Source organism: Zosterops lateralis, assembly GCF_965231275.1.
Source record: "Zosterops lateralis genome assembly, chromosome: 3".
Lineage (NCBI taxonomy): Eukaryota > Metazoa > Chordata > Aves > Passeriformes > Zosteropidae > Zosterops > Zosterops lateralis.
This window is the reverse complement of record NC_139764.1, coordinates 57887962-59041394: the sequence shown is the minus strand read 5'-3', so window position 1 is coordinate 59041394 and position 1153433 is coordinate 57887962. Positions and strand designations below refer to the sequence as shown.

The following is a 1153433-nucleotide window of genomic DNA, read 5'->3' as shown; positions in this document are numbered from 1 at the left end:
TGGGAAGACAAAAATATCACCATCTGACAGAACTAACTACGTGCCATTTTGGAGAATGGACGAACTATATGGACAAGGATTTTTCTCATTTTTCTATTTATAGAACAGAACCTATTGCAGAAATGTGTCCTGGCTCCCTCCTTCCTGCTTGAAACATGTTTCTTTTAAAAATATTGGAGCTGGCCAGAAGAGTTAAAGTGGCAGTATCTCTCCATAAAGGTGTTGGCTTCTGTTCATCATTTAGCATCTGCTCTATTTAAAAGAAAGTATCCCTAGAATACAAATCAAGCTGAAGTGACCTATTTGTTTTAATACCTCTCTAATAGTAGGAAAAAACCTTAATAACTAGAGTTACTGGTAATGTGAGTGTGATAAGCAAGAGTCTAAAACAGATTGAAGACCCTTTAGTTATTTTATATGTGCTGCTAAGTTGTAGAGGGTGATGTTTTGTTATCCTAGGGACATTGGGAACTTTACAAAGGTGAAAGAAACTTCAGTATCTATGTTTTGTATAATAAGGTTTGCATTGGTATTGGGTACAGTAGTCAGCCGTATCTCCTGCAAATCCAGTAGCTGATACTACAACTGATTCATCTATCTTAAAATGACATTTGTTTCTAGTAGAATTGCAGAAAATGTCAGTTTCTGGACTTCTGCCTAATAACATGAGAAAAGCTGAACAGTATCAGAAAAGGCAATACCAAGAGGACTAGCAGGATGCAGACCCTGAAATTATCATAAAGTTTCCACTTAATCTTGTGTCTCTGACTCAGGATAGTTCAATTTGCAATAAATTCCTTCAGGATTCTTTTGTTACTCAAGGCTGTGGGTATCATCCTAAAGCTCAGAATGTAGTACATGCCTTTTTCAGTGTGAAGGAACCATCTGTTTTCTCTCCTACTCAAGTAATCCTGACAAAGGACATATATAACTGCTGCAATGTTATCTCAAAGGAAAACAACATTTGCTTTCTCCAAGGAACATAAATAACATATTGAAAAGTATATGAACATCCACAGCATATATGTGCTTGGATATAGCAGAATTTAATTAGTTAACAAAATTTCAGTGTTCTATTGGTCAAAATTGAGGTTTGTTTCTTTTTCTCTTAGCCCTGTCACCTTTCTGTGTTTCCCATCACAGTGAAAGGTTGGTTTTAACAGACAAGAAAACAAGAGGGAAACATTTGCCCAGCAGATTGTCTAAATCCTTCCTGTTTCAGACACTTGCCATTCCTATTTTTGTGCTTAAATTAACTGTCTTTTCCTTCTCACACTGTCCATCATTTTCAAACTGTGGATATTTGCAGTAGGAACAGCAGCATCCTTAGTTGCTCATGGGGAAGGAAGGATTTAACAGGTACCTAAGGCAATGCAACAATATCAGGGGCATGGCATAAAACTCAGAGCAGTGTGTCTGGCACACTCCTTCTTGCAGTAAAGTCTTTCCAGTGCAAGAATGGCTGAGTTAATTTATTTTCCATGTCATTCAACATCTGTTCCAGAATCTCTGCTTATCCTTCATAGCCTGTACTTCACAACAGTGATACCACAAGCCTCAGGCTACAGATATCCTTGTAAAGATCTCACCAAATACTTGAAAACTTACTAATTTCTGTTAAAGATTTTTTTTTTTTTGTAGAATCCCAAATATAAGTTCTGTTTGCCTTTGGAGGAATGAGCATAGGAAGTCATTTGCCTTTGTAGCACTTCTAGAAAGTTAAACTAAATTGTTTCTGTAGGGTTCATAGAATTGAATTACAATGAGCACTTATAAACGTAAGAGCTGATGCTATTGGCAATATTTCTAAAACAATGACAAAAAACCCTAACCAAAAACAAACAAAAAAATGCAGGTGAATTTCTGGTTTTGGTTCCATGGAAAGCTAATAAATAAAGGGAGACTTAATATTTGTTTTGCTTTTCTCTTTTTTATTTTTTTTTTCCTGCCTGGGCACAGAAGCTGCACCCCTCTGGTCTCTCACATCCTCTTCATTCAGCCAGGTTCAATACACATTTTTCTATAAATGCCACAGCAGGTAACAAATGGCGTTGGACATGAAGTTCTGGAGCAGCCAGTCAAGGAGAGAGATGCCTGTTGTGTGAGGAGACTGGCAGGGAAAATGGAGGAAAAGTTGCCAGACAGGATCAGAAGTACATGGAGAAATGAACAGACTGAGCAATTGCAGAAAATGTCCTTTTTTTTCCCCTTAAAGTAAAGCAGCAGTCGTCAAGAAGGATAGTAGGCAACTGAGACAAAAAGGAAGGTAGGATAGTCCTCTTCCCAGTCCTTGTAACCCAGAAGCTTGGTGACAAACATCAGGGATAACTAGTTTGTGAAGAACTGTGTATTTCCCATCCAGTAAGCCTGGGTAATCAGCAAAGGTACCACAGGCTACTGCAGTACTTTATCCTGAAAAAAAAAAAAAAAAAAAAAAAAAAACAAAAAAAACCAGCATCAGGAGATGATTTCAAGTCTAGATATAGCAGAACTGCCTGAGGTCTTGGCTGCCCTAGATTATGACCCAGGTAGGAGTCTGGTGATAAGAAACTGGACAGGTTGCTGAGCAAGCAAGAAAGCTGTCAGAGGAGTGACTCTCCACAGGAGGGGTACCAGCTGGCCCAGAACAGACCTAAAGGGGCTCTGTCAAAGACAGTGACCCAGTAGAGAGTTGGAAATTGTGTATTTTGGGAAGTGGGGTGGTTGAGGACTGCTGGAAAGAGTCCTGGAAAGCAGTAGGCGCCAAAGAACTGTCTGCTCTAACTGTATTGCCAATTGTCATGGTTTGATTGTAAATCTTGCACTATTTGGAGATTAATTTTCTTGTTTTTTTGTGGGAATAGATGTTCTCACTGGAGCACAAAACAAACCCTAGAAAATCCTCTCATTCTTTACCCTCTGTCCTGAAAATGTTGCTTGAGCATATTCTGCATACTCAGATGAGAGAAAATTATGGAGAAAAAAAAGCTTAAATTTTTCAATTCAAGAAGTTATAGGTAAAATATCTGAATTCTCTTCAAGGGGGACTGGATTTTTTTTGAACTTCATTTTGAGGACCTGGGCCTGGAGAGAAATGGGGTAGCTATAAAAGCTCATGGAGGTGAGTTCCTTGTAGAGCCATGTGCACCCAAAGAAAACATACATGTTCATCTGATGTGGTTATAGGTATCCCAGTAATGAGCCTGAATCTGTCTTGTGGCTGCATATGGAGCTGGCAACTGGGTGAATAAATTTTTGCCACCTTAATTAACCACATGACTGAAGGTCTATCTGGATAGATTCCTACTATAATAACTTTTTTGTGCTATTTCTCTTCAGTGTTCTTACAGGAGAACATGGAAGACAGCAGAAAATTAGAGAAATTTAACTTCAAAGTGTAGTTTTTGTGTAGAGATGGGGAGAAAAAAAATTTGATGTTTATTTCAAGATTGGATTTCAGAATGATCTGCTTCCTTCCTCAGAAGTGGCTGATGTCAGGATTTGGCAGGAATCCTGTACTAAGAACCATTTAATTCAGTGGGTGTCAGATCAAAGCACAGAGCAGAAGAACAGAAGAGGGTGAAAGAAGCAAATTTTCTAGATGTGTACGGTATTCTCATTCTCTGTCTTCTTGATCACTTATTTATTAAACCGCTTTTTGCAACAAAACAATGTTTAAAGGGGATATTTGACTTGTGAGATAGGAAAAAGGGAAAACATTTTGCTCCCAGGCGTAAGGATTTTTTACCTAATTCAAATGATCAGCAGAAACGTTTAAGTAGCTACAGACTCTTCACTCACCAGGGTTTCAAATAAGGTGTCTCAATATTTGATTTAACACTGCCAGGTATGCAGGAACCTGAAGGAACCCTATGGACTCATATGCCTACAACATTTTATGGGATATATTCTGCCTGGGACCAGCTGTGTGACCCTTGGAGGCTGCAATAATGCATTCTTGATGCACACACCAGCTGTATACAAGCATGCCAGCCTGCAAAGAGCCCCATCCTGAGGAAACAAGAGGGTCTATTCTGCTTCTCTCCTGGCTCACAAGGCAAATGACTGCATTAGCTGGTGCTGGTGGCTGAGGCAAATGAAGTAAGAACTCCTAAACAGATGTATTCACTGGCGTTTTTGTCTACAATGCCCTGAAATCTGGCTGTCCTTTACACTCGAGAGATAGGAAGGCTCCTTAAACAACTGCTGCTTGATGGCTAAATATACATTTTTACCCACAGAGATGGCCATACCCCCTTGCAGGCTGGAATGGAGCCTTTAAACCCCCCGTGGAGAGAGAAAACAACACCACACAGACATTACATAGATTATATAAATAGTTGAGAGACCCTGGGGCAGAGAGGAAAATGTACATGCTGGCTCTTGGGACAACCGTCACTGCAAAGAATGGTTCTTATGTAAGAAGATGTAGGATAAGTGCATTTGTATTTTGATTTTCCCTACAAATATAAAACACAAAACCCCACCATTTACAGAGGAAATCTACTGTCCTGGTTTGGGGAGTATAACAGCAAGCACAGCCCAAAGTGAGGCACAGAATGGAGGCTGCTTTCCTCTGTGGCAGCCCCTCACAGGCTCTTGCAGGACCCAGAAACAACACCCCCACCCCAGGGTGGTGTTCCCTGCAGTCTCCTACTTGAGGCTGATTCTCCTGCAGGTTGCAGAACGAAAGTCATAAGAAAGAGAGCAAAGCCTAATTATTATTTGTAAATGAATGGAAGACTGAAAGATCAGAAGGAAGAATGCTTTCACCAATTAAAAAGGACAGTTGTTTTCTGTTAAGCATATGCTTACCTTGGACATCTTGTTCTTATGACTAAGGCAAATGAGCAATTCTGGTAAGGTCCTAAAATCCTCAGGGGAGAAACCAGCTTGAGCCTGTCAGTTAAGGCAGAATTCTGTTTAAAAGGCCATACTGGTGATCTGGGTGAGGAACAATACAAATAGCTGACTTGATAACACATTGATCAGCTGTTCCTGTGGCAAATTCCCTTTTTGTCTTTTAGGAATGGAGCCACTGGGTTCCTTTCTCAAAGACTCCCTCTCACTGCTGTTCTTCAGTGTTTGTATGGACTTCTCAAGCAGTCACTTTATAGCTTAACTGGATGTACACACTGATCTACTATCTAATTGCTGGCCCTCATTGCCAATTTTCCTAATTCTGACTAGGCAGCATCCATAGCACTCCGACTACTGATCTCAAGCAACAAGTAAAACTGTTTTATTCCTCTCTTGCTCTGTGTTTTCTCAAACGAATATTTTGTACCACTTCTGCAATCTTTTTGAACATGAGGTTTTAAGTGGTTCAGGCACTAAGATTTATGCTGATAAGACAAAGACTTGGGGCTATACTTTTGTTATTCACAGCAGAGGCCAGAGATCTGTTCTTAGCTCATGGAAGGGTGTTTGATGTACAAGTGCTACAGCAGAACTGCAATGGCATATTTTCCATTTTATCAGCACTTTTTATCAGAAGCTGTTCTACATTACTGAGCCTCTGGGATCACAGCTGGAATTTAGAGACATAGCACTGGAAATGTGCTTGCAGATCTGATGTCATATAAGCAAAATTGCCTGTATGTGGGTGAAGCCAAATTTACAGGGTTCACTCTAGTTTTTTTAAGGCAGCAAGGAGAGACAGGAACCTAAATACCTTAAAAAATATGTCTTGGTTAAATTTTACTGTTTAAGTTGTGCTCTGGAATTTGAACATAAACTCTGCAAGAGCAGGTTTTTGCTCTGCAAGTGAAGATTTACTCTGAGCCTTTAGCCAGAGTACCTGTAAATAGTAAAGGCAGAAATAATTCTACTAATCATTCTACATTTCTACTCTTGTGCAATAATTTGTTAGGTCCATTCCTGACCAGTATTACAGGCTGGTGCATCTAGGCAAGAATATGGTCTTATGTTTTTATGCTCACAGAAGAGATAGCATGAGCTTGGTGCACTTCACATACATTCAAACATTGTGCATGAAGAACATAAAATTGTCACATGCATGCTGGTTGCTACAGAGTTTGTTGTGCTGGGAAGATATATTTCTTTCCTGGCCAGCTCTATGAAGTTTCCCAGAGCCAGAAAACTCCTTTATTTTATAATGAGAAAAGTTTGCTTTCTCTTTTTGTCTTTCATACATATGAATTAAAAAATTCTTTTATGTCTGATTGAAGAAACATATGAAGTGGAGAAAACACTGGTTATGATGCTGTTTGCCCGTGTTTTTCTTTCCTGTAGGGCTTTATTGTTTCTTCAGGTAATTAGAGGAGGCAAAATTCAATGGGGAGAAGAAAGCATCATGAGACACCCTCCCTGCTCTCCCTCCTGCCCATACAGCACAAGCTATTCCTTTTTAGGGCATCTTGGTTTTGTGCTCTGTGTATTTGTTTAATTTTGTTCTATTCCTCTTTCTTTCTTCTGGGTATTTACTAGATAGAATTTAACTGTGAGCAGTATCAGCTGCCAGCGGCATCTCAGGCTGTAAGATCCACAAATAGTAATAAAGTGATACAGAACTAAGAGAGTGAGGTAAAGGCACTTTTTAATTGAACTTACTAGGGGAAAAAAAGTATAAAGAGGTAAGAAAAATTAATACACTAACAGAGGAAGCACTGATCTATTCTCTATGGCGAGCAGTGAGAGGACTCAAGGAAACAGCATGAGTCTGAGCCAGAGGTGGTTTAGGTTAGATATTGGGAAAAGGTTTTTCACCCAAAGGGTGGTCAAGCACTGGAATGGACTCTCGAGGGCAGTGGTGACAGCAGAGTTCAAGAAGTGTTTGGACAATTCTCTCAGGCACATGGTGTGATGCTTGGGGTGTCCTGTGCAGGGCCAGGAGTTGGACTTGATCAGCCTGATGGGTCCCTTCCAACTGCGAGTATTCTATGGTTCTATGGTTGTATGACAAGAGGAAATGGTTTCAAGCTGTGCCAGGGGAAGTTTAACCTGAATATTAAGAAAGATTTCTTCACAGAGAGGCTTGTCAAGAATTGGAATGGGCTGGCCAGAGAACTGTTGGAGTAACCAGCCTTGAAGGAATTTAAAAGATATATAGATGTGGCACTTGGGAACTTGGTTTAGGGATGGAATTGGCAGTGCTGATTTAATGGTTTGACTTGATGATCTCAGAAGCCTTTTCCAACCTAAATGATTCTATGAGTCTGTGTGGTGGTATAAAGAACACTGGAATTTGCTGGCTTGCAGCTGAGGCTCCCTGTTGCTTCTGATATTAGTTTATTCTTGATAACGTACTTATTACAAAATGAAAAGCACCATGCTGAGGCAAAATTTTAAAAAAAGCTGGAAGGATCGTAAAGTGCTGGATGGATTTTTGCCACTCAAGTTACATGTGGGTAACAGCAGACAGTGGGTAGTATGCAGCAATGGACTTTTTCACATAAATGAGTGCTGTACCAAAATGTTGATTGATGGGAGCACTACTACAATTAAGTATTAATTAGATATGCCAGACCTAATGTTCTGTTGCCTACTTTGGTTTGAGGGCTATAGGAAAATATTAACTTCTGACATAAGTTTACACCAACCAATTACTTGTGAAAAATTTGGATGGAAAGCAGAGCCTCAATCTTTCAGTAAAATGAAAAGCAATTAAAAGAAAAATCGAACCATCATGCTATTAATTTCTCTCAATGATCTCTGCCATTACTGTATTGCTATCACTGACAACATTCCCTTATTAGCAGCGTTCAGCCTGACATTTATTTATTCTATCATCCCTGAACATAGCTCTGTCATAAGAATGCTGAAATATGTGAAATAAAAAAAAGTCATAATGATGAAAGTAAGACTTGGATCCCAACTGACCAATATTTCTGCCCATCTTTTTGCAGATGATCTATTTAGAAAAGATGGATTTGGAGGTTACTTTTCTGGGCAAACATACATAAGTTTGCCATTTCCTCTTGAATCAGTAGCTCCTGCTGATGGTTACAGAAGTTAGATAACACATTGTCATACAAAAACTACTGTGACTTAGTTGTGCAGTGGAGAGTGAAACCTTTTCTTTTCCCTTCCACATAAACACACAGACATGTATTAGCTGTGCTTGAAACAAACTTGAAAGTGAGGTTTTGTTGCCCAATGCCTCTTTATATTTAATAATTCAATGAAAAAAAGAATCTCTATAGTAAGTGAACCAGCTCAACTAAAACATCTCTAACCTCCTGGAGGAACCTATTTCTCTCCGCTCATAAGGAAGGGAACCTTGGGAAATTACTCTTCATAATTAAACAGTGTGGGAATTTAAAACTAATTACAAGTCAGAGCATATGTGATAATCTAACCACTGAGAATAGCACTGGGGCAAGAATTCTGTCCACCTAACACCTAATTGGGTTTATTCATCTGTGAGAGTAGTGATATACTGTATTTAGGTCATAGTACTGCATTTTTTTACTACAACTTGGAGTGACATATATTGCTATGGTGACAGTGGAAGCACATTTCTCTAGTTGCATTTCCATTGCTGCATCTAGTGATGCCTTTACTGGAAAAAAAGTGCAATATTAATTAGCTATATATGTTTGATTATTAGGGTACAACCTTAAGCTATAAGTCAATACATATAAGGCCAATATGTGCCTTAAACCTATACACTAAATTCAGTAATACAATTCATTTGATAATTTTATTTTACCACTTCTTGGTGTTCTTTCCTCCAACAGCAGCATATTACTGTTCTAAAAATTAGTCCTGGAAGGTAAGCCTTGCACAAGTTATTCTACAAGAAAATTTGGCCAGTGCTTTCCTCCTCCCAAGAGGCAAGGATGTGGGACATAGATACAACCTCATGTTTTGCCTCAGTACAAGTGAATCTTTAAAATTGCTGATGTTGAAACATGGCCTGTTCACCTGCAGAGGTACTTCACAGGTTGCAAATCTTCTCCAGCTTCATATTGTTAGAGAGTGTAATGTGTATTTTAATTAATTAGGTAATGCAAACATGGCTGTCGAGGAGGTTACATGAGGAGCTGGGGACCTCTTAGGCACATCCTGGGGTGAGCACCTTGCCTCAGGTGAAGCAAGCAGTTGAATTCACCAGGCTGTCTTTGGTTTCATTTTTCTGCTTTATCAAATTGACATTCATTGTAATGTAATGCTGGACTTTGCTGAGAACAGTAAATGATCCCTATGGAGGAAAGAAATCGGAACAAAGGCTGATGTCTGGGCTGTCTTACTGCATATGCAGAAGATTTAATGTTTTCATTTTTATTACTGGTGTGGTTGCTTGTGGAGAGTTTAATTTTCCATCTAGTACTTTTTTGGCACAGATCCACTTGCAGAAGTGAAATGACATATCCATCTATCTTTTTAGTTCCTGGGTGATAGAAGTACAATAAAAAAAGCAAGTCTTAAGTTGGTTTTCTGTCACGAACAGAAATAAATCATAACTAAATCTTAACTCCTCCTTTTTCTCCCACCAAAAGTCCTGTACTCAAACCATCACTTCTTACAGGCTTTCTACTAGTTTTTAAATAATATTCCACTTTATTTTCCCAATTTTTCAGTTTTTGTCTTTAAAATCTTTTTACTGCAATGAGGTATACTAGCTGTTTCATAATGTATGATTTTACAGTAAAATATTGATTTGGAAAAGAAATACCCACAGAAATACTCAAGCTTCTGGTAGGCAGATATTCACCTGGTTAGCCATTACTAATCTAAAAGTGGACTAATCCCAATTAAATTCTGTTTGTACCTTTGTGTTCAGACCCAAAGCGGAGTTTGAAACCTGACTTTCCTTTACATCACTTGTTGTGCAATGGTTTAGACATTTGAATGCTTCTCTGAGCTGGCATTTTTAATAGAGTCTGTGAGAGATTATCATATCAATCAAATCATTAACTGCTGAGGTGCCTTTAGAAACCCCACATTTCATATCTCCTTTGTTGACCATCCTGGTGACAGAAACTTATTAAACAGAAGAGCACATAAAAACAAATACTGAATAATCTTATTTATACATGAATTTTTCTCTATGTGGAGATACTGGCATTTATGAAGAAGAGTAACTCACAAACATTCATGCATCCATCCAAAGCTTTTTTTACAAGTATTTGCCTGTTATTCCTACATTAGCCTTGAGAGCAGATTTCAAATATCTGTACTAAAGTCATTCATTCTCACACAGTCCTTGTTTTGCTATTGATGTGATACTGGAGACTGCTGTGTATATTTTGTAAGCTGCAGGAAGGCAAGCTGACAACCTCTGTTGATGGCAGAGGAAAGAAAGTGTGGCTTCGTGGAGAGGCTGAACTACCCTGTTGTCTTTAAAGGTGCTTGTTCTGAGAAGCAAGGCACACTGCCAGGTCCTTCTACAGGAGTTTGGCCATACCTGTGAGGCTGGTAGACAGTTCTGAAGACCTTTTCATCTGATATACATCACACAAAGAAAATTCATTATGAAAGGATTAAGCAGCTTAGGTATCATCCCCTTCTCAACTGCTTCTTTCCCTGAAGACGCGCCAGGAAAAGGTTGTGTTTCATAAGGGTACTTTGTTTGAATGGTGTGCAGAGAATGGCCACATCCTGGGGACCACCATGAATTTTAAAACAGTTGTGACATCAGGATTGCCTTTCTTCCATAAATCTCTCTAAACCAGACAGAGCTGGTGCTCCTCTAAGGAACAAGAGTTAATTTCAGTCACCTCATTATTCATGTAAAAGGCTTTTTCATTTTTCATGAGGAAGGATATCCTCTTAAATGAGTTTTGAAACTCTGTGAGTATTTTACTGAACACATGCATAAAATATGGTAGTTTGAGCAGAGAATAACCCAAATTTCTAATTTGTATGCTGTGGCATCCACTGAGTGAAACTTGAAAACAAGTTTGTTTTTCCTTTTAACATTTGCTTTGGTTTATGGCATGCTCTGTGTTACTACGGTTCACACAGAGCGCAGCTGAGTGGTGCTTAGTTGCTGTCTGAGGTTAAAACACAACAGATCGTAATGAATTCTAGCTTGATCATATCTACATGTCTGACTCACCTACTGTATCTAAGTTTAGAGTAGCTATGACTGGACTGAAGCACTGATGTTGAGAATTCTTTGGTACATGCAACTAAGGGCTGAGCTGTTGCTAGCACAAAGTTCTATGAATTGTGACTATGAGATGCTTTACTTTGCCAAATTAAGAATGTCAAAAATTCTTGCTTGTTAGAGCTAAGTGCAGTATGCCATAACTTTAGCCATAGGACTAGGTCATGAACCTTGGATTAAGTCCCTGCCTATGGCACTATTGGTTTTTTTTTCATTTTTGGAAAGCTCCTTCTCCAAGTAAAAGGGCAAATTAAATCAAACTTGTTTTGATTAAGTATTTTAGTAGAAAACAAAACAAAACAAAAAAAGGAAGATTACAATTGTGAATGTTCTACATTATAAAATAATCTTTCTGATGAATACTTGATAGGAGTAAAAAACACCCCCCATAATATGTGGCAGACAGAATTGTAGAAAAATAAATTATCTACTTATAAACATTATCTAGTCTTGGTAATAAATCTGTGGTTTTGGTAATAATTTATGTCAGTTCTCTGTGATATGCAAAGGAACAATATTCTCAGAACTCTGTGTTTATTTATTGGGTTTTACAAATGAAGCGAAAGCTTTGTGAGCAATATTTTTGTCAGCTATCTCCCTGGTGTCTCTGAAATTGTAAATGATCATGGGGTTTTTTTCTGTGATGCTACAAGGTTGATGTAACATTTGCAGTGATTCTTACTGGAATTTGTGCTGTCTAACGAGCTCCTGGCTAGTGTTTTTTTTTTTTTTTTTTTTTTTTTTTTTTTTTTTTTTTTTTTTTTTTTGTTTTTGTGGGTTTTTTGTTTTTGTTTTTGTTTTTTGTTTTTGTGGTTTTTTTTTTTTGGTTTTTTTTGGGGGTTTTTTTTGGTTTTTTTTTTTGGTTTTTTTTTTTTGTTTTTGTTAACAAACTTTTTCCTTTGCCTGAATAACAGGAAAATTAGGATAATATTTTTGTTCTCTAACTTTCAAAGAAAGTTTCCAACCTGGAGTGTGGCCAGGGCGAAACAGCGTTATGACTAAAGCCCACTTCTCTGAGGTGTGATAAACAGCAGTCCAAAATACGAGACCCTCTGAGCTCTCCTGGCCCACAGCTGGCTTTGACCCACAACCTCCCTCTGAGTGGGGCCTCTCAGAGCCAGTGAACTCTGGAGTTTTCCGTACTTGGAGGATTGATGAGCGATGACAATGGATCCTGGGCCAATACCTCCACTCCTTGAGGCTTGACCTGCTGATTTGGACCATTCCTGCAGACAGTCTTCATAGTAAGCCCCCTGAGCTTCAGTTCTTGGCTCAGATCAAAAGAAAGGCTTGAGCAAGTTTTAGGTATGAACAGTGAAACAGGCCCTTTAAAGGGAAAAAAAGAAATGACAATTAAGAGAGAAGGAACAACTTCTTCATAAGCGTGTCTTTGTAGGAAAAAAGTATGAGGACACCAGGTACTGTGGTACCTCTGTACTTTGCCATGACAGTGAAGGTGTCTTTGAGAGTTTATATTGCTTCATAGTGAAGGCAGACCAGATTTTCTGCATGAATCAAGTGGAACTGACTTCAGAAGGTCTGTCCACTTCCCTCCTATCAAAATATAAGGGGAAGCAAAGTATGGCATCTCCACATGGGAAAATATCAACTGAAGCAGGAAAGCATTTCTAAAAGTCATGGGAAAAAAACAAATGGTGAGGAGTTTACTCATTTTTGAAGGAGCTTAGCAAGTGAAGAAATGAGCTTTCTCTGCTTGACAAAATTGAAAAGAGTTTAAACAGCTTGGTTACAAAAGGGTAGGTTTAGCATAGGAAACCTTTCCCATCTGAACATCGAGCAGGATTTATTAATTAGTAATTATTTCTATAAAGGACAGTGTCATGCTGACAGCAGTAATGAAAAATTCATGACAGAGACTTAACATTCTAATCTGCTGGATTACTATAAGGAGGCTGCCAAACTTGGGCGACCAGCCAGTGCTAGGAACACAAATAAATATCATAGTTCCCATAGAAACTGGGATCACCTTGGAGATGATTAATACCAGTCTGACATAAACTGGGTGTTCCAGAGATATCACTCTCGACTGATTTAATTATGACCTGGTGTAATATAGTTGAGCATCTCTGGAAAAAAAATAACTCTCTATTTCTCAAATTCTTCCTCTTACCTCTTGATGGAAATCTAAGAAGGATATTCTTTTGTTTCTTTGCTATTAAGAGAGAGCAGAAAACCATATAGGACACATCCCAGAGTCGTGCATGTCACACTGGAACATAAACAAATATTCTGAAGACTGTTTGGAATGTTTAGAAACTTTATTCTTTTTTGGTTTTTGTTTGTTTGTAGTCTTGTAAAAGCATACATTGTTTATATCTGCAGTACTCTAACCAATACAAACTATCAACAGTTTTCATACTTAAGTCGAGTACATCAGCTGGTGCTAGGATAATTTTTACAATCCATTACAACAATGGAGCTTTGTGAATAGAATACTAGTCCAAGGTTTTACAGCGTAGGCAGAAAAAAAAAGTTAATTTTACAAGAGACTGTGAAAAAAAGATTGTAAAAAAAATAGATTTTTTTAGCATTGTCATCAGAGAATCTAGGTATTCTATGAATAAAATACTCTATTCTTGAGTCACCACATCTAACACTTGTGGTGTCATTCAATGTCTGTCTCTCAATGAGCAAAAAGTGAATATCAAATCTTGTATGTTAGTATGTTTTTTAAAAAGACCTAAACCTCCAAAAATGCTATATCTGTAAGAACTTCTACCATTTTCATTGAACTAGCATAAAATTCAGTTTTCCTTCCATGTGTTCTTGAGGACCAATTTTTCATACACATTTCAGATACATGAAAAGTTTAAATTTTAACAGTGACTTGTGAAAGACGACACATTTATCAAAATGAGCTCTTATCTCATACTTACATAAAGCATTATTATTGACAGGAATACTCAATTTGGTTGAAACACTATAAACTTTTCAGTGCTGAAACTTCAATAGTTTTAGGCAAATATTCACAATGTAATTCATTCTTTTAATGTTCTTATCTGTTTTTAGAATATTGAAAAGAATTAAAATACTTGTTCCCATTCATGAATACAATTAGGAAACATTTCCCCATCCAGAATCAGAAGTAAAATAGCCTTGGTTTTCCTCCACTTCTGGATGTGGTCTTTTGTGTGTCAAGTGAGAAGAGGATGGAGAAATTTTTAAATATCAAAATAACTATGATGACTTTTAGCTTATATTCTTCATGAGTGAAGCTCCTGGATAAACCAGATTCTGGGAAACTGATTGTTCCAGAAAGTGGTAACACCAGAACTGCAAATGCTAACTGTCCCAGTGAGAGTAGCAGTGGAAAAGTAATAGAAAACTAATCTAACTGTACCAACAGCTCTGCAATGGCCCCACAGGGAAAAAGAGAAAGTGCAGATGAATCAGAAGCAATATCAGATTTAAAAGCTGAATTTAAAAAATAAGTGGTTGTAGTATGCAAAGGAAAAAATGGAATGATATAAAAGAGTATGCAAAGAGAAAGGCTAAGAAAAGCTAAAAATAATTAATTTTAAAATACCTGAAGTATTCACAGAAAGACAAAATAGTTTTTTAACTCTTCAACAATGGATAGAGGATATTAATGGGTGGAAGAAAGAAGTCTGAAGTGGCTGATATATTTTTGAAAGACTAACCATAAACAGTCAACTTATATAAATAGCATGGTAGTTAAAAGAGTACAAAGCCAGGCTAGATTTTGGAGAAAAAGTTCAGGTCCTTGGGTTAGTTTCTGTAAGATATTTTCAAATTGTTTAGCAGTTCCCAGATGATTTACAAGAGCCTGAGAGCAGGTAAAGGCTATTTCAGGACAGAGAGTTGGTGATATGAAGAACTGTGGCTCTTGGATAGATTTGTGAAAGGAGGGAAAGGCTAGACATACTAACCTCTGAAGAAGATGAAAAAGAAGAGTCAGAGCTTTGGCTTTGGTCAACTAAATATCTTGAAAATTCTGGAATAAATAATCAAAGCATGTGTGAAAATTAGCAGATAATGAGAAAAAAATATTTTTCAAGAACAAATCACATTGGATTGCTAGGAAAAGAAAATATGCTTTTCAAGTGGGAGAAAAGTGGTAGATGCCTTATATGTACTGAAATAGTTTCATTACATGCTCATACAACCCATCCAAGAGAACACATGCTCACTGAGATTAATAGCTATGCAAGAAAACAGGACCAAGTATATGCTGCATGTCTATGGTTGTGAAACATGAAGTCCAATCAAAATGAACCCAGGAGTGAGAATCCTCATCAGAAAAGACTAAAAGCATGAATGGAATAAAAAGCATCAGGTTAAACTGAAGCAAGTATGATATGTATTGCAATTAAGAGGAAAAGAATGGCTAGAAATCTGCATAGAAAATAGTTATGCAAAGCCAGTGCTCCTCCAAGTTTTTTGGAATTTGAATTCTTTCTGGATCATTTGCTCTCATGCAATGATTTGCATGGAAAATATTCATTCCTTCTCAGGGAGAATTACCATAATGTTCATAATCAGCTCCTTTCTTCTCATGAGAGTTACAACCAAGGGTCACAATCCGTTCTCACTTCTAGGTGAAAAATTCTGCTGCTCACTTCTTTGTGGTCTTCTCGATTCCTTGTCATGAATTCCCCACTTTCCTCCCTGCCACTGTATCCAAGGGACACTGCTCAAAGGTTTTCAGCAGAAGGTGATTTTAAGAAAAGAATGCTTAATTTTTGTTATAAATAGTGTTGGTGTACCTTTTTGTACTGCAGAGCAGGAGGACAGATTACACTGTCCATTCCAACCCATTCTACCTCTATTTTTCTGTAGTTCCAAGTAAATGAGATGAAGTGGCTGGTATAATCTTTCATTAAACTGGAAAGCTCACTGATGAATAAGTAAACACTTATCTTAGGAAGGGCTGTAGGTCCTTGATTTGTCTCTTTCTTCTGATCAATTTTTAAATTTAATTCTATCCAAAAATACTGAATTCTCTGAAGGAGAATAAGACTAGTTTCTTCCTGTACTAAAAAACTTTTTAAGTTCTTAAATTTAGTTTTTATCAGGTACCTTTTTCTTTTGCCAAAACTTCCAACTCCCAAAATATTTTATGGCAAAAATGAAGACTGGATTTTTCCAGAAGAATAAAGTATCTATCCTGAATTTTTTTGTGAATGTCTACATGTTATTATGAATCATAGATTACATCCACCTAGATGTTTTCCACTAATACACACATTGATCTAATTTTGCAGGTGGGCATGGCAGAAGGGGGTGGTAGATCACTTCTGACTGCCTTTTTTTATGCACTAGTCTTATTGACTTATTTCAATGGAGTTGCTCTGATGTGAAATACAATGATAAGCCAGCTGTGTGTTCCATATCTGGAGTTACATTCAAGTTTGATTTTGCTAATTTAAGGTCTCTAAGCATAATTTAAGGCTTGCAACTTATTCTTCACGTTCTTGAATTTTTCTTAGCTATGTAATAAATAGATAGGATCCCACACTGAGGCATGCATGTGCTGCAGTGGTTTGTCAAACATGTAGAGTCAGAGGACTTCTACACAAGCCTGCTTTTCTTCTTTCAGCTTCCACTTGGACAAGTCACAGGTTTTCTAGCTTTATGAAAGCCAAAGCATCTTCTTCTCCCTCCAAAATCAGGGGAAGTCCATCTCCACCACAGAGTAAGCTTTAGAAATTGTTCTTCCCTCTTGTGTGGTGAAAAGAACACTCCCTTCACTTTCCTCTCTGTGTTTTTAAAAATCATGTTATTTATCTTTATAACAGCCTTGCTAAATATTTTCCTTGAGGACGTAGAGAAAACACAAAGGATGTACTCAGTGTTGCAAATGCATTTCTGAGTTGAAATTCAGAAATGCAATTCCAAAGCTATTTCTGACTAGGGAGCTTGATACCTTTTCACACCTGTGTCCTAATCTCATCCTAGGCCCCCTTCTTGTCTGAATCTAAGTGCAGCCTGGATCCTTGTTATCACTGACGTTTTTGTGGATGTTTAATTTGTCTGATGAGAATAGCTTCATTGGCCTCAGCAGGGCCACTTGCTAGGCACATTGCATAAACAAAAATTAGGCACATGCATAAACATTTCTAAGTTTGCTACAAATTATGCTCTTCTCAATAGTGCCTGTAGAGCAAAGATTGGCTTGTCTGAGAGTATAATGGTGATGTGATACACTTTTTCAAAGCAAGAAATATCAAAATTTTGGTCATAATTTGCATGCAAAGTGTTGAAACATAAACAATTTTATATTTTAATCGAGAGAAATTACACCAGATTAAAACTGGAGTTCTTCAAACATTAAATCAACAAAATTCCTATCATGACCTTTTTCCATTAATCTCACACAGAGATCAATTTCTGGGAAGCTGGTGCATATATATTAGTGTCAATGCTTCCAAAGACTTGTGTTCATTTATCTGTACTTTAATGTATTACTAGAGAAGCGTCCTCTCTATTTTCTCCTTGCCTTGAGTGACATGAATCTATTTGCTTGTCTTCTTGTAGTATTTTTTTGAATAATTATGCTAAATACTAGAAATGCCAAAGAAAAATTCAGCAATCTGCTCCTATGTTCCTGATAGCTCCCTTGCTGAATAATGGAATAATGCTATATTGATAGCAATTCAAATTATAAAACTAATGGATACATAGCATGTTAAAGATAAATCAAGTCTTTGTTCAATGTTCTGTGTTTCCTAATGCCATCCTAGAACTCATATCAGTGACAAATATATAACAAAAAGCATTTTTTTTGTATTCTGTGTATTATTTTCAAAAATAGGAAGGAAACTGCTCGAAGAAATACAACCATATGTCAATATGAAAATGTGTTCTAAAGACTGATAAACTTTTTTCCATATGATTTATAAATTGAAAGTTGAATGAACCTTCACTCTTCCAAGAATACCATCAGCAGATGTTTCAAATGCTCCAAAGAGCAGTCCTCAGCTATTTTCAAGGGGCTTTAAATAGGTTTTGTGGCCCACCCATGAGAAACCTCAGTGACTTTAATAAAAATAAACTGTACTGAGGCAGATGTCAGTGCTCAAACCAAGGTTTCTACACAAATTTATTTTATCTTCAGATCGCTTGTGTGCAGAAATAATTTGTTCATATTTTCTTGATGAAAATTATTTTCTTGCAGTACTTTCCGTTCTTTTGTATCCTGATACTGTCTTACAGAATATTTTTTATTCACTGATAGAACCGATAAGGACTAGAAGTAATTAGCTGAGCATGTCTAAATGTGTGCATTCAACTGCTTGAAATTTAAACACTATTTTCCTAGGGTAGATTTTATCCATGCCAGCATCCAACTTCAACAAATCTTCATGAAGTCACAGTCTAGTAAAAAAAGTCATAGTCAAGTAAAAAAATATTATCATGCCTATGATACCTACCCATGTGTAGAACAATAAGCGTATGTGTGAGGGGTTAAAGACCTGTTTTGCAGAAGAAATGGCTGCACATGCAGTGGTATTCTACTGTGAACCAGTGCCACAGCAGAAAGCAGAACTCATTACTCCTCTCTCTGACTTCTTAATTTGCTCACATTTGACTCATTTGACTTCTAGTTTAAGACAGAAAATAAAAATACACTGAGTATCTTATTGATCCATTTCTATGTACATACAATATAGCTTCAGGCAGGGTTTTGATCACTTATGCCTCCTTCTGGAGACATATAATGGTAACTTCTGCTGCTTAAATCCCAACAATGCATTCTCAGCACTAGATTTGCAATAATCGTTGCACAGACTAACAAATGAATTTAGGAGTGAAAGCACATTTAGAAGGGAGAAGATGAAGAAAAATGGCCATTTTTTTTCAATTACAGAGCTCCTAAGACAGGCATTCTCTTAAGCTGGCAGGAAGATTCTTTTCCTACTATATGTACAGCCTTTACTTGCACAAATTTGAGTGATTATTGATTTTAGCAGGGAGGTACGTATTTCACACTGCATTGTTACTTTCATCACACATAAAGCCCATGGAAACTTTGGTGCTGATACTAAGAAGGCCCATTATAGGAAGGCAAATAAGATTATGGAGATGTTAAGGCTATATGCATTATTCATACACTATGAATGGAAAGTGCTGAAGTCCTCAGCTGTCTGTGGAAGCCTTGGAGGCTCTAATAGATGGTTAAATATTTTACACAGCATTCATAGGGTTAGCAGTGTCAAGTGAAATCCATATATTTTCACAAAGTTGTAACACTAATATTATAAGAAATGGGTACTACAGCAGGTTTCTTGACAATGACTACTTTGGTAGTTATATTTCCACTCCCTGTACCTGGTTCCCTAGATCAGCAGTGGCAGTTCTGCATGTATTTGTCTCTCTCTTCACACTTCTCCTGCTGCTTATTGACCTTAATGGTCCTTAGAGACAAGAGTGCCCTGAATTTCTCTACTGGAAGAAATAATTGATGACCATGAAAACTAACAGTGCTTAGTACTTCACAGGAGACCCTTAAAGAATGGTATCCTTTAAAAACTGTTTAAGAAAAATATCTGATGAGAATTGGGTTGGCTTTGCATTTAAAATGTTTTCTAGACAAAACTTCCTTGACACACCTTTATCCAAGGGTTTATATAGTGTAAAACAAATTGGTAATCTAGGTCTAGGTTCACATTCTCCATGCAGTCCCACCTGAGAACTGCAATGGATAAAGTGAAAATTCATCTCAACTCACCCCATTGTAACTGTTGTTTTTGATTTGCAGGCCTTTGACTAAAGAGTGATTACTCCAGGAGTAATGGAGGCCTCTACACTTCAGCTAAAGGAAGGGTGCTGGAATTTGTTGCCATCTTTCCAGGGAGAAAAGTTCCTTTTGCTATGATAATAATCCAGGGAGGAATAATACCATACACACCCCCTTGAGTAAGTCTATACTGCTTCCAAACTATGTAACAGACTTCCAGAACATATTTTAATACCCTTTTCCTACTCTTTTAAAACAACATATATTCTTATCCTGATTCCGACAAAAGGGCACATTTTAAATCTCCAAATATAACATTGAAGATCAATTTAAATTATTTGATAATGGTCAATCAGCTATATTTTTCATAACTAGTGGCATAAGACCTTTGGGGGACAACTAAGCTAGAACGTCTTCAGGAGTGGGATTTTATTTGGTGCACTGTGACTAGTTTAGGCTACCATTGCAGGAGATACCTGGGGCTTTAAGCCTATATTTTAAGGTACTTAGACCATGAATGCCAGAAGCTGATGCATTGAGACACCCAACTCCAAATCATGGAGTTACTCCTTTGTCTTTGGCCTCATGGGCATCAGAAGGATCACTGAGGTGAAGCTGCTATGTCAGACAGTGTGAGACTCAGTCACTGCATTCCTCACTAGAGAGAGTGCAGACTTCAGAGAAGTTTGAATGAGAACAAAATTTAGGAGGTCATTAAGTCCTTCACTGCTGGCCAGACTGGCAAAACCAAGGTTGTCTAGTGAGCAGGCAGTGGTGGGTTGGTCACTGACCAAGCCCTGCCTGGGCCCTCAGTCAGGGAGAGGGGCAGCTGGGGACAGCCTGAGTCTCAGCCATCTTTGTTTAGTAGTTTGTGTCACTTCTTTTACATCCTCCTTTTCTGTTTTATTTCTCTTGCTGGGTGGGATCTTGTAGCGTTCCTCAAAGAGAAAGTTTACAGAGTACCTGTCCTTCCCCTTGTCTAATCCTTTTGCTGACTTCCTCTTCTACAACTCTTCTCAATTTCTGGCATACACAGGGATGGAGATTTCTGGGCTACTTTCCTTTGCTTTCCTCACCTGCGCTTCAACAAGTAATTTTTAGCTCCCCTTTACTACTCATGGTTATTTCTTTGGACACTTTTTACTCACAAGTCAAGCCTAACTATAATTGATCACTGAGTGTACTTCTCCTTTCAAACTGTTCTGCTCTTCTCCATTTATGTATCAGCTCCTTGACTGTGCTATGCACTGCTGTCCTGGCCCTCACACATCTCCATTTGGCTTCCATGTCTTGCTGCTTTTATTAAACACTATAAAAAATTTTTTTTAACAGACTGAGACACCGCAGTTCTCATTCAGTACTCTGGTGGTTTCTCCAGTGGTTCAATTCTTGGTGTACTGAAACCACTCTCTTCTGTGGAAAATATTATCTCATATGATCAGTATATTCCTCCATTCTTGAAGCCTGGTTGTCACAGGTCAAGAACAATCCTTTTCATGCATTTGCAAAGCATTTGACCCAAGGGATCATCTTCAGCTCTTCGCAAGGGCTCCTGAGAGCTGCAGAAGCACAGCATGTGCTCAGAATTAACTGATACATGTTAGCTTTTTGCTTAGCATGGCCTGGGGAGGCAGATTCCATCCTCGAAATTTTCTCTTATGGTTACAGGAAGTTGCTGCTGCAATGTTTCCCAAAATCTGGACCTGGAACTAAGCAAATATTTTTATAATTGAAATCTTTAAACCACCATTAACTACACTTCATCCTCAGTAGTCATAGCTACTTTCTTTGAACTCTTCCATATTAAACCAAACCTAATTTACAAGAAACTTTTCAAGTTGTTTGCTCATTACTGCAGAATTACTTCCTTTTGAAATTTTCACAATGAGAATTCAAAGTACATAAACATTGCTGTGATTTTTGAAACAGTGCTTGTGCTTGTATTGATCATACAATAGAAAAAAGTGTGTCTAAGCCTTAGCTCATTATGAAAGTCTCTGAAACTCTGGAATTTATTACTCCCATGCTGGCTAATTAGTTTGTATGTAAAATTTAAGCTTTCATCACTGTCTTCTCAGACAGCAAAGTTTGCCTTACCACAACGACCACATTAAGTGGATTTTGTAATGCTTGACTACAAACAGCATTTATTGATTTTTTGCTTCTGTGTTTAAACATTTACTCAGCACTGTGTGTTATTTTACCAGCCTTTTTTCTAGAACTTTAGCCAACTCCAGGCCATTATTTAGAGCCATTTACTTTTTCAGCTGAGTGTACTGAAAGTACACAAAGGAAAGAGAAGGTTCAGAGTTCCAGTGAGAGCTGTTTCTAAATGGTTTGCAAGGCATTGTAGGCAGCTGCCTCCTGTAGACCTCTGTCTGAAGGGCATATGAGAGGGTGGCAGATATATACAACCTTCCAGCATCATTTCTAGCTCTACCTCTTCTCTTGGTTCCTTCTCCCATTTACTTACCTTATTAGATCCATGAAACTAATAAAGCAGTTCTGGCAGACCTGAATGTTTGCAGTCTCCTCCCAGTTCTAGTGGTTATTACAACAGGCCTTCCAAAATAATTCAGCCACCTGCAGGCCATTTTCTGTAGCATTTGCATTTTCAACACACCATGCCTGTGTCCTTCCATTTTCATAATTATCGGTCCTGCAGCCATTTTATTTTAAAAGTAAAAAGCTTTAATTTGAGCTTTTTAATTATGCTGGGAGTTAGTCAGCAGTGGGTGTCAGGATTGAATCTGCTCCATCTTCTCATGGCTATCTGGGAGAAGAAACTACTGTTCTGGCTGCAACATCTTTAGGCGTGTAGGTGTTCCAGCCACAAGTACCAGCTTCTCCGTGCCTGCACTTGTCACTCTGCGGGAATGAGAATATTCACACTTGCTGGAATGAAATGGAAAGAAGTATATATTTTTCTTTTTAGTTCTAAAGAATATAAAACTTAGCTCTGTTTCTCTGCCTACTCTACAAATAGGCCAAAACATTTACTTTGCCAGCAACAATTATGCTTTGGTGTTGTATTTAAACAAACTTACTAATCAAAACTGTAGTTGTATTTTTAAAGCATTCAAGTGGTTTATTCTTATAGACAGAGGGAAATCAGGAAAAGAATGATGAAAACTAATTATGGAGTTTGGTTAATAACTTATTTAATGAAACCTTTAAGAGGTATAGTTAGCAAAAATGTTAAGTATAAGCTAATATTAAGAAATTTCTGGCACTAACCCAGTCTGAAGTAAAGATTCTCCATAGTAGGCTCTGTGGTGTGGTAGAGCCTGGTCTCAATTAGATATTAACTAGCATTAATGTGTGGAAAACTTTTACTGATACATCTTCAGATAAGTGTTCAACTCTGATCTCCTAAAAATAAAATTATTTCTGTCTTGAGGAACAGGCTGACTTACAAGAAAAAGAATATATTTATAAGTAAAGGGTTGAAGAAGCTTAATTTGAACTGAGGGATCACTGTCACTGTGTTTGTAGCATCCAATATAACAAAGCCCTAGTCCTGAACAGGAAACTGCAAACACTATTAATATTAATATTAATTCTATTAATGACAGGAAAACTAACACCATCCTTAGAAAGAAGCTCTAATCCTATCACTTTCAATATACGTGTAATTTAGAGATTAAAACATTAATTCTTTGCAATTCAAATGATCTGCTGCATTCTTTGTGTCCAACCATAATGTTTTTCTCACAGGATGACTTTAGTGATGTGTTCTCTGTCCTGCTGGATGAACTGCAAGATCTTGTAATAGAATCGTGTCTTACTTTGGATTTTTTTTTAAATCAGATGAAACCTTTCAGTTTTAACATCATGTTCAGAGAAGAACCCATGCAATTTCTGGTCAAATGTGTTCTTCATGTAGTTAAGTTGGTTAACCAAGACTTCATAAACAGAATCACACTAAGAAAAATTTGTGTTCAGAATTCTTCAGAATTTTACCCAGGATGTTTTGCTTCTTCAAAGTGATATGTGTACATTTTATTTACATTAATTGTAATTAGAAAGTGTGATTTTTCTAGCTTCACCAGCACCAAGCTAGCAGTGTTGTACACTGTGTTACACCATATACTAAATTAACTGTGTTTCTTAATCTACATTGAGTAGACAAATCTGTTTTGTCCAAGGCTTTCTCTTTTCCGATTTGCCAACTAAATTATCTCTGTATTTTCCTTTGCTACTATAAACTGATCATAAATACATGGCTAATTTCTCCACAAAAAGCTTCTCAGAGGTAACCAAGTGACTTGAAATATTTATTTTTCACGTCAGAAACTAGATTCAAACACCACAGACAATAGATGCAATGCATGTAAAATTTAAAAGGTGCCTGTATGGTCACCTAGCAAAGCTTGAAACCTTATGGAGCAAGATAGGTCTAAGTTGCCTGCTGCAAGTGTCTTTCATTTCAGGCTCATTTTATTCTTAGTTAATATTTAATTTTATGTTTTAGGTACTATCATCATAACAAGCTACAAGTATGTGTTTTCAGGGTGAGGATGGATGAAAGTGGTTTCCATTTTTTTATTTCTTGATAAAACTGTCAAGATTTTCCTGGAATGTTCTTGTTGCACAAGGCAATTCTCTTTGATATCAAGCAAAGTATGGATTTAATAAGGGTTACAAACTGTCATTCTGTCCAACTCATGAAATAGCTGGACACAGGCAAAAATAGAAGTGAACTTGTTTTCACTGGAATCATTGTTGATGCAGTCCAATATGTCTAGCTGGCTATTCTATAAATGTGTCTTGCTAATATATCTTCTCATACACGAGTGTGCATTTATGTCAAGATGGAGAAAAAATACATGTGAATTTAGTGGTGTTTTCAAAGTTAAATAACCCAAAAATTCCTCTTTGAACAACTGCAATTTCCTTGAACCGAGCACATGGCAGGGTTTAATCAGCAAAATGAAATTTATCACAACAAAATATACCTTCCACTTCCTTTATTTAATGTGGTTACCAGAATTCCCTAAAAAGTATTTTGATAGTGTCCAGAGTAACAACTGTTTGTGTAGGGATATACAATTCACTATAAATATTACATAAACCTGACATGAAATGTTGCTTTGTTTGGGAAGGAATTTTTTCAGGCCTATATACTAGCACAATTAACCATTGCAACTTTAGGCAAAATCTTTCTGAGGTGTTGTCTCAGGACTTTTCTGAATATTGTTGCTTTGCAGCTATAAAGAAGCTTGAGAAAAACACATTTGTCATACATGTTCAATGAGACATGTTCAATGGCTTTTCCCCTACACTTTCAGTGGTAATGAAGGCAGCAGTTTTTAATTATTTATATATCCCATTCTTCCTCTCTTGGTTGAGAAGATAAGTTAGGTCAAGATGTGAAAATGAAACACTGCTTTGATTCAGGAAGGAATAATATTGCAACTGTGTTCTTGTTTGCTCTACACACTAACCCACCTCAAGACCTCCCTACACCGCAGCCTTCTTCATAACCTTCCTGGCATCTCAGCACGTGTCAAACCTATTACAGACTCTGAAAATGTCTTTTATGTTATGTAGTAGACACTATGGTTTTAGAAAAAGGGAAACTCATTCCAAGGATGCCTTCTATGACTTTATCTTAAAAGGAAAAAAACCAAAACCCCAAACAAAACAAAACCAAAAAGTCTTAAAAGGGAAGAAGTCTTTGGGACTGGGCACAGTTAAAACACAACATGACCTGTTGTTTTGATGTTTGCTATGCTGAAAGAGCATGATCCAAAGGTCTCCAAAGTTCATGAACATTTTTTCTTTATCTTTAGTGCACTCTGACTAGGTTCTAAGTATAGAAAATAGCTACAATATTTTTCCTTAAAGTAGTTACTCTGTATTAAGTGTCTGAAACATATACTCAGCACATAGTTTGTCCTAAACATAGTAAAATGCCATGTGTTCTTGTCTGCTCCAGAGTGTGAATCCTTTTCAGTCTCAGGGCTCTAGTCTCTTTTCTTGCAGGCTGTTTGTGTCAGATTTTGTTGATGAAGGTACCTACAGACTCGCTTTTCCGGGGATCTGCCTTTCCGAGATGAAGATAAAACTGCATCTTCTGTCTCAACACTGAGAACACTAAAGCACATCAGCATCAAGACAGAATTCAAGCCAGAGGTTTGGTGGTCAGATTGCTTAATGATTAAGGAGGGAGAGGTATCTGTGAGTTAAATCTTCAAAAACTCTTTAGGCAAGATGTACCATTGTGGAAATTTCTGATGTGTTGGTAGAGCCAAACTTCAGTGTATAATTTTCTTCTTGAGCAGATTGTGATTTTCACCTTCTCTGGGTTCAGGCTGTGGCACACCGTACTTACAAGTAAATGCAGAGTACTAATAGAAGTAACCAACAGGAAATGCCTCAAGAAGTGTAAAAACACAGAGCAAACTGTTACTTTTGAAACCCTCTCAGAGCCTTTGATACTTTGCAGCTCAGCCAGAGATGATGTCTTTATGTCTAATCGATGTCAATGACTTCACTTCCATGTATTTGTCCAGTCACACACAAAACCCAGTTTAGCTCCTTACAATCCCAGATGGGCAAAAACAGTACAGTCTACAGAAGGGCAACTCCAGACACCTCAAAAAGCTTCTCTGTTTACTGATCAGTAGAAGGATACTAGGACCTAAACTCAGCATGAATGCATGTTCCCAGCTTTTTCTTAACATTCTGAACTTGACTCTGTCCCATCAAAATCCACATTAGAGAATAAATAGCAGCTTTGGCTTCTCATGCTTATCTGAAGGCAGAGATCTTTAAGTGTTAGATCAATTAAAGGATCTGGTGAGGACAACTGCATAGCGACCAGATGAGGTCACTATGAGATGAGATGGGGAGAGATCTCTTTCTGGTTAGGAATAATAACTTGAGCAGGTCTCTTTGAGTACATCTACTGTAAGAAGTCCAGGAGTCCTGATATGTGACAGAATTTTCCCACTGTGATGGCTGTAACCAGAAGAAAAACAAAGTGGCAAGTATCTGCTTAGTAGTTTGATCCAAACAGGTTGGTATAATATAGCAAAAGGACTGAACATATATTTTGCTGCCCAAAAGACAAAATTTATGTTTTGCTCATGTACAGACTGAACTATAAAGCTGTTTCTGTGTGAAGAACTGGACAACCTAGTAGAGCAGAGGTTTGTATGCAATGAATTAAAACAGAACTTCCAATTTCTCTGCTAACAGAGCATAAATCCACATACTTGATCAGTTCATCTAATGGATATGTGGAAACATCAATTTTCTTTTTCTCTGATAGATTTTATATATTCTAAAGCAAAGCAATCACACAACTTCTTTCAGAACAATCTGTGAGGAAAAAATCAAACAAACCATTAATCTAATCGAAGGATGCAGAATGGAAATGTTTCAAAAGCTGAAAATATCTGGTATCCCTCAATACTTTAAAAAAAAGCATTATAGGGGGGTTTGAATCATCCTCCCACAGCACAGCTATTACAGAACAAATGTTTGTTCATCTTCTCTTTTCAGCTGTTACTATTTTGACTAGTTGCATAGACACTCTGAACAATCACCTGAGCCAAATTTAGTTCAAATGCAGAGGGAGTATGTGATGTGAATGTGAGAAGGTCCAATTTCATTAAACTGCCCTTTTTTCAGAGCAATTTCTGTTTCAAAAAGAGAAGAATACAAGAGAAGTTCAACATTTCTCCCTGTGTGTTGACATAGGCCCCACCTTCCTCTTGCTATCACTGATGTTTCCACTTATTCAATAAGTAGGACATCCTGTTTTCAAGCTGAAGTGGAAAATAGATGCCTTTTGCCTTTGGCCTGAAGGTCCAAGTGCTGACAACTTGTACTCAATCAGAGCAGTTGCAACTAGGATGAAATTTGTGTATAATTTTGCTATGAGGCTCCTGGATTGAGAGGGCAGGGGGGATCCAGGGATGAGTAAATTTGTTTTGAGAATAGTCTTTCAAGCAATTTGTACTTGCATAGATGAGCCTCTTTGTTGCCTTTCTCAGAATGTCTGGCCAGATATTGATTAATAATGTTTCACTAATGATTTTACCCTAAGAAGAAAAGAAGAATCCCTCCTTGTCTGCCAGGAATGCCATCTCCTAGTCCACACTTAGAAGTCTGAGACTTCGAGGGAGAAACAAGAAAACCACCAAAATTTGGTATCAGGCGTAAACTTACTTCAGTCTGGTCTCACTCATACACTGGGGATTGCCTATGGGCCACTCACACTCTGAGCTGTGTCTCCAGTGTTGCCACTCCTGATTTCTGCAACTCACATCAGCATGGATGAATGCAGGAGTTTTCTTCCAGTCCATTTCTGTATTTTCCTTCTGTTCCATTTGTATGAATAAGAATTTGCTAATGATTCCAAGCCAAAAGCTTCTAAACCTTTATACATTCTCTGAAGGCTCCCAGTCTTCCCTCATTTCCACATTTCCCAACATGCATAATGGAGACAAAATTGCACCCCAATTTATTCTATCTCTGTGAAAATGCTCATCTCTTACATGTGTTAATTTCAGAAGTAACCCAAGTAAAGCCTGCTCAAAGCCTCTTTGAAATGCAAAAATTCTTTCAACAATATCTTTGGAAGATGGATTCATTTTAATAATAACAGATACTGATACTGATATGCACTAAGAGTCAGTTATGGCTGGTCCAAATGGCTTTTAGAACACAGACAAAGTAATTTAAGTAATAATTTGTGATAGGAGTGGCTTTGAGTAAAATTATCTCACATTTGCAGCTTGTCACTAATATTAATTGCTCCCTATCACTGCCCTCCTCTGTTTTCTGAAAAGTAATTGCTGCTGCTATCTTAAAGACCAGAATATATTTAGATATTGTTGTTTATCATTGTTTTCCTCATTATACATTTTTATAAGTTTGATATCTGAAGGATTTTAATACAAAGCAAATATATAATTTAAACTGAACTCAGAGATGCTATTCTTGGGACTCCTTTCAAAGCTGGAGTGGGACCCCCTTTCTTGGAGGAAAAGACACACATGGTCAAAACCATCACCACAATTGGCACTAATTGAGAGACCTTGTGGAAGTTTAGGCAAAGACCAAGGTTTTAATAAATAAGTAGTATGAAACACCCACTGAACACCTTGTGCTGGGCTTCTCCATGGCAGTGTTAGACACTTTGTCAGAGCAACTGGTAGAAGTCGCACTGCAGTGCTTTCAGTAATGAGACTTGCTTCCCTGGAATTGCTATTCTGCAACCTTGTACTAAAAACAAGTTTTTCTTAACTCTGTTTCTAAAAGCTAAGAAAGAAAGGCAATGTTATTTTGTCAGAAATAACTCCAGTACAAAATTCAGCAGCTACAGTTCATTGGAGACTGCTAATTAAATAATCTATATCACCACTCAGTATTAATTAGTGAGTTTCAACATCTATAGACTAAAGAGCCTAATCAAACTTTCAGTCAATTCCTGCTGTGATTCTCTTGTGTCCTGAAAACTGCTCAATGTTTTCCTGCCTATGAATTCTTTACTTTTCAATTACTTCCCAGTAAAGGATTTTAAAAATCAAAGTGCAGCAGATGTTTCAGAAGCCCAGGAGACCCCACAAGGATCCTCTTTGCACAAAGCACTCCGCAGGATACAGCCACAGAGAGCTCTACTGCATTGGATGTGTCAGTGGATTGGTATGGGAAATTATTGCACCTGAAACTTTCTTTTCCCCTTCCCACAGCACTGAGCATGGCTTCATGTTGCATGAAAGAGGAATACCATTGGCTCTGAAGAAAGATCAGCCCAGTGACAAGATGGAGCATAACACTTCTAATATTGCCTGAATAGATCAGAAAGCAGAGTGCAAGGGCAAGGAGTTGCTACCAGCAACCCTCCACTGTTGAGGGGGAGGACTGGTTGTGGAGAGTAGGGGAGGATTTAGACTGTATTTTACAAGGCATAGTGAATGCAACTGACTGGCTGAGAGATATTGTTGGCTTTGATTGACTGTATAAATACGCTTTTTAAAGAAGCAATTCGAGCACAAGCTTTTTAAAAGCATGTGTAACTATTCCTGGTTTGTTTGTGCATGTGTGGCTAATAGCTCTTGGCAGACAGAAGAGGAAGCAGGAGAGACACAAGATTAAGTCCTGGAGTTCCCAGCCACCACACAACCTGCTCTTCTCTCAGGGATGTGGCATCCTCACCCTCTGGAGAAGACAGGGGCTTGTCTCTCTTCAACAACAGTGTCTCCAAGCTCCCAATTTTTCCCCATATCCTGTTACACTGATTTTTGCCTGCAGAGACAGCCTGACTCTTAGTTATTTGTGTACTCACAGAGCATAGATAAAGGCTCTGCTTCAAAAGAATCTGATCCCAAAAATGCTCGTACACATGAATAAGCACAGCCTGGGACAGAAATTACTAAATTTGTAACAGAGCCTGATCATATAGGTAGAGCTTTATTTAGGATGTTTTAAAGTTATTAATAAATTAGGCTCTTTTTTTATTATTATTACAGTGATTCTGTCATTGTATCCTATCTAATCACTGTTTCCATTGTTCCACAGGTAAGTCTGTATACTTTGGCTTTGCATGGAAGAACTATTTATTTTTGCCAATTTTCCCAGATTTTTTTTATTTTTTCATCCTATGATACTGGTGCTGGATCTCAACGTAGAAGCAAGAAAATGCCAGCACTTCGCATCAAATCCAATCATGCTTGCATTCATGACAAGGGTCATAAACGTCAGCAGGAAAATTGGGGTGGGTATAGAGGAAATTATTTAAGAAGAGGGTGAATTCAGACGAGATATAAGGAAGACATTTTTTGTAATGAGGCATTGGAATAGGCCAGAGAAGCTGTGGATGCCTCATTCCTGGAAGTGTTCAAGGTCAGCTTGTATGGGGCCCTAGGTGACCTGATCTAGTTGAAGATGTCCCTGTTCATTGCAGAGGGTTGGTCCAGGTAGCCTTTAAAGGTCTCTTCTAACCCAAACTATTCTGTGGTTCTATGATTTTCATTTTTGCATCTATTTGTAGTTTCTCTTAGTTACCCGTAGCAGCTATAACAGAGGGTAAGTCTTTTAACTCTGCTTTGTCTTTAACAACAACAATCATACATAAAATGTTGTGGTCCTTTAGTAACAATGTAACAATCAACCCAATGAAGTGTAAAACCTAAGTAATAAAGCCAGATAGTGTTCCAAATTAAGATAATTGCAAAAGTGCTCTCTGCTGATTAAATATAATGTTATTAACTCCTGGGCCATAGACATACAAAAATAAAGATAATGTTGGCTCTTTACCAATAACAAAGCTTAAGATGTTTACTTCAAAAATATTTTTTCTATTCCCAAACAGATCCTTGACTATATCACGTGACTTTGTGTTATGAAATCAGACGGAGAAAATGAGAACTTCTTAAAATCTGTTGAGGATTAGGTTTGCTTCTTTTTTACTTTAAAGAATTTTTTCCCCATAAGTTACCAAGGAGACTAAGTGTTGGATACTTAAAGAGTACTTGACCAAAAACAAGGAGATGGCCAAAAGCTCGTCTGGGGAGGTTTTATCTTATCTGTTGTAACTTCAGAAGGGAGGAGGTAACTGCCTTCCCTAATAACAAGCCAGCTGTTAAAAACCGAGTGGGGTATTGTTCCTTATCTCTGCTCAGTCTTCCACTACTCCCATGGGAATATCTTCTGTTAACACACCATTAAAGCTCACCAATAGCACGACACATTTCATCATCCTATTGTGAGATGCTCTACCAAAGAGCAGAAGGCCAACCATTTCCACCAAAATAAAAAGGAGCCACAAGTGTCACCAGCCACTCCAGTTTTTCCCACGGTACTCCCAAAAGAAGACCAGACCCATTTCAGGACCCCTGGCTCCACAGGACCATCTCTGCTTCCAACAGGACCACATCTGCCACTCCAGAAGGGCTGACTTTGGACTGTTTCCAATGCCCTGACTAACAGGGTGTCAGGTTGTATTTTCTGACTCTGTCAGAGGTTGGTTTTCTTTTTTTTTTTTTTTTTTTTTCTGGGATTCCTTGTTTGTTTGTTTGCTTATTCTCTTGTACTACAACATTTGTATTTTTAATATCCCTAGTAAAGAGCTGCTATACCTATTCCCAAGATCTTTGCCTGACAGCCTTTTAATTGCAAATTTATAATAATTTGAAAAAAGGGGGGGGGATGACTTGCATTCCAAGAGAGACTCCAATCTTCCTTGGCAGATACCTGTGTATTAAAACCTAGACAAAATCATCCCCTCCTCTTTTGACAGAGATCAGCTGAGAGGCAGAAAGCTGCATCAGTGTAGCTCACCTCTCTGGACGCTTCAGTAGGGTCCTTGAGAGCCCAGCCTTATGTCTCCTGCATGTTGCTGTGTGTAATTGCCAGGCAGCTGACAAAATTTAGAGTGGGCCTGATTCTGCCCTAGCACTTACCAAAAATATCTAAACCTTTTCAGAGCATTCTCAAGATCTCCAGGATTGTACATGTGCCCTATAATCATTTCTTTCCTGCCCAGCTCCTCCGGCTCTAATCTCTTCATTGTCAGGCTCTGCAGCAATTCAATGGTAAGAAATTGTCCTAGCACTGTTTCTCTTGGCCAGTTATCTTCAGTGATGTTTTCAGCCTCTTGATACTGGCATATCCAACAGGGCAGCTCAGTCCTGCCAAAGCTCTCCAGGCTGCCCTCTCTGCTGGCTGTACACATACTGCTGCTCCCATGCATCTCAGGAGCCCAGAGTTTGTTACTAAAAAGCCCATCTTGGCTTTTTTCCTAGACAGCGCCACTATCTGTCTTCTTTTTGAAAGAAAGTTACTGAAGTCAAAAAAATAGGAAGTACTCAACAGAAGAGATTTAATGAAATAGGCATCATGCAAACTTTTAGGAAACACAGCAGAAGAACAGATGTTTCTAAGTGAGAGGTGCTTAATCCAAAATTCATTGTACTGTGACCATTGTTTACTTACCTCTGGTACTGAACACAATCATAAATCTAAATTTTGGAAATCAGGCAAACAGCAGATATACAGTACAATACAATTTGTTTTGAGCACTATGAAAAGCAGGAAACCTGGATTGTTCTGTAGCCCTATGTTCTTAACAGAAAATGAACTGGATATTATGATTTCAATAACTATGTTTTAAATAACAGAATAACCAAATAGCTAAAAGGAACTCTGTACTACTGGTAGTTATGAATTCATGCTACTCAGGCAGTATATGTTAATAGCAGGAGCACATGTTCTGGCCACCTCCTTCTTGGTGCTCATGGTTGGGGTAAACTCCATCATCCTTGTCTGGTTGGGATGACTGTTGCAGTTTCCAAGAAATATTTACAACCTCAAGTGAAATTACAAAACCAGAACTGGTGTCAGGAGCGTGGCAGTAGGATTGCGGATAAGAGGTGGGTTGTTTCCTATTGTTTTGTGCACAGGCAGTTTCTTACCCAAATATTGGGAATTGAGGCAGCAGGCAAGAGCTGAGTAGCTGTGGTCTTCAAAACAGCAGCCTGTGGAGTGGAGTATTGAAAGGTCTGCTTGGCAGACATGGCCAAACTTAGATGTCCAGCATAACACTCCAATTGGTTGTTCCTTTTGGGAAACTATATTTCCCTGCAGTGCTGGTTACTTGTAACTTTAGATCAGACTCCTGTCCCAGAAAAATGGTAGCCTTTGTGACAGTGCTTGCTGCTGAGCTGCAGAAAAACTGATAACAAAGCACATATGGAGGCCTGCAGCTCCTTCAAACTCCGGTTCCTGCATGTAGGCTCCCCAGGGCTGCTTGGTGTGAAATGTTTGGGAGTGCTTAGGATTTAGTTGTTCTAAGTAAGAACAAGCTGATCTGGCTCTAACTGTGATGCCAGGAGGGGTGGTTGTAAGGGGTACTGTTAATTCATTAAATGCTTATGAAGGTTATGATCACTTGGTAACTCTTTGCCTCCCCCAGTTATCTTTACATGTATCCCTGCAGCAGCAGAGCTACAATACAAATATTAACAAGTATGAAGTAGTAGTCTTTTAAGAACAAAACTAAACTAATTTATTGAGAATGTGTCAGTAAAATTGCTTTCCAAAGTAGGTTAGCAGCCTTGAAATTTCCCAGAGATGCAATGACTGACTTAAATCGGAACTGAAAAGAACATCTTATGAGACACATTCAGCATCAGGATTCGTTTTCCTCCAGTTCTTCCCTTCAGTTTTTTTTAAATTTTCCAAGAATAAACACAATGTGTTTCTTGTCGTTTGAAGCAGGAAGTGAAGAAAGGGTTTGAGGATTTAGGATTGCTCCTATACTAGGTTTAGTATTATGACTATTTGTTCATCTATTAGAAACTTCTTTATTCTTTGAAAGGAAAAGAGAATATTCCCTCGTCAAATTAGACATTCTAACATTCTTCAACTGTTGTAGTGAGTTCATAAAGATAGTTGGGAAATATGCAGTTATTGATTGTGTTATAAGCATATAAATAAAATGTTAGTATGCTTGGTGACAGAGCTTGGTTTTGCAGCAATGTTTGACTGTGGGAATTCCAGGATGATTGGAACAGAAGGAGACAATGATGACTTTTTGTAGTTCTCCACTGAGTACCAAATAAGAGAAATATAAACATTAAACAGTAAATCAGATGTTGAAAAAATAAATAAATAGGGAACAGATGGACAAAAGATGTGTCCAGCTGGCTCATGACACTAATTTCTTTCTTATTTGAGCAGTAGCCACAAGTAGGTTAGGGATTGTGCTGAAACTGTATTTTCCAATGTCACACTGAATCCACTTTCTTCCACAGATCTTTTAGATAAATCAGAGGAAAAGTTTCTTTGGAAGGATTTCATGCAAGTAGTCAAATAGACAGGGTGTATATGCAGGTCTTCCTGCATCTCACTTGCTTATGAGAAAGTTATTAAAGTGTCAGGGCCCGTTGCACCTTTGATGACTTGCACATGTCATCATAATCATCATAATTTTGTGATGATAATTTTGTGATTCTGCCTGACTCTTTGCCCCGTGTCATGAACCTGTTGATGAACCTATTGACAGTTCCTGTTTTCTCAAAATCCATGCTCATGTGCTTACTCTCAGCTTTTGGTGGAGCAAAGTGGACCTCCCCTCACTACAGGAGCAGGCAAACACCCCAGCCAGGGGTTCACTGGGCTATTTCTTTGAGAATAAGTCTCCTGTCTCTGCTACAGCTGTTGGTGCTATGGGTGTTTTGAGGGCTAGACAGTTATGAGGGTACCATCTTCAGAAGGACACCATAGCTTTGGTGAAGACTTGAACTAAAACTATGATCATAAATTATGAAGTACAAATATTGTGAATCAAAGTATTTACACTGCTTCTGTTGCGGATTTCACAGTATTACGCAGGAGGGTAAAGAACTACTTCAGCAAGACCAGGTATTCTAAGGTATTCTTCTAAGTGTTGATATATAGAACACAATTCTATTAGCCAATCTTGAGAAAGCAAAGTGGTACAAAAACTAGATTCTTGTTCCAAATGCAGTCAAGTAAATATAGTGCAACTGATACTAATACTAATAACTGATACTAATGTTTGGCCTAGTTGTGCAAGGAATTAATGTGATGGTCCTAGTAAGTATGTTATGTGATTTACAGACCTCAATTACAATCACTAAGAAACAGTTTGTTCTGATGAAACCTTTTTCTGTGCATAGAGGAAGGAAAAACAAACAACATTCTAATTATGCTCATGACATTTGAGAATGTCACTATTTTTTTTTTCTCAAGGAGGATGCAATATGATATACCTGCAGTGATCATTTCCAATGTAAATTATTCTATGAAATTATGATTTGTACATTAAAAAAGATCACCGGGCAATGAATTTAGAAAAACATAAGATTGACAGAAAAACAACAAGAAAACAAATCTACAACTACAGTGCAAGAATTGCCTGCTGCAGTGCTCATTCTTGGCATGTTCACTTCTGTCATCTGTCACTTTAATATAAAATGTGATTTGTACTTAGCTTTGTTAACAACTAAAAAGTTTATAATTTATTAAAAAAAAGTTAATTGAACAGTGTTCTATTAAATTAAGACTTGAAGGCCAGATATGTTGATTGATAAACAATTTCAGATAAAACTTTGGAGACAGACATGGCTAATACGACTTCAGAGCAGGTACAGCGAAGGCATTGAAAACCTAGACATAAAAGAACCTCAGGGATGTGCTCAGCCTGGCTTAAAGCCACTCTACTAGTGAGGAAGCACTAAAATCACTTCACCCTTGCCATCTTCACCAAGCAGGTGCCTCATGCAAGAACACCAATGCTTTCGCCTTCATAAATATCCATTTTGGCCTCTTTCTTTTAAGCTAAAACTGATTCAGCCTTCAGTGGCCTGTGGTGAAATCAAACCAGCATTCCAAGACGAGAAACACTCAGCCCACAGTCTATGATGCAATCCAGCCCTTGAGAAAATGACTCATCTGGCCCACTGGCCCTCTTTCCCACTGCCTCCTTTAGACACGGAGCTTCAAGCACAAGAATTAATGTGGCAGCTGTAGCATCTTGCTCCTGACTGCCATTTTTTCTTAGCAGCCTTTCCTGTATCTCACTGGGGGTTGTAGGTGGGGCATGGGCTGCACAGCATGTGTGAAGCTGTGTTCTTCTCTGCAAAATCCCCAGAGAATCTCCACCTCGCTTTCTGTTCCAGCATCTCAAATTTTTACTGGGAATCGTGTCAATACCTGTCACTAGCTGACTAGCTAACAAACCTATCTTAATCTGTGCTGAGCACAAAGCTTTCATCCTTTCTCTAAACATTTGGTGGCATTTAGAGAACAAAAATAGGTAGAGACAATGCTCTAACCCTCTGATGAGAATATATGTAGGGGAGAAAAAAACAACACAGAGGAGACAAGATGATGCACAAATATACAAAGTCAAAATGAGTCCTAACTTATTTTTCTTGCTGATAAAGATAGTGCTTTTAAGATTTATGATTGCACATAGAAATGGATTTCATGCTTGCGGGGATCTGCCTGCTCCACAATATGTACTTAGTAATGAATCCACAACTCCAGATACTCTGCAGAAGAGGTAGGAAAAATCTATTTCCAAATAATACCTAGTTCAAAAGGATACACAAAAGAGACCTTTCTATTATATTTATGCACAAAATCATAGACCTTCATGTTTACTTCTAAACCTACAATAATAAATTCTGCTTCATGAAGTGAATTTGACTTTTTTAGTTGAGGTATCAACTTTTATGCTTCTAGTTTGCTTTGAACCATTTGCATCTGTCTTATGTTTTGTCAGGCTGCTCCAATGATATTTTTTAAAACTTTGGCTGCCATTATATCTGGAAACAGATTCTTATATTGACATAATCTTCTTTGTCTTCAGTCTCATCCTCATCAAACACCGTCAAGACAAGCCAAGTGATCCTCTGTTACATTTCCTCATAACAGGGTAAGTTCAGCTCTATCTGCAGCACAACTCTCTGCTACCTTTCTTAGCTCTTGCAGTGGGGAAGACCACATTCTTCCAGGTTCACTGTGTTGTTTGTACTTTACCATGTGTTCTGAATCACAAATTTGTGTCATGTGGGCTCATATTTCCCCAGTGGTGTTTTCTTGGCAAATATGGATGACTCCTAAAGAAGTAGTCTCTGTGAGAGGCTTGTCAGACTGCTGGGATCCCTACATGGAGGAGCTACAGGCCTCCCAGGTCACTGGAGGTGGGGAAATTTCTGGTGAGTCTGTTCAGAGACTCATCAAAAGGAAATGGTGTAACTTTGTTGAAAACAGTAATAGTGTAAGCATGGGGATCCAGAGCAGTTTTTGGCACAGGGACAGGCTGGCCTTCTGAAAAACAGCAAATGATAAAGAGAGAAAAAAGTGTGAAGAGCTGGACAGCTTTTCTGTGTAGGTGGTCATTTATATTCATTGGCAGGCATCATCTAATGTGAGACCAAGTTATTGCATATCATGGATAGTCTTTTCATGGATTGCCCAGTCCTTCAAATGATGAGATGCTAGGAATGCTGCAGGCATATCCCTCACATCCCTACAGGAAATTCACTTGCCTGCAAGGATGTCCAAGTTTCAGGGATCAGGCAGTGCTCAGCAGCAAAAGCTCTTAGGCTCAGATTATGTTTTGCTGAGTCTCATTGCCATACCCAAGGACTGGGAGTACTTGGGGTGGAAGAGGTTACCATCTGAACAGCCACTTGAACTCTTCACCTGTGGAGCAGGTACAACACAGTGTTTCCTGTTGGTAAGTACCTTGAGCCACAGACTGCTTATTAGGGGTGGGGTTAGCTTGTCTCACGATAAAAATAAATCACAGCTCCCTTCCTGCCAACTCTCTTTCCTGCAGAAGAGCCCACCTAGCATGGCACTGATGCAGTAGGATGTCATGGCTTCAAAAGAGAATCATGGTTTTATATGATTAATGCTCAAAATGCTTTGGTGCCATGTAATTACAGCAGGGAATGGTCAAATAGTTTAGTGTAGTAATTCCAGTCATTTTGGGAAGTGAATTACTTTTGCAATCAATGCACAAGATATACAGTACAAACACATTACTAACACAACCATTTCATGACATTGCTGTTCACTCCCTCAGTTTAGGCAAGCCTGATCATTCCATGGGTTGCAAGCACACAAATCCTGACTCCTGTTCCTGTAGACACCATCTGTACTGCCATTGAGCAAAATGTGGGCCCTCCCTAAGAGTCCAGGCTAACTGGTGGTGCCACTTGTGGGGTCATTAATGATTTAAAACCAGGGTCATTCCCCAGCATCTTCATGTGGGTGGGACTCACCACTGCCAAGTCACTATCTTTCCTCTTCAAAACATAGAGAAAATGTGTATACTACCAAACTACCACAACATGCTATGTAGCAATCAGAGGTTTTTGTGGTCACCTGATGTTTCCAGTGGGCACAGAGAGCTGTGCATTATATTGTGTCAGAGCTGCCTATTGAACAGAACTGTTCAATGAGAGTTGGTAGCAGAATGTGTCAGTAGTGATGGCTCTCAGCTTGAGCACTTCAGGTCTTGTCCTCTTCCCAGATATTAGGAAAACATTCTTTACTGTGAGGGTGGTGAGGCACTGGAACAAGTTGCCCAGAGAAGCTTTTGGGTGCACCACCCCTGAAAGTGTTCAAAGCCAGTTGAGTGGAGTCTTGAGCAATCTGGTCTAGTCAATGGCATCCCTGCCCATGGCAGAGGGATTGAAACTAGATGATCTTTAAGGTCCCTTCCTACCCAAACCACTCTATGATTCTATGATCCTATGATTTTACTGTGGTCAGCTAAAAAAAAAAAAATAAAAAATTAACAGGGCACATTATTAGGCACATACAGAGTTTTCACTTTCCTTCTCATTTTGTGAAACAAGTGATTAAAAACCCTGAACTCAATCTGTCCCAATTCAAACTACTATAGCTGTATCTTCATGGCATGCTCAATACTGGAAGAATCTCTCAAACTTATGTCTGTATTGGTAGTTCTCAACAGAACATTTGTTTAGAAGAATTTAGGTCACTAACTGAAGATTTCTGAAGTTAAACTGACATTAGGATCAAGATAATAAAGAAACTATTATGTGGGTGGCATATGTTTTCTACTTATAGTACCATTCCTACTGTGGTTAAAGGCAGAAAAAAGAATGTTGGAAGAATAAAATATTCATTGGTATGCATATGCTGGAAAAACCATTACTTGGAATGATGCCAAGAGATTTCACATTATTTTATTCTTGTAAAATTGAGGAGATACAAACCCCCACATTATTATTGTTCTTTTCATAAGGTTTTACAGCTCTTCAAACTGAAAAGTACTGAGGGAAAATTATGTCATTTATATTAGCCATGATATAAAGCATTACAAAAACGGTAACATGTAAAAGCAGTGATTTGTTCACTGTATTAAACACTAACCAGAATAACTGGCTGCATGTTTTAAATCACAAGGTAATTTTGAGTACTTAAATGAATGGGATATGATTAAAAATACAAAACCTAAAAATCAGACATAGTGACTGAAAAGTAATCAGCGACTCATTCCCTCATGTTCAAATATTAGAGAGATGCACTCTAAGAAACTGAATCATGCACTGTAGTGTACTTTATCTTGCAGAACCGAACCTGAGACATGCAATTACCATAAACACTCAAAATAATTGAACATTTAAAGAATATATAAATGCTTTCTAAAGGATCATCTATTGTAGCTATGCCTTCAGCTAGATGGTGTGCAGTAGATGTATACAATTTCCTTCAGCTGATAGAAAACATGACTCCCACAGATTGCTATGCTATTAAGTACATAAAAAGGCAAAGCCTCCCTTGTATTCATTCATCTCCTACACAGCTCAGTCTTTTCACAGCTGATTTGAAGGAAAAAGATATTTTCAATTTTGTTATTTACACAATTGTCTCACACAAGCTCCAAGTGTATGCCAAACAGTTGCTGCTACTGTGCTTAAGAGAAAAGGGCTATTATGAGGCAGGGTGGTGGAGGAGCGTCTCTGTGCTGGAGCCCTGCAGACTGTGCTGGGCTGTGGGACTGACACAGGGAGCATTTCAGAACTTTTGGATTGCAGTTTGATGTCAGTTGGATTTACATCTCTTACCTTTTATCAGCTACTTCCACACCAGCTGCCATCACCCCAGTCAGAGTATTTCTGGTTTTGAAAGCAACTGTCCATCATACCAAGCAGACTCTTTTGTGACCCCTTGCCAGCCCTCCTTATTCCCTTCCCTGGAATAGATCAGCATAAAAACAGAGTCACGAGGACACAAAGAGATAAATTTGGTCAAATCTTCTGGTCCACTCTCTATTATTCTTGTTGCTAATGGATTGCTGTGTACTTATCTGGGGCATTTTTATTCTACTTCATTCTTAACACTTTCCCACCTTATTCCCTGATGTGCTCAAACACTCTTGCCCTGTCTTGCGTATTTACAAATTCTGGAAGCAATCATGAGGGTGGAATGGAGGCAAAGCCAGTGGTGGTAAATCCAAGTTTAAGAAAGCATTTGGAGTGCTGAAGGAATTGAAGGCAAATGTTTGTAGTCAAAGATTCAGCCATTACTTATCTGGCAGTTCAATCACCTCAAAAAGGAAAAAAAAATACCGAAAATATTTAAGCCATCTCAAACAAGAAATATTTAAGTCATCTCAAGTCAGAAAATTTGAGAACAGAAAAAGAGATTACAGGACAGTGGAAAGAACCAATATGAAATTAGGGACACCAGGCCAAAGGCTGGAAGAATAAGGGGAATGGGAATGACCCAGCCTGAGATGGAAACAAATTGAAATATTTTAAATCAGGGAACCCCTCAAGTCTGTAGCCCACTGTGTTATGAAAGCAGATACCCAGTGGCAAATGCTTTTACTTTGTTAGACTAAGAAACTCTGTGGTTTTAGCACAATAACTATTTTGGGAGATTCTTTTAATGCACAAAATATCTAAGTGCATCTAGCTTTAGGATGGCACTAAAACAGTTGTTAAAAGGATGTGTGTAATATGACTGCCTGAGACTGCAGACAAAGCAGTGGATGACCTCACTGAATCAGGAAGTCTGTTCCAGCTTTGTATTCCCATGGGAAATTTACTCTAAAATAAATCTACAGTTTTGAAATTATGCATTTAGAGAAAGCTGCAAGGTTGAAATTCTCCCTGTAAAAGGAGCATTTTCTGCAGTTCTTTTGGGATGGCAAAAGGAGAAGAGCAAACTCTGCAAACCAGTATTTTCTGTACATCAAGAAGAATACCTGGGTTCTCACTTTCCCCTGGGTTCTGTCAGTCTCTGGTGCTAGTATATGAGTAGCCTGTCTTTAAGAGAAGAGATCCTGTCAAGTTTATCCTAGCAATAATTAGCAAGCATAGTCTCAACCCCATACAGCAAATTCTAGTCCCTGGCAAGCCTGTGATGTGTAAGTGGCAATAAAATTTTCTTATTTTCCAATATTCTTTTGCATAAGTTGAGAAAGAAAGATTGATGCCATTATGCTGATGAACACCAGTAGAGAATAATAATTCTCTACCAAGGACACAACAGAGATCTGGTTGCTAACATCAGTGAAGAGCTTAAAAGAAACCCAGAATGGTTTGTTTCAGTCTTTCCTTAAGAAGCTGTTCAGACAGAATCAACGTTCCTGAGTCATTACTTTTACAAGTATTTGCACAGGTGAGTAGAAGAAGAAACTAGGTTTTAAAATCTTGTCAGGATGAAATCAAAGATTTGAAATAGGTAAGCTAGAGAAATCAGAGGACAAATATAATGAGCGAATGTTTGAATATGTAGTAAAAGCACATCATCTACAATTTCTTGCTTGTGAATTTAGATTACAGACTTTGTTTCACAGGAAAATGTCAGTGGTTGAATTTCAATGTAAAAAAATTCTACATCTCCCTACAGAAATACCTACAGTTATGTTTTGGTACCATTCTTGGTTTCCATTCTGCCTGCCCTGGAAGCTGGGATGCAGAGGATGGAACCTCAAGGTGTCAGAGCCTGTGGAAAGAAGGTTTAGTACATACACACACACATACACATATGCTCCAGTGTGCATATGGGATATAAAGTTTCCCTTCATATTCTGGGGTTCATCGTTCATCACATTTTAATGCTGTAAGTAATAAAAATACCCTTTTTCCTTATCTTCTTTGGTAAACATGGATACAGAAACATCCTTTTTCTTGGTGAACTATGTATTGGAACCACATTTGATCACTGAGGATTCCAGTTTCTAAACTCTCATTACAGGTTCTCAGCTGTGCCACAGTCTATGGATGAGACAAACAACTATTGCTACAATTACTGATCAAAAATAAATAAATAAAAAAGAAAGTCTGAGTATAATCGAACACCATCATATCATATCATACAAACTATACATATTTTAAAAATAAAGAAGATCTTAAATATGAAAAGAAATCCTTACACTTCTTGACAGTAAATAAGTAACACTGATTTTAATCACAGAAGACTGAGGAACTCAAACGGACAGACCTATGGGCTTCAGGATGAATTTATATTTAAGAGATGCATCTTGCTGGTTTACCTTAAATAGAAAATCAACATAATCATAGTATTAGATTATGTATCTTAGCATTATGTATCTCTTAGTATTAAAACAATCATTTTGTGAAACTTCAAGCAGTTTTGAATGTATATAACAACCCACACATCAACCTTTCAAATTTGTTAAGGATCAACAAACTGGAAGAAATAATTTAACAACTGCAGTCTACAGTAATTCTCCATGACATTTCTAAAACCATATTTCCTCTTTTGTTTAAGAAAAGTTCATTCAGAGGCTTATATTTTTCAGCAACTGGAGCCAAATATAGTATTCTGACTGTTGCTGATGAAAGAAAAATATTTTTAATTTAACTTTCTGCTTCAGCATCCAGTCCTGACTATTTAAACAAATGTTGGAAGGAAAGAGCAAGAAGGAGAGTGCTCTTTGGCACCCTGGGTACCAGCAGAGAAACCATCAGTTCACTAAAATTTGGAAACAGCATTTAGACAGCTGTAGCTGTGTTAGAAAAGTAAAAAAAACTTTCTCATCATTCTATGGCAAAAAAAGCTGGGGAAAAATAGATAAGAAGAGAGCAGGGCCGATCAAAAGAGGTATTTGATGGCCTGTATTCCCCAGTACAGAATTACATACAAATGTCTAAATGAATACAGCAAATACTTTTATTTTTTTTTTCTATTTTATTCCAACATGCTGAAAATGGCGAGGCCTAAGGACCTTATTATTTTAAAAGTTATTATAGACAAAATTTTCTTCTAGATGTATCTTGGATTATATGGAATTGGGGGTTAAAACAGCTATGAGGAATTGACTAAAGTTTGCTATATCTCTAACCATTTAATCAGTTTCAACTGTAATAGAGATAGGTCTCATATATCTTAAAAAGCTGATATTAAGAAAGTTCTTTACAAACTGAAGACCCAGAGAAATAGTGTAGAACAAGGCAAAGGAAAAGATGATTCACCTCAAAAGAAAATTACTGTGTGTCTTGCACAAAACCTTTTCAACTCCAGTGAAAATATCTCCTTTAAATGACAGTGAACCATATTGATCAACAGAGAATTGGAAACACTACAGGAGTAAGAGGTAAAATACAATTTAACACAATAGGGGCAGACAGAAAATTGCAGATCTTCACAAATCGGCTAAAGATCTGTATTATTTAACTAACAGGTAAGGAATTATATTGCAGTAATGAATTACAAAGAATAGCTGAGAAGTACAGGAAAAGCAGAAGTATCAAAAGCCTTCTAGCACTGTAAAACAACTATTTTCCACAAAGGAAAGACAGAGACATCTAGTTTTCTGTCAGCCATGTTTGTATTGCAAATCATAAGAGTTAATTTATAGATCTACAAATTCTTAATTTGACCTTGGGAATGCTCTACAGCATCTGAATTTTTTTTCTTTCATCCCAACCTGTATTCACCACAATGCTGGTTTTTAAGTTTTATATGCAAATTACCCTTTTATACTTGGCTCATGAGCATTGAAGAAGGCCCCAGTCAACAAGAACATCTTGCTGAGTGAAAAATGTAGGATCAAATCTCTCCCATTTTTCAGGAAGTGGTGTTCAGATACCATATGAAGTGGTGTATAAAATATGCCTGGTGGTATATAAAATATATCTTTCCTTAAACCTCAAAACCAACTTTATTTTTAATTTTTTAACTTGATTAGCCTGGATTGCTTTGATTTCTTTCATGGCATCAGCTTTCTCTCTTAATGACCTACTGAAAAGGTGAGGCTGTGCATCACTAGGGGTTTGAAACTCCTGCTACTGCTGAAGTGGGGCTGTGTTCATGTCATTTTTTAAGAAAACATTTTTCGTTCTATAATATGAAAAACAGATGCAAGACAGAGTTCCATTCTTCTCTCCTCAAACACAATCTGCTTTTAAGCTGCAAATCAATCCAACATGTCTCAGATGTCTGCCTCCAGCTGACTTCTCCCTTTAAACATAAACAGTGCAGATTCCCAAGGCCTGTTACTCTGACAACCCTACAATGCCATCCTTTATACCCTCCAAGCTCTGTAAATCTTCATGCCATCACAGCTTGAAATGGACCAATGCATTTTCACTATTCAAGATATGGAAAACTACAAAACTAGCTTCCACGGTAAACTCATCAGTTTATAAAATTGTTTCAGTATGACCTAAGTGCCCATCAATGAAGCAGATAAGTTGCAGCTTTTAACATCTTATTTTATTTGCAATCTAAATACTCAGTGCTTCACATCTACAGCTGGGGAAGAAAACTCCATCAGTTTCTGTAGTGACTCAGGCTGAAAAAGTAGAAGAAGAGGTGACTACATGCACTTGTATGAGGCACACCAGGTGTCTGACAGATGGCCTTTTAGCATCTTTTAGTACCTAGTGATAGGAAGAGCCAGCACTTCCAAAATGCATTGGTGCAAATCACCAAACTCTAACATATGGAAAGGCACACAGGGTAGTGTGCTCTTAACAGAAACACCTTTAGGAGGTTAACATTTGTTTTTAGCCACAACTCAAAAATTTCCATTGCCTTGCATACAGCAGAGAGATATCCATTCTTCATGGTAATGGCAGCCTACAAAAAGGCCACTACTTGTTACAGCAGCTACAGGGTATATATCCAATGTCTTTTTTTTTTTTCTTCTTTTTTTTTTTAATTAGAGGGGAAGGGGAGGCATTAGTGATTTGGTGTGTTGGAAGCTGAGTGCTTTTTCAGCCTTAAAAACAATGCAAAGAGAACACAGTTTATTTTAAAGGGGGCTAAATGCGTGCCTTGCTAGCAGCAAACACCATGTGCTGTTTCCATAGAAACAGAGGTTGGTATTATTAAAAGAAGAGAGGCTTTCTGTGGCTGGTTCTCCTGAGGGACCCTCATTTACAGCTAGTATTGGGTAAACTGGGTAAGTGAGTTTTACCACCTGTTGTTAAAAATCATTAGATATGCCTCTTTAAAGCTTTATTAACTCTCTGCTAATTCATGACAGAAGTGTGAGAAAAATCATTCCCCCCTACCTTTAGGTTCTTCTGGAAGAAGATTTACATTAAAAATCAAAACCAAAGTCATATCCTCCTTTAAACTGAATTCGCTTTGCAGGATGTTACTTGCCATTATCCTGGTAGAAGAATAGAGACATAATTTTGTCTGTGTCTCACAACCAAAAATATTTTCCTCCTGTTGAAGACTTCAAAGACTATATGCCTGACTAAAGAGACCAAGAGGAAACTTCTGAAACAGAAAAATCGAGTAGTAGCAAAATGACAAGGCATTATTTCAGAAAGTTACTGAAGATTTAAAACTAAAGTTATGCACTGGCTACCTATTGACTCATATGTCCTGTGGTTAATCTAACTTTCTAATGCCATGAGGTACTTTCAGATGAGATAATGTTCAAGTCTATTTTTGTCAGTGCTCACTGATTTCTATATACTGATGTTAAAGTCATTGCTGCTCTTGGCCTTTTCAGCTTTCAGGACTGACAGAGTAAATGGGACATTGGGAAAGGTATAGGAAAGAGTTCCCCATCTCCATGCTCTAAACACAGTATGCTAGGTGCTAAAACACCAGCTATAGCCACTTATAGCATCTTGTTGTCCTACATAAAAAATATAAGGCTGGTTTAGTGAGATGGAACTGGAGGTAAACGTCTTTTACTATTTTTCCTTCAATTTTAAGGCATAATTTCTTCGTATCTTCTGCAAATCCTAAACTGAGCTGCCCAAGTCTTCCAGCTACACCTGAGGCCATAGGAAACATTGGGTTTGGTAAACTACACCTTTCTACTAATTATGGACTATTCCACAAAAGGAAGATGAGCAACTTTTGCCAAATGCAGGAACCACACAGCCACCATGCTCTGCCTATTGTTTCAGGATTTGTATGCAATCCAGATATAAATGTTTTGAAAGGCTTGCTATACAACACAGGTCTGGACTTAGCAATATAAAAAAAAGTTTTGATCTAGTGTGGGACACTTCACAAACTACTAATCTCCTTTGCACAAATCCCTTTGATGCCCCTTATTTTTTGTTCATCTAAAGTGATGCATTTTTAATAATTCCACTAGGACAGGAGGAGCTGGCATCACTCTGTCAGCGCACTGATTATGGTTCATGAACTTCGTATCTTGATATTGTTTCTGGAAACTTTGTTTCAATGTGTTTCAAGAAAAAAAAAAAGCTGTTTTGAAGTATCTCCTGCAGAAACCAGATTATCGCTTGTTTTCTGTTTGCTGTCACACTTGAAAATGAGACTCATAGAAAGACAAGTTAATTACATGTTTCCAAGCTTCTGCTCTTCAATGGGAAACAGAAAGTCAACATGCACATAGAAAAAACATACAATATTTTTTTCTCTTCTTCTTTTGCCCTCAAATAGCTTCTCTTTTCACTCAGTTTGCCAGGGCACTTAGCCAGCACTGTTCCTAAAGCTGCCTGTTGCAGCAGGAGTCATCTCTTCAGTCCTCCTACCTCAGCATGATGACCTCAAAGGGAACCCCGCTAAGCTCTTCAAAATGCAAATTAAAATTGACAAAGGCCAAAGCCTGGAAATGCTGATGCAAAATGGTAATGCAAAAGAACTTGGGTAAATAATAGCTACAGAAAGAAACTGAGACTTGTACTCACTCTGCATTATAAAATCTGCCTAGACTGGAGAGACTTGGTGAATTTTGCATGGCACTTCACTGTACCTGCTGGTTTCTGCTCTGAGGCTGCCAGTTATGGGTCAGAGGGATGAGCAACAGAAGTCAAGGTCCTTTGGGAGCAAGAGAACTAGTTATCAGAAAACACCTAATTGCTTGCTGTGAGGTATGTGAGCTGAGGTCAAATCTCTGTTCAGAAAAATGCTATCATGAGAAAGCAATATAATATGTCAACAAAAGACAGAAAGCAAGCAAGCAAGCTGCAGTAATTTCAGAAAAGATAAGTTTATGCATATATATATGTATAAATCCAAGTATTTATGTAGCGCTTTCAGCAGGAATGGAGAGTGAACTGAGAGTTACCTGTGTGTGCTTGAGACAGCTGGACACCCATCCAAGCTGTAAGAAAGGTAGGCAGAATGCAGATGAGCAGATGTGTTTGTTTAACACTTTTCTGCCTGCTCTGTGGGTAAGTGAGCAACACCTCCACCCAGCTAAAGCTGCTGCAGTCTGTGCCAGCCAGCTGCTGCTTGCAGATGTGCAGAGGAAGCATGGAGCACCCACCAGAGACAGCTGGGCTCTGCACACCCCGCAGGGGGACAGGGGAGAAGCCACCCCAAAGGAGCATAGGGGTGTCCCCAGACTGCTGGCTGCACACCAGACAAATTACAGGCAGGTATCAAGTGTAGGGGGTAGAGCAGCCTGGTGATCCAGGTGAGCACAGTGGGAACCACAGAACTCCAGCAGGGACCAGTCTGTGCAGGGGTGCCCTGGAGAAAGGTGGCACACAAAGAGAATAAAAGAATGAAATACATCTGCCTATCCCTTCAAAAGGACACCTTTCAGGTTTAATTTTACATGAGAAAGTTTTCTTAGGAGAAAGCAAGGAAAAACTCTCTTGGGAAATACATGATTTCATTTTCAAAGAAAAGCACCATACATGGCAGAACAAAATTTAGAATTTAAAAAAGCAAGCATTTGACATTTACGGGAAGACTTAATTATTTCACTGTATGCCTACAAACTATGACACACTTTTATGATGTACCTTTTTTTTCCTAACCTTCCTCTCATTCAGCACAAGATTCTCATTCAACTAGCAGCAATTTAATATTCGCTTTCTTCTTGTTTTTCAGTGTGCAGCTCACCAAATGTCATTTACTGCACTCCATAGCCTCATCTGAAGGTGGAATTATCCTCTGTAGGCTGCATTTCTCCTCACTATGGCACCTGAGTGCCTCTTAGACCTGAGTGTATTTCTTTAATACCCATGCAAGGTGGGAGGGTGTAGTTATTTTCCAAGACCTGGACATGGGAATCAGTTTCCTAGGAGGATTAAGGATGTAATTTGTAGCATCTGCTTTTTAAATACTCTGCCATTTAGTGCCCGGCCCATCACAAATAGAGCAAAGAACATCGTTAACTAACCAAGGAAAAGTATTGACAAGAGAGAAACAGACTCAGTACTGCTTTTCCAAGAGTGGGAGATTTCCATTCCCCTCAAGATTCACTGTCAGGGCCCTACATCTGGGATTAAATGACAGAGCACCAGGTGATGGATTCGGTGCCATTCTTCCTGTGTTCTGTAGTCTGTAGATAATAGCTTTTGTCTACACTAGAGAAAATAAATTTAAATCCTTCTTCTGCATAACTAGATTTAATTTGGATCAAACGTAATTTGATGTGACAGTAATGAAATTGAAAACAAAACTATCATGTCATAACATCACCAGGTACTGGAGTACTTGTAGGTTTATGTGAGTCATGGTTTAGTGGGTGTCTTTTACTTCTCAATCCCCTCTGCTCTCCCACTGCTGGGATCTGGGAGCTGGCAGTGCAGAGCTGGGATCTGCTCCTGTGGATTTTTTTTGCTAGGAAACTCTTCCCTCTTCCTCCTCTCAAAGGCAAGGGATTTTCAAACTGAACAATATTTTCTGGACTCCTGACACATGGATGCAGGAAGAGAGCCCTTTATTCTGTGCAGCACCACTACCTGAAAAACAGGAGGGGTGAAGTCAGGATCCAGCAGGTTTGGGCAGTGCTGGGCCCCCAGCACAGGGCTTCCAACTGGCATTGCTGACAGTTCAGTATCAAAGCATAAAAGAATACATTTATTATAGGAAGACATTTCTTTCTATGGCATTTATATACTGTCCATAGGCTGCCAGTCTTGCCCTACGAACCTCATTTTGTGTAATTGCTCTTCACCAGATCAGGAACTACAACCTGCCATTCCTGTCACCCCAACGCTGGCCTCAGTATCCAGAATTTCTCCCTTTTAGATGATGTGTAAACCTGGAGTAACATGGTGAAATAAGCAGAGCTACAGGCAGAGCTCAAAAGAGGAACAAGCAATTGCGAGTCTCATGCAAATTTTCACAAATTATTCCATCTGATGGCCTTGGAAACAAAAACAGATGTCTGAAAAATTGCCTTTAATGCAAACTGAAGCTTTGAACTCCACAGGAGTACTTGTTGCAGAGTAAAGATCTTGTTTGGGCAGTATAGCTTGAATTTTAGTACTTGCAATGCAAGACTATTGAAGAAGATACTTGAAAAGGAATGAACTAAAATCAAAAGGAAGATTGTAAACCATGACTGTAAGTCTGACATGAAGGACATGGCATCATAAGGTACGTCAAGAAACTGAGAGAATTATCTGGTTTTTAAAGATGGTAGTTAAAAAAGACTTTCTGTAGAATATTAAATGACACTCAGACAGGCTCTATCCCAAATCAGACCCTCTTTAGCACTGTGGGATGATGGAAGAAAATGAGAGACATTTTAAAAAGGGCTCAGTGAGGGAAATGCCACTTGCCCTGTATATTTCCAATTGCCCTATTGCATCAGTGCTTTTGGAATAGAACAAAAATTATTTCACTAGTAGAAAAGTGCCAGAACAGGAGGAGGCAGCTTCACAGGAAAAAAGAAGTGGTGAAACACTGTGTTTGGAAAGTGATGATATTTTCATTTCAGTCTTATACTGCAAAGAGTGAGATTCAACTAAACACTCTGTTCCATGGAAAAGCTGAGCAAAACCTCTGATCATAAGTAATAGTGTCTTGTTGAAGTGCAAAAAGGAGTACACCTTATCTGAAAATAGCATCTTCTTCCTCACCCAAGTCGTTGTACATGTATTTTTTGCTGATTTCAGTGACATTTTAGAAAATTTTTAGTTTGTTTCTTTTTTTCAGAGTATACCAGCAGGATGAACATAAATTTCTCTCTCCCAACAAGAATCACTTGCTGATGCAGACAGAGGAATACTCTGTCACAGCCAAAGGGGAATTTTTCTATCACCCCTTCTTGCCACACCTCGCTGATCCTGACCACAGCAATTGTGGTCTCCTCAGACCTGAGTTTGATGTGTTAACTGCACAAAGAAGAACCAGGTCAGTAAAGTTTACTCTGCAAGCTGTTTAAGTGAATTAATTTTGATTGGAGCAAATAAAGGTGCAGTTTACACAGGAAGCAGTTCACACAGCAAGAAGAAAAGAAGCAATCCAGCCACCAATCCTGACGGACAGTAATTTCCCATAGAGGAGCAATGCTAAGTGAGCTAGGGACAGGTGACCCTTCCACTTTGCTCACCACCACAGCTGGGATCAGACCAGAGCAGCTATTGGTAATCAGATCACCTTGCAGAAAGACTTGTGTTTTAAGAGCCTGAGTCAGGGGTTTAAAGCTACCCAATTAGGCAATTTGGGGGAATTATTTTTTTATGCAGTGGTTATACTTGAGTCACTGAATAACAGAAAATCCATATCTTCCTATACCATTTTTATGCCACAAATCTGTGTTTTTCTACCATCAGAAATTTTCAGAGAGCTAATGTGGTGTGACAGCAGTCCAAATGAAATTAAACTGCAAATTGTCATAGTAGCTTGAGGTTGACAAGAATTTCTTCACAGCTGGAAACCACAGAGGGAGAGCTTCACAGATCACTGGGTCAGCTATACGCCCCATTAAACACCACTGACTGATATCAGCAAAGGCTTATCAATCACCAGAGTCTCAGAGACTGTGAGGAGATTAGGAGTGGTACAGTTTAGTATGGAAAATAAAATCCCTGGTGGGTTTTTTACATCCTCCAGTTCATGCTTTGCTTTGTAGGGAAATTTTAAGAGGAGTTCAATAAAAAAAAAGATGGAGAAGGAAGGAGTGTAGTGATGCACCCCACACCCCTAGCAGGTGTTTCCAGAAGTTTATCTAGATTCTTTCATACCCTTCTGACAAGGATTGGCTCAAGGCCAAAAAAGGAGCATCTATTGGATCTTGTCATTGTTCTTCAAATCCTGTATCTCTCTCTATTGGTCAAGTTATCCCTCCTAAAACATTTAGTACTTAAGAAAGAACAAAAAAGAAAGTAAAAAGATTTTTGAGGTGTCTTAGCAAGGTGTCTGAGGTTTTCTCAGCCACCTGTGCATGGTTTATTATTTGTTTGCAGCAATGTTTTTTACTTTGTTATTTTTTCATTAATAAACCTTTTGATTTACAAAACATCTTCGAGGACAACCTCGCTAATTATTAGTGCCATTTTTCTGCAAGACTGGACCCTCAGAGTGTGGAGTTAAACCCACAAAGGAGGGTGCATTTCTGTCTTTTCTCACTTAATCCCTTCTCTAACACTTTAGGAAATTGCTGGTGAAACCAGATTATCAGAGTAACGTCTCTGTAATTGTAACTTGGGTAGTAGTAAAGGCATTATACTTTGGTATGAAACATATGCTTTCCTTCTGTTACCACAGACACAGGTGGTCATAACTTTGCCCTGATTTCACAAGATGAAGACAGAAAATGCTGTGGTATTTCTCTATTTCTCTTGGTCATAATGGCTAAAATTAATGTAGAACCCTGTTGTCTAATGATTGAAAACAATGAAACTTTTCTTTCTGATGCTCTCATAGATAAGCTGTCAATTGGTTTGGTTTAGCATCAGCAATAAATTAGGACCATTTTATTTCCTAAATAAGTGGCTTTCATGCTTAAGCACATACTGTAACATTGATCTTTTTGCTGTTTGCAAACTATATTCAGACAGAAAAGTAAACTGAAAAAAAATCAAAACTTGAATGTTTCACAAATAAAAGCCAAAATCCCTTCTTCCACTTTTTTTTTTATTTTTTTTTTCCAGTTCTTTCTTTCAGCTGGAAGATGAAATCGCAAAAAAAGGCTCAAATAAGATGTTCTGATTATGCAACAATGAAACACTAATTGGATGTTTAAAAAAGGTCGAAAGTCTTAAAACTCCCTAAGCTATCTATCAGTTTTCTGCTTGAAAAGTAGTCTGAATCTGGGACTATCCATTTGCATCCCTGCAATGTTAATTTCAGAACATGAATAGAAACATGAACTCCGAAGGTGTAGATGTCAGGTGAATCCCATTCAGTGACAACAGCTTCTTTGGGAAAATACAGCTCTGCTCCATGTTAGCAAGCAGAATGACCACTGGCCCATTACCAATTTAGTTTACATTCTGAGCAAACCTAGCCAGGATTTCTGGGAAGAATCACATTTAATAAGAGAGAAAACATGCTGAGTTAAATGGAGTGAGTTCTAATGCTGGTAACTGATTCTGCACATTATAATAATCTTCCCAATCGCTGCTTAAGCAACATTTTCTTATCTACAAAGCATCTGGTCTGTGTACAGACACAGCTGCATATCTTTGAAGCTCAACAACATGTCATTTTACCATTCCAAACACAAAAGAAGTAGAATTTACTAAAAAAAATCCCAAACTTGAAGAAATAAGTGTCTGATCAAAATGGATAGAACAGAAGTGGTATAATTTTTTATAGACAGTAAATTTCTAATGCCATTCTGAGTTTTAGTTTGAACTTTAGATTTCAGAGTCTTTTCATCAGTATCAGTGCACTCAAAATCGAAAAGATTTTCAATTTAAGACAGTAGAAGGAAAGAAGTCTTAACAAATGTCAGACCTCTCAAGGTGAAGATGAAACATGTTTCAAAGATCAGGCTAGGCAACCTGAATAAATGAGCTCACTGAAGCACCTACCTGTTCCTACTGGCTATACTTCTAATTGTACCCTCTTTCTGTGAAGGAGGAAAGCTGTGTGAGCATCGATGCACACAGCATAAGGAGATAGAGGTAGCTGATATAATTCTTCTATTTATATGAAAAATATGTAAGTCCATCCATTTCAAGAAATGACACACAGTCTCACCATTTGAAGTGTGTTACATCTATGCTTGATTCTCACAGTGACAGCATCTGACCCAATGGCTCTGGTTGTAAGGCAATGAGATTTCTCTCCTTCACAGCACATAGAGAATGGAAGAGATCTGAACTGATTGCCCTCAAGTTTTCACAGCAATAATCATTTCAGAAAGTTTTGACCAGACTTTTCAAAGCAATTTTATGTGATTGTACTTCTAACCTCAACTCCAAATGAGCTCACCTCAGAAAACTGTGAACGAGTGAACAATGGAAGTTAAAATTCATACGACTGCCTGATAAAGTAATGCATGATTGCCATGAAGAAAGCAGCCAGTCTGAGCATTTATTTGATGTAATTTAGATATGCTGCAAAAGTATCTTCTAAAGGCTCCTTTTCCCCCAAAAAATATATAACAGAAAGACTGAAACATGTAGCTTCAAGCATGATATTATTTTTTTTCCAACTATACTGACTACATAGCAAAAGCTCTTGAGAGTTCTAAAATGTGCACATACACTCTTTAGTATGGATTGCAGAAGCATGCTTGATATTGAAAAAGTCCTTCCAAACAGATGCACTTTGATAAAATACATATTTAAAGGATAATTAAACTTAGAATATTCTTAGGAGATATTTCCCCATTTTTCAAATTCTTCTCCTTAGGCATTAGAATGTCATTTAACTCTTCATTATAAAGGCAATATAACATTTCTGTGTATAACGGTACTTTCCAGTTTTTCAAGACTAAATATCTTGTCATACTGAAGGAATTATTCATTATAATGGAAACACAATCAAAATCTCACCTATTTTTTATTGCTTATAACTGATTCAGGGAAAAAAAAAAAAAAAAAAAGGGAAGCTGAAGGAAGCTTTTCTTTAGAAAAATGTGGCAAACATCTAATTAATACATGAGTGTCTGGAAAAAGGCCCACAATCAGCAGCCCTTGGTACCAGGTCACCTTTAGGTGCATGTCAGCAACAGTAATGATGATACTGCATAATTGCACCTGGAAAAGGCCAAGCATATGCATTTACAAGTGGGAAACAGTGAAGTGAGTTGTTGACAGGATCCTCTGTGCCCGCTGGGAACACCCCCAGCCTTGCAAGCATGTCTGCAGTGCTCTGCTCAGGTCTCTTTTGCAGAGCAAGATGGTTGGTGCATGACTTTTGGCTGCTCCTTGTCAAAAAAAAAAAAAAAAAAAAAAAAAAAAAAAAAAAAAAAAAAAAAAAAAGTAGAAATGCAGTATTTCCACATTCATATACAGAGATCTAAAAGTTTTGCCTTCTCAGAATAAAAATCCCTGTAGAAATGTACCCTTCATCTGTGCCTACCATCCCCTCAGTCACTCTTTAAAAACTGTCTGAGGAGAAAAAAAAAGACCAAGACATTTTGCATTTTGCTTCAAGATGACAACAGAAATTATGGGAAGCATTTGAATTCCAACCACTTCAACATTAATTTGGAAAAAAATTCACTGACTAATGGAATTACAGTGGATCTATATCAGCATAATTGAGTGGAATTTAGTCTTGTGCATTATAATGTAGGCTAATCTTTTTTTCCTGAGTCATAAATTAGGACTTATCTGATTGCACTCTAACAGAACACGAAGTATTTTCCTCTTTTGAAAAGAATTAAAGACAGGTAAATTTGCATACACTGCAAATCAGTAATAGTTTGCTAAAATTTGCTATTAGAAAGTCATTTAACGTCTCTTCAGCAAATATTTGGAACTACTTGCTAACTCTCATACAAGTGATACATGCCCAAGTGCAGTCTGGGTGATAATATTAGGCTATACTGAACAGACTTACTCCCACAGATGGGTTCATTACATTTTGCACATGCTGGTTATGTAGCATTTAGCTGGAAAATTCCTTTGGCAGTGCTGAGAAGGGGATTTATATTACAATAGTCACTTAACACTCACAGCACTGTACAGAAATAAACCAAGAATAGAGGGGGAGGAAGAGGAACAACCGGAATAATTTCTGCATGAAGGAATGCCAAGTATTAAAAGTATGATTTTTTAGACTTCACTTGTTCTTTTTCAAGGACATTAAATACCCCGACTGAATCCTTTGCTGTCTCGCATGTGTAAGTTATTGAGTAAATATTAGTCATTAAAGATCAAGACCTATAAGTGCTCAAGACAAAAATAATATATGCACATAAGGCACATATACTAGGGAATATCAGAAATATAGAGGCACACAGAAATTATTCCTTTCACTGAGATTTATGTTGTACAAAAGTTTTTGTCAATTATCATTCATGTTCAAATAATTTTTATAATACTTCTCCACATCTGTCAGGATAAGCACAAAAAAGATGGGTTTCAGCTCAGGCTTTGGATTTTTTCTGAAGGTTTTTTATTAAAATGTTACTTATATCTAACTGAAATAATCACTATGCCTTAAAAGTCTAATCATTCACTGAGGTGTGGCCTAAACATCCTTTTATTATTGGCAGGGGCCAATCACACCTTGCTGAAAACGATGCAAGGCATTTGCCAGTCCATGCTTCCCAAAAGGACTTTGGAATTTAGTTGGAAAACACAACTTTGGCGTGAAAACTCATACTGAGCAGTGCTAGCTTTGGGATAATTTTCAGCTCTGTTTTATTCAACACAAAGTTAAAATAAAATGCAAAATGTCCTCTTGTTTTCCCATGAGTTCCAGTTAGTCACATGAATAATAGAACTAGTCCTGGTTCAACCTGTGCCACATTATCAGCTAAATTCCCAAGAGCACAGGGGAGCAGAAGAGGTGACACTGTGTATCTCAATAAAGGAAAAAGTCCATGTTTTTCATACTTAACAATACATTTCTGTACAAACATAATCTAGTATAACTCACCACACTTAGAATGGTATTTATATCTGTGGCCCTCTGCATCTGAATGTACAGAAATGTGCTACAGTACAAACTGTAGGCTGAAATAATTAAAATGAACATTTGAATGTGCAACAAGCTGTCTGTCAAATTCCAGTCACAGATGTGTGGATGCAAAATCCTAAGGAAACTACTTAAGCCCCCCAGAAGGAAATTCCAAGTCAAGGCTATTCACACTACCCATGGGCACTCACTCACATCAGAGGCATGGGAAGCCTGTGCTCACATCATCCAAGACTATGAAGGAGTCATGCAAGGAGCAGGTTTGATAGTAGGCTGCAGTTCCTGGGAGCCCACATTAAAACTTAAAAATGCAAAATCTGTACCATGTAGCAAAGGAGACAGTCTTTATTTATTCATAGTAAGACCTTTTCTTCTTCCATTCATCCATGAAAAATGGAATGAAAAGGAGAAAAGAAAAAAAGATAAAATACTTTTTTTTTTTTTAAGTGCTATGAGAGACCTATAGTGCTATGTGAAACAAAGCAGATTCCAAATGTCTCCCAGAGCAAGTGAACTCCCCTCCACCTTCAACTTTCTTGCACAGATGCACATTGAAAGCCTTTGACTGAAGACAGTAAGGTAAGAGTGTGACCTGACAATCATTCCACACCTGTGCACACACATGCAAACAGAGTGACCATTTCAAAACATCAAACACAGCAGGGGTGAAGAGAAATCATTCTGTGACAGTCAGATCTGCACTGAGGATTCTGGTCTGAAACAGACAGGAGAAATGTACTTCCCCCAAACCCTCTGATATACATGTTATTAAAGAACAATCTTAACAATCATTTTTTTTTGCACCCGTGAAATGACTGTAGTGTTTTATACATAGTAAAATAAAATATATTTCTAGATGCATATTATCTTTTTGACACTTACTAGGGATATACTTAAAAGCTATTTCATTTCTGTTTGATGATACAATATTTCAGATGTAGCTGCTGGAGCCCATGTGTCTGTCTTAGACTCTTCAGTAGTGCTTATTTGGGCAGCCAGCATCACAAGTTCATCTGTTGAGAATAGAAGTGATTTAATTTTGTAAAATGCTGTTCTGTATAACCAGACACTGATGATCCCATCTGATGATCCTGTTTAATCAGCGCCCAAATGTTAGAGACAGAAGATAAATTCTAGGAGCTTTTCTAAATGTTATGATTTGATGAGGGATTTCACTCCTGAGCAGAGCTAGATCAGCGGGCTGGCTAGTAACTTTGTTAATCTTCTAATGCTGATATGTTTCAGGAATCATCTTGGTTTAATAAGAAACACACCAGCTGGTTTTGCCTGTGCAGCCTACCCAAGACTTGCCTGTCTGTTCACCTGTTTCACTTCAGTCCTTTAATGCCTTTTCCAGTTTTTTCCCTTGGGTATATCCCACTTAGCCATGCACATGCAGCCAACACATGGTTATGAAAACTATTTCAAGCAGCCCACAAAAACTAGTGTACTTTTTTTTCTCAATTGATCAGAGTCGGAATAATCCCCAGTGAGTCACATGTCAAATATCCTTTTGAAAATCTGAGCTACAAATTACATTGATTGAGGTAATGGAGACAGAAAGTGGGTAAATAAATAGCAAACAAGAATTGTCTTATTCTATATTGAATCAAAATAAATGAAAACGTCTGTCTCCCTAGTTTTGATGTTTTCTTCTTTCTTAGCATTTTACTCTTCTTTTTTCTCTTTCCTCCCTCTCTGCTTTTCTCTATAACCACTACATTCTTCTTCATCTTCTTTCCCCCTAACCCATTATAGTGCAGTCCTGCTACATCTCCTTTCCTCAGTTTTGTAAAACTCTTATTTACACATCACACCTACTGCCCTGTCTCACTGTTAGCTCTTGTCACCTGGTGGTGACAAAAGTGGTTATACACTATTGAAGACAAAGCTTCCCCTCCACAAAACAGCTTTGCTGAAGGCTCCTTAAGAACATTTCTGACTCTATATTCACTTTTCCAAGTATCTGAAATGTCACATCCACCTCTACTTTCACTAAACAGTAAGACTCCAGCCAGGACTACTGGATTAAAAGCATTTAGTAGAGACATCTGCTTTCAGAGCCCAGATTTTCCATGACTTGCATCATTCACATAGACAGAACTGCTGTCTTGCTGAGCTACAAGAACCTCATGATGCTCAAGACCAGCAGTAGGCAGTGGAGCTGTTGTCCACCCACCAGCATTGCCAGGTATCTTGCTTGTTCTTATCCTTTATTTATACAGGATATTTCATTCTGTGTCAAAGCTACAAAAGACTGGATAAATATATGGATGACAAAGATTTGCACCAGAGTTAAAAAGAAATGCTAGCTAAATATTTAAACACCTGGAAGAAAATTTCTAAAGCCTTTTTTATGATCTTGCTAAATAGTTTTCATAACAAATCCATTTATAATATGAGGCATTTGCCTTCATCTTGAGTTCATCTGATTAGGCCACATAAAAGTTTGAACCACCATGGCAATGAATCACTAAGCAATACAGCTGTGTTCACTCAAAAATTATCTGTAAATGCATATGCTGCTGACTCACCTTCTGGACAGTATTTCATAGCTACATTATAACTGCAAGCCAATTTTGGAAACACTTCTGGGAGCTGCAGGAAATATGTAAAAGGTAAATTTTTCTAAATAGTATCTATTATATGGTTTTGAAGCCCAGATTTATGGTCTGAGAGCTTCCCAGAACACACCAGATCTGATCCCAGGCAATTAAACAAATGAGGAATTGCAGTTGCCTATAATATGACAAAATAAGTGGCTCATCTTGAATGGTCCTGCTTGTCTGTTCTCGATTTGACCTGATCAGGTCATTGGAACAGAGATTCATGGGTTGCTTATAATGTTATTTCTAAGCTCTTGGTCAGCTTCAAACCAAGTTCTTTCCAGATATAATTTTGATGTAAACAAAATTGCACTTTACACATGCCCACTGCATAACAATTCCAATCCAGCCAATGTCACTGAAAGGTACAGCTATTGCAATTTGTTTAAGAAGAAATACTATAAGACGAATAAAGCCCTAGTGGTAATTAACAATACTTCCATTAATTAAATTCTATCTTCAGCGTAACTTACAGTGTCCTTACTGCAAATGGAAGCTTGTTTAATAGCTGTACTGGCAGTAAACAACACCATACTTTATTTAATTTCCTATCTTTGCTGCAAAAACACCATTACAGCTCTTGAGTATCCCAACAACTTAATGAGAAACAATTGGGTTTTTAATATAAAGCAATTTCTTTTGAAGTTGTTTCAAGTCTTGAATTGGAGCAGCACATACAGATGTTTGTATGAAAGGAGATTTCTGTTTTCAATCTATCATCAGCAGAGATGAACTTTCATAGCTTTATCCATTAGACCAATTATGTTACGGGAACTAATCCTGCATACAAGATTTTCATATAACCTGAATATTTTCTTTTTATTATTCCATTTCTTGTTCCACAGAACAAATCAAAGCCATTGAATTAGTTTCATTTGTAGACATTCATAATAATATAGGCACATTATGAATCTGAGTGTACAGGTTATTTTCAGCTGCATAAGTTTATCCTATCAGCCATTACAGAGACTAAGAATATTTTAAAAAGATTGAACAAAGTTCCTGACTTTTCTGGGTGAATTTTTTAAATTTGAATTTCTTCCAGATTGAAACCAGACTGTTCACAATTTTTAAACCATAGTATATTGAAATCAGGCATAAAACCACTTATATTTACACCTAAATAAGTTTTAGACAAGTCAAAGAAAATATTTTACTTAAAAGGTGAGAGTCAAGTTCCCTGTCATTCTTCAAGCAACAGGATAATTCCACTGCTCTAAGTGTCAATAAAGGAAACATCAGCATAAAATTCAGCAAGCACTTTCCTACCTTCTTATTGTACCTGTTTGCTTTCACTTTTTACAGTCAGGCACTTTAGTACTAATATCTGTCTTAGTGAGGTGAATTCTGAAAAATGGACCTATCACAAACACTGTTTTCTTCCTGAGGACAGATAACTTCTCATCATGCAGCTAAAAAAGGCTTGTGGCTTTAAAAAAGGTATGTAATATAGCAAAAATACATTCCGATTTATGAGTAGTGCCCATCACTATGAGTGGCCAACAACGTTTTTCAGTGAAACACGAGAAGAGAAACTTCTTGTGCTGTACAAGGTTGAAAATAGACAATCCGGTACTCACTGAAGGTGCTGAGAGAACTTCAAGATACCGTAAGAGGCTTGTTCATTTTCTTCTCTTCTTGGAATAGCATGAGATAGATTAGCCAAGAGAGTAGGTCCTCAAAAGAAGTTGAAGCATCCCAGAACTGTTTGATTTCAAGAGCAATGCAATCACTGCAGTCACCATTAGCAACAAAAGTCTTGCATTTGTTATACTCAAAAGCATCCTTCCGAGATGATCTCTGAAAAAAAAGTGAATGGCTTCTGACACTGATATTTTTCACAGATTATAAGATTTGAGGGAACAGCCTGAAGTTGCATCAGGGGAGGTTTAGGTTGGATATCAGGAAAAGATTCTTCATGCAGAGGGCACTGGAACAGGCTCCCCAGGGAAGTGGCCACAGCACCAAGCCTGACAGAACTCAAGAAGTGTTTGGACAACGCTGTAAGGTACATGGTGTGGTCTTGGAGATCGTGCTGTGCAGGGCCAGGGGTTGAACTCGATGATCCTTGTGGGTCCCTTACAAATCAGTATATTCTATCATTCTGTGATTTGATTTTCATAATCCCAGCCAAGTGTTGTTGGCTCTTTTTCTTACCTCTTAGACAGCTGCTTGCAGTTCTCATCGGCCTTTGCCAGAAAAAAAATTGTGGCAGTGGGCTCAACATACAAGGAAGACGAAGGGGCTCTCTATGCAAGTCTTCTGTCTCTCAGAGCTTCATCCTCTTCTGGCTGCTTGAAATATTGAGGATTATGTCTCCTTGCAGCCTCTAACACTGATGATGTTGAAGGACAAGGCTGTATTATTGCTGAGAAATATCCTATAACCTAATTCTGGTGCGATAGGGCTAGAGCATCAACCTGATACTCCACTTAAAAGTTCTCTCAGCCATGCTAATTAACCTAGACGGGACATTGTGTTAATGTCTACTGCTTTTGTGCTCAAGGAAGCCTGGATACCCTCCCAAGGCTCTGTACTACCTCATGGAGACGCGCCCAAGGACAAAACTTGAGAAATTATACAAGATAAAAGAACTACAAGGAAAGAAGAAGCATTTTTTTCCCAAATGCCATGATCGAAATCACTCAACAGAACAAACAACAAGAAATAGGTCTTCCATTGTCAACCCCACAATGTTTTTCAGAGACAAATGTGGCAGAACTGCAAAGAGAGGCAGTTTGGGAGGAGGCATTTCAAACTGGATGAACCAGGTTGAAGACTAGATATGGCCTTCAGGAAAAGGTCTTTGCAAGCAGATTTTGACATCTGTAAGAAACAGATTGAGCTTTTCCTTTATTATACAGGTTCTGTAGGCCTCAACAGAAAATAAAATTACAAGTTTACACATCAAGAATTGCAATTAAAATTCATTTTTGCCCCTACAACTAACAACCAAATGTGGCAAGTGGGATTTCTCAAACAAGCAATTAAATTGTTTTCCATCTGATCTCTACTTTTTTCTCTAAATAGAAACAAAATTTCTTTCCATGTGGAACAATTTTTCATTGAGAAATGGATGGAAAATATATTTCACTTCTGCAACCTGTGTGCTACATTGAAAGATCATTCTAACTGAGTTTTAAAATGTTATAATCTGTCAAAGAATTCTGGGCCCAATGATGTCTTACTCATTCTAACAGCCCCATCTGCTTTCTCAAGTGAATACAGATTAAAAGGACATGGGATTTTAGCTATAGATTCAGAAGTAGGCTTTCAGTTCCTAAGAAATGAGAGGTTCCATAAAGAAGCTCTTTACTAAGATTATGCAGGCACAATTGTTTTTCCTTTCTTAACATGGTCAGGTGTGTGATTTAGTAAAGATCTGGAGAGAATATTTTTTTCTTTCTGAAGATTTTGCCACTCAAAATGTAAATACTACCTATAGATTTCACATAGCACTCAGGATTTTTGAGGTATTCATTTTTATACAATAACGAGTCAGATTCTGGCAGGGTAAGGTCTGGGTTAGAGCAGACATTATGCATTAAATTATAGATTACATGTACTCTTGCATAATATAGATTTTTCTGCCCTTTTTAAGCATTATTTCAAACCATCTGAAATCCTTTTAAAACCTACTTTGAAATACATTATTTTTATCAACTCATTAGCTAAGAAACATTGTCTTATATTTCATAAAATGATTAACTTTCCTCAAAGTTACTTACATCTCAATAATATAAAAACTTGAACCTCAACTCCTGTTTGCTTAGAGTGTACTGATTATACCAGTAATGAATGGTCCCTGTTTATAAATATAAATATTTTGCATTTCAATGCTTCATCTTGCTGAAGATATCAAGAACATATTTTAAGGCCAGTATTACAGTTATCATAGGGAGTAAATGTAGAAAGGGCCTTTAAGAGTTATTCTGTGAAAACAAAACAAACCAAACATGCAAGCCAAAAGCCCCAAATCCAACAACACTGAAACAGGGAACAGATCCTTTTATGTATGATCCTTTGCCTTAAAATTCTTTAATGTTACTTTAAATACATATATAGATACACTCATTATTATCCAAAAATTAGTAAGTGAATGCTAACCCATACACAGAACCAGAATATTCTGGTTTTATTTTGGCATGATCTAATTCTAGTTTGGTTTAATTTTTATTAAACAGGGCAAAACTGAAGCTTGAAGCCTAAGAAAGGCTTGAAACACACATTGATCATTAAAGAAAGAAAACCTATAGGGTTTCACTAACGTAGCTCCAAGTAATGCATCAAAAGGATTTTTATCTGTTTTTGTAAAATTAAGACACATTTAAGATTCATTTAAAATATGTTTTGATTATAGAACTTGTTATCAGACTGTTCCATTTACCAACATGAATATGCAATAGGTTTTTTGTGAAATGTCTGTGGCTAGTGTTACTCAATGCTTTGGCCTTGAAAGTGTTGGATTACTGAAAGCAGCCTGGAAAAAACAGTGGGGTTCTACCTGAAATAATATTGATATTAAAGGATAGAACAGTCTAGGAGAGGAAACTCCTGGCAAGAATTAGGGAAGTGGTAATAACTACTATTCACAAAAAAGAAAATTTCACCACAGTTTACCAAGCTATAAGCAACGAAATTTACTATCTGAAAAGATTGCTTGCCTCAATGCAGACAGTATAACTCCTGACATTAATTCCAAGTGTGAGTTTTAACAGGATAGTGATCTGAACTAATTCTCACTTTCTTAAATCTGATATCGCTTTCATTTTACCCAGCTACATTTTTTTCTATCTGTGTGTTTTTATATGCCTCATTAATTTTTAATTTATAGGTCAAGTATATAAAATTAACAGCAAGCCATCTGACCAAAAATCACACCCAGCATTCTGTTATTCTGTTGATGATTCAAGGATATAAATGTTCTCCCTATGTGTTTATATTTTTTTAATTGTTTCTCTGCAGTCTTACTGTCTAATTTATCATTCTGACCACGAAAGTTACATCCATTAATCAGGACTTAGATTCATCCCACAGTAACAGCAAAGTGTTCATGCATATTCACTCATTCCAAATATTCTGAGCATGAATGTTCCCTTTGACCACACTGTTTCTAGAATGAATTGAACTCAGTTCACAATGTGTTTATTATCTCTTTGAGATAACTCTAGGAGTAATGTAGGCCTAGTCTTGCTTTGAAACAACTGCCTAATCGACTAAAGTTTCATAAAGAAAAGCACAGCTCATATCAAGTGTTTATACAGCAGCACTGTAAGGCTACGTGCTTGCATGACTCAGGGAGTGATGTGGCAGTAAAAATAGCCCACAGTTCCCTTGGGAAGCATAAGATATGGAGCCATGGAGAAGAAAAAGCCGACATAACAGGGCTAGTGCTGAACATACTGAGAAAAGTAAAGATGGGAGCTTGAAAGTATAACATGGTACTCAGAAATGTTTTAATAGTGAAGAGGAGAGGAAAGAAGTTACTGAGGGTGTTTGTTTAGATGAAATAAAAGGAAGCATAACAAATTCAAGGCAAAATCAGATACAAAGCAGGATTTGAGATGTTCAAAGAGGAATTTGGCACTCCTATTGTCTTTCAGTAGGAGATAGCTGACATTTTTTAATGCTCTTTTTCATTACAGTGAGCATCATCACCTTATCTAGGGTTCCTTGGTAAGTTGAACAAATACATTTGGGTTTCTGCATAAGTTCTCTTTTTCATCCCAGGAATTTCCAGATGTCTGGAATTTCCAGAGGTCCAGAAGCCCTGGTGGAGTAGCTTTGGCCAGGCTCCAGACATCTGGAAACCCCAAATGGACAGATACTGCACATGCAGTAATGAATGGCACAAACGTTTTGGGGTTTACTGTGACCTGGATGCACTGACCCTATTGTATAACGTTGTCTGGGACATGCATGTTTGTTTATGTTTAAGACATACAAAGCACTGTGTATTAATGAAGTATGGTAGAGATTTTGTGGAGGTAATTCTTGGAGAACATAAGAATTTCAGGGAATATGTGGTCCTATACTGAGCAAGAAAAGTGTAAATAGATATGTCAATGCTCTAATTCACTATAATACTCCTATTTGGAATGATTGGGATTTCTAAAGTGTGGATGAGAAATGAGGACCAATATCCTGCATTTATTAAAATCAGAAGACTAGCTGAAGCCTCAGGACCTCATTTGTACTCAAACTAAAGAAAAAAAAAAGATAGTATATTTTTTCTGTAAATGCTGTGCTAGTTTTCAGTGATGAAGAAGGAAGGAAGGTGAGCTGAGGAAAACCATACCTCTGTTCATGACTACCCTGAGCATCTGTGTTCACCAATACTATCAATATACCACACAGAAACAGCAGCATTTTCAACCCCAAAGTGAAAAGTGTTGACTTATTTGGTTGGAATGAAGAATGAGAAGGATGGAGGTGAGAGGATAATCATCTATTGACACCTGGAATCTGAAAATTGGGAAGAGTTGACATGAAGAAGAGAAAATGTATAGAATCAAATAGTAAGGCTTATCCTCAGGGAACAGATAAAATGAGCAGAGAGCAAGTTATTTGCTGGCAGCAGAAGGAAGTTGTAGGAAAGAGAAGAAATCATTCTGTGGATGAGACAAACAACATTCAGTTAAGCAAGGGAGTGGATGTTCTTAAGGCTCCAAAATGTTCTTGGCAAGCCTGGAACAAGCCACCTGGTTCCTTTTTTCTCATTTGCTCTTTTTTTTTTTTTTTTTTTTTTTTTTTTTTTTTAAGTTGTCTTCCTACTAAACATCATTGGATTAGGTCAGCATAGGTATTTATCCACAACGATTAATCTCAGTATAAAAAATTTGCTGAACATGCCATTGCTGGGCAGTTCTTTAGAGAAACAGTTACACATACATGTATATATATACATTTATTGCAGCCCAGTTTGTTTATAAATTCCTTGACTTGCTAGCCTATGAATAGACATAGGGGAAACCTGAAACTTGTTTTTCACAGTGCAGTTTACCGATCAAGAAAGCTCACTGGACTTTTCTCCTAATATGTTTTCGTGTCAGGGGCAGTCAGGACATGGTGCAGAGGTAAGCATAGGCAGGAGATCTCTCACCTGACATTAGATAATTTAAAATGCAATTGAAGTTTTGTTGCTTGGCTCTTCACAGGAGTGTTCAGTGAAGCATGATGTGGAAATTCAGGGAAATTTTAGAAGACTCAAATTCAGATGTGAAAATTGCAAAGGAAAGTAAGCCCAAAAATGACAACAAAAATCAAACTAAGAAAAAAACATTCCGTGATTGTGACCATAACCTCCTTAGGTTTTCACTACAGACTTATTTCTTACGTGTATTTTCCCCCATCAGTTCACAATGGGATTGTCCTACTTTTCATTTAATAAACATGGGGTCCATTAAATGCCTTAAAAGCAGAAAGAAAAAATTGATAGTATAAGGTGTTTGAGATTCCTTATGCTAGGAAAAGGCAGAATTGCTATGTAAACAGTTGTGTGACCTTGGCCACCAGGAGACCCTAAGCTCAGAACCAGTGTTACCTGCTCTGTGGTTAGGACATATCCCTGAATCTCCTAATTTGCTCTGGCCTTAGATTTGGTGTATAAACTACTGTAAGAACTTGAGACCTCCAGCCTGTCAAGTGTTCATGTCATCTTTTGTTATGGGTTGTTTATGCTCTGGTCCAGTGCACAGGTTCCAGACAAGAAAATGTTCATTTCCTTGCCAAGGAGACAAGGCAGAACAAGAGGGGAAAGCAAGGAGGAGCCAGTTTCTGCAAGCTTTGTATGTGGGAAGCTGGAAAGCATCTTCCTGGAGAGCCATGGCCTGCTGCAGTACCTGATTCTGCCTGGGAGATTGTCAGCAGTGCTGCAAGGAGGGAGCCGGGCATCCTCCCACTGGGAAGGGTCTGTCACCTCCCACCCTGGGGCCGGCTGCTCCCAGCCCCCTTGGCCTGTGCCATGTGGTCAGGCACAGGACTGACCCGGGAAAAGGCCATCTTTCACAAACCACCCTGTTTGCTGGCCGGGCTGCTGCCTCTTGTGGATGTTTTAGTTTGAAGGGAGATTGTTTCTATCCGCTGGAACATCCAGTCCCTGCGTTTATCCAAGAACATGTTTGAGCTTTGTGTTAAACAGTGCAATAAGTCAGCACAGCTGTTTGATTCAGAACAATCTGTTTACTTGCCCACATGTGGCTGAGTAAAGATTATAGGAAATTAAAACATCTAAAAGTAGAAAGTGTGTCAGGGAAAAAAACAATTTAATGTGAGCCAATGCTGGCCATTTATGTCTCTGTCAAACCACACAGGGCTGGTTCTTCTTCCATCTTGCCACTCTCACTGCTCAACTCCTCTCAAAGGGAGGGCTTCACATCAAAATCCATCATGTTTCCTTTCCCCTCCTTTGGGAGGAGCAGGAGAGAGAGCCCAGTGAGGCTGCAAATCTGTGCCTGCCATGCCATGTGTCCCTCTCACAGATCCATTCTGCTTGATGGTGAAGGACATGTGTCACCCTGCAGCACCTGCTGTGGTTTAGGCTCTCGTGGCAAGAACAGCTGAGGCTTGAAGAGCCCTGTGATTGCAGAATAATCACCAAATCTGTCTTATTTGCTACACCACCTGTTTGACAGACCAAGTTTCCATCAATTCTCAGCAAATCAATACCCTTCCAAAATTTTGCCTCATAGGCAGAAGTGGTGCTTGGCATGAGCTGGCAATTGTGAGACTCACCCCCAGCTAGTGCAACACTTCCTGGGAGACATTCAGGTATTTGGCCCTTCCAGGTTAAATTCAGTGCCTTTAAACCAGAGAGAAGTACCTGCAGAGCCCCAGCAGGTGTGGAGAGACTCTGCTGGGAAACAAATCTTCCAGCACAAAATAATGAAATGCAAGACACTTTTACTTTAGGCTGTGAACCAGGAGTTTGGCAAGGATGAGGCAGGCACCTGTGCTGAGAGGACTTCAAACAGTGCTGCTGACATTAGAGAGCCAGTGAATCTTGCCCACACTTTATTCCTTAGGCTTTACGTAGATGATGCCCTCTCTTCATGGGGCAAGACTAGAACACAAAGCTAGTTTACTATAGCATTTTCCTGAGTGAAGTTTAATGCAAAAAATGATCATATAAGAAGATACTACAGGTTATGTGAAAACACTCATATTTTGGAATTTTAACAACTAGAAACTGAAAAAAACCCCCCAACTTCTTGTGGAAAATATTTTCTAAATAGTATATCTGCATGTTAATCTTCAGTGTAAATACCCACTATATCCACCACCCTTCTGAAAAAAAATATCAAATCTCTAGTAGTGTCTTTCACATTTAGTTCTTGCCTAGTTCAGTCTTGGTGAGCCCTATATGAATATCTGTCATAAGAATAATATGAGGAATCCTTGCAAGGAGAAGCCTGCACTGTTATCAGTGTAAGAGTAACAAAAACTAAAGCATACTTTTTGATCCTTTGATGGAAGGAGACAAAGAAAAAGATGTTAAAAGGGTGATGTTTTACACTCTGATATTCTATACATTTCATAGATCTATGATCTGCTCTCTCTTTTTTACTCAACTAGAGAGTATCTTATAAAAGAAACAACTTTAAATGTAGGCTTTTGATCTAACAAAAGTTTATATGAGTATCATATTGTTTATTTCCCCTCTTTCCCCTTAACTAAAGTTGAACTAGACTGAAGTTTGCTTTCTAAATTGCATTTTTTCCTTCATTTCGTCTTCCTCAGTTTCTCCTCAAACTGCTTTCTTCTGTTCTCTGTCTTTACACTTTATTTAACCATTCAGCTGTTTGGGGGAGTTGCCTTAAAACCCCACTCTTTACAGGCCAGGTGTAATCTTGGAGGAAAGGACAGTATTACACTTTTAAAACTGGTGGAATCATTGTGAAATTTAGACTGTAGTATTAGATACTATAGTATCTAATTTTCCACTAAATATCTAAGATACATGTGGTGCTATTTAAATACCCACATATTTTATTTGCATTGCGTAAAGCTTCTAATAAAACTGCTAAGATATTACTGAGAAGTCAATCATATAAGATGGACACTGATTAACAAACTGAAGTATGAGGTACAGATGAGCAAACTGAGGAGTTAAATGATGTCATAATCCTATGAGACACCATTCTAATAATCTATAAAAATCTCAAATACTTTATAATCTTGTGTAACTTAAGCTTTTACTTCTGTGAACTATTCAGATTATTTTGATAAGCAACATGCACAAGTGTGTTCAGGTCAAGGACTACAGTGGTGGTTCTGTGAAGTGGACATCCTAATTAACACTGGGCAAAGACAACTTCAACAAACAAGAAAAGTCTTTAACTGCATGATACAAGTCAGATTGTACAGGAGACAAACTGATCCCCAGGTAATTTTCATTTACTAAACAGTGGAAGGAGAGTAGCAAAGCCATGTAAATACATGACATAATCAACTATGCTGATCTAGGCTAAGCACAGGGATGGCACACACTCTGCTATGAATATCAGACCCTGCCCTAGGGAAAACATAGGTCAGTTCTCATTAACATGTAGCAAAAAACGGGATCAGTGGCAATCAGAGTAAGGACAAGAATTGGATAAGGACATCCTTTTCTCTGTCTCAGACAGCAGTCCTCCCCCACCGATATCTGAAAGAGATGAATCTACACAGCAGGAGGGAGCAGCAGCAGCAAAGCCTTGCAGTGGTATCAGGGGACAACTTTGGCAGCTGACCCAATTTGCATTCAAAGCAAAAGCATCTGAGTTCTTTCATGCAGACATTGCACTGCCAGAAGCAGCACCACATGGCTCCCTGTGAATTCCTCATCTTTGGTTTTGCACATCCAGGACAGTTGATGTCAACCCCTACCTTTGTGTCCAGGTGAACCACATGATTCATGAGGAAAGGGATAAAGGTGCTAATGCAGCACAGGGTCATGGAAAAATACCCTATGTACAAATTGTCGTTCAGGATTAAAACTGCATTACTCTAGTTCTGAGAGAATGTTAGAGAGAGACAAGAAAAGATCAACATTTCTTAAGGCAACAGTACTTTAAGTCTACTTCACTTTGGAGTCCTGACGGACTTTAAAAATACAGATGAATTTAACTCCTGCATGGTAGTTCTCTCAAGTCAGTACTGCCGTCATTTTGCACAAGTGAGAACAAAGGTAAAGGGACTTCAGGAATGTAATTTTCTACCAGTCTCAGGGCTCCCTTTAAGATTTTCAGTTAATCTTGGAAGTGTTAGATATAAACACATATATGCCATCAGTCACAGAATTCTGGCACTTGAAATTGATTTTCAATGCAGCAGGTAACTAAATCTATGAAGGCATATAGAGGATTAATTTTTTTGAAAAGAACATTTTAGAATGAATGCAATTTGCATGTGGTACTTCATAACTGAAAGTGAAATCTTTTTCAGAAGAAGAATTTTAGAAGGTAAAATGTGTTGTTGCTTATGTTTCTGTAACTGGTAATTCCTGTCTCAGAGTCTTTAAAACACAGAGAGAAGACAAGGGTCTGATGCAAATGTAGATATCAGCTGGGAAAAAAAAAATGAAGAAATAATAAAGTAGCGCTAGTGAGCATGTCAGACAGGTGTTGGTCACAATGTCCTGCAGTGACCTGAGTACACTTTTCACACAAATGCTGAATCCCTGGCTTGTGAATTTTGTACTTACCTTAATTTGGGATTCTGTACTTAAGAAAGCATAGAAGTCTGGCTGGAAAGAAATTATGCTTTTTCTCTCACTTGAAAGAATTAGAGAGTCTATCTTGTCAGGAGAGAATCCAAATACTACAGCAATCATCTCTTGAAAGCTTCAAATGCTAATCTTGTTTTCATTAACAGTACTTCAGTGATACGAGAATTCAACCAAAATTATGTGTGATGTGATGGTTTCATGTTAATAGGTATTTAAGTGAAAGGTAAGGCATCAATCAAAGATTAGAGAAATGTATGCTAAATTATTGTGATATATGTATAATTGAAAAGATGTGTTGAAAGGCCAAGAGACTTCTCTCCTGGAAGAACAAAAATTAAAACATAGAACAAGGTGGAGTTAAGGTAAAATATTTTTGAAGATGTGCTGAATGACTGCTTTTATTTTCTCTCTTTGCATTTTTCTTCTCCCTATGGGAAAGAAGCAATTTGTCTGGAACATATACTTGGAATTCATAATTTGATGCTATAAATGGAGGATCCAAAGGGAAGTTAGTCAGGATCGTCTTGGTAGCTGCTAGGGCAAAAACTATCATCCAGGTTAGAACTAGTTACAAGTCCTTCATAATAAGGTCCCCAACTTCAAATGTAGCTGTGATGGACAGTAACATTGAAACCTGAACTTCAGTTTATATAAAAGTGGTTTTTTTAGGAGCTGTGAATAAAGAAATCAGCTGATGCAACTTAAGGAGTAATTTTGGACATATCCTGTACTGCCTTTGGCTGTTTTTGTACTGGGAGAGATCCGAGTTAAATTATTATTCTGTGGAGTCAAGTCCTTTCCCTGAAAAGGAGATGAGTGGCAGCCATGGCCCCATGTCCCACTAATCCCTGCAGAGCAGTGTGGGCTACTGAGGGCTGCAAAAGTACCCCAAAGCAAAACAGAACAGCTTGAGACTTGTTCTCTCTTGTATAAGACAAGGATCGTCTTTGGATCACAGAGCTTTAAAAATAGTTTCAACCCACTTCTGCCTTTCTTAGCTCTCCAGTCTTATGACACAGGGTGCTGTGGCCCAGGGTGATGTCGCTCTGGAAAGGAAAGACTCTTGCCTCAAAGTTCCCTGTAGACTGGGAGGTGCTGGGCCTTAAGAAGGGGGATGAGCTGGCCAGGTGTGAAGCAAAAACCCTTGTCTTGTAGCCATCTCACATCTCCCAGTACCGTGACCTAAAGCAACCTCCCTTTTCAAAACTGGTGCTTTCCATGAAAACACATGGTCCATTGCCAGTTTTCTGTCAGGTCTCCTTCCTAACAAAGCTGTTACCTGAGTAGAAACCATCTGGTCACCTGCTTATCCCTGTGGGGGAACTGGCTGAGTCTGAAGCCATCTTAGCAAGCTCATGGCAGGTGGAAAATCGAGTCCCTACTTCCACCTCCGAAATGCCTCAAACCCCCAAAGATTCATTGTCACTGCTAAATGCATGGGGTATTTTCAATGCTTTCTAAATTCCATTGTTAAATTCATGAATCCACTTCAAGCAAATTAATAGCTGCTATTTTGTTTACCAGGCTTGGGAGGACTGAGAGCCTGCAGTGGCACACTAGGTTATGTCGATCTCATTAGCATTTCATTAGTCCTCTACTTCTTCTCATTAAAATCTCAAACTCATGTAATTTCTCTGCCTCTCTCCACATATAAGAGAGAAGGCTCAGATGCAGACAGTTAATGATGTCAGGCTTTTTCCCCTGTTTCAGAGGTACACTTGCTACAGGCACTTGCTGAGCCCTGTCAAGCTGATATTTTTAATAATACAGTATGTTCTTATTAGTCCTCATGCCTGTGAATCACATTGAGCTGAAAAAAAATTTCCAGCAGTTGTAGGCTCCCTGCGCAGCGTGGTGCAACTTCCCTAGCAACAGGGATCTGATGTGACATGGCTTTGTGCAAAATGTAAGCCTCAAAAACCTTCACTGGCCTTTTGAAACTTTTGTGTCTTGTGGGAGGACAACCATGAGGCTGTGTTGGCTCTTGAGGGTCTCGTCCTCCTCATGCACTTCAAGGGGATTCAGCTGGCAGGGAGGTCAGGCCCTGCCTACCAGGAGAGTAGTTGTGAATTCTGGAAGGGTACAAGAAACCCCCATTCTCCTGATGTCCATCACATCCCCAGAGAAAGATATTAAAATGTGAAACACCAGTCTCAGAGAGGCAGTACAATTCATCTGCTGGCTGTTGCAGTGTGAGAAATAACAGCCCCCCTTAAAAAAATGCACTTCAATAAAGGGAAGAATAACTTTTCCACAGAAAGAGAAGAGATGCCATGAGGAAAGTAATATTCTTGTCTTCTGTATGATGCTCTCTGAATATCTGGAAGTTCCAGGAAAAAATTGTAAAAGCAGTATTTTAGATTCCTTTGGGAGCAATGCACAACATATGCTAAGACTAGATTTGGGAGTGAAAATTAAAAGGACTTTACTGGGCCTGATTAGATAATTAATTTTCTTCACAGCAACTCACATGGCACTGCACTTTAGATTTTGGGCCAAGACAGAACTGATAACACATTCATGTTATAGCTTTTGCTGAACAGTGTTTGCACAGTGTCAAGGCTCTCTCTCACTCTGCCCCCCAGTGAACAGATGAGGGTTGTTCAATGGGGCAGGACGTGACCCAAACTAACAGAGGTGAACTAACTAAAGAGTATTCCAAACCCTATAATGTCATGCACAGCAATAATAGAACAAAAAAATAAAAGAGGTTTTAGCAGTGTTACCTTTTATTTGGGAACTGGCTGACCATCAGTCTGCCCACAGGAGGTGGTGATTGATTCCATCTTCATCACTTATTTTGTTTTTTTTCTCTCTTCCATTCTTGTTTTTCACTTGTTAAACTTTTGTTTGCTTGCTTGTTTTATCTTGACACCCAAGTTTTCTTGCTTTTATTCTTCTTTTTCTTTTCCCCTCTTTCATTGAGGAAGATGGGAAGTGAGCTGTGGGCTCTGTGGTGTTTAGCTGACCACTAAAGTTAACCAACAACAAAGACTTAAGAGCACTTTGCAGGTTTTCTACTGTTGGTAAACATTTCTTATGGCTTATGAACCTGCCTGACATCTTTACTGATTTTTCTGTAAGGAAGGATGCTAGGCTATTTTCTGAGCATTTTAACACACTGCAGTTTTGTTTCGAACAGCAGGTTTTGTGAAGAAAGATGACTTCAGACTTGTTCTCTGGGTAAGAGTCTATATAGTCCATACCAGGAATAATTTGTGGAGTTAGAACAACATAATTTCCTGTTTATGTTCTCAGTTTTATGCTTTTTAGCCTTTAAGAAGCCATTTACAAGTAACCAGTGAACACTTGATTACAGGTTATTCGTCTTACCTTTTATTTGATGATCACATGTTTGCAACCTCCACTGTGAGTATTTCAAATGGGAATTATCTGGAATAGAAACTGTTTATATATTGTGAGGATAGATTTTGGTACAAAAAGATACTGATCTTTAATGGAGCTTTAAAGGGCTTCCAGAATGACATTAAGGGGGGAAAGAAAAGGCAAACTGCCCTGCTCATGATTGTAAATAATCGTTAAAAGGTAGTTATTTATATTACTCAGTCGGGAGTCATATCATAAATGTGTACAAGTTTAAAAGACAGGAATTTACAAGAGAATAATGACAACATCAGACAATTAAACATCTATCTCCACTTGTGTTTGTTTTCTTTGGTCTGCTACAAATGAGTTGGAGGTAGATGAGGAATGCAGAAAGATCAAAATTGGTTCAAGATGTTATCATTTAGAAAATGGTAAACATAATTTCTCTAAGTTTCTGGAGGTTGTTCCATCAGTCTTTATAAGAAGGTCATTTTCCCCCAAGCGAGTAATACTTTAATTCACAGACTGCAACTGATTACATATTCCTGTATAAATAAAAGGCACTTTGCACTAAAAGGCAGAGATGAAAATACCCACATGACAGCATCTGACAAAGGAGTATGAGAAGCCATAAGCATAACAAATTTCTATCTGCTGATTGTGTAATTGAAGGGCAGTTGGAAATATTTCAGTGTATGTATGTGTACATATAGACATTTAAAACATGAGCTCTTTGTGGACTCTTAATTATAAAAAAGCAGTCCTGTGACCTTAAGTACAACAGTGCAGACATTGATAAACTGCTATTCTCTAGAGCCAACCACACTGCCATTTCTTTTGTTAAAAAATAGCTTGTCAAATTAATGTCAGCTGATTTTTAATTCCATAACATGCACAACATTAATAACTATTATGGCTCTATCTGTTTGTTGGATGACACAGTCAAATCCCTTCTTGTGCAAGATGCTAGTCCTTACATGGAGTTCTCTCATCTGCTCCACTAAATCTATCTGACTAGTTCCAAACCCACTGAAGTAATTGAAAAGAATTCTTTTAATTTCAGTGGGATTCAAAACAAGCCTTGAGCAAGTAATTGTCTGCAAATGGTTCATCATCTGACCCACAAAATTTGCTCAGTATTCAGCTTAATGGAGTATTTAATTTTAAAAACCCACCATTAAGATGCAAAATAAGGAATATTTATTGTTAACTGACTGTGTTTCATCTGAAAAAAAAGATCAAAATCAAGATTTGAAAAAGTTGTCTCTTCTGGTTGATAACCAAGCTTAAAAATAATTTCCTTCTCAGATCTATTACAAAATTATGGTAAGCTTCATGAGAAAATCCAGAAATACTCTCTGACATAAATCTTTTAATGTGGTATAATTTTCATGACTCTTTTTAATGATCTATTAAGGTGCGTTGCCTGAAGAACTTATGTGCCAGAAAAAAACTGAAATAAGATGTTTAAACACCTTCCATTCCATTTTGCAAGGTTTCTATATTAGGTTTCCTCTCTACAGAAGCAAGTTGTACCAAAGGGGCCACTGGGTTAGGGTTAGGGTTAGGGTTAGGGTCAGTGCTTGCCTTCCAGCAGGGCAGGAAGGCTGAGGTGGTGACACTGATGCTATACCCTCTCCCCGGTTCGCTCCATGTGCAGGGCACATCAGGCTGTGGATCCTGGTGCCCTGTGCTCCCAGATGCATTCCAGGCCAGAAGCAGTCCTCTAAGATCACTGTCTGCTTTTTACCAGCCACAAGCCTTCAATAAATGAAGCATTTGACATAGATATCATTCTTGTTGGCAAAAAACGTAGGAACTTCTGTCTCCAGAGACATTTCTGGGCAGCACTCTGAAGCTCTGGGCACTTGCAGGGCTTAGTGGGGGAGCCTGAGTTATGGGCACTGTGTGCCTCTGTGTTGGTTTCCAGCCTCTGCCTAGATCCCACTTGTAGCAAACCAAACCAGTCTCTAAAAGTGAAGAATGAGCCCTGATTTTGAAGAATGGGAATTTACCATGTTTGATGCTATTCTTTCTCTCTGTCTGCTCTGTTTGATAAGTATAATTGTCTTTAGTGAGGCTGTTGCAAATCACAAAAGGCAGAAAGCTGTGTCTAAGCCTGACCGTTAATGAAAGCAGTTCATTGATTTCTGGTGGTACACAGCATTCCTGAATGCAATTAATTTATATGAACAGTACAGGGGATTCTGTTCTTTAATTTTATTCTGTTGTTTTTTTGAAAAGCTAGTGTGATAAAAAAGATGAGACTAGTGCTGGCTCAAGGAAGAATACTTCAATTTCTGAGTATTTTAGGTCATTGGCACAGACATGATGTAGGCTTTAATAAAGGGAAGAAGGTAGGGTCCATTTGAAATGTTTTGTCAGTTCTCACATCTAAAATAGTTGCTCAATTTAAAACTGGATGCTTGTTTCTGTTAGGATATAGGAGTTAATAATACTCACCAAGGCTCATGTTCTAGCCATATTGAACAGGAAAGATTGTTCATTTAGCTAGAGCTCACATATTCAGCTAGGGCAGCTCCCAGGAATTGGTTTCCCTCTGTGGGCAGCAACCAGATAGTCATGAAGGCATAATTAAGATGTAGCACAGATTCCACTTAAGCAGAGTATCTATTCAGATAGTGTTACCACCACAACTGATCCTTCACCATGTGTGAGTACTTAGCTTCGTCTTGGCTGCCCAATAAAGTTTTGCATCTGCACAGAATAAGAATTTGCTAAACAAGGGGTGATTTAATTTTTCCCTCCTTTATTTTATTTTTCTAATTCTCATTTTTGATATATTAAGTCTTTACAGATTCTGGTTAAACAATCTCCTTCTTTGGGGATTTGGCACAATTACAGGTTTTAGAACAATAAACCCTTGGCTAAAATGGCAACAGTGCAATGTTTATTTATCATAGTAAATTAAGGCACCTGAGTTCATTGTTAAGGACAGAGAACTCTGTCCGTTGGGATTAAAAAAAAAGAGACATTATGATCTTTGAAAGAAGGGAGACACAATTCAGGAGAAGTACAAGGATGTCATGAGGTTATTAATGAAGAAAACTTTAAGGGCCTAAGCCCAGCTAGAACTAAATCTGAACACTGCTGTGTAGATAAAGTGCTAAAAGACAAGGTTCAGTGGTGGAACCAGCAGTGCTAACAGTTGGACTCAATGATCTTGAAGGTCATTTCCAACCTAAACAATTCTATGGATCCATGATCTCACTGCAATTGAGGATGAAGGATGCTCACTTTTGTGAGATTTGTTTTTATTTTGTTAATGTTCTTCGCATGAACACATCTAAAGAAACTACAGCAAAACGCTGCTGTGAGGCATTGCACACTGCACAGAGAATGCAGTTGCCTTGTTGCCACTGCAGGAAGTTACTTCTACTCTGTGAACTGAATTGCTCTGTACTGCTCTCTCCAAGTAGGCACTGACAGACATCTCATTAAAATGGGAGGGGTTTTTCTGCCACTTCACTTGAGGATGCACACACAATCCCTGCAGGCTCTGGGGTCTGGATGGAGGACTTTTTTTCCATCTGCTCAGCCATCAGCCTTGTACCATCATGGCTGGCATGGGAATCCTCCTGCTGTGAGCGCTGCTCCAAATTGTGCAAGTCACCTGCAGGGACAGGTGGATTGCTCTTGTGGGAGCAGAACCTGCATGAAAAGTACCTCATCAAAAGCAACCTCTGTGAAAATCTCCTTGGGCCTTAAAAGGAGGGATGAAATAATTTCCCCGTGTCTCTTCCCTGTGGAGGTCTCCAGCATGACCCCAGGCCAACAGAGATTTCATAAAAGTATTGCAGTAAATACAACTGCCCTCTACTTTGACTCAATAGTCATAAATCCCAGGCTGCAAACTCACCTGGACAGCTTTCAGTGTGTTAAGTATTTTACTTGGAGAATTCATGTAGGGAATTCTTCTTTTCTTGAGGTATTTCACAACAGACTAAAATAATTCTTTAGGAAAATTCTGGGTTTTTTTCTTTCCTCAAGCATTTCTTTAGAGACTTGAAGTCTAATAAGCTTCATTTAATTCAGCATTTTTTCAGCAAAGGTGGGCACAAGAGTGTAAAGCAAGGAAAAGGTGAACTATGCTGACTTATAATGTGCCTACCAGATAATTTCAAATAGAATTTAGAAGGTTATGCTGATTCTTGAGTTTTCTGACAGATAAAATGACTTAACTAATGAAAAAGGCATAGAAAAACAAATATGTGTCCAAAAGAGAGAGGAACTGTATGGGAAATTGAAGGTTCATAAAACAGATGGAATTATCTTTTATGCTAGTGGTTTTCAAAAGCTTTTCTTACTATAAGTGGAATACAAAATTCTTCAGGAACTAACTTAAGAATAAAAGATGCAAAAAAATATTATAAAAATAGCACCTGCATTTTTATATAGAAAATCTGGGGTTTTTTTAATTATAGTTAAAGAATGCAATGTAGTTGTGGCAAAAAAAAATATTTAACAGCTCCTCATGAAATATGTTGCAGAATTTCAAATCTCTCCACTCTCAATAATGAGTTTCTTCTAAAATTTATTTAGTCTAAGATTTATTCCTATTTAATCAGTATTCATTTGCCCATGAGCTTCAACATGAGAAGATGAGATACTAGGAAGAACACATGAAAACATTGAGTGTACCCATCAAGTTAAAAAGTCAGGTGAATTTCTGTTAAATGGGAAGATAAAATCTATTGGCATTGCACAGTCATCTTTGCAAGCCTTATGTGTATATTCTGCCTCCTGTTTTTCTCAGGATGATCACAGGGCTTTAATTCTCAGTGGGAGATTATCATTTCAAAAATCAAATCATGAGTACCTCACAGTCTAAGAGAAATTTTCAGCAGTGTCTTTACTCAAAACGAACACTTTAAGGCATTTAAGAGAGCCCACATTTGGGATTAACAGCTTTGGATTCTAGTGCTTATCTGTGACTAAATAAATTGCAATTTGAAAATGAAAGTGTAGAGAAGCCTTGGCAGAGGAAAGGGAGTTACAGCAGTACCCATGCACAGTTCAGACAGAAGGCAGCACCAGTGCCAGGGGCAGTATGAAGAGAGTAGGCAGAGGAAATTTAAAACCAGATAGGAAGAACTTTATATATTTTTAAAACTTTGGTGAAAAAAAAAATCTTTTTCTTAGATTAAAATGTCTTTGGAAAAAAGGTTATTACGTGTGGGAAATAGTTACTGAAGCAGCTCCAGTTTGAGGGGAAAAGCCCTAAGAAAGAAAGAACATCCCTCCTATCCTGCTCAGCCTAGGCTGAGACTTCCCTGGGCACCAGGGTTTACCATTGGTCACCATTTGATATTTTACTCTGCTCACCATTTTATATTTTTACCTATATTTTTATCACTGAGTTTTAGCAATAATTTTCATCTGGTAATTTTTTTTTTCTTTCAGTGACAGCACAGTCACACCATTTTTAAGCCCTCAGAAAAATGAGGAATAAAAATTCCTGCAATGCAACTGCACGCATTACCTACTAATTGTTTGTGCCCTTCTTAATTTATAGTAGTTAACATTAAGGACTTTTTAATAGCCACGATTATCTTTATGTACACACTTAACTTTATTAGTTACAGAGAATCACCTTGCAGGAAAAAAATAAGTAGTGAATAAATGATGGCATTTTCATTACAAATATTGTATAGTTTTGGAGACTATAAAGTGTGGATCCTGATGGACTTTTTTCTAAAGAATTTTATCTTTTTTGCTTTTCCCATTCCTGCAAACCATTCTGTCTCGGTATATTATCTAGGAGCCAGAAACGTCCTGTTAAATACTTTGCTTTCTTTACTGAGGAAAGGCTGCTTTTTTCTTTTTTTTTTTTTTTTTTTTTTTTTTTTTTTTTTTTTTTTTTTTTTTTTTTTTTACCAGCTATAAAAAGAAAAAAACAGAAAAAACTTCTCCACTATAACCCATCTACAATACAATTCTCATGCCTTTACCCATACAGGGATGGCTACAAAGACAGTTTGGTGCTCTTCTGCAGGTGTCCTGCTCTGCCAGAGATCCGTGGCTTGTATCGTGCCAAAGGGAACAACAAGGAAAGGATTCCCAACCTTCCTCTGACACATGTGCAAGCTTACAGGTGGGAAGTGGTGAGTCTCCAGTAAGAAAGCAATAAGGAGGAGCCCAGGAACAGCTGGTGGCATCTTGACAGTCATTTCACCTGATTTCACATTGGAACATTTTCTTCTTTTGTTGAAAGTTATGTATATAAATTAACCTAAAAATGAGTGACATAATAACAGAAGAAAATGTATTTTGTAATAAATGCGGAGTTTAAATGATTCCATGTCTCTAAAGAACTTAGCTTGGGTCTGCAACACCAGCTGTGATACAAGTCACTAGAAGCAATGAGAATTCTAACATGGATCACTTGATACAGTCAAGGGAGTGAGATATAATCAAGGCTGAGTGTAGATATTACCCTCTTCCCATTCATCGGCTCGCTCTTTGTTAGAATAGCTGGTGTCTAGTTCAGATACTAGTTGACTAAGTATGATGAAGAATGAAAAATCAATATTAGAATTGAAATTAGAATAGCAGACACTATTTATTTCCTGGGGAACACTGAGCATAAGGCTCTTGGAGAACATTACCACTGTGCTGCAGACTGCTCAAGCATACTTTTCATTTTATTTTGTAATATTTGCAGGCTTAAATAAATGTTTGACATCTTTGTCTCTTGGCATATATATGAGAAACAGATTGCCTACCTGAATGAGGTCAGTTCGTTCTTCTATTCAAACATGTAAAATTTAGAAGAACTGCAGATGCAGACCAGACAGAATAGCTATAAATCAGTATGAACTCACTAATGCAAAGAACAGTTCCCTTACATTAACTGATAAAAATTATCTTCACTCTGCAGATACCTTGGCCCCATTTAATATTTTCCCAGTCTTCCAGTACTCCAGCTTCCATGCTGGGGAATGCTCTGCTGGTTGCTACATTTCCATGCTGGCTGTTCTGAGCTGGGGAATACAGACTTCCATGGAGGCAAGCACACAGTATGCCCTACCACACACATTTGCCTGTTTAAATGGGTTGTTTAAATGGCTACAACCACAGACTCTTTGCACTTGTTTAGACTGGAAGAGATTTTTTGCCTTTGTACGTTGGAGACCTACAGCAATACTATGTGCTCAGCCAGAGGAGCCATACTGAAGCATAGCTCAGGGAGACTGCTGATTTCCACAGAGTTCTGATCCCTGTCCATTGCTCCCATGGAGACTTGCCAAACTGGGGACCCAACTGTGCAGTCTTACCAGAGTCTTAAGAAAGAAAACAGGACCAGGCACAATCAGAATCCAGATAAAGCTGGAATAAAACCATTGACGACAGTATAGTTTATAAAAAATATTTAGATGGAAAGTAATGCACTGTGTTGTATGATTCTAATATAAAAGAGGACTGAGGTGTGACTCTAGTGAGTAAAGGAAACAACATTATATGTCATGGAAAGTCTGTTGTTGCAATTGAGCTTCAACTCCTGACATGACACTTACTAGGCTAAATGTACTGATCTGAGTTTGATGCCCCATAACCCTGTTAAAACTTCACCACAGAACAAAGCCTGTGGGCATCTAGGGCTGTGTAAATACTGAGATTGCTTCAAAATAAATTTCGTAATGTTGGAGTTCTTGACACCTTTAAAATAGCATCAGACAAGGGTGATACCAAGCAGTGACAGGGCCCACAGCATTCTCTGTCCTTGGTGACCACTGACACCCTGCCTATTGTAGGTTCTCTGGTACATGATATGGCACAGTAGTCTGCATGCATACAGCTGTAGATATATTTGAAGGAAATCATGATCCTGTCACTGATATAACAGTCAAGGAGAATTAAGTTGCAAATCATTTTTCCACTATTATTTTAGAGCCATGAAAACAGCAACGAATTTTTTGCTGACCTAAAACCCTTGTACTTTGCCTCAGCAATTCTCACAGCATTATTAAAGACAAGAATGCATTTTATTTATATCAAGTATATAATATAGGGGTCATATTTTCATTTTTAAATCTCTCTGAGACAAACATTTCCTTGTGTTATCCCCTAAGAAAACTTCCTGACTAGATGGCCTATAAACTCCACTTAGCCTAGCACTATACACAGCATTTTAGCTATGCATGTCTCCTTCTGGGTTAGCTCTATGTGATATCAGCTAAATTGAACCCTTTGGCAATGTGCCCACTTAAATCATGAAGGCCAGTCCTCTACAGAAAAGTATGTGCAACTCAAAAGCATCCCAAGTATAGGTGAGGAAATGCCTGAAACTGCTTCTTCCAAAACATTTTTGAGTATGAGCATGCTCACAGACACTGCAAAGTTAAAATCAGAAGCCAGAGCTATAAAAGAAACATACAGACTAAAGTGCTATCATTTTGATGTTGCTTTCAAAAAAATTACAGACCAAAATAACTTCTCATAGGTATGCTCATTTTGTGCTCTATTACACTTTCTTCTTCACTCTGATTTGTTTTAATAATTATGCTTTGTTTTGACATTTTGAATCATTTCCATGACATTTAGCATATTATCTGATCCATGTTACAAGCTGTCACTGAAAATGTGCTGTGCAGTGAAGTTGGATCTGAGGTGACAAGCAACTGAGCTTTTTTTTTTTTTTTACCTATAAACTTCAGTTTCATGAAAACCTCATTTCTCACTGCATAAAGCTCTTGACAACAGATTGCTGTAGTGAGTATTTGGCAAATCTTTGAATTTTCCCATGGCTTATAATGGTTACATAAGAATGTGTTAGTAAGACCCAGTTTTTACTTTCCACTAAATATCCATGATCACCACTGTTTTTTCTGTGAGTTTTCAATTTGGAAATGTAAAGTGCAGAAGTGTTTGCCCATCCTTTTCTCATGTAATGAGCACTTAGATGCCTTCCTGGGATTTTGGCATTAACTGTGTATATACTTTTCTTCTTGAGATACAAGGTTGATGGAAAGCTTGTTGGAATGAATGAAGACTCACTACTTCCAGAGGGCTTTAGATCAGACTGTGGAATAGCATTTGGGTAGCTGTGAGGCAGCTATCACTCTTTGATCATGAATCTGTCAATGAAGGGTTTTTTCTTTTCATGTTTTGCCAGCATACATAATTGCTACAAGACAGCATATTCACTTTCACTGTTCTTTTGGGGTTTCTTGGAGAGATCTGTTGTCCATACTGCATTGTGTGGACATTGTGCAGATAGAAATCCTGGAAGCCATCAGCACATGGGCTTCATTCCATGTCCCTCAGCACTTTTATTTCAAGTACCTTCTTGAAAGATGAGTTTAAATTTGCAATATTGAGCCTTAACAGAAAAAGAATATGGATGGATAGGAGTTTTCACAGCTGTAAAATTTGCATTTACGGTATGTCAGTTTGATTATTCCTATCTCATTTTTATAACTCTCATCTGTTCTGTTAACAATATAATATATCTCTCTCTGGGAGTTCTGCATCTTTTTGACATATCCCTTTTCATTTACAAAAAATCCAACAAAACAAAACAAAAAAACCCTCAATGTTTCCTTGAATCATTTAATGACATTTATTCATTAACCTTTATTATTGAGCAAACAAATTGGGGTCCATTTGCTATGTAATTACTGTGATTGAACTCTATTCCTCCTTAATATTCCTATTTATATTCCAAGATGAGCCTTTCCCAGTACAGCTGTCTTTCCTTCAGACTGAGAGATTTGACTATACAATTTTTTATCACATGTGTCATTCTTCTGTCAACCTGTCAACTTGTCATTCTTCAGTCTACCTGTCATTTTATAAAAGCAGACACTTGGTTTTGGGCTCATAATGAAAGAGCTGATTAAAAAATGCAATGACATCAGACAGATAACTCTTTTTCTGATGTTTTCAGTATTACAGCAGAAGAGGGAAAATCTGTCTTGAATCCAAAGGGAAATAAGATCAAATAAAATCCTGGGAAAGAGGGTTTGTTTGATATCCAATGGACTTCGGGGGCATGTGAGAGACCCATGTTGATGTGTCTCTCAGATGAAGACTTTCTTAGGTAATTTCCACAGACCCAGACAGTCATGGTTTCATCAGGATTTTACTAATTTTCCAAATAAAATAATCACATACATTTTTGTAAAACATCTTGACCCTTTAATACTAAAATACAAACAATAACAACAGATGTAGAATGCTATAATTTTAAGTTTCAGGTTATTTCTCTGAAAAGCCTACAGATCTATTTCAAATAAAGATGATTAAAAGAAAAGAAATTATAACTTGCAATGAAATTCCTTTTTGTAGAGATGCCTTTCAAAACAGAATCTCTGCCCTCATTTCCCAATTTGGAAGAGATTTAAGATGCTAGAAGGGTCAGCATGGCCTGTTTTGTTGGAGTGCTGTAGACAAGATGAAATTCAGCTGTTCAAGAAGCAGATTTTACTAACAAGCTCAAAGCACTGTATTTTGGCTCCTAGAGCTCAACAGCTGGCTGCAGCTGGCATGAGGCAGCTGGTGGGCTGCAGAGGGGACTGTCTTCCCTCCTCCTTTCCCCTGTTCCTGCCACCAGCAGCAGGAGCAGCTCTGCAGTCAGCGTCAGAATGGCACAATCAGTGAGGTTTGGACTGCCACAGGGGTGAACATGTTCCCCACATCCAGATAATGCTGGTGCTGAGCCAAACAGTTGGACCTTAGGGTTTTGTGTACAAGTTTCTGCAATGAAGTGAATATCATAGTTTATAGATTCTGATAAGATTTTTCTTTGCAGTGTCCAGATCCCTGCATCTGTTTCTTTTTTGTCTGTTCTTTATAGGGTAAGGAGACTTCTTAGTGGAAGTGTTTGCAGATCAAATTGTTCTCTTACTGAAGACATACAATCTCACACTGATTTGCTGAAAAACAAAACAACTTGCTGTAACAAAAGTCTCTTGACTGAGTCTTTTATTTCATAACAGTTAAATTAAAAATCCAAAGCATTAAATTAAAAATCCAAATCCATAACAGTTAAATTAAAAATCCAAAGAGGGAGGAGCAAAATAACAGGAGGGAAATATGAGAGAACTTTTTATAAAGAGACTGTGGAGCTCCTTATAAAGAGACTGTGGCATTACCTCTGCACCACCCTGCAGAGGTAACTCATGAAACACAAGCAGCATATTTATCCAAGCAATGCCATAATTTTGGTCTTTCCTAAATGGGAAAAAGATTTGCCCATTGTTCATCAGGCATTATCCTGAAATTGATACATCCAAGCATCTCATTAGCAATGCCTACTTGAGATAGAGCAGATGGGTGGTAAAGGAGACCACACCCATCACCCATGGGACAGCTCTTATGCTCATTTAAACCCCAGTTGTCCTCACTTCCCCCCTTCAATATGTCAGTTGTTTCATCTCATGGCCTTTGACTCTAAATGTAAGAACATGTACACGTATTATATGAAACACCTCTCCTAAGATTTTTTTTTAAACCACCACAACCAGCTTGGTATGGTACTTGGATAAATGTGGTGCACGAATGTCACCCTTGTGAAATAAAAGGGAAAAAATAAATGAGTAATTTCCATAAAATATATACCCAAAAGATTATCATGGAAACTGAGTTTATTTTAAGAACAGAATTTGCTTGTGATCTTCCTGAGTTATTATTAGGCCTAGCCACAGAGAGAAAATGCAGTTCAGAAGTGGTGTAATTGGGTACATATGAGTAGTTACACAGTCAATAGCTGCAAACCTACATCAGTTTTCTTAGTAAGCCAAAGTAATTAGGGCAATTAAGTATGAAATTTATTTATGAAAATGGGACCCAAATGGTTTTTCCTAGCAGATATTGAAAGAGAGATTGTAATTGAGAGGGAGAAGTCTCAGGCTTTATTCTAATTTTTTTTAGTTTCTTTTACCTGAGAAAGGGTACTTTGGGGATGAATGAGATAGCCAATGCTTTCCATAATCAAAAGAAAAGTGATCAATCAAAAAAATGTATTAATCATTCGGGGGGAATCACAAAATCTGGTCCTAGCCTTTCACACAGTTTATCTGTGCCTGAGTTTGTGTCAAGGCTGGACAAAAGCTGTACCCTGGGAAGCTTTTAGTCAGGAAACTTGTATTGGTATTCAATTAGTACAACATATGACACAGTTCTTTCTGGTGCAGAGTACTGATTCATTACAAATTTTCTTCTTTTTTTTCAGATCCCAAAGAGTTTTAATTTCCTTTCAATAATCTCTTTTATAATTGGCAAGATCTGTGATTTCCACAGATTTTCTCTCAGTACATCCAGTTTCCCCACACAAGGAGAACAAACATGATTATAAGAGCAAGCTTCCAAGAAAAAACATTCTTATGAGCACAGGAGGGCAAAGTAAAAAATGAATAAAGCATTCCTCCTCTAACACATTATGGTGAGTAGATTACATTAATTAGATTTTGAGAAATCAATATATGTGTAGACACATCAGTATCTGGAGCTCTTACAGGCTCCTTTTCTCTAGATGTAAAATTAATTAAATAATGGAAAAATTAAACTCGTTGTTTATTTATTTGTCTTAAACAATACTATGCAGCATCAGTAATAGTCACAGTGGACAATTGATCATTCCTGGTCACTGGGGATTATTTTTACCACTGGTGAACCATTTCTAAGTCTCTCACTTCCAATGTTTCCCTGAGCCTTTTGTAGTTTATTTCTTTGGTCACCAGCAAAGTCCAGCCCAGTCTCCCTAAGGAGGCCTGTAAATTTCTTTCCCACACATCCATCAGCAGGGTTGAAATCAGTTGAATGAAATGTTTGTATATTTTGGTTTTGAACCTTCTTTTTGCTTGGATCCATGTGATAGTCCCAAAATCTACTGAAAAAGACAAGGAATAATTTACCTCTCTCATTCTTATCCATGGCACTCATAATTTTACTTTTGTCATGTCATCCTCAAATTTGTACTCCTTTTCTTCCCAAAGAACTCAAACATTGCTCATGTGGGAAATGTTTATTTCCAGACTGTGCCTGTGGCCTTTCTTCAAAATTCATCTTGTTCTTCTATATCTTTTCAAGAGTCAGGCCATCAGAGCTCAAAACTTTACCCATGATGTGGGAGAACCATTGATTTGTGCAATGACAAATTTTCTTTGTTCTCTACTTCTTTCCCAGTACTTCCTAATACCTGAGCAACTTTCCAGACTGCTGCTAGGCACCAGCCCAGTGTTGTAATTGATCAGTTGATCCTAGTTACCAGGGGTTTCAGTTCAGAGTCCTTTTGATCCTCCATGAAGTTATACCAAAGTGTACAGGGCTATTCTGTTTCTTTCCTTTCTGGTACCTACTGCCTGAGGTCTATTTCACTGGAGTAAGAGACATGGAGATTTTGCAGTCATGCCAATATGAGTGGAAGTTTTTTGTGTGGAATGAACAGTTCTGCCAGAAACCTTTATCTTCACACTAATATAGAGAAGGAAAATCCATGTTTTTCGCACTATTCTTTGTAACTTTTTTTCTTTTTTCTTATCCTCTATAAAACCAGTTTTAATTATATGACTTCTGTTCTCATTCCATTTTTACCTGCAATTTAAAGAAATGCCAAAGGAGCTAAGGAAATATCATTTGTCTTGTACTATTCATCAGGACATGAAGACCTAAATGCCTTTAAAAATGTCAATTTTTCCTCTAAGATATAGAAGTTAAGTTCTCATTAATACATCCTAGAGCAGAATCAGCTGAAAGTACCTATATTGCCAATTGTAGAAAGCGGAGGTAGTGCTCTACTTGGCAGTCAATTTTAGTTTCACCTTCCAAGCTACTTTAAGGCATCTCTTTCCTCTAAAGAAATTTTAGATTGTTTAATGCAGCTAAAATGTCTATTCCGCAACTGTAGTTGTTAATAAATATATGGAAGCTGATTCAGTGATGGCATTTCTACTTCATGAGTTCTGTAAATTTCCCTTGTAGCACTTCATGTGAATAGTTGCCTTTTAGAAAGATGCTCCTAAATTATCACTTTTATTCATTAAAGAATTAAGACAAATTTAAAACCCTTCAAGTTAAACATCTGTTTTATACTAAACTAATGTCCTGGAGTGCTTCTCAGAAAAAGCTGGTGGTGATGATGGTTGCATCATCACGAATACATGTGGGTGATGTTTGCTAAACAAAATGTAATACAGATATTTGCAAATTATGCAAAGTTAAAGATCTTTAACCCAAATCTTCACTATTCATGGAAGTTAATTATTAAAATAGTTTAAACCAAAGGAAGATCCAGAATGTTTTAAATATTCTCTACTGGCTGTGGTTGCTTCGGATGTCCATCTTCAGCTGAAACACGAAGTAGATTGTATACTTGCTTTTGTTTCTATAGTGAGATCCATTCAAAAACAAGAATTACCTCCTGTATCTCTTCAGGCCAACAAATTACAGCTATTGGTCAAAAGAAAAAAATAAATCAAGCTCTAAGGAGCTTTAGAGGTCAACAGAAATGCCCAGAAATTGAATTCCTCCTTTCAAATGAAACTCAGTGCATTGTTGTGGGCAAACTGGGTCATCTAGTACCAAAGCTCTCACTTAGTTTTATCCCCCCAGCCTGTTTGAAACCCTGTGAGGAGATGAACTGCCAGAATCCTAGTTTTGGTATTTTCACAGCCAGTGGAGCCCTACAGCTTCATTGTATCAAATATAAACAGCATGATCTTTTCAGATTACCCAAAATTTAGCAATGATTCACATGAACAGTACATCTAAGCTAAGCTTTAAACAGCAAAATAGGAGAAATTCTGATAAGAAGGAAAACCTGGACAAAAATTTGCCTCTTTCATCATATCCCTTGCTATCAAAACTGTCTGCCTACATGGATAAACCTGTTTCATAATTATCAAAGTTTATATCTTTGACCAATTTCTATGAATTATATGACAAGTAATTTAAATAAAAATCTCACTGACTTTGTTAGTATTTTTAGATTTAGTCTTTCAGAAAGAAAGAACATGTTATCTCAGTTCTCTGGTTATCGGTGCTAGTTAAAAGAAACTGTATTTCACAACAAGGCATACAAATCTTCAGCAGCCAGATGCTGACATGCTGCTGCAAGTGGCCAAAGCAGATTAGAATGCAGATGTTCACAGAACCTAGGAAACCAGAGGAAACCATTGTGTCATCTACTCTGGCCACCTCGGCATCAAATCTCATTCCATTTTCACATGGCCATCACTTTCGCAAACCTCATAATCAGTGTTTATCTTCGGCTCTCTACCTGAGAGGCACTGAAACACCAATATAACTTCAGCTTCAGACAAGAGGTGCTTATCAAGCTTCTCAACATTAAATAACATAAACCTCTGGCACCCACAATGCTGCTCTCATGAGGGTAAACACTACTTTATCCCCGAAACAGTGGAGTTGTGTGTATTATCCACTTGAAACAGTGGAGTTGTTTATTTGATATTCCAATTCTTTTTCTCAAGGTAGCCTTGCACGTCGTTATAGGATCCTGTAGCATGCTTGCTGGGTGTGCAACAGCAAGTTGTCCTTAAATTTCCTGTCCTATAGCTCATACAAAGCCAACAGCTATAAGTATGTCAGACAGAAAACCAGTCCATCCTGATTCTTTTCCCATGCATTATATAACTTTGCCATCTCAGCCAGCGAAGGCACCTGTGGGACTGGTCCATGAGGGTGCTTGTCCCGTATCCACAGAGTCAGTGGAGCCACTGGTGAAGCTCAGGGGAAGAAACTCCACAGTGTTTTACACAGAAACTTGTAAATCACATAAAGTCATGTTTTCCACTGCAGCTAACTTGTTATAAAACAGAATGGCAACTTTTCTTTGCAGTGAGGCTCCCTCTCTGCCCATGTCACAGACAATGTCACCTTCTACCAAGATAACTGTCTCCAACAATAAGATTCAGAAAAGAAACAGCTTCCAAGCACATTCCAGAATTAATGTGAGGCAAAAATGTCTCCTTCCCCATGGGTTTTCAGGGTGATATGCTGATTAGCTGAGCACGGATTTCTTTTAAGTTGGTAAGCCTGATGTTTCCCTCATTCCCAGAATTTGCATTAAATAGATTTGTCTAACAGGAGATAAAAAGAGGGGAAACAGTCAGCTTAAGAAATCTTCAAATTATGAAATAAATACTTTACAGATGTTTGAAGGACAAAGACTGAAAAAGCAACTTTAAAGATAAATTTCTTTGGGTTTTATTTTTAAAATGGTATAGAAGGCAATACTTTAATCTGTAATTTATATCATTTCATTATGAAATATTTCTGACTGCATACTAAGTATCTGCTATGCCTAAATATGCTCAGGGTGTCACTCCACAGTCCTCCCACACATACCGTTTCAATTCAAGGCAATAGCTTGGCAAAATTCCTATCAGCTCCATTAGGGAAGTAGCTTGCATAAGGATGCAGGATTCAATCACTAGAGTATATTGTGGAAACTCAAATAGTCTCTCTCATGTTCCTGGACAGTCAAAGTTGTCTGTAAGGACAAATTCCTATTATTTGCACTAAGTCCATTATGAAAGTTAACAAAGAAAATGGTAGAGATTATTTTATCCCATGGCTTTAGTTTTTAGTTTAGATACACTGACACAAATTTTAAAGTTTTGAACCCTTTTGTTTGTTTTGCAGAAGGGCCTCATTTTGATGGGATACAGGATTTTTCTTTTTGGTCTTCTGTCAACACATACTACAGGGAAGGGCCTACACACAAATTATTTTGTGGAAAATGCACTCTTTAGGCACCACTGGAGATGGTAAACCAAGCGAAGGTGAAGGAAAGCAGGACACAGGGAGATGTAAAAATGAGCCTATTTTTTCCTAAAGTAGGGTTGACAGAAAGTCAATATTATGACTTTGTTGTTTGTTTGTTTGTTTTTCTTGTTTCTTCATCTGCAGAGACTGGGGAGATCACAGAATCATGGAACCATTAAGATTGGGAGAGACTTTTGAGATCAGATAAAAGCAGGAAAAGGATAATCTAAGCTTCAAACCTCTTTGTTTGTTTTTTCATCATTTTAGATTATTTGGATAAAATAATTTAATCTGTTCTGCTGCCAGGTAAATTGAAAATAGGAAGTCAGTTCTTCTAGTACTGCTGATTTGAGTTTTGTTCCTATCCAACACAGACACACTGAACACTAAAAATCAAAGGGTTCAGTCACTGGTTTTGGCAATGCCCACAGATAAAGGTCTACATGTCAGCTGTAATGATTCATCAGTATCATACACACATACACACAGATAAGTGTGTTTTATGCTAATAATTACACTCAAACAACAGATTTAGCATAATACAAGGTACAAATAAATAGTTTGATTTAAACAGTCTGGACTATAATATACAATGTGAATGTTATCTATAGTTACAGGGAAAAACCCTTCCATAAATAGTGGGCAAATACTAAATTGTCCAGTTGTCTAAAAACACATGCTCCTTTAAGCATTTTAATCTCAATGCTGAAATCAGCAGTGCCTGGTCTCTTCAGTGACAGATACACTAGTTGCATTATAAGCTACAAAAAGTGGCAAAGAATAAAAATTTGAACAGGATTAGCCCCATTCTAAAGCAACAGCAAGATTGTCTTGGCAGTATAAAAGAGATATGTAACTCTCTACTGGAATTTCAAGGTTTTAATAGCAAAAAATATTGAAGACCACAGTAAATAAAAATGTTTTACAAATATATTAATGGCAAAAGAAAGGGTAAGACCAACTTTTGTTCTCTACTGGATGCAGGAGGGAACTTGTACTGCAGATGAAGAGAAGGTGGAACCACTCAACTCCTTCCTTCCTCAGTCTTTAGTGGGAATGTGGCTTGTCCTCAGGACAACTGTCCTCCTGGACTGGTAGATGGTGTCAGGGAACAGAATGGTGCCCCTGCTATCCAGGAGGAGGCAGTCAGAGAACTCCTGAGCTGCTTGGATGCTCACAAATCTATGGGACCAGATGGGATCCATCCCAGAGTGATGAGGGGGCTGGCAGATGAGCTTGTGAAGCTGCTCTCCATCATTTCCCAACAGTCCTGGCTCACTGGTGAGGTTCCAGATGACTGGAAGCTGCCAATGTGATGTTCATTCACACAACAGGTGGGAAGGAGGATGCTGGTAATTCTAGGCCAGTCAGCCTGACCTCAGTACCCAGTAAGGTAATGGAACAGTTTATACTGAGTGTCATCACACAGCACTCACAGGATGGCCAGGGGATCATACCCAGCCAGCATGGCCTTAGGAGGGGTAGGTGGTGTTTGACCAACCTGGTCTCCTTTTATGACCAGGTGACCCACCTGGTGGATGCAGGAAGGGCTGTGGATGTCTGTTTGGACTTCAGCAAGGCCTTTGGCACTGTCTCCCACAGCACACTCCTGGATAAGCTGGCAGCCCATGGCTTGGACAGGAGCACTCTTTGCTGGGTCAGGAACTGGCTGCATGGCTGGGCCCAGAGAGTGGTGGTGAGCAGTGCTGCATCCAGCTGGGGACAGTCACCAGTGGTGTCCTCAGGGGTCTGTGCTGGGGCCAGTTCTGTTCAATATTTTTATTGATGACATGGATGAGGCTAATGAATCTTTCATGAGTAAATCTGCAGATGACACTAAGCTGGGAGTGTGTGTTGATCTGTTGGAAGGTAGGAGGGCTCTGCAGAGAGACCTGGAATGGTTGGATGGATGGGCAGAGTCCAATAAGATGAAGTTTCATAAGTCCAAGTGTCGAGTCCTGCACTTTGGCCACAATAACCCCCTGCAGTGTTATAGGCTGGGGATGGTGTGGCTGGACAGTGCCCAGGCAGAAAGGGACCTGGGGGTTCTGGTGACAGCAGGTGAACATGAGCCAGTGTGTGCCCAGGTGGCCAAGAAGGCCAACAGCATCCTGGCCTGGATCAGGAATGGTGTGGCCAGCAGGAGCAGGGAGGTCATTCTTCCCCTGTCCTGGGCACTGGTGAGGCCACACCTTGAGTGCTGTGTCCAGTTCTGGGCCCTCAGTTTAGGAAGGGTGTTGAGACTCTTGAGCACATCCAGAGAAGGCAAACGAGGCTGGTGAGGGGCTTGGAACACAAACCCTGTGAGGAATGACTGAGGGAGCTGGGGGTGTTTATCCTGGAGAAAAGGAAACTCAGAGGTGACCTTATCACTCTCCACAGCATCTGAAAGGTGGCTGTAGCCAGGAGAGGGTTGATCTCTCTCCAGGCAGCAACTGACAGAACAAGAGGACACAGTCTCAAGCTGTGCCAAGGGAAATATAGGTTGGATGTTAGGAAGAAGTTTTTTACAGAAAGAGTGATAAAGTAGTGAAATTGTCTGCCTGAGGAGGTGGTGGAGTCACCATCCCTGAATGTGTTTAAAAAATTGTGGCACTTGATGCCATGGTTTAGTTGAGTTACTAGGGCATGAGTTGGACTTGGTGATCTTAAAGGTCTCTTCCAACCAAATGATTCTGTGATTCTACTGGAAATGGCAGATACCTGAGGACTAAGGCAATAACTACAGAATAGGATATATTCCATTCCTGAAAATCCTAGATGAAGGGATTTTAACACAGCTCGTGATTACAGGAGATACAAACAAATAAGGTTTCTTTTCTTACTAGCTAGATGCATAAAATTATTTAAAACAACCCAACAAAATGAAATAAAAAATTCACTGAGAAACACCAACACAAATTTTGTTATCAGTTACTCACCCCTCCAGTGAGTGGCAACAACCTCAATGGTCAGGACTCTTGGCTATTCTCAGTTCTGCAAAAATTTGGCATGTTCTTGGCTAAAATATGGATTCAGGACCCTGTGAGTGTTCATATTGTTTCAGTTAAGGGTCTGTCTACAGGCTGTTGTCAAAGGGAGGAATACTGAAGGAAGCAACAAATGATTAGAGAGATGAAAAGTATAGGTTGACAACATGATAACATATCCACTTCTAGCCCCTTGCTAACCACTGTTCAGAGGCACCTGGAGCTGGAGCAGTTTCATGGCTGAGTTTAACAGCCTTTGACACACTTCCTTCCATCACTTCAACTAATCACTTTTTTGAGCCCAGTTAATCCCTTGGATCTCCAAAACCTCCTGTGTCAATGGATTAGTTCAGCAATTCACTAACCAAGTGTGAAAAAAATTCCTTTTCTTTTTTTTAAATTTGCTTCCAAACTATTTTGCTTAGTATCTCTCTAACTTCGAGATGATCCTTCTACTGTGATGAAAGGTGCATAGTTTCTTGATCACATTCTTCATATTAATCTCATTTAATATGTCTCTGAGTCTCTCAGAGAGAATCTAAGAGGAAGAGGTTAAATCTTGGCATTCACAGAAGAAATTCCTTACCTCTCCTCACCATTATACTCTTCTTTATGTTTTTTCTCCTACTGCTCAGAAATGGAAACAACTAGAAATGTGTACAATACTGAACATGTGAGTACTTGAGTTTTCTGTATTGGCATTGAAGTATTTTCTACTTCTGCCTCTCCTCCTAACAATTAATTGGACTCTGTTTGCCCTTTCGGTTACTGCTAAGTGATGATCTGATGCTTTCAGAAGGCTTTACAATGACATAAAGATCTCTTTCCTGACTGATGATAGCTAATGAAGTCTGTCATCACAAATGCATCGTTTTCCCATTTTTCCTTCCGTCTGTATCACTTTATGTTTCAACTAGCTTTTTTTTTTTTTTTAATCCAGTAATTCAGTATTGGAGGACTTTTCTCATGCAGTTTCAATCAATTTTAGTTGGGATTACTCTAATTTTTGCATAGTAAAAAATGTCATTGTGTCTCTATTTGCTCTCTTTTCAAGAACATTTGGAACACAGGTTGCATATTTTCACAGTGAACTCTTGAAGTGATACTATTCTTCTCTGTCCCTGCAAAAATCTTTGTATTATTATGGTTTCATGAAGATTTGCTAGTATGAAAATCAGAAATAATGATCTCTGCTTTGGAATAGTGGCTAGTTTAAAATTTTGTCATACTTGTCGCCCTCCATTCCTGTCATACTGAAGCTTTTGGTACCTCGGAACCAGTGGCATTGTGATCCAGTTTTAGATATGAGCAGGATGAGGATGTTAATCTCTTAATCTTTTATCTGTTAATTGGATGCTTTGTAGAGAATGATGCGAGATGTAATTAACGTTTTCAAGTTCACAGCAATTACCTATAGCTTTTGCTGAGTGTTGATTTCAGCATTAACCTTTACATGGTTGTCAATTAGCTGAAAAAAATGTATCTTATCTTACTGTGTTTCCTATAACAACTCTGTCTGGAGACTGTTCCATCATTTCTGGTGGCCATTATAAAGATGGGCTGTGCCTATTCTTACCTCTTGTTCAAACAGCTGTGATAGAGGAAGGGTGACAACCCTCAGTTTGTGGTGGTGATACCTTGGTGCTGATATTTGTTGAGGCTAATGATGGGTATGAGTTACAGCAGAGTGAATGTTACCTTGCAGTCTATCTTTTAGTAATTCTTTTAGGTTTTAGGATGCAGTTTCCACCACCATTAACAAAAAGGAGGAAGTTTGTACAGCAAGCATCTTTTTCTGGTGATCTACTTGCTATTTTTGTATGATCACACAGTAACATGAACCCTTCCAACACATAAAACTGCCTGTTTTGAAGTTTACACAAAGGCAATTCACACATTTGATTTCCCATGTAAATGAGATGTAAATCAAATGTAAACAAGAAGCAAGTCACTGGAGAAAGTCACGGCCCAAGTATGTCAGATGAAATTTCATGCTCAGTAAACATCAAATGTTAGAAAGTTTTTTTAACTAACTGTTAGAAATTTTTTTAACTTTAATTTTTTTAAAAGATAACTGCCAAATAACTATTGCCTTGGATGACTGTCTGCTTTAAAGAGGAATATGTCATTTTAATGAGAGCCCTCCTACTGTTTCACAGCTTTTGACTATTAAAGATAGTTTGCCCCATTGATGTGGTGCTTGGCAAAGTGATTGCCTTAGTCTCTGTTTATGAGCAAGTACACCTGCTACTGCATGAGTGCTGTACAGGAATACCTTTCAGCAATTTTTATTTTGCTGAGTGAATAATCCAAATGGATATTTTCCCCTGGGTTTTGTTTTTAAAGTGTGATTTTTACAATATGCTGGTTATTTTTCATAATGTCAGCAGTATGCAGTAAACTTAACCTGTGAAAGGCCTTTTTATAAAAGTAAATTTTTCTTAGCTGAGGTTTGCTGCTGACCGAGATATAGCCCATTGTGGTAAAACTCAAAAAGTGAGGTTCTGATAATATTTAGGAGCCAGACACTGACACACCAGAAATGCACCCAGGAGTCATAATTTCATGTCTATATTTCAGAGATATGACCGCCTTTCTGACATGATAATTTTTACTGGTATTGTCAGGTATAGTGGGCTATGTAAAAGCCACAGGTGAATACATTAATAAAGTGATTAACTACATTAAATCTCACTTAGCCCGGGGAGCTCTTGAAAGAATGTTTTTCACTCAGTTATTGCTTCTTAGAAGAAAAACACAGATCTGATCTGATTGGTTTAATTCGGCACCAAACATCTTTATGGTAAAAATTATAAGATGCTGTTCCAGCTTGCCAGGTGAAAACTTCTCCCAGTTGAGAAGGCTGGGAATAATGATTACAATTTTACTTTCTTTAATAGGAGCTTTAATGGGACTCCATTGTGGTTTAACCTCAGTCAACAACCAAGTACTATGCAGTTGTTCGTTCATTTCCTGCTGGTGGTTTGGGGGAGAGAATCAGAAGAGTAAAAATGAGAAAGCTCTTAAGCTGAGATAAAGACAGCTTAATAGGTAAAGCAAAAGCTATGCAAAGCAAGCAAAGCAAAATAAGTAACTCATTCACCACTTCCCAAGGGCAGGCAGGTGTTCAGCCATCTTCAGAAAAGCAGGGCTCCATCACACATAACAGTGATTTGGGAAGACAAATGCCATCACTCTGAATGTCCTTCCTTCCTTCTTCTTCTTCCCCCAGCTCTGAGTGTGATACCATATGGTATGGAATATCCCTGTGGTCAGGTGGAGTGAGCGTGTCATGGATGTTTCCCCTCACAACTGCTTGTTGAAGGGGTGAGCTGAGAAGCAGAAAAGGCCTTGGCTCTGTGCAGGTGCTGCTCAGCAATAGATAGTGTTGTCAGCATTCTTTTCAGCACAATCCAAACCACAGACTCATATTAGCTACTATGAGAAAAAATGGACTCTATTCCAGTTCAAACCAGCACAGATTCAAACACACATACAAGGAGTAATGACAGAAGAACAGATCAGACAGAAAAACAGCTCTCAGTTAATAGAATCACAGAATCACAGAATAGTTTGTGTTGGAAGGGACTTTAAAGATTATCTAGTTCAAACCCCCTCACCATTGGCAGGACACATTCAATTTGGTCAGGTTGCTTAAAGTCTCATCCAACTTGGCCTGGAATACTTTCAGGGATGGGGCATCCACCCCTTCTGTGGGCAACCTGTTCTAGTGCCTCACCACCATCACAGTGAAGAATTTCTTTCTAATACATAATGTAAATCTGCCCTCTTTCAGTTTAAAGCCCCTCTCCCTTTTCCTATCCCTACATGCCCTTGTAAAAAGTTCTGAATAAATAACACCAGCTAGAAAACTTGACACAAGGGGAAAGAGAAAAACAAACTTTCAGTTCTTATCTGAAAGAAGAGCTGCACAAGGGAGAAGGAATGTAACCACAAATGAAATCAGTTTCTAGGGTACTTGACCTTTACTGGGTATTATCAGCCAAGATGAGAAAGAACCTGAATAAATTCTGGGTTCAGTTCTTTTATTTTCTGTACTAGTAGTGGTGGTAAGTCAGTCAAATGATACACACTCACACACATCCATACACACACTCTGGAGTGAGTTTATTCCTTACATGGCTTTACTGTGTCTCTTCTAACCAAGCAGGCAATAATATTTACATTGTGGGGGGGCTCCCCAGGGAGATCCATGCAAATTTCCTTGTCCAAGAGAAACTCTATGACACTGCCTGACCTAAGGCACTGGAAATGAAGGCTTTGCAACTTCGTTCTCCTCAGCTACCAGCAAAAACCCTCTTAGGTAGATAGAGCTGATTCTTAAGTAACAAATGTAAGAGGTGTAGAGAACATCTGCCAGCAGAGCCAGTGGTGAGCACAGGCACTTGCCCAGAACAGCATCCCAGCGGCCACCAGCTGAAAACCTGCTAACATCTACAACAAGCAAAACGGCCCTGGGATTTCTGCCGGCAGAAATCCCTTCCTGATGTCTTCCTTTCTGAGGGCCACTGGGCCCAGTTATCACCCGGCACTTGGCCGTGTTTTACAGCATCCTTTGTGTTATTTTTTAGTGCCACCAAGTGGCAGAATTTAATAATACCATTTTCCATTGTCGCTTCTGACCAGTGAAGAAACTGGAATAGCGCACTCGTTGCCAGTAGGAGAGCAAAAAAGCCCCCAACAATCTAAGGCAGCAAGATTTTGGAAGTGAAAATGACAATGAATGTTTTCTGTTTCAAATGTTAAATGATCCAAGTCGGGCACAAGTTCACAGCCAAGCAAAACTTTAAATGTGTGTAAATCCACAGGGGTCTGTAATGCTAAAAACATGGCGGAGAAAGATGGTTTAAGCATATATTTAATTTTAAGACCATTTGCTGGCATATCTTGCTCAACAGGTGTGACTTGCAGAGCTGGAATCAACGATACTGGTAATTAACTCAGAGAATCAGTGGGTGGAAGATGAAGTTTCCAGTAGGCTGATGCTACATTCCGTTATAATTTAATGGGAGCAAAAATATTTGCCTCTTCTCAGCCCAATATATACTCATGAAAATTTGCAATTCAAAACAAAGACAAAAAGTCTTAAACTATACTAAACCATGGCTGCAGTTTGAAAAAACACTGAATACTTTATGAACTTTACCAGGAGGTCAGCATGGCAAGCAGCAGCATGATGGAACCATTTAAAACAAATATCTTCCAATTTTTTTTAAGTTTCTTTTAAACTTACCTGTAAATAAAGGGAAAGTGGTATAGACCTCACTGCTACAAAAAGTAATTTCCAGGGTGATTTTCTGGACTGATTTTCCTTATGTTTTCTGCTAGATGTATGGAGAAATAAACATAGATACATTTCTGGAACATGAATTTATATTTGGAACACTCTCCAGATGGAATTATGTACAGTATAAAATAGATGTTTGCAATGTAAAAAAAAAAAAAAAAAAGCTAGTGTTTTAGTGCAAATGCACTGCATCCATCAAGTTAACTGCAAATGTTGTTCATATCAGAGAAGGAATCTCCTTCCATAAAATATTGCAGTGAAGTTTTTCTTCACAGGAAGTGCCTAAGCAACCCCCGGGAACAGGAGGGTGACTTTATGATGCTTGTATCCCCAGTTGTCTGTTGTGTTTATGCTGGATATTAAGTTCTGCACCTTTAGGAGTGGTTCCGAGAGCAAAGGGCAGGAGAAGCAGTGCGGGGTTTGTTTACAGAAACTGCACTCACTCTGCATTCCCTCTCACTGACTGTGTTGTCTGCAGCATGGACAGTGGGACAGAATTCTGCTTTTAGTTAGCTTTTAGTTAGCTGAGGCAGAGAAGTTCCCCAGACTGTGGCTTTTCTTTTTCTTGGAACTGCTCAGCCTGCTCTGGACTGAAAACCCAGCAGAGCACTGGGAGCTCACACCTGTGTCCCACCAGGGCTGGGATGTGGCATTTTCCAGTGCAGGAGGGACTGATAAGGGACTGAGTGAACCGAGCTACACACCACAACAAGGTTCTTCTGAATTTGCCATCTCTTCAGAACAGCAAGAGATTTCATTGTTTAATATTATTCATTTTTAAAAAATGCTTGTGAATACTTTGCTTGTTAATTAAGCAGGTTTTTCCTCTTTTCTCCAAGGAAGTCTTTTCCTGAACCAGCAGGGGGAGAGGCCCCTTGAATTTGTTTTTTAGAGAGACCCTATTCGGAGGTTTCCTCCCAAATTTTGCCCTAAACCAGGACACAAATACTTCCATGCAATCTGTTTTAAGAAAGAGCAATGGGGCTAGGTGATCTGTAGCTGCAGTGCTGGGAATGTGGGTGCAAACCTACAAATAGTCTGTTCTCAGTGGAGAAAATATTTTTGCTCATTTCAGAAGGCTCTGACTAACAGTTTATCTCAAAAGCTATTATTTATGTAAAAGCATTGGAAAACTGCACACTCAGTCCACCTGTTTATTCAGAGAGCTTGGGGCAGTTCACTTGTTATAAAGGGCAGCTTGTTATAAAATGAAAGCTGAAAACAGTTTAACTATTTTCCTGTTTACAAACATGACAATAAAATGTATCACCATATAAAGCAGCACATAAGTACCATATAAGAACAGATCACTGCTGAGAGCAGCTCAAGCACTCGCCTACAGCTCCTGATGCTGGCCAATACCTCAGGCTCTGAATGGGATGTCTGTGGCTTATGGGTCCAGCGAGAGGGCACAGTCACCCCATCCTCTTCAAAGGTCAGCAGCAAGTGCTTCTGCTCTTCTCTGTCTCTCTAAGCCACTTTTCTTCTCCAATTCCTGAAACACTGTGCAAATTTTTTCCCAGTGGATCCCCCAGCTGCGCTGCCTAGCTGGGGCACTGCACAGGCACCAGCAGTAACAGACTCCTGTGCTAGACACAGCCTGTATCCCATCGGAGACCAGTGGCAGCTGACACCTCTCAAACTGAAGGATTGCACCAATGCCACCAGTTTTACAAGGTTAGCCTTGAAAAGCATTTAGATACCTACTACTAGAAGGTTAAACCATATTGCTATTAGGAAAACATGCTAATGACCTTTTTTTGAGGAATAAAAGTTTTAGTTTAATTTAAATAAGGGCCCATTAACCTTAGGAGCTGTTCATTATCTTCTCTGAGTGTTTCATCAAGAGTTGAAATACTAACCTTGTGTTTACACACTCAGTCTAACATTAGATATTTTTTCTAATATCTATAATATTAGATATCTAATATCTAAGAAAGCTGATGGTAGAAACAAGCCTTCCCAGCTCTGCAGCCATAGCAGTGAGACACAACAGATGGAGAATGTATCATCCCTTGCCTGCTATGCCTCTGTTACTTCAGTGGGGACACAAGAAATGAACCAGCTCCCCACTCTAGAGTGCAGAGGAGCTAAAGAGGATCTGAAGTAAGATGAAAAAGAAACTGTGAAAGCCTCAGTAACCTACAGGGAACTCATCTATTTAGTATTTTATCCATTCCAGATTAAAAGGCCCACTGTGATTACATAGCAGCCTCACACATTTCCCAAATTCATATCTTCCTACCCTATTCCTCATGCATCCATCATACACCCTCAGAAATGGTGCAAGATTATCCTGAGGAAAATTTTTTACTGAAGCACAAGATATCCAACTAAATCTCTGTTAACCTGACGGCTTCTTCCAATTAGTCCTTATTTAAGCACATGCCCTCTCTGCTACTGCCGACACATTCAATTAAGACAAAGAAAAAAAGTGCAGTAGACAAGCTTGACATTAATATAAATAAATGAGTGTCTTTTCTTCATGCACAAAGAGATCACAGTTCAGCCTTCAGCCAAGCTATCAGCTCAAGGGGATTTAAATACAGATAAACTGCATCACTACAATCTCTGTTTGCAGTAACTAGAAGAAAGGCGACATTAACAAAAAAGCCAAAATGTCTTCGAACATCATGTACCTTTACCTGGACCTCTGGATAATAAAATTAAGAATGATTTCAGCGACTTCTAATGGCAATGATTTTTTTAATACTGACAACACTGTAAAAAGTGACAGGCAATTTGATAACAAGCATGGATTCCCTTCTTCCTCAGGGAAACACAAATCTGTCATGAGCTTGATCTTTTGCAAGATCAGACAGGTGCAGCGTGTTCTCCTTCCTGCCCAGAAAGCATTGTGCACCATCAGTCAGGCTGTGTGTAAAACAATAACACCAGTTTTATGCATAAAATTCTATTAGGATACATTTTTCTCAGCCATCTACAATGAGCACCTATGCCATTTATTTCTCTCCATGGCAATCTCTCACTTTGTTCTATAGTATCAACTATTTTGTCTTTCAGGTGCCCCAAGAGACAATGTACTCAAGCTGTACCTGCAGCAATTTGTCCTCAAATAATATTTAAGAAACCACCACCTCGATGTCTGATCTGTGAAAGGGCTTCTCTCACTAGCAACTTGTCTAGTCTTTTCTTTGCTGAAAGGATGGGATAAAAAAATCGAAATTTTTCTCTCACAAGCTTCAGCTGTGATGTCTGAAATATGACAGGCTATTAGAGTAGACTATCTTTTCAAATATGATTTGCCTGTGGAAAAGCATGGATTTCCTAAGTTAAAGTAGTGCTGCCCAGTGTGAAGCATTTGCTTAATGTCAAAATTCTTGGTTGCATAGTTCAGAGTTCAGATGAGGAGCCAACCCCTTCAGCAACAGTAATTATAACAGTAATTATAACCATTTCCAAGAAGGCTAATTATGGTCCCTATTAATTAGGATCTAATGAGTGAGACATGTTCATAGGTGCTCCTCAAGAATGAGACACATAACATGAAACACTCTAATGATTGCAAAAGGCATCTGCTAGATGGTTGTTCAGACCTCAGTCGAGGAAACTATTTTTACCTGAGAATTCAGAATATTAAAAGCTGGCCATGTAGTTCCATGCTTCACCATAGCTGAACAAGACAGGAAAATATTTGCTTTACACAAGCAAGAATAAGCCTCCAACTTTCTTTCCATCTTACAACATACCAAAGCCTGGAGAAAATTGAAGACACATGAAAAAAGCATTATGAGACTTATAAACATAGAAGCCAAAGTCAGTTAGTTGAGTGTGTCCAAAAAAGTAATTTTAATAGTTTCAGAGCAAATCATGTATGTTCTGATTTAAATCAAGCATTGACCTGCTTTTTAAAAACATTCATATCAGTTATGCTTTTTGCCATGTGCTTACTTAGTTAATTATATCAAAATCTACTTCTGCATGTATAAGAAATGGACTGTGGACTGCTGAGTGCCACAATAACAGGGAAAGCATGTGTTAAATCCTCTTCTGTTTGTCTACAAAAATAATATAAAACATCTTGAAAATGGCAAAGCCAGAATAAAATTTGTCAGAGCAAGAGAACAAGTCCACAAAACCAAGGACACAGAAAGGCTTACAAACTACTATGACTTGAAATACACCAGCTTGGGGTTTGGAAGAATTTCCACCACACTGAAAAAGAAAAAGATACGTGAGAAACAACTGCTTGGATGTTTGGGAGCAGAGGAGAACTGCATTCATGCCTGCAAGTCATGTTTTGAGTAATTTGCCCTGATCTCAGCAAAAAATGGGAATTCAGCTGTAGAGGCATTTTGTCTCTCTGCCTCAGCCAGCCCTGACACCTCGACAGTAAAGGGCACGGTTTGGTAGCAGAATGAACCTCACCGATCCCTTGGGTTCTGGTTTGCCCGAAGGAGTGAAGCAACGACAGCAGGAAAGAAAGAGGAACTCTGCACAGGGTTAACTGCTGGCTTTATTCATCCCCCAGTGGGGATAACCTCAGTTCAGGGTATCTGCCTCAGCAGACACCCCTCAGCAGAAGTGTCCCCTTGGCAGAAGCAGCGGGAAAAGGCGGGAAACCCCCAAAAGTAACATCTTTTATAAACCCAGGGATGGGTTTAACTGGGGACAAATCAGGCATCATGTGGGTATGGCTCTGCAGGTAAATGACACATATTGTAACAAATCAATAACTCGGGTGAGGAGACAGCTGAAGTCTTGTCCAATCACTGGAACTTTCCAGACTTTTGGGAGAGACCCCAAAGTGACAGACAAGGCCCAGGGGCTGGATAACTTATGATTGACATATAACTGGGGTTGGGGTAAAACCAAGAAGGGTTGAACATGGGTGACATGGGGCAAACCATTACAACTTACAAAAAACAATATAAAATAAGGAACAAATACATACATAAAACTGATAAGACCAAACCCACACCACTACATTCAGACAAGAACCTGTGTTTGATCTCACTCCTAACATGCAGATAATCTGATTATCACCAAGGCTGTGTCTTAATGCTCTCAAGCACACTTTGAGCATTAGTAGTACCTGAATCAGCACTCCCCATATGAATAGCAGTGGTGTCTGCAATAATCAGGCCAGAAGATGGATAGCTAGAGCTAATCATGCCTCCCTGATTTATCAAACTTTCATCATCTGGTGCCTCTCTTCACTCTGAGATGCCTCTCAATTTCAGAGATAAACCTGACCACTTTGAAAGCTTCCTGAAAAACCCCACAAAGTTAAACACCACACCAACAATCACAACTACCATCTCTTGACATCTTGGTACCCAGTAATCTTGTTTTGTCAGAAATTTAATACAGACCAACTGTATTTGGACTTCTTAAAAGCAGAGATCATGCTAAAATCCAACCAAATTTGCTAGATTGTCATCTCAATATTTTTCTTTCCTCTCAGGTAAACATAGCCCAAAGTCCATTAAGGGAGGCATGGTTTAAGGATAGAATCAATACATCAACAATTTGGATTTTTTTTTTTTTCTTGGGAGGAAACTGTTGAGTATCTCTTGGTTTGTGCAATGTTTGCTTTAAAACTTAAGGCATATTCCAAACCAACACACTGGAGGTGTAATTCACCTCTTGACAGAAAAGCCACTGCCTTAGGTGATTACAGCTAACCCATTTCATGGCTGGAGCATACTTAGTTTGATATTATAGCTCAGCTGATACTGTGGAGGCAATTTTAACTCAGATGTTAATGACTCTGAGAAAGCACTTGTCTCCTGCAATGGCTCAGACACACTGACATCTGGAAAGATGGACTGAAGCACAGTCTGAGCTGTGCTGCAGGTCACCTGAGGGCAGAAGGCTTCAAATCACTGCAGAACTAATTTAAAGCATAAGGCAAATCTCTGTAAAGGAAAATAGTCAGGTTTTCTTCTTGGGAAGCTCATGATTTCTAGTTGAATTACAGCCTGGACAATTTCACTACCACAAATATCTCTTTGAAGATCTAAGCTTGGGAGGGTTTGGTCTGAACATTTATAGCCTGGAGTTTGTTTCATGTGTGGATCAGGGCTGAAACTGGGGAGACATGTCAGATTGCCTCACCTCTCATGAAATGTTTAAAGTACAGTAATAATTGGAGGAGTTAAAACTTTTTTAGATGGTTGTGCTTGCTTAGCTGCCTTCCCACCATGGTCACTATGTTTATTACCATATGGACCCAGAACGTGAAGTTGCCCTGGGACCATTTTACGCAGTTTTAAAAATAGTTTGGAAAATACAAACTCTCTTCTGTGTGTTTTTCTCTGGCTGAGCTCCTGTCCTGACACCTGCCAGCACAGAGGTGCCTTAAATTGCATTTTTCCTTGAGTCATTTAAATAATTTAGAAATACTGAGCAGAGAGAGTGAGTATTTTGTATTTTAAAGGTCTTTCAAGGGTCACTGAGACATATTTAAGGGATATTGCTTGCAGTCAAGTGGAGATGACATTATCTTTTCTCAAAACTCAGAAGAGGTGGCACTTGAGACCAAATGTTCCAGTAACAAAATATTTAAAATAACTTCATGCTTCACTTAAAATGTATATCCTGTTTTCCACAAGCACGAAAAGAAAGACCACGAGTTCTTGATCTTGTGTAACAAAATATTTTTCTGCATTTCTCCATCTATACCATTCACATATAAGACACTTTATGCCATAGAGGTTTCCATAGCAACAGAACAGAATCTTCAACAATAGTAGCTGTTCTTTTCCCAGGTATAATTATTAGCTGGTCATAGCTTAGCCTTTGAAATTAAGCTTCTCGTCTTTATGGAGCTGTACATATAGAGTGAGCAACTATTTTCCACTCAGCTTACATGAGTGATGCCTTAACTCCAGTTAGCTAATTTAGAATTGAGTACTGGAATTTTAGCAGCAGAGAATACATTCCTGTGTCTGAGTTCTTCAGAAGCTTTGAAGCATGTATCCACATCTTCCTTTCCTACTCTCAGGAATTTATTACCTTTGTCACAGGAGACAAGAGGAAGGCATAAGCATGTAGGAAGTGTTTCCAGAATCATACAAAAGTGCTGTGGCAGAGCAGACGGTGAGATGAAGCTTTACATTTACAGGCTTTTGCCCTCTCTGGCACACCATCTTGTGGAGCACCAATGAGATGCAAATAATTGTTTCTGTTCAGTTTAATCTCCTATCCAAACTATGCTAAAGTTAAGAACTTTGTTTCCTCCTCCTTCATTTGATGGCCACTTGGGTATTTTTTCTGAAGCTCAAACCTTTCCTTGTATCCATTGTAAAGAATCAGTGTAACCCCTTTCTCACTTCTGTTACCACCACAGCTCACTTCTGAGTCCTTTGACTTCGTACTTTCTTGGACTCACTTCTTCGCCCAGCAGCAAGGGCAGTGCTGACCATGCTGTGTGTGATCAATTTCCATCTTCCAAAGCCTTTTCTAAGCAGCTGCTGTGGCCTAAGATTCCACCCATTAATAAAGCATCTTTTTTATCTTTTGTCTCAAGCTATTCTTTTGTCCTGATTCACGTAGCATTTATTCAGGATAAAGAGCATTTCATATTCCATTTCTTAACTGCTGTGTACATTTATGCTACCGGAACAGTAAAAAAGGCATAAAGGATACAGATGTCATTCTTGTTTTGGAAAATGAATGCAAAAAGACAGATGGATACAGGTTTTCCAAGGCCTGGAAAGAGTGCAGACAAGCTCCACAATCTGGCACACATCAAGTAGAGCTGGTCCAACAGGAGGGAGATCTTCCTCCCTCCAGAGAGCTGTGGCACTATGCTTCTCCAGTAGACTATCCTAAAGAAAGAAGGCACTGCCAAGACCTGCCCAGCCTTTTAACTACCTTCTCTGCTTAAAAGTACCTAGGCCAAAGCTGCTGAGGTAGCATTAAGTGGAGGTGGTTTCAAAGCAACCCATTCTGTGTCAGTGCCATGCAACATATTGGATTTCTGAGCTGTCCAAGTCAGAGCTTCCCAGTCTCAGTCTAGAGGCTGAGCTGCAGCTTTTGTTTTCTGGAAAACCACAGCAAAATCAACCACAGACCCAGGAGGGATGTGATGAATCAAAAAATATATTGATTTTATTTTATGAGCTATCACAGCAGATGCTTTCAAGTTAACATTTTCACCACAAATATTCATTTTAATGTAAGTCAGTTGCTCTTGGGTAATTCAAAAGATGATCAGTCACTCGACAGGACAAGGCACTGAAGCAGTGAGTAAATAAAGGAGACAGGTTCTGCTTCTGCCACGTTACCTCTGTTTTGTCACACTGCATGTGTCACGAGGGAGTGAGGATTACTTTGATTACCAACTGCTTTAATGTCAAATGGTTATTATGGAAAATAGTGGGTCATGTTCATTTATTTTGTCAGCATGACAAGGGGGTCACTTTTAATCCTTGGAAGTGGTTTGGGGAGGGTGATGGAGAGGGAGGCTGGAGTAGAAGGAAAGCATTTCCACAAATTCCAGTTTCAGAGGGGCTGTTGTCATTCAAAAGAAAGTATGAGACGGCTTTCAAACTCCTGGGTCCCCTCTCTTAGTCTATCAGAAGTTTTACACTGAAAATGAACTGTACTGAAATGTTCACTATCTTACATTTCAGCAGCTTATAACTGATGCAGCTGGCAGGAAAGTTTATTCCTTTGACTTCTGCTTTTCCAAAAGCTACTGTAAACTTTCAAATATCTCTGATAAATTAACATGGAAAGCAAATGCTCTCCTAGCCAGTTCCTTAGAAATACCATGGAGAGGTATAACTAGACATATTTAGTGATTAAAGTATTTTTGAAACTTCTGAGTTTGATATCCCTTGTGGACAAGATACTGAGCTTAGATGAGTTTAAAAGGGGAGACTCAGCACTGTGGTACTATGTTGTGTTTCATGCCTCTCTGCCCCTCCACCCCAGTGTCTCTCTAAGGGCCAAGGGAAGGTCTAAATTCTTGTAGTTTTGTGTAGCTTTGCTTCGCCTGTGAAACTTTCTGCCTCCTCTCTGGTCCTTGCTGCCAAAGCCAAACATTCTTTGTTTCATCTCCATCATACAGAAAAGCAAAATAAAACTCAGTTTTGACTTGTCAGTTTGATTGTTTGGTGTGTTTTTTTTAAAATCTCAGATGATCTCAGCTATCCACTTTCCAGTTCAGTCTCATGGAGAGCTGATTCAGCCCGAGTGAGGAAACTGTGAATGAATGACTGAGGACACAGATTTCTTAACTGTGCTTCTATAATATACAGAGCTGTACAATAGCCTATAAATTGCAAACTAATATCTCATGAGATTACAGAGAACTGAATGCCTTTCTTGATTACTACAAGAGCATTTTTCCAGGCAAAAAAAAAAAATAAATCTCAAACAGATGTTACTAATTAGGATTTTTCTTATCTTTGTACCTTAAAGAAATAAGGAAACTCCAAATTTCACCCCCTTTAACTCCTCTGAGTTAATGGGTACTTACAACTAAATCAAACATACACTGAAACTGCTGGAGAATGGGGAAAGGTCAGACATTAATGCTATCTCCATCTTTTTTATTCCTGACTGGTAATGAGAATACATGAGGGCACACGTTCATAGCTGTTCCAGGACACAGTTGTCACAATCTCTTGTTAAAGCTTGAAAACCTTTTTGCCTTTTAGGAGCTCTCACAGCACCAGGCCTCACAATCCCAATGTAAAGCACTGGCCAATCCCTTCTAGGTCTCCTAAGAATTCAACGCCTTCAACTGGTATATCAGCAGCAGATATTGCTGTCTGCCTAGCACTCAGCAGGTATTTTCACTTAAGTATTTCACCAAGGCAAAGCTCCCAGTCTCAGACCCTCTCAGTCTGCTGTGTCACTGGTTGGATTCTCCCGGCACTTCACAGGATGGCAAAGACTAGACAAGGGCTACTGGCCTTAGAGGTCCAGGCCCAATGGTGCTCAGTGCCCCTGAAAAGGAGGTGCAGTGCCGGTGTGCTGCTGCTGCTGGTCTGGCCTGCACACCCAGTCCCTGTCAATGGGCCCTGTTTCAGTCTGGGAGCTGATGTGGTTTTACAGTATATTTCAAACCCATCCATCTCTCTTAAAGGCCTCCAAAATTTGTCATTTCTCAAAAACTACTATGACAACTATTTCAACTCCAAAGTCATAAAAAGATTTCTTGATTGGCTGGTTTATTTCTTTCCTCGCCTGTCACTGTAAGGGCAATGAATGTCTTTGTTTCTGTGGGTTTTTTTGGTTTTGCAAAGGAGAAATAGAAAAACAAAAGATCAAAACTATTCAGAAACAATAACAAAATGCATTTCAGAAAACACATTTACATTTTTAGGCACACTTTGCAGAGTAAATGTTCCCCTGAGATTTCAAAACCAGAGGCAATGTAAGTTTGATAATAACAAACGACACAAGTGCAAGCCACAAGTATGCTTAACATTTTCTGTGTCATTTCTGAGACAGCTTTGAAGACTAGCTATACTTTTATTTGGATTCCTCAAAATAGCTTCAGGCAGTCATAAATGTAAATTGAACTCTGTCTTCCAAGAAAACTAGTTGAAATCAGTAACTTAAACTATTGCTCTTGCTTCAAGCAAGGGCAGATTACAAGGAGATGTTGTGCCACATAAGATGTCTTTGTTCTCTACATCTATTGTCTACTGAAGATTTTTCAAGATTATATTAACCAGAAATACATCCCTGGAAAGCATTTATCTTTTAATAAGAACTGCAATGTCTGAGTTATGTTCGTTTTCCTTTTTTTTTTTTTAAGTTCCAACTATCCAGATGCTTTTGTGTATGAGAGTCCTAGAAAAAATTAATTTCAAGAATGCCTTTTATGCTCTGACTGCCAGATACCACAGAGAAAACTGGATTGCAAACAAACTAAGCAGCTGTGTGTATTTAATCCCAGAGCAGGTTTTTCTTAGCTCTATGCTAATTTAATAATTTATTTTTCAAAACTTGTTTAGGAGGTTGACATCTTAGGTTTGCCGAGTTGCTGTGGTTGTTTTTTGATATCTTGAATTCAAGTTTTGGAAAGAAGAAAAATGGTTTGAGGCAGAGTACTGCTGTGACTCTACCTGGCATTGTTCCACTAAGGATAAGTTGAGGGGGCTGGGCAGACCTCTTAGACTCTTTAATGGCAACAGGAGATTCTCTGCCCCCTCACGGGATTGAGCTTTGACCCAAAGTTAAGAACCATCATTAGGGAATTCAAACACACATTTTGTCCTCCTGTTGAATCAAAACACAAGACTATAGACCCATGTCTGCTTTGCAATAATTATTGTAATAAAGAATACAACCAGAGAGGCCCTCTGTGGAAAAGCTCTCTTCCAAATACTGGCACTATCATTCCCTGGATCCAAGAACAGGTTTTGCATTATTCCAGGACTTCATTTGATTGCATATCACATGGTAGATTTCCTGAATCAACTCAAAACCAAGATGTCAATGTACTAAAGTTGCTCTGAGAATTTATTTAAAGCATAAGAGCAATTATTACAGCTTTCTAAAATTTATGTAGACATTATGACCTGTTTGCCCAGAAGTACTAAAAGAAAATTTGCAATGTGATCATTGCAAGGAAATGATACCAGCATTTAATGCTGTTGTAATTTTTGTACATATAATTAATGTAATTTATAATATATTTAATGTATAGTATTTTCTATACTCCTTAACAATGACAAATCACATATTCCCTTGAAGTCCTCATGCCCAACAGTATGCCTGGAAGACATAGCATTCATTCTTACACATGGCAGAACTTGGCAAGTCAGAGCAGAAACACACTGGAAATATACGACAGTTTCTTTAGGGACAGAGCCCTGCATTCTCTGTGGAAAAAGTTATTCTCACCAGTTCATGCATCCATTGCTATTTTTGGCACTTATTAGTGACAGCAGCAGAATAAATTCCCTTTCCTCAGTTTTCAGGCCACAGCACGAGACTCATCTCTTCACTAATCCTGGTGAATTTGTAAGGTCACTTGGACTCTTCTTGGGGTCTGATCTTTCTGAGAAGGAGTTTCTGAAAGAGAGCAGAGCTATTGCTCCAGAGACTGCAGAGACAAGCCATCCCATTTTTTGGGCAGTAAATACATCAAATCTCCTATCCCCACACACACAGCACAGCTGTCTGAGAGCTGCTGGGTGAACTAAAGTGAAACAAATGGGTAAATTAAGAGCAGCTTTTCCCCCAGGCAATTGAGATATCAAGGAGAAGAGAGCCAAGAAAGGGGACTCATGGGAATCCCCAGGACTGCTGCTGCCATTGACGTGGCAAGGGCTCAGTTGCACGGAGCTGTGTTGGATGTGTTGACTTTTGCTTTCAGTTTTCAGCTTGAGCCTGGAAACAGCCAAGGAAAGATTTGTCTCAGGGATCTTCCTGAGATGAAGTATGAAGTTAGGGCAGGGTGAGAGGAAAACTTTGCTGAAAGAGTCAGGAATTCTGAGCAGGGTCAAGAACAGACAGTGGAGGACCAGAGCTCTCTTTGAATCCAGTTCCCAAGTACCTCCTTCTCAGACTGAAAGTATTTACTTTGGCTGCTCTCAAGGGCTGATTTCCCAGATCCTATACCACATTTTCCCTGTACATTGTCACATTAAGATGCAGACTGAATGGGCATGGGCACAAAGAGGGGTACACAAAGCAAGGTCTTGGGCAATAGTGAGTAAGGTGGAATTAATGGCTGGTAGTCATATTTCCTACACAAAACCCCCTCCTTGCTTCAGCGCTGTATTCCTCAGTACATTTAGGAGGATAAGTAAGAACATTCAAGACCACTTTGAGTTTTGATAGATACCTGAAACACATTCAGAGAACAACACAAACATACTTTTCTATTGTGATGTAAATATGAAATTTTGTGCTGCATTCCCAGGTTATAACTTGTTAAGGCACCTTGCTCCATGATAGTATTTCAATGACTTGTTAAGTTGGAATTTCCTTTCACATAATTATGCTGTCTTCTTGTTAGTCTACGTATTACTGATGTAAATCCCATAAAAATAAAATAGTAGCTGGAACAACTTTTAATAACCAATTATTACTGCTGATAAGGACATAATGAACTCCTCAACAGCAATAAAAATAGTTTCATAGTTCACACAAGACATGTGATTCATAGTTCATGCCAAGAAGTGATTTCAGAGACCAACTTTCTGTGTCATCTGACAACTGTTAGATCAGAGGCCAGAGGAAGGAGCTTCTCTCTTAGATTAGGATAACACATAACTGTGGGCAGAGCTCCCCTTAGGAAGCTCACACTCTTGTTGCAGATATTTTAGTAGAGCAGATCTCTGTGGGTCTACAACTTATAATGGCTGATGAGCTTCAGCTTTCACTGCAGTCATGAAAAAATCAAAGGGATTATTCACTGATTCAGGAAGCATCTGTCTAACAGCAACTTATTAAGCAAAATTAATCTCTTTTTAAAGACACACTCTAGTCCTTGGTTGCTTAATTGTCTGTGAATAACCTTGCTCGCTCTTCAGGAGAGACATCAGAAGAATGAGATATGCTAACAGTATAATGGCTAACACCTGTTTGAGGCAAAGGATATTATTTAAACACAAAAATACTTTATTTTTCTTTACATGTAAAAAATGGAAATGTGATAGAAGGGAGAAAGGTTCTGCAGCAGTTACATCATTGCCAAAGAGTGTTGTATTTCCCTTTAAACAGTCACCAGAAGGTGAGGGTAACTCAGGCTCTTGTTAATAGTTCCCTTGGGGCAGATTAGAGTGAAACTACTCTAAATTATTTGTGGCTTTTTAAAAAATATATATATATTTATATGTAAGGCTTATTTTAGAACAATTTGGTTGCAATGGAAAGCAAGTATGTAACCATTTTGGTTATTATTATGTATAGCAAGATTGTAATATGAAAGCATAAAAATTTCCCTTAAGAAAATGTATAAGGGGAAAAGAGAGAGAAAGAGAGAGAGAGAGAAAGAGAGAAAGAGAGAGAAGGAGAGAAATTAGAAACACTCCAGCTTTCAAGATCTGTCTCTTACCAGACTCAAAGCCTGGTCTTATGCAAACGGCCACCACACACCCAAAATTCGCCTCCTCCCCCCACTGAGAGTGCAAACCTGGCCTCAGCAAAGCACCCCAGAGCCTCCACAAATAGACTCAATTGGTTTGAGTCATTAACCATTAACAGTGCAGTCTCTCACAACCTACAAACAGTATTTATATAGTGTCATGGCATGAATTTATGGGTTTATTAATTTAAATGTACTTGTGTCACAATAAACCATGGAGTCTCGACCGCACAAAAAGAGCATTTAACATCCCAGAAATACAATATCAAGTAAATAAGATATTTCAGAGATAATCAAAGGAGATCTTGGCATTCAAAGGACAGAAAAGTCAAGGAAACATTTTAAGGTTATTTTTAAGGCCAGTGCTCAGTAAGGATAGTAAAGAAAAATCAATCAGAGCACATCTCAGTTTGATATCCCCAGAGACTTTGTGAAGGGAGATTTTTGTTCTGCACATAAAGAAACCATATCTGACCAAGTCACTTCCTCTAAGAGAAATTTGCAGACAAAAAAATTCCTCAGAGTCCCATCCCTACCCAGGAAAACTCTCAGCCTTCCACTAGCTACCACTTAATAGGTGCAATTGGTAACAAGCAGTTGAGGAACAAGTCTATAAGAACTGGACAGCTGGGCTGAGCTAATGTTACCCAAAAATCAAAGAGTGAGATCCAGTTCTTCCTGTAGTTTGTATGGGAGAGAAGGAATGCAGTGCAGTCATGCTACATCCCTTAGGGAAGTCCTGCCAGGAGCAGTTCAGCTGAAAATGAACAACAGCAGTGGCAAGTAAATGGCTCATATTGGACAGCCTCTTTCAGCAGATGCTGCACTTAAACACACCAACTCATCTGTGCATCTCTCTCATAAATGGCTTCTTGTCTTGTCCCTCCAGACTACAGTCTGCCTTAGAACTGTGTTCCAGACCTTATTATGGCATTTCTGAAGCCTAGCAAGAGGGGTGGGGATGTTTTGAGACAAGGTAGGAAAGTTAAGTTTAAACCCATCAATGAGCAGGACATGAGCGTTTGCTTTGTGCTGGAACAGCTCAAAACAGGTTCAGCAAATCACAGCCTCTGGTTGCTGCATCCTGCAGTGGGATCCAATCCCTGGTGCATGCTGGCCTGATACTGAGACTTTACTGGGTGAAAGAACCTTTCCTCCCACATCCCATCAAAACATCCTGGACAACAACACTGCGCAAGCCAAGGAGGGCAACAGCTCAACAAAGAGGGGCAGGGGAAGAGCTCAATGTCTTTCCAGTGCAAGGAGGGAAGTAAAATAAATTAAACTACAGTGACTTTCACCAAAATCTGACAGATCAAATCATATTGGGATTTGAAATTTAGTTTATTCACTTCACATTATCTTTAATTTTCATCCCTGTTAGCTTGCTCTCCAGTTTGCTTCAAACTGGATTTTAAAATACAGAAACACATTTTTTAAAGTCCTTGCAAGACATCCACTTTGCAGGCTCAGAGGAGTCAGAGAGTTTGAGTTAGGCTGAGATAAGCTCTCAGAGCAATAAATGCTTATCTGAACCAACCTTTCTGAGGTTTTTCATGTAACAAACAAGCACCTTAGCTGCAATCAGGTTTATAAGAGAGCAGTGATGGCCTTGGGACCCGATGGTTCAGCTATCGTGCTTCTATTTCTGACTCTAACTAAAGTCCACCCATCTGACTTTTGGCCAGACATTTAGCCTCTCTCCCCCACCCCTTTGCATTTAAAAGGAGATAGCAGTACTTCCTTTTCCATCCAATATTGTTTTTCTGCTATCTGTCCTTCACGCAGCTGGAATGGGACAGCTGTTAACTGCTTGATATGGAGAATTCCCAAGCTCTGTTGGAACCTCCCTAAGACATTGTTGTAATATTAAAACCATAGTTAATTAACAGTGTGGAAAATTACAAAACCATTCCCTTCCTTGGGGAGTTCCTTAATTTCCTTCACAAGTTTGTTTACAAATTGCTTTTATTTTTTTTTTTAAGTGACAAACCATACTTAATAAGGCCATTCAGTAGAGAAGTTAGAATTATATATTTAATTAGAAAGAAATTCTAGAGAGTTTTAGGCACTGATGTTTTTCAAAGGAAAACATCAAATATGCTCAGGAAACTGGTACTAGATTGTGTAATGTCTTTTCATTTCATCTTATCATTTCATATATCCAAGCTCATGTTGCAAAGTGGTGGTTGCCAGAAATTTATAAAAGTCCAAAGATATGTTTGAATGCCTGATCTGTGAGAGCATCAACTAGCAGAGATGTGTGCTGAATTTCCCTCTCTCATTGAATTCCTACCAAGTTTTACCGAATTTTTTTGTTCCTGTTCCAAATATTTTAAGTGCTTTGGAAGCCAGTGCAAAGTAACTAGTGGCTGAAGCTAAACTGAGCTTAACATCAAGCTTTCATACTGCCTCTTGATTTGATGCATGTTCCAATATTCATTAGAAGACAGACTGATATTATGTCCTTTAAGACTGATGGGACGATGATGGAAGTAGTTGCTGTTCCAATACATATATTCAAGATTTTGGCATGGGGATACCATGAAGTAAAATCTTAGCTTTCAGCTTCTAACACCTGTTTTATACTTTATCCAGATCAATAATCTGAGACAGTATATGTGTCCATTCAGAAATGCACCACTGGAAATACTAGGTCAATGCAGATTTTCAGACAGCTGTTTGTTTTAAAGCCAAGACCTTAGCAGAGCATAATAAAAAAATTGAAAAGGCAGCTTTTAAAAACTAATTTTATGTATGAATATGAAATTCTGTATTAACTGTGGTGCATTTTGGACTTTAGAGGTAGCAAAGTAGGTTGATGCCACTGGGATAAAGAAAAAAAGCACATTGTCAGAGTTCTATAATTTACTGCCAACCTCTTTGCATGGCAATGAAAAGCTCTGCCAGTGGTTGAAAGCAACATGCACATCATGTAGGGGCTGACAAAATTATCTATATAAAAACATGAAAACAGGAATTTAATTAGAAATTGTACTTAATATCAAATTTTCTTTAATTCTTGGATTTCATTCCCAAAGCATTTTTTTCACAGATTTTTCAGCTTCAATGAGCAGACGGGGGAGGGCTCTTTTCCTTCCTACAGAATATGCTGCCCTACAGCACAGCCCTTGGTAAACTTTTATGGGGCAAATGCAATGTGAAATTAACTCCTCTCATTCTAAGGGAGCCCCAAACCCACTTTGTCACTAGAACTTTGTTCAAGACAATTTGTATCTTCTGGGGAAAACAAAGTCTGTAACAGAAAGCTAGCATAAACTTTGCAATTTGCTTTGCAGAAAAATGTAGATATTGTGTATAATTTACATTTTTCAAGAGAGATTTTCTTTGTGAATCTCTTAAGATTAGGAGTAAAGTCCAAAATATCCCACTATGAAATCTCAACTTCTTTATGATTTAACAGTAAAGTGTGAATCCAACATTGTGAGCTCATCTTGGCCTTAATTGTCTCTCTGGTGACAGTGGTTTAATCCATGAAAGATTGCTGAGACAGATGAAGTCTGGACTTTAGGTCATGAAATATCCAACTAGGTATTTGTAAGTGTGTGTTCAGGACTGGAGTGAGAGGCTTTCATTTCCATGTCTGTGTTGCTGCAGCTTCCTCCTCCCTGTCTCAGAGAGGCACAGCCATGCCTTCTTCCCCATCTGCTCGTGTCCATGCAGAGCACACATGCAAAATGTGCTTTTCTAGACCATCAGTTTGGAATCTCATCTTGCAATCTATCCATGCTGCTGCTTCAGACCATCCAGTTGTGACATTTCTTTTCTCTTCCAAGACTTCCCATATTCTGACTCACCTGACTGACCCAGTTTTCTGAACAACACCAAGAGACTAAGAGGCTCACACTGGCAGTTTGTATCACATACCCACTGAGTTTTAAATTACTACACTTTTGTGTATGGCAGGTGACCAGAAGGTAGCAGCTTAAAATTGCTTCAATGACTGCGTTCAGATTACTTCTTAAAACTTTCCTTGCTAGGACAACTACCACAAGTCATGGTGTCTGTGTTTTGTTGATTATTACATTGACTACTGTGGTCTACTCTGGTTTTTTTTTCCTCTTGCTGTGTACTTGGGTTATGCAGTCCCTGAGGCTGCTTTTTTATTTAGGTCTATTTAAAGCTTCCAGAACTATGTATATATAGTTTATGATGGGCAGTAGATTAATGCAATGCAGTAGAATGCTTTTAAGTAACATTGCAAGCTGTGTTATTGGTGTTGGTGTAAAAAAGCAGTATGAAATTTTTAAAAAGTAAAGCTCCACTATTTTTTGAGTAAGAACAGTTCTTTTCACAATACTAGAGAGCAAAACTAAGACACTCCATTTCCTACAGCACATATTTCAAGAAGAGATGAAAATAAGAATTGAGAAGGGAATCACTCCATGCATAGAAAACAACCCAATAAAGAAAATTAAACAATAAAATATTACTACATTACTGCTCACAATTTTACCAGATGTTGGATACCATGGCCATGTTTTAGCTCACAACTGTCTCATACTTGCTTTTAGGAGAGGGTGACCATCTGTCTATATGGAAATACCTAATCAATTTTTCTTTTTTGCAGGGGAAGGCACATTTCAGTCCAAGTTTCAAATTCACTGAATTTTGCAAGCTACACCATATAATTCTATTGCTACACTCTCAAGATCCTTTTTTTTTTTTTAATTATTATTATTATTATTATTATTATTTTTTAATTTTTTTTTTCTATTCCTAGTGTATTACTAAAAAAACCTTCCAGTTTTCTGATGAAGGGATGAATAAAGGAAGTGGTAGGGATGGATAGCTGGAGGCCTAGAAACTATAGCACACTCAGTGTTCTTGTAAATACTAACAATAACTTGCAAATACTTGATTTAAGAGCATCCTGTGCCATCAAATGTATTGTTGGCAGACCAATGTCCCTCCTAACAGTTGTGATTCCAGACAAAGGGTAAATATTATGCAGGAAGATGTAACAGTAACACAACCCATGGGGAAAGGAGAAACAAGAGGCACTTGAGCAGCAATGTGCTCTTTGGCAGGAATATAGGCTTGCTCTGGAATCAGCCTTGCCTAGAAAAGTTCACGAGCTACTTGAGCTTCACCCCTTAGGCCTATCTTGAAAAATAGACATTGTTACCCTCCAAAGCACACAAACACACTGCAGACTTTATATTTCACCTCAAAGTGAGGTTGAATAGACATGCAATTAGCTTTCGGTGCTAATGACCTGTATCAGATAATTCCAGTCCATTCACAGCCCCTTGCAGCACAGACTCTGACCAGATGGCACCTGCATGAGAAAGCCCCAAAAGCCCCTGGGAAGCCAAAAGCAAAAGAAGTTGCGCCAAGCAATCATCAGCTTCTTGGGGGCAGCCCATATCCCAACATGCACAAGAGCATTTGGGCTCTTCCACCTTCCACTGGGTGTAGGTTAAACCCTGCAACCTTACTGCCTGCTAAGCCATTCCTCCAACTCCTAGGACTTCTTTTCCTGTGCCAGACTGGGAACAGACCATAGCCAAACCATTTAACTGAAAAACAAGAGGATAATAAGACAGCAGGAGAAAAGAGAAATTAAACAAAGCAACCCCCAAACAACAACAACAATGAAAAGGTGAATGGAAAAATATATGAGAAAGGAAACATACAGGGAAATTATTTAAAAACTGCCTGGGCTTTAATGTTGCATCCTGCCATACAAACTGGACAGCCAATGCTGTCATATAGGTAATGGAGAACAGCAAAACAATGTAAAGTTACTTTAATTCTTTGCTTACTTGCTTTTATTTCTAGAATATCTCGAATATAAAAATATATATTTTCAGCTCATTCCTATTATTTATATAGTTTAATATCAAGGACAAACTAGCTTTAACACCACCTTAGTTACTGCAAGATAAAATAACTATTAACTGAACCCATATAGGCTAAAATAGAGTTGAGCTACAGGGTTCAACTGCAGCTGCCAGGATGTAATATTTGCTGAGTGCAATTATTGTTTGTGCTGGCATGGAAACTGCTTTCAGCTGTAGCCAGTTAGGCCTCTGGCCAGTTATGGCAACAGAAAATCCCCCATTAATGTCAAGGGGCTAGCTAACTTACTCACAAAATGGTTGTAGTTCAGCTAGCATATCTGTTCAAAACTGCATCTGTCTAAAGATATGAGTGAAGAAAAAAACCCACTATCTTTTTATCAAGGGAGCTGATACTCTACAATTTTGACTGATGTCACTGCAGAGTTTCCAACCCCAAAAGCAGGTCCTTCCTCAACAACACTGCATTTGTCAGGAACAAGCTGTAAGAAACCTTTTCATCTTTTTCTGTGAAAAGATGACTAGTCTCATGTAGGGAAAGAAACTACTGATGCAGTATATCTTGATGTTAGCATGCCTTTGATACAGTCCCATTTCTGTTCTCAGAAAAGAGCTTGAAATAAAGCCTATAAAGTTAATGCACATTTATATGTCAGACTATCCGCTTTAAATGAGAGGGTCATTCAAGTCAGGTCACACAGTCTGTCCCAAGACAAATCTATTTCATACCTCTATCACGCACTTGGGTGATGAGTTAGCTTGTAGGTCATGCTAAAATGAGAAGATTAGGATTTAAAATGAATGTGAACAATTGGAGCAATAGTCTGAAAATTATGAAATTCAAAGTACAAAGGACTATGCTACAAGTAAAACTGAATGATACACATATACCATGGAAAATAGCCAAGATATGTTTCAGTCCTGGTGGCTTTTGTGGCTCAAAACCTGAAAGTGAAGAGATAGAGTTGCAAAAAAAGAATATACTGAAAGTATATCCTAAAAGAACAGTTCTGACCTGGGTAAGTCCTATATTAGAAAAAAAACATTGCCAGACAGAGAAAAGCATTACAATCTGGAGAATATTTGAGACCTCCAGCTGGAGTTTGAGTGGATTATTCTCAAAAATTTGGGCATAATTCAGAGGAGAACAGAAACAACTGTAAAGCTTTCAAAGATAAGGTAGGGAAATAACAATAACAAATGGGGGGAAGCGAGGGGGAGAATGGCTTTTTCCAAAAATGGAATAAAAGGACATATAAACCAGAAGACAAAGTTACTGAGTGTGTCAAAAAAAAAAAAAAAAAAAAAAAAAAAGGATAGAAGTAGACTGCTGTTGAAAGATAGAACAATAATTCACTTAATTTGCAGTAAGCGCCTCTTAGGCCAGACAGCAGGGAAGTCTCAGCATACCACTCATTACATGGTAGCCCAGGGAAGTAGCACCTCAGGAGGTTACTGGAACCTCAGCCTCAGGGGGGTTTAAGGATAGGTTATTTTGACATGTTCAAGAGACACAGTTGCTCCTGACCCTGCCTCAGAGGAGGGGTATTGGCTAGACAGCTTCCTGAAAACTTTTCCAGTGGTATTTCTTTGGTTTCTTGTATTACTTTCAAATGCTGGAAAATACCTGCAGTGAGAATTATAGCTGTCCAGAGATTGTTATCTGTGTGATCATAGCAGAGGGACAGTGAATGACAAAGACCATCTGGGGTGTTTGTGAAGGAGTTAAAAGAAGAAATATTCTTAGGCAGTACAAAATAATTCAGCAAGTAAAAAGAGCAGATCTCCAAATGGTTACTAGAGAAACGGAATGTCCATTTCAGCCTCCCTTCAGCAATTACCTGCATAATATTGTTAATGCAATAGGGGAAAGAGTCCTTAATCTTTATTTTAGCACCATCAGTAAATTCATAAAGAGAGAAGCATATTTCATATTCACTGAGACAACAAGTCAGTGAGAAGGTCACAGTATCACCTTTTAAGAGTGTTTTCAAAATAAGCCTAATGACTCTGAATAGATTTTTTTTCTCTAAGATACTATTGTAGCCTGAAAGCCTTTCAGTAGTCTGTGAACTTTTACAAAGGTACAGAAAATTACCTCAATTAAGTTTTTTTTTAGCCTGATGATAATAACTTAGCTTTGTTAAACACAATCAACAGTGACAGAATACTTAGCATTTAGGTAAATTTCCCTAAGTTGTACTGGAATATTGCTATTATCTGGGACAGAGTAATCCCCCCACATTATTAGTACTACTTCTCCCAGTGATCACTCCAAGTGATGGCTAGAGCAATAAACTGAGTGATTTGCTTTCACTTTTCCTGCTTTCTTTCCTAGTCATTTTGGCTACTAGGATTTAAACTCCATTTCCTTACTCCCAGCAAGGAGAGTTAACAGGATCAGCATATGTGCTCCTTATCCTCTTTTACCAAGTAGGTTATTGGAGAAATTCTTTCTGTCTCTTTACATTTCAGCTGGTAGTGAACATTTCCAAGCTACATTATTAGTTAGAGAAGTGAAGTAGGGATAGAAATGTTTACTTACTTTTGAGAAACATGACCCATTTTAATAATCAAAAATAAGCAGACTTTGCTTTGCTTTTCCAAATTCTCTGTAGCCAGCAGTGCCATTAATACAGTTTATCTCAGGCTTAAGCCACCAAAACTTCTTCTAATTAATCTCCCTAGTTTGCCTACTGCCTTCTACTTTTGTTCTTCCTCACTCAGGCAGACAGGCCTCAGTAACCTTCAGCCATTATCTTCCCTTGTGTTCAGAGCTCAGAGAAAGTCCCAGCTCTTTTCTGTCAGTGTGCCATGCCACCTTTTCCCCACTGATTTGGGAGATGTTTCTTAGTTCTTTGGGTATGACCAAAGCTAAGCTACTCTGCTACTGATTAAATGAGATTATTCTCTGCCTCCATCCAGCTCAGGGAAATCTGCCAACTACAGCTGCCCTGTGTGTCCTCCATCAGGGGGACCTCAGGAAATGCTTAGAATATAAAGCAGTTGCTTTCTTACTGAAAATTTGTGAAGATGGAATAAAATCATAGTTTTGTTGCTCTAAAATTAGAATTGCCAGTTCCAGCATTCCCAGGAGGTGCTGAAGTTCCAGCACATTTAAGGGAGTGATTCTATCAGTGCTTTGCACAATGCTTGGGGACCCTTAGACAGAAAGCCCTATTAGAACTTCAGATGTCAGTATCATGACTCTGCCAAATGCACAAATAAGCACTACAGAAAGACAGGAGAACACATCTCTGTAACATTGTTTGATTGTAACCCATTATCTGAGTATCCCTGAGTGCACTGTACTACTGCAATCCACTGATTGAAGAAGAGTGCTAGATAACAAGTGCTGTTGGAAGCTATTGAAAAATCAGCAGGTCACTGTCACACAACTAACTAAAAGTGAAAACAGATAATGCCACCAAGATAAAAACAGCGTGAATGGAAGAAACAGTGTGTGGGTGATTGGGAAAGAAAATTAATCAAAAAAATTTTTAAAGGTGAATTTTCACTAATTTCTCTCCAGCCTTTCAACCTACCAAAGAAGAAGCATACTGCAAAAATAATTACAGATGACTGCCGCTCTGCAGATGCCGTGTTGTTTCTGTTTTTGTAAACAATAGAACTGCCTAGATATTCAAGACTGATAAATCATTGCCTTCTGGTCCACACGTGCACAGACACATAACACAAAAGTATGTCACCAGGCAGGGTAGGCTACAAGTTCACAGCTACCCCCTGATTCCTTCCTGCTCATCCAGGCACAAGCTCACCAGAAGAGTGATTAGCCACCACATGTTGACAGCACAGGTAAAAATCTGCTTGGGGGCACATACCCACATAGTGCTACTCTGTGTTCATACACTTTTCAGGCCATACAAACTAAAGTTTGCTTCATAGCACACTGTGAGGTAGAGTCCTCAGTGTGTTTAATACATTAAACATATCTGCAGATCTTCCTGCCCATCTATTTAATTTGATTTTCTTGACATTTGTGATTTCTGTTTTTTCAAGGAGTCAAAATACTAAATGTATTTTTTGAATAATGATCAGACATCTCTACAACCTCTGGCAAAGTCACTTCAGGGAAGCTAAATGAATTCCTTTCATAACTATTCACTTTGGAATAAACTGGGGAGACTCCCATGCTGGAATTCCTGGGTGGAGAATAAGGGGGAGCAAATATTTGAAGTTTGAAATGGCTGTATATGAAGTTACTGAACTAACTGAGTAAATGAACACTAATGTATCCCTAATATTCCTTCAGGAATTCTAAGAGAAATCAAGGATGAAGTAGGTGAGGTATCAACAAGGGTGGATAACTGTTTAAAACTGCCTTGCTATCTCAGGGCTGGATGATGTAAAAAACACAGCAAGTTTTATAAGCGACATTGGGAGTTCCAGTGTAAATGGCAAATTAGTAAAATTGCTATTTTAAGCAAAAGAGGTTACATTTTCTCTCACTTCAGGATCAACCATGCAATAAATGTCTTGAGGTACCTGTACAAATCAGCTTAAGAGTCTTGCCTCCTCTTACAGACAAATCTGCCATCGTATCAGTCAAGTCTTACAGAGTCTATCAGCATTCTCAATACAGTTTGAAAAGTCAGCAAGTTGCGGCAGCAAATGCTCAGAGGTGCCATACTTTTTCAAACAGGAATTATTGCCTCAATTACTTCCCCTTCTTTCTATTTTACCAGCTTGAAGCTCCTTTATTCTACTTCCACAGCTCTGCATGGCTTAACACTCATGTCAGATATGATGCTGCCTATGGGGCAGTTTTCTGATGAGGGTGGATTATCTTTGCCTTATCATTCTTATAAGTAAAAGACCTTAGAATGCATTCCTCATTCAGGGAAAAAACTCAGTTGTTGCTCTCTTAAAACACTACATGAAACTACGCAAGAGAGAACATCCACAATAACTATTTTAAATTGTCAAACAAGGTAGGGTTAAAAACTCTTTGCTTGGTTTTACATGGTTCCATGTGTAGATTAGCATTTGTTGTTGCCAATGTCAGTGTTGAGCATAAGGTTTTCTGGATATGTTAGAGTATAAGGAAAAACACAAAAGGCAGACTGTCTATCTCCTTTCTGGTGAGAGGAGAAAAAAAGATCATTTCACGCCAGCAGATGGCTACAACTCATTACTGTGTAAATGTATAGTGTGAAAAGTGGAATGACAAATTAATTAGCACTCACCAGAAACACATAACAGAGAACGATATGTGCTCATGCCATTTTATTTGATGTCACATTAATTGAGTACTAGATAGCTGACAAAATGCATTAAACTAACCATGGCTTTCGCTGGCAGCAGCTGAAAGTTTGTCTCACACAGAGATTTCATTTCCTTCCAGATGCTGTGACAGAGGAGCAGCTTTGCACACACACACATTCTCCAGCATTGCTGATGAACTTGTTCATTTCACTGTCAGTTGTTTTCACCCAGGGTTACATTAAGCCTTAGCCCAGTGAGTTTTTAATTGCTTCTATTCAGCCAGCAGCTTGGATCCCTCTATGGAGGAAGCCTCTTTCTCCAGAGAAGGAGCCTATGCAACAGGAGGCAGCCACAGCTCAGTTTCCTGTGGGGGAACCTTGCAGGAAAAACCCACATAAAATGTCTGCCAAACCTGTAATGAGTAACTTGAAACAGCTTAATGGCAACAGTGGCACAGACACTTTTAACATGGATCTTGAGCTCTCTACAGCTCTATCTACTCTATGAAACTTGGGCTTTTTCTTAAGTATGTCTAATAAGGACATACAGGGATACTGTAAAATCCTCAGGTGTCCTGCAAAGCAGCTGAAGTATTTTAGCTCAGGTCATTTAGGGTGCACAAATAGGCACAAAAAATCCAACATGCCCTAGAAATCACCCTGATCTGGAAGATGCCACTTTTTTACTTTGCAGAGCTGTGCTTCAAATTCAATACAGCTACACATCTGTGCATGTTTACCCACCAAATAAAAGGCTTCTGCATTAGTCCCACCCCATAGCTTGTTCACAGGCTTTAAAGCCTATCTGTGGTGCTGAGCAGCCTCCCTCACTATCCACACTGCAGCTGCCCCAGCCCCATTCTGGATCATGGAATTACAGAATATCCTGAGCTCCTAGCCCTGCACAGGACAACCCCAAAAATAAGCTGGGGCTGGGGTCAGCCAACCCAAGAAGGAGAAGGCATTTCCAGTTCAGCCCCTTGAGCTGGCTAGGCACAGCTGTAAATCTTGCCACTGTAGCCTGCTCTCCATCCTCTTTAACTATGGGAAGTGGGAAAATAAACAGGGCATTACTCTACAGCTACATGGTGACTCAAAACTCCCTGAGGTATGGTAGGGTAGCAACACCAAGGAAGCAGACATGTTGTAAAGTAGTATCCTGAGGTATTGGGTAACCAAGAGGCAACAAATGGCATAATTCAACTGAAACGTAACAAACAGCATAACACATTTGAAATCAAGCCAGCAAAAAAAAAAAGTCAGCTTAGATTTTATAACTGCTGTCATCACTTCTCTGGACCTTTACATAGTGGTACCAGGATCAGTTACTCATCAGGACACCAAATGAAAGTCGAGCCTTTCCTAGTTTCTAGAAGCAATCTTCTTGTTTTGTTTCTTGCTGTGTGAAAAGTGAGCTGGCAGTGAGCAAACAGTGATACAGCAAACTGCCATCACAGCTGGGGCCATGGGTTATGGGTAAGACAAAAAGACAGCCCTGTGTTACCACTGTACTACCATTCCCAGGCCAACCTGGCTCTGTATTTCTAGCACATCAGAGCAGCACTGATTTGCATCACTCACTTATCTACACTGCCTAAAGGTTACATTGATTTTATCTTTACTAATCAAGGAGAAAAGCACACTGACAGGCAGCTATGAGCTGTCTGAGAGATGAGACAGAAAGAGATTGAGTTTGTTTTGCAGTGTTTAATTAAAGAGATAAAGATACCCTTCCATTTAATACACTGCTTGACGTCTCCCGCAGAGAGCATTCATCATACGGCTTCCAAAGATGCACGATCTTCTAATAGAAAGGGATTCAGCTGTCAGGAGGGATGCTGCAGGACTAGGTTATGCCAGGTACAGGTGAAATTGTCCCTGTGCTGGAATTGGTGAAGAGCAGCTGGTTACAGAGAGTCATTGGGAACCAGTCTCATTAGATACAGGTGAACAGTGGGCAGCTTAAACAAAAAACTGTACACACACCCCCCCCCACACCCACCCATCCCTTACTAAAGTGGGTAGCAGAAATCAACCCATACCCAAAATTTTTTGGAAAGTTGTTCAATGGAAAGAGGAAATACTTATTAACTTACAATATCCTAAACACTTTAAAATTTGTATTTAACAGAAACACAAATAATAACTCCAAAAGAAAAATGTACTGGCTTTCTGTTGAGTCATGTTTGAAGTCAAGGACAAGCATGACGAGCCATGAATATAAAAAATGGACTCTATGGAAAATGCTGTGGGCAGAGGATTAGGAACAATCAGATTTTTTATTCTTTCAAAATTGTACCTGAAGCAAGAAAGATGTTGACAGCAGCTCATATCAAGGAGGTTTAAGAAATAATGTATAGAATGTAGTAGTCTCAATGAATGTTTTGGTTTGTGTTCAAAGAAAAGGCTCATCCATTTGTACCATTGCCAGATGTTTGGGCATAGGTAGATTACTGTTCACCTGTACAGGTGATTAACTACAAAGCTGAAATTTAAATAACCTGTACTGAACTTTGAAAATTAAGAAGCCTGAAAAAGGCCTGGAAGTTGGCCAAGAAGGTTTTGGCATTGTTCCACTTCAGCTAATTTTTCATAAATCTTAATCAGCTAATTTTTCATAAATCTTAATCATAATATTGAGAAGCCTAGAAACCCATTATTTTCGTGCCAATGCTCAAATTATCTGGCCTAGTTATAGGTAAGAAAACTAAATGCAAGGCATAAAGAAGGCAAAGATTGTTCCAAGAGATAGAAAATCAGAATATAAATAAGCTACTTAGCACAGTTTATGCAAAATAGCTGTTACTTTGTCAATGAGATTACAAGTCTGTTTGATAAAGTCAACCACAGCTTCAATACACCTAGAAGTCCTAAGGCACTTGAATCAATAGCACAAGGTGTGCTCATTAAAACGTAGTCACTTTTCTATATCAATAGAGCTCACAAGTAATGAATTAGGAATTGCTCCAGGAATCTTAAAAGTTATATCTGCAGGGTAGCTACTGCAGTGCTTCTGGTGAGAGGATGGTTACTCATTTGGCAGCAAAGCTGTTTCCAAACTCAACCAGAAAATGGATCCAGTTTCACAATAATCTCTTTAACACTTGCCCCAAAGCCCAGAAACAGTTTACGCAGCTTTTCATCTGGATTAATAACTTGAAGTCATTTACACCCTGAAGACACAAATACTTACATTAGAAAAGCAACAAAGTAGAAAATCAGCAAAGTAGGAGAGGAAAAAAAAAACAAAGCTCAGGTAGAAATGGATAGAAAACCAGCACTTCTAAAAGGTGCAGATTATCAAGGACTTGATGCTAAGCTGTAAGGAGAAGTAATTAGCAGTTAGGCTGTGTGATCTGGGTCATTTGTTAAGGGCTGGGTGCATCATGACACAAGCCATTATAACATTTCCAAACAAAAAATTTCCATCTAGATACAAGCTTAAAAGGTCATATCTAAAACTTGTCCTGGGCAACCACAATCCTGAAGAGGACTGACACTGAGAGCAAGCGTGTAATCCAAGTGCCTCCAAATGCTGTAGCAATCAGGGCTCCATGAGCCTGCCTAACGAGTGAGAAACTGATTAGCAGATGGGAATAGAGACATGAATTTACCTCTAGGAGCACCACAGATGATGCCGTTATGAGATTGCAACTGTCAGGATGCCCACATTTCAAAAGATAAAAAAACTAATTTTTTAAAAAAAACTTTTAAAATTAGACAAAGCACAGAAAATCTGCAAGGAAGTTTCAAGGATGGGCAAACCCCCCATATTTCCTGCTGAAAGGAATTAAGAGATGAGAATGGGTAGCTTGACAGGAAAGAGACTGAGACATGACACTGCAGGGCATAAGTAATTTCAGAGGGGAAAAATAGCAGGTCTCCCAAACTCCCTGACACACTGAGGAAGGCGCAGGCAGAACAAGTGGCTGAAGGCAGAACCACAGCAAGCCCTAAACCAGACATGAAGAGGGGGTTTTACATCATGGACAAGGCATGGAAAGGGACAGATAATTCTCCTGATGTTTTCAAACAAAGGCTAAGTGCTTTTTGGGGAAACAAGCCTCAATCAATTTATTGGATTCTACAAAGGACATGGGAGGAAATGAAATTGCTGGTAATAATAAAGATATCAAACTACTCGATCTAATAACCTTTATTGAATTTATGTTGGAAAGGAAAATAGACAATCTTGGTGCTCTAACAGAACACCAGGATAAAGATAGATCTAAATGCTCATTTAACATTTAAATTTAATAACCTTAATATACATTTCAGGAAACCTTGTGCCTTGATAGCTGCAAGAACTAAAGCTCTTTTTCATCCAAAATGTGTTTTCTGAGCACTGTAAGCTTACTAACATCCTTAGCTAGCTTACCAACACCCATCCTGGGCTAGGAACACCTCTGAGAATGTCCAGTCCTCTGGGACCAGTTCCAACCCTGGCTCAGGGAGGAACAAGAGTTTTGACCCACTGGTGTGTGCTGGAAGGCTCTGTCCTTACTGAGCCAGGACCAAACTCCTGTTTCCTCTTTCCACCATAATGACAGAGATACCGATTTTTTACAAAAAGCTTCAGTCTCTCAGCAAATTTTACGGTGTCTTCTCCAAGAAAGTGCAACCTCAGCTCTGCCAGGTCATCTGCTGTATACATTGGCAATTTGCCTGTACAAAACGTAAGCATCTTGGCTTCTGCCCAAAAGACTCTTGAGCACCTGCAATAATCAGGTTTTCTTGTGGTTCAGTCTTTACAGGCACATCTTACTCTTTCTCCTCAGCACCAATAGGTACTTCTTTGCCTTTTTTCATTCCCTACTAAAGCCATTTAAAAATTTTAAGAGAATGTTTTCCTTTGGAAACTGTGATTGAAACAAAATATTCAACAAGAATGTGCCTGAAAATATGTGTCCCTAACACACACACACACAAAGTTGAGCAGTAAAAGTAATTCCTTCCAACAAGGTAGGTGTGATGTTCATAATTTCTGTTGTTAGCTGGCAATTTTGGAAAATAGAATGTAATTTGAAGTTTGAATTAATTCATTTGTGTCCACATTTCATGCAAATAATCAAAATGACACAGCTGAAATAAGAGTTTTATTGGCTCTGAAATTAATGTTCCTTAAATTCCTTCTCACAGGAAATTAAGTTTCTGATTCAAGCCATAAGGAGAACTTTGAAACTGCTGAAATCCCTGTTAACCATAAAGCAAACTGTCCTGCAGTGCTGTAGGGGTAACAAGCAATCAGCTCTGTTTTTCCAGTGGGTGAAAAGTCAGTGACAAGTTCACAAAGCCTGTGAATCCATCTGTTTTCCCAAACACACCCAAGCTTCACAGATCAGCCAGGAAACCATATGTTCCTGTGCTGGTAATCCACTCCTGGCCCACATTTCCCACTTTTCCTCTGGCCGTGGTGGATGACACGCGAAGCATTGCTGCTGCAAATGCCACTGTCTGCCCAGCAGCAGAGCTCCCCTTGGCTTTACACAAACCAGCCCAGCCAACTCAGGTAGGAAATGAACTGCCTTCATGGCAAAAATGTGTTTGACCTTGTTTCCACTATATTTGTCCTGCTTCAACAGGGAAACTTGCATTACACAGCTGCCACACTGAACCAAGTTTTATTCCTCGCTGCTGAGGACCTCACTGTGAGACCAGAGCTGGCAGCTGTCATTTCACAACGAGGTTGTACAAATGTGGAAGGCTGATAATTTTCTTACTCTTCCTGAGCAGAAATTAACCACTTCCAATCCATCAGCTGCCCGAAGCACCAGAGGCAGGTGTGACTGGAAGCAAGTCAAGCTACTTACTTCACCTCCCCTGACTTGCATTTGACAGAAAGGAATTGTGTCACAGGCACAAAAAGTAACCAAATTTAAAAAATCCAAGTTAGTTTTTTGCCCTTGTATGCAGGTGTTTAGCACCCATAAATGTCACTATGGTCCATAATAGGTATACCAAAGAGAAGCATCCCCCAGCTCATTTTGTAATGTCACCGTACACAGAATTCAGTCACAGACTTCACTCTCGAAGACTGAGCTCTCTGATTACTCAAGATATTTTTATATAAGAACATCAGTTAGGAAGGAATTTAAAAAATATGCCAGAAGAGTGTTTGTCAAATACTGCAACTGTTTTGCAAACCCTAACAATAACAATCACAAGAGTCTAAAAAACTGAATTAACTTTTCATGCACAAAGAAATAAAGTCTAAGGAATGTATTGATCACAGCTGACAGGTATCTATTCAAGGAAGGAAATATCTTACAACAGATGGGCCTATAATAATATTAATATCTTCACCATCTGGCTTTTAATCCATACTTTTCATCAATAGATCATAAAGCACTTTACAAATGAGGTCAAACCTTGTAGGAAAAGGCAGAATAAGATAAAATGGTTAGAAGCTGAAGCTGAACAAGGATAAGCAAGAAATAAGACACACTCCATTTGCTCCATTTATCAATTACAACAGCAGGTAATTAACAAAACAAAGAGTTCATCTGCAAACATTATATTCTCCATCACTTGTTAAAAAGAGAGGACCTCAACTATCTGAGAGTTAAAAAAATTACGAACTTCAGATGGTTTTTAGGTGAGGTTGTTTGGCTCTTGGAAACAATAGGTGAAGAAAACAAGGTGAACACAGAAATACCTCTTTCCCCTGAAAGTCTAAAAATCTACTGCACTTCCCATTGGTTCCAGCCTATCCACCTACCCAATTAGGGAAGGAAACCTTGGACAGTTTTTCTGGATGCTTGGACAGAACTGCTCACAATAGGATTGCAAACCTGAAGGTGTAGAGGACTATAAAATGACTAATCATCTTTAAAAAAACTGATGAAGAAGATTAGTGAATGCAAGGCAGAGTTTTGCCATAGGCTGGTGACCAGATAGGAAAAACAGTCACTTGAACATTTAAAAGGTTCTTGAATTCTCTAGCACATCTGTCCCCCCAAAATCATACATTTTCAACTTTACTAAGAAAGAAACCTTCCTGAGTTTCACTCTTCTGCAACTGCTCTTTGGAAAGAATGCTGTTGGTACAGCATCACCACAGTCACCTGTTCTTGCCTTAATGGTTTGCTCTGAAAACTCTTCAGAGTTGAAACCATGTGTGCCTGTGTGGAATGTACAACAGGGTCCTCACCTTGAGCAAGCATTTGAGATCTACTGTACAATTAATAATATATCTAGGAAGAGGATATTTACTATTCAGAATGGCCTGTACAGCATTAGCAGATGACAGAACCCACACTGCTCAAAAAGGAGCAGCAGCCTCACATATTGAGCCCTGCCCAGCCCAACATATCCAAAGGTTTCAAAGCCCGACATTACTTCAATACACATTTTAAAACTTTGTTGTTGAGTAACTTTGTGAGTGAACTCCAGTACTGCTGGGATCACAGACCTGCACAAACAAACCAAAGTCCAAAAAGAGATAGTGGCCTGAGCAAAGGGCAGAATGTCTGTCCATCAGGGAAAAGGAAGAAGGTCCAAACTTGGAGACCGTAAGGATCTGGCTTGGCATGGTTGGCAGAGATGAAAATGAGCGTGGGTTACGTATTGTCAGTGTTTGTGAGGGAGCTGCCTGGTTATGTTCTTTTTGCTGGGATCTTTATGCCTGTGACTTTACTCCTGCTGCTGCTAATTGCCTACTTCAGGATCAAGCTACAAGAAGGTGAGTCAGGACTTGGGGACAAAAACTGGGGAGGCAGACAAACCTTCTCATTCAACAAACAACTTAGGCTTGTACCATTAACTAAACTGAAGACAACTATGATCAGAAAGAATTTTATGAAGTCGTACTCTGTTTTAGACCACTTTCTGTTTGAAAAACACTACAGGTATTTGTTTAGAACTTGGATTGACCTCTCACTTAAAATACTGTAGTTTTATATACTATACTATGGGAGATTTTACTGTTTTACACTATAGAAGGAGCAACCAGAAGGAAAAAAAGGGGCAGTTAAAATATTGATCACTTTCTTCTGTGCAAGCCTTCAGTGAAACAGGTAGCAGCAGTTACACCCTCTAAGTAATTGGGCTTTGAGTATATGTCTGTGTTGATTCAAAAGTATGCATTGGCCTTTACTTTGTACCTAAGTGCACATTTGCCATGTTGCCTTTTCTATTTTAAAATCAGCTTAAACTCACTTCAAAATTTTATCTTCTGAGCAAAATCAAAACAAACACCCATCCCAATACAAGTGTGCGGTGAATTGTAACACGTCTTTGTACTGAGAATCAAGGCTGCTCTCAGAGCCCAAGTGGGCTACACTTGTAGCAGACAGGGAGTTTCTTTCAGACAGGAAAATCCTGTACCTCAGACCATCCAGTCTTGGTGGGATGATCTTCATGTCCTCCAGATTTAGGTCTCAGCTGCAGCAGCAGATTCACACATGCTCTTGTTTTAGGGTTCCAGCTGCTAAAGCCAGCCTTGGGGCACATTTGGATTAGAGGCCTCAACCATTTTTTCCTTCAGCTCTTTGAAAGCACACCTTCACTGACACTGGGCTAAGCTTGTTTCTCAGATTATCTGTCTTTTGAACTTTTTCTCCATATGGAGTGTCAGGAGAGCTCAGAGGACAGCCCAGGTTTTCTCTGTAAACTGCAGATGCTTCTTGATAGAGCTTGGTGAGAACCCTGCCTGGGACAATGCTTCACAACTCTCGCAGCACAGGTTTCAGCTCTAGCAGAGACCAGGCTGTGGCAGACAGGCCAGTCCTGTCCACAGGGCTCTGCAGATCGCCTGAGGCCTCGCTCTGAGCTGGCCCTGGTGCATCAGCCCAGCAGGAGAAGGATTTATCAACCAGTGCAAGGCCAGGAAAGAAATCTCACTTAAATTCCAGGCCAAACGCTGTAATCTGTGCGCTCAGATTTGGCTCTATCCTGAAAATTTGGCCACTTAACATAAGATGCACTTAATATATGCATCCAGAAATGTAAAATAAACGAATTTCCTGTTTTGTGTAACATCTCCAGGCATTTAGAGGCTTCAACAGAGGAAAGGTGTTTATTTGCATATGAGCACACACTTGAAGTTACCTTCAGGCTGCTAAAACTCGAACATTTCCTGTTTAAGATGTGCTTTCAGATGCTGAACTAATCTGCAAGAGAAGCCTGCTCCACATGCCTAACCCAGCCCTGCCTTGGGTTATAGATTATTCTTAGAGCAAGGTGCGGATGGCTTTTCACACGCTAATAAAGCAACAATAAAAAACAGTGCAATGCCAAAACATTGTGTAATTCACTATCTGTGAAGAAATAGGAAGGCTAAGTACTAAGAGAGTAGTGTTCTTTCTTGGAAGTGGTTCAAATGAAAGCTAGTGACATTATTGCAATTGACTTCAGATAAAAGCAGGTATTTTCCCTTCCAGTAAATTATCAGCTCTGTGCTCATATGTGTAAGTCAGACATTAGTTATTATGAAATAATACTGAGCTGCTACTGAACTGCCTGTTACCTGGTGAAGCTCTTGCTTTTCTATTTCAGCTAGGATAAAGTAAGCCAAGAAAAGCAGGTGGGCTACTGATCCCATCAGTTCAGGTATTTTGCTGGGGCACGAACAATACTTTCATTAAGCCAGATGAACCCATCTGAAAAAAAGCTACAGACATTTGCATTCGTGATGCATGATCAACTGCTGAAACAGACTGTCCTGCCTTTTTTCACAGCACTCATATCCTCCTCAGATACTTTCTACAGGTCTGTAAATAATCTACAGCACCAGATGTTAAATTCTGCTTCTCTTAAAGCACAGAAATTTTAGCTTTGGATTTATAATGAGTTTAAGCAAGCAGTGGTTTTGTAAATTTTCTGAGATTAGTAACCAAGGGTGTTAGAGAGAGATGAATGAGGTAGTTGGCAGACTAATTTACCCAAAGAATATTGCTGCTGTGCTTCTCTCTTTCACAACCGAGAAGGGTGCTTGAAGAGAATCATCTGGCTTTTTAATGCCTCAGAAAAGGAGACACTCAGTTTGCAGATCACAGGTGTTCTGGCTGGGATTCTCAAGAGGATGTGAGATGAATTCCTGTCTATTCAATACTTTGGGCATTGCATTCCCTGCTCTGTCTCCCAGATCTTATTTTTCTTGAACTGAGACTGTCAGAGACCAACCTACGGTTTTGGCCTCCAGCCAACTTACACAAAACATCCTGAGCAGCTCTCTCTGTATAAGCAAGTGGAGCCAGCTTCAACTTAAAACCATCAGGTGAGAGAAACAACCACAGATAAGCCTGAGAACAGACTCCTTCAAATGCTATCTCTCCTACACACCAACAGAAATTCTGCAGGTTTCAGCTGCCTATTTCCCTAGATCTTTCTGGGGGAAAAAAATTAAAAAGAAAAAAGAAAAAAGGAGAGAGTTTTTCATTACTAAAATCAAGGCTGCCTTGCTTCATTGTTAAATAAGCATTTAATTTTTCTCTGTGCAGCAAGAGAGAGGCTCTACATAAACATATCAATATATTATATTGATATCTATCAATATAATATAAATTTATAAGATATATATATACCTTATATATATATATCAATATAATATCAATTTATAAGGTATCATTACCTTATAAATAAAACTAAATCATCTAACAAAACAGCACATATTTCTCTGTGGAACAATTAGCAATGATAAGTTTTTTTTTGGTTGGTTGGCTGGTTGATTGGTTGTTTTTTTCTTAAATTTTATTTTCTCTGTTTCTCCATCCTTCTTCAAATAATCTCCAAGCCTCCAAGCAGGTCATGTTCTGAAGATGCCCAATTATGTGGGCAGCAAGTCTTTTTCTGGTCTTTCTGTACCGCAGGCAGCATAGGCCAGCTCAAGGTTCTCACAGCACAGCCACAGTTCTGTAAAGCAGAATTGCCAGTAAAAACTAACTCTGCTCTTTGCTGTTGTTAAGGATTTTATTCTAATTGAAGGCTGAGGAGGCAAATGAAAACAAAGCATTTCTGCTGATGTCAACAGTTTGTGTTAGTGCTTCACGGGGCTTACTAACAGCCCCAGACTCACACCCAGATTTCCCTCTAGGATCATGGGCCAGCTAATACCAATGTGCTCTTTAGGCACCTTCACCTTAGTAAGATTAGTTCTTGTTAATATACGCCAGCTCTTTTTCTTTATAAAAACTCACCATAAGAAAGCAGCATGTTCTTATGGAATTTTTGTGTTGTTTGGATTATTTTTCAGTTGAGGAGGAAATGGTCATGGCACAAGACTCCAGGAATGCCTTCCTGAATCACCATGGCCAGTGGAAGAAACCCAGGAGATCTGGACAAAAAGAGAACAGATACAAGAACTCAAGAACATTTAAGGGAACTTCACGTCTCAGGAAGCAAGCTTAAACCCAGTACACAGTGCTGCAGGTTTAACAACAAATACCACTGTACATAAATACCGGCTGCAAATAAATACCATACAGGAAAGCAAAACTGGGGAGGAGAAGCCAGTGCTGTGCTGTCCTAATGAAACAGCTGCCACCATCCAAATAATTCCTGCAAGTGCCAAGCAGCCTTTTGTTCAGCTCGGCAGAGACCAGAGGCCTCCTGCAATGAACTGTGTTGGTTCCCTTGCCTGACACAGGATTTGGGGAGGAACACCCCCTGCTCACCAGCCCCTTCCTGGCCTACCAAGGAGAAAGCTAAGACATAGATTTGAAAAATCCCAGCTGATCCTTTATAGTAGAATTAAAAACATATACTGTATGTTAGAATGTATTCCAAGTAGTACTTTAGAATATATGAGATCACATTTTAGAGGACATTTAGTGAACATTGAAGGCTGTGACTGTTACCCTTTTGCATATTTTTAAGTACTACAAGTACTGGGAGCCTTGGTGCTAGTCAGAAGAACCAGCCTAAACAGCAGAGTAACAGGACTAAGGGCGCAGATAAAGAGAATAACACAGACTCCAAGATGATATGTTCCCTTGAAAATGTGCCAAGAGGGTCAAAGCACACATGGGAGAGATAAAGGTGAAGAGGTGAACACCTGAAGATCACCGCCACCACCACAGACTGAGCACCCAGAAGGGTGTGGAGTAATTACCATACTAAGCAAGGATGGGCAGGGTCAGGGAATGAATACGTATGAAAGGAGGCCATGGAATGTCATGCATATGTAAGACATCAGGGAATAATAAGGGGGGCAAGTTCCTTGGTGGGTATGCGTGTCTTTAGTGAAATTATTCCCCACACATCTCGACGTTGATAAATACATACTGCTCTAACAACTATTATTAATTGTGGGGTTCTTTCTGCCGTGTTTCAAAAGTGACATAAGGAGCTCCTGAGAGAGCTGAGCTGGCACATGCAAGGAAGGCAGCCTTATGAAATCAAGATAAGTTGATATCGAGCACTGACATATGGGAAACTGAAAAGGGCTTTGAAGGGAACTGACATTATTAGCCTGTACACTTTGGGAAAGATTGTGGGTTTTGTAAAGTATCCCTTCCACTGAATTTGGAAGCAAAATATAACAGTGGCAGAAAACAAAAGCATTTCTCTCTGCTGACCAAAAAGGTCAAATTTTGAAACCACGGAAAGATTCAGCCAGTATTCTGTAAAAACAGATATTATTCTCCCTTGAGGACAAATGGGTGACTTTTTCAAATAAAAAACTGCAAAACATGAAGTTTATTTTTTGCGTGTCAGTTGACATACTTTTTTTAAAAAAAATCTTCCTGCCTGTTCCCCTGTAGCTGTATATGTACAGTTTTTAGTGCATCTTAGATTGCCTGTAGCAGATGGTCCACAAAAATGCAACTCAAATTGTTTGCAAGTACTACTGGCTTTTAGCTTCTCTGGTTCTGACTCTCGAGTTTAAACCCAAATTAGCAAGGAATGAGAGGAGACTATCATTACTATCCTCATTGTTTGCTGTCCCTGTCTGCTAATGATTGCTGTCTGCAATTACCTTATATTATTGCCTTGCCTGAGGTTATGTGGAGTTTGCACAGTTTCAGATCTCATAGACTTTTAAGAACTCCTTGGAATGATTTTATAGAAATACTAATAAGGCCATGACCACAGGTTTAAAAAAACACTGTAATTTATCAGTCTGTGGAGAAAAAAAAAAAATTAAACAGCAAGTACCCTCATTCTCTCTCCCATTTTACTACTACCCAAATTTAAAAAGACATAACTCATCACACTTGTTTACATCTGTGCAACTAATATTGCATGGGCAAAGAGACAATTGTTTGCAATTGCAAACACAATTTTTGCAGGGAAGTTGAGACAGCTGCTGCAAAGAATTTACTTTCTACATTAAAGAAGGATGCTGCCTTCTTAAAATAGTGATCTGGGATATTGATCAAATGCTAAAGGAATTCTAACATCCAGGATCCCAAACACTCATTCCCTCACTGCCTAAGAAAAGATTGACCAGGACCATACGTAAAAATACAGAATGAAAATTGATTTTGTTAATTCCACACTGTGTCTGAGAATGGAGAGATTTGAAATGTCAAGAAGTGGTCACACTCTTATATAGCACTTCACTGTAAAATGGTGGTATGGATAACAAAAATAATACACTGTGTGCCTTTGACAGAACTGCTTATTGAGCTGTAGCTGTAACATGTAGGATCTGACATTCACGATTTAGTAACAGGCAATGAAAATTCTCAGGCCTTGTTATTTTCAGTTCCATTACTGAATAGTGTCAAGAAATATGTTTTCATGCTACCAGCATGAAACACACCATCATATCCCATAAAATTCCTTCAAAAAGGGAAAAGATATATTTAAATAACACCATAGAATGACATCTTTGTCTAGATAAATTTTACAAGCATTATCTAAATATATAAGAAGAGAGTAATTTCAAGGAAATAACTTATCTTCAATTACTGCTGTAATTGAAGAGTCCTCTCTCTTCCTGTCTCTAGCAATAATGTGAAGTTAGGACTCTACTCCACCTACAACCATTAAAGCATGTTTAAGACCTTCCTGCCTGTAACTGCTTCCCCTTTGCTTCACAGAACAGAATTTCAAGTCTCAACATTTAAGTTGGAAAAGTACTGAGAGAGATGGTAAAGTGATAAAGGATTGTAAAATGTGTTTTGGCTGGGGAACGACTGAAGAGAGTGATTGATGGGTGTCTATTCCAATGTCTGCAGTGATACTGCCCAAGGATGCTAGAGCAGGGTCAGGTACAAAAGACACAAAAAGTGCTTTTGATTCTTTTTTCCTTAAGACAAACAGAAGGATTAAAATGCTTGCCAGAGCAAATTTTCAAAAAGAGTTAGGCAAAAATCCAGAGGCAGAGCAATACCGATAAAGACTGATAGATCAGTAAGTCTTTAAAAATCACTCAAAGGTGAAGGAGTATTTGGGAAAGTACTACTTTCCAATATAGTAATCACAGTTACACACACCCCAAGGCAAGTACCAGTAGCCTCAGAGACAGAGATCTGGGAGAGTTAGTCACTTAGCCTGGCCCAGCAGAGACATTCATCTAGACTTAGCTCCAAAAACTCTGGTAGGATTTGCCTCAAACCAAACAGAATATTTTAACACTACAGGACTTATCACAGGATTTCTAATGCTTGTAATCTGTATTAATATTACTACTCTATCTTTTTTCAAGTGCAGTATGAAAACCCCAAACAACTGAGCAGCCTGAAAATCAGAAGTTTCAAACCTTCCAGAGATGTAGTCAGTATTTTATTCCATCTGTTTGATGTCTTCTGTGGCCCAATTAAAAGTTGCTATTCAGCTTGACTGTCAAATAGAATACTTCAAGAAACACTTTGTACTATAGTTGCTCATTGCTTTAAGTGATAAATCTTTTGTTTAAAGTTTTTCTTTGGAGTTGCATGCTTGCCCTTCACAAAAGCTTTATCTAGGAAATAATCTGTAGAACAAGTCCAACATCTATTATGAACCCTGAGGTTATCATTATTAAAAAGGAAGATGTATTGTGGTTTTTTGTAAGACCCACATGATTCACTTTTTAAAGTATTTAAGCAGAATTAATTGCTGTAATTGTATTTGAAATTGCCCATGTATTATAAAGCTGGCTTGTGAAGTGCCTTGAGAACATTTTTTTTTGCATGTTGTATTTTTTGCTGTAGATATATTACATATAAAAAAGGTAACAATGAGACTTCAGAATTGCACAATATTCCAGAATATTTGAATAATTACATACAACTCGAATCTGTAAACCTTGACTATTTTTACAACTGATCACACTTAGGGCTTATGTTTTTCTGCATGACAATAGCTGTTTAATTAGCACATATTTAATCAATGCAAGTGACAGCTATGCACAAGCTATGCTGACCTGAAAATACTATTAATTTTTCACTGACAAAAGATTCTATTACTATTTGAAGAAAGACATATCTCAGTGAAAATATTATTTCAAGAATATTATATTTGCAGTTTTACAGATTAAACACAATTGCAGTTAAATCAATATTGATCTAGTGTCTAACTAATTAGACCAATTCAAAATCAATGAATTCAAGTAATATGCTTTCCTCCCATCATTTGAGATCTGCAACTAATACTACACCATATTGAAAATATCTTAAAGATTTTTATATAGCTTTTTTACACTTTTGTAGGAAAAAATCCACTTAGACATCCTTCTAAATGCATGTGTGTCCATTCTGACCTACATGGACATATCCCAAACTTGCCGCTTCTTTGACAACCTCCCTCCTCACACAGTGTTGTGGCAGTGTTATGTTATCAGGCTGGATGGGGTTCTCTTTCTCTTTTTGAAAAGCAGAATACCTCTGGTTTTGAAGAAAAGCAGAGATATATAACAGTCTGCTAATTACCTGGAGAGGAAATGTGGATGCAGTTAAGAATGATTATGTATGTATAGAAATTAACATCTCTGTTACCGTTGTCATATGTTATCCAAACCACGCGGAGCCAAAGCTAACGAGAGCTTCTGTTACTCAAGTGTGCTGACAGATGGCAGCCGTCTAAACTGAGAATAGCACCAAAAATACATCGCTCAGAAGTGAAGAAGGATGTAGTGAGAAGTTTTATGATTTGTTTTGTTATCTGGAAACCACAGTAGATCCTATCTCAATGAATTCAGAAGAGCCACTTGTAGACTGAGGGGCATTTCAGCTTCTGCTGCAATGTTCAAATCTCCTCTGTTTTGGCAGCTGAGGATTTCTTCTCTAAACTACAGAAATCAGGATGTTTCCTGGAAGATGCTTAAAAACACTGGTACTTAAATACCGGGCAATTGTGCCACCCTTCCGGCAGCCCTGCAGACTACTTGCATTAATCCCTGTTTTTTAAGGTTCTGTGACCTCTAGAATCGCAGTTCTCAGAAGTAATCTGTTCACTTCAAATATCCTCCAAGCTTATGTCAGAGTGCCAAAAGTCATACAGAGAATAAACAACTTTATTTTATAACAGAATTACAGAAAGCAAAATATCACTTAATACAACTTCAAGCTACTATAAATCTAATTTGGCATTTTAACTATACACAGAGTCAACAGCAAAAAAAAAAAACCAAAAAAAACCAAAAAAAACAAACCAAAAACAAAAACCCAAACAAACAACCCCCCTGCAAGAACAAATTAAAAATAAACCCCAATATAATTAACAGGTTTTTGCTATGGCAGTCTCAACCGATGGTACTCTCTTATTACTTTATGAATGGAGTCCATCTTACACTCTTTATTCAGTAGCCTAAAAACCTGCATTAACCATTAGAGGAAGCATGTGAAACATATACCTTCTCTGTAACAGAAATGTCAGTTCTAACATGGAGACACAGTGAGGTTTAATAGCAAGCGAGCATTCTACACATGTATCCAAATAATGGAAGTATTGAAATTGGGACACAGTAAGAAAAAAAAGCACTACGGTTTTAAGCTGCCTAGATCATCTCTTGTTGGAAAAAGAGAAAGATATTTTGTTCTTCCTTCTTTCCTTATCTGGAATGCTGCAGACAGCAAAAGGTCTGCAAAAAGTTGAGCATTGGCACCAAAGTGCAAAAAGAACACAGTGCTCAGTCAGAAGAAATCTGTCTGCAACTCCTTCTTCTCTACAGACTGCCACACCATCTCTGCTCCGCAGAGAAGAGAACCTTGGAAAAGAAAGAGTTACAGAGATACCAGTATAAAATTTATCCAAAGAAATATATTTTTTCAAATTTTAGCAAATGTTTTATTTTTATAAAAAACTTCATTATGTGATATCATATATTTACCTGAATAATCTGAAAAGAAATCTGTAAATTACTCCAGTAAGAGATTTCACTTGAAACATCTGAAAAAACCTATATCTAAATTAGTAAAGATCCTCCTTCCTGCACAATTACCTCTTCCAGTGAACAATGATTTCCAGACTTATTTTGTTCACTTTCATATAATTAATCAGTTTCAAAAATACAAGTATTTGTGCAAAAGAAGATCATACCCTCTAGAACTTCATTAAAAAAAACTAAAAACCTCTAGGATTGTTAAGAAGTGGTTATAAAAATAAACAAGAAAGACTGTAAGGGAATATAGACGTTAAAATGGAGTTTGGTATTGGCATTTAAGTTGTGAACATCTGGTCATCGTTGCTAGGCCTGGTGGATTCAGTGGAGCCATGATGACTTGGAATGACTACAGTTCTTCGTGGTCAGTGATATTTCTATTTCTGGAAGAAAAAAATGATGTGGAAGGTTACATTAGCATTTGTAACAGATACCATGTGAATGTCAGATCAGAGTCAGAAAGTAATCTTCTGTATGCAGGCTTCTTTGGTTTTTATTACAGGAATGGAAGGTTATTTCATTAGAAAAAAATGTTGGATTGACTAAAACCCCCTTCAGTCATTAGGCAAACAGTACTATACTTTCTCCAAGTACTCATTTTGCTTTAGAGCATTTTTTCCCTCCCCAAAGTTCTTGTGTTATTTTAATTGCAGTCACTTGCACAGTTTACTGAAAATTTTAATCCATAACCTAGAGCACAACTAAAAAGGGAAGGTACTTGCTCAATTCAGTAATCCTTCAGAATCAGAATGCAGTATCTTTTACTTTTATTAGAGAAGACAAGTCTACACAAAGAATACTGCTGTAGTCATCAGAGCTTTCACTGACTCAGAAACAATTATGCAAAATTCATTGCATGTCTCCATTCCCTTGGCACAGGAGAGCAAAAAGCTCTCGACAGATACTCAAGGCACTTCAGGTGGCTTTCTTTTGTTTAGATGACTAAATTTTTTTCCCTAAAGTTTAACTGAAAGGCATCATCAGTCAAACAGTTCTCCAGGTCTGACACAAAAGTAGCATGGAGAAATGTCCTCTTTTACTCTCTCACAAGCATTGAAGGCCAGGAACCTGTAAAGTAATTGGCACACTCAGACAAGAACATCTTACACACTCCAGTCCTTTGCAAACAGCCATTCCACAATGGCTATGTTTCTCAAAAAAGCAAAAAAAAAATCCCCTCAGACAGTGGAAGGAATTATATGAATACTTTTTTTCCTGAATAAATTTTTTACTAAGTAGTTAAATATTTGATGAAGGACCAGAATCAACTTTGCAGCTGGTCACTAATGTAGAAGCGTGGTGCACACCTGCCAAGATAATTTCTTCCTCCTCTGACTCAGTGCCCTCTAAAAAGATGTAATTACTTCTATGGGATAGATCATGTTGAACACTGAATCTGGATTAAGGTAGCATGAAGAAACTGGCACATTCTACACACATATAAGAGAAGAGGCAATCCCTGCTCCCAAGACTTTTAAATTCACACTGATTAATAATGAATCCAAAATGTGATGGTAACACATAGAATAGTAAAACCCTGCAAATCCAAACCATCTGTTCTGCTGTCTCAGTGTATCTTTCTACCTTCAATCCTGAAATGAAAGTGCTGAAAATATGCAAGGGGTGGTTTGAGTGTGCATGTTAAATGTTGCTGTGTACCAAGGGACCAGTGAAATCACCCAAAGCACAGGCATTCTCCTTACTGCAAACTGCTCTCACAAAAGTGATGTGTGTTTTTCCAGGCCTTTTAGAACATTTATGTGATGTGGGGATTCATCAACACCCCCCTATCTCACAGTTCAGTACCGTCCCTTGTCCTCTCCTGTGCTTTCAAACCAAAGCTGGAGCACACACGTTATACTCACTTTCAGTGTCACTAAGCAACAAAGCCATGAAACAAACAAAACTGAATGCTGAAATAAAGGAACAATGGAAAAACAGACATTTGTGCAGTGTTTCTTATTTTTGGTGCTTTTCCCCAACTGTCCCTCACAAGCAACCCCACCTTCATTGTTATTTTTGGTTTCTAGCATTATCAAATGTGAAAATAATTTTTAAAAGCATTAACGCTACAAGATGAATATCCAGGTAGAGTGCTTATCTAGCACTTCCAAATGTGGTCCATGTTTTCTCCTGGCTTGTACATTTATGAACAAAAAATACTAATTTCTTTTTCAAACACACAATAATCTGACCAAATCTGAAGAAATTTTCTGGAGGCAGCCCAAACTTAGTTCTACTGTGTTTTACATCCTGAAAAATTCTGTAAATTTACATACTGAGAAGCTCAGAGGAAAAATAGCTAGAAAATACTGTCTAAACACACATGACTGAAACAAACATTGCAGTTCCAGCACTATCTGTACAAGGTCAGGAAGGGCAATTGGAACCACTTTGACAGAGAAGATGGATAAACTTCCTGTCTGCAAGCAAAGGGCAGGCCATCCTGCTCTCATCCTTGTATTCTCCATGGCATTCAACACGGCTGCTCTATGCAGTACTGTACATAGCAGGTATTCAGGACAAGCTCTCAGAAGAGTTTTGTGTACAGTAATGAGACCCAACAATTCTGTCAGCAGATGAGAAAAACTCTTACCCCAATACCCCACCACAGGCAGTCTCTTAACTGACCATATCCATGTCAACAGCTGGCAGCAGATATTAGCTCTCCCCTCCTCAGCCACACACAGGAACCCCCACTGCCATCCAGATGTTAAGAGAAGAGACATTTGTAGGTAGATTAAATAAACTAAGGCTTCAGTTTATGTCTTTCAGCTGAAAATATGCATCTGTAATCAGACTAGCTCAGGAAGAGCCCAATTCCTTGATAATGGTCATACTCCACGGAATAGCATTCAATAGATGCAAATCATATCCTCTCAACTAATACTTGAATATTTTCTCTTCTGGATCCCAGAAGTGATACTCGACAGTTAAATCTTCAGATTTCAGGAAATTCAGGAACAGCAATAAAATGGATCCTTTTAACATGAAAAATTATCAGGATTATGTGAAAAACACTCTCCCCTCTCTAGTAGCTTACACCAAATTTGGAATCAAGTCATTGTCCAATTTTTCATATATTCCTGGCACTTCATGGCTGTGCTCAAGTCTGCTAAAGCTGCAGGTTGAAATTTTTAACAGGTAGTTTCCTTGGGGAAAGAATTTTGTTCAATACTAAGGGAATGTCTGCCTGCACACAACATAAGAAGTCTCTTGTCCACGGGCCACAACCACCATTGTATAAAATACCGAACCAGGGAAATTACAATGACTACTAGCATTTTTTTAAAACATACAAAATGTATTTCTTTTACCTTGTCTCCTACATCAGCAGTGATCAAAGTGCATATTAAAAGCTCGAAGTTGTACTAAAACAATTTTCCTTCTTGAGATATTCCAATAACACTGCTGCTTTTCTAGCTAAATACAGAGGCTGGTCAGTGAAAAATCAGGTCACCTAATGAAGGCTTAAACCACTAGTTTTTGAACTTCATTTCTTTATAAATCTCTCCCATTGATATAACCATGTAACCATTAACAAAATCTTTTTCTTGAATCTGAATCTACCATTAATAAAACCATCAAGTTTGCAAAAACCTGTTGCTTGAGTCTCATAACAACAGTGTGACAAGCACAGGAAATCTGAAGCTTTACACCCCAAAACAGTTACTCAGCTTTAAGACATTAGCCTATAATGAGTGCAAGAGCAGATTTATTCAGTGTTCATCCTGATCTTTCTATTGAATACATGAAGGAGAACCGTATTGTGTTTTTGTCCTTTTTTTTTTTCTCAACCTAGAAAGGCAGGCCTAATAAACTAATGATTTCAAATAGTTTTTTCAACTGATAAAAGGCTTTAAAACTTGAGCTTCCACTACATTTACCTTCTTGCCTGGGAAAATGATAAATGGCCAAAAATTTCAGTGTGTTTAGGATTAAGGATTAGCTGACTAAACTCAAATGTCCAAGTGTGTCCTTTCACTACTGGAAACTACACAGTCTTCCCACTAAATGAGCAAGATATTAGGCAAGAACTATAATTGTTCAGGCAAACAGAAAAGTGTGACACATCTTTCATATTTTGCAGAAATATCCCAAACTCACTTCAATACAAGCTATAATGACTTGACCAAACATTGTAGAAAATGCTGTGAGAGTACTGTGACAAAACTGTGAGATGTATATAGGAACATTTGCAACTGAAATTAATGTCAGATTAGACCTAAGTTAAAAATTGTTACACTAAGTCTACTGGCACCTGTTTCAACTCACCCTTCTGTGAATGCCGGTTGTAAAGATGCTCCATATTTTTTGGCTGAAAAGACATGAATGCAACAGAAATCTGATGCCACGTTTTCCTGTGTTAATTATATACATAAGCTTACCTGAAGTATTTGCTTGAGGGCATTTTTGATTTTAGTCTTCATCTTCCTCAGCAAGTTCAGTTTCTTTGTGCACCACCACTCTCGTCACAGACATGTCAGGGTGCTGTTCTTTGGCTTCTTTGATTGCTTGTGCCAGGGCCTGCAAATATATTTGAAATATAGAACTTAATAAAACCGAAAGGACATTCATGTGTGGCCAGAGAATGGGAGAATACCTTTGGAAAATTTGGTTATAATTTTTCAGAATGGTAAATTCCTGAACTTGAGATCAAAGGTAAAAAAACCCCAAAACCAAACCAACTCCCAAAACATAAAAGCCAAACAAAAGGAAAAAAAAAAACCAAAACCAAAAAAACCCAACCAAACAACCAAAAACCTCTACCATGTTAAAAATTTACCAAGATTTCCAGGAAGTAACAAGTAACCATAAAGTTATATTACAACTTTCTAGCTCATCTTAGGAGAAAAGAAGTATTTCTATATCCCAAAACTTTTTGAACTTCTGCAAAAGATCTTACAAGTAACGCCATAACAAGAGTATAACATAGTACAGAAAAACAAGAGTGGCCTTCAGCTTCCTGGACAAAACAGAAAGACACTTTGGAATGTATACCAAGTATGGTACTGAAACTCAGGAATAAGATTGTAACAGAAATTTCTCAGCACAAGAATCCCATTTTTCTCCTTGTACTAGTTTAAGAGAAATTTCTCTAGCTTAATTCAGGGAAGTGTAAATGCGAGTATCATTCAGTTGCTTAAAATCTCTCCCCATTTTAAGAAATTTTATCATCTTAAGAGATGTATGAATACACCCAGTTGCATCAGATGACCATCATAGGTCCCTTCCAATTGAAATGTAATATTTTATTCTACATCATAGTCAACAATGTAAGAACACCCTCCGAATCACCACAGGTGAAATAGCACCTGGGACCTTCTCTTTCTCAGTAATCTTCTCTTTCCTGCATCTTAGTATACATATTATTTCAGTAAGCTGTATTACTGCTGGAACCTAACACAAGAGAAAACCAGAAGACATTCAGAGGGAACAGTTCACCTGTTCACCTTAGTACCAAATGCAACTAAAACCCCTCAAAATACTAGAAGGAGCAAGAAAAATATAATGCAACAAAAGGGTTTATCTTAATTTAGAAAAGCAACTATTTCCCGAGCTAGCTACAGGTATTAAGTGAGAGAAGAAATAACTAACTCTGAAGAGAGATTGAAAACACCAGCATTAGGCACCCTAACTATCATGTAACACTGAATCTGAAATCCTATTAAGGTAATATGTACAGGACACATGATGTAGATTGGTACAATACTGATGTTTGCTGTTTGTTAACAATCAAACTATAAACAATAAAAAACCCCTTGGACTAACTGGTAAATTACAACAAATAATACAAACATTTGTATCCTGAAACTCCAAACTGAAATACTGTTTTCCTATTGAAAACTGTTTTAGTGATATAGAGAGCTAATAGACAAAATAAAAAACATCCAGCATGTATTTTGGGCACTTAAGAAGCTCCATATTCACTTAAGAAAAAGTGGTAGATATTTCTTAAATCTTTTAAAAGCTGCTAACTGCTGTTTCAAACTTCAGTGATTAAAATTGTATTTTGTACTCCCTTTTTAAAAATTTCATTTTTTACTTCATTATTCACTTACCCCAAATTAAAGAAGGGCTTTGAGAATTGTCTGGTATACTAAACCTATTTTGTGACCTTTTCAGACATTTGAAGGGCACTGAATGTGTGTCAAGGCAAATGAGCAATCCATGTCTGATGCTAAGCATCCCTGTCATTTAATTACAAGTTTCAAGGAGAGATTCAACTTGTCAAAAGACGTTTTCTGGACACAATTGAAACCTCTCAATATATTACAATTCATAAGTTAAACTGAACCCTGTTATGCTGATTTGTGATGCCTTCATGAAGTTAGAAATGTATTCACCACAAGGCAGGCTTTTCCATTTGTATTAACCAATGACTGTTGATTGCCTTTGTTACTGTAGTTTCTTAGATAAAACAAAACCCTGTGTAATCATCACTACAAAGAGTAGATAATTGACTTTTCTTAATTATTTTCCTGTGTAGTGCTCAAATTCAGCCTTATTAATTGGGCACCTAGAAGTGATTTTAACCTTAGTTTCTAAGACATCATAAAATACTGCTTTAGTACTGATGGAGATAAAAGGTACATACAATTACAGCAGACCAACGGTTACTTTTGTTTCACATAATTCTACAAATACTGGCGAAAACCTAATTTTTAAATTCAAGCAGTTAATGTTTTAATGTATTACAAAGCTTTCAATCAAAATGAACACAGCATTCAGATGTTGCTGAAACAATGCAATAGAGACTCTCATCTATCTGGATCAACATGTCAAAAGAAGATTATTTCAGTAATGTTTTTCCTCCCAGTAAAAAAGCTGTACTAAATAAACTGGGTCTCTTCCAAAAAGAGTAATCCCTCTAAAAATAGCAAAAATCTGTTCACATGATCTATGATGCAAATGCTGTTTTTCTTTCACATATATTCAAAAAGGCTCTGAATAGCAAAACACAACTGCTTAATAACTATGCCACAATTAACAGTCTCAGGGTTTTTCTATATAATTTTATTCAATTTTTCTACCTTTCTCCTACTCGATTTCTGAAATATCATCTAGATCTTACCAGACTACAAATCTCACATTTTAAGTGTTAAATTTGCATACTCACCTCATCATGGTCAATATCTGCATCTCCAGTAATGACAATGCGCTTCTCAATTCTTGTTTCTGATACTCCACCTTTTACCATCTACAGATGTCAGAAAAAAAAACCCAAAACAGAAAACCATTCTTGTAATTATTCTGTATTTCCACAAAGAACAACCTCCTGTTGCACAGAAACAAATAGATTTCTGTGTCTGAGTTGCAATCAGTAGTGCATGTGTTCAGTGCTAAATCATCCTCTTCTTTTTCAGCTATGCAGTTGGTCACCTTCCAGCAACTGCTAAACTTGATCAAAATTCAGCAATAGAGAATTACTCCTGTTATTAGAACCCATGTTTGTCAAACTGTAATTCCAGCTTCTTCCACCATATAAATCTGGCAACATGGAAATTCAAGGAGTCGTTTATTTCAACCCATCTATCATGGCCCTGTCCATAGTCATAATCCTATGCCAATAAATACAAAGATGATCTAGTTTTCAGTTCTGTCATTCAAGGATCCTCGTCAGATATTTTCAACATCTTTCACACTGCCAAACAGTTTTTGTTTTTTTTCTTCACTTCTTATTCTAATGATTAAAACACTTTAGCTTATAAAAAAATTCTCACAGAAATAACATTATTTGCCTTTTAAATCAGCCCGTGTATGAGAAAAGAATAACCTACTACTTAAAATACACTGACCATACTAGGGAAGAGCCAAGATGACCCTGTGAAGAACACCATTAGAATATCAAAACCAGTTTGGAAGGTCCCTTTATCAGTAAAGAACAGTTTGCAATGTAAAATAGGAAGTCAGCTTAGAAAACTCAAACAATCTTGTTATTGACTGCTTATCATCAATTCAAAAAAGAGAAGGATCTGCTGCATCATGGTAATTCCAGTAATTTTTCAGTAGAAGACAAGACTGAAACTATTTTCTTTAATTGTTCCTTCCAAGAAGCAAGACTATATGATATCTGAACTTGACAAGAAACTGTGCACTTCCTGTCAAAACTGTGGTTCAATTCACTGCATACAGATTTTTTCCTAAAATGGTGGTGGCTTAATGATTCCAAAAAGGAGCAGGAGTCTGAAAGGGATGTGTTGACTAGTCTTTATAACAAATGCATTTTTAATAGATGCATTTTTAATTCTGAGCTTACAGTATTTCACATGAGTCACTTTCCAACATTGTTCTTCCACTATCATTTTGTGCATATGACTTTCAATCTCCAGAATATTTCAATCTTTAGAAAAAATATCCAGTGAGCAGTGAATTATTGTTCAATTCTGCCTTGTTGTTAAACTTCTGTATCTTCGATGGGGGGAATCCTGAACTCACACTTTATCTCCCTCTTCCATTTTTCTTTACCTGAAACAATGCTTTTTATAATTTTCTTAGAAAAAGATGCTAAGAGTTCAAAGAGGAGTTGAAAACTGTGCTGTTTAGGCATGCCTAAATTAGACAAATATTTAGCAATAAAAATAAAATTTGACAAAAATTAACAATAACAATAATCATGACACTTTGGTAGTTCTAACACTGGCATGAAACATTACACATTTCATGTTTTCCATGAAACAGATATGATGTCCTGTTAACACTGAGTTTTCCTTTCCTTTTCAAGCATGGAATGCAGAGGAAATAATTCAGCACCCAAACAAGCTTGCAGAGTAATCTAACAGAATGATCTGTTTTTAAATACTCCCTAAACCTAGAAGCACGATGATGATCAACACAAAGTCTGGGAAACATTGTTTCAGTTCATCATGGTGCCATTAGCAAGGCTCCCAGGACCTGAGACAAGTTAGTTACATTAGCAAAGATTCTGTAGGATATCAGTGGGTGAGGACAGGACTGAATCTGTAAAATTTCAGTTACTCATTTGTCAAATACTGAACAAGACCTATATGAACTACTGAAAAACCATTTTCCCTCCTTTTGATGTACTATTCCCAGATATTCTTGCTTATTCATTAGGATTTCTTTCTGTTCAGAAAAATTTAACTCTCACACATGCTTGGAATGAATCCCTTTCATTTCAAGTTAGTTTTCCTCAATGAATTAGCAGACATACAAGAAACTTCATGTAAAATTGTGTTTTGAGGGTCCAGTGTCTTTTTTAATTAAAAAAGACATGAAATATATTTTACCTTTGTGATGTGTGTAGTCGTGGTAGTAGAAATGGACTCTGATGTAATTGTCTGTGCGCTCACCAGCACGCCAGTATCACCAACAGCATTGCCATCAACCTATAAGAAAAAAAAGAGAAGTATTGTATAATGGCATTTAAAAACAGGCTAGTTTTCTTACTAAGCACATTCTTTAATTCAGCTAGAACTGAAATCTAACTAGAAGCCATCCAAGTTCACGGAGTCTGGTAAGGCTATTATTGTGGCCCACTCCTGTCGAGAATTCATGCTCACTGCTATGTGTTCCTTTCAGGAGCAATGACATATTTTAATCAAGTTTCCAAAACTGGATTAAAGTGAGGTATACTTTCACAGGCAGCAACAAAGTCTTTATATAGAAAAAGAAGATTAGAACTTCTTTAGTAATATGGTTTTGTAACATTTCACTTACCTATTTCATAGCCAAAGTATAATCTTATCTACTAGGAAAAAATATATATGCTTTTGAAAAGCATTTTTGGACACTATCTACTTTGAGCTACATAACTGGAATAAAAATAAGATTGCAAACAAACCGGTCACCGTACCTGTGAAGATTCATATGTGATAGTTTTAGTTTCTGTTTGAACAATTGGAATTTCTTTAGTTGAGATTTCAGTTCTCTGCGAGGCATCTGAAATGGTTACCATCTCTGTTTTCACTACTGGAGGCTGTGATGCAAGAAATCAACAATCAATTCAAAAGACAGAAGAAGTTTTGTAAAGTGGACCAAGAAAACACAACCAAAAGCTCAAGAAAAGCATAACAGTAAGATAAGTATTTGACTGACTTCCCATACAAAAAGCATGCAATAAATAAGCAAAATGAAATGAAGATTAATACATCAGCCCTCTAGGATATCCATAACATTGTAAGAAAATTTCATCTCCTAATAACCTCATCAAAGTTCAGTGTTTCAGCCAACAATACATACCAAAGAGCAACTGCTAAAACAAAGCTACAACACGTACTGAAAATATGTAAAAGCATCACTATGAAAAAAATAAAAATCTTAGTTTTTAGAAAGAAATTGACAGATCAGACAGAAACTTTGTATTAGAACTAATCTGGAAAAAATATCTATCACTCCTCAGTCTGCAAATCAGGACTAGAAATTGCATAAGAGTTTAACTTTTTAATATGTATTACTACTGGAAAAGAAAAATTTTTGAAAACTGGATTTTAAGCAGTCTAAATTTTTCTGTAAGTCAATGATTTCTTTTCACAAAGATTCTAAAAAAATACTTCAACAATTTAGAGTAAAATAGTGGTGTTGTCTGCAATATCACAAACAAAGCAATTAACTTGGAGTCTGTAAGCTAGTGAACCCATTACTTATCTTATTGGAGTAGATTTTCATTAAATTTAAGAACTAAAGCTTTTTGATATTTTTCTAGATGCATCAGCTGCTATGGTATATTGATTTTGAATACGCATAGGATAAAATCCCAGGAAAAAACTCAAACACCCTTTCATGCTACAACACACAGCAACCCCTCTTCCCCTTTCTCCAAACTATCTATGCTTCTAAGAAGCGTGGGTACTTGTAAATTTTGAAAGTCTAATAAACTACTTCTTTCATGCTGTTAATCAGAACAGTTGTGTATGCAAAAGACAAGAAAAGAAAGAATATGAGTTGTTTCAATTAAAAAGTGAAGAAAAAAATTTTGCCACTATTACATGAACAAGCAGGTAGAGAACTACAAAAAACTCACTGAACTGGTGAAAAACTCAGCAGAAGATCATGACAAATTTACAAAGATATGCATGCTTGCCTTTCATTTTTTCCCTTTCTTCTTTATCATTTACCCAGTAATAAACTCTTCAACCTTGTTTGACTTAAAACAACTGGCTGTGACAGGAACCCATGCATGCTTCCTAAGTATCTACTAGATGTGCACTAGAAGACTTCATGAAAACATTGTGATATGAGCCTCACCACTTAACAGTGCAGTGCTCTCACCTATGCCATTTCTAGCCATACATATTCTAACCTAAAAATCTGTAATGTTTTATTGAAGGACGGAAAAAAAAGCAAGAAAAGCAGTGATTGAGTACGAGGAAAAAAGGAACAAAAATTTGTGACAGGTGCTTTCTAATTTCAACTTGCAATAGTTTTCCAGTCACAATTACATGTCATGGACTTGTCAAAAACAGTTGACAAATAGACAAGACAAGACTTAAAACACTGGAAACATGTAAATAATCAATACACATTATGTATGTGCATATAAAATATGGAGGAGATTTAAAAAAAAAAAAAAAAAAAAAAAAGAGATCTCAGTCTTCGGAAGGTTTGCCTTTACTGGTGATTTTCACTCAGTTCTAGCAAAAAGTCAGAAACCATAACTGAAGGAGACAGAATTTCACTGCTCATCCATGGTTTCCCCTTCCAAATGATCTGAATCTTGTTGGATGCCAGAAGATGTGGAGGAATAGGAGAAGAAGAAAGGCAGGTATATTTTCACCCCAAGAAATATTTCTGCTTAATCTAGTTGTCATACTGTTCTACCATTTACCTCAGAACAACAAATTAATTGTGGTGCAACATCAATGTCAACATGAGACACATCTCCATTGAGTTTCAGTTGTTCCTCCTCTTTTTCTTCACCTAAATCTTGCTTAATTTGCTCTGACAAATTCTTCTCTTCTGTAGCTACAGTAACTGTATTTTCCTGGACCAAATCTTCAGCTGTAACTTGTGTGTGCTCAACTGGTACATTTAGATTACTGCCTTCTGGTATGGCTTCCACATGCTGCATATTTTCTTCATGTTCTTTCCTTTTCATGTCTTCCTCTTCTTCCTGTTCTTCCCTGATGACTTCCTCAATTGCCCTATGATGTGGCTGGTATTCTCCCATCTCTTCATCCTCACTCTCACTACTACTGCTGCTGCTGCTACTATCTGATGGCAATGATGAAGAGTCTTTTTTTGACACGTGCTCCACCTTACATGTCTCCCCAGCATCAGTGGCAACTTGCATTTTCCCTTTGTTGGTTTCGTCTACGACTAGTGCTTCTTCTATCCCAAACTCTGCCTGCTTCTTCTCCTCCACTATGTCCAGAGTCTCATGTGAACTCTGCACAAAAAACATGGATGAGGATAAACAAAAGTAGAGTATATGAATAAATTAAAATGATGAAAATAAAATCAGCTGATAGCTGGTTCATGTCATATGGAAGACAAAAGATGGCTGTGATGGTTAACTGAAAAAAGAAGGAAGGAAAGAATGAAGATGGATTGGAAGAGTTAGAGCCAAATTTAACCATGGAAAAAATCTGCAGAACCTTATCAGCATCGCTGACTCCAGTACAAGGCCCTTCTGCTCTGGAATCATGTCTCTGTGAAACAAAAAGCAATCAGAGGATAAAAATCAATGCATAACCCTTTTCAACAGTGCAACATCCTCCAAGCAAGCTTTTAAGAACGTATACACATGATACTAGAGAGATGCTAAATATTCACTGCAAGATGCTACTTGCCTTACACTTCATTGAATTATTAGATCAAAAATAGATAAGAATTATGAAAATTATTATTGGTGTAAGAATTGAATTATGAAAGCCTGAAAATAAAAAAGCATGAATATACAAGCCAGTGATGCTACTGAGGCAGTTATTTCTCTCAGTTAAGTAATTAATTAAGAATAAATAATATTAAACAAAAGTAAACAGAAAAAATAATGCTCTACTACCAGTTTGCCATGATTTTAAAAATAGTACAAAAAGCATTATTGCAGTGTTGAATTAGTTGCTTGTCTTTGGTCTGTTACTTTATGCAACTTAAGAGATAATAAGAGGAAGACTGCTTAGGGTAGTATGTTGTCAGAACAGCAATACATGATTACCAAGATCCTATAAGAATTCAGTCTGGAGCCAAAAGGATGATAATAAAGCAGCTGTATTAGTATTTGTTCCATAACAAAACAATGACGGCTATCTGAAAGCCTGCAGCAAAGGCTGTCAGGTTTTTTAAAATCAAACATACTTTTAGTGAACAGTCTGCAGCAAAACTAAGAGCGCAAAAGAAAAGAACACAAAAATGAACACACCATCTGTGACTTAATCCTGGCTTTTATCGCTGTTCACCTAGCGCGGCACCTCCCTGTTTCTGGCGTGCTGCAGATGCGGAGTTATGCTCCGAGGCAGGCACGCCGCTCTAAGGCAGACCGGGACGTACGGGAGCAGCCCGGACCTGTCGCTGTCCCTATCCCTGTCCCTGTCCCGGCGGGATCCGCCCCGTCCCCGGCGGGCCCCGAACCCGCGGTCGAGCAGCACCTGCGGCCCCGGCGCGGCCGTCTGCTCCCCCGCAGCGCCCTCTGCTGGCCCCGGGCTGGCGGCGGCGAAGGGCCCGCTGGTGCCGGCGCACAAGCGCTCCTTACTAAACAAAATGGAGGTAATCTCCTCTTCCAGGCTCTAGACGGGTCAGAGAAGGGAAAGGAAAGAATTAGACAGCGGCGGACGGAGCGGCAGCCACCTACAATGGGAGAGGTGTGGCAAGAGAGAGACGTGACAAAGGCAGGAGCGGGGCACGGACAGGGGGACACCTGTGCCCGCACCGAGCACAGCACACCGTGCGGACAGGACACAGCGACACTTACACAGACACACTTACTTACACACCGACTTCCCGAACAGCACCCTTTATTTAGCTGGTAGCGCCGTATTTACTACTGGGAAATTTTTTTTCCCTTTAAAAATCCGTTTTTGACACTTTCTGAAGCCCAGCTGGATCAGAGCTCAAGGGCTGTCAGATGTATTGACTTAGAATACATACCCACAGTGCTGAAACGTTAAAATAGTTCTTATTTGTAATAATAAATTATATATATATATATACACACACACATATATATATATGTATTTAAAATACTTAAATATCGTGAGCAAATTCATGTTGATTTAAAATCTGTATTAAAAAAGCCTTTCCCATTTTAGTGGGCAAACTTGTATTTTTCAAACATACATAAAAGGTGACACATTGCTTTAAAGCATAACTTATGTTCATAACTTTCCAAGTTTAGTTAACCATACAGATTTATGATACAGAAAATAGGGCTCTAAATCTCTATGTTTAAGCAAACTTTGAAAGTTCATGTGGGTACAAGCCTCTGAAAAGGCTACAATTCTTTATCCCAGATTTCATTCCACAAGCTCTGGTAAGAAGTTAGAAGCAAAAGTGGTTAAAATCAAAAGGCAACAATGTACAAATACAAAACACGGACATAACAGACATGTTGAGGACATTCCATGAGCTACATTTGAGCCTTCCCGAGGGGAATACAGGGAATCACTCATGCCAGCAGCAGCAGGCGGAGGAAAGGCGAGGTGCCGCGCACACACAACTGCGGCCCTGGGGAACAACCGTGTCAGCAGTGATGGACAGTATGAACTGACAGAGCTTACACCATGCTACTGTAAGGACACTACAATGCATATGGCATGCAGAAGAACAGAGAAGGAAAAAGAAAAAGAATCCCTAACTTGATTTTTTTTGGGTTTTTTTCCCCCCTACACTAAAATTCGAAGTTTATTTCAATGATGGCTAAAAGAGTTAACAGGAATACAAGTTATTAAATGTCTTCATGCAACATTGAATATCCATTAGGACAATGTGTTCCTTACCCCTACTTTCTTTCCCTAGTTTACTCCACCCAAGAAACATTAATCTATTAACAGATTACAACAAAAGGCAAAAATGTTCATGATCCTTTCATAGTACTCTGGTACCTTGTTTTCTGCTCAAAGCAGGGAGAAAAAAAAAAAGGCAGGAGAAAACCAAACCCTTTATGTGGTAGGTGGTCAGACTGTGTACATCTCTCTCTATCCCTGCTCTCCCTTACATATATATAATTAGACAGGCACATACCACCCATCTTTTAGCATTTTCCCCACCTTCAAATTTTTGGGTCTTCCAGTCTTTTAAAACAAAAACCCCAGCCATGCAATTCATTTGATAATGCAACCCCTGTTCCCTGGAGCATTTAGTTAAAAGGGATTAAATATATAGATAGAATTCATCAATTTTCTATCAGCCTGTATTTAAATTCCTGGCAAATTCTTTTGGTACACGGTCATACACTCTAACATTGTTTAGAAATACTGTTTACAAGCTGTGGGGGATGAGTTAAAGAAAAAAAAATATTATGGGTATCCATAAAATAAAAATATTTCCCCTATGTGCAACATATGTATCAACGTGTCAGTTTTTGTTTAATTAAGTCACAGATGCTGTGCACTTGCAAGAGTATGGTGGATCTAGAAGTATAGTGACACAAATGAGATGTACCCAAAATAACATTTTCTAGGACACAGAAAATTATTTGTAAGCGTTTTCACTGAAGCAAAAGAAGAAAAAGAATATTAGCAGTGGTATCCCTGCTTTATTCTCGTCTATTATTCAGCTATCCTAAAGGACAGGCAAGGATCAACAGGCATCCCTCAACAAATAATTCAGGATGGAAAGACAGTTCCCCAAACATCATATTTATATATGTTATATATGAAATAGGACTGCCAGCTTCACATTAACCTAATAGACCAAAAGTGATGTAAAAAAGCATCATCACAATTGCCACTCATCATCACTACCACACTGCTGCTAGTCCCACTGGTTAGAGTGCTTTTCATCGCATAGATGTTATTAGGGACAAAACCTCCCTCTTTTCCTTAATGAAAAGAGAGGTACAGAAGTGCAGAGGTATTCAGAACAGGTTGCTTTTGAAATTAAGCTGCTTACACAGCATTATTGATTTGAACACACAAAGCAAAAGTTCTTGTGTGAAGTGTCAAAAAACTCCAAGCAATTATTTCCTTAGAATGAAAATATGTTTTGCTGTCATCCTAGTTACATCAAATACAGTAATTTTCCAGTGAAAAACTGGGTTTCTTTTCAGTGGCCATTCAGAACTTCATGGTTATTTTGATGTTTAAGCAAAACATTGCTGGCATTCATAAAAATGTGTATCTATAAACATACACTCATAGAGATCCTGGTTTACAACTCAACATTCTCTTTTCAGTATTGCCTTTAAAAAATTATTTCCATGAAGGAACAAAAAAAAAAAAAAAAAAAAAAAAAAAAAAAAAAAAAAAAAAAAGAAAGAAGTGCCCAAGCCACCAAGCTAGCCCAAAGCAGATACAGCGAAAAAGCAGCAGGTTTCAGGGCAGCCACCTTATCGGTTTCCTCTGGTTTTGCTCCTGCAATCCATGGCATTGCAATCCATTGTTTCTCCTTCCCAGGCAGTGTTTTCACTTGGAAAATGTGGTCTCCTTTTTTCTATTTGGTTTTCATTTTATAAAACCAGTGTAAATCAACAAGCAATGAGACAGACATTCACTATACATAAACATAAAACCAAATCATCTGGAAGTGACAGAACATACTAGATGAGCAAAAAACCCCAAACCAAACCACCAGATATAAAATAACTTGCAGGGGCCTCAAATTCAAGAGAAAGAAATCAACACAGAAAATACACACAACCACTTAATAAAAACGATGTTACACTTTTACATAAATGTCTCGTTCAACCAAAAATATATTTATAGCTATTAAATGAATCACTGTGTCATGAATGTTTGAAAATATGACCAACATTTGTACCTGTGCATATACCACTGTACACATAAATATTAAAGTACTACTCAGAAATTTGAGGAATTTCTTGGCAGTAACCACAAATTAACAAAATAAAGAAGTGATGCATAGTTAGTTGCTCTGTTCTCTGTATGCACATATTCAAAGTTCAGACTGTTTACAGATCTTAATGAAATAATGTCCTATTATCAAAAATAGTTTTGTAGCATCAGGTCTGCTTAATTGAATGCTCACCTTTATGTGGACTAAAAGAAAGCTGAAGAATTTAAGTGGATAGGACAACAATACATTTAAGGAAGGAAGGGTGAGAACCATGGTGATAGACAAGGACAACAACACAACAAACTGATTGCTTTAAAAAACTGACTTACTCATCTACTGTATGAAAGAAACAGCTAATAACCGAATAGAACTGAAAGTTTCACAACAGCGTGAGAAATTGGGATAGGTTTCTTGCTACAGGCATTGAGGGTGAAATTTGTAGAAGACTGTATTCTATACTGCTGATTCAAGGTTCAGTCAGAAAGAAGAGGTAGAGAGAAGTAGATAAATTCATTTTACGGACTTTTAAAGATTAAGATAAGTAGATTTTAACAACTGCATTAAATATATCCTGAATTCAACACAGTAAATAATCTGATCACATAAAGTCCTTCTGAAACAAAACCCAGACTGTGTATTTATGCACAAGCTGTCTATGAAGAGATAAAGATATAGAAAAGGAAGGAAAAGTTGTACTGTCGTGAAAAATTCTCTCTATCGATCTGCGTATCAATCTGAGTGAAATTTAAGATATCCTTAACATACAGGAAAAAGCTGCCATCACTTCCATTTTCTTCTAATTCAGTTGTTCATGTAGAAGAATAAAATTCCACCCACTATTTAAAGTCAGGCCCAATAGTAATGGTAAAAAAAAGTTAATGTATACTTAGTATAAACAAATATTATATCAGACAAATAAAGTGTTAACCTGAAGGACGAACTGCATTTGCTGTATGACATAGATGGTTGTATGGAAAGGCATGCAGACAGGTGTGGGCAGTGACATACCCCTTGTGTCTGTAGGGACAGAGGTGTGATACGCCGCTTTTCCCACTCATTTGGGCGTGGTTCGGGTGTGGATTCCATGAAATTGCGCTTGAGCTCACTAATGCTAGCCTGGTGTTTCAGTAAGTCGTCCTGGGTCTTATCCAGGTCCTAGCAACCCACAACATAAAACAAAGTAGGACAAAACACAACAACAAAAGCAAACTTAACTGGAAAAAAAATAAAAGAAATAGAAGCAACCAAACCAAGAAAAGTGCCTTGTGTCTGAAATGGTGACCTTCTTTGTAGTGCCTCAAAATGAAAATGTTTAAGGCTACAATGGACCAAGATTTTCTGGTTTTGTTTTTGTAGTGAAGGTCTTACTCATACACTGTTTCTTCTATATTTTAAAGCAAAGGAAAATAATGCTTTACATGGTTATTTAGCAAAGAGCTACTTTGAAACAACAATAATTTCCAGAAGCTTTGCTTTCACCTAAAATTTGTAAGCACAGAAGCAAATATTTCAGGATACTGCACAGCAAACATAACTGAAGGTAGCTGTTAGAAAGAATAGTTCAACCCAAGGAGCATAAAAATGCATCTTTCTTGATATTACAAGCTCCATGAAAAATACTTACATCTGTGAACACAGTACTACAAGGCCAAATATACAAGCAACCAACACCTGCTTAGCTTCAGAGGGACAACTCGTTGCAGGCTTAAACTTACTGGAAGAAACAGATTTAAAGACTTTAAACCTGCTATCTGCCAATTCAACTTTTAAGAATGTAACAGCAAGACAGACAAGTTTTTGTGCAGGCCAGTACCAAAAAAATGATCTAAATTACACATCCACAGATCAATGCCAAAGGGGACACCACAGTGCGAATGCCAAATTAGATTTTGTCATGACCATTGAGCCCAAACTGCAGCACCTTGGATCAAATAACTACAAGGTATTATTTCACTTTGTACCAGCTACAGGGCAGAGGTTCAGGAGCTATGCCAAAAAGTAACTGCTCTAGCAACCAGGCAGAAATATATATGCTTCGCTTTCTTGAGAATTCATTGTCTTCTAAATACAATGGCTGGGATTTGGTGGGAAAAGCAGATTTCATCCTGCCTTCACAATTTGTCCTTTTACCAGCATTCCAGGTCTCAAGAAAAGCCCATGTTGCTTATGGTTACTCTAAAACAAGAATATTTTTTCAGTCGTATTCTATAGTTATATTCAAGTTTAAGCCTCGGATCCATTTTTAGTAAAGAACTAGAAGACTGAAGATTGAAATGAAATATTATCAATGCAGACCTAATTATTAAGGAAGTATTGTCAAAAGAATGTAATCAGAAATAATTATGTAGGCAAAGAATCTAGATTTTTTACAAAGATTTTAAACACTTTTTAGCAGAATGTTCTGAAATCTACCATTTAGATTTTTATTGTCAGTGATCTCAATGCAAAGATGTTTCACATTAAATCATGAAAAACCCACAAACCAAACTCATTAGTTTCTAATTTCTTTTCACTTGAGCCCCAGTAAGGGTTTGGTGCCACACATCTATTTCCTAACCTTGTGGATAATCCTGCATGCATTTTGAACATTTGAACCTCTCTCCTTTTGGCAACTCAGTAGGTTTATATTGTCACAGGACCGCTTTTCATTCAGGACTAACAAATGAGACACTAAATATGTCCCCCTAAAGTTTGTCTTTCCTGAGCGAAGTAAAATCTTATGCCGAAGGCATTCTTTATATGACTGAAGCTTGTAACAATCCTGTCATTATTTTAAGACCTGTCTTGGCTTGACACAAGGCACATTTCTTGGACTTGATCAAAGCACAGTTATGCAATGCACACTTTCAGTGCTTCAGTAAGTTAAACACAAGCAAAGTTTCAATAGTGATCAAAAGCTGCAAAAAGCCATAAAATATTAGTTGGGTTACTGCGATCCACACATCTCCTTATTACTGAACAAAACAAATGATTTTTAAAAAACCTGGTTTTGTGACAAAGGGAATTATTTATAGCCCCATCTGGATGAATAAAATAAAGACAGCAGTAGGATTTTTTAAAACATCTTCAGTTATTAGGTTATTAACTACAAGTTAAATGATACTGACAACTACAGACAGTCTCTAACAAAATAGTTGAGATTGCTAATCTATATGAAAATTCTTATAATAAAAATCTCTACTTCAGTGACATTGCACTACACATGAACATAATATTCAAAGCTCTTTGCTGTTGCTCATCTGCAATGAAAACCAACCCTCGAGAAGCAAAATTTACTTCCACTTGAAAAGGAAAAAATAAAGCAAATATTTCAGAAGATATCCAAACATTCCTTTGAATATCTGATCCTTGCATCATTTCCCAATGTTCCTAAAACCAGTGTCAGAAGCAGAATTAGTTTTTTATACTTCTACTGCTTGCCCCTTACTAACTCAATTTATTCAGCTAATGTATTTGAAGAAGGTTGATTAAACTGGAAAAAGCTGGAAACTCAACAGAAGATGCAAACATTGAGGTGCAATGTACAAAAAACCATTTAGAATTATGACTTGCACCCATGTCTCTGCTCTATTTAAATAGGGCTGTTATTCCCAGTTGCCACCTTGAAAACATTTAGCAAAAATAAACAAATTGACATTCAAAGTTTAAGCTGAGGGTTGTTTATGGGTATTTTGCATTTTTCTTTTAAACTCAGAAACTAGAATGCTAACATGCAACATTTCCAAGCTGGTTTTCCCCATGCACTTCATGCAGCGTGTCCATAACAGCCTGCAGGTGACCTCCCATCCCATGCAGCCTGGCAGCCCGTGAGAATGGAGAGTACTTGTTGTACATTACATACAAACCTCCAACATTAAATTGCTATGTCTGACATAAATATTTTCCCCGTCTACTCTCAAGGAACTGATCTGTGAAATTGAGCCACATAAACAAAACAAAAACAAAACAAAACATAAGGAACATAAAATGGACCAGCAAGTAAATAAAAAAGGACCCTTACAATCAGACACCTAAATAAAGGAAATAAAATGGTGAAGCGAAAAGGCACTATTCAGACAGAACCCACAGAAAATTTAGGGTGCTAACAAGACAGGCAGCCACAGCCAGGTTCAATTGTAAAATAACAACCAAGCACCTTCTGCTGTGCTTTCTCCTCTTCGTATTCCACCTGCGTGAGCACACGACAAATCATCAAGAAAAGGAAGTGTTAACATTGGCTTACAGACTAGCACAGAAGCTTCATCTCTTTGTAAATGCTGCAAAGTGTGCTGGATTTTACAGACCTTTACTTTTTCGGCCCCAGATGGCGAAATTAAGCGACTTGGGTCTTCTTGCACCTACATTGTTGTAGAATGGCTGAAGTAATTTTGGCATAAGTGGCATGAAAAATGGAAGTTTCACACTGTGTCCCTTTCTTGTTGCACTTTTTTATTGTTTCCCAGGTGAAAATTTAAGAATGAGTAACAAAGAAAAATGATATGCATAATTTCTATGGTGACTTAAATTCTGCAACAAATTGATGAGAAAATGGAATCTAATCCAGGAGTTCTTTAGGGAAAAGCATTTGGGGTTCAAGTCACACACTTAAAACACTGTATTTACAAACTTTAGGAATAGGAACAAACTTAAATTTTAGGAATGTTGTTGTCTTGGGATGAACTATTTACAAACTCACCCCTTGTTAAGTGAATATTCTTAAACTGCAATTCATTCTGTTGGTAATTTTCTGTAGCTAATCTTCATATCTCATCTCCAAGTATTGTGAATGCCTTAAGGAACAGCATTGTTTAAAAAGTGAACCACTTCCCGGTTTTCTTTCCACAAGTACAAATATCAACTGGTAATCTTAGGAAAAGATGCATTTAGAAGTCAACAATGTGCAAGTCCATAAATTTGAAGAGAGATTTTTACTGCTCATACTCTTGCATTTTGGATTCTGTGTGAAAGACGTGGTACATATAACATTTTTATTAATTTCTGACCTATCTGGGCTTCTATTTTCTGTAACTACACTACAAATTACTGATTGAATTAGGCTACAGAAAAAGTGAGAAAATCTTAAAGTCATGTTTTTCATTATTTTATACTTAGACTGGTATTATAATGACATCATGCCATATTTAGCATGTCTTTAATATCTACATCGGTTTAGCAAACTTTGTTAAATGTAACATTAAATAGATTCCCCCCCCGCTATTTTGATTCTATAATAATTGGCTTAATATTTTCTTTGAGGATCAAAATAGAAGTTCTTTTTGTAGTGGTATTGCTGTAACATGTGTCGCAGACATAAGGAAAGGAGGCAGTCTGTCAGCCACTCTAGATGATCAGAGCAACATACTGGTGTGACTGAGGCTTGTGTACATTTTAGCAATGTATTCCAAAGAATGCTCAGACTTCAGTGATACAATCTGACATAACCTGCAATCCCAGCTAATGAATGAAATCAGTCTCAACTGCTGCTAGAGATTAATCAAAGCATGTAAAAAAAGAAAGTGCCTTGGACAGACTCAGCTTTGCACACACCCTTGTAAAGCTAAAACATCTGCAATCTGGAATAGCAACACACTGATTTTAAAGTATTTGCAATTTTCTGAATTTAGATTTTAGGAATTTCATTTTTCAGGTCTAAACAGAACTTCAGAGATGTGCATTCCAGTCAATGCATGCAGGAGACAGGCATTTTAAAACCAATTGACAGTGCAAATAGAACTTGCAAATAGTATCAAATAACATATCTATTGTTACACAGAGCACTTTCATTATTCAGATTCATATGCTTGTTAACATTTTGAACTACAGTGCAAGACCACCTGCAGCTCAGTATCTGCAGATTTCAATGAGATTATGCATGCTGTAGGAAATTAGGCAGAAAAACCATGAGCTATCTATTGACTAAAAATCCCACAATGGCAATTTTTCACAAATGAGAAATGCTAAAAAGATACAGATATACACATGTGCATTTTTGTATTTATATATGTAATTACAGGCATGTACACAGACACACCTCTAAACTAGGAAGTGTGCAAAACTGAGAAAGCCTCATGAGAACAAGCATAAATGCAATGTGCAAGTGTCAACATTCAAGCAGCAAAATTACACACCTCCTCTTCCTCTGCTTTGTCATTCAGGTCATTGCCATTAGAGCTACTAAAGGAAGTCACCTTAGGCTCCAGGTAGCAGAGAGACAGAGCGAGAGGAAGGGAAAATGTGAGTGAAAAAGGAATAGACTGGAAAGCAGACAAAAGCAGGACAAAGACAAGGAGAAAAGAGGGGATGAAGGAAGGAGAGGTAATAGGAATATAGTGCTGAAGGCCAGGTGGGAGGAAAGAAATGCAAACATCAGGAAGGCTTGGAAAAGTAATGTAGCCATCCTCATCAAGCAGCGAACGGAAACTAAAAGAAAGGCATCTGAAGAAGCTGAATGAGACGCACAACTCAGTGCTTTTGTAATCATTTGGATGGATTTTTCTCTCAACAGCAGGGGAGCCTCGACTAGCTAGGGGTCTCATAGATTCAAAGGTATTAATTGGTGAAGCTGTTCTAGTTTTATCATGATCTGATGTTTGTTCCATGGAATCACACTCTGAAATGTCTGGAATGGTGAGGAGGGGCTCTTCAAAGGGATCTTCCTCTGAAATATCTGAAAGCATGTCGATCTCGGGGACAGGTGACAAGTTTGTGAGATGGGATGACACAGAATGGATGGGCAGTGATGGTGGGTGTACGTGAGTGAGCTGAAGAAAAAAATTCTGTGCACAGTGGAAAATGAAAGCACAACAAAAATGCAAGTTTGAAGGCACATGAAGAGGGGAAAAAAGAGAAATTATTAGTTAGTGAAAACTTTTACTTAGAAGAAGGGATAGCTTTATTAATGCAATAGAAATAAAAATAAAAATCCCACTGTGTTTTACAAGCAGCCAACTTGTTTACTTCTGTGGATTACGAAAGGAACCCATTACAAATCTTTTGTTCTCAGGCTGTAAAGAACTGTGCACTTTTGAACTGTAATAGTCACTTAGAACAGATGGAAGCAGACAGACATTCAAAGCTTTGGCAGAAAGGTCAGAGGACAGTGCAGTACACGAAAGACAAGCTGGCACTTCTTGGGTTTATAACTGTTTTCTCTAAGACTTAAAGAGAACCATAAAGAAAAAGAAGCATCTGCACTAGGGGAAAGAAAAAAAGCTGTTCACAAAATAATCATGTGTAACAAAACCATACTGAACAGCTTCCTGCAACAACTTCCTGAACTACTGCCTTCCCCTCCACCACTGTTTTGATTAAAATATTGAAAGATACTTTGAAAACAAAGGAGAATCACCATTTTACCAAGTGCAAAGGCAAAACATAGTAATTTATTTTACCATTTTTCTCCCATAAAGAAACTGTGTGCCTTTTTTCTCATCTATTTCAAAATTATTTCAACTTGCCAGCAAATAAAAAAAAATGCAGCTGTGGTATTTGTTCTCTTCCTACACTTGAATGCAGTGGGAACATACAAACTGCACAGAGAAACTCAACAGTCTCACTAAGAATAAAATGGGTAGCTAACTTGCAAAAATGTTTGAGGACAAAAATTACTCTTCAAATATTAAGCTAAGTTCTAGAGAATTGTTAAAACAGAAATGATCTCCAAGAAAGAGCTGCAGATTTTACCTGGCACTTTGGGAGGAAACTTTTACATCAAATCATACAAAATATAAATTAAATTTTTTGACCTATTCCCCCAGTAGCTCAAACAAACAAGACAAGACAAGCAAACATTTGCAACAGGAACAGATCACAGTACTTAACTTTTCACAGAAATCTATACCTTAGTCAATATACAAGTTTTTAAAGGATGAAATAATTCTGCAATGGCTACTAAAACGAAATTGTTACCTGTAGTAATTAAACTCAATCATAATATACGCAACTTTGTACAGTGTACACAACCATGGAATATTGACATTTTTATTCAAGTCTAAACAAACTAAGGAAGTGAATAAAACACTATTTACCCTTTGAAACATTTTTTTCAAGAACTCATGCAAGCTTATTGAGCATTTAAATTAAATTTATATCAATAAAAAAAAAAACCCTAGGTCAGTACCATTTAGAAGTTTGCATGCTCTTTTGCTTACATACGCTTACATTAAGTTAAACACACAGAAAACACTTGACAATTTTCTTTTAATATTTTAATATAGTATTTTGTATGATAGACACTAAATAACCACACATGGTTAGACACATGTATCACATGAATAAATAATTTTGATGTGAACGTCAGACATACCTTTCCATCCTGAGTCAATTCTAATTGTGGAGTTTTGAGCGGACTTTCATCTTCTTCCCTGCCACCTTCTTTTAACTTGGCCTGACCAGCAGCTTCAAGATCAATGATTTTATCTCCAGCAGCCTGCCCTCCAGTAGCAGAGAAGTCTCTTAGAAGACTTTGGTCTGAAATACCCATGGGAGCTATTACAGAACAAAATAATTTTGGTTAATTTGGATAAGCTGAAACATTTTGGTTTTAAATCATCTTAGGAAAAGCACTTTATTGTGATATCAGCAATGATCAATACAGACTGGTCACTGAGTGATACGGTGTTTTTCAGCTTCTTGGCATCCCATTGCACTGGTATGAACAGCAATGCATCCCTGTCATAAAATTTGCACTTATTATATATGGAAAAGACCTTCACAGTATCAGACAAGTATTTATAAACTTCTTGATTAGACCTAGAAGATAAATTGAAGGTATTGTTCTTTTGAGTATGTAAATCACTATTTAAAAAAGAGAGAGAAATATGTGTCTTTTTATGAAATTCACTATTTTGAGAGGACTACTTTAATGCAATCTAGAAATAGCCATGCATATAATTGTCACAGTATTTTTCACACTGTAATATGTCACTGCCCATCTAATACTGTGGAGCCCAAAGATGAGCCCAGTATTTCAGGCATGGTCTCAGAAAGTACTGAATAGGAAGGAACAACAATTTCTTCTGATGTGCCAGCTATGCTTTTGTTAATATAGCCCAGGAGAGAGCCAGCATACTTTGTTATAAGGGCACTCTCATGTTGACTCACGTTCAACTTGTTCCACAGGAGTGTCCAGATCCTTTTGTGCTAAGCTGCTTTCAGAACAATGCTTCATCATACTCAAAATTTTTACCCTGATGCTTCTGTAAGAGTGAAAGTTAGAGCCTGAACACACACACCTGCATGCCTGTATTTTGTAGATGATGCACAAGGGATGCCAGAGAGGCTTGATTATAAAACACTGATGTAGTGATGGGTTTTTTGGTTGCCACAAGAAGTCATCACATGCTATACTGGTGCAAGCACTTTTGCCTCATATTTTTACTTCAGTTCTCAGACAATAAGACTTGGTAGGTTTCTCAAGCAAGTGTCACAGTGTGTTCATTTGTCATAGCACAGAGAATGAGTATTTGCAGAAGTAAAACTCTTTTAAGCAAAGATTAAAAAAAAAAAAATAAAATAAAGTTGACAGCTCAGTTGTAGCTTAAACTCACATCACAGTCATTGGTTCACTTTTATTCCAGTGAAGTTGTGCATGCCTGAATCTAAGTCAAGCTTCATGTTATTTTGCTGAAGTGTTTTTCTATTACATATTATTGCAGAAGTGATTTTGAGTAAGATATGTGCTTTTACATCTCTCACCTAAAGTGCTGCTATATCTGCCTTTGGAAAGAAGGCCTGTTTCCAATAAAGAAAACCAAAAGGTATTTCTGCTCAAAAAAAATCAAATACCAGTAATGACAAAAAAACCTTTAGCTATTCAAAATCAATGTAAAAAAATTTAACTAAATACTGAAGTAGTAAATAAATATACTAGGATAGCAATATACTGAACAAAATGATGGAAAACTCTAAGAAACAACTCATTCAGTCTTTTCAGTTTAAAGATGCTCAGGCCAACCCAGATCCCAAAAGATGCCACTGACGAAACGATTTTATTAAGAGCCTATAGTGTGTGCCTATGCCTTACAAAAGGTATGAGTAGTGTACACAGATGCTACACACCCAATATAGAGAACTCCAAATATTCACAGCAGTGCCGTACCATTTAGGCAGTTACTGAACTTAATGTAACTCTAAAACTGACAAGTACCTAAAGTGGCTCTAGAAATTGCAATTCACAAATCTGTCAAATGACCTTATGGCCATCCATAATGTTAATATGTCTGAATGTTGGTCAGGTCACAGTGACAACACATTACGTCAAATTTCATACCTCCATCGAGGCTTCTGGAAACACGTTTGCTGGAAGTGCGTTCGAAGTAGGGAGCTGGTCTGTCTATGAGGTTGCTGGCCTGCCGTGTCTGCGCCTGCGTACGGCCGCTGTAGCGGAACTTGGAGCCCAAGGTCAGAAACTTCGCTTTGGGAGGCTGCTCTGGTGATACAAGTCTAAAAGGGAAATATGAGGAAAGTCAGTTTAAAAGCCTTTAAGTATTTAATGAGGTAATTTGAAGCTACTTATTGTCCTTCAACTTCCGTTCACAGTGCATAATTTGTGCTCTCCAAGAAAGAATTCCACTGTAGGCTCTTCAAAGACCCTTAAAACAATGCATGTTATTTATTGTTTGCAGTTGGAGTTGAAGTGATGCTGATAACTGTCACATTTTTCCACAGTATGACTAAGCAACTGGGACTCCTATCTTTTGGTGCTATCTTGGTTAAATTTTAATTTTTTGTAGAAAGCTGAAGCCATTATAGGTCAGGTAGAATACCTCTCAGATCTCCCCTTAGAATGTTACTTGTAGTAAAATGCATTCCACTTCCACTGCCTTTCCTATATTCTGAGGTACTAATCCAGCAGCTGCTCTTCCTCAAAGTTAGGGAATGGTATCTCAAAGCTGTATAGGAGGGAGTATCAAGAGAAAAAAAATTAAGACTGGAGAGTTGTTACCCAACAGCAACAAGTTTAACAGTTTACATTCAAACTCTAGTTTATTTAAAATGTCACTTATAAAATTATATAGGTTGATGTTTGCTGGATGTAAGGAGTGGGGGGAAGAAACATATTGTGAAAAGGGTGAGAAAGAGTTACATGTACTGTTAATGCTGGGTATGTGTGTTTGTACCATAAGTGTTGGAGTCCTTGTCAGGGACAAGTCCAGAATGGGCTACCCAGGGAGGTAGTGGAGTCACTGTCCCTGGAGGTGTTTAAAAGAAGACTGGATGTGGCACTTAGTGCCATGGTTGTTGATAAAGTGATATTAGGTCATAGGGTGGACTTGATGATCTTTTCAACCTGGTTGATTCTGTGATTCTGTACCACCATCACGTGAATTTGAAGACAGGTCCTCTCTACATCCCTGAATTTCCTTCAGTATGAGGACTTCAAGTTCATACTCATTTCACCTCTATTGCTTGTACTTTGTTTTTGAAATCTGAGCATCAACTGCAACACTGAGGGTCCACTGCCATCCCTGCTGATAAGGCAAACAGTCATCACTGCAAGAACTCTTCCCAGTCCCTGCTTCTGAGGAAAGGCCTTTGAAGTTGTTTCCTGGATCAATTTAATGCTGCAAATATATGCTTACTCATCATGGCCTACTTTCTCTCTCTGTATAAAACTATCAGATTATTGCAGACAAAGCTTTTTGATTTGAGAATTTGCAAAGAATGAGCAGCTCACTGAACATCAGCTTCTTTCAAGCAGAACCAGCAACTCATGTGCCATTTGTACTGAGGATGGCACAGATGGGGAAGCGAAGAGCTCAAACTGTGCTGACTTTGTTCTCCTCTTCTGAAGCATTTGCACAGAAATATCTGTGTCAGTGGAATCTGATCCAACATATGTTAAGGCAGTATCCAGTACTGGGTTCTGAAGAATACAATAGTCACTCTAAATGTGTTTCAGCAAAACTGAAGAATTTTCAGATACCTAGCAAACAGAACAGTGAGCTAGTGTGGTGACCTCACCCTGGATACCAGGGCCCCATCAAAGACATTCCCCTTTCTCAGCTGGAAAAAAGAGAGAGACAGATATAACAAGCAGCTTATGGGTGAGATAAGGACAGGGAGACATCATTCATCAGTTGCCCTCATGAGCAAAACAGACTAAACTTGGGAACAAATTAATTTAATTTCTAATCAATCAAATCAGAGTAGGAAATGAGAAGTAAACCCAAATCTTAAAAACACCTTCCCCCCTCTTCCCTAAGAGGGGATGTTTATTGGGGCACTAGCCAGAAGCATACAATTCCCCATGTCTAAGATGCATATGCATGCACCTGAATCTTGACCTGTTCCAACATTTATAAAGAAAACAATTCAAGACAAACTAGTCTGCCCTTCTGCAGTAAGACCACTTATGAACTTAAGGCTTCACTTTCATTGCCTCTATAAAACAGGCTCTCTCCATTATTTCCAACAGGGAATGCATTATGTACTAAGAGGAAGAAGGCTAAAAGGGTTTTTCCAAGGTTCCTTCAGTTCTTGATTTTCCAGTCCTGGCAAGGTTGCAGCATTAACTGCCATTTTTATCTTACACCCTGCTGAGATAAACTTTTAATCTTTTAATGTGGAAAAAACAAGAAAACTAATTACTTCCTGATTAAGGGCATTTGAATGGATTTTTGTATTACAGGCTTAATTACGTAAAATAACTGAAAACTATGCTTTTACCACTTAAAGACATTCTGAGGAGATGCTGAAAAAATCATTAAAATATCAAATAAAACATCATAAAGAGGAAATATAAGCACGTTTCTGCAGACACTGATTAAGATCCAGAGTTGCCAACCGAGCTTATCTCAAAATTTTTATGTAGATACATGGTCTGGCTGTATTTTTAAAGTAGATTGCTGCTCTTTGAAAATGCTACTGGAATCCTCTAAGTCTGAGCTGATGACAAGTGAATACAATGCCCTTTGGTAGTCATTTTCAATACAGTTCATTACAATTTTTATAAATAACTTCTTATACTGGTGAATTTCCTATACATTATAAGAAAATGGATCTTGATGTGATTATTAGAGACAAACTGAAACATTATATAAGACAACACAAGGAATCATAGCCTGTTATATAGGGCATGCTAAGAGATTTGGAAGCTAAAAATACACATCTAAACTGTATACAATTTACTGCGGCATCCTACACAAACTTTACACATACTCTGAATGAGCTACACTCTCTTGGACTGTAGCAATTGGGTTTCTGCTTTTTATCTTGGTAGGAAAATAGAGCTGGCTTTATTTTACTGTTTTTAAATCAGGATGAGAGGTTCTGAGGATTTTCTCTCTGATGACATCAGTGAAGTATATGGATTTACAGAATAGTTCAAGTATTTGTTATATAATTCTTGTTATAATGTCATTCCTGGTTAGGAAAAGCCATTTCTGATTGGAATAAAATCCAATTATTTTTATTAAGTCCAAATTTCTGTAGTAAGATTATTTCATACATATGAATGCTCCTGAAAGCTTTCAGACTTGCAAATGGTAGTTGTCAGTTTATGATTTTTTGCTTCCATAAGACTTTCTTTTTCCTTATTCAGGTCTATTTTATTACTATAAAACTAGGAAATACATCTTACCAACAAAGCAAATCACTGCATAAGTTATTTGAAGAGTATTAACGAAATTTTCACTGTGAACAGAACTGTATGCTACTTGTGATAATAGACACAACCAGCCAAAGCAAACTTCAAATTTTCAAAAAGAATAGGCTGCTGGACTGTGTTAATAAATGAATTCCATCAACATGAAAAGAAATCTCTGATCAAGATTTTAAAAAGAAGTGCTTCTAAATTAAGCATTTGGAGACTGATTTATGCTGAGATTTGGCATATGTTCCACAAATCTCAGCATACATTCCAACTCTGCACTTGAGAACACGCTACATTCAATGACAATCTGAATACTGAAAACCATCCAATGAGACAGTTCCAGTAATCATATACTTAGGCCTCCCGGTCCCCAAGTTCTCTGAAGTTCTGTCTAGCAAGTATATTCAGCAACAGGATTGTATCTACTTTAAAACACAACTTTTTTAAAAAAACACAAACCAAAGGAGAAAGCTTACCAGTTACACACCCTAGGTACTGTGCTTTGAAGAAAAAACTCAGATTCAATGCCTATCCAATTCACAGGAGATTCAACCTAAATCTGTGACTCCTAGGCTGCAGCCTAGTTCATAAATAAGGAAAAACTCAGCTAGAAGCATCTACACACCTGCTTAGCATTTACACTCAGCTGAACGTTCAAATTAATTTAATGAAGATTACTGTCAAGCTCTAAGAGCTTCTTGTGATGATGTATAAAGGCTTTCTAGATGATCATTCTGAAAAGTCAGTCTCAGGAAATCTTACCACCAATCACAGAATGTGTCAGGTTGGAAGGGACCACAGTGGGTCAATTGATCCAACCTCCCTGGTCAAGCAGGGTCATTCCAGAGCACATGGCACACAGTTGAGGCCAGACAGTTCTTGCATACCTCCACTGCTCCATGACCACTTGTTTAGTTCCATCCCCTTAGCACACTTTGATAAAGCAGTTAATTGTACTTGAGACTTTAGGAATTGGTAATTTGGAGTCAGTTATCTGTCTAAGAGGTGATACTGCAAGGGGCAAAGAAGGGGGAAATCTTTAATTTCCTCCCATCCTTTAAAAGAAAGATATGAGAATACCTTGCAAAGTGTGGGAAGGAGAGAATTATCATTTACCTGAAGAAAGTATGGTGCTCCACACAAACCTTCCATAACCTTTTAGCAGCCCGATGGTTTGGCAGTTTGAATCCAATAGTGCTCTCAAACTGTTCCAGCTGGAAGGAATCCACAAATAAATTAACCCATTTCCTTAAGCTGGCTATTAATTAATAGGTAGAATTAAGAGAGATCCATTACTGTATCAAGCTGTAATTCTCCTGCCATAAGACTTCATAAGATTTCTTTAAACATTTTTTTTTAAATATTAGACTTTCTAGCCTTTTAAAATAATTATACTTGATGGGCTATGAAATTACATGAAGCAATTGTACTGCCGGTTGTGTTTTGCACTTTGCTTGGATTTAATAAAAGTCTGAAATCCACATGGAAGTTTTAAACTTATACACACTTTATCACAATATAATACTTTCTTAACAAAAAAAAAATCATCTATGCACAACATCAGTGAATGCAAGAACAAAACACCTGCATTGGAAAACTTACATGACCCCAAATGTTAGTACTGTAAAATTGGTATTTGGATGTCTCTGTTTTATTTATTCACGTAGTAAAAACCACTTTAAACATTTTTCAATATAATTTAAAAAAACATTACTGCCTTTCACATTTTGGGGGTTTTGTTAAATTTCCTTTTACAAACGGTTCAAAATGTAAACACGCACACACTTCCTTCAGCAACTCCCAGGAACTTTTAGCAGTAACTGAAGAGAAAACTGAATTCACTACTTCCACAGCAGCTAACAAAGATACAACATTCTACAGGACAACTCAAGTCTTTGATTTCAGCCACAAACTTAATGTGCTGACATTTAGTGAACAATTATACCCAAAGAGGAAGAGCAGCTGGCTCTCATCCTGGACTGCAAGTTTGCACAGTGAGGATATGGCCAATGGAACTACCTTTTTGTGTAAAAAACCCAATAAAATAACAAGACAGCTTCTATTAAAAAAAAAAAGAAAATAGATTTTCTTCTTGGTTTACCTTTGCCTAATCAAGATAAGTGTTTAATACGATCATTAGAAGCTGAAGAGGAAAAAGCACTCGTAAGTTTTACTTGAATATATTATAAGCCTATGAGGACGACTGCAGAAAAAATGAGCATGTTTTCTTGTTGCTGGACAGAAGTGATCTCACAAAAGGAACAAAACTGAAAGGTGCTACTTACTTCTGCTGGCCTGACTTTGATGTAGAAATTACTTCGCTTGTAGGAAATCTTCAGAATTTTTGGCCAAGCGAAGCGGTTGATCCGGAGTCTGTCTTTGTAAATCAGCAAACCATTAGCACACACACCCAGCATGATATCCACGCCTTCAGAATCCTGCCAGGTATGAGACAATTTCATAAAAAACACTTCAATAACATTCCATACAAGTAATTATTGCTGACATACCTTGAGGGAATATTGTAACTGGGACACGTTTCATATTCAAACCTGACTCTGACAATGAAATTCTTAAATCAGAAAGAGCTAAGTATATTCATTTTATAGGAAAGACTTTGGACTGTAAGTAATGGTTTTGGCATTCATATGCCACAGTTCTCGGAAAGTCTTCAATATTCTGGTAATACGGACTAAGTTAACAACTTAAAAGCAGGAAAGGTATGGCCAGTGTGTGTGCTAGCAATAATTTCAACAAATACTAAGAGAAGAAAAATGAAAACCAGGCCCGTCCCACTTAAAGCAGTCAGTGAAAGACTAACAGGCTTGTGATCAAGGTGATCTTTTACACTCACATACTATTCCTGGAAGGATAGAGGTGGTAATGGATAGGTTTTTCAGTATTCTCTTTTTCACTGAGAGAGAAAGAGAATACTCCTTCATCACTCATTTGATGCAAGTTTTACAGGCTACAAAACTAATCACTTACTGATACACTACAGAATACAGCAGAATCTCATGTCCTCCCCAACAACAGACCAACTAAATCAAATGCCAACACTGTCATTATGGAGTTGCTTCACTGGCAGAACTAACAAAACAAAATCTAGCAATGTTTCTCCAGTACTCAAAGAGTCTTGGTTTTCTATTTTAAATGCAAGACTGATGTGCTTACAATACCTTAAATTTCCTAATGATTTGAGATTCTGGATTTATGAGAAAGAGTGGGAGGAGGTTATTAGTTTGTCTTTTGGGGTTTTAACAAAAAACAAACAAACAAACAAATCCCACTTGAAATGAAAATTTGATTTGACCTACCCTAGGAAGTGGAAAAAGCACCAAAATCCTCCCCCAGGTCCTCTCCTCATATTTTTTTAACTCTCATGGTACTATGAAAACAATTACATGTTGCTTTAGGCTTTACTTTATTGGCCCCACATCTCCTTGGCATATAAAATATGACATTTTAAATGTATTTATCTGCTCTTATGACTGAAATATTATTTCCAAGCTGCACATGCCTATGCACTAAATAAACTTATATATATCTAAATTCTACTGATGTTAGAGTTTTAAATTGAGTAATTATTATAACCAAGAAATAAAGGCTTACAGCCAAAAATTAAGCATATGACTTTTCTTAAAATAATCTATATATACAATATTTTCTTTAATACTTAGCACATCTATTCTAAAACAAAACCAAACAAGCCCAATCCCCAGTACCTTGGCATGATGTAAATCCACTCCATACATGGAGAGTCTCTTAGCATTTTCTAGGAACTGGGAATCCGCCTGTGCTGGAGTCAAGCCCCTAAAACCATTGAATAAGCCTTGAGTTTATTGGCAAAAAAACCTGAATGGAATCCTGGAATTCAGGCTGATACAAAAACCTCAGTTTACAAGGTATCAATAGCATTTCTGCTCTACAAGAAAAGTGCTCTTTCACAGCATATTATTTTACTTGAGTACAGATTTCCACCTTCACTCTTTCAAACCATCAGTTGCTCAAGCTAATTAATATAAAAACACTTTTTACCAAAACTTCTCTATGAAGACCTTAGTGCCACTACTATTTTCAAACACAACTTTCTAAACACACCAAAGGAAGAGCTTTTAGTTACATAAGAAACAATTTCCAAAGTAACAATAAGTTTACCCCAGCAGTTTTACAAATAATTTTAGGAACTGACATAAATGTGACAAAGCACGATGACTTCTTTTAATCCCACTATATCTGACATACCTGTGTGTTTTGTGTAGCTCAGCCACTTTCTCTTCCATTTCTTGAGTCTGATTGGGTGCAAACTGGAATTCACTGATATAATCGCTGCGGTGCTCCTCTGGGTCATGATCACCCAGCTCAGCCTGCAGAGTATACGAACCAAGGAGGGCGTGAGTCACAAAAGAACACGGCAGTCGGCCAGATGCAATATCCTGGCGAAGCTGTAGGCACAAGAAATACCTGCAAGACAGAGGAAAAAAAGACAACCAAAGAGAAAGAAGAACAAAGAAAGGGTTACCTGTGGCAGATAATGAGAAATAGGGCAGAATTCATCAGAATGCATGTAATTGGGTAAGCGCATTTCCAAATAAGCTAACGCATTAATAATGATCTTATATATTTGATAAATAATGATCTTATTTACCATATAGTAAATTTCACTGGATTTTTAAGAGTCAATATTACTTTCATAAAACTGTGAAAAGCATGAAAAATTCTGATTTCTAATACAAATGAATAAAAAGCTATCTAGTTTTAAACAAAAGCTGACATAGGAACTTTTTCAATTCACATTGTAGCCTGTAGGTATCTATGGTTTAAAAAGATAAGCTATGCATTTCTCTGACATTTCCCTTTGGCTTTGAAACTCTAACCTTTATATCCCTTGCAGTTCATAAGCTAATCATGTCATGTAATGCACAGAAGAAATCCAGTTTAGTACTGAAACCATAATTACCTTTTTTAAATCATGTATGTATTAAAATCCAATCTTTCAGGTACTTTATGCAGTCTTGTACCAAACTTAACGAATTAAACATAAGCAGACATCTTACCTTAGCAGAGATTTTTTTCTTTAAACGTAAGTGAAGAAAATGTCTTACTAGTGAAAATTATACTGAAGATATTACCAAAGAATGTTTTTATGAGTTGAAAATGCAACTGAAAAACCGACCAACTCACTGAAAATTTTCAAAGAAAACACACACAACTTCTTGTAAACACACTTTGTACTAAATGCCTTTTATGATTCTACAAATCACTACCTGTAGCAATATATTAGCTGCACACTTGCATAGTTATCTTATTTTATGCAGAAGACTGATCTAATGCAACATGTAGTAATAACATATATCCTGCCTCAGCAGAGCCAATTGACTCTGAACCAAAGTATTTAGGTTTCCTGTAACTCGGGAGAAAAATGAATCAGTTCCTTACACTCCTTCCCAGTTATCAGTCTTGCAATGCTACTTTTAGTATCCACTGCATTCCAAGTATTTTCTAAGAACTTTGGAAGGTAATTATTTTCAGGTTTTATTAAGTTTTATGGCTTTATTTAAAGCATATGTGTAAACCCACATTTTTATCATCTAGTCTAGATTATTATTGCAGTATCTTGGATCCCTCGAGCTTTGCTCAAGACCCCCATGCCCTCATTTGTTTCATAATAAAGCAGCAGTCTGACAATAAACCACCAGCTTCTTTCACATACTATCACCTACACCTTACCTGCTGCCCAAATCATATCCCCATTTATCATGAAATTCTTCTTGCTCAGGCCTCTTCCAGAAGGTTTCACTTTACCTTTTCAACCTTGTTCTAAAAAGCAGTTGATGTATTTAAAATTAACCTGTGCATACCTAGTGATGTCTTCAGTCAACTGTGATGGATCAGGGGGATAAAACTTCACATTAAAGGTGAATATCCAAGGTAAACCTAAACATGGGAAATATCTGATTGTTAATCTCCAATAAATCCAAGTAAGCAAAGAAAAAACTTAGTGAAAAATGTTAGAAAATAGAATAAATCTAATCACTGAAATCTCAAAGGAAGCTTTTTCTGTTTTTTACTGTACATTATTATGAAGCATAGATTATTTTCATTAGCAGGTAAAGACCCACAGACATAATAAGAGATTAGCATGTTAAAAATTATTTTAAAATAATGTTTCACAGTAAGTTACAAAAATATCAGAAGACATTTTTAATTTCAAAATGACCACAATATATTAAGACTTTTAAGATATTGTGTGTTCAAAGGCACTTGCATTGGTTTTGTGTTTATTTCCCACTCCTCCAAGACTATGTCTCCTCCTGTCTAAACTTAGTTTGAGAGACTGTACAGAAACTGTGAACATGAGACATCAAAATGAGCTCTATGTTTTTGCATATAATAGAAAAAAAATAAATTATTCATTGAGAATGCGTGGAAGACAAAAATATTAGCCATTCCTACTTTAAAATATTTTTCTGGTAAACAACACAATAAACAACTATAACAGCAGTGATATTTAAATTCTCATGTGTTAGAATTGTTAATAACACATGCATTTTTTTAGAGCAAAAGCATGCTTAAAACTAGATAAATAATTTGAAAAAGTATAAAATGTTCCCTTTAGTCATAACTCTGTTTTTAAATATTTTTTTAAAGATTTGAAAGCTAAGTCACACAACAATAATTAAAATCCATTTTCAGAATGTTAGAACTTTGGACTGTGAATTATTTTAGAAATCTGTGTTACACAGATCAATCATGCTTTGAAAAATGTGTCTTTCTACAGTAACAAAAAAAGACTGAAATGCCACTTCCAACACAATGGTAGAAAAAAATACCGATGTTATTTATAAGGTTTTTTTTCTTACAAAAACCTGTTCTGAAATTCCATATATACTAAAGTTAAAGAGGTGTGTCAGAATTTCTACTGTCTTCCAATATTTAAAAAATTATTTTGGTTTATCAGACATGGCTATTCACTCAAGCACTTCAATTTTTCTTTAAGTGTGAACCTCATTCTACACCTGGCTGCTAAGACACTATTTCTTTTTGAGAGCTCAGGGTTTTAGTGTACCTTAACATTCCCAGTTATTGAGTTTTTGTACAATTTTGTGTACAAAATTAGGCAGGACCTATAAATGAGGTTTCATTTATCACTGCATCATCTACTGCAATGCAGTGCAAAACAGAATTAAGACAAAAATACCTTGGAAAAAAGTAGTCTAATGAATACGTACAGCATAACAAACACAGTTAAAGATGGAATAGATTAACCTACTTCCATCATCTCCGAGGGAATCAGCATAATTTAATGAAAAGATGCTGATATTGGGTAAACCAAAGTGATGAGTATGAGCAATAGGGCCAAAATATTTATGCAAAAAGCATTCAAGGAGAGCTGTCATGTTAACAGAGCTGTGGAGAAATGGATGAAAGATGTGTCCTTCCACACCGGTGGAGGACCCTCAAACCAGTCTGCAAGTTTTTTCTGGTCTAAAATTGCAGTTAAACTAGTCACATATGAATTCCTGTTTAATTGTTGCTCTTTCCTGTCAGCATTTCTACAGCTAACTTTCAGAAAGTGCTGCAGCCAGGAGACTTAGGTGTGGTTTGAAGAAAAAAAAAATGAAAAAACTATATTCTCTATAAAAAGTGCATAAAACCTCTGAGTGTGTAGGACTTGTGAAAGAATTCATGTCTCTACTTACACTGATTAAATTGCTAATTTATTGAAAAAATATTGAAGTTGATTTTGTACTGTAAATTTTCTGGACAGCTGGTGACCATGTATTTTACCTAATTACTGAAAGCACATTTATCCCCTAAATATAGACTAGTAAGTTTATTACAATGTGCACAGTCTATATTTCTACTTCTCACTAGAGCATACTTTTCATAGCTGCACAAATGAGGCATATAATCATAGTTGTCCCCACATAATGATGCACATTACTGCTGGCTCTTTTTAGAGCTGGTAGCCAAGACAAAAAAGAACAATTCCAAAGCTGATTTAAAATTGTATTTAGCATTCTGTCCCTGATAAGCCTCTCTGTTTTGATGTTCAGTAGTATGGGCCACAGAAATGTCAAAATTTTTTCTAGCCAGCTTGTTACATCAAAAATTGCTTCTGTGGCAACTTTAGGCACATTCTTAAAGAAAAAAAATGCAATATAACCAACCAGCTAGCAGCATACAATTAACATGATTCATCCCATTTAAATGGGAAAAATCAGTGAGGGTTTTTTTTCCAGTAAAGGCCTTTTCTGGCTTTTACTCATGACCTCTTTGTCAGCTTTTGCAAGAAAACCCTTCCCTTGGCACAGGTACTTAGTTCTTTTCAACAATAACAGTCTACACTCTAGTGTAATCAGCTTAGACCAAAATTAGCTACAACTCTTATAAATATATAGCTAAATATATATAAAATGGATGGATATAAAATAAAGTGAACCTGCATAAAATGACTCTCATATTTTGATGCCTGAGCATACCCATACATTTGTTACCATTAAAATCTGACAGCCAGAATTGTAAACCTAAAATGCAAGCTCTTTCCTAATTAATTAAAACTTCTCTTAGTACCCTAGGATATTCTGTCCTCAGAACATCTGGCTTCTCTCCATTTCTTACAAGATATAGAACACAGAATATGCGATATGGGATTATTTTTTGCAGTAAAAAACCTAACCATTCTGCAGGCTAGAAAAGGATTTAATTGACATAATATTACCTTTGGTTTAAACAGATAAATTATTGAATTGAATTTTGTATAAGGGTGACCCAACACACCCTCTGTGTAACCTGAGATTTGAGTATTTCAAGGTCAGTTTCTATTGCCTGTACCGTCAAAATATTCGAGCTGTGATTCTCAGTTTTGCAAAAGCCTGAATCCACTTGAGATGTACCAATTTTCAAAATGATAGTGACAGAAATGTAATTACCTACCTGTCCCTGAAAGAAGTAATTAGAGGTTTTAACACATGCCAGTGGATAGCCAAGTACATGAGTTAAAAAAAGTCAAGAATTCATTTTCCTGAAGAGATCAGGCTGGCTGAAAGCAAACAAGATTTTTGTCACCTTTGTAGCCCTGAGAACAGAGACAGTAATTTGTGGATCATGTTCATTAGCTGAAGTAACGTCAGTAATTGCTGAGATCCAACATAATTACCCAGCCAAAGGCCAACCGGTACAAGTAAGAGAGTGCACAGAGGGCCTGAGGACTGTGACACAGCAAGAGAGAGCCTGCAGAACATGACTTGGGGGAGATTGTAGGATTCTTATTTTGTCTTTCCCAGTCACAGGTGGTATAGACATGCCCAGTGTGCAGAGTATTGGTGTTGCTTACATTTAAATGAGACAGAGATTGTTGTAAATATTATGTTGCAAACTGATGTGTTGAACTACATTTCTAAAAGTGTCACCTTTGTACGTTCAGATCAATGTATCTGTCCAAATATACTTATTTAGCATGCTAGTGCTTCAGTTTGTGCCATATATACCAGGGAAAAAAGAAATAACCAAATATTCAGAGTTGGAAGGGACCCACAAGGATCAGCAAGTCCAGCTTTTAAGTGAATAGCCCATAGAGGGGATTGAACCCCCAACCTTGGCTTGTTTTTTGTTTTTTAGCACCAGGCTCTATTCAACTGAGTTATCTCAGGTTCAAGAGTTTTTTCATTTCCAACTTCCAAATGGACTAATAAGTTTTACAGGTAACTTAACTTTAATGAGTATTTTTGTACACAGGATCGCCATTCTTGAATAAAGACAAATATATTTAGAATTAAGCCTGAAAAAGTCTCATTACTTGATACTTAGGTAGCTGGAAGATTAAATGTGCCTGCAGTAATATTCCAATATCTGGAAAACTTCATAGACTAATGATGAGGAACACAACAGTATACTAATTACTTGCATAGTGGTGTAAGCAAGTGTCATTTTAAAATCCTTAAAATTATGTTCTTACTTTGCTGTTTGTTTTATTACGCCTATCTATTCTGAAATACTATAGACCAGAGGGGAAAAAAACATTCTGTCATGATTCCTCATTCAGTAACTGGACTTGTTCTCCAGTATAAAATGTAGGTCTTCATGCTGTATGAAAAATCAAACCCCCTTAACATATTTTTTATAGTACATATGATACAGTATTAAAGAGCAACTTTGTCTCCAAAATTTTTTCAAGTCAGTTCTTACATTTGAAATTTGTGAAACTAACTTGTAGGCTAGATAGCATGCAAATTGGTACAGAAGACAAAAAGATACCAACATTTGTATCAACAAAATTGATACAAAAAGTATCATCCTCCTCCATCTTCTTAAAAGAGAACCAAACAGCCTTTAGCCTGCACATTTTGACAACTTAATAGATTGTCACTGAAGACCTGCAGAAGTTTCAATACCAGTAACTTTTCCTTAATTAAAGGTATGGCTGCTACTTGCATATTAGCCCATTCACCATTTTAATAGGTCTAGTTTGCTTACACAAGAGCATGGGATCAAAAAAGCCAGCTTCCAAGGATGCTTCTGTAACTTTCATTTCTATACTGAAAATATAAACCACGCCTTCCTATTAATGGATTTTATCATTGGGCAAAGACATGAAAAAAAAGGAATTAACACCACTATAACTTCTGGAAAAAATGAATATTGCCTTAAAACAGTGGAGTTAACAGCAGTAAAGAAACCATGTTTGTCATTATAAGTAACACACTGTTGTTCTTAAGTACAGTCAGTTTGTTAGCTTAAATTCTCGTTGTAAGTCTAGGCTTCTAAATATTATCATCACCCTCTTCTTCCCACTTTCCTATCAAGTACTACCAAAAGATTTCCATTAAAAACAAAACAACAAAAGCCCTGGTTTGGGTTTACTCACAAATGAGTAAAGCAATGGCAAAAAGTTCAGTAAGCGCAAGGTCTGTCTAGCATGTTTTAGTGGCCACTTATTTTGTGAGCTGTAGATTCAGGCAGAGTATCACCTAGATTTACTCTCCATACGCTCCCCACTTACTACAAAAGCTACCCAGCTAGTGAAGAGCTTTGACAGAGCTTTATGCAAACAGAATAAAATGAATTACTCATTGTGTACTGAGTACAGGAAGTAGAAAGGCATTTCAAGCAAATTCAGTCTGAGACATTCCAAGATTATGCTCTCTATTCCATCTCCATTCTGAAAATGACGGACATTATCAAAAAAGTCAATGGTGGACTGATCAGTATGGAAGAGTATACATTTTCTGTAAAACATATTAATTCTCTTTTTGTAGGTTCATATTATTCTGGTGAGTCTTTGAAGTAAGAAAGTCCTATGGCAACAACCATGACCATCTTTGCATGATCACATTCTCCATCCAGTAACCAACTATCAGCCCAAAGTGGAAAAACATCTACTGTTTCAGGATGCAAAAATATCAATTATTACTCATACAACAAGGGAAAATTTTGGGGCAATAATATATTTGATTAGTTTCTAATATAATATAATGGTTAATCATTATAAGATAGTGATATAATAACATATAGTATAATCATTAACTTCTATAGCATAATGCTGAGTGACTCCCTCTCCCCTACTTGGACAGGTGATGGAAATAGAAGATTTGCTTCTTCTTCTAAGGTGAATACATCACTGTCAGATAGAAATTATTTTAAACCTGTAAGTAATCAACATCCAGGCTACTAAATTTATGAAGAATATTTCAGTGAGGAAAAAAAGAGAGTATAACATCTGAATACAGAAGTACTTACTTCGAATTTGTCTCTTAATTTCCTTTGAAGCATCTAGCCAGTTCTGGGAAAAAAAAAAGAACAAGCAAACCACAGCCAGCATTTAAAATCCCCAATACCAAAAATATTTTTATATAATCTGTGCAACCTATTAAATAGCTTTTAGCATTTCAGTTATTACTGATATGTGCAAAGAGACTGTTTTGTGACAGATCATCCAACAATTTGACTTTTGGAAGTGAGACTAAGGAATCTGTAACATATATTCATTGCTAACTCAGACAGTCCTGTTTACTAGTTTTACTCATACATGTTAAAAACCAGGTTGAGAGACTAGGAATATAAACCTTTTACCATTTCAAAGACAGACATGAAATGCAGGGAAGAGTAGATACTGCCTTGTGAGGCCAAGGAGAATATCTGCTTTTTCACAGGCCACTGCAGGTACTTGCAGTTTCAAAGTCTGAGGGGATACCTCAGTGCCAGCTCAAATGCTGCCAAAGACTTATTTCTACCAATATTTCTCACCTAACTTAGCAAAGCAGAGCGTCCTGGGTATAACGTGACCCACCTTTTTCAGTCTATGGCAGCAAACAAATTCCAGATGCAACACTGTTTCCCAGTACCAGATCCCTCAGTCTCCCTAAGGGGCTTTTACACCCAAAGTCTACCATCTTTCAAGAAGACAAAAATGCTAGTCTAGTTTCACAGGTCTGTGTGAATTAGGAGAATGTGGAACTACATTTCTGCAGTAGTGCAAATCTTTAACACAGATCACCCCTGCTGGCAGAGAATGTGTCTCCTATGAATATGGACCAACACACCAAGTTGCCTGTTGTAAATGAGCTTGGTCCAAGCAGATTTCATCACAAGTGCACCATACATATATTAGATGAATATTATTTACAAATTAAAAGCAAAAGCCCCTTTTTATAATCTATTAAAATTGTAATGTTTAAAACAAGAAAATTTCATATTTCTTGCTTTGCCTGTGATCTGCTTTCCATAGCTATGATAATTTTTCCAGAGAAGGCAAAGTCCATAACATTTTTCCAAAGGAAGAGTTAGAAAGCACTTCTCCAAAATCCTGGATACCATTTATAATGCTTAAGTCAGAAAATTTGCTTTCTGTTAGAAGAACCTTGACATGGAAAGGCCTTGGAAGGCAACGCATGCCTTCAGATAAATTCAGCTGAGACTGATTTCAGCTACAGTTATCACCCAAGGTTTTTCCATTTTGGCAGGAATTCCATTCTGAAATTACCCACAGCCATATTCTTGCAACTACAATAACTAGAAGTATCTTAAACCCTTACATTTTAGACATAGCATCAAGTAAATAAATAGAGAATATAGCATGGAATAACTACAACAGAAAAATAGGACTCCTGAGTACATAATACTTTCAGTGCGTCATCTTTTATCACTACAAAGCAGGAGAAAAGAACATACAATACAGACTATGCTGCAAGATGATAAGAATAATCCCTTCTTTAAACAAGTTATACAGTTCATTTTCTGATTTTTCCAAGCCTGAAATAAGCTTATTGGAAGCAGACTTAGCCACTAACTTTCATTATTGCTCTGTCAAATAAAATCAGATGCTTATATTCCATTTATAGGCATAATTACAGGGATGGGGTTTTTTGCATCTCTGCCTTTCGTAATGAATAAAAACAAACACCACAAAAGAATCTACCCTAAATTAGAGCTCTTAATGCAGAATAGGCAGGTCTGTCTTTTGAAACAAAAGACAAAGTGTATACACACTACTTTGCTCCAGTAGGCAGAAATCTATTTGTTTAATTTGTGAATGGTAAGGTTATAGACAGGATGAAGTAATGTATTGTCAAAGAACAAAATGTTCTCTCCCAGTACAAAAGTATTTTGTACAAATCCAGAAAAGCAGCATTTTAAGCTGGTGCCCAAAACATAAGAGCAGAAGCTTTCTAACACTTCTGCACACCAGTGACAGTGTGAATGGAACATTCATAAACTTCTGAGAGTTCAATGCAATGAAATCTCTAACTAAACTTCAAGTTAATAAATTTAACATTTGCAAAAAATGAAAGAAATCATTAATTACTAATTTGGCCTAAATAGTTTTAAAAAGTATATTAAAGCTAACAAAAATCAGTTTGATTGAAAGACATAACCTCCCCTCCCAGCTCCACAGAACACCCATGGAGAAGCGTTAATGGGACTCTTCCTCCAATGGTACCCCAATGGTGCATTGGGGAGCAGCTCTAATTCAAGAGAGTGCCTGGCACTCAGCTGCCACACACCACAGCTAGTGTTGGGTTCAACAGCTGGCTCATAAATGGGTGCTGTGATGAGTGCACAAGAATGGGAAAAAAACATCATTCAGCATTTAGTACTGACTGGCCTGGAGGTCAGGGATGATTTGTGGCATTTTAATCTAAAAAGGCAACAGTCAAAGAAAAAAAAAATCAGAAAGAACTGGTATCAAAATTAAAAAGTAACTCAATACAGAGGTGAATGAAAAAGAGAGCCCTAAACCCAGCAGAAGTTCTAAGAAAGTAGAAGCTACAAAACAAATTAGCTAGGAAAGAGGTTCTTTTTAAGGTTTTCCAAATAACACTAGGAATGCATCTGTATGAAGAAAACAAAATCCAGCAACTTGGCTGTTTAGTCTTCGTAACAAAAAGGACCAGATATCTCCAGAATTTTTTAAAATAAAAGTCTGCTGCTGTCCATAACTCAGGTGACAAGTGATCTATTCTACTTTTGAATAAGGACCCCATTATCAGATATTTCTCACTTAATTTATGTAAATACTTATGAGTGTTGCTACAGTACCACCTTCACAGTCAATGGATGACGAATTCAAGGACTCATTCACACTGAAAGAGACCTCTGGAAATAACCGGTCCAAGTGTGATTCAAGAGCCAGTTTTGAATTAGATCAGGTTACCCAGGTTCATATCCAGTCAAGTTTTTTAGTATCTCCAAGGAAAAAGACATATGAAAAATCAAATGGAGTCTTTTAAAAGAGTGGACCTCTGTTCCTCTATTCAAACGACTGAAGAATACCAAGAGTCTTAGTCTAACTAGAGGAGGAAAAAAAAACAAGGGGGGAAGGTAAAAAAAAAGACATAACCCTACCCCAATCCAGACTTTTTTGCTGAAGTTTCAGAAACCCAAGCCTGCTTATTTTACCTCCTGGGATCCTACACAGGTTGGCTATTTTCTGGTACACTCAAGGATCCCAGGTTTAGTATTAGACCGTTTCTCTCTTACCAGATATCAGACTGCTGTTTTATGTTATTTTGTTGTGTCTGTACAGTACAGTTTTTCAATAGTGAGAAGCACAAATAAAGCAACAAGCAAAAATAACAGATAATATTAAGATTATGATATTAGTTAGAAGATCAATAGAGATCTTCATCATTTCACCAAGTAAGTTCTTATGTCTGGAAATGGCTTACAAATCAAGAACAAAAATTAAATATCCAAATAATAATATAACAAGCTCATTTTATATATGGAGATTTTTAATATAGAGGAATTGAGTATTTTGTTCAATACTGCACAGAAAGCTTTGCAGCAAAGCAAATAACTCTATAAAACAGCTTTATCGGAATGGAAGTTGTCAGAAATTCAGATTTATTCAGACTATGAAACTACACCTATTTTTTTTTAAAAATAGTGTTAAGAAAAAAATGACAGAAAAAAAGCAAATATTTTCAGATGCAGTATGATGTAATGATGCTTCTACTACAAATGCAGATTAAAGAGAAATACAAATTTTCCTGCTTCAATTTGTAAATATTCATCTGGAAGTTTTTTTATGAAGAAAAAGATGACTACACACATATCTCTAGTTCATGAAGGAAGCAACAGGCAGCCCAGCCCATAACTGTAAATGTTAACATGTCAGAAAGATAAATTGGGTTTTGGTAATTAATGGAACGTTTGCCACTGACTGATTTAAGGTTTTCCTCAGCTGAGCAATCTAGATGTGCTCAACCATCCAAAAGAAAGGAAGTGCAAAAGAAGAAGGAAGTTACCAAAAGGTATTTAAGAAATCCTTTCAAATGCAGTCATCTCAAATGCCATTCATTTGTAAAATTAGCATATAATATCAATGATGGACCAGCTTCAGTCTCTTTACAATTTTTTTTAACTAAAAATTAATAATAAAGGAACTCAAAAGCCTAGTCATTACATACTTATGAACTAGATTCCCTTCATGTTAATGAACAAAGCATTCTTACACATCAATGAGAAAAGGCAGCAAAATTTAGTCAAGTGTTTGAAATGGTAAACATTTAAAAGAATATACCTCACTGAATTATTGGAGTGAGTGGCAATGATGAAAGACAAACAAAACCCTCATACAGGCTTACCTTCTGTTCTGAATTCTCATAAAACAACAGCCCAAAATAGTCCTTTTCCAGTAAATTGAGGTGTTCACATACTTTATCAAACAGAACTTGTCCTTTTGCTCTTTTCTGAGGTGTAGGAGAGTAGGAAAAGAAGGAAAAAAATAAGGAAAATAAGATAAAAGACAAAATTAATATAAGTAAATCAGTAAGGTCCTTAATTACAAGTACTGTTATTTGATTATCTTATTCAGGAAGATTTAAAATATACATAAATCAGATTATAAAACTATCAGCTTTTTTATAAACACTGTCCACCATATTTTAAAGTATACATATCCTAGATAGAAAATAGAGAAATTTCAATTTTTTTTCAATACATCAAAAAACTCAGAAACAACGACATAAGTACATAAGGAAAATTCAGTACCTGAAAGATTTAAATATTTTGCACTAATAAATGTCACTGAATAGTCTTGGTTTTTCTAGATCTTTTTTTTTTTAAATAACAGAAAACATCTTTATTCGAGCCACCTTTTTCTATATTATCTTCTAAAATTTAATCTAGTTATCTACAATGTTAACTTTTTAATTTTTATCATTTTGGTATACATCTCAGTGACTTATGAATCCCATTATATGAATGCACTGAAAAATAAAGTGTGTTATCTTCAAAAGACAAAAAGAACAAGCCAACCACTAAGAGCTGATGCTCAGACCAGCAGAAGCAGAACACAAGCAGAAGCTGATCATATCCAACATGTCTAGTTGTCTACACTGCTGTGGGTTATTTAGAGGGGCAGAAAGTAAGATGGTTGCTTTCTATCCACGTATTTCTGAAATCTCAGTATCCAACAAATTCATTAGATGCTCAAAATAAGAAATCTTCAAGAAGTTTATTTTTCCTGAAAATAATATTTGTGGAAGTCAGCAACCAAGGAAAAAAACCTGAAGGTTTTATTTGAGGTTAGTTTCAGTATCATAGTCTGCTGCTTTATAAATATAGTAATTGAAGAGTGATCATCATTTTAACATACTCTTAAAAAGCATTTTAAAATGGCCACTTTCAAGCTCACTTGGTGAGCTCAGTATTACTAGAGCTTAGGCAAATGGCAGTCAGTCCTGAAGTTTTATCTGTTCTTCTTGTGACCTTTCCAGCAGCCTTCCAGTATCTAAAGGGAGCTTAAAAGAGAAGGGAAGGAAAGGGCATGTAGTGATAGGACAAGGGGTAAAAGGGCTTCAAAGAGAGTAGATGCAGATTAGATATTAGGAAGAAATCCTTTACTGTAAGGGTGGTGAGGCACTGGAACAGGTTGCTCAGTGAAGTTTGTGGATGTCTCATCCCTGGAAATGCTCAAGGCCAGGTTGGATAGGGCTCTGAGCAGCTTGGTCTGGTGGAAGGTGTCCTGGCCTAAGCAGGGGGTTTAAAAACAACAAGATTTTTAAAGTATCTCCCAACCCAAACTATTCTATCGTTCTGTGATTCTTGTACCTGAAACTAGGAATGTAAACATTCCATATGTCTGTAGTGCCAAAAGCAAGTCCAGGCTTTACTTCTGTGCACCAGATTTTAAGGAAAATCTTTGTCTCCTGCTGAAAGGAGACAAAGATTTAGAGCTGACACCATACGCTCAGGGTGAGAAGATGAGAAGTTCTTTCCACAGTTCAAATCTGACCATGACTGGCATGCAGCCTCCAGTTTGAACCAACTCCTTCATGACAGCTCTGCTATTTGTGGCATTTATCATAGAGGCCACAACAAGGCCTCTTCAGAAGCCTGTCAGCTTATAGGAATTTTTACATTTGCTTATCCTACAGATTTCAGTACGTGCCACACAGCACTGCCATTCCACAGAAATGCCATGGGCAGCCCCTGTGTGGGCCCGGGTGACACTGTGGCCATTGTCCCCGCAGACAGTGGCAGAGCACTCCACGTGCCCCATCCCGGCGCTCCCGCAGCTCGGCTCCACGGCACAGGGCGGGAAAGGCCAACAGCGGAGGGAGAGGGGAGAAAACAAGGTATGCACTGAGCAAAGAGGGAGGGCATTGTTGATTTATTCTCCAAGAATCCGGGGCTTTATTCAAAATCGCATTGTTCAGCAGACATTCGACTCAGGAAGATCAGAAAGCTTTCACAGAAGCGAAATTATAAACTGACCACATTTAGTAGCCCAAGTAGCAAGGCAGTGGAAAGTAGAAGCCAGAGTGACTTCTGAAATGGGGAGCAGGGAATTTCAAGTCTGTTTGATGCTTTCAAAAAATCTTACTCCTCAAGAAAGGTGACTGCTTCCTCTAAGCATCTGAAGTAACCACTTAATTTTCTAGACAGCTTCAGTTTAATAAGAAAAATAATCAATATAGAAAGGCAGTAAATCGAAAGCAGAAAAAACATAAGCAAGAGAGAGTTCAAAGAATCTTAGATGCATGTAATAGATATCATTTTTTTCCAAGGTCAATGTACAGGTCAGTGATCACACCTTGCAAAGGCAAGTTTCAGTTATTTAAATTTCAGTAGAGGAAATCTATAGATTAGTGGAAAATAATATATGCTATCATATCAAGCCCACATCTGGAATCAGCTGCTTTTTTACAAAGTTTATATACTAAACCTCACAGTTAATATCAAGTCTTTGACATATAGAAACAAAGCAGGCAAATCGACAGGAAATATATTGCAAGTATAACTGTAAGACATTGCACAGTTTCTTATTAGGAAGTCATATTCAACAGAGAACTTGGATATACTAGCAGTGTCCACCGTATCTTTAAACATTTTTTTCTCAATTCATGGGTCTTCTACATAAAGAAAAACACCACGTCACAAAGTCCAAGTTTGTGAGTCCACATTCTAGACAGCAGCAAAATGAAAAGACATTATACCATCAGCAACTAGCATTTATAGAACTCTGTTATAGGTTCAAAAGCATAAGAAGCCTCTCAGTGCCAGTGATGGTTTTCATTATAAGATCCTACCTGCAAAACTGAAAGACTCTGAGTCATTTTATATCTATCTATATAGACAGATATATAGATATATGAATATATATAGTGATACAGTTTTAAAAATTTAGAAGAGTATTTAATTAGCAAAACCAAACTTTTCATGTACAATTTCTTTGTAAATGATTTGGGGACAAGCATTACTATACAGTATAAATTATATGATAAACATAACTTTTCTGGAAAAACTCATGTTCCTAGTAGAATGTCTCTAAACGTGAACTGAAGATAACTGTTATGATCCAGTCAGTGCAGAAGTTAGAAATACTTTAATAGAGCTGGGCACTCTTAAGAAGGCAGCATCATGGTTTGCACAAGTTTTGACTTTTTAAAATGGATTGCATTTCATTTTCTACCAGGTGTTTGAGATATCAAGTGGTAGTCACAACCAACGTGTAAATTATTGTTCTTATAAATTACTGTTCTTATTATATGTATGCATACATACACATTTATGCATCCGTATATACACACATATGTATTTACAGCACATCAAATACTGGCACTGAAAACAACAAGAAAATATTCACGTTCCAAATTATAATGCAGAAATATCAGTAAAAGTGTAAGTCTATCCTTGCTCCCACAAGAAGGGGAGCACATTCGACATAGCTATACCAAGAGGCTGAGAAGCGAGGAGATGCTCACAAAGCCAGCAGTTTAAAACACAGGAGTACTCAGATCAGCAGTATTCTGTATTGCTGCCAAGTTATGCTTTCTTTTAAGTGAGAACATAAAAAGAACACATGTAACCAAGGTTATTCTAATATAAATTTCAAGCCTGTATTTAGACACCGAAGATACCACCTCATAAAGCAACTACCTCATAAACCAGAGGCAGTATTATTCTGTCCTTTAGCTCCTCAAAGAAAGAGTAAATCAGAGCAAAGCAATTGCAGCTGACATACACTGTGGAAATTTCTATGCAACTGGGAATTAGGGCATCATGGATCTGTTTGGCTATACAAGAGTTGCCAACCACTGATGCAATATCAACATTCACAGCTACCAGTTCTGTTCAATACATTTATCTATGATAGGGATGAAGGAGCTGAATGCACCATTAGCAAGTTTGCTGATGATACTCAAGTGGGAGGTGCTACTGACTCGCTCAAGGGACGAGACACCCTATAGAGCAATGTGGATAGATCAGAGCATTGGGCAATCAGTGACATGAAATTTAGCAAATGCCAGATTCTGTGTACCTGGGACACAGTAATGCTGTATAACAAGTATAAACTGGGACAGGAGTGTCTGGAGACCAGCCCTACAGAAATGGATCTGGGGGTGCTGGGCAGCAGCAGCTCAGTGTGAGCCAGCAGAGAGAGCCCGGGCAGCCAGGAGGGCAAACCCCATCCTGGGCTGCATCAAACCCTGTGTTTAATCATCCAGACAAAAGCGGTGATTATCCTGCTGCACTCAGCTTTAGTATGGCCACACCTTGAGTACTGTGAACAGTTCCAGATGTGAAGGTCCCTGAATATGTCCAGAAGGCCACAACAAAGCTCGGGAAAGGGCTGGAAGGAATGTCCTACAAGGGCTGGCTTAGGACTTTGGGCTTGTCTAGAATTAGAGAAAAGGAGGCTGAGGGGTGGCCTCATTGCTCTCTATAGCTTTCTGAGGAAGGAGAAGAAGCAGGTGCTGAGTTTCTTCTCTCTGGGATCGGTGATAGGACATGCGGGAACAGTTCAAAGCTGCACCATGGAAGGTTTAGATGTGACATTAGGAAGCATTTCTTTATCACAAGGGTGATCAACCAGTGTAACAGCTTCCTAGGAGGTGGCTGATGCCCCAAGTATTTCAGTGTTTAAAAGTCATTTGGACAGGGTGTTTAGGTCAGCCCTTGTGACAGGTCAGCCCTTGTGCTTCCCTACCCTTAAAGGGCTGGTCATCAGGCAGCTGAACTCAATGACCATTGGAGGTCCTTCCTAGACCTGAAACAGTCTATCCTATTCTTATTCCTGCCTTCTCCTTTCTCTAGCAGTACACATGGAGGAAAGTATCAACATTTCTTCCCAGCCCTGCACTAGCAGAAAGGATTGGATAGGTAATCATGTCCCAGCCTAGGCATTGTATGTCTCTGTGTAGGAAGGAGGCCTGTATTGTCTGATATGTGAGAGCTGTGGATTATCTCAAACTAATTTAACCATTTGAAGAAATTTGGAAAAAAAAAAAGACAACAAAAACAAGTACAGTTTTAAAAGTTTTCTATGTTCACTCAGTTAATCTGGGTTTCCACAGAATGGCAGAACTCCACACACCTCTTCAGAGACCAAACCCTCAGCTGAATGCAGGACATGCTCCTAAACTGAGTGATTTTCTGAAGTGTGCAAGGCAAAACCTATTATTTCCCCAGAGATTTTTTTTTCTTCTTGTACTCATTTTTAGAAATGCTTGAGTCATTTCCCTTGGAGAAATGTAATAAAACATTTTATTACATTTGAGAACAATAGCACTCCATCAGAACGAGGGTCCAACTTCAAAGTGGCTAACCACAAATGTCTACAGGCAAGCACAGGAGCAGTACCCAGGAGCTGACTGACTGTGAGACTGGTATTGACTGAAATGCCAGGGTTTTTTTATCTCCAAAAACAGTTTGAAAGACACATATTTACAAGAGGAAAAAGGATTTGATTTCATTTTATTTTTCTGAATCAGTTTAAGAGTAAATGCTTACAGGCATTAACACAATGCAATTCCATAGCCAGGCCCAGGCTAATGCATTCTCCAGTTTTGTTTAAAAAATCAAAACATCCCTTGCAGTCTGGCAAAGGCAAGGCCACAGAAAGAAGTCAGAATCTGAACCAGGCAGTCCCTGTTTCCTGAGACTTGAAGAATAAGGATTGGTACTGGTCACAAGCAAAAGAGGAGCAGATGTGCAACAGCCTGGGTTGTTTTCAAAAGTATGATACATATCAATGACGAGCATATTTTTTGGCCGCAAAATCTGCTTTGCTGTGCTTCTTGGCCAGTGATGCATGAAAAGTGCTCTCATGCCTGGCCTGCACTTGTACTGCATGCAGGGAGAGCTGAAAAGTGTCGGCTCCTGATGCTGCAGCAAACCAGACTGCCTTGTACAAACAAGAACCCTGGGGAAAACCAAACCAAGGGAATACAGGAGCTCACTCCTGCTACAAACTTGGGAGCAGCAAAGAAAGTCAGAGAGCATGGTTGGTGCCTCGGAGGTGCAAAAGAAGTGGGAGAGAACATAGGAAGAATGGCCCAAAGCAGCCCTTGGCGGTTCACAATGCCGCAGAGGAAGGCAAAAAATCCCCAGGGACTGAGATGACTTCACACATAAACATTACTTTCAGTGGTATCTGCTGAATCCAGCCACATATTTTAAGAATGTGCCAATCATCCCTATTTTCCTTTTTCTAAATAAAAGATGTCATACTTTAAACAGACCACTTAGTGCTTGAATAAACCTAGACTAGACATCTGAGCAGTCAGAAAAAAGATTTGCAAATCAAAACTGAGCTACAATTAAACATCTGTTCCATATCAGCTTCATTCAGAGTTTTCTTAATTCAGGGTTAAAGACTGATCTTAATTGTACATTGAGCAAACATATTTTTACTTTGTATTAGCAAACTGTAAGTAACCATAGAGTCTGTGTCAACTCCGATACATTTCACTTGTTCATACGTGCATAAAATACGGTCAGTGCTGGCATCCCTTAAATGCCTTTTGTCATAAATATTTAATTAGACCACTGACTGAATGCAGTAAACAAACCCAATAGGATCATCATTTGCTTCTAATTAGTAATCATTATGCACTTAGCACTTATTTTTGTTTGTTTGAACTGTGTTATTCTCTACTCAAACACAGTTTATATTTAAAACAGAAAATCTGAACTAGTCTTTACTGCAGATCCCAAATTCAGTGATAGAATTTCTTCACAACTATGTACAAAGCCACAGAATGAGAGGAAAAAAGCAAGTTTATTTCCCCCTTGAAAGCAAGAGATACATGTAGTTCACAGTAATATATTAGTAATTTATACCTCCCAGAGACATCAATTATCAGGAAAGGAGTATGTCAAAATCACATCATTTTCACTGTGTTAAAAAAATTAAAACTGCTCCTAAAAATTAAGTCTTAAACATTCTAATAGTCTGCACATTCAAGCTATTAAAACTCAACTGCCATTACATCTCAAATATTACACTATTGAATCATGAATCAAGGCTATTTTATCCTTGAATATGGTTCTGTCATTTCAAGCAAGCACAAAGGTTCAGTCACAGTTTTTGGCAAATACCACTCATTAGCTTTCATCTTCAGTACCTTGACAATTGTCTGTTATAAACTTACAGGCTGTTATTCCTTTAACTCTCTTTAAAGTAATGAAAGGTAACTGAAAGTTTTTTAACAGTTCACAGCCTGTGAAAGTTGTTTTAAGTTATGCTTCTCCAGAACTATTCAACAACAGCTTCTTCCTCTTTCTATCTCTCTAGGCATTCATGTATTACTCTGAAGATTCTGAGGCTAAGTAAGTGTTATCTTTAAAAGTTACAATTGTTTTAAGCTTAAAATAATTACATTATTTGTTCATGCTCTATGAATGCACATATTGTGTACACGTAACTCATGCCATTTAGTATAGTACTTGCATTCAATATTATTTTGTGATTTATTTCAGAAGAATCCTTTAAAGCAACAAAGCACAGAAAATCAATCTATTGTATTAATATGGAACCTACAGACTTAAGGAACTAAAATACTAAAAGTTAAAGGAATTTAATGTAACATTGTAATGGAGGATATTTTGCTGCCTTATAAAACTTTACAGGGTCCAAAATAACAATATAAAGCAAGTTTGAAGAGTGGCTGGTGTAAATGTTCATAACACTATTCCCACTCAAATTTTGATTTCCCCAGAGCAAGTAGCTAGGAGGCAGAATAATTATTTACAGACCACATTTTATCAACCATGCAAGATTACGATCAGCATCTCTGCATTGGTGAATTGAGGGCAGTTCATTTCTGGGAAAAATCAAAAACCAGAAAACACTACAGTAAGAATTTCAAACAACAAAGAACTGAGGAACAGGTTTCACCTAGCATAATGTTTAGATAAATAATGCTCTCATGTTGTGGACTTCTCTAAGCAACAGTGGAGTACCTTAGATGTTGTATTCTACACTGGCATTCAGACAAGGATATTTGGAGAAGCTATACTCCAGAAAGATTACAAACCAGGTCCTTCAACTGTGCATCTTCAAAAGTAATGAAAGTACAAAGATAGATGAGAAGTAAAAAGAAAATAACCACCAAAGAAACTGAAATATCTGTTCAAACAGTTCCACAGATAAAGAATTATTGACTTAAAGTTCAAATTGGCAAGTTCACACCAGTCAAAAGATCTACTAGGGCAAAATAAAGGGTTCTCAGGGAAAAGAATAGATGACTCTCAGAGGTGATAAATTAATTTACAAAGTAACATCAAAAACGACAAATATCTGAGATTTGCTTTATGCTGAAATCTAAAGATTGACCATGTCAGGCATGCCCGGGGCAATGGGAAAGACATGCAAAAACAAGCCAGAAGAAATAACTCCACTGTCAAACAACACTGGGTGGCTGCAAAAAAAAACTTAAAGTCATTATCAGTACACAAAATCCAAGTGGCAAAGAAGCAAGAAAGGTTGAAATGTACCTGTACTCCTACAGTAACATTTGATGACAAATTCTGAACTATGGAAGAACAGCATCAAATTACAGCCATTTGCAAAGATGTTTAATATCCTATTAAAAACATGCTAATTCACCATGAATAAACTTTTCTTTTTTCCCCACAATTTCATGTATAAGTATACTACCATCTCAACATCTTGAGGCTATATTTTTCCCAAGTGAGCATCTCCCACCAATTTCTATTCTGTACCACGCACACAGGAATTCACTTTCAGAACCTTCTGAGACAGAAACCTATTTTTCTTCACTCTTCACTCTTCTTCACTTTCCGATATATTTCTCAATGCAACCTGTATGTCACATATACTTCTTTTTTCCAAAAGGTGCTTTAACTCAATACAGATTCCAAGAAAATGCCTCATCAGGCAGAAGTTACATCAATTTAATAATAACTAGACTTTAAATTGTAATAAACCTTTTTTAATCAAAGAGATGCTAAGTTTGCACATGTACCTAATCCATCCAAAATAAACTGATCCAGTTCCAGTTAGAAAAAAATGGACATAAATGCTAATTTTAGTGGTATAATTAAGTTTATAACTGGATTGCAATTTTTGCTGGGTTATAATTTTTTTCTTAAATAGTATATATATATTCCATTTCTTACATATATTTGCTCCAAAAACTCCCATCTGAGGATACCAGAGTAAAAAAAAAAAAAAGTGACATGATATAGGATTTCCTTATGCAAAACCTACTTCCACTTGTGTCCTTTCCAGCTGACAAAAATGTAGCATTAACCTCTTGCTTACAGGGGATCTTGCCTTACCAAGACAAGAAGATCCTTGAGAAGCCACATTACAATTACAGACTTCACCAGTACATTTAAATTAATCCCTCTGCTTATCTCAGTTTCACACTCAGAACTTAAATGTTTCAGAATATAGCTGAACTCAATTTACAGCAAGTTAAGATATCCACTTGTCACTTGGTAAATACTAAATTTCTAAAAATGTTCAGTGAAGCATGAAGAGCCTGGTCCAGAACAACCTCTATAGAGCTTTTGCTGCCTAGTCTAAGTCTCAGAGATGATACATTTTTAAAAGAAATAATTCCAAATGAACTGTCATTAAACACCAACTTTAAGCAATACTGTACCCTCTTTTCTAATACAATTGTTTAACATATTCTGTAAAAGCTTACTAACACTTACTGAATTGAAATATCAATTTTTTAAGCTTCAAAAAAATCTATTTCAGTCATCTTTGAGAAACTATTCTAATTTAATTTGTACCAAATGTTACTTTGCAAAATAAGTAACAAAATCAGTTTCAGTGTTGGGGCGCAACGGAGAGTGGGGGAGGGAATGGTTGGGTGTATGTGTAAAAACTGTGTTTTGTACAAGAGATTATATGAAACAATGTTTCCTTCTTTCCATATTCAAAATTCAAAATCATGTTATAAAAAATTAAGTATGTTGAAATGTTTTAAATCACTGGAGCTGAAAAAACATAAGCACAAATATGTCTAAAACTAAATTAAGCTCACAAAGCAAAAGGGAATATAAGCAGGATAGAAATCTAACTATCACGTGGACAGGAGTTTAGAGAGCAGTTTCTGGTCTACTGAAATGGCATTTCTTCCTAAGCACACAGACTACTGTCAGCAGACTATTGTCTCGGGAAAAATTAAGAACAGGATGGACAGAAAAAAGAATCTGTCAGAACTCCCCATCTAGCACCTCTATACCTCAATCTATACTAAGACTGTGCTTTAAAATAAGGGAAAATAGAAGGAAATGAAGAGAGAGGTGTTAGACTAAACAGCTGGCATATATAATGGAATTCAATGAGCAGTAACAAAAGAGCTGCTATTTTAGAAGCTGTTAATAGGAAATGCTAGGGATATGACACCTCAACCCCTCTACCTTTCCAGACAGTATGAAGTCTTAAAGTGTAGACTTGTAATTGTACAACTGCAGAACAAGCCTAAGAGTTCTCAATCATTTAGGGATTTATCTTACTTTAAAAAAAAACCACCAAAAAACTAGAGAAAAACAGGTACTTGGACAAGCATGACAAACAGGTGAGATTTTATGAGACTGCTTTTTCCTACAAGCAAAAATAAATGAGATCTAACCATATTGCTAAAAGGGCCATACACAAAATTATGAACTTTAAGAACCTAAGAAGGCAATAAAAAGAAGTTTTTTGAAAACGGAATGACATTAGCTTTTTCCTCCTCAAAAGAACATCCCAGGAAGTTCCCCTAACTGCTGAGACACTTTCAATATGGTATGTTTGGCCTTGAAGCAACAGCAGCTCACTCAGTACTGGTGGGTGTATTCCATAAGGGCCCATGGGACTTGTCTCTCTATCTCAAATGTTCCCACACAAAACCATAACCCTCCCTTTTTCCATTAGTTTCCAAATCACATCTTCAAATTGTTGCCACTAACCATTTACTGATCAGAACATACTCAAGCTGGATGAGTAAAGCTTTTCTGACTGAAACAGCTTATGTTCTAAGAATAATGCATCAACACTTTTTTTTAAGAAACAAAGCATTACAATTAATTCAAGATTTTCTATCTAGATTCTAGTGAATCTAAGGTATATAATAGCTGAACTCAAGTATTAAGTCCTCATATTATGATTCATCACTGTTACTAATTAATTGTATAATATTATATCTACTAATTGGCCACAAAACTCTCAGTATTTAGTTACTGCTGAGAATCCTGATCAGCCTTGATCTGTGTGCTGACACTGAAGCTACTGCATCATGGCTTTCTTTCCTTTTATGCCTCTTTCCAAGTATTGTCCTACATAAAGACACACACAGTAGGAACAAACAATTGGCAAAATTTAACAGAGACTAAATTAATGGAGTTTTGTTCTCATTTTTTGTTTTCTTTCACACCACTTTTAATTTATTGAATACAAATTGATGCTATTCTACAAGAAAAAAGGAATGGGATTGCAAGTCAAACAGGAAAGTCCCCAACAGTGTATTAGCTCAGATTTTACTACTGATTATCATGAAGGTTTAGGATGGCTATTAGAAAATGACAAGATTTCTACCAAGAGCCATCAAATAACAATAATGCAAACAAGGTATTTTTCAGTTTTACTTTGCGATTAGCAAGTATATATATTTTAAATATAAAGAAGCTGGTCTACAGTCCATAGTAAACTGAAAGAGGCATCAGGAATGTGAAAATCATGACAATTGCCCCAAACTAAAACTTGATTTACTAGAAAGTCAACCAAGGTAAACTGGGCTTCGACTGCAAAAATTTTGTTTCATTGCTTTTTAGTTCTTGTATCATTTCAGTAACTCTGTAAAAGCAGAAATAAACCAACATTTACCCAAACACTAAATACTGAAGGAAGACTAAAAAAGAGTATCAGAAATCTACTAGGATCTTTTGCAGAAAGCACAAACTGAAATTTCAATTATCAGTTGATATAGCTTTCTGAGACTATAAGTACATTTTTATGGTAGTAGAGCATAAAAAGTTCTACATGTATTTAAGAACATGAATTCATCCATAAAATTGCAGTGAGCACAGCTCACGTTCTATAAATAATTCAAATGAACATATAAAACATTGTTTCTTCACCACTTTCTTCCCCCCTTAAATTAATTTTACTATTGTTCATACAGGAAATTCTTACTGCAAATAATAAGACTTATTTCTTGCCAAATGACTTAACTGAATCACGACAGATTTAAAATACTGCAGTTATATTTACAAAATGGTATATTCTTAGATCTGTGGCAAGCCACTACTTCATTTAAGTCTCTTTTTAGGATGGGGAAAAAGCCCAGGAATGTAAAACTCATGTAGCCTTCAATTAAAACAGAGATACCATTCAGATTTAAACATTCTTATTTATGTGGGGAAAAAAAATCCCAAACCAACAACTACTCTAGGGTTTCTAATCCTGCAGTCAATTTTTGTGAAAATGTGGAACCAGAAGAGAACATTAAACAAAACATGCTTTATAGCTGTAATGAATTTTTTTTCTGAAGGAAATTTCTTTTAAACTTTAAAGTTTAAAAAGTTCAAATTTATTTCCAGCTGAGATAACTTTAAAAAAATTAATGAACTTGAGAAAACTTTATTAGCACATGTCACACTATCGTCAGGAAAACCTTAATTGTTTAGAAAAATAATCAAGTTTGAGCTGTTAAATAATCAGCTAGTGTACCACAGAGGGCATTTTTAAGAATAAACTGATATAGTTTTAAAGATGAAATTTTAAACTGAAACATTAACTGACTCCTAGTGATAGCGTTAAACACTCAGTACAAGGAAGGCAAGTTTTCTTCTCCCTTTAGAAAAAGCTCATTATGTAAGGACTTGATGCCTTACCTCTAGGTCACAGCTGTATTCTGTGCCATCCAGAAGCATCACCTTACATTGCACAGTTTTGATTTTCTTTGGAGACTTCTGAGGAATGTTATCTATTTTAATTTCAGCTGTCTGCACTTCTTTTGTCTCCCTTTTTTCTTCTTGTTTTTCTTCCTTTTTCTCTGCAACTTCCTCTACTTCTGCTTCTTTACCATCTTCTTTGGAAGGCTATATAAAATACAGTTAAACAAACTTAGTGAGGAGGATATTTTAACTTGTTCATTCCTTTTAAAAGCTACTAATAAATGAGACAGTAACCATTCATTAAAGTTATGCAGATACTGAAAACACAATAACCAGTATAAACATTAAGGTCTTCTTTTAGGGACCAAATATTCTTGCTCTCAAACCAGAGAAGGTGCCTTTTTTCCATTTTTCTTGAAATGAGGATTGTTTTGGGTTTTTTTAATATGAATTATTGGCTTTTTTCCAAAGAGAAACAAATTTATGAAGAAGCTCCAGGAATTACACTAAACTAAACCCCAGAGAGCCAAGTGATAGAGAATCACAGAATGGCTGAGGATGGAAGGGATCACTTGAGATCTAGTCCAGTGCCCCTAGGGCCACACAGGGCGATTTGCCCAGGATAATACCCAGTTGGGTTTTGGATATTTTCATAGGGGAAGACACCACAGTATCACTGGTCAATCTGTTTCAATGTCTGACTCACCTCTTTACCACCCTAGGAGGCCTATCATCTGCACCACCACCACCTGGCTACGTTCCTTGCCAAGGAAAGGTCCTATCAGCATCAGAGTAAAAAAGATTTTCTTGCAATTTGAAATGTAATTTCATGGGTTTAATTTGAGCCCTTTGCCTTTTGTCACCTAACTGCATACCACTGGGAAGGGTCTGGCTTCTCTGCAATCCTTCCATTCAGGTGTTAATACACACTCATAAAATTCCCCTTCCTCCTTCTCTTCCACAGGCTGAGCAGTGTCAACTGTCTCAGCCCTCCTCATAACAACGCATTCTCAATGTGCCTTCACCACCCTAGAATATGAAGTTTGAATGCTAAGAACTGACATGCAACTTCACAAAAAGTAGGACTTGCACCTAGCAACTGGAACAGCTGTCATTTTTTCCCCAGTATGATCCCAACAAAGCTTTACATTAATTACATAATTCATTAATCAGGTTTTGTTAAAATGACTCCAAAGTATCTATGAGCCTTCCCACACGTACCTGTATTTCAGCACTACTAACGGAGTGTTTTTCTTTGTCATCTGCTTTAGCATTCTGCCGGTTTTCAGATGCTTCTTCCAAGCTCTTTCTTGGCTGAGCCACCCCCTCTTGTGCCTGGCTTTCACTTTCTTCAACTACTTGCTCTTCCCCTGTGGCCTTTTTCTTGGGCTCATCTTTGGGCTCTGCCAAGGTGTATGACTTTTGTTTCTTAAGCCAAGGGGGCAGGAAACGAGAAATACCCTTGCTTTCGGGTGAAGATTTTTCCTTCTTCTGGCTACTTGGACTACTTTGGGTAGTTGCTGCTGGGATAGAAGAATCTTGAGCTTCTCCAGAGGATGTTTCCCTGGACTTTTGATCTCCTGGAGTTTCTGATGCTTCTTCAGGCTTGTCCTTGGCTTTGTCTGTTCCCAGCTGCCCAGAATCTTTCTTTACTTCGGTCTCTGAACCCACTTCAGTTGTCATTATCACAACAGACACTAAAAGAAGCAACAATAAAAATAGTTTTGTTATGTAGCATTACTGCTCTTACTGACTAATTATTTGCAGTAATTTGTAGTAATTCATAAACTCCTGTAGATTATTGAATTGATCAGGGTTAAAGACATACTTCTTTTCAAATTTTGTGTTTACAAGACCAGTAAGCTAAAGCTTAGAGCTCTGCAGATATAAAGATCTACGGTTTCCTTCTCCCTGATAAAATTTTAAGTATGCTCACTGAAAGGCATGTTTTATTATAAGGCACTGCTAATGTTATTGGCCAAGATTATTTCAAAAGTAACTTCAGTTCTCTTTCTACTGAGCTTCTTGGTGGACCCAGAAAATTAATTTTCAGAAGAGCAACCACCTTCTCTAGTAAAACTGGTAGGTACAATCCCCCTACTATTTGGCGACACTTATCAACTTAAACAAACTAAAAATATTATTATATACCAATCTGTAAATTTATGTAACAAATTGATTATACAGTCAAAAAGGAAACCTCTCCAGGAAATTCCTTAGCACTAAGCAAAGTAAGTTACCCTGTAAACACATCCTTATGATACTGTTCTAATAATAAAATAAACTGAGGATATCAAGTCACACATCCTAACTTATTAAATTTAGACAGAATAGTAGTGGGTGGTACAAACTTGCTCAATGCAAAACAAGAAAGGTTTTGCATCTCCAAGTGTCTGGGTTTTCATAATCAAAGTTATAGTTACCAGGAGAACTTGGCTTTATACTGCAGAAGCAAGGGAAACTTGTTACAACCCCTGTCTGAAGAGGTCTGCCCATGTTCAATTAATGCCTTTATTTGATGCCCACAGCAGGACGGATTTGATTTCTTTCATGAGCTCAATTTTGTGTAAGCTTGTGACTTCAGTGCTTTTTGGGGCAGGGAAGGAGAAGGAGAGAAGAGGAGAGCCCTACAAAAAGAAGCACACCTCTCTGCTGAGTCTGTATAGTTCTTTATACCCCCAGTATTCTCTGAATTAACAGTGAACAGGTGGATGAGTTAACTAAACAAGGGCACTGACCAAAAGTGTAAGTTACAGCCTTCCCAAAACACCTACTTTCTCTACCACATTAGCTTGATAACATTTCTTTTTTTCAGAATTGCTTGTTGTTATTAGAATCAGCTATCCTTGAGAAACACAAAATTGGGTCTCACACTCCCTATCTCAATGCTCTGTCAGATCCTCCAGTTTTGTAGTTCACAGAAAAAACAGAATAGGGAGGGACAAAACACTGGAGTTCTGCTATCAGTCTATGCTTACAGTTTGTAAAGCCTCTGATGTTACCTTCACTATAGTCAAGCAATCAAGAAACCAGGCTTTCTGAAAGTGGCTCTTTCCTGATTCCCTCCTGCCCTGATAGGGAAGACCTCACATGATCTCAAACAGCTCTGGCCTAACAGCCAACAGTGTGCCAGAAAGAAAATGGAAACAAGCAGCAGACAGCATTTGTCTCAGAAGTGATATAGGGAAGAAATAAATCAAATCAGATTGCTAACTTAGAATTCTCAACTTCAACTGCATGTTTTCTTGCTTTCCTGTCTTCAAGTAAACTCTCATTTATTCTTACTACATTAGCATAAGCACACTACATATTTTTGCCCCTATAATCTTTTGTAAACCTGTAACAAATATAGCAGGATAGATTTCTCTTTATCTCACCTTTTTGTATTGCAAGGCAATATTAAATCTGTGTTTCACTTTGAATTGAGAAAGAAGAACAACAGTATTGCAGCAAGAGTAGACTAAAGAGAAGGAACTTTGGGGTGATGCTCAAATAAAGGATTACCCTGTCTAAACAGAGAAAAGAAAAATCTTGGTAGATTTTGCAATTGACACTAAGCCTATGCACATTAACCCACAAATAGTAACAGCTGTATCTTTTGTAATACTCAAAAAAACTTGTCTCATGCTGACTGAATGACTACCTAAACTCCACGGATAAAGGTGGGGTTGGGATGGCAAAAAGTACTGTAAAACACTGCAATTTCTGAAGAGAAGGTGAGTTTTTTAAAACAGATCCCACTTTTACAGGAAGCAGATGATCTGCCCCATTTCTAACTCTACCAACTTCCTCAAGCAAGGGTGCTGACCAAGAAGCAACTGAAGACAACAGGTATTCTCCATTCCTCTCCATTCATCCCTTCCTCTCTCTTTTTATTGCACTGAGAAGGAACTTAGTGCTGGCAGGAGTTCACAGCTGAAAGCAGAAAAGGATGCCACGTTCTTTCCTTACACTCTTTCCTCTCAGGTGTATAGATTGATGGATAGCTTTTTTCCAGTCTCTAGCATAAATTATTGTAATGTAGTTTTCTGACCAAAAGGATTCCTGCCACCATAGATAAACTAGAAACAGAAGACATAGCACAAAGTTTAAGAAAAAAAAAAAAAAAAAAAAAAAAAAAAAAAAAAAAAGGAAGAAAGAGAGAGAAAGAAACAAGTATAAGATCGCAGACAACATTAAAACCAGCTGCAGTGAAATGAAGTTTTCTTTAGTGATGCATGTTTTAATTCACTGCTTCTGTTACAGTATTTCTTATTTATCAGCAAAGAGGAGCAAGATCTTTTTTCCATGCATTTCTGGATCTCATTTTACTTATTTTCTGAGTATATAAAAGTAGAAAATGCAGTCCTAAACTTGTTTCTTCTTTTTTTTTCAGTTTGTCACTGAAATTCATAGCAAACTCAGGAAATAAAAATCGCTTTGATAGTTGTACCTCCATCAGTCTACTAGGATTCACAGAGAAACCATCATGTCATAGAAGCAAAAGGAAAAAAATCAACCTACTTTTACAGAAATAAATTACGGCTCAGTGCACTAAAAGCCAATGTGTGTCTGTGCAAATCATGCAATTTTCTGGATCACTATAGAATTAATAATTTATTTTTTTAAATCACTACTTTCATAAATATTCCAAATATTTATCTCACATGGGCTACACATAAAAAATCCAAAAACAAATCAAAGAAAATTTCTAACATCTGAAAAAATATGCATGAAAATCTGAAACAAGGTCATGTGTATTTCAGCTGCCTAAAAACAAAGCAAAAAAGCTCCCAAATAAAGTTGTTTATTTCTTGTCATATTATTGATCTGAAGCTCAGCAGAAGCCTGATCTGCATTTCACAGTTGGTTAGGAGACATCATTCATGCTTGCTGCTTTCAACATATAAGATTTGTTGATATAAAAGCTATCAAGAAGTAAAATCCTAGCTGGAACAGTTATTCATATTTTAGAGTGTAAAAGAATCTGGTTTGAACAGTAGGTAATACCTGAGGAAGTTGGTACTACAACTACATTTTTTCAAAAACATGAATCAGTTCTTTTCTGTAGAGTACAATAATTTATACTTCAAATTCAGCTCAAAGTAGAAACTAAATAACTTTATTTTAGATTTCTGCTAATTTTAAAACTTCTATTTTATCACTGGTATGTAAACAAGAAAACTCATGGTATACCATGATTCTGTGCAGCATTGTTTTGCTAAAGGTTCCAATACATAACCTACACACATTTTATTAGCAGACAAAGCAAAAAGTAAATCCGTTTCTCCTTTTAGTTATTATTAAAATGGATTACTACAACTGAAAAGACATGGGGTGCTCTGAACACCAAGGAATAAATTCTACTAAAGAATGAAGTTTTCAATTTTGAGATGCTTAAGAAAGCAAAAAAATGTCTAAAGTTGGCTTAGATCAATCTGCAACATTTATACCATATAGTTCCCAATTCAATATTGTTCTGCAGTCATATATCAAAACCAAAACCACTCCAGTTCTTCCAAAGGAACTTGCATCCTTCTCTGTATGTATAAATAAACAGAAGTGTTTATACATACATACTTCAAAAGCTGAATCTAGTAAGTTGGATTACATTCATTTTTAAGCACATTCCTAAAACAAAATAGATCATACAAAAGTCAAAGATCAAGTTTAGCAAACTAGTGAGTATGACAAGAAAGTTACAACAGAAAAAGCAGAGGAAATGGGTACATGTTTTATACACACAAAATCCAACCACCTATTTTTAAATGATTAATCAAAGACCATCTCTAGCAATTGAACTGAAATCTATTTACACACTGAATGTGACAAGGACTGTTGCAGTCGCTCCTTCCCCGATGATCCCTGTGCACAACAATCAAGGTTAACTGCAGAGGCTGAAGAGACAGACTGCAGACTCAGCCTTTTTGTCAGTCCCTGCAGCAGCCACAGGGCAGGAGCCTGTCAGAGCCCATTGGTTTCCCAGGCTGTGACAGGACCACCAGAGCTGGGGCCTGGACACATCTCCTGCTGTCACGGCTCTTCTCTGCAGGCTTAGAAGATAACATTGGAAAACAGACTACCAAGAACAATCCTACGCCATATATAGCCAAAAAATCCCCAAATTCCTTCTTCTAAAGCTTCACAGTTCATGGAGGAAGCTTAAGCAATAAGCCTGTATTGATTTAGACTATTGCCTTTGTAATAATATCTCCTAGTAAAAAAATTTTCCCAAATGTAAGCTCATAAAAGAATTGCCCTTTCTCCTCATGATTCTGCTTGGGCTTCCCCCTGAACTGGGAGCTTATTCTGAAGGAAGTGACCAGGTGAGCAAACTGACATTGCCAGTCTGTGTATTGGTCAGCAGATGGTGCCATAATAGTTCTGAAAGTCAGCACATTTCAAAGGTCACACTTTAAACAGCAACAATACTCCAATTTCAAGTGTAATTCCCAGATTACGACAAGTGATGGAATGCTTTCATAGAAGTATTAATATAACATATTTTAATAAATATAACTTCAGAGCCAGACAGTGAATCATGACACCATGACAATATAAATTAGTTACACATGTACATGAACACGTGTGTCTAAATACATACACATATTCACGTAACGTCAAAGCTTATCTCCAAGAGTAGAAATGGCACACAATGGTGTCCTCCCAAAGAATCCTGTGCCTATCAAATCTAGTTTCCAGGGAATTATAGGCAAGTCACAGTGGCTGGCAGCCCCTGAGCTAATAGAAACTATATTCATAAGCATCCTTTTGTCTAGATAATGGAGTCACTATTCAAAATAACAGGTATTTTATTAGCCTTCATGTTTATATCCATGCCATCATACTTGATAACTTGCAAACATGTAATATTTCTCTCCCAAACACATTCTTGTCCTTATTTAAATACTGAAATTTCTAGAACTCATTTTTATGCTGTGAGAAAATTATTGTAGTTGTGTAACCATACCTTGCAATGCACAGAACACAGACAACTCATCATAAAAACATTGGCAAGTTCTTACATAGCATGGTGAGAATTTATAAGGTAATTCTGAAGACAAAGAAAAAAATATCAAGAATACAGACAGCAAATTGAATGTGACAGAAAAAACTACTTCTGTCTAAAATTGCAAAGTGAGTATCTGTGAGTATCTTACAAAGTGAGTTTAGACAGAGTATTTTCACAATAAAACTATTATGCTGACAAATTTCTGTAAAGCAACTCTGGGGAAGTCACCTCAACTCTTCGTAGACTCAAATTACATCCTGGAACATTACTATTTCTAAAAATCCTTTCTCCTATTAAAGCAGCACAACACATACATATTACTTATCACCCAAGTGCCTCAAATTTTCATAAAATATCTGCTGCAGGCCATCTCCATTTTGTCTGGTGAATAACTTGGTTACTGAAATCCATATACAAGTGTAGAGGTCTAGTTTTAATGGATAAGTCAGTTGAAGGAAAACTCCAGAAAAGAAAGATAATACTACAAGAATGAAAACCAGTGAGAATTCTTTAAAAGCTATTTTGTTAAAAATTATCTCCTGACACTGTGCAGCAGTCTAAAAATGTGTAATAAAACAAAGAAAATAATGTTGGAAAGCGCTGTTTTGCACACTAAATGAAATTCAGTGAAAACTGCATTTTGTAACAGCATCCGTAGAACATGCAAAACTCAACCCCAAGGCTTTCAAGAACATCAGAACATAAATACTACACATCACATTAAAACCAATATACCTCCTGCAGCTCTCTTGGTGCTATCTCTGCCATACCCAGAGATAACAGAAATCTGTTCCTTCTCTATTTTCAATATACAAATACGCTGCTCTATCAAGGCAAAAAATAAGTCTCAAACAGCAAATTAATTTCAATCAAGAAATTTGTCTTTGCCACAGTACATATGCTCAAATATAATCTGTTTATCAAGATAGCTTTGTGCTCTTCCCCAGCATGGAAAAAAATGTTGTAATCTGATGAGAATCCAACAGTCATTTTGAAAAGCTGTGTATTGAACAAGTGACTCCACCCAGGCCCTGACACTGTTAGAGAAGGACATGCTCAAGTGGAAAAACGGGATTTAGTTCCAAATTCATTCCAGCAGACAGAAAATGAACATGGGTCAAGAGACAGTTCTGTTTTCCTATTATCTGTCCAACAAACTAAGAACAACACAGATTTTGAGAAAAGTCTCTGCCTTATTTTTAAAATCAACTTTGCAAGTTTACAGTGGGTTTTGGCTGCTCACTTCAAACCCTCATGATAACCACAATTTTAGAGATTGAAACCAGCAGTGAGTATTCGTTTGTTCCGAGCAATGCTGTCCCTCCAATCTCCATTCCAGTACTTCCACTCTATTCCACCTTGCCAAATGGCTGGTTCTATGACAGTCACACAATTTCACTGAAGCACAGGCAAACATGTAAATTATCCCAGTTCTTAATTAAGAAGCTGGGGGAGGTGGGGGTGGACAAGGACAACACCATTTGGGTTCTGTAAATTATTTGCCTTGTTCTGATTTGGATGTGATTGATTTGTAGATGCCACCATAAAAAACTCCATTTCCAACTATCATTCTTTCTATGCATAATGTATTGGCAAGATTAAAAACATGTTCTTTCTGAACTGACAACATTATGTTCACTCTTGCATGCAGTATGCTTACAAGGCACTTACAATAACATAGTTAATCAAAACACTTGCCAACTTGGTGAAAAATAATACACTAGTACCTGAGAAATTTTTGTACTGCAAACTGGAAGGCCCCAGCATAATAAAGTTCCTGAATGGTGGAATTCCAGATGCACATCATTGTTTTGACAAGTATCCATTTCCTCTTCAGTGGAAGTCATACAGAGAATTATTACCCTCTCACATGTTCAGGAAGTGTACAACAGCACGCAAAAAGAGAAATCTTTGCAATACCAGGATTCAATGTCAGGGGAAAAAAAAAAGAGATGCAACTAGTCTGTATTTTTAGTAGTGAGAGACCAGTACACACACATTTAAAAGTAATTTTTATAAGCAAATACAACCATTAAATTTTTTTCACAAGCACATCAAGGCTGAATGTCATACAGATGTGGACATTACGGAGATCACATTCAAAATGCCTGCAAGCTTTTTATTTCAGCTTATCCAATTTAGGAACCATAGCCAAAACACAACTGACAAATGCATTAAGACAGTCTGCTCTGGCATGTACGAGACTAGATTTTAATCCACAAATGTTTACAAAGCTTTAGGGTCTAAATGTAACCACAAAAGTGACTTCTTTGGCAGCAACATCAGTTCTATATTTCCACTTTAAAGGGCATTTCATTTTTGCTATTGCCAAATATAAGCACCACAGAGAGCACAGTTCTCTTAGGCAAGGCACTTGAACAATACTGGTACATGCTTGCCATTACTGAGGGAAACAGAGCTGGAAAAAGTGACAATAAAACTATGAAGTCTTTTATGAAGGTGACAGGAGAATCATCTCCTGCCAATATACTTTTTTTAGGGTCTGTTTTCCTGAATCAGGATTCAAGCTGTTATACAGAAATTGATACTGCCACACTTTCTACCAATAATAAATTCAGTTTCAAATACTTGATTGCATTACATCCCTGGTAATTTATCTTAAACAAGCATAGTCCAAATTCCAAGTAAGTGCAATGTTTCAAGGTATATAGTGAAGTATTTTTTGTCTTCTGCTGGAAAGTTGCAGCTGTGTCTTTGCTGGGGAAGTTGCTACCAGTATGTGAATCTTCTATAGAAGAACTTGCGGAGAGCTTAATGCGCATGCAAGTAAGCAAACCCAGGTCATTAATTGTGTAGCACGATTTACAAAAAAAATCCCAAATCAAACCAAAAATAACTACCACAAATTAAAAGTACAATAGATAAAACCAGAATAATTCTCACTTCCTATTGCAATGAATAAAAGCTATCCAATATTCCCTGACTGTTCTCGCACATTCCCCGAACCTCAGAGGTTAGCCACCTAAGAGGTTGTGTTTCGCTATTTTAGTTTTTATGTTTGCAGCTAGCACAAGCTGAGTCTTTCATGCACTACTGGAACAGAAGTATTCCCTTGAAAAAGCAGAACCAATTTGCTCAGTGTTTCCCACCTACTCAAAATAATTATAATGCATGGCAAATGATATATGTAAAGCACAACACTGCAAACTATTTCCTACATACTTATGTTTACTGAATGTATAAGAAGTATTGAAACTAAAGATACCACTGCTCTTCTAAAAACTATGCATCTATTGCTCCTGTGAGAGTTAGCTCTGCCAATCCCAAGCAACAAAAAGCAGTGGAGATGCCTCTTAGCTGAGCAAATAAAATTGGCAGCCAAACTTTCATCACTCCCATGGGCTCTTCTGAATGCTGGTATTTGATAAGAAGAGTGAAAACATGAGCAACTTTATACAAGTTTCCTACTTTTCATGGCAGTGGCTTCACAACTAACAACACTGCAACCACTACAACATCTCTGGGCGAGATAAAGTGAAAGGAGCCCAGCTCCTTTCTGAATCTAGAGGTCAGGAAAAAGTTTAATAGAGAAAAAAGGCAAAAGACAATGCTAATAATGCTGGTTTTGTGCCTGGACTTCAGCACTTAACATGTTTATTAGTCATCCAAGTGCTTTAGCTGTTTTGTGCTTTTTGGAAGGACATTCCCAGCATGAAAGACTGTAATATAAAACAGATAACAGGATATGCATGAAAGTCCCAAGGAAGTAACTATTTAAACACAGTTTTCTTTACAGAGTTAGGGAATGGCAACAGATAAAGAAGATTTAAAAGAATAATTTATTTATGAACACTAAGAACAAGGTGGGGAGGAATATTTAGAACTGTCCTGTGGACAACAAAAAAAGAATGTTGTCCTGCCAAACCACAAATTTAATTACACTCCCATATAAATACAAGACTATACATCACAAATTGCAGTTTACCAAAGCAGCCTCACCCATTGCAGAAAAGCCTTTTAATGACCACATACAAATGGGGATGGTGTGTTGTCACAGTAAGCTTTCAGGCCAAGTAGAGGCTTTACTCTGCCTTCTCAGGCTGTACTTCCAGTGCTCATTCTGTACATGCAGAAAAGTTTCAAAGCTTTGAAACAGTCCAAACCAAACACAGCTCCAAGATGACAGTAATTCATCATCTAAAAATTTTATTAACACAAACACATACAGTACAATATTATGAACTCTCCACAGAAAAGACTTTGAGCGACACTCCCAGTCTGCATTGGCTTATGGGCTTCTTGCTTCCTTTTGGGCTCACCAGTTTACATGCTGACTGAAGAAATGCTTGAAAGCATATTTACCCAGCTGTTTTCCATAGGTATGCTTCTTATGCATTTAATGTTAAATCCAAAATCATGTTTGAGCTCAAAGTCATTGATTTCCCTTGTCCTATCTAGATTTTTAAAATCCTAAGTACTTCAAAATACAAAGCAATGAGAAAATGAAAATTGGTGAAGTGTACAGACAAAACTAAATACAATTTTTTTTTTGACCATGGTATACTGGTTAAAAACTGGGGTTTTTTGCAAGACCACACTCCTATATGTAGAAGCAATAGAGACCATATGTCAACCAAAAGGTTACTAATCATATTTCTGTATAAAATGACATCATGTTCTTTCACAAATCAGGAGTACTTGATTAGTTCTCAAAGTGAGATGTCAGAGATCAAGAACTGGAGCTCCGGCCTGGATGAAGTCTGAGGCGTGCTACTCTCAGAATTCTGCCTAAACGTAAGAACCTCAACAAAACTGTGTGAAAACTTCTAGCACTTATAAAACGTATCTAGTGGGAGAAATACATCCATGTGACAGATTTAAGTTTTGGGAGAGAGTAGGAATACCATGCAAATTAACGTTTAATAAATTCACTAAAAAGTGGATATGAAAACTCATTAAAAGGGAAAGAGTGATGCTATAGCTCTCAACCCTTTCTTGCTCTCTGTCTTTTATAAAGACAAAACTTGGAAAAAGCAAGCTAGCAATGAAACAAAGTAGATATCACTGGAGAGAAAGTCAGGAGTAAAAAAAAAAAAAAAAAAAATGGGGTGGGGAAGGAAAAAACAGGAAACAGACGCTAAGACAAAACAGGAAAGAAGGTCATGATTTGTCTAATAGCCAAAAAGCTGCAGTGAGGCCAGGGAGGGGGCAGGGTGGGAAGACACCAGAATTCCAGTACAGGCTAAGTTATATCATAGATGCTACTGGTCAGCACACAAGATCTCCAAGCGTTGGTCCTTCAAGTGCCAGGCTGCAGGAGATCCACCATCTCTATACACATCAATTTTAATGCTCTTCCAGAGTACCTTCTTCACTTTTGTACATCAGTTTTGTGACACGTCTCAAGACTTGCTCCTCTGTTGTAAGATTTAAATAAGAGTACTCCTACCTTTGCACTTGTAATTATTTTGCGTATTTATTTTTAAGCAGCAAATGTTTGCTTTGGATTGCCTAATGAACTGAGTGAAAAGTTGTGGTTCCTGGAAAACCTCTGTTACTGTATCTTCAAATCCATAAAATGTCAGAATTCTGATTAGCTCACTTCTTATCTACACATCCTTAAATTCCATTCAACATCAAGATTAGAGGGACACTACCTCAACAATTCGACTACATCTTTGCCTCACAGTTCCTACAGAGTAAGCTTCTTTCTGATTCAAAACCAGATCATGAATTATATCTCCTTTACTTTCTGCTGAAGACCTCCAAGACCAAACACCTGTGTAAAATATCAATCTGAAGATGAGCTAAGTGCTTTGCAGCAGTTATTAGGTTGATCCATCTAAAGAAATATTGTTGATTTTAGCAAAGAATAATTTTAGAGATAGACAAACTTGAGCACTATGAGGAGAAAGTGATACACGAGGCATGCTCACCAGGACAGTAGTAGAACAAAACCAAAAATAGTTCTCAAGGCCTCTGTTCTTAAACACTGACATCAAGTACTTCTAATTGTTCCATATAAGGAGACAGAATCATAGCCTTTCACTTATTTTCAATTGAAATTCAGAGGTCACTTCTCTCCAAAAATATAAGGGTGATGGTTCACACCGGAAGCTTAGTTTTCCTTAGAAAAAAGCAATCTTCCTAAACTCACATAGAAGATGTGGAGACAAGACCTTTTGATCTGTTTACATTATGAGATTGTCTAAATACACACAAAACTTGCATTACATGTACAGAGTGCCAGAACTGGTTTACGTGGGAGTTATGAAACCTACAAAAAGTTATGAAATTAGCTATTTTACTTTTAAAATATGAACAAGAAATATCCCCAGCCTAATTTCAACTGAAAAGTATCATACAAGCTAAAAGTTTGTGCACATCGAGAGATACAACATTTTCATGTTGAACATTCCAAGCTAATTCATGCTGTGTGACATTACTGAAAAGCTGAAGTCCAATTCAAGTCTGGAGGAAACAGACAATATTAACTATACATTCCAATTCAACAGAATTAGATTTCACCTAGATTTCATTTGATACATTTATGTACAAAATGAACCAAGTCCTCATCAGGTGAAGAATTCTGTGTTGGCAGATTCCTCCTGTGAGGTACTGCTGTCATCATATGATTCCCTGTAACTTCATTAATCACCATGACCACATTTGCACAGGAACAATTCAATACTTGGAGCAAAATGAATATGCAGTCTTCTTTCCGAACAGAGTAACTGCAGCATTTCTCATGCCAATTAAAACAATGTTTCATTGTCTTCTTTACCAAAGGAGAATGAATTTTAGACTGCACATGTCTACAGAATACACTGTAATACTTGAGATAAAAATTTTAAATATTAAACTTACTGGAAAAGGAAAACAGAGAATGAAACTGAAGACATTCCAATTAAGATATACAGATAAGTAATATGGCACATTTAGTGTGACTTCCAAGTAAGAATTTCAAATTGTTAAAGAAAAAAAGTATTTTTTGTCCCACAAAGATTACGTGAAATATACAAAATATTATACAATACTTCACATAAAATGGAAAGTATGCTAAACTATCCAAAAATATTTCAACAAAGTTATTTATATAATTCTTATTCTGAAGATGTACTACCAGCTTGTGTTACTCAACACTAAATTGAATATTTAAATCTTTTAAGTATATTTATAGTCATATGATCAAGAGATGTTTAGATGAAAACAGTGAAGAAAGAACTATGTTGGAGCACATGGTTCCATAATCTTGTAATGGGAAACAGATCCCCCAAAATTCCCAAGACATAGCAACAAGGCTGCTTGCAGATATGTGTGGACTTCACCATTTGCAACATGCTGAAACCCTTTTTACTTCATATTAGTTTCATGTATAAGCATCTCTTTCATCCTCTTTTCTTCTCCCTCCCCTCTAGTACCTTCACTTAATCTTACTTGCTTTTTTTAGAATCTTCCTGATTATCAATTAAGTACTATGTCTTCCACTCTTAATTCCATCACCATTGCTAGAAAGCCAGGGTGCCAAACTGTCAAGAGCCTGGCTTACATCCAGATAGCCTAGCGCCTCACCTGAACAAAAGTAATATAAACAATTTAATAGATCAGCTGGATTTTTCTTTCAAATCTTGACCACAGAAGAACAAAGCAAAATAAGCTGTTCACTGAATTATGTGAATCTTCTTATTTGCCAACTGATCAAAACAAAACAAATTTCAAATGTAGTACTTAAAAGCCACTCAAGTGATGACAAATTAAGTCACAGGCAAATACATAATATGAATGAAACAGCTTCAGAAATAAAGAATGCTTTTCTGCAGCTAAGTTTTTAATGAGAACTACACTACAATCTAGTATTGGGATTTTCTTTCTTCCCAAAGCAACTGGAAACCAGTTCAGCCAACATACCATAAAGAGATCCTAGGAGGCTGAAGATATTCAGTTTTTCTTCTCCTGTGCAATACAACACACATTCCAGTGAGCATTTTCAACATCCCAAATAACTGGGGAAGTAACAGAAATACTCTTTAAACAAAGTAGTAATAAAATCTGAGAATCTTATAAATCACCAGATTTTTCTGCTCGCATCTCCCCAAGTATCTTGTTCTGAAAAGCACAGATTAATTATGTTCTTGATCCATAGCCTATGAAGACCTTCCCAATCCCTAACTGAAGGGATTACAGGTACACAAAACGAGACTTCCTTTCATATGGAATCTCTTCCAGAACAGCCCCTGTATAAAGGAGATGAAAGTGGCAGACCTAAACAGTTCTGATTCTGCCTGACAAAAACAGCAAGGCAGAGCCTGTGTAGAAGAAAAGGATTGTATGCTCTGTTGACGTTGTCAGCGACCTCCTTTAAACTGCCATGGCTGGGATGAATAGCCTAAGTCACCAATCCATTTTATGACTGCTCAATCTGAGCCAGGGTTTAAGTGCCTGCTGTGCTGCACAGCCTATGTTAATCTCAGTACACGTTAAGAAACGCGGAGAGCTGCAAGCTGCCCGGCAGACAAAGAATAGCCCTCATCTTCACTCTAAAGGAGGACTGTGCTTATTTAAGGAGTAAATTTTCCAGTTCAAAGAATAAGTATAAAATTTTAGCAAAAATACATATTCTTCATTACTCAACTTGGAGCAGGTTTTACTGCTTGCAGACCTACTGCAGAGGTGATAGAAACATCACAGTCTTTTTCTTCTCTCAATTTTGACCATGACACTACTTTGAGAATTGGCTCTAACTAATCTGTAGTAATCCTTTAGTATATGAAAATAAATACATCCTCGAGTAAATGAAAATAAACCCAGCAGGAACAAAAATCAATTATCAAAAGAAAAACTGTAAGAGGGAAAGATGCCATTTATCTTTTCATTAATTCATTCATTATGGGCCTGTCGAAAAAGAATCCTGAAGTTTCTTGGAAGCTGTGCAATATTTCTTCTACTTAGTGTTTAATCCCTTCAGGAAACACAGCAAGAAAAAAAGGAACGCAAACAAATTTTAAGAACCTCTGTTACAGCAAGTTTTTCTTCTTCTAGCTCTGAGCACTTTGAGAATGATCCAAGAAAAGTTTTTAACATTTAAAAACTAAGTTCATTAAAAAACCCCAATACTTATAAAAAACTTATAGAGAAAAAATAAGCTCTTTTGTAAAGAAATTTGTATTGCTGTGTTTGAAAATTGCTTTAGGCTGCTTTAATTATAGATGCTCAAACAGATGTGACAACTAGTTTAAAAATGTTAAAATCTTCAAGTTCATTAATGAAGTGACTGCAATATTCCATAAAGCCACTTTCTAAAGATGTTGCAAGTTTTTATTTGAGACAGCAGTGAAGCCCTTCTGAAGTATTCAGTTTAATCTTTCATAAATAGATAGTTTTTTCTAAGAAGTATAATAAGGAATTGTAAGTTGTGTATATGGCAAAGCAACAAAAGCTCTCAAGGTTAGATGCTAACTTTTAGGTATGTTCTAAATAGAGCTAGAACTGACCATGTACTGAAACAGAGAAGTTGTATTTCTTAAACAACTAGAACAGGTATCCCACAGTGTTACATATCCTACTCTTGAATCAGTTGCCCTGTAGCCAGTGTGCATTGATCAAGTGCATCAACAAGGGGCTGAAAAACCTTTTATGTCAAAAGGTCAGCACAGTCTGCAGAAGGGCATTATTTCTGAGGATTTCTAAACACACAGGTTGTACTGATTTGATGATAAAACTATCTTAAAGAATACATCCTGATTTCAATTGGTTGGCAGTACTAACTGCTCTGTCAAACTGTGTGCATATGCCTGCACACAGGTATTATCAGGATTTTTCTCAAAAAGCCTCTTTTTTTTTTTTTTTTTTTTTGTTCAATAGTTGTTAAAATGGATTTATTTCAGCAGTAATGTTACATTTGGCATTGCTGTCATGATACTCAATTACACACATGGTCGACCCATATGATAACTTACAGTATACAAAACAGCAAGGCCTTTCCTCCTCCTCCTACTCCCTAATCTCTTGTACACCTATCAGAAAATTCCACTGGTCCTCTACAGCTCTGCCATGGCACTAACAGTCATTCTATTTTGTCATTCTATTTTGAAGAGTAAGAAGATGTATCATAAGTTCTTCCAGGCTTGGTAGAAGCTTGCAATGGGTTACCTTAATAGTACAAATGTATCCAACTGATGTTTGAGTTTTCCCTCTTTTGAATTTAAGTTTGGTGTCCAAATATCTATAGTCCTAAACATCAATTCTTAACATGTAGCATTTAATTCCCAAACAAAACTACATACAGCCTAAGACAGTAGATGCTATATCACAATTCACAGTGCTATTCTGGACACATCCATCAGCACATAAACTTATTGTTAGATTTAATTGGTAACTACTAAAGAGCATCAGTACTTGACAAACTATCACAAAAAATGGCACTGCTGAAAAACATCCAACATTTCCATTTTTAAAATCACAAATCTCTAGAAAATGTACATTCTCATAGCTGCTTTTCTCCCGTATCTCAAAGCAGCAAGTGTGTGTCTGTACACACCCAAACTACTCCAGGAACTAACAGCAGTTAAAAAGGAGTAACTGTAAAACTCAGTGTATTGGTTTGGCACATACCCATCACATTTTGGGGCTGGTACCCCAAGCTGCAGCATTTTTGGTGCCTCATCCAATTCAGTTCACTGTATTAACAGTAGCTGCAGTACCATTTTTGATCATAGGATAAACACATTCTGAAAACATACAAAAGGAGTGTAGACACAGCCATTGGAAAGAAAGTCAGTCAAATTTAATTTTCCTTATTAAACTCTATTCCTTAGCTTTGTGAAACTACAAATATGTAACCAGCAAGAAAGCAAAGAGACTAATTCTAGGCAGAAAAGTATTTTGACTGAAATACTGACTCAAAGGTGGTCTTAGTGAGCCAAGAGATTTATTTCCAGTTTGAACAAGAAGCATGACTACTATCTAAATAACACACCCTCCCTTGCTTTAACCTAGATATCACCAGTGCCAAAAAAGATACAGCAAGTTCTGATCCCTACAGGATATACTACCAAATCTTCCTATTTTTCTAACAGAAACCTTAACAGAACGAGGCTCTAAAATGCATTATTCTATTCATATCTTAGGTGAGTTTAATAAATTGAACAGCATTATTACTTTTTCCCTAAACACAGGGATTTCTTTTCATGCTTGAAATCATGTATGTACTCTTGGTGAATGAAACATTAAAGAAAAAAATAATGACTAAACTATTATGGAACCAAACTTTCCATTCTTAAGGTGTCTCAGTAAACAGGGTTGAGTTTCAAAAGAATTGTAAACTGATCTCCCAGTTAGGGCCCTTCATGCAAGTGCCACATCAATATCCAGAGTATTTGGGTACTTCAGGATCATGAGCCTTCCTCTGCAGCTGAATAGCATGAAGCCAAAATGAACAACTTTGTCCACAACTGCGTATGGTAGTTCCACCTTGCCAAGACACTTCAAACAAATTACTCCCTTTGTATTGGAGCTGTGTAACTACTTGATGGATTTAAGACTGAAAATTAGCAACCATTTAATTTAAGCTTATATTTTCTTGACCTCTCACTACCCATTGAGATTTTCTGGTGGCTTTTTGCAGATGAAATAGTTAAAGCTAAATGAATCAACAATCTAGCTGGCTTAGTGCTCTGCACAGTGCAGAGGGACCACCCAGATTAATCTGCCTTTACTGGCAACGTGCAATACAATCTGAATTTTTCCCAACATGAATATCAAACTAGATTTTAAAACAATCAGATCTATCAACAACATTAAACATTTTAGACAAAAAGGGTTAGGTGAGAGTTCCTCTCCTTACTGTAATCCCTTCCTCCATTTGTGACACCTCAGTACCACAACAAACTGACTCCAACACAGCCCTACACAGGCTGGCAGCCTCTCTGCTCCAAGCACTTCGCTGCAGTGCCACACAACCCCCACTTCTCAGGAACATAAGAAAGGCAAGATGCTGGGCAGCACAAGTCAAAAGAGCAAGATGTTTAAGGTGATTAATAGCAATTCCTAATGGAGTCTCTAAATACGCTTGACTTACTGAATATTCTCTATCACATTACTTATTAATAAAATTGGTATCACATTGCTTATTAATAAAATTGATACTACTGTCAGAGTAAGGAAAGCATGTTGTAAGCACACACATATTATGCTCATTTGTTTGTTGTAATGCAAAAGCTGCAACAGGTTTCAGAGGTCCCCACCCACTGGATGAGGAAATCAACTATATAGCAACACTACAGTGGAAAGAAATTGTAAACAATTTAACTGAGAAAATCTGATCTAAAAATGAATGGTTACAAATTTCTGGACTAACTATATTAAATACAAGTTAAATGGTTTGGGGTTTTTTCATACAACAAGCAAATGAGATTTTGGGACTAGTTTCCCTAAAAGGCAACAAGATTAACAAACCAAATGGTACTTGCAAGGTCTTGAAATAGGCGTCATTTATTTTCAAGTCTTGATGACCCAGGGGACCTATTCCGAGTCTTTAGTATCTAACAATTCAAACCTCCTAACACTTACCAAAACTGAAAGTAGGACTTTGTCGATTTACATTGCTGTCATAGCACCCAGCATCTCCCTTTATGCACCACTTCAATCTTTCAGAATAGGAACACAGAAACTTAATGTCCTTTCTCTGCTGCTTTGAAGAGAAAACTCTTTTTAGCCACTCAAAGAATGTGTTCTGCACTCTCTCATAATTTAATCACTGTCAGTCATAACAGCCTATTGTGAAAAATAATCCACTCATTTATTTTATCATCAGTGCACTCAAGCATGATCAATTTATGAGCAACACAGTCACATGCATCAGTCACGAGAGATCCATTACAGAGCTGCTGGAAAGTTTGTGAACAAACAAATTGCTTTCCTCTGATTATCCATAGGCTAAATCTAGAAGTCTCACAGTCTTTCATCGTCCTAGTCTCATAGGAGAAACAAAAGAAAGCCTTCAAGCAATAGTGCTAGTATTTACCCCAAAATACACTCACACAGCATGCTAATTAAAACTTTAAATTTTAATATTAAATTACACTAATAATATCTCATCCAAATCAGGTGCTTATGGAAGAAAACATCATTTTAATGCAACCATAGTAGCTCACAGGACATCTGACAGAAGCAGCTCTTTTTGCTGAGAGACCAAAAGCACAGCTGCCACCAAAAGTGCAGGATCTGTAGAAGGAATACTAAAAGGAGCTATCAGGCTGTAGGACAATCAGAAGTAGCCAAATAGCAGTCAGACCAATACACCTGCATGCATTTAACAAGCCCCTACTCACAGTGCCAGGTTAACGAAGTCATGCAAGTAACATCTATGAGCTCTAAGATATCCAGACATTGCTAATCCAAGAATTGTCACTATGCATTAGCAGTTACAAAATGGATGAGTTAGGCATGAGTATACACATTTTTTGAATGTTTGCAAACAAATTTATGTGTACTATTCAGCAAGACCTGTGCAGGCTTGAGAGCTGGGCAGAGGGGAACCCAATGATGTTGAACAAAGACCAGTAAGGAATCATGCACCAATAAAAGTTAGGAGTTGACCTGCAGCAGGTGTGCAGAGAAGGACCTGGGAATCCTGGTGGACAGCAAGCTGTCCATGAACCAGCAGTGTGCTCTTGTGGCCAATAAGGCCAATGGTATTCTGGGATGCACTAGAAATAGCAATGCCAGCAGGTGAAGGGAGGTGATCCTACACCTCTACTCATCCTTAATGAGGCTGCACCTACAGTTCTGTGTCCAGTTCTGAGCTTCCCAGTCCAAAAAAGACAAGGAACTACTGGAGAGAGCTAAAGTGAGGGTGATTAGGGACAGAAGCATCTCTTTCAGAGCTGTGACTGTTTGGCCTAGAGACAACCGAAGTGATCTTATCAATGAGCACAAATATCTTAAGGACAGGTGTCAAGAAGATGGGGCCAGACTCTCCAGTGGTGCCCAGCAACAGGACAAGGGACACAAACTCAAACATAGGAAGTTCCATCTGAGTATGAGGAAAAACTTTTTTCCTTTGAGGGTGACAGAGCACTGGAACAGGCTACCCAGAAACGCTGTGGAGTCTCTGTGTCTGGAGACATTCAAAACCTGCCTGCCCATGATTCTGTACAATCTGCTGTAGGTGAACCTGCTTTAGCTTTAGCAGGGGGGTTGGACTATTGATCACCAGTGGTCCCTCTCAACCCCAGCCATTCTCTAACTCTGTATATTATTATAGTCTTATATGCCATCCAGCCAAGGATTCCTCAGGAAATACCCTCCTACATGTAACATCATTTGAATTTCTATTATAATAAAGATTGGTCAGAAGATCATTCAGATTACCATAACTGCTAAAGCCTTTTAAGAATTTTCAACTGGTAATTGCTGAAATTGAATATGTAAAAAAACATTTTAATCAAAGAAACTCATTGAATCCTGCCTTTTTGTGTGCCATATGAAGAACACTTGCATAATATCCAGCCTTACAGTTCTCTCATCTCATTAATTTTAAGAACAGGATATAATTAAAAATGTAGTGGTGAAAAAAGCCCATATTTCCATTAACATTTTCAGTCAAGATATGCAGATAATCCTAGAAATGATCTACAACTAGGTTTAAAAAGAGATCCAACTAAAGAAGCATCGCTTCAAGCCATCAGCCATTAATTTCCTTGGCAAGGTACAGAAGCCTCACCCACCCATCCTTTTGGCAGCAGTAGGATGTTACAGGGCAGCCTATGTGGGAGACATGGCAGACACCACTGTACAGTCTGCCAGAGCCTCACACATTTATCTGGAGAAAAACTGTGGAAGTACTGCATATGCTGACAATTTGGAATGTCCTGATTTGCATTACGTTGTGCTTTGCAATTACCTGACCAAGCCAGTATTGCAATTCTCACGGCATACAGAGATTAGGTATTTCTTTAACTCTGACAGAAAAGATTTCCAGACAAATCATAGATAATTTATTTTTTATTACAGCAAGATTTGCCTACGAGTCAGAGTATAATTAACTCTCCACACGGACACTCAATCATGTAATACAATGCACTCCAGCTAATTAACAGAGCCAACATATTAGGCAGTTACTTAAGTATTCCTTGTCTTGAAGTGAATTTTTAGCTGCTAGAAGCAAATCTGCTTTGAACAATGAAACTGCTTTTACAATGAAAATTAATAAGTGACTTCCCTAAGAAACCCACAGTATATCAGAGTTGTCTAAGAAAGTATATATACACATAAAAATTGGTGAAGACCATCATGCCTATTCCCCCATTTACAGAAATTTAATTTAGCCTCTAGAAATATTTTGTATCATGAAATATGACTTTTTTAGTTAAATGAAAATTATAAATTTTTGAGCTATTTCTTTACAAGCACAAAAATGTTAGTATTGCAAAACTTCTGGTTACTTTCTCACTAAGCTATAAATCACTATACCATCAACTTGTAGGTGTCAAAACAGAAAAGCAATAGAGCAGCACTGCAACTACCCCAAAAAACTGAAGTAACAAACTCAAGCCAATACCTTTCAGGACTTTTTCATGCTCCAAAGGTTACCACTGTTAAATTTTCCAGAGTCCTCAGTGAGAAGCAATTTTTCATGCAGCGATCAGTATTGAAGTCTGACAAGCCCTCAAAAAAAGGCTGAGAACAAAAGCTGGAATTTATGACCCAATTAGGTCAGACACACCAGTGCCTCAATAAGCAAATACACCAAGTCTGCCATGGTTAGAACCTCTAACTCAGCAATGTTCACATTTGGGACTCACGCACTGAAAATGTAATTCTACCAATTGTCAATTAATATATGTAAATTCTAAACAAAAAATAAATTTAAAAAAAAAAGTGGGCTCTGATCATTGATTTGTTAACTGTTTAATTTTGTGTCCCTGCCACCTCCCCAACCTACAAGCTGTTTCCTGTCAGAAAGCACTGATGGCAACGTCCCTCACTATATACACCTTATACAGATATTTATTACAGGCCATCTATAAATTCCCAGAAACCACCAGTTGTCACTTTTATAGAAGTCTTCAGTTTCAGAATTAAGTCTGAACTGTAATGTGTTTTTCAAATATTCTCTATGGACTTAAGCGAAAGACAAAGGCATTTATACAAATAAGACTTAGAGAAGCTAAATAACTTTCACCCTTGAGCAACAGTGTGGTCCCAGACAGTCCACAACTACAGTAAATGCGTCTTCTGGCAGCCTAGAAGGGCTCCCCTTCCAAATTAATTATCAATATCAGGCTATCACAATGGCAGACAGGGTCTCCTGAATCACCACTAGCCATAGGGACATCACAGGATCATCCTGAGATAACAGTGAATCCATGTGGACACACTGCATGCAGCAGTACCACTCATGAATTACTGCTGATGCTTCCTTCTCTAGAAAAGAGTCTGCAACTCCTGGATTCTCAGCCAACAAAAATTCTGGTGTGAAATCATGGGGCAATGAAGTTTACTGTCACTTTAACAGCAGTGCTGCTTTCGGATGGCACTAAACAACCACGAACAATTAGTTTCCTACTGGCTGTTAAACCAGGCCCATTTCAATGTCTATTTCTGAAAATCTCACGATAATTAAAGAAATACTTGCTATAAGGAAAAAAAAAAAAAAAAAAAAAAAGAAAAGAAGTGACTAAATATGTACTCAAGAGAAACTCTCCTAATCTCCTTTCCAAAATTTGCATAGACTGACATAATACAATGGTTTGCATCTGACTACACAAAACGAGAGTTATTCCACAGAAATAAAATTTTCAAGGAAAATTTGTTTCATCCGGGGACACACAGCAATGACTGACTTGTCGATATCTCTAATCTGTGGCTGCATTTGGAATACAATATAAACATACAATCAGTTCCAATTTGAAGCATAGTGTATTGCAGAAACTGAGAAATATCCTATGGCACTACATGCATTAGAAGTTATAGGAGATACATTTGATTATCTCAGAACTCATTGTCAGGGCAACTCCAAGACTGGCATCTGAATAATATGTCAGGTAGAACAAATACTAATGATAAATTCTCTTCAAATGGTTGTACTATAAAATAATTAGAAAACATTCTTAAAGATGAACATTTCATACCTCTGAAAATAATAGAAAGAAGAAAATTTGAGAAGTGAAATCTTTAATAGTAAAAAGTTTTCTATTGCGATGACACAACTATCTTTATTCCAGTATTAGACTGGTTACTCTGCATTGACTTTTTTTGAGAAACTGAAGACTTTCATGGTAGTTAACACATTTATTTGATTTAGAAGGATTTATTGAAGGGTTTTTTCCAGAATACTGTTTTCTACACAGTGGATTTACTGGTTTGGCTAGTTCCTCCAATTCTAACAGCAAACTAGAGCAGTATCATAGGTCAAGCACCACATTTCTCAAATTACCTTAGCTTTAAGCTTTGTACACATTATTGAAACAGTAAAGCTTTTCAAGGTTCCTTCAACCCTTTATCCTATTTCTAACATCCTGATAAGCCAAAGAATAAAAAGGAAGCTTATTTTAAGAAAAGCTATCAGAGGAGATGCATGATATCACTTCTTATGAATGCATTTCCAAAAGCAAATCACAAAGACACTTTAAGCATAGCTGATATTTTGTTTTCGTCTGTCCTGTTAAGAGGCACACGACTGAGTAACATAATTCATCTGAAGGTTAGGTGACAAGGCAGTGCAAATTAAAGGCTTCCCAGGAGTACTGACAAGACTGGCTTTTTCCAATTGAAGTAACTTTTGCTGCAGCATTAGTACCAGCTCCAACTTCCATACTTTCTTCCACAGTTAGGAGTCACAGTGACAACCCCACTCCCACAGCTGTTATTGTACTCCTGACCTCTCTCTGTCCAAATTATCAACCTTTGACAGCTTCCCAGGAACTCGAGCACCATCAACCAGAACAGAAACAGAGCTAAGGATACTGCAGGAATTAAGCTTTGCTCTAGCTTGCCTCTTCCTTTCACAACAGAGAGCTACTGCAAGAACATGCAGTTGTCTTACCAGCCCTCACCATCATAAATGCCAGGACAGGACAGGGCAGGATGCAGAGGAGGGGGCACACTCAGCATTAGCACCCTCAGACATTCATGCAGCCTTTGTGCCAAAGCAGACAAAAAAAAAGCCTCCACCCAGAGAATCTTATCTTTTGGTTTTAGACTAAGGTTTTGCTGCCCTTATCAGCCCCACCTACAGATCAATTGAGTGACAAAAACTGTTAAGCAAAGCATGTAACAAAGGAAAATTTTATTTATACTTCCTCCTTCCAAATACATGAAAACCATGACTGCCCTCAACATTAACTTTTAGTTATAAAACCCCAGCTGTTTGGCAAACTGTTGTATAATCCTTCCAATGAGCTGTCAGAGGGGTTTAAACTAAGCATTTCAGTAAAACTTCATTCTTTGGGGGGGTGAGGGTGAATAGAGAAGGAAAGCAGGCTGCTACTACTTCTACTGAAACAAACCAAGAAATTAGTTTGTTTCCAGCTACTGCTAAATTCACTGCGAATTATTTCACTTGAACCTCCTGAAGTGCCTCAGGAGACATTCTTCTGCATTAAGCTTGCAATTACACTACAAAGCTATACTATAAATTCTTCATCCCTTTACAGCTGTCCCTGTGTTTACAGCTATACTTAACTGAACTGTTGCAATCAGCTACCTGCATTTCACAGAGACTCAGGCTATACATACATATTTTAAAAACTATTGTATAACATCTGCACTTCCCTTCAACACTCTTCTTGATACCTGCAGTATCTACAACTTGCCAGTACTTCTCAGCCCTAGGCTCGTTCTTTAAGTGTTTAAAAACTGTACTCCACTCCACAATCTGTCAGTCATTAAGAGCTTTGCAGCTTAGCCAGAATTACATCATAGGCGTAAAGTATTTTCAGTAATAATTTCAATGAGTTGTCTTTGTGTATTATTAAAGCAGTAAGTATTATTAAATTCATCCAGAAATACCAAACAAGTGCATGATTGAATTGGTAGATAGGGTTGTACCATGTTTTAAATTATGGTATCCATCCAGATAAATCTAGCTCCATTTGGTACCCCCCCCAAAATATAATTTACAATGCTCTTTCATTAAATTTTTCATTGCATCAAATGCGCCCATTCCTAACCAAGCTAATTTTTAACAAACTGAATGAACAGTAATTCCCTACCTGGAAGAAGGATGTTGGGCACCACCTAGTAAGGTTACAACTGATCATTACAATTTTGGTTTAATACATGACTCCCCAGCTGATACCTAAAATGAACTATTTCAGGTATGTGGTCTAAGGAGAAGCCACCTAAACAGCAAATGGAAATAAACAAGGGACAATCTTTTTGTAGGATGTGTGAAGTTGAAGCAGAAGTCTGTTAATGCGGTAAGGAAAAGACAGAACACAGAACTGTGTGGCAGAAGTTTCCTAAATGAAAAACTGCTGCCAAAGGGATTATAAGAAGTAATCAAACCTTTCTGGTTTTTTTTTTCATGCTACACACACAATAGAGAATTAGTCTGGGAAATCAACAATAACACTTTTCTGATAATTAATACCAACTCACTGAATGATCTATATGATACAATTAAGGCAAATAGTAACAATTTATGTAATTTTCTTTCCTTCCCTATGGTTACAAGCTCTTGTGAAACACCAAGTCCTCTGAAATGAGATTCAGGATCCTTGACTCAAGACAGATACCTACAAGTTGTGGTACTGCCTTTGGGAATCCACTTCTTGAATCTCTGTACAGAGAAATCTAGTCTTGTAAAATATCTTCAGGAAACATTTTTGACATGTTTTTGATGTTATGAATTCAATTTCAGATTCCATGCTAGATTAAAAGAAAAATTAAACTCCTTTATCTTCCTGACAAAGTTTCCTTCAACACCTTGATTCTAAAAAGATACAAAACACTTCACATGTGGCAGATACAAGGAAACTGTGGAAGACTGCAGTTATGTCAAGAGTCCTTTTATTGGCAGCACTTCAGTTTGCCCTTGAGGAAAAAGAAATAATTTGTTTTGTTAATCCAATTCCTTTGCATTACAAAGAGTAGCTTCTATACGCAGGGTAACCAAAGTTTTCCCTTTTTGTAACTTCAGCTTTCCTTGTTCCAGACTTAAAAAGCTACAATTGAGATCAAACCACAGACCAACAGATATGATAGAACTAAGCTAAGAGCACCAACGGTTTGTCTCAAGTATTTCACACAACCAAATAGGTAGACAGGAAATTTACATGCCATAAAATCAGACCACAAAATATAGCTTACATGAGGTTAAAAAGAATGCCAGTAGATAAGCTTTCATTTTTTGTTAAGATGCTAACTTTAAATCTCCTTAGTGTTAGAAGAAACTGGCTGGCTTTAAAAAAGTCTTTCCAGAAAAAATCCCATATTAACCAAAACCCAAATATGTAACTTAACTGCTCCATAAAATCAGTTTACAATCCAAAAATTAGTCAAAATATTTCTTATACATTTCTCTGCCATCCACTAAAAACATTAACTTCTATATTAAAGGGAATAGCCCAGATTTTAATATGTAAGCTTTACACATTTTAAAGCAAGTTTTAAATGCAATAAAAGTTGCTTGAAGGCATAAGTTGGAAAGAGATATGAAATTCCATGATTTCTACTCTCCATATTCATTCCACAGAATGATGATAAAATGGATTTTTAGATGGAAGGTTCCCCTAAAATTTCAGAACTGTATATTCTATTCAAATGATTTAGAAGAAAAAGAAGTTGACATAACACTCAAATTGTATTAACATAACACTTGAGCTGCCTTATTAAGCATGCTTATGTAAGCAATTTGAGTATCTGAAAAAAACAAGCACTAAAGGTACTAAACTCTTCTTGAAAACCAAAGGATAGTTGGACATCTACCCTTTTCCTCAGAATCTTTCCCATACAAGGACATCTACTCTCCTCATTTGCCTCCCTTCACACTTCAGTTTTATTTATTTTTAAAAATCTAAGTTATTTCAGCAGCATGGTCATCACTTTTAAAGAAAATCTTCACAGCAAACATAACAATGCTCAGCTATTTTTTCCTCACTCTTGTGTAAATGCCATCCCACTGCCACCTCAAATGGCACAATTAGCAATACAGGTCTGAGCACTGATGGAGGATTAAAGTCCACAACTTTATGTTTGCTCCCAACAGAACTTTAAAAGATATTTACCCTTTAACTTTTCATTTGATAAGCAAGAAAAGACTGTGTCCACAATTTCTGGAATGCCTGTGTGGGCAATGCCATTTGTAATTCTGGGGGTTGGTGCACTCAGACAATAGTTTATTGGAGATCTTTCAGATACAATTAGACTGCAGACCATTGGTCCCATCACAACACGCCAGGACTCTCCTCAAATTTTCACAGGATATTTATTCATGGGATATTTAACTAGGATGCAGAGGGAGTTACCAGAAGCACGACCATAATCTTGCCTTCTCCATCTATCCCCTATCCTCTCTTTACTCAGTGCACTTGGGAAGGAAAAGGAGCCAAGGAGACCAAACAGTACCCATCCCCACAGAGTTTTCTGCCCCACTGCAGAGACTGGGATTTATAATCTAAACTGTCTGGGACACAGACTGCTGATAGTGTTGCCTGCAATGCTGGCAGGCTGTTAAAATTACAAAGAGAAAAATGTGCCAAAATATGTACTCTTGCTTGCCAAGCATATAATCCTGATGCATACTTCCTGATAGGAAAAGGATTTAATAAATATGAGACAATTTCCTTTTCCCTTTGCTTAGAAATGATCTTCTTTCCCACATGCTTAAGGCCAGAGAAAAAGAAACAGCATGTCTTTCACATTTAAAAGAAGCTCAGTTAATTTTCTGACTGGAATACTCAGGTTCATTTGAAGCATATTCTGTATTTTCTTTGCAACTCAGATGACAATCACCAGGAGAAGCTTTGGAATCTAAAAGAGTCTCTGCCTACTGTTACTCATGGAACACTTCAAAACATGTTGGAGGGTGGATTTGTTGGTGGACATGGTCCCAGCTTTTCCTGGGCTCCACATTGTGCTGCACTAGTAGCTTCTCTTCTGGGCAGAAACAGCAAGGGAAATATCTGTGAAGGATTAGGGGTTTTACACCTTAATCGTGGCTTGCCCTTGGTTAAAATGAGGAGTGGGGAACTTTGCTACAAACTTTCCAGTCAGAAAGGTTAATTAGAATGCTGGATATATGTAAGTTGAGGCATAGTTTCTTTTGCTTAAAAAGGCCAAACAAATTTGTGGATCAGGAAATCAAGTAACAGACACCAGCACGCGGCTGAGACACTCAAGCTTACTTCATTACTGTAGTGTGGCAATGTTCAGTATTTTATTTAGTATATTACCATGAGAGATACTTGTAAAATACTACATAAACCGAGGCTAGAATTTCAAAAGACTCCTCATTAAGGAAAAACTAAAGGTAGCTAACAATGTATTTAATAAATCTGTTGAAAAAACAATGTGAAGGAGATACTGATAGCTGCATTAAAACCCTGTGTCAAAAATAATCTTAATACACTTAAGAAAATTCTTACTTTCATAATAAGGATTTTAAAGAAGAAACAGTTGTCATTTAGGTCTAACAGAGTTGAGTTTCCAAGTACTGAAAGATACCCAGCAAAATTACTTAAGTGTTACTAAGGTAACAATCACATCTATATTTTCCCTAACGTGCAACATTCTTCTGCTTATTAACACCTTTTCCTATTTGCAAAAAAAGGAGGAAATAAGACCTTTCACTCATAACAACAAGCTGTCAGGGACTCTGGCTGCTAAATTATATTCAGCGGTGTGAATATAAAAGCTTAGAGAGGATACAGCAAAACAGTTGACGTGGTTTTGGAACAGATGTTGTAAGCAATATGAGTGTCTGCCTCCCAAGTAACAACTGATAAGACAAGAGGAAAACAGCCCCAGGCTGCACCAGGGGAGTTCTAGACTGGATAGAAGGATACTCTCTGCACTGAAAGGATGGCCAGGCACTGAAACAGACTGCCCAGGGAAGTGGTTGTCACCATCTCTGCAAGTATTTAAAAGACTTGGAGATGTGGTGCTTGGGGACACAGTTTAGTGGTGGACTTGGCAGTGTTAACCTAACACTTGGATTCAATAATCTGAAAGGTCTTTTCCAATCTGAACAATTATATGATCCAATGAACAACAGAGTTTATATAGCAGCAAAACTTTGCCTGACAGAAAAAGGCAGTCGACAAACACTCACTTTCACCAAGAGTATTAAGCATTCTTAAAAGTAAAAAGCAGGCAAAAGGGCCAAAGATTTCAGAAAACCAGCTATTAACCTAATCAAACTGAGAACAAGAAATATCAACCATCACCATCTGTGTTAGGAACAGGATGGAAAATATTATTTTGAACTCCAACTGTAATGTTGTTTGAAACATTACAGTTGTTGGCCTGGTTTCCTACAGAAATAAGATCAATGCAATCATACTGCCTGTTTATCTGTTTGTTATTTTTCTTTAGTAATGTTTAAGTTCAATGGTCAATTTGAACCAAATTTACCAGCGGTCCAGAGGTCTCAATAATACTTAATTCCTACAGGACATGCGAAGCCAGTTTGGTAGAAAAGAAATCCCAGTTAGTGAAGAGTGTCTAGTATAAACCCATAAGCAAATCAATTTTATTTGCCTTACTAGTTTTACTGTCAGCACCTACCAGCCACACAAAATAAATATTTATTTAGTGATAATCTGGATGGTTCTGCATCAAATATACTTAGGGAATAATATAAGAAAACAAAAAAAAAAGAGATACTGAAGGGACCAGTCAGTAGGCTATGTTAGAAGTATCTATCACAAAATACAACAGACAAGTTCACTTGCAGGCTTTGTAGAACTTAAGCTGCTTAATTAGGTTTCATAACTTGGGAGAAAATAAAAATATAAATCAAGTTACAATATTTTTCAGACTCTATGGGGAAGAGAAAAAAGTCAAGAGTCTTTGACATCTTATTACAAGAATTTTCCAGATCTGATTTAGAACTCTCAATGGCATCTCAACCTTTTCAGAAAGGTCAGGAGATACCTCACACTTAACAACACTCTAGTCTCCTGAGCTTATGTAAGCTACAGAGCAAACATAGATAATACAAGACTACCTAAAAGAAAATAATTATAAAACATTCAGAAATTTCTTAATGCATCCATCTCTACTCTACATTTTGAGGATAAAAGAATCATAATTTTCATTACATTAAATTCCTCTCAAAAAGTTATTTTCCAGATGCCTATCTACTGCTTTATTTCAGCATCCTCCCTTGTGTGAACCACTAGTTCTAATGATTCTAGAAAATCACTACAACTAATCATTTTGATGCAAGACATTCTTTAACTTAGAGGTCAGTTTAAAAATATGGTATTACTGTAGGCACTGATAGTATCATAATCAGAAGATATTAATTCCTCTAATTAAACACTATATAAGAAAAACAGGAGTATTAAGTCAACATCAACAACAATCAGTGAAGATGTTTTAGAAATATTTTAGCTTTATGGACCAAGTTAAACGTTTAAGTCAAAACGTCCCAATATTAAGGGGAAATAAAAACCCTTTACAGGAAACAAATCAGTATTTTACTGATCACACATTGCTACATTGCCTCAAACATCTTACCAGCCAAAACCTGCAGCAATGCTGCCTTACTTCAGACTGCAAGTCTGATTACTTCTCACTTTCTCTACTTTATGCTATTCAGTAACTAGCTCCAAGTCAGACCTTTAAGTATCACCACCACTTGGACTATGAAGCTCCAAAAACAGTGACAAATCCCCACCAGAAGTGACAGAAAAAGACTACAGGCATTAGCCCACTAGGTGAAGTAAGTACAGCTTATCCTAACAGGGTACCAAAGGATGCAGAACAAAACACATATGTGACCTAAGGGAAATAAAAAACTACTTTAGATTCCTTCTTTTCTCTTAGTTCGCATCCCAGAAGTTAAGTCCTCTTTAGCAATCAGAAATGGGAAGTTAGTGGAAGTCAAAGCCCCTGCAGGATCTCTGTAACTATGAACTCTACATGCAGTGACTTTTCCCTTGCTATCACTTCTCCCTGTGTAGTAGCAAGCTAAGAGTTTGAAGAGTTTGATCTTTCTGTTCAATTCTTCAAAACTTCTATGCAAAATTTGAAAATGTGTTTTGAAGAAGAGCAGCAATACAACAAAGAATAAAAATAATTCCAAAAAGTAACTACAATCAAATCAGTGGAAAAACTTGAAAACTGAATACAGTAGTACACTTTGGCTGAAAAGCACTGAATTATTGCTAAAACTCCTGTGGACTATTCAAGTTCTTTGCAGGAGTACAAGCCTTCAGGGTATCAGCAAAGACAGTTCTGTCATGTGAATTGATGCATACTATTGAAAAGAAAGTGTAGCCTATGGCAGTGCTTTTCAAGTACAAAGACAGGCCAGTAAATTGAAAGGTTTTTCATGCAAAGAAAAATACACCTTAATAGCCAACCAGGCATCTCCTTTAGTCTTGTGGGGTGAAAGGAGCAACAGCAGTTTTCAGAAGAAAAAGTCAAAAGCACTGTCTGAATATGGGAACACATTTGGCTCATCTTCATTCTACCTAAGGGTCTTTATGTTGCAATCATGTTGATGCAAGGCCTGTATTAATTATCTCATTGTAGCAATATTTATTATAGCCTATTTTTAATGAAAATATTCTGAGATGACTGCTTCAATTCCAACTAAAGCCCTGAGTGTGATCATTTTCACATAAAGCAGCCAGAAGCCTTCCATACTAAAAAGCTGTAGCATTTTAAAAATACAGATGTGGATCAAGTAACATTTTACTGCTCATATCAGAGACAATAAGTTTTGCATAACTTCACAGCACGACAAGTTATCAGACCACTCTAAACTCCCTACAAATGTTTCTTTAGCAATGACTAGCAGAGAAAAGCCATCTTCAATTCTTCAGCAGCACAGAACTTAGTAAACAACAGCAGTGTTTACTTTAATTCAAGGAGAGACCCAAAAAGAATAGAAAAACTGAAGTGGGGAGAAGAGGTTATAAAGAGCTTGTTTGGAGCTGAAAGGATGAAGGGAGAAAATACAGTGAACCACACCTTTAGAGCATAAACTGAAGTGGAGAGGAAAAAAACCCATACAACAGTACATCTACTACCGAAAATGAAAACCCAACTTCTGTTGCTTAACACAACCTTCATACAGACTAGAGATACTCAGCCTCCTAAGTGCTGATTCTTTTTAAAGGTTCCACAACAGGAGCAAATAGTTCAAAAGCATGAGCCTTGCATGATTCATGGACAGAGCTGCCTGCTGACATCACTACTTCAGTTAGCTCAAAGTTATTATTGAAGTAAAAAGAATATCTAGTCAGCAACTGAATTTGTTATTCAAATGTTTGCATATATAAGATAGTCATGATCAAAGGTACAAAAGCCACATTCTAAGCTCTCCAAACCAGACAAAGAAAGACTGAATTACAGTCAAAAACACCCCAAGTATCTCCAGTTCCAATTCACTCCTACACAGTGATACATTTTCCCTCTATGATGTCATAAATTACATACAATTTCAGGCTAATAATGCTCTGCAAACGTATGTTTAAAGAAAAAACTCTGTAATTTGACTTTATGTTACTGAAAATTTGAAATAATTATAACTTTAGCGTGCAAAAAATCTATTGGCAGAATTGTCTTTTTTTAAAAAGTGCTAATACCCTAATAATAGCAAACAACTAGGAAAACGGTCCCATTATAGCAGAATCTTGCTGTTCGAATAAGAATATTTAAAATTCATGAAGCTTTACTTTGACAGATGACAAATGTGCTATTCTGTGATTTTTTTTCTCTTTAATAAAGACATATACACTGCAAAATTTCCAACTTTGTTTCTGGATGAAAACCAAGCTAACTGTTCTGTCATGCAAGAAAGTTACTCCAGTCTCCGCAACACACAAAAACTTCAGTAAGAGAATTTCCACTCAGCTTTTCAAGCACCAGTTATGTACTTGAACTATCAAATACTATACCTGAAGTATCTGGGAAAGAAGTTTTTAACAGTAAAACAGCAAGATAGACATCATCAGATTCCAATGGATGTGGTCAACAAAACAGCAGCCACGTCCCCAACAAACAGCAAGAAGGAAACACAAGTTTTCCTAGGCACTATGGGTTTTTGGAGTACGCATATTCCAGATTAGAGTCAGATTGTAAATCTTGTCAATCAAGTGGGGTCCTGAACAACAAGCTTTTAACAAATTAAACAGGAGATTGCTCATGCAGTAGCCCTTGGGTCAGTCAAGAAAGAACAAGATGAGAAAATATGCTTTACACTATAGCCAGAGAGAAAGGTCCTTCCTGAAGTCTCTGACAAAAAGCACCCTGGGAGACTCAAGGATAATCCTGTGATTTCTGCAGTCAGGGATGCAAAGGATGCCAGGCCTGTTACACCACAACTGAGATACCAGCAGGTTATGAAGTATTTTGAGCTGTCTCAGAAGTGACTGGCACTGAAGCACAGCTTCTTCTGGCACCTCGACTGCCAGTGCTGGGCTGGATGTTCAAAGGGAAAATCCCTGCCACACATCATACCACTGATGCTATGTGGAGTAGGCAGGTTGTGTTGATCACACAGCACGCTCAAATAGGAAACCCCAATCACCCAGAGATCTTGGAAGTCAGCAAGAACTGGCATAAAGGCAAAAATTTCAGACTATCCTCATGAAAGGAGAAGGTACCATATGCTGAAGAGGCCCTACCTTATAATCATCTACCAGAAAATGAAAAGCAATACACCCTCTTTACTGACAGCTCCTGCCACACATCAAAAATGGAAAGTTGCCATATGAAGTCCTACACAAAGAGCTGCAGAAGCTATTGAGTGGATCAAGCCATCCTGCAGGCTTTAGACACTGCTGAAAGAGAAACAGACAGTGCTCTATCTCTACATTAACTCATGGATGGCGGCAAATGATCTGGGGGCAGCTGGACAGATGGAAAAAGGTCAACTGTCAGCACAGAGGGAAACGCATCTGGGCTGGGGAAATGTGGCAAAACATCACTGCCCAGGCAGAGAAGTTGGGCCATAAAAGTATGTCACATAGATGAACACGTAACCTAAGAGTTGGGCTACCAAAGAACACTGCAACAACGGACAGGGGAATCAAGCTGCCACAATTAAAGTGTCTCAGGTGGATATGAACTGGCAGCATAAAGGTGAATAATTTCTGGCTGGGGCCCATTATACCTCATGTCATCAAGGAAACAGTGCAACACACAGACGGGCTTATGATCAGTGGACTTAACCATGGACACTAAATCTCAGGTTACCCACAACTGCGAAATATGGGCTGCCATCACACAGGCCAAGCAGGTAAGGCCTCTCTGGTATAGGGGACTATGGCTGAAATACAAATATGGGAAGGCCCTGCAGATGCATTACACCACACTGCCAAAAACCCACCATGGCAAGTGCTACATGCTTACAATGGTGAAAACAATACCTGGCTGGCTGCATACACATCCTGCGCCTGATGCTATTGCCCAGAACACCATCTTGGGCCTTGAAAAGCACATCCTGTGGCAACATGGCACCACTGAGAGAACTGTCAGACAACATTTCAGAACTAGTCTCACACCCAGGCCAGAAAGCACAGGACTGAGGGAGGGACCCTACTCCGTACTGTGTGCCAGCCCCTGGGAAAATTGAGCAGTACAACACACTGTTAGAAACCACACTGAAAGCAGTGGGTGATGGGGCCTTTGAACACGGGAATCTACACGCTGGTGTTTAGTTAACACCAGAGGCTCCACCAATCGAGCTGGTGCTGCCCAGTGAAAACCCCCACATACCGTAGAAGGAGATAAAGTCTCCGTGGTGCATTTGAGGAATATCAGTTTGAATTCGTCTTGCCTAAAGCAAAGGCAAACCTATCTGTGTGACTGTTTCTGTTTGAGTAGTTGGTGGGTAATGAAGAGGAGTGGGGAAACACGTGTGCCTCAAAGGGATTTGATTCTTGGGTGAGAAAGGAGATTACATTACAGCCTGTAATGCTGGATTTTAATATACTGGCTGCTGAATGACACTGCCACTGTATGCCATAACTACCATGGCAATGAATGTGGTCTGCTCCAGACACATGAGGCTCCTGATGATGCTCACAACCAGCTGGCAGCAAACCAGCCCTCAAAGACACCTCGGATGTACAGAGCCCAAATCACAGACCAAATGAACTCAATGGATGTCTTGGAGAGAAAGCCATTGACTACTGAAATGATATCTATGCATGTGTATGTGTATATATATATATGTATGTATATAGCTGGGAGGTGTAGGATTTGTGCATGACATGATGGTCTAGACTAAGGGGAGGATAATGTCCTGGTTCAAGCAAGGACAGGGTCAATTTTTACAGTAGCCAAGAGGGGGCCTGGCCAGGAGATAAGGACTATTCTGCATCACCTCACATCATTTTCTGGAGAGGGGGAAGGAGTTCTTCTGCATTATGTAGCGTGGTGGTGCAGTCAAGATTTTCACCAGGCTCTGTGTGGGGAGCACTCACACGTGAATTGTTCACCTCCCTCGTACAATCTGTTATTAATACTGTTGTTCTTACTGCTCCTTTTCTTATTTTATTGCTATTTCCAGTAAATTGCTCTTATCTCAACCCACAACCCCTACTTTTTATGCTTCCAATTCTCCTCTCTATCCAACTGAAGGGGAAAGGAAGGGGGAGTGGGGAAGTAACGGAGCAGAGCAGCACATGGTTTGGAGTTTTCCAATGGGAACACTAAACTGGGTTATTTCCTTCTTAAACCTTCTTTTGGATGCCTCAGTGATGCCGCAGTGATGTCTGCCCACAATCAATCTAGTGACAATAGAGATGGCAGGAGATAAGTGACTGGTTACAACAAATTTATAGGAGGCATAACCTGAAACCAGTCAAGAGAAGCTTGTCTTCTCTGAAAGAAATCAAAAATTCCATACCCATTAAAAAAAACCCACACAAACCAACTTTGCTTCTCAAAAACAGAGGGATCATCTTTATTCCATTTTATAATGAAAAACGGGAGTATGATGAAAGAAAAAGGCAGATTTGACAAGCTTCAGAAATCAGTTTTAAGCAATTAAAAAGTTACATTAAATAAAATTACATTAAAGAAGATCTCTGATAATATTAACTTTATTTTCCTTTAATTTGAGTTGCTACCTTCATGATCAGTTTACCAGGACACATACTCAAAAATGCTGCCTGAGTTACCTGAAACAAAGCATTAAACAGGCAGGTAAAAAAAAAGGAAGAAAAAAACAGCAACAAAACCATCACCAAACACCCAAAATGAACCAGCAGAGAAAAACCACATTTTTCCCAAAGTAAGTGCTTATGCTTTCATCTTCTTGATATAATCAAAGATCTAAAAATAGTCACAGAACATAAAATCACTTCTTGTGTCTTGAGCTGTTAGTTTAACTGCTTACCTACTGAGCCTTCTAGCAAGAGTCATGTACTGTTGTTAACCTTGGGAATAATACAACATGAAAACCCACTCAGGATTTTAAAAATAACACTTGCAGAAAAATCTCTGTAGCATAACTACTTCAAGTCTTAAAACATTTAACTAAACCATTAAAGAAAAACTGACTTGTTTTAAATATGAGTAAAACAAGAACACTCTTGGGAGCTTTTGAACAGGAAAGATCCACAGATTTTTTTTAATGCGTATCCTTTACGAGCAAGCAAAGATCATACAGCAGTAAAAGAATGAAGCAGGTTGATTTTTACTTCAATAGGCTTAGCATGTGGACTGCAACATACTAGCCCTTTTCCCCTCTTTTACTGCAAGTAACTCTACCACGCAAATTAATCTTTCCACATCATTCAGCAGTTTATGGAGACAAGATGTTTCATGACAGAAAATTAAGGCTCATGACAGTGACTAAACAGTTCACCCAGTAAAAACTGTTTTCATCTGGTCCCATTCCAAAGCGTTAACATGCTATGTACAGCACATGTCCTGCCCTTTATCCAAGACATGATGTACCACCAATAGGTAATTTTATGGTAAGCCAATCAGTTTCATACTAGGTGTTGCCTTGGAATACAACTTAAGAAATGCTGGGGGGAGGTTTAAATTAAAAATCAGGGAAACTGAGCAGGTGGTCTGAAAAATGCAAAAAAGCTGCATTTTTATCAAGCTGAAAAAATGGTTGAAGCAAAATTGCTCCCAGTATACTGGGAACATATTTTGCCTTTCCCACACTAGCCTTTAAAAATCCAATTGCAAGCAGTAATTAAAACTCTTAATTCTTAGCCCAGTATATCAAATCTCATGATTCCTCAAGATACAGAGTTGGATTTCTTATCTTTTTAAACAAATCAGCTCCAGCAAAATGTACTTCAGCTAACGTGTGGGTGTCTTTATAGAGCTTCATTATGCTTCTTGAAACAAAAGGAACAGAAATCCAGAATACATGAGAGACAAGAACTAAAGCAGCTTCTGGAGTCATCCTTCCATATCAGGGCTAAAACTGTACAAACTCTTCCAGTGGTAACTGTCTCACATTAAACACCTGGCCTCTAGCTAAGACTGCAAATATTCTGTTTGGATTCCTGATCTTGTAATTGTCTAAGGATGAAAGCAGAATGTAGGGTCATGTAACTTTATTATGTCATTTATTACTGTGCTCTGTAGCACAAATTCATTTTTGCTTTGGATTAAGTTTTTAAACACAGAACTCTCTTGCAAAAGAGCTCATTTTACAGAGCATTTCTATGAAAATGCACTTTTCCTCCAAGAAGTTTATCACCTGAAACACAGCATTGCAGTATTCCTAACTTCACTCTTACACAGTTTAATCTCTTCTACAGTACAAGAACAATGTGCTGGTAACAGTGTAAGCTTTTCCCCCAAAAGCCCTCAACTATTCAGCCTCAGCATCAAGTCACTATTCTGCAGTTATGCCATGACACTTAAATAGCATCCTTACTTTCTGAAATGTCACTGGGACTAAATCCACAAGTGACAAAAACCTTTACTGTTTTAATATGCTACGTGTTTCACCTTGCCTTTTAATTCAACTCAGTAGACAATCTGAAGACTATGAAGTTCCAGCCTTCAGAAATATGTCTTACCCTTCAGAATGAGAACATTTCAATATGCTTGGAAATACAATGGTCTCAGTACAAGCAAATACAAAAGTAGCAGGGAGGGGTAGGAAATGAAAAATAAATCTGTAAGTACACAGATTTCATTAAGCATTAATTGCTCTCTGTAATATATCCTCAAGCACACACACAGAGTCAAGAAAGCACACTGGGAAAGTGAGGCCAAATACCCAAAAGCTTAAGTTAACTAATGAGGTAATTAGAGGTCCAAAACAGGTTTTATACTAAAATCACTTACAACTGGGGTTTGTAAAGAAGGACCAGTAACATTGATACGTAGCAATCCCAGCCTTGCCCTAAGCATGTGCCTCTAACCATAACACACCATGATCTTTGACAAATGTTGTCTACAGAGGGGACAAGGCAGCTATAAGACAAAACATGGACTTAAGTATTCATTTAATGCTATAGCATCCTTTGGTTTTAATTTAAGTATTAATTTAATGCTAGAGCACTCTACCCACCCTCCTTTCACCTCCTTCCCTCCCAGACACGGGGTTTATTTCAGACTTGTGGCCAAATAATGAAAGACCCTACCAGGAAAAGTATCAAAAAAAGTCATACAAGAAAAAAGATAGTCCTCTAAGATAAGATGAATAATATACAGGGTATATTCCTTTAATTGCTTGATGATGAAACAGCAGCAGTTAAAGTATTATTTAAACACAGCTTTTAAGTACAACTTTAAAAAAAGAAGCCAAATGAGATAAAACAGCTTCATTCAGCTAAGGAAACAGCAGATTGTTTACAAATATTGTCTACAAAGTACAAAATACTGTATTTGGAAATTGAAACTTTCACTTCCAAAACTGAAATGTTCAAAGAAGTTTGCAGGACATACTCAGTATATTCTGACAGTTTAATTGATGAATCCCTGCTTTTGTGAGTAACTGGAAGCAAAAAAAGTGTTCCCGCAAATGTGAAATCCAAGCACATTTTTATCACCAGATTTTAATTTTGGTTTGATTTTCAGAAGTAGAAGGATACATGCTGAATCAGTTAGAATTCAAAGGTCTGCCTAGTATGAATTCAACTACTTGAATTAAGAATATGTATTTTAAATCCCATATACAGAATAACTGATTATTTCAAATTAGAAAAAGCTGCTCTAATTTTCCATTGCAGTAAGAGAGCACATCATGCATTTTTAAATACATACTGAAGGTTTTCATACTCTTAATAACATTCTATGCTCTTAAAATGTTGTATTCAAATTCTTATCCAGGCCACTATAAAGAATGCCACAGTTATAGTCTATACTTCTCTACCCACAGTAATGGGATAGCAGCAAATTACAGTAAAATCTGGTGTTACATTTAGCCATACGACACTACTAATTAGAGAGTAATTTCAACAATAAATATTTGGTTAAACTCTGCTTTGTCATCAGTGCAAGCTATTTAAGGTGAAACTGATCTTTCAGAGAGTCCATGCTTTTTTTTTTTTTGAGTCTATTTTTATTTTCTGGTCACTGAACATCTTTTCCTATGAAACAGTTTTCCAGAACTACTGCTTTGCAAGCAGAAAACCACACAGACAATGTTAGAAGTAAAAGAGAAGATTCAAGCCTAGAGGACCATGGCAATCCACAGCTCTCTTTTAAACTGTCCTTAGCTAACCCTGTTTTACTTCTCAATGGCCAGATCATCCAACAATGACCTTACAGAGCACACAGGCCACATGACTTAGTAACAGCAAGGTAAGCTAAGACAGGCTTCAGACCTGTCACACCCTTCAGAAAGAATACAGGGAGGAGAAACCAAGATACAGACAAATATGAGGCCCATGGTAGATACAATATCAAGTAAAACACCCAGTTAACCCCCTAGACACTGACAAAAGTCACCAGTTTTAAAAGAGAGGATCTTCCTGCAACTCTCCTTCACAAGAACCCTCTGAAAAGCCACACTACTATTAATAAAAGCACTACAGAACTGAACAGTAGTAGTACCTTATCTCCTTTAGAAAAAAATACAATCAAAGGAATACAAACAAAACAGGACTACCTGCTTTTGAGAATCCACAGAGACAAACTGTTTTAACACAAGAGGCCAACTTCACTGAAGTCAGGCCTTGAAAGCATCCCAAACTTCATGAAACATCATGCCATCAAAGGCAGCTCTGACGTGCACAGCAAAGAGCTGGCATCTGACACTTTCCTTTACAACACCAACTCACAGAGTCATCGCAATGCAGTGTTTGTGTAGTGCCTCTACAACATCAGACACTACAGAAAGTGAAACTTTTTCCCCCTAAATCTGTTAAAATAAATAAACACACATTCTTGCTAAGCTGTCCCATCTGTAGTACACGCAAGTCTATAATCTCATACTATACATGGAACATACTTTCCTCATTTCACTAGCTAAACAGAACAGCTATTTATAGATTATTCCATAGTAATTAATCAATACTCTGTTGATATGGCCTTCACTTAGTCTGTAAATCTACACAAAGTTCTCAAAGACAAGGTGCAGTCTATGGAGGAAATAAGTTACCAGTAAGATTACCTTCACAGAAAAGTGTATACCACAAGCTTCTTAAGTAGAAGTCAAAATGTTTACTATATCATGAAGACGTTCTTTTCTATATATTACAAAACTGACAACTCAAACCATGTAAATTTATCACATCAACAGCCAAAATAAAAGAAGTTGAAACAAAACACAAAATTTTGCGTATTTAGTAAGTTCATACAATGAATCTTCTGATATAAATAAATGAGCCCCAAATTACCTTTCACTCCAGTAGGAATCTTGAAGATTTGTAGAGTGAATTCAACTCTGACAACTGGATAACAGCACAATATCTTCCTTGCCTGTAAGGGAATCATTCAGAGTCACATTACACCAAAAAATTAACCCACCAAATAAATTAGAAAACCAGATAAGTGAAATTGAACAGCACTAAAATGATAAACATTTTAAAAATGTGAACACCCTGACAAATAGGAAGAGAAAACCCCACACCCAGTCATTTAACTTGCACTTTGATTTTTGTATCTTAAAAAAATAGAAGCGTGGAAGTTTATTTTAAAGTCTTAACACCCTTAAACTTTAAAGTAGCCTTTGCTTTCAAAACAGAAGGCCAGAAATAATCCCTTACAATGAAGTTTGACGTCTTGTATAGCCCAGACTCCAACAATTAGATGCTTCCACATCCCCTTTTCTTGCTCCCATCCTCTTTCTTGCATCCACCCATTGTGTGATTACACAGTTTTCCAACACTGCTTTTCTTGGGTTAATTTTGCTTTCAATGAGGAAGACAGCCCACCTTCCCCCCCTCCACTCCCCTCTACTTAAGACCAATTCCAGAATGAAACCACAGTTTGACTTAGCACATCTTCCCCAGGAAAGCATTCAACCTCACTTTAGAAATATCTAGTGGCAAATATGTTATACACTATAATCTTTAGTAACATCACTTTTAACCTACTGAAATTTACACACAGTAAACTAAAATGTAGAAACTTCCTCTTTCAAAAATTAAAGTAGAGCTACACATTACAGGCAATTATCAAAAATGTGAACTATTTAGATCCTTTTTCTGCCAGCAAATACTTTCATAGCTCTCATCTATTTTACAGGTACATCTACCATCATTTTATTTTGTTACCTCCCTTTTTAATCCTAAAATAGATCAAACTTTTACCAAAACATGCTTCCAAGATCAATGCCAAAAGGAAATGTCAGTTCAAAAAGGAACTCCACAACCACCAACTACAGAACTATTCTTTTTTTACCCTGTCATATATTTTAGATGTTGGTTGTAAACCTAGTTTGATTTTTTGAACATCAGTTTAAAGAGAACATATATCCAAATTACATATCACAACCCACAATATCTTCTCTACATGTCTGTACTTCCCAGAACACTTTGCTATTCTCCACCAATGACCCACATTCTTCATCTTTAAAAGCATGACTTGAGAGCTGGTCCCATGAAAAGTGAATATTCTGCCTACGTCCACACTCTCAAACTTATTCAGATCATATTGGCTACTGGAAATAATACAATTATTCTTCAGGTTACCTTCTCTAAATGAGAGTTTTCAGTGTTACTGAATCCCCATTAAGACATAAGGAAGCCAAACTAGCTTTAGAATGTTACCTTTGTTGCCCCTTGAATCTAAAAAAAAAATATTAATTGACTGCAGTTACTGGAAAATTATCCAAGTAGAAGTGGAACAAAAGGTCTATTTCCAGATGAATGAAGCCTGGAAGCTTATTCCGCACAGCCTTGGATGTTAAAAAGTTTGAATTCCCCCTCTTCTCTGCAATCAACAAATGTGCAGGGAGAATAAGCATATTTTTTAAAGTATTGTCTAGGCCATTTAAATTATATTTTTACAACACAGGCTCATCTGCCACAGGTACAAACTGTTAAGAGAAATTTTTGAGATCCATAACCTCAGAAAACACTGAAGGGAAGGTCATTTTCTAAGCCCAAAGGTAATGAAACTCAGCAGAATGTTGCAATTTAGGCAAGAGAAAGCAGCTCAACTTCCCACCAAGAGGTCAACAGCGGACAGAAAGCAGCACGGCCAGCAGAAATGAAAACTTGACGTAAGGGAGGAGAGCAGCAGCTGAAGCAGAGTATTTCTGCTGAATGTCCTTCCTGGGCCACTGCTGCCTAACCCAGGGTGCACCAAACTGCTTCTGTCCTGTAACTGCTTCGCTCTGCAGCTCGGGGACTCAGCTCTTCCGCTCTTCAAAACATGCCACTAAAGGATGCAGCTTTTCTTTTAGACAGTCCCTCAAATAGGCATTTTCCTCATCTCAACCCCTGCAGGAATGGACACACACAACAAGTTTAGGAGAACCTGCTGAAGGCTAAGCTCTGTAGAACTGTCCTTGTGTTTCACCAACACTCTGGAAGCACCCATGACAGCAGACAGAAAAGGAGACCGTAAAGCTAAAAAAAAAATCAATCCATGTGCTTTAAAACAAATATAGAATATATGATTTTAATTAAAAACAGATCTTGGAGAGCTGTATATGTATTAAAAACCACATCAAATCAACTGCTTGCTAGTTATTCCTGGTACCAAAGCACCTCAATAAAAGCTTACTCTAACTGGCTATTACTTGGTCTCTGGCAGTGACTTTTTTCAGAAGGTGGAAGTCATAATCATCAAGCTGACAGTCCCTCAAAACAACTCCCTTTATGTCAATCACTGATCCTTCTAGCCGTACACACAATATTATTAACATCAAAAGGGATTAAGTTCAACTCAGTGGGATCTTCACCTGTGGAAGAATACTACACTAAAAAAAAATGTTACCAAAGTGTTAATAGCTCTTTTGAGAGTATTCAGACTTCACAGTACTGTAATCAAAGCCTTACAAAAGAACAATAATAGGAAAAGAACTTTGGACCTAAATTTATAAATAAAAAAACCCCTTTTTTTAAAAGATCTCAGTGCATAATGCTCACAGGCTAGGTCGTCAGATCTTGAAAGGGGGACTTGCTTTAAAACAGTAGACACAAACCATATAAGAGGATTCTACACTTATTTTTACCCTAATCCTGAAGGGAAGGGAAAGCAGGGATGCAAAGTCTTCCTCGATTTCACCTCCTGCCTGATTCTTGACAAACAGCCACAGCGCAGGGGCCTATTCAGCTCATTTTCCTGCAGTTGCTAACTTACAGATGAGAGAAAGGAGCAGCCCGAGATGCAAACAGATGAAGTTATCGGGAGGAGAGGAGGAGCGGTGCTCCGGGAGGAAGGGAATCAGGAAACCAGCTGCGTCTATTCACGCGGCGGATGCGGGAAAGGCACCGAGAGCCATCGGGACAGGATTTCGGGGACAAACCCCGCTCTCCCCCGGCCCAGCCCCGAGGGGGCGATCCAGGAGCGCGGTGGGCGCGGGCACGGCCGGGCTGCCCCGAGCTGCGCCGGGGGCGGCTCTGCCCACGCCGGCAGCCCCGCCAGAGGGGCTGGGAACCCAGCGGCGAGGAGCGGCCCCGCACGGCCCGCCCGGCCGGGACCAGCGCCCGCGGCTGCGGGAAGAGGCGGGAGGAGGAGCCGGCGCCCCCGGCCGCCCCCTGCCCGCCCGCTGCCCCCGCCGCCCCCGAGCCGCGTCCCGGGGCCGCTGCCGCCCCCTGCCGGCCAAGGCGCTGACAGCCCCCGCCCGTCCGCCCACCCCGCCACGGCTCGGGGCCGGCACAGCGGGAGGGAAGGAAGAAGGGAGGGGGCAGCTCTCCCCGCTCAGCCGGGCCGGCCCCGCCCGCAGCCTCCACATCCCGCGGCAAGCGGAGCGGACCAGGGAAAACGGCGACGGATACGCGGCAAAGCGGCGGCCGGAGCACCGCCAGTCTCCCGCGGCGCTACGGTTGCCCGAGCCCCTCCTCCCCGCCATCCCCCGCTCCCTCGGGAGCGCTCCCGCCCCTCTCCCGCGGTACCTGCCGTCCGCCCGCTCAGCCCCCGGCGCCCGCACGCTCCCGGAGTTCCCGGCCGCGGCCGTCAGCCCAGCCCGGGAGAAAACCCCGCCGGCCCCGCCCCCCAGCCAATCAGCGCTCCGCTCGCCCCCGCGCCCCGCCCCGCCCCGCCCCTGTCAGCCAGTCCTGGCCCCGCCCCCGCGCTCGGCTCGTTGCTATTGGCTGACGCAGCTGTCAATCTCCGCGGGCGGCGCTTCGCCCCGCCCTCTCTTCCTGGGCCGGTTCCAGCGGCCGCTGCCGGTCGGGTGTGCCGGTCCAGCCCGGGGCCGGGACGGGCTCCGGGAGCGCCCTCGCAGCCCGGGCATCGCACCGGAGAGACTGTCCGGCAGCGCCACTGGCGAGCCACGGCCCGGGGCCAGTCCGAGCCAGGGCGCCGGCCGTGGGCGCGGTGCGGTGCCGCCGTCCCGCGGTGTCTCCAGGCGGAATGAGCTCCGCAGAGGGGAGGCGGTGGCCCCTCCCGGCTCCGCAGCCCCGGGCAGGTGCCGCCTCCCGCCGGGGCCCCGCTGGCGGCTGGAATGGACGGGACACAGCGGCGGGATGCGCGGGGGGGAGCCGCCTCCTGTGCGGGGAGCGGGGGGCCGGGGCTGCCGCGGCCTGGGACAGGATCAGCGCCCGCGGGGAAAGGGTCGGGAAGGAGCAGCCAGGGGCTTCAGTGTCCTGCTGAGGGAAGTGGAATGAGAGCGTCAGGCCGGGTGTGAGGGAAAAGCTCCTCACGGTGCGGGCAGCTGGGCCGTGGAGCGGCTCCTCAGGGATCTCCACTCCCAGCAGCCCGGGCTGAGCCCGCAGCTGGCCTGGCTGTTCAGCAGGAGGGTCACTGAGAGGCCTCCTCACAACCCCAGTTTCCCAATGGGGACTGACACTGACGTGCCTGTGGCGTTTGGATGTGTGCGGATGTTACTGCTGAAAGGCCTCGAGATGGAAAACTCATGGGAACTGCACAGGCTGCAGGCCCTGGAAGTGCCATGGAAACAGAACATTATTTACGTCGGGCGCAGTCAGACTGATTTGGCAAAATCCAGCACATAATGGATGTTTCGTGTACCAGTTCATCCCTTTCATGCATTATAACCTGAAGTTAACTACAGACTTCTTGCCTAACCTTCATGTATACCAGGCAGTGCCTTCTTTTATAGTGCACAGAATAGATTTTTCTACTTCGGAGCAGAGCTGTGTAGTAAAATGAGGCATTTTATAGGTAATCCCTGTGTAATTTCTAGGAAGATAAGCAGGCAGGAAACAGGATCATGACTGAGATTGCTGACTGTTCTTTACAGAATTTTGAAGCAATTGTAAAATACCAAATTTTCTTTCTCAAAAATCTCTGTGTGATTGCATGTAACACATAGCTTTAATCTGATGTTTTTGTGAAGAGGTTGAGGGATGTGTTTTCACAATGCCAATCTTAAGATGCTGGGGTTTCATTTAGGGTAGCCTGCTAGTGAAAAGTAAGTCAACAGGAAATACACCGTATATTCTACTCATTTCATAATGTGCAACGTCAAGAAATCAAGTCCTATTTGACACTGATGAATATTTTTAATCTTAGTGCTTCAGAAGTAAAAGCAACCAGGCAGCTCATAGGAGTGCTCTTAAAGGAAATTAATGTCAGCAGAGAGAAGCAATGAGTTGGCAGTGAATAGAGAGCCAGCACTATTAAGGTATCTGTGCTTAATTCCACATGTTCATTCTGCATCCACTGAAAGAGGTTAGGGACCAGTAATTAAAGAAGGAATTATAATGCATATGCACAAGCAGTTTTAATTTGTTCCAGCTATACTGCTTGATGTTGTAATCTTCATGTTTTATGTATTACATTGCATAATTTAAATAAAGCTGATGAATTATTTTTAGTAGCTCTTGCTCCACATTCAAAAACAGCATTAAAAAAGCCTTTTGAGTCTTTCAAAGAGAAGATGGAGTATCATTTTTCTTTTTCAGTAAAACCAGTCATTGCATTTTTTAATTTGATAGCAGATGCTACAATTACCACAGCACTACTGGGTTAGGGTTTTATCTCTGGATGCTTTCTATATGCCAAACAGACTCTAAAACTCTGGGTCTGAACCTTCCTGGTTCATTCCCCAGATGCTCTAATATCAATAAGCATGAATAATGATAGTAGAATATGTGCCAGTTTCTCCAGAAAATAATGCAGCAGCTTTCCATGCACACCTAAAACCACTAACTGCTACTGTAAAAGACCTAACTTATGGGTGCAACAAGAGCACTTGGTCTCTGGTGCTTTCAGAGACTTCCTAGGTTTGCACCATCCCAGCTGCTGCCTGTCATTGCCAGTATTTGTGTGGCTGCCAGTGTTTAATACCATTGGCCTGAGCAAATGTAATTGACACAGTACTAAAACCAACTGCCCCTGCAACAGTCTTCATCAAGGTTTCCAGTGTTGCCAAAACCAGTGGAAATGCCTGCAATGAATTTTCCCTAGATTAGAAAATTCAAGAAGACTTCAAAGGAACTGCTTCTTTTTTCCTCTTTCCTCCACAAGATTTGGACACTTCTGCTCAAATTCCAGTTAGAGGTACCTCCCAGAGCTTTATTTACACTCATATTTCTTCTCACACTGGTTTTAGGCCATTTGTTTCTGTAGAAATCTGCTACCTTATGACAAACTTTGCTTCTCTGATCAACAGTTTTAGAAAAGTAAATAGCCTAGCAGTTTCATTAAGTTAAAAATCTATGTTGCTTTTCTTTAAACAACCTAAAATGTAATACATTTTTTGATGTGTGCTTTCCCTGAACATTTATTGTAGGACAAACAGGTCCTGAAGAGGAGAAGGATGTAGACAATTTCTTAAGCAGAGTAATGGAACATCTGAGTGGCCAAATAAGGTCTGTGTCATTCTGTATGCAGCATGTCAGGTGGTGATTTTCATAGTCCTCTGATTTTCACAGAATGGGTGAAGTTTGAAGGGACCACAGTGTCTGATCCAACCTCTCTGGTCAAGCAGGGTCATCCTAGAACACATTTCACAGGGTATTTCTTGAATGTCCATTGAGGGGGATTCCACAACCACCCTCACAGTAAAGAAGTTTTTCCTCATATTCAACTGGAACATACAACATTTTTGGGACATGTACTCTGCTGTAATAGCACTAGAGAAAACCCATTAATGTAGTTCCAAATATTTTCTTCGATCCCCTTTCCACTTCTCTGAGTTTATGTCTAAATTTTGTGTAGATGTCACAGTATAAGAATTGTTACCAATCTCTTGTTGCACTCAACATGCAAAATTTCTTTAAAGTGCTGACACAACCTACACACTGTTTAAGAGATAGAAACGCTGCAGCGTAGGAGCTGCTGTCTATAGACTATAAATCTGTAGTCAAAATGGCTCTTTGCACAACTCTTGTGCCACTTTGCTTCTTGGCTTTACCTAAATGACTCTTTTATAATATTCATTCTGTAGTCTCCGCATTAACCTGTTACAAAAGAAAACAAGGGAAAAATATCCATTTCTAATTGTGAACTGTGTGATATTAACAGAAAACAAGACAAGGAAAAATACTTACACTGCCTTCTTGTATGTAAAGATTTTTAGATATTTCAAAGGAAAAATGAATGAGAAAAAGATCCCAGAAATGGCTGAACTAAACACAAGAAAAATCCTAATCTGTTCCCAGTAAAATAATATAACTACTTTAGTTATACTTAGTCAGTTATATTTAGTGACTAGCTTCAGTTACTCAGCAACATCATTGTGGTTTCTAACGAGTAAATTCCTGAGTGGTTTGGAAACCTGGTCCTGGAAATTGTCTCTCCTTCTTCCATAAAGTTTTCTTATAGATGGGAACAAGCTTCTAGGAGGCTGCCTTCTGGAAAAGAAATGTATATTTTGCCCAGAAGTTAGTTTGCTGGCAAGTCTACTGCCTTTCAGCAAGGTTCCAAGGCATTGGATTAATGGCTGAAAATACCTTCCATAATGAACAGAAGATTTTTTTTGTGCTATGGCATAAAAATGCACAGTAGGAGAAGATAATTTTACCTGCAGTTTTACTGTGATAAAACTGCATAATTGATGAAGACACTTAGCATGGGCAATATTTTCAACCTGTTGGCACAGGAGACTTCATGTGCCCAGTAATATCATTTGTATGCAGTGTCTGGAGCTCAAAGTTACACAATTTATGCACATGAATGATGTGAAAGGTACCCCTTGGCATCACAGGAGTGGATGCTGCCACTACATTTGATTGCTGGTCAAGGAATGCCCCTTACAATTGAGTACTTTTTTATGTGTTTTGTCCTTCTGGCAGTAGAACAGTGCAGTGGATTCTCTCTGCCCCCAGATTTTGATACATCAGATACAGCCCAAAACAAGAGACAAGTTATATTGCTGCAGTGTGAAGGCATGAGTTTTCTTACACCCCAGCTGTGGTGCTGACAGGGAGGACAGATGCAGCAATCCCACTCTGCAGCACTTGTATGGTGATTATAAGTGGATAAATGTAATTATGGGGGTTTGGAATTAGTAAGATTCTGATCTTGCAGACACTATTGGTTAAAGGACTCATTCCTATGACTGTATCTTCTGAATTGCTAAGATTCTTCTTGGTTACTGCTATACTGGCTTAAGGGTTGGCCTCAAGTTAGGACATGTTTCTGTAGATGTGCAATTTTGGACCATCCCATCAAAAAAAAAAGCCTCTTCTTATCTCTGAAGAAAAGACACACCTTTAGGGCCTTTGCACCTTTTATAACAATAGAAGTTGTAGAGTCTGGAGTGTTAAAGGAAAACCATAAAATAACAATCCTGAAGAAGAGCAGTATGTGATGTAAGATAAACACAATGAATTTAAACTTTTCATTCAACTAGAGATTAGGGGTGGAGGGGAGGAGGCGGGGGAAAGAGGGGAAAGGGAGGAGAGAATCACATGAGAAATAAACCATGTTGGTCATGAAATTAATACCCATAGGTTATACTTTTCTTTTGTCTTTAGATTGCCTATTTGTTTGAGTCTGTAGTATCGTTAAGTGTCAAAATCAAAGCCACAACATAAATCCCACTGAACAGCAAAAAACAACTAGTAGTTCAAAGTGACTGCTGATGTGAAAAGCCTGTGTTCCCTTGATGTTGCTGCTTGGCATCACTACCCACTGGGTAGTGAAGCGGATAACAAATATTGGCATGGGTAAGTGGCAAGTGTTGCTGAAGACCTAGATTTTGTTTGCAGAGCAAACATCCACAACAGATGGAAAGATCCAACCTGGCAGGCCAAGTAGGGCTCAAAATCAGTTATGCCTAAAGAAATGTAGTTGAAACATGATTGTGTGGTAATAGAGGATGAAAGCCATTAAGAAAGAAAATAAGTTACTTATTTCATAGCTGCACCATACCAACCAACGGAGACTCCAGAGGCATCTTAAGTGAAGCAAAGGATGGGTATCTTTCGTAACTGAGTAAAAATATTACTTTTCCATATCTGAGATTTCAACTGCAATACTGATAATTCTCAATTTGTATAAAATCGCTGTTAATATGTCTAAAATGTTTCTAATTCTAATATACTAAGCAGTGATGAAAGCTTCTGGACTCCAATTGGAAAGAGCTTGTATCATCATAAAGTTTTGTGAGAGAGGGCTCTCACTTAGCTGAAAAAAGTTGTAGATAATTGTCACATTTGAAAGGCATTTTCATGGGGCTGATAAATAGAATTGTGAAAATGTAAGCTGGGAGGCATGTTTCATATTTATATTGGAGTCTCATGACAGCTGTGCCAAATAGGTTAAGGTCCCACCCTGGTCCCATTGTTCTCAATGGTAAAATTCATATTTATATCACCATCATAGTGTCTATTGTACATATTCCTAGAATCACCTATCTTAAGATCCTTAAGATGTGGGAAACCTTGCTACTTAGCAAAGATTGAAGAAACTGGGGACGATTGTAACTCAGTAAAAACCACTAAACACTTTGTAGGAACAGACTCACCAGGATTATTTAAATAAGTTTTTGTATCACAGTGTCCTGAAGCCAAACCATTCACTAAGAACACTTTGGAAACTGTGTATCGCAGTGTGACAGACCACACAGTGAGAGAAGAGGACATTGCTTGATTAGATGAGTTCCATGCTAACCTCACAACTGAGTGGGAGCCTTGGCATCACTACTTCAATAAAGACAAACCAGAACTTAGATCAGAATACCTGTAAAGGAAAAAAGCCAATTTTCTGCAAGAGTTTTGAACAGAATATTTATTTACTTTCCAAAAATTCCAAGTTTCTACTACTCACTGGCTATTTTCCTGCTAAGTTTTGAAACTTTCCAATGCAAAATGATAGGAATTCATGACATAGGCACAAAATCAAATCAGCAACTCCCCGTCCCAAAAAAAATCCAAACACCAAAAATCCCCAAGTAGCAATGGTATTATCCATTTCTTCTCACAATTCTAGCAAAGGGGGAAACCCACATGTCCAATACCTTTAACAATCATTTATTTATCTGTTTTCTGAAACTATACCTTTTTCAAAATAGAGCCCAGATTTAAAATAATAACAATAATAATAATAATTATAAATAACATATTTTTTAAAAAAATATATAAATAATAATAGTAAGCATCCATTCTGCCTCTCTTCTTTAGGATATGTGCTGAGGATGTTCTAAAGTAAACTTTCCCAGGCCAGAGTACTGGTGGCATGGTTCACCTCTGGTTTCACTTGTGGAACAAACAGGGCCAACCACAGAAACTGCTCCAATGGAAAAGTAATGTTAAGAAAATATTTAGTCTTTCCTAACTGTTCCAGCTGTGGTTCTGGCCTTCACTTTCTCTGTGAGGACAGTGCATACAAGAGGCAGTTAAGATACTTATATCTGTCCCAATCCAAGTGCTTAAATAAGATTCCTGACTTTTCTTTTCCTGGCTACTCCTCTAAGTATTTGGAAGCAAGAAGGCAGCGCTATACATCTTATCAATTATCTACAGACCATTAGAAAATTGCCTGCTGACCCCATCTTTGAGATTGCTACTATGGAAAACACAAAAGTTGTGTGTCTATAAATGTAATAGTAAATCCACTTCACTTGATTGTGATATAAAACTTCTCCAATAGGTCATGCTTATCAATAGCTCATTCCACTTCTATGAAGATCCGGATATTTACAGAAATATCCTTTTCTCATACATGTTTTTTAACAGGGAATGCATTTGTAGCAGCTGAAGAAGATAGGAATATTAAGGTTGGTGTTAATATGTAAAAATAGTTTAAAGTTTCCTGATTGGGAGGAAGGGAGGGAGGGAGGGGGTAGGCATTTCTCTTCATAAAAATGTGTCACTGGAAGGGTAGCATATAATATGTTTTGTGACACTTCATTGCAACTAAGAGATAATTTTTTTCTTCCAAAAAAATGTGGGGTTTTTTTTCCACAGTCTCAGTGTTCCTCTCTTAATTTATCCACATATTTTTCTACAATTTTGTGTGTGTTTGTAAGCACACATTTCCAGTATCTCTGAACTTGCTTCCCAGGGTATGACCCAATCATTAAGGCTGAACTAGTCAAGTGATTTAACATACAAGGATTTCAGGTAGGGTGTAACCGGAGGAGGGAATGCAGCCCACCCAAGTCTGAGGCTGTGAATGCCAAGTTCAAGTAAATTTACTAGCAGGCTTTTCCTCTTCAACCCCCCCACCAAAACATATAATCAAAAGGTGAAGAGTTCAGTTATGGAACAAACAGGACCTCTTTAAAAATATGTAGCTGGCTGTAGCCAAAGACAAACTATGATGTCATTGGGTGGGAACTTCCCCTCACTGTATTTGAGCAACATTGGAATGATGCAATGCAAAATGTGAATAAAATCACAGGAGCAATTTTAGTATATCTTGGGGTATAGTTGTTAGAATTAATCTGCAATATCAGTGATTTTCTGTTTCATACCTTTGAATCTTGTTCCTTTTCCACAAATTGGTGCTCACACAATTTTCCATTCCTGTACTCATAGGCAGACTGAAAGCTAATCTGATTTGCAAAGTTGTCAATCACAGCATCGATTAGATAGTAGATAATGGTGTTAATGCAATCATTAAATGGCAAGCAGCTTTTGCAATGTTTTCTTTGAATAGCTTGTGGGGCCCCATCTATGTTACAAATGCAGTTGATTCGGGGAGCCTGGCTATGGACAAGTTACCCTATACTGGGTGTTAACATTTATATTGATTGGTCCTGCAGACAGTTTGGTACCTAGTTCATATTTATGTCTGTTTGCAGAACTGGAAACTAGTTTTGCCCTCAAGAGGTTTCCTATGCAGCCAGTTAGGCTTAGCTACCTTTACAGCAAACTGCTTGAGAAAAGACCTTATGTTCTGCTGTCAGAAAATGCCAGTAAATGCTATCAGAAAAATGTGTTTTCAAGAAAAATTGGTACTTACGTTGATGTTTCTAATTCTCAGTATTCCATGTAAGACTCTAATGGTGACAAAAGAAACCAAGGTCAAATCCTGGCTTCACCCTATCACTATAAATCAACCTCTCTTGACAGCACAAGGGGCCTCTATTTTATCCTGTATGTTTTTTACTGTACTATGGCCAGCAGGTGTGAATCAACTGATTTACTTTTGTGAGCTTAGGCCAAAATAAGTTAAAGAAGCAAATTAGCTTGATTTTTTTTTCCCTACTACAATATGACCATAGAATTCCACATGATCTTTTCTCAGGACTGACTATTAGAAACTTTTTTGGTCTGTGGTGAACTGCATTATTATACATGTAGTTCAGATATGTAGATCCAGATAAAATATCCATCTCTTCTTCATTTTGCTTTTCCAAAGGAGAATGGAAGAAATGTTTCCTTTTTAATCAATTTGACTTTTCAATTTCACCAATGTAATTGTCTTTTTTATTAATCACACTCAAGAAAAAACATTGGATAGATAACAAACAGCTTCACAACTGGCATTGATTTTCAAAGAAATCTGTTTGCAGTTTTCAAGTACTGTATTCACAAAGGTCAATAAACTTAAAATGGACAAACTCATTGTCTGAGCCTATAGATTGCTGAGGGGAAAATGTGCTTCATGAAGTTCTGATCTCTTTAAAATCATCTATCTCAAGTCTTTGCCTCAGGTAACTTTTTAGCATTACAAAAGCGTACCACATATAGCCATAACGTTGCCAAGACACCTGTGATGTCATATATTAAAAAATGAATCCTGATTTTCAGATAATGTAAAATTTGACTGAAACAAAGCCAAACACTTCACACTCTTTTTTTTTTTTAAATATGGATTATTCATTTCATTTCTTGAAAGGAAGAAATTACAATGAGTATCAAAATTGGGCCCAAATATCCAATTTCATTTTTTAATATGCATATATTAATAAAATTGTTAATCAGCATGATTGCTGTACTGATATTTTATCATGACACTAAGTTAGACTATTATCCTTACGACATTTAGCAGTATTTCAGTTTTATACAAGTAAAAGCATCTTTCACAGTTAAAAGTGTATGTGACTGGTTGAATGGTTAGTAAGGAAAATTATTTTACTGTATGCAATTCTAGATTATTGTGAATTAGGGAGTGATATTGTCTTTTGGGTCACCGAAACAGCCATTATATATATAAAATCAGAAACAATGTATTTGTTGACATCACTGCTGCTTAGCCTAGAAACTCTCAGAAACTAACTTTTGCATTGTACATACAGAGTAACTTCTCTCCATGCAAGCTGTGCTCAGAGCAGGTTAGAATTCCTTGCAAAATCCATATGCACCACATAATTTCACTTTAATTTGATTTGAAGTGTCTGCACAGCAGGTGTGTGCTACATGTTTAAACTGATTCAAGGGAGACTAGGAGTGCAGCTCCCTGTTTGGAGCAGGCCTACTACAGCATTTGAAAAAGAAACAATAGCAGCACCAGCACTGCTCATGATGTCCTCTGGAGCCGAGCAGAGCGGAGGTGCCCCTGGCAGCTCCTTCCAGTGACAAGCGTTCCACTGCGCTCCTGAGTGGAGCAGGGAGTTTGCCCTGAGACACGGCTGACTTCTCCTCAAATGCCCTCTCAGCCCGTAATCCACAAACCCCACTAATCTGCACTGGGGCTTCCCTGCATTACGGTGGATTAGTGACGTGCTGCTGTATCGTATAGCATATTTACGCACTGTTTACAAACCCTGTGCAGTTTAACCCGTGACAAGCATGGCTCTGCAATCTCGTGTACTGTCAGCCTCGTTTAGTACAGGTATAAAAATACAGATATAAATAGTGTTATGCTTACTTCACAGGAGAGTTTTACACAGCATACTGCATGTATATTTTATAGCCAGCTTTTCACATCCTTGGAAAGAGAGGTTAAGTATCACTCGGCGCATTCAGCCATTCCTTTGCACAACAGCAGCCTCTCACAAATCTGTCAGGAGGCAGTGGTGTTCAGGGACTTTGCCTGGATTCCCCTTTACTCCACAACTCTTTTCTAGTGGCTTGGCCTCCAGCCTAGCAGTGTTACTTATTCTTACTCTCTCAAATAAAATCTGTAAGCCTCTATCCTACAGGAAGCCTGACAGCCTTAGACTCCCTACTCCTGAAGGCTTCAATCGCCTTGTTTTTTAAGGTCTACTAGTAGTCTTCTGCCAAGCATGGCTCAGTTCAAAAGTAGTTGTGACTAATTCCAAAGTAGAAGCAATTTAAAGGATGGACCGAGTTCCTTTAATCTCGCCATTTGTTTGCTCTTTTCGCTACCCATCACCATTGTATTGTCTCTTTTCTTTTACTTTTCTGTGGTGAGCCAGTGGATGAGTTACTGTAGCAAGATCAGGAAAAGTCAAGTTCTTTCCTGGGCTTTTCAAACTTCTTCTGGTCTTCCTGTGCCAGGTGCCTGGTGCCTATGGCTGTGGCAGCCCTTTCCTCCCCCTTCTATCCCCTCAGTCCACAGTCTCAGTGCAGAGCTCCCACACACAGTTCCATCCCCAGTGCAAAAACGTACCCACAGACCCTACAGAAGGATTGGCAGCACTGAATTGTTTTCTCTTGCTCGGTAAGGAGGGCCGGAGCCAAGCAGTGGGGTGCAAAATGCAAGATCCAGTGAGGAGTAATAGGGTGCTATGGGAAGGACAGCAAGGCAACCACGTTGGGAGAAACAGTAACCAAATGCCTTCCTAAAAGTCTGCTTACAGCATGTGGATATGAACAAAAACAGCTCTGCATCTCTGCATCTCACAAACACTTACATTACAAATTATCTCAGTTGTCCTTCTTTAAGATAAAATACTATACCTGGAGTTTCTGGGAAAGTCATGTCTGTCCATTCCTTCAGGGCCCAGTTGGGGCACCCCTTTTCCTTTTAAAATTTGCACTTCACTTGACATCACCTCTCTCCTCTGCAACGTCCTCCTTCTCTTCCTTTTCCTGTCTGACTGCTGTAAGACCCTGTATTCAGTCCCTACCCTGCTAAAGCTCCAGCAAAGTTATAAAATGTGGCAAGGACAAGTGTAGGGGAGATTCTGGCACTGGTAAGATGTGCAAGTCCAAGTTGCATGGACGACTAATTTTTGTGGCAACAAACTACTGACTATTGCTGGAGTATTTAGTTCTAACACTAATTTCACTATGAACAAATTGCTGCTTTTTCTATAGAATTGATATAGGTACTCTGGTGGCTTGCTGAGCTGTATGTACCATTTTTCATTAACATACTTTAAATAGAACCAAAAGAAACGTATCTTTCTTCTCTTCTAATGTGGATGTAATTTTACGTTTCTTCTCTGGTACATCTTTCATTTTTACCAGGATTGTAACTACAGTGAAGGCAGAAGTCAAATGAGATTTGTGGTCTATGAATCTCTGGACTCCGTCATCAGAGTGCTTAGTGGTATTACCTCTTTCTTCTTCCCTTCTCATTTCAGCAGTTGGGGTAATTTTATGACAATTGTCATGGGAAGCTGGCCTCAGAAACAAGAAGTATATCCAGGACCACCCACCTGCAGTAATGGCAGAACTGAACTGTATTCTCTACACTGAAAAATGTAAAGGTTTAATGCAGGGATTCTATATCTGCGAATCATAACCATTAATGACTGTTGAAGTTATCACCCTTATTGAAGCTTTTTTTTCAGTTGACTTTGTGCAGCAATCTTGGAGAGGCTTTTGTAACTTGTATCTCTGTTGAATTTTATACAAGATGCAGCATTTACCAGCATTTCTGAGGAAATTTCTAGGCAAACTGAACTGCAAATTTGCTTTGTGTGTGACTCTGGCATATGCTAAGAAACCACCTACTTTAGAGAAGTAGTGGGAACAGTCTTCACACAACATGCAGAAACCCTCTTATGATTTAAATGTGAACAGACTATGTATCTTTGCCATGTTAGCTCAATAATCCAAACTTCCCTCGGGCAAGTTGCCTGTGTGTCTAAACAGCACACATCTGTTCTTTTCCACCACTTGTTTACATGTTCTTCCTCTCTGTGTGCCTGCTCCATCCTCATTTGAAAGACATTCCTTAATGCTTTGTTTATTTCCCATGTACATTTCACAACTGCATGCTGTAATAGTAGTATGTGTTGAGTGCTGGTTTTATATAATTTATGATCCAGTGTTTGTTTTTAATGTATTAGTGCATATGAAGAATAACTCCATGAAGTCATTCAAGGTTAAAATCAAGCTTTCTGGCTTCAGGCTGACTGGGCAGCATCATGAAATACCACATTGCATGGTAATGTAACTAATGAATCTACAGTGATACATATTGTAATGCAGAGTAGGGGATTTATGATAGGAGAGAAAAATCTAATTAAAATAAGCAATTTAATAGTGTCATCCAGAACATTAATATATTCTTTTACTAAGCATAATAAGAGGAAAAATTCACACTGAATTAAGAAGAAACATAAATATTTTTAAAATAATGACATCTTCAGTCTTCTGTTCTCAGGTATTAAAGAGTTTTGATTTTCAGAAATGCTGAGTAAATATTTATTCAGTAGCCCTGAAAAAATAATGCTGGATAGGTGGGAGAGAGCTTCTATAAACTCCACCATTTCTGCAATGTCAGTACAATGTCACACAAGTATCAGGATGATGAAGATGCTTATTTTGCCCTAGGGCTGGAGAAAAACATTGCTACATTACTAGAGCAGCCCAGTTCTGAAAAGTATCTTACAAACCTTTTAGCTTAACATTATTTTGTATTTTCTTTTTACTGTTTAAAATGTTCTACAATTAATAAACCAGATAGCCTGAAGTGGGTTGTTTGTTCCTCTACTGAAATGACAATTGGTGCTACCAAAACAAAGCACTCAGCACAGGACTTGTTTACATGTTTAGTCTGCTTGCTTATCATATTTGAGTGCTGATCAGTGCTGCCTCAGTCTCTTTTTCCAGAGCCTCTAGTTGCCAGCCTGGAGTAGAGCCGGCAGTGTGGGTTTTTATGAAATGCTTAACAATAAAAGTAAAATTCACAGAGAAATATTTTCCCTTTTTTATGTAGAAATCTCAGCAAGCATATGAAAAAGTCTATGGCATTAGGAATGGGCATATCTGACATTTATTCCCGTAAAATGAGCCCACAGACTAACAATGCATCATTCAGAAAAGAAACCAAGTATTTTCAAGGTAGAAACAAAAGCAAAAAGGTATTCCTGTACATAAATGAATATTACTGCAGGAAAAAAGGTTTCTGCTGATTGATCTGTTGGAATTACAAAACCTACAATTGGCAGAAGAGAAGATCAGTGTGGAATTAAAAATCAAACACTGAGGAACTCATTGAGATAATCATTCTGCTCCTAGGCTTTTTTTGTTTTTTGGGGGAGGAGGTAACTTAGCAATGCAAGTCTCTTCTGTTTGTTATGGCTATAAAAAGCACAAAAATATTTTTTTTAGATGTGTATAAATACTATCGCATAATGCCATGTTGGTCTCTGATCCTTGTGAACGCAATTATTTCCCTTGGACAAAACCCTCTCTTCATTAGCACTGAATGGTATTTGTCAGTCTTTTTCCTGTTTAGATAATTTGTTCAGTGTTGATATATTTAAAAACATTCAATTGGTTGGAATAGTATCTGCGGCTTTCCATCAAAGGAGTGATGGCAGTGGCTGTGGGTCTAAATCTCAAAGCACCACTCTGTAGACTTCCTAAGTGATTAGTACAGAGTATTATCGCTCTCCACCATCTGGCTATCTAATATGGAAACGATATTAAAGGAATCAGAAGACCTATACAGCCTTCATCATTTTGGACATACAGAATGTCAGAGTAAAAATGTTGAGGCTACGTTTAAAACAACAAGAGATATGCTTAAACATAGAAGAATTATTTCTATTTGCAGGAAAGACGTATGTCTGTCCTCCCTCATTTTAATTACTTGCAAGTATATAAAGCCATACGTATGTATACTGAGATAATACAGCTTAGCACATATACGCACGCTGCATGTTTAGCATGCTAGGAGTGAAACCTGTTTAAATTAAGAGTCTCATTTTGGTTTTGATGTCACTACAATTAGTTGATGTGTTGGATGGTTTCTGAGGCTTTGATTCATCTATGCTTTAAAGGTTTTGAAGTTAAATGCTTTGGGTAAGGCGGAATTAAAGAATCATCAGAAATTTCTGTGCTAAAGCCTCACAGTCCAATACATAAAAACTCTTGTAATTCAGTGTACTGTATATCTTTGTGTATAAAAATATCCCTTTATAAGGAAGAACAAAAGATACGCTTCTCCACTCCAGGAACATTACATGGAATAAAGAGCCTCTGAAAACCTCCGAAGCACAGAATGCAAGCTTGTGCTGCCAGACAAAAGTGAAAGCCTATCCTGTTTTCTCTCTCCCTGATGTAGTTGCTGTGTCAGATGAGGGCATCAGGGCAGATTCAAAAGTCAGAATGAAGAAAAGAGAAACAGTGCAGAGAGAAGTGTGCTGAATTCAGTCCTACAAACACCTAGGTTTTTCGTGTGCAAGCCCAGCTTTAGGCTTTTAAATTTGTTTGTTTTACAGAAGTGCAGATAAAGGTGGTAATTAAAAATGGGTTATCAGATTCCACTCATTTGTAGGTGTTACGCTCCAGGGTATTGTAAGCCCTGTATCCGGCGAAGAGGAAAGCAGAAAAAAGGGAGGTCTTTTCTCCTGTTTCCTTCAAGCTATTTAGGAAGTTATTTCTTTACTTCTTTTTAAATAGTTTTATTTTTATCTCACAATGAAAATCAGTTTATTTTCCTTGCCTGAGAATCTTGAGCTAGTGGGCTTTCTACTCATGTCACAAAAGTGCTGTAGCTGCTTATGAGGAAACAACATGATTGGCTGAGCAGCAGCACAACTAATAGAGTCTGGTTCGGTAAAGATTTTTGTCTTTTAGTCCTGAAATCTGCTTCCCCACTGCAGTGATCTCAGGTGCTCCTCTGTGGCACCTGCCTCAGACAAAAGGCAGCATGAACTGCAGCTAACCTGGAGGAAGAACAGTAGCAGAGCTGAGAACCTTTCCCTCTGCTAAAGAATTATTTTCCTTTCTCTTCTTGCTAACTGTAGGGTTTTTTACAAAGCTTATAAAGCATGAGTTGTCTTTAAGATGACTATCCTCTTGCACATATGGCTGAAATTGGTCACTGACTTCAAATGATAACGGGCAATGGCTGACAGCAGTCACGTGCCCAAAGAAACTAGGCTATCAAATCACTTCTAATGTGTTTTTATGTTTTATATTCTCAGTACTTTTGACCACAGTTCTCTGGCCTTTGGTTATGTTCTTCATGATATCCAAGGAGTGTAGTAAGTAAGAAAACCCAACAAACACCATCTTCTTATCCAAAATTTTACTTCTCTTTCTTCTCTATATATGATGAAAAGAACACGGCATCTTTTTTCCTTTGTAAACAAGCAACTTATTATACACATGAAGGCTGTGGAACTGTGTAGCACTGCTTTTGGCAGCAAAGCCAACTCAAGTCAAGTCGAAGAGCTTTGTTTACTGCTCCCAGTCTGATCAAATCTACATTGTAGTTTGTTTGCATCCACAGAGAAGTGTGGACAGAGCTGTCCCTGGACTCCAGGATAAGGTGGCTTGTTAAAATGACACACACTAAAAACCACACAGAATTAATTTTTTAATGTATTATTGAACCAACGTTTTTCAACTCTCTCATTCTCTTTTCTTCTGCTTCAGTAGCGCAGGGGCAAATGTGCACTGCTCCAGTGGGGAAAGAAGCTTTAAGATGAGTCTTAAAGCAGTTCTGTTACCAAAGTGGAATAATTTTGAGTTATTCCTGAAGTGTGAAATTCTGTTCTGACTGAAGATACAGCAAGTTTGTCTTTTACTGCAGAGTGGATAGAATTCCATCCTGGGCAGCCACAGCACAAGGGCAAGAATCCAGGCCCTACTGACATCAGGAGTAAAATATCCCATGAATTCAACGTTGTGGCATTGAATAAACTCTGTTCTAGGAGAGCTGTAAAACCTGTGAAACTGTATCTATCAGTTGAATCACCCCTGCCATTACAAATTCCAATCATAACTGTGGAAAAATAATTATTAAAGGACCAAAAGATAAAATTAAAATTGCTCCATACTTAACAGTCCCAATCTTTTCAGAAATTATTTAGGATACAAATAACTTTCAATTCTACTGTGCCTACATCTGCATGCATAGTTTATGCAAATATTTTATGAGAGTAATTAAAATTCTCTGGCACAATATTTTTTTAAAAGCCAGTGTCAGCTACTACAGACAGTGACCCATTTTCCATAAAATTGACACCAACAAGGCAGACAGGGGCATGAACATTAGAAATGTACACAGTTTGGCAGTACTAAAGACACAGGTTTCACATACCTACAAAAAAACAGGTGCTGGCAGAATATTCAAGGAGACAGAATTGTCAGCCTCTGTGCAGGGTTCAGTCAGTTCCTAATAACCTTCCGTGTCTGGTTTGTAGTGTACAGGACCTGCTCATAAAGTCCTAATTCTGGCAAAGATTCCTTTCCCCTGAGTAAGGAGCATAGAGCAACCCACACAGTGAACATTTGATAACAAGGCCCATGAAAACTAGCACAAGACAGTTTTTCATAAGGAAATATACATTTTTCAAACAACTTAGGTACTTTATTTTCAGTTTACACCCAGAAGTATCAATGTGGTCAAGACACTGTAATAAGCTAACTCAATTAAATGTGTTTGTTCCCAACTTTAACTCATTGTTAGGCATGTATAGTCTATGGGTGAAAGCGGGAACACAACAGAAACAGTGATTTTTTTCCTGATCCTAAGAGGACAGTATTTTTGGCAGAAATTGTCTTGGTATTCCAAAAGTTACTGTCTCCTTCCAGTGGGCTAGTGGTCTGTAGTAACTGTAAAATGTGTATTCAGCATAATCACAGTAAGCATATATCTCTTTTGTCTGCAAAGGACTTATTAAATATTCTATTGTCCTCATTGTAGAGAGGCAATATATATTCCCTTTTTATAGGTGTAAATTAGAGAAAGAATATGAAAACACCACTTTCAAAAAAGCAGATTTAAATAAAATATAAACCACTTTATAATTCTCTAGACTATTCCTTCTAGTACAGCTTTTATTGCACTTTACATCCTGGATGCCTACCAACATAGATGCAATCTCATGCAATTAAACTGGGCCATTTTCAACAATGTTGGATGCAATGAATCACTCAGAAATCAACTTTATGAAATATACCTGGGGGACAGTAAACTTTTCAAGTAATAATAGTTTAAAAGACTCAGGAATAGGTATTTACATGAAGATGTCTTTTTGACATACGATTTACTGGAATTCTTACGGGATTTTTTTCTGAAAATATTTACTAGTAATTTAAAATGAGATTTTAAAATGAAGGTTTACAAAGGGCATCAGCTCTTTTGTCAAGGCTTGATAATTATTACACAAACAAGAAGTTACCTTGTCCAGTTTTTGTTAGACAAACTTTTGTGGTGGTGTTTTCTTTAGTTGTAAAGCAGAGAAGCTCCATCTGAGATAGACAGACTGGCGTATACACTAGGGAGCCATATGACAAGCATTAAACGGCTTAGAAGATTGTCTTAGTGCATTATTAGTTCAGCAGTTGTGAGGATTATTGCTGTTGTTGTTTGGGATTTTTTTTCTGGAAATATCATAGTAAACAACAGTTTAAGGGAGAACAACAAAGTAGTTTTGCTGGTGCTAACAGTGGTACTTTTCCAAACAGGAGTGCAGGAAAAAAACACAGACTCCGTGTTCAATATTTTTATTGATGACATGGATGAAGGTATTGAATCTTTCATTAGTAAATTTGTGGATGACACTAAGCTGGGAGCATGTGTCGACCTGTTGGAAGTTGGGAGGGCTCTGCAGAGACATTTGGAACTGTTGGATCAATGGGCAGAGTCCAACAAAATGAAGTTTAGTAAGTCCAAGTGTCGAGTCCTGCACTTTGGCCACAATAACCCCCTGCAGTGTTATAGGCTGGGGACGGTGTGGCTGGACAGTGCCCAGGCAGAAAGGGACCTGGGGGTTCTGGTGACAGCAGCTGAACATGAGCCAGCAGTGTGCCCAGTGGCCAAGGAGGCCAAGGGCATCCTGGCCTGGATCAGGAATGGTGTGGCCAGCAGGAGCAGAGAGGTCATCCTTCCCCTGTACTCAGCACTGATTAGGCCACACCTCGAGTGTTGTGTCCAGTTCTGGCCCCTCAGTTTAGGAAGGATATTGAGACACTTGAGAGCATCCAGAGGAGGGCAATAAAGCTGGTGAAAGGATTGGAAAACAAGCTATATGAGGAACAACTGAGGGAGCTGTGGGTGTTTAGCCCAGAAAAAAAGAAGACTCAGAGGTGACCTTATCACTCTCTACAACTACCTGAAGGGTGGTTGCAGACAGCTGGGGGTTGGTCTCTTTCTCCAGGCAGCAACTGACAGAACTAGAGGACACAGTCTTAAGCTGCGCCAAGGGAAATATAGGTTGGATATTAGGAAGAAGTTTTTCACAGAAAGAGTGATTAAATACTGGAATAGTCTGCCCAGGGAGGTGGTGGAGTCACCATCCCTGGATGTGTTTAAAAGAAGACTGGATGTGGCACTTGATGCCATGATCTAGTTGAGGTGTTAGGGCTGGGTTGGACTCGATGATCTTGAAGGTCTCTTCCAAACTACACATTCTGTGATTCTGTGATGTCTGCACAGTACTAACACAACATTGTCCACAGATATTTGAGCTGCTTCTGAATGGCTTAAATTCACACAGGGAGCAGAACAAATTCATTAGCGCAGTATTCTCTTTGGGCTGTTTGCTTGGCTAAGAAGCCCAACATATTCATCCAGATGTATCCATCCAGCCACAGTAAACAAAACCATCCAGGTCCCAATACCCAAGGCTAGGTGTCAAGATCTGGACTCTTCTTCTCTTGAGCTATGCAGGCTCCTGTTTAAGTTAAAACCTTTCAGAGAAAGAAATCAACCTCAGTATTAAGCACAAGATAATTTAGGCAGGCACTAACCATAAAGAATAAAAGTCAAGACATCTAAGTTGTGTACTAAAATACAGAAGCTGAGGAGGAATTTAAGACCAGGTTACATTGCAAAAGTTGAAATTGTAGAAAAGAATTACCTTTCCAAAGACTTTCTAAATTACTGTAGAGTATTAAATTAAATTAAAAAACTAAATTAAAAAATAATTAAATTAAAAGAGAATTAAAAAAGAATGTTTCAGTACTTGAGACATAAGGTGAATATCTGGGCAAGAATTTCAATAGTATGCATTACATTTACATTGATAAGGTTTGGTCTTAGGCAAAAAGTTAATTTCTGCCTAACACATGACAGATTGTGCCTCCTGGTGATTGAAGGAACAAGGAAAGCGAGGATGAGGACGAACCATGTTTAATGGTGTTGTACATAGGCTGAAAGCCAGACATCCAGAAGCAGGTGGTCAAAGTCAGGCTGAGATCTTAATTTGAAAAATGTGAAGGAGAGAAAAACCTGAGAGTGAATTTGATAAAGATGGTAACTTGTTCATTAGATGAAAGATGTTAAGGAATTAAGGCTATACACAAAGGGGTCAAGGAATAAAACAAATCTTCCAAAGGCAATGCAGAAATGTGGGACAATCGTGACTCAACGTTATCATAAAAATCAAGACAAGATTTCAATGGCAGAAATTTGACCCTGATTTGAAAGATGTTGACTAACCACAAAGAACAATTATGAGCCTTGGGTCATTTGAGACTTGAGTGAAAATAAATTCAACTGTAAGGCAGACAATGGACTGTAGAACATGCAATTTTAGAATAATTTAGACAGTAAATGTAAACAGAATATTGACTGAGGCAGGAGCTGAATGGGTAAGACATAACATCTACAAAAGCAAGTACATATAGAGTTGTTTTCAAAGGCACAAAGGCCCCTTAGGTTGCCAGATCCTGTGAGAAGTCAGTGAACTCTACCTAATCACACTCCCTTGCTCTGAAATCTCCCTAATTATCATTCTAATTACATGGATATGACAAGTCAACTGTCATTATGATGACATGAGTCTCTGGAGCCCCGCAGATAGAGTATGTAATTGGTAAAGCCTGCTGTAGACCCACACATAGATTTGACACAAGTGCAACCCAACATATCCTTCAGCAATTCAGTTTGCTTTATTTCCCCTTGTTTTTCTGCTGGTCCTTCTCCTCGTCATTTAAGGGAACAGGTCCATGACATACTACATCACTTCAGGAAAGCATTGGTTCTTTCCCGAAGTGCAGGATCTTATTATTGCCTTCCAAACTGTCGCAAAAGCATAAAGCAACATTTTTCTGATTTCACCCTTTTTGAAGGTCTCCATGCACCTTACCTGTCTTAGAGAGCTACGTTGTGAGGAAGGTCATTCTCAGGATTTAGATACCATTTTGCCAAGACACAGCAGAAAGACACCTACATAGTATTATTTGAATATTATTTTGAATAATAGTATCTGAATAATATTTGAATATTATTTTCAATTTGCCTGTTATTTTCAATTTTGATGCTTTTATGTTTGCTCAAAATCATGGCGATATTTTTAGGAATCAGTGCAAATTAGAAAGAAAGAGAGCAGTTGTGTCACCCTACCATGCTATGTTATATGGAGGGTTATAGCATTTGGTCAAAACTTAATATATCTCATACTAAGTATTTTGAACTGCCTGTGAGTTATGTGTTGAAAGAATTCACTGATTGCCTGGGTGCCCACCAAAAATAGAGTTTTTGATAGGAGTGCATTTTAATGTGTGCCTGAGCTCCTTCCTTTCAGTGTTTCAAAGCATGTGTAAGCTTTCATGACTTTTAAGCTGTAGACTGATTGTCTTACATATAAGCAAGTGCAGATCTCTTAAAATGAAAACCATCCAGAAAGTGAATAAAAATAACACCATGGGTTCAAGTTCCCTACATGGGTACAAGTTCTTGTGGTAAGACCAAATAGATGTTTTGATCAGACCAAATGAACTACAGTTCTTCTGGAGCCCCGGGAAGATGTTTTTCCCCTCCATCTCCTCACTTTATACTAGCTATATTAAACAGCTGTCAGTCCACTATCATGGACACATGATAATGGTCACATGTTGGACTATGGAGATAGACTGGATGCCTGACAAAATGACCCAAACATGGTTCTTTCAATAGGGCTGCTTAAAACATTGTTCTAACCTGGACTGAAAGTTAGATGTACTACTGGAAATGCAAATGTTTTCCTCCCTTTCAGTTATTGCAGCTCATCCAGTGCCAGAGTATGAATATGAATTGAAAGTGACTGAACAAAAGTCTGCAGTATTGAATAATAACTGTATGATATAATCTATTGAAGAAATAGCAGTGTGCTAAGCTGGAGAATTAAAACATGTCTCTTTCCCCATTAGTCAGAATGTGTTTTTCTTTAATTGTATTTGGTTTTTTTTTTATGCAGACACAAGTTAATGTCTTTGAGCTAGGTTAAAATCATGATGCTAAACAAGGGGGCTTTGAACTGGTTAATCCTTGTGATTTTATAAATTAAAACCTTGAGCCTCAAGAAGAGGATCAGGAAACTCCACCATCACCAAAGAGGTGACCTTATCACTCTCTATAACTTCCTGAGCCATACATACAGATGGATCCAATAACTCTTAAGAGATTTCAGTGACAGAAACTGGATGCCACATCACATTGCTCCAAGTGTGAGTGGTAGCTAAACCAATGTTAGAAGTGAGATCTCTTGTTTCTGTTGAGGTCAGGGGCACTTTTCTTCTTCAAACAATAAGTTACTGTTTCTCTGAATATCTCGTAGGAAAGGTATTTTGAGCATCACTGGTTTTTGTTTTAGACTTTAGGTTAAACATAAACAGACATCTTAAGAGACTGCTGATGTGAGAGGTAGGTGGGATTTTTTTTCACGGTTACACGCAGCAACACCAGGGGTAAATCAATTTCAAAATTAATGTGAAACATAAAACAAAAGTTTAATTATTTCTTCCTAGGTAGGCTCTAACTTGGCAGGATCACAAAACCTACCCTGCGTGAAGTTTTCTGAGCACTCGAGCATTAGCCATAGCCATCAGCAGATTCCTCCATTGTGGTGAGAGTTAGTATAACAATCAAGAAAGGCTGTTTCGACTCAAGCGTTTCCAGTTAGAGAGCAGATGTTGAATTTAATTGTCTGGGTTTCAAAAGGCTTTGACAGAGCAAGTATTGGCCTAAAACACAAAGTTTTTTCCTAATTCTAAACCAGGTGACAACAAAATTAGAGCCTTGATCCATTTCACCCAACTTCAGCCTTCTAACCAACATGCAGACTAGAGGTTGTGTCTAAGCAAGACACAATCCTGGTTGTTCATGGAGGGAGTAGAGCATCTCTAGAACAACTGTTTACTTATTATACAAATTACAGTTCACATAAGCCTCTGTTTTTATTGATTGGTGAAGAGTCCCAAAGCACGTACGTTCACACCTTAGGCTAAATGAGCAACTGTCAGAAGATCTGGTAGTGATTGTGAATTAAAGTTTGGGCTCCTCTTAGGAAAAACAGCAGTTACACACCAGAAATGCATGAAGAGAGAAGAATGATGAGCTGAACTTCAGGAAGAATTCTACCACCTTCTGGCAATAAGGAGCATGGATTTTTTTTTTTTTTCTTAATTGGACAATGGGCTCTGCAAACATGCAGGAAAGATACTGCTTCATGCAGGAAAGATACTGTCTCTATTCCACAGGCATCCTAACTTGACAGAAAATCCATGGATAAAAGAACGAAATAGATAGAGGGCCACACACAAAGCCTGCATAGAGGTGACAAACGCAGTGTGTCTGTGCAATACGTGAAGCTTGAGGAGGTAGGAAGCCAGAGCTAAAAAACAAGCTCGTGGCTGAAGGGAGAAACACACAGAATAACAAGAGGAGAGAGGAGAAAGAACATACTGGCAGCGTAGAATCAAGATTTTTCAGTTTAGTAAGTAAATACGTATTTCCCCCACCCACATCTGGAATAATATGAATTCTGGATTCAAAACTGCATTCTTTACTTGCTTAAGACTCCCAGTAAAGTGTCTTTTGCTCAAGGAATGCAGAATCTAGTTAGTGCCTCAGCTGCATGACTTCCACATGTAGTTGGTCGTATTCACTCAAACTTTTTAATTGCAGGCAGTGTCTTCTCTTACTTAAACACTTTCCATTCACTTTTCCCCTGCACATGCTTTTTTAAAACCTCTTTTTCAGTCACGAAGAAAGAACAGCTCCAGGAAACTGGATATTCCAGATCAAACCTAACCTGACCTCTAGAACTAAAAAGTGAAGTGGGTTTAGTAAAGTTCCAAAAAGTGAAATCTGCTTTTATTTCAGCATACAGTCTCTCATATTGCAGGTGTGTGAAGGTTTCCTATCAAACATAATGTTGTCTTCACCTTGCGGACTGGCATACTTAATGTTTCCAGGACAGGCAACTTTTTGCCTAAATCTGCATCATACTTGTCAAGAATCAGAGAAACAAGATTGTGGTAATCAAAATCACTTAGAGTTATTTTCTATTTTATAGTTTAGCTTGCATGTATATAAATATTTAGTTAAAAGAAAGTTATCTACTCAAATTACAAAATACGAACTACTAGAGATATTCCATTCTATTATTTGTATTCTAATTACCTTACATTTTGGAAAATGCAGTAATGTACATCACAGCAATGGAATTTGTGCTTCTGAGACCAAATTAAAAAAATTAATAGCTTCTTTTAAGCTGACATGGAGCAACACAGGGAAGACTGGTTTTGTTGACTAGAAAAGGATGATGTAACTCAGCTGCAGAATAAGGATTTACCGAGATGATTTATGGTGGATTTTCTGTGCTGAAAAGTGAAAGAGATTAGATCAGGAAAAACATAGATTAGGAAAGTATATTCTATGTCTGCTGCTTGAAGTATTTAAGAGGAAATATTAAAACTAGCCAGTGAGATACAATTTGTAGGGCGAATGGGTAAAGCAGTAAATTAGCTTTAATAAATGCTATATTCAGGGAGCAAAGACTGTAGGAGTTCAGACTAGAGATTACACCTAACAATAACACTCAGTGAAGAGTCCAAGTTGGTAAAATATGTCATGGACCATTAAGTTAGTGCAGATGCGCATCTAGCCATTTTTGCTAAAACTCATCAGGTCCCAGATGCAAGGTTTTACAATTGTCTTTGCTTGAATTTCATGTAGCAAGCATCTGCTGTTCCACTTTTCCAGCCTATTGAGGTCTCCCTAAATGCCAGGCAATCTCTGCCATCACACTATCCTGCATGTGTTTTCCCATTATCTACCACTGACTCTCTGTCAATACACCAGCTTTTATCTCTTCCAGTTCTTTTCCAGCTTAGGTCTGATGGGACTGCTTCTCCATCCTTCAACAACCTAGTTTAAAGACATCCTTATGAGAGTGACAAGCCAGTTGGCAAAGGCATTGTCACCCCACTTTTTTAGGTGAATCCTCTCTCCATCCAACAGATACAGTTCCTTAAAAATCCTGGAGGAACCTGGAAGTGTCTGAAATACTATGTTGACATTAACAGCATTTGTTTGTCTATGCTGATCTTTAGCCCAAGTCCCTCACAACAGGTCACTATCCAGAGGGTAGCGAGTGAAGAACTGCTGCTCTGGGTAATTCGGTAATTTTTCAGCTGCTTTCTACTGTTCTGTTCCCTCGTCCTGAAATGTAAATGAACTGCCTGTGATCAATAGATGATGAAAATACCTCTCTATATTATTTTTTCATGTCAAATGTCAATAAAATGCAGTTTCTATTTATTAACTACAGATAACATCTTCATGCACTTCTTCCTTTTATACCTGTTATTGTAGAGACTCCAGACTACTTGTTTTTTGACCTTTGCATTAAATTACCTTATGCTAGGCTCTCCTCTACCTCTCATTTTCCATTACCTGTAGCACTGCAGCTCAAACTTTTGTTTCTCTGGAAAATCTCTTATTACTATCAGATCACCGTCTGTTATTCTTTGCTTGTCAGAAAACAAGATGCTGCATCAGCAGCGACAGTAATAAAGACTTATGTTGTATCAGTTATGTCCTCCCTTCTTATCACAACAACCCAAGCTTCCCCTACTGCTTCCATGCCCCCTCATTACAATACCTTCAACTCCCTCCCATGTACTACACAATATCCCAATGTCTCCTCTAGGCTCTCTGTAACACATCCCGTTCCTGCCTTTTCACTACCTAACTTCCCTCAGTGAGTCATGTCCCAAACACTCACAGCTCATGGCTCCCCCACATCTCTTGCTTGACTAAGATAAGACATACTATGTATTGATAACATGTGCTGTGACGTGTAGTGCAATGAGCTGGCCAATACTCATGGACAGCCATTCTTGGAAAAACAGACACGCAGCATTGTTTCTTCTTTCCCTCATTTGGGGAAAGAAGAAAAAAAAAAACAAAAAAAAACAAAACAAAAACAAAAACACAATGGGTTTTGCTTTTTGCTTTTCTCCCAAATCACCCACTTTCAGGAAAGGTGTGGGAATATCATACCTCTGAATTCTCTAGCGCTCTACAGAATTTGCCTGAAATCAGTGGGTGGATTAAGAGAAGGAAAGGTAGGTGAGAGGCTAACAGGCATTGGCACTGTAGTTATGTAAGCAAATACAGCCACAGAGCTGACCCTGCTTCCTCTTTCTGCTAGCGTCACTCAGCTGTCATAATGTGATTTTTTTTTCCTTTGAAGGGACAACTGTACTGCTGAGAGGTTAATCAGAAACTTTCTTTAATAAAGGCAAGGCCACAGAAAATTGATAAAATGCTGGCTTTAGCCCAAACCTAAGCAGTAATGAAAAGCAGTTTCTGCCAGGCACCAGGTCAGTGGCCTCTGTGAAACTTGTGCAGTATTTGGGCAGGTAGAAAAATCACAACTTGTTATTCCATCTTTCTAGTCCTCTATCGAACATCTCCCTCCAACACCACTTCTGTGACTTGTAGGGACAATTCATGGGAACTGCCACCAGCTCTAGCTAAGGTACTGTTCATTTCTCACTTCCTCTCATTCTGGAGATAGTATATTCAGGCAGGTTTGTGTGACCAAAGAATACATCTACAGGCACAATCTTATTGCCAGGCTTGTGGGTGCTGGTTACAGACAATTTTAGCTCCATAAAAATGCACTGCATTTTCATTTGTTAAGAGTACTATTAAATGCTATCTTAATTTAAACATTGCATTGGACACCCCTGTCAATTTTACAAACAGAAGTGGTTTTTCCTAATGTCTTTTCACTGAAGATTTCTGCAAAAAAATTAATGAATTGATTTGGAGCAGTTTCAGATCCAAATTGCTTTTAAATTTGTATTTATAAAAAGATACTTAATTTCAAAAATATTTTCTTCCAGTATTTCATCTGTAACTCTCTAGAATCAAAGTATTATGGAAGTACTGTACTCGACAATGGAAACAGGCTAGGAAAACGTGACCACTTATGCATTTAGTCTCCTAATGATAGCTGATATTCAAATGAAATGTGAATAAAAACTGCCAGCAGCCTCACCCTAAAGCTCCTCTGGGATCCCACAGAACTTGGACTTCTGCACCACATCCAACTTTTGGCCTCTACAGAATTATGCAAATCAAATAAAAATTCTATGTGAATGGCAAACAGCTCAAAAATGGATCAAAATAATAGTAAAAAGAGGTAACAAACACAGGAATCAGCCTCATTTTTCACTCTTCTTTCAGCCAGCTTCTAACCTCCAGTAGCCATGCTGTTTCTCCAACCATCTTATTTTATTTATTTGCTTTTGCCATCTGTGGAGAACCAGACATAAGCACTTTTTTGTCTCAAACATTGTGACTGTTACAATAGTAAAGGCACAATCTAAAGATGTAGAGGTAGGGTAGCACTGCTCTGACCCAGCTCCTGCTTCACCTTGACATTTGTGCCCAGTGCCCCTGTCCCCACTCACCTCCTGTGGGAGGGCTCCAAGGGCTGGCTGTGCATGTGTGAACAAAACAGGGCAAAAGATCTGGTTTATGTAAGAGGCTTGCACCAGGTTATCTATAAAAGCAAGCGGGTCAGGCCCTCTCACATTCTCTTTCACTTTCTTTCTCACGACCCCAGCTCCGGACCCTCCAACGTAGGACCAATGCAGGATCCGAGGACTGGTGATATTCTTTGTACTCTCTCTTTTCTTTCTTTCTTTCTCTCTCTGCTTGCTTTGTCTGGGCAAAACACAGCTGTCATATTCTACCTCCCATGCTGCACTTTTTTGTGGGTGTAGGGAGCTTGTGGAAGCGTGTTGTGGTTTCCGGGCCAGCACCTTTTGAGTAGTTAGTTTTGCAAGTTGAGAACGTAATGATGTGTATGTGATATAAAACTAAGGACCTGTTAGTCACCACACTTATGTATTGTAAGAATTTGAGCCAACAACTCGAGGCTCAACAGCGGGCTGGCTGCCTAAGTTAAAAACGCAAGAGTTCAGCCTGATGAGAATTTACAACTAACATCTCCCCTCTATTGATGAGTGGGGACACCATCCCTACTGTATTTAACAATGAAATGAGCATTTAGCTTGGCTTCTCCCATCGAAAGCCCTGACAGGATTTGGCTTCCAAGAGGCACCAGGTCTTTATTTAAGCAGGAAAAGACCGTCTCCCCTTCCCTCCCTCAGCCAAGCAGCCTCTCCCATACACTGCCCTTTCATTCTGTTTCTCCACTAGTTCCAGACACTCTAATAATCCTGCCTGCGCACTTTTACATCCTTTTATCTTCTTTGCCAGTCAGTTTTAACCTCTACTCGGTAACTTCAAGGAAACTCAAAATTTCTATTCTTTCTGTAATTTACCACCCTTGAGGCCATTCCCACCACAAGGCTGGGTGGCCAGAGCAGAGCCCTGTGCCAGCGGTCAGAGTGCCCGGGGCTGGGTAAAGCAGAGCACACTCCGAGCAAGGCTGTCTGTATTAATTATAATACTCTCCCAAGACCGCTGCTAAGTTACTGTTAATTATCGCTTTGCCGCCCTACGCTACAGCCTAGGCTATTTTGAGACACGCCACTGGGGCGAGCGCTGGAGGAGCCCCTTCTCACTAGGATACCGAGGGCAAGCTGGGCTGGGATCGCGGATCTCCGGCTCCGGGCCGAGCCGCCGGCTGTGGGGGAGCGCAGGCCGGGGCAGCCGAGGGGCAGGCCCGCCTCCCGCCATGCTGGCCGCGGAGCGTGCCGGGAGCTGTAGTTCCGCGGCCGCACGGCCCCGTTCCCCCGCGGCTTCCCCGAGGGGCGCGGCGGCTCCGCCAGACCCGCTCGGGCCCCGCGGCTTTCCGGCGGGCAGCGCTGCTCGCCCCGGTCGGGCATGCGGCCGCTGCTGCGGCGGCTCCTCCCCGCGCTGTGCCCGGCGGCGGCCCGGGCCCTGTTCGCCCGGCGGGCCGTGCCCATGGCGCTGCGGCCGGCGGAGGTGCCGGAACGGGCGGGGGGCGATGGCCGGAGCGCGGCCCCGGAGCTCGGTGAGAGGCGGCGGGCAGCGGTGCGGGGCGGGGGCGGAGGGCAGAGGGCAGGCCCTGGCGAGGCCCCGCACCGCCTCCCCCCGGGCTGCGGCGTGCGGGGGAAACTTTCCAACTGAGTTGTGGGCCCTTGTTGATGGGGCTCCGGCGCTTCCCTGCCTGCCCCGCTCGGTCCCTGGGCTTGCCGACGGTGTGTGCATCCGACCTGACTGAACACTAAATCTGCCTTTTTCCCCCTAAGTTTACTACTACTCCTTTTCTTTTTAGTTCCCTAACTGTGTATCTGACCTGGCTGAATACTAACTCCATCCTTTTTTTCCACAAGAAATTTTATTGTTATGATGATGATTATTATTAGTAGTAGTAGTTTCTTTTCTATGTAAACAGTAGTGCCAGCACGGGAGGTTCAAAATGCGTCCACACTGACCATCTACAGGAGCTCTCAGTTAAACTGTGTCTGAAGGCTTCATTTGTTATTAAAAATAGGAATAGAAAGCTCAGCAAGAGTCAAAGAGCCTCAGCCCTCTTGCCATCAGGCAGAAGGGGCGGAATGGAGAAAGGTCCCTGCTCAGAGAGGTAGAAGAATCCCCTCCTGGCATACCCTGCCTCCGCAGGGGCCCTTATGGGATAGATAGAAGGCCCTGGATCTTGAGGTTCAGGCAGACAACAGTGGAGAAGAAGGTTTATCTCAGGGTCGTCCAGGCCAATGCAGTCAGCCAGGCGGATCACAAGTATTAAGAAAAAAAGAAGGGTAATTGCAGTGGGTGACTTGCATCTGGGGGGAACTGAGGGCCCTCTGTGCTGGTTGAACCCATTCCACAGGAAAGTCTGATGACTTCCTGTGGCCCATGTAAGGGGTATTATTATTAAGAAATTCCCTCAGCTAATTCTGCTCACTGGTTAGTACCCACTGCTAGCTGTCGAGGTTGATGAGAGAAGCACCAGGGAAATCAAACAGCTTCTAGACACTGGGTAGTCTTTTTGAAGGGACAGGAGCATAGGTGATGTCTTCCTTGATTCCTTTGGTATCAGGGATGAATGCCAGAAGGAACAGGAAAACCCATGTAATTACTAACCATTGGCTTAAAGATGGTGGCGTTGATAGAATTTGGGGCTTTTTGATCATGAGGAGATTTATGCAGCACCAGGCCTGCAGATGGTGTTCACCTGTCTGACAGGGGCTATTCTAGAGAATGAGTTGGCAGGGCTGACTGAGAAGGTTTGAAGGGGGAAGGGGGTGAGACCAGGCTCACTAGGGACGAGCCTAGGGCCTGCATGCCAGAGTTATGGGGTGAAATTGGCAGCCCAGCTGAAGTGCATCTACACCAGTGCCCGCAGTGTGGGCAGCAAACAGGAGGATCTGGAGGCCATCACGGCAGGAAAGCCGTGACATTGTCGCCATCAGGGAAAGGTGAGGGGTGACTGTCATGACTGGAGGGCTGCAGTAGGTGGCTACAGGCTCTCCAGAGGGGACAGGTGAGGAAGAAGAGGCAGTGGGGTGTCTCTGTACCTGGTGAAGATCAGCAGTCACTTAAATACAAATGAAGAAATAATGGATACACCTACTCATATATGAAATTCAGGCAAATATAATTAAGCATGCAATTAAGAAAAAAGAGCTTATCCTGTAACAGCTCGATGGTCAAGGAGTTCCTATGGAAGCTGGTTTTGTACTCTAGGTTTCAGATTATCAGCATTATGTCAAGAGTTTTGAAAAATCTTGTTTTCAGGTTGTTTTAGTGACTAGAATGCAACTCTTCAATTTTGTTGCTGATTTCTTTAGTATTTCCAAAAAAGCGAGGGAGTTGGGGCTTTTTTGGTAGAGGCACAACCTGTGGAATTTTGATACAGTGCCTTCTTAGTCCAGTTTACTGAAGGTGTGTTGTTAATTACTTTAGCTGTGCCTTTACTATTGTGAACAGGGAGCATTTTGCAAACTGACACAAGTATGTTACTTTTTGAGCAGACAGAGCAAAGGAAACCTGTAATCTGCAATATACAACCCTCAGAGTTATGTGAGTCCTTATTCTGTAGCTGATGCTACCTTAACAAACATTTTTTGCTCCCAGCTGATGATGTTACTGCACTGGTGAATTTTGAGGTTTTCTGCCCCAGCCTGACCTACTTGTTGGTCAGTTTTGTGGACCTCTGTCTTGTCCTTCACTTTGAGATCTCTTTGGATCCGGGGTTGTTTTCTCCTGGATACCAGAAACAATCTGTTTTATGTGAGCTTTAATCTAAACGTTCAGTAATAATTTTATTATTGCTTTAATATCCGTTTGTTACGCATAATTCTTTAGTGTCTGCAGAAGGAACGAGTAACAAATCAAATACTTTGTTTCCTTTGAATAGCCTGGTGGGGATAAAGTTAGGTGTCAGACTAAAACCACAGAGTGATTTATGCCTCCCTACTTTAGCCTGAAGCAAATTAGCATTTAATCAGGTTGTTCTTTTATTTATCTTCCCTAGCATAAAGTGATATGTGTAAGAAGCATTCCACAGGGTGATAATCACCAACACTGGGTCTGCAATATCGATTTTATACGTAGCCTTGCGTGCCTCAAGAACATAGTGTTCACTTCTGCTGCTGAATTTTCCTCTCAGGCCAGATTTGGGCCATCTGCACTGGTCATGAGAGGAGCTTTGAAAGTGTGTTGTCTGTAGTAATGAGCTGTCCTGGGATAAACTGCAATTCTAACATACGGCTCCTTCCACTACAGTAATCCCATTGTGGAGTTGTCCCAAAAGAGTATTGCTGGGTGCCCACTGTTTGCTGCTAGAGAAGATTTTGCTTGTTCTTTTTTTAAGGTATAACTTAATATGCCAATATTAGAGTTTATCAATGCAGAAGTGTGAAGTAGACAAAAGAAAATGACTCATGCTCAGTTAGTACTCTTGGGGAAAAAAACTTTTTAAAAAACTTGTTGTGACATTATTTTGTCCTGTCTAACTCAACATATTCTGTGGTTGTGGTATTATTCTGAGCTACAGCTTCATGTATATGTTTGTACATGCAAGATGTATTTTCATTTACATTGATTTCCTTCTTTAGCTTAAATACTAAATGTCAGTTTTTAGAATGAGAAATTCAGATCATTGCTGTCTAAAACATGCTATACTGAGTGGGAGATGTAGGAATAATCATCTCATTCCTGAATGATAGAGTCAGCTGAGAACCCTTTGTTTTATGCGGAATGATAGGATTCCCTTTCTGCTTCTTCATGCCTCATTTTCAGTGTGTTTACAGTGGAATTAATTTGCCAGTGTTTGTCTGCATTAAATTTCATAAGCCATTACTGTTAGCCAAAATGAACTTTTATGTGATGTCTGAAGGGTTTTAATTTTTATGCTCAGTTATAAGGGTTTTTTTTGTTGTTGTTGTTGTTTTTGTAGGGTTTTTTTTGTTTTGTTTTTGTTTTTTTTGTTTTTTTTTTTTTTGCAGTAATTTTATTTACTTGGAGCCAAACAAGACCATAGGTTATTAAAATGTAGAAAGCAGAACTCTCTTTTTTTGCTATTTCACATAAAATGTTAAGGTATTTTTACTGATTTGTTGACAAAGAAAAAGAACAAGATCCTTGCGGGTCGATATGTCAGTATTTATTTGCTGATAATTAATGAAATGTTTACTTGGTATGTTGCTTATGTATAATGTCTCTTAGCTGTTTATATCAAAAACTAAAACCCAGCATGTCATTTTAAATATATTACAGATGGGCTGGAGAATATACAGCAAAAGAAAATCTTTAAAGAGAAAAAGGAAAAAGCACAGCAGAGAGAAGAACCATGTGCTGCTGATTCAATAGACTATCTAATGGCAGAAATGCCATTTGTGGACACAGATATTGAAGATGAATGTACTAGTAAGTAAACAGAAGTAATGTGAAAGCATAGACACATCATGCACTCAGTTCTTTCTTGGTCCTACCTGTTGGCATGGACCATGCACATGGAACAGTCTCTCTGCAAACAGGTTACAGTCCAGAGCCTCTCTTATTAGTATTCAGTCCTTGAGCATATTAAGAATTCACCCTTTTGTTATCCTGTGGAGCAATGAGTCACAGAATAAAGACATTTCATATGTCAATTCACATTACTGTATGTGAGCTTCTCAGATGATGGATTTTGTGAGCTGTCTTCCAATATATGTATTCCCAGCATGGGGCTGGAAGTACACTTCTGAATGGACAGTGGATGTCTGCAGCCTGGTCAGCTTATGGGTAGGTATCAGGCCATGTGGTGGGAGAGGCTCTGTAAAGATAAAAACAATTATGTGCAAAGGAAGAACCGAGGACAGACACAGTTCTTTCACTATATCAGAAAGTGTCTCTGGGAAAGGAGGAGGTAGAGGGCAGATCTGGCTGGGATGATATTTTCTTGTGGGCTGGATTTGGTTCCTGTGCTATAGGTTGGTCAGTCTTAGTTTAGTACAACTTTTTGCTTTAATAATCCTATGTATCACTATGTTTTATATTTCAAAACGCAGAATGCAGGGGATTTTTAAAATTCAGTATTGGCGCTTCTGCTCTGGAGTCATATCCGTGTTCAGGTGTGGACAATTTCTTGTCCTGCTGCATATGTTGGCTTAGGGAGGCTCAGTGCTTTGGAAGCCGTGTGTCTGCCTGTGTTAGCAGCTTATAAACCTTGCTTAGAGGTACAGGCTGTTAGTTCAGGTGTGGTAGTTCACTTGTATGGCTACATTAATTCAGGTCAGAGTTGGATCCCAGTCAGACAGTTCAGAGCATGAGCAGAGCAGGTGAATGGGAAGACATGCTCCAGTCAGTTGACTGAAGTCCAGCTCCTGTTGGTGTGATATGAAGAGTATCTTTCTTTAAACGTCTATGTGCTGAAAGTAACTTTTTTTTTCTCTTCAGTGTGTGCAACTTCTGAACTAAGTATTAAGAAGAAAAGAAAGCGGACCACTGGAAGGGAAATTGAAGAAGGCATTGAGAGACAGAAGAAAAAGAATAAACAATATCAGCCAAATTATTTCATTTCTCTTCCAATTACTAATCCAAAGGTGATATTCTTTATTATACTAATTTGGTATAACCAGAATTACTTCAACAGCTGCATGTGTTTATAAGAAGAACAGTGTTTGATATTGTGCAAAACAAATTTTTTTCAGGTATTTTTAAAGAAACATTAGCAGTCTATTCAATGAGTAATGCTATGTTCTGTAACATTTTTTGTGAATAAAATTGCTTTTCTAAAAGAGACTGGAGGAAAAATACTTACACTTTTATTCAGTTTATCAGTCTTATGGATTTTGCTGAAGCTGGCTGAAATTTCCCCTCTGTAGTGTTACAGTATTGCCTATTTTGTTGTTCACCTAGAATAAGGAAGAGAGACATTTCTATTTAATTTAATAAGAAAAACTCTAGCAATATTTTTAGATTTCTTTGTAGTTACAAATTTATGTTTGGATCTGTTACTGTTTTAACTTGGCAGTCTGTAGTTTAGCATTTTCCAGTAAAATGGTTAATCTTATTTAAAGTTCAAACAACTGGTTTTTTTTTTTTGAGATGTTGTTCACATGGATTCAGGAAATGCAAAGAGCTGTTCAAGAAAATGTATGTTTTGCAGTTACATGAGTTGTCTTATTTAGACAGTGAGTGAAAATGATTTCTTACATGGTACATCTTTGATATCTGTCATGTCTGAAACAAGGAAACTAGGTGCCTCATATTCAAAAAGTTGAACCCAGCAGTTTAACACCATTTGCAAATTTAGTTCATGGGAGTTTTTAATATCAGGAACTATGAATTTTAAGTCATCGTACATACGTATTATCAGTTCTCTAAAAAAGTAAAAGAAGATTAAGAAAATATGAAATGAGACTAAAATAGGTTTGAAAATGACACTGCAGTCTTTGATTCTTCAAAACATGAGATGTGAAGAAGAGTTTTTAAAGGCTGGTGTTATAAAATCCAGGATAGCCTGATACAAATATTGTAGGATATCTTTTGTGACATCTTATTCTAAAATATCTTTTCTTCCAGATCTGTTTTTTACAGATTCCACGATTTAACAAGTGCAAGAGTAATGTAGAGATTATGTAATCTGATAGTTGAGAATTCCTGCTGACAACTGTTACAATGCCCAAGGGTTGCTTGGAAAGGTCTTAAGTATGCTTGTTTTTTTTATATGTCATTATTTAGTCATAATGACTTTACAGAGGTAGAGAAACAACTTTTTAAATTAAATCTCAGAGCATTTGGGAATTCCAGGACTTTGCTAGAAAGTTTTGTTTATACTTGCCTTAGAGGTAGAGTTCTTCTGAAAGTAGAAAATACACATTGGAATTTTTACAGGCAATATCAGCCTAAATTTAGACACCTGGTTTCTTCATAGCCAGAGTGAATCTGGTACTTGCTGGTAGTATTTCAGTCGGTAATTAGAGACCCTTGGTTTTTTGAAGATCTGGTTTTATTCCAATGAAGTATTTTAAGCATTAGTACTACTTACTTGTATTTTATGTAGTAATTTAAGCTTTACACAGAGGACATTTTGTAATAATAAATATTTCTGAAACATTTAATCAACTGGTTCCTCTCAGAAAATGAACAGTTCCCTTGTTTTCATTTTAATTGTTTTGAATCTTCAGAAATGAAAAGTGTTGTTCTATTAATTTTGAATTTATATTGAACTTGGCATTGCTAGTTGTGTAAAAATAATGGATTATGATCATTGTACCTTTCTCTATTTGTTTGGGAGTTTAGGGAGTTTTTTTTAAGTTATGTCTTACATTATGTGCTATCATTTGGTAGGTTAGCCTTCCAGGGTTCTTCAGTCTTGTCTATAATTACTATTGATCTGTTAAAATCTTTAAAGCTTTACATTTACTTACTAGAAGTATCCTTGCAATAAGCAAAACTGTGTTATTCTATTACTCTTCAGAATAATGTATTTCAAATAATGGGAGAGGAGGTCTTGAAATCAGTAGTTGAGGCCTTTTATTTGAACTTTCTTTAAAAAAATTTAAAGGGAGGAATTGTTAAGTGAGATCTGCTTTCAAAAAGTTTTTTAAATAAGAACATTTCAAGTAAAAAGAAATAGCATGATAGCAGTTGAAATATAAAATAATAATTTGTAAGGTAATGTAAATAACAGTTTAAATACCAGTTTATGTTTCCATTTATGCAGTGGGTCATATCTAGTTATATAGCACTGTAAGAGTCCTAGTTTGCTTAATTAGAATAGTACACTCAGATGCTAATTGCACCTTAGATTTATTGGAGAAAACAGAACAAATCTGAAATTGTGATATGCATTGCAATGGCACACCTGTTTAACAGCTGTTGTGTTATACTTTGATCACATAACTTCAAGGAAAACATCTGAAAAACAAGTTTCTGAAATCCAGAAAAATATACTTGAAAACTTTTTTTTTCTTTCCAAATAATGTTGATTCTGTAGAGCATTGTCATTCAGCCAGAGAGAGAAGGTGCGTTCAGCCTTCTTTTTATTTTACCTGTATCCAAAAACTAGGATTTTTCATACTTTCTTGATGGATTTAGCAATAACTGTTGTCTGTAGCTGCTAATGGGCTGTCTTTGGACTTAATCTTGTTCCAAAGCCATATTATTTGTTAGATTTTTAGCTTGGTTTCCTAATAGAGTTTATACAGCTATGAGCCTGTCCATTGGGTTTTTTTGGGTTTTCAACCTGTTGTCCAATTTTGGACATAAAAATTGACATCTCAGAGGTATTAATTTCCTACAGTTTTTGTGCCATTGGTGCTTGCACAGAAGAGCAAGACTTGAAAGAACATGCCTGTGTGGAAGAACTACTGAAGGGAACTATAGGGGATGTGGTGTATTGGCTGCTAAACTAAATGCTGAGTAATATTGATCTCTTTCAAAGCTTAGGATGGTTTTTACTCCCATGATAACACAGTTCCATATCTGTCTTCTATATTCTAAAGGGCTTGTATACTTAAATTTTTTTCCTTTGCCAGCTCACAGGTGCAAATTAAATTTAGAAGCAATAGTTGAAAATTGAATAAAATTGTAATTAGTATGACACATATTTAATTTTTGAGTTTTGTTTCTCTTTTTTTTTGCTTTAGATTATAAACTTAATTACTCAGTCAATACATTGCAATTAGCTGGGATCACATTTACCAGTTTTTTGCTTAAATACGGATTAAATTCCTCCTGTATCTGAGACAATGAAACTGATATTTATCCAGGATAAGATCAGTTCTGACATGTAAAGGAAAATAGTCTTATTACAACATGATTTATGATAAAACATTGGTGGAAATTTCTTCATATGTCCTACACTACTTAAGACACTTGTGGTTTTGTAAATGCCCTATCCCCTATTTTGGCAAGTAGCTTTTATCTTCCATCCTCCCTACCCCCACTAGCATCAGCTCCTTTGAGTTATAATTTAGTTATATTTATATGACACTAGATATCTATGGCTCATTAGGTAAAACTTCAGCATGGCAAAACTCATCTTAAGAAATTCACTCAGAAAAATCCTGAACACTCCCATTAGATCGTGGTTTTTTTCCCCAGGAAATTTAAGTGTTCCTTATGATTAACAGAGCTACGAAAACATATCAATGCTTTTTTTATACCTAAGAGCTACTTGTGCTTATCTTATAAAAGTCATGTCTGTAGAGTACATTGCTGAAGTATTCACCACTGAATTTCAAATAAGTAAACAGCAAAAAAGTGAGATTGTACTTTTTGATATGCTTCTTTTAGACTTTACACACCAAAGATGATTCGTCTGGAATGTCTTTGCTCACTGTGCTTTAAGAAGTAATTTCTTTTGTCAGATAGTCAGGTTTATTGGACTTGATTTAATTTTCACTAACATACTGAAGAATTGTTGCAGGTTTTTGGTGTTTTGTTTTTTAAATTACTACAATACAACTAACATAATGTCAAGCACAGGAAACATTTTGGATACAATTTATAGAGTGTGTATAACCATATAAATAATTTTCAATTAAAAAATGTAATTCCAGTATTTTTAAAGACCAAGACTGTTGAAGTTAGAAATCTATACCTTTTGCAAGGAAGTTTGTCTAGATACATTTGAAAGGCATATCTGTCTATTGGACAATATAATCAGAATTGCAAATCAGATGTCTCTACAAATTATTTACTGAATATTCTGGTTTTGTATGTGCCCAGTGCTGCAAAAATCAGTTTTGTCCAGTCACTTACCTTTGCATAGCAAGATAGATGTTTAGCAGAGTGGGCAGATAAATTCCTTGAAGAAAGTTTTTATTGGTATTACTGGCAGTGTAAAACTGGATGCTCTTAATCTGCTTCAGGAATTTATGATACTTATGGAAGGAAATTCCTGTTAAGATGTGATGATTTATTAATCACTCCATTTTGTACCCAGTTTGGGTTCACTCAGGTCAATTAGCACAGCTTTATCAGAGGATAAAACTTTTTTCTGCTAGAATGGTTTTTGCACAAATGTTTGTTTTTCATTTGTGTGTTTTCTTGTTCACTGGCATGATGAGATACAGTAATTGTTGTAGTGGCTAACTATTGTTTCTGTGTCTTTCTTCCCAGATTACTGGCAGTATTCAGGCTGTCCAAGATGCAATAATACAAAAGGATCAAAGGCTTTCCAAAGCAATGGTTCGCTCTGGCTCATTGCATGTCACCATGTTAGTGATGCATTTATCCAGTGAAGAGGAAATTAGCATGTAGGTATTTAGTGTAAATTAAGTGTATACTAGTATTTTTGCTTGATGTATTCATAAAGAGATTAGCAGGGTTAACTGACACTTCTTTTTGTCAGTCCTACAGCCCTAATTTACTAGGGTTTTTGAATGTTTAATTCATGTTGTTTTTAAAATTATAATCTTAATATTAGCCATTTTCATAACTTATGGCATATCATAAGCTCTGAACAAAGTATGTGTTTTTCCTGGTGTGTGCTGAACTTGCACTCACAGATCTCATGTTTGCTAAAGTAACTCTTTTAAACCAATGCTTTGATATAGGGGGCAGGGGAATTAAAAATCTATTGAAGTGCAGATTGCTCATGAGAAAGTGAGAATCCAAGGTAGAATGTAGGAACCATTTGGTAGTCGTGGGCATGCTTCTAATAGTGTTTTGGCTGAAAACATTTGACACACCTAAAAATAATGATCAGTATATCTAAATCAGTTGGCTTGTTCTTACAAACTTGTTTTCTTTGAATGCTATATTGTTCAGATCTCTATACTCCTGCCTGTCCAGTGAAGATGAAAATTTGTCAGCATCTTCAACAATCTGATCTAAGGGGAGAAAAACAGCCAGGAACAGAGACTAAAAAGGCAAAGGATACTAGATCTGGTAGATTCCCTCCCTTCTCCATGTGCCTGGTTAATGACTAAACTGTGATAGCACCTGAAAATTGGTGAGAACAACCACCAGCTGTTCATGTGAGATTTTTTTTTTTCAGAGTTAAAAACTTGTAGAAAAAGGATCGTGGGATAATACTTCAAAGCACATGTGCCTCTTCATGAGTATTTTTTAAGAGTCTAAAACCATATACCAAAACAAATATTCTCAAATTCAGAATATTCTGCTACTCTGTGAGCCCCTCCTCAGCTTCACTGTCTGAATGCCACCGAAGCACTGACTTACAGAGTTCCTCTCTGCCTTTCCCAGCAGAACTCTGCAGTCCAGGCACTCAGAACTGTTCTCTAATCAGCAGCAGCTTCCTCAGAGATTCACCCCTTCCCTGGCCAGACGCCTCCTATAGGTTTCTAGCTCAGCTATCCTCAGGTATTCTAGACTGCATGTTCTTTTAAATGAGATAAAAAAAAATCAGAACTGATGGTTTTTGTTTAATCTTTTGGGAGATCTCTAAGAGTAAAATGCTGAATTTGCCTTTTTCTTGCTTCACCAGTTTTTGATACCAGGTTAATGGAAAGAAACCAAGATCCAAGCTGGCAAAAGAACCTGTGTGTAATGTAGGGGGTGAATGATCTCTCAAACAAAGTGCAGCTAGTCAACTGGGCATCTCAGAGTTCACAGATCCTTAGGTTTGGATCCATCAAGTTACTTAGATATCTGCAGTTTTTCAACTGTGTTTGCACAATAGTGCCTCTGTCTATACAGAAATGAAATGTGTTGAATGCTATTTGAAGTCAAATGCGTGATAAGAATGTGCTAATCATAACATTCAATTCAGCACAAAGCCCTTTGTATGGTATTTTAGTACATACAGCTTCCATCCTTAAAATGGAAGATCTGTATTCTAGGCCGCACTTTCTAAGGGAATCCAGACCTGCAGTTCCCATGTGAGTTTCCTGGCTGATTGGCTGTGGTCTAGCCTTCATGAATACACTATATATCTCTTTTTGTAGGACCGTACGAAATCAAGAATGTGAGATTTTGAAACTAGAAAGAAAGAAAGCAATCAAGAGTTATGACAGCACTGACTCCCTTCAAGCCAAGATGTTCTACTCTCTGCTAACTGTATCCATAGTCATGGGATCAAGTGCTAGAAATCAGGTTGCCTACCTTTGCAGTAAATGCCTAATTATGAGATTGTAGTGTCAAGCTTTTCTTGCTAGTTTTGTCAAAGATTCTGTGAATCTCACCTTTGCATAACAAATAACAGAACTGACGAAATTGAGTTTGGCTTTTTTTGCAAGATCACTTTTTCTAACAAGTGATCAAAATAAAACTCAGAAATTTCTTAAAGAAACTGTGAATTTTAAGTGCTTCAATATTTACATTACAACAGTAGAGAAATTAAACAGGCACTGCTTCTATAATTCTAGCTTATATTCACTTAAACTGTGTTGTTTAATTATCTTTTTAAATTTCCTTTTTGACTTTAGCTCAAAGTGCGTGTAAACCTTTTGGGTATCTCTGTGGGTTAATTGCACTGAGTGTAATTACTAGTTGTCATTGTAAATACTATTTGTTATGGAACAACAAAAAAATACCACTGTTGTGTTTTTAGCTATTGGTTTCAGTGGAAATGTTTGTCCTTGTGCATTTTTCTTTAAAAAAACAATTGTTAGACGTTATGAAGTGGTTGACAGAATACAAAAGGCAAGATAGCTAGTGAGATGACAATTATTTTTCCACATATTTTAGTGTTTGCAAGATTAAAAATAAAAGGAAAAGTAGAACTAGATTGTGGATGCCACAGTGCTAAACTGAAAGCTGCATGTGTGGATTGACCTTTCATAGAACTCCTCAGGTATCCTTGGGTATACAGTGACTTCTGCAGCAGACCCTACAGTATGGAAATATAAATCATTGTTCAGCTGAGAAACAGAGCTCTCCATGGACTCTCTGTGGACTAGTTCTCACATGTAAAAAATCCAGAGATAGATTTTAGATACATTCATGAATCAATACTTAAAAGATCTCTGCAAGCCTTAATTTGACTCAGTGTGTTTGAAATATCTGTACTTGTTTTGGACCAATTTTTAGGTTCATGTTGGTAAATAAATCTATGCCTGCTTATGTGTGAAGTAATCTGACAGGTAGAACCAGTATTAGATGGTGTTTTTGAAAGGTCTTTGAAGTACAGCACATAGAGAAGACACAGGAACAGGCTTGTCTAACAGTGATAAGAGGGTAGGTAAGTGACAGACTACACTTAAAGTAAAATATCTTCACCAAGGAACAACTAATGGTATTGTTGTTTAAAATGGTTATAAAGGAGCTAAAGTACTTCTAGCTTATAGATTAAAGTCCTGTAAAAAGACCACAGGAGAGCTCTATCAATTAAGGATGTTCTGTCATGTAATTAACCTTCATGTGTTTCTTAACTTGGTCTAGGTTCCAGTTAATGCACAGTTCACATCAAGAGTCCACTTTGTTAAACACAATGGGAATGTGTAGAGATTCTTGGAATTGTACAGGCTTCAATGAAATCATTTAACCAACTGTAGAAACCACAGTAATTGCTTTCATCCAGCTAGGACAGAAAAAGTAAAAATACCTCTTGAGCATTTTTAACCTATTACTGCCATCTAGTGTTTATGGAGTCTGCATAGATTTGGGGAAAAGATTAAATTCAGGTTCATTGAAAAAAAATTAAAATTGTGAGATCTTTTAGAAAACACTAAGAATGTTTATGTAGTTTTTGATCGGAATTTGAATAACTTTAAGTGCAGGTCAAAACAATTATTTCATGTAATTGTACATATATTTGATGTGGCAAATTAATATGATTATTAAACTATTTGTACCCTGTTATTGCAGTTATTCTGTGCGTGCCTCTTAAAACTTACAGAAAGTAAAGGTAAATTGAGATAGTGCCTCTTTTAATAACAGTTCTCCGTGAGCTTAACTGTAATTTCCATATATTTTATTATTATAGATGTAATGTCACATCTGTTTATAATTTAACTAGCACTGTAAGAACTTTGACTGGAGAAGAATCTTAGTTCAACTGACATCAGGAGGAAAAAAACCTTAATTAATTTAAAAATAGAAAACTAAATACTTCTGAGTAATCATCTTCTTTAAATGGGATGCACAAAGTGATAGTGACACTGTCATGTTAGTATCTGGATACCTTGCGGACTGAGATAAACTCTTTTGAGGAATTACACCTGCTGCTAAGTCTGTCTTATTATTTGTATGGTTTTACAGCACAGTGTATGAACCACTTTACCTTTATAAAAAGATGGTGGTAATAATAATAATAATAATAGTAATAAAAACAACTGTATTGATAGGAAGTAGTGCAAAAGTGCCATAGTAGATAATAAATCGATACTAAAAAATCTTTGTTACATTTATTGATATAGTGATTAATAGCAATATTAATAGCAGAAATATATTTGACATTGGTGTTTTCTTTCCTCTTGACAGAGCAGTTGGTGCTCTTTCAGACAGCAAGGTTTTTGTAGACAATCTCCTGAAAGGAAAAAGAGTGGATTTGTCTTTTCAAGGAATTGATCACTTCAGAAATCAAGTTGGATTTGTGAATTTGGCAGAAAATGATCATACAACACTACTTAAGGAAATAGCAGGTACAGCTTGTCAATCTAGTTTAAGTGTTTTAAAGACTTCTCAACAACCTTAATGAGAATGGAGCACAAAGATAAGTTGGTGCTAATTTAGTCAATATTAATTTACCTTTAACAGCTGTAAATGCTACATAATTAATTTCCTGGCCTACTTTGCATATTTCAAAAGGATGTTAATGAATTACAGACAGCACTATTCTCTGATAACTTTTTATTTAGTATATGTAAAAAGCATAGTGCAAATTTGTAAATGGGTTGTAAAGACTCCATGCTACCTTGTTTTGGTCCCATTTTTATCTGCCTATGAGTCTATACTTAAACTATGTTGTTTACAGATATTTAATAAAAATTCTCAAAGAACAGTACTGTCTGTAATTCATTGGTGTCCTTTAAAACTATCCCGGCAATTCCAACTATTCCTTGGAAAGACTCTTTAAAAGTGTTTTTCAGTATTGATGAATTATCTTTTGTGCTCTGAGGAATGTGAGGTCACACCATTTTTTAATAGAGCAATAACCCATATAGGACATTTTGCAGAGTAGCAAAGACTGCTGCTGTCACACTACCTCTTTGCAGTCCAGTACAGAGGAAAAAACTGAACAAGTCTTTATTAATACAGTGTTTTCTCTAGCAATTCATTAGTTTCGTTTCTGAAGTGCAGCTGGTTTGACCTTTTACAAAGACTTCAGTTGACTTTATTAAGGAATCACTGTTTCGCTACTTCAAGGTTATGTATGGCTTCTGCTATGTGCTAAAGTGAATTTTGTTTTCGTGTTGTTATATTTAGTTAAATAGTTATATTTAGGTAAATTAGCTTCTAAATGGTAGGAGACCATTTAGTTCCATAAATTATATAGAAAATTGTTTGATAGTAATAACATCTGAACGTGGTCATTGCATGTCTGCTGATACCAGTATAAATTTAAGTTTACCAGAGATGGAAGTCCAGGAAAAGCAGAGCAAATGTGAGTCTTCTGTTTGCTCTGATGTACTACTTACTTCCCAAAAATCCATTAAAAGACATTAACATCATTTAATTATCTACTTCGTCAAAGTCTTTTTAGAAATTTTGCACATACAGTGACAGGACTTTTTTTAAAAAAAATATTTCTTAAGCTTTGCTGCACCACAGAATATTTGAAGGACTGTTATGGTTTAGTCCCAGCTGGCAGCTCAGTCCCGAACAGCCACTCACTCACTCCTCCCCAGCTCTTTGGGGGAGAGAACTGGAAGAGTAAAAGTGAGAAAACTTGTGGGTTGACATAAAGACATTTTATTAGGGAAATCAAAAGCTATGCACCCAAGCAGAACAAAACAAGGAATTCTTTCACCACTTCCCATGGGCAGGCACATACTCAGCTATCTCCAGGAGAGCAGGGCTCCGTCACTAAGAGTGACTTGGGAAGACAAATGCCATCCTCCTTCCTTCTTCTTTCCCCAGCACTATATATGCTGAGGGTGATACCATACAGCATGGAATATCTCCGTGGTCAGTTGGGGTCAGCTGGCCCAGTTCTGTCCCCTCCCAGCTCCTTGTGCACCTCCAGCCTGCTTGCTGGAGAGGTGGGCTGAGAAACAGGAAAGGTCTTGGCTCTGAGCAAGTGCTGCTCTGTAGTAACCAAGACATCCCTGAATGATCAAACCTCTTTTCAGCATAAATTCAAAAAATAACTATACAAGGTATTAGGAAGAAAATCACCCAGCCAAAACCAGCGCAAGTACTAAGTGAATTTGGAAAAAATTAATTGCTTGGTTTTTATTTTTATGTTGATAACAATATTGTAAATGCTGCTTGAAGCTGATAAAAGTGAATAAGTGAATCCTGATTTTTACTCACAGGATTTTCAGATGTTCATCTTATGGATTAATGATGTGTGTTATGGTCTGACCACGAGAGGGAGCTTGTATTTCATGAACAGAAAAGTTATTCTTCTGTTTACACATAAAATACTTCATTTACTTTTGGTCCTTTGTTTTTAAGAAATGTTGATTTGTTTGCTTAAATATTTTACTATAGTTAGGACTGAGCTGTAGTACAACAGTCAGGCTGATATGCAGTACAATTAACTTAGTAATTTTCCTTAATTTTAGTTGTGTATAGATTACATTTAGTCTTATCTCTTTGAATTGGTTTCCTAGCAGTCCACACTAGAGAACAAGAGAAATGGAAACAAGTCTTACTGCTCATCTTCTTCTCTAGATACATTAAAGCTTTACTCAAGCATAAACTTACATTGCCACCTATCAAAGCAATCTGGCCCCTTTGTGCAGCCTCATGGAGAATTCAGCTGTGGTAAAATTAACATTTTTACCTTTGCCAGCTAATTTTTAGCCTATTCAGCTTGCCCATGAAGATTACTGTATAGCTCCATAACTGTTGGCAGAAAAGATAGGAGCCGTGGCAGGCAGGGGGCTGGAGAGGAGCAGTCTGTTCTGACAAGGATGGTAGTTTATGAGCTTTTTTAAAAATTGTGAAACCACGCATTTAGCATCCATTTGAAGGTGAATTGCATTGCCCTCCCTTCAGGCAGCCTAGGGAAATAGTTTAATTCAGTTAATTTAGTTCACTTTAGTTACAGATGGCTGAAGCTATGATAAATGAATTTTGCTTCTTGTCAGTTGTTCTTAGGTCATTTCACATGATGAAAAAATTGAAAACTCAGAGGTATTGTAATTTTCCATTAGAACAACTGATTTGTACAAAGAACAAAAAGCTGGCAGTCCAAATCACTGTTGTTAAGTTAGGTGGGACTGGAAGTATAATTCTCTGAAATAATACTGAAAATGAGCACAGCAAATGCTTTTAGATTTTAATCTACATTCTTTTTCATATTGTGCTGCCAAACACTGAATTACAATAGCTCTGATAAATAGCTCAGTAAAATGAAGCAATATGCTTATTGTGGTTTAAAAGAAGGGACTCTCACCCACTTCTTTTCGTGATCATAACAAACTATTAGGAAGTATTAGAATGGATTGAAGCCAGTATAAGAGACAAGTTTTATTAGGAAGTTCTACTTAGGTTTCTTTTTCAGTTTAGGACTTGGCCTTCACATTGTTACTGTCTTGTAAGGCTTACCTTATGTACTGACATATGTGCACAGAGTGGGGATTGCCTGGCCCAGCTGCTCCATGGATCCTGCCTTATGAGCAAGCTCATTTTTCTTACGTATATGTGTGTGGTGATGGAGAGAAACAGAACAACTCACACATACTCCTGATGAGTGCTTGATGAGCTATCAGTATAGCTCACTGATACATGCCAGTGGTCTGGGACAGTGACAGCTCACTATAGAAAAGCCTAACTAATACATAACCGAGGAGCAGTGAAGGAACTGTTGGGAAATTGGCTTGACTCTGGCTTACCTTTTGGCCCAGCTTTTAAAAAACCCTAAGAACTTAATAATTTTAACATGATAGTTCTAATGGTAAGTTATCCATGCTCAGATTTTCTTCATTTCCAAGTGTAAAGTAAAAAAAAAATCAATAAAAAGACAGAATACTGTTTCTAAATTATAAACCTTTTAATTGAAGGAACATGGTTTTGAGACAAGCAGAGATTATTAGTCTGGAAATAAACACACATATCTAGCAGGTTTCTGTATCTAATGAAATCTTGGGAAAGAAGATGGCCATTTGTATTATGGAATACAGCTCAATATGCAATTTCACTATGAATTGTTCTGTATTGATCTAGCTGTTGAATTTTTGAGCTTTTCCCATATAAAGTGGTTCTGAGTAAGCTTCATAGATCACATTTCCATTCTAATTATAGGGAAAGAGTTTTCTAATGGATTCAGCTGTATCCACTGTAAGAGGCAGATGACATTCAGTAATTTTGACATTATAAAAATGAGGTACAAAATGATATTATAGGGTACTTCAAACTGCATGAGAGAGTGTCTGAAAGCTGTCCAAAAATTTGTTCCAGGAAGTCATTGGGCTTGTAAAAATAGCTTTAACATTTCTAGGGTATACTTTGAAGCTGCAAACATCAGTCAGCCTGAGGCTAATAAAGGAAAACATAGATTTTGTTTGATTTTTCAGTCTAAGTAGTAATAATGATAATGTCTGGAGGAAAGATGGAGGATACTCATTTGTCGAGACCCCTGGGCATTGCCTGTCTATTTTTCTCATCACTGGCCTCCAATTTCTTTCACTTTAGGTAGTCCCCATCATAAACTTGAACTTCTGTGTATTTGCCAGTCTACAAATCCACTTTTATGGTGTCTCACAAGCCTAGAACTTTCTATTGCCCACAGCAGCCATGTGTCCTTTCCAGTTTCTGTTAAATCCTTTCTTGTAACTACTTCTTCAAAGAGCTTCATGGATATTAATAGCATTACATGATCTTGTAACCTTCCTATGCTCTCAGGAAAACATTTCTCTTTACTTCTTTTTTCCCCCTCCACTAACTCAGATTTCATTCTAGTTTCATTATTTTTGAAGAAGGAAACACGGTGTCAATTATGTTCATAAGTTACCTTAACCAGTAAAATGTCACACTTTCTGTACATGTCAAATTGTACAAAGCTGGGGCTATCTGTAGTCCCAGCAAGCCCAGTGTCTTGAGCCTGTGATGTTTAATGTTTATGCTATGACAAAGCTGTGTGAGAAGTCTGATGCCCATGAGAATGTGTGCAGACACACACATAAATCTGTTAAGTGTAAAGCTGTAGTCTCTCCCTGTGTGCTTTTCTCTTCTGACCCAGGTTTTCATTGTTTTTTCTTCATTGGTATTGCCAGGTGTGAAGGAGGATTTTGGAAAGATAAATCAAACAAATACCAAACAAACCTATTTTGCAAAAAAACAAAAGAAGACAGGCAGGCCAGTGGTTCTGTTCAGCAGGGTAAAGTGCAGGTGCCCAGCTGTCCCACCCACTGTGTGATGGGTCTGCCCTGCTGAGATCCCTGGGTTCACAGTCCTGTGATCAGAGCGACATCGGAGGCACAAACCTCTCGGCTCTCACACTAAGCTCTTACCAGAGTTAGGAGGGGACACCTGGAGAGGTGCAAATCTTCATCAACACAGATCCCAATTGCAGAGTGTAAGTCAAGGCTACATGGCCTAAGATGTGATGGCAGAAAAAAAATACGGTGTTTTCAAAGGGGAAAAAAAGACTGCTATGCACAAGGACTGAGTCAGAAAATCACATGGTAATGTAAACCTGAGTCAAATAAGGTTTACCTTTTGCTGGAACATCAGTGTCAATGGATCCCCAAAATTTGCTGTTCAGAGAATAGTTACAGGAGCCAGAAAGCTTAGTGGCGATTCAGTGTAAATTTAGAAAAGTCTCCCACAGACAAAACTTTAAATAATACAAGTAGGTCAGTTGTACTTGTGTTGTTTGCTTCCCAATGTGATGCTGTTTCGTCCAGGTGCCAGAAAAAGGACTGTTGAACTATCAAACAAAAAAATAATATATTTAAATGAACATACATTCTTTTGTTAAGGGCTGATTAAATTTGATATTTGATATTTGATTTGATTAAACGTGATAGGATTGATAACTTTTCACCTATTTTGATTTTAGCTTGATTGTATGACTGAGCTAGACCTACACCTAGTGAAAAATTGGAAGTTGTCCTTGCAAAGAAAACAAAGTTTTGCAGTTTTTCTGTTTTTCAGCAATAGAAATACTCTATTTGCCAATATTATTTTTACCACAGTTTTTTTCAATTTTATCTCAACCTGTTTCCAAACAGAAAATGTTCACGTTGAACGTATTTAATCTAAAAGAAACCATGGAACATAATTCAAGTTACACTGAAATTTATTTCCAAGAGATTAAACATTACATTGGGCAGATAAGTTGCAAAATAGTAAACTAGGTCAGTGTTGTAGAGTTGTTTTGGCTTGGACTGTAAACAGATAAAAGTAGGAAAAAATAACATTAAAAGTAGGAAATTCACTCAGAAGGCAAGAGTGAAACTTTAAAACCCAAGCAAAAATCGTCAGCGCACCTGATCTGTTCTTTAATGCTGACATTAGAGTAAATCCAGTGCCAAAACTTAGAGCTTTCACTTCCAAATTTCCTCTGGTCTGAGTGAGAGATTGCCCAAATAGAGATAATAGAATTCACCACAGAATACTGTTTTTGAATTGAGAATTCAAGAGTTTTCCTGAAGTTTCCCACACTCCCAGTGAGAGTGACTGCTGAACAGGGCTAATGTAGAGTTTCTATTTTGACAGCAAAATCAGACAGCATGAACAGCTTTCTAATTGCTTTTATTTAACTGATATTAACTGCAAATATTTCACATGAAATATTATACTCATTTTCACATGAAATAATATATACCTCTGAAGAAATAATATGTACCTTTGAAATTAAGTAGAAATCTCTCTGCCTTTTTAGTACTCATCATCTTGTTTCTTTCATGAGAAGGAGCCATGACTAAAATTACATTTGAAAGCACATTTTAAGCATTGTATTATGTAATATCTTTGTATTGATACCCTTTTCTCCTCCCATCAGAGACTATGAGAAAGATATTTCAAGAAAAGGGGATCATGGCAGGAGAAGAAAGAGCTTTTAAACCACATCTGACCTTCATGAAGTTATCAAAATCAACAGAGCTACGTAAGCAGGTGAGTTCACATTTCACATAGCTCAGCAGCAATCTAGAAGGTTTAATTTGGAGATGGACAATGTTGTTTATGCTGTAGCATCATATTTGCTACTTTGTAACCAGCTGAAGAGGTAAGACTTTAATAGTTGTTTTTGAAAGAAATAATTAATATATCTACCATATAAACAGTCCTGTACTGTAATTTACCACTCTTGATGTTCTCGGTGCAGTAATATCATGGTCTGTTTTCTGTTGGGATATTAGGCAAGACCAAAGGATGAAAGTACTTGTTCAGAGTATCAGAACTCTCATTAAGGGGTAGATTGTATGCATGCAGTTTGTTTGCTGAGTTTTGTTACTGTATGGGAGAAAACAAGGAAGTAAACAGTGGAATTTCCATTTGGATTATGCATAGTAGGCAGACTGTTAGTTCTCTACTGAATATGCTTTGGTGAATTTCAGAGTAATGAGGAAAAACTATACTTTTATATATATATATTAAAAACTATACTTCTTTATATTTTTTTATTTCTTTATATATAAACTATACTTATATATATATACTAAACTATACTACATATATAACTATACTTTTATATAAAAACTATAATTTAATAATTTAAAATATAATTTAATTTATACCTTCTGTATTCTCTCTTGAAGGAAGTTATTTCCTGCCTATTTATTAGGTTTTTTGACAAAATACACAAATACATAAAAATAGGATATAACTGTGATTAAAATATATAGAAGCAATACTAGTATATTTATTTTTTATTTCATATTAATTTAACTGTAGTACTGTATTATTTAACACAAGGTATACAGCCATACATTTTTTTACTGACATTGTATAGAATGTTTTATGGGATTCTTTAACATTGCCTAAGAAAATGATTTTCAGAAAAAATATTTTAAATAAGAATTAAAGTACATAAAACGAATCTTTTAAGTTGATTTTTTCTTAATAGCGGGCATTAAAAAATACTTTAAAGTTTAATTAGAAATATCTCTAAAAATACTGAAGGTGCACATTTTAATTAAGTAGTATTTTGAAATCAGTAGTAAGAGGGTAGTGAGATTTGAGCTACATCAAGAAAATTTGAGGGTATGCATACATGCACTAAAGTAGAAATAAGATCTTTTCCACAGGATGCAGGTGGTATATCATAGATATGAAATTGGTAAACTCACAGAAGCTTTTGCTTGAAATGCCAGTTGAGTTTTTAAAATGCTAATTTTGAAATTCCACAGATCTTCTAGAATATCAGCTGTTCAGTGATTTAACTGGTTAAAACATCTGAGACAATCAGGGTGGGGTTTTTGCTATTCTGTATTTTTGCTGTTTTTTGGCTGGTTGGTTGTTTCATTTACATTTATCTACCTTCCATGAAATATTAGCCAGGATACATCCTTTCTGTGTTCTGATATTCACTGCTGCTGACAGAACCAGGTCAATGTCATTCCAAATTATCTTCCTGAGCCCTCCATAATGCTGGATAATGCATATGATCTACTGTAAAGAAAGATACTATGTATTAAAAATCAGTTCATTTTTCTCTGTCAATTCCATGTCAGGCATAAGCATCAGTCCTTACTATAATTTATTCTTTCATTGTGTTCCTGCATTTAGTTGGATAGTTCCATGTGTTTACAGAAAACAGTAAATAAAAATATGTTTAGTAAAAGGAATAATTATTTTGTGGTACATTTTAATATGATGTCTAATTGCATTTTCAGATCATATAACAATATGAAAAGCAATAAAAGGGAAATGGATGAAGGTTACATGAGCAAGCTTATAAAAGAGCAAATAGACTGAAGTGGTTGAGTATAGTTCTCAGCCATAGCTTTATAACTAAATTAATTTCTTTTTTAAATGTATGCTTCCTTATTTGAAACAGTATTATGTTAAGTCACCCTCCTCTCAATGACATCTAAATTCCACCAAAGCTATATTTTGGGGAAAAAAAAATCTATTTTTAAACTTTAATACAGGCATTTTGAAATGCATATATTCTGAAGAGATTTTAACTTTCCAAAAGTTAAAAATTATATTTACAAAGCAAAGAGTTTAAGAATTCAGAACTAGTAAACATCTCAAGAAATCATGTTTTCACTTTGAAGGCATGTCATTAAGCTAACAGTGGTAATTCTAAAAAATTTGGAAATATATTAATAAAGGATGAAAGTGTGAAATAAAGTGGATTAGAAAAGAGCTATCTTGCTTTTACTGTACCCCCTTCAGCTTTTCAGAAAAAGGACTTATTTACCTACTCAGAAGTGGGACTAACTTGTTCTTCATGCTCAGTTGGACCTTTCTCAGATTAGATGTGCCACTGAAAACTTCCCCAAGAACAGGAGGTATAGTGTGCTCCGAGATGTCCTTGTGGAAGGTGACAGATGGATATAATTTACTTGCACATGTTCAGCTAGTTCCAGAATTATTTAAATTATAAGAATCCTGGGTTAGTATCTTTATCTTCTATGCAAAGAACCTAATGAAGCACAATAAAAGAAGCAACTGGAGTTTTGCATTTGAGGATAAGGTTTCTGTTCCTACTTCCCTCACTTGCCTCTTAAGTTGCAGTCACAAGCCCTGTTTTCCATTTGTCCAGATTCCTGTTTATTTCAGGGGGTATTGGGAGGCACTTCATAAATGCTGAATGATGTTTGAAGGTCCTTTGATACCTAGTACTGCCAGAACTGCAAATGCTGTGAACTGAATTTCATAAGTAAAAGATGAAACAGCTAAATTGCTCTGATGGCATCTGCTTTATTAGTGCAGAGTATGTCACTAGCCTAGACATTGGTTGGTAACAAAAAATGCCTAAATTATAAATCATTAATCTTTTGTATATTATAATCTTTTGTACGTTTTGTACAAATATATTCTCTTTTACTAACTATACATGCAGTATCTTTAAGATGCTGCATGTATAGATGGTAAAAGAGAATATATTACCAAGAAAAATGTTTGTATTTGCAACACTTCCAGGTATTGCTCAAGGCCTGATTCAGTGTTGCCATTCACTTCAATGGTAACATCATCATGATACCAGCTATTGAGCAGACAGTATTATTATGATTGCACTGGAAATAGCATTGAATGCACATTCAATAATTTGTTACTGTATTTTTTACTGTAAATTATGTTAAACATCTGTCTCTTTCCAGTTTCATACAGAAACAACAGAAGGTACTTATTTGGTAATAATAATAGTTTCTTTTATCCTCAAGAAGGAAATTCTACATTGAAACAAACCCAAAGCAGTGTCTCCAATCTTTGATGATCATTTAATGTACGCTGATTTTCATCTTTTAGCTATCTTCAGCCATATATACCAGATAACATGTTTAATACTGATAATTATGAAGGGAATTAATTTTTTCAAATGTAAATTTTCTCTCAGTTTATATTTTTGGCTTCTTGAAATAATGTATAGATGAGAAATGTATAAAATGTCTTTTATTTGCCATAATGTAAGTGGTTAGAGGAAGTTTTGGCAGACAATAAGCTATCTGATGTCTCCTCTGTCTTACTAACATGAGGAATCACAGACACTTGTCTGGCTGCAGGAAAGGTTATTGCATTAACATTGACTAAGAAAATAATTTTCAGAAAAAAATATTTTAAATAAGAATTAAAGTACATAAAACGAATCTTTTAAGTTGATTTTTTCTTAATAGCGGGCATTAAAAAATACTTTAAAGTTTAATTAGAAATATCTCTAAAAATACTGAAGGTGCACTTTTTAATTAAGTAGTATTTTGAAATCAGTAGTAAGAGGGTAGTGAGATTTGAGCTACATGAAGAAAATAAGAAAATCTGAGGGTATGCATACATGCACTAAAGTAGAAATAAGGAGTTTTCCACCGGGTGCAGGTGGTATATCATAGATATGAAATTTGTAAACTCACAGAAGCTTTTGCTTGAAATGACAGTTGGGGTTTTAAAATGCTGATTTTAAAATTCCACAGATCTTCTAGAATATCTTAATAACAAAAGAGACATATTTATATATGGCTCTTGTGTCATTAATTTCATAATGAATTTTTCTTGCATATGCATGCATAAAATACTGTGTTCAGTAAAGATCCTCTGCATGACAAGAGAAGTGAAAGGGAATCCTCCCTTTGTGTTACTAATCCTCAAATGTTAATAATTGAAAATAGAGTAGAAAATGTAAATTTCTCTCTTACATTCCTAGATTTTTAATTTTGCCTTTATTTATACCCATGTGGCATAGCCACACACACAGAGTATGTATGATACAACTGTATCATACAGGACCTTAAAGAAGAGAACAGTTCTCAGTAAAACTAAGGCACTTCTGTTTATCAGTCCCCAGTGAATCTGACCATCAGCATTCTTTTTATAATAACTCCTGGGATCTCTGGCAGTTGGACAGAAAAGACGGTATAAGAAAATCCAAAAAGTCATTAAATCCCTCTGCATTGCCAGTTATCAGTATGTTAGTTACCAGTATGTCAGTGCTTTGTATTGTGACAACTGTTAATTGTTGGTACAAGAGCCTGAGCCACGTATTTGTTTGGAGTCTTTGATGCTGATCCGAAAATGGCTGAAACCATCGCTTTGGCACAATATGAAACAATATGAAACGTCCCTTTAATAGTCTTCTAAGACCAGTAGAAATGTGTTGTGATTTTTCTACAGTATATTTTTTAAATTTTAAATTTTTTAAATCCAACAACAGGGACAGAAAATTCAGAAACTGGGTGACCCAACAGCTAGAAAAGGTTCTTAAAATTCTTCTTGTTCATACATTCATATGATACATTATATTGCAGGGATATGTAAGTACTTGGTTTAAACAAGAAGAAAAAAGAAAAACATAACTACAGTTTGTTACAAGCTAAATGTCCTATGAGGTGTTATGTCATAGTGATCATTCTTTAAAGTATCAGACTCGCCATGGTACATATGATGCAGTCTGTGCATTTACACATACCCTTGCTACAGGATTGAGGCTGCAGAAGGCAACACCTCTTTAGAAATGAATTCTTCCAAGTCCACTTGGGGATCGTCAAGGTCTATGCAAAGAAACTTTTCCACAACAGACTTGCATTTTTCCATCTTATCACCTTTTGAAGGATCATCAAGACGTTTGATAGGTTTTCCGTTGCAAATCAGTTCTGATACTTCCACTCCTCTTTCAGTAATTTTGGCTGGTATTCCTGCTAATGTAGCAATATTGGCAGCATGACTAATGGTGGACATGCCCTGTTTGATCTGATAGAAAAATATCAACTCCTCTCCATCCTGATGGGTCTCCATGGTCAGGTACTCCAGAAGAGGTGTATCAGGCAGGAGTTCTAGCTGCATTAAACTGTGAAAATTAGTGGAAACAAAGATCTGTGGACACTGTGTTCCTCGTCTGATCCAGTACCTCAGGACAGCAGCCAGAAGGGACAGGCCATCCAGTGTGTTGGTCCCTTTACCAAACTCATCAATAAGTACCAGGGACCTCTCTGTGGCATTGTTCACAGCCTTGGCAACCTGGTTAAGATCAATCATGAATGTGGAGAGCCCTACAGAAACTGATTCCCTACTGTGGATTCTTGTGTAAATACCGTCAACTACTCCAATCTCTGCCTCTGCTGCAGGGACATAACTGCCAATTAGAGCCATGAACACTATGAGACCTACTTGCTTTAAGTAAATACTCTTTCCAGAAGAGTTGGGCCCTGTGATGATCTTTATTCGTCTGGTATTATCGCCGCTGCCCACGGGATTGGCCACGAAAGTCTTTGCACATAGTTCCATGAGTGGATGTCTTCCATCCTTGATGTGGAAGCCGTGGCGGTGAGTAAAGCGAGGTCGGCAGTAGGCGTTCTCCCGGGCCATCGCCGCCAAGGCCAGCAGCACATCCAGGTGTGCAGTGTACTCAATCACACTGTTAAGTACTTCAGACTTCTCCAAGATCTTTGTCTGCAGCTGGTACATGATGAGTGTTTCCTGGTCTCTGATCTCTGAGTGCAAGTCACCCAGCAGGCTGTCTAGCTCCTTGGTCCGGGCACTTCTGTAGTGCAGTTTATCTTCTGATAAAAACATGAAGTCCAAGCCTTCAATTTCGAAATCAGTCTTATCCACCATATTTGGTAGGCGTTGAATGGACAGAAGGAACCCAATCAAAGGAATGTATATCACAGAACAGGAGGGAATCTGACTGTCCAAAGTCTCCAGTTCTTTTTGTGCTACTTCTGTAAGGAGATCTGGTAGTCCCATCAGCTTTCGTTTCTTCTCATCAATTGTGGCATCTACATTGGGTCTAACAGTGAAGCAGTTCTCTGAGAGGCTGCCCTCGAAGTCTACCACTTTGCTTATTAGGTTAGCAATGTAGTGCAGATCATCAGTGAAGACACGTGAAATGGTCTGAAAAAGTTCAATAGCGTCGGGCAGAGAACGACACATGTCTCTAAGGCAGATTGCATTGTACGCTGTCTTATAAAGTGCTTGCCAGTCACTAACTTTTGTGTTGGAAAGAGACATTCTTTTTAAAATAAGAGGAATATTTTTAATATTCTTGAGGCAGTTTTGAAGAGTGAGGACTGTTTCATGGTTCTGAGCCAGCAGGAAGAAGTTGATAACATCCAGCCGTTTGTTCAGCTCTGTCAGGTTCCGGGTAGGTCGTGTGAGCCACAACCTCAGCAGTTTTTCTCCCCGTTTGCATCTGCAACGGTTTAAAATTCCAAATAAGCTAAATCCTTCTTTTAATCCACTGGATAGCTTGTACACAGAAGGATGGAGATCACTTTTAAATATCTGCAGGACACAGTAAGTGTCTTGGTCCATATTCACAGTATCTGACACCACAAACTTTTTAAAGGCCAAAATAGGAACGGCTATACTGGTGTCTTCGAGTTCAACTCCAACCCTTCTTCTGTCTAGAAACTTAAGGAGGCCCCCTAAGGCTCGTATCATGAGTGGACTCTCAAAAGGGATGACTGAGGACAAATAGAGAATTTTGTCTGTTGCAGTCATATGGGATGGGATAAATGGAAATTCCCTAGACAGGATCCGTTGCTTGCTGACTTCTAGACCAAAATCTATGTTAGGAAACAGGACAATTTCTGGTTTTCCTATGTCCTTATCATCAGCAGTAGCTGTTAGGTTGTTGAGGAATTTGGCAATATTCTGGTCCTGTTTTGCACTGGTCACTATGCACTGAGGGTTAAGTTCCCCAATCACTTTTTGCAGTAGCTTGAGGTCTTCATTATCAGGTACCTCAGGCATGAAATAGACTGAGCAATCTTCTGTATCATAGTAAGCAATTGCCAGCTGCCCTGCATACCACAAAACAGACATATGTGTCTCTGAGCCCTCTTGCTCCTCTTGCTCCTCTTGCTCGGGCCCCAGCGGTGGTGGCAAGGCACAGCTCGTGGCTGATGTGGCACTCATTCTGTTGGCAAGACGTATTTTTATTCACAACTCATCCAAAACGTCCTAAGAAGTTACTTTAATTGACAACAGGAGGTTAACACTCACTCTTCCTGCCCTGGAGAATCTAAGATGCTACCAGGAATTAACTCTAAATGTTCAAGTGAAAAGATCCAAGGAAGGTGTAACAGAGCCAACTTCCAGCATTAGTTTTACAGTTTTTCTTTGTGTTCTTTATTTTTTTAAAGTATCTATGTACACCCAAATACCCATAAATACAGTAACACGCAGGGATGTGTTTATCCATGTACAAACCATCCTCTCTCAGAGGTTCATGGCACATATCTGTGCTGCCCACGGCTCCTCTCAGCAGTGTAGCCCCATGGCCTGGCCATCATTTGCAGCCCCATGGCCTGGCCATCATTTCAGGGTCGCAGGCTCATGTTTATGCTGCACCATCACACAGCACCGGTTTCCATATAAGCACATAAGGGATTGGACGTATTAATCCCTGTCAGCACCTCACCTGCAATTCTGTCTCACTTCTTTGCTCGCTACTCACCCTCCTCACCCCAGACGGGCAGCTTGTCCCAGCTGCTGCGCCTCCCTGCAGCCCAAAAGCGTCGTGCTGTCGCCTTTTTCTTTCCGGGCGGGAGCTCCCGCTCCGTGGGGAGGGCCCGGAGCCGCCTCCACAGCGCCCACACGGCCCAGTCCCGGCTGCGGCCCGGGCCCCGCGGGGAGCGGCCCTGGGGCGGCCTGCGGGCCCCGCCGGCATGGAGCGCCCACCCCAGTGTGTGCCGGGCTGTGGGCTCTGCAGCACGGAGCCCGGAGCCGCTGGCGTCTCTGCTACTTGCCTGGCACCGCCGGAGCCTGCCTGCCCACGGCCCCAAGGCTGGCTGTGGCAGTAGGCACGGGGACTGCCTGGGGCTCAACTGCTGGGATAGCGGGCTGCGCCTTCCCAGAGACATGGGGAGGAAAACCAGACATTTCAGGGCTGCCAAAGGCGTTCTGCCTGGTGCTCTGGCAGCCCTGCAAGAGCTCCTCGTGCCAGGCCTCTCCAGGCCCACGTTGCACAGCCGTGTCCTTTACAGGTGTCATCCATTACAGGGCTTCCTCCTCCCCTTCCAGCACCAAACGCTTCAAAGTGGCCTCTCAAATGCTCTTGTTTCTCACCCTCCCCCATTATAGCTTATCTTTATTATCAGCATCTGTACTATTCCCATGAGGTAGCAGCTTTTCTCTTGCATCTCCACTGCTCCAGACCCTTTCAGTTAAGAAATGAGCCATGACCTTCCCATGCACCTGCATTGCTTCATCCTTTCACATCTCACTGCAAGCAGCACTCCAGAAATTGTTCCAGTTACTAAAAATACAGTTTTCCCATGGCTGCTTTTCCAAATACCTTTCAGTAGTGCATCACAAGCACAACTCAATTCCTGAGCATTCAGCATTTGATTCACACCTTCCCAACCTGTCTTTGACAAGCAACATCCCAACCTCTTGTAAATGTTATTTTTTTATTGGAGCATGAAGCTGTGATTTTTATCTTCTCTTCATTTCATTCCAGAAGTACTCAAGGCTTCACAGTTTGACAAGTGTTCTCCTGGCTGAAAAAGGTCTTTTTTTATTGCTGATTTATGTCTAACTGTATTTCCAAGAACTGTCAGCTAAAAAGCAAAGAATAATGATTTAATGTCAGAATAACCTAAGTACATAAGTACTAGTCTAGCCACAGAATATAAAATTTAAGTAATTACTGTGAGGATGGAATAAATGTAGACTTCCACAGAGATGTAGACTCCCAAATTTCAATTTCCTGAAATGAAAAGCATCCACCACTAGATGTCATCATTTTAGAGATTAAGGAAATGAAAAGACATTTGACCTTCACTGAAGCAGACTTTACTTTTCAAATTGATGAGCTGCCGAGAAACCACAGGCAAACCGGGACTTTGCAGCTGTTGGGAATGTAAACCGAGGGCTCAGGATGTTGGCAGGTTGTTGGTTGTTCCCAGCTGTGCAAATGCATGGGGGGTGTGCAGGGGGAGAGGTTGGAGAAGAGCACAAAAGAGGAGTGGACAGTGTGGGCTGCACAAGGGGCCAGTCCTGTTTAAAATGAGGCTGATTGCCAGGGGTAAATGTCTGTATCCTCCCTAAACTCTGTGTGTGGGGAGTGCAGGTGTTCACTGCCAAACCTCAAGCTGAGCCAGTCAGCAAGTGGGAGACTTGTGGGCTCAGTAAGAGGCCGGCAATCTGGGCAGGGGTGCTGGGGGCAGAGGGGCCATGACAGTGCTTCAGGAATGCACAAACATGAACATGGAGAGAAAGTCACTATTGACCACCTGTCCCTGCCAAGAGCAACCTACACTTTTGTCCTCTCTGAGCCCCATGTGCAGGTGCAGGTGAAGGCCGTGGCATCCATGTGGCCAGCCGTGTCCGTGTCCTTTGAGCATGGGTATGTTTTTGGGAGGTGAAAGCAGCAGGTACAGCCATCAAAGACTGAGGCTTTGATGGATGGACTCCAGTAGCCAGACAGTAGGGAGCACTGGGCTGGAGCTGCTAGAGGCTCCTAATATTCCTTAGCATATAGTAATGATATTTAAGTAGCAAACAGCATTATTGGGAGGTAGATTGAAGGCGAAGATACTGAATTTCTATAGAGATCATATATTTTTATTGAAGACGCAATGGAATGTGAACCCCTATACTCTTAAAATAACTACTGAAATTATGTTTTCTGAAAATAGCCTAATAGAATATTTATTATGTTCCACTTCATAGATGCAAAACTACATGATTCTAATATTATATATCTCGGTAAGATTTTAGATTTACTGAGATAAAAAAGTCTAGTGCTAGTAAAATACAACTATTTTTTCTTGTGTGCTAATTTTAATGACTGAGAAAACTGCCCTTAATGACCATTTGAGATTCTTCCTTGTAGCAGCATGCCCATTGATGACAGCAAGAATAATTTCCAGTTGCACGTTCCATGAACACTGTTACAAACTGTTGGAAGTTAAAGCAGTTGTAGCGTTGTGTATGTCTATTTGTTTCCTACAGGACTGAAAAGGAAGTGGTAGAAAGGAGGACTAATGACACTTTTATTTTATTGTTAACTTCTGCAGTAGACAGTACTTCCCTAAAATGGAAGATCTGGCACATGATTATTTCTGTATTCTTTTTGCATCTTGAAGTAATTTTCCATACTAACTGTACTTACAGTTAAAATGAAAACTATAGAAATTAAATATGAAAATTCAGTCTGCAAGTAAATGCCTAATTGAATTTTATGTTGCTTTTTAAAGGTGAAAAAAATTGACTCTAGTCTGTATGAAGATTTCAAAAATCATTATTTTGGAGATGAGATCTTGCACCGCTTTGATCTTTGCTCCATGTTGAAAAAAAAGCAGCCAAATGGTTACTACTACTGTGAGTCCTCTATTGTTTTTGGTAAGCACATCTTAATTTTTTTCTGATCTGTTATGTCTCTGAGTTATATGTGCAAAAAGCCATTTTTTTCTGGAGTGTGTGTTAGCCAATTCTTGTAAGATCCATGGAGAATGACAGAAGTCTCTCAGCCTTGGCTCTGCAGGAACTCTGTGCAGTGGTTCTCACTGACAGCTGAAGTTTATGTTCAATTATCCATCTCCAGAATCCTGTTCCATTTCTCATCCTAAAATGAGGGTTTAAGATAAGTGAGATGTATCATTCCCCAGAGCTGCTCATCTCTCTGTTGACTTTAAAGACAGGCTGTGTGACTAAGTCAGATTAGACACAGTACTTATAGATGATTAAAGCTAAGTGAAATGTCTCTGGTTTGGCAGAGATGTGACCTTACTTGGACTACATTCATGTACAGAGAGAATTTCAGTGGTACCACAGATTTGATAACTCTTCTAAATACCATTAGACTTTAAACATTGTACCTTGCTAGATTATTACAATGTTATAAATCACACTTGTGTCTTCCTGCTTTGTCTGAAGAGAAATACCAGTGTTAGAAGTTAGTGCTGGTTTCAGGACTACATGTAGGGCTTTGGTGGCAATTTGGTTTCTCCCCTGTGGTGACTTCTTTGTGCTGCAGCATTGCTGCTGGAAGTGCTTACTGGTCTTAAGGATTGTTCTGAGGACTTTTAATTAAATACTTAAACAATACTTTAAACATGCCAGGCACTTCACAAATTCAAGTTGCTATTAATGTTTTGTTTGTGCTTAGGGTCACCTTTTAGCTTAGCTAAATTTTTACCAAAAAATAAAGATATTCAGAGGATAAAGATATTCAGAGGAAAAAAGTATGGGATGTGGCAAAACTATTGCAAAATCCAGATAATTCAAAATCAAAATGAGATATATTTATACATATTTATTTATCTATATATCTGTTTTATCATATTTATTACCTTGTGTTATATATGTCTCATAGTTATGTTTATCTTTGTGTATATAACTATATATATAATGTCTTCTGTACATGTTTCTGCATTTAAATATTATTTATATCCATCCAAATGTGTCAGAGAAAGAGAAATTACAAGATCATTTAACATGGTATAAAATTTTTGATTTGAGTGAAATTGAGGCTCCACTATTTACAAATATTCTTCAAAGTGTTCTGGAATATGATTAAAGAATTTGGGATATAACTCTTTACAAAAAAATAATCTGCTTAGTAGTATATTTGGTAGATATTTTTTTCACAAAGATTTGTTTAAATCTGTCTTCTTGAACTTGTCTTATTGCTGACATCTCAGATTGCTGAAATGAGACTGTCTTTCAGCAGTCTTTTGTATGTGAGTCCCATTAAATGGTTTACAACAGCAGTCAATCAACCAGCATTCAAAGCAAGAATCAGATGCTTGTTTGGCTTTAACTCAAGCCCAGTATGACCATGCGTAAAGAATTTATGTGTCATTTTCACAGTCCAAACAGAACTCTGCTTTGAATTATTTTTACATGAGCACTACATCTGACTTTCTGTAGTCATAAAGAGAATGGGTGTTCTTCAATTATATTAGATTAAGAAAGGGCACTGTTACTATACTCATTTTTCTCAGTTCTGTATGGATTTAGATGCATTTTGGTGAAATATGTGCATTTAATGTCTTGATTTTGTACATGTTAATATATATTTATTTAAAACAAACAAGTGGAGGAAAATCCTCTATTGGAATAGAGTTTAAATTACTTTTTTTTTAATTTCAGAGAAGAAGAAATTGTATTTTAATGAATTTTGAAAAATTCCTTTTGAAGTGTTTTAAAATGTGATTTGAATAGGTTTTTTAGTAATTATAGGTACCTAGGACATTAAAATAAGGGAGTTAATGTAGTTCTATTAATGTATCAAAAACAGTGAAATTTGAAAACTACTCAATACAGACAAAACACTGTATCCAGGTCTAGTTCTTCCTACATGTACATGTACACAAGAACTTGTCTTTTCCTTGAAGTACACAGAAATTACAGAAACAGAATTTACTTGTTACCTAGAGTTTGGTTAGAGTTAAATGTTTTACATGTAATAAGATGAAAAGATCTGAAAGGGGATCCAAATTTATGTTATAAACCCATTTACAAGGGAGACTTACTTACTGCCACGTCCTGGCAGCCAGGATGGCCAAGCATTTTCCTCTGGGGAGTTGGGCACAGCATCGCCACCCAGGCAGGGGGGGGATTGTCCTGCTCTGCTCTGCACTGGGGCAGCCTCACCTTCAGTGCTGGGGGCAGCTTTGGGTGCCACAATGTCAGAAAGACATTAAACTATTAGAGAGTGTCCAAAGAAAGGCAACAAAGAGGGTGAAGGGGCTTGAGGGGCAGCTGTATGAGGAGCGGCTGAGGTCAATTTGTCTATTCAGCCTGGAGAAGAGGAGACTGAGGGGAGACCCCATTGCAGTTACAACTTCCTTGTGTGAGGGGAAGCAGAAGAGCAGGTACCAATCCCTTCACTCTGGTGACCAGTGACAGGACTTGAGGAAACAGCGTGAAGTTGAGGTGGGGGAGGTTTAGGTTGGATACCAGGAAAAGTTTCTTCACCAGAGGGTGGTGGGCACTGAAACAGGCCCAACTTCCCCAGGGAAGTGGTCACAGCACCAAGCCTGACAGAGTTCGAGGAGCATTTGGACAATTCTCTCAGGCAAATGGTGTGACTCCTGGGGTGTCCTGTGCAGGGCCAGGAGTTTTATTCAATGATCCTGATGGGTCCCTTCCAACTCAGTGTATTCTATGGCTAATAAGTGTCATGACACGTATCGCTGCACATTTGTTGAAAAGAGTGTTTAAAAATAGGGCAACCAAAAGAGAGTGATATGAATAAAAGATGGGAGTACACTACTTGCTGAACTGCATCAGTGTGCACCGTGGGTAATGAGGGTTTGACAGGATGTTACAGAGCAGCATCCACTAACTTTAGCAGAGCCTACATCTGCACCAGAAGCTTTCTGTGTCTGTGTGCTAGCCCCAAAGGGTATTCAGGCGTTCAAAATTGATGTGATAGTGAAGGTAATGTTGAAGCTTCATTTTCAAAGTAGAGTTCAGTTTGCTGCTTAAAGCAAACAAAACAGCAAGGCAAAAAAGTCTCCTTTGGATCACCCACCTCATGGCAGCTGTTGTATGTCACCTCAAATCCTAAAGATTAGTGATACTGGAATGAGTTGAGCTTTTCAATATATACTCCTTCACTTGAGTGATTGGTCAGTTTTGGATATTGTGATAAAGATATTCAATAGATCCTCTGAATGTCAAAAGGAGCATTATGTAAATCTTATGTCAAATATACCTTTAGCATTAAGTATCTCAAATATTTTCAGGATCCATTAATGAAGATTTTTGTAGACTTGTTTCAAAGAAAATTTGTTTGTAGTATTATTATGTATGAGATTATATACACATTAAAGAAAGTTATCACATGGCAAGTTTTCTGTGATGTTTCTTCTGAGTGCCTTGTAAGAAGTTTATACATCAGACTTCCCTGTGCTATCTCTGAGTTAGGGGAACTTCAAGAAGTCTGCTGTTTGATGGAAACCACTCAGCACGTTACTGTTACTTTCTGCACAGCCAAAATTGATATTTCTGGAAAGTGGATCAACCTGGAGGTTAAATTGCTCTTACAGTGCCCCTTAATCCTTGCAATCTAGCAGTAGCAATATGGAAAATAAATATCAGACTAAAATGCCTGTTTATCTGCATTAAAACATAATAATATGGTATAAGGTGCTTCTTTCTGCTCAAGTAATACCTTAGAGATGCCTTTTTAAGTAGCAGAAAACTGGTGGATCGATTTGTTTTTTAGTGCATTATGTACAAGTTTGGTGTCTAGTTTGACCTTGTCACCAAGGTCATCCTTCAGTCTCTCTAAAAAGTGTCTATGATAGCCAAGCTATGAGTATAGGATACACTGCTTGAGCAGTTATTAATATTTGTTAATTAGCTTGCTTGCTAATTCCATAAATACATATATATAAAGATAAAAGTTTTCAACCAGGTGGCAAAAAGATGCATTATATTTGCAATCTTTAAGTTTCTGAAGGAAATCAGTAACATTGTGCACAGAACATGTTACAAAAAGAATTAATTCTTGCCATTTGCTGGTGTTAGGCTATTTAAACCATTTAAGTAACATTTTTATTGCTTTAATAAACTTAATTAGACTTTCCTGGTGCTGTTTATGCTTCCACATTACATTGTAAAATGCTTGCCAGGTAGCTGCTCAGCACCCATGTCTCAAACAAAGAATAAGATGCTTCTTATGGTAAGTTGTATATGAGCCCTCCAGGCTGAAGATAAGTTTGTCAGCAATAAGTTTTGGAATACCCACAGGGAAGAAAGAATTACAGAAGAAGGAACAGGAGAAATACAGATCTGTACCTGAAACAGAAAATAGATTTGATAATGTCACTCTATGAACTCTGAATAATACTGAGAAGAAACAGAAGACTGTAACAGAAAATAAAGGAATTGGAAACCAATTAATTGATAGTTGGATAGATTGTCAACATCCATCAGCCTGCTCTTGATAAAAATGCACTTACAGTCAAACAAAAAATACAGTAGCTTTCACCTTCATCATCAAGGACGAAGACATTTCAAATACTGAATGCAATATGAAGTTTGCCAGTTTGTCTGAAAGCTTTTTATAGTGGCACTATCTTAAATGAAAGAAAGATTGCCATTTGTCACCTGTAGATGCTCTACTGCTTCTCTGTTTACTGGTGGTTTGACTTCAATGTAGTTGATTTTATTTGTGTGGCAATTGAGCATTTTCTCACATTGGGAACAGCAATGGTAAGCAGGCAAATGCTGCTTTAATTGTCCAGATTCCACACCCAGCAAGATTACACATAATATGTGTTGGTTTCTTTTCATCTTCCTTCTTAATTGCATGACAGTGAATCACTTTTTGTAAAATAATGATACATTCTTTAGTTTTACCTGTAATATGCCCTTCTTTCCTCTTTTTAATTTCAAAATATTCTTAAATTTGTTTCTTTCACTTCTTAATTTTCCTTCCTTGATAGTCTGTTTGTATCCTAGCTTCTACTTTCTCCACCCTATTAGGTTGTTAGTAACTGGTTTTGAGATTCTTGCATATCTGTGGCACTTCTCCCAAATTTTATTTAATTATATGGTAGTCATAGTGCTTCTGGATAAAAATGTCTTGGGTTTTCTTAACATTTGAAATAAGTAATTAAATCACTGTTTGTGTTGAGTTTATCCAGAACTGCTGCAGTCTTGTGCATGCAGTGTGCTCAATAAGTACTTGCCTGAATAAAAAGCAACAGGTATTATGTGCTAATCAGTAAAGTCTTTCCCTAAAGCGCTGTTTCTCAGCTAAGTCATGTGCTAGAATATTGAGTTATAAAAATGTTTCTTTTAAACATGGCAGAGAAAAATTCACATGTTGGTTATTAACCTAGAAGCCAGGCTCTTTATGGGCACTGACTCGAAAGTAGCGATCCAGGGGTTTCTTACACACATCAAATATTTTTCGATTTCCTAATGACAACAGAGTAGTGCCCTATTGATTCCTTTTCACTACTCCTGCTTTAGAATTTGATGGATGGACTCTAGCAATGTATCTCATCTTGTACTGGCACACTGGGCAGTTACTTCTGTATTTGGTAATTTTCTGCTGTTGAAACATTGATCATTAGTATCACATTTTTCATAATGAGATAGCATTTTTGTATTAGTTTTGTAATACCAGTTATGACCTAAAAGCTTTATGGATACTTACTGTGTCTGGATAAGGAGAAGAGGCTAATTAAGAGGGAGGGAACCAATATGGTTTGAAAATGGAAGTTTTCATTTCAGAATAATATTTCATTATTCTGAGGCAAATTCTAATGTTTGAGCTTTAATGTTGGCAAATGTATGACAAATTCTTCATGAGACAGTGACAGGAAGCTTCTAAGACAGGAACATGATGTTTATAATTCAATCATTTATCTCCTTGTACTGAAAACAAGCAAAAAGACTTCTCATCACTTTCTGTGATAATGAGATTTATTTTTTGTATTTGATTATAAGATTTACTTTATTGTACAGAATAATTTTTGCTACACTCTTTTTAAAATATCATAATGTAATTCTGTTCAAAAGACTATTTTCCTTTGTTTTTCAACAAAAAAGTATTTGAAGTAGTGATGTGGTTTTTGTGCCAGAGCTGTTATCAGTACTTGAAAATAAGTCAAAATAAGATTTTGCAAAATGGTTTTCAAAAATGCGTGCAAACAATGGGATAAAACTGATGAAGTTAATATAACAGGACTGCACAAAATCCTATATGACGTCAGTAAGATTGTAATTCATAACTGAACATTTAGTTGAGTATATGAAAAAGGAAGAATTGATTTTTCACAACAGAGTGTGCTGTAAAAATAAAATTTAATAACGTCCAGCAGATTATTAGTGTCTTAAGTATTTATGCTTTAAAGATATTTTCCTCAGCAGACTTCGGTGTTCAAACAACTAATTTATTTCTAAATTTAATATATTAAAAATATATTGAAAATGTGTAAAGCATTGATTTCAATATACCTTAATTGTAAAAATGTAAACAGACCTCTTAGGTGGTGTGGAGTAAGCTAAATACATAATATTCTTTATTGAATGGATCAGTAAATATATAATATTCTTTCATGGAATGGATCAGTAGAAGATAATTAATTTATATTCTTAAAAAATTCCTAGCTAGCAAGGTGCTTTTGTTGATACATATTACTTGCATAGTGTTGACATCAAATAAAAGGTATGTTTGACTTACCATAATCAAGTTAAGCTCTTTCTGCAGCTCCTGAGGAGTTTTTTCAGTAGTTTGAAGGACCTGGAATGAAAGGACAACCAGTTTTCCACTGTTCAAATGTCACCATTTTTAGGTTGTTTCTGGTTAGTGTAGAACTCTTACGTAGTGTGCTGCATGGTTCCACAGAATCTGTAGGCTTTCTACCCAATCCTTATGAGATATTCTAAAATAAGATATGGTTGCAGATCAATAGAGGTCTGTACCTCAGGGATTATGACAAACGCTGACATAAAAATGTGGCTGCTGGGGAAAAGGGCTTGTTTTGAGTAATACCACAACTTGCATTTTTCTTTCATGACAGTACTCAGCAATTAATCGAAACAGGTGTTTCTAGGATAGAAACAATAGTTTTCTTATTCTAGACTGTGCATAAATTATTTTTGAGGCCCCTAGTATTTGTAAAAGTAGATTCTTTTAGTGAAAATAATTTCAAGATAAAATGTGACAGATTTTAAAGATGCATTGTTAGTGTGGCTTGTAGTGTAATTTTTTGTTTCCAAGAAAGCCACAATGTGCTGTTTCTCAAGGGAAGCAGTAGAATATAAAAGCAAGATTACATCAACCACAAACTAAAACATGACATCATAACTAGCCTGCCAAGTTATTTGTTTTAATCTGTTCTTAAACACAACAAAGAGGGTTAAGACGGTACTTGCTGAATACATAGTATATGATCTTCTATTTTTTAAATGAAGATATTTAGGATCTGCGTTAATATTTGATGACAGCTAAGAAACCTGAACCTGCTCTCTGTTTATAGGACAGTTAGGCAGATATGTTGCATACAAAAGATTGGAGATGTCACTCAAGTAGTATAAAGACCTTTGTGGGAGGGTGCAACATGCAATTCACCAGCTTGTTGCTATATTGTATACATGAAGAGTTTTCATTTCTTCTTAGTAAAGTATATCTGAGTCTGAGTGGACCCTTATTTGTCAGCCATCCAGCCTGGGGCAGTCCAGCATTGCAGGTAATCCCCTTGCCCCCACACATACCAGAGGATATGGGGTTTTTACACTGCCTTTCATGCTAGTGGCAATTCCTTACATGTTCCATTGCATGATTAAATGTGCTAACCACCTAAGGCATGAGCTATGTGATATTACTCTAGTGTTTGGTGTACCTCACTCGCTTGTGCTGTGAAAGTGACAGGGAGCACTTGAGATCATGTGGAGATGACAATGCTAAATGAAGCTGTTCTTCCTGCTTCTCAAGTGTGGGTGCCACCACTAGGCTGATGCTATAATGTTTAGCTATGTACTAATTTCTATACCAGTATCAGCAGCTCAGGACATTTACATGGCCAAAGCCATGGTACCCAAGTGTAGGTTTAACATGCAAACATACTAATACTTACCAGACATATTTACAAACATCTGAAGGTAGATTTCCAATTTTTAAACTTTTTAAACATGCCTACTCTTTATTTTTTGAGACAGTGTGTGTTCACATTGATTGCATTCTGAGCAAGTATCTGAGCATATGTTGTTGCCACAGTGCTGAGCTTGACACTTTTAGTTGGCAGCACAGATTTCTATTCAGCTGGATTTGGATCAGCTATTGGTACAGCAAGAGTGTCCTCTCTAGACTGCATGGTTTTACTTTAGGTAAATAGTTTACTTTCTGAAATCCCAAGACATTACAGTTGACCCTTTAACACATACTTTTTAAAACTTAGCTGTTACTTCATGTTTTGCAAAGAGCAGGTTTGTCTTAAAGAATTCTGAGTAGCCATCAACAGCCTAGGGATTACACCAGAAAGTAAATGCTAACTGAAGACCGTTTGAAAAACCTTTTGCCTTTTAAATGATTTATTTAGAGAAGCAGTGAAAATGCCACAATTGAATTTTAATGCCTAGGCTACCATAGCTTTTTTTTTTTTAATGTTTAAGATGTTTTGAATCAGAAACCTTAGATACTGAACTTTATTGTTTTAATCAAGAGAACAAACAAAAGCCTTTTTTACACATATAAATGCTCCTAATTAAATGCTTTTGAAAAGTGGGTCAAGCTGAACAGGAACAAAGCACTCTCTTATTCCGAAATAAGAGTGTTCACGTATGGAATTATTCAGAAACAGCTCTTAGTACTTAAAAATTCCCAGGCAGTGTTAATCTGTCTTATCTTTCAAATGCAGGCAAGCTCTATAGTTTTCCTTCCCCTTTTCTATCTTATTGCAGACTCAGAGCACATTGGATGTTACAATTTTTCATCACTTGATTAGTTTGTTATACCACCTCTGGAAGAAGAGATTTGTTGGTGTATCTTTAATATTAGAAATGTTATTTTTACATGAAAGCGAGTAAAAGCAATCATTATTTTGCATGGGATGTACTCTTTCAGATGATTATGTTGAATTCTTTGTGATCTTTATTATTGGTAAATTCAGCTTTCTATACATTGTAGTTTCCTTTCTTGATATATACAATATCTCAAATAACATATCATCCACAATCCAGATTATGATTTATTTCCTTATTTTTCTTTTTTTTCCTTAATTTACTTTTAATAATTTCCAGATTAGTTTTTGCCTTCTTCCACCAGTTGTCTTGCATTTAACTAGTCAGAGCTTTCATTTTTATTTTTTTATTCCCAGAAATATGCAGGGTATCTGGTTTAACTTTATTCATAATTCATTACCTGGACTGATTTGAATGTATTTAGTGGTAATCTCTAGTCTTGGGATAGCTTTTCTTAATTTCTAAGAACATGAAACACATGAAAGTATGCTGTATCTCCAAATGGAATTTAAAATATTATAGTACAACTCTTTCTATATAGGCTTAAAACCTCATGTATTTCAGAGCAAACGAAAATCTATAATTTGAAATACAGATGTATAGACCCTATTTGAGAACTATTTACAAATAATTCCCAGGTAAAGAGTTATCTGTATTTTTACTACTTCTCTGTATTGTGGTGCCTTTTATTGGCTTGTATGACCAACTTGCATAATGATGTTGTGTTTATTCAGGTGCTTATGAGGAACAAGGACTAAAGTTCTAAAGATTTGGTTCTTTCCTACTGTTTATCTGCATGTTCAGCTTTAAACTTCACTCACTTTTAGTCCTTTTCTTCACTTCTTTCTTTGTTCGGGACTTAAGGCTTACCTAATGAGATTCTAAGGAAAAGAAAATTATTTTGGGACAATATTGGATTGTGCTAGTAGATTTTAAAGGTGAGAATTATGAAGTAGAATGCAATTGCTGAGTACATATTTTTTTGATTATTTGCATATATTTGAACTATTTAGCATCCCTTTTGTTTAGAGGAGGACTCTTATCTAAATGAGTTGCACTGCTCAAACACATGGAATTAGTCAGCTGCATATACCTGATAAGTTTCTCTTCTGTAGCAGTAGCTATTCTCTGTTGAATTTTTATTTGGATACTTTTGTCTTTATGGTTGATTTAAGGTAATGGGAGAATCTGTAAGAGTTTGTGTTTTGTCACATATATACATTTTTTCAATGTAAATTTACATTGCAAATTCAAGTGTAATGATCTGTCAGTACAGTTATATTAATAACTTTGTAGTAAAAATAAGAAATCTACAGATACTCAGACTCTCTTTTAAGGGCTGTTTTCCCAAACAAATTTTGGTCCACAGTACTGGCCTGCAGTTTCTTGCACTGTGAAATATAACATGTACTGAATGTATGTTATCTACCTGGCTAAAAAGTACATTTCAGAGGTGTATTATGTTGAAAAGTCCTTCTGTTTTGTGTTAAAGGAGGGGATTGTTACATAACCTTGTGTATAAATAAAATTTACTAGTCAAAATAAAAGGTTTTATATTATTATCTTTTGTAAGAATTTGGCCCTAGAATGAGATGCCTCCATTCCCAGTTATGTGGAGTCCAGTATCTCAGAGTAGAGTCCAGAAAGCTGAACTGATTGCTGCATTGAACAAGCCAGGCACCAACACCTCTTTGTCTTACTTTGAGTTAGGCATCTCATCCAACAGGGATACAAAACCTCTGCTTATGATATGCGGGTACTTTAATCAGGTTTCACATTTTATCCTAAAGAGGAAATACTTTTATGCTTATAGTTTACTTGCAAATGAAACTGGACATTGAGACTTTTTTCTTCTCTCAAGTTGGGGAAATTCAAGCCCCCAAAGACTAGCAAAGCCACAAATGGCAACTTAGCAGAGAAGCTGAATGATGCACTAGCATTCTTTAAGGAGTTTCACCAGAGCAGCAGAGAATTCAGACATCACAAAGCCAAAGAATGAGCCCCACCTCTGCCCCAAATCAGACTCTGTAATCCTGTGATTATTTCCTGGAGTGTCTAGTCTTATGGAGGTCGCAAGCACAATGTTAAAATGCTCCCTGAACTCTTAATCTTGTGGCTGATTTAGAAAAGGGAGTGTCCAGTTTCTGGATCCTAAGCCCAAGCTGTTCAAACTGAGCCACTCCCGAACATGACTATTTCTGCTACTCGACAACAGAAGAATATGTGGGATTTATTCAGTTTCTAGATGCAGATGCATCATCCTGGCAATGCTCTGTTTGGTGCTTGTCTTTTTTTGGTATTCATTAGAGACAAATTATCAATATATACGTATTATATTTATGCCCCTGTGTCTGTGTTTGCATGTTTGCATATAGTGCACATGCATGCATGTTTACTGTAAGGTGATGCAAAATACTGCTTTTAAGCAGCTCTTCTCTTGCTGAAATCCTTGTAACCAATTCAGCCACAGTGGTGGGTGATGTTCATTCGCGTGGAGGAGGTTAAAAAAAGCACAGCAGAACGGCACTGAATACACGTGGGTTTGGAGAGCCTTTGTCTGTGGGACTTGTATGGTACCTTGACATATATCCAAGCTGTTTCCTACCAGTTGCACAGTATATGCCCCCGTGATAGGCTTTGAATTGACTGCAGTCCAGGTTCATTTTCTCATCTATTGTTAGTATATGTTTCATTGAAATACTCCTTTTCTTTGGAAACAGTTCAGAGAATCTCATACATGAATCCATTTAGAGGAGCATCTTTTTTGACTTGCTGCATTTTTTTATCTTTTGAATGTGAGCTTATTTTTCAAGCTATGCTAGCTTTTGCATTCTTATGTAAAAGATTCATTAGCACTTAAATTCATGTTTAGGATCATGATTAAAACACATAGATAAATCCTATTTTATCAATTAGTATAAAATAGCAATTTTGAAATCAGAACAGATACTGGAGATATTATCAGTGGTTTTTCTTCTCTCCAAAAATACTTATCATTGCTAAGGCTGAAAACAAATGCCTCTTTCGCTTCTCAAGGAGTTGTACAGTACACAGACATTTTATGGAAATAAACAGAATGAGAGTGAACAAAAGAAACTGTTTTACTTCATCTAATGCCTGCTTACATGAGTAAATTTTGTAAAGAAATACTTTTCAATGCAGTGAGGTAAAGAGAAAGAATTTGTTATTTCACTTAGTTGATATTGTATCCTCTTGTTCACAGAGCAAATGCAGAATCACATTCCCTTTTTTATGACCTTTATAAATACCACTGTGTCCTTGGAGTATAGAAATATGCAGGAATGCCCACTCAGTAAATTACATTTTACCCAGTTAATATTAGCATCTCAGTCTCCCAATTCTTAAATTCCTTTTTAAGAATGAAAATATTTTTCTCAAAATGGAACGGTTTTTGTACAAATAGGTAATAGGCGTTCATATATGAAACTAAGCTTCCAGAACACGCTTCCTTCATATTTATACATCTTAAATACTGAGATTGGAAGGCAATAAACATATTTCTAGGTGAAGGTACAATAAAGTCTTCAAGGTGTAGTCCTAAATGGCTTTTTTCTGAGAATCTTCCAGTAAATTTCTCCTACCTATTAGATCACTTTTGACTCCATAGTTTTCTAGGACTTTGAGATTATGCACTTTCAGTGTTCCAAATTTTATATTACGTAGATATCACTTTTATATCTTTTTATAGAGATGTGATAGAAAATCACAATGCACAATTTTTGCTTCACTTGTTCTTACTTTACGTTTTACTTCTTCCAAGTATGCATAACATTCAGATTAATTGTTGTCAGTAATCTTATGTGGCCTACAAAGAAACTTAGCAATTTATTTAAAAATGCATATATTTTAATTTTAAATCTCTAAGTATATTCTGTTAATGTCTGAGTCTTTTGGATAAGTCCTGTAATTACAGCTACATTATTTTAGTGAACTCCAATATTTTATCTCATCTGTAATTGGAGGCCAGTGGAAAATTGGCAGAACTATTTGTTTAAATCAGAATTAGGAGGCTGTTGGTCTGTAGCGAAAGAATGGCTGGGTTCTAGATGAAATGTCTGCTAATTTAGGACAAGACTTGATTTTTTTGTTACTTAGGGGGTTTAGAGAAGAATGTATGAAAGGAATAACAAGAATCTGTGTATGACTAACCAAAATGAGTTTAGTTCACAGTCATCTGAGAAAGCAAAACCTGGCTGGTATTCCCAGTTCTCCTTTTCTTTCCATTTAGAATGAGTTTTCTGCTTTGGTCTCAAGAAAATCTTGGAGCAGAATAGCATAAGAAATGAGTCAGTGTTACTGCCTGTCCTGATCCTTTAGCAGAGTCTTTCTGGCACTTCTCTTTGTGATGATAAATCTGGTAGATTCACACACAGGCAGTCATGGCAGTGTAATGCCTTTTAGTTAAAATTACACCAGCAGTCACCCAGCTTTCAATCCGTTGGTGTGTTTGTGATGTGTTGGTAGACCATATGCTAAGGGGTCAACTGGAAGTGATAAATGCAGATTATTCACCACACTTACTGCAAAGATAGATTAATAATGAATGCATGTTTTGTGCCTGTTTTTGAGAGGAACATTTCAAATTCCATGCTCTTTTCCCCTTTCTTTTCATAGTGTAAATTAAAACAGTGATAAGAAAAATGCAAAAGGAAAGAAACAGCTTTTTAAAATTACAGTCAGTAAATGATTTATGGACTAAGTGTACAGAATATTCAAGCATATGTGAGCTAGATCCTGAAATATTTTGCGATGTCCAATTTCTGTCTTTTTAGGAAGGAGTGAGAGCAAAGTTATCCGGAAATAAGTTTTATTTTAACTGGTGTACTCAGAAGAGAGTGTAACAATTTATTGCATTTGTTGTCTGCAAAAGATTGTTCTTTGTTTATCAGTTTTAGCTGAACATAGATTTGAGCTTCACCTGGCACGTACTGCTTTAAGTGACATTGTGCATGTCAGATGAAAGCCATGGTGCTGCAAATTAATCAGATAAAACAATTCAAACAAGAGGGTGGTCTGAAGGATCCTTACTTGTTTTCTGTGTGAAACTCAAGGTAGCAAGCCCTTTGCTGAGGTGAATGGGTTTAGATAGCCCAAAAAGATGATATTACTGAGGAATCTCACAGGAATGGGGAATATTTTGCCTGCTGCCAGTGTCCAAAACCCGAGCACTGGGGGAGAATTAACTGCTTGGCAGACTAAGCTGCTTTCTCATCTCATTGGCATGGAGGAAACTAGAATTCTCTAGGCATTGACTTTGGCCTGATTTCTTGCCCATTTTGTGTGTGTATGCCAGTCAAGCTCTTAAAATTGAAGATTGATCAGGACTGAACATGATCACTGGTTAGGGCATCCTTCTTCCTCCCTGCTCTATTTATAGACACTCTTTCCACTGTGGCTGATCTTTTTGAAAGACTGTTGCTGTGGAACAAAAGGCTGTATTTAAGGATTTATTCAAATCTAGAAATTCATATTCTGAAAGGTTTTGAGATTGAATGTGTGATTTCAAAGGAAATTATTAATCCTTTTCTTTCAGAATATTTATTTTCTTTATAATCTGACCAAAGAGATTGGTTGTGTTCCATGTACAGTCTACTAAAGCAAATGACAGCATATGAAAAGATACCAGTGAACCTAATTAAAGTGTAATCTAGCTGATGAAATCAAAACCTTATTAATTACAGTTTTTAAATGCAAGTTGTACATCCCTTTAGTGACTTAATGCTACTTTCCTTTTTCCCCCATCAATCATAAAAAGCCTTTGATACAGCCTTAAAAACATAGCTGTATGGTACAGTAACTATTGGTCCCTGCATTTCTGTTCTTTAATGCTATGTACTTACTTGCACAGTACCAAATACCTCATTTACACTGACATTCAGGAATAATATGACAAAAGGATGAAGAATTATGTAAAATAAATTACGTAAAAAATAGAACTTTCTGTTATCACTAGAAAGTCAGAAAAAAATAACCTGTTACTACTGATTTACAGAATGTCAAAGAGCATAGGGCATCTGTCTATTCAACATTTAATTTTTCTTCAAACCATAGAACATATTGTAAGAGCCTTTTGCAGTTGTACCATCAAGTGCTTCCAAAATAAATGAAAACTATTACAGAAAGGATGACCTTAAATATCAGTTCTGTCTTCACTTGCATTATAGCCAGCAGCTTTAACAAGCAGGGGAAAAGGAACTTTGTAATTTCTCAGAAAATTAACAAATGGTCACTGGAACACCAGATATGGGAGATCAGGGAAAAGCTGCAATACTGAGGAGTGTTGCAAGAGGAGTGAGAAGGGGACTGCAATAAGGACCTCCCTGTGAAACCTTATGCCGGCTAAATTTTGGGCACATTCAGTGAGTTATGTATTTAAGTGTTCCAAACCCGAGAATAATTTTAGCAAAGAATGGTAATGAAGAGCAATACATCAGCAATAAAATACTGACTGGGGTCAGTGGCAGTAGCAGATTGGATACACAAAACCGTGGTACAGTGTCAGTGCATTTCAGTGACTTTCTTGACATCTTTGATGGGAAAAAATATTAGTAGTCACAATTAATTGTAATTTCTTTTTTTCCTTTTTAAAAAAGTGTATTCAATTTGCTTGTTTTAAATGAGTGGAAAACTCATTTCAAAGGTTTTTTAACAAGAATTGTTCTTCTAGTCTATGCACAACACTCAGCATTCCAGAAAGAAAATTTTAACATAATGCGATCAAAAATACATGCTCATTGCAAAAAATATGTGTTGTGTGCATAATGCATTTTATTTTTATATTTGTCATATTTGAATGGAGAACAAGGGAAGGATGTACAAGAACAGATCTCTAACTTCTCTTTCTTGGTAGTAGGTCTTTCCAGTTCTTCAAAATAATAGTTTAGAAACACTACATGTAACCAGGAAAATAAAATATAAAACAGCATTTGGGGAAAGAGTTAAAGTCCTCTTAAAGAAAGGGAAACAGCAGATAATTTGTTGGAAATTAAGATTTAGCAATGTAGATGTCAGAACATAGTCATTAGACCCTTGCCACTGCCACGTCTTCCTCTTGTTTAATTTTTATACACATAGGAAAAACCACCCATCATTATTTTGCTATAGTAAATAATTTGAAAATGAGAGGAATCTTTTATATTCTCCTTAAAACTTCTTTGATGCCCTCACAGTCAGGTTAACTCTCAGTAAGCCATCATTGGACAGTAATAGCTGTCTGTAGCTACTGGCTGCTTCATAGAATTGAGAGACCTCATACTAGGAACAGAACTATTTTCAAGCCTTATTGTCTCAGCTGTTCAGTTTGCCTTATTTCAGAAGGAAAAAGTATTTAATACCAAAAATTTTCCCTCGACATTTATTACAGTTTTTGCACACATAGCATTTAATAATTTGTATTAAGATAAGACAGTCAGGATTTTAAAGGATGTTTCCCTCACCGTAATGAATGTATCCTTCAGTTTCTGGTCCTCGTGTTTTTATATATTCTTTAATCTTTCTTTTCCACAGAAACTACAAGGAACTGCCTGAATATTGAATGAAATTAAAGCTTAGGGGGTCTCAGAGGCTTAGGCTTGTAAACTGAGCCTTGGGAAAACCCTGAAGTGTGAGGTGTACCTTGCCCTGGTTTTTCACATTGTCATGGGACTTATCTACAAGTCTCGTATGTCAAAGGTGATGTGTTCTTGTACTGGCAAGCCAGTATCAAAGTTCCTCTCATGCACATTTGGTCTCTCAGTGAGGCCAAAGCACTTCAAGAATAGATGGGATGCCTTGGGACACATACACTATAGGTGGTCACATCCACTCAGCAAAGAAGGTTGCCATGATATGTTTGTGCTTTGCACCCAGAAGTGCTGTATGGCTTATTCTAATCTAAACATGGCTCTGAATGCATATCTGAGGGTAACAACTTGTACAGTTTGCAGATTTGGTCTTGAGCCTTACCCTCAGGTTGCACTTAAAATAGAAGGCAGGCTCATTGGTGGCCGGCATCCCAGCCTTTCCTGAAAGGTACAGTGCGTTCTGGAAATGGAATTCACGGGAATAGTGATTTGCAGTGAGTAGGAGCAAGATTCTCTCTGTAGAAGGCAGTGTTGTAAAACACATATTAGTGGTGAGAGTTCCCTGGAGGATTTTAATGTGGTTTTTAAAAGCATAGCTAAAATATGCACTCCTGTTTTATAATGCAAATGCCAACTCACTATCTTCTTTTTCCTTTTTTTTTTTTTTTTGTATAGTGCATGTTTCCAGGAATATTCTTAAGCTATTGAAAGAAAATAAAATACATTAAATTTAATTTAGTCTCCTCATTTAAGCTTCTTTTCCAGAAAACTTGAGTTGTAAGTGTTTTCAGAAAGACACAATTGAAAAATTGTTAGAATTACACAACACATTACAAACCAAGTATCAGAAAGAAGTGGGAACATAGTCTGCACTGTCAAACACAGTAGGAAATTGTTTGCATATTGGCAAGTCCAACATTTCATTTATTTATCTATGTTTTATCTTGCAAATGGGCATTGTAATTCTGATTTGGTAGTTGCTCCTAAAATAAAACTTACAGTTATTTACTGTCTTCTGCACTCTGTGTGTGTATGTGTGTTGTTATACATCGGCTTTGGAACAGCTTAGGTTCTGAGAGCAGAAATACTTTTAAATTGAAATGCAGATCAGCTTTTCCTCCTCACCCACTTTTTTACATAATTTGCACCACAAGCATCATCTAAAAAAAGCTAGGTTCCTTCTGATCAGCTGAACAGTATTCAGGAGCATTAAGAAGGCTGAAATTGCCTCTGCTTAAAATGAATACATTTTAGTTTCTCTTAGTCCTTATCTGCTGTGAGGAGACTTTCCAAGATTCAAAACCATAATTTCTCCTCAGAAGGCCAATAGTTCTGTTTGCTGGTTTTGTTTCAACCACTTTGTTTTGGCTAATCTGAACAGTCATCCTTGATAAAAGATGGTACCTTGCCATTCCTTTACCTGGAAAAATTCTACTCCTCCGTTTCAAGCCCAAGGTGTCCTTCCGTTTCTCTGCCTCCCAACAAAATATATACCGGTATCTTTTGGGACCTGTTCATTTTTAATAATGCTTTAGCTCTTTGTGTTGCCTCGTGTGGCTGGAGTTATTACAATTCTATATCCAGTCACATGTGCCTGAAACAGCTGAAAGCTTTGCTGCTGTGCTGTAACTTCTGTCAAAAATGTATTTTGTGTATCTCATCAAAATTTCAAGAGATGTCCAAACAAAACAAATGGTAGGCCTTGAGCTAGCAAAGCACCAAAAATGTGACCAGACCCACTTTTCTTACTCAATATCTTATTTAAAATATTTTAAACGGACCCTATCCAGCTCTGGAGGTTTCAATGGACTTGATGGTCCCCTACCCTCATCTTTGAAGTTAGAATGCATGTAGAATGATGGGGCCAGTGTTAAAAGGCCAGGACCCTCCTTGAATACTTTGTTTCTTCCTTGTACCCGCATTATTACTTATGTATTTTGTTAGTTTTGGCTAAAAGATGGCTTATAGATGAATGACAGAGGTCTATCACTGGTTGTGACTATTCCAGAATTGCTTAATAGATTGGTGTCATCCTGACATCCATGGATTGCCAGGACTGCTTAGAAAGTGATCTTAAGTAAGAACTGTGGTTATTACATGTTTTAACAGGAGGATTCTTGGGTTTAAGAACAAGAGGACTTTGTGCTTCTTAATACTGCTTGGTTAAACATACTTGTGGAAAGATGAGAGCACCAGGAGCTTTGTGTTCTTTTAGGTACTACATAGATGTGATCTCTCTATATAGCAGGAGATTATGCTTACATAAAACTGAAAAATACGTTAATGTTTGTTTTATTAATTGAACATTTTTGATTGTTTGGGTTTTTTCTCTTTTTACCTTTTTTTTTTTTTTGGTTGAGGATATTTGAGGGGTTTGCCTAAGATGTTGTCTGTCTTCTTGTTTTGATCCTGAACAGAATGGAAGACACTGCTCACTCTTAGAAATACTTTCTCAGTGCTTAGATGACTGTCTTCACTTATGCTCTGTAGTATTCATGTTTAATTCATTCATGTTGTAGAATATGGGTCATGTTCTTTTCTTTTTGCTCTGGGTTAGACTGACAGCATCTCCTTAAGGGAGGCAACTACACAGCTGAAAGGAATTTCATTGAATATAGAACTTAAAAAACTGTTATAGTTATTTTAAAAACTTGTATACTGTCCTGATTTTTTTTAATTTCTGCTACTGGAAGATAATTCTTTAAACAGTAGATGATCTAATTATTGTTAATAAGAGAGTAGTAATGGAAAAGAATAAAAATTACAACCTACCAACCTTATGCATTTAGTTTTGAATATTACATAGCTTAAAGACAATTCTAATTTTATGAGAAATCATGCTTTACAAATATGTTAAATATATTACACTTGTTCTTCTGAGATAAGCTGACTTATCTCTGTAAAAAAATATGAAATATTCATAGGATTTTCCAGTCTAAGATTCTTACTTTTGGGAAAACAAACATATAATTTCTTGAATCAAATAGTAGTTTGAATGTGAAGTAGTAGACATTTTTGTGAAGAACTTCTGCCACTGGTTAAATTAATGGCTTTATGGAAAGCATGTCATACAAACTAGAACATTTAAAAAGCACAGATTAATAGTAGCAGAATTCATACCTTCACCTGTGTGGTAACTGGATTCTTTGCTCATATGTAAGTATTAGTCTTTATAATATAAAAAAGTCATCTGAGCCTTTTATTTCATCAATGTGATGAGGAGAAACTTGCATGCTTTAACATCCTTCATATTAAGATCAAATGTTAAGAACTATTGCTGTCACTGTCTGTAATGGTGCTCAGGTGTCAGTGACTGCAGGTATCACCAGAGGAGGTGTGCAAGATTAGGTCTTTTAATGGAAAGTAATTGGGTATTCTTCTGATTTTTTTTAAAAACTTTCTGAATGTAGAAAAAACTACTTTCAAAAGCAAATTCACTACAGTCATGAAAGGCTGGTTTTCAAGTGCACATGGATGATCCCTCAATGAAACACCGTGGTTTTCCTGGATCTCCTGGACAGGAAATCGTGTTGTGGTTTAACGCCAGCCAGCAACTAAGTACCACACAGCTGCTCACTCACTCCCTGTCCACCCCCACCCATGGAAGGACGGGGAGAAGAAGCAGAAAAATGTAAAACTGTGGTTTGAGATAGGGACAGTTTAATGATGGAAATAAAGTTGTTAATAATAATAATAATAATAATAATAATACAAAATGAGAATAATGAAACCCACTAACAAAGGGGTTGTCAGCCCAAGCAGCTATTGGTGCCTCCCAGCCAACTCCCCCTGCTTCATGTACAGGGCACAACATTCTACAGTCTGCAATATCCCTTCAGCCAGTTGAGGTCAGCTGTCCTGGCTGCACTCCCTCCCAGCTTCTGGTGCACCTGCTCACTGGCAGAGCATAGGAAACTGAACACTCCTTGACGTAGACTGAACACTGCTCAGCAACAACTAAAACATCAGTGTGTTACCAACATTGTTCTTATCCTAAATCCAAAACACAGCACTGTACCAGCTACTGAGAAGAAAATGGAAATCTATTTCAGGGCAGCATGCAGACTTTCTAGTCTGTAATCCCACAATTTCTATGTACACCTGCATTCCTTCATTATTAGCCAAATGATAGAAGATCTGTGGGATCATGTTTTGCTTATGTGTATATATGTGTGTTATCTGCCCATTACAATATTAACTTTAGAAGTTGTTGGCAAATTTCTGGTAAACTAATAGATGTAGAAATCTTGAAATATTAAATATCTACATGTTGGCAGAAATATACATCCAGATAGAAGAGAGAGATAATTTATTAATTCCCACAGTTAAGCAAAAATTGCAGTATGAGCTTGAGTTTTAGGAGCCTCAGGGCATCAGGGAGTCTTGCCATTATGAATGGCTGACCATGGGTCAGTCTTCAATACAGGTTCATTGGAGACCAGAGAGCTGCTTCTTAGCCACATATCATGTACTTTCTTTGCTTAGCAGAACAGCTTGTGCTGACAGCTAAATGCAGCAAAAGCTGGGATATTCACACAGACTTACCCTGCAAAGATGCTTTGATAGCCAAGAGCGTGTGAACACCCCAATAGTGTTTGATTCCTTTAAATTAAAGGAACCACAAGGCAAAATAAGTAGAAAGCTGGGTGGGTTTGTTTCTGGTGAGTGGAAGAATACTTAAACAAAATGTATGTATTTTCATTTGTTTTTATTGACATACTTTAGAGAAATAGACTCAGTCTGCCAAAGCCATACAGGCTGTGCTCATTTACTATCCTTTCTCATTGTGTATGCCAAACTTTCACTCTTAGGTGTTTTATCATATGTTTACTTTCAGGTCAGTAATGACTGTGTTGAGTAATATTAGGACTACTAGTAATCCAGTAGGATTGCCTTTGATTCTTTCTTAGCTTCAATCACTAACTGATGTTGCATCTCGTTAGTATCTTATTACCTTAGAAAATCCTAAATTTGTTACATCCACCAGGTGACCTTCATCACCCACGCTTATAGTACACACCTTGTTGAGAAAGCAGGAGTAGTGACCTGGAGTGAAGGTGGCCGGCTCTATTCCTTCTGGAGTCGGAGGCAAATCCCCACCACACCCAGAGCGATAATCCCAGTTTGTTTCTCAGCATCTCAGTCTATGGGCTGCTGAGCCGTTCCTCCAGCTGCTTCAGCAGCTTTCTTCCTTCCTTATAACTTTGTTTTTCTTTATGGGGGGAAAGAAAGACAGCCCACATACTAATTACAAATATTTATATATATATATACATAATATGTCCTTAACGATATTTCCCCCCGTTTGTCAGCTCAGGGCTGTGGAGCGGAGGGGAGCAGCAGCGGCAGGGGCGCTCAGCCCCGGCGGCCGGTGCAGTATTTAAGGTGGTCAGACGGGTGCCTCTGTTTTCCAGCGCCCATCCCTCCCGTAACGTCAGGACGGGAAAGGGCAGATCTGTCTTTAAGCATGCTGGATGTCAGGGAGACAGGCACAGGATGGCAGTGATCCCCGGCCCCGCGGGCTGGGGCTGCCGCTGGGTTTGAGTTGGAATAGGGGCTGGGATTTGGGCTGGGGCCGGGGCTGGGCGGGGGCTGGGGCCGTGCCGGGGGCGGGGCCGCGCTCGCTCCCCGTCTCCCGCTCGCTTCCCGGCAGGAATAAGCAGTTTTTGCACGGACCGACGCCCGTCTTGCAGGTTTCGCTTAAGGAGCGAGCAGAGAGGACGAGGGAGAGGCTGAGGCGGCCGGTGCCATGGGCCAGCTCTGCTGCTTTCCCTTCTCCCGAGGGGAGGAGAAGATCAGTGAGTGTGCGGCTGTGCGCGGCGCTGGCTGGGGAGGGAGCTGCGGGAGCGTTCCTGCGGGTTTGTCCTTTCCGAAAATTGCCTGATTGCTTTATAGAGAGGGGTTGAGACAATTTCAGCAATATTTCCACTAAGTAGGTGAAGATTTCTTTCTAATAGAGATCAGTAATCAGGTCTAATTTTGTTTCTGAGTATTCTGTCCGTTTCTGCAAGCAAATGTAGCCCAAGTGAGCATTTTGATTTTCCTTTTTGACAAGTGCAGTTTAGAGTGAGAGATGAGAAGGTTTTGATGCTGTAAGCATGTGCACGTTAATGGTAAAGCTCATTAGCAACAGATAGAAAGAATGGAGATTTTGTTGATGTCAGTGTTGACAGATGACAAAGGCTTTCCATTTGGGTGTTGGTTGGATGTGTAGTTTTAAGGTGACCAAGTGAGGGAACAGTCACACTTTATGTATGGATCTGGTAGCATCTGGTTTTGCTTTCAGTTGAGCAAATATAAGTTGAATCAGAAGGAGCAGTTCTGATCTCTTTATCCTTTGGTGTACTGAGTCAAGCTAGCTAATTTGACTGGAATGTTGTTTCTGTTAAATTCTGTGCTGAAAATGATGTTTGTCCTAAATTTGGTTGCACAATAAAATATTTACTCTTGACTTCTTGCTCAGTGAAATACTTTCAACCTTTCTTCCAGAAGATGCAGCCAAATTTCTGTCATGTTGTGTCTGAAATCAGTTTTAACTAAATTCACGTAATTCATTAACTGTAGGCTAGAAAATCCAGTTTTCTAATCTGGTTTATATTCCATTCTTGTTTCTCAGGAAGCTGTCTAGGCATAAAGAAAGTGAGAGTTTATACCATCAATTAATCAATAATGTGTCTACCAATAGTGCAAGAATCTAGAAAACAGCCTCAAGAAGATGAGTTGGCATTTATTTTAAAATGTTTTTCCTTCCCAGGTCATGGTATAAGGGTAAATGTTACAAATTTTGCACTGGGGAAATGACTAGGAACATTTGATATTTCAAAACTATTTTTTCATCTAGTCAGTACAGAATGTCTTTATATGAAGAGCAAGTAAGTAGTGCATCTCACTTCTAATATATGACTTGGTGAAGACAGACAACAAATACAAATTGAGTTTTTTAAATTGTTCTGTTGACAGAAAACAAGAGAAAGAAAAAAGTATTATATTCTATGTCCTGCTTCTCAGTCCCCTCACTTCACTGCTTTTTAACTTTTCTTCTGACATCACCTGTCGTGCACCAGCTTTCTTTGTATGTGCTCTTGTGAGTGACTGGAATACACTGAATATAACATTTAGCACAGCATGACCTCAGACTATGTGTAATCAAAAGAATCATTCAGGAGATGTCATTATGTGTGTGCAAAGTCACAAGGGCTTTTGAAAAATGTCTGCTTTTGGTATGTAGCAACTGAAAGGTGTGGCATAACCTCTTGAGAATGTGGAAAGGAAAAAAATGGATAGTTATAGGATGAGAGGAATCTAAAGCAAGGAGATCTGGCTATCTGGGTGAGGTAAGAAGGTGGTGTCTGAAATGAGCAGAGAAGAGTAGATGTGGCACTGTTTTACCAGTGTTTATGGGGGAGTTACATGACTGAGCCATCTTAAAAAGGGAAAGAGAGAGGAAGTATAGGATGAGCATGGTGAATGTGATTGGTTTTTCCCTTCGTTCAGCACTGACTGAAGAAAAGGGAGAGAAGGGAAATTGCTTTCCTTTCATCTGGCCTCCCTCCCTCTCTTCTGCAACATCTGATTCTCCCTCTGTGTGCTGGGAGGAAGCACTGCTGGGCATCTAGCATGGCCCCAGCCAGAGAGGCAGTTTGAAGCTGGCCACAAGGAATAAGCAGAAGGGAATGTGTCTCGCATCCTTTTTTCCTCTTCTTATCATATTATCATGGTGACCTCTAAACTAATTATGTTTAGAAATTAACCCAGGCTTTTTATTACCACTAAATGATCCTGGTTAGGAAATATGCAGGTGCAAATCACAATCACGTGGCTGTTGTACACGAGAAATAAAAAGTACATTATAAAAGTGCAAGGTCACCATGCTACTTGACTCATTTCAGTTGCAGTAAAAATGAAAATGTATGAACTTCATTATGGTTTTCCTGTAAGTTTTGTTTCAGCTGAGGTGCCTCGAGTGAACTCAGCCATATTGAATTGCTGAAGGTTTGTTCCTTATGCAGTAAGGAAATGTTTTCATTTCATGTAAAGCATAGTTTCAATAAGTGTTGTATATATATATTATCTGGTACTGTTGCATAGTACATCTTCGTGTTGGGTGAGGTGAAATGTCAGTACTTTCATGGTGTGCTTTTTAAAATTTGAGTTTAGATCTATTCCACATCAAGTGTGAATTGAATTTAGCTTCAACCCAATCTGCATTGTTAAAAAAAATTAACCTATTTTACCTTAGGTGCTTATGACTGAAACACACCAAAGTGCTGACAAGTGGAAGCTGAGTTGTATTATTAAGTTTTAACAATTGCTTGCTTATATCTTATATCCACATACAAGTATTTCAAATCCCTTTCTATTCTCTTCAAATTTAGGTCTAGCCATGGAAAATATTTAGCCAAGTTTTATGGTTATGGTAAAATCGCAGGAATGGTTGTCTGGACCAGATTTAGGATCTGTCTCCCTAACACATGTCTAACAAAGCCATTAGAAAAGGGCAGGTGTGTAAGAAGGTGTTTCCCCAAACTGCAGCAGTTCAAGATTTGTGGACTTTGTGAAGTGGATGGCATCCTTGATAATCATGAGTCTTTAATTATTTTTTCCAATCTCCTCTTGAATCCACAGAAATCTTTTATATTTCTACTGTCTTCTGGCTAGAGGCTTTATGCCTTAAATATGGTTTTTGTAAAGAGTCTTACTAGCCATGCCTACCAATACATTTTTGTTTACTGAGTACTATCTTAGTAAACAGCTCTTCCACTACACTTGGTAGAAATCAATTCCCAGAATATACTCTGGGTAGCAGAGATCTAGAGTATTCTGCAATGAAGGGAGGGAAAAAAGTATCTCTTCTCACCACTGATTGTGGGATAGATGCAAGTAAAGCATGAGTAGAAACTGTTAAAACTTAGACATGTAGGACCTTCACAACCTCTTTTTTTTTTTGTCTTAGTGAATGCCATGCAACCACTCTAAGGCTGAGAACACTTTCTACAAGGATACAGACTCCCAATTCAGCATATTAAGTTCCAGTGAAGTTGGTTGGAGTTTCAAAATTTGGCTCGCTATGTTCAAGGAGGAGCTTTTCAAAGAGTATATATTTCAAATAAAGATTAGTGTTTAGTCTAAAATTAATTCTTTATATTTCTGAGATTATGAAGGAGCTGCCTGCATGACAACCCTGTAGTTAGGCTTTGTATTTGTAGACCTGTAGATTTGCTTATGTCAATGCACAATAAGTGCTTTTTCATTTTGGAAATGATCTCAAATTATTTTTAACTGCTTTTTGAAAGCATCTAATTGTAAATTAATTTCTGGTATAAAGTTGTTTGTTTTAACTTTACAGCATGATGCTTTTTAATCTGACATAAAAGAAAGCACTTTACAAAATAAGTGTTGTTATACCTCATTATAGCTATATATGTGGTAGCCCATTTGCTACTTGATAAGAAACCAAGGAACAGAGACTTTTTAGTGCTGGCCAGAAATTATTCATAAATTGGCTGTTAAATATTGAATGCATACAAAATTCCTGTATTATACAATTACTGATGTGAAATAAGGCTGGTCATATAATCAAAATAGAATATGAAACTTACATTCTAAAAAATGAGATTCTCAGCTTTAAAGGGCAGAGAATAGCAGTGTGAGCACTTTTGCATGTTTTAATTTAATGAGATTAAATAATTCGATGTTTGATAGCTGTTCTAAACAGAACTAGAGCAGCCATGCTGAGAAGGACTTGAGGTGCTGGTGGATGAGAAACTGGACATGACCCAGCAATGTGCTCTCACACCCCAGAAATCCAGTTGTATCCTGGGCTGCATCCAAAGCAGCGTGGGCAGCAGGGCAAGGGAGGGAATTCTGCTCCTCTACTCTGGTGAGACCCCACCTGCAGTGCTGCATCCAGCTCTGGGGTCCCAGCACAGGAAGGACATGGACCTGCTGGAGTGTGTCCAGAGGAGGTCACCAAGATGATTAGAGAGTTGGAACACCTCTCCTATGAGGAAAGGCTGAAACAAGTGGGGTTCAGCCTGGGGAAGAGATATCTTTGGCATGAATTTATTGCAGTATTCCAGTACCTGAAGAGGCCTGCAAGAAGGATGGAGAGAAACCTTTTACAAGGGCATGTAGTGCCAGAACTAGAGGGAATGGCTTCAACTGAAAGAGCGTAGGTTTAGATAAGATATTAAGAAGAAATTCTTTATTTTGATGGTGGTGGGGCATTGACACAAGTTGCCCAGAGTAACTGTGGATGCTTCTTCCTTGGAAATGTTCAAGGCTAGTTTGGATGGGGCTTTGAACAACCTGGTCTAATGAAAGGTGTCGCTGCCCATGGCACGAACTAGATGATCTTTGATACCTCTTCCACCCCAAACCATTCTATAATTTTATTATTTGTTAATACTCATAGTGAGTATTGAATATAGAGTAGCTAAATAGTTGTGGAAGTGAGTGAATAAACACAGGGCCTGGGGCTGTGTAGCCTGTGCAGAGGAGCCAAGCAAGCTGGCAAGCTCCAACATACAGCCTGGCCAGCAGTCTAGATCTTTTGGGCCTGACCAAAAATTACCAGCTGTGTCAAATTAGGGATTGATTTTGAGGGTAAAGTTCAGTGTTTTCAAGTTCAGTGAACAGAAAGCAACTTTATTTAAATCTTAAATTGACTTTGAAAATACTGGAAGTTACAATTACTTGGTCAAATTTGCAGTATGGTGTAAGTTATCATGATCTATTTTGCATTTATGTAGCTGTAGTACAAAAGTTGCATTGTCTGGCTTTCTGTCATGAGAGACAGGACAGGTTTGCCTACCACAAATAGTAAGCCAATCCCTGTTGTTAAACAGGCCTTGTACATTTGCCAGGTTGTCCAGTACTGATTGCTCCCTGTCCTGCAGGTTGTGTCCTTCTCACTTCTGTTTTGTGTGATTTTAACTCTTACATGCTCAAAGTAAGATGCCTGCTATGGTACTATAAAGGCACTATTATTTTCCCTTCTTCCTCCTGAAATGCGAAAACACACGCATCAGCTGAGGTTGGTGAGTCCTATTTATACACATTCTCCAGTGCTTATATTCTGTGTTGCCAATCTCCCTGTGTGATGTTGTTTCTTCACTCCTACACATACGTTCACACAAAACACACACAAAGAGGTGCATGATGTGGATGAGAAAAAACAAATAATTTGAAGGGAAGGTGCATTCCTCGAAATGACAGTTTTAATAACAACTAGGTGTTGTTTGTCTTTTCCCCTCATAGAACTTCACAGTGCCTGTGATTAGATTGCTAAGATTGTTTCCATTCTCTGTGGGAAGAAAAGAAAGAAAATCTAGCAGTCTAAACCAAAACTAAGTATTCAATACTTACCATGTCAAAGTTGAAAGTTTCACAAGTCTTCTTCCTTCTGCAACCAACATTAGGTTTGATGACCAAGGCAATAAGCCCAACCAGGGCCTGAAGACAGCCAGGACTGTCTTTAATGTCAGTAGAATCATGAGTATCTTACAAGCATGTCCATTCTTGGGTCTGACAGGGGCTGTCAAAAATAACCGCTCAGTAAGGCAGCTAGCTTGCTAAGAGAACACTTAATATCTTCACGCTAGTGAAGAAAAAGAGAGATTTTTTAAAAATCTAGGAGAGAAAATAAGGTGTTAAGTTCACTTTCAGTGCAAGGTATTAAGGAGATGGATGATAGAAGGACAGGCTTTTATAGCAGAGGAATGATATTTAAGAAAGCCATCAGGAGTGGATACCTTTTTGTGGCCTCAAGAATGAAGAATATAGTCATCTTGAAGTAAAGAGGATAAAAATACCAGTGACTGTGAAATTGAGAAGTTTAAAAAATTGTGTTGGATGTTTCCATATGTCTTAGGCAATCCTTGAAATTAAAATGTCTCAGCAGATTTGTGGTTGTTGGTTGGGCTTTTTAAATTAATAACTGCATTTAGAAAATAGTCCTACATGATATGAACACTTATTGCTGAATTGTGTTCTGTGTCTGATCTATAGTAATTTTAGGTGGCATTTGACTTTAATTGAAAACTGGAATTTAATTTTTTTTCCTCCCTTGATGTTTGACACAAAAATCTGTAAGCCAAAATTTAAATCCTACCAGCATATATGATCTGTGGAAAGAAATTAAATGATTGAATTTAATTTTTATACCATTTTTTATTTGAGTATAAGGAATTTTGAAACATAGAATTGTATTTTTTGTAATAGGCTACCTTTTACTATTTCATAAGTATGCAGCAGACTGTCTTGCTCTATATCACACTTCAAAAGTTAGGCTCCCTTCCACATTCCTGACAGGATGTTTTGTGTAAAATAAATTCCAACTAGAAATTCTGGAGATGGATCAAGTCAAATGTGATTGCCATGTGATTAGGTTATGTTACTGATGGTGGGAAAAAGCAGAAGTGTTTATTATATGATTTATTTAGGGATATGACGGAACTGCTTCTTTTCCTGAAAGGAAACATGAGCAAAATCAATGAGTTCTGTGGTTCATAATCAAAAAATGTTGAGGTTAATTTGTAGCTGTTCTGAAATACTGAACATTGTAAATTTTGCTAAAAGTCTAATCTTTATGTAATGTACACTTATGTATGGAATGAGGATGTATCTGGGGCTGGAGGCCTTATTAGGAGTACTGTTTTCCACAATGATCCATAACTACACTATGCTTAGAAACTTCAGGAAAAGTCTTAACTAAGCCTGTTTGTATTAAAGGACTTGAAGAATAACTCATGAGAAGTTAGGAAGAGATTTTATTTCATTTCAGCTGTAGCAAGCAGAAGACCATGATTAGGTAGATGGGACAGGTACCAACATTTGATCCCAGTAAGAGAGGATGAGAAAGAAAAAAGTACTAGAGTTCAGAATACCCTGATGAGAGACTTGGAAATGGAGATGAGGTCACTAGAATTGGCTCCATGTTGATGGAGTTGGAACTTTAATGAACTTAGTGATCACTTCATAAAAAGTATGTCAGCAGAAAACCAGTCTCCAGTGAATTGTGACTGTGTAGCAAGATGAGAACTGCCCAGGTAACCGTGAGCCTTTCTTATTATAATACACTATTTCCTGTCTTCCACTGATGTCAGTGGGAGCCAATGGGAGAAAATGTTCTTTCAGATTCAATCTAGGACGTTTTTGTGGGCATTTTGCCACTGTTGTATCTGGACTGTCCGTTAGCTTAAGTGTTGAAGGGCTATCTCACCTTCAGCTTAATTGCCAAACCATCACTCTGCATAGGTGGAAAAAGTAAGTACCTTTTTGGCTATCAGGTGACACATCATATTGTGCAGAAGAATTTCCATATGTTCCTCCTATGTTATTGAAATTGTATTTATTTTCTACATTGAGGCCAAGTGCTCTGTCTTCCAGTCACATGCTACTATTACTTTACTGTCAATCCCTCTGGAACTGTATCAGGTCCCAAACATACTGGGAGAAAGTATCTTTTATATCAGTTTAATGACTGGCAGAGGAGGATACACATAATGTAGCTGTTTTTTCCTTTCACCCTCACTATAATATCAGTCCTTCTTCCCAGTCTGATGGAGGAGTTTTGTGATCTTTGGATAAAACTACCAAGGTGAAAACTGGCCACACATTTTATAACCCTGCCTGTAGTTTGTGGGAAGTTGCTACAGTCTGCCAGCTTTCATTCTAGCAAGAAATACATGATCCTGTGCAATACTGGTTAACTTGGCTTCTTGCAGATAAATGTTGATAGAAACAAGGATAAGCAAAACAATAATGGTTCTATGACCATAAAATCTTATCCTTTTCTAGATTAAAAAGTGCTGACAGAAGAAGTTGCAGATCCCATGGAATCACTGCTGCCACCATCCCTGTTTGTGTGCACTGGTGATCTGTGTTGTGTAGACTGATCCATAGCAGAGCAGGTTTCAGATTTTATGTGAGCACTCCTTTAATAAAGGCAAAAACACCCCAGTGAGGTTAAAAGCTTCTTAGCTGACTAACCTGGATAATTTTGTTTTAAATGAATTAAGGAATTCTCAAAAACTCTGAAGCAGTTGATGGTAAGGGTGACATAGCTACAGTAGCTTCTTGCATTGTGTGAACTGGATCTAGTGAAGAGTAGTACACAAGAGAAATACACAGGCTCAGTTCTGCAAAGTGCTGAGAAGCTTTGATACCTTGTGAACATGTGCACACATGGAGGTGCTTCCTACTGCCAGTAGACCATGATGGAGTGGCAAGGAGCTCAAGCTTCTGGTGCATATTGAAAGGACTAGCAAAGTGGAGAGGTTGACCAGAAAAGCTGATAATGATGTCTTTCACAACAGAGTATACTGCTCCCATGGTAATGGGAATGAAAGTGTTCTTACTATGCTTAAAGTAATTAGCTTTGCCTCTGTGCAGATTGATCCATTGGCACCTGTGGTTCAAACATTAAATCAGGTAGATACCAAATGGGTGAGTCTTCCTGCTAAGTGTAGCAGTCTCAGAACGGTGAAATGGTGTCTCTGTATCTGCCCTGGACTCAGAAGATTGAGAAAACAAGGAAGACCTGCCTGGTTGTAGATGAGTAATTTTCAATGAACAAAATGTCTGGCTGCAGCAAAAACAGTTGGAAGGGCAAAGCTCTGAGAGGGGTATGGACTCTGTATTTCCCTTCTGCCACCCCTCCCAGTTGTATTGCTTCATATGGCTGCAGCTCCACAGGGTAAAATCCTGTACTTCTTATTGGCTGGCCAACTTCCAAGGTCTTGTAGCACTTATCATGCTTATATTTCACAAGAAGGTTATCTTCATATTTGTGTGCTTTCCCATCCTCTTCTGATCTGCAAAGCTATAATTCAGAAATTAGTTTATTGACAAAGAAATGATTGTTAGTTAATGCTGGTCTGGAAATGTTAAGAGACACAAAAGAGAATTTAAAAACTGATGCAAGTTTTTCTGCTGTGAAGGGCATTGTATGAGCCATCTGTGGATTTTTTAGGTAGTCACTGTTTAGTCCTGTTAGTACTGCAGTGGATAACTCTGTTATGGGACTTTTCATTGAACAAAGACAAGAGACAACATTAAAACTGTTTTGTTTACAGCTGAAGGCTTCTTTGCAGATATGGGAAGCAAGGCTGTGATTCCAGTGAGTCCATACAAAGGTCATCACTGCTGGAACTAGTCAGCATGCTTGTCAGGCTGACAGAGGCTGCTAGTTGAGGGGGTTGTGGTTGCAAAGAATGAATTATTAGTTATACTATGTTTATGCAGTTTTCTGAGTGCAAATAAACCTCAGCAAGAAGTGATGATGAGTACCATGCAGTACTGTATGGTATTGTATGCTGTTGTATGTATGGTACGATAAAGGAAAGAAAAAATAATCCTCTGTCAAGCAGAGGAAACTTCCTTAAAATGTTTATTTTAGTGGACATTGATGCAATTAATTATTTCTCTGATTTGTTTTCTTGATTTTACTCTCTATTTTAGAATTTAGGGCCAAATAAGATTTTAGTACACTTGGCTAGAAGGTCAGACAATCCATGCAGAGAAGTAGTACACTGGAAGGTTGCTTATGTGGAGAAGTTTCTAGCCAGACATTTTGTTCATTGTTTCCGGAAAGTATTTCATTCAAAAAAACACATGAATAAAACCAGCAGATTCCAAAGGAACAGTAGTATTTTCTTAAATTCCCTACTGAACACACTGATGCTATGTCAGTTAAATTGATTGACAAAAGTTTGGAGAGACAGGAGGCTTCAATAGATGCAGAATTGAGTCCTGTATATCTTAGGTTATATAGATGTCAGTTAAAATTCCATCCACCATAGGTAATTTCCTTGCCCTGTAAGGGGAGGAAAAAAGGCCTGAAAATATATCTAAACACTCCATTGGCAGTTGGAAAAAAAAAGCTTTATGATGATCTGGAATATGAGCAAATTCTGCTGCAATCACACTCAAATAGCCCTGAGCATTACTGTGGGCCACCAGCTGCAATGGCAGATTACAGATGAAAGTTGTATTTAAAATTCGAAACTGGGCTGCTTCTTGGTTCAAAAAGCCAAACAGACCAAAGAATAGCAAATGCAATTTCTCATGGGGCTAAATCTTTCAAATGCAGTTAGTTTGTTTTGTAAATCTCCAGCATAAGGTTAGACAAAAAGCTTGAATAGAAGTTAATAACTTTTAAAATACACTGTAATGATTAATTGCTTTTCATCTTTTATAAATGGGTAATAACTGACAGTTAAATATTGTCTATGAATTTGCAATATAACATAAATAAGAATACATGTTGCTTTTGCCCAGAAAATTTATTTCTGCATAATAAAAATAATTACACAGGTAATTTTTCTGGTAGTGGTAAAATCTCAGAAAAATTTCCAATGCTCAGTAACAGAATTGTTATTTTTAATAATTTTTATATTAATCAAAAATAATAATTTCAGTAATAATATAGCATTTAGTACTGCAGTGCTTGAAAGCTGACTAAAAGGATGCTTCAGTTGGAATATTCAATTAGAAACAAGCTAACAATGTTTAAAGATTTTTGCTAAACATGCAAGTAAAACCATGAAAGTGAAACAGATTAACTGGGGCATGAATCAAGTGGTACTAAAAATGTCAAGTGAAACCCTTAGCAGCAGTAGGCAGGAATAGTGCTGATTTATACCAAGCAAGGACCTGGCCTGCCAAGTGTCGTGGCTGTGACAGTCCACTGGCAGCCCCTGGAGTCCAGAGCTGCAGTGAGATGGATGAAAATATCAGCCAGCCCATTTAAAAGCAGACTTCTATAAATAATATCAGAAAGATTGGTTCAGATGGCAAGCCAACAAATTGCCAGCTCCATCTGGAATTCTCTTTCTAAGTACATACATAGTAAGGGAAGGAGCCTGGGTAAAATGCTGTTTGTGCAGCCCTGGGCATTAAAAATCAGGCTGGTGGTCTGTTCACTTGGCTCTTGGTGGAGGCTTCCAACATGATTTCTTCAAGACAGAGTGAGCCTGGAAGGAAAATAAGATCACTTTTAAATCTGCATTTACACTAGTTTTTCTGAGCAGTGCCATCCCATATTCTTTTTGGGTTTAAAAGGGGAAAATAAAGGCCAAAAGAAAAAGTGAATGTACATAAACATGTCGTGGGTGAATCTAAGAGCGTAATTTCCCTGATGGTCCTGTATGTAGATGTTCTGCTTAAGAAGAGAAAGTGTGGTAGATTTCTCATACTTCCATAAGTATGCAGGTTAAACATCAGTGCTCATTAGTGGAAAATATGTTTCATATTCACCCCATATACACCTAGATATGAGATACTCTGTCTTCTAAGCTGTTAAAATGATTTAGATTATCTTAATAACACCACTGCCACAACAAAATGAAGACTGGGTTCTCAGAGAAACTGTTTGCTTTACTCTAGATATATTTGAATAAGGCAAAAGCTACAGCATTATGTTTTTATTGATTTTTCAGAGGGTAAATTACAGGTCATTGCTATCAGATAATATTAAAAGCTGCCCTGTATGCCCAGTAAGCAATATCCAAATACCTTATTCTTATTACAGAAGTCGTCTCAGTACTATTTTTCTCATTCGTTATTGCATGCGCCTATCTCAGTTTACTGAGATTTGTGTGTACTCTGGCACAGTGCCTCTCTGTATTCACTATACAAATTTTGCTGCTCTTTACACACCAAACAGTAGAAGGAGCAGCATGGTTTTCTGAAGTGCTGTAAGGCCTGCCCTGAAAAGTAAAAAGCATTAGAAGGTCTAAATGTTTAGAGTAATGAATTTTGTCTTTCCATTTCCTTACTTCTTCAGGTTAAATCAGAACTGCAGCAGTCACATTTCATTGTAAAAGAGCAAATGGAAATTCCATTGTTCCCACAGCTTTACTGGAGTCAGGAGCCAAATCCTGTCCTCTGGCACATGTGTTACTCTAGCTACTACTGCCTTACTGTCTGAAACCATTCTTAGTTCATACTTCTGTTTTCATTTGCTCTGGGCTGCTTTGGAGTTACGATTCAAAACCTCTGCCAGGAGAAATCCACAGAAGTAACTGTTCCACAAATGCAGAATTTGGCTCAATGTACTTCTCAGCTTTGCTACCTACAGACACAGCCCAGTTCTGTGACTGCTCTGGGTGCCTTGGACTCCAGTGCACCGTGTGCTGGGGTGTCTTGGGCTCCACCTGGACACCGCAACAGCCTTGCCTGTGCCATCACCCTGGCATAGTTCCGGGCCTGGCAAACATGCTGCAGAAACTCCTGGGCACTGGTAAGGAGTTAGCACCAGCCCAACTCCTTTCCCAGCAGGCAGTTTGTATGCAGCCACAGCATTTCAGAGGCCTGCAGAGCTGGATGGGATGGTCCTGAGTTGCTCTGTGCTAACCGGCTTTAGAGCCAACAAGTACTGGCATTGTAGAGCTCACCTGTGTAAATATAGGCAGGTGCATGAAACACCAGGTTTCAGAGATGCTTTTCATGGTATTGTGAGAACAGGTGTTTGTCTAATGCCAACACAGAACTCAAGCTGAATTTTCCTTCTCTGCTCAAAAGTGATCCATAAGCAAATCCATATTACAGCCAAATAGAAAGTGCAACATGCTTAACATGGAATGCCATTCTCTGTTAGTATATGTGAACAGCTACCCCTTCAATTTAGAAATTCAGTTGCTTTGACCTATTGTCTTGCTATATGACAAGTCCTACTGTAACTTAATCCCTGTGGGCTTAGAGTGGAGCCACTCACAATGTAGACTGTAGCATATGGATAGAACATCTACTACAGAAATAGAACACTTGAGAGTGGGAAAGTGTTTGTTATACAACCAAAATGTGGTAGTTGTTGTCTACTTCTTCCTAAGCTGATATTTTAAGTGTACTTTTTTTCCCTTTGTACTGTCTGATTTGTGATGCTTAATGCTAGGTAGTTGAGTGCTTTGTTGGCTGATGGAGAGTGGTATTCCTGGAAGCAGGCAGGCATATTCTAACCTCTATTCCAGAAACCATTAAAAAGTTAATTAAAAAAAAAAAAAATTACAAAATTGGTCTGCACAGCCTCCATTAAAGATGCCATATAATTTAGAAAGAGAAAATGAGTTATTTTGTTTTATTAAAGGTCTCTAGAAACTAGAATATGGACTAATAGACTCTCAATTTTGACATTTCTATACCGACCTGGAAGGTCAGGAAGCTGTACTCAGTCCTTTATGAAAAAGGGCTGAAAACAAATTTCATCTTTGGAATAGGTTCACTTCTGAGAAGGAAAAAACAATCCCCAAAATCTATCTCTTTTTTTCCCCTTCAGCAGGGTTGTGTGCCACCAGACCTATAATAACCTTGTAACAGAAATGGCATGCATGCAGTGCTAGCTTAATCTGCCCTGGGAAGATGCGTGTAACTTTTGTCCTAGAAGCTCAAGAAGCTCATGGAGCAGAGGAAATAGATGTTTGTGGGAGGTACTGTGTTTCCAAAAGAATATAATGCTCGAAACGTGGAGTAGGAGTCCAGGCAGTGCTTCAGAATATGCTTTGGGAGCTGTGGAGTTACATCTTGGGGAGCTCTGAGAGCAGGAACTAGTTAGTTTTGGCAAAAAAAAAAAAAGAAGAAAAAAAAAGCTACAAAGACAGAAGGCAGGAGGAGGAACTGGTTAACATGATTAAGCAACTGTTAAGATTGTTAGAATAGCATGGGATTACTTCTATTGCATCACGTGAAATAAGAACAAGAGAGAACATTTTGTATATATTTCAGGGAAAGCTTCCTGTCAGTGACAGATGCTGGGCTGCAGAGAGTCTGCATTTTGCAATGTTGTGACCAAGATTTTGAGATTAAGGTAGACAAACAAAGAAGGCAAAACAAACAACAGGTCCTTGGTCGACTGAGGGGTTGTCCTTTAGATGACATTGGTCTGTTATTATTTGTGAAATTATTATAGGCAAAGTGGAAAATAAGATAACTTGAAAAGTCTCATAGTTAGAGTACTGATGTCTTGTTCAGCATCTGATTACTGATGGTTTAATAATGTTTTATGCCAAGTCATTTTGCCATTCTTAAAATTTGAGTGGTCCTGTTTCCATAAGCTTAAAGTGGAGAACTGACAGAAGAGATGGGGATTTAGAGGAATTTGAGGTATATGGTTGTATATGCTATGTAAGTTAGCATGGTGTCCCTGCCCATGGCAGAAGGGTTAGAATTAGATGATCTTTAAGGTGTCTTCAACCCTAACCATTCTATAATTCTTTGGAGCATGAGGTTGGAAATGGCTTTAAAAGGAAAAGGGACTGGGTGCAGGCTTAAGCAGCTAGAAATACGCTGTACCAATAACCAGTCTGGCACTGCCAAACTTGTACAATAGTCAGTACCTTCAGACTTGTAATTCTGATGTTGGCATACACAGCCAAACTTTCATCAGGCTCTTCACCCTGCCTGAATTGTTGTCCTAAATTGGTGTAGGGAAAATTCACTTCTTATTAGGTGTTTCCTCTGGATCCCAATATCCAAATCTCAAAATCCACCACTAACTTTATCTTTGCTGATGGCTTAATCCTTTAGAATGTCTGCCAATCTCAGGTGAATTTGATCTGGGCACTTGCTGAGTTTCCTGTGAATTAAAATCCTCAGGCATGGGTAATTCATTTCACTCACTAGAGGGATTATACCCTTTTGCTAAGAGGCGAATTGTCTTCCTCCATGGTCTATTGTTGTGTTATTCTGTTACACATCCTAGCAATAATTCTTAAATGACATTTTATTCAATCTTTCATTTTACTACAAAGCACAAGGATTGAACATATTAAAACTCAGCCATGTTTTCTGTATCACTTACTGTGGCTGAGTACAATCAGCAAATGTACATTTTTTTTTCTGTCTGAAAAATCCATTACCTCTAGTATAGCCTAATGCAGTCAAAAAGGTTTTCCTTTCTTTCTCACATCCTCTTTTGCTTTTCACATACACCTCATTAATACAATGTGAGAGGTTTTTTCCAGCAGAAAATGATAAGTTTACTCTTCAGTTCTACAAACTGTAAGCTGTGATGAGGTGAGTTCTAGGGATTGAAGCCCCTTCTAAAGTCAAGGCTTACCTTTCTCTGTTAAAATTAAATTTGCTGTAGTGTTTTTGTGTTTTGAAGCACAGTTGATCCTCTGATTTAATGACATAAATGTTAATTTATGATGAGCCCACCTGTGTGCCCTATTCATACATTGTGTGTATTCTCTCCTACAATTAATCTGAAACGTTTGGAAGAAGGGCCACATGTAATACAGCCCAGATCATGGAGTCACTGCCTGAAATGGTTGCTTCAGCACAAGTGAATAATAATAAAAATAATAAGTCTCTTCCAAAAGAAGTGTATCATTTTACTTTAAAAGATCGATTTTGTTCTCTTTGCCCTTTTTTAACCATAATCTTTAAAGAAGGCATAAAATGAAAAAATAGTATAGGATTAGAATTTAAATAAAAACATGATATGTACTAAGATCCATCTTCTGATGGAGAAGTTTAATCTTCTCCATCAGCGGCAGAATGTATGGATGCCTGTGGTGCTGTGCCCAGGCTGTGAAGACGGGCCAGTTGTCAAAAGCTCTGGGTTGCTGCTTCTGATGCCCCACACAGTCACCCTCACAGTATAGAAACACCTGCATTCTTGGTGTTCCAACCACGTTGCATTGTGCTGAGCAACTGTTGTATGCGTTTTCCTGTCTATGGAAATCTCAGAATCATGAATGACATAATCTGCTTTTGAAGAGAGCCATTGCCCATTTCCTTCCTTCTCCTCAACAAATTTTTCTTGGCCCCTCTAGCCAGATAAAGAAATGAGAGAATTTTTCTGTATAGAAAACGTAAAAGCAAAACAAACTAAAGTACTAAACTCAAGCTTTTTACCACATGGTTCTGAACAGAGTGCGAAGAAATGCAAAAACTGGCATGAATATCCACCCTTTATTCTTTTACTCTTGAAATGAGGAAAGGCCGAGAACACTATTGCTTAAAATAAGAGGATGAAGAAAATATATGGAACTCCAAATTAGAACTGTTTAGCCTGGTATAAAGGCCCAAAAGACCAGCTGGCATAAATAAGCAGTTTTCTACTGATGTTATGGGACAGATTTACAATTATTGGAATGCTAAAGAGGAAGGTGTGGAACTCTATACTATGTAGGTGGAGAGAAAATTTGCAAATGGAAAAAGGAGTGTAAAGAGATGAGAACCATCAGTTTTAAGGCATGATAATGAGCAATCCATTATGGTACAGAGTAAATTGGTAAAAATTGTGATGATTAGTTCAGTTTTTGGCATAGCAGACATATTTTTCTGGATCAATTTCACTGAAGTGTTGCTAGAAGTCTTTGACTCACTGAGTTTGAGGAAGTAGAAATAAGGGGGAAGAAAGGGAGGGGGAGTTACTATTTTGCTAGAATACAGTGTTAAAATTGTAGGGATTTACTCTCATTAAAGAAGTGATGCTTTTAGTTAGGGAAATGGGTTTTTTAAGGAGTTTTATATTGTTTCACAAAAAAAATGCTTTTATAACTGTTTCATATTAAGCATAGGAAGGATATGGAAGTAAGGGCCAGTGGTTTAAAAATGGTAATTAGGACTTAATTATTCTTGATTTTTAATGGTGAAGCAGACTCAATAATAGTTTTGATTTTGATTATTAGGTGCTCGTTCAGCAAATGAGGTTATTTTTTCTATTAATAAAGAACATAGGATGGGAGGAAAAAAGAGTACTGTCCTCTCATATTCTTTCAATTTTTTTCTTGCCCTAGATTATAAAGTCTGTTTTTTTCATGTGAAGGATCGATTGCATTAAATTTAGTTTTATGGCATGGTAATGTTTCAGGATTCTTTTCATCCACAGATTTTGTTCTGCCATCCTCTAGCAACAATTTTTTAAGTTTCTGTGAATTGGATTAAGTGAGCTGTAGTCATACCTTCAGCATTCTTAACTCTTTATCTACAGCTATTCTGATTTCATGTCTCAGGTCACCAAAACTCCCATGGCACAGAGCAATCTATTATGACCAAGTACAGCCTGAATTTGTTGCTTATCTTGTCTTTGGAATATTTTTCTTTGGAAAGCAAAAGGGACTTTTTGCAAGGTCTTGTGGTGATAGAACAATAGCTTTAAACTGAAAGAGAGTGGTGAGTCCAGAGAAGTTGTAGGTGCCCAATCACTGACAGTTCAATGACAGGTTGGATGGGGCTCTGGGCAGCCTGGTCTGGTGAAAGGTGTCCCTGCCCATGGCATCAGGGATAGGAATAAATGAGTTTTAAGGTCCCTTCCAAACCAAATCATTCTGTGATTTAGTGTTCTTGAAAGTGGATATATTTGGTCTTCTGGAGAGTGATAAAAGTTGAGTAAGAGCTTGTCCTGAAGAAGATCCCAACTAGTGGTTTTATGGGTTCAAGGCCAGAGCATTTAAAGAGAGGTCTAAACTATGTACTAGTACTCTCCAAGTATCAAAAATAAGCTTCATGTTTACAAACCTTTGTGTGGTGGAGCAGTGAACATTTATACAGCTACATCTCACAATATCAGTTTTAAAACTGATAACAAATTCCAGCTCTTAAAAAAACCCCACCACATTTAAAGAGGGAAGTTAGGTGGCAAACAAAAGGAAGGGAAGAAGGAACAAAACTAAGTACATTATTTAAGGCAAAATCTGTGATAGATAAAAGGGATTCAGATAGGAAAGGCCATGATAAGTACTTGAAGTAGGGGGTGTTTTTAAATATAATTCAAATTGATTTAAAGGTGTTTTGTTAGTTTTCCCAAATCTGTTAGCAAATATGGTCAGATTCTGTGGACTTGATCCATGAAAGGAAAGACAGCAACAATACTTCTCATGACTTCAAAAAAACGTAACTTCATGGTTTGCCTAAGAAGCTTATGAAGTGTGTTCAGTTCCTTCAAGAGGAAGATTCTAGGGGAGAAGGATTAGACCTATTTATTTTGACTGCCTTTGGATGCAGTTATGCTACCAGTTCAAACCTATGTAAGATGCTTCTAACTCTAACCTTCTTCCATTAAATTCAAAATCTAATTAAGTGTGGTCACAGAGATGTTAAAATGCAAATGATTTTTTTTCATTAAAATTATACAGTATTTAAAATTTTAAAATCAGATTAAAATTATTACAATGTTTTATGGACACTGTTGGGCATACTCTTAAATTGCAATTTTTTTTGCAAGATTTCATCTTCCTTTTGCAGTTCAAACAGTATGCAGCTGTGTTTCATAACTCATGTTCCTGCAACTGAAACAATTAAAATGCATGTTGATTAAAATTTTACTTTTCTGTCCATAACTTACAAATATATTCATAATTGCTTCCCTTAGGGAAAGAGATGTACTTTGTGAGAGACTGTGATAACATGAGTTTGTATGGAGCCTTTTTCTAAGATCAGGAGGACCAACAACACAGGTTCAGCTTGTTAAGATTCACTTATTAACACTTGTTTAACCATCTGTCTTAGTCCAAAAAAGATTGCTTTTTTTAGTGTACTTGACAGTAGCATAGAAAAGTCACAGCCAAAATAGCATCTCTTTGGAAACTGTATAGTAACAAATGAATCCTAAAGACATGAAATTGAAGTTCCCATAGACTATTGGAAGGATAAGGGAACAGTAACAAGAGGTGAATATTTATTAATATTTATTTATATTACTTACATGAATATTTATTAAATTACTTCTCTTGTCAAGCTTGTGAGTAAATGTTTTGGTTTTTTCATTGTTGACAGGTCCATAAGCAGAGACTTTTAGGTTTTGGCAAAATACTTGGACTGTGGCAATTAAAATCTTTGTATATATACCCTTTTGGTTAGCTGCTGTGTTTTCTGGGCCTACACCTCCCTCAGCTTGGTGACTTAGCAGGGTGATTTTCTGCCTTCAAGACCATCCAGATTTGTCTGTGGTCACTGGTGACCAGGGTTGATGGGGAAGCAGCCTACGCTGTCACCCATGGTGTGTTACATTCTCAGTATTATTTCTGGAGGGTCACTGAAGGCAAGGGACTGATGTGACTGTCCTGTTCCAGAATTCAGCTTTTTCCTGGGGAAAACTGAGAAGCCTGATCTCTCTCTCTCTCTTAGGCTCTGAAAACAGTAGGAGGCTTCCCCCTTGTCACCATCCTAGAGGGCGCAGCAACTCTTTTGCTCTCCTTTATCAGGCTGCTGACCCAAGCTGCCCTATTCCCTTTTCCTGGGAGCTGCTGGCACCAGGCAGCACTGTGAATGGTCAAGGGGAGTGCATAATGTTGCCTGGATGTTTGCCATCACAATCTTCCTCAATCCTTTGATTCTCCCATTGCCATCTTGCACAGTGGATGTTACTGTGGCTATGTAAAACCACGTCTGTAATTGGCCTGTTCTCTCTACTGGAGTGTTGGTGCAAAAAATCAAATAAAACTTACAGCTTTTTAAGCCGTCTTGTTTCCTTTGGCCACTTTGCTATCTTTCCTGCCCGTTGCAGGAAAGACTTCTTATAAATTAGTTCAATTTAGGCATTAAACTACATTAAAGGAGTCAGGGAATTTCTCTGTCAACAAGTGTCTTTTAATAGAAAAACAAACTCAAGATATTTAACAGAACTCTGTGTATACCAGGACTAGAGTCTTATATAACTTTTTAAATTTTGTTTGTTCTGGAGGCTCTTGCCTGTGGCATCATGTCCCTCAGTGTTTGCAGAAGGATGAGCAGGTTTAGCAGATCACATCCTCTTTCTTCATTTAGAGATGGTCAGAAAAATTATATCAGAGTTTCACAGGGGTTTGTGTGAAGCTAAACTTTTGCCGTGTTTGCCAAGTCTGCAGCTCAAAGGGTCCTGCAGGTACTCCTGCTGTCATTACTGAATCTGGCAAGAGCACCACTTTTCTTGAGTAGCTGCAACACCCTAATTTCCTCTTTAGTAGAAATTCCTAACTTTTTCAGTTTTATTCCATGGTGTGCCAAATTAAATAAAAAACCTTTCTAGCAAACCAGAAACGCTGTATTCAGGATGAAAGACAGGTTGGTATTGCCTTGTAAGACAGTCCTGTATTTACAGAGCAATATATGTAAACCTAAAGAAGTTTGTTAGATGTCCCACATCAGGTGGGAACACCCAGCAACAGAAATGTTGTCACCCTCATGTCATAATGAGATTATAATTTCACCCTTCCTGCCAGTGCCTTATTTGTGTCAATTTCTTAAGTGACCACTTAAAAGACTTTTCATCCACGTCCTTTTTAATTAACAAGGAAATGTTCAGAGTTGTGACTTTCCTGTCTGTACTTACTGTGTTGATTAGATATGGGCACATGGTCATATTTGTGTTCACAGAGTTTGTAAAAACTGAATTAGAAATAATTATTAGAATGACCCAAAAAGTAGATGGAGGCATGTCTGTTACCACAGCCCTCCCCAGGTCGTAGAGCAGAACTTCTGCTACCAGAGTACAAATTTCTCGGCTGGTCTTGATCACCTATGCAAAATACTAAGGGTCTCTTTTATAATGTTTCTCATGTTATCAGTGTTTTGTTGCCAAGAAAGGTTGTTGGGAGCAAAAACAAAGCCCAGTGTGTTGAGGCCACAAGGAGAGGATTACAGAACATTGTCTTGGAGCATGGCTGGTAAAAGGTTGTAAAACTGACTTTTCCTATAAAAGGGATCCCCTGTTGCTTCCTTCAATTAAATCTGTTATAAAAAATCACAATCCATGGGCTGATCATATGAAAAACAGAAGGATCCAAACTGTCCTGCCTCTCTCCAAATCTGAGATCTCTACATACACTCTAAACAGGCTGTGTCAGGGCCATGAAAATGCTGTACCAGAACCATGATACTGATTTGTTCCAATACAGTATTTCAAAATTCAGCTGACAGTCTTGTAATGTGTAGGGGGAGGTGTAGACTTGGAGAGTAAACCTAGTCCAGTAGAAAAATACAGCAGTGAATTTGAATCCAAACTTGGCTCTGGTTGCAGGCATCTGGTCTGTGTCCATAACTGCTAGCAGTAGGATGTAGGATCATAAAGCCCTCTTTTGAATAATTTTGTGGAGCTGATAGTTCCCTTTGTAAAAAATTATGGTCATTTCAGGACAACTGGTGTGCTTCAGTTTTAGTAATAAAAAACACTACTCAGCATGAATGCATTGAGGTACATTCACAGAGTATGAATTGGCTTTCATGTTTTTAAAATTATAGAAGAGAATTCTGGGATAAACAAAATGAATGGCTGTTTTCATTTTTTTCTGAGCAACGTTGAGAAGACAGTGAAATTTTTTTATTCACAGACACAGAAATAAAATAGTGTCACAATATTGATGCAAATACAATGCTGTGGTATATCTGTTCCCTTTTCAGAACAGAGATTACAAGCAGAGCAAGTCTGAATATTTAAACCTCCTTTCTGAATCTAAAACATTCAAACCTTCTACAGATATTCCAATAATGGTAGACAGTCCATTTGAAGCATTTGCCTGCTGCAAAGAAATTGTATTTATCAAAGAAGCAGGCGAGCAGCAGCTGCAGCGTGGAAGGAGAGATGTAAGCAGGACAGATGTCTGTTAAATTGTCAAGTAGATATAGATGATAAATACTCATTTTCATTACATGACCTGTTTCATTTTATCAACATATGAATGTTGATAAAAAGTGAGAAGGAGTGATACAATGGTACCCAGCTACCTTGCCAGCCAGCTGTGGCATTGCAGACACTCCCACAACTGCTATTTTGGGAGTATGAGAGCAGAAACAGAACATCAGGGAATTACATAGGCCCATGTGCCTGTCCACCAAGGTGGCTGCACAGATAAATCCAAGCAGAGTCTTCATGCAAGGATGTGCATGCATTTGCATTCACATGTCAGTCAGATGTCTTTCCAGTGAGAGTACAGGGCTCTCTTAGGAGGTGCTACAGTCTTCACCGCAGACTTTTGATGAGCCCTGAATATCTCAAAATACTAAAAATAAACAAACAAAAAACCACAAGCCTATTCTTCTGTAGCTATATAACCTGTACTTTTAAAAGCCTCATTTAAGCAATCTGATGTTTTCCATTCTTGAGAAAGTACTTATAAGTGATCTAACTGCTTATTTTGAAACAATAAATGCAGTAGTAGCTATATGGATTTTATAATGTATCTGTAAATGAGAACTGGTCTGCAGAAAGTGTGCATGGGGTAAGAGCTCTGGCCTTTTTTAGACCATAATACATGATGCATTACGACTAAAATTACACTGTGAGTAGACGTAATCACTACTGTTGTGTATCTGGACGCCTCTGTGACTGATTAGTCATATTCTGCATATTAAGCACTACAAGGTCAAGTGGGAGAGTGGCTGAGCACCATATTTCCCATTGATTTTGTTCTGAGTTGCATGGGTAGATCATTAGCACCACATGAGTAACAATTACCGTGACCCAAAAGCAATTCTGAAAAACAAGAAACTCTACAACTGGAAACCAGTTTTATTTTAAATAATCATTAATATGTTAATTATTTTTAATGACTAAATAGACCAGGGCAACCAACACATTTTTGAGCATCTTTACTAAAAGCGAAGGAAATCAGTAATCAAAGGACTTCATTCAGAGGAGTGTGTGGGATCATTTCAGAAAAGCTGTGAGGAGATGCTGCTCATAAATACCTTGGGTGCCCTGAGAGAGAAGAGTCTGAATTAAGTCCCTCCTTCCTGTAAGTTAAAGAATAGAGTTAGATGCAGGATTTAGAGATAGCAAAGAAATATTGTAAGCAGTGAGTCAGAGAATGTGGAGTATGTAGCTGTTTGGTTTTGGGAATAGTGCCTCTGCCTCCGTTGCATGGTAGCCTAAAATATTTCTCTTTGGAAATGGTAACTCTGTTTTTAATGAATTCTTATATTTACATTCTTATAATATATTCTTATATTTGTGTTTAACCAAAACTATCCCCCTAGATATTATTTTTTAATATCTTTAGAGTATTTATCTACACTTTCTCCAAAATGTAAAGAAATGCTTTACCAAGATGTAGTCTGATGATTCTTCGGGGGGAGAGCACAGTTTTTCCTTTCCCATACTAACACTGCTGTGGAGGTCCAGAACTGGAAGAGCTGCTGTTCCAGAGCAGAATGATCAGATTAACAGCTGATAGAGGCACTACCTCTGAATATGAAGAGTTTTGTTTGCTTCTCTCTCTCCTCCTTGAATCCCCATATGAATTAAGCTTTATCAGTGAAATCACTCCCAGGTTGTGCAGTACACTAGGAAGATTAATAAAAGTCTTTCGTAACTATTATCTAAATGTTCTGGCAAACTTTAATAAATTTACATATATGAAAAATGACAAATTTAGGTAATTGACCAGTACAAAGCTTTGTGCTGAGCGTGTGCAGTAATATCTCTTTCACCAGATGTGTGTGACTAAACAGCCTCTTATTACTGGTTGCAGAATGCAAACGCCAGAAGAGAGCATGAAATGTATGACCTTTAAATATGGATGGAGGGAAACAGTTATTTACCTAGTGCAGGAGACTGTGAAATAGCAAATGGCATGACCAATGAGAATTGGACAATAAAATTTGCTTTTCCTGCAACAAATTCTTTGTAAAAGGAGGATTCTGCAGTAGGGTTTATAGTTTATTAGGAAAATGTTTCATGGAAATGTACCATTTCAAATTACGTGTAATGATGTGTGAGAATCCTCACTATGTATACAGTTGTTTTACTGAATATGTTATTCATACCAAGTTTTAGCAAAACAGCAAAAAAATTTCAGCTTCTTGTTTTTATCAGCAGATATTTAAGAATGGACTGCTGGAACTTGAAATCCTTCGATATTAGAGCTTTAGGTAGAGGACAGAAGAGAGGCAGGGAGGGATTATATGGTTTTTCAAAGTTTTATGCTTTGTTTAGAAAAATATTTGTAACCTGTTCTTTAAGTGTTTTAGTAATTTTCTCTATGAGGAACTCTTGAATTACAAGCAGTGAATAACTAGATAGATTTTATATTTATTAAGCAGAATCACAAAATAGTGGCACCAACATTTAGGAATGCTGCTAAAATGTAAATATGCCTTATGCCATATTTGATCCTGAGATTGGCTCAGTTGGTCAGAGCACGAGGCTAATAATGCCAAGATTGTGAGTTTGATTCCTTTAAGGGCCATTTACTGAAGACTTGGATTTGATGATCCTTTATGGGCCCCTTCCAACTCAGAATATTCTGTGATTCTGTGATCTTTGCACAGATGTCACAGGTGATCGTTGGCCAGAAAAAAATAAATTTGCACACTTACTCTTCTAAGCTGAATGAGGGCTTATTACATTAGCCAGTGGCTTTTACTGGAGTGATATAAGAAACATGAGCAATGAAACATCTTTGATCTAATACGCTGTACATATCTTTATGGAACACTTTTGATTTGGAGCTTGAGGGGGGAAAAAATTACTTTTTTACAATGAGAAAGAGGCAGCTAATAACTTAGAATCCAGCTGAAGTCAGAGGCTCCTGATACAATCACAGCTACTGTCTTTGCATGGCAATGAATTCCTTCTCTTGTCTGTTGTGACACATAGGTGAAAAACAGGCAGCAGAGCCAGACGATGCAGAGCTGGTGAGCCTCAGCAAAAGGCTGGTGGAGAATGCGGTGCTGAAGGCTGTGCAGCAATATTTAGAAGAAACACAAAACAAAAGCAGACAGACTGATGAGAGCCCCGCAAAAACTGAGGAAGCAGCAAGTGGCAGCAAGAATGAGAGCGACAATGATAACAGCAAATGAGCACTGTGCAAAAAGCCTGGGAGCAAATATCCCACCAAAAATAACTACAAAACCGTGTTCCGCTCCCTGCTGAAATTTGCAAAGTGGTGTTGGGTGTCAGGCACTCTGCTTTGTGAGTCTCTTATCAAAAGTTTGTTCTGAATTGAAGGACACTGTCTACTGGTTTAATAAGTTCTTGCACTGCTGAAAATCTGTCAAATGCTGTGAGGGATGGACGATGGAAAAAAGACAAGAGTGGTGAAGCAAGCAGCTCCAGTCTTCACTTCTCTTGATACCACGGGTCCCTTCCTTGCTTTTGAAGAGAAACTGAACATTTTGCATTTGTAATTTGGATTGTCGTGGATGGCTGTGGATGAGGCCTTGCCAAAAGTGGAAGCGATGCCCTGCGCCCGAGGGTTTGGCAGCGCTGCAGGGCTGCTTGCTCCGTGTGGGAGCACGTGCTGTTTCCTAGTCAACAGCAGTCAATACCAAGCTAAAAATTACCACTACAGATACTCGCCGCAGATACTATTACACAGTATGTAATAAGACAGGAGTTTCCCTTAAATGTGATGCTGTACTGTTCTTTACATTTTGGTAGCATTTGTTGATGTAAATTATATTTTTTGATGAAATACCTTTTTATAAAAAATCAGTATGGGCAAAACACTGAGCACTTACTGCTGTCCAAACCAGATATGATCTCTTTATCTCTGTACATTAATTATTCTAAATCACATTAGATGTTATAAAATGTATTATATTGTTGTTTTCCTCTAGGAAAGAGCCATGAAGCAGACTTAGTAAAGGAAGCTTTACGCAGAGAAACGCAGGCCCTGTTACCCAGACTGAATCAGATAAAGGAGCTGTTAACGAGTCCTGAGATCCGCACAAAAATTAGCAAAGAACTGTTTGAAGACAGGCACAACTCTAGCAGTAAATGGAAAAGTTGTATTGACTCTGAGTCTCCAAATGCATGACTGTAAATTGCCATGATCGCAAATTTCATCAGGTTGTTTAAAGACAAAGTATTGTGGCAAGAAATTTTTCAGGTTAGTTTGTTTGGGTTTTTTTAACTGAAAATGTGAATGGGTGTTATTATCTCATAAAGAATCATGCTGAAATACTTGCACAGAAGGATTATATTTCATAATAATGAAGAATAGCCACTTCTCAACACTGCATTGAAACATGTTTGAGTGTGCAGGTATATGTCATGACTCCAAAGTGGAAAAATACTGGTTTCAAATAGATCTGAGCAAACACTGTGCCCTTCCTTTATCATTGTAAATAACTCAGTTTTTTCTCATATATTCCTTCCTTAACAATGATGTACAAGTACCAAAAAATTGGTGGTTTTAAATACTTCAAAATGTATATTTGGGAAAAAAAAATCCTCTTTTAATTATCTGCCTTTTGTATATGTACTGGCATTTTGGGTTAGCATTGTATGTTTTTTATTGTTTTTTTAAACAGCACTTGAATACTTGTATAGATGCTGACATTTAGTTTCTGCTGATGTTTACACTAAAGCAAGAATGTTTTAAATTTCAGTATGAAATTCAGGCTCCACTGATCTCAATGGAATACTCTCATTGGTTTTAATGGAGTCAGGATGCTGCAATTAAGATTTCTTGTGCAAAGAATCATATTCCTTGGGATAATATTTGCCTTTTTACTTTTGTAGAACAGTGTTTTTGTCTTTTGTTTTTGATGTTACTCCACCTCTCCTTCTCCTGCCTGAGGTGGGGTGTCAGTTTGCTCTCATTTTTCCCTCCACACACCTGCAAGATTCACTGAAGATTTGGACGATGAACAGCAATGCAGGAGTAGCTCCAATATTTGCAATTTTTATATACATGGTCATAAAAGCTATATAATATGTTGTGATTGGTATCAAAATTGTGCTGTTAGAACAAGCTGTGTTCATGGTCCTCATTTGTCTCAAGCACTGTTCATTTATCTCATGTCAGAGCTTTTTTTCATCATTTGATATATAGCAGTATATTCTGAAGCGCATCTTATACATGCCATGTTCACAATAAAATATTTTTCCTTTGCACTCTGTCTGTTTTCACCTGTTTCCAAATAGACTTGAATCAAATTAAGTACTTGCAAGTAAAAGGGTTGCAGGAGAGAAATAGTGCTCCAGTAAATCACACCATTAAGTTGACTACAGGGTGTTGTGCCAACATACTGCTCTGGAACTTGGCTGCTGAAATCGTGCAGATAAACTCGGCCCAAGTCATTATTGTTTTCAAGGAAAAAACTTTGAAACTCTTGGGATCAATTTATGTTCTGGGCAGGGCGAGTCTAGAAATAAATACTGGGTACATCTTCCTAGAGGTCCACTCTTGAAGTGTGAGTTAAAGGAGTAGTCTCAAAATACTCTAGGATGATAGATTTTTTAATAAAATTTTAATCTGAAATCATCGCTGGAGGTCATTAGGAGGTAGCTTTTTATAGGCTACCAAGCAATTTAAATCCAACTTGCACATAAGAACACAAAACCAGACACTCAGCTGTGAAAACAGGAAAACAATTTATTGTATTATATCTGAATCATGGATTGTCATCTCCTATTCCTTTATACAAGTAATTTCTATGATTAAGGACCTTTTTATATCATTCAGCTTGTAACAGTCATTGTTCTCGTGTTTCAAGTAAAACTGTGGAAATTAATCACTGAATTTATGCCCAGACAATTTGTTAGGTGACCTCATTATTAGAGAGCCTGCTCATTCAGTTCCTATGGATGGCATCAAGAATAGCAGCTCTGAAAAATGTTTAGGAGAGTTAAGGGACTGAGCATAGGCATCATCTGAGATGTACTGGAGTGGGTCTGCCAAATATGGCACAAACTGTAAAGGAGATGCTCTACGGGATCAGGAATTGTGGGATAGAGGACACCCCAGAACCTCTAAAAAGACTCTGAATGCCTGTGTTTAGGCAACCCAAACCCATCTTTAATTTTCAGATATTTTGAGACAGGAAAATTGACAGGGCTTTTGTTTCTGAACCATTCTTAAAATAGCCTTTACTTCTGGTTTTGACAAGAACAAACTGTTAATTTACTCAAAATTCAAAACAAAAGGGAGGAAAAACCCATGCATCTGGATTAATTTTCTTATGACAACCCTTCTTGCTTTCTCAAAGTTTTTTTTCCACTGGCAGTGAAGCCTGGCTGCCAAATTGAAGGATAAATTTCTTGTACAGAGCTGTGAGATGAGCACTGAAGAATGCAGATACAGAAAGACTGAACCTAATATAGGTAGATGTGAAGCTCAGAGCTGCGCCCACCAGAACAAATATGTTGCCTTCCTCACACTTACAAATCATTTTCAAACAACAATTCTGTTTCTTAAATAAGCTCTTCTGGGGAATGTCTTAAGGTAGTGATGCACAGGTTATTCTAAAGAAGCATTGGCATTTCAAAACAGATGGTGCAAGTTTTCCTATGTTTTGTTTTCAGTTCTGCCTTCCAGTTTGCTCATACTCAAAGTGTATTTCTAAACTGCTGATTGTAGGGCTGTCTGTGACAGATTTAAAAGCAGTAGCTCAGCTTCCAGTACTAATCTAGCTGGAACTGCCTGTGGCCTACTGAGAAACTTCCTGACATCTAGTCTTGGTCCAGGCATAGACCAAAAAAATTGTGGAAGCCATGCACTGGATATTTGAGCAACCCATGCCATGAATTCCCTACACTGTTGAAGTGTGCATCAGAGCTGCTGAAGAGTTGACAGAGTAACCAGAGAGACAGTAAATCCATGTAAGTCCTGACTAACAGGCACCAATTCTCTGTAGAAGGAAGGGAGACTTCCATGTCTCCAAGCACAGGTACACGTGGCATAAGGATGCTCAGTCTGGTAGCTAAGGTGTGGTGCTCCAGCTGAATGTGCATCTAGGCCTTTGTGAGAACAAAGCTAAATGGTATTTCTGTGTTGACTGACAGTGACTGAAAGCTAAAATGGATTGGAGCTTAAGGACAGGTTTGAATGCTGTATCCAGATATACAGGTATTGGGACCCACGCTGGATGATACTCTGTGTCTATTGATGGTCCTACTGAATTGTTTGGTAAAATACTACTTCTTGGCAGGGTTGTACAGTTTGTAAGTTAGGATTCATGAGGCTTCATGTTACATATTTATAGAAGCTTCTGATTATAACTGTGCACACTTCTGTGTGTGCTATTTTAGCCTAAAGACCATGTGAGCGTGTCATGGATCAGAGTGTGAGCCATGCTTCATTCTAGTGACAAGAATGATACTATTTCATTTTTATGTCAGTCTAGACATGACTCACATATTCTTGTTATAATTCTGACTTTTTAAAAGTCTTGAGAGATATCCTACATATTTATGTAGTCAGCAAGCAGGAAAAACAGAAGAGCAGGGCTGCTGCCCTCACTGGAACTTGTAAGTTGAAATTTAATGAAAGCACACATTTTTTTTCCAGTTTTGTTCAAGAATATGCTTGTGAAATGAAGTGTAAACTGAAACTTTTTCACTGCAGATGAAATACTCTGCAGAGCTGTCTGCAGCCCAGTGGAAGGCAGGAGGAAATCTGGTTGCCTTGGGTAGAGCCTGGTAGGCAGACACCTGAGTGTTGCTTCACTCTGCTTTTAGCCTCAGACTTGATTTTGCACAATCTTTTTCAAAACAATGTTTTATCAGTGAATGCCCTCTGCCTCTGTTCAGCTGTTGGTATATTGTCTTGGCCTGAAAAAATGAGGGGCTGAACTGCTACTGTGGCTTTCAGCTGTTTCCATCCATTTGGAAGAGGGGAGAAGTTGTTGCTGAAATCCCGAAAGGATTGATATCTTTCAGAGGCACCTCTGACTGTTTATTGAAGTCTTCATCTGGCAGTGACCACTGTCTGATCCAGCCCAAAACCACTGGACAAAAGCAGCTCCCAAGTGCCCTTCCAGAAATGACATGGTGAGTGGGTCAACTGCACGATTAGTGAGTAGTTGGATAAAGTAAGTGTGTTTCAGTGTCATGAAAATTGTGTCAAGTCATGGTCATGTAATAATTTTATTTGTGAAAACCTTTTGGAGTTTTGATTCTTCTGTAAGTTTTCACCTAGTGACAGAGGGTAATCTCTGAAACTGATGAAGGTGAATTTGCTTTTGAAGAGCTCTTTAGTACTCTACGATAAATTTCTATAGAAATGCTTTGCACTTTTTATTTCAATTAAACAAAGTCTTTCCTGGCCTGGTTTCAGAGGCCAGAGTCACACTATTCTTATGGAAAAGGAAACTGTTTGAACCGTGGAAGTAGGAGTAGGTTAATGCTGACACGTGTTTTACTCTGCTCTTCCTTTGATCAGTAGTTTCTGTATAAGCAACTTCTTAACATGCACTCATCTTCTCATTTATATTCTCCTCATGTTGAGCCTTTATAATGAGAACATTTGTACTGAATGAAAATCAGTCCCAAGAGACGGCTGGGCTGAGAAATAAAACACACTCATAGTGGAGCAATAATTAGAACAGTACAAGGGAAAACAAAAAGTGATATGCCTGCCATTCCTGGCATAGCAAAAAGGGCACTCTGGCATTGATAAGCAAATAATTCTGCAGCAAGAGGCTGGAGTTTGACTGCTGGTTTGTGGTCCCTGCTCCCACTGCTGTTTATGTTCTTTGTTTAGTGACTCTTGGATGAAAAATGCATTAGCAGAGACATGGAACTGTTTCTTGAAGGAACTCTCCTCATTGCTGCAAAACAAAGCCCCTTTTTGCTTGTGGTGATTAAGGATTAAACCAATCCAAAATGCAGAATTAGGGTAGTTAAGAAGAGATAATTTAAAAATTACACATGGGGATTTCAGTAGAAGCTTATTTGCAATAAAAGTTGATTTTCTTTCAGATAAGAAAGGCAGAGATGATTTGAGGTCAAGATTGACTCTAGAGATTCTGATGGGATTTTTCTAGCCAAACTACAATTTGAATTAAAACTCAGAGAAAGCATTGCATTTCCAGAATACTTTTTTACTTTAATTCGTTGTTTTTTTTTTTTTTTTTTTCTTAGCCATACAGAGAACTTCAGGCACTGAAACACTCAGAAGGTAAGAAAAAAACATGCTGATATAACTCAGGTCATAACTCAGTAAAACAAAACATAACAGAAAAACAAAGCAAAGAAGAAATACCAGCGACTAATGGTAAAGTTCAAAGGTAGCTGCCAGTGTGAATAAAATTTAGTTAGTCTAAATGTTTAGAAGAATAGAGGATGCAATGAAGCAAAACAATAGCGTTCTCTGCATCTGGTCAGTCAAACAACGAACGCTTGTGTTTGTCACTCTGCTGTACTGTACAGGCAAATGTCCCAGTCACATTTTCCACCCAGATACAGCCAAGGAAGAAGGCTGAATGATCATGGGGTTGTCAAATCCCACTCTAGCAGAGCACTGAAGTGAAGGTTACAAGAAATATTGCAGGATAGAGGCTAAGTCAAGATAAAGTCAAGGCAGAGCTCAGGGAGATGATCTCTAGAGAAGCAGGAAGAAGCAAAGGAACAAAGTGTGCATTTAAGGCTCCATTTATCACTGCGTAGGTCCTCTGAACCTTCATCACTTTCAGAGGTTACCCCTTGTCACTATGTGAAAACTTACAGAAGAATCAAAATTTCATAAGGTTTTCACAAATTAAATTATTACATGACCATGACTTGACACAATTTTCATAAAGCTAAAACACCACTTTATCCGACTTCTGTCAAAGAGTAATAAGTAGTCAAATCCTTGCATGTGCACAGAGAACAACAGGAAATTAATTGCAAATGATCTTAAATTTGCAATTTAAGGTATTCCTGAGGTATTCCTGCTGCCAGCCAGCAGAGCAGAGTGGGCAACAAACCTCCCTCCCCCAGAAACAAATGGATGAGTGAATATTGCAAATGACTTGAGGTGATGGCTGCAGGATCAAGCCTTGTTCTTGCTAAGTACATGGAACTGGAATACAACTTCAGCAAACTTATTCAGGTCAATTGCCAAAAAGGTCCATGGCAAAATCAGGCAGAATAATCAAGTAAATATGATAACTTGATAAATCAAGACCTTCTTTACCATTGTAGTCTAAATTTAGATGTATCAGTGGACTGGGATGGATCCTATTGTTTGTAGGATTGCTAACGAAGGGAATATGTGAAGAATGGCTAAAGCAACATCCTAAATTAATAATTCTGCAGAGGTAAGGAAGGTGTTTCAAAAATGAAAGTGCAAAAAGGAAAAAATAGTTTAATTTTTTAGTAAGTCTATATATTCTTAACTTCATCCATCCATCCATCCCAGTAAAACTTCAAGTGCAGGAACAAGCCTAACATATATAGTTCCATTGCACTTAAAGCATAAAAATATGTTAATCAAGGAAACATAACTGAAACTGCTTTTAGTGGTAGATGTAGAAAACATGGAAAAATTGATTCATTGCTTACTGAGCTAACATTGCCAGTGACCTGCCTGTTACATATTTAATCTGTAATTTTGCATGTAGATATAGTAATACTTTTTCTAGAGATACAGGAAAGGCACTGAAATACGAAGAACACCCACTTAATTTGTACCTGAATATTATATAAAAAGAAATGAAGTAATGCATTTTTTGAGAGACTGGAAATTAATTTTATTAGTTATATACTAGACAGTTTTTGCACTTTCATTATATAATGGTGTACTACTTTGAAGATAACATGGAAAAACACATTATGGAACATCACTGGATTTAGTGATGGATTTAGTTACAGAAAAGATGGCTATGGAAAAGCCACAGATGAATTTGTCTTGATTTGTCTTGTTGCCATTCTGTAACCTCAGACTCTTGGAAGACCATTTTTCATCTGTCATAATTGCAGAGATGCTCCTTCATAATTACTTACTAAATCTCTGGTTTTTTTACTGCTGTAGCATTTCTGGATCATCTGCATGAATTAATAATTTATATATGTTCATAATTTACACTAGGGATTGTGATGGAGTAACAGAGGCTGGAGGCCATGGGATCAAAGGGAAGAAGGATCTTCTCTGTAGTCAGTAAAGTCACCAGGGTCATGGAGAGAGGCTAAACGACTGTGTATGGAGAGCCTGATTTCTGGGTAGAGCAATGTACTCTACCAAACTGGGGGAGCAACCTATACCACCAGCACATAAAAACCTGGGCTGCAAAAGTGAACATGAACAAGTCCTAGCTCAAAATGTGTTATGGCCTCTCTTTCAGCTCAGTTTGTTTGGGCATCTTTAACCAGGCATAAAGAGACTCCACAAACTGGACATGCACAACTCAAAAGCATAAAGTGACTGTTTATTACATAACACATTTAAAAAATGGGGCTTTACAAACTACTAAGCTAAGCTTTAACGTGCTCCCCATCCCAAAGTCTCTCTGCTGGTCAGGTGGTCATGAAATAGGAGGAGGTGTCGGTTTCCACAGTCCCCTGGACCAAAGTCTCTGTGGTGCTGAGCTGCCACCTGCCACCTCCTCCCCATTGCTGGTCCACAGCTGTGTGAGCCAGTGATTCCTGCATTGCTGACCTCCTGCCACCCCATCTCACATCCTTCATCCAGCCTCCATCAGAGCTGCACAGGGCAGCTGTCAACATGAGACCTTGTTCCCAGGCTGGGGGAGGCACAACATGCCCAGCAGCCTCACCACATCCACATCTGTCATGTGGGCTGTTCTCCACACCAGCAGACATTTCCATCCAAATACTACATTAGTTTATGCATGGGTGGATTAATGCTACTGTTTGTATTCCAGACTTAAACTGGTCCTTGCAAGAATTAGATTAAGGAGGTTTCAGAGAAGTGTTAGCTAGCATTTGTTAATCATTATTCTTGAATGTAATCTCAGAGCACTTGGCTCTGCCAAAATATTGGACAGTTTCCCCACTCTGTCTCCTTTCCTCACTCCAGAGAAATCCAAAGAGAAGCTTGCTTTAGCCACAGCTGGCCCCAGAGGATTAGTCACAGAGGCACAGGAAGCCTATGGACAAAATCGAATGGAACCCTATGGCAATGGACACTGAACACACAGATAAAATCTTCATATTGCAGTAGTCTTCTCCTTCCTCTGGTTTATTTTGAAGTCATCCTGCAGTGCTCCTTTGGTGGGGGCTGTGCCACATAGGAATGCTCAGTTTGGCTGTTTTGTGAAATTCATCCTTCACTAACCATGTTATTTAGATTTGGAGGTTTGTGTAACACCTGTTTAAAAATAAACGCAAGCCCAAGATAGACCTAGCACAATCTGGTGTGAACATGTCACAGCATCCGTGTTAAACTCTCCCAACATTAAATAAACTTTATGGTCCTACCAACATTTAACCTGGAAATCACACAAATATATTAAGAAGCTTTCAAAAGAAATGAGAATTAATTTAGCTGCTATCTAGAAGTTTTATTAATTGTACAAGCAGACACACCAGGTTGTGTACAAAGCACTTGCATACACTTTGTTCTGCTGATGCAGAAGTCCATGTCATGTAAGTTATGTGACAAGAAGAGTTTTGCTCATTCATGTGAACATCATAAGGTGCTTTGTTGGAGAGAAAAAGGCTCAGAGTGGCAGCACACCCAGGAGCTGAGCAAACCTGGACTAGGAAACACCAGATCTAGAGGATCTGATTTCAAACCAAAGTAATCATCATGAGGGTCTTTCATCACCCATATTTCTCCATTGAAAGGACAGAGAGAGAAGTAGAATTCCAAAACTGAACCAGTAAATATCTATTAGGCAGTTGTTTATAGAGTGGGCTGCTGGCATGATTCTAAAATAGCCTGGTTTTTAATCAGACTACTTTAGAGTGTGTTTAAAAACTGAAAATGCCCGTGCTACCCAAGTGAGGTAAATTTTCCTGGCAGTCTATGGGAAAAATATAACCAAGGTGTCACATTTGCATTAAATGAAAGTATACTAAGGCCAATACTGAATGGCTTTAGAACCCTTGTTCTGAGCCTCTGGGATAAACACAGTTAATAATAAAAAAATAAACCTGTGAGCATACTTACAAATTCATCCCACAAGTCACAGTGCTGGTTTTTATGAGATCAAAAATCACGCAAAAAATTATGCAAGGATATTCAGCCAAGTTTTTATGACAAACAAAACATTAGAGAAACTCAACATTTTTTTGTCTGTTTTTGACTGTTTCCCTTATGGGTTCCCTCCAACTCAGAATATGCCATGGTTTCAGGGCCAAATAAGAATAAGAAACCTGTCTCCTCTCTTAACAGGTATTAAGCTGCAGTTTACATGCATTAACATATTACTTTAAACCAGAATTTTCCCCCCTCTGCTTTACTCATGGGACTGTAAGAACTGAGGTAGCACAAAGAGCCGTGTTCCCGCTTCTAGGAGCAGTGGCTGCTTCAGCTGAGTGTTTCTTTCCCTGGCACATCCTCCCAGTTTCCTGCAATCAAACCTTAAGGGACTTAGTGAGTGGGAACTTGCATCTGGAACTGGAGGCTGTGATTACTGGCCTGATTAGCAAAAATGAAAATTATTTCCAAAGAGCAGAGAAGAGACATAAGATGATAATAAAAGACAGTTGAAGTTGTAAGTGAATTAATGAGCAAAAAACAAATTCAGTCCTATTTCACAATAATACTTTGAGTGCTATTTGGTATAGTCCCACCTCTCACAGAAGCAGAGCTGGGCTGCAAAGTGCAGAGTGGCTTGGGTTGCTCTTATGCCCACAGTGTGCACAGGAACTGGCCAGGCTCATACTACACTGTGGCTCTTAGCATCCTGTAGCAAGCCTTCCCCAAAGCTCTTTGATACTCAAAAACTGACAGCTGTCCTTTTATTGCTGTGCCAAATCAGAAATGTTTGGCTGCCACGGTCGGGGAGATGTTCCCAGAAACAGGTTGGTGGGCAGCTCTGTTTTTCAGACAGGACATTGCAAATCCTCACCCTCCTGGAATGATTTGCCTCCAACTGAGGCACCACAGCTTCCAACTAAAGAGCAGCCGTGTGGTTGTGCCTGGCATAGATGTGGTGCCCTGAGCAAGATCACCTTCCCACAGGCAGGCAATCTGGGTGATTTACACCCTCCCAGGGTAAATGTATTTCAGCTAGACCAGAGAGTCAAATGCAATACATTGGACCAAATAGATAATGTACCATAGATTGAGATTGCAGAAAATAAAGATTTATTTTGAAAGAAAACCTTTTTAGTGTGCTATTAGATCAGGATGAAACACTGCCTGAATGATAATTACAGTTGAAATTACACTTTTGTTTTTCCAGTTTAGGGTTTGGGGGTGAAGTAGCATTACCAGAGCTAGGAGAAAGTCTGCTGTTAGTGCACCAAAGCTGCTAATGGAGAGAATGTATCATTCATATTGCTTTTCTGTTAGTCTCCTTTCCTATTTATCTTCTATTAAATTATGGTCCTTCTTGAAGTCATGCCAGCAGGCTGGGGCTGTGTTATTACTGGGTGCTTCAGCAACCTGGATCCTTTCAAAATATTGTGTTGCAGTAAGGGACATCAGAGGAATCTGGCAGGACACAAACAGAAGAAGGGTTTAGCATACAGTAGATAATCGACCTGTGGAACTTACTGCAGAAGGATGTTGTTAGTGGAAAATCTTTACATGGCTTGGGGGATGAATGGATGACAGGAAATCCACAGTGGATTGATACTGAAACCACAGCCACTTTAGGAAAGCTCCAACTGTAAAGCTCTTTCTGTCTTTTAAAATATGAAATTTTATAAATGTTTCATTTGGCCAGTGTGCAAAACATGTGACCTTTGTTACCCTTACTCCTTGGGCTTTGGAAAATTGCTGTACTATTCATTTGACCATACACAGGAAAAGCATTGTTATCAAGCTGAGATCAGATTACCAATAAAAATATAATCACAGGCTTGGTAAATTCACAAGAGCCTACTGAAGGTGATAATATGTGCAAATTGCTCTTTTAAAGCCCAAGGGGATTTTCATGCTTCAGCAATATCCTTCCCACCACTGGCACAGGGAATTATCCTCATCCCTTGCACCTTAGCTGAATTTAGAACTCCTTACTATCACAAAAAAACCCGTGCTATTTCTCTTCTATTTGAGAGTGTGTTTTCTTCTCATATGGGCACCTTTTTATATTTTGGTATTTTTATCCTTGCTGGCCATTTTTACACCTCTTGTTCCCTAGGACAGACCTTCTGGGCTGATGTGACTAGAACTGATGACATTGTTATCATTCCAGAGTCATATATAGTTTGGCATGATGATGTTTTCTTTTATATTTTCTATTTTTTTCTTAATAATTCATAACATTCAGTTTAACTTTTTGATCACTGCACTGAACTAAAGTGAAATTTTCAGAGAAATACTCACAATGATTGCAAGATCTTTTTCCTGGGTAGCAATAGCTCATTTACAAACCATTATTGTGAATGCGTAATTAAGGTAGGTTTTATATTGATTTGTATTTATCAGTATTGAACTTACTCAGCCATTGCATTATTTATTGATATTCTCACAAAATATTTTCACAGGTCTTGGTAGACTTAGCTTTGACTACTGTGATTAATTCAATATTATCAGCAAAAAGTGTCTCATAAGTCTTCACATTATTTTCATAACCACTTACAAATATTTATGGAATTCTACATTTCCTATTTCTCTACTAATTTTATAATCATAATTGCCTAGTTTCTTTAATACACTTTGTGAAGAGACATTATTAAAATGATTCAATGATTAGCTCATCCTTTATTGTATGTTTGTTGGTATCTTCAAACAGCTCCAACAGCTTTTACTCTAAAAGCCATGTTGATTCATTGCATATATGACATATTTCTCTATTTTCTGATGTTTCCCCATTAATCTGCTCAGTGTATGAGGCACATTTATCTCTTTGTAATTCTCAAAATTTCCCCAGGGGTTTCATTAAATATTGATGCCACATTTACCACTTTCGAGTCCTTGGGATCTGAACTAATTCTGAGCAATGGGGCACAGTGTTGTCAGTTCAAACCATCGTAGAATGCAGTCATGCAGAAATTACTCATGTTCTGGTAGCCAGACTTCACCATGTCTGTTTTGCTGCATTGCTTAATTTCGGAGAAAAAGCAGTGCAGACTTAGCACCTCATCCACCTGCAGATGAGCAGCACCTTTCATTTGTATCCATTGCTTTCAATTCCAGGACTTTTGGATTTGCCATGCTACTTACAATATCATGGCAAGAAGTAGTAAGAACAAGCACCTGCTGCCAGTGACCTTAGTGGACTGTAGAGTGCCCTTTCAGCTGGAAGATTTTATTGGTCCCTGTGCCAAAATATACAGTGAAATCTGTGCTAGGTCCTTTATCAATACAATAATAATAAAACTGGCATGGATAAGCTAATTTTCCTATATGAAAAGCTCAAAGAATTGAGTTCACGTGCAACTGCCTAATTCTCAATTCAACAGTTACAAGAGGAAACTTGGACCATACAAAGCCTCACAACCAAAAAGAAAAGGGGTCCTTCTTCTCTTTCAGATGAACAATTTGGCTAATGAATGCTCCCAAGAATGGGTTCATCTCAGGGGAGAAAATAGAGATCCTAGTAGAGGTAAAATTGCATGGCTCTCTCCTTTCATACTTCTGCCAAGGTTCATGCAGGTGAAATTACAGCACAAACCCAGACAGCCATTCATTGTAGAAAGGAGGCAATGGGAGTTCTTCCAAGTATTTACAACAGTTCTTTTCTCTTTAATGTATTTAGATTTGATCAATCTGAGGGGTAGGAAATAAGGTTCCAAGAGAGAAATAATTTTAACACAAAGAAAAACCCTGCATGCTGAAGGTAATAATATTTTATACAAGAAACTTTGTTCCTGGCCTTCAAAAAAGAAAGATGCTTTCAATTTTCTGCAATGCTAAAGCCATTTTGCACCATCTGGACTTATGTTGCAGTTTTCAAGGAGGAAATTTTTTCATTCCTGTGTAACCTTCATATCATAGTTGCAGTGATCTCTAAAACTCAGTTACAGTAATGATATTTTATAAAATGGACTAAATATCTAGCATCAAATATCAGATTGATTTTCTCTTCAGAGATTCCATTTCTTTAATGTGCAAGTTATTTTGTCCTTGCAAGCAGTCTGGTACAACATTTTCCCTTCTGCCTGTGATGGAAACAGAATCCTGTTCAACCCATGGCTTGAGCCCAAACCTGCTAAGTGTACTGGCAATGCTGCCTGTGTTTTTAGCACTGTGGAAAGCAGATTTGAAAGACTCAAGGTCCCATCAGCCTTCTGAGGGATGTGGCAAGAGTAACAGGTTCAAGAATTCAATTTAAGTCTCCATTTTCAAGTGTAAAACTCAGCACTAGAGATCTTTGGCGTATACCAATGTATTTTTACTGACTTGAGTTTATTCTATATCAGGACAAACCTACATGAAAATTTACTTTTAGGATTATGTTTTCCACAATGGCAAACATATGAATCCAGAAAAAAAATTTCTTGTATATTTAGACACAGTCCACAGCACAAAACTCATTTGCAAGAGTACAAATGCCTGAACTTCAGTTCACAGAATCTGTCATCTTAATATTTAAAGTAAATTGAAAGCAAATGCACTAGTCTCATGCCTCCAGTTATCTCAACTGCCAGTGGTAAGTAATCCTGGCAAATCCACTTAGAGATAACAGTAGGTGTTTGGATACACAACTGAAAAAGCACCTTAACCTTGTGCCTGGGTTAGAACAAAGTTTTCCTTATGATTACTTGGATTCTCTGCTTCCGATTGTTCTGAAACTACTTTGGGAACACTTTAACTCAACTGTGCTCCAGTTTCAGTCATAGCAGCATCTGTGAAACAGAGAACAAAACATTAAAAAGACAAAAGTTAGCAAATCCTAAAAATCCCATAATATTTGTTTGGCATTAGTCATTATTTTGAAATTAAAATCTGATGCAGAAACCTTCTTTTGAGGAAAAGCTGTTCATGCCTTTCTTTTCTTGGAAAGGTCTCTCGTCCCTCAGAAAAATGCTGAAAATACCAAGAAACAAACATGCAATCTCTCTAAGTTTTTCCAGCTGGTCAGCTTTGTCCAGCTAAAATATTCTTAATCTCTTAAGCGCGATCTGATGCCACTTCTTTGCAGGCTGCATGAGTCCTCTTCTGACCCTGTAAATTGAGTTTATATGTATACTCATCTACAGCTGGCGTTTGCAGTGCCAGAGGCAATTCAATTGCTTGGTACTTTCATTAGTCCCCTATTGATCGGTTCCCCTTCCTCCCTGCTGTGCACAGAAAGGTGCATCTCCTGTTGCTATTTGCTGTTTAGCTAAACCCTCTTACCGTTTTTTTGGCATTTTGATGGTATTCGATCAACTTTATCTGGCTCTGGAAGTTCTATTCTGAACACTTAGTAAATCACTTCTCCTCCCTCCCTCCCAGATCTGTTAAACTGAGTACTGGGCTGAGAAGTGGGAGGCTTTCCTCACTGAGCTGAAGGCATTCCTGACAGATACTGTGGCATGCCCTCTAAGGCTGCTGTCCAGCATGTGCTGGGAAGCACAGCACCCTCACACACTGTGGGTGTCATTTGCTGAGACTATGAGGCCTCTGAGGTCTCAGAGAAGAGTCTGCAATTGCCAGGTGACCTCACTGGAGTCAGGTGAGAGAGCAGCCATGGGAAAACCCTAACCTGCCTTGTTCTGGTCGGGGGTGTTACACAAGAGCACTATGTTAGATTAATTTAAAACAAGCTTTCTTTCATGCTGTAAAGTCACAGCACTCCCATCCTATTTCTCCAGCTGCTGCCTTCTGTCCTAGGACATTTGCTGACCCATGGGAAAATGTCTCCTCTGGTCCACACCCTTCAGAGGCAGTGCTCTTATGGCAGCTGGGATTGCCATGGTGGGACACGTCTGCCTTGTGTTTTGTGTTTTGCTCCCATTCTGTGGTCATCAGAGAGCAGGACTTTCTGTTTCCAGTTTGCAAATCAAAAATTTCATTCACTTCAATATTTTTTATCATATTGGTTTGGTTTTGTTTTATTGGGCTTTTGAACTTTTGAAACAGCTTGAACATCTATACGTCTGGGAGAACCTGTTGTTTAAATGCTCACTAGCACAGAGGAAAAACTAAAAACTTCTTTCAGTTTTTTTTTGTTTTGTTTTGTTTGTTTGTTTGTTTGTTTGTTTGGTTTTCAGTAAATTTCATACCATGTAAAATTCATACAGTAAAATTCATACCATGTTTTTAAACATATTATTTTTAAATTGTTCATGCTTTCACTCAAGACTCTTTAGGTGAGTTCCTGGAGCAGTGACCTGCTGTGAGGCCTCACAACATTTGAGAGGTGCACTAAACCTTAGGGACATGGGACAGCTGAATTTGCTAGTCAGGAAAAACTACACTAAATTTTCAGGTCTGTGTGTTTTCATGTTCCCCAGCCTGCACAGAACAGGACTAAAGTCATTGGAAATGGCAACATGCCACTTCATCAGTGCTGAATCCTTCTGCCAGAATGACTCAACTTCAGCCATGTGATGTGTAAGTAAAAATAGGAATAAGCATGTGCATTGATTTATGGAATGAAAGATCAGATACTGAAAGTTAAATTGTTACAAATCTTATTTTAATCTGAAAAGTAATAATAGGACAGACAAGAAAAAGCTCTCATGGTGAAGTTCTTCATTGCAAAGGCCTTGCTTGATGCTACTGGAAAATGTCATCTGAATTTCTGACTCAGTCACCAGCAGGGAAATCCTCCTGCCAAAGTCCCATGATCCAGCATGGAAATCCCAAGTGTCATGTAATATATCCCTGAGGGTAAATATCAATATGGAAGCTGTCAATCTTCTTTCTGTTTCTGGCATTGCCCACACTTCCCAGAACTTTGCATTTGTCCCTGAAGTGTATTCCCACGGATTTCTTCTTCTTCCTCAGTCCTATCACCTGTTGTGGTTCAGGCAGATCTGTGCTTTGTCCACCTGTGAGCACATGCAGGGGCACCAAGCTCCCTCCTGCCACAGAAAAAAAAAAACCCTCCCTGCTGCCCTCAGTGACAAAGCCACTGCCTGGGACAAGTTGTGTGGCACACAGCTGCAGGATCCTGCTCCATCTCAGACAGTGGTGAGGCCTGAGCCCTTAGTGGGGAAAAGGAAGAAACAGTGAAAGCCTCAGGGAAGGGACCTCAGCACCTTGCTCCTTTTTGGTTCAGCTTTGCCCCAATGACACAAGAGAACATCCTGGGGTGCTTGGGTTACTCCTGAACCCAGCTCTGATGGACATCCCCTTTCCCTGCCAGCACCCCGTGATTTTGACCACCGTGTTGGGAGAGCAGTAGGCTTCCCAGTAGGCTTCCTGAAGGCAGGAGACCCTTTTCCCTGGCTGGGACACCCCATTTTGATCCAGACTTGGCTAGAAACGGCTTAATATAGTGCAAAGCTCTTGCTTGTGGGAACAAAGGCACTGAGCTGGTCTTGGGACAAGTTCTTCATCTTTCTTCACGGAAATTGAGTGTCTTGTGAGCCACAGCAATTCCTGAGCTGGCTGAGGGCCCTCCAGCCTGCCTCATTTTGCAGACTCACCACCTTCCTTGCTGAACCTCCCTGCAGAGCCTCTTTGTGCCATCTAGCATTTAAAATGACATTCCAGTAGTGTCCAAGAACCCAAGTACTTGCTGGTCTCTGGGGCCCTGTGGGTTGCTCCTAGACATACTTAAAGGCATCTAGATGATGATGATAGCTAAAAGGACAGGGTACAGCCACACAGTTCTCTCCATTTCCAATCTTTGCAACAAATATGAGTCTCTCTACTCTAGCTTGCACAAATGAGGAAGTTTTAATTACATCCTCAGAAAAAAATAGTGTGATTGTTACTGCTTTGAGAGTTCAGGTTTCTGCAGCACAAACCCTTTCCTTCAGCTCCCCTGCCCAGAGCTGGGCTGCTCAAGGCTTCTCTGCTGTCTTTTGTCCTCACTTCACTCTACAAAACAAGTGCTCAGATCCCCTGTGGATGAAGGTTAGCCAAGGAAACATGGCTCGTGGCTCCCCATATAACTGGTGCTGAGCATGGCAAGGGTTTAGTGTCTCATGGCTGGTTTGGGAAGGAGCAAACTGAGCAGAAGAAATCACCACAGTTTATTTGGCATGGGATGAATCCCTGAACTCTGAATGCCATTGGACACTCAGGGGCTGCAGACTGTGCAAGTTGTGCTTTCCCACTTCCATCCACTGCACATGGCTGCCTGTTGGAAGTGGGATGAGAAAACCAGAACTAAACAAGCAAAGAATCCAAACCATCACATTTGAAGGGCCAGAGATAAAAGGCAGCTTGGAAACAAAGTGTTTTCACACAGGCTGAAACAACAGTGAAAATACAATGCTGCAGTTACTGCTTTGTAGGAGTGCTGAACTGAGGTAGAGCAGCTTGCACACAGGAAATGGATGGATGAAAATAACACTTACAGGAGCCATTCCCAACACATTGTAGCAGATTTAAAACCTGCTGCAAGAAAGAGATCAAAGCCAGCAAATATTATGTGCTGGAGACAAGAGCAGAGAATCGTAGGCATTGACCAGGTTTCAGATTCATGGCATTAAATAAAACCCCTGGACAATCAGAGAAAATGGGCCATAACCAAGTGAAAACAAAACCAGAACGCTCAGTGCATTCAGTCCTGTCCCACTGACATGCTGGAAGGATCACTCAGACAAAACCAGTTCAGTTTTGCATGGACAGCTGGGGTATATGAATTTGGCATGTGGGCAGTTGTAGGTGACAGGAGTACCAGGATGTCCATGTCCTGCCTTTGGGCGCACAGCCCCTGGAAAAAGGGAAATTGCTTATCTGCAGTAGGCTGCAGATGACCAGAATAGCATCTGTCAGGCATCTCAAAGCATTTACACTTCAGCCACCAGCTGGACTAAAGTATCTTTGCTGAAAGGCAGCAGAACAGATTTTAGGGAACAGTGATTATCCTCTCTCCAGAGAGTGGAGGGGTCTTGCCCATGCCCAGCACTGTGGTGTGACAGGGCTGCTGTCACTGGCTCTGTCTCCCTGCCCCCTGCAGTCACACTCATTTCACATGGCCAATATGCACTGTGGGTTCCTGCCCTGTTTTCCTACAAATGCATCCAGCTTTCCCTGGAAAACAAGAAGAGATTTCTTCATTTCTGTTAGCAGCTTGTCCCAGTAAGTGCTCTTGATGGTAAGAATATGATCCTAATTGCTGATTGGATTTCTCTGGATTTGCATTCCAGGAAGGGTTTTTTTACTTCTTTTTTTTTTTTTTTTTTTTTTTGGGGGGGGGGGGGGTTGCTGTTTGTTTTTGTTTTTCTGATGGAGAAAGGAAACTTTTTATATCTTTTATTTTCCACTTGGAAAGATACATTCATGCTGCCATCATGCCATTATTACTACCACAGTTATCACCTGATAACTGAAATGAACTGAATAAATCCTATCAGAAGTGATTCTCCACTTTTATTTTTTAATTATCCATTTTCCTAGGACTTGTGGCAGGCTGCTGCATATGTATTGCATTGCATTATTCACAACAATAGTATTTTTAAAACTACTGGCACTATATTATCACCCTTCCACAACATCTGAAACTTCTGTTCTCTTAATACAGAAAAGCCTTCTCAACAAACTCTTCTGGATGTGGATTATATCTACTGATTTTAATTTATTCCCTGAATTTTCTCAATTTCTTTTGGAGTTACTAGTGACATCCTAATAGGATGCACTTGCACAGAACATAAACAAATTTCATCTTATGGCTCGTTTGTTCAGTCACAGAGATGGTTTGTGTCCTACCAGCCTAGAACATGAACATAAAATAAGATATTGATTCATCCATTAACACAAACCCTCAGTACTGTCTCAGTTGTGTTTCAGTCTCTGCTTTGGACTGATGTTGAGGGTTTTTTTGCTTTAATGCAGAGATCTAAACCAGAATGTGTTATTTCATCATTCAGTAATTCAGCCCAATTATTTGATCATAATAAGAAATTGGACCCAATGTGAGGACTGATAAAATGAAGAGATCCTATTGGCAGTAAAAGTCAATCAGGCTTTTCATGATTAAACTGATACATTTTGAGGACATATTTAACAACTTCAAAGGAGAAACAGATCTTTGAACACACACTTCTCTGTTGCACCAAACCGTTGCTTCAGGTATTGGAAGAAAAATACTGCAAGCACAATTAAGTTACTGGGACACTGTGTAAATTTAATGCTTTGGATTTTTTTTCCCCTGGTCTATTTTACATATTAGAAAATCTATGCAAGGCTTGCCCAATGATCACACAAATGTACAGCTGAGTAGCACATGCAAATATCATAAAAAGTGTATATTCAGGAAGGGAAGCTTTTTCAGTTGTTATGAGTATAATGCAATCTAAAGATACAGCAGCCATATTCTTGTAAATATTCACTTACATGTTTCTATCCTGAATGTGAAAGAAAAATACATTTTACCAGGAGTAGTCTCAACTCTTTTTGTGAGCAGCTTACACTAAGGGCAAAGAAAATGCTTGGAACTTCCTCGGAGAAATTCTGCTTATAGGAGATCTCCAACCATGCTGTCCATTCTTCCATGTAAATAGTTTTTATGCCTCTGAAAAGTGTCTGAAGTTCAAAGGCTGGAGAAGAGACATGCCAGAGTCCCATGTATCCAGCAAGTAGAGCAGAAATTCCTGCTGTTCTGGCAAGTGGAAAGAGGATGCCATGAACAGCGACAAAGAGACACATCCAGCATCTGTGTTAGAAACTGGGAGTGTGGGAAAAAGAGATCCAGAAAACTCTGATGGTTCATCAGTCTACTCCCATAGCATGATTAGATCATTTGGGTCAGTTTTCTAAAGGCTTCAGATGATTGAATTAGTCAAGGATAGGTCGGATTATTTCTGCCTTACTGCCATCATTGCAGTGCTGTAAACACACCAATTGAAAGAGTTTGCTCTGACAGGATTCCTGCTGTTACTATTTCAATGGCTCCTATTGTAAAGAAAACCACCTTTGTGGTAGCCCTGAGGAGGCTGTGGCAGCTGAGTGTGTTGGAGTGCCTTGGCTTGGGAGCCAAGCAATATCTCTCTTTTTCCTGGGAAGAGTGCACGACTGGCTGTGATGCAAAGGAAGCAGAGATAGAGGGCCAAGACCCACAGTTTGGGTGGTAAAGCTTTTATCTACCCAAGTAAGAAAATTCAGCTGTGCTTGCTTTTGAGAATTTTGGGGGCTTTTTCCACCACCATGGGCTTGTTACCCCCCAGTTAGATCAGTCCCAATGCCATGTCACTCTCCCAGCTGGGAAACAGCTCTTTTCCGTGGACACTCCAGGAACATGTTGCAAAGATGCAGTCATACCATAACTACAGTGTGCACTGGGCTTTTGAGACATAAACATGAAACTCATATGGTCTTCACACCTAATACTTTGCAGGAGAAAAATTAAATCTTCAGAGTGAAAGAGTCTCATCAGTATTTCCTCAAAGCAGTAACAAGAACAAAAGTGTGGGATAGCAGTACTAGCATAAAAATATTATATATGAAGAAATCCTTATCTAAATAATCATGGGTGAGCTAACAGCTCACTGATCACAGAATCATAGAATTGCTATATTTGGAAAGGACCTCTAAAATTATTGAATCCAAGCATTAACCCAGCACTGCCAAGTCCATCACTAAATCATGTCCCCAAGTGCCACATCTAAATCTCCTTTAAATATCTCCAGGGATGGTGACTCAACCACTTCCCTGGCAGAATTTCCAATGCCTGACCTCCATTTCATAGAAGAAATTCTTCCTAATGTCCAATCTAAACCTTCCCTGCACAACTTGAGGCTATTTCTTCTTGTCCTGTCACTTGTTACCAATTAAGGTTTTCAAAAACTGGAGGATATTTCCAAATACTGCTCTCTGAAGACTTGTAGTTAAAATGCAGATCTATGCTCTGACCTGGGGATTATGAGATCTTAAAGCTTTCCCATCCGTCACCTCACATCAGGAATATTTTGTTATGTATACTGATTATGATTTTGCAAAACTAAATTGTGTATAGGACTCTTAAGTTTTGAATATGTCATTTATTTGCATAAAATACATACCTCTTTTAAAGCACACTAGTTTTCTTACAGATCCTGTGGAATGGGTGGATCTCTCTTCCTAATGCCTGAAAACTGTTAAATTCACAAAGCAATATTCAGATTACATCATTATTAGCATTACAGGCTGATCCCCTCAGCAAATTGTGTGAAGAGCCCTTTCATGAGAGTGTGGCTACTGTAGCCAGGGATGGTCTGGCCTTGCTATCACAGACTGACTGCAGCAGATGCCTTGCCAGTTCATTGATGCAGCACAAGAAAGCACTGCTGCATGGCTCTGTCCATCTGGGTTAAAATCATCACTACTTGTATCTCTTGGCTACATGGGGGGTCACATTTATGACTCAAAGAGTGCTCCTATCCATCGTATTCTCCATTTCAAATCTTCCTCTGTGTTTGCTTGTACTCCCTGTGCTCAGAACCAGCCTGCTTTTATACCAGATATTTCTGACACCTTTCGTCAGTGCGCTGTGCCAAGGCTGGAGCGTGAACCCGAGGTTGTGTTTCCCAGGACAGACCTGTCTGGTTGTGTTATCCCTGTTCCTCTGCACACTGCAGGCCTGGGGCTTTCAGCTGCATGAGCCCCTTGTGCCACTGCATCACTTCATCCTCTCACATTGTACGTGGTGGCACAAGGGAAGCCTGAGCTGCTGCTTTTTCTCTAGCATTGGCTGTGGTGAGGACCAGCAGCAGCTGCCCAGCACTTGCAGTACCATTAATGCTGGGTAATACAACCTTTGCTGACCTTTAACAGCAGAAATGCCCAAGGGAGAAGGCCATGTTCTGAGCAGGAGTTTGGAATATCCAGGTGTGCTGGAAGAGAACACTGACAGCGGGAGTAGCAGGGAAGGAATCACAACTGCAGCTGAGACAGAAAAAGTATCTTACCTGTGGGACAATGGTCATTTCTTCACAAGCTGCAGGTTTCCAGGGCACCACAGGAAGGTTATCATACAAAAAAAACCCAAAAAAACCCCAAAAACCAAAAAAGAAACAACGACAACAACAAATCTCTAATTCATACACATTAAGATCTTCTATTCACTTTTAGAAAAAAGGCAGGAACATCTATAATCAGACACCTTGGAAATCTCTGGCTTTGTTAATTGATTCATTTCTGCTGGAGTCTGGATCAGGATTACTCATATTCACCAGATTACTCTTGCCTTTATCATGACCCAAAAGGAAGAAGATATGTCTCAGGCCAACCTGAAAATTGTAACCAAAAGCTGTTTTAAAATCTTTCACTTTAAATTAGAGTTTTCACAGCTGTCAGAGGCCTTTTTGCTCAAGGATGTCTATTACAGTTTTACATTTTCTCACATTTTTAGTGTTTTTGCTCACCACCAAAGTGTCTGGAGACAGCTATGAATGAGGAGAAAGAGGTAAAAAGAGAGCAAGGCCCCAGGGGGAGCTGCCATAGCTGGGAAGCTCCATCTTCTCGACAAGGACAAGGGACACAACTGTAAATTCTGGCAAGAAGAAAGGCCTATTCAGGCTCCAGAGAGGCAGCCTCCGTGGTGTGCCCTATTTCTGAAGGGGATGGGCACAGCAGCCCATGTGGTAAAGATGTGGTGTGTCCCAGAAGAGTGATCTCCCACAGCACTCAGGCACCAGGCTGGTTGTGCAGTGTGCTATGTGGCTAATTAGGGACCGTTGAAGAATGCAAACCTACAGAGTCTAATTACTGCTAATTTATCACATCAACTGTTTAAAATCAAAGAGTGAAAGGGAAAAAAATACGTTTTTTCAGCAAGTGAAAAGTATTGAATTAAGCAGATTGAGTCTCTCACCACCGCTCTCTAATCATGGTGTTGCTTCTGCATCTGCTGTGTAGGTTTAGCTGGAAGTGACAGGAGGACAATTAGACAAGTACCTGTGAAAAAAAGTTGGTGTTGGTTGGTTTTGTTTTTTTGATCTGTAGGAGATCCCTGCCAACATGCTATGGAAACAAAAAAATACAGAATTGTAGAATTCAATTGTAGAATCCAATTGTAAATTGCAAAAGACCTTTAAGATTATCAAGTCCAGCTGTTAAGCCAGCACTGCCAAATCCAACACTAAACCATATCCCTAGGTGCCACAACTACACGACTTTTAAGTACCTCCAAAACTAGTGACTCAGCCATTCCCTGGGCAGCTTGTCCCAGTGCTTGACAATCTTTTCAGTGGTGGTATTTTTGTATTTTTGTAATACCCAATCTACACCCCCCGGCAGAGTTTGAGGCCATTTCTTCTCATCCTATCACCTGTTGTTTGGAAAAAGCAGCAGATGCGCACCTGGACACAGCTTCCTTTCAGGGAGTCATAAAGAGTGGTAAGGTCTCCCCTCAGCCTCGTTTTCCCCAGTCCAAACAACCCCAACTCCTTCAGAAGCTCTTCATCAGACTCCAGACCCTTCTTCAGAAGTCAGGGAGAACTTAACTTTTTCCTTACTGCTAACTGGGAGTGTGACACAGAGAAAAGTACTGCAGGGCTTTCTCTTCTTTCACATATGGCACTGAAAATATTAAAGAGCATCCACTTACTCCAGACATCCCTCACTGCTGAAGTGGGATCAGGTGGTGGGAGCTGTCGAGATTTTTATGTCTTCTTGTTCTCCTTTGGAAACATAAAATTTCATTCTCATTTGAAGATGCATCTCATTGCTTTCACCAGTGACACCAGCCCTTTCTTTCCCTCATATGATGTCACTGCAATTTCACAGCAAGCAGCTAAGAAAAAAAATGTATGAATGGCTCTTGGTTCATAGGCAGGCCCTGCTGTGCTGGAGTGGCATTGCTATAAAAGGGCTAATTGTAGATAGGAGGCATGCTGAGTTACACATGCTGAACATGGTGCTAATTTCTCGTGCCTTTCCCTCAGAGTCCCTTGCTGCAGTGCCTGCCTAGTCCATCCCAGCAGTGCTGACAGAGATTTTTGTGAAGGGACAGATGGGGTAGGGGCAAGGGTCTTACTCTACTCAAACCCTGTGGGGAAGGTTTCTCTTCAGTGAAATATTTTCTTGTTTGCTCGGGTCAGGCTGCTTGGCTGAACAACCTGCCTTTTGGCTAAATACTATATTTTAAATACAAGATCACAAAATCTGCCGATCAAGGATATCCTTAGTTCTCAATAGACCTTCCCACATAGAAAGTAATTTGAATTTCAATCAGGGTATAAAATGTAGTGTATACTCAACAAAGCAACTGAAGGCAGGCTGAGAAAACATAAATGAGTTTCATTTTAGTTGCTTTCAAGTTCCTTCTGTATAATCTTTTCAGTTCTTATTTACTGTAATCAACATCCATCTGATCGCAATTTGTAGGCGATTGTGCACTACTGTTTGTTCAACATTCTGAGAAAAACTGCCTGTTTCTGAGCCCTGAGGTAAACCCCACAAATACTTAGAACTAGAAGATAAAAGATGAAAAGTCCTCATAACAGGGTGCATTGTTCTGCTCCAGAAAAAGGTACTGGGAAGAACAAAAGAGTACCAGTGGCTCCAAGCAGTTTTTTACATCAGGAGTATTCCAAAGACAAAAAGTTCAAAATAGATTCTGTTCTTCAACCATTGTGAGTTATGGAAGGCTAAGTCACCTGGATTCAGCAGCTCTCATTGGAGAGGTTTTCTACTGAGACTCTTCCTCTTGCCCTTCTCAGAGCCTCTGGATTGGTGATGGAGAAATATTCTGCTGTGAGCACAGGTGTGGTGTGAGGAGAGCAGGTAGCACTGGTGAATGGGGGCTTGGGTCTCCTGATGAACTGAAGCAACACAAGAATTTTGACCCATTTGCTCAGCTGTAAATGCAGTGCAAAATGCATCTCTTGGCATCACTGTTTCTATCCACACTGCTTTCACTTCCCATGCAGCCTCCTTCATGCAAAGCCAGGTTTTATTGCAGGAAGAATAACGGAGGCGGAAAATACCTGGTGTTTAATGCTCTGTTATTTCAACTTCATGATTGCTGTTTCAAGTGTTGAATGAGCTCTTATTGCTGGCAATACCAGGTGAGAGAGGCATTAGTTTGAGCTCTTGCCAGGCTGAGATCAATAAACTCCCCCACATCCTTATACTTCTCCCTGATCACAGTTGAATAGCTCATTAGCCTTGTTCCAACAATATAATAGTATATTATCCTGGCACAGCACTTTTTAAACTGATCTGGTCCTTCCTTGTAGCAGTAACGATGTGTTTATGTTTGCAAGGCACAATCACAGGTCTGCCTCTGTCGTGAGCAACAACGAATGTATCAAAGGTCAGCACAGCCACCAGGCTCCATGTGGCTGTAAGTAGCAAGCTTGGCATGAAAAAACTATTGCAGCTATACAGAGATAACCTGATCCTCTCAGGTAAATCCAGTGAGATGCTATCCCAGGGAGAAAATGGAGCAGGCAGTGTGAAACTGCAGCTTATAGGGGCTGAACAGCATGTGCACATCTTAAGTGGAGGCTGCAATTCAAGAGGGGCATTTTCCCTGCAGGTCTTGGCATTACTGAAAATTTTCAGGCACTGAACTGGTTTAATATCTTGAGACAGGCTGTGATCTAATTGTTCTCTGCCTCCATGTAAAAGGTACTTAATTTCTATGCATAGTCTTTTTCCCAGAGCATAGGATACCTTTGAATTTATGATGTGATCAGGGAAAACCTTTTGTGGTAAGCCTGAAGTATGACAGATCTAATTTTGAATAAACATTCTTATCAGATGGATCAGCTATTGCCTCTGCCCTGGGCCAACAACCAGGTCCTTTTGCTTTGCAGCCAATAATGTTTTAAATCTTCTTTAACACCCCAAATGCCTAGATCCTTGCATAAACAAACCCACAAAGCTAGTTTGTGAGAAGTCAAATTCTCCATGGAGGTCTAAACACTCTGCAGCTGAGAGACACATATGAAAGCTGCTTTGGAATAGCTAAACCCATTTAAATCCATTTAAAAGCCTCACAATTAAATTTGCATGCAGCCAGCTACTGCTCTGTCTCTCCTGAGTCACAGTGGGCTTAGCAGACTGGAGAAAATCAGGACCACTTTTTCACCAGCACAATCCCAGTTGGTTTTCTTCCCCACTTTTACCCAGATGAGCTATGGGAAAAAGGCACTGTTGCCAAAGTGCCTTGGTGGGAAGATGATGGGGATAATTCAAAACAAGTGAAGTACAAACAGACCCAAAGAAAGTGATGTGAGCTCAGTAACTTCTCCCCGAAAGGATGAACCACTGAGCAAGGGATGCCAAGGGCCAGGTGCGCCTTCCAGATGAAGGCACAGGGCAGGATGGGCACAGCATGCCCATGGAGGGGTTGCATGATGTCATGGGGCTGGTGGGTGCCTGGCACTTCAGGCAGCACAGTGCTGATGGAGTGAGAGTGTTTCTGGGTGGGGTCAGCACGGACAAATGGAGAAGGCAGCAAGTAGTACCAAAGAGTAAAATGTTGCCGGTGAGCAAAGCTGCTGGTTTGGGGACAGAAGAGGCCACAGGGTAACTCGGCTCCCAAACACCTCCAGCCATCACTGCTTCTCATTAAAAAGCTGCTGATTGCAGAGGTGTCACTTGGCAGCTCTTTGTCTTAGAGGACAGAGAGGAAATATTATCTTTGCCATGCAGATTTAGAGTCCCACCTGTCCTTGGGTGAAAATGGTCCTTATTGAAACAGATGGCTGCTGTGGACTGATAAACTGCCAGGGGCTTGTCTGCCTGTATTAGAAAAAGAATATCTTCCAGCAGCTACGCAGAAATCCTGGGGTTGGTTAAACAGGCATTTCTGTCTGCTTTCAAATATGGGCCAGTGCCATGTGTAACAGCAGCTGTGTGTTCCCAAAACATTTCCGTGCAATTAGGTTGCAAGGAGACAAAAGCAGCCAGCCAGACTGGCTTCTCCCTTACTCTGCTCCAGCCCCAGGGACTTGCTGTGTGCTGACACCAGCCTCAGCAGAGATGCTGCCCATGAGGCTTTCAGTGTTTTCTAATCCAATCTTGCTTCCTAACTCCTGGAGTAAGAAAGGCATCCATGTCCCTGTATCTCTCACCCTTTTCCTGCTAGCTTCCACAGAAAGTTGATCAAGAGGTCACTGAGTATGTTTTTGCAAATTTTTTTTTTCTTAGTTATGAACATATTTATAGTAGGTTATTCCAGGTTTCATTCAGGAAGGAAAAGTAAGACAAGACTGAAAAACACAAGTAAGGAAAGCATGAGTGACAGTTTGCATTTTGAAAAACCTATGAATTTAAAAAGTTGTTTTTACAAGATCAAAATATAACAAGACACCTTTTTGAGAAACAAGACTTACTCCACCTTGACCTATCCTGTATGTGTCAGAAAATATTTTATGCTTTTATCCAAGAACATCAAAGTGCTCCTGTGCTCCATAGGATACTCTGTATTCCCTTCAGTCTCCCAAACGTCCTTTGCCCGCATTGCAGGTCCTGCTGCTCCAAGGAGATGTGGAGCTGGCTGCTGAATATGGACTTTGCTGGGTATGTGCCTATATTATTATCAAATTGAAAGATATGTGCCTATCTTTCAGTAGTCTAGATTAATGATTGTTAATCCTTCAGCTGTTCAGAAATACTGTCAGAATAAGCAGTTTTAGCAGAAGAGAACAAAGAAGGTGTGTGCGCTTGCATGAGTGTTTCTGATGTTGTTCATTCAAACTCTCCAGGCATGAAATCATTACATGCCTAATTAAGTGGCAATTACAAAAGCAACATTTTATATTAGTCCCTTTGGCACAAGGGATCTTCCTAGATGTTTTTGATCTCACCTTTCACAGATTCCGCTGAAATTCAGGGTGAATTTCTGAATTTTCTTTTGCTGAACTTCAAAGGAATCAGCGTTACCTCCAGCGGGACGATGGCAGGGATGAATTCTCCAGGCCAGCGTTGGAGAGGCTGAGTGTTTTACTGGCTGGTAGTAGTGGTAGTAATACAGCCACTGAGGATTCAATTTGTGGAATATATTACAACAGCAGTGTGAAAAAATTACTCTTAGGTTTTGCAAATTGATACACTGGAGCTTTAAACTAGGATAGGGAAGGGCCAATTTACACTTCAAAACCCAAACGTGCCCTCGGATATGTTTGCCAAACTCCATGAGAAGTTAATAAGGACTGTGAAATCAAAGAAGATGCAATTTAGCTTAACTATTTAAATGGTTAATCTATTTGACTGTGGCTATTTTACATCTTCCACAACTCAACTTTTCAACAGAGTTTCTGAATGTTCAAGCTGAGGTATCTTAAGTAGAGGAGGCAGTTTGAAGGCTTGTCTAACAGAAGTCTCCTAAAATAATAGATATCTACAAATTAAATAATTTTAATTTAATTATCAAATCCCCAGATTCTTCCAAGAAGAGGGTCTATGTGTCCAAAACCTCATTTCTTTTCCAGCTAAGCTACTTCATTCAGTAAAAAGGTCAAGTCTGCCTACAAACCTTGTCTTATCAACATGCCTAAGAATAATATGATTCTTTAAAATGTTCCTGACTGAAAGTCTCCAGTTTTCTGTGAAGAGAGGTTTTCCCTCTGTGTGTTCCTACTTCCTCCTTTTTTATATCAGTATTTTCACTAAAACCAGCAAATTCTTCATTGTGGATAGACTGGCAAGATTTTTTAACATAAACACAAATCTAAAATGATCTCGATATTTTAATTCACCTTCTCATACCAGTAAAAAGAGCAGTAGAAAAGGATGAGTGAAGTATTTCTTTCCCATTTCAACACATTCCATACAAGGAAGTGACTTAGAGCTGGTCTCAGATATTTCTAAACTCCGACATTTTTGTGGCAGGTTGTGCCCAGCTGTGAAACAGTTAGAATGGATTTGTCTTCTACAGAAATTAATTTCCAGAAAAGGATTTCCTAAAGTGATACAAAATGACATAAAGTGAGAGTGCAGGAAAGTGTCAGAGCATAAACACAATGCTACCTTTCTCTATCCCACCTTGCTCTAGAAACAGGTATGTGCCACACTAACACAAGCACCATGGTGGTTTCTCTAATGCTTGGAGGGGCTAGAGTGAGGCAGAAATAAGAGCAGGATCTCAAGTCCCATTAATTTTTTAAAAAGTAAATCTGATGAAATATTTTTTTAAAGCAACTTTTGCTGTTGCTGTTGTTTTCTTTCAGCTATGTGATGATAATGCACCATTTATTCCTCTCCTTCCCCTCTCCCTTTCTCTGCCTTGGTTTTTGGGAGTTTGAGAAGCTGCTGCTGCCACAGATCTTTCAATTAAAAAGATGCAAAATGAGTCTGAGGGCCTCCCACATGGCATAGGAAAGCAGGAAGAAACAAACATAGCATCTAAAGCTACAGCTGGAATTGTATGAATGGTTCTATACTATAGCTATAAAGCACTTCTATAAGCTTGGATGCTTGAGCCAGGATACTTCCTGCCACAACTTCCCATCAGTGTTTCTGGAAACTGAGCTGTCATTGCTGCCTTTTGGCTTCTCATTCCCCTCATATCCAAGGGCCACACTGTCACTGTTCACCTGTGTCCTCTCATGCTACAGCCATCTCTGCTTGGAAACTCTGTGCTGCTGAGGATCAGAGGAAGATTTTGAATACAGTTCTAAATGATTTGGCTTTGCATTTTAAAGCCTAAGACAAATGACTATGATAGTAATTCTGAGGTTAGAATTTTGGAGTGGGAGGAGGCATTCTTGGTGCCAGAAGAGAGAAATTAAATAAAAATTTCAGCCTCTCTACTTCTAAAGAAACTCCAATGATCTGATGTATTTCAGAGCAGGTGAAAAAAAAAAAGCAATAAAGAAAGATATGAGATTTCTGGATATTAAACTTGTTTCAAACTGAATACTTTAATATCAGGAACCAAAGCGGGAGGGGGGTTGGGGGATGGGTGTTTGTTGTTTCGAGGCATTTCTCTTGTTGATGTGAGAAATCACCAAAGAGATGTACTGTGCTAAAGTAGATGTGCAAATGTCTTAGGTGGAAAAATTACTTCTCTTATATACAAAGATACTTGATAATTGCTTATCTAAGTTTCAGAAGCAGCAACAGGCCCTGTGCTAGGTCTTGGCTACCCAGGGCCTGCTCCTACAGTGCCCAAAGTCATTGTGTCCAGCAGTGCAGCTTGCCAGCTTAGCCCATGACCATGCAATCCACTCTCAGTGATTTTCCTCTGTACTAAGCCAGTAAAAAAATTTTCAACACTATAAGGACCCCAAGGCTAAAGGTACACACATATACTAAAAGAGGATGAGTAGGAGCAGATGGAAGATTTAATATTTATAATGCAACCTTTGACACTAAACCATAAAGCACTTCAGGAATCCCCTGGAGCTTGATGTTACTAGATTGTAGCCAAGCTGTGAACTGTTCTCAGCAGGAGAGCAGGAAAACATGACTTTTTTTTGCCAAAACAAGTGAAAAAGTTTAGTCACTTCACATCTATTGATTAATTAGACTCAGTAAAGCTTTTGCTTTCTCTCTAAGAAAAGAGTTTTCCAGCAAATTCAAATGCTAACACCATTCATTTACTATTGTCTTGCTAAAATACTAATTTACATTTACTTAATATAATGTAATACATCACTGAGACGCAATATTGTAAGTAACCCAGTACTGCATCTCAGCGAAGATCCCTGAAATATGTACCCAGAACAATGTGAAGAAAAGCTTATCGTCTCAGTCAAAAATACTGTATGGGATACATCTTATTAAAATGCCACACTGGGCAGCTGTCCTTTATATGGTGCTGCTAATTGACATCTCCTTTCTGGAAGTAGGAGCACTGTCACCTTTCAGGGTTGACATCAGTATTTATTACCATAGAGACCATAACAATGGCTTCTTACAAATGTTTTAAGTAGTTTTGCCTGCTAGCTACTTATTTTCCTGAGCTATTTGGTTATAAAATAATTTAAGATGGAAGCAGTCCCTGGGGCAGCACGACTTATATCATGTTGTCCAGAGCCTTCTGTAGTCTATTTATGAATATCTTCAAGGATGAGGAGTCCACAATGCTTCTCGTCAGCAGGTTAATTGATGATTTGAATCTGAAGGGGATTTTGTGCTGTCATTTATCATTTTCCCACAGCTGCACCCTGCCTACTTCTGTGGCTTTGTTCATGTGCAGCATTAAATTAGTGTGTCTTACCTTTCCTCTGTGGTCCTGTAGTCCAGGGCTTGGACAAGCCACTGCACGATGTTGACATCCCAGAGCATATCCCATGTTCTCTGTCTTCCTCCTCAGGCTGGTGGTACCTACATGCTATCGGAGGCAGCAGAGCTGAGGCCCTGGGCAGCACCCAGGAGCAGCTGAGCACACAGACCTGTCCCTGTGTCTTTCCTCCTCATGTCCCTGTGCCTTTCCTCCTCATGTCTCTGTGTTACCCTGGGCCACTTCAGCTGGCACATTCAACCCAAGGGGAGGCTGAAAGTGAGCTATGGTGGTTTTATCCAAGCTGTGAGAAACATGAGATAGTTTTTAATTTCTTAATGTCAGAATCTGCTTCTCAGCCTGCAGGATGCAGTTCTGAGATGCCCTTTACACTCCAGATAGGAGGAATAGCTCCTCCTCAGAAACATTAGTATGTATTGCTGTCAACATTTGACAGCTGTAGGAAACCAATCTATTGATGCTGCAAATTATTTGCTTCCTGCATAAAGTGGCAATAGATATAAGGAATCCCACTGAGCTTAAATAATCCCATGGCTCTGAAAAGCCACCTGGATCTGGTGATTAAAATACTGATGAGCTTGGTGAATTAATGCAGTAATGGTACAGCATTGCCTTTCAACATTTAGCTTGACTGCTGTGCCTGGTGTATTTACAGTGGGCTAATCCCCAGATTTACAATTGGAACTGAATTCCCTGGGGCACTGTGGGTGATTTTTTTTTTTTTTTTTTTTTTTTTTAATGGGAGATGCTGAATTGGTGAAAACATCCAGCTGTACCTATAGGCTGGGGAGGCCACAATGCTTTTATTTATTCCCCAGGTGTGACCAGCTTGCAGCCAGCATGGCCAGCAGGGTCCTTGTTAACCAAAATCCCTCAGTATCTGTTATAAATGCAGCAGTGGAAGAAACTTCATTACATTTGGAATGAGTGCACAGCACTCTGAAGCTGTGTTGGTGTATCTGGTACCACAAAGCTGACTTCCTGGGGGAGAGCTGGACTTCTTCCAAGAAAGGCTTCAATAACATGGGAAATGGAAGGCAGAATAAGAAATACAACAATACTGAGAGCAGACTGTAGAAGATGGCTCATCAGACAGTATAAGTTCTGCTGGCACCGTGGATGTTAATGACTCATCAGGCCCTTTTCTTCTTCCAGGCCCAGTTTGAGTAGAATATTGATTGCTTTACAGTAAGTTCTTGTTTACTGCAGCTAGATTCAAACACAGAGTTGCATGATAATGTGGAAGTAGAATTAGAAGTTTTCTAGACAAAAACCCCACATGTTTTACTTAGGCTCCAATTTCATACAGTTAGCTCTTAAACTGTTCTGTTTTTAAGGCATAGACAAGAGAAAAGAAACCCCCAAAAGTGATCAGAAAAATCACTGACATTTCTGGTACTTCTGTCTGCATGTGTTGTCACAAAAATAAGACAAAACCGCATTACTTTAAAAGCTCCAGGGACTAGTGCTGTAACTGGAGGAGCAGGACTGCAGAGCTGGCATTGTGTCACGCACGTCAGATGGTTGAAAATGCATCAGGCTGAGTGTCTGGCAGCACGTGGCTGTTGTCAAAACCAGCACGTTGTTTGTGTGCCTACAAGCTGTCTTCTCCATTTGCCTTTTTGACTTCTGGAAGCGGTGAGCAGAAGCTGGAATTCAGAGCAGGGGACTTGAGGCAATGCCTCTGATTCCTCCATCTCCCCATCTTTATGTGCAGCTAGTACTGTAAGAGCTGAAGTATTGAAGTATTTCATGAAGTATTTTTGCATTTTTGGATGTAAAGTGCCATTGAGAACATGTCTTGACAGTATTCACAGTCAGCATTCATCCTTTTTTTCTGATGACAGGCCTCTGCATAGTGGAAACAGTCCCAAAACATAATTGGTAGCAAAGCATACTCCGCTGGGTACTACCTGACTTGCTGGTCCAGGCATATTCTGTGCACATGAGAAATGACACACCATTAGTTTGTTGTTTCTGTTTTCTCCCTCCTGAATTTTCGGTGGACTCAGGGCACTTCAGGTCACACAAACAAGGAGTTATGTTTTGCATCAGGAATTTCTGAACCTCAATTTCCAACATAACACATGGGTAAGCTAATAAAAAAATGGAAAGAAAAGGCTTTAGAAAGGTCAATAAACTGCTTTTATGCAGGAAGTAGTAGAATTTTAACCAGATTTTTTTTCTCCATAAATTATTAACATATGCCATAAAAATGCTATAAACAAAGGGCAAATAGGAGATTCTGAGAGCATTTCAGCGTTTGATATTTTCACCTAAAACATACCCTCTTTAATGATACAGCCATTAACACAGGGGTATCCATAAAAGCTGTTAAACATAAGGAATGTTACTCTCTTATGGCTACTTTAAAACCCAAAGAGACTGACTCTGTTCTTTATGTAATAATGACAAAGTTTATCATTTTACCATTATGATTAAGAAATTAAGCTGGCTGCTTAGGAAAGTAGTCAGACAAACTGGAGTGTTACCTAAGTGTCTTCTACTGAAACTACTTTTCTAAGATCCTGACTGAATATAGCTCTGCCAAAGACAAACATTTTTCTTTTTGCAAATTTACCTGCTGTCGTAAACATTTCTCAAGAAGGAAAAATGAAACCTTTCCTGGAAAATAATTTCAAGGCATATTCTCTGAGCCTTAGCATCAACAGCAGCAGGTTGATGCTTTGCCTTGTTGTCTTCTAAAAGGCTGAGCAACACAGCCATTAGCTTTGCCTTGGTACAGAAGTTGCTTTAAAGAAGTCATAGAGAGGACTTAGGTGTTCTGCAATGTTTTCAGGTTTGCCTGACTCCAGGGAAAAAACATAAGTAACTCCAACACTAACCTGGAATAAATAAGGAGGGAACTAGTTCTTGCTTCAGCAGACAAAGGATTCTGATTCTCACAAGTAGATGGAATGGGGAATCTTCCCCTGGGCAGCCCCACCCAGGAGCAATCTGCCCTCCCAGGGATGCAGGCTTCTGAATTTCCACTTAGAAGAAATCCTAACCTGGCCTGAGTAACATGCTGAGGAAGAGCAAGAAAGGAAAAGAACAAAAACCTTGACTAATATTTTCAGCTCCTTTCCTTCTCTAGGCTGCAGTTTATATAAATGCCAACAATGACTTTCATTCCTGAGGCTATTGATTTTCCAGCACCCTGCCCTTAAATCCATTCAGGCAGGGAATTACACATGAAAAAAGAGAGAAAAGATGGGCTGTAATTGAAGGCAGCCGCTTTCATAACCTCTCAGTTCCTACAGACCAGAGCAAACAGCCTCAGTTTGTTATTGGATTTTAGAGGACATCAGCAGCTATGAGGAGTGCAGGTGTGGACATTTGGTGAGGCCATTAGTCCTCTTTCCCCTTGGTGTTCAACCCTAAATTTGTAATCAGCTAACAGTGGCATCCCTGAGGTACATCACAGCACTCAGACTGCAAAAGGTGAGAAAAGGCTTTTGACACAAGTCATCCCAGCCTTCATCCTAGCTCAGGCTCCTACAGAGTGAACTCTCCAGTGGAGAGTTTGAAAGCTTTGGTTTGCTTGATTCAAACACCAAATAAATCCCTAGCCCTCATCAAAATGACAGCCCACAAGCCCAGCCAAAGGTGCAGGCAACAAAACTCCTCAGTTATCACCATTAGCCACAGTCCTGGTGGTGGTTAAATCCTACTAAATGCATGAAAAACTTCTGGGTTTTGCGAGAATTTTTTTTATAACCCCCACAGAAACCATAATTTGGCACAAAATCTCCTGAGAAAGAAATTAAAACCCTTTGCTCCTGCAGATAACCAGAACTTCTCACCCATTGGGTCCTGAAACCATGGTGAGGGCTGCCTCCTCCAGAGCTGAGTGGGTGAGGGACAGCCCTGGCACAGGGCAGAGCCAAGCACCTTTAGCATTTTGCAGGGGGAATAACCATAATTTGATTTCTCATGGAGCCTATGCAAAACAGTACCCCTAAAAGTGAAGAAAAGGGTGAATGATGCTGCAAGTTCTGCCCAGGCTGTCCCTGAGGTTCTGTTTGGTCCTAGGGTTAGGGTTGGAAGGCAGAAGAATAGCAGAATGCTGCAAGGTGATGTAAGAAGAAAGCCAGGGTTGATGACAGCCAAAGGCTTTGCCCCTTGTGAAGGACAGGACTTGCTTCCTGAACTTAGGAAGTTAGTCAGACCAATTACCTCCTAGGTCTGGAGAGGTTGGAGCAGGTACATGAGTGTGTTAGCCCAGGCTTTTCTGTTGCTTGGTTTTCTGGAAGGTGTCTGCACACTGTGGTGGAGCTGTGACAATTGGTGGTATTAGGCTAAGAGTAGAACACGGAAAATATTTCCAGAAGAGAGGTGGGGTCTGCTTCTTCTACAGGATAAAGTGAATGAGGAAGAGGTCTGGCAAAGTATAGTGCCTGAACACTAGCTGTACAAAACTTCAAAAAAGTATACTTTTATATTTATTCACTGTTCTGACTCCAGCGTTTTAGAGTAATTTGAACAGATGTGTGTATCGAGCAGAAAAATAACACATCTGTGTGCTGTGCAGGGAGAACATGACATGGATGTAATTAAAACTCTGCACCTGCTGCTTAAGTGATTGTATTAATGTGATATGAGCAACATTAGAGCAGTTAACAGAGGTGCCCAAGGCACAGAATTTCTAAAGGCAATGACAGCTCTGCTCTGACCCAAGTGGTTGGGGAGGAGAAGGTGGCAAAATGAAAGGCAAACACCCATGGATGGCCTCCTGTGGGGAAGGGAGATATACTGCTTTCCAGAGCAGGTTTTGTGGCACCAGGAGTGTGGGGGCTGTCTAAACTGTTGCTCTCCAAAGCAGGATGTGCACACATCAAAGTTGCACAATGCAAGTCATGGGGAGGCAGAAAGAAATTTTTTTTGGTGCATTAATTATTAAATTTATTTTTTTTTTTTTACCTTTATCTCATCCTACCTTTATTTCTATTGTTGTGATACTAGTACAGTCCTACAGTTATTTAGACATAAATAAATAAATAAATAAATAAATGCTGGGGAGAGGTGCTCAAAATTCTTTTACTGTCCAAGTGAAATAGTTTTGGCATCACTGGGCTATTTTCCCCATGAACAAATGTTAGGGCAGGGAGGGCATAAAATCCTGCTTCTCACTTAACTTCAGCCATGCACTAGCAGCTTACATGAGACAGAAACCCATGTCTTTATCTGGGTCCCAGCTTGCTGCTCTGGCTACAGACACCACTCCACTCCTTGTCAAATGGCCTCTGTTCTACTGCATGTGGAAATTTACAAAAGACTTAGAGAGAGAACATAATTTTCTGTCCCCTTTGGTTTCCCCATGTTGCTTCCCTGCTTTTTTGGTGCAGTCACAGGTGGGAGCTACTGGCTGGCTGCTGTGCTCTCTCATCCACATAAACAATCCTGACACCAAACATAAAATGTGATGGCATGGCCAGTATCTGTTACTTTACAACAAAAATTACAGAAATAAGTATGTGACCTGCTGCTGACACATCCATGATACCCATAACTGGCATTGCACTGGGCCACTGTTTCCATGATTTACACCTTCTGAAAGCTCTGCACCAAGTGCTGCAGAGAGCAAAGGGACTTTCTGCCTTTATGACAGGACAGGAAAGACAACAACAAAAAACACATGTGAAAACTAAAAAGACATTTGAGAAAAATTATAGCTAACACTGGAGATAAAAATTGAAAAATGTATCATAGGAGGGAGGAGGGCTTTTTTGTGGTGGATAGATTTACACTGACTGCAGCCACTGGATTCATAGCAGAGAAAGCCCTGCTGGGACCTGTGAGCCATGGACATAGCCTTTGCAAGTCCACAGAGGCAGTGCAAAAGCAATCAACTTGGTTTTGTATTGTACAGATGACCATGGCTGTAGGGCTGCATAATGAAGTGTTTCTTGCTGTGTTGCAGCATCTTGTCTTGCCAGCCCTTTCACCATTGTTAGCGATTTCTACATCTTTTCCTACAGAGATATTGAGGGGATTAAATCAGTTGTCTGTGGTGTGTCAGTCTGTGTCAGTAATTCCCTACAATTGAGAAAAACTATCTACAATCTTCTCTTTTTTCTCTTCCATGCACATCAGCCCAGTATCTAAATCTCTTGTGAAATACATCTTACTCTGTTTTTGATGCAAGTTCTTTACTTTTCTGCTCTTCAGCAGGAAGAAAATACAAGCACAATTCCAGCAACTTCAGTGAAATGAAGCCAGCTATGACTAGTTCATGAGCTAGCTATGCATTTTTGTACTCCACATCCTCATCTCACAACTGCTCCTGCCATGCAAGCATCTCATTTGTAATTTTGTTATTAGATGAATCTCCACAAGGAATCCTTCTCATCCTCCCTTTCCCAGCAGATGAAATGCAGACAAACTGCAGTACCTGGTTTATAAATTTTATTCTCTCCATGGAGCCAGAAAGCAGTAGTCACACATATGAATCTCAAGATGATTCCTGTCTAGAAAAATTAAATTAAAGCTTTTTAGTTGAAGTAGAAGATGCTTACAGTACAGAAATAGACTGTTTCTAGTCAGCGGGATTGAAGGAAAGAAAAGCTCAGCAAGAATGAAGTTGCATTGCAGAGTTATCTCTATCTAGGCAGTAGACTGTAATTTCCATAAACTAAAGAGAAAATTCTCTTCCATCACTGCTTTTCAGGTCAAAGACCCATTTTTAAATTCCCTTATCTTTTCTTTCTTTTCATTAATTCCCTTCCTGTCATCTCTTTTGGGCTTTATTTGAGAATCAAAGAACAGTAAAATGTAGAAAAACAGAGTCAGTGATTTTATGTTACATTTAGTTGTTTATTTAATAGCATATTTTGCGAGTGCAAACTTGACAGAGAGGGGGAAATGCCCTTTAACAATACTACCAATTGCAAGCCATGCCTTTTCAGGGCATGGCTTGCAATTGGTGGTATTGTTAAAGGTCATCTCTTGGTCTCTTAAAATCAATACATGAGCTGTTTTTGACTAAACTGGTTGTCCTATAGACCTCAGTAGCTTCTCCTTACTCTCTTTTAATTCCTCCCTTGACCCACCCATTTCTTTGCACAGCCAGCTGCTGGAAATTAACCTGTCACTGGCAGTTACAAAAGTAAAGTCCAGCTTTGAGGCAGATAAACTGTGTGATCCAGCTCATTGCACGGCCATGTGAACACTGGTACCAGTTTGAGGGACACCACAACAACATGGGGCATGTGGCAGGCTGAAAGGTGACTGAGAAAAGATGAAACCACCTCTTTTGACACGAGCCTACTCTTAATTCAGCTTTCAAGAATGGCAGAGCAGACCCTTGAGCCAAGCAATGGGAGTGGCTGTGGAGCTCCATTGTGGAAGCACAGCTTGTACTGGGTTGTTTTCTATTGCATGTTGTGATAGCTGTCTGAGCTATTCCAAGGGGTCAATTGTCCTGAATATAGTAAGAGAAGAAACCACCATTAATGAAACACTGAAATTGTAAAAAAAGTGCCCTTCTAGTTTTTGATTCAAAGTCTCAAGATGAGGAAAATTAAGGAGTAAAATCCTGGATCTCTTACAGCCAATGGAGGTACTAAGTACACTCCTGAAGCAGTGGTTTGAACATGGACAAGTAAGGTATGAAACTCGTGACTTTTCAAAAATCCACTGAGATTAACCAGAAAATGTAGAAGACAATTTTTTTTCCGCTGAAGTCACAGGAGGAAGTCCTGGCAAACCAGACTGTCACTGTCTCCTTTCTCTTTGCAGAGCAGCCATATGACAACATATGTTGTTCCCTGGCAGTGAGATACAGCACCCTCCATCACACTGCAGGGGATCCCCAGACTCTCTGCATTATTTGTTAAAATTATTATTTTTTATGTTGTTATTATTTTTTACCACTACTATTATTTTTACTGTGATGCTGTCTTTTTACCATCTCAGTCCTCAATATGTAATTAAATAGTGTCTTTGCCAGTTTCTGGATTTCACTATCATTGTTCAAAAGAATAAACCAGGAAATATTCAGTTTCTATTTTTCTGTGATAAGAACAATCTCAAGAAATTGTATACATCGTTTCAAGAACAATACCATTGGTAAGGTTACCCAAGCACAGAAAAATGCAGCCAAATGCTCATTCCTTTCCTGCAGTGAGCATGTGAAATAACGATTTTTTTTATGAAAAAAGTGCAGAATACCTAGAGTAGATACGTACTCAAAACCTAATTGCACTCCTTTGTTTTATCCCAAATGTATATGCATGTGAACAAATATCAAAATATAAAGATATTAACTGCAATATATACACATCTCTCTGCAGAAGGTAGGAGAAATATACGTGAACACTCTGAACATAAATTAATTTTCTCATATTTTCTAAATCCTTGTTCAGTAGTAAATCTATTTATCCACATGCCTTGATATCCAAATAACTTATTCGATTAAAATACCATTGGTTTGTCAAGTTGGCACATTTTTCAACTACATGAATAGCAGAATTTTTGGGCTCAGCCTCATTAAGCTATTTAGGGATGGTACTTAACACCAAGGAAAAGCAAAAAAAGGAGAAAATTATCCAAGCAGCCTGCAAGGCTGACTACTTCTGAGTGCCTTTGGCTACAGTCCAGGGTAACCAGAGCACACAGCCTCCTAACCCAGCTCCAGAGCATCCGGGCTGGGGGCTGCCTCTCTGCCTGCCTCATTTGGGAAGCTGGCAGAGCAAGTCTTTCTCCTTGCACAGCTGTCCATCATGTGGATGAAGGCACCCTCTAAGTTAACGCCACCCCCTTTTTGTCATGACATGATTTTGCACATCTCTGTTTACTATGGGAGGTGTCAGGGCAGCCTGGAAGTTGCTGTGGCCCTGGGAGTTGGGGTGAGCAGCACCCACAGGGGCAGGGCAACCCACAGGGACTGCCACTCTCATGTGAGTGTCACTCTCATAAGCCAGGTCTCAGGGGCCATGCTCACTGCAAGCCCTTAGGATAGCAAGAGAAGACTGGTTTTGCTGACACTGTTGCTCTGTTCAACTAGAAAAAAAATGAAAATAAAAAAGCAAAATGTTATTATAATAACAAGAGAAAACATAACCATATTTTATACTAATGAATGCTGGCTGGGAAACTCCTTTGCATTTCCCATCAGTTTTTAAATATAAGAAATACTCTCTATACTACCTGAGCTTCTGCACATCTCCGCAATTTTTACACAGTGCCTGTAATGAAATTTTGACAAGGTTATCTGGGATTTTCTATGCATAATCAGTGGTGATTGACTCACAGCTTCTGGGAGTCTAGAAAAAATATGTACATGGCAGTTTTTGTAGCTCTTCACTTTAAGCACAGTTACAGACATGTCTGTATGTTTGTATCAGTATGACTGAAAATGAATGCAAAAAAGACTTTATTCTTATGCTAGATCTTGCCACTATAAAGACACCACACACTTGTTCGGCAATGAAAAGCAGGACTACATGGCATATTTGTAGGTTAAGCTCTGAGCAAAAAGCCCGTTTGATAGGGCTTTGCACATAGCTATTGTAAATTCTGTTTTATCCTTGCTAATTTTGTCTCTGCTTTTGACTAAATAATAAATCCCCATTGAGTGTCTGAATCCTTAAATGCTGGCAGAACTTGTTGAGTGGAATGCCCACCAATGCTGCAATGCTGCCAAAGTGAAAACAACTCCTTTATGCTGTACAGCACAAATCCAATCAAAGCCCCTTCTCCAAAGCCTTTCTGAGGCCAATTACAGGTATTTGTCAAGCTCAAGCTAATGAAATTTAACAAGGCAACATTGTTAATAAGATGCAAATTTGGGCAAAGGTCATAGAGATCAGGTCCTCTCCCTCACTAACACGCATCTCAGGGCAGAAGGAGATGTGTCCTTTGGGCTGTCCATGGGGAAGCATGACTCCTTGCTAAGCAAGTCTTTCCTTCTCTACTCTGTGCAATTCACAGAGAGCCTGATGCCAGCCCAGCTGAGAGCAGCGGGCAGAGCCACAGCCTTTCCCCTTCCACATAGGAGTTTTCCTTGGCCAACAGCCTTGACCAGGGAGGCCTGGAGTGTCAGCCTAGGGTCAGATTTTAGTGCTTTTTAATTGGCAGAGAAAATGCTTCTAGCTTCAGCTTTTTTTTTTTTTTTTTTTTTTTTTTTTATTATTTCTCCTCCAATTCTTCACTGACTTCTAAAGAGCAGTTGGTATTTACAGGTGGAGAACATGTTGGCATTGGTCAGGGAAGGCAGAAGAGGCTCAGAAAGAGAAAGAAACACAGGAGGCAGATAGCATGGATGGAATAGTAAAGGTTAGGACCATAAGGAGGAAGATATGAAGGAACTTGGTGTGATATTTAACACTACTGATTGACTGTGTTGCTTCAGGAAGATAAACTGCTATTAAAAGATTTCTGGTGTTTAGAGGTGTCTCCTGCAGAGTTTTTTCTTTCTTCCCTGAACAAGCATTTTGAACATCCTCTTCTCCATGCACAAAACTGAACTTTTCTTTTTATCTTATGCTTATTAGGCTGACATGAAGCTTTTTGAGCTGCAGTTTTTTCTGGAAGAGTCAGCAACAACTTCAGTTTTGTGTCTGCAGAGGGGTAGCCTGAGAGAAGAAGCAGCAGCAGCAGGAGAGATAGCCACAAGTCTTTTGTAAGGTGTCTGCTGGGCCCCACTTTGTAGGCTGATGAGTTTTGAAGCCAGGCTTGGTTGTACTGTGGCTCTGGGGTGTCACACAAACAACAGAGCAGCTAAGACTTTGCACCAAGAGGGAGAATTTGGGCTGCACCCCAGGTTCACCCCAAAGGTCCCAGCAGCCCCAGATGCCTGTGCTAGTGGGGCTGAGTTGGTTGCTCCAGAGACTTGGAGAAACTGTCCTACCCACCAGGGCCCTGTGAACTGCTTGTGTTTCAAGTGCAATAGACAACATTCTGCAATGTTCCTAATTCCTATTTATTTGTGTATATTTACAGGAAAAATATATTCAAGAAAATAGGTTGCACAAAGCCACCCTGCCACTCTTCAGGGCTCAGCTGGTTTTTCTTCTGCTCAAGATTTGGCAATAAGAGCTACCTTATCAGCAGAGGTGCTGCACTGTGTAAAAATAGACAGTTTATTTCTTAGCTTGAACCTGAGTTGATAGGTTTCTGCATTGGGCTCATCCTGCATTAACCTCTCCAGGACTGCATTTCTGGAGCAATGACTGGGTAGCTGAAATGTACATGGAATTTCTTCATGAAGCCCTGCAAGACTGGGTTAAAAAGTGCAGGAGTATAGGTGCCACCATGAATTCAAAGCAGCAATACCTGCACTGTCCATTTTTTTCCCATCATTGTCTATGGCTTCAGATGACAGTTTTGAATTCCCATGAATGGCTCAAGTCAGGAGATCAAAGGTGGAACAGGCCCATCAAAACTACAATTTTCCCATTTCATATATGGAAAATACATGAGAGAACATACTGCTCTAAAGGCTGGGTTTTGCATGGCTGTAATCAAAGAGCACCAAACTCACATATGTGTACTCAAGTAAAGCCAGTCTGTCACTGCACCTACAGCGGTCTCAATTCTATTTACTAAGTGCTTGTCTGAAAAGGAAATGGAATAAATCTGTCACTGACAGTCTTAAATTACTTCTCACTGTGTTCTGAGCGAGTTCTGGATGCTGTTTCCTGGTGAAGGAAGTTGTGCAAACTGACACTTTGCCTCTCTTGAGGGAGTCTGGCTGTGGAACACCCAGAGGGCCAGCTCCTCACCAACTCACCCCACAGCCCCAGCACCCAGGGGCTGTTGAATTCTTCCTCCTGTGCAGACTGCTTTCCAGGAGAAATATTCAAGATAAATGAAGTGTGCTAGAGAGAATCACCTACTGTATGAGACTCTGCTAGGACATGCCCCTTTGACACTGAAAGGTGTGACTGCAAGTCCTGTAGTTACACCTAAGTTAGTGCTAAATGGGCCAGCTCAAAGACTGAAGCACCTGTTCACCTGGCCTCACTGCCTGGGGGCTGGGAATCACATTTGCGTGCAGATTTGGCTGACAGGGCTGCAGCCCAAATGTTTCATGCCTGGCTCAAATCCTCTTTACATCCTGGATTCTCAACACTTTGCTCTTTCCCTTGTATCACCTACTCTCTAGTGCTGGCACTGTCTTAGATTTATGAGTCAAACTGTCAGGGATTCAGAGACAGTGAGGCCAGAAAGGCTACCACAGATATCTACTGTGGTTTCCTATAATAGACAGACCACAGGATTTCTCTGGTTCAGTCTTCGCTACACTCAGGCTTTTAGAAAAACCTATTACAAGCTAAATGTATCATGAACTGTCTAACTGAGCAGTGTGTGTGTGTGTGTGTGAGCACTGACCAGCTGGTGTCTGTGCAAGACGCCAGGACACACAGTCACAGCTGCCCTCCTCTGAGTAAGGACACAATTCAGCACAGTTCTCTGCCCCATTGCTGGGTGTCAGGACAATTATGGATGTGCTATATCTTTGAGATTTTTATTTTCCTGCTGCCTCACACAAGTAACACTGGTTGTAACTGGACAAACATGATAAAGATATTTTAAATTTGCCTGAATGGGAGAGGAAGAGGAAAAACAAGGGGTGGAACAGAAAGATGTATAGATTTCGCTATCCCTAGGAAAGCATGTGAAAAACACCCTGTATTTAGGCAGCTCTATTTTCCATCTTTGTTTTTGTATTTGTTTTTCCATGTGAAGACTAACTACCATATCTCTCTTCCTCATGCCTAAAAAGCAAACAGCTCCCTGGCTAACATACATCTGAGTAAACTAAATAGGTTAGATCCCATGTTTTCTTTCTCAAGAGACATGTTTTTCAATCCCTCAGTAATTTCTGTGGCCCCTTCCTAGATCTTCTGCAGTTTCATCAACATCTTCCTTGAATCTGTAGGCACTAGATGAAACAAAAATTTCAACAGCAGCCTTCCTGTGGGTATGACACAAACCTCTCTGTTCCTTTTGCTTTGCACTGCTGTAATCAGGATATAGAAAAAATGAGAGCAAGTGGTTTTGCCATCATCACTCTGAAGCTCATGTTCAGCAGGTGATCTGCCAGGACCTCCAGCCTCCACTACAGCCCTCCCCAGAACTCAGCTTGCAGTCTTTGTAGAGACATATTTCCATTATAGCTCACACTCAAACATATACTTGTATCTTGTATCTTATTTACTTGTATCTTATTTACTGATAGGTTTGTATTGCTCTGTATCAGAGACCTGTTTTCTTCATAATTGATTAGTACACCTTTTATTTCTTTTAACATTTGCAGATGACTGCATTTCTCCAGGTTGTTACTGAAGAGTTTTAAATGGCATAATGTTAAAAATTTATCTCTGTGGGAACCACTAGAAATGTAACCATGAAAACAAAAGTCCTCACTACATTCTGAGACCTACTAGCAGGTTTTTAATCCACTCTGCCTCTTAATCAAAATGCCATGCCATGCCACATCATACACCCTGCAGAGTCTGTTACAACATCAGTTGGATTTTACAATCAATCTTGCAATATTATCAACAGATAACAAGCTATTTTTTAATAATTACACTTTGTTCAGCATTAAATATACCACTTTCTTTTCATTTTTTATTAATTGACTCTTGGATCAGCTATAGAGTATTTTACCTGGATTTGTTTCAGGCTATTGAACTTATAATTGCATGGACTCTTTTTTTGTCTTGCCAGGGAAGATTGGCAAGATATAGCTGTTTACCTGGGTTTTTTTCCACGGGTGCAGTAATAGATGTTTATCCAAGATATAATGTGACCTTGGCTGGATTGGTGTGTGGAAACATCTGCCTTTTTGTCATCTGGGACAACAAGGCAGATGCTGGTGTGTTTGGGTCCACTGCATAGCTCGTTTGCTTTCCCTGGAAAACTTTAGAAGCCAAAAGTTTTGATTTCCAAGGTCAGACAAGATTTATTCAGAGGAAAAGGAATGGAGCAAACCTCAGGCCTGATACCAGGAGAGCAGAATCGTATGCAGGGAGGTTGTGATGCTGCAGAGAGAATGGCTGGGGGACTCACACTGGCAGCATCACTTCTGGGGTCCTTGTGCAGGACCCAAAATCCTTCCATCATGCTCATTCTGTAGCTTCCCTGAGCTCCTGTTCTCTGTGCTTCCAACCTTTTTGTGGGGGTGTAAAAGTCCTGTGTGTATCTCTACACTCAGTTCCTTTTTGTCCCACTTTAGTTCTTCATTAACCAGTGCTGGAAGAGATAGAAACTACAGTTTGTTTTCCTTCTGTTTCTTGCTCTGGTTCTAGAAAAGAGACTTTACATCTACTGAAGATGTCAAGTTCTACTGAGATTTCCCGAAAAAACAAACTTTCTCTACCTGAAGGTCATGGATAGAGCCTGTTGCCTGCCTGAGATTTTTCTGCAACAACAACAGCATTGCTTTTCTATTTTTACCTTCAGTTTCCTCAAAAGGGATTTGACATACAACACAACTGCAGAAGGGGGGTGGGGTGCTCCTAGGTAGAGCCTGAAGCCAAGCACAACATTTTTAGTGAAGCTGTGAGCCTGTGTTCGTTTTCATTAACAGAGTGTGGAGTAGAGCTGAAGCTGGCATGAATCAGAACAGCTGGTGTGCCTTCAATGGACCTGTCCCTGGCCACATCTGTTGTGAATCTGATGCTGAAATGAAGGACATGCTATACAAGCAGATATGGGTGTGATTACTTTTTCTGACTAATCCAAAATACATGGAGAATGGGGCTGGTGCTTTATATCAAAAGAATCAAATAAAGTAACTGAGATAATAAATGTGCCCTTTAACCCTTCACAGGCATGTAGAAAGTAAACTCAGCTCCTTCACTAAAACCATTTGGCAGTAGAACTGGATTTTTTGGGTCCTTGTAGTCATGCCTAAGACCTTGTCCCAGTTTCTTCCTTTCCCCTACCTGCTCCTTTAGTAGCTGCCTGAATAGTTGTAAAACAAAGACAGAGGTGAAAATCAGATGTATTTTTTCTAAATAAAGCAGCAATTTAAAATCCCCTATGTGAATAAATAATCCATATGTTGCCTGAATCTTTTATGACATGAATTCCAAAAACCAACTTGAAAAGCTTTCTCTGTTGTTTTGGAACTGGGTCAGAAAACTCGCTCAGGGAATTTTTAATGAGCTAGGCAGCCTCCCAGCTCTGGGTTACTGGTTCAAGCATGAATCAGGTTAGTAGGCAGCAGAATTTGTCACTGCAGCTGAAGAAGCCAGACACACTCCTCACCACAGACACCCACGTTGCCATGGGCAATAGGGGCACAATGAGCACAAAAGCACGGGGGAAAATGGGAAAAGAGTCTAGAATATGAGAACTGCTGAATCTCCCTTCATTCAACACCTGCCCTCTAACCCATGCCCCAGCTTAGACATTGCCCTCCTGTGTCCTTAGTTTCTTTCAGCACTTTCTCTCCTACCTCCAGCTCTGTAAAGGGACCATTAACCTCAGCTGGGTCACAGATAATGAAATAACTGCTTTTGTCAAGGAAGACCTTAATACACATAAATGGGCATCAGTTAGCAAAGCTGAAAATAAATTTTTTTCTGGAGCTGTGACTCTTCACTGTTGAGAAAATTACCGGGCTTCATGTTGTCTTAACCAGCACAGACAGCCCATTTTTGACCCTTTATCATTGCTCCGTAGATCTTGTGTAGACTATCTGTGCCCAAGTTTTTCAGGGTTTTTCTCAGTAATTATACTAAGATTCATTCTTCAGTGATTTTTTTCTTCCTTTCTTCACCATGCTTACTCTGTCCTTTTAGTTTGCCAGCTTTTCCCTCCTAATTTTCCTAATTCTCAAAGGAAGGCAGTGCTACTAGCGTCACATTCCTTTCACTAATTCCGACTGTAGCAACTCTTGCTGTCATTCCAGGCTCTCCCATCAAACTGCTCAAATACCTCTGTTTCCTTCCCAGCTTTCAGACATTGAATGCAACCAGCGTTACTGGTTACCATTCCACAATTCACCCCCAATGTTTTGATTGATAAATATCCCAGATATCTCATCTTAATGTTTGCAGGCCGGGTCTCACAGCCCTTGTGTCCCACATGGATGCAGCCAAGGGACCATGGAAAGGACATGGAAGTATGAAGAGCTGCCCAAGGTGCAGCTCTTTAGCAGCTTCCTAGCACCCTGGCTGACTCCCATCTCAATTCCATCCTCCTTTTTTTCTGGAAACTGGGGTTCTGGAAAATGCTGCAGTGTGCTGGGATCTGTTGCAATACAGATCCTGTGGACTGGGCAGTATTTGTGTCAGACTTGTGATAAGTTTTTTCCTCTTTCTCCCATATTGCAGGCATGTACGTGTCCTGATGAAAGCAGAAAGGGAGCTCAGGTACTGCACAGGGCTTTGTCACCAAACAAGTGGCCTGCATGGGCTGTGAGTCCTCCTTAAATGCTTCCTCCAGCCCTGACTCTGCTCTGCCAATGAGGAAAGCACTGCCAAAGAGTCAGGCACAGACAGGAACACCTATTTTGTCCAGTTACACCTTTTTGTTATGGAGGATTGATGAGTATGTAAAATATATCTTTCACAAGTTAGAGGAAAACAATTAAGAATTAAGCTGAGGACACAAAATGACATTTCTTTTGTATGTTCCACAAAATGATAAAAACTCTATTGAATCACTGATGCCACTTCACCAGCATGACTCACAGAAGAGCCTTAAGGAAAAAATGGAGCAGAAAGAAGAGAATTCTAGAAATACATTTGATCAGATTTGTGCTTTTTGGTATTTTTAGACATAGCTGCAAATACGCACGAAGCAGCTTTTAGTGCTGTACCTCATGTTATCTGACTGAGACATTAATTTTACAGAATCCTAAAAGAAATCAATAGTAAAACTTTCAGACTGTGCTAGACAGGATGGCTATCTGCTCACAAATCTCATTTTCCAATTGTCTAGCTGCTGGGAATGAGAAGATCACCAAACAAAACAGTTTCTGTCAGGTTACAGAATGGAACCAGTTTGCATACTGGGACAGCCAGTAAAGAACTTTTTTTTTTTTCAGGATGGTAAAATGGTAAGGTGTCTTTCAGCCAGAGGAGTTGCTCCCTCTGGGAGCTAACCCAGTCATTAGAAATCACACTCTTCATGCACATTTCAGTGGAAACCCTCTGATTATGCCCTAAATATCCAAACACAGCTTTTTTCCTATGCTGAAGGGAGGCTGTGAATTACACTGTAAAAAATTTTTAAAAAGAAAACTACTAATAAGAAATAGAAATAAGAACAGATAATAAGTATTAGTTTATTTTACTTCTTTCTTCTGTCATATGGAGAGCAAAAATAGAGGTATTTACAGAAAAGGTTATTTTGTGAATAATGCAAGTAATGCCAAAATATGCACTTCTAATGCAGTGACCTGTTTGCATTAAGAAATATGTGTTAATTACGGTAAAATAGGAAGAGTAAATGTCCTGTCACGCCTAGCTAAACCAGAGTTAGGCATTTAGGATTTTTTGGTTTACCTGAAAAGAGAAAAGCCAAGGTTAGGGTTGGTTGAATGACTCAGAAAATGCCATTTCTGGAGGGAGGAAGGAAGGAAGGAAGGGAGGAAGCCCTAAGGAGACACCGTAAGGACACTAAACATAAAGGCGGAGGAAGGCTGTGAAACCTTGACTCCACTTACTTTAGGGAACCTGTTGCACTAAATAAACTATACACTCAGAGGAACAAAATGTTATTTGGACAGGGTCTGGGCATAAACAGATTATTTCTGAAGCTCAACAAGGAACATATTTGACTGATCTCTCTGTGAGGGCCCTTTGGCACCAAACACAGTGTTATTAAAACTTAGGGGAAAAAAACATACAATAGCTTACTTAGAGATGCAGAAGATGGTTAGTAACAATCAAAAGACTTTTTGAAGAGACCTGGAAATAATACAAGACTGAAGAAAACTGGCAAGGTCACTGAACTACAGATCTCAGCAACTGCATCAAATGATCCTCTTCTTAAGTGTTTTTTTTCAAGCCTGGTTAGGTTCAGGACTAATACATGTGTTGGTCATTCCTTATCAGGCAATTTAAATAAGGGACAACCATTTACACAGATGACATATATTTGATTTTTCTCTGTCAGTTTGACATGTATTTGACATGCATTTTGAAGTGTGTGTCATCATCATTATGATGTGTTGATGACAAATGCTGAAATGCTGTGAGGGAAAGAAACTTCCTGGGGAGAAATTACCCCCAAACAGCCCTTTGGCAATTTCTCAGGACTAGTTGGACTAGTCTTGTATCAATTTTTTAGTTCACATTTGCCTTTCTAACAAGGAGAACTACGTTTTTAGGCAGTAAGGATTAGTATATCCAGTAAATATTTAATGGTAAGACAGTTGCTTTCCTCCGGCCCGGATCTCTGGATGTGTCTCACAATAGCTCTGTAATACTTAGTTACACAAATGAACAACTCATGAAACACTATGACTCAGAGGAGGACATATCTCAGTGCATTTTGGGTTGCCCAATTTGCTTTTACTTTGAGGGGCTTTTCTTCAGCTTTCTGCAGACTCCAAATTTCTGTTCCCAGAAAAGATCTTGCAATCTGATAAGAACAAGCGATTTGTTCCAGCGCTGATCAGACTAAACATGCATGTTTTCTTCTCTGTGTTTCAACAAAGGAGGCTTTGTGGTCAGGCATGGCTCCCTGCCACCCAGGAAAGAAAGGACAGAGTGAGCCCAGCGCTGGATCAGCCATGTGGGTGGGTATCATCCCTGGTGGTGCTTTGCGGGCACCCTGGGCGTGTCACTGTGCCAGGGATCCATCCATGCTGCACCATTAAATCCATCAATGTCACCTACTGCTGGCCTGCAAGGGCAAGCCCTGGGGTTTTAACAAATAGAAGTGTGATAGGAGGAAATTGCATTCACTTCCTCATAGCAAAATTTTTGTGTAAGGGATTACAGGTGAGGTCTGTGAAATTGTTGGGCACTGCTGTTGTCACCACTGCTGCCAGTTGCTCTGCAATCCCTCAGAGGAGGACAGCAGGCTCCAAAACAGGAAGGCAGCTACACTAAGGGACTAGATTTACAGTCAAAGCTGGGGGAGATTAGTCCTGAAGACACTTCGGTGACCATTCTTCACAGATAATTTTTAGCAAGTGTTTGCAGGAGAAAAAGACTTTCCTTCTTGGAGGGGAAGGATGACTTCAGTGACAGGATTGGCATTTCCAGGTAAACTCCTGACATGTAAGCTCAGCTTCTTTTTCTTTCTTTCTTTCTTTCATTTCTTTTTTGTGGTGGAGATTTTTTGGGGGGAGACAAAGAAAAAGATAACTAATCGCAAAGTTTCTTTGAAACATTTTGAGACTGAAACATAAAAAAATCAAATGTCAAAACTTTTAGACTGAAACACCAAAAAGTAAGCACACTGAGATACAGCCTATTAAGGCTGTTCATCTTTCCACCTCTCTATTTGTTGTCCATTTTCTCACTTCTCAAAACCCAGATGTATTCTTGCCTCATAGAGCAAGAAAGAAAGGATAAATAGTGATAAAACATCAGGCTGGGGTGAAAAGAAATGGAGAAAAACAAAAGATGAAGAAGAAGGAAGAAAAAATGGGCAGGAATATGTATCCTACATCCTCTATACTCAGACATCCCCCTTCTCCAATGTGTACAAGTACACAAGGATCTTCCTGGGCCTTGGGGAGTAGGTTCCTGCTACTACTGTGCAGTACCCACCTCAAGGTATTCAAGTGCCATCTTTAACTGCAATTTGGGTTTTATCTCTCAGTTCTGTGCAGTATTTCAGAGCAGCACTTCTCAGCTTGGATGCTTAGATGCTTTGACCTAGATTCCAGTTAATGGTTAGAGATGTGTGGCTGCTATCTCTATTTTCCTGTGACAACACCATCTTTCAGCTTTAGTAACCCCTTTCATGGCTGCATCGTGTTGGTATCTCATAGCCACGAGTAATGAATGCACCCAGGTCTTGATTAATTATAACATGCAGTGAAAACATACTGCCAGCTTTAAATGTCTGTAGCTGAATAGTAGGAGGGACATTTAGGTACTAAGGAATGACTGTTCTGTCAATGCTTTGGGGGTGAGATATCTTAAAATAGACCCAAGTAGCTTAAAATACCATATGGTATCTTACAGTGTTATGCTCCACTGTATTAAGATTCCTCCACCTGAGAATGAGAATTTTTCCCTTCTTATTTTATTTCCATTTCTTCTTCCAATCTGAGGATTTCACCATTTCCCTTTCTCTTTTCCCCTTTGTATTTTCTCTATCCTTATGTACCTGTGGTAGAAGACAATGAGGAGGTGACCTTCAAAAATCTCCTTACCAGAACCAAGAGCAACAGCAAAGATCAAGATTTACAAGCAGCAGATGCAGAGAAGAAGGCAGATGGAGAATGAATGCAGCAGGAAGCAAATCCAAAAGATCTTTTCAGGGATCATTAACATACAGAAAAACCCATTAAACTTTCACAGAAAACCCCAAAAAGCAAGAACAACAACAACAAGAACAAAAAAACTAACAGAAACAAACACATGCAATGCCCCCCCCCCACCCCCAACAAAAAAAAACACAACAAAAAAATCTGAAAATAAACTAAAAAATCCATAAAAATATGTCTGTGCCAAGGAAATAAGGACTCTGGATTAGCCATGCAAAAGCTGTGTGACCCATTGAGGTTTCCAGTATTTCACTTAAAATATGGCATTTAGTAGCAGTCGTTAGAAAATGCAAGAAGAACTTGTGCCTACACCCCCATGCTGCTAATCATCAACAATTCATAGTGAACTCCCATTTTTCTGATGCAGAATTTTGCACTGAAGATCAAATTAACACTGGTTGAGAATGTGAAACGTAACTGCAACACTTAATAAGAGGTTCTCTTGCCTCACAACCCATCATCTCTGCAATGAGGCAAAATTATATCATGACATACGTTATATCACCTGGGGGGTGCCAGAGGTGTTGCAATCTAGCCACAGATGGTGAGCAGGGGGCTCCTTTGGCTTTGAAGTCCATCACTGGTGTCTCTCCTTTACTCCTGCTCCAATCCTTCTGGTTTAGGAATTTGTCATGAGAGATCAGAGTTAAAGACATTTTTGGATAAAAACCTGTATGGATTTCATCTGAGTGAGAAGTGTAAAACTGATTATCAATTCAGAGTCTTTGAAGATGACTGGGATCTAGTGTTTTGCTTTTTTTGTCCCTTTATGACCATTATGCATATGTCATAGATTTCAAAATACAGTCAGACTAGACCTGACCAAGTAAAAAAATCTTTTTGACATAAATGGGATTTTTTTTCCCTTGAATCAGTGCCACAGGATTGGCCTGACATTAGGATCTGTGGGATTTCAGATAGCACACTTATCTATCCTGCCCTCTTGACAGCTATTTATACCATTTTCTCTTTCTGAAGGATCAGCAGTTAAACTTAATAGGACATGGGACTGGATTCTGCAAGATGAGCATAAGTCAAAGAAACCATCCCAAACCCAAACAACAAATGAAAGAACCTGGATTCAAAAGCAGTCGCTATATTATCCAAACCAGTCACAAGTACAAAGCTTCTCTGGGATATTCTGAAACAGTGTACCTTTCTGTGGAAAAGTTATATACCCTTCTTGGCCAAAGCCTATCATTCCCAGGCTTCAAATTGTGAACTCAGATAGTTGCAAAGTTTTCTTACTCTGAATTCAAAGGGAATATAACATTACAGAGTTTTCAACTTCTGCTCTGACAGTGCCTTGAGAAACACTTTTAGGATTAAATATTACATAAGAAAACAATCTCTGTACCTGTCAGTGTAACAGCATCCATGAGTAACATGCTGCTGACTTCTTTCCCAGAGGGAAGCAAATAGCCTATTTATTTAGAGATCTGTTATGTGACTCAGTCAATAACTCCTCTGTTGTGTTCCCTTGACTATTCATTAATTCTAATTAGAAATAAAAGCTTGAAAGATCAAACTGGCTCTGCTCAGTTAGTTTATCGATTACAAAATTTAAGACAATAATCAATAAAGACATAAATTCCTTTCATTTCTAGAGACCTAAGGCACTTAATTGCTCTTGAGTCACTTCTCTTTATAGCTGTTCCGTACTCCAGACTCAGAGAACTCTATTCCTATATGCTAAATATCCTCCACTTCCTGTTACTAGGAGTAATTAAAGGTTGAAGTAGCCCAAGTGGTGGTAAAATCAGTGTGCCTTGTGTGGCAAGGACAGCAAAGCAGCACCTGACAGCATCTCCTGACTCATTATGGTGTGGTGAGGACCTAGACCTGCGTGGGATGGGATCACCTCCTGGTCCCTGCACACAGGCTGGCTGAGAGACCAGCAGAGTCACATCAGTGTCCTGTCTGGGGCATTGGGGTGTTTTGAGTAACTCAGTCTGGGGCTCAGATTTGTCAGGGGCTGAGATTTGAGTGTTGTTGGCAGAATATTCCCTACTTTTGCCTCTCAGTCAAGCTACTGGTCTCAGTTCAATGAGAGTGTGACATAAATAAAAGAAGTAATCCAGCATTCTGACCCACACTGACAGTGTTTAGTCTAAGTGTGAGAGAAGGGATTTCCTTCTGTACATATCCAGGGAATTCAGAGAAAGTAGGGCTGGATTATTGAGGGCCCTGTTGAAGACTATGTGAAAGACAAGTGTGAAAAATACACAGTATGGGTATGTCAATCTCTTAATTCAAACAAAATGTTCAGCCAGATTCATGTTATACTGACAAGTCAGGAATTTAGGAGGGAAGAAGAAGTGCATTTATGAGTATGTCCCTTGTAACTAATTTATCCAGCTAAAAATAACATTAATGATGATATTGTTTTGTCTTGAAAGCCTATTAGGAGAAGATTTAGACTTCAAGTCTAAATCAAGTAGTCTGGAAATGGCATATTCAGAACCAGGAGTGATGGAAGAACAGTTCTCTATGTGAAGCCCTATGTATTACTGGAAATGAAATTTTATGCATTTTAAGTAAGCTGTCTTAGCTTTTAATATTAGCCATCTAAAACATTAGAAAGGACATCAGTGACATGGTCCATGGGGTGACCATAATCAACAAATGTCTATTGGTATTGTAACATCTGGCTTTGGTGGCTGAAAACATATTTTTATATATTGTTTAATTACAAACATGAAGCCCTTCTACTCTCAGTGTAGGCACTGCCCTTGACAGGAAATTATACCTTTTCAGACAGCAGATAGAGCAAGAAGTACATGTATATTCTGGGGAGTAACTATAACAACAAGGAGGGGAAAAAAATCTCCTAAGCAGAAATAAATTGTCAGGGCAACAAATTAGTCTGCTTTGGGTTTGAGGCCTTCAACAGACAGCAATGCAGATGGACATCCCCAGGTTTTTTTTACCAGGACCACTTTAGCTAGAATACAGAGCCCAAACCCAAGGAGCTGCAAGTTAAAAGATTCAAACCACAGATTTACAGAAATGTAGGCCCAAGTTACCAAGCCTTTGTCTTTCATCAGAGATATAAATTGCTTCCCAATGACAAAATTTTACGAATTTGGACAGAGCATGGAATATTGAAATAAGGTAGTTTAGCTTGATGCACCTTTGGTAAAAAAGAAATCTCCACAGTGTTTTCCATATTGCCATTGCCTACTCCTTCACTGTAAGAAACTAGAAAAGAGGGGAGGGACTAAACTATGGCAGTTTATATGAGCATGATTTTAATTACCTAATTATTAAATCCATGCAAAATCTGAAGTATATGCAGAAGTTAATGTAATTTCAAGCAATCACATCCTAAGTTTGTCAGATAGCTTTCAATGATGTCATAAAAGCATGCATGGGAAAACCATATTTGCTCTTTTTTATTCTTCTGCAAAATATTTTCACTCACCGAGTACGAAGAAGTGCTCCAGGAGCAGGAGGTTTCAGGGCAAAAATATGCTGCTACTTCTGCCCTCTTTCCTCTGGCACAGACAAGACTTGGGCTACACACACCTGTGTTCCCTGTTTGGCACCTTTGCCAGATGCACTTGCTGACCCACTGCTGCAAGACCAGCTGGGAGAATCTTGATGGCATCAGCCCTCCTTTTTATTCAAACTGACCAGATGCCATAGCATAGAGCATTTAAATAGCCATTGTGTGTGGGGGCTGGCAAAAAGAGAACATAAAAGGAAGTGTCCTTAAAAAACCCCCCAAGCAGACCTGATCTTTTCCTTCATCTCTCAGAGGGAACCAGTGCCTTTCACCTGCCAAACACTTTCTGATGGTGGTGGGAGCCTGGCTGGTTGACCTTCTCTACATGGAGAGGGGAAGGCATGTATGTGCTGTCCAGGATGTGCCTGTGGAGTTGCTGGTAGCAGATCAGAACTAAAGGGGAGCACTTCCAGATGTCCAAGGCCTTGAGGTCATCAATCCCTTCAGTGCACATGGGACATGTCCTGGACACAGACAGACCTGCCCACCTGGTGATGGGACACCTTGCTGGCCACCCTCACACCCCTCAGCTACATCAGCCGCCTGTCTGGGGCAGGGAGGGAAATAGGAGATGAAACCAGAGACCTGTGGGTGAGACTCATGTGCTGCCTGATGTTCTTCGGGGACCCTGTAGGTGGTCCTGGTGCAGCCCTCAGCAAAGGCTCTGCCTGAGGGGACACCCAGCTGGCAGAATATACTCATTGAGAAAATTGTTGTTTCAAATGACCAGTCTTCTGGGATGGTTTGTGGTGTCTGATTTTTGAACATTTACATGAAAAGACAAGGGGAAGGGAAGGAAAACAAGGGAAAACACTTTCATGTCAAGGCTTTTTGACAACACAGATGACATGAGGCCTTGCTGAGTTTTAAGCTCAGGATCAAGAAAATTATTGTTTTTTTGAATTTTCCTGCTAGAAGTATCAGAACTTTGCAGTGCACAGGGAGCCCTCCTCCACCTGCTGGCTTGGCAAGAGAGGGAACAACAACAACAACACAACAGCACAAATACACTTCTGAAAAGGCTCTTAATTAAAAAAAAAAAAAAAAAAAAGGGACTGTATATTTCATCCACATGACACCAACATATTCATATGTGTCACATTATATGACACATACTTGGAATATTTACATGACTGATCAGCATAATTATAAACCAAGCTTTGACAGGAAAATGTATTTCAAGGGTTGGATTTTTTTGACATAGAGTTCTTCTGTGCTGGAGATAATTAGTGCTGCCTGCTTTGCCCTTGTTCACAGTAGAATTTTTTCCCATATTACTAAGATTAGTCAGAGCTTATAAAAATCCTGCTCAGTTAAATCTAACTAGTAAAGAATGGTAGACCACATGTCAAATAAGAAGCAAAGAGAAAATCAAAATAAAAGCTGATTCATTTAAATAATCATTTGAAAATCAATTCTGCATTTTGTTCTCAGTATGAAATACTTCATAATGAATATTGATTTTGATTACTACTTTTTACTATTTTTGCTAGACTAGGAACTGTATTAAATGTTTAGTTCTGAATAGGAATGAGCAAACCAGCTTGGAAAAAAATGTGTGTGCTGCTCCAAGCATTCTCTGAATCCTTACTCATTTAGAGGATGAAACCCTAATTGCATCAAGCCTGAGAGTCTGAATTTCAGCATCCATGGTTCTTCTGGTTTAGTCCTCATATAAACTACATCCACATCTCTTCCTCCATCATGGCCTTTTCACAAGGAGTGTGCTATGCTACAAGAAAGGTAGTTCCACTGTCTGTCAGACTGAGATGGGATAGCTCCAGTTTCAACTGTAGTAGTGATGGAGCCATTCCTCCTTCAGCATTATTTTTCTCTATCGTAGTGTTGTGCAGTGCCTCAAAGATGGAAGAGTTCAAATATCTTATCCCATCATTATTTTTTCAGTGCAATCACTCCCAAATTATTGTTGTAGATTTTTCTGGCTTGTTTCCTTCAGTGCAGACTGGAGGGGCCTGCTTTGGGTTGTTCTGAAAATGCCAAAGAGATTGTGACAGAAGATAAGTGTTTATCAGGAGCATTTCTGCAGGTCCAGCTGGGAGTAGGTGCTGCTAGCCGAAACTCTGTGCCAGAAATCAGCAACAAGATGGGAAATCCAGTGGGAAGGAAAAAAAAAAACCATGTACTTTCTTAGTAACTTTAAATAAAGTTGACCTTATGGATATTTAACTTTTATGAGTATGAGCACCAGTTTAATTGGCCCACAACACCATTAAAACACATAGTTTGTACTTATTAAACCATCCATCTCTCTTTTTAGTGGTACATCACCGTATGTCATGGAGCAGTACCTTTTACTCTGCCAAAACAGAGCTTATCTATATTATACTGACAGGAAGATATTTGGAGGTTTTTTAATCAGACTTGATTCTCCATACTTTATAAACTTTACTTGTAATTGGAACATGAGGAATGCCTTCCTTATAACAAGGTGTGGCCATTTATTTAATTTTTTTTTAATGAACAGCCAGCAGTATGTGCTCACAGCTGAAGTGTCCCATTAGCATTTTATTTAAAAATAAATTTACAGCTATTTTCAGTTCCTATGGCAGGATCTTTTTCCACCTAGTGGAATGCTATGCAATGATATGCAATGTCTTGTCAAAGGAAAACCCAAGGTCTACTACTGAAGCTGGCATCAACCCAGATTAATCTTTCTCCTTTCCCTGATGCATGACTGTTCCAACTTCATGAAATTCACTGGTGGATCCTTACATCTATGAGTTGGACAACCAAGTAAGTGAAGCCAGGCCCAACCTGTGAACAAGGCAAGTAACTCAGGTTCACTCTTCCCCATATAGGGCTCATCCCCAGCCCAAATGCAAGTCTTCAAGCTCTTCCTGCTCCAGAGGGGAGCAAACAAACACATCACCTGTGTACACATTTCTCTGACCATCTCCTGACTCTTTAAAGCAGACTGAAATAAAATCCTGCCTTAGGTCAATAATAACCACAGTAATCTTTAATCTTTCAGGATTGCTTCTGCTTTTAAAGCAAACTGTAATGTAACAGGGAATTGTGGTATTGCAGGACAATTGGGCTGGAAGGGACCGCAGGAGGTCTTTGGCCCAGCCTCTCTGAGCAACCTTCATGACTGTCCTCATGATAAAAACTGTTTTCAGCGTATGTCCTTTTTCTCTCAAGCTTCTTAAACCCCATCACTCAGATTGTCTCCAGCTTGAGCAGAAGATGCATGCTCCTGTACGCCTTTCTGCCAAATCCAAATCAAAAACATGGCAGGAACACCTATTCTTATTTTTTCTTCTGATTTGAATCAAGGTGCAGCATGGCAGGTAGAAGCTGGAGGATGCCCCGTTCTTTTTCCAGCACAGGTCAGGAATAAGGTTGATCAGGTTGAGTGCCTCAGCACATGAGCACTCATAACCCTTTGGACCCTTTGGAGTCCACCAGCTTAGATGTAGGTCCTGAAAAGCCAGAGAGCTGAGAAAAGTCTGTGTTGGTGCCTGAGTGGGAGACAGATTTCAGAACAATCCTGCACTGAAACAGAAAACAAGTGGGTCCACTTCTGGAGAGATACCAAGTGTATTCAATCAGCCACATACTGTTTCTTTCCTGGGGACTGACAGTAAAATGCTGGTAGACACAAGCCTCATATAGTGTCAATTTGTCCTTGTCAGGTGAGAGGGTAAACGAAGTAAACACAATAAAATCTGACTTGGCCCAGGCACAGGGGTTAGCAGTCTTGGCAATACATACAGCAAGCAGTGGTGGTGTAAAAGATAGAAGGACTGTAGGCCTAAATCATTTCTGAAATGAGACACCTAATGCATCAGTAACATGAGCCATAACTTAAGGAGAAGGGAAGAGCACCATCTACTGAATGACGAAGGCAGTTACTGCTTTCCTTACTCTTTCATGGAATCATTGGAAAAGACCTCTAAGACCACTGAGATCAACCATTAACCCAGCACTGCCAAGCCCACCACTGAACCACGTCCCCAAATGTCACATCCATTCTTCTTTTAAATACCGCCATTGATGGTGACTCGGTCTTCCTGGGCTGTCTTTTCCAATGTCTGACAACCTTTTCAATGAAGACATTTTTCCCTATATCCAATCAAATCCTCCTTCGGTGCAATTTGACACCACATCCTCTTGTCCTGTCACTTGGGAGAAGACACTGATCCCCACCACATTATACCCTCCTTTCAGGCAGTTGTAGAGAAAGAGAAGACATCCCCTGAACGCCTTTTTCTCCAAGCTAAACAACCCCAGCTCACTCAGCCACTGCTCATCAGACTTGTGCTCCTGACTTTTTACCAGCCCCATTGCCCTTCTCTGGACTGACTCCAGCACCTGTCTTGTGTTGAGGGGCACAAAACTGGACACTTTCAATAGAAGTTGCTCATTCACAGACAAACCAGCAGGTACTGGAGACTGTATGGGGAAGTAACCTAGCCTGTATTAACAACCAGCTGGATTAAATCAGGGAGAAAAAAAGGATTACATCCCTCTCAAGTCTTTAAGACATTCCTTGAATTCTGACATTCACAGCAGCCATAATGTCTGAGTCCTGTCTTCATTCTGCTGTCTTATACCAAAATCACAGAATATTCTGTGTTCGAAGGGACCCAGAAGGATTATAAAGTCCAACTCTTAAGTGAATGGACCATACAGGGATCCAACCTAGTGTTATTAGCACTGTGCTCCAACCAACTGAGCTAATCTCTAGCTAAGCTAACTCATTAAACTTTTATAATATTTTAAAATAAGAAAAGGCCAAAAGGGGATTTAGTTAAAGATTAATCAATAATACTATTAATGTAATGGATTGTGAGTCATCCAAGAAATCACTCATTTGGGTTGACCTTTCCTACTATTGTAGTAGTGTGCTCTTCCACCTATCATCAGCCCTTTGCCCTCCACTTAAATATGCTCTTAGAATAAAATAAGCCTCAGATTTATATTTCTAGACATTTTTTTGGTCATGAGTTTATGTTATTTCATAGTTTGGCTTTTTAAAGCACTTGCTAAATTTGCTTGCAACATGAAGCTTCAGTAATCCACCATCCTCCCACACTGCAGTCTGTTCCAGCCTACACCACATAAAGACTCCTTTGCTGTCACGGGGTGGGAACTGTGCACAGAAGCACCTAAAATAGATTCAAGAGGAAAAGAAGAGCTACAAAGGAAAATGGGAAGACACTCTGAGTGTTCTGTTCTGTACACGGCACAAACTGCATGTTCACATCACCATGTCTTTTGAAAAATATTAGCCATTTACAAGGAAATTCAGGATGATCTCACCATTTTGATTCAATTTTTGAAAGATACAACCTTATTAAAGATTAACTTCTAAACTCTGGTCAGGTCAACAAGCATGGTATTACCAGCTCTGGAAAAAGGAATAACTGGTCTCAAACCAGAGATGCAGCCATTGTATTTAAAAAAATCTGCCCTGTATGGCTTGCAAAGTGGAAAGTACCAGTCTCCACAACACAACCACTGCTAAAGACAGCATAATCACATAAAGAGCCCACCTGCTTGCTTTCTTAGCCTCTGGTACTTCACTAAACATTTCAGCAAAATTATACTGTGACATCTGATTCACTCACACCATGATGCAAATGAAATCATGACATGGTAACATAATTTTTCTTCTTTTACTTGGAAGCAATTTGTAAACTACACCAAAGACTTGCCAAAGAGATGGTTTTGTTAAATTTGCAAATATAAGTCAGACCAGGAATGAAGAGTAGGATCATATCAGTGTTCTACCTTTCAGAAATATAATTAATGTAATTTTTAAAGAAGTACAGAAATTCTCAGGTTGCACTTTATAGGCAAATCAGGAACAAAGCCTGATCAGCTGGTCAGTTCAATGAGGTATTGCAAATTAATTTCCCATTTCAAAAAGATTGCCACAAAATCAGAACACAAGCCTGACCAGAGGTCAAAAGAAACTTCAGATTATCAAAATTTAGAAAAATCATTAATTAAAAAAACCCATAAGTTTATCAGTTATTATGTTTTGTTTTCAACAAAGTATTCCAATTTTAATTTGTATGCACCATTTTAAAAACTATACCAAAACCTCATTTTGAAAGAAAACAAATATGGTCAATCATTTCTATTCTTTCTATTGAAATCAATGTAGTGCAAGATACTTTCAAGAAATTATTGACTTCTGACAGAGAAGCAACCTTCTTCAGAGCCATCTGACTGCAATTGCCTCTGATCTCTCTGCTTGTGTCCTGCTGGGTATGATGTGTTTCTCACACACAGCAATTCTACTGTCAAGGTGACAGCAAACATGCACTGACTGTTAGGGAAAGTCTTTGTGCAGACTCAATGCAGTGATACACAAAACCTGTCCTTATCTACAGACTGCTGCCAATGGTTCTAGTGTCACATTTTTCTCTATACTGGACTGACACAATCTCTGCAGCATGGCACTCTGTCTGTGGGATTTCTGGACACAGCAAACCTCTGCAGCTGTAGGTGCCTTTGGGCACTTGTACCATCTGGTGTTTCTGGCTCCCAGTTTAGCACATACCATTTTATTTTTGAAAGACAGAAGTATCAGGTCAGGCTTCTGAATTGCTTGAAATTGAGTGATTCTTATGGACTGTGATCTGCAGAAGGCCATGATGCAGATGTAGACATGGCCTCCTGTAGAGCTGATGAACTGCATTAAGACCAGCAGTTCTCCAAGTATCTAATGTAGCAGTTTGGTGTTTTTTAGTAATAATATGTGGAGGCAGAACAATGCATAACCTGTGTTTGTAACCTATGATGCTGGAAGAGTATTGCATTCTCCCTGCGATAAGGCCTCCGAGTCACTTTGCATTTAACCATTTCCTTAACCACACTGAACTCTTGCTTGTGTTACTGGTGACACTCATGGCTGGAAATGACAGCTCCCAGCCTGGAACTTGGCAAGTAGCTCAGTTCCCACTCAGGTAATGGCCCACAGACTTGATGGTTTCACTCAGAGGACAGGGACAAACACTTGTGGTGTTCTGGTTTCCCCAGCATGGGAAAAGAGGGTGATAAGGTTTGTCTTGTTGAGGCTGACCTTTCTGTGTAGGTATCTGCACCAATTTTCTTCAGTTGTAGAAAGCTAAGCAGACCTCTTCCCAGAAAACTCAGCTGCATCTGTATCTTCCAGATACCTGCAAGGTGCTCACCCTCACAGGAAACTTCAGGGGAATAGAAATCCTGACTCTGACTGGATAGAGGTAGCAATCCCAGCACAGGGAGAGTTGGAATTCTACAAGAGGAGAATAGAAAAAACTCTACAAATTTAAGATAATTTCTTGAAAAACAGAGCCAGCTGCATTTTAACAAGTGAAAAATTATACGCAAGAAAGCAATTGCCCAAGTACGGAGTAGGGGACAATTCTTAGCAGGTGCCCTGCAGAAAACACAATAGCCTAAAGTTGATAACAGCCTGAGAGTAAGTGTAAAAAAAAAACCATCATCCTTAGAAAAAAAAAGGAACCTCATCCCAGAATGTAAAAAAGGGAGCATCTGTTACCTATAGTAACACATAATTCCTTTGGTTTACTCTGTACTGGTGAGACCTGACTGTAGAACCTGCCCCAGTTTTCAGGGAAGCAACTGATCAATGAAAAAAAGTCAGCCAAAGCACCACAGGAATTACTAACAGTCTAGAAAGCACAAGCTACAAAGAAAGTTGGAAGCAACACAAATTGGTTGTCCTAGATAATAAAAGATGCAGAAATGATCTGACACAAGTCATGCTAAGAGAAAGGCAGTAATTTGCTCACAACATTCACTACAAAGAAGGTAAGTAGTAAACTGTCTCAAGGAGACAAAAGATCAACATTAAAACATCAAAGGAGAATGGTGAAGCTCTGAAATTTATATGCTAATATTTCTCACTCATATCTATACTGTGTGCCCTTATTTACAGGCACAGAAGGTCTCTGTTGAAATATATTCTGCAAGATTACTTCCCATCCATTCCAGCGGCAGGTGCACTGAAAGATTGATCATGAAGCTAAAGCAAATGGTCATCTATTTCTGAGAAGTTAGTGCTGTCCTTCACTATGTTGCAGGGTGAAGCTACATCACAGCAAAAAATACCTTACAGGAAGATGTTCTTACTGGGCACTGCCAGGGCAGATTTTGTTAAACGTGCTTCCAAAGACCAGCCAGGCACAGGCACATATGGCACCTAACTGCTAATGTTGCCACTGTTCTTAAAGGTGATTCCCAAAAACAAGTCAGTGGAGTGAATAAATTGGTTGCTGTGTAAAGAAAATTAACATCTTTGGAGCCAAAGCCTGGAAAATGAGAAAATGCTTTCAACCATTGTATCTCTGTGGACAAGGCAGAAATTCATCTATGTGGGCAGAAGTGTATATTAGGTGAGAAAAGATGTAGTAAGAGGGTTTATTACCCTCTATTCCCACAGAGACGATGGTATATATGTAATAGATACAAGATACATTGCTTTAGCATCCTCCCTTTGTGACATGGTCAGTTTAAAATCAAAAAACATATAGAAATATGCATTTCAAAAAGAGATTGTGTACAGCTGAAGTTGGTAGACCAGTTACCCAGGAACTTGACATTAATCTGTTTTCTAGTGCAGTATTTAGATCTATCTTTTCTTGTTCATGAAACACATCATTACGGGTGAGCTGGATGCTACTATTCAGTGAAGAATATTTGCTCTGAAGTACTGATTTCTTCTTCTTGTGTTTCATTGAGTGCAAACCTCAATCTGTTTTTTAAGAACAAAAGTCTTAACAAAATTGAAGGACTTGCTCCTTTAAATGTCCATTGACATAAGTGAAAGTGTTTTGCACCTTCCATTGTACGGCCCTTAGCAGGTGTTGGCTTTTCTTTCTGCCAATACCTCTAAGGTGTTGAATACTAAAATATGGATCCAAAAATCCATTGTAGAACAGATTTTGAAGAGCAGCTCATTCATACAAACCATTAACAGACATGGGTGATTGAATAGCAGTCTTCACCCAGGAGCAGAAGCATCAAAGCTGCAACAGAGCTTGTGACCTCTGCACAAGTCACCACCAAACGATGCGGCAAACATTCTCCCTTTCCTTCTATATTGAGAGCATTACCTCCTGATGGAATAATGATCCTAATTGTGATAGCAGCTGTGACAATTACAGAAAACGGAGGTCACAATGCATCATTGCTAATTCCACTGCAGTGCCTGTACTCTCAGTTGGAGGTTTCCCTTCATTTCAGAGGCTGAGCATCACCCAGTGAATAATTACAGTTTTACTACTATTCTCTACACAGTGAAATGATTTAAACTGAAATCCCTGTGATCACTGTTTCATCTCAGGCTTTTGAAAAAATGTCATCTGAAAGGGCCTGGCAAAATATCCTGGTTACCAAAGGTAGCATTTGAATGAAGCAAGATGTCATTGTATATACAGAGGAGTTCATTCAGATTGTCAGCTAACTACATTTTAAATAATGTCCTCAGAGCACTTAGAGTCAAGTTGCTTTTTGAAAACTCCCTTTGCTATTCTATCAAATGAATTTTACATCTTGGAAATGAGTCAGATTTCTACTTATCTGGAAATAATGTGGCAGAGGTCAACATACTTGAATTAATGTATGAGATTTCCACTTATTGCCTCTGACCTCTGAAGCCCTTTTCAGTTCCTTTTGGTGTACCTGCCCAATCAGATTATTTTCAGTCACTGAGTTTTTGTCCAAACATCAGCCTGGCTGGATTTGGGGTGTCCCTGCAGGTGTCTCTGTGGGCTTTTAAGAAGGGTCATGGTACTTGTTTTTTTCACAGATGCACAGACTAATGCAGAACATATTCCTGTGGCTCATAACAGTCTGTTGTAAGAGCTTTTTGACTAGACTCTTCACCTCCAAGATTTCTGCTGAGAAATGCATGCGTCCTGTCTTCCATTCTCAGTGATCATCACTATTTTTGGAAACAGCTCTGGAGAAGTAGCTCAGGTCTCTGTGCTGTGTGTTGTGGCAGGGCAACACAGCCCACACAAAATAGTGTCATTGTTGGGGGAAGAAAATGTCTGCCTCCACAACACACCATTTTTAACTGTCATCTGGTTGGATGCATTCTGAGCAAAAGAGCACTGGACCTGAAAACTCTGGGAAACCTTGAGGACTGTAGGATAGTGTTCTGGTTTAGGTTGAATTAGGGGAAACCCTCCAAGGAATCCCCTAATAACAAAACCTCTACCACCCCTCCCCCCAACCCTGGGTTTGGGAAGGAATCTCTTGAACACAAAGTGGAAAAAACCGGTTTATTAACAAATGAATAAACACCCCCCGACACAAGGGAAAAAAAAAAGAACAGAAAAAGCTCAGGTTACTGTGAGGGGGAGGGCGCGCCGCTTCTTTTACAAGCCCCGGCGATCTTCCTTGGACTCCTCCAGCCAGATCAGCTCCGGGTGCCGGTCCTAAATCTTAAAGGCGGGGGGGGGGGGGGGGGGAAAGGAGAAGAGGAAAAGGGAAAAAAAAAAAACAAACAGAGCACAGAGGCGGCAGAAGGAAAGGAAGAAAAAACAAAAGAACGAAAAGGGCAAGAAACTAGCAGAAAAATTTGCGATACAGCGAGCGACTAGAAGCGACTAGAAGCAGGGAAGCCAAAAGCCAAAGTGGAGCCAGCCAGCAGGCCAGTGCCCGCCCCCCCCTAAAGGGGACGGATCACCTTCTTAGACATAACAAGGGTGTCCACGATATGGGATTATGGGATAGAGAGCACTGTCAACCCAGGACATTCCACCCCTTATCCCATATCGTGGACACACAATAAAAAACTCCCATCTCACTTACTCAGACCCTTGACACTTACACATTTCCATTCATCTTACTTGCTCAAACCTTTGACACTTACACGTTTCCTTCTGTTTCACCCCACATTCAGATCTCCCTGAGGTACACATCGTGTTGTTCCATCTTTCTGCATTATCCACCACGTATAACCTGGTCCTTGAGCAGAGACAATTCCACGGATGGGTTTGTCTGTACTCGAGGAAGGGTTGATCCATACTGTCTTTCCCAACAAACCTCTAACATGGGCCACTGGAGCTTTATCTCCATCTACTATATTAAGGAGCTGGGACTGAGCAGGACCCGCTCGGTTGGTAGAACCTCGGGTGTTAACTAGCCAGGTGGCCTTCGCTAAATGCTGTTCCCAGTTTTTTAAGAACCCCCCACCCAATGCTTTCAGGGTGGTTTTTAACAACCCATTGTACCTCTCCACTTTACCTGCAGCTGGTGCATGGTAGGGGATATGGTACACCCATTCAATGCCATGTTCCCTCGCCCAGGTTTTAATAAGATTATTTTTAAAATGAGTCCCGTTGTCTGACTCAATTCTTTCGGGAGTACCGTGCCTCCAAAGGACCTGCTTTTCAAGGCCCAGAATAGTATTGCGGGCTGTAGCATGAGACACAGGGTAGGTTTCCAACCATCCCGTGGTGGCTTCTACCATGGTCAGCACATGGCGCTTGCCTTGGCGGGTTTGAGGCAGTGTGATGTAATCAATCTGCCAGGCCTCCCCATACTTGTACTTAGACCACCGCCCTCCATACCAGAGGGGCTTCATCCGCTTGGCTTGTTTAATGGCAGCGCACGTCTCACAGTCATGGATAACCTGAGAAATGCTGTCCATGGTTAGATCCACCCCTCGGTCTCGTGCCCACTTATAGGTGGCATCCCTACCTTGGTGACCTGAGGCATCATGGGCCCATCGTGCTAGGAACAACTCTCCCTTGTGCTCCCAGTCTAGGTCTATCTTCAACTCTCCTATTTTTGCAGCTTGATCTACCCGCTGATTGTTTTGCTGCTCCTCATTAGCTTTACTTCTGGGGACATGGGCATCTACATGGCGAATCTTCATCGGTAGTTTCTCTAACCGGGCAGCAATATCTTTCCACTCTTCAGCAGCCCAAATGGGTTTTCCTCTACGCTGCCAGTTGGCCTCTTTCCATTTCTTCAGCCATCCCCACAGAGCGTTGGCTACCATCCAAGAATCGGTATACAGATAGAGCCTTGGCCATTTCTCTCTTTCTGCAATATCTAGGGCCAGTTGAATGGCTTTGAGTTCAGCAAATTGACTGGATCCACCCTCTCCTTCAGTGGCCTCTGCGACCAGTCGTGTGGGGCTCCAGACAGCTGCTTTCCACCTCCGACTCATCCCTATGACGCGGCAGGAACCATCGGTGAATAAAGCATAACGTGCTTCCTCTGCCGGCAGCTGGTTGTATGGCGGAGCTTCCTCAACCCGAGTCACTGGTTCTTGTTCTTCATCTGCGACGCTGAAACTTTCACCTTCGGGCCAGTTCGTGATTACTTCCAAAATTCCAGGGCGATTCAGTTTCCCAACTCGGGCGCGTTGTGTAATGAGGGCAATCCACTTGCTCCAGGTAGCGCTGGTGGCATGGTGGGTGGAGGGAACCTTTCCTCTAAACATCCACCCTAGCACTGGTAGTCGGGGTGCCAGGAGCAGTGGTGCTTCTGTACCGATCACCTCTGAAGCAGCTTGGATTCCCTCATAGGCGGCCAAGATTTCCTTTTCCGTTGGGGTGTAGTTATCTTCAGACCCCCTGTAGCTCCGACTCCAAAATCCCAGTGGTCGGCCTCGGGTCTCACCAGGTACCTTTTGCCAAAGGCTCCAGGACAGACCATGACTCCCAGCTGCAGAGTAGAGCACATTCTTCACATCTGGTCCCGTTCTGACTGGGCCGAGGGCTACAGCATGAGCAATCTCCTGCTTGATCTGGGTGAAAGCTTGCTGCTGCTCAGGACCCCAATAGAAATCGTTCTTCTTGCGGGTAACCAGATGAAGGGGCCTCACAATCTGACTGTATTCCGGAATGTGCATCCTCCAGAAACCTATGGCACCTAAGAAAGCTTGTGTTTCCTTCTTATCCGTTGGAGGGGACATAGCTGTAATTTTGTTAATAACGTCCGTAGGAATCTGACGCCGTCCATCTTGCCACTTCACTCCTAGGAACTGGATCTCTCGAGCAGGTCCCTTAACTTTACTCTTCTTAACAGCAAAGCCGGCTTCCAGGAGAATTTGGATGATTTTCTCTCCCTTTTCGAACACTTCTGTGGCTGTGTCTCCCCACACAATGATATCATCAATATATTGTAGATGTTCTGGGGCCTTATCCTTTTCTAGTGTGGCCTGGATCAGCCCATGGCAGATGGTGGGGCTGTGTTTCCACCCCTGGGGCAGTCTGTTCCAGGTGTACTGCACTCCCCTCCATGTGAAGGCGAACTGAGGCCGGCATTCGGCTGCCAGAGGAATAGAGAAGAATGCATTTGCAATATCGATAGTGGCGTACCACTTCGCTGCCTTGGACTCCAGCTCATACTGCAGTTCCAGCATGTCTGGTACGGCTGCACTCAGAGGTGGGGTCACTTCATTCAAGGCACGATAATCCACAGTCAATCTCCATTCTCCATCAGATTTCCGCACCGGCCAGATTGGGCTATTAAAGGGTGAGTGGGTTTTGCTGACCACCCCTTGGCTTTCCAGCTCTCGAATCATCTTATGGATGGGGATCACAGCATCTCGAGTGGTTCTATATTGCCGCCGATGCACTATTGAAGTGGCAATTGGTACTACTTGTTCTTCTCCCTTCATAAGTCCTACGGTGATCGGGTTCTCGGACAGTCCAGGCAAGGTGTTCAACTGTCGAATACTTTCTGCCATCACAGTCGCTACTCCAAAGGCCCACCTGAACCCTTTCGGGTCTTTAAAATACCCACTCCGGAGGTAATCTATGCCCAAGATGCATGGGGCCTCTGGGCCGGTCGCAATAGGGTGTTTCTTCCACTCATTCTTAGTCAGGCTCACATCTGCCTCCACCAATGTATAGTCCTGTGATCCCCCAGTCACACCAGCAATAGAAATCGATTCTGCCCCTACACATCTCGAGGGGATCAAGGTACACTGCGAGCCAGTGTCAACCAAAGCCTTATAGTCTTGTGGCTTCAATGTGCCAGGCCAACGAACCCACACAGTCCAAAACACACGATTTTCCCTAACCTCTACCTGGCTAGAGGCAGGGCCCCTCTAAGCATGGTTATCCTTCTTCCCTGGGGTATATGTCTTAGAGGTTCCCTCAAGGGGATCGGACATGTCATCATCGACATCATACTTGACATCCTGGCTGCGAATAACTGGAGCTGCTCTCTGTTTAGTGAGACTTCCTCTTTGAATCCTACCTTCCTTCAAATTACGTACCCGTTGTGCCAGAGCAGCAGTGGGCTTTCCATCCCATCTCCTCATGTTCTCTCCAGATTCACGCAAGAAGAACCACAACTCAGCTCGTGGGGTGTACCTTCTCTCCCCATCAAAGGAGCGCCTGCGTTGGATACCAGGGCCTCTAATTTGCACAGCCGAGATTTGGAGGAAGTCCTCCTTAATCTCTTCCCTGAGTTTCCTATGATTCTCCTCTATTTTGTCCTCTAATTTCTGCAGTCGTGTTTCCACAGCTGCAATTCTGGCATGAGTTGGGCCATGTACAGCATCAGCATATGCTCGAAGCTTTTTTGCCATATCGAGCACAGTCTCATCTGTCTCCTCTCGCTTCATTATTGCTAGGGCAGAGGCGTATTCAGATGGCCCAAGTCGCACAAGTTTCCTCCACATTACAGGTGTACATGCTACCAGGTCTGGATTCCTAGTTGTTATGTCATCTGAAAAGATAAGCTCTGCTACTGCCATCTCTCTCAGACGTTGGATCCCCTGTTCTATGGTCCTCCACTGTGTCTGCTGCAAATAAAGGTCATCTGCACACAGGTATCTTTGTGCTACACCGTCCAGAATCCGTTCCCAGAGGCTGTGAGGGCTAGCCTCCCTCATCATGCCCTGATCAATAACAGGGTCTAGCGACAGAGATCCCAAATGCCTCGCTTCAGTGCCATCCAGAACTGTAGCCTCCCCTGCAGCATCCCAAAGGCGGACTAACCAACTTATTATAGATTCATCAGGTTGTCGTCTGTAATCTTTCCTCAGGCCTCGAAGGTCCTTTAGGGAAAATGAATCAATATTGGCTCCAGAATCTACACCCCTCGATGTAGTTTCTGATTTTTGTGAAGGTCCTTCTCCTGGATTATCATCATCATCCTCCACCTTGCGATCGGTCTTAGTTGTACACTTTCCACCTCTTCTATTAGCAGCAACAGCCCTTGGTTGAGCCCTGCTGTCTGATTCGACTACTGGCCTGGAGCCTGGGATACTAGCTGCAGCCTGAGTAATTGGGATAGTAACTAGCTTATCTCCCTGTTCCCTGTTTTCTGTCTGCTGCCCTTCAGTATCTAAGAGAGTGCGATAAACATATGCCAGGGCCCAGCTCACTGTAATAATCCTTTTCTCCTTGGTATTACCCTGGCACCTCTCTTTCAAATACTTAGCCACCTCGGCTGGGTTCTGAATTTGTTCAGATGGAAAGTCCCAGGCTATAGGGTCGGAAAATTCCTTTAAAATTTGGCCCATATCTTCCCATTTCCCACTCCACTCAAGATTTCTCCTACTTGGGTTTGCTGGTAACTCAGAAGTCTCATTAGCCCCTTTGGAAATCTCAGCTTTCAATTTATATAAACTGCAGACAATATAGAGAATGCTTATTAAATTAAATGTCAGAAAGATGGTCTCTTTGACACTCAGGGGAAACTGAACATTTCCTAATAAAGATATAAACAATTCAAAGGAGAAGAGGGAAAACAGAGGCTGAAAAACCTCTTCCCCTGCTTCTCCCCTAACAAACTGAGTGCCCAACCATAACAACGAATCATCAAACATATTTACAACCTTCTTGTAAACAATCACAAACAATCCGAGCCCGGTCAATATTCTGGTTAGTGCCCCACGGCAACATAAGTTACGTATAAGAAGAAATGCTAAAGCTATCTCCGGGTAAGGAAATAACCCTAGACACCACAGAGGTAATAAAACCTCAAAAAACCCTAGAGACCAGAAATATTGACAGGCTTTCACCCCGACTGCCATTACGAGTCCAGAAAAAAGCATCCTGATACACCCACCAAACAATTAGAATCACCAGTATTATTATTAAGGTTTTTTCCACTTTCTTTGACTCGGGTTTCCCGGGCCAACGCACCAAAATATGTTCTGGTTTAGGTTGAATTAGGGGAAACCCTCCAAGGAATCCCCTAATAACAAAACCTCTACCACCCCTCCCCCCAACCCTGGGTTTGGGAAGGAATCTCTTGAACACAAAGTGGAAAAAACCGGTTTATTAACAAATGAATAAACACCCCCCGACACAAGGGAAAAAAAAAAGAACAGAAAAAGCTCAGGTTACTGTGAGGGGGAGGGCGCGCCGCTTCTTTTACAAGCCCCGGCGATCTTCCTTGGACTCCTCCAGCCAGATCAGCTCCGGGTGCCGGTCCTAAATCTTAAAGGCGGGGGGGGGGGGGGGGGGGGAAAGGAGAAGAGGAAAAGGGAAAAAAAAAAAACAAACAGAGCACAGAGGCGGCAGAAGGAAAGGAAGAAAAAACAAAAGAACGAAAAGGGCAAGAAACTAGCAGAAAAATTTGCGATACAGCGAGCGACTAGAAGCGACTAGAAGCAGGGAAGCCAAAAGCCAAAGTGGAGCCAGCCCAGCAGGCCAGTGCCCGCCCCCCCTAAAGGGGACGGATCACCTTCTTAGACATAACAAGGGTGTCCACGATATGGGATTATGGGATAGAGAGCACTGTCAACCCAGGACAGATAGTAAAATAAATTAGACACTTAGACAATGACTTGTACTTCAACTAAATCTCTCTGGTTTTGACTCCTCTCTCTCTTGCCACTACACTTCATTGGTCATCCATCAATACACATGATCTGATAATGGGACTGTTGTTCACACCACCAGTCATGCAGATTCACTTGTGTCACATCTGGGGACACTTCTCTTGAGCAGGACAAAAAATCCTCCAGTGAATTCCCAATAGACTGGAACTCAAAAGTGCAGCTCATGCTAATGTGACTCCACATGTCCCTCTCCTTGCCTGTAAGATGTCTGTGAGTGACATCCTTGCTACACTGAGAGTAGCCCAAAATCCTAACTGTACTTGAAGCAGATGATGCAAGGAAAATTTTTTTTGCACCTAGAAAATTACAATCCAAGAGTCAGAAAAGCTGCTGTAGAATGGGAGAAGGCTCATGGTGGCCACAGTCAGAAACAGGGATAGGAGATGTTTCAGCTGATGCCAAGGGATGAAACATAGTTTGTTTGTGCATGGAACATAGATTGCATAGTGGGGAAGGCAGGCATCCTTGCTTGAAGAATCATCACAGTTGTGTGCCATGTAGATAGATATACCTGCTGCTCTTCTTGGAGCTGTATCTAGGTTTTGGCCTTCTGTCAAGGTGGGAAAAAAAAGAAGCCAACTGATGGAATAGCTGAGGAGAAGGGAATGGGATGGGAATGAGGAGTGTCTTTTTCATGATTTCCCCACTGCTGGTTTTGAGCTGTGCAGATGAATTTATCATTAATCTAGTGGTCCCCCACAGAAATCTCTGGCCTTATCTATAGCAGAAATGTCAATGTTGCAGATTTCAGGGGTCTCTGGCTGAGCAACAGCAGTTTCACAGAGATAAAGAGGAGAACAGGCTGTAATACTTAAAGCTAAATTCATTGACATTTCTGTGAAGTGTGGTCTTGGAGTTATTGACCAGTCAACATAGAAAGGCTTAAAAATGTCACTAAATTTATACAGAAAAGCAAAACATGATGTTTGTTGGGCATTTGCATTACATAGAAGAAGCTTGGGTTCTCTTATCGCAACACAGATTTTATCTCTAATTTAAATCAGAAAAACGCAGAATCATAAAATAACTTAATTTGGAAGTAATTTGTTCCTAATTTCCACTCAGAGAAAGGCTATCTTTGAAGCTAGAGCAGATCTCTCAGGGTTGCATCCATCTGAGTTTCAGTGCCTCTGAGGATGCACAGCCTCACTGGCATCTATCCCAGGATTTGAGCAAACTTGCTGTGAGACTTCTTTCTCCCTATGTTCAATCATTAATTTTCTTGCTGCATCTTGTGTTGGTTGTCTCCTGTCCTTTCAGTGTGCACCTCTAAGAGGAGTATGGCTGTGAGGTTCCTAACACTTCCCATAACGTGGCTGGTTGAAGGACACAGCTCCCTCCAAAGCCATCTCTTCTCCTGGGTGAGCAAGCCCATCTCTCTCAGCCTCTCCTCCTATGTCACATGCTTGTATATTCCTGACCCAAACCAAAAACATATATTCCTGTTCCAAACCAAGAACATGCATCAAGCTCCTGTGTGAGAGCATTTCTCTGTGGTGTGAGCACAAAGACAATACTAAGAAGGTATACTAAAAATGTGAATGAAGGCAGAATAGAAAAAGAATGGCTTCAGTGTGTTCATCCTTGTTAAGGGCACTGATCACTGCCACTACTCCTCTGCAGGAGGTATCTCCCAACTTCAGTAGAGTCAAGGCTGCTTTTTAAATTGCCACTTACCCTATTTTGTACTATATGTTGGCAATTTGTATGTGAACTTACATATTTCCTCCACATTTTGGTTAAGTAAATTATAATTTTAATTCTAGTTTAATTCTGAAATACCTTTAGCAGCTTTACCAAGAGTAACACTCCTTTCAAACACAACAATCTAAAAATAGTCCTTATTAAATTTACAGGTACTTCAAGCAGCTGCAGGACCTCAGTCTATAGGAGGGCTTTGTCTCTGTGCAAAAAGGAAACTAATGCATTTGTTTCACATCAATACCTTACTAATGGCCATATCCACAGTCCACTGAAACCAAAAGCCTGAGGGCTGCTGGGTGTGGTGGTCTCTGGATTGGGCCTCCAGCTACTGAAGTCTGAGTAATCTGTTGGAAGAGTGAACATCTGAGCCCTCTGAAAGCTGCTTTAATCAAATACTTTAATAATCAAACTATCATATATACCACCATTTTCTACTTTCCCCTTGACATCTGCACTTCTCATCACCATGACAACATAGCAGTGTGACCTATCGTAGACTCTTCTAAAAATTGAGAGCAAAGTATTTTACCAGTTTGCTAATGCTGATCTAAACCTTTCTAAACAAAGGGAACAGCATGGCTTCTGCTTGCTAAAAAGCACAAATGCACAGGGTTTCCAGGGTTCCTGCAACACTTTCAGAAAAAAAAGTTAATCAATATGAACTACTCTCCTGTTCAGGCAGAGAAGTGATGATGTTTCATTTTCTTTCACTCTCTTAAATCATTGCTTTTAGTATTTGAGATTGAGGGGTTCGGTATGAAAAATATTAAGAAACTACTACATTTTGGAAAATATCCATCAGTTTAAAAGACAAGCTTGCAGTGGAATGATTAATGGATTTTAAATGTGATTTAACTAAAATTATGCAAGATTTAAAGACTGTGAAATAGATTCTTTTCTTACCTGAAACTCTATGTGCTATGTATGAATTTAAAAAATATTCTGTTTATTTATCTATTGATTTATATAATAAACCGGGAAAATTCCAAACAAGGAGAGTGATTTCATAGATGGATTAATTGCCTCCTAATATATATATGATCTTCAGAACCTTGATCACTGCAACCTTCCAAGCATCACCCTTTCCTGGTTTTTGACACTTACTCTAACGAGCTCCTTGGATTCCTGCCTGGGGAATCAAAGCCCCACAAATCCCTCTTCTCAGTCAGATCCCTTCCCTCCTTGCTCCTGCTGTGGCACCTGCTGGGATTTGTATAATCACTCTGTCACATCTGGTGAACAAGAATTTCATATTGCACAGCTGGGATCCTGTCCTATTTTCTGCCTTAAATCACTTATTAGAAGTCTCACCTGAGATGGGAAGAACAAGATTATTCTCTTTGTTGTTTGGATCACGTTAGGCCCACATCTCCTATGGAGTTGTGGATAAGAGTCATGAGATACTCTGCAGTTTACCAGAGAGCTCCTCAAGCCTTCTGGTTTAAACTACACCATTTTGCATGGAGAGAGGAATTGCAAATATCACTATTAGCTATTTTACATCTTCCTTGCTGTATTATCTTGAACTAGGTTTTAGATAGTCAATCAGCCCAGTGAATTCAATCAATACTTTAATGGTCTAGAGAGAAACATGCCTAAAAATTAGATATGGCAATGTCCTGTTGTCCAGGAGTACTGTAGGTGTCAACTTCCACCTTGGTTCTTACACAGAGCTGTTCTTAAAAGCATGATAGTGCTGCTTTCCAAAAGGCCCCATGAGGGCTATATGAACCTGAATGTTGGATCAGACATGAAAGTCTCAAGAAATTCAGGGAAGGTTAGACCTAAAATATACCTTCAACATCCTCAAATTATCAGCCTTTGCAATACCAAGTTATGGAAAACCTCAGAGGGAAGGGAAAAGTCTTAACATTTAATCTGACAATTCACAGAATCACGGTAAAATTTAGGGTGGAGGTCACCTAGTCCAATTTCCTACGCTAAATTTTGCTGCTTGTCATGCAAACTGCAACACCTGCACTGAGAACAAGATCCTAAGGCAAACTTACCCTATGCAGTGAAGTCTGGAGGTTTCCCAGTGCCTTCTTGCATACTCACGTGGATCCAGTTCAGCTCTGTGGGCCCAGAGCTGAAGCATTGAGCAGATGCTTGGATTGTCTGTCATTCTAGCATCAGCAATGCTGCTCAAAGGCCTCACCTTTGAGTTTGCATGAATCCTATTTGCCATGCTACCCTACTACCTTTGAAAATCAACCCTACATAGAGGCCCTAAAAAGACCTCTGCCTAGACTCACCTGCAAATCTCCTTGAAATCAGTATTAAAGTATTAAACCTAGGTCAAAGGTTGGACATAATGATCTTGCAGGTCTTTTCCAGCCTTAGATTCTATAAGACTATAATAGTGAGTAAAAAAATGTATTTCTATTGAAGATCAATGGGGAAATCGTTGGGCTGTCCAACCTTTTATTTCCAGCTGCCATTTAGTAAAGAAATGTAGAATAAAGAATGGGTTCCACAGATACATGTCTCCATCTACACTTTGTTGTTCCCATTTTTCTCTCGTTTTTATTTTGTATTGTATCCTCAAATAATATTGTAGTATCTCAGCGCTGAGATTTCAACACATCTGGATTCACATAGTATGGTAGTTAATATACAGAGATTTTTGGCCTCTTAAATCTGGACGTAGTGCTGGGCTCAAATCTCACTTCTGTTCACATGGGCCTTTCTGCAGAGGTTAACCCTGTGTGCACAGGAGTGGGGCATCATCACAAGGCGGATACAGGGTGAGAATAGCAGACACAGATTTTCTGTGCCTGTCTCAGTGGCTGCTATGCTTTCCTGTGGGTGGAGAGAGGTATGCCAGCAACTAGATTAAAAGTCATGATTCCCTTAAAATAGCATTTTTGAGAGAGACAGCGTACCTGGTACAAAGAGAGGAGAAAAGTGGGTAGAAATGAGTAATGTCACAGTCTGGCTACCCACAGCAAGGAACTCTGCCTGATATTAGGGAGCAGTGCAGATCTGTAGGACTCAAGTTCACTGTGCTTCTTTAAGAGCCTATGAAGAGTAGAAAGCTCAAGGGAGATATTCTGGGTGTCTGCCACTGCCTGATGCGAGAAGACAGAAGACATGAGAAATTCCTGTTAGATATCAATAAAACCTTTTTTGGCATGAGGGTGTCCAGTACCTGAACAGGGCTCAGGGAGGTTTGAGAACTTCCATCGTTGGATGACCTGCCTGGACACAACCCTTGGAAAAGATAATCTGACTAGACCTCAAGCAGAAGGTCAGAGTACAAGAGACCTTAGGAGATCCTTTTCCATCCAAATTATTCTGATTTTTCTGAATCTTTGTTTCAAGACACACAGGGATAAACCTTCATTCTTTGGTCATGAATTGTTTTGATCCCTTTCTGAGTAACCTGGTCTAGTCGGTCATCATCTGCTAGATGATCTTCAAGGTCCTGCCCAATCCAAACCATTCTATGATTCTGTGATTCCTTGATGTGTTGAACACACAAGTCATTTTCAGTGTCCACACATACAAGTGGATGACCTAGACATGGTCATGCTTTATCTTTGAATATGTTCTGTGGAATCAATCAGAAAAAATTTAATTTCTGAACTTCTGCACAATACTCCTGCAGATAATAGTGGAATGTTGATCCAAACATTTTGAAGGTTAAAAAAATAAAATTAGATCCGAAGTCTGGATTTCCAAGATCCAGACTTGGACCCTGATAGAGACCTCAGTAATCTCAAAAATTGAGTTTATCATAGTTTTTAATGGCTTTTTATCTGAGGAATTTCTGGAAGTAATTTCCACATAGATACACTAAATTTGTTGTTGGGACATTAGTTCATTATGGATGAAATCCTGGTTATACTCCAATGCCCATTGCCATTTACATGCAGTGGCATAGGATTTTGCTTCTTTTGCATGTTACTTGTAGGTTCTTATTGGAAGCCTACAGAAAATAAATTATACTGAACATGATAAACACTCACACTTTTGAAGTCTGCCCATATGGGCATGCTGCAAAAATCTGATACAGAAGTAGACATCACTTCAGAAAGGGTAGCTATCCCTTTCTCCCACAGGCTGTAGCATGAAGGAACCTTTGCCCCTGAAAGCTTGTGGTTCCTGGTGGTCTCTCTTCAGGCTCATGAGCTGTGCCTGAGCTGATGCAGACACACAAAGCTTCATGTTCTCATCTGTTCCCATTCTAAATTAATGAAGCCTTAATTATACCAGCAAAGGAACAGAAACTATTTTTGAACAAATTAAAACACTCCATCATGTGCTTTGTGCTTTTTTCTAAGCAACTGGGTTTTTTTCCCCTCCTCATTAATGCTTTTCACTGACGATGCTAATGACTCACTCAGCAACCATGCCATTGCTTTCAGTTAATCAGTGCATTAGCAGTGACTGCCCTTGTCAAAAGGAAACCAACCTCCCTGCCTCCCATTGAGTATAATTCACACTGTGAATGTTAAGTGGTGAAAACATCCTCAACAAAAGGTGTGTTGTAAGGTGGCTTTTACCAGATACTTTTCTGTTGCAACCATCAGCCAAACTCATCCCGAATTATTAATATTTTTTCTCAGTAGGAATAAATTCCTCTGCATTTTCTTCTCATCTGTAGATGAGAGGGAATATGTAGAGGGAAACATTTACACAAAGAGAGTCAATCCCTCTATAAAACGGAAATAAAAAAGTTTTCAGTTGAATAATTTATCTAAAGATTATTTAATTCATGCAAGGAAACAGAGAACAGTGGAAACTTTCAAAAAATTATGCATTTACATATTGGTATTGTCACACTTTGACAGCTGGAACTAGAGATAGAGAACTTCACAGAACCACTTGGTTGGGAGAGACCCTTAAAATCATTGAATCCAATACATGTCCTAACACCTCAACTCAACCATGGCACCAAGTGACACATCCAGTCTTTTTTTAAACACATCCAGGGACGGTGACTCCACCACCTCCCTGGGCAGACAGCTTTATCACTCTTTCCATAAAAATCTTTTTCCTAATATCCAACCTACATTTCCCCTGGCACAGCTTGAGACTGTGTCCTGTCATTCTGTCAGTTGCTGTCTGGAGAAAGAGACCAACCCCCAGCTGGCTACAACCACCTTTCAGAAAGTTGTAGAGAGTGATAAGGTCACCTCTGAGTTTCCTTTTCTCCAGGCTAAACAACCCCAGCTCCCTCAGTCATTCCTCACAGGGTTTGTTTTCCAAGCCCCTCACCAGCCTCGTTGTCTTCTCTGGGTGTGCTCAAGAGTCTCAACGTCCTTCCTAAACTGAGGGGCCAGAACTGGACACAGCACTGTGGGGGTGCAGTGCTTCTCTCGGGCTGTCACCCACACTTCCTGACTAGCTCTAGCACCGGTGCTGCAAAAAGGTACAGTTCTGTAGGTCTTTGCCTCAGCAGAAGCGTGAACAATGCAAGATATAAAGGGATGGAACTCCGGTAGGAAACTTCAACTGGGTTTTATTAAATTCACATGACTTTCTTTCACCCAGGAGTCAGCCTGCTGAAGCCCACTGAAATCCTCAGGTTTTACCTTAAATGTCAAGGTGGGGGAGCAGGGAGGATACAACTTGGGACCAATCCAGAATGGGGAGGGAGTGATCCTGAACCTAAATGACAACCCAAAGAATGAATCAAGGAACAAAGGGGGAAGGAGAATGGAGGCTTTTCCAATCACTTGGAGTCCTCACCAGAATTTTCTAGACATCTGGGTGAGGCCCCAAAATGACAGACAGGACCCAGGTGCCACATAAACGATGATGGATTAATAACGATAACTGGGGTAAACCATAATGAGGTAAAACATGGGGTACATGGGAAAACCATTGTGAAACAGTATAAAACAGACAGATGCAAATAGAAAACAGGCAAAAACCCAAAACACACCACTACACAGCACCCAAGATGTGGCCTCACCAATGCCAAGTGCAGGGGAAGAATGACCTCCCTGCTCCTGCTGGCCACACCATTCCTGATCCAGGCCAGGATGCCTTTGGCCTCCTTGGCCACCTGGGCACACACTGGCTCATGTTCAGCTGCTGTCACCAGAACCCCCAGGTCCCTTTCCTCCTGGGCACTGTCCAGCCACACCATCCCCAGCCTATAACACTGCAGGGGGTTATTGTGGCCAAAGTGCAGGACTCGACACTTGGACTTATGAAACTTCATCCTATTGGACTCTGCCCATCCATCCAACCATTCAAGGTCTCTCTGCAGAGCCCTCCTACCTTCCAGCAGATCAACACACACTTCCAGCTTAGTGTCGTCTACAAGTTTACTCATGAAAGATTCAATACCCTCATCCATGTCATCAGTAAAAATATTGAACAGAACTGACCCCAGCACAGACCCCTGAGGGACACCACTGGTGACTGTCCCCAGCTGGATGCAGCACTGCTCACCACCACTCTCTGGGCCCAGCCATGCAGCCAGTTCCTGACCCAGCAAAGAGTGCTCCTGTCCAAGCCATGGGCTGCCAGCTTATCCAGGAGTGTGCTGTGGGAGACAGTGTCAAAGGCCTTGCTGAAGTCCAAATAGACGACATCCACAGCCCTTCCTGCATCCACCAGGTGGGTCACCTGGTCATAAAAGGAGACCAGGTTGGTCAAACACCCCCTACCCCTCCTAAGGCCATGCTGGCTGGGTCTGATCCCCTGGCCATCCTGTGAGTGCTGTGTGATGACACTCAGTATAAACTGTTCCATTACCTTACTGGGTACTGAGGTCAGGCTGACTGGCCTAGAATTACCAGCATCCTCCTTCCCACCCGTTGTGTGAATGGACATCACATTGGCCAGCTTCCAGTCATCTGGAACCTCACCAGTGAGCCAGGACTGTTGGGAAATGATGGAGACCAGCTTCACAAGCTCATCTGCCAGCCCCCTCATCACCCTGGGATCCCAGGGGGAGGGATCCCATCTGGTCCCATAGATTTGTGAACATCCAAGCAGCTCAGCAGTTCTCTGACTGCCTCTTCCTGGATAGCAGGGGACCATTCTCTTCCCTGACACCATCTACTTGATATTCTCAATTTTTTGTTACAGTTTAGGTGCCCATTTTTATAATAATTTATCTTTTATAGAGATTAGAACAATATTGGTTTCAGATTACAAAAGGCTTGGGTAACACTGGCAGAATATGGTGAGGACAATTAGCAGAACTGATTCCTTGTCTCACTATCAAGGCAGACAGAGAATATGAAACAAAACCATGAATCATTGAGGAGTGGACTGAATATTACCATTTGGTTTTCTTGTTATTACTTTTATAGGTAGATTGGCAAGAAATCATTGATGGCAGGACTTGCATTCAATACTGAAAGTACAGAGACATCCTGCATCAGGGAGAAAAATGAAATTAAGTACATAACACTGCTCTGGTGTTCCCCAAGGTCTGTGCTGTGCCTTTCAAGGGAAAGGATTAGCTGGAGGGGAAGGAAGAGGGATGCTTGGGAGGTTCAGAGCAGGAATCATTGTCTTTGCAACCCCAGACCTCAGAGGTGCCTCAGAGGAAGGACTACAAGTTGCTGTTCCACCAGGAGGAGGACATAAACACAGTTTGAGAAACACACCCATACATAGATACACTCACAATATACAAAAAGAGCTTTTGCTCTTGTAAGAAAGACATGCACAAGAATTTCGGACAAGTGTGTTTCCATTTCCAGTGTGCTCACAAAGCACACCAGGTATAAATGCTGACTGGTGGTGTTTTCCTTTTCTTGTGTTTTCTGAGTCATTTAAAATTGAACCCTAAAATTAAAAAAGTATTTATAGCTTGAAAAGCTGACCTTGCATCTTATACCAGGCTGGATTAATTTCAGTCTCTTCTACTTTTCCCTCATGAATTTACCATTCTGAGTACTGCTCATTAGTAGTGGTTTATTTCAGATTTTTAGATTTTACCCTCTACTGCTGTAATTTGGACACTTGGTGCTGGACTTCTCACACATGTCTTCTTCCATTAAAATCCCCTTCTCTGACCCCAGGCTGAGGCAGCCAGGCAGATTGCCCATGAGTAAGGACTAGACTGGAAGGTGCAGAAACTTTTGAGGATGTTTTTAATTCCAGTCATTATCTCCTACCAGAGTCAGTGGAAAGACTCCCATGAACCAGGGGCAACAGAGAACTAAAGTTCTTTAGTAAAGAAGGCAATTTACAACTGATCTCATCAAGGGTACTGAGTAAACAAATATATTTGCAGTTGTTTGTAAGAATATCTATTCTTATTTATTATTACTTATTATTTCTTATTGCTATTTATTACTCTGTTCTGTCTGAACTTCCACAAAAAATCTTTTTCACAACTAGCCTTTGTTCTTATTGAAACTTGCAAAATAAAAAAAACGAAGCAACAAAGGTGATTTTTGACAGCATTCACTTGAACAAGCAGAGCCTTTTGAACAGTCTTTAAAAATACATATATGCTCCTTGGAACAAAGCAAGTCTTATACATTATTGGGTTCCTTTAGAATAGTCAAAAGTATCTATTTAGGAAGAAGAGCTATTATGAGGATTGTGTGGGACACATTTGTCATCAATTCCTTTTCCTTTATTCAGATGCAGTATCTGTGGGAGCATTTGGGCCACAAAAGCTTTATCTCGCTAACATGTATTATATTTCCACACTTGTGCTTTCAATGCCATCTGCCTTTGTTGGACCTTGCAAACAAATAGGTGGAATTCTGCCCCTCTGTAGCTTTGCATGAAATGGTTGCATGCTCCAGCTCAAACAGGAATTACACCTTCAGAGCATTTGTTGTCACCTCCCAAGCAGCCATAAAAGCCTCATAGCTTTCCTCCACCATCAGACTGTGGTGCAATCAGGTGGTCAGTCAGGCAACCTCTCTCTTAAAGCACAAGCTGTGAGTATTAGAACAATAACATAAAAGATTTCTTCCTGACTTTGGCTTCTGGTGATATGACTGCTGATGAATACAAACTAGAAAATTCACTTCTAATTAACTCACTAGGTAGCTGCTTGTTACATAATTTGCACTATTTGTGATGCAAATTATTTAAGGATAAAATTAAGGCAGTTCTTATATATAATTTTCTTTAAAGCCAGGTTGGCAGTAAGTTCTGCTGTTGTTCTACTTCTCCATGTCAAAAGCCAAGCAAAGCTCCATACTGAAAAAATGTTTTATCATAGAGGACATTGTTTGGTAAAATGACCTCACCAGGCAGGTTTAGGAGGGGCTGATCCTGATGAGGGAAAATGCACAGAAACCACTTTTAAAGAATGAGTTTTGTGCAAACAACTGTGTTCAAATAAACTCTTCAGTGTGCTCTCAAGCTGCATAGACAGTAACCATTGATTAGTCCAAAGACACTTGACTCGTTTTTAATGGTCCATTAGTCAAGGGCTGGTGAGACCAAAGACTGATGGGAAAGTGTTGCAGAGTCAAAATGCAGGGGTGACCCACAGGGAGGTATTGAGATCCAGAGGGCCAGGAGACCCAAACCAGGTTTTTCTGGAATTTTTCAGAAAGGACAAGGAATGAGGGCAGGTCAGGTGTATAAACACAAGGGTTTAGGTCCACATGTGAACTGTAGAGATTACTGTCTTCCCCCACTCTTTGAAACAAACATCTTTAAGTACACCAAAACAAGTATTTCCCTCTCAAATGAAAACAATGTAACAAAGTTGATGATTCATTCAAATAAAACAAAATATGTTGTGCACAACTAAACTACTTTCTATTTTTTTTTTAAAATTTGCTTCCTTTCTATATCAGAAACTGTTGTTTTGAATGGAATATCAAACCATTGTAGTCCAACAACATTAACATGAAACACTTTGACATTTTCATAGCAATATTTTGTTTCCATGTCTCCTTTTTTTTTAATGTGGAGGGATTTTACAGGTCTATGTTGTGAGTAGAGCATGTACAAGCAGAACTGACCTACATTTCTATGTATAACTTACCTATATACTTATATATAGAGATATATACATGAGTTTTCTGATGCACTAGTATGCTATAAAACTGAGGGCTATATAAAATTGTATATCTGTGATATACGAATAGATTTAGAAGAATTAGGCAAAAATTCATTAATCATTACTGTACAGGACCCTATAAGCACCACTTTCAGTAGCAAATTCTTAAACTGCAAATTGTTTTTATAGATTCAATAAATTATTACATGCATTGAGGTATTAAGTAGAGCATATTAAATATGCAATTATTGAATTATTTAAATGCAAATATAAAATATTTTAACAGAATTTCAGTTCTACTAAGATCATGATTTTTTTTCCCCTGATAGAAGCCAACATTAAAAACTTTGACTTTAGCCTATCTGTTGATAGAGAAAAAAAATCCTTCCAGAAATGACTTGTGCAATTCTGGCACTGGCTTGTGACCTGCTATATTACCACATGGTCCAGAAATTTTTCTTGCCCTCCAATAGCTTATCCATAATCTGCCTTCCACAGCTTTTCTATTGACAAGGTAAGTGAAATGTTTACAGAAATGGGAAATGTGCAGTGGCAGTGTAGCAGAAAAGGCTCCTGATAAAGTTGTATTGGATTTGTCAGAGTAAATGGTTCTTTTCTCATATGAGGCAGATGTAAGGTGTGCTGTAAACTCACACAGTTTGACCACACTGAGCATGGCACTGTGACCTCACTCCTGGGCAGGACTGGGCAGTGTGCCCTGTGGTCTCTGACCAGCCTGGAGTGTGGCAGGTCACAGGGATGTGACTGGACATGGCCACACTGTTTGCTGCAATGTAGGCTTGCCCTCCCTGCTCACTTCTGACACCGTGTTTAGGCTGCAAGGAACAGAAGTGTCTCTTTTTTGGCCTCTCATCCCAGTTCTCCTGGAGCCATCTCACCATGTTTGTGATGGCCTGGGGAGACTGGTGAACATTGCCTGTCCTTCCACCTGTGCCACTCAGAGACCAAGTCCTGCCCTCTGACAGCCTGAGAAACTCAGCCCATTCAGCCTGGGAAATCCTTTGGGCAGACCAGCCTTTGGGTGACAACAGACTATCCCAGAGACTCTCTAGTGCTCTGCTAGGTTTGCTCTACTCACCTTGCTCTCCTGACCCCCAGCCACCACAGGGAAGCTCTCTGCTGAGTGAGAAAACACAGCAGTACATCTTTCTTTCTGTTTTGTTTTTAACCACACTGACAAAGAACCACCTTCTGTTTTCCTTTTCATTTCCTTTCAATTCTAAGTCCTAATCAAAGCACTCATGAATCCCCCACTGTGCTATCACAGTGTTTATGAGCTGGAAAAACTGTAATAGTCTTTCCCTAGCTGAGAAATAATGAAGGAACATCTTTGATCTTTATTGCTAAAATAAACCCAAGAAAAGAAACTGATGAGTATAAAATCTTGCATGTCATATGCTTCCTTACCTTAATGTGGGATCTGCATTTGTGTCACAATTTGACTGCTGTTCAACACGTGTGTCTGACTTTCCTCCTTTCTGGAGAAAAACTGTGAGAACTGTAGTGTTTGAATAAACCTTTTCATTCGCAACTTTTGTGAATTTTTAAAAAAATTACTGTAATGCACAAATTTGCAATTCTGCATGTTACTGAATACTTGCAACATTTCTACTTTGCTAAAACCAATTCCACATGGTTTTGAAGCAGTATGACATCAAGATTTTTTATGTCCACAGCACTACTTGATCTAAAGGTGAACATCCAAGACTGGATGAGTGATCTTTGGAATATATAAAATGAAAACATGACTAAATTGACATCTATGATTTGCTGGGAGTTTAAATTACAAGGATATAACACCTTGAAAGAGCGTGCTTTCTGAATTGGAGCGTGTACCCAGTTTCATTCTTCTAAAATATTCTTAGTGAGGCAAAATTCAGTTCCCCTGGAAATCAGGATTTTTATTGAAGTGGCAGCATTATCATTATGATGAAGGTTGTTACGCCAGCATAAATACCTGGATTTAGTTCCCCCTCTTCAGGAAGCTATAAAAGAACCTTCTAAATTACAGTTTATTGACTTGGTTTCAAGGCTCTTAGCCAAAAGTGTGAACAGCAGAGGACTATTTCATAGCATTCTCAGTAAGACAAGCAAAGCTTTTGAGAGGTGCTGTGAAAACATCTCAAGGAAAGGGAAATGTCAGAATCTGCATATTTCTACATCTTTGAAGGTCTGGGATTTTCAAGCACCTAATGCTACAGCATAGCTGTGCCTAAAAGCCCTGCTGAGGAGAATTAAAGCTCTGCTTTACAAGTTACTGAGAACAGATGGAATAAGAAAGAGAATTTCTGTCCCAGAGAATTTTAGCCCTCGTACATGATGAGACACAATGGACAAACACACTAAATACGTAGGGAATTTGGCCAATGTAAAATGATCACTTAGTATGAGCCTCAGTTGAAAGATAATTTAATATCTCACTTGTAAACTAAAGGGAATAGCAAAGCTGAGCAAAATATTTCCATGTGACTACTGGGACTCCTAAAGTATCAGCATGTTATATATCTTCCTTCACATACTCCTGAACCTCCACACAATGTTCATATGACATCTATCAAAACTTTTTCCCTCTCTACTACCTGCTGACATGAGCAGCTGCTGTTTTGGAATCTGCAACTTTGGCAAGGCTCTGCAAATGAACTCTTCTTCTGAATATTCAGAAAAGTAATGGAAATGTCTTTGTTATGAAAGGGAGAGGAGGAAGATAGATTAGAATCTTTCTCTGCACCAGAGACAACAAATTCCCATTGATACCTGTTTCTAAACAAATGGTAACAGTGAGATTACAGACTGGGGAAATCAAGCCTCAGTTCTTCATGTGATCAGAAGTGATGCTTTTCAAGTCACTGTAGTTTTGCATATCGGCATGTGGGAAAAACACGAGCTGTAACTGTGCAAGGGGAATGAAAAGGAGAAAAGGAAGGGGAAAGGGGAAGATAGGTGTCGTCATCCCACCTTTCACTTGAAGGGGTAATTAAGCATTGGGTTTGCCTTTTTTTTTTTTTTTTCCCCAGGGCTCAGCTAGGAAATACTTGCCCAGAAAAAATGCTGGTTTAAGAAACAGGGACAGTGCAACCTAAAGCATGATCCCTGCTTCCTCTTAGGCTCAGGTGGAGAAATCCTCCCCTGAATTGCTTCTTCACCATAATGCATGATGAGAAAACAAGAAAGACTATTACCATCCATGAAAAAAATCCGCTTATTGTGTTGAAAGAATAGTAGGTATCCATGTTGTTCAGTCATGACTTGTTTGATGTTGCAGCAGCCCTCTTGGAGGGTAGAAATGAGCTGAGACACAGACTTCTTGTTTCTCACAGCATGAAAAGGGCCCTGGTTTATTCCTCTTTACAGCTCAGCCATCCTGACTCTAACCATTCAATAACTGGCTGCAGCAAGCTCCTGCTGTAGGTTTCCCTTGCAGCCTCTGACTGCTGGTTATTTCCTGCTAAACTATGACTACATATATTAGTTTGCAGATTCTGACTGCAGGCTTTTATCTAGCTAGACTATGGCTGCAGGTTCCAACAACTAGCTCTAACTGCAGACCCAGACTGGCCTCCCAGTAGTGATTTGCTCCCCTCAGGATCCTTCTTCTCCATGATCCTCTTATCCCCTCTTCCTCAAGGTTCCCCCTCCTTCATAGTCGTTCCCCCTCCTTCATAGTCATCCCCCCCCCCCCCCCCCCCCCAAACCAGCTAACCCCCTTCCTTTTATCACACTTATCTTCACTGGATATAGCTGTGGCTCATCAGGGGTGAGGCTGTACTGGGTAATTAACACAGCTGTTACTTATCAGGGACAAGGTCACCTGTATTCCCTTCTCCTACATTTGGCAGCAGCCAGGGCCATCACACTGTCCCTAGCCTGACACCAGGCAGGGAATACAGAACAATGTTCTCTACTTATGCTCCCAATTAATATCTGTCTGCTTGTTCATCCTCTTCACTGGACCTCTAGTAGTAACACAGAAGTGCTGTACACAGGAAAAACAGCTCAATACTGAGACGAGCAAATTATGAGTCCAAATTTTCCTCATTTGTAGCCGTGCTGCTGCTTTACCACTTTGTAAACAAGGAGCCTAAAGAAGCTTAAAAGCACTTTGGCACAGCACATGGAAGGACAAGGACAGTGGAGGACAAGGACATCAACCTCGCTACAAGGTGGAAGAGCTTAACAAGGGTCATCATATATCATCCACTACATGAGCTGTGGAGTTGCTCCACTCTAAGACACCAGCCTGGCTGAGCAGCATGAGCTCTGCTATAAACAAGTTCTTAGTTCTGTTCTGGACAAATTCTGACAGTTTCAAATTGGCTAAGTTAATACAGGGATGAATTTAATTGTTTGGTTACGGGGAGGTTAGAGGTCTTCCCATTACATGCTGTCATTAAGGTTTTTTTGTTTTCCCTCTGTCACCTGGCTGCAGGATGAAAACCTTAAGAATGACGGAGCCATCATGCATCTCTTCTGGTGCAGTGGGGTTCTTTGTCATGGCCTGAGGCTGGAGAGGGTGGGACATGTCCTGGGGGTGGTAAATGGGATTCTGGACAGTGATTTCAGTAGGAAATGTCACTCACTTTGTGAACAAGGAGTGCGTGAAAAATACATAGAAGAAAAATGATCTTGTCCTTTGAATGCTTATGTCCCTATCTGAAACTTCTTGTTCTACCCTTCTTCCTCAGGGGAAAATAAAACTCACCTCCATCTTGATGGTCATTTTAGATTTTGACCTACCTGAATTGTGGTAGATTTGGTGTGGGGCACTTAAGGATAATTTCAGATACTACAACTGAAAATGTCCTGTAACAGGCAGAAACCAGGGCAGCAGCTGACAGTGACAGGGGAGATGGCACAGAAGCACAAGCTTGAGAACCACTGCAGAAGCCGAAAAGGACAGTACCAGGCTCAAAGGGAAGGATGCACTCAGCAGTTATTTCATGATTTTTCCTGTTATTTCCCTATGGCCATCACATGGCCCTAATTACTGCTATGTACAAGAATACTTTACAGCCTCTGTGGCCCAACCAGGAGATAGGGAAGCATCATTAGCCAAGTTTTAATAGTGAATTCCAAAGCTTTGTCTAAGATCATTTGGGAAGACTGTGTCAGAGGAGAACAAACATGCAGCTTCTTCCCATACCTCAGCTATGAGCCTTGGTTGTCAGCATTTTATACTTTAATTTCTCAAATAGTCCCACTCCGTAGCGTTTCATCCTAATGCTTTTCTAATGCTGCCCTACTTTTCTGTCTTTTAGTTTGTCTAATTTCAGGGAAAAATATAGACAACTGATGCCAAGGAAACCTATAAATCACTTTATATAATTTGTAACAGTACTGAAAAATCTGCTTGGGATTTATGTCACTGCAAATGAAATATGCCATTTGCAAGCTGCCTTTTATAATTTATTAAGCAAGCTGAAATGTTTGCTAAAACAAACTTCGTTACCGTGTCATCTGCTGGAGTAGAAGAAATACTTTGCTGACAGATCATAGAAATTGGATTTTTATGGTGCCCCATCCACTTCAAAGGGTTTTCTCTAAAAGGGTTGACACAGGATGCTACTTCAGAAGCATTCTATGTGCTCTAGGGGACCATCCCTGTTTTCATCTCTGTTTTTAATTCATACAACAACCCATCCTGCATTTTCCTTGTGTTAGCTAAATACTGTATGTTCCAACACCTTAATCTGGAAAAAATAGTTATATAGAAACACAGGTTAAATGTTTAAGGCTGATGTAATGCACACTTGGAAAGCTCTAAATCAATCATTTATGCTGCATAACCTGCTTTGGGCCCTCGCTCCATTGCAGGTAGCTGCCAAGCAACCCCAGCAGGCAAACCTGGGGACGGAGCTGTGTGTGTCAGTCTGAGAAGGGCAATATCAGATCCAGATCCCAGTGAAGTGATGACAAGGTTTACCTGGGCTTCAGCAAAGTTTGACAAGGACTTTAGGGAACACATATCTGATCAATCTCTTCAAGACCTTCTTTCATGAGCCCAAACATTGGGGAGGTACCTAGAGCAAGGACTATCCTAAGAGCTGTACTGTTTTTTTGGGACACAACACTAGAAAAGCCTCCTGTGCAGGACAACTTGTTCACCCTCCATACAGTTTCCAATATAAGGCCCAGACCTTATATTCCAGACCAGGAATACTCATATATAAATATGTTTCATAGCTTGCAATGCTGCAGCTTCTGCTTGCACACTGGCTGGAAGTGTGCTCAAGCCAGCATCTTCTCCAGTGTTAATTCCACACACTGAGAGAAAAAAGACAGTATAATTACAGCACTCTGTTATTTTCATTTTGATGAAGAAGGCTTTTGAAGAGAAGAAAGAGGTGGCCCAAACTGCCTCTGAGAGATGTGAGAGCACCCTCAACTTGCTCAATAAAACTCTTTGTAGGCTGGGAGGTTGGACTGCTGCCAAAGCTCATGTGATGGCACATCTCTCAGAAAGCTATGGAAAATCAAATTAAATAGTGACATTCCTTTGCGGGTGGCAAATATCCTTATCCTACTCACGTTATGGTGACTGAGAGGAAAAACCCAAATAAATAAACAATTATATTAAGGTTCCATGGCAAATATGGGTCATTGCATTTCTCCAGAATTCTCAAGGGGGTTTTATATTTTCTCTGAAAATAATAATGAGAAACTATAGTTAATGCATCTATTATTTTCATGATTGTTATAATTTCTCTTGCCCTGTTTTAAGGACAGAAAGTCCCAAGTCTTCACCAAAGGGTTACTACTATTTGCAGTATGTAGGCTCAAGTCTTGGCTGCTTACCATGCTCAGAGGGGTGAGCAGCTCAGAGCTGGGGGAGGTTGAATCCAGTGGAAGTTGTGGCTGCTGGCCACTGAGGTTCTGCACAGGGAAGCTGTGATGACAGCAGTTAGAGTGGGAGCATGGAAAAATGAAAGAAATGGGATAATGCCAGCATGGATGTTGTAGAAAACCAAGAGACTGCATTGCAGTGGCTCATGCATGATAGGGCCCCTCTTTGTGGGCTGGTCTGGGATCTCTCCAGTTGCTCACTGGGTGAGAGAGGAGAAAGCTTAGGGGTGAAGGATTTGAATGCAGGGGATCCTGGGAAGGCAGGTATGGAAAGGTGCCGTGTGTCCCTGCTCCTCAGAGCCCTCCCCAGGTGTGCTTGTCCAGTTGTGCCCCATGTCTGGGGCAGAGCTTCTCACAAACATTGAAGTACGGAAATTTTTCTCTGATATGTAGCAATGCTGTGGGAAATCATGAAAGTCCTCTGGCCTTGATTTTGTGAGTCTTTTCCTAGAGAAACTGCTGAGTGACAAAAAAAGGAAAAGATAGGAAAAAAACCCCAGGGAAATCTCAGAGGGAATCTGAAATAGTTGCCAGAGTGCAGAGTTGACAGAGTTGTTATCTGTCAAGGGTTATCCATCTTATTAAAGCAAATGCCTAAATCTACTGTAAAATGAAGCTGTTCGGGGGGAAAAAGAAAAAAAATAAACAAGAGAAAAAAATGTTGACCTAAATTATAAATAGCAACATGAATCATAATCTTGAATGCATTTTTCCTTCAAAGATACTCAAGAGGTGCTGCCCAGCATTGTATATCATGGAAACACGTATTTCCTAAAATCTGCTAAAGTGACATTTCAGTCATATTACTGGCTACAAAAAGACAGTCTAAGAAAACAGAAGAACAATTGCTGCCCTGCAAAAAAGCTCCAGGACAAGAAAGCAGTAACAGCTGCTGCTGGGTTTGTGCTTTTGTTTTTCCTGTGGATGGGAAGAAAACCACATTCCTTCTTACAGCAACTTCACCTCTGTTGCAGGTGTCATAATGAGTGTCAAGTTAAAGCAGTGAGCTGGAGTAATTGGAGTTCCTCTTTCCAAGGGACAGGCAAACAGCATCTCCAGCTTTTGTCAGATCAATCTAGAAACACTTTTGCTCAGTGTGTGAGGCTGCACATGATTGAATTGCCACTGGCTGTGACCTTTCTTCAAAGCTATTCATTCCTTTTGCACAAGAACCCCCAGAGCTTCATGGAAAATATGGAAAACTCTCAGTCACATTCTTTTATAGTGGGAGAAGGAGGTTTTGTCAATATTTCTTTCAGGATTGATATTATTTTGAACTTTCAGGATTGTCTTTGTTTTGGACTCAACACAGGGGTTGATTGGGGAAAATGAGAAGTTAGTTTTACCCAGTGTTCAGGACAATTGGGCCCCTCAGCAGTACTTCATCTCACTCCTCTCTTTTGGCTTGTTTCTCCAAACTGCAAACCTCAAAGAGGCCAAAATCAGCTATCAAAATGTGGAAAACTGACTCTAGATATTAGAAAATGCATTTTTTAAGAAAAAAGGGGAAGTTAAAATGAAATTACTATGGTGGCTGTTCTCTCCCATCTGTAATGTGGGAGTTTTACTCATCCTGATGAATAAAGAGAGTTTAACATTCTCCACTTGAAGAATGGAGATGGACAGCTGTGTGCTGCAACATAATAAAATTATCTTATTTGAGGCTGCTTCTCCAGCTAGGTACAGCACATACAGTACTTCTGACTTACTAAATTTGAGGCCCATAGGATTCCAGACAACATCTGGGTGTTGTTTAGGCTTCCCTCATTTGCTCCTTTAATTCTAGAGGTGGAAGGCTCAGAAAGGCTTTGTAGTGCACTGTCAAAATTCAGCTTGACCTGCAATATGTGAGCCCTCAGCACTCTCTTCCTTGCACTTACAGCCAGGCTCCTCTGAAGGACAAGCAGGGCATGGGCCAACAGCCAGGAGGCAGCAGGAGAAGTGAAATCCATCCTGTCCTGTATTTGGGAAGGCCATGATACTTCCTAGGTATCAAAAGTTTCAATCTGAGATCATAGGTAGGAAAGAGACTAAAAAAAACCCTCTTTTTTCAGCTTCTTCTAGAATTTCTCTGGAAAGATCTGATTCACCAAGCAAGCTCTCATAAGGAAAACAGGCACAAAGCCATCAAAGAGGAGGAGGTGACATGGCTGATGTGTGACCTGCACTTCCAAGGCGTGGGCACAGGCAAGCTGAGGGACCCACTACCAGTGTGGGCTTGGTCCTCTACAATTCAACCAGCACCAGTCTGTGCTGTGGCCTAGTTAGATCAGCACTTCACCCACACTTCCTTTCCAACTTCACAGGGCTTCCCCTCTCCCTTCTAAAGCTACTAAGTAGCCCAAACATTCCTGGTCCACACTCAGGATGTAGTCAGTCCTCCAGCAGAACCTTCACCACATGCTGAGCCTCCTGCAGCAGGGAGGCTGGGAGATGCTCATGAGGCTGAGAGATGCTCATGAGGCTTCTCTTCCCCCAGACCCTGGTGCTCATCCAGACTCTCCCATGCCAGATCCCAGACGGGATTCACTCCCAAAAGAGAAAAGCAATTTTAATTTTCACAGGGTAGTTCTGCAATTAGTGAGGAGTCACTGGGGTCACAAATGAATCGAATAGGTGGGAAGAGAGAAGTAGAAGATAGTGCTGCTGCTGAACTCCTTTTATCATGTAGTTTAACATGGTTTCACTCACAGAACAATGCAGTGGTAGAGAGGATACATTCTCTGAAGTTCCTCTTTCTATCCATAGTCAGAGCACTGCTGCTGCTGAACAGGCTCAGTGCCTGCTGAAGGCAGACAACAGTCTGCTCTACTCTCATGCATGAAGCCAATCTACACTCCTCTAATCATCGTATCTAACCTTTAAAAGAAAGACAGAAAAAAAAAAAAAAAAAAAAGGAATTACTCGTGTAAGGGCCCTTAAAAGCTGGTTCAGCTGAGGCTTGATAATATGAACACACAACAGAAAAAATACTGAAGTGATAAGCTACAGCCAGGACTCCTTTCTTCTAAATTTCATCTTAGCAGAAACAGCATCAAAGAAGGAAAGGACCTATGAGGATTTTTCTTAGAGAATACAACCTCACAACCCTTCAAAGAACATTTACAGTTTTCTTTTCCCATGTTCATCTCATCCTCACATCTTAAAAGCTTTCTTCATTTGCAAACACCTCCATAAATTCATTCAAAAGTATCACACATAGATCCTACTTTTGCAGCACTCACAGGAAAATTGATATTCTGATAAGAAAACCTAACACTTTTTCTTCCTCAGCTATGTGATTTTTCTCTTTCTGCACACTGTCATTTATAGGTTGAAAGTTCTTCAGATCAGGGACTGGCTCAGTCAGGACTAGCTCATTCAGGACCTTGTTTTGTGCTCTTGACTTTGACATATTTACTAAATAATTGCATGCCTTGAGTTACAGCTGCAGTGGGAATTGACACTGAATTTCTCAACTCCTCTCAAATCATACAGATAATGCTATGCTGTCATTTGCCACGGAACATGCTAATTGTATTTTATACAGCTTTCACTAGAACTTTACTAATTTTAAATATCCCTGCTGTTGATGTCATGACAGATAGAGTCTTCAAATCAGCACGGAACAGGTCACCTCAGTACAAATGTTACGCAGGACTGTCAGACTGCTTCTTGTCTGCTCATTTTTCACTGTTTGTAGCCACCTGTCATCTGTTTATAATGATGTGAAACATAACTCACTGACACTTGTATGTCCTCTCCTTGCTTGTTTTGCAGTATTTAACATGCCCTAGAGGTCACTAGCTATTATATCCTATCAGCAGGACCACACAAATATGAAGCATATGAAAGTTGTTTTGTACATGTGATGAAGAAGTTGCATCTGAGAGACAGTAACTGTGACAATGGCTCTTCTGGATATGCAGGCTAATCTCACTGTAGGCTGAGCTGAGCTAAATCAATAATATAATCCTACCTTAAATCTGGAACATGGAATTTTCTATTTATTTGTACAACAACAGTATGATCAGAGCCTCACACAAGATATAAATTATATAGCTAGGAACTATTTATTAATGTTGGGGTTTTTTCCTTTGCCTGCATGGCCACCCTCAGCCTCTCCTCCTTCACGCAGCACTTTGAAGTCTTTGCTTCAAAGGTATCTGGGTTGCGCAAGAATTTCCTATGTAGCACTGATGTGGGGGCAATTAGATGCAGGGGCTTTTCAGCTTTTTAATTAAAAATTAAACTGTAAAGCAGCCTGGGCCTGCTCAGGGCTGAAGCAGGGTTGGGACAGAACTATAGATCCTCTGCCTTTGATGGCTGACAGGAGCTGACCTCATTCCTCTCACTAGGACATGGGATTCCCTCACATTTCAGGAGAAAAATATTAGAAGGTGCCCACTAACCTTTGAAACAATTCATTCCTATTGAATCTGACATCAGATGCACACCACCAAGTCCTAGAGTGGTCTCTGTGTGAAACACCAAAGAGGTGAAGGACCAGACCTGAACAGCAACAAAGCTCACGAGAGCTTATAAAGAACAGATATATGGGGAGGGAAAGAAAAAGGAAAAAAAGGAAAAGAAACCAAGAAAAAAAAGACCACCCTCACCATCTCAAAAAAAGACCTTTCTTTTAATCAAAATGATTATAAGAATGGATGGAGAAGCACAGTGGTATCTCTCTGATTATGGCTAACAGCAGGTGCAGAAGTGAATAAATAGGGGGTTGGATGGGAACCTCTCCATATTGGCTTTCTGGATCCTGAACCAGAAAAAGAATCCCTACTGTGCTTGTATTTGCTGAAGGAACAAAAGCACAGGGAAAGCCAAACATATTCACCACCTTTTAGAGCTGCAGAGAGATTACACCTGTTTGGTTCACCTTCAGAAAAGCCTGCATGATTTTAGGTACAGCCAGCCAAGCCACAGGTACCCATTTATCTCCTAAAAAGCCTTTGTGCTAAAAATCAAACTCTAATACATGCTTCTTATCTACTGCCTTTTTTTTTTTTTTTTTTTTTAGGCAATCAAGTATGAAATTCTGTCATCAAATCTGATAGCTGTTGCATTAATCAAGTGATTGGCTTTTATAAAAAAATAATCTGAGACAATTCTGGAAGACTAAAAATCTTTGGTTTTGTTGGGGAGATTTTGCAAATCCCAGACCTCTGCAGCCCTCCAGTAAGCTTTTGAGAAAGATAAATAAAACATATTTCAAATATCAAGGACAATTATGTAATGTGGCCTCTATGTTGTCAAATCTTGGATAAAAATGTTGGTAGACCTAAGGAAGAGCTGAGTGTTCAGAATTTTGGATTATACTCAGAGACAGTGGAAGACCAGATGATACCTTTTGAAGAAATCTCCCTCTGGTGGCTAAAAAGGGAATTCAAAATTTTCCTGACCTTTTTTTTTTTTTTTTTTTTTTTTTTTTTCTTAGGTTTAGGAGTCTGTTGACTCAGCCACCCACATTTTAATAGACTTCCAAGTCCTACTTAATCACTAATCTCTGTGAGAGTCAGATGGGATGGAGGTAGTCTGGTAGTATTGCATCTCTTCCATACTGGTTACCTGCAATCTGAAAAACAAAACAAAAACTAAAAGTCAAGCCCCAAACCGCAGACTTATGTTACTCCTCGCTACTCTCAACCACTTTGAGTTCCAGCAGATTGACAAATTTTGACTGACATATTTTGAATTTTAAAACCCTGCCATATGACAGCCATAATCAATAATAAACATACATCTGAAATTACACTATTATTTTGTCTTGCTGTTGCTAGCACTTTGAAAAGTGAATTTGGTTAGCCAGATTTGAAAGGGCAAGGTGTTTAACTCAAAGCAAGCATCAATTAAAATTGATTTTTAGACCAGTACTGTTGCTGAAAATGCAAATGTAGATTATTGCAGAAGAGATACCTTATTCCAACCAGTGAGGGTTAACACCTTCAGAAATTTGGTGAGTTTTCCAGAGAAAGAGTGCGCATGATGGGAAGAACAGATGGTCTTCCTTTGCATTTTGCAACATACAGAACATGTAAATCCCTAATCCTGCTAGGTGAGCAAGGGTCCCAATTCATAGCACCATTAGTGGGATACCCAGGCTTAAAGCTCTGAGACAGAAGTTCGAATCTAGTCCAGTGTGGATGAAATCCAGGTTTTTCATTGATTTGCCAGTGCCAGTCCAGTTAAGGCAAATCCCACCCCCATAGTGCCAGACCAGTGCTCCAACATAACTGCACATGTGGCTAAGACAGAGCACAATGAGGGAGCTTTAAAGAATTCCAACAGCTTTCAGGATTTGCTGCTGATGACAGTTACCCAACTTCCTCAGTACACCCTCTGAATTCCCTGACTGAAAACATGTGCTAGTTTAAACATTAAAAGGGGTGACATATAAAGTGCCAAAACCTATTTCAATATGAAATGAGACAATTCAGAAAGATGCTCAGAAGAACAGTTAGAACACAGAATAGCAACAGAACACACCCTTTCTATAGGCTTTTCTATTCCCTCCCTCAGATGCTCTTTGCAAGACCCCAGACCCTTCACAGCTCCACTGTTCTCCTCTGGACAGGCTCACCAGTGTCTGTCTTGCAGTGAGTGGCCCAGGACCAAACAGGATTTGAGGTGTAGCCTCCCCAGTGCTGAGTACTGCTGGAACTGTAGTATCCCAGTATCCTGCCAAGTCCTGGGCAGGACACACTATTCCTGATCGAGGCCAGGATGCCATTGGCCTCCTTGGCCACCTGGGCACAGCTGGCTTATGTTCAGCTGCTGTCACCAGCTCCCTCAGGTCCTTTCCTGCAGAGCAGCTTTCCAGTCACTCTGCCCTCAGCAGGGCTGTTGTGACCCAAGTGCAGGACACTTCCTGAACCTCATACAGTTGGCTTCAGACATGGATCCAGCCCACCCAAAACCCCCTGCAAAGGCTTTGTACCCTCCAGGACAACATTCCTCCCTAACTTGGTGTCATCTGTGACCTGCCTCAGGGTGACCTTGACCCCTTTGTCCAGATTACTGATTCAGACATTAAGATTCAGACATTAAGCAGGACTGGCCCCAACACTGAGCCCTGGGGAACACCACTTGTGACCAGCTACCAGGGTACGGAATAAATGTACAAATAAAGTTTTATGTCAGACTAGAGGTTGGTTAAAGAGCACTCACAGTTGGTACTCAAATTATACTTGGCAGAATTTTGGATCCAAGTACAAGAACAGCAAAAAAGCAGACTAAAGAACCTCCACCCACTGAGTCAGTAACTTCTTTCCACAACTGTTAAATTTTTAGAGAGATATAAATCAGATCAGACCTGAGTTTATTAATTTGGACTCTATTTTTAACATGTTAAAACTGTTATGAATGCAAAGCTGATAGAGAACTTGGGACACAGAATTATCCTTGCTATGGTCAATCCTTATTTTTAAGATAATGCATATGGAAAAGAAATAAACTTAACAATACGAATACAGACTTTTAAACTGTGGATTTTTTTAATTAAAAATTTGTCCAAAAAGATGAATATTTACAAAACACTGAGCCTTTCAATTCTGTTATCAAAACCTGCTGAGTGTAGTACACATAAATCCTAAAGTAGAGTATTATACAAATCCAAAATATAGTAAGATCAGTAAAATTGATGTGATTGACTTAATAAAAACTACACCATTTCCCAAATAGGAAAGATCAAATACGAACCAGCATTGCACTAAGTGAATATGCAGACTTCCAATAGATTCATTGGAGACAGTCTCCAGGGTGTAATCCAACAGTGTAGTAACTGACACTACATCAAACCCATTGAGTTGTGTTTAATGAAATCTGTACACACAAAATTTACAAATATTTTCAAAGGTTCATTCTTAGTCTTTGGAAATATGTCATAATTAACTCAATAAAACTGATGCAATCCCGCTATCTAGGAGCGTTTCTGTATAAGGGCTTAAACTGTCTGCCCAGAAGACAAAAAGGATTTAAATTCTTCTGTTGGATGAAAAAAATAGAAATTTTTAATAAGGCAGAACCCAAATTTTAAAACGCTGTTTTACACACTCAAGAGTCCTTTCATATCACAGGCAGAAAAAAGGAAAAATCCAGGTAACTCAACCCAGGACAGGGAGCAGAATATGGTAAACTCTTCAGAAATCCATGTATTTGCTCACAGAGGATCTTTACTCAGTGCTTTCAGAGAAAGGCAATATATCCCTTATCTAGTGTCTAGCATAAATAGCTAAGAAGATTGGCATGCAGAGCTAGGCAGCCTCATGATGCAAAAGAAATCAAAGCAGAAGTCTGTACATGGTTCTCTGTCCTTTTATAAAGCATCCCAGACCACAGATCAGATGCTGCTTCACTTCACTCAGTAAGAGGGGGAAGCCTTCGCACCAAGGTCAGCCCAGCACTTCATTTCACTGGGTTACTGGCAAAGCCACGTTGACAGGCACTTGGCTGGGCTGCTGTGCTGGGGACCCATTGCTGAGAGGCTGCTGTGAAACCGCGGCTGGCTCCATTTTGCTGATGTGTGTTATGAAGCGCAGCCGAAGTTTCAAAGCTGGTCTCAGATTACAAATTATCTTCTCTACCTGTTTTAAAAAAAGAAGAAAATGTATTCAGTAAAAAACAGGAGTGTTTTTACATGCCACTACTGTACATAAACATCACATTAGCACAACAGAAAATGGAAAAAGATACAGTAAATAGAGGTATTTACACAAGTATTTTATTTAAAACGCTAACTTTTGGACCTCTTCTAATAACCAATCTTAAGAAACCCTTCATGTTGTAACAGTTATGCACCAAAGCTTTGTAAAACAATTCACACAACTGACATTTTTAAATGTGCATACTGCTTTAAAATAGAGACAAAATGAGTGAATGATTTTTCACTGAATATGAATGGCATCTTCCTTTTGTCACATGTCAAGTTACACTACTGAATCAGAAATTAAGTAAAAATTTAAAGAAATAGATTTAAATGAATAAAAGTTATGAAATATCCAATAGCTTTATTTCTAGTGATAGCTCTTAAAGCACCCTGAAGCTGTATCTTAAATTTCAGACTACATAAATTAATCTTGCAATCTAATCTACTCCATCTGAAGCTTTTCCTGCACCAACTTCCTAATTTGTACAGAGAATAATCAACTGTTAAACAATTCGTTGTACTGCTACCTATGAAAAATAGTTCACAAAAAGATTAAATTACTATATGGGAAGAAAGATAACCAAAGTATCAATATCTACTGTTTACTTACTTGGTCTTTCACACTGTCACCTGTAAACATGTATTTCATATGATACAAGAAATCGCAAATGGGATCCATGTAGTTCAGGTGGGAGCTGTACCGATCTGCATTCAGGAGCATTTCATAAAATGCCACTCCAATCTGCTCACAGACACAAAGAGCAGCCCAAATGAAAACACGTTTTAAAATGTTTTAGATTAACAATACAATAAATATTTACTGCTTTTTAAGTAGCTGTGATTCCTAACTATTTACTTTCTTACACGGATGAATGGACAGGTCTAAGTCATGCCATTATGCTTCACTAAATGGTTTCCAAGTTAAACTAGCAGGGTCTCTGATATCTGACATTTTTCAGCTCATCTGCCTACTGGCATCTCTTTTTTCCTCCCCTAACCTTATCCACACTGACATGAATGTAAGAAACAGTTCATGTTCCTCCATCCTCACAATTCACCTCTTGCATACTCCTTTCCAGGCAGTAAGTCTGATGTATATTTTGAAAGTAGTTTGAGAGCCAAAGAAAGCATATACTGCTTGATATTTCTGGGGGTTTATTTCTTTTCTTGCTTAAAAAGAAATGTACTGGGTGTTTTATTCAACAAGATCTCAGTTAACGGGGTAAGCTGAATACCAACTCAGCAACTCAGATCCTTGCAATCACTGTTTAATTTGTAGAGAATTTAATTCTGAATATTTATTAAGATTAATATTTATTAAATCCCATTCTGATTCATGAGTTAATTGGAAAGGTAAAATAATCCATACAGTATAAAGCAAACCACGAGCCAGACTTTACCTCTATCATGCACCGTGTCCTCTCCTGCTGGAAGCGTTGCAGGAAAGGCCCAACGAGGTGATAAACGTAGAGCAACTGGAATTCTGTTTTCACAATGGGTATCAACGTTTCTGTGAGGAACCTGTAGGATGTCAAGACGGGGACTATGTCAACTGTTTATTTGGGGTACTTTATTTCTTTCACCTGTACCAAATTCTAGCCAAAACGTCACAGTCTCTCTCACACATTTAGACCTTTATTTTAGAAAAACCAGCGTGCCTCTGGAAATAGCAGCTATTCCAAGTATTATTTTGGGGCAGCTCTAGAACTAATATTTACTGCTTCAGTTGATGCTTTAGGAATGTGCTACAGTGATGCTTTTAAAAAAAATTTAAATTAATAAAAGCATAAAAGCTAATCTAGATTTAAAAAGGCTTATTAAAGGCAGTCACACCATATGGCAGCCCTCCAGCCTACAGACAACTAGACTTATGTCAATGGAAGAGGGAGCTGGAAAAAAACTTGTGATCCATCCGGCAAGTCGTGGATGTCCCCTGTACATATTTATTTGCTGGTGTAAGTGCAAATAGGTGGAGCTTTGTTATCTATCTTGTGTGTGGAATTTAAAAGACAAGTTACATTATCAAATATCATTCCACCTACTTAGGAATGAGAGAAAGCTGTCCAATGCTGGAATGATGCCAGACTGCATGTGCCAAAGCCAAAGTGTAGCTACAACTCATCTCAGAGTAAGACTGGTGGCATGCTGTGAAGTCAAACAGCTGGAATGGGTAACCAACCCACTCTGTCTCTGATGTCAGGCTGGGACTGTTGATGACATTCACAATGCAATCATGGAGAACAATCCAGTATGGCTCCTGGGGACAAAAAATTAACAGAACAAACCCAAAAATTCAGAATTATAAAAGGAACATCACCTAAGACAATGCTTCCTCAGCTCATTCCACTATCATTGTATTTCTAAAATGTGTATCTATAAATGTAAATGTATATATAAAACTGTTTTAAATGACATATGGTATATAAATGGTAGTTGATAACCATGAAGATGCAAACTGAAAAAGCACAATACAAAAAGCATCCATGTTAGGGGGTATGGCACACTCGAGGGTGTGGCATTATCAAGACATATCTCATTAATTTGATTATTTAATCACCTGATATAAAGTTCTCTAAAAGAAGCAAAGACTAGGCAAAAAACCTTAGTGGAAGAAGTCTGAAAATTTTCTAGTTTTCTGAGTGCAGGCACGAACAGACCAAAAAAACAAGATGGAAACAGGAAATAAAGAAAGGTACAAAAGACAAATGAACACGAAAGGAGAGGGAACAGGAAGAATTAGAAGCATTATAAAAATAATAAGCATTAAATTCTTGTTGGCTTCCCTTCAAGAAGAGGAACTATTTTATTGGGGAAGAGAGGTCACAAGGGAAGGACAGCTGTGACCCATGAATAACACATATGGCAAGATCAGAATTACTCAGACAGTCTTTGTCAAGTACCAAGAGTCACAATATTCAGAAGATCAAAGTGATCTTCTGAATATCATATCTGTATCATATCTGATACGCAAACTACTGCAGTAGTTTGTACTGCAAACACTTCCTTTTGCAATCTTAGCCACATCTCATTTACACAGTTTAAGAACTACACGGTGTGAAAGCGCAAGCATTAATCAAAAAATAACTTTGCAAAAGAAACTTTACAGATCTTCCTACTACATAGCTCCAGTTCTCAATACTACACACATGGCATTTAAAAATATATTTGAACAGGAGTGATTTACTTCTTTTCATCCTAGCCTCAAAACATAATAGAAAAACAAGACACCTGGTCAATTTTTCTATGCTGGAGGACTAGATATTTCTCAAACATGTATACAGCCTTGTGAATAGCTCGCTGTGGAATCTACAGATGTTGGCTGTAAGTGCTTACAATGTACTCTAGAAAGATGATAAATGTTTCATGGAAGAGTATTTTTTTTTTATTATTTTAAAATACAACGTATTGACTCACGGGTAAGGCTGTGATAATTAGTCCAATTGCATTCATCCAAGCTGTGATGTTCTCTCTTGGCACCAGAGGCTGACTAGAGACAAAGAAAAAGAAAACTAAAGCTCTGAAGTACACAACTGCAATACGTGCTTCTTGTGCATCTCACAGACCACATGGACTTACACCAAGAATGCTTGTCAAGTTGAGAGAACTACAAAAACACACACAGGTATTTTCAAGAGCCAAAAGATGGTATAAATGCTATTGGAATGTTGTGTGCAAAACACACAGAGGTATTTTCAAGAGCCAAAAGATGGTAAAAATGCTATTGGAATGTTGTGTGCAAAACTTTATTTGGGTGTGTTTTGCATTAGTAGCAGGTTTCCTCCAAAGGCTTCAAACTTTTTTCCTTAAACTTTAGTGTCTAAGAGTTGTTTGTCCCTTTATTGATTCCTTCCATCCATATGCCCCAAACAGAGCTAACAATAATATATTACTAAGCTGAATGAAGCTACACTGAAGTAATTCCAGTTTGTCACTGCTGAGTGATGTCAGCTGAATGGCTGCAAGAATACCAGGTCCTGTCTCTCACCACAGTTTATTTCAGTGATTGCCCAAGAAGCAGCTATGGGTCAAATTTAATGCATTGTGACAAAAGGTCAGCCTTGGCACACCACTGTTTCAAAGTGCCTCTGATCTACATCAGCACCAGGAAGATTCAGAGTCCTGCCAATGATTCCTGTCCCTTTCTTTGCACTCAAAAAAGCTGTGATATCAGCTGATGAGATGCCCTCCTCTCAGCACAGCTGAAAAAACAGACTTTCTCCAGGCTTTCTTGCTGAACCCAATGGGTAAGATCTCTGCCTGTGTGAGGTTTTACCTCAAACTCTTATGGGCATCATGCCACATCAACCAATTCTGAAGCATACAATCCACTACACCACAGGAGTCTAACATGCGGTTTTTTCTGCTTGTCACCTTGTTTGCCATCTAAAAATACTTTATATATTAAATGTTACCTATATGCACAATTCTTTTTTAAAAAAAATTAGAAAATTAGTATCACAGACTACCTGAGCAGTCTCTAATTATGTATGATATTATTGCAGAAAACCATTTCAGAAAGCCAACGTACCTCTTCAGCACAACATTCAGCAGAGCATTGCCCACCTCCTTCCCTGGAACAGCCAGAGCCATGAGCTCAACACAGGTAACGTGCAAAGCATGGGCAGCTGGGTTAGGAAATTCATTGAATCTCCAGTCACAATTTGGAAATGGACCAGGTGATTTGCCTGCCATAGGTGGCAATGGTTAAGGAAAAAAATGCTGCCTCAACACAGACAAGTATAAACAGCACAGTGATTAAAAATGGATGCATCTACCACACACTAAACTGAACTGAAAATTATTGAAAACAAGTGAAACAGCCACATTTCATTAAAAAAAAAGACATACAGAAGTATGAATATAAGATGCTGATATCATTGAAGGACTGCATGAATACACAGCTATAAATACATTACACATACGAAGACAAGCAAAGGATAAACCTCCCTGATTAAGAGGTGGAAAAAACAATACCATCGATCTCATTCACTGTCTGCTTTCAAGAGGAAAAAATATAAATCAGAGGAATTTTCTCACAAATTCAGAAACCATTGATTTGCCTCTAAGATCTTCTAGCAGACTTCTAAAGTGAGAGTTTATGCAAATGGAGCACCTGCTTATTCTCTGAAAATATTCCACTTTCCCAAGCAAGACTAACTTATTTGAAATACATACAGAAAAGTTCTCCACAGTTAACATTTGCACAAAATCAGGGATTTAAATAATTTTAGCTTTCTTTGGAGACACCGAATAGACTTCTTTGAAGTTACACATTTAAGAAAGGGAAAGCCAGGAGAAGGAGTGAAAGAACTTGTAACATCCTGAAAATTGGTCAACTCTTGTAAAGCTGCTCCAGAAAGAAGCCAAAGTCCAAAAAGATTCCTATTCTCTAATTTGCCAGCTATTCCCACATCTTAAATATGGCACTGCTCTCAATATTTTATACTCAGTAATACTAATAATTAGTATTAGAAAACAGTAACAGTAACCTCATTTTCGAAAAATCCTTTAAATACTCACATTTGCATCAAGCTTATTTTTTTGACAATCAAAATTCAATTCAGAATGCATAATCATCAGTAATTGTATTTCTACGTGATGTTTAAACAGTGAAATATTTATACAGCTGTACTGTACTTGACTTTCACCGTATCTTTTAAGATGTCTACTAGGACAGCACTTCCCTGTTTAGAATAATAAAGAAATTGAACGTCATATTTTGATGAAATGAAGATTTAAGACATTGTCACAGCTCACTTAGAGCCAACTTTTAGAAGGATATTGTCTACTAGTCTTCCAATGAGCTTGCAGTAGTAAGCATCATCAGGAACCCATGGATTTTCTTCCCGGGGATTCATGGCACATTTGAGGTAAGTATCACTCAGACACCAGCCTAGTGGACGATTATCTTTGAGGGAGCCAATTATGGCATGAACGAGTTTCCTCTTGAGGTTTGTGCGCTCTCTCAGATGGCCCTCATAATAGTGAAGAGTGTTGTACAGGTAGGTCACTGGCCGGTCTGCCAAGGAGAAAGGGAAAACAATAAAAACCAGAAATAAATTCCAGCATCATTGTTTGTGGCAAATAAAACTAAAATCAAGAGCCCTGCAAGACTAAGTTGCATTTATTTAAAAACAGCACATAAGGAATTGATTAATGTTCTTTCTTTCAATATACTGTACAAAACTGATTTTCCTTTGTCCTGTACATACTTCAGTGTCTGTGCAGAACAAAAGAAGTGGAACAAAGAAGGTCAGTATTACTAACAGTTCACAACTTAATGGTAATATTAATATATTTGTAAGTGAACTGATTAAATGAACTCTTCATATACAAGGTATTTGGTAAGAAGAATCCAGGTATGAAATCACAGTAAAGAAAGAGTATTGCAAATTGTCTGAGCATAACACAGCAATGAGACCTATAAAAATTATTTTAAGTGCATTTCTAAAGGTATTCAAGTATCAGGTCAAGTTATTTGACTCTTAAGTAAGGACAGAGAGAGGAACTACTTTTCAATTATTTCAGTCTTGGTAACAGAAAGTTTGTTAGGACACAGGTCCAAGTATTTACTGCTAAAAGGGAATGGAAGGGAAAGGTGTGAAGGAAACACCAATTAGCAAGAGATACCTGAAAAAAATAAGTTCATTGTTAGTAAGCTGAAATTCACTAAACAGGAAATGCACTTCTCTGTGTAAATGTACACAGGGTTTAGAGAACAGGAAAGGAATAAAGCACTGCTGTGCTAATACATGAACATTATGAATAAAAGAGGTGAAGAGGACATAATGATCACAACAGGAATATATCCAACTGTATTCACGGATAACTTACCATGGAATTTGTATAAACCTCCCAGATGATCCAATAAAGTTTCTAGTGATTTGGAGACTGGAAGCAATTCCAGAAATCTATGAATTACAATATCAAACACCGGCAGGAAGCGCAGGCATACATTTCCAAAATAAATTGGTAAATACTGGGGCTGGATCTGAACTGGGGGATTCACTTGTTCTGCCAAGCCTTCAAAATACAGCTTTTCAGGGTATTTCTGGAAGGAAAGAAATCCACCAAAATTAAAATTTCTTTCTTTGTAAGTAATGGATTAAACATTCAGCATCTACATTGCTTTAAAAAGACACTTCAGAACCCTCTTTATCACATTTTAACTCAGTGAAGCTTACTGTAAGCTTACTGAAGAAAACTGAACTACGACATAAAATGGCTATTAGAATAGTGGATAATATCTTCAAAAAAAAACCCAGAACAGAGTTTCACCACCACTCAAAATGGGCATAAAAGAACTTTAAGTATTCCAAAGCAAAGCTGAAAGTAGCCAGTGCTAAAGTGTCCTTTGTCACGCACTTGAAGAGAAATCCTCGGGGAAATCAGCACTACTAGAAGTTTCTGCATCATATACTAAATTAAAACACTAGAAATAGCATGAATGAAATAGTTCCCTGGGAAAGAGCTGTAGTGTACTCAAATAACAGATGGGTACTGCTCAGAGCCTGAAGTTAGGTTTTACCCGTGACTGAAATTTCTCTATGCCAGGTTGGGTGTAGTGACTGTGCAGCCATGTCAGAGCACTTCCCAGGCTCATTTGCTTCCCTGCTACCCTTACACTTTCAGGCACTGTTAAAACACTGTACAGCCAATCAGAGGGCTAATACAGACCAAACCAGCTCCTGGATCAAACTAGATGGCATATATTGAGCTACATGACAAGTTTGTTTGGATCTGTTCCATCTCAGTGTTTGTTTTTTGACAGAACATTGGCACATCCTTCTCTAGCCAGCACAAACCAGTATGTTTATAGGAGCATTAGAATCTCAGCACTTCTTTTCCCTAACATATCAGTCTATCATGTTCTTGTCACACAGAAGATGGAAGAAGTTTTAATAATTAGAAGAAAATGTAGGTTTAACTATTGGGATAGTTATAAAACACCAGATAAAATGCCTTCTCCCTGATGCACAAAAACTTTGTTCTAAGTGAATTTCAGTATAACCAAGATTTTAAAATTATTTGATTTAGATGAGCAAGAATGAACATCCACCCAATTCTTAAGCTATTTCTATCTTTGAATATTACTGCATTATAATTTCAAATAATTACCTACAGTGATTTATTATTTTCATACTAACCCAAAGAAATTACAGCTTATTAGGAAAGTCTAAGAATTGATACATCTGTCTTGTAAATGATGGCTGACATAATTTCCAGGGAAATTATTACAATAAAAGAACATTATTAGCTGTGATACCTTGTGGTAACTCATATGCTTTGTATGCCAGTCATTCTGCAGCCAGTGTTCGGGAGAATTCTCCTTCACAAAATCACTCACTCTGTTTCTGAAATCATTAGGCTTCAGTAGGAGTAACTGGATTATGAAGTAACAAACTTGAGCTTCATTTCCTTCATGACTACGCATAGCCTTAAATGAAACAGATCAGATAACATGAAATTACAGATGACACTGCTGTCTGCTCCAAAGCCCCAAAACGTGGCAGCCAAATTTGCTACATCTGCACACAAATTCACACTGAAGAGATGGTCTTTCAACTCTATTATTCAACTGAAGACATAAAAAAGAGGCAGGTTCAATCTCTACCCCATTTTTTGTTCCATGGGCAGAAGGTCTTAGAAACTCCTCAGTGATAGTACTTTCTCCAGGAACTGTAGCTCTCTTTTATCTGTCAGTTGTCTTATTGAAAATAACCAATTAAGTGACAATGAAGTTAAGATTGCTTTTAACCTCCGGCCACTCTGACATAATTGAACTTCATACTGAAAAGCAAATTAAAATTCAAACAACCAACCATCTACATTAAGATGAGACTGAAAATTGAAAGACAATTACTGAATGTAAATGTAGTTCTCTCTAAGTGAATACTGCTTTATTTTATAGGATAACACGAAAAGCAAGAGAATGCCATTTCTGTCTTACTGTTATGATGAAAGAGGCTGATTTCTAAGGAAGAAAGCCTACTCTAATGGGCACAACATTTTCCATACGCTTGTGAATGAATGAATAACATGCCATATCCTACCTACCTTTTAAGGCTGCAGGAATCGCACAACCATAGAATCATTTAGGACCGAAAAGACCTTTAAGATCATGAAGTCCAATCATTAATTGAGCAGTGCCACTAAACCATGCCCTGAAGTCCACACATACACATCTTTTAAATATCTCCAGGGATGGTGACTAAACCACATCCCTGGGCAGCCTGTCCCAACACTTGACAACTCTTTCAGCGGAGATGTTTTTCTTAACATCCAATCCAGCACAACTCAATGCTGTTTCCTCTTGTCCCCTGCCTGTCACTTCTATGGGAGAAGAGGCTGACGCCCACCTGGCTACACTCACCTTTCAGGCAGCTGCAGTGAGCAATAAGGTCTCCCCTGAACCTCCTTTTCTCCAGGTTAAACATCCCCAGCTCCCTCAAGCTGCTTCTCAAAATTTGTGCTCCAAACCCTTCACCAGCTCAATGTCTGTCTTGCAATGAGGATCCCAGAACTGCCCAGCCTGTAGCACTGCACAGGGCTGTGACTCAAGTGGCCTTGCTGAACTTCAGACAACTGGGCTAAGCCCACTGATCCAGCCTGGCCAGGTCCCTCTGCAGAGCCTAAATAACTGCACAGCTCTGATGTCAGAGACCCAAACCACTAATCACAATACTTAATAATACTAGGCTGCCATTAAAAAACCAATAAATGCTTCCCTGAAGATTCAGAGAACTGTAAGAGTTGGGAGTTTATGTTGCTTAAAGAAGTAATCTAGTATTTTACTTGATTATTGACTTAGCAAATAGTCACTATTTAAGACCAATCCGTTTTTAAAAGATTGCTCCTAAAATGTGAGTCAGAAGACAAGACTGCATGAACCGTCATCTTCTGAAGAGATACTTACCAAACAGAGTATCAACCTATCCAGTGTTACAATATTGTATTTCCACACCATGTCATTGAGAATCTCAATACATTTATTGAGCTGCTGTCCTCCTGCAGATGTAGAGAATTCATACACCAAGAAATCTGCAAATGTCCTGACATGTGCCACCAGAGCTCTGGCCCCAATTCTCTCTAACACTCTAGCAAGGAAGAAAAAAAAAAGCAGAAAGAAATTGTTACAGTTCCTAATGCATTTCTAATGCATATCTATTTGATATTAGTAAGCATGTTTTAATACAATTGTCTTGAACAAAACAAAACAAAAAAAAGAGACAAATTTCCCTCCCTCTTATTAAATTAACAAGTAAATTGCTTAATTCAAACACCTCACATCCTTGTTTCTCACCAGGAAAAATGTGCATTGCAGACTACTGAGTGGTGGAACCAATCTTAAACACTGCACAATTATTATGGCATGCTGGCTACTACCCAGCTCCACTCTCCCGTTCCATGCTATGCATGCTCCAAGGTAATTTCAAGAACAAGCTGTTAATGCACAAGGCCTATGCCCTCAGAACTGAGAATGTTGCTCAATAACTTTGAAATAGCACATTTTTAAGCTCACCTGTAACCAATTTGATTAATGTGATCAGTGTCTAACAACATCTTCCACAGGAGACAAAGGAAAAGTGGCGATGACCCCTGAGCAGAGAAGTGTGTGATTATTTCATTCTCACTGGTCATTGACTTCCACTTCCGGTATTCTTCTTCCACATTCTTCTTCAAATTGAAACGGCTTTCCTGAGGCACGTTGTTCTGCTTGAAGAACACCTGAAAAAAGCAGGCTTTGCTGTGACTGAGAGCCTACAGTAAAACGTTTGAACAAGATAATTTTGCCTGATTTAGCACACAGTATGGGTGGGTTTCTAATTTGTTGTACACAACCTACTAGGGAGGGTTGTTCTTTCACTGTGATACCACAGTGACTGTGCTTTGTCACTAACAAAGCTACATGACAAACAGCCACAAAAAAAAAAATGTCTTTTACAATTTTTATTTTATTTTTTAATTTTCAAACCATCTGATCTACCTTGCACCAGAAGTATCAGTTGACCAAATCTGACACAATTAGATTTAGAATACACAAGGGGAATGTAGCTAACACATTTCTAAAAAATGGCAATGTTATAATCATGCAGCATTCTTTAGGGACTTGAGATTAATGCAGTCTGGACAGGGGAAGAATGTCACCAACCCACAAAAGGCAAAGGATCTTGTTAAGAGAATAAATTCACTGTATTTCCAATTGTAAAGTATCCATGTTTAAATATTACCTGCAGAGGAGCTGGAAAGCAGCTTAGTGTATGTGATGCCCAGTTATGTGGAGTGAAACTCATGATAGTCTGCAGTATGTCCTTGCACCAAGTTCCCTGAATTGAATCAGAGCCTGTGAAAAAGTCTAGAAAATGGATTGATGGTATTAGAATTTCACACAAAACCATTTCTTACTGGTATTCCTTTTGTTATCATACACATCAAGGCTTTACTAGTGTCCTTTTTTTGATCGACTTCTCCCAGCCCCTTTCTTTGACTTTATTTGCTCTATAAAAGATGCTGGCTATTACCTTTTTAATGCTATTAATAAGAAAATTATTTATAAAGTTTGAGCTAGAAATAAAGCAATCATGATTTTAACATTTTATATTTAATTTCCTGTAATGTCACTAAAACAAGCTTCTGCTGATTAGACTTTTAGAAAAAAATCCTGAGGAAGAAAGTGATGATAAAATTGCCAGATGCCATTTTATAATGCTTCAAAAAGGCTGTTCAGAAGAACCAACCCCAACTAAGCTGTAGAAATGAATGCCTCATTCCCCTAAACCTCGGGCTGATTTCATCAAGTTTGAGAAATGGTTAAAAAAATAAAAAAGAAACCAACACATAGAAGTCCCTTCTCTTTAAAACCATCTTCACCAGTCTTTGTGAATCAGTTGTTTTAACTCTCCAGTGAGTCTGCAGACTAGAATCATAAAAAATGACAGAGAAAACATCTCCCTCAAAGCTAACAAAAATCTGATCCATGTCACTGCACATGTTTAAAACATTAGAAGACACAATGAAAGCTTCCTTTTTTTCCCTTCCCCAAAAAAAGAAACCCAAAATTCAGACTACTTTTTCTTAAATGCAAGCTATAGAGGGAGTAGTTTCCACATGAACAGCACAGTTGCTGTGAGTATTTAATGCTATTTAAATAGCATGTATCAGTAATCAATTCAAAGCTTTAGATTTAAAATAATGAAACTCAAAATAAGGCACTAAAAAAACTCTAAACTCTAGTCACAGTGTACCTCTGAATAAACCTTTTAAAAAAGTCTCATTTTACTACTGCTTCAATAATAGCTTTTTGCCTAAATACAAGTAGTTGGAAATTAAAATCACACTTTTTTAAAAACCAGAAGTGCATGGGATGTGTTTTATGACTAGGTCATTTCCATGACACTCTTTTGAACAGTGCTTTAGAGAAATGGTTTGACTAGAGCTTTAACTGGGATGTATTGCTATTACCTGTCACATGTGTTGCCCTTGCCAGAGTTAGGATCAAAGCCCTGTTGAGTTCTTCTGATTCTGCTGAAAGAACTGTTTTGGGATCATTGAGGAACCGTGTGAACTGCGGCTGCACTTCTGAGCTGCCCAAAGCTGTGATTAGCCTCAGAGCAGTACTCTCAACACTGAAAAAAGGAAACAGTCCAGTTAGCCAGTAGTACTTATGCTGATGCTTGTAAGATTCCAAAAATACCTATTTTTTCCTCCATTTACTGCTTCAAATAACACAGAAACATTTTCTTTTTAAAATTATGTTCTTAACCTTTTGAAAAAGTTTACTTTTTCTACTGTTTAATCAACTGTTTCAGTATCTTATTTTCAAATAAAGCACTCAAAAGTAGATTTAGCAAAAATTTCAAGCGCAAAGACCCTGAAGAAGAGCCTCAAGTCTCTCCAAATTAGAGCCCCTCATTATTATTTTTTGCACATCTTAATCTAAAGAAGATAATATAAATAAATATATGCAAAACCAAAATAAAAAAGGCATGAATAATACATAGGAAGCTTCAAAGCTAACTACCATCTTCAAGTAAAGAAGACAGCACTAAATTGTCCTTATTAAAGAAATTAGGAAGTTGAGGAAGTATTTTGATTAAAAGCACTTCAATTTCCAGTACTTTAGTTGGAAGCACTTTTCGCACCAGGTAGTTTGAAATCATTGGAAAAATTTTTATAACAATGTGTCTTTGAAATGCCAAAGCCATAATTTAGTTTATTCTAGTTGCATGCAGTGCTCATTAAATTTGACTAACATCTGTATTTTACAGACTAAGATGACAGAGCAAGATAAAGGTCAATAAAGAGAACAAGGCCTTGAATTTAGGGAGAAACTTGGCTTTAACGGTTTTCTTTATGCTTTGTAAAGGATAAGCAACAAGGCAATTTGAATTTGGACTACGAAATTGAGAAGCCTGACCCTGTGGAAGGTTTCCCTGGCCATGGCAAAAGAGGTGGGACTAGATGATCCTTTAAGGTCCTTTCCAAAGCAAACCAATCTATGAATCTATGAATTTACTGTATAATTAGACTTCCTCTACTCGTAATAATGAAGTTACTCTGTCTCACATACTCCTGCAAGATTTATTGTACTCTAAGAGTGAATGGACACTATTTTCCCCAACTTTTTGACAATAAGCCCCACATTCTACATAGAAACTGAATTTCATGCTTTTCAACTTCGTTAACAGTAAGGCAAACTCAAAGCTTTTGCCTGGAATTACCTGCATAACCTCTCTAGGCCTTCTCTAACCAGCTTTGTCACCTTTCTCGTATTCAAATTAGCCAGAGTTTTAGGCTATCATGACACACATCCTATGAAGGACTCCACTCAGGTTCACACGCAGTCACCATAGCTTTGCACAAACTCCTTTTCAGTTGCAGGGTGAACCAGATTAATTCTCTGATCTGACTGAGAATCAACCTCACATAAGAATTAAGCAGAACCAACTTAACTGTTGTAACAGAATTAAACATCCTGTACAGATGGAAGCAAGCACGGTCTCACTGGCAGACAAGCCAAGCACTGACTACAAGCAGCAGACATTGCCCTTTATCTGCCATGCAAGAAGCACTTCTGGACATGACAGTTCTGCTGCACGTGCTGCTTCCTGACTCGTGACGCTGCTGCCATGTGTGTGCCGGAGGCTGCCTCACATATCTTGGCACTACTGCTAACATCCAACTGTACTGCTGAGACACCCCAAAACAAGTTAGTCACAGAAGTAAGACTGGGAAGTGCCATTTGAACAATTCTCACGCGGCTTTCAAGAAGGAATCTGAGATTATGGACAAATATGACAAACGTCACTCACCAGAGATGAAGCTGGTTCTGATTAGTCTGTGGCACAGCAGCCAAGGAATGAAGATGGCTGAGGAGCTGGACTCTGTAATGAGGCTGGATGTGATGCATCCGATAGCTAAACATTTCCAGCAGAGTATGCAAAATTCCCCATGCATGAGATTTGAACACTGTTGGCAGGAGCTGACCTTATGAAAAAAAGTTTGTAAAGTAAGTTTTACAACTGATGACACCTTGAAATACAACTACAGAGTACACAGGCTTTATTAGGCTGTAAGTCAGACATTTAATTTGGAAAGTGTATTACCTCCAAAAAAGCCTATGTGCAAGTGCTGTCTGAAGATGCTGTAAATGTATATAGCTTAATAATCTTTTGAATTAACACATACAGCAGATGTGCAAATTGTTTTAACAAGAGCTATTAAGTATCCTGTATGTCTCAAAGTAACTTTGCTTAAGCTTTTCCATTAGGCATGCTTTTATACAATACAGCACAACTGGAAAGGTCCTGGCCGTACAAGTAACGGCATAAAAGGACAGCAGCACAACTAGTTTGGAATTTACTGCTGCACTAGGACAACTTTCACAGTTTATTTTACATTAAACTAATTTATACATGCTGCATCATTATATTTTCAGTTTTACTATGGTCTCCTGTTGCCATTAAATAAAAATACTACTTAACAGAAAGGAAGGGGGGGGAAATGAATTTTCCTTCTTACTGATAAAGCCTTTGATGCCCAGGGATTCTATTTCCATATAAACCAACAGGCGACTATAGGTTTCCACCAGAGCAGGAGCCAAGGCCACACTAGATTTTGCATGAGCCAGCTTAATTACCCTTGTAGCTATGCTGTGAATCAGACTGAGGAAAGAGAGAAAATGTTTTTGAATCAAAAACATGGACTTGAAATTTAACACATTTTTAAAGTAAATTAATAGATCTATATATGACTTGTCCAGCCACAGAAAGACTTTCTGATGATAATTAGCTACACACAGACTTACGGGTTAAAAAAAAAAAGCTGGCTGCACATACTGTACCTCATTTTGGCGTGAACTGTGAGCGAGTCCAAGAGGTTCATTGGCAATGGGGTGATAGACCCTGATGCCATGCAATTAGTCCCTGGAAGAGGTGTCCTCATGTTGCCATTTCCATAAATAGTCTCTACTAGAACACCCATTGGCAAAGTGAAACACTCTGAATTGGTTGAGTAAGCATTGCACAACAAGGCAATTTTGTAGTCATTCATCTGTAAGCTTTTATTCCTTAAGCTCTGTTGCAAAAACCTGTGTACCAAAAAGATTAAACATTAAGGAGAAAGAATACATAGGCATTCCAGGAATACAGCTACAACACCCTCAGCCAAAAAAAAATTACAAAATAGCAGAAAAAATCAAAATAGTTATAATTGTACCACATCAAAACAACTACTTCGTATGCCACAGTTTCACTGTGTTATGATTATTCTACATTGGAGAAATACCTCAGGAAAAAAACACAGTTAAAAATCACCTTTCCAGACAAAAACTTAACCCATTGTACTGCATATCCACACTTTCCAAACCACAGCGTAACAGAACAAAATCGCCTATTTACTTTCAGATTCTCTATCAGTAATAAAGACATTATTCTGAGATAAAATGTATCATTTCCACTAGCTGGATAACAGCATTTCACTTTTTATGAAATATTTTGAGTCTGAGCTCTGTCTGTCTTTTTGAATGACTTTGAAGTCACTCTATTGATAACCTTTATACAGCATCCCATCACACAATACATTCTGAATACAGACTTGGGACTGCCAATCTCATTATGCCTAAACATAAACCAAAACATAACAAAAGCCCCACACTCACTCATGGTGAAGTTTAAGGGAATGAGGAATGGGAATCTGCAGCTTGGAGTTGTCGCTATGGGCCTTCCGGTTCAGATGAATCCAAATGCAGGTCATTGCAAAAGCGTGAGTTGACTGGGGTTTGTTAATATCAGGTACAGGAATATACTAAAGAAAGAACACATGAATGTGACATACCACATGGAATAATGTGCAGAAAACCAACCTAGGTAGCCAGTATTGACGAGATCAGGTTTTTCTTTTTTCTGACCTGCTACACTGTAAGGAATATTTTTAAAGAACAGATTCTACCCTCACCAATGTTTGTAATTTTAAATCAAGAGCTATGGAAGAGACCTGCACTTCAGTAATTATTCTGAAACACACCCAAACCAAACAAATGACCTAAAACCTTGGCAAAAGGAAATTCATGCTTAAGAGTATACAGTTTCCAGACATATACAGTTACAAAGCCTATGCTTTTCTCTCTCAGCTTCAGACTTACACATTATTCAGAAACCAGTTATGATATCTGCTTCCATAGTAGGTACTGAGGAGTTCAACAGTATTTTCTGAAAAATCTAAATTGCTCAGCATCACAGTTAATCCTAAACATTTACAGTTCTCATGAAAAGGTACAGATACAACCCAAAATTACAAAGTTTTGAATCCAGACTTAGCGACAGTACTGCCACTGGAAAAGGAACTCTGGCTCTCCCCTTTTACCAACATCCACATTTCTTTCCCTTTGATACAGTTACTGCTGCACAAACACCACTGACAGTGCAAGTGAGACAGCACCAACACATCATCAACATGACTGCAAGACAAATCCTCTTAAGAACAACAGCCAGAGATAACATTTTAAGTGCTTGTGAAACTGAATCTTAAAAAAAAAGCTTCCTAGGATTCGGTTTCATAAGCACTTAAAAAGCACTAGTCAGACAAAGACTTTCAGTAAGTGTAACTTGGAGCCATCACTAGAGCTGAAGTAAACAGTCCTATTGCTTTTCCCCACTACAGAAAGTGTAAGCAATCAACTGACAGTGCTGCCAGAATTAAAGTTTAAGAAGTTCGTCTAAGTGCCCCTCCCTCAGGAACCTTAATTCTTGAGGAATGTACAAAGCATGGATATGATTTGATTTTCTCCAGCAAAATGAATTTAAAGTACTACTCTGTTTCAGCCCAGATGTAACAATAGAATTATACATTATTCCTTTACAGTCTCCTCAGTGCTTTAACAAACTCCTCAAAACCTTAATCAAACCAAAGCCAAGGAAGAGAGGAGTTAACACAAACAAATGTGGTTACATGGATATGAAATCCTCAAAAATCTCATGAAATATCTCCCTCCAACAATGCAGCACACTGTTGTAAGAGTGACTCAAGAAGGATAGTAATATGAAGATATGAAGGTCCCAAGCTGAATTAAAAATAAAACTTTTAATATCAGAGACTTACTTCTTTCTCAGGATACAGGAGGTCAAACAGCTTCATAACTGGGAGGAAATCAGCCAGTGCATTCTTCTGGATGCTGCCAGAGATGAACTGGAGTAGCACCCACATCAGGTGGTCTCTCCCCTTAATGAGACCACGGCCTGCCAACTGTCAAGAACACTCAGTAACAGACAAATACTGCACGCAGAAAAAAAATCACTGTAAAGATTCTTTTAAAAGTAGAAGGACTGACTAAAACAGTCCTAAAATAAGAGGACTTAGGCAGAAACATACATTGTTTTCAGAAAGAAGGGAAACAGGTACATTAGTTGTAACATATGAACGGACTCTGTGATGGCCACAACAATTAATGGTAAGATTTAAAATGCATTTAACTCCTGAGGATCACTGCTTTGAAAAACTAGCAACCCATAAATTTTCACTTTGTAGCCCTGTAGTCAAGTACAGTATTGCAATTGCTAGCATCAGGCACAGGTTTTATACACTCCTACAAAGGAAGTCCCTGAGCCAGAACAACTTCAGTTTGCCTCATCTGGACTTAACTGGGTTTGTTTTTGTTGTTAATTAACTTATCTGTAACAGCAACTCTCTAAAATATAATATTCTGCTCTTATCTTGCTTGCTGTAGGTTTTATACTAGATTTGTGAAACTGTTGTATAATGCCTACTGTTCCAATCATTCATTAACAGTAATTACAGGAATACAGCCCCGGTAAAACTAATTTCAGGGAAAACAGAGAGCAGAGAACTACAATCCATCACAAGTGGAACAAAACGTACAAAGTAAATTTTTATGTAACATGGAACTGTGGACAAATGAAGATGGAGCAATGTGTTGTGCCTGCTGGAAACTGCCTCTAAATAGCCATAAGCTGACCCTACAGCAAGGAAAGATCCCTACCATCAACAACACACAGCTCTCTCAGCAAAGGGCTCAGGATATTGCTGGCTGACTGCAACCTCTCCTTTCCCTTCTCATGGAGGGCATCACTACCCTTAGAACTATAACCCTGAGCACCAGAGAAAAGGGCAAATACTTATACCAGTTTTAATGGAACTATTACTAAGAAGTAAAAACTTGGGACTGTGATTACCAGTATCACCACAACTGGACAAATTACCTTTGCTTAAATAGATTGATTAGACAAACAGGAAGTTCCTACATCCATTTGCATGGCATGTTTTTTTTAATCCAAAAACAGAACAGAGCATTCACTCTGTTCAAAACTTGTTCGTAAACTGGATGCAACAGCACAATACTTAGATCTTCTGAATTATGCCAGTTTATCTCTTTATTGTAGTCATTAGCACACTTTGAATCTAAATAAAATGCAACATCCTGTAACTGAATACACTAAATCACACCTAGCTCACAGCACCATAGCTTGAGAATTTGACTTCTAGAGAGAACAGTGATTAAAATTTTAATTAATTTTTACATATAAGGTACTTCCTGCAGGGTTGAGTGACAGTTTAAAAAAAATACTGGTTTTGTTTTTTAAATCCCTCTTACTGTGTGGGAGCGACACAAACAATTTACCTTTTGATGGAGTGACAGGACCATGTGAGGAAAACTTGCAAACTGAAAGAGCACAAAGAAAATGAGCTGGCTGGAGAGATGCTGCCACAGAAGCTGACTGGTTCCACCATCATCAAACTTCTCTTCAGTCTCAGACCGTTCCATGGCATACACCACAAGGTCAACCAGCTGGTCCTCCAGCACAGGGCAACGTTGCTTGTGCTGTAAGGCAGAGATCAGATACAGTATTCCAAAAGCCTTGCCATTAACTCCAGAACTTGCACAGTTGCAGTTACAGTACAGTATTTTGACAGAAGGCTGGGAAGCATGAGATGAAGTCTGAACTTAAGTTAAGGATAAGCCAGTACATTAAAGCTGCACTACGTTACAGGTCACAATGATTTTTACATTTTATCATGTATTCCATAATTCCCTACTCAGTTCCAAAACACAGCTCATCTACACAGAGATAACATCTCAGGGAGGACAGGGTTTGCTGTTTTATAGCAAATTCAGGCAGAATGTTATTTCTCTGATCTCACACTCACAGAAAACAAAGTCCATGCTTTAAACAAATAGGTGGGGGTCCTTTGATTTGGTTTGGGGTTTTTTGCTGTTTTTTTTTCATTCCTTCTTTTCTCCATTAAGTCCATTTCAAAAGTAGGGATCACCATAAAGAAAATGTACCAATTACACCATCAAATTCAGAGGAAACATCCCAATACATGATGAAGATATTTGATGACTATTCTCTTTTTTACTGTCATATTGGCTTCACCTACCACCTGCAACTTGCAGCAGAATTAACATCTGGTTACTCCTACAACTAGATGCTGTCCTATTGACACAGCACCACAGGTTACAACATCAAAAAGATTTGAAAATTCATCAGTGGTGTGTCCTACACACTGTAAATAGAACAGAAATTACACATCAGAGTGAGTAACTTGGAACTCAGATTATAAATTTGCAGTTCAAGACTACCAAGTATAATGTCACATGTTACAATATCTTCAGTGCAACAACTTCTTGTTATTATCCTGCATTTGTATTGTTACACTCACATAATATACAACTAAAGAAAAAAAAAAAAAAAAAAAAAAAAAAAAAAAAAAAGGCGAATTTACCTTATTTCAGAAAGTGCTAGCACTTTGGAAATTATCTACCTGTTTGTTTCAATGCAATCTGTACTCAAGAATGGTCACAGTCATTCTTTTTTTTTATCTGGTCTGATGCCTGTAACATAATGCAGCCTTAAAGAAAAAAATATTACTTTATGATACAAAAGAAAAGGAAGAGCTGCTCAAACACTAATCATGAAAATGCATTATCCCTTTCTAGAGGCAAAAAGGTGTATGTAAAAAAGTCTTAAAAGATCACCCCAATACTCATAAAACATTTTAGGGATGCCTTAGATGAATTCTTTGACTTACTAGCCAGGCAGCCTAAAAAAAGGCTAATATAAAGATATAATAAAAGTAAAGAGAGATGCTGAAAGGAGATGCTTGTTCTACCTTCATTGATGGTAGTCTTTTGCTATGAAAAAAAAAAGAGATTCTCTTCAATTAAAAATAGAATGCAAGAATTAGAAAAGTTGACAAAATACAGTGAACAGCATCCCCTGTTGCATGCTCTTTGCCAGCTCAAAACTGCAGAAAGCTACAATTCCAGCTGTGCTTTCTTGAAGCATGCTTAACACAAACCTCTAGCTAAGACAGAAAGCATGATACCTGTTCTCCCAGTACGCAATGTCATTATCACAGACCAACCACGGTACAGGTTTACAGAGAGCAGAATTGGCACCATCACTTCAGAACACTTTGGGCCTTTTGTGGCTTGTTTTTCTCCCCCTCCCAAAGCAACTAATTATGAAGCAGAGCAGGGTGCAACAGACAACACTACAGACTAGTTTATAATCCAGCATGCAAAACTATTATGTACAGGGCTTGAAATTTAATAGTTTGCTAAGCACTGGGTTAATGTCCAAAAGCCTAATCATGTTAGGCTATACTAATTTGGAATAAAGTTATTTGAAGAATACAACAGGAAAAATATTACTTTTAAAAAGAGAGCCAGAATTTCCAGTAGGAATTTTTGCTGTTCTGAATAATTCTAAAACTGGGAAAAGTTTAAGAGCCAGGAAGTTAAAAAAAAAGAATTCAAGCTTTTATTCTGAAACCCACACTTTCATTGCTTTAGAAACAATTTTCCATGAGAAAAATAGCAGTATACCACATTCTATCCTAATTAATTCAATTTTCTGGCATCTTTTTTTTCCGTATTTTCAGTGAATATGAATTTTGCAAAGATTCTGTATCTATAGTTTCGGAACCCTTGGAAATAAAATACTGTGCTGCACAGGAATTTGCAGGATTGGGCTCTTGTTTTATTAATTGCTCACATGTGAAAGAAAATCTCAGTACAAACTGAGATGAATAAAATTGTAAGTGAGAGCTGATTACCCTCATAAATAAGTAGGAATTCATGTCTTAGCATGCCTTAAATAAAACAAAAAATGAACAACAGAAAACCTCCAAACTGCTGTTCTGGATTATGTATGAAAATATGTAGCATTCAAAATCACGACACTTTTCCCTTAAGGTAAACATGACTATAATTTCTACAATTTGGCTGTACAAACACATTCTCCATTTTGTTCTGAAAATAACATTTAAAGATCTGAAAATATATAATTTCATTGAAAACATTATTAAGCCATGAAAAAATACAGGAGGGAAAATTGCTTCCATGACAACTTGACACTAAAATTTCTCAAGACCAGCCCTCTAATGGACTATTGGTAATTCTTTTAGTGGATCAGAGCTTCAGTTGGCTTGTTGCTCTTATTTGGGTTTGAATTCTTTATTCCTTCTTTTTTTGGAGTGTCGAGACAGGGTGGGTATCAAAGGGTGGGGCAGGGGTATGGCTAGCATTAAATTTCCTAAAAGAAAAATATTTTAACAAATCAGTAAGGCTGGCTGATGACTACAATAGCTTTCGAGTATTTTAAACAAACAACATTTAGTAAATATCTACTCTTAAGAAATGGACTCAGAAGACCAAATCACAGAGGCCAAGATCCCTACAAGAGTAAATGGTGTCTCCAAAAGTCCAATTCAAAATGCCTAAAGTAGTTAAAACATGACAGAACTACTCCCACACTTCCACTTTCCAAAACTGTCTGCTATGAGGACACAAAATCATAAAGCTTATTGTTTATATTATACCTGATTCTATCATCTCTTCCAAGTTTGGCAGCCATTCTCAAGTTTCCCTCATTAACAAAAGGATTAAGTTTCAACAAGGAACATACACTTGAGTGTTCTCAATGCACACCCTTACAATCAGAAACATATAAAAAAATAATGACACCCCTTAAACTGAGTACTTTGTCATGTTATCACCAGTAAAATTGGATAATAAGATCCCAGCATCAACTGAAATTTTAAAATTAAAGTGGAAGCCAATTTTTAAATATTGCATTATGTCATTCCTTTCACTTAACAGTTCTGCTTACAACAGCTTCCCCATGCTAATTATCCTGGTTTGAAGAGAACACAACTACACATTCACCTGCACAGAGTAAGGCATAACTAACAAGATAAGCTGCAGATCACCACTGCTGGTTTAAAAGGTGATCAGCCCAATACGCTATCTAAAGAGCAAAATCATTAATACAATAGCTGCTAATTAAACATTTTTACATTACAGAAACAAGACACCTGAGAATTACCACCTGTCTCAAATATTCCCCAAAGTAGAGAAAGCAAAATAACAGGTTTTGTTTGATTAGACGACTGCAACAAGATCCTAACTGCAACTATGCAAGCAAAAATGGCATTTTATTCCTCATGCAAGTCTGTACACACAGAGAAGATATAAACCAAAACCTCCAAAGTGAGTTCATGTCCTTAAGACATTACCTTAGTTCAGTTTTAAAAGACACCTGTAAGACCCCTAACCCAAATCTTAATGTGGTATCAATGCAGAAAGACACCCTGAACTGTTAATCATTTTCCAAAAAATCAAATTGTTATATAGTTCAAAAAACTGTTTTAAAAAATTACTAAGAATTGAAATTGACACTCCAGTTAGCAGAAGAATATAAACTGACATAGAATTGTTGAGTCATTTAGGTTGGAAAAGACCCTTAAGAAAAGATTTCAACTGCAAACCATGATAATATACAAAACAAAATACGATTTAAATCTGTTTCCTGTAGACCAATTTGAACAGATATACAAGAGTATGTATTGTACCCCACACAATAGCAAAAACTCAGAGCCCCCAGACACCAACAAAAGAAACATTTCCAAGTCTGTAGTATTACATCTGCACTTAAAACCATATACTTGATAAAGGTATTGGAAAACCTCATCCCACAAAAAAAACTTAGAATCCTGAGAGGAACATATGAATCTATAAACATATGAAATTTTACCTTCATTTTTCTCCCTGCAAGGTTAACAGGACAGCTGGATTTGTATATTTTTACAAAACTCAGATGGCTTGAGTGAATGGTTCTCTAACACAGATCTGCTTAGTTAAGACTGAACCACAAAATTTCGTTGCTCATCTTCAAGAATATTTGAGAACTAGGACAAATCTGGCTGAACCATACCTAGATTGTGATGCCAAAAGATTCAAATGAAGGCTCCAATCCTGCAACAGGATCTGTGTAAATAGTTGACAGGGCATACAAGCAACTCCACATAAATAATTAATGATCATAAATAAATAATGATCATTGCATTGAGGTGTTTCTGTATTTATTCTGAAACAAACTTCGCACTATTTGCATTTCTAAGTGTCTTCTATTATAGTGACAGTTCAATTTCTGCAGGTTTTTCTCTAATAATAAAATACAAGATTATCAGCCATTTTTTTGAAAGCATTGGTATAGTTACACAACTTCTGAAAAGCATGCTACTATTTTTGTCAGGTGACTACATTAACAAACTGAAATATAACACAAAGGTAATTTGTACCTAAAAACAAGTAAAATTTTAATGTTTTCCACAGTTTTATGCAGAGTATATTAACATTTAAATGGAACATATTCCCTTGTCTATACCACTGTACCACCCACCCCTATATCTGTATTTTTAACTCACATATTTTCAACATCTTTATACTGGTGTAACTGTAGTAGCACAGCTATAGTTCATGTTCTGTCAGCATTTCCTTTATAAGCCACATTCTTCACGTTTGTTCCTTGGCCATAAAAGTTCACACCAGGATGAAACTTTGTGTAGGAATTCTATACTAGCAAACAAATTTTAAAAGTATAATTTAACACATTTTATTTCTTCAATTACTTTTAGAGGACGGTGAAGTAGGAGTTAAAACCCAGCATTTTTAACTTTTTCTTTTTACATAAAAGGACAGACCATCCATAGAAGAATAAAATGGGTTCAATGTAATTTTTGTTTGTATCTTGTATTATTTACCAGTTACAAGATGGATATAGTTTGGTTTATCAACTCAATGCAGACACAGAAAGACACACAAATACTACTCATTTAAACAGTAAACCTGGCAGCTCAATTCCAAGGTTTAACATTTCAGCTGCTTTAAGTCCAAGATACAAAAGATTGTCATATACAACACAGAGTACTGTCAGCCAAGATGTAGGAATCTGTGCATTCAAAAACATTATCCCAGTTCAGAAAATGCACTGGTGTATTCCATTACATTGGGAAATGTACACAAGGTTTCAGGATCATGTAAATTTTATAGTCAAGTTACAAACCTAAAAAAAGTTTCTTAAATGGAAACACTGACACAACCTTCACTATAGTATTGCAAACAGCAACGCTATTTTATAAATCTTAAACACTGGTTTTTCAAAGTAGGTGTGGCAATTATTAATGTAATGAGGGATAAACTATAAACACCCATAATTCCAAATTTCAAGCAGAAGTCCACTTGGTTGACTTGCTCAGTTGTTTATTTATTTCAACAAGCAGTCAAAATTTTAAGGAACTAGTTTTTTGTGTGGTATTTTGCACTACTCTTCTCTCAGCTAGACTGGAGAATATTATAAATTGCCTGTTGGGAAGTTCTTTACAGAGGCTTCCTAATAATAAGACAATTCCACTAGTAAACCTTTCTTTTTTAAAATTATATATTTACAGCCTTTTATTTTTGCAATTAAGTCCAGTGGATGTTTTTTCCACCAGCTTAAGGAAAGAAATGTTGAACTAAAAATCTCTCCTCATCTGAAAATTCCAGCAAAGTAAAAGTTATGACTGGTAAAGGAAATGGTAGCAGTCCATTCCAACAAAAATTTTAGTATCAAAGGACCACTGACTGACTGTCAGCTTTATGCTACATCTCTCATATGTCTAGAGAATTGTAGTGAGAATTTGCCCTTGACTAATGGTCCTGCCAATTTCAAGCCCTGAGTGTACATGTATTCTCTACCTGGAATCAGTGGCTACAAAGCGGCCAGCGTATCGTTAGTCACAATACAACAGTAAGGTTGTGAACATACCTGAGCAATGTTCAAGGTCTAGAGCATTGGAGGATGGGCAGGACAAGACAGGACAGAACAAAAATAAAGGAAGAAAAAAAGAAAAGACAAAACAGTGACTATGAGGCCAGCCTCAAGGATCCCCAAGTCAGACTAAGCCCCCCCATTCTAAAGTTTCAAAAGAAAAAATGTAACAAAACAAACCCCAGCTTCCAACTATTCTATAACATTCCAATATAACAGAGTACAACAACGCTTCAAAAACCAACGAACAATAACCAGTCTCCTACTGTCTGTCAAAGGTGTACTTGAGGCTGGCCTTATAGGAAAAAAAAGCAATGCAAAAAAAAATCATATTTTAAATCTCTACTTTTCAATTTAACATTCGTAAAGCAATATACAAATGATAGGAATAACAGTGTCCAATTAACCTAACATGATCTCATAAAAAAAAAATAAATCACTCTCTGTACCTAAACTGTTTTGCTTAGTTAGCTATAGCAAAGAAAAGAGAAAAAGAATAGTGCAGATTCTATGCAGAATTAAATCACGTGTTAGAGCACAGTACAGTACCTGCTTATTCAGACCTAGCATATTGCAGACCATATCCCGTGAATACGGTTGTTCCAGCACATATCTCAACAAAGCAGTCTGTGGCTCAAACAGATCCTTGAAAAAGAAACAAGCAATCACATACAAACATATATTGCCTCAAGATTATGTTTACTACTGAGCTTGCATTTAACTGAATAAACAATGTAAGAATGAATGTTTAATTTATGCAGGTATGTATTATCTGGGAAACCCTCTTGCTCTCTGGTAACTAAAATAAATGAGGAGATAATCATAGCTCTTAAGAAGTGGCAGATTTTATGACGTCCATGTAGAAGAACATTTTTCATCCAATAAAAGGATGGTACACTTCTTGGAACAGCCTTGAACTCAAAGGAAACAAGGTAAGCCAACTGAGGAAACGCACCAAAATGCATAAAAACCAGGACTGATGTGAAGAAATTAGATATGAAAAAACTGCTCACTGCATCTTCCAACAGCCTGAATCACTTTAAATGTTATCTGGAGCTGGGTTCAAAACAAACCAAAGGAGCTGATTCCTCATGCAATATGAAGCTGAAATGTGGCACTCCTTGTCAAAGGAATGCTGAGAATATTAAAAGCTTACAAGGACTCAAGAAGAGTCTAAAAAGCATTTGGGAGACGAAAGTTTACTAAATACAAAGAAACCACATCTGTGTCAGGAAACACACAAATGATAATGGCTGCAGATAGTGAGCACTGTTGCTGGACATATTGTATTTATATCCTTTCTTAGATATCTAGGGTATGGGGAAGGGGATGCAGGACAATGTGGATTTTTGCCCTTATCCTTTAAATCCTTTCAGTACACCACTACTTCATATTCAGAGTTTCAAGTTTAAACACACATTTAAGTTTGAATTGTAAATAATCTTTCCTGTGGAATAATGAAGAGCACAGAAAAGAAGAAATTACTTTCTCATTCTCTTCCACCTGGCCAATTTTCCAATCAACTCTCTGCTCTCATTTGCTCTCTCACATGCACACAACCACAAAGCACATTAAATTATGTTTCATGTTCTTCAGCATCCTGGACAGCATTTTTACCAAATGCTACTTTCCAGGTCCTGTATATAGCTTGAAATCAGTGAAATATGAAACATCTACACCTTCAAAGTCAGCCTTACTGGAACAGATGGATATTCATGGTTGAAATTTTTCCCCGCTTTAATGACATAAAAGTTTTGTTTTACTGAATGTAAGAGGTTTAAGAAGTTTATTAAGGCATACCTTATCATATGGTAAGAGACCTTTCAAAGGAAAACGAAGGGTTGTAGGATCCAGCTTCCACGAGTTACACATGGCACCTGAGTTATTTACCACAGGAAGGAGACTACAGCGACCTACATGCAATGAAACATAAATTCTCAAGCAGTGAAACTGGCCCATTGCCTTATCATTTTGATGCAAAAACTGGCCTCAGCCACTTCTATACTCTCCTTAAATTTCCACTGTTTAAAGGTTTTTTACCACAGGATTGCTTCAAATTGATCTTATTTTTCTAACCAATATTCAGTTAATAAAATACCTAAGCAGTAAAACCCCATTTATTCACACTGGGTACCTCAAAAATAAAAGTATTTGCAAATATCAATCTAAAAGTACTCTATATAGATTGCCAGAATACTGTTTCCCTGCCATTGCTTGACCTAGGGATTTGATTTTGGCAGACTGACCCTTTCCACAAGGAAAACAGCCTTATAAACCTAAGTTTACAATGAACCTTATAAATCTAGTCTTTCAATTTCCCTTCATTGACCCTGTGGGCAAGTTTGTGTTCAGTAAAGCAGTCAAATGCAAGCATGTGCATTCCAATTAAAGTCAATGAAGATCCAGTCAATTCAGTCAGTGCAGTCCAGTGAGACAAAAACACATGAAGTGTGCTTGATAGGCTAAATTTACACTTGTTAGTCAGTGTAGATTAGACAACTAGCCTTTATTTTCATTGCTTAAACATAAACATCTGAACTGAGCCCCGAGCAAACCTGAACATCAGAATGTAAATTTAGGTGCCTCAATATTGACATCTCTCAGTTCAAATTCCATGGCTTCCATTATCCAAACTGGCCATATTATTATCAGATGAATCAAGAAGCAAATAAATATTTATTTATTCCCTTCAATCAGATCTGTACAGGTCATTTACACATACAACACTTGGAAAAAATAAAATGTGATCCCTGTCAGTCATATAAATAAAAGCTATGCCACACTTTCAATACAAGAATATCTAGATGCTTCTGAAACAAGAGGCTTTGGGAGCATTACAGCTGAATTTACATTTTTAATCTCTGCACTAAAGAAGCTCTGTCACAATAAACCTTGCTCGGAACGAATGCAGCTCTTATTAAACTACTCAAAGCAAACAGAAGACATTTTTATCTTTCGAAGAAAAATGCAGCAGGCATCACATTAAAGCAGCCAAATTTTGACCACCATATTTCTAACAATAAATGAAGATGAGCACTTCTCCCATAGAAAAGTAGAACGAGTACCCATCTGAGCTAGGAAACGTTCACTCAGAAGCCTGCAACAACAGAGAAGAGGCTAAGCAACTACAAAACCTGCAAGGAAACTGAAGTTGAAACACACCAACACTAACATCTCAGTGGATATTAACCCAAAATCCTTGCGCACTGAAAACCTACAACTTTCCTACTCTACTAGTGACTAGTGACCTGTAGTTACAAACCATATGACCATGTAACAACTAGCACACTTCCACTACCAGCAGGTAGCAAAAAATTATTTTGATCTCAGCAATGAATTTTGCCCTTCAAAACAAAACCTGAAGGGAACCAAGTCTGAGAACAAACTGACAAGGGCAGAGATATCAGATGAACATAAAATCTGAATTATTTTGCCCAGATTATAGAGGTCCCAAAAGGTTCTAAGAAAAAAGCTGAAAATAAATTAAAGTCATTCTTTAAGTCATTCTCTTACCACAAATAGAATTTATTCGTGCTGTAGGTCTGAAGGTATCCACAAAATCTGATACTAAATTACCTAGTAACTGTGTGAGAAGAGAAAAAAATTAGGGTTTAAGCTCCAGACATTGATATAGAATATTTAAGACTTAAAAATATATACCCGTATGCATTTTAATAAAATATGCAGAATCTACTAAAATAACTAGCTTCCTATTTCAAAAAGTTGGAAAAATCATCTAGAACAGAAAAGCACAAAATGAGAAGTGTGGCATTAGAAATGAGGTGCAGAAAGCACTCTTCCCCATTTGCACCCAATTAGGAGTTTATGTAAGAACAGTCTCCTAAGCAAGTTGTCTTAATTGAATGCCTAACACTTAGAAACAAATGATTTGAAATAAGCTGTAATTTCTGTTCGCAACAAATCTCTGCCACTGAAAGACAATTCCACAGAGAAAAATGACCCAAATTAGTAAAATCTACTTTAAATCTTCTCTCAAAAGACAGTAACAGTTTTCCCATTAATACAAGGGAGTTGGGATTTTACCCTTTTACAAACAACTAGTTACTTTATCAGAATGCAAAATTAAAAACTGGATCGGTACTATGTTATTGTTTGGGAACAATGACAATTTCCATCCCACCAGAGCCCCAAATATCTCTGCATAACTGAGTTTAAACATAGAAAACACTGGTCAGCTATTTAAAGTAATTTTTCTTATCCTGAAGCCATAGAGAAAGCACAAAGTGGTAGGTGTGCATGACCTCCATTTACAAACATACCCAACAAAACCAACTCAGTGCTTCAAGAGTTTTGAAAACAAGATCATAGGTCAAAATTATGTCATCAGTTTCATGCAAGAACTCATGGAGCTGCTGCTGCAATCAATCAAGCCTGTATCTTAATTTATGTGAGTAAACACACAGCTTACTGTTGAGCAGATTTTAAATTTTCACATATACTTTGTTTTAGAATATAGGTGGTGTGTGCAACAAAATTCCAGGGTACGTTATTTTATATCATATCCTTACCCAGTGGGGAAGTTTTCCTTCGGGATATAGCTTTCTGATTTCTGTAACTGCAAAGTAGGCAGGCAGCAAACAAGCATTTCTTTCCAAGATGTAGGCTACCACCTATAAATAAAAAAATACATCATTCTGTCTACTAGTTTGAGACAACCCACTAAAAACAGATACAAGAATTAAAATGCTTTTTTTAAGTTGTATTCTGATAGTAATACTTCATTCTCAAACCTGTTTTTAATTATACTAGCATAAGTTAAATTATTTGAGCCTAATTAAGACCACGCCTCCATGTCTGCCCACAAAGTACTGAAAGCAATTACAATTTTTATTCACTAAGAAAAAACTATTAATATCATTATTATATCCTATGTATTTTTCCTTAGGCATGTCAAGCATTTTGGCCTGATTCTCTTATTAGGGATTTTAACACTTACTTACAATATCCCACAAGAGCATTTTGTTTACTGTATACATTGCAATTATAGCAAAGAATTAGAACACAAAGAGTAAGACTTTCCTGTTGAATTTTACCAACAGTCAGAGCTATCCCAACCATCAGAAACTCATTAATAACAAGAGAATGAGGCCTGTCTTCCTCTACAGTGGTATAAAATCCATATAGTTACCTCTCTTGCTGCTAAAAGCTGCTGTACAACAGCTGAGCTCACAGTGTTTGGAATTGTTAGGATTTTCTCTAGGATCACTTTCAGCAGATCACGCACACCCTGAAAGAAAGCACGCGAAATTAACATTCCTAGATATTCTTTACTTCTGGCAGAAAGATTACACCATCAATATGGTCAGACAATATTTTGATAGAAAAATTAGTTCTTGCTGCTAAGTGTCAGAAGACAAACTGCTCCTGAGAATATTAATACTGACTACATTAAAATTTGACACTAATTACAATAAATCACTTATGGAACTTTTCTGTCTTAGGATGCTCCAGAAGGGAAAGTAACAGTTGGTATTTTGATGTGCATCCAGAGACATGCAACCTACAAAGCCTTTTGCCAGCACAATGTTGCTCTGGCTGCAAATACAACAGTTATTTTTTCTGCTCTAACATGATCAACAATGCAGAAAGGTGATTCTCTGCAAGACACATATGGTTTCCTACTCCTTCTGTTGAATCTCTACCATGCAAAGGACTCAGCTTCCACATTTTTTGCTATGTAGCAATAGAGGTTAAAGCAGATGACAGAATTCCAGCCTTAATGCTTGATAGTTTTTATTTGCCAGTGTTTACCCTAACTGCATTAGGGTTATTTAGCTTGTAACTGAAAACAGAGAAAAGAGACTGTACCAGAGAAAAAAAGTATGAAGAGTTAGACTGTAAATACAAAATTATCTCTTAGGGTAAAGTTCAGAAAGCATTAAAAGTGCTCACTGAATTTTATTTTCTGAGAAAAGCAGACCTCAAAAAATGGGATGTCTCTGAGATGAAATCATAAAAACAAAGGTAACAAATACCGTCTTTGCAAAGAGAAAGGAATGAGTGGCAGATACCTTGTAGTCTACACCTCCAATTATCTTCCGAACCAATTTAAATGTTAATGCCCACAGCTGGGTCCTTTCCCACTCAAGTGTATCGGAGTTTATCAGAGATTCACAAACCATCCTAGCAGAAAAAGACAATGCAAGAATGAATAGCAGATAATAAGCACATGTTTTCCAGCAGTAACTGTAAAATGTCATTGCAAAAATACCTCCAATATAACATCTTCCATGTATCTAATCAGTTATTCCAATGTAGCTCACCTGGGTGGCAGAAGTCCAGTTTCTACTGCCATTGCTAAGCAGTCATAAAGAAAAGAAATTCTTTTAGGACTATGTTGACTATGAATGAATCTTACAATCCACTGGACACACTGTTCATGGGACTCCTGAAAAAATAACGGAGAGGAGAAAGAACGCATTTACAAATGAAACAAACTATAAAGTTCATATAGTATCCTACTATGAAAAAATGAAACTAATGCAAGGCCAGGACTATAAATAGGTAAAAGTCATCCAGTTGCCCAACCTATAGCTTTTCCTACAAGTCTTTCGATCCTATCTTGAATCTCACTTGTCCAGCAGAAGTTGATCAGTTGTACAATACAGGAAACATTTTCTAGCTTAACCATTAATTTCTATAATTAACTTTGGTTTTCACAAGTAAATTAGCACAGACTAAAGTAAAATAGAACTCTTCTTCATTATTTTTTCCCTTCCATAATTACAATCAAATTCAGTGAAAACAAAGATGAATAGGCCTCCAATTATGGAGCACTGTTTGGAGGTATCTAGCATTTGAAAGGTATTTTTTTTACTTAACCATCTTAATTTATTTTTTCTCTTTTACCAACTTACCCACTTCTACCAAAAATTCTGGAACAACCTTTTAGTGTTTATTTCTTTACTGTTACACTTCTATTTGTTTATCTTTATTTGCACTGCACGCCAACCTTTGCTGAACAACCATATAACCTTACGAATCTCAAAATTACCTTTTTATTCTTGCAAAGTCTATCTATATTCTTTACTACATCATGTCTGAAATCAGATTCTGGATGACTGGACACAGACCTTATAGCTTAAGTGTTTGTCTACTAGAAAAGGTATCCTTATATTTAAAAAGTATATAAAGTACAAAGACATAAGCAACGAATCAAATGTTAACCTGGGAAAGACTGCTCCAGAACTGCCTAAAAGCTCCCAGGCAGCTGATCAGTTTGGTTCTCTCATCTTCAGGAGTGTCCATAAACATCCTAAGGCAAGTAAGAGCATTAGTTACTAGCAGTACCCAATGAAACAAGTAGAAAAAATACATTTATACATAAAACCTTGCACAAATAAAGCAGTATTATACTTACCCAGGAAAAGCTTCTTCAATTACTTCTGTTTTCTGTAAGAGAAAAACCCCAAGTGAGATATGGCTAGAAGGTTTTCTAATACTGTAATGGCCCCAGGATGAAGCACAAAAGACAAAGTCAGATTGCTGTGGGACTGTAGCAGCGAACGATCGCCTTCTGCTAAAATCACACTATTCCAGAGATTCCTTTGTTTTCATATAGACATATAAATGTTTCAGATCCAGATTAAGGCTTTGTTTCTTTGTTTTGGGTGCTATTTTTTTTTTTGTCTTTTAAGCACTGAGAGATTAATTCACTTAATACAGCTCTCTCCTCATAATTTGAAAAATTAGTACGTTTGAATCCATTATGGTTTTGCCCCTCTTATGTTCCATGACACTCAGTTACACAAATAAATTAAATACAATTACTTTCTCATCCAAATTTAGATCCATTGCTTTTTACATCTGATTGAATGACATGATGGTCTTGTACTAGCTAAAAAGCTAAATATGCATATCCAATTTATCTCCTCTAAGACCTTCCTCTATCCCCCCTCTCCCCCACTCCCCCTTTTCTTTTTCAACTCCATTTTGCTCAAAGGCTTCTACATCATTATTCTAAAACTTCAGCAAGTAGGTTCTAGAAAATATTTCCTAAAGCTTTTCCTACCTTTTGTAAGAATTTCATATTATACTCAGGTGTGATCTATCACTGAACACTTTGTATTTTCACTGTTATATTACAGCCATAAGAGCATGTAACAAAATCGACTTTCTGGTGTTCTTTTTCCATCATTTGGCCCAGAATTGCCTGTCACTGCTATTCAAGAAGCAAAGGAGAAGCTGACACCCATCTGCTCTGCACAGAAAGCAAGGTAAGGTTTGCTGCTGTCCACCACGTTGGTACCAGCAGCAAGGAAAGCAGCAAGTTGCTATTTTATCAGTTATGGCTCCAAAAATACAGAGAAATTTTCTCAGGGACAATTTTGTTGCTGTTCGTTATCAATCTTAGGCAAATAACAGCACATAAAAACAGGTAGTGTGACAACACAAGCAAATGACAACGTTAAAAATACAAAACCAATCTGGACGGAAGTGCCAAAATGAGGAATCAGTCACATGTAGGCAATTAATATGCTATAATCAACTTAAAACCACACACAAAAAAGTACATCATGCATTTTATAATGACAACTTGAAACAGAAAGGTTGGGGGTTTTTTCCCTCTACTGAAATTCATCATAAGGAAAAAATTTTCAATTGCTCTGAGACCTACATATTCTTTCCACTTCAGACATTTCAATCAGCTTTTTTCTGAAATGTCAGTCAGGCTCCTGTTCAGGATCAGCTCCTGTCACCCCAGTGTTTCCAGCTGTGAACATCTCATATCTACCAAGAACATCATTCATTTCTGCCCCATATAAGTGTGATTAATGACCCACTGACTTGGCTTCACAAAGGTAAAGTCCTGTTTAAATAATTTAATATATTTCTATCATAAGGTCACCTACCTAGAGAGGACAAAGAGAAGGCACTGGAAGTACTTTTTCTGGATAATGCTTTTAATACACATCATCCTTCTGGACAAGTTGTTGAACTGTGGGATAAGCAGGTTCACAGTGTGCTGGGTGAAGAACTGGCTGGAGGGCAGAGCTTGAAGGGGTGAAGGCAGTGGGGCTGCATCTGGCTGGTGTTGGGTCACCAGTGGGGTTCCTCTGGGCTCAGTTCTGGAGTTCAATATATTGATATAATGGTGTAGGAGTTGGGTGCACCATTAGCAAAACTGCTGTTCACCCTCTTGAGGGATGAGAGGCCTTACAAAAGGATGTGGATAGACTGGAGCACTGAGCAATCAGTGACATGAAATTTAGGAAATGCCAGATTCTGTAGCTGGGACACAGTAATGCTGTATAACAAGTATAAACTGGGAGAGGAGTGTCTGGAGACCAGCCCTGCAGAAATGGATCTGGGGGTGCTGGGCAGCAGCAGCTCAGTGTGAGCCAGCAGAGAGAGCCCGGGCAGCCAGGAGGGCAAACCCCATCCTGGGCTGCATCAAACCCTGTGTTTAATCATCCAGACAAAAGAGGTGATTATCCTGCTGCACTCAGCTTTAGTATGGCCACACCTCGAGTACTGTGAGCAGTTCTGGGGCCTTGAATGCATCCATGGATAGGCAGCAAAGCTGGGTAAAGTGTTGGAAGGAATGTCCTATGGAAAGTGGAGAAGGCCTTCGGGCTAACTCTGTTTCATCTCGCAGGCAGCATTGTGCGTACTTATTTCCACAATCTGATCACACCATTACCCTGGCTCGCCTATCGGGACATCCATCTTCTCCTGTCTCCTTCAAAACTCCTTAAACTGCTTATTTTACAGCAAACTCAGCGCTCTGTAATTCGGTATTGGCTAAGCAAGCTGTTTTAGCCCAGTTCTGCTCTGTCCCAGCGGGGGCAGACGGCAGCCCTGGAGAATCAATCACCTTCCCGCACGGCTCCCCTGCTGCTGGAACAGCGCCAAACACGGCCGAGGACGACGAGGGGCTCCACCGCACCGACTGCGCCATGAAAACCAAAAGTACCTCTTCCACCTGCCTTTCATCTCCCCCAGGACGGCCCCACCCTCCCCACTCCCCCGCAGAGGGAGCGCGGCGGGCCGCACGAACCCGGACTGCGGCGGGCCCGCCCACAGCGCTGCCCCGGGGACGGACTCACCACCACCTCCTCGAAGATGCTCTGCAGCTGGGTCTCCATGGGCACCATGGGGATCGCCATGGGGCCGGGCCGGGCCCCGCCGGGCCCTTTGTCAGGCGCAGGCGGCGGCGCCCACCCCGCCTTGCCCGCAGCGCCGGAAGGGCCGTCCCGGATGGCGCTCCCCGGGAAGCGCCGGCTCCGCACGGCCGTTCCGGCTGCGCCCGCTCCCGCCTGCCCGCAACGGGGAGGGGAAAGCAACAGCGTCTTAAAACTTGGGAGCGGCTTGGTTTTGGTTTTCTTTTCATGAAAATATTCGCTTAGGCTTCTTTTGTTTTTGAATACTCTTTTCTTAGCATATTTTGGCGAAATGGTGGTTCTGGTTCTTGCGGCAAGGACTCCTGGGGTTATGATGTGGTCCCTCTGCAGGGTTGACTCCCTGCCCTCCTCTCCCAGTTTCTGCTTGTGTCCAGTTTGGTGTCATTACTGTGGAGTCATTCATTCATAGTAAATCATAGAACAATCTGAAAACAACGAGTTTATCTAAAGACACCCAGAAACAATCACAGAATGGGTCGGGTTGGAAGGGCCCACAGTGGGTCATCTGCTCCAGCCTCCCTGCTCAGGCAGGGCCATCCCAGAGCACAGGGCACAGGGTTTGTCCAGACGGTTCTTGAGTATCTCCAGAGAGGGAGAGTCCACACCCTCTCTGGACAACCTGTTCCAGTGCGTGGTCACCTGCACAGTAAAGAAGTTCTTCCTCATGTTCAGGTGGAACTTCCCTATCCAACAGTTTCTGCCCATTGCCTCTTGTCCTATTGCTGGGCACCACTGAGAAGAGCCTGGCTCCATCTTCTTGGCACCCACCTTCAGATACTGACAGACATTGATGAGGTCCCTTCTCAGTCTCCTCTTCTTGAAGCTGAAAAGGTTCCCTCAGCCTTTCCTCGTAAGGTGCTCCAGTCCTCCAGGCAACCCCTTAGGCCTCCACTGGACCCATTCCAGGAGCTCCATGTTGCTCTTGCCAGAACTGCACACAGTAAAATGCAATAGTATTACATTTAAAAATTAATACAATTGTATTACATTATAATCACAGAATCATTAAGGTGGGAAAAAAACTCTAAGAACATTGGAAGTCCAACTGCCAAGCCCATTGCCAAACCATGTCCCCAAGGGCTACATCTGCACATTTTTTGAACAGTTCCAGGGACAGTGATTCCACCACTTCCCTAAGCAGTCTGTTTCAATGCCTAACCACCCTTTACAGCGAAGAATTTTTTCCCAATATCCAATCTAAACCTCCCCTGGTGCTACTTGAGGCCACTTCCTTTTGTCCTGTAACTTGCTGCGTGGGAGATGTGGCTGATCTCCACCTGTCCACAACCTCCTATCTGGTAGAGAGCATTTTATATATATATATATATATATATATATATATATATATGTGTGTGTGTGTGTGTGTGTGTGTGTGTATATGTGTATATGTATATGTATATGTATATGTATATGTATATGTATATGTATATGTAGGGGGTTTTATACTAAAAAGAAGTGTAAAATGCTGAATCAAGACAGTTCTAAAATTTTATGTGTTTGATGCTAACACTGAGTTTTTTGACCTCTCTGTGGATGTTTGGCTACAAACATCCAACCAGTGCTGGTGAACAGGTACAAACTTACGTCTTCAACAGAAAATAAAGCTGATCACCTCCCTGTCAGATCAATTATCAAGCTGATAGCTGGAGGCCTCAGAGCAGTGAAAACTTTACATTTTCAGGCTTGGAGTTGAGTGGAAAATAGCAGACTGAGCTCATGGGGGAAATGCTCACGTGGAATTGGATAGAAAATTACTTGTTTTAAATGTAAACAGCTTTTGTGTAAACAGGCCTGGAAGAATACATAACATAAACAATGAGAAATGTTATAAGTAAATTTAAGAAGTACCACAGAAGACAGTGATACATGGGGCATCAGTGCTTGCACAGCTGGCAGAGATGTGTGTTGTAGCCAACAGGCACAGGATGCTTTGAAGTCAGTGTTTTCCTGTCAGCAATGGGAAATACTTGGTTAGGAATCAAATAATGCTTATATGCATGTTATTTACCTACATATACATGTAACAGATGACCATTGAAATCAGAGGGGATGCAGTTGAAGGTCTGCTTGTGCTTGCTTGTCTTGCTCTTAGAATTGGGTTGCCTTCAGTCTTAACATGAAGTTATTTATTCTGTGAGAATTGTTCTTTGTACTCTTCATTGTATGTTTATTTAAAGAGTGTTGCACAACAATCTCACATCTCCCATCAACACCCAGTGTCAGTACTTGTCTATCCTGGACAGACCACCTCATATTTTATTAAAATGACAATGCAGACAGTGTCTACACAAATTCTGTTCCAAGCTCTTAATCCATTCCCACAATGTCCCGTAAGAGGACTGGAAACTAAGCCCAAAAGAAGTTGTTTTACTCATTATAATGTCTTATTATTATTTTGAGGAGCAGTCTACTCTTCTTACTTTTTTTTCTGCTTTACTGCTTTGTCACACTCCTGGGCTAACAGGCATTCCTATCCACCCCTGATACATACCAACATACAATCTGTCCACTATTTGTGCCTAATACAACTTTACCTTGATTTAAAGTCGTTAGCCAACATACATTCTAAACAGAACTTAGCATGCAAGCCTTAATCTAGCTGGTCATATTTAGTAGACAGACTTGGTCTAATCCTTGTTAGGGTCCTGGTTTGCAACTTGTTCCAAATGCTATACAAAATTTTGGATTTTAAAACTGAACCACTCAACCACGTAATAACCTTGAACCCCATAGATTCAAAGGGTGATTTCTGTCCTGAATTAACACCTTGTCTAACCAGATCTCATTTTAACAAAACTGAACTATGAACAAAATTATGATCCTACCTTTGTGTAGAAGAGTAGTAGAAAGAAGGCTCTTGGTCAGGCACAAGAAGTATGAGACATGTAGATGCTTATGATTAGATTTATTGCTAATACAGTACCTAAATATGCCAAAGTGGTATACAGTATAAGCATGTTTTAATGTGTAAACATATTATAACCAGCTTGCATTATAACCAGCTAGAAATGTAAAGCTTTGCTGTCTTTGGCCTTATAGAATGGACAATGGCTGTGGGAAATGGATTTGTAGAGAATTTTCAAAGCCTGACAGAAGGCTCACATAAATGTGCGTCTGCATGCAAACCTTGAGATAAGAAATGCTGACATAGAAATGCCATGGAATAGACACTGTTGAGAGAGAAATGGAACTAGAAACGAGTTTCAAATGATGGCCTTGCAAATAGGACTAGATACTTTGGAGAAATAGAACTATGAAAGGTGCATTGTATTAGGACCCACGAGGGGTGATTTTAGATGATTGGTTTTAAGACATTAACAGCATTGTGTGGCAAAAGCTGATAGGCCAAGAAACGCTTGTAATGTATTGTAATTAGGAAATAGTTGCCTTCTGATTGTGATGGTGTGAACTGTAACATCTATATTGTCTCACCCTACACATGAGACTGAAAATGGAATAAAAGTTTTTAAAATGCCTCTCAATTGCCCCATCTCTGGGTCAGAAAAGGGTGTAATTTGACAAAAGCATCAAAGCATCTGTGGAGCTGCTTTAGAATTTTATCTCTTTACGTGACTAGATTTTGGGGCTCTTACTCACCTGCCCAAAAGTGAGTTTTTCTCATCTTTGGGCTGGTTGTACCCTGCAGGCATCCCTTCCAGGACAGGGGATCTGCCTGGAAGCTGCCTGCAGCCTGGGAGACCAGTTTGCCCAGTTGGCCCGGTCTCCAGCCATATTTAAAACACTTTTGCAGGCTGATGTGTGGCAAAATCAGTTGAAATCATTATAGCTTCCTTTCTCTGAAATGGGTGTTCTTATCTTAGCACCATTCTCACTTGGTCTTCTTATCTTAGGACAGATCATATTTCCCATCAGAAACAATTGTAAAGGAGAGGGGTGTGTTTTTGGGAAAGCACACACCTGACTAACTTATCTCAGTCACAACTTGCCAGAGAATCTCATTATTGGGTTGGAGCTGGGAGCAGCAGGTCAGACCTAAGCAGAGGTCATCCTGCTTTGCCTAAGGGAGCCAAGCATCCAGGAGGAGGAACAGTACTGCTATTAACGCTCTAGTGGCTGCACCCGGGTGTGTCTGCCAAGACACGAACCACTATGAGACTTTGTACTGAGTAACAGAGCCACACACCTCACCAAACAAGGCAGAAAAGCAGCATTTGAGTGAGGATGAAATGACCCTCCTCACCCAGGCACAGAAAAAGCAATGCACTTTTCAAAATTATTGTAAATATCATATTACTCTAGCAAAAACACCTTCATCAAAATGACTATTTTAATGTTTGTGGGTGACAAGAAACATTTATGAGAAAAATGGTTAAACTTTGAAATGCTTTTTCCTGAGTGAGTGCCATTCATTTCAGAAGATAGATAACAAATGAATGCAAAAGTATCTTAGAATTCATGATCTCTAGAGTCTGTCTAGTTCTTCATGGCCTTAGAGGACTTGTGGCTGCTTAGTAGTGAAAATTGAAAGTGTCTACAACACAGTGCTAGTCAGAAATCGGTTTAATTGAAAAAAAGGACAATTAGGAGACACAAATCAAGCAAAAGGTTAACAGCCAGGTGATTTGGCATTTAGCCAAGAGCACACCTGCTATTTCAGGGACATTTTTAAAATACCTTTTCTATTGCATCATTCTGTTGCAGATTCATAAATCATCGTGCATATTCAAACTTTTCCACAAACTAGTTTCCATATTCCAGGAACTGTTTGGCATGGCCACTCCTTGGATCCCCCTTTTTAAAGCATGCATGTTTCTTGGCTGTGTCTTCATTATCACCTCCAGCTTGGAAAGTAGGACCTTGGTCCCTACTTTCCACAGACAGTCAGTGTTGATAATTGGTATGTCAGGAGTTCTCATCATATGTTTGCTGGATGTTATCTCAACCAAACAAGTTACAAGCATAACTATATATCAGGTATCCCACTACCATGTCTAAGTTTTGCTAACAGCAGAAATAAAAACTATATCCTTACAGCAAAATTATTATACATATAGCATTCACCTTAATATTTGCAGAAAGCTAATCATATAATATGTATTTATAACGTGAACAAATGGGCACCTCACACCATGTGATGCTGTGCTCAGCAATAGAACTTTGGGGCAAAAAAAGGAAGCCATAGTGAATGGTCAGAGTGATAGTGTTTGCCTCCCCAGTAATCATGACTTGTGGTGGAACTCTGCCTTCCTTGAAGTGGCTGAACACCTGTGTGCTAATGTGATGTATCCATTAAGTGATTTTGCTTTGTTTGTGTGAGTGGTTTTGCTTTACCTATTGAACTGTCTTTATCTCAACTCAGAAGTTTTCTCATTTTTACCCTTCCTGTTCTTTCCTGCTCCCTGCAGCAAGGGACAGTTTGAGTGGCTGTGTGGGGCTGAGCTGCCTGCTTCATATTAACCCACAAGTGTGTTTTTTGGTACCCAGTGTGGGCCAAAGGGGTTGAAGATAATGGCAGATTTTATAGGAATGTGCTCCACTGGATTTACAGCTGTTACAGCCATTTGAGCTATTAATTGGCATATTGCTGCTCTCGCTGGAGGACCTGCTTGCTTTGCTCTATATTAGAATGAAGGGGTTGTTCATGGTTGCCATAGGCTGTCATGCTTATCGTGCCACTTTCCTGTTCCTGGGAACATTTTGACAACAGCACTGGCCACGTGCCCAGGCTGACAGATGGCCTGGTCATTGCTGCTGTTCCTCTACTGCTCTAGGCATGTTGCAACTATAGTCTGAACGTGGGTTGAAGGGGCTGTGAGCTCTGAATAACACCAGGCTGGAACAGGTGTACTCCAAAGTGTCTGTGGATATGTCCATAGTGGAGCAGTTACACCCTTGAATAATAGAATTATAGGATAATTTACTTTGGAAAAGACTGCCAAGTCCACCACTAAATCATGTCCCTAAGCACCACATTTCCATGTCTTTTAAATACCTGCAAGGATGGTGACTCAGCCATGCCCCAGCGCTTGGCAATACTTCTGAGGAGGAAAATTTTCCTAAGAGCAACTTGAAGCCTTTTGCTCTTGTCCTGTTACTGGAAGAAGAGGCTCACCTGGCTACAACCTCTTTTCAGTAGCTGCAGAGGGTGATAAAGTTCCTTCCTAAGCCTCCTTTTCTCCAGGTTAAACAGTCCCAGCTCCCTCAGCCATTTCTTGTAAGACTTGTGCTCTAGACCCTTCCACAGCTTTGTTGCCCTTCTCTGGATGTGCTCCAGCCCCTCTATGTCTTGTAGTGAGGGCCCCCAAACTGGACATGGCACTCAAGGTGTGGCCTCACCAGTGCCAAGTACAGAGGGACAATCACTGCCCTGCTCCTGCTGGCCACACTGTTGCTGATCCAGGCCAGGATACCACTGGCCTTCTTGGCTACCTGGGCACACGCTGGCTCATCTCCTGCTGCTGTTGACCAGCACCCTAAGGTCCTCTTCTGCAGAGCAGCTTTCCAACCAAGGGAAAGCCTCCAACCTGGGAGTCCACAGCAGCATGGTAAGAGGAGGAATTAATTAAGGAACCTTATAGCCTTTTTCAAGGGGACCAGGTGTGAGAATTGAAATGGATACAATTTAAGCGTTATAACTCATTGCTTGAGTTGCGTGTTATTATGTGGGAAGCGCTATAGCAAAAGCCACCTGAACAGAGGGCAAACTTCACAGGAATCCTTTCTTGTTTAACCCAACCTGAGTAGGTTTTGACAACCAGTAGCTCCACACAACACACCGCCTGTCCTGAGCAATCACCACAAGGGATGGAATCCCGGTCATAGAAGAAGGGAACTCAATGGACATTTTATGGACATTTTACAGGGGTGTCCCATAGAGTAAGGGAGTGATATCTGTCTGTAAACTAAAGGGTGATGATCTCTCTGTGTGTGTATGATTAATGGGGATGTACTAGATAATGTGGGACTTGAGCATGACACGAATTGTATAGAACAAGGAGATTTTACTAATTTGGGTTGCGGTGGAGTTAAATTTCTTCATATCAGCTTGTATAGTATAAAAGTTTGGATTTTTAAAAAAGATAATTATAAATATTATAAATTTAATTATTATAAGTTGCAGCTCATGTGATGCTCAAATTTAGAATCAGATCAACCTCTGAATAGTTACACATTCATAGTACTAGTAGGCTATGAAGGTAATTTTCATAACAGCCAATCTTCCCAGTAACCACTAAGTTGAAACATAAATAAATTTAAAATTGTACTTAAAAAAAACCTTTTTATTTTTCTATTGAATTTGATTTGGCTGTATACAATTTGTTTTTAATTAACAGTTTTAACTACTAAAAAAAAGTGTAAGAAGGGGAAAAAAGTTGAGACGAAGATGGATTGAAACTCTCAGGGAGGAATCCTCTAATGCTAAATAAGGAAATGGATCTGAAAACGTAGGCATGGCACAACAGAAGTAAGAAACGGTCTCCTTTCATATTGGTTTCTTATATTTAACACTTTCTTTGAGGGTAAATTCTCTGGATGCCAAGCTTTTAACCAAATATTTGAGTACTTGAGTATTTTTGCATTTTATTGCTTAACAACATTTTAATTCTAATCTCCACTTAAGTGTTTGCCTAATGCCTTTCTTATCTTGAACAGTCAAGTTCCCTGAAGCTGATAATGTTTTTCAGTCTTTGACCTTTCAGAGTAGTTTTCCTGCTTGCTTTGGATTCTTGCAAACCTAACACGGATGCAAATGCTGAGATCTCATAAAAAGTTCTATGAACAAAGTACTAGAACTCTGGAAGGAGGAGTAGCATCTAACTCGCAGCTAACACTGCTGGGGAGGCTGAGGAAGGCGGAAGACGCAGAAAAGAGGCAGATCTCGACAAAATGGAGCTTGAGGATGATATAGCCAGGGATCACAGAGGATATTCGGAAGAGGTGTCTTTAAAACCAGAGGAGTGTGTGAAGAAAAAAACCGTCTTGAAATACAAAATCATCTGTGCTGTAAGTAGCCGCTCTTCAGGGCTGCTAGTTTAACAATTCTCAAATCTGCAGGATTTTTTGAAGTTTCACTGTATCAGTATAATCATTCAAGGTAACTTAGTAATTGGTCGTTAATGTTTTACTGCATGAGTGTGTAATCGAAACTGCAGTAGCCTCACTGGCACATTTCTAAAGTTCTGGTACCTATGAAGCAATTTTTTTTTTTTACTGGCAGTTTTTTTTTGTTGTATTTCATTTACCTGACAGTTCTTTTGCATAGTGAAGACATTGCTTCGATTTTTTATTTTAGATATTGTCTTAAAACAATTGTTTGTGGCCAAAGCAACTACATTTTCTTTTTGCTTACTTTTGTATCTTTACAGTTGTCATTAACAAAACAGAACCTATAGGCAAGTCGTTGGCAGGAAGCATTCAGGAAGCAAGGCATAGGAAAAGGCTAATGTAGCATTTTGTCCAGTATTGTCAGTCCCACATCTCAAATATCATGTCAACTCTTTACATCTTCCCTGAGGCTTTAAGAGCTATGCAGCTGCCTTGTAAAATTAATAAAGTGTAGGCTTTTTGTTAAGTTTTTAAAATATTTTTTGTGTCTTCTGTTTGTGACCATAATAGACACAAACATTAAATATGTGTATATGTTTGCGCAAGCTCTTGCATTTGTAAATTGAAATTTAGAGAAAACTACAGATACCGATTTTAGAGAGATTTGCAACTTAATTTTGAAATCAGCCCTATGTAAAAGAAAGTCAAGCTTCTATACTTTTCAGCTCTATATGTCATCAGAACAATTTCACATAATAGAATTAACTATTTGATGCTGCATTGTGCAATGATCGCATAAAATATGAAGGAAATACTGGAAATGGTGAAAAGAAGATGAAATAGGAGACGTGTTTTTCCTAAAGCTATCAGTTAAAAATGAGTCATGAGAAACAATATGGGAAAATTGCGTAACTATAAAAGAAACTAAATTATACCTTCAAGAGATACTGGAAGAGTAAAGTGAGAAATATAAGTATCCTAAAACATTAATTCTTTCAGATGCACTAGTTTTCAAATGCCTGCCTGTACAAATCCCAAAATCTACATATTGGAGGTGTAAACGGTTAAAATTCCACACAATTTTTTTTTCTAAATCCAATTCATTAAATACTTTCTTGGCAACCTTTTCCTGAAAGTTTAGGCAGAGAATTGTATGCTCACAAACAGGAGTCACACTGTCACACAGTAAATCCTCCAGCGAACAGAGCATTTGCTCTAGGAACAACTATTCTGTGAATAAGTAGTTGTAATCTTGAATTTAGTCATAGAAGTTATCTGTGGAAAGCCTGAGGATTTAAAAAGGTGCTACCAATATTATTTCACCTTCAGAATGAGTGTTCCAAAATCAAGAGTGTTTGTGTAAATGTTATAATAAATTCAGCATCTTATCTGTACACCTGATGGGAGTTACTGGGTTTTACTTCAGCTGTCTCATTATTTGAAGAAGTGGGAATGTTTGTTGTTGTAATAGCTGTACTTAAATTTGTATTTCAATTTAGTATCATCTATTTATTTCAATTACAAATGTGAGTTTTGATCAAAATGAAGGGTAAAACCATAGTGTCTTTAAGGTGAAAAGTACATGCCCTGGCGATTAGGCTTATCTGTGCTCAGTGAAACATGACCTGTTAGGTGAACTTGGCAGTGTTATCCTGCCCAGAAAGCATGGCTGCTGGTCTGTCCCAAAAGAACTCTCCAACACCCTTATTGTCAGACCCCGCTGACTGGATGCAGGATTTAACTGCTGTCTTCACACCTGAGGTCTCTCTTCAAGGGACTTAAGCATTTCTGCCGGTTTGGGCAATTTTTCCACACATCCTTACTCCATCTGTCTGTCTTATCCAGTTCTCTCACCAATTCCATTTCCACTCCTTTTGAGGTACATCTGTACAAAAACCTGTGAGTAAGTAGCAGGAAGAAAGTAAAGGTGAGAAGGAGAAAGTGTGAAGAATGTAACTATGGCATTGCTAGTGTTTGGTGTTGCCCGAGAAATAAATCAGTTGTACACCCACATCTGAGAACTGAGCAGCCCTCCCTGCTGCCACACTTCTGCCCAGCCACCTGCAAGACAGGACAGGCAGCAGCAAAGATGAGGGGGATTCAGTTCCTCTCAGTTCCTTACAATTGCTGTAGTCTCAGATAAGAGGCTCCATTACAGTAACACTGAGCTTGTCAGTAGCCCTCTCTCACTCTACTTTATTTCAGCCGTAGTATTTCCAGGAATCAGTCAGCTTATTCTCAGAAATAGCAGAAGACAAAAGAAAGCTCTGAGGCCAAAGTGGGACATAAACTGGGCTGGTTCATGGTGGTTTTTTCTGTGATACGCATTTCCTTTCCCATAATTATATTAGTGAAGAGGAATGTTCATACATCACAAAATACTCTGAGAGGGTTGTCACTTTTCACTGCACCTTTCAGCCAGCATGAATTGCCATTTGTCTTTGGTATCTATTAAGCTGACAGTGGCTTCCTCAGCTCTGCCCCAGTCTCACAAAAGTTGTGCTGCTTTCTGTTACAGAGCTTCCTTGAGCTGTTAGTCTCTTTCCAGTTTCCTTTAACCTTACTAACAGGGTGACTAGTTATAAAAAAACTGGGATGTGGGTGAAAATTCTGCAGCCTCAATCTAGCTAAAATCTTAAGAAATCCTTGTGGTTATATCAGGCAAATGCAGAAGATAAACAGAAGTAATTACCTTTATTAGTACAGATAAAGCATATGCAAAACAGATAAATACACTGATCACTTCCTACTATCTTTTCTTCAGTAAGGATTTCCCCAGTTATGACATTGAAACTGGCCATAGGTTAAAAGTGCAGCATTAAGACCTCAGCTTCTAAGGTTATAATTATTGTGCCTCTCCTATCTTCAGGCTCATTTTTTTGATTAAGAACCTCAGTGAAATGATTAGTTCTTAATAAATCATGCATTCATAGAAATATTAACAGTAGAGTTGATTTCTAATAAACATAACAATTTATCACAGTTGTGAACATTGATTTCCCTGTGTCTGTGTGACAGGTGCTGCTGTGTGCTTTGGTGGTTGTATCCCTGGCACTAGGTTTAGGACTAGGACTCAACCGTGGAATCCAGGAGCAAGGTATGTTTATGATACTTTCAGCACAATTGCCAAAGATCTGGATCTAGTAAAGGCTTTCAGCAAAAGCCCTTTTGTAGTGTAATGCAAATGATCTGTGAAAAGTCACCACCTGTGGAAATAAAGTTCTTGCATTTTTCGAGTTCAATTGTATAAAAACTGAACACTCACAATCTATACTTGAAAAACCTGTCCTAAACCACAAAGTGCCTTGCTGAATCTCTTCAAAAGTGTGAAACCTAGTTCACACTGTATTTTATTACATTAAACCTTCCAGAAAATTTGAGATATGTGTTATGTTATTACATATAATTATTGCATACTTGAACAATATTTTGTGAAAGAAATATCATTAGATCATCTTCAGAGCTTGTGCTTTGAGTATATTTGGCATAGTTCAGGAAGCTGATGCTAAAACTGATTATGAATATTTTTTGAAAACTTGAGTTTCTATAAAGCTACATTAAAAGGGGGTAGTGGCTTGATGTGGTGGAATGGTATTTCTTAGTTGGAAAGACAAAGTAATGTTTTGATGTTAGGGAGTTGATCTAGATGAGAACAAACAAACACAACACACTGAATTAAATAAAACACTTCATTTAGAATCCATACAATAGTAATCCCACACTGGAGGAGTTCAAGGAAGCACAGTCTCTTTCTCATTGCTGATCAACACATATTATACTTGCTTACCTAGTAGCTCATCAAGTCTTAGACCCTTCTGAAGACTTTCAATAACATGGGCCCTAGCAAAGAAGATGAAATGGAACGGTATTTGGTTTTTAATGACTTGAAAATCATTTTAGCTCTGCATAGACTCTACAAAGTGGATACTAAAGCTCAAATTTGTAGGCAGTGCATCCTGCAAAAGCATGAACCCTGTGGTAATTACAATAGAATTGCTCTATCAAACCTGAGTAGATAGTTATACCTAATGCTGTTTAACTGTGTGACTGGAGAAGAAAGCTGGAAATGCAGGAGCTCAGCAGGGTTCAAACAGTATTTCTGGAGTATAGAGAATGTGGATGTGCTGTGGAGGCTGGTGTGGAACTGCGAGTCATCTTTGGAGATTTGGGGTTGTCTTCAGGTGTCCTCAGGAGACCCAGAGCTGTCCCTGCTTGAAGGTGTCAGAGCTGTGCTGAGGAATACGGTCTCAACTTCCAGTGCCAGGCCCCTCACTTGGACCCTTTTCTTTGTTTTAATGAAAACAGCCAAACCTATAGATTTTTTAGGGACATTGTAATGATAAGGTAGCAGAGATATTGCCAGAGTCCTAAGCGCACCAAAAAGCTTTATGGATTGTCCAGAGGGCTGTTGAATGTCTCCAGGAAAGGAGATTCCCTCAGGCTGTCCCCACCCTGCCCAGGCCCCAGCACTGACCCAGCAGGGATGGCTCCAGCTCCCCACAGCCCTGCCCTGCCTGGCCATGAGTCCTGCTGAGCCAAGGCCACCCACAAGCCAACAGCCTGGCCTTGACTTGTCCCTGTTGTCAGGGAAGTGCCCAGCAGTGCCTGGTGTGGGGCTGCCCTGGTGCTGCCTCAGCTGCCCTGCTCCAGGCTGGAGTGGTGGGATGGCTCCTTGTTGGGAGAGATGGGACAGGAAGGGCTTGTGGATATGATTGCCTAGTAAGAAATACTGGAGATGTAAAACCTGTGAGTGAAATAGAAATGAAGGCCAGCTTTGAGATGTAGGCATGGCAGGCAGGAAGACAGTGATTACCTGGAGTCAGTTGAAGGGCAGAAAACAAAAGGACCCAAGGCTGTAGCCCCTCTCCACCCTGCCAAGGGATCAGGGAAAAAGTAGATAAGAAAAGTAGTCTTTAGAGTTTAAAATATAGGATGATATGGTAATATAGTAGTTCTCATAGGCTGCATGCAAAGTTTGTAGGTTTTGTATCTTGCACTAGTTGGTCACTGTAAATTAGAATATTCAACACAAAAGGAGATATAATGTATTGTTATAAGGTGCTTGCTCTCTTACTCTTAGCTCTCTCTCTTGCTCTTGCTCCTACCTCTTTAACCCCTCTTATCCCTCTTACCCCTCTTAGCTTTTTTACCTCCCTTACCTCATATCCTCTCTCTCCCTCCCTTTCTCTTTGGGGCTTCGCTTCAGCCAAGGCTGGTGGTTGAAGGCAGGCCCTTTTTACCCACGACCCTTGCAATAAAAACACATGTTTCTAGAATATCTCAGGTCTACAGAGTTCCTTCTCCCTGCCATCCATGGATGCTCCTACAGGTTCTGACTGCTGGTCCCTGCCTCAGCTGTCCCTGGGGAGCCCCCATGGCTCTGGTACCCAGTCCTGAGGGAGCTTCCATCCCATGGGGGTATATTACAAGACATCCAAAGTGGGAACCACTCTTCCTCTTTTATTTCAGACCGAGAAATGAGCAGGGGAAATGCCAGTCTCCCCTTCCTCATGCTGGAAGCGTGGGACACCCTGGCATTGCCTCCTGTGCCAGTGGTCCTGCAGAGACCTGTTGGTCCTGTTGCAGGAACAGCCCTGCTCCAGGTTGTGGACCAGCATGGTCCCAACAGCTGTCAGACCTTCAGCTCCCAGAGGAATTCCTACAGCCTTGCTTCCACCGTGCTGGCCCATGTGCTATTCACCATATTGGAAGATGGCTAGGGAATCAGATTTGGGAAATTATTCAGCACATCTCTCCCTGCAGCCCATATCCATGATCTGTTTAACTGACCTGCCTGGGACAGGGATATCTGAGCACTCAGCCTCTCTGCCTTCTCCCTACAGTCAGCTGCAGACACAAGTGCAATGAGCCACACAGGAAGGACGTGTCCGGCTGCCAGTGTGACAGTGGCTGCAAGGAGCGTCAGGACTGCTGCTGGGACTATGAGGACACCTGTGTGGAGCCAAGTAAGTTCCCCTCCAGGCAGTGCTCACTGGTGTCCATTTTATTTTGAATTTGTTTCTCCATGTGACTGTAATAGAAAATGGGTAATTCTCATGTTTATGCAGATACACAGAAGTCATATCACATTTCCGAGGGGGGGAATTGTGACAAAAATCACAAAGTCACAGAATAGTTAAGGTTGGAATGGACTACTGGAGGTCATCTAGTCCAACCTCCCTGCTCAAGCAAGATCCTAGAGCACACTGCTGAGGCTTGTGTCCAGATGGCTTTTGAATGTCTCCAGGAAAGAAGATTCCACAACCTCTCTGGGTAACCTTTCTAGTGCTCCATCACCCTCAACAGTAAAGTTTTTCTTCCTGTTCATGTGGATGAGGCAGAGTCAAGCTGCCTCTGTAATCAAGTGGCTAGAGAGCTGTAACTTGGTGACCTGGCAAGACACAAAATCTTCTTGCATCTTTCTCAAATCAGACCCCTGTATTTTTACATGTTATGGATGACCAAAGCATTTGCCATGCATATTTCATGGCACATATAAAGCTGAAGATGATCATGAGCAGAAATAATGGGTTATCTTTAAGCAGGGCTCTTGAAGCAACCCTGTTGTGCTGTTATCTCTTGCACATTTAAAAATAATGGGGTGTTTTCCAGTCAGCTGTGCTCTCCAGGGGAATAGCCTGGTTCTGCATTGAGCCAGGCTCCTCTCCAGTTACTGTCTCTGCTTTCCCAGCAGCTACTCAGGTATTTCTTCATCCTTTTTGTTTTTTTCTGCCCACTTCAGCCCTTACTTTTTTTTTTTTTTTTCTCTCTCTGCTGGAAGTCACGTGCAAGAGCATGAAAATTATCTGTTTGCTTCTCTTTTTCCTCTGTAAAAGAAATATGGAGTGGGTTTTTTGTTGTTGTTGGTGGTTTTATTGTTTGTTTGGTTTTGTTTGGTTTTGTTTGGTTTTTTTCCTTAGATCTCTTTGGAAAGATGGAAGGCATTGAGGGAGATGACTCTGGGGACACCTTTGTAAAATAAATTATTTTATGGCTCTGTGTTACCGTTCAATGGCCAAAGGAAGAGGCTTTTTGTGTTAAATGAAATCTTGAGTTTTCTTTCCACAGCAAACTTCTAAAGCAACTCAAACAGTACATATAAATAACATTTGTTTTTTCTTTACCTGTTTGGAGGATTTCCATGCAAAGAAGCTCACGTGAGGTTCTGAATGAAATTCTGAAATGATGATTATGAATCATAAATTTTTTCTTCAAATTTTCAGCCCGATCTTGGAAGTGCACTAATTTCCGCTGTGGTGAGACAAGAATACCTGGAAGTTACTGTTCTTGTTCTGATGACTGCTTGCAGAAAAATGACTGCTGTGTAAATTACTACAGTACTTGCAAAGGTAAATCAAAAGTCAAAAAGTTTTATAGATAAATTATTCTATAAAATAGATGGGACAACATTGAAAATATAAAGGGGTAAGTGAATTAGTTTTTCAAGACCAGAGTCTGACTGACATTTTGAAAAATTAATGTTTTGAGGTGAAGCTTTTGGTATTTTTGACTGTGAAAAAGACTGTTTCTGCAGAACACTGTGAATTGTGTCATTCACAAGAAAGATAGAATGATTTGGATATTGCAGAAGTACAGAAGTATACCACATGTGGGGGCTTTGGGTTGTCTCTTTTTTTTTTTTCCCCTCAGAATAGATGGAGACAATCTGAAGTATATGTTGTAGTAGTCATCCCTAATATAAGATTTCCCATCCTTTTTATTACAAATCTGGTTTTAGATTGGATTTTTCATGTTTTATTTATTTTTGAATACCTTTGTTCATGGCTAATTGTTTCATACTGGCTCTAGCTAAACACATAGAGAATAGCACAGGTATAATTCTGTTACAGGAATGACACTTGAGGAGTATGCTGGTGACATAGTATCTATTATCAGAATTCCTTTATGTTGTGGAAAGGGATAAATTTATAAGGCAAGTCCTGCAAAATTATATTTGTTTCCTAAATGCAGATTAAAGCTAAAAGGGGTTAAAGTACAACACGCAGAAAGAAAGGAAATGCTGAAGGGAGCCCTGGGCTTATCTCTAAGTGTGTCCCTGGTACCCAGAAAAGAAAAAAAGGAATAAGTTGCCCAGTGTGAGCAGTATACAGTTTGAATATTTTTCATTTAAAACCTAATAAAAGGCTAAGCTTTCATAGTGTTTTCTTCTTCATTTTGTTTGTTTGCTTTTCCATGTACTATATGTACTTTGTTTTTAACTTACAATTGTGAGCACTAGTCCTTTCTGGGTTTGAGGGCCTAATAGGTTGCACCAAATTGTTTCTGAACTAAAGGTGTCTTTAGGCCTATATTTCTGTTGAAGCAGAAAATGTTACAGGAAGAGCTTTAAAAAGATCATCCAGGTAGCTGCTTTTTATTATGGTGGGGAGAGTTCAGTGCTAACTCAGTATTTTTTTTTTCTTTTTAGGTGAAACATCTTGGGTAGAAGAACCCTGTGTGCCAATTGAAGCGCCTCAATGTCCAGATGGGTAGGATAAAGGAATTTGTCTTCTTAGCAGATAAAATCTTTGCAATGGTCAGAAATACTCTGGTGTTCTGAAACAGGTTTTCATATCTACAGAGAATAAAGTCCATGCCCTGAGGAATATTCTGCAGAGATAGTTTGTCTCTAGGAATGTTTGTTCTTTTAAAAAACCTTTGTCTTTTTTTTTGCACATTCATTGATCATTTACAGTTTAGAGCAGGGTACAGGAGTTCAAATTCAGATTAAAATTCAGATTGCAAAGACCTGGAAAAAATTGTTAGACTTATCTCAATGTTCATTTATCACAAATTGTTCATAGTCCATTTTCTTTTACCATACTGTATCTTTGACAATTCAGATAAGTCACCTTATGCAGTCTGTAATAAGAGTTAGAGTCTGTGCAATTCTTTAGGCAACAGAGTTGTTTGGGTTTTTTGGGGTTTTTTTTTGCTCCAATTATTTGCAGGAAGAAAGGTGTATTTAAAAGAAAGCTGTGAAGTAGCTTTATACCTACAAATGCTGAAAAAAATTTGCTATTTGTGCAGTATTTCAGAATAATAGAGGCTAGGCATAAAACACCATTTAAAAGTTGTCCTTGAAGAAAGATGAATTAATTTCTGGTTCAGTTATGGTATTTCTGATGTTACCAATTATTTTATTTTATTTTACTTTACTGCCAATTTAGTTTATTATAACAGTAAGACTATTAGCATTGTGACTTCTTTGTGGGTTCCTGCATGCACCTCCCAACCTAAGTATAAAAGTACACTTTATAGGTTAACAAATAACTTGCTAAGTTAACACAGTTTCATAGTCTAAAACTTGGAAAGTAGTGGAGGGGGGCTTCTTTAAGTGCTATAAACAGCATTGCAATATAAAGATCCATTTAATTTCAGATTCACATCAGTAAGCTGTTTTATGCAGACTATTTTATACAAACTGTTGATGCTAGTTTGCTTCTGTGTTTTGGAAAGACTGCTGTTAATGAGAAACAAACAGGGATAGTGATTACTGCCTGTATCTTTTTTCAGTATTATGACTGAAAGGATTATTTGCATTTTGTTCCTCCAGTGTTTCTTACAGAAGGATTGTACATTTGCTCTTAATATTGAAGTCTTTATTTATCTCACACTGTGTTATTAATTCTGGGGTGCACATGAATATTCTAGATCCTGCTTATAAAAGCTGAATTTATATTGTTAGAAATCTTAATAAGTCACCAACTCCCCAAACTTCTTTATGATGATAAACTTATATTTTCTTGTAGATTTACTCTCCCACCACTTATCCTTTTTTCAATGGATGGGTTTCGAGCAGAATATTTGGAAACTTGGAGTTCTTTGCTGCCAAATATTGAAAAACTCAGTAAGTTACCAAGGATGCTTTGACTGTTTCCCTTTAAAGTCTGCATGCAATCTCTCTGGTCCCTTTTGCTACTGTCATGCATATGTGTTTCTTAGCAATAAAAAAAATCACAAATCAGGTATCTCTCATCAGTTGTTTTTTTTCATTATTATATGTTCTGCATTACTTGTTGTATTTGCACAGCAAACATGACTTTATTTTTTTTATATGAGGCTTCTAAAATTGGTCACCAGCTTTTTATTAAATACACAGTTTAAAATATACATTAAAATACACTTTAAAACTGACAAAAAGTTCCAGATAAGGATTTCCTACACTCTCAGTACTGAATTAAAAAATAAATAGCTGATAAGGAATTGAACATTGAAGTATAATACATTGAGTTATTGGGAGATTTCTCTTTTTTTTCAAGTCAGATATTTTAAGATGTTAGCATGTTGATGTTATTGATCAAGTAACCATTTTCCATATTTCTGAATATTGTGAGGAAGAGTAAGTTGAAGATCTCTTGCTTGTGCTTTAAAGCACTTTAAAATTTGAGACCATTTTGCACACTTGGTTAAAACTCAGATCTCCAGACCCTTTGTACCTGGACAAAGTGTCTTCATATTTAGAAATTTCTTCTCAGCAGCAATAGTCTAAATTGACAGTATTTGTATCAGTTCTGAGTATATTACATTACATTTCTGTTGTGCTCATTTGAAAATTTCACATGTCTATTATGAAGTACTACATTTTACCAAATACTTAACAATCTTGTTTGTGGATAATGAGAGTATCCAGAAACCTGAACTTGCGCTGATGTGCAAACCTGGCTTCTTGGGCTAATCACTTGTTCTCTGATGTCATTCTGACTGGAAGGAACTTGAATCAGTTCAGGAGTCATAAACGCTGAAGTCAGTAGTCAGTTCCAAGCTTTTGAAACAAGGTGAAAAGGAAATGCCAAACTTGCAACAAATACCATTCTGTGTCTATGTTTCCAAGAAATCCTTTGAAACAAGAACCAGTCTAATTCAGCATTGCTCATATTTGTGGTCAATTTGAGTAATTGTTTATGCACATTCATGCTTATATTTCTCAGAAATCTACAGGAATGGGAAATTTCTTTCTTTGCAAAAGGAAAAATATAATGTTGGTTTGTAGCATAAAATCTTTCCTCTCTATTAATGTCTTTAACCTAGAACTTTCAGTAAAGGTAATCAAGCTTAAAGAATATGTACACTATGAATATAGATCCTATATTGTGCAAGAGAAATCCATAGAAAATTTTGCTGATTTTCTCATGTCTTTCAATTATTCAGTTTTTCAGCCATTCTTCAAACACTCTTTAAGCCTTTTTTTTCCCCCTGTATCACATTGGAACAGTTTTGTTGAAAAATTTCACACTTTCATTGTTTCAGTTGCTTAGTTAAAATCAGCTTCTCTTCTTTGATTGAAATGCTCTACAACAATGAATAAAGTGTGTTTGAGCATGAATGAAATAATAATCTGCTTACAGATTATTACGGTTTAATAACTTTGAACTGAACTTTGTCCATGTGAGTTAGATGTAAAAACATCATTAAGGCATTTTCCAGTCTTTCTGTATTTGTTTTGAGGGTAAATAAGTTGAATCTTACAGTCTGTTTAGACATTACACATGAGTGTGTGCTAAGTACTTTGATTGATGAAAAATAACGCAGTGTTTCGAGATACAGGTAGGACACCTGGGCTGGGATGCACTCAAAGGCAGAACATCTGCATTTAGAAATATTCTTGGAGATGTCTGCATGTGAGATGGTTATATGCTCATTGAAGTCAGTGCCTTTATATTTAATATAGTCTGCACAGGGCAGTGCAAGAACTTAGAGGACAAGTCAGCTCAATCAACAGCCAGAGGGTGCCACAGGACTAATTGTTGCCCTAAAATCTGTGGTTTTGGTATACTTCAGAGTGCCATGACCTTCAGCAGTCATTCAGGAGAAGACAGATCTCAAAGTGATTTGCATCAAAACTGTAAAGTTTCATGCAGATGTCTTGGATATCAGAGGGTTTCTCAAAAGGCGCCTGGCTCCAGTGCTTAAGCAATTGAGTCCTTCCCTGCTTGTCACCAATCAGCTCTGCAAAATATCTTGTTTGGTCTGACCTCAGACTTCAGTCTCATTGCATAAACATGTAGGTAGGACATTTTGGATCTCAGAAGTATCTCAGAAATTTATTTGGTTTGGCAGACAGGATGAAGGAGGAGCATCTGGAGACCAGACAGGATCATTAAAGATTTCTCAAATGACCTTAGGCCTCTAGGCTTTAGGCAGCTGAATTGGGGATCCAGGGCCACTGACTGCATGGGACAGTAGGCTTAGCTCACAAGGAGACATCAGAATTTTATAAGTCTTAAGTCACATTTCTGCATCTAAAACCACAGCAACTGATTGTGGTGATTTTTGTTAAAAAAAATATAAGGAAATGTATATTAATACCCTGATCTTTTGCAGAAACATGTGGGACACATTCAAAATACATGAGAGCTGTTTACCCCACAAAAACCTTCCCAAACCACTACACTATTGTCACAGTAAGTGAGAATTTTTATTTTTCCTTTTCATTATCTGGATGACACAGAAAGGATTTTGTAGTGCCTATCTTTTTCTGGGAATTGGGAGTTCATAGATATAAGAGAAAGATAGAGATGCTGAGATGGTGCATACAAGCATGACCTGTGTGGCTATACATGTTGTGCTATCTGTCCCTGACCTGTGAGCCAGTTATTCCTGATCCTTATCAGTTTAATTGGATATGGGTGGGCATGGGTGAGGACACAGCCTTTTGATGATAGCGTTTGTTAGGGTGGGTTTGGCAGCTGACACACACCCACGGGACATAAGGGTACTTAATGCACAGCACATCAGGTTTTAATTGGGCTGGAAAAGGGAGTTTGATGGGTGCACTGAATTCATTGGCAGGAAGACCATCTGGGTGAATCAGTAAAGCACTCTGTCTCTAAGATAAAACAGTTCTTTAAAAATTGCAACACTGTAGCCGTGTGCATTGGAGGATAGTTTAGGGTACATTTGATTTCAGGACCAAGCATTTTATTTTGTTTATTCTCATTTTACAGGGATTGTATCCAGAATCTCATGGTATCATTGATAACAACATGTATGATGTAGGCTTGAATGCACATTTCTCACTTTCAGGGGAGGAAAAATTCAAACCTGAGTGGTGGAAAGGGCAACCAGTAAGTTTGTTTTTCATATGATATTTATGTCAGAGTGGTTTGTGTCATATCATAAAACAATGCAAAAAGAGAATAAAATTAAAAACTGTCCAGTATATTTGCAGAAAGAAGTAGATAACCTGTAGGGTTCATATTATAGGCTGCCTACAAAATAATTTGCTTGTTATGAAAATAAAAGAGACTTAAAATGTTCACTTAATGTGGCAGTTAGTAAAAAAAGACTGAAATATTTTGTCTAGTGCTGGAGTGAATTTCTTGTCACAGGGAAATACAGTAAATTTTTGGTATGATTTGATTTTGGGTTATCTTTTTTGCTTGTCTTTTGATGACTTGCTACAAAACAAAATTAGTTTCCAAATTATGTCTATTTACACATATCTGTTTGCAAATGTCCAGGCATTTAAAAACAATGAAGGAAGTGGTAAATAGCTTAATTTCTAAAAAAGTCAATTATATATAACATATAGCAGATTTCATAATAAACTCAAATTGTACCCATGGTTATGATCAATATTATTAGTTTCCTAGAAATATCAAGTTCTAATAATGGTGCTGAAAAAACCCCAAATATATGCAATATGTTGTATATTTACTTAACATACATTTATATATATGTGTGTGTGTGTGTCTGTATAGTAATGTTTATAATAGACTGAAATATCCAAATTTTGGTGCTGGGTTTTTTTTTCCTGGAGAATTCCATCAAGTTTGTAATGTTGCACTTTTTAGGTGCACTTTTTAGGATTTATAGAAATATGCCCTCTTATAATAAAATCATATAATTAGAATCTATATCTGGAATAGAAATAGATACAAACCAAAATGAAACTAATAGAATATTTCAGTTGGAATGGACTTACAGTTATCATCTAGTCTAGCTGCCTGACTGACTCAGGGCTGGCCAAACATTAAATCACATTTTTAAGGGCGTTGTCCATATGCCCCATAAACAGTGACAGGCATAGGGCAGCAACAACTTCTTTAGGAATCCTGTTTCAGTGCTTGAAACTGTATGTGCGATAAAATATTTCCTAATGTCAAGTCTGAATATCCCTAAGACAGCTTCTTCCATCTTCATGATCCTGGGGTTTGCCAAGAAAACAGGAAAAAGGATCACTGCCCATTGCCATTTATGGAAATACCTATATTTTTTTTTTCCTATGCTGAGAATATCCAAGAAATGACAACATCATGGTTTCCATGCTACTAATTTTTCTTCAGAATGTGCATGTAGGAAACAAAACTTCATATCAGATATGGTCCTTAGGTAACTGTAATGTGTGAAAGGAGAAGGAAAAATGCATGCTTGCAGCACATATTTTTACTTTTGTGATCTGAAGTCCTCCTGAAGTGGTGACAAAAAAATCATTTGTTTGTATCTTTACCCAAAGGTCTGGCTGACAGCAATGTACCAAAATTTGACAGCAGGCACCTTCTTTTGGCCAGGCTCTGATGTTCCAATTGGGGGAACATACCCCACCTTGTACAACAAATACAACGGGTAAGATTTGATAGGGCTTGCACTAAATTCCTGCAGATTACTCCAGAAATCCAAACTGCTATTTGACAGTTGAAGGAAATGGAATACAAGATTTTAAAACAAGCCTGACAGATAAGTGCCATGTCACATTGTCCTGGTTATGTCATGGAATGACCAAAAATACTTGAAATTTTCAAAACCATTCAGGGAATTCACAATAAGAAAGTCAAAGGGTACTGTATATTCTGTTCTCCTAGACAATTTGGAAGCCTTAGCCAACTGTAAAACACAAGGAGAGCATCCTGGAGATGATTAGTAGCCACTGCTAAACTGCACCAATGATTGCCATTTCTCCATGCATAAAATCAACAGATATTATATAGCATTTTAAAAATACTTGCACTTGAGAATAAGCTTTCAGATAACCTATACCGTAAGTCAACAAACACAAAGTAGGAAGCCATGGCAAGAGGCTGTGGGAGACAGAAATCATTGTAGAGAGGCGGCTGGATGGGGAAGCTACTGAAGAAAGAGGGGCTCTAAATTTCCTTTGGTCTTGTTTACATGTTTGATCATGTGCACACAGCTGTTGAATCATAATTCTTGTGAAGAACCAATTGCCTTCATAGTTTTTGTGGCATTATTTTTGTTGTGTTTTTTTTTTTTTTTTTTTTTTTTTTTTCTGTTTGTGTTTCTTGTAGTTTGTTTGTTTGTTTTGCTATGAAAGCATTGATATTAGTAAAATATTTCTAGATTTTTCATGATTGTGAAATGATGATTGTGAGATGATTGCAGTGTACTTCCCACAACTCTTCACATTTAGAAAAAGAATCTAAAGCAAGCATAGAACCAGAAGTCTTTATAGATAACAGACTTTGCAGTGATGTGTGGGCTTGATACTCAGAAAACACCTGAATACTTTAAATAACCACCATAGAGCTTGTGCATTACTTTGAGGGAAAGCAGAGCTATTTAATGGGTGAATGCTTTAATAGGAAACAAAGCATGATCTCACAAAGACTTTGATGGGATTATTACTTACTTTTAAAATATGAAAGTTCAAGCCTTTTACATGCTGGAAAGAATAAAAATTATTCTACCTTGTATTTCAGGTTTATTTCCAGAACTTAAATTTTTTTGCATGTGTTTACAAATATATGAGTAATCTCACCAACGCAGGTTTGTGTTTGCAAAATCAGGGTCAGTCTAATCACCACATAAAGTGACTTACATTCAATTAAAAATGAGAGCAGTCAAATTAATTGCAATACCATGTTAGAATGCATCATTCTTAGTTCCAGATCTGTGACTTTAATATAGGACTAGAGTATGGATACTTTCTCTGTATCTAGGAAATAGAAATGCTAGTCAGATAGTCTTGTTAACATCATATCTTTTTTTAATTATTTTTTCTTTTCAGTTCAGTTCCATATGAAGAGAGAATTTCAGGAATACTGAAATGGCTTGATAATGCCCAGCCTAAGAGGTAACACTTTGTAATATCTACCTGCTTTGTGAGACTCTGGCTTAGAAAGATTTTAATGCCTAGCAATTGAAATTTCTATTGGTGTTTGTGAAACATGGAATCTTCGTCACCATTTCAAATGTTTATTTGCTGAACTTAAGCCTGTTCTGTATCTTATCATAGGTATAATAAGACTGTAGGTACAAAAGATTAAAAAGTGAACATATATCTGAACAAGATGTACTGTTGTATGAGTTTTATTTGATCTGTCTTTTTTCTTGGTGCGTGGCCTATAGGAAACATTGAATATTCAGTTTCTAGTCTGAGTGCATGGATGAAAGATTTTACATGAAGGCTGTTGCACAAGAAAGGTTAAATACATGAAAGTAGTTGCAGTAAATAATTCAGGTTAAAAAATAAATGTCAGTGCTGATCTTGGTGTTAACTTTGTGACGTGTAAAGAAATTAAATATGACAAGTTGCTAATAAAATCCTAATGTATTAGGAGATTCTCTCTAGAGTCTCACTGTTTAGTCAGGAAGAGCTCTTTCAGGCGGTAGTTCCATTTACATCTTGAAAAGGATTGTTTGCTCTGGTGTCTGAGATCTTTTCCAGAGTGATATCTGTTACAGATATTGGATATTGTGTCTGAAATTGTAACTTCAAAGAGCCCATGTTGATTAATTACAAAAGAGGAAGTTGAATGATTATATTTGCTGTATGGGCTGTTATCAAGTTTTACAGAGGTTATTTATAATTCCTTTTAAAATGTCATTTAATATTGCTTCTTTTTTTATTTTTATTTTTTATGCAAGTGTTCTCTTTAGATGCTGCACCTAAATTCTCATAATGTTCCATTCTTATTTATTTCTGACTCAAGGCCTGATATATACACTTTATATATTGAACAACCAGATCAATCTGGACATTCATTTGGACCTGTTAGTGCTGGTGTAAGTAGTTTCTATATTTTTCTTATACTTAATTACACTAAAAATGGTGTTGCACCATGAACTTAACCAGTTTATAGACCTGAAAAGGATAGTAGATGAAAAATTGCCATGACAGTTTTATGACTTTTTATTAAGAATTTTTGCTTGTGGTTGAGCCCCTTGTTATGATTCCCACACTGTGTGTGAATCAAAAGAACCATAAACCAACCAGACTGGCAGAAAATAATTTCAGATCTTACTATTAGAAAAAATATTAATATTTATATTTAGACTGAACTTTAATTACATTACTATGTGCTATTTGGAAGCATGTGGCCTGACAAATCTTCAGAGCTGTCTTTTATTTATTCCTACACTGTACTTCAATGTTTACTAATTTTTAACCCAAAAGTATTACATTTTTACTTGCATGAAGGCAAAAAGTTCGTCATTTAAGGATCTTAGATGTAACTGGTTTATCTCACAGGTAATCATAGCCTTACAGGCAGCAGATCAAGCACTGGGGATGCTCATGGATGGACTTAAACAAAGAAACCTGCACAAGTGTGTAAACCTCATTGTTTTAGCTGATCATGGTAATGTATATACTTCTTTTTTCAATTTAATTTTACTGAGTCACTGTTTGATTCCTCTGTGAAATTTGTGGGTTTAGTAATGTTAATCCATTATATAAACCACTTTATCTTCCTTGATGTATGAACAAGAACTGCTTCTATGTTGCCCTTTAGGGATGGAGAAGACCTACTGCAAACAGTTAGAATACATGACTGATTACTTCAAAGTGGTGGATTTCTATGTGTATGGTGGGCCTGCAGCTCGCATTCGAGCACAGAATGTTCCAAAGGACTATTTTACCTGTGAGTATGGGCCAGTCCTGGGACTGAGCGATCAATATAGCAGGAAACAAACAAACAAATAAGGAAACAAACAAACAATATATAAGAAAACAGATAATCAATAGTAATTAGCAGTGTGAGCAGCTTACTGTTTCCCTTAACTTGAGTTCAACATCCGTGGAAAGTGTTTTGGGTATTTTTTTCAAGAATTACTTTAGATGGAATTTAAGGTGAGAAAAGATTGTTGCAGACTCTAATTGGTACTTTCTTGGCATGGAAAGATGAAGTAAAGGTGGTGTGTATATATATATATATATTTTTTTTTTTTTAACTGGACTTCAGGTCTTTCATAAGTGCTTTACTCTTCCCAGATTTCTTGTGCAACAATACTAGTCAATCTTTTTGGAGCAATGAATATTTCTGTGTTTACAAAGTTACAGAATCTGAACCTTAGCACAGTGGCATCTAAGCCTTGGTTAAGCCTTTTAGCTAGTATCTCAAAAGAACAGAAAATTGAAACCATGTGAGCTAACTCAGACTTGAAATAGATACCGTGCTACCAGATTGGGGAAAAAAAAAAAATCCCAGAACCTTCTGTTCAGGGAAAAGAATGGAGAAAAAATCATGGAAATGCTCTATGTATTGACTTCAAAGAACTTTTAAAGTATTGTAAAAGACGTAGTCATTGCAGGTCGCAAATAAGAGCTGGGATCCCATTCTACTTTTAATTCATATTTTATAATTGTACTTATATTTGAAGGCACAATATTTATATGATATAAAGCAGACTTTCATTGGATTAAGTCAGACAAAAGCAGAGTAATGAGCTGAGTAAAGGATATTCATGTTTTTTCTGTGTCTCAATCACAATAAAATTGTTGACTCATTTCCTCTAATAGTCTTAGATTTTCTGTAGGAATTTTTCTTCCATGAAGTGCTCAGATTTGCTTTTTAGAAAGTTAATATCAAGTGGTTAAATCATTCTTTCAAAATGTGCAAGGCAAAAATACCAAGATAGACTGAAATTTCCTCTGTGACTGTTGCTGGAAGCAAAATACAAGACAAGTGCTCCAGGTCTTGTTCAATGTGAAAAAGGTTATGCTTCAAACAGGGGTTAGATAGGAGAAAAAACCTTGGGTCTGTTGGCTTTAGGTGTAGGCAGTCATCACCAGGGTAGTTTTCTAGTCTGTCCTGATGTACCCAAAGTTCTAGTGTTCTTGTTACTTCCACAGGCACACTTACAGGCATTCACCATCAGAAACGTAACATTCCTACCTGTGGAGGGCTATAGTTGCCACAATCTTCACAAGCTGATAAAGAAAATCAACATTATAGGCAAAAATAATGTTTTAAGTTGTTCTCACAAGGCTCTTTGTTTTGTATATTAATTCATCTTTTCTTTTTAACAGTTGACTCAGCTGGAATCGTTAAGAACCTCACAGTGAGTAAATATTCTCATAACTTTTACTCATAGCTACTCATAATAGGAATCTGAAGAAAAAAGTTTGTAAAAAAATGAGACTATGGTGCCAGTTTAAATAGTGTACTGACTCCAGTGTATCACGGGAGACAGTTCTGGAAGTTGTTCAAAGATGATGCACAAAGGTTTGCCATAGGGGATCTCTGTTCAGAGAAAATTTTTCTGTACTTCACTTTGAAAGAGAAGTGGCTGCTTCAGGGGCAGAAACTAGGGTGTATCTTCATGATAGAAGAGAATACAGCACAGAGGTGCTTTAGACAATAGGCATCTGTTAGCACTAGAACACAAGTGTTGCACTCAGGCTAGCCTAAAGTAACTTTTCCACACAACATAGTAGAGCGCATTGCCCCAAAGTGTTGTAGAGGCTAGAAATATATGTAGGAGGAGGGGATTTTAGACCAATAAATGCAGCACTGTAAGAGCTTTTAGACCTATACCACAAGGATCATCTGACTTAAAAAGTTGCTGAAGCCTAGAAGAAACTAAGCAGGTATGAAAAAGAAACTTCATTCAATACTTGGCTTGTTCTTACACACTTTCTCTAAGTGTCTGATTCTGGAAGTTTTGGAGATCTGATTTCAAACAGAGTACTAGACAAGATGGGCCTTTGTTAACAGGTATATGACTCTCTTAGGACCTCTTGACATATTGCTGAACTAGTTGCAGTGCTTGCAGTGCAATGCTGCACCACAACAGGGCCCTGTACTGGTAGTTCTGCTTGGAACTGAGCCATGCTGAATGGATGTAGTGCTTGAGGGCAGGTCCAAACTTGCCTGTGTCTCCCATGTGGGTACATTTTGACAGCTGAGTTCTGAAAGATACAAACAACGAAGTGCAGAACAGAGTGCAAACCAAAGGAAGACCAAACCTATTTCTTTTACTGCAAGGTGATGTGTCAGTGCATAGTTCTTTCCTTATACATTTTTAGACAGATAATTCACTTCCTTTTTTTTTTTTTTTTTTTTTTTTTTTTTTTTTTTTTTTTTTTTAAGTGTTCAAGACATACATTTATATATATGGCATGAATGTGCTGGATAAACTAAAAGACTTGTAGGACAGTTGTCTTTTTGTTGTCTTTTCTTTTACAATTTACAGTGAGTTAAACATTTAAACTGCTTGCTCTCAGTGTGCTGTCATAACTTCTCCTTTTCTTCATTGGCAGTTCTGTGGCTTGTCCTGGGCTAAGCAGTAGACAGGTGTTGTACATTTAGAAAAAATGCTCTGTTTGTAAAAATCCTGGGCTCCCAAATGGATATATTTCCAATAAATCACCACAAGAGGTCTCCCTGTAACCTGTTGAACATGTGGGAATAGGTTCAACGGCTGGAAATAGCTGAAGGAGCTTTCTCAGTGCTCCATCCCCTGCCTCACTGTAGGATGTGGAGTCTGTCACATCACAGAGCATTGGTATGAGAGGAATATCACAATTTACATGTTTTCAACCTCAGCTGAAACTGCTACTGCTAATAGTTACAGAGATGTGACATCTTGTGCCTTATGGGAATAGCCTGGTATCATGATGTGTCTTCTTTCCTTTTCTCTTCATAAATAGTTGTTGTATTTTGTCTGTCAAGTTATTAGAATGAGGGTTTTTTGCAGAGAAGGGAGTTATGTGTTGTATATTAATTGCCAGTGAACAGACATAAGTCATATGCTGATTTCCTTTATTTTTTCTTTTAATTAGACATCTTCTCCTGGGCTAGCAAACACATTGAATCCTTATTTTTCACATTCCTGGCTTCCTCCTTGATGGAATCAAAGTTCTTCTTTGATGACTACTGAGGCACAGTAACTACGTGTCACTTGTTAAGTCCCATGTCACTTGTTAAAGTCTGTATCCTGTGCAGAGCATACAATTCTAGTATTTAGAAGTGAAGATGTCAGACCAGACTTCAAGCATGGAATAGTTTGTGCAGCCTGTATGGTAAAACAGGTCGACTTCTGTGGCCTACCCAGCTTCCTAGCAGCTCTTCCCTTAGTGTTTTAGATATTCTGGGTTATCCCAGTGCTGGATTCCTGATCAGGGCAACACTTCTGAAAATTTGCCAGGATTCTGGCAGTCAGCTGTAGTGGCTTCTAATGGCTATATATAGTTAAGTCTTTGCAGTATTTCATATGGTTATCATTAGGCTCACAATTCCAAGCTCTTCCATGCACTGATGCAGCAGTTATATGAACACATTAAATGTGGATGTAAAAGCCAAAACCTTTAGCTAACAGCTGAGCAATGGACATTTACATGTTCGGGCTTGCAGCTAAAACCCTAGACTGTGCTATATTGTGTATACTTGGCTTGCTTTGTTATTTATCTCATGGTAAAGTGACAGAAGGTGGCAGAAATAAACTACCAGGGAACTTTCTCTTGTGAGGTGTCATATTACCAACTAGATGCCAATGACATTAGTACAGAAATATAGACTAAACAATTCTACTGAGTGTCTTTAAGCCTTAGATGTACTTTTACCACAGTATTTGTGGACTTGATATACAAATTGTGCGTAGTTGACTTTCAAAGAGTTCCCAAAAAGTGTCGCCTTTCCTTGCATTGCTTCTGGGGCCAAAAATGACATCTGCAGGTCCAAGAAGCTGTCTGTAAATAATGGGCTTTGTGCTTGCCTTCCTATCACTAAGATATTTATGATAATTTTGAATGATGGGCAGTTTTTTTGAAACTGAGCGAAACTCGTGACTGGACTCTTTCCCCTTGCACAGTGCAGAAGATCCCCTCAGCACTTCAAGCCCTACCTGACCCCTGACCTGCCCAAACGATTCCACTATGCTAACAACATTCGTATTGATAAAGTTCATCTTTTGGTGGATCGACAGTGGCTGGCTGTGAGGTAACATAATTTGTGTGATTGTTATGCTATTTTTTTCATCCCACTCTCATCCCTTTAATTTCCTTCACAGATGCTTCATTTCCTGTTTTGCTTTAGACTTGTTACATTTCCATGTTTGTTACAGTTAAAATCATACTATGTGTGAAAAGGAAATATGGTTGTTTTGGTGTCACCAAACAATTGTCCAGGACAAACAAAAAGAAATGTGCACTGACAAAGATCTTATAATCACCCTATTTTAAACTGTGTTCAAATTTTTTGGGCCTCTGAAAACAGGATACCTGCACTTGACAACTGTGCATTGAATTGGTATGGGGTGACTATCTCTATTTCTTCATGTGTCTTAGCAATATGGGTAGATAAAAATAAGTGTTAGTCACTATGTCAGAATATTCTGCTGTGTTGTTAATTCTATAACCCATCCCCACATTATGTACATGTCTCTTCACCTTTCAGAATCCATGATGAAAATGCACTGTCTTGTAATGCAAAATCCCTTGCAGTCTTAGTTATATTATTCCACAGAGGCTAACAGCAGAATTCTCCCATTGTAAGTTTTCTGTTAAAATGCCAAAGAATATAACTAGGAATTCTTTCGAAACAGATTACACTTGTTCTGCAACCTGCAGCTAGGTAAAGGCCTCAGTTCAAAAATAGCCATTTTTTCAATTTGCTTTGAAAATACTATTTCACTGTACACTCATAGCCAGCTAGGATAATTTATTACTGTCCATAGCAATTTCTGTTAAAGGAGAAAGAGGTCTTCATAGACATGAACACTGTGATGAACCATAAGTACTGCAATATGATGACAGAGTCAGTTCTCAAGGAATAATTTAGTCTGTGAGCCACAACGACTGTTATTAAGTGCTTCAATTAGTGTCATTTTTATTTACACTCTGTGATGGTTTCTCCTTAGGGAAGAAGGTTACACATCTTGTGATGGAGGTAACCATGGCTATGACAATGAATTTAAAAGTATGGAGGTGAGATGATTTCTATTCTATTATTCCACTTTCTTATATGCAAAATCATGATGTGCCTGGTAAATCACCAGAATACAGAACAATGAGATTTTTTGCAGTGAGCATTTTCTTTTCTGGCCACAAGACATGTAAACTGCTAACACATACTAGGTCCAAATATTTTTATTGCCTTTCATCGATGTGTACAGGGCCTAGTAAAAAGTCTGGGCTTACTTTACCTGCTTGGAGACAGGTAGACTACAGTAAACCAAGTATATCATGTTTAGCTACAGGACACTGAATTCTTTTGCTCTTTCATTCTTCCACTGAGGCAATGACTGAAAAATCTCCATAGGCTCTGCGAGTTTATCTGAGCATCTGAAAGCCTGTATGCTCAATAAACTAAATCTCATGGTCTCTGCTTATCTTACAAGAGTTAATCATATCACCAGAACAAAACCATAATTTGCTATACTGTATGTTGGTATAGCCTGTGTTGCATTTTCACCTCATTTTCACTTCTGGTTACAGTGAAAATATTTTGAGGTCTTGGGCTTTTGGTTTTTTATATACTTTCTGTGATGTGAACCTTTAACAAAAGTCAAGCATGACACTCTAAGTCCCATATTCTGTGCCTAAGAATCAGATCCTTCCACATCTTTACAGGTATGTTAAAACCAAATGTCAGTGATCAGAATTGTGCTGAATGTTTGTATGGAAAGAAAAGGTAAATTCTGGTTACCATGGAAACCTTAATAATAGATGGCAGTACACATGTGCCACGAGAGATGCTTTTAATTTTTTTTTTAAGAAAGGAGAAAAATGTCATCTTTCTATAATATATTGGAAATTCCTTTTCTGTTATGGACACATAATATTATTTTAGAACAGATCATTGTCCTGTTAGTCATGTTTCCTGTATCTCCTGGCAGGCAGCTCAGGAGGCTCATAAAGCAGTAGAAACTCCTATGAGACTGTACATAGTATCAGTGTTCAGCAGCAAGGCTGGCAGGCTCCAGAAGGGCTGTCCAGGACTGCATTGTGCCATTGGTGGTACAGATGCAGATCTCTGCTCAGTTTGGAATGGGCTTCTGCAGTTTCCTGCTCCTGGCTTTAACCATGGCCATAGACTCTTAGGTGACCCAAAGACATCAGAGTGCAACAGGTATTAAAAAACACCCCCAAACAAAATAAGATTCATTATATAGTTTAAAATATCCTTCTAAATGAATTTTTGCTTTGCATTTTTCTTTGTATTATGTGCAATGGCAGAAATTTGCCTTCCTTACCAGAACAATCCTGTATTTTTAACTTCTCTGAAAAGGCTGTTTCTTGTTCCATTGTCTCAGTTTTCATAAGGTACAACTGAATTGGTTTTGACTTTAGATTCCTTTAGATAACCCATTTTTTTATTATTACTATTATAATCCAGGCTATATTCTTAGCATATGGCCCAAGCTTTAAAGAGAAAACAGAAGTGGATGCTTTTGAAAACATTGAGGTTTACAACCTTATGTGTGGTGAGTAGAAGCAATCCAGTACTTTAGATGATAACGTTCTAGTATTTTCAAATACCAGTGTTGTAAGAGATAAAAGAAGCACAGCTGAAAATCGAGTGAATTAATTCAAAACCAAAACACTGATGCCATGCTCTCAGGCCTTTTTCACACTGCCAAGAAGTTGACTAACAGAAGTTGTTCTGCTTTGGAGGTTTTTTCTGACTGCAGAAGAATTCCACTAAAGAATCAGAGGGAACCACACCTGTCACATGGGTTTGCTGTCAAACTGATGCCTGTGGAATTGTGGATAAGAATCCTGTAGAGAGTAACTGCTCATGCACATAACTTAGGATGGACCATTGCAGTCCCAGCAGTGTGCAGTTAGGAAGCATGTGCTCAGAAAATATGGATTAAAGCATCACATAAAAATGCAATAGGCTATTAGGTTTCACAATGTGATGCACTTGCAATAACATTTATACTTTACATTAAACTGTCTAATTTTGTAAATGTTATGACAATGTATAAAGCTGTACCAACAGTACTCAAATCCATAGTTACTAAATCTTGATGCAGTGGAAGATAGCAGAGAACCTTCAGACCTAGCAAACTGCAAGTTGGTGGGAGTAGTTACCGTAATAGTTTAAATAATGGCATAAACTATTTCCTCTACCTTTAAAAATTACTAGGAAATGAGTAGAATTGGAAAGAGAATAACTTTTTAAAACACTGTTTTAGTCTTAAAGTATGTTTACAAATTTCAAATGTTTCAACAGATTTGCTGCGTATAGTACCAGCAGAAAACAATGGAACACATGGCAGCTTGAATCACCTCTTAAAGAAACCTTTTTACAATCCTTCACATCCAAAGGAAGTCACGTCTCCCTCTTCATGTCCAGTATTCAATCTGACTTCTGCAGATGACCTGGGATGCAAATGTGAACAAGTAAATAGGGGTTTCTGGCATCTTTTAATCATCTTTGTCAAGTGTGTTCTGCTTTCTTTGTTTTTTCCTAAATAAGGGATTCATTTTGAATGATTCTCTTCTTTTTTACAGACTTCAGATGAGCTAAATGGGAGATTAAATCTCACCACAGAAGAAAGTAAGTAGCAAAAAATGAAAAGGGCAGCAGTATTTTTAAATCTCCTCCTGGTTTATATTTTATGTCACTGGCTTCAGTGGGAATTTTTGCAATGTTAATTAAAATAGAAAGTGAAGTAGGAAAATCAGGTCAGAAGCATATTTTTTAAATTTTCCCCTTTGTTGCTTCGCGTATCTGTCTCTCAGGTCAGCTCAGCGTCGGCTGGGCCACCCTGCTAGCTGTGATATGCCCAACAGTACCTTTGCGTGGGTCTTTGGCTCCGCAGTGCTTTTGCCTTAGCTGTCTCGGCCATGGTTCGAAAGAGGGGACACTCCAGGCTCAGGGAGAAAAGGTTTTATTCGGGTAACTCAGGGGGCAGCCCCTGGTTCCAGGCCTGTGCCTCTGGGGAGTGACCCCGGGCCTCGGTTACAGGGGGTTTTTGTTCCCCCAAAATCTCGGGGGTGGACACAAGTTACAAGACCAATCAAACAAAGCCAGGTGGGTAAGGTCAAAATGCAATACACAACATTAACAAATCAGGTGAATTTGGGATGGAGTCCTAGGAGACCCACCAATCACTGTCAGACACCTCTCCTGAAGGTTCTGGGGTCTGGGGGATGATGGACATGTGGGGGAGAAATACAATGGGATGGGGGAAAATACAATAGGATGATCGAAACCCAGGGCAGAGGATTAGAGTTGTCTTGGCAACTCTTATCAACCTCTGATAAGCACAATCCAAGACAGGAACTTTACCTGGCTAGGGTTAAAGTCCAAATCACATCAAACCTACAACTAAGAAACCTATGATACCATTTCAGCACCCCCACACCCCTTGCATTTCTTAAAAAACAAAATCTGTTGTAGCAACATGTATATATAGGAATAGGATCTGTACCCCATCAAAATTTTGGAAAAAACCATACCAATTTCAATGGTCTTGAAGAAAATCTGATCACTGTCAGGCTATGTGACATAACTCTTGTTCTGACATTATTATCCATATCCCTATGTTACCAATATATGTATCCATATCCCTGTATCCATAGCTTTACCTTTCTCTGATCAAAAATTCCCATAGATACTTCTTTCTGCTTTCTTAAATGGGGTTTCTGGAAATTTTGGGAAACATTTTAATGTCTCCTAGTCAATTTCACTCCACTGACAAGTTAAATTCAAAATGTTTACATTAGTATGAAATTTCAAAGAAACAAGAACTGGCAAATCTGATATATTATATTGACATTTGTACATTAAACATAATAAGAAAACTATTTTCTACATTTTTTATTCTATTTATAAGCCTAAAGAACTGCATGACCAGGTTTACTGTTGGATCTATTTGTATCTGCTAAAGTTTAAATTAACAATTTTTGTCTGCTCTCTTAATCCCTTATGCCATCCAAAATGTTATAGAAGAATAAATTGATAATTATTATTTAAATTTTAGTAAAGAAGGCAAACTCATCTCATTTGCCGTATGGGAGACCCAGAGTTCTTCAGAAGGAAAATTCCTACTGCCTCCTTTTCCATCATCAATATGTGAGTGGATACAGCAATGATATCTGGATGCCACTGTGGACTGCATACACTGTGAATAAGCCTGTAAGTTACCAAATATCTTTACTAATCTAAAACATAGGATCTAATGGTTTAGAAATGTGGTCCATTGATCAGGACCTGTTTAAGGGCTGGTGGATGTCATGTGACTAAGCCTCTTGTGTCTGAAAAGGAAAAAGTATTTTTGATATTTTTAAAATTTCAACTATCTTAAAATATAGTTTTGAACGGTGAGAATGTTAAGGACACAAAAGATATAGGAGAGTTGCTGCTAAGCTGGTTCTATTAAACCTGTTTCTGTAAAAGGGATATGCTGTCAAGACAATTCTCCATCTTGCCTGCCAATTCCTGTGGAAAAGCAGGCTGTGGTTTCCCAAATCAGAGGTTTTAAGCTTTCCTATGAGTACCAAGATCTTTTTCCTATTAAATACCTTTTATGTAACTCTATAAAACAATTTTCACTAATGCATATTTATGTATGTTCTTTGCTCTTTGTTACGTGATACAATTTCTGAAAAATGTAATTATAGTTGAATGAACCTCTGAGTGTTCAAGAGTATGTGGATCCAGATAAAATTGTTGAGTTTTCAGGGTCAGTAAACTAATGGACATCCATGAGCTTACTTGCCCTTATAATTTGACCCTTTTTCTAAGTTGCCTTGGGGAAATAGTTTCTATGTTGATTATCCTGTCTGAAGAGGACTGTTATTGATGTCTATGTGATTTCTTATTTCATCAGTACAAATATGAGGAAATTATTTTTATCAAATGTATGCTGCAAAAATCATAGTATTTCAGAAAATTTCATTCCATTCTTTCTACTAATTCTTCACTGTCTTGGTTGAAAGATCATTAATCCAATCCTAAGAAGGCTAAAAGTCATTTAAACAAATGTCCATTTCAACAAGGACTGTTTATACTTCATACTTGAAGAGCTACCCTTAAACCTTGCTATGAAAGTGCATTACCCAAATGAAAACTAGTTAATTATTTAATAAATTTTTTGTCTGATTTTGCTTTAAAAAGATTAAAAAAGTCCCACCAGAGCTGCAGTCTTCTTAATATTGAGCTTAAAAATAGCTCAAAAACCCAAAAAACTTTTCAGACATTTTCCTTTGTTGAACAACAAATTCTCAGTTAGCAAAGAATCAGAGAAGGTTAAGGGATTGGAATGGATCTTAAAGATCATTCAATCCCAATCCAGCCCTGCCATGGGCAGGGACAGCTCCCACTAGGCCAGGTTGCTCAAGGCTTTATCCAACTTGGTTTTGAACACTGCCAGGTTTGGGGAATCCACAACCTCTCCAGGCAACCTGTTGCAGTGTCTCACAACCCTCACATGAAAAAAATTTCTTCCTAATATCTAACCTAAATTTCCTCTCTTTTAATTTGTACCCATTACTCCTTGACTTATCACTACAGTTCTTGACAAAGAGTCCCTCTCTGGCTTTCCTGTAGGTCACATTCAGATACTGGAAGTGTATAAAGAAAGTTCTTGCTCAACTTAACATCTAAATTATGAGAAGTACATATTTTGCAGGAGTTTCTTGTAGCAGTTTATGCAACAATGTGGGAAGCAGTGAACGACTGAGACTGTAGTATTGGAGGATATAGGTCACAGCAGACTCTAATACAATGATGTATGTTTTCTGTAGAAAGAATAGGAAATAATAAATTCCGTCTCTAATAGTGTCAGAGACACAACAGTGAAAGGCTCTGAGTGTAAGAGCTCACACACTGACTTACCTTGCACATGATTTTTTATTACATGAGCTAATCAAGAGAAATAGGCTTTGTAAATTATAACACCTGTGGAAGGACAGAGGGATAGAGCTAATGCCTTTCATTGTAAGATTTGGCTGCAATACTTGGGAATGACACAAAGTTGCACTTTCTACAGAATTTTTATTGCAGCCTGGGTTAATTATGTTTGGATGCAGCCTGTGCAGTGCTTTATACAATTTGTAGGACGGGATATATCTCATAATTACATAGCTATAAAGAAGTTTAAATATTAAACTAGGTAATGCAGGTTGCACTTTCGCTGATTTTGTGTGATGTGGAAGTTTTGAAACTGGATGCATAACATACACCTGCAGATCTTAAATAAAAGATGTCAGCATTTTGGTTACTTAATATTCTCAGGAATAAGGAAAATTTAAGATTGAAGGACATTTGTTTTCTCAAGGTTTTATACTCATCTGCCAGGGAGGAAGGCACATTTTCTTGCAAAAAGACCACCACTCCTGACAGGGGCTGAATTTGACATCAGAGACCATAGCAGATGCTTAAACTCTGTCACATAATGCAAATAACTCATGCTTCTTGACATTATTGCTGGCTCATCAAAAAGCAATAACCTGCATCAAAAAGGACAATTCATGATGTCATAGGCACAGCCAATTTTCAGTTTTAGCTGCTTTCTTCAGGAGACCTTATGGTTCTTTGGCCTGAAATAGAAGGAGCCAAATTGGTGATGAATAGTTGGGTGTTTTTTTTGTTGGTGGGTTTTTTTTTTTTTTTTTTTTTTTTTGATACATGGTGTGGTCAGGAGTCAAATGAAGACTTATGTCTTTTAGATTTCATTCCATGTAGTGTATGATTTTCACTAATACACAATCTGACCATAATATGGCATCCATTTGAATTCTGATAAAAGGCACAAGAAGAACATTCCAGTTCTTTTTTTTCTGGTTGGTTTCAATTGATCAAAACAAACCATAGAAAATCAAATTAGATGTTTAATTTCTGTTTTTAAAGGTATAATGGAAAATATATTCCAGTCTTACCAAAATGAAAATAAATGTAAATGAGGATAAAAAACCACGTTAGAATCAAAAAAGCATATTCAGATATCTTAATGCTATTGTAAAATTATGAAAAAATTGTGTAGAAAATTTATAGGGGGAAAAAAGTGAAGGTTATAGAAAGAATTAGTCATCAGAATCACTTTTGGCCAGATGTTAATGTAGATGTTTGGCATGTTAATATGTTTTGGTGAAGTTAGTAAAGCCAGTAAAATGTACTAAATTTGCCATGGATTTCTTTATCTGTAACACCTCAGCAGCACAAGTTCTTACGGAGACTGCATTCTCAGATGAGGTGATAGTGTCATTTTTATATACCAGCTGCTTTCCAGGAGGATGTGACATCAAGTTTGTGTTTCCAGAAATATGTTAAAGTGACAAATGAGTCAAATGTGAAATCTGTTTTTGCCTAAGGTGTAACCTTATTTTGCTGCTACAATTTTACATGGTGCATACGGATTTCCCTGAATTACCTAAAAACAGAAGTAGAAGAAAAACACTACCCAGAAAACATTAGTGTCCATTACTTGCATTGACCTGATTCACTATGAAAATAGGAGAAGATTCAATGAAGTCCATTCTAGAAAGTTAAAGCCATACAAAGCATTGACTTAGCCACAGCCGTGGGTGTAAGACTTCTTTTTTTTTTCCTTTTCACAGGAAAACACATCTCCTCTTCCTCCCACTGTTTCAGACTGTCTGCGGCCTGATGTTAGAATCCCTGTTGCTTCGAGCCAAAATTGTTCTGACTACCCAGAAGGGCAGACCTTGACCCACAGTTTCCTCTATCCTCCCAGTGAGCATGGTTCTTTTTATAGAGAGACCTTAGAAAGTCTTAATCAGCTGGATGTGGGTTTATGTTTAAACATACACCCAAACACCAAAACAAACTTCTTGGGATCAGCATGTTGGGCAGAAAAAGGTTTCCAGTGTTCACAGACTGACCAAAAGCAGGGCAGCTGCTACTTGTATCTAAATATTTTCAGTTTAGAACACTTAAGGTTTTGTTTTTTTTTTTTTTTTTTTTTTTTTAATGGAGCAACTTGAATGTGATGAAAACTGGTTGGAATGATGTAAAGGGTTGGAAGGAAAAACTGTCTCTCTTCCTCTGCATAAATATTCATTTCCTATTTTCAAATTTGATAATTATTATTTTTAGTGGGTTTCTTGAACAAATTTGGAGATATGTTTGCAGTAGGATCATGCACTCATGCTCAAATGTAAAATGTAATGGAATTACAAGTACCTACAATTTATAGTGACATATAAATCAATTGGTCTTTGTATAGTATTCCATTCACTTATATTTTGGTCTTTTTATATAGACTACAATTCATCTGCTCTTGGACAGTATGATGCCTTACTCACCAGCAATATTGTTCCCATGTATAAAGCTTTCAAAGGTAGGTTGCAAAATTTTGATTAATTATGATTAATTTTTTATAAGTATTGTTCCGGATTTGATAAAGCTATCATGAAAATTTAAAACATTAATGCATGGTGTGCTCTATATCCAGATGTTGTGAAAATATACTTAAAACATTTTAAAAGTAGATGTTTAAAAATTATGACACAATTATAGGGTTTTTTTTTCTTCGTATAGTCCCATCTGATTTCTGCTTATCTCTGCTTACATGTTTGGTTTTGAATTTGCTCTTCATCTACTCTGTGCTGTCCTAACATGAAATGCTGGCTTTGAAACTCTCATAGAAATTTCCCTTGGGGAAATGCTCAAGGTGAATTAAAATTGCACTTTTTCCTTTTTCAAAATCTGAAGAGAAGACCTCAACAATATTAATTTTCCAATGCTATTTCTATAATAAATATTTTTATTATGCAAGTGTGGAAAACTTCCCATTCAGCCTGACTCACATTTGTTTGTAATCATTGATAAGAAATTTTCTATAACTGCTTATGATCCCATTTTACTCTTAGGCCTAGGCTCATTTTCTTAGAAAGCGCATAAAAAGAGGAATTACATAAGGAAAAAGTTGGAAAAAATCTAATTATGTAACTACCTTTCTAATACATTCAGACCTCATTTGTTCATTCAGTCATAAAAAAACAGAGATCAGAAGACCTAAGGGCCTTTAATCTTCCAAGTAAAAATCAAAGTTTTCAAGGAAAAGAACAAAAAGTTTCTATAGACTATCAACAATTGGTAAATCAATAGGAGATGGCCTCAATGCCCCAAACACATCAGGTTTTTTTGCCATGCCAGTTGTAAATATTTGAATAATCTCACTAGCTTATATCCTACAAATTGTATTTTCTCAAATGACATCTGTGAAATAAGCCAAATTATCTAGTGATGCTTGGTATGAGTTCTGTACAGTTCAACTAACACTCAGGTGGTGAGTATTCCTCTCACAAAACCATTATGTTGGTTCCTACTATTTGTCACACTGCAGGTACAGGCAGATCAGACAGAAATTAATGATTAATTAAGTATTTAATTAGTTGTAGGTTTTCAAACTACAGCTGAAAATTTGAACCAGCTGAAAATTTGATCTTCAGCTTTAGATCAAGTTGTTATACACTCCAGTAGTGCAATTTGCCTTGCAGGACTATAGTAGCATTTTCAGCACCTCTTTCAATGGCAAGTGGGAGTATGTCCCTTCTGATGAAATCTGAATTTTGTGTAACAAAGATTTGATTTTATGGGCAGTTTAGTTCTGAACTGTTTTTTATTAATCTACAGTGAAAACACAAATGCACTATTTTTCTTCAGTGGTGAAATTACTTTAAATTGATATTAATTTTGCTTTTATTTTCTTTTTATGACAGACATATGGGACTATTTCCATGATGTGCTTCTTCAGAAGTATGCTAGAGAAAGGAATGGGGTAAACGTTATCAGTGGACCAGTGTTTGATTACAATTATGATGGCCATTTTGATAGTCCTGATGAAATTGAGCAGTAAGTACATGGAAAAGTCAGAAATCAAACTCTGTATGACTTCCACTGTGTTTCCACACAAACAAATTATTATTTAAAAAGACCAAGAAACAAGTATCATGGAGAATGCAGTATTCTCTTTATAATCCTCCATCCACTATTACTCATACAATAGGAAATACTCTTACAAACAGATACAATACCATAGAAGTTGAAGTAAAGAATAAAAAGCTGTACAGCTACATGTGTATCTCTATACACATGCACAGGTACAGTCTAGTAATTACTTTCTCAAGTTTATGCCTAGATTTTAGATTTTGAGCCTCATTAGAAATGCTGGGAGAATATATGACATTTAAATGTGCAGAAGACATGCTTAAGCATAATTTTCTCACTTTCATGTTGTGCTCACTCACCAGTTTGTTGTTTCTTTCTATTGTCTCAAACGGATGTATTTCGTCAAAGGTCAGATTTGTGTGTTTGCCTTCATTGATAATGTAACTGGAAATGTAAAATATAACATTCCTGAGAGGTACCTCTGCATAACTATGGCTTACACAGCTCACTGTAACATCTGACATGTTTACACATAGATTATAAAGACCAATTATTTATGTCAGTGAATAAGGATACAAGGAAATAAACACAGAATTAGAACAACTTAGATTAGGGAAAATACCTTGTGAAAATAAGAGCATTTATGGAGTAGAAAGGTGCTGGGAAATCTACACAGCTGAATCTGTTACTGTAGATGTTTTATTCAGGCTAGGCTTGACCACATCTGTTAAAAATGGTTTGGGAATGGGAAAATCAGCCTGCCACGTAGTAGGAGGGTGGAAGGGAGGAGAGTCACAACTTCCTTCCAAGCAGAATGCTGTAATACCCAGTTGACCACATAATGCTGCCTCCAGTTTGGAATAAGCATGTTTTAGTCAGTATAGTTAGGCAGTCATACAAAGCAGCATAATAATTTCAGTGATAGTGTTTTGTTCAATACTGATCAAAAAAGCTTGGTAAACATTCAGCTCCTTATAGACAAGAGTGACCATGTTTTCAGAGTAGTAAGAAAAGGGCAGCAAAGATATTTTCAACTGAGTATCCTAAACTGGTTTCCACAGCACAGAGCTGCACATCACTGTTCTAGCATTTCTCAATGGCAATGAGTAAGAAGTTAATCTTCTCATCACTCTCCTCCAATTCACATGGTTGAAATTCTTAGTATAATGAAGGACAAATATGAAGCTCTATTCTGACTCTTCCAGAGGTAGAGATCTCTGGCTTTGGCAAAGTAGAGTATTGACCATGTTAAGCAGTCCTGTTTCAGTGAGACTACTTGTAGCACACAGAGTAATCCATGTGTGTTTGGCTGTTCATTAAATAAATGGTGAAGCTGTCTATCCCATCAGGTATTTTTTTAAATTACAAAAGAAATTTAAATTATATAGTGTTGAAAAATAAATGCTGAGATAAATTCTATAAATTTCAAATTGCATCAGAGGTGTTAATATTTGATACCTCAACAAATCCCTAATTAATGTTTGTTTTGTAGGTATGTAAATGATACAAAAATCCCTGTCCCAACCCATTACTATGTGGTTCTCACAAGCTGCAAGAACACATCCTATACTCCACTGAACTGTTCAGGGTCCTTGGATGCTTTGTCTTTTATCATTCCTCATCGACCTGACAACACTGAAAGCTGTGCTGTAAGTATAGTTCTATGTACCTGTGTGCCAATGAGCTTTGTGAACTGATTCCCATTGGAATCTAATCGTCCGGGGAATCTTTTCAGTCTGTGAAATTAACTCGTTCCCAATGAGCTGAGAATGAGCTGAGAGGTAAAGCAATCACCAGAAGAGCAAGGAGCGCCAGGAGAGGTAGCTGGAAACTAATAAGCTGATAGGAAGCAAAGAGGAAGAAAGGAAGGTAAGATAAGAGGACTGGGAAATGCTGTCACCTGAGAAGGGCTGAGAACAGCAGCACAGGCCACAGGAAGATGAGATATCTTTATGGAAGACTGCAGGATAAGCTTACTCCAGAGGTATCAGAGGACTTTGGGTGTTATTTCTTTCAATTGCTAGAAAGTTCCTTCAGTTACTTATTCCACCTCTATGAGAAATTAGACAGAAGGCATTTGAATAGATCCTGCAGTTAAAATTTTTACTCGAATTAAATAAAATCTCTGCTTACCACTAACAATGTAGATCTTATGCCTTGTAGCAAATAAAATACATTATCTGAGTGTAATATGTATTGTTGAGGCAGCTGAGTATCTATTCAACAAACTCTGGGTTGCAGAAGGTTCCTAAACTCAGTGTATATATATTGCACAAGTACAGCTGCACATACTTGAACTGTCCTCACAGACAGTTTTTAGTTTATTTATAACTTTGAACTCATAACTCCAGACAGGTGCAAGCTTGCCCTACTTGGAAACAACTTGTGTCTCCCCATTTGTAGTGTAGATAATCCACAACTTCCCAGTGAGATCCTTTTAGTTGGTGAGGATTGACTAATCATTAAAATGAATTAGTCATTATACTTTAGGAATTGACTGTAATTTCTAAAGTTTAGCTATAGATCCCAAATATCTTCACACTTTGTATTCATAATGCTTGGCAGTAATATGAATTTAATGGATCATTTGCATCAGAAGCAGATATTGTTAATGAAAAAGCAAATTACCATCTATTTGCAAAAAAACCCTTGTAGTAAAAGAGCAGAAAATCACATTTTTTAATTGATTTGTGGTTGCAATTTCATTGTTTTCCCCATCTAACCAGAAATTACTGTTGCTGTCCAGCAGTCAAGACTGAGCTTCTGTAAGGACTTCTTGTGAGTTATCAGGTGCCTGTTGCTTGACTGGCCTGAACAGTGCAGCTAATCTGTACTGTAACTAAAACTATCCTTACATGTGTGTTTGAAACCTGACTTGTGCATTTTGTAGTTAAAAGTTGCAATTGCCATTTCAGCATAATTCTTCTTCTCTTGTCACTTTGGAAGTGGAGAGGTGGGTAGAAGAGACATACACTTGATTCTGTTTAAATGAGATCCCTAAAAGCAAGGTTGTAAGGATGCCCAGGAAAGCCTGAAAGAAATTTTACCAACTGGAGGCCTTTAATCTGTCAAACGATGTCAAACACTGGTGATTGCCTGACACTGCCACCAAATAATGGAGGGCTTTTTATGTGTTTGAACACTGTTCTTGTTTGTTTTGACAGGAAAATAAGACACTTTCCGAATGGGTTGAAGAGAGAGTTCAGGCTCATTCTGCACGTGTTCGGGATGTGGAGTTGCTAACTGGGCTTGACTTTTACCAGGAAAGAAATGAATCCGTCTCTGAGATCTTGAGGCTAAAGACATTTTTGCCAATATTTGAGACTGAAAGTGACTGATTATCTTTGAGAAAGGGGTTGGTGCTTGGAATAAAGAAAATTTAAGTGATTTCACGTATTTCCTTGCTTAAGTGTGTGGGAGTATTTTTCAAATTTATGTTTTTCAGTAAAATGTTTTGTGCCTATATAATTTGAATAAAAATTATACATAAAATTATCTAAAGGGAATTAAATCATCATCGCTGAGCCAGGCATTCAAAATACAGAATATATTTTTTATTATGCAAAAACTAATATATGATATTACTATAAAACTACATGACGTATTATATGTGATGTTATATATATAACAGTAGTAGTAATGATTTAAAAAAATGCAAAAGGAACATACTTTATACTACAGAGACACCAGAATTGTAAATTGTATATAAAATGCTTCTACAATGGAATTGATAAATGAAACAGTTTGAGAGGGGTATGTGTGGTTTTTTTTTCCCTTGTGTTTATCAGAGAGGTTATGGTTCTCTAACACAAGCATGTCCTGAAATGTTCTGAATTTCTCTTTCTCCCTTATTAATTCACATGGAAACATATTCAGACTCACTAAAAGTTTGTATGTAGTGCAAATGATCATCACCTATGTTTTCCACTTGGGTTAATTCATTATACTAATAACAAGTGAAGTGAATGAGCTATATTCTTGTACCCTTCAGAAATCTTAAAACATTCTGAACATGAAGAGGTGAAAGAAATGCTCTACACAGAAGAATTTTGTCTTGATATTTACCTGTATTTGCAATGGTTTCCAAATGCCTGGTGATAACAAAATGTTTCTATCTATTTTTAAATAGTTAAACTTAAGATTAGAGCACAAAGCTAGTAGTAACATCGGAAATAAATAGACACTCTTTTTGTAGAGACTTTGTACACAAGTACTCTATAACACTGTGCTGTACATAGATTATTACTGAGGACAGGTAAATAGGACAAGACAGTGGAAATTCCTAGATTATACTAATAAAAAAATGTCACCCAGTAACAGTGTTGAGATGAACTACTCCACTACAAATGCTGCTAAGTGCATTTATGAATAACATAATGATATTCATGAATGAAAAACAGACAATTGATAATTTGATTTATTGGCACAGTGGGAGCATTTTAAAGAAACATGTCATAGTGTGTTTCAATCTATAAAACTAACTGTGGACTGAAGGAGCTATGTCTGTTTAAAGAAGAAAACTTTAAACTTCCAATCTTTTTTTGCACAAAGCCTACCGCAGGACATATTTTCCCCCAAGTCCCCGAGATGATCAGTGTGTGCCCACACTCCAGACAGAGTTTAGCAATACTGATCTTAAAATCATGATGTGAGACCACGCTGAACATTAAGATTTTTATCTCAGGGAAACCATAACACCATCACAGAGTTGTTCACCACCTAACAATGTTGCAACATCTAAGTCTGCCCACCTAAATCGGAGACTTCTGCTAAACTGCCCCACTTAAGAAAACAACTCTTTTCTCACTTCATGGTAAATCATACCCTAATTCAAGTAGAAAAATCTACACTCTTACTGTGGAAGGGTGCGACAAAACAGTGACTAAATGTATAAAATAGATTGGGTTTATTTTACTCTGAAATGCTGAGAAATTCAAAAGTTAAAGTAACAACAAATAGACAACACAAACACCATATTTAATTTAAAAACATATCCCTTCTTTCTTAATCATTCTGCTTTGTCCTGAGATCTAAGAAATTATGCTGTTTCTGAATATTTCAAACTTCTGGTTTCTAGGAGATGTGAGTATAGCTTTCCCAAATTGGTAAGCCCTTTGTTTTTGTGTTTTGCAATCAGTTCTGAAACTCCCAAGGCTGAAGTGGAATAACCACAAATTAATCTGCTGACTCTAAAAGCAGATGTTGCCAAGTCTCAGCTCTCAGAGCCACCTTCTATGTGAGAATTAAAAACGTAAATTCTGTAAAACATGATTTTCCATAGATAATTATTGAAGCTAAGAAACTGAGTGCTCCTGTAGACATTGAAAATCTGAACTCTGGAGGACCTTGATGCTTCCCTCTCTTATGCTTGGATCTTTTTAAGTTTTAGAGTATTAGAACCAAACATCTAAGCAAACTTGGCACTAGCTGTATCTAGTCTTTTTTCTGTAGCAAGGCAGAGTAATAATGAAAGAAAGTAGACAAGGGAAACAGCCTACTCTGCTCCAGAAAAGGCAGAGCAAGGAAAAGCTTAACTGATGTTTTTTCAGTGAGTGCTACTGTTTCCCTAATACCACACCCTGGCTCTGTGAGACTGTCGCCATATAAAACAAAGCTTTTTTGTTCGCTTAATATTTATTATAGAGACTGCTGGCTTTTTATCGGTACCTCCCTGAAGTACCTTCAAAGCTGAGTGCAGACACCGAAGTGGCACAGAACACCCTTTGCCTTGGACATCTTCCCTTAAGGGAAATTATGTCAATGGATATATATAGAAAGGACTGTTTTTAAAAATTACCTCCCTCACTGGTCCTGCAATGTTTGTACACAGAATGATGGGATTTTTCATATGCAGCATGTGCAATTGCGTTTGTAAGTACAGATTTTTTTCTATCCTTCCTGTGCCATTTCTGTGCAGTAAGGGAGTTACTACCTCTGGGTATTAGAAAGACCGTCAACAGGAAGGCAAGCAAATCCATCATGGATCCAAAGTCTTGAGAAAAGTGGAGGCTCAGAAGTGTCCTCTTAGAGCAGCACTTGCCTGTCCCACCACAATTTCCCTGGGGAGGGAGAAATGAAGACTACTGGCAGACTTTCCTTACCATAGTCTGAAAGTGGCAGGAAATACAAATCCCTCCCAGACCCTGAAACATGATCCAAAGAATGGGAGTGTCTTCTGAAGGATGAAAAGTGCTGGGTGGAATTCAAATTGGTATTAGCCAGGGTCAGGACTTGGGACAGCTTTGGGTTTGACAACAACCAGACTTGAAGCAGAAGTGCCAAGGACACCAATTACTTACAAATGTACATTAATGAGACTTGGCAACTACTGTGTCCCATAAACCAACCTGTCCACTGTCCCAGAAGCTCAGCCACAGCCTGCTTTGCCTGTAATGGTTGGGAACTGGAAGGAGAGTGAGTGCTTCCTAAGACTGGCTGAAAAGAAATGCATTTCTCCAGGTCTTACCCTATGTGAGAGAAGCATGGCTGGGAGGAAGAGTACTTTGGCTTTCCGGAGGCTTTTCAAGGAAAGACAAAATTGCAGAGCTTTCTTTGGTGTCTATCTTGCCTCTTATCAGTGAGTCAGATTGCTGCCTAACAACAGCAGTCATTAGAGATGGAACAACTGCCTAAAGGGATGTGTGGTTTTGCACAAGATAAGGAAGTGTACAGAGTGGTGTTACAAGCCAAAAGCTAGGGCAGCTTCATCCGGGCAGGAGGCAGGCTCAGTCTTTCCTCCCCACCAAAGAAGAAGCTCAACTACTCTGATATTTGGCAGTAAGGATGGCGTTTCTCTGCCAGGTCATACCTTAACTACAGATTCCAGAATCACAGTTACAATGGCAGTAGGAGATGATTCAGAAATCACTCTCTCAGGAAGGCCATGGCTGGACAAGTAAATTTTGACCACTTTGTGACTTCAATGGGATCAACAGTTCACAACAATTTTGCCAACCATACTGTCATACAACAATCAATACTAACATACAACAACCAATCCAGCTGTGCTTGCAAATCACACAGAAAAGGCAACTGAGTTTAAAAAATTGCATGACTGTCTGTGGTGCCATATAGCTGAAATAAAAATGAACTCTAGGTCTGGCTCCACATTTTGATGGGGGTATGAGCCAAAATTAAGTTCTGTAAATTCCTTAAATCAAACCCCCCTTTTTTTCTCTTATTCTGTCTTTCAGTAACCTGGGATCTTCTAAGCCTGCTTCAGAAAGGATATCCACATTAATTCAGGAGAATCTCTGAATGCCTACAAGGTCTAGTTATAGGGTAAGATGGAGACAAAACCTGTATGTAACTTGAAGGTTAGTCTAGATGCATTTCACAGATCACTGCCAACATAGTGGATCTTAATATACCAAAGCTTTATTCTTAGGTTTAAGCTGAATCTCCTGTGTTTCAGTTCGTGTCCATTGCCTCTTGCCATGTCACTGGGTACCACTGAAAATAGCCTGACCCCATCCTCTTTGCACCCTCCCTTCAGGTATTTGTACACCTTGATAAAACCCACCCAGACTTGCTGAGGGTACAGTCTAGCCCATGGGATATGTTGGACACTGGTGGAGGCAGTATAGACCTCTAGTGACTACTCAGCAGTGGGAATGCCTCAAAGGTCCAAGGCTAAGATTTTTGCTTTTTCAGGAATGCTTTTTGAAGCATTTTGTACATTGTTCTGATTTTTTTGATAGTGACAGAATACAGGCCTGTTATTCTGTAGGCAGAATAAAAGTTTTCTTGTAGTCCTGCAGTTCAGATATGTCAGACTTTTTAGTATGATGAAAGCTGTGTCAGTCAGCTGTAAACATAGAAGACTCAATTTGATCAACCAAAAGAATTCCATAACTGTTACCTCTGCACTTTGAGGGGTAACAAGTTGCAACGTGGGTGTGGACCCTCACAGAGGACAGCATGCAGCAGCAGGGTCAAACACGGAAGGCTCTTTATTATCTGACTCAAATAACTTATATACACTTTTTTCAGAGGGCCAGGATTGGCCCAAGGAAGTTACAATCTCCTGACCTGATTGGTCACTCTTACTTTCAATCATGTTCTCCTCTCAGAGAACAATTATGCAAAACATACAGATAAATTCTAAGAATACACATTGTTTACATGGAGCAGCGTGAGAATCAGGCTGCAAAGGTTCAAACACTTGAAAGCAAGAAAGTCAGGGGCGACACATAACAATTAGAGGAAGTAACAATCTTTCTGTCCTTCTTCTCATATCATATTCAGGTCATACCGCAGAATTCTCTCTCAAATCTCAGGAGTATCCAACTCTTCCAAGGAAGAAGGAGGATTTACGGGGAATTGCTGAGAAAAGCATTTTGAAAAAGAAAGCTCTGTTTACTCTTCAGGCAAGCTAGTGAATGTAATTTCCAGCTATTCAGCTGTGCTGGTTTGGACTTTTTTTTTACTCATTCCTATTTGCTATTAGGGGAAAAGCTGATGGAATTGTGTCTAGCTACCAAAACTACATCTGTGAATACCATTTCCATGATCTCTAGAACATTTGAAGGATATCTCCATCAGTCAAGAATGCAAAACATGATTCAGAAATGATAGTAAGTTTTAACTTCTCATGATTTTCTCCTTCATTTTAGGCAAAACAATGCCTTTTCTGCATCTGCAAACACATTTTCAAGAAATAGCATAATTCAAAGAGGTTAGTTGGCAGCCCTCCTTTCTACTCTTCCCCAAGAGACATTGTCCACACCTTTTAATCTCGTTAGTTTATATTATTTTTTTTTTTTTTCAGATTATAGATGCTGGATATCCTCCTAACACCATTAAGCATTCCAAATGAGTCTTCAGTTACAAAGAGGAGGAAGGTCAGAAAAAAGTGCCCTGTCTGAGTGCAGAAAACCCTGAATACTGACATTTTTTTCCTTTGTGTTTTTAAAAAGCTTAACCGCAGACCCATGGGAAAGGTGAGTTCAAGCTGTTGCTTACTCTAATTCTTTCCACAGAATGAGAAATCTTGCCTCATTTCCTTTACTCAGTTATGAGTTAGATCACATTTTATGTGGCACGCAACTCAATCTTATGAATAGGACAAAGTTTTGGAAACAGTTTAGCTGCATAATCTGAGGAAACACATAATATGAGCTCATATTTGTGGCAGTAATTTTTAATTTTGTATTAGGAAATTTTAATTTATTAACATTTTCAACAATTTTCAGGTGCTGTTTGGTATATCAAGCTTGCTTTTGGCAGTTTGGCAGCAAATAATTCCCTGTAATCTTGATTCCTAAAGGTAGTGCCAGACAGAGGGGCAGCAAACAGGATGCTGTCTGATGGGAAGGGAGATGGCAGGAAGGCTTGTTTCTAAAAGGACTGGTAATGTTTCCTTAGGAAAATTATGGGCTGTGGGGGGCACAATGACTGGTCAGTGACTTCTCTTTGTAGTTGACCTACAATATTGGGGAGAAGAAGAAACCTCGTAAGTTCCTGGGTTTTTCTGTGTGGCATATTACTGGCTGTGTCTGCTGTTTAACCTCCTTCCCATGGTTCCTGCTCATCATTTCTCTTGCTCCAGTGTGCTTCTTTATCTCTCCCCAGCACTGGTCGTGTTTGTTCCCATCATCTGTGTCTCAATGTGGTTTTCATCTTCTCCAGCTGTTGGTACTTGCAAGGAAAGAAGTCTCAGCTCCTTTCTCCAACTTGGCCCTTGGCATATGGCTCCACTGCTCATGTGCCAACCACTCTTCCTAAACCATTAATTTGGAATAAAGCCAGTATGTGAACTAATTTCATGCTCAGTCTTTGGGACTGTGATCAGTGCCATCTGTGATCATGCTTTCTGAGACCAGAAATCATACTGTTTCTGCAGCTCAGGATTATCAGAACGTTTAGTGTAGAAGTGATGAATTTAGCCATTAAAGTCACACAGTATCTGACAAAGGAATAGAATGAGCTATTAGGAAACCCAGAAACAAGCATTTTTCATCAGAAAGATCTTTAACATTTTACACCCTGCATGGCATCGTAACTATTCTCTGAGGTACAGCTTTAATTTAATGTACTTGTATAAAGACCCTTAGAAAATTTCTGTTGGTCTGAATGACTTCTGTTTGAGAACTTCTAAGTAAACCATTGTATGAGAAATGCTGCAAAACCATTATATGGGTTACAAAAGTTTATATAGTTTTTCTTTTAATGTCTTCCTCACAAGGAAAATGGTTAAGAGAAATAATCCAGCAAAGACGTTGTACTGCCAACTGTTCTATCTATTATTAAAAGCTACCAAATATTACCAATGAAGTGCATTAAAGCAATGTGAAAACTTTATATAGAAATAAAAAATAGACTAAAATATTTTTGTATCTTGCATAATAAGCACCATATATTTCAAAGCAGCAGGGAGAAATTGCTATCTGCTGTTAGTGCAATTATGGAAAGTTCCCTCTTTCCCAGCTATGAATAACCTAATACAACCATGGGCACAATGCTGCAATATTACTTGACAAATTTGCTAATTGATTGCTGTAAAAATTGGCACCTTTTGAAACACAATTGATACGTGACATAAAATCAAAAGGAAATCTGAATAATTCAGGAACTTTATGAAATCCTCTGTAAGATTACATTTTTTCATAGGAATTGATTTTCTATTACATGTTTCTCTACTGTGGTTAATGCAGAATCAATAAAAAGAGCACTGTAAAATAGCACTGAACAAAGTTTGTTCTGGCTGAAGCTTCTGCTTTATGAATCACTGAATCCACAGTCTACTTCATGTCCAACCAAGCTGCACAGCTATTCTGGACAGCTATAGCATGGGATAATGACATATGGGACATGACACATCAGTGTCCTGTTTATGCTCAAGGTTTTTCCTGTGTGACATCTTGGTTTGTTTACTGAGGTTTGAGGCTAAACTGAAGAAAAGTGTGATTTCCTCTTCGTCTCTGATAATCCATTTGCTTTTTAACTGCTCAGTGTCCTTTTTGAACTACCGTCAATTTGTGCTCCTTACTTTGAATCCAAAAGAGATGTTCCATGTATACTGGTGTCTATATGGCCACGGGGGCCTTGGCTGTACTGTGTAACTGTGGTGATGCCCGAAAGGCCAAGTAGAGGAGAGACAATAAAGAATGCCATAATTGCTTCTTCAGATATTAATTCTGAATGGTTTCACATATAGCTACTTATGAGTTTGGCCAGCTCAGACCAGGGGGCACAAAGGTGGTGTGTAGACCTGGGATGACCATCAGTGGCAGTGAAACTTCCAGGAATGTGGTCTTAGTCGTCCTGAAGCCTGTATAGAGGGCTTCAGATAGCTCCTATGTAATAGAAAACTTGCTTTATATATAATGATACATAAATTTACTAACTGTAGATTCCAGCTGGAAATCTATACCTGTTGAGAAGTGAGATTCTCACCAGTAGGTTTCTGGAACAGCTACTCTACGAAAATTGCAAGGGATGAACAAAAATACTCTGAAGTAAAGAGCTTGGTCAACCTCTCAATCAGATTCTTACCCACCATAGCAGGCAACTGCCTCCATGACGCACTTGGGCCTGTGTTCTCTGCCTCAGTGAATAAGGATTAAGTGAAAGAAAAAAATGCGTTTTTACTTTAGGAAGGTAATGCAAGACCTGTTTGACTGAGACAGTGATTAACGATGTTTAACAGAAATTAACACATCCTTGCCAACCAGTAACTTGAGAAACTTGCCTGGGTTTACTGCAATTTAAATAAAAAGCATCCCTGTGGCTAGGATTTGTATGAGCACTGCTGATGCTGCCATTTCATCAGTCCTAGCTCATGCTCTGCTTTGGTTCCTTGTGAATCATATTCCTGAACATGTGGATAGGAAAACGGTATTCCCTACTTGCTTTGCTTCCAGATGTGTTTGCGAGGTTGGGAAGAATGACAGGAGATGTTATGCTGGGCCAGAAAATGTCTGTACAAAGTGCTTTTGACTAGCTATGAAGAAAAGGGCATGGATAGAGTTGGTCAGAAAAAGCTTAATAAAAGTTATTTGGGTTTCGTGGAGGGTTTTGTGGGTTTTTTGGGAGGTTGGCTTTTTTTTTTTTAATGAATTAGTCAGATCATGAAATTAAATAATTTTGCAGAGTCTGAATTTGCTTTCAGTGGTGTCCCAATACAGCCACGTCAGCCAGACAATTTTCAGAACAAGGTTAGATGCCAACACATCATCTCCATGACTTTCTTTCAGGCTTCTCCCAAACAGACAAACAACCTGAACTCACTGAATCCTGGCTGACAGGCATATTGCTCCATGGCCTGCTGAGATGTCAAGATCCAGAGCTGGAGCAGCTTGCAGGCATGAACTTGATGCAAGATTTTGTACAACTTGAGTGGGTGTCTTAATAACCAATCTGCCACTTGTTTTGCTGTTCCTCTGTCTGATGGGTCCCCACGCCTGAAAGATAGCTCTGACCTGGTGCTGAATGTGAGGTTTTGAAGTCCTAAAAATTCCCTGAGGGCAGGAAACTTTTTCCAGTGCAGCATTTCTGCCATGACTCTCCTCTTCAGCACATCCAAAACTCATGCTGTTGTCCTTGCTTGCTTTGCCAAAATCCTATTCCAACTCCTCATAAGAAGAAGATGTATGAATTTTTGTTGGAACATATACAGAGACTGGGCAAGGCAGCCTGGCTAAAAGGAGAACAGGCACATGATGGAAGATGTGGTCTGCTCAGAAACTTTCATGTCAGAGAAGCTGCCTTGCAGGTCATTTCTATTTATATCTACTGAGAGCAGACAGAAGATAAAGAAGAACTGCAAAGCCCCAAAGGCAATTATACTTATTAAATTTCCTAGATGTGAGATATAATGACTGGGTGACAATAAAGTGACTATGATAATAGCTTGGTCCCTACACCTTTTGTTATGCAGGATGCAGCAGTTCATCACCGTTCATCAGTATCATTATTTCATTAGTGTCAGAAAACTACCTAACTCTTATCCTAGGATACTTGGCCTGCCTGTTTTATAATTTGCAGAGTTCCAGAGTAGCTGAAAAAAATATTCTTCCTTTCTGTTCACCTTTCATTTATCTAGGGGATACACAATGCATAAGATAAACACCAATTGCTGATATATAACCTCAGAACAAAGATCAGAGGGAAAATTTTTTATATGCTTGGACTAATGCATGAGGTAAACTGCTAGGATGGGACCTTGGATTTTTATACCATAAAGGGGAAGAATGACCAGATTTACTGCCTTGTAGCTTTTAATATTAAAAATGTTGCTCCAAATTCTTTTCATGTAAACCATGCAAGGATTCAGTATTTATGTAGTTCACTGGCTATAATAAATGCTTACTTGTCTCTGTTGCTCATTTGAAACTTGTAAAAAGATTGATGTATGTCATGTACTTTGAGGCTTTAAGCTGACATGCAAAAGAAAGTACAGTAATATCCTCCTTGTTTCCTCAAAATTCATTCAATTAATATCTATCTTCCAATAATTAGTGGAGAATCTGAAAAATAAAAATACTTGCTAACATATAAGCTTTTGTAAACAAAGTACAGGTTGGATGGAGTACAAGGGCAACAGCACTGCTGGGGCTGACCATCAGTGTTTGGGATTCATCCCACCTTATTACCTGGTGCCATCTGATTAGTTCTTTTTTGAAACTGGTGGTTGTGATAAGAGACCAGGTCACAGTGGGACCCCCAAGTGTTGGTCCTGTGTGAGTCAGCCTCCTTATCAGGTTGGTCTTCCTGACTGATCCCAGGTTTTTGAGTTGGATTTCCTCCTGAGAGACATGGAAATGGAGAGGTGTGGGGCTCCTGTACTATATATTGTACTAGTAAAGAGGGCTGTAAGAAAAGCCAGAGGAAATGTCTCTGTGAGGTATCAGGCAAAAAACCTATGACTTATTGTCTACATGGAGAAATTGTCCATGTTGTTTCTGTGGAAAAGTTAATCTGCAACTCCTGAATCATCTTAGACACTTCCATTGCTCTCTAAGAATGCCAGGAAGATCATGGAGCTGTGCCCGCAGTTTTTCTTGTTTCATAATTCTTTGTACATGATCTGAAAGCCCATGGGGCATGGTGGATTGCTAAACCAGAAGAATTTGGGCAATGACTTCTCTCAATTAAAGCACATGGTTACTTCATCTTAAGGAACTGGTTGCCCTATCCCTCTTCTCCATGGAGAGCAATGAAAAATATACTCTTGACCTCTTTCTAAATAGGGTAAATTAAAACCAGATTTTGAAGTTCAAAATATAAATTCTCATTTAGCTCTTTTTTGAGCAGCTCTAACTGCGTTACAGGCATCGCTATGAACCAACTTGCTGTCAGTGAACACTACTGTTATTATCAACACAAAACATTTCTATTGGGGTAACTAACAGAGAAATGCCTTAGCACAAATGCTGTGCCATGTTCAAAAAGCCAGCAGTCACCACTGTTTGGGTGCTTCCTCGGCAAATTATTCTGCAGTTCAGAAGATAAGAGTAACTTTCAGGGTAACTAAGTTCAACAACCCCACAGTTAGTATATCCTGAAAGAGTTACAGAAAGATACCTTCAAAAGACAAGCAGTTTTTCAGAGACAAACTGATTTACCAACAACTTGTAAACTATGTTTTTACTGTATCTGGTATGTTGAGTTTTTGTAACTTTCCATGAAAAAGGAACCCCAGACAAAAAAAATATTAACTAAAAACACACCCTGTTTCTTTCTGGGGTGAGGATAAAATGACTTTTAGAGACCACTAACATCCTGGCTGAGTCAATTCAACCTCCCTAAAGTCAAATACGTAGCTTGGTTTAGTTGAACATATCAGTTTTTAAACACTGACAGTCTTAAAAAACCCTACAAAAGCCGATAATAAAATCAGTTTGGTTTTTTTCTTCCTATCTTCTTACAAAAATATGAAAACTTAATGTAAAAATTGGCTTTTAAGCTTTGCTCTGGAAGATTTGTTTGTCAGGTAAATTTCATACATCTGCCTTTTGAGACATTTTCCCTTTTTTTCCAGCTTCTAAGTCCCAGCAGGAAGAACTCATATGAGAAGGCAACACTATGTCTGCATTACCTACCGTGCATATCCTACAGTGAGTGACGCTTAGCCAAGATTTGCTCTCTCTTAAGAGATGGACTACTGAGAAACTGGGGACAAACAAGTTTTTTCACCATGGGAAGCCAATATGGAACAAGCAAACCTTTCTCTGACATCTTAAGATAATCTGGCTTGGCACATCCACATAGGAAAGTTACTGATTTAGTTTAATGAAGACACCTGCAAAAAAAGTTTGTTAACACACTTGACATAAATGATTTGGGAGTTTTATAAAGGATGCTTTACTCTAGTCCTCAGAAAATTCATTTGCAAATTAAGCTGAGACAAAGAGTGAATTGAATAGTGAATAGGCTCAAGAGCCTGCTGCCTGAAATAGCTAGTGCTGTCTTCAGGTCAGCAGAGGATTGGCTGCTGTCTTTATTAATGACCTGGGTTTTGTTATTCTGTTTCCTGAATAGATGCAGGAGTATTGCCTCCCACTTCTCTTCTTACAGGAAGGTATGAAAGGAGAATAGCAGAGACTGGCAGGTTTACGTTTTTAGTATTCCTTTATACTCATTGTGGTGTCGGTATTGACTATGTGTCCCTTCAGGACTGGTTTAGCACAGGTTCCCTAGATGGGGTCTGTCAAACTCACCTGAAGACTTCAGTTCTCTTTTGTCTTGCAATATATAACTCAAAGCACATATTCTACTCCCAATCTGTTGCAACCAGTTGAAGAGGTGTTTTTTTTCTTTTAACTCCAGGGAGGAGGGGGCAGGCGCCTTCTGTTAATGGGCCAGCTGTTAACCAGGTGGAGCCATGTTTCTTATTTCTTCCAGGACCCATCCTCCCTCTAGGGGGACATCTTCTTCTATTAATGGCTCACTATTGGCTTCATTAAGGCTCACCACATGACTGATAACATTATATCATTGCATTGTGAGATGCTCTACCCAGTGGGAGGAGCCAAGCATTCCTACCTAGATAAAAGCTGAAATTCAGCACAGCAGGATAGCCTGTTTTCCACTGGATTCCCAGAGGAAAACTGGGTCTATCTTGCCACCACTGGACCCTTCTACAGGATTATCTCTATTCCAATGGAACCACATCTCTTACTCCAGGAGGACTTATTTGGACTGCTTCCAATGCCCTAATCAACAGGGTGTCAGGTCGTATTTCTGACTCATTGTTTCTAGGATTTTTTGCTTGTTTGTTTGCTTTACTACATTTTTATGTTTTAATATTCTCATTCCCAAATCTTTGCCTGAAGGCCCTTAATTGCAAAGTTATAATAATTTGTAGGAAGGGGGCTTGCATTTTCCATTCCAAGGGAAGCTCCAGCTTTCCCTGGCAGACACCTGTCTTTTCCAAACCAAGACATCTTTGTCCACCACTAATATTGTGACTCTTAAAAACAGGGTCAAATTCTGCTCTGAAAGCAGAGCAATGGGTTGAGTTTCAATGAGCAATGACTTCTGATTCTTCTCAGTTAAAGCACATTTTTATTTCACATTAAGAAATTGGTGGCCCTACCCCTTGTGAACTTCTTGGCTTCTGAAGATCATGTGTGGGGTACATTGCATAGACCTTGTATCAAACTTGGAAGGAAGTACTTCCTAGTACTCTCCACAGTTGGAAATAACTGTACTTCCTGACACCTAGCTCCAGTGAACCTCTAGACAGTCTTTTAATGATGCCTGGGTCAGGCATAATATGCCCAGGTCATAGAGTATCAGCGATTCAGCTGTAGGCACCCTGCTAGAGACTTCATGCAGATTCTCCAAAAATATTTACTTAAGCATGCACTGTTTCCATTGGTGGGCTTCTTGCCTAGGACATGTCCCAGAGAATGGTTTCATTTTATGACTCTGGAGCAGCTTTGCCAGAAACAATTTTTCATCCTTTTGTACTTTTATAAACATTTCTATAATCTGCTTTTGAAAACATAGAAGGGGCAGATAATAGAGCCTGAAAGAATAATACTAAAATCTTCCTGGGTATCTTTTTGTTATGAGATCCCAAGAGGAAGTAGCATAGGTTAGCTGGGTGACAAAGCAGAGTTGAAGACTCCAGGTTTGAGGTAGTACCGTGAGCTCAGGTGCTGGTCACACCCACTCACACTGTTTGGAGGTGGGAGTGTGAACAAGACCATGTTCACCTACTTGGTCTATTTTTCTGCATGTGCATCAAATCAGAAGAAGCATAGAAGCAGAATGGGTGAGCAAGAGGTGTGTGTCAGTGAGCAGCTCAGGTATAGACTGACTCGGAAGTCCAAGGACAGCATTTATTTCTGACAGTTAACAGCATGTAAGACTTGAATATTAGACAAATCCATTGGAAAAGAGTCTCCCTGAGAAATCATGATTCTAGTCAGCTTCCTCAGAGACTATTAGCTCTAAAACTCATGTTTTATTTAAATTTGATGTACAGATGTTATTCTTAAACAGTGCTCAAGCTTTCGAAAGTGTTTGTGCAGAGGCCTCTCAGGATTGCAAAACCAGCTGTCCACTAAAGCCTGTGATGGTCAAATCTTCAGAAACATGGAGTATTTATTGCTCTTACAGTTCTGAAGAACAGAAATACCACAACTATTCAAATTACTTGGAAGCTTTATGGACGTCCTTTTTATGGAGAGGAAATTTGACCAAAACAACAAAATTTTTTCATCAGATGTTTTGTTCTATTGAATAGGATCATCTGTTAAACTTAAAATGCTTGCACACAAGGCACTAAAATTCAAATGAATGAGAAGTAGCATCTACACCACTAAAAAACAAAGATAAAATTTCCCCCTTTCTTTCCATCCAGGTACTCCCATCTGTCTGTCCACTTCTCCCTCCCTCTTTGAGATCTTTGAGTTTTATCTCTTGAGTTTTCCACCTGGCTTTAATATTATACTTGCCAAGTGTAACATTTATGTTAATAATGTTAAATTCCCATCTTATACCTTCTTTTTTTAAGAACGCATGGTTTTTCTCTTATTATCCTTGCATGTAGCATTTTAATTTTGTGTATTGAGTAACATTATATTTTAAAATACCAGATGTTTCCTTAGAGGTGCAACAAGTTCCTGGATCATTTCTTGTTTGTTGAAACACCGGAAGAAACAACTTGCATTGTGGAAATCACAAATTTGTTTTCAATGCTAATTCAGGGCAGCCTGACTTAAAGCATAATTCCAGGTATTTTTTAAAAGTAAAGATTTCTTCCAGAATTTTGTTTTGATGACATTTTAGTAGGTTCATAGGAAATAGGTTTTGTTCCAGCAGTGAAATACAAACTTGGCATTACACGCACTTTTTTCCAGTAAAAAGGTAGTGAATGCCAATGCCTGTAAGCGGTTGAAAAAGAGTCTTGCAGCATCTGAATGGTATGAATGGTAAAGCTACTGCACATGACATAGAACTTCCTCAAATTACATTGATCTACATATTTTACATGGTGACAACAATATACTAATATTTCAAGAGTAAGGAGTATTTCTTAGAGTTAGAATGCAAAATTTTTTTACTACAGGATGGGGTAGATCCTAAAATATATATGTGTCCAAAAAGTGATTAGATATGATGAAAAATTATCTCCAACAGTATTTAACAGGAGATCTTCCCTGTGGCTCAAAAATCTTCTCAGCTGCAGGTCTTTGACCAGTGTCTATCCTAATTTAATACTGCAGTCGCTGTACTTCTAAGGATGAAATAAAAGTGGATTTCAAAACTCTTTAAATGATTTAGAATATGAATTTGTATGGAGCTGCCAGATGCACATGGCTAAATTCCTTATGCATATTTTTCAAATCTTTGCCCCCAAATGACCACCTATTTTAAAAGCCTTTTTTCTTCCCATCCTGGTTGGTGTTGAATCTTCTTCACTTCAAGATGTCAAAAACCAATGAGAGGTAAGAGGATATCTAGCTTAAATTGTAAGACAATATTTAACTTGTGAAAGAACATTTTATCTTTTTAAAATCACCCTCTAGCTGCAGTGGGTATTGCAGTACCTACACTATTGATTTGCTCTGGACTCCTCCCAGATTGATAAGCACTGTTTTTAATATTACTACAAGCACCACTCCATTAACCTTCCAGGTCTTCAAAAAACCACTAGGGTGTTTACTCTAATACTGTATTCCCCTTCCCCTTTTTTTTTTTTTTTTTTTTTTGGGAGCATCCTACAATTTTTCCATCATAGGTACCAAAGAATTCTTCCTGATAATAGGCTTGATTGTGCAGACCACTTAGATATGATTGGCAGATTAGGTATTGAAACAGTGTTTGCTAGAGAGATTATGCTGAGAAGAGCATAATGAAAGTCTGCTTGGGTAACATTAAAATATTCAAACAGCTTATAGTCTGCTTCCCAACAAATCCTGCCAATATGTTGTCATCACATCAGGATTTTATGGTTTAAAGGAGTATAGGCATTTTTTCTAAAATCAAATAGAGGCATTTTTTTATAGCTTAGAGAGACAGGAAATCACTGGCAAGCAATTATTTCCTATTGCTAAATGACTCTTCGTATTTTTCCTCTAGTGTTGCCAGCAATCTAACAACTGTTAAGAGTTATCAAATTTCCAATAATAGACGCCAAACTAAGACTGGAAGAAGGAACAATTATGTCATTTTTCAATTATACAGGAATAATTAGGTGTCCTGGGTTGTAGTGTAGGATGTACACAAAGTATTTATTCTATCACCATCTTCATGAACTGTTAAACCAAGTGGGGCCGTGTTCTTCCCAGGCCCCTGCCTTTGGGCTGTCTTCTGTTAATGGCCCATTAACGCCTTGCCCATGACTCACAGGTACCTCCCTCCAGGAGTTATCTCTGTTTAATGGGCCATCAAGGACCCACTTCACAACTCATCATCCCATTGTGAGATGCTCTGCCCAGGAGGAGGAGCCAAGCATTCTCACCTGGATATAATCTGGGATTTGGGACAGGGCAAGCAGCCCTTAACTACTGGATTCCCAGAGGACCAGAGCTACCAGACCTTTCTACAGGATCACTGCTTCAGGAAGAGCACCTCACCTGGACTGCTTCCACCACTCTGCTCAGGTTGTATTTTGACTCTGTCAGTGGTCTTTTGTGTTATTGCATTTATTTTATTTTATTTTACCTTTTTACCTTTCTTCTTATTAAATTGTATTTCTGACTTTGAGCCTCTCACTCATTTTGCTTTCAAACCATGACATTAGGTTATCAGTTTATCTACTTTTTTTTTTTTTTTTTTGAGACCAGCAAAACTACCAAAAAAAAAGGGTAATCATTTGCAAAAACAATTTTCTTTCTGTACCTATTAAAAGGGGAGTGTTGGGGAGTAAAATTAACAGATTTAGAATAAATAGTTATAAAGGATTAATTTTTCCTGACAAAGAGGCATCTTGATGCTAATCTCGGAACCTGAGACTTGCAACATGTGCCTTGAAACTCTACCTTGCCCTTTGCTTGGTTATGTACCGTGCCTTGATGCAAACTGTTCAGTCCACACAATTTGATATGCCCATAAATGCCATGGGATTTCTGACTTCATCTTAGCCATTACTCTCAGACGTAATAAAACAGTTCTGAGATATACCTTCAGTTTCATTTGTTCCTTTCATTAAGGACTTCTTGCATTTTTGTAAAGTTTTAGACACATTTTGAATGCTAAATAAAACTACCCTTAAGGATATTTCAGAAACTACCGTAAGTGCTAATTTTTCTATGATTTCTAGACCAGGTTAAAATGCAACACTCATCCAACAATGCTAGAACAGTCCTTATAGCAGGACCTGAGAAACAGCTTCAGTTAGCTCCTATAAGGTAGAGTCCAGAGTTACACTGAGCAGCAATGGTCTTTAACAAGTGGCTTCAGACTTTCCTAGGGCTCATGGTCTTTGTCATGGTTACAGGAATTTTGCTGTGGATCAGAAGCAATGCAACAGGAAATCCTTGCCACAACCACCAACCACTGTTTTTTATTGCAATGTAAGGGTCAAGACTTAGCCAGCCTGGAGCTGATTATCACTGGCAACCTCACAAGATGATGCTCCTTTGCCTCCAAGCTCAGTCTGTCCCCCTGCTGTGAGAGCAGCAAGGGCCTCTCAACTCTGGCTGGTGGAAGTGGATAGTCCAATCATGCCAAAAGTGTGCCATTTACAGACTCTGTCACTAACCACAGCTCCAAAGTGGGCCACAGCCACCTCACACGCAGGGGCCAGATGAGAGCATTTGGTGTTTGCTCAGGTCTTTCCAAAACCAGAGGTTTGGTGGAGATTTTGTTGAGGTGAAAAAATGCACGGAGAAAACATTACAAGCTGTGAGATGCAGCAGCATGGAAAACTTCCTGTGTTTACCTTTTTCTCCTAGGACATAATTTGTTTGTTTATCTTTGCTGCAGCCACTAAAAGCTGAATAGCAAACTAAAATTGATGATCTCTTATGACTTCCTTCACAGATAAGGTCTGCAAACATGAAGCTGCTACTGTCCCTTGACATTTGGTTGAGTAGCTTAAGTCAGTTACTGCTGGAGCTGGCAGCTGTGCTGGCAGCAGCCCTTGCTTTCTCAAAAGTTTACTTGGCATCTGTTGAAATGCCTGTGGCCAATTTTTGGATTTGCAACCTCAGTAATCTCTGCAATTAATTTGTTGCAGAATGATGTCTTTTGTCACAGATTTGTTGAAATGGTATTGACTGCTATTTAACAACTTCACCCCAAAGAGACCAAGCAGATGTGGATTTTTGAAGGTTTAATACTGGGAATGTTTGCCTTTCCCCCTAGTATTCAATAGATTTATTCAGATACGTACTCAGCATAAAAGTTTAGTCCTTTTTGGTTTTCCAGACTCTCTTGTCTAGAGCCCTTTGACATCCTGTCAGCTGAAATGAGCTTACTTCTCACTGTTAGGTTAATTATTTTCCACACTGGTTAATTATTTTCCATGCCTTGCCTAAAGTATCTTAACCATTTATATTATCACAGAAAGAAATTATAAAATTGATGCTATTTCTTGAATATTTGTACACAGAAGTGAGTGTTAATAAATAGTTAATGGTTAATGAATGAGCAACTCAGAAGTTAGCTCCAGCTGCAAAATATCCTTTCTTTCTATGGAAAAAAAAAGATACCTTCTTGTCTGCAATGTAGCTATATATAATTGTCATAGAATCATCATTATACAATATATGCTATTCAAATATTTGAGTGGGTGATACTTAGGACAAGAAAGATTTCTATTTGAGTTATACTTAAAATTAATGAAAAATATCTTTCCACATACAAAAACAAGGAAATGAAAAATGAAATTTTATTTTTAAAGAAACCCTGTAAACTTTTGATTTCTTTTTTTGTTGTTTGTAGAGAGAAGGCATTTACTTTCTTGCTAGTGTGACTGGAAATAGAAAAAGAAAAGATTTGAACTTAAACACATGATTGCAGTATCTTTTCATTTTTATGGAAAAAAAAAGTGAGGGTCCTACTGCCACTTGTGCTAATTATTAAAGCCACATTCACTGGAAAAAAAAAGCTGAAATCAAAACAATTTGACTATGTCATTTTTTATGACAATTTTAAAATTATTGAGCAACCAGCATTCAATTTCCAGCTTTCACATGAGCCAAAATCCTTGAACGTATAAGTCATCTGCTCAGCTGGACAGCTGTTTGAAATGCCACATTAATGGAATAATGGAGATTTTTAATATAGGTTCAAGGGCTTAGTTCTCACAGTTTCTGTGGCCTTTCTCTTTACTTTGACCAAGTGAAACATTAGTGTGGAAATTCTCAAGACTGCACCTCTGTAACCTCATTAGATGACAACAGGCTTGTGGAAGCAACCCTGCAGTGACCCCCAGCACGCTGTGAGCTGCAGCAGCACTACAGACAAGCAGTAATGTACATGCTGCATCTTTGCTATTATTTTTAATGGGAAGCTGTACTGACAGCTTGTTCTTGCAACTCGGCTGAAACAGCAAGCAGAGCAACAACATTTCAACAGGGATCAAGTTCACTTCCAAAGGAAATTTTCATTTCACTGTAGCTATTTTTTAGAAAATATGGATTTTTGTCAGAAACTATGCAAGGGCCACTCCTTTCTCAGTACATTGACAGTTAAAATAAATCTGACATAGACTCTGAAGCCCTAGGACATCAAACCCAGTATCCCATTAGAACTGAAGGACTAAGCCTAATGTCAACATACAAAACTGTATATAGCATGAAAACTTAACAAATTACAGAGAATGAGATATTTTTAGTAATTTTAAGCTTAGGCATACTTTGCAAGTCTTGATGCTACTCAGCACTCACAGATCTATTACAGGAAGAAGGAATGACCCACATCTGGAGCCAGCCCTGCAGTCAGGACTGTACCTACACTCATGGGGTGAACTGCCTTTCCCAAGGACAGTGTACATACAGGGTGTGTACAAACACTTGTCTCCTGCCAAACAAGCAAGGCTCAATTTAACGGGAATGGGAGGGAAGTAACACCTTGGAGCCAGATGGTACCAGTTCCAATAAAAGGCCCTGAAGGGCACAAACATGGATTCCACCCCAACAATGCCCTCAGAGCAGGGCCTTGGCGAACCCAAAGTCACAGAATCAGAATATGCTGAGCTGGGAGGGACCCACAAGATTATCAAGCCCAACTCCTGGCGCGGCACAGGACCATCCCTGACAGTCACACCAGGTGTCTGAGAGCATCGTCCAAGGGCTTCTTGAGCTCTGTCACACCTGCTGCTGTGACCACTTCCCTGGGGAGCTTGTTTCAGTGCCCAGCCACCCTCTGCATGAAGAATCTTTTCCTGATATCCAGGAAAGATACCTTAACCTCCCTGAAACAACTCAAGGCCATTTCCTCGAGTCCTGTCGCTGGTCAGCACAGAGAGATCAGCGCCTGCCTCTTTTCCTCAAGAGGAAGTTGTAAACTGGGATGAGGTTTCCCCTCAGTCCCCTCTTCTCCCGGCTGGACAGCCCAGATCCCCCGACAGGAGCCGCAGTGTGCCCTGGGCGGGCGATGGAGCCCCTGGGCGGGCACTCGGCTGGTCTGGTGCCCCGTGTGGGGGTTTCGCGGGCATCCCGCAGGCACTTAGGGACGGGAAGGGAAAACCTCCTTGGGAAGGGGCGAGGAACTGCGGGCAGGGCCGGAGGGAAGCACCTTGCGAAGGAGAGCGGCAGCGCTGTGGGTGCAAAGCGCACCGGGGCTGGCTGCGCGCCTCTGGCAGCACCGGGAGCGGGATCGGGATTGGGATGGGGACCGCCGCCTCCGCGCACACCTGTGCCTGTGCCTGAGCCTTCGGGGACAGCCGCACCTCCGCCCGGGCATCGGCAGCGGAAACTTCCCCCGCGCTCCCTCCTAAACACGGCCCGTCCTCCCCGGACGCTGTTTCGGGGCAGCGCGGTGTCCTGGCCCCGCACCGCCCCCTGCCCTGCCCTGCCCTCACCTGCAGGGAGGCTCGGGGAGCGGGGGGCGGGCAGGGAAGGAGGGAAGGAGGGCAGATCCCGCTCTCTCCTCCCCGCGGCTGCGGCCGGAGCGGGGTGCCGGTGCTGCGGGCGGGGCGGGCCCGGGCTCAGGGCTATTAATAGCCGTGCCCGGCGGGCGGCGGGCAGAGCCGCGGGGAGCAGGCAGGGGAACATGCAGGGGAACATGCAGGGGAACGGGCGGCAGGCGGGGAAGGGCCCCGAGGAGCGCCCGGACGGGCTCGGGGCGGCTGACGGGCTGCAGGCTGCGGCCGTGCCCATGCTGCCGGCCATGGAGGTGGCCGAGGAGCCGGAGAAACCCCCGGGCGGTAAGAGCAAGGATCCCAACACCTACAAAGTGCTCTCCCTGGTAAGTAAGGGCCGGGCGCCGCGGGGCTGGGTGTTCCCGGGTGTTCCCGGTGTTCCCTTGCCGGGGCAGCCCGGGGAGGCTGCGGCTGGCGCAGGTGGTGCCCCGCTCTCCAGGCTCCGGGAGATGGAGGCGAGCCCTGGCGGGACCTGGGAAGCCTCTGGGCGGTGTTGGAAGAGGGAGATGTCTTCTGCAGCACGGGCTCCTCGGGATGCCCGGGACAGCAGTGCCTGGGGATGGCTCTGCTAAGGGAGCCAGCCTCGGGCACTTGCACATAGACAGCGCCCTGCCTCAGGGAGCGATTCCTAACTCTCTAACTCTTCATTTATTTTGCTCTTTTGACGGTCCTCAGCGTTTAATATTTCAATTTTTTTTTTTTTTTTTTTTTTTTTTTTTTTTTTTTTTTTTTTTTTTTTTTTTTTGTGGTGGTGGTGTCAATGGTTATCTTGTCTTCTTCCATCGTGTGGTTTTAGCTGTTTGCTGGGGAGGGGACACCACCAGGGAAGACAAAACCAGGTTTTAAAAAAAAAAAAAAAATGGCCGGAAAAACTAAAAAGAGTTCAAGAGCCAAAAAGGACAGAGGAAGTGTAAAAACTTGCCTTTCTCTGAATTTGAGCTACCGTGGGTTGAAAGTTTGTCTCCAAGTGCTGCTGGGAGGCATTTTTGGCCCTTGTTCAGAAGCCCCAGCAGCCAAAGCCATTGTTAGCAGGTAGGTCACTTTCCAGTTTTAGCCACGCTGCTGTATTATAATTATCCTCCCCATAGAGATGAGAAAATAAGACCTTCCAGACTGCCTGGAGTAATTATTATGAGGCTAAAATCATTATCAGGGTGAAGGAATTGTGGTGTTCTTGGAAGAAAGCTGTAGTGGAAGTGCAGCAGACTTTACTACGTATGTGTGCATAGCTAGTCTTCTTTCAATACATTGAAGCATAAGGGTCAAGATGCCTATCCAAATTTACTGATATCTTTGTAATCTGGTTACTGTTTCAAATGACTCACCCATCCATATTATTGTGGCTACAGGTTGGTCATACTTTCTGAAATATCAGGTGGTAAATTATGCTTCCAAGTTTGTCAGAATGTTATAAGAAACATATGAAAATTCATGCAAAGGTCTATGGCTGTTTCCATGCAGAAGCTTTTGGAGCAACATTTCTAATGAAATATCCCCTTAAATAAAGGTTGTGGTGAATAGCTTGTTTCATTGCTTCCGTGGTCTTCTGGAGAGGTTAAAGCTGTGACATAAAAGCCACTGCAGTTGCATGGTGAAAACAGCTCAGCTTATTTCAGGCTTAGAAATTACATACTAGTAGTGGGAAATAGTGATATCCTATTCAAAACCTAATGTTGTCCTGAGCTTTTTAGGCTCTACTACAACAAAATTATTAGAGATACACAGCCACTTGGAGACTGTTAGTGTCTAACACTAACAAACAAGTTAGTGTTTACAGTTACTTATTCTTCTGAATTAAGTTCTTATTTTCCAAATGCCATTCGTTGAGAACTGGCAAAAGTTTCCTCCTGTGCTGATTAAAGTGTCAGAGTGAAATAGATAATCTATACAGAAATAATTAAGAAATTCTAAATATTTATGGCCATGCACTATTTTTTGGGGATGACTGTAAACACTGAGATAATGTAGGATATTCAGTGAGAACTTGGAAAACTTTCTAAATACTACAGGTAATACTGGATTGAGTAAAACAAGAATGTGTTTAACCTAAAACACAGGAGTTGGAAATGCAAGTTTGCTCTTTCTCAAGGCCAATGTATTTATAAAGCATTGATGATATCCAAATGTAATAAATGAGTAGACTTACCCGCTTGGTGTTTGTAGTTTTATAGTAATGTGAAACTATTAAAGTGTCCAGATGTAAGTAAATCTCATTTGCCTGCATATATCCTAGTTGTATGTGCTATTGCGTCCTTTATTTATGTAGATAAAAAACCCACAAACAACTGCTTTCAAGTGAGCTTATGTTGAAATGTTCTAAAAACTCATGAATGCATTTCTGCCGATTAGGGAATACTTGAATCACTCTTCTTACTTTTCTAAGAAAAGTAAGAAAGCTCAGACTGGTGTGCATTCTCCTCTTCCTTCACAAATGCCTGCCACCTGCAGATGTTTGTGCAGTTTGTGAACACAACCTCCACATTCCCAGCTTTGTTTGTGAGTCAGTCTTACCCTATTATAGAGCAGCTGTTGCTGCTGCACAGGGAGGATTCTGCAGATGGTGGGGTAGGCCCACAGGTATTTACTAACCCATAGTGCTTCCCTAAGGACCTAAAGCACACCTTTTCATTTTCTGTCTTGCCAGTTTTCTGAGCTCAAACTTCTCTCCCTCAAAGCCTAGTGAACTGTCTGTCTGTAGTCTCTCCAGGCTGTTGTGTGAGTGAGCAGTATCCTGCTGCCCAAGAGCAGCCTAACCTTTGCTTATGTTTGAGGTTTTCTATCCCCACTAGCCAGGAACTCAGGCATTGCATTTTGGTCTGATTCATTCATTCCATTAAAATAAATTTTTCCATGCTAGTCTAATAGCTGAAATGTTAAGAGAAATAAAAGTAATAGCATAAGAGAATGTTTCTTTTCAACAGCTTCAGACTTTTTGTCAGAACTGGAAAACTCATTTAATTTGACACTTTTGTTAGAAAAATTCTTAAGGTGTTTTTGCAGCTTGAGAATTCCTAAGTATAAAAAAATTACCAAAAAATTCCAGGTAAGGTCCCGACTGAGACATTGGAAGTGTGTTAGTCTCATCTAAAGAGTAACTCAAGCATTTTAGAGTGCACGAAGATAATAAATTGTGAAGTTAAAAAAAAATACTGTGAAATAAATTTAATATTTTTATAGTCTGTAGGGTTCCCCCCCCCCCCCCCCCCCCTTTTTTCTTTCCTTTTTTTCTTTAAGGCTGTCCAGTCTTTTTTTTTTTATTTATTTATTTTTTTTAATTTTTTTAAGGCCTGTCCCAAAAACTAAACAACTGCCAACTTTGGGCAAGAGATTGAACTGAAAACCTCTTCAGGTCTCTTCTAGCCTTATCATATCATAGAATGGTCTGGTTCTGAAGAGATCCTTAAAGTTCATCCAGTTTCAACCCCTCTGTTCTGGGCAGGGATACCTTCACTAGACCAGGTTGCTCAAAGGCTATCTAATCTAGCCCTGGACACTTGCAGGGATGGGGTGTTCACATCTCTGGGCAATCTTTTCAAGTGTCTTTCCACCTTTACAATAAATAATTTCTTCTTAATATCTAATACAAACATACTTTCTTTCAGTTTAAAGCCATTTCCTCTTGTCCTAGCACTACATGCTCTTTTAACAAGTCCCTTTCCAGCTTTTTCATAGTCCCCTTCAGGTTCTGGAAGGTGCTGTAAGGTCTTCCCAGGGCTTTCTTTTCTTCACGTTGAATAACCCCAACTCTGTCCACCTTATCTTCACTGAAGAGGTGGTTTACCTCTCTGCTTATCTTTGTGGCCCTCCTCTGGACCTGCTTCAAGAAGTCTTAAGAATTCCTCTTATGCTGAGGGCCCCAGATCTGGATGCAGCACTGCTGGTGGGGTCTCACAAGGGCACAGTAGAGGGACAGAATCCCCTCCCTTGGCTGCTGGTCATGCTGCTTCTAACACAGCCCAGGATGCAGTTGGCCTTCTGGGCTGTGAGTGCACATTGACAGCCTGTGCCCAGCTTTTCATCTGCCAGCCCCCACGAGTCCTTCTCTGCAGGGCTGCTCTTAATGAGTCTTCTCCCAGTCTGCACTCACCTCAGGGATTGCCTTTACCCAGCTGTAGCACCTTGCACTTCTTGAACTTCATGAGGTTCTCGTGGTCTGACTTCTCAAGCTTCTCCTGGTCCCTCTGGATGGCATCCCATTCATCTGTTACATCAACTGCACTGCTCAGCTTTGTGTCACTTGCAGATCAGCTGGGTGTGCTGGGTTGCACTGAGCTTCTCATCCACTGACAGCTCCAAGTCTTTCTCCTCAGCTGCTCTCAAACCATTCTCTGCTCTGCCTGTGCTGGTACTGGGATTGTCATGTGGGACCCCACACTGGCCTTTGCACAGTGCCACCTCTCAAGCTTGCCCAGGCCCCTCTGGAGGGTATCCCTTCCCTCCAGCCTGTTGACTGCACCACACAGCTTGGTGTCACTGGCAAACTTGCTGAGGGTGCCTTGATCCTGCTGCCCATGTCACTGACAAAATGTCACCCAGTGCTGGTCCCTGTGCTGATCCTGGGGAAGGCCACTCCTCACTGGTCTCCACTGGCACATCGAGCCCCTGAGCACAGTTCATGAGTGTGACCATCCAGCCAATTCCATGTCCACTGAATGGTCCCTCTGTCAAATCTGTCTCTGCAGTGCAGAGACCAGGATGTCATGCAGAGCCTGCCCAATGCTTTGCACAAGTCCTGGTGGATGATTTTAGTTTCTATTCCCTCCTCCACCATTCCTTAATCCCATTTTAGAAGGCCAGCAAATTTGTCAGACTCAATTGGCCCTTAGTGAAGCCACTTTAGCTATCATTTATCATCTTCTTATTTTTCATGTGCCTTAGCATAGTTTTCAAGAATATCTGCTCCATGATTCTATAAATCTAGTTTCAGTCATGCATTGGTTGCTATGTTAAGCTTTTATGATTCATAAACCTCTATTTATCATAAATAAATGAGATAATCTCTGCCCAAGGGAGAGTTTCTGTTGCCAGTTCATATCTGCCATTGCTGCAGTCAGCAGAGAGTGTAACTATAGAAAAAAGATCTATTGGATGTCAAGATATTCTATATGAGTCCTGAAAGGTTTTCACCACTTCATTTGAATAACTCATAGCTGCTGACTTTGTGCTCAGGTAGGGATAGATTGGTGTGCTATGTCAGGATTTTGGAGACAACTGTAAATTTGTCTGGTTTTGTTGCTTGGTTTCATTTTTTTACCCCTCCACAAAGATGAGGATGTGGAAGTTGTCTGGAAAGTTGTCTGAAAGATTGTATTCCTGTTTGGTTGTTTTCATGCTCATGGTCTTCCTCCTAAAGATGTTTGAAGGTTCCCAAACATTTTAATAGATTAGTACTTAAAAAAAATTTAATAATTCATATCTATATTCTTTTTCCCATGAAAATGGTGGAATATGTATTTAATTACCCAAACCTTGTGATTTGGACCGTGGTTATTGACTTAATCTGTCTTCAGTGTGGGTATTTTTATGGATATCAGTCAGTTCTCAGGCACTGGACTGAAGGATGCTGTTGTTTGAAGCTGAGGCCTAAATGCCATATTTGGTCTTTAATATTTTTTTGGCCCTCAGCAAACTATTCCATATGAGCCTTTTTTTCTATTATTTTGCTTTATACACCTTGTAATTTTTCCTTTATTTTTCAGTAGGGAAAAGTGGTCCTTGCTGAAATTACTTGTGCCTGTGATAGTGCTGGACTGAGCTTAGATGGGACTTCTGAGATCCAAGAAACACCACGCAGCTTAACAGTAATATTAGAGTGGCTGTTGGGTGATTTAATTTTTTTTGGCATTAAACATCCTTTGGTGAAATATGAAGTAAAGAATGATGGTGATAGGATTGTCATATTTTTAATAGACTTTGAAGTGCTTTCAGTTTAGAAATATTAAAAGAGTTCCTGGCCAACCTCCAGTATCTTAATAATTTGTAGGAAAATCTCTTCCAATGTTGGGAAACAAGGGTGTTTTACAGCTGTCTTCTGCCAGTGTTACCAGTTTCCATGGTGACTTGGTTTTAAGTCTGAACACATGGTGTTTAACAAAATTTTTTTTTTATTGTGCATGCTGTTTGTTGATATTGCTTAAAAGCATTAATTACAATAAAATCGTAACTATGCATACAAAAAAATAAAGACATCGTTACCCAGTTTAAGCCATCAAAAGAAAGTTTGGGGTTTGATGAATTTAAAAATTGTTATAGCTAAATGATTCTCTTCAGTCTACTATTTTTTTAGGGAAGACTTTGCAAATAATTCTCATTATACTCAGGGAAATGTAAACCCAGAATTTTTTTATTGTCATTCAAGTGGGGATTTTCATGCTGGATATTGAAGACAAAAATAATAATCTTGCTCTTATACAATAATAAAAAAAAAGATATTTTAACTCTGAAGGGTTTCCAGAGTTAATTTGTATTATTGCTTTATTTACACTTCATAGAGCTAGTTGGCATATCCTAGCCTAAAAGGCAGTAGCTGATATGAAGTAAAAAATATTGTCCAAGGAAACACTTGCAGGAATTGAGTTTTTCCATTTGGTTGCAGATTTTTAAGTATAGAAAAAAAAAAAACCCCAGTCAAACAACAGTGAACACAGACAAACAAACACCAACTGAACAACAGCAAAACCAAAACAACAGAGATAAACAGCTCCCCAATTTCCACTTTTATAAAAACCTTCACAAGGGGAGAATAGAGACCATCTTTGTTAAAAACTATACTCAGAACTCAGTTTAGATTTTATTGCCCAACTAGGTTGAATTTGGATACAAAGTCAAAGGGGGGTGATTGTGAATTGGCTAAGCAAACTTCAGCTCACTTTCAGCTGGGTAGTTTAGGTATGGCTTTTAGCATCAGTAAAACAGCATGGAGTTTAGGCTACCAAATACTCTCTTCTGTAGCTGAATTGGAGGATTTAAGCCATGCAGGAGGTTTCAGTCACCCCTTGGAGTGCAGTGTGTATGGATGCTTCTGGCTGCCTGCACTCTAGCAGGAGTGCAGATCTTGGGACAGGCTAAAGCACACCTAGCTGTGTGACTGGTGCATCTGGCAGTGCTGCTGGCTGGTTGCCTGCCTGAAACGAGGATCCCTGTTGGCCTAGGAATGGGAGTGTAGAATATTTGCTGATATATTAGGCTGCCTGCACCTTTGGTCTGTCCAGGCAAAATGAGTGAATGGGGTTGTGAATGCTGTTGTGTGCTCAGACTTGCTGCTCCAGCAGTCAGACTCAGCCTGTGCCTTAGGGTTTCCATTACGTTTCTTTAATTTTGCATTAGTGTTTGCAGTAAATCTTTGTCTGCCTGTCAGGCCCCATGTGAAGGCAGGGCATGCTGAAAGAGAAGGTAAAACTGTATCCAGTCGTGGCAACAAGGCAGACATGGGCAGTGCCCTCACTGGAAAGGGACAGTCTCACTGTATGTGAGGAAGTTGAGCACAGCGGATTTGGGGACACCAACCAGGTTCAGCCAATAGTCTAAATTGCCAGGTGAGTGTATAATGGTAAAGGGAAGGCAGGCCTGTGAGTTTGGGTCAACAGGATAAATGGCCAGGATGGGCTTGGCTGCAGTGTGGCTGTACCACATTCCAGAGGGAACAGAGGCAAGGCTGGCTAAAAAAAAAGGGGAGAGTGGCTCTTATGAGGCTTTCTCTAGCTTTTTGTTGCAGAGCTATCTTCAAGACTGGTTGAGATCTCCCAAATAGTGCTATCAATAACTGAACCAATACTGGAGAACTGGCCCCAAGCACAGGCAGCCAAACTCCTGGGACATGGGAGGGTGCTTTTGTTCTGAACACCTTCATATAGTTCTGCAAAACTCGGATACTAAAATAATAAAGAGCACATTAATAGTTTAAGTGGGTAGGCTTTCTGTAGTAATAATTTTATGTTGAATTCAGAACAACTTGGTTACTGTGCTAAAACTTGCATTTCAGGCAAGGCCAAAGGTAAGAAAACTGTACAAGGCTTGCTTCCAACTCCTGCTCTTTAAAAATTTTCCTTTGCATTTTTTTACTAGTACTATTGGAATTACACAGGGTCAATTGTTCTGATTTGACTTGCAGCAGAAGCTTTGTTATTGTTGCTTCTGGCTGGAAGGAGGAGCAGAGTAAATAAAGGCTTTGAAAACATGAAAGGTATGAAGAGTTTCTCATCTTGGAGCTGACATTAGAAATGAATATATTGACAAGTATCGCCATGACTATATGCTGTGATAGAATTTGGCAATGTGCTACATCATGACAGGGTCCCATTTGAATGAAACAGTAGTAGATGTGATTTTAAGAGAAGCTATTTTATAATGTTCCATATTGGAATGATATTTTTGCGTTGTTTTGATATATTTCCTGACCTGTTTTCAAAAAATCACTTTCTGCATTGAAAAGCAAAAAGTACTTTTCTTCACAGGTGTTGCACAAGTCACTTGTATAAAAAGTTTCCTGTAAGTGTATTTATAAGGCAGCTGTGGATTTTATTTTAAATGGGATGTGATGGAGGACAACGAAAAGTAGTATGAGTAAGGACTTTTCACGTATGAAATAATGCTTAATTGCTTGACACAGTAAGTTAGTGAAGGAAGTAATAAGAAATAATGAAGTATTTGCATTTCTGAAGAAACTCAGTGAGCATAGGCTTGTCCCAGTTCTGCTGTGTAATGACATATAGGCAAATCAACCTATATAAATGCTTTGTAATGTGGTAGTATGTGCATACAAGTTTGTGTTAAACACTGTTTGCTTTTGTTCCTAGAATAACAAAAAGTATAGTGTTGTTATAGCTACTTCAAGAAAATCAATAATCCAACCTGGCTATGTATATTTCATTTTGCTGTTTAACTCTGGTAAATGGGCCAGTTCTTAAACCTTCTTCTGGCTCAAAAATGTTTCCATGTTGTGAGGTATCAAAACTTGATAGTTTGCCTTTTGTTTTTTGAGGGGCTTTATTCAAGAGGTGCTGAGGTAAATAATGGCCTCTTTATTAGCCCTGGTCTTTGTTTTGGGAAAATGGCCAGAGGATTCAGGGCTGAAGATGAGTCTGTGATCCATATCAGTGTACTTAGTAAAGACCTATAAGGGATAACTGAAATTGTTTGACTTGATCTTAATGGTGCTTTCCAGCCTAAATGATTCTGTGAAACCTGATTTGTCCTGCCTTCTTCTCATACTGCTTGTGCTTCTGCAATTTTTTGACACTCCTTATAGTCCAAGTGTTTTACAGGATTTCTTCACTTATTCTTTAAGGTCATTTTTTCTTACTTTGGAAGTTAATATTGCTTTCATGGTGGCACTAATAACAGTATCTGCCAAAGAAAAATGGATGTGAATAGAGGTTTACTTGGTATGTTTGGTGGTCTAATCAGTAGAAACCACCCTCTCTGTACACTGTTCATGTCACAACTCTCATGACAGTAATTAAAACTGGAACTTTAAGCTTTGGCTTTATCCTTGATAAGGGACTTCTGGAATAGGAAGGGCATAAAGATGGTCAAGACCATATTTTCAGATTCAGTTTTGCTTTTATTTATGAGTCAAGTGCAACTTCTTTGGAACATATTTTTTAGTTGGCATAATTACTGGTAGTTTATTTCCTTTCTATGTAGTCGTGCATTCATATGTGGTTGCCACTAAAGTGGGTGACACAAGGTGTGCTTTGTTCTGTGTTCTTAGTCTGCTCTGTTGAATAAAACAATTGTATTCAAAAGTACAATGCTTACTTTTCTCATAGCATCAGTTTTCAGTTTTGTTTTCCTTAGGTTTTCACAAAAATCGACTTGCTGATTAAATAGCAGAGTCAGCTGCTATCTGCTTTTTTGTAAATTGGACTAGAAGGTTTTTTCCCCTTCTTTTTGGCTAGCATATTGTTGCACTTTAATTTCTCTCTAAATTCTCCCATGGTGTTAAATGCAGTGAAAAAGGTAACAGCTGGGGTAAAGCTTTGATAACACCAGCTTAAGTGCTGATGACTTGAGAATATGTACCTACACAGTTGGGCAAGCAACAAATAAGAAAAATATTTTAGATTCCAACTGACTAGCTGACAGATGCTAACTGTTCTGTCTTTTGGTATCTTGTTGTTAAAAAACAGATGCTTGAATAGTTTTGGGAGATATTTAGAGAGCTATAGTATGATGTCTTTTGCTGATAATTCTCTGCTGAGTGAAGAGTTATCACTCTTTGGTGAGCTCTGTGAAGGCTTTTCAATTTACCTTTAAAACATTCTTGTCCTTTGAATGACCTTTGATTGCAATAGTACATAATAACAGTCTTGAGAACATTCAATAGGAAGAATGAGAGTAGACCTTCTCTGTGCCTCTTTGAGAAGAGAAAAAATGCTTATGCTTTTTCATAGTAAGTCTTTTTAGCTCTGGAAAAGTTTTGGGTGTTATCTCCAGCATTTTCATCCACTGACTTCAGAATTATTTAGTCACCTCCAGTGTATTAGAACAGCCAGGACCTGAGAACCTCAGTGACTCTCCTCCTGCTGACATCTACAAATGGAATGTAGATCAACAGAAGCAAGTCTCTGAAGACCATAAAAATATTTACAAATGTGGAAAGAAGAGATGACTGGTGCAAGAAGGAGGTGGTGCACTTGATTCAGTGCTGATTAACTTTTTTTAGATGATTTGCTGAAGTGTTACTGAAGTAGCTGTGCTGGTGTGAGTGAAGTATCTACCTCCTTTCAGTTTATTAAACTTATTAAGTAACCCTTGCTTTTGAATAAAACTGAGCTGTTGGCAAGAGGATTATGGTGGTTTAAAAATAATTTTTACAAGCATGAGTAAGTGTTCCACTACCTCTGGCAAGTGTAGATAAGTGTAACTTTTTTTTTTTATACAGTATGCTGTCAGCATTTTTAACAGTGCCCTTTTAGAGTCAGGAGGTGACACTGTTCTTGCTTGAAATTCATTATTTTTGTGTTCTTTACACTTTTGCAGGTGCAATTCTTTCTCAAAGATATTTTTGTGTTAAGGTTCAGGTCAGTAATCATCTATTCTAGGTGCACAAAACAGTGAAAACAGCATGCCTTTCACAGATCCCAGTGGTTTTGGAAAATTCCATGGGTTTTCTTAATACTGGCGTTACAGACCCTGTCTAGACATCCTCCCTTCATGGATACATATGACCCAACTGTGAGAACCAATTGTGGAGATGAGAATGGAAAAATATTATTTTGCATGGTTTACTTGATAATTGCATAGTTCTGAATGGAGGTGTCTTAAACCTTGGAGTGACAAGTTTTGTTGGCCATGGAATACCAGATATGAAGGAAGGGAGATGGAAAGAACTGGGTACATGTCAGGCAAAGAGTGAGGAAGATCAACACAGAAATAAATGTAACTCGGAATAATAATTCCTTGGAGAAGTATCAGTGCCTTCTTTGGCAAAGAAAATACACAATAGAGGAGGGGAGTGGTGGACAGAGCTAGAGAATTAAGAGAAAGGAACAATAGTATTAACTGTGTAAAGGAGGACTAAAATATGATAGGAAAGGTGACAGTGGCTAAGGCCAGAGTTTTCTTTGTGTGTCAGTAAGACCTGTACAGCTGAGGGGTCTCTCTGGGATCAGGTGTGTGCAGCCTGTACACTTGCTGACTCTGGCCCTTTCAGCAGCTCCCCAAAATCACTGCTGAGAAATTCTCTTCAGCTGCAGTTCTAGAGATGGGTGAGGGAAATTACTCTCTTCTCTAACCATGCTATTATATTTCCATTTACTGAGCTCAAAATAAAGGCTTTTGAAATAAAAGACTTTTGAAATGTTCTCAGGATTGCAGTTTTCCAGATTTTCAACCACCTATCCCCAACCATTATAATTGTTTGCAAAGTAAAGCTTTTATTGCTTCCTCCCACGTAAAGGAAGCAATGATGGGACAGAGATTCATCCCTAGATGACAATGTTTTTGTGATTCCAAAACAAACTTTCTAAAAATTATTTTTAAACCAGAAAAGGGCGCTTTCTTCTCTGCAGTTGTTACTGTGTTGTTTTAAAAAAAACTTTTCTCAGATGCTGTATTAGAACTGCATCTAACAGTTTGTGCTAGCAGCCTCAGAACATACAGATCATAAAAAGTTAATTTTCTATTTTTGTGTATTACAAGGCCAGGTTCTTTAATTTTACTTGTCTTCCTACTAAGTGCTGGATTCACATATTCTTTCTTAATGGCACCTTTTTCTCAATCCTTACTTTCTCTTTTGAGTGGAAGAATATGGGTGAAAGAGAATAGGTAAGATTTCTTCCTATTGTTTAAAAAGGCAGATGAAGCCTTCAAGGCAGGTGTTATGTTGACAGTGTGGTAATAGCTAGAGATTTGAATTTGGTGCTTGCTGCAGGATGCTAAACAAGGTCCTTGTTAGTAAACAAGAATGCATGCAGCTACTCGTCTTTCTATGGATTAAAAATATATATAATCTTTATGCTGCAGGCTGCAGCATCCCCAACCTGACCTACCTGTATGTAAAACAGGTCAGCTAATATTAGTAACCTACTTGCTATGGGGAGGTTTCTTATAGAATCACAGAATGGTTTGGGTTGGAAGGGGCCTTAAATGTCATCTAGTTCTAACTCCCCCCCTGCCATGGACAGGGATACCTTCCACTAGGTCACTCAAAGCTCTGTCCAACTTGGTCTGGAACGCTTCCAAGGATGGGGTATCTACAGCTTTTCTGTACAACAGAGCTATGTTGCAAAATAAAAAGAAGCAAAGTAAACTAGTTTATCTTTAGGGTGCAGCAGTGACATGCAGTGAGTATATGGGTCTTTAAAAATATTTTGAATATTCTTCATCGTCTACAGGGTTGATAATCTCAGGGCCTTTCCTCTGACAATAGGTGTAACACTTCTTGCTGTGTCTAGTCAGGACTGCTGCTGTTGGCCAGTATTAGCTGCTCCTTGTTGTTCCAGCAGAACATTTTGCCATTTGTGTGGGTAATGTCCATGTGACTGAAGTCATTCAGGCTCAAGATAAAGCTTCAATTCAAAGCCTTAAACACTAAGCTGCAATTACATGGGATTCCATTGGGTTAGATTTGGCTGTCCCAGTACATTGTCAAATGCTTAATGCGTAAACTTGCTGTTTTTGTAGAACTTTGTTATTAAGTGTCAAAGAAGGAAAGAAAGAGGAAAATAAAAGAGGTGGAAGCTTTAGTGTTTTGCTGTAAAATATTTTTAAGACAGAAATTTAAACTAGTGGGACTAAGATTAAGAAAACAAAGGATTTAATGTAGTGAGTCGAGAGTTTAAAGATCTTAATTTATAGTTGCATTAAGTATTGCATTTTGTAGTATTTTGTACCCAAAAAGTACTCATGTGCCTCAGTGAACATAATCCTTTTGTTTTTGCTTATTGGAATTATGTTCATAGAAGCGTAAAACTGACAACCTGGAATACAACACAAAACTGATTTTGTTACATTTGGTGCCAAAATCACAAAAATTACTTGTGAGAATTTTAGTGAAGTTTTACCCATTTTATGTTGAGAAGTATTTTAATGCTGTTGCTTTGGAGTGAGTTTTACGTAGATTTTTTTTTTTTTGCATTATTTTGGTGCCATGATTAAATTCTTGCATTAGCTATACTGAAGCTCCATAAGGGAATATTAATAGTCCATTTAGTGGCACTGCAATGTGTGTTAAAAGGACAATAACAGGTCTTGCCTACTCCACTGATTTTGCTGGGCTTTGACATCTCACATATGAAGTGTCACCTACCTCCCTGTGCACCTGCTCTTATCTAAGTGATATTTTATATGAGGGATCTCAAAGGTCCAGAACAATTTACATTGAATATAACATTGTTGATACGGATGTAACAGAAAGTGTTGATGCTGCATGTGTTAGTATTCTGATTAAAAAAAAACCCCAAAAATAAACAACAAAAAAAGAAAAGTATGAAGCTCTGTACTTGTGTTCATTCTGGATAGCTGGTTTTAATAGATACTTGCATCTTTCTGTAAGTTTTTTCATATCAGGTGAATAGATGATACTAGATTTTTTTCCTCCTTCAGTCTTTTATTATTTTCCTTATTTCCCTGTCAATTCAAAGACTGAAATTGAACTGAAAAAGTGCTTATTTCTTTGCTATACATGATGTTGAATAAAATTCCTGTGACTTGCCTGGTTCAGAATTCTGAAGCCACAGCTTCATCAAGTCCGGTCTGTTGTTCAATTTTTAAATGAATGGTATATATGCAGTATTTTTTATATTGGTTAATTTAGTTTTTGATAATTTTTAGTTTAAAAATTCAGAGTAATATCTGAATTCCAATGCTACATATTCCAGAAATTGCTTTCTTACTGTCTTTATTAACTGCTTAGTGAACAAAATTGCATATTAAATTGCAATTGCATGTTAAAAACAACACAAATACTTTTTAGCTACTAAAGTGCTGACAGTACTTAAAAAAATAGACTTGAGAAATAATTAGGTTCATTTTAAAATGGAAGGAATTTTTGCCATATCACAATATGATTCGGGCAACCTACTCAAGGCTGACTCACCAGATTTTGCTGATGGGAAAGGAGAAAAAAAGGGACCAAATTGTGTAACTATGTATGTGAAATTATTGAAGTATTGATTCAATGCAGTTTTTCTACAGAAAACAGTGACTGGAAAGGTGCTACCCAGAGCTCCCCAAATTCTTTTTTATAAGAAAGTCTACATTATTGCAGGATCTTCTGATTCAGAACTTCTGGCAAAGTACTCTATTACATTCTACACTTAAATAGAATAGCTGTTGTAACTGCGTTGTTTGCTTCTCTTTAATTACTGTATAAGCACTGATAGTATGTATACTTTTTCTAAAAAGTTTGTGGAATAAATCCAATACTTTATAAGGTTAAAAGAAATCTGTCTCTGCATTTGAGTAGTCATTAAATCCCACTGTAACATGCTGGACAAGGATAATACAGTGCTTGTTCAGTAACTTCAGTGCATACAGAATCCAAAATTAACACAGCCATAGTTTCTGGTCAGTGCAAGACACTGTGGTCAGTCTTGATGTGACATCCCACAGTTGCTTACTGGTGTGGACCCAGATCTAGTATGAACTGGATACTAGGAAGTGGGAAAAAGTTTTTGTGCCTAAGAAAATTATAGGTATCACTTAAGGGCTATGCCTTCTGTTTGTAGTCTGTGGTTAATGGCAAAACTTCACCTTCTTAGAACAACATATGAGGAAGGAAGGAGTGGAGTAAATTTTTTTTCTATAAAATGTGTAAGAAATAGAAATATATCATAAGGAAAGAATGATATAAAAGAAATCAAGAGAGACATGATTATGTATGTCTGTGCTAAAGGACTTGAGAAGAAATGATATACACAGGCCCAGTTGTGACAAACGTGTTCATACAGTGCTAATTCATTGCAAACGACACAACTACTTGTGGAAGTGAAAACTGCTGGTGAAAACAGTGAAATCAGCCTCCAAATCAGCATGTTCATGAATTTCAATACAAATGTATAGCATTACAGAGAAAAAGAGTGCTTTCAAAACCATTCAATGGTTATTTAATATTACTTTCTTTTCCTTCCTGTCCCACAGGTACTCTGTGTCTGCATGTTAACGACAATCCTAGGATGTATATTTGGCCTGAAGCCTAGCTGTTCAAAAGATGGTAAATAATATGTCTTCTATTACTAAATATTACTAAACAATTCCTTTTTTTTTTTTTTTTTTTTTTGCAAATTAATTTTCATATTATCAGAATGCCATCCTTCTTGCTGCACAAGAAGGATTGCATGCATCGCTTGAAGCAGTATCAGAAAGAGGGGAACAAAAATACCAGAAAATAAACCTCAGGTATACTTAATAATTGTGTGTACTCACTTGAGAGGTAAAGTGATCCTGGTACTACTCAGTGTCTAATCTGGCAGCTTCCATGTTTCCCAGCTGTCACTGTGGTGATGTCACATGGCTGGCTTTTTTCAGTTTACCATTCAAAAAATTGTAACAACAAAACACAACAACTTCTATTTCATGTTGTCCTGGAACATTTGTTTTTCATCTTTTCCACTCAATTATGAAGGGAAAAAAAAGGTATTTTTTTACTGGTTAGAACTGTAGCCTGAAAACATTCCTGGTGGAATTCCTCTGTTTGTTTTCTGTCCTGAAAAATATGTGGTTTTTTCAATGGTGAAGTTTCTTCAGGTAGAAGGTTACGAAAGACTTTCTTTTTTAAAGAAATTAGGCTTCACTTTGGGAACAACTATGAAGAATAATTTCAAAGCTGAACATAAAATTATTTTTGACAGATGTCCAGTTTATAAAATTTCTTTTATAGTATATCTAAGTTTTATATACCTATAATATATATAGATTTCTTCTAATTTTATTATAGCTCTGCAGTATTGGTTCATTAATATCTCATTTTCCTAATATCACACACCTCAAGATTCTTCAGAAGAGGAGTCAAATGATGGAGGATTTCCCCTCTCTCCCTTCTGGTGATTGCTCAGGATTAGACAGTGTGACAAAGTTCTTAAGTTTTGTTAATCCTTCACATCACCAGTTTCTGGTTGGTATTTATTGGAGTGGTTTTTTTTTTTGGTTTTGGAGTTTTTTTTTAATGATTATTCTCCTGCCCTCAGCAACCCCAATCTAGTGGAAGAATGCTACGTCTTTTTTATATTTTAATTGAACAAAAAATAAACTGGTGAGCAGTACACTCAAGTTAGTATCTCTTGAGTCTGCTTTGGAACAGCCCTCCTTACATCTTGAGATCTTAGATATTCTGAGTGACTGTACTCACATGTGTCACTTCCTGTGACACAAAGGACAAGGACAGTCACAACTAGCTTTTATTTCATTGGTTTCTGCCAATTCTGAAACACCATGTTCCCACTAGAATAAAACAGAACCCTTTGTTCAATATGCTGAAAAAATATTTTTGTTCAGTGAGAGGAAATAAGCATTTGGTTGGATCAAGACTTTCCTTTGGCTGTCACTGTTTTTGCAGCCTTCCTGTAAGTTGTGGAATGGCCAACGGTGTCATTTCATGTGCTGACTATATTGGGTTTCTTTTGCACACTGACTGATTTGGGCTCAGCCACTGACATCTAACACTATCCAATATTACAGTGAAAACCTGCAAAGGTCGTTGCTTTGAAAGGACCTTTGGAAGCTGCCGTTGTGATAAAGATTGTGTCAAGCTTGGGAACTGCTGCTTAGATTACCAGGAAACATGTATACAACCAGGTAAGGATGGAAAAAAGCTGAGGGAGCAATCTCTCCTGTTCTTTGACAAGGGACAACTCAGCGTGTGAGTTCTGCTGTGGTCAGGACTTACTTCAGATGGGCTGTGAGTGCAAAGCAGAGCTACTGAACAGCAGGGTAGTTCTGATGCCACTCATCCCCCCTTTTTATGCTCTCTGTGTTGCATTCCTGGATGGAGTTGCAGTGGTGATGGTGGTACTGGGGACTCCTGTGGAAACATCAGGGCTCTGGTACAGCTGCTGTTTCACACAGACAAAGCTTGTGTTTCACCCAGCTGGACTACTTAGGAGCTGACATAGCTGGTAGGCTGGCTTTCCTGTAGCTCTCCTGTGAGGAGAGAGGCTGCAACAGACTGTGCTGCTGCCCTCCCCCTTGGAAGGAGGAGGAACAATGGCAAGTCGAGGTCTTAGCCAGCTTTTTGTTTGCTGTTGGTGAGACAACAGTGGCCCGCATTGTCCCTGGCATCAGGGATGACTCCTACGTTCTTGGGCAAGCCTGGAATAGAAGTGCATTCTGCATATTGCATTTGTCTGTCATCGTCTGAGTGAAAAAGGGGGAAGGACAGAGCAGCTCTGTGAGAGCTGCCATCTCTCCTTACCCAGCTGCTCAGGCCCTCAGCCTTGCTACTCCACAGCCTGAGTGTGAAGCAGGGGTCATGAGCAGGAATCCAGGCAGGATGACAAAACCGATTGCACCCGGTGAAGGATTGCGAAATGAGAAGCAGCTGCCATGGTTTGCCAGAAGGCAAAGGTCAAAGAGACAAACATGAAAAATACCTTTGAGAAATTTTACAGAGAAAGATATTAGTGTGTGTGGGACACCAAGGACAGCATGTGACTCTTTTCTCTGCTTTGGTTTTGCCTTTATGCTTTAAAAGCAGCATTCCTTTCAGATATCTATTTTTCTTCTTATTCTTCTTTACATACATTTGATTAATTTCTGGGTAAGATCACACTGATACATTTATTATTCCAATGTGGACTTTGAAAACTAAGTAATTAAACTGAGCTCAGATCCCTGCTCCAATTGACTGCTTTTGAAAGGACAGGTTTCAGATATATGGTTGATTTATCCAGGCATATAGTCACATGGGTTTTACTCTGTCTGTTTTATTACATCACTCCCCCGACTACTTTAAAAAACAAACTGGAGAGTCTGTCTTAGCACTAGGAATATGAATGAATTAATTGGTGGTGATTTTGTTTGTGGTGTGTGTTTTTTTTTTGTTTTTTTTTTTTTTTTTTTTTTTTTTTTTGGGTTTTTTTTTGGGGTTTTTTTTTTTTTTTGAGGGTTTTTTTTTTTTTTTTTTTTGGGTTTTTTTTTTTTTTTTTAAATTTTAATCAGCCCTAACATCAGTGGAGAATCAAATTCTAATTTCCCAATACTATCATGTAGCTAGAACAATAATAGATTCTTCTTTCTCTCATGGAAATAAAGATCTATTTGATATTAGTGAAATTACTGAAGTACAGTAACCTGAAAGTGAGATTAACCTCCTGACAATGCTTTTAGGGATTTCCAATTGTTAATCATGTATGAAAATCATTGAGTGTTCTCTGTGCAAACTTTTAGATTTGGCTTCCATGTCTCTGTTAAGATCTTCACTTCTGTATGCACTCAGCTGGTAAATTCACTGGTGTTTATCCTCACTGAATGTAAAGGATCTATTTGTGTTTATGACTGATAACAAATCATAGAATCACAGAATATGCTGAGTTGGAAGGGACCCATAAGGATCATGAAGTCCAACTCCTGGCCCAGCACAGGACATGCCAAGAGTCACATCCTGTCTCTGAGAGCGTTGTCCAAATGCTTTTTGAACTCTCTCAGGCTTGGTGCTGTCACCCACTTCCCTTTGGAGCTTTTCCAGTGCCCAGCAGCCTTCTGGGTGAAAAATCTTTTCCTGATACTTAACCTAAAGCTCACCTGACTCAGCTTTATGCTCTTTCCTTGAGCCCTGTCACTGGCCAGGAGAGTGAAGAGATTGGTGCCTGCCCCTCTGTTTCCACTCATGAGAATATTGAAGACTATAATGTGGCTTTTTCTGTCTCTCCTTCTCCAGGCTGAACAAACCAAGTGACCTCTGCTGCTCTTCATAACGTTTCCCCTCCAGACTCTTTACCATTCTCATGGCCTTCCTTTGGGCACTCTCTAATAGTTTAATGTCTTACATTGTGGCACCCATAACTGCCCCCAGCACACGAGGTTAGGTCGCCCCAGCTCGGAGCAGAGTGGGACAATCTCCTCCCATGTCTGGCTGTGATGCTGTGCCTGATGCACCCCAGGACAGGGTTGGCCCTCCTGGATGCCAGGGCACTGCTGGCTCACATTCAACCAGGACATCCAGGTCTTTAAATGGTACAATGTACTGGAATATGCCATTCAGAGAAACCAGCATTGTTGTCTAATAAAATCAACCGTGGAGCTGAAGTCAGTAGGTCTTCTTTCCCATGAAAGACATATAGAGTCTTAAATAGTGGCAATGATGCCTCAGCCTAAGAGATGCTGAAAGAGGCTGGAATGCCTGATGATGACTGGTAAAATCCACTGTGACTTCAAATGCAAGTCAGAAGAAATTAATGCTGCTCAGTGTTATCTAGGCATTCCAAATTCAGACTATTTTTTTTTTCTGGGGGAGTTTTTTTGGGAACTTTTTTATAGTATGATCTTACCAGATTATATCCACAAAAATTACCATATTTCAGGACATCTGTAAAATGGATTCTTTCTGATCTGTGATATTTACACCCTTATGCTGCATGATTATATTCAGATGACTGGACTCTTGGGTATTTAGTTGTGCGTGTTTCTATTTCCTGAAGTGCCAAAGTTTGTGATACTATGTGTGTATGAGATAATGAGTTATCTCTATTACACCTGAGGTATATTTCTCAGTGAGTAGGGATTTGAGACTGGACTTAACACTTGCTTTGTTAGTTCTGGACTTACAGCAGTATTAATTATTGTGCTGTCCTTCTCTCTCACCTGTTTTTTAGCCCACATATGGACCTGCAATAAATTCAGGTGTGGAGAAAAGAGGCGACCAGAATATCGTTGCTCCTGTTCAGATGATTGTGTGGAAAACAAAGATTGCTGTGTCAATTATCAAGCTGTTTGTAAAGGTAAATATCATCAACAAATTACTGCCATCTTTCATATATATGCATAATTGTATAAAAGGAGCAAGAACATAATATGACTTTAAAGCATCCATTAAAGCAAAAAAACCCCTTGCATCTATCAGTAAGAATGTCTTAAAAATGTCAGAACTGTCTTAAAAAATAAATTGCACTCATTTGTTTTAAGGAGAGGCAAGCTGGGTTGAAGAAGAATGTGAGGACATTACTGAACCTCAGTGTCCGAAAGGGTGAGGAAATTGTATATTTGCATAGCTCTGCTCTTTGCTTGCATTTCATTTTTGAGATTGTTTTCCCTGCTGTGCCTGCCTGGGACCTGCTTGCCTTTTACACATACAGTGAAAGCAACTGCCAGAGATGAACACCTGTTCAGTCAGCATTTGATGGTGCTTACTAACAGATCAGGTTGTTCTATCTCAGTACTTGCTTGACTTGCAAGATATGCTTATTCCTCAACCCTGCTGTGTCTCACAGATGTGTGTGCCCTGGGCAACTCTGCTGGTTGCCAGCCATGTTATTGGCCTACATGTGCTGCAATACTCACCATTCCAAATATTTTGGGACCCATCTCACAATCTTAGACTCCTAAGACTGTCTCCCTCCCCTGACTCTTTAAAAGACCTTCCCAATAGCTTGCATTTTCCAGCCTCAGGACTGCAAATTGTGGGCAGATCTCTGTTCCAGCTCCACCAGCAGTGTGACAACACTGTTTGCAAGCTGTCTGAATTACTTTCTTTAGAGGGTGTAAAGTGCCATGGGATCCTTGTATTCTCTGGCTCAGCTCCACATTGGGCCTGCTCCTGCAAGTTATGTATACACTGTGTGAGGAATGACTCATGTGGTTTATGGCATCAGCACTCAGGCTTGAATAGTACAGTAAAGCTCCCAGCCAGGGAAAAAAGCTTTTATTACTTTAACTGTTTTTGCTGTGGGGTCTTCTAACTAACTTTAACTATAAAGTTGACTGTAAACTATGATTGTATGTCTGTGCTATCAATAGAAGTGACTTAAATTCTTGATTGATTTATGTAGTAAATACTTGCTAAACATGTTATGGGACTACTATATTCTTATCTGACAAGTATCAAAAAATACAGACCTATTTTATTTTGAAATTTTGGTGCAAGGGGATATTTCTAGTAAAGTAAACACATTTTATTTTGTTCTTATGTCATTCTTAAGATATTTAAATCATGCTATATTTATTCATCAGAATGATAATATTGTCAAACAAAATACATTGTCTTTTGAAATATTTCATACGAGTTGAGTACCCTTCATTCTGATTCAGAGCACTGACAGATGCTGACAGGTCAGAACCTGGAGCTTCTGTCCAACTTGTAGTCCAAGTCCCCAGTAGTCCCCTCTGTAGGAAGGTGATAGCCAGGTGGTTCTTGAAGTTTTTGTCCTTAACTTTCGTTCAGAGTTCAGGAGCCATTTGGGACTTTGTGTTGGGAACTGAGTCTAGGGTGCTGATTTCTCCAATGCAAAGTTAGGAGGTGTTGCCCCCAAGAGTTTGGTAAACAAACAAGAGTCTTGTGCAGATCCACAGTCTAAGTTACTGATGCAAATGTCATAGGGCAACTCCTGTTGGTTAACTTGTTTTTAGGGTTTTTTGTTTGTTTTTCTTCTGTTCAGCTCATGAAAGGGATACATAGTTATTCCTCTAAAATTTTTTTTAATCCTGGTAAACCCCAAAATGTTGCAATAGAATCCAGCCCAGGAAAGGGTGATGTGTAGTCAAAGTTGAATCAAACAATGTTGACTGAAGGCTCATCTTGGACTATTAGCACACAAGCCTCTCCCAAAAGTAACAAGTCTGTAAACAATCCATTTCTTCCTATGCTGTGTGGTAGGCAGAATTGCAGGTGGATTAAGTTGCAGCACTCATTTTGAGGCTTCAGGATATCAGTTCTGATTCTGTGCACATTAATACAGCATATTTTGTGGGTTGAGATTGCTGGTTTTATTTATTTTAGTTTTAGCTGGATTTTACCTGTTCCTGTGATCCAAAGTAGACAAAAGATGGCACAGCGTTCAATGAGGTGCTTAATCTGAGAAATCCCACTGATTTCAGTGAGACTGATCAACTGCTTAAAATGAAGTACACAACTAAGTCTTTCCAAAACTGGGTTCTATGTTATTTAATAGGCATATAAAGTTAATGGGCTGTGAAATCTCAGAAGTCCTTCCCACTATTCTAGGGGTGAAATGATACTCAGACAATTCAAATCTACTCAAGCAGTTTATCCTAATACTTACATAGATGGCTTTACTGATGACTTTTTGCTGTCCTTTTGTCCTCATGTCTTTTTCTTTACTTCAGGCTTATTACTATTTGTTCTATCTTCATTGAGCTGTAAGAGCATCTGATGACTTTCCTCTTTGCTGATTTCTCTTTATATCTGGAGATTGCTGTTATACTTTCTGTTGAGGCTTTCTGTACATTTAGTGGAAAAGAAACCTTTTCTTCCTGTGCTTTATGGCTGTGTAGGCAGTGGTGTATGAGTGTGTGTGGGACAGGAAGTTTTCTGTGTACTACATTAAGCTTTTGAAGGGAACTTTCTTTTCCTTCCTATTTTGTTTTCTTTCTCTTTTAATTATGGTCTAGCCTGCCTGCAGTGAGGGAAGACAACTTGGCAATGTGTTCCATGGTTCTGGCCTCTTGATCATCCAGACTGGTGAACCTCCTAGACCACAGCAAGCCTGTCTTGCCTGCATAATGTTTCCATAGAAGCCAGTTTATAGGATGGGATAATTGATACTGCATTTCCTTCAGTTTGGAGTCAGGATGTGACTGTGGCATACCTATTTATCCAAGAGCTGTGAAACACACTTGTCTCAGTGTTTGGACACAGCCAGCATGAATCACCAACAGGACCAAAACTTGAGCCTCCCAGGCTTGCTTGCTCATGACACCCCATTCATGAAGAAGCAAGTGCAGCCTTTACTACTGACAGGAAAAATGCGTAGAAGTGGCTGATATACCTCAGAATGGAGCTTGGGTCAGTTTGTCTGGGGATTTTACTGGAGCTGTTCCAAAAAGAGTGCAGTTTAACATGGTCTGTCATGCTTTGCTTCCCTGAGCACCAGGGCAGATCAATAATTATGTGAGTTTTGGCATGTGTAAAGTATACAAGAAGTGAAATGGGCAATTGCCCTCGTTGTGGCAATGGCCTATTTTGCCAAGTTTAATTTTACATGTGCAAAGGGGTCAGTAGCTAGATTTGCAGACAACCAAAACATGTATTTAACAGTTGGTTTACTTGTAAATGCCAAACCAGAAACAGTTGCGTAAAGTCCCTTTCTAAGTGGTTGTTTTAAGTTTGGTGGGGTTTTCTGGTTTTGGTTTGGTTTTTTTTTCTTTTTTTTTTCTTTTTTTTTTTAAGTTAGACTTGTTAGTAAGTAATATTGAACAGCCTCAAAGTTCTTGTTTTACTGCACAGAACTTTGCAGTGAAAATTTTTAGACCTCTGCACTGAAGTGTATCAATTTATTGAGAAGGGGCATGGAGAAGGTATTTGCAAAACTTGTAGAGGTCAGAATCTGTGCTGCAAAAAAATACTTGTAATATGGGCAAAGGTAGTGCATAACGTTTACTTACTCTGTTCTGTTATACAGTTTTAGTTTTGACCTGAAAATCATCCATTTCTTGTTCCCACCTGTGCCATATAAATTTAAAAAGCAGGCTACAAACATACATCTTAGAAATGCATCTAAAAGTTTTATTCTATCTGGGGTATAGGGTAGTAATAATGCAATAATTCTGACTAATGAAATCCTTTTGGCTGAACTGTTGTCCAAATTGTTGATTGAAATTTTCTTAGGGTAGATCTGTTTTGGTTGCCTGACTATTCCTTAGTTTAATATAGTCACATTTGTTTGACTGACACACAGCTTGTAAATGTTTCATTTGTAATTGACTCTTCAGATTTTTTGTGGGATACATCACTAAAGAAATTGTCAACACTTTATAAACAATGTCTTCTATTCTCACTGTTTTATTTTTGGAAATTAAAGTGCAACAAAGTTTTTAAAAAATTGTAAATATAAAAGGGGAAAACGAGCTTGCAAAAAGTAATATTTTAATATTATAATATAAATATGAAATTGTTTTATGAAAGTCCATATTTTCAATAGTTATTGCTGCACAGCAGTGATTTTTTTTTTTTTCAGTGTCATGCTCTCATGTCTATAGGTCAAACACAGGGTATGTTTTCTTCAAAGAAGTAGTTACTGATGTTACATAAGTTACTATTCCTGTCTGTGATGCAATGCTTTAAGTACTTACAGTTGGAGAGAAATTGTTTGAGCAGGGGTGAATCTGGGAAGAAGTCAAGACTGGAAAATATAGATCCTGTGGAGACTGGAAGGGGAGATTTTATTTTTGTTGGTTACAATGAAATCAATTTCTGAATTTATTTGTGAAGTTCCTGGCAGGAATGCTGTTACAGTGTTTCCAGTTTCAGGGCCACATTTTTGAGTTTGGAGCTTTGGTAGTACTTTGGTAGCAATAAGCAAGTTCTTTTTGGTTGGATAATCTTTGTAAGATGAAAGGAAAAGTACGTGTTTTACGCAACTAAAACACATACCCTGAACAATTAGACTTGCCTACTGTTCTGTGCACTGTACATATATATACATGTAAAAATATCCTTTTTTTTTTGTCTAGTTTACAGGTTGTTCAGGAGCAAAGTGAATGAAGGAAAGTTTGGCCTTGCATTGCCTTCTTTCTTTCCCTGCTCTTAGCTTGGGGTGGGAGAATGGGGTTGGAGGGGCTAAGTGTTACTTCAGTGGGGACTGATTTCAAGATAAGGAGTACCAAACCCACCAGACGAGTCACCTGAGCATCTTAGCTTGTTCTTCATCATATAGGTGGGTTTGAAATCAGGCCTTGTCATGACTTTTCTGTGCGTGCCCCACTGCAAACCTCAGCCTCTTTGGTTAGCTTGTTTGCTCACCACTGTGCCAGCAAAGCTTCCTGCTGAGGAGGACTTCCTTGGCCTGGCTTATAGCCCCATGATGGACATTCCCACTGTCTGGGGGAAACTTTCTTGAAATTAGTGAGAGGAAACTGTTTCTCAGAGTCTGTCTTTTAATATTCAATTTCTGTTTGTTCAGATTTACCAAGTCTCCAGTGTTACTATTTTCATTGGATGGCTTCAGAGCAGAATATTTGCGGACTTGGGGTGGACTTCTACCTGTTATTAGCAAATTACGTGAGTAGTTTCTTTGTCTAAAAAATACTATGATTTCATATATTATGAAAAAAACACAGATGCAGCTTTGCTCACTCTTCAAAATCATCACTCTTCTGCCATGAATATCAAAGTTGTTGCCCTAAAGAGCACCCATGCACAGAGAGCTTGAGGTGTTGGAAGGTGGAAGGGCAAGAAAGAGAGGGCTTGAGAAAAGGGCCCTTTTGATTTTCAGTGAGATCTTATAAGTTACAGCCCCTGCTATATTTAGGAGGTGGATTTTTTTGCTGAGACATTATTTTATTTCTTCAAAACAGAAGTAGATCCTTTTTACTCTATAACACATCATCTCATATTTGGGTGGAATGGCTTTGGAAAATGAAAAGCAAGATAGAAAGCATTTGATTATATTTGGAAAAAGAAGACAGAGAAGGAAGACAAATGTTGTAGAAGGGCTGGTAGAAATGTAATATATCCAAGAAAACCTTAATTTAACAAATATTTCTGGAAGAAATATTCCCCAGCTTTTTTAGTGTCTTACTTGATTTGGTAGTGTCTAAATAATTTTAGTTACTTTTCCTGTTTCTGTTTTGGCTGTGGTCTGTAGAGAAGTGATGGTATTTCTTGTCTGAAAAATACGCCAATCTTCTTGATGTTCATAAATTACTACCTGGGGTGCCTGGTTTCAGTTTGACTAAAAATAAGTCAGTAAAAATACTTGCTTTTTTACACAGTGGTTGTTACAACTTGATGTGTTCCAGAGATAACAACTCGCAGATGTGTTTGAGGTTTTGGGTTCCTTTTAGTTTTGTTCCATGCTACAATAAAATGAGACATTTGCAAAGTTTTCATTAGGTGCAGTTATAAAAAATTTAAACTGGAGGAGATTTCTAGGAGAGGCCGGCCTGAGATACAGGATAGAAGTGTCACAAAGCATCTGTAGGGCTTCCAGTCTGACATCCACTTACACATGTAAAGTTTCTTCATTCTTTAGTCTGGATAGACTACAGTGGGACTTCTATAATTAACTTGTGCTTCTCTTTGCACTGAACTCATGATAAATTCTGGCCACTAAGAAATACAAATATCTTTTTATCTTCATCAAAGTAATTTCACTTCTCCACAGCTATGAGGTTTTTGATGGTCAAAACATATATTTTTATAAGATTCTAATACTAGAATGCCTAATAATTCATGTTTTATATGCAACAAAATACTCACCCCAGTCTGGGGCAAATGTTAATTCTGCATTATGTTTACAGTTCTAAAGTACTCTGGATCATTTTTGGGTAATGTGCCAGAAGATTTTTGCTATACAATGTGCTATGGAATCTTCAGTTTTCTTCTTTTTTTCCCTGCTAGAAAAAAGTTGGTGAAATGCTCAGATAAAGTAAATTTTCCTTAATAAGAGAAAAATATTCTCTGTAATGAAAATTGGTGTCACTGAAGTATATATCCCATAACACTCTGAAGGCCTATAGCTTCAAATCTCTATGTGCTTTATGTTCAATGTGTCCAAAAATGGTGGAAGCAGTCATATTGTAAAACGTAAACTTCTATATGAGTGAGTAAACACTCCTGCAGGATTTTACTGTTCAGGAAAGGGTAATAACATCTATTCCTCTGTGTAGACAGGTAACAATAGTGGATAAATTGCTTGGCTATTGCTGAAAATTTTTATTAAATAATTTCAGAGTTCATAGCTGCCTATTTATAGGACTATTATATTTTCAAACAGATACAGTTTAAGGATGACAGCATTTACAAAGCAGTGAACATCTCTCACATTCAGTGGCTTATTGGACTGCCTGGTTACATGTTAAATTAGGAGCATGCTAAATGCCTGGATTTTCATCTTTAAAGCATTTGATGAGAAGTGCAGAATTCCAATAGATAAAATATTGCCACTGTTCAATCCTGTTCAGCCATGCTTACAGTGATATTCTGGTGTCTCCTTGGAGAAATCTCTCAGAGTAGATGCCTGTAAGACTATCCTAATTTCACTTCTACCACTTCTGTTTTGTTTTACATTTGCTCTCCCTGCTATTTGAAAGAGGGACAGTTCAGCATGGAGCTGGGGGCTTTTAGTGAACCCAGGCACAGTCTTGCTGTGCTCATGTGGTGTTCAGAGAAGACATTTTCATATACAATTATGCTGTGATATTTTAAGTTTTAGATAAATGCTCCTTTTGTCTTAAATCATTAGCTAAGGCAATCGGCCAAAAAGAAAGTCCTAGCAAAAAATACCCTAGGATTTTTGGCAAAATTTTAAGTGTGTTTTTCTACTAGTTTAAAAGCAAAGCAAAAAAAAACAAAAAACAAAAAACAAAAAAAAAAAAAAAAAAAAAAAAAAAAAAAAAAAAAAAAAAAAAACAAAACAAAACAAAAAAAAAAAAAACAAAAAAAAAAAAAAAAAACCAAAACAAACCAACCCCAAAACCAAAACACAAAACAAAACCCACAAAAAACCCAACCAACCAACCAAAAACAAAAAAACAACTAAACAAACAACCTCCCCAGCCAGCCACACCAAAAAACTGTTTTGGAAAATGGTCTCAACAACAGATTTGGAAGTAGTTAAATTGTGCAAGGTGTTTTCCAGCAATAAAAAAAGATAAAAGTGATTATGTGTTACTACAGAACAGAAGTGTGGGAGGGGACACCTGTGTGATTTGAGAGGATTTATTTTTCTGGCCTGGCTTCTTTTATCTTGATTAGCACAAATTGATTATTTTAACTGAAATCTAATTGAAGCCCCAATCCAATGAATTTAAAGTACCTTGATGCAACACTTCCTAAGTTATGAAGCCTTTAATTTCTATTCTATTCTATTTATATTATATATAATTACTCAGAGTCATAGTGAAGATGACCCAGTGATGTTCTTCCTATCAGGTCATTAGTTTTCATTCTTTAGCATTTGTTGAAAGCAGTTTTGGTATTTTTTAAGCTGTCATGAAGGCATTTTTTTTTTCTTTCTAAAAATTGGGACCCACATAGTTGCTGGTGGAAATTTAGACCCCTTAAATAAAGTTTTCCCCGTTGTTTTGGCCTTGCTAATGCCTCTTCATACTAGCAAATACTGTACACTAATCTCCCTAAAGCCATATGATTTGTATATTAAGATGAAACTTTGACATTCATCCTAGAATAAGAGATTATTTTTATATTTTGAAAGCCCCACAAACAGGAAAGGAAGACTGCAAAGTAAGCAGTGATTTTACAAATGACTTAGAGAGCCAGGCACCACCTGTGGAGCACCCAGGGTTAAGTGTCTGGTTGGTCTCAAGCTGCAGACTGCACTTACTGCATACCAGAGCAACTTTGGAGGGTGTGATTTCTTTCATTTTCTGTTTTATCTGTACATGCCTTTCACAAAGGTTGTAGGTTTTGCTCATGTGACCATTGCAGTCAGCCATTAGGCTTATATAAAATTTGTGTTAATAGGCATTAAGTTAGCTTATAAATGAATATGGGCAAAAAACGTAATACTTAAGTCCACAATTTTGAAGAGTGAAAACTTTCTGGAAATATATTCTGGCTTTTTTTTTTTTTTTTAATCATTATACACCTTCATGAGAGAAACTTGCAAGATTTTTATTTCAGTAAGTTGATGACTTTCTTTGTTACTTTCTCTAGAGAAATGTGGAACATACACTTCCAGTATGAGACCAGTGTATCCTTCAAAAACCTTTCCCAACCATTACTCCATTGTCACAGTAAGAATTCTTGTATATTATGTGTCCATTACTGTTCATTATTTTTTTTTTCCAAGGGAGTAGTATACTTTGGTGCATTATTAAAATAATTTGATTTCACTCCAGATTAGGAAAAAATTATGTATTATATTTATTTAGTTTAGGTTAACAGCTATTACATAACACTACAGCTAAGTGGCCAGATCTAATGTAAGTAAATCCAGTCCTTGCAGGAGTAGCTATGAAAAATCCCATATAGTCAAAAGTTCACATCACTTTACAGCTCCTCATTTGTGTGAATATTTCTACTAAATTGCATTTCCCTCTCTTGGAAAGGGAGCAGCCTGACTGCTTTAAGTTGTCAACTTTATTCCATGTCATTAAAATAGCCTGGCATGATGAAAAGAAGGGCATGAAATGAGAGGAAAGATTTGAGCATCATGCTGATATTGACTCTCTGTGATGTATTGTACCCAAGCCTGCATAGAAATGTTACAAAACTGATCTTGTAAATTTGCCACCTCTTGCATATACAAGAAAAAAGGAAAAATGAAGGTATTCCAACACAAATGCAGGGCTTGAATCCAGGATATCCGTTTTAGTTTCATCATGCCACAACTAAAATTCAATCAAATACTAGGATCTGCACTTTCATATCTTCCCAGTTTGTCAAGACCCGTGGTAGGAGCACAAGTTCAGGAATGAAATCCTTAATTATGTAATCCTTACAAATCTCTGTGACGAAATATGCAAATAAGAGGCATTAATCATGCCCAGCAGCCATGTGAGGTGTACAGTACAGAGCTTTATCTCCACTCCTCATTCTTGTGAAAAAGTAGCAAGGTCCTAATGGTGGTGATGTTTTATCCCTTATAAATATACAAAGGAGCTAGTCTGCTTAAAGACAGAGCATAAAGTCTGCTAAAACTGCCCAAGACCTGATGCCTGCACTTAACTTTGACTGCTCACGTAATGGTTTTCTAGAGCTAGAGCTTTTGCTCATGTGATAGAAGTCTAGCATAGGTAATTGCTTTATCTTTGGTACTAAAGATACAACAAATATGTGAACTCGAACAGTGTCTTTCAGTTTGATCATAAAAGTCAGTGCCTAATTTTTTTTAGATCTCACTGAGAAGCAAATAAGGGTCAGAAGGCAGGGCTTAGAAGCAATGAGAGATGATACTGCTAATTTTGGGTCCTGAGTTACTGGTGGAGTAGAAGTCACCAGCAGAGTGACTATTCAATGAATATATTTGTTTAAAGGACACATTTGAGTAGCTGGAAAGTTCTTTTTCTTTAGAGCATTGCAACAAGGCATACTCTCAATTACAGGGGCTGTATCCTGAATCTCATGGTATAATTGATAACAAGATGTATGACCCCAAAAGAAATGCATCATTCACCCTTAAAAATGAGGAGAAGTTTAATCCACAGTGGTACCAAGGCCAGCCTGTAAGTATTAATACCCTTCTGAGAATGTACATCATCCTGTTATGTTACTTAATATCACTTGGATGCAGTGATGTTGAAAGGGTACAGAGGGTAATTCTAAGTCAGCCAAGAAGTGTTACTCAGCGCCACTAGGCATTGCCACGCTAGAGCTGCAAAATAACAAATGAAACAAAATGTAACAGGTTTTGTTGAACTTAAACGGAATGTTCCCTACAGAGAATGCTGGCTTAGAATGTAATATCGCTTCCAGATTTTGGTCTGTTTTTAACATAAGTGTGCTTGCAGTTAGCTTCTGTGAAGAAATCAACAGACCAGTAAGTTTGAGTAATAAGAAGCACTAATAAAGGTTAATGCTCTGCTTAAATTATTTGTAAATCTAAAGATGTGGTTTTAAAAGAAATTGTCTCAGCTCAGTCATACACTTATGGCAAAACTGATGAGATTGCCATGAAAATGAAGTGGCGTGGAAAAGTTTGAGTAAGTGCTAGCCTGTAGAACAGCAAGGGACCAGATGTAACTGCTTAGTATGTGGGCAAGACTGGGGATTTGTTTTGTTATGTTTGTTTGGTTGGTTTTTTTTTCCCTTGGGGAAGGAACACACAGATGGAGAACCTGCAGGCCTCTGAGAATAGAGTGATGTATGAGTTAGGCAGAAAACTTACAGAAGGCATAAGTCTGTAAACCATGAGAGCAGCAGTAAAATCAAAAGAACTGACCAAACACTGTTTCCAAATGTCAAGAGGGTGTAGGACATAGGTCCTTTGCATATTCCCACCCCTTCTCATGTCACTGTTTTTGAGATATTTTCCCTTCCTGGTGTTCAGCCATGGTTCTACCGTTGCATTTCTACTGATGGTTCCTACCTCTGTCCTGGCTCTCTGTGGTATTGCAGCAGCAGGGATGGGGGGAGGTTTGCCACAAGGAATCAGCCTACAAGATGTATCTGGGCTGCAGACAGCGATGACAGGCAAGACTGACTGGAGTGCTCTGGGAAACTGTTAGTTTCTGATCTTGCTGGAGGGTGCAGGGTTGGTGAGGGTGGCTGTGGGCCTGGCAGTCTCTCAGCTGATTTGGTGATGGGCACTAACAATGCTGAATGCTCTCTGGCAGATTTGGCTCACGGCCATGTACCAAGGGCTGAAAGCAGCAACGTTCTTCTGGCCTGGCTCTGATGTAGCAGTGAATGGAACCTTTCCAAACCTGTATGAACTGTACAATAGGTATGTAAACACCTCTGTCTCTGAGGAATATTTGACTTTAACAATTGAAGTGGGACAGATACCAGAGAAAGTGTAATTTTTCCCCCTACTTTTCTAAATAATTTTGTAGAATGGGGAAGAAAGGCTAGGATCCAATTAACTTTGTTTCAGTATACTGTAGAGCCTTTGTTTAATTATCTTTTCATTCCTCAAGAAATATTTTAATGGTAAGATGTATAAAAGTCAGCTTTAAGCATAACCAGCTTTGAAGCTCTAGTGCTTTACTCCTTCTGTTTATAAAAACCTTTTGTGGCTGGTATAGAATATTTCAATCCAAACTTCTTGCGTAGTGAATGGATCAGGCTTTGATGTGATACTGTCCATGAAAACGAAAGTTTTATGGTTGACTGTGGTAAGCTGTTCCAATTTAAAATTATTTTCATTGCAGATTTTGAAAATATTAAGGCACTCATATTTGAGTCAATGATTTCTCTTCACTGCAATTAAACATTTTCTGCTTTATCACCATATATTTAATAATCTAAAATCTTGCCCAAGAAATCAGGCTTCTCATTTCTATCCTAGGATAATTTTCTCTTCCTACACGCTTCATACAGGATGGAATTTTTGATTCTTGATTTGCTACCTGTATTTTCTTCCCTAGGAACTGGTGATGCACTGTTACTTGAACTTGTGTTAAACACTGAATACTTACTTTGTGGGTGCCTCATGTTGTTAAAGGTCAATGTACTTACTGTTGGTTTACTTCAGTAACTGATACAGAGATCTGCTTTGTAACATAGTATGAGAAACTTTTATTCAACCTATTTAAATTTAAAATACCCAACCCCACTCCTAAACCATGACTTTTTCAAAACATAATATAGCAATAAAAGCCTGCATGTGACTTTGCACCTTGAGGCCAATTATTTGCTTTGTATAATAAGCATAAGCACTACTGGGAGCATTATACTAATCCTATTGGCAACAATATTCAAGAGATATTTAGATCGGGCCATAAACTCCTGTAGAGTCACAGGCAGTTAGCATTGACAAATTTATATCCTGCTAGAAAGCCTGTAATTTTTTTTTTTCTGCTAAAGTACAGTGATTTTTTGGTAACGTATGGCTAAAAGATTTAGCTCATGGAAATACATGGTTGGTTGATATTGTATTATTTTGATGCAGCTCAATCCCCTTTGAAGAAAGAGTGGTGACTGTCCTTCGCTGGCTGCAGCTACCTGAAGATGAAAGGTAGGTATACATTTGTGAGTGAGCTCTTGTTGGAGTGGTATTGCAATGAATTACTTTGTAAACACAATTTCTGTTTTAAACAATGTCTTATGCTTTATTCTAACAATGTTAAAATATGATATAGTGTGAACTAACGTTTTCTATGACTGAAAACTTTTTAAATTAAGTTGCATCTCTCCATTTAATGTATTTATCCTCTGAATGACAGCATTGTTTCCCATATTTGATCTCCATTGTTGAAATAAAATCTCTTCAAACTGTCTCAACATGTATGTAAAATATTACATTTTTGGTACTGTTTGATATAGACCACACTTTTACACTCTGTATTTAGAAGAACCAGATTCCTCGGGCCATAAGTTTGGACCAGTAAGCAGTGGCGTAAGTAGTTTTGTAGTTTCTTAATTTTTTAAAAAAAATTTGAATCTTTCCTTTGTCTCTATAACTTCCATAATTCATGTTAGGTAACTGAGATAATGTGAAGTATGCTTTTTAGGAAAAAAAATATGACTAGGCAGTCAATCCATGATTAACATTGATATAAAACATATAACAGCCTGTTTAGTGAGACTAATTTTTATTTTCTTTATTTCAATATCTTTTAAATTACCAATGCATGTTTAGATATGTCTTGTATTTTCTTTTATCTGCTCTTACTAATGGTTCATGTTGATTTTTGGCAGGGGAAGGGGAATGGAGAAAGAAAATTTGTATAATTTCAATTTAGCAAGAACAGGGGTTTGCATAACAATGTCCAAGTTCTGGTAGTTATGTGTTCATGTTACAGTTGTCATTCATTTCCCTCCTGTCTCTGTGCTAAGGTTAGGTGGATTTTGGCTTTATCTCCTTGCAGTTATAATTTATGCCTTCTCAGAAAGAGACAGATAAAAGGAACATTGGCCCCATCACAGTCTGTGATTTATTATATCAGTCTGTGATTTCTTACTTTAATAAGAAGTCTTTGGGACTCCTACTGTCTTAAAAGTATTGAATAGCTTTAAATTAAAAAAAAAAAAAAAAGAAAAAAAAAAAAAGAAAAAAAAAAGGTGAAAAATGCAAAGGAAAAAGTTCTTGGAAATTCAGGACCTTTGTAAAATTCTCTCATCTTGAACAGTCAGGGAGTTTAGGCATCATAAGTAGGTATTTAGCTTCAGTAGTGACAAGAGTAAAAAAGCTCTTGCCAATTCCTCTTGAGATGTGGGTAGTTGCTATTCATGTAAGGAAGTAGCAGGCATAATTGGAACTGCAGTATGGGGACCATGATTAAATTGGCTATCTTTCTCTTTGGTTAATAAGTGGATCTAAAGTTCTGTATGTCAGGAGTGCTCTGGAGAAAAAGACCCTGAGGATTTGTATATAGCTTCTGCAGGAGCATCTCTTTTTTGTTGATACAAAGCAAGACAGCTTGTACTGGTAGTTCAGTGAGGTGACAGAATTGCTTCATTGGAAAATACTTTTTTTTTTTTTTTTTTTAGATTAGCAAGTATTCAAAAGTAGCTCCAGTGCTGTACCTCTACAAATGAGCTTGGGCACCAGACCCCTGGTCACAAGCAGTGTAGGCAGTTCCATGTTTGGCTTTTTCAATTTCTTTAGTTTGACTGGATATTAGTCTCAGAGGATGATTTGAAGGACAGTTTGCTCCAATTCCCAACAAACATTTTGAGGAAGTGTATTGCAGGCTTGGCTTCCTCTGTTCTATCCAACACATCAGTATCTGCATTGTTCCCTGCTACCCTTGGTTGTGCCCAAGCACAATGCAACAAACATCCTCAATTTCATACTTTAAAACCCCTCTCACTGGTTATAATCTGTGAGGTGTTTTTTTGTTTGATGCTTTTGTTTTGAGGGTTTTCTTCTTCTTTTTAAAGCATCTGCAACTGAAATAACACATAAAAATGTCTAGCTGTGTCATGGTGCAGTACGAGATAGAAAAAAAATTGGGCAAAGGGCTGTATAGTGTAGATACAGCCAGTCTTTTGTAGGTGAAAGTAACTCTGAACAGTGCAGGTGACATGCAGTCTGCAGGCTCTCATTTTTATTTAGGCATATTTAACAGTATTTTAACACTTACTTTACATTCCTATTTTTGTCCTGCAGGTCATTACAGCATTACAGAGAGTGGACAAAATCATAGGGATGCTGATGGATGGTCTAAAGCAAATCAACTTGCATAAATGCTTGAACATTATTTTTATATCAGATCATGGTAAATTTGATTTTATTACATATATTAGAACTTTGAAGAACTGTCTTTATTAAATAATATTCTGAATTTATACTTGTATGTTTCTGGTAAATGAATGAAGCAAGTAATACCTATAAGATATGTTTTATATTTTCAAGATGATATGAAAGACAGTGTGAGAGAGAGACTATTTTATGAGAGGGTAAAGAAATGGAGAACATAGGGAGGAATTAAGTAATTTCCATATTTTATTTCTAATTCCTTTTGTGACCATTACCAGACGATAAAAGAAATAGAATAAAAAAAATGTGAACTGTAAAAAAATAGATTTCATTTTCTTCTATCTCTTAACTACGCTGCATGGCAACAGATTACAAACTGCTGAGGAAATGAAAATACAAGCCATATCTTCCTTTCCATTATCAGTTCCCTTATATGTTATTAGAAGGCTGTGAATATGAAACTTTGATTTATTTTTCTAGCTGTTCTGTATATCTGGAATTATTTTATAAGTTATGTATTTAACTATTTTTCTACTTTTTTTTTTTTTTTTTTTTTTTTGATAAATAAGCACACTTCCATGCAGCACAAAATTGACTTGCAAAACTCATTGCCAGAGGGCATGATGCAACCCAAATATCTGTAAAGGCTTAAAAAAATTATGGCATTAATGGAGGGTAAACCTGCCAGGAATTATTTAAAGTAAGAGTTCAAATGCAATAAGCGACTTACAAGCAATAAACCCTTTGGCTTCTGAAAACTGATAAAGAGCACTGGGGGAAAGACCAGTCAATAATTCTGTGCTTATCGGGTGTTTCTTTAGATAGGTGCGGAACATTATTAAGTCAGATACTGGGCTAAATCAATATTTGGTCCGACCGTTAACTACTGTTCTTAGGCTCATAAGAGCTCTTTTCCATTTAGAGAAGAAAATTTGTCTATTTATTAAATTTGAGAGTCTTTCTCAGCTGAGGAAATGGGTGATAGTGTCCATCTATGCTTGGTTTTTTATGTTCTATACATGAGTCTTGTGGTCTTCTTGGGTCAGATACCTTGGGAATGCTGATAAAAAGACCAGAAAAATTACATTTCTGACTTGTGCAACCAAAGTTACATGTCCTTAGAAAGGTGACTCTACAATGATATTACCATTTAAAAAAATTGTATTTCCTTTTATAGGGATGGAAGCAGGCACTTGCAGAAAAACAGCATATCTGAACAGCTATCTGGACAATGTTCAAGATTTCATAGTTATACCTGGTCCTGCAGCTCGCCTAAGACCTAATAATGTTCCAGATGAGTATTTCTCTTGTATGTAGTTGTTAAACTAACTTTTGTTATTTGGTTATATGTTTTTGTACTTTAAAAATAGAAACTTAGGATCCATGTATGCCATTAGTAAACTTGAGTGAATGCCAACTAGGTACAACCTGGGCAACACTGAGTAGTGTTTGGACTTGTGTTTTTAAAGACTATTTGACTTTCCAAGTCTGAAAGTATATTTAAATCCCACATTCAAATACACAAAAGCATTTTGTGGACTGCCTCAGAGTTACCAACTGCAAATGCCTCCTGCCTTGTGAATGGCATTCCTTTGAATAAGATCACACGTGCACGAGACAGCCCAAAAATCCTCCCTTCATGTCTCCCCTAATTTCCTAATTTATAAATTTGCAATATTTCTGTCTTAGAGAAATGTTAAATTGTTGCTATCATTTATATATTATTTTGAATATTATGTTTCTTAGTTATAAAAAATTGGCCTAATGGCCTGACAGTAATTGAGTAAACTGCAAGTAAACATAAATAATAAAACTGAGTAAAAATCAATGAATACTTACAAATTTTAAACTCTGATTTGTTAAGCAGTCTTATTTCAGGTGAACATTTAATCCCTGCAATTTTTGGTACTTTTTATGTTGAATGCAGGAGCTTTCTTCATGTTTCATAGTATTTTTGGGTAGGTTGGGAGTTTTTCCTGTCAAGATTATTTTTCTGTGTGCCCTTTAAAACTTGTAGACCTCAACCCCAGTGACTTTAAGCCCTGTTTACTTCACTGCTTGATGCTATTCTAAACTGTTTTAAATGTTTACTTGGAGAACATGGGAGTCAAATGCAGTTTCAGGTTCTCCCTGGAGAAGTTCAGGAAGAAGTCGTGCTTCTCCTCCTTTGGACGTGTGCACTGTTAAAATGAAGTAGCATAGCAGTCTTTGTAGCACTGCATGTATCTGTGCAGGAATTATGAATGGTTCTCTTGCCAGGGTAATCCTTTAGGTACTTGGATTGGATATCAGAGTAAGGACAGCGTAACTGTGAAATGTAGTGGGCCTGTTACACAAAATGTCAAACTACATGATGTAGTGGCTCTTTTGGCATGAGCCTAAGCATCTGGAACTTAGCTAGCTGGTGCTTGCTTTCTTTCTAAGGATATTTGGTAGACAAAACTGCTGTCCTGGTAGTTGCATTTGTGTCTTTTTCTTTATAAGCTTATTAGTGAAGAAAAATTCACCTTGATTAATGCAGCATTTAGTTGCTCTTTTCTGAAAACTTCCTGGATTATTTTTCTAACTGTGGCTAATATACTTTAACATAGAGTATAGTTAATTTTTAACTAATAAAATTAATTGCGGTTTGACTAATATAGTTTAAATTTAAAGCTGTAAATAAATAAAGAGGAAGAGAGGCTGAACTAAAATTTTATAAAAGGAATAGCTTGACAGTTTAGGGATTATCTTGCTCTCTATATGGTTTTCAATCTGGAAAAATAACTTCTTATGCCCAGAAATTTATTGAAACTTAGTATTTTTATTATGTAATGGGAATGCTTTCATTTTACATCTGATCTTTTTTAACTTAGGTGACTAATACTTACATATGATTCTTCCAGTTAATTATGAAGGCATTGTCAGAAACCTCACGGTAAGTGTTGTCTTATGTGTTGCTCTAAATTTCTGTTGACATTTACAGGTATTTCATAGCATTAGCTGTTTGCTGGGCAGCTTACGTACTATCTGTACTTTGGGTCAGTGGCAGGACGAGGGGACATAATCTTATACTGCACAAGGGGAGGTTTAGGTTGGACATTTGGAAGAATTTTTTCTAGTTGACAAGGTGATGTTCAGTCATAGTTGTACTTAATGATCTCAGAGGTCTTTTCCGACCTAATTGATTCTGTGCGTGACCTTTGGTTAAGAACAGCAACAAAAATAGTTCCACGCAGGGGAGGGTGAAAATTGAATAAGGTGAGCTATGGCTGTCAGATTGTGCATGAACTCCAAGACTTTGTGTTCATTTCACTGCATTATGTTGCTCTTCCAAGTGGAGAACTTGTGTATCTGGAGCATACTAGCTGAGGGCCATGTCAGTGTAAAGCTCACCTCTATTGCCAGGACACACACAGGATTTTCTTGCTCACACCTTTTTGATAAACAGCTTTGAGAGAGGATATTGAATTTTTTGGGGGAGCTGTCAGTTGCAGTTTAATGAATTTGCTTTTTTGCTCTGTCCCTGGCTTCTGTTCTCATCTCTGCACTGTAATCTGTTTGCCTCTCATTTGTGCAGACACTGCTGTTGGTGAGAACAATGCTGATTGTATAGATGACTTCAGTACTCAAAAATTCCAATATTACAGTAGAGATTTTGTTTCGTGGGTATTTTTTTTCCTTTTAAAAATCATTAGCGGATTTTGGTTCGTAAAAAAGTTTTTTTGTCCCTCAGTGATCAGCCTAAAAACTCTAAATGTTTGTTACCTTCTTTATTAAAGAGCTGTGGACTTTTTGCACTGGACAGTCTCCTATCACTTGTGAAAGTGTCATGATGTTCATGCCTTAGCATAATTCTTTGTTAATTCTATGCAGTACCATTTGGTTCCGTACAATTGTAGGCTGTAAAAGAAAAAAAAAGGCAAGTTTTGCCCATAGTGCAATATTAAATATCTTTTAATAACTTTTGAATACAAAACCAGTCAGTATTTGTGATTTGAGTATTTATTTGTGTCTCAGATCTTATGACTCCAAATCTGATGGGGTTACACCATTCTTAGTGGAAGTTATTGCAGACCATTTGCAGGTGATGTGCTTTGTAAGAACTGTGCATGACACAAAATACATATTTCACCAAAATTTCCTTCTATTTTAATTTAAACATTTCAGTGCATCAAACCAAACCAGCCTTTCAAAGCTTATATGAAGCAGCTGCTACCCAAGCGTTTCCATTATTCCTATAATGACCGGATTGAACCTCTGCACTTTTATTTAGACTCCCAATGGCAGCTTGCTCGGTAAGTTACAGTTCTCAGTACCCAACTGTACAACAAATGATTTCTTGTTTTCTCTTCCAAGAGTTCAGTGATAGCTGTTAAGAGTGTGAAATTCTTGTTTGTCGTAGCAAAGGGACATTGCAAAGGAACAATGCATGCTTTTTTCTGCAGGTTTTGCTGGCCTGGGATGGCTTAATTCTAAACTGGCAGCCATTGATATTCTCCCTCTGCTGGGTATGGAGGTAGTAGCAGGTTAGAAACTAAGGTCCTCACTCTCAGATACTTGAGCACATCTTACCATGCTGTAGGGATTTCCAAAGTGAGTCCATGAAAGCAGAGCATGTAAATAATTGCTAGGTTAAATCAGTCTTGTCAGTCATTGAACTTAAAGAGTCCATGGTAGTTAATTACCGTATGTGTTTTGATGGAAGAATTTGCAAGTCACAGAACAGTGGTATCTGTTGTAATGGTCTTAATTTTGAGCACCTCTGTGATAGTTCAGGGTTTTAATCATGGAAGAGTTTTTAAATGTGTTTCTTTTGTAAGTCTTGTTGTGTAACACTGTAGACATGTGCAAGTTGTGCAAATCAAGTTTGGGTTAATAGAACTGTGTGTTTACATAGTGTGTTTGGACCTGGAACAGTTTGGATGTTTATTAGACTCTTAAGATTCTTGTCTAAATTAGATTAGTGGTTTTATTAAAAAATACTGAGAATATACTTACATAAGGTACTGTAAAGTTGTTACCCAAGTGACAGTGAACTGAAAATCTGTTATCCTGAACTGAAATTTTATTTTCATATGACATGTGCTTTGACTTTAAATTACTCTGATGGACACATGAAAAATCCAAAGGTGTAACATTTGCAGAGAAAATTACCATTCTGATTTTAAAGGTATTCTTTTCCAAGTACTAAAGACTTCTAATTCCCTATGGACAATCCTCTAAATGTCTTTAAACAGAGAAGTAAATAAATCACCATAAATATACTTTATGTCGATATGATTTGAAAAGTGTGAGTTAAATAAACTGTGTATTTTTAATAGAAAACCATTTGAGATTAAAAGTTGCAAAGGTGGATTCCATGGCTCAGACAATCGCTTCCCTAATATGCAGGTAAGCTTTAACCTTATGTTAGCTCTTGTTTTTACCTCCTTCTATTTCCAAATCCTGTGTTTGCTGCATGTTGAGTAATTTGTTGTGGGGGGTTGGTTTTTTTTTTTTTAAGATCTGTGGTATTATTCCACCTGCAGTTAAAGAAGTCAAACATTTGTAGGACTGATATTGTGATGCACTGGATAACACACACAGAAATAAGGAGAGTCTTGATCTTTTTCTCTTTAATGAGAAATGGGAAGAGATCATAGGGAAACATGAAATCATATCCTTAGTTTTGTCTAATTTGAGGAAGTCACTTAAACTGTCCCCTGCCTTAGTTTCTACTATCAATAAAATGAAAACCAATATTCTTGATTTCAAAAAGCTGTTTTCAGGATTCAAACCCACAAACCATTGTGAGGTATTTGGAACTATTACAGTGAATATACATTTATAAAGAGAAATCCTTGTATTATGTGGACTTTGTAGGTCTTCTCATGAAACTTGTTCTCAATAATTTTCTCTCTTAAAAGCCTTTTCTTTTCATGTGTTGTAGAATTATATAGTGTTGGCATTAAACTGTGTTTTAAAAAACTTGTAATCTTGTACCAATTTAACCTTCCAGGCTTATGCTTCTTCCCTGATTTGACAATGGAAAACCTATTAATAGTGTTTCTAGTAATGGATTGCAGTCAGCAAGCCACGTGATGCCAAATGTATTCCATCTCTCTCTGCTGTAGTTTGACTGTGTAATTCTTTTTCAGTAGATTGACTCTATTCAAATTTTTTTGCCACACTTGGGATTTTCAGTTCATAGCACCCCTAACAAGTCTTAAAACAGATATAATTTATCTTTTTTGTGGCTAACATTATAGCAGTATAACAGCATTTCATACTCTGTAATTACTGAAAACAACAGAAAGGAGGTAGCGTGTCCCTGTCTCATCTGGTTCAAATTAGGCTGGTTGAGTACATTATTAGCCTGAAGATTCTAGTATCAACAGTTGCAAGATAATGCCCTGTGTTACACTTTAATCTCAAAAAAAGGAGTTAAGTGTTGAGTTTTAGCCTGTTTTTTGCCACACAGCTATGAAATCTGAGACAACTGCATTGTTCGCAAAGAGCTTGGAGATCGTACCCAGTGTAAAACATCCATCACTCATTCAGTATCTTGATACCACAGATGTGTGCAATCTGTTTCTCTTCATTAAAAATAAGCTGAATAACTGAGGATAAGTTTTAAAACAATGTTTTTGGCAGCAGTTGAGCTTAAGCATTTGTTGCCCTTGCCTCTTTATTGATGCAGCAAACCCTGTAATATGCTGATGTAAGATTGGTGTGGCTGCAGTGTCAAGTAGGTTGGGGAATTGAACCAGAAAAAAGAGTCAGCAGGGAAAAAAAAAAAAAAAAAAAAAAAGGAAATATTTTTGAGCTGGCAGCATTCCTGGGTCAGGTCCAGTACAGCTCAGGAAATGGTGCAAGAAGAAAGAACAGCTGCAAACCAGGCATGGAAACCTACGATCCTACCACTGCTTAAACCACTTAAAGAATTGCTACCAACAGATGTTTTTATAGCCCTGAGTTAAAAGCTTCCAAATTGTTTACAGGATGTGATGTGTGATGGTTACTTTGGATCAACATTTCCATTAAATCTTTTAAAGCATTTAAGAAAATGCCTTTTAGTTTCTTCAAGAGCAAAGGCAACAATGAGACAGAAAAGAGTTTCCTAATATTTTTCTGCTGCTTTTAAAATTTATTCTTATGCATCTATATTCTTTTTAAGAGTAAATCACATGCTTTTGACTTGATGCATTCTGTGTTGGTAAAGTAAAGATTAAGTTCTTGGAAGAAAATGCCCTCTGAGTATGAAGATAATTTTCATTTCAACTTGTCTTAAACAGAATTCCACTATACTTTTCTCTGTAAATTCTAGGCTATCTTCATTGGTTTTGGACCAGGATTCAAGTTTGGTACTCAAGTTGATCCATTTGAAAACATTGAAGTGTATAATTTAATGTGTGGTAAGTACAATGGATGTGGGTCAGTTTTGTTCAGTAAAATATATCTTTTGGGCATTGTAAATCTTCTAATAACAGATTAAGTGTCCTCAGAAACTCATCCTGAAGAGTTGCTACTGATTTTCACAATTCAGCTGTTTGTTTTTCTGAGAAAGGGCCATCTCTAAATAACTAACAGCAGTTTAGGATCTACTGGTCAGGCTGCCTTGTATATCTCTTTTCCACTGGTCACACTGTCTATTGCTCTGGTTTTCCAGAGAAGATGCTTTGGGTTGCCACTGCTAAAAATGGATACTTCACGATATCTCTACCATCATGAAGGGAAGCCTCCTTTCCCCCCCTCTTTCAAGCACAGTTTTACTGTGACTCCTTATTCCTGTGTCCCTTCTTCAATCTGTTTCATGATTTCTCCAAAAGTCTGTCACTAGACCTACCACTTTCTGTTCATTTATTCTCCTTGGAGGCCTCACCTGTTTTCCATTATCTCCTGCCTACTTCCCTCTCTTGTTAGAACCTATACTGCTTCTGCGAGAAGAAAAGTATTGCCCAAGAGTTTGATCTAGATAATACTTAAGAGCAAATGCTTGAGATTGGTGGCTGTATTCAAGTGACTTGCCCAGCCTTACAAGAGGACTAGTACCATACTGAACCCTGTCTGAGAACATGTGTGGTCCCTTTTAAAGAGGTTACATTGCTTTTCTTTTTGTGCGTTATGAGCAGCAATCAGTGAAGCTCTGACTCATCCATACCTGTAAGCACAATATAATCAACTGTGTATTACAATCTTTCTCCTCTTGTTAATATCACTTGAATTCTTTCATAGATTTGCTTGGTTTGAAACCAGCCCCAAACAATGGAACTCATGGACGCCTAAACCATCTATTAAAACACCCTGTTTACACCCCCCACCATCCCAAAGAAACAAGTCATCCTTCTGAATGCTCTGTGGTGGGAGAAAGAGCCTTTTCAGTGAGCCTTGGCTGCTCCTGCAGGACAGGGGTAAGCACTGAAATGGTTAAAGTTGTGGAGGCAGAAGTCTGTGTTGTATTCAGAGTGAAACTGCATTTTCCAGATAGTTTTACAGTCCTTTACTATTGGTTTCAATATCAACTCTTGCTTGAGGATATTGAGTGCTAGCCTGTATTTGTATATTAATTTTTTGCAGATTGCTTATGTTAAGTCACATTAATCTCTGAAGAGCCTGGAAAAATGCCACAGAAGCTTCATGGGAAAAGCATTCAGTTCTTGCGTGCTTCACTAAATTATGTTGAAATTTCTGTTCTGTGAATATTGTATTTGGGCTGTGGTGTTCAAGCCTGTAGACTTGCTTGTGGCAAAACCAATTTGTTTTTGCAAAACCCCTGGAGCTCCTCTCCAGGTACATGTCAGTGAGTTCTGTGTATGTATAACTTGCAAGACAGAAGTTACATGTAAGTGTGGTACCAACTCATAATGTGCTCTGTAGAATCTCACTGCTTTGCCCTTATAATTACAGGGTTTGCCAATAAGGGATTTTCATCAGCGTCTAAATCTTACTGAAACAGAAGGTAAGAATTTCAGATAATAATATAAAATTAAAAAGCTAACAACAGCAACAAAATTATTGGTCGAACATTTTATGTTTTTAAATTTCTGAGAAACTCATAATCATGTGAATGATGTGAAAAGTCTTTTGAATACTGGCTGGAACTATAGTTCTGCCTGGAGAATTTGTGGATGCCTCACCTCTGGAAGTGTTAAAGGCTAGGTTGGATGGGGCTTTGAACATCTTGGTCTAGTGGAAGATGTCCCTGCTCTTGACAGGATGGTTGAAATTAGATGGTCTTTTTGGTCTCTTACAGTCCATACCATTCTATGTTTCTCATGTTTTTGAATACAGTCCTCCTGAACCATTTGTTCTCAGGCCAGTGTGTATCCTTATACGTGTGTCTTTATGGCATATGTATTACTTTTGACTTTCCTAGTACTGAAGTGATGAGCATTCCAGAATGGGAAGCAAGAGCGTTGTATAGGGAAGTATACCTGATAACAAATCAATGTAAATTATGATATCCATAATGCATACTTTTAATGAGGCATAACGAGTATTTTACATGTTATGTGGTCTTGAGCTGTTACTTCTTTTACTTACTCTTTATTTCCATTCATTGGACATACACATGCCATGTTTAAGCTACAGTTTGCAAGGCTGTAGATGTGCTCATGAGTCATAAAACAAAATAAACTGTTTTGAGCAGGAAGCAGGTAAAACAACAAGTAAATAATGAAAACTCTAAGTCAAAATGGAACCAGTTGCTAATGCCTTAATAGATATCAAGAACAAGCTGACAGAGACCTTGCCTTGTATGTGTGTGTGTATGCATGTGTGCGTACATGAAACCTTAGGGTTTCATATTTCATAGTTTATTTTATGCAAATAAACTATATTTTGCAACACTTTCCTATAATTCACTATTAGTAAGAACTGGACATAAATACCAGTTACTGGCAAGGTCCAGTATTTGCTGCTTATCCAGAGCTAATTCAAGGCTTCTGTTGATTTGTGTAGTTTGTCCTGAAACAAAGAGTGGATAGAGCTTTCTTGAATCTTTTCCACTAATGACAGGTCATCATTTTAAAACATGTCCCAGAACCCTTTTAAAGTCTTTCAGTATTGTAATGCTCATGAGAGCAACAAAATCAAACCCAGTTAGAATGATACAATGTGTTCTCCCCAAAGTGTGCAAGGGGTTTTACTAAAACACTCCAAGGGTCTCTGAGGGTTTTACTTAACCTGGCTTTGAAGAAACTTGACAAGGCCAGGCACAATAACATATTTCAGTTTTCTTTTGTAGAAATACGAACTTAAAGCTCCAAACCTACATTTTTTGAAGCAGTAGGATTTTGTCTTGAATTATCAGTGAGACCTGGTCTAGCACTGTCTTAACAGCAATAATTTCATTAATTGTATTGATTAAAAACTAATTAGATATAAAAAGAGTTTCACAGATGAAACAATTCTAGTAACCAGTCTAGAAGATTCTTAAGGCTATATAGAGTTCATTACTTCAGTTTGCATGTTTTCTCATTGATTGTCATAACTTGACAGTCTGTAAGGACAAAAAATTGCAATTGCATTTTTACTTTTATGAAAAGAAAATTGTTTTTCCCTCATGGGTGGAGAAGTAACTGTCATAATCTTCACATTTTTTTTGTGCTGTGAAATTACTGTGGAAAAAACCCTGCATATTTATTGCTCAATTTCTTTCCTCATGTGATACATTTGCCTTAAATTGTGTAATAATTTGTGGATGGTAGGGACCTATGTAATGGAAGATATGCTTTGACACTTTCTTTGTAATTTTAGTCACGTAATGATTAAAAATACTTGAATTTTCAAAGGCAAAGTAGCGAGTTCTTGCACAGTTGAAAATCCATTCCAGTACTTCACTGCATTGTTTATTTAGATCTCTGTATTTTCTAGTCTTTTAAATGCATTTTTACATATAACTATGTGGTTTCTACTGAAATAGTAATTTTAAATCACCAGAATTGGTTTCTCTCCCATCTAAATGTTACATAGAAGGAGATCCCGCGTTTTTAGTTTGAAACACAAAGTCAACAAAGACTTTAACTTTGCAGCTTAAATTTATCTCCTGTTTTTAACGGCAAAAGGTTTTGATTCAAATATAGGCTTAATTTTTGCAGTATATGTTTAAATGATTTTTTTATACTTGCTTCATCACTTAATTTATTTCCTTAGTATAGAAACTATATATTTGATATAATAATGAAAATTTTTGTCCCATTTCTGTGGCTTCTGCTTGCTTGGCAATTGAAAATTAAGGCAGCCTTTGGTATATAAAAGAGGAGGGTGCTTAAATACCAGTATTAATTGAAAAGCAATAAATGCTATTTCTGTTGCAGTTGAGAAGACAGAGGAACTTAATTTACCCTATGGACGACCCAGGGTTGTGCAGAAAAAGCATAATTACTGCCTCCTTTACCATGAGCGCTATGTGAGCGGGTACAGCAGGGACTACAGGATGTCTCTGTGGAGCGCGTACACTGTGGGCAAAGATGTAAGTATGAGAAGAAAGATTAGAAGCAACCTTGAAAAGTAAAAATCTAGAGTGTCAGTTATTCCTGAAGGCTTCTTATATCTGCTCATGTTATGAGAGTCACCATGGGGGTGGTTGGAGTCACCATCTGCAGGGGCGTCCAGGAAAGCACTGGATTTGGCACTTAGTGCCGTAGTCTGTTTGACAAGGTGATGATCAGTCAAAGGCTGGACTCAATTTTCTTAGAGGTCTTTTTCCAGCTGAAATGGGTCTGTGATATTATCTCCCAGGGAACTAAGTTGAACCACATAAGATATACAGTGGAAATTTGTGTGAAGTTTGCTATGTTAATAAGGATTGACTTTGACTCTTCCATTTCTCAGAGAAATGTTTTGCCTCCAGATTGAGCAGATCCACCAGGAAGTGAGGAGTCCATTGCCATTGGTATAGAACCCCTAGGAGACTGCACTGGCAGCATGGGTCTGCTACAGCAGTCTGTCACTACTGTCCTTGAAAACTGGCCTCAATGTGGGTTTCATAGTCTTAAAGCAGTTTGTAATGTGGCAGGATCCTTTTGAAAGAGTAATATCAGGGCCATCTTGAGCTGTTCATGCCCTGATATGATCCTTCTCTCAAAATATAATCCTGATTGGGGAAAAAAAAGAGGTCAGTGAAAATAGAGCAGGTCTTTGTGGTCCTGAACTCTGTGCTTAAGATACACCTGTTCAGTGTAGAGCCCTGATCTGATGAATGAAAATTTTTTCAACTTGGCCTTTCCCATTCAGAGAAAATTTAGAAGCCAGATCATGCTTAAAAGGAGTTAGGATAGTAGAGAATACTTTTTAGTTTGATTATCTGGGAATCATAGGTTTTAAATAATGACAGTTATAATGAAATTTAGCTAAACTCTAGCAAGATTTACTTGATCCTAAATATTTTGAGAGTAATGGCATGAAGTAACCAGTTACTGTAACAAGTGGCCCACACATCTGTCAATTATGTGAGTCTGTCTATCTGTCAATAAATCAGGTTATCTTCAACGGCAACTCTAGATTCTCTTTTAGAAGATGTTATAATTGACTAAAATGCTGCAGTTCTGTTCACTTTTTTCCAAGGCATATGAAGTGGATGGGAGGGCTTGTTTTCCACTGATATATGAGGAACAATTCTTGCATCTTAGTTAAGCCCTTCACACTCTTAAAGGGAGCTGCAGCTAAATATTTAGAGTTCTGCAGTCCCTCATACCAAGAGAATTATTGTAAGTCAGCTTTCACAATGATAATTTCTTCTTGTTCAATAGGACAAATGGATTTCTTCTACAGGAGCTGCCTCCAGCTGTTTATATAAGGATGCTCGTATTTCACAGAATCATAATCAGACCTGTCTGTTTTACAACAATCATCTTCGCCTAACTTACGGATTTCTTGCTCCTCCAAGTATGTGCTTTCTCTTAATTGTATAGCATATCTGATTTACATGATTTGTAATGTAGCAGGTGTAGTCTTTTGTGGGTGTTCTTGATACCTAATCAGAATATGAAGCAGTAGTTGCTGAATTGTTGCAGCTCACTTCAGCATATGAGAAAGGAAAACATTTTAGATGCTTCAGCAGTTGGTGGGTTGTCCAAGGTCACTTAGTGCTTCCCAGAAGTTTTGACACCAAGTTTCTAAAGTGGCATCTCACAGAAGAAACTGGGAGGGGCATGTAGACATTGAGTAAAGTCCAGCAAGCTGGTAGATTGCAAATTTCACTTTGTTTTGCATTTGGGTAAATTGTTGCATTGGGTAAATTGTTTGTGAACTGTTGGTGACCTGATATGGGAGTATTTTTATTGACTCTTCTGCACTGAATACCAAATAGCAGGTTATTTAAACATCCATGTCAAGCATAGAATGCAAAGTTTCTACAGAATCCTATCTTTAGGCCTAGATTCTGCAGTCAGGGAAAGTTGGCCTGACACTCGTGAATTTTATTTTTTTCCTCACAATTCAGAAGCCTTTTCTGATATTTTTAAATCTCATGAAATTTGCCAACTGTGTATCTGACAATTGTAATTACTGCTGCTACTAAGATTATTTATTTTAGATGGAATCTGGCAGGTACTGAAGTCAGCACTTACACCCACATTAGTTTTGGAAAATGAAGTTAAGCCAGCACCATCTCAATGTTATTAAACTGATCACTAAAAGCATGAAAATGTAGGTTTAAAGTAACAGATCCATGTAATTAATTGCTCTTTTCTTGTTCCAGATTTTATGACAGATGGAAAGAAACCTCACTATGATGCCTTGCTCACCAGCAACATTGTGCCAATGTATCCTGCATTTAAAGGTATTTTATTTGCATGCCTATTTTATGTCTATAGCTTAATAGAAGACCGCTGGTCTTCTATTGTGCTTGCTTCCAAACTATGCAAATGTCTCCTGGTTCCTGGGAGAGAGGGAACATGTGATAGTTGGCTGACAGAAAATAAGCATATTCTCAGTGAAAAACAAGGATAACTGAAGGATAATGGGGAAAAAAAAGAGATGTCCTGTTTTGTAATGGAATACTGTTCAATTATTAATTGTAATTTAAAATATTACACAGGTTAGATATGTCAGGACATGGTGCAGTGAATGCTGCTGCCCAGTTGCATGCAACCTTTAGCAACAGTAAACACCTGTAGAATTTGTTATTTTCCTAGCTTATCACTCCACTGAATAACTGCAGAGTTGTATTAGCAGTTTCTATTGTGAAGGTTGTTTCCTGATTCCATTACTGTGTTTCAGTGTTATGGAACTACTTCCATCAACACCTGCTACCTGAATATGCTGCAGCCAGGAATGGTGTCAATGTAGTCAGTGGTCCTGTGTTTGATTATGACTCTGATGGGCTCTATGATACCCCAGAAAAGTTGAGAAGGTGAGAACCTTTCACATTCTAATCCTTTGTTTCTTTCCTCCAATACTGGTCTGTTAGTAATTACTATCGTTCTTCAGAAAGACATGCAGAAGGTCCTAAGCAGAAAAGTAAGTTCAGAAAGAAGCAACAAGCACAAAGAGAAAAATACACCTTCAAAATGTGTCATCCTAAACCTGAAGGTGGAGTATAAGAGAAGCTGTTGCATGTGGAATGATATCTACCTGCCTGAAAACTTAGGACATTGCCATTGCCTCTAGGAGAGGACAAGGCAAGGGCTTGTTCTTGGTGGGCGTGGTTGATAAATCCTGAGCTGGCAATATTCTACCACTAGTTGTGAGTTACACTAGTAAGCAAAATTGATTCAAGCTGGCAGGCAGAGAGATTCCTGGACTTGGGGTGAACTTTTCATCTCCTCTGGAGTTTTGCAGATTTATGGTAAATCAATTTGTTATACCTCATCAAACTTGTTACTTAAATCAGCCTACAAGCCAAACTTGATTTTCAAAAATAGTAACCTGGAATTTTCCTTCCAGACCTAAGCTTTCTTTGGACAATATAGGTGAATTGATAAAACTGAATATAGCTGAATGTTGTCATTTGATCTTTATGCAAGTACAATTTGGTGGATTTACAGAAAGATCTTTTGTATTTCAGATACCCTGGTAATTCAGAAGTTCCAGTTCCAACTCACTTCTTCATTGTGCTAACTAGCTGTAAAAATACTTCTGAAACTCCTCTGGAGTGTGAAGGGTCTCTAGATGTCTTGTCTTACATTGTACCTCACAGAGCAGACAACAGTGAAAGCTGTGCAGTAAGTAATCTGTTTGGCCTTCATAAATATCTGAAGTCAAGCTTGAGCTTGTTTCATTGGATATCAGTGATTAACTGGTTAAAGCCTGTAAAAATGGTCCAGTCTACATGCTCATCTTGAGAGAGGAGACAATAGTTTTGCAAACAGAATTATGTCCAAGTCTGAGAATATGATCAAATGGGACAACAGATCTGTTCAAAGATCAAAACTTAGAGCTAGCAGAGTGGAGTCAGAGTATACAGAGACCATCAATGTGATCATACATAGACTTCTGTAATGCAACTATTCAGTCAACAGCTGAGAAGGACAAAGAGCTTCCAAGAGGAGTTACCCACAACAATAGGTCAGTACTAAGGCCAAGTGCATTCCCAGAAGAAGACACAGATGTTCCTGAAGAGCACTGGTTGCTTCTAGTTCAGGTACCTTGGCATTGTTTTGAGAACACACATAACTACACTCCATATACACCAGAAAAAAAGTGTGGAAAGTGTGTAGACCAATCCTGCAGCAAGGAATTAGTCAGACACAGGTCCCAGAGATATTTTTATCATATTGATGATAGATGCTGGACCTAATTTGCCATTCCCCATTATCATCAACTGGTGCAGCTACAGGTTTTGTATACTTGAGGAGGTAACAGTACAAACTAAATTCAGACAAGCTTCTATGTGTAATCCTGCACACTCTGTTTGTTAGATGCCTGCCAACAGTTATTGATTTGTCTTTACCAAACATCAAAATGTCTTTTTTTAGTAGATTAAATGCATCTCAGGAGAAAAAAAAATAGTTTTACAACCCCTTTTTTCTCTTCCTCTGTCCCAATAGGATGGCAAGTCTGAGTCCATGTGGGTTGAAGAGAGAATGAAGTTTCATACGGCTCGGATCAGAGATATAGAATTACTTACTGGACTCAGCTTCTATCAAGACAGAAAACAGCCAATAGCTGACATTTTACAGTTAAAAACATATTTACCAACTTTTGAGACAGTCTGATTTTTCCTATGGAATGTTTTTATTCATGTCACAACTGATTTGTAAATAGACTTTTTAAAATAATGAAACCTTTTTTATAAAAAATAAGCTGAAACTTTTATTGAGAACTCTTGACCAAAATGCCAGTAGAGAGGAGAGTGGGTGCCATATTTGTATCTCAGGGACTCCTGATGGACTATGCTTGTGACACAGGATGGCAGCGCCTGTCATTCCCACTTGGATGTGATAGAACCATGTCCATTATTATGCTAACATCATTTGGTAATCATAGTTTGAGACACGAACACAGATGTTATCTTTGATATGCACTGGAGAGGGAGAATTTTATACAGCATGGTTGATGATCAGTATTCTACTTTAAAAATGCAAACAATTAGCAAATACAGTTCTTGGAAAGAGCTACATTCTTGGTGACCATTGAAATCTAAGCAACAGCACTCTTCTCGCTCTGGTTTTCCTTGAAGTGTGAATTGCACTCTGAGCTTTGGGTGTTATAAAACAATGCAGTATTATGGTACAAGAAGCTATACTGGGGTCAGTAGGACCGGTAACTAAACCTTCCCCACATGGAAGATACGCCTGGCTACAGGAATTCCATGGGCTGGGAAGCCTTGGCATGTTGCTGCTCTCTGATGGCTCCAACACCAACACCGACAGTTTGTATGTTGTTTACCCATCCTCTGAATGGGTGGATGTAGGATGCTTCCAGTCACCTGTAAATGAGAAGAAATTATGTCTCAGGAATATGTCTGAGCTCCCAGAAGTAATTATCCTACTTCAAGCTAAACTTAGATTTGATTAAAAGACTTTGCTTTATTGAAGTAAAGGCATTTCTCTGTTTGGTACATGTTTTTGTCAGCTGTGGTTTTGAAATCCCATTTTTGGATGCAGGTGCTGTCAGAGATGCAAATTCTGAAGAAGTGTGTAATGACCTTTCTTGGAAGCTTTCAGGCTACACAATCAGCTGCTACAGGCACTCAGGAGTTTAGGAACTCCCTCCTTTTCCAGTACACATATTATCACCTTTGTAATTCTCCCACTCTCTAAAGCTGATGACCCAAAATTGGCTCTGTTATGTAAAAAATTTGGCATAGCCAATTTGACATTTATAGTCTTCTCATTTAAAAAGGAGAAAATATATCACGCACAAGTATGTCAGAAGAATGAGGAACCGGTAACTGAGCAGAGAGGCATTTGACCTTATAGGTTGGCCAGGGCATGTTGAAGGCTGGATTCAGAGCCTGCTGAAGTCAGAGGAAGCTTTTCCATTAACTTCAGTTTGAGTGGGCTGAAGTTCTGGGACCATTTTTTCTTTTAACCAAGTGTATTTTCTTGATCTTATGTTACAAGCATGAATTTTTTTTTCTCAAGTAGTTTCACTGTGTGAAATCTAAATGTGTTGCAGCAACTTCACATTATGATAGGACTGTGACAGCATTATTCAGTGTAACTGCTTTGTAATGTTGCCTGTGACCAATAAACCCATCAGAAGTGCTATGCTGTTCGTGACCCTTTCTGTACCAAATGCTACCAACTGGTGCAGCTATAGAGCACTTTTTTTGGAGGGGGGATGGGAGTTGCTTCAGTCTTTGCTCCATGAACTGAAGATAATTTCTCCAGCTGTAATGTTAGTTACATTTATTATTAGGAGAGGAAGGTAGGAAGAAACATGGTAAAGGTATTAAGGGTGGTGGGTTTTGTTTGGTTTTTTTTTTTTACAACAGGTACTGTCTCCTGAATACAAATAGATATGTTGACATCTTAAGGTGATGCCAGTTTCCATTAAGAGGTGCAGGGCCAGCCTAGCTCCTGGATAAAAATGGAGTGTATTTGAGCATGTGACTTCTGGTTTGACCTTTGATTTTGGAATGGAGAGCAGTTGTGAAAGCTATTATGGTTTTCAAGACAGGGCAGGAGCTAAGTGGGGTTTGGGATGTGTCTTTGCCAGAAATTGACAAGTCAAATTGACAATGAAAGGAATTATTCTCATTTAATGTTAGTGTAAACATTTCTACTGATTTAATTTCTTCTTTGATTTTTAAAGATGTTTGTAATGGTGGTGTCAGAGCATATGAATAAATGCTGGTGCTACTTCTGGTGTCCAGTGCCTGGTGATACCCCAGGATGGCAGATACTAGGTTGTCTTAGGTTGTCTTTTTGAAGCCTGATGGGACCCAAGGAGCATCCTACAGTCACCATTGAACTCTCTTCAGAAAAACTCGACAGCTTTGTCCATCTGGATGTAAAATGTTTTCTCTTTCATCTGGTGTGTGGTATCTGAGCTTGTCCTGGTTCCATCCAGGACAGGGTTAATTTTTTCAATAGCCAGGAGAGGCATGGCCAGGACCATGAGGTTATTCCACAGCACCTCACACCACACACAGGGTGTGGGAAGAAGGTTGGGTTCCTTCCTGCTGGCTGGTGGTGGGGAGCACTCACCTGTCAGTCACTTGTCCATCTTGTATAATCTGTTACTAATAGTGTTGTTTTTGTTTTCTTACCTCGTTGTTTCCAGTAAATTGTTCTTATCCTAACCTGTGATCTTTACCTTTTGTGCTTCTAATTCTTATCTCCATCCTGCTGCAGGGATGAGGGGAGGGAATGAGGGAATGATCAGCAGCATGTGGTTTGGAGTGTTTCGGTGGGAACACTAAATTGGGGAATACCTTTCCTAAACCATGACAGAGTTCCACTAAGCATTTTCAGTAGGTAAAGCTGAAAGGTGACATGGGTGTCAGTATTACTGAATATAACTGCTTCTTTGTTGTGTAGTATTGCCTTCTTTCAAGTGAAAAAGATAGAGGAAAAGCAGATTTCAGCTCATGGGTCTGGATGTGCCTAGAAGTGAAATGTGTCACAAGACAAGTAGAGTTGTGCCTTCGGGTGATACAGATTTATATCACTGGTTGCTACTGTCAGTAACTGAGAGGTAATTTGCCTGACTAATATGTTGGGGTTTCTTGGTCTTATTTACCTCAGGATCTACCATGTTTAAAGAAAATTAGGCAATATCTAACTGTATTTCAGACAGGACTGTTCTTGTAAATCTCTTCTCAACACATCCCGAATACACTAAACCACTGTGTCCAGCCTGGTGCACAACAGCTGTCTGCTAAAAGCACCTGCCAGAGGCTTCCCTGTGTCATCCAGCAAGTGGGTGGCCTGGGCTCCTGCCTTTTCTTAGTCTGAGTGGATTCAAAGTACAAAATTATCCCTTTAAATACAAGGTTATAAGACATATTCAGCAAGCTGGGAGGAACTGCCCATCTGCTGCATGGGAGGGCACCCACTTCTGCAGGAAAACGAGATTCATGGGGACCAGAAGTCAGAAAGAAATATAAAAGGAAGCCTCAATCTGTGACTCTGTGGTTAGGATGCTAATCTAAGAGGCAAAGATCTCATTTCTGACCTCCCCTCTGTCAAAGTCTGCTGCAAAGCTCAAGCTTGTTGCTGAGGAGGTACCTGTGCCAGAAGGAGTTGCCCAATGTACCACTCCAGAGTGGATGCTCAGGAATAAGAGCAGCGTGAGGAACTTCCAGTGCTGCAGGGTCACAGGGCAGCTGCTGTAACACTCTGTGCCCACAGCAGCACCACTAATGAGCTCGGGAAACCAGCTCAGGGTTCATGGTGAGCTCTATATTCGGCTCTTTTACTGCTGCACTGTGGTAAACTGTTTTTGCTCTTCTGAGGAGTTTAGGGGCAGAGTTAGTAAGAGTCCAGGAACGTATTAAAGCATGAGTTTCCAAATATTTGTGTTTGTTTGCCAGCAGCAGCAACATCTCCTGCTTACCCTCACATACTTTGTGGCAATGTCTGGGAGGTGTTGGAGCATCATGCTGATGTGGCTTGTGTACCATGAGTGGTACATCTACCATAGCTCAGGAACCTCTATATTACAGGAAACCAGTCCAGGTTTGGCATCCTGTGACTCAGACTCCCTGGAAAGGATTTGAGTCCTCTGCTGAACCACTGTGAGTCACCACACCAGGCTTGAGCCTCGGGAAAGGCTGCTATGGAGACCACGGACAAACTTGGAATAATTTTGGAAGCCTGGAAACAGATTTTAGAGGATACCATTGCAAATTATTGTATTCCTCCTCAGCCACAACATGTGTCAAATTTATGTTGCCATTTATTGCATGTTTAGTTCTCTATTTTAAATTTACTGAAATAAAACAAATACTGTGAGATACAAGAGTTTTGAGACACCCCAAAACTCCAGGCTGATCAGAAGACAGCAGAACTGCCTTTGGTCATGTCCATAAGGCACAATGGCATGTCTGACAGTCATAGAATCAGAATCATTCTGGTTGGATAAGATCTCTAAGATCATTGAGTCCAGCCATTAACCCAGCGCTGCCAAGTCCACCATGAAACCATGTCACTAAGTGCCACATCCACACATCTCCTAAATGCTTCCAAGGACAGTAACTACTACTGTGGGCATTCTGATGGTTCACAGATCATTGGTGAGAAAAATTTTCTAATACCCAAAATAAAACTCCCCTGGTGCAACTTCATGCTCTTTTCCTCTCATCCTTTTGTTTGTTACTTGGGAGGAAAGGCTGACCCCCACCTGGCTACACTCACCTTTCAGTAAGTTGTAGAGAGTGATAAGGTCACCTCTGAGTTTCCTTTTCTCCAGGTAAAACAACCCCAGCTCCCTCAGCCACTCCTCATAGAACTTGTGTTCCAGACCCTTCACCAGCTTTGTCAACCTTCTCTAAACTTGCTCTTGCATCTCAATGTCTTTCTTGAAGTGAGTGGCCCAGAACTGAACACAGGATTCAAGTCATGGCCTCAACAGTTCTGAACACAGAGGAGATGATCCCTGCCCTGCTCCTTCTGGCCACACTATTGCTGATACAGGCCAGGACACCTTCTTGGCCACCTGGGCACAGCTGGCTCATGTTCAGCTGCTGTCACCAGCACCCCAGGTCCTTTCCATCAGGCATCTTCCCAGGCACTGTGCCCTAAACCTGAAAGGTTACATGGGGTTGTTGTGACCCAGGCAGTCAGCAACACTCAGCACTTAATTTATGGTATTTGGCTTGGCCCATCAATCCAGCCTGTTCAAATCCCTCTGCAGAGCCTTCCTGTCCTACAGGATGGACATTCCCACCTAACTTGGTGTCCTCTGTGAACCGACTGAAGGTGCACTTTGTGGAAACCTTTGAACCCCTCAGGGTTGAATCCCCTGAGGGCTTGGGGATTTGCCCTGGAAGAATCTACCATATAGTTTCCCCACCTAGGCTGAAAGAAAAGATTCTCTCCCATGGTGCTCTGCTCGAGGTTTCTCCTTTCCCTGTTTCCCCATTGGTTGTGGTATCCCTGGTGGTCTGCCCCCATGTCCCCTGTGGGTCATTGCTCTTTGCCCTGCCCTTGTACCCCCCTTTGCCCTCAGACCATTGGTTCCTGACCCCATACTTAATCCTGAGAACTCCTTTGATCTGGGTCTTTCTGTCCCTGAACTCTTTGGGGTATGTCTGTAAAATAAACTGCACTGGAACTTACACAGGAGACCCTTCCTGCCTCTCCTTGCTGAGCTAGCTGTGGTGTGTATGGTGTGTGGACTTGTCCTTGCCTGTGTGCCCACCCAAGTGGCTTCTCCAGAAGAGATACTTTTCGAGGGAAGGTACAACAACCACCATCAGCACTTGATCCCCTCATGCAAGTTATCAGTGAAGATGTTAAACAGGATGGTCCCAGTACTGAATCTTGGGGAACACCATCCATGACCAGCCTCCAGCTGGATGTAAATCCATTCACCACCACTCTCTGGAGTCAGCCACCCACACACTTTTTACCCAGCAAGCTATGTACCTACCCAAGCCATGAACAGCCAGTTTTTCTGGGAGAATCTGTGGGAAACGGTGTCAAAGACTTTACTAAAGTCCAGGTAAACAATGTGCGCAGCCTTTCATAAAAGGAGGTTGGTCAAAGAGGATCTGCCTTTTTAAAGCCCATGCTGGTCGGGATGGTCCCTTGGTTGTCCAGTTCATGTCATGTGATTGCATTAAAGATGATCTGCTCCATGACCTTCCCGGGAACCAAGGTCAGGCTGATAGGCATGCAGGTCCCCAGATCTCCTTCCAGCCCTTCTTGCAGATGTGTGTCACATTTGTTAATTTCCCATCTAGTTGTTATGAATCTCTGCATTTGTGGCACTCTGGCAAAGCTGTGCTTTAGCACCAGGCTCGTTCTGAAACTTGACAGAGAATTTCTTTGTGTCTCTCCAAATGTCTCAGCTGCAGGCCTTACTTTTGCTGTCCTGCATCTATGCCAGAGCCTCGAATTCCTCTGTGGCAGAAAGCACATTGCTTGAGGGCGATGAATTAATTTTTAAGTCTTGTGGCTTGGCTTCTAAGTCTTCTGCTGAATGTAGAGGATGGCACAGTCCACTATAAAAAAGTAATTATGCTCTTTGTCACGGTTCTGTAACTAGGTCTAAAGCTGTATTTAGTCTCTTTACATGGAGAAGGAAATCATGTACACTTGATTCTGGTGTTCAAAATGAAATGTTTATGGACATATAGATACATTATACTTCGAATGAATAGTGAACACAGATGCATTTGCTGGTGATATCTGGCCCTCTTCTGGTCTGATCTGGAATAACTGAGAAGCGATCTGTTATGCTCAGTGTAATTTTGTAAGGAAACATGGCCCCAGGACAGTAGAAATCCAGGCAAACCACCTGAAAAGAATGGGCTTTCCTAGACTTCTTATGAGGTTCTTTACATTCTTGTAATTAGCTAACACACCTAGTAGAATTTTTAGAGATGAGGGAAGCCAGAATTGCTGAGGTGCAAAGAATCAAAATACTGCAGAAGAAGTTATGCATAATTTCCCATCACCAAGGAAGCTTTTATTTTCATATGAATTACTGTATATCCTGTTTATGAAACACGCCAGTGGAACTTTCTTGTACAGGTAAGCTAAAATCGCTTAAAATGCACATTGCCATCTCCCATTGCTGGCTTCAACAGAGCAGAAGTGCTTTGTGACTCTGTAGACACCATTTAATTATTTAATCTCAATTGTTCTTGTGATGTCTTGCAGAAATGGATGTCATCTTGGAGATTACATATTATAATCCAGGTTGTCCACAGCTTTCTCTCAAAAAAACCCTCTATCAAACAAAAAAACCCAAACAACAACAAAAAACCTCCAAGTTTTTACAGTAGTTTTGGGTTAGATCCAGAGCATCAATGACCTATTTAGTAGACCAAACCTACACAAAATGGATGTGACTCATTGTCTATGCATGTTGAAGAAGTCAGGAGGTAATTCGTCACTTTCAACAATTTGACCCCAAAGCTTATTGTAATATAATTAGTCATCTGGAAAAAAGGAGATGTAATTAGATAATAAGATCCATAAGGTAATTTTATGGATTTCTGACAGATCCCCAAAGCCTACACATGAACCTGTATCTGCCTAAGGAGAAGTAACTTCAGCTCATCCTAAAAGATGAACCTTCTAGTGTTGATTAGTTTTTAAGAAGAATGAAGATAAAAAGCAAGATAATTAAAACCTACTCTCCTATAAAGCCATACTGTCATTAATAGTCCCTCTTCCTGTGTATTTTTCCAGGTTCTTCCTGGTGAAAACTATTGTGATGTATTGTGGCATATTATAGTGATGTGCCATGCACTTTGAGGATTTCATTTTCTGTATCTTCAATATAGATAACAATGATGCAATGATATCTAAGCAAAGCATGGTGCTCAGGCAGAACCGTGTAGCTGTTACTTTAATCCACTTTGAGAAAAGATTTCCTGTATTTCAAACAAGTCTACGCTTACATGATGTCACATCATCCCTTGTAACAAAATAGCACGAATTGTTTCAAGTGAGTAACCAAATACCTTCCACTAAAAAGAGCGTGAGCTTGTTTTATCTTCCCTGGTGGGGAGGCGAGGTTTGTCCCCGGAGCAAAAGGCACTGCGGAGCTGCCACACGGTGTCACTGCGGTGCCGAGGAAGAGCCCTCTGCCAGCTGGGACCTGACAGGGTCTTTGTAGTCATTTGGTGTTTCAGGAGTTGATATCCCACGGGTTCACGTGGGGTATTAAGTGCTAGCTGGGAGAAATACGGAATATATTGCTGTACTTCCTACGCTATCTATAAACAACATCATCTACCAGAAATTATATGCTTTAAAGTTGCCTCGTCAGTGAAACCACTTTTATCTAAATGAACTCATGAAATAAAATGACGGACCAACTTTTGCCTCCTCCTTGTTTTGGAAAAGAAACAGACAAAATACAGGTGCCAGTGTTTCTTTATTTTCTGTCTAAAGGACAGGATGTTTTTGTGCAATCCTACTACCCCACAACTTGTCCTGGTGTGGATGTACAGAACAAAAAAATATTTGAAGACTGGTTTAATGAAGTCTAATAAATAATCTTAGAGAGATTTTAGGCGTAACTGTAAACTATTTGGAAGTAGATACTGCTGCCTCTCACAATCATCAGTAACTGTACAGCACAAAGAGATTTTATCAGCCAGTTGCTTGTTTATCTCTGATTTCTGTTGAGAGGGCCATTGTATTTGTCTGTGTGTGGTTGTTAACAAATATACATATTGTTTCTAAATTATTTTATGATAAGGCCTGTGGAGAATGCCAGGCAGAAGCCAAAGAAAACATTACATAAATAGTCTCTAATTTGCTTTTCAACTGTATGAAATGAAAACACTCTTAAAAACAGAAGAGTCATGCTTTATTTCTGCATGTAAAAAGTCCACTATTTCTTCATACAAAACCCAAATTTTTACCCAGATAATTCTTGCACTCTTAAGGCTGGCTGTACTTCCAGGATTTGCCATGCTCATTATATTTCTGCAGAAGTCAGAAAAGCCAGAACTAAAAATCCCCATTGCATGCAGTTATCCAAAGGGTAACATGAGCATATTCACATCTAGAATATTGTATAAGGTGACACATTTATATTATAAATGCATCTTCATGAGAATAGCTAGATAATACAGAGAGCTACAGTGGGGATGTCTGTGTGTGTGGGTGCTTGTGTGTGTGTAAGGTTAAACTTCACAGAGTATCCTTACTTGAGGTGTTTTCCCTGTTGACTACCTCTAAGGCACCCTCTTGTGAAGTGGGATAGCATTGCCAATTCTTCTCTAACAGCATTTCCTGGTGTCTGTAATCAATTGACTGTAAAATAAAATGGCACTTCTAGAGTGCTCTTTAGTACTCCTGTGGATCATAAGGATAAGCAGAAAAGCTGTACCTTTAACATAGCAAGAAAAAGCAAATATTGCTTTCCCTTGAAATACTGATCCCAGGTGACTTCTCACAGGCATTAGCCATGCTGGGATCCATTCAAGATCCCTGGCTGGGGCATATTCTTATCTATGCAGTGTTTTCCAAAGTGACTACTCATTGCCCATGAAGATGTGGCTGGAAGAATCAATGGAAGTTAAGAAATAATTCATTTCTATGCCATCATATGAAAATCCTTTGAGTCACAGGTGAAGAAAAACCTCAGTTGAGCAGATTCCCCCACATGGGCAACTACAGCTAAGAGGCTGATGGGAAAACCCACTTAGAGACACTCGTGGCAGTTCCCAAGATAAGATGAGCTGGCTTTCTTCATTAACTCCTAACATATTAGATTTCAGAATCTTGATCAACTTACTGATCTTGGACTTTTTAACTCCACGACAAACTTAGAATTAGAACAGCATGTATAAATGGAAAAGGCCAAATATGACTTCTTACTTATTTCCATTGCTCTGTTAATTAAAAAAGCATACTTAACACCATATCACAGTGTATTAAGTTTATATCTAATACCTTCCCACATACTACATTGTCTAAAGTTTGAATAATATTTCAGATCTGTTTTGAATCCTTGTCCTTCTCTTCCATTCAGCAGATAAACTGGTGCAACACTTCCTTAGTAGGTTGTACTAGGTTGTAATTTTAGCTGTTTAGAGAATACTCTCTTGTGCAGTTTGTGCTCTTGGAAGTGCTTATTGCCCACCAAATACCACAGGAGCCCAACCTGTGTCCTCCCAAGAGCCCTCCAAGATACACAGTCCCATGCAGTTCCCCTAAAATTGTACAACCTCTAGGATTTTGGGTCATAGGTGGTCTAAACCAGTCTGACTACAGTTATGTTGGTTAGCTAGGCTGACCAGAGTCCTGAAAACCAGCTGAAAAGCTGGTTCTTAGCATTCAGCTCAGGAGCAGGAAAACATATTTCATAGCTGCTGAAAGCTGCTAAATACCTGCTTTTAATAGGTCTAATTTAAACCAACAAACATTTATTTGGATTGCGCATTTCTTTCAGTGGCTCAGTTAATGGGGCTGAGTAATGAATGGAGGCACCACTGGATTGTATTAGCACTGCAGTACCGTGTTAGCAACCTTTTGGTCCTGCTCAGGAGGCTGTAAAATGCTTTGTTCCTCGCAACATAAACACCATTATACTACTGTCAGGGTTGAATTTACTTACCATTAAGCAAATGTATATAATCCTGCAATTGGCGCTGCCCCAATGACAGGAGCTGAGGAATGCTGCCACAATATGCAGCCAGATGTTTCAGGGTGGGACATTTCAGAATGGGTCCAAGTTCTCTACTCTAGGGATGTGGGCTTAGACTAGCATAGAGAAGAGCTGAAAAAGCCAGAGCTAGCACTAAGGAGTGCAAGCAGTTGTTCTCTGATGCAGCAGCAATGCTGAATCGTGCAGTGGAGATGGGACCTTAGTCATGCTTCTCAACTCTGTTCAAATACTAAATGTGTTGAAGGCTTTAGTACAGTTTGGGAACAGGTTCCTTGAAGAAATTCCTGGTATTTCCTGGTTCCAGGCAGGCTGAAAAACACTGTGAGAATGTAGTGGGTTTTGGTATGTCCATTTATGGACATGAATCAAAGGAACTGCAGGGAGGAAAAAAAAGTGGAAAATGAGAGGAAAAATAAGTTAACTGAATTACTTCCTCTCTCAGATTCTTCTTGGGTTTTGGGCAAAGCCTTACAGTGGTATTTCATCCCAACTTCTCCTTGCTAACTACTTCCATATGTAGGCATAGTATAACATCAGTTAAAGCCACATTTAAGCACTGTTTTTAAAGAACTTGGGGTTTTGGTGGTAGGATACAAAGTCAGAATGGTTGAATTATTATATATTCAGGTAAGAATATTACTGTTCCTTCTTACTTTAATGTCCTTTTCAGTATAATGAAATGAGAGCTTTCTTCAAGTGCAAGATTTGAAAAAAGCTATGCTACATGAAAAAATACAAATGATCTAGTAAAGAATATGCTATTTCTAGTGGTGTCCAAAAGTCAGTTTTCTCAGCTGAGTCCCCTTCTTTGTGAGACAAACAACTGGATACTGTTCAAAGACTTATTTATTCCTGTGTGGTTTCAGATCATTAAAAGTGGCTCATTCTTGAAGACTTTTTAAACTAGTGTCTTTTGGATGTGTCTTAGCTCTGAGGAATCTGACAAATTTCCATCTGGACAGTAGAGCCTATTTCATATGAAAGGGCTATAATCCATGTCTGTTGTTCACATCTGTATTGTGTTAGAAAACTAAGCTGCAAAGCCATGCAAAAGTGTTATGGTACAAAAATCTGAAATACGATGGCTTAGAACTATTTCAAAGTATTTGATATTCTGGTCTCCAGCGACCTTGAATTTCTGTTTAATATTTAATTGAATACCTTCTATTAAATTAGTATTGACTTTACAGTGATTCTTTACTAACTGTATTATTAATATAGCTGGGGATCCATTTAAAGGAGCTAGTAACTAGAATGAATATACTTTCATATGTGAATAAAATATTTTAAAAATACAATAGCCAACCTGCACAATAGGATTTTCTGAGGATGCAAACAACCAAAAGCAGACCTCCAAAAAAAGGTATTTTGAAAGGAACGTGAACCAGTGTTCTCTCCCATGTAAGTGACTTTGGACTTTTGAACTCAGTTTTTATTCTTCCATCTATGCATCTTAGGCACAAAGAATGAAATCAGGAAACTTCTTTACGGTTGAAAGGTCCACATTGTAGCAATCATTTAAGATGCCATGAATTCCACACAAGAGCTCCTTTTTCCTGGGATACCTTAGAAAGAAAGCCTTACAAACAGTATGATGCCTACCTACTACCTCTAGGAGAGCTTACAACAAAATATTTAAATTTCTTTACTTTCAGAGGTCTAACACCTATGAAACGGTGTAAAATGTATGTTTCTGTCAGAAGACTACACATGTTCCTGGAAAAAGGAATGCAATCCATTATAATGCATACCTGAGTTTTATGATCCCTGATATGCTCAGCAACTTGATTAACAGATTTGCATATGTAGCATACTTCCTTATTTAAATTCACAGTGGCGACTGCAAACTACTATCAAAATATTCTGACAGGCCTCTTCTGTGCTCTGCTGGCCTGTGAAACAGTGCAGAAATGTTTCAGATGGCTGTCAAGGCAGTTTCATCATCACATAATCTGGGGAAGGATAGGTAGTGGTCCTGGGCTGCTTTGGGGGAACCCCTTTGTGGGTGTCTTTCAGACAGCCCTTCCTCAACCAGAGCCCTGCTGTTGGTCTCTGACCCTCCAGCCTTGTTTTCCAGGCACAGCTGGACGACAGTGCCTGGGGAGGCCACAGCGTTGTGTGGCTTAGGGGTTGGAGATACAGCCCACGCTGCAGAGAGCTGGGAGCAGAACATGAGTGAATCTCATGGGCCCGTGGTCATGAGGCTCATGAGAATTATAGTATTAGGAAATGTCATTCATTATAATATCTGATGCTAACTGGTAAAAGACTGCAGGGCAGAGCTGTTCATCAACAGATTTAAGCAGTGCCATAAGCACCCCAACTCTCACAGGAATTAATCCCAACCTGCCAGGTACATTGTGCTTCTTTCTGTTCTGCTAATCCTGAGAGCTTCTACGGCAATGGTTATGAATGAAGTCCATGTACATCCTGTCCTTTCTGGAACTAGAAATTACAGTTTTCTTGTTATTTGGGGGTGGAGCCACAGTCGCAGTCAGGCAACCAGTCCTTGGTGTTGTATGAGTGTTTGAAGTGTTTCCAGGGTGAACTGAATGGCTGCACAATATTCATAACCTGAAAAAAAAAATAGAGAAAAAATGCTGGAGAGTCTCAGGGAGCATAAGAGCCAGAGGCTACCCAAAAGTATTTCATATGGGACATAGAAAGCCACTTCCTCATGCCAGGAGAATTCCTTTTATTTTTCTGAGGAAGGGAAAATGCTTCTATGGCCTTGAGCAAAGGCTGGTGAAGCTATTGGCGAGACTCCCATTGACTTCCCATTAGTTTAGGGCTCTGTTGTTCATCATTAGTCAAAGCTGGTGTTACACCGATTTGCTGCTAATGCTAGCTGAAATCAATGGGATTGGAAGGTGCTCAGGAAGGATGGACATTTTTGTAAGCTAACACTCTTTCAGCACCAGGAAATTCCAGATTGAACTTGTTTGCCTGAAAAGGATTCTTGTTGGAGAGCATGCTTTTTTCTGAAAACAAGAACTAATGCTTCTAGTGCAAAGGTTAATTTTGAATTCAAAGAATCTCCTTGTCTTAATAAAGGGACAAAAAAGTCTGTTATTAATGTAGGACTCAGCACAGGACTGAAGCTTTTCTTTTAGCTTCAGGGGGATGAGGCAAGTGACTCACAACTGTCCTTACAGTAGTTCTTGCTTATCTAAGAAGAATGTTTGGACCATTATCAAAATGTGTAGCTCTTAAAATCCTTCTTATCCATGGGCCTGCAAGAGTTTGAACCCATGGACACTTTACACATATAATGTCACATACAATGATTTGGCCTCATCAGCACACAGGAAGATAATCTGTGTAATTGCCACCAGAGTTCAGTGTTCTACCATTAACACTTAGGTGTTAATTCAAGTAAAGCTCCACCTAAATTAGTCCTACACTGCATGAAGGTTAAATCACAAGTTTTTTAGAGGCCCCTTCCAACCTGTAGTATTCTGTGATTTTTATGATACAACTCATTAGCTCTTCCCTGAGAATTGCACCAAATTTTGGACTTCTGGATTCGAGTCTAGAGTCAATGCTTTCAGTAATTAAAAATATTTTCCTTTCCTTAGTTGAAAAGAAGTCTTAACCAGTGGAACACCTCAATGTAATCAAGCACGTTGTGTGGTGTATTTCAACAGCAGCTGAATACCATGGTGACCAGCTGGCTCCCTTCAAACTACATGGGATGCATGAGGAGACCTGCTTCACTTTCTAATGGGTTGGCAAAGCAAGCCTGGCTCTTCCCTCCATTCTAAATTCAGAAGAGTAACAAACGACAGTTGGTTCACTAGTAACAGAATAAGTAAATCATTAGCTTATTCCTAAGTGTATGTGCTTCTGGAGAAAGAAGTCACCACATATTAGTTGATTTTCACCGAGTGCAAAGGCAACCTCTTTAGAAACATGAGAAGGAATGGTAGAGACTACAGGTAAATGAAATACCAAGCCATTTATATAAAAAATATAAATACTTTATTTTCAACTAAAAAGGTGCAAACATGTAACTTTTGGTCACACTTCTCAACAAATAAACTGTCCAAAAAGAGCCATAGTCAAAGAAAGAAACAAATGCTCAAGTGGAAAGACTGATGAGCTACAGAAGAGCCATTTCTCTTAAAGCCACTTGTCTTATAAAGTAGTAAGCAAACATATTTTGCCAGACAAATGCTTTGTAACATTACTGGCACCTCAATTTCATCTTGACCTCAACTCACCATTTGGCTCTATCTGAACAATTTCCACTAGAGTATCTATTTCATGCTTTGAATGCATTGTCAAACAAGCTTTAAATCTTACCTATCTTGTTCCAAAAAAGAAGGCTATCATTGAACTTTCAAAGCATTAAACAAAAGCACAAAACTTTAAATTAATTTAGATAACTGTACAAATATATATACACACAGTATTTACAATATTCATAAAAAGTAGCTTGTTACAGGTAAATTAACTGCCACAAGCTGTCCAGTCTAGTTGACATGATTCTGATTCTTGCTGGTCAAGCCATCTGAATCAGTGTCAGAGCTGAAACATTACTGTCCTGACTAACAGAACACCTTCTACTTAGCACTTTGCTGGGTTGTTTGCATTCCAGCTGTTGCTGTCTCTAGGCCAGCGCCAGCAAACATGCTAATGGTCTCTTCTCAATTGCACTACTAGATGAAGCATGCTGTACCACGTGAAGGGAACATTTACTTGAATCTCTGCTTTTCCTGCCTGTTTCCCTTAAGCCCATCACACCACCTCAGGAACAATATGTTCTGAAGCTGTGTCTTGCTGTGGTCCCACTGTCCGTTTTACGTTCTTCTTCAAACCACCATTTGCGGTCAGTAGAAAAATTGTCTTAAGTCACACGGAGCAGTTTGTTGAAATTAAAAAAAAAAACTGATTTAAATACCTTGTGCTATTGAATCATGTTTACAAAATGAGATGCAAATCAGTTCAAGTTGAGAATGTACTTAGCGTCTCCTTCTGGCTTTATGCCATGTCTCCATACATCTTTCTGTAGTACAGAGACTCGAAGATGTCATTGTCTCCAGGGCAGTTGTAGTGGCACGCGCAGGTCTTGATGAACATCATTTTCCTTTTCATGATCTCCCCATCAGGGCACTTGAACTCCACAGGGAGGGTGGCTGTTCTGTGGGGTGTGCAGCAGCGCCCGTCAGTGCAAACACCACAGAACTTGGCTCTGTAGGTCTTCACGCTGGTGCAGCCAGACAGCTCAAACTTGATGGGCTTGGAGATTTTGGGGGTGCGAATGCACTTTTTGCCTTTCTGTTAGGATAGAAGTGAATACGAGATGTTTAGAAGGTAGGCTTTCACAAAGCACACTAAGCTTGCAAGATAGTGGTGAGCAGACATGCTAATCCTTACTGTATTATCATTAGGCAAGATTGTCTTATACAGTGCCATAATACAGCATGAGAGAAAACTAAGGACATTTAACTAATTCACTAAATAGTGATCACCACTAGGGTAAAACCCAAATTTCAAAGTAAATCACTTGAAACTGACTACCTGTCAGCACTGCACTTTTGATCACTAGAGGATGGAAGTAACCTAGTGCAGCATATGTAAAGATAATAGTATTTACCTTGATGTTCTCCTCCAGGTCTGCTTCACAAGGTCTGACCATGCAGAGTCTACTCTGTTTCTCCAGTCTGCAGAAGGCATTATCGTTGGTGACCCTGGTAGAGATACCCATGCCACAGGTCTTGGAGCAAGCACTCCATTCTGTGGTCTGCACCAGGCAGTTGGCACGCATCATTGTTGGGTCTGGACCATAAGTGTCTTCCAGTCTGTAAGCTGCAGGAGACAGAAAACCAAAATGAGACCACTGCCTGACCTCAGCCTTCTAAATGTTCCTTCCTTCCTTTTCCTGAGAAATGCAGGCAGCTACACTAAGGGATGATTCCACTAACTGCAGCCCTCCAGCCTCTGCCCCGTGCCCGCTGCCCTCACCCCCATGCAGGACGCCCCCTTCCCCCGGCTGCCATCCGCAGAGAGCCCCCCACTCACCGGCAAGTGCGGGTCCCACGGCAGTCTGCTCCTTGGCCTCCTCGCAGACCCACTCCTCGCAGCACTTTCCAGGGAGCTTCACCCGGCGCGGGTAGGGGCAGTCGGGGCTGGGCAGGCGGACGTCCATGCTGCAGAGGGGCACGCAGCCCACCGCGCCGTCCAGGCAGGTGCACTGGTACTTGCAGCTGCTCTGGAAGGACTCTCCGCTGCGGTACACCATGCCGCTGAACACGCACGGGGCGCCGTCCCGAGCTGCGAGGGGCAGAGGCAGAGCGTGAGTCGGGGGTGCCGGGGGTTCCCTCTTTCCCTCGCCCGGCAGGACCCTGTTCCCGGCCCCCACTCACCGGTGCAGACGCCGATCCTGCGGTTGGCGGGGGAGCCGAAGTCGCAGAAGAGCCCCTTGTGGTGGTCGCAGGGGTCGCGCTCGGTGCAGAGCTCGCCCAGCTGCTTGGCGCACACGCGGCAGCAGCCGCAGCCGTCCAGCACCAGCGAGACGCCGGCGGGGCAGGTGGGGCCCGGCCCCGCTCCGCACTGGCACTGCCCGCTGCACTCCTGGCCCTGAGCCTCCTACAAGTGCCGGGGGGACAGAGAGAGGGAGAGAGGGGTGTCAGAGCCGCGGCCGGGAGCGCCGGGCCGGGCCGGGGCCGGGGCAGGGGCGGCGGGGCGGGCGGCAGCGCTTACCGGGCTGAGCAGGGCGAGCAGCAGCGCTGCGGCCAGCGGGGCCAAGGTGCCGGGGGCCATCCTGCAGCGCTCACGGGCTTGCGGGGGGCGAGGAGGAGACGTCGGGCTGCCGGGCGGCGAGGGGAGCCGAGGTGACCGGGAGCTTCCCGCAGGGCGGATCTCCTCGTTGGCGGACGGGGCTGTGCCGGGGGCGGCTGCTGGGGCTGCGCGGCTCCGCTCTCCACTCCTCTCCTCTCCTCTCCTCTCCTCTCCTCCGCTCCGCTCCGCTCGGTCCGAGTGCGGCGGGAGAGTGGCTGTGTGAGTGCCGAGTGCCGGCACGGACGCGCCTTTATAGGCGGCGGCGGCGCGGGCTCGCCAATGGGCTGAATGGGGCCGCGGACAAACAGCGACATTCCGCGCATTCCTGCGCGCCGCGCCGCGCCGCCCGCCCCGCCCCGCGCCGCCGCCGCCGCCCCGGAGCGGCCCTGACCCCTGATCCCGCATTCCTCCGCCGGCGCCCCCCAGCGCACGCTCTCGCCCCCCCAGCACGGCTTTTTATTTTTCCTCCCGATATGTTTTAAATGCGAGTCCCCGTGGCTGGGGGCGCTCCCCGCCGCCCCCGCCCCCGGCAGCGCGTTATTCCGAGGCGGACGGCGGGTCCGGGGGGAAGGGGCGAGGGGGGCGGCCGAGCGGTTGCCAGGGGCGTCCGGGGGAATCCGCTGTTTCCCTTCCCCTGTGCTCCCCGCTCGTCCCTCCCTCCCTCCCCCGGGCGCAGGGGACGCGGGGCGGGTGATGGGGGCGGCGCGGGGTACCCGGTGTCCGGCGGCGAACGGTCCCGGCGCTTTGGTACCACCGAGAAAAGGTATAATTACACCACCGGGTATAAATTGACTCTGTGTACCCCTGAATCATACTGGATATTTGTAATGTGTTCCTTCCCTAATAGATGCTCTCTATGAATAGAGAGAGTGCCTATTTACTCTGAAATACTTGGCACTGCGAGTGGAGTCTGAAGCATGGAAGAAGTGGCTATTATTTTCCCACTGCCTGTGTGCAGCTGTCATTTCTGAGCAACACGTTCCTCGCACATCCCTGCTCCCAACCTTGCTGATGGCCCGCCCCAGGATTACAACGAGAAGAGAATGGCATGCCACCACACTTAGCCAAAACCTTAACACTGTGGTTTGTATTTGACTGAACCCAGGACTTAAACACTGTGGCTTGTATTAAGTCATTGCAGATAACTGCTATGACTATTGTTTTGTTTTTTTTTTTCTTTTTTTTAACTGGGAGGATGGCTCTTCCCCCGCCTCCTGTGTATGATTTGAATATTCAGTGATGTCATGTTGTTTGACCTCTGCTTTAAGGCAAGGAATGCCAGTGTTTTGGCTTTTGACCTGTGGAAGTACGTTAGTGCTTAGTAAGAGAGACCAGCTTAATGCATCACGTTAAGCCATCTAAAATCTGCTGGTTACCTTAAGAGATCTCATCTTCTGTGTGCAGGCTTTCCCCTGCTGCCATTCTCCCTTGCTCCCCACTTCTTTCCATCCCTCCATGTCTAGGCATACTTCCATGCTATGATGCAGCAATAAAACAGGATTCACGAGGGGAAAAGAAGGTCTTCCATGTAATGCCCCAGTAGGACCATTGTGCTGTAAAACTCCTACTTATATTCTGCCAGCATTGTGCTGTGTCTGGTAAAGTCATTTGGATGTTATTTCTTCTACTTGAAATTCTCCATCAAAAGAAATGAGATTGGCTTTGAAAGAAAAAATGAATCCCAGAGGAACAGTTATGGTAAATAATATATGTTCCCAAAACCATGAGGTCTCCTGAAATCTCTATTTACTTGAAGGACTCCAGTGGCCTCAGTGCTGGGTAAATAGTATGTGTACCAAACTATGTATGACATGCATACCAAAATGCAAATGTAACCAGGTAAACAGAATGCCTTTTTTAAATGCCTAAATATGGTAGGAGAACATCAGAGAGAGAGAGAGAGACTCTAGACATGTTTTATAACTTTCCATGTTAGAGGTTTTTTTAGAGATACAATTTTATTAAACAAAACCTAAGAATCTCACTGACAGAAAAAGTATGCTTAAAAGTAGCAAACTACCAGAAAGCCAGAAAATCCAAAATTAAAGGATAAATCTGTCCTAAGTCCTCCCACTGCAGGCCAAGTACAGCAAGCCCCATACACTTGCTGCCCTGAGAAAAACAGCTTGAATAGTTATTTGAAATCAGACTAATTCTGGTCTTGCACCACAGTGGATCAGGCATTAGCCCACTAAATTACACGTTGTATGAGCACATGCAGGTAGGTGAGAATCAGAGTCCACAGGAGTGTCTTTTGGCCGTCTTGGTTTCTGTGTTGTTAGATGTGTCCCAATGGGTACCTCATTGGTGCATGTGCGTGTACGCACAGGGGCAAAGGGAACTTGGAAGCAAAGGCAGTTCTTGCAGACTCCAGTCAGTCTTCAGCTTATCCTTTCTGGTGACAATCACAGAATCCTCAGGGTTGGAAGAGACCTTGAAGATAATTTAGTCCAGTTGGCAATGTGACCCCACCATAATCAGCCCTAAACCGTATCCGTGGATGCCACATCCAGGTGCCTCTTGAGTATGCCAAGGTTGGACATCTTGGCATTGATGCATAAAATGGTTAAAATGCACTAATTTTGACTTCCATGCAGGTGTTTATACAGCACATGCTTTTAAGATAGTATATTTTTTCTGCTGAAACTAGGAGTTCACTACACCAGCCTTCCAGACTTGTTTACACAGCTATATACGGTATGTGTGTGTCTACATCAGCTTCAGTTGGTGAAGTCTTGTAAAATGTACAGGTGTGGATTGCTACATTCCTCTCTTGTGTTTTTCCTTCTTTTTTTTTTTTTTCCTGCTTCCCCCCAAAAAGTCACTTGATCAGGTATCAGACATAGTGAAAACCTGGCAAGACTACAGGAAAGTGGCTAGACTTGTAGTGTTTGTGTACTTAAAGAAAGAATCTTGCACATTTTCAACTTTCAGTCACAGATATTTTTTATAAGAGCAATTGGAGGTCTGAGCCAGCCCTCAAAACGGAAATCAAAAGCTCCCAGAGAAACATACCCGAGGAATGTGAATCTGATCCAACAACCATACGCAATGCACATACAGTACTGTGAGTCTTATAGGAAGTCTTGCCATATATGGACATCTGGACCCTGAGCTGTTTATCATCACGATAGGCTTGTAGCTGGCTTCAGACGTTTCTGGCTTGCCTCAGGTTTAGTGTGCCAATTAGTTCCTTTCCCAAAATGCTCACCAGGATATTTCTTTAAAATTGTAATAAATACATCTTGAAATTCTGAGAGGTCTGGTTAAAGTTACGTTAGTAGGCTTTTGCTTAAAATGCAGATTCCAAGAAAGACTTACTCTGCTAGCTCAGAAATAGACACAGAATAAAAATAAAGAGATTTATTCCATCGTGAATGTGGTTGCCTGGTATTTCTCTTTCTTAGAAGTCATCTGGTAGCTTATTCTACGTATCTGCACACATAGAAAGGGCTCTGGAGTAGACCACTTGGTGAACTTTTACCAATCATTTTCTGGGGAGATGAGCGATCTCATGAATCAACAAAGGCAAAAGACCTGTCAAGCAACTTACCCATGTTGTGCAGTTTGTACTGCTTGGTTAGAGTAGTACAAAGCCTTTCACCTTGGGGCCATGACAACTCATGTCAGCTAATCTTACTAATGAGAGCCATTAGCTCTTCTCCAAAGTGAAACCAAAATAAGAAGGCAGAGAGGGGCAGTGGATAGCAGAGGGCCAATGGAATTGTCTGCTACTGAAATGGTGGACCCAGTCCAAATTCCTCAAGATACTGGTTCAGATTCTCTGCTAGCATCAGTTGGGTAGTTCACTTAATGCACTGTTGGCCATCAAAATACTGGTACTTGAAAAGTCCAAGTCCATTGGGCTAAAGCAAAATCATCAGATCCAATTCCCGTTAGGAGACATGAGTTTCGTTGTTTTCTGTCATTCTTTATGTGTTAACATGCAAATATTTTGTTACTTCTAGAGCCCTTGAGAATGCTGCTTTAAGCACTTGGCTTTATTCTTAAAAAGTAACTGGAGTTTTTGTGAATGTGTGTGGTCTTAAACAAGCAAAGTGATTACTGGAAGTAGAATAATCTAGATGGGTATTCAAAGCACATGTAAAACTATTGGTTCAAAAGTGAGATTATGAGTACTGTGAAGCCAAATGTGCTTTACCTACTGAGCCTCAGAATCAGTTTATCTTACTTTATTCTGAAAAATTTGCCGCAGATCTGGTCTTAGAAGCACTGTAGGAGCAGCATCCACTACTTCTGTGAGGAGGCTGGCTGTGTCCTGGGTTTTTCTGGGGAAGTGTAGAGCCCTTCCATGGCTTGCGAAGGTGAGTGAGGAGGGAGAGGTTTGCAGTTGTTTATTTCTCAGATTTGACTGAGGTTTGCCACCTCTTGCTGTAGTAAGTCAACGAGTGTATGGCTGCAGTGAGTCACTAACCACTCCTTTGACAATTGTCCCATAAATGGTTAACAATTCATAAAATGTTAGTGTTGCTGGCTGGAGAGGAAATGTGGCCAGGGATTGACTCAGAACATACACCAGAAATCCTTTTGAGATTCTCAGAGGAACCACGTGGAAAACAGCTGGACGAACACTTCCTCCCACTCTGTCGTGGATTATGTGGGCAGGAATGAATAAGATCTGCTTAGTCTACAATGCACGTGATCTTGTTTTCAGTTTTTCAACCTGCTTCTTTCAGGAGCTGTCAGTGTAAGTTTTGAGAGTTTGTGGGTTTTTTCCCCCAAGCTGAGACATCAATGTTTAATTAATATTTGACCAAATTAGGGACTTCCTTGAACAAATGCAGTTTGCTTTGCCATAAGCTATGGAATCTCTTAATTTATATTGTATCTGCTGTGGAGTAGAGGCCTGGGGAGAATCCTGTGGTATACATTTTCCATGTTGCCTGATAGGATAAGGTCAATCCTTTTCCATGTCTGGGTGACAGAGTGGTTTCTTTGGGGAGAAAAGAAAGCAGAGAAATGTCTCCTTTATTTTTGATGCAACCTCAGTTCGCTGACCTTGGTGTAGTGGGCTTTTCTGTTTACACAGTCCTTCCAGAGGAAGTGGGGGAGTTGGCCTATTGTATAGGTCTGTAATGCCTCTGGAGGACTTCATAAGCACACAGGCTGACCTGCAAAGGAACATAATGTCCTCAACACGCTGGCACCGTATTTTAGAGATTCTATGATTTTTCAGGAAAAAAATCACAGAATTTGGACTATGTTCCCCATGGTTCAGCTGCCAGCTTGGCTGTCTGTTTTTTTCAGCAAGTGACGTGTGGTATGTGACCTGTGTAAATACATCTGTACAAGTGACGCAGACAGGGAAACTAGGATGTAGCATACAACAGCCAAGGTGGCTTCCTTATTGACCCACAGATGTGTGTGAAATTTAGCAACTACTGGGTCAGGTCTGAAAAACATCTTAGACTGCTGATCCCTCTGGTGTTGGTGGGAAATTCTCTGTCAGACCATTTTTCACATGGAGACGAGAAAAGCAGATACTCCAAGAAATGTGCACTGTTAGGGAAGTGGGGAGGTGTTTAAAATATTTTGATTTCCTGCTGGAACTAATTGAGGAGACCTAGCTGTTTTAAACATCAATGATCCCAGGTCTAGAGTTTACAACCATGTTGCTACAAATGTCTTATTGATGGGTGGCTTTTAAGTAATAAGCATCATGTTGTAAAAGTGGTAGGACTCTCACTAACAGCAAGTGTTTCTGAGCTTATTACTCCATTTATAACCCTTTTATTAAAGGGTTTTAAATAGAAATTGAGGTTAGGTTTTTACTGTATGGTGGTTTTTTTTACCATTTTGGACAATGGGCTTTTTGTGAAGATTAAACCTAAGAAGTTATTTGTGGTGCATTTCTACTGAGGGAGTTATCTGTGATGGATCTTGTGGAAAAGTCTAACCTTAATAGCATGGTAGATCTGTATGATTATTAAAGATTCAATTATGACATGGGATGAAAAGACAGTCCATCAACTGCCTTTTTGTATTGCCTAAGCTTTGCAAGGTATTTGAAACTCTTAAATCCGTCCCAACAGTGTTCCTCTGTGAGTTCCAAACTTTGTAATAATAATTTCAGGTGAGTTTTAAAAACATATATGAAATAGCCTTTCTCCTTCTGTCACTCACAAGATACAAAGGGTTGATTTTCAAATTCCCTGGGAACAGTTTTCTCATTTTACCTTCTTAAATTCAGTGATACCTCACCTAGGCCTTCACATATCTTTATTTCTCTTTATAAGTGGCTTGCAAAGAGTGTCAGTGGAGTGCATGACTTGGGAAGTGAGGTTTCTATTTCTTTTTTTGCCATGAAGCTGCCACAGGGGGGAGTAGAAGTTTGGAAAGGACTGTGCTGCCCAAAAAAGCCACCGAGGCAAGTGCTGTATTTATGTGTACCCTGGCCAGGCTCTCACGGGGAGAAAAGCAGGGGCAAAAGAGGAGTGGGTGTTCTAGGAATGAAAAGGTTAGTTGGAGAAAGGAGCTGGAGGGTTTCTGCAGCTGGAACGAGCTGAATGGTTCACTGCTTTGCAAACCACGCTGTTTTTCTTATTCCTTCCTACCAGCTTTTCTGTCCAGATGAAAGGAGAATGCGACCGAATTGTTTTCCTGCCTCAGGAGGGAAGATGACATGTGGGAGTTGTAAAGTACTTGCAAAATCCCTGCCTGTCTGACAAAAGGCTTTTCCCACATTAGGGCTATTGGCTAATGAAGAAAAAATGCTGGGCAGAGGCAAAGCAGAGGACACAGTGAGGAAAAGTTTTGCTAACTTGATAGAAAAGGATTGTTTTTATGGGACTGTTAGTGTTGGTGAAATCCGTCTGCTTCACGATGAGTAACTGGACCCTGTGGGTCCTGTGCCGGCAGGATGAGTTCCTCACATCTTGGCCAGGCCTCAGGGCTACTCTCTCATCCCCTCTGTGACCACAACTTCTCTTGCAAGGCACAGCCTGAAGCAGTAGTGTGGCTGTCAGCCACCATCCTGCCCTGCCACTGGCTTTGGTTCTGCAGAGGAGGCATGTGGGCAGAGATGGGGTTGTAAGAGCAGGAATTGAAGGAGTGGGCTCGGATTTTAAAGTAGTGCAGTATAACAAGAGGGTGGAAAGGGACTTACCTCTCCTGTTTAGCTTCCCACCCATGTGCTGTATTTGAGCGTGTCCCCAGAGAAAACCAGCCAAGGTCCTGAGTGGGAAAGGCAAAACAGGGCTGAAGTGAAAGGTGCACGTATGTGTTTGTGTGGGAAGGGTTGCGGTGGAGTGGGGTGGAACGGAGGAAGTGGAAAAATTGGTGTGAGAGGAGAGTGGTGTAGGTGAACCAGCCAAGGATGAGGTGGGCTTGGCAGCTTCCTTCCCACTGCCTTCACAGCATTTCACCACCAACAGACCAAGCTCAGGTCAGTTCAACCATGGGAAAACTCATTAGCCAGAAAAAGAGAAAGGTGTCTGCAGCAAAGTCCGGGTGCTCCTCTTCTCCACCCCTTTGGTAGCCAGTCCCTGCTTTCTCTTGCCCTGTTGCACTCAGGAACAAGCTGCATTGAGATGCACAGTGGAGACACTACAAATTTCTCACTTCTTGGGTCTGTGTTAGGGAGTTTTAACACTGAACAACCTAGTCAACAATTTTTGGGAAAGAATGAAATAATTTTCAGGAACTTGTTAATGATCAGGAGAACAACTGAAAGGAGTGAATCAGGCACATTTTCTAAGTCCTCAATATCTGAGTGCACAGATCTGCAATGAGGTAGAGTCAGTGAGAATAAAGGAAGAATTAAAGGAGAAACACATTTATGCTTCTGTAACCTGTCATGAGAAATAACAGTAGCACTCACTAAATGTGTTGTTTTTGAATGCAGAGGAGAATATGGCAGGTAAGTCTTTGCTTTTGGTTTTGATAGTGCAAATAGGTTGGGAAAGAAAACCATTCTTTGGGTAACTTTTTTTTTTTGTGCATTTTATATCTGTGTGCATTTATTTTGTGCATGTATATCTGTGATTCCTGGACTTTTGAACTATAATCAAAAGGAGCCTGGGCAAAGTCCATATTCTTTATATTTAGCACATTGATAAATTCAGTGCTTGCTCCACAATCTTCTTCTTAACAGACACAAAGAAGAGAGAATTATTGGTCCAATTTCCAAATAAGACATAAGGAATTTGTTTATGCTTTTGGGAGGTAATATGCTGAAGTTTGAGTGGAACTTTGTTAAGTGTAATGAAATTCTCAAGGAATGCAAGACTGGTTTTGCTTACCAGTAAACATCTAAGATTAAAAAATGCATATACATTTTCCAAACTTGTGCCTAAACCTCAAGTTTCTTGTTTTTAATTAGGGTGGTTTTTGCAAATTCAGGAAGTTAATCAAAACTAAAAATATAAACAGAAAACAATAAAATTAAGTAGATTCAGAGCAACTTTTAATTTTTTCCTTAGTTCCATTTGTGCATGAATTATAGAAGAGGTTAAAATCAGAGGCATAGTGAAGCTTGTACCACAGTTTATGGCACTCACCTGGACTCTTGGAATAGTAAAACCCTGGAGACTGACCTGAGTCAGTGTCGCAGTGTCACAATACCTAGACCCTATTAGAATGCTTTTACAAAAGACAGTGTCAAGATATTAATTCTGGACATGATGTGCATTTTGTAACATTTGAAGAATCAAATGAAGTATGTTTACAAAGACAAAACCAAGAGCAAAACTAGCATTATGTGGTAATGTAATTCCAGTGGTTTGTAATTCCAGTTTCTATACATTTTCCATTTTCATCACTTTATTCTTTTCAGGAAAGAAAAGAAAAAGAGAGTAAATAAGTCTGAGGGAGATTACAGCAATCCTTTTTGAGTCCAGCACTTTTACTTGATGTGTCATCCCTTCTGTTTTAACTCTTCATTGTAGCTTAGGATGAATGGACAGCAGTTACTGTAGTGTAATTGAATCATTCTTCTCCTTGAAAAGGTATACATGTATGTTTTTGCTGTTAGAGGTCACAGGTTTGTTCCTACAGAGGCTTGGTTTTACATTGTGTCCAGAGCTGATTCCTTATGCACTTTCGACGTTTTATTATACAAATGTGGCAAGAAAAACATACATACTGTTGTTCAAGTCAAATTAATTGAAAAGATGATGTGTCTAATTTTTATTTCTTGAAGGCCACCATAGCAAATCTTGCCAAAATTATGTTTTTATTCAAACTTCCTTAATTTTTCCTACTTTTGCTTCAGGCCATCATAGAACAGTACATTCTCATTATTTAATCATAAAAACAAACAAACAAACAAACAACCCCAAAACAAAAAACAAACAAACAAAGCACCAAGGTAACAAGAAGTTCTCTTCTACAGATATTTACCAAGAAAGCTAAGCAGTAACATAGTTTCAGGACTTAAAAACATATTTGATAATACTGGATTAAATGAACAAATGCATTAGAGTTTTGGGGAGAACTAAGACGGGAATAACAGGAAAACTGGAGAGAAAAAAATCTTACAAGATTAAGACAGTAGAGTGCCCAGAATTTTTGTGAAGAATTGGTGCTGGGATACTTCTGATGAAAACAGACCCAGGGTGACCCTCTTGCCGAATTACTGCTCTTGCTTGGAAGGAAGTTTTGAATTTGTAAGTAAGTGTAGGGGATGAGGTAATTGTTAGCCATCATACAGTACCCAGCAGTTTATAGCCTCAGATTGACCATGGGGCAGTGGTGACACTCTGCCTGACCAGCTGTAACATGTCATCCCCAGTGCATGAGGGGTAAAACTTTCTTCCTTGCCTGCCTCTGCCCTTTGCACCTTGCAAAATATTCACTTGCTTTTGCATCATTTGTGCATCAAATCCCTCTTCATTTTGGAAGCTTACTCCTTTAGCTGACCATCATTTCCCCCAAATGAGTCCAAGCACCCTTTTTCACCGTCTTTCCTCATTTTGCTTGTGTCTTCAGTGAACGGTACCTTCTCTAACACAGCCATGAAGCTGCTGTCACTCCTCACCACTGCAGCCCACATTCCCACAGCCTTTTCTGTCTTCAGAGCAATGCTCTCCTCCTCAGAAGGTGACTGCTTCTGGGTATGAGCTGATAGTAAAGCCTACCTTTGTTAGCCTAGGCGAGAAGTTTTTATAAAACAATGCATAGGTGAAAATGGAAGACTTTTGTGAAGGCCATCTGGGGGTCTTACAGATTTGTTTAGCCTGTACCATAGCTTGGAGGATGTTTTTAAAACAACTCTGCTTTCCAAGCTGGAAAGGTCACTGCTTCTTTAGAATACTTTTGGAGATGTTTCTGTGGTTTGTCAGATCTAAAAATAAGCTGTGATCAACACACTTTAAAATTATGACAGGATTTTTTTTTTTTTTAAGACTATATAAGGCAGTTATATATTTGTTTTCCAGTTGGGGAACCGGTCAGAACTACAGACAAGTTATGAAAATCCCCTTCAGAATTCCAGGACTATTTTTTGGTATATCTTCAAAGTTGTGAGCATCTGTTTGCCTATCTGTTCACCTATCTGTTCATCTATCTTATGCAGTTTACAGAGCCTATCATTTTCTCAACTGAGAGAAAAAGGCACCAGAACCTTTCTAGTCTTTTTTCCTAAATTTCTAGGAAAACTGAGAGCTTTATTTGAAGGAGTTTTTTCATTAGAGAAATCCTGGTGAAATAGATCCAGCACATTGCTTGTGTTGATTTTCAGCAAAATGAAGCTGAGAAAAAACTTGGAATTCTTTTGTTCTGAAACATGTCAATAATTTGGTTTTATTTTGAAAGGGACAAATGTTGGAGGAGTTTTTTTCCAATCCTTTTTGTGTCAATGACCTACTGGTCTTGTCCTCAAAAACACTTTTAAAATTTTCACTTTGAGTGACATTTTTTAATGTCTGTCACTGTAAGTAGAGCTGAAGTCATGTTTGGAAACCCAGTCTTCTTCAAAAAGCAGAAAAAATGTTTTCTGGCCCACATCAAGGAACACTTAAACACATCCTATGATTTGTTTAGAGTCATGAAAGACTGTTATGTAAAAGCAAATTTGGTAATGCAGTTTTACCATTTTCTGTCACTGTAGTTGTTCCTAACCCACATGCCATTGTGAGTGTCTGCAGTATGGAGCTTTGGGTCATTCAAAAGGTCTGTGTTGGGTACAGGCCAGTGAGTCCAGCAGGTAGGAATCAATCATTGATGATGGCCTTGGAGACTTTCAGCCATCATTCTGCATTTTCTGTGCTTTTGTATGAGTCCTGTGCTTGAGTATGCAGTGTAGTTGGGAGTGTGGGTGGAAGCTTTGCTACCTGTAAAGAAATGGTAGCTGTTTGTCATGCTTTTTCTCTGCTGGAGTTGCAGGGGGAGTTTCTGAGGCACAGTTGCAGAGATTGAGTCCAGTGAGATCTTCTTTGGAGACCTGAGGGTACCAAACTTGTCTCTGATGGCACTTGCACACAAGGACTTTGTCTCCTCTCACAACTGCTTCAGGATCATTTTGTGTTTCTTGAGCTTAGTCTAGGTGTTCTAACACTGAACAGCTCTCCAAAGTAGTAGCAGTTGGGTTTCTGCCCTAAGCCCTCAAGCATGTCCCAGCCAGAGATGTTTTCAGAGGGCTCAAGTATGGACTGCATTGCCAGTGCTTCAGGGCAGAGGGCTGGTGCAGGTTATTCCTTCAGGGATTTTCCTGCCTTTCACAGCCAAGGGCAGTAGCATTCAGCAGCTGCCTTGTGTTCTACCTGCTTTGCAGAGTGGCATGGGGAAGAGCTGAGGGGAGAGCCTTATCTACTTGGTCTGTCACCTCTAGGGTACACAGGCCAGGAAAGTCACCCTTGCATTTAAAGAAAGAAGAAGTAGTATCACCTCTCTATCTGTGCACTGATATAAATCCCATCCTATTTTAAACCCCATTTTTGACAGTGATTGTTATCTAAAATTGGAAGAAAAACAGAGGATGTTGCTTCTCATCAGGACAGAGCCTGTGTTTAGCCTTCTTTCAAGTGGCGCAATAAAATATGGGAATAGACTTCAGCTTCCCATGTTTTAATTCTTGTTTTTTAATCCCTGTTTTCATTTTTGAAACTATTTGGATCCAAAAAGACATTTTTTTCTCTTTCCACTTCTGATTTGTTTGTTGGACCACTGCCTGCTCACCCTATTCGGATGTCAAGAGACTCTCTATTTTTCCATTTCTGGAATAGTCATTCACGTCTCAGTGTTTCTTGTGAAAACCCTCAGAATTTACAGTGTGTTTATTGGTCTCTCACCAACTGCAGTTTCTCTCTTGTAATATTTTGTTTCAAAGTTTCTCTCAGATACTGTTATATAGATCTGGTTCACAAAATAATTCTGTGGTAAGCCCAGGAGTTTAAGAGACCATCTTCCTAAAAGATCTAGCTAATAAGCTAATTAAAATAGAAAGGATTTATATAATTTGTTGGACTAGGTTTGAGACATAATTGATGGGGTAAGACATTTTCAATAGTAGACTGATGTGCAAAGGATACCAGTTGTGTGCAGTGTTGCAAGAACACGCAGTAAAACATAGCTTCTGTGTGAAGAGGCCATTCTTGGGTCCAGATTTTGTCAATTGTGCTGCACAGATTAAGAGCAGCTTTGTGCAAAAGAGCTTGTAAAATCTGGTAAAACAGGGGAGAACCAATAACCTATGATGGGTATTTCCCCAGAGTGCAGGTAAGGTGGTTTACTTTAGGGGTGTTGCAGTTGAAAGGAAGACTGAGGAATAAGAGGTACGTGGCATAACTGGAGCAGAAATAGCAAGAAAGTAAAATGAGAGGGAAGTTCAACAAACTGTAGAGCAGAAAAACATATGGATGACTTACTGAAAGAATAGAATGTGGTGGGTTTTGCACCAGGACCCTTTGCTGTTCTGCCCAACACCTAATTCACCTGGTAAAGCGAAACATTAATGAACTTCACCATTGACTTTTTTCATTTTTACAGCTGTGGAAGTTGAAGTGTGGAAGGAAGCTGTAGAAGCAAATAGTTGGGATGTGCTACAAGTGTGTGAGCGGGCCAGGGTCACTGAACACTGCAGTGAGGCAGGAGAAATGGATGGAAACTGGTACACTCAATCCATTGAATGAAAAATCTGCGAAATCAGACCTGTCTTATGACTTGATTTATCATTTTACTTCCTTTCTGTCTCCTATTAAAGTGTACGGCTCTGGGGCAGGTAGGAACTTTTGAGGGACTGGCTCAGAAAAGGAAAACTGCATGTATGGTTTGGTTTGAGTGCTACTCTTTAAGTCTAATGAACTGGTTCATTAAACTATTATAATAATAGTGTTTTAGACATAGCTTAGTTTTAAGCCTGAGCATGAAATAATTGTTTTCTAAAAATCAAGACTGTTTGTGAATCTTTCTTTTCCTGCCGTGGTTCTTGCTGAGTTTTGTCCAGGATGTCTCTGGAAATATGAGCTCCAGATATATCACAAGACAGCCTGTGTTGTGTGGCAGCTGTATGTTTAAGAAGAAAATGCTGGAGGAGATGGCTAAATGTGCATGCAGACTTCTGGGTGTTCATCAGCACTGATTCCAAACATCCTGTTTGGTTTCTGATCACTGATTAGCAACACAAACAAGATAGATACCTTTAACTACTAAAAATTATCCCTCTTCCGCTCTCACGGTCTCTCTAGACTGCAATTTTGTAAGCTGCCAGATGAAGATTTTTTTCCAGGGATCTCACAATCCAAATTTTGGTCCCAATTTTAGTCATTTAAAGCTTATTTAGACTCTCCTGAAAGATAGATTTATAAGGAAAATGTTGACAGTTCCTGGCCTCTGGTATCACTGGTGGGAGCAATGATAATATTGATTTCCTCTAGTTGTCTTTCATCAAATGCTCAAAGCAACATTTTTCCCTTTGGTGCAAACATTGAAAATGTGGACAGTTTTGTTTTCCTAAACTTGGATAACATCTGTGAACATACCATTTCTGTGGGAATGCAGTACACCCTTTCCCAATTTTATTAAAAACCACCTTTTTGGAAAAAGTGCATGCCACTGTACACACTTTTGGTCTATCTCATGTGTCTTGTTCTAGGAAACTGAGTCTGCATTTTTTTTTTTTTATTCCTCCAGGACTTTCTTTGTGTGAGGAGTGTAGATGAGAATTGTGTTTTTTCTTTCAGAATGCCTTCAAGTTGTTTGTCTTCCTAACCTGAAGTGTTTCCAAGTAGTTACAGGCTCTCAGTGATAGTAAGGTTTTACAGATGCTTATGTTGCGTGTTGACCCAAACCAAAATCGATGATGATTATAGTGAGCTCTGACATCTGGAAAAAGTTATACGGAAGCCTGGCTGCAGTTTAGTTCTTTACCTTTTGGGACAAGCCTTTTCCATTTCATCTGGGTTGGAAATCTCGAAATCAGATTTGGATGTGCATGTGGAAAAAAGGATATAAGAGAAAATGGAGAAAATGCAGAAGGATCTATATTTCCATTGTTGCATTTTTAAATTCTGCCCAGCTGAAAGGAAGGCACCCATCTAATATCAGTGTAAAGACTTGTCAGTGCAAGGTAAAAATTGCATGTTAAAATGTGTATCCGTGTTCTGTGAGCAGTTTTTCATAAAGCAGTTTTCAGTGCCTGACAGGAAGACTGAGGAAAGATATGTGCTGGCTCATCAGATCCCACACAGAGCAATAAAGTGCTTTCCAAAGAAGGAACTAGTCTTCTCTGAGCCAAAGAAGGGTAAAACTTAAAATCCTCTTGAAGTTTTACTTAAGCATTTGTGAAAGTGCTTCGCCTTGCCTACATGCCTCTCATCACAAATGGAAAGAGGCAGACCATCTGAGGGAGTGGCCTTAATTACATAGAAACTGTTTTATGTAAGAAGAGAAAGTTAGTCCAGCAAAGGTGTAGTTTTATTTACATCCATGCTCTTCCCTTATGATTGGAGTGTGTCTGGAAGGTGTGGTCTCATTTACATCCCGCCTCAACTGCCTTTGGCTTCTCTGGATTCAACTCTTGCCTGTGGCTGGAAAAGGAACTCCTGCAAGCAGAATAAAACAGCTGTGTGAAAACCATGTTTTTTCTTCCTCTGTTTCTTCAGTGTATGCATTCCTACTGGTATGTACCTGAAAAGGGAAGGCCATGTTCCTGGGGAGAGAGTTTTGGGTCTGTGTATGTATGTATACGTGTGTGTATGTGCTTGAAATACCAAGATGAACATACCAGGTTTTGTGCTAGCCTGAGTGTTGGAGGGTGCTAGAGCTGTTTCTGAAGAGAGGTAAGCAAAATAAGTTCTTCAGCACGGATTTTTTTTTTTTTTTTTAAGATACATTTACGATTTTTCAAAGATGCTGCTGACAGCTCTGGCACAAGACCTGTCTTTGAAGTGTGTGTGTGTGTGTGTGTGTGACATTTCCTGTAGTCCCTTGCATCAATGTGAAGCCAACATAAACATGGTAGCAGCATCTCACATAATCTCCGAACCAGACTAGCAGGCTAGAGCAAAGGACATGCAGGGCAGTCAGGGCCTGGCTACTCTGCAGTTGCCATTTAGTATTTAATCCCTTCCTCATGTGTATGGTGTATATTCAGTTGTAAGGCTATGCTACCTTAAGCCAGGAAGCAATTCAGCTGCTACTGGCCTCTGTCTGTATTAACTTCGGGATGCAGATACATTTGTAGCAGGAAGTGGGCTGGAGGAACTCTCGCATGTGGGTTGTGGAGCATCCAGAAAGCCTTCAAGTTGCTGTTGACTTGGTTGGATTGAATTTACTGGGATTGGTCTAGTCCTCTATTTTTCTTCTTCCATCCATGCCTTATCAGGCATCATCTTTGTTAATTCCAGGTGATAAGAAAGGCGGAGGGTATATGAAGTAGTCTGCTGATTTTTCTCTTCGTTTTCTAAAACAGAAATTAAAGTCTCTTGAATTTACAACACCCTGACAATTGGTCCAGATGCAATACATTTAGTGTTTTTTTTACTGAGAACAGAGCTGTGGTGTTGCTTACATTGTGAATGGAAAGTGGACAGAGAGTCCTTCAATGTGAAGCCCTGATGTGTGACTGTGTCCAAAAACATTGAATGCTGAAGGAGCTGTAACCAGCGCACTGGGACTGGCTGCCACTGCCATGTCTGGGATTCCTTTGCTGTGACATGCTGTTGCTCAGCACAAACCCAAGGCACTTCCAAGAAGCCTCATGTGTGATGTGCAGGTCACAATCCGTTTCTCTAATACTGCTGCTTCTCCTATATTTGATTATACTCCTGTAACTCATGGCAAACATCTAGGCATGACAGCCTAAAGTAGTAACATTTTCAGGTTAGATTCAAAACTTTTTTTCAGCTTTAGATACCTCTGAACAGTTTTATAAACACCTGTCAGTGACCCATTTCTCCTTTGCCTGCAGAAACTTGGTGAAACTAGAAATCCAGCTATCTGCTACACTCTGGTTTAGGAGATGAAAGTTACTGAAATATTTCCTTCTTTTTTTGTAACAAAGACAAGCTGAGGTGCACAAAAATAATTGCATGCTGGTCCACCGCAGGAGGAAAAGTGTCTGGCATTTTGTCTTTGGATTGCAGACAGGCAGGAGAGACAGAATGTTTGTCATCAGGATCCCTTGCACGTACTCTGGAGCCACAGCTGAAATTTTTAAGTTACATACACACACATTGCACCACCATGAAGACATGTCCTCCAGATGATGTAAACCAAGTGAGTGATGCATGCTGAGGACACTGCTGTACAGAGACCTTTATACACCCGAGGCACTGACTGGTCTAAACTGCCACGGCAGAACTGTGTAAGTTAGCCTGGGCTGTGTGCTACGCTGTTCTGATTTTCTGGAGCCAAACTAGGGTGTTTAAATAAGGCTTCTGAATCTCTACACTGCCTTGCATTCATGGCTTAAGACTGCACTAAGAGACATATACCTCATTTTTAAAATTGGCATTGATTCCAACACACAAGGGGGCTTTATAAAACTTTCTGGCTTCTTGATCTTCCTCTCCTCCTTGAACATTCTTCCTCAGACTTAGCTTCCCTCCTTCATCCCCCGCACTGTTCCTGAGCAAACACACTGGTTGCATCTATGTGGGCAGGGGAAGGTGTCTGCCCCTGGTGTCAGCTCTCTCGTGAACGTCCAGCAGCTGTTCCCCGTGACCTGACGGACATGATAGCCCTTTAGCTGCTGTGCATGCACCAAAATAGATTGTTTCTCCTGTCAGGGGAAAAGATGGCAAGTGTATAACTTAAGGAAAAGGGATCCAATGGGAGATAAGAGTGTAGAAGACATTACTGCAGTTCTATATTTGGAATCGGTTACGTATGTGTGTGGTAACCCAAATGATGGGTGGACTGTACTTTCTCATTACCATAATTACATTTCCTTTCATAGCTAGGGTTGGGGATGCATCCAGACATTGCAGAACACATCAGTAGATTCAGTGTGGCTTACTCAGTCTCCATTTATCAGACTGTGTCCCAATTATGTTACATTTAGGAAACAGAATAATTTTCTGGTTATAGCACATGGAATTTGTGGCATTCTAATCCTAGTCATCCTGCTGTATGACCTTGGAGAAGTTGTTTTACTACTCTTTGATGGTAAAAAATTAACTCACCCCACGGATGGATTTTAATACCCTGCCAAATTTAAAAAAAATCTGAAGCTAAAGTTAGCCTTCTAAATCCATATTTAGGGGCTAAATGGGATGACTTGTTTCCATAATCCTGAGCACCTAGCAATGTCTCCTGCTGAGACCAGTTAGAGATTTTGGGTGTTCAGCAGTCTGAAACATGGAGAAAAAGAAGAGTGAAAGCAGCTGCTTGTGTGTGCATGAAGAGGAACTCACTGATGTAGTGTGATGAAACAAGGACAGCAGTCTGTCTTTCCTGAGTGGTTGTCACAGCCACAGCAGTGGGGAGGTGTAGATGGGATTAAACTCACGAAGTTTGTTATCTAAAAGAGGAATGTCTGCCTTGAACCAGCCTGCTGGCTGTTCAAGATCTCTTTAGTAGATCCCTTAGTTCTGTGAATCCAGAACAGCTCTCAGTCAGGACAGATGAGCATCCCCTGATGTGCCATCCTTCCCACCTCCCTGGAAGTGGGATGAGTTATCCTCTGGAGGTGCTCAGCCCTGTCCATGGAGTTAAGCACTTCATAAATGTTTAGATAGCTTGCTTGGGCTCTGTTGACTCTAAAGCCAGTGGGTGACTTATGGTGCATTAGGTGTGTCAGAACTGCCCATAGCTGCAGAGAATGGTGAAACCCTATTACAAGCCTGAGGAGTTTGGTTGTGAAAGTTAGGAACAAGTGAAAGCAGGGAGAAATAGTTGAGCCTTGTAAGGAAAAAGAAATATAAACTTGACTGTAGTAATTGAAAACCTATTCCACATTGATGGCATGGTTTGTTTCCACTGGAGAGCTTTGTTCTGTGTTTGAGGTGGAAGATTAATTTTCCCACGGGAGAAATAAGCTTTGAATAAGTCAGCTAAAATGGATTGTTCTTACGTGCACCACACATCTATAGGAGAAACAGAAGACGTTTACATGCTCCCTGAGGAGGAACTATGACAAGCAGACAATTAAGCAATTCCCCCGGATCTCCAGATTTAAAGAACCACGTAATGGCTTAATTGAGTTGGGTTGCTGAGAGTGCAGCCCTGCACTGAGATTCGTGCTGAGAAGTGCGCGATTCCCAGAGGCATCCATCAGGTTTTAAAGAATTGACTTTCCATGCTAATTGACCCAGATGTGCTTGGTTTTACCTCACAATCTCCACTTCATTCAATTACTATTAAAGAGAAAGGAATGAGAAAAAAGGGGACTCCATTTGTCTCATTTACTACATTAAAAGGGAGCTTTCTTAAAGCAACATTTTGTAGTGTTGAACAAATCATTCAACTTCAAATGGAGCAGCATTTGCTTCACCTTCTTTTTCAATTTCCCGAGTGACTGAGCATGTATTTTGCAGGGAGTAGAGGATATTAGTTAATCCACTGTGCTTGGCAAAGGAAGAGAAAGCATCATCACCAGAAGAAATGAGGGGAGTACACATGGAAGGACGATGTCTCATCTGTCTGACCAGGCAGGGCTGAGCAGCACAGGATGAGGGGCTGAGGACTGTCATGCCTTGGTGCAGTGCTAGTCCACCAAAACAATCAATAAATGAACAAAAAAAGTTATGTTTTATCTATTTATATCTGCTAGAAGGCAAGGAATCAGCAGCTGAGCTCTTCTATGTACCAGGCCAGTAGATTCCTCATTTTGGCAAGATACGGTCATCTTTTATGTGTGTGTAAATGATCCTGGAGGACACAGAGCAATTAGTGTAAGACTGACTGTTCCCAGTGCATTCTGTATGTGTGCAGAACCTGGGTTTTGTTTCTGGTCAATTCACAAGGCTTAATTCATTTACAAATCAAGTATATCTGTGTGGTAGTGAATGAGTCTACCTCTGTAGCTACATTCCTGGAATACCACCGGAGGCTTTCTTCTGTAAGGATGCTGCTTTCTACCTGATTAATGACTTCCAGCTTATCTCAAGGAGCACCAGCAGGAGGCATGTCGAAGAATTTCTGTCCGTTCATATTTAAACAGGCTCTGTATTGCTGGAATTAGTGGAGTTCATCTGCGTTTACACAGTTGTTAGGGGAGCAGAATTTAGCCTGATGCTTGTGATAAGCCATATTTTGTACCCTCCAGCCAAATTATGGAGCTCTGTTGTGAAGTGGAGGTGTTCAAGAAGTTTGCTTCTTTGCTAGGAGCTGTATGCCATATATAGTCAGCTGTGGCTTTTTTTGCTGCTGTTTTTTTGGTTTTTTTTTTAACTTAAGAAGGCTCGCCTCCAAACTGCTGAATCATATTTCAACCATAGACCTGGTGATTTTTCAGAATTTGAATCATGGCTGGGCTCCCTGGATATCAAGCTGTGAAGCTACACGTGGGCTCAACAATTTGGCAACCATGGAGTACAGCTTGGCAGTATTATATTCACAGTCCAGATGTTGGATGGTTCAGCCACAGCATACAGCATATTAGAAGGGAGCAACAGCATGACTCAAAATTGCTGTTTACTTAATTTAAATACCATGGTTTGTACTGTTCTTGATGATTAAGAACCAGACTGCTTCAGACTGGTATCCCATCCCAGAAGAAATTTTCATGTAACAACCCCACGTGAAGTGACAAACCTTTTTGGATAGTTTGGTGCTGCATTCTTCCTGCCAAGGTCTTCTGTGAGAAGCTGTCGAGTTAGGGTCACTTCTGAAGTCAGGTATAGATATATCAGGATTACCAAAAAGCATCAAGGTCCTGTGGAACTGGAAATAAGAAAATCAGGGTGGTACCTGAGATTTGTAAATGTAATATGATCATATTTTGACTTAATGTTCTGCTTTTACTTTGCAAGCTACAGTGATTAATTGCTTAGCAATAATTAGGAAAGATAGAGGCAGTCTCCATTAAAGCAGGGTTCTTCTTTAGAACTGCAGACTTTGTCAGCTGAGCTCCTTTTGGATATGCCTCATTTTAAATAATGTTCTGTATTTAAATGGTGACCATTAAACTTACTAAAGTTTTGTGCACGTGGTACAAGAAGCTGAGGAGAGTCTCAGTAATCTGATTCCTTTACAATATTTCTTAAGGAGTAGAAAATTTAGTCTGTGAAAACAGCTACTGTTGTTTTTCAGGGCATTTAAAACAAAGAACTTTATTTTTTCCATAGTGAAAACTGCATCTGGAAAGGAACAAACAGTGAATCACCTAGTCCAAATTACTTTCTTATGTCTGCAGAGAACGTGCTGACAAACGTTTGAGAGATTTTTTTTTTATTATTTTGGGTTTTTAGAATAACTATGAGACACATGGTAGCAAATTCTTCATTAATTGGATCTATTTGATTTGAGTGAAATCCTAAACTTGGAACCTAGACAGACACGAAAATAGGGAAATGTTTAAAAGAATACTTGCAAAATGCAAGAAAATTCCAGTAAAAATGTGCCTGTTGAAGGTTCATCCTTCAGGCAGGATTGGTGATTCCTCTATGCCTGTTGTGCTGAAACAGAGCCCTGAAGGTAAAATGCCTGGTAATATACCAGGGATTTTTCTGGCCAAGGAGTTAAATGGGGCATTTTGGGTGGGAAGACACTACTGGAGCTGAGTAGGATTTGTGGCAGAGCAGGAGACATCACAGAGGTGATCAGAATGCAACTTTTGTGTGCCAGTCTCAGTGATGAGCAGGTAAACAGGAGGCTCAAGGAGAGTATTGTATCAAAAGAAAGAAGGGATTTAGGGACAAGGAGAAAGGGTTTTGGAAGAAAAATGGCTTCTTGGGGTCTGTGACATGGAAAAGAGAATAGTTCAGTTGTTTTGATATGGAGGAAGAGTCTTGAAGAGAAAATTAGGAGAATGGGATAAAAATATGAAGAGACCAAGATAACTTTTTGTTTGTCTTGATTTGTATTTCAGCAGCTGTGGTAAAACTGTTACTCAGAGGAGAACATTATTGGAGTAAAACAGCACAGCCCCTCAAAACAGACCAAAAAAGCTGGAAGGAGAGAAGGTGAATAATATCGTCAGAGAGTTCAATGACAGCAAATTGAACTGGCCAAACAACCTGGAAATTTTACAATATTCTTTTTTTCAAGGAATATGTATAATATTTATCTAAATAGAAAGTAGTAAGCTTTTGCATTGTTCTGTGTAATTTCTGTTTTCCACTACAGTCACCTAGCTGAATGCTCATTTATTAAGAAGAACAGAAAGGTTTTGAATAGAGCTTTCCATGAACACTTTATTATAAGAGGTGAGATCTATGGGAGGAATTAAGAAAACTTGAACCAATGAAGGCCTTGCTTCACGGATTCATGAAGATTCTTCAGTCTACAGATGAGAGAAAGAGGCTCAGATAAGATGTGTAAGTTTAAGTCAGAAAACTTCACTGTCAATGGGTCTAACTCACAAAGCAATTAAAGCATCTCTTCTGATGTGTGTTAATTATCATTTATTTCTTATCCAGGAGCCCAGGAAAGAATTATTGAAATACCTGAAGATCAGCTCAGTAGTGGAGTTATACATTATTGTGGTCCTGTTTATGACAGCAGAAGGTCAGGTCAGGGATTAACTGGTTATGTTGACAGTTTGTATAAGTACTGTGATTTAGAAATATTTTGCTTTTTACAAAAGCAAAAATAATGATCCCAGGAATAAGTTGCAGAAAAATGTAAGTGATATTTTTATTCAAATGAAATCTATTCCACATTTTTTATTAATAGAATTGAAAAGGAACTAGAGGAAACTTTAAAAGCCAGAGTGCTTTGTTTCTTAGGAACCAGAACAACCATAATGAAAGCAGATGCTTACCTGGCATACAAGATTCACCACTTAAAACATCCAAGCAGCAAAAGGATTGCTGTTTCTGGAATTATGAGATACACATCAAATGCTTAAATTAGTCAAAGACTTAGTCATACTTGGTTCAAAGAAATCTGTGTGCATGTGCATTCATGTCTGCCTAGATTCTGAGCTATTAATACCTTAGATACCCTTAATCCTATTCTGCCCTTTATTTTTAGAGCATAATATTCCCATACTACAGTTATCAGACATCTTGCCTCAAATGTTTCATAATATGCAATTCCAGGGGTTTTATGTGTGTTCTTATAGAGATGCCATCAGCTTTAATCATGTGGGAAAGGGAAGCACTAACTCTTATTAAACTCTGTGCCATCTTATAGCAGGTTAGAAGGACGCTGTAGAAATGTGGAATCCCCAGGAATACTCTCACATTACTTCAGCACAGTGAGTGAGGGTATTGCACCAGGTGCAGTTAAGAAGCTATTCTCCAAGTATAAATTTCTAGCAGATACCTTAATTTAAATACCTTTTAAATGGGAAAGCAAATCCTAGAATAATTTCTTATCTTTACTACAAATTTCAAACTCTGCAGTATATTTGGAAGAAAGCCAGAAATAGGTAAGGGACTGAGAATTACAAAGAAATCCAGAAGCTCTACTCCTCTCCACCAATTCACAACCAAATTAACAAATTAGTTTTGCTACTTCAAGACAATACACATGCAGTGTTTACTGAGAATGCTTAACTGCAGAGTGGAATTGAAATGCCACAAGGTTTTTTCCTCCTGGCAGGGAGGAGAACAAGTACAGAATTGGGAGGGTGTAGTTAAAACTTTTCAGTCTGTTGTGTAATATGTAAACTAGGAAATACTTCTTAGGAACTATAAAATACCAGTGGTTGCTATATATACCTACATATCACAGAATTGTAGAATCATTTGAGTTGGAAGGGTCCAAAAGATCATTTCATTCCAACCCTTGTGCCATGGGCAAGGTCACCTTGCACTAGACCAAGTTGCTTACCCAACCTGGCCTTGAATGTTTCCAGGAATAGGGAAACTACAACTTCTCTGGGCAACTTTTTCCAGTGCCTCACCACCCTCACAGTAAAGGATTTCTTCCTGATATCTAAACTAAACCTGTCTTCTTCCAGTTTAAAGCCACTAGCTTTGTCCAGTCACTACATGCTGTTTCTAAAACCTCTCTCTCAAGTTCTCTTGGAGGACACCTTTGTACTGGAAGGCTGCTGAAAGGTCTCTCTGAGATTTCTTTTCTTCAGAGCAAACAGCCTCAACTCTCTCAGCCTATCTTCACATCTGTGATCATCTTTATGGCCCTTCTCTGGACTCACTCCAAGAAGTTCACAACCTTCTTATTCTGACGGCCCCAGATGTGGATGCAGCACTCCTGGTGGGGTCTCACAAGGGCAGAGTAGAGGGACAGAATCCCCTCCCTTGGCTGCTGGTCATGCTGCTTCTAACACAGCCCAGGATGCAGTTGGCCTTCTGGGCTGTGAGTGCACATTGACAGCCTGTGCCCAGCTTTTCACCTGCCAGCCCCACCAAGTCCTTCTTTGCAGGGCTGCCCTCAAATTCTCTGCCCAGTCTATATTTTTGCTTGGGATTGTCCTGGCCCTCCTGCAATAGCACACACCTGGCCTTTGCACAGTCCCACCTCTCGAGCTTGCCCAGGCCCCTCTGGAGGGTATCCCTTCCCTCCAGCCTGTTGACTGCACCACACAGCTTGGTGTCACTGGCAAACTTGCTGAGGGTGCCTTGATCCTGCTGCCCATGACACTGACAAAATGTCACCCAGTGCTGGTCCCTGTGCTGACCCTGGAGAAGGCCACTCCTCACTGGTCTCCACTGGGACATAGAACCATTGACCACAACTCTCATAGTGTGACTATGCAGATGATTTCTTAGCCACCGAGTGGTTCCTATGTCAAATTCATGTCTCTCCAGCTGAGAGACAAGGATGTTCAGGACAGTGTCAAATGTCTAGGTAGATGATGTCAATTGCTGTTCCCTACATACATAGTTTTGAAATACAATAATGGTTTTCTCGCTGCTAAGATATAGTACAGAACAATTATTCATCTATTTACCCCAGGATGGTTGGTATGTTATTAATTTCTTTGTTTAATTTTTGCTTAATAAGTGCAAAAATCTGAAGTAATCTGTGTGAGTTGCCTTCTGAGACCTCCAATTTAACTGATTTCTCCATTCCATTACCAGAACAATAAGACTTTTTTCTTAGTTGTTCCAACCTCTCATGATCACAGTGAGATCTTATCAAGAAATCTGGTTCTGTTTTCCTGGGCATTTGCTCTCATTAGAGGAAAGTTTTGAATGCATTTCTTTAAGAATGCAATATAGACAAAGAAATTTGCATTCAGTGAGGTCAGATTTACTGTAGGACATAGTGGGAAACTGATTGGTGGAAAGCTAAGGAGAAGATAAAGGAAATTTGAAAGAGTTGTGTGAGACAGGCATAAACGTTTTTAATCCACTGAGAATTGTAAGTATATTTCCTGGATCTGTGTTCCTCCACCAATATAGCCGGAAAATAAACTTCACAGACCAATCTCTAAGAGCATGGAATTCTTTCCAAAGAACATTATTATCTGGAAAACACATTCTCTTTTTCAAAGTGCACCTTCTGGTTGTACTTGACCTAAAGAACTTGTCTGGTGAGAACATAACTTTCTTTTACATTGGCATTGAAAGATTTAGTTCAATGCCTTTTTTTTTTTTTTCTGTACCATTTCTGTTTCTGTGGGCCCTGCAGGAGCATAGTTGTTGACTGGTTCCCAATATATTAGTGGCAAAGTAGCCTTTTCAAGAAATTGAAATCAAGAGCTTTCTTCTTACTCCTTGCTAGAATACTTGTCCAAAAAAGGGTATAACTTAAAAGGAAAATTAAATGCCTGGTTGAAAGTAAATACTGAAATCACAGGTAAAACTGAAGATGCTGTAGCTCTTTGCTTAGCCTCCTCATCTTCCTGCAAAAACAGTGGGTATTTTTACATTATGTCTTCTCAGTGGAAACCAATAGGAATTGTATTTTCTATTCTAGTTTGGTATCAGCTGGTAATCACCCTAAGGACAGCATTCATAAATTACTCATGTACTTGAGAGCAGCACTTATTTTTTCATGCAAAATACCTATACTGCATATTGTACTGCTGGATTGCCTGGACTTGTAGGAAAGCTGGTTTTCTAGATGGGGTCTGTGAAAAGTTCTGAGCCATAAATATAAATAAATCAAGCCGCCACCACAAAGAAGGGAAACAGCATAAAATCTTTCATTTCTACTCAGAGAAGTCATCTCTCCAGTGCTGACTCTATCATCGTTGTGCACGTGTAGTACAGTGAGTATCCCTGTTGTGCATGAATGAGTATCCCCACCATGCTTTCTAGGCATGGATTTACTCAAAGGTCAAGAGCCTGTTGCCCATTTCCCCTCCCTTCTCCCTGTACTGCTGCCACAGGAACACTTGCTGCTCAGATCATATGAGGCTTGTACTGTTCTCCTACCTAATACTGCTTGCAGCTGCGTGCAGCCTTTCATGTTTATTTCAGCTTGGAGTTGTGGGTCTGCTGGGAAGGAAATCCAGCCACGAGACATTTTAAGTAGTGGTTTGATCTTTGTCAATGAGATCGACTCAATTTAGACACGTTCCTTTGAGAGGTCAAATCTGCACTGGAATATGTTAAGGGCTGTCAGAACGCTGTGAGCAGGAAAGGCAGACATTGCAGCCACCAAGGGTTTGATTCCAGCAGAGAGTCTTGTAAATGGGGATGTTTAATAGACCGTGGAGAAGTTAAAAGGAAGGATTAGACAACTGGTGGGGTCAAGTACACTTAAGTAATCATAAATGCATAGGGTGGTGCTGGAATTAAAAATGCTCCTGGACTCTGTTGGCCTCAGCATCGGAGCCATGCCTACTACAGGCAGAGCTTTGGTTCCAAGGGGCTTCTCTAATTGTCCAAATCATATGAAAGCTTTAAAACATAATACTTAAACTTAAAAAAAACAACCCCAATGAAACAGGATGGGAGAAAATACGCTAATGATTCAGACTCTCTAATAAACAATTTAACCACACTACTCTGAAGTGAAAGTATTTGTGATAGCTGTTTGGAAAGCAAATGCTTGCACAAAAAATATTCAATTCTCATTTTAGCATGTTGAAAGGAAACTATTCTCTATGAGTATTTTTGTTAAACATGTTGTCCAAAGAGGCTTGATAAATGTTTGTTAGATGCATTTTGATACTAAGTGTCTGTAAAAAGCATAAGCAACTTATTTTTTTTAAATAAAGGGGCATTTTTAATTGAAAAAAATATTTCTTGACTATTTTTGCTATCTTTAGCAAACACACAAGTGTTGTGCAACTCCATTAAATGCTTAGAATAATATTTCCTATGCACACTTTGCTTATTAAGTTCAAAGAGTGTTTTCTTACACACCAGGCCAGAATCTCATGATGAAATTTAAACTGATTGCTTTAGGCTTTCATTCTCTTTGATTACTTATTTGGGTCAGACATTTAGAAAGAAGATAAATATCATATAAAAAATATTGACCTTCTCCTTGAAAACTCATTTTAAACAACTTTGAGAGCCACTGCTCTGTGCTTTGTGATGTGCTTCTTACTAAGTTCAATTTCAGATTTAGTTATATTTTATGAGTGACAGGAAGTTGATAAATGCCCTTCTCATAGCAGTGATGGAGATGTATGAGCCTGAGGTCTGTAACTGCTGGCAAGAAAGATGAGGTAGGAAAGGGCAGCCTGCTAATAAAAGGATTATTCAGAATATGATACTTATGTGACCCAAAATAGCACTTCTGTTTCTCTCATATTTCTTGGAGTTGGCATATGAAAATTCAGCTTGACCCTGGCTTCTTAAAAACCTTTTTTGCATGAAAAGTGACCTTTCTTCCTTAAACGTCCAGGCCTCTCTTCATCCTTATGCCAATTTCAGCCATGTGGAAAGGAAGAAACTAGCTTATCCTGCCACTTTAACTAAGGTTTACAGGAAACCGAAGCAAGGACGGGGGCTGGAGTTTATGTGAAATCTGATGGAGCTATACTGGAAGCTGTTTAGCAACAATTAAACTGATGAAGATTAGCTAAATTAGCTACTACTAAAAATCCTTAATACACTTCTTAAAAATAACTATTTATACCAAAGGCAAAAGTAAAAATCAGTAATACAGAGATTGCCTTGGAATACCAGTGGAATTCCCCACAGAAGCAGCAGCGTCTGAGGAGCATTTCAGAGGGAGGTGGTGGAGTCTTTTCAAGCAGCACCTTCAGATGTTCTACACAAACACCTGATAGGCCATTGGTCTGGAGAGAAAGTTTTGATAATCCTTGACAATTCTTTTGCAGATGTCAATAATGACATTTCAGTTTTTTTAGCATGAACCTCTCAGCTGATTTGTGAAAATCGAGAATCCTGCCTTTCTTTGTGAATAAAGAAGACCTGTATTTCTTGCCAGTATAATGAGCAGAAAGTGTTTATTCCATTATTCTGTCCCTGAAGGGGATATATTGTCTTAGTACCGTACATTTTGAGATTGGGCAAAGCATGAAAGCAAAATCATGAGGAGCTGTATTTCTGCCTGGTTCTTAGTAAGATAATAGGGAGTCTCACAGGGGATAAATGTAAGCTGCTTTGTTACTTATTTTCTTAACATTATTTTTTGTGTTTTGCCCATTCTGAAAGGTGCAAGCAGGCAAACAGAAAACTGCCTTTCCTCTTCAGTTATTTTGCATGAAAGGAACAGCATATTCCCCTGTACCTTTCCAGTACTGCACAGATACTTCTGAATTTGTACAGCACAGCAAGAACTTGCTCCAAGATGATAATTTTAGGCAACTGATTCACAGTAGTGATTTTTTAATGCAAAAGCAGATCTATTCTCTGCCAGCGATGCCCTGTTCCCTGCTGGGAGGCAGCTGTAGTGTTGCTCTTTGCCCAGCGGTCATGGAGGGGGTGAGCCTGTACAGGGACAGCCTGGTGAAAAGCTGGGGCTGAACCCTTTTTGCAGACACACAATACCAAGGGAGTGGGGAAGGCTGGAGCTTCCACTCTCTCCAGCAGGGCTGAACCCTTTCCTCACAAGAAACAAAGCTGCTTTTTCACTCCGGGTGCTGCTGCAGCACGGGTGAACAAGACTGGTCCCATTGCAGTGTCATGCAGGCTGCAAACACTGGCAGCTGGAGCAGCCTGCTGAGGAAACAGTGCATCATGAGGCCTCAAGGCAAGTGTTTAAGCAAGGGTTAAAATGGCTGGACAGCTTGCCCATTAGAAAACAGGGTTTTTTTTCCACAGTCACTTCCCAGTCTTGGATATACAGTCTCTAGTTACTGGAGGGATTCAGAGCTGGCACAGGCAGCCTTTTAAGTATTAAGCTGCCCCTGTGTGCTTGGCACCAAATTCAGACAATTTTGAGAACATTTCAGATCTTCTGGAGGGTGTTTTTTTGTTTTGTGTAGGATTTTTTTTCTATTTTTTTATTCCTTCCCATAAGAAAGCAGTTCTATTTTTAGGACTTGGCCCAAATTGTTGAACCCTGTGGTTTTACTGTTGTTGTTTTTCCTCTCTTCAATCAAACTGAAGTGGTTCTGGCTGATCCGACTAGCAAAGCTGCTGTGTCTCTTAAAGTTACACTCGAAGAGATTTTGTGATTGCACGGGTGTGTATGTTTGCATGGAAAGTTTCTCTCAATTTCCTGGAATAAAAAAGTGTCTTGAATTCTTCCAAATCTATACTCCATGCTTGTAAATGTCTCTATTAAGACTGGTTTTGTGGAACATTGGGAAGGGATGCTGGCCTAAAACATGATATGTTACTAAATTGAATTTTATATATAAATATATATAAATATATATTTATATTTTTCTCCCCAGTATCTTCTTTCTTGCTGCAGCTGTTTCAATGTGTTATGTTTGTCTTCAACCTGCAGTGATACCAGAATATCCCATTTTTATCACTTTTGGAAAATCAGATATCATAACAAACTGATGACCAGAGCAGTGACTGAAGCAGTGATAAGCAGCCCTGTCATCTCTCTCTTTGACTACAGCACATATGTAGACCCTGCTCACCCAAGTTAACTTTTGGATGAAAGGGAATATTGCTTCCTCTGCATGGTGCTATGCTTCAACTAATCAGATTTTCCACCTGTGCTGGTTGCAGGGCGGGGCCCAGGGGATTAAGGGTAATGTGAAATGCTACCCCTTTTCTTCCTCTGTGTTTAAGTTTCCACTTGCACTCAATTTGTCTGAGAGCCTTTTCTGTCCTGTTGCAAAGGATGTCTGAGCAGGCAGGAGGGCACGCGCCTGTTACTGGCTGGTTTAGGAGCTTTCCAAAGAAGTAGGATTTCTCCCAGTTTTCAAGGACCAGAGTGAGTAGCAGTCAGCCACTTCCCATGGAATCATGGATGTCAACTAGGCCACTGTAGACTGTCCTGAGGTCATTTTTCCAAAGCATGGCTGGACATCTCTGCTTCATGTAGTAATTTAGGCAGTTTCCCTACAGACTGAGCCTTTGATTTAAAGATGGGAAGGCACGTTCTGATAACTCTGAGTACAATACATAGTGCCTTGAGGGCGAGTTAAAAATCTGTGCCTGCCCTCAGGGTTTCTCTGTTTGCTGCTAGAGAGCTCTCTGCTCGATGTCATTCTCAGCAGTGCACAGAGTGGATTCCCTGTAGCCATCTCCTGCACATTGCCTGGAAGAGGCTCAGCATCACCAGCCTGGGTACTGTTTGTCCAAACACATTCCTGCATCCCATCTTTGGATCACATTCTGGATGTAGACTTCTTCTTTTACTAATAATGAGTATAGACTTTAGATCTTCCTTGCAAAATTTAAAAGCATTCAAAAGATCCCAGGCTATTTTTAAAAATATTTGAGAGCTGTCATCAAAACCATAATAAATTGCCAAAGCATTTTCAAAAGTTTCCAAATGTAAATGTAGCTCCAGGTCTTAAATCCAAAGGGGGGGGGGAGACATTTATATGGAGTTTAGCATTTCCTGAGTTTGAAATACCCCTGACTCTTTCTGCCTCTGGCCCTGGCTTCTAAATATGTGAAGCTCAAAACTAGCCATACTTACTCTTGATTTCCATTCTGCTTTTCTTAGGCAGTTACGGCATTTTTTTTTTCTTATATCAGATTAAAATTAATGAACATTCAAGCACTATTTACTCTGTTGTACTTACTCTTTCACCTTTTTTGCCAGTACTCTAACAGTGCAATATTCACCTAGTAAAGAGACTTAGATCATTATATGCTAAAAAGTACATTTTTCAAAGGAGTGGAGGCGTTTGCTTCAGTTTCCTAGGCAAATTGTCACACAAGTAATTACATTCTGTGTACTGCATTCCTCTGCCACTTCAATTGGATATGGTGCTCTTCCTTAGTTAGTTCTCTACACTTTTGCATAGCATTATTGACTACTGTTAAATATTTGCTGTCCACCATCCCAGAAGTGACTTCACTATAAAGGCAGTGATTGAAGTAAGCCATCAGATCAATAAAACTAGGAGCATATTCTTGTGGAACTTACCATCCAAAATATTTCTTAGTCCAAATCTTCAAGATGAAAGTGTTTTTAACCATGACTAGGTAGTACAATAATTTATGACATTAATCAGCAACACAATTAGCTGCAGTTGCTTTGAAATGAAGACTATTTGATGGTGACTTTGGTACAGCAATGTAAGAGGGTCACTGTGGGCCATATGTACTGGTACCTTCAAACTGTGACCACTGTTTTGCAACAGAAGTTACATTGGTGGGTGAATTTGAGCATGTTTGCTGTAAGTAGAGGAAGAGAATGATCAGCACTATCCAACTCACAGGCAAAATCTGGAGGAGGAGAGATGAGGGCTCCTCTCTTGGTATGCTCACAGTAGGTATGAGTTTGGGCATGAATTGAAACAGCCTGATACATGTGCACTAGATAATTCCAGGGAATTTTCCATTACTCCTTCTTATTCAGAGCATTTCAGAGCTCCCTGACAGAAGTAAGTAACTTTCCTCCTCACATTTCAGCACATTTATTCAGTAATGGCAGAACTGGGACCTGTGAAGCTAGTACTAGAACACTAATTTTAGCTTTTCTTTGATTCCACCATGTTACAGAAAAAGATATCCCTTAATTTGCATGGTCCTTTTCCTTGAAGCTCTTGGCCTTTAACACATTCAGCATAGTGGACCAAAACCATTGCTACTTGCTTCCCCTGAAATTATGCCAGTTTATTTGGTTTCACCCTGGACATACTTTGTATGTCACTGGGAGGGATACCCAGTGATAATGTAAATGTTCTTGGGTCAAGGCTGGGGCTGTGCTGCATTCCAGGCCCACCTGCTGGCTGGCTGCACAGGGGCTGAGGTCAGGTGGACTTGGGGAAAGCCACCCTCCATAACCTGAAGTGACAAAACTTGGTGACCAAGCCACACCAAAGTCTTTGAGAAGGAGGGGAGCTTTTGTGGGAAGAAAAGGAAATAGCACAAGTGGGAAACAGTGGAAAAGCTCTCATTGAGGTGAGAACTGTAGCATTTGATCCTGTCTTTATTCCCCTATCAGTCTTCAGGATTGTTTAGTATCTGGCTTGTTTTAATTGATATATGATGCCATTATGGTCCCAGATTTATGTTTAATTGATGTAAATGGTTATTGTTTGTCCATGTCAGGAAAGAAGCAGTGGCAGCCATGGGCCTGCACTTCTGTAACAGAGTCAGCCAGGGGAGAGAGGTGAGGGTTCCTTTTGGGTAGAGGAAGGAAGGAACTTCAAGTGTGAACCATCCATACTTTAAAAGGAAACAGAATTCTAATTTAATTGCCTCTAAATCTTCAAGTCTGCTTGTTACCAGCCAACAGATGGTGGATGCTTACAGATCCTCCAGCCCTCCTGGTCATTTTCCTTCCTTTTTTTTTTCATTTTTCTTGAAGGAGATGCCAGAACTTATGTTACCTCAATACAGTGAGAACTTCAGAAACCAACTCAAGCAACAGTTTTTGAACACAGTACTGTAAGACTGCATATTTTTGTGAAGTGCATATTGAGTTCAGAATTGTTTATGTCTTGATTTATTTAATCTCTTCAATTTGCATATATATTCTGCTACTTTGAACTAAGCAGAGCAAATATCCTGCTTCTTGGAACATTTTGGTGTACTTAGATGATGAGGAAAAAACAAGGAAAAAATATCATGAAGAAATATTTTTTGGTTTTTTGTGATGCACCATAAGTCCACAGAGCAAACATTCTAAGTTTGTAAAGCTTAGAAGCTTGCTGAACTTCCTCTGCATGTTCCCAGTGTTTTAACATTCCTTGTAAGATGTTTGCCATAATGGATTTCACAGATGCATTGCTTTACAATTGCTTCATGTATCATATATCAAATATATTTTGAATTTTTTTTACTTATGGATTATAGAAGTGTCCCATAATTACCATTGTCTATTGCTTGACAAACACCTGGAAAGCAATCCTATTTGTTTAATGACAGAAGGTTGTTTTGATCAAGAAACCAAGGACAGATCTCATTTTTTATTGTTGTTTTTGGATTTAGTGCTCCTGAAAAGAACATTCACTCTTTTGGGCAGCAAAAGTCTGTGCACTTTTTTGTCTTTTTTAATGCTTATTTTTTCCTGGTGGACTTACCTTGTTTTTTGTTTGGTTGTATTTTTACATATATAGACACAGGAGGCTGATAATCTTTCATAAAATTTGAAGTCTAGCAGGGGTGAGTTCTACTCTGCAGGACTTTTTGTTTCCAGAGGAAACCTTTAACAGTGAGGTATTTAAACCTCCACCACACTCCTAAGGGTGTGAAGCCCATTAGCACTGACCATTTCAACAAACTAGATGTTCCTCATTCTCTTGATGTTGCACTGGGAGTGGAAATGTCAACAAAAGTGTGTTCAGAACAGAAGAAGATGATATAAATCTGTAAAGACCCCATTCCTACAATGCAGTGTAGACGTGATGGTGTGGTGATGGTGTGGTGATGGTGTGATCGGCAGTGTGATTATCAGAAAGAAGCACAAAGCTGCTCCCCCAATGGCACCAGCACAATCCCAAAGTGACCACACTGGCTGGGCAGCAGGCATCAAGGTTGTGCCACAGCAGAGATGGGTGAGGACACTGAGTTGTTGAATGCTGAGAGCATCCACAGCTCAGTTGCAGCTGTAAGACCTCCTGACGGGGAAAGAGGAAAGTTGAAGAGCAAGAGGAGGTGCTGAGGCAGGGACCCTGACCTTCAGGAATGGCTGGTCAGCCTCACCAGGCCTCTACCACATTCTTCACCTTTTGACAGTGCTGCAACATGAGGGCAAAGGGAAATGAAAATGTAGCTGCTTTACTAGTGAAGATTGAGGATCACTGGACTGGAGCTTGAGAGGGGAAAGAAAGAGGTGTCTTAAAAAGTGACATCTGTAAATATTTTTCCTCTCAGTATAACATTTTTTCTTATGAGAGAGAAAAGTCAAACCCACAGGTTTCAGGAGTAAGAGAAAAGGCTACTCAGGTTTCCAGGTCAGGCTTGGGACTCCTGTTCTGCATGTTCTCTCTGCTTGTTCTCCAGCTGCCCTGCTGGGAGCCAGGAAGGGCAGAGCATGGCCAACAGGCCAGGTTCTTCTGATCACAGCTGTCCCTCTGTGTTCTTGCCTGGTGTGTGGCCCTTGCTAACGCTGGCTGAAATGTTCTGCTTGTTTTTATAGAATTGTCAAATAGTTTGGGTTGGAAGGGACCTTTAAAGGTCGTCTGGTTCCAAACCCCCTGCCATAAGCAGAGACAATTTCAGCTAGATTATGTTGCTCAGAGCCCCATCCAGCCTGACCTTGAATGTTTCCAGGGATGGGGCAACCACCAGCTCGCTGGGAAATCTGTGGATTCCAGTGTTTTACCACCCACATCATAAGAGAATTTCTTCGCTATATCTACTCTGAATCCACCCTCTTTTAATTTAAAATCATTATCTATTGTCCTATTACCGCAGGCCTACTAAAAAGTCTGTCTACGTTTCTTGTAGATCCCCTTTAGATACTGGAAGGCTGCAACAAGCTCTCCCCAGAGCCTTCTTTTCTCCAGGCTGAACAGCCCCAACTCTCTTCATAGGAAAGGTACTCCAACCCTCTGATCATCTTTACGGTCTCCCTCTGGGTTTGGCTCAATGTCTTTCCTGCACTGAAGCCTTCAGAGCTGGATGCAGTACTCCAGGTGGAGTCTCACCAGAATGGAGCAGAGGGGCAAAGTCACCTCTCTTGACCTGCTGGCCATGCTGACTTTTTTTTTTTTTTTTTTTTTTTTTTTTTTTTTTTTTTTTTTTTGTAGCAATGAGCACTTCCTGTGCAAATACGGGCCACACCCATTGTTTGGTCATTCTTCTGGCTTTAGTGGGGTCTGCAGAGGTTTGGACCACAAATATACTTTACCACATGATATGTAAGAGTTTGTGTTCCACTGTCATCTCCTGGGTGCATGTGAATGTTTCAGGGGCAGTCATCTGTCTGTCTATGTGCACATCTGGCTAACGGGGTGCAGCTATATGGCCATCAGCTGAAGGTCTGCAACACTGCCCTTGCCTTTGGCTCAGTTTCAAGAGCTTATTTGACTGCCGGGTGTCCTGGCATGGTGTATGCAAGGCCAGCCCACTCAGGGAGGTTACACAGGAAGTGTGAAGCACCATTACCACATGGATTTTCTCAAAGCAAGGGAAGTTTTCTCCTGGCCCAACAAATATCCTATAGGATTTTACTCCAATCTCATTGTACAAAGTTGCTCTTGTATGGCAGTTCAAGACCGTAGTCTCCTTGCTGCAGTCTGAATTTTTCAGTCCACATGAGCCATGAGTTTCTTTCTGGCTCACCTTTGACAGTCATGTAGAGACATATCTTGTAGTGGATCCCTTTTCCCAAGAGATTGTTCTCCTACATATGCCACATTAATCTAAAAATCCAGATGGGCCAAATTTTTTTTAGACGTACTGACTATCAGATCTGAGAAAGTGAATTGACTTCATAATGGAATGAAAATCTTGGTGTTTTTTTAAAAAATCAGTTTACAAAATGGAGACCGTGGAGCGGGGAGGGAGGGGAGAATTAAGTTTAGAACTTAATTCCTCCACACTCAACAGGCTCATTTACAGGAAGAATACAACAAATCTCTTGTTTTTGCAGCACAAGGCCTTTATACAGGTAAACATGTTGAGAATGTTGCCTGTAGTGTTTGCCCAGCTAGACCATAAAAAATTCCTGGTAGCAGAGGGGATCTAGTGCCATTGCCCAGCCCCGGCAACCTCTGCTTTCCTCATGCCTCTATCTGTCCTACTGCCAGGGAGGGAGACTGCCAGAGTCGTCCTATTCCTCTGAAACTGTCCACCAGGTTTATTCTGAGTACAGACGGAGTGGTCTTCCATTTTGCAATTACAGAAACAAGAGTATCCTGTCGAGCTTTCTCACTTTCCTTCCTTCCCCACTGCCATCGCTTGGTATGACTGTAGGGAATATAAATGGAACAGGAAATTTGACCGCATCCAGGATCAATGTCATTAAAGACACATCTTGTTTTAAAATCTAATTTTATATAACTGCTGTGTTATATAATATGCTTTTGTTTGTCGTCTTGATTTTTATCGAGGTAGTGTACATTCCCCTGGACCTTTTCATGAAGGAATGTTTATACCTGTGGGCAGGCACTAATGGCAGTGAAAGGCTTGCATTCATGGGAACAGCATTTAGCAATTCATGGTTGCCAAGGTAAGCAACAAAGGCATGCCCTCTGCCACTCCACTGCCTCTAAAAGAAACAGTCTCTAAGGTAACAGGCTAGCACCCCTTGAGGCCAAAAATCTTTAGCTTTTTAGACAGAAAAATGCATTAAATAATACCAAGAAAAGCATTTTTTTTTTGTCAAGGAATTTTTTTCTTCACAACAGAGAAGGGGCTCAAAGTGTTCTATTTTTGGTTCTGCGCAGGAATTTAATTCAGCTGCTGCCCAGTCTTTGTGCACTCAACACCCCTTTGACAGTTTAGTTTCGGGGGCACATAGGACTAATGAGCCAAGGCATGACTGCAGTTGGAGACTGGCGCCTCCCAGGCCTGTGACTGTTGTTCAAGTGAATAGGCAATTTCTCTGATTAGCCTGGAATTTGCAGCATTATCCAGATGGTTATTTGGCATGAGCCCTTATTCCAGGATCACAGCCAATTTGAGAGATTGAGTCACCTGAAGAAAAGGTTTGCAGAGACAGCAGTTGCTAGATGCTGCTTGTGATAGGATGGGAGAATGGGCTTCTCCTCGACTTCATCTTGCTCTGCAGCTGCTTGCCAACCTCTTTTATCTTCCTGTAGCAAAAGGGAAGAAGTAGGTGAGTCATCACATCTTCCTAGTGAGAGATTTTATTTGGGAGAAGAAATAAAGAGTAAAGGGCTGTTTTTAAAATGGAAGTCTAACAAAAAGTGAAATGCAACAGCCATATCCTTTCTGCTAATGTTGGTGTGTCAGAGACTCAATGCATGCTAAATACAACTTGTCTTTGCAGGACATTCATATGACTCTAACGTCGGTACAATTTGCTGTATGTAGGGAAAAGAAAAGAAGCATTTTCTGGAATATTTTTCTTTCTGAATGACTCAAGTTATCAAAATTGCTTGACAATTATAAAGTAGCAATTCATGGACTGCAACAGAATAATACAGGACCTGATAGATATAATATGACTTTTTATACCCATGCAGTTCCTGAAGTTTCTAGAGTTGTAACAAAGGTCTAATAACTGTTCATGAGAGGAGGGATGTGTCCTAGAACTCTTTTGCAGCTTGTTCAGCAGACTTGATGTTGATATGAATAAGTTTTTTACTCTGAATGGAGGCAGACTGATAATTAGACCTAGCTGTGTCTTCAGGTGTTCAAATACATGCCTCACATTTCAGTCAGTCTCTGTGAATAAACTTCAAGTTTTTGAGCTAACTTACAGCAGTGCAAGGGAAAGACGATTTGCCTACTTTCTACTCAGTCTGACAGAAAGGTTGCTGCCCTTACTGCATTCAAAGAAAGCACACACAGTGCTGACAATTAACTTTGTTTACTTTCATTTCATGTTGTAGAAAGTAATTGCGATATAACTGTAGACTTTCCAACTTTTTAAAGCAAAATAGCACACAGATTAAACAAGGAAGTGAATTAGTACATAATCCACCCCAGAAACACCAACAATGTGACAGTTTGTAATTATGCAAAAGATGCAAAGTGGAGGCCATGCCAGGAAGTATCCAGACATTCTTTTTAAGTTCAGCACCTTCTCACGTTCACATTTTGATGCCGCCCACATTCACATGCTGTCATGCAACAGAGGTCCTGTTCCACTTGAGGCATAGATTGACTGGTGCTCTCTAAAGAAGAAACAATCTGGTATTTGTTTATTGCACATCGTTATTCACATCTCAGATGCACAATAGGAATTAAATGTCACCTAAGGCAGGATGGAGGCATGCTGCGGTCTGAGCAATCTGTGCCTGTCTGCTGAGGAAGCAATATTTTAAGCAATAGATTAGTGTGCTTAGCACATGCACACAGCACTGATAGTCATAGTCACTTCCAGCTAGAGCATGACCAAGTTGTGAAATGAGTCTGGTCAGGAAAACAAAGCACTGAATCTCTGTTTTCTTACACATTCCCAGGAATATCCATATAGATTTGGCTGAAACATTTCAGAAACATTCATCTTGAGGAATGTATGCCAAATGTAAAACTTCAATTTGACACAGTTTTAACTAACAGAATATAAGTTTTTGAAAGCTGATGTTTGAAACATCAGGGCCCTTATTTGGGAGCAGAGGGTGGATATGATCATGGGATAGGGAGCTGTATTAGACTTATCATGAACTAGCTAATAATAAGAACAAAAAACTGATTTATAAAGACCAGTTTTTCAAAATTCTGGCTTCATTTAATTTCCTTGAACTTTGTGTTGATATTTTTGTTGACTTCACAAAGTAAGTTAACATAGGAACGGCATTCTGTATCTATAATAGAAAGTATTTTTTCATGTCTAAGCTACCATTATTAGCTGAAGTTTAATCCCTTTTCCTTTTTTATCCCCAAAAATAACCATTATAATGTTACTGTGAAAAGACAGAATCTTGGGAAAATTAAAGTAAAAAGTGATTGCTCATATTTTGGCAATGTGGTTTATAAAGATTGTTTCCCAACAGCTATAAAATACTTGCATTTCCCTGTCAGAAAGATGAAAATATGTAACCACCATTTGCTTAAGAGCTCTTAACTGCAGCTGGAGAATATATTTGTTTCATATTACTTAATTACCATCACATTTGTCTCGTATTTTTGATCTGTACTTTTGCAGATCCTAAGGCACAGTGTACACATGCATTTGTATTGCATTCCTTTTCCAAAGTACACATAACCTGATGTCTTAGCGGCTGATCCAAAATTCAGCAAGATCATGAGGAAGACTCCTAGCTAACCATCATTCTATACCAATTATGCTCTGAGCAGATCTTTTCTCCCTAATGTACTCCCTAGATTTCAGTAGCTGCTCCCAGAGTAGGAACAGGGACCTAATTAATGAGATCCTTTTTTCACCTTCAGGATTTATTCCACCATTTAGCACAAAGTTGACTGATGATGAGTTTTCAAATAATTAATGTTTTGTACAGCAGATGGCTACTGGAGCTTTTAGAATATTCTTCCTGTATCATTTAAATTGAACTAGTGCCCAAATATTTTTGTCCCAAATTTGAGAGCTTCAGTTTTGTTTCAGACATATGCTGGAGAGACCAGCCTCTTATTCAGACCTTATCTGAATAAGTCAAATGTCTCAATACTTCAAAACTGGAGAGGAAGCACTTTGAATATAAGAATCCTAGGACACATTTGCAATATTTATGGTCCCAGTTGCCACTACCACAGTTTTAGCTTTTATTTTGTAATATTGGCATTTATCTCCCTGTCTAACCCAGATCTGGAAGAGAAGTCCAAAACATCTATTAAAAAAGACCAACCTAACATTTTAGGAAGCGAGGCAAGCTTTAGTCAGCACTGACTCTAAGAATAAGCAAAGACCTTTAATTTTGCTCCAACTACTTTGCCCTTCTTCACTTCAGTATTGGTCAGGAAATCTCAAGATATTAAAAGGCAGACCTCTTAGATGAACAAAGACAAATATAATAATGCCTAATGGAATATGCATTAGTGAGTGGAAAATAATGGTCAACAGTGTTATCAAGGATGTATAATTGTATAGAAGTAGATGCTTATGAGGAAGGAGAGGAGCCCTTCTCTCAGACCAATGTATTTATGGATAGACTGAGTTCTGTATACTGAAGTAGACAGAAAATGCAGAAAATGCTCATACAGGCCATTTTTTTTCTCCTTATGTCTTAAAAAACTTTAATGCATTTACAGGTAAAATTTTGTTAAATATTGTTTTTCTTTCAATTCCATGGGTTATGAGTATGGTCCATAAGTAGAAGCTAGCAATCTTATCCCTGTGCACTGCTGCTTACCCAACCACAACTAACTTATCTCATTGTTGTAAATGATTCTCACCTTGTGGTGCTTTCGTGCTATTTGGGCTTCTCAAGACCTCCCCAGTTCTCTACATTAATGTCTTACTACAACTATGGCTGGTTTAGAGGTGACAATACATGAGCCAGGAAGGACTCCAGCTTGTTTTCAAACCAAGAAACAACTCAATGACCTGACAGCTAAAACCACGTTTTTGCTTTTAAACTGTGGAAAAGTGATGGGAAGTCACTGAGAAACAGTAAATGGGAACTACTTTTAAATGCCAACTTAGCTTTAAATGGTGCTTTGACAACACACAGAAAACTATTTATATTGGGACTCACGGGACTTCTGCAGAGTTGGTGCAAATACAATGAAAATTGTAATGTTTACATAATCTATAAATAAAACAGTAAAGAAACCCAAGTCCCACCAGGATCATAACTCCAAAAGGAGTAGGAATAAACAAGATAATTAATACATGGATTGGTTGATATTTTTTTTCTTAATAAACAATGAAGTCTTTGATATACACGTACTTGCAGATATGTATAAACATGCAAAGCACAGAGAAAATGAAAGTGTTTATCGAGTTCCATTTCCCAAAATACTACTAACAGGAAGCAGTCAAAGGTTTTCCAGAAAGGAACTGGTTTTTTGAATTCACAACTAGTGTTTCTTAAGAGAGGGGGTTAGGTCCTAGAATAGCACTCAGATAACATTTTCTAGAGACAAAAACTTTCATAAAATACAGCCTTTCAGACAGAAACACAGCCTAACATTACATGTATGAAATTGTCCACATGAATATGTGTATTATTGCTCACTCACCCAAAACATAAAATCTTCACTAAAAATGTGACCTCATTATCATATATAGTAGAAAGGTGACTCTTGATAAATTGGAGTTGAAAAATGTCAACTTCAAGTATTTGAAGAGGCAGAAGGAATTGCATATTTTGGTTCTTAAGTTTCCTCAGGATTATTTTTTGACAGTTCATTCAAAATTAATGGAGATGCCTCTTAGTTCTTTGGATTCAATGCAAAAGTCACTTTCTTTTCTCCAGAATCTACTACTATAAAATGTAAATGTTTCTACTTCTAATCTTCAAAGTAAATCATAACCAATAAAAGGGTAATGCAAAAAGTTTCATTAGGCTGCTCTCCAAAGACAAAGGATTAACAAAAGTCTATTTTTCCTGTAGATATCCTAATACATTTATGGTAATGATTTTTTTTTAAATACACTGCTGAGGGAATCACCAAACAAAAATTTTAAAAAAGCAAGATTTGAAAAGTGAAGATGATTTTAGTAGAATCAATAAAGTTTGCTCTGGGATTTGAGAAAGCTGAAATGAATTACCTGGAATCCTTAAATTGCTTACACTTCCCACAATGTTTTGCAAGAAATAATAAAATGCATGTGAAAAAATGCACATGATTTTCATTAAATACCAGTAGAACTGAGGCATTCCATTTATGCCTAACTCAAAAAAGGAAACATAAACTGTATCTTTCTTTATACAGTATATATAAGGCTGAAGAAGACTTCCAGTCATTGAGAGCTATGCAGAACAAGAACATTCTTCTTTGTTTCCTGCTGGTATTATATATTCAGCTTGAAGGAAGACCTACTGGGAAGGCTTTGGAAAGGTGTATTTTGTTTTTCAGTGGACCACTGCTGCTTGGGTTGATTAGATAAGAGATGAAGATTCTGGAAGTGGCAGGCTGTGTGCCAGGATTCATAGATTAGACAGGATGTGTTTATGCATTGCTATATTTCCAGACTTTCATAAAAATGGGGATAAAGGCACCATTTCTTATGCTAGTACCCACAGAATAGAGAAGATGGTGAGGTCTCTACTTAGCTTGAACTATTTGTCCGTGGAAGTTTGCAAAGTGTTTGCCCGTTTTTTTACATCCTTATCAGTAAATTGTCTAATCAGCAAGGAAATCTCATGACCATGAACTAAAAATTTTAGTTCTCTAGGCTTTATCAGCAAATGCCTCTTCCTGAGAATGAGTTTAGGCTTTACATCTGAGCTGCTGCTAAGTGATTTCCAAAAGTCCCTGTGTGACTGCCTTTTTCCACTTGCAGCGCAGTCAGGGAAAACTTACCTTTAAGTTTTAATACATCCTTCACAAGGCTGATTTAAGGGATCTCCAGAAACCTCTTTTTGGGCACTGTTTCTCTAAATAATTTTTTTCACAACCCACCAGGAGCTTCTTTATGAAGTGTGTGCTTTGACACAGATCAAGAAAATGGAAATCAGTGGGGCAGTTGCTACCAGCTTTGCTGAGAATAGAGTCAGGAGCTTGAAGTTTTGAAAGTGTCAGGCCAAGAGTGTCAGAGACAGCTGAAGGCCTCTCAGAATATTCGCCTGGACTCTCAACTCCCTCTCACCAGAAGAGTTACCTAGACTTGCTTGCACAGCAGTGACCAAGATTGGAATGACTACTGGGATAAAACAACAAAGACTGGAAGGAAGTAATTGTCACACCAAATTCTGATGAACTATTTTTTAAAGCTGTGGAAAAAAGTTATGAGAAAGACCCATTAGTTTGCATTTTTGTGTTGGTAAGGAGAACATTCTGAACCATCCAACCTTTTGGAAACTTTCAGAAATCATGCAGAGCCCTTCAGCAGACAGGGATGTGCTCAGTTGTCATTTGCAGGACCACCTGCAGCTAATTAAGAAGGGGAGTTGAGAAGCTAGCTGTTAGTTAGAAATGCCAGAGGCTATGGATATGTCCACACTGTAACTCAGGTGCTAAGCCTGTTTTTGTACTCTGACCTCTATTCATTGTCTTCCATGGAAACCAGAGGTTTGAGCTGCCCTTTGGAAGAAATCAAGTCTTCCCTGAGATGAAATCCACTAATTATTTTGGGGATAATTTATTTTCGGAAAACACTAGCTCAACTTTTTCAGCTCTATGCAGTTTTTCTATGTAATTCTAGCAAATTTGTTCTCAACTACCCTCTCATAACATGCTCCATGGTGTGCATTACTTACACATAATGCTATAAAAACACCACTGCAGGAGGCTGAAATGGTTCTGAAAGGTCGCAACACAAAATAATTATTGGCCATGGGGGCTTCCTGTGGACTCCAGAGGAGACAGTAGGTGAGGTGCTCCAGAGCATAGCCCTGAGCACTATCAATGCAAGTCACTCTGTGCCACCTGGTGTAGGATTGCTCCCTGAGGGGAAGCCTGTAGTAATGTGGCTGTAGCTATTGCTACAGAGATAAAATGGAGAGTTCTCCTAAACCAGGGAAGAAGAAGAGCAATTTTAAAGGATCCTCAGAAGAATTAGTAAGATCTTAAGAGAAAAAAATATTTACAATCTATTCAGATAATAAAAGGGATGATGGATGAAAAGCACACCAGTTGGATAAAAGAAGCTCATTTTACTTCTGCCAAATCTTAATTGTAATACGCCTCAACCAGGCACCAAGTAGAGATTTGCTGTACCGTAATTCCTCCATTCAGTTGCCATTGAAATATATTTATTGCTGGTGGTTAGCAGCCAGCCTTTGAAATGGTGCACTAAGTGCTTCGTTTTTGTATTATTTAGTCAGAAAAAGTAATAATTTAACTTTGTTTTGCAAGTATTCTGACAGACCAAGGAAGGCTTTCTTTGTTTTCCTGTCCAGTGGTTGGGTGAGTCCTTTGCAAAACATTTGGCATCTGAACACTTGAGTGTTAAGTGCAGCATCTTTTCTCCTTGAGCAGGGTGATGTGCACTGAAGGCTCAGCCCTCCTTCCTTCCCATATCCCAGATCCTTGGAGAGAGAAGAGGCAGAACAGTTCCTCGAGCCAGCATGAGGCTTTGCTTCAGAGACACTGTAGGAGGGAGACTGTGCCATTCTGGCAGAAATGAGGAACAATTATTCTTTCTGTTGTTGAACCTTCTCTTCAGGAAAAGACATGGACCGGTGAGATGAAAGACCTTGAACTTTAGACCTGCTGTGTCCAGCACATACACCACCATCTGGGATATGCCACCAGCTATAGGAAGCACCAGCTATAGGAAGCAACCTATATGAAAATGGAAAATGTGCTATAAATGCGATTTTCTTTTTCAGGAATTTCTTCTTCCCAGAGAGATCTGACAATCCTGCTTCAGCTCCAGCTGGGATGTGGCAGGCAGTGTGGCCAGGAGTATTGGCAGAAATGTGGGCAAATGCTGAGTGAAGTCTCTTCAGTCCCGTGTGTGGCCTTCTCACAACCCGTGCGAGGCAATGCGGTGCAGCGGCCCGGAGAGCTCACTGCAGCAGCAAGATCCTCTGCAGGTAATGGTGCTGTGCAACCAGCCTGCCCCAGCCACATGGTCTGGAAGGAAGGGGGATTGGTTTGGCCAGGTTTGGTGGGTGCACTCACTATTTTATTGACTTCTTTCTTAGCAATAGGGGTATAAGGAAGTGAAGGATCTGTTGCAGAGACAGAAGAAATCATGTGCATTTATGTTAATCTTTAATTTGAGGCTATTAACATATGGTATTTGGCCTCAATAGGAAGAGCAATGCAAAAGAGAGGAATAGGTTTTTTTACATCATTTCAGTCCCAGGAGAGCACACAAGGGGAATCACATCAGATTTCTTCTTGGTGCATTTGTTCTGCTTACTAGCTTGGAAAGTTTTTTTTTTGTTTGTTTATTGTACTAGGCAATATCGAAATGCTGGGGGAAAAAAAAAAAGGCTCAAACTATTCCATAGGCTTTTATAGTCTTAGGAAATTTAAATAGTAAAGTAAATAAAGTATTGTGTCTGGCAGTTCTCCTTAGCTGTGATAGACATTTATAGTTACGAGCACAATGGATTTTGTTAGCCATCACTTTACCTCCACAAGCCCCTCCATTTACTAAAAGTCTGATCGGAACAATGACTCCAAATTAATGATAATAAAAAACAGTTCTACAGGCACTCCCCAGTTTTGTTTTAATTGTAGAAATCTTAGTTTATATGCAAAATTTTATTATAGGATCTTATGGGTCTTGTTCCGGAAGGCTTTTCTTCCTCTTTGGGCAACTAATTCCTTTGCAGAGTTCATGCACAAATACTTATGTGCATTAGGCATACCCAAGATCTGTGAATGGGTCTTTTGGTCTTTTCACTACTACTACCACCACTACTACTACTTCTACTACTGTTATTATTATTATTAATAGGTTTTGTTTTGTTTTACCTAATTTTATTTTTAGCTGCTCATGCTTCTACATGTAAGTAGTTCCAAAGTGAGCAAAGTTGCTGAGATGAGTATCTCATTCAGAGAAAGTAAGTAGACTTAAAACATGCATAACTTAATAATCATGGGACACTCTACACTGGCACAGCTTTCCTTGTGCCCTCTCTCTCACCTTTCTTCAACACATACTGTGGCACATCCTGAAAGAGAAGTCTACCACCACTCCCCTGATATTGATATAAAGGCAGCTTCACATCCACCCAGATTCTTCCCTTTCCTCAGTAACCATGAAAACACAACATCCATCTTTTCCTCTCTCTGACTGTGTCTTTGGACTTTAAGCCAGGTGAGAGCATGAGCTATAAATTGAAGTGAATTATACAGCTGGGTAAATAAAGCGAGACGAAAGGGAGAAAAAGGGAAATGTGTTTCCTATCACAGAGTTTGAAAAACAGACTTGGCACACAAGGGGAAAAAACAAAACAGGAAACAAGTTTCTACATATAAATTAAACTTTTTCACCCTCAAACTTTTTAGATAGCCCAGGAGTAATAAGTACGTGTGTTTCTTGGACCAGCAAAGCAAGCATTCCAACACTAAATGGCTTCCTGTTCAACACGTTCAAAGCCAGAGACTGTTTTTGGGGGTTGGTTAGAAATATGTGTGAAGTATGCACTTTTACTTCAGGCCAAATCAAATGTTTTTAATCTCCCTCCCATCCCCCTCCCCCCCCCAAAAAAAAAAAAAAAAGAAAAGAAAAAAAAAGTCAGAAAAGGAAAATGTGACTGAAGTTTTCTCTTTCACTAAGGGAATTCAATGATTAGCCTTCAGTTAATGTGCAAATATTCTCAGTTCCATGCAAAGATACTTAAAAGGGAACTGGTCAATGCCATTCTACACTGGCATTTGATGCTGTTGAACTATAATGAGTAGGTGCATACAGAGCTGAAGAACTTGGCCCCATGCAAAGGCAGGAAAACAGCAAATATTTGAGGGTGTGAAGTGTGTTACAACATTTTCCCCCATTAGTGTCAAAGCTATAATTCATAAATTGTTGATCCATTTTCTTCTTCTACCACATCAGCCTCAAATATTATTTGGTACTACATTTTCTTTGCCCATAGATCTTTAGTTTATTATTATTATTAATTTTATTTTATTTTTTTTTTTTTAAATTTTATTTTATTTTTTTTTTTTTAGATTTACAAGACTTCATGATTACATGGTCAAAAGTCAAAGAAAGACACATGGGAAAAAAAATGGAAAAATGAAGCACCATTTGCTATGGATGTGCCAATGTAAGGGGGTTTTTTAGTTCTTCAGTAAAGCCACAGGGTAGTTTTTGGGGAAAAAAAAGTCAGAATAGTGCACCTTTTTTTTTTTCCTTACAGCTGGCAGGCAATAGGTATGTCTAACTAACATAGACCTCAGTTTGTCCCTTTCTATAATTTCACTAATTACTGCTTCTAGTAACATATTTTCTTCCAACTCCAAGGAAACAGAAGCCATGTAAATGGTAGCCAACTATTTTCTTTTAGTATTTTTCTCATTCCAGTGTTTTTGAGCAAACTCAGGTTCTAAACACTGTTCTGTTTCAATATTTGAAGAATGCTATGTACTGAGTACTGTCCAAGCTGGTATGTTGTTGTGAGGCATCGGTCTTGTCTGTTGCTCTCATCCCACCTCAAATGAACTGAGATGCATACTTTGTCTTGGTTCTTTCTGCCTAATTTCTACAAAAACCTGACGAACCAAAAAAACAACCAACTCCCCTTTCCCCCACAGCTAGGTCCTTGTGAATATCTACTTTTGGGTTTTCACTTGAAGAAAATGAATCCTAGGCAAAGTCTCAAGTCTCATCTAAATCGGTAACGTTCAACTTGTGCTGATTTGCACCAGAATAAGCAAGGGTTTTGTTTAGGCCCTGTCAAATATAGTACTCTTTTCAGAGGTTCTGCTGAAGATAGAACACACAAAGTTAGTGGAAATTAATGAATACTAAATTGACTTCAGTGATGACTCATCCCTGGACCTCTACATACTTCAGTATCACACTATACTTGATATCCAGAGCTGTTCCTGGGAGTAGGGAGGCCAGGGGGGATATGGCCAGTAAAGGATAGGTTTCCCTCCTTTGAAGTTCAGCTTTCCCAAGAAGAGTTGTAGGAATTCAGTTTCTATTGATTCTGTGGCAGTTGCTCAGTGAAGCTCTTTTACTACCTCCCCGGAGTCCTTAAATTCAATTTCAGCTCAACTCCATTGTCTTTTACCCTTCAGACTCCTTCCTTCCCACAGGCTCATTTTCCCATATTCTCAAAATAAAAACACCATATTTGTTTGTTATTCTGAACCTTGCAACTTCCTTTCCCTGGCCTTCATCATTAATACTTTAGAGTTTCTCTTCTTGTTCCTTCTCATCTAATATCATATTTCTACATATGAGTAATTTTTATGGTATATTAAATCAGTCATTAGCAAACTTACTTGTATTCATAGGAAGGGGAATAGTTTTAGGTATATCCTATGGAAACTTCAGGGTCCAAACTTTCTCTACTGTTGTGTTGGCCAAACTTCAGGCTCACAGCAATAATTGGTATCAACAGTATAATTCAAGATCATACACTTGGTAAAACTAATATGTTTCTTGTAGCTTCGTCTGTTCTTCTAAAATTGACTTTTGAAACACAAACATTTCACTTGCAACAAGAGAAAAGAAAGATCTGAGAAATGTTATGAAGATGCACATGAATTTTATGTGTGAGCTGTAGCAGTTGCTCCTGGGCTGCCCACATACACAGTTTTGAGGGAAGACAAAAATAGAGCATGAAAAAAGAAGATAAAAACAGAAATATAGGGCAGGAGAGAGAGAGAGAAGAAAGGAGATAGGGGAAGGGGAGGGGAAGGAAGGAAGGAAGGAAGGAAGGAAGGAAGGAAGGAAGGAAGGAAGGAAGGAAGGAAGGAAGGAAGGAAGGAAGGAAGGAAGGAAGGAAGGAAGGAAGGAAGGAAGGAAGGAAGGAAGAGAAAGAAAGAAAGAAAGAAAGAAAGAAAGAAAGAAAGAAAGAAAGAAAGAAAGAAAGAAAGAAAGAAAGAAAGAAAGAGTTGAGAACAGAATAACCAGCTAAAATTGGAAAAGAAAATAAATGCAAAAGAAATATTTCAGGGAGAATTTATAGAAGTTTAAATCCCTATTTCTTTTGCCAGGTGGAGAAATCCTAAGCCTGTTACATGATCTTAAACATCTTTCCAAGTGCTTCAGTGAATCACTGCCATTACCAATATGGACAGAAATTTACTGTATCAGCTTCCCAGACACTGAACACAGTGTTGGCAGAGCTGATAGATATTAACTCAGTGAGTCAGATAGGGTATTCTTTTTTTATCTTCAAGGCACACAGGAGCAGCTCCAGCCATGCTGCCCCTGCAGCTGCTGCCGAAAGCTGGCTGGTCAACGTGATAAGGCTGGGACTGCTGATGATTGGTACTGCAAGACTTACATGCTAAGTTCAAGCTGTTCCAGAAGGCAATGAGACTATTATTGACATCCTGGAGCAGTTCCCTGAGGTCATGTCAGTCATGCTCAGGAATCTAGGAAAACCCCAACAAATAATACTATTTCTGTCATTATAAGGATACACATTTGCAGGCATCATTATCTCAGTTGATAATGTTTGTCAGTCTCGCAAAGCTCCCTTACTGCAGCTTTGTACCTGTGACATTATTTACTATGGAAAACTTCACATTTAACATTTTTCTTGCCCAGTCCTAGCACACATTACTTTCAGATACAGTTGCCTAAACAAAGTTTCTTTGTTTGGTGTAAGCAAAGTCCATACACTACTCTTTACTTAATGGGAATTTGTTTTGTTTGTTGGCAGAAAGGCTCTTGAGTATTTTCTGTACCTCTCCTAAAGAAATAGCTATGACTGAAGGTGGTCAGGAGAGAAGAGAGAAAAGAATATACTCTGCACTCTGTAGAAACACAGCATGAGAGCAACCTGAAGGTGCCTCGAAGCAGTTGTGTGTGCCATGGAGATATTATAAGGTTGACTTCTGCCAAATGGAATCAGTGGATGAAGTAACAGCCAGAGTCTCGAGTTGCTCTTCAGGAGACATCAGAGTTTGTTTTCTCTGATTTTCCCATTCGTTTCTGTTTTCAGCATTCCATTCTTTGAATCATTTAAGAAGTCTGAACTTCAAAACCAAATATGCACTTAGAAAGTTAGACAATGCTGATCTATAGCTAGGAAACAGAAGCCATTTCTTCCAGATGAATGCATCATTCTGTGCTTATCTTGTCCTTGTATGTTTCCTCAGCCACAACTTGCCACAGGACAAGGAAGATTGCCAGGGAGATGGGTGCATCTACTTCTCCTTGTGAGCGAACCTGCCTACCAGAGTACACCCCATCTCTCCTACCATATTGCATTACTGAAAAAATCCCCTTTGAGTCGCCCCAAAACATAAAACCTACAGGACTTATTAGAATTTAGCAGAAGGGACTTTTTTTTTTCAACAGCACTTGGATTCATCCTGTTGGTTTGTACCATTTTGAAGAGGGATATTGAGGACCAAGGGCTCTATTTATTAAGCAATTTTTACAGTCTTATTTACATAGTGATTAGTTTTTCAACAGAGTCACAACCATGTCAACCCATTACATTCCTGATGAGGAACCAGATGGGTACCAATTCACTTCAGGGAGGTCGGGGGTGCTGTCCCAGACTTGTCTTAACACAAGTTCCCAGCTATTTCCAGCTTACAAGAATTATTTTTGCAGCTCAACAGAATAAAGGCTGCAAGTCTTGACAGTGTGATTTCAGGTTTTCTTGAGTGCTATACTGCAAGAACAGCCAACAGGAAGTCAGCAACAGACTAACAGGAAATAAATTGCAACTCCTACAGGAATTTCTTTCCTAGTCTGCATAAATTACTGGTGCACTAGTATAGCGTTGAAGGGTGGTTGCTTGACTGTTAACAACTGGTAGATGCCAAGGCTCTGGGTGCAATGACTGACCTGCTCCATCTGCACCTGACAGTGCTCCTCTGCCTGAGTACTCCTTTTCCCCTTAGGGTATACCTCCAACATTAAGTGTCTTGATGGAAGATTGAAGCAAATTTGAGTGCAATGCCAGTCTAGGTGATTGATTATAAGTGATACTTAGTGTTAGTTGGGAGTAAAGGCTTTTCAGGAGCCATACACATTGTAAACCAGCAAGTCTCTCTTTCTTCCTGGTTCTCAGTAAGTATGTATGTACAAACACACACAAACACAAACACACATACGCAAAAGAGTCCAGATGAATTCCAGGAGTGCTCAAACATCATTGAGTGTGCTGGAAAATGGCATCAATGCAAGGCTGATACCGTGATACCATGACTGTTTCTGCATTTGAATGCTGCCATGACTAGAGAAATACTCTAACCTGGTAATTCAGGAATGGGAACTAAACCATTTTAGCCACCTTGTTATCAAGACACTATATATTCACTGTAGACTAATTCACCAGCATCTTATCAAAAATAGGGACTGAAGACTTGCTGTATCTTAGAGGTGCTTAAGAGTCCATGATTGTTTCTGAACCATATGGAATAGTTCTGTCAAAAGACATCAAAAGTGGAAAGATGCAAATAGGAGCAAGTAAGGGGGAAAGAACCTCCAGAACCTGACCCTTTGGTTAGGGTTGTTGAGGGTCCTTTTCCTTTTCTTTCTGTGCATTTAGAAAGTGTCTGATGTGATAAATTTTGCAAATAGATAAAAATACATGCACAAGAGCTGGGAACATCTTGTACACAGATGTGAGTCAGTACTTGGCAGGTGGTTAACAGGAGTCAGATTTCCCAGACAATAATTGCATTTTCAAAATAGGAATTAAAGAAACAAGAAAAAAAAGGGCTTATTCCCATTAGCTGAGACCTGTGAGCTCTGAAGTGAAATTATCTTTTCTGACACATAATTGATTCTACATCACTTCAGAGGTTGCCTGCATAAAACATCCAGGAATGATAAGCTGAAGCTTGCAAGGACTTCACTTTCCAAATGGGAACAGGTTAAATGACTACTTGTTTCTCTCTTCTGAGCTGTCCAGCCATTTCTGATCTAAAAACTGTAAAGACATGATAAGAATATAATATAATGTTCAAACACGTCCTGTGAAAATGTGACAAGCAAAACCAACTTTCAGTGTAGCCAGCCAAGGAGAATGGCATGTGGCACACCATTTGTTTTATTCTTACTGTGGATCAGAAAAACTTTTCCTTAGCAAGATGTTTTCGTATCAAACTGAGGACTATGAATTCAGGCATGTGTGCTACTCCTGTGGAAAACAGCACCCAACTTCCTCTTAGTCTTGTGGGACCATGACTTGGGCTTACAGTGCATTTCCTAATTTCATCATAAAGAGACAGATATGCTCAGAACCACAGAGCTGTAGGTGGGTTATGGCTCTGTACATTGTAATTTGACTTTTAATTGCTACCGATTTCAATGTTCGGTTATTCTGTCAGAATCAGTCTTTTTAATAAGTCTTTGAAAACTGTCTTTGCAAAAACACTACAATGCAAGATGCTTGCTTTGGTAGAAAATCTGCCTGTCTGTCTGCCTGTCTACATGGTTGTCTATTTATCTACTATTCTACATATTGCTAGCTACGGGAAAGTAGAATGCCAGTAGTCAGAAAAAATTAGTTTTGGGACAGAAATATATTTGAAAATTTGTGTTCAAATTTCCTGATGAAAAGGCTTACTCCTATGTTCACATCTGGCTGTTGTAATAAAACAGATCTCCTCTCCAGGTAAGGAGCCTGTGTTGTGCCCTGGAAAATATGTTTTAACCAGAGAAGTCTGCCTAAAGAGGGAATTAGAGCATAAAGCCCCCCAGCATGTTGGTATTATGTTACCAATTCTATCTTCAGTAAGGGGCGGAATATTTTAATATTTAATTTTTTTTGTTAATTCGTCACCATAATTTCTGTCAAAAATTTTTGCTTTCTCCTTCAACCCCAGTTCTCAAAGCAGCTCTAGGTGCTTTCTGTTTGTTTGTTTGCTTAATGCAGGGTAGGAGTAGGCCATGGAAAAGTGTGATCCATACAGTGTTAAACTTTCTCAGAAGTTGCATCTGCCACAGGAACAATGTTAGGCTATACATCCTTCATAGGATTTTTTAAGCTTATAGCTGCAGCTTGTCCAGGATGTTACAATATTTTTCTGTAATATTGTCCTTCAACATGCATACATCAGTCCAAAGAAAGATGAGTGGGTAGAAACCACATCTCCATGAGAGCCAGGTATCACCACAAAACTGATAGGGTTTAAAGCTTTCCAAGTCACAGAAGTGCCTTACCATGAGATGGGTCAACAGCTCAGAACGGAATATTTTTTAAATTTGTTTTAATAGGAGGAAATGGGATTTAGCTAGACAGAAAGTGCAGAAGCTAGCAGACAGATTATATTTAAAAAAAGATTTATAAAAGTGCTTTGCTGGGAAAAGTCAGATTAAATATTGCAAGCCATGTTTTATGGTACTTGAAGACTAAAACAAACTTTTTGTATCCTCAGTTTCCCTTTTCTAAGCAAATTTCTGGGGATACTTACAGCATTACAACTTCCAGTTGTTTCCTGTGATTGAAAGCTTCCAGGTTACCCACCCACTGTTAGAGGAAGTGCTTGGCTTGGCAGAAGACATCACTGTCAGTTCAGTCCTGACTGGGGCCAGTGGGAAACTTCTGGTTGTCCAAAATACAATTGGGCTGAGTTCTAAGGGACTTAACTTCCTGAGGCTCATTAGCATGTGGAAATTGTCAAGTGTACACTTGTCTTTGGAGTCATCATGTGTATGACAGATATCATAAGAAACAAATTTGGATTGTAACTTGGACATACTCAAGGGAAAAGGGAAAGCCCTTTGCATCTGGTGCTCAAGGCCCCTCATGTGGCTGTGAGAACAGCTTCCTGAGGTGGTGAGTTCATCCTGCCCAGGGAAAATACACCCAGGGTTCACTAGTAGCCTGGCGAAACATTCCTGAATCACAGAATGGGTCAGGTGGAAGTGGGCCATCTTGTCCAACTTCCTTGCTCAGCCAGAGTCATGCTAAAGCACAGTATTGTGTCCAGGAAGTTCTTGAATATCTCCAGTGGGGGAGACTTCACTTACAAGCAAGATGCTCCAGTCCCTTAACTATCCTTGTTACCCATTGCTGGACCTGCTCCAGGGGCTCCATGTCTCTATTGTACTGAGGAGCTCAGAACTGGACACTCCAGAGGTGGCCTCAACAGGGCTGAGTATAGGGGCAGGATCACCTCCCTTGTCCTGCTGGCAATGGTTTTCCTAACACACCCCAAGGTTCTGTTAGCCTTCTTGGCAACAAGGGCACACTGCTGGCTCAGGGACAGCCCCAGGTCCTTCACCACCGCTGCTTTCCAGCAGGTTGGCCCCCAGCACTAAGGCCAAGCTGGCTGTGAGAGTCCGTTGCTTGTTTGCTTTTGGCCTTCCTGTGGATGCGAGCTGTTCAACGGGAATACACAGTCCATGGCCTGAAGTAGTATCTCTGTTTCTGGGCTCCAGATTAAAAAAAAAGACATAATATAAAAAGTGTGTTATAAAAAGAACAAAATATTGACCTGTTCCTGTGGTGAATGGGCATAAGCAGGCTCAAAGTGCTGTGCTGTTACTTTTCCTGATCCCTGAGTTGAGATCACTGTTCATAAAAAACAAACAAGAAGCTAATTTAAAGCATTTCAAATCTAGTTATCTCTGAGGTTCAGAAGAATGGACACCAACTAGTTCTGTATCTGGAGTGTGATGTCCAGTTCTGATTTTAAGTCATAGTTTATACTTCCATGGACATTTAGGGTAAGATTTATTCTGCCCTAGTTCTCAACAAGTTACTTCATTCTAATAGAATTGCCCAGTTCGTGGGAAGTCTGCTTTCAGATGTCCTTGAAGAATTTCTTAATCATCTGGCTTTTGGAAAACTTGTTTTCCACAGTTTCTGTTGAAGAGGAAACCTTATGCAACGAGGAATCTAACACTCAATGGGCCAGAAAGAGAGGGAGAGGGAGAGACACTTAAGGGTCAGCAGGCTGCAGGGCAGTTTCTTTATTTTACCCAATGTCTGCATAAAGTGACTCATCTTCTTTGGGCATCAACCAAAATCTTGGGGAAAGCAGGTACCAAAGCTCAGCCTGTGCCATCTGATTTGCTCTTGGCAGCTGTGAGTGATGGAGTACATGTGGTTTGGTGTTCAATTCTCAGGTGCCTGGCTCTGCTGAGGGCTAGTAAAAGCAAACTGGAGAATTTAAGCTTTTGAGTACAGCCAGAAAAATCTAGTGTTGCAATAATACCTGTACTTCAAAAGCTTGGTTTTGCTTTTGTATCTTAGTGTCCACTCTGATCCATACACACTGCATGTGTCCTGTGCCTTAGTATTCACCTGTGTATATTTATCTTCAACCTTTGGACTCCTGCTCCCTTACAGGGTTATCTTTATTTAGATAGTCTTTAGGAAGCTATAAAATATTTTTAGCTGAATTCTGTATCAAAATGCCTTTTCCTTTTGGTACAAAAATTTGTAATTCTCTCTAATGTGTCTTGCCCTTCAGTGGTCACTTGAAGGGTAGAATATCTACTAGTATCAAATGCAGTTTTGGTAATGGTGTACTGGTGCAGCATAAGCACTTCTCCACAACATTTGTGTACTTCAAACCATTCCTCATTAATACGGTTTATTCTAAATTGAGCATAAGGTTGTAACTGAAGACCATTTCACTAGTGTCTATTAATACTGGGTCAGATTCTACAGCACTGGCTAAATCCAAAAAGTCCTTACTTGCGCCAGCAAGTTCTGTTTAAAGTAGTGGTAATTTAATTCCTTTCTGACTGCCTAATCTGGCCCACATTTAGGGATGCAACAACATTTTTATTATTGGTAGGATAATAAAGAAACTTTATAGAAAAAATTTTAAGCTCTTGAAGAAAGTGATAGCTGATGTCATAAGTATCATTCTTTCCAAATCCTTCTTACAGCAGTGTAGAGGGGGGATCTTCTGCTGAAATGGTTGTCAGTATTTTCAGTTTCACACATCTTTTTCAAGGGGTTAGAACCTTCCTAACAGTAGTTTGAGCAGAAGGTTGTTGTGAAAGTGTCTTTTCCTATCTTGGAAGAGTGATATTGGATTTAAATTGAAAACCAAAATAACTGTTAATATTTTTTAGGTACTTTTCTGAGACATTTGTTCATGTATTAAAACGACATGTGGAAGCAGCTAGCAAAATGCTCACTTTAAAAAGAAGGAAGCATAGAGTGGGGAAGGACGAGCAATATTTTTTTTCCACTCCTTTAACTATTGTAAGAAATCTGTTTTTAGCAGTGATATGCATTGTGTCAGCACCACAGAGAGGCTTGAGTCCTATGTAAATGGAGGCATCTGCTATACCTCTTTCAAAAGACTTGGCACTCTTCATTTCTGTTGAATGGAGGGCTCTCAGCCTCTCTCCTGGTGTCACACATAAAGCCAAGAGTTAATCACACATCCAGACAGACACGTTGCTGCACTGCTCCATTCTGACAACCATCCTGTGTTTGCAGTCTCTGTTCCCACCTAGTCTTCTGTCAGTGCTGTGCTTTCATTTAAATCTTCCTTGTGGTTTTTGGTTTTTTCTGCATTGTATTTGTAAAAAAGGAAAAATACCTCCTCCTCATTGTCCTCCCAAACCAATTACACCAGTCTAACTTACCTTCTGTATAAATTTTTTAGCACTCCTGATCTTTTGAGAACTTTTCTTGTAATTCACCTTCACTTGAATATTGGTCATTATACCTATGCAAAGGACTTCACCTGTTCACAATAAATTCAGAATCTTGTGTGTTCGTATTGGGAAAAGATGCTTTAATGAAATGTCTGCCGCCCTTAGTCTTATCATGTTCACAGTTCCAAAGAGCATGATAAGAGTCTGGAGTGAAATTTATCATTTCTCAACTTGAAAATACTATTTCTTGTCTTGTCTTTTTCCATTCACCATGTGCTTAGGGACATCATCTCCTGTGACCAGAATTCATATTCACCTCACTGCCACTAGAAAGCTGATATCTAGTCCATGCTATCTCTCTAGGAGAGGCTCTAACTGAAGTGAGGCAATTCAGTTAACCAATCTGAAGGTGGAAATACTAATGTTCAGAAGTAATGGTTTCTCTCCTTTAACTACAGAAGGATCCAGAGGAACTGACTTGGCCATACTCCCTAACTTTGTGCTTATGTGATGATGAGTCCTACTCCATTATTAGCATGTATATTAACAAGTAAACATATTCCAATGTATTCATAGTCAAACATAGTAGAGATGTGATGATGCAAAAAGGCTTGAGGGAAGAGATAATGCTGCATGTTACCAATTCATTTATAAGAAAGAGGGGGCATACCAAAAGCTGACAGATAGAATATATTAACTGTTGGTAATAATGTGCACCTTGCTAAGTGTGCTTAGCAAAGTGAGTAGCAAAGAGACTCCTGACAATATAAGTGGAGAGTTGAAAAGAGAAATAAAAATTACTGTTGGACTTCAAATTGGTTTATCAAGGCTTTTAAAATTAAATAATCCAAAGATTTGTAGCAAAGATTGCAATTTTGGTCTAAAGAAGGAGCTAATGTTAGTCTTCTTTCAGCATTAAAACCCTATTAAAAGTTCATGATCTACCAAGATTTCCTAACCTTATCAGGAGAACTTCAAAGAAAATGTCTGTGAGTGGGTGTCACCAGGGAAAAAGAAATAAACAGGGGCTAGCATAACTATAAAATTCAGCATGTGAAAAGGTTCTAGGCAGACAGTCAAAATGACAAGAACAAATACACAAGAGGGCAGAACTCTGTCTGCCAACAGTTACAGCAGTATTGCATATCACTTGTGTTCCCACTTAGGGTAACTTTGTGCTAGTACAGCTCACTTGATCTTTCTGGATCCAGTCCTGATTTCCAGTGGTGTGAAAGCAGAATCATCCACATGTGCCTCTTGCTTTTACTTCTCCTTTGAACTAAGAGCTGAGGAAAGTGGAAACTTCTTGTGGGTGTTGATATTATACCTTACAGAAGGTTGGGCCGAAAAACAGGAGTTGAATATCTTTGTATATATTCTTTTGTTACACAAGAAATTATTTTTGAATGCAGTCAAAACATTGGCCCTGGATCCTATTGCACTAAACAGTGGTGTTAAGGGTTCTCTGCAAGTCAGATGAGCAAAACTAATGAAAACACTAGTCAAAGTTCAAAGCCAGATATCTTGCTTCTGATGGGAAAATGCATCAGACTCTCCAAATCTTGTCATTCTCTGAATCTGACTTTAATGACTTAATATGCTATTCAAGATATTTTAAAATACTTTAGTTGAATAAATAGTGCATCTTCAAATGCCAGTTAATTTCTTCTGTGAAATTATTAAAAAGTATTAGAAAAAAGATTCTGAATATAAGGGGTATTTTTCCATTTTTGTGTTTGTTTCAGTGCTGATGAATAAGTCAGTTCGATGCCTGGCTACTAACAGTCATTATCATTGCTGCTATAGCTGTGGAAGAGAAATATCTTAAGCAAAAGCAGCTGCATCACCTTTAATATAAGGAAGAAATCTGAACATTTGAAAGTCTTTTAATGTACAGTCTAACACAAGCAATAGCAGCCTCCCATTATTAGCAGACCTTCCTGGCTGAGACGTAAGACAAATATAAGGAAAAAATGTCTGCAGTCCAAGGAGGTTGTTTTTCTTCCTTCTGAGAACTAGAGCAAAAGCCCAACCAGGCTATTTGTTGGTATCCTGAACCATTATTATTCTCTGAGTCTCATTAAAACAAAAGAAAGCAAAACAAAAACCCTGCCTTTGTCTCGGGTCATTCCAGAACATTTGCCCTCTGCTGTAATGTATCCAGGCAGGAAATGTTTTTCTTCTTTTAAAATGAACAGTGCAAGGATATTGTGAAGAATTAATGTAGGATAATATGCTATCAGCACCCTCCAGTTGTTTGTTATGGCCATTTTCAGCCCAAATGGGGACATCGAGTTCGCCTGAATTCTCACGGTGCTGGCACAGTCGCCTCTGTGTGACAACAAAAAAATCCAACAATCACTTCCTAAAAAGATTCAGATAATTACTTTTTTCAGACTTATCTCACTGTTTAATTCCATTGCTGAGAAGAAATGCAGTTTTACAACACTTGCCCCTTTACTGTATATTTGTCAGTGATGACTGTACAGTTTTACCTTCTCACATGCTTTGCTTCTCTCTGAAGGAGATAATAGAGGACATACTCTCCTGGGTCCTGTGGATGGATGTGGCCCATGCTTAAGGTCACTCCAAAACAATAGACCCTCAATGGCAGTCATGGCTAGGGGCCTTTTCTATCCAAAAGCCTTATTTTGCTGGAGGCAGCAGACTTCGTAGGTGTATGGCATGCCAGAGATGCACAGAAATGTGAGGCTACTTCATAAGCATGATTTCCAATCCCAGGATATTTCTCCGCAGCAATTCCATGTTATAAAGTTAATATGAATGTTTTATGCAGAAAACTTTATGTTCTGAAGACCAGCCATGATGCCACTTAGTTGAGGAGGGTTTCTCTTTCAGTTAAGTCAAGACCAGGTGAAAAGCAAGGGTAAGCCTCCTTTTCACACGGAGAAAAAAGAGAGAATTGACAGCAGTGGAAACATTCTCAAACTTCCTCAGACATTTTCCTAGAGAAAGCAGTTCTCAGGGTATTTAAGTGTCAGCAGTGTTGGCTGCTTGGTTACTTTATTGCCTGACTTGTGGCAGGTCTCCTCTATGCATATTTTGCACGTGTACACAAGGAAGAGCATTTATAATTGCACCCAGAACAGAAAGCAAAGCTCGTTTTCTAACTGTGGATGCCAGCTGGCACGTAGAGGGCTTGTTTTCTTCCTAAAACATAGACTTTCTTTTTAGCCTTAGCAACTACCTCCCACTTCCTCTCAAAATATGTGTTTGATGCTTGGTAAAGATCACTGTGGTGATATTACTGATGAGAGGAAAAAGGAAGATGGTCAGGATGATAGCCACAAATTTAGGAAACCTAAATTAAAATCTCTGTCACATACTTCCTGTGTTGTCTCTGACAAATCACTGAGCCACAGAGCCACAACAGACTTAGTTATCCTCAAACTCCGTGCTTCAGTTTCACATCTGTCAAACATGAAGCATAGGATTTCTGTAGCAGGAGTTTATGTAAAGGCTGATTGTGAAGTTTCTGGATATTTGCTGTCATAGGGGCCACACTGCTTTTTAAACTAAGGCTTTCAAAAGGGATCATTAAGATATATAACAAGAGGACTTGCTTTTACCTATTTGTTTATTCTCATCATGAGGAAGCTCAGTCTGAACACAAAAATAAATGCTGTGGAACTGCAGAAGAGAATTTCTTCATCAGGAACAGATGAACAAACCCTTGCAACCTTTTGGGGAAAAACTGCTCCTTTGTTGTGTTTTCCAGAAGAATAAGTGTAAAAGAATGGTTGAAAAAATAAATTATTCTGAAAAAATATGGTTTCCTGTTGAGTAATCCAAGGCTTTATTGTTTCTCAGGAAGCAGAGAGCTGCAGAATCTTAAAAAAAAAAAACCCAAAAAACAATCAACAGACTAGTTAGCATAGACTACTAAAGTAACTGTTAACATTACGTGACATGCTTCTGGAAGTATATTTATTGCTCCAAGAATTCCCCAGTGATAGTTTTCTGACTGGTTTTGTTTGTTTTGTGTGATTTAGGGTCTACTGACATGAGATACAATTTAAAATACATGAGGATGAGAACCAGTTTATTTTATTTCAATAATTATTTTACTTTCTTCTTGCCAAGTACCTATCCAAATCTGTCAAGAAACTGATAAATAAAAGTCTCAATCCTGGGCCCACTGAGGTAGGAAAGAAAATTATTGTCTGTAGTCAGAGTTAAGACAGTGGGCTTTTGCAAATAACAAAACATACCCAAGCACTGAGGTCAGGGGTCTTTTTGAGTGAACCAGTACAAGGATCAGCTTACAATTATGTAATGAAAGTGTATTGTTGTTGTGGGACCTGTCGTCTGTGATCCAGGGTTGAAGGCAAGTGCTGAAGAGGCCAGCACCAACAGAAGGCAAGTGCTGAAGAGGCCAGCACCAACAGAGTGTGAGCAGCATAACAGAACCCACACAAAATTTCCCACAGCTTGACCCAAGCTCTGCAACATCCTCTGGAAAGAGAAATAACATTTCAAGAGGACGAGTTGATCTTTAGTTGCTTGCCTTAAAAAAGTAATCCTCAGCTTTGTTAGTGCAGTGCAGCACTGAACCCTTTTGCAGTGGTGACAGCTTCAGAGTGATGCTTATTTCCCACCCACCAATGCCACCTGCAAACTTTTTACTTAGCTACTGCAATAAGAAAACTTACAAGAGTTATTTTAATCAACGATTTTCTTCTCAAGCCTTAATGTTGTTAACTTGAAGAAGTCATTAGAATACTGGCATGAACAGTAGACAATAGTTACAGGTTTTAATGAATGCAAATGTGGGGAGGAATCCTTTTTCATCTTCAAAGAAATGGAAGGGATTAATCTAAAATGGCATACTTAATTACCCAAATCATGCCTTCTTCAGTGAAAACCAATAAAAATGAGAGCTTGTGATTATTTCTATATTTTTGAAATAAAGTATTGATGCCATTAGCTAAGAAATACTTCAGTGGCAGTCTGAAACAAATGTCTCCAATATACTTTCAATACAGATTTTAAGGGTTCATTATTATTCTTGGTTTGTTTTATGCCAGCTGAACATTAAAAACAGATTTTCTGAGGCTTAGGAATCATGCATCCTTTACATGAAGATTAATCCTCAATAAACATGCCTTCAACAGTCAGTTGGTTCACTCTATATGTATAACAAGGAATTCAAGTCACAGAATCCTCCTAAGGTGCTTATTTTAAAGCACTATAATTTCCCTGCTTATCCTGTACTTTCTTCTCTAATTCAATGGAAAACCGATTATTATGTAGGCATAAGAAGTGTTTCTAACTTGGCTTTTTCCAGATGTCCTCTTAGCAGATATTACTTTCTCACAGATTGCCCCAGTTTAATATAGAAACTGCATAAATAAGATGTCAGGGGGAAAAAAATTAAAAGTTTGTCAGAAAGAAGTGCAGCTCTTTGGTCCCTATAGAGAACAACTGCCTGTGAACAGATACATGTTTTCTGAACAACATAATTCTACCCTGAGACTAGTGACAACTGATTGAGGCCTAAAAGGTTCAGAGTGGCCTTTCCAAAGACTGGAATGAGATTAAAATTTGTCCAGTGTCATGTCAGGGAAAATGTTCTAACGCAGATTCATTCGAGGACTCACAAACATCTGCAGCCATTTAAATTGGTTGTGTCAAAACAAGTCTTGCTACAAATTTTCTTAAAATTTGAAGACAAAAGGAGATTAAAAAATCCAGATCTCAATTTTGTAGCTCAGTCAACCTTCTCCATTATCTAAGTCATGTGTGAAAAGTGCTTTCAGGTAGAAACCCTGTAAAAACAGGTGATGTCATCTTAAAATTGGGCAAAACTTTTTATTCTAGCTTAATTTAATTTTGAGTTCTTGCCTTTATTTTAACACAAAATTCAAATCAAATTAAGATTTGAAAACATAGAGAACCTAGTCAACAAAACCCTTAGAAGAACAACTATCCTTCCCTCATTGTAATTCCAGTCATTTTGTGAGATGGAGTTTTCCCCATCTCATTCTGATACCAGTGTATCACCCATGCAATGCTGGTCATTATAATCTTAATTATTTATACTTTTTCTGAAAATGTGAGGTATTTATGTAGAGCAATATATATTCAGCTGTACTTCTATTATTTCAAATATATCCATATATTGACACTTTCCAGCACAACTGTATAGATATGGCATATTCTTCCTGGCAGTTGTAAGGCTTCCAATCCCTACTCAGTTGTATATCTAAACAGAGAGGAAGGAAATTATTGCTATATGATAGAGGTCATTGCTTGTCTTCTCTCAGTTCTTCTGTGCCATCTACATAGGTATTCAATATGCAAGTAATTATTTCTGTTTTCATTTCATACTTTTTGATGACTTTAGATAAACAAATATCTTTGTATGTATGTCCCCTGATCCCTGTAGGAGGGGAAGACTGCAGCATTCTGCGCACCATTGTACTGTTGTACACATTGTACACGTGTATGAGAGCTGCTTAAAGGTAAAAAGGAGTCTGCTTACAGGCCCACTGTGTGAGTTGCCCCAACAGGCTTTGGTATAATCCATCTGACTGTACTGCCTGTAAAACCTGTTAAGGCAGTAGTAAAAAAGTGCCGAAGGGTAACCCTAGAGCTAAGCTTTCTGAGAATCGCAGGTATTATTGTAGAGAAATTGAGGAACCTGAAGCTTTTGTGAAGCCAGGGAGTGAAATCCTGGTTTCACTTAAGGCAGTAAGGATTTTGCTAGTGATGCTATCAGATATATCCGTTCAGGTGAGATGTAGGGCCCTTACATCCAGCAAATATTTGGGTATTAACAGGTCTGAAGAAGAGCACGTTTTCTTGTCTAGGGGAAGGTAAGAACTCTTCACAGCTGAATGATCTGCAGGAGGTCAGGCTAGAGACAAAAAAAATAAAACCCAGCAAATTTTCCCCTAGACTATTTGCAGTCATCTGTGGTTATATTGCAGATTAAGAAAATGATATAACTTTTTTTTTGCCTGTCAGTTTTATTACAGAGGATCACAGGCTTAGCCTACAGTAAACTACCTCACTTTGCCTTTCTTTCTTTTTCTTTTCCTCCCAGAATAGCTCAGACCTGAGGTCCTCCAAGCCATGGTTACTTCACAGGGCATTTTTTACCCAAGTCCCTGGGCCAAACAGCAGGTGTAGGACAAGGCTGACAATGAGCCTCTGGGCAAAATGCTAATGGTCAAGCTGGTGACCTACTCTGCACAGCTGACATGTGTGCTTCCTCTGAGGCTGTCCCTGCTACAGGGAAGGTCTGGGCTCTCCAAGTGGTGTGTGAGCACTGGTGTTCATAGGGGGTATAGGAATAGACTTTTCTTGTAAGCAATTTTTCCTATTAGCCCTGAATTTGAGACCGACCTTTTCTTTTCTAGTGGAATCTAAGCCCACGTGGCCTCTTGCTCCTTGAGAAGGGGCATATGGTTATGTACAGGGCTCATGTGATGATATTAATGATTGATGATTAGTAGAAGGAAATACCAGGCACATGGCCTGTTCTACAGGGGGTCATCAAGCTAGACATGGTAGCTGTATTTCAAGAAAATGTCTAAGAGTCTAAAGGCTTTCTAATAGCATTAAAAGTTTTATGATCTGGAGTAAGGTAACCAAATCTCATGCTTCAGGGCACATGCTGATCTCCACAGGAACCAGGAAGGCATTTCCCACCACGAGAGCTTTATGCAGTTGTCTGGGTGGTTTCCATCTTTTCCCAGATTGATGGTAAATGGAGCCTGTTGGAAGCAGGACACTTGAACTGCATGGAGTGACCCCCACATACCTGTGTCCCCATGTAGCCCTTAAAGAGCTAAAGATTTTGAATCCTATAGAAATGAATGCATTATGACAGAAAAGTTCCTACAAAAATACCTTCAAAGTGAAACTCCAGGCCAGCTTTCAATCTCTATTAGGTAGGTGCAGTGCTCATTGAATGCACTCCCAAAACAGAGAACAATACTTGGCAAGCTGCTTCTAGTGAGGAAAAATGATTAATGTCGTATGTCAAGTGCTCATAAAATGGTGTGGCACTTGTACACAGTGTCTTTTCTCATCTTAGGTATGAGGCTAGTCACTGCATCAAAGCAAAGCAGAGTGTTCACAGCATCGTTTTTGTTCTCCAGCCCCTAAAGCACTGTCATGCCAGCCAGCTTCTCTGTATGCCCATCTGATAAAATCTGTGCTCTGCTTTGGCTGCCTCCTGCTCCTCTTCTACTTCTAATTGTCTCTGTGGCTTTTTTCTTCCCTTTTTTGTTTTTCTTCTCATTCTCTTCTATCCAACTGAAGGAAATAATTTGTCAGTTGTTATTGAAATTTTTACTTTGATCTGGATTATGTAAAATATTTTAATCTGGAATGAAATATGATGCTACCACTTTGTCATTAGAAAATGAAAGATTTTTTTTTTCTCATGGGAACATTTATATAGACAAGTATATATACACGTAATTAACAGTAGCATGGACAAAAACAAATTGGTTCAGCAAGGCAGCATTTACTGTCAGTTCAAGCCAATACTTCTTATTTTTTCCTGCTTGGAACACAGTTTAAGAATTTTTTTTTTTTTATGATGTCACTGTCAATGTCCCTTTTGGGTCCAAAGTTAATACTCCTTTTGACACCTCAGTCAGTATTTTCCCCCTATAATGCCCTATATTTTTGTCATTATTTTTCACAGTCTTGTAAAAGTTGTGATGATGCAGCCAAAGAAGAGTTTTGAAAAGCTACATCTCAGACACCAAGGTCAAGAAAAGCAATTGGCTCCTCATATTCTTTGTGAGTTTAATGACCAAAACAATTTGAGTTTTTGTAAAATAAAAGCTAGTCCTCTGTCTGAGAGAAAGAAGACAAAGTAGGCAAATTACTCTGTAATTTCTTTTTATTTGCTCGTTAAAAGGGGAGAGACCCCACCCCACTCCCTGTCCTCTGTACAGTGGAAGATATAGAAGCAGCAATTAAGTAGGTACAAATATGTTAACCATAACAGTGCTACTATTGTCATTCTGCATGGAAACAGCAGAAGAAGGTGAAATAATTTACAGAAAATACTACTGCTGGAGAAAAGCCTCCAGTGTCCATGTTAGGATTGACCCAGAAATCCTGGAACAGACAAACTCAAAACTTGTGCACCTTTGAGGTGAAGCAGGAACACAAGGAGATTAACATAATGGTCACTTTTACCTATTTCTTTAAAGGAGGCCCAAGATGATTTGATTTGGCTTTACACATCCCTGTGAAGTTGCATGATCTCCTTATTCTTGCCCAGGGTTTGATACAAATGGCAAACTTGAGAAGTCTGAAGAAGATGAGAACTGTGGATTTTATGAAGTGGTTTGGGGAAAGGCGAGTGATTAACCTGAAGTGGGAAAACACTAAAGCTATGACTTGTGATGCAAGAGAGGTGGTCTTGAAGGACAGGACAAGAAGTGTTATCCTCCTACAGGAAAAGAAAGAAATTCAGCAGACAGATAACAGAATATGGTCAGAATTTTTGTTAATGGTTTTGCTTTTTGTGAACCAGAATGCTTCAGTACCAGAAAGCAGTGGAAGCAGAGATTATGAGAAGCACAGCTGCAGATATATAGGACACAGCTGCAAACAACTTCTAGAACATGCTGTGTTTACTTTGCTTCTGCAGAAGACCACATTACACTCAGTAAGAGAGGCTAGGTGGTCCACAACCATCAAGCAATCAGTCAACACAACTCTCCTAGGGAGAGTAAGGGAAAATGCACAACCTGCAGCTTTTTCAGTGGGTTGGAAAATAAGAAGAACAGAGTATCTGGGCAGGGAGAGAAGCATGCAGGAAATGTGAGAAGGTGAGTGTGTTCCACCTAGGACAATTAAGGAGCCAGTTTGTTGCCATTGCAACATCACTTACAAAACACAAGCCCAATCCCTAATGAGCTTATCTTTAAAAATAAGAGAAAGCCTTTCTTGCCTCAGAGTACTTGTGTGCTCAGAATGTGCTGTTCTCTTTCCAAAAGCTTTTCATCTTAAAGTGAGTTTTCGCCAGCCAGTCTGAGACAGAGCTCTGTGAAACAGCATGGCAAAGGAACAAGGCTGCATGCCATTCAACTTTAATAAGTCATGGGAGAAGATATTGTTTAGCCTTGCAGAGTTTATACTCTCGGATTTATAACTGTAAGTAATTAAAAGGAAGCAAGCCATCTTGAACCTGTCTATGCTCCAGCTCTTACAGGGCCCAGTGTTTCCCATCTGGCATGGCTCAAGGGCCTGTGTCCCTTTTGAAAGAGAAGGGACTAATTGAGTTGGCTGCTCCTTGCTAGTGAGTGGTGCAGGCAGCTCTGTGGGCACTGGGGAGAGTTCAGGGGGACTCCAGGCTGGCTAAAGAAAAAGAACATTTCTAAACTTTCTTCTTACAAAGCAGACTTTTTGGTTGATTGCCATCACAGCAACTCCCGTATTTGGGACCTTCATACAAAGCTTTGGATCCGGACGGTCTGGGCTGGGGAGTGAGTGCACATACAAAGCCACAGCAGAGCTGGGGTTCCATGCTACCTCTGGGTGGCAGGTGTGACTGGAAGCTGGGAGCAGGCTGGGGAGGCATGCAGAGGTGGCAGATCTCCCTAGGAGTCTGGTCTGGCTTGTAAAATGCACTAGGGAGGATCCTGGAGTTCTAGTCCTCCTATGACCCAACCTCCATATTCCACTCCATAGTCATTCAGGCCTTCTCAGAGGTGTGTGCTGTTTTTGTCACACACTGTTTGAGCTCTCCATATGATTACAAGTGTACCTATAGCCATCAGACCTGTGTCCTCAAGTGGTCATGAATATTCAGCGCCTTTTTTTTTTTTTTTTTTTAATTTTTTTTTTTTTTTAAGAGATGGAAGTTTTATTGAAAACTTGTATCACCTGAGAAGATTTTTTTCAGTCATTTTGACTGAAAAAGGCTGGGGCAGTACACAATATGCACTGTTATCCAGATTTTAATAAATTCAGAGACAAATACAAAAGACTCCCATTGTTCAGGAACTGTTCTATAGCTGAGCATATGTGTAAAGGTGTTTTGTCTCTCTGCCTCAGCCAGCCCTGACACCTCGACAGTAAAGGGTACGGTTGGTAGCAGGACGAACCTCACTGATCCCTTGGGTTCTGGTTTGCCCGAAGGAGTGAAGCAACGACAGCAGGAAAGAAAGAGGGAGGCTGCTCAGGGTTAACTGCTGCCTTTATTCATGCCCCAGTGGGGATAACCTCAGTTCAGGGTATCTGCCCCAGCAGACACCCCTCAGCAGAAGTGACCCCTTGGCAGAAGCAATGGGAAAAGGCAGGAAACCCCCCCAAAGTGACATCTTTTATTTGGAGGAGGAACTCAGGGATGGGTTTAACTGAGGACAAATCAGGGATCATGTGGGTATGGCTCTGCAGGTAAATGACACATATTGTAACAAATCAATAACTCGGGTGGGGAGACAGCCAAAGTCTTGTCTGATCACTCGAGGCCCTCACTGGAACTTTCCAGACTTTTGGGAGAGACCCCGAAGTGACAGACAAGACCCAGGGGCTGGATAACTTATGACTGACATATAACTGGGGTTGGAGTAAAACCAGGAAGGGTGGAACATGGGTGAGATGAGGCAAACCATTACAACTTATAAAAAATAATACAAAACAAGGAACAAATACATACATAAAACTGATAAAACCAAAACCACATCACTACACATATGCTGAAGCACAGTGGAAAAAATACAAACAAAAGTGCCCAATGTCTAGAGCAGTTTAAATACAGCAATGGCAACAGCCTGGCTGCTGATGCACAATCCTGCCTGTTGTCTTCTGGGGATACCAACAAAACACCTGGACTCAGAGCCACAGACCTTGAACTGATGGTTTCAGAGCAGAGGATGATTTATTTTTTGTTAAGTCATGAATGTGGACATTTACACAATCATTTAAAGATATTAAATACTATTCCTCTGGAGGCATGTTTGTTTCCTTTTGGCATATTTGGGACAATAATTAAGAAACTGTGGCAAAACTACTTAAAATTCAGAAGGACCACTGAGATAATAAATAGACCTAAAGTAAAAGAGGAGAATACAGGATCAAAAGAAAGAAAGGGTGTCAGTGGTTCATAAGGAGAAAAAGGAAAACCAGGTAGTATCATCATGATAGAAGAAAGTATATTGGGCATAAGCTATTGTTCAGGAAAGAAATAAAATAAATGATAGAATGAAAGGAAGTATTGACACTTAAAGTGGAGACTTTAGTCATGGTGATGGAAACTTTCTTATTAGGGTATAGATCGTTGAAGCATTAGTCTGCTACACTTCTGGCTGAGACCAGTGGACATGATGATTACTGCCTTTGCCAGTCAGAATAGAGAAGGGGCTAAGCTCTACTGTGGGTGCCATTTGTCACAGAGGATCCACTACCAGCAAGAGTTTAGGTTTTTGCCTGGCATATCCTTTCCCAAGCACCACTGCCAACTCTGTCTCTGCCCTAGAGCAGACAGAATTGATGATGAGCAGATACATAATAGCAAAAAGAACAAAGTGAATGTTTCTGCCTCCTTCAGGTCCACTGAAAGCATTTCATCTTGCTTCTTGCTTGGATTATTTCAGAAAGCCTCTTCACTGCCCTGCTACAGTAAGGACCCCAACAACTTAACCATGATAACACATCATTAATAACTTTAATGAAGCTAATGGAACATTTAACACTCTACATATATAATTTAAACCAGTTTACTGGATTGAATAGTCTATCTCCATTCTAATAAGGTCTTTCAGATGGCAAAATAGAAGATTTTCATGCAAAGTCTGCACTGAGAATGATCCTGGGAATGTTCAGACCACAGATCATATCTAGGAATTATTTAGGAGTGCTAGCTGGCAGAGACCTAAAGCATACCTGCGAGCCCTCTAAAGAAACAATTAGAGACAATTGCATTCCAGTGCATAAGATTGTTCTGGGCACTGTGTAACTTGCTAACACAGACATAGCCTCATTGTCTAAAGTGGCACACTCCAGGGAGCTTCTCAACTCCAGGATCTGGATAAATATATTCCCTTGCCTCCCAACTACCTTCTTAAGTGAGAGAAAGGGAATCTCATGCTCTTGGGAAGGAGGCTTGGATACACAAGTGGGAAGAGTGACTGACTATTCAGACAACTGGGGGACCAGAGTGCTCTGGCACATATTTCACCATTGGTCAGTCACTCTTATAAGGTATTTTCCTCATTTTGTTCCAGTCCTAGACCTATTTAATGTTTGTGACAGCAGGTCTTTGCATCTATTTTTTTTCTGACCCTGTTCTATGGAAAATGGCTATGTTTGCCCCTGAATTCCTTCCAGAGCACCATCTGGGCATGAACAGTTCTGTAATTAAACCAAACTATTTCAGCTCACAGGAATAACTGAGTGCAATTTATCTGAGGGGAATGATGCGTATGATCCCAATGGAAGCCTGGAAAGACTTTATCAGCATGTCAGAATAATTTCACAGCTTAAGTAGACAGGCCTAGAACAGACTCATGAGGTACGTGTGTTTTACTAAGAGCTTTCCTAAATTATTTTAATTTCACTCACTTAAGAACACCCTGTATGGAAACAAAGAAAATTGTATCATTGATTGCACATTGAGCAAACACTTAGGAGTTATGTCTTGAGCCCAGCAATGTCACTACTGCTCAGGCTGAGAGCTTCAAGTTCATCAGAATGGCTCAAGTGATGGTAAGTGGAGGTTCATCTTCCCCCATTGCATTCATGATGTGCTTCACACTACTAGAGACTTTAATGGTGTTAAAAGAGGTCAGAAGGGGTTTTGAATCTCAGAACATCTGTCTGTCAAGACCCACTTCTGGGGTCATGACCCCACTTTCAATTATACTGGCAAGCTTGTGTGTAAAAGTAAGTTTGTGACCTTTGTTTATGAACTAGTGGCTTAAAATAAGTTCTGGGAAGAGGGAATAAAAAAAACATTTGCAAAGCAGTGTATACTTGGAATGCATGTCAAGTGTAGGGTACTTTCCAAAGAGACAAGATTAGGGTGAGGTCATGCAAACATGCAGTGCTTTGTATTTCTATTTAGGTCAGTCTTTTTGTCCATAAAAAAGGAAGAGCTAACCATTCTCAAGGTGGAGATAAATACAGCAGCAGCAGGGTTCTATTATTAAGTGATTTAGATCTCTGTCCTGCATTTAAATCATCAAAGTGCAGGAGTAACACACCTAGAAGTATATAGCAAAATTTTCCATTGGAAACTGGAGGTTCATTTGTTGGAAATCAGGATAAAGTGTATGCTACAGCCAATTAGGGTATTAGCCAGGCAGAGGATGACTGTGAAACACAGACAGGACCAGTCCTGAACAAGTCACATGTCATCCTAAGATTTATCATATATGATATTTTCAGCATACTCTGGAGATGAGTCGAAAGCATCACTGGGAATTTAACCTCTGGTTAAATACATTTTCTAATACATTTTCTTCAGCAAAGCTAATTTAAACAGAACACACAGAGAGGACCATTGAAATGGCCAGGGGACAAGAGTTCTGTCTTGCAAGATAGAGGCTGAGAAGGATATTGAAAGGAAGCATGGGTTGCACTCCCTAAGTACCTTGATGAGTAAAGGAAAGCAGGGGAAGGAACTCTCTGAGCATAAAGACCATGTTGCACTGATTTTTTTTTTTTTTTTTTTTTTTTTTTTTTTTTTTTTTTTTTTTTTTTTTAATATGGCTATGAATCACCCTGGGTTAGAAACTGAAAGAACTGGCAGTTACACAGTTTTAGCAGAATGTGATGAGTCTGGAGCAAGGAGCCAAACTGGTTTTAAGACACAGCTTGCTGAATGGGATTGTTTAGGAAGATGTATGCAGTATGAGGAGACAGGGAACAACTATACAGACAATAAACAGGTGACATTCCTAGTCCTCAGGAACAAGAAGAATATTATTATCCTCCTTCCAGTAGTGTATCCTGGGTTTAGTACATCTCCCAAAACTCTCCTTAGCCTGACACTGGAACACTTACAAAAAGCTAAGGTGGAGTTAGGTCTGCTGCTCTACAGCAGATTTTCTGATGAAGAGGGTTGTTTTCCAGATATGTAGCCAACATTGTGCATTGTTTAATGTCATAACATCGCTTGCAGTTATATGCAATTCTTCTCAGTCTAAAGTGTTTACCACTTCTAAATGTGGGTAATCAGTCATAACAGCATTCTTATAGTGTTAAGCAGTGTCTTCCTGCCCCATTTGCTCATTTCATTTTATGTGAAACAAATGTGATTTTCCTCAGTTCTTAACTATTTTAATTGCATGTATTATTTTCATGATCAATTGGCATGTTTTTACTGAAAAGTTTACACAAATTTCCAAGTAAATGCTTATTCTTTTTCCTCCATCTATGATTGAGGTGGAAACTTCATAAGGATTACAAAAGGGATTGAAGAGTGACAAATGCTGCTGCTTACCTGGTGCAATTTACTGACTTTTCAAACCACATTTCTTCTAGAGGAACAAAAGACAATTCATACTCTAATTCTTTATAGAGAGTGCAAACCTTTTGTTCACACAGTTCAATTATGCAACAGAGAGCAGGCAACAGTTAGTCTTCCAACAATCCACATTGCATTGAAGCTCAGGTCCTGATTGAAGTTGGATCACTGGGACTCCAGCCCATCAGCTTCTTCTTTATATATATTTATATATTTTTTTCTTTTAAAATAAAATCAATAAAGGAAGATTTTTCAGACCCAGGCCAGAGAAGAGTCCCCTGGAGGAATATGTCACATGGAGAGATGATAGAATTGAAATGGCTTTTTTTCCAATCATGAGAAACCTTCCCTAATCACCAGGATCTGTAAAGGGTAAGTATCCTTGCAGTGACTCTGCACAGCCCCCTCAGCATTCATGGGTGTATCCCATTAGGTGCTGTGGAGTTATGTTTGTCCAGTTTGTTTAGAAGTTCCCTGATTTGATTCTCATCCTCCAAGGGTAAGTCTTCCTTGTGGTAGATTTTCCCACTAATCTCAGGAGCCTGGGATTCCTGGAGACTGTTTTCACCAGTAAAGACCAAAGTGAGGAAGACCTGACCACCACGTGTTTTCTGTGTCTTTCAGCAAAGGGCAGCTGTTTTATTCAGCAGCAGGTCCACATTCTCCATGGCCTTTTTTTGTTGCCTCCATGTCTCTCACCAGAACCAACTCCAGGTGGGCTTTGTCCTCACAAATCCCATCTCTGAAGAATACATCAATGTCTTTGTGTTCCCTCTGTGTCATCTCTCCCTGCCTTGATACCTTTTATGGACCCTTTTTGTATTTGAGGCTGATCAGGATATTCTTGCTCATCCATCCAGGCCTCCTGTGACCTATCATAATTTCTTTCATTTCAGAATGGGCAGTTCTTGAAATTGGAGTAGGTGATCCTGGAAAACCAGTACCAAGCATCAGCACAGTTTAAGGAAACCAGTGAGAGGCACCATGGAGAAGAAAGAAGCCAATGAGCACAGAGCAGCAGGCAGCAGCTGCTATGAATACAATCCAACTTCCAGGACCACCCACTGCTTCACTGTAGGGATCAGGGTGGACTGAGTGTATCCTGCAGCAAGAATAAGGGAAATTGACACTAGGAATTAAGGAGGATAGATGACCCTAAGGAATGAGAGGAAAAGTCGCTTAATTGAGTGTTTCATTGTTTATGTTATCTATTTTTTTTTTCTGATACCTAGATCTGTGATCAAAAATTTCTGTTAATTAGTAATTAATTCAATTAAGTAAAGGTTGCCCAGATTTTGCCTTTGATGCTGGCAAGTGCAAGAGCCAAACCTTCATTTCATGGACACTCTTTAACATATTCTGCTTTGATAAAGTGGAGATGCATTAAAATCTTTGGAAACTACAGGTAAACTCAGATTAAGACTCTATCCTCTCTGAGTACTTTGAAGAGGGTTCTGCTATGTATCAGGGGAAAGCCAGCTGAGCTTTCCCCTAACATATACAAAACTAAAAGAAGCTTTGACAACATTAATACTAGGCTGACCTAAAGATAATTAATGCAACCAGTTGATATGCTGGTTTGAATTTCCTCTAGTAATTCTGTAATTGCTCGGCTTGCAAGCTACATCTGGTTTATATCTGTTTCAGAGACATGAAACAGATACACAAAGGGCTGCACCCATCTCTAGCTATTTCCAATTTTTTTGTATGTTTAAAAAAAGCAAAATCTGAAATTGAATAAACAACAACAAAAACAAAGAAATGGTGTGAGTCTTTTTTCTAATAATGTTTTAAAAACTTAATTTAAGAGATTCTTAACAAGTTTAAGAACTTGAAAAGGGCATGGTTGGTGAGAGGATCTCTACTATATGGCCAAGAAGAGCATGTGAAGACATCAATCTATATTAAACAGAGTATTCTTTCAGATCCTCACTAACAAAGGACTAGATAGCATGACCATGTCAGCATGTTTTACTGTCAGAGAGTATTCTCTGCTTAACATCCTAAACATATGAAAGTAAAGTAAGTGAGAACTAGAGTGGCAACACCTTCTAGGGGTAAGTCAACCTTTTTTTCCCCTATTGGAGCAAAGTCATTTAGCAACTCAGGAACAGCCCTGTTTCCCTTTGGCTGGTTCTCTTGCCTTTTTAGCTTTTTTGTCCCCAGGTGCAAGGCTGGATGAGAACTTGCTGAGTTGGTTTTGAAAATGTAAAATGTGAAGAAAGGGAAATTAGACCCTGGCTGTGGTTTAAATTGAAATGGAGATCAATGTCCAGCACTTTCAAGCATAATGGGTGTGTACACATTTTGGGAGCAGTTCTGTAAGTTTGATGTAAGTCAGTCTGCTTGTGTAATTCTACCATACCTTGTCCAGATTCCTGTCTGCAGCTATGTTTATTTTAGAAAATGTCTCTTCTAGTATTAAAAAAAAAAAAATCAAAACAAAGATTTTGTTGTTCTAGCACAGTTCACAGTAAAATCAGGATTACAATTCTGCTTCTTAAAAACAAAAGTCTGCTAGCTCCCACACTGACTAAGCTACTTCATCCCTTGTTACTCTCTGAACTCTTAAGTGGACTCAGTTTTACCTACTGCCACACAGCAGTGTGTGAAAGGAAGTGCACTGCAGCAGGCTGGGCGGCTTCTAGAGTGATTAGGTGATTTCTGGTTACAAATGAAGGTGGGAATTATGTTCCAATGGGTGCTTCTAATCTTCATCCTGAGGCTGCTGCACTGTCCCATGGCTCCTACTAGAAGGTGGAGAAGATCTGCTAGATGCAGTTTCAGCACATATGATGAAAAACATTCCTTGTTGCCATCTACCTTGTTTGTATGTGGGACAGTTATCTATGATTCAGAGATTCTTTTTCACTTAATAATCCCGTCCTCTGCAATTGCACTGAATTTGAAACCAGAGCAGTTTTTACAGTTGCCCTTGAGATCCAGCAAGTGGTATTAGTGGAAGAAAATAGATCTCCCATATTATTTGTTTTAACGTCTAAGGGGAAGGATTGCTTTAGCAAGTGACTCAGGAAGCACTGAAAAGAATGGAATATCTAGAAAATACTATACTAATGGCCTCTTTTACAGAACCCCAAGCAATGATGAGTATCAGTTTGTCCTGGATACTCCATTCATAGCAAATATGTTATTGTAGTAAGTTTCTGGAAAGCTTTGTCCTGTGAGTACATGTCTGCCAAACTCGCCTGAAGACAGGTCTGAAATGAGTGTCCTCAAAGTCCTGCAAGTCTTTCAGATACACTGATTTTACCCTGCCAAAACAAGATGAGGAATATCACTCTAAAAATAGCATTGTCTTTTGGCTCTGCACATACTTTAGGCAAGACATTCTTAAAACTTAAAATAATTAATAGTTTTTTAAAAAAATTACTCTGCAGAAACAAACTGCAAAGCTGATGAGGATTATCATTATTCTCTTTTTTTATTTGTCTTTCTTTACTTCTTTTAAGGTCAAATCTTGGCCACTTTTTGTTTTGGTTTGGTTTGGTTTTGTTGTTGGTTTTTTCTGTTTGTTTTTGTTTTTGTTTTTGTGGTCCTAAGATCTCAGATGATAAAGATTCTGCCCAGGAACTCTGAATAAAGCAGACTCAATTTGAGTTAGGTGCTTACTGTATAAAGGCATGAAAGGAATGTGTCTTCAAAGAGATAATATTCAGATAAATTTATCCTCCTCTAAGTAAAGTTCACTGTCTCATTATCCCAGCTGCAGTTGAACTAAAAAATCTGGTACCTTGCTTCACTGGAAGAATCTGATGAAACACTAATATTTTCTGCAGCATGAGCAAAACAAATGTTCAATTTTTGGACCAAAATGGTTTTTTGCCTGGGGATATTCTGTCATCCTTCTTGTCATGACACTGAGTCTGTGAAAATGCACTTTTGATACATATATGCTATGCACATGTTTTGCAAGTTAGGAAATGTGAACTCTCCACTGAGAGGTGAATTGTTTTGTCAGCTGAATAAACCTGGGAATAAAACAGAGGGCAAAAATCTACCAAAGAATTTAAGACTGTAACTCTTTTTTAGGCATCAATGCTCACCGTGAAACAGATGAATGACAGGAACCTAAATACCTCTGTGGATCTTGGCCTATATCTTGTCGATCCTTGTCCAGTGCCTTGTCTTGATGGTTTCTCTTTCTCTAATCATCTCCATGTTTCCTGGAGTCCTGATTTATAGCTATTTTGAGATTTACCTTGTGGTTCAAGAATGAAGGACGGAAATTATTTCTGGGCTTTGAGATCCCATGTTGGTAATGTGACGTCTGACACACCTCACAGCTTATATGAGAGGTCCATCAGTGTGCTGCCTTTGAAGGTGCCCTTGTACTGGTTCTTATGTGAACTTGGCAGCCTATCTGCAGCATGACTGCACAGTTTTAGTAAGCCTGGAAAGCTCCTTTAAAGGCTTGCAGAAGGGAAAGGCCTCATTTCAGCACATTTTTACCAGTGACATAATCCTCTCTTAATATTTTTGTATAAAAAGCATCATGTCATTTCCCAGGTCAAGAAACTAATTCCCAAAGAATGTACACCTCTGACTCTGGGAGAGAGAGGTTTTAAACAAAAAATTGTTGTTGCTGTTCAGCAGCTTTCCTGGGTGTCGTTCTTTGGCTGATCCACATTCTTTCCCAGTGAGCATGAAGATGATAAGTGCCTATTTATAACTTGCAGGGAGAAATGCTTTTTTAGTGATGCAGTACTTAGTGAAGGAAAAAGACAAAAAAGCAACCCAGTCCTAAATGCTTGCCCTGAGTTCTGTTGTAGGTTACTCCTCTCTGTTGGCATCCTTGCTCTTCTGTGGAGGGCACCATGTGTGGCTTGGCCTTTGAGAGCAAAATAAAACTACATGTTCAGAACTGTGCAAAATGAGTCACCAGGAAACCATGTGTTCTTTTCATCTCCTCACAGTTTTGTGTTTGATTTTTTGTTTCTCTGAGAATGGCTATTTATATGATGGTAGTACTTAGAGGCCCTGATCCAAAGTGAAGCCTGCATTGCTGGGCTGTGTGTAAATACATGGTGAGAGACAGGCTCTGCCCTTAAAAGTCAGTGATCAAAGACACCCTGACAACTAAAAGATAGGACAGGAAATGGATATGATGTGACTGTCCAAAAATTATGTCATAGTTCAATCACTTGCACACTGAAGTATCATCTACGTTTCATCTTCTCCTTCCAAACAGTTAAGAATTAGGTAGAAGGTAAAACAAAGCTCCAGAGGCAAGAATTCAACTTCAGTGAATAACTGGTCATCGCTTACTACTCCTTGTTTGTTACCTTGAGCTGGATGAGAAAAAGAGGGCTCTTGGATCTGTTGTCTACAGATGTCCTCATCACAGTGGTATGAAGATGGCAATTTTCCAACCTTGTTGATTTTGAAACTCTACTCTTTTACTTTCAGTTTAAATCTCCCACATTGAATATATATGACATCAGCTCAGAGGTAGCCTCTGTATAGAACAGCTTCCTTTCTAACATCCTGTTCAGATGGGATTATGTGAGAATTGGCAAGAAATGTCCTTTTTGCCAGGCTGGCAGTCCAGGGTGCTTCTTTTCTAATCTGGCAGGGAATGGATTGGTTATTTTATTCTTTTTCTAAGAAGTGGAAAAAGCTTATTATTAGGAAAGGAATATTAGGAACAGACAGCACAGCTTTAGCAAATTTTCAATGAACAGGACATTTTTCTTTCTGTGAGGTCTATATCCATATTGTTTCACTAAGCAGAAGAAAAAGCTAGGCACCACTTCACCCACACAGGCTGTCTTCTTGGATGTCATTTCATGGTGTGTCTGGTATGCAAATATCTCTTATAGAAGATTTGTGAAGTATGCTTTGAATAAAACCAATCATTTTCTAAAGATATCAGAGTTCTACTGGAATCACTTCAAAGTGTATTGACTACCTCAGTAGCTGACATCCTTTTAAGAGACTTTGGTAGGATGATCTTTTAATTCCCCACATATTTAGTCAAATTGTACTCCTTACTGTAAGAAGTTTTCCTTCTGAGCTTTGACTGGGGAAAGTCAGTCTCTGCATTCACCCCTAAACATTCCAATTAGAAAAAAAATGAGGAAACTATAGCCCCATTTATTTAAATATATTGATTAATTTATGACTTTTTTATTATTATCCTGAGTTATGAGTACTACTGCTCTGGAAATTTAAGCATGGGATGGACAAAAGGACCTTCCTGAATGCCTGGGCCAACTGTAATAGAAAAGTGAGCTATAAACCCCCTGCCTAGTGCTTTTACTAAAAATACCTTTTTGAAGTGATGTTTGCATTGTGCCTAGGAGCCACAGTTCTAGACTATCAACACAATGTGAATAATACTGCCAGGCAAGGTCAAAAGGGGGTGACTATTCCACAAACTTATGGTCTCTTTTAAAGAAGATGACAGACCTGGATAAGACCAGTTACAGGTATGTTCAACAGTTTTGGCTGTGTCAACCCTACAGTAGTCTAAATTTTGTCAAGGCTTTCTCAGGCATTATGTCAAAAGAGAGATTTCAGTAGGGATTTGAAGAAGACCAGTAAAATTGCTTTGTTTTTGAGACTGTATCTGAAATCTGAAAAATAGGGAGTTAAGTAACTGTAAAGATGGAAGTCAACTATCAGTATAGGTAAAATAGGAAGAGATATAGGGATTAAATAAGGAAGAACCTGAAGTATTCCTCTGATGTGAAAGAATGAAGAAAAATAGTTACATTTCAAGAAAGAAGTGACAGTAGTCTAAGAGGTGGATTAGGAAAATGATCATTGTACTAACTTTCTGGATGTCTAGGAGAAAGGCAGAGTATGAATAAAGGCCAAGGAAAGAAACAGGTGGCGTGGCTGGGCAGCACATTCATCTGATGGAAGAGTAGCTCCTTATATCCTTTTCCTGCAGAAGTGAGAGAGGTTTAATGCTGAGGATCTGTCTTGCCAAGCAAGTGCTCCATGCAACTGTGACCTGCAAAATGGGTGTTTCTTTTGCTGTGAGAAGCACTTCTTCCACTTATTCCCTATAAAATTACCCTCTTCTTCTGTTGAATTTGTCTAAATGGAAAGCACAGAGGAAATACTAATCCGTGCTCTGTTTTCCTTTACTGCAGAGAATGAATGTCCAAGGAAGCAGGTGGTGACACATCTGTGAGGGACAGATGGCAGAGCTCTTCCCACAGCTCCTGGAGTGGCCAGAGGCTGCCCAGGCTTGTTCCACAGCAGTGAATCCCTCTGTCTGGTATATGCTCACTTTGTATAATGCAAGATGAATGAAGCAAACCAGATAACTTGCCTTGAGATGCTGCAATTCTGAATGAATTGTCCAGAATAAAAGTATTCAAAAGATGAAAACCTCACAATCCTCACTGACTCTGGATTTTCCTTTCCCCATGCTGAATCCATTAATTTAGATATTTTGAACATGACTTAAAGGGGCCTTAACTCTACGGGTACTGACTGCTACCCGTTCATACAATCACTCCATGGGTGGGATTTAAAAAAGTACTGTGAGGTGGCCCACAACAGAATCTCATTTTCTTTGTGTAATTCATTGGGAAAAGGGTGGAATTTTCTTTTCCCCACTCACATTAATGGATCAGGACAGGCTGTAACAGATAGCTGATGTCCTCACAGTTTGGAAAGCATATACTTAAATTAAAATATAATGCAGCCTTCTTAAAAATTGTGAAATTGGACAGCCTGAAACCATCTGACATTCCACCTCTGAGAGATCATGAGTAGGGACAATGTTATTCTATCTGTAAGAGTACTACCCTCTAACTGTGACCCCTACAGAAAGACCATTCTCAAGTCGACTTTTATTCAAGTATCCACGTGCATGTGAAAAAATAAACGCCGTTTTCAGTGCAAGATAAAATATTCACAACTATTACATCCTTATGAAACACCCTATGTCTGCTTGTACTCATATAGGCAATAAAATACCGTGCATCTCGGCCCTACCTCCAGAAACTTGAAATGCATTGTACAAGATTAAATGCAATGCAGGCTTTAGTGAAAACAAAAAAAATGTCTGGAGAGATTGAAAGCAGTGCACAGTGAAGCTGTATGCCAAATAATTTCTCCAGAGTTGCCTTTGAAGGCCCTGGTGAAAACCTCTAATTTTGGTCACAGCACTACTTTTTCTAGTGAAAACTTGAAATCAGCTCCAGTAATTGTTACTCCCAGTCTAGAAAATCTTGATGGAAAACTCTCAGTTTTTCTGTTGTTCTGTAGCAACTTACTTCTGCAACATTGTATGAGACGCATTTGTTTTTTCATTTAATGAAAGGAGCATTTCATTTTTCATTTGTTACTATTAATGTAGGTCTTCAGGGCCAGAACAATCCAAAGTGTCAGTGGATGAAGTCACATTTAGGGTCTGCAAATCCAGCTCAAATTCTCACCTTGGATCAAATGAGGAGCATGATATTCTTCTTTCAACATTTGTTTTTGCTGTCCCACAGGTTGACAGAACTGATGACAGGAGTTTCTGCTCAGAATATTTCCTTACCAGTTTTCTAAAGGTGTGATGGAGCTGTCTGGGAAACCTAATATGAGATTACTGTCACATCTTAGTGCTACTCAGTAAAAAGTCAAGAATGTACCCAGTTTAAAATATGTGTTTCACTGTTGATGGAAATGGGACATAGGCGTATGTATATTGCTTGTCTGAATAAAGCCATGTCTTTTAAAGTGTAGCCAAGGTGACAGCTGAGGTCAGGATCTTACATTTAAAAGTAATTAATATTTTTCTTAATCCAGAAAGAATAATTTCTGTCATGATTAGAGCTAGGCAAAGAAATTCTCAGTTGCTCCTCCTATATCGGTTGACCAGTCAGAATGGAAAAGATATCAGCTGCTTGGAAAAGCTTCTGGCTGAAGCCACGCAGGCCAGGCTTCCTGCAGGCCTCTTTCCTGCTCCCCTGCCTGCTTGGCTCCTTGTGCTTTGGTGCCTCTTCTGCTGATCATTCAGTTTCACAAGACTTTCTAACGAGATTGTACTCAGATATGGAAATGGAAGAGTCCACTGTGGGAGAGAAGAGTCCACTGTTCCTTCTCCACACCACTTTCTGGTGTACTTAAATTTCTGTAATTTAGTGAAATTTAGTCATGCTATAACTTTCTAATGTAGAGATATTTTTAATAACTAATTCACCTTATAGTCAATCACCTCATGGACTATTGAAGCCAGTGCACATGACAGTATTGATGGAATAGGAATTGATGACAAGATAAGTGTGCCTCAGAAATATGATAGTCTGGGCATAAAACAGATTGAATTTTGCTTCACTGAGTAAGAAAATTAACATTGGTCATGCGTGACATGTAATTCTGTTTGCAGGGTCTTTCCAAAGGAACTCTGTGCTTTCACTGCACTGTGAAATCTGATTTCAGAAAGTAATTATCTGTACTAACCTGCAGGGTGCAGACAAAGCACTCCTTGTTTTGGATACATTTCCAGACTGCTCTAAATCTCTGGGGAATCACTCTTGATCTTAATTTTGGCATATTTTTAAAAAAGTTACTATAAGTGCCTAGAAAAATAGACAGCCTTTCAGTGTTTTTTTTTTTCCAACAACCTGATGAACCCATAATTTTTCCATCATGGTAGACCATAATCAGATTTTTTTTTTAATAAGTGTCAAAAATTACATTAATTTTCCCAAAATAACTATTTTTCTTTAATTTTTTTTTTATTAATAAATTACCCCTTTCCTTCTGGCAACACCTCTCTTATTTCTCTATAGAAGACATCACAGTATTATGAAGGAAAATGCCAGGAATCACGCGTGAGAAAACAGTAGTGAGCTAATCAAAGTGTTGTAAAGTAAATAAAGTGGTGGTCAAAGAAGCCTACATGGGTCTAATAAGTAAGAAATATCTGCGTAGACTGTGGCTTCATGTTTGATTGTGAGACACTGTGTCACTGAGAAATCAACATAGCTTTGATATGCTGATTATTTTCCTCAGGCTTTTGTACTACAACCCGTATTTTACTGATGAAAATGAACAAATTATCCTTTTGTGTCTGGGATCAGCAGAAGAGTTATCTTTGTCCTCCCGGCAAGTCCAAACACAGGTGTAATAGAGGATCTGCAAAAATGCCAGAGGCTCTTTAAGGATATGCTGAGCAGTACAAAAGAAGTATAACGTTTGAGCAGCTCCTCCTTTCCTCACATTTTCCTTTGTTTATGAAAGCACTGAAACCTCTGAGACGTGGATGTCACTCCATGGAAGGCAGTGCCCTAGGTCAGTATTGTTGCAGACCTTTCATATTGTCAAACTAGAACTTTGTTTTGGCACAAGGCTAAAAAAAAGAGAGTGGCCATCAAACAAGCAAAGGTAATGCAACTCTACTCCATTTTCAGATATTAGGATGAAGAAAAATATTTTCCTATCCTACATGGATTATTCTGTATTTCAGCACTTTTAGTTCCTTTTTTTAGCTGCTGAGAAGACCTTGCCTGAAAAGGTACTTGACAAACACAAACCTTTGTGAAGAGACCATATTTCATTCTGGCCTGGAATCAGACTTTTTCTGCAGAAGTTTATTTTCATGTCTGAAATGGATTTCCTATTGTTTTTGACAAGGGTGGGAACTAGATCTGGCTGCCTTTGTCCATCAGGCTTCTATCCCATGGCTTGATTATTTTACTGGAGGTTTTTATGTTTATTAATCTTTAAAATTCAAGAACAGGGCAAGGAAACCAGAGTTGTACAGTTTGAAGAGCTGTAGTTAACTACAGAATTTGTACCTCTGCCATTCCTCTATTTTATACTTTGCTTTAGGAATCCAATGGCCAGATTTTGAAATAAATTTTCGTTTTAGAATTTCCCTTGCACTTCTAATAGGACAGTGTTTTCCTGCATCTAAGAGACCCACTTCTGGAAAGACATAAAAGAGGCCACAGTTTATCTTCAGGACCTCAGCCCTCATTTAAAGAAAACAAACTGAAGAAAAAATATATTAAAAAAATATTTGGAGACTACAGCAGTGAGTATTGCAATACCTTGCTTTTAAACATCCAGGTTTCCTGTAGATTTCATAGCAGCTGTCACCCAGGGTCAAGGACAGGCACTCTCCCACGGAGGGAGTGCCTTTGCCAGTGTAATTGCAGAAGGGACCTGCTGAGTGTTGGGGCAGCTTTTCAAAATAAAGTGTTTGTTTTCACTGCTTCGGCTGTCAATATAGCACTGCATTTGGTATGATTTTTGCATGTCCCATTGTTCAGGGAGAGGGACAGTTTGCTTTGTGGGTAATTGCTGTATCCATGTGTGAGCTAGGCATCAAGTTCATGGGATTGTAGGGTAATTCAGGTTGGAAGGGACTTCTGGCATGTGAAGAAACAAATATAGATATGCTGGAATTTTTATGTTTTGAGAATATGTACATAGGATTTAGTTTATGCTGGGGCTGGTTGATAGTTAAAATGAGATTTCCAGGACCATGTTTCTAATATTTTGATACTAAAAATCCCCATAGGAATTTACTTTTCCCAGAGTGGTTTCTTAGACTGGGTATACAGGAGTGCCCAAAACTGGGTTCTGATCTTCAGGAACTTCAGTGTAGTCTTTCCCTCTCATTCTGTCAAGGTGGTGACATGCAATAATAGCTGAAGAAGCTACAGACTTTGGACAAACTTATGATGTGTAAAATGCTATTTATAGCAAGTTTCCATAAAAATGGTTGTCTGGGGCATTTTTCTACTAAAACACATGTGTCAGGGACTCTTGTGCAGCCATGGGTAGCCATCAGTGGGAATTTTGTTGCTTATCCTCAGGCTTGCAGGCACAAGAGTGTGGGAACTATGGCTGATCATAAAGATACAAGGAACTTAAACATGCAACAGTATTTTTTTTTCTGTTTTCCAATGCCATAAAAATAAATATTAGCATCTTGTTGGTATTATATTAATGATGTATGACATATACTCTTCTTGCTTTATCTGATGCTGTTTTACTCAAACATAAACTATTAAATGGGTTCATATGTGTTTGCAGACACATCTGAACAGACTGCAAACACAGAATGGAACAGCAGCTCTGTGACACGAATTGTCTAATTTGTAGAATGCTTCAGTTACTCATTTCAATGCTGCAAATATCTGTTTGTTGAAGATTTTTAAGGTCAGACGATTATATGGGCTTTCAAAGCTCTGGAAAACCTTGCACTACAAGACAGTAGTTTCACTCAGATAGCAGAATGAATAACTCTAAAAGCACAGAAAACAGGTAGAAAATGAGTAGTTCTGAAGAACAGCCATATTTGTGGAATATTTTGCCTGACAGGCAAAGGAGGTTAATAATTTCCTAAAAAATACTCTTCAAAACCAGACTACTTACACAGAATAAGAGAAATGGACTTACAGCTTTGATATGTGACTTTCCTTCGAATTTCTCTGCGTTTGATCTGACAGGGACCATCATTACAAGGCACAGCCTCTAGTTTAAATAACACATCATTTAATCAAAATTTTATGGAGAAATGCTAATGTACCTACATATTCTAAGCTGTAATAATATGCAATAAGAAAAAAAAAAAAAAGCAAAACTATCATTAAATTGTAGCTGGCTAGACTCTTCCAGGACAACTTGAAAATGCATGACAGCACATAACTAAACACCCCACCCGAGCAAAGGGCAGTGATCTCTGGGAAGCTTTCTTCTTGTGCTTTCACTCTATCCAAGCAAAATAACCCCCAAAGCAATCCTAAGTGTTTGCTCCAAACCCTTTTTGTTCACTTCACCTCACAGAAAAGACACATGACTCTGGGTTATTGAGATCCATGTATTGTAAATGTGCCCACAAGGGTGAGGAACCACAACTTACATTAAACCAGCTGCCTTTGGGAGCTCCACTAGAGCAGTGGCTAAGCAACACCATGCAATTACCAGAGTTAATGTCTTTTTCCAGCCAACTATTACTCAGGGACTGTTTTTTATTGGAAGTAAGGACAAATACTGGACTTTATTTTTGTCCAATCTTATCACAGTCACAGGCCTTTCTCTGACAGTCTATCCTTGTCTTTCTAAATGTGAAAATAAGCCCTGCCATTCATTTTTGTGTCACGACTTCATTACGATTAAGAGTGGATGGCAATTCTCTCCTGACTTCATCATGAGAAAGAAAAAGCAATCAGCATTGCAGATAAATAAATCTCCAGCCTGGGTCCAAGAGTAGAACTGAAAGATCAGCTTTTTTGCTCATGGCTTTTTTGCACTGCATTCAGCAGAGAGATATTGGCACTTGCACTAATGGAGTCAGTAACAGGCTGTAAGCAATCTAGCTGTCCTAAACTCTCATCTACTCTCTTCAGGGGATGCTGCCCGTTCTGACACCAAAGTAAAAATTTTTAGGCATACCCATATTCACTTCCATCTTCACATATGGTTGTCTGATTCAGCACCTGAATTCCACTCATAGCTGGACTTCTCAAATCTTTTGGTCCTAAATTCAGCAGTTTAAAGCAAATTAAAAAGAAAAGCCTCTACAGGAATAAGTAGAACTGTAGCCATCCCCTTATACCAGTGCTAATGGTAGAGGGTGAATAACACAGGGTTATAACAAGCATGTACAAATTACTCTCCACCCATGTATTTGGTAGAATTGCCTTTACATTGTTGTGTGTATAGAGAGGGTCAGGAGCAAAGTCAGATCTCACAGTTAGTGTTTTGTGTAGTGCACTCTAGGCACGGGCATCTAGCTGAGAGACACCTGTATAATAAATGCTAACTTTTACTGTGGTTCTGGAAAAGACCACAACCAAATTTCTGCTTGTGCAGGTTCCTGAGTTCAGTACTGACCTTGTCAATGCCAGAGTAGACCAGGAATTGTCTAAGTGAAGTCAATAGAGTCAACACGGGGGAGTGAGGACTCTGAACATACTTGTGTTTCCCACTAAGAGAACTAGACTAGCAGTGGCTGTCTGAAATCTCCCTATTTGCTTGTAACCACAACACTGAAATCTGCTCAGGGACTTGAATGCACACATTAGAATTTTAAACAGAGAGTACAGTTTCAATCAGAATCTTTTAGGATAAGATTTGTATTTGATCTTAGAAGAAACTTGAATCTGTTGACCTTATAGCCATATTAGACAATTGCTGTGTTATTATTTTAACCTCTCTTTGGGATGGTGGGTTTGGATGTGGGAAGAAGTGTTGGGCCAAATCCTGAGTTTTATTCAAAATTGAGTATTCTTCTCTGGTAGTTTTAAATTAAATTAGACTAAAGGCATGGGCAGGCATGTAACTGTGTTATCAAATTAAATTTTGAGATATAATTGTGTATATTAAGAGAAATATTAAGGTAGATATGTAGATATGTGGACTGAACTCTTCTTTTCTAGGGAAAGAGAAATAGAGGCTACAGAAGGCACAGGAGTGATGACAGTTTCATTTTTCCTCTCTCTTAGCATTGCTCTAATAGCCCTTAAGAAAGTATAGAGAAAGGCAACAGCATAAGACTTGCTGGACAAGAGCTCATATTCAGGAGAGCATTAAAATGTGCATAAATGCTTTACTGATGTATTTGAAGCATCCAGTATCAATCAGAGTTCATTTTCTTTGGTGCTGTGCAAACACAAGTTATTTTTTGTCTCAGCAAGAATCTAGTTTTATAATTTTTTTTTTTAGTTCTTTATTTTTCTATATTGTTGTCTATTATTAACTTATTCAATTGACTTCATTTGTACAGGGTTTGGGTAAATAGTTAAACAATTTCTGCAAACTTTTTCAAACAGAAGGGTACACACCAAAATGTCTGAGGGGAATTTTCAAGACACAGTTTTATCTAGATGCCTAAATCCTTTGTTAAGATAAAATCCTTTTGCTCATTCTCCTAGAGTTCAATGACATATCAAATTTGCTATGAAAGAGTTCATATAATTTGCCATTAAGAGTAGATGCACTCTTTACCCTGTCTTTTTCTGAGTGAGCAGTTCCCTCAGATATTTGTCAGGATGTGGGAAACCAGGATAATTTCCTTCATCTTCTTGGAGAAATCTCCACTCCCATTTCCGAGATTTCTTGATTAATAGTCCTAGCTGCTGTGAAACTTAGCTAAAGGAAGGGACACCCCATTTTTCTCTAGGACAATATCCTGTTTTTCTGAAATAATGCATTAAAAGACACCAATGGTGACAGAGTTGGCCCAAGTACCAGCCCTGGGCTCCAGCTCTCCCCTCACCCACAGCTAATTCACATGCTGCTGAAGTTGGGCATCCATCCAGAAGCTTTGCAAACCGGACAGGTTAAAGCAGATCTACAGTGTACAATTAATTATATAAAGTGTTTGTTATCCTTGCTTTACATTGGCTAGCATTTTTAGCTTACTCAGACCAAAACCTCTGGGACTTCCATGGCTGTTCACCTGCAAAGAAAAAATCTGTTCTTTTGTAAATTCTCCAAGAAATGTCTTCAGCTCGAAAGCATCATCTCAGTGGATAAGATACTCAACCTCTACAATTTCTACAGGCTGCAGATTTCAGCAGTGTAGGCTCATGTCTGTGGCTGATCACAAGGCAGACAATTAAAGACTCAGATTGACTGAGGGAGAATGTGTAAGTCTAGTGGTGCATCATTTTGAAAAAAGAACCAAAACATCAAATATCAGCCTTAAGAAGATTATAAAATATAATTGCTGTTTTAAACTTACTTTTTCCTATAAGGACTGATTCCATGAAAGTAAACATATTTTAAAAGTTAAATGTCTGATCATCAGATCCCTGCTCACAAGTAATCCTTGTTGTTGGATTTATTCATGATGGTGTCAGGTGGGAAAACATGACTGAGAATATATTCTTACCTAGATCAGCAAAGCACTTAAAATTTATCTTTATTATTAAGTATATTCTGCCATCAAGACATTCAAGTGTGGTTTCGAACTGAGATTTTATATCTTTTGCATTTTATATCTTTTTGCTTAAACATGTAGTCACCATGGTAGGAAGGAAAAAAATTGTAAATGTCTTACATGGATTCTGCTATCGTAAGTGTGCATCTAACCCAAAATGCTTGGCTGGATTAGTTCAATGGCACCATCAGCTCCTTAAGCCACTTGTAACTCAGACTGGAAAAGTTTCATTCTTCCTCCTGTTTTGTTGCAATAAATTTTGTCCAGACTGGGCAAAGCATGCTATCCAGGAAAAAGGCGAGGTCAAAGACAAAAACCTGCTTCATAAGATGGTTGTAATGATCTCTATTATCTTTGCTATTACTAAAACAACAACAAGAAGTTTATTTTCTGTCCTGATAATGCTTATTTAAGTGGGATAGCAAGTTATTTTTCTCTCTTATCTTAGTGAAAATTTAATTTAATTTTAATTCACTTCAAAACAAATTTTTTACCTTCGTTTGCTTCAAGGTTTGAAAGGTCTTCAAGGATTTATAGGACTTTCACATACATAAATTAAACCAAGATTTAATAAGAGGCACTATTCTAAAATGCATAAGGTTCTACTTCAGCAAGAATAGCTATGGAATGGCTCAGAACTCTCTGGAATTTGGTATAGAATCCATTAATCTCTCCAGGAGGTCTCTATAACTGTACAGCTACATATTATTTGACTACATTATTTTATATACTTGTATAAATATCTGTTATATGAATCTTTGCTCCTCTTTGCTCCTTTGCTCCTTTAGTCCTTTTGACTATCTTACACAATTTTTATTTTTTTAATTCAAGAAGGTTCTTAATAGTCCAGTTTTAAACAGATGAATATCCCTGTGGACTTTGCGTTGACCTGTGAAACAATTTTGATGGTTTAATCTTACTCCAGCTACCAACTCCTATACACATGTTCCCATAATTAATATTGTATGTCCTCCATCTGTTACTCCTTTTACCAATGGGGGAATTCAGACAAGACCTTATCACACTGAGTACTCTGAAAATGTACTATTTACTTATTTTAGATATTATCATTACTAGAATTAAGACTAACAAAAAGCCAAAATAAGCATGCTAGAGGCATACATCTTCGTATACCAATCCAACATTGACTCCAAGAGGATTTAAATCAAAGCACTTGCCAAGTATTGCCAGGTTTCACTGCTTAATTATGAAAAATATTTCATTAACATGGCTGTCTGGCAAGACTGGAGTTATGTTGAGCAGCAAAAAATAAATGTTGTTGTAAGTTTCTTTCCAAAATAAAAGGAGAAATATGCTAATGACCTCTCCTATAAAATTCTTGTCCCCTTCCACACATAAAGCTGCCATTTATGGTGCTTTTGGATTTTAAAGTAACCTCCTCTTATTTAGTCTAAATAAGCATGTCTCCTTAGCAACAAATGTCACCTAATTAAAGTATGTCACTCAACTTAGCATCTCAATGAAAGATTGGAGTAAAAAGGGCACTATGAAGCAGCTGAAAGCAAAAGGGAAAAAATGCAAGGAATGCCAAGGGCCCTTCAGGAATATCAGATAAGAAAAGTCACTGAAAAATGAGCTCATTAAAGGAATAAAAATATATTGAAGTGGCGCTTGTTTAGAATTGCTGATTTTTATTCTTTGCAGGTTTTTCAGGTTATCATTACATACAATTTTTAGGGTTTTCTTTTTTTCCCTCAGAGAAGAAAAACATATATAACTAATTTCTTTTAGGTAACCAGGTTTAAAATGTCCTAAAAGTTTGAGGTAAGAAACCCTCTTAATATTGTTCACCATTGACAAAACAGTGTGGGAAAGATCCAGTTTAAGAAAGAAAAATATCTTATCCCAACATCACAAAAGTGGGATTGAAGAAGGACCTTTGGAAATGCCTGGCACTTTCTTGAATGCTGCTGACAATTCTTTGAATAGAAGTAGGCCTAGAGGAGTGCTGAGGACTTCTTGTGAATCCCATTTTCCTTAGGCCTTTCTACAGCAAATAGGTTGATGATTAAACCCAGGAACCACTGAAATCCCAGTGGGAGATGAATTACGCAGGCCAAATAACTTCTGAGGCGTTGAGAGGGCTCCTGTGACTGTACTGGAATGGTGTGTCACTTCTAGATTGTGCCAGGGGAAGTGTTTGGGACAATTAAGCTTTCATACCTGAGATGGTCTGAGCCTGGCTATGTAAAGCCAGCAGAGTGGGTGTCTGACCACAGACTATTGTCATGGCAAAGGCTTATCAGAAGAAGGACAACAACAGGAGAGCCATGCTGAGAGGACAGGTGAAATGGATGATCTCAAATACCTGGCTCCAGATCATTTGTTTTGAGTCATAAACGTCAGTGGACATAAATGTCAGGGATTTCAGTCACTTGTGACTCTCCTCTATAGATGAAATGAGTGCTCAACCTCTTCAGTCCTTAATCATGGCTGAAACTCAGGAGAAGCTAAAGCCTTTGCAGTTTGAAATTGGCCTAAAGCTGGTTGCACTTTGGTCTCTTCCCTCTGAACTTCTCTTTGCTCACAGGTTTCCTCTTTTGTGTTATTTTCCCATCCTACAACTTCGAGGATTCTCCCCTTGGTACACACTCCTCTGTGTATCAGTTTCAGCTGCAGGCAGCCTCAGTGCAGCAAGGAGCCTCTGATTTAGCTTAGAAGCATCTCAAAGCCTCTCATCTCTGCCTAGCTTCACTTACAATGCCAGTTTGCTTGGTTTCATGGGAACCTGTGCATTAGGATCAATACTGCCTCTGTTTAAAGGGCCAGGCTATGCAAAGTTGCTGTTGGACCCTCTGAGGTTTGTAAATTAAGGTCGGACCCTGCAACAGTGATGATTTCATTCTGCAATTTCCTCTATGAATTCTAAGGCTGGGTGACTCAATTCAGGGTGCACCTCAGGAGGACGGAAGTAGACAGACAGGAAAACACCTAAGAAGAATGCAATGTTTCTCTTGGACCTCCAGGAAAGTTTGAGTTGAGCTCAGGTCTCAACCAAAGACGTTTGGGGAAGGATTCCTTACCTGAAGGTGGTATTTATTTTGTAGCACCAACATGTTGTCTGGGTTGGATAATAATATGCCCACTGAGCTTACTTTCGTCACAGCTTTTCCTCTGACCTCATTCTGCTTCCTGATCACAAATGTTTTCATAGACAATACCTTTCAAAGAATTTTTTTAAAGAATTTGGGAGGCAGCTATGTACAGCCAATGAAGAGGTCTGTGTATTAAAGAGGACCACTCTTGTCAATTGTTCTGCAGTTCCATATACCACAATGGTCATTTGTGAGTTTGGTCATTTTCAAAACCATGTGGGTAAACTCTGCTGAACCAGGTCTTCACACACAATTTTAATGAAAGAGGAAGCCTTCAAAATAAAAGACTTTGCCAATCCTCTAACACAGTAAAATAAGTAACTAGTTGCAACTGAAGTTCAGTCACAGAATACAATGTATTTTGATCACAGGCTTACTAGCTGGTAAGAGAGGTGAAAAAGGAAAAACCCACTGTGGTAAGAAAGATTTCATATTCAAAGACAACTTTGCCTCTCTCTAGTAATGATAAAATTCCTATTCCTTTTTGTGGATCCCAGAGCAAATTAGGTTCTGTTCTTATTTTCCCTTTTTATATATCCTTTGTATATCCTTTAAAGATCTAGAGATAAGAACAGTTTACATCTCTGTGGAATGACACAATTTTCCATGGAGTATTTATAACCATTTCCCTTACCAACCACTTATAACATCAATGAATAAGGCGAGATCTTCAGAGCAAATCTTTGAGTATCTGTTTAGGTAATGAAACTATACCAGATTTGCTTCTTACCTTCCCAGTAATGACTACTCTGCATCCCTGCCTGCCCTAGGATTTCAAGTCTGGGATTACCACCCCATGCCTGCACTATTCTTAAAGAGCCTTACATGTTGTTCACCTGCAGGAGGACGGCACGGAGTTCACATCACCAAAACCTGGCAAGACAACACTTGCAGTATGTTTTCCAGCACATTTAGACAGCAGGGAACTCAGTGTACTCCTTACTAGAGGGTTTTAAAACCATTACAGCTCAGCAAGCAAAATGTGGATATTGTGTAAATAACTTGGTCTACAGTTCCCCTCAGGTCACCTGGCTCTGGATTTGTGTGCAAGACAATCCTGCTATGTGAAATAGAAGAGGATGACTGCACACATGACCAAACTCTGAAGGCCAGATATACTGTCTGGGCCTCATTGGCATTGCTCAGGGTTCAAAGGCTTGGAGCACTAGTTTTGGACTTACTGCTTGAATGAAGTCATTACTTGCTCTTTCCATTCCTGAATGATAAGTGGAGACATGATTCATTTGACATATGAAGATCCCTGGGGTTTTGGTAGCCTTGTAGTTTGGATGTTAGAATCTAATCTAAGCATAAATGATTATTGACTTCATGCTTACTGGATTAGAGCATTCTGGGGTAATTCGTTCCTCTTTCCCAGTTCTTTGTAGAAAGCAACTAATTCCTAAAAGTGGAAAACAGCATTATGACTGTGTACCTGATAGACACTTTTAACTATTAATGATATTATAATATATGAACTTAGCAGGGAGAAAATTCAAGTGTTTGTAAATCATGAATTTCTGGTGAGATATTTGGCCCAACACAAACAAATCAGGTTAGTGTTGTATCCCTGTGTGGGGAAGCACATTGATGGTTGGGTCTAGCACTAAATCCTCCAGTTTTATCTTCTTGTTCTCCTCAAGAAACTCACAGGAAGGAAACTCTCCTGAAAGCCTCAATGGATACACACTGCATCTCTGCATGTTATTCATGCTTTTCTCCTGAGCAATAGGATAGAAATAAACCCTGCTTACAAATGGAGATTTCTTACTTCTGTGTAGATGTAACTAAAATTTACACCTATGCATGCTAACAACTGGCTGATAGATGAGAGAGTTTAAAAAATCCTGATAAATTTGTAACACTCACATAATAATAATTTGCAATATGTCTGACATACTGTTGCACAGCTCAAATCAAAATACCAGCCTTTTGTAACATCCAGAAGAGTCTTCCCCCTAAAAATAACAAACAGAAACTCCTCTCCTTCTTTGTGACACAATGGATCATGCAATACTGTCTTTTGAAGACATTCATACTTGCCCATGAAGGCACAAGAGTCTTTTAAACAGGCATTTAGAAACATTTAAAAGAGTCGATTCATGAAACAGTAATTTCAGTAAACTCTATTACCTAGTCAAGTGGTTTGCCAAAAAAACATATAGAGCATAGTAAACTTTCTCTAGTTAAATTCAGCTATATCTATGTATTTATATTTAAAGCTGCACTTCTTCAGTGTGGAAAGGAACAGGAGTACACTGCTGTTCTAACTGCCCACTGCCTACTCCTATTAACTCCCTGTCATAGCTCCCCTTCTCTTCGAGGTGTCTGTTGGTCCAAGAATCTGTGTTGACAAATGCAAGAAGAAAGACCCTGCAAATACCTTCTCATACACACAAACAGAAGGATATAGATAATTTCAAAGATCAAGTCATGTCCTATTTACTGGCTATAGAGAGGATCGTAGAAATTACCTTCTAGAACCCACTCTTGGTGGGATGAGGAAGAAAATTGTAGAAGTGAGAAAACTCATGGATTGAGATAAAGACAGTTTAACAGGTAAAGCAAGAGCTGTGCACATAAGAAAAGTGCATTCATTCAAAACTTCCCATGGGCAGGCAGGTGTTCAGCCATCTCGAGGATAGCAGCATCACACAGAACAGTGACTTGGAAAGACAATCATCACTCTCAACATCCCTTCATTCTTCTTTCCCCAGTTTATATATTGAGCATGATGCCATGTAGTCTGGAATATCCCTCTGGTCAATCTGGGTCAGCTGTCTCAGCTCTGTCCCCTCTCAGCTTCTTGTGCATCCCCAGACTCTTCACTGGTGGAGTAGCATAAGAAGTAGAAAAGGCCATGAAGCTGTGCAAGTGCTGCTTCGCAATAATAAAAAACATTTCTATACTATTAGCACCATTTTCATCAGAAATACAAAAATATAGCCCGATATGAACTACTATGAAGAAAATGAACTCTACCCCAGCCAAAACTAGCATTAGAAGGCATGATGTATCACAAAGCTGGAATCATGCAACTCTAGCTTTCCCCTGGTTATGTTTTTTTTTGTCTATAGGTTCTTCTCTCCACTTGTACAGAGGGGATAATATGTTGTACCAGTGATTTTATGACTTGGTGGCCATATGTAGTGCCAATGCTGAGATATCCATGCTGTAAAGGCACCTCACTTCTTCCTTCCTGCCCTTGCACAAGAGAGTCACCCAATTTCCTTTCCACTCTGGCTGTGACTACTACCCTGACCTACTCTGCAACTCTGAAAAGTGTTTTCTTTCCTTTCATTTTACCATTCCAGTCTAATGAATTACATGGATCTTGAAAGAGAAAATGTGAGCTGAGAAATGTGGAATGCAATGTTGAAAAGAGCCTTTCTTACTTTTTTGTTTAGCTGTAGTTCAGAAAGGGACGACAGCAAACGCTTGAGAGCCAGCCAAATGGAAATTACTTCAAGTACTATCTCAAGTGTAATGGAACTGAGGTACTTTTAGCATACCATACTCATTAGGTACTTGTAACATCCAGCACTCCTAAGTGCTGTAGTCAGACAACACTTCTGCACAGTACTCTGAAAAAATCTGCAGTGCATTCTGAATCAATGAAGTTTTAGCAATAATTGACTTGGGTTTTTTTAGACATTCGTCACCTTAGTATGGGAATGGGAGACTATTGACTCACTAACTTAGATTTAAGAATAGAGGAATATTTTTTATAGCCATATTTTACCTCTGTAAGAATGTGTTTTCCACAGGTTTGCTTTCTCACAGTCAAATGAAGTAAATAGAAAGGCATTTGTTTTGTGTTGCAAACCAAGCCATATCATCTGCAAGGCTTTTGTGGCTTGTGGGTCATACAAAACACCACACCTGTTGACAAGAGGCAGAACTTGTCTAACTTTTGGCATGAATATAAACACTCTTTCTATATTTTGCCTGTGACTTTTACAAGTTATAAATGTGAATGACCATGTGCTAGAGCCTTTTAAAATGTATGGTGCTTATTTCTGAGATAAGAAAATTTCATTCTGTGTATTCTTACCTCAAAGTACCTGAAAGCATTCACTTCAGTAGGAGGAGCTGGTACATTAATTATCTATTCCCAAGCAAAAATATACATATGTTAAACCTGTAGTATCACATTCAATTTATAGAAAATGTGAGGAAAAAACTCAGAAAATTTGAAGGAATTAAAAGGAGAGCAGTATAAAGAAATCAAAGCAAGGAAAAATTTATTTTGAGGGATTTGAATTTGTAAGTCACTATTTTGGAACCAATTTACTAAATCCAAGGTAGTGCTAGGAAAGCAAAGGCTATAGATCTCATTTAAGACCAGTGCATAACTGGGAGAACATATATACAGCACAGAAACAACCTGTCAGGCTTTTGAGAGTGTAAGCAACACAAAAATATAATTTGAGCATGAGTAAAATTAACAACATGAGCTAGAAGAAAATACAATAATACCATGAAACATTTGCTGATTATATCTATGGAGAATTTTCTGGCTCTGGAAATAACCTACTGAAAAAACAATAAGAGTCCCCTATTGTCTAATTCCTTTAAACAAAACTGAGAAAGAGCACTGGAAAAACATCGCTCAGAGAACAATCATTTACCAGGAGAGGACTGGAAAAATGAGTGTATTGTCTTAGATCATTTAATCAGTTCTTGACTTTTATGATTCTGTGAAGCCTTACAGCTGCTTTAAAAAATGTTGCTGGAGGCCTAATTTATTGCATAATATACACTTACTAAGAAACATGCTGAAAAATACTTAGAGAGTTTTTTCCCCAGAAAATAGCAATGCCCTCCCCTTTCCTAGATATCACTTTCCCTCACAGTTTGTGTAGAGGAGACTTTTGGAAGGAAAGTAAGAGATTTTGGGGTTTTCCTCACTATACAAATCTGCACTGATTGAGGAACTAAACATGGCTTTTAAAAACTATTCTGTTCAAACTGCAGGAAAATATCTCTCTGGTATTTGTCAGATGAAAATCCAAGGGAAGGGACAATTCAAAATTTATCTCCTTATAAGATATAAGACTAGGAAAGGGAGGCACTGTTCCTGTGGTGACAGGGAAAAAGACTCCTTATTTGAGCTCAGATGCTAATCAGCCACTTGCCTTCAGGAGGCAGCTTGCGGAAGATGCTTATTATTTAGTTGGTATATCAAGCCAAAAGCCAGGAAGGAATTGTCTCTGCTGCCATCATAACATGGGTGTAACCTTTTGCTGACTGAAAACATCACATCTCCATCGGTGATAAAAACATGTAGAGAAAAAATACGGCTGCATGATGCCCTGGGGTCATGAGTGACACCAAAGTCCCAGAGAAAGTAGGGGAATTTCAAAGCCTTGCAGGAAACTTCTGCAAAAGAGAAGATCCAGAGGAATGGGAAGGTGATGCACTGACCCCAGGGCCCTGAGTTGGGTGAGCAACCTGTCCCTCGAAATACCAGGGCTGGACTATAGAGTCCCTGGCACTGATAGTCTTCATTGTAAGGTGAGGGGAAGGTGCTAGGATGCTCATCACCTTCCTTCCCTCTTCTGCTTCACCACTGCACATCTTCCACCCGCCCTCTGGGATTGCTCGTGGCCCTTGGCATTCACTGGCAAACCAGGAGTTAACTGGAGGTTAACTCCCACTGCCACAGTGAGATTTAAGGTTGGACAGACTCTAAAATATGTCACACCTTGGCCTGGTGCCATGGGTAATAATCCAAAACAGTAACAGGCTATCACTTGTGTCCTGGTTTTCAGCCAGGACAGAGTTAATTTTATGGCAGCAGCTGTGATGGGGAGGAACCTGGAGCCATGTGGACACTGTTATTTTATACCACCATTCCATTTACTGCTGTAAATACTGTAAATACTTCTACAGCCTGGGTATTGGTGTGAATGTGTGTATACACAGGTGCATGTATAGATATACATACATGTGTATCCACACAACGTGTGTATATATAAATTGGTACATAGTCTCTATAATAATATACAGAATGGAATTAATATGTCAATAATCATATTAACAGAGGAGTATTAGGATATTAATATATTGTATCTAATTAATAATAATATGTAACATATACATAATGGTTTATGTATAGCATATTATACAATACTTTATATTGTTGTAGTATAGCACAATAGGAATATAGTATTATTATTATACATCATATGTCTATATAATCTGGTATTGAGCAGCTTGAGTAGGGGAAGATCTCTTTTTTAAAAAGCTATTTTAGACAATCTCAGCCTTTCTTTCTGATGGAGAAATCTCTGTGTGACACTTTATAACCTGATGCTAGGAAATTAATCCAGGTGATCATGATGCTGTTGTAACATCATGACAGATGTAAGATACAATTCAAGGAGCAATTTCTAAACATAATAAGCAACTGACAGCTGCTCAGGCTCGTCCTCTCAAACTAGTCAAGGTGCCTACACATCCAGGCCTGAGAGGAAGATGGAAAGTCAAAACTGGCATTCAGCAAAAGACAAGAATAGGCTGTGTAAGAAGCTGAAATTGCATTTATCCCATGCAATGCTTCTCAGTATTTCTGATTCACATGACAGAGAACTATGCTGATGATTTATTGGTCCTATGGTTATCAGTTTGTCTCATAAAAAAAACGAAGCTGATTTACATAAAAGATAAAAGAGCTGATAGGAACTGATGATCAGAGTTACATCTGCTTCAACAGAGACAGAACCAGGCACAGAAAGAATAACGAATCCTGTGCAGTTAGCAAGTTATTGATCTCTAAAGTTAAAGTACTTACATCAACAAAACCCAATGAAGTTTCTAGATGGTTAAAGAGTGTCGGGATTTGACAGCTGGTAAAGGAATGACCAGAAAAACAGCATGGACAAATCTCCACACTGATGCCTTAAGTTTTAGCTCTCATATTTTTCAGATTCTGTACTGCATTATTATATGAACTTCATATGGTGTTAGCAAGCTCTTTTCACAGTTTAGTTAGACACAACAATTCTTTTCCAGTCTGAGAACCAAGGACACCATTGCAGCTTCGAGCCCAAAAAGGTATAAACAACAGCGAATTGAGGAGAACAAACTGGGAAGATGGAACTTCATAACCTGAACCTGTAATTGGACAATTAACCCCACTATGTAAATGGACCAAAACTTATAAAAGTGTGAAAATGTGTGATCCATCGTCCATCTTGGGTGTAGCCTCAGGCAGGCTCTTGCACTGCCCAAGGCGTATCCTTTGAAGGCCTTTTTAATAAATGCCCACTTTTTTCCTTTAACTCTGTCTAGCCTCTGTTCTAGGTAGCCTCTCAAGGCATCAACATTACCTTCACAAAACCCTTCTTTCTACTCATATGATGTCAAGGCAAAGGTTATTGTTTGCGATAAAATAAGAAGCAAATTAATTATTATGGTTGATTCTATTTGTAGGTAGACAGAGTACCTATGTGGATTTCAATTTTTTTCTATTGAATCATCCTGTCTGAAAACTTCAGGAAATATATGAATGTAGGCATGAATTATTCAGAGTTTCCAGCTACATTGCTGAAGCTATCAACTCTCGTGATGTGTTCTTAAAATGTCACATGCAATGGTGAGATTTACAAAAAACAGGCCTAGGCAAAAAATCAGCAGAAATGGTGAATATTTCCACAAAAGAGTAGATTGCTACATATTTGCTAAACACAGGACAGAATCCTCTCTGATTCTCACAGCCTACACAAATAGCTCAAAACCTATGAAGCAAAACACATCTCATGCACCTTCATACAATCACTGTCATGATTTGCAGTGATATGGATATCAATATAGAGTGATACTTTATAAAAAAATATTTTTACTCCCTTTTATGTAACACTGCTTAAAAAAAGGCCAGAGGAATCATACTGCATTAGATTCTTTGTCTCTAAATTACAGTGTATAGTATTATACCTATTATAGAAGATTCAGACATTGATTTTGTAGTCCTAAAGTTTTGTCACATATTTATATTCAAAAGAAATTTCTTATCTGTGCATGTCCAAAATAAGTAAAAAATTATGCTTCTTGGTTTTGGCAAACCCGCTGCTCCGGAAGTAAAATGCAGCCTACAAATACATGGTCAAGGGCCTGTTCCCTTTTCATATACCAGTTAGGGTGCTCCTAAGGTAATACAGCCCATGGCCATTCATATAAGATAAAACAGCAGCAGTACATGATGGTAGTATGTTGTAGAAGATAAATATATAAATAAAAAGATAGAAATATGTCACTATGTCGGACACACAAAAGACACGCAGGCCACAGCAGGTCAAGCAGCTATGAATATACTTTAATGTCTGACTCCATCCTTTATATACATTTTGTACAGAAGGCCAAAGATTGGCCAAAAGGGTCACCACCTTATGAACATCATTGGTGGACTTGACCATCAATCACATTCCTCCTCCTATAGAAGAAATATGTAAACACATAGATAAAGTTCTAAGAATACAATATTGTTTATGTGAAGCAGCGTGAGAAAGCTGCTGCAAAGGCACAAAATTTCACAGGCAAGAAATTCAGGGCGACAGAAATACATGCCCAAAAGCTTGTCAACAGAAAGACTCAGACTTTGTGCCCTCATTTCAGAAAACTGGTGGAATTTAACATGACTCTTTAAACACAGGAAGATACTGTATTCAGTCTCCAGCATCTGAAATTGGGTCTCATCCTCTTCCTGTCGGACTTCTACCTGCCTTGTGAGAAGAGGTGAGCTGTGTCTGGAAAACTTGTTCTGTTTTTCCGTTTTTTGGTGCTGGATGTATTTGTTTCTCTGATGCTTAGGAAACACACACTCTGACTGAACTTCCTTTCTTATAAAAGACCTCAGTGTACAAGTTATCCTTTCCTTCCTGTTGCAAAATATTTTGACTTGTGACGATTAGGGTTGCTCAGAGAAAGCAACAAAATACCCGCCAACATTTATATCTTTCTTCCTTCACCTCCCTTTTCCACCCTTCATGAAAAGGAGTTTACCTTTCATTTTACTGTTGGTGTTGAAAATTTGAAAATCTGGTGATATTTCCAAGGTATGCTGAAAACTCAAGATACTACCAATCCCTTTTTAATCTTTAGAAAAGATCTCGTACACTAAATATTACCTTAAAGTGTATATATTATATTCATGCCTCACTACCTGTCCTGGTCTGCCTCTCGATTTCTGATGAAGCTTGACCAATGAAAGACATAAATCCTCCTTTCCAAAAAGACTTTCCTTCTCCTGCTATTTGCACAGCTGTGATCAGCAGAGTCTTTTGAACAGAAGGTCCCTGTCTGCAAGGGAATGGTGCTGACTACAGCAGCCTGCTGGAGTTCACTGATTTCCTGGGTCCCCAAGCCTTTAATCTGCTGATCCTCCAGAGATAAGCCCACCTTGGTGAGTAAGCATTTGGAGATAGTCTATGACCTTCTGAAGTAGAGAGAAGTAGTCAGTCCTCAGGGACTGAACTTCCATCATTTCACTGTATTCCAGAAAGGTCAGACATCCTTGTTTACCAAGTCTGACTTTTAAGTGCTCACATGGGTGACAGGCAGTTTGAGACCCACTCAAGTGCCTTCCCAAGTCACCTGTGACATTTTAAGTGCTCTGTAGTACCAGATATATGTCACAGCTCATATTTTTAGTGGCCCATGTTAATCTGAAACAAGAGGTGGATACCAGGTAGAGCACATTGGTACCAATTTGCATTTTAGACATTGAGGTTCCTCTCAGTCACAGCGACTTTTCCTTTTTCAGAATGCAGTAGTTTTGATTGGTGATCTGTTAATTTTTTATTCCTGCAAAATGCTTCTGAGATCTCATGCCACTTGGTCATCCTTGCCTTTATTTCCAAGTTTTGCTGTTCAGTCCTCTCTAAATGAGGACCATAGACACTTTGAGACCTCTGCTATGTAGGCCTAGACTTCAGATATTTTCCTCTAACAGTTTTATTTAACATCTTTGTGTGTAAAGAAATAGCTGCATCCCAGCAGCCTCATCTATCTCACCCAGCACAGCTTCTCAGATCTATTCATGAAGAGATTGTCAAAATACCACACAATGAATGTAACTTTTCCATCTTAACCGATGACCCTAACCAATGCCATGGTGTGCCCCAACTAGATGTATGGGTTACTGAATGGACAGGTCTCAAGTTTCTGAGCCCTAAAGAAGACCTCTAAATAGCATCCTGTGCCCAATCTCCAACACCTTCTCTGTAAAAGCAAGAGTTCGCAGATGTTCCTAATCAGAGCTGCCAGACCAGCCAGCCCCCTTAGAGACCACAGAGTGTCTAAAAGTGCAAGAAAGATGGTTGCTTGGGTACCTACTTGGATCACATTTAGCTTCTTTTGCCTTGATCCTTTCCCTTGAGGGGACAGGCAACCGAGTAACGTCATCTATTCCTCTTCAGCCTCTTAAGTGATTTAAAGTTTTGTATCTGAATGTTTTGTATGGCTTTGCACACCAAGCTCTGACCATGAGACCTAGTCTTATATTCAGCACTGAAGAATATTGCTTAGTTCCACAACTCAGGTCTTCTGGGCACATTTGTTTTTGCTGGGCATTTAACTGTGTGACTGGCTGTCATGTTTTTGTCTTTGTCAGGAGTGGTAAACTTGTTTATTTATCTAATACTGAGTTCTTGGGCTCCAGCACTTTTCTTGACTTAGTTCTTTGTGAGCCAAAATACACCTTACCACTGACGGGCAAGGGTTATTCAGTGATTGTGTCAGAAATGGGAGACAGCCTAGTGGGGAAAGGTCAGAATCTAGGTTATTTAGGGTGACTTCCTCTCCACTCCTCCTCTGCTCCTCCCACCAATGGGTCCACATGGGAATGGGTGTACATGTAGAAGCATGCTGGTACAAGGACAATATCACAGTGGGACTACCTGAGGGTGGCTAATTTTCCAGCCTTCATTCTGATTCAGAGCAGTCTGAGCCAGGGCAGATATGAAGTTGCTTGTAATGAAATATGTGCAACAGTATGCACCTCCTCAGATCTCCTCTGCTGCCCTCATGGCTTGCCCCAGGCAATGCCATCTAGCTGGGAAGAATAAACAAACCATTCAAGACCTTTGTTTGCCTGTGAGTCATGAGGGGGCTACTCACTAGAGTATTAAGAAAGATAAACATATGGCAAAACTCTAAAAACTATTTCTGGAAAACTTTACTGGAGGGAACAGCTAATCCATTGTTCAGAGCCTGCAGAGAATTACAAGGCTGGGGAGAGGAATGGGAGCAGGAAAGAAGGAAAAAAAAAAAAAAAACACCAAAACAAAAAAAGCCAAGAGATCAAAAATTCAGAATGGTTGTAATTACCCCTGTAGGCACAAGGGCCTTGTGGAAAGAGGGGGGTGACTGACACAGGGGACTTGCAGGAGGGGTTGGATCTGTATGCAGTCATAAGAGGAGGGAGCTGTTCTTCATCTTTTCAGGAAGTAAACAGGGAGTATCATGCATTATTTGATTGTTACTCCAAAGGGAAAGAATATTGGCTAGAAACTATGAAGAGTTATTTGATGATTAAAGTTAGCGCAAAACTAACAAGTAATTTCCCCCATATATTTCAGATGAAAGGCCAGAAGGAATATTAAACCTGAAAATCCAAATTTCTCACTTCTCTTTTTGCCTCTATGGTTTTTTGTTGAAAAGGCATATCTCCTTCCATTACCAATTTTATTTTCTGCTATTTTAGTAGTTTTATTTATTGCTACTAATGAAAGCATCACAGATGTATGCAGAAGCTTGTGGCATTTCATGAGGTGTTGCTCAGGAGAAGCCATGCAGCAACCTCAGTGTTTCCTGAGGTGTAGACATGATCTCTCTTCTCAGGACAGTCCCTGAGAGTCTCTGTGAGGCACCTCTGGTCGCACCTCATACGGGCTGGTGTCTCTGTGCTTTTCTGTTATGTTGAAGTGTAATGTGCAGCTACAGGAATTTAATAAAGTAATTGCAGGTGTTCAGTGGAGAAATATAACTTCTGTCTTTGTTTTAATGGTATTGGCCAGGCTGTCTGGCATGAAACTTACCCATGACACTGTTTGGCATGAAGATCTTAACAACACATTGCTTCAGACTTAGCTTCAGATGGCAACTAGTACTGATGCACAATGGACAGTAGCTTTTCAGAGCTCTTGATATGCTCGGGCAGGCATCTGTGAATTGTATTAGGATTGAAGCCAAAAGACAACACTGAATACAATTCTGATTATTTCCTCTTAATAAATTTGAATGAGTTAGAGTTCAGGAAGATAAATAAAGTATTGTTATAAATGTGGCTTGAGTTTGCATTGAGGATTGGTAAAAAAACAGCATAAAAGATAAAGCTGAATGTTTGGAGGGTGCAGTTCACATACTGATTTACTGGATTTAGTCTTTAGTCTAACTCCAAACTGCCTGAGCACTGTTGCTGAGACACTGATTGACTCCTAATGTATCCCTTGCTCACAGATACCTACTGCCTCTAACAATATCTTAGGGAAAAAACCCCACACGCCAATATAATTGTAACCCATCCAGTGCCTATAGTTGAAAGGAAACCACCTCCTGGGCCTGAGCCTCATATTATTTGTTGTAGCCTTCCACTGCAGCCTTATACCTCATGCAAAGTGCCTGCCATGCCAGGTCCCAGTCAGGCTCCAGGATTTCCTCCATTTGGAGATCTCTTTAGCCTGCACACCTTTGGTGACCTGCAGCCCTGCCAGTCCTGAGCTGCCCTCTGACAGCAGTGCCTGCCAGCTCTGGCCATTGCCTTGCCAGGAATCCTCCACACTAGCCTCCACCCGTGGCAATGCAATCTCATTTGACTTTTGCTAGCCTGTGGTCACCCCTTGGCCTGAAATCTAATGTTGGGCTGAGTCCAGTAATAAGCTGCACTTTCAACTCTGCCAGATAGATTAGAGAAAAATCAGGTACAGTCTGTTGTCTCCAAGCTTCTTATTAGTCCAAGACTTCCTAATGCCCTCTCCTCGCACGACAAAGAGGGATTGCATCCCTGTTCCACCCACAGCACTGATTCGACTCAACCACAACTCTAACACAGAGCTCCTTAATTTACCAAACCTTGACTGTGCATACACTGTGCATTGGATTCATCCTCTGTCCCATCCCAAAGTAAACCAGCAGCCAAAATCCTGAACTCAGTCTGGCGTGGTTTAGGATCTAGCCCAGCTACTTCATAAGCTTTAAACCAACTCTCAGGTCTTTGCTTCCTTCTAGTTCTTACCTAACCTAAGATAGTCATGGACAGCAGGCATTTACTAAAACAAACCAAACCTATCATGTGATAACTCCCTACAATTTAAAAACTGCCTTACATCTAATCCTTATGTTTCATACAAGTCATAACCTAAGATCTAATAGCTTACCAGTAGGTCACCTGTGGTTTATCTCTCTGCTAGTCTGCCATCACCAAATGAGGCACATCATAAACCTTAGCCACACAGTGCTACTGCCAGAAGACTTACACAGAGACTGCCTACTGCCCTCAAAACCTGGGGCAAGGTTATTGTTAGACATAACTATATTCTGAATTCTTTGCTCTTTATTGATCCCAATCCTATCTGCAGCTTCATCTGTTAACTACAAAATAAAGTTGCCATCTGCTGCTTCCATACTCTGTCTCGACTCAACTTTTTGGCTTGTCAAAGTGTAATGTCACTCCAGCTCTTCATGGAGAGCAAGATTTCACAAGTGTCACTTGATTTAAATTATATTTCAATACAATTGCACAAGAAGGCAGTACACAAAGCTGAACAAAAATTTCTGTTCAAAAATGGAATTTGAAGTAGGAATGCTTAGGGAAACCTTGCTACCGTAGTAATTTGGGTTTATTCCTAGTCTGAAATGGAGTAGCCAGAGCTTAAATATTTCCTCCTCATCTGCAAGAATGATCTAGAAATATTTGTGTTTGTTTTGCTAAGGAAAATAGAATATCATAATATTGACATGGCCTATCTATTTGACCAAGTCTGGCATCTTTTGAATGCATTCAGTAATTTCAACCTGATACCACAAAGTTCAAATATTAAAGTTCTGTGAAATCTGGTTAGAAGCAAGGAAGCAGAATTTGTTCCTTCCAGAAGGAGAAGGAGGCAGAGATAAGCCTTAGGAGATTTTGCCTGGCAGCAGTTGCCTGTTCACTCAGAAAAGGGACCAGACAAGAAACCATCCTTTATGAGTGTCTGGATGAACTGTAGTCTGTATGGTCTGAAGTCTGGTATGACTATCATAGGTTACAGAAAAAAATTATTGGAGAGTAGCAGGGAAGAATGGTGGAGGGATAAGAATGATTATTTAAGTAGTTTGATTTTGCTTGTGTTAAAGCTCACAGTAACACTTTGGGGGAAAGGAAGAGGAGTTTTGGTACCTGTAAATCATGAATTTTGAGTAATTGTGACTTTAGAGGCTAGGACTTTTTTGGGAAAAAAAATTTTCAACATGATAGTAGAAGAGACATCAATGAACAGGACAGCAAAACATCTGGGGTGAGAACTGGTTTTGGTTTATACAATCCTAGCACAGTGGTCAGCCTCCTTAGGTCTTTTACATGCAGGTGTGGTTATTAACATTTTATATCAGAAAAGAAGTAGCAGTAGAAAGGAACAAGCAGCTCTCTTCTTCTACTCTCATTCTGTGATTACCTAAAATCTTTGGAAACACAGGGAAGTGAGCAGGTTATGTGGCTGCTTTTGCAGCTGAGGTTCTGGCAGGAAACATTTCATAGCACAGGGTTAAGTTATCCTGCCTGTGTGAGTGGTGTCCCCGACAAAAATAGACAGCCTCTGCTGTCTGCACTTTGCAAAGAGCAGCTGAGGAAAGGAAAACAATCATCTAAGGTGGTCAGCCAGGAGTGGCCAAGGGCGGCTGGAGGTGGTGGAAGTGCTGAGTAAAACCTTTACAGACCTGGCAGAAAAGTCAAGTTGTCAGCGTCCCCTTTACTGATGTTTAAGACGTTTACTTTCAGCTGCTTCCTTCTCTGAGCAGGGCTGCAGGCAGGACTTGCCTTCCTCCCCCAGTGACGGTGGATGTTCCTGTGTTTCCATTGGGCTGCCTGTGCCTGCGTCCTTTTCCTGTGGAAACAGAAGATATGGGCAGGAGAAAAGACATATTTGGTAATGTTTCTCTTCAAAGCGCCTTTTTCACAAGGCTGCCTCAGCTGCAAAATGTTAAGGGAAAAAAAAAAGAGATCTTGGAACTAACTCCAGACAGACCCTAATGCCTACAAATTTGTCTAAGCAAGCCAAGTCCAGAAAGGCAAAACATGAAGAAGGCTCATTATTTGACTGCTAGGGACACTCAAATAACCAGACACGCCAGTACTTATGATCTTCATATTTCAGACAGCTCGTCTTTCATATCCTCCCTCACCCTGCTCTCCCACCCTGCTCACTTCTTATATTTCCCTTCATCCCCACTAACTCCACTGTATTTGAAATTGTTTATAGAACATATAAAATATGAAAATATTATTTATAATACCTATGGGGAAAGACTCTGTTCCTCTAGCCATCTGTTTGATGGAGCCATTCACAGCTCCTCTAATTGCTTCAGCTTGCACGACCATTTTTCTTTCTCCCCAGAAAGTCCAAAGTACCTTGGCAGACCTCTTTCTATTTTATTTTAATAAGAAATGACTGAGGAGGTGCTATGGTGCTTAGGGCATTGGGTGTCTCTGATTCATGGTTCTGCTGAAGCTGTGCCTCAAGACAGGAGGTGGAATGACTGCATTCTGTTTTGAAGTCTCCTGGAGGGTTACTGCTCCTCGAGATATCTTAGAGCATCACAGGACTGCTAAATTGTCAGTCACCATCCCTGGCCAGAAGGAGGGGCAATTTACATTCCCTACACTTGATACCTATCCACTATATCCCTGGAAATCTGTGTAGGGCAAAAATATTCACATGTTTTAAATGAATTAATAAAATCACTGTTGCCAAAAGCCCTCACAGATTGAAGCAAAATCCCTGTTAGTTTAGGCAGGCCAACGATTGTATTTCAGCTACTCACAAATGTACAGGTATAAAACCAAAGGGAATATTGTTGATCTAACCAATAACTTTTTTGTCTGTGAGATGCAAACTGAATATAGTAGTGAACAGAAACTGGTATTTGCTTTTGAATGAATTTGAGTGCAGAATTAAAAAGATTTTTTTTTTTTTTTTTACCACAGTTCCACCAAATCTAGTTTTGTTTCTCATGGATTCTTATTAGTATGTGTTGATGATCATCCACAATCTCTTCCAGCCTCTAGGAAGCCTGAATTTGTCCCCAAACTGTAAAGTATATTCAGTATGATGAGTGACTCCAATACAATACAAACATTTTAAAGGATGCATACAGACACTTTGAATTTGTATTCAATAGCATTGTTTATGATATTGAAATAATAGCTGTTTTTCTAGCTTTTAATGCCAAAAGTGGCTATTCTAACTTTTCGTCTGACATCTGTGTAATCCCCTCCCACAGAATTGGATTATTTGACTAACAAAAGGTAGACTTGTACAGCACAACCGAGTAACTGTCTGCAGCTGCTAAGTTACATAAAATATTGATTTTTTTCCCCCCCTTTCTTTTCCAGTGGACAGATGAAGAAACTGTAGTCTAGAAATTATTTTGTAAGAGTACTGTTTATAGTATGAGTAGGACAGACAGAAATACGAGAAAAGCTCGGAGGCTGCCAAAAATCTCATTTTTTGGAAGAGCAGCCCTTAGGCCTTGAAAAAGTAATGTAAGAAAAATGCTATTTAAATGAGACAATTTCTGTCTCAGTACAAAATAATTATTCCCCGACATAAAAGTTATTTTGTGGAGCCCCTCCAGCACTCCTTGCTAGGGGCAGGCAGTGTGGCATTGCCTCTCTTTCAGGCTCTGCAAATTCCTTTCTCTAAGACAGATTCCAGAGTTTGGAGAGCAGCTGAAACTCTTAGGTTGTTCCAAAAACTGGAAGGTTTTTTGGGGCTTAAAGCTTACCTAATTTTCTACCTGTATTCATTTTGATCCTTAGGACAAGCAGAGTATATAGTATTTTTCCCTTTTATGTCTTGAAGTTGCAAGGACTTTTTAATCCCTGCAGAGGATGGTCTATGACCATTTCACTAAGGGGTGTTAATGGCAGCTGTGCATTACAGCAGTGGCTGTGACACATTTTACTCCCTATTCACTGTATGCTTTGGCAAAGGATCTGTGGATTTACTACTGTTGAAGTCAGAGACAGAATTCTCCTTTCTTTCTGAGGTGAGAAATCTGGACCAGCCCCCATTCCTCTTTGCAGCTAAATGTTCCCAAAACAGTGATACTTTCATAAAAGGAAATTAGTCTAGTGGGAATAAATGTTGATACTTCTCACTTTGTTTCTTCATGAATCATCATGTTACACATGTGTACTCTTCTTTGCATCTCATGCTCTGTCACACTTCATACTGTGTTTTTTAGACAAGCCGATCTCCTGAAGAAAGAGGGACCAGTGAGCATTCATAGGGGTGAAAATAACTTGATATCTATTAATGATGTGTACAGAAAATAAACTAAAGTGTATAGGATGCAATCTGGTTTACATGTACCCACACACTAACATCAGCACAAGAAAAGGTCATGTGAAAAGAAAGGGTGAGGGATCAGCAGAACCTGTTTTTTGATGGCTGTATAATATCAGAGCAGCAAGTTGAGAGAAATGATTATTTGCTTCTCCATGGCACTTGTGTGACTGCACCTGGAGTGCAGAGTCTAGTTTTGGTCTCCACAGTACAAGACATGAGCATGCTGGAGAGTCCAGTATAAGTTTACCAATCTGGTCAGTGGCCTGAACAATTTAATGCACAAAGAGGCTGAAGAAGATGCATTTTCTCAGCCTAAAAAAGGATTCTGAAGTAGAACTAGTCTACAATTATTTAAAATGTGGTTGGATGGAGAAGATGAAGCAAAGCTGGACATGCACAGTGATGGAGTAAGAGTCATCAGGGACAGGTAGAAACAAATAATCAGATTTACACACATAAGATATTGTGAGTATTGATTGCTCATGCTTTTCTGAGTACTGCATTAATTTAGTGAACTTCAGAAAACTCATCAACTCAAATATCTCTTAAAAGGCATAAATGGTTAATTTACTTCTGCATGCATGCATCCATTAAATTTCATTGTGGAGATTTTTTTTACTCAGAAACCTATGAAATTTTAGGCATATTGTTATAGTTGTACAGTGCATGAGTGGAGAGAAATATAGTTCAGGGATTTCCCCAAGGAGAAGAGGGAAATCTATCTCTGAAGTAAGTGAAGAAGAGATACAAGCTGGAGGAACAAAGAGTTCATTGATATTTTTTTTTTTTCTCAAGATTTAAGGATAAACAGCAATCCAGTACAATCTTTCTTAAAATATTAGCGAATGGGAGATATGAGTGCTCTTAGGAGCAATCAGTGGACACCATAGTGGAGCAATTGGTAGGACTGCATCCATGAAACTGATTAATGTTTACAAGCAATATTAAAGCACAGTTTTCAGAGTCCTTATGATACGTACACTTCCTGAGACTGCATCAGACACCACGGTTCCTGAAAACAAGACCAATATCTAGTGAGTGCTCCATTCATGTTTCATGCCAGTGTGAGGATGGGATGCATATTGTTTCCTACTGTAATCCCTACACTCCCTGTAGGGAGGAAATTGAGGCTTGCATTCCAGACAAAAGTCACTGGCCAGGCTCCAAATTCAGCTGAGAGAGGAGCAGGATGGTGAGGAGCTGTGGAGTAAACCTTCCCATTAGTCCAGTTATACATATGGCTTGCCCAATTTTGTCTTAGTACATGTAGACATAAGTAGAGCTTGCCATCAAATGATGCATCCTAATGTGGACTTTCCAAGTCACTGGAAAATAGATTGAATCATTGAATTATGATTTCTCTGTGTTTAAAAAATATCTGTAGTGGTGAATATTTTTTAAAGTAATCCAGTTGGATCCAACCATCTGTCTGATTGAAGTTGTGGGAGACAATAGCACATGAGCTTGGGAGTCTACTTCAGTAATGTGTTAAGTATCAGGGTACTGTATAGCATCATAGAATAATATGGGAACACTAGGTAGCAGCTGAAAACCAAACAGAAGAGATTCTCCCATCTGGTATTTGTTTAGTTGAATGAAGAAGTTTTGGAGGCTTTATACGTTTATTCCATGGTTTGGCAAAGGTGGGTACAACAACTGGAATAAGCTGACCTTTACAGCTTTTATCAGACAAAGACAACCTCTGTGCCTTCCCTGCTGTCTCCTTGCCTCTGGCCCCCACTCTCTAGACCAACATTTTTTCCTTCCATTTTTTCCCTTCCTTCAGTTTGTTTCCTTTACTACCCTGCACCTGCTTTTAAAATGCAAGTTACATGTGAAGTTATTTCTTGCTCCTGAGAGAGACAGATGAACTCTCGGAACCAGAGCCATGGTACCTTCTTTGTGTAGTGTGACAGAAACAGCTCCCATGAAATACACTGTGTAACTAATGGTCTCTTCATGATAGGACATGATGACTTGAAAAGATGGGCAACATACATCAAGCAAGTAAATTGGAGAATAATAATTCTCCTGTTGGCTGTAACTACATGGAAGACAGCTGCCCTGTGAAAGCAAGCTGTGCAGGCAGCAGTCTCAAGGATGCAGTATAACTGTAAATCATGCTCTTTGCAAATTTCCATTAAGTAAATTTGGGAGAAGCCACCTAATTTGTTGCAGACCTTGATCTGATGCTTTGACTTCCTACAGGTTCTTTCTAGAACTCTTTCTAGAATTTTCTATATGTAAAATTGAAGCTGGGTTTATAATCTAGTGTCATATTTCTCAATAATACCATGTAGAAATCTCAGGTATGTCTGTTGTGTTATATGTTAAAGTATGTGGTGCTTTAGCTGGAGTGTACAAAGCCCATCTTCTGTTAGACATACAGTCATACTTCTGCAAACATGGATTAAAAATTCAAATATACACAGCAGAGGAGAGACATTGTAAGCTCCCTGATTAAACTGATGAGCAATATACTTGGAAGTAGCTAGGTATTATTTCTGTCTAATTCCCTAGCATTTAGTAGTCACTAAGACAGTAGCAATTTGCTCAGCAGCCAGATTGATTACTTTCATTATAAAAATATGCAACTGGCTTTCATGAAATTTTTACCAAACCTACTGAAATGTCTTTTTGTGTTTGCAGGATTTAAACATATAACATTATTTGCAGTTTTTAGCTTTCACTCAGCTTCCTGACAGCAAAAGTTTAAGTTGCTGGGAAGGCTGTTCAGATCTTATCAGATGTTACCAAAAAGACAAATAGTGCAGCATCAGTTCATGGTAAATTAATTATTACCCTTAAGAAGGATATTAGGCAACAGGAAACACAGTAGGCTGAAAATACTTTTTAATTGGTTTTCTGTTTCTTTGATTATTATCTGCAAAAAAACACATGGGGGAGAGAAACAACATCATTATATTTCCAGGAGTAGTTTACAGACAGCAGAGGCAGCCTGAAGAATTTGAGATCCCAGTCCCATTATATTACACTGGCTCAAATCTTACACTTCACAATAAGCATTTTTGAACCAGGAGAAAATCTATTTATGCATGTAGTTTTTGATTCAGAGACTGGAAACCTATCACAAAGTTTTGGTTTAAAAACTGTCAACACAATGATGCTGCCACATGCTCCTGGGTATTATTAGAAATTCAATTGTCTTCATAGTCTTAAAATACTGCAAGAGCACATGAACATAGTTGTAAAATGTAGATTTTTTTTTTTCACTCCTTTTGGAGAAAATCTAAATTCAACCAGTCTGCTTTCCCATGTTGCTTGTGATCATTCAATAAGGAAAATAAATTTTGTTTAGAGCAGGTAAATAGGGACCACAGTTTGGATTTTTTTTCAGACTGAATATTCTCACATTCACAGATTGCAGAAGATATATATACCTCACTAGACTGGTTCATCTCTCTCTCTCTCCCTCTCTCTCTCATTTTTTTATGAGAATTAAAAAGAATTCTAAAGCCTCTAAAACATGCTACTAAAGGTAATGTAAGTTTAGAAAGTGTGTTGGGATCCTCAAATGAAAGGCATTAGAAAATCACGAAGTATTCTTTCATAATACAATTCCTTAATGTGTTTTTTTTTCCACATGCCAGATTCAAATGCTATGGTACGCAACAATTCTGATTTAAAAGAATAAAATTACTTCTACTTTATAATATTATAAAATGTATTTATTGTATTACTACAAAATTTCAAACATGCTGCAGCTCTTTCAAATACAATCAAAGAAGCACAGCTAACTGGGAAAGTTGTTTGTTCTGTTGTCTCCAGAAAAGCCTTTTTTATCAAATGAAGGCAAATCTGATGATATTTTCAGGACAAACTATATCTGACACAAGGCACACACATCCTGAGGTAAAGGTCATTCCATGGTGGAGCACATGAGTCTTTAATAAACACCTCTTGAACTTGAGGAGAAATGTTTCTTTCATAATAAGGTAATCCTATTAAGCCATCCTGAGCATAGAAAAACAGTCTAAGTATCCTAATAAGAGATCAACAAAATGATTGCGCAATGATATATCCTTGTTGTTTATATAAATAGAATAAGGTTCTCACATCCAAAACCTCAGTGTTAATTCAGTCAGAGCATGGAATTGTGGTCTTTAAGTAGCAATTACAATATTAATAATCCTGGCTGTGTTTATCACACAGGGAAAGCAGATGGAAATAAAGGTGTCAAGACATTTGGTTGTACTTTAATCTGTACTTTACAGATTTTCTGCAATACTCTATAATTTGTCAATGTTTGAACTTTTGAGCTTTGGTCATCTTGCAAAGATAGCAATAGGCTTCGGAATAAGCTGAAGTGAAGGGGCAGAAGGAAACAGGTGTGGAGGGAAAATCCTAGAGCAGATGGTGATGGCAACATGGCCTTGGAACATTCCAGCTGTGAGAACTCTTGACTCAACAAGTGATGAAGAAATGGCAGGAGCAGCAGTTTCCACAAGTAAAAATCAAAATCAAATCTCCTCAAATCATTCTAAAGAGGAACTCACCAGAATCTTGGACCTAATTTGAATGAAATCCTTACCTGGAGGGACTCATCCATGTTGAATACACCATCTCTGCGGAATGGGCAGTAGGTGCAGATGTGGTCTTTCCCAGAATATTTCCCACAAATTCTACAATATGACTAATGAGGAAGAAGAGAGGAGGATTAATAGCTGGCCAGACATGGGACCTCATTTCACTGCAGGTAACATGGTCCAGACCAGCTGCTCCAGCTCACTGACAAAATCAGTTCATGGGCATATTTTTGGTACTCCTGTGATTAATTCTTTTTACAGCTAAATTGCAAAAACTCCTTTAAAACAATGTGACTGTAAAAGAAGTCTTGCTACTTGGACTTCATATTTTATTCTTGCTATCAGGAAATCAGACAGGACCAATGGAAAAAGTCTACAAGGCTTCCCACAACATAGAATATAAGTCCCCAGAAGACAGGCTTTAATGTGTACTAAATTTTATTAATTAATGTATAGCACAGCTTTCTGTGCATTTCCACTATTTAGGAGTGACATTCCTGACTAACCCAAGTTACCCCTACATTCATGTGGTACTGGTAAACCTAACACATACCTAACAAAAATGAAAATATTTGAAAGTACTTAATTACTGAATTTAATACATGCGGTGGTTCCCTCAGCCACCCTCACTTCAGACTAAACTACACAGAACAATGTTTGTATTCCTTGTCAGAATTACTGAATGCATCATTCCAGCCCTTGACTGAGCACCATGTATTGTTATTCACACATGTTATCTCCAGGAAACAGTTGACATCTTTAAATTCCTTCTGCAAGGTGCCAAATTAGCTGGTCTGAGAACTCAAATCCACAACTCACCACAGAAAAGACACAGTCTTCGTCTTGGCAGTCAATACTTCCCATATTGCCTTCAGATGTATGCCATTCCTGGAAGGAGCAATTCCATAAAAAACTCCAGCACATGTTTGAATTCCTAGCACACGTTCCCATGCATCTCTTTTGAGGAAAGCACATGCTTAAAATTAACCATGTGCCCTAAGTACTCAGATGAATACCAGCACTTTCCTAAACTGGTGACAGTAGGAAGGAGAGACTGAGCTCCCCATGCCCAAGCAGCAGCTGAGATGCTCTCAGTGATGTGGGTACCACTTGGCCCTGTACCAGTGCTAACAGGCTGTCTCTTGTAAATCACTAGGCAGCTGTCAATTAGTGATGTGTGCCAGTTGTTTAAAATACATTTTCTTTGCTGACTGAAATTTTGCTTTTGGACTAGGTTATTTTTTAAATCTTTTTCTTTATAGTACAGAGTTGGTCAAAACCAAGTGGAATGAAAGAAAGTCCTTGGCTTTTTGCAGGAGACTCAATACGGTTATAGAACTTGCAGGGGAAGTTTCAGTTTGCTTTTTGTTTAATGTTGTTTTCCTAAATGTTTCTGAGACTCAGGAAAATGAACCTCAATCCTTTAATGACTCTGGGCTTCCTGAGGTTTCCCCCTTCCTTGCATCTGAAATACCTTTGCCTACCTCTGGCCAAAAGGGGAACTGTTTTGCGTTTTGTGGTTTCACCATCATTTCAGGATTTTATTCATTGGCTGATGTTTACAATATCCCACCAAGGGCCCAAGGAATCTTTTCCTTCTGTCTGTCTTTTCTATTTTTTATTTTAGAAACACAAGATAGGGAACTATCTTAACAGAAAAATGACTGCTTATATTAATCAAACTATTATGATTGACCCTGATTGTTTGTTCATTAAAAAATGAAGCATAACAATCAGTTTCTGCCAAATAAAACACTCTCAACTATTTCAATTACTGTTTTAAATGGCTGGGCCTGCCTGTCAGATTATCCTCTAATCTGTACAAGAATGTTGTTTGGAAGAGATGAGGCATGCCTGACTTGGAGACCACAGTCATCACTCCAGCACATTCCGGTCCAAATATTGTTCCATTAGCGCAGTGGAGCTACATGACCGGTAAATCCCGGGTCTGCTTCCTTCTAGACATCCAATGTAAGACATTTTGGCTGCACCATTGGAAATGCCTGAAGACACTGATGTGAAGGAAAAATAGTGAAAGTGAAAGCTCTAAAGCTCTACAAATGGGCACATTTGGAGTGTTTACATATCAGAGTTGCTGTTAGGATGGATTTAATGACAGTTACAAGAAAATTTGTGGAAAATCATTCTTCTGATGTATGAACCCTCAGAGAGAGGCCTCTTCATAATCTTGACTCAGGATTTACCATTTCAGTGAATCTGTTTTGTCTGTGGACATTAATATTCGTTAAGAATCACCACGTACTCGTCCTGCTCCTTGCATCCTTCCCCTAAGCTATTGCCTTCTACTGGAGAGGATACTGGTCTAGGCAGATCTTTTTTCTGAAGATGACATGTATCCACTTTAGAGTTCCACTGAACCAAGACTGTATTTTGGAGGTGAATATGACAGTCCTACTCACTTCCTGTTCTTTGGTTTGCATAACGGAATCGGTTTAGGATTAATGAGCTTTTGCCACAGCTAAACAATGGGACCACAGCTAGTACTCTCCATCACAAGTCAGATCTGATGCCAGGCAATAATCTGAAGCCTGAAAAACCCGTGTGTGTGTGTGATTTTGGATGTCAGATCATCAGCATCTGTTAGCTCTACAAATTTTCTTTTGTTGATTTGTAATCCATGTTGATTCAGATGCATACATAGGTTGCAACGGCAAGTCATATCAAGTCATCTGCATGGATAATAGAAAGCAGAGAAATGGCAAAATTCAGCTTTAAGAATACTAAGTGGAATGAACCGAGAGTTTAGAGTGCTTCTTTCTTCCCCTGCCTTTAGGGACAACAAAATTCAAGAGTCAGTGAGCAGGTCATAATGCACTGGCCACAGTTACTATTTTTGCAATAAGCAATTAATGCAAGCTCACAGGTAAGGGAAATGATGATGCTCAAGCAGAGCTAGTAACAGACCAATAAATCAAGTCATCAGAAGGCCAAAGCTTCATGTTTAACTTTGACTTTGAGAGTTTATAAATTGAATTGCTAATGTAAAGCATTAAATTATATTTGCAACCCAGAAAACCTATGGAAAGGCAGGTCCTTTTTTTCCTACAGTTTATACAACCTGGACTAACCAAATCTGAAATTTCTTTGAAGAGATCTGCTATTAAACCAAGCTTTCACTTGTCTGGTTAAACTCTTATGACAGGGCATGTATTTCAAGACTTTCATTTTGTTATTCAGTATTTATATTATGGAGGAAAACAGGGAAACCTTTCAGAAGCAAACAAACAGTGTCCTACAGACTTGTTTTTCAAGAGTCTTGTGGTTAAACTGCATAGCACATTTTCATACCTGTACAACAAACACAAGTCTAAAGAAGATGAGCATGGAGGCAGAGCAAGAGCTTAAAGAAAAATGCATCTCAAAGAGAAACGCAGCTCATAGACCTTAATGATTTTGAGTGTTTCAGCATTTCTCAAAATCTAAACTGGTTGAGCATTTTCAGATAGTAAATTAATTCCTTTTATCTGTTGCTCTAGATACAAAGTAGAGGTTAGATAATAGCTAATGGTCTCTAAACAGTGATTATATTCATACTACTCTGTTTCTGTTGATTTATGTTGATATTTGACAACAAATGATGGTGAAAATATGCATGAGGCAATCATGATCTGTAAATTTATTTGGTGATTGTCTTAAGTAATTTGTCAAAGAGCATATTTTATCTGCCTAGGGTTATTCTACACTGTGTACTGATAACCATCACACTTGGATAGAAGGGACAGTAACATCATGAGCAGTGCCAGAACCCATGTTGGACATCCAAGACTTACCAGAGCTTTTTTCAGAAGAAAAAATCTTCTTGCAGAAGATTGCTCAGTTTATGCCTCAATTTCTAGGGCAGAGTGGAGGTGGATATTCTATTCATAATCTTTTAGTCTGGCTTCTTTCCTGAACCACTAATGATTTGGAGATCTTGTTGTGTATATCTTCGTCTGTCAGAAATTTCAGTAAATGTACATTTGAACCCATCAGCAAATTTCAATCATACTCAGTAGACTTGCAAAGAGAGATTGCATGCATGTAGAAGACAGATGAATGCTTACTATAGGGCAACTGTGGTGAGCCAAACATTGGGCAAAAAATATCACAAGAGGGTGACCTGATGAAAGCTCTGAGTCTGGCAGAAGCACCAGTTAGGTTTGTACCTAGTTTTCTATCACAAACCTCACTTCTTAGTTAAGGTTTTCTTTATGTGTGGAACTAGGTCTGCAAAACAGTGAAGGCTGAAGCTCTAGTATGTGAATCTATACTCAGTTCAGAACAACTTCCATTATAAGAGAAGTACCAATATGTCCCCTTGACTTTGTTTTGATATCCTTAGATAGAAAACATGTACTCAAAAAGTAACATGAAACTTAGTTTGCTCTAATTTCAAGAAACAAACTGAGTTATGAATTTTTCCTCTCAGGAAATGAGGATTCAGGAAAAAACCAAAAAAACCCCAGATGAACTATGAAAAATGAAATTGCAGTGAGCTACTGTCCATGCCCTGACTCCCCTTGTTGTTACCCAAGCCACTGAGAGCGGGTTTGATCATACAACACTTTCTCAGCTGAACAGCCCTGGGGAATCATGCAGGCAGACATTCTACAGCAAAGTCTATCAATCAGAGCTTAACATAGTTGCAGTTTCACCTTTTGACCTGTTCAATCTGACAATAAAAAAAATCTATTTCTTTCATGAGTCCTTGCAACATGTTTTAAAGCTGGTTCAAAAGGTGTTTATTTTCCCTCCCAAACAAAGAAGCATTATGAAGTCAACGAAACAGTTCCCACACCAAGCATAGATCCTCTTGGCATGGAGACAGCTCCAAAGAAAGATGCTAACCACTGAAATCTGGCTGCCAAAGAGCTTCATATATTTTTTGTATTTTCACATGTGCACATATTGCCAGATCTTTGCTGAAAAACAAAAACGGTGATGTGCATGACCTGAATTTTCAGCAATTTTTAATTTCCAAATACTGTGTGAAAGATGGTGATGATGATGATGAGGAGGATGAAGATGATGAAAATGGTAATAATAATAATAATGAGAAATGTATGAGGAAGAAAAGGAATCATGAAGAAGGTTTTGGAAATGCTATACAATAATGGCACCATAATAAATGCAGTAATAATGATGGCAATATAATGCTATATAATGATAGCATTACAATTGCTGTTGTAGTAAAATCTTTTTAAAGGTGACATGAAAAGAACTTTATAAATAATTTTACTTAAAGGTAAGCTATTAAATTAATCACAAGACTAAAGGAGACACTTTCAAAATATAAGCAGGACACAGATATGCAAAATTTGAATTTCAATAATGATACTTGTACCCTTTCCAAAGATGGACAAAATAATTTATGCATGTCTGACTGTTTACTTATAGTTAGGCTCTGAGGAGAGATATCAAAAGAAGAATCAAAGATTGTTTGGATTACAAGGAAAAGAATCATTTTGGCAGCCACAGAAAGTGTGAGTGGAAAAAAGAGTTTTTGGAAGCGAGATAAAAAGATTGGCTTTAGATAGACTGCACTTAAGTTGACCTTAAGCCATGCAGGATGCAAAGCTGCAAGGGAAAAGAAAACAAAATTGAAAAAATGCTAAGCAGAAAGAAGCTGGAGAAGGAAAAAAGGAGACATTTTTTGAAGCAGAGCTGTTGACTCAGGGTTAATAGCTAAACGTGTACCAATGGTGACATACAAGTGGTGAGTGGCAGGGAAGAAGAGATGAGCTGCAAAAGCCTTGGAGGATGAGCATACACAGCTGACCACTGCATGTGATGGGCAGACATTCCACTGAGGCACAGAAATACTGTGACTGCAGCAAACCATTTAATTCAGGATTGAATTTCAGACCTCGACTATCAAGTAGTGTGATGAAGCAAGTCCATAAAGGAAAAGCAAAGGTAGAATACTTTCAAATAACTATTTTGAGAAAATGCAGATTCAATCACAACAAATCTCCAAAGAAAAGGGTAATTTAATGTACATCTTCTTAAGAATATTGAGAATTCAGGGTAAGTAGCTATTCATTTTAGAGGAATATTTAATTGCTTTATGTACACATCTTTAAAACATATTTTTAGATCATCAGTTGAAAGATGCTAAAGTAATGAACAAACTTTATTAGCTGTATGTATAATCATTTTAATAGAACAATTTTTTCTTAGGAAAGAAAAATAAGAACTTTATTAGTTTCAAGCATAGCTTTAAATGCTATTTCATTGAAGTACCTCTCAAAATTAATCATTTTGGGCTATATTCAAACCACTTGAATTGTCCTTAAGCTTTCCATGTCTAAGAGAATTAAGCATGTTTTCCAAGAACCATTCAAAGAACTTACATGTCAGGCAAAGTAGCAGTTAAAATTAGCTAATAAGAAAAAACAGGTACAGATACTTAGCTAAATTACAATACCGTATTTACACCCTGTCTTGAAGACAAACTTATTTATATATTCATCTAAGTGCTTTCCTAAATCTAGGAAGTCTCATAATTAGATATGAAATTGGTGATGAATTACCATATTGCATCAACCACACTCTCCCAAATACTGCTTTAATTAGCAAATGGTCCTGTTTGACCTAAATGAGACCATTCTAGTCATATTTTTAAAGCAGTAGATGAGAAAAACATTTGGAGAATGGCTGGTTTATTAGTGTATTGTTTATTGTCCATACTACATGTGCCTTGGGGTGAATAAATGAATGGTTTTTAAACTCTTTTTTTTTTTTTTTTTTTTTTTTTTTTTTTTTTTTTTTTTTTAAACTAGTGTTGAATATTTTAACACTATTTATAAAGCCACACATTTTAGCATGCAGAGCAGTCAGAAACATTCCATAGGCATCTGCTGGGACATGGACTACTACTCTGCCAACTTTCTGTGGGCAATATTTTTTTTACTGCAATGAAGAGAATTCCTTTGAAAGAACAGGCAAATATATGTGTAGTTTACATACTTTTGTAGTTCACATATTTTGTGGCTAAAAATATCCAAAGTCCATACCCCACCTTCAGACTGAGACTTGGAAGCAGATGCAGCTGTGGAGTGCAGCTCTTGTGTGAGGCTGATTTTCTTGTGTGTGAAAATAACTTCTAAAGAAAATAAAACAAAATGAAAAACTCCCACAGAAACTTTAAACCTTGGAATCTGTCATGGAATGAATATTTCTTTCATAGTTTTATTTCAGAAGATGATTGGTCCAACTGTCTCTGTATAAGGGTAAGCTTGCATTCTTGGACAGCAGCAGAAAAAAAAATAAAAATAAAGACTTCCTAAAATCTGATGTTTGGGCTGACCAAGCTGAGGGAAAATATATCACTCTGCTTTAAAGATGCCAATATCACAGTAACAGACTGTCCGAGATTTCTGGCAGGTTCACTCTTCACTTTTTTGTAGTCTCTCAATGACTTTCTCAGTATAAAGCAAACAAAACTACTTTTACTACTGAATTTAAGTAGGATGTTGATAATGCTCTTGCAGTACTTTGACAAATGCAGATGAGTTGCACATGAAGGGCAAGACCTCAGTTCTATTTCTGCATCTGGACAAGATGAGGAGAATGGGAACTGCTCATACAAATTAGGAAGGTAAAGGTGGTCTTTTTAATCTGAGCATGCTATATTATTCCATGCCAATTTAATATCTAGACTTGCAAACTCATAGCTGTCAAACTATTTAGGGTGGGAACATTTATTCTGAGCAGTTTTCTTTAAAAAGAGTTAATTTATATCTAAAATGATAATTCCAAGAAAACTTAAGAATAAATGATTTGTCTATTGTGGCAGGTTGACTTTGGCTGGATGCCAGGTGCCCACCAAGATACTCTTTCACATCCTCTTCTCAGCTGGACAAGGGAGAGAAAATAAAATGGAAAACAGCTCATAGTTTGAGATAAGGCAGTTTACTAAAGCAAAAGTGAAAGGTGAACACATAAGCAAAGGAAAAAACTGAAGGTTTTATTCTCTAGTTCTCGTCGACAAGCAATACCTGGCCACTTCCTGGGAAGCATAGCTCCAGCACCTGTCACAGTTCCTTCAGAAGGCCAATGTTGTAAAGAACAAATGCCCATCCTTCCTAATTTTCATACTTTTCTTTTACTGCAGTGGAAAAAATGAGCTCCATCTCAGCTAGACTCATTGCATCTGGACATTTGGGCAATGATGTAAACATAGGCGCTTTTTGTGTGGTGTTTTTCTGTGTTTATGGCAACTATTTCTCTTTCTTCCTGTGTCATGTCCCCTCTTTTTAACCCAGCCCACAATGTAATTCACTTGGTAAAGAGGGATGTGTGGTGGTGCGTTTTTGATTCCATCAGTTTAATGTTTGCACTCATGATTTACTTTTATATTGTTATATGTTAAATGGTTCATTCCATGCACCCCCTGTGTTCTACCATTCCATGAACCCCACTTGGTTCTACCCGAGTTACAGTTATCTGTCAATCTTGTATTATGTAACCCCTGGGGCGGGGCCTCTCCCTGCATCTGGAATGTTCCAGGGAGAGCCTCGAGTGATTGGGCAGGACTCTGGTCTCCCCTCCTACTCCCTTGTGATTCATCCTTGTGTATGTCCATTATGTCCCGAGCCACTCCCCTGTTGTTCCCAATTGGCCCAGAGCAGAACCCATCCCCCCTGTTCCGCCCCCACATAAAAGTTACTGTGATGGGGTGCTCCTGGTTTCTGTTGGGGAAGGTGTCCTGAGCTGAGGTCTCCCTGGTCAAGGATTCCAATAAACTCAGTTTGGCTGCACCCTCTCCAGGGTCCCCTCTTCATTCCTGCCACAGTCGCGCTCTGCTTCCTGCCGAGCCAAGACTCACAGGGCTGTGCCGGTGTCTCAGGACACTGAATTGTACCTCGCTTGCCGTGCTGCCAGGGCTGGCCGGGGCAAGAAGACACTGACACCATGACAGGGATGTGGTGGTTTGCCCAAAGGCTGGAGAGGGTGTCCTGCTGCCAGGGCAGACAACAGCAGTGGCTGTCAATGGGTCACTGAATGTCCAGACCTCTTGGATCAGTGCCTGGAGTACTGGTACAGGCTGACTCTCCAGACACCCTGGGCTCACTGCACATACTCATAGGAGTTAACCTTTGCATCTAGTCTGATGCACCCGAAAACATTCCTGACCACATATGTTAGCCATCTGTGCAGTGCACGCATACATATATCCCAGTCTGGGATTTCCCAGACAGAAACACGGGAGCATTTACTGTACACGCACTGGTGTAGCCATCGTTGGGCATGACTTGAGTCCATGTTTCACTTCTCAGCACACAGACAGCTCACCAAATCAGCTTTCATTCACATGGATGCAAGTGCTCAGCCAAACACAGTGCAAAACTTTTAATTATTTCAATATTGCAGTAGCTTCCTATCTTTCTCACAGAAACTTATTGTCAGCAAAGAAGTTTATTGGTTATGAGAAGAAGGTAAAATGAAGTCTCAACTTTTTAAACCAAAAATGTCATTTAAGTTCTTCTTAACTTAATTTTTGTACTATTCACTCTCAAGAAGTACTTGTTTGACCAGAGGTTCAGTTTCCAGAGTACATCTGTTGTTTTCATCGTGGCAAATAACTTTCCTTTCCTTTGACAGATAAGTAACATCAGGAAACTGCTGTTTAACTGGCCACAGTTGCCACCAACAAATTCCAAACAAGCTGTAAAAAAATGGAAATAGTATGTTTCTTGTTGTCCTTGAGATATCTTGTATCTTATTGTGATATCCTTTGCCATCATTCATTTCTAGTTGGGAAAAATATATACGCTATGGACTTTCCTCACCTACTTGTTAAATCATAGGTCAGACTTCCTGACCAAGTTAACACCACAGGATTATTGATCATAGGCAACTAGTGAAATGTGCTGCCTCTAATCTTGCCAATTACCTTGCTTTCACTAATTCAGAAAGGTGTTATTGTTTCTTCTGCTCTACATCAGCTAAATTAGGTGATATTTCTTCACAGGAATCTGGGCAATGTGAAGTCATAGAGCCTTTCACATGGATTTTTACAAGGAAATGTTTGGGAACATCTGCATGCTTCAACAGCACCTTCAGTGTGAGGACGTCTCTTTCTGCTTCCCAGCTAGATTTTCCCTCTTCTCTGGTCAGAGGAGTATGTCAGCTTGTCATGGAAATAGAAAATAAAGAGAAGAAAGCACAAGGATGTACTTGTGATCACAGATTTGATTCTGGATGATATTTGCTAGCAAAAGGATTCCTTTCTCTGATAACTCTGTGTAGTAGACCATGGAAAACTTAAAGGAAGCCACTTAAGTAGATTCTGAGAGCCCTTGACTGAGAACTTCAATGCTGACTTCATTCTGGGCATTAGATTATTGATATGTATACCATCCATTGTCTTCCCTAAGGCTTGTTTTATCCCAAAGATACTCAAAAAGAGAAATCAGTTATGTTGACAGGAATGCCTTTGGGAAGAGATAGACTTAGGGCTAGCACATCACAGGGGTAGTCAAAGACTGGCTAGCCAAATCTACCCAGAGTATCACTTGTTGCCTCTCAAAAAATATCAAGGCGTCCAATGAACATCAAACAAAATTAAGCAGATCCAAAATAGAGCTACACAGGATTTGCACCAAGATAGCAAGGGATGGAAAGGGACTTCCACAGACAGTAATGAGCAGATTTACCTTCTGAAAGAATATTTGTACCTTACACATATTGGAAGTGGATGTAGTTGAAATACAGCCACTGCAGTGCTTAGATATTTCAGGGTTCAGATAGGAATCTGTGGCTCAGTATCAGCCTGATCTTGTGTTGCTGAATTGTGTGCCTTTAGACTGAGGCTGATGCATGTCTGTCCATAACAAACCCATAGCAGAGAGTGCAAAGCCAGCATAGACATACCCAACACCACAAATGCAGTGAGCTCTTTCGGTGTTTGTTCATCTTGGTCCCTTCTGTTTCAGTTTCAGCTCTCCTTCTCCAGCATATCTCATTTATACTGAAACCGTTTATTTGGCTGATTCTATGACCTATTGCCAATAGCACTGTGGTTAACTAGAGATGTCTTCAAGCAACTTCTAAGGGTTGGTTACTGTCATTCTCAGTAAATATGTACATGTGTGTGTTTGGCTTGCTGGAGGCCTTAGCACACCACTCCTCCAGGCAACTCGATGTGCACCGTGACCAGCAGAGCAGCACCTGCACTTACACAGTGAAATGGTGCTCAGTGAAGAATTTTAAATCCCAAGCAGTGCCACTTGTACATACCTATAAACTTTGCTGCCAGAGTAGGAGTCAATTCAGTAGCACCATGGTCACATTGATACCATGAAAGGGTATTTTACGGCAAAAGTTGGGAGATCTCTGAGTCAACCCATGAGATTTTAATTTCCTACACAGAATCCCCAATTCCAGAACAGAAAAGGTGTTCCAAGACCTTGGCAAACTTTTCCAACTCTGCCTCTTCGTTTCTTGGAATAATTAGAATCAATGTGGTTAACACATAAATCAAATAAGCTCTGTATATAAATCAGTTCAGTCACACAAAGGACACTAAATAAAAAAATATCTAACAAAGGATCTTCACAATTTATAGCTTTCCAGGCTTTAAGTTATGACAATGAAGTTTCTTGTTTTCTCTAGAATAGTCCTGTAGATTATTACCCAATGAGAACTGCACCCCATTGAGGAATGCTTGCCTGGAAATCTCACACAATAAAATGTCATATTTCTTGCCTGATCTATAACAAAAATGAACACTTCAGCAGAGGGTCAAGGGAATGACATGCCATTACTGCAGAAATTTTCTCCTATGGCTACTCTTTATTCTCCCAGTGGGATTCTTCCCAGAATAATGATGGAAAGCTGTTTGCACATGAACTGCTTCCCTTTTAGATCTAGCAGGCTGACAGGAATCATTCCTGCTCTAAAGACCCTGAAGTCAAGTGAGCTGAACTCTTTTGGAGTGGGGCTCCAGTGCTTACAGCTTTTCTATTGAAAAATAGCTCTCTATAGGGTGAAAGAATGGAATTTTCATAAAATCTGTTCATCTTAGATAAAGCAAAACTGAACTAGAAAGCAATTCATAAACATGGGAAAAAATGTAGGCACAAGGTGCTCTGTTTTTAAGGGACTGTGAATAAGCAGCTTAATGATACTGGTATAATAGCAGACAGGAATGAGTGCATGCACTATGCAGATCAGAACTGGATGTACTACTTCCAAAAAGCAGTGTGTGGACAGCCTAGCAACAATCACATGCATTTCATATAGCAGCTCTAATATAAGTTTGGCCCAGATAAATTTGAAATGCAAGTTTGGGAAAACAGTAAATTTTTGTTATGAATTTGTTGACCAAAAAAATCAGGGATATGCTCAAGAGAGGAGTGGTTTATTGAGTCTCCAGTGGCTTCGCTGCTGCAGAGGCACATGGGAGGAAAGATTGAGAATTGCAGAGTAAGACATTCCATAGCTGTGTTTTTCTTGTAGAAAATTTTTGCTACTGAGCTCTTGAGGAGGAGGGTGGAAGGAGGAAGGCTCCATAAACCTCTTGCTGCGTACCAGATTGTTGTCAGAGGGATCTGTGTGAAAGATGGAAAATGACAGCCCATCAGTAAGATGTGCAGGCACTGCAGTTCAGAACACCCTCTCGCTTCAGAGCCTTGTACTCCACCTACAACACCTGCAGGGCTTATCAGCTGCAAGAGGGGCTGCTGCTCTGCAAGTTCCTACTCACCCTGCTCTGTCCTGTACAAATACCTCTCAAAGGCCTCAAAACCATGTCTCACTTCTTCACCCTACAGTTACAGCCATTCTTCCTTCATCCACATTGCCCTCATCACTTCATCTAGCAAACACACTGCGCCCACCTTACACCAGTGTTAAGAGCCATACTCTCTGTGTTGATGTGTCCCTGATCTCACAGCATGAGCAAGAACTGCCAGAACTGAGACATCCTTGCTGCTGTCTCCAGCAGCAGAGGAGCTGGGCAGTTGGCTGGCAGTTGGCAGATGATCAGCAATGGATTTCAAAGTGGAAAAATAGAGAAAAAGTTCCCATGATCTCAAATTCAATAAAACATTGACAGTTTTCTTCAATGACAAGATCTGTATGTCCACACAGAGAACTGCATGTGATATTATTTCTAATCTTTTATATCTCATTCTATCACTATTATCTAATGAATCTCTGATTATTATACATGCGAAGATGAATGAATCTGCCTTCTTCTTTAAAATATCCCTCACAATACAGTGGAAGACACAGAAATTGCCAATGTACTCTATTACCCACCCTGAGCTCTAATCCCCACTCAGCTCAGTTCTGAGAACAGTGACTGAGGGAAGAGGAGTGCTCAGGGAAGGGAGGGCTTTGGGCAGGGGGCTGCGCTGCGCCCAATGAGCAGTGTTTGGCACAATGGACAATTGTCTTCCAGGTGTATTCATTTGTCTCCCCCAAACAACATTCCCCAGAGCACAAAAGCCTTCAGTGTGGGGACAGCTAAGCATAACAAATGACATACCAGACTTTTCTGAGGTCTTTGATGATTGTAAGAGATCTCTGTTCCACCGTTATTGACTTTGCTGTCTTTGTGTTATTCCTTTAGAATGGACTTAGTGTGTTGCATCATTTCAAGTTCTGGTGCAAGGTTTGCAGTGGAAGGTAGGGAAACTGGAGAAGGAAGAGGGGCTGTGAAATAATTCTTAGACTGGCACTTTCTAAAGTAGGCTGTGTGTTTGCTGTCATCCTGGCTACAGGTTTTGTTGTCTCCACTCTTTTTTTACAAGGCACACATTTTTACAGAGTGAACAATCTTCCTGCAACTCCAAATAACCACTTATTTTGGTAAAATTTATAACACCAGATTCTACTTTTAGCCAGGAAATGCAAACAAAGCTTGGAGACAGCTTGTTCCCTGACCCCAAATTCATTCCATGTTGCTATAGCATCACCCCCTGAGAAAATGGGACCAGCTCTTTTCCTCTCCTTAGACCTGCTCAATGGGCTTTTGTCAGCTGTTGAATTATAGCATTAAAATTCAAATACTAGGGATTTAATGGAGGATTATTATGACACCCTGGTGCATTCTTTGTGTTGCTCTTGGCAACAAACCCAAGGAATGAGTGAAAGAAATAAAAACGAAGAGCTGTCTTGTTAAAATCATGCTGGTGCTATGACATATTTAGGAGAGAGAAAAATGGTTCCCTAACCTTGACTATTATTGTTGTACCAAATTGACTGAAAACTCTTTTCAGCCAGTAAGCACTGCTTGCAGCTGAATTCTATTTCAAAGCTGTTATCATTTTCTGAAAACAGGTTTCCGTCTACCTTGTGCACAAAATAAAGGAGATCAACAGTTAGGAGAAGGGCACTGCATCTGCTTACTACTTTGCCTTGCTCACTAGAAAATTGCAATACTTTGTAATATTCTGGCATCTCAAAAGTGCCAGAGGGATTACTTTAAAGCAGAAAGTATAATCTGTCTCTCTCAGAATACATGTGTAGTATTTTGTGTATACATACTGCATATGCATAACTGTCACATAAATGCTTAAATTGCTCATGTTTTCCACTAATATCTTTAGATTGAAGGAATGTTTCTGCAAAAAAGAATCAGCTGTTTCATAGAAGAGAGTAGGATTTTGTGTTGGGCTTTATATAGGAATTGCATCCTGTACCAGACTGAGCAGTACAGGAAACATCCAGGGATTCGTGGAGGGAGAATACTCCGCTACTCAACAGTTTTCTCTGGAGAAATTGGGCTCAAACTTATCTCCAGTGTAACTGCCCTAAAATCTCCATAGGTGTATTCCCACTCTTTTTCTTGGTTTTGTTTGTATTAAATTTATATACACCCCAAATTTATCTGGAAAGATGAATATTATATTGATTTGAACAATATAATGTAACAGCAGCTTGAAACCTTGGAGAGGAACTTAACGTGTCCTTGGCAAAGACTATGAGCACAATATATTAAACATGGTGAAACTAAGATCGTGAGCTGAAGCAGAAATATCTAGGCAGTTCTTTTTGGGTTGGCTAAGGGGGTCAGTTATCCTGAACTCCTTTTTCTGACTAATGAGAACAGAACAGGGCAAGCTTATTACACATGACCCTGCACAACTCTGATTGTGTTTGGTTGAGAAGACTTTGCTGACAGCGAGCATCTGACTGGTGAGCACAGCTGAGACAGAAGCAAATCGAACAGGGGTTATAGACAAAATGAAGTAATAGTCAACTAATGACAACAGCAACAACAACAGTAAAATAATCTGATCTCAGACATGTTCACCTTGGCACTTAAATACAAAAAAATTCCTTGGAGTGAAGAATGGCTGCTCCAGTGTTTTGTTTTCATTAATAGGAAAAAAAAAGCCTGAAAGCATTCTATTAAATTTTCTCTGTAGACTGCAGTCTACCACAAAAAAAAAAAAAAAAAAAAAAAAAAAAAAAAAAAAAAAAATTACCAAACAACCAATGACAAAAAACCCCTCCAATAGATTGCTGGATTTTGAGTCCTGCCTAACAGGAAAGAAACACAGAAGAAACAGCAGAAGAAACAGGAGAAAAGTGTTTCTCATACCCTGGAGAAATCAGTGGCCGTGGTGAAATGTTCCTAGGGTTTTGTGTGAGCTTGCCTTGCACAGAAAACTGCCGTTCTGTTTCAGGAGGGCTTAACATAGTGTTTATCTGGTCCTAGGCTGATGATCAGAGCAATTGACATCTTGAGGTGAATAATTAATGTTCTCTGTCCTCTTGAGGGCTTGGAATAGGAAACTGATTGAGCCCCAGGTGCTTCAGGAACCATTACAAGTTTAAATTCACTTGAGGCATGCCCGCTATGTCTGCCACTAGAGCACAGCTGTCAAGTGAAATCAGTGGCAGGAATTGCGCCAAAAAATAACTCAGCTGTTGGGAACTTCAGGGGAAAAGCTACCTTTCTTACGAGAAGGACAAAGAGAGAAGAGAGTGCTCCAAAGAGGCTCTGGGAATGGTAAAAACATCTGAGAGGGAAGTGTAGGAAGTTCAAGGCAAGTTTTAAATGTGTTTTTCCAACACATGGGATATTTTTTATTTTCACTATGAAAACATGCCTTCCAAATTACTGATCTTTACTGATGTCTTCCAGTGTCTAACTGACAATGTGTCAAACATATTAGTCTAAAATGTATGATAATATGTCCCAAATAACACCTTGCCTAGCCACTCTGGAAAAACATGTAATGAAAATTATGACTGTGTAGAATGAGGATAATGACCAGCATAATGTGAAGAAAACATATGACCACCAGGTGCAGCAACCTAAAGAGTGGCCCTGTTTTTACAATTGATCTGTTTGTTCTGGTGGAGATGCCACCTCTGCTAGAGAAATAATGTGAATGTTTCTAATTTCCATTATGCGCATTTTAGCACCTGGTGCCTTTTGGTTTTTGTTTCTGTGGAGTAAAATTACTCCTCTACTTTCTGCTGCTGGCTTTGCACAGTGCAAACTGGCCATATACAGTAAAAAGACCTAAAAAAACCCCAAACAAATCACAAAACCCATCAGCTATCCCATTATCTCATAAATACCTTCCTGTGTTTCCAGACTGTCAGAAATGATCTTCTCAGAATATAGTGTGGCTGGAACACCTGAGAAATTTTCTTGACACATTCCCACTAAAAGGCTTTAAGATGTGACTGCAGCTTTTCTTATAAATGTTGCTGATCACACAAACATCAAGGACACACAGTAGTTGGCTGGCTCTGGATTACCATTTTCTTTCTACACTAAAAAGTATTAAGTCCTGATTGAATCAATTGATTTTTTTTTTATTTTATTGAATATGATTGCTTACTGATATTTGTAGTATCTGTATTTTAAATATGCTTTTAGTTTATAGAGATGAGCATTTTAGAGTCTCTCTGTTATCAAGATTATTAAACTAAGACTCTATGCAAGGTTTTAAAAGTATTATTTACTCTTGAAAAAGTACGGTTGGCTCTTACACCTATCTCAGTTTACTCCAAATGGCATAACCACTGCACACAATTAACAAAGAATGGGGTGAGAATTCCAAATTGCAGGAAATATGTTTTTCTTTGTAATTTTTTGTCAGCCTTTTATTTCTGGAGTATTCCAAATTTTTGCCAATTCAAAAAAACAGGCTTTAGGGCACTAGTTATGTTACAATTTCCAAAGCAAATTATATTCCTACCACAAAAGTTAACATTTCCTATCAACAGGAAACAAATCACAATACTGTGGGAAAAACAAAAAGTCCCACATACCTGGCTGACCTCAGAGAAAGTCACCTACTGAGAGGGGAAAAATATTATTTTCTTTCAGTAGGGGATTTTTTTTTTTCTTTTGGTTATTTACTTTTTTTTTTTTTTTAAATGATGTTGGGCTATGGCCACACTGAGTCATACCTGGGGAACAAAGAAAGAATTCTATAAATAAGAAAACCTTCATTGATGATAGAACTTTGCTCTTTTTTTGATCTTTTATGTTCAAGAAATACAGACAGAAGTACTACATGTGAGCCTGTCTTTTCTGGACTGGCTTCAGAATAACTTGGCTGAGAGGCCAAATGACAAAGCAAATGGAATTATTCTTCAGACAAGTATTAGACTACAAAAAAATCTCTAGGTTTCCTGTGTATTAACATAAGTATTTTCAATAGCTTTTGACTATTTTCTATTCTGTCACTGTCAATGAACACAGCAGCAGCCAGCTTCTTGCTTCTTGCTATCCAGAAGCTCATTGTACCCTAAAAGCTACTTCTTCCCACTGCCTTTATAAATCCTGAAGAACTTCCTCTTCATGGCTAGGTGTGTGGTGTTGTTCTTCTGCAATGCCAGTTGTGAGAAACACATCTGTTTTTCACAAATGAATGAGTGTTTATACTGAGTTCCTTACTGGCTGTATTCTACATATTCCATGGGGACTAGAGAAATTTGTTATGAAGACAACTGCAGTTGGCAATGCTAGCCAAAGGAAATATATTATTTCAATGTTTGTCACTGAACACCTGATATTTAGCATATCTAAGTATATTAACATGTGGTTTTATCCCTCTTTGTTGTTCTGCTGCTTTTAGATTGCACCTAATTTTGGAGGTTTTCTGTGACATGTCAGACAAATTTTGTAAGGATCAAATCCTGTCTCAGACCGTATAATCCGAATTGAGAATGCAGAAAAGAGGTGAGAGAAGAAGTAATCATGTAATGATGATAGACTTATTGAACTTTTGGAAAAAAGTAGTATATTGAGAACAGAATGCACCTCTTGTTTGTCTGCCCAGCAGTTTTAAAGTTGCCTCCAATTTCCTACTGCTTAAATGACCCATTTTACTTTCTTGTAATATTGTATGAAATATTTGTCTACATAGCTCCCAAAATCAGCTCCAAAATTCTTTTGCAATTTTTCTTCAGGCAAAAATTATAAAAAAAAATGAAAACTACCTTCCCAGTAAATAGTTTAATGTTCTAAAAAATGATTAAAATTATTAAAGGAAAAATGTAAATAATGCTTAAAGTGCCATGCATTTTATGAAACAAAAAAATAAAAAGTAGATATGAAAACTGGTTTTCTTGAAAATAGCCCATTGTTGGTCTGTTTTCATTCCAAACTATGTAACCCATAGCCCATAATGTCCATAAATGTAGCTTAGAAACTTGTCAATTCCTTTGGTCTTTCCCATCTTTCTCAAAGACAATAACACAATCTTTATAGATCTTCATTTGTAAAGGATTCCATTTTTCTGTAAAAAATGTCACAAAAATCAAGTTGTAAATTTCTCTTTAATGTGTTCCAACCATCATTTGTTTTCTGTTTCATCACTGCTTCTTTCTCTAAAATAGCATCTTTTCCTTTAAAATGTTGAAATATATTTGCCAAAAGCAACCTTCTCGTTCTCAGGCTTTGCGACTATTTTGTGATACTCTTGAGTTTTTTCAATGTCTCTAATAAGTTGCAAATTTTCATATTTTTTTTTTCCTTTCAATAATGATGTTTTCCTTTTTATTTATTTATTTTCATTTTTCCAGCTCTTGCTCCAAGGTCGTCTCCAAATTTGGTAGCAAAGTCAATGGGATGCTTCCTGGCAAATGTCTTGCTTGCATTTTTGTTCTGTGATTGTGTTCACTGCGTCCCTGCTAATATCCTGAGACCTTGTGGGGGCAATAAAAGCCTGTTTTCTGTTGCAATAATGTTTTTGTGCAATCCATTTCCTTCTGCTGAATTAAGAATGACTTTATCTGAAAGAGGTTCTCTATTATTTTTATAACTGGGGGCTGATGTAATGGTAGCAGTTTACAAATAGTTCTGAGCAATGTTTTTCCTTTGTGTGAACATATGGTCTAATCTACAAACAACATGTAATGGTGATTTATCTAAAGAGCTTATTTTTTGCAGTTGCACTGCAGTGTGTTGCATATTTTATGTTGCACTAGGCATTCATTTAGACTGGAATAAAATTAATTATTTAACTCATATCTAAGTGTGCTTTCAGAAGGATAGCCAGCTCTGTTGCACTGGCTGTGCAGCAACTCCTTATCACAGTTCCTTTGACTTGGTGACAGTCACAAAATTTCCATATTTCAAAGCAATTTGCTGTATAGGGTTCTCCTCCCTTACAGTGTGTCTAATTTATTGCATTCCTCATTTATCCTTGCTTTACAAACTATAACAACATTCTTGTATTTTCACAGGTTAGGCATTTCTTTTCCTGTGCTCTTTGTTGGCTTTGTCATTTGACCTGCAAACTGTCAAATGATTTTTCACAAACATGTTTTTGATTGTTATTACTGAAAGTTTCATTACTCTGCTCCCTTGGCTACAGGATCATCCTATCAAAAAGACTTTTCCCTTAATCTTTTCTTGTTTAAGGAATTTTTATGTTTGCTTACATCTTCACAATTTATTGGAAGATTTCATATCACCCTGTCATGTCTACAGAACAATATAATGATTTGCAGTTATTGAAGGGTATTTCATTGCACTTTCATGCACTATGGACATCAAAAAGTACTTGTTTATGATATTAATGAGACTTTCTTGAATCCAATCTGTTCCTCAATCTTAGCTAAGGGATTTATTTGACAGAAGTATCTGTGCCAATTATCAGGACATTCAAAAGGAAAAATGGTGGTCAAAATGTTTTCCTTATTTATATCCAGTTCAAACCATTTTCTGGAAGCAATGGCCTGGGTACAACTAGTTTTAAAAAGTAATTCCCAGAGAAAACAACAGCAGGGAAATTGGATTTTTGCTGGAATCATACTAAAGCTTTACTGGAACCAGATTCAGTACTCAAAGTAACTCCAGATTTTAAATTCTGTTCTTGCCCAGCCAGTTTTCAGCCAGACTTCATTATTTTTGGTGAGCTCATTTGAATTTTTACTTTTTTCCTCAATCCGAAGACAACTGGAAAATTATACATAGAATTCGGTTCTTGTTTTTCTTAAAATTTTAGCAAATATCAGTGCAGCTAGCAAGCCTGTTAATCTAGACTAAAGTAAGGGACAACAGAAACATTTCTCCTCTACCTGAAATACAGCAACATGAAGATAAGGGCTACTTCTAGGAAATCAGAATAAAATTTATTACAGTTATTTCCAATGAATCTTTGATAGCAAAGTGCTTAAAACAGTTGTTGCAGAGAGATTCTCAATTTTATAAAAATTTTAAAGCGACTTTTTAATCCTAACTGAAGATTCCATTCCGCAAACATTATCTTGTTTTACTTACATTGAGAGAAACTTCTTAACCAGTTTGCTCTCAAATACCAAGTGAAACAGATGCACTCTGCAGAATGGGGAATGCCTAGAGCTAAACATGACAGTAGCTGCCAGGGTTTTCATTTTTTTTCTTACTTGCCTGGGTTTAAGCTGTCGACCTCAGTGGTGTCTAGTGTCATTGAGTTCCTCAAGTTAATCATGACCTCTGAGAACATTTCCATTTGTTTCACATCTGCTACCTTTCAATTTCATTGGCACACCATATTTCTTGTATTATGAAAAGGGCTAAATACCACACGCTTTCCCTATAACTTCACATATTTTTGGAAGCAACCATTACATCTGCTCAGTACTCTTACTCTTTTCACTGTTTCATACAAAAAATGCTGGCTCTAACAACTGTAGTCACCAGTTGTGGACTGCTTTCCATGTTTTTGTCTTTCTCAGAACTGCTGAGGTGCTTTGTGTGAGAAGGTATTGACATCTCTCAAAAGGAGCAACTTGCAGTTTATAGAAGGAATAATTTGCAATTTACAGGGTCTCAAAAGGAACAACTTGCAATTTACAGGTCCATTCTTTCTACTTGCTCTTGGCTCTCTCTTGGGCTGTTGATACAGATGGAGATTTCTGTGGCTGACCTCAGAGGAATTCTTCTGATCCACAGGAAGGCTGGAATGTTTGGCTGATGACTCATCCTTGTACCCTCTTTTCCTGCCCTTGCCTCTTATATTTGAGTGATATCAGATAACATCTCTTAAAACAAGGCCAAAAAAAGGGGTCTCAAAGCCTACTGCTCTTCAGAACAATGACTTTTGCTCTCGGGTAACTTGTCACAGGGAGTTGGACCAGGGCAACTCTATATGGGCTTTACATCTTCTGCTTCTGTGCTGGGTCTATCTCTCCTTGCAGTAGCTGTTCTGCTCCTGCAAAATCAAAGATAGCTCTGACATAAGGTGGCTGAACCGAAAATGTTTTAAATGTAAACACAGTAAAATCAATTCTGGAAAAAATAGGTGACTGTTTTACCAGGAGAAAAAAGCAGTAATTCATATTTAGATCTTGATGCTGGGTTCTGAGAATTCCAAATGTCAAAACACTAATGCCAAAGAAAACAGAAACAGCCTTATTGACAGTTCCAATAACTGATAATATAAAGTTATGTACTTTTGAGTTAATGAGTGATTAACAAGTCACTCTTTTTAATTATTTTTCCAGAAGAACTTCAAAGACTTCAGATGGAATTTCAGCTGAGTTTGGGTAAGTATTGGCAAGAGGTAGTCTGCAAAATTGGTTGGGCAATGGACCGGCACTTTGGTGAGATTTCTAGTTCTTCCATCTGGTCACTTGGAAATCTCAGAACTGGGTTCTAGCTTGGCCTTTTTCTGGCATTTTAAATGCAGCTTAAATCCAGGAAATTGAACAGCTAATGAAAAGCAAGAGGAAGGCAGTTCAGGATGTTGATGAATTTAGATTTGTGATACTTCTAAAAAAGATTTTTGCTACCCCTAAGAAAAAATAAATAATTTCAAAATTATACTAGATATTAAAGAAAATGCTGTTGCTATTTCTGTTGCTATTTCTGTAGCTGAGCATAGAAATAGAGTATCCCTGATTAAGGCCAGGAAGCAGATGGAATAGGCTCAGATCACTTTTGTTAACAATGTAGGTTTCAAACCACATGAAAATTCTTCATTTCTAAGACTGAAAGTCACAAAAAAGCCACCACCAAACTTGAATTTGGCCATGGGTAGCTCAATAACTGCAACTAACAACATTTAGCAGTAAGTTAACAAGACTCTAGTTCTGACTTGCTTTTGGCAGTCAGCAGTCTGAGCCCATGCACACAGTTACAGATAAAGGTAGACTGAGTAGAGCACTGACTATGTTCCCAGTTTTGGAACATGGATTAGGCTATTTGGAAAACAAAAATATTAAATGTAGTGTGCCTGATAAATATTGACTCTCTGGCAGCTTTGAAACCTACAATGTGCAGTTTCTTAGTGACACTTGACTTTCTTAGTGACACTTGATCTATGAAGTCAACTCCAATAATATTATAATGCATTGAAACAGGAACAAAAAACAAATTAGGTGTCTCCTGGGGCCAAATGATTACAACAGCTTTTAAGTATTTTTCTTCATTTTACCTCTCCATGCTGTTTGCCACCTAGAACTCAAAGTCTGTTTTTATGAATGCCTGTTTTGTAAATTCAGAAAACATTAGGTATAAACATGAACATCAGTTAAATAGTTACAATAGGAATGAACTGATTAATAAAACATTTTGCAAAGGCATGGAAGGATCTAATACCACACTATTACAGAAGTACATTTACATAATGTAATCCTTTACATGTTTTTTGGTTAAGATAATGGTTATAAATTTATTCAACTCATATAAACATGAAGCATCCATAATCCAATTTTGGATAACCCTCCAGCACCACATTATCTCCCCCCACAATGCTCAGGAGTCATGTTTACAAAGCTCATTTTATTTTTAATAATTCTCAAGGACAAGAGTTATAACTGAACACAAAATTAGCCGTCCCACTCAGCTGAAAGATTGTATGTACAATTCTAAACTATTTTACAAAATCATCCTTGAAAAAGTACAACTAAACCCAATGATGCTGTCTGAGAAAGGGGGGGAAAGTCCAGCTTCTTTGTGTTAGACTGATGAACTTTTGCATTTCCATGTTTACAAGTGTTTTCCATTCAGTTCCATAGATTAGCAAAAAAACCAGGCTTAACCAGCTATGTCTTTGGTCTTGTTTTCCTTTGTCCAGGTTCATGGCTATTTTGAGGAGTAACAGAAAGCACCCTTTAGCCTATACCATGACTGCACCTGATCTCCAGAAATGGTGCAGTGGGGATAGGGATAAGTTGAAAATTCGGCTTCCATTTCCCACAGTCTTACACTGTGATAGACCTGTGACCACAAAATATGTGTTGTGTGCCCACAAGACATTACAACCTTCACTTGGGGATGAGCTGTGGAGACCCACCCCTGATTTGCCCTGTGACCATGCAGCTTTGCTCAGGACCACAGGCCAGGCATAATCTGTCTGAATTTAGTCATTGTCTAATACATCCAGCTCTTAAACAAATCTTCTCTTACGTGCTGCTTTACCCAAGATTGTCATGTTCATGTTTTTCCTCTTGAGTAGATGCCAATGATGTGAGTGATAAAATAAAAATAATTTATAAGAGGAATGCATTATAAACAGAAATTGAGTTTATCCTCAAGTGAAGCCTTTCCATGTATTTTAGAATTTTTACAGCTGAGTGGCACTACAGCAAAAATCTCTAGGTAGATGACAATTACAAGTGGAAAATCTTGCTGCAAAGTAATTGTTAACACTACAAACCAAACAACCTGAGTGGAAAATATGCTGAAGAAACAAGAAAAAAATGAATTGGTCTTATGAAGCAAAGTAACTTCATGCTTCTTTCAAATTTTCCACTATTAGGTATTGAGAACCAGAACTAATGTTTCAGATTAAATATAAACTAATAAGATGTAAATTAAATGTATATTAAACAGAGCAGTACATGGACTGCAAAGGAAAAGGCTTTCAGTACAGTGACTGACTTAAAGATAAAAGAACTATAAACTGAACCCATGTGAAGACAGGAAAATACAAGCCTAAAACTTTCAAGCTCCTTTCACTGTTTTGAATGACCCTGGTCTAAATTAATGATAACAATAACTAGAATTATATCATATTTTTATTGTTATCTAATTAATTTAAGGCTTTAAAGTGGAAAAAAAATAGGGTCTATGCCAAGCTTTAGGCTGTTGTGAATTAAAGTGTCTAGGTTCTAAATTAGCTGCAAAAAGAAGGTTTTATTGGGAATAGCAACTGACCCTTGGCAGTCACAGTGTTAAGAATTGCTGCTGTAGTATTAAATTACATCTCTCTTCCCTGGGCACAGTTTTACAAGTTATATAACAACAACCATTGTAGGATTACTCAATCCCTTTACCTAACCCTGAGTGCATGCTGAATTTGTGGTTCCTGTAAAAGTTCTCCACTGCCATGTTCAGAGAAGATGTCAGTGACACCATCAAATCCAGATCCTGCTGCCTACCCAGAACAATAATGTTCTGCTTACTAGTACCACCCACCCTAAGGGACATTATTTTGTTTTTCCTTCTCTCCTTTCCTAGTTGGCAACCAATTCCTGCCCAAAAATGATCTACTCCTGGAAAAAATCTGCACATATAATAGACACATAAGCTACAGGTACAGTACATACTGTAATTCATTTCTTGGCATTTGTGTAAGACAACCACCCAGCTGCAGAAGGAAAGAATAAGACCTATTAAAATGTGTGATATAAATGATTTTTGTTGGTTTGGTTTTTTTGCTTGGATTTCCTGGAAATCATCTGTACAATAGCAGCACGTCTTGAATGTTTTTGTATTTTACACAGTCTTTAATAGGCATAACTATTGACAAATTTTTAACACAACATTTTCAAACCTGTCTACCTGTAGTTAGGCAAGCAAAAAGCTGTTTTAAATTTGTGTCAGTGGTGTGATTTTTCAGCGAGCATCTGATAGATTATTCTGATAGATTTTTCAGAGATTCATCTGATAGATTCCTATTAACAGCTGCTGGTACCACCTTTCAAAGATACAGGGCAGCTGTATTTCACTGTCTTCATAGACAGGAGATTATATAATTACTGATTACTAGTAGTAACCTCCAAAGCCCTTGATCTGGCTCAGCACCCTCTTTTACCAGCATGATGGGCAAGCAAGTATTAAGGAACAGTTTTCTTCTGAAGAAAAATAATGGGGTTTGTTCAGGGAAGTGTGCATCATCTCTTTTAGCTTTTCCTGTTCATCCCGTAAAACCTGGGGACAAAAAGCCATCTGCTATCAGACTGCCCACTGTGAAGTCAGATCAACACTGAAAAAAACAGGGATTCAAGGAAGAACAGGCTGTCTGCCATCCCATGGACCTGTGCTCATCTAAAAGCAACTGCGGTCAGTGGAAATGCGCCTGCAGAAGAAATCCAGCCCACACAATTTTTCACATCTTGTCTGCAGAGTCATCTCACTGGCAAGTCAGACTGGATAAGGGATTTAGCTACTTCATGGCATTCAGGATGTCATACAACAGATGGAGATTTCTCAGAAATCTCTCTGGCATGGTTTCAGCATGCAAAACATCTGCGCGAAAGGCAATGGATATGGTAAGAAATTAAAAGGTCTCCTAAGTGGTGTGCCCTGAGAGATTTGGTTGTCCATGAGGCAAAAGGCAGCAGTGTGCTGAGCATACTACCTCTCCTGACATGAAAAGTTAGCCTAACTCAGATGTTCCCCCTAACTTGCAGATGGGTCCCAGAGGAAGGAAGAATTTGTTGCAGAGATGAGCAAAGAAGGATAAAGAAGTGTTTCCTCACTGTTCAAAAACTTCTTTCCCAAAAGCATTTTACTTGAAAATTCATTTCCTTTCCCTCTCTTCTTAGTTTTCTTCTGTCTTAATATTATTCTTAATTTTGCTACTCCAGTCTATGTATATTTGATCACTTTTATTGTTCTCTTACTCCATTTTACTCTCTTCTGGTAACAAGTTATGCAAGACCCAGAAGGAGTGGCTGGATGTATATTTCAGTGTTTAGTCTGTGAGGGTATTCAAGGATTTAGTCTTTTCTCTGGTGTTTCTTGTAGGAAAGGGCTTCTTGTTTCTGCATACTCAATACAACAAAAAAAATGTCTGTACAGCACTGTGCTGATAGCCCTCCAATTCTACATTAATCAAAATGTGACAAATGGAATACAAAGAGGAGTAGACTTTAGGAAGGCGAGGTTGATTGTAATGCAGTAATATGGTAATTGGGAAATGTCCTGGGCTGTAGTGTAGGATATACCCAAAGTATTTATTCTATCACCATCTTCATGAGCTGTTGGAACCCGGTGGGACAGTGTTTTCCCAGGCCTCTGCCTCTGGGCTGTCTTCTGCTAATGGCCCATCAACGCCTTGCCCATGACTCACAGGTAACTCCCTCCAGGAGTTATCTCTGTTTAATGGGCCATCAAGGACCCACTTCACAACTCATCATCCATTATGAGATGCCCTGCCCAGGGGGAGGAGCCAAGCATTCTCACCTGGACATAATCTGGGATTTGGGACATTGCAGGCAGCCTTTACCCACTGGATTCCCAGAGGACCAGAGCTACCAGACCTTTCTACAGGATCACTGCTTCAGGAAGACCATCTCATCTGGACAGCTTCCACCACTCTGCTCAGGTTGTATTCTGACTCTGTCAGTGGGTTTTTTTTTTTGTATTATTGCATTTATTTTATTTATTTTACTTTTTTTCCTTTCTTCTTATTAAATTGTATTTCTGACTTGGAGCCTCTCACTCATTTTGCTTTCAAACCATGACAGGAAGCTTGGGTCAAACAAGTATCCTCTGCTTTCTATTTGATTCCCAATGTCAGCATTAGACTTTCTAATTGAATGGTTCCACATTTTGTCAATTTTTGGAAAAACAAAATGTCATAAAGCAGAGCTACAAGATCTTTGTAGGTGCAGTTGTATCAATGACCTTACACCTTGTTCTCAACACTCACTATCTGTGTGGGATCACTGACATGGGATGCAAATACTGTCGTCAGCTGTGACCTGTGGATTTGCATCAATAAGCATATTTAAGGGACAACCTGTATTTGGAGCAAGAGGGTCTGCACTCTCTCTGCTTCCATGGTCTGCTGGATGCACAAAAAATTCAGGATTATGCTTGCCTCACTAGTAAGACAGAACCAGAAGAGCACACTCTGTTCTATTTAAAGTCTAATAGTGGTATAATTGCATAATATTTGTCTAAAAAAGTGTAGTGGCAGTATAATTGTCCAATGACTGAGTTAGACAATTATAACCATCTGAAAGCATAGCACTGTCCATTTCCTGTGTCTCTAGTAGTTTTCTGCAGTGGCTAGGCAAATTAGGAATCTATTTGTTGCTAACAGTGTTGCCTGCTCACCAGTTTCCTAAAATGGGCTTCCATTTCATCAGCAAGCCCACTACTGAAATTACAAGATGCATTCATAGGTTACAGAATATATTTCCTTGAAATACATTGCTTTCAGCATTTGCTATTCATAAACATCCTCCTGGTTAGCTGAATTGTGTGGCATTACTTTGGTTGTTGCACTAACTTACTTTTAGAAACAAGATGGAACTGGAATAAGTCAGAGAGTTTTAAAGTCTTTGCAAGCAGAAACACTTGTCTTTGCATGGCCATATACCTTAGTTACATGGCTTTCATTCTCTATAGAAAAGTTATAGAAGTATCCCTTTAGTGGACTGGTGATAAGTTCCATCAGGTAAAAATTTATACCACTTGAACTACTCCAACACAAAGCAAAGGCACTAAGCTATTCAGTCACTGAAAAACAATACGGTGAGTGGAAACGTGGTTAGTAATGACAAATTAATCTCTACAGTGTAAAGACAAGGGCTACGTGCCTTGCTGTATCACAGTGGGGCCTGGACCCCAGCTGAGACCTTCAGGAGCCACCAAAATACATGTCAGACCCAGAGAATACAGAGAAATCTGGCTTGGTACTAATGAATGATGGTGCACAAGCAGTAAGTGATGTCTGCCTGAGGACTGCTGATGTAAGTTGGGTGCTGCAAAAATCACTGCGACTGCCCCTAGAGAGACGTGTTTGTTCTGCCACTGTTTGGGGGAAGTCTTTGGAGCTCAGTAGGTTCATGAGAACAGGGGCTAATGGGAAAAGCAGTTGACTTGGAAGGAGAAGGGTTTTGAATCTAAGCTGTCTGCCATCACTGTCATTACAGTCAGTCACAGGTGTCAGTGGTGACAGCCCTCAGATAGGCATAGCAAGATGCTCAGATTCTTTGTTCTCATTCAGACAAACTCCTCCTGGCTCCAAAGGAAGTTTGAATGGAAACTGGATAAGGTGCCTGGTATTCTGCTTAAAGCTATAAGATCTGGAAACAGCCTATCAGGGTGTTAGGGAACACTACAACATGTCTATGAAGGTTATATCAAAACTACACAGAAGCAAAGGAGCTACAGGAAGATACTTATCCTTCATGAAAGATTAATCATTACCAAACTTTTCAGAGCTTGCTCCTACTGTTGATTTCATGTCTGCTGTCTCTGACTGCTGCAAAAGGATTAGTAAACTCCTGTGAGACAGTACCAATCTCCATGCCTATATGCTCCTTCTCAGCAGCATTACTTCATAGCCTAGATATCTATTGCCGACCAGAAGCACTGGCCAGCCCATGAGACAAACACAGAAGTCAGTCAATAGCTGATTGCAGACATCTGCCGTGCTCAGGAGCAGTGTTCAGCTCCAGTGTTTGTATTAAAAAGCTTTTGTGGCGAGACAGCAGGACTGACTCGCTCGGAGCTTGCTCATGGTAACAGTCCCCCAAGGCAATGACGCATGGCTCGAGAGAGGAAGCAGGTTCTCTGATCTACAAACCATGCTCCCCCTCTTCTCTGCCAAATAACTACAGTGTCTAATTGCACCTTAAAGAGGGGGTGAGTTGTAAGCAAAAACAAACTTACTTGTGAATAAGCTTACACAGCCACTGTATTTTTCTTTTTTTTCTGTCCTACTTGTACTTTTAGCCCACTTGTACTTTTAGTCCCAGGGAGAGGAGTGTGTATATTGCCCCAGGACTGATCCTAAAAGGCAGTGAGACTCAGAGAGGCAATGGTGTCCTCAATCCTTCTCTGAACAAACAGAGCATCATGGTGTCAGGAACCCCAAGTGTGGTATCCTCCTTGATATCCTCCACCATGAGCCTGGTCTGTGGAGGGGTTGGTCTTTTGAGAATTAGTATATCCCTAACACCACCTTCTTTCCCAAACGGCAACAATATCAAATGAGGCTTCCTCAAGACTCCAACAACTGGCCCATGAAGTTGGCCAAGTTTCTAATATAAATATAAATCATGGAAATTTGAATATTTTCCCCACAGTCATTGGCTTATTTTGCTTTTGAAGTGCAAAGAAACTTTACCTCTGGTCCCTATTTTTTAATGCTGTTGCAATTAAAGCTGAGAAGCTGTGATTCAACACTTTTTCACTGGTGTTTGTCTAAGGATTTGATACAGTTATATCAGAGAATGCCCATCCTGGCATACAGGAAAACTGGAAGAGATAATCAGTTTTCAAAAGATGAGTTTACTTTGAAAACCAAAAATAAAGTGGAAGGGTAAAGACTAAGGTTCTGCAACATGACCTAAAAGCTCAGGAAACTGTGGGTTAAGGACAATCACCATTTAAACTTCTATCATCTGTAGCACTTTGTGCTCTCAGTCTGAGAAGCACTAAAGTCTGAATTACCAAAAATGGCAAAAACATAACAAAAGTTACCTGACATATTTAAACTTTTTGACAAAAATCTGTCAAAAATCTGTTGTATCAAGCTTTCTTTCTGCATACTGGATGCTGGTAGTCTGAATGCCTGTATTATTTGGATTTTCATGAATACTGATTTTGCCTGTTTGGCATTCATTGTTCAAGGATGGGATCTATTCTCTGCATTTTGATATCTGAGTGGACTGCTGAAAGTTTCTAAACAAATGAATTATTTGTGCTTAATACCCTTTTCCAGTTATAGACGTAAGTGAAGAACTGACTTTTTCAAAATAGTGACATTAAAAATAAAAATTCTCTGTGTGAATATGGTCAAGGGAGAGCTTTACAGACAAATTGAATGCTGGAATGTGAACAAATATTCTCCAAGTCTGTGTTTGCAGCAATCAGGCACCTCTCACTACAAGAACAGCAGTCATTCCAGCATGTAGTAAAAGGCTCTCAGGTTTAATCTTACAGTGTTTCTGTGCCAAACAGGTTCACATAGTTTGGACAACTTTTGAATAAGCATCAGTCTTCTGAATACTTATCTAAGACAAACTTCAGAAAACTTTCAACTGCCTCTATTGGAACTAATTAATCCTTTGAGCTAAAGCCAGTGCAGCTGCGTTTATTCAGTTTTCCAAGGAAGAGAATTATTATGTTAAAAAAATCAATTTTTAAAGAAAAAAGATAGTATACCTTATTTAACTCCCCGATTTTGAAGTTTCAGTCACAACAAGTACTATATTCTACGGAGTTAAGTATTAACTTAGCAGGTAATTGTCCATAAGGGAACCTGACCTTTCTGAAATCAGAAGTGCAGGCCCCAGCTCTCAGTGCACCTTATCTAAAGTTATACAACACCGGCAAAAATAATGGTTTTCGGCTTTCTCTTGGAGCCTTTTCTCAGAAGAAATCCCATCTTTCTCACTGCCTAAGGAGCCAAAAGGACGTGATCATATCAGCTTTTTGAGAGTGCCAGTGCTCCATTTACTTTTTTTCTGCTGGTGCTAACTGATGGTGAAGGATTTTTCCTCCGAGACTCTGACTTTATGTTCCCTTCTACATTCATTGAAGCTCATTTATTTTGCTTCTTTGTCAGAACAGCCTACCTCACTATAAAAGTGTTAAAGAAGTAATTTACTCAGGGCATGAATGAAATTCAGAGCTGCAATGAAGTGTTTATGTGGACTGGAGTGCTCCCTCCAAAGAATAAATGTGCTTTCTTGACAGCTCCCCCATGTTTGCTTTGCTTGTAAAGCCAAAGAATGAAGGAGGTAAGGTGTCAAAATCATGCAGAGTTGTTCACAAAGTACCATGTCTAATTATATAGCAGATACTGTTTTTCATTCTGCAGTAGAAAGATAACAAATATTCCCCCGATTTCTGACAAAACTGAGTTGTTCCAGTCTTTGATTTTCCTTGACTTAGACTTTGATTTAGTTTTGAATCTCAAACCCTTTCAGATCAGGCAAAGAATGGACTTTAACCCCAAAATATCTGGCTAATGCATTTTTTCATCAGGCTGTTTTTCTTCATTGGTCTTATTCCCATGAAACATACCGATTTAATCGTGTGTTCAGCTGTTCCCCACTGCCTCATTTTCTTTTGAACTGGTGATTATTGTATGTGCACTCATTTGTGACATAGATAGTCTTCCAAATCTTTTTGCTCAGGTATGCTGACATAAATGAATACTCATGTTATTGCCTTCTTCCTTAGGGAAAAAAAACCAACCAACCAACCAACCAACCAACAACAACAACAACAACAACAACAACACCACCACAAAAAACAAACAAACAACAAAAAAACCCCAAACAAATAACATGTTACTGGAAAAATGAGTAATTTAGAAAAGAATGCTTCAACTTTGTGAATTCTTCCCCTCTGTTGTATGACATTTCCTTATCTGTTGTCACAAGGTACATCATTGTCTATCACATTTCATTTTCCTCAGGAAAAATCCTCATACTGGTTTTACTTCACTTTGCTTCATGCAGAACTGAGGGGTTTTTTTCCTTATTTTGGGTGAAGAAAAGTCCACCCTGATGAAAAGATTTCCTCCAGGTTCCTGCTACTGTTGGTCAAGGCCAGAGCAGAGCTCAGAGCTGAGTCTCAGATATGGGCACACAGACCCTGCTGGGTGACAGAGAGGATGTCAGCTGGCAGACCACACCTATAGACTTGACATCCTTGCACAGCCATATATCTCCCTTTCTCATGTAGGTGTCCTGGGCACTTCCCATGTAACCTCAGAGTGAAGAAGTGCAGACATGTGGTGGTGAGTCACTCAAATTCGCTCAGCTTGGGGCTTACCTCCTGCAACATCCCTGCTCTCCCTTCCCAGGCTCTGCTGCCTCCCACAGGCCAGTTCTGGAGCAATTCTCTTTCACAGGTTTTTCTCAATGATTGAAAGCAGAGGTAAAAGTTATGTTTTAAAAACATACAAGCATAGCCCTTGAGACTCCTCTGGGAACAGAATTTTCCGATGTTCCCTTGGGACTAGAAGTGCTTGGTTGTTACTTTTAGTAGTAAAATTGTGGGATTTTGTTCGTTTGCTCTTTTGGAGGGGTTTACAGGGGTTTGTTTGCTTGTTTGTTTGTTTGATCACGTACTAACTATTGTATTCAAAGTCAGATTTGAATTTCAAAACAGGAAGTTCATGGATGCTCATCTGGAGTACAAAGATATCTCTAATCCAGAATTATTAACATATCTCCATCTATAATGCCGTGTTTATATATGGAGGTTTTATCATTGCTGAATGCTTCAGGTGGGAAGATTGTTTGATACACTCTGAAAAAACCTCTAAATTTTCAGATATTTATCTCATCCCAGCTCCAAACCTTTCACTCACCTCTTCTTTTTTATAGTTTGTTTCCAGTGTTGCAGTGAGTATCTGTCTTCAGGATATATTATGAAAATGTGAAGGTAGGTCAAAGAAGTCAAATACAATTCTGGTTTTAGCAACGGCCTTTGATCACAGGCATAGGCAAAGTAGAAAGAGATTAATGGAAGTTACCCTTTCCTTGGATTCACCCTTTTGAAGCCACATGACTCATGCAATATCTCATATAACCTGGATCTTTGCTATGAACTAATACGACACTCACATGACAGCAAAGCTCAAATTTAGCCCTTCAAAAGCTGCTTGCTGAGGTCTGAGATGACGTGGGGGAGGTAAAACCTCTCTAATGCTTAAATCCTCCTGCTGCTTTGGAACAGTCAGCACCTCATTAGCCTTAGCTCTTTGTTTGATAGGAAATGTCAGCTCTCCACAGGAAATCTTCTGCACCCAATGGCAGGAGCATCTGTCTCCATCTAGTGTTCATCCCTCTGCATTTGTAGTTCAGCTGCCCCATGGTGAAAACCGCAAACGTGCTCACTGAAGTGTCATCCTCTTACACATGAGAAGTCAAAATTACATGGTTGTCACAGTCAAAGGTAGAAGATGACATTTAACCTGCTTATTGCTGGGGCATTCAGGACTCACCTCTGCCTTGCCCTAAAAGACTATGAAATGACAAAAGATGCCTGAAAAATCTTTCTTTTTACAGTATTCCTCTACCCATGACCAAAGTTACATTCAAGCTCTTTCTATTGATTAACATTGAGGGAATTTCTTAGTTTGAGAGGTGAAATGTTTAATTAAGGAAAAATATGGAAACATTTATAGGAATACTTTCCACTGTCATTCACAAAGTACTGGGTAAGAGTTACTCAATTTACCTCACAATGTGACTGTGAAGAAGACAGATGTCATACCCTTTGTGGATTGTGAAATCAAGATAATTTTCCCCAAAAACCTTCTGCATAGTTTAAGGGCATTTGCAGTGAAACCAGGGACAGACTTCTACCAAGGCAACACTCAGCTCCAGAGGCCCAGCTTTTTGATTAATATTTTGCTCAATCACTTATAAGAACATGAGAAACCTGTGTACCAAGTGCTGGACAACCATTTTGTGCTGGTAGAAGTAGAACTTGAAGAAAGTGGTAGGCCACAGAGGCACTTTTGGGAAGAGAATGAGTCCCTTCAAAATATTTTTAGAGTCCTGAAAGGTCCTTCAGGCTGCCTATCTGGAATGGGACCCAGCCTGAAATCACTCATGAAGTCATAGCACTGAGCTGTCAGCCACAGCGACAATATCCTGAGAAACCCAGGATAAGTACAAGCACAAATTCTCTAGCTTTAAAATGAGAGGTAGAAGATAGATTCTGCAAGCTCAATGTGTAGTGAATTGTATTACGAGCCTTTGTGGGAGCCATGGTCTTGATCAGTCACTCTTTGTGAGATCTTTGTTAGTCCTATAATCACTAGCTGAAGGCAATTAAGCCCTAGCTCCATTTCTTAACACTTCCATGGTTCAGTAAGTGGAACCAATTCCAAAATCTCAGAGAATAATCTAAATGTCAGTGAGATGAACCCAAATAATTCTGATGAAAGCCAAGGGAGGCAAGCAAGGAGACCATGGAGCTCCATCATGCAGTTAGTACTGGTGCCAGCTTCCAATGCCTTAGTACTGTCTTGAGGCAAAACAAGTTTACAGCAACTGTTAACATGATCACACATCTTAGTTTTCTTGTCTCACATCCGAAAATCTTCCCAAAACATATTCACCCACTGACAGTCAGAGAATGCTGAGGGCTGTAAAAGCATGAGGGATCTACTGCCTTTCATGGTAGGGACCAGAGAAGAAGGAAACACAGAGGACTTAAGTGGAGAAGGAATTTAAGATTAACAGATTGTCTGGTCTGTGGGAACGTATTAGATCTTCAGGGAAGACTTGAAGTGCCAAGATATAGGGAGGTGGCATATAGGATGCTCCTGAAAGAGGTATGAGAGTACAACAAACTCCAACTCCAGCAGCAATGTGAGATTCCAGGAAACCTTACAGTTTCACATTCCTTGTTTTTTTGAGAACCTAGGTCTCTTTTGTTCATTCTCTCTTCTGTACTGCTTGATCACTTCTCCCTTGTTCTGACGACTCGTCTGAATTATAATCTCCACCACTGAGCTCTTGCTGACCTCCAGTTAATGAGAACAAGACAAAGACCACCCATGAAAATACTGCAAGCATTGCTGATGCTGGCAATGTCAGTGATTGAAAGTATGTTAAAGCTCTCTGTAAGAGAGGCATCAGCATGGCAATATTCAGTATTTGGTGTAAATTTTATCTTTGTATTCAACTCCTCCTACCTACCTTGCCATTCCTCAGGCTTAAAAAATAAGTACTTTTTGTTTAGATTTTGAAACAGATTTTGCTGGATCACTTCCATTTCGAACATCCCTAATTAGCATTACGAGTGTAAGGAGATATCGTTTCCCCTAGGTGTTAGAGCTAAAGAAGAATAATGTGAACATGAGTTTTATAATGTACAAGGGCTGAGTTGAAACTTTATAATAAAACCAGATGAGTTTTCATACTTCTGAATTTCATGAGGACAATTTCACATGGTATCAATCACAAATGGGCATACTGCAAATGAGGTTGTTTTGGTTAAACATCCAAAAGCTTGAATGCATTTAGAAGCCTTTCTGGTTTGGAAATAGGCAAACATTTTCATGAGATTTGCATTTCCTGAGCATATTCCAGGGATCTTCTGTTTCAGCCAGCTCAGAAACGGTACAAAAACTGTCACTAGAATGTTCCTATAGTCATGGAATTGTTGGCAATAGACTGATGCAACATATGGTGGGGATTTTTTTACTATCTAATACTAGTATTAGCAATACTAATCATTATTAGTATTACTATTACAACTGATGCTAGTTGTGTGTTTATGTATGTCTTCCACATTTCAAAATAGCTGAGCTCTGGAACAAGTTTGGGTTTTTATCTGAATTACTTTATACTATTGTAAACAGTAACAACAGTTCTGTTGACTAGGTAAATACATATTGTGGATATATGTACAATTTGAAGTGAATGTAGTGCTCAGGAACAGGCATGTAGTCCTTCATGTTATTCCCAGGATAGTAAAAGTACTTGTAGTGGCACTGCTGTCTTGTACCATGGACATGTATCTCCAGTCTTTTCTTGTGGAAATATCCTCAGCTATGACAAGACCCTCCAGTTTCTGTGGTAATTCAACTCTCAGCTTCTTTGCTGAGGCTGCCAAGAAAGTTTGCCTGATGTGGTTTTGGATGTGACCAATGATAGTGGCAAAATGGTAACAATGGTAGAATTTAGTTTTAAGCAGTTTGGGTACTGGGAAACTCAGGATGCTTCTTCCCTCAGCTCCATTGACATTCAGTGTACCAATTTGATGTTGTGCCAATTCATGCAGACAATCTTCAAAACAGCTTCTGTTTTGAGTAAAATGAAGTTCCAATTGCCTGAGTAGCAGAGGTACCATATGACTGCTTGGGTTAACTAGGATTTTAGGACTTTAGCAGGGAAATACCAAATTACAAACCTCTCCACAAATCCCAGACTTTTAAAAATTATTATTGATATCTAAATCACTAATCTGTTTGGTACTTAAGAATGTCACATATGGCTTTTACTACTATTATGGTAACTCTTCTGCCCTTTAATATAGGCATGAGGCCCTGAATAAACTTACGTGTGATATAAGAAGGCAGACTGACTCAAGAGCAGCTCATGAAATAATGACTGGAAAAAACAATGATCTATGGGAATTCTGCCCAGATCTATGAGAACTGCAAGGATCACTTTTCCCAGACTAATGAGCCTTGGGCAGAAACAGTTTGAAATGTTGAAACCAGGAGCATTTTTGAGGGAGGACATTTTAGAAGAATGTCTTGAAACTGCATTTTGTAACTGTGGAGAATAAAGCGGAGACTGTGTGTGGGTTGAGACTGTCGGAATCGGGATGCACCTCACCTAACTTCAGATGTCCTCAAGGAACATATTGAGTCTAAACTGGTCATTTGTGTTTCCTCTGTCAGCAGTAGGGAGAGACAAGTCTATGTTTAGCCCATATGAAAGACTTCTTGGTGACATCTATTTTAGGATGTGGAGCATTGTCCTTGTAAGTGTTAGTCGTTCTCTACTCAATAGCACCTAGAAAACCAGTTTTGACAGGATAGTTATCTTGTAAGCATCTTGACTAAAATTAGGAGAGACAAAGTCTCCTTTTCCATCTTCCAGGAGAGGATACTAATTCTTGCATGCTTAGGCCCTGGTGATTGTAATCCAGCAGTACAGACTTGCTTCTTTCTGGTATTTGGCCCTTGGCCCTGTGATGGGCTGAGGTGAGTTGGTGAACAAGCAGGCTGTATCTGTCAAAATGATATTGTGGTGCTTCCTTCTCATGACAGACCACAGGTCTTTAGTCCCCTGCACAATATCCCCATGAAATGAACCTCACAAGTATCAGTGTTTTATCAGTGCTGGGACACCCATCATTGACACTGTAGTTAACTGTTTACAAATTTTTTTTTTCCAGTTTCATTGTCATTGTGCATATATTTCCCAAAAATCCATGCTTTCTTCCATAGTTTAGGTGCAGATCTTCCTACCAATTACAATTATTTGTGCTAACTGTCTGGGCCATACAAGGATTTAACCAAAGCATCTCAATAACATGGACAAAGAAGCTGGCTCTCATGGTCTAGGCAGGCATGGTTCTGGCAAAAGCAGCCATATTTTGATCATTATTTTGATCATAGGAGGGAAACAGCAGGAATATATTAAGAATAGTGTTCTCTACCTTCACTAGACAAATGTTTTGAAAGACTTATGTCTTCATTCTTTAGCTGGGCAGGCCATTCAGCCATGGCAGTCACACCTTTTGACACTAACCCAAACCATTGCCTTTTTGAAGACTGCTATAGTTTTGGACAGGAAGCAGACCACCTTAGCCAGCTTTGGAAGGTGAGGAATAAACAGAGGTCTTTGTCCAGAGACTGTTTTCCATTAAATATAAAACAATTGCCTATGCCAGTAAAAAGGAGGAGTTCATCTCAGTAGTTCTGTAGTCAGTGCAAAGAAATAGTCACTCCCTGGAATCTCATCCCAGACACATCTGACACAAGAAAGTTGACTCAACTTTGAAGGTGTCAGTTTGTGCCAGGGTGATGAACTTAAGTAGGATGAAATAACTTACATGAGATGACGTGACTAGAAAAGCTGGGAATCTTCTCAAAACTGGGAATCAGTCTTCCCAAGCCCTGACCAAGTGGTGATATCACAAAGCCATCCTTTTTGATGAATTATTATTTAGCTTTAGGAGAGTAACTGTTATCCTCTATATCTAATTAGCTGTGTTTATCTTAGCAGTGAAGGCCCTAAGCATATTGTCTATCTATTGTTTCTAATTTGTCATGGATAATTGATTTTTTAGTCCATTGCAATTAAATACAAACAAAAGTAATTGTTTTAGGAAAACTAAAATGACAAAGTATCAATGTCAAACATTTGACAAATAAAAAATGTAAATGAAATTCATGTTAAGTCAAAGTCAATATTTTAAATGTTTTGAAAAGAAAAAGAATATTCTGTATTTAAGCATTGGAGTACTTTTAAGACTTGTTTAATTTCTTAATGATTTTTTTTTTTAAGAAACATTTTCAGGAAGTCTTTTGTTTTCTTGGCAAGTACAAATTGGCAAAAGAATGGTAGTTGTGCAAAACAATTGAGCTGTGGCTTCAAATCAACATTTTTTTCAAAGAAAAGAGGTTCAATCAACTCTAGAGTACTGCAATTGGAGAAACTGAAAAATGTCAGCTGTCCCTAAAAACTGAAATTCTAAATGAATGTGCATATGTATTACAATGTTCAAACAGGCGAACCGTGTTACTCGGTGAGATCATTTGATACAGTCAAAAAAAACCACTTGCCCTAAAAGAGACATTGGAGTTAACACATGTTGTGGCAGGGAATATCCCACATAAGTCTGCAACAGATTTGTCAGCAATTTATTTTGACTGCAGCAGGTGACTTAGACTAAGAGGAGGGAAAAGGCTAAAAAGGGTGCTAAAACCCTTTAAAGTTAGTAGCAAATCCAGCAAATTCCACTTGTATTTTTCATTTCAAATAAATCGTTTTTAGTGCCAAGAATCCACTAAAAATTACAGGACCTATCTGGAGCTGTGCCTGCACCCTTGGGACACCACTGTTTTCCTACAGCAACAAGTTGTCACTGTTTTCATTCTTTCCCTTTCTTGCCATGAGGTTCAGATCATTGATGCTCTTCTCCCCTGTGCAAAAGTGGTACAACAGCCTGTCAGAGTCTATCCCCAAAAGACAAGCAGTTTCCAAGTAACTGCATCAATCTACATAAAGCGAGTGGTATGGTGGCTTGCAAATCTATCCCTGATTCTAGGACCAGGCTCCAGGTGTGAGCAGTAAAATTGTAGCTTTTTTAAAGGGTTGCCTTGTAACAATTCTGGATCTGCTCTGACAATCCACTTGGAAAAAAACCCATACCAGTGGAGTTGCCAAATTTTCTGGGTGTTTTTTTTTTTTTTTTTTTTTTTGTTAGTTTGTTTTTTGTTTTGTTGTGTTGGGGTTTTTGGGGGGTTTGTTTTGTTTTTTTCCTGTGAAATAAATTCATTATCTTTGGAATTGTCACAGCAATTGTGAGTATGATCATCTTCCCAGAAAAGTGCAAAGAGCATACGGATGACTGTTTTGACATTGCATACAAACTGGAAAAGAAGATTGCATATAATTATCTGGATGTCATCATCCTTTGGAAAATTTCTGGCATACTTTCACTCAAAATATTTGTTTCAGCCCAACCTCCACCAATGATTAGAACATGTTTTGTGATGCCAACAGATTGTTTGTAGGAAGTTTGTAAAGAAAAAATATAATTGATGTAAAAAAGGAAAAAAATCCCTTTTAATCGGTTCCTTGTGCCAAAGATTAGAAGTGATGTTGACGTGCGCAACATAATCAGTCATAATCAAATCCTAGCTGGAATAGTACCTCAGATGTTGTTAATTGTATTCCTATTAGCCTAAGTTTGATTTACCCATTAAGTGCTGATGGAGGAGACAGAAACTTGTTCAAGATCCTGTATATTTTCTGTTAGCAGCCTAATCAAATGGATGGAAACACATAGAATTGTAACACACAGTGGCAGATCAAAAATACCCATGGGGGTTGAATTTCTGCCATGGAGAGTTTGCCTTATTCTTCCTGCCTCTGGGCTTAAAGACTTCAGAATGTAGCTGAAAATACTATAATCTCTACCAGATACTCAAACTATCCTTCCAGGATTTAACCATAAATTATGGAAATCCCTACATCATTCTTGTAGTACTTTATTAAATTCTATGGCTTTTCCCTAAAAAGGTACAGACTCCCTGATATTTCTCTTGGCTTTTCCACTGCTCTGGGATGTAGGTAGCCTGCTAGCATGTGCAGTTTAATATTGTTTCAACCTACAGGATTCAACATCTCTTTTGATGTGCAAATATGCTTCCCTGCAACCTCCATCAAACATGCAAAGTTCACAGCCCTCTCTGAGACCTCCCACTGTGGCTAGGAAGAATTTTTGCTGAAGTTCTCAGATAATATGTACTTTCCTCACTTCATAATACTTCTTTCACCATCCACTTGCTCCTTCCCCATTTTAACCTTTTCTGCAATGTTCTATCAATACTACTTGCCCAAGACTTATGAAATAATATGTAGGGAAACTGAAAAAAAGGTAGCTATGGTTTTAAGAAGGAAGTTAATTTGGCAAAAACCTTTTTGAAAAGGTAGTGTCAACAGGGAAGTTGCAATTTCTTCAAATGCACATTTTTCAAGATTTGAGGCTTACCCACTTTAATACAGTGTAAGTTCATGATCATACAATGAATAATTCACTATATGCAGGTGTTGTTGCCTTCACACTTGCATTTCTCCCTTCTTTTGTTCAAGAGAACTCCATGAAAAATGGACATAATTTTTCAAGGAATGGCAGTTTCAATGTTTTTGCTTCTATTCCACAGGTGGGATGCCCATAAACTACATGAAGATTATATCAAGACTAAAATGAAACTTTCACAAGACATAATGTTAAACTTTGCTTCTACATGCTTCCTTCCCAAATCCAAAATATAGGGTGATTGTGCATGCCCCTTCTACTGCCAGATACTGATGTGAAATAGCACCTGCTTCACAAGATTGCTGGGTAACTAATAGCAATATCTCATTTTGATCAGCTTTATAAATGCAGAGGCCCATTGCTCGGGCCAGAAATTAACATCTGTTGTATAAAAGGTATAATTTGACCATTTGTTTCAGCTTATCAATTGTATTTTGGCCCTGTTTTCCATGGCTGTGATACAGATTTTTCATTTCTCTGAGTAACTACTAGTAAACCACAAGAGGAAAGTTTTGCGTCATGCTTCTTACTGCTACACTTTGTGATCTAGGACAGAACATGTCTGACCAAAAGTCCCCACAGCCAGTGCCCTACTCCAGGAATGGTCAATGTGGATAAACAGAGAAAACTATAAACACAGATGAAGAACATAGAAGTATTTTCCAAGAAAAATCTGCCTTCCTATGGCAGTTTGTGGTGAGGCACCTCTTGAATAAAAAATGCTACCTTTGTATGTAATTCATCTCTTGATGAGTTTTTTTTCCCAGACTATTGCAGAAAACACCTGAGTCAAGAAAGAGAAAATTCTGTTCAATCTAGTATCCTGCCTCTCTCAAAAATAGTTTGTGGAACTTTTGACTTTGCTGTTACTCCCTATAGTAGATATTACACTATGTATCCTGGCAAGTACTGTTCCAAATAGTGGTTAACAAAATTGAGAACTCTTTTTTCTCAGCTTGTTGCTGTGGATGTACTTTTTGATTTTTGCAGTTCAATTTTAAACATCATCTTACACAAAGAGGGATCGCAGAAAATTATTTGTAATACATATTCTTTGTTCTTTAAAAAAGTCTCTATGCAGCAATCATATGGAAACATAATTTGTCTCAGTTTTACTCTTGAAACATGGCTTGAGTCTGGTTACCAAGTTGTTCATTCCTGTCACACATTTTACTGATTCTGCAGCCAGGCTGCTTAGTACCATCTTCCATTTTCTGCTATTGTGCCAGTGCACAACAACAAAATCCATGCAAGTGTAGTTTAGCACAATTCCTTCTGGCTCAGCAAGCAGCCATTGTCCCTCCCTTTGGTGCTCTACAACAGCAGCTACCTGAAAAACCTCAGTGTTTCCATCTTAAATCTTTTCCTTTTGGTTCCAAGTCCATGAGGTCTTTAAGGCTGGTGGCACCACAAACAACCAAGAGCCTTCTATGCAATCATGCCAGAATGCCCAAGATTTTCCTGGATTATCTCAGTATTTAGGGATTTATTTTATTTATTTGTACCACATGAACACAGTCATTTCTAGTAGAGAAATGGTGATGCAGAGTAGAGAAACATTAATATTAGTCTTAAATTTGCACCATCTACATCAAGATATGTTTAGACTGCCACAGAATATGATGCTTTTTATCCACACAGATCAAAGAACTCAAGTGATCTGCCCAGCCCTCCATCCCCAAATACACTGAGCTGTAGCAAAATGCTAGCATGATTTTAAAGTGTTCAGACTTTGAAAAAGAAAGTCCCTGCTTATCTGCTAATATTTTTTCTTGGTACAATCACTTCTACTTGCTACCAAAATGTCACTTACATGCTACAAGAAAGAAGCTGAATTATGATGAGAATTTCTGATCTGGTTAGGAAGCTGCCATTAGGTATTTTGTCTTTCCTCTCCGGTTCTTTACTCTGCCACCAGGCAATCTATGAGAAATCTCCTCAGCCAGTGTTGACCATAGGTCAGTTATGGTCCACGGACCAGTAGGCAGTTTTTCTTAGGAAAAGCCAGTATATTCTGTTTTGTTCATTGCATAAAGCAGGAGTCATGAGTTCTTGAGTCATTCACCAAGGAAATGAGATATCATAATTATGTTAGTTACATCATCCTTTTCTTCTGCTACCACATACCACCCTACCTACCTCTCCCAATTTCACAGTCTCTCTCTGAGGACAGCAGCTGCTGTCCAAGATGTTAAGAAAGACTTAATATCTACTTTGTAACTTTATTTTTGTCTCCTGTTTGTTAGTATGGGACACAGAATTTTGCAGATTTTATCAAAAAAGGCAATCTATCTAACAAATGGATTTCCTGTCAGTAGGGCTTTTATTAGTATGGCATTGTCAGAAATGGCTTTTTTTTTTTTTTTCTTTTTTTTTTCTTTTTTTTTTTTTTTCTTTTTTTTTTGCTGTTGTATTTTACACAGCACAAAGATTTTTACTTGAAATTTTTGAAGTTTGGATAGACAGTGTTTTTTTTCATTCAGGAACACAAATAGAAGGTGGAAAACCAGGAGAAAAATATAACGATAAATCCTGTTACAATGTTTATTTCACAGGATCAATGAAACTTATACTGAAGAAAATAGAAAATTCATTTTTCCCTAATTAACTAAGATCAGATTTCAAAAGGATCTGGGGAAATTGAGCTGTGAAATTCTCTATACTCAGTTGCTGGAACGAGACAGATTCATTTGCAGATATTAGGAGGACCTACACAGAGTGCTTTCAGTGCTCCCCCTGTATCCTGTTAAGCAAGCCAGTCTGCTTCCAGAAAGTATCTACCACTTCCAGACGAAGATGGTACTTTCTTCTGAGCACTCAACATTCTGTTGTCCAGCTATGATTACTCCCAGATAATGGCACAGGGTCCTGGCTTTGATGTGCTGAATCTCAATTCACTGGCTCCCAAAAAGCAATCAAGAGAGATTTCAAACACAATGAAACAGGTCAAGTCCTTAAGTATTTCTGAAAACCCAAGGAAAAGTCGGTTACACAACACATTCCAAAATCAAGCCTCTGGTGTGCCAATGCTGGTAGTGATGGCATGCAATCTTGGGTGAGATTTTTCCAGCAGCTCTTCAGGATCAGACACTTCCTACACTTTGTCAAGTCTGGCTTTTAGGCATTCCTAAAATGCAGGGGGATCATGAAAAAATCTATGCTATGAGGAACTTGCCATGTGGTGAAAAGAACTCAAACTAGGTCCCTCCCTGAACAAAAACAGATGGAAAAATACAGACAGACCACATCAGTGCTCCATGACCTACATCAAACCACCCTTCTAAACATCTCCTAAACCAGTACAAGAACCACATCAGAATAAACTTCCTATTGCTGAGATCTGTCAGACCAACAGCTTACAAGCATTGGGGCATGACCCAAAAGTGGGTCACCAGAGGACACCCAACTGGGTTTCATCCCACCAACTGAAAGGGCAGTAAATCCCTGTGGTTGCTAAAACCAAGTTGGAATTTTAAGCCCAGTGAGAAGGAGCAATTCTTTCCCTCATCCACACCTTCCCTTCCTGCTATAGCTGTGCTTGCCCTGGATTCCATCTTCGCTTGCCCACAGCAAAGCAGATGACCAGCTCTTCAGTTGCCCTCTCAGCTCCTTGTTGCTCCTGTTCAGCACTGACAAAGTGCCCATATGATGCCACAGGACTGTGTCAGAGCAATGTTGCCCAGGTGCTGAGGAGCACAGAAATAGCCCTGTTCCATCCCTGTGATTTGCCAGGCAAGCAGCCTCCAGCGTTCCTCACCTTCCAAACTCAGACATGGTGGTTTCTGGGGCCTGAGCTCATGCTTAAGATTACCAAGCCCACTTGGTTACATGTTGTTATTCTCCAAATGAATGGTCAGCTGCTCATAAAGTAGGACAATGTTTATATTAGATATAACACTTACAATGTTTCGATTTTTCTTAAATGGGAGGAGGAAGATAGCAAATGCAATTGCACATGAATGTAGCAAGAGTTTCCCAGCTAACTCATTCCCTAAGAGCATATGAATAAAAAAGTTAATGGAAAACCTAAGAAAGTTGCTAGGCCACCAATCAAATTGTGAAGTCCATCACTGGAGGAGCCTTTCAGTATTTAACAAATAGAGCTGACATTTCTCTACCTGGTAAAGGGTTTTCTTAATGGAACAGATGGGAGATTTGTCTTCCAGATTTTTCTGCATAGGGACAAGTCAGAATGCACCGATTTCTACTTCATAATAGTTGTTTTAATAAGTACCAACAAGAAAAAAAAAAAAAAGAAAAATAGAAAAATAGAAAAATAGAAAAATAGAAATAGTAAAAGTGTTTACTTGCCTGGAGCATGGTGTCCCTTTGGTAATTGCAATGTAAATTGAGAGTGAAAACAGTCTTCCAGCTTCTGTTTATATCCTAAAAAAATGGGCAGGTAATAGCACATGAGGAAACAAGACAGCAAAATCTGAAGCAGAGTTTACAACAGGTAAACAGTTACTATGTTTTAATCTGAATACCACATTAGAAATTCCAAGGCAAATCCTGCTGTATCACAACTGCTGGCACCCTGCTAGATTTCAGTAGGGCAGGGACAGTTAATGGTATTTGCGTTAGAAGCACAGAAACACTGTTAGTTTCCTAAAATGAGGGCTGTACCTAATGTTGCACTAATACTGCTCTTTTCTCTACTAAGAGGGCTTTAGGCTCTAGTCCCTAAGTTTTATGGTGTTAACTTACTGTGACATCCCTCAGCAGCTGAAGCACAGATAACACTATCTTGCAGATAACAAGCATGCATGTGGGTAATCCATTTAAGTTCTTTCCTAGATTATCTCCCGGTAGTAAATGTGCTTAAAAATTAATCATTCTTTCTGTTGTGTTTTGCTCAGAAAATCCATACTCTTCATATCAGGAGTCAATAAAAGCTTTCCCAAACATTAAGATAAGTAAATATGGTGGGGGGTTTTAAAACATTGCCTTAAAGGAATTCATAAGCATATGCTTTGCATGACTAAGCTTCTCTGTTTCACTACTGGATTCTGGATGGTGACATTGATACCATATAACTGTGGCTCAAAACCACCCTGCCTCTTGTCTGACATCTCTCCTGCTGTGTACCCATGCTTGATGTGGTTTTTATGGTGTTCGCAAGATATTAATGAGGTCTTGATTGAGGTGTTTTGTTGCATCAGTGATACAGTTTGCTCGAGATTTATATGAGTGTTTTTATTTGGATTTTCATCAGGGAGAGATTTGTTTTTAGTTCCTGTCAGTTGAATGCATATATATTCATGATTGCTGAGAACACCTTATGATTTCTTGGGATCCTGAGAAAAGCGAGAAGAGAAAATCCAAAAAATATTCTGTCCTTGGAGAATAAATCAAAAAAGTATGGTGTTTAGATTATTTTATCTGAAAGGCAATAGTTTTCTCAGAAGAGCTCTAGGGTCATGCACAAGCATAGTGACACATGCAGCTCAATGCAACACAGATCTGGATGCTACAGGCTCACAAGAGGTAGGCAGCTGATGTGGCAATTTACCAGGTGCACCAATCACCTTCTCATCATGGGATGCATAAACAAAACAAAACAATTCAGTGGAGACCATTTCTTGCTCTTTGGTAAACTCATTTCAGATCTCCCATTTTAAGAAATCCTACATTTTGGGGTGGCGGTAGTGATAAAAATAAAACCTCTGCTCCTCACCTTCTAACTCCCTAGAATGAGGGGGAAAATCACATTCCTTTGTTCCCTACTCCTTTTCATTAGGTACTAGAGAAGATTCCTCCAGTGTGTTTTTGCTGCCCAGTTAGACACTTTTTGCCTGCTCAGTGTAGTCACTGAAGATTAATTTGAGCTGATTTAAATTAAAACTACCATTGCATTATGCTCAGTTGAGCAGATTTTTACTGAAGCATGTTGATGTTATTTATTTATCTTCAGCACCCAGCTCTGGTTACATATGACAGTGTTTAACCTGCAGAAGGTTTACTATAGTGAGTTTAAAGCCTGGAGGATGGCAAAACTCTACATTTTAGTGACCATGCCATGCTGTGTCATATATACTATCCTAATTCCTTTCACTCCCCAGAACTACATGTTCAGTAGTATCTCTGCATTTGGGCAAAATCAAGAGGTCCATTGCCCCTCTTAAAAGCTGGATATAAATTAACCACAGACACTGTTCTATGGGATCTGTCTCACCTTCCTTTGGTCTCAGTGTCCACTCTCATACCTCACCTCCCCTTGATCCTGTGCAGCATAACATTGATGGAAGAACCAAAGCTAGACACATAAGTATGATATACACAGGGTACTTTCAAAACTCCTTGGTGCAAAGCCAGCACTGGGTTGTTGAAAACATGATAGAAGGCTGTTACTTACTATATTCCAGCTGCTGTCATAAAAAAAAAAAAATCATACTGCTTTAAGTAAATGCTAATAAAATATCACATTCCTTCCTTCAGTAATAAATTAAACAGTTTGTGAAAATATTACATAGTGAAAAATATTTGTGAGGATCTGGCTTTTCATAAAACTGCTGGACCTACAAGTTTTGCAATGCACAGCACCATGTCTACATCTTTTTAAGTAAGGCATAGTGGTTAATATCCCATTGGTTGTTTTTATTCTTGCTCACTTCTCACCACAGAAGCCTACTGGATGGATAATCTCAAGGAGAGAAAGTATAGATGTAGTACAGTTAATAGAATTAGAAATAGAATTAGAAATTAATAGCTAGGAGATCAGTGATCCAATGCATATTCATAGAAAGAAGCTCCATTTATTTCAGATATCTGCACTAGTTTCTGTGCTGATCCGGTGCTGTGGTATTAGATATCCCAAATGCATGAAATCCTGTTTTCTTCTCCCTTTGAAGCTGTGGTATGACTTCAAGGGGAAAAGGAAAAGGCTGGTAGAGCTTTTGGAAGGCTTACTGCAGGACCTGTAAAATTAGTAATTATTAATATTAATTAATAGTTACACTTGTAAGTACAAAACTAAAAACTGCTGAGGTCTATTGCAGAGGAAACATTCACTAGAATTCTAGGTTAGGTACAGCAGTGGTCTTTTGCCATACATAAAGGTCAGGCTAGAAAAGAGATTAAGCAAAGATCTATTCATTCTGAGTCCATCTTGAAAAAACAAGAGATCTGGCCAAACTGAAATTGATGCTCAGTGACTTCAATGATTAGATCATAGTCTTATGATATGAGACACATCACATAGTAAACTGAGCTGGGGCCAAGAATAATGAACAGAGATCTCATTAACTGAGATTCTGCAAGTTCTAAATTTTACTAAATCATTTTAATGTCACCTCTCACCACTAAGTGGCAAAAATAATACAGTGAAAGCACTCGGTATTTGCAGTACCAGACATGCCTGGCATACTCCCTATGAGTCCAGAGAGATTATAAAAATACAAGCAAATATTTTTTAATCAGACCCAATTAATTTGTTCTTAATCCTTTCCAAGTTTTTTCCAATAATAATACTGGTAATGCCCCTGTAAATTTTTTATCACACACAGGACATAATTATTTTTAAAGCTATGGGAATGAACATGAAAACATGTTTTGCAAATGTGTAGAAAGTATGGGCAAGGTTATAATTTAATGTGGACTAAATGGAACAAATTCTAATCTTCCAAAAGACTTAAGCTAACTCACTATTCTGTGTAACAAACAATTTTGGTGTGCCACAATGCTTCAGCAAATGACAGTTTAAGATTTTGGGAGCAGCAGACTTATGGTGTTCGAAACATAACAGCAGTAGAAAATCTGTGGCTTGTCAAAGAACCTTCTCACATCGTTTACCTCTATCTGCTGTCCACAATCTCTTTGCAGGTGTCCTTCTAGTCTGATCCTTGTAAAAATAGATCCACCAAGGAGGAAAGGTCACACAGAGTAGGAGAATCCTTTTAACAGGAAGGAGGATCATGGAAACATTTAACAGGAAAATGGAGTACATCATTCCAGTGCTAACGCATAAAGTGAGAGCAAATTTATGTAAATACAGTCCAAGTGACGAAGTTTATAATTTCTGTCTCTGGAAGTTGCACGAAGAATGAGCTGTAAACTGAATTATGATCTAGCTCAGCATTAACCACTTGGTGTGATAGGAAAAGGTACTAGTTATGCAAAACTGTGTAAAATTCAGTCTGCTTTTAACCATATTTTCTCAAGATGTCTTTTACTTAGAGATATTACTTCTGACCTACCAGGCATTCTCACAGTCTAGAAATTTTGTTGCATTTCAGGGACAAACTTCATCAGTGGTGACTGGGTGAGACTAAACCTAGCAATAGTAGCAACAATAACAACAAATATCATACTCCACAGTCTGGAAGTCTATCTGTTCAAAGATTATCTAATTTCTAAACCAGGAATAGCACCATACTAGACTTCCTGCAGAATGTAATTTTTTTTCAAGCATATTGATCACTCTTATACAGACTTCGTTTTAGGAATCCAACAATGTCATCCTCTACAGCAAAAGAGAAAGTGAATTTCAATTGTTGGTTCCTTCCTCTTAGGTGACAAATACCTGTAAAGCTAAATTTAAGAATTCCCTTCTTTATTTCCAGATAATTGAAGTAACTAAAGGGAAGGTAGAAATATATCTGGAAAAAACAGTAAATTTTAGTTTTGTCAAAATTTTCTTGCTAATGAACAACATACTGAGCCACTGAATAAGTATGGAATATCTACAGAAATCAGGAACAGCTTTTCAGCTCTTCTCCTTGAAGCTGGCATCTCTCCAGTGACTTCAGGAGGAGATATGAATATATGAATTCTCCTTGGAGGGGACTGCTGGAGGACAATATTTTGTGTCTGGTGTTTCCGGTGGTAAGTGATCTGTGATGATCCAGGGAGTTTATTCCAGACCCCTCCTGACACTACCACCCTCTGTAAAGTTTCTGCTGGATCCTGTGCCCACAGTCGTATTCCGCAAACACTGTGAGCAACTCTAGAACAGCTCTTCCAGGAAATTTATGATGTGCCTTATAGGAAATAAATCTTTTCATGTTTGGAACAGTCTACTTCAGTCATCAACATCAGAAGAGTCTGGAAATCAAAAAGAACAGCAGAACCACAAGCAATTATCTTGGCTCTTTCATTCACTGAAACTGCTGAGTTAAGTAACAATTAGGGCTTTATCCTCTGTGGTAAAATGAGCAGATTGTCAGGTTTTCTGTGAAATTTCTGCTCTTTTATGAAACTCTAGCCATGAGATGGGTAGAGACTGCTTTTTGGCTGGTGTATTACGGGCACTTGTATGACCCTCTGCCCACACTGAATGCAGAGCAGGGAGGACAGGCACACACTGACCAACCAGGGCCCTAAGCCTACAACAAATCCCTCCCTGGCACACAGAGACCAGCCCCCAGTTAAGAAGACTCTCAGTGGGAGGTGCAAAGATACCTGAGATCTTTATCCCCTTTTGAAGTCACCAGCATTCAGAGAAGAGCAAGATCCCTGTGGAATGGTGGAATACCCTCGCTGTATCTCGGCATGTGTCAATCTATAATCTATTTTTTGCCTGTCCATGCAAAATGTAGTGACTTAAAAAAAGTAGGAAAGTCCACTTTTCCATTTACAGCACATCAGATTCACACACCAGGTCTGGTAGAATTTCACCACAAAATACCTGCATTATCAGCATGGCAGCATATGAAAATAAAACACTTTCATGTATTTTTAAAGAATTGTCTTTTGTTCATTGCAATTAACTGACTTTTGTGCATGTAAATTATGTATACAGTAATAGACATTAAAATTTGATTATATGTTTCAAACTTAGTTTCTTGTAATCAGTGCACCCACTGATACTAGCAGAAGAAACAAAGATGCTCTTTCTCTTGTGAAGAAAAGCCCACAACAAATGAATGTATTTTACATTTACATGGATATCTTATATTTGAGCACACTCACAACCCAGAGAAGTGGCAGTCAGAATAATGATACAGATAATTGCATCATACTCACAATAAAGATGTTACTTGGAAACAATTCAAGTTTTTGACAAAAGCATATGGCATTTATGATCTCATTATTCATAAATTAATGTCAAGCCTTTGATTTAGTATTGAAAGAGCCATATGTCCAAATTTGTCTCTTACACGTCCGGTGATAATCAACACAGATATTCAAAGTAATAACATCAAGATTTAAATACATCAAATGTCACAAAAAACTGTAAAATCTGGATGCTTATCCTATCTCTGCAACAAAGCCATCTGAACTTCATACATTTGCAAAGCTGGACTGGAAATACAGAGGAACTGATATGCACATAGAAGAAACAGATTGTGTTATTTTATAAATTGTTTACTGCAAGACATTGTTCACTTCTCTCACTTTTCACTCTTTGAACCACAAGGCAATGTTAAACTAAAAAGTCTTTAATCAATGTGTTCATTACTCCTAACTAGAGTCACATAAAAATTAAAAGCAATCAATAACAACAGCAGAACAAGTAGATCCCCTGAGCCACTATTCTTCTATTCAACATTTTTTTCTGTATAAAGTTATGGTACTTCTTAATTAGCACCTGTTTTCATGGTCTTGGAAATATCCATATATAAAGTTTTGTTCATGTGTTTGTAAGTTGCTTTTGAGCTCCTTTTTTATCAGTTTGAAAGAACAGCTGAATTTATGTATACAGGAAGAAACATCACCTTGTGATTTACAAGTGTACCTGGAATTTTTTACACTGAGAACTGTCAGATTAGGGAGTTAAAACAAATCCATATAATAACAGTAAGTATGATATTGTAAACATTACTGAACAACTTCATTCCTGTCACCAGATCACAAAATTGATTAAAGAATCAAGATATTTTCTTTAAAAAAAATCTTTAGAGAGTTTAAGTATTTCACATGGAGAGTTTTAGATACTCTGCCTGAGTTTTGTGTCCTCTGTAAATCCTCAGCTAACATGGCTGCCTTTCCCCAGCACACTCCCTGCCCAGCCACATACCTCCACCTGCTCCCCAAGGATGTTGACCAACTTCCAGCTTTCACTTTACAAATCACAACTGCCAGTTATTTGTTGCTAATCAAATACACATTTTCTTATGTCAGCAGTTGTTCCAATTGACCCAGAAGAGATCGGGTTGTTCTCAGGCCGCAGTTTGGATAGCCTCTGATGGAAAATTCCCTGAGGGCTTTAATTTTCAAAGCAAACTGTACATGTAGAGGTGCAACCAGGGAGCAATCGACAGAATGCATGTTCATTGTATCTGCAAGCCCTACAGCAAACTACATGACCCAGACATCAGTTTCCTTTAAAACCAATGGGTCTATTCATAGTGTTGCCTGTCTCTTAGTGTCATTACTTATCTGTTGGGAACTTGACTCCCTGTACAAATAGAGCAGCTGACAGTGAGACAGAGGATCACAGTCAAACTCACAAGTACCTGTTATTCTTAGTCAACTTCAACAACACTAGACTTTTTGTAATAAACCTGGGCATCAAGTTCAGACTGTGCCCAATAAAAGTTCCTGCAGCTGAAACAACCATGGTCTGGCAGAATCAGCCTTGTCAGTAAATTACCATATAACACATCTTTCTTGTCAAAACAATTTTCACAATAAAAATGGGCCCAATAAAAATTCTGGCCAGTTTTGGGCTGAAAGGTCTGCTGGTCATCATTTGGTCAGCAGGCCAGGAATGCTTCAAGACAATCTGTTTGTTTCTCCTTTGCAAAGCAGATTGTCTGCAGTGGGACACAGATGTTTATGGGTTGTCATACCATGAACCAAGTCTCTTATCAAATCACAGCCCTTAGTCCACAGAGTGAGTGTGCCACTTCATTTGCATCTCGGCGTGTTTTCCATGAAAACTGTGGCATTTAAATTTGGGTCCACCCTGAGGATCCTAACGGGACATAATTAGCAGGGTTGTGTCTCGCCCAGGGTCCCACCACCATGGGCAGGCTGCAGCCTTTCAGGGTAGTGTTTCCAGGAATCTCTTTGATGTGATTTGCACTCACAGAGGCGCATAGTGTGAATGCAGAGGTTCAGACCATCTGCAATGTTTGTGCAAGTGGGCACAAGTATAAAAAGTCTCTTTGTTTCCTGCCCTCATCTGCTCCCACACTCAGCTTTCAAATGTGGGTGCTGGATTCTGATGGCACTTTTCAGCACCTACAGTGATGTGACTGATGCACTTTAAGATTAAACTGTGTAGCCTGTTTGCCTGACTGAGATATTTTGTGTAGAGTCTCATGTTTAAAAATTCATCAGATGTTAAAAGTTCAAAGTGGTTTCAAATTATCTACATCTCAAGGAGTCTGTAAGTGAGCACATTAGAGTTTCATTTCTTCCTATGCCACCACCAATGAAAGCTTCTTGTTAAAGTTTCCTTAGCTAGAAAAAGGCAATAACAACTTAATCCTTCACTGTATCAAATATGCCATGCACAGCATCGTGATATTGAGTAGTCTGAAGCCATTAATTTGTTAGGATGTTATATTTCATTTCAACATTTCTCTCTGCTGCCTCAGAAACCAGATTTCACCTACAAATCAGAACTTTTTTTATCTGAATGTTAGTAGCCTGGAGTGAGTGGCATTTTGTTTTCCTTTCACAGTAATATCAGGGAGTGCATATCTGCCCCATCACATTAAGAATTAACTGCTAAGGCATCCGATGTTCAAAGGAATCAATATATTAGTGCAAAAATCACAAAGGTCATTGTGGTCACTCTCCAACTTCCAAATATTTACTCTTATAATTTCTTCATCACCAAAATTTCAGAATTTATATCCTTCTCCCTGTCTAAAAGATACAACTGGGGGAAAAAGATGACTTACATTGTAGTAAAGCTCTTACTCAATGGCTTTTTCTCTAATTATCAAGTGTTAATTAATTTTAAATTAACTAAATAAGGTATCATTTTTGTCTCACTGGGAAGAAGGGAGGGAGAAGTTGCACCTCTTTAGCTGTATCTTTTTGTTTCATCACAAAACACACATCCTCCCTGTCTCTCAGTGCCAATAACTTGAGGCTCTGTTCTGCACCCAGAACCTCCCACAAAGGGAGTGCTGCACCATGCCCAGCAATAAGTACAGAGGGCAGGGACAGGTGAGTGCAGGAAATTTATGGTTCAAATTCTCCTGGGTATGAACAGCATGTAGAAAAGGGTGCAGAGGTGTGTCTGTTTCTGGGGAGCTCATGGATATTTGTGCTGAATGTATTTGGCTTGAACATTGATATCATGTGGCACAGCTGCCTAACCTAAATGAGGTTTGGGCTGTCATTCCTTAGGCAGGACAAATTTTAAGACTTTAAATCTGTAACTTTGTCTTTCCATATGTTTCTCATTCAACCTAATGTGCAATTTCCTGTTAAAATAAACTTGGCTTTGGGATAACAGAGAAAGATAATCTAGGCAGCTCACTATCCCACATCAAACTCCTCCCTTCCTCTATGTTAATGTTTTCTGGCTTGGGTCTGATGCCATTCTAAGTGTTCCTGCTGTTAAATACTGTTTTCTTTCACTGCCTCACACTCCTCTTTCCCTAATAATAAGGTTGTTTTACTTCTCCTCATGTAACCATAGTATTGTTCTGTCACTTCCACCCATGAAAAAAAAAATCCCTTTGCAATGGAAAAAGATGCTGCAGGGAGAAAGCAAAAAGGAAGAGGCAGCAGAAGGGTCCTGAGAGGAAATTCGTTAGTTGGCCCAAACATATAAATCCAGAAGAAGGGCAGACCACCCTTCATGAATCACTCACACCTAAAAGAGAGTGTGCAACATTGGAAGGGGCTGACATGGAAGACTGAAGTGCAGAAGCTCTATATAGGTTTGGGTTGTAGTAGCAAGCTCTAGAGCATGGACAGGACCTTTATATTGCCAACCCAGTGTTGCTGAGGTGTCCAGAGGCCATTGGTTTGCATGGTGGGGCAGTTCTCCCAGAAGCAAGTTTAAACTTTTTTTTTAGAAACATTTAGCAGAAATCCTTTCGTTTCAAAAGAAACTGATGTTGACCACACTAAAACATTAATGATTACTGTCTAGCTGTAGAATAATAATAATAATAATAACAACAAAACTAATAATAAATTTGCTAATTAAACACATTTGCAAGGTGAACAAGGGTCATGAAACACTCATGAAAAGGTCACCTTGTAAGGTGACCAAGAATGTGGAATTCTGACCTTTAAGACTGAGTGTAGCTCTCTAAATGAGTCTGCTTTTGCTAATCCTGAGTACAACAGAAACTCCCAATAAATGGGCACTGGCTAAGGAAACAAAGAGATCCCAGGAATGAGACTGCTGCCTTCCTCCCAAAAAACCTCCTGTTATCAAGAGAAGTGAGTGGTCTGGAGGAAAATTTGTTGATGTCTGTCTTCCCCAAAGGTACTTCAAACAGTAAATGAACACACAAGATCCCATGTTTATTTTCTTTTAAATATATTTTTGAAAATATTGTGTGATCCAAAATATGTGTTTTTCAATTTTTCATGGCCCAGCCTTGAGTGATGTATTTTATCCATATTCATAACAGTGTACAAACTTTCTATTCATAGCTCTCTCCACAGCATAAATTTGGGTGGGCATGCTGGAATTTCCTTCTGTGGCATATGGTAATCCTTTACCTGAGGGCTTGCTCCAAATAAATGTTTACATTCCTCTGACAGCTCACTTGAAATGTAAAGGAACAAGGTATGTGAGTCTTCCATTAAATAACTGACTGCATTTACATGTTTGGAGGAGGAAGGCACATAGCGTTCCTACACTGGACTGGCTGCAGGAATGTCCAACCTTGTTTCCTCTCATAAATATTTCATAATAGAAAGGACCTTAAAAATATGCCAATCCAAACTGCGGATTGACCCTTCCAACTCCAGGCACCATAGCTTGGAGGGACTGAAATAAACACCACAAGTAAGCAGTGCCTGCAGTGGGCAGTCATCCGTGGAAACCACAGCCTCCTCTTTGGTCCTGGGGGCCATCGTTTCATTCAGAGGCTATTCCAGGGAGGACTGGCTGACAGGAAGGGTGGTGGGTGGGAGGGTCACACATCAAAGGTGTAAAGAAAGGTGGAAATGACCTGGAGAAAAACTTCCTAGTCTGGGATAGGGTTTCATTTTATTTTACACAGTTCAAGCAAATGATGTTTTTACTGATGTAGATGAAAGAATGCCCCAGTAGCTAGGGATATGCACCCTGAAGAAGTAAATAGGAAAAATGTCCACACATGGTGATTATATCCAATTACAGAAGTAAATGTGCCACTGTTTGCTTATTAGAGTACCAGGCCTACTCGAGCTCCTGTGATTCCAGCTAGTCATATGGGGTTTCATTAACCTTTTAATCATTATTCATACCACCAGGGCTATTCACTTGGCCACTCTCCTTTAAGCTACTACCAGACTGGGGCTGGCAGGTTACCAACACATCCCCAAGAGAAAGAGCAGCACAGGAAGTAAGGAGTTTGTTATTCCACAGGAATCCAAACCCACAGCTTTCTCTGGTCACTCCTGCCCACCTTCCTTGGCAATTGAGTTCTAATAAGATATCCTACAGCTGCCTTTGATCCTTTACTGAGGGGACATGATGTTTAGCTCGACAGGAAGGTAAAATACAGAGGCTCTTTCTCCTCTGTTGCTCACATTCCTGCAAAGTGAAAAATGTCACTTTTCCCAGTTACAAGTTCTCTGTTTCCCGTAAGTGCTCATTGAGAGGCCCACACATTTGCTATTCCTTTCAATTGCTATCAAGATCACTCTTATACGTCTCTAAAACAGCACAAGGAGCTTGTGCAAACTGAGTACAAATAAAATTAGTATTGGTCTAGGCTGACAACACCCCTCAAAAGCTGAGAAGTGCCTGAGTGGCATCTTGTTCAGGACACATAGAGGCTGATATGTACCCAGCAGCTTTTCTTTAAATGAGGAGAAGCTTCATGGATGTTACAGATTTACACTGGCATAAAACTAGGGGAAGCAAATGGACTAGTAGCTACAGTAGCTACTAGTAACTAGTACCTAGTAGCTACAGTAAATGATAATTACCAGAATAATAAGCTCCAGTCTCTTCTCTGAGGAACAAAATTTCCTCTACAACCTTTAATGAAGTTGGGATCTGAGCCTTTTGTGGGCTAATTTCCTACACAGTGGCCACTTTACAGTGTGGATACCAGCTTCCATATATGTAAAGTAACTTGTCTGAATGTGACAGAAGTCAAAGATACAGCCAGGGGCAGAAATAAACCAGACCATAATATGAATGTGCACCACTCCTGCTAGAATCTGATAGCATATTTATTTAATCCTGGATTTTACTCTTATTTAATAGTCTTACACTGGTACTCCCTCATAGCAGCTCATGCATATCAGTCTAACCTTTAGATCAAGGCCTTCCAGACTACCCTTACAGCTTCTCCTCAAGGTTGGCAGGCTGAGATTAACTTTTTTCTAATGATGGAGGTAGAAATATAAACATCTTAAGACTTCAGCTGAATTTTTTCAGAAAGATTTCCTTGTATTTGGAGAAGTTCCACTGTGTTCAGCTCATGAACTATAAAACCCATCCACAGTCCTTTACCAAACGGGTTCAGAAAATCTTTGCAAAGGGGAAGAACAACCTTTAAAACTGGGATGAAGTGTATCTCCATATTTGATTTTGTAATCTTAATGAAGATGTTGAGAAACACCTCTTAAATAATCAGGAGATTTCAAGGCATGTTTCTGTAGGTTTCAGTACACTTCTCACCACATGGTCGGTTTCATGCAACTGTCTCCACAGAAGTGTAATTTAGAGCCCTTTCATTCTAAAACAGTCCTCTAGTACATTAATAATATTTTATGTCTACAGCTTGCCTGCATCACCATTAAGTCTCATTAGAACTGCACTTTGGGCTTCCATGTAACTCTTGTGTGGCAGAAGCCAAGGGAAGAGGCTGCTGTTTTCTGCTCTCAGTAAAAAAAACATGCTCTGGAGACTTTGCATTGAAGTGAAAAATTGTCACTGCATAGTAAGACAAACGCCTCATCGCACAATCCCCATTCTTAAAAGAGAGCTGGGCCCACCCCCCAGACATACACAGGAAGCTAAGTAGCTTTGTATGGCAAAACTGAATTATAGATTACAAATAGCAAAACAGCAGATAATCTCAGTAAAGAATGGAAAATAAGGGATTTAAACAATCTATGTAGACTTTGAAATTATATTTCTATTGTCACATTCTGAAGGCAACAATATATGTTTGTAAATTGCTTTATTCCTCCAAAGCAGCAGTGGCAGCTGTTTGCATCCAAGTATTTAATGTGGGTTGGGGATAGACTGTTTAAAGTCTTTGAAAGAAAGGAATTTTCTTTTCATTCTTCTTTACCAGAGTGGAAAGTTACTTCGCAACTTTCAAATATTTGCAAATTCATCCAGGTTTGGAAAAAAAAAAAGCCCACCCAAAAGACTATGTGAGATGTATAAAACCACAAATTCCTTGAGGCTTGTTTATTTTCAAGTTCAGAAAACAAAGCATTTGATGGCTACCAGAAAGAGGGCAATGTGTTTTTGTGCTGATTACATCAAATACAGTTTCCCATTGTCTGAAGAACAATTTTCTGCCAAGAAATTGTTTTGACTGAGCTTTGGGTAGTAATGAGCTTTTGCTATTCAATAAAATTCTGCTTATCACTATCAATCCAGTTGCAGACTGTGAACTACTTTAATTTGGTAATCTATTGGGATTTCTAGCTTTCTGTGAAACCAGCAAACTCTCTCACATACCTCTGTAGGCATCTCACGAAAAACCCACAACATCTGCAAATCAAAAAGCAATTATTAGAATAAATATTCTAGATACATGGCTGATTTGCTATATTTCAGCTATTACTATATAGATATACACACATACTAAACTTTGCCTGCATTTGTGCACTTTGGAAATCAGTGGTGGAAATCATATGACTCCTTTGGTGTATAATTTCCAGTGACTCACTCTGTCTGTACTGGGAAAAGACAAAGCAGTCCACAAAGGACTGAATGCCTGCATGTCAGACTATTAGCTGTGTGTAGGCTGACATCTGTGCAGTATCAGGTTTTTAGTGGTGTTTGTCCTCATCAATATGACTCCATTATCACTTGTGCCTTTTTTCCTAGACTCCCCAGTCAGATGCTATTGGTAAATATAAAAAAGAAAAGAGCAAGCAAGTTGTATTTTTATGCACTTCAATGTTTTAAAATCTGCCCAAGATACAGCTGATAAGCATAATTTAAAAACCATCAAGTTGAGGTTTTTTAAAAAATCCACATTTTTGATTATGAATAAGATTTTGAGTGGTCTTTTGGACCCTGAATGGGAGATACACCCACAGAAGTAAAGCTGTACGTTACACAATCTCATAAGTTTTGAGATTTTGGTCAATTGGCTCAAAACACTTAATGCTTCAGAAATGTGGAAGTTATGTGATATGTTCTTTTAAAGAAGTATCAGAAGCCAGTGCATTACAGAAACAACAAAATAATAAGGTTAGTAAGAATATTCAAGTAACTATTGCTGCTGTACACTTTATTTTATAGAAAGTGGGTAAGGAAAATAAAATTTCAAACAACCCATGTGTTTGTATAGTAAGTAACATCTTGAACTACATTTGTTGAAGCACTTGGTTTCTAGATAGATTACAGCCAGCCTTCACCAACCTCTTGAGTGTGAGTGAATGTAGAAGCAGGAAGGCCAAGTTCAAAAAATGCCCTTTTGTTGCCCCATTTTTCTGTGTCTTTCCAAGGCATTGTTCCAAAACACAGGGCACTGTATCAACAGTGCTGCTTTCAGCTCCCAGAGTATGGCTCTGTCTCCTTGGGGTTGTCCAAGTCTGTGTGCCAACTGATCAGGAAATGAAGAAGCACCTTAATAAAAACAGGAACAGAAACGAATCCATATTGCAGTCAGCTTCAAACAAGTCCTTCAAACCTCTTCATGTCTGTTGGACACGGGCAGGAACAGGCCCTCACTCTGCCAGGCAGCTTCCTTGCAAACATACTCAGCAGCAAAAGTCTTGTCAGTTATTCCTAAATGCATTCATCCTTCTTTGAGCTGGAGGTCTGAGGTCAGGGATAATTAAAATATCATAGAATATCCCATTATGCATTATTCTTTGTGGAAGACTGTTGTTTGTCCATGACACTTTTCTCTCTGGCGTCAGCAAGTGAAGGAATAATTTATTCTTTGTGTCCTGTATTTTTTTTACCTCAGAAGGATGCAGAAGCTCTTTTCAGGAGACATTGGATCATCTGAAGAATCATGCCCACAAGCCCCCAGATGACCACCTCCTCTTGAGATTCAGCCAGTTCTCTTGTTCCACAGTATGAATTGCCTCTTTCAGATGCTCATGGAGAGAAGAGTTAAATATCAGCCTTGAATGCTGCTTTTCAAAGACATCCTCGTCATTACTCATTTTAAAGTAAACAGCTCTTGCTCTGCACAGTAGAGTGAGCTAGGTGTTCCTTGTGCTATCTATAAATTGGCCATTCTTTCTGTGTTCTCTGGTTTCTTTATTTTCTATGGACAAATGCCAGTAAGATATGAAAAAAAATTATTTATTGCTAAAAGGCTTTGTTGCAAAACCAGTTTTCAACATTAAATCACACAATGATCTTATCACTCCCTTTTATTAGAGCAATCTTTGGACACAGTCAGGCCTCTGTTGGATACCTTGAGGACATGACAAGACATAATCTGTCCACAAATTTGTTCCACTGGATTATGCTTGAAGGTTTACCATTTTCTTCCTCTTCGCTCAAACTTCTGTTTTATTTTTCCCACTTGTCTCAATTAAAAGTTCTGTCCTCGCCTAGCTCTTCAATGATTTTTTTCAAAACTCTGCTTTCATGCATTTTTCCTCAACCAAGATAGCTCAGCAAAGTCATCTGTTCTTTCATCAGGAAGCCAAGAAATGACAGTGACGGCATAACTCTAATAGCCAATTTAAACAGTGAGGAGTTTAAATGGATCATAGATCCTTTTCATAGTGCATCCAGACCCATTCTATGAGCTGGCAAAAAAAGAGGAGCTTCTGCAGGCATCATTACTGGTGGTATTAATGATCTCATCTCCTCTGACGTAGGAAACACAACAGCGAGTGGTCAAGGTGGCTGGGAGTAAGGAATGTACTGTATTTTTTAAACAGAAGAAGACCAAAGAAGACACAGCCACTGCTGTTAATTTAGAGGGGAAAAAAGAGAAAAATGCAATTTTTCTTGAGTTTCCAAAATATCCTAGAAGAAACACTGTTACTATATATGTGCTATTTTTAGGAGTGTCAAAATATCCTTGTTCCTTGTGACATTTTTCTGTGTGAATTCAAAGGAGATGATAGGAGCTGTGTGGCAACGGTTCATGGCCTGAAATATTTGCTTTATTCCTGGACAGCCATGTCTGTTTGAGATGCTGTTATTCTGTAAAGTGTTAGAAGGACTGTCAGAGCACATCTCCTGTTTGCCGCCTTCATATAGGTCCATACTCCTACCAAGACAAACCAATGGTATGTTTGATTCATGTCATGCAAAAGAAGGTGAATGAGATCACATTCAAACATTGTATTACACGGAGTTAGCATAATAATCTCTCAGCTCTCTGAATTTTAAGAAGAAACTTGGATCATGGGGGAAAATAAAAAGCTGATATAATACACAGGAAAAGCAATTCTCCAGGGCCTGTGCTTTCCATGCAGAGATTCACTACTTGGTGGCAAAGGAGCATTTGAGCCCATCAATTGACTGACTGTTGTAGTATTTGCCGTTGTGGCACTTGCTTGTTTTGCTAAAGGAAATGCTTTCACAGGGAGCGCACGCACAGCCTGGCACAAACCGGCCTGTGCCCACATTCCTGACAATGATGGTTTACTTAGCTGTGCAGAGGGAGGCTGTTTTCAGCTGGCTGGGTAGAGTGCCCATTTTTTCCTGAAAAAGGGGAAACAGAGTAATACCATGAAGAACTGTGGACTTGAGCTGCCTGATTTCACCACCAGATCTAAATTCTTCCAAAACAAAATACCTCAAATCTTCCAGTGGGCAACGAGGTGTGTGTTTGTACACTGCTGTGGCAAGCTGTGGAGTTGTTTTTTTATAGTGACTTTCAGCTAGCTCAGTGTTACAAACCAGACACAGTGGCCTTAGGTAACAATTGGTCTCCTGGATGTTAATGTAGCATAACTTTTTTTCTCCAAAAACTCTGCTTTACACTACATAAGGGCTTTGTACTTCATGCCCTTAACCCCTAAAGGATTGGAGGAGGATATTTGCAGGTCATTTTAGGGGATGAGGTGGCTATGAGATGCAGCAGTCTGAGATGGCTCACCTGGAGGGAACAGTATGGGTAAGACTTGTACAACGAGGAAGAAAGTGGAGAAGGTAGGAGGAAGGTGTTCTCCCGAATTCTCCAATACTAGAACAGGACTCAGTTTTAAACAGGTAAAAGTTACTTTGCAAAGGAGGCAGTGCACTTCTGAAACATGTTGCCACAAGAGCCACACTGAGGAATTAGAGCAAACCTCTTGGTTCAAAATAGGATTAAACAAAATTTAAAGCAAATTAGGTCCAAAATAGACAGCATAGGGAATGGGAAAGGAGGGATTTTCCCTGAGGCACCAGCAATCTAATAGATATTTTTGTGGATTCGTTAATCTAAAAAAGTTAATCTCCCCATGATGCTTTCTGCAGAGCAAGTTATGGAGGATTCTGTCTCTTCATGGTCACTCTCTAGTGAGATTAAAGAGGCTGTTTCATTTAGGCTAAGTTAGCTTCAGTTTAAACCTCTCCTCAGATAAAGAAAATTTAACTTAATAAGCCCATGACAAAACTAAAAATGTCATATGGTAGAAAAAAAAGAAAGCAGCACTATGAGCTATTTTTAGAGTGAAATAAATGCTCATAACCCAAAACACTCAGTGTGAAATTTTTCTCCCACCATGTCAACCATCCACTAATATAAAGGCAGAGTTCAGACACAGTGGCTCAGGTACATCTTTTCCTGTTGTGGCAATGGGATTTGAGAAAATTGCACAGTTTAGGCAAAAATGGTCAGTATCTTGAGCCAGGTGCTGTGTACTTTTGACTGCTGGGAAACAGCACTGGTAGCCATGGTTTAGCTGATGAATGGGAACTAGGGGGATCATATTTTTTACATTGGTTTCAGGAATGAGATTATAGCCTTTGACTCAGAAATTACATCCAATATTCATTTTGATACATTTCTTTGAATTTATCAGGACTGACTCCTTCAGCAGTCAGTCATTGTTTTCCCCACTAAGCCCACACCATAAATTATTTTGGTATATTGCCTTTTAGTTTATCTTTGCTTATGGTAACCCCAAATTCCTTGATGAATGGCAACCCATGTGTAAGCTGTCTGAAAGATAACCTCTTACTGGAAACTGTACCATACATAACTATGACTCAGTCTGAACAACAACAAAAGCTGCCTCGGTGTTTTGATTTGTCAGCTCCACTCCATGTTAACCCATCTTGATAATCCAGGCCAATAACACAGACTGCCTGATTTCAAGCTTTCTTTGTACCATCTTCTGCACCACAACAGCCAAGCTGCCCCATTTGAAGATTACATCAGGTGGGAAAGAATGATAGAATAAAGATTTACTCCTCCTGTCTGCTGATACCCATGAGAGATTAAATCTTCATCCTCATCTTCTGTAGAACCTGGAGTTTTGGGCCTCATCTCATTCCTGGGAAAGATATTTCATTTGGAATGATGATTTCTGTATTTATTTCAATCTTATTCTTCCCAAGCTGTAGTGTGGAAAGTGGCCTGTTGACATTCTGCTTCATGCCTTGCTCTGAATTCCAGATTAGCACAGTTTTCTTGCCAATGCTGGGATTTATTGATACAATGGATTTCACCAAGTTTACATTTCCAAGAAGTCTATCTCAAATGCTAAGGGGGAGTACAGGAAGAAACTGCACATGAAACGAAAGATGTTCAAATTGAGATTTGATTGAAACTCATCCCAAAAAGTCATCCAGAAAGGATCCAGAAGTAAAATTAGTCATTGGCTTGGTATAACTGTCTGCATTAAGTCCTCTTTGTATTTCCCAACAATGCACACAGTTTAAAAATAATAGTCACTGGAAACCAAGAGAAATATGACTGATGCTGATGTGGTTTAAGTGTAAATGAAACAGCACAAAAATGTAAGAAATACCTCAAAGATAAACACATTTGTTTGTCTGGTATCCACCTCTCACTTTATAGCAACCCTTGCTTTTTCTGTTCCTGTTCTGCTCAGTTTAACCATCCCAAATTGAATCCTGGCTTGCTTTCATTTAACTTTATTTAATTTAATACAAACCTTTTATTTAATGGCTTTTCTTGACCTAACTTCTAGAATTCTAAATGAACCAGTGTTAGCATATTCATCAGTCTTCATTAATATTGACTGCAGGAATTCCTTGGCCCTTGTAAACAATTTTGTTGCCAGGATATAAGGGTTCTTGACAACAGTCAGCTCAATTAGCAATTGCACATAGGCTGTGGACAGGCACCCTCTTGGCTGTGGTTGCACCAGCTAAACAGGCCCCTGAAGCAGCACCTCATCCCCATGTGCTCATCACCTTCTCTCTGTGGGCCCTATCTAACATCCATCCAAAAGAGAAGAGACAATGTTAAGAATTTAAAGAAGGCTACCCCTGTTATTTTGACTGAAATAAGTTATTTGACTGAAACAAGTTATGGGAAGTCACATGTAGAGCCTGGCCAGCAGTTCAGAGGGGTTGGTAACTTCCAGTAGTGGAGTGGGAAGGAGGCTGTGGCACTCGTCTTTTTGTTGGCACAGCTGCAGCTGGAACAGGGCGTGCATCCATAGCCTTGCGCAAACACCAGCTGCAAGGGAGGGGACGGCAGAGCCAGAAGAAATGCCATATGGGCATGTCAACGTGCATGCAGCTTGAAGCAAAACATCCTGGGCTTGCAGTGAACTTATTCCACTCCAGGCAGCAGGAGCTCTGCCATTTACGTCTGTGGCAGAAATAATTCTGAGTTCTGAGGACAACTTGAACTGCATTAAGTGAAAGGACAGTTTATTACACATCATGAGTGTCAACTTGCTAAGCCACATAATTAGATCGTGTATCTAAGCCCCGAATTCTTACTTATGCACCTAAAGAAATAGATTGAATTTCAGAAGCACTGGGAATCCAGGCATCTCCTGTTGACTTAGTCATTCCAAGGGCAACTGCAAGGTACCCAAATTTTGGGAAAATAAAACCATTTATATGGTCATGGAACCTACTTTTAAGTGTATTTGTGTAAATCTTTCAGACTATGAAATTGAATGCAAGGAAATAAAGTCTTTTCAGAAAGGCAAATTTTAAATGGTACCTCACTTATTTAAAAATATTACAGAATCTGTAAGAATACTCATATAGACCAGAGCAGCACAATTATAGTGTTTTGGATGATCTTGGTAAGATCTTAGTTTAGTATCATGGTTAAATTTCTTCTAGGTACATAATTTCTTTTCTACAGAACATAAACTGCTTATTCCCATCAAATACAAATCAGTCTCTAATTTCCAAACCTAAAAAGTGTGTCAATCACTTCAGAAGCTGTCATCTTTCAGAAAGAAGTAAGTAGACCTTACAGCTTCTATGTTTAGTCATAAAAGAAAATTAAATAGCCAATATCAATCTCTGAACAAAGCAATGGCATTTTGCCTCTTCACTGATTTTACTGTATCTTTCACAGTGTATTTGGAGGTGAAACTGCCCCACTGCCAGGGACAGAAAAAATTACAATGGTTTTGTGCTCTAGACTCAGAAGTTTCACGAGAGTGAGGCAAAGAAATTATTCTCACAACTAGACAGTTTCTAGATTTGAATGTGTTTGGTAATGGAGACTCAGCTGTGTTGAGCCATAGCAGTCACCTTGTCCAAACCCAGTGTGCAATTGGAGTGGCAGCTGTCAAAGGCTGTGGAGCACCATGTAGTGAGCATGGTGAAACCAGAGTGTGCTTTGGTGTAGAAGGGCCTCTTGACCTTGGAAGGGGCAGACAGGAAAAGAGACAGGGAATAGGGAGGACAAAACTCTGAGTAATAGGAGATATAAAAAAGAACCCCAGGTAAAGTCTCTGTGTGTACTGCACCTACTTAGTCTTTTTTCATTACATCAAAACTATGTGCAATATACTATAGCACACTCATTTTTACAGGCAAAGTTATAGATATTGCAGTATCTCACTTTCCAACCCTTCTTTCAAAATCTTTTTCCCATATGTTAGGGATGTCATAGTAAAGAATTAGATCTGCTGTACACGAAGTTCACATATCAGGCACCTGAATATAATAGGTGGGAAAGGCAGCTCTGAACTGCTTTTATCATTCCCTAGACCCAGACCAGCCAATGTCTCAAAGTGTCTGGAGAGATGAGGCAGTCAAGCCCCATCCTGAAAGCATGTTCAACCCAAAATACCTTTATTCAATCCATAATTTAACCTTGACATACATGTAAATGTAACAATCAGTTACTGACTTTACAGATCAATCAAAGGGATGTCTGTTACCAGGAGCATGTCATCTCAGGGACTGCTTGCCACTGGAAATATATGAGAGTAGCATGAGGTTCTTGCCACCCTTCCTTCTATTTTTTTCTCATACCTTGACTGACCACTGCTATCCCCTGTTTCAGCACATTCACACTGTGCTGGGATACTGCTCAGGTCCACCCAGACCATGTTTAAAGTGGAGAATTTTGGAGCAGCATTAGGTGAGCTCTTCCTAGTTGAGGAATCTGACCATGATTTTGGTAGTGTTCTCCCATGCCAGGAAAGCTGGTGCTCTAACAGCTTGTAGAAAGTGGCCTTTCTACCTGCTATTGTCAGTGTTTGAAAATCAAACACTCAGGCTGTGCTGAATCCTTGAAGTTCAGATAGAGATTGAGGAATGAAAAACCTTCCTATTTTTAAGTGTCTTTTTTTTCAGTACAAATGCTCAAATCAATCTGGCATTAGTGAATCAGACAATTAAGGACTTGAATGGAAAGTCAGTTATGGATAAATTTAACCCAAAATGTATTATGATTTGACTCTATGTTAAACATATTTATGTACATGTATGAACTGATTCAAGAAATAATATGTTTAGCATGAGTCAGGTTAAATACATGTATCAGGACTTGCTGGGCTGAAGTCTAAGACCTTGATTCAGTCAGTGATCTTGTCAGATGAGACACAAACATTGATCATGATAGGTCCCAACCTAATGTGTCAAAAAGTTGCTATCTGAAGGGTGAGACAGAACATCCAATTTTGCTTCATATTTGCATGAACTAGGCATGCATATCTGGCTAGTGACTGTATCTCCACTGACTCTTGGCATCGTCTTATGTTATCATTCAATTTCTGACTCTGTGAGCACTAAGCTGGCTTCACAGGTACAGCAGGGCACAGGTCACAGCAGGTCACAGCAAATAACTCCAGCCTAATTGCTTTGAAAGTGTCTAATTTCCAACCCCTCTTGGCAGTGACTCATCTGCTTTCAGCCATTGCAAGCACTTCCATTCTGTCAGATTTCTAAATCTTTATGCAACGTATCTCAGGCAATTACTGGTCTGCTCCACTCGTCTGATCAGGCAGGTGTTCTTACTTGTACTAATGAAGTAACATCCCAGGAGAGATGCTCCCACCTTTTTGCCCCAGATAATATTCAGCTCCATCCTCCTCTTCCCACTGAACTGCAAGAAAAGCTCTGAACTGCAATGTGAGAGGTTCAGTCTTAATTCCATCCTCTTCTGAGAGGTGCTTTCATGTCCCAAGCATTTAGAGATGAACATCATAAATTCCAGGCAATAGACTGCTCTGAGATCCTCCTTGATGATTTGAGTAATAAACACCAGTGAATAACCACATGTTCATTAGATCAGAGAAAGAGAATGAATGGTTTTACAGACTCCTGGGTCTGATATTCCCATGGCCATGAAAGCATCTCACCTGCCATAGTTTTTGACTGCTTGGCTATGTTATTGGAAGTTTTACCTTTAGGAGATGAGTCCCTTTTCCTTGGTTCACTGCTCTTCAAGGCTCTGTCCTGTAAAATGCTGCTTTTTGCCATAAATTGTCTAGGAACATCTAATACTCACAGTGGTGTAATGGTTATCCAGAAATACTGCATCCAGTTTTTAAAGGCAAAGAAAAGGAATTAAATTTCACATTCTTCTCTCCTCTGGTCCTGTTTCTGTTAGCCCTCATATTAATGAAGAAAGTTCAAAATGGTGTGTGAATTTAGCATAGCACAGGCAGCTAGGGATTTAAGAGACCTGAGGATAGTGGATTATGATTAAAAACCCTTAATTTTCTGCAGCTTGAAGATTGTGAAGAAGTAGAATTTCAGATAATATCCCCCCTGGTTTATTTTTAACCACATTGGCTTTTTGTTGATCCAGCCGATGAGGGTTAAGAGTCCTCCGTGTTCTGTGAAGGGAGAGTAGGATTCTTACTTTTCAGGCAATGGAGTTGTTTAAGGTATCTGGAAGACTAAAGCTGCATTATAACATTGAAAATTCTGTCCTGAGCAGCAGATCCACATCAGTCTGGGTGCTTTTTAAAAGTTCACCTCTACAGCCTTAGGGCACAGGCTCTCCAGGGCAGGGACAAGACATTTCATCTATCTGAAGATCAACATCTATTCTGAGGGTTAACAGTAATAGCAGACGCACTAGAAATCAATGACTTAATATCAATTTAGATATATGAAGTATACCACCTGGCCTGGAAGCATTTGTTTCTCCTGCCTTTTCCTTTTGCATCTACTGTTACACTTCATCTGAGAGCGAAAGATTCATCACTATCTCCCTCCAATGGTAAAGTTTGGTAATTTCTTTTGTAGAATTAAAACAAAAACAAAAACTATATTACAGTACCCTTCAGTACCCTTTATTTAGTGCTTTTTCCTAGTCTGATGAGTAGAGGGAAAGATTGATGACTTTAAAAGTCAAATACTCTTTAGAATAAGCAGTCACTTCTGAAGAATGACTCTCATTTATTATGTATTTATTTATATATCATAGAATCACAGGGTTGAGCCAGAGGCTGAGCAGGAATTTCTATTCCAAACACCTGACCACAGCAAGGCCAGCTGTATCCTCAGACTGGGATGCTCAGGACAATGTCCAGTCAGGTGTGGCAAATGCCCAAAGGGTCCCATTGTCCTCAGCATGAGGAAGCTTTTCCTTATGCCCAGCCTGGACCTCTCATTTCACCTCAGGCCCTTTGTCCTTGACCTTGTGCAGCACAGTTGGGGCCCTGGCTGCCTCTTCTCAATCACCTGCTCAAGGGTGGAAATTCCTTCCCCAGGCTAAACCAGCCCTGTTTCTCCACCTCCCTGCACAGGAAGAATGTTTTTTTCCCAACACTTCAGAGGCCCCCACTGAGCTTCCTCCAGTTTGTCCATGTCTTTCTCACAGAGGTCCCAGCTGAAGGCAGCACCTACACATGGTCTGATGAGTGGTGAGCTGAAATACCATGTAATCTAGTGTCTGTGCTCCTATTACTATAACAAAATATCGAGCCTGAGAAAAATCTCATTGTCTTTTTTCCATGGTCATGAGACAGCCACAGGGCACTCACCTCTTCCAGGCTCTGCCCCAAGGGAGAAGAATTCATATGACAGTCCTGGCCCTTTACAGGACCTTTCTTCTCAGGGTGTGAAGAGGGGATGGGCCAAGGCAGAAACATCCACTCAAAGCATGTGTCTTTGACTGAAAACATGGAAAATATGAATGTAGCTCAGCTGAGAACACAGATCGCACAAGTCAAGGTCGGGTCTTGCTGTGGTTTCACTGTTTCCCGGTAGAAGTTGCAAGAATTTCCATGCTTTTCTGATCTGAATTTCATTTGGAAAGTATGTAAATGGCTATTTTCATTGCTTGTACTGGCTTGGTCAGAAACTCATGCTGAGGAAGACAGGCATTTTCCAGAATTTTCACAAATAATAAAGCCATCATAGCTCACTCAAGAGATGCTGAAAGAGAGGTTTGACAGCATAGCTGTGGAACAGCTCAGTGTGGCAGAGCTACTGGTTGTCACAGCTCAGCATGCAGCACTGGCAGGCTGTATGAAGCAGCAAAAGCTGTGCTATTTGATCCAAAACCTCGTTGTTAATAGCTGTGGATTTTCTTGCATCCTTTGTTTTGATACTCTATTCTGCTCCTGGCTTGCAGCGATTTAGTCAGCAACATGGTAAAGTAGATTTTAAGTGTTCAAGTGTATGCAGTTTATACAAATAAATTCAAAGACTATGCTCACAGAATTTACAACTAATTTCAGGGATTAAAATTATGTGTTTAGCATTTGAGTATGTATCCATAAATAAAGACATGGTATAAAATTTGAGTGGTAATTTATCCACAAAATCTAATTTGGCAAGATAAATTTTCAGAAGCAGCTCTGAGAACTGCAAGTCTTGGTCATTGGCACTGTCAATGAGACTGAAATGTTATTCCAGCTAGTTAGTCTAGCAGTGAGTTGTCATCCATGAGATACTTGAACAGCATCACATCTTAAAATCTAAATGTTCTAAAATCAAATGTCTAAAGTCAAAGTCCTAGGAAGAAAAATAAGCCAAATCTAAAGGATGCAATATTTAAACTTCATATCTCAAGAAAACTTCTTCTCTAGATCTGAAGATCTAGACTATCTCCTAGTCTTTCACTGTAGTTGTACCATTCAAAAGGTTCAACATACCCAAATTACGTTATTTTACAAATACATAGGCTGAATTCAGGAACATGCCGGTCTATTACAATAATTTTAAAAAAAAGAGGATGAAACATTAATTAATCATCAAACCATCAAAAAAAGATTATTTTTACTGTTACTTCTTGTCATTCCAAATGGTAAATGATGAGTTTTAAACAATAATAGGAAACCCTAGATTTATGTCAACAGTCTGAAGAATTGTGTGATAAAATATTTATGCTAGGTAAAACAACTTACTAGGATGATTTCATACATTGCAGAAAGAAAAGGTAAAGCTGTCTAAAGGTCAAAAGGGAAAATACCATTTTCAGGGGAGGAGGTACATACAAAATTCAAGCTGAGACCCGTATTTTCTAGTGCTATGATTTTCCTCTCTGTGCATTTCTTATGATCAGAATTGCTTCTTAATAAGTTCTCCAAGCAAAATTTCATTCTAAGGAACTTTAAAGTAAAACATATGTTATGCTTAAACAACGACAAAGAATTCTTGGAAAGAACACTTGCTCTCTTACTTATAAAGTGCTCTTAGTGAACTTACCTGACAATTTGACAAGAGGTGATTTGATCAGGACATTTACTGCTTTGATATCTTTTAATGACACACAGTAGGGATTGCATAGGTAAACAAACACTAATGATAAATTTTCTTAACTATGCAGAATTTGCTGAATGGGCAGGTGCTCACTCAATGTGGTACATTCCTATCTGTATTCTAATCTTTTTTCTCTCCATCACTTCAGTTCCTAAATATTGCTGAGTTTTATTGTTTCTGGGCTGAAATCCTGTTTGATGTGTCTGAGTACATTTCAGCACAGTAAGATTCCAACCTTTCAAAGAGATACATTATACCTTATTCAATATATGATTTATAGTTTATATAGTAGATGACACATTAACAGAAATACATTCTATAGGGTTTTGGGGTTTTTTTCCAAAGAAGCAGAGAAAATGAGAAGAAAGTCTGAAGAAAATCCTGCACGGAACAACCAGGGAAAGGTCTGCCCAAGTCATGCCATGGGCGTCTCTCAAACACAGTATAGCACATAGTGTTCTCTATGGCAGGATCCCACAGACATACGAGAGCACAAATATTTATTTCACAAATTTGGACTCTGTGGTGGAACATAAACATTTTGTATGTTGCCTGTAGCTTATTATCACGGATCCAATGTTACATTTCTCAGAAATCAATCACCTAGAGTGCACTTTGTACTGAGATCCAGGGTAGGCAAAGAATAACGAGGCTGTGTATTCCAGTGATTATCCAGATGCAAGTATGGATGTATCCCCCAGGAGCCTGCTGGAGAGCCCTGAGTGCCTTAACTGCAGGCCAAGCCATCAGTATTGTGCTGTTCATGGTCCTTTCCTCACATTCACAGCCAGCCCTGGAGCCCACTCTGTCTGGACTCTCCAAGAGAGCTGGCCAAGAAGAGGGCGTTTTTCCACAGCTGGGACAGGAAAGGCTCGAATGGGTACTCGTGAATGGAGGGGAATTGGACAGGTCTCTGCTGCTGGGAGAAGGTAACTCCTGGTCAGGGGTAAGCTTGCAGCAGAGAAAGAGAGGTATGCACATGATTTTCATGGAAGGAAAGACAGAAACCTTGGTAGGAAGCACACTCATTTCTCCACAGAGAAGTCTCATATCTGAAATCCCACTTGGAAGTCTCAGCTGGCAGACAGGAAGGGTCTTTATCTCACAAGTATCCACGGATATTCCACTGAGAGAGAATGTCAAGTGCAATTTTTAAAAGCATTTGAGATTCATTGGAGTGAATCACGTCTAATGCCAAACTACTGCAAATTAATTAACTCTTTTTTATTTCCTCAGTAATTAGAATAATAGAATAATTAGAGGCTTCTAATGCACCCACAAGACACACTCAGAACTATCCCTATCATATCAGATAACTGAAGAACATTCACTGACCACAAGAAGTGTTTATTTTATGAGTTGAAACAAAATATCTCTCAGTATTAGAAAAATGTTATCCATTTGACTTTAAACCCAGGTATGAATTGGACTCTTTAAAAATGTATGGCATGAATTGCATAAACTGACTAAGAAAAAATTTGCAATTTTTGTTCTTAAATTATTGCACTGGGATAGCTACAAATGTCTCTTTGTGTTAGGATACAACCCAACAGAGGACCAGTTTGTGATTTTGTTTTCTACAGACCAAATTCCTCTCACCTTTTCTGAACCAGACATAAATAAAAGTTGCAGTTTTCCACAGTCTGCCATAGCTCACCATATCACTGTCTCTGCCTCAGTCCTATTTGTCAGCCATTTTGACTCTTGGCTGCAGTTGTGGTACCCACAACACAAATCAGGGCAAATTCATGAGCTGCTCTAATGTTCAGTCTCCCATCCATGATAGACCTTTCTATTATGGAGAACTGGCCAGGAGCAAAACACCCTTTCTCACTGGCCTGCCATGGACCTTGGGAGAGGTAGAGTAAGGTGCTAAAAGACCAATAGTGCTAACTTTATAATGCATGTGAGAAATCCCCAAAGGTAATATTTTGGGGAAATTGAAGACTGTTGGTGTTTATGCAGGCATGCTGAGGGGCACTGATGTCACTGAGGACCAGAATCTGGCTCTCTATTCCCCTGATTGTGCTGAAAGCCCAAAGAAGGAATTAATGAAACTCCTATTGATGATTCCTTATGCCCCTAGGACCTTGCAAATTAGGAGATTAAAAAGAATCCCATGTTGTACCTTGAGGAGAGAAACAGCATGATGAGATGAAATCTTCTATGAGGTATCAGTACTAAAACTTGGATTAATGCCCATTAATACAAGGATGAGTCAGGAACTGGCTCCTTAAGTCTCTCAGTGATTAAGGGAAGTAGTAAGCTTATGAAAACATCCAACATTATCTGAGATTTGAGTAATTTTTTGGATACCCTTTTCCCTTTGACTACAGAGATAACCTGATAGGCTGCTGCAGCCCTTCAGTGTTCACTCTCAACTTTACCATCTTAAATAACTGGTTATTATTGGCAAATTCTGGCACTTTGCTTCACAGACACTTTCTAGATAATTTCTGGAAATGCTGAGCACAGATGCTTGCAGAACACAATGGATGACATCTTCTGTTGTGAAAAGTTGGCACAACTCTCTTGGTATTTATAACTTTTAGACCTGCAGAGACACCAAATCTAAGTACAGAGCTGTGGCTCATTCCAGCAGTTATACTCCTCTGTCATGAAATAATCTCCAATAGTATTAAAAAAATATGTGCCACCCCTTAGATAGATGGAATGAGAGAAGGATAGAGATTTAGAAATCATGAACAGTGCAATAGATTTGAATAAGAAATTATATTTAGAGTCTGTAGGCTGATTTTTAAAGGTTGCATGAGTCAGTAGTCATCATGAAGCTGAATCAGAATTGTTGCTTCTGAATATATAGGAAGGTATGAGGAATTTTTCAAAAATTATTTTAGGTTCTCCCTGCCAGTGCTTTTGAGCACCCAGTTTGGGCACCTGTCAGAAGTCCAGAACATCAAAATTCCTTTCAAAGAAATTAAATTTATAAATTATCAGTTACTCATTTCATTAAACAGTCAGTAGAAAGATTGCCTGAAACCGTCCTGTGAAACTTCATGAAGCCAAACCCTTGAGGGGACTTCCTTGCTGTTTTTAATTGTTGTTTTGGTTGCTGTTGTTAATTGTGGATGCAGCAGATCATCTGTGCTGAAGAGGATCAAAAATCACTTTTAAAATACCCCCCTGAGATATAGTAAAGAATAAATATTCCTTGTATTGATTTATGATTGTACTTTTCAAAATTCTGTGACATCTTCAGTCTATAGTCTTCTATTTATCTGGTCATAAATTAATTAAAGTGAGGTTAAATGAAATGCAATTTCACATCCTTTAAAATAAATTGTTGTTCAACACTTGTGATTAAAAGAGGAACTCATTTTGATTAAGAGAGTGGCTAAAGCTCTAATTTAAAATAGGTGTATACCAACTTGAAGGTCACAGACCATCTGGGTGAGCTCAGATGCAGAGAGAACATCTTGACTCAGTCTGCATCCAGGTGCACAGGGCCAAGAAATGTCAAGGAGATAATGAGTGATTCAGGTTGACTGCTAGTCAGAGGCTGCCAGATATTGAGTCCTCTTTTTTCTCCATCTCTCAGCTTCCAGCCCTGAGCCTCAGCTGGCAACTCAACCTGTATGTGGCTGTCCTGCTTACAGTAAGCCAGTCATCCAATAATACATTGTGATATGTGGTGAGAGAGACAGCATCCTGCAGATAATGAAGGCTATTGGTTCCTCAACAATGTGCATGTGTGTACATAGAGAAAAATAGACTGTAGATAATATGAAGAAAAAGACAGCATTTTCTATTGATTAATATTTGCTATGAGGATGGCCTCTGTACAGAGAAAATATTTTCCCCATCAGACTGCTTTGGTGTTTTTTTTTTTTTTTTTTTTTTTTTTTTTTTTTTTTTTTTTTTTTTTTTCTTTCCCGAAGTGTAGCCTGAAGAAAACAGGAAGAAAGGAACCATCTATTTTTCCAGATATCATACCAGGATGCCAGCCTTTTCCTAGGTCATCATATCAATCTTGCTGATTGTTCAGCCCACTGCGATCTGCGTAAGTTGTTTTAACAGTTGTGTACCAACAGCAAACATTTGCCTGTTGCCTTCCTGTGTCACTGAGCTCCTCTCTTTGCCCAGGAACTCCTGGCCAGCTGCCACAGACAGTAGACTCACCATCTTGACTCGGTCATATTTGTTAACTCACTCAAGATAAACACAGCTGATCAGCACCAGCCAGTGTCCCTTACTCAGCTACTTTTTCTGACAAACTCATACTCATGAGGCTCATTGTGTTATTGATTTGGAGAGTGACTATCTTCACAGGGCTCTGGAGAAGGATGCAGTCAGAAAGTGTGAAGTTAAAATGCAAGACTCCAACACAAGCCCCGTGAGCCTCTACAACTCCTAGGAAACAACCTTTTCCAGGTTGACTGACGAAAGCGTGAATTAACAGACATGAGCTTAATTAATTCACTGCTTTCAATGGAAAATGACATTTCTTGGCTTGCCCAAAGAAAGGAAAGAATGTGAGTTTAAAGAAGGGAAAATATTACAGCTAAAAGGGCATAGTTATCTTCAGGGATGGTGATTAATTGCTTGGGAAAGACATGGTCTGAGAGCTCATTTATAAATGTTTAGTAAGCACCCAAAACTAGTTCATAACAAATTCCCTTGAACATAACTTTTGCCACACTTGTCAGTTATGCTTTTATCTTAAAGATGCAAGGATGTCTTGCATCAAAACCACAACTACAGAAAGGATGAGTGTCAGTGACTGATAGGGGTACCTGGGAGAGTTGTTGCAGGGAATAGAGAATCCTTCCTGCCCTAATGATGCTTCTCATCTGCAGTGACTCTGTGTTGCTCACGTTTACCAAAAGAAAATCTTGAGAATCAGAGAGAAAAACGGTGAGCAAAATGATTGTCTGTTGTGGTTTGGTCGGTCTGCTGTCTAATCCTCTGCCACTGCACCAAATTACTTGTCTTGCCTTTTCTAGTTTGAATTTTTCTTTCTACTGCTCTGAGCAGGACTGTTAAAGTTATGCTAAAGAAGTCCTGTAAGAGAAGAGTTAGTTTGGTAGGTGCTGATTGGTGATCTCCAGATACTACCAGAGGTCTGGAAGGAGAAAGGAGTATTTTCACCAGTGACAGCTAAATCTCTATTAGTTTTATAGTATTTGGTTAAAATAGTTCTCAGCTGGGCTCTGTGTGGAAGTCAAGGCTACACGTTGCCCCTGTTTTTCACCCTGAATAGGGATTTTGTTCCTCGGGTCTTCTGATGTCATGAGCTCAATTTTACTCTTGATCCAATTCCCACTTGCTTTTTCCCTGACTGCCAGCAGCACAGAAACAGGCACACAAGGATGAGGGAGCCCACGTGTCCAGTCACCTACCCACCAGGGCACAGGCCTGAAAACAGGAAAGGAAGATGAATAGAAAACAGTCCAAAACCCAGTCCAAAAGAGCTGAATAAAGCTACAGAACTGGATGAAATGGTCCCTCTTACCTTTGGACCTGCTGTCTCAGCTCTGCAGGCAATAACAAGCTGGCTTTGTTTTTGTCATCCAGCCTCTGGTTTGTGGGAGAAGGCTGGCAGCCAGAGGCCCTTGCCCCTTGCTGGCAGGGGAGCTGGGGAATGCTCACTCCAGGACAGTCAGGGGAAGATGGATTTAGGCATATTGTGCAAACCTCAATAAGTCTTCTTTTCTATTACTTTTTTTTTGTTATTTGGGCAAGCATGAACCTTTCCAAGGAAGGGATGATACAGTAGAAACAATATGCAATATTTTCCAAGAAACTCGCCCCTAACCTACTATTTAAAAAGAAAAATTGATAATCTATTGTTGGCATATGCTCTGTTCTACTGAAAAGCTACTTGAGAACAGAGCAGAAAAGGAAAGGAGGCAAACTAACTGATTTTGATATGTCATTTTCTGGGTGATTTATATTTCATTATGCAAAAGCACAGAATTTGTTAAAATTCACAATTGAATTAAGAATGAACAGTTGTGGTAGAGTCTGGATAAGCCTGCAAGAAACTCAGCAAAAATACTGAATTTCAAGGTTTTAGTGGTTCCCACTTCTAATAATCACAATTCAGAAAAGTCTTGCCAATTCTTCCCCATGTGATCAAAATGTTGAAGCACAGGATGATAATAGGAAATGGTAATATTTTATATTAGCTTCTGAAAAGCTCATTAATTTGTCTAAGCTACTGCCATATATCTCCATAGACAATGAGTTAGAAGAGAGGTAAATATTGATGAAAAGCATTGATGAAAAAAGGTGGAAAAGAAAACATCTTTGTTGAATTATTCATCATTCCAGTAGGATTACTCTAAAACTGCTGAACAGAATCAGCTACTACTAAGGTTTCCCCATCATTTCCCATTTGCAGGTCCTATTTTCAGTAGTGTATAATGTTTCTGAATGCTTCATTTGGACAAAATTTTCCATGTCTAGTGTCTGCTTTAGGCTGCTTTGTTTGTGGAAAAATTCAGCCAAAATGATTCATTGGTTTCCAAGTAAGAGGTTAGTTAAAAATACATTGTTTTTCACACAGTAAAAATGTTCTGATCCTTTTTCCCTGAAGGCACTGAAGCACCCTTCTCATTTGAAACCTGGGACTGGGCTTGGCACGAAGGCTGAAAGGAGAGGGTAGTACAGGTGGGCCTAGGGCACACTCTAATGTATAGCTACTAAATCAGCAAACCTTGTAGTCTCTCCTCCCTGGTGTCCACATCTAGCAGTAGTCTGACAAATCTGTTGTTGGGTCATTCCTCCTTTTCCACTCTTCCATATCTATCACTCCTGTGTGAGTGATGTACAGCTGTCTGAAAGAACCAGGGAGCTTTGGACTGTATGCTTGGAACGCTCCCTGGCTGACTAAAAATTGCAGATACTTCTCTCTCCTTGTCCAGGAGAAACTGAATTGTTGGCATTTGGCTGCTGAATTGTCAACACCTGGGAAAAGCAGCTGGCATGTCCATGGGCAGCACCTAGCGGCTTCTGTCTGATTTTCTTGTCTTGCTATTTTTAAGGATGAAACTGCAGGGAAAAAAAAAAAAAAAAAAAAAAGTAATGACATCTTCCAGGTTACAAAATCAAGCCTTTTCATCTTTGGTTTGTGCAAGTTGTCTGCCTTATCAGATGCAGAGAATAAATACAGGGAAATATGAATCATGCTAAGAACTGCCTGGCAGGTTTTAAGCAATTCACCAGCTGCTTATTCAGCATAGGAAAAAGTACACAGTGATGTGTCTCCTCTCTTTGCACAGAGGGATACAGAGGTGTGGTGCTGGTGTAGAATCCTAATAATCCATCAAAGAAATGGGGCACTTCTGGGAGACTGTTGGTCTGTGTGCTTGTATGGCCATGCCCTGCACTTCATCAGCACATCCTGTCCTGGCTTCTCACTCAGCTCCATTTTGAATTATTTTCTTCTGTAGGTAAGGGGGTATAAGTGTCAGGAGCTGGGGCAGGGCCATGGGTCATGTGTCCAGGTACCAGCACCCAGGGTGGGAGAGGGTTTGTGTGTCAGTGTGCACCTGTCATTCAGTATCACACTGGTTTAGCTGCTGACCAGGACAAGGAGCCTGCTTGGGAGTTAAGGGGAAGTGTCTCTGTGTGTTTTTGAGCACCAGTAAATGAAGCAGGAGGGTGGGACTTGGGGGCTTGTCCATCCAGGGGACAACTATCAGAGGGATTCCCATTACATATATGCAAATATTTCCCACTGGTGGGTCTCCATCATAAACTGCTGGGGGAGGAAACAGGGTTAGGCTGTTTGTACTGTGCAGGATTAAGTGTCACTGTTGGTGCTGCTTTGTGGGATCAGTCTGTGCACTCACATGTAATGCATGCCTCATGTTTGTGCACGTGTGCCTGTTGGGGATGCCCACTCAGTCCTGCCACTGGCTAGACCTGGGGACATGCAGCAGCAGCAGCAGCACATTTGCCCCTCTTGGGATTCCAGATCCAGCAAATCCAAATAGTTATGGTATTTCTAAATGCACAAGTAAGCACCTTGTGTGCTAATGGGAAGGTGAAATACACAAATCAAATAGGCAGATAAAACTATTAAAATAGTTCCCATTAGGTGAAAACTGAAATGTTACAGTATTTTAACCCCTCCCTCTCCCACAGCATACCATTTTTTAAAATAGTGATGGTTGTTTGAGGCACTGCTGGCTGTCAGAGAAGCAAGACCAGGAGGGCTGCAGAACTCGAGTAATTCTCCCTTCGTACCACAAGATGGCAGGAGCATAGCTTTAAATCTTTTCTACCTTATTGATTCGGCCTTTTTTTTTTTTTTTTTTTTTTTTTTTTTTTTTTTTTTTTTTTTTTTTTAAATTTTTTTTTTAATTTTCCTGTCATTTTTGGGTTGTCCGACACTCTCAGATACTGCTATTTACACTGTTAAACTTAGAAACTGAGTATAAATTATGCATCTTTAGTGATGAGGTTTTGTCTGCCTAGCAGCTTTGCTTTAGCTATGGAGGGGATTAAATACTCTAAAAATTATTCTGCTTTATAAGTGTAACTTGGCGTAGGTGAGTGCACCTTTCTGGTCCTGTTTTTGTACCATTTTTTCCCTTTTCTTTCTGGGAATAGGCCAGCCACTGCGAATATCTTTAAGCTGGTATGAGTTACAGATGTAACATTTTACATGTAAGATGTCTCTGCTTTTGTCCCTGGACAACACCTTGGTAAAAGGACTTATTTGAAAAAGGCAAATGCTTAACTGTTGCTGGGGGATCTTCTACTTTTGTAAAGGTATATTCTGAAGTGCACTGATGTTGCCTGATTACAGCTTTTCCCCTCTGCAGCTGCACCTGACACTACATCAGGAGGCAATAAACCAGATGGGGGCTGAGGATGGGACTGAGTGTACTTTGGGTCTTCCCTCCTTCCTTTTCTTCACTGCCAGTGAGTTCTCTCTCTTACCTGGGAAGGCAAACAGCAGGGTTTAGGGCTGGCACAAAAGGGTGTTTAACACCAACTCTTTGCTTCTTCCAGGGTACGGAGTGTCCCTTTTATTGAAAAGCTTAGAGCTGATACCATGTGCAGATCTCTCAGAGAGCAGCAGAGAGTGCTATTCAATAAGGAGTTATTTTTTTCAGTCTGGTTATCTCTTTTCCAGGTTTTAAAGCAAAATCGAAGAGGAAACCATGAAAGCAGGGTGGGGCAGGGGTGGGGGGAGAAGTATTTTACTTCTTCTGTTTGTCGGAAAGAGCCCTCCCTCCTCTGCAAATTAAGCAGTGTAATAAATACAAGCTGGATGTGATTTAAAGAAAAGCCATGAAGAGCTGCACAAGTTTGGCAAGTGCATTTCTCCTGCCTGGGTATGTCAGCTGTCCATTGCTGCAATGTCAGTGGGTGGGCAGGGGGACGGGTCCACAGCATATTGTGGGGAAACTAGAAATTACCTGCTACCATTCCAGAAGTCAACACTTAAATATTCCTCCTCTGCTGTTATTTCACCCTGTAGGTAGGAGCAGCAGAGAATATTTCAAGTATTCATCAGGGCCAAGGAAGCAAAATATCAGTTTCTTTGTGCCAGACAGAGTAAAATCTGTGGGAAAAAAAAAAAAAAAAAAAAACCAAACCACCTTGGTAGTAACACCATCATTAGCTGGGATCCTGTGTTACGTGCTTTCAGGTAGCAGAGGAATAGAAAAATTCTAGCTAAGGTTAGACCAGGAATAATGGAAGGGAAGCCAGAGAAAGGAAATTATAGCAGTAAACTAGCTGGGAACTAAATCCAAAAAAATGAAGATAATCCCTAGGCCAACAACTATTAATGAAAGGAGAACAGCAGTATTTGAAAACTGAGAGTTTTCAATGAAAATTAAACTTTGAAGAGGATGCTGTATAGATGGATCTATTATACTCTCCCTATTGAGTTTGAGGCTGACTAGAGAATATAATATATTTTTCTAATATGAAATATTTTCCTCACTTTGTAATTTTCAAAATTTTTAACCAATTGCAATGTCATACAAACATTTTTTGCAGCAAAATAGAGACATGTCCTTAAAAACCCCAGTCTGGTTTAAAAAAACCATACCAAAGAAACAAAAAACCCAGACAAGAACAGTTTCTAAGAATCAATTTTAGCAGACAGATATTAGGCCTTTAACATGGTTAGATAGTTACAGGAAAAAGAGGTCCTTGGTAAAGGTGTGTTTCATCTTTCTATTTACAAGGGAACGATCTTGTCTGGTTACAAGACTATCTTCTGCCAAGACAGGAATGTCCCTCAAAGTGGATAGTTTTTTGCCAAATCTAAGATTACCTGTCCCAGATAAAAAATTGCTAGGTCTTCATATGGGAGATGAAAAACAAGATGGACAGATTTCATAATCTAAAACTCTGGCTACTTGCCTTTTCCAGCCTTCCATAATTTTGTGTTGCCTAATTGTTCTCCCTAAAAAATCTCTTTAATAATTTCTTCACTTCAGCACCAATAGAGTCTCTGCACATTTCTGGCAGTCCTCTGTCTCCCTGTGGTATCCATTTTCACAGATTTATCCATCATCAACGTGTCTTGAATGGTTTGAAGTCATATTTCTGGTGATGGCATGGATATACTACTGAACTTGGGACTCCTGAGCTTGGTTCAACACATTAACTATGAACTCAATTGTTCTTTCCATCCATCATGCTTTTTAAAAAGACCTATTTTTGAAAATTTCATAATTCACTGATCATCTCTCTTCTCTTTGTGGCTCAGTTCTTCAACACCCTGGCTAAAAAGCACTAACCTTTGGAGATATGTTCAGTTGGACACATCTATCTTTAATTTTTTCCCCACAGTCTGGTTCCTTAGATGCCTTCCTTGACTTTCTGACCTGCTTTTCTCTTGACAGCCTTGGAACACTAACTCCTCTATTGCTGAAGGAGGAGGTAGGTTCACAGAGCTCTATAATGGATTTGTGTCACCTTACATCAGCAGCAAATCCAACCTGTCAAGTCTAAAAAGGTTCAGTATTTCACTTACAGTCTCCCAGAGAGGCACAATCCAGGAATAGCTTCTCCCAGATTTATTACATGATGCCACAAATAATGGCCAACACTTGAGCAGATTCTAGGGTTTACAGAGAATAGTGCAGACTTGTTCTATATGTTTACTGTATTCCCCAGAAATGCTTTATGATGTTTTGCACAGGTTATGAAGACAGTTTCAAACCTTATCCCCTTAAATATCTTAAGATATCTTCTAAAGACAGACTAGTCATGAAAACCCAAGACAATCTGAGAGAAAGAAAAATATACTGCCCAACATCCTCTTTTAGACCTAAGGGCATAAACTCTCCATGAAACCAACAGGAGACCCACAGAAATGCTATTTGTCTTAACGAAGTAGGCATTTTTAACATATTTTCTCTTGTACTGAGAATGTGTGCTGATAGGTATTTGAGATTGTACAATTATTTTTATTCCTTCATAATACAAAATGTTTCACAGTATCCTGTCAAGCTGTAAGAACGTTTTATTCTCTAGTTCATAGGTTAGAGCAGGAGGAGGAGTTAGCAGCTTGGATTTTGCCAAATTTTCTCTCAAGAGATTAGAAATTTTTAGTGAAAAAATATTGTTATGTTTCTTAAAAAATCACTGCAAAGAGGCAAGTTTAGATCATGATTAAATAATGACACTGCTCGGGAAACACTGGCTCAAGCCTCTAAAACTACAAGACAGAGTAATTTTTTTTTTTTTTTTTTCTGTGCCATTATTTTGTAAGTGTTGTAAACTGCAACTAGTCTGCTCTGATGCTTGTAGTGAGAGAAGCACATTCAGCTCCCAGATGGTTTCTTTCTTGCTAGGATGCAAAAAGCTTGGAAGCATTTACAAGGTGATATATATGTAACCCATGGGAGGTATCCATAGGAAAGGAGAGAGCAGCCTCACAAAAGGCAATTTACTTTGCCAATAACTCTCTGAGTCCCCAGGAGTATTTACACAACCTGTTTGTGTTTCACAAGGAATGCTTTCTGTCTCTCAGAGCTCACCTCCACACCACAGTGTTAGTTGCCATTGGTAGTGAAATTGCAATATGTTGTCCTAGAGCAGATGCAAAGTCCCAGGTTTCCTGTTACACGAGTCTGTTGCATGCAGAGCAAAAAGACATTTGCTTAAAGTAAATATTTTGCTACTATGCCCAGAAGCAGACTCTAAGTCACATTTTTAGTCATCCTAAATTTTCAAATGTTTGTGTGGTACCTTGCAGTTTTCCTGTAAACTAGAATCACCACAAAACTAAAAATTCAATCTAGGTAAATAGTCTACTTTGCTTGATTTGTCATGCAAACATAAATTGTGTTTATACATTTTCCCTAGGAGAGTACCCCAAGAACCAGGCCTTGGGTTTTGGTAGATGGGGAAACTGCACTTGTACTATCAGCACTTTGCAGGGGCTGAAGTAGGGAAACTTCATGGCTGTACCCACCCCCTTTGGCACCCTGTGCACCTGCACATTGCTGTGGGGATGGCAAATACTTGTGAAGGCATCTATGACCTAGAGAGACCTCTTTGGGGGTAGAGGAAGAGGGCCAGAGGAGCTCTCTGTGTCACAGCTGTCATTTTCTACTCCCAGCTTTACCCTCTGCTAAAAGGTTGAGGATAAGTTTGGTCTCTGTCTCACCCTTATGGAAGACACAGATGTACCAAAAATCAGAAATGAGAAGCAAAGGGCAGAAGGAATGAAAATTCTTAAGCATTCCAGTAGTAATAACTGGTCTAAAAATAGCCGCTTTCTGCTTGATGGGAGGAAAGAGAAAAATGAGTCCAGTGTTTCTGCTGGATTTTGTTTATCACATTTGTGCCTCTATAGCATTTGAGCTAATATGGCCAAACAGGCCTCTTTTAAGCAAGCCAGACCTCCCCAGTGAAAGGAATTAAGCCCAGTACAGTTGCACTCCCACCAGCTGGGGCTCTGCCTCTCCCCTTTGCACCAGTCCACACTTACACCCAGCCCAGATGTCACTCCATGCAGCCAAGAATGGGCTAACCTGGGGTTGCATGATGGGCCTCCAGGATGGGATATGAGATCAGAGAATGACATTCTCCTCTACAGTGACAAATATTAGAGCTACATAAACTCCAGTGTTCCCATCTCAGACATCCTGTGTCTGGTTTTTACTGCACACAGGCAAAATCCCAAATGGCTGTTGATTTGGATAAGAGGAATATTTGAGGAGAACCACATGTTCAAATGGAAGTTCTATAATGGATAAATAATAGACCCAAAAGGGATTAAACACTATAAATAGTACATCTATAGATAGTCTGCAGGTGACAGGCGACTGGACCATTTTGTGGGAAAAATGATTAAAGCAGAATGGGATTTTCAGCACTTATTGGAGAATGCAACCCCCTAAATATTTAATCTCACTAAAATATTTATGTATTTATCTCCTCACTAGAAACTTTTAACACATTTTTCATACAAAGAAAAGCATGAATTGTTAAATTGTTAAAATAATATATTATGCATAGTCATTTTTGGGCTCATCACCTAGAAGTCATAGATTTTGCAGTGTATACACATCTCCTCCACCATGGTTTGTTTGATAATAGAATTTACTGTATATGCTTTTAACTCTAACTATTATGAATGCTTTGGGTAGAAACACAAAGAATATATACTATACTAGAGCTCAATAATGAGAGAAACCTACAGAGATCTGTGTCTGAGAGCTTTTTCACGTGCAGTGTGACTAGGTGTGTGCTTGCTACATGTTTTTCCTCCAGTGACATAGAGTTAGCTCGTGGCATTTCTCACTTTCATCCTTGTTTGAATTTTCAACAATATCAGACTGTTCTTTTTGTTTTCTGATTTTAAGTTGCTTTAACAATGTGCTCACATCTGTCTTGGATTCTTTTATTTGGAAATATCCCAGAAGTCTATCACAGGTTTATCTTTTTACTTACCTGTGAAGCAAAATTTTCCTTTCCATTCCTCCAGAAATCATGAAACACTTGTGGGTTAAACAGAAATGAGTGTTTAGTGTATATGACAGGTCTGCCTGATATGCTGGCAGTTATCTCTCACAGACATCCTTTCTGCGCTGGCTTTGCTTTACATCATCTTGTGCCACCCTGGATGGCAAAAACAAACACCCATCTGTTCACGTGTTCTTAGGATGGGTGCCCATGGAAAGGAAATCCCTGTAGATAAGAAACTGCATCAAATCAGGGAACAGACAGAATGGAAAATATCCCTAGATCTGCTTAATGTTTGTTGCAAATCAAATCAACCTAGGATGGATGCCAGCAGTAGCAAATGAGACACACTGCATGTGAAAGGGCTTCCCTGTCCAACACAAAAGCTCTTTTCTCATTTCATTCCCTGTTATTTTTCCCCTTGCTCCTCGAGGAAAAGCTGTTAAAACATAGCCATCCTAGGGATGGGTTTGAGCATAAGAAAGGCCAAGGACAGTGCCAACTGCTGTTACAATAGGATGCATCCTAGACTCCATAGTATCTTAGAAGGAGGATGCCCTTCACTTTTCACATTCAGAACAGATCTGTGTAAATAATCACTCAGAAGACTTTTCTGCCTATAATTCACCATGACTACTCTTCTAACTTCTAACACAGTTCTGCTGGCAGGAAGAAGACACCTACATAGTTACATTTCTTCACTGAAACTTCAGGAGTTTAATCCCCCCAAAAAACATATGCTGTTTGGCATACACTATTTCCTACCTTATCCAGGACCAAAGGGAAGAATGACAGAATATATCACTGTCCAGGTATATTTAGACCAAGTAGCTGCCCAACAGTGGTAAAGAATTTTCCCACACAGGAATTTTTCCCAGCCAAGTACAGATACAGCATCAAGAGGATAAAAGAGACACTGTGAACTTTTACCTTCATGGCTTATTTTGAACTCCCTTTATGAATAAGTTCTCTAATGAGATTGTTATAGCTCCTAGAAAATTTATCTTTGATTACATCTTCATCTCTACTTGAGACAGAGTGCCTCTCTCCTGTCAGCTATCACATGCATTGTAATTGTGGCTACACATACAATTGTAATTTTGGCTACATGCAGAGGAGCCCTACCAGCTTTGTGATGCTTTCATTTTCACTTCTCAAATTCGGAGAAGACAGCTCTCAAATCCTCTCCTCATCTCTTTCTTGCATGCTATTTCTTTGCATAAAACAGCCTGACCTCCTTAAGAGGAGGAACTTCACAGAGAGCTGGTAACAGTTGTTAACAAAAATGGGCAGAAAATAATTTTATCTCGGCTCAGGTTCTCAATCTGCTCTGGACTCACGACACTGCACAGAAGTGCTCAATGATATAAAATGTACATAACAAAGCCTGCATGTAACTAAGTCTGCAGAGGTTAGTTGTAGAGCAGGTGTTGCAGCAATCAGGGGAGTACTCTCAGCACCCAGACTAACTTATTTTTACAGCCACACTCCAGAAATGTTTATGCAATACTGAAAAAAATAATAGCTTACTGTAACTGCAGTGTGGCTACAAAAATGAATGTTTTTTTTTAATATTCAAAGTCCTTTTCTACAGTGTGGCATAATTCCACTGGGGAGCAATAAATTGTGTCTCTTTCAGGAATCTGTCCTGCCCAACACCATCTGAGATGAAAAGTTGCCGATTTCCAAATATAAATAAAACATTGTACACATGAGACAGAAAGATAACCTCTTACTCAGCAGTTTGGCCTATTGCAATGCTCAGCAAGTGCTAACAATAGCTCCTGGCAGGCTCAGATCCTTGTGCATGCCAGAGCCGAAGTGTGAGATAAATCTTTACTGCTCCTGCTGTCCAGATCAAATCTAGAAAAGGAGCGCCTACTTCTCACTCAAGATTTATTCACTGTGCAAATACCTTAAAACAGAAGGAATGCCCTGAACTACCAGAGATCAAGAAAAAGAAATGCCAGCCAAGCCAAAGGACTTGTACAGGATTCACTATGGGGAGATGTAGGGTTCTGCCTGTGTTTTCATCCCTTTAACACCCACAGCTCCCATGTCTCAGGAGCTGAGAGGGTTTTGCAGTGTGTTGCTTCCAGAAACATCCCCACTCAATGAATCTTTCCCGTAGCTTTATGGCACATGTCAGCCAGACATGCCCAAATATAAGTTTGCAAGGCCTGTCCATACAGCAGTAATTTCATTACCTGCAGATATCAAGAACCAAGGCAAAATAATACAACACAGACCAAGCTAAATGTGGTTAACTAAGCTGCTTTTAGTTTATTAATTTTACCCATATACATAGATGACTTTGAAAGCACCATGTGAAAGAGGCAGGACAAAGTATAGGAAAATGGTACAGGAAAAGATTTCAATATGCATTGTGTCAGTGTACCTTCTGCATTTCATACATATTTTACATTGATAACAAAAACCCCCACAATTTCCAGAGGATGTACACATTTTATTTTGATGGGCAATTTTAGTTCATTAATAAGTAAAAAAATAAATCTACAATAGCAACAGTGCAAACACATCAGAACTTGCATGGCATACAGAACACAGATGAATAGAAATTATTATACAAAGGGCCCAGTGTTTCCTATGGTACTGGCTGTGATGTATACAATACACAACAGGAATAAACTGCAACTTAAACAGGAAGATGAACTGCATATTACTGGTTCTGTCTTGTATGGTCGCTCTATGTCAGGAGGTAAAGCTGTCATGCCTTGGATCTGAAATAAAAATAAAAAATTATCAGAGCTTTGTCACATAAGATTAGAAAACTCTTTTTGCTCTCAAGATAATTGGCAGCTTGCCTGACAATCTACTGATAGTTTAGTATTTGGGTTGTGACTCTCATTGTGGAAACATCAAGCTCACTAAAAATATGAATATACTGCAGGCCAAATGATCAGCCAGTTGCATATTCAATGTTCTCAGCTTGAGAGCAGCAGTACACACAGGTATCCTCTCCAGTAAAGCAAGGCTAGACTTTGGTTGGTTGATTTGTATAACCTGATTTTGCTTTGTGGGGTTGTTTGGCAGGTTTGATTCTTGTTTTCATCCTTCTGTCAAATAAAAATGAAAGCTGGCAGTGTCACTCTGCCATGAGGATACAGGATGATATTTGAATGTATTCATTTCTGTGTGCAAGGCTCACACTTGCACATACAAAACAGCTAAAACTGTGTGCAAGTTGTTCCACAGAACCACTGAATGGTTGTGGTTGGAAGGGATCTCTGGAGGTCATCTGGTCCCAAGTCCCTGCTCAAGCAGGGTCATGTACAGCAGTGTCATATTGCTATATACTGAGAATTTTTCACTCTTCCCGTAGAACCTGGTGCAATTTCATGGGATTTGATGTAACTACATGTTTGCTGTGGTTTTGACATGAAATTAGATACATTTGTGCACACTGTTCAGCTTGTTTTCCTAAATTTTCTCTCTAAACATTAAAGAAAATAAGCTCTGCAGAAAATAAGCTCCTGGGCACATTTTGAAAAGTTTGAATGCCCACCTGTACAGCATATGCTTGCTTTGGGGATTTCATCTATGTTGCTATTATTCTGTACTGTAGAAAGAAGCCACAACTGAATATTGACTTAATCTTAGCAAACACATCACAAAACTAAAACTGATATAGGGACCAACTCTATAGAAGGATGAACATATTTTCAACTCAGTTCTTATGCTACAATTTTTTTCAGTCTTCTAACAACTCAGGAATTGTTTGGCCATTCAAGTTAAATCTGTTCCTGATTTGTTGAGGATGGTCATTTAAGTGCAATATCACTAATAAGGGAAGGGAGAAGAAAGAGTCCTAATCTTAGCTTTGAAGAATATGCCCATTTCATTTGAAAAAGGAAAAAATTATTAAGGAAGAGCTAAGAACTCCCAGTTCCAATGAGGTCATTCTTTGACTGCATTCTTTAAGTTGTAAGTATTGTTCCTTCATCCTGTAAGATAAAGAGGAACAGCATTTTCCAGAAAGTGTACCATTAAAAAAGCCTCAGCCTAACCCCTCTTGATAAAATTTCTGTGCTTTTCATCATTGTAACTTGTCCTCTGACAAATAATCAGTGAAAGGGTGTTGGAGTCCAGGGCATCCCTCTGGGCGCCCTGGGAAGTCACAGACCTCGGTAGAGAGGCCTGGGACCCAAGAAAGAGGGTCTGGGGTCTGTGCAGGGGGGTTTGCCTGGCACAGAGCCCAGGAAGACACAGGCTTTGATCCTGGTCCATGTGAAAAACATCTAACATAGAGAAGAATTGCAAGTCACAAATGTGTGACAGAGAGTAGTGTAGTTATCACTGTGCAGAAGATTTTGTAGTTTTGGGTTTTTAGAATGTAGATGCAAAGGGACAAGATGGTGATTTTAGGGCAGTGCCCTGGGTTCTTCTTCTTCTCCCTTGGCATCCATCTTCTGCAGTGACGTGGGCACAAAGTAGTTTCAGTGGATTGGATCAAAGTAGAAATGACCCTGTTAGTATAGGTGATAGACATTGGCACAGAATTGTAAACAACGGGTACGTAGTTATGTGTATAAGAGGTAGCGACCTCCCATCACAGGGGGGAGTCGCCTTGTGTCCGAGCTGCAGTGGACATCATGGCCGGACACAGGGGAAGGGGAGTCACCTCGTGTCCAGGCTGCTGTGAACATCTTGGCCGGACACAGAGAATTGTAAGATAAGAACTAATAAACAACGCGAGAAACCAGAAAACCAAGACCTTGAGACTCCTCATCATTCTCGCACCGAACACCGAGCACCGAGCTCAGCACAGAACACAGAGACACAGAGTCAGACAGCAGATCCTAAATCCTTCAGAGGTCAAGAGGGAAAATCACTCCCTTCGTGCCCACACGAACCACCAGCCAGCTTTGGAATCTCGGGTGAGAAACAACCAGATTAAACCCCGAGAAAAGGGTGGCTATGCAACTAATACTGGCCAGCAGCTGTAAAGGTCAAGAAGTTTAACCAAAACTGTGAACAGTCACAGGTACTGTCTGTCTACAACTGCTTTTCTACAATGGGAAAAATAATACTAGAAAAAAACAGAACTTCTTTGATTACTTATAGCACACAGTATTCTTCTGACATCCAATGGGCAGAGCAGTCTGAGCTATGTTGGAAAAACCCAAGAATGCTGCTGCAAGAGGAACAATTTCTTCACCACCTGAAAGGACTGTGTGACACACTTTGAGGAAGTGTGTGCTATCTTCTGGGGTGAGGAGAATGAGGCAGAAGTCCTTTCCTAGGAAATACTTCATCAGTAGTATCTCATAGCAGCTCTGCTAAAATGGACTGAAACCACAATAGGAAATAAGCCTGTACAATGAGACTGCCTCTCATTCTGAGCAGAAAATCTCAAAAAAAGTTAGGAGCCTTGAATCTGAAATCTGTAAAGAAGTTCAAATAGGAATACATACTTTAGGCATCCAATTTAGGGATGATATTACATGCACTAGCCATTCTTTAGAAACACACAACAACATTAAAGATGACAACTTTTCTCAGCAGTGTTCTGGCAAAATACCAATAGATATTTAGAATAAATAATCATTTATTGGGGATTTTTTTTTTCTCTTACAGTTTTTTTCATCAAGACAATAGGGAAAGTAAAACCATGTAAGATAAAATCTCACTAAGTTGCACAAAGGAAACAGACTATCCAACTGTATTTTTCTGGCCCAATACTATAGACAATTCTAGGACCATTAAAAAAGCAAGATGTATTGGAAGAGTACTCATACAACTTTAGGTTGTCTATATGCCCAGTTAAATAGGTAGATTCTTGATGCTTCACTATGCAGTCAATAAGCTTCCCCTAGAAGGTGTCAGAGAGGAAACCTGATTTAGGGATTTTGAATCATCTGCTGCAAGACCCTAATGTAAGTCCCTGACCATGGAGGCAGCCAAGGTGGAACAGCTTCCTGGCGTGGTCACTTAACCTGGACACACATGGCTGCTCTCTGACCAGTCCCAGACCCACTGAAAGATTCCATCCTCCTATTACTGATCCCAAGTGCTGATTAAAGCTCCAACTTTTCTATTCTTTTCTAAATGCTTCTAGAAGTCAAGTTAGATGACAGTACTGGTAAAACATTCTCATCATTTGTTATTGTATGTAAATGAAATATAGCTGTGTAAACATCCTGAAGATGTATAATCAGATATTTATTCACATGCATTGAAACACAGTCAATCAAATGAGTTTCATGGCATTGCTGCCTCCTTTTCAACACCCAGACTTACCGACCATTCCGCATTATCTGTTTTTGAACATCTCACATTCACAGGTAGTTTAAGCACAAGCTGATTATAGGAGAGACCCTCTGATCTGGACCATTTGAATTTGTTCATTGCATCCATAAAAGACAGGTTTTTATATTGCTTAGGACTCTTGATAATGAAAGGCCAAGTCCTAAAGAAAAATAAACAATTAGATTAAAAAAAAAAAAAAAAAAAAAAAAACAACTAGATTAAAACTACCAAATTGAAATGAATGAGGAAAACTTTTGGAGAATCTACTCAGAAAAATAAATGCACCACTACTATCTATAATATGTCTGGCTCACATTCTCAACTAAGTTCTCTTCTACTGAAAACTGATGGAGTTTCATTGCTTTTGACAGGCTTATGAAAGGCTGTCAGCAGGTTAGTACTTGCTGCAAGATGCTTTTAGAAATTAAGGACTTCAAGAATTACATTGTTCTTTTCTCTGATCTACAAACTGGATGCACAGGCAATGCAAAGCAGATCTTCTGATGTAACTTCTCAAAAAAAAAAAAACAAACAAAAAAACACCAAAAACAAAAGAAAGGCACGCCCTCTCCTAGGTTTGGCAGGCCAGGTTGCCAAAAAACTCTGCTTTTAGAAAGCTGCTTCCACATGTTTCTGCCAAGCTCAGGTCAAAACTGAGCTTAGCGCAGGAGTTGCTCTGTTATGCACTGGCTGGCAATAACAGGTAATAACTGGTGTTGTGGATATTCCCTTTGGCATATTCCTACAAGCTGGCTGTAAGGGCATTTTTGGCCAGAGGTGGTTTAGAGACCTGCTGTGCTGCTCTGAAAGATCTATCTGCCCAAGTGTGGGAATCCTTCCCATGAACAAATGGGGACAATCTCATTTATCAAAAGACAAAAATGTGGAAACGGAAGGAATGAAATCTCATGTCTTTCATTTATTAAAGAAAACTAAAGACTACAAAAGGAAAATAATAATAAAAAAATTTATTGTTTCTGCTTTCTCCTTGTTTGACTTTACTGAGATGAACGGAAACAACATAGTGGAGGGATCCAACTTTTACAAACTCAAAGTCAATACAGCTAGTGGAAGAACAAAAGTATCTAAAACTTTATCAAGTCACCTAATTAATTCTGTGACTAAAGCATGAGTTATCTTTTCAAAACACTTTAGACAGATCTGTGTTATCTTGTAGTAGGCTGTCTCCCATTGTTTTGGGGAAGTTGCCTATTGCCAGAGTTCTGCTCCACTCAACATCTAGGCATAGAGGCTGGAATTTTAACCAAGTGTTTTAGTACTTGGGCCACTACTGTGGCCCAATCACTTCCATCTCTGCTCCTCATGACTTAAACCATTGCCTATGCCACTAGACAGAGGAAAAATGTTTTAAAGGGAGCCACAATGTCTTGAGCCTACTCTTAGTTTTCATTTGTGTGTAAGTCAAGAGAGACTTTGGAAGACTCAGTGAAGCAACTCTAGTGTTAGACTGACACAAGAGAGATGAGGATCAGGTCACATATCCTTAGGCTGACAGAGTTTAATGAAACAAGAATTGTGGATTAGGTCATAAATACTAGAGGCATTAATAATCTGCTCTTCTAATTACTATTCCATTTGTGGCAGACAGTCTGCATACTTACTCTATTCAGAACATCTTTATTTCCCCAGGCCAAATGTGCATTTTTTCCTTAAGTACAGTTATCATGAATGAACACTCAAGAGAGCATACATTTGTTAGGATATTTTCTTTCTAAGCTCAGAAAGACTCTTTTAGATAGGACTAATTTAGAAACTCTGTTCTCCCTGTATTAAAAGAGGTTGTAAATAGAAATAGTGTGGAAAATTATGTAGATGTTGATTGCACTGTAACTTCTTTCAAACTCTTCTTCCTTGAATATAAATTTCAGAACTAAGACCACCAAGCCTGTACATCAAATTATTTTGCAATAATAGCTTTACATGGTTTGTTAAGATGAACTCCATAAGCAAAGACAACTTTTAAAATTTGTAATGACACACTATTAGTCTATCCATTTGATTTTAAAATTTTATATTACCTTAGTTTACTGCAACTAAAAATACAAATGTAATTCCCCTTTTGTAATTCACCACAAAATGTGCATTCAAGTTTTTATTTTTGATTATTTTTCTGTATTTCATTCATTTGGGAACTTTCCACTTTTGACTGTCCTTATTGTTTACAATCTGCTGTTGAGATGCTTTAATTTTAAGCACTGTAAGGAACACGTTTTTATCCTCAGGATTCCTGTCAACAAATCTACACAGGGAAATTCAATAACTATGCTCACAAACTCTTTTTCAAAATTATTTCTCTATATATGAAACACTGGCGTGTTTTAATAAATTGATACATTTAAAATATTGATATACAGCCTTTTTACAGATGTATGTGGTGGGAAAAAACTCAAAACAATGTGAACACTATTATTTCCTTAAAAGAAGAGACTGCTTTTCTATTGAAGAAAAAACAGATGCAAAATAATTTGGCAGGAGAAATAGCAGCACAGCATATTGGCCAAAACACTGGCATGAGTGACCGTGTTTCTTTTCTTTCTACCAGAAAGAAAGAAAAGTTCTATAAAAATGATCCAAGAATCCAACAGACAGAAACAGAGGCGCTGCACACAATCATAAACATTTTACATACCTGACTGGTCTATAGATTTCCTTAACACCAATGAACTGGAGCTGTTCCATAATATCGGGAATACTCGCACAACGAGTGAGGTTGATTCTTGGGTAGTAGAGCAGATATGACAGGCACATCTCATTCCTGGTGCTCAGACCACCCTGAAAATGGGATTTTTCTTTAATCAGGGTAGTATTGGAATCCCTCAGATTAAATCACTGACAAGCATTTATATGCTAATGAATGGTGTATCAGGAGGCCAAATCCGACAAGTTTATCTTGTACATGAGGTTATCAAGTAGTAAGAGGTTATTACATAATTAATCAATAAGTTGGAAGTTAATAGACATCAGAAAGAACAACTGAGAATAAAATAAGTCTCATATTATATGAAGTGTACTATCTGAGAAGTTCAGGCTGGCTTTCAGTTGCCCCCGAGGTAGTTAGATTTACCACGTTTCAGAAAAGTGGAACAGATGAAGGAAAAAAACTTGTAGGATAATTAATCTGATTAATAAGAAGTTAAGTGAGCTTTGCCTAGTGAAATGGAGGATAGAAATTAATCTATATGAACTCAGGTTGTAAGTACACATGCCAATAAAGAGCAAGATGAAAAAGAATTTTTTATCTTAACAGATAATGTTGACTCAAGAAGAATTGAACATGCATTATAAAATCAGTAATTAGAATAACATTTCTAGCTAACAGAAGAAACAGACTTTTAAACAGTCCTCCATTGAGAACTATGGGACAAACAACTAACTTAAAATTAATCTTGGTAAACATTGACAAGATTATAAACTGCATGTTCCTAAATCCTGGGTGGGAACAGTTCCACAAGTCTCACAGAACCACAAAAACAGGAATGGAGAAAATAAAACACGTAAGCCAAGAGTTAGTGTGGTCACCACACAGGAAAACAGGACAAAAACTCAAAAGCCTTCATTCTTGTTCTTTTGCTTTTCCTTAAGTAAGTACTGCACGTGCCTACATGCAAGCCATGATTCAGGGAGAAGTATCCCTTTGCTCTCTGGATGCCAGGAACAGCTCTTCCCTGCAAAACAGACACTCCTCAGGTCTCACTTCCCAGAGGTCTGGATCCAGCCTCTCCCCAGGAGTGGAATCAGACCCTGGCACAGGCAGCTATATCCCTCCCATAGACATAGTTGGTTTGGCATCACTCTGTGTGTTCCTAGCCAACTGGCACAGCCCAGCTCATGTCCAAGTTACCAAATTTACTCCACCTCCAAAACCCAGTGACTGCATTGCAATGGTCAGTGCCTGGCCTCTGTTACCCCTTCAAGCTGCTTCTGGGAGACTCTGCACTGCCGTATGCCAAACCAGAGCTGGACACCCTCGGTAGGGAGGGGTGGTTTCTCAACTCCTCTTCCCAACCCAAAGGACCTTCATTCTGCCTAGATTCTATGCTAGGCACAAACCTAAATAGTTGAGAAGCATTCTGTTCACAGCTTATCTAAAAATCAATACATAAGAACTGGCAATTACAACTTCAGGGAAAAATGAGTAACAAGTTCATAAAAATAATTCACTAGAGTACGCAGAATTTGCATGTTAATACATGTTGTGAAGAAAGCGCTCCTTATACTAGAAAAGTTTGACTTCTAAGGATTTTTCATGAGCTGACCTGCTTATTTTTATAAACTAGTCATATGAATGGCTTATGCAAGAGGTCAGACTAAGATCACAATAGTTCAGATGACTTTAAAACCTAAGAATCTATGAAAGGAAAGACGATACATAATTATGTGTACACAGACATTAGCAAGGAAATTCACTTTTTTAAAGTAGTGTTCAAATGAAAAAGGTTTTAGTCCCCAATATTATCTGTGTACTTATCTTGATCAACCAAAATATTGCTTACCCATGTCATGCGAATTCGGTCCACAGTACTGTAGTGGCATTCTGTGACCAAATTATCCCCCTGAAATATGAAATTTAGGAAGTTCACAGTTCTGAAGTTTATCAACACCAGATTCAGGTAACCACAGATGACAGGAAGCACATATGAAATAAATATCAGAGCAGTGGATAAGACTGTTTCAAAGAGTGAAGGATTAGATAATGCCATATGTTAAAGGCCTTGGCACTTTGCATTCATATTATCCCAAATCCTCAGGGATGCCCCACAGATTTAAACAGTGTCTTAATAAGAGTGTTATCTGGATTCCTTTTAAAATAGCAATGAAGGTACTCAGTTATCATCCAATTTTCTGGAAAATTATATAGAAAACAATGTATACAAATGATTCTTGCTCCAAAACTCATCCAGTGCTACTTTACCCAACCTAATTTACACTGCCAACTTCAATAGAAATATTTGGCAAATGAGGAAAAGAAGGCTTTCCACATCACAAAAACAACTATATCTCTGCCAAGCCTGGGAGTAGAGGAGTGGCAGGTAAAGACTTCACTACATTGACAGATATGTGTGGGAAAGTCAAAATACCTGCCTTCTCAAGCACATACAATTAACTTTTTGGTGTCTTGACAAACTGATCTATTATTTAGTAATACTTTCACTCCATGTACCTAATCAAGTACAAATCTGAAAATCACCATGATAATCAAGTGATTTTTTTGTTTTGTTTTGTTGTTTGTTTGTTTTTTCTTTTGTATCATCATCTTCTCGTATCAACCTTTATTCTTCCCTAAAAAAACCCAAATCATCCTTCAAAGGCTGAGAATTTCTCCTTTCCTACAGGCTGTTTCTGCAGATCAAGGCTAGCACAATCTGTGCTCCAGACTGCTGGAAGGAGGTGCGTCAGCCTCATGTCAGCCAAATGGAGATAGAGTTTCTGAAGTAGTGTGAACTGGCACAGTGTCACTGCTTCCAGTGGGAATATACCATTCCTGCCAGTGAGTCTCTCATATCTTATAGACTGGATAACATTCACTAAAATTGTTCCTTCTGTGAGACTAGATCTGCTGCTTCCAAATGGAGAAGAGAGTGCTACTATGTGAAGAAAACAAATAACATGGACTCTATAAGCTGAAAGAATGATACTCTATTTAAGCTCTCCCAAGACTGTAACAAGAACTTACATGAAAAATCATACTATTAGTTAATTGATTAAACTGTTCACTGAATTACACCAGATGATGTATGTAAATCTGCACTGGTAGTTTTGCATAAGATGAAAACAATGAAAGGCATTAAAAAATGGTTCTCTTCAGAGAGAGAATTCCATTTTCTACTTGAGCTGGCTTTTTTGTCAAGTTGCTGTTACTATCAAATACCCTTTATAGTTTTTCTGTTCCATTCTGTCCATTCCCTTATGTTCTTGAATTTTAAGACACCTTCTGCTATAATTGCATGGATTTTCATAAAAATATTACAGGAAATATTACAGGCTTTCTCTACAAACTTGTCACCTTCTGCCAGCCCTCTTCCTAAACCCTTCAACCTTCTTTCCTGAAGGAGGTAACATCCATTTGTCTTTGAAGCCCCCTGACTACAAGCAATTTGACTTCAAAGAGTAAATTCTGCCCTTGAAAATCCAGGTTTTGCTGTAGAAATTAATCTATAAAGTTATCATTTTAGCTTCTTGTCTTTAAAGTACAAACATCAAAGTCTCACAGTGTGGGAGAGAGAGAGAAAGGGGCTTGAAGAGAAGCCCCTGAAGTTTAAACTATAGAGCTCCTGACCATAATTGAAGTTCAGTCATTTCAATGGTCTTTTCAGATCCATCTCTTCTAGTGGTTCCAATTGTAAACAAATTCCATTTTTTGACATTTTACATCTGGCAGTTTAATAACATGCTTGTTCACATGCACCAGGACAAGCTGCTCTGCTGGCCAGATCTGGATCACCCAGACTTTCAGCACTAAAATTTCTGTAATCATGCCAAAACTTAAGAAAGATACTGGGTGGAACAAAAGAAGAGTGAATAATTTTTAAATGAGAGACACACAAAAAATTACAGACTCTTCTCTTGGAATACTACTATGCATAGCTACTGGTTTTTAATATAATTATAGTTGTATTATTTCTACAAGTTATGTTGCATTATTTTCAGGAATACAGTAGATAGAGCTGTGTGATTTCTTCTTTCAAAGGGTTTTGTTTACTAGTGAAGCATCAAGAGGAGCATGAGCATGGAGTTTTACTCCCAACAACAAAAATTGTGAAACAAACAGAAGATTTGGCTGATTTTTTAACATGTTTGTAAGGCTGTATACTTGCTATGTGCCAACACTGAAGATATGCTACTTGATCCCACAGTTCTGTAAAGCCACACAGTGGCATTTCCATTATTCATCTTTCTGGATGCATGAAGATGGTACAGCCAGGCACACAAGCGATTTTCTAATCTGCTAATTAATATCTTTCTAATTTTTTAATCTGTTCAAACATTTGTGATAGTAAAGTTCAAATCAAGTTATTATAGATATCAAACATAGCCAAAGAATAGCTCAATTTGGTGAACCAAGCCAGTTCTGTGGTGACTTATGTGGACACTCCTGAGGTGCTGAAACTTTAATGCATTAGTGACTGTGCGATAAGTGGAAAAATTACGAGAACATCCAAGAATTCTATGATGCTATACTAAGAAATTCTGTAGCAAATTTAATCCTAAAGGTGAGAAAATGTTGGGCACCTAATCTCTTAAACACTTTCAGGAAAAGAATTAAGAGTGTCGTACTGGCAAGATGGTTCTCTCTTCTTTCAGGTACTGAAACTCCTGGAAGTTGAAATCAAACTCATCGTCATAAGCAAGTAACTTCTGCTCCTCGCCGTTGTGGAAGTGGCGCATCCTGATAGCTCTGCCAGCAAGGTGAGCGTGGAGAAGAACTGCAAACACCTGAATCCCAGCAGGTCTCTCAGCACCTAAAGCCTGGCCAAGAGAAACCAACACCATCAGTGCTCCCAAGTAATGTAATGTAATGCCATCTACAGAGTGAAAATACATTCATTAATGTGTCTTGAATTCACTCTGTTTACTGAAAAACACAGTCTGGAGCAAAACCAAAACTGTAAGTGAAATTCAGGGTTTATGTACAAAAAAGGCTAGTGTGCTTTCTGCGATTATTTTTTATAACAGAAACATGTTTTTACTCTTAACGCGCACATTTTTTAAATGAAAATCAACTGGACTGCAAATAATTCTCAATAGTTTTAAGATTCAAGGGAATTGTACTAAAACCTGCACATTATTTTGGTGCTAGTGGCTGATACTGATGAATGTGGATGTATGTTTATTGTGAAAAAAATTTCTATGCAGTTATGAATTATGCCAAGAGACGCACTTTAAACTGAGAGCCTGTAGTTTTAACATCCTCTAAGTGAACTTGTAGTGAAACACTGTAAGTTTACATCTAAAACTTTTTTCCAGGTCGAAAACATTTGTAAATTAACTTTTCCAAATTGACACGAATCTGGCTTCACTCCCATTCTGGCTGAGATCTACTGATCTAAGCTTTGTGTTGAGTATGCTCAACTTTAACTCTTGTTCAGAGCTCAAGGCAGAAATAATCTGTTATCACAATACCTTTCAAGAACAGCCCTAGGGTCAGAAACCTCATGATAATGAATCACGCAAGAGTTCTGAAAAATGCCAGGGCAGTACACAACATTTAACACCATCAAGACGAAATCTAAATTTTGTATCTAATTTGGCCTTCATTGTAAACCTTGTTATTAATTCAACCTTTCTCTATAAATGACAAAGTATATGAGAATCTCCTATTATACAGTCACTACAGATTTCAGACAATGTCTCCATTACTTGCAGATATATTTAAGTTATCTTAATGAAACCAAGTACTTAATAAATGTAAAACCTCTTCAGGTCTTTAGTTTCTGTGGTTTGTGTAAGAATACCCATCAGGCTTTCACTTCATCATTAGAAGCCTTTTGCACATGCTCAGGTCTGAATTAGTCTCAACTCTTTTTTTCTGGGCTAGCTATTCTGAGTTATTAATAGCTTTGCCACGGAAAGCAGTGTTTGCTTACATATTGAACACAAAATTAAAACATTGCAAGCCCTGTGTCATCCATTATTACTGAAATAAGTAAAGCAGCCTGAGTAATGAGCATGCCAAGTACACAGTTCAAAACCACAACATTCTGGAAGACAACATATACCATCAGATGCCTTTGCTCACATCTTTTAACTGTAACTATCAATCTACCCAAGAAGTTCAAGTGACTCTTCCAATTATTTCCATGATTGAAAACCAGTGAATTTAGGCAAGGGACATACCTCTTCCAGACATTCCAGTGTGCAATGACCCTCTGACACAAATTCAGGCATGCCTGGTGGGATATTGTGGAAGAGGCTGACCCAAAGACCAGCTTCAATAACGCCAGCATCGTATTTCCTTAAAACTGGAGTATAAAATAGCCTCAAACCAGAGTTATCTATCAAGCCTGCAACAAAAGAACACAGCCATGGCTAAAACCCAGTTTTTTAAAGGAGAAAAAAAGACAACAAACCAAATTGCTTCATGTTTTTCACGCTATGTCATAAGTTTTCTACATGAAAATCACAGAATCAACCTCTATAACATGGAAATGGATGAAACTATATTGAGGAAGTGTTTTTTTCCTCTTTAAAATTTTCAAGCCACATGCTGTATTCTAGTTGAGAATTTTAGCTATTTCTTCATCTAGGGTCCTACCATAAATTATATTTTCCCTTTGCTTTGGATTGCCTATTACATTACAGCCTACCTGAGATGAAAAAATACATCCCTTTTACAATCTCTCCAATTAAGAGAGCATCAATTAAACGTGAAAATTGCCTTACTAAATCCCAGACTTGTAGACAATACCCCCATCTTGAGTGAAACAGACAAGAGAATTACAGAGTACTTAATGTTGCTCTGATTCAAAGACTTATCTGGATTTCAAAAATTAGTTTAAAGAACCAAAGCCTGCTGTTTGAAGGCCGTGTCAAAATAATACAAACCTATTTTGTTCATTCACATATGTTTAGCCATATGTGTTTGTTTGTGCATCTATTAACAATTTACGTTGCCTTCAGAATCTAAATGCTTAGAATACTTGTCTTCTATTAGTCATTTTTATTAGTCAAGATATACACAAAAAAGGATTAATTTGTGTTTGCACAGGAACTACACTCTGTTAGTTCATCTGTTCATTTCTTTGTATTTTTGAATAGTAACTGAAATAACTTCAATTTTTAAAGTGAAAAATGCAAAAAAACATATGAAATATCTCAGAGAAGGTAAGATGCTTCCTGGTGACCTACATTAGTGTTCTGAAAAACAAAACAGACATAGCAATGCCTGAAGCCAAATTTTACATCAATATGATATCAGCAGTCTATTTTAAGATAAGCAAATGGCAGAGGGACAGAGCAGGGACTGTTACCCAGTCACTAAAATACCTAAGATGGAGTAGTGCATATAATTATTAAGGAACAAAGGATGTGAACTGGGCATAGCCAATTAAGAATGGTAATTAGCTATGTTCTGCAACATACAAGTCACATTTAAGGTGATATATCATGTCCTACAACATTGCAACTTTAGCATTTGGGAACCCATAATCATCCTTTCCTGGAGATATTTATACAACCCCATCAACTTGAATTTTTTCTTCTGCTTCAGAAATTGTTAGAGGTTGTTAACATCTAAATGTCAGACATTCTTATGTATGACATAACTCTGGTATGTCAGAGTTTCTGATAAACAGTCTCAAAAGAGGCCACCTTTAAAATGAGAAGTGAATGTTTAGAACTACAAAACCAGAAACAGTGAAACACATCCATGTTAAACTAAAAAAATGTTTGCACTCCTCCTGACTGTGAGCCAAGAGTCACTACCAATCTGAGTCACTTAGGAAAACATTACCTCAGGTCACGATGTGAGGCAAACAGTGCAGCCTTTCACCACAAGACCCAAACTAGGAAAATGCAGGTGCCAAAACTCACAAATGAAGGTGACCCAGTGACAGGCTTGCTATTGTGTCAGAAAAACTCATTTGTCCCCATCTGAAACAGATGGAGCACCCAGGTCTACACTCCTGATGTCCTGGCACAATCTTACTCTGTGTGTTTTGCCAGGGAGGAGAAGAAGCATGGCCTGGATTGCAAACAGCCTGCTCTGCCTACACTGTCTGAATTTTTCCAAGTCTTTTGGGACTGTCCCAGGAAGGTAAAATTGTTCCTATTGCTTAAAAGGAAACAAAACATTGTTGATTTCCAGTTTTTCATTTGTGTTACTTCATCTAAACCAACACTATCATACAAAACAGTCAATTCAAACAAAATGATGAATTTAGGGACACAACCAAAATAGACATAATTTTTCAGCATGTGACCTCATTGGCTTTCATGCAACATTTGATGAAAAAGCACACAGTATCAATGACACAAATGAAATTTATTTTATCCCACACACTGAAAGTAGAAAGTCTGTCACTGAATTAAAAAAAAATTAAATAAGATAATTAATTTAAACTATGAAGATGGGAAATGACAGTAAGGCAGAATGCCATAGTCCACATAGCAAATTTTATTTTAACACATAGGGGTGTAAAGAAATGTCAGTATACTATGCTGCACTGGATTTTACTCAGTTCATATGTAGCAACCACCACAATATTCTCAGGTACAGTAGGTTTATAAACTTCTCTTTCAGAACAAAAAACTATCTTTCCCAAAAGCATCTCTTTAGGAAAGTTTCCCTTTTCAAAGTTCCCCTGATTTTCCTGGGATCATTGGTTTCTTCCTTTTACTTCTTCTAAATATAATTAAATTCAGGAAGAAAATTTTTAAAACACTATTACAAATTAAAATCTTACCTTTTAAGATAAATTGACTTTACCCAGTGAATGGTCTAGAAACCTGAGCCTATACTTTAGAAACTGTCCACAGTTCATGTAGAAGTTTATCTAAAAATACTACAAAAAAAAAAAAAAAAAATAAAATCAAGGGCAATGGGAAAAATACTGTGAACTAGGAACTATTGATCAGGAAAAAATAACCCTCAGCTTTTATTTGCTCTGTTTGTCATGCAGTGGAGGGATGAGCACTTGTGTGTGGTACATTTTCTAGTCTAGCATGTTTTAAAGTGTGTGAGGTTACCAACCTTCTGTGAATGATGGATTGTCATAATGCACCTCCATAAGGACAAACAGAGGGTCGGCTGCTGTGCCAATGGATAAGCCAACATGAGGAGGGTAGGTGAAGCCCTGGAAGTCAATACACACAGAAATCAATGAAGAGTTAAGGTATTTTTTGCCATAGTTAAGAGTTAATTTCTCTTTGTTAGTATATTGACTCCTTCTTGCAAGGATACAACCATATTAATGATAAAATTTACAAATATAACTTCTTTTACAGCCTTCTGAACATGGCATTGTGATAAAATTTACCTGTTATGTACTCAATAAACTTAATAACTATGTCAATATAAAATAGGAGAGCCCATGATTCCCAGAGGACAAGGCTTTGAGCAAACTAGTCCAATCTCACCTCTGACCTGGCTTTGAGTAGGAGGCTGGATTAGAGACTTCCTGAGGTCCTTTCCAACCTGCATTATCCTGTGATCTTATGATTATTTATTCTGTATTTATTGTTTGAGCAGAAAAGGAAAATTCCATTTTAAACTTATAAACATTGCATCATCAAGCACTTAGTCTGACAATAAAACCCTTATGAAGAAGTGAATCAACATTTTAAACGTTCCCAGCTTCTAAAAGCAGTAATTTCCAGAGAATACTGAGGTTGCATGTAATTAACTGGCTTTTTGTGCACAAGTAACTGTATTCTAAGTAAAATGATCTGAACAATAAAGGTGATCTTCATGGCTATGCTTCCATTACCAAGCCAATTGTGCAAAAGAAGTAGCTCTGCATGGTGAAACATCTTGTGCTGGACCCACTGCCTCCAAATGATGCTCCTCTGGACAAGCTCTGGTCAGGTCCCATGCACTAAACCCATTTTATTGCTAAAGGTGCTGGGTTCACCCCTGCACGTTTATTTTAACTTCATCCCAGGGAGGCCTGCGCAAATTCTTAAGCCACTTATAATGATAAACAAAATGAGACTAACGGGGAGACTTACTTCAAAAGCTCACTCCCAATTCAAACCAAAATACCAGTATCTTGTAAGTGAACTCATTTACCAAATTCAAATCAATTGGAATTAATCTGCACTATTTCATTGTATAAGCTAATATTTTAATATTCATTTGACATTCTAACTTTCTGAAATGTGCAATTTGAAATTCCAACTTTCTGATGCTTGACGGACATTAATGACTTAATTGTAGTATATAGTAAAAATTATTATCACCTTCATTCTACATAAGGGTAAGCTAAAGTTAGTGAAATGGGTACTTGGGCAATCCTGAATGTAACCCAGATCTGTCAGATTCCTCTCTACAGACCTTTAACAACAGGATCAGCCTTGCAAAAACTTCCATAGGGCTTGTCAAATAATAATTTATTTATATGAATTTTTAATTTCACTTAGATTAAGATAGTTGAAAGTACAAATACTAGGTCAGAGCATAGCTGATGGCAAAAATGCACAAAGCATACACCAGGGATAATGCTTGTAGTGGATTAAACTTCTTTTGATGGGTCCACGTAGCAACTCCTGCTTCCTCACACAGCAGCCTTTGCAGATGGTTTTGGTCTGCAGGCTGGTAAATTAAGGTTCCAGAAAGTACCATCACCTCAGTCCCTCTCTGTGCCCAAACCATCATTTGGGTGGGCACACAGTAAATCAAGGGCATAAAGAGCTGAGATTCCTTTGGCAGTCATGCTGTGTTATGTCAGCTGAAAGCATTAACTGAAGTCTAAATTAACATGAAATAAGCTGCAAACACAGCCTGGGGTGAGCATGGAATCACAGCCTGTATTTTCTGTAGATATGCCCCACTGCCATGAGCAAAGTGGTCCTTATGCTGGCTCTGCACTAATACAGGATCTCTCCTACACTGAAATCATGTTTCTTTGGACAAGTAGGAAACTTCAGAATGATAAGCCTGAATGGGGCAACAGTGAAACCTAGTCCTGGTGAGTCACAAAATTAAATAAATTTATGTACAACTTCATTTGGAGAGTTTTGCCTCTGTCTTTTATGAAGTCATATACAGACACTGCTTTTCTTTTTGTCATTATCCATAGGTAGCAGATACTGGTCATTGCTGGAGGCACTGTATTTCCACATCAGATGGGACAAGCTGATACATTGACAGATTTCCATGCTCCAAAGCTATCTTTCTCCCCTAGGGCATTAACTCTCTCTCTACTGTTTTCATTACTTTTGTGTTGTCATTCAGGATGACCACTGCATTACATACTTGAAAGGCCAAGAGGAAGTTGAGGACTTACTGGTGAGGCATTTATGTGATCCTGCACCCTTAAAAACAGACAGATTAAGTAATCACTAATATACTAGGAAGACATTTCACAATGATACACTCCTTCACAAAGCCCCATTGATGAACCATGCTAGGCAGACATTCATCCTACCTCTCCTCCAATGGCCCAAGCAAAAATGACTGTCTCACATGTAAGAAAAGAGTCTGGCATATTGGGGTGGTAACACTCATGCCCGTAGTCCAGAACACTGTCATTCAAATTGCTGCTGCACTGGTAGAGCAGGATATGGTGCACCAGGTTCTCGTGGCCTTTCTGGATCAATGGCTCAACCTATCAATGGTAAAAGAAAAAAAAAAAAAAAAAAAAAAAAAAAGAGAAATATCTCAGTTATGAAGACAGGACTAAAAATTCTATGGTACTTTTATTTTAAAAGAGGAAACTCAATGTTGAATTGTACTTAGCTTGAGATGCAAACCCAGCACTCTGCAAACCCAAAGAATGAAGTTTCCAAAATTTTTATTTTGCCCAAGTGCATCAATGAGGAGCAGGATAAAAATGAGGAGCAGAAAAAAAAAATCTAGACAAAACCTCTGTTACAATCTTGCTTTTCTCCTGTCCTAGTCTTGCACTGTCACTTTTCTTTCTCACTGCCCAATCTTGTTTAGCCACATTCCAGCAGGAGAGGGGATATAAACTACTCGGAGGTTTTAATTTCTGTTTCTGCCTCTTTTGTACTATTTCAAAATACAGCTGCCCATAAATTCTGTACATCTAGGGTGAGCCTAGAGGTATACCCCACATTCCTCAGCAGCTCAAAATGGACTTTAAATTTTTTTTTGACATCTACAAGAAATTAGAACTGCTTTATTTTTTTATTATTATTATTCTGCTTGGTTGTAAAGACTTTATTAACATGAAGTCATTCTTGAGAGGTTGGGTGCTCCAGTCTGTTTATGGAAGTGATGAGCTGGAGGGCTCTCAGTGGTGCTCCAGTGCCCTCAGTTTAATTAGACCACAGAACTCCCATGTAGGCTAAAATTATTTAATTTCCATGTAAGTGTTCACTCTCTGGTTGGATGGGTAATGTTAAATCATCTTTGTCAGAGATTATGTCCCTGGGGCAAATATGAATACTTCTGAAAAGAATTATTTTGCATTTCAGAATGATCGTATTCCACAAAATATCAGCATATAGAAGACAGTATTAAAAAGGAATCTTTCCCAAGATTTCATCCCATTCTGTCATATCTACTTTCAAGTTCAATAAGATAAACATTAATATTTTCACAAGAAAAGTAAAGTTTTGACAATACAACTCTTAAGATGCAGGGTGCTATGCAGCATTGCCTTTCAGTATTAGGAAAGAGAAAGTTACTTTAAACAGAAAAAGAATATCTATGCATCCTAAATTTGTATCCATTTCATTTGCAAGCACATTCATGTGCTACTGGAAGGCAAGAACAGGGTAAGCAGGAGTAGTTTTTTACATTATTAAAATATTGTTGACAGTCTCTTTCTCTGCATATTGTTCAAACTGCTAGATCAGTTACAGAAGAGGAAGGGCAGGAGAAAGCAGCCAGAGCCTGTGTGCATCGAGGCCACCCTTGCTGACATGAATCTGCAAAGTACATTGAAGTTGGGCTCTTGGGGAGCTCAGATGCTGTTGAGTACCTGCATGTCCACCCAAGAAGAGCAGAACCCACTTCACTGCACCTAGAAGTCAGTAGAAGGATGACAATTGATTCAGATTGACCAAAGTTTTATTCTGGAGGCAAGACTGAAATACTCCATAAGAGATCGTCTGTACTGTTCTCAGTAATTCCTGTTTCACTTAGCATTACCATCATTGTGAATTACTTCACTATGGAAGTAAAAGGCATTTTTGAAGAAGATGAGTCAGTTTTCCCATGAAATAAGAATGTATTCCCCAATATATCAGACTGAATGACAAAGATTCAGAAATCCATTTCAGCTTGATGTTGCTTCTTCCCTCTGCTCCATCATACACCTGCATATTTACCCAAGTACTGCAGAGGCCAAACACAGCCATAACATGGCAGCTTATACATTAAATATCAGAATGTACCTCAAGAATTTTGAAACTCTGCATACTGTATATGTTAGTCAAGGAAATGGCTATGGGAATATTATCCCTACATCTACCCAAAAAAAAGAGGACTTTTGTCCCAACATGTGATAGTTCTGCCTGCTGCTACAAGATCCCAGCACCTGCTGTGCTTGCAATCACTACTTCAAAACCAGCTTCCCCTCAAAACCATGGGACATCACCAAAATTAGAAACTCACATCCTGTCATTGGTTTTTAGTGTCAGTTACCTAAACAATTACAGCACTTCAAAAAGCAGTTTTGTTTGGCTTTCCTAAGTGAAGAAAAGAAAAACAAAAACTAGAACAAATCCTTACACATCTTTCCAATGTATCTTGTAGGAAAACTTGCACTCTTCAGATGCAGAAATAAATAATGAAGAGCAGCAGTGAAGTTATGCTTTTCACACGTTTTTACTACAACTTAATTAAAGAGAAATTTCACTTTCTCCTGGGAATCCACCTTTCATTTTCATTAATTATGAAAAAACCTGTGACTTCAAAATGTATTTCCTTCATCTGTCCTCACCACTTCCTACCAACATTCTGTTAGCCAAAGAAATAAAGAAGGAAACTGAAAGGAGACTAAAAAGGAATATGCATATAACTACCTATCTTCCCCATTCTACCTCATTCTTTGAGGTTCATCTATGGAATTTTCACTGTTGCTGACATGCAAGGAAGACCCAGCTGTCAGGGTTCATCTCTTTGCCATGTTGTGAATAAGCCTGCAGAGATACTGCCCCACCGGGCACCACGGTGACTTCTTCCCCTGCAGGCAAAGTGCATTTTCTGCTTGACATTTCCTAACTGCCAGAGGCATGGAGAACAAAACCCCTGCATCTACCCCACATCAAAATGCCCAAAGTGTTTGGAATTGCAAAACATAAGTGCATGCAACAAGGCACAACCTCTCCTGTTTTTCATAAAACCTGCAGGAAGAAGATCATGGTTTATTATTCATGATCATTTGGTGTATGCTTCTTCCTCTCCACTCTTCTTGAAAGCTTGGCCAAAAAGTCTTTCAAACTGAGCACACTGAAGTACATAAATCAGACTTCTACTAACAGAAAAAAAAAAAAAAAAAAAAAAAAAAAAAATAGATGTACTATAAACCCCCCAGCACTTCAAATCAGGACTTCCAAGGAAGGAAGCATTTCAAATATATCACATTCAAATGTAAGTGAAGGCACTGCCTTCTGCAACTAAAAGTATGGGTTATGGTCATGGTGCTTGGTTTGTACTCATCAGGCAGGCTGAGAGGTTTTACAGAGTTCCCTTCATGGTACTGAATCTCCTAGGACTTGTGAAAATGCTGACTTTCAAAAAATATAAAATAAAAAAAATTCTAGTCATTATAATGTTAAACCAGATGATGCATACTGTTCATCTCTCATTTTAACAGAAGCCCTTATTTTAGTCAACAGGCTGCTATCACATGAATAAAGGAAATATTTTTATCTGCCAGGGCCAGCTTACTCATCCTCAGTTTTGCTTCCTCTCTTCTCTGTTTCCTATTATCACTTTATCTATTACACAATCTTAACACTGTCATATGTTTTGGGTTTTTTCTTCCCTTATAAAGGAAGCCAAAATTTTAATACAACAGTGCCTTGCATCTCAAGTTGATGATAAGCAGGATCAAGATATTAATGTGTGATGTATTAAATAGGAGGAAAATGCAAACAGTTCAAGCGTTACAAGAAGTTAGATTTTCTACAAGTTCAAAACATCTTCAGAAATCTGGAAGTCTTTCTTGCTTATTCACGTTTTTCTATTTTTCTATTTGTTCTGATTTCTTTGATGGTAATAAACATGGTTTGTTCTTTATGCCTGCTTGTGTAAATGAGGGAAGTTATTCAAATATATCCATAATCTCACTATAGTGTCCCTATTTAGAAAATATGGCCCACCAAATATCAGAAAACGAAAACCTGACTTTATTCTTGTATATGGTAATAACAATAGGTTTCTGATCTGTTTGCAGCAATGTTTCTACACTAAAATGTCAAAGAAAATAATTATTTTCCTTTTTTTTCTGGCTCAAACAGATAGTTCCAAATTAATCTTACATTTTAAAGACACGATGATATGGTGTCATGCAAATGATTCTGAATAAGGTCGCAGCCTTACACAACACCTCATGTCGGTAGACAGTGGTGACAGGGAAGAAAAGGTAATTCCTCAGTCTCAAAATGAGGAGCAAAAATTTGATTTTTATACTAGCACTGCTGCATCTAGGAGAGTTTCTAGTCTGTGGCTGGCTAATTCATTTGTATGAAATTGCCATGTCTCTGATTAATTCAGAGCAAAAAGTGATGGCTGTGAAACTGAGTACTGGCTGAGTTCACTTGAAAATTTTGCAGAAGACCGAGTTATAGGGTCTCTGATTTCTGTACTCCTCATCAGGAAGAATTATTACATTCTTACCATTACTTTGGTCCTTGTACTTCTTTTGAAAATGTGTATCAAGCACATATATTAAAAAATTATCTTAGAAAATTTTTTCAAAGGTTGACATGATTTCTTCTCATTAGAATTCATGAAGATTTTTTCTGAGTTTTTTTAATGTAATTGTGAAACGATCAAATATTTATCTAAGACATCACTTTTAGGGTTTTAGATATTTCTTCAGAAAAGCAAATACTTAAAATATTTGGCTTTACAAAGTTGGGTCTTTTTCAGAAAAATATCTAAGTATTTTGGGAAAAAGCTCTCAGTAATATGGCTTTACTTTTCTATAAATATTCTGAGAGAAATCCATTAGACATTTGTTGCCTAACACTACTTCTTGCACTAAACCCAGAGGTGTGCTGTGCTAAAAAAAGAGCTGGAAATGCCTCTAAGTTGAGGTAGATGTCGAAGTCCATGACTCCAGGGCAGACCAGGATTTTAAGACAAATAACCAAACAGCTCTCTCATGTTTACTAGAAGAGTCTGACTACACCAGCATCACATCTGGGACACGGATCTGCTGTAGATTTTCAGCCAGGAGTTAAGGCTGGCTGGGGTCAGGCAGGGACCACCCTCCCCGTGCCTCCACCCTACCCCTTCTGTCAGAAAGCATTAAATTAATGCCACAGAATAGTTAGAGCTGAAAGAGACACTTGCACTGCTCAGCTGGCTGCAGTCTAGCATGGACTAGCTGCTGTAATCTTTCCTGAAATCATTTGCACGTACACAGCTTAGTGCTCATTCCTGTTTTCCTCACTGTACAATACACATCCTAAATTCAGTCATCACTTGTAACAAATCCCTTTAAATCATCTCTATTCCAAGTGCTTCTGAGTTTATACTATGCCACTTAGAAAGGTGTATATTTTGGTGAGTTAACTGCAGGAAGTACAACAGGGAGCGTACCTGCGTAATATAAATATTCTCATACACATTTTTCATACCTTCCAGCTGCAGAAAAATATAGCCTGAGCATTTGGTGACAGCTGTTGTTTTTTTGTATTTAAATAAAAAAAGATGTAGACAAGAAAAAGGCCAGGGCAACAGAAACCATCCCCAGGCCTAATCTTATAATGTGATTAGGTAAGGTTTCCTTGGAGGATGGATATGTTCCAGACTGAAACGTCCATGCAATTTAAGGCATTGAAATTTGTGTGATTTGTACTTAATATGTGTGGAGGGTTGGGTAATTTTTTTTTTTTTTTTTTTTTTTTTTTTTTTTTTTTTTTTTTCCAAAGTGAGATTCAAATACCAGACAGAATCTTAATTTGAAATAACAATATTATCTGATTGATTGAATTGTTGCCATTTGGGCTTAACTGGTTTGGGCTATTCTTTTAAACATAGAACAAAAATTCTAACATCACTGAGGAGGAAAGGTCTTTACCACATGAATGGAAAATCTTATTAAAAGCACAGATATTTCCTGTTCTTGGTGTAAAAACCAGGATTTGTTTAGTCTGTGACTGTGTTGTTCAACAAACACTCTTATTTAGGTTTCATTAGTATACAGCATTAAGAAGTAATTACCATACCTCTGTTTTAAGGTTTAGAATTTTTATTGGAAAAGAACACGTACTTTCAGGTAAAATTAAAATGTTGCTGTGCTTTTAGCTTGGAGAGAAGTCTATATATCTGAATTTACTTAAATTCTTCTATCCCCATATAGTGCTACTAATAATCACACTGTACATCCAGAATTTCTGCAGGTCACTCTGCTGAACAATTTAATATTTTAACTAAGAAAGAAGAATCAAAAAACATAATAAACAATAAGCCCAAACACTTAAAAACAAGACTTAGAGATGGGATTAGGACTTATTGTTCACTCTGCCATCAAGCCCATTCTTAAGTTCTTATTCCTAATTAATTACCTGGAACTCTGCCACTCATAAGGAGTTTCAGACATTAAAGACTTACAGTAATTTAGACTAAATCCAAAAGAAGGATACCTCAAAGAAATACCAACAAAACATTGTTTCTGCCTGACGTATGCCTGAAGACTTAAGATAATGCATTTAGCAATAGTTAAAAAGTATAACCCTGAGGAGAAATCTCATAAAAAGCTCAGGTCAAGCAAAAACATGTTTCATTTGGTTATGCATGCTGGCAGTACATTCACTGTACTCCTAAGCAGCAGAGCCACCGGCAGTGGTTGTGGTCTTCAGGATGGTCATAGTCTCGCAGCACAGCTGACACACTTCAAGCAGAATTAATTGGCAATTAATCATAAACATCGTTACTTCCTTATGAAAAACAATATCATAATAAAGTAATATGTAACCAAATATGTTTCAGGCAGAAGGCCAAAATGGGTAGCCAAACAACAAGAGTTTATATTTATTCAAGAAGACATAATTTGAATAGTATAAATAATAGTCAGTGAAGGCACTCCTGTTTGTTCATGGAATCACCATTCTTGCACAGCAATGTCTATTTCTTTGAGGCACAATGGAAGAGATTTAAATTCTATTGTAGAACTGCAAAACAATCCGCTGAATCATGCAGCTAAATAACATTACACTTTCTCTCCTCCTGCTTAGGAGTGAGCACGCAGCTTTGCCTGAAGACAGAACACATGAGAATTGACAGCATGACCCTTTCTTGTTTTGCACATAAAGAAGCACTACCAAGAAACATGTTTTCTGAAAATGACATGCTGACTTCTGTCAGGGGCTACCAAAACGGACCACATGTGAGAAAGACCTTAGGCATTTGGATACTGAGCTCCTGGAGGAGCCACCGACCTGCACACCCTGGCACCTTCAGTTTGAAGGGAAAGCAGGGGATAAAATAAGCACAAGGCTCATGATTTTGCCATGACAGTCTCCAGAACAACTCTCAGGAACTCCTAACTCCCTAAAAATTTATATTCACAGGGTTAATATACAAACAAACATAAGAGGGCTTACAAAATAAATGCAGTTAAGTAACAGCCACATTAATATTATGTCTACATTTTCTGACGCAGAGTCAGATCCTGGTGTACCCTTCTGCAGGGCTTCATCACCCATCAATACATGCAGGAAGTCACACAACAAGGGCTATTTTCAGATTACACTGTTTTTTTAAAGTCTGTGTTAAAATTATACCATAGCAATTATTTAGAAACCAAAACTGAAATTGGCCCTTCCTAAAACAGAAAGACATGATTTTAGTTCCAGCAATTTAAGACACAGTAGTGGAAAGGACACAGCAGTGCAGAGAAATGGGGAAAGGGGGTTATGGTCAGTTCATCACACCTTGTTCCTCCCAGTGCTCAGGGAGATGAGTCCTTCTTCTGCTCCCAGGGTGGGGTCCCTGACATGAGCTTCTCCGTGAGTTCATCCCATGGGCAACAGTTCTCCACAAATTACTCCAGTGTGGGTCACTCTTCCACAGGGTACAGTCCTTCAGGCACAGCCTGCTCCAACATGGGTGTTCCACAGGGTGACAAGTCCTACCAGACAACCTGCTCCGGAGTGGCCTCCTCTCTCCATGGGTCTGCAGGCCCCTGCCAGGACCCTGCTCCAGCACAGGCCTCCCATGGGTTCGTGGCCTCCTCTCAGGCATCCACCTGTTCCAGTGTGGGCTCCTCCATGGGCTGCAGGGGGATCTCTGCATCCCTGTGATCCTCCATGGGCTGCAGGGACACAGCTGCCTCACCATGGTCTGCATCAGGGGCTGCAGGGGCATCTCAGCTCCAGTACCTGGAGTGGCTCCATGACCTCCCTTCTGCACTGACCTTGGGGTCTGAATAGTTGTTCCTCTTGCATGTTCTCACTCTGCTATTCACTGGCCACAATTACATCTCACGATAACTCTTTTTTCTTCTTCTTCTTCTTCTTAAATCTGTTATCCCAGAGGCGTTCCCACCATTTCTGATTGGCCCAGCCTTGGCCGGTGGCACGTCCATCCTGGAGCCACCTGGGATTGGCTCTGCTGGACTGGAGGAAGCTTCTGCTGGCTTCTCAAGAAGCCACCCTGTAGCCCCCCTGCCACCAAAACATAGCCATGGCAAACCCAATACATGTGTGGACATGGTGGAGAGGCCTTTTCTGACCATTGTCTGTCTATTTTTCCACTGTGACTAATGTGGAATTTATGAATCTATGCTTTGTTCATAGCTGTGACTACTGTGCCTTGCAAGGGAAAGCAAAGATGGAGAGAGTCATACTATCATTTTCTGAAAACTATCTGGGGTAGTTGGGGTTGCAGATTAAAGGATTGGTACTGAAGAGAAATATTTCAATTAGATCAGAATAAAAAGTTCTTCTCCATTTCAATACCATTGGAGCATTTTAATTCACCTTATTGAAAATTTGTTTAAGATGCTGATACAATGTGATTTGCCTGAATTAGAAGGTTGATCTTCAGAAACAATGCCAAGAGGCTAGTAGGACCATGCTGAGTTTGTTCTGTGATCCATCCAGACAAGCCCCATCAAGAGAGATTTTACTACCTACAAGCCTGCTGTTCTGGTATTCACACAAAACATGCCTCATCTAAGGCCCAGTGCTGCTCTGAAGTTTTGTTGCCTACTATGATAAGGAGTGCTAGATGTTTGGCTGCTGACAATTTTCTTGTCTTTTCAGTGCCTCACCTAATCATAGGTTTACTTGAAAATCATATATAAAGCTAAGGATAAGGAAGAAAAAATCATGGCACAAGACAAAATGGGATTAATCAACAGCAAGATCGCCCCACAAATCTTCTCAAAATTGGGAGGGAAAACTCAGAGATCTTCACAAAAATTGTACTTTCCCCTTTTCCATGCTTACTTTTGGTCACATTTTAAATTAAGGCTGCTGCCATCTGACTTTTATTTAACCAAAAAAATCACACAGCACACATATTTTCCTACCACCTCCTGGCATGGTCAATACATTGCCATAATGGATGGATGTTGTTTTTATTTAGAAAGCAAAAATCAAAGAAAATGGATTAAATTAACTAGACATTCAATGTTGCTGATGAAAGAAATGGAGTTGGTTATTTTTGCATGCCAAGTATGGAATAAATAATGCAGCAATAACTGCATAATTTAAGAAGTCTTATAGTTAAGATTCACGAGTGAAATGAAAGAAGAGTACTGCAAAAATAAAAATATGTAAGAAATATAAAGTTTGGTAGGACAATAAAATCTGTGGTCATATATAACTTAATCTATGATCACAGAACGGAATAATACCTTAATAATTTTGCATATTAAATAATTTGGCAGAATATGAGACAATAATGTGTTTCTGTTATTTCCTCAGACAGTCTTGGGAAACTTTTAATTTTCAGCCTGTTCAGTTACATGAATCTTTAGCACTGCAAAGCCTAATGGGCCAATTCAGGCTTGCACCAAAGAGCCAGCCCTGCAGATCAAAGGGCAGATAGCTTACAAGCTCTGTAGCGTAAGACGATTGTTTGGTTGCCAATCTAATTTACTGGGGCTGAAATTGCTTTGTAGGGGGAATGCATGGGAAAATATAGAACATTTGTTTATGTCAGGCTGTATGATGCAATCTGCTAGAGTTATCACATTTAGCAAAATGTAAAAGTTCAGGCCAGAGAGTAACAAGCAGTTACTGTCTGGTATCACTCAAGTTAAAAATCAGTGCCCTCATTTAGGTACTGCAGGCTACAAGCTGCCCTTCTGGCTTCCAATCAATCAGTCTCTTAAACTGGAGTCCCTTTGTATTTTCACACTGGGGTCTTCAGTATTACTAAAGCATTCCACTGTCAAAAAGCAGAGTTACCCTTGGCAACAAGTTTTTTGGAGTTCTTACTTCCTTATCAGTTTGCCTTGAAACAGAACATGAAGATTAACTGGCAGCTGCTGGTGTATTCTAATACAGGCCTTTCTTTAATTGAAAAGAGGCTCCCCCTTCTAAGGAAATCAGCAATGGAAAACTTTAGTGTTGATATAAAAATATGCCTAACACTTTCTCACTAATGCTACATAATTAAATTTTTTTCTGGTTATATGATTGGCATGTTTCACTAGTCACATTGTAAGCTTAGCGCCAAAAAAATTACACAGGGCTGTAGTTGAGAAAAGATAATTTTTCTCACAGGCAATTTTTTAAAAAAAGTATTATTTTGCATTTTTTTTGCTTTTACCACAGTCTCTTCTCTCCCCTTCCTTTTTGGTTGGGATATGTCTCCCCAGATTCATTCATCTAGGAGTTACTTATCTAATACAGGCTGGTGGTCTGAGTTCTCTCATCCATCAGTGGAGAGAGAGATTGAACCATACATGGGATGCTTCAGCTCATACATTTCTGACAAATCCTCAAGGATGATACAAACAGCTAGTTTTGCCTCTGTAAGATCAATTAAGCAGCTGGCTCAGACCCATAGACAACTCAAGTATATGAGAGGAAGTCCACCTCTATGGCTGAAAATTACTGTCTTTTAATATGTTGCCTGAGTACTCATCAGCTGTATGAAGGGATGCTGAATTTTGACCACACAGTTTAATCCCCAGTATGGGGCTTCCTCCCCATTTCAGCAGAGCTAAATCTGCTCACACCATTCTCATAAGCAGGTTCAAATAATGCACGTGAAAAGACTGCTTTATACAAGAACCAAAACTTCTAAGAGCTTAGAAAATGCAAATACTATCCTTCTTTCCAATGCCAAATGCCCTCTAAAATGGATGTCCTATTTAAAAAGTTCTCTTCCAGAATCAGAAATATTTTATGCTCTTGGGCACAGCCACATCACAGCATTTCTGCTGGTATTTCTCTGACTATACTAGTTTTGAAACAACATATAAAGTTTAGAACTATGGAAAAATTAGTTACTCTTAGAAAAAAGACCTGCAGATACAGCTAAGTATCCAATTTTGTGGTTTATTTTACATAGAACGTTTTTCCTACTCTTGGAGTGAAAGTCAATATTTGACATGTTTTTGACTAGGGGATTAGTACTAATGAAGCCTGGAGAACTACTTTTCCTGAGGAAAACACAGTATTTTTAAAAGAAATTAAGAAAATATAGGGGGGAAATTTACAGTGTTGGAACTAGCAGAGGCATGCTATGCTGAAAAGCTTCACACAAATAGATTATGGCACGTTTGGCATGTAGGATATACATACCAGTCTTTCATCAGTATACACTCCAAATTTGCAGTTTACACACAGTATTAAGCAATTTGTCAGGTGGAGAGCAATATCACAGGTCTAGAGGATTCACAAAAAATCTAGAGACAGTAAAAGAAACACTGTATCTTAAGGTCTTTAGATTGCAGAAGAAAAAACAGTCAAGCTCGTGGAAGATCTGATGTAAATGTGAAGACAGAGTAATGAATCCTTAGCAGATGCAGCTATTTGAATAAGCAACACAGTTAAATTGAAGTGACAGAAGACATGGAGTATCAAAACCTAAAGATAGTAATAAAAAAGAGCTGCATCTGTAGAACCACAAGTAGAAAAAGCAGTTAAGAACAAGCTTTGAATATCAAGCAAGACCTGTATTTACTGAAACACTGGGAAGTATTTCTCATGAATGTGAAACAAATTTTCACTTTCTTGCTGATGGTAAACATCTTCATAATGCCTGCTCACAGCGAGGAAAAAATAAATTCAGCAAACAGCCAGAAAAAAAACCATTAGCAAATAGTCTTAAACTTGTCAAAATAGAGAGTGTGTCAGCACACACATCCACACACAGTGACAATCGTGAAAACTGAACACCTCAACAGTACAAAAATTATAAGATTTCCAAAGATCCAGTCTGTTGCCACTGAATAACTTTTTGTTGTTGTTGTTGTTGTTGTTTTTAATTGAATGAGCAAAAAGAAATAGACAAACCAGGTAATTTACAAGGGGGAGGATGCTGCAGAGACCCATTTTCAGGGTGTGGTCCCTGGGATGATCACCTCTGTCAGCCCTGCTCCCAGCCCTGGTGTAGTGATGTCTCTGTGTGTGTTGGGTCTCCACACCCAGGGACCTGCACTCAGCATGGCCTTAGCAGGGAGACAAACATTTTCATGGAGAGGTAGGTGTGTGGACCTGCCCGTGTGTCTGCTCTACCTGTGGATCCTGCTCTCCCTCCTTCTTAGAGGTCCTGCTGGAGGGGAGTTTTTTCCTGAGGTGTAGTTGGTGAAACCAGAGACTTTTCTTTAGGAATGTGATTTAAAAGCACATTCAGGACCAGTCAGAACAATGACATTTACAGAGAACTGAAAATAATCCCAACAAGACATAGTCTTAAACCCATCGCCAGAAAGTCTGGGCTAATAAGCGGAATGCTTTTTTCTACGAAACCTACTCCTGAGAAAGCTCCTGGCTAACTTCTGCATGTGAGAAAAGTGAAAATCCCTTGAGCAGTGAGCCTGAGGCACACACCACTGCCTGAAGCTCCGAGCAGCAGAACAGGCCAATGCACATGTAGCTGCAGGAGGAGTTTGCAGACAGGCAGCCATGTGCTCTCCTGTGTGAAGAGCAGCCAAAGTCCACCACTTTGGGACCACTGCAGGGTCATCCTGCAAACATCTGATTTGAATGCTTGAATGCCTATTACCTCCAAGCAATCCCTTTCATCTGTTCTACCTAAATTATTTTCAAAATTTACCTATTACACTTATAATTGGTTCTGTTAATAGAAAATGCCCTAGGGGGACATCCTGTAGAAGTTTAATAAATTTACAAGGAGCCACAATTCAGCCAGGTAGACAGTTTAAAGCTGAGGAGCAATGTAAACCATTAGAGCCACAAAACCAGCTCAATTCCTGGTTGTGGTTGTTCTCTGGATAACTATTGTCACTATTATGCCCAGCTATTGAGAAACTGTCTTATTGTGTTTTATTTCTTAGTAGGCATGTTATTATGAGCTGTCTCTCCAGAAGTTCCTGGAGGCATTGGAAACAGAAGGCATTGTAGGGACATGTAGGAAGACACAATCTCTTCCCTGAGAAGAATGTTGCAAGAAATGTGAAACAAAAGAAGATTGAGCAGAGAAGTTCTAAACCTGGCTAGGTGCCCCCTTTATTGCAGTGAAGATCTGTTCTCCATTGGTAAATGCAGCATAAGGAGAAATTACTTATCCATGTCCTTATTCTACCTATGAGATGAACAGAAGATTACAATCTTATCTCTTGCACAATTTACATATCATGTAGAGCAGCTTGATCAATGAAAATATGCCATTTCCCCTTATCTGTTATTCCTGGAAAGTAACATGAATATTAGGTAAAGAGAAAGAAAAGACCTAAAGTCTTACATAATTTATCTTTGCTTAATATTGAGATCTCTTGCTCTAGTTATTTCTTCATTTTGTGCAAAGAGAAGAAACTAAAACACCATTGCAGGTGGACACTAAGACCCAAGTATTATCAGTTAGCCAGTTGTGGCACTATTAGATTGTATTCACAAAACATATTTGTAAATACCTTAAATATATTCTGGCATAAAGTATAGTATTTTTTAAATAATGCATTTTCAATAGACATGAAAAAATCCTTTTAAATTCAGAGTCTGAATTCAGAATCTGGTATTTGTTAACCAGAGACAATTAAAAGTCTTGACATCTATCTTTAATGACAGATCTGATTTTTTTTTTTGGTTTCCTTTATTAAAACATCATGCTTTCCTGATGAAACTGATATTTAAAAAGTACTTTATTATAAAGTGCTCAGAGCAATTTTCAAGAGGAAGAAATGACAGAGAATAGTGGAACGTAGGAAAAAATTTCCAATTGTGACTGTTGCACCTACTTGAGACCCCAGATCAGCAGCAGATTTACACTTCAGCACAGCTAAGCACACACTGTTGGTGGCACACATTATCCAGCAAGTGCCAAACTGAGCAGCTCAGTGCTCCACAAACTCATACAGGAGAACAGAAATGGCCAAAGCCATCTCCCATGTACACCACTGAAGTAGACTAAATTATGCCACAGACAAATTTGTAGACAAATGTCTACAGCTTTTTTTCTGTCTGAAAAAATGACGTGTAGGTTTGTGTGAAAACTGTGCTACAGAAGGAATCCAGAATCAACATCTATGTAAGTATTTAACTAACCCAGACAGTTTGATCAGGCCAAAGAGTTCATCCACCCTCCTCTTTGTGAAACTCAAGCTCTGTTTGCACAGCTAATATCTTCCCCAGTAGCCATAAGCTCCATCTTTTGTGTATCAGTAGGCTTTAGGAAATGTTTAATCAGTTTGCAAGAGCACATAGATACAATTCCACAACAACACTCCATGTGGCATCTAAAAACATCACTTATTTGAAAATATAAGTTGTGCCCCTGAAAAGAAAGGCTAAGGAAGTCTTCCTACTTAAATATAATCTCTTTCTGTATTTATTTTTCTCACTCTAAAAATTTTTAAGCAACAATATGAATTTTTCTTGTTTTTCTGAAGATGGAAAACCACTGAGGAGTCTACTCTGATTTTTAACTTTATAAAAAACATGCTAATTTGAAAATACAATTTCTAAAATTTTAATATTCTTTATACATTATTGTAAAAATAAAGAATATAAAATTATTCTGAAAAATCACCCAGTGTATTTCTGAGCTAAAATCTTGATTTAGCTTCAACCAAATGCTACTTTTTTAAAGACTTAGCAACTGTATGTGCAGTCAGGCAAAGCATTTAGAAAATAAATTCAGAAATTATAAATAATGAATACTTCTAGGGAACTTTTTAGCAGAACAGCAAGTATCTACAACTTCCACCAAATTTAACATGGAAAGCTAGACTCTGATACTACCATTTTGAAGGTCTCTCACTTGAAAGCAGAAAACTAGGGATCTTGACACAAAAATCGTAACACAAACAAATTCTCCATTTCATACAGTGAAAGTAGCTGTCACAGATTTCAAATGGAATTAAAGATCAGGTACCCAAAGGCAGAAATTCAGGCCTTGCAATTGTTCATTCTGATAAAGTGCAGAAACACATAATATTTCAGAGTAATTATAGGTATTTATCATACAGACACTGAGATCACATGTTAAAGGTCTTTGAATTAATTTAAAATTTCAGTCATACTGAATGCACTGAAGAAACATGACTGACAATTGTAACAAAAAAGAAGAACTAGAATTCTTATTCTATACATTTAATCTATACACTTAATCCATTTGTGGGTTCAAAGAAAGACAAAAATGAAGGCCAGAACTCTCACTGTGCTATCTCCAGCACATTAGAAAAATAAGAATTTGTTGTTTTATAAGGTCCTCAGTATATTGCTTTTGAGGACAAATGTGAGAGCCATCCTTCCCTCAGCACTCTTTAGCTTTCAATTTAAAACAGTTTAAATTTAAAATGCATTATAGGAAAATATGTTTATGCCTGTGGCTTTTCAAATCACCTAGGATCCTGCTGAGCATTGTGTGAATGTTTATTCACATATTTTCATTATCTTAAAAATAAACCACAAGGTTAATCTCTTTTTTTAAAAAATAATATTTAGATTTAAACTCTGAAAATGCTGGTGTGTGTTCTTATGTGAGGTAACCTGGCTCCACAGTGGTCATCAAAAGAAAGGTGACTGGAATCGAATAAGAACCTGTCCCTTTATTTGAACAAATGTCACCATTTAATTATTTTTTAATTTAAAATTACTATCTGTTAAAAACAATTCATTAAATTCCTATATAAAAGTAAAAACTTGATGGAACACACTTTTAGACAATTTTACTTAGTCCTTGCCAGAAACATTTACAGACAGAAATCATTTTCAACCCCATTTTCTTAAGGAAGAGAGGATGAAGGAGAAAAGAAGGACAAGAAAGAGGGTCTTTCACTGCGCACGCCATCTGTCAGGGCACACCTGAAACTAGGTTCTGGGCACACATACACAAACACTGGATCCATATTTGTGAATACAGACAAGAGGTCTTGTTTTCCCTCCAGTTAGCAGTGAAAAAACCTTCAAAAGTGCAAGAACTGATTTGAAGCGTAATTATTACATAAATTCCTCTAAACTTTCTGAATCACTCACCTTTGTCACATGATGCTTTTCATGCTGCACAGGAATCTTAAACATTTGGCACCAATATGTTGTGTCCTTGTCTGGTACAGGCACCTGTCTTAATAAAAAGGGCAAGGACACAGTATTATCATAGAATCACAGAATGGTTTGGGTTGGAAGAGATCATCCAGTTCCAATCCACTTGCTTTGGGCAGGGACAAATTCCACTAGACCAGCTTGCTCAAAGCCCCATCCCTAGAAAACTTCCAGGGATGAGGCATCCCCTAGCACATCTCTGGGCAGCATGTTACAATGAAGTGTAGAATTTCTTCCTTATATTTAATCTATACATAAAAGTCACACTACCCACTGTGGCAGCCCAAGGCTTTGGGCACCACCTCATTCCCACCTCCAAAGAAACCCACAACATGGAGTAACTTACGTCTTTGTTTGTCAAGTCAAAGTATGGCAAGGAGGCGGATGAGACTTCCTCTCTCTCAGGGTTCAGCAAACGCAGACTCTTTGTACCACGATTAGCTCCATGGTAATTTTTACCTGCTTCTCCCATATCTTTGTGGTGGTAGGCCCATATTACCCTCACTGTGCTCTCCTGAGAAAACAAAGCAAAATGACCACAAGGGATAGGAGCAACATCTTCCTTACACAGCTCCTATAATTCCTACAATAGCTGTGACATAAGTGCATTTAAGCAATGACAATGTATTCCAGAGGAGCAGCCATCTACCTACACTATTTGGCCTTTGAAATAAAAAAATGTTTCAAAGTCAATAGGTTAACTGGAAATACACAGAAATTGAATTGTTCTTTGATAGATTCCTTCCCTAATGTTGTGAACTGAAATCATATCTTCAAATGGCAGAACAGACTCATAAAGAAATGACCAACTAAATATGTTACAAACATTTTTACTTATTTGATCAGCAACCAAAATGTTCCCCCCCAACATTTTCCAGGCTCACGTCTGTGAAGATATGAATACCTTCAGTGATTTGCTTTCCTTAAGTGGAAAATTAACATTCAATTGCAGAATAGATTTATGTCTTAAAAATCAATCTACAGCCACTGCACAGATCACTTCTCTGTAAACCTCAGATTCTCAGATTACAATAATGACCCTTGAGACACAGTGCTATAATAAATCCTCAAGTGTCTCAAAATGCTAAATTACACTGAGAATTTGGAGCAGGTGTGCAAACCAGAGATCCACTGACTGCCTGGAAATCGTGGTTTATACAGGTGGGGTTTGCTTCCTGCATTTTCAGCCTCTCATGTTGCTATAATTGCATATATTGTAAAAACACAGATATGAATATAGTATTTTACTCCTGTAGTAATTCTACAAAAAAAAAAAAAAAGGAGTAAACAAGCTAAAGCATAGAAAGCCTTGCAAATCTCTCTAACCTATCTGTAATTTCCAATACCAAAATTACACTTGGGAAATAGCACAGCAATCCCTAGGGCAACAGAAGAATTTACCATGAAAATTATTTTACCATGGCAAAGTTTTACCATAACTTTTTTTTCACTTTTAGTTTTGAATAAAGGAATAAAACAAACAGAGCCTTTAAATATATATTCTCCAAATTTTTTAAAATATCTGTTTCTAAGATCAACTACAAGTTAATGCAGAATCTTAAAAGTATTTCTCAATTTGGTCTCTCTTCAATGGTTGTAACAATGGCATATAGGATTGATGGACCAGTGGTATCTATTTCAATCCTCTGTACACTTGTTAGAAATTACAGAACACAATGTATTAAAGTAGAAGAACAAAGAAAGCTGAAATTTAAACATAATAGTTTAATAAAACTAGCACAAATATTTTACCTGGTTAATTTCAGCAAACAGATTTTTGGAAAGTGAATTTCTCTATTCTAATTACCAGCTTAATAATCGCATATACATTTATCCTGTATTAATTACTTCATCTGTCTACATAGAGTCAGAGACTCTTACCGTTATGCTCTTGTCATTCGTGTCACAAGTGTGCAACTCTCTGCTAAAAGCCAGTATTGTATGTGTACTGTTTTCCATGGCATATTCTAGATGGTAATCCTGTTGAGGGTCCTTTTTTAGTACTCTATTTTCATCTGTAAAATAATCCTGTTATAAAAGAAAGGTGGCCCATTATTAAAATCTAGTATTAAAAATAAAACTCTATATCTGGTACTGAATCCTTTTTCAAAACATGTAAAATTCTGCAGTGTCAGTTTAGAATCAAGCAATAAATTTCAGGTGGCCTGAACTATTTTCTATACAAAATCTTCAAGAAAGCAACCCTCCTCGATATACAGCTTAAAGAACGCCTTAAGTTTAATGCCTTAATTCTAGCAATGTGCTGCCTGTATGTAACTGCAGAAATAAAGGTTGGACCCAACAATGAAGAAGCTTTATTTATCATAACTGGGATGTCATGAACTCCAGGAGGAATTACAGAGAGAATGAAATTAGCTTATTATTTGCATCAACAATAGTGTCGCTCCTTTTTTCCACAACTTTTCCTATTTTTTTTTCTTTCCCACAAAAAACAAACCTCTTGAATGCACACTGACTGGAACCAGAAACCCTACGGCTTAACTAGCACGAAAAGTGCTCATTTCATACAAAAGCTGCTGGGATTAGGTCGAAGTTTTGGAAGAGGCAAGGGAGCTGTTTGGAAGAAAGATGCTTCCCATCCAGGGTTCTGCAGAGGCCCGCCACAAAGGAGTAGCATGGCAGTAATGTCAGGTCATTAACCTCCTCACCCCGGATTCCTGCAGCCCAGTGCAGCTGGGACCCGTCCCTCCCTCTCCTCCCACCCTGGCCACCTAGGAAGGGCGAGCCGCTGCTTCAGATGCACCTCCTCTGGTCACCCTCCTTTGAGTTTCAGGCTGTTTATTCCTGGTTTGGGGTGGAGAAGGTTTTATCTAACCAATGTATTTCTCATGCCAAACAGGCTACTGGTAGACACCATTAATTGTTTGGTGTGTTTGCAAAATAATGCAGCACTGTCTGGTCCCAGCAGGCATTAATTTTTGTAGCTGTTTAGACCTATGCTCACTTTTGGAGAGATTTCTAGCTTTCCCCTTTCATTAAGATTGAGGTAACCAATCCAAAAAACAGTAAAAAGTTATGGCCAAGTATTTTTGATACCAGTAAAAAATAACTGAAACTTCATTAATTCACCAAAGGGTCATTTAGGAGCTGTAATCTTAAACTTAATTCCACCCTAGAAATCTGTGTGTGGGCAAGACACCAGAGAGTTCTTCTTTTCCTGTCACCACTTCTTAGAAATACAAATGATTAAGTACATACATGAGAGAATAGGGAAATGGAAAAATAATCGCCAAAAAGAGCAAAACACAGGCCTGGGACCTGAAAGAAAGTGAACTGATGAGTTGTACTTGTTTAGAGAAATGACTTGGATTTGCTGTTTTCCAGACAGAAATAATAAGACTTGTTTTGTGATGGTTCTTTGAAGATAGACTTTATGGGATCCAAACACTCCACTTTAGCCCTGCATTAGAACTTGGAAAGAGGCAGTATATTGCTTATACATAATACCATTCCTGCTCTGAAAACACTCTTCTGTGGAATCTCTGCTTTCATCTTTAAGTTAGTAAGCATTTGTCTGGACAGGAAACGTAACATTGTGAACATCAGTTTTTAATGAAATGTGATATCTTTGCTTAAACGTTACCTAAAACTGGAGGAAGACATTCTTAGTGAAAGTACCCACACTTTGAAATATTGAGAAATACAAATTCAAGAGCAGATTTTGCTCATGTGAACAGACTCAAAGTCTCTGCCTGAAACCAGTGTGAAGGGAAGCTGAGAAATGTGAAGAAAAGGTGTGCACACTCAAATGTTTTGTGGTGAACTTCACTATTTCATCACAAGCCTAGAGGACGCAGCTCTAACCAGAAAAAAAACCCTTGTGATATAGTCCTGATTTCCATGACCCTGAGGCAAGAATGCAAAAATAATGCAAAGAAGTTCTGTAATTAAGGTATAAACTCAGATATGCCTTGATAACATGGTTGTCAGTGTAATTATCTCACCCGCCTGGATGACAGCCAAAGACAGGTCACAGCTCTGGCTCACCACCAGGGGCTCATTTTGTGGCTGCTGGTGAATGCTTTGGGGAAGGTGGCCCCAAAGCCCAGCCCCCAGAGAGGACCAGGTTGCTCCCCTTGGGATGAAAGCTGGACTAGGCACTCACACTGCTGCCTGCTCAGGCACTGGCTGCCCACCCCTGCTGTCAAAAATGAACAGAACCTTGCTGATTTCAGTGATCTCACCTGAAATTATTTTGTGGTTAGATGTAGCTGATGCTATTTTATTTAATTTTTTTTTAATTTCCATTTGTTGAAAATTATCTAGATGTTCATGATAAAAAAAATAAAATAATCAAATAACCAAACAAAAAAAGCCAACCCCCCCCCCAAAAAAAAAAACAAAACAGAAAATAACAACAAACACCAGCAAAATCAAAAAACCTGAACAACTCAACATTTGATTGCTCAACCTCTCACATGAAAATGGTTTGCTTTCCAGTTTTAAAAAAAAAATAATGCCACATTGTCCAGGAACTATATGAATCTCTCTCTGTTCACAGAGAAAATTTTAAGTCAAACAATGTAGACTGTGCTCAATTTACTCATCAGAGCTTAAAAGCCTTTAAGATGTGTTCGTGTACAAAAGAGAATGAACAAAAGGTTTTCAAAAATGATGACACAATGATCTGTGATGCCACATCTTTTCAGCCACAATCTGGAAAAATTTGCAATCTGGAAAAGTAAAAAAAAATGTTTAAAATAGCTATGTAGATAAATGTTCGTACTTTTATGCATATTCTATGCTTCCTTTCAAAGTAGAAAAATAAAGTCCTGCTGCCAAAAGTCGTGGTGCAAAAGCAATCAAACCCATCACATTTGGACCGCCTACACTCCACTCTTTTGTCTAGTCAAAGGAGAAAACTGAAGGCCTTTAAAAAGTGGCAGTACAGAGGATGCATCTACCAGAGGCCAGAGAGGGTAATCTGGGCATTTGGGCTTCAGCTAAACCAAGGAAATATAAATTTAATTTGAAATTCTCCCAGGTTTAGACTACTGCAACACAGAGCTCATCCAAATTCACAAGTTTCACTTATTTAATTCTGTAAAGAAAGGAGTGGGATGTTTTAATCCACAGCATTACAGTGCTTTGATATCTATCACAGATAGTTCTAAAACAGGCTTCGTACTGGAACAGTTTATTCTTCCCAACAAGCAGGAAAAGGCTCTAACATGGTACAATCTTTTTATACACAGATCTGGTTTTGCTACCCACACAGTTAGCCAGAAAACCTGTGCCTTTTGTAGGGTAGATTATACTGATACAAGTCCCCTGAATTTCATGGAGTCCTGTTGGGGGTTAGGTTTCTTTCCTTTTATTCCTTTTTACTTATAGAATTTTCCCCATAAGTTGCTAGGAAACATTAACAACTGGGTATTTAAGAAAATAAAAGAAGTGATCAAGCTCAGGAGAGGAGGGCACCTGGTTGCACTTCTCTTATCCAGGGGTTTCTCTCTGAGGGGCAGAGATACCACAAGAATTGGGCAGGTAAAAGATGGCCTGGGGCAGCTGTTGCTCTCTCCTTTGGCTTTGGAGGATGGTCGGAGCTGCTGCCTGGGGAAAGGAATCCACTGCTGCTGCTGGAGCCCAGCCTAGAGCTGCTGCTTCTGCCATGGGGTGAGCCTCTGCTCCTGAGAGCAGCCACTGAACCGGGACCTTGTTACCACCCACTTCACTAAAAGAGGGGCCTATCCCCATCTGCTGGGGTGTCTGGGATCCTGAGCTCACCTCTCCCTGCCCTGTGGGAGCCAGGACACTACTGGTCCTCTCCTGCTGCTTCTCTGGCCCTTCTCCAAGCTTTCGCTGCCCTGTAGCTCTGCACCCCCTGCCTGCTGAGACACCCAACAGTCCCAACTGATTTACAACAATGGTCAAGTCCTGAAAACTGGATTTCTGAAACGCTCACATATGTGTGGATAAATCCACAATATGGATTTTATGTACTGATCCAGTACTTGCATCCAGATTCTCCAGTTTCGTATACACACAAAAAATACATATCAAATGTTTAATGAAATTTTTCGAACTACACATCAGCTTTACAGAAGCATAAGAATTAGTGAAAGAGAAGAGTGAAGTGACTATATATTTCTAGTAGGAATATCTTTGGCTATTTAAAGACTAAATGTTTAAAAAACCTTCAGAAGAGTTACTGGTCATGCTACATGATAAAAAAGATGTCTATTTCAGCATTTACTTATGTAAATTGTTTACATGTGAAACATTTAAAATTTTTGTACTCCTTTTGAAAATACTGCATAAAATGACATATTGATCTCTGGACTAAGTTGTGCAATCCATCAAATAATTAAGTATATCCTTCCTCACATTACCTAGAAATTGAAACAACATATGGAAAATGAAAAATCTTCTTGACATTACAAGATATTTTATGCTCTTTTCCAGATGTGAGGCAGATCATGTTATACTGTTTTTCAGATACCATTAGCCTCTCTCCTTCTTAAAAAATATTTTGTGGTATATATGGTTTCTGATTTCTGTTCCACAAACAGTCAGGGAGAGTAATGTCTTAAGGATGTGAAGACACTGGTTTCTCCTTAGAGAATGCAAGCACAGCTGCAGAGGGAAGCCTGACCCCAAAAGCCCTACCAGCTGTCATCACAGACTGAAACAGGTGTTTATGGGACTCCCTCCCCAGATCTTTACAATGTACAGGATTGTTTTGTTTATGATATCCATTTCCCATCCTAAATTATATATATCACCTTTCAACCTCATGGAGCATAAAATAATTCTCAGATTGTGGCTCCATCCAGCAATCGCCTTGTGGGCTCGGCTTGTGGGAAACTCAGTCACCCCAATTCATGTGTGCTGCCCTTCACTAACTGGGCCATCACTGCTGTTCCAGCAGCAAACATTTAAAAGTGAAAAAAGGGACAAGTCAGAAACAAGAAACGACAGGAAAACAACCTGTGTTTCAACTTGTCCTCATTGAAGTTCTGCAGCCAACCCATGGAGCTTGAAATATCCCTCTCCTGGTTTAGGGTAAATTTGCGAGGAAACTTCCAAAGGGGTCCCTCTAGAAAGGAGACTCAGGTGGGCCCTCCCCCAGCTGGTTTGGAAAAATATTTCCTTGGAGAAAAGTGGAAAAAAAAGTTTATTTAACAAACACAGTATTCACAAGCATAAAAAATTTGAATGATATTAAACAATGAAATCTCTTGCTGTTCTGAAGAGATGGCAAATTCAGAAGAACCTTGTTGTGGTGTGTAGCTCGGTTCACTCAGTCCCTTATCAGTCCTTCCTGCACTGGAAAATGCCACGTCCCAGCCCTGGTGGGACACAGGTGTGAGCTCCCAGTGCTCTGCTGGGTTTTCAGTCCAGAGCAGGCTGAGCAGTTCCAAGAAAAAGAAAAGCCACAGCCTGGGGAACTTCTCTGCCTCAGCTAGCTAAAAGCTAACTGAAAGCAATGGAGAGCTCTCTCCTGCTGTCCATGCTGCAGACAACACAGCCTGGGAGCAGGTATGCTGAAACTCTTATCTTCACATTTTTGAACACATCTGCCTCGGACAATCCACTGCTTCTCCTTCTCTCCCTCTTCACTCTCAGATCTAGTTTTAAAGGTGTAGAATTTAATATCCAGCATAAACAGAACAGATGACTGGGGATACAAGCATCATCAAGTCACCTTAGGACAATCCCCAAATTACCAAGAAGATGCCAATGACCAAAGAGAAGCCTGGCACAAAGGATCATGAAGCTGTAACAAAGATGAAAGCTGGCACAGGACAGGATTTATCTTAGTATAAATAGGGTGGATAAACAGCTACAGTAAGGAAAAGAGCTGAAAGAAACATTTGTTTGAAATAAGCACCAAGTTATGCCTTTCTCAGTTTCCAAAAAAATAACTGTGGTTAACATTTCTCCTTTTTTTTATTGTTGCATTCAACTTAAATGGAATCCTGCTGCTCAAGGTTCCAGTACACACTAGATGTTACCACCTAAAAGAAGATGGTTTTACACTGTATTTGGCAAGAACCAAACATGGCATGAGTTTACAAATAAGCAAACCAAACTGTTTTGCAACCTCAAATAAATTTCAGCTTGAGTTTCAGGCAAAGATCTTACTATGCTCTTATGTTGGGGAAAAGCAGAGCCCACTCACTGCAACCTAACACAAAGCAGGAGCCTGAAAGCATCGCTGTGCTGTATAAGAACACCTTGAGAGCATTCCAATTGACTGAACCAATCTTGAGATTGAGTGCAAATGAAAAAATAACCATCCAAAGGGTACAGCAAGCAAGCTGCAGTAAGTTCCAAAATTAACTGGGCTCAGTAAGATCACAGCCACTGTCCAATGAGTAGTCTGTTTATAATTAATTTACTAGTTTGATGGGGGGTGGGGGCATGTTGCGTCGTTTTTATTGTTTAAGAGTTTTTTGTTTGCTTCTGGTTGTTTGGGCGAGTGGATTTTTTGGGGGGTTGGGGTTGTTTTTCTGGTTTTTTTTGGGTTTTTTTTGTTTTTTTTGGTGTTTTTTGTTTGTTTGTTTGTTGGTTTGTTTGTTTGTTTGGGTTTTGTTTTGTTTTGTTTTTTGTTTTGCTCTTTTACCTACACAGCAGATTAGCATGAAGTGATTCAGTTCTTGCTAGGAAGGCTGTATCTCTCTCACAGAGGCAGTTTCAAGAAGCTGTACACAATTCCAGGTACAACTCCAATTAAACTGGCTGACATACACTAGAGTGTGGATTATTTACTTCAGGAGCACTATTAACTCTGACAAGGACAGAAAAATTTTATCTCTAACAAATAATTGTGTGTGTGTCTGTACTTTAAATGTACATATACACATATACACAAACATGCATATTTCCATTTGTGTATTTACAGAAACAGATAATGCCTGTATATGTGTGCGTACACGTTCATGTATTTTCTTTACAAAAAGAGAGCTTGTTTTTTTGTACATGTAACACAATTTTTTACTTAGAAATACACCTTTTCTCACTCAGACTGAATAGAATTCTGTATATTTCTTATATACAGTTAAATGCTGCCCAGGGTGGCCTACAGCAGCAGTGCCATCCCTTTGTTTCTGTGACATGTCTGAGAAGTAAAACATTTCACTTTCCCTGCACACAACTGTAAACACTGAAGTGTGGAGACCTGTCTAACTTAGCACAAGAAGGTGTAAGAGGCACTAGTGGATAGAGGTTGAAATACGACATTGCATATTGACATGGATAATTTGACAATGTGGCGGAGTCCCAAGGCCCTATACAAGTCTTTATATCAAGAAGAAATGTTAATTTAAGAGTTTATATTCCAGTTATATCAGAAGATATAAAGCTGGATTAAAGGCTGTCCTAACACAAGGAGACTAGACAAAACATGTAGCAAAGTGTTTTAAGGGAAAGAAAATCAGTAAGGAGGAGATACTGCACGATACAATCTTAAAACTGCATTTTATCACAAAAAACATTCCTTACACAGGAGCCACATTTATCCAGTCCAAGTTTTCTGGGTTTAATTATTTTAATTACTTCAATTATGAGGAAGATTAAAAACACTTAGGGGATTTTCAAGCACAACTCTTAGGGATACTTGTTCCCAAAATTTCTGTATCTGCCTTAGAAAATCTTCCTTCTTCCCTTCCTGCTTCTGTGATACTTGTTTATATTGGGAATTAAATCATGCCCCCATTATTTTAAGCCTTTGCATCACTCACAGTGGCTAAAATTCCACAATTTTTGGGAGATGTGAGAGAATTTCATTTTCTGGGTGTTTCCAAAATCCAAAGGAGAACAAAAAATTCGACAAAGAAAAAAAAATAAGAAAAAAAAGAAAAACAATCCCAACCAAACTCTTGAAAACAGTCCCCGAAGGCCTGCAAATTACCAGCTTCAGAATTCTTCTCATCTTTTGTTCACCAACTGTTGCTTCCTTGTCCTAACTATTGTACCTCTCAAAGGGAACTACAAAGCACCCAGCCAGTGGAGATGTACACTGGAGTGTCTCTTTATGCCCCACATTGAAGCCAAGAGGGAGACATTAGTCATCTGGAGATTTTGCCCCAATGCCCAAAGGCATGAAATACCTCCAACAAAACATCGACTGAGATATGTCAGTGTGGCACTCGCTTTGCATCTCTCTTGGTGCCTTTCAAGTTGTTTTCTAAACACTTCTTTTGTTGCTGTTGGCATGAGTGCACTTAAAAGCGGCATATCGTTAAGTACTGAAAATGCTCACTGTTTTCTGTCCTTTAAAATCTCTTCCAAGTACTTCCCTGTGAGCAATTAAGCTAACTCTATGGGATACATTTGATAACAGATATTCTTTAGTTTGGGTGACAGTTAACAAGCAAGGCTCTAATGAATAATAAAGTACTTTTTAGTGACACACAGTCCCTATTCACCCTGAGTAGGGACTATTTTTGTGCAAGTTCAACAGAAGATTCTGACAATGCAACCCTCTTGTATAACTTGCACAAAATAGGCATTCATCAAGGAGGATTACTCTCCTCAAAATGAGGCTCTCAGCAGCTACGTGCTGTGGGTGGGGATGCACAATTCCAGACAGGGGTGGAGACCAAGGAAAAGGCATGGGTCTAGCAAGAAAATGCATGCTGTGTCAATTCATAAGCACAAAAGAGATGCATTAGGAAGAAAAGGAAAAAAAAAAAGAAGAAAAGAAAAAAAATAAAATAATGAAAAAGCTAGATGCAAACTCTAAGGCTGCCCCAAGATCTTGTATGAAGAGTAACACATGCTGCAAATGACTGTGGAAATATTTCAAGGTAACATTTTGCTAAGAATGAACTCTCCTTAGTCCAGCTCCTCCCCATAGAGACAAAGGCAGCTCCCAGCTTTCCAACACCGACCCCCATCGGTATCTTCTTGTTCTCAAACACCACACAATCTGCTGCTCTGACACCACAGGCTCTCAGTAATGTGTGAGAATAGTCTGTTCATTGATCTCCTTTTTCTCCTTCTGCTGGGTGGAGGTGCCTCCCTCATGACAAAACACTAAGTCATGCATGTATGTATACACATATCCATGCTATGTCCTCTGCGTCCTCCTAAAATATGTTTAGGTTCCCATTTCAAGTATCAAACTTCTGAAATGCTAGGACAGTAAATGCATAATTCCCTGATCACTCCAACGCTCTTCAAAAAGCTATTCCGGTACACCATGAAGGTTTGTTCTCCTTCTTTCATGACATCGTAACACTTTTCACCTTGATATATTTACACAAAACTAAGCCACAAACTTCCAAATTGTTTTGGCCTTTCCTTATGTCAGACACCCTTTCAGATTAAATACAGCTCAAACACGGAAAAGGAAACCAAAGAAACAGCTCATTCCACCCAAGTTCAAGATACACTGAAAACGGAGAAAGTAAAACCCAACCCTGGATATCCAGGTCTTTGAGTCACCAGGTTTTTTCAAGGCAAACACTGCCTGCTGATGGTGGAAATAGCATTTACTTGCTCTGAGAGGATGAGGAATAAATGCCAGAAGAAACATGTTCTCTCTTTTCTCTGAAAACTATCTGGCAGCTTTCCTTTACCCCAGCAATACATGGATCTTCCACAGACGGAGTATGTGCTTTTACCCTAACTGGCAGCCATAGTCTAACTATATTTACATGTTTATTCCCAGAAGAGAACTCTTACCTCTGAGAACACTTTCTATTTTTAAAGAAGGAGAGAGAATTTTGGGGGGAAAGAAGGCAAAATTGACCCAAGGGACTAGCAATTTCAATGACCACTTGAAAGGTTATAAAGGTGTTTCAGAACATCTGAATGTCAGGCCACTAACAAGCATCTCAAAACTTTCAAAGAAACCAAAAAATGACCCCTCTAAGAGTTAAGACCACGATGCACATTTTCCAACAGATGGTCATGGAATAAAAACATATTTCTAAAACCAAAAGGAAAAGTAGGTTCATTCATTATAGGGTGTACATATTTCATGGAGTGCAGCTAGGCACAAAACCACGTACTTTCAAGGGTGCTATCTATGAAAAAATCTTTTTCAGTAGTAAATAATCTAAATTATGATGATATATACTTAACACTGAATGTATTTTTAAAATATTAACTGTATTTGTTTGTCCAGTAAAGGGAAGAATTGGATATTATTGAAACAACATCCTAGAACAATTTGTTCATTTTCTACCACTCCCTGCTGCCTGACCAGAAAAAGCCTCTGGACAAATTTTGTTTATCATCTTTGTTTCTGGCCATTCCTTGTTGGTGCAAGTATGGAAAAATTTAAACTGAGCAACTTTAAAAAACCTTCAGTTCAGTTTAGAAAGAAACCATGCTACCTAAGACTGAAGAAGGAATGGGAATGGAGCAAGCCTCAAGTGGCAAGCAAGCATAACAAAAGTATTTCCTCTGTACCTTATCTACTCAAAAGTGCAACAAAATAACTCATAGCTCTTAGCATAACAATTTACGGGCTAAATTAATGTTTCAGAAAAAATATAGGAGGTTTGTATCGGCAGGCATTTGCTACAGTCCTTTTCTATTTGTAACAGAATGGTGGTGGATAAAACATGTGTAAGAATGCAGTTTGCATGGGGCCATTTTTAAAGATGTTGAAAACCTGTGAAGGGTGCTGCAAAGAGCCACAAGTGCTTTGAGTGCTGAGGGAAATGTCCTGTGATGCTAAAGAGCTCAATCTATGTATTTCACAAAAAAGAAAATTGAGGAGTCACTTGATTGCCTCGATTGCAGCATATAAATAACTTTATGAAGGCGGTATGCAGGAGGAGTAGAGTTTTTAATATAGTAGAGAAAATACATAGCTGAAAGCTAAACCAAGACAAACTACTCCTGCCAATCAAGAATATCTGAGACTCATTCTTGGCACAAACTATCAAGGGAAGTGATGGATTCTCCACCACTGGATGTCTTTACACTAGGTTTGGATGCTTTTCTAAAAGACTTGCTTTACCCTAGCAGGACCTGTGAACTAACCAGGAAAAATCTTGGGTTTCTTTTAATGGTTAATAGTTGTGTCTTCTGAATTGCAAAGCCTTTCAGAAAGCCTTTCATTCTGTGAGTGAAGAGCTCACTGCTCAATGAGCAGACTAGAGTGGTTTTATTTTGAACTATTATTAGTCTTTTATTTATGCTTCAAGAAAAAATATCTTCATTTTGAAATATGGAGAAAGCAATATTCTGAAAATCACTGGTCTGAACTTAAGGAAGACAAATATTTGCCTAAACTTCATACAGCAAACTAATGGGGGAAGGAAAAAGTGTAAGAAATTTTTAAAAGGAAAATATTGGCACTAAAATATTTATACTAAAAGCTCAATTCTTCTGAAAAAGTTTTGATTTTACAAAACCTTGACAAATAGAGAGAGATCATACCATGCTTTTTGTTTTCTTATAGTGAATTGTTAACAGAAAATCCATATTCTTAAAGAAAAACCTCTTAAAATTTAAGCAGCAGATTCAAAGATCAACTAACTCTAACATAGTAAAAAGAGATGGCTTCTCCTAGACCATACTCTAACAATCACTCTGCTCTTGAACTGCATTTCTGAGTTATTATTCAAGCAGTGACAACATGTCTTTCCAGGCCAGATCCCCCTTTCAGTCACCCGTGGGACAAATTGTCCCTGTTCCCTCGATCCCAGAGCAACTCCTGCCTGCGGGATCTCAGCTTGATGAGAGGGGACCAAAAGTGTGGGTCCCCTCCCCTCCCACAGCTCCTACTCCTCCAGTGCCTTTTGGAGGGAAGGACTCACTGTAAGCCCAGCACGGCCTCTGTTCCACACTCCTGTTCCCAGATACAGCTCTGACAATATCAAGAGTACTCCAGAAACATCCCAAGAAAATCATGCAGAGTTGGGCATCTCTGAGGTTGCTTTACCAGCCCAAGGACATGCACCAGGAGTCCTCCCAGTGTTTACTCTGCAAGTCCTTTCCAACATGTGGGTCAAAACACTCCCAGGTGAGGAGAGGAGGAACACCAAGAACAGGACCAGCAGAAGGGGACGTCAGCAGGCTTGGAAGCTGGTGGGATGTTGCCCTCATGGCAGTGGGATTAGAAAGAGCAAGTTCAGGCGGCACCAGCACGGCCAAGCTCCGGCAGCTGTTGGCGGGTGAGGGGAAAGGGGGCACACCTCCCGCGGAGAGACTCTGCCCTCACAGCCCTCTCCTCCTCAGCGGGTCGGGCAGGCAGGAGAGAGTGCCCAAAGGAGAGAGAATAGGGCTGTTACATCTTCTGGATAAAGAGGAAAGAAATCTGACACGAAACTTTAACGAAATTCATGTAGAAGTTTGGAGGGAAGGTTGGCAGGGAGCGGATCGAAATGAAGTCTCTCCTCCAAGGGAAAGAAACGTAGAAGAACAGGGATAACTCGAACGGTAGAAGGAAGAAGCAAAGAGGTGCAGGGATGCAGGGCAAGAGGGCTGCAGAAGAAACGCGGGGCAGGGAAAGAAAGGGAATCCCGAGAGAGGGACAGCGGGGGGAAGGCGGGCGGACAAAGAGGACGCGGGTGGCGGTGGAGGGGAAGGAGCAGGTCCTTACCTGCAGGTAGGGCTGGCCCCTCTCCACGCCCCCCACCACGATGTCGGCCGAGGCCATGCCGCCGCTGGCCGAGAGCCCGAAGCCCACGTATCCGCGGGTGCGCACCTCCAGGCGCAGGGCGAGGGCGCTGCCGCGGCGGCCCCAGCGCAGGCGGTAGGCGCCCGCTCCGTCCAGCACCGCGCTGTGCGGGTAGCTCCCGGCCCCGGCACAGACACGGGCACAGGCACAGGCACACAGGAGCCCCCCCAGCACCAGCGCCCAAGGGCGCACCCGCCGCATCCTCTCGCCGCGCACCAGCGGCCGCCTGCGCGTCTCGGTGTGCGTGTGCGGGGCTGTGTGTCTGTATGTCTGTGTGTCTGTGCGTGCGTGCCTGTGTGTGTGTGTGGGGAGAAGGGGGGCCGGGTGCCCCGGTCACCCCGCCCCCGCTGCGGGCGGCACCGCGCCGCTCCCGTCGGGGCAGCGCGCCCTCGGCAGCGCTTTGTTCGCTCCCGCCCCGGCCCGGCCCCGCGGCTCCCCCGGCTCCCCCCAGCTCCCCCGGCTCCCCGCGCCGCCCGTGGGGTCAGACTGGACCGGAGCACCTGCCGTGCCGTGCGCCCGCCGCGGGGCTGCTCGCCGGGATGCTCCGAGTTGGCGTTGGCCGCCCAAAAGCTCCTCCCGACCGGGGAAGCGGAGGCAAGGCGGGGGACGGGAGACCTCCCCGGCCCGCCGAGAACTCTGACTCCGGTGGAAGAATTCCACGGGAGGAAGCCTGGAGGGAAACGAGCGCTTCCCCACTCCCGGCCGCCTCCGCACTTGGTGCGAGCGCACGGATGGAGCTGAGCAGGAGATCCCCCGTCGGGAGAGTTCTTTTTGCATTATAAGTGGAAAACGAGGACCTCCCGAGTGGTTTGCACTGAGACAGCTACAAAACCGCGTCTCGAAACGGCACTAGCGTCTCCTGAGATCCCCGCACCGTCCCTGGCGGCACCGGCGCTCGGCCAGCCCTTCCCTTCCCTTCCCTTCCCTTCCCTTCCCTTCCCTTCCCTTCCCTTCCCTTCCCTTCCCTTCCCTTCCCTTCCCTTCCCTTCCCTTCCCTTCCCTTCCCTTCCCTTCCCTTCCCTTCCCTTCCCTTCCCTTCCCTTCCCTTCCCTTCCCTTCCCTTCCCTTCCCCTGCTCACAGCACCACCGCCTTGGCGGGGCGAGAACACCGAGCAGAAAGAGGCTTTTGGAAGAATGTTCCCCAGCCCTCCACAAATCTGGATGGAAACAAAAAATATCATGGCATACAAAACGGGAAAGTTAGGGCCTGCAAGAAGTCCTATTAACCCTTGAAAGCTGTATTAAATCGGTTTTAAAAGGAAGTTCTGCTGAAGAAGAACCTGGTACTCAACCAAAATGGCATATTAATTCAGTAAAAACCAATCAAACTCGTACATAAAGGAAATTCATAATGCTTCCTTTTTTTTTTTTTTTTTTTTTTTTGGCTTTTGCTTGACAATATTCTTCAAGTGTCACTGGGGTTTCCAGAATACAACCACCCAGTGTGATGTGAGTGATTTATGAAACTACAAAAGAACTTCTAGAAAAGAAAATGCTTATGAAAGGATAAGCACCAAAAATTACTTTTACCTAAGGCATCATAAGAAATGAGAGAAAAAAAATAATTAGGTACTGGTGAAATGAAAGCAATCTTTAGAGGGAATAGATTAGTGTGACCTTTCTTCCAATTATAGCAGTAACTTCAAAGGTACAGATGCAGATGACTGACAAAACAGAAAATTGTGAGATGCTGAGTGTTTAGATTCTCTTCTACAACATTGTTAACACCTGCAAGTGGATATGGATTAATTTAAGGAGAAATTGCAGGTGTGTGATAGGGCCTGTCGAGGCCAAAGGTGTGACCTCGGGGGCACTCAGCCTTTGTAAAATCGTGTGCTAAAGGAGGGATCCTTAAGACAGTTCCAAAAAGTGCACATTTATCTTTTCTGAAGGCAAGGATGATGAAGGAATGAAGAATGTTTCTTAAGTTCAGGTTTCTTCTTAATTTTCTAATAAGACTGTGCATTATGTTCTTAGATGACAGAAACTCCCAGTTAAAGTTTCAATCACATGCAGATGACAAACTCACTCTTTGAAAGAATGATTTAATTACACATCTAGTACAAAATTGCTGCCTTTAAAGTACAATGATGGTCACTGAAGTCCCAACTAGTGCTTTTCAGAGCATGCATTGTATGAGCATTTGTACAAAATAGTGCAAAATGCTCACATCAGTACTCCAGCACATCTCAATTTGGTGAGGGCAGTGCTGATGACATTTTAGGAGCCTGTACACAACATGCGATGTTGTAGTACAGGGAGGGGTGATGGACTATCCTACACACCATGCTGTGCTGCACAGCACAGCAGACAGAAATAGAGTTTCCCAGCTAGCCTGAATGCAGATGCCATGAGGGAAGCAAAGCTGGAGATAGATGTGCACTTAGAGGCTGTCAGAGGAATAGCTGCACACCCCCCATAAACAGCCCTCTGCTCTTCTCACGGCAAACAGGCACAGAGAGAAAACTCCAATGCACACAAGCTTGTGGTTGGCTGGGATCTTCCCAGTCATTCAGCCAAGAGCCAAAGCAGCAGGACCATCTAGTGCCTTGGACACACTGCAGTGTGTCCTGCAAGGACAGGCAGGACAAGTCAGAGTTTTGTTAAAGTAGGTCTGGTAGAAGTGCTAACGCTCATAGGAAACAGCTGTGATATTTCTGGTGAGCTGCAGTGGCCCTGGAGGGTGGACAGTTCCACCCAGCCCAGTATGGGAATCCTGTGCTGGCAGAGCCTATGGTCAGGACATCCTTATTCCATGGCTCTGGAGCTAGCACCAGATTGCTCCTGAGCTTTACTTTGCCTATGCAGAGAAAATTGGCATTTTGGAGGCTGAGAGTTAGAATGGAAACAATACTTGAATTGAAATCTCCAATGGGAGTAAATGATTTTTTTCTGTGCAGAGCTCAGTGTGCAAGGTCAGTCTGCACCTCTGAAGTCTGTACATCCCAAGTCCTTGTGATTTTCTACCAAACTCTGGGGGTGATGTTAACTGTCTTCCAGCAATACTCAGCAGCACTGCTCACCCCATTATGATGGCAACGTTTAAACTAGTAGAAGTGCAGGAATAGCAGTCTATTGCTTTCCAATTTCCAGCAAATATTTTTCCATTAAAATAAATCATCCAAACAGTTTTACAGAGCTGCGCACTTGATCTACAAATACTGTGACAAAACCAACCTTTTTCAACTTGCTGCTATTTATAATCCCAAGAACAATACTCATGTAATAAAATTTTCCTAGTAGAAGAGGCACTTTGTGGGCAAGGCTGTACAAATCCCAAAACTCACATTAAGAGACTTCATCAACTTCACCAGAATTTTTTTTTGCATCATTAGGAGACCAAACATATGACGAAAACACAGTCTAAATCAGTATAAATCTGATCTTGGCCTGTAAGTAATGCTGCTGGCAGGAGTACAGGGAGACATCAGGTTACCACCTTCTCTGAACAGAACGCAATTTTACTACTTCTCTTTTGGAGGAAGGCAGTCACCTAACCAAGCCCAGAGAGATTCAGCAAGTGTTTATCCTTTGGAAAAACTCTTCCTACCATTACTAAATATCAGCTTGTCCATTGCTCCCTCACACCATTGCATTATATGGTCCATATATGTAAGTATTGATTAAAAAGTTCATAGAATGGTCTATGTTAAAGATCATCTAGTTGCAACCCCCCTGCCATGGGCAGGAACACTGTGGGGGTTTGGTGCCATTTTTGGCTAGCTCTGGCACCGAGCTCACATTTAAGGGCACAGCTTGGTACCTTTCCAATCCTGTGGGTCTGAGCCTCAGGCAGAAGTGTGGCAATGGCGAGGAAGAAAGGAGGACTTCACGTGGGTTTGATACTGGATTTTATTTTACCCAGAGGGTGGCCCACGTAGAAGTGAGTTTTTCCCTCTGGGTCTCAGCTTAAGTACAGGGGGTGTGGAAAGGGGCAGGACAATCTAGAACCAATCCCAGTGGGATGGGGGGGGGAAGTGAGCCAGAACAAAAGCATAATCAGTAGAACAATTCCATACATAAAAAAGGGAGGGGAAGGCAGGGACTCTGCCAATCACTTGCCCCCGCCCCCTCCCCCACTAGAACTTTGGCAGGGTTGCGGAGTGATGGACAGGACCCATAATTCAGGAAAAACCAAAAAGGAGTTTAACATGGGGGTAATAGGGACAAACTATTGTACAGAAAGTTGGTAAATTCAAAATACACACCACAACAGGACACCTTCCGCTAGATCAGGTTGCTCAAAACCCCATCCAGCCTGGCCTTGAACACATCCAAGGATTGGGGATTCAAAGCGTCTCTGGGCAAGCTGTTCCAGTGCCTGACCACCCTCACAGGGAAGATTTTTTTCTTCTAATACTTAATCTAAACCTACTCTTTCAGATTGAAGCCATTCTCCCTTGTCCTGTCACCACGTACCCTTGTAAGAGGTCTCTGTTCTTCTTCCTTGTAGTACTTCTCCCTTGAGGCACTGGAAGGCCAAAATTATTAACTTATCCCTAACAAGAGACAAGATGTCTCTTGTCCAGGCTGAACAATCCCAATTCTCTCAGCTTTTTTCTCATAGGAGAGGTTCTTCCTCCTGTAAATCAACTTGGTGGCCTGCTCTGTACTTGCTCAAACAGATTGATGTCCCTTCTGTGCTGGGAGCCCAGAGCTGGATGCAGCACTGCAGGTGGGGTCTCACCAGAGCAGAGGTGCAGAATCCCCTCCCTCACTCTGCTGGCCACGCTGCTCTGGATCCAGCCCAGGATACAGTTGACTCTCTGGGATCCAGGTGCACATTCCTGGGTCATGTCCAGCCTCTCATCCACCAGAGCCTCCAAGATCTTCTCAGCAGGGCAGCTCTCAGTCCGTTCATCCCCTAAACTGTGTTGATACCTGGTGCTGCCTTGAGCCAGATACAGCATCCTGCACGTGAGATTCCCTTGAGCCTACTTAAACTTTCCCAGATCCCTCTGGATGGCATCATGTTTTTCAAGTGTGTGCTTCTCTACTATTCCTTAATGAGTCAATTAATTATGAAGATTTGGCCTGATCACGGGTAGTGACCTAACACCTGGTATATCCCTGCTGGGGTATTCTGGCTTTGAGATGTTCTTGCTAGACAGCAACCCAGCAAGAGCTGTGTGTCCTGTCCATTTGCAGGCAGCAGGATTTCTCAGAGGCATAAAAAGGTTTGGTTTCAGCCTATTTCTAATGTACCCTGTGTTCTATGGCATGCTTTAAGTTAGTTGCCTGTTTGCTTTTCTCCTATACAATTTAGCTTCCATGCAGGTTTTATACTAATAATTAATGCAAAGTCTTATATAAACTTTTAGTAAACTAGATAGCCAATAGCTATATCATCTTTCTAATGGAGGGCAAAAAGAAGTCTGCTCTCACCCGTGAAATGTAAATTAGTCACCTTTGCTTTACCCTTTTAATGTAATGATTTTTATCCTTGGAATGACCTCCATGAACCCAGATTTTAACATCTATGCAATGCAAAAGGGTTAGAGAAGCACCTTGCAGAACCAGCTGGAAGCTTTTTACAGTGGGGAAAGGCAGGAAAGAGGAGGAAAGGTTTTGGGTTGAACTGGATGTTGTCTTTGGAATGCTGAGCCAGCAGGATGGGTTCCTAGGGAACATTGTTGTCAGCACAAGTAGAAAGAGTTGGGAATCTTTTCTGTCTTGATCCAAGTCCATTGCTTCAAGAAGAGCAAGGTGGACACATTCCACCCATGCATCTGTTAGCATCAAACATTTCCTCGGGCACAAATGATAACCTGGATGCTTTTAAACATGTTTTAAAGTATATATCTGAAAGAAAAAAACCTTCAAATTTTGGTTTGGTTGATTGCCTTAACTTCCTTAACTAAGGTGAGAGGACAAAGCACCATGCTTATTTTTTTAATGTCGATTAAAGATGCACTGGGGAAAATAGCAATATAGCCATGTAAATGTAGCAAAAGTTGCATATTTGTTTTTAAAGTTTTATTCCCTTGTTCTTCCCCCACTCCACTTCCCAAATGCTTGAAAATTATTTTTATATTTTAGAGTGGAAAATGCCTACAATTTAAGTGATCACTGTAAACAGAGTAATTGTATGAAGGTTTTAGAGGTTTTTAATTCTCATTCTATGCATTTTATGTCCTTGTTTTGAATTTTTCTTTTCTTTTGCAGGGAGTAGTAGAGAAGAAGACATGGTTGGTCTTGCTTTCAGATAGGCATACTAAGGAGATGCAAATTCTTCTTATGAAGTAATCTACATTAATCACCAGAGCTGGAAGCAAAGTTTGGGACCAGTGAGTACAGAGGTGAGCCATTTCTACCTTTCTTTCTTGATGCAGCCTGACTTTAGCTCAAGTTAGGATAGTTTTGGAGCTCTGCTGTGCTATCTACAATCTACACTTTAAAAGTTCTGTTAATCTCAAACTAGTGTAAATAAAGACTAGTATGCTTTCAGCTATTCTTATGATGCGTTTGGACTCATGTTTGTTGATGTTTTAAATTACTTGCCTGAGGAGACACACATAAAATCATTGTTCGAAAAAGAATATTTATCAGGTCCTGTGCTCAGGGCAAAAGCAGAATGATTTAGCTTTCTTTTCCTCATCAGCAGGCTGGTTTCTGCAGACGTTGCCAAATTTCCTAATACCTTGACTGAAGTTCATAAAAACTTCTTACTTCTCTTGAGAGAGAAAACTGGAGGGAAGGAGTTTTACTAGACCAGCTGGAGAAGCCAGAAGGCTTTACAGCAAAGAATTTCTCGTTTCCCTTGGTTGTGGTTGTTGTCTTTTCCTCTCTTTTACGAGCACCTCTGCAAAAGGAGGCACTTAGGTGCAGTGTAATCCTGGGCACTGATTCATAGGAATTCCCACAGCGGGATGCCTCAGCAATGGCATTTCTACACAGTCATGTCTCCTCAGCTGTGGGGAAAAATTAATTCCCTTTCATTCAAATTTAACCTAATTTCAGTTTTTTACTTTTCACTGAGTGTATCTGCTCTGGTGCTGATGTTCTGTGAAGAGGAATGGCTTTTAACATATGTACTTTTAAGGATAAGTACCATTTTAAAATGGCTGCTTATGCTTCATATATAATTACAGTTCTAGCTGTCTGTCCATCTATTTGTCACACAGAATATAGACACTATAAATGCTTTTTGGCATTAGATATTAGATACACGGATATAGACATATTATATATTAGGAAAAAATTCTTTACTGTGAGAGTGACAAAGCACTGGAACAGATTGTTTAGAGAAGTGGTGGATGCCCCATTCCTGGAAGTGTTCAAAGCCAGGTTGGATGGGGCTTTAAACAAACTCGTCTAGTGGCAGGTGTCCCTGCCCATGACAGGGGGTTGAAACTACATATTTCTTTAAGGTCCCTTCCAACCCAAACCATTCTATGAATCTATGATCTTTGCTGTTTGCTCCTCAATAAGGTAAACCCAGGAAGCTAAGTTCATCTCTCATTTCCAGAACTTTCAGAAAAGCATTTATCTGAGTAATGCACTTGCCAGGTGACAATTAACTTTCTGAGACCACCTAAGCCAAACCCTGACTCATGGGCAGGACCACCATTTTCGCTGTATCAGACCTGAAAGGTGTCTGTCTACCCTTCCAGTTATGACATCTATCAGTGCAATCTTTTTCTCTTCTCCTTTCTCCTTCTCCCTTTGGGTGGAATCATCCCTGATCCATCATCATTCTTCCAGTTAGAAAGCTGTGTTAGGTGGCTGATCTTGGAAGTAGCAGTTTAGGTCCCTATCTGCTGTTCTTCACCTCATTTATTTATTTGACTGCGTGGAAGCCAACACGGCTGCTTTTGGAGGGGATGAAGGCACTTCCTGGTCCTTACCTCTCACTGCCTTGTTTTCCATCTTGATCTCATACAGAAAGCAGCTGGTGGATATAGGTTTTCAGTCTGTGTGATTTTTGTAAGAAAATGAAGACCATCCCTCCTGTGCAGCATTCACAAAGCTCAATAGGCATCCAGTATTCTAAATTTAGATGAACAATCTCTACTTTTTTTCCTAATTGGACAGATGGATTCAGAGAGCATAACTGACCTCTGGGATTAGTTTCCCCCTCTTATTTATAATGTTTAAATTAGCAGAAGAAACACAAAACAGAAGGAGAGCAGCAGGAGGAACTTGGTGCCTTTGGGGGCATATGTTGCTCTGCAGAAAGGGAGAGCATCCCCATGCCCTACCCTCTGTGCAAACAGCCTGCATAGCCAGTCAATGCTATAAAGGCACACAAAACCCCAAAAATGTAGCAGTAAAAGCTCTGCATCTTCTGGACAACCACAGTAACATCTGTCTTTCCCACAAATTAAGATTAGCTCACAGTTACTCCATCTAACGAAAATGTCTCCAGAATTTTTCAACACAGCAAAATATTGAATCCAAACCTGTTTTCACTGAAGTCAGTGGTGAATTCCTAATGCAAACAGAAGTAACCTTTCTTTTGAGAAGGAAGACATTTTTTTGGTGGAAAAAAAATACCCATCTCTAAACTTTTAAGAATTTTGATAATTTTTTTTTACTTCGAATGATGCAATACATTTTGCTCCTGCATATATAACACTCCCATCCCCACCCCCAGGTACTTACAGACACACACAAGATGACTTGTATCGAAGCAAAGAAAATTCTGTTGAAATGTGGAGTTTATAAATAAAGTGTGTGCATATAAAGTGTACACGGGTTGAGGGACAAGATTCTTGCCTGCTGATTCGACAGTAAGTTTAATGTAAGATTTCCAAGAGATGATGTTCAACATGGCCATAATGAAAGTGTCCGGACCTTTCTTCTGAATTTGTTGAGTTGCTTGTCATGGTCATGGATGTTTTTGTCAAGTTTACACCCTAGAAGGACAAGCACTCTTTCTATGAAAGTGAAAGTGACAAAAAGCAATGAAATTAAAATCCCTAAAATTAGCAAATGATATCACCTATTGACATTGTCATCAATGGATCAATAACATCCAGGGATACAACAGCCTTGAAGGAGGAATAAAAAAATGCAGAACCACAAGACAAAGTGTAAAAAAACTGAAGCCACAGGCATATGATAGAAAAAGTAGCCTGAAAGCTGTGATGCTGAAGGAGACCAACCCTTGGGATTAACCCTTGGTAAATAATCTACTGAGCAGGAACTTCCAGTGTGAAACAATGAGACAAAGTAGAACTGGCTCTGCCACCGGGGAAGAAGAAAAGCATTGCTGCATTGTGCCCCCTCTGCCAGGATCCACCCACTGAAAAGTCAGTTTGATGCTCAATTTGGTTATTTAAGAATTACTCTAATATAATTATTTATACATTTGTGTTCTTATTCTTTAATAAAACAGTGATGTTGAGGATACAGTGTTACCAATACATATTATTTTACAAATCACTGACATTTTTTCAAAGACACTATCCAAGTCCTGCAGAAAAACAGTAGGTATGATGGACAGATTCCTATTTGAGAATAGGACCTATTTGAGAGTCTTTGAGAAAGCTGAACTCCAGACTACTACAAACTTTTCCTCTAAATATCAGGAGAAAAGCAGCTGTCTGATGTTCCTGTACGAGCACTACAGAGTAGAGTCTGACATTCCTAGACACAAACTTTTTTCAAATTAGGGCTCACTTCACCAAAGTTGGAGTATTCCAAACATAACTAAACAAATCATTGCTTGGAGCACACAATATGAATCCAAAGCATGAATACATGTTATTTCAATTTTTGGTGATAACAGGTTTGTTAATATACCCATGAGACTGTAGCCTGAAACTCAGACTTGTATAAGCAACCTTTGGACATGTAACTGTACCAGCTGAACTCAATTACCATGGACTGTTTGTGGGGACTTCTGGGAGGAGCTGTAGTTAACACTTTCTGCAGGTGATAACAGTTTGGGTCCTTGCTTGCTTTATAAGCCATCATATGGCTCCAGGCACACTAAGCTGTGTGGGTGAGAGGGGAGAATAAACATTGTGCAGAGGCATCTGCCTGTTTGCTGGCTTTTGTTTTAATCAAAGCTTTTATTCCTTTTGTATTAGCCACAAGTCATGATATTAACAAAATAGAGAGATAATTCCATTTTGACAAAATATTGATGGACTGTGGAAAAAAAACAAACCTCTGTCTTCAGGTAACCAAATCTGCTTTGAACTTCCAGGAGCTGCAGCTCTTTAATATGAAAAGATGACAAAAAAACCCAAAACATCTTAAATGTTAATTTTAATTTATGTAAACGTTTACTTTGAATATGAAGATCAAGACTAATTCCTAAATTTACTTGATTCCTAAATTTACTTCAGCTCAGGGTCTGTGACTATCTTGTGATTGGGGTGGAGGAAAGCAGAGGGAGAGGTTGCACAAAAAGAAAGGGAACCCCTCTGTTCTACTTCTACTCCTCTACAGAAACACCAGAGGAGGAGTTGTTTTTTTCCCACTGCTAAAGAGAAAAGATTTCTCTGGGAAAAAAATGCCATAAACATAGGAAAACAGCTCCTATGCCTTCAGGATTGTAGGGTCAGATCTTGTCTACAAGCTGTAAGTTAACAGAGGTGCTCCTTTGGCAAATCCAGTGGCTCTGGTGTATTCAAAGCGGACTTTGGCAGCAATTTCTCATACAAACTATTAACGGTGAAAATATCAGAGCAGGGGCTTTTGTGCAACCCAGATATCTGAATACAGGTGCACAAAGCATTCTTCTCAAATGTGCCTCCCAAGGGAAGTCAGAGGACTTCCCATACTGCATTTTTGCAAAGGATTTGGAGATTTTGTCTTAAATGCTCTGTACTGGTGTCAAGATTTCAAGCAGCTGACTTGGGCATTGCTATATGATGATGGAGTCCATGAAACACCTTGTAAACAGAAAATTCTTCCCCAGTCCATGATTTCTTTATGATACAGCATTTTGAAGACAAGTGATGTTTTCATACACTACTCTACCAGGCAAAGAAGCTTTCTTCTTCTTCTTCTTCTTCTTCTTTCCCCCTCCTTTCCTTCAATCAGCAGAGGAAAAATATTGCCATAGTGAGATCAATATTTTCTTCTGGCAGCGTAACACTCTGGAGATCACATATTTGGACCTGTAATGGTTCAGCTTTAGAAAGAGAGCTCCTCAAGGAAAAAGTGAATTCAGCATCTTTCCCAGACCCTCTGGAAGCTGGAGAAAGTGGTCACAGTACACATCCATCTGTGGTCACAACAAAGAAGGCTCATTCGATACCAATGCTGTTGCTGACCTCTTTCCAACCTAGATACATAATGTGTCATTTTCAGTAACTAGTGGCATTTAAATCAGAGACCAATCACAGACTTTAAATCATAATGGGTTTTTTTTTTGTTTGTTTAGCTTCATTCATCTCTCTCTATTCTTACAAGCCTGACATTGCAATAGCCGAACTCTCAGTTTTCAATTAAATAGAAGGTCTACATGTGATGAATTTTAGTTTGTTGGTGCTGTACTGCAATTTCACAGTGCTAAGTATAGACCAGAGTCTGACTCCTCAGCATTTTCAGGAGCATCTGTGTTATTTTAGCACTATACTCTTGTTATCCCTGGTAGGATGTGAGGTTGCAGTCCAAACCCAGACTTCCCTGCAAATTACTAGTTTGTTGCTCACAGCTTCTTGTCAGAGTTTTCTCTGTGAAATACATTTCTGCCAGCTCAAGGGATATCCACAGTCACCTGTTTATTCTTCCAGGAAACCTGCAGCTGGACTAATAATTTTAAATAAATTTCTTGAGGGTTTTCCAGATGACATCTGCAGATCTTGCTCTGTGTGTCACCAAACAGCTCTTATATCTGGTGGAAAAAAAAAGGCGCCAATAGAGTGATTGGTGTGGGGCTTGTCCAGGTTGCTCTGATCCTCTTTGAGGGAGAAGACAGCCTAAGTAGGAATGCCACAGCATCTCAGGTTTCAGGCTGCTGCATGATTTTCAAACCTACACTTTGAGTTTGTTGATTTGCCTTGTTGGTTTGCCTCATTTTTTAAATGGTTGCCTCATTTTTTTAAAATAAATTATTTCCCTATCACTACCTCAGAAACAGCCCAGTTCAGAGGTGCAGTTGTCACATAATTGTTCTCATCCAAGGTGACTCCCATGCAGCAGCCCAGACTAGCCCCAGTCCTGTGTCATCCTGTTAAGTCTTCTTCATTCCCCTGCCCATAGCATCTTTCACGGAATAAACACTCAAGTTACCTTGGCACCCATTAAAAGCACATCAGTACTATTAGCACCATAATGACTAACAGTCATTAGGCACTACTCAGCACAGTGGGAAGTATTCTGTAATGAGTATCCATGGAAATTTTTGCAACCCTGCATAAGAAGAAAAAACAAACCAAGCAACTCCTAGAAGGAGCATGTGTTAGAACTGGGTTAAATGATTTTTTTAAACAATTTGCATTCTCCTTTCTTATTTTGATTTACAAACCCTGTCTGTCTATTTTTTCTTTATCAGTCAGATAAGAAAATTTTATCAGACAAATGGTTTCCTGGTAAAGTATTTGATAATGTTGTACTCTTTGACTTCCTTAAATGCTTTTGCTCTCATTTTGTTAAGGACCTCATCAAAAGATTCTCTGTGTACCTACATGGCAAAACCTAATGAGGAAAGACACAGCACTTAGCTGAGGAATCTCCTCCCTTCTCCCTTTAGAAACAATTTCTGAAGGCCACCCCAAATTTGTGTCTCAAAAAAGTTTAGCTGCCAGATGAAAATATTCAAGGTGTCCTTAGCATCAAAGAGCAGCAAGTCAAATTAGCATAAGGTTTTACTACTTCTTCCATACCAGCCATAGTGTTTTGTACACACCTTTCAAATTATATCAGTCTTGAAGAGTCATGTCCTTGCATTCCTTTGAGGATTGGAATTGCTGCATAGAAGCAGAGAACACAGCTTGGGGCAGAGTTCTTGATGGGAACATCCCAGCAGAATGGAACAGGAGTATTGGAGATATGATTTTGGTGCAAAGGAATCATGTTGAAAAGCACAAATGAACAAACTTGCATAGGGAACACCTCATATTCAACAGCAGCTTCTTGGCAGAATGGCAGAGATGAGGCATAAAAGTAATGAAGAACAAAAAGTAATAAAAATAACACCCTCTGACTTTGCAACCTCAAGGATGTTATCAAGCCAAAAATATTTATGCCTGCTTGAAATCTTGAATATGATTTAATAAAATGTCTGACTTAAGTGTTTAAATTTTTGAGACTGACATACATTTGTCTCATAACAACTCATGCACAGCCAAACTGAATTATGGCTGTATATCCCAATTTCTTCATATTAGTATGGTGCCATTACTTTGGTCTTCTTAATCCTTTTGTAAACTTTCCTAATGCATCCTGCTTCTGCTCCAGCCCTCCTTGCATTTTTACTCCAAATGCAGCCTTCCCAGAAAACAAGAAAATAACTGGCAAGTCAATAAAAGTTCAGGGAATTGACCACTTCCCTAGAGTCATAGCCAAAATGACTCCACCAAACTACTGAATTCTCAGGAATCAAATGAAACACAACATGCAGAACAGCTCCTGGTTTTTTCCCCTCCCAAAGCTGTAGAACAACAACAGCAAAGATGATTTTTCTGGCTGTAGAGAAGGCCAGCTTCAGAAGGCTATTCATAGAAGAGTAATTTCCAAAATTTGAGACATCTGTGCAGAGTGACAGTCAGCCACTATTGATTGCCCAGAACAGTGTTGCATAGTGTAATTCAGTACAACCCTCCACAGTCACCTCCAGTTTCTCAGACCTACAGTTGTTACATTTGTTTCTGCCCTTCTCTGTAGCACAAGCTATAGAAAGATCCTTTTTTATCTCCCCTACCTCATCCTCTCCTCTCAAATATTTTTCCTACTTTCATTTAGTCTTGTGGTCTTTTTGTAATATTTCTGGGTTTTCAGAACTCTTCTAGTCTATGCACATGGTTTACAAAATATCCCTTTAGCCTTTTTTTTTTTTTTTTTTGTAGAGCTGTGTTTGCAAATGGATGAATCATAAACCTCATAGTTGTTTTTTTTCTTTTTTTTTTTTTTTTTTTTTTTCTTTTTTTTTTTTTTTTTTTTGAGAAATAATTTCTACCTAAAATGCAGAGGAGTTGCAGTTTAACTAGAGTGTTTATGGATATCTTATGTCTGAGGGAAAAGAAACTTGAAGTCAAACTTCTATAGTCCTGGCAATGTTCAGAAGTAAATGTGCGACTGAGGGTGGGGAGAGGAGATGGCAGGAGGGTTGACTTACAAGGAAATGCTTGGCTCACTGGGCACTTGCCTTTTTTCAGGTGCAGTTCCATCATAAAATTAGAACTGCGGGGATTAAATAACAAAAATTCTCACTCCAATGTCTGCCAGAATAAACAATCTGAATTTTTCTCTACTGGGAAAAGTATACTAAGATCAAGGCTATAACTGGTTGAGAAGTTTATGGAAGTTTCTGAATTGACAATGTCAAATTGCTTCATCACTAAATGCCTTGGATAGTGAGTGAATAAAATATTTGTTCCCACCCTAAAACTAATGACTTGTACAGCAATCCTGAAGCCAAACTAACTGACCTTATTTGCAGAAAGAAGGTTGTCACAGTGGAGTGGGCAGAGCCTTAAAGCAGAGTTGGTCCTGCCTGTACAGGCTGCCAGGCAAAGGCTGGAGCAGAGGAAAAGTTGCCAGTACAAAAGGTAAGATCAGGAAACAACAAATGAAAAAACTTCCTGTTTGGGTGAATTGACACCATGTTAAGATCTGATTATTACATTTATTAGAGAGATGCCTCTGCCCAATGAAAGTGCAGGTGAGACCATATGCCAAAGTCAATAGCACAGATTTTATTTAACAGTAAATGTCAGGTAGAGGAGAGACAGAGAAATAGAAGAGAGGGTGAAAAACAGATTAAGTAGGAAGATAGCCACCACTCCCACGCATCCAGTGGCATTCTGTTGCTCCTCTTCACCTTGCTCCCAGTGCTGGAGGTCCCAGGAAATGTGGAGTTCAAAGGATTATCATATGTTCAGGTATATGCAGGAATGCCCAAGCACCTCCTCTGCAGGGAGCAGACCTCTGGTGGAAGGCCTCAGGAATGACTCTGGGGTCTTTGATGGTTTATGACCCCTTCTAAGACATGACAGCTGCCTCCATTACAACTGAGCCAAAACTCCTCAAACACCCCAAAGATCTCCTCCTCCCCCTCAGCTGGATGGGGAATGTGTACACCTGGCCTTAGCAAGCCAGTCTGTGGGCTATGGCCTCCCGCTGCCACAACCACACAGAGCTGATTTTCAGGACAGCTGCTGAATTGACTTTCCTTGTGGATACATTCTTCTCCTCCAGCCTTGTTTACTTCTCCTTGGACCTGAGATAATCGAAAATTAGTGATCTCCTGTTCTTTTGTGTGGCCACTCAGCTGCCAGACTGCTTTTTTCCAGGGATGTCACTGTGGGGTTATAGTAGATGAAGGATAGTGGCTCACTGCTGCAGATCCCTTGCAGTCCCTGCTTGGGCATTTACAGACTAGTTTGTAAATTAACAGAAACAATACAAATCAGGGACAAATGGTCTACTTTGCTTCTCTATTTAAAGTTCTCTGATTATTTTAAATAATGATTTGCTGAAGACATCAAAACTATGGCTGATACACGATAAGAAAGCCTCAAATTGTTTTTGCTATCTTACAAAGACAGTATAAACCTACTTTTTAATAACCATTTCTGATCCCTCAAACTTCTTCAGCATAGTTCTCCCTGACAACACAGTGGCTAATCTCCAGGATAATAGTTATGCTTTATCTAGTTGAAGAAAAGCTGTTGGACAACAGCATTTTAGACAATGATGCATCTCCCTATTTCAGTAATACTGTGGCAGAGAAGTTCTTGAAGACAAGATACAAAGGACCCAATTTTGGAGTTTCAGTTTCCTCTGCATTGAGAACATCTGTGTCTATGAGAGGGGAGTGGGGGTGGGTGAGAAGGGAGCAAATATGACGCAAAGGGAAGGGAGTATATTTATCTACTCTCTCCTCATGTTGCTGGCTAATGTTCTCCTCTATAGGAGAAAGGATCCTCTCCTTGTTCCTGCTGACTTCCTTCAGATAAAAGTCCATCCAGACTGCAGGACTTGGGAGCAGCTGAAGGTGTTGCTGAGGAATTCCCTGTAGGTCTTGGAGCCCTTCCTTCTAAGATGCAAACTTGGCAGCTACAGTGAGCTCCAGCAGCTCTTATGAGTAAAGGTGGGAAGGTAGATTATCATTTTTACTGTCTGGATTACACAGTGTGCCTGTTCCCTCCCACCCTTATTACCTCTTCAGACTTCAATCTCTACTGCCAAAGACCAAATATTTTCTGCATAAATATTAAATAAAGGAAAAACACAATTACAACTCAGTCCAGAATGAATCTTGAAGGGGGAAGGAGAGTTGAACAGTGCTGCTAGTGACTTCCGATTTTCTTTGTGTTTATTTTTGCTTTTTCCATTTTACTTTTTTAAAATATGCAAGACAGATTTTAAAATGTGACAGTAATAAAAATAAAAAGCTTCAAAATGATTAATTTTCTTGTGCTAACAAGCATTTTAATGTAGGTTATTTTTGTCTTAAATCAGAAAAATATATTTTATCAGTAGTGGCAAAGAAGTGTTGTGTTCATATACAGAGATATGACTATTAAAGAACAGACATTTACATTGAATATTTCTTCTTAGGATATTCTTACAAACAATCGTAGAATAGTTTGGATTGGAAGGACCCTTTAGAAGTTACCTAGTCCAGCCCTCCTGAAATGTGCAGTGACATCTTCAACTAGATCAGGTTACTCAAAGCCCAGTTCAGCCTGGTCTTGAATGTTTCCCGGGCTGGGTCATCCACCACCATTCTAGGCAACCTAAGCCAGCATTTCACCACCCATATTGTAAGTAATTTCTTCCTTATATGTAATCTAAATCTACCCAGTTTCAGTTTAAAACCATTCCCCCGTGTCCTATCACTACATACCCTTGTAAAAAGTCCCTCTCCTGTTCTCTTGGAGGACTTCTTCAGGTACAGGAAGGCCACAATTAAGTCTCCCTGCAATCTTCTCCAGGCTGAACAAATTCAACTCTCTTAGACCTCAGAAAGGAGATGCTCTAGTCATTTTGTGGCCCTTCTCTGTACCTGCACCATACCCACAAGTGTGATGCATTCCCTTACCCTGAGTACTTTTTTTATATTTGAAATAGTGATACTTGGGATAGGAACAAACCAAATCACTGCAGCTGTGTTCAAGACTAGACATTCAATACAGCCAACAGGAAAAGTTGAGAATGAGCTATTGTATTGTATTAAGAAGCAAGTTACAGCATCATTTGTTGCTCTCTACCTCTAAAAAATGAAGATTTTGCTACCTTTTCTGGGTATTCCTGGGTTTGTGGAGTTCTTTAGTATTATGCAAACACGAGTCCCTTTATCACAGAAGGATATCATATATCAGGATACACAAAGCTAAGTAAATGCTTTGTTATCTGCATTCTTAAGCTACAGAAACCTCTGTAGCATCAGGGGCATTGTCAGAGACCCCTGTAAGGACAAAGATGCCTGGAAGCTGACTGCTTTCAGATATTTATTCTTACAACCCTTATATAGCAATAGCACCTAGAATGGCTCTGCAGGTGGACATCTCATCAGAGGACAATTAGTCCTTACTCCACAGCAGCTTTGGGTGAGAGCTGTGGACTAAATTCCAAACTGAAAGGGAAAGCTGCGTGGTACCCACTCAAGCACCACTTTGCACCACAGGCACCATAAAAAACAGAAAGTCATCAACTGTTGATATCTAGCAACAAGGAGGTCTCTGCACTTTCCTCTCTCCCTGGTGCTCTTGAAGTCATCAACAAGGTTTAATCAGAATTAAATAAAAGCAAAGCAAGTCATCTTTCAAATATGATACCCAACAACACAGTCCTTGAAATATCCCAAGCCACTGATCAACTACAAGGGTATTATTGGTTAACTTCACAAACAGATTATGTCATTCTCTCCCTCCCCCCACCTTCAGACCCCTTACAACATCTTTTTTCCATGGTTTCAAACTATTGATATCCAGAATCTACACCTATTCACACCCCTGACATCAAACATATTTGCTGGCAATACACACACAGTGTGCGGGTGGGTGACTTAAGAAGGCTTCTAGGTACGAAGTTAGCTTGGGGATATTGCATATCCTGCTGATTACCAGAACAATTTAAAAGGGGGGAGGTGCAGGAGAGAAAGAAAAAAAAAATCTTTAAAAAGCTGTGTGCCCCTGTGATTTTCAGCTCTTTGAAAAAATAAGAAAGGCCAGAAAAGCACCCCTGGTGTGTGGTTAAGATAACTACAAAGGAACTATTCTTAGCACGTCCCTTCAGTAAAGTGAAGGGTGCTTTGATTGCATTTTTTGGCCTTCCTAATCTGACAGATATTGATGGATAATTCAAAACAGCCAAAATCTTTGTTCTAAAAACATTGACTCATACATGTTACTCCCAGATGTTTTACTGGGTTCTTAATAGATATCAAAGCTTCCTGTAAACACTTGGAAGTTGCATTTCATACATTTAAGAGTGCATGCATGTAGCGGAGGGAAATGATAGAGAGAAGCTCCATTAAGAGCAGATTAGAAAGGAGTATTTATGCCCCCCAGCATGGACACTCTAAATACAACCCCTCCCAGCATTTTGTTTCTGCCTAATCAAGTTTGAAAATTAACAGCACCAAGATCTGTAATGTGCAATTACGGCCTTGCAGGCTGCTCTCTCCAACAAGTCCAGGAGCTTGTGTGTAAACACTCCAGCACTGACCTCCTCACCAGCCCCTGCCTCAGAGATGGGATGGAGCAGCAGCCATCACACTTGCCAGAACCATCCCTGTGACTCCTGAGATCTGGCCCTTTGTCTCATGCAGAGGTAAAGGGCTCCAGTGTCCCACCTCCACTGGGATTCAAGGAAGAATTCTTTCATCTGAGAGCATGTGAGGGAGGCACCCCACAAGCAGGGTTTTATTTCAATAAACCATCAATGAAAGCAAGCAAGGCACCCATGGGGACTCTCAGTAGCACTCTTCTCCCTCAGAGTGCCCCAACCACTAACACCAGAGAGCAGCTGAACAGGCACATGACTCTGAAAATAAAGAGACAATTCCATGTGGGAAATAAAGACACGCACACAAATCAGACACAGAAAAGCAGAGACCGCAGGTTGCAGCAGGGGTTTGGGAAATGCAGTGCTGTGCAACTTGCAGAATTTCCAAGTTACTTGGTGGTGTCACACCAGCCTGATTCTCACCAGCTCCTCATAGTGGAAGCTTTTATGTAGTGGTTATCCCACCTTGAGTCACTATGGGACAAACTCAGTAAAGAGGGTATTCATCCCTTTATAAGGTAAACAATCAGTAAATATACCATCTCTTCCCAATAATAATATTCTTCAAGGTGCTACACATTTTAGTAGAAAATACTCCTAGTAGGAAAACCAAACAGACAAATGCAATGTAACAAGTATCAAGCACAGACAGAATTTCTGATCTGTCAGGAATCAGAGCTGAAGTTCTACTGCCAAAAAGCTCTTTTCATTCCTTAGCATGTCAATGGAATCCATCACTGACAGAGGCAGGTATGAGGTATTGCAACAGGGAAAAGATTCTCCTGGGGAAATGGGATCAGGTCATCCTTCTGTGCTTGTTTGCAGTAGTGTGAAGAGTTTGTTAGACATTAAAGTCAGGAAATTTCCACAGTCAGTTTTAGACAGTTCACTGGTAAGAAAGCTACCTGGATAAAATGCTGACTGTTGTTGTAATTTAGACTAGTGTAGTCTGAAAACAAAAATCCCAGGGCATTAGCATCACTACCTGGGAATGCAACATCCAGGAGCATTTTCATTAACCATGTGAAGTACAGTACAGGAAGAGAGGTTCCCTGGGGCTGCCTCACCAGCTGAGCTAAAATTCTCTGGAGTTGTTCTGAGAAGTTTCAGTCATTCACATAAAGGCAAAGACAACATCTGTGCTTTTAAAGATGGATTCTGAAAAAAAAAGCAAATACTAGAAAAGTGTACTCTTTAAAAGACCTTTATTTTGGTTGCATGGTTACAATTCATTTATGCTTACAGTTAGATTGTTCCCAAATAATATTTCATAGCTCACCATGTACACAGTGCATTCTCTATCAGTCTGGCATGGAAGAACTTTATAAAATACAGATTAGGTGACTTTTTTATCTGTACATTTTTCAGATTAGTTCATCAAGATTAAGTAAAAAGACAAATAGATTAATTGGCAAAAAAGTGTTTTTACATTTTTAATATATTAGTACAAAATGGCACAAAAGGAAAAAAAGGTCATTTTAAAGGCTATGAGCATCAAACTTTTTAAATGCTTCCAGTCAGTTCAATTGATTTTAACCTAATTTCAAATACCAATGTTGAACTTGGAATTGAACTTGTAATCTTCTTTTCTTAAGCTGTGTGAAAACATCACAACTATGGACCTGTTCATGGAAACTAAATCACAGCAGTTTCAGAACAGTGACATTCAAGTGCAGCTAGGAAGTTGGGAATTTCTATTCTTCCCAGTAAGTCTATGAAGTCACAGACTAGAGCATATTTTCATCTAACCAAACCCACTCATGCACACTTCAGATGCAAAGATAGCAGATGTGTGCAATAAAACACATTATTTCTTAATGCAAGGACTAGAACAAAGAATTCACATAATTACATCATTCAACCTACCTACCTTAGCAGGAGGTTTCCAGACATAACCATACTTGATGCCAGATATAGAGATAAATGGAACATTTAAAAGATTTCAAGCAAACTGAAGGCTTAATTCACAGGCTTCAGGTATAAAAGAGATCACATCAACTTCAGCAACCTATGTTTTATTTTTGAACCACCCATATCAAATGGGTAGGTGAATATGATGGAAGGGAAAGAGAGAAGAAATATATTTCTAACTTAAAAATAAATTCTGAGATGTGAATTCATTGCCTCAAGCAACAATTCAGGAGTTTGTTTTGGCAGCAATATTTAGCAGTATCCCAAAAGATAATTACCCACCCTGTCAACACAAATTATCATTATTGTGATTAGCCCCCTAAACCTTAAGATGTTTTATGCTTAAGTTAACGGAATAGTTTATGATCTTGACTATTTTTTTTCTGGAAAGAAAGCACCCACATCTGAGAGGGCAGGCAGTTATACTGATGGCAGTACTGAGAACATTGTTTCTCAGGTTAAAACAAAGTCTTATAAGAAGGTAAGTGTGATAAAGTACAACCACTATTTTACTCAACTTCACAATGAGCAAACCACGACTATGAACTTCTTACAGATAACCATATGATGATTCCAACAAGGAATACTCCAACAGCAAGTATAATAATGAGTATGCACATCTTCTTTCGGGATCTTTGCTGTCAATAGAGAAAAAACCCAAGTTGATTGAAAACTGTACCACACCAGAACATCAGAAAACTATTCAGATGCTTTTATGATCCTACTGCCTGTGAATCTAACTAAATTGTGTCCTTACATATAAAGATGGTCAAGTCATCTAAAGATGTTCAAGGAAAAAAAAAAATAAAAAAGCAAAGTTATCTACTTTACTTTATGGCTATAGTATTCAACTGAATGAATTCAGGGGTATTTTCTGGTACACACTAATAATAAATGAAAGAAAGAAAACACAGTAATGTAATGAATGAATGTAATTAGAACTCTGGGGAAAGTAACATGAGCACAGGTGACAGCATAGAGAGGAAAATGGACAATCAATTGCACAACAGAGGAGGTAGAAATGGTCTGCTTGGAAAAAAAAAAGACTACTAGTGTATACACAATTTTTCTTACAAAAAAGACTACAATTTTAGACTGCTGTGTATCCATTCACAGTTATTTTAAAGGTGTTTTTGACAAGTTTCTTAAGTATAACTTGCTCTTCAAGAAAACAAACAAACAAAAAAACCCAAACCAAAAAGACATGACTGGAGTCCCACTTAAATAGATGTCACTACAATAAAGTCCAAATTATGACCATGTTCAGAACTTTCACATTTTCCATACAGGTCTGAAACTTGAGATACCAAAGCACTCAAGACCAGCAGCAGTCTGTCATCCTTTACCTGAAGGGTATGGAATCTGAAGGTTTCCTTCATAGAATAAAAGAAAATTACCAAAGGGTTTCTCAGGCTCTTGCTGATAGCCAAGGAATAACAACAATCAGATATTGGGATTCTAGGCCATAGCCCACAAAGTAAAGCCAGTCTGTGCTGTACTTGGCAAAATTTCTTCTGCTTGGGTGGTTTTGGTGTTTTGGGTTTTTTTAAATTTTCCTCTCTGAAGAAGAACATCTGTGTGAGCTCTTCATTGAAGCTGTCAGTTTTCTGCCCAGTACTACCCAGATTACCAAATTTCTTAACAATTCTCTTCTTCTAGTTTTATTGTCTCATTGTCACTCCTCCCACCATTAGGCTAAGATTTCTTCATTTCATTGTTTTACTTGCTAGAACTCAATCAGTTTGCTGGAGTACCTTCCTCCTGTGTCCATTATTTCCTTACACACACAATCTCTTCCTTCTGGATCCTGCTGACCCCCTCTTACCAGAAATGCATTGAAGTCAAACATTTCCCCTGTAATACTACTTAAGCAAGGTATGGCAAACTTATTTCAACATACAATTGATCATTTCTACAAGTGCTGAAGCAGCCTGGCTTTGCCCATATTGCTCTGCTGTGTGAATGCACTCCACAGGGCAGATGAGTGATATAGAACTCATCCAACCACAAACAGGAGCTGTAGCAGTATCAACAGCCTTATCCCTCCCAGCACATCTCTAACACTTGAGGGGATCAGGCTAGATGCAGTAGTTGCTGAAATTTTTCAGCACCTTGGAACAAGGATAAGTTTTCAAGCAAAAGAAAGTTCAAATCCAAAGCAAACTACACAGTCCTTTCATCCAAACACAGAGCAACTCTGCACTGTTTGGTGCCTGCTGCAAGACCCACTGAACAGAAGCTTGTTAAGTCTTGATAACCTTCATTTGAGATGGGAAGATCCTTTCCTCCACAAAATAAATCATGAAGTTTTCATTTTAAATTTCAGCCAGAAAACTTATACCTTACACTGAAATTTTTGGCTGCTATTTTTTTTTTTCCCTGAATTTTAAAAGTATCAAAATAGGAGTCATCAAACGTACCTAATGTGCCAATTAGTCCCACTGAGAATACAGTTCAAGGATTCACCACTTTGGAAATCAGCAGGCAGTCTTTCAGACATTCTGTCACTCATTTATTGTCCTAGCTACTACTAACATACATAAGAGGATTTAAAAAAAAAAAAAAATCTAAGGACTAACTCTAGCTTAAAGGGGAAGATTAATTACTAATAAGATTATTTCTAATAAGTTCTAAAAATGTTATAAAGAAGTGTCATTTAAAGTTATTAAAAGGCTTTTCAAAAAAGTTTGACAGTTTGAAATATGTTTTCAGCATCAGAGTAGCAAATAACAAAAGCTGGATATATTCAGCTTCAGGAAGATTTTAGATAGTAAAAAATTGGTGCTAACTGTCCACACTTTCAAAAGATTTTCCTGCTTATCTTCCCTACTCCTCCAGTGATCTCCAAAGGCTTGCTCTCTCACATACAGGAACCTTTAATTTCTTGAATTATAAAAGTAGGAGTCTGTTTGTGTAAAGCTTTTTTGTTGGTTTTGGGACTTTTGTTTGTTTGTTTTAAGTAAAGGTGTAACTCCAGGTGCTCTCATAGAATCTCAGAAGGCTTTGAAAAAGTCTGGCTGAAAACAGCTTCACAGGAAACCCAAAGTTTTCAAAAGTCTCTGACTTATATTTTCTATTGACCTAAAAATACCATTGTAGTCTAACATAAACTTTTAAGTCTTCAAGCCTCGAGGAACTTGCTAGGCAAAATCTGAAGTGCATTAGAAAGTGCAAGTCAGGACTACTACAGAAAAGTTTCATACAAGTGGCATTACCTGGTAGTTTGCTGCTCTTGAGAGCTGCTGGTTTGCTTGCTGCACATGTACATCTGCATTTTCCACATTGGCTTCTATGCTGTCTTTGTTTTGAAAAGAAAGATTTCAAATTTTGGTAAGTCATAACCCAGACAAAGTTTTGGAATGCTGAAATATACTTGAGAGTGTACACAACAGCTGCCCCAAAATGCTGGTGTCTTCATCAGTATTCATCAATGTCCTTTGTATTATAAAAGCTTGACCCCTCCTACACTTATTAATGAGTTAATTCCAGAACTGTCCAGGCAATGAATGATTGGCTGCATTCATGTCAGGTAACAGCTCTCCTGTTCTGCATGCTGGGCTAAAACTTAGATATCAACCAGGGCAGAAATTTTCAGTACTTCTACCTTTTTTTTCCCCTTTTTGAATTACCTTTTACTTGTCCTCCAACTTGCTACTTACTACTCTCTTCTCTGAGAGAGCAGAGTAAAGGAAGTCCTAAGGTTTATGAAACAGAGGCAACGGACCAAATAATACCCCAGGAGACATGATAGTTTGGTATTCTATCACATTGACATAGATTGTATTTTTTTTTAGTAGAAAAACATGAACCAATTATGGGTCAAGGTGATAAAAAAAGCCCTGAAAATATATTCTGGACATAGACCTGAAAATATATTCTGGACATAGACCAGAGCATGACTTAGCAGTTGATACAGAAAATGGATCCTCCATTTCTAGATGTAACAAAATATTTCTAGATAACAAATAACAAATATTTCTAGATAAATGTAACAAAATCACATTTGTTAAAACAATAAACCTGTTTGCAGGAAAGGCAAAGCATGAATCTTTGCTGAATCTGCACACTTAGATCCATTAACACAGTAGAATGTCCCACATAAACTCCAACTTGATGTACAAACAGTTCAAAAAGCTACTTTAAAGACATTTTATACACATGAAAAATTACATGTTTTAAACTAGATTTTAAGCACTCTTTCTTACTGCATTCCCAGTCATCTCAGCTAGCCTACCCATTATTAGGTTGTACCCGATTTGCTTTAGCATTGATAGTGTCATTAGAGAAATTTTTCCAGCAAAAGGAAGTTCTACACTGAAGCTTGCCAGAGAAACTGAATAAACAAAATTCAGGTAATATTTGAATTGGACTTACCTATCACATCACCTTGTTCATGAATCATCATTCCTAGATCTTTGAAAATTTCATTGATGTCCATAATATCCGCCTGCAAATTGAAATCATAAATTTACATCACAGATTTTAGCATCTATGTGCATTTAGATATACTGTTCTTTCTCCTCCAGGGTGTGCATCCATGACTCTTTATACTACAGGATGAAAAAAAAAAAAACATAATGTGCTTATTTTGAAGGTTTTTCTGGTACTTTGAGACTGAATTTATGAAGCCCTTACTTAAAAAAGTTTCAATGAAAATCTCTGTATTTCCAGAAATGTTAAAAAATCCACTTAAAAATGAACCATGTGAAACAATAGATTGGGAAGACATGTGAGGAAAGGTATAATTTTGCTATATTTATATTCACTGTTTAAAATGGTTCTATAATAGGACCATATTGGGGGAAAAAAAGTATGTACTTTTTCTTGCAATCACATGAGCACTCTTATTCCACAGCAGAACCACTGAAATTAAGCACAGTATATCAAAACATGGCTTTCATCCAGTAGCTTTCCAATGTACATTTCACATCTAAATACAGTACTTGCAGTTTCAAAGAGAAAAAACATACCACAGACAAACCCAAACTCCTCGAGATTCATGCCTCCAATTAATGCTCATGTTCCTTTCAAATGCTATTTCTTTGGAACATCAAAAGCATATCCTGCTGTAACACTTGTACTTACTTCAAGCTGCCTAATGGAAGATTCCCTCTCCTCAATAAGACGGAGGTCATCTTCTGTAATTTCTTCATCTTGCACTTGTGCTTGTGGTTGACTATCAGACAAAAAAAACCCCCAAAGCCATGCAGAATTGAACAAACACAATTAGAAATTATTCAGAAGGATAAAACTACAGTTAAGTACATAGCACATTTTACATTATCCATTAAGAAAATGTCTGTTTTTACTCTTGTCTGTTCCTGGCTAACAGAAATGGTATAACCACAGCTTTGGTGTAGCAGAGCTGCTGGAGCAGTGCTACACAGAGCAGGTGGCTGACTGGAAATTCAAAGTATGAATACAAGGTCAAAGTTCCTTCTGAATTATCAACTGCAGAGTTTACATCTATCTGAGCAAGAAAAAAGAATCTGAGACTTAGAAACAGTTCTTGGAGAGTATGGAGGTAATGAGAGTTCCCTGTAAACCCTGGTCCCTCATCACAACAGCTCTACTTTATTCAAATTGGACTCTTCTTCCCTAAGTTTGGGTCCCAGAAAACCCAAATGCAGCTTAGGGGAGCTTAAGGACACAGTTGAAGTATCAGAAAAAAAGGAAGGACATTATGTGAACTGCTTCTTTTTCTCAGCATTATGCCATCAAAGTACCTTCTTTATGCTAAAAACAAAAAAAAAATCATGGGCAGCTTGCTTCCCTGCAGGCTGTTTATTATTCTGAGCTAGGTTAAGGCATGTAAGTAATTCAACCTACCTGTCCCAAGAGACAAGTGTTCCTTCTTTGTAGTTATCTTCTGGAGCCCCACCCTACATGATCAGTGTTTAAAAATATAAATAAAACATTATAGCCCTGAAAAGAGCACTGGCAGCATTTCTAGAGTCAATACTAGGATTCAATACTAGAAGGTTTCTAGTAAGTCAAACTGAAACATGATTCAACATGTTCTCATCCTGATTTTGCTTTATGCATGCATAAGGCTGAAATACAAGCAAAAGCATTCAGCTCAGTAACTGCCTGCTACAACTTACAAGTACAGAACATGTATTTGGCACAGAGTGAAAATGCAAAATTGATATACTGACAAGGCAAAGCTCAACATCTGAAGCTACTCAGCACCTTAATACTCAGCTACTTCTCCACCTTAATACTCCACTGAAATCTGGCACGTCATTCTTCCCCAAAGGAAAAAATCTGTTGATATCTAAAGGTAGAGCAAAAGCATTTCAAAACATACTGGCAGTTGCTTTTGCAAGATTATAGCATGAACACAGGGGTAGTTCATTCCTTTGTGTGACAAAGGCAAGGAAAAAGTAGCAGTTGTCCAGGGAGGTTATCACAATACAATGCAGCCTTTACCATAAAATCATATAGCACATGCTCTGCAGCATTTAGACTCAGCTATAAGTGACATAGCACTGTAGAGGCAAATCTGCCACAGAACACCACTAACACCTATGTAAAGAATATAGTGTCACATTTTCTGATACTTACAGACACCCTTGAGCTGGCTCTTACTCTGGCTACAAAGTCTTTTTCCTTCTCAGCAGCTTGCCTTTGGAGTCTTTGGAAATTTGTGAGTGCTGTGGTGAACTCCCCCACAAGACGGTCTTTCTGTATTTTTCTTTGACGCTGTAGGAGAAAAAGTTTTACCAAGTCAAATGAGCTCAGGTTTTTCAAGGCTTTACTACTCCCAGTCTGCTAAATACCAAACATATACATACTATCTCTTCTAAATTGGTGTAAGGGAAGGCTGTCAACAACATCATTTGCAATTCCATGGACAAACCTTCTTTCCTTCTGGGATCACATAACCACACAAATTAAGGCATTTGAAGAGCAAATCAATGTATTTCTTTTCATTTAACAGCTGGAAATGAGAAATGAGCAGTGATAAGAAAGCTTCTACCTTCCTTATCTGCTGATTGTAAAATCATCTGCTTTGGTGTGAAATATTTTGACACCAGGAATGCTAAAATATGCAGAGGTGACTGAATATAGAGAGGAGGAAGGGTGTAGGAAAGAAAGAACACTTTATATGTATTTTACATAAATGCTTTCAGGTTTGCTTTTTTTTGAAGATGTAGTGAAGGGAAGGGGAATATTGCGCACTCAGGAGAGCCTCCACCATATTTTCCTAAATATATGCATACAGTAACCCTTACAAAAATTTCTGAAAGGTTGTAATTTGCCATTCATGAATCTGTTATTTAGACATTTCATTAAGAAAGAGCTTTGATAAAAGGGTAAAGTTAAACAGTAAAACATTTCACTGTGAACTTTTCAACTCCAAGATAAGCAAACAGAAAAAAACTCAACAAACTAAAGACACTTTGGCTGAACTAGAGGTTATATACCAAGACCAAGTTTTAACACTGCTGTTAGAAATTAACAGCTTGAGAGGATGAGCACACATAGATCATGTCCTGTCATTTGAACTCAGTGTTACAAGACCATCACTTTCCCAAGAGCTTCTTAGAAACTATCCACAGACCAGGCAAATTGTTTGGGTGACAATATCCTGAATCCATGTTTTCTAGGATCCTCTTCTTCTTCCCTTATTTAAGTGGCAGATTTTGCTAGGATAAGAAACCACAGGAGGGCTGACAGAAGTGTGCTACCCACAACAGCCACTTTACATGTTTCTGACTGAAAGATTTTACACAGACCTCAGAAAAAAGCAGTTTAAAGTCTGCACAGGTTGATTTAGTAACAGCTCCTGTCTAGTCCTCTTGAGAAAGCAAAAGCCTGTGACAATACATAGTACATATGCTGATCTGACATACTGCGATAATCAGATTATTCAAACAGTGAGACAACAGTCTTTTGGCACACAATTCCTTGACCCTGGAGGCAGTCTGAGTGCTGGCAGAGTCAGATACAGCATCACTGCAATTGATTACAAAGTGTCCAGCTACCTGAAAAAGCAGAAAGGCACAGCACACTGCCTTGATTCCCACTACTTCCATCACACTGCTTCATTAGTGATACATAAAAACAACTTTGGGACAAGTCTGGACAGCAACAAAATATTCTTACATTTTAAGTATTCCCACATTGTGCAAATGTGTTGACTAACTAAACAATGTTTTGAAAACAGGAATAAAGAATTGAAGTGACTCAAATACTTCACATGAGCCAACATAATAGTCAAAAAAGCCATGCTTTTTGGTTTTACCTGTTCACTTGTTGCAGGCAAAGATCCAAACTCTTTAATGTATTTGTCAGTTTCTTTGGCAAGTTGGTTGGTGTATTGCTGCTTCTGTTGCCTAAAACCAAATACAAATTTTCATTAGAGACCATTGGGTTACTTTGCTAAATTTCACTGATTCTCAGAAAAACATCAATACTAAAAGCTTCTCTGAAGCACATAAAGCCATCTTTATTCTGTTCTTCACTGTAAAGGCATGACAACATGGATTCCAGGCGGGACAGGCATTGAATAAAGTGTGTTCCTCAGTGAGACCGCATAATTAATAATCACTCACTTTTGCCCCCTTAGGTTTATTTTATTCATGTGCAGCAATACATTTGTAGTCATTATGAATATATAAATATACTTCTGATATTATCACACAATCTTTTACCAATATTCACTTTTTTTTTTTTTAAAGCAACTCAAATTCTTTACCTGCTTTGGCATCCTCCTTGCCCAGTCTATATAAAAAGGCTTTACCTGGAAAACTATTATCAAGCCATCAGCATCAATATTTAGAATAATCAAACAACTCTTGGAAAGGCCAAAAATTCAGACAAGTGAAAAACAGATAAAAACTCAAGCAAGCTTACTATATATACATAAATTATCCCAGTAAGGGTCTGAAGCTACAGCTTCTGTGCTGTTTATGTACGAATTTATGCCTAGATCCTGTCACGTTATGGGTCCTGAACTCAGGCTATTACGAAGCAATTTGGCTGTTCACAGAAAATGAACATTATGATGACTTTGGTTCAACACACACCTCTCCTACTACTCAATGGCCACAGCACAGAATGAAACACACAAAAAATGCCAGGGTGAGCACAATATGTTGCTTACATGCACTTGTGATGCTGAGATTAATGTGGTAAAGGGGTTTAATGATAAAAAAATCATACTGGTTCATTAGACCATGCAGATGAGTAGAGAGCAGCTGCTGTCTTTCCTAGAGGTATATTAGTGAAAGTCCACCTTTAGGTGACTGAACTCCAGCAGAGCATCTGCCTTGGAGTCTGATTTCACTTCTGTTATGTTACTATTTCTGGTCTGTATTTCTGGTATGTATTCTATAATGTCACCCCTTACTGTAGCTTTTATCACTAGAAACAACATTCCCTCTCCTCTCCCAGTATCCCATCTCACAAAAAGCCCACCTCAATCAATATATTCATTACCTTGTGACACTTCTACAGGCAGACTGTAAGCATTGACTGGAGTGGAGAGGGGCGAGGGTATGTTTTTGAGCAGTGATATTGCTTTCTGGTTGTGCCACTTTGCTAACAAACAGCACAGGTTTTACAGACGCACTGATACTGCAGGCAATGTGCACGGGCAAATCAGCAGATTTGAGATTACAGTTTACCCTACTTTTAAAAAGCAGAGCCCAACATCAAAGTTTCAAATATTTCTCTATGCTCATCTTTCTCAGGGAAATCAAGCACTCTGCCTAACAGAAATCCACCTCATCACCTAAGAGGCGATTGTTTATGATGCAATGAAATTAAGTGTTTTCATGTGAAGTACTCACAGCTGTTGCCTCAACTCAGGCGTGTCCTGTGGTGTTCCAAGCTGATGTAGTATTCTTTGTATTTCAGCAGCTGTTTGTGAAGAGGAAGAAAAATTTGAATGGGGCAGAGACAATTGCTATTCAGTTTTATGCATTTTTGCTTGACAATTCTAAAGCCATATAAATAAATTGACAGAAACAGATACTCAGGACTTTTTCAACTTATTACAAAGATCCCATTTATAAGTCCCAGAACAACTACTGAATGATTTTGCCACGTCAAAGACAAAACCTGAGGATTTTTATGAAGGATGGATATGTATTCAAATCTTTAGGTAGAAACAGACAATTTAAAGATCAGTCAATAATTTCATTATAGTAAGACTAAATCAGGGGTTTTATTGAATTTTTTTAAATAAACAGCACCATTCTTATTCTGGTTTATTTTATGCATATCATTTTGAAAAACTGTATGGAAGACTTCTATAACATTATTTTATACAAATATTTCAGAATCCATGCATCAATGAAGAGACAACAACAAAACATTCATGGATTTACAGTACATTAAAAAGGAAATAAAAGTCATGTGTCCAGGTTTAAATTGCAATTTTGAGAATCTTATGTTTTTAAGTCTGAGATACAAACTGCCAGTGATTTTTAAGTGTATTTCATAAAACATATTAGTTTTGAACTGCAAGAAGTGACATATTGTCTGAGCCTTATTTTCAGCCTAATATATTGTACTGTCACATGAGCAAGAAAGGAGAAAAATCGACAGAAACTTAAAGGATGGGTAGTTTTTCCACACTGCAAAACTTATAACTTCAAGATACTTTATCTCAGTTCAACAACCTCATGTTCTAAACTGAACAATAAGTATTCAGAATAATTCATTTTTCTTGACTTCAGCTAGCAGATTTGTCTTCCCTGGATTTCTGTGGCTCTCCCCAGGCAGACTGGTGTACAACACAAACAGATATGATAAGATATGTGGGATCCTCACTTCATTGGCTATCTATTTTTTTTTTCCTGAACACAGTTAAAAATGCAGTAAGTGACAACCCTACATAAGGAAGAAAAACATATTTAAAAAAGAAAGTAGTTTTCCATTCATTATAGAAGCAATCTGTAGGAGACAGAATTTCAGGTAAAATAAGAAAATAAGCTAAGAGTTATGTTAACCAGTTAGATAAAACTTTAATTCCTTAAAGCATTTTTAGCAATAATATTAATTCTGATCTTTGCTTCATAACAAGTCTCCAGTGAATGTTGTGTAGATGATACTGGATTATCTACACTACTTTACAAAACATCCCAATGCTGACAACTGCCACAGCCAATACATTGTGTGCATGCTCAGGCAATGAATACATCAAAATGGGAAAGTTAGTTTTACGTGAGGTAAAAAAAATCAAATACTTAAGTGTTTTTGAGAGAACTAAATGGCATAAACTACTAACAGAATTTCTGTGGAGAATAGCACTGTAAGATGGGTTTCACACAGCTTGTATTTTAACTGAGCTGAAAACCAGTAAAACATGAGTGAAGATTTTTGATTTTGGCTGCAGTCACCACTGGCTACCAAGGCCCAGCCCTTCCCTGCCTCCTGCCTGCTGGGAAAGGCAGTTTCCGCCTGCCCGCACTCCTCTCCTCCTGGGCAGCCGCAGCTGCCCCTCTCACTGATCAACACCAGCTGGGGGTAATTAAGCTTCCTTTTTATGGTCAGTGCCATGCATTGTTTTCAAACAAACAAAAAGATAACTGGCTGGTGTTATCTTCAAGAACATAGAGTTTTAATATCTATCAAACAGAACACTAATTATCCTGTATTTGCTCCAAGGCGTTCTCCTTTCTGACTCCACAGCCGAGGAGCTCGGTTATTCCACATGTACTTTTAAAAGGGAGAGTAAAAAGAAAACCAAAACAGTAAAAGTCCCGGTGTGTCCTACCGCCACCTAGAGGTTCATTATTTAACTGCGAGTAAAGAAAATGCAGGCTTGTGTTTTAAACAAAAATTCCCTGAAACATGGCCTATACTTAAAATATTTGCATTCCAAGTTAATTGCATATTTATCCTACTTCTAAAGCTGAACACAAGCAGATAATTGAGAGAAAATTAAATGCCAGCACTGCAAAACTGGTCAGCTATCCAATTCCAGAGGCAGAGTTCATGGCGGTTCAGGTCTTAGGATTCAAAAACTAAGCGTAAAATAAAACACATTTTACCATGAAGTCTGTAAGTATGGGTAAAAATAGCAAATTTCTAACAGGACTTCAAATCACAAGGGGAAAAATTAGAGAAAAAAAATCCTAAGGACTGAAATAATAGCATTTTTTTCTATGTTTCCTATAATTCAGTATTTTCCACTCTAACCTTTCACAATAATGGGTATTATTGAAAAAAATCAGTTATTTGTTCATATGAAGTATACTACATAGAAAAATTAAAATACCATAACAAGTAAGTAAATAGAAAAAAAAGGCAGAGCAGAAAAAGTAAATTTTGACCAATAGTATTCAGCAGCTCTCTGGAAGATGCTTCATAAAAAAGCCAAAAACAAGTTGGTAGGACCAATATAACAAAGGAAGTAGATAAGCTGACTTTCCTGAAATCTTGATTTACAATATCTATCTATCAGTTGATGAGTTAAAGAAATCCAGGCTTTGTACTCCTTTGTATTAATATAAATATGCTGGAGTGTATACAAACTAAAAAATACATTTTTATAGTCTTATAACTCTTTTGGTTTGGCTTGTTTTTACTGATTTCTCACTGTAGCTAGTTCTCATTCAAATATTTGATATAATATTATACATATAATCACAATACCACCTAAACTATCAACATTCAGTTTATAGTCATAGTATCATGAACAAAATTTTTAACAGGATTAAAGATATTACCACAGGGATCACAGAGGGAAAGGGTCTTCTTCTTTCACATGCGCACACAGGTCTCACAGAATCTGATTAAAAGCAAGAACCAGCTTTGCAATTCCTTAGATCATAAGACAATATCCCTTCCTTTCCTCCAGGGAAAAGCAAGGTAGCCTTAGTGTCTCCTGCTAAAGGTTAGACTTCAGAAATATCTCTGCTTGCTTCCTTCCACTGCTCTATTTGTGAAACAAGCAGGGAGAAGAACCAAGCAGGCAATGAAGAGCAAAACTGCTGAAAACCTAGAATTACTCTCTGGAAAACAGAAGTTCATAAATTCCTGGTTTCATTGCTGATGGTTGTATTCATAAGGGTACTGCCTTGTTAACTTAAGCAGCATTTCAGTCTTGTGTAGGGGAGTTCAGGCTGGCAGATCACAGCACACAGCATCTGCTCTGGTCCCCTCAATCCATCAGTAACAGTCAAGTGTCCCAGAGAGCCAAAGGCCTAGGCCTGGCTCACAAAGCCCTAGCACTGCACCGCACACACACTGGTAACAGTCAGGGACCCAAGATCACAACACAGTTTTGACAGGTTCCCAGGCTACTTCACTCTTTATGGTTTTCCCTTCCCCAGTTTCCCAAGTCTTCAAAGATCCCAAGGAATTCCAAAAGACAGGAGTAATATAAGGTCTCTCCTGTCCTGGACATTACCAATCCTGCACAGAGGCTGACTGGATCTTGTGCATGATTTTAATCCATTTCAGTGCAAAGTCAGACACTGGCTCACGTGAGCACTCAGGTTCCTTGTGCATACATGGGTGCCTGCTGGACTTTGCTCAGGAGCTGTACAAGGGCACACACACACACACACCATGTCTGCATGCAGAGGATCTTTAACAGAGTCACTGGGGAATGGCAACAGCCTGAATCACAGGCTGCAAACTCCTGCAGCCACTTCACACTGCACATCAGGGTAGATGTTTGCATAGAATGAAAATCAACAGCTCTGTCAGGACTCACACCAGGCCAGCAGGAACAGCACCTCGCCAGCTGTGGGCTGGCAATAAAAGAAAGTAAGTCCATTTTGGAAACTGAGCAGAACAGGAAGCAGGGTACATGACACTGTGCAAGCAAAATGCATTTTTTTCCCAAGAAACTGCTGTCTTGCATGCAAAGGAATCTCATTTTTTCACCTGAAAATTAGTCTTGTCTTAGAAAGAAGCAATACCATAACATTAAGAAGACTTTTCATTTGTCTTTGCAGCATTCCTGATCTAGATCTCACAATACACAACTATTAACTGATAAAAGCTACTCAGCTTCTCTAAGGCTGGTCACATGCTCAGAAACAGGTCAGACATGGTTAATGATGAGCCAGAGAAACAATTAAGACCTAACCTGAATTCCTGCAGAGAAAATTATTCAAGAGTCAGCTCATGTTTATTTTTACTAAGCCAAACAGTGGTTCCATTTCTAATCAGTGGAAGGCTCTTCCTCTAGTTAAGGAGAACATAAAAAGGAAAGTAGTAGTCTCTGGTATAAAAGACCTTTTCTCTACAAGAGTCATAGAAGTAGAGATAGTTGCAGTGGAAATATTTATAATGTTTAACAGGTAGGAGTACTTGAGAAACATGTTCCTGACTGAACTGTAATACATACAATTTTTTTCATAAATAAAACCACGTTTCACATACTGGATAACACAACTACCTTTGCTTTAGAGCTGGCTAGCAAAAAAGAAAGTTTCTTGTCCTTCCTCCTCATCTTGTCTTGTTTTTCAGCCAGATTTGCAAAGCTGTTTCATTACTATAAGTAAATCCACGTTGACATAACTGCTGGTTCTGGTCCTTTAAATCAGAACATTTCAAAGGTGGCATAGGCAGTATTAAACTTAAAAGAAAGGCACAAATAAATTAATACAATAAAACCTAAAATGTAAACAACTTCTTTCCTCTAAGATCATGGGTGCAAGTAATCCTACTTCCAAACTGTGTATTAGTAATCACTGTAAAAGCTGTAATACCCCAGCACTACTGCAGTAGAAAAGGTTAAAAATACCACCCAAATCCTTCAGTAAAACCCTAACGTTTGAAAGGTAATGCACCAACTAAGAGAGTGGAAATGAAGAATAGAGTGGAGGTCACCCACCTTCTCTGGCAGGGCTGAGTAGTGTCCAAACATTGTTGTCATCTACAGCATTAGCCAAAGGAAACTGAGGATGGTTTTACTTTGCAATGTTTACCGGTAACTCTAACTACAGGAGAGAAGCTTTCTCAAGCTACCCACAATCAGCTGTCTTCCTACCTTAAACTCCATTCTATTTCATATTTGGAAAACCAAACTTCAAAACCTCAAGTGGCCATGACCAAGCTTGTTGCAGCTTTACAGATGGAGAATGATGTGTATCATTCAACAACATAATCCTGAGAATTCTAAAAAAATATACCTCAATATAGAAGCATGAAATTAAGGGCAAATATGTTTAATGAGTGTTGCTTATTACCCCCCTGCAGTAACCTCACTTCTTATTTGGATCGCACAAGACTCCTTTATAGCCATCCAGCTGTTTTCTTCAGCTTCCTTCAGCCAGACCCACCACATGGCCCAGTTTCACAAAGCTATGGTCTAATGCTTCCACAATGTGGCACTAACTGGGTGTGCATGGAAGAAACACCAACAGCAACATGAGCAACAAACAAACGAGACACTGCACTGCAGAGGACAAGAACCAGACAAGCAGGCAGAGCAAGCACAATGAAACCTGCCTTACAAAACAGCAAGGATTGGGACCTCACAGGAAGAAAGAGCAGAAGAACAGCTCCTCCTGAATGTTAATTGTAATGGTCCCACCTATGTCACCATCCTATACTTAAAAAGGGACAGACAGGGTTTTAGTGACTGTCTGAGGTTCACAGGGCTAAAACAACAACAGGTATTTAATGACATTGTTTTTCTGTCATCTTCCTTATTCCTGAGCCCAAGGAGAAAAACAGAATCAACAAAGTGTTCCTTTATGTACACCTAATGCAACATTTGATTTGCTCCATGTGAGCCTTATGCTCCAGCTATGGCTTCACATGGCAAATAAGCAGTGATTACAGCACCAGCACAGTCACCTTGCAGAAATGCTTTGTCAAATACCTCACACACGCTGCAACCGGCTGGGTAACTATGAAGAAATCTCCTACTTCTTCCCAGCCCAACAAGGGAGTTACCAAACAGCACAGTTACAGATTAATCTGTGTGGAATCTAATAAACTTCAGAGTCCCTTCAGAGCAGGTTATCAGGACAAAGGAATTATTTGTTAAAATTACACCAGTTCAAACTGCTTTTGCTTGGGGACAACAGGCTTCCTCAATTTATTCAAATCCAATTCAATGTGTTTTCCTTCTGCACTTCAGCTGAGGGTACTTGACTAAAGATGAAGAGATGCTGCGGAAAACATTCCTGGATCAAGGAAAATTAGGAGAGAGACCTTTTACAAAGGCATCAAGTGACTGGACAAGGAGGAATGGCTTCAATCTGAAACAGAATAAATTTAGGAAAAGGATTGTCTACTGTGAGGGTGGATGAGGCAGTGAAACAGGCTGTCCAGGGAAGCTGTGGATGCTCCATCTCTGGAAATCTTCACGACCAGGTTGGATGGAGCTTTGAGCAACAAGATATAGTGGGGGGCATCCCTGTACATGGCCGGGGGTTGAAACTAGATGATCTCTAAGGTCTCTTCCAACCCAGGCCTTTCTATGATTCAATGACTCTGATTTAGTTGCAATATCTTCATCAGACATTCTTCTGTGTAAGACCCTCTTTAAAGCTATTAGTCTAGTTCACACTCCCTCAAATTTTAGATTAATCTAAATGCCACAGTGCTGAATTGCTAGCCCTACTTTGACCAAGAGTGACAGTTTATCAGAGGAATCAAATCCAGGACACCAGCCAAAAGATACTAGCTTACACTATAAAGCATCCCAGAGAACTCACCTAATTGGAATCAAATATCGAAAAACTTCAGTAATTTGGTTTTAAGTAATTTGCTTTATTTTAACTCAGTGTGTAACACTGATTATTCTAAAACAGGAGAATGCATCAGCACAGAAAAACAGTAACTGATGTATGTGCGGGAAGGAGAAAATAAAATGAGGATGAGCCTGAAGATTGTCCTCTGTGCTCTAAGGACTAAAGACTAGGGAAGCACTAAAGAGTGGGAAGACATCCAGTCTTGAAACATTTTCTTTATATTTTGTTACAGTTTCTGGCATTTCTATATAGAATCATCAGAGTGACCAGGAACACCAGCAACAATGTCTCGAGTTCAGGGTCTGCCCTCAGTTTTTTCAGTGCCGTTGTGATTATTTCATTCTAGTGTACTCCCATCTATAATGGTCTTTCAAGGACATGGTGAAGCAGGATTGAAGTATTGGCTGTTCTTCTAATGTGGGCATAGAACACAGTAAACATGTATTGTCTAAATGCACAATAACTGATCATGCAATCAAGTATTACAGCTCAGCCAAGCGGAAGTGATTAAATCAATCCCTTTATGTTCTTATTCTAAAGTGTCCCTGGTAACTTCCTCTAAAGAATACCAGTAGCTTAATAAATTATGAAAACGAAGCATAGTTCTGCAGTAAACAGTAACTGGACAAACACCATAACCCAACCCACTTACATGAAGGAAGTCTGGTTTTTAAGAGGCCAGGTCATTACTGCAGCTACCTCAGGAGCTGACAGGGAAGGACACACAACACACCAGAGACTGGTCAACACAAGCAAGTAGCTGCTACTGCAGGGCCACTCACAATCAAATCTATCACTGACCTGGGTCTATTCTAAGCCCTGACTGGTGTCCAGCCCTCAGCATAGCAGTTATATAGGAGATTTGACAGAGGGCTTTCTGTATAATCAAACTGCTATGCAATCTCTTCTCCACAAGGAGGAAAATCAAACAAAGCTGAGCTGCAGCAGGCACTTTGAGTACTTTAGAGAGGATCTCAAATACACTTCTCTGGAGACAGGAAGAAGCATGAGGACCCTGGCCACATCTCTTCTCCTCTGCTGCAAATGCAGGCTGTTTTGCAAAAGTTATCTTGTCAAGAGTCCATTTATACTTGCTCTATCAACAAAAACAACTATCGCAGTAAAATTGTGGATGTCTTCACTGGACATCTTGCTATTTATAATAATTATAATGCAGTCCAGTGTCAGTCAAGGAAAAACTCTGCCTTTTCTGCACATACTGACACAAACAGTGTGCTGGGGTGTACATGAAAGATTCATTTTTTTCATTCTGTTCTGCTGCTAGCATAAATAAATCCCTGCTCCTCTTGTGCAGTGTCATCCAAATAAGACAAAGACAAACAAGACAAAACATAGAAAAACATTTAAAAACGTTCCAGGTTCATAGACAAATCTGTGAGGAATGCATCATTTAATGTGCATGCTATTTTATATAGAACAAAGCCTTTAAGAACTGTATGGAAATTATTCAGGCTTGAGTTTTTCAGAAATAGTTTATTTCTACAAGAACTGTGAGCTTCATAGCTTTACCTCATTGCAAAGATAAGCATTTAGAAAGACCCAAATTAGCTAACTTTCTCCTCAATTCCTCAGCCTTGGAAGAGGTCCACAAAATGAAATGTGGGAGGATATAATGGTACTTAAAATCCTTAAATAACCAGCCTTTTCCAGGTTTTATAGAAACTTCATTCTAAATCCAAGAAAGTTTCTGGACAACAGCAACAATAATAATATAAAAATTGTTTCAGTTGGTATGTTCCCACAAAGTTAAATCTGGTTAACTGCAGCTAATCAAAAATTTCTGACAATATCACTGTTAGAAGTCTCAACAAGCTCTACTGGGAGCCTATTTTCTTTAGGGCCACACCTGTATAAAACCACACTTTATATATAGACAAAACAGAATTTTGTTTTCATACAGGCTCTGATTTCAACACCTCAGCGATCTCATTTACTTTTCATGGGCCCATCTGTGTTCCTCTTTAGCCAAGAGTAATCATGCGAACCTGCTGGGGTTTCAAACAGTGACAGATACAGCTTTTCTTGAATGTTTCAGCCTTTTTTAGCAGAACATTTTAACTACCTACTGGACTTAAACCACAACATAAAGGCATCTATCAAAAGTCTTAATATTTTTCAGGGCTTAATCTACATTGATGATTTTCTACAGTTAGATAAAGTTACAGGCAAAGTCATATGATTTATCTAATTTGACTCCCATTTTAACAACATTCAGTGAGAATAGTGGCTTATACAAAACTTGAGATGCAAAAGAAATTGAAAAAAATTGTTGTCACAGGACAGGTATCACATGACAGAGGGATCTCTGCTGGCTTAAGCTGACCTTCCAGGAATGTGCTCTATATGAATTGATGCTTGTGCTGCCTTAACAAACAGCAAACTGCCTTAACAAGTCAACAGAAAGCAGAAGTCCTTATGAGAAAGTATCTCTCAAAGTCAGCCAAACCCCCTCCAACCATATGTGGATTGTGGCTACTGAATTTTACTTGATTTTATTTTTATTACCTCGCAGGACGCAGAAAATGTGTTGTTTGAGCTGGGCTGATCTTCAGTGTGAATGAACAAGTCAAATACTCTATCAGTGACCTACCATGCCAATACCGAGCAGGGGTAGATTATGCCACTCTTACTGGCCTTGCAACCAACTCTGCACAAAATGCTGACACGACCTGGAGGAGCTGGGTAGCAAAGTAGGGAAAGAATATGAATGCATTACTACAGTTAGTGTGGCATCTCTAGCTGCTTGATTACTGTTTGCAAACAAGAAAAAAAAAAGTGCTTTAAAAGAAGTGTTTAAAACCCCAAAACTGGGTATATTTTACCAATATCAGGCTTTGTTCTGTGTTCCCAAGCAAAAGGCAGCATTCTAAACTGCTTCTAAATGGACAGCTCCCAAAGCCCAGCTCAAGATGCCAGTGGAGACTTGAGAGTTATATATCTAGCCTGCACGGTTCTTGCTTTTCTTCAGGGACTGCTCCAAGTAACATATTTGGTAGCTACAAATAAAATATTAACTACAAAGCAAAACAAAGGCATACTAGCCTGCTTCCTCAATGACCTACACACAGCAGAGTTATTTAAGTATGTGGGGGGAGGAAAAAGCATGGCTGGCTACTTCTTGCACAGTTCCTCTCAGAGACACGAGTCAAATCTTTCCAGCTGAGCAAGAGGTACCTACTGCTCTAACTGCATCCTTCCTACATTTATAACTGTGGAGTTGTTCCTCTAGAGGAATGCAACTCCCATTTGTCTCCCTCTTGGGAACATCTTTTCAAATAAAATGCTTTCCCTCTTTTAGCCACACAAAGAGAACCAGTTCTTAAAACGCAGAAAACAGATTTCAAAGAACTGCTACCCCTCATCTTCAGTTGTGAGAAGTCTGAAAGTTACATATTTTAAAGCCTTTAAATTAGGCTTTTTGTTTGTTTTGCTCAATCTACTTTCATCTGTCCACTTGTTGGAAGATCAGATTTAAACCTTTGTATGCTCTCCCAAAAGAGAGGGAGGAAAAAGGAAAAGGAAAAACCCAATCACATACGGATTCATTGCACTCCTCCTCCTAGGCAGATCCCAGTAGCATAAATGAACATGCCTGGTAGAAACACAGTTTTGTAAGCAGGCAGAATTTGTTTTGTCACAGAGAAAATATATTTTGATAGCTCATCTTGTATCTGTGCATCACACTCATTTCTTGTCTATCCAGTTGCTGTAAACAAGCAACCAAGAGGAAATATTTGAAGGAAATATTGAAGAAAGGAATTTAGATTTGTCTCAAGTTAATTGCACTGCCATTAAGCTGACAAATAGGTGAGAGTGCTACCTGTGAAACCCAGTTCTAGAACAACTGCTCCTTCAGTAAACACTGATTAAACCAGCTTGATAATAGGTTCTCTGTCTGCAAAGTCCATACAGGTTGGAGCTTTACATCCTACATATATTCTTCCACATATTCTCTTGTCTATATTCTTGTTCTTCATATTCAGAATATTAGGGACAAACCTCAACCACCTTTAAATGCACTGGACTTTTAAAACATGAAATGTAGGTCACCTAGATTTTATAAACAGATGTAATATAGGCCTGGAATGAGAATTACAGTTACTTAGGACTAGAATCCAGACAGAACATCAAACTTTAACCATCGGTTGCGTTCTAGCATGACAGAAATTTAGCAGCTTCCCAAGTCTAGTTCACTATACACTTCTTTGGCTTTATTATTTAAATCTGAACATCCCTTAGCTGTTTGCAGATCTGCTTCTCATCACTGGTAACACAGACCCGAAACCAAAGCAGCGAGACATGGCTTGCAGGCATCACTGACCTCACTGAGGTTCAGCACACAACGCTGCAGCTCATTTGAGCACATGTGATTCAGACTCCCCAGACTTCAGAGCACTGCTCAGAGTCACATGGATACTCTAAAAACTCCAAGAGTGGCTCTGAGAGCCTAACTCTCCCTCTCCTGCCTGAGGGTCACCGCTCTCTTCGGATGTCAAGAGCAGCCTTAAGTTTTGCAACTCCAGCTTCTCAGTGAAACAATCATAGGAAAAGTAATAGAGAAATACCACACAGACTGGTTCCCTAAATCTCAGCTTGGAGATGTCGCTGATAAAAAGCGAGTTTCAGGCTGAGGAAAGCAGACTGTTCTCTAGATGTTAAGTGATTTTATAATCACTTATTTCTGCAGAGATGCTGGAAATGTGAAACAAAGCACATCCTTCTCTTAAGAACAGCTGAGAGAAGCTTCTATAGACAGAATGCTCTGGGGATCTCAAACACAGGCAGGTGTAAGAGAACTCACAGTACAGACAGCAGCATGTGCTGCTTCCCATTAGCTAGCTCAATTTCAATCTTCAAGGTCCTAAAAAGGACTCACCAACACCATCTCCTCCAAAGAAACTCAAACAGCCCACTACAGATAGCATTTATTGCAGTAGCTGAACAAAGGTTTGTACAAGGCAGAAGCAATTTATAGCTCTCAACGCATCTTCAACAAAACAATCATGACTGGATCAACAGATAAAAATCTGTTTTTTAAAGTTAAAGGGCCAACCCAGATGTTACCAAACAGAAATGTAGGTCCTTCCATTAACAAAGAACAACCCAAGCCAAAAAGAATGCTATCTTGCAACTGATGTAATTATTGAAGTAATGTGTTAAACCAGCACAGAGTGGCGCTTTCCTAGTCAATCTATAACAGTGGCCTAGATGAACTAGGAAAGAAATGAGTGTATTAATACAACAGCAGCATCATGCCCCTGCATTATGAAGCATGAGATACTTAATATACATATTTTATCTTGAAACAGATCAGATTTATTACTTGGAAGGTATGCAATAATTCAACCTTGAAGAAATGTTAAAGATTGTTGTTCTCACCCACGCTACTTCCTATAAACTCAAGCATATGACGAAATCTTGGCTTCACAATGTTATCTAGTATAGGAAGTTCTGTATTGTCCAACAAGTTAAAGGGTCAGCTTGTAGTTGGAAGGGCCAGTTTCCTTTCAACTAATCAGTATCTCATCTCCATCTCTGTAGCAGTATTCCCACTTTGCTTGCATCTAAGCAGAAGTGTGAACTAGTGGTACTTTGAGGTACCTCCTGAAGTAGCCTCGTGATCTGAAATGAAATTCTCTTCCTCTATTAATCTCACTCTGAAAACCAGAGTATCTACAGACCCCCAGGTTAACCAAGAAGAAGTCAAATGTGTTGATGACTCTCATAAGTGCTTAGCATTTTTGGGCAGAAGTGCAAAACAAAGTCAACTGCTTAGATGGAAACCCATGCACTTAGGGTCAAGATTCCTATGTTTCTTCCCCTTTCTTCCTAACCAAGATGATAAATTGCAGTCTAAGAGTTCAGCATCTCACTAGCACTATAAGTGTGTAAGCTTTCAGGTTTCTTCCCACTTGATCAGGAACTTCTGCAGCTCACACATTCCAATAGAAAGCTGGACAGGTATTACTCACGGGAAAAAAAAAAACTAGAAAAGAGTCCATAAATCCTTAGGGACCTCAGCTCAGGAAACACATTCAGGATGTTCCTAGGATCCAGATCCTCATAAAATCTAACAGAGAACAGACTGCAAGAGTAACTGAGTTCAGTCAGATCTACAGAAGAGAAAAAGATGGAATCCAGCTGTGTCCCTACCAGAACTAGAAAAGTGCTTGGCTGGAACTTTTCAGAGCACAGCTTCTGTTTCTGAAGCCACAGCAGCAAGGCTAGGTGATATTTGGACTCGGGTCTTGGCATGGAAGTAGCACCTATCTATTGCTCAGACTTTAGTCATCAAAATTTCAAAATACAAAAAACAGCAGGACTGCAGATAAACCTTCTGACATATCTCCTATCTATGCATGGGCAGCTTGCTGTTAGTGTGTCTTGGGGAGGAGACACAGAAGAAGCAAGATAAGGGATGGAAGGGGAAAAATGAGCTTAAGGAATCACTGAGTCCAGCACAAGACGGTTAATTATGTTCAGCAACTTTCACAATACCTCAGTTTCAATCACTGACTTGACTTTGTGTTTTCACGTGACAGAAAACCCTTTTTTACACCTTGGAGCCTCAGTGTCTGTCACATGCTGGCAGCTGCCTCTGGAAGACCAAGTTAGAAGCCATCAGACTGAGTGAATTCACTGAGTAGATTTTAGGAAATAAAGCACAAGGACTCTTACAGAGTTGGTTTGTTAACTTTAGGTTGTGGAAATACAACCCTGAAGTATAGAAACTTTTCAATAAGGCAAAATTGCAATTTTTGTTCCTGTCTGTTGAGATCTTAAGAAATTCTTTCTGGAAGAAAATACAAAATGTAACTGGAAAAATAAGAAAAAACCCAATCCGTGCCACTAACCTGTTCTACAAATACCAACTTCTAGAACTTGTCTTGCAAAACAAAGATCATAATTTTTAAAAAATCTGACATACTTTACTGTCCAGAATTCACTTGAAGTTTAAACATTAAAATACTCATTTCTGCACGCACTCTGCATCCTGCACAACATAAAACACATATCCCAAAACTAGCCACGTTTTGTTCATGACTACCTCCCTTCTGATGAACTATATTCTTTACATAATTTGTGAATCAAGTTGTCTTTGCTTCGTATTCACACACATTAAAAATAAAATGGATAATGATGGAAAATAAAAAAAGGATTGAAAATCCCAGCAGCCTAATTAACCTCTAGCTTGAATACTCCAGTTAGGTGGCTAAAAAATACTAAGTAACATGAAACTAAGCACTGGTATATTAAAACTTGCAGAATCTTATTTACTTATCTAAGATGTACAGGGACAAAGGGAAGCTGCAAGACCACAGCTTCTGTCCCTGCTAAAAAATTCAAGCTTCAGCAAATGCAATCCTTGCTCAGCACACACCTCAACCTACCATCATAAAGTGTCCTTTAACTGCCAGGACAAAACTGGTGAATACAGAGTGATAGTATCTATACTGATCACTGCTAACCATGCACAGGAAGGAAGGAATGGACATGCTGTGTGGGGAGCCACAAACCTGCCAAATGAGCAGGCAGAGTCAGAGTTAATTCCCATGAATGAATCTGAGAAACTCACCTCAAATGGGGGCACCACCACTACTAAAATTGCACACAAAACATGCACAAATGCAACTTACAGCATTGTGTGATCTTCTGGATGTTAGAAGTTATGCGTTGGGCTAGTTGATTAGGATCCCCAAAACCTGGTCCGTACGACATGGCTGAGTCGATCCGCTGTCACGGTCATCCACAGCAGGAAAATGACAGACAGACTCCACCTACAGAAAACAACAGTTATGTTTTGGTCATTGGTTTATAAAGGTCTTCATCTTCTTAAAGAACACATGGGAGAAGATTAAAGAAAACTCCATACACTAATATTTATCCTCTCCAAAAGCACTGTACTTCAAAGATAGACTTTATTCCTTGTCAAACTTCTTACGTATTTTCCCCACTGTAATCAAAGAAAGAATGCAATTTTTATTTGTTGCCATTCCAGAAAAAAGCTGTATGTTTAATCTGAAAATGCCAAACTCTCTGAAGAATCACATCCCAAACCAATTATATTGTTATTTGCATACCATATATCACTCATCTCATCAGTACAATTCAGCATAAGTAACCACTAGAAAGAAACCTCAGCAGACATGCCACAAGACATCAGAAAAAAAAAGCAGCACTCAGTTTCCTCTAAACACCAATCATTTATATCAACTTCAGCTTTAGTTTAACCCAGTGTCACCTAAGTTCTATGAATCAGGTTTTTATCCTATTTCAGCTGCTGTGTTTGTCAAAATGAATTAATTTTTCAACAATTTGGGTATTCAAACACATTTTCAGGGGTGCTTTTCCATCCATACAGATCAAATTTCAGCACAAGCTCATGTGCTCATATCCTAAATCAAAATTAACAAAACATAGATTACAATACCTGTGCAAATCAAAACTGGCAGTTTATCTGTTCTGCAGTGAGAATGCAGAATAAAACAAGCACACACACATCCAACACAATCCCACAATTTCATCCAGGCTGTGCTCTCCTGCACATCGCCTTCACAGGTTGAACATTTTAACTTCAGCACTTCCTCGCATTTCCACTGTTCAACCCAAACCATGTGCCTTTTAAGCAATGTCCTGTTCTCCTGGCCTGTCAGCTTCTGGTTAAGAGACACAGCTTAAACTCAGTTTCAGGTATAGAGAGAAAGAAAGCATGTTTACTGTGCAAAAAGAAGGAAATGAAATGGCCAACTGATTTGTCAAGTATGACAGCAGCTGTGCTACAATTTGGAAACTCAGGTCCTTACAAACTTCTTTTTAAATACAAACAATTAACAGTCCTTGTTGCCAAATATTTCCTTTGGAAATGCTTGTATTTAAATACAGGCAGCAATACCCTGGCTGTTTTAAAACACAAGTGGTTTCATATCTTGTAATATGAAATGATCTCTAGTAGAGTCAAGACACTTTACTGGTCCTGCCATGGTGCATCCCACCAAAACTTCACCAAGGATGTGACTACAGAGGTCAGGCTGCTGCCCTGCAGGTGACATCACCTGTGCCCCACGAAAACGCTGCTGCTACCATGAGGACAAACCCTGCATGATTTTGAGATGGCTGCTTCCCTACAATCCCAAACCCTGCTTGGAGTCTTCAGACCCTGAGGTCTCCCCTAGTAATGAACAACCTGACTGCAGACGAGGCGACAGGGAGTGTATTTGCACTCTTGTACTTGCTGCACTATTGCCCGAGAGTCATGATAGCTGTCTGCAGAGTAGTTTCCTGTCTTTGTCTGTACCACATGCAGATTCAAGTTATTTTGACTAAAGTCTGGAGTCAGTCAGCCAGCCAGCCTAAGTCCCACTTATCTGGGCCAAAGCTGGCATTACAACTCTTGATCTTTTTGGAAACTCCAGGCAATATTGCACTGAATTTGTATTGTAAGACTGAACCCAAGCAAACTTTGGAGCAAATAGATGGCTCTATACCCTGGTGTATTGACTAAGTAAAGAAATCTACCAATTCGGTAAATAAAAAAAAAATAAATCATAGGCATAAAATCCACAGAAATCACCTAAAAACTAAGTTTGATAAAGATTTCTCATAACTGCTGACAGGTTTTTTTTTAAATTATGACTATTTCTAGATACTTCAGTAACATGCTAACTACAATGCTACTGAGTAAAAAACCTTTTAGTTAAATATTAAATTTAATGTTAAAAGTTAAACGTATATGTAATGGTAATATTAAAATGCCACTGCTAAGGAGAAGAGATGGCAAAAGACCAAGTTACCTTGTGTAGAATTAACTGAAATAGTATTTAACGATTGGTTTTTCTTCTTTCGTGTATGTATTCACCAAACAGCTGCCTGTAACACTGTTCTCAGGAATACCTTTACGATCAAGAGACATACACTGAATATTTCACCCAAGTCTTGACAAAAACAGTTACTGCTTTTCTTTACCTTGAAATTTCTACAGCTAACTGTATCTTTAAAGAATTTACACCCCACTACACTGACAAAAGTACAGATTGCTCAATCCATAAGATGTAAGAATTTTTCAACTTTCTGCTGCAATCAAACACAACAGATAGCAAAATATTCAGATGACAGACTGCAAAATCCACAGGATATAGTTCAGCTTTTCATCTGCACATATAGATCCCTCTAATTGTTGACACAATTCTTTTCATCAACTCCCATACTTAAGAATTGAGGTTTATAATAAATCTGTAGGATAGCCATGTAAATTCAGAGCTAGTTTACTCCATGCACATTCTTCTGCTAACAGAGCTGTTCCTGAATATTTCTATAATACAGGTTGGTGACAGAGTAAGTGACTGGTCTGGGGAACAGACAGACAGAGAGGTAAGAGAACAGCCATCAGCTGTCATCACCTCCCAATCTTCCCCACACTTTCTGCCTTTAGTTCTCACAGTAACACGGGCATCTGAACCAGATGAACACCCTACTTCCACTCACAACCCCTTCACTTGCTAGTGCTGAGTTACTCAGACTCCTCTGAAAACACAGATAAGTTGAGCCCTTGGAAAGTCAACTGCTAATGACCTAGACAAGGTCAGGGTTTTAACCACCAGGAAACAAAACAGGCATGCACCAAGCACTTCCTTCCATCCAGGGTGATAGGAGCATTCATCAAGACACTGAATTTCCATAGAAATTACCCCTTTTCACTTTCACAGCATTTAACTCCTCTGTCCTGACGTATTTTAGCGTGACTGGCTGCACAACTTACAAAACAGGGAAGTTAAAAGCCTGCCGCGGTTGCAGGAAGTGCACTTCGCCTTCAAACTGGAATGCAGCTGCACTTGAGATAGTCTTCAGTTCCTCTAAAAGTTTCAGTCAGGTGTGAGCTCTGATTGTACATTTTATCTTCTGCACAACATCTCTGCCTCTGAAAGGAAGTACACCTAGTGCAAATTCAGCTTGTCAAGGTACTGTAGAAAGTCCAGGGAACTGAATCTACAGGCACAAATGAAATGAAAGATCAAAACATTTTATTAACATTAACTGAAGCAGGACCTCAGTGTACATCGAGGTTTAAAGAATTCAAAGGACTGAATATATTTTTCATAATTTCTGCATTAACGAGTTCCTACATCACATGGTCACTCTATACCAAAACAAAAAAATGAACCTTAGTACCAACATATTTTCTAGAAAAGTGTTTGCCAGGCACAAGAAAAAATCCACTTTTCCATTGGCTATGAATGTAGAGACAAGTCTCCACATCTAAGCAGCTCCCCAGCATCATTCCTGAAAACTCCATCAGGACAAAAGGTGACAAGCACTGCACATGTCGGATTTCACAGCAGTCACACAAATATTTTGCAGACTCCAGCCAGTTATTGAGCACCTAATCTATTTTGTATTTTCTCATTTAGATATTCCAAGAATCCCCCTGCTCCCAGAAATCTAGCCCAAATGCATTAGGATAAGAACCCTTAAGCAATAGCTTTACTGTTGGAGCAATATTATAGCATTAGGACCTAGAAATGTTTACATGGACTCTTAACTTTCAGAAAGCAAAAAGTACATACTGCATTCCATAGAACACTTGAAAATTTAAATCTGATCTGAATTTAAATCTCATTTTATGCCTGTAAGTATCCAGAAACAAGTCATGGGGCTTTCTTTACAGGATTGTTTTTTTTTCCTAAATAAAGGTCAGAGTAACAAAGCTTCTTCTAAACAATATGTGGTTTCCTTTATAACCTACCCCTCCCAAAAAAAAAAAAAAAAAAAGAAGTGCAAAATTCTTCAAGCAGAGTGAAAACACAGACAAAAATTATGAACTGCAGAAAAACTCGGGGAAAATTTTCACAATGTTAGCTACAGAAAAGATAAGGCCTTCCTGCTATAGCACCTGAGGGATTCTCATAACTGACTCATAGCAACTGATTTAGTAAGACACAGGTGAGTATTAAATCTGTCATTATTTTTGCTAGGGGATGAGGGAGGTTTATTTTTTTCCTGGACTTGCATCTTTTTTTTTTTTTTCCTTTATACTTAAACTAAAATATTTAGAGACTGATATTACACTTCCCACTTTCTGTTTTTACAGCTCCTAATGTGCTGAAATCCTGGTCCACAGGCAGGCTGTAGGCCCTCATAATAAAAACCAACTGTGAAACATAACAAATATGCAAATAAAGTAGCAGTAAAATTAAATTATTCTTGCCATCTTAAAAGAAAAGTTACCATATTTTTTTTAATCCTCTAGTTTCAGGTAGAAGTCAAACTTAAATCCATATATGGTAGGAAAAAGCAAAGTTTATTTAAAACTGTATCAACACTAACAGAAGAGAAGTCAAAAAGTAATTTCCTACCTACTCTGCACAATTCCCTTAGCCTTGCCATGTTACTGAGGCTGAAATCTACCAAAACCAAGCTTGCATCATCTAACAGCTCTATGTTTGGGGTTTTTCAAAATAATTATTAGATTGTGCCACTGGTCAGTGTTTTAGTCATTTTTCCTAAAAATTATTCTGTTGAAGGAAGATGCAGTTTAAAGCAGTGACATTTAAACTGCTCAGCATGAAAAACTAAATTCCAGAAGCCTGAAATTCCATTAGGCCTCATGCATCACCAAGGCTTAGCATATAGGGATAAAAATTAACATGCTTATAATCGTCTGATTCATCCACACTGATATTTATGATGAACTAGGTGAAGGAAGCACACAGCTTTCACAAGCCTAAGAGAACATATTAGTGCTTGGCAGAATGCCTTAAGTAAGTAATGTTTCCTAGGAGCACACGAGGCATTTAAATGCCTTAGGATGAAGCAACGAATAGGAAAATGAACACTGGGGACTGGAACTGTGAGGGAAGAGAGGGAATGGGAAGTCTGGAAATGGACCTGAGATGATCATTTCAAAGGGCCCAGTTTCTTGTGCAGCTGGTAGGCAAACAACTCCTCATGGGAAAAAGACGATGGATGAGAAGCCTGATATATCTTGTGTGCTGTTTACTGTCACCCAATTCTCCCTCATGGTAGCTTGTTCACATTGAACCAAGAGCTCAGATCAAGCGCACCAAGGGAGAAGTTACCTTTCCCCAAATCCGACTGCAACGCATGGCGAGTCTTTTCTGAGGCCTACCAGGGTGCTAATGACTACACACAGCTCATGGTCTCTTTTCTTCTCCTCTCTCAGGAGTTTCACTTCAGTGTAAGCCACCAAGAAGAGCACTACCTCATATTCTTCCCAAGACCACAAAAGGCGTCTTCACGAAGCAAACACAGACACAGCTTATAACAACGCCACCATTTAGCACCACTTCCTTCTAATTTTGACATGTTAAACTAATTTTGACAAGTTAAACTCCTTTTTTCGATTCATTTTTCCTTCTTTTTCATCAAGAGCAATGGCACAGTCCCCAGGCTCCAAGCAGAAGGGCTGCACAAACCTGTTCACTGACCCGCCAGGAGGGCTCCGCTCCCCGCTGGCACAGCCCTCTGCCTTGGGACGGCTTGTGGAGGGGACCACAGCACAGGTGCGCATTGCTCCTGGCCGAGTATCCCGAGATTTTATCACTGGGCTTCTTCAATGGAGATGTAGTGCCCTGCACTGCACGGAAAGCTGAGTGAAACCTTCCACTGAACTGCTGAGTTTGAAGAAGCGCCTGTTCCTGATGCGGCGGCGGGTGATTCACCAGGAGAGCAGCGATAACGCCGCCAGGCCCGGCTCACTATTTACATCGGCCACTTTTACATCGTCCCCTCCCTCCTCCCGCTGCCATGCTCACCCCGGGCCGGGAACAGCACGGGGAGCACGGCCACAAGGCGGGGGTGCCCGTCCTACCCCACAGCTCCATAAAACACCCGCCGCAGGCCCCGACCCTCCCCCGAGAGCATCGCCGAGCCCAAAGCTCTGGTGCCGTGGGTGTCCCAGGGCAGGGCGCGGGGAAAGGAGCTGCTCCTGACACGACGGACCGCGCTCCCACACCAGGCTCCCCTCGGGCCCGGCCCCGCCTCGCCCGCTCCGCTCGCCCCTCGCCGGGCACGGCCCTTCCCGCCGCCCTCCCCGCGCCTGACAGCCCCTTCCCGGCCGGCCCGACACCGCCCTGTCCCCCCCGCCTGCCGAGAGCGGCACTCCCGGCGCCCCAGTGCGGCTCTTACCCGGCCCCGGCGAGCCCGCTCCCAGGGGTGCGGCGGGGGCGTCGGCGGGAGGGGCGTGGAGGGGCGGGCAGGCCCCGGCTCAGCCTCAGCCCGCCCCGCCGTGACGGGGAAGGCGGGAGGAGGCGCGGCCCCGCCCGGGCCCGGCTGTCCCTGAGGGGCGGCTGCGCCCGGGCCTGAGGGGAGGCCGTGCTGCTGACGGGCCCCGGGGCTGCCGAGGGGAGCGGGCAACCCCCTGCCGCGGCCTTGTGAGTGGAAAAAGGGAGGGTGAAGGGAGGGGAGAGAGTCTTTCAGAGAAAAGATGCTGTTGCATCCGAAAGCAGGAGGAAAATATGGGCAGGGATACAACATTACAGTGAAAAATACGACGTTACTGTGTTAATAGCCTGGTTTGGCGGTCCTGCCTTCAGCTTGGGTCGTTTCTTCTCTAAAGTGGAATGGGGAATTCAAAGAGAGTGAGTGGGAAATCGTAGATCTCTTTAAAGGTGCCTTTGAAGGCAGAGATACACAATGCACAGCTGGGAGAGGGGGCAGGCGATGCCAGGGGCACAGAAATGAAGGATGCACTCACACGGCTGCCGGTCCCGGGCTCGGGGAGGATAAGGAGATGCTGAAGCCGCAGCACCAGGGCTCCTCCTGGCCCGGCTGCCTGAGAAGTGACAGGTGACCCTCCAGGCTGCTGGCACAGCATTTCAGGCATTCCTGCATCTTCCCCGCCCCTTCAAAGGGACAATGACAGGGCCAAACGCTCCCCAGAGCCCCGGGGCTGAGCCGCTTCGTCTGCAGGACATCCCCGTGTGCATTAAATAGACATTAAATAAACCTCCCCCGGCCCCCGAGTGCTGGGAATGCCGCCTCCTCCGCACAGCCCAGCCTCGCCCGAGGAAGAGCTGCAGAAACTAGGAGACACGCGTTTAGTTCTGTTTCATCATAGATCTTGGTCGTTGCTTAGATTTATAAATAGCTGAAGCAGTGGAAAACTTACTAGGCATCCTAACCCAATAATAACAGAGAAGTCTAATAAACTGCAAACACAATGGAGTGTTAAGTTAAAGGCCTGAAATAGGCCAAGACTATCCTTTACCTTACATGGGTGGTTTTTGCTGGGTCTCAAAGTGTGCAGAAAGGAGAGACACAGACTTGTGTGCCTACATAGAGTTCTTATGCTAATTGATGGTTGGCAGTGTCATTTTCTCACTTCCACGAATTGAAGTTACTAAGGAAAAAAGCCATTCTGATATGCTTTTTTGCTGCAGGAATGCTGTATACATAGTCAATCTATCTTTACCAGGCTATTTTTATTAGTGGTGATTTTAGCATTGCTGCATGTGCAGGTGTTTCCCCCAGGAGTCCACTAGATGGTGCACTAATGAGAGTATAATGCACATCCATTCCAAATTAAGGGCCTGCCTTGATTATTTTCTCTGTCGTATAAACTCCATTAATTGACCCAATCACTCCTGCTCTGTAAAATTTCAGCAGAAAGCAGTACATCTTTTACTTACTATATTATTTCAAAAATGTATTTCCCCTTAAAAGTGACTCTTCATAAGTGAGAATACTTTTCCTGCAGTTCACCAGCACCACCACCAGGTACTTTTTGTTCAGGCTTAGAGGCAAGACCCAGTCATCGCTGATCAATTCTCATTCTAGGGAAACAAGGTATCCAAATGCTTTCCTAGTGAAGCTGTGTGCTTTAGGAAGAAAATCCTGCTCCTCACCTGCTGTTAGCTCACTTATCATAAGCATCCACCTTTTACTGTTAAATATCTCAAAGTCATATGATTATTTAAAGTAACCAGTTGAAAAATAATATAAAAGCCTGAGAGGGAAAAGTGGATTATCAAATAGGCTTTTCAATGAAATGTCTGTATTATAAAAATACCTAAATAGCCTTTGTAATAGAATCATAAAATAATTATGAATATACAGTTACTAGACTATTGATCATATTTATTGATCAGAACTGCTAAGAGCATGGTATGCCCTCAGAATATTTTTCTTAACTCCTATAGAAAAGCCATTGATTGGGAGAACATGCCCTGTTTCACCCTTTTAAATGAAACAGGAAGATTCCTTCAGTTTCCTATTCTAGCAATGGTGCACAGATGGGGATTGTAAAGAAGTCTAACACATGTCTAAGTGTTAGCAGAGATGCTGATGCCTTTGTGCCTCTAAACACATTTCATTGGCTTTCTCTCTACAGCTCTCACACCGGCATGACCTGGGGATTGAGTTAAGAATCATCATTCACCTACCTTTCCTGTGTCTTATGGAACATAATCAGATTTCAAATGATTGAATTAAATGGGTGTCATGGGGACAATGGAGAAACAGTGGGGAAAGCTCTGGGCAAAGAAAAGGGGAAATGTTTGAGCTCCTGCTATGCACAGTCACTGGCATACCATGGAGGATGCTCTGGATATTTACTGACTGAAGGTCAGAGTGTTTGCCATTTATATTCTTGTCATGTGTGTAAAACTGAAGTGAAAGGATGTCTTGTTTGGGGATCCATGTGCAGTATGGTGTATAACATCTGAAAGAAACAGAAGTTAAGCCACTCCAGTGTAGTGTGGTTTTGAAAAAATCACACCTTCCTCCTTGCCCAGTATCCAAATCAGGACTGACCTTCCTGATAGTATTTCTGCCTCCCACCTCCTGCTCCTGCCCTGGCCCCTAATAAGCAGACACACAGGCCTGGCAGCATGGGCGGCACAAGCTCCGGGGCCAGCAGTGACACAGAAATGAGGCACTCATTTCCATGCAGCTCTCCCTGGGCTGGCACAATGCATGATGAAATGAAGGGGAGCTGCCCAGCCCAACCCTGGCCTCATGTTCCTGATGAGTGTCCTCTTCCCAAGGCGTGAGTGGTGCGTAAGTGGTGTGTAATTTACTGTATGGGCCAATTTCATTCTCTGCTATCACATCTCACTTCCGCACCTCTAGCTTTACATGGGAAGAGTAATGCTTTCAGTATTTGGCAAAGAGTCTGGCAGAGCTTCCTAGGCAGTTAATAGTGATGCATTCCACCATCAGCAACAATTCCTGTTATTATCATTGTCATCTCTGTTTGCTAATTTAATCAAAATATCCAATCCAGAACATGAAATGAGATTAAGTTCTTATTATATCCAGTCCTGTACATAATTATGATGGATGATAGTTTCCAGCTTGAACAAATTTATGGGTGTATTATACTGCAGGAAGACATGTAAAACCTCTTCCTTAAAAAAAAAAAAAAAAAAAAAAAAAAAAAAAAAAAAAAAAAAAAACCAAAAAAAAACACCCCTTGACCATTTGCATGTTATTTAAGCTGGCACTTGCTCTCCAGCAACAGTAATTAACATAGTAGCATATGTTTAAAATAAACAGAAAATTCTATTCCTGATATAGATAATGTTTCCTAAAAAATTAGAAAATTTCACTAGCAACTTATTTTCAAATCTTTCTTTGCCTAACAGTTTAATTTTCAAAGACATGTTATACTTTCATCTGTAGTAGTGAAATGAGCTGACATTATTATTTCAAAGCCCAATGTTTAATTAAGCAGTATGTGAAAATACATTATTTCTCTAACTTCAGACAGACTGGTTTGAAATAATAAATATTTATAAAAGACATAAAATTAAACATTACTTTGTTCAGATATAGAAATACAAACCTACAGAAGAATAAAAAATATTAAAAATTAAAGAATTATGGACTGCAAGTTCAGCAACCAGCTCTGATAGAATCCAATAGGCCTTCATTTGGAAAATGAGGTCATTATTAAGCAATCAATATTCATTATTTTACAGCTCATCATGATCTTTGTCCTCCTCTTCATTTTCAATTCATAATCACCTTAATTGCTTACTGGAACCATACAGAGTAAAAGAAAAAACACAAAGGGATCCTAACAGAATTTGTCTAGGAAAACCAGACAGACATCAAAGGTAAGGGGACACAGGGCAGAGCTATAAAAGTGAGGAAAATGTTGTTTAATGATATTTCCAAAATTCAATGTCAGAAAATCAGGAAATCTTGACCACTCCCAGAATACTTTTAACAGTATTTCCTCCTCACTTACCTGCTCTGCCATTGCTACTGTACACATCAGTACTCTGAGTTCTGCTTTTCTCTTTCTCCATCGTATCAGTCTGCGTTTAGCAAAAAAGGAGATCTAGCAACAATCACAGGATATTATGGCACAATTCTCACATAGTAGCATAGATGATGGTCACCCACCGAGGGACTAAAGCTCATCCACTTCCACAGAAGAAACCTATAAAAGCAAAGGGACTTAAAAAACAAACAAACAAACAAACAAACAACCCCCTAATTGACTGCATTAATGGCACTTACCCTCTGTAATCTGTTGAGGACTGGTAGAAAATATCTCAAAAACCAATTCGCAACTTTGTGGATGTTCCCTTTCTTTATAGCCTTGGCTGCAGTGAATTCAGAGCAAAAGGTGTCCATGTAAGTTAAAAAAAGGTGTCAGTGTTGTTAAGTTGCCCCTAGGACATGACCCAGTTTGAGACTTTCAGATTTCTGCATAGCTAAATGTCAAAACTTCTGTTATATGCCTTGTTTAAGCCTAATGCCCCAGAGAGAAGCATCTAGTGCCATTTTGAATGCCCAGATGTGTCTCACCTGGCTCTCAGCTACTGCGTAGCTATCTCAGGTTCCCTATTACACCTTAGGTGGCATTTGGCAAATGATTCATATTTTCTGAATAGCCACTGGCCACTACAGCTGGAACTTAAACAGCCATTCCAAGTGTAGCTGTAGCCATTCCAACAGGACTTAGACACTTACCAGAATTATAAATGTCTACTTATAAATTCAAGAGTCTTAATCTCAAAACTCATTCCACAGTCTAGGTCTTCCAGTGTGTACCACAGCTTTCCTGTGTATTTCTGTGGTAATTTGGTACCAGGACTTTTATAAGAATTCTATTCTGCCCTTCACTCTTCAGCCTGATCCTGTGGGTTTGGTAACCTTATTATAGAAAATCTGCAACTACATGCAGGTTTTTACCTTCTGCTGCAGCATGAATGGACAGATGAACAGTAAAACAGCTTTTGCTTCTGTTCCAAGAAGCAATGAATATTAACCTAGCAAAATGGGGGGACATCAGACACTGGGAAATGAAATAAGATTTAATTACACTCCAACTCCAAGCACAAGACTTCCTGTAAGTTGCAGTTTAAAACCACCATAATTTTATGATCACTCTCTATTCAGGAAATCCCAAAAATACCACATAAGCCCTCTTGTCTCCTCCCTGCAGATATTTGCTCTAATTTCTAAAGGTTTTGAATATCAATATTTTTTCTCTGGCTAGAGTCTTGACCTTATGGACAAAACAAAAAAGGATTTGAAATAAACAGATGTCAGAAGAGATTATATCATCTCAAAGTTGTAACTAATTTGTACTAGGAAAGGAAACTGTTCTTGACATTCAAAAAAATAATGATAAGATGAAACAGAGGGGGAAGAGTTTTACCATTTATCTCATTGCACACATTAAAATATGTAGCAGCAACAACAACCACTGCATTTCACTGATGACCTACAGAATACCTACTGTGCCATTCCTTTTTCTATTTCTTAGACAAGTAGCCCCTAATTCAATTGCCTGCTGAATGTTGTGAAAAACTTACCACTTTTCAACAGGCTGTCAGGCATCTGCTGGTCTCTTGCTGTTAGCTGCATATTTCCTACAGCTGTTGTTTTTTCTAGTGTTTGTTTTTTTCCCCTCTCATCTGATTATGGAAAAAGACATCAGTTCACAATTAGGAGAAGGGTCGAATAATGACAATTTACATCTTTCTAGTTTGGAACAAGAAGATATTTTTATCACATATTAACTTACAATGTTAAGAATGTTAACACAAAATTTAAAAAGGCCCATCATAATGTTCCTTCTCTTAACCCTTCCTTCTTCAGACAAGATTTCTGGGTACAGTCTCAAGCTGAACTTTTGTCTTATGTGCTAAGAAGCCCAGCAATCCATAGGAAAACCCCAAAAAAATAGGATAAGTGTGCTATCTGATATGGTTCAATCTGCAGTGAAGTCACGCATAGCCAACATCTTATTGAAACTGCTACACATAACCTCTAAGATCTAAATACCTTTAAGTAACCTCTGAATCTGAGTTCCTTAAAATAGAACAAGACAATTTCAGAGGATTATTGATTTTCTAAAAGGGCCATCATCTGTGCCCCTTTACTGTGAATTTTTTTCCTCACAGCTACCAAAAGAGCCATTCTGGGATCTTTAAATAGAATATAACAGTTTGAGAAGGCTAGAGGCTTACTAAAATGACCTACACAGAGCTAGAACACTCATATCCCAAATCTTCCATCACATGTATTACAGCCCATAGCGGTGGCTTTTGCTCTCCCTTAGTAGTGAGCAGTGACCACCTCTGAAGAAGCTGGTTGAGTGTTTTACCATTAATGCAGAGTGGTGGGAATATTTGTAGAGTAAATACTCTCTCAGTTCCTTTTAAGATCTGCTGGGTGCAGCACACCCCACCTCCCAGACCGGGGGTGTCTCCACAGGTTATGGTGTGTAATTTCTCTTCATATTTCTTACACAAATGTAAAGATTTGACCTTAAGCTCTCTAGCTGGAAAAGTCTAGTCTAAAGCACTTGCAACAAATTCCTCCACCTGCTGCATCCTATTTCTATGTAACTTTTGCTTTTATGTTTTCCTGCTTTTAGTTATATTGATCTGTTTCCTCTTTGTTCAACTGCTCATGTAGGACACACTTATATGATCAGTTTTAGAAGCAGTATCTCTATAATTTAACCATTGCAACTTAAAAGTTGTTAAAACCGTGTTAACTCCATGTTAAAAGCCATGTTGTTGTTAACACCATGTTAAAAGTGAATATGGAGAATATGTTAACTCCAGTTGTTAACTCCATGTTAAAAGCGAATACTGATAGAAAATATTCTTCTCTACCTATAGGATCTTCATCTGAATTAATCAGCTGAAGAATTAAAGAAGGATTAAAAAAAGGATAATTTAGTTCAGAAAGTCGATAAAAAAAAGAAATTCAGATATTTTGTCTTGTATCCTCGAAATTAATAACTCATATTTGTTTCAGTCTAGGATTGTTTTAATACAAAAGAAAACATTCTTTCTTTTAACTTATTGGTCTTATCCCTTGTCTCTTTTTTCATTTATGACAAATTTGAAGATACTAATCTCATAATAAAGTTAAAAATACCAATGGTTAATCATATTCAAAATATTCCATTTCATAATTTTTTTTATGTCCAAACTTTTTTCTGATTATTATCCCAAAGTGCAGTTTTTTAGTGGTTATTGATGAAGTACAGGAATTGCAAAATATTGACAGAAAACGTCAAAATATATATAGAAAGGAGTAGTTGAATGTGGCAGTCTTTGGGGCAATTGTTCCCTGCAGAAAGATTAATTAATAACAGGTTTTAAAAGTAATCCCTAACCTGCACAAGAGTTCTGCAGGTGCGACAATACAGCCCCTCTCCAGAGTTCCCAATTCCCTTTGCTTTCGTTCGCAGTGAGCAAAACACAAGTCAGCAGGGAACGATCTAACCAAAACAAGCAAGGTGTAAACGGGACTTGTTAATTCATATTTCAGAAGAAAAAAATAGAAACTTAGACTCTTTTAAGCTGATAGAAAAGGAAGGGAGAGGGGAAGGTAAGGTGGTGTGCTTCACTGCACTGGCAAAACAAAATAAATGAAGAATTAATAGGCTGATCTAAAAGCTACGAAGTAGTCCAGCCTGTTGAAAGCACCAAATGCCCTTCAGCTACCAGGATATGGCCCATGCAAAGCTGTCTTTTTACACTGAGCAATATTTTAGTGATAGAAAAAGGGCTGATGTGGCTGAATTGGCCTGGGCAAGGGGTAGGAGAGAACAAGGCTGGTTAAAGCAGAGCTCTCCATCCCCCATATTCTGCTGGTTCCAGGCACCTGCACAGCCCTGACCTGCAGCCAGACTGCTGGTCCCAGGCTCTGCAGATACCACTCATTCCCTGCAATTTCCACCAAAGGAAGCAGAAATGGCCAATGCAATTGCCTGCAATTCCTTCCTTGCTTGTCCAGTTGTGAATCTCCAGGATTAGAAATGATGTTCTGGTCCAGGGCTGCTCCATAGACTTCAAACAATTTTCAAACTCTGTAGAAACTCATTTTCTTCCTCCTGAGTGGACCATATTGCATTGCTGGTTGCACCGCTTGAATGAGATATTGATTTCTGCTAAATCATCACAGCAAGAAATAAAAAACACTATCACTATTATTATGGGCTTGTAAAAACAAACAAACAAACAAACAAACAAACAAACAAAAAAAAAAGCCCATAATATTAGAAAAGCCAAATGTACCAGATTGTCTTGCGTCACCAAATAGGGTCATTATTCTGTGCTCACACACTAAAACAGCTGCATAGCAGCACCCAGTGATCACTTTGGTGTCCTGTCTGTGGGAAAGGGGTGCAGTGTAGTAATCACTGGAGAGACAGAGCTGCAGCTTTGCCCATACAACCTTTGACAAATATAAGTTTTTTATCTATATTTCATTTATTCCCTTTTTGAAAATCTAACCTTTAGTTTCTCTGAGGGAATGTACCCACCTTCCTAAATGATAACTTATTTTCATAAGGAATGCAAGGTACCACATAGAAAGGCAGGCAGTTTTTCCAAAAGTAGATATCATACAATAAATCAGCCCACATTTAAAATATTTTGCAGCCACAGAATGAAAAATTACTTTTATAAAAGCAGGCTGAGATTGGTTTACCATATCTACAGTCCTGTGAGACAGTAAAGATGATGAGAATGTTTTCAGTTGGAGAAAGCTTTGGCTCCATTCTCATCCTCTAGCTCATTTGGAAATTTACTGTAAGATTGCTGTAACCAGGGCATTAATTTTCAGACAATGATATCTAAAAAACTATCTCCTGTGATTTAAGTACGAGTGCTTCCACTGACTTATGGACATAATGGTTCTTCAGTGTCTTGGCCATGTAACTTGTGACTTTGCTCTACACACAGCAGAAAATCTGGATAATGTATACTGTACATGTTTCAGTGTGCTGGGTCTTCTCCTAGAATCCAGCACAACATTTCTTAGGTTATTGTATTATCTTTCTGTATCTAAGTCCACTCATAGGTTACCTGTTACTATATGTAACAGTAAATGCAAATACTGAAAATCTAATGAAACCTATATAAATATTTGCAAAGTTTTCTGAAAGAAATTCCAGAAGTTGCTAATTAATTTAAAAAGAATGGGACAGGAAGGCAGTAGAGTACACTGAAAATAGCAGTCCAAGTATTGCAACTGCAATGACTATTTTCAAAGAGATTTTTAATCAAATGATAAAATATAAATTACAAACCTGTAGGCAGAGCTGAAATAATCCATCCAGAAGGTGTCATTGCACAAGTCCTTAGGTGCTGAGAAGTTAGCAAAAATATCAACTATTGGAGAAAGGTAGTCAAGATCAACAAAAAAACTAACCAATGAACCACCAACAACAGCAAAAAAGCCAAACTGAAACTATACAAACCAGCTAGTGTTTAACCCTGAGAAAACCAAGCTAAAGGTGAACAAGAATAAAACTGAAAAGCTGTTACTTCTTCCACAGGGATGGTGGCTTTGGTAATCTAAGGAAATGGGTGAAAGATAGTATAATTAGAATAAAGAGAGAGAAATCCAACAGGAAGGTGAGGTGCTACACACAACTTCATCACAAGGTGTGCAGGGTTTGTAGGAGGGAGCCCCAAGGTACTGGCATAATTTCATGGATCTGGCTGTGCTGATTCCCCAGGACCATAGCATGACACTGGGGAAATGTCAGTTTTGACCATGGAACAGACCAGAAACTTGTTGGGAGAGTGAATCTCTGGAGCTGATGGATGGAAGCACTCATAGACATATATCCCACCATTTTGGACAGGATGGTTCCACACCTGTACATGCACATAGCACAGGGGCAAAGCCCATGCTTTGCATTTCTAGGCCCTGAAATCTTAACAAAGTCAGACCAATACTACATCAGCTGTGAGATCAAGAGCCTGGATGAAGGAATGAGTTGGCAGCTTGAGGTATTCAACAGAGTGTTGCAACACAGTCAGTCCTGAGGAAAAAAAAAAAACAGATTAAAAAATTACTTACAAATTTAAGGAAAAGATCTGCTGGAGAAAGTTTTCTAGGGAAAAAGATGTCCTTTAGTACACAATCCCCTCTTTGAGTCTTTTTTCTTCATCCTGCATTTTGGTGGAAATGGGTAATTAAAAATAAAAGTAAAACCCTTCCTCCTTTCTTACAGGAAAAACTGGAATATTATTGGTTTATATACAGCTAAAAGGATTCATGGCTGTCTTTTCAGAAACTGCACATCCTTTCTAATGTCAGCATTTGCTGTAATGCTTCATCAGTGTTCTGTTGCTGCTGCAGCCATGAAGGCTGACACAACTGATCTGGAAGGAAGATAATTTGATTAGGTTCTGTAAACAGAAGAATAAATAAATTACTGTAATATATTACTGCTACAGCTATATATGCCCTTTTGTCAGGAATTTCTAGGAACATTTACTCTCATTTACCTAATTTTCACTAAAGCTGATTAAAATGTTGTAGGGGTTTTTTTTGTTAAAAAACACTGAAGCTGAAAAATGAATGCTATTAAGCACTAATTTACCTGAACTTATCTGACTTCTTTGGCATATTTTAGTTTTTAGTAGCAAAATTAATGCCTGTAAACCAAAATTGTTTTTTTAAATCTTGAAGAATAAATTCTGAAACTTTTAGCTAAATGCTAAATATGATTTAAGTGCTCTGCAGTATTAAGGTGTAAAATAAAAAACACAGAGCTTACAAAAGTAAACCAATCTATTTCTTGATGCTTTCAGATGGTGTTTTTGCAACTCAAGGACTTAACCTTTTTTTTTTTTTACCCCTGTCTTAATATAAGGTGTTGCTGACTCTTTTTATTAAAGTTGCTTTTCCTGTGGACTCCACAAGAGGGTAGGAAATCCTTCCTCAACCTTTAGGCTGTGGCAGAAAAGATTAAAAGAATAAAATAAGAGTTGAATTATTCTGACCACAAGCAGACACTGCAGAAATACCTGCAAATTCCTGAGCTGCAAATCATTTGAGGGTAAAAATATAGCACTTTTTTGAATTAAAAAAATCACTGTCTTTGAAGAGCACTCTGAATGTTGCTGTTTGAGGGAGGCTGAGTGCAGATTTCCTGGGTGGAATACTCTTAACCCCATCTGGCTGTCCTGCATGTTCAAATGGGAACATGTCAAATAGGTAAAGGACCATGGAAGTGCTCTCAGACTGAGGCCTTCTCCTGGATGTGGAAGCTTCAACTTCCTCCTGAAACCAGAATTGTCCTTCCTCTGAGGGCAATGTCAATTCTTGCTGGAATCAAGATCTCCTAACCCTTCTGGATAATTCCCTGAGGAATAAGAACACTGTCTGGACTTGATACAGCCCAGAATACATGCTAAAACTGTCCACTGCGTAGTGTGGAAAAATAGATTAGTGTATAATAATGTCTTTCAGGAAAAAACCTTCCCCCCAAAAGAACACCAAAACAAAACAGACACTTATGTTCTGTGTACCAACAGGTGTGGTTGGCAGAAAAATAAAATCCCCTTTATTCTGATGCACTAGGTTTTGTATCAAGCAGTGAGGTATTTTTTAGCATCAAGTTTAGCACCAGCATCAAGCTTAACAGCAGGGAGAACAGCACAGCATGCCACAAAATCACATGGGAGCCAAATTACACCCTCTGACAGATCTGCAAGAGCCCTTGGCCAGAAGAACTACTAAAGACCTACTGACAGGTTGCAAGTTGTTTAGCTAAACTAGCTAAATAGATATTCATTTAACATCCAAGGGCACACATTGAACACACAGAAAGACATAACACACTGAAACCTCGAAGACAGGTCACTATTGTTCCCTGAAGATGTGCTAAGACAAGAGCTGTCAGCGTAGGAGCTGTAGTGTACTGGGGTGACTCTAAATTATTTATGCTGTATGCTAATGAAGTAATTTAATCATTACTTAAATGTCTCCAATTGCATTGTGTGCCACCAGCTAGACATTTAGCACTTAGAAGAGCTTTCAGAAGTACCTAGATTTGTATTTAGAGACTTAGACACCTAACACTAATGTAGCACATTCTTGTGCAGCTAACAGAAGGGATTTAAAATCTGCAAAATAGTTGAGTACTGTGGAAAATACTTCTGGCAGCAAACATTGTGAAGACACTTAAAAAAATATCTGTAGTTGTCTCTGAGACTGTCACAGCAGCCCTCTTGTTAGAGGGTAGAAATGAGCTGAGACACAGACTTCTTGTTTATCACAGCATGAAATGGGTCCTTGTTTAATCCTCCTTAGAGCTTAACCATCCTGACTCCAAATATTCACTGACTCTGGCTGCAACATGCTCCTACTGTAGGATTCCCTTGCAGCCTCTGACTGCTGGTTATTTCCTGCTAAACTCTGACTGCATGTATTAGTTCGCAGACTCTGAATGCAGGCTTTTACCTGGCTAGACTGTGACTGCAGATTCCAACGACTGGCTCTCACTGCAGACCTATATTGACTTCACAGCAGATTCTCTCTCTCCAGGATCCTTCTTTTTCATGAGTCTCCTGTTTAAAAGCCTTCTCCATAATCCTCCTCTCACCAGCTAACCCCATCCCCTTATTTCACACTTATCTTTATTGGATACAGCTGTGATTCATTAGGGGCAAGGCTGTATTAGTCATTAACACAGCTATTACTTATCAGGGATGAGTTCACCTGTATTCCCTTCTACTGAGACCAGTGTTATATATATTTTTCTGTGATCCAGCACTTGACTCATGGTCTCACTGCTGGGAGGATATTAGGGACCATATATAATTTGCTAACTTTCAATAAAAACCCATAATGAATTAGTTTTAATACAAAGACAAATCTGGAATGCAAATTTCTCTAAAGAAGCCAGGTTGAGCTACATGCAGACAATAACTGGCACAGCTGGCTGCAACACCATCTCTACTACAGAGTTCACCTCTCCTTGCCATTGCTGACACACTACAGGCCCTAAGATATCACCCCCAAACACTGTGTGTTTCACATGGCTCAGCTCCAAAAGGAGAACCAGAAAGTTCCTGGTGACATCTCAGATGTCACCCTGGCCACTAAGGTGTTGTGTGAAAGGTGTTGCATGCAAAGGTTGCCCTCTGCTTTCCCAGAGAGCTGACCCCCAGGAATGCACTGCAGGAGGAAAACCAGATGAAGATGAGTTTAGAAAAACCTAGGGCAACAGCACAGGCTCTGAAAGTCAGGGCTGGGCTGTGTTGGAGATTGAGTTCTCCAGAACTGAGTCACTGCCTGCAATCAACCTGCTGCTCAGTTTTCTTGCTCTCCTTAAGCACTGCTCTGGCTGCCCTTGTGTTTAATCCAGGGGTGTCCCTAGACATGCATGGAGCAATGGTATGGGACACCATATTTTCCACCTTGCAGGTGCCCAAAGACTTTAGTGCATCCAGCTCTGCTCTGTTCCCTGGTCTGGCTGTTCAGCTAGTGACAACTGTGCACAAAAAATGCACTTGTGTCAACTTAAAGACCTCGGGGTTTATGTTTCTATTGGGAAACTGGAGAGCTTTACACAACAATTCAGACCAGTCTGTGACCTTCCAGATCCTTGCTGTCTTAAGTGTTTCAGGGTTGGCATGAAACTGGAATTCTTCAGATCCAAAATAGTACATGTTCACATTATCACAGATTCATTAAAAAGTTTTTAGCAAAAAAAACAAGCAGCCATCTTTAGCATGGCACATTACTGCAGATGTGATAAGCCAACAAGTGGATAAAGGTGGATGGCTTTTTGGTAGTCACTCTTTAATAAGGGTAGAGTATACACTGTATGGGCAGTTCAAAAATGTAAATCAGAAGTATAATTCACAATAAAAACACTGCAGTTCCTGCATTCAGTAAAGATAACTCAGTTAAGTTTATTTTAAACATGTAACTGATGTGAATGCTGACAGTGCCTCTTTCTGACTTCAGAGCAAGCTCAGCATGACAAGGAGCTAAATTAGAGGTTCCAGTTCAATGTGAAGGTGCAGTGAGCTGTCAGCAAGCATATTTTAAACATCTGGAGCCTGACATCTAAAGAAAAACCACACAAGAACAGACCTCAGTGCAAGCCATGTTCTGGTTCATGAGTACTCCTTCCTGAGTACGAAGCACCCGGAGAATAAGGGGTGAAATCCTGATTCTATTGTTTTCAGGGGAAAAGATCAACTTCAAACCAAAATTACACTCCTATTCTATTTGCTTGGGAATAGAAAGAGACTATACCTCTGCTAATGACCCCTTCACAAAAGGGTGAAAACTTCTTGCTATATGAGCCTGGGATACGTTCAGTTTAGGGTTATTAAGAGTGAACCCTAAGAAATACTAGCTGAATAAGTACAAGATGAGGTGAAATATTGATTTTATAGGCTGTATGTAAATAATTTCTGAAATTAAAAAGAATTCTACAGGACTGACTCATAAAATTCATATTGCACTCATACTGAAACACAAATATTCAGTAATCCACTTTTTCTTCTTCATTTCTAGAGCTACTCTCATTAGTAGAATCTATTACTGTGACTGATCTTCAGACAAAAAATTTATTTTACGAAAACATGGATTAAATATTTTTCCTTTTAAGATATATTTAAATGTTTTCCAAAACCAGGGATAGAAATATCCATATATTAATGGATTGCCGAGAAAATTTAGATATCCAAGACAGTTTAGAGAATCAAACACAGGTAAAGGAATGGAAAAATTTTAAAATGGGTCAATTAAGATTGCAAAAAGCCAAGGAAACCGACATATTAAGAAACCCAGCGTAACAACACTCCAAGGCTTAGTAGCTTTCCTGTCTTTTCTCTTAGAAAGGTCATGTTTCTTATTATTTTTTGACAGCCTGTATGCCTGGCTCAACTCTGAGGTCTGCCTTTGGGAGACTGTAAAATTTTTAACATAAATCCCTATCATAATGCAAGCAGGAGCAAATAAATTGACTGTAAATAAAAAAGCCCCACAGTTTGTTGAACACAATTGGGCACAAGCCCGAGCATTTAATCAGCATTTCATAGCCCTCAATTCCAGAAGCTTCTGAGGAAACCACACCAAAAGTAAAAGCAGTGGGCACTGACCTGCACACTGCACGCAGCCATGATTTGTTTTATGGCTGCAACAGTCATGGTGGATAAGATGAGGAAATTGGTTGGAGAATGCAGCTGCTTGAAATACAAGATGGAAATGATTATGGCCAGATTCCCGAAGACGGTGAGAATGAAGACCACTCTTATGAATAAATACATTACCCCTCGTGTTCCTGCTGACCAAAAGTTCTCAGGACAGGATCTGTTTCCAAACTCAGAGCAATCAGTCAAATCCTTTGAGATATTTGGAGAAAGAATAATCAATCCTTTATTAGACTTTTCTTTTGGAAGTGCTGTTCCCTCAGCAGATTTAATTATCACAAGTTTCCAAAATATTCCAAATCCTAACATGAGAATACAAGGTAAAGTAAGTCAAGAGCATGAACTCCATAACTAAATGAAATGCAGTAATTCTGAGGCAAATTTTCTCTTGGTTTAGATAGGGACCAACTACAAGCAATTATTCTTCTGAAATGGTACATGAAATTTAGTAACTGGAAGCTATTTTAAAATTAATTGCAAATAATATTTAAAACAAAGCAGTTGAAAATTGAAAGAGTTAAGTTGAAAAGTTATTACCTCTCAACTAAATTACATTATTATATATATTTTATTTTGTATCTAGAGCATTTAGTAAAATATGGTTCTTGTATTTTGCACACATCATAATAATAGTAAATTTAAAGTGATAGAAGAAAAAGATGCCTGGGGCTGCACGAGAGTTTGGGAGGGGGTATCTGATCCCAACTGACCAGAGAGATGCTCCACACCATATGATGTGCTCAGCAATAAAAACCTTAGGGGAAGAAGAAGGAACTGGGCTGTTGGGAGTAACAGTGTTTTGTGTTTTTCCCAAGTAACCATCACACATGGTAGAATTCTGCTTTCCTGGAAATGGCTGAAGTTCTGCTTTGCAGATGGGAAGTAGTGATGAATTCCTTAATTTGCTTTAGTTGCATGTATGGCCTTTGTTCTACCTATTAGATTGTCTTTATCTGTAATTTTTCTTACTTCAGGAGTGTGGCTCTGGTTTCTATGGGTTTATAAGAATTAGCTTTGCAGTAGGGACCAGCCACTGTCTGCAGGGACATGCTCTGCTTGAACTACAGTCTGTCCTGCAAGCAAGTTGGGACCCTACTCATTCACAAACTCCTCCTGCAACCAGAAAACAATGCCTGAGACATGCCACAACAAGTTATGAAAAGAAAATTGCCAACTGTAAACTCTGGTAGAGCTGGAATTGTCTGGAAACACAGTAATATTTCCAGATTTTCAGGGATATAGGGCTATAAGGAAAAAAAGGGAAAGAAACAACTTAATTGATTTCTTAAACGGGCTACATTAATATGTGCTGATCTTACTAAATACACTATAAAATGCCTTAGATAGGTACCATTTGTCATAGGTCTATCTATCTTCAATCTAAAATACAACTAGAGGAAAGGAAGTATCACATGGCAGCACTTCTGAAATTGTTACTTCAAGTGAGATCAAAGTGTCCAAGTGACTATGCATTTTATTTCAGAAAGTAACACTCAGGGTGAGAATATTAACTACAGCAGGGCCAGATTCACTAGAGATGAAGGAAGAAAAAATGACCCATTATTTATCAGAAAGAGTTTTTTTAAATTTTTATCTTGCTTTATTTTTGTGAGTTTAAGTATTAAAGTAGTAATATTTTCATTACCAAGGATCCACAGTAGAAGTGCTGATGTGGTGTACATTTCATTGTTCCTTTTTATGTAATTTTTAGGTGGGCAAACTTTACAAGATGGCAATGAAACAGTAAAATACACAATTTCAGATCCTGATGCTTTGCCCTGCTGAAATGTACCATCATCATTCAAATTTTAAGCTTTTCAGCAGAGAGTACTTCAATGCTCTACAAAGTACAGAAAACAAAGACAAGATACAGATATGATGCACTTTTACAAGGAACATGAATGGAGGACATACTTCTGAGTATAGCTCTTACTTTACTACAGAGTCATCAATTTCTCTCCATGGTCTCCTCTCAGATGCTGATCATTTCCTGCCCACACCCAGTACTGTTCCTTCATAATCCAGCTAAGTTCAACCACAGGATTTCTTCATAATTCTCTATATGCTTTCCTCGAAAGCTCTTGCAGCATTTCCATGAGACAAAAGAACAATATATGAGGCTAAAAAAAAAGCTCTCTAAGATGCAAAGTAGCAAATAATGTTTAACATCTAAACATTCATTAGATAGACATAATTTTCTGGCATTCTCAGGTGCAATGCAGGGGTTTTTTCAATTTCTTTTCACTTCATATTTTTTCTTGTCTTTAATCTTGTTAAACACGCTTTTGATCTCATTAAGCTGCAAAACTTTTAAGTGACAGACTCATAAGTGACAAGTACTAGTTGAAATCAAAACAGAAGGAACAGTGCAACCTTTCTCTGCCCCTCCTTCCCATTCACGGAGTGTGCTGGTATGGCTGGTTGCTGGCCTGCTTTGAGCTCTGCACACATATGGAAAGGGAGGGATAAAACTTAGAGAGCTTTGGGTTATTAGCCAAAGATACCAAGAAAACCAAAAGGAAAAGGTTTTTCTGCTCTTTCTGGAGGAGAACACAAATGAACAAAAACATTTTAATATAAACCCACTGTGTTCAAGAAATTAATCTGTTGTGTCAGAATATTTTAATTATGAAGATCAGGGATATAAACTGCTATATGTTTTTGAAATGGAAGTCTTGCTCTTTTGTGCATTGCAAATAACTATCCAAATATATGCAAAACACCACATACAAAACCCAGTCTGGAATGAAATAATAGGTAAAGGTAAAGCACAATGGTTGCTTATCTGCTTGAACTACATTTGGTAAATAGGCAGACAAATAGGTGTTTCCTTCCTTCACAGCTCTTACATCTGGGAGTTCAGCCTCCAGGCAAAAGTTCAAAGCTATGAATCCAACCATTTAAAGCACATTAGTTTGAAAACAAATGAGTCCTGGAAGAGTCCTGTTGAAAAACTTTTCCAAACAGAATAATCTTCAATGCCCTGCGAAACCACATATAAAAAAACGCATAAACAATTGGATTAAGTGTAGAATTGAAATAGCCGAACCAAACCAAAGCATCAATGAGAACAGGAGGTATCACATAATTCATAAATGGATTGGTAGCTGTAAAGAAGAAGAATGGAGTCCAGCAGATGAGAAACACTCCCATTATTATGCCTAAAGTCTTGGCAGCTTTCCTTTCTCTGCAGAATGAAATGTGGTGCTTCATTTCAAATTGCATCTTTTTTTTGCTCATTGCATCAATGGACCTTGCCTGCTTCTTGGCTACAGAGTATATTTTCCTATAGATGTACAACATAACAAATCCAGGGATGTAAAAAGACACTACGGAGGCCACAATACCTGAAGTTTCACTAAAAATGAGAAAGCATCCTCCTGCACAGTGGACATGATTATAAATCTTTTCTGCCCCTCTAAAGTTTAGGTCTAGAAAGATCATCCCAAAAGCAAAAGCAGCAGGGACCATCCAGCTTGCACACACCATGACCGTGATGACAAAAGTATTTATCTTTGATTTGTATCTTAGAGGGTCACACACAGCATAGTAACGGTCAATGGATATGAAGGAAAGATGGAAGATAGAAGCTGTGCTCAGCATCATGTCCATGCTCGAGTGGATCTTGCAGAAGAACTCTCCAAAATACCAGCAGTGCTCAACAGAGCGCACCATACTGCAAGGCATGACCAAGAATCCCAGCAGGAAGTCTACAGTAGCCATTGACAGTATCAGGAAATTTGTAGGGGTGTGGAGCTGCTTGAAATGTGATATGGAGATGATAACTGTCAGATTTCCAACCACTGTGGCCAGAATAACGCAAACCATGAAGATGTACATGGAAATACGGGTACTGTTTGACCAGCTGCTCCTTATGCAAGAGCCATTTACGGATTCACAGCACAATTGCATCCTTACTGGGGTCTCAAATCCACGTAGATATGCAGCACAGGTACTGTTTTTCCTAATTCTGAGGTACGTTTATGACTGATTTTCGATTTTCAATTTTCTAGGTGGGAAGAGCTGCAGGGAGGAAAATAAAAGGGCATTGTAAACACCTTCATCCAAAGCTTCATTTGTTTGGATGTGTAGAAAATTCACATTTCATTATTTATGAAGGATGAAAGTATTTTGTAATGACATTTAGCAGCATGACACTTTTATCCTATGATGTCCCTGGAAATAGGAATCTCCTTAGATGAGACAAACTGCATAATGAGGTGTCCTCACACCAGGACAGCAGCGACTCCAAGAGGCCTGCACGGGGCAGTGCCTTGTCAAATAGGCAGATTAGAAGCCCTTTTCAATATTTCCTGTTTCTGTTTTCAGTCCTAGTCTACTTCATCAATATTGGCTGGAGTCCTGTATCTCCACTTTGCTCTTGAAAATCAGTATTTTTAAATTCTAAAGCTCCTTCAACTTATTTTTGGATACTTAAGTCTAAAACCTACAAGTCCAAAACAGAAGGCTAAAGCTGAAGAGTTCATGCATGACCTCTCCTCCAGCCCTGTCCTGATAGTGATGACTGGACTGATCAAGTTTTACTGGGAAATCCTTGCAGGCTCTAGCTAGGAAATAGAGATACAAGGAAAAGATCTAAGAGAAGAAAAAACTTTTCTGCCCTTTTGCTGGCAAAATAAAATGGAAGAATCTGACTAATCAAAAACATTATCTGCTGTATAAGCAAATGGTTTTTTTTCCTGTTGAGCTCTAGTTTTTTTCAGTGCTAGTAGTTTAGCATTACAATGAGTATTGATTATATTAATCTGTTTTTTAGCTAAGACACAAACATGGAGAGAAACATTTTCACATAGAGAGAGATAAGGTGTTTACGTGTTTCCTAAAAAAAAACCCAAACCAACCCAAAAAACAAAACAAAACAAAACACCAAAAAACCCCCACCACAACCAGGGATTTTGTTTGTTTGTTTGTTTGTTTTTTAATAAAAGAAAGTGGAAACTCCAGCCAAATTATGGAGGAAACTGAGATCAGGTGTGTGGCTTTGCATTACACAGAAACTAACGAAATAAGAACACATGTGGCAAAGTGTTCAAGTGAGCTGAACTCTGAAGAAGTTTTCAAGAAGAAAGCAGAATGCTTACTTCAATAAATAGTTACAATGGTTAAAATGTAATAGAATGGAAATATGAAGAAGCACACTGTTAAAAACTTCTCTTACCTTTATCAGTTCATGTTGGGTAGAAGCCTTCTCTTGACACTCATTTGTTTTCTGTTGGTTGAGTGGCACTTTTTCCTTTTAAAGACCATCTCAAAAGGCAGCTGATCCTCTTCACCACCATTACAGTTCTGTATAACACAAATTTTGAGAGAATAGGCTTTTAATCCACAGCTGGAGGAGCCTCCAGAAACCCCCAGGTACTACTGACGGATGCTGGTGTGATGAACAGCATTCTGGGCTGTTTGACTCAGTAGCAGCTGCTGATGTGAACAGTAGTTCAAACTGTTTATTTTGTCACCCATGTAGAGAACAAAATCATGGCTGTAGCGCTCACACTTGTTTAATGGGCCTTATTATAGATAAATTGAACTGGTTTGAAGTATGTTTGCTTGTTGGATTAAATGTTATGGTCATATTGTGAGCAGCCCAGTATTATCTAAGCAAAGAACAAAAGACACCGTGTAGTCTGCCTCCTGTAAGCTTTTAAAATATAGCAAAATACATAAGTATAGGTTGGTTACAGAAGCATGTAAGATTTCCTTGAAAAGGTATAATGCAGACAGAGTGACACGTTGTGTATTTTCCAGCCTAGTTACGACTACTGAACAAACAGGTTTAATCACGCAGTTCACCAGTTAACAGCTATTTGCAAGACACAACTATTGAAAAAGTGTTTTAAGTAAACACCTATTATTGGCTGTACCAGAGTCACGGATGAGGAGTATCAATTTTTCATTCTGCAAAGGACCATGCAGCCTTTTAAAAGAGTGATATTGCTGAATGTAAAAGAGAGTTATTGTGATGACCATAGCTAAAGCCCAGCTAAGCTGGGTGCCTCAAGGGCATATGCAACAAGGTGGATTAAGATACTATCTCTTGCAAATTCTTCTGATGACCTGGGTTAGCTACTTTATTATGCTATGTGTACGAAAATTAAGATCGGTGCATACAACTCAGTTCTTTTATTTTTTTTTTAATTTTTTTTTTTGGAGGCTGCTCTCATAGACAGACTGGGGGTTTGCTCTAGAAGGCTCTCTTTGCTGTAGCAAGAGAGTTTGACAACCAAAAAAAGTGCAGAAACACTGATCAGGCTGAGAGAGAAACCACTGGAGAGTGTCAAGAGGATATGTTGAGGAGAGGAGTCAGTTATGATTTTACAGCGCTGAGGAAAAGTGAGAAAGACATGTTAGGTCCCAAATACTGGTCTGTGAAAGAGGCCTTCACCCATTCTGAGATGCTGTGTGCTTCCTCTGAACCAGGCACTTCTCTTTGAGGAGTGAAGGTTTAGGCCTTGGTAGTTACTATCTTGACACATATGCATTCTATAGGAAGATAGAATTTAGGGGAACAAACCCATGGTTCATTACTCTGTACAACTCATTGTTATCAAGAAGTCTGGCAGCCAGCTCATTATGGGCACTCAGTCCAAGGCCATCCCTGCATGCACACAGTGCATTCCCCCCACACTCCTTGCTCTCTCCTTTGAGTAACACAGGGCCAAAACTCAAGGACATTTTCTGTAATGGCAGCTGTGCTACAAGTGTTTGTTCCAGAGGCAGGTCCCTGGCATCAACCTGCAAACCTCTGGGGGATCCCCTGGGGCTGGGGAGCCTTGCCCTGCCCTGCTGCAGAGGGGCAGGCAGCAGCCAGCCAGGGAGGGTGGGTTTTGCTTTGCCTCCTCTTGTGCCCAGCTGTGCATCTGGTTAGAGAGAGCTTTCCCTCCATCTCCTGGCTGGCAATAAAATTGTACTGCAAGACCCACACACATCAGGAAGGAGTGAATCGCAGATCCAGGGGGAGCTGTGAGCATGGGAATGGTGGTATTTAATGGTGTGTTGGCTGAAATTAAAACAGGAAGTTATGTTTTATCAAGATAATTAAGTAATTAAGCAGGCCAAATTATCAAATAATTTAGAGTGAGAGGAACACTGTGGAAATAAAGCCTTCACTCTGTTGGTCCAGATGCTTCAAACAGGCATTTTCTTGTGCCTTAACACTGATGTGGATCATGAAAATATTCTCAGACTTGCTACTTAAAATACCAAAGAGAAACATGTCAAAATCTGGTTTTGTGAGAAATCAAAGCACTTACAAATTGTCAGTGTTTTGCAGTCTTTTGAATCTGTAGTATATTAAAGCAACTATACATCAAAATTCAAAGTAAAAACTTTTCTACAAAATTGTTACTGTGGGTTTTTTTTTCTAAAGAAATTATATTTCTGTAATAAGTACTTTTCAGAGTTTTGGAAAACCAAGAAAGAGAGATGTCACAATGTCTAGAATACTGTGGGTCATCTACTCTCCTTGTTTGTTTGTCTTTAATGCATAAAGTAATAAAAATGGAAAACAGCACAGAAGGGAATGGAAATAGCACTTTTTTCAGACATCAAAACTATTTGAAAAATGTGTTGAAAAGTTATCATGTCCTTCTTGTACAAAACTATGGAAGGGACACTGGAAATGGGAAAGAACAGAAAAGGCCTTGAAAATGAGAATTGTCACTATGAAAAAAATATCCGGAAAGCACTGATTTCTACTGTGATTCATTTAGCTTGCATTTCTGTGGGCACTGTTTGGTCATCAGCAGAAAACTTCTCATTTTCACATAGTTCATTTTAAAAACAGTTTCTCTGTTAGAGAAATTATGGATTTTTAAATACTGGAGGCTGTAAGGTTACCCTATGGCTGAATAGGAGTTTTGAAGGTGAATAATTCCACTTTTTATGCAGTTCTCAGAAAAAAAAAGAAAATAATAAAGGGCACAATATTAAAAAAATAAAAACAACTTCCTAGGTTTCCATTAATATGCTTGAAATCTTGGGGGAAATGCCCAAATTCCCAATAACTTATTAGTACAAAATAATTATTTTTTTATAGGTGTTAAACAAGAAGATCTGGCAACTACTAATCTGAATACTACTTCTGCAAACCCAGTGCTATTTCTCTGAAGACAGTCTGAAATTAGCCGAGATTTATACCAGAGGGATTTGGAGAATAGATGAGATGATTGAGCTTTAGACCTTTTCCCATGGTTTCTATTTCTAGTTTTCAGTGGAAAACATCACTTTTCCTTGCCAAATAATGCCAGCTGTTTATACAGAGTAATGCAATGTTTGTGCTTTTTCTGTAAGTATAGTGCTTAGGATAAGAACTGTAAATCCAAACTCCAATATAAATGCAAATCTCCGAAATACACAGAGGAGTAAGAGATTCCAAGAAAATAATAGCAAAGCAAAACACATCCATCCAAAGCCAAGAATCTATCTCTGCACAGGGTGAAGGATTGTACGTATTTGGTAGTCTCAGTAAGTAATGCCATAACATGGTCCATTGCCCTCATTCTCCAGCAAAAGCTTCTCTGAGGGCTCCTGAGTGCAGGAGCAGCCCCTTGCCTCTCACTCCAGCAGGGCAAGTAAATCCTTGTGGCTACTCCACAGAGCAGAGGCACAGCAGGGCAGGTCCCTTGTGCCTTGGCAGTGCTTCTCTGCACCTATCAATCCAACAGAAACGAACTGCAGCTACTGACTGTAGCTGCTTTGTTGATATTTGCTGGCCTCTGAACACCACCTCCAAAAAGAAGGCAAACACAGAGGAGGAAGGCACTGAACAGGGATAAGATACGATGCCGTTCTGCATCCTTATGGCCCTCTAATAACTTCACAGAAAGGAAAGAACCTTACTCTGAATTCATAGCTGTGTGTGAAAAGAGCTTTGCCCTCTAGCCATGCTTCTCTTTCAGCCATTGGGAATGAATGCCTTTCAAAATCACATTTTAAATCATACTTACTGCTCTTGGTGCTATTGCTGTTCACTACAGAAAGACCTGTGCAGAATAACCACTATCTTCTGTGCTAACCATAGGGCATTCATCTTTGAAAGAAAATTATACCCCAGACCAGCATATTAGCAGCTCACCATACTCCGGACTGTATAACTCAGGGATGATACGGCACAGGAGTCACTTCCTCATCACCAGCCAGCGCAGGCTGCCGACACAGCGAGGTACTGACTCATCCCACACCAATTCTCCTAACTAAGTGGCTGCATGCTCGGTCTGACTGGTTCACAGCCTGCTGGGAAAATCTCATCAACGGGATGACGTAAATCCTAAATATCCAGAAAAGATAAACATGTAATAAATCTATTCTGACACAAGGCATTAACATATGCAAAGATGAATCAATTTGAAGGAAGCTAAAGCCAGGCTTCTTTCATGAAAAGAAGCATGCAGAGTGAAGGAAATGTTTATTATGGTCAAGGAACCAATGGAGCTAAAAGCACTGAACTGTTTTTAAGGTTGCCCAATATTTCACTTCCTCCTTTCAGTTTTTGTAATGTTGACAAACTTTAACACTTTCAGTTGTCTTTAAAAATTTGATTTGCTTATTCCAGACTGGATATTTTCCAAAATTCTAAACACAATACTTTGACAGTGTCCGACAACAAGACTGATTAAAATATATTGTTTCTTTCTAATGAAAAATTTTGCTGTTTATTTATATGCTCAGGTGTTTATATGATATGCTTTATAGCAGGGATTTAAGAGCTGGTACTTTTCCTATTTATATACTTTTACCATACCAGAAATATACCTGCAGCTCATTGACAGCATCCCTCATCTTCAAACAGTAGTTTTAGTATTGCTGTGGAACCCAAGAAGGAGATCCTTCCAGGAAAAAAAGATAACCTCAGAGAAAAAAACTGACCCACTTTGGGTCAGTTTGTGTGTCTCGGTGGGGTGCATTGGTGGAGAGCCAGGCATTTCAGCTCCTGCTCCCCAGAGGTTTCTCTGAGACTGTAGCAGGACCTGTGGGGTTCAGGCTGCAACTTCTCCCCTGGGTATTTGGGGTTGGGATAAGCTTGGGACTTAGGAAAGCATGGCACTGGCAAGGTGGCACAAAGGACATAAGACTGAACAAGAAGGACAACTCATGGTGAAATGAAAGTCTTGAAATGTCACATTCTGGTCTGGAAGCGTGACTACTCTGCTAGAAGCCACTGGTAGCTAAAATTGCTAATAAAGACTTATATGTCAATAAATTATATCATCTAGTTTGTCTTCTCATGATCTCTGGTCCTTTCACAAATGCTGGATTTGACTACAGTAGATACATGCTATTTTCCAAGAAATATTGAATCTGACTGTTTCTAGTAGTCCATTTGCAAGCCCAACAAGCTGCAGATGCCAGTGCTAATGCACTGTGGGCCATTTTTAAGGGGACAACCTGTGGGGTTTTTATCTTCTTTTCTTCTGTTTGAGCTGGGATTAAAAGCTTGAGGGATGCAGTTTGTGTTTAGACTCAGATGTTTATTAATTTTTATCTACAGTATAGTGTCACAAGTTGTGAGTTCCAGCTAACAAGGTGAAAAATGGCTCCATCTCTATCTCTTTCCAAGGTCTTTTAAGCACAAACTGTCCAATTATGAAAGAATACTTAAATTATTTTTACTTTTAACCCACAATACAGATTTTTCTACCCAATTACAAGATTCTACTCAAACCCATGAAGAAGAAGGTGAAAAAGAAGAACTTAGCCTACGCCTTAAAACCTTCATCTTGCTTTATATATATTCCTATATATTAAACCTTAAATTCTAAGTTTTCCACCCTGTGATATTACACACTTCTATTTAACTACACACCCATAATCCCAGTGCTATCAGTCAATTTTGGAAGCCTGTTCCACAGCCTCAAATGTAGTGTTTTCTTGAGGGTCAGTGCCTGTTAGCACAGAAAGTCTAAAATTCTCACCTTCCAGGGTTCCAACAGCAACCTGCCAGGGCCATCTTTTGCTTCTGCAGTCATTTCTTGCTGCAGGAAGCAGTGATGCTGTGCATGAACATCGGGGGTGTCATGACACTGCAGCAACAGCAGCACAACTAGTGCAGAAATCAGCAATGCCAGAGGCTGTACCCTTTCTTGCTGATCCTCTGCTCAGGAAGACATGCCTGGGCAATCCATTTTTTTCACCAGAAAAGCTTTATTTATCTTGTCAGTAGGTGCCGTATATCAATTGAATATCGGGTCACTGAAGACGAGGTAAGGGTGCACTGAAGTTGACTTGAACCTGGTTTATGACTTGTTATTTAGTTCTCAGTGACTAGCTAGCTCCTGCCAATCCCCATGACACTGAGAGGGAATGGATGGCAACAGGAGGTTCAGCTGTTTAAATGTTCCTCTACCAGCTTGCATGACTTTCTGTTCATGCAGGTGAGGACTGGTGAAGAGAAGGCATCTCTCTTCTCCTCCCTCCCTTTTTTACCCCTGTAGTCCATTTTGGTCTTATCTGCAATTGTTATCGATTCTACCTTTCACTTGCAAATGTTTGTAAGTCATCAAGATCTAATGATGAGCCTTGGAAAATCAGGGAGGAATACAGGTCACATCCTTAGTGACAGAAGGGAAAGCAATCTATAAGAAAAGGCTCAGCAGAAAACAACAGGCATTGCAAGACTCTCTGGGCAAAATACAGGAGTGGTTACATTAAGTGTTACACAACCCTCAAGTACAAGAGGTTTCTGGTTTTGCTTAGTCTAATGCTGAATTTGGAAGAATTCCTGCAAACAGAGGTTAATGTTAACATGAATAAACAACTAAAAGCTCTAGTGTAACATTAGTCTCATAAATTCTTCAACAAAATAAAATTTCACGCCTGTTGCTAGGTAATGATGATTGATTCAGCTTAAGCATTCATATATACACAATCCTCATACATACAGCCATCTGATACTCTTAAGGTACAGCTAATTGACACTTGTTATGAAAAGACCACACATATTTTTTACTCACACCTGCCAAAAGCTTTCTATCTTTCAGCCTAGCTACCACAAAGAACCTCATTATCTATTAATGGCCACATTTTCACAGTTTGCTCTTCCCTCCTGTATCTCAATGTCAGATATATTTGATTTCTTCTTAGGCAAGAATAATTCTCCTTTTTAAAAAAATCATTCCCATGAATAAATTACAATGTGTTTTCACCATTTGTTTCTGGTAGCTATTGCAGCCAACTTGGCATAAGAACATCTCTGAGATAATTGGACAAGGCAATCACTTAGCAAGGAGATGAGAGGAAAATAAACGTTTGTACTTTTTTGTGATCAATTTTTTGTACACTTTGTCAGCTGAGTGACAAACTAAGGATGGGAGCTATATCAGTCTCTATCTCTGCACTCTTCAGGGCAGAGTTGGTGACTTCCAACCACAACTAAACCCAGTCAACTTGTGTGAGACCCTCTATTCAGAGGGAACTGGAAAAAACTACAGATTATAACTGAGTTCAAAGCTAAATGTAGAATAGCTCTGTTTCTAAGATGCACAATCAGTAGATACAAACTGATGTAACCACCACTGATTTTAGTGGTGGTTAGTACAGCAAATTCTCTGCCCTCATTTGATTTTATTAGACCTCAATAAAAAAGAGCATTAAGTCAAGATTTCTGGCTCCTAGTGGAGATAAAATGAAAGGAAGGGAGAACTTTGGGTATCATATAGCAGCACTTAGCCAGCACAGGAATAAATGCTATATGGAAAACTTAGAAAGGTCTCTAAAAAGTACGGGAGAGTGTAGCCTAAAGAGTCTGTAAGTAAAATGGCGATGGCATAGGCCTAGAGTTCACTGTGTTTTCTTTGCTCAGCTTAATGGAAACTGTCTGCCAGTATTATATTTTGTCTAAGAATTTCATAAATGTTGCAGAATAAGGTTTAGATTTTTCCAAACTCATCTATAAGTTTGACAAGAAGGTCTTGCCTGAACTGTCCCTCCCTGCCCCCGTCCCTCCCCCCCAAAAAAAGAATTTTCTTTACAGAGGCCTAAAACTAGAACTGAATAGACCTTTTTCAGTGTACAAAAATCAATCTCAGATGGATGGAAAACACATCAAGGTGAATCGCAGAATAGAAAAATAATCATTTTATAAAAAACTGACCTTAATGTTTCCACATATTTGACTTTGATAAGTTCAAGTGTGTCTCATGCTCCTAAATGTCATTTAGAAGTAAATGTTCAAAATTGCTCTTACAGAAGTCATCACTTGCTCTTAAAGACTATCTCAAAGGTATTCAAATTAATATTTTTAATGCTATAATGTTTTGCAGTACATAAGCTGGATGACAAACTGTATGCAAATATTCATTCTCCCTTTTTTCTGAAAGGGGATTTCCTAAAGATTGACTACATGTTTGACACTAAAATCTATCCCTGCTTTGTATACTCCTTGCTAATCTTGCATCCTGACACTATCACAGCCCCCAGACTATGAGTTCATCAGTTAACTTTAACATTAGAAGCAGGAAATGAAGATGGATAGACAAAGTTAAATCATGCAGCTACAATACATTTCCCATATTGTATATATTTGTAGTATGAATTCTCTGCTGCCATGAGAATATCTAAACAGAAAATGTATTATTTCCCTTGAAACTTAATAGTAATGAGTGACTACAATAAACATTTTAATACTTTCACAGCTGCTAATTTATTTTTTTTCCAGACTGAAAGAGAAAATAACATAGTGTTGTCAGTATGTGAAGTTTCTGTTTCACCAATCAGCTGTGTCTGATTCACAGACAGACAACACTTAGTAATGCTGTCATGCTCATCTGTGGCTTCAGTTGGAGATGGTGTTTGTCTATAGTGTTAAAAGGTTAATTTTTTGAAGGTGTACTATAATTACTTCTCTTTTGGGGCTCCATGACATCTCAAGATCCATCACAAACTGCAGAGAAACATTCCTGGATTAGCTGTGATAAACCTTGCGATAACTGCTGCTCTCTTTATTGACCCACGCAAGTTATTTCTCTTTTTCAACTTTGTTGCCCTGATGGTGGACAGTGGCATTGTAAACACTGTCTGGATTAAGTGGGGTTATAATTCAATTGTTGGTTAATTAGAAAATCTGCAGTTCAAATTCAGGTCATTGTCATTCTGTCTGTCACTCACTATACCTGCAGGAATGGTGTGCCATACTGTCACTAATTCACCAATGATAACATGATTTGTTCATAAACATTTAGCTTTGAATTACTTGGTCAAAAAGTTGCACAACCTCTGATTGCACCTCAATGTACCATATCATTTAATACATAACTTGGGGTCATGATGACTTAACTATATGTATGTGCAAGGACATGGCTGAAGTGTCCTTCTCTCTTTAAAACTCCAGATTATTAAGATTTCATTTCTCTATTTTTTTCCCAAGGCCTCCTTACTTTAATTCAATATGTAAAATAAAGCACATTAGATTTTACTCAAAGTTTCCCCAAAATTGTTACCAGTTTTGCTTAAGTTAGTTGCAAGGTTTGGATGATATGTGTTTAAATGGAGTATTTTTCTACCTTCATCTGAAGTCCTGCATCAATAAAATCTATTATGAACTTGTTTTTCTTTCTGTGTGGTTAGAAACACTGTGGACAGGTGGGTCTTGTTTGCTTTGGCCAGCATCAAGGTGTAAGGAAGAAATATTGATATATGAAGAGCATGCTTTTCCTGCTCAGAGAGGGATGGGTCTCATTAAGATACCATCTGTAGTAACCTTTGGGGTGGGGTCATTGACGTGAATTACTTACAAATTAATTTGACTTTTCTCCTCTGGCACATTTATCCCAGAGTCAGTAAATACTGCTGCTGTTAAATGCCATTTGTTGCATTGGGCATTCATTACCTCTCTGCTTCTCTATTTTGAATGTTTCTGTAATTTGCATCATTTGAAATTTCCTTTTATTAAAATAGCTCACATTTCCTTAAACTGAACTTTGTCACTTGTCAGTGACTTGTCACCACTAGTCACTGAGGTGAAGATCTTTTTAGATTTTGCAACCCTTTCAGGGAATTCTCACTCAAAAGCAGAGTTCATGGTTCTTGTGTATTGAATGATGGAGCTATTCTGAGGCTGCTGCAACAGTCCATGCATCTTCATCCTCTGCTTGTCCAAATTCTTGCTTTGTCATTGGAAATGGGAAATGGCTTAATAAACTCCTCAGCAGTTCATTGTATGGCATCCTTGGAACCCTCTCAGGGAGAGGAAGGTTGGGCAGCACATCTCAAAAACTGCAGGTCAGCTGTTCTTCAAATTTGCTTTTAGTGTAATTTTCAAAGAAATCTGGACTTCTGCACTGTTAATTGATGAGAGTCCTTTCCTGATATCCTATATTTAACTAGCAATATTAATTGTAGCCTGTGTCCAGCTCTGCATGTAGCTGAGAAGTACCCAGAGCTTCAGAACTGCCAGCAAGCAATGTGTGACAGATTTTTGTGTTTGGTTGTGAGATACTGAACAAGCAATCTACAGGCAACTTAGAATCCTTGTCTGTTTTGAGTAACTGCTCCCTAGTGGTAGAGTTCCCCCACTGAGTGCAAGCTCAGCTGTTTTATTTCTGGGATGAACAAACTCCCAGAAAGAGCCCCTAAAGTTGCATGTTGAGAAGCTGCAGCACAGGGAAAAACAGCAATCATGTGATTTCAACAACTTCTGGATAACATACATAGGTGAGTGTGGGGTGGGAAGTCACAGAGTGTTTCTTACATGCCATATTTAGCAGAGCTCAGTGCAGGCTGTAAGAATGGCAGTAGATGCAAAATGCTATGCGATTAGTGTGGAGGCGGAGACCACTCCAAGGCATATTTGGTGCAAACAAAGCTCATTTGCTCCAATAACATGATAGACAGAAATGAGGCCTAGGGTTGCCAACTTTGATATATCATTGCTAGAAATCCAAAATAAGGTTAATTTCTCACACTATGAGGTGAAATGTGTTTCGGGTGCTAAAAGATTGCCTATTTTATATGACTTAAGAGTTCTGAAGAAAATATCCATATACCCAGGACAAAGTGTTGGAGTAGTGTGTTGATTTGATAAGTTGGAGGTGACGTGCACTGGACCCAAGATCCATCTGCCACAGACAAAGAGGTGCAAGACCAGAGGGACTGCAGAACTGGATGTGCTTTATGACCTTAGCCAGATCCAGCACCTGGGTGGGTTGTGGAGGAACACTTTCTCTCTCTAAGATTGCACATAAGATAATATCAAATCTGGTTTTCTCTTTATTGTACAGTACCTTGGTCAGGATGGGGCCAAGGCTCATTGAGTGTTAAGTAGGTCCTGTTAATTGGGCTGTAAGGCTGAAAAATTCAGAAACTTAATGATTATACAGTCTGAAAAACTGGAAGGGCAAAAGGGACAGAAAGGCTTTCTTGACGACAAATTATTCTCCAATAAAATGACAAACCACATTTCATAGATTTTGCTATCAGTAGCCTTCTTTCCACTGTAATCCTAGCAATCCATATGATATCTTGGGGAAAACAAAATTTCTGATTAAGAGGTTCATGTGACAGATCATGCATACTAAGAAATAATTGCACTGGCTCAAGCACAGTTAAAAAGGCATGCACAACAGAGTGAACACATCACTTTCTCCCAAATAACCCCAACTGCCACAGCTGCTGAGCAGAAATGTAATATTGCAGAAAAAGGCATCATGCAGGGTAACTGCTATGGCTCAGGAGGAAATTCCCCTCACACTCTGGTGATCTAAAGTATCTCCTAAGGAGATACTTTACAGGGAAATTCGCAGAGGATGTGGCTGGTCCTTCTCATAAAGCCTTCCAAAAAGTGTTGCTGTTATGAGCGGTTTCGATGTGCCATTCTTGCTTTTCAAACGCCCGTCATGTAGCACCTGGTGGAAGAGAGAAAGAATGGCACTAATAGTCAACTAACAGAGTAGCAAAATTGCATAGTACAGAAAGAATAGACCTTAGATGCTGAATATTTTGATGCAGTGACTGATTTTAAAAACAGTCATGATAGTGCAAGAAAACAGAATTCTCTCTGGCTCTGCCATTGTCTCCCCATTATAGCCTTCCCACATTTCCTTGGACCCAGAAGTCCTTAAACCTTCCTCCATCTTTGGAAAAAAAGATCATTTTCTCCACCTCATAAGAAGATGTGAGTGAGAATAACTAATTTTTTAGGTTGTCTTTAGTTACTCATATAAGGCAACAAAGGTTATATACACATCTAGGAATTATTTGAAACATTTTTTGATTTGTAGACCACAAAACAACTTTCAGGTGGACATAGAGAATTTCAAGCTACTGGCCATATGTAGCTTTTCTTAGTTAATTTTTGCATATCAATTTGAAATCACAGTTCACCAACTGTGAACACTTGTAATAATTTTTTTTTGCCTGATAAATGGTAAGCATGTATTTGTTAAGAAAATGCAACTTATTGTTTTAAAATTAGACTGCGATCACATTTTTAGCATAGCAATAAATTCTTTGATGTGCATATTTTTACGGAAGTCTCATTCAAAAACAAGTATGAAGGGTGAATAAAGCTTTTCAATTTCCTACTTTGTAAAAAAAACCACACTTGTTTCCCCTAAAATTTTTCAGGTCTTTCTCACTGTCTTCATTGTCTCTTGTAAGCTGTTAAATACTTCTTCCAAATCAATTAGGATTTTATCTAGCCTATTGCATAAAACTAATCCAAGTTTTATTAATAAAACCATCTTTTAGCAAAAATAAAATATGAATCTCCAAATAAAGCAAAACAAAAAAAACAAAACCAAAACAAAACAAACCCTACAAAACCCTCAAAAATCACTTTTAACATTCTTAACTGCATAGAATCTCTGCTCTTACACATAATATTACTAAGCAATTTTTCTTGTTTGGACAATTTCTCAGAGTATTTTATTTATTTTTCTCCTAAAATGCCCATCATGAGAAAACTGTAGAAAATAGCTCCTTGAAAGCTATGGTTTATTTATTTGCAACCTGAAGTGGGAAGGAAGATTTGCTAAAGAAAGCACTGACGAGATTTTCAGCTCCAGGACTGGTATGTTCTCATCAGTAAGGATTGGTTCAATCCAGCTGTTTAAATCTGTCCCCATAGTCTGCAGAACCAAAGGAAGCAGTTCTCAGATGGAATTTTGCTGCTGGATCAGTTTTCAGCGCTACAGAGTGAAAACTTTACGAAGTTTTTTATAAAACAAACAGCTCCAAGGGTGTCCCATTACCTCAAACTCCCCGGGGGCCAGCTGCACTCCGCTGTACAACACTTCGGGGAAGACGTAACTGGTGCCAAACGTGCCACTGAGGGAGAACATCTCAAACTTGGTCTGAGCTGTCTCCACAGGCTGCCCACATGTGCTCAGGTTTGTGCTGGGGCACTTGAGCAGAGTGCAGACCTGTGGGGAGGAGAAAGGCAAAACACCACTAAGCTTTCAGCAGCCACGAGCTGGACTTGATAGCAAGAAAAGTTCCCAGAATGCAGGAAGGGACAAATGTTTTTAGGTGGTTGGCATGCAGCCACGCTTGCCTCTAAAAATGCAGTTACCTGCCAGTGGTATTTTATGACAGAACCGTGAAGCCCATCAAATGCACCCAGGACATAAACTTCATCTTTACTCTTATTTGACATCTGGTAGACCAGATGACAGCAAAGGTCTCCTTGGCAAACAGTGTGATTTCCATCCTTGTGCCTGAGTTCACTGAAAGTGAATATATCCCTCCGGACAGCTCCCGAGAAAGTGTCGTTTTCTCCAGGAAATTCCTTGATGCTTGTGGCATACAAACTCCAGTTGATGGCAAGAGGGTAGGTGGGGGAAAGACGAGGGTGTGCACTCAACTCTGCTAGCAGGAGACGTCCCTCCTCGGTGGCACTGTCGTAGTGGTAGGTGGCAGGTCCTTCCGGTGTGAACAGCCCGCTGCCTGCCGAAGACACCACCAGCCCTCTGTCAGCCAGCACCACACAGCATGGCTTGGCAGGGACACCAATCATCCCCCACACCACACTGGAACTGTTTCTTGGTGATACTCTTTTCATTCAGTATGTTACTGAGAGTTTCAGAATAATTTTAAAGCATAGAACAGCTAAAATACCCATCCTGCTGTTAAAACTTAGGTTCATTTAAAAATGGATCATTGCTCTCAAAGTGGCATATTTGACAAAGGAGGCAGTCATGGGGGTAGTTAAGTTCCACTGAAGGAAACACAAGGCTGTGGCCTAAACTCAGCTCGGTCTATTTAGTGAAGGCAAAAATGTTCCTTTGTAGTTTTCACTTTGCTTCAAGGGAGAGTAACAGACGCAGGTATGGCTTTTTCATAATTAAGAGGTTAAAAAAAAGGCAGTAAATATATATTCAAGGCAAAGCAAGACATAATATTTCTAAGTCTTCAGCAGCCACAAAAAAAAAAAGAAAATGTTTTATTCAGTATACAAGAAGAATCCTCCTTTTGGTTTTACACTACTAGGTTCTGATTAAAACACTTTTTTCTCCATTTAACTGTTGATTGAATTTTAAACAGAAAATGCTGCCTCTAGATGAGAGACTGAAAATTTAAGTGAAACTTTGTGCTATTTTTGAAATAAAATTTCATTTTTAAGTTATCAAAACTTAACGTCATGCACTTTTTATTTTTACCTTTTTCAGAATATTCAACATTTTCTTACCTGAAGTTGTTTGTTACATTGAGCACCAAATCATAAAGACCTTTAGTCCAACTAAAACACTCTTTTTCAGAGACTTCACTAGGTCTAAAACATTTCTGCCTGCTTATAAATCTGGAAACAATTTCCCTGCTCCTGAATGCAACTCACCTGTCATTGCTTTGTTGGTGTTGTGAGTATTTGCTGAAAGTAAATTGACACGCATGCCCATAGCCCAGGCAGAGTGAAACTCAATTGCAGTAAGAAAGGGCAGGACATTCATCCAAGCTGTTGGGAAGAGCACAGTGTCCACCTGCATCTTGTTCACCAGGACCACGGCAGGCTCATAGAAAAGGATGTCAAAGCAAGTGAAAATGCCAAATTTCCCAAAAGGAGTCTCAAAGGTGACAACTTCTGGCTCTTTTGGATAATTAAACTGAGTTTCACCTCTGAACAGATTGTACTGCAGGTGAAGAACACATAGGCATATTAGAAACTGAAAATAAGGCAAAATTATGAATAGCTTTTGCATCTGAGATAGGCTTTAATGCAAAACTGGGAGTTGAGGTACCTGAGCTGGCTGGCACAGCTGGTTTTTATCTATCCAGCTGACCCTCACCCCCCAAAATGGAGTGGCTGTGCCCCATCTACCTCCTGAAAGCAATGCTCATCCAGTATTAGCTGCTAAATTCCAAGATCAAGGGCCAAGATGTCCTCTGCAAAAGCACATCTAAGTTGGCTATGAATGTATCAATGAAAAGTTAATGTTCACTGAGTATGGAAAATTTTGTCACTGCTTCTTTAACATTTACTCTCATAAATGCAGCCCTCAAGTGTTTTGCAGCTGGCATGCACAGCTGCAGTGTTCCTGGAAATAATTTGCCTGACTGGTCAAGCAACTGCTTGGTTTTACTTCTGGCCCTAAGATCATCAAATCATCCTGGATTGGTTGATTACTTGGTTGGTTGATTGATGATTACTTTATAATAATGTAAAATTATTGTATAAACCATCTGAAATTGGTGCGAGAGAGCTGAATAATTTATTGATAATAAATTAGAGGTTGATGCTGAAGCACCTCCTTACCTTGTGGTAACGAGCCACCAGTTTCCCCTGTGTGTCATAGACAACATCTGTATTGTACTGGTAGCGACCGTCCCCAGGGCAATTGGGATCACTGGAGTCACACGGCTTCTTGTCCCCAATATTTGCAACCACATAGATGGAGTTATTTCTGGCCATGCAGCTGAGTCGTTCCTGCACTGGGGTTGGACCAAATCTAATGTATTTTTAGTGAAAGAAAGAAAGAATCTTTTAGAAGTTTAAGTGCCCATGTAGAAGAAATGCATTCAGAATTACTCCATTAACTGCACATCCCCAGATGCTGAAAAGTAATAGATCAAAATGTAGTTTCTGTTCATTTTCTTCCCTGTTCATAGCATCATTTTAAATTGCCAGCCTCTTTTATCTTTAAAAAATGGTCTCCCAGTGTTCTTCTTTCCTGTACCCTTTACAATGTTATTTTCTGTGTGTATAGAATTTCCAGCTAACATGAATACAAAGATGTGGAGAGCTTCATAAAGCAAAGACAAGAATAAATCAGTACAGAGACATAAATCTTAAATAACTTAAAACCAAATTACCAAGCAGCTGCAAGTGGTGATTCAGAAGACAATTCTAACCTTTTTTAAGAATTGTTGCCTGTAAGCCTGTAGTAAAAAGTGGGCACAGCATTTAGAGAGCTGAGGACTTATGAAATCTAGCTTTACAAGGACTCAGAATGGAACATAAAAGCTTAGCTTAGACATGAACTTGGTCTTTTTGGTGTCCCCAGCTGATACACATTGGGACCACTTCTGTGTGTAACACAGCAGACTGTGCTAGTGGCTGGATTTCAAAAAGATATTTCTTTCAGACCAAAGTTCTTATTTTGTACATTTTGGTTTAGAAATCATTCAGCCACCTGAATTAAGGACTGAATCAGCTTCTCTGACCTATGCATCTAACATGATAATACCTTAGCTTCTACTTACAGAAGATTTTCACAAGTGATCTGAATGGATAAAGTTGTGCATGCTTTTAAAATATTTTTTTTGCCTAAAGCGTCCTCATTTTTGTCCTTTTACAAGTAAAGTTGTCTCAATGCTCTTTACCTGACATATTCCCATTGCCATCTCTTTTTGATGCATCTCATCTCTACAGTACTTGTGATTTTTTATAGATTAAATTGAAAGCAGAAGTTCTTAGTCATTTAGTGTAAGCTGCGCAAGACTCCATGAGATAATAGGTTGAAATCAACTAAATCACTGCAGAAGGAATCACCTTGAGGGGTCAGTGCAGGGAATCCAATTCACCACCGGATCAGGGATATCCTCCAGGTAGGGGTAGATGGCTTCTCTGGTGAATCGCCAGCCATAGATGCCGTCTTCAGGGGTCACAATGATGTGGGCACCCTGTCACAACAGGCTCCGTTTAAAGGTCACCACCAACAGACAGCCAGGAGGGTCAGCAGGAGCAGAAAACACGGATGGACAACCCTCACGGTAACCCTCGTACCTGCTGGGCAGCTTCCTTGATGGCCCCTTCCAAGACATCCATGTTTTTGTTCATCAGGGCCAAGGCCTCGCTGGGAGAAACGGGCTCATCTGTGGGATGTGGCAGGATGACGGCGTGCTCGTAGACGGCTGCCATGAAGGTGTCGGAGGCAAAGGCCTGAAGGGCTGTGAGTGCAAACACCACAGCGGGCAGGAGAGCCTGGGAGGGGAGCATGGCTGCAACCTCCCAGATCCTGGATCAGCATGGGGAATATAAACCAGAGGGAAAGGGGAGGAGTAAAGACTATTAAATTTACTTTGGAAGTAATCTTCCATTGAGTAATCTGAGAAGGTACAGTATATTTCTGCCAAAAAGTCAAGGAAGCTTTTCTAGGAATTTGATCTTGTTTACAATATGACATTTTTTAAATAAAAGTAGAACAAAAGGCTAAGAGAGCTTGTCATAAGCCAATTTAATCTACAAGTGGTCCACTAAAAGGAGCACATGCATCTTTCATTTGCACATCCCTCTCCAGGCTTTTAAACCCATCTCGGGGAAAGCCCAGGCTCCCCTGGCTAGGATATACTACTCCATGTCACCTTACTGCACATAGCTGCAGTGAAAACTTCAGCCAGTGCTGGAGGCAGACCACCTGTGTGGGGTATAGCCCCTATGCTTCAGAGTGCAGAAAATTCAGTGATGTTTATGAGACATGTGGTCCCACCATACCTCCTGCTTAGTTCAAGTGGGTGTCTTGAGAGTGTCCTCCCCACTGGGCTCACACTGCAATATAAATTATCCGTTGAATTGTGCTGACCTCTGTGCCTAGAGCTAACAGACATGTTTGCTTTGTGAGAAAGAATTCAACAACACAATTTTTTTTACAATGGTCCTTTCAAAAGGAAGTTTTTGTACAATAGGCAACTTGAAATTGCTTGTGGAAAACAGCAGGCTTTTCCCATGGAAAGAAATTTTTAGCATAGTATTTTGTAAATAGAATATTATTGCTATAGTTTCAAATGATCCCTAGAAAAAACCTTAGTTAGGACCTGTGGTATACCAGTGAGGATAAAGGAACATAACCCGACTTGTCATTTATCACTTACCAAGAAATCAAAAAAAACTTTCTTTCTCCTTTGAAATCTTCCTCTTTGCTACGTAGTGTCACCCAAAAGAACGATTGCTCTCCATCAGCACCAAGGCCTCCTCAGGAGAAACCCAGACTTTATCAAGTCTATGATTCTAAAATGATATTTTGCTCACAGATGGCTGTAACATCTGTGTTCAGTGGACCGGCCTCCAGAGCAGACAGCAACAAAAGCACAGCAGAGGCACAAGTTTTACGAAGTCCCATGTCTGGAGCCTGGAAGCCACTCAAGAGGAGGCCGCAGAGTGGAAGAGGAAGTCTTGCACAAACCCTGGAAATTCCCAGGGTGGCTAAAAGCTGACACCCATGTAATCACCCTGTCTGGAAAGACTCAGTATCAAAGGCAAGAGACCTGCCAGCATTGAGCAACTCTGCCTCATAGCAACAGCAAGGAATTCACTGAGAAGTCACTATTATGCTGCAGCTGAAGAAACGTTACTTAACCAGATATACAAAAAAATCAGGCATAATATTGCTTAGTAACACAGTTCAAGGCAAGCCTGGGTCCCAGAAGGAAAACAACTTTGGAAAATCCCAGAAGAGACCAGCATTGGCACATTCTTGCCCAAACTCAAGGGTGTGAGGTGCAGGCATGGTTAGGGAAGGCAGGGGGCCAGGCTCCAGCATGGGTAATACCTCTGACACCCCAGCTCAGCACAGCACTGCTCGGAGTTGCAGGGACTTTGGGGACAGCTGCATATCCTGAGGGGACCTGCTGGCAGGCTGCTTGTCTGAGCAAAACCATCAGCACACCCACAACTCAATAACCAAGCTTCAAAGATCTCTCTTCCCCAAAGGTCTCTGTAGAGACACTTGTGAATAGGAGACACAGTTTCTAGATTTTGCCTACTGAAATGTGCTTTCTTACATCCATAGATCACTCCAGCAGAAATCTTGAAGTTAAAGCTACATGTGCACAAAAATCACTTGTATCTGGCACCCAAATTTCTTACCTTCTCTAGTTCTGACTCAGCAGTCAGGTAACAAAAGGGTTTTATTCTGCACTGCCCTCGAAGAAGTGTTTATTGTTATGAGTGGTTACACACAGCCTTGTCTTTATACAGAGTGAGTTGGTATGTGGGTAGTGGGTGGACTTGCATGGGATTACTTTCTGTATGCTTGACTCACTTACCCCAACAACACATTGCACAAGGATAAGTGTTAGGCAACGTCTGTGGCAAAAAGAATTCAGTGTTATTATGGCTTCTTACAGTCTTCTGTAGGAAAATACTCAACATACAAATACAACCTTAACCAAACCGCAATGACCTTGAACCAAATCATGGATTCAAGATACTCACCGCACTCAAGGCTGGGATCCTATGCTACCTGCGCACACATTCCATTATCCAGACGACTGGCATCAGTGGTGAACAAACCTGAAGAAGCCACCACTCAGCTTTGAGATTGGCCACACACTCTTGCTGAACCCATTCTTCAAGATGAGACTTCCTTATGTGCCATAACTTCCCTTAAATCCAGATCCTTTCCCTGGGAGAGAGTTGTGGTATCACCCACCAGGTTCCCTGGGGACAAGTACAGTTTCTGCACTGATAGTAGCCATGGGAAGAGGACCACACTGGATAATCCCTTGCTGGACTGAGATCAGTCTGTGGTCATGCAGTAACTGACTCAAAACAGTGAACAACACAGTGTGGCTTTAGCAGCAATAATGTTGTGCTTTCATGAGTCAGAGCACATTGTCTGGGCTTTTGATAAACATGTCATTATGTGAGACATGTCACGGTTATGTCACATGTAAGCATCTATTTACATTTGGAAGTAAAAAAGATCATATGGCACATAGCAATGGTAATCAGTGCTGGAGTTTGGAGGGTATTCGCACTCCAGTGTCTCACCAGCTCCAGAACAGAAGTGCATGGGATCGAGGACCTTGAGAACCTCATGGTAAAAATCTCTGATGAGTAAAAAAATGGCTAGATGACACTAAGTTAAGTGGAAGTGTTGAACTGTGTGAGGGTAGGAAGGGCCTACAGAGACACGTGGACAGACTCAACTAATAGACTAAGGACAATTTCAGGAGGTTCGAGAAGGTGAGGTGTCAGGTCCTGCACTTGGATCACGACAACCCCAGGCAGTGCTACAGGCTGGGGGAGGAGTGGCTCGAGAGCTGCTTAGCAGAAATGGCCTTGGAAATACTGGTTGACAGCTGGCTCAGTGTGCCCAGGTGGCCAAGAAGGTCAATGGCATCCATCAAGAACACTCTATCAAGAACAGTGTGGCCAACAGGACTAGGGAAGTGATCATCCACTGTACTCAGCACTGGTGAGGCTGCACCTTGAGTGCTGTGTTTCGTTCTGGAACTTTTATTTTAAGGGCCTTGAAGTGCTGGAGCCTGTCCAGAGAAGGGCAACATGGCCCCTGAAAGGTCAAGAAAACATGTATTATGAGGAACAACAGCTGAGGGAGCAAGATTTGTTTAGTCTGGAGAAGAGGAAGCTCACTGGAGACATCATCACTCTCTACAACTCCCTGAAAGGAGTTTACAGTGAGACAAACTAAGTCCAGTCTTACAGTGAGTAACTTACACTGCTGCACCTGCAGTGAGAGGACTAGAGGTAATGGCCTTAAACTGGGACAGAGGAGATTCAGATTAGATATTAGAAAAAAAAAAATTTCACTGTTCAGATAGTCAGGCATTGGAATAGGTTGTGCAGGGAAGTGGTGGAGCCCCAGAGATGTTTAAGAAGGGTCTGGATCTGGCACTGTGTGATAGTTTAGTGGTTTAGGGGTTACAGTGGCAGTGCCAAGTTTACAGCTGGACTGGATAATCGCAAAGCTCTCTTCCAACCCTGAAGATTCTGTGACTCTATGGTGAGACCAGGAATGGTAGCAGTGTGGGGAAAAGGAAGGAGAAATTACACAAACAGAGGTCTCTGAGCACTCTTAAGGACACAGCCACGGAACATGCACATCTTTAAATACACTGATGTGCTGAAAAAAGTTCACTAAGGTCCAGCAGCATCAACAAAACACAGGTTACTGGGGAAAAGAGAAGGCAGAAATGTGAACAGTGCCATCTCACCAGGAATAGCTGGTCTGACATAGAATTCCAAATCCCCAAATTCCTACAGCAAATTCATCTGCAGGGCAGCATCACCCAGCACTAGCAAGAAGGAGCAAAGGGCAAGGCTTATTTCACAAACACTGGTGTTACATGACTAGAAAGAAACAGAAAAGATGGAACAGAGGAGCTGCTATGACCTGCTACAGGTCACTCAGTGACTTTTTTAGTGCTTGCAGTAAAAATTCCATCACTGAGTAGCATCCAGTGCAGTCAGGAGGTGTCATTAAGCTGTTTATCAGAACTAGCAAGCAGAATATTTTGAAGTTTCAATTCCAAGTTTTGTTTCAACAGAGGTTTCATATGAATAATGATTCAAATCATGTTCTAACCAAAAAGTGGTGGCATGTTTTGTTTCAGGCTTTTGACTGGAGTCCTCGTTCAGCTTCTATGATGCACTTTGTTGCCATTTTCTACATGATAGGCACCAATGGCATAAAGGATATAAAACCAAAACAACACAAACAGGGGGGGAAAGGGTCTAATTGTGGTAAAAGAGCAGACTGGCATAGGTTAATACAACCCATATGCCAGAGACAAAGAAATATTGAGCATGTGTATAGAGCTACCACAAATCACATCTTTCACTGCTTTATTTACTGGTCCCATAATAATCTGCAATGAAAAAACATCCAATGCTGTTTTAATAAGAGTGTATACTCTGGGTTACAATTCAGGTTTTCTGAGGATTAGAAAAATAAAAATCCAGCAAACAGAGAAAAACTACTGCTGTTTTTGAACTAATAAAATATGAGCAATCTTATGACATAGATTCTTCTCAATAAATGGCAGTACTAAGATAATATTGCTGCATGATTACTAAACCAAACACATTGATGAGTTTTGTAACTTGAAATGAGAAACATAATTGGGATTGTTGTTGTAGATGATGCTGTATCTCATCTGGACATAAGAATTAAAGTGTAGAGCTTCAGTTATAGAAATATCATGGGAGAGGCACGTGTGGGTCTTGTTTCAGATGATCCCTTTCATACCACCATCCAAAAAGCACCACAGTAATGACTGGTTTCGTTGTTTTTTTCTTATTTATCAAGCATCCATCATTCAGGACCTGACTGAAAAACATGAAACAAGTAGTTTAATAGAGGAGTACCCTTATGAACACACTAAGAGCTCATAAAAATGTGACAAAGCAGGAAGAAGGTACATCAGACCATATCTCTCACTAAAACTAGTCATTTCATTAAAATTTATTTAATAGATCTGATTAATCACTATGAGCAGGTTCACTTTGGATGCTTTGAGAGAGTTTATTCAATTGCTATGCTGCAGAGGATCTAGAAGGAAACAGCCCCAGGGTGACTGAAAAACTTCTTTATTCTAGTATCTTCATATTCCTCAATCCCTGTGCTATGTGTCAGTATGTGTAGCTTGCTTCTCAGTTTCTTTAGATCAAAGAAATTGCAAGAGCATCTCACTGTACATACATGTCATGCACCCAACATGCCAGCAACAGAACTGGATCTTCAGTTTATCCCACTGTCTCTCCCAGTCACTCCTGTTTTGCTGGCCATTACTTTCCAACAGCCTTCCACCACAAAATAGGAATCAGAACAGAATGTGTCCTCTGAAATGAGGCATGTAAGTACCTCATTGCCTGGCTCTTGCTAGCCTGAAGCAAAAGAGCAGTCTATTTCACCAGGTGCAGTAGCATGCCTCCTCCTCTGCACACCTTTCTGTCCCCAGGAAACTGCAAACTGCTGTGTATTGAGAGGCCTTCACTTTTCATCTTCAACTCATTTCAAATCTATGTGTTGCTATGATATTTTCCATTTTTTGACTTTCTAGTATTTGCAGAGTTCTCATGGGAAGAGTCTAGCTGAGCAGTGGGAAGCAGAACAGGTTGCCTGCTTTCAGCTACAGCAGACTGTCACTGTGCAGCTGGTTCAGAAAAGACAAACCTGTGGATGAATGCAGATACCACAGAGTTCTTTCAGAGAATAGTGCTGACTGAAGGTTTCAATATTTAGGAACTTGGATTTTTATCTGCTGATGTTCATCCCTAAGTACTTCTCTGCACACATTACCACATCCAGCATGTTCATTCCATAGCCTTTTAAATACAAGCCTTTTAAAGGCTGCAGCAGAGATTTCAGTGATGCTTGAACTAATGTAGCTTTGAAGCCTTCCTCCCTCTCTGCCTCGCCTTTTTTGCCAAATGAAATACAGGTTGAGTCACATTAAGCACAATCAGACATCAGTGTGAAGGAGGAAGGAGCAAAGGCTCCCTTGTTTAGCAATAGTGAGGACATCAGTCAGAAAGGTGACTGCCCTGCCTGGGCTGAGCAGAAATATTTACAAGTGCAGTGCGAGGGGAATGCCCTGCACAAGTCCTACAGCAGGGACAAGGTGCAGTGGAGTTTCCCTGTTTGCCTCTGTACCAGCAGGCAGCGCTCCCTATTTCCTGCGGAGCAGGGAGCTCGCCCAGGGGCAAGGAACTGACACCACTTAAACGAACAAATCCACCAAATAAACTGAAGAAAACTGCAGTGGTCCGGGCTGTACATGCCTGTGGACAATGTAAGGGGAAACTTATCTAGAGGTCCGCCTCCTTTCCACACCTCTCTCCTCCCAATCCACTCTTCCCAGTCCCGTAACTCTGCCCGCCCCCATCTCTGCTACTGCCGGACGGTGGGGGCTGCTGGAGACTTACTTTGTGAAGCAGGATGCAATTTGGTGCTAAATCAGCTTAGCCTGGAGGGAGCCTGTCGTCAGACCGTGGTCCGGCTTCTTGTCTTGTGCTTGGCGAGAGCGTGAGGAAGACCAGTGCGCATTCCAAGGGTTAACCCTGCCTGGAGAAGCCGTGTGAGAGGTCACTCCGGCAGCCACGCAATCACTGCCGAGCACTGGGTACATGTGAGCGGGAGTCAGGAAGTCAGAAGGTGCTCACTTCTCGCAATAGCACGCAGTCATCTTACTTATGCTGTAACAGGACACTTTTTCCTGGGACGCAGATGGAAATTTAAAGGTACAGTGCCTTTCCTCCTCCAAAAGTAGAATGTTTCCTGTTACTTCTTCTTATACGAATTGTGGAGGGATTCACTTTGATAGTTCCACAGACTACAATCTCATTTTTAAAACATCCCCGTGTTAAAAAGAACCAATGTATTTTGCCTCCTCTGAGTCTATATGTTTGCAATGGTGCTTGTCAGATTACATGGAAACAACGTTTGTGCTTCAAAACAAGGCTGCAGAACAAACAGAATCAGGCACACACAGGAATCTTAGCTGAGAAACACAAAGTAATCCAGTCCACTCGCCTAAGAAGTACAGACTGCAGAGCCCACATCCACACACGTGTCCCACCTGTTCCAGCTGATCACTGCCCTTACCCAACACCTGCTGGCACAGTCCTGACTCTCCCTCACATTGGTAGGAGCAGCCATTCCATGGGAAGACATACACGCTTCTGAGAAACTGCTTGGTTTGAGCCTTTGTGTTACTAACAGTCATCAACAATTCTGTGCTAGGGAGATTTTCCACATCCTAAAAATATGGCCAGACAGATTAAGGTGGACTCCTCCCCCATGAAGTACCTATCATTGTATGATAACACATTGCAGCGTGCTGAGCTGAATAACTGTTTTATGAATGCATATGGTTTTGAGGCTTGTCTTCTTTTTCAAAGGAAATTAGAATCTTCAATGTTTCTGGTAATCTGTTGTTTACAAAAGTGTTCAGAAATGGGGTGGGGACAGTGTTATTATGGAAAAGGCTGTTAATACTCCACCAAAAATTTCAAAGAATTAAAATCTTTTTTTTTATTGGGGCACGACCCACTGAATCCAACACCATGGAAGTCAGAGCATATATTTTCTATTATTCCCAGTGTTAAGGCCAAGCCTATGCCAACCAACGCAATCATATAAAAACACATACACAATAGCCCAGCAGAATACTGATTTTTGCAGCAAAATCAAGTCAATAAATCAAAGTGAAGTGACTATGCTGTTAGATAAGGCAATTTGAGAAATAGAATGCCATTTTAATTATGAAAATTAGTATTAATTACCATTATTTGTGATTAATTAGTGTTACAGAAACAAGCAGATGAAAGCTTGAAGGGTCTGCAGTGAAATCATGGCGAAGCCCAATCTGTTTGTGGAGGGTCCTTTTCATACCACCTCCCAAAGAGTGTTACAGTCAGAACTGGCTTTGATGTAGTATTCCGATTGATCAGACGTCCATCAGTTAGCACCTGGATATGAAAAAGTAAAAGGAGAATCATCAAAGCAGTACTATTGTATGGCAAACACAAAATACCATATTCAGTAATGCTGATCTAGTTGAGAGAGGTCCAGTCCCAATTGGAGCTAGCAGGAAGTCTGAGAAAAACTACACTTCTGCCTTAAGGGACATCTTGTTCTAGAGGGTTTGGGGCAACATGGCAGAAGAAAATTGGCAAAGTGGACTCATTGTATGAATACAACCAGAAAACCAGGCAGAATTAAAGCTGCCTTGAGCTCAAGGCAGAGGACAGAGGACGCTGGTAACAACTAAGTGCTCTTGTAGTGGCTTTTTGGTCACTGCTGTCTGACAAATCCCAAGGGTGTCCCATTACCTCAAACTCCCCGGGGGCCAGCTGCACCCCGCTGTACAACACTTCTGGGAAGACATAGCTGGTGCCAAACGTGCCACTGAGGGAGAACATCTCAAACTTGGTCTGAGCCGACTCCACGGGCTGCCCACATGTGCTCAGGTTTGTGCTGAGGCACTTGAGCAGAGTGCAGATCTGTGAGGACGAGATAACAATGTATTTAGGAAGACAGTAACACTGGTAGGAAAGCCTTGTGTCATCAAAGCTAATGTGTGTCAGAGCTGGTGAGAGTCACAGGATTTTTTCCTAATCCTTGGGTGACTTTTCAGTTGTAACTTATTTTTTTACCCCTTGATCTGATTGGGAGTATTCCAGACCTGCATTTCCTTAGTCTTATAATTTTATAAATAGACTGTTTCTGACGTAAGTGCAGCCAGAGCATCTTATTTCATCTCTGAAGCCCAATCCTCTCTCTTTCACTAATTCTTTCCATCACCAATTGTCTTATTTGAAGGTTTTCTTCCCACAAGTATTAGTAAGGTGAGTTTGTGAATGGAAATTTTAGGCAAATGACACGAAGTCCTCCACGTAAGTACAGTGCACACGTGCACATCCAGGTCCTCTTAATGTTAATTGTACATGTTGCTACTGGTACTTCATTAGATGGCCTGGTAGTCCATGAGAAGTCTGAATTTGATGCTCCCTGTCCAAATCCTAGTTAATATAGGCCAAGGAGATGAAGTTAGCATCTTCGGTTAGAGTTTTGTGTTAGTAGTTGCAGCACATAGAGGAAAGTAGGAATCACTATGTTGTTTCCTTTTTGTCATGAGAGTTAATTATCCAGTTGATAAATTTTTATGGTCTTCATGAGGAAATATGTAATAGGGCTAGCACTCCGCTGATTCAGGAAGGATTTGAAGGATGTTGTCTGGTTTTGCTGATAGGTGATGGAGTTTTTCTACATGTCTGGTATTGGGGGACAGAAGCATATTTGCAAAAAATCAAAAGTATTATTCATCAGCAAATACGGTTTTGTGTTGAAATGCACGTAAGCAGAGAAATAAGAAATATGTTTTGAGGAAATTTAAAAAAACTGAGGGAAAAAGGAAAAGTAGAAATTCCTGTATTCTCTAGAACTTTCAATACTGGCAGAGACTATCTGGCAACTTCCACAACCACTGAAATAAATTTTACAAGCAAGCTCACCAAGAACTGAATTTATTCAGTCTTGTACTGGAGTCTGTATCAGCTGGTACAAAAAGACCATGCTAACAGACAGAAGTAACTAAAAAAAAGTAAAATCTGCTGGCACAATAACTTAATTATGAAGGAAAAGGATATTTTAAGATATGGCTTTAAGCAAATTCAAGAAGGATGTAACTCACTGTCTTCGCAAATATTTGATATAAAAAGAGGAAGAGAGGATATTTCCACTAAAAGTCATAAGCCATTTAAGTAAGCTTCATTGCAACGATTTGGATAATGACAAAAAAATAACATCTCTGTGACCCTAACTTATCAGAGCATCACATAAAGATATCATAAAGATAGCTATGATCAACTCATTTTTAACAGCAGCTCTTTTATGAAGATACAGTGAGACCACATCTGGAGTACTGTGCCCAGAAAGAAAGAAAAGGAGCTACTAGATAGTGTCTAGCCAAGGCCACAAAGATGATGAGGAGTCTGGAGCATCTCTCTTATGAGGAGACACAGTGGGAGGTGGGCCTGTTAAATCCAGAGAAGACTGAGAGGGGTCTCATCAATACATACAAATATCTCAAAGGTGTGTACCAAGAAGATGGTGCCAGACTCTTTTGAGTGGTGCCCAGCAACAGGATGAGGCACAATGGCCATAAAAACACAAGTTTCACCTCAATTTTCTTATATTTAGCGTGGCAGAGCATCAGAACAGGCTGCCTAGGAAGGTCTTGGATTCTTCCTCTCTAGAGCCACTCAAAACCCACTCAGATGCATTTCTGTGTAATCTGTGCTAGGTGACCTTGCCTTACAGGGAAATTGGACTATGTGATCTTCAGATGTCCTTTGCAACCCTAACTATTCTGTGATTCTGTGATACAGAGGAGATTCAGAACACTTACTGCAGATATTCACAGAAGAGGACCTAAACTTAGCCAATATTGCACACCCCCAAAATTAGTGAGTGCACTCTGGGCATTTAAAAGAGGTTTAGAGACCTCTCTACTGCATTTGTTGGATTTGAAGGCAAACAGGCTTGCTAGTTTTAGCAACTCCTTTCCATTACTAACAAACAGGGCACTAGGACTCCAGCACAGAAGAGAGTCATTGTCTTCTCTTTTTCCACCACAGAGCTGAAGGTTTCTCCCTGTAAATAAGCTTCCTGAAGTAACCCCCTCCAAAGAATTACCTGCAGATAGTACTGTCCTTCAATAACATGAAGGCCATCAAAAGCACCCAGCACATAAACTTCATCATCTCTTTTCTCTGTCATCTTGTATCCCAAGTGACAGCAGAGGTCTTTCTGGCAGACAGTGAGATTCTCCCCAGGCTTAGTGAGTTCCACAAAAGTAAAAGGGTCTCCAAAGATGATTCCTGTGAATTCATGGTCATTCTGTGAAAATTTTTCAACACTCAAAGCATATGAGTTCCAGCTGACAGCAGGCGGGGAGGCAGGAGAAAGACGAGGGTGTGCATCTAGTTCAGCAATGAGAAGGTGACCATCTTCAGTCTTCATGTTGTAGGAGTATGCTCTGGCTCCAGCTGGTGCATAAATGCCACTCCCTGAGGAGAGCACAACAGTCAGTCCAAAAGAATTTTAAAAATTATGTTGACCTTCTAAGTGTCTCTACTGATAGCTTATCCACTATTCTACACAGATTACAGTAATTTTAGTCTCATCAAAGGGGACCATTAGCAATTCAGTACACAGAGCTCATGCTTTGGCAAAGAATAGCATTTATTCCCTTAGATGAGGTCTGCTCAGTGTAGCCAAAGGCAGAGGGTGTTTGGGTTTTTATATTACGTTATGATTACATTTATGGCCTCCTCAGTTCTCTTTTCTTCTGTATGCAATAGAGTTGATAATTCCTTTTTTTCTCAGCTGACTGATGTGAAAGGACCAGCTACTGATTGAGATGATCCAAAACACAACACAGGCCGGTATCACAGCCTGTCCTGGTGAACAGAAGGAGACACCAATTGTTCAGCCCCCTTTACACTGGTTGAGAACTCCTCCCCTCATGTGTGATTCACATCTGACCAGCACCGAGCAACAGAGGAAAATCAAAGGTCTGTCATATCCATCACTGCAGAAGCCCATCAGGCATTTCAAATGAAAAGTCCAAAAACAATACTGTGGTTGCACAGCTCAGTGAAGATACTGGTCTAACTGAAATACACTATTCCATAAGCTGAGCTCTAAAACAATCAATGCTACATTCTAAAACAAAGATGCGGACTTCTTAGCAGTGTTACTACAACAGGCCTGAACATTGTTTTTAATGGTTTTCCATAACATAAAAATAAACCTCTCATTTGGCAGAATAAATGTAGCCGCATATATGGCTTATGAGTATAGTTACAGTTTGACATTCAGTCCTAGAAGTGGAGAGGAAAAGAGCCTTAAAAAGTTCAAAAATTTCTATTCAGGTATAAGGCCAGTAACCTCCTACTTGTTTAGAGCCACTAAAAGAAGAGATAATCCTAAGAAGCTAGGGCAAAGAAAACACTACAAGTTTTGTTGTGTCTTGTATGAAAGCAACAGGAATGGGATCCATCAGCTTTAAAATTTGCTGACTAGAGTCTTCACCTTCCAGATAAATACATTATATTCCTCTGCAAAATCACTTTGTAGAACAGGGAATAAAGAGATTCGTGGTTATAAAAGTTTTTCACAGAGTGAAAATTAAGTTACCTGTCATTTCTATGCTGGTGTTGTGAGTATTGGCAGCTAAGACATTGACACGCATGCCCATAGCCCAGGCAGAGTGAAACTCAATTGCAGTCAGAAAGGGCAGGAGATTCAACCAAGCTGTTGGGAAGAGCACAGTGTCCACCTGCATCTTGTTCACCAGGACCACGGCAGGCTCATAGAAAAGGATGTCGAAGCAAGTGAAAATGCCCAGCTTCCCAAAAGGAGTCTCAAAGGTGACAACTTCTGACTCTTTTGGATAATTAAACTGCCTTTCTGCAAAGAGATTATTCTGCAGGGAGAGGAAAATAGAGAAACCAGTTAGAGGCACTTACTAACCAGATGTCTTGGAGTCATTCCCTAAAGCTGTGCAGAATGACTAGAGAAAATTTTTGACCTGTGTTGAAAGCCCTCACAAGTAGGAAATCAGGTTAAAATTGTATGATCATCATACTCAAAATACGGAACACATATTACATATTGTCCTAGCATCTAACTAGGAAAGCAGCCAGCTGCCTTCAGGTCTGTTGGTGTCATCTACATAAGAATAATCCCTCCACTGCCCCAACCTAGTTTATACTTCTGGCAACTCAAATAGAACCAGAAGAGGAATAGTAATGTAAGAGAAGCATGGGGGGATCTGGTGCCAAGGGACAAAACTGGTGACCTTGATGTGGAGATGCCTTGAAGCACTGGAAGTACAGAGCACCAGCATGAAGCACAAGACAATATTTGGGACACTGCAGAGTAGCAAACAAAGGCTGCGCCAATGGGGGAAAGGCAGATGATCTCAGCCAACAGAAAAAAATTGAATTTTGTGACATTCTCAGCTTTCCAACATTTTCTTTCTTCCTTCACATACCTATTTATTAAGAGTCCTTTATTAATGTCCACGTGATCTGAAAGTAAATATGGACACCAAGCCAGAAAAGAAGTTCAAGTTTACTTAACTAGGAATTCAGCACATGGGCCATGGCAGGCTGGGGGACAGATTTGCATTATCAGTGTTTCACTCACCCAGTTTGCTCACAAATAGATATCTTGGCATTGTCTCTAAACAACCAGATGAAATACTGGGCCCAAAGTGTATTAAATAAACTGACTTGTCTCTACCTGCATTGGCATGATATCTGGCACATGATTCATAAACAGCTTTGATGGAACTTGCAGGCAGGCACATAATACTGAAAGAGGAACTTCCATTGGGTGCAAATGCTTCAATACCTTATCTCTTTTTACACCAATCTTAGGTCCATCATTTTGTCCAAATAATTCTCATTGTGCAAAAACTGTGCCAAAACAGGGTCAGAAAGAAAGTCCTGCCTCTCTGAAATCAGACTGCTCATCTATGATAAAACAGAGATGAACACTGAAATCCTGGAACTTGAAGTGGTAGTCTGGTGAAAAGTTGGCACTGAAAACTGAACCTGCTCAAGCAGCAGAACTTACAGAATTAATGAACTGAGGAAGTCAACCAAAAGCATATGCCACTAAATTGCATCAGAGCAATCATTTTACTTTCCAGCCTGTTTTGAGAAACACAGCAGCAAATGCAAGTTTGGCATCTGTGCTTCACAGTACGAGAGATATTCTTTCAAATTATAAAGAAACGCAACACTCTGCCAGTGGACAATGACTGGCATCTAATTCTCTTCCTAAATTGCGACATTTTGGAAGTAGTGGAAAATTAGTTCCTGTCTCTCCAAGGCCACTTTACCTTGTGGTAACGAGCCACCAGTTTCCCCTGTGTGTCATAGACAACATCTGTATTGTACTGGTAGCGACCGTCCCTGGGGCAATTGGGATCACTGGAGTCACACGGCTTCTTGTCCCCAATATTTGCAACCACATAGATGGAGTTATTTCTGGCCATGCAGCTGAGTCGTTCCTGCACTGGGGCTGGACCAAATCTAATGTATTTTAGGGAAGGAGGAAAAAAAAATTAACAAAACCTGTGCTGTCAGTGGTGTCCATTTCTGGAGTGCTTGAGGTCACACCAGCAGCATCTCCAACCCTGCAGCCATGGCAGGGTAGGCAGATACACAGAGTTGTGCAGCGCTTCCTCAGATTTCTTCCTGCACCTTGGGGTAGGCCCTGGAGGCCTCCCATCAGCCTCTGCAGGGACATGCCTGCCAGTCCCCTTCAGCACCTGGAACATGCTCTGCAGTAAACAGATAATCATCAGCCTGGGAGAGGGCAGGAGAGCAATCTCTGGGTAGAGGAAGACACTAGCTTCATGCCACACAAGCAAATATTTTAGCCTTAGACATACTGGCACCTGAGGACAGCGGCTCTGGGCTCTTAACACACTAAGCAGAGTTGAGCTGTGGGATAGTGCAGATGATATAGTCAAGGCAATTCAGCAACTCATTTCCTCCCACAGATAGGAGCACACAGACCTGTGACCATGGCATGAAGAGCTGTGGGCTGTTAATTTTGAGATATGGCAGGGTGCATGTGCCAGAAACGGGCAGCACCTCTGAAGCACTCATACCAGACCACAAAGAAAGAGAGCAGCCATCCCCCTTTGTAGTGTGGCAATGCCTGTGACTTTGCAAATGCATGTGAGCTATACAAGGAGGACCTCCATGCAAGATACACATAGAGCACCAGGAATAAGGCATGCCAGACACTGATGGCAAGTGTTATATTCCCAAAAGCCGCTAATGAAACCCCTGATTTGGAACGGTGAGGAGGCACTCAGATCAACTCTGCTAAACCTCTGTGATGCACTAGAATAAGGACCTGCTTAGACACACTGCCACCTCATACTCCACCTTCAATGAAAGACTGTACATTTTAGCTACTTGTATCTCAGCAAAAAGTTGCACATCCTGCAACTCTTCTTCCTGTGACTCTTCTTCTTGGAAGCATTGAGTTATTATATCCTCACAAAGCAGGTGCAGAAAGCTGTGGCAAAAAGGGCAGACCATGGCTGTAATTCCACGGCTGAACACTTATTGCCTGCTGTAGGAGTCTAAAGTCCAGTGCTCAGCTATAGCTTAGTTTGTCACTGCTGGAACATGCTGCTTGAAGGACAGATCATGTTCTACAGCACAGTGACTCTAGCAATTCAGACTTTATCGTACCTTAATTGTGGAAAACCAAGATTAAAAGTTCCTGGGTTTTTTATCATTTAGAAGTTTGGACTTTTAACTACTGACCTCATCACCTCTTATTATCTGCTCAGAGACTACTTCTTGGCTGTCCACAAAAATGGTTTGTGTGCTTTGATTTCAACATGTCATTTGTAAAAGACAAATCAAAAAATCAAATAAATACTAGTGTTAATAATTTACAGTCAGTTCTATTCAAAACAGTGTGGAAAATTGAAGGCAGAATGAGAAGCAGGATATTCTGGCATCAAAAAAAGACATTTCCTCAACTTCTAGTAACCCAAATTCCGTATGAGGTTTGAATTCAATTCCTCCTTAAAGTGTCTAATTAAAAAAAAAAAAATCTTAATGTTTCACTTATCAATGAGTCATGGACATGCTATATATTTAACTGTTTATCTACCTTCATATTCAATTTTAATTAAAAGCTACGTCAGAGTAATTAGCAGGTCTTAGTCGTTTAGTGTAAGCTGCGCAAGACTCCATGAGATAATAGGTGGAAATCAACTAAATCACTGCAGAAGGAATCACCTTGAGGGGTCAGTGCAGGGAATCCAGTTCACTACCGGATCAGGGATATCCTCCAGGTAGGGGTAGACGGATTCTCTGGTGAATCGCCAGCCATAGATGCCGTCTTCAGGGGTCACAATGATGTGGGCACCCTGTCAACAACAGGCTCCGTTTAAAGGTCACCACCAAGAGAAAGCCAGGAGGGTCAGCAGGAGCAGAAAACACTGATGGACAACCCTCACGGTACCCCTCGTACCTGCTGGGCAGCTTCCTTGATGGCCCCTTCCAAGACATCCATGTTTTTGTTCATCAGGGCCAAGGCCTCGCTGGGAGAAACGGGCTCATCTGTGGGATGTGGCAGGATGACGGCGTGCTCGTAGACAGCTGCCATGAACGTGTCGGAGGCAAGGGCCTGAAGGGCTGTGAGTGCAAACACCACAGCGGGCAGGAGAGCCTGGGAGGGGAGCATGGCTGCAGCCTCCCAGATCCTAGACAGCTCTGGACAAAAAATGCAAATGAATATGCACAGAAAAGAGAAGGGGCACAAAGTTTATTTTGAAAGAGGGAGGAATGAACTACAGGTCTATTAAAGCATTACCTTGGAACCAAGCGTGAGCTATAAGAAAGTATTCCAGTACACAGTAACGATGTCACAACTGAACAAACCTAAATTCTGGGCAATGCCAAGACTAATGTGATCAGTAAGAGCATAGGTCATTAAAAACATATCTAGAAACAACAGTCCAATTTTTGTTATACTTTTCTCTGTCACTGATTACAGCAAGACTTTTTCTATCTGTGTGGGCTCAGCTCTGACACCCAGGTGGATATTGTCACTCATGGAGCTAGTCTTCTGTGAATTTTGAGTGGCAGAATGCAGGGTGTCTGAAAAACTTCTTTATTCTAGTATCTTCATCTTCCTCAATCCCTGTGCTATGTGTCAATATATGTAGCTTGCTTCTCAGTTTCTTTAGACCAAAGAAATTGCAAGAGCATCTCACTGTACATACATGTCATGCACCCAACATGCCAGCAACAGAACTGGATCTTCAGTTTATCCCACTGTCTCTCCCAGTCACTCCTGTTTTGCTGGCCATTACTTTCCAACAGCCTTCCACCACAAAATAGGAATCAGAACAGAATGTGTCCTCTGAAATGAGGCATGTAAGTACCTCATTGCCTGGCTCTTGCTAGCCTGAAGCAAAAGAGCAGGCTATTTCACCAGGTGCAGTAGCATGCCTGCTCCTCTGCACACCTTTCTGTCCCCAGGAAACTGCTGTGTATTGAGAGGCCTTCACTTTTCATCTTCAACTCATTTCAAATCCATCTGTTGCTATGACAATTTCCATTTTTTGACTGTCTAGTATTTGCAGAATTCTCATGGGAACTGAGCAGTGGGAAGCAGAACAGGTTGCCTGCTTTCAGCTACAGCAGACTGTCACTGTGCAGCTGGTTCAGAAAAGACAAACCTGTGGATGAATGCAGATACCACAGAGTTCTCTCAGAGACCAGTGCTGACTGAGGGTTTCAATATTTAGGAACCTGGATTTTTATCTGCTGATGTTCATCCCTAAGTACTTCTCTGCACACATTACTACATCCAGCATGTTCATTCCATAGCCTTTTAAATACAAGCCTTTTAAAGGCTGCAGCAGAGATTTCAGTGATGCTTGAACTAATGTAGCTTTGAAGCCTTCCTCCCTCTCTGCCTCGCCTTTTTTTGCCAAATGAAATACAGGTTGAGTCACATTAAGCACAATCAGACATCAGTGTGAAGGAGGAAGGAGCAAAGGCTCCCTTGTTTAGCAATAGTGAGGACATCAGCCAGAAAGGTGACTGCCCTGCCAGGGCTGAGCAGAAATATTTACAAGTGCAGTGCGAGGGGAATGCCCTGCACAAGTCCTACAGCAGGGACAAGGTGCAGTGGAGTTCCCCTGTTTGCCTCTGTATCAGCAGGCAGCGCTCCCTATTTCCTGCGGAGCAGGGAGCTCGCCCAGGGGCAAGGAACTGACACCAGTTAAACGAACAAATCCACCAAATAAACTGAAGAAAACTGCAGTGGTCCGGGCTGTAGGTGCCTGTGGACAATGTAAGGGGAAACTTATCTCGAGGTCCGCCTACTTTCCACACCTCTCTCCTCCCAATCCACTCTTCCCAGCCCCGTAACTGCGCCCGCCCCCATCTCTGCTACTGCCTGACGGTGGGGGCCGCTGGGCACTTACTTTGTGAAGCAGGATGCAATTTGGTGCTAAATCAGCTTAGCCTGGAGGGAGCCTGTCGTCAGACCGTGGTCCGGCTTCTTGTCTTGTGCTTGGCGAGAGCGTAAGGAAGACCAGTGCGCATTCCAAGGGTTAACCCTGCCTGGAGAAGCCGTGTGAGAGGTCACTCTGGCAGCCACGCAATCACTGCCGAGCACTGGGTACATGTGAGCGGGAGTCAGGAAGTCAGAAAGTGCTCACTTCTCGCAATAGCACAGAGTCATCTTACTTACGCCATAACAAGACACTTTTTCCTGGGACGCAGATGGAAATTTAAAGGTACAGTGCCTTTCCTCCTCCAAAAGTAGAATGTTTCCCATTACTACTTCTACGAATTGTAGAGGGATTCAGTTTGATAGTTCCACAGACTACAATCTTATTTTTAAAATATCCCCGTGTTAAAAAGAACCAATGTATTTTGCCTCCTCTGAGTCTATATGTTTGCAATGGTGCTTGTCAGATTACATGGAAACAACGTTTGTGCTTCAAAACAAGGCTGCAGAACAAACAGAATCAGGCACACACAGGAATCTTAGCTGAGAAACACAAAGTAATCCAGTCCACTCGCCTAAGAAGTACAGACTGCAGAGCCCACATCCACACACGTGTCCCACCTGTTCCAGCTGATCACTGCCCTTACCCAACACCTGCTGGCACAGTCCTGACTCTCCCTCACACTGGTAGGAGCAGCCATTCCATGGGAAGACATACACGCTCCTGAGAAATTGCTTGGTTTGAGCCTTTGTGTTACTAACAGTGATCAACAATTCTGTGCTAGGGAGATTTTCCACATCCTAAAAATGTGGCCAGACAGATTAAGGTGGACTCCTCCCCCATGAAGTACCTATCATGGTATGATAGCACATTGCAGTGTGCTGAGCTGACCATTGCTGTCTGACAAGTCCCAAGGGTGTCCCATTACCTCAGACTTTTCAGGGGCCAGCTGCACTCCGCTGTACAACACTTCTGGCAAGACATAAGTGGTGCCAAATGTGCCAATGATGGCGAACATTTCAAACTTGGTCTGAGCCATCTCCATGGGCTCCCCACACATGCTCATGTGGGCAGAGTGCAGATCTGTAGGGAGGAGAAAGTCAAAACACCACTAAGCTTTTAGCAACCATGAGACGGATTTGATAGCAAGAAAAGCTGTCATGATGATAAAATGATCCAATACATCTATGCATTTATTTATTACACACTCTGTACAGTTCTCTATATATTTCTACGTATATAGAAATGATTTGTAGCACACTAAAAAAAGCCTAGCAGCAAAATTTTGAAGAAACAATGCACTTACAAGCCAGGTGAAAGAAATGATATATCCATATTCAGTTTCCTTATTTTGTTAGATAAACAGATGGTAGATGATCACATCAGCACAACGGTAGAAACCACTGAGCAGAAAACAGCTCTCTTGTGACAAGAGCATCCCTCTGAAGACAGGAGAAACCTACATTCTTCTGTCCTTTTCGTATACATATACAGAAACCTGCTTGGAATCATAAAATCATTTAGGTTAGAAATGACCTTTAAGATCATCAAGTCAAACCATTACTCACAACTGCTAAACCAACCACTAAACCATGTCCCTAAGCACCACACCTACAGATTCTTTATATACCTTCAGGGATGGTAACTGAACCACTTCCCTGGGCAGCCTCTTCCAATGCTTGACAATCCTTTCAGTGAAGATATTTTTCCTAGTAACCAATCTAAACCTCCTCTGGCACAACCTGAGGCCACTTCCTCATGTTCTGTCACTTGGAGAGGTGATCGACCCCACCTCCACCTTGACACAACCTCCCTTCAGGTAGTTGCAGGGAGCAATAAAGTCCCCCCTCAGCAATAAATCCTGACAAACCTACAACCTGCAAAACCTGAAGAGCAACTTCGAGATGTGTTACAGATGTACAATCAGTACAGAGAAGCATACATACTTATCTTGTCATGTCCTTGCCAGAACTGTTGGGTGACCTCACCTTCAAGGGTGTTACAGCATAGGGTCAACCCAAGGTTTACACTTTCATCATTTATAACACAGAAAAGCAGGTTAACACCCCTAATAAAGTCAAAATGCATAATGAAAAAAAAAAAAGGTGGTTTTTTGGGGGAGGCCTAAAAAATGCCTGGTCTTATATGCCCCAAATAAAAAAATAAAAGGTAAACAGACTGTAAAGAGGGTATTGCGGCTTCCCACTGCTTAAATAAGAGCAGAAAACTCTTACCTGCAAATAATACTGTCCTTCAACAACATGTAGCCCATCAAAGGCACCCAGCACATAAATTTCATCTTGCTGCTTCCCTACTATTTTGTAACTCAGATGGCAACAGAAGTCCTGCTGGTAAATGGCTCAATTCCCCTCAGGTTCAGTGAGTTCCGTGAAGGAGAAAGTGAACGACTCCACTGAAAGAGTGTTAGTTTGATGGAAGCTGTGTGGTCTGGCTGGCACACAATATCCAGTTAACAGCAGCAGGATAGTCAGGAGAGAGATGTGGGCATGAACTCAGTTCTATCACCAAAAGGTGACCATTATCCATTTCAGCATTGTACTAATATGCTCTTGGACCATCTGAAGCATGAATACCACTTCCTGCAAACAGATAGTATCAGAAATTTTCTAATCTGAAAGCAAATATATGGGACAGGTAAGCAGTAGTCACTAATTATATATGTGCAAAATTTAATTCTAACATTTACTAGATTGTTTTGAAATTAATTGAGCCTTCACAGACTATAATTTTAACCTAATGGTTTTTGCCATCAATGGAAAGTAGATCAAACTCTGTTTTATGTATTGTAAATTACAAGATTAGTGTCCTGATTATATATGATTTAAGCGGCCAAAGTTTAACTGCATTATATATCAGTAATTCTGATTAAAATGGGTGGTAACACTGTCCAATCTAAAAGTTCTGTAAGGAAAGGATATTACCAAAATTCACATCTTTATGCTAGTGCTTTACATAAATAGAGAAATCTTTAAGTCCCAGAATAAAACTCATTCATAAAGAATATGAATTGTAAGACATGGGATCATCAACAACTGAGAATGAAAGGAATGGCTCACATCTCCTTTTATTTGGATGGCAAAGTTTAAAGCTACATTTTAGCAGTAAGTTTATCTCAATTCTGCAAACACATGCACACAAAATTTGTGCTTGACTTCTAGCATCTGCTCAGGAAAAATATACACGGAAAACAAAGCCTACAAAGAAAATGTGGTGCACAAGGTCTCCAGCCCAGGAGTACTATTTGCAGAACTTACAAAAACATTTCTCAGAGTTAGGGTTCCATCTAGTGGAGAAAATAAAGTTTGGGTCTTTACATGGCCAAAACACCAATAAAACACCAGGGTCAGAAGATGAAGAATAACACTCATAAACTCCCAGGACTGATTATTTAACAAAGACTAGAGGTGTTGTAATCAACTTAAGAATTTCCATATTCTTACATAGCACATTTTTATTTCCTTTATATCAAGAACTTCACAAATTCTCATGTCCTAGTCCTGTATTTTAGGCTCTTGCTGTCTAAGAAAATTTACAAAGCTTAGGAAAAAAGTTGCTTTATTGAAAACAATATTGTGCTTAGTTCTTTATAATTTCAAATTCTGTTTTTACAAGATAATGAACTTCCTTTAAAAAAGTACAGAAAATCATGGTAGCAAAATAGTAGCTTTACCCAAGAATAATGCACAGTATACACAAGTATGGAACAGACATTTGAAAACACATCTTTTCACATACAGGGGTACACTGTACATGGAATACAATTAAACAGGCTGACAGCTGAGGGTTACATATCATTTAGGAGAACTTCCAAAAGAAAGGCAGTCAGTGTTTAGTTTTTCAAAACAGTATAATGCCTCTACAATTAAACCACAACTGGTTCCTCACTAAGGGATCATGTCCCAGCTGCAGAATAATGAAGCACTGTTAAGGCCAGTCACCTCAATAGTAGGGTAGACCACAATAGCAAACAGAGAACTGAAAGTGTCTGGCTACGTTTCACTGCCCATTAGACGAGTCCTTTCTTCGTTATCACCAGGAGGATTTTGCAGGCTGGAACTGGAACTGTTTGCATAAGGAAAAGGACAGGAGAGATAATACAGATTTTTTTTTATTCTTTAGATACTTCTATGTGATACCAACATAATAGGCAAAAAAGCACATTACATGCAAAGAGCTACATGGATCACTGGTTCTCTACTACTGCACAGAATCATGTACTGATCATTCCTATGATCATACAACGGCTCAGATTGAAAGGGATCTTTAAAGGTCAGCCAGTCCAGCTACCTTGCCATGGGTAGGAACATCCTAAACTAGACAAGTTGATCAGAGCCATGTCCCCCCTGGGCCTGAATGTTTCCAGGGATGAGGCATCTACTACCCCTCTGGGCAACCTGATCCAGTGTTTCACTATCCTCACGGTAATTTTTTTTCCTCAGACCTAGTCTGAATCTACCTTCTTTTAGTTGTTGGTGAAGATACTAAACAGAACTGGTCCCAAGGCAGACCCCTGAGGGACACCACTTATCTTTAGTCTATGTCTGGACATTGAGCCATTGACCACTGCTCTCTGCCTGTGACCATCCAACCAATTCCAGCTCACAGACACCCTCCTGGAGGAACCATCAGTAGGGTCTGCTCGTTAATGCCACAGTCCTGCTGCTTGTATAGAACAAGACACTGCCTGGTTTAGCTGTCCCTTTTAGGTCAGTAGGGATTTAGGAAACCATACAGACAAATTATTTAAGCCATGTTTTTATTGCACATCTTATCATTCATTATTAGGTTGGTAGTGAGGAAAAAAATGCAAGCACAAATTTCAAAGGTTTGCTTTATATGATTGCAAGCAAAATAAAGAATAAATATCTCAGCATACCTTTTCCTTGTTGCCTCAATGATATAAAATATTCCAGTTGCAAGACCCTTTGAGGAAACAGCCAGTTACAATTGTAGTAATTTTAACTACCTTATACAATAGCTAATATTGATATTTTTTAAAAAGTGCAATTACTTACACTTAACAATGGCCATCCTCCTTGGATGGCTGCAGCCCATTCAAAACCCAGCTTTTCATATAGAAATCCTCCCAGAATTGGACCTACAAATGACCTGCATCAAATCAAAATCAGGTATTGGCATCCCAAACATAAAGGATGACATACCATATTCTCAGAGAACTGTTTTATTGGGTTTTGTGGCCTTCCTTCATAGACTCTCATCTTCGACAACAAAGAGATTTTCTTCCACAGACCTAACTTTCCTAAAATCCACAATAACTATGAATTTGTTGTTTGCCAAGGACCTAATAAATCTAATTACCTCTTCAAATGGAAATAGGATCCACATCAGAAAGCTGAATGCAGTCATTTTTAGCAGAGAGACCCCACTAAGGACCATGCTCTGAGAAAACATCTACACTGATCTATTGTAAGAGACATTCAAAGTGACAACATCCCTCAAAACACAAAGTTTCTAAACTTCAAGACAAAGGTCTGATGAATACAAGCAAGTGGGGATGTACAGTGTGACAGACAGTCTCTGCAAGTTTGAGCTGTGTCTAACTGCCCTGCACCTTTATGCCTGTCTAAAAATGCAGGTTAGAAAGGTTTTGCAGATGCTGTCTCTTTATGAAAGGTCTTACATTATATGGTCTCTCACGACAGAAAGGGACAAGAAATGACAAAATGTCTCTCTGTGTAAAACTAGAGAGACTTCCTGGAAGCAAGTTACATTATAAAACCAGGCTTGATAGCAGCAGAAACCTGAGGTTTGCTAATCTTATACTACCTGTGTCTGTACTGAACCCTATACCAAATATACAGGACTGCTAGACAGCTGGATCTTAGACAAAAAATGGTGCAAATTTGTGCCACTGAAACATATCTGCAGCCACAGAAGGCTGCAAAGACAGATAAAAATATCCTGTAAGTGGCTGTCTATAGGGGCACTCTGTCACTTCCCACTGAGTTACAGCTCTGAAAGGTCATTCAGCCAGTAGCACCTTTCACTTATTTCTGGGATGATGACCTTGAGTTATAAACACACTATAGAGCTATAGACACACTCTGCTAAGTTATACAAACATAGACCTTAAAGAATTGCTTAAAAAGAAGAGTCTACCTTAAGACAAAAGAAGGAAATGTGGAAAATGGAAAAAGGAAAACAATTTGTCAGGAGGAGACATTTAGCTCATTCCATCTGGGTGGACTTGGCTTTGTAAAAAATTAAGGCCCTCATCTCTCTGTATTGAGCATTAGAGATTTTAGTGAAAAGAAAAATGACCACACAGAAGTGCAAGCAAACACCCACTTTAATCACTGCAGGTTTTTGATATGCAGAGCAGTATATTTCAAGAAAGACAAGTTCAGAGCATTGTCAAAACAAAAGTTTTACCTTTTGTTGGGTAAAAAGCTTTGTTTTAACATGCCTACAAGGCACCCATCAAGCAAGAAACTTTTGAATCAAGGTCAACACAGTGACAGCCAGGTTTCCATGTGGCAGTAGTGTGGAATAGCTAAACTCTCACAAAAAAGCGTACACTTACCCAAGGGACCACATAGCATTGAAGAGCCCAGACACCAGTCCCAGAAGACTCAGACCTTCTTCAAATCCATTCTCACTGTAGAAAGACAGACCAGTTAGAGTAGTACAATACATACTGTGTCTCAGTCTGTAGCCTTTCCCTATAGACTTTACCCCCTCCTTTTAATCTGCACACCACATAAATAGTTAACAAACAAAAGGTTACGGTAGTATGTCTGTTTACCCAGTACTTTCTTCTTTGCTGCCTCTCTGGAGGATTGCAGTGCTACTCCTCATCTCTGATTTCTCCCAAGTAAGATCACACCATCGCACCATTTCCCTATGTTTCATATGGCAAGTGTGAAACTGTGACAGGTGGCTTTTTAGAAGCAAAGACCTTGTTTCAAAAGGAATGTACTAATAAGAGTAAATAAAGACCCTTCCAGGTGATTACTGAAGTACACATTCATAAAGTTATACTGGGAGGATAATGACTGGGGTGCTCAGCCAGAAAAAACTAAAACAAGTGAAAGCATTTAAATGTTACTATCTGCCTTTGCCTCAAAAAGGGGCAAAAAAGCCACACTTCATATTCATCCCTGAAAAACAGTTGCAGGTTCCTAGTGTCAGTAACATGAAAGAAAGGTTGGACTGAGTTACTTACTATGCACATTGCAGGATCTCTGGAAACACTGGGATAGCACTCATGCCAAGGGAAAAGCCGATCAAAACCAACACTAGCACAAACATCCACAGCTGACTGAAAGAGGCATTATAAGCAGTTAGCTGCTGAAGACTCTTTCCAATCAGGATATTATATCAGCTTTCCCTGACTGATCAGCAAACTGTGTCTCAAAGCCAATACTAATACTTGAAAAATCCAGTTCTATGCTTTAGAAAAAAACTTTGTAAAAGAATATGAAAAACCTGTGCTCAAATTATATATTTTCTTATCAAATACGGTTCATTTAATGAGGTGCATATAGGGAAGAGTTAGACAGATGAGGTTAACTGAGCAATGCCTGTGTGCAAGCACCAGACTTGGTTTGTTGCAGAAGTGAAGGATTTTGAAATCAACATTTTGTAGCCTAATATATTACAACCAAATAGACTTAGCTAAAGAATTTTGAAGACTTTACTAATTTATTTTTCTCCCCAGCTCAAATCTATGATCTAAATTTGAAACCATAACAGTTTCAAACCTATGATCTTTAAAAATTAGCAACCTAGCAGTTCTATGCATTAACAAGCCTATTACTCTAACAGAGTATCTAACCTAGGACAAAAGGATTGTGTAACTGTTTTGTAAACGTAGCAGAGTGCTTTGCTATGAATTAACTTGAGAAATATGACATTACAGCATTCAGGTGCAACAGACATTGTCTTTACTTTGCTAGTGGAAACAAAGCAATAATCTGTCACTTTTCTCAGAAGCTATATACAGAGAGAAGTAAAATCAGTACTGATGATAACAAATAAACCCCATAGTTAACAAACACTGATGAAAAAGAAAAATTTGGAAATTAAGACAAAATGAGAACTTTATTTTGCTGAACTGGAAATGCCACAAAACTGTGAGGGAAGAAAAAAAACAACAATATTCTTCCTACCACACACATTAACATGAACACTGTAAAAAGCAAAAGTAAAGTCTCTATTTTATGAAGCTGTAAAATCTCTATTCTCAGATTCTTTCACTGCTTTATATTCATAGTCTCATGCTACACATCAAAAAACCACCATGTTTCATGGTCAGAGGTAGAAGTTAAAAACCAAATCTGTTTCATGGTTAGAGCTACTAATTACAGACATACACGACTATGGTTGAAAACATCATATAATGGGACAGGCTGAGGTAGAGGCAGTACCTTTCAATGTGCAGCACAGGAGCAGGCCCTAGCATGAAAAGGCACACTGCTGTTATTAAGTTTCCGAATATCAGCAGCCACTTCCTGATGTACTGTGTAAGAAAAGGAAAAGCTATGCAATTTAAAATTGGGAATTTGTCATGCACATTAAGAAACAATAAATTCTCATTTCCTCACCCCAAATGCAATCACTGGCAGCAGGGGCTCAGTAGAGAGATTTCAGGACACTGAGCAATGGTCCTTCTCGGCTAGCAAAGTATTTTAGATCTTAGTCTTCTTTAATATAAGAAACACTCTGAAGCATTTCATGATTATCTTTAAGTTCCTTTCAACCCAGACCATTCTATGATTCTATGTAATTCTCATGTACAAAGGGCATTACTAGTTTGTGTCAGGGAAAAAAGTGTCAGAAAATTGTCACTGTTCTTCAGGCACAGCATTCAAAGTGTAGGGTTTCCTTGAACAATTAGCACTGGCTGTCTTAGGTGTACCACTGTCAAAGTCTCTTTCTATGGTGCTGTTAACAGCTTAAAGACCAGGCTAAAGGATAGGCAGCCCACTGTGCTGATCTAATTTAGATATTACACTTTAGGAGATAAAGTTAATACAGCTAACCAGAACATCTTTACTCCTCTTCTTAAGAGCTAATATAATTAGATGTGGTTAAAAACATGGATAACTGGGATGTATTTTCCCACTCTCTATTACACATTGCTTGGAAAAAGATTGTGCTTAGTCCACTAGAAAAGCTCAGCACACTTCGGCTGCTTTTCTGATTTCCTTTACTGACTTGGACATTCTTAAATTACCCTGCACCTTGCAAAAGAGACTTCCCATGTAGCAGTAATGGGTACATGTGCAAGGTCTTAAAAGGCAGATGCCTTTCCAAGACCAGACCTACATCCTTTGTTTCATCCATTGTTCCCCACCTTTAAGCAAATGCACGGAGTGCTTTAGTAACCCTGCACACACAGCAGGGTGAGACTCACTGGCAGTTTGTCACTTAGGAGGCCAAGGAGGGGAGAAGACACGGAGTACGAGATTGCCAAACCAAGGAACACCAAGCCCACATAACCAGCTGGGAGTTTGAACTATGGAAAGGAAGACAAATAAAGCAAAATCCAAGACAAACCATATATGCTACATTCATTGAAGGACAATCTGAGAATTATACATTAAGTCGAAATACTGAAATGCGCAATTTTAAGTATTTTACTGATACCATACAGAGGTTTTTCAAGTATTTGAAATCATCCACAGAGCTTCAGTTTTATTGCTTTCACCAACACTTCTTAAGCATGGAGTGGTGGAAACACCTGACACAACCATACTCATATAAAACCTAAATAATGTCAAGAGGAAACATTATGCTATGCCCCCTACACCAGTTGGATTCTAACATTACAATCTGACAGACTTGAAACAGACACTTCAGACAAATGTCAATAGATTTAGTCTCTACCTCTCCAATCTTTAGTTTTATTTGCATTAGAAAAGATACACAGATTCTACAGTGGGATAATTTCAGATCTCTCCTGAGAGATGGAAGATGTACATTCCCATCTCCACTGATAAAAGAGGTTAGCATCAAGTCTCTTCTGCCCTGGACAAGTGCTCAAAGTACAGACCAGGCAGACAAAAAGCAGCACAGGCATCTGTGAAACACTATCCCTTGGAAAAATAATTCATAAAGAAAGCCCTCCAAAACTATTGCTTAATTTTACCTAGGAACATAATCTTAAAAGGGTTCACATCAAGAGACGTAACACTGTCAGTGACAGCAGCAGCTGTGAAGAATTTGATTTTGGGAAGGAAGAAAGGTCTCTTTTTTACAAAAGCTTTTTCTATGCCTTATTCAGAAACAGTACTTTGCAGATGAAAGACATTTAAGTGGAAAAAGCCCATTTTAAAAGGCCTTACATTTCTTCATTGTCATTTATTAAGACCCAGCAGGAAGAGATAGTGCAATGGATATTGACTTATCAGTACCATGGAAATCAAGTTATTTGGAATTCATACAAGTAACAGTTAACTAAAACAGTGTTAATTGGATGAAGCTCAATTTTGTTAAAGATATTTACATTTATAACCAGTTACTATTTATTAAGTCAAGACTTCACTGCATGTTAGCAGGACTTACCTTCTTTAGGGTAAATAGAGACATTGTGGGATCCATAAAACCCAAGCATGCACTTAGAGAAAATATAGTGAGACAGAGTATTAAGACTTTTGGCAGAAGAATGAGCTTCCAAAAGGATTCTTTCCTAGGAGTTGAATCTGTTTCAATAGAAGAGAGGGGGAAATCGCATTATTTTCAGCAGCATAAGCACATGATTGATCTTCTTGCTTTAGAAGAGAAACAGTATTTCCCTTTTTTTTAGTTCTCTTATTTCTGTTGCACAACAGATGAAAGTCAACAGATTATGTGCTATTTTTTACTATTTTTATAGTAAAAACCAAAATTTGATAGGTGAAGAAGAAAAGTATACCATTTAGATTCCAACAATGCAAATCCCCAATTTGAAAAGAATTAAAACATGCATTATGTGAAATTATGTGAAAAAAGTATTTGCTTCTCTGCCAGCAGTTATACAATGAAATCTTTGTATGTCTCAGCTTGATACATGACCACATACACAAACAATTCATATCCAATAAAAGAAACATGCTTTGAAAGTCAGGTAAAAGATTGCTATTTATCAATTGAGATCTATCCAAATTTTTAAGCAACTAATTGAACTCCAACGTGTTCAATGTGTACTCCAGGAAACTTCTTTCAGATGTCATGGTTATGTGGGAATTTTAAGTCAGGCCCTCCTCCTGATGGTGTTTCTCCTGTAATACCCGAATGTGGTCTCAAAGTATAAAAAGGACTAAAAGTTCAAGCATTACCATCCACCAGCTCAGAGCTAACATTTATGTAACATACTTCCAAATGGGCAGCAATATCATGACGATTTCAGAGCTTGGAGGAATCAGGGGGGAAAGTCAGGAGTAGCAACACATGTTTAATCATCGTTACTTCTAAAAGCCAATATACTTGAAGTTATTCTCCATGGTTTTCATATTAAAGGATAAACAAAGTTACAAAGCATTTCAAAGTTACTAACTTTTTTCTCTAGAAAAGAATAAAAGAATTGTTTTAATTACAGTCTTGTGTGCAGACTTATCTTCAAGCTATTTTCTGTCCAAGCAGGATCATCTAAAATTTAATAAATTTATATGACTTCCATCACTTCATTAAACACCTCCTTTATTAACTTTAATATTCTTTCATGTTAATCAGATCCTGCATCGTTTTGTACAAATAAACACTTTTTTTTCTCCCTATAATTAGTTTTCCCCTCCACTGTTAACTCCTCAAACATGTTGAGTTCTCCTGCTTTAGGCAAAATCTGTCTCCAGCTTTTCTTTAACTAGCTACAATGACAAACCTATAGGAAGCAGACACAAATGGTCCTTTACAAACCCTGAATCTAAGACAAAAGAAAACAAAAATATATCTCAATTCACTTCCATACAGAGTTCCTAATGTTTGCAGAAATGGGCACGAGGAGTTGTATTAATTCCAGGCCATCTCATGAATTTAAGTTAGCATTAAACATGGACCTGATCAAGATGATCAGCTAATTCAACTGGAGTTTTGCCCTCTGACTTGGATCAGACTCCAGAAGCTGACACTTTCTTAACAACACTTAAGAACACGAGAAGTTAAGGTGAGTGAAGAAAGCAGGTAGAAGGGTGCTTACCATATTTTGGTAATATGTACATATTCACAGGCACCAAAGCCAACACTATGCATCCCAGCGTGATGAAAGGGACCTCATAACCAAATGACTGATACAAAAAGCCACCCAAAGGTGGGCCCAGCACCAGTCCGAGTCCTGAAAAAATTTCAAGGCTACCCTAAAGGATGAAAAAGCAAGCAGAAAGGAAGTCAGTATGTTGAGAAAATACAATGCAACAATAAAAAGCAAGCCATGTGTCTGAGGAGCAGCACAACATATCCACAATAGTGAAAACAAGACATTGTATTACTAGGACAAGAGCTAGTAGTGACCTTCACAGGGTGGGATAGCAAAAGGAAAAAAACTGTTCAGTTATGTGTCTGACAGCCATAACCTCTTTTGCTTCACTAGAGCATTCCCAACTCTGCTGTCACTAACAGATCTGTCTTGAGGGAAGGCAAGTGCTCCAATGGCAGGAGCATTCACAGGACAACTCAGGCTGAAGGGATCACCTCTCCCACCTGCCATTACACTCCAGCCTGAGGGAAAGGATCTCAACAAACCTACTCAGATGGGACATTCTCTCATGGGATGAAGTACATGTGCCAAGTTAAAGCTTTCTCTTCATAAACAACTGTTTGGACTTACTCTCTATATAATGAAACTCTCTATATAATGAAACAGCAATGGGGACAACTCAGATTGTTTTGGATATAATTTAATAATCTGGTATCTTTTGTAAGATACTAATTTGTAAAAGGACAGTAATACAGACACATTTTGTGCTACAACATCATAGTCACCACTATCAACATCTGCCTCAACACTCTATTAATCAATGCTTAGACCATCAGTAAGAGCTGGTGGCAATAACTGCTTACAGATAAAAGTTTTGATAACTTCCAGAACCCAGAAAGATACTCCAGGGAATCAGCCTCATCTTTAATTTTACTGATGCACATCAGAGTAGTCAAATGTCCTGGAAACAGGCAGTCAGCAAAAGCCAAGTTCTTTACCCTAGGGTTGCAACCTTTTTCTTTTATTAGTATTTTGTCTTGATTTTCACTGAAGAGATAACTACTGCCACTAATGGTCAGCTGTCTTCAAAGCACAAGGAACTAATAAAGACTGCTTAATTTATATCTAACCAGAGTTATGCTAAGGTCTAAACTCATTCTAGGATTGTGATTCTAGATTACAAACAAAACATTTCAAATAAGCCTACAGAGGAAACAACAGATTTTCTCCTCCTGATTTTAGGCTGCCCACTGGCAATTTGTCATATTGCTAGTACTCAGCTGTAACAGTGCTTCCTGAACTTACCAGGACAGTCGCTATATTAGTGGGAAATGCCTTTGTAAGGATTGAGAACGATGCTGTAATTGCTGCTGCAAAGCTTATTGCATCCATTGCTCTTACTAAAAAGCAGAAACTGATGAACATTGGTCCACTTGGCACCTTGTCGAGCATTCTGCAAAAGAAAAATCCCAACAGTAAATTGGACCTCTCTCGGGATGGAAGAAGCCATCTACTAAAGGCCTAAGAGTATCATTTCTTGCATACTAAAAGACACAGTTACAAGACACTCAATGCCTTCTAATTACCACTTATCTTTGAACCACATCAGTAAAATCACTCAAACTCTACCAAACTATTTCTGGCAGCTTTCTTCTTTTTCCCTTTGCTTGGCAGTGAAAAGAGCATGAAAAGCATAACCTGTGAAAAACTCCAATGCCACCTTTGTTGTATTTCATACTTTTCTAAGTACCTGTGCAAGAAGTCTGATGCAATGTGTTAGAACTGACTAATAAGAGATTCCTTCATTATTAATAAAGCATTTATTTTGCTAAAATTAGTGACTTAGCCTCTCCACCTGCCAGTCAAAGCTTTCAATTTAAGCCAAATATTTTAAAGAAAAGAATAATTAAAATATTATGCAGAAATAGTTTTCTTATTGCTGCACTTTGATAGGCTTCTCACCATCTGGGAACTACTTAAATAGACAGAAACTACCTTCTCTGCCTTCAAAGTACTAAACAGATTCTGTAACCTAGTGAAAGGGAGAAGTGTTCATTCTGCTTTACAAGAGGTAGATAAAAATTAAAGATGCAAGAAGTCAGATGACCTAACCAACACACAAAAGATGCCCAAGAGTTTCTATTTTGTTTTGTGTCCATCTTTTCATATGAATGAAAATGATCAGAAAACAAATGCAACAAAACCAAGCAACAGAAATTACTTACCCAAACAGAATGGTCACACATCCTGAAACAAACATCCCTGCCACAAACATGAATTTCGCTCCAATTTCTGAAAGCTGTAAATTAAATACCATTTTTATATGTCAGTATTTCAAGGAAAGATCGAAAATGTTCAATATAATTTACTGTTAAGAAATAAAAAAATTATGGGAACTTCATAGCACCTGTAGCTAAAAGATTGGGAAACACTGCTCCTGCTGGTGTGCCTTCATTCAGTAATGAACATAAAAATACTCTAAATGATTAAGTGACTTAACCCAGTTTTAGAAGGTAAGACAATGCTGCTGATAAGCCTTTCACAGCAGCATGCTGCAGCTTCTGCAGAGCAGCAGGTTACAGCAGCATTCCTCAATATAAGCAGAAAGTTTATTTCCAAACCTCCTCTCCAGCACTATCACTGAGGCAAGGCCAGCAATACCCATGATGTATCTAGCTAGCGAGAGCCAATGCAAACTGATTTTTAAGCAAATTTATGACAACTCTTAATGGCACAAAGCTTTGGCATGGGAAGTATGGTACTTGCAGGCCTCGCCATTCATCACCAGGAAAGGACCCCATCTTATTTCATTTCAGACTCTTATCAGAGTGAAGGATGACAGGTGGGATGCCATAAAGCCAACTCAATCCCACAACAAAGTACAGCTGAGCTTTTAACTCCATGCAGCAACTTCCCCTAGGGACAGTAGGTATTTCAGGCTCCTTTTTTGTTCAGGCCTGAACAAAGTCCATGCCTTTCAGCCATTATTACTAAAGCCCATATTTTGTGGAGTACACTGAAACCCTCAGGATCTGATTGCTGCACTGTGCAGGTCTATTGATGTTCACTTCAGCTGTCTGCAGTGAGGATGAACACCCACTCTCTCCCCTGTAAAGTACTTGGTCGGGCTTGTGCCATAGTTGAATGCCACTACAGGCACTAAGATTTGGACTTAGTAATGGCACTTATGTGACACTTTATGAGCCACCTCAGCACCAGAGAAAAGCACTCCCCACAGGGTCAGCAAAGAGACTGCCCAGCCAGAGACTATTTTGACTCTGCAGCAACCCCAGCTTACGGAACGATCCTTAGAAACCCTAGCAAATAATGCATAGACTGCAGTGCTCCAACACATAAGCAAACGTACATTTATATAATTTATTTGTGGTTTCTTCAATATGAGAAAAAATCCTGAATCTGTGGGAAGGCTCGTGTTACAAGAACTGCAGACATTTCTCTCATATTACTATAGAATGAAGTTGAAGGGGAAACTGAGTTAAGCAGCAAAGAGTCATAATAGGAGCAAATGTTAAAAAAAAAAAAAAGACAACATACCAAAAAAGAAGAGGTGCAGCTAACTAAAGAAAAAAAAAAAACAAAAACAAAACACCTTAAGAGTGTCATCAAAGGCAAACAGAATATATAAGTAAGTGCAACAAATAAAATGGGGGTGTAGAAGAAAGGAGGTCATAAAAAGCAAAATTGATCATCAGGTTACTCTAAAGCAGACAGAACAGTTAACCAGAGAAACAGAATAGTTACATGTCTGTTGCTCTGTGCTACTCTCAGGAACAACAGAAGAGTACTGACAAGACTTAGATCACATTCAGACTGACTGGTCAGACTCTAGTTCCTGCAAACAGAAAACTGCAGGAGCACTACTGAAGAGACATCTCTTTTCTCAGGCTTGCAGAACTGTCTTCATGTATCAACCTGTGTCATCACAGACAAAAAGTTATAGCTTCGAATATACTTACATAATTTCCCCATATTAAAGAAGTCAAGAAATTGAACAAAGCAAAACATCCAAAAATCAGGCCAACGATTGTGTTACTGGCACCTTTTTTTTCTGCCTGCAAAAAGATCATAACCATGTAAAGACAGAGTCAAATTCTTGAGGTGAATAACATTCACGCCTTAGATATTTAAACCTTTTTAATTGTCTATTAAAGCTAAAAGTGCCTATTAATGTTAGAAAGCAATTTATTTTCTCAAAGGCAGTAGGGGCTCTTAAGGTAACAACAAAATTTAATGACATGTTGCACTTCTAATATGTCATCAAGGGAAAACCAAGGTTAATTTGTCAGTGAACAGAAATGTTGTGTTATTTGCTGAACAAGCAGCCAGACTATATAAAGGTGGCTTCAGCTGGTGCACAAGGGCACTAGCTACAAAACTTTGATCGCTTGCACAGGAAGAGGGCAGTAAATGGAGATATCTGTTATCTTCACTGTAACATGCCACTCCATAACCAGCATCAAACAATTTTTTACTTATTTAGCTGGCCAAATACACTCACTTGGGCACAAGCAGTACATAGGAATATTTAGACAAAAAGAATATTCCTTTGTAAATACCTGAGACAAAAAGAATATTTCTTTGCAAATACTTAGTACCATTCTGGTCATGAGAGAAATGCATTTCTGCTGCAAAGGCACCATGACCATCTATTTCATCCTATATTTAAACATTGTATTAATTCAACATAAGCAGAGATTTTAATTTTTCCCCTCTTCCTAGGTCAGAAAGTTAGCACAGTTAATGATGGCCCAGATTGAGTTAACAGGAAGCTATAAAGTTATTGAGTCCCTAGGGTACAGAAATCCAAGTCAGGACACTAGCAGAGTTTAAGCTCAGCTCTACAAAACTACTATGCAATGCTGAACAAAAAATTATTTCACTTCTCCAAGAATCCACTTTGACTTCTATCTCATTTCATCAGTCTGCTGTCTCCTCTGTAGTCATCTGTAAATTGTCCATGGACAAGATCCAGGTCACCATTTTATGCACTACAACAGCATCATCCTATCACTGAATTCCCACAACTGGAAAGTCTTAACTCGGAGCTTACAGCCGGCCACAACTGTCCCATGAAGATATTTCTAAAAGTTTCAACATGCAAAAATGTAATGAAAAGAGTAGCTGACTAAGTTGCTTGTTTACCTCTGAAGGGAAAAAGGGTCCCAGAATCGAGTAGCACATCATTGAACTGAAATTTATAGAAGCTGCTGCAATTAGTGTAAAAAGCTGTTCCCTGGTGAGCCGTCTTGATTCCTCACCAACTGCTTCTGACACGCCATTATCTAAAAATACCGAATAAGAGTAGTAACAAACTATTAAAAGCGACAGAGGGGAACAATTTACAAACCAGGCTGGAAAACTAAAGCCCAGTAGACAAAACGTGTGCCCTCCCTGCTGTGAGAAGGGAGTCGAGCCGCGCTGCCTCATGTCCCGTGCAGGAGCGCAGCCCCGGCCGCGGTGCGGGTGCGGCAGCCGCCCCTCAGCCCGCCCTGGAGGCGCTGGGGCTGCTCCCCGGCCCGGCCCGGCCCGCTCCCTGCGCTCCCGTTCCCGCTCCCGGCCCGGCCGCAGCTGCGGGAGAGCCGCTGTCCCCGGCCCGGGCCGCCCCGCACCTGGGGGCTGCTCGCCGCCCGCCGCCCGGCTGCCCATGGATGGGGCCGCAGCGGCGCCTCCCGCCGCCCGTGTGGCAGCGCCGCGGGCTCAGCGAGCACCGGGGCCAGCGCCAGCGCCGCCGCCCGCACTGAGCATGCCCGGCCTGCGGGAGGGGCCCCGGGGCTGCCGCGGGCACCCAGAGAGCCGGGCGTGCTACAGTGTGAGGGCAACCTGCTGGGGCTGGGACAAACCGCACACCCGGCCCAGGGCACACCGCGCACCCGGCCCAGGGCACACCGCACACCCGGCCCAGGGCACACCGCACACCCGGCCCAGGGCACACCGCGCACCTGGCCCAGGGCACACCGCACACCTGGCCCGGGCCGTTCACTAAACATCGTTAACACTGGCAGACCAAACAAGGTCGCCGATTATTACACAGCCTCCAGCGAGTTGCAAGATTTCATGACACCAGGGCTTAACGACGACGTTGCCGCGAGAATTAATGGCTGTAAACTGGCCAGGAGTAAAGTCAAGCTGGAGATGAGGAAGAGGGGGTATAATCAGTGTCTTTGGCTCAAGGTCCAACCCGCAGGGCGAGAAAGTGATGGAGATGAGGTGTGAGCTGAGGATAACCTCCAAACGTAGTAAGAGACAGACCACCTGTTGCTTGGAGAGAAAAAACAGTAAATACATCTTAAAAGCACTATTTTAACTAAGCTATCAGTATTCCATCTAGTCACCAGTTGCAATATTAAGACACTTAAAAAGGACATTTCAGGACATTTCAAACATTGCCATGTACCGAACTTAGAATCTCACATTCTGCGTGACAGAAAAAAGCAGAACCACTTTCTTACCACAAGATTAGGAAACTTAAAAGCTATTTAGCAGCCACAAAGAAAAAAGCAACATGTTCCTTTGCTGAAGCCTACTTTGAGCATATATTTTGTGTGGCATATACTATGGCTGTTGAAAAGTCCCTAAGAAGAACCTTGAACTTTTCCTGTCTGCCTTCAGAAAATGACAAACATAAATCCTTTCCATAGATATTGCCCCTTGAGCCTTACCCCTTCCACATAAAAAAAAAAAAGGAAAAAAAAAAAAAAAAACCCCACACCCAAAAACAAAGGAAAAAAAAAAGGAAGAGCCCTTGCAAGTCATCATGAGTTCACAAAAGGATAATAACAAAAGCATGATATATTCAAAATATGACACACAAATAGAGTGAATAAGAGAAACTTATAGAGAAAGAATAAAATCGTGGCAAGAGAATAAAGCATTCATTTTTGTGGCTGGAGATGCAGTCAATTATCTTCACGAGGTTAAACAGTTCTTATTCCAACTACTTCTTTCTGGTCTTAATGCCACAGCTTCCAACTACTTTCAAATCCCAATCCTCCTTTCACTAATAATTACACGAGTAACCCACAAAAGCCTATGGAGTCAGATTTTGACAAAGTCAGTGTGCACAGAAGGTGGAAGTGTGGGAAGTAGCAGTGATACGACTCCAATAATGAAACATGGCTATGAACTTCCTTGCTTATGCACTGCTCATTACTGCCAAAAGAAACTTGTTGATAGAACATGTTGGTTAGTTCCTCACATGTTCTTAGTAAGCTATTATTGTGGTTTAACATCGGGCAGCAACTCAGCCCCACACATCCTCTCCTTCACTCCCTCCCAGTGGGACTGGGCAAAGAATCAGAAGAGCAAAAGCTAGAAAACCTATGCTTGAGATAAAGACAGTTTAACTGGAAAAGCCATGCATGCAAGCAAAGCAAACAAGGAATTTCTTCACCAGTTCCTATGGGCAGGCAGGTGTTCAGCAATCTCCAGGAAAGCAGGGCTCCATCACATGTAACCATTACTTGGGAAGACAAATGCCATCACTCCAAATGTCCCCCACTTTCTTCTTCTTCCCCCAGCTCTACATATGGTGAGCATGACACCACACAGTATGGGATATCCCTGTGGTCCCTTGGGGTCAGCTGTCCTGGCTGGATCCCCTCCCAACTCCTTGTGCATCCCCAGCTTTGTCACTGTTGCAGTGGGCTGAGAAGCAGAAAAGGCCTTGGCTCTGTGTAAGCACTGCTCAGCAGAAACTAAAACATCCCTGCCTTATCAACAATGTTTACAGCACAAATCCAAAACACAGCCCCATACCAGCTACTGTAAGGACAAATAACACTACCCCAGCCAAAACCAGTACAGCTACAAATACTCGCTAACCTTTAAACCAGGACTTGTTACCAGCCTATTACAACAATAAATATATATATATATTAAAAGTATTCAAGCCTTTCTTGCTTATGTCACACCTGCAACAACTTTAATAACATGTATTTTTTCTTTCAAATCCCAAATTGTGTGTAGGATTCAAGGCTTAGAGCACTAGTTCTCTACAAATACTAGACACAGAGTGAAATTCATAGCTTATGTTCACAAGGTAAAAACCTCGTGGTTTTTATATGAAGGGCAATTGCATTAAGAGTAGCTTCCTTCATGGATATCCAGGACATTATGAAATGATCAGCACATGAGGGAATACATATTTCTTACTACTGCTCTGTATAGTTGTCGAGATCTTAGAAAGACTTGCATTGCAATCAAGAAAATCTTAGTGCATATTTACATCATATTATTATTATTATTGTCAGCAGCTGCACAATGCTATTGGGAAATAGTTTAAAATTACTCCAATGTGACCACATGATAACCACATCCTTTTAGCACCTCATGCAAAATCTGTGGAAGGCAACCGAAACCAGCAAACTGTTTTGTTCAGTTATGAATCAAGGCCTTAGTCAATTTCAAGTTGGTACTGAAATATCATAGCTTGTCCTCTCCCTGAAACTCCAGAATGACCTCTCCATAATTTCTCCAAGCACTTGGAATTTGACACAGACTTCTCTTGCACATGAGTGGCTGTTCTTTTCTACATCTGGAGGCACTTAGAAATACACATCTCTCCCCTCTGGGCTGGTGAACAGAACTTCTGTTGATATAGGACAAGAAGGCTTTCAGCTTGATTTTCCACAACATTGAGGAATCATTTCTGTTTTGCAAGGAAAATGAGATCATTCTTTCCTGTGGCATTTATTCATTGCACATGCCCGTGTTTTGTATTTCTAGAGACAGATGTGAGATGAAAATAAGTTTTTGCAAGGATTGTTCAGAACTGAAATCAGAACTTATTGTTCAGACTTTAGCAGTGTCATGGACCTCTATTGGGAGTTTGCAATACTGATACTTTCATTTGCCTATGTGGCTGCCTCACCACACCGTTCCACTGTCTAAATTGCTCATTACTCAGTCCCTGAGTCTCCACAGTTTATAATAAGGCACTTAAACTACCCCTGAAGTCTGACATTTTGAAGAACATATGGGTTGTGGTTGCCAGGGTGAGTACAAGAAAAAGATAAATGTTACCAGAGCAAGAGACAAGGAGAGATAATGGGGAAAAGAAGCAGGAGGAGGATGGCTGAGACAAGAGTGAACTGCAGTACTACTCTTCTGAAAAAGTTCAGTTCCCATTTGTATCACAGTGGAAGAAGAAAGGAAGGCTGCTAGCCTGGAAGAGGAGTCAGGGAGAATCAAGGAACTGAATGGCAAGCACAAAGGGTAGTAGCTATAACCAAAGGATTTTTAAATATATGCAGCAAGATGGTGAGTCCAAATGGATCACTCAGAACAGCAGGCTGGAGAGAATAAAAATTCTTGAATGCCATGTGACAGCAGGTTGTTTTCCTCTCCCAAATCCAAGTTTACAGATAGCATGTTTGGCTGTTTGTAATATAACTAAATTTAGAGAGGACCAAGTCCCTCTGCTGGGGCTGGCTGCTCAGTGAAGCTGCAGCTCAGCATCTGCACTGATACCACCTCAGCCCTTTAGAACCCAGGCAGCCTCTTGCCCTGCATCTGGCAGCTCCTCATTTTTTAGCACTCTCATTAAACCACTCACCCAGCCTCAAGTGCACTAGAAATACTTTTATCACTGGACTGCAATCCTTGGCTTAAACATGTCACCCCCCATGGCTGTATGCCAGTATTTGAACTGCAGGGTGCTCAATGAACATAGCTCCAAGGGAAAATGAAGAGCTTAAAAAACTAGCTACTGCTTTTAGGAATATGGATGGCAAGGGGAAGCAGGTGGAATAGTACCAACGGCGTGCAGAAGAACACTGGGGTCACACTGCAATGAAGCAGACTTTCCAACAGGATCACATACTTTCATTAGTTATTAGACAAAAATAAAAGACTCCTACTGGACTCTATCAACATTTCCACACAGAGTTCAGTGCCAATGAAATCTTCCTCTCTACATATACTTAACTTTTATCTCAGCACAGCTTTTTCCTGCAACTGTTCTAGGAAAACTGATTTTTAGTGTTCTGCTGCTAGAATATTAGACTGTACTTTGCCTGTTACTATCATTTTTGCTATAATGCAAAGTTTTCAGATGTGCATACTTCCATCTCCTGGGCTGAACGGATATAGCACTTCCTGGAGATACTGATATGTCTTAGGCTGCATACAGACTTCTTATCCTTTCAAGACCTTTAGGGGAGATAATGGTATATTGTTCCACTCAGTACAAAACCTACTCTGTAGATTAGGTGCCTTTGGGGCTTTTCAAGGGCACAAGAGGATCAAGTGATGGGTGGATACAGGGAAAAACATTCTCCTCTGAAGAGATGAAAAAAGTGGGCAGTATTATTTGTATGTGCTTGCAAGCTTTCTAAGCAGTATAAAGGAAATTACATGTTCCCACTTCTTGTGGAGGAAGGAGGGAAGAAGTCAGGACCACATGTCTCAGAGGAGCTGCTAAATTAGAATATCTGTCTTGGGACTGCAGTGGTTGCAACACACTGGGGTATTGCAACAGGAGTTACAGTTCAGGGTTTCAAGCAATATATGGCAGCACTGGAGGTGCCAAATGCATCCCAGAGGCTGCCCAGCAGTGGGCACTGCTGTTCCCACCCACTTTGTCCCTGGTAGCTCAACTTGCAGGGAGAGGACAGCTCCCATACTGCGCCTCTCTCTCCATGACTTGCTCAGCGGTTGGCTTCTGTCCTTCCTAGACCTCTGTAGTTTAAGTGTACATGACTGCCTCAGAGTTGACATGAGCTGTGTCTCACGGCTGGAGCCTGGAAGTGCTGCAGCTTTCCCCTGGGCAGGCTCTGGAAGGCTGTGCTGCCTGTGCTGGGGGCATGTGGTGTGGGGCAGTTCGAGACAGCTGAACAGGTTCCACTTTTCCTCTCTGTCCTCTGCCCTGGCCAGCTCCAGTGAGTCGCTTTGTGCACAGTATCTCTTCCCTAGCTGTATTTAGCCTACATCCTGCTGCTTGGCAACACCAGGAAGACCAAGGAAGAACATATGGAAGGTGGAAAAGGTGGCTGACAATGCTGGTGACAAATGTGTTTGATTGCACTAGCCACAAACCATTGATATTTGTTACCTATTTCTTTTCTATTTTGTCACTATGTACTTTTCACAAAGATGGTGACATGTAGAGTACCCAGCAGTCAGGCCATGCAGTCTGAAGCAGCTGGGATGGACAAAGCCCTGTGCCAAGGAACCTGTTGCAGTGTGGTGGCCGTGATGCCCTTGCCATCAGCTGCACCACCTGTGCGTGTGTCACAGGAACAGGGCTGAGCAGCTGCACTTAGGAGGTTTCCAATCGAGAGCTTGCTGTTGTGACCTGCTGGCAAAGGGAGGCATTAGGGTGTTTTCTCCATGCTCCCATCTCCTGGCTGCCAGTGACAGAGGGATGGTGCCAAGGGAGGCCAGAACGCTTTGGCAGCACCAGGTGCCCTTCCTGCCCTAGGGAGGCAGCCCAGGTGACCCTTAGGTGACTCCTGTCCAGCTGTCACAGTTGGTTTTCTCCCAGAGGCTGCTCCCTCAAATGAAATTATTACTTTAAGCACTTAAAAGTGGTTTGTTTTGTTTGTTTGTTTTTTCCATTAAAAGAACAGTGTTCCTTTTTATGGAACCTCTTGGGTGATAATTTTCCCTCGGAGACTTCATTTGCACCATTCTTTCCCTGGAAAATAGCAAAATTACTTTCTTGTGAGGCTTTATTTAATCCTCATTGAGGAGGGCCTCTGTTGTGACTGCTGGGGTCAGTCATTGGTAACAGCAGAGGTATTTCCCATACAGTATTTGTTTGACAAAGCCATTTGCAGCTATTGCTTACAGCTATTCACTTCCACCCTTTAATTCCTGTGTCAAAGCACTTCCCAGCAGCTGGTTCCAGACCGGCCCAAATCTCCATCTCCGGCGGACACGGGGCGCTCAGGCCGCAGATCAGGCACCGCGGCGGGCAGCCCCGGCGCGCGCGCGCACTCCCGCCCGGCCCGGGGTCCTGCCGCGCTATAAAAGCGCGCGGCCGCAGCCACGCCTCCTCTCTGTGCAGCGGCGCGCGGCGGTGCCGGGTGAGTGTCCGCGATGGCGCCGGGGCCCGGCCGGGCGGGATCCCCCCGGCCCTCGGGGCATCGCGGCGGGAGCGGGCCGGGCGGGGGCCCCGGGGCGGCCGGCGCCGCTCACCGGGGCGGCCTGTGTCTGTATTTGCAGTAGGAACCCAGGCGGGGACCGCACCCACCGAGAGCGCCATGGCCGAGGAAGGGTGAGCAGGGCCGGGGCCGTCGGGGGCGGCGGGCGGAGGGGCCGGGTCGCTCCGTTGCGCGTCCGCTTGGGAGCTCTGGCCGTGCCGCGTGTGCGGGCCACGGCGCGGGGCTGCTGCTGCTGCCTGCGGGCCGGGAGACGGGCGCGGGGTCCCTGTGCCCTGTGCCTGGCGGGGCCGCTGTGCGCATGGCGGCCTCTCCTCGCCAAAGGAGCATGCAGGCAGCATGGCCCGCTGGCTCGCCAGTAGGATTTAATGCCTTCGCTTCTTTCGATTTCATCCTTCGTCGGTTCTTCCTTTGGCTTAGTTTTTTAACTTGCTTTTCTTACGTACTTTTTTAAATGGCCGGATGCTTGCAGGTGAACGGGAAGCTTTTGCTTTTAGTGGGAAGTTGTTGGCACGGTCAGAACATTGTGTGTCTTCTCTTTAGCATTACTGCTGGAGGTGTAATGGATGTTAACACCGCTCTGCAAGAAGTGCTGAAGACCGCACTTATCCACGATGGCCTTGCTCGCGGTATCCGTGAAGCAGCCAAAGCCTTGGACAAGTAAGTGTGGTGGCACCAGTTGCTCTACTGCGAATAGTAAAACTGGGTGAGACCTTGTAATGAGGTATGGTGAACACCTGCAGTGGCCATTTTGTCCAGGTGTTCAGTTTAAAACTTACGCAAGATTATAGTTCTGCCAGTAATTCTTGTCTTTTGTAATCTCTGGTTTGGAGCCTTAAAGTGGAATCTTAAAATATATAGAACTTAAACTGGATGATTCAAGAACAGCTGCATCTGTTATACCAGATTTTTTAATTTTGTGGCCCCAGTGCCATCGAGTGTTCACGTGGGTGTATGGTTTTCGTGAAGATAATGGAACGATGATTGCTGTATGTAGCTATGAAAATCTGAGTCTCAAGAACCTCATGTTTTAAGAGGTAATAAAGTATTCTCAAAGCTTGATAAGATTTTAATCTGGTTAGTCTGTATTTCAGACTTTTCCTGGAAGACTTAAATTCATAGCTTTTCTTACCTTTTTTTTGTATGTTGCAACAGTAAGTAAATTGTCAAGGTGCAGTATTGAAACAAAATTAAACTTATGTGCCAGTCATTGGGTAATCAGTTGCAGTCTTTTGTAGGGTGAAGTATATCTGTATATATAGGTACTTAGACACAGATGTATACACACTGTGTATGTGTGTGTTCATATGCAAATCCATACTTGTCTCATAAGAAAAATCGGGTTTAATGTGAAGCTACAGTGTTTGGGTGATGACTTCACAGCTAGTCGGATACCCCTTCACTCCTGTGAGTGACAACTGCTGTCTGACAAACCTGTATGCAGAAACCTCTGGGACAAGATACTAAACAAGGGCAGAGAAATTCAACTTGAGTGACTGACAGTCGGTTTATATGAGTTCTTGTGAGTTCAGATACAGCTTTATAAGCTGTGTGTTAAAAGGATGATGTGTGTGAGAGGTTTGTACACATTTGTGTGTGATGGTTCTTGTTGGAAGCGTTTCTGGTGTTCTGGTGATAATCCTGATGAAGGTCTTTCTAGGGAAAACGGACTTTGTTTGCAGAGGTCACACTGCATTAGGTTAAGCATAGAAGACCTACTCAGCTCTCTCTGTTGTCAGGTATCCCCTTGGTATCTTAACATTGTACCACAGTATACAAAGATCCTAATTACAATTGGGCCCTGTCATAACAGCTTCTCTGAACGTAAGTAGAAAAGATTGTTCTGAAGAACTTAACACATTGACGTGGAAATTCAAGCTTTTAGTAATTAAAGTTCTAATGTTAAATTGCTGTAATCTGTGGTAAAGAAGAAAAAGTGGCTTGTAACTTGGTTGCTTTGTAAAAGTGACAGTTCTGTAGGGGGATCTGGTGTTTATCCCATCATCAGACCTTTTTCTAATGGCTGAAAATTTATTTAGTGGCTTTCAGAAAGCTTTCAGAAGCTTTCAAAACAGGAATAGAATCTGAGGATAAAGGTAACAATTTATTAATAGCCTGTAATGTATATATGAAAAACAAAAAGTGACAAATCACATCAAAAGTAAATTTAATATTGCAAAAGCTTACCATGTCTCATAACCAACAGTGAAAACTTAGGAAGTGGTTCTGTAGAAATAGATGCATGTGCTGAATTCAATTATTTTTGATTTTGATTATCAAGAAATTTTAGTGTCTGAAGTAACATCTATCAGTTCTCTTTTTTTTTCAGACGCCAAGCCCATCTCTGTGTTCTGGCTTCAAACTGCGATGAGCCCACATATGTAAAATTAGTTGAAGCACTCTGTGCAGAACATCAGATCAACTTAATAAAGGTGAGTGTCAACATGAGGCAAAAGTCTGAAACAGCAGTGCTGTTTGTTTCAGCATGTAGAGAGCTGAACCTTTAGAACACTGCTGTAATTCTGTGTATGGCTTACCTAGGCAGATTGTGTGACTGCTGTTTTTCCAAGTACAAAACCTGTGGATGTAAATGGCAAGGGGTGTGGATTGGTTATTTTGCACAGTTGGGGTGAATTCTGGTGTCCTGTGTAATAAGAAATTTAATTATTGCTGGGAGTGGAGGGCAGGAGGAGCATTCCCGTGACTCCATGGAGGCTCGAGCTGTACAATGATGATACCTTGGCTCCCTCTGCTGATGCCTGTGAGGAGAGCAGCCATCCGTTACCCAAAACTTCTGACAGTACAGCAGCTTCCGGGCTGGGGCCACGTGTGCCAGAAATGGCAAGTGATTCTGATGTGATGTGATGCTCTGCACAGGTTGATGACAACAAGAAGCTGGGCGAGTGGGTGGGTCTCTGCAAGATCGACAGAGAAGGAAAACCTCGCAAAGTGGTGGGCTGCAGTTGTGTGGTTGTCAAAGTAAGATTGCTCATTATGTCTTTATTTCTTCACTTCTGAAAATAAGTGGTAAACCGAAGGTTGCTTTAGATAAGGAGCCATTAGGTACAGCTCCCTAATTTTTTTTCTTCCGTAGTTTTTTATTGTTAAAAGTGAACATAAGCTACTTTCCTGTTTCAGAGTCCCTGTCATTTTATTTACTCATGTACATTTTGTAAGTTAGTGGTTTTGTCCTCAAAGTATTTATGCCTACCTGCCAATAATCATTAAAGGGAAAGGCCTACCTAGAACATAAGAAGCTTTGCTTTAAAGAAAAAAAGCCAGTGTGGTGTGTCTGCTCAACTTGAAAATGTTTTGCAGAGCTTCTTTTACAATAACACTGGCAAAGTAAAGCCACAGTACGAGCCTTGAAGACTTTGTGGTCTCTGAGGTCCCAACAGATGGCTACATCTTCACAATCAAGACTAGCACCTTCTGCATGCATTTTCATAGTTATGCTGCTTTTTTCTTAAGTTTCTTAAAGCAGAAAGTATTGTTTGCATCCCTGTCAGTGGGTGTTACATTTGAATGTAATAGAACAGTACTTAATTAGAATAGCCTTATTAAAAAACAAGGGAAGAACTGGAAAATTGCTTGAGCTTACTTGTGTGGAATCTTGGGAATTCCTTGTGAAGAAATGTAAAAATCCCATTTGTCCTTGCGAAAAATAGTTTGTAAAATTTAGGATGGGTCTGTATATTAATAATGGGTTATTTTGTGTTACAGGACTATGGCAAGGAATCTCAGGCCAAAGACGTCATTGAAGAGTACTTCAAGTGCAAGAAATGAATGGCAAATAAATTTTGAACCAGTCTAGCGTATGTGTGGTTATTGGTGTCTGTGGAAAAGTTGTTTTTGAGTTGCAAAGGATAGCATCAAAAGATGCAAAAAACTTTGCAAATGTTGATGCAGTTTATTAGTATTTTAACTGTGTCAGTCCCATTCCTCTTTTAGGGGAATTCTGTTTTCTACTCCTACCCCAGAAGTTACCAGCTAGAACATGGCACAGATTCAAGTTGCAGTAATGCAGACAGTTAAATACTATCCTTGCTTGGTAGTGCTTTGGTCTGAATTTCTAGCATTCTGAGTAACTTGTCTAAAGTATTGCTGCCTCTGTGATAAGAATTAGGGTCCCTCTGCTGAGACTAATGAGAATGGCCTTGATTATTTCCCAAGTCTGAGATGTCGAAGGATTTCTATAAATCATTTTTTATTTATCCAGGGAACTTACTGGACACAAACGTTTTCCTTGTTCTTTTGCCTCAAATTATGAGTGATAGCATCTTGTAACTAGTATAGTCGAGTGGTTGTAGATCTGATTCTGTAATTTTGGGTAGGTAGGGTCGCCAAGTAATTAAATTCTCACTTGCTCATATGAGGCAGTGTTTAACTCCTAACTTGGCCACTGTTCTGGTTTCTGTAGTAGTAAATTGATGTTCAGAATGGGATTTTTTTTATCTGTTTTTTTGCAGTAAGGGATTCAGACTGGAAGGTGTGATTTATTTCTCCCTCCTGTAATATTTATGTGTCTCAAATTTTCTGCAGAGTAGCTCTTAAGTGGAGTGAGTCATAAGGAATTGCACTATTATGCTGATGTGTAAAATACGAGTATGTGGGGCTGACAAGATAGGAAGGTTCATCTGTTTTCAGGCTCTTAAATTTTCCTTATGGTATGTAACTCTTCTTGATATCCTTAGTCATAAGTGTAAGAGTGAAAGCAGGCATCTTCTCCAGCTGAGCTCAGATGTACTTTTCTTAAAACCGGTTAAGAAGCTGGGATTGTTAAACCTGGAGGAGGCTTGGGGGAGACCATGCCACTACAACCATCTGAAAGGAGGTTTTAATGGGCTTGGCAGTGTTAGGTTTGTAGTTGGACTCTGATCTTTTCCAACCCAATTTATTCCATGATTTAATTTGTATGTGTTAAACCTGCAAACAGGTTGAGTAGAGTCCAGCTCACACTAAGTTTACGGAATATTAATTTAACATGTTTTAACTTCGTGTGAGAGAAATAACATCAAAATGTTTTCTGTGCTTTATTTGTACCAGTGGAATGGCAACACTAGCAGTAGCTGGTTTTACATTTTCTCTGAATTACTGTGAAGGGATTCAAGTAAGGGGAGCTGTAGTTTACAAGCAAGTTTGCTAGGCAGTGTTACCTTTGCTGCAATGGAATGACACCTCAGTAAATGTTCAGGAATGTGTTGGTTTTTAGTGTCACCATTTTATGTAGTAATGAATGTTAGTACTAGGGAATGTCATCTTTTCATGCCAAGTTTTTTTCATTGTAGTAGAATCAACACTTCCTAAATATTTTTTGAAAGAAGAAATTAGCTTGAAATTGAATTTTCTTACCAAAATGCTTGCGTGTCAAATTAGGGCTTTTCCAGGAAATGGAACATTCCAAGAAGTGACCTTGGAGCCTATGCAGGGTAAGCATTGGAGGACCGATTAAATTTGCTTTATGCTTTTTACTTAAGATTATCCCTAAGGTTTTATTTTCAAAAACTTCCTAAGAACCAAATTCCACCCGCAGCTTTTGATTAAACTTGACATTTAGTAGGAGTTTATTTTTCTAAATCGTCAAGGAAGTGATTACTAGTCCTTCATGATGCATCACTTAGTAAATGCTTCTCTGAGGCCCCTGCTTTGTAGATTCAAGAGAGCCAATATCTTCATGTTTTCTTGATCAAGGGTATTTTTTTTTTTTTTTATTTAGCTGTAGAAGATGTGCGGATTTTGATACGTCCTGCAGGATTTCTGATAAGATTTTGGAGTAGGCCTTGGGATTCTACTTGAGGTTGCAGCCCCCCTGCCAAAGGGATATGTACATTACTGGTCTCCAGAATGGATGTAATCAGCACTAAACATGGGAATGGAAATAAGACTTCATAGGGTTCCAGGACTGACCCTGAATTATGTTTATTGTATTTAATGTCACTTGCATGTTTTTTCTTTTGAAACTGGCGTAACACAGAATGGTTTGCTCAATGGTGTACGTTTTGTGGCTTTTTGTTGGCAAGTGTCAGAATTTTTTTTTTTTTTCTGAACTAATGGGCTTGGGTGGTTTGGTATGGAAGGGTGGGTGTTTTCAGGCCTAAATTATGTTTCACCATGAAGTAGAGAGCTAATTAAGTGCTTTGAAGAAATTCTAATAAGTGTTTGTGAAGGTGTCGAGAACACATTTCTAGAGAACATTGGAGAACATCCTATGTGATAATTTAAGTCTTGAAACCAGTTAAGCTCATTTTCTTTCAGAGCCGCATGTGTGTCATCTGGGCCACTGCTGTTTTTCTATCTGTTTTGCTGTAGGTCATAAAAGCTGGAGTATTTGTGTAGCAGCACCAGCTCCACGCTTGCACAGTTGCTGCTTTGATGGAGTCATGGGCCTCCATCAATTGGTGGTACCTGACCTCCCCTCTTTGCCATGACAGTGCATATTTCACTGTCTCAGTCCCTTGGAGTGAGGGATAATGGCACAGCTGCTCTGCTACTTCTGGGTAAAAGGGGGTGTGTGTGTTTCTAAGGTGTGAGCCTGAGAACTCACTTGAAGATATTTTCGTTTTAGGACAGCTTGCTCACAGCAGCATCCCGTAATCTACTGGTGTGCTTTGCAGTAGTACAACTGTTGGGGCATCAGGGCTTGTCAGCAGTATACCTTCTGCTGCACAAAAGCCCACTTTTGTGGGCTTCAGCCATTAATTTGGAGAGCATCGTTTATTTTGCCTGCTTTGCCAAGGAAATAATGTTTCTGTCTTATTTAATGCTTTAAGTACTTTATGAAGGGTGAGAGCTAATCCCACATATAAAAAAAAATTCAATGATAAACCACAAAATATACCATAAAAAATTAGGCATCGGCCCAAATATTTTCTGTTTAATAACATTTCTGGTTTAGAATTGCCTCTGCCTGTCTGATTTTGTTCCTTGTTTGTTTTGGAAAACCTGAATATGCCAGCTGCAAGCCAGTGTTCCTCGTGTGTGTGTCCCTGAAGCTGGTTGCAAGCATTGTCCCTGGATCCTGCTCCCTTTCCTGGAGACTACGAAGGTCTCTCATCCTGGGATGTGAAGGAACTCTGAACATATTTATCAGCCTTGAAGGTCTCATGAAGATAAGTTTGGGATGTGGAGCCTTAGGATTTGTAATTTGTGTTAGTCTGATGTCTGGAAAATAAAACAGATCTTCCCTAAAAACGTTGGAGTGATAACATAAAAGCAAACCTTTACTTGAAAGCTTTCAGGTACACAAAATGGCAAAAAACTGCACATGGTACAGTAATTTTACCATTTTTATAAGGTTAATGGATCAGTATACCTATCACATATTGTCCAGTTAAAAGGTTGGTTGGTTAGGTAATAATTCCCAGGGTCCTGCCCCACTAGAAGCAGCCCAGGGGCTTCTTTGCCCCAATTCTGTTACCTCTAGTCCCGATTCTAGTTGGAAAACAGAACATCCTTGCAGCTATTTTTTTTTTTCTTGGAGTAAGACAAAACAATATTTTGGGAATGTGTCTAGGAGGTTTGTTTATTGTTCCTAAATGTAGGGAAAGAGGACAGGAAAATTACTAGGAGCTACAGCCATGCAGTAGTGATCTACAAAGCTACAAATACGTGAAAAATATAAGCTAAAAATCTTAGGCATCAAGACCATTGGACCAGATAGCTGTTAGGTGAGCACAGATGTGGTTTGTATTTTTCAGCCTTAAGGAAAGCAGAAGTAATGACAAATTATTTTTTCAATGGTTTTAGACATTTAAGTAAATGCACAGAAATGTTTTCAGTCACTGGTCAACAAGCAAATGTTTGTTTTGAGATTTGCTTTAATAAATTGAGCAGGCAGATGGAGTGGTTAGTACGTGTTGTATGTAATGATCCCACATGCATTCATAATTTCTTGGTGCACTGGCATTATTTGTGTATGAAAGTCCACCACAAAAAGGCCTAAGTGCACATCAACTGCTTCATGTACTTGATCTACTCTAAATTATGATAGTCTTTTACAGAAGAAAATCATTATACAAATATCTGAACTTTCAGCCATTTGTTACCATGCTTCTTCCTTTTCATTCTGAAAGTGTCAAAGTCATGTTATATGAGCTAATGGAAACTAATCCGAAAATCACTTTGTCTTAAGGAGCTTTCCCCCTCATTTCCAATTCAAAAGCAGTTGTGGACTTTTTGTAGTTTGTAAGTAAATGTGTTTAAAATATTTTCGCTGGGACCTCTGAGCAACACAGTATTACATGAAATGGGGATACTTTAAGTAACAACTATGTTTTAAAAAAAATACACAAAGACAATTTGGATTGTACCTGATGGATTTGTTTAAAAATAATCTTTTATTGATATCTAATACTTTATACCGCTGAAAGATTAATAGGTACAAAACAGAGTCATATAAAAATATATAAGGGAGGAAATATTTTGGTACAAATCAATCTAGCTTGTCCTATAGCTCAGTCAATGTCAGGAATCTGTTAATCTTTGCTGTAGTCTGACTAAGGTCTGAGGTAAGTTTTACACTTCAAAGCAGAACAGTAGTGTTAGTATGTTGATGTTCTAAAATATACTAATGTGCAAGCAAACAGATACTATTTTCCAAGAGTGATGAAAAAGGCATTTATGTCAGTGCCAGCCATGCCAATTCCTGTCCCATAAAATTTACAGTCAAGTTTCAGTGAAACTGAAAAAATGTATTTTATGTGGATGTGCAGAAAAAAAAAAAGTTTATTACCTGCTTTCATATTTAAAAAAAAAAAAAAAAAAAAAAAAAAAAATTGTACTTCCAGTATGCTTTTTTTTTTCCTTCTCACCTTAGCGGTTCTAAGACATTTTCTGCAGTGAAAGAGTTCAAATCCCTGTTAAAATAAGCTTTGTATTTTGAGGACAGAAAAAAGCCATGACCCCTAAGTAACCTTTTGTATTGATTGTATTGTTAGCAGCCAGTGTGTTGGATAACATAATGCAGATGCTTAGGACAGGTTTAGGAAGGCAAATGGAGGAAAAAACCAAGAGGTTTCTAGTTTTAAGACTGTGTTTAAGGGAATTGAGGTCATGTTTTGTAGAACCCCTCCACAAAAAAATGAAACACCCTTAGATATCCATATATATAAAAGTGTTCATATGTCAATAGAGCTATGGTATATATTCCTTTTCATCCATTTATTTGAATGGACAAAAGTCTAGTAACACCCTTCAGCTTTGCTGTTTTCAGAGCAGCAAAATAGAATGTTTGTCTGCGTGTGTACAAGAAGTGCCTTTACAAGCATGGAACTTAGCAAGCTACTGTACTTGAAAAAAAAAAAATAAATTCAAATCCTGTTTCTGAAAGGACTGACTTTCATCCCTCCAAATGAAAATCTTAGCTGGTTCTGACTCTTCTCTCATGGTTATCTAGCAGTTGTTTCTCAGCAGGCCAGCTTTTACACTTTCTTTTAAAATCAGTGTCTTGATCCTTTTTTAATCATTGTGAACAACATCATCATGCTATCTGACCCTCAAGCCCAAATAAATGTCCTTTTCAGATAAAAATTATCAGAAATATATGTGCCTCTTCTATTTGTAATTGTGTGAAAACACTGCTGAAGCTACTGTTTGGACCTAAATTTTGAGTGATTTTTCTTATAATAATAAGGGAAGAGGCAGACTGGTTAACATGGTAAGTAGGAGGTGGAGGCAGAGCAACAATTGCAAGAGGCTGAGTCGATGAAATAGAGACACTCTGGCAGCGAGCCTCGAGCTCCTTTCTCACCCTTGATTTTTTGCTGATAAAAATCCGTAATATGAATAGTAAAGTATAGGGAGAACAGTCAAGGGACAGAAGAGTGGAAGAAGAAAGATGCATACATGCAGTCACATACATGTGCCATTTTAAAGATACATTACAGAGCTCAAGATAGTATCAGGTAGGAAAGAAGGGCTGTGTGTGCCATCCTGTTCAAGTCTCTTGGCATGTACGTTTTATTTAAACATGCAGTCATGCTATGGTTCCTACAGTTGTCTCAGGAAATTTGAAAGCAAACCAGCAGACCCTGAGAATGATCCAAGGTTCTGCTGGGATGAAGGCTGCAGTGTATAAAATAAACCAAGCAACACAACCAAAAACACCACCAAACAACCAACTCCCCCTGCTCGAAACAAGCCCCAACAAACCAAAACGAAGACTGTGGTTTAATGGATAAAAATGGTGATGAGTATTTGCCTGTGCCACCAAGCTCCTGCGTGGAAGTTGGTAAGTCACTGGGAAATGTTCATTGACCGTGTGTTTTCAGTCCTTGGAAGCACCAGCTTGCTAGTGCTTTGTTCTTTAGGAATAATGTTCTTTAGGAATGAATAATGCTCATGCATATGGACGTTTTGCTTTAAGCATAGAAAGCTACCAAGCATGCTTTATTCCTGAAAAACAGAGTTTAGAGGAGTCTCAGACTGGGAGGTCTGCACGGACGGGTGCCTGTAGCTTATGAGCTGCAATTTCCCAAAGCGTAGAAGGGGAAGTAGCCTCGTTTGGGAGGACGGGGACCCCAAAGCCCGTTCTCCTTGTCCCGGGTGCCGGTGTGGGGCACATTCCCGGGGCCCGGCGGCGTTTCCCTGGCGAGGCAGGAGGCGGCAGCCGAGCCCCGGGCTGCGGGAGCAGGTGGAATGTGACTCTCGAATGCCTTTGAACGCTTTGTCGGTTTCTATGCCCACTTTCCAGCGTTGCAGCCTTGTAAAACCCCAGCACGTCAGATGTTTGGGCTTTTACGGTGTGTAGAAATGTGTTTGCTAAAGCCAAGGACTTTGTTGTACAGCTGTGACACCTTTAATCCGTTTTTGTGGGAGCTGTACCACACAGGGCAAACACTCTCATCTGCTTTCCTTCACAGAGAGACTTAATGAACAAGCTAAAAGGTCTGGGGGATGTGCTCAAAGATCCCGTTTTTGGAAGTTCCCTTCATACATTATAAGTAGCACCATCCATCAGGCCAAAGAACACCATTGTCCAGCACAGACTTGAGATAAGAGCCAAGGTAGGTGAGATAGGTGAAGGCTTTTTTTTTTTCCCCCTGACTCAAGTGTCTGATGTATTGCAGTGTTCAAAGCATTTCAGTATGCTTATATTGTATTCACACATATGCAATGTATTTGAAACATTCCTACCAAGGAGATTGTGGTAAAAACTGTAATGTGCAGCTTGCTGGGTTTCATTGTAAAGTAATATAATCTCCACATGTGCGAAGGCCAATGCAATATTTTATTTTTTGCTTACCCCGGGGAATATGATATTAAATTTATCAGCTGAAGTACTTGAATGAGAACTCATAAATATTTTCTGAGGTGCATCAGTGACATACACAGGGAGGGAGAAGATGTACAGCACTGGGTGAAGAGGAAGTTGTTCATACTTTCCATCCTCCACTGTCACATAACAGCTATGTCTTGCCCTTCAGGTGGGATACTGGTAAAGTTTCTTGGTGACTGAAATCAAGTCTTAAATTGTGGAGAATTTGTTAGTGATTTTTTCTGGTAATTATTTACTCTGTAGTACATGAACTGCAGATGTTGTTCACACCAGATACCGGGCTTGGGGAGAGAGGAGAGGGCTCCCAAAAAGAGAGGTACTGTTCTGAAGCCATTTCAAACACACAGGAGGGCTGTTGGCCTGATGCCCTGTCATTGTAGGCATCCTAGATGGAGAAGCTGCCACCAAATCTAGGAGGAGTTTGTGCACTGCCTTTGTGTAGTTGTAAATCTTCCAAGGCTGAAGCAAGCATCTCTGCATGGCATTATCCTGTGTTGTTGTGTGACCTAGCCTCTTGTTTGGAGTTAATTTAAGCATCTCCAAAACAATTCTGTGGTGCTTTAGAACAGTCCAAGCCATGCTGAGTTAGCAGTTCTCTATCAGCATTGACTCTGTGTGTACCTGCTGCTAAAATTGCCCATCTCAGGAATGGTACTGAGAGCATGACCAAAGATGACGTTTTGCCAATGTAGAAAATCTTTGTGCCTCCACACCTTGAGTATCACATACAATTGGTCTCTGCATCTCAAGAAGAACATATTTTTCTTAAAAAAAGATCTAAATTTGCTGCAAAAATGTAATAGCAGGCTTATGGTTTCACTTCAGTTTGGAGAGGAAGCTGAAGAGGGATGAAGCTGATTTATGGCATCAAGAAGGCAGTGCAGAAGATGAGTGCTAAACTTGTTTACCAAATCCTACAATACTGGATCAGAGAACATGTATTGAAACTGATTGGATGTAATTTAAAACAGATTTTTAAAAGTGCCTTTCTTCAAAGCCTGTAATAAACTTCTAAAACTGGCTGTTGCAAGAAAGTGTGAAGTCAGAACACATCAAGAGTTTCAAAATAGACTAGACAAATTAATGGATAAAAGGTGCAAACCAGATCCTATTGGGAAGGCAGTGATATTCCTTCTAACATCTGAAATCTAACAGCAGGATGCAGAAGGAGCATGAGGATTAGATTTCAGATAGTGGCTTGTTTCATGTGCTCTCCTTAAGCCACCTCTGCAACAGCCACTGTGGGAGACAGAAGCCTGGGTGATGGACATTGTCTCACCACATGGGGCACTTCTGATAGAAAATGATTAAATGAACATGCCTTCAGGAGTGTCAAAAGAGCTCAAATTGCTGCCTAAAGCCTCTTGTTTCAAGGTCACATGCTTAAAAAGGTACAAAAGAAATCAGCAATTGCAGAGAAAGAAAGTCAAGAGGAGGTAGCTGCTTCAATCCTTTGAAAGTCAGGAAGCAAGACTTTTTAAAGAATCTGGTTGATTAGCAGCCAGCTCAAAGGTGAAGACTAGCAGTCTGAGGATAGCTCAGAAATTAAAGAAGTAGAAAACCTTTTTTTGTTATCATTTGAGTTAAGAATATGAACTATGAATATATCTATCCAGTTAGTTTTCTAGCTTAATTTGTGGAAAATTGTATTAAAATGTCCTTGAGGTTCTTTCTTTCTGAGCTTGCTCTGGTTTTGCAGTGGATCTACTTCATGTGCCAATGTCTTCCTGGGACAATTACATTGCTCTTGGATCTACTTATCTACTGCTGGCTGAAGTTGGTCCAGGGCTGAAGCTGGCATGTGAAGTACGTCACCTTTGTGCAGCAGGATGGGCTATTTCCAAAAGGAGTTGAAAGTTGCATTTGTCCAGCCCATAACATCTTTAGTCACCCAGCTCTGCCCTTATTAGATACACTTTCTCTCCATAATATTTAATCCATCAGAAAAGATGAACTGGCACTTTTTTTTGGTATAGTAGCGAGGAAGCTCTTGGCACTTCAGGAGGCATTTCTCCCTTTGATCTAAAATAGCCTGTGTGTACTGGCTTCTCTGGCACACTGCAACGTTCACCAGTTCTCTTAAGTTTTCCTGAGAGAAACAGAATTGTGAAGGTGGTGAAAGGGTGAACGGGGCAAGAATTTATTTGGTTTTTTTTCTTTTAGCTGTTGTTGGCCTGAGATCTGAGGAATGAAGCTAAATTTGTAAGGACCATATTTTAAAATATTTGCCAGTTGTTCCAGATAATAAAATAGGGATTTTTGTCCAGAGGAGAAGAAATGAAAATAAATAAACATGGATCTTTTTCACCTAATTTATGACCTGAAAATAGGGTTCCTCCTCAACCTGCATGATTAAATCTCTCCAATCAAAAGGGACCATTTTGATTACATCTTCTGTCAATAAAAAGTCATGAAAACTTTCTCTTTTTTTAATAAGAGAAAAGAAATCCAACAATATCAGGTGGCTGCAGTTTAGATTGTTTTGCCATTTCTATCAGGAATTTGACCATGTTACAGGCAATATATAAATTATAGTTCCTCACCTTTAACATCACTGTCAAATTTAGTTTCATGGACATTACCTTTACTCATACCAACTTTATACATGGTAGAGATGGAAAGTTTTTTTGTATAGGTGTGATATTATTTGTTCTTATGGATGCTGGTTATGGCACAGCTTTGGTTTTTGACCTTGTAGATGTTTCAAGAGGGATTACAAAGATTTGTTTGAAATGTTGCATTTGATTAAGATTTTTGAAGCCCAGTCTTCTTTTACAAATACTTTGTAGCATAAGTGCTTTTGGAGGATAGTTGATTCCCAAAGGAAAAGGTGCAGCAGTTCTGTGTTAAGATCACTGTTCAAACATATTATTACAGCCTCAGAAATGTGTTTTCACTAACCTAAGAGTGTGATAAGCTGAAGGAGAAGGTGCGTGGCTTAGACATTTGGCAGTGCTTCCACTGGAGCTGCCGTGCAAGGATAGTGATGGAAGATCATGAAGTGAGGTGTCCTTTCAAGTCTTATCATGTCTCAGCTACTTTACAACCTCTGGAGGGTCCCAGGCAGAGTTTCTACAAGCTGCACCTTAGTGTTCACCAAATAGTACATGTGCTGCAGATGTTTTGGGCTATCACCTGAAGTTTGTGATAGCTACAACACATGCTGCTTTGGATGATCTCAATAGGGCATCTAGTATCTTATTTCTGAGGCATTTTTGCTGCAAGAAGCAATAAATTCAATTCTATCGTCATTAGGCAGGTGTTTATAAGTACTGCAAGACTTTAATCTCTCTCCAGGGAGAAAAATACTTCAGGGGCCCATTCTACAACTTGGCATTTGCTTTGCATCTCTGGCATGTTCCTGATTCTGCCTATGCCAGGAGAGCAAGCATGGTTTTATGGCTAGGACACAGGTCTTGAATTGTTTCCCAGCTTTGCCAGTGACTGCTATGAAGTGCAGAGCAAATCTGTCCCTCAAATTGCCAGCTACAAAGAGTGAGAGTAGCATGGCTTTTATTTCTGTGGTGTGTTTCTTCTACATAGCTTTAGGACACAGACTATGTTGTGTTAGATCTGTGTAACATCGATCCAAAATTTGTACACCAAGTCACCATCTACTGCTAATAATAGAGCAGATGTTTAACCTCATTTAATCAGAATATTTGATAAATTGACTTCCAAATGAGTTTGCCATCATCCTACACTTTGATAGTCGTATGATGTGTCAAGAAGAGATTCATGGTTGTGATGCAGTGTTTGGGTCTGTGAGGGTGTCAGTGTGTACCTACTCTGGTTTCCTAAAACAGGGTTATGTAGATGGTGAGCTAATTTATAATCATGAATCATGGATCATGAATTAATTTTCTTCAGACCTTTGAAAGTTTATCCATGCAATGTGTCCCTGGTCCCTCTAGGAAGCCCTGTGTTCTCTCACATCCTCCATCTCCAGGGAGCCAGTTTTTTCTGGCTGCAGTGGTTCCTGGATCTGAAAGCGGTTTGCACCATCTGAAAGGCCTGGAAAACCTGAAGTCCACTCACTGATAGTTGTTGATAGTGAAATTTTGTGCTGAAACTTTGAAAATTATTTGGGTAGCTATGAGGAAACTCATAAAAGTCAAGAACACAATGAAAGAAAATGCCTTGAAGAAGATTTGAATAGGTTGCATAGAAGCCCAGTAGCTCTCATTACTGGAAAATTACCTCAGGAAGAAAAGAACAGCATTTTTAAAGTTTTGGGCCCTGGGAGAAAAGTCACAAAGAAATTTAACAGGTTCTCTCAAGAAAATTTTAATGCACCACATTGACTTGGAACAGCCCACCCATAAAGGCAATGTTAAAATAATTATCTCAAGAAATTGTGGTGAACTGAAAAAAAATAAACATTTCCAAGTAAACTTCCCATATTTAGAAGAATATGGTAAAATAACATTAAGGCAAACAGGAAGACTATGAGAAACACAAATAAATCCTTAAAGCTTTAAATATGAGCTAATTTGATGTATGCATAAAGTCATGGCAACTGCTGCCATTTGCATCAAGCAGTTAATATTTGCTTTTAGCTGTAGTTTAAATTTTTTTCCCATTAAATTAAGATAATATCCTTTGTTTTACTCATGAAAACATTTACAAATTAATTGTATTATAAACTGTAGCCTATAGTTAACCTTCAGAAATCTGTGCTGAAACAAAGAACAGGAATTGTAATTGTAGACTATTAACAGAGGAAAAATCTGTATTGTTTGGTCAAATGTAGAGAAATATGATGAGAAATAGGATGAGAATGACAGAGCCTTGTGGGAAGGAATCATATACTAAGCTTTTCTGATCATTGTTGTATTTTAAGACTAATGAGAATTTAGTACACATGTTGAGTGAAAGGATTTAGGCATCTTAAATCACTGCAAAACTAGATTCATTGGTGGTTGTCTTCTGTTTCCTTCCACCTCATCTCCAGAGAACTTCTGTAGGAGCAACCTGCAGCCCTAAATCCCACCCTAGATATTTGTGTTGTTGCTGTTGGATGTTGCCCAGGATCCATGAGAAGGCTGCTTCACCACATGTAATGACTGTATTGCTTCAGCCCCCTCCACTCCCCTGTCAATGCTGTAACCATTTGATTGCCACTGTGTGGCTTCCCCAGAAGTAATAGGTTTGTCTGCATTCAAACATTTTGCATATACAGCTTTGTCAGCTAAGAGCACCAGAAGAGAAGAAAGGAAACATGCCACTAATTAAACCAGCAGTTCTTGTCACTGTTCTTGTGGAAGCAAAAAGCTCTGTTGAGAGGTATAACTTCTGTTATGTGGGTAGCTGGTTTTAAAACTGCTAGCAAACATCTCTTGCCAGTATGCACCACATCTCCTCTCGGAGAGTTTGTTGTGAAAGCTATGCCTGCAAAACTTCTGTACTATGGAGAAAGTTCTAGCCACAGAGTGCAAGTGCCATTATGTTGAAAGTGAAATTTCAGTTTTCCTAGTCCGTAGTGGAGTCTAAAACTGCATGAAATGGGGATAAACAGGCAAATGTACCCCAGTATTTCCTAACACTTTAAATGGGAGCTTGGCCTTTAGAGCAGAAGCTTCTCATCACCTGCAGAGCCTCCAGACAATAATCCAGTGTGCAGGCCTCAGCACAATAACTTCCACTGACTCTTCGGGTAGTTTTATCCTCTGGTTTCTTTCTGTAATTTTGCTGTCTGGAGATGATGTGAGTCTGTCTACACCCTTGCAGTCTTCAAGAGTTCCTGTGTGTGAACAGAGCTAAAGTCTGGGAGAAACAGCAAGGCGCCTGAGGCTGATGTGTGGGTGCTGGGTGAGCAGCAGCTCAGTAAAGCCAGCAGTAGGAAGGGCAAGATTTATAGAATAGGTTGTGTTGGAAAGGACTTTTAAAGTTCATCTAGTCCCATAAATGTAGCTGCATTCCCTCCCATGTGCCTTGTGTCTGTGGGCTACTGTGACCCATCCCTGTGATTTTCCTGCTGGTGATGTTTGATGCAAAAAGTGAAATCTGAAAATCTGGTGCAGGGGATGGTACAGATTATAACTTTTCCACAGAGAAAAGTGGCAGAAACAGCAGGACATCTGACATGCCAGTGCCTCCAGTCATTTGTCAGGAAGTGTTGGCCATTCCAGTGGTTTGTATAAGTGGAAGGGTTCATATCAGAAATATCTCCTGTCCATCCAGTCTAGAACATCTGGCCTTTGCTGAAGTCATTAAGTGCAGTTATTTCATTGTGAACTAAATGCCAATTAGCAGAGTGAAGCCATGCAAGAAACAGGCTGCATTACTGAAATTGTTAAAACCTGTGGTGATCCAGACAAACTGGGAGTAAAGTGCAGAAGAATGAAAGATCCTGTCACACAGGTTTAACACATTTATTTGAGGACAAGAGGATAATGTGTCTTAACATAAGCTTCATTTTCAGGGAAATGCATACATGGATTGGCTGATCTATTAATTACAATAGAATTGAAGGAAAAATGTTACTTTTGCCAGGGTTTTTAAACCATCCTCAGCACTACCACTGCTATCATTGCTAGTGACTGAGAATTATAGAAAAAAAAATATAAACCTGCAGTTTTCCCTATTTGTATCAGTTTGACTCGGTTTAGACTATGAAATTACTAAACTTGTCGAGTTCACTTTTCTTCACGGGCAGTGCAATGTTCTGGCTTTCATATCCTATAAAAGTAGTGATGCCACAAAATTGCAAGGGAAATGCTTTGGTCCCTCAGCATAGATATAATTAAATCCAACTAAAGTATTTTCATTGCCTGAGATGAGGAATCTTAAAAAAAAAAAAAAACTAGACCAGCCACTCAGGTAATAACACAAATGTAATTTTTAATACAATATTATCAGATGGTTGATGTGAATTTTCAACTGAATTTTTAAATACTTTCTTTAATAAAATGTACAATCATTATCATATGGTATAAAGCCTATAACCAGCTATACCTAACAGGATTGTAATCCTGTTGAGCTGCTGTAATGGCATGAGCCACAAAAGCAAAACCCAAGCGGTTTGTCAATGTCAACAAACTCCCAGATGGAATTACAGTCTTATACGCACCATTTAGCTGTATGCTATTCATTACAACATATGACAAAAATTATGCTTCTATTAAAAATGTGCAGATGAGAATATGTGTTGTTGAAGAGGGATCGTTTAAAGAGCAGGAGGCATCTTTTGCTGCAAAGCAGCCTCATTTTCCATGGAATGCCTTTTCAGGTATATTTGCAGAAAGATGGGGAATTAGGTTCAAGTCCTAAAAGAAATGTAGTGCCTTAGGCTCAGTAGAATATTTCTAGTTTTGTCTTTTCATATGAATCTTTCTTGTGCTGCCCACATTTGGTGAAATCTGGCCACCCTCAGAGAAAGCATGAGCTGGAGCATGGCAGTGAGAATCTTTGAGAAATAAATCATGAGGTGCTGGCCTTGGAAGTCCTTTGGAACCCACTGGGACTTTGTAACAGAGTGGAGGCAGCCCTTGGATTTTGTAAAGATCATTATTTTGTAAAATTTCAAAACTAGTCAAACAGCATGGATTCCAAAGTTCGATGTGCAGTTTGTGCAGTCAGGTTTGGCATTTTTGTAGAAAAGTCTCAGTGTAAAAAAAAAATAATTCCCAGCTTAAAATGAAATTGCAGTGAAAAGCAGTGCCATGAGACCAACGTGAAGTTAAATTGTACCAAGTAAAAGTGTTTTCTGGCTTGGATGTATCTTAGGAACCCCCAAGGTGTTTGAAGAGATCCTCAGTGCTTCAAGCAGCACTCATCTATTATTGAAGCAGATGGACTCTCCAGTATTTACCACTATAATGGTAAAGAGGAAAGGTAAAAGCAGAAAAGGTTGAACAGGGGAAGTGGATTGTTATGCCCTAGGAACATCCAGAGAGATGTCAATTCTGTGGATGACCAATCCACCAAGAGGGATGGTAGCTCTGGGGATGACTGGGAGAGTTCAGCAGGTCACTCCAGAGAAGCGGTAAGGCAGGCTCTGTGAGATCAGTGTGCTCCTGTAGGTTTAATTCCCTGCTGCAATATCAGAAACAGGGTGATAAGATTATAGGATATGCTTTCAGTAGCTCTGAATTATTTAATTCCCCCATCCTAGGGAACCAAGACGTCTGCATGGAGCTGGCTGCTCCAGGTGTGCTTTATGCAGAACAACAATGGTGGAAAAAAACAGGATACACATGCAGGCTGAAGTAGGAAAACACTCCTTTAAATTCCATGCCTCAGCTAGCAGATACTTGGTGCAGATTTCTGCACTATGCTCAGTGTGGAAAACACGTTTCTGGGGGTATAAATCCTATCCCCATGGCCCATGTGACACATGCATGTTGTGCTTTAAACCCAGATGACAACTAGGCATCACTCAGCTCCTCACTCAGTCCCCTGCCAGCAGGATGGGGGAAGTTAAAAGTGAGAAAACTTATGGGTTGAGATAAAGAGAGTTTAATAAGAGAGAAAAGGAAGAAAATAATATCAATAATTTAAAAAAATATACAAAGCAAGTGATATACAATGCAATTGCTAACCACTTGCCAATAGATGCCCAGCCAGCCCCTGAGCAGCAGCCCCTGCCCAGCTCTCCCCCCAGTTTATGTACCAAGCATGATGCCATCTGGTATGGGACACCCCTTTGGTCAGCTGGAGGCAGCTGTCCTGGCTGTGTCCCCTCACACCTTCTTGTGCCCCTCCAGCTTTCTGGCTGGCAGAGCATAGGAAGCTGGAAAGTCCTTGACTTAATGTACACAGTACATAGAAACAACTAAAAATATTGGAGTATGATCAACATTATTCTCATGCTAAGTCCATAACACATCACTGTACCAGCTATTGGGAAAAAATTAACTCTATCCCAGACAAAACCAGCATAATGCACATCCCCAGATGGCCACAAATGTCTGTCCACACACGCAAGGAGCTGCCATCATTGGCCAGGGCAGCTTCTCTGAATTGTTGACAGAGCATCAGTCTCATAATTTACTTTTCTTCTGAGTTGGACATGCATGGAAGTTTCTTTCAAACATATTGAACTTAGCTCAGCAGAGAGAAAGCAGGGAATGCCTTGGGTTGGCACTGATGGGTGACAGTAGCTGGGTAGCATCAACTGCATGAAAGACAAGGCGGAAATTAAGTTCATTTGCAAGACAGCAAGAGATTTTAAGGGCAAAGACTAGGAAATTAGATTGAGCTGGGCAGAAATATTTTCTTTAGGTTAATCTTGGGTTTTCTTTGTTTTAGTAATGCAGATTTCATCCCAGTGTCTCCTCAGGCCTAGATCCCTTTATCTTTCATTTTTTCCTCATGTACAAATCCAAATTCAAAGCTTTGTTTTCAGAAAAAAAAAATAGAAATGAGAAAGTTTTCCTGTAAAGTTTATGTTTTGTGTTTTCCACTGTTTGTACTCTGTAATTCCATGAGATGTCAGTAGTAACGTTTCAAGGTAGTAGAAATACCACCATAACATGTAATTGTTGGAATATTTCACATTCTGTTTTTATAATAGAAAGACCCTGCTTTTTACAGGAACAAGCATGAAAATATAAAATAATAAAATTTAAATTAAATTTAAATAAAATATATAATTTAAATGAATTTTAAAATGAAATCTCAACTTTCTGACCATCACCTGTTTTTGAAGACAAATGCCAGAAAAGAGGAGCATTTTTACAAAATTGTTGTTATTAAATTCAGAAACCAATTGGTTGAAAAAAGAGAACCTCAAAATCTTTGTGCAGCTTCATTTTGCTGTCCTCAGCAATTTTCGCAAGGGGACTAAAAGCAAGAAAAACCAGGCATGACATTACCCCCTGATCCTTTCCCAAATCTCTCAGTGCTTTTCCTCTCTATCTGAAATTGGGTGGTGGGGATTCCTGAGTGAGCTAGAAGTAGCAGGTGAGAGGGTTAAATAAGCTCCTTAAACTATTTCCATCCTGGCAATGCTCTGTCTTAAAATCCCTGAATTAATCACCAGCACTACTGTTTATTTCATTATTAAAATTAGGCTACAGGGCTCTCCCTTCTCCCACCCAGGCATGATGTTCACGGAAGGAGAACTACTCCCACACGATTACAAGGTCTACTATTAAGTGTGAACTTCATATTTAATTGTAATTGCTAGCAAAATATAATTTAACAGCAAAGTATGCTGAATTTGTAACAAAGTACCCCTTTTATTTGAGCAGGAATATGGATGCTGCCCAAATGTGTCCGCATGGTTCCAATTAAGTTGAGGAATGTTTAATGTAAAACTCAACTTGATGAAAATAACTAAAGTTTCTGACAAACCAATAAATTTGAGTCTAGAAAGCTCTGCATATACAGTACACTCAGGGAGGGGCAACACCCACTGGGTCATCAATTTTGGTGCAGTCTTCCTGTTCGTTTATGCTAAAATAATACTATGTAGTTAATTCAATTTCTTCCCAGCTGTAAACATAGAGAGGAATGCAGGATGCAGATCTAGCTGAGGATGGAGGGGAGCCTGGGCTGGTTCATTAGCCTCTGTGCAATTTCCAGGTTGAAATGCTAAGAAATTTAAACCCAGCATAACTTTCCTTCTTTTCCTTCTTTTCCTTCTTTTCCTCATTTACCTCCTATTCATTCTCTTCTCTTCTCTTCTCTTCTCTTCTCTTCTCTTCTCTTCTCTTCTCTTCTCTTCTCTTCTCTCTTCTCTCTTCTCTCTTCTCTCTTCTCTCTTCTCTCTTCTCTCTTCTCTCTTCTCTCTTCTCTCTTCTCTCTTCTCTCTTCTCTCTTCTCCTCCTTGTTATTCTTTGTTTTCCTCTTCTTCTTCTTATTTTTTTTGGTTGGTAGCACACCAGCAGTTCAGAAAATTGGAGTGTATGTTGATGGAGACCTGAACTCATGGCTACCTGTCGGAGCTACCAAGGATGCTGGGTATGCTTCAGGGAGATTTTCAGCAGATCTCTCAGTGAGTTCTATTCTTCTCAGCCCTTTTGATACTGGCAGGTCCCACCTCAACATTTTGTTGAAGCTCATGGTAATTTTGGTATCTTCAACACAGCTAAGTAAAAACAGCTGAGTTCAGAGTGTGACCTTCTACCAAATATAGGCTTTGGGTTGGGTTGGTGTTTTATTTTTCAGTAGAATTTCTGAATTATAAAAATAAAGCTGTTATGGATAATGAGCTTGTGTACATGCAGGAGGACATTGATGGTAGACTGGTTTATCAATGTTGATGTTGAAAACATGCAGCTCTTGGGAGTTCTGCCTTCTAAAGGGGAGAGCTTCAGGGCTGTAAAAGCAGCAAAAAAATCCCCAGAGAACTGGAGTCAAGGGATGCTGGTTATAACCCTGCAATGAGAGCTGCAGTTTCTTAGCTATCACATATAAATCTTCCTCAAGAACCACAGAAGATCATTTAGCTGGGGTCAGTTGAAAAAGAAGGCAATAGGCAAGAAATGTTTACCTTTTCACTGCTGCTTTTACCAGGCTGTACCTCTCTTTTCTCCACGGGTGGATCTGCAGACAGCTCAGGCTCAGCTTTCCAGAGGTGGCTGCATGCCCAAAAGGTTTCACAGTGACTAGAACAGGGTCTGGAGAAGGGACCAACTCTGGGCTGCCCCAGGAGACCCCATTGTGCCCAAACAGTGCAAGAGGAGAATGTGCTGAGAAACCACCTGTGCCAGTGGAGTTTCCTTATCATCCTCTGAACCACCATCTCTGTTCTGCCTAATACTCAATTTTTCATTGCAAAATTCATCTTATATACTCATTTCCCTCCTCATGCTCTTTCTGCTGAAACTCTGACCTCCTCAGCAGTGTTTTCCATGCCTACCAGGAGAATGCCTGTTCCATGTTCTAAGCCAGGCCATGACATGCTCCTCTGAAATGCTTTAAAAATTATCTCAGTTAACATGAATTGCTCTCTAATTCTGCTCACTGTTTGTGTGCAGACTACATCTCTGAATTCATCTGACATCTTTTTTTATTCAGATGTATTTCTAAAGGATCCCCTTTAGATCCCCCTTTAGCAAGGGGAGTTTTGTTTCTCCAGCCCTTTCCTCCTTCCCACCAATTTTGTAAGACAAAAGAAAAGCTGACTGATTAATTTGCACTTTTCTCTCTACCTATAGAGAGATCTGTTTACACTTTAAATGAGGTGGGCCAAATTGCTCTTAGAGCAACTCCCAAGACCAAAATAAGAGCAGACTGTAAAAGAAGACTTTGTAAGTATCTGTGTTTGCTAGAAATATTTAGCTTCTGAGTCTTGTGACCAAGCCAATTTGTTCATTTGAGCAGAATACAATGGATTTTTATTTCCCATTATGGGAAATACAATCTCTGAGATCCTGAGAGCATCATTTGGTAGCTGAGGCTTGAGGGTCAGTTCAAAGTTATTGCTAGCTGTCTGCTGCTCCTGCTTTCCCTTTTCTGCCTGGTCTCCTGATGAGAGACTGCTTCAGTCAGCATTTAAATCCCCTTTTAAAGGCTAAGAAAGTTACTTTTGCCAATTTTTCTCCTAACTTCACAAATTCAGATTACCTCCAAGGTAATTTTGAAATACTGTGACAGAAATACGGGCAAAATAATCAGCAGAGACTCAGAAGATCTAATATGTATTTTAAACTATCAAGATATATTGTTCTATTTCCCCAGAAGTGTAATAATGAATAACCATAAACGTGGCATGCTTATATTAATCTCTATAGGATATTACAGTTTGCACTCAAGACCTGAAGTATTTTTTCAATGACAGCACTTGTTGATTTGCATCTTTTCCACTTCTTCACACTAGACAGGTCCATACATAAGCCATGTGCTATTTTCTTATTATAGAGAGACAACAACTAGACGATAATGCAGTGGGAGAATAAACCGTGTTTTTATTTTCTACTTTTCGAGTACTGTCAACAAATTCTATTTGCATAAGATATTTCTACACTTTGGAAGATACTTTTTGTTGATATGGTAGAACTTTAAATTGGTACTCAAAGAAGGGCTTGATAGCTTTGTCTGTCTTTATCTCAGGATACAAACTTGCTCATGACACTGGGCAAAGCGGAGTTTGATAACCAGAAGCAATTTCACACTTCAACATCTGCGCTTAGACACTTCTATAAAGATACCGAAGGGGAATGGGTGTGTTTGTAACTGGTGGATTTTTAACTTGTGGGACAGGGACTCTAACTCCCTGTGCGTGTCCTTCATTGTGGGTACCTGATGCAGGTTATGACATTGTCATTCATGTGTCTGCCACAAGCAAGCAGTGTTTTATTCTCTTCAAGATTTCCAAATGTCTGGAATATTGGAGCAGGAGAAACTGTATCTTTCCAGAGCTTATTTTTATGGAATGTAATATGAAAAGGGATACTTAGGAAATGGTGAGTCACCAGTATGCTTATTAAAATGACCTTAAGGTCAGATTCTGCCACTGTTAATCAGAAGAGTTGTACCTTACTCTTTGAGCTTTCCTATTGGATTCCATGGGATTACTCAAGGAATTCAGGTACTACCTGATGGGACCAAAGTGGCAGAAAGGCTGGCTCCTAATAAGCAAAGAGCAACATGTCTTCATTGTTACCTTCTATTTTAGCTAGGTAAAAATATTTTGTATCAAGTTATTTTCTTTTGAAAATCCCTACTTCACAAAGATGAAATTTTATGTAGCAATTATTAATATATTTTTGATCAATATTTTAATATATTTATTTTTGTAATATGAAGTCATCTTTGTTGAAAATGCACATCTGGATTAGAAGCTCTCCAGCATTTTATTTTCAAAAAATCTGCAGCAGAAAGAAAATAACTTTGTTATGATGTTTCCTTGAAATCTTGCAAGTTTCACCAAGATATTTTTCAGGGTTTGTGTTTCTTCTTTATTTTCTTTTTATCAGGCCAAATACCTTGATTTTAGAAAAACTGGGCAGTACTTTGTGGTCTTTCTGAACTGACAATTAGTGAACAATGACCTGATTCAATATTGAATATTATAATAGCTGCATGAAACAGAATGGAGCCGTGTTGTGGTTTAGGAACAGTACTCCCCAATTTAGTGTTTCCACTGATTGTACCCAAACCGTGTGCCCCCTCCTTCTCCTGCAGCAGGACAGAGAGAAGAATTGCAGGTACAACACCTGAATATCACTGTCTGAGATAAGAACAATTGACTGGAAACAGCAATGAGATGAGGAAACGAGAAGTAACAGCAGCAATACTAATGACAGGGGGTACAGGAAAGAGAGGAATGATTCACACAGGAAACCCCTGGCAGTACCTGGCTGCTCCCTCAGCATGCTATGCCAGCTCCGAAGAGAGCCCTTCCTCCACCCCCAAAAGACGACATGAAGTAGTAAAGAATAACTTCTGAGCCCCAGCTATGTCACCTCCTGCCTACTGCAAAAATTGTCCTGGTCTTGGCCTGAGCCCGGACAGGCTTCTATACAATTCTGAACATAAATGGGAAACTCACCTGTGAAGAATTATTTCTACTTCTGCAAAATAAGGTGATGAGAACTTATTTATACACTTTTATACACTGGGAAAAAGGAATGCCAGAATTAATTTTTTCTTCTCCTTGCTGGAGAAGAAAACAAATCTGGCTAAGGTTTCACTCTAATAAATAGGTTCTTTTCAGTCAGACACAAATTACTTCTTTGGGCATTTACAAGAACATTCTTAGCTTTGAGTGTTAGGTCAGGTTGTGGGACTTGAACTCAAGGACTCGAGCAGTGCAAGAAGGTATTTTACTAATAAAAGCTTTCATTTTTTTTCAAATTAACAAAGGGTTGTTGTTTGTGGGTCTTTGGGTTCTTTTTGTTGTGTTCTTTTGTTGTTTTCTTTTTATGAAACCAGCAAATTTAAAAATGCTCAGATACAAGGAAACTCTGTAGTACACAGCTTGCAGTGCAGACGTGCAGCCCTTTCAGAGTATTTCAGAGCCTGGAAAGGATTTATGCTCTGTGCTAGTCCTGTGCTCACAGGCAAGCTGTCTAGTCTAATGGTGAAATTGTTCACATGAAACACCAAAACTAGATTTTATAAAGAGCTTAATAATGACTTAACTGCATTGAGGTGTGCACTATGCAAATGTAATTCAGAGGAATCAAACATCTGTATTCAAGTCAGAAAGTACATGATTCAATGTTTTTTCCTGTGTCCTGTTTTCATGTGATCTGTTGTTGTGACTTCAGTTGTTGAGATATTTCTTTTTAACTTCTCTGTGATAAAAGCAGTAATGATTACAGAAAAGGAAACTTGGAACTTAACGTAAATGTAGGTCTGAATGATATCTTAAGAAAAGACAGGACTTTTGTTCCTTTCTTTGGGCCAAACTCTACCTTAAGAGTATGAATATAAATGACAGTGATTTTTGCAAGTTTCCTGGATATAAGGGTAAAAAATGTGATGGACACAAAACAAAAATTATTCTTGTTTAGGTAACCAAGAATAATTATTTCTTATTAAAGAATAAATATTATTTGAGGTTTTGCTTTTACTAAATGCAAAATATTTCCCTCAAATAGAAGTAAGGACAAAGAAATTTCTTTTTAGGTTTTTAAGCACAGTCAATGTGAGCCATTAACATGGCAACTTTAATTCTGAAAAATATATCTGGACTCTTTAGACAATATTTCTGAATACTTAGTACGTTCAAAAGAGGGTGAGAATCATGTCATGTTATATGTAAATTAACAAGATATAGCAGTTTACATTTAAGAAATCCTGAGGAGGAAAATTCTGCATCATCTATTATTTTTTTGACAGTACAGAATTGTTTGTTATTGTGTATGTAGAAATAGTTCCGGCCAACAAAAGTTGAACATAATACTGAAGGCAATATTATTTCCCTAGAAAATGATTTTTTACAGTAATATCTCAGCCCCTCAAGATGTATTTTTTCTCCAATTTTAAGTCTTGGTGTTTCACTTTCTGATCCACTGGAATAATGTTATGTATGTTTGGTGTAATTTCTTTCTATTGCAGGCATGGCAGGTTTTTTAAATGCTTATAATTTATGTTTTCCTCTGAAACAGCCAATATTCAAGTTATACTGATTTTGTTCTTTATGTTCCTTGGCTAAAGATGGTGATTACAATTCTACACCTGCAGAGTTTACTTTCCAGTCTTAGGACATCATCTGGAGACCATAGTCACAGGTTGTGGTCCTGTGTGATGCCAACATAACCAAGGTGCTGTGGAGACTTTGCAGACAGAGCACAAAATGGTGAGACAGACATTAATGGAGGGAATATCAGAAGAGCAGGAGAAATACTGGTCAGCTCTCAGGGCTTAAAAACTGAGGGCTTAGGAAAGGCCCCTCGTGGGTTAAGTGTTGAGCAGCAGTTTTCTGGGTTGCCAGAGGGTGTGCTTTCCTTCACTTGGGTCATCTGTGATGGGCTTCTGAACAAGGGCTCAAAGAATGATTGCTTCGAAGCAACAGCAAAAAGCTTTTCCTGATGTAAGGGGTTAAGCCTCAAGATATTCCCCAGAATGGAGAAATCCCTTACCTTCCATTTTGTCTAAGTGTATATAACCTCTTTTTTCTCAGGCAGACTGTCCCCGAGTTTCTCTTTTCATAGTTTGTATTTCCTGGAAGCAAGAGGACTTCAATATCTTTAAATTTATTTACATTATACTTGTGACTATTATATTTCTTAATTTTTAAAATGTCATAAACATTGTGTCATGTGCTGAAGGCACATGAGCACATAAGCCCACACTGTCCTACTGTCCTGCTGAGACATGGTCACAGTTTGTGACTGGCCTCTGCTCTCTATCCCCTTGTACCTCCTGCCTTGGTGGCTTCACACTCTCATTTGCTTTTTTAATTGCCATGTTAACACTTCACCCCCATATTTACCCCTGTTGTTATAAGATCAGCCTGAGCACTTGTGCTGTGTCTCCAAGGGCCATACAGAGTTGTGTTCAAGTTCCAATTGCACTGGAAAGAATAACAACTTTTTGAAATATAAAAGAAAATTATTTAATTTGATTTTTCAGCACGTTTTTTTTCATATTCTAAGGTCTGCCATCTCATTCTACATTATGTTTGCTTTTGTGATTTTTATGATTTTTTTAGGTTTCTTTTTTTTTAGTTTTTTTTTATTATTATTATTATTTTTAGACAAATCAGGTGAACATCTTTGGCTTTATCACTTTTCTGCACTCTGTAGTGTGTAATGCTTCTTGTATCTCTGTCTTGGACTTGTTACTTCTGATTATATTTCTGTGTTTTTCCTCTTCTCTTTGCTATAGAGTCAAAAATGCATTTACAACCTTGTTGTTGTCATCCTCGGTCGTAAAATAGTGTCTTGAGCCTTTTTCTTATAATAAATTACTTTAAGAAGCACTTCCAGGTTTTATGGTTTAATATTTTCCTCATAATTTTTCTTACAACATTCCTTACTTGTGAAAAATAATTTTTCTGATTGATCAACCCTATTTGTCAAATGTAAACTTATTTTGAGACAACTTCTTGTTTTTAGTTTGGTAACTAAATTATTCACCAGAACACAACTTAAAATTGAAGTTTACACTTTTACTGAAATTTAAGGCTGTATAAAAACTTTAAAATAACCCTACTGCTTCACAGATAAATTTTCTTACATGGGAAAGAAAGAAAAAAAAATTCATTTAGGGATTCCAGAACAAGTTAGATAGATAGTGATTTTCCTTTTTAGGGTTCTTAGCAGGTGCAATGCTTCTTTCTCCTCACCAATCAAGAGAGTGATACTTCTGGAGAAGAATTTAAACCCCTAATTCATTGATATTTAACAGGCTTTGGTGTGGGTTTGGATGAGTCCATACTTCAAGGAATATGTATGAAGTTTGCTGAGCACATCAGCTGTCACTGAAATCTGTTGTTTTGCTCACATTTGTTCTAGCCATTGCTGGAAAAATGAAGACAAGGGTGATGTTATGCTCATGTCAAGCTCCAACTGCAGATATCCTGCCCTTGGCTTCTACTCTCCTAACATTTGACACCAATCAAATATGGTTTTTTTTAGGATATGATTAGCTGTACAGTATTAAACAATAACAGCACTGTGATGATTATAACTTTAATAAGCTAGGAACAGAAGAGGTTATGAATTTGTTTTTCTGTCTGGTAACTGGGTGCTTAAGCTCAAATTCAGCAAAGAATTTCTATGGAAAAGCAAGCTTACAGCATGCTTAATGTCAGTCACAGGTCTGCACCACATTAAGGCATATTTCAAAGAAAAAAATTACACATGGCCATAGGTGTTTTTAAAAATGGGGACTTCAAACATAAATATGAGAGGGGGATTTTGCAAGCAATTGGGAAAAGATCTGTGTGCTGGTGTAGGCGTGTACCCAGGATATGTCTTTGGTGACGGGCAGTTCCCTTGTTTTCCTAGGATTTTTGCTGTGCAGTCCCATAGATACCACTCAGGCAGGACTATCATGAGAAAGTCAGCTAGGAATGTGGCAAGCAAAAGGGAAGAAACATAAAGCAAAAATTTTTCATGCCAGTCAGCTAGGGTACTCTTGACAGAATGTAACACGGTTGTTCTGCTAACTGGGCAGTCAAGTTAGAGATGCGGTCTATGATCCCTTATTTTCTAACAAGTGTTTTCACTTTTTTTTTTTTTTTTCAGTTGAGTTGCCATTGAGAACATTTTGATTAGTTTGTCATCAAACTTATTTACAGTATTCTATGTCTGTAGTTAATTTATGAGTAGTTCTTGGCACGCTTCAAACAGATGTAATGGCTGTGCAGTGTATATGGTGTATTTCTGTTTCCTGACTGAATGAGAGGAATGAGATTTCCACTGTAAATATTTTTCGTAGGGCTTCAAAATTTGCTTTTCCTGAGTATTTAAAAATATTTTTAATACTATTTTCATGAGCATTCCTGTTTCTGTGAACACAAAGTCAACATGGTTGAAATGAAGAGTTTAAAATTTTAAAGGAAAAAAAAATGCTTCTTTTTTAGTGCAATCATACAGCTTGACCTGAAAGTCGCTTTAATCCTAGTTCTAAGGTTTCATAGGGAAGTACACAGCCATAGGCACGTTCACACATTACTTGTGTTCATGGAAGCATTAAGTGAATTTGCAAAGTCCTGTCTCAGCACATGCTATATGCAGTGGGAAGAATTCTTTAAAAGTCTCTCTCACTGTTGGATCCCTGGTCCTTGTGGCTTCATGTCAAGACTTATGCAGGAGAAGGGAGTACCTAAATTTCAGGTGGATGAGCAGTTATAGCACCCACACTGTGGTGCAAGGAGAATTTCATCAGACTGGAGGAAACAAAGCAGTGTTGGGGCTGACTACAGAATCAGAATTTTTCAAATTGTGGGAAGAAGAACCATGTAGTGGTTGTCAAATTTCTGAAAGTAAAGTGGAAACACTTTTCCTACCATAAATAGTGCTACCAGCTAGAGATAGCCCCTAAACATTTCTGAATGACATAAAACCAGAATCAACAACTTCACTGTTGGCACATGAATCTTGTAAAAATATGCAGGAAAACACCACCCAACAGCTCTTTTGTGAAAGATAGTTTTTCTAAAATGCCTCTGACACAGATATCCTCACCCAGCTAAACCCAAACTGCCCCTGCAGCAGAACAGGGTGGGTATCCTGGATGGAGAGCAGATTAGATCAACTCTCTGTAATGCTCCTGTCAGTCACTGTGTGTCCTGAAACCAAAAGAAACCTGCAGCAGGGGAGTCCAGCATCTCAGTGAACTAAACCAGCATCTCCTCTGGCTGCTTGTTAGCAGTGATCAAGACTCCCAAGATTCTCTTGGACTAGTTTATTTGGATCTTGGCATCTGTCTGGCTCTGTAAGTGATGAACTAGACCAAAAGGATCTAAAGTGTAGGCCCAGCTTGGCTAAGTTTCTAGGGATTTTACAACTGATATTTTTGTTTTACTTGTGCAACATTTCCAAGAAATACTTATATATATATGTATGTATTTAGCATAGCTGTCTGTCAATTTTCATGGCAAAAAAGTATTTGGAAACTGGAGAATAGTAATAGTACAGTTGTTTTTAAAAGAATCACCCTACACCATTCTAGGCCAAACCCTTTTATTAAAGTTTTATGAAAATCCTCCCTGTTTTTTACATTCCAGTTGAGTCTATTAGCTTTTCAGGTTTTGATGATCTAGCAGGTATAAGCACTTCTCACATTAAACGCAGTGTTGACAAAGGAAATTCACCAGCAAAGGTTTCATTAACTGGGGATTATACTGAAACCTTTTCCCAGAATTGCCAATAAATGGAACCCTAATCAAAAAATTGGCTTTAAATTCAAGTGCAACTAATATAATTTTGTGTTTGGTTTAAAACTACCCATGGTTATTTTCTCATTTTTGCAATATTCAGCATTATTCCATCTGAACTCTCAAATAGTATTGTTCCTATGTTGAAAAAGTGAATTTAAATGTCATGTATGAATGAATCTTGAGTTTAACTTCTGCTTCCAATGAGAGCTGTGGAAAAAGAGCCCATTCCTGCAAAGATGGAGAATTAACAAGTTCCCTCAAATGATGCTGTAGGTTTTGGACACACTGCTCAGCCAGGTCTTGTTCCTGGAGTGAAGGTCCAGAGCTGGCACATCTACAGTGTGTAGCTCAGCAAAGCTCAGGGGTGAGGAGGTGCCTTCCCTGTGGTGGTCAGAGTTTATGGTGGGTCACAGCCCTGAGGGTGCCCTTGGTGCCTGGGGGTTTGCAGTTCCCCACAGCACTCAGACATGCTGGCCTGGGACCAGCACCATGGCAGGCAATAGGAGTTTTGCCATTGATGTAAGCAGTTTGGCAGTCTTGCTGACCTCAGTATAAAATAAGGTAATGCCCTCCCCTGGGTCTCCTGGCATTGACGTTATCGGGCAAAATCTCATGTTTTGCTCTCTCCAGGTATGTGAAGAGGCTACAGCATCTGCTGGCTTCATCAACCAAGAAAATCTGAAAATTTATGGACCCTTTAGGTGAGTGCTGGAGTCCTTCTAAGTTTGCTTGTGCACTACAGTGACCTTTTTCACTCTGTTTCTGGGAAGAAAAAGTTCCAGTGACTGATTAGGGGATTGAAGGGAGGCATTTGGGGCCCTGTCACAGTGCTGCAGACCCTGATGCCTGCCCAAGGAGAAGAACCATGTTCTGGAAAGGCAGTAAGAGCATGATCTAATTTTCCTAAACTCAGTGGGAATCTCTCCAAGCATCTAATAGGTTTAGGGTTTACAACACAGTCTGTTAAGATGAAGGTTTTGAAACTACCTGAGGGAGCTGAGTATAGTTTTCTACTCAAATTAATAGAAACTGGATATTTAAATTCCTTAGATGTCTTTGAAAGCCCTACCTCTAAGTAGCATATAAAGATCTACTGTAACTTCCATTGCACCTAATTTACAATTTATAGTTAAGATGATGTAAATTCTGGAGTTTGTTTCAAAATGCAGTTCATTTATTTACAGGTCCCTAAGCTAAGCCACTGTATAGTGTTACATGAGAAGAAACCAAATATTTTGTAGTAGTCACAATTGGTGTTTAATCTGAGTTGAGAAGAATATCATATCTCATGAGGAGAACTGAGACAGAATCATAACTCTGAAGTTGTTTCAGTTTTGCTTTTGAAAAAGAATTTGAACTCATATCACCCTAGCCTCCTTAATGGTTTTACATAAACAATGAAGTGTCTCAAGAAAATCACCAGTGGCTCTTCTGTCAACAGAGACCTTCATTTTCTCTTCCAGATTAGGGTGGTCTGAAGCTATCAGCAGCTCATCTGACAGAGTAAATCTGAAACAAATCGCTGTTGCTATAATCTTTTCTTGACATGAGGTTCTGAAGAGGAGAGAAACAAAGTATTGTTGCATGACTAAAGTGGCTTGGCTGGTGTTTTATAACAGCATATTGAAAACTGTTGGGTTCTTTGCAACTCCTATCTTATCTATTTATCTATTTGTCTATATATCTATTTATCTATTTATATCTATCTAAAAATTGGCTGGGGTATATTTCCTCACCCCCAGAATAATGTAAAAGAAACCATCTCTCTGTGCCTTCTGATTTTAAGGTTGATAACAGGTGTAAAATGAAGGCATTTGAAGAATACTATTTGTTTAGGTTTGAGAAATGTGACAAACTTTGTGGGGTTTGTTGGGGTATTTTCCTAGAGTTACTACTTTGACTGAGTTTAAAATACTGTTGGAAAATGCTGTTAGTCATACTGCTGCTTAGTAGCACAGCAAAGGTAATATTCAAATGCTTGAAATCCTGTAGCAGAGGTGACTGGCAGAGAATTGCTAATTTCCTTGGTGCTGGTGGGGATTCTCAGTTTGGTAAGCAGGCAGCAGCTCTATGCTAATCCTAGATTTCACTGGAGAGTTGTGGCTCAGATGCCGAGGCTGTTTATTGTCATATCTGGGATTGGATGTTGGAGATTGATTGCTTTCAGCTCACAAAATCCCCAAACACTGCTGGGTTTCATTTTTCTTTTCTTAACGAAAGAGCCTTGTTTCTCTCAGTTTGAAAGAAGCATCACTTTGTCCCAAATTCAAGCTGCTGAGGGAAGTGCCACCAGGCAGATCCCAGCACCCCAAGGTAGCGCTCTGCTCTGGCTGGGGGCAGAAGAGGCAGTGGTGGGAGGGATGGCGGATTTCTGTGCTCCCCACAAGAATTGTCTGCAGGGGTTATCACCCTTGAGGGTGCTTTTCTCATTAGCTTGGTACCTGTGCTCTTCTCTTTCCCCTTACTTTACCTACTAGCACACTTACCTTTGTGGCTGACATGCTAGTTGAATTGGTATGGATTTTTTCACTCTGTTGGAGGAAATGCCACCAGTGGGAGAGAAGGTTCCTCTCTTACATGTGGTGTGATATCAAAAGGAGCAGTGTTAATTTGATTGATGTTTTTCTCCTAGAAAAACAAAAGAGTTGAAATATTTTAAAGCCTAATTGCATCAAAGGATAAAAGTTAAAATATCCTTACAGGAATTCAGGTTGCTGAAAAAGTCAGGTCCAGCTTAGATGCAAGTAAGTTTTATATTAAAACTTAAGCAACCAGCCAGTATAATATTTCCTGAAGTTCCACCCATCGTGCTACTGGTTTCTGCTGGGAGAGAAACATAACCTTTCCTTGCTGTGTCTCATGAAAAGTAAATAGTATTGTTAAGAAGCTTGTCATATCCCAAGTTCCTAATTAGAGAGGCTTGGGAAACTGGCAAGTTTGCAGACTTCATAAAACCTGTTGCAATGCCCCAAGGAAGAAGAACATTGAAGTAAATCTGCAAATTTTATAAATGCAGACTGTCCTGCATCCTTGGAGCACTGTAGAATGGTTTCTCAAGGTGGGCAGAGAAGGTAGCACAAAGCTGCATGGACCCAGAGCTGCAGGAGTGTGGCTGAAAGAGCTCCAGCATGATGCTCAAGGTTCACTTTCCTGCTTGCAGAAGGTCGTGAAAAGCAGTAGAATTGTTTATGAGTAGATAAACCTGCTGGATCTGGGGAAACAAAGTGATGGTGTGTGGTGAGAGCAGCCTCACTGCACAGTGAGTGGGACTGGGGCTTCACCCGGAGAGAATGAGTTAAATGTGGTCTTTTTGAAGAGATTTCCCCTTTCAAGGGCTTTTGTCCTCTCTGCTGTGTGTGGATCATGGTGCCTCTGCTCCTGGCTTGAGGGTATCAGCTTGTCACTGGGATGTAATGACAGCAAAGGGAAGGAGAATTCCCTCCATTTTAGCCCTCAGTTGGCAGAGGGGTACATGTAAACATGAAATTCCCTCCACCTGGACAAATTCTCCAAATACTAAACCCCAATGACATTTCGAGTGGGATCTCTTTTAATTGCTCCCATTTAAGCTGTTGTATTTGTAATGCAATGATTACACCACTAACGGTGATGATCATCAATCAGATCTAGTCACTAGAGGTCTCCCCTTTCCCAACTGTTTGTCCCAACATCTGACCTTGAAGCTAGGGCTCTGATGGTCCCTTTCTTCAATGTCCAATTAATTACTCCATGCAATGAAAATGTCAAGTGCAGCATGAGGAGGATGGACAGGAAGGACCATAACCCTGGATAATGTAGAGCCTGGTAGAAACAGAGCTGAACAACTTTCCCATACCACACACTTTTTAGCCAGAAGTGATGAGAGGTGAGGCAGCAGCTGCACCAGGTGATTTCTTCTGTGCAGGGACTAACTTGAGGTGTGCTCTGAGACTTTCTAGTTGGTCAGATCCTGCAGAGCAGTCCAGCCAGGGATTAGTCATATTCAGGAGTGAAACTACACAGATTTAGATTAGGGGCTGAATGTCATTTTGACTATAACAAGAAAATACAGAAGTCTGGCTATTAATTAGACAAACTATTGCTTTATATTATTTATTTTTTAAAAAAAGTACTAGAAAGGACTACATTTTCAGTTGAAAAACATGACCTGAAACTGAGCTAATCCAGTTAACACCTTTTTCACAGAAATGCCACCCACAAAGAGTTTTACTGAACAAGATCAAGAATAAATTTTTCAGTGCACACATTAATTATAATGGCAGGTTCTTAGCAATTTTATTCTCTTTCAGTGATTACTTAACTTTGATTGCATACTGAATGCCCTGAAAATCTCAGATGTGGCTCAACCATCTGGCATTATATTATACATTTTAAAAGGTGTATTTAAGACCTTCTGTGGCTGGAATAACACTTCTGTGGAGCTAGTGCTCTCATCTGTGTTCCAAATCCATCACATTATTTTCTTATGAGGCCAGAGCTACCATCACTAATTAGGCCTTTTATTTTGTTTTACTAGATTATCTGGTTTTTAACTTTAAGATCTCCTTGGCCAAAAAACAACTTGGATGAAGTTATCTGAGTAAATCCATGCCAGGTCTCAGACAAAACTAGCAGAGTTGATTTAAAATTGCTACCTTTCCAAAACGTCAAAAGCAAAGTTTTCCTTCTTTCCCAAGAGCCATGAACACCAGTTTAAATGCTGAAAACCAGACCTCATCATAGTTGTGTTTTGCTCTTTCGCCAGTTTTTTTTTTGTTACTGTAAAAAGAAACTGTTACATTATGAATGTTTGATTACATGCAATTTCCAGACTTTGACATTGTGTCAGGATGATGTGATCTTGCAGGAAGCACAAGGAGAACATGATGTTCAGTTTCCTCCTTTTGTGTATGTGCTGAAAGGTAGGTATTAGTCTGAATCAATACCTTTGCATTCTCATATCCTTACATATTACAGCAATATATATGTTTCTTGGTGTACTCTGTGAAGGAGGCAAGTGAAAATATGAATGTAATTGTGAAAATAATGGATTAGAAGAACACATATCCTGGAGGAAGATAATAGGGTGAAAACAAGTACATAATAAGTTAAATGACATTTTTTTCTACCCTGCATGTTATTAACAGCAGCAGGTGAAGTTCAACAGGTTTGCATTTGTCTCAGCTGATTCTGACTTCCCTGCAATCTCCTTAAAACAATGAAGAGAATCTTTATGTTGGGTTGCTTGTAAAATTTCTTCATCACTATCTCCTTAGGTCTGAATTGACAGTCACCCCATCCTTCCTCCTGGGTTTAGAATCTCTCCACCAGAATTTCATTTTAGACTTTCACACCAGAGGGTATGAAAGTTTCTTTGAAGAGACATCTCAAATACTGGAATATAAACATTAGAACTTTTGTGTCACAGTTACATGTTTGCTGATATTCTCACCACTGGTGCTTCTTGCTGGAGGTTGCTTCTACCCTTCTGATGGAATATCCTCTTACCTATGGTCGGGAAGATGGGGCACCCACTGAGCTTTCCTGTTTCTCTGTCTTGGATCCTTTTGCTATGAAAATTCTGTAGACAACAGAGAAGGTAGGGATCTAGTTCTCTCTGAGTGTCCTGGTTTTGAGAACCCTTTCTTTTTGCCAGTGTTTCTCTTGGACTCATATTCCCCACTGATGCTGGGCACTAACTGGAGCCTAGGGGCACTTTGAAACAATATTTTCTACAATATTTTAAAATTCTAGGCATGGATTAGCACTGTTAACATTTTTCTTTTGTGATTTTGAATAAAAGAAAGAATACTTGCTTTGCTTTGTACTGTGTATCTTGCTGTTCAAGTGCATGAGCTTTGCCCAAGGCCAACTACCAAGTAGTCAGGATAAGCCTGAGTTGAGACCCCAACTCTGACTCCAGCAGTGAAGCCAACAGACTCAATATAGAAACCAAGCTTTCTATGTTGTCTATTGAAAAGGGCTTTTGTGCATGCCTGGGACGTTGACTGCAGCCACCAGAGACTGTCTTCCAAAATGAGCTACATTTTCTGAATGTTGGTGCCACTTGTCTTAGAGGGCTGTTGGAGTCTATTGAACCATTCCCTTCCTTTTGGAAGGACTAAAACTTTTTGATCCTGATTTGCACACTGTAGGAAACAGCGTGAATCCTCTTCACACTTTCCTCAAACTCTAGCTTGTGAATTTACAAACTTGTGCATGGCAGAGAAATAAAAATAAATTCTCTAAAAGATTTTCCATGCACAGTGTAGCTGAACTGTATCATGAACCATAGCTCAACCACCGCATCTCCAAAACAATGGTGAAATGAACTGTAGTTCATTTTCCTTTACAACAGTAGTTTGGCCTTCAAATTTTGGATGGCCTCTGAAATGTTATTGAAATCTCCCATTTTTTATTACTGAAGCAAACAGGAGAGAAGGCAGGTCTGTGAATACCACTATCTCTGCTAAGATAAAAATACTACTCTGACAATATATTAACTGTATTTTTTTCCTTCATTAGATTCATATTTTGTTTTGCTTGAAGCAGTATGTGGTCTTATGCTGCATTTTTATAGAAAAAAGATTCTCTTTTTTTTACAGAAGAGTGTACCTCCTCGTAAATAACACATTTGCCATTCCAGCTCAGCATTACATAATTATCCTCTTAAATAAAAAGCTGTTGGTGATTGAACTTGTAAATATCCTTAAGAAAACAAAGTTGCATTTCAGAATCACATTTGCTTCAGCATCCAAGAGTACCCTAGAGAAAGATCATGGATCTTAAAAAAATAAAAAGAAAGAAAGCAGACCTCTGCCAAATACTTCTCTATTGTGCGAAAAGCCTCCAAAAGAAAGAAGGAGAGAGGTCAGGATGAGGCACTTGCCCCAGTAAGAAAGCTGAAAAACCAAACAAAGTGCAATTATGGCACAACGAGGAACCAATATTCCTTGTATGAAGTATCAGCAAGATTTCTTTTCCACATAAACCTGCCCAAGTCTGAAGCAGCTCTATTGATTTCAGTAGTGTCAACAGACCTGTATCTGTTCTTTGTCCCATGGGAGCTACAGGTATTGGGCGTATTACTGGACATATCAATGTAAAAGGTTAGAAAAGAACTAAATTGTAATGCACTCCCATTAAAATGAAACAGATGACTGCAAAAAGTCTCACGCTCCCAATTGCCTCTGAAGCTGATGGGCAGTTTGGATGCAAATTTCAAGGAAAATCCATTTGGAAGTATATAGAAGGATTTATGTTCTTGTATCATAGGTAATTTATGCATTATCTTTAACATTTGTGCAAGATGTTTGTAATTTGCTAAGGTAAAAATCTGACAAACATTTTAAACAAGTCTTTAAAACTTCCCTTTAAACGTTCTATCAGAGATCAATAAATAAGCAGAGTACTTTAAAAATTAAACAAAACCCATACTCAGACCTTAAGTACTACAAACCGCAGAATTAAAACTGCATAGAAAATTATAAACATAAAGCTGTGTCAAATGCAAAGTAAAAACCTCTTTAAAAATGCCTCTGTCACAGAAGACTGCAGTGTTTTAAACTGGGTTCCTTTCCTGTCAATTTTTGCAATTGTAATATTCTTAAGAGTTTATGTTAAGGTTCATTTAATTCTATTTCTTTAATTACCTGAAGCATCTACTAAAGATATGCATGAAAAAATTTTCAGTTGGGAAGTTTAAATCACCATATCTTGTTGCTTAGACTTTTTTGTTATTTTAGTATATGGTTAAGAAAACAAAGACTTGTTATGTTTCTAGAGAATATTATATTGTATTGTGGTAAGAATCATTTCCCTTATTTTGGGAGTAAAATGGCCATGAACATATTTGTCCTTCAAAGCAAAATCTATGAAATATGCTTTCTTTTTCCTTTTAAGCATGTGTTCCTGTACATATTGGCTCCTACTGACTATTTTGGGGGAATGTGCACAGCTGCTTTGAGTTGCCATAGTTCCCTGAAATATTTTTTGTCAATATTTTCATTGAAAATATTAATCACAACAAAATATTTACATTCTGTTAATGTAAGTGTGACACAAAGGGGATATGCCAGCCAGCTACCCCTCTAACTAGTTGTATTAAGCACCTAGGCAAAATGAAGCAGGAGTTGCATGAGGACTGAGCAAGCATGGTACCGATTACTGAATCTGATGCACTGAATACAAGAACTTTTTTGTGTCATGCTGTCCCAACACTTGACAATATTGGAGCTGATGGATATTTTTCCCACTGACTTTTACCTTAGAGAGTACAAGTGTACTTACAAAAGTAACTCAGGGAAGATATTTGAAGCATTGTGGTCAGGCTTGCTATCCTGACTTGTGTTACAGTCTCAACTTCATATTTTTACATTTGTAACATGGGTTTCAACAATAAAGGGGGGGGGGAAATATTTAATGTGGGTTGGGAGAGTCATTAAATGTGGAATGATGGGAATGCCATCCACTGACTGCAGAAAATTTGTAAAGCAAAATATGGAGAGATCATGCTTCAGTAAAACATCACCAAGGAAAGAGGCTCCTAGGTAAGACAAGCCTGTGGAGACCTAAATTGGAAAATATCATGAAGCTAATGACCTGCATTTGTTAGCTTCTATCTGGAAATTTTGGAGGCCTGTTTTCCTGATTATAGCTCTATTATGGTTTTGTTTTGTTGTTGTTTTTTTCATGCAAAGAACATTCTAAAAAGTCTAGAAAAGGCAACTGCAGCATTATGGAGATAGTCTCATGGAAGAAAGTTATTATAGATTGACATGCAGTGACCTTTGTCTTCTGCCCTTTTTTTACCACTTCCTTTTTCTTCCTCAGATGAGAAATTGTAATCGAGCTATTGCCTGATGGGCATGGAAATTGGTAGATTTGAAATTAATGAATAAAGCCCTTGATCTTTAAATTGAGTTACTATGCATTAACTCTGAGATTTTGTCACTGAATAATCAGACTTTGGTTTTCACCAACACACACCATTTCATGCTCATGGCAGAGCAATCTAAGAGCCTTGTTTCAGCAAAGAGAGAGAGAACTCAACACAGAGCTCCCTTTGCAGCTAAAAATACTGTGCTGCCACATGATATTTTTTGGCAGGGAGCTGGAAAATTTTATTTTGCAAGGCAAGCTGGTGGCAATGTATTTGCATGGCTCAAAACCATTTTGCAGAGACCACCCTCTCTTTCTCTCCACAGACTCCCTCTCTACACCAGCCTTTGCCAATGAAATCTGGATTTCTTCGCCAGAGAGTCTTTGAGCAGAGATTTCTTCTAGTGGCACCACTGGTCCTTCCCATAAGGATTACCTAGCTGAAATTTTCCTCAAAGGGTGGCTTCCAATGGAGAAAGCCTTTCCAACAACAGTAAACACATCAACTTCTTGCACATAGCATCAAGAATCCCGTTTCAGAACACACTGGGACAGTGAGGCTGATTTCAGTGTGTCACATGTGATTGCACAACATAACACAGTGCAAAAATGTGAGACAACTAGACAACAAAATGCTGGCTCTGAATCAAACATGTAAAACACCTATTTTCAGCTCCACCATCTGCTATTGGTTTGCACAGTGTCTTTCCCAGCTGAAAACACAAGGCAGTTTGGCACAAAAGGAGAATTCCTCTGGCTGGTCACACACTGAAAGATACAAATTTTTTTCCTCTTGTGACTAGTCCATCTCTCTATTTATTTATTTATTTATTTATTTATTATTAAAATAATTAAGTAGGCTGGTTTGTTCAAGTAAATCATAATAAGCTAAAACCAAATCCTCTAGGAAAAATAATCTCTAGTATCCTAGCAGGCAAAATAATAGTATTGCAGTCTCTTCCTCAAAATAAACCTGCAAAAATTAACAACTGAATTACCTAGATTAGCTGAAATTTTCTGCTGACAATTTTTTGGTGGTGACCCTTTTTCAGTTGCTGGATAATCTCTGAGATCATTAACTCTACTGTCATAAACTGATGAACAGCAAAATGTTAGAATAAATAAGAAATTCTTTAGGTTGGCACAAATTAGGAAAAAATTGTCACTTTGGAAAACAACAAAGGAAAACAAAACAAATAACCTCTGAGTTTTTCTGTAGAGGCAATGTGCCCCCCAGCCATTTGCTATTTGAGGTTCATAAAACTCTTAAGAATAAAGTGCTTATTCCTTTAGAGCCCTGATTTAGAGAGACGGAACCGATCTGAAATTCTTTCCTTTTTAATAAAGATCAAAACCACTTGGACATTTGCTGCTTTCTTCCCTGAATAAGATGTTTTTGAGTTAAAACCCTGTCTCTCTTGACTTTGCTGGGGCCATGATTTCACCCCAGCAATTATTCTAAACGCATTACTCATTTCATAAGCATACCACACTAATTCTCTACTGTTTCCGTATGAGCATCTCCCAATGCCAATGTAAACCCACTGCACAAAGCTACATTAAAGCAATATTTATGGTTGAGATCTTAACACAAAAGTCAGGAAACTCAGAGTTATGGTTCCCCCAGCCAACCATAACCAGAGGTAGCTTTAGTGTTTTGCATTACTATGTCTATACCCCACAATGTATGTCCAAATACCGTGACTGAGTTATAGCTGCTGTGGGAACTATAGCTTTGGATTTCAGTGTATTTTTTCATTTAAATTCTCAACCCAGGTTATGAACAATTGTGAAAATTATGGTTGCAGCACAGGTCAGTGTCTCCAGTTTGCTGTTCTTGGTTACTGCTGAGGCTGCCATGGGAGAATGGTAAACTCTCCCTGTGGTGTGGATGATGGGAAGCCTAAAAGTCTCTTTTATTCTGACAAACAAAATACTTTGGCTGCACTCACAAGGTATATAAAGATTAGCTTTTCTGAAAGCCTTGTGTCATTCAGCAGATACTCTGGAAGAGAGCAAGGGAGCTAATAGGATTTGATAGAGATTACTTAACATGATTCTAATGCTAATATCCAATTAACTTGGTCAGAGACAGGGAATAATAAGCTGCTTTTTTGTACATTTTATACTGTGTTAGGAAAATGCTGTATCATCACTGCAAGGGAAATGAGACTGTTTTCACCAAGTGTCCTCAGCAACAAACAGCCTGAGATGTGAAAAAGAGAAAGTATGTATGGCTTGCAACACTAACCAAAATTACTCACAGTAGTGTGAGATACTCTGCTCTATGCAACAAAACCTCTCACTCACATCTGCTGCTGTTCTAGGGCAACTTTCCCATAACTTACTGCATAGTTAATGTGCAATTTATTTAAAAAATTCCTTTGGAAATAAATATTCTGCAGTAATGACTAAAAATAGATTTAGTAGGTTGACAATAATTGGAATTTGATAGAGAGGTTTGCAGGAAATTGCAGATAATTTCTATAATGTTTCTCAAAAATCATGGAATTGAACTCTGAGTTTAGAAAGCAAGCTGACTCAGGAGTGGGTCATGATTTGAATGCCAAAGAGGAGCAGAGGAGGCCAGAAGCCCCTCAGACTGTGCCAGCGATGGGCTGGAGCTCACTAGTCCAGACACACAGAGAACCAAATAGCTGAAGGCTGCTGGCATTTGTCTATCATAAACCCTGGAGGAAAAGAAATTACTAAGGCATGTATTTCATCAGGTGAGAGGTCCACAAACAGAACCATGCTAGGCTGTATTTCTTATACCCTCATCTACATTTGGACTGACCACAATTTGTAGTTCTTAGTGAACATGGCCACTTTTCTAAGGCAAGTTATAATCTTGTCTGCTGGGAAACATCCAACCAAAGCAGAGCATGATAAGTGGAAAGAGAACTGCGTGCCTACTAGCAGCCACTCCAAATCATCACCTTTGTTTGCTTTCAGATGCTATCAGCATCCAACTGCAAGGATGAATGAAGTGATACATCTGGCTCATTGACCAAAACATGAGGAGTGTTTTCCCCGTGCTCTTAACAGATGCCAGCAGCAGAACTCAGCTGAACTGGCCCTCCCATAACCTAATCCCTTTTGAACATGGCTGCTGATATGTTCATACCTCATGCTTATATGTCTTGGCTTTCCATTTTATGTATTGAATTGTTTGGATAAGGTCAATATATACAGCAGTAACATTCCCTCTGACTACACAAGCCCAGCTGCTCCTGCCCCATATTTCAACCAGCTTCCCACTCCATCTAAATATAGCAATGATATAATTGGATTGCACAGGAGCAAAACTGGTCGTTTTGAGGTCAGAGAATAGACATAATTTGCCTTGTGAATGTATATTTCTTCAGTGTATTTTGCAGCAATTCTAAACAGGTTTCAGGCCAAGTCTCTTCACAGAGTGCTTTTGCATGAATAGAAGAGCAGTACATTACTGCAGGTGAGTTCACCGTTGTTGGTCCCCTGTACACCTCAGCACGGTGTGTGTGCAGTGCAATGTCTCAAGGAACATGCATGGGGACAAATATTTTGTTTGCAAATCTTTTGTTTTTCCACTAGATTGGAAAAAAACCCAGAACCAAGTAAAGCTTACAGAAAACCTGGAGAAAGGAAAAAACCCAAAGCAAGTTAATTTAGCTCTGTATAAGCAACATTTCAATTGTTCTAAGAATTTTTTTATTGGAAAGAATATATTGGAATATTGGAATATATTGGAATATAAATATATGGACACTATAGTATTTTGCAAAAGGTCTGCCTGTACACTTCTGAACTTTGGATAAGCTAAGAAACAATTATTTTATAGTTTTAAGAATAATGAAAATGAATTAAAATTGCCTACCAAGCTATAAATTAATGCAGAGGTACAGTATAGCTCCTGCAAGTGGCTTGTTATCTCATTCTTACCAGTTCACAAGTATGCTAGTTTGCAAAGCCAAAATTCTAGTATATATCTCACAGAACTTTTAAAGTAAGTTGGAATTAGGTGTAAACACACTTTTCAGTGTTCTGTTGCTCAAAAGAGATGTTTTTTGTTGCTATGGGAGCATGTTCTTGGGCTTTGGGGTAAAATTCATTTATCTAGCACATTGCTTATTTAGATTACAGTTTTTAAGTAATTTCCTACAGAACCTTTGAATTCTGGATATCTCTGGATGCTTGTTTATGTGAACCACTGATTTTGGTTTTGGATTTTTAAGAAAAAGGTTCTGGTTTTGACCTTATCGATCATGAAATGGGGTTCTGTGATGGGGACTAAAATCAGGACTAGGAAAGGCATGGACGAGCTAGTACATAATGCTTAGCTTGATGTAACTAAGACCAATTTTCCATGATTTTCATTTACATGTATGGAGTGTTTTGCATACTGTGACCTCTCAATTAACATTATTTATATCTCAGTAAACTACCATGCTACTTTTCCAGATGTCCTAATCCTTTATGTAAATGTACTTATTAAATCCAGCCACCAGGCTCAGTGAAACCTGCCAAATCCACTGTGTCTGGACTCACACACTCCATAGACTAAGCTTTATTTGCATAAACTTGTTCTGTAAGTGTAATCTTACTTATCATCTGAAGAGTTAAAGTTTCACTAATGTAAATCCCTGACAAATCAAGCACAGATGTAACTGTTTGCCCCCAGGCTCAGCCTGTCGATTCACCACCACCCTTGTATCTTTTCCCTGCTCCTTCCTCCAAACTCTCCACCATCCTCCCCACCCAGCAAGTGCTTTTTTAGTACTGCTAGTCATTTAGTACTGTTTATGTAGATACATAGCAGGAACTAAACAGGGCACTGGAAATTAGTCGTTTGGGTTTTTCCCTTTAGATGAAACTCTCTCACAAATAGTGGTAGCCTGCAGTTCTTAATATCTGTTTTTACCACCTGGAAAAATTTGCTCTGTCAATCCCTGGGTGCCAGACAGATTGTTGCAGTTTGCCAGGTGATGTTCCAGATAAGGAGTTGAGCTCAATAAATGCTTAATGTAAGCTGGCAAATTCCATAAAGCATCCAAGGAAAATTCAATCAGACAATAGCAGGGTGGTGGTGGTGGGGTAACTCCCAAAAACACGAGAAAGAAGTAGATGATGGGGTGAGGAGATGATTCTTCATATTCTTTTGTCTGTGAGAAATGAAAGTTCCCTTCCAGTCATAAAAAGAGTAAGTTGAAAACCAAAATAAAATCTGCCAGCCTTCAAACCTTTTATGAAAATAAGGAAAATGTTACTTTAGAATTCAGAGGGTGTTGGCATACACTGGGTTTGTTTCTGATTACTTTAATTCTAAATATGTTTCTTTTGCTGGTACCCAGTTGCTATTTATTTGGCTTTAGTCTTTGATCTCCCTTATGCTGGCACATCATAAAAAACATATTCCTGTTTGAATTCTATATTATGCAGTTAGTCTTTGCTCGTTATGTTCGCCTGGCCGGTTGAACATATAGAATAAGACTCTCTTTGTTTTTTGATAGGCTCCAGGTGTTTATCACTCTAACTTACTAATGGATTTGACCACAGAATATGCATGCAAGAAGAAAACTGAAAATCAAATGGCAAAATTACTGGTTTGATAATTCAGTGGCCTCCTATACCATAACCACAGGAACCACACACATACAGGAGTGCATGCACACAGGGTGAGTTTTTTGAAAGCAAGGGTCCTTCGCTTATTGGGTTTTCTTGAGGTGGATTTTTCATTCCTAAAATTAAGTTTTGTTTCAGATTTGTTTGCCACTCTGAGTTTTCTTTGAAAGCTTTTTGAATTTAGGCCCTGCTTATTCAATTCCACTTAATAGTGCATTTGAGGAATGTCCTGTATTTAGCTGAGATGCTGCAATTCCTACAACTTTCCTACTCCTCCCTTGTAATTCCAAGGAAAGGGAGCATTCCTATCAGCCTGTCAGACACTGACAGCTCCGGATAACATTTTTAATCTCATTTCAATAGCTTGGGAACTGCTGATATTAATGTAGTATCTCAGCTGAGGAGCCAAAACTTTCTTTCACCTATTAACCACACTGTTTTACAGTAGCCAAAAATGACTCTTGTTTTCCTCCCTCATTTCTGGTTAATCCAAATTTTGCAGTGGAAAATTACAAAAATTCCAATTTAAAGAAAAATCCTTATTCCTATACATACCACCAAATGATAATTACCTGTTTAAGTGCAAAGGTCTCTGAAGGAACTTGGCTTTAACTTTTGAGGTCTGTAACAACTGCTGCAAAATACACTGCAACGAAAGCTGATTTGAATTTATCCTTCAAAGAGATTGCACACAAATCATATCCCTTTAGTGCTTGGAATCTTTCCCCTTGTATAAATTATTTGATTATTTGAAATTTTAAAAGTAAATCTCAGATTAGCTCATTGATTAAGTTTAATGACTGTGTGTCCTAAGACAAGTAAAATTTATCTTTGTTTCACTTCAACAGAGATAGTTTAAAAAAGTGAAGCTGCATAAATATATTCTGTATGTGCCTATACACACAGGTGAAATCACATAGATGTGAACCTTATTTTAGTTAGAATTACAAGTGGATCATATCAATAGTAACTGATTTCACTGTGATATAGGGGGTAACCCAAGCATTCCTCACAATTCAATTTTCCTATTTTGTTATATTGCTTGTTGATTTCCATACTTTAAAAAGTGAGGATGTCTTTTCAGTCTAAACGTGATGCTGTAGTTACCAGTTTCATTGAAAAAAATTAAACTTTTAATTCCAGTATATACCTAAGTACTTTGAATTTTGCGTTGAGCTTAACACAGTTTTCTAAGAACTATAGCAGCACTGAAGTTTGAAAGCGTATAGAAAATAATCTGAGGACAGATTTATTGTGCCGAGGGTCAGAATTACCCCATTTACACCTGCTAAATATTAAACACTGATGTTTTTGTTAATTTTATCTTTGGCTGCAGTAGAGGCTTCTTTCAGAGGTCAAACATGCTTGCTGTGTTGGTGACTTGCTGTGTTGCCATGCTGATGCAGGGGTTTAGCTGACATCCATGGGCTTGTCAAGCTTTTTTCATTGAGAGAAGGAACTGATGCGGCAATTCAGCATATTAACGAGGAATGCATGCAAGCCCTGTTTTGAGGAGTGGAAGGAAAATAAATGGCAACACTTTTCTTGCAAATAGTTTGTAGGACTCTTTCCAATGGATCCCAAGTATATGACTGTCACAAATGCTCTTCTGCCTCCCAAACAGCCTTTTAGCTGAAAAGTAGACTTCTGGTTCCCAAATTATGATCTGATTCTGAGACTGAGCCAAAGTTTGAGTGCAAGTCCCAGGCCCCTCCTGGGGTAGTGCTTTGGTTTTGGATAGGTCCTGGTGGTCTTCTTTTAAACAGTGACTGCCATTATTTTCAGCAACTCATATAGAAAATAGATTTAGTTCCCTGGACATGAAAGAAGTCAGATTACCCTCTGGCTCTTCTGCTATCTGTGGATCAGGTACAGCTGAAGGCAGCTATTGTCATTTGCAAAAGAATGGAGAAGGGAGGGCCAAGAACCAGGGCAGTGAAGGAAAAGGCAAGAAGATATAGCAGCTTGAGGGAATGGAGCAGTGACAACAGCTCTTAGGTCCATGTGATCCAAAACCAAATAAAGCATAGAAGAAGGCAGAGTTATGAGGCATAAAAGGAAAATAAAAAGGACTTACCTGTCTGGTTTTACAGTGCTTCAAAATACTTTTTTTGTTGCTCTTGGGAAGGTAAAGTTCTATCCAGAAATGAAAAAGCAACAACAGCAGTTGCTTTTATACAATACACTACAGAGCACTATCAATTCCTGCTTATTTTCCTCCCTACCATGACAGCTTAATTTAAAGGGGAAAATCTAATTTCCTGTGCCGATTATATATCCAGTTAATTCCAAATTCTCATGTAACGGTTAAAATTCCTGACAATTAATAGAGGAGACACAGCTCTGCAGATGTAATTTAGACACATTCTCATTGAATCTATGAATAATTTAGGCTGGAAGGGACTTCCAGAGGTCTCCTAGTCCAGATCCCCATCTCAAAGCAAGGCCAACTTAGATTTTGTTGCTCAGAACTTTTTCCAGTCAAGCTTTGGTATCTCCAGGGCCAGAAATCCCATACTTTCTCTGGGCCTCTGTTTCAGTGTTTAATGACCCTCATGGCAAAACTGTTTTCCTAATATCTAATCAATTTTTTTTTTATATTATGACAAGTGCTGTTTGTCCCCTGCCTTACTGATGAGCACCAGTTCTGGGGATAGCCTGGCTCTGTTGTCTCTACATCCTCCCATTAGGAAGCTGCAGCAGTAAATGCCCTGTCTCCAGTCTGAATAAACCCATCTCCTTGGTCTTCCACCCACTCCAGGGGCTCCAGGCTAGACCATCCCACCAGCTCTTCACTGGCCTTACTGCAGTACATCTCTGTCTTTCTTATACTTGGGAGCCCAGAGCTGGCACAGGACTCCACTTTTAGGCTATAATGGTGTGAATTTTTCAGTTGAAGGACTATTGCTGATATCTAAATTTCCTCACTCAGAGATGGGGTATGAACACTCTGTTGTGTCCCTATAGAGGAGATAATGTATTACACTGTGTGTGGATTTCCACAGGAAGAAAATTCAGGGCTTATAGGTTTTATGGATCTGTGGATCATTTCTGTAGGTATATCATCTGCTGGTGTTTAGCCTGGACAGTGCTTTCCCGTATCAGAGTGGACCAGCAAAGAAGTCAGTTTCCTTACAGGTATGCATTTTATAAATATCAATGTGGACAGTTTTCGAAAATGCACTGCTGAGTCTCATTAAGATGGGCATCAGCTAGTCTGTTAAAAACTTAATAGGTATTCCCCTGAAAAAATTCTCATTTTAAGTTCTTTTTTAGTCGCTCTGTTCTCTTCCCTATGAGGATGGTGAGTAATTGGAACAGGTTGTCCAAAGCAGCAGTGGCTCCCCATTACTGGAGGTTGTTCAAGGCCAGGCTGGAAGGCTTTGAACAACCTGGTGTAGTGGAAGGTCTCTCTACCCATGCTAGGGAAATTAGAACTCTGGCTAGATGGTTTTTAGGCCTTTTCCAACCCAAACCATACCTCTATGATTCTGTAGAGGTAGATCAGAGAAAGCATCAGCTCTAAATATTATTGCAATATCTATTTAAATGAAAAAAAAAAAACAAACAACAACAGCAAAGAAAAAACTTCTGCTTGGTTTGAAAGGAAGAAAAAATGCTGTATATATCCAGTTTTAAATAAAACAGGCATCATTTACAAGGGACTATCACATACTCTTAGTTCCTTCTCTAAGGCTGTGTGACCCTGGCTGAATTTACACTGCTAAGTGGTATGTGCTCTGTGTGATCTGATACATGACAGGGTTTCCAACAGCGTCAGGTGCTTATCATTCTCCTTCCTCTTGTCTTTTGGAGAGGTGATTATGGAGAGCCTGGAGGCAAATTAGAAAACAGCAGATTAGCGCTTACATCAGTGATGCAATAAAAGTGACTGATTTATGTGTCCTTAACAATTAGAACTCACCCAACTCTACATACAGTACTGATACAAAAATGTATTTTAGTTATGAACTTTAGGACAAAAAGGTTTTTTGGATAGTCTTTTCAAAAGCAAAGTCTCAGGAGGCACAAGAAGTTTCAGGAGCTCAAGATTGTGTCAAAAGCCGTATGATCAAGCATGTATTGTCCTTTTTCAATTCCAGTAGTTATGCAGCTTTGCTACTTGCCTATCTTCAGAGTCAACATTTTTAAGTATTGTTGAAATGGGACTTCAGAGAAGGAAGTCCTTGTTATAAAATTTTAGCTGTAAGACCTCACAGAGTAGAAATCCCAACCTGTGAATAAAAGTATGGCCTTTATTAAATCCAGTGGCCTATTTTGTCTAAACACTGACTTTTGAGTACCCTTTGGTTTTATCTTGTGACTCTAGGAATCCACCCCTTGCACCCTCACTGCTGGTGGGTAGCTCAGGAGCTGAACCCGAATTGACAATAGGCTTTGCTCACATCTTGTGGAGAGGTCGCCCACAATTTGGTTTTGATGTTTACTGTTTCTATTATTAACCATTACACTTCAAAGCACTTCTAAGACTGATCATTAAATGAACACATGAGCAACTCATTTCTTGGGCTAAAGATGGCATCTTGGTATGGATGGCAATTGTGACATGCAGACCTGAAATACCTCAGGAAGCATAAAAGCCAAGGGAATAGTTTTGATGAGCATTACTAGTGGACTGACTGCTGTCCTTGCTTGCTGAGCTAGGCAAAAGGGTGTGAAGTCCTTATTTCACAGAACCAGAAGCTTGTGTGGTCATGGAAAGTAAACAGCAGAAAACCAAGATATTTTTAAGGGGGGCAGGAAGCTCATTAGTTAGTTGTGAGCCTAACCCTGGTGACCCAGACTGCCTATCCACAGCCTGGTAGCTGTCAGTCCAGTCTGTCTCACCCCTTCCCAGCAGAAACTGCTACTGGCTGCAGCATCAAAGCACCCTTGGAATTGCTGTCCTTCCCTGCTGGGCCACTGCTCCTCTTATTGCCTGTCAGAAGAGTGCTCAAGAGAGCTCTGGGGTCTCTGGTCCCAGGGGACACCACCGCTAAGGGTGGCCCTTTGGACCGGTGGGGGCCCTATCCTGCCAGGTATGACAGTTCTGAGCACATTCCAGCCTTCTGTAGGTTCTCCTCTGAAAAAAATGCCTCTGCTGTGCCTGCTGTCAAATATCTGCAGAGTATCCTGGCCTCTTCCATAGGTCTTCTGAGCAGCAAGGGGGGAGCAGTGAGAGGATGTTTGTTTTGAAAAGGGAAAGGGAAGCAGTATTGGGCTGTAAGCGTATCTGGGGGCGGGCAGACTGGTAAAGCATGCAGGTTGTATTTCTCAGGGTTGAATGGTAACAAGACAGCAGTAGAAACAAAGCATTCTTTAAGGAAATAAAGAGAGAAGTAAAACTGAAAGGGTCCTTAGTGCAGCATTTTGAGTTTATGAGGCATTTCCTCTTGCAGATGAATGTGGATAGTTTAACTTTTCTGCACATTGTTGTTAAAAATGACTGGAGTACAACTACAAATAGATGTTTGTTCTCCTGTCTGCAGATTCTAAACACAAAAATGCAAAATTGAGCATTGGGTTCAGTGTCAGATCCCCTGTAAAGCCAATGGAAATGATATAGTTTACATGGACATAAAATGTTACCCTCAGTCTGGATTGCTAAACCACTAGGGTAAGTGGTGAGAAAACTTATTTATAGACATTTCTATGACATCTAGAAACCTTTTCCCATGGCTGCATTTCCAAGCATCTTCATTTGCTTACTGTGCACTTTTTTGCAAATGTAAATTGTAGTTGCACAAATCTTTTGGAAGGTCAGTTGTAGAAGAGCTGCAAACCAGTTTCTTTTGAAAAACAACATATATTTGTCAACTAAATGAAAAAAAAATTAATGGAAAAAAAGATTAAGAATGGTTAAGTCATCTAATCCAAGAACTGGGGCAGCACAGTGGAACTGGAGTGACCAGCTGTTCTCCTGAAATCACAAGATCATGATCACTGAATAACCCTTTGAATGTGTGCCAAGAATAAATCTTATTAAATTTTTTGGCCAAGATGTTCAATACCAATCACCCAAATAAGCTTGGAAATAGTAACATTTGATCTACAAAAAAATCAGGATTAATTTGAGAGGTAATTTGGTTCAGGAGAATTATCACAAAAAATCATGGAGTATTCCAAGCTGGAAGGCACCCAGAAGGATCCCTGTGTCTAATTCCGGAGTGAATGGCCCACACAGGGGGTTAAACCAACAACCTTGGCATTATTAGCACCATGAGCTAACCAACTGACCTAATCTTAGGGCTGCCAGACAAGCTCATCTAAGAACCTGTTCTCTTTTCAACCCGCACATCACTGCATCATCTTACAAGATTCACTCTTAATATTCTTTTTGATGACAAAAGAACTTGTTCTTTGTGTATCTTATTTTAAAGCATATTTTTCAGCCCTTCTGTTGTTTATATGACTCCTTTCCTAAATTACCGAGGAGAGGCATATAATGCAGGGGCTGATTCAGTGCTGCCTCAGAGGATCTGGGGGGCCAAGCTGCCAGGACAGGCTCTTTCTACCTCTGTTAGGCTCTAGTGGGTTTAAGCAGATATTGCAGAGGAAAAAGGCCATGATCACACCTTGCTTAGATGGCTCCCCAAGCAGACTTGCCTACTTTTTGAACAGGCCCCTGTTTAGGATCAGCCATTCAGATCTTCTTCAGCTTAGGGAAAAATATCTTTGTAAACTTAAAATATGAACATGTGTTCAGAAAGCCAAGGGAGCAGAGGCAAGATCAGGCTAAGACAAGCTGGAAATATCAAACAGAGTGTGCATTAGCCTGCATTGTTGGATCACTTGACTATTTAATCCCCAGTTATGGGGCAAGAAATCCCTATACAACATGCAGCAGGACTTGACAGGAAGTGAGACAGGAGAAAATGAATTGTTGTGTCTTGTGATATGCTGTATGCAAAAGTGAGCCAGGGGTGAAAGGGTATGATGACAAAGCTGTTGGCAATTTAAATCTTGGCTCAGGCATAAAATAAATACATTATTCCTGATGGTGAAATTGGATGGTGCTGTCATGGATTCATTTTGTCTTCCTGGTGTTTTTCTAGCCCCTTCTCTTTCATTTGACCTATGGCACTTATATCTACATGCCAATGTGTCAAAATACTCTTTGAATGTGTCAGGTTTGAGTGCACTTTAATTGCAACCCAGGCTGCATGCATTTTATCTGAACTCCACATCCAGATACCATTAAAACTGATGAATTTGGAGGGTTGTACCAGGCCTTCTAAAGATGGCATTGACTGGGGCAGGTCTGCTTTGGGGCATGGTACCACTTTTGCCCCAGCTTTTACTCTGCCTTTGAGTGTGCAGGGCTGATCAGGATTGCCAGGAGGGTGTTACAGGATTTTCATAGAGCTAGGAGCAGGGTCCTTAAACTTCACAAGAGGCAACATGAGCTCACAGAGTTAAAACTAAAGCAAACCAAGGCAAACCAGAAATATTGTGGCAGTAACTGTGTGCATTGGGAACGTTAACTTTCCATTTGTGTCTCCTGTATTTTTTCACTTTCATGATTTTCTTTTTCATGTGGTTTTCTTTCTCTTCTTTTTCCCTTACAGTTTTTACATTTTCTGGAAATGACACCTTTTGCCATGCTGTAGATATTTGTGCAGGGGGTCTCTGACTGATGGCCTGGCTGCTACTGCAGTGACAAAGATGGGGATTTCCTCTGGGAGCAGGAAGGATAACCTCTGTTTGCGTGTGACTGACTCTGCTTGCTCCTAGCAACCTCCCTGCTTCTTGCAAGATGTTTCCTTTTCAGTTTGCACCAGTGGATGGGGATAGAATAAAAGGAGCAGGTTGATACTTTTGTTTGGATAACTTCATCCTGCCGCCCTCATTTACTTATCTAAAGCTTATCTGAAACTTTATGGGCTGGAAAGTCACAAAATCAGATGTTCTTGGGAGTGCTTTACTGCTTTCTAGGCTTGGTGTGGGTGGACATACTGCAGGCACAGCTTGTCACGCAGTGTTTTGGTAGCTCTAGTTCCTTACAGCTGCCTAGAGCTTGGCTACACATGAAAAATTAAACAAATGAAATATTGGTGGAATTTGGTAAGCACTCTGGAGCACAGCCTGCAGCTTTGTGCTTGGCTTACTGCTGCTTTTCCAGGGGAAGGCGAGCCACCTCTTTCCAGTGACCTGGGCCCTCACAGCTGCTCCCAGGACCTGTGCTCTGAACCCACCATTTTGAAGCCCAAGTGTAAAATAATTTCAACCCCATTCCTTATTTGTATTTGAATTCCTTATAGAATATTTGGTGCCAAGATTGTGGCTGTGTCTTGGTTTTCTATGGATCTTAATGGAGACAAAAAAAAACTTTTAGCCATTTAACTAAAAATATGTGAAATAGGATTAGCCTGTACCTTGTAAAATTTTATTTTAAGAAACTAAGGCCCTGATCCAATCACAATGAGGTCAGTGGGACACTTTCCACTGATTCAGTGGGGCTTGGACATGGTCCTAAGACATTATTTTCAGAAACAAGGACTGTGAGAAATGTATCTAATATTAGAAATTTATTGTTTATATTCTTTCTATAATTAAAATGGCCAGCTGCTGTTAAAAGGTTTCCTCTGAGCTGAATGTCTGCATACTAAATTTGAGTCTGAAGCAAAATGAGAGCTGTTGGCTCTTGACAACAAAGGTTTTCTGCACAAGGATCCAAGTGGGCTGGTGTCTCAGCTGTCCTGTTCCACAAGGCAGTGCTGCAAGACATTTGTTCAAGATCTCCAGCCTCTTTCCCAAACATGACAGAAGCCTGCAGTCAATGAGTAGATTTGGAAAAGCTGTTTACATATGACACCACCACGACAGGAATGTATGTAGCTGATCGGATCCACACCTCATTTGTGCTGTTCTTGGACAGGCACAACTGAGCCTGCCCTGAAAGAAGTTTATACTTCTTTGGAGTCCTTAATGGCTTGAAATCTTGAAAGACTGAGACACTTGCTGTCAACACTAGGTGTACAGACAGCCCAGACCTCCAGATGGATGGAGACTTGCTGGATGGGGAAGCAGCTCTTTGCCAATATCTTTAGTAAATAAAAGGAATTTACATGGGTAAGCTGGGGCCATTAGTATGCAGGGAATCGGTTGAGGTAATTTTTCCTTTTACAGCTGCTAAATAATGGGGCAAAATTACTATCTGTGTCCACCATCTGTTTCACCCATGCAAGGGATGGACAGTGCCTCTAGGCAGGAAGGGCAGCTTTTGGGACTGAAGTACAAGATCCAAACTGGAAGACATAGAAGAGATGGAAAAGCATGAAAAAAAGGAACTGATGAGGGATGGCCTTTCTTTTGGGATGTGAAGATTGTCTGTGAGTGTTCAGGGTCACCCATTCCTCTGCAGGGACCCAAGGCACACTCAGGACTGTCAAGAGACACTCAACATGGCTGAGCATTGAAACACACCTAAACGCTGAGCACTGGTGATAAGAAGTGACAGCAGGGCCACCTCAGAGCTGTTTGGGCAGGACATGGCCCCATTTTTCTTGCAGGCTGCTGGGTACTGTCCTGAGAAGTGAGTGAGGTTTCTTTTCCTGGCCATGGCCACCCAACATTGCCTTTGTCTGGGACATCAATGGGGGCAAGAAGAGGCTGTGATGATGATCTAACCAGCCAGCCAGAGGTGATCTCCTCTCCTATGGAGCGTTCACCCCTTCCAAATTACTATTTAATTGTGTCCCCCACCTCCCCTTTCCCTCCTGTAGAATCGTGTCTGTGTGGACCCCCTTGTTTAAATCCTTTCCTGGTGAGGTTACCTGTTCTTGAGTGCTCCTGAAGAGTCATGTACCTTCCTGAGTTCCTGCACAGGAAGCTCCAGCATGTGCCATTTAAGCAATTTTCACAAGAATGTTGGGAAGCTGAATCAGTGCTTCTTGCTGCACAAGAGAGAAGAAACACTTCAAACACCAATCTTTTATAAAAAGTTACATTTCCTCCCATGTCAGAACACTCTGGCTGATGTTGGGCAGGAATCAAATGTTCTTTTACTTCCTTCATTCCTTGTATCCAACTGCACTCTACCACTGCTAACATACTGGCTGAAACCAAAATTTGATCTCACTCCAGTTTCACACCTGAATGCCTGAATCTGATGCAGATTTATTGAAAGATATGGGATCTGTTGGACACAAACTGGTATTGCTGAGCAGTCAGTCACACATAACCAGTCCTTCTGGAATTAGTAATGGCTCGAAGATTTGAATGGACTTCAACATTTGGAGACATTAAGCATGGCTTTAATCTCTTTACCTTTTGAACTTACATCAATTACTTAATTCTTTGGATATTCTAGAGAGCTGGCTTCAGTTTTAATAGATTTTCATATAAAATGGACCATCTCTTACGTTTGCTTGCTTTGGGTAATATTTTATAATAAATTCTTGATAGTTAGAGATTTTTGAAAACTGAATTTTATTACTACGGTGGCATCCAGTGCTTTCTCAGTGCTCCACCATGACATCAAAAACCACAATTATAGTGAAGTAGACTGTCTGGTAACTATGTGTATTTTACTCACATAAAATGAACAAATGCAAAAATTTACACTAAAAAAAGAGAAAATTTAACTTTAAATTGGTCTTTCCCAATATACATGCTAAGCCCTGTTGCATATAATTGATCCAACAACACAAACACCAATAAATAGGAATCTCTTTCCATTTAAGTTTCCCCTTATCTATCATGCATCAATGTGCATGGTTGACACCTGAGATGTAGAAATGGAATACTTAAATGTAATTTTTTTTTCTTTTAATAAAACAACCTTGTTTATATTTAATGAAAACTTGAAGAGTGTTTAAACACCACTCACCTTAGAACAGTTCTTGAGTGAGACTGATACCGGCCTACTATCCTTAGATTTAGGCCAAAGTTGCATGGTTGCTTCAGCCAGTGTTGTGTAGGGGGGCTGTGAGGAAAACAGCAGCTCTTTCTCTCTCTTCATTGGTCACATGTCCACATCTTTTCCATGTGCTCATATTAGTGCTCATCCAACAGTGCTGGAGAAGCAAGGCACAATGGAGGGCTGGGTGAGGAAAAGCTGATTTTTAACTACGTCCATTCCCTGGTCCGGCTCCCTGCAGAACCAAACAAATTACTCACAGCTGCAAGGGCACAAGTGGCTTTGGGTAGGTGAAAAAGGGAGAAGGAAGCACCCCACCCACCCCCTTTCAACACGGCTCCGACTGGAATAAAATAATCGTGGAACTTCAGCCGCAGTAAAGCAAGCAGGAGTACCTGCTGAGGCTTGGTTTGTGCAGGAACAGAAACAATAAAAGTTGAAAGGAAGCTATAGGGTTTGATGAGGTTTGTCTATGTTTGGCAAAGACTTTTTCCTTTCTTAGAGGTTCTTGGAAATGTCTTCAAAACATTCCAGGCTTGGTTTTGCTCCTTAAATACTGTTCAGTGTTTTATTTTAACAGCAAAGAGCCAAATTCTTCCCTCAGATATGTATGCAAATACTCCCACATTAATCGGAAGAATTGTCTGCAAATTCCCTAAGTGCAGGAGGTTTCTCATTTGGTATGTATTTTGCTTCTTAAGGAGAAGTCAATTCTGAGCACAAAACCTATTCACACAAATTCACAAAAATTTTGTGTTTTTCCAGCATGGATTGAGGATCAGTTGCTCTCACTCTACAGGGAACACTAACATATTTCACGAGAAGACTCAGTGGCTACAAAAAAATTGCCCACAAAGCACAGGGTGTATCAGGACACTTAAAATAGGGAATCTGATTCTCTGATTTATGAGAAATCATGAAGAGGTAGGAAGAGCTGCATGTCAGAATAGGATAAGACATTAATTCATGGAAAAGAAATTGGTACATCATATTTGATTTAAAATACAAGTACTGAAACAGTAATGTAGGTCTTTATACTACTTGATAAAACACTAGTGGACTCTAAAAATAGGTTTTAAAAACTGAGCTGCTGTTTTGATTTGTAAAACAAGTTAAACCAAACTTGACAATAAGGCATGTGCTTTAGATTTCCCTGGTTTGAGGCACTGTTTACTCTGGCAGATGTATCCTTAAGTGAAGCTTTTTTTCCCCCCTCAAAGCTGTTACATGGTAGACTGATGTTGGCTGACCCTGAAGCAAAAATTTGAAAACAGCACATTTATTTTCCTGCTAATGCTAAACACATATGCCATGCAGCATTTTTTTGGTCTAGATGGAAAATCTTCAAATCTGGACTATTTGTCCCTTTTACCCGGACTTTCAATGTTTTCATGAACACAAAAATAACATAACAAACCTGGGGGATGGGAGCATGTGTGTTTTGCAGTGGGAGAGCAGCCTGTAATTTGCAGGCTGCAGGCTGGAAGGGGTAAATGGGAAGAGCCAAAGGGTCAGCCTGGTCCCATGCTGTGTCAGTGACAATGGGTTTTCCCACATGCCTCAGCACCCAGCAAAGCTCACAGAGTGCTGCTGCCCAACTGGGCAAAATGTTAGCAGACCTATAAATTCCCTTCTCTTACTTTCCTTATAACACAGGCAAAATACCAGACTGACAGTCATCTTTGCTACTACTTGAACAATTCATTGGGGGAAAAAACCTCAATAAAATCCTGCAATATTGTTGATATTTACAGAAAGCTCTAGAGAAAGATTACTTTTAGGAATAGTGGTATTGCTGTAATGTGTAGGCCCCATGCTACAGAGATTTTGTGGAGACCACACATGATTGCCTTTATTTTAGTAGCTTTCATGAAGGTGTAAATAAAGCCAGCATACCTGTAGAGCCACAGTCAATCTCCAAGACACTGAGATTTCTCTCACTGGAAACCAACTCAAAATACCCCCTAAGTTGTGCTGGACTCAGCTGAGAGTGTCAGGGTGTGTTACCAAAAAAATGGTGCAATGTGAGCTTGCTGACTGAAGTTGCTAAAATGGAGCAGTGGTTTGAGTAAAACACTGAGGGTCTGTTCCATGCAATTCTTGAATGGATTTGACTGGAATGGACTTCAGCTAAATGGATTAAATTGTTAAACCAATTTAAGGAAGTCCATGTTCAGAGATGAAAGAAGTTACTTAAATTGGTGCCAATCCTCACATCAGTAAGGAGGGAAAAAAGATTTAAGAAAGAAGGACTTATAAGAGATCATTCCTCTTGATGAAATTTCTAAACTTTTGCCAATGCTAACTGAAAGGAATGAAAAAAAGTCCTCTGGAGAGCTTTTAGCAATTAGTTCCTGTTTGCAAAGAATCTGGGTCTGTGTTTCTCTAGGGCGCGCAGCCCAACAATTTTTTATGTTTTTTTTTTAAAAACTGGACTGCACCTCATTAGAGATGCCCAGCTGTATTTTTCTCTCTCTTTCACAGCCATACACATCACTTTTCATCCTGTCCTTTTCATCACCTACTGCTTCTTTAGCAAGTACAGCAAGTGAAAATAGAGCACAAAGAAATCTCATCCGCATTTATAAGCCTTCTCCTGCTGTTTAGTGGCTGGAAACACAGAATTAAAGCAGCACCTTGAGACACAGTGCTGTGGCCATCACCCTTGCAGATATTCTGCAGCCACCAGTGGTGTGTGGAGCACAGATCCAGGAGCTTTGTTACAAGGTACCCGAGGATCTGGTAATAATAATCACAAAAATCTATTATTATCAATAATAAATAATCACAAAAATATATTATTTTATTGTAGAGGGCCAGGCTGCCACGGCCTCCCTCTGAACTGGCAAATAAGCTACCTCTAGCCTACAAATTATATGGCTGTCTCATTGCAAGCAGCAAAATTAAAGTGAATCACACACTACCATGCTACAGATTCTAGATTACATTGGTGCCATTGTGTCAGAGCGAGTTGTGCTAATCCTCATTTACACAGACACATTTCCAGTAGGTTATGGGTGAAACCTGGAAGAGCCCTATAGACTGTTATGGCTCTGAATGATGTATAGACTAAAACTTATGTGACTACATAACCATTCTATAGGGACGTAGCTGAGCTTTACTTTTAAAACCACAGGTATCTCATATTTGACTCCTATGGGGTTGGCTAATAGAGATACTAATAGGGTAGAAGTGCGCTTCTGGTTCCCCTTAGAGGAGGTAGCAGGAGTTGAAGCTACAGTCTACTGGGTCGACCATTCTCTAGGATTGAATCATTGCAGAAATTCTCAAGAGAAATGACAAAAGTAGGACCAGTGTGGGAGAACCACGGTGCCAGCCTGTAGGAAAAAAAAAAAAAAAAAACCATAGTCAAAGACACTTCTGTTTTTCTCCTGTTGCATTTTGGAATGACAAAATGAGGTTATAGGCAATATATAATGCAGATTGTGAATAAAATTGTTTTTTATTCTAATAGCAAAATTCTCACTACTTGACTAGAATTTCAAGAGCTTCAGTAAAAAGACTTGCTCTCAAAGGTAACAACCAATATGAGCTGGTGTCCTTGAATGCAGAGGTGTGGCCTCTGAAAACAAGAGATGCATAACAGTACCCTTCTGTTCTGTAGCTTAGCAGCTTGGGATGTAAATGAATACTCTTCAAAAGAAGATTTCCCATTTTAATTGGCAAGAAGAGAGATCCAGGTTAGAAAGTAGATTTTGTATTCAAAGCTGCCCAGTGTAGATGCAATTATATTTGTATTAAAGTGCATTTGTCAAGGTTCAGTAAGAATTCTCTCTTCTCAATTTTTACGTATTTCTGCAGTCATGTATGTCTATCTATCCACGTATATGTGTGGGTATATACATATGTATGTGTATACATAAATCCTTTGGATGTGTTTGTGCATATATGTCCATACATATAAAAGATATGTTGTTATATAAAACTCCTTTTATATTTTACTATATTATGGGAAGTATTTCCATACTGATTTTAACTCCTGTCCAAATTAAGTAACTTTATTAATTTAGTATTGAGCTTACTTTTTTTCATTCACTACATTTACAAATCAAATGTGTAATACGGAAGATATTTTACATCCATATAATCAAAATGGAGCACTGTTTCATTTGAGGCCAATATAAAATGAGCTATCTTTATTGTCCAGCTAACTGACGTCTGCACAGCACAAGCAACAATTCCACTGGCCTGTGCTCTTAATAAGTCTTCCAGTGAGACCTAATCAAAAACAAATTTAAATCTCTTTCCTGCTGCATTATAGACATGATGCCTGGAATAAAGCACCAGAATCAAATCTCCCACTCAATGCTGGTTTTTTAAAATACTTTTCTCATGTCACACTAACACTGTGAGAGGGGCAGAGGAGATGGAAAAGAGGGGAAGCCTGGAGAGCATGGGCTAGTCAGACAAAGCAGAGAGGAGAGTGAGGGTGCACCAGCCTACTGCCAGATGAGCTGCACTGTGCTTGCCTTTGCAGCTGCCTCCAAAAATGATTCCTTGGGCCTTCTGGAATGCACTAAATGCATTGGAGTTAGTATCATTTGTAACAGATCTGTAACAAATACAGCTCAGATAATGGCACCCACCTGAAGAGATCATCTCACAACACCTGTGGAGATGCTGCCATCTCAGGCAGGGTCTCCTTTTGTTAGCAATAAACCAGAAAAGGGTGTTTCAGTCATTCTGCTGCTATTAATCTGAGTTGGCTAAAAAGCTTTATTCAAATAATTTATTTGGTATCCAGCTTCATGGCACCAGTGTTTTTGGAAAGGTGGTGATTTTTAGAGCATTTCCTCTTGGTTATGGAGAGTTCCACCACACTGTTCCTACACACATCAGGGAAATCCTAGTTTCCCCATTCCTTCAGTGAAGGGCAGGAATCAGTCTGAGATTTTCATAGTGAGTGCCTCAAAGACAAAGGCATCCATTTTTTTCCTTTGGGATGCCAACCTCACCTATAAATTTTCCTAATATACTTCAATGTGGATGCCACTCCCTTAATTTCTATGGAACTAAGCAAAAAAAAAAGGCATGTTTATGCATGGTGCCAAAGCATTACCTTTTATTTCAAATGCCCTATTTCTGTTCAAAAGGCCTAAACTGTTATGGAAATATTTTCAGTTTCTCAGTTTAGCAGGAATCTCCTAAAAATCAATTTAATTTGGAGCAAAATATTGTCTTTTTACACTCTCCTTCCTTTTTCAGCAGTGCTTTATTTAGGAGGTCAGAAAAACAAAAAATCAATTATTAACTCAGCTCTGTTGAATAGCAGGAGATTTCTCCTACCAAGCAGCACAGCTCTCTGTCAGTCCTTTGGCTGGTTATCTAAGGTAAGTGTCACTGTATTACCAGTACTTCGTATTTAGTGCTGGCACTGTTGATTTTATTCCAAAGGACTTTCTTCTCCAAAGAAAATGACCATATTTAGCTATACTAAAATGTTATATTAAATTTTTTTAGTTGTCCTAAAAAAACAGTGCTCAGGCTGGCTCTGAGGTGGAGCCTGGTGTGTACATGTGTGTGAGTGTGAGGAACTAACACCCGTTTTTCCCTACCTATCTGAGATTGTGTTTGACAGTGATGTTTTCCCCTCAGCCACTCCACTGTGGGAGGACTTTAGTTACGTCTTTCCTGCCTGTCATTAACAGTGAAACAACTTAAAATAGCCAGTTTTGTGCTCTCTTTCTACACAGAGAGGAGTGATCCAGCCTTGCTCAATAAGGAGTGCATTTGCAGGGGACTGGGCCATTTCTTTACCTGCTTGGGAGTGGTTCACTTATTTATTGTGTTTTCATAACATGTTCCTGGCTTCTACCTTCCTCCTTCTCTAAAAATGCCTTCAGAACACTGTGCTGAAATCTTGCACATCATATATCTTAGAAAGCCATACTCACATCTGGTTTAGAGCCATGGCTGGCATCAGCTATTCTTCTTACTGACTTTAGAACCTAAATATTCATCAGGGATTAAGGCACTGTGAAGGGGGAACCAGCAGCTCTGTAGCACCTGGAAACTTCTAGCACCCTCCTGCCACAGGTGCATTAAGGTTTGGGACACAGCAGTATCGTGGCTGCTTTATACTGCAAAGCTCTAACAGGAGTCCTTGCATCTCCTTGAAGTGTAAGGTAGGGGACATTTAAGGACAATTTTATGATGATTGATTTCATTCTCTCAAAGGCAGAAAAAACCTTGGGAATAGGAAGTACAAGCTAGAATTAGAGAACATTCATATTTTTCAGGAGAGTAATGTCTCATCCAAGGGTATTAGAACGTATACATCCATTGTAAAGTACAACAATGTTGATGATATTCCCTGACTTGTTTATGAGAGTAAGCCTTTCATCAGTGTATAGTTATAAAACTTCACATTTGGTTGTAAGTGCATTTTGCTGGAATAGATAAGAGAAAAAGGAGATTTGTTCACAATTACTTAGCAGTAATCAGTTTTTTGGGGAAAGAGTCTGAGCCACAGTCTTCATCCTTATTCAAGCTTCCCAAGCAGATGTTGTTCAGTGGCCTTGATTCAGTCAAGGGAACAGATTTTAAGTTTAGACTTTAGTTTCCTTAGTAGTCAAGAAAGGGAGAAATAGGTCAGCTCTTGAATCCAGCTCACTTCTGATATTAATCTACAGAAGACAAACATTAAAGTGGAAATTTTGCACGCAGCTTCTCTGGCAGGGAAGTTAAATTTGAAGATTATAATGTGGAGGCTATCAAAGGTTATGACAGCAGATGAATCTTGCCTTGGCCTCCTAATGAAACTTTCGTGGAGCCATACTGGAATTCAGATTGTCTGTGTGATCTAGGTTAATACAATTAAAAACTATGGAAAAAAAAAAAAAAAAAGCCAAGGGAGAGAGTTACTTGCTATTATTGTCCCAAGTTTTTACATGGCTGCTCAAGTCACTTTTGCACCGTAAGAACCCACAGAGACTCGCTTGCCACTTCCAGCTGTGTTTTGTGCTGTAGCAAAAAAAAAAAAACTACCTTCAATTATATGCCCTCTCAGTATCTTCAGTCACAGCAGGTTAAGATCCTATCAGAAGTCTGTTTGCAGTACGCAAATCTTTGGTCTCCTTCGTGCAAAATACAATCCACCTAGGAGGAAAATTAACTGGATTCTGTTAGGATAAATTAACAGGACAATATTTCTCTTTTGTTTATCTACAGTTTCTATTAGCCTCTTCTGAAAAGAAGACAGCAGTTTGATACTTCCTGTCAGAGAACTTTAGTGCTAGAGATTGCCTTTGTCTATTCTGCAGGTTGAGTCAGATAAAAATCTAGTGAAAAGTGTCATATTGACAATGAGACCAACAGAGAATTCTGGCAGTGCCTTTAGTTACACTTGACTTTCTCTAAGCCTGTTATGAATTGTGACAACTGGAAGAGGGTAATAAAGTAAAAATAAAATAAGAAACAACAACAAATAAATACCTCAGAGCATTAAAGCTTCTCAGTTCTGATTTCATTGGGAAAGCAGACCTGCTAACTGTGTTTTATTTTTATCAGCATGTTAATTTGTCTTTTGCTTTTTCTACTGAATAAAGACCACAAAAGTGCTGTTTATTGATGCTGTTGTACACCACAACAACACAAGACTCTGACTTCAGAAGGCTGAAAATGACTCCTTTATTTTTGGGATATGTCTCCCTTTTTATACTATTCTACACAGACTAATTCAATTGGTGAAACAGACAAACTTCTTCAATCAAATTGGTCAGAGCAGAGGGACATCAAGAAGTCCCTCCTAATGAAAGAATGTAAACACAGTACAGTTACAAAGCATGTCTCTTGTTTACAGAAAATTCCCTGGGAAAAAAATTTCAGAAAACCAAGACACCTCAGGCTTGAAACAGGGCTACAGTTTATAAAGTATCTGTGTGAGTGTTTGATTTATTGGTATTGATTTTACCTTGCTTTACATGAGATATTTTACCTAAGATACATAACATCATAATGATCAATCTCTTTCCTGTGATACTGGCTACTGTGGCAGCAATCTTAAAACATGTTTTTGACTGAAAATAACTGAGTACAGTGGACTCAAATGCATATGGCAAGCTCCTCATGAGCACATAATTTGCAGCATTCGCTATGGTGGAAAGATTTTCAAAAGCACTTCTGAAAGTCTGACTTTTTCCATGCTGAACCCATCATCCTTCTGCCTGTCAAGCCCTCCAAGATCCTCCCTTTCTCTGCCATCCCTACTGCTTTGGTCACAATACTGAGGCTTCTGTAGGTGAAACAGAGACAGAATATGCATGTTAACAGTAACCCTATACTAGCGTGCTGCACGAGAGATGCCTGTAGCAGCATGGCATCTCCAGCAGTGTGCCCTAGACAAAGCCTGCCCAGCTATTTCCCCTGCAAACCACTCTGCATGGATGTGGCTGTGGCACAGAGGGCCGCAGGTCCCCGTGGAATGCTTTTGAAAGGCGTTTTGTTTGACATTGTGACAAATCCCAGCTGCACAGCCGGCTGCGGGCTTGCCGAAGGTAGAGAGGAAAGCTTTCCTCATCTCTGGCTTTGCGTGGCTGCTGGGGAGGGCTGCAGTAACATAACTCTACTTTGCTCCATATTTTTCCCATATTTAAAAGAAAATAAACCATATGAAAAAGTGCCCTTCTCACATGCATAAGCACTTCTGAACTCCTCCTGTGCTCTGGATAATTGTTCTCAACTTGCATTTAATTTTAAAGCTTGCTGCTTCTATTTCAGAGTAAAGAGGGATTTGTCAGCCATTTCCAATTACAGCAGTTTGCCTAAGGAAAGACATATTTCTACTTACAAACCTCATACTGCCTGTGTATCTGTACCCATCCAAGCACACCTAGGGCTCAGAAGCAGATAATGACATTGTAAAGTTATAAAAAATAACATTAGCAGTGCCTCCTGTGATAGGATAAGAGGCTTAAATGCTTTAAAGAAAGAGAAGGTTGGAACAAGAGGGAATTTTTAAGGAAGGTGGGATTGACCACTGAAAGAGGCTATTAAGGGAAGGAAGAGTTTGTTGTCTTGCCAACTTCAGATTAACGATAATTTTATTTTTTTTTTCTGGAAGATGTATAATAGTCATATTCATTTAACTGAGTTCAAATCAAATGTAGGCAGTAAAATTTCCAGGTCATCTATAGTCAAGAAATCAAGTAGACATCTAATGGCCCCTTTTAGTCCTAAATTCAAGAGATCAGTGAGAAAACATCAAAGTGCTTGGAATGAAACTGCAAAAGTTTCACTGTGTGAGAGAACTGAGACAACTAAAGAAAGAGGCCTGGATCCTAAACCAGTTTGTGAACACAAGCATCCATCTTTAGAATAGATGTTGACCTCTGCAGTGGACTTGCAACCTCTGTTTAACTCAGGGAGTCATAAAGAGAAATGATCAGAGCATCAGCTGTTTTGCTATGAAGAACCAGTTTTAATAAAGCCCTGCTCTTTTTATGGGTTTTTGAAAAATTTGCAATATCTTTCCATGCATAAGACTCTCTCATTCTTATAATCTTTCTGGCCACTACTGGGACATGTTTTTTTACCTCAGTGAGCTTCAATTTGCCACTAATTCATGGTTCCAAAATGTGAGGGACTACCTGCAGGGAAGTTTAAAGTAGTTTTCATTTGCAAAACAAATCTCCTGGGTAGTCACTTTGTGCCTGAGATAATTCTTTGTCAACCCGTTCAGCCCTGAGAGGGCCAGAATGATACAGCCAACTTTCTCCTCATCCTGGGCTTCTTCAGAGGTCCTGTTGTAGATGAAACAGCCAAGATACCTGGGTGATCTCCAGCACCATGTCCCCATTCCTGTGCCTGACACCCTTTGGTACTGGCACTCCCTTTGCTGCACCAGCTGGGCAGTGGGAGCTGGCTGGGCACACTATGGTGACATGGATGGCTATGCCACCCTTCAGCCACATTGCAGGACTAGCTGGCTAGGTTTGCCTTTAGAAAACCATGACTAAATACTGCCAAGCAGCTGATAATTTTCCAGATCTGCCTCTGGGTATCTGGATTGAAAGTGGTGTTTTTTGGACTGCTGTGGTGGCCGGCAGGGGGGACCTGCCCTACAATGCAAACATTTGTTTAAGCAGTGCTTTTAACAGTAGATTACATCTCAGCAGAGCCATGAGTACTGATTCTGGCTGCATGAAGGCCTCCCTTGTAGCAATACATCTACTCTGAGTGTAGACAAGTCTCAGTAACATTAATAAATTGGCACTGAGGGGTTTCTATAATATCTCAGTTTCTCACAGCCAGTTCAGCTTTAGATAGGACTCTGTGAGTTTTTAAAGGGGCAGACTGGATAAAAATCAAAAGGAGGCAGAAGAGGAGCAGAACTCAGTGTAGACATGACAGGGAAAGGAAGGGTATAATTTTGCAGTCTTAATCTCATTTTGCACTTTTTAGATGAACCTGTCACTCTGGGTGCCCAGGTGCCATTACCCTCCCTCTCTCTCTAGCTATATGTGTAACAGGTGGGAAAGGTGAGGATGTCCAGGTGCTGCTTATTGCCTTGCTTATATCTCCCCCAGTTTCATCTAACCTAGAGCTGCCCCTGCCCATAGCACATCTCTGACTCTCACACTAGGTAACTCTCTGCTCCTCATCTCCATTGTGTGCAGCTTTCTTCACTCCCTGAGTTTGTTATGCTTCCTTTTTTAAAGGCTCACATGCCTTTTCTGAGTCCCTTAGAGTTCCCTTTGTTTACCCAGTAACAGAAAACCTTTCCTTTTCCCAAAGTGTGGCTGTGATCTTGAATTGTTTTTGCTTTGTTTTTTTCTTTCACCTTGCAAACAGCTCTTTAACCTTCCCTGTAAATGCTCAAGATTCTAAACCTCCACAACTCACTCCTCTCACTGCACAATACGGTAATCTCTCCCAAGTTCTGTTGTAGGGATTTGAAAAGCCTGTCTGTGTCCATGCAGTAACAAGACAGCCTTATACTTCTAGTCAAACTAAGATGGAATGACATATCTCTGACAGTCATATCTTAACAGAGGGAAAGCTGTGAAAGTCAGATGTGGGGAGAACCCTTTTCCGAGTTAAAAAAGATGAGACACATTAGTTGCAACCATACAAACATTTTGTCCCTCACTGTTTGGAGTAGCATCTGATCCCAAATATAATACTCATCCTGGGTGGGAATAGGAAAAATAAACTCCCGTAATTTCTCATTCTCTCTGGCTGCTGACATCATACCTTATACTTCTGCTAGTAGTAATTTTTAAACTTACCCAGTCATGGGACAGTGTTCTGGCAAGTTCCTGTTGCTGCTTTTCATAGTGTCATTCAAACACCTCAGCAACAGCCAGCCTAACAAAGTTCTCTCTGAGGCTCAGCCCAGATCAGCACAGAGGCAGAGTAAAGCAATAAGGAATAAACCACACCAATATGTGTATTTGGAGTGGAAAAATAGTTAGGCTAACAAGCTGGAAGTGTCAAGCAGGGGACTCTTGAGAACTGAGTCCATTTCTCCACTCAGTTTGCATGGAATCTTCTTGTGTAAATAATACCAAAACACCTCCTTTCTTACAGAAAGAATGGGGATACAGGAGAGAGAGAGGATTACAGTGAAGGTGAGAGTGATATTGCTAGAAGAACTCAGGTTCTTCTATGTCGCAAGCAGCCCTCTTGTTAGAGGGTAGAAATAAGCTGAGACACAGACTTCTTGTTTATCATAGCATGAGAAGGGTCCTGCTTTATTCTTCTTTGCAGCTCGGCCATCCTGACTCCAACTATTCACTGGCTCTGGCTGCAGCAAGCTCCTGCTGTAGGTTTCCCTTACAGCCTCTGACTGCTGGTTATTTCCTGCTAAACTATGATTACATGCATTAGTTTGCAGACTCTGACTGCAGGCTTTTACCTGGCTAGACTGTGGCTCAGGTTCCAACAACAGACTCTAACTGCAGACCCAGATTGACCTCACGGCAGTAAGTCTCCCTCCTAGGAACCTTCTTTTTCAGGACTCTTCCATCCCCCTCTTCCTCAAAGCTCCTCCTCCTTCATTATCCTCTTCTCACTAGCTAACCCACTCCCTTTTATCACACTTACCTTTATTGGATTTAGCTGTGATTCATCAGGGCTTTATTGCATAATTAACATAGCTGTTACTTATCAGGGGAAAGGTCTCCTGTAATCCCTTCTACACTTCCTGCGTCAGGAGAGTGGTCCAGCCACTGGCTTTAACCCTCCTGCTGTTGGGTGTATGTCCTTGCAGTTTGGTTTAATCACTGTATTAGCCAATTAGGGTGCAGAGAACATCAAGGTAACACTGGGCATTAGGTATGAAAGGCAGAGCATTTGTCTGCCAGTAGCAGTGCAGGCACCAAAGGGTTTAAAATTTGAGACTCATCCTTCCAGCATGAGAAGGCAGCTGAATGTGACTTAGAGGCATTCCGCCATGAATTTAGTTATTTTAAAATTCATGGAGATTTTGAAACATAACATAAATAGTTTAGAAGGATTTAAAAAAAGAGATTTCTAGAGTTAATGGAAACATTCAGTTCAAATAGAAAATATTAATGAAGGAACTTTGGAAGCTTAATAAATGCTTTGAAGTTTCATCAATGTAACCAACTCCTGGAACTGGAGGAAATTTCTCCGTTAGGTGAATCACTCCACAGTTTCCCACCTAAGCTGGTACTGGTCAGTATCATGGGAAAGACAGGAGACAGAATTTGTAACAATTTGAATAACACCAAAAAGGTAATATATTTTCTGCCAAGTCTTTTCCTCTATCCAAAGCAGAAACCAACTAGGAAAATATGTTTAACATCAGACATACTTTTTTCCCCTCATATGAAGAAATCCAGAAGATGAGTGTTTCATTATAAAAATATTTCATACTTAAGAGATACTGTCGCTATGCCCTTGGTTGGGTAGCAGAGTAAACAGTTGCATGAAAGTGAAAAGATTTAAGATGTGTTAAAAGGGAGTTCATTTTAGCTGCACTGTAACTACAATAACATACCTATTTTTTTTCATAGCCATGCCAATCTTGTATGAACACTCTCCCTTCCTGTTACTCTTTCACATTGCCTGGATAGGAAATCAAATGCAATGGAGATGGGTGAGACCAGGAAAGTTTCATATTTTATTGAAATTTGAGGGGTTTTGGAGCTAGTGGCTTGCAGAGGTAGCACTCTGTGGAGGGTTTCATCTGTAGCTTGGTGATTGGCAATTGAAGGATGAACCATGTGAATAGACATGAATGAAAAAGAACAACTACATTTGACCCCAGTTTCGTCTGTTGCAATGCAGGAATAATTTGCAGCTTGAACCATATTTGTTTGATTTGTGTATAGAGAACATGGCATTTTTTGAAAGAAACTCAGTTTTGCTGACTCCTGTGTTTGGAAATTACCTTTTCAGTTACTCAAACAGGAAAGGATAAACGCTGGAAACGTTATTAATGAAACATTAAGCCCCCTCCCTCTCTCCCTTCCCAAAACCCCAGCTCCTAATTCAGCAGAGGTCAAACAATAAAGTTTACAATCACGCACTCCACACTGCTCAGCACTCTGAGCCAGCACACCAGTGACTGGCCAGATTAGTTAATCTTCCTCAGCTTCGTCTTGGGCCCTATAACTACTGCGGCAGGTCATTAACCAGCTGGTGAAGCCCCGGCACATCGTACATTTATTCCCAAACCTTAGCAGCCGTTGTTGAGCCCAGGAGCCTTAAAGAGGTACTTCTGATGTTAGCTGACAGAATGTTAATTTATGCTCGCTGTAATTCAAAGGGATTCCAAGGCAACTGTAAACTAATGAAACCCGAATAACTTTCCTGGAGAAGGTTCCTTATTTAATCAGTTGAACTAAAATGGAAATATGTAAAATGAGCAGTCATTCTTTCTTTTAAAATATAAGGCCTTTTTGTGAAAAGGGAGATAAATGAGAACATGTTGTGTTAGAGGAATGAGATGTAGAAAAATGTTTGATTAATACAAAATATTTATTCTTCCCAAGTTCCTTGATTTTTTTTTTTTTTTTTTTTAACTCTGCTGTTTATCACTGCCAAGAGTGAAAAGGCAAAGAACGCAATGTCTACCAAGTTTGGTAACCTAGCAGAGGTATTGCTTTCAGCCAGGATTTTCTTTTTCTTTCCATTTTTTTTTTTTTTTTTTTTTTTTTTTTTTTTTTTTTTCCTTTTCTTTTCTTTTTAATCTCAAATGAAAGGCTCTCTTTAATCAGATAATTGACCGGCTGGTAATTTTAGCCGTTTGTGACACACCAGTTGGCAGGTACAGTGGTACATAACCATGAGGCTTTTCCTATAGCCCTCCCTCCCTCTGGGACACTCACAGACCTGTCTCTGTCTTATCAGTCCCAGGGGACAATTCCCAAACATTGTGCAATGAAAATGCAAAGAAGGGGCCTTTTCCCTCCCGAAAAGGAGGGCCAGCTGTCAGAGGTAATGACTGCCAGTGGATGCACAGATGGCACTGGAGGTGTTCCCTCAGCCCACTGAGCACCTGGAGAAAGGGAGTGTCCATTGTACAGCTGTTCCTGCACAAGGGCCACGCTCTACCCTGGTCCTGGGGCTCGGGGCCCTTGCCAGGTTGATGGGGGCCCAGCAGCAGCAGACACGGATGTCCCCAGAGCATGCCACACTGGCAAGGAAGGCATAGTCCTGAGGGATCCTCATTTTCGTTTACTGTGGGCTTCTTACTTTTATCCCTTCTCTGCTCTTGGTTTTCAGTGGTGGCTGGGAGTGAAATGTAACTTGCTGCATGACTGACAGACCTTCAAACTCCTCGGCAAACCTTGGGCCATATTTTGAAAGGCCCCTGAAAGAAAAAGGATTGTGTGCTCCCTGAATGCAGGGCTGCTGAACTGCTGCCAACCCCAGGCTGCTCCATTCAAAGGGCTGAGTGAATAAATGAGAATAACATCCTTGGGGACCTCAGGGATCAGTTTACTCTGAAAATCCTCAGCCTTACAAAGGGTCAGAGTCACAAGGTAAATGAAAATGGCTGGGAGGGGAATTTGATGGCCAAAATACTGTAACTGTAGAGGACTTGAAAGAAAACTCTATTTTTTAAAAAGTGAGAGAAGAGAGGAAGCAAACAGGGGAGAATGTGGCTAGCAGGGGGACTTCAGCCTGCAGCCTCACCAGAAGGGAGAGGGGGGAACGAGAACAGGAGAACAGAAAGAAATGTCTCTACTCTCTTAATCAACACCGATCTTTGAAATATTGCTAGGGGCAGTGGCTGTGACATGGGAGAACATCTCTCCTGCCTGATGCCTCAGTGCAACAAAGGTATTTCCTTTGGGCAGTGATAAGCACAGTAGAACAGAACAGAATTTCACTCACTTGGTAAGTAACCAACAGACCTCAGAACATGGAGGGATGAGAAAATGGCTCAGTCATCAGGACATGACTGCACCCTGTCCTGAAAAAACTGAAGAAAATTGCACCTAAGTGCAATTCAGACATTTTTAGTGGTTCAGTTTAAAAATTAACATATAAACTAATTCAGAGACATTTAAAAAGAACATTTTAGAAATAACTTTGCAGTGGTATGGAAAACAAGGATGTGTGCACTGAATGTGTGCACTTATTTTGAGTCTATTTAAATTCGTTAAAGTCAGTAAGTTGTAAAAGGCCAGATGCACATTAACATCTTGAGACGATTGGGAATTAGACACCTAAACACTTCAGTGTCTAAATCTCTGGCTCTTGTTGGTCTTTTCTCTTTACCTTTAGTTGTCTGAGCAACTCCATTAATACTGACAGTAGTGAAGTTAAACATGGTCCTAAACATTTGCAGGATCAGGAGGTATGTGACTTAGAGCAGCCGCAGTTTCTTATTAGGTGTTTGTACAGTGCCTGGCATCTGGGCCCCATCTCAGTTGGAGTTACTGCAATTCAAGTCATAGCAATTTAAAGAATAGGTTAAATACTGAATTATAGAAATCTTCTGACAGATTATCTTCTGCTGGTGAAATAATTTTTCAGGTCTTTAATGTCAGGATAACTCAGCTGACAAGTGCACAGCTTTGGTCAGAATGCTTCTTCCTAAATGATCATTGCACCTTAACTAAGGGAGAAGTTTTATGTGCAGCTGAACTCATTTGTGCTCTCATATGCCCAACGTGATAACTGTAGGCTACCAAGAGAGTTACAGGCATGTCTCCCTCCTCAGCTGTCAGTAAAGATTCTGCTATGTACAGATAGTTTCCTTTTGCAAACAGTTATTTATTTCCATAACAGAAGAGGTTAAAAAGAATATCCTACTGAAAGCAGAGAAATTCAAGCTTGTTGCATTTAGACATTCCGATCAAGGTCCATACTCCATGAAAACAAGTCTTACCTTTAATTTCCAGTAGGCTTCATGTTGTCATATAGACTCCGTGACTTGTAACTGTTGTTTATGACACACTTTTGTTGATAGGAGTATTAGTACGCCATACTAGTCCACAATTAACTGTGGGCAGAGAAAATGCAGGATCCTATTTGGTGTTTCCTACACACCAGCTGCAATATTGTTCCTCTGATCAAAGTTCCCCTGGCTTGGGGATCCAGATTGGAAAAAACTTGTCTGCCCCAGAGAGCATCATAGATTTTAGTGGTTTTTAGGGTTAAGACAAGAGGGTTTAAGTCACCAGTAGTGTAGACCAGTGAGTAGCTAGAGCCTTCATTTGAAAGTATAGATAGAACCTACCTCAAACTGTTTTGTTTTGTGTAGTGAGTTGCTATCAGAGTTGATGGGACTGGAGAGGAAGTAAAATTGCATCCACGTAGGTAAATGCTAATAAGAGACATTTTTTCAATCCAGAAACATTCGCGGCTTTTCTAAAGGCTTATTTTTTTAACACCAGGTTCAGAAGACAGCTTAAATTCTTGCACTAAGCAGAAGAGACATCACTGGTTTGTGATCTGTTTTCTGTATCAAACATTAGAAACTTCAGGAGACACACAGAACTTCTCTGCACCTTAGTTTCATTTGCAAAGTCCAGAAACAGAAGCACTAGTTTAATCCTATAGGCTGTGCAAAAGAGGTACAAGTAAACTGTAGAAATCTTATTTTGTCAGATAAATCAATGGAGAAAAAAAAAGAGAGTTACAGAGCACACCAGAAGATAGTTCATCGTTAATTTTTAAACAAAAGCAGGTAGTTCGCAAAACTCAGGATGGGTTTTCTAATAGACTGGGTGCCTAAACCAGCATTTGGTCTCTCTTTGTGGATGCTCTGAAGTCCAATACAGAGCAAAGAGTCCAATACAGAGCAAAGACATGCTTCAGCATACCCAGTATAAGGGTATTAATAGGTTTTCCTTTTAGCCTGTCACCTGTTTTCCCACACCAGTGGGAGCTTTGCTACCTTTGAGACCTCTATCACCTCTGTCAAATTTAGCTGACATAGGCCAAAGGGCTTAGAAGTTATTGAAGTATCTCATGTTGATATAAGGCTCATTTCCTTAGGAAATCAGGCTGAGAAAGTAGTTGGGTTCAGAGCACACTCAAGGCTGTAAAATGCCATAATTCACTGTAGCTGTGAGCATCACTGCATAAATGAACACAAATGCACATGTGTTTCCTAATGCCTACTGGAAGCAATAAGCAGAACCAATAATATATATGTAATTGTTTTTATTTTTCACAAATGTCTTTTAAGAAAGGATTCTCTTAAACCAACAGTTTGAGAAATGGCCCAAATCGGGATTTATCTCAATTATGTTGCGTACGATTATATGATAGACATTTTTTTTCTAGGAGAAAAAACTCAAGTTTCACATGGAGTTCATCAAAATTGGACTAATGGTTTCAATCATGCTTCTAATAGTGTGGAATAGCTGGCTAGCAATGTGGGCTGTGGATAAGCCTGTGTGATATCTACTGAAATACATGTGCTTTCTTTTTCCTTCCTCATGATGAGCAAACTGCTGCTAAAACGTTTTATTTTTTCAAATGTGAATAAGGAGAAACGTGAATGGAGAAAACTATGAATGAACATGAAGAGCAAACACGGTAAGTATATACAAAACCTTGCTATAGATGTGGTCGGGTAGGTGGGGACAAAGAGGCCTGTACCTGCTGTGGGGTGGAGAGTGATATTCTTCGGCAGTGCAGTCATAGGGAAGGGCAGCATTAGGGCAGTACAAGTTAGATTTTCTCATAAAATGCCAACTGGTTCTTAGCCTCAAGCTGACAAAAAGCAGAATGGTGCACCTTAACTTACTAATAAAGTGCCAACATTTTCTTTAACGTAACCCTTGTTTTCACAGTGTCTACAATCAATTTTTAAAAAGTGTATGTCAGGCAAACAGTTTTTGATGTTTCAGTTTTCTTTGGGGTTGCAGGGTTTTTGTTAATGTCGGGACAGGTAGCAGCCGCCCTACATACAATCCCCCTCAGGCTATGCTTTTTTTTCCTTGAAAACCTTTGCAAATGACACTCCTTGTTTTGTTTTTCCAGTGTTCCCCAGCAGCAAAACTTTGGAGTTTCATTCCAAGTAACATGCTCAGGGCCAGGCCAATGCTTTTCATCCAGGGCTGTGGATTTAGCTTCAGCCTTCAGAGGGCAGCCCAGGGCAGCAGACAGCACATTGAAACCTCCTCTTGGATGAGGTTTGGACCCTCCTGTCATATTTTATTCTGAGCTCTTTCCTGGATGGCAGTATTGATTAATGGCATTTTTCCCCACGTGGTGTGCCTTGTAAGGTGATATCGGAGTTCTCCTTCTGTGGACATAATGGCACAACCAAAATACAAGGTGGAAGCTGTGGTTCTGCTGGATAGGCTACTGTGGGAGATCTGTAGAAGAGAAAAAGGAAGCCCCTTTGCTATGTTGTGTTTCCGTGCAACAGAAACTTATCTATAGACGTGGGTACGACACTTCCAGAAAGGAAGTACGACTTTTCAAAAGGGAAAACTGCGCATCATTTCTCCAAGAATTAATATGAGACCATTGTCTCATGTTTAAATTTTAATTATGATTAATTCTGCTGGTATAATGGAGACAGAGAGTTCAGTATGCCTTCCCCAAAAAAAACATGGCTTTTTAAATTTCATTCAAAAATCCAATAAAAATGGTTTAGATAAATGTTGAAAGACCCATTGGCTTCCACCCACTACACCACATAAACAGTTGGCATCCTGTCTACTTCCCTCATCTTGCTTTGAATTCTCTTTTCCCTTGCTTTCTAATATCAACTTTCACATAACTCTGCATTACCCCAGGCCTGCATGTTCTATAGATCAAGTCACTTCTAATAAGAAAAAATAGTTGATTTATAAAAACATTTCCATGATGGACTCTGGAGGAGGGGGGTGAGAATGGGTGGAAATCCTACAGAATTTTTTTAGGGTAGCATAGAATCATGGAATCTTTAAGGCTGGAAATGACCTCCAAGATCACTGAGCACAACCTTTGACCAAGAACCACTATCTCAACCTAACCACATCATGTCCACTCTTTCTTGAACAGTTCCAGAGATGGTGATTCCACCATCTCTCTGGACAGCCTATTCCTATACTTAATCACACTTTTAGTGAAGCAATTGTTCCTGATGTCCAACCTGAACCTCCCCTGGTGCAGCTTGAGGCCATTTCCTCTCATCCCATCACTTGTTACCTGGGAGCAGAGGGCAACCCCCCACCTGGCTACAGCCTCCCTTCAGGCAGTTGTAGAGAGCAACTTTTCTTCAAGCCAAACAACCCCACCTCCGTATAAAACTTACTCTCCAGACCTTTCCCCAGTTCTGCTGTCTTCTGGACATGCTCCAGCACCTTGATGTCTTCCTTGTATTGGGGGGCCCAAAACTGGACACAGCACTTGTGGTGCAGCCTCACCTGTGCTGAGAACAAAGAGAAAATCACTGCCCTGCTCCTGCTGGACACACTATTGCTGATCCAGGCCAGGATGCCATTGGCCTTCTTGGCCTCCCAGGCACACAGCTGGCTCGTGTTCAGCCACTGTCAACCAGCACCCCCAGGGGTTTTTCTACTGGGCTGCCATCCAGACGTTCTTCTCTAGTCTGGGATTGTTGGGACCCAAGGGCAGGACCCTTTGCCACCTTATTATTGATGATCCATTTAGTTTCCTTTTTATTAAGCCTAAAAGATAGCCTTCACCAAAATTCCTGAAGAAAACGCCCATCTGACCTAACTGAGAGACTTTACCTCCAGTTGAAAAGTTGACTTTCTTTCTGCTCAGTCCTCTGCAATTAAGAGTGGTCTTGGAGCTTTCTTCTGGTGGAAAACCTCAGAATTTTGGGTTTTGTTCTGGCTGGCTGTGCATGCAGGGCAGAAAAAATGCTGGAATAAAAAGATGCTTTTATATCACTGTTTTCCTTATGTATTGTGAAATCATGGCAGAGCCAGGAGGGAAAAGGAAGGTTTTACAATTGTGAGAGTGCAGTTCAGGGAAGAAAAACAAGTGTCCTTTAAAATATCTCCTGGGTTTTATTACATGTGTTCATGGATGCCAGCAACTGGGAATGGAACAACACCAGGGAAACAGGATAGATTTCAAAATATAAAATTCAGAAGTTCTGTAATACAGTGCTAGGGAAGAATGATAAATATGCCTGACTGCACACCTAGCTGAAGCAGAGAAGAATGTAGACAATTCTCTGAGGAACAGGGAAACTGCTTTCCTGTAACAGCTTTGTGCTACTCTCCAGGCTGAAATCTGGCTCCCAGGCTGACCTCCTCCAGATGCTCCACAAGCAGGAAAAAAAAAAGGCTCTCCAAAAAATCAAAAGCCTCAAGGAAGACATTAAGGGAATAGTTTGCCAGTAAAAGAGAATTCTTCATAACTGCTTTCAGTTAGTTACTGTCTTACACTCAAGGCAGGAAAACTGAGTTCATTTCTAATCCACTTTGAATAGGCTAGACACACAAGAATGCATGGATTTTTCAGTTAACTGTTCAATGCATGTATATAAAGAGCATATATTGCACTTAAAAGAACACATATGGAGAAACAAATCACATGCCTTTAAAAGCTGATGCAGTTCTATGTGTTAGATAGAGAAAACCAAAAATGAGTAAATATTTATTGCCCTCATATTTTACACTGATTCCCATTCCCATCTTGCTGCATTACATTCCCTTCAACATCCTTTACCACTTTTTAAACTGAAGAAATGTGCCTGCAGAGTTAGGTATCTGTGTCAGACTTCCCCAGCAGTAGGCCATTTATTGGTAGACTAAGATTACAGTGTTAAACTACTCTGCATGACAGTCCAACACTCGATCTTGGCATGCAGTGCTGATCTCTCTGTGCTTGCCCACTCCAGGGGCCTGTAGCCAATCTGCTGGGGTGCTCCAGGACCCAGCCCCACACATGCTCAGCAACCATCAACAAAATAAAAGTGGAAGAGAAAACTGTTTTGCTACCTACATGTCTGCAATACAGTTTGTCTACTTTGCTGGCAGGGAGGCCAAACAATACCTTTCCTTTTAGGATAGAAAAATGAATCATACTTTCTGTCTTAAGAGTAACGTTTTTACGTCTCTGGAAATGTGATCCTTATTCTCTCTGCTATAGACTTGACCCAGATGCTTTTCTGCCATTCAGATAAATGCAGGATACTCTTAATTTCTCTTTTCTCTTGTTTACCTCCTTCTCTCTCTCCTGTGTTCTTCCTTTCTTCCTTCATTTTTCTTTCTTCCTCTCACTCTTTTTCTTTTTGGGGATGTGTGTATGCAGTCATTCTCAAGCAAAAGGAGTTTTCTCCTTTTTGTAGAACAGTGGAGAAAATTGTTGCATGAATGGAAAGTTCCACAGTTCATTTCAAAGCTTTCCATTCTACAATATAGAGTGGGGGTTGTTTCCATGCCAGTGTTTCAAAATGTTATCTAAATGCCATTGTCCTCTCAAAGGAATGCATCATGCTTTGGGAACTGCAGATAGGACTAGCTGAAGATCTGTAGGGATTGTGAGAATCTGTAGGTACCTTCTGCCTGGGAAGCTACTACAAGTGGGAAATAGTACATTGTTTGACTAATCTGGAGCTCATTTCCTCCTTAAGTCTGGGGTAAAACAGGAGCACCATTGGTTGGCTTTGTCACCAATGTAAGACTTTGTCACCAACATAAGACTGTGGCATCAAGTTCTAAGAACCACAGGACAAAGGCACTGCAGAGGGAGTACCAGTGGAGGCAGGGTCTGTCAGACAGATGAGGTCTCACACCATCAGAAGTCTCACTGGTTTCTGCCATAAGCACAAGGGCAAAGGAGATTTAAAGAAAGGTCTGAAAAACAGCTGAATTTGTAGGTGTTTAAAGCAAACTCTTCCCAACATCAGGAGTCACACAGATGTGGTTGCTTACAAATGAAAAAATTCAAAACAGAGAGATTAGGGGAGAGTTGAGCTCTCAGTGCTGACTCCAAGAGTGGGCTGTGAAATGAAGCCTGCTAGGCTTATTTGATGAGCCAGACAGGCAAAGAGAGACAATTGATCAAAACAGTGAGGTTGGGAAATGATTTTTTGGAGCAGCATTCTCAATCACTGTGAGAAGGGAAAATTGCTTTTGTCAAGAGGAGTGGAAAGGGTGTGACTTCCACGGTCTACTCTGCTTTGATCAGGACTCAACAAGCTTTTTAATCTACAAGGTACTTGGTTTACTAGACAGAATTATATATTTTATTTGTGTTAGAGAAAGGTTTGTGAGACAGTATTAGTTCTAAATCGTCTTTTCATACTCTTTACTGTGCCCACAAATGCACATTGAAATCAGGAGTTCACGGATCTAGTGGATATGCAAATATTCGTGCCACCTTGTTTCAGCTACAGAGGAGGTGGGAAAACAGCAGACTCCTCATTCAGTTGGGTTCTCATTAGCTCATTCCTATTACAGCTGAGCACCAAGGACACTCTGGCAGAGAAAAGTGTCTCCATGAATGATTCCCTTGGCTGTCTGTGCTGGTGCTCCTTTCATGCAGTCTTCAGAGACTGGGTGGTCTTTGGGTTAGCCAGGGTAGGCTGCTGGTCTGCCTAAGCCCTTTGTAAGCAGCCATTCACTGTGTGGTTGCAAGGACACAAGGGATAAGGTGGGGAGAGGTGATGGGAAGATGGATTTAACCCTATATCCCTTTAGCTGGGTCTGTGTTGGGTGGCCTTTCTTCATTCACCCTGATGTTTGTCTTCTTTAAACACTTGTGATAGTTTTAATTAATAATGCTGACATCCCAGGAAAGTTTTTGGGGTGAATTACGATGACATTCAAAATAAATTAAAATACCAAAAAATGAATAATTTCCTAAGTTGAACCTTACCTGAGACTTTGTGTGGATGTGATTTTTGTAACCATGTGAATTATGGGTTCTTGGTTTGTTTTGGAATTTTATATCATGTTACACCATAAGCTGTTGCCTAATTTTCTCTCCACCAGCAATTCATAAGCATAATTGCTTTTCAGGACTGATTTCTCCTGTTGTTAAATAGCCATGCCTACTGACACTCCTACTTTCACAGATGAGCTGGAAATCTTTGCAGAAATGTATTTTTTCTAAAATAGCAACATGTCTAAAAATAAATTAATACACCATTCAGCCATTCAACCAAAGAAAGGTAGTAATGCTCTTGTTGAAAGACAAACAGGTACAAAGACATGTCCAGAGATCAACACTGTGCCTGGTCTATGTAATATTAATGGTACAAAATGACTTATACAGAAGAAGAGCTAATAGTACTGAATAACTCTTAGGTGAAAGACATTGGGCTGGGCAGTAATAATTTAATATGTAAGACAGAAAAAAAGGAGTCTGGTTATCATAGAGGAGAGGATATTGATTTAGGATCATCAGCACTTTGGTTTTTCTTTAGGAGAACTGAGGTACTCACCCAAAGTGAGTTTATATATAATTGATTTTTGCCATAGAGAGCAAGTGCTACAGTTTCCTACTGTGCCTGAATGAACCAGATATGTCTGGTTATAAGCTTGATTTGGGTCCTCAGGTTGAGTTTCCCTCCATCTTCTCAAGTCTGGAAAAGCCTGTCTGATCTGTGCTGCAAAGCCAAATTAAGACAGTTAAACAAATATGCAAGACAAATGAACAAAAAGAACGTGTTTATTCTCTGGCATTATGTGCATTTTTAAGAAATAATTCTTATTTGTTATATTTTGAATGAAAAAGAGAATGTTGAAATTGTTTGAAATTTTATGTTCCTTGAGATAGAGCTGGTTAACACACGTGTTGTGGAGTGTTCCTCTTGTCTGGAGCCCATGGGCCCCTTATTGCACTCATTTGTTCTGCATGGCGAGGGCTGAGTTCCACAGTTTGCTCTTGGCAGCTGAGAGCTATTATTGGGCTGCAACATCTGTTTCAACAACAGTGAGTCCCTGGTCAGCAAAACTAATTAAAAAAGAAGTGCAAAGTCAAATACCATGACCTATCTGCTGTGTCTACATGTAAACATGGAAACTACTGGAATAATGAAAACTTAGGATAATTTACAAAAATCTGACAAGTGATGAAATGTCTCAGAACTGTTCTTCATATCAGACACTTATGAACAGGACAGGCAAAGATTAGGATTCCTGCAAGCGCTTAAGCACGTAGGGAACTTTTTATGCACATGGGTATTGGCAATAAACTCACTGAGGCCACTCAGCTGTGCAGCCCTTCCCACGTGGATGAATATTTACAGAATTGGATCACAGGCTTCCTCAGTACTCTGCCAGGATTTTGTTAATTGGTAATAGTAGATATGAAGGTGCCCGGGTACACATTTAATGACTCCAAACATGCACAAGATTCCTCCATTTCTCTCTGCTGTCAAAATTTTTGTTGTCAAGAATAAAGTAATTAGTTCTGGTAAGTTCCAGCACATTAAATACTTCCCTCTGACCTAAGAAGCAGGAGAGGAGTCATGTTTATATTGGACTGATGAAATTAGATGACTTCCTTGAAGAAAATGCAGTAGAGAAAGTATTTAGGGCAGAAGGCGTAGGAAGTTGTCAAAGTGATGACTGAGTTAGCTCCAAAGCATCCTAATTTTGCTTTTTCCCAGGTTTGCTGATTAATTCCAAACTTTTTAAAGCTGAACAGAAACTGAAAAGTGACCAAAAATTCCGTACAGCATACACTCAGATGAAAAAAAAGAAAAGTCTATTATCTATTACCCTAAATATGGGTAGATTGCATGCTAAAATTGGGCTTAAAGGGAGTCTCTTCATACTCCCTGCATGAGCTATAGGGGATGTGGATGCTGATGAGTGAGTGGAGACAGGAGTGCAGTAGATAATGCATTGTGAAGTTGCTGCTTTTCCTTTAACACAGCAAATGGGCAGGAGCTGACAGACAGTCCTTCCCCATCCCATTTTCAAAATATGGACCATAAGCAAGTAACTATGAGGTTCTTTTTATCCAGCAAATGAAAATCACACAGAAATGACTGTAACTCTTGAGGTGACAATTTTTCATTCATATAGTTCCTAATGCTGCACAACATAGCTCCTTTTCCAGATCTGAGGGGCAGCATCAGTCCAACTTGACATGAAGATATCAGTGATTAGTAGTTCCTCAGGGTGTTCTTGTCTATTCACAGTTCTTTTCTCTTTCAAATATGTTCTGAGCAGCCATCAGGAAAACTTCTAATGTGTTCTTCCGTCTGGTTTTAAAATACAAAATTTTGGTTTTATTTAGCTCTTTCCTGACCAAACCTACACTTGTCTGTCTTCCCTTATTGTGGAATAATGGAATTCATTCAGGAAACAGTGAGACTGAAATAGTGTATTGAAGATGGCACACCTGTGTAACCAGTCACTCTCTGTAATCCATTCTTTCTTCAGAAATGATGGGAAGTCAATGTTTCTCTAGAGATTTTTACTGCCAGTCTGTTTATCTGTTAGAACCTCTTCAATATCCATCTTAGATGGATGAGAATTATCTTTACAGGGTGTCAAGATGAATAGTTTGTCAGACCTTCTGTCTGTTGATTTTTACATCCCTTTTTAATCTCTCCATTGAATAGTAGGTTAGCAAAAAGTAAAATATATGCAATATAACATTCTGGACTGTCAAACTTGCTACAAAACCAAATTTAGTCATGATAGTATATCCTTACAAGCAGTTGAAAAACTGTTTGCAATTATTAATGCCACCCATGTGCCATTAATATTAATGTCATAAGTATCCAAAATAATGTCTAGGTTATACCATTGCATTCAGATTATTTGTCAAGCAGTATATCTTCCCCAGGGGCTAATACTACTTTTGATGAGAAAAAAAAAAATCTTGTATTGTTGGTTTTCTTAACATCAGTGGCAAAACTTGGATTATCCACTGCTAATTCTATTTATTTAAACTACAAATCCTGGTCTTACCTTTCTAACTAATTTTACTGGCCATCATGCCATATAGTGGGTTAGAGGGCAAGGTGATCCACACTTCAGCATGTCTTTGAGCTTCTCTAGATTTCTGCCTTGGCCTATGCACTCTTTGAAAAAACTCTTGATGTTTCTTAGTTGTGCTTCAGATACAGCACCATTATCTGAAAAACAAGTAAATGTATTATTTACCTTTCTAACATTTTGCCAGAAAATGCATCTACCTAATGCATTTGTATGGATTCTTAAGAAAACTGAAAAAGCTCAGAAAAGAGACAAAGGAATAGAGAAACCATCAGCATTCATTTTGCTAGAAAAATGTAGCAAAATTGAGGCCTTGCATGTAATACCAGGAGCCTGCTTCACCATTTTGCTTCAGTTATAAAGACAGCCCAGAAAACCCAGCGTGGGATGAAGGCACCTCTATGATGTTAATGCTTTCCCAGTGTGCTCATCAGGTGGCTGCTGGTCTATAGGTAGTGAGGGAGATGTCTCGGAAGGGCTGCCTGGGGTCACACAAGCTCCCCTGGGACCTGCCTGCCTGGGGCTGGCACAGGGTGAGGATGTGGGTGCAGATACCACTGGCCATGAGGATCGTACGGTTTCTTTGGAATGAGCCATGCTCCTTCCCCTTTATTCCCTTGATTGCTGCAAGGGCAGCAGGAAGAGCAGCTCCCTCCATCTCTCCACTTTAAACATGCCTTTCTTCTCCTACTGTCTCCAGTGGCAGAAAGAGCCTGTTCCTAGATCCTTGTCCACAGGAGAGTGACATCCAGTTTCTGATACGCTGCTGAAAAATTTGGAGCCAGCCGTGACCATGTTGATCTACTTAGTTTTACTGGATGAGAACAGTAATTGTAATAGCACTGATGCAGTGAAGAGCAAGACTTCCAGCTGTTGCAATCATTACAGCTCTGCCAACTTTGAAGGAAATAATCTGTTAATGCCAACTCTGAACCTGGCCTTCTTCTAAAAATTCAAGTAACACTAAATTATCAACATCCCTCTTGAACAATATTGTATGCACAGTTACGTTTTCTTGCAAGAATAGCATGAATCTCTTTGCCCAAATTTTAATCAAATTCTAACTGAAAATATATTTGATCATTTTCTTTGCAATCAGTTGTATAAAGAACCATAATTTTCTTTCCACTATTTTATTCCCATGGCCTGGGTTATGCTATTCCGAGTTCTGAGTAGCTGACGAGTTCAAATTCTTTCACACACTGATTGCAAAGCTAATCAGCTAGGTGAAATGAGACTGGAATACTGTTATTTGCTCTGATTTCTAGGAATTTAAATAATGGCTGCAGCTTTAGGTCTTAAGCTGAACTATTAAGGATGCCTTCTTGCATTCACCTGAGAGCCAGTGGACATCTGATTGCAAGACTTCATGAACTTGCTGCTAAAAATTGGAAACAAAGCAGAGAGGAAAAAAACAAGGCAGCCCTACAGGATTTCTCCTAAATTAGAGCTTTCACCATGGGAGCCTGAGCAGCTCAGGGGAATTGGTAATGCGAAATTGGAGCCATGCACCTCAAGGCTGCCAATCTGTATCTGATCCAGGCTAGTATTGGCTGGAAGCCTTTAGCATCCAACAGCTCTTTAGCTCTTTTCTTGTCTTTGTGAAGCTGTTAGCAACCTCGCACCAATTCTTGTCGGAAATATATCCATAGCCCAGGGCTACCTTCACAGCTGGCCTAAAGCTGCACCTTTCTCACGTTTGTAGCAGAGAGGTGAGGTGAGAACAAGATGGACACACAGCTCCTCCCTGCCCTTTGAAGGATCCCCATGGTCAGGGAGCAGGAGTATAGGCAAAGAGTCATGGGCAAGGCGTTACTGCTGCTCAAGGTACACTCAGGAAAGGACTTTGGGGCAAAGAGATCCTGGGCTGGAGGGGTGGAAGGGGAGGCATGGCAAAGGGTTGATCAGGTATCACTAGATGGGGCAGGAAAGGAATAAAAGATGCAAAAAGGTTGCCCAAGCAAGGAGGCCATCAGCATACAGTCCATGTTGATGTCAGTCATCCTCTGCCTCTATGCAGAGTTTCTCCTGTGAGAACTAAATCTGTGTTTCTGACACACAACTGCCAAATTTCTGTGAAAGCAGTGGGAAGACAGGGAATGTGCAGTTTGTGTACCTTTAAAAACACTGACATCCACCTGAAAAGTGTACACCCAGCTGCTTATGCCCAGGGTTTCTCAAGGTGAAAATTTGCTCAGCCCTAAAAATGTACACCGCTCTTTCCCATCTCTCCAAATTGAGGAACAAAAAAAAGCAACATCAGAATTAACAGCAGCTCCAAGGTCATCACAACACAGACTATGTTCTTGGGCTAAATGCGCCAAAAAGGCTGAGCTGCAAAAAGGAGATTGCACACAGCAGCATGAGGAAAAATAAGTCATTGCAGCAGAGCCAAATTTCCCAGAACAAACTGATTCATTCAATTAAACCCTCACTTGCTACCTGGGGACGAGCTTTACCTGCACCTTGGGGCTGTCCATCCACATGCAGACAGGTAATCAGGTAATACGAGCAACTTGATAGCTACCTGAAAAAAAAAAAAAAAAAAAAAAAAAAAAAAAAAAAGAAAGTATGGGCTGGGTGTGCAGTGCCTAAACTAATTACTCCAAAATGATTGCCTGGATTTGGGCCAAGCATTATCTCACTTGTCCTCAGCACTACTGCAATGGCATGAGGGGAACAGAAAATGCAGTAACCTGAGAGGGAGATAAGAATGAGAGAGAAGGAGAATTGAGAATGATCTTTAGCTGTGAAGGAGCTGTTCTGTCTCTGTACTGCTCTTTTGTCCAACTTCAACAACAGTGAAGCAGCCTTTGTGTCTTGTCTCCTCCTTTTAAAATGGATTGGCAGCCAGAAGCATTATCCACACATACATAGTCTAAACACTGTAAATTAACCTGGTTTTTTTTTTTTTTTTTTTTTTTGTTTTTTTTTTTTTGTTTTTTTTTTACCTTGATCTCCATAGAGCTAGACTCATCCTACTGAAGAATAAAATATCAAGTTTTGAGGGTAATTTTAATGTAGAAAACCACAAATCCTTGATTATGAAATCCTATCAACTTAGTTTTCTAAGTAGGTCATTGATTATAGAGTGAATATAATTTTAAATCATGCTGAGTAAAACAGCAAAGTTCTGAACGAATCGAATCCAGGATTATTTGGTTTATTGAAAAGAATTCCCTTTCCTTTGGTGGATTTAAAGTAGATAATGGTTGTTTTATTGACATATAGTTTCTGATCTAGTAAACTAGTATACAGGAATTTCTTAGGAATTTAGCATAAAAAATTAAGGTGAAAGTCAAACTTGGAGAGCAGAGAAAAATACAGCAGCAAAACATGCTTTGTCTTTCATATCTGCCACCTGGAGAAAATAATATTTTTTGTGTCAGAACTGGGAAATCCTTCACTGTGTTTCCTGCAATGTACCTGAAAAGTGTGGGCTTGGGAACTATCACAGGTGTATTTATGGGGAAGGAAGATGTCTTAGATTTAGGTTGCTAAGGGCTGTGCTTCAGGTTGATCAACTGATGTGGAAGATACTGTGTGAAACCCATGACAGGCATCAAGTAAGAGGTGAAACACTGTTGAAATGCTATAGCTTTTCCTTCTGATTGCTGTTCTCTTCACAGGGTCATTTACTGTATATATGAACATATAAACGAGAGGTTTTGTATGAATGAAGCATCAGAAAAGAATAGGCAAAAATGTGAAATCAATAAGTTTATTAGCCTTTACAAGGAAGAACAAGTCAGATTCCCACTAGTGGATCCAACAATCCATCCCTAATTCACTTACTCTAGGCTTAGAAGATCAGTAAATGCTCATTTTCAAGTGCTTGCTCCACAGGGACATACTCATTCAATACAATGCAGTTTGTTAAAACTTACTGATTAGTACAGACATGGGGCATAGTGCTTATTGCTGCATCAGAACCTGAAAGCCACATATATCCAAAGAACAGATGACCATTTATAGGTAGCTGCCCAGCTTTTTGCATTGTATTGGCTGTGAGCTGGGTATGTTCACCGTGGCTCCCTGCATGGGGAAGACAGGGGTAGTTAAGCTTTTCCCTTTCCCTTACCCTTCCCCTTTCGTCTTTCCCTTTCCCTTTCTTCTTTTTTCCTTTTTTTCCTTTTCCTTTTCCTTTTCCTTTTCCTTTTCCTTTTCCCTTTCTCCTCTCCTCTGCTCTCCTCTCCTCTTCCCTCCTCCCTTTGGTGGTCATTTGTATTTATAGACAAAGAGCCCCAATGTGCTGTGCATACTTGTTTCTTTCAAGGGAACCTGCAACCAAAATTGCCTGTGACCTTTCCCATGAGCATAGGTAGAAACCTCTTCTTGACTGAGATAAAGAAATTAGAACTTCATTCTTCCATGGTTTACTCCTAGGAATGCATTTTGGCAAGATGCTAAGAATAAACTCATTATTAAAAGGGGGATCTGGGAAGTTGACAAGTATGGCTAAGCTCAGCAGAGAAATTTGACAAGGAAATAAGATGCTTTGTAGATCAGTGTGTAGTGATTAGTCTTTTGAATGCTGGGATTATTATATAAGCTAAAAAGGAGGGGGGCACTTATTGTATATCTGACAGCAAGCACTTACCCAGGTATTCTTCAAACTAATGAGGAACATAGTGGTGTATTTGTTTATAAATCTTGAGTAAGACTCCTGCAGTTTACAAGAGTCAATTAAATGTGATGGAAAAGTAAAAACAACTTTTCTTTTCGACTCTCACAAATTAGAATCCCTACAGAAAAAACAGGTAAAAAAATCCAGTGCCATATTGCTGACATGCTGCCTTCAGTCTTGAAGTCTCTGTTCATCTCCAAACAAAAACTGTATTATATATTTAAAACAACATGTTTTGCACACTGTACACACACACTGAGGATAACCAAATATGAAAGATATTACTTGTCATCATGCTGTACAAAAGCAGACAGAAAGGTGAGTAGTGGGAAAATCAATTAAATAAACTCCTGAAACTATAAAAAAAGAAATTAAAAATTCTAAAATGTCTTACTAAAAATAAAGAATTCGATAATTAAGTAACAGTTCTCTTCTTATCTTTCTTTTTCATAAATTATAAATTCTTGTTTTGAAAACTGCAGCCTCCATATTATTAAAATATTGCACAATCACCCATAGATATTATTTCCCCCTCTTGTGTCTTCCTCTCCCATCATCATAAACACACACAACAGTGAAGTTTACCCTGAATTATGCACATAGATTCTACTAGTCAGCCTATGGCTCTGTCTCACTGGGACATTATCTTTGGAAGTGTTATTCCAAGTAGCAATTCCCCAGTTCAAGTGAAAACACTTACCGAGTCAGCATACAGAAGGGAAGACTGAAGGATATTTATGAATGTTTACACCTAACATATGGACATACTTCCACATGCTATGGGATATAACACCACCTGGACCGAGGCCAGATCTCACTGTTTATGTGCACAGAATGTATGGTCTCATTTTGTTCCACTTTTTCTGAATTGCAGGGATAATCTAGGTGTAAATGAGGCCCTGCCTGAGAGAGAGCTTTACTGAATTAGTTCCAGGAACAAGTACTTAGTTATGATAACATTTTATAGGTGGAAGTTCCAACCAGAAAAGAAAGAGGACATTTTTCCAAAAATGTTACTGTTGCATTCATTCATATATTAAGGAAACTGGTTCTGGTGAACCCCAATTTGAAGACTACTCTAGGTATGCCCCTAGTGCCCCTAGTGACCTGCTATTGCTCCTTAAACTGCAGTGGACTGACTACCTCTAAGGAAATCCCTAAGTTTTGGAGTCTCATAAGAATTTTGATCATAGGCCTAGCTTGGGCCTGGTAGCAGTACTTTGCATATTTTTACTTTGCATGATGACAAATGACTCTAGGTAAATTTTAGGAGCCTGGAGAACATATTGCTCACCTATGTAGGATCTGCATGGAAGCCCCATTTTTCAATTTCTTTTGCAATTTTTTCACCTCTAGTCTACTGTAAGCTTATTAGAAACTGTCTTGTATAAATATTCACATGTACCCTGTTTTTGTCAAACAGATACCTGTACATTATTAGAGGATTCCTGGAAATTTTTAGAGTTCTTGCCACAATCTCTTTTTCCACAGGGTGATTTTAGATAAACACAAATTCTGTTACAAAGGTATTCTACAGATTGCCGTCATCTTGAAAAGATGATTTCTTGTCCATATCTGCACAGATTTTTTTTTTTTTTTTTTTTTTTATCATTTTGCCTCTAACTGAGAAGTCATATCTGTGAAGGACTTGAGATGGCAGCCAGAATTTATAGCCAGCAATTTGGCTTTGTGATTCCTGATGCAGACTGCAAAGGGTGTTTTTGGATTTGGTTCTGTCATAATTTTAATTCTACTGTTTTTCTTTTCTTACACTCTTATACTTCTGGAAAACCTGGAGGTCACCTGGATCCAAGACTTTTCATGAACAACTTTGATATGAATCTGTAAAAATCTTTTCCACTTGTCTGTGTTATGCGTAACAGTGAATGCAAAGACCGTCTCTTCAGATAGTGACTCGCAGGAATGCAACATGCAATCCACACAAAGGAAATGTGATACCCAGGCAGCTAATTAAAAAAGCATTACCTTCCACCAGTGCTGACCTCTAGCCATGCAGAGGATAAAGATGGGTGTCTGTCAATCAAGTTTACCTAGGAAACCTTGGCACAGTATAATGAATGGACAAAGCTAAAAAGGGTGATACTGCTCAGAATTCTAAGTTATTTTAATAACATATTTAAAGAAGCAGAAGGACTTGTCAGTAATTTGAAACCTCAGCCTGCACACTAGGAATATACCAGTGCTAAATTTGCCAAGTAGTACAGATACTAGATATGGACTATGTAGAACCATAATAGACCTCCATGGGATCTTGAGACACTTAGCACCAGGGTGTTCAAATCACAACAGTACCTACAGACATCCTAAAGCCTGCACACTTTCACATGTATTATGGTCTTCCATCATTCTGACGGCAGGACAAGCACTGAATTTTAAGTGGGTTTTCTGTTGTAAAAAATATTTTTTGTATATTTAGAAACTTTGCAACTGATGTTGGCTCAATACTCTGTTCTCATTTATCATTAATTAGGGAAAGTTCACCTGCTACATTGTCTGTAGAAGTTGCATTTATCCACACTGTTCTTGCAATGCATTTGATTCCTCAGTCCCGCTCGCCCATAAATATTTTCATCCAGATTTGTATCATGCAGTGTGTAGCTCCAGAGTTCTTTGATGACCAGGCACAGAGCCCTTACAGTAAGAAACAGCTTTTTAAAGATATGGCTTTTGTTTTCCTTGAACTACGTAGGGGGTGAGAGGGAAAGATCCTAGTTATTTATAACAGTACCATGGTACTTATGTGAATAGACACATAAAAGTCTGGGTACAGTCTTTGGGAAAGTTGCCTATCAGAAAACCACATGGAATATGAGCCAGAAGTGTGCCTGGGAGGCCAAGAAGGCCAATGGTATCCTGGCCTGGATCAGCAATAGTATGGCCAGTTGGAGCAGGCAGTGATTGTCACTCTGTACTCAGCACTGGTGAGGCCACACCTTGAGTCCTATGTCCAGTTTTGGGCCTTTGAGCATCCAGAGGACAATGGAGTGGTGAAGGGTCTGGAGCACAATTCCTATGAGGAGCATGCAAGGTAGCTGGGGTTGTTTGGCCTGGAGAAAAGGAGGCTTGAGGAAGACCTTATCACTCTCAAGGAAGACTTTATCACTCTCTACAGTTATCTGAAAGGTGTCAGAGCCAGATGGGGGTCGGTCTCTTCTCCCAGGTGAAAAACAATAAGAGGAATAGACTCAAATTGTCCCAAGGGAGTTTTAGATTAGATATTAGGAAAAGATTCTTCACTTAAAGGATGTTCAAGCATTAACACAGGCTGTCCAGGGAGTTGGTTGAGTCACTGTCCCTGGAATGATCTAAAAGACTTGCAGATGTGGCACTTGGTGACATGGCTTGTTGGTGGATTTGGCTGTGTTAGGTTTGCAGTTGGACTTGATAATTTTAAAGGATTTTTCCCAACCTAAACATTCTATGGTTCTATGATTCCATTGCTACTGATTTACATGGTCACAATCAAATAGTATTAGACCGCCTTAGAAGATGATGAATGGAGATGTATGACATGATGAACTGAGAAGAAAGATGAGGAAAAATAGAATTGTCATAAATGTAAAGCCTGACAAAAGCTGATTTGGTGTGAGTCTTGACTCATTGTCTGAAGGGGAAGGGAAGGACTTGTCAGGTTAATGTGCTATTTCCATCGAGGTTCTTGGCCTCCAGGAGGTTGAGAGTGCTGAGCCAGTGGTAACCAGAAACCACAGCAGATGGGGCAGGTGGCATCTGAAACCTGGAAGCAGGTAGACGGGCTACCACTTCTCTCTCCACAGCCTTCTCTTGCCTAAAACAAATTGCTCCAAATAAAATTTTCCATGTAAGAGACAACGTCAGGATCCTAGCAAGTGGCAGTGAAAAAAAAATCAATTTTTCTTCAGCTATTCTTTAGGCCAAATGTGTATTTCTTTTTGACCTATATATTGTCCCATGCCTTGGAAGAAGAGTTTGAAACATTATAGAGAGAAAGTTGTTTCCCTTAGTGGTGTGCTGATTTTTGGCTTCCTCAGAAAATCCTCCCACAGTGATGCCAACTTTCAGACCTTTGACTCACTTCACTTTGCACATGCTCAGCTGTGAACTCCTGAATTTTCCCTGTTGCATTTCCAGAATATTCCAGTTGCTCTGCGCATGCTCCAGGACTCTGCAATTGCAGCTGTGGGTTCCTGTCTAAGGATACAGTTTCATGATCAGCATAATTTGATCTAACTATGGGCTGCTACCCAAAAGGAATGGCCCCATTTTCTCTGGTATCCCCAACTGCATTTTCCAGAATTCCTCTTCACATCTGATCTAGCAAATGCACAATTATGGAACAGTTTCTGGGAGTGGGAAAAAAAGTCTTCCTATTTTTTTCTTTCCTCTGTTTTCCAAGGTCAGTGTCATTTCCAAGTACATGGACCAAGGACAATATGCCTGACCCTTGTTCCTTCTCACTGACTGTACTGCTTGGGTATGCACTGCATGAGAGGAAAGAGCAGATCACCAGGATGTGGCAATGACATGGGCCAGAGCCATGCAGTAGGCAGTTGTATATGGTGCATTTATGAAATAATATATGAAAAAACTTGGGCAAAGTAAATGAGAGTAGTAAATAATGTCCAGGGTATTGGCTCTGCAGATACTTATTTAATATATGAGCAATTGGATGCACAGTATCACACCAGACTGTATGGAAGCACCTTGGCTGCCAGCAATAAAGAGAAGGAAATCAAAATTACCACTATTAATTCACCATGCTATGCTTGTTAAGAGGAACATAGCTCGTGGTGCTGAAGGACACAATCTTTCCCAGGGGTAGTGTTCTTCAGGTTAATTGGGATTTTATCTTTAATACTCATCATCCAGGCAAGACAAGAAAAGTCAGATACCTTTCTTGAAGCTGAAGCAGGTTGTATCAGTAGTCTGTGCATTTAGAGATGTTCTATGTGTCCCATGCTGCCTCTCCTCAGCAGCTCAGAGCAGTGTGAGGGCTGGTGGCTGTCTGTAGGGTCCTCTCCAGTGGGAAAGAAGAGCTATCACAAAGCTTTGATTCAACATGGAGCCATGCTCTGCATCCTGACTGCTTACTTAGAGCTGTCTGTTGCATCAAAATAAAATGGTAACTAATATCTCTCCCATAATACTCCTGTATTTTATACATAAATTTCTCTATTAATCACAAGATTTTATAGTAAATGACTCTCAGGGGATGACCTTGCTTTCTAGCAAAGTATTGGGGAAGCATTGTTTAATTGTTTTCTGTATATACAAAAACACAGTCACATAGAAATAATGCACACACACACACAAAGCCCAAAGGCACTTTGAGAAATGCAGCTTTCAATATATTACCTAATCCAATTCAGAGGAACTCTCTGAGTACAAAGGCTGGGCTAGTGTGATATGATTTGAGCATATGGATATAAAGAAATGCTAAAACAAATGGAATTAAGTAGCTTATTTATGTTCTCCTCTGCCCAGCACGCAGCATCATTATCATTTTATCAGGATCCCCTGACACTCCTGATGAAGTGTGAGCAGATTGACTCACCAAAGCCACAGCTCAAATGAGTCTTTACTCTCTGATGTCCATAGACAGCTTGTGAAACTTTCCAGTTGATGCTGAGATGTCCTCTGGGAATACTATGAGGAGTTCAGGAAACGTTTTTTTTTCTCGCCTTTCCTCTTTCTTTACCATAGTATCTTCTTTTATAGCAGAAGGACTAATTCTCACCATGGAAAATATAAACTTGTGATAAAGGCAAAGGCTAAACACAAATCAAAATATTTTAGAATTTTTCCAAATCTAGCTTGTCATTAATATCAGTGAATTTGTGTTCATTTAAATTTCATGCTCATTTTTGGGAAGGGAGAGATGAGACACTTCAAAAGGTCAGATCCTTTGTCACAACAGAATTTGCCTCTGATCCACACTTCTGCTAGAAATGACCTGCTTCAGTGCTATTTGATGGCTCAACTGCACATTTCCCAGAGGATTACATCCTTTGTAACAGTTCTTAATATCTGTTAATGAGGAGTCATTTATTGAATTTCAGCAGTAGGGAGGAAAAGAAAAAGATTTATATGGATGGTATTAGTTTACCTTCTGGTGAATTCAGTGTCTTACTATTGCTCCTTTGTGGTCCTTCTAAAACTAACTCCTGCTGAAACCAACTGGAAATATATACCATCAGCATCAAATATTGTCATATATTTGAATCTATATGATATATATATAGATATATGACATAAGCTGTAGGCTCGTGTTCCTGAAAAATTGTATTCCATCTAGCGCATGAATTGAACCTGTTTGATCTTTAAACAACAACACCCATATATGTTAATGTAGCTGCTATTTCCATAGTATGAATAAAGCATAAATTCAATCTTTTACTGAAAGACCTTCAACTATAGCCTTAAAGCTACAACAAGGTTCGCTCTAATCCATGCTATGGTACAAAGCCATGTTTAAACAGTTAAAAAAAAAAGTTATAACCAGATCACTCAATATTTTTGGCTTTTCTGTCATTCTTTTTTTCAGTGCACATGAACAAATGCAGGTGATGAAGACTGAACCAAGGCTGGTATACAACAGTAGAGAGAAGTTGCTCCCTTTCTAAAGACATGTTAACAGATCTTAAACTTGAAGGCTTTTTTTTTTGCCCCAACGAGCAGGGTGACTTAATTTGTCAGCTGTTCATTTCCATCAGTAACTCACAAGCAAAAACAAAGAAAACACTCTTCAGGAATGCTTTCCTGCCCAAATAATGAGCCGTTATTTTAACTCAGAACATTCTCAGGAAAGACAGGGGAAAATAAGCCTCTAAATCTGTAAAATGCTGCAAAACATTTAAATAATGGTGTTTCTTACATCCAAGATGTGCTGAGGCTGTGATGAAAGATTTTTTTGTGTGTGTGTGCATGATTTCCCTATGATTGCAACCACAAGAATGGGCTTTAGTCTGCTGAGGACCAAACCCTTCTTTCTAGATTTCTTCTGTAGCTATGGATATTATTCCTAGCTGGGAAACGTAGGCAGTTTTCCTTCCTTTTTTGCTTCTGGTACAAGTGATTTCTAAGAAGAAAACTCACATAATGAATCTTCAGCATCTTCCTTTCTTTACAAAAATATCCTTGGTTTTACGTCTTTGTAAAAAAAGCAAGTGATAAAATAGTTTTCTACACTTTGTACATATTTTTTTAAAGCCACAACTCCAGCAACTAAGAGAAACTGAGGAACAGACAAACCATTCATTAAACCAGCCACACAACCTATTTAGGAGTGCTATTATCTGTCCTTACACAGCCTTGACCCCTTTATTTCAACCTTTTAAACAGCTGAACTGTGGAGCATTTCCATGTACCCTTACTTAATCTTGCTCTCCACAGTCTGACTTAGCTGCCTCAGCTCTCTGAGACGGGAGCAATTTCTGCCTCTCTCCAGGATGAAGGTTGGGAACTGATGGGGGGCAGAGGAGTGACAGTCCTGCAGGCCAGTGCTGGCTCCCTATCACCCACCTCAGACCAGGGTTGTGACTCCCACTGCCCTGGCCAACCTGGCTCAGCAGCCCCTGCGCCTTCCCCCATGAGAGATACAATTTTAGCTGGAGCTATTCCTCCCCTGCTATTTGAATCAGTCAGGTCAGTGCAGAATTTGGGGCACATAAACAACTCCAGAGATGCAACAGATTTCTAGTCCTAGCTGTAGCATTTTTTCCTGGCAATTCAGGGTGATCCTCAGCCCAGAGGACACTGTAGAGTTCATGTGTCAGGACAGAGGAAGATTGGGAAGCTTGTGTTTTTCATGTTCCTGGTCCAATGGTGACAGTAAATCAGAGCATTCAGCCGTTCCTTCTGCAGAAGAGGAGGTCCCTGCTGCTCATTCACAAGAATGCCACGAGTCCTGTGAGTACAAGCAAAGCCACCTTCCTCTGTCACTGGCATCCTGGACTGGCAGAGGGTTGGTCTTATGCTCGTGAGGAAGGCTGTAAAAGAAGCTCATCAGCTGCACCTGTCAGAAAAAGGTCCTGAAGGCAAGCAAAGACATTGGAGCAATCCCTCATGTCACAGGCAGTGGCACTTGAGGAATGATTTCATATGCCAGCCAGACTCCAGCTTCCCTGATTCCTCAGAGTCTTGTCATGGCTTACATACACCATGTGGCACCAAACATGAAAAACTGAGATCACTGATCAACTGCTCAAGAGAGCACATTTAGGGCATTGCAATTTAATTTGTTTTTACTTTGGCAGTTTTATTGGCTTACTTATTTGCTTGTTTATTTCAAGCTTGTTCCATTCACTCCCACATCCTTCTCCCCCTTCACTATATTTACAGGAACTTGATGGAGTTTGGGACATACTGAAAACACTAATTAATTTGTGGTTGAACTGCAGCCTTAATTTAGGAAGCTTGTGAGGGCAAGGGAACTCTGGAGACCCTTATTGATACTTAGCATTGTGAATAAATTGTGTTTTCCACAGTTATTCCACAGTTTTTCATGAACTGGCCTACAATCTAGCTTACATGCATATAATTTATGACAGTGGAATTCAACTCTTCCTCTCTCTAAAACCTTTTCATGAACTGTGCTGGGGCAACAGCTTTAACTTATGTGTATTGGCATTGAGGACCTAATTCCATCTGGGGGTAAATCCTTTTCTGTCTGTATCCATTTCTCAGAGTGATTGCCATGCCCTGAAAGATCCTCATGGCTCACTTTCAGGGGGAAGAGCTGCACATTCATAGCCACTCACCATTTCAGTGCCTGGAAGTTAAATTGTCTGTAAAACAAGCAAATGAGACTTGGGGTAAAGGAAACCAAAAGCTTCTCAAAATGGGTTATGCTACATTACTGACTGCTTTAAAAAAATCTTTGGTGAGGGCACTTTCATAGAGTCACAGAATATTCTGAGTTGGAAGGGATCCACAAAGACCGTCAAAGCCCAGCTCTGGTTTGATCACAAGTAGTTTTCCCTGACTCCCGATGGAAAAACAGGGAAAAGCCAGCGCTCACCCCAAGAGACTAATAGGATGCTTCTCAAATCCTGTGTTCAGTTTTGGGTCCCTCATTACATAAAGACATTGAGGCATTAGAGCATGTCCAGAGAAGGACAATGGAGCTAGTGAAGGGTCTGGGGCATGAGTCTTTTGAGGAGCAGCTAAGGGAGCTGGGGATATTTAGCCTGGAGAAAAGGAGACTTGAGGGGGCCTTATTAGTCTCTATAACTCCCTGGAAAGGAGGTTGTGTCCAGGTGGGGGTCAGCCTCTCCCAAGTAATGAGTGATAGGACAAGAAGAAACAGCCTCAAGTACACTAGGGGAAGTTTAGATTGGATATCAGAAAAAAATTTCTTCACTGAAAGGAAGCCCTGGAACAGGCTGCCCAGGGAAGTGGTGGAATCGCTGTCTCTGGGAGTGCTCCAGAGATGTGTGGATGTGGAATTTAGGGATATGGCTTAGTGTTGAATACAGCAGTGTTAAGTTAATGATTGAACTTCATGATCTTAGAAGTATTTTCAACCTAAATTATTCTATGATACTGTGAGCTAGTGTGGGAAGACAGATAGAGATAGTGCTGAAGGCAACCTTGCCCCTGATACATTGCAGCTGTGTTAATTAAAGAGTAGGAACAACCTTGCCCTCACAGCCATGGGTGAGATAAAAGAGTGAGTTATCTAGTAGGGAGCTGGTTGCAGTCTGCTGGCCATGCTGTGAGGAGGAAGGGACAGGAGGTCTTACGAGGGACAGACAGGGTTAGGTGACCATGCTAGGGACACAAAGGAGCTAGCCAGAACTGAAGAAGGAGAAAAGGAGCCAGAGCTGTGTAGAGCTGCCCATGGGAGGCTACCTAGAAAAGGTATGAAAGACTTCTAGATAACAAGGTGCTGATATTTGAAGCCATTCTTGGTATCTGTTGTACCTCCTCTGTCAAGCTAGCTCAAACATTAAGTAGCCATGCTGAAATCAGCCAGATTCAAGTTCTACAAGTAGCTGAGACTAAGGACAAATGGTGAACATAATTCCAAGGCAATGGCAGTGTAACAGGAGGCTCCTGGTGAAAAATGGCGAAGTGGGAATCTTAATGACTCACCTGGCAGCTGCTCCATGTGGTGAGGAAGTAGAGCATGTGAGCCACAGAGAGACTTGACAGGAAAACATCTGACAGATGGAGGTGGCAGCAAATCCCAACCAAAGCATGTCTCCAAAGAGCAGGATAGGTTGGCCTGGAGAACAGAATATGTGATGATCATTATTTTAACTGGCTACACTATGACAACAGTAAAAACATATCTCTGTAAAGAACTGTGGCCTACTAACCTCTTACTGCCCCACAAGTCAGCATATGCTGGCTCAAAAGACAAACCCTCAAAGAAAACTGGTAACCCCAAAGATGAAGGAACTTGTACAAGATTTCAACTGACCATGAGCTACCAGGAGGAAGAGTCTCAAAGGGGTAGGAAGAAGTCAGTCTGAACGCACACCACCAAAATGCCAGCAGCACACACAGTATCTTTATTTATAATTCTCCTAATAAGAGAGCTGCTTTTAGAAATTACGAGCTTTCTTATTTTGTTATCCAGAATTTAGTTACCGAAGTGGGACAATAAAATGTATATGAATAGCCTGCCTTAACAAATCCTTGTTATTCAGCTGGCTACATGTGTGTCATCTGTCACCAAAAAAAATGACAATTTCATAAGTAGAGCATATCCCTTCCAGGCATCATTTGTGTCATCCACTCGCATGACAGCTGCAAAGGATTTTCATTGCAGTGACACTCAAAAAGGAAGGACATGCAGAAGGGTCAGATACAAGTACTCTGATTTCTAAGTGTGTTGGCTCTTGTTGATTTGTGAGTAATGCAAATGTTTTGCTTAAGTGGGTTGAGCTCAACAAGAAAATAACCAGGTTTCCTAGTGGACATGAAATATTTTTGGCTTTGAATTCTGATGTTGCATCTCCTCTGTAGCAGAGTTTTGTTATTTAGACAGGAGTATTTCTGGGTCAGAAAGAAAGCAAACTTTATGTGTTTGTAATGGAAACATGCACCCATCTACTGGGCAGAAAGAAGTAATTGCAAACAGGATACCAAGTTCTGCTTGTCAAATTAGCTTATTCCTTGAGTTACTCCCTTATCAATGGCAGGGCACTTACTCAACAAGTCTTCCTGAAGGAGAAGCTGGTACTGTATATTTTCCTTGTCCCATGAAGGCATGAAAAGATACTAAAAATATTCTCGACAGGAACTGTTTAAAACCTCATCCCAAAAAAGTACCATTCTTTCCTGGTACTTATCTGTGAGGGTGGACTAGAACCTGTTGCCCTAGAAATGCCAATTAGTTGGAGTTGCCTGAATTTTGCCTTCTGGATGTGATTATCAAGAACTTTGCTGCTAAAGCTCTGCCTTTTAGCTACTTGTGTGCCACAGGTGCTGTAATGTAGTTCAGGCTTTATTTTTTAGACTAACTCAGCAATGCAGAGCTTACCTCCTGGTTCCTCATCACTGCTGTCCTTGGCATGTGTCCCATGGGCATCGGCAAACAGGCTATGCAGAGCCTCCAGGGGATTTAGGAGTGTGGAGAATTGAAAATTCTTCCCTCAAATCACTCAGTACAGACCTTCGGATTTCCTGAGGGTATGAATTCCCCTGTGGGCTTCTGTCTGCATTTAAAAAGACACAGAAACATGCAAATATCCTCTTTGTCACAGTAACCATAACAAACTGGGGGTGGTAGAGGAGGGCTGAGTAAAGCAGTAGAGGACTGAGTACAGGAATTGAGAACTGAGTTCTGAGGTCTCTGACAAAGAAATCCATATTACCTTTTGACTCATTTCCCCTGTGCTATGCCTGTCTTTCTCACAGTTTAGAAGGATGATGCCAATGATTGTGGAGTACTTCAAATATTAATCATTAAGGATAACCTCGCAGTCTGAGTGGGGCTAATCACAGTGGGTGCTCCATTCAATAGGTTTTATTATTTTTAGAGACGTTCCTAAAACGTTCACTATAAATTGTGTAGCTACCAACTAAGTCATCAACACTGGTTAAAAAATAATTTCGCATCATTTTCCTGACTGTGAAACTTAACTGCTTCATGAACAAAGTATTAGTGGCATGAATAGAGACTGGGTAGGTTTTAATCTCCCTAGAGTCACATCCTAGGCAAAAGTTGCTTATTTCTGTTGAAGGTGAAAGAACACCACAATGATTTTACTCGTTCTTACTCTTTGAACCTGAAATTCACTCAAAATTTCTCCTTCATGTTTTTGCTTCTGTTTTGGAGTGGGCTTGAATGGGCCACAGAATCATGCTGTGTAAGAACAGCAGAATTCTCTGAGGTGGTGGCATGAGAGGTGTAGAGGACAAGGAGGCATCTGAAGCAAGCCTTTCTCTGTTGTTCTGCTCTTCCTCACTCAAGGCTTTCTTGAGAGGCATCTTTTAATGTCCTGCCCCCAGGTAGCTTTTCAGCACATCAGTTCTCCTGTGCTGGGAGTGCTTCCTAACATCTGTTTCAGATTTGTTGTTCCTTTGTTTCCATTTATGTCCCTTTTCAACCATTATTTTTTTAGGCTGAAAATATTAAATTGTATAAAAAATATCCAAATAGACTATGACTGGAGTATGTGTGAGGTAAATTTTCTTTTAATTGTTGTTTTCTGTCATATTAAGCACAGGAGGTTCAGCTGCTTAGTGGGAAAGGGAGAAAATAGTTTTGTCTGTCTTCATTTAGCAAAACAAAGTCTACAGAGAGTATCTGTCTTTTTACACACCAGCTGTTGTAGCCAGAAAAACACCATGAGGTTTTGAGCTCAGAGTCCTCATCACATCACATTTTTACCACCAATCAGCACTACTACAACAAAATTAACTGATCGAGAAATTTTGCAATTTCTTGTTCTAATGAGTTTCCTAATATTTGCAATCCTCACAGAATGAGCATGCCATGGGAACTGCACCTTAAGGAGGCCCTAATATGCATCTTGGGGTCTGGATTTTAGATTATTGGGGCTCCCATTAGTGCTGGGGTGATCAATGGGTACCCATATGCTGAATAAAAACACCGGAATTTATTACATATCTTCATGATTATCAGACAACAGAACTATTCTGCACGGTGTTAAAAAATAAGATGGGAATAGAAGTATTTATTTTTTAGAGTTTATGGAAGCAATCCAGTCAGTGCAAAATGAGAGCTTAATCTTGAGCAAGTACAGCAAACTATTAAAAAGTAAAGATTTGCATTCTGAATATAACAGGTAAACATTGTACTAAATAGCCAATATAATGGACAGCAAGACAACAAAATAAAGGCACATGTACAACCAACAGATGTCTTCAATTTCTGTTCATGTTCATGTTTTATCGTTGATGATAATTTCTTTTTTTCTTTTCCCATTATTTAACCTTCATGCATATATTTGTATCTCAGTCACCTATACCTGCCAAGATAAAGGAATACAGGAGAAGTTAGAAGTGGACTGGCTCTCTTGCCATTTCCCAGTGTGAAATATTTAACATACCCTAAGATGGTGCATGAAAGTTAAGAATGTGGCTTATGCTTTGGAGAGCAGGGGTCATCTGGCAACCCAGACGAGTAAGCACCTCGCTGTTTGCAAGATTGTACTGTCTTTTTCCAGTGCAGCATGTCTAGTATTTAAGCTTTGCTCCGATTCCATACATGGGTCCAAGCCACATCCTGTTCAATGGAATTAGCAGAACCTCTGCAGAACTCCTCTGGGGGACCATTTTTAAGTTCCACACTGGTAGGACATCAATAGCTCTGTACCACAAACATGGTTTTGGCTGGGGTGTGGAGGCAGCCTTCAAAGCAACTTGCTGCATTCTTTGGCAGTCAAACTACAGAAGCATATGGCACTGAGTTACTTACTGAATAATATTAAAAATAGTATAAGGCTCTGCATTTTAATGGAGAAACTATATTGCTGCTCATTAAACACTTCAGAAATGTCCATCTTCATAAATATAAAATATAGAATTACGCATGCCAAAGAAAGGCATTATTGCACTTCCTTAAAATGAAATCTTCCAGGTTTTAAAATGCTTAGTAATACCAGCTCACTGACATCCTTCTTGTGACCTTAAAACAATTTTTTGTTGTTTCCTTTAAATAATTTAGTGAGTGATTGCTCAGTGATGATGTTTAAATAAAAACACAATGTGATAGTTAATCTGCGAGACAGATGCTATTAATATTGGATGGATGTAGTTTCAGAAGCATTCTGCCTGAATCTGAAGCACTAAGCTGGATATAAATAGTGGTGGATTTCCCTTATGTGGAAAATGTAATAGCCCCATTAAGCATGTCTTCGCTGCAGAGTCAGGCCATATATTGACCCTCAGCTTTGAGTACCAGCTTTTACTGGGATGAGGTGCAAGGAGCCAGACTGCCAAGTTATTTTGGGGTAATGAATTCTTATTAGCTTGGTGCTCCCTTGGGTATTTCTGTCATCCTTCACAGGGCATCTCACCTAGTTCTTTCTCTCTGCAGTACATGGAGTTGTCACAAATCTAACTCATTTGGTCTCAGACCCTGAACACCTTTGAATAGCTGAATTACATAGCCCAACCATAATAATTTCAAGGAAATTATCAATTAAATAAAAATGAAATAATTGATGACAATATCTTGATCTGTAGCAACAAAGAGTGGGTAATAATGACCATGTCATGGCCTTGGAGAGGGCCATGGATGTGATGGAACAAATGTGATGCTTTTACAAGGTCTGGCTATTTCTGAAAAACCTTTTTTCCTGTGAGCTGAGTCTTCACCAGGAAACAGGGAAAATGAGAACAATGAATGAAGGTGAAAAGCTGCCTCTAATTTCTCTTTCCAACTTCATCATCCCTCAGAGAACGACAACAGAATCTGTGTGTGGGCATGACAAATGGAGTAAAATGCAGAGCTGAAATAAGAGTCAAAAAATAACTCAAGTCTGAAGACATACTTTTGCAAGGGGCTGTTAAATGGCCAAGTAACCCTTCCCAAATGCCTACAGTTTCAGGATAAGACGGAAAAGATGTTTCTGTAAATGTATATGCCTACAAAATGCTGGCAGGTATATACTGCCTTCATTTCAGCCCACCCCTCTGTCTCCCTAGAGAGGAGAAATATCATACCTGCTGCTACTTTACATTGAAGGCTGTACTTGCAGCTACATATTCAACTATTTTTAAGCTGTTCCAGTGACAATTCCTATAATGGGTTCTATTTTCCCCTTTTTCCTTTGAGTATTTTTTTAAATTTTATTTTATTTTATTTTTACAGACAAAATAAGAGATGGATCAGCTTTGTTTAAATATTATTGGCATAGAGTAAATTCAGTAATATGAGAGTTAGTCCTGGAAGGATGTTAATAAGATTACTCATATTACCTATGCACTTAATAAATTTTTGCTGGCTACTGCTGGATGCTTTGCAGCTCTAGAAACTTATACTCTAAGTTAGGGTAATTCCCAGCTCAGCACTGAAGGGAAGGCCAATGCAGCCATTAGTTACTACCTGAAGTTTGGGACCTGCAGCTGCAGCTTCCTGGCTTTACCAGCATCATCTTTGCACAAATCACTTCGAAGTCTCACACAGGACCTTCTGTGCTAAGGAGGTCCAGAGCTGCCACCAAAAGCAGCAATTCAGTCAGCAGAGGTGCTACACCAGGACACAAGGCAGGACATGCAAGTGCTAGGTCTGTTTCAGCTGTCTTCCCCTCCACAAAAGAAGAAAATATTTCATTTCTAACACAGGAACATTTCCATTTCAGGATTTGATTGATGGTGGCATAAATGCTTCTGCTGGAATGCAGAGAAGGGTAATGATAGTGTGGGACGAGAGGAAGGAAGGACTGATGCTTTTCCATCACTGGCAGAGTTTGTGAACCAGAAGCCTCTGTGTTCCCTGCCCCACCATGCCTTCTGTAAAAAGCTGCAGTAATACTCCTCTTCCCCACAGGAACTTTGAAGATCAACACATTCCTGCTGCTGAGGCACTCAGATGCAAGAGATATGCACACAGACACTAGGTCAGGCCTCCAATGGAACCTGGGGACTGTATCTCAGCCGTGTGTCTCCCATTACCTAGATAAGAAACCTTGAAAGTTTTCTTCAGCTCACTTCTGTATCATTCCTAGGACAATGCAATCTATTTTCTTCTTCTTCCCCTATGGTTGTTTTAAATATCGGGGAATTTGGAAAGTAGAAATCCTGTGCAAAAAAACTTTTAATTGATTTAACAAGATGTATTTTTACCAAATTTTTGGCCAAAAGCAGTCTCATAATTGGACACTAAACTTCTCGCTGCACAACAAAATCTCACGTATTTCACTGAATTATTGTCTACTGAAAAATATTGTCAGAGACATGTAATTTGGAGGCCAGCTTGAAACATCTCTATTTAAAGACTTCAATCTTTTATCATTATGAATAATAATGGTGGTATGTACAATGGGTATTTGCACTACTGAAATATTTACCATAAGTATCTCCACTTCTAAAAGCTGCAACAAAGAGGATTTGGAAGTTGAACTCAGAGTTAAGTCCTGAAGTTTTTTTCTTGATGAAAGAAGCTGGGAGTATTCCTACAGTAAGAAACTATGGACATTCCTAAAATCTACCAGTGTTTTACATGCAGGTAATTAATGAGGGGACACAATAATATATTGCAAAAGCTGAAAAAGTGACACTAAAGATAGTGGAGATACTGAGATAATGGAAGAGAGAGCAAACAAAGAATAAGACAAAAGTAAGAGAAGCATAATCCAGTTTGTGAGGAAAGCATGTTTGAAAGTACTTGGAAAAAAAAATCCCACTGTTTTGTGATGAAACTATCTATCTTGAGTTTCTCAAATCAATCTTGCTTTTTCATGATAAACAGCACTATGATCTGGATATGTTTTCTGTCTTACTCATGTAGCAATAGCTATCTGTTTTCTGGTATTTGGATCTTCACTCAAAAATCTTCTAATACAGAATTTCTGCACACTAAAATTAGTTCATTTGCCATTACATTTACTTTTCTTAGGTATTTTTTGCAGTCTCACAAATCCTGATCTAATATCACTGCTATTGGGAAATAGGCTGAAATAATCCAAATGTTTTTTAGCAAAGAGCAGGAGCTTAAAAGGAGTGAATCACATTTACTACTTTGACAAAGAAAATGGAATGACAAATATGTTACAAAACCTCATTTTTCCCCAGAGTACACCTCATTGTTATATGTAGACATTATGATATATGCTAACACTGAATATGTACAGGATACAACTGTTTGAATGGCCCTTTGAAAAGAATACCTACAAATGTAGCTTGTCTTTCCACCAGTAAGTCAGTCTAATTTCTGCAAATACATTTCTTGTTTATAGCATTTACCAAAGAGTTGCCAGCAATCGATTCTACATGGTATTTACAAGGTAGTTGGCATAACTAATCCCTTATGTTTTATTATCATTCATTCATTGCTGCTCAAATGGAGGACCTGAAATTTCTAACATGTTGATATTGGTAAAGTACTTGGTATTTCTCTTCCTACTGTTGCTTTTGTCGAGAAAAATCATTAATGGGCTAACAATGTTAATTTATTGATTTATGCAGTTTCTAAACTAAATACTCTGATAAAGATGCACATTTTTCCTATTAAAAATTTAGTTTGTTATACACACCTCTACCTACACACAGTTTTCCATTTCCATTTTGTAGCAGAAATATTTTTTTCAAAAATTATGTCCTTCTTCTAGAGGTTTCTATTTTGTCATTCACATAAGAAATATTCAAATATTCATGCTCAGCCTTTTTCATAAACAAAAATACCAGACTAACATAAGAAATAAGCCAGTCTCTTGAAAAGAATATTTTTTCACTCTTATGATACATTTCAAAGCCATTAGAAGCTAATCTGACAACATTTTTATGTGACATGGTTGTCAGTAGGGGAAAAAAAAAGAAAGGCATGGGAAAGCAGTTGGAAAAACGTGAAAATAAGAGACTTCGATGTAGTTGGGAACAGCTGTTAGTGAGAGATGTGTGTGTGTACAGAAAATGCACTGCCTGAAGGATCAGGATTTTAATAGAGGTTGCATAACACTTAAAGGTATGCTGTCCAGTGTCTTTACTGTTGCTGTATTGCAAGTAGAATGTCAGAAAACAATAGCTTGGTGAAGCAGATTGCAAATTAGGAAATTCAAGCCCCATTTCAAATGGGTGATTTAGGGCATAAGTAACACCACCCATTCCGAAACATGGTTAATGTGTAGCAAAAATCAAATTGCAAAGACTTACACAGAACTCTGAAAAGTCATCTTGAAGTTCCAGCACTCACCTGGAGCACTTCCCTCACTGAAGATGAATAGCTGACATTGTATGATCAACCAGTGACAAGACTCTAAAAGCCTTTCTTGTTGTGGGCTAATTAGTGCATTTACTATGTGAAAATTAGTTTCACACCTAATTTTCACTGAACTCTCTATTTTGCTATAACTATTATGATTGTTGCTTACACTGAATTGTTAAGTATTGAGGAGAAATTTTCTTAATTTAGTTACATGGGGTTTGTACGATTGATCAAAATAGTTTGCAAATGCATCACAAATTGTCACACACTCTGTGTAAACTAGCAGTGAGATGTTGGCTGTGTGTTACAGTAGTAGAGTGGCAGAAGTAGTACAGACCTCTGAATAGTTTAGAGACAGTGCTTACTGTGACCTGAAAAGCACTGAGAATTTGTGTACCAGGGCTCAATTGAAAGCTGAAAGTGTCAAAAACTTTCTACAATACTGATGCTTTTAAATGAAAAGGCTAATTTAAGAAGGTAGTGTGTGTGTCTTGCTGCTACAAGGTATGTTTTCAAAAGCCACTGAAGGAATTTAGTTGCTTCACTCTCCGACGTCGATGACAGCACACACCTTCTTGAAAAATCACTCTCTGTGCTTTGCCTATGTTAGGGTTCTCCAGCTCCATAATCTCCCAGAGTGTACTGTTATTGCATTTTTGACAGCTGGTTCACATACCAAAAGTGATGTAACCCAGCTGACCTTATATCCCTTGCAGGTCATGCATGATTCTTGTATTCACAGTTTAATAAAGCTAGGAAAAAAGACTTGCAGAGAAATACATCCTTCCCTGGGCAAAGGGGGTTACAGCAGCTCTAAATTGATTTAATGATATAATGGAAACAGCAAAGTATCTGCCTGTGTCAAATTTTTGGTTTTGTTTTGGTGGTGTTTTTTTTTTTTTTTTTTTTTTTTTGGGGGGGGGGTGGGGAGGGGGGGTTGGGGTTTTTTTGCTATGGTAAGCCACCATGTGGAATTTGTTTCCTTCTCAGAAGAGAATATCTAGGCAGTCACAATGAAGATGGCAGGTAGAAAATGAGTCTTTCTCATTTCAAGGCTTCCTCGCTTACTTTAACATAATTTTAAGCACATGATTTTGTAATTTCCTTTGTTTCCCATCTCCCAAAGCACAATAACTCTCCAAGTCTAAAAATTACCAAACAGAATTGTTTTTACTGCTGTTAAATGACTCCAGAGTGACCAAAAATTCCTTTAGTAAAGAAAGATTCCTCCTATTTTTTTAAAAAATCTTGGTGCTCTATTTTCTGTTTCCCTGTTAATTTTAATTAGCTCCTTAGAATTCTTTAACAGATGATTCGGTAAAGTCGCATGTGAATGTGCTGCTTTTCTTTGCTTAAAAAAAAAAAAGACTGTGATAGTTTCATCTGTGCCTTTGTGCATTACAAAATACGGGAAGCTATGCCTGCTCCAGATGTCGCCTAAATGAGAATTATGGATAGCATGCAAGTCCTTTGTCCCTCTCAGATGCACAAACTTTCCAAGAGGTTTTCCCTTCCTTCTGGCTGCTGTGTGATCATGTTTTTATTCATCCAGTTCAATGTCTGCATTGATGGAAGATGTTAAACCTCTCGATAGCACAGCTGGAGTCTCTTAAACAGCCTTTACCTCAAGCTGCCTTGACCATCAGAGTGGAAAGGGAACAGGAAGACAAAAAGGAGCAGTGACAAAGGAAAGCAGAGAGGAGCAAGAGACACCAGACAGCGTTTTGACAGCTTAGTGCACTGCACTGACACAAGACTGATGACTTCATTACTAACTTTCTCCTGAGTGGAACTGATATGCCTGCACTCTCAGCGCAGGAAAGTAGTTTAAGTGCCAACATAATTCAGCAGGCTTTGCCTGCTTCAGTTTTCCTTAGCTATCTAGTTGTGAAGGTGCAAATATTGTAACCCCAGGAGGATTTTAGGGATCATTAGTGGTGTAGAAGTCTGAAGATGTGAGTGGCATTTGGCCTAAAGCCTCTGACTGATTGGTAGCCACAAATGTGGTTTTCAGCTACAGAAAAGGAGTGAGATCATCATGATTAGAAAGGAAAAGAAAGATGGAAACAAGATGTCCTTTTTCAGAGTGAACTCAAACTTTTGTACCCCTGCCTTCAGCTTGTGCTGCTGAAAGATTTAAATGTAAGGTAAAGAAAATCACAATATCCACAATGAAATTAAAAGAAACACAAAGACTAGGAAGATTGACAGAACCATGGGTAACACAGTGAAACTTCACTGACCTTCAGTTAATTTGTTCTTATGTTCCTATCAGTGAAGCCAAAAAAGTATGTTATTTCAGCAGTATTAATTTCACTAAACTTATAAAGAAAATATAAATGAAAGCAGGAGGGAGAAATTACCTAGTAGTTGATTTCTAGAAATAATTTCCGGTCACAACACAGCCACTTTATGAACTGTTTCTAAAAAATAACCTCCCACCAAAATCACAGTATATAAAATACTTGTCTATGTACTGAAAAATCCTCATTTTACATTTCATTCTGCAGGGTAAGCTGCTGAAGTCCAACTGCAACCTTCAGAGCATGACAAACAGCTGTCCTTTTTAAAAGATAATCAAAATCACTCCAAAGTCGAAACAAGGAAGAAAAAAATAAAATATTTTACTTGATGAAAGAAAAAAAAAAGGCAGTATGGGGGAGAAAATGAAGTTTTTGAGATCATGTAAGGGTTTTCTTTATCAGTTTTCTCAATCTAGAGCTTCATTCATCCTGTTTTCACATATTTAATTGGGGAAACTTTAGAGGAAATACAGAAAAAAAAAAAAACAAAAAACATTTTTCCTAAAATAATAAGATGGAGGATCCATGAGAACCTCTAACAAAATTAAAAGGATCAAAACAAAGCAGATGAAGTCCACAGGTCCCTTATCAAGCCCCGCCAAAGGCAAGCTGCTGCAGTTTGTCCTGCCCTGCTTAGCTGATCCAGGTATGGGGAGGGCAGTGAAACCAGCAGTAGATCAGGCAGTGAGGGGGTTATTGGGACACAAGGAGGGGAAAGAATGTTTTCTACACCTAAGACCTTAAATTTTTTGAGAGGAAATTATGGGATCTTTTGATGTACAATTGGAAGCTGAGATGAGGGTCTATTTGGATGAGAAAATGGCTTTTATATTTGACTTTCGATATTGTCCAGGACTTCAAAATGAAAGCACAGAATTGTAAACCATTCCAAACCTTACTAATGAATTTCATAACTGTTCTGAATTAGAGAAGGATGTATTGCCTTTATGTCTTTGTCTTATAATTTAATTAAATTAGCCTCCTTTGGCTGCACTAATTAGGGCATGACATTTATTGAGTTCATTCACCATAACACATGAAGACAATAACAGAACTCCAGAGACACGGGACAATGAAGAAAATAGTAATACCATCTGACCTTTTAATTTTCTTTCTTTTCCAGTTTGACTCAATGAACTCATTGAGAATCACAAGCACAAGCCCAAGAGTTTCCTCCTGTTCATCGCTACCTGGATGTTGCTGCAGGCTCTCTTGTCTCATTTGCCCTCTGTGTCACACTGTAGTGACACTGGTGACATGACTCATCCCCTGAACTATACACAGAGTTGTTTCACTTGCAGACACTGGGCAATAATTCAGAACAATTTAAGAAACCTCTAGTACAGATTAGATTAAAGCCAATGATAACTAAATAGCTTCATCTTTTGAACTGGTGTGTTTTGTGGTTTGCCTGCAAACTCAACCTATAAAACGAGACACAAAGAGATGTCCACACAGTTCCCACACCTTAGCACAACCCCCCTGCCAAAACTTCATGAGTCAGGCAAGCCAAGGACAATTATCATGGCAAAATGGATTGTCAGAACAGGTTAAACTTCAGTTCTTGCTGATTGTTTGTGCCCTGCTGAAAGAAAACCCTCTAGGAATAATTTGCATCTTTGCCTTGGGTGACTGTAGCACCGGTTTCCCCAAAGCCATTCTCAAGCCTAACACAGAATATCAATTTGATGGAATCTGATTCTGTAGAATCATAGACTGGTCTGGGCTCTAAGATCATCCAGTTCCAACCTCTCTCAGTCATGGTCAGAGACACCTTCCACTAAATCAGGTTGTTCAAAGCCCCACCCAATCCCACCTTGGACTCCAGGTGTCACTGTAGTAAAATAGCAGGGCTACATGCTTCATTGTCAGCTAACAACTTGGCAACCTCTCTGGCCAGTAATGAAAAAAAGGAGTAAAAGTCTTTGAAACCTGACTGTGATTTTGTCTGATACAGAAGGAAAGTTAATGACAGGTAAAAGAACAGGAATCAATAGAGTAAAGGCTAAAGGAAAAGCCTGTAAAGGGGAAGACCACACTGAGACAGCAGAAAGTTATCATTTTTGGGAACTGTCTTGGTCAAAAACCCAAACATAAAAATAATAAATGAAGACTGCAAGTGAGAGTGCTGATTCTCTGATATCATAAAATTTTATCATGTCCAGAGCTGCCATTGTCAGTATGTAGAGTGAAGAGATTGATTTACATCCAGTGAATGCAATAGCAACCTAATAATAACATATGTTTTCCAAATAGGCCACTCTGGAAAATCTGGCCTTATTGTAATTATATGTGCTTGTTGGACCTACCAGCATCTTGGATCACAAGCTGTACTCATAAATCATATTGTATTGCTGATTTTATATATATATTGTGATTGTAATTTATGTGTCGGCTTATATTTATTCCCCTGCTTGACATTATTCTTCACTATGAGAAAGATTTATATTTTTTTCCAGCATTACCTTGACCTTAATAAAGGTTGTCTTACTACAAAGTGAATTATTTGAATACGGACCTCTTGGGCAAAGGTGGTGTTCAGAGAAATCTGATGCAAATTTTTCAGGTGCTCCCATCTTCTGGATTCTTCACTTTCTGAGTTCAACACAGAGGGAAAACCACACAGCTCAGATCTCATGGCCCTTTGGCTGTGTCAGTGTCAGAAATAACACCTTTGAGGAACTTGAGTGTTTGCAGAATTGCCATCCCCAGAGGTTCAGGACACAGCCCTTTCTGGATTTGTTCTCTAGACTAATGCAATGCCCACCCCAACTTTGCTTCCACAAACCTGCCTACTTCCCACTTTTTTTCTGATGGTGTTTCCAGTAAGGTCTACAGCTCCTTAGAGAAATTCTTCACTCTCTGGTATCCTGAGATTTCAGGATTTCTTTACTGTTACTGGCACTTAAGAGAATTGAGATACTTGGTCACTGATGGTAATTCTTCCCATTAACTAAATCCGTTTAAAATCCTCTCTTTTTATATGAAGGAGTTTGCATGCCTGACTGTTGAAGATGACTTAGTTCAGGCAAGACCCTCAGAGCCAGCATTCTGGAGTTGTAGCTGAGTGCTACAACCTGAAGCCAGTGGAAAATTCCACAAGGTCAATTAGCTTAAACAAGGTCTATGAAAATTGTCTTTAAATGTGTCACAACAGGCTGAAACTAAAGGGAAAAAACGATCTGAAAAAAAGGGGAAAGTGTATTTTGTTAGGGTATTTTTAAATTTAATTCCAGGAGGGATATAGTGCATAGAGAAATAAATTCCACAGGTCTACTTAGCTACTTAAGTTACAAGTCTATTAAGTTACTTAGGAATTTCTAATCTCTCTCTTCTCTTAACAAGCAAATACACATTCAGCCATGTACAGTAGGAAAAAATTGCTGTTATCTTAAAGGGTTAAATGGAAATGACAAAAATTATTGCTTAAAGTATTTTAGTCTATTTTGTGTTTAAAATGAATTTTTGCGATTTTGTTTTAATTATGCTTACTACATAACTTACAGTAAATAAATCAGTTTATTTTTATATATATATATATATATATATATAAGGAAATCTTAGAACAGAAAATATCTAAAAGTTTTACAGTAGGTCTTCCAATGTCATTACATGGTCTAGCTATGTTGTGACCTTTTCAGTATACATTTTCTCAGCTTTCTCTCAACTTGGTCGTTCTTTTTTGGATCATTGTCAATTTCAAATGTTCTGTATTATGTCTGGTTGCCTATTTAATGCATCAAACAACTTTTTCAGTACAGCAAAGACTATGACAAAATAATTTAAAATTATGATTTACTATTCTCTATGCATCTTTAAGAACAATATTCTCTGAAAGTTTGGGTATTGGCAATACATTTCTTTATATTATTCTAGGGTCTCAATGTAATATCTGAGCTGGAAGTTTGGACCTATAAGTCTTCTCATGTATTAATCATTATAAGAGATTGCATCTAATGTCTCAGACCTTTATTTTATCTTAAAATTGCCTGCATAGATGTTTATTAACATTGTTTTTTTAGTGGGACAATATTTTTCCACAGTTGCGCCAATAAAGCAAATCCATTGATTTCAAAGATTTAATCCAGATTTATACAATGATTATTGAAAGTATTGAAATTTGACCTCATAGGCCTTTGTGTTGAGAGATTCTTGTCCTTTACAATGTGAGTATTTTTTAGCTTTCATTAAGACTCGAGGTTTTTCTACAGCTCAAGTTATTTAATATGGATGTATTTCTTGATGGAAACACCACACTGCAAATCTTCATTCCATATAGGTTTAGTTCCTCATATTATGCATATCTTGTCTATAATATCTGCTTAGATTTGTTGGGTTTTTTTGAGGGGGGGATTTTTTTTTTGGTGTTTTTAGATTCACACCTTTCAGTTTGACACAACTGTGTGTATGAGATAAAGGCCAAAACTGGCTGATAAAGGACACCAAGCTACCAAATTGTTGAAAGCAGAATTTGAAGCTAAGCCGCTTGCAAACAGGACCCTAAATTCATCTCACTTTGGACTTTGGACTTTATATGAAACACTGGTCTGCAGAGTCATAAAGCAGGTTTATGTTGAGGTTTATCTCCAGAAGTGTGAGAGGACTTCAGGTATGAAATACTACTTCCATTTTGGTAGACTGCAGCTGTAGGCAAGAGAATGGCTGGAGGTGAGAAATGCAGTATAATTTCACACCAGGAAATATCAACTCCTCAGCACAAGCCAAATGGCAGTTCTGTCTGTTTCACATCAGCCTTTTAGTTGTGATCAGATAAGCACAGATTCCCTGTTCAGAGCAGAGTCAAGGATGGTTCAGTTTTAGACTGGGATAGGGTCTCTGAGGAAACAAACCTAAGAAGTAAATATGAAAGCTTTTCCTGATATAGGGTCTACAATCTTACCTTTTGCATAAATCAGCAATATTTACCATTTTACGGGTAATATGCTGAATTTTATTATGTTGATTCATGTATAAGTTGCAGTATTTGTTAAAATCCCAGTACAACTAAAAGGTGAGAATTTTATTACCTGTAGAACAAAGTTTTCATAGCTTTAAGAGATAAACTTGTAAGTTTAAGTATTTCAAAGAGTTTAAAAAATATCTTCCGTGTTTCTGGTTCTAGGTTTTGTATTTGGATCTAGACGTCTGGATAAAGTTGAGGAAAAATATAAGAAAACATTATTTTTTTAAAAAAATCTATATTGGAAACACTTTTGGGAACTGCAACAACTTACTTGAGTAAATCTGGTCCCAAAAGTGTCCATACATATTTGGAAGATGGAATAATTTCTTTCTGATGGGTATTTCAGCATTATTACTCATCAAGATTTCTGATGTAAGTATGCTCACAAATGAGAACGAAACAGGTCAGAGTATTTCTAGACTTTGCAAATTCAAAATGCATTTGAATCTGGAAACAGTTGCATTTTTTATTGGTACATCACCCAGTGAAATCCTTACCTGTAAACACTAAGTACTCAAGCATTAAGTATCACTTCTAATTAGTGTTAATTGTATGAAATTGAAAGAGTATTCTTCAGAAAACTAGCGCACTTCTAGGGTAACCTCTTCTCTAGCATCTTTCTTACCTTGAGAGACTATCTTTTCAACTACCTAGACAGCATCAGGAAAGTCATATTAAAACATATTAAAATGAGTGGGGAAAACAAACAAACAAACAAACAAACATTTTGACACAAAATGAAACTTTTAAATTATCCCTCCCTACCCCCAAAAAAAGGAAAAGTTGCCTGAACCTAGTTGGCACAAGTAAGACTCAGCAAGGAAGAAGTGTCATAGAAGCATAATGTAGTCACTGTGAGCAGCAGCACTGTCTGCTTATCACTCTGTCTCTCTGCGGGATTCAATACAGGGTGGATGTTGGCTGAAAAAAAAAAACCTTTTAAAATCCTTATTCTTGTTAAAAATAAAAGTGTCATGGAGGAAAGCAGACAGATGAAATTGCCATAGTTTGGTTTCCTGCAGCTCAATGGTTTCCCATGTGAGACATTGAATTTTTTGCTCCAAACAGTTACCCACAGAAGTTAATAGGTAGCCTGATCTTGCACTTTTGGGAATAGCTGTGTGTTGTAGCGCTGCCCTATGACTAAATATGCCAGGAGGATAGCCCAAACTTGTTTAATGCTTGGTGTTCTTCAAACCTGTCTCATTTAGGGCATCCTTCCCTGACCCTTAATGTGAGCTCTTCTGGCATGAGCTCACCAAGGTCTGAGGGACCCACATCCACAGACCTGGGTCTTGCAAGTGAAATTCAGAGTTGGAGAAGACTGGTCCAAGGCATCACCTCTCTGTATTTATTAAACTTCTGTGGTTTCCATGTGAAATTTGACTGTAGACACTTTATCAGATGACATAAGCATGGAAGTGGCATATTAAATTCCATATATAGTTCAGCCAACCAATTGTCTTTAGCTGGGAATTACATCTTATTTTGTGGTCCATTTTCAGTGCTTATAAAATGTTAGACCTGATAGCCATTTCTTGGCTTACCAAAGGTTCTTTCTTTGAGCATGCAACCTAATTTTTGTGGGTACCAACTCCATACCTCAGAGAAGGGAAGGTGACTGCTTTCTTCTTTCACCCAGAGTAGTCTGCAATCTTAGAAAAGTGTTGTGGATATACAGCTAAACAGATGAGAAGAGGCACACTTAGCCATCAAGAAAGTTAAATAACTGGGCAAAAACTGGAGTTTTTGCAGCTGAAAGATATAGGAGAGATATTAGACAACAAGGTTTGCCTTGTCTATTATATATTTTATTAGTTATTATGTGAATTTTTCACTGAGGTCTTGCACTAATATCTCATTGGTTTGAGCAGATACTAGGATGTGCACGGCTGATAATGATGCAGCAAAGATCTGGGGATATTCTTCATTTTCCAGGGAGAAGGGGAAGGGAGAAGACCTGTTCACGCATTGGCTGCAACCAATCAAGTTTTGCATGATGCCAAAAAATTAAACACAGTAAAGCCAGACCCTGTTAGCAACGAGTTGATTGCTTTAAATAAGGGAGATTTCCTGGATGTTTAAATTGAAACTTCTACTATGATTAAAGTAAAGAGAAGTACCAGGATGCTTCCTAACCATTTAGTTCCTAAAATTCTTGTGAGGTCTGGAGATGACAAATTCAATTCTGATGTGCTGTGTTTTACACTCTGCAGGCTGTACTAAAAGGTAAAACTAATCAAGCTTGGGTTTCCCATGGGCTGTGCTTTAAGATGTTTTCTTATTTAAAGTCATGGAAATATGTTAAAACCCACGTAGACTGGGTGAAGTTTATACAAGACAAAATGTATTTGCCCATGCTTTTGCAGAGTGTGTATATTTTCACTTTTCATTATTTTTTTGTTTGTTTAATCCTTCATCCTGCTTAAAACTATATTCCAACCACATTTTCAGATGGAAGACGGGGAAGAACAGCTTATAGTTCTCTCAAGATGTTACTTAAGACTATTTTGGTAGTGAATTGAATTTCTTTTTTAAAAGATTTTAAATGCAGTAGGAGAAAGAATAGGTGTATACTCAACAGTGAACTTTTAATTACAGGGGACAAAATATTCATTCTGCTCATATTCATTTTAGAAAAAAATCCCAAAATTTTATCCCCAACCCTGTATATCAAAGGAAAGTTTAAGTCACCTACAACAATCCTTCCTCACTGTTTCAAGCTCCACAAAATGAATACTCAGATGGAATGATGCTAATTAATCATCATATGTACATACTGAACTCTTAATGATTAAAATGGGTCTTTTCAGGAGACTTGTCTGCATCAGAAATTACATCTGTACTGACTATGAATGTAGTCCTCAAACACATTTTTAAAATGATAATTTTTAAATTTTCTAACTGAAAATGATATTTCCCATTGGGAATAAGTGAAGCACTATTTCTGTACAACCACATACTTCACCATATGAAATGATCTCATCAAGATTTCTGTATCCCACCAGAAGAAATATTCATCTTTAAATCTTCTGTGTCTCAGAAGTTTTAAGGCTGGTTTGAATTGCTATATTGTTTACATTTCCAAAGTTTAGCACTTGTCATTATGTTGATTAATTGTGGAGATATTATTTTCTGTTCATAATTAAAATCTCTCCATGCAATATCTCTGATATTTTTTCCACGTCTAGGTTGGAGAGAAAGAAAGCAGAAATGTATTTTGAAGATTTATTATACCATAAGTTCTGTAGCGGTCATTTACCTGATGAATGACAGATGGATGATGAGTATTATTTAACTGCCTGTGTCATCATTTTGCATTTTGCTTGAAAGTCTAAAGTATGTTCATAACAAATTGAAAATACAGACACAGAAAATTCATGTTTAGAGTCTTTCAGACTCTGTTTCAGTACACATTTAGCTTTGGAAGTCCCACAGAAATCCCTATTGCTATTAGTAGATATCTACATGGAAACTAGAAGAGTACTTTAAAGGCAGAAAATGCTAATCTAAATGCAATGTTTTTCTAAAATGAGTTTTCTAAATGCAATGGTTTAAACACAAGTACACATGCAGCTGGGGTCTATATTTTCTCATTCTTGCCAGCTTTCACTGAGCAATGTTGCAATTTCAGAGAAACTGTGCCATTATTATTGCAGCCTACATGTTGGTTTTAAATAACATTTTCCATAAACAGGGTTGTTTTGATTGGTATACCCTAAAGAACACCTGCTGACAAGTGAGCATTGCAAACCCTTTAAATTACATTCTGATTAGTCCATACAGTAAGTGACAGTGGGGTGCTGCTGTGAACTCCTCCCTCATGTGTCTGCCTTACACAGCCAAGTGCAGGAGCTGGGATCACACAGCTTGGTGGTCTTTATGTATGGATGCATTTAAGATTAGGATGTCAGGCTTAATCCCATGTAATCAGATTGTGCTCCCGTGGAAGCAAATGATGAAAACCTCTTCTGTTCAAAGCAAGCAGATACATGTGATTAGTGAAGCACCAAATGGGTTTGAGACTCTTTCATGTGAGCTTTGTTTGCTCACAAGTAAATTTAATTTTTTGTAACCCACTAAAAACAGCCATCGGTATCTGTGGTGAAATGCAAACTGGTATCGAAGGAGCAGATGGAAGAGGAAAGGTAGAAGCCTGCTGTGCTCCCTGGACATGATGGTGAGAAGACATCAGTGGCCTACTGTGCTTCCTGGACATGATGGTGAGAAGACATCAGTGAAGTGGCTGGCTAGAAATCCCCTTGTGCCTCTCGGTGCATGGTCGGGGCATTGCAAGGTGAGAGCCCAGCAGACCTTTTTACCCAAAAGTAGGAGAGATGTTGATGGAGGTCTGTACGGTGAAGGAGCCTTCCCTGAGCCATGCACACCTAGGATACCTTCGATGACAGCAGCAGCAAACTGGGCTTGCCAGTGGCAGCCCCAGCCAGTCCTGCTGGCGCTGCCACTGCTGGACTCTACCAACATCCTGGTGAGCATCAGCGAGCTGAGAAACCCCAGGATGCCTCCGTGGACCCACTGCGGCTGTACCTCCGGAGCTATCCAAGGCAAGCGAGGAAGCAGGAGCCGCAGCTGCAGACAATTACTGCCTCCACCCAGACTAAACAAAGGGCAGCCGAGCAGCCAGATCCCAGAGATAGAGACCAGAGAGATTTATCCCTTCAGCCTGGACCACTCACTCGGGAGGGTGCTGTGCACGGCCCAGTGCGCGAAACCGGCAAGTCTCAGATAATTGTGAATGACAGGGAAAGGCAAGGAAAGGGGAAAGAGCAAGTTTAGCTTTGTAAAGGCATAAAAGCCTCTCTCCCTTGTGCAGCATTGTTTTATTCCCCACTCAGAGGAAGGTCTGACTCTACCCACAGGGATTTTAGGCACTCCTTTTGGGGAGAAGAAAGAAGTTTCTGTGCTCTTTGAAGCCTGTGGATGCTGGTCAGACAGGAAGCCAGAGCTTCTGTCAGTCAACAGCACATGCAAAATTTATCAAGTATATTACTTGACAGAGGTTACGCTGTCATTACTAGCTAACAGGGCTCTGCCAGAAAATTTTTTTTATGGAAGCATGTGCTGTCAAAGGCAAAGTGTCCATTGATTGATTGCCACAGCTGACCTAAACATACAGGGATCACTGTGTAATAACCCCTTTATCATATATAAACTGCCAAATGCTAAGTTCAATAACTCTAATGGTCTCGCTTAAAGCTCCAAAGAGAGGCAAATTCAAAAGAGGAGAGGAAAATGCCATCCTTTCTGCACCCAGTGCAGTGAGGCTGCTGCTCAAGATGGAGAGGTGGGACTATGGAGTAGGAGCACCAAACCCTGCTGCCTGCAGTGAGCTGAAGGGAAAACACTGTCCAGTCCATGAGCTGAGCTTTGCACACCAAAAAAATGTATTTATCTATTTGTATTGCTCAGATCTATATTTTCTACCAAAGAGCATGCTATGGTTATCACAGGAACAATATGCAACAGTCAAGTCTGGTACATCCTAGGCCTGAAAACTGCTTGAACTTTCTCAAAGGATGGTAGCCCACTTCTTGAAGGAGTTTCCTGGCTCCTTATTAAAAGCTCCTTAAAAAAACCCAAACCAAACAACAAAAAGAAGCACAAAACCAAACCACCATTGACCAAACACCATCCCCCAAACCAGCAAAACAACAACCACCAAAAAACCAAAAAGCCACACCAAACCCTCAGAAATAAAGTACCATGTACAAAAGAGGGGAAAATAAGCTTTCTGAAGCTACAGACTACACTTTAAGATCTCTATCACCTGTTCAAATGTATCATTGCAATTGCCTTCAGAGATAGAAATGTAGATAGTGAAAACAAGGCATGAATATTCCTTGTGTTGTGGTTTCCTTAGGGAAGGCAAAAAAGGCCTAACTGAGGGAGGGTAAGAGAACTGAATACAATCTTGCAGGCTACTATAATGCTAAGAGTTTGGGAAATACAAGGCTCGAGGGAGAGGCTGAACTTTTATCTGTTGCTGCTCTCAAAAACAGAAATCACAGTTTTTCTTTAAATGCTACTATGAGATCTCCCTTCAGTTGTTCTATGCCTGTTAAAATCTTCTGCCTAGCTGTAAATGCAGCAGCCATTTAGACAGAGATCACTGGTAATTTCAATAGTCGGGAGCCAAGCCCTTGTCCCCCCTGGGGTCAATGACATAGTTTACTATAATAAACACATGGCATCGGCCTTAGAGTCATTTCTGGTGGGGAGGTCTAAGGTCTTGTGGGTCCTTCTGTCACAGTGTGTCCTGGAAGTCTGTGATAGGACTACAGCTGTGGGTATACAAGAAGATTGTCCACAAGGAAGAAGTCCTGGGAACAATTTCAGACAGAAACCACTTGGCACTGGGATTAAGTTTATGCATAAAATATTACTTTTTTTTTTTTTTTTTTTTTTTTTTTTTTTTTTTTTTTTTTTTTTTTTTTTTTTTTTTGACTAAGCAGTCCAACTTTGGTTCTGCTCAGGCAAAGTATTTGTGTAAGCTGAAACAAATAGCCCTCGCCCTCTCAATACATGCACAAGGCTAGATCAATCTCACCATATTGCAAATCATCTTTTGGAAACCAAATGAAAAGGAAACAACAACAGCTCAATGTTATTAATAAGTATTTTATTATAACCAAAAAAAACCAGCAGAAAATATCCAGGACAGATGCCCTCTGGATGCTGCACCTGTCACTCTCTTGCCTGTTTAAGGGCAGTGCAGAGTAAGCGCTGCTCTGAGCAGAGCCAAGGAGGGGAGCAGTGTTCACTCTAGGGATTCTCTAGCTTGGAGTGAGTTGAAACTGAAATTGGCAGAGCACTTTACTTCAGAGCCACCTTATACCTGTGTAATGCAAGCAGAGAGCATTGCAACTCTGCAGGAGAGCCCTTATGGGAATGCTGTATTACAGTGGGATTTGTAGGGCATGAATGAGGTGCCCTGGAGAGCCAAGTCAATCTTTCCAGCAGGGTCAAGCATGCAGAAATGTCACAGCTGTAAATCTGGGTTAACGTCACCTGGGCAAAATGTCCAATGAACTGGAAAGCATTTACTCCTTCTGGTTGAAACCATATACAAATAGATTTCCATGAAAGTGATTTCCTAGAGTTTCAAGCTGAAAACAAAATTCCGTCAATGGATTCCGGTAAGAATTTTTTTTGGCGTGTGAGATTCATTTAAACCTGAAGTGAAGTCCAGTAGTCAGAGATCCAGATGCACTTTTCCCAAACCCTTCCTAATCAGCCAATAACCCATCAATTCCCCAGGCTGTCCTGCAACTTAGTACCAAAAGGAGATATTACCCACTTTACCCTGCCTTATGGATAATGTCTCTGCCATTTGTTAGTAGTCACAAAAGATGGATTCAAATATCTAGGGTTTCTTCTAAAAGCCTAGACCTAGATCCAGCTATAGAGATGTGCCAGTTCTGCCAGTGAGTCTCTTGCCATTAAAAGGCAATCCCAACTCTCTCTCATGTAGAGTTCAAAGTACAAACCAGCAAAATACTTTACTAGGGGACACAGTGACGAAGCATCAGTAACTCAACAATCAGGGCAACATAGTACAAATAATAAGTCTCTCATAAACAGGGACTTCAGCTGCAATGACTCACAACCACTGTAACATTAATTTACAATATTTGTATGAGAAAATGCATCAGTGGGACCTGGATTAAAGGCCAATGTGCACTGGGAAAATGTTGGAGGACATTATTCCTTATGACAGTAAGAAAACTAGAGTCCTCTTGGTCAGATCTATGGGGTTTTTTCATGGGGGCTTTCCATGGCCCATATCCTGTTTTAAATATAGTACTTAAGATACTTCATCACACATGCTTGTTTGTTTTTATTCACCAGTTCCTTACAGAATGGTTTATCTTACAGCCTTGAAAGAAGAGCTCAAGTTGAAATCAGTCCCCTTCTCAACAAAGTCAGCAATTTCATTCCTGCTGGAAGTATCTTACAGTACCTGCAAGGCTGGGCAAGCATGGCCTGTGATAACCAGCTCTCACCTGTCACCTTTCTTAAAAATAGCTCTTGAGTCAACCTTTCTTATGACTTCCCACTGGTGCTCAGTAACATTGTAAATAAACAGTGAGTGATTCTGACCATGCCCTACAAATTCTGGCAATGTCCACAGTGAATCCCATCCATCTGCTCATAGTGATTGATGTTCTCCATCTCACCCTTTATATTCAAACAACAAATTGTTAAGAGACTGTAATCCTACCTGTATGTATGGTCCCAGTTCCTTCACAGGGGTCTTACCCACAGATAACATGTGTGGGGCACTCCTGACTTGGGAACTTGCCAAAAATTCCACAGGGAAGAAGATTAATGTATTATACAGCATGACTGAGATATGATGAGACATGGACCTGTTTTAAGTGACTTAACCTGTCACTTTCTTCCTCTCTCCTTCCCCCTTTTGCGAGAGTGCAATTTAAAAAGATTCAGCTTCTTGTGATCATCCTCTTAAATCTGAAAAAGAGTCAATGAAGACATTCCCATGTGGCCTTTGCCACTGGGTCCTTCATTGCATTGAGGAACATCTCAACGCCAGTGGTGTCAAATGCTGTCGAGAGGAGTTAGAAACCAGGCATAAGCAGCCTTCCAGGTGTGGGGAGAGAGGCCTGGTGGGAAAGGATGCATAACACACACTTGGAGAAGAGTCAGTTCTGAGTCAGTGAGCAGCCTGGGGAAACAAAATGATGAAGGAGGCCTACATTTGGAAGCAGAATGGTGTTTCAGGATCCAAAGTGCTGTGCATCAACATCATCACTATAAAGCAAAAGGCAGAAGGGAGGCCACAGAGAACTAATAAACAGATGAAAAGCTGGCTCACAGAGGTACCTGGCACTGCTGCAGGTATTATAGTCAATTTGCACATCTCTCTGAAAAGAGTTTTCAAAAATATCTTTTTGAGAGGTGAGCTTGCCAAAAATAACATTTTAGCAGCAGCACAGCTTGTCAAAACCACCATTTTAGCTAGGGCAAGTACACAGTGTGCAAATAATATTTTTCCAGGAGCAAAGCTTCCCATATCGGAAGGTAGAAGCTGTTAGCACACCACTTTCACTAAATCCATACCTCCCCCCTTCTTTTTGATAAAACATTATTTTCATCCATCCTGTTCCCCTAAAAAACATTACTTCTGGAAAGTTCCTACCCTTCATGCAACACTATTTTCCTCAAGAAAAACTGCAGATAAAAATCCACTTTTAGCAAGCTTTTCTCCTTAAATTGCCATGGTCCTCATGCCTGATAAAAAGGCATTTTCTGTTAAGGCTCCAATTCTGATAAAATGTTACTTTTTCCAAACTTCTGCTCCTAATAAAACATTCATTTTGCCAAGATTGGCTCCTGAGAAAATGTTATGTTTGGCAAGGGCCATTCCTGATAAAACATTTATTTTTGCCAAACCTCCACTTCCATTAATTTTTTTCCCCCTCAAAATTATTATTATTTCCCCTAAAGCCTCCTTAATGTAAGATATTGGATATGACACAGTGGGTGACAGGAGTATCACTTGCCAACAAATCTTTTATCCACAGCCATGATCATTACCAGTGAAATCCCTGGAACACTGATGCTGACTGCCTCTTTTACAATGTGGAGGCCTTGGAAGGAACAATGAAAAAGATATTTGCACCCTTGTGCTGAAAACGGGTTTAGTTATCATATTAGCTCCTCATATAAGGCAGACCTGGCCTTATCTGAAAATTAATCAAATCGGACTCACCTACAGGTTAAAGGCAAAACACTTATGAGGATGTTCAGGATTTTCCAAGTCTATAATATTGAATGTTACAATGGGGTTAAATGAGGTTGTAGACAGGGGACAAGGAGATTACTGCTTGTTCACAGCAAAACCTTTAGGCTGCCAGCAGTTTTGTGTCTATTCCATCCCATTCTGCTCAAATTGATATCTGCCACAATGTACCCCAAATTTCTCAAAAAATGCTTCTTCCATGAGCACATGCACAAATGTGTTCCTGCTGTTGTGAGCTGCTGTGGAGAGGGGTGACAGCAGCTAAGGGCACAGGCATCATGTTAGCAGGAGACAAGAGGCCTGGGGTAACATATTCTGAAGCACACTATCTCTTTCCATTATCACATGTCCCTCTGTCTGGCAGTGCTTAACCTGCATCCAAAGCTATTTGTCTACTTCCTTGTCAACTGTCATTCAAGAGCTAGAAACAAACCATCTGGTATTTTTTCATATGTTTCCAGTTGATCACATGTGTGATCAGTGGATCGTGGCACATGATGTGTGAGGAGAGGGTGAAGACCTGAGGCAGTCTAGCCTGTAGAAGGCGCAGGTCTCTAAATGCTGCCTGGAGTTACCTGAAGGGCAGTACGAAGATGGATCCAGACTGTTTTCAGAAAAGCACCACTGCAAGGTCAAGAGGCAATGGGCACAAGCTGCAGCAAGGGATATTAGATGAAAGCAAGAATAAATATCACCATGAGGGTGTCCAGGCACTGGGACAGGTGCCCAGAGAGGCTGTGGAGACTGTTTTTGGAAATACTCAGAACAGGACTGGACACAACCCTGAGCAGGGCAACTTTTAACACAGTTCTTCTTTTAGAAGGAGGTTAGACCAGATTAGGAGAGGTCCCTTCTGACCTAAATACATGATTTTCAACATGTAGAAATTTATGTGTTCAAGCTGGAACCCAGACAACAGAGAACATTTTCTTCAGTGAATAAAAACTTTACCTTATGCTGAGTTGAATGTTAGACTGTAGCTGGTACATTTTGTTTACTCTTACTAGTTAATGTCTCTATTATGTTAATATTCTTCAATGTATTAGCCTCTTGAAGATTAGATGGAAGACAGTAGGTAATTAATGGAATGAAGCATTACAATTAGTAATTTTGATTAAACATCTAATTTATGAATCTTCAATGACATGATTGAGAATTAGAGATATTAAAACTCAGTGCAGTCTCACATGGCAAAACTTGAAGAAAGACTTGCATGGAAGCTATGGAAGAATGTGGGCAGAGGCAGGCAAAACAGCAGTAACACCCCTTCCAGCAGCAAAACACACCGATCATTTTAAGTCAATTGAGAAACAGCATTTTTGGGGAGTGCCCACTGTTTCTGAGCTGAAGTTTCAGTAGCAATACTGGTTGCTCTTTCTTACCTCTGTACCTGTGTTTCTAAGCCAAAGAGCTGTTCTGGTTTGGGGTTTTTCTTGGCTTGTGATATATATAAATTCATTCACCTCAGTGCTTGTACTGTGAGAGCTGATTTGGGGTGAGGCTGACAAGCCACAAGTATTGCATTCACTTTCCAGTCTGTCCTTCTGAACAGCAGTTCCTGTTCCCAGGTTTAGGGGTACCCAAGACCTAGAGCCAATTGTGTGATGATGTCTTTGTATCACAGGCTAATTTAGGCACTGAAAATGCAAGGCTGCAGATGGGAGTGTCATCTGCAATGCTGAGCCCAGACAGCCCATATTTCACAAAGAGCAGAGCACTGGGGAGAATGCTGCATACCAGGAGTGCCTTTGAATTGTAACCCTCTGCATCAGAAAAACCTGCTGTATATTCTGGACAACAAAGCTGAAGAGTAGCATATGAGCAAGCACTCATGGACTGGCCTTGATCTCATTTCAATTTGCCAACCTCTGGGCTCAATACCTGGCTAGTCCCAGTCAAAATGTGCATTTAACAGAGAGCTGGCTCAATGTATTTCACTGCTCCCTTGCTCAGCAGGGAAAGAAGGAACCCTTTTCCTTACAGTCAGCTTTACATTTGTAAAGAAAAAGTTAAAATCAAAGGCTTTTCTTACCACAAAGAATGTGAAATAATTAATGAGTCCTCTCTTGCTTTCTTGTAGTCTCGTATTATCAAAGTGAGAGTGGAAAAGATGTAGTGACATGCAAAATCTTTAAATTGTTGAGCTACCAAATATTACAGTACTACCCGTATTACTAAGGGAGACTGGAAATCAGTGTTGATCCTTTCCCTCTCTCCATACCTCAGCAGATGCAGATGTTGTTGTGAAAATGGAGTAAAACGCTGCATCTTGAAGAACTAGTCTAGAGTTCAAGATTAGTCTCTCACTTCAGATTAGCAAATGTAATGATCCTTGACTGGTTTCATTTGTGTTATCTCTTCATCCCAGAATGAGAACATTTTCTTGTCAAGAGAAGACAAAAAATTAATTTTTTTTCCAGATTATGTCATACTAATAAACCTTAGATCCATTACAGAGAGAAATGTTAACAAGTGAGTAATAATGATGGACTACAATCCAGCAACCCCTATGTTGCAATGAATTTTGTGAATGAAGAATAGGAACAAGATTCAAATGCAGTTGCTGATTTTGAATGCCACATGCTGCAATGCTAAACTCTGGGTACCTAGGCAATTCTCTGAATGTACCCAAAACCAATGTCCCCTTCTGAAAAGGTCAGCCATGGATTTTACTGCACTGACATTTAAGTTAAGGTCATGCTGACCTTAGAGAAAGTTGCCTCTTGCATCCTATTCATATTGGGCTTTTAGGGGGGTAGTTTTATTAATATCAGTCTTTTGTAAATATTTTTCGTTTTCCTTTTGTAAGACCTGACCTCTGGATAGGCAGCTTACTGTTATGCTATTGCAACATTTCCAAAATATAAGCATGTGCTTAAAGCATTTTTCAGATTCTCCAAATATCAGCTTTTTCCAATGTCCACTTGCATACAAAACAGAATTGTTGAAATAGAGGGTAGTTTCTTTAGCTATTCAGGATTTGTTCTCCCAAATGTGAGGCGTGTGAATCAATAGGATGTGTTTTGCTGTATCTCCACAAGTATTTCCATACACTCTGATAAAGCACAGCAATGTAAAAGGTGTAAACCCTCTGACAGACTATTCCACTGATTTTTTTCAATATTCAGAACCTTGCTGTTTTCTGGATTCACCCTTGGGAACAGCCTTTCACTATCTAACAGTAGGAGTTAGAGTTTCTCTGAAATCTCTTTATGACTCATGTTGTTGGTCTATTTTAAGAAAGCCATCCCATTTCCAAAATTCAGTCACTTCTAATATCCCCTGCCATGTTCACCTGCCACTCCTGGCTGCTCTTCAGCAGCTAATCTGCACACCACATAAGCATTTAGAATTTGCAGTTAAACTAGGAATAAGATATCAGCACTTGGCATAGTTGATGACCTTTCTGATAATGACATAAACAGATTAGGAGGTATTTTTTAAAAAAGAAGACCTCCCCTGCCCCAAAACACCAACAAGACTTTGCTTGTAGGAGTCATGCAACTGGTCCTGACTCATTTGCTATTCTAAATGGCTGACACAATTATCTTATGCTTAAAATATTAGTGCCATAAATAAAGACATTAATGCTTATGTGGTTTTCTAGGAAGGCCTTAGTAAGAGATTTCATTTTTCTGTCAATCCTTGTAGTAGACACAAGTTGAAAGGCCCAATCTCTGTCTAGACATTACTCCCTTAATTTCATACACATAAAGCCTGTATTGCATTTCTCCATAATAATCTATCTAGTCCACAAATAACATGGCACTAGTAAGAAGCTATGAAATGTCTAGCTCCACACCTCAGGCCAAATCTTTTCAATTTTGCACAAAGATAAATAAAAGGAGGTTAATGTTTAAACCAACTAGACAGAACGAGAATCTATTGATTTTCTCTGCAGTAAATAACCAGAATGTTGGAAGCATTTTTGAACTGTGTATGTGTATGAATTCTTCACAATATGAAACCAGTTGTCAAGTCATTTCTCTTGTTTGGAGGAAATGAAACATTGACACAGAAAAACAACTTTCTGTCACCTCTCTTGCCTTTTAATGAAGGAACAAGGTAAAAAGAATTTTTTCTGATAAAGACTGACTGGTGCTATATAAAAATGAAAATCATGGTTTGATTTCCTTTGGAAAGCTGAGGGAATAAGCTCTGACTCTGTACATGCAAGCATTGAACAGAAGGCAACTGATGACTGGAGCTATGAGGCACAAAATATCAGTGCAGATGGTTGGGTGTCTGCAGGCTTGGCCTGAGCCACTGACTCAGATGCATAGCTGCTGGCTGCCTCTGTGCCCTCAGGTCAGCTTGGCTCCAAACTCCCTAGAGCATGAATTTCCATGACTTACAAGCTGTGGGGTTAGGAAAGGCTATATGGTTGTATGGGTTGACAGCACTGTATTTTTACTGCTCCCTGCAACTGTTAATTGCTATGACATTTGAAGCATTGGAAAGGGCTTCCAAATACAAGGAAAGTGCTTGCAGAAAATGCATTTTAGCAATATCAAAAATACATCCCCAAACAGAAGTGAGTATTGGGTTGCTTTAGGAAATTCTGAGTTGCTTTACTTGATGCTCCTTATATTTTGCCATGTACCACTGCAAAAGTGAGGTGGTAATAATTTTAGTTTTAGTTGGTGGTAGCCATTAAAACCAGTTCTAGGCTAGAAAGGAAGAAGGCAAGGTCCACTGTCCAACAGGAAAAATGTCCAAGGACTGCAGTAAAGTACCGATACTGATAATGTGTATTAATATCTTTTTATTGCAACAGTACTGTGGCTGGAGAAAGACAGACATGATATTTATCCTGGTAAGATGACAGTTGTGTTCCACTCTGAAGCTTGACCCTATTTAATTTATGTCATAGGAAAAGGTACAGAGACCAGTCTGTAAGGTAGTAGAGGAGACATACATACTGTAAAGTATTTTTTCATAAAACACGTAGCAGGAAGCTCCACTGTTGCCCTGAAGCTATACATTCTGTTCAGCGGACATGCTATCAGATAATTATTCTGAAAACTAACTTTGGTAAAAGCTCTCAGTGGTTGGCTAAAAGCTCTGGTAAACCTAAAGAAATAGGAATCATAAGGACCTTGCTCTTACTGGAAGTGCTGAGGTAAACTTCCTCATAGCCAGAAGCCTCGCAGATAGGATTGACTGGAATCCCTACTGGCAAATATTAATAAAACTTTGCATGTCAAAACTTAGACATTCACACACAGCACAAGAGAGCTGTGAGTAGATCTAGAAAAATTATGGGAAAAGGGAGGGAAGAGTATTTTCTCAGGAGCATGATGCTGGCAGGTTATCCAGTGTTGTCAAGGAGAAGTGGTTCTTGACATCCTCTCTCATTATGCTGAGAATGTATCTCAGAGTAAATCTGGAGATGATGAAAAAAACCCTCATTTTTTATTATTATTTCTTTTTTGTTTTTCTTCTTTTCTTTGGAAGTTCTTTCACCTGTGTTATCTTTTATTGAAATATGAGTCACATGGTGACTTATCTGCACCTTCTCATTCTGCCACTTATCTGAACTTTTTAAACCAGCCTTGTTTACCACTAAACCTCCCTGGGCAATGTGAATAAGGTGTTTGTAGCCTTCAAGAAGTCCTTTATTCATGTTGCACCTGCAAAAGTCACAAAAGGAAATAATGAGCAATTTGTTCACATGAATTTCTACAAAAATGTTGTCCATCAGTGTGCTTCTAAGAGAGCAGACTTTTCTAACAGTTTTAATTGCACAGTATAAAGAATTTACTGGAAAGAAAAAGGGACTCTCAGAAGGTTGTTTTTTTCACCATAGAGCATTCAAGTCCTTCTGAAGACCACATATAACTTACTAGAAAGCTTAGAAATACTTTATTATTTTCTTTTCAGAAGTGTAAAAAAATATTCTAAAGTACATATATGGACTGAACGCAGATTTACTGCCACTAGCTCTTTGTAAGGCAGCCGGAATGAGGCTGCTCGTCTACATAAATGAGTCCAGCTGGTACATTTACTGGCAGCTTTATAAGAACACCTCCAGAACTGCTGAATGCTTGTGAAAGGTAGGGCATCAAACAAACTAGACTGGACATGTGGGCCAGTTGATGGGCAAGGCACTATAAACCTATCCATAACTAGTGCAGCTGTGACTATAAAACTTTTCAGAAAACCCCCCAAAAATCAGACACACAAACATTTAATGAATTTCAAATGAAAAACCTGGAATGCTTAGAGGGATCATGTAATGATTTTGGGGGAGTCCATTATAGGTCACACTTAAAACAAGAAGTGAGGTTTAGTAGTCAATATATTTTGTTGCTTCCTTTAATCAGGCTCAATTAAAATTTCCCAGCAACAATTAACTTTCTATTTTTAAAATCACATTTCAGAGTGCAGCCTGGTATTAATATCCAACAAAACAAGGGGACCTCTTTAATATTGCTGCCAAGAGAGTGGTAGCATTGTGGTTCAAAGGCAAGCTTTACGTAGTTGTGTTAAACAGAGAAAGCAAAGCCATTTGCCTCGTGTAATAAAAGCCTATCTGAAATTTATTCTTCCTCTAGCAGTGAAGTGCCTACATCTGGTCACTGCAGTGCTCCTCAATGAAAGTTTATGTCCTCAGGATCAATAGTTTAATTTATTTACTTTTTTTCCCACCCCAAGTGTCAGCCATTGGTAGTCAAACCCTGAGGACAGATTGCAATATGTTATCATCTGCACCTTTCCTTTGCATGAACAGGCAAATGGGAACTCATTATTTTATGGACTTAGCAAGGTATTTGTAGAGATGCCTGTTGTGAGTGCACAGTAGTAGTATCTCTTCAAGTTCTGAAAGAACTAAGTAAACTTTATGAACTTGGTCTAAGACATATCTGACCATAGACCTCAGATTGGTTCAAAGATAGTGAGCAAAATGTGGACTATTTCCCAATAAAAGTCCAGAGAAAACATTTCAGTATAGTAGCAGTGGACAAAGCAGGACTTGTAGCAGTATGTGCAGACAAGATTTATTTCTAGCACAATTCTTGGGCAATGGCTCTTAAGAATATCACAGTGATTACACCTTGCACAGCACCCTTGCTTAGCTTTACACACCTTCTTTAGGATGGAGGATTTTCCCATTCCCTTTTGCTCCATGGGGTGCTAAACACCCCAGTCAGGCCCCACATGCAGGGGCAGCTCAGGGGCCATCATGTCCCTGATCCAGTGAGATCCAGTCCTCCATACCCAGCCTGAGCCATAAAAAACACTGGTTGTGCAGCCAGACACAAGGTATGTTTTTAGTTCTTTGCAAAACTGCCATACCCCATGTTTTTGAGGGACTCATAGCCTAAGTCTCCACAGAGTTTGGAAGCTACTCCACAATTCCTGAAGTGGTACTGCTGAGATAGATGAAATTACTCTGGGGACTGTCATTAAGATAAAAATGTTCTGCAGATTGAACCTGGCTAGAGCAGACAGGCCAAGCCTCTATAAGAAAAAGGAGGTAAAAACTGTTTTGAAAGATCTTTCTGACTGTGCTACCTTATGAGAAATGGTTGTATTTCATTCTGATCTGAAATGCTCTCTTAATACAGCCTCAGGCACATCTGTGTGTGGAGAATGAAGACAGAGCATATCCTCTAGTAGCACACTGATGTTCAGGCACCATGCAGAGCATCTTCTCCACACATAGTTCACCTGCTTACATCTATTACAAGACAGACAATTTTCACACAATAAAGTTGTCCAGAGACAAAAATTTTGAGACTATCAAATCATGTTAAGAATATCGTCTTTGGCAAGAGTGAAGTGCTCACTTTTCATTACACTGACATGTTACAGCTTCCTAACATGATAGTAAAGCCAGGGGAGTAAAAGTACCTGAGAGGGCTGCAGTTTCCCTGTTCTATGCAGATTCAGTGGACTAGTGAAATATAAAATAGTTGTCAGTTTGTTTTCTAAACCCATTGATAAACTACTCCCTGAAATACAGTCACAGATCAATTGGTCCCATGCTTCAGCTTCTCAACTACTCAGCTATGACCTGCAAGGCTCCTTCTGTAACAGGCAAGTACTGAGAAAATACACAAATTTCAAAAGCAACTCCTTCTATTTCCCTGGACTTTTAAATCTTGATTTTCTTCTATTCCTGGCAATCAGGAATGTCTATTTTTATTCTTGTCCTATTCTTGTTGAACCGGATCAGCAGCAGAACAAAACAATGCAACTCTGGGGAGATATGTTTATTTATGCTGGCTGTGGGGCTGGCCTCAAAGCATACAAATACCAAAAGATTTGACTCAGTAATAAATATTACTGCTAAGATCCTTCCTCTTCCTTGGGGTTTTTCACTCTGGCAGAAGCAAAAGAAAGGGAGGAAAGTGCATTGTTTACCTCAAACTACAGGCCAAATTCCAAAAATTCATTTCCTGCTGGTAAAGCATAAATTGTGGGGAAAAAACAGTTTCACATAGGCTTTAAAAGGCTATCTCCAGCAGAACCCCTGCTCAGGCACTGTCAGAGACAGGCCATGTTAGTTATCACCCTTTAGCATTTTGAGTTTGGATTACTATTTCTTCTGCTTTAGCTGACAGACCATCTTGAAGTCCCATGCTGGATTAGTAGTGATAATCTTTCCTTCTTTGGATGAAGTCCACGATGGTGGAAACACAGCCAACTTCTTACCTCACATAGCCCCTGTCTAATTCACCCTCAATGCAGACATCTATTTATTTGCTCTCAAAACCAGGAGTCAAAAGCTGTGACTTTTCTTAAATACAGGACGTATTTGTTGGGAACTGCAAACCAGCTGGACAGTTTTAAAGATTATATATAAACTAGATGATGTGGCATCAGAAGGATTGGCATCATATCCTGCTTATTCACCCAGGTAACTTAGCAACTTCCAAATATCTGCTTGTGATATTTATTCTGATAATTTCTTCCATCAATGACTTTGTTACCTCATGTAAAACTTTTATTCAAACAGACAAAATTGAAAGTAGCAAACCACAGATACAATTTTCTAACTACTGGACAAGTGGTGACTCAGTCAGCATGAGCTCTCTGATTTTTTTGATCAACATGACAATTAAAATGTTCTAATGTAGTTGCCAAACACTATGAAACCAGCCCACACAGTGCATCTACTCCCCTCCTTCCTGCTATCCTTTCACCACCTTAAGATGATTAATATGAAACACTGCTGCTTGGGTTGACCCAAGTTATAATAAGAGTAGTAATATTATTTGGAAAGATATCTACTGCATCACTCAGTATTTTTGTTAATGTTCACTTTCTAGGTATGATGTCCTTAATAAAAATTTACTCATTCCAATGTGCCATCATTATATTTAATTGTGGGTGCAGAAAGGCCTTCAGTCTGCACCCTTGCTGATTGCACACTTAGAGATGCGGGAATACAATAAAGATACTGGAGTGTGGGCAAGAGGAGCTGCAGTGTGAAGAACTAGCACAGTGCTGTGCAGAAATGCTTCCTAAAGAACAATGTCCTGGATGCTGAGTAGACCATATAGTGATGTGGACAATGGCCAAATTTCAAATAAATCTGGTTATATACTGTGAAGTCTGACAGGACCTTCACCAGCCTCTGCAGCTGACACCATTTCTGTGAAACCATACACTTTAAGGAGACCTTTTTCTGTATTTCTCCATGACGGGCACCAGAATACCCCTATGGCACGCTGGAAACAGTTTTTTCTTTAAGTGAAATTTTAGAGGTCACTGCGCTGGCCAGTCTCAGACACCAGTCCAAGAATCTGTCCTGAGATATCTTTCCAAGTTATAACCTGGCTGCGTTTGTTGCTCACACACGAAAAATTTAGGTGCACATCTATTTGTATCACCCTGTAACAAGAGTAACTTGCTTAAAACTGACATTGGTTGTGTTGGTATCATAAATAACTCAGCAAAATGACATTGCAAGCCACACTACTACAATGTGGTTTGCTAATCCAGCAGTGTGTTTTTCTAACTCTGTGATTTATGTCAAGGCTGTATCAATCAAGGATTGTAAATGCATAAATCTAATTGGTTTTGTGATTTGTTTTTGGAGAGTGTACTGAATACTAGCTGCAATAACACACTCCAGGCTACACATTTCCAGAGGATTACTGAACTTATTACTCTTCTTGGGTGGTTAAAGTCAGTCAGTCAGACAAATACCTTTATAACACTGCATATAGAGGGCAATATTTTTATGGTATAGTATATGAAAGAGATAATTTCAATGGATAACGGCATCCCACCACTTCATAAATGCTGAGGCAAAATCAGGACTTTATTGAAAAAGGAAATTGATCTCAAGACAATATTCTATTGCAGTTGCTGAAGATCACAGCTATGTTATTGCAATAAGTTCAGCCAACTATATGACAGATGAAGGGGAGTTAGTGCTTGTGGCCTAAAACCTGCAGAAAGAAGACTAGAAGATTGCATTGTAAGTGAAACCAAAATGCTCATGAGCATGCATGGAAAGATGAAGGACACTGGTTCTGTGTTAATAAATATCCTGCCATGGTGCTGCTGCACTACTCTGTGCAGCTGAAGGAGGAAAGGCTAACAGGGCATTTGTTGGAATGGGACAGGCAGAATGGAGAAAATGGATAAAGTCTGAGATCTAGTGAAAAATTAGGAATTTTCTCCTTGAATCTTAACTTACATTTTTTGGTAGTTTCAACTCCTGCAGATGTCTATTCATGCCACTCCTCAGAGATAAGGACTGCACATCCTGAAAAAGCAAAAGCCTGTTTACACTCTGCGCAGACAGCCTCACGCAGACATGCATGGTTGTGCAGCACAGCTGGAGCAAGGCTTTGCACCTCTGGCAGCCCCAGTCCTGCGTGTGGGCTGCGGGAGCCAGGCACACTCACTTCTGCAAACTCACTGTCTTCAGCTGGGCTGCCGTGCATGCCATGCAATTAGGGGCCAATCAATCTCAGAAATACGTATCTGATGATGTCCTGCCACTTGAGCAAGAGAAGGGAGTACAGAGATTGTTGCAGTGGATCTGTGGGTCGGGTGTGACCATGATCCCTGACAGGTGCTCAGCAGATGCCAGCGTACCGCAGTTGGCAGATGTGGGATAATGTCTACTCCACACGCCTTAGGCCTCATCCTGATCTCAGGCTTAAACTCTCAATCAAGAGGTTTAATGGCTGGATTGCTTCCAGTGGACCAGTATTATTTATGTAACTGAACTGGGGTTTGTCCACACAGAAAGATAAAAGCAGGAGGGCATCATGTTTTGGAAGCTCTGGTTTAGCACAGGGACTGCAGCCAGGTCGGGGGAGTGACCCCTTTATACCAAATGGACTAGATGGCTAAATCAGGCCCTGACCCTGAAAAGTAATGTGTTTAAAGCAATCCCACTGGGTTTTCCCAAGGAACTGGAGTGTGTCCATGATATTTCCAGTGTTTTAGCACTCTGGCCAGCTCAGGCTGTGATGCATGCAAGTGGCAGGAGCCCTTCCAGTGCCTGGTGCCAGGCACCTCCCTGGCCCCATGGCCCTGCTCCTCTGCAGGATGGCAGCTGTGCCCCAACAGCCTCGCCTCCACTGGTGCACTTCCTACTGGAGCCAGACTGCAGCAGGATCTGCCAGTTTTCCTTGGCACAAAAGCCATGTCTGGAGTGTGCAGGGTCTCCAGCAGAGGTTTTAGAACCGATTCAGTCTAACCTTGCAATGCATGTAGTGATAGGACTTAGCAGGTTGTTTTGCCAGGTTTAGGCAATCAGTTGTCTTGTTGGGAGAAGTCCAGCAAGTACAGTAATACCAGACAGGTGTTTATTGATACTAGAACCATACTTCCTCATGGCATTTGATCTCACCAGCTCCTGCTGTTGCCTCCTTAGCAGAGACAATTGTCAGCTGACAGTCTTTGTTTGGCAGATGAATCTCTTGTATTTTACCTCCCTGCTCACAGGTGCTAAAATAAAACAGAAAGGGAAAAGTAGGGTTTACAAGGCTGTCCATGCTGGGCAATGGGAAAACGGAATGAGATTGGCCTCGTTTTCCGTTTCAAGCACTCAGAGGCATGATTGGGATGGGTACCTGGGGTGATAGATACTAGGGGGAACACTGATGAGGGTACTTCTAACTTCTAGGTGACATAGCAGGATTACAGGTCCTGGACAGTCCTTTTCAACCTTTTTGGATTTGATAGAAGTGTCATTTTAGATGATGTATGTAAAGGACTGTGGAAAGAGCTTAAAGCTGTAAGATATGGGGTGGAACAGGAAATGTAGCCACTTGCAACCCAAAGTGGCAAAGATTTATCACACATGATTTTACATGTGTGATCCAGAGGCTGGGAAGAGATTGGTGCCTTAAAGGATTTTGAATCAGATACATGAAAGTTTCAATCATCCAAATGTGACAGGCATGGAGTCATAAATATGTGCCTTCATTTTTTTTTTTCTTAATTTTTTCAGAATTTGGTATGAACAAATTACATTCTTGTTCCTGTATCTATTTTAATCAAATTAACCCTTTATGGATTTATTTTTAATCGCTGTTGTTCTCCAGCAATAAAAATCTTCTGCTATCAATATGTATTCAAAGACAACTCCCTTTAGACTACCCAAATTGTTTGGGATTTTTTGAAACATGCTACAGTGTTAAGATGTTATTCTTAACATATATGCTATTTATTAAACATATGGAACCTTGAGGAATATGTCATAATGCCTTCCTTCCTGTCTAGTTGAGGTATTATTGAATGCATACAGCCTATGTTCATTGCAGTAATTAAGTGGAATTTAGGGTAGCTTTTGGGGTGATTAATGGTAGAAATAGATGTTTTGGCAATACAAAGGAGAGTACTGGAATAGTTTGGTAGTTTTTTTTTTTTGTTTGTTTGTTTGTTTTTTTTTTTTTTTTTGTCATTATGGCATTCAGTTTTGCAAAATTTAAGAGTTATATCCAGAGAGATGGAATGGAGGGAAGAAGAGAAATACGTTTGTGCCTTTGGAGGAAAAATATTTTTTATTCATGATGCAATAGCTTAGTGAAACTTCATCATAGGTGAAAGTTTAAGGAGAGCTCTTAAAGGATAAAAGATTTCCGGCAATGTACATCCTGGAGCACTGCTGAAGGGATCTCAGCTACTCACTGCCTGTGCAAAGCCCACCTAGGCCTGGTGAAGGCAGAGATTTCACCATGAGATGGTTACATCAAGTCCTTGTCTGTCATTGCCATGGTTGTTAAAGGCTTGAGTCCCACAGGTTAAAGCTAGATCCTATGGATGGAGGAATTGACCCTGTCTTCTTCCAAATAGTAGCCAGAGGTGTAGGGCAGGTGGGAAATAAAGTAAAAAATAAACAAAAGCAAGCAAACAAAAATCAAAGAAAAAAAAGGATCACTGTAAATGCATTGATCCATGCACGGAATCATTTTAATCCTGAGTGCACAATTGTACACCTGCATTGTAACACAAGAAGTCCTTTCTCTGAAGTACCTATTTCACAGCCTTCATGAGGAGACTAATTTTGTTACCTAAAAGTTTGCAGCCATGAACCTATTCTGCAAACCTTAGGAGAAGGATATGAAATTCTCTCCCTTTCAAGGCCGCAAAGAGAGCAGACATTTGCATCTCTATGTAAAAATCCTTTGGATTTCTTTATGTATTATAATTCAGAGCCTGCAGAGCTTTTATTCTCCTCTTAAAACAAGGTCAATAGAAGAAATAAAAACGATAGCTGTACTCCTCTGTTCCTTGTGTTGTTATTCTTCTTCTCATTTCTACTAGATCACACCTCAGAAATGATATCTGGCTCATCTACTTGACAAATCTGCTTTCCTAGCTACTGTGTTTGGTGTGTTGGCTATGTGATAATATTTTTTCTTTGTAAATCTCATACAAATTGATTCAGTTGTAGTATCAGAAAAAAATATCTGAAACACTTTCATTGGCACAGGAAACTTCCACAAGACCTTTCCTAAATAAGGAAATTAGCCACAATTTTTAAGTATGGGCCTTTTGTGGGATGACTTTTTTTCTGACTTTGTTCTGATACGGGTTCTAAAGTGTCTCATTTATCGCTAACCAGGTAGAAATATTCTTTTTGCATGTGTGATTTTACAATGATATATGTAGAGACATAAATAATTTCAGGAGCCAAAAAAATGCCAGGAAAATTATTACTTCCAATGCTAGTGTTGAAACAGTGCCAAGCCTAAAGTTTTGTAAATTAGGCTGTAAGTGTGAAATCCCTCCAGCTGTTAAAAGTATTCCATATCTAATTATATGCACAGTTTTTCAGACTATTCTCTCCATTTGGATAATCCTGAAATTACATACTCTATGCCTGGAAGTGAGTGCCACATGTGTTCTGTGAAAACATCCAAAAACATAAAGAAAGCAAATAGTCAAAATAGATAAGCCACATTTTTGTATGGTTTTGTATGATTTTGTCAGTGTTTTCCTATGTGGCTTTCTTTGTTTTCAAAACATTTCTTTCTAAACACCATTTACTGTAATGTGCCCACCCTGTCATTCCAGATGCTGCCAACAGTTATATGTAAGGAAGTTATTTTTTAAACCTATTTGTACAGGAGGCTAAAACAACAGCTGCATGGGAGCAGCAAAGCACCAAAAAAAAAGAGGAACTTTTTTGTAGTCACTGCTCCAGCCTTTGGAAACCAACTGTTTAAGCTCTTTGTGAGCACCAAATAGTATAGTCAGAAAAGGGGTAAGCTGTCCATTTTGTGGAATAACTTAATCAGACTGATAGGAATTGCATTTCTTAAAATTAGTTAGACAACTTCCTGGTTGTAACTGATCCTCTGCATTTTCATATTGCAACGAAACTTATTAATGTCCTTGTCACTCATTAGTAAAGATACTCAGGGCAATCTTCTGAATAGGAACCTAGTGACAGAAGTATTAAATAAAAGCTAAGTTGTACACCTTAAAAAGAGCAAAATGTTGGCAAGACTGGGAAGATGCAAAAACCATTTGCCTTCAAAAACATTTACCATCATGCTTTCGTTGTTCTCTCTGGCTACATTACAGTTCTTTATATTCCCTAGGTAGAAACTTATATGCATGTATGCATGTGTGTCTGTATATAGGAGGCTTTATTTATTCCTTTATTGTACATATGAATTTTTCTGAAACAAATACCTGTTCTCCAAGATTCTATTGAATGTTCCTACTGAAGACTCTTCCTGTGTTGCTTTTGGTTGGAACATACCTACACTGCATACATATTTTAGTAATTTTAGCAAAAAGCAAACAAATGAAAAAGTAAGCAATTTACTTAACCTATTTTCCCATATGAAAAATATAATTTTCTTTCAAAGGTCCTTTGAACAACAACCCCATGGTACTTGACAACACATACAGTTGGCAGCCTGGACTGTCTTGCCCATTTTGCAATTTATATCTTTCTGATTCCCCAAGCCAGCCTGACCTTCTACTGGTCGTAGTTTTGCCCAGTGGGGAAGAGTAGGGAGCAGAGGCAGTTGTCAGAAAGGAAAAAACACCATCTAGGGAAAGACAACATGTGAGAGATAACCTGCAGTGTCAGCAGGGACTCCAGAGGTACAAGGGACAGAGAATGTAAATTTTGGGGAATGTACCTGAGAACACAGGAGTGTTCAGTTTTTATTTTATGAAAGATAAATATAAACATTTAGCTCAAGAAGGCTTTGAAAATCAATGCAGATAGTTAGGAAAAATGGTGAGATTTTCAAGTTGCTAAAGTAAACAACAGCATATCTTCATATCATGGTCCAGTGTGGAGTTGCTGTGTTGCTCCCATGGACTGCTGCTCTCCTCCTTGCAGGGGTCTGCACCATCTGGAGCCATGCCAGACAAACCTGAAGATATTCTGATGCTCAGTGAAAAGCCTAATGGCTACCTGCACTTCTTGTATGTGCTAAGCAGATCTGGAAAGCATTTTGAATTTTCCAGAACTTTCTGCCTCTGGCAAGGCCAGGAAGTGTCATGACTAATATTCTTTGGAAATCTCTGATCTGCAAAGGCAGGGCTCACCACAACCAGAAAGCAGAGCAGTGTTAACAGTTGCAGGAGCAGAAAACAGTTTTACAACCTTCCATGGCACATCTATGGGTTTGCACATAGCCAAGGTTGTAGCTAAGTCAGAATTACTGATGTGCCTACACACGTGAACAAATGGAAAAGTTTTGAGGGTTGAAATGTTCTGAAGTAAGAACATTTGGCACATTGATCCAAGGGACCATTTATTATTCAGTTTCTTCTGTTCTACCAAGTGTGACATTCAGTTGAAAATAAAATTCTAAATAATGTGTTCACCTTGGAGTTGATTTTATTTTTTGCTGCACTGTAGTAACTTTTGAGCAATCCTGTTGATGAGTCCTTTTAACACTCAGAACGTTGCAGAACTGACCTAGCTGTTTTCAACAAGACCAAATTGTTCTCAACAAAATCTCATGGTAATTAGCATATTTTTGTGAAGGATCTCATTGTTAAGTCATTTTCAGGTAGAAAATATTCAAATAATAATTTAAAAGAGCTGGACATAGAAATGTTGTTCTTATTTTAATGATTTTACCTTAATTTAGAATATCCCACCCGTATTTTTACATGCAGTCACAGTATTTATTTTGCTTTCCATGATTCCCATTCATTAAAAAAAAAGAAACCAAAACCCCAAGCCATAACCAGCATATACATCTGGACTGCAAAACCACAGCATTCCAGGCAAATCCAGGGGTGTAGTCCTGCCAGAGGGCCTCAGGAGTGCACGCGTATACTGTGCAGTCAATGTAAAATCCCTTCACAGTTCATGCAAATAAAATTTGCTTGGTTGTTGACGATCAGCTCTATCTAACACATGGTATATTTAGAAGTTTTGGTTACTAACCTATGAAAAAGATTGTTGGAAGGGTTTCTTGGTTGTTTTGATTTAATTCCAATACATAAGAACATCTTTGTTTTGCTGCTGCTGTGCTTAATCGTTGCCATACTGTAGGATTTCCTTGATTGGTTTATATGTATTACATTTCAGTTTTCTAATTCTAATAGAGTATTTTATTTATTTTCTTGCCACAAACAATAAACACCCATTAAATGTGTAGATAAGGAGAACTGTACAGGACAATACCCTGCTATAAGCCAGCAGTGAAATAAAAGTGCAATAAAGATACTTGCCTAGTAAACTAAGGTGATGCCTTAAGACTTAATACACAGGAACTGGGGCAGTCAAGCACATTAATGTTTTAATCTGATCAAGCTTCCATGCAAAAGCTGTTTTAAAACCCTGGCAAGATGACTCAGGGTATTTTTGCCAGGGACAGGCATCAGGTCTTCAGCATTAAAATGAGCCTGCCATTTACAGCACACTATGTCAATGAAAGTTTTCCAAGAGACCTAAATAAACCAGGGATGTCTGCAGGAGCAGGAGGAATATGAAAATGTCTACTAAGGCTGTGTCAGGAAGGTTTGAAACTAATTAGTTTGCTCTTCACCCATTCACTGTCATGATTGGAAAAATTGACGTTTCCTTGGATCAAATTCCTTTCATTTCAGATATTAATCTTTATATTCCAATATATAAAGTATAAAATCAAAAACGACTTTTTGTGGCAAAACTCAAAAGCACATGTATCTTGTCATTCACTTTAGAAACAAAATGTTTTTAAAATCAGCACATTCCTCAGAAACTTTTGATCTTGACAGAGCAGCATATCTATTAAAAATTTTATAGCAAAAAACCACTATGCAGCTATGTGTAGCCAGAATAAAAACTCATTTGACTTTGCCTTTTGCCATGCATGTAAATATTTTTCCTTTCTGAAGCATATGTTTATGCCGCTTTCTTTAAATTTGAAAGTGTTACATCCCAGTCCTGCCACTTGCTCTGTGTGAGCGTGTTATTGCACCTATGTATCCTTTGAAGTCATGCCTGTTTAGTAGATTAGTCAAGCATATGTGACAAATATATTTTCTTTGTGAAATATATTATCTAATAAATCTTTGATATACGACAAAATCATTGGTGTGTTTCTGGTTGCTTTCAGTCTTCCTTTGAGATCAGAAAAGGAATGTTTTGATAAAATAATCAGTCAAATACATCATAACTTTTTCTATCAAACTTTAATGTTTCGTGTGTATTAACCTCTACTACAGTAAAGGATGACAAAAAAAATCTTTTCTCCAATTTTAAAAAATACTTTCAGCACCAAAGAACTGCAGCCATCTAAATCTTACAAGTCTATTTTTCATGGGCAATGAAAGTGTAATTGCTGCAACGTTTACATATTTGGCAACTGCCACAGTGAGTTCTTAAAGCTCCAGAAAATGGATAATGTAGAAGTTCTCAAAAAGAGCATAACTAATAATAGGATAAACAAAACTATAAAACTATTTCTCTCAATTTGAAACATGGCAGTTAACTTTAAAAGGAAAAGAAAAGCAGAAATTTATTCTGTGTGTTGTGATGATGTTCATATAGAATAGGTTCTATATAGCTTCTATGAAAAAGGTTCTGTTGGCATCAATACATTCGATATGTCTTCAATGAAATGCTTGTTTCTTTGACAATTTTCCTTTTTTTATTTTGAAAGTAAAGAGCTGTAGCAAACTTGGAGACAATAGCATAGTCCTTCCTCTGAGGCTTACAAGTGTGAAGTTGGCAGGAGACATCAGAAACTGGAAGATCCTTTATAATGCTGGAAACTGGGAACAACTTCCCTGTTCCTAGCTGCATTCAGTCCTACGCCAAGCTTGCACCAGAGTTATACATGGGATCCAAGGATGAGATGCTGAACACATGTTCCCCTGAGGGTCACATCCCCTCCTGTCACATAGGGCTGCCCCATAGCTCTTTCTGTGCACCACATTGTCTGGAGCTAGTTCCTCACCTGTTGCAGAGTGTACATAGAATTGTACATGTGGGGCAGAGATTGACTCTCTTCACTCAAGACATCAGAGTTCACTGTGTACATCTAAGCTGCCTAATGGTCCTTCCCATTCATCTTGTCCTGAGATCTCTGTCTCAGATAAAGCAGATTATTTGCTTCTTATTTCTTTCTACTGCCCATAAAGGAGGCTTGATATGGCCAGTTAAGAGCTGGGCTATATCAGCACCAGAAAATATTTCCAAGTATCCTCTTGCAAGAGGAGCAGACCAGGAGAACAAAGCAGTTTTGGTGCTCAGCCCCCAGCATCAGTACTGCCTGTTCAGAAAATACACTTCAAAACCATGCTGCTGCCTCCAACTAAAATGCTGATGTAGGCACAGTCTCCACCAGACAACTTTCGTAAGTCTAAAATTACATCAGGTAAATCTTGACCAATGAACATAAATTTGGACCTTACCTAAACACCTGTCTCTTCATGGATGCATTTTTAGACAATCCAAGCTAAAGGAAAAGATTATCACCCTTTTTTTAGGTTCGAGTGCAGCAGTTAAATGGCCTGTCCTTGTCTTAATTAGCTGAGGGGATTTAGAAGCCATATACTTTTTGGGGAACTTCAGGACCATCAATATTCCTGATGGTGAAAGAAAAGCAAGGGGGAACTGAACAGACTGTGCAAAAAAAGGAATTTATTAAAAATGCACCTTTATAGCTTATAATACCTGTTCTTACAAATCTTCTGAGGGGAGGGGAAAATTTGCATTTAAAATCATGTACGGAGCACAGGTACTTAACATACAGGACAGTGTACTCTATGAGTAAACCTTGAAGTTGAGCTTCAGTTGCATAAATCCATGAAGTAGCAGATTTAATTTCTTATTCATCTTTCTCCACTGAATAAGATATCTTAATGTAACTACAGAGAAGCTGTGGAAAATAGTTTGTTAGAAGAGACAGGCAGTTAAGGTAGTGATATGCAGCCTTTATCTGGCTAAACTGTACTTTCTAAGCCTATATGCTGCAACTTCCTTGGAAACTGTGCATACATTTGTGTGTATGCCTGCATAGCTATGTGTAACAGAGCCCTGGATATTGGGTTACATCTGCACATCCTTATCTGTCTGCCATGGCTTCCTCATCTTTAGAGTAGGAAGATGTATTCTTGTATCTCTTCCTAGTATAATTTGCAGGGCTGCTCAGTCATAGGAGAAGGGCTTTGGTTCCACTCAAATAATAATTTTTAATTAGAAAAAAAAATCTCTGAGAATGATTTCATCTGCTCTAGCAGGCAGATCAGCTATTTATACACGCAGACATACATTTCCCTTCATCTAATGAGTATGCCATGTTGTGGTCTCTGGCTGCATGGCCCAGCCCAAGATTCTTTGAAGCCAAGGGAAAGACATTTGTTCTTTTGACAGCAGCAGGATCAGGCTAAGACATAAAAAATAGTATAAAAAGACCTTTCCTGTAGAATTTCTGGTCTTGTCTGAAGGAAGTAGTGCTAAATATTTCACAAGAAAGCCTGATCCTTCAATCTAATTTTAGACATGATGTAATAGGAGCATGTACTAAACAACAGGAGAGAAGGAGGGGAATTAAGGACAAGGATAGAAGTAATAAGAGCATGTCTTTCTCCAGCCTTATTATTTGTGCATATTAGTAGCTCTGCTGAATGGGAAGATGTAGTTATTAACTTATATATTTAGGACTTATTTTGTCTTACATAGTAATAATACGTGGAGACTATGCCTGGTGTTGTGAAACTTATTTTCTCCTTTCCTGAAGGACAGTTTCTTTACAGGTATAATGAATAATATGTATCATGTGTGAAGTGTTCTGGACATTGGTGCTGACCCCTTCTGCCAGGTCCTGTCCAGCACCCACCACCCCACAACATCTTCTTCATGTACATGGCAGAGAGGAAGCAGTAGGCAGAGGAGGACCAAGCTTTTAAGACAGCTATTTTTCTCCTCCCACATACTAGGTCACAAGGCACAGCCTTCAGCTTAATCCTGGAGGTGGATGCTGGGAGCAGTGGTTGCAGAGGACCTCACAAAAGGCCTGTGCTGGCTGGGAAGAGGGCAGGGTGGGAAACTGCAGGCATTTGGGGTGCAGAAGCACAGTGGCACCAGCACCCTTGGCGACCAGTAAGACCACTCTTTTCATGTCTGCTACAAGTCTCTGTTTCCATGGCTTGGGGGTGAATAATGCCAATTTCCATTTACAAACTAAACCAGTTCTTTCTTCAAATTAGACTATGTTCCCTGCTTGCACCTACAGCAAGTGCGTGTGCTGGATTAAGGGCTCAGCGTGGTTCTAATAATGTGGGAGATGCTGCTTCACACAGAAATCCATGGAATGGCATTCTTTCTTCAAGTGGATTTTGCAGTTCTCTACAAGCCAAATCAAACATTAATAATCAACATTTCCATATGTAGATATTTTTATCAAACCACATTGTTATTTTTCAGTATCGCTTTGGTCTCTTGCACATATTATATATTGACCAAAGTAAATAGCAGTGTAGCTTTATGAAATGTTGCTTCACATTTATGGGCATTCTAAAGGTTTCTGATTTTGTTACTCCTGCCAGTACCAGTAAATGTGTTTGAAGTCCTTCACATGTTGCTTTGTTTATAGTAGAAACACCGCATTTTGCTGAGGAGCACATCTCCCTATTAAAAAAGAAAAAAAAAAAAAAAAAAAAAAAAAAAAAAAAAAAAAAAAAAAAAAGAGAAGAAGCTGAAGTTTTATTAAATAAAAGTCTTCAGAAGACTCAGTTCCTCCAAAATATTTGTGTGCAAAAAAAAAAGTTTGTGTCCATTTTCGTTAATGATCTCATGAGTTTTGCTAGTTAAAACTGAAAGCAAAGAAACCAGGACTGATGCTTAACTGGCAAAAAGCCAGTACAATGAAATGAATAACATATGTTGAAGAACCCATTTGTAACAATTTTTCCATTAAAAAAAAAAAAAAGAGTGACAGCTTAAAACCACTGACAAGACAGTCTTTTCTTTTTTCCTTTCCTTCTCTCCTTCCCTTCCCCCTTTCCCTTCACCAGATAGGACACTTTGGCTTATGTCCAACTGTGCAGTACCAAACTTGTCTCAGAGTTCAGATTAATGCTTTATGCAATTTTAAGTGATCCCCTTGCAGCTGCTGCTCAGGGAAATATTGTACTGGACGTGTTTGCTCTGAGGAACCAGTGGCAAAAACCACAGATGCAGCAGCCATCCCTTGGCAAGTAACAGATGTGCCATGTGCTGTGCTCAGCCCATCCTCAGCACTTACCTTACTCCTGAGAAATGTGTGGGACACTAACCCAGCCCACTGCCATCCATGCACAAATTCAGCCTTTAAACTCTTGGATTGTGAGATTTTTGTCTTGATTGTTTCTCTTGTGACATGCAAGCAAATCTTACTAACCGATACCTGCATTTAAAGCTGAGAAGAGAGAACCCTGATCTAAAGAAGTCTGCCTCTATCATTACCCTCTGGGATATGTCACCTCCGTGTATTTTTATCTTCCTTCTCAGCCATTGTGTGTCTTCATTGCTGTTGGGTTTGGTTTCTTTCCCCACTCCCTCTAGAGACTGCGTTGTACGTCTTTTGGGGCAAAGCACTCCCTCTTGCTAAGTTCCCTGTCACATTTTCTATATGAAACTCCAGGCACATCGGGGCTTCCTGGCCATGCCGGGATTCTCCCACTAAGAGTCTTGAGTGCCTTCAACAGAATGCACAAGCACAAATTGTTTTGGTCATTAGTGCTGACAGGAGGAAAGCATTGTGTTCTGAGAAATCACTGTTTGGCATAAGGGAGACACCTTGGGTTTTCAAACTGGCCAGGGAGCTGGGGATAAGGATACCCTGGTGGTTTATAGCCAGGGCACAGGGAATTACAGGAGAATTCCCAGATGTGGAAGTGCAGTGAGATGCCTGGAGAGAACTAGGGTATGGGGAAGTGCGTGAGCTCATAAGGTAAACCAGTTAATCAAGCTGTAGATGTCCAACAGGTTGGAGGCATTGAATGACACTGAAGATTATTTGGTAAGTGAAGCATCACTGCACAATGGGTGAAGACAACCAAGCAGGCAAAATAAAGGAAAAGAGAGTTAAAATTGCCAGATACAACAAATGAAATTAAAGTTTTCAAGGCAATTAGTGTTCATAGTGGGATGGGAAAATAAGTTAAAGCCTTTGTAATACAGAACCGAATTCCTTTTTGTATAATTTCACTGACTTTAGTGGCTTGTACAGGATGGTACTATTCTGAATTTGGCACAAAAATCAAAATAAAGTTAAATGCAGCTATCATGCTGTGCCCTGACTTGGAAAGAAATTGCAAGGATTGTGAATAGGAAAATCTTCAGTCGTCAGTTCATTGTATGACTTCAGTAGAAAAGGAAAACAGGTGTAGCAGAGTGGGGAAAGAAGACTGACTGTATGAATGAGGAGAGAAATCCAAATTAGTTCCAGTGTTTGGAGACTGTATGAGGTGCTAGCTCCATTTCCTCTACAAAACCGGACATTTTGGGTCTTCTCACAGAAAGTATAGCATTGCTCTGGAGATGGAACAATGCTTGGAAAACATTGGAGACTAAAGCTGTTTTCCACTGGAGAAGGAAAAACAAGATAACAATGTGTAGTATTTTTATAACTGGTGGCCTGCATGGGCTTGGTTGACACCTACAAATATGATTTCTGATAAGCAGAGTGGGTGTTTAAAATACATTTAGCACCAGGAAGAATGGAAAAATTTTAAAATGTTTGGATGGTATCTGAATCACAGCATAACCACAGCAATGGCTAACACAGCCATGTAACATTGTTTAATATTTGCCTTGCACCCTGGCCAAGGTACCAGTCAGCTACAGGAACACCTGTGTGCAGAATTGCAGAGAGTGTCTGTATGGGCTGCATATTACATTTTATTAAAAAGTGGCTGAAAATTAACTGCAAAAATGATAATAAAGGCAGGAAAAAAAGTGATTACAGAAATATTTAGAGCATAAAGTACTTGCTGAAGATATTTTGAAAAGGTGTCCCTTTTCAAACAGGGTAGGCAGGCCAGCTCAGGGGGATTTTGGGTATAATGTATTTACAAGTGCATATGTTATAGTGTCTAGGCATAGAAAATATCACCTTCTATTCACTGTGACTTACTATGCATATTCAGGTTTATGCCACATTCCTATTAATTTTAACCTCTGTTTTTTTGTTATTTCATGGGGTTTTTTTACTGAATCTATTATTATGTCTTAATCTAATGTCTGACTTTAGGAGTCTTTTTTTCCAAGTTTCAGCAGTAAGTTGATCAAACCAAATTTCAAGGTGCACGTGCATTACTATATCTAAGCTGTAAGAAGCTCTGTAAAACAAAAAAGAAATTGGCTGAAATCTGGACTTTATTGGAGTCAATAACCAAAACCTCACTGACTGCAACATAATTAAAATATTGTGTATGTGGTGAATTAATCAAAAGAGCTCAGCTCAGTCATTACCTGTTCTTGTGTCCTTCAGCTGGCCACAGAAAGTGCAGGCACCGCACTTGATTCCTAGCAATTGACTTCCAAAGTTAAATTAATCCAACTCTTAAAAAGAACTCTGTAGAACAGCCTTTTCATCATCAGGGTAGCTAACTGGATGAAAATGAAACTGAAGCTCCATTATTTTACATTTTATTTTGGCAATTTTTAGTCCTTTTTTTCCCTTTACTTGAAAATGCGTAGCATTAACTTATATTCACAGATTTGCAAATCTCTCCTTTTCTATAACCATTAAAACAGTTTTTCTTAGACTTCTGCACATTATATAAAACTGTTTTTATAACAGTAATTTATTAGGTTAAATTGGAGAGCTTTTACTGCTCTTTATATAAAAAGACTGGGCTGATTTTGGATCTCTTTAATGTGGCCGTTTAGATGTAGTAGCTCTGACATTAGAACTTTTCTGGGAATGTATGCCCAGTAGCTTGGTAATGTGCAAAATATGCCAAAGAAGCTTGATTTCCTTCAGGATAAAAGGGCATTGTTCTCATTCCTTATTATACTGTGCATAGGAGTAAAAATGCCACTGCGAATGTCCATGGAAAAAGGGGTCTGATGCCCAAAAGACAGTTTTTCTGGCCTTCTGTTCTGAGATAGATCTGCAGGCACAGTAAAAAAGCTGGGTCAAACTGGAAAATTATCTGCTGAGGAGAAAGGCTGAATTGTGCTATGCATGCAAAAAGGCTAAGATGCAAAAATGTGATCAGCTGTTAGAGATCTTGGGGCAGGACAAAAGTTTGTGTAAAT

The 1153433-nt window shown here is 39.1% G+C and overlaps 14 protein-coding genes, 1 long non-coding RNA gene and 1 pseudogene across 35 annotated transcripts; 5 read left to right on the top strand and 11 right to left on the bottom strand.

The window, feature by feature from the left end:
- Window positions 1-137683: 137683 nt before the first annotated feature.
- EPB41L2 (erythrocyte membrane protein band 4.1 like 2) lies at window positions 137684-243085 on the bottom strand. 8 transcript variants are annotated; one of them, XM_083858015.1, is made up of 23 exons: window positions 242980-243085; window positions 202300-202775; window positions 201076-201282; window positions 188076-188180; window positions 183727-183769; window positions 177846-177921; window positions 176230-176448; window positions 175710-175797; window positions 174270-174422; window positions 173101-173198; window positions 168661-168833; window positions 166696-166877; window positions 162257-162319; window positions 159420-159566; window positions 157944-158048; window positions 155048-155185; window positions 154058-154111; window positions 153289-153849; window positions 151318-151440; window positions 150752-150850; window positions 148621-148701; window positions 145889-146027; window positions 137684-141883 (listed from the first exon to the last, which is right to left on the bottom strand). In XM_083858015.1, exons 1-22 carry the CDS (start codon window positions 243074-243076, stop codon window positions 145920-145922), a joined length of 3396 nt encoding a protein of 1131 aa, XP_083714141.1. In that variant the 5' UTR covers window positions 243077-243085; the 3' UTR covers window positions 137684-141883; window positions 145889-145919. The 8 variants fall into 8 exon arrangements, with proteins under 8 accessions (XP_083714141.1, XP_083714134.1, XP_083714139.1 ...); XM_083858008.1 differs by lacking the exon at window positions 155048-155185; XM_083858013.1 differs by lacking the exons at window positions 153289-153849; window positions 155048-155185.
- A 31096-nt stretch (window positions 243086-274181) lies between these two features.
- On the top strand, window positions 274182-356431 carry AKAP7 (A-kinase anchoring protein 7; the record flags this gene model as incomplete). Of its 4 annotated transcripts, XR_014589680.1 has the most annotated exons (9): window positions 275450-275600; window positions 279311-279460; window positions 280472-280617; window positions 285146-285282; window positions 289412-289572; window positions 296049-296161; window positions 306853-306997; window positions 354188-354907; window positions 355150-355257. XR_014589680.1 is itself a non-coding variant. In XM_083858022.1 (8 exons), the coding sequence occupies 8 exons, from the start codon at window positions 274246-274248 to the stop codon at window positions 355347-355349; spliced, it is 1071 nt and encodes a 356-aa protein (XP_083714148.1). In that variant the 3' UTR covers window positions 355350-356431. The 4 variants fall into 4 exon arrangements, 3 of the variants coding, with proteins under 3 accessions (XP_083714148.1, XP_083714147.1, XP_083714146.1); XM_083858022.1 differs by lacking the exons at window positions 275450-275600; window positions 354188-354907 and adding an exon at window positions 274182-274264 and having other exon boundaries at window positions 355150-356431; XM_083858021.1 differs by lacking the exon at window positions 275450-275600 and adding an exon at window positions 274182-274264 and having other exon boundaries at window positions 354188-355253.
- Window positions 301121-303565, bottom strand: MSH5 (mutS homolog 5; the record flags this gene model as incomplete). Its single annotated transcript, XM_083858019.1, has 1 exon — window positions 301121-303565. The coding sequence occupies one exon, from the start codon at window positions 303563-303565 to the stop codon at window positions 301121-301123; it is 2445 nt and encodes an 814-aa protein (XP_083714145.1).
- A 97142-nt stretch (window positions 356432-453573) lies between the features above and the next one.
- On the bottom strand, window positions 453574-490219 carry MED23 (mediator complex subunit 23). Of its 2 annotated transcripts, XM_083858006.1 has the most exons (30): window positions 490105-490219; window positions 487416-487447; window positions 487223-487310; window positions 486319-486443; window positions 486067-486178; window positions 485184-485282; window positions 484564-484665; window positions 483548-483617; window positions 481835-481947; window positions 480584-480679; window positions 480032-480049; window positions 473557-473757; window positions 472020-472163; window positions 470581-470726; window positions 469765-470010; window positions 469443-469585; window positions 468734-468908; window positions 466884-467047; window positions 465653-465777; window positions 464944-465149; window positions 464338-464518; window positions 462688-462858; window positions 461256-461472; window positions 460204-460440; window positions 458950-459115; window positions 457836-457908; window positions 456464-456678; window positions 455822-455942; window positions 455032-455163; window positions 453574-454359 (listed from the first exon to the last, which is right to left on the bottom strand). In XM_083858006.1, the coding sequence occupies exons 1-30, from the start codon at window positions 490162-490164 to the stop codon at window positions 454186-454188; spliced, it is 4152 nt and encodes a 1383-aa protein (XP_083714132.1). In that variant the 5' UTR covers window positions 490165-490219; the 3' UTR covers window positions 453574-454185. The 2 variants fall into 2 exon arrangements, with proteins under 2 accessions (XP_083714132.1, XP_083714133.1); XM_083858007.1 differs by lacking the exon at window positions 480032-480049.
- Window positions 490220-497823: 7604 nt separating this feature from the next.
- Window positions 497824-534880, top strand: ENPP3 (ectonucleotide pyrophosphatase/phosphodiesterase 3). Its single transcript, XM_083858018.1, has 25 exons — window positions 497824-498144; window positions 501205-501283; window positions 504030-504152; window positions 505410-505535; window positions 506615-506675; window positions 507939-508036; window positions 510511-510590; window positions 511134-511253; window positions 512645-512754; window positions 514154-514219; window positions 515079-515151; window positions 515618-515726; window positions 515880-516008; window positions 517397-517428; window positions 520180-520307; window positions 521227-521293; window positions 522705-522792; window positions 523548-523717; window positions 523829-523874; window positions 525304-525458; window positions 528881-529016; window positions 529546-529623; window positions 531008-531140; window positions 532669-532825; window positions 534341-534880. The coding sequence occupies exons 1-25, from the start codon at window positions 498028-498030 to the stop codon at window positions 534512-534514; spliced, it is 2655 nt and encodes an 884-aa protein (XP_083714144.1). The 5' UTR covers window positions 497824-498027; the 3' UTR covers window positions 534515-534880.
- Window positions 534881-555806: 20926 nt separating this feature from the next.
- On the top strand, window positions 555807-1076402 carry LOC310907637 (ectonucleotide pyrophosphatase/phosphodiesterase family member 1-like; the record flags this gene model as incomplete). Of its 2 annotated transcripts, XM_083858016.1 has the most annotated exons (26): window positions 555807-555989; window positions 571249-571321; window positions 572785-572901; window positions 575916-576041; window positions 576226-576286; window positions 581178-581275; window positions 584894-584973; window positions 586285-586404; window positions 587515-587624; window positions 588792-588857; window positions 589166-589238; window positions 590955-591063; window positions 592222-592353; window positions 593930-593961; window positions 595194-595321; window positions 596348-596417; window positions 598333-598420; window positions 599241-599416; window positions 599913-599964; window positions 602324-602478; window positions 603758-603893; window positions 604708-604788; window positions 605229-605361; window positions 606016-606172; window positions 606998-607821; window positions 1076393-1076402. In XM_083858016.1, 25 exons carry the CDS (start codon window positions 555807-555809, stop codon window positions 607163-607165), a joined length of 2724 nt encoding a protein of 907 aa, XP_083714142.1. In that variant the 3' UTR covers window positions 607166-607821; window positions 1076393-1076402. The 2 variants fall into 2 exon arrangements, with proteins under 2 accessions (XP_083714142.1, XP_083714143.1); XM_083858017.1 differs by lacking the exons at window positions 555807-555989; window positions 571249-571321; window positions 584894-584973 and having other exon boundaries at window positions 572788-572901.
- CCN2 (cellular communication network factor 2) lies at window positions 621661-624476 on the bottom strand. Its single transcript, XM_083858023.1, has 5 exons — window positions 624402-624476; window positions 624065-624287; window positions 623721-623972; window positions 623296-623507; window positions 621661-622976 (listed from the first exon to the last, which is right to left on the bottom strand). The coding sequence occupies exons 1-5, from the start codon at window positions 624459-624461 to the stop codon at window positions 622680-622682; spliced, it is 1044 nt and encodes a 347-aa protein (XP_083714149.1). The 5' UTR covers window positions 624462-624476; the 3' UTR covers window positions 621661-622679.
- On the top strand, window positions 661000-702977 carry LOC310907791 (uncharacterized protein). The gene is made up of 3 exons (XM_083858269.1): window positions 661000-661193; window positions 668443-668649; window positions 702873-702977. The coding sequence occupies exons 1-3, from the start codon at window positions 661112-661114 to the stop codon at window positions 702911-702913; spliced, it is 330 nt and encodes a 109-aa protein (XP_083714395.1). The 5' UTR covers window positions 661000-661111; the 3' UTR covers window positions 702914-702977.
- On the bottom strand, window positions 824328-873466 carry MOXD1 (monooxygenase DBH like 1; the record flags this gene model as incomplete). Its single annotated transcript, XM_083858096.1, has 12 exons — window positions 824328-824621; window positions 828142-828310; window positions 830801-830943; window positions 832665-832724; window positions 835447-835638; window positions 837007-837173; window positions 839861-839963; window positions 842256-842435; window positions 858592-858675; window positions 859004-859171; window positions 860539-860685; window positions 873188-873466. The coding sequence occupies 12 exons, from the start codon at window positions 873464-873466 to the stop codon at window positions 824463-824465; spliced, it is 1851 nt and encodes a 616-aa protein (XP_083714222.1). The 3' UTR covers window positions 824328-824462.
- On the bottom strand, window positions 893307-924950 carry STX7 (syntaxin 7). 6 transcript variants are annotated; one of them, XM_083857312.1, is made up of 11 exons: window positions 923802-923975; window positions 921485-921711; window positions 918366-918506; window positions 903832-903901; window positions 902283-902373; window positions 900599-900736; window positions 899861-899913; window positions 899117-899207; window positions 898406-898478; window positions 897247-897329; window positions 893307-894669 (listed from the first exon to the last, which is right to left on the bottom strand). In XM_083857312.1, exons 3-11 carry the CDS (start codon window positions 918445-918447, stop codon window positions 894571-894573), a joined length of 780 nt encoding a protein of 259 aa, XP_083713438.1. In that variant the 5' UTR covers window positions 918448-918506; window positions 921485-921711; window positions 923802-923975; the 3' UTR covers window positions 893307-894570. The 6 variants fall into 6 exon arrangements, with proteins under 6 accessions (XP_083713438.1, XP_083713441.1, XP_083713436.1 ...); XM_083857315.1 differs by lacking the exons at window positions 921485-921711; window positions 923802-923975 and adding an exon at window positions 924871-924950 and having other exon boundaries at window positions 893307-894664; XM_083857310.1 differs by lacking the exons at window positions 921485-921711; window positions 923802-923975 and adding an exon at window positions 924871-924949.
- Window positions 939520-940250, bottom strand: LOC310907411 (trace amine-associated receptor 2-like; annotated as a pseudogene). Its single transcript has one exon. The product of its transcript is annotated as a trace amine-associated receptor 2-like (transcript).
- On the bottom strand, window positions 942759-944045 carry TAAR1 (trace amine associated receptor 1; the record flags this gene model as incomplete). Its single annotated transcript, XM_083856052.1, has 1 exon — window positions 942759-944045. The coding sequence occupies one exon, from the start codon at window positions 944043-944045 to the stop codon at window positions 943044-943046; it is 1002 nt and encodes a 333-aa protein (XP_083712178.1). The 3' UTR covers window positions 942759-943043.
- Window positions 944055-949342, bottom strand: LOC310906633. The gene is made up of 3 exons (XR_014589457.1): window positions 949228-949342; window positions 945313-945440; window positions 944055-944156 (listed from the first exon to the last, which is right to left on the bottom strand). It is a non-coding gene; the product is annotated as an uncharacterized lncRNA (long non-coding RNA).
- Window positions 956435-981738, bottom strand: LOC310907410 (uncharacterized protein). Its single transcript, XM_083857628.1, has 15 exons — window positions 980814-981738; window positions 978848-979089; window positions 978613-978743; window positions 976683-976875; window positions 974969-975257; window positions 973463-973836; window positions 971098-971268; window positions 970616-970734; window positions 962305-962536; window positions 962071-962201; window positions 960835-961027; window positions 959920-960211; window positions 958657-959030; window positions 958337-958507; window positions 956435-956989 (listed from the first exon to the last, which is right to left on the bottom strand). Exons 2-15 carry the CDS (start codon window positions 979058-979060, stop codon window positions 956870-956872), a joined length of 3003 nt encoding a protein of 1000 aa, XP_083713754.1. The 5' UTR covers window positions 979061-979089; window positions 980814-981738; the 3' UTR covers window positions 956435-956869.
- Window positions 983917-998718, bottom strand: SLC18B1 (solute carrier family 18 member B1). 3 transcript variants are annotated; one of them, XM_083858203.1, is made up of 14 exons: window positions 998631-998718; window positions 998164-998303; window positions 996978-997073; window positions 995226-995299; window positions 994306-994453; window positions 993004-993160; window positions 991395-991531; window positions 990244-990345; window positions 989255-989346; window positions 988051-988146; window positions 987409-987483; window positions 985880-985973; window positions 985741-985787; window positions 983917-984926 (listed from the first exon to the last, which is right to left on the bottom strand). In XM_083858203.1, the coding sequence occupies exons 1-14, from the start codon at window positions 998665-998667 to the stop codon at window positions 984854-984856; spliced, it is 1368 nt and encodes a 455-aa protein (XP_083714329.1). In that variant the 5' UTR covers window positions 998668-998718; the 3' UTR covers window positions 983917-984853. The 3 variants fall into 3 exon arrangements, with proteins under 3 accessions (XP_083714329.1, XP_083714331.1, XP_083714330.1); XM_083858205.1 differs by lacking the exon at window positions 988051-988146; XM_083858204.1 differs by lacking the exon at window positions 996978-997073.
- Window positions 1005014-1008935, top strand: RPS12 (ribosomal protein S12). Its single transcript, XM_083856181.1, has 6 exons — window positions 1005014-1005047; window positions 1005187-1005238; window positions 1005666-1005782; window positions 1007452-1007554; window positions 1008000-1008101; window positions 1008846-1008935. The coding sequence occupies exons 2-6, from the start codon at window positions 1005225-1005227 to the stop codon at window positions 1008906-1008908; spliced, it is 399 nt and encodes a 132-aa protein (XP_083712307.1). The 5' UTR covers window positions 1005014-1005047; window positions 1005187-1005224; the 3' UTR covers window positions 1008909-1008935.
- Window positions 1076403-1153433: the final 77031 nt, after the last annotated feature.

Coding starts and splice junctions, on each gene's coding strand:
- EPB41L2 (XM_083858015.1), bottom strand. CDS start 243,076: ATGATTCCCTTACAGGCAAGGAAGATATTGTGCTGTTATCCAGTTGTC. Junction 202,776..242,979: donor GATTCCTACTGGAGTGAAAG/GTAATTTGGGGC, acceptor TGCTTCTTTTAG/TGTCTGTTGTGATAATGACA. Junction 159,567..162,256: donor ATAGCAATTTAATGTTGGAG/GTTTGTATGTAA, acceptor GTGGGTTGCTAG/GACCTGGATAAGACCCAGGA.
- MED23 (XM_083858006.1), bottom strand. CDS start 490,164: ATGGCGATCCCCATGGTGCCCATGGAGACCCAGCTGCAGAGCATCTTC. Junction 457,909..458,949: donor CTGAATGTTGTGCTGAAGAG/GTACGTTGGCTT, acceptor CTTTGTCTCTAG/TCAGCCTCTGGTGCCAAGAG. Junction 454,360..455,031: donor GTGACAGTGTGAAAGACCAA/GTAAGTAAACAG, acceptor TTTTTAAAACAG/GTAGAGAAGATAATTTGTAA.
- ENPP3 (XM_083858018.1), top strand. CDS start 498,028: ATGGAGCTTGAGGATGATATAGCCAGGGATCACAGAGGATATTCGGAA. Junction 515,152..515,617: donor TTGGACCTGTTAGTGCTGGT/GTAAGTAGTTTC, acceptor TTTATCTCACAG/GTAATCATAGCCTTACAGGC. Junction 516,009..517,396: donor TCCAAAGGACTATTTTACCT/GTGAGTATGGGC, acceptor TCTTTTTAACAG/TTGACTCAGCTGGAATCGTT.
- CCN2 (XM_083858023.1), bottom strand. CDS start 624,461: ATGGCCCCCGGCACCTTGGCCCCGCTGGCCGCAGCGCTGCTGCTCGCC. Junction 624,288..624,401: donor TGCTCGCCCTGCTCAGCCCG/GTAAGCGCTGCC, acceptor CGGCACTTGTAG/GAGGCTCAGGGCCAGGAGTG. Junction 623,973..624,064: donor CAGGATCGGCGTCTGCACCG/GTGAGTGGGGGC, acceptor TGCCCCTCGCAG/CTCGGGACGGCGCCCCGTGC.
- LOC310907791 (XM_083858269.1), top strand. CDS start 661,112: ATGGGCTTCTCCTCGACTTCATCTTGCTCTGCAGCTGCTTGCCAACCT. Junction 661,194..668,442: donor TAGCAAAAGGGAAGAAGTAG/GTGAGTCATCAC, acceptor TTTCTTTTTCAG/GAATTTCTTCTTCCCAGAGA. Junction 668,650..702,872: donor AGCAGCAAGATCCTCTGCAG/GTAATGGTGCTG, acceptor CCTTTACTGCAG/AGAATGAATGTCCAAGGAAG.
- STX7 (XM_083857315.1), bottom strand. CDS start 918,447: ATGTCGTACGGACCAGGTTTTGGGGATCCTAATCAACTAGCCCAACGC. Junction 903,902..918,365: donor CCAGAAGATCACACAATGCT/GTAAGTTGCATT, acceptor CTTCACAAACAG/CTGCTGAAATACAAAGAATA. Junction 894,665..897,246: donor CAAGAGCAGCAAACTACCAG/GTAATGCCACTT, acceptor TTGACAGCAAAG/ATCCCGAAAGAAGATGTGCA.
- LOC310907410 (XM_083857628.1), bottom strand. CDS start 979,060: ATGCTCCCCTCCCAGGCTCTCCTGCCCGCTGTGGTGTTTGCACTCACA. Junction 971,269..973,462: donor AAGGACAGTACTATCTGCAG/GTAATTCTTTGG, acceptor TCGTCCTCACAG/ATCTGCACTCTGCTCAAGTG. Junction 960,212..960,834: donor TGGTGGCTCGTTACCACAAG/GTAAGGAGGTGC, acceptor CTTCACCTGCAG/TACAATCTGTTCAGAGGTGA.
- SLC18B1 (XM_083858203.1), bottom strand. CDS start 998,667: ATGGGCAGCCGGGCGGCGGGCGGCGAGCAGCCCCCAG. Junction 990,346..991,394: donor CTCTATTTACCCTAAAGAAG/GTAAGTCCTGCT, acceptor TCCTTTCCATAG/TTCAAACTCCCAGCTGGTTA. Junction 989,347..990,243: donor TCCTAAGTGACAAACTGCCA/GTGAGTCTCACC, acceptor TTTCTTACACAG/TACATCAGGAAGTGGCTGCT.
- RPS12 (XM_083856181.1), top strand. Junction 1,005,783..1,007,451: donor GCAGCCAAAGCCTTGGACAA/GTAAGTGTGGTG, acceptor TTTTTTTTTCAG/ACGCCAAGCCCATCTCTGTG. Junction 1,007,555..1,007,999: donor ATCAGATCAACTTAATAAAG/GTGAGTGTCAAC, acceptor TGCTCTGCACAG/GTTGATGACAACAAGAAGCT.